At 40.3% G+C, this 1,006,311-nt stretch overlaps 6 protein-coding genes, 1 long non-coding RNA gene, 2 other non-coding genes and 2 pseudogenes across 34 annotated transcripts; 5 read left to right on the top strand and 6 right to left on the bottom strand.

Moving 5' to 3' along the window:
* Positions 1-1,616: 1,616 nt before the first annotated feature.
* LOC117307742 (proteolipid protein 2 pseudogene) lies at positions 1,617-110,314 on the bottom strand (annotated as a pseudogene).
* On the bottom strand, positions 73,989-74,061 carry TRNAA-CGC (transfer RNA alanine (anticodon CGC)). Its single transcript has one exon. It is a non-coding gene; the product is annotated as a tRNA-Ala (tRNA).
* A 147-nt stretch (positions 110,315-110,461) lies between the features above and the next one.
* On the top strand, positions 110,462-370,919 carry GREB1L (GREB1 like retinoic acid receptor coactivator). 5 transcript variants are annotated; one of them, XM_033837607.2, is made up of 34 exons: positions 110,462-110,623; positions 238,162-238,269; positions 250,785-250,949; positions 251,157-251,354; positions 259,740-259,916; positions 271,663-271,839; positions 274,043-274,165; positions 298,214-298,342; positions 301,304-301,420; positions 302,017-302,136; positions 303,165-303,302; positions 304,875-305,060; positions 309,242-309,568; positions 310,635-310,763; positions 311,301-311,435; positions 313,807-314,004; positions 334,308-334,488; positions 336,257-336,449; positions 343,068-343,201; positions 346,546-346,885; positions 350,852-350,967; positions 351,644-351,888; positions 354,168-354,739; positions 354,920-355,022; positions 357,644-357,799; positions 358,073-358,212; positions 360,242-360,403; positions 360,529-360,736; positions 365,010-365,175; positions 366,152-366,379; positions 367,308-367,449; positions 368,284-368,484; positions 368,912-369,050; positions 370,289-370,919. In XM_033837607.2, the coding sequence occupies exons 3-34, from the start codon at positions 250,793-250,795 to the stop codon at positions 370,450-370,452; spliced, it is 5,901 nt and encodes a 1,966-aa protein (XP_033693498.1). In that variant the 5' UTR covers positions 110,462-110,623; positions 238,162-238,269; positions 250,785-250,792; the 3' UTR covers positions 370,453-370,919. The 5 variants fall into 5 exon arrangements, with proteins under 5 accessions (XP_033693498.1, XP_033693499.1, XP_073646675.1 ...); XM_033837608.2 differs by having other exon boundaries at positions 360,532-360,736; XM_073790574.1 differs by lacking the exon at positions 311,301-311,435.
* On the bottom strand, positions 320,759-325,130 carry LOC109549182 (tumor protein D52 pseudogene; annotated as a pseudogene).
* On the bottom strand, positions 358,675-449,358 carry ESCO1 (establishment of sister chromatid cohesion N-acetyltransferase 1). 9 transcript variants are annotated; one of them, XM_073790578.1, is made up of 13 exons: positions 449,221-449,358; positions 422,292-422,395; positions 418,498-418,600; positions 416,123-418,256; positions 412,059-412,176; positions 410,396-410,456; positions 409,361-409,475; positions 406,484-406,615; positions 388,813-388,902; positions 385,916-386,059; positions 383,304-383,491; positions 372,287-372,336; positions 358,675-369,043 (listed from the first exon to the last, which is right to left on the bottom strand). In XM_073790578.1, exons 4-12 carry the CDS (start codon positions 417,671-417,673, stop codon positions 372,330-372,332), a joined length of 2,406 nt encoding a protein of 801 aa, XP_073646679.1. In that variant the 5' UTR covers positions 417,674-418,256; positions 418,498-418,600; positions 422,292-422,395; positions 449,221-449,358; the 3' UTR covers positions 358,675-369,043; positions 372,287-372,329. The 9 variants fall into 9 exon arrangements, with proteins under 9 accessions (XP_073646679.1, XP_019786106.1, XP_073646678.1 ...); XM_019930547.3 differs by lacking the exon at positions 358,675-369,043 and adding an exon at positions 370,980-371,208; XM_073790577.1 differs by lacking the exon at positions 358,675-369,043 and having other exon boundaries at positions 370,980-372,336.
* A 228-nt stretch (positions 449,359-449,586) lies between these two features.
* Positions 449,587-487,698, top strand: SNRPD1 (small nuclear ribonucleoprotein D1 polypeptide). Of its 9 annotated transcripts, none has more exons than XR_002175428.3 (6): positions 453,668-453,822; positions 459,245-459,321; positions 461,044-461,235; positions 463,773-463,877; positions 465,706-465,788; positions 486,043-487,698. XR_002175428.3 is itself a non-coding variant. In XM_073790582.1 (5 exons), the coding sequence occupies exons 2-4, from the start codon at positions 459,252-459,254 to the stop codon at positions 463,847-463,849; spliced, it is 339 nt and encodes a 112-aa protein (XP_073646683.1). In that variant the 5' UTR covers positions 449,587-449,729; positions 459,245-459,251; the 3' UTR covers positions 463,850-463,877; positions 464,041-464,227. The 9 variants fall into 9 exon arrangements, 7 of the variants coding, with proteins under 7 accessions (XP_073646683.1, XP_073646682.1, XP_073646681.1 ...); XR_012325345.1 differs by lacking the exon at positions 486,043-487,698 and adding an exon at positions 472,360-484,991; XM_073790582.1 differs by lacking the exons at positions 453,668-453,822; positions 465,706-465,788; positions 486,043-487,698 and adding exons at positions 449,587-449,729; positions 464,041-464,227.
* Positions 453,831-459,206, top strand: LOC141276185 (uncharacterized). The gene is made up of 3 exons (XR_012325346.1): positions 453,831-454,283; positions 455,021-455,064; positions 458,621-459,206. It is a non-coding gene; the product is annotated as an uncharacterized lncRNA (long non-coding RNA).
* On the bottom strand, positions 486,436-527,740 carry ABHD3 (abhydrolase domain containing 3, phospholipase). 2 transcript variants are annotated; one of them, XM_019930540.2, is made up of 9 exons: positions 527,363-527,736; positions 526,744-526,907; positions 525,501-525,683; positions 512,907-512,952; positions 500,568-500,680; positions 496,194-496,367; positions 494,158-494,206; positions 493,915-494,080; positions 486,436-490,283 (listed from the first exon to the last, which is right to left on the bottom strand). In XM_019930540.2, the coding sequence occupies exons 1-9, from the start codon at positions 527,522-527,524 to the stop codon at positions 490,105-490,107; spliced, it is 1,236 nt and encodes a 411-aa protein (XP_019786099.1). In that variant the 5' UTR covers positions 527,525-527,736; the 3' UTR covers positions 486,436-490,104. The 2 variants fall into 2 exon arrangements, with proteins under 2 accessions (XP_019786099.1, XP_033693503.1); XM_033837612.2 differs by lacking the exon at positions 496,194-496,367 and having other exon boundaries at positions 527,363-527,740.
* A 19,108-nt stretch (positions 527,741-546,848) lies between these two features.
* MIB1 (MIB E3 ubiquitin protein ligase 1) lies at positions 546,849-663,446 on the top strand. Of its 2 annotated transcripts, XR_012325347.1 has the most exons (22): positions 546,849-547,262; positions 566,125-566,296; positions 568,101-568,230; positions 574,288-574,392; positions 576,526-576,592; positions 577,908-578,112; positions 583,539-583,722; positions 589,933-590,077; positions 591,711-591,844; positions 597,909-598,016; positions 608,719-608,916; positions 611,053-611,204; positions 636,453-636,585; positions 639,700-639,786; positions 641,546-641,707; positions 644,116-644,297; positions 645,687-645,879; positions 650,743-650,821; positions 654,295-654,408; positions 655,838-655,938; positions 656,556-656,708; positions 658,491-658,624. XR_012325347.1 is itself a non-coding variant. In XM_033837613.2 (21 exons), the coding sequence occupies exons 1-21, from the start codon at positions 547,034-547,036 to the stop codon at positions 658,629-658,631; spliced, it is 3,021 nt and encodes a 1,006-aa protein (XP_033693504.1). In that variant the 5' UTR covers positions 546,851-547,033; the 3' UTR covers positions 658,632-663,446. The 2 variants fall into 2 exon arrangements, 1 of the variants encoding a protein (XP_033693504.1); XM_033837613.2 differs by lacking the exon at positions 656,556-656,708 and having other exon boundaries at positions 546,851-547,262; positions 658,491-663,446.
* Positions 663,447-871,483: 208,037 nt separating this feature from the next.
* On the top strand, positions 871,484-902,421 carry GATA6 (GATA binding protein 6). 4 transcript variants are annotated; one of them, XM_073790583.1, is made up of 7 exons: positions 871,484-872,437; positions 873,170-874,331; positions 878,617-878,783; positions 882,869-882,994; positions 884,124-884,211; positions 884,304-884,407; positions 900,385-902,417. In XM_073790583.1, the coding sequence occupies exons 2-7, from the start codon at positions 873,206-873,208 to the stop codon at positions 900,550-900,552; spliced, it is 1,779 nt and encodes a 592-aa protein (XP_073646684.1). In that variant the 5' UTR covers positions 871,484-872,437; positions 873,170-873,205; the 3' UTR covers positions 900,553-902,417. The 4 variants fall into 4 exon arrangements, with proteins under 4 accessions (XP_073646684.1, XP_033693827.1, XP_073646686.1 ...); XM_033837936.2 differs by having other exon boundaries at positions 871,484-871,765; positions 900,385-902,416; XM_073790584.1 differs by lacking the exon at positions 871,484-872,437 and adding an exon at positions 872,474-872,666.
* Positions 902,422-948,871: 46,450 nt separating this feature from the next.
* On the bottom strand, positions 948,872-948,980 carry LOC117307752 (U6 spliceosomal RNA). Its single transcript, XR_004521631.1, has one exon. It is a non-coding gene; the product is annotated as a U6 spliceosomal RNA (small nuclear RNA).
* Between the last annotated feature and the right edge of the window lie 57,331 nt (positions 948,981-1,006,311).

The following is a 1,006,311-nucleotide window of genomic DNA, read 5'->3' on the forward strand; positions in this document are numbered from 1 at the left end:
ATTCATAGTACTCTATGAATGAGGTACTATTTCAGGTACCTCAAATAAGTGGAATCATAGAATATCTATCTTTTTGTGTCTAGCTTATTTCACTTAGCATAACATCTTAAAGTTCATCCATCATGTAGCACGTGTAAGAATTTCCTTCCTTCTTAAGGCTAAATAGTATTCCATTGTACGTAAATACTTTTTGTTCATTTATTCATCCATTGATGGACGTGTAGATTTTTTAAAAACGGTCTTCCTAAAATTTCTTCCTGTTCCTGTAGTAAATCAGTATTCGATTAAGACTTTTTAAAATGTTCTTAAGAGATTATTTTCCTTGTCTTACACTGCAGAAATTTATTCCATAGTTCTCATTCCCCAACCCCCACCCCCATTTTCTCAACTTTGAATTGGGAGAAAAATATCTAGGACCAGAGTTTGTAAACAGATTAGATGCAGTGTTGTTATTTTGTTTCCTTATCATATAGCTTAGGTATTGATGGACTCTGCTTCTCTAATATTCTGTGATTTGATATGCACAGGCCTTATTCTAGTTTTTTTTCTGCTTAGCAAGCATTTCTTTTGTGTAGTTCTTTTGAAATGAAGTAGAATCACTTCTCCATACTCTATTAGAAAGAGGATGTTTAACCTAGAGAATTTAACTGTATTTACTCTTCCTTAAGGACGACTTTACCCCTCCCTGCAGCTTTCACTGTTTTTAGGGTTCCTCCAACTCTACCTCTACCTCTACCTGAAATTCTTTTTTTTCCATAATTGGTCAATTAAATTTTTGGGTTTTTACTAATTTTTTTTCTTCCAGCATTATTGAGATATAGTTGACATACAGCACTCTATAAGACTGAGGTATTACATCACCTGAAATTCTTTACCTTTGTGAAGACTACCTATCCCAGGGTCTCCACTCTCTTTATCCTAAGCCTTATTTTGTACTGGGGATTGTAGAAACTGAATTGGTTAAGAGGCGCTGTTAATGACAGGAAGGGGCACCCCGACCATTCAGACATCTGTTTCCACACAGTGAAGGCCATGGCTGCCTAGATTTCTCATTAGTGAAGCTCTGTGTTCCCAAACCATGGGCAGTCAGTGAAGGGAATCTAGAGGAGCCATGAGACAGAGTCCCTTCTACCTAATTTACAGATTTCCAGATTCAAAAGGTGCTGTGTGGGGAATTTCCTGGCAGTCCAGTGGTTAGGACTTCACTCTTTCACTGCTGAGGACACGGGTTCGATCCTTGGTCAGGAAACCAAGATGCCATAAGTGCACGGGGTGGCCAAACCAAAAAAAAAAAAAAAAAAAGGTTGCTGTATGCCTCAGATATCAATTCTGTTTCTTAGTTTGGCACTAGTGAAAATTTAGTAATAGAAATACTTTCAGCATTCTCCTTTATGATTGACTTTTATCCTTTATTTCGAGAGTGATTGCACATTTTCATCTTTTTGTATTACTTTGTGAATATTTAATAGAAGGCTGGGAGATGAACTATTAAACACTGCTGTTATTCAGCCATCCCTAAAGTGTGGGTCCAAGGTTGTTTAACTTACTTTATATAATCCCCGTGTTATAAGACACCTAAGGAAGAGTCTCTTTCCCACTAGCTTGTTACCTTAAATGTAAGTATTAAAGTAATCTCTTTGTGTTAAGTACTTGCCATTCTCAGGAGCCTCATAAAAAGCAAATATTCTCCAAAGGGGTGAAACAGGTCAGTATCACCTTGGTTTGATAGCTTTAAGTCATCAAGCAACACGGGTTTACTCTGGCAATGAGGGAGTAAGGCACGTAAACTGGTAACAGCCCATGTTGCATTTTCCAGTATTCAGACAAGCACTTTAAATCAGAAGAGCCGAAACACTTTTACTGCTTTGAACTTCCCATAGTACCCCAGGCAATCCCAGAAAAGGCCTCAGTACTTCTTATCTAGAATACCTCAGCTGTTTTACAAGCCTCGATGAGAAGAATTGGAAAGCATCATCACAGACAGCTACTGCTGATCAACCCAGGCTCTTTACTGTAAACTAGTGGCTTCCTATTTTTGTTTTTATTTTTACCAATGCTAATACTAGCTGTTATGACATCTTACAACACTGTCCAATAAGAACAACAGATAAAAGTGGGCTGCTGCAATTGAAGCAGGGAGGAGTACCAGGGCATTCACCCTCTCCCCACTACTTTTGGCGGGGAAAGGGCTCCATGGAATGCCTAGAGCTCTGAGTAACATAATTTCTAAATCACTGTCCGAGACATCACTAAAGGGTGTTTGTCCAAACTACCCACAAAAGAAGAGTATGAGAAAGGGCATCAAGACATCTCGGCATAACTAGAATGCCTGAGTTCTGACTTTGTGTGTTATTTTAAGAATACACTTGATTGGTGTTGTCTATACTTAGCACTCTTACCCCTTCTATTCTAGGCAACTACTGAGGGAGTTCCATTGGACCGTGTGATCACCAAAGCCTTACTCTTCCTTATATTCATTTTATGTATCTTTACAAACATCCTTAAAAATCTTTTTCTTACATCTAATATCAGAATGTGACTTCCACTTCCGACCAAGTTAGAGTACATCCACTATGGCGCATCTCTCCTGCTGATTACAGTGAAAACTATGGACAAAATACACAAAAATCGGGCTTCCCTGGTGGTGCAGTGGTTGAGAATCTGCCTGCCAATGCAGGGGATACGGGTTCGAGCCCTGGTCTGGGAAGATTCCACATGCCGCAGAGCAACTAGGCCCGTTAGCCACAATTACTGAGCCTGCGCGTCTGAAGCCTGTGCTCCACAACAAGAGAGGCCGCGATAGTGAGAGGCCCGTGCACCACGATGAAGAGTGGCCCCCAATTGCCGCAACTAGAGAAAGCCCTCGCACAGAAACGGAGACCCAACACAGCCATAAATAAATAAATTAATAAAATTTAAAAAAAAAACAAAACACAAAAATCTAAGGACTCTCAAAAGTAAATGGAATCAGGTGGATTGTGGACTGGAGTCAAAACTTGAAGGAGCAATTCATTTGAGAATGAGTTTTCTATTTTTTCCCCTCTTTTCTCCTGTGGCTTTGCCCCAAGTGCAGAACTGTTTGCCAGCAGCGATACAGGGACTCTAAAACTCTAAAAGAAACCTTGCCTTTTTACACAGAAGAACTGGGAAAGGGGGCCTCTGTGGGGCAGAGAGGGTAGGAGGAATCCTGGAGAGAAGTGAGTTGGAGAAGAGGATATCTCAAAATTGTGTAAGAAACTAGACAGATCCCTAACTTACCCTTGAGCTGCATATGCATGGGACAGACCCAAAGCAGCCTAGCAAAACTTTGAGAACTGAATTACTATTTAAACCACCAACCAGGTCTCAGACTAACGTCTTAGAGATGTATGTGGTTGAACAAACCCAAAGCAGCATCAGCAAGGTTAGGAAACTGAACTGAGATTGGAACCACTGCCCACAGAAAGGGATTTTTTGGTTGCTGTTCTAACAATCCATTTATTATTTATGTATTATTTATGTATTCCTCCATAGAAACACCCCCCGCACTGATTATTTGGAGCGAGTCACAACCTGGGGCCTGGAGTCTGAAATCTAAGGTACCCTCCTCCCTCATTTTGTGGCTTAGGTGGGGGCATAGACCAGACAGAACTGGCGTCTCATTTTTATACTGCATAAGGGAAGGGGACCTAGGCACACCCTGGAGAGGTGATTGGCAGGCTGGAAGATAAATTCTCTGAATAGCAGCACTTTTACCTCAATACAGGGCTGGGAGTTGGCGGGGAGTGCTGTAGGGACAGGGGGAGGAGTTAATTCGATGGAGGAGTTATTTGCAGGTTACAGAGAGAAATGAAGGGAGTACACTGACACAGGGCCAGGGTATCAGCAGGGTCAGTAGGTGCTGCTGTATGTCTTTATTATCTCAAGGGGAAAGTGACAGAGGCATCACAGCCAAAGAGGCCCTTAGCAATTAGGCCCAGTGCCCCTGCAATGATTCTGGAACGCTTTCCTCTCTCAACAAGGACAACAATGGAGGTGATCAGGTAGAGGATGGCCACTATGAGGGCTCACTCCAAGGCCAGTGAATGAATTGTATCTTGGTGTGCAGGTCACACATGTAGACGACAAAGAAGATAGAAGCAAAGATCAATTCAATCACAGACAGAGAGGAATATCCTGCTGTTGAGGCACTGAAGAGGGTCAGAATCACCAGGCGCAATATAATCTCAGCAAACAGGAGACTTCCCTTTTGGGTGCACAAGAAGTTGGTGCAGGTGGTCCAGCAGTGGGGGGCAGATATGTGCTGGGAATCTGCCATGGTGGGGCTGGAGTCCCTGGGGGCAGGGAGGATCTGCTTGCAGGCTCGAGGCTGGTGCACACCCAGCTGTCTTGCCGGATCAAAGTGATTTTAAAAATTTGTAGGTTGAAGCTAACTGGTTCTGTCACCTGCTAAAACAGTAATAATGATAATAATAATGACTAACATCCTTTAGAGAATTTTAACAGGATCTGTATCTACACAATTTAATATTCAAAAAGTCCAGAATATAATCCAAAATTACTTGATAAGCAAAAGGCCAGGAAAACGTGACCAATTCTCAAAGGAAAAGAAAAATCAACAGATGCCAACCCCAAGGTGACACATATGCTGAAATTATAAGAGAAAGACTTTAAAGCAGATACTATAATAAGCTTCATGAGGCAAAGGTAAACATACATGAGACAAAATGAATGGAAAGATAGGAGGTCTTAGCAAAGAAAATAAATTATAAAAAATGAATAAAATAGTATTAAAATATACATTCTTTGAAATTTAAAATTTACTAATGAACTCAATAGCAGAATGAAGATGACATGGGGAAGAGTCAGTGAACTTGAAGACAGATTAACAGAAATTCTCCAATCTGAAAAACAAAGAGAAAAAAGATTAGAAAAACTGAATAGAACTTCAAGGAGACTATATGGGACTATATCAGAAGTCTAACGTTTGTAACAATTGAGTCCTATAAAGAAAATTGGTGCAGAAAAATATATTTGACGGAACAATGGCTGAAAACTTCCCCAAATTGGTGAAAGACATTAACTTGCAGATTCAAGAAATTCGCAGAACATAAAACAGAATAGACTCAAAGAAAACCACACCCAGACATATTATAATCAAACTACTGAAAACTAAATGTAAAGAAAAAAATCTTAAAAGCAGCTAAGGAAAAATGACACAACATATATAGGAGAAAAAAGATGTTAATAATGATGGACTTCTCCAGCTGCATAGCACAGGGAGATCAGCTTGGTGCTTTGTGACAACCTAGAAGGGTGGGATAGGGAGGTTGGGAGGGAGACGCAAGAGGGAGGAGATATGGGGATATATGTATACATATAGCTGATTCACTTTGTTATACAGCAGAAACTAACACAATATTGTAAAGCAATTATACTCCAATAAAGACGTTAAAAAAAAAAAATGATGGACTTCTCATTGGAAACCGTGGAAGCCAGAAGACAGTAGAACATCTTCAGAATGATAGGAAAAAACTTTCGACCAAGCATTCTAAATCCAATGAAAATATCCCCTAGGAGTGAAAGAGAAATAAAGATATTCTCAGATGAAGGTAAACTAAGAGAACATACAGCCAACTAAAACAAATGCTAAAGAAAGTTCTTCAGGCTGAGGGGAAATAATACCAGATGAAACCTGGAACTTCAGGAATCAAAGAAGAACAAAAACAGTAAAATCTGAGTAAATATAGAAAACTGGGGGTTTTTTTTTCATGCATGTTCAATTAATACATATGACAAGTATAGTATAAAGGGAGGAGGTTAAGAGACTTATATGATTGTAAAACTTCTAAATATTAAATAGTAAAACATTACTCTAACTATACTCTGAAATGTTAAGTATTTCTGTTGTATTATTTAGAGCAGTAGTTCTCAACTTGGGCTGATTTTGCCCACCAGGAGACAACTGGCAATGTCTAAAGACAATTTTGACTGCCATAATTGGGGAAGAGGTGCAACTGGCATCTGGTGGGTAGAGATCAGAAATGCTTTTAAACATCCTACAATGCATGGGACAGCTGTCCAGAACAAATAATTATTTGGTCCAAAATAGAAATTGTACTGTGTTTGAGAAATTCTTCCCTAGAAAGACCAGAAAGAGAAAGGGAGAGGGAGGGAAGGAGGGAGGGAGGAGAGAGAGAAAGACAACACCAAAAAAGCAGTAGATAAAATAGAGTGGAATACTAAAACTATTCAAACTATCCAAAAGAATGCAGGAAATGGGGAGTAGGGAAACAAAAGAGCAAACAGAACAAAAACCACATAGCAAAATAATAGACCTAGATCTAACCACACCAATAACTACATTAAATGTAAATGGTCTAAATATACCAATTAAAAGATTGAAGTAATATTAAAATTTTAAAAAATCTACATGCTGCTCTCAAGAAACTCAGTTTAAACATAAAGACTTAGATAGATTAAAAGTAAGAGTATGGAAAAAAATATTCCACAGAAACAATAATCAAAAGGAAGCTGGAGTGGCTATTTTAGTATCAGACAAAGTAGACTTCAGAACAAGGAATGTTATTTAGGATAAAAAAAGGACATTAGAGATTTATAAAATGGTCACTTTACCAGAAGACATAACAATCTTAAATGAGTATGCACTTAATAACAAGGCTTTAAATAAAATACATGAAGCAAAAACAAACCTTGACAAATTTAAATAAATTAAAATAATACAAAGTATGTTAATGGACCATAATAAAATTATACTATTATAAAGCAACAGCAGAAAGATAGTTCTTTTTTAGTTTTGCATATGGATGTCAAATTGTTTGATAACCAGATGCTGAAAAACTATCCCTTCACCATTGAATTTCTTTAACAACTTTGTCAAAAATCAATCAATTGACCAATTTTGTATAAATCTACTTCTGGACTCTCTGTTCTATTCAATTGATCTATATGTTTATATTTACCAACACTACACTCTCCTGATAACTGTAGCCTTATAATAAGTATAAATCAAGTCATATAAATTTTCTTATATGTCAAAGTTGTTTTGGCTATTGTACAGCCTTTGTTTATCCATAGAAATTTTAGAATCATCTTGCTAATTTCTACAAAATACAGTACTGAGATTACGATGAGATTACATTAAATCTGTAGATCAGTGTGGGGAGAATTGACATTCTAATAATATTAAGCCTTCCAATCCATGAATACAGTATGCTTTCCATTTATTTGGATCTTTTATTTCTTACATCAATAGCTTATAATTTTTAACATGTATATTATATACCAAAATATATCATATTTTTACACTATTGTAAATAGTACTCTTTACAAATTTCAATTTCTAATAGTTTATGTTACTTTATAGAAACACAATGAATGTTTGTACATTGACTTTGAATCCTATGACTTTCCTAAATTCACTTATTAGTCCCAGTAGCTGTTTTATACATTCTTTGGGATATTCTGTCTGTTGATAGCCAATAGAGACAGATTTCTTTCTTTCTTTTCAATCTACATTTACTTTATTTATTTATCTTGTCTTACTGCACTGGCTTCACCCTCCAGAACAGTATCGGATAGAAGCAATAAGGGTGGACATCCTTCCCTTTTACCTATCATATGGGAACATTCAGTCTTTCACCATTATGTTAGTTACAGGTACCCTCTATTAAAACGGGGATTTTTTTTTCTATTCTTGGCTTGATAAGCTTTTTAAAAATTCAAGTATGGACGTTTTTTCTGCATCTGTTGAGATAATTGTGTGGTTTTTCTCTTTTATTCTGTTGATATGATAAATTACATAGATTGTTAAATGTTAAACCAACATTCCACTCCTTGGATAAACCCCCAATTTACCATGAAATATTATCATTTTTATATATTGATGGATTCAGTTTACTAACTTTTTTTTTTTTTTTTTTGCGGTACGTGGGTCTCTCACTGCCGTGGCCTCTCCCGTTGTGGAGCACAGGCTCCGGACGTGCAGGTCCAGCAGCAATGGCTCACGGGCCGAGCCGCTCTGTAGCATGTGGGATCTTCCCAGACTGGGGCACGAACCCGTGTCCCCTGCATCGGCAGGCGGACTCTCAACCACTGCACCACCAGGGAAGCCCAAATTTACTAACTTCTTTTTAAGGTTTTTTGTGTGTATGTTTATATTTTCTCCCTCCCTCTTTCTCTCCCTTTTTCTTTCTTTTTCTTCTTTGTTTCACTATCATGGTAATGCTAGCCTCATACAACAAGTTGGGAAAGGTTCCTTCCCTTACCATTTTGTCATAGAGTTTGTGTAGAATTGTTATAATATCTTTAAATGTTTGGTATAACTCACTAGTGAAACCTAGAGTATTCTTTGTTGGAAGTTTTAAGCTATAAATTCAGTAGTTTTAAGCTATTATCAGTAGATAATCAGGTTATCTATTTCTTCCTGAGGGAGCTTTGCTAATTTGTGTCTTTTAAAGGATTGTCTATTTCATCTAACTTTTAAATTTCTGAGAATCAATTTTTTTCATCATAATCTATTGTCCTTGTAATGTATATAGTGTCTCTAGTGATGTACCGTCTTTCGATCCTGAGATTGGCAATTTACATGATCTCTTTTTTCTTGGTCAGTTTGGCTAGAGATTTATAAAATTTACTAATCTTTTCAACATATCAGCTTTTGCTTTCATTGGTTTCTCTATTAGCTTTCTGTTTTCAAATTTATTGGTTTTCATTCTTATCTTTATTTCCATCCTTCTACTTGATTTGCATTAAATTTGTTCCCTTTTTCTAGATTCTTAAACTGAAAGCTTAGGCTACTGATTTTAAACTCTTGTTCTTTTCTAGTATAAGCATTCAGTTCTATAAATTTTCTTCTGGCTACATTTCACAAATTTTTATATGTTGTATTTTTATTCAGTTCAAAATATTTTCTAATTTCCCTTGAAATTTCCTCTTTGGCAAGTGGTTCATTTAGAAGTATGTTGTCTAATTTTCAAATATTTTCCTGATTTTTTAAATTGTTTTCTCATTTGATTCTGTTCTGGTCAGATTATATACTGATATATGTGTGGGTTTTTTTCCCCAACTGATATTTTCTATTGTGGTAAAATATACATACCATAAAATTTACCATTTCAAACATTTTATAGGGTACAGTTCAGTGGCTTTAAGTGTCAATCACAATATTGTGTAACTATCACCACTTTCTATTTTGAGAACATTTTCATTTTTCAGCATCCCGTATAAAAACTCTGCATCCTTAAAACAATAACTTTCCCTTCCCCTCAGCCACTTGTAATCTCTTTTCTATTTTCTGGTCTCTATGAACTTGCCTATTTCTAATTCTTTAAATTTGTTAAGATTTGTTTTATGGTTCAGACTACAGTCTATCTTGGTAAATATTCCATATGCATTTGAAAAAAATTGTGTATTCTGCTGATGGTGGAATATTCTATAAATGTAAATATGGTCAGGTTGGTTGATAATATTGCTCTTTTGTATACTATTGATATTAAATTGTTCTATTGATTCCTGAGAAAGAAATGTTGATGTCTTCATGTATATATGTGGATTTCTCGCTTATTTCTACTAGCTTTTGTTTCATATATTTTGAAGCCCTATTTTGAGGTGCATACACATTTAGGTTTGTTACATCTTTTTGGTGTTACCCATTTATAATTATGTAATGTCTTTCTTTATCCATGCTAATACTTCTTTTCCCAAATCTTCTTCAATATAAGCTCTCCAGATTCATGAACTGGAAGTATCCCATTTCACACTCCCAGTCACATATCTAAATCTAATTTTGTCAGATAACTACAGTAGTTTATGTGTTTCTAAAAACAGAAGTATGTGGCTTATAGAACAAGTTGAGAGCTGTGTAGTGACTGAAACATATGCCCTCCCAAAACAAAGCAATCTCACGTTAGCAAAAGAGAAAAATTTTAGAAAGGATTCTATAGTGGTACTTGAAATTTGAAATCCTGTATGGAATCTTGGTTGTGCTTTTTTCTTGCAGTTTAGGACCTCTAGCCTGTTTCCTTGTCCTGTACTTCCCTAAAACTAATGTTCTAGTAAACATCAGTGGGACTGAGCATCAGAGTGACCCCTAATGCCAGAGTACACACACTCCCACTCCCTAAATGCCAACCTAAATTCCTGAGGGAGCCAAGATCGACTTGATCTCTATTTCTGGATCTTAGAATAGTGGAGAGTTTTGTTAGGTTGTTTTTAGTCCTAAGAAGGCAGCAATAGCTGCTGTTTCAATTGTGAAGAAAATAGTATCCTCTCATTACTATTTATGACTGTTATTTCCCTGGCATGGGACTTTAAAAAACAAAACAAAACACTACAAAACCAGAAAACAGCTCTTACTGCCTAAAGAAAGGGAAAACTACCTTTGTTGTGTTTTGGCAGAAAAGTTAAGTAATGAAAATGAGGATTATTCTTTCTGAGTCTCAGGTTTCTCATCTGGAATATGTAGATTATGATAATGCCTGCCTCAGATGGTTCTGAAAAACAAAAAGATAACTGATAAAAAATAATGAGTTGTAGAACTCTAAGTAAATGTTAGTTATTAATATTGCTTTTTATATGCACCTGTGAGATTTATCACTTCAATAATTTAGTTTTAATTGGAAAAGTTGATACCTTTTTTAGCTTATATTTCTTTCAAATTTCTTTTTTACTTTATGGAGAAAAGCAGTTGGCATTTCAGTAATTTCTATTCTTCCAGTTTTATTGAGATATACTTGACATATAGCACTGTATAAGTTTAAGGTGTATAGCATAATGATTTGACTTTTACTGCAAGCAAATTATTTTTAAAAGTCCTTTACCCTCGGACTTCCCTGGTGGCGCAGTGGTCGAGAGTCTGCCTGCCAGTGCGGGCGACGTGGGTTCGGGCCCTGGTCCGGGAGGATCCCACATGCTGAGGAGCAACTAAGCCCATGCACCACAACTACTGAGCCCACGTGCCACAACTACTGAAGCCTGCACACCTAGAGCCCGTGCTCTGCAACAAGATAGGCCACCTCAGTGAGAAGCCCACACACTGCAACAAAGAGTAGCCCCTGCTCACCACAACTAGAGAAAGCCCACATGCAGCAATGAAGACCCAACGCAGCCAAAAATAAGTAAATAAAATAAATAAATTTATAAAAAAAAAAAAAGTCCTTTACCCTCTATACTAATTCCTCTGCTTTTTACAAGATGATTCAATCTGTTCACAAGATGATTCAATCTGTTCACATTATTTTCAATGAAGCTATGTTCATTTAAAGGTATTGTAAGAATACAAAATATTTCCACAAATATACATGGTACATCTTATCTTTTAAAGACTAAATTTGAAAAGCTAAAAATCTTTCCTCAGCTATTTCTAGAATACTTTGCCCATAAATACCAGTCTTCAGGTTCTCAGAATTCATATCCAATCATCACTACAGCTCAAGAGGCAAATATATATCTTCTGTTTCGGATAAGGCCAGTTGGAATATAGTCTTACTGGGTAAACCAGCTTTTTAGTCTCTGCAAAGCATATTTTTAAAGTCTCTGCACACATAGTATATGGGTTTCTTTGAAATGTGTGAGGTTGACAGAGGTAATTAATACACAGTAAATTATATTTTATTTTATTTTAAAAATTTTTGAATTTTATATTTTTATACAGCAGGTTCTTATTAGTCCAATTTTATACACATCAGTGTATACATGTCAGTCCCAATCACCCAATTCATCACACCACCACCACCACCCCCCACCCCCATTTTCCCCTCTTGGTGTCCATACTTTTATTCTCTACATCTGTGTCTCAATTTCTGCCCTGCAAACCGGTTCATCTGTACCATTTTTCTAGGTTCCACATATATGGATTAATATATGATATTTGTTTTCCTCTTTCTGACTTACTTCACTCTGTATGACAGTCTCCAGATCCATCCATGTCTCAACAAATGGCCCAATTTTGTTCCTTTTTATGGCTGAGTAATATTCCATTGTATATATGTACCACATCTTCTTTATCCATTCGTCTGTCGATGGGCATTGAGGTGGCTTCCATGACCTGGCTATTGTAAATAGTGCTGCAATGAATATTGGGGAGCATGTGCCTTTCTGAATTATGGTTTTCTCTGGGTATATGCCCAGTAGTGGGATTGCTGGATCATATGGTAATTCTATTTTTAGTTTTCTAAGGAACTTCCATACTGTTCTCCATAGTGGCTGTATCAATTTACATTCCCACCAACAGTGCAAGAGGGTTCCCTTTTCTCCACACTTTCTCCAGCATTTGTTGTTTGTAGATTTTCTGATGATGCCCATTCTAACTGGTGTGAGGTGATATCTCATGGTAGTTTTGATTTGCATTTCTCTAATAATTAGTGATGTTGAGCAGCTTCTCATGTGCTTCTTGGCCATCTGTATGTCTTCCTTGGAGAAATGTCTATTTAGGTCTTCTGCCCATTTTTGAGTTGGGTTGTATGTTTTTTTAATATTGAGCTGCATGAGCTGTTTATATATTTTGGAGATTAATCCTTTGTCCGTTGATTCGTTTGCAAATATTTTCTCCCATTCTGAGGGTTGTCTTTTCATCTTGTTTATGGTTTCCTTTGTGTGCAAAAGCTTTGAAGTTTCACTAGGTCCAATTTGTTTATTTTTATTTTTATTTCCATTACTCTAGGAAGTGGATCAAAAAAGATCTTGCTGTGATTTATGTCAAAGAGTGTTCTTCCTATGTTTTCCTATAAGAGTTTTATAGTGTCCAGTCTTATATTTAGGTCTCTAATACATTTTGAGTTTATTTTTGTGTATGGTGTTAGAGAGTGTTCTAATTTCATTCTTTTACATGTAGCTGTCCAGTTTTCCCAGCACCATTTATTGAAGAGACTGTCTTTTCTCCATTGTATATCCTTGCCTCCTTTGTCATAGATTAGTTGACCATAGGTGCATGGGTTTATCTCTGGGCTTTCTATCTTGTTCCATTGATCTATGTTTCTGTTTTTGTGCCAGCACCATATTGTCTTGATTACTGTAGCTTTGTAGTATAGTCTGAAGTCAGGGAGTCTGGTTCCTCCAGCTCCGTTTATTTCCCTCAAGAGTGCTTTGGCTATTCAGGGTCTTTTGTGTGTCCATACAAATTTTAAGATTTTTTGTTCTAGTTCTGTAAAAAATGCCATTGGTAATTTGATAGGGATTGCATTGAATCTGTAGATTGCTTTGGGTAATATAGCCATTTTCACAATATTGATTCTTCCAATCCAAGAACATGGTATACCTCTCCATCTGTTGGTATGATCTTTAATTTCTTTCATCAGTGTCTTATAGTTTTCTGCATACAGGTCTTTTGTCTCCCTAGGTAGGTTTATTCCTAGGTATTTTATTCTTTTTGTTGCAATGGTAAATGGGAGTGTTTCCTTAAATTCTCTTTCAGATTTTTCATCATTAATGTATAGGAATGCAAGAAACTTCTGTGCATTAATTTTGTATCCTTCAACTTTACCAAATTCATTGATTAGCTCTAGTAGTTTTCTGGTAGCATCTTTAGGATTCTCTATGTATAGTATCATGTCATCTGCAAACAGTGAATGTTTTACTTCTTCTCCAATTTGTATTCCTTTTATTTCTTTTTCTTCTCTGATTGCCATGGCTAGGACTTCCAAAACTGTGTTGAATAACAGTGGTGAGAGTGGACATCCTTGTATTGTTCCTGATCTTAGAGGAAATGCTTTCATTTTTTCACCATTGAGAATGATGTTGGCTGTGGGTTTCTCATATATAGCCTTTATTATGTTGAGGTAGGTTCCCTCTATGCCCACTTTCTGGAGAGTTTTTATCATAAATGGGTGTTGAATTTTGTCATAATCTTTTTCTGCATCTATTGAGATGATCATATGGTTTTTATTCTTCAATTTGTTAATATGGTGTATCACATTGATTGATTTGCATATACTGAAGAATCCTTGCATCCCTGAGATAAATCCCACTGGATCATGGTGTATGATCCTTTTAATGTGTTGTTGGATTCTGTTTGCTAGGATTTTGTTGAGGATTTTTGCATCTATATTCATCAGTGATATTGGTCTATAATTTTCTTTTTTTGTAGTATCTTCTTCTGGTTTTGGTATCAGGGTGATGGTGGCCTCATAGAATGAGTTTGGGAGTGTTCCTTCCTCTGCAATTTTTTGGAAGAGTTTGAGAAGGATGGGTGTTAGTTCTTCTCTAAATGTTTGAGAGAATTCACCTGTGAAGCCACCTGGTCCTGGACTTTTTTTGTTGGAAGATTTTTAATCACAGTTTTAATTTCATTACTTATGATTGGTCTGTTTATATTTTCTATTTCTTCCTGGTTCAGTGTTGGAAGGTTATACCTTTCTAAGAATTTGTCTATTTCTTCCAGGTTGTCCATTTTATTGGCATAGAGTTGCTTGTAGTAGTCTGTTAGGATGGTTTATATTTCTGCAGTGTCTGTTGTAACTTCTCCCTTTTCTTTTCTAATTTTATTGATTTGAGTCCTCTCCCTCTTTTCCTTGATGAGTCTGGCTAATGGTTTTTCAATTTTGTTTATCTTCTCAAAGAACCAACTTTTAGTTTTATTAATCTTTGGTATTGTTTTCTTCACTTCTATTTCATTTATTTCTGCTCTGATCTGTATGATTTCTTTCCTTCTGCTAACTTCGGGTTTTGTTTGTTCTTCTTTCTCTACTTCCTTTAGGTGTAAGGTTAGATTTTTTATTTGAGATTTTTCTTGTCTCTTGAAGTAGGCTTGTATAGCTATAAACTTTCCCCTCAGAACTGCTTTTGCTGCATACCATAGGTTTTTGGATCGTCGTTTTTTCATTGTCAGTTGTCTCTAGGTATTTTTTTATTTCCTCTTTGATTTCTTCAGTGACCTCTTGGTTATTTAGTAACATATTGTTTAGCCTCCATGTGTTTGTGTTTTTTATGTTTTTTTCCCTGTAATTCATTTCTAATCTCATAGCATTGTGCTCAGAAAAGATGCTTGATATGATTTCAATTTTCTTAAATTTACTAAGGCTTGATTTGTGACCCAAGATGTGATCTATCCTGGAGAATGTTCTATGTGCACTTGAGAAAAAAGTGTAACCTGCTTTTTTTGGATGGAATGTCCTATAAATATCAATTAAATCTATCTGGTCTGTTGTGTCATTTAAAGCTTCTGTTTCCTTATTTATTTTCATTTTGGATGATCTGTCCATTGGTGTAAGTGAGGTGTTAAAGTCCCCCACTATTATTGTGTTACTGTCGATTTCCTCTTTTAGAGCTGTTAGCAGTTGCCTTGTGTATGAGGTGCTCCTATGTTGGGTGCATATATATTTATAATTGTTATATCTTCTTCTTGGATTGATCCCTTGATCATTATGCAGTGTCCTTCCTTGTCTCTTGTAACATTATTTTAAAGTCTATTGTATCTGATATGATTATTGCTACTCCAGCTTTCCTTTGATTTCCATTTGCATGGAATATCTTTTTCCATCCCCTCACTTTCAGTCTGTATGTGTGCCTAGGTCTGAAGTGGGTCTCTTGTAGACAGCATATATATGGGTCTTGTTTTTGTATCCATTCAGCAAGCCTGTTTCTTTTGGTTGGAGCATTTTATCCATTCCCGTTTAAGGTAATTATCGATATGTATGTTCCTATGACCATTTCCTTAATTTTTTTTTTTTTTTTTTTTTGCGGTACATGGGCCTCTCACTGTTGTGGCCTCTTCCGTTGTGGAGCACAGGCTCCAGACACGCAGGCTCAGCAGCCATGGCTCATGGGCCCAGCCGCTCCGTGGCATGTGGGATCTTCCCGGACTGGGGCACGAACCTGTGTCCCCTGCATCAGCAGGCAGACTCTCAACCACTTTGCATACTGCAAAAAATAAAATAAAATATAGTAAAGTAAAATTAAATTAAATTTAAAAGTTCTTCAAATCAGCTTGACTCTTTGGAATGCACTTTGATTGGGATTTTCTTTGAAAATATGAAGTCTACAAATTTTTTCAATTATTTGATTATCTCAATTGCTTGCACTCAAAATAAACTGGAGTTTTATGCATTTTTCATTAAATAGGCAATTGGGAGAGGGAAAATGCATTCATAATGACTAAGAATTGGCATTTGTGTAAGATTAAAAACACAGTCATTAATAAGTGGATTGTTCACTTCATTATTCATTTTCTCACTATTAAAGCCTAATGACTGGATTTTTCAAATTGAAGCATTCAAAAAGATTAAAAAATTAAAAATACATTTTGTACTTTTTCACAGTTAAGAGACAGCTATAGATATTTCATTAAGATATATTAATTTTAAACTTCATAAATTATATGGAAGAAAATGTCAGAGAAAGCTGTTGGATGAATTTAGTAATAATAGTTAAAATTTATAATTTTAATGAATATCTATTTATCAATATTTATTAAGCCCTTACTATGTGTCTTGTACATCTATAGAATTTTATTTGATTATCTTATTTTAATTATCATAACCCTCTGACATATCTTCATTGTATAGATAAAGTCATTGAGCCTCAGAATATGAATTAACTTATACATGTCAGGAAGCTAGTATATGACAAAACATAATTTTGAACAAGGTCTCTGACTTCATAGACTGTTAATCTGCATGTGTTTATATGTATTCGTGTGTGTGTCTGTCAATATACAAGTAAAGACTGTACTATTTTCACTTGTATTAAAAGAGGAAGCTAGGAGAAATTTTTTTTCTCTAGTATCTAGTATAAGAGACCAAATAATTATATAATGTTTAAGGGTTTTCAAAAATATATGGTTATTCTAACAGGTGTGTAGTGGTATCTCATTATTGTTTTAATTTTCAACTCCTTAATGACATATGATGTTGAGCATCTTTTCATATGCTTGTTTGCCATCTGTATATCTTCTTTGGAGAGTTGTCCGTTAAGGTCTTTTGCCCATTTTTAAAAAATCAGATTGTTCATTTTCTGATTGTTGAGTTTTAAGAATTCTTTCTATATTCTGGATAACAGTCCTTTATCAGATATTTTGCAAAATACTTGCAAATATTTTCTTTCATTCTGTGACATTGTCTTTCTCAGAGTAGAAGTTTTTAATTTTAATGAAGTCCAACTTATCAATTATTCATTTCAGGCATCATGCCTTTGGTGTCATCATATCTAAAAAGTCTTCACTATACCCAAGATCATGGGTTTTCTCCTATGTTATCTTCTAGGAGTTTTATAGTTTGCATTTTACACTCAGTTCTGTGATCCATTTTGAGTCAATTTTCATGAAGGGTGTAAGGTCTGTATCCAGATTCATTTTTTTGCATGTACATGTCCAGTTGTTCCAGTACCATTTGTTGAAAGAACAATCATTGCTCCATTTTATTGCCTTTGCTTTTTTGTCAAAGATCAGTTGACTATATTTATGTGAGTCTATTTCTGGGCTCTCTATTCTGTTCCATTGACCTATTTGTCTATTCTTCCACCAATACTTAACTGCATTGATTATTTTAGCTTTACAGTAAGTCTTGATTAGTATTTTAGACCATTAACATTTAATGTAATTATTGTTATTTTAGGACTTGAATGTGCCATTTTTTTGTTTTATGTTCATTCTTTCTTTTTTGCTTCTCTGTGTTCTTTTTCCTGTCTTCCAATGGGTTATTTGAACTGTTTTACAACTCTGTTGTTATGTATCCATGGTGTGTTTGCATATATCATTTTGTATATTTTTTTAGGTATTACATTTTATATATGTATAACTTATCACAGCTTACTGGTGTTGACAATTTATCAGTTTAAATAAAGCTTAGAAACCATGTTGCTGTTTATATCCTTTTACCATCCACTGTTTTTAATATAGTTGTCTTAAATATTTCCTCTATATGCATTTAGAACTAGGTCAAGCAGTAAGGCACCATCCCAGGTGTGCCTGACCAAATCAAAGGAGGCTTTAAAAGAAGATGAAGCATCAGAGGCCACACTCCTTCTGGTCTGCTGCCTCTGGGGGCTCTCTGAGACCCGAAAGTGGTCCCAGACCAACAGATAGCAAGAAAACGGGGATCTCTGTCTTACAACTGCAAGAAAGTAAATTCTGCCAACAACCTGAATGATATTGGAAGAGGACTCCAAGCCTCAGATGAGAATCATAGCCCCAGCCAATACCCTCACTTCATTTCAGCCTGGTGAGGCCCTAAGTAGAGGAACCAGCTAACCTGTACCTGGACTCCTGACCTACAACCACTGTGAGATAAATTTATTGTTGCTTTAAACTGCTGTTTGTGTGTGTGTTTGTTACACAGCAATAAAAAACTAATACACAATTCCTGCTTTTGAGCTTTGTTAGGTGGAACTACAGCAGCTCTGAGTCTAGGGCTAATTTTGTCCCACTAGTGATGCAAAACCTTTCTGTGCAATCTCTGTGAATTATGAGGCTTTCCACACTGGCTGTGGGAACAGAAACCATTTTCATCAATGGATTAACTCCAGAGATTATTCCTTTTAATCCTTTTGGTTGTTCTTTCTCCAGCCTCAGGTAGTTTCTTCACACGAATATCTTTTTTTTTTTTTAATAGCATTTCAGTTTTTTGGGTTTTTTTCTTACATCTTTATTGGAGTATAATTGCTTTACAATGGTGTGTTAGTTTCTGCTTTATAACAAAGTGAATCAGTTATAAATATACATATGTTCCCATATCTCCTCCCTCTTGCATCTCCCTCCCTCCCACCCTCCCTATCCCACCCATCCAGGTGGTCACAAAGCACCGAGCTGATCTCCCTGTGCTATGTGGCTGCTTCCCACTAGCTATCTATTTTACGTTTGGTAGTGTATATATGTCCATGCCACTCTCTCACTTTGTCACAGCTTACCCTTCCCCCTCCCCATATCCTCAAGTCCATTCTCTAGTAGGTCTGTGTCTTTATTCCCGTCTTACCCCCTAGGTTCTTCATGACATTTTTTTTCCCTTAGATTCCATATATATGTGTTAGCATACCGTATTTGTCTTTCTCTTTCTGACTTACTTCACTCTGTATGACAGACTCTAGGTCCATCCACCTCACTACAAATAACTCAATTTCGTTTCTTTTTATGGTTGAGTAATATTCCATTGTATATATGTGCCACATCTTCTTTATCCATTCATCCGATGATGGACACTTTGGTTGTTTCCATCTCCTGGCTATTTCACACGAATATCTTAATCAGCATTCAGCTGAAGACTCCAGAAGGAATCTCTTCAGGTTCAAGGAAAATGGAGCCTCCTGAGACTCCTAGTTCCATCTCTCTGGTCAGGGAGACCAGTGAGCCCTGCTTGGGTTCCTTCTCCCCGAACCATGGCCTGGAAACTCCAGGTAAATTGGGACAGTCACAGGGCTCATCTTGTTTCCCATCTTGCATCCATCACTGTGCTTTATTACCTGTGTATAATATCTTGAAAACATCATTCATATATTTTGTCTGCTTTTTCAGTTGGTTCAGGTGAGAGGATAAGTTTGCTTCTTGTTATGCCATCTTGTCTGGAAGCAGAATTACAGTGCCATACTCTGTCTTTTAAATCTTCTTGTCTTTGCTCATTGTGTTCTTTCTTCTAGATTATCCACTTGGTGAGCTCCTTCTCATGTCCCAAGGACAGGTCAAATGTTATCTTCTCTATACAGCCTAATCCCAAACTCCAGGAAAAAGTAATCATCCCCTCCCTTGTGCTCTCACTGTATCATATTTCTACTATAAGATGCATCATATTATAAGCCAACTGCTTGATCATGTGTCTGATTTTCCTGTTGGAATGTGAAAGGAAATAGTTTTTATTCAATGGACAATGCATATATCCCAACAAATCAGACCCATGTTAGGACTGGGACTACAACGATGAAAAGATATATTCCCTACTATTAAGGAATTCACAATTTAGGGAGAGGGCATCTTTTTAGGCCAATAAGCAATCACAACTCCATAAGAGAGCTGTAAGTACAAGATGCTATGTGTGTAGGAAGAAACATCACAAAACAGAGGAGTCTGTCAAAGCGTCACAGAAGTGTTATTCCTCCATCTGAAACTTGAGGTTTAAGTAGCAATCTGTAGGTAAAAGCCTAGTTCAAAAAATTCTACACTGAGTAAGCAATGGGTCAAAATACAGGGAGATGTAAAGAACATGGTGTGTTTGGGTAAGGGCAAATAGCTTTAGCATGGCTATTTCCATGCTGTTTTCTTTCTTTATTTGCATTTGGAAATGTTCAGAAAGCGTAAACCAAAACCACTTTTTCCTTCAGTATTTATTGAGTACCTATTGTATGCCATGCTCTGCTAGATTCTTTGGCTGTAATGATGAGCAAAAGGAGGTCCTATCCCTGCTCCAATGTAACTAATGGCCAACATCAATTGCTATATTGCTTAATCCAGAATGTATATGTAGAGTAAAATAGCATCCAGTTGTCTTACTAAGGAAGGCCAAGTAAGTTCACGAAGCAGAAATTCCAGGTTGAATTTTTTCAGCACACTATTAGTCCACTTCTCATCACTGGTAGCCTCAGCATCTGCCCTGTGCTCAGGGAATACAAACACATGCTAATATTAGCTGCATCAGCACATAGGAATGAAGGACAGAAGGAAGGAAGAAAAGAGGAAGCAAGGCAAGTCTGCTGCCCTCGAAGGCAATGAAAGCATTTTTTTAACCTCCTGTTTTTGTGTTATCCATGCTACTCTTTTTATTGGTTCATTATATTTAGTTAAATACTGGCCTAGAGTAATATTGAACAGACTGTGTTTTACATCCCTGACTTTCTCTTCTATCTATAGAGACCTGTATTCATGGAAAGTGGGTTTCTCATGGGAAGTTATTTGCAATTTTGTTAAGCAACATGGTTTAGTTGATCTAAAATTAAACAAATCTAGAAGACTAAGGCGTTGAGGGGATGGTTAGGGATGGGGAGTCTGCTGGGCCCTGTTACTAAAGAATTGCTGTTTTCTGAGCATTGCATGTGTGTTTCAAATAGATCTCAAGAAGAGTTTATAGATCATTTTTAAAAGGAGAGGGAGAAGAGTTTGATATTATCTGCCCTGACCTCACCAAGATGCCTTTTTTTTTTTTTTTTTTTTTTGGTGTCATACATTCTTCCTCAAAAGGGCAGAATCCAGGCCTGATGCAGTGTGAGAGAAGGCGTTAGTCTGTTTCATAAACTGTTAGAGAGATTTAAAAAGTAGGCAATCTAATTGACTCATACATGGCTCACAGCCACATAAATGCTTGCAAAATTGCTTCTTGCACGTTAGTAGTGACCACAGAGGAGCAGAAGTAAAATGGAAGCAAGTGAGATGAGGACTCTTAGGAAATCTTTAACAGGACTTTGAAACTTTTGTTAAACCTTTGGTTGAACCTTGTGTAGAATTGTCCTTTGGAAAATTAAATACATTTCGATGAGCATAACGTAAGCTAACATTCACATACTTTGCCTACAAAATACCTCTTTGGTGTTAAATTTCATTTTCTACAAATATATTGTCTTTCAGAAACAACTGTTGAAGAGAAATAATTTTTTTTTCCAGAAAAAACTCTGGCTACATCGTTACTAGGAGATTTGTAATCTCCTTTAAACATGTTACTAAAATAGAAGTTGACATAACTACTGAGTTTGCTGTTTACATTTAATTAAAGGTATTGCTTAAAGTAAAGTATATTTGGGTGTTTAAGCTATTAACATACGCACACATAACTTTCTCTTTATTCATTTGTAACAAAGGTTTTCTTTCGCTATCTTCTTCAAGACTTTCTGCCTTATATTATTGGCTTTACCTGTGATTATTTCCTAGGTTCTCCTTATGCTCTGCCGAAACTTGCCTTATATCATCACTATCATTTGTTTTTTCCTTGTCAATCATACTCCAAAAAAACCTCATCTGTTTGTGCTTTCCTTTTACTAATCAATTAAATGTAATCAGCTGAGGGACTTCCCTGGTGGTCCAGTGGCTAAGACTCCATGCTCCCAATGCCGGGGGATGGGTTCAATCCCTGGTCAGGGAACTAGATCCCAGGGAACTAAGACCCCGTGCAGCCTAAATAAATAAATAAATATTTTTTAATGTAATCAACTGAAATATAATACCATTGGTTTATAGTTTTAATCTCTAAATTGGTTGGTTGTTCCCCAACTTGGATGTAGGGAATTATTTCCTTCTGTTTAAGACTTCATTCTAAAAGCCTAAGTTGTCATAATGATCACAGCATAGTTATTCAACATGTTGTTATAAACAACTATCTCCCCAGTTACCAAAGACATTTTTCAGGCATCCACTTGAATTTGTAAACTAACTTTATAATTCGTTTCATTACACTTTGTTAAATTTATTTATTATTTTATTTTATTTATCTGTGGCGGCATTGGGTCTTTGTTGCTGTGCGCGCAACTTTCTCTAGTTGTGGCAAGCAGGGGCTACTCTTCTTTGCGGTGTGTGGGCTTCTCATTGCGGTGGCTTCTTTTGTTGTGGAGCACGGGCTCTAGGCATGCAGGCTTCAGTAGTTGTGGCGCATGGGCTCAGTAGTTGTGGCTCTCGGGCTCTAGAGAGCAGGATCAGTAGTTGTGGCGCACAGGCTTAGTTGCTCTGTGGCATGTGGGATCTTCATGGCCCAGGGATCAAACCAGTGTCCCCTGCATTGGAAGGCGGATTCTTAACCACTGTGCCACCAGGGAAGTCCCTGTTAGTTTTTTAAAATATGAATTCACTAGAACTTTATGATATCATTTTGAGTCAAAATGAAAGATTGAATTTCTTTTAGAAACTAACAGCTAAGATTCATTATTTTTATTTTGCCTTCTGGTTGATTTAGTTATGAAAAACTTTTAAACATTTTGTGTATGTGTGTATATGACCTACTAGACTATGACACTCACTAATAAAAGAGTTAAACCATTTTAAAGGAATAAAAGTTTTATTTAATTTCTTTTTATGCAATCATTAAAATTATATATATAAAGTATATATATATATATATATACATATATATATATATAGTTTCTGCCCTGACCTCAGGAAATTTGCCCTTTATGCTATCCCATAGCTAGTTCCAATAGTTTGAAATTTCTTATGTGTCTCATGAGATACTTTGGACATTGTCCAGATCAAAAAATCTTCTCAATCATTCTCACAGAATTTAGCGATTATAATTAAAATATGTGGGAAAAGGGAAGCTATCACATTTAAATTACTGCCACTGTCCTGTCCTCTTTCTCCTAGCCTTTGTGGCTTCAAACAAAGAGGCAGAGGTCAAATGAAGTTTGGGGAAAATACTACATTTCTTAACCCAAAGAAAGTCTAGGGGACAGAGCCATAGTCATGGCTTTAGCCACGGCCACCATAGTTTTGATCCTTCCTTTAGGAGAGTGAACAAATAAACTTATGTCCAGACCATCTAGATGAAGAGTAGATGTGAATAAATTTAACTCCTACATTGCTGACATTTTAGCTTCCAAACCACTGGCTTCTTGGCAGAATGAATTGGTTTCTCATCCACTTCCAAGTTTACATAGATGGGCCTAGCTTAACTCTGGAACAGAAAGACTGTCACTTAAGTTCTGTGGGTGAGCCCTTTACCTGTGTTGACAGAACTCCACAGGGCAGGCCAGGCAAATGAATGTGCTTGTTGCTAGGACACCAGGCTGTTTCCAAGGCAGCAGGCCATTCCTGTTTGCTATTCTCCTAACTGCTAGCACTACACCTGTTCCCTAAGAAATGTGCTTGTTTTCCTTCATTATAAAGCAAACACTTAGTGGGAAATAACATAGGTGCATGGCTGCAACTTCCCTGCAGTTTTCCAGGAGGAAAGTAATACACCAAATATAATTTGATTTGTGGAAGAGGAATTCATGTATTTATATAACACCTAAGTCTACATACATAATTAAATGTTTGTATGATTGTTTGAGTCATTGTTATATGTATTTTTAGCCCACCATGTGCCACCAAGGATGTAAGGCAACAAGGCATATTCTGAGGCCACCCCACATTTGCCCCATATGTGCTCATGGGGTGACTATCTTTTCATGAATTTTTCAAAGACAACCCATGATGGCTTCCTATGGAACTCACCATTTTCCTCCTCCTACTGGCATCTAGTTGTCACCGAAATTGCCATCTTGCTGTCTATGACTGCTAACCAGGGCTGGGACCATGGTGTCAAGGCACAAAATTTAAGGAGGCCCTCACTTTTGGGGACATGCATGTGCCCTGCTGCCAACACCTGCCCAAAGGTGGTAAATACCTGAGGCAAGGGTACTGAGATCTGTGTCAAGAGCAAGTCTCCTGTTACTGATGAAATCTCGAATTCCAAGGGTTCTTAATCTGTCAGTGCAGTTTTAATCCCTCCTTCATTGTCTCCCCAGTACTCTAATACTAAAGATAAGTCTGTGGGAACCAGGCTACAGGACAACTTAATTGACAGACACTGCCTTGCTGAGAACCATCCTCGTTCCACAACACTGACTGTCCAAGCAGGATCCTGGGTGTCCAAGCACAGGCTCTAGGCATACAGGCTTCAGTAGCTGTGGCACATGGACTCAGTAGTTTTGGCTCGAGGGGTCTAGAGCGCAAGCTCAGTAGTTGTGGCACACGGGTTTAGTTGCTCCACAGCATGTGGGGTCTTCCCGGACCAGGGCTCGAACCTGTGTCCCCTGCCTTGACAGGCAGATTTTTAACCACTGCACCACCAGGGAAGTCCCTGTTTTCTCTCTTGTTGTGTAAGTTCTTACATAATATCCATGATTTCTCCTCTTGACTTGTGAAGCCTAAAATATTTGCTATCTGGATCTTTACAGAAAAAGTTTGCTGACCTATGCCTTAAGCATATCAGAGTAATTCAAATCCTTTAGCTTGAGGCTCAAGAACTTGCATGACCTTCCCTCAGCCTCTTTACAGTCTTACCCTGGATCCCAATCTGTACTTTCACTGACCTATTTATTGTTCTATATTTTCCAGCTTGTTTTCTTTGTGACATTCTCTTTACCTGGAATGTCCATCGCCTTCTATCTCCTTTTTTTTTTTTTTTTTTTTTTTTGCGGTACGCGGGCCTCTCACTGCTGTGGCCTCTCCCGCCGCGGAGCACAGGCTCCGGACGTGCAGGCCCAGCGGCCATGGCTCACGGGCCCAGCCGCTCCGCGGCACGCGGGATCCCCCTGGACCGGGACACGAACCCGCGTCCCCTGCACCGGCAGGCGGACTCACAACCACTGCGCCACCAGGGAAGCCCCTTCTATCTCTTGATATTAAAGTCCTCCCTTTTCAATGAGGTCTTCCAAGATTTCCATTGTGTGATTATATATTCTCCTTATCTGTTCTCTCTTACACAATATAATCAGCCCTCAGCTAATTAGGGTAATAAGACTATATGTGTGTTGGTGGCAAGAGTGGAGGTGGAAATAATACAGGCTGTCATAGTCAAAATATGGTTAGAAGTGGATTTAATATAAACTTATTTGGCTACGGTTACATCTCATGTACAGAGAGCACAATTATTACTTGCCTTTCCAGCAGCCATTCACTCAACTTCTAACCATAGTCTGATTTCCAGCCTCAGGTCACATGATCTGAGAAGAACTCTACCCTCAGTCTAAGGTAAAGTACATGACCTTGGCTTAAGCCAATCAGAGCATTACACTTCCTTTGCCAAAGTGGTCAGGGTGGACATATGACCTCAGCTGATCCAGAGTGAATCTTGGGACTTTTGCTTGGAATACGTGGAAATATGAAGTGGAAATATACAGCCCCAGGCAACCATCTTGCAACTAGGATGGAAGACTCTTCTGAGAATGAAGTCAGAAAAAAGAAGCAGAGCCAGAATTGGAGAGAGAAAATCAGGAAGCTGATAACATTTTTTGGTGTTCTATATCCAGCCACATCTGAAAGTAGACCTTAAGTTTAGCTAGCCATCTAAGTCCATTTTTTTAAAAAAAAATTATATATAGATATAATTTTTTTTTTTTTGGCATGTGGGATCTTAGTTCCCTGACCAGGGATCGAACCTGTGCCCCCTGCAGTGGAAGCACGGAGTCTTAACCACTGGACAACCAAGGAAGTCCTCTAAGTCCCTTTTATGATTAACTAGTTTGGGTGGGGATTTCTGTCACTAGGAACGATAAAATCCTGATAAAAGAACACATTTATTGGTCTGTAAATATCATTCAAAAATATCGCAAGAATACAAACGCAGTTGTCTGGATGAGAGCATACCATTAAGTACATCATACAGGATGCTGGCTGCGGTACTCAGCACTTCCACTCTTGCTGCCATTCTCTTCCCCACTAAGCAAACTTGCAATCTCATGCAAGAGGTTACAAAATAAATTCATTTAAAAAAATCTAAAAACAAACTAATTATGTGACCCCCATTCCAAGATAACATTTATCTACGTGTGAACTGGAACAGTATGGGTTGCTGCCAGGTTCACATAATGTGGCAAATATTGTAGTTTATAATAATATGTAGAGGTTTTCACTGATTCATCATTATTTTCATGCTTTTCAAGTATAGATATACACATATATTGTGTGTGTATATGTATTTACCATGGTTTTTTTTTTCTTTTTTTTTTTGCGGTACGCGGGACTCTCACTGCTGTGGTCTCTCCTGCTGTGGAGCACAGGCTCCGGACGCGCAGGCTCAGCGGCCATGGCTCATGGGCCCAGCCGCTCCGCGGCATGTGGGATCCTCCCGGACCGGGGCACGAACCCGTGTCCCTGCATCGGCAGGAGGACTCTCAACCACTGCGCCACCAGGGAAGCCCTGTATTTACCATGTTTGATCTCAAAACTGGATCAATCCACTGCTGATTTATTGAGAATTAATTCTATTGTATGGAACTGCCATAGGTAGGTGGCGCATGGGAATAAAATTTAAAAAAAACAACCCTTAAAACTAGTACTTGTTTTCCTAGTCATAATGGAATAATAGAAACTAGATTTACCGCAGCTCACAGGCCACAACACGGGGAGGAGGAAGACAAGCCAAGCCCAGTAGTGTCACTGGGTCGAGGAGCCAGAGCTGAGAGCTTGAGGACAAAGCAACTGAAATTAATGGGGGAATCTTCAGAGAAAAGAGAGCCTCACAGAGAGAGGCCATTGCCCTCAGAGGCTTGCAGAGAAGCCCCTCCTGAGTTTTAGGCTGAGTGTGAGGAAACTACCGAGGCTGAGGAAAGAGCCACAGGAAAGGGGCAGCAGGAAAAGTCCCAGAGGATTATCCATCCAGAGCTAAGAATAGTTCATGTTCCCACCAGCGCTGGGCCAAGTCCCCAGAAGGGCACTGTCTCAGTAGTGAGGTCAAATTAGCCCTAGACTCAAGGCTGTTCTGACAAAGCAGATCAATGAGCTTCTGAGGCCTGGGGTAGAAGAGGGACATTTACTGCAAATGGGCACACAAGGACATTTTTTGGAGTGATGGTAATGTTCAAAAACTGGATTGTAGTGATGATTGCACAATCGTATAAATTTACTAAAAATCATTCAAATGTGCATGATGAGTGTGTGCGTTTTTATCACAAATACATTATATCTCAATAAAGCTAGTAACAAATAACCAACCCCCCCACACACACACTCTGTAGACACCCCTATATCACTGAAGTCATCTTCAAGTATCTTTTTAAATTTGTACTATTATTTGGGTATGTGAGTGTGTCTCTTACATTTGACTGTTAAGTTAATCAAACGTAAGGACTGCATTTTACACACCTTTGTAATTTCACCAGTGGTCAGCTGGATTCCTGAACATTAAAAAGTGTTCAATAAAAATTTGTTGAGAATTTTATGACATATTTCTTGCTTCCTGGATCTCTACCTTTGGCTCTTCCTTGCTAGCCCAACTTTATTGCATTTCATATTCTACCACCACAGATACTAGAAATATAAAGCACATTATTATTATTTGCCCATGAATACATTTTTTTCCACTGTTCTAGTATAAAGGCCTGTTAGAGGTCAATGGGAAGCAGGGTCTGAAGAAGCAGACAAATTGAGTGAGAGACAGTGACTGATTTGTGTTTCTTATTGCATCAAAAGTAATTTATGCTGTGCAAAAAGGGGGAGGAGAAAAGAGGATGGTGGTTTTCTAAAACCTCCTGTCATATTTACTCAAACTATTCCTTCCCCTTTTCCATAGGATATTTTCACTATAAAAGGGGAAAAATGTAAGGGGATTTATGGCATGGAAAAGTGAAAAAATAATTTCCAGAAACCAGAAAGTCTACAGAAGAACACACCTTGTCCCAATTAGATATCAAAACAAACATAAAGAAACTCACAAAAACCACTTCAAATATGCTCTGAATCAAAATTCTTGGGGAAAAAATAAAACAAAGAAAATCTGAGTGTTCTATGTAAACTAAATTTAAAAAATAAGGCATAATTGTAAGCAAAATCCTTTGAAACTGATGGAATTAGTGCTGCCACCATAAACAAACAAATCTTGTCCTGAAGTAGTAAACAGATGAATCTTGTATGCTAACATTGTTTAAAATTTATGTAGAATACCAATCACCTATCTTGATTATCATAGTCATAAATTCTTTGACAGTCATCTTTCTCTTCTGCTTTAACTTAGAACAACTGCTGATACATCACTCTTTTCTTCCCCTCTTCCCCCCATCCAAGGATAAACAAACTCACCTTATTAAAAGAGTTATCAGGACTTTGAGAACGTTGTCATGTAATAAAGCTGGAGAGAAGAATTGAAAGGAGGGTTGATAAAAGAAATTTTGAAAATCTATTTCATGGAAATCGACACAAATGGATTAATCCTTAGCAGTGTTACCTATTGGATCCACGTGTACTAGGAATCTTGCTCCCAATATCTCTGTACTAGTGCCCTCAGCATTCAGACTCAGCACATTTATTACCAATCCCTTACCATGTAGCAGAATAAACATGGCTGACATCAGAGTCCTTTGCCTTATTCTATCCTGTGCATTTCTGGTCTTTTTTCTCCCTTGTGTTTTTTTAAGGGAAGAGTCCATGGTAAAGTTCCTAAAGTTTTGGCAGGATCCAGATTGAAATTAGGAAAATAAAATGGGATAACTGGGACTATTTTAGTCTGTTTTAATAAAGTTAGTTTGAATTATATTTTCTTTGTTTTCCTTATTAGGACTGAATCAACTTTCCTATTTATTTACAAGGACTTTACGCTATGGACTGAGACTTAAAATTTTGAGATTAAAAATATGCTATAATTCACTTTCACATAAATTTGCCTTTATGCTGTCTTTTTTTTATCTCTCTCACTCCATAGAATTATTAACTAAATAAAGATTTGCTATAAATTTTGCATAATATACATATCAAAACATTGAGGAAAGAGTTAAAGGTATTAGTTAAAAAGAAAAACTAGAACCCAGGTTTAAAATAAAATTGTTGCTTTGAATGTATGTAGCAACTTAGCCTCTTTGTTCAAATACAGTTGTATTTTTTTAAAATAAATTTATTTATTCTATTTATTTATTTTTTGGCTGTATTGGGTCTTTGTTGCTGCGCGCGGGCTTTCTCTAGTTGCTGCGAGCTGGGGGGGTACTCTTCGTTGCGGTGCAAGGGCTTCTCATTGTGGTGGCTTCTCTTGCTGCGGAGCATGGGCTCTAGGCACATGGGCTACAGTAGTTGCAGCACGTGGGCTCAGTAGTTGTGGCTCACGGGCTCTAGAGCACAGGCTCAGTAGTTGTGGTGCACAGGCTTAGTTGCTCCACGGCATGTGGGATCTTCCTGGACCAGGGCTTGAACCCGTGTCCCTTGCATTGGCAGGCGGCCTCTTAACCACTACGCCACCAGGGAAGTCCCAGTTGTATATTTTGATATCTCATGTCAACGATCCAATAAACTGCAATCATGGGATTCTTTGGCACATCCACAGTCAGACTATATCCTCATCTGACTCTATAGCTAGGAATCATCTTATATACAGATTGGAAACCCTCCTTCATGGTGTGTTTAAGGGGTTCCAGGGAATGTAGCCCTTTTTGAGTACCTTGCCCATGTGTTGGTTGATACCTGAAATCCCACTAAATTAAAAGTAAGTAGTGGTAGTAGTAAAAAGTAGCAGTAGCAATAGTAGTAGTGACCACATATTAAGCAACTACTGTGTGCTAGACTCTGATGTATGTTTTTTTATACGTTATATAATTTAACCTAGAATTTTTGCCAGGCAGGAATGATTTATTCCCAATTTACAGACAAGGAAAATTAAGCTCAGTGACATTAAATAATTTGCTCTAGCTTACTCAGCCTGTGGGGGACAAAACAGGGATTTCAACAGGTTTGGGGCACTCCAGTCTCTTTCCATTGGCCCATATAGCCTTTCCATGGTTTGACTGTCTTCCTACAGTCCAAAGACACAAGCAGGTAGCCCACAGATGAATGCAACTGTCAGGTATGTTAAGTTTAGCTCTCAAACGGCGGAAGTCTGAAATTTTTTAAACTGGGGGTTTTCTTACAAAAATCTGAACTGTAAATGAAATGTCAGAAGATGGGGGAAATACTGGAGCCCACAAACCCACTTGGCAACAGCGTATGGGAGCTGGGTGCCCCCTTTGCGAGAGGCCAGTGATCTTCTTTGTCCGGGTCCCACCTCCCTGCTTTCCTTAAATGCTACGCCCTTTGCTCATTTACATCACCTGCCCAGCCCCTGTGACATGTGATTCAATTACACTTGCCTTCGCTTAGGCTTTACCTCTGGGAAGAAACGGATTGAAGCTATGTTAGCCATGTGTGTTTCGCTGGGAACATATCTGATATATTCCTGAGAACAGAAAGGAAGAGACTGTTGGAATGAACAGGGGAAGGGGAGGGGAGGAGGACTAAGGGAAGGGGAGATACTTGATGTCAAAGAGAGACTGTCTCCTTCACGAATCTGCCTGGAGCTGTTTTTACGAGGAGCAGCGTTTCTCCCCGGGAGGAGGGATGCAACTTCTCACAGGTGAGCGCCCAGGCACAGCGCCCCTGACGCAGCCACTGCTCCAACTCCCCGCTATTGTCTGTTCTTCACATTAGTAATAATCTTGAAATATTACACCAGTGATAATGCCCTACATTTATAAAATCACTCTACCATTTGAAAGCACTTTCACTTTCTTACCTCAATTAATTTGGTTGTCACAACAACTCTGGAGGTAGGCAGGTAGATGTTATTACTCCCATATTTCAGACGAGGAAAACAATTCTCAGAGAGTGAAGTAACTCGTCTAAGATAACACAGCGAGTAAATGATGGAGCCAGGAGTAGAATGAGCCTCCTGACTCGGAGCCCTGCTGCCCTTTGCATTTACCGCGCTGCCTGCCCCGCCTCCTCCCCAGCACAGTAATGACCATTTACTCTCCTAAAAATATTCGCCTGATAGGGATTAATTATACCTATGATATTCCCTTGACCTGGGTTTCCAAAATTTTATACTACTTTTTCCCTAACGCATAATTTTTAAAACCTCAGCCATGAGACACTTTTCTCGGGGCTGTACTACTTTTCTCGGGTCATCATCCAAAGGATGAAAAGCATTTGTGTTAAGTTTTGAGGATGCTTGGCTACACACCCTCAATAAGATTCGGCCAGATTATTTCTGGCCTTACAAAAATTGTGCAAGTTAAATTTACTGCTTAGAAGTTGCAGGTCTGTTTTTCTTTTTGTTGTAAAGCTAGTCTGTCTTTCCCAGGAAGATTTTTAGATGCATTCACACGGAGAAGAGGGAACTATATTGGCAACACAGCATATTATGCCAAAGTGCATCTGAATACAAGCCACATGAAAGCAGTTTAATTTCCTTCTGGGTCTTGTATGGGAGAGCTAGTCAATATAATTTGCTCTTTGGGGCTCTGATTCCATTCCACATGACAGCCTCATCAACACACTAGAAAAATGATCTGAGCTGTGTTATCATGGGGGAGGGGTGGCTCAGGCATTAGTAATCAAAGCATATGGGATTGTGTTAGAAGGAAAGAAAACACATTTCTCACAGAACATTAGGTGCCTCGAGTATGTAATAAAACTATTAAGATAATGTTAGAGTATATTACCAGGAATTCTATTTTAATTCCTTCAGTTTGAGAATTTATAATTTAGGAGCAATAGGGAGAAACTTAAAAGTATGGAGAAAAAAAGTAAGGACTATAAAAATAGCATTTAGAAACAGGCTGAGGAGATGGAATGTCAGGGAAGAGCAAAAGGCAACTGAGATGAATTCAGAATAAATGAAGAGTCACTATGATTAGGAGTCCTCTCCACAAAAGATTCCTAACTTGAGATATTTGGTCTGTGAACTTTGTGACAGTAGAAGTGACTGATTATGTCACATTAAAATAATATTTAGGGGCTTCCCTGGTGGCGCAGTGGTTGAGAGTCCGCCTGCCAACGCAGGGGACACAGGTTTGTGCCCCGGTCCGGGAAGATCCCACATGCCGCGGAGCGGCTGGACCCATGAGCCATGGCCGCTGAACCCGCACGTCTGGAGCCTGTGCTCCACAGTGGGAGAGGCCACAACAGTGAGAAGCCCGCGTACCGCAAAACAAAACAAAACAAAACTTATTTATGGAATTTTTTAAAGAATTAGATCTCTTTTAAAATAAAGACTTAATCTTGTAGTTTGGAAGGGTAAAGTAGTATCTATCAATAGGCATGGTTTTGTCAATAATAAAGTATTCTTTTAAACTTGGAACACCTGGTTAAAAAAAACAAACTCTTGGGAGAGGAAAAGTAAAGTTTGGTCAGCCCAACATTAGACTGATACTTTCACATTATGAGTAACAGTGATAGAGTATTACCATGGAGGGAATAAAATTTAGCATCATCAAGAATTCAATTTTACAGGTAGGAAGGCAAACTCTAACTTTTAAGTTTCAAAGACTTTAATTCCTATATCCTTCAGGGTTTGTGCACAAAAGCACCTGTTGGCATGTTCTCGGGCCACTACTATCCTGCTAAACTTTGTGATACCCAGTTTACTCATTCTTCAAGATCTAAATCAAAGAAAATATGTAAGTACAGGAATATTCCTCTTAGTATTACCTACCATAATAGAAAGTTGGAAATCCAACTAACTATCCTACAGTGGAGGTCTAATAAAATTAGAGATGATATTTACTTATTCTGGAATACTATATGGCTATCTTCACTGTTTTTGATAGTTAATGATACGGAAAACTGCTCATGACGTAATGTTGATTCAAAAGAATAGACAACAAAACTATATATACAATATGAACTCAATTCACTCACCTATACAAAAGAAATTACTGCAGAATAACAGTGGTTTTTCACTGGGTGGTGGGGTATTAAGTGATTTTTATTTTCTTTTAGAGACTTTTCTGTAACTTAAAATTTCTCTACAATGTATTTGTTACTTTCAGGAAAAAAAGCCAGTAAGCAATATTATAACTTTTAAAGATCCAGCTCAGATGTTTCCTCTCTGAGGCCTTCACCAACAGGTGTTAATTATTGCCCTTCCATGTTCACATAACACTCAGTATGTATCACCTCTAACCATTCTCCATTTGGATCCAGACTGATCTTCCTAAAAATTTAATCTTATGACCCAGCAATTCCACTCCTAGGTATATACCTAAGAGAAACGAAAACATATGACCGTTCAAAAACTTGTACACAAATGTTCATAGCAGCATTTTTTCATAATAACCAAAATGTGAACACAACCCAAATATCCATTAACTGATGAACAGATAAATAAAATGTGGTGTATCTTACAAAGGGTAGTAGGCAAACCATTGTACGTCTACATCTTAATCCCCAGAATCTGTGAATATATTATATTAAATGGCAAATGGGGAATCAAGGTAGCAGATAGAATTAAGATAACTAATCAGCTGACCTTAAAATAGGGAGATTAGGGCTTCCCTGGTGGCGCAGTGGTTGAGAGTCCGCCTGCCGATGCAGGGGACACGGATTCGTGCCCCGGTCTGGGAAGATCCCACATGCCGCGGAGTGGCTGGGCCCGTGAGCCATGGCCGCTGAGCCTGCACGTCTGGAGCCTGTGCTCCGCAACGGGAGAGGCCACAACAGTGAGAGGCCACAACAGTGAGAGTATCTCACAAGGTTATGTTATGCACCCTTGGGTAAATTCTTCTGTATTTGTCTGTCTCCTTTATTAGACTATAAGCTCTTAAAGTCTTATGTCTTATTATTAATAGCTAGTATAGGGTCTGGCATATACTGGCAGTAAATTCATTCAAAACTATTTACTGATTAAGAGAGGTACAGAAAGAAAAACAAAAAAATAGGGAGATTATTCTGGATTATCTATGTGGCCCCAGTGTAATCACAAGGATCCTTAAAAGTGGAAGATGGAAGCAGAAGAAAACGTTGGAGTTACGCAATGTGAGAAGGACTCAGTCTGCTGTCACTGGCTTTGAAGAAGGAGGAAGGGAACTACTAGCCAAGGAATGCAGGCAGCCTCCCGAAGCTGAAAAAGGCAAGGAAACTGTTTTTCCTCTAAAGCTTCCAGAAAGGAATGCATCCCAGACAGCACCTTGATTTTAGCCCAGTGACACCAACACCGGACTTCTGACCTACAGAACTGTAAGATAATAAATTTGCATTAAGTGATCATGTTTGTGATAAATTGTTACAGCAGCAATAGAAAATGAAATCAGTGGAATATTATTCAACAATAAAAAGAAATGAATACTGATACATGCTGCAACATGGATAAAGTCTGGAAACATTATGCTAAGTGAATAAATCTAGTCACAAAAGCCCACATATGGCATGATTACATTTATATGAAATATCAGGATAGGCAAACCTATACAGAAAAACTAGTGATTGCTTACACCTGTGGGGTGGGAGGTGGTGTGGGATGTGATTTGTTAATGGGTAAGGAGTTTTCCTTTTGGAGTGATAAAATGTTCTAAAATTGATTGTGGTGATGGTAGCAAAACTCAGTGAATATACTATAAACTGTATGGTATGTGAATTACACCTCAATAAAGTACATATATACACACATATAGGTATGAATATATATATGAATGTACAAATATACATATATATGAATATATAAACCTATATGTGTGTACCTATTCTGTGATGAAAAATCTTCAAAGGTTTGGATAAAATACAAACCCTTAGGGCTTCGCTGGTGGTGCAGTAGTTAAGAATCTGCCTGCCAATGCAGGGGACATGGGTTCGTGCCCTGGTCCAGGAAGATACCACAGGCTGCGGAGCAACTGAGCCCATGTACCACAACTACTGAGCCTGTGCTCTAGAGCCCGTGCTCCGCAACAAGAGGAGCCACCGCAATGAGAAGCCCGCGCACCGCAACGAAGAGTAGCCCCTGCTCGCAGCAACTAGAGAAAGTCCGCGCACAGCAACGAAGACCCAATGCAGCCAAAAAAACCCACACAAACCCTTAGAACAGCACACACAGCCCTTCATTATCTGGCTTCTATTCATCCCAGCTGTATCTCTTTCCACTTTCTATTATACTATGTACCTAAAGATCCATACATACTAAATGAATTGCAGTTTTCCTCATGTTTGTACCTTTGCAAAAGTTGCTTTTCTGTCTCGAACATCCTTATCCTTCTTCCTCTTCCTCTTGTTAGTTTTGCAGAACTCAGTTTAACTTTCACCTATGAGAAGCTTTTCCTGCAGTATCTCACAAGGTTATGTTATGCACCCTTGGGTAAATTCTTCTGTATTTGTCTGTCTCCTTTATTAGACTATAAGCTCTTAAAGTCTTATGTCTTATTATTAATAGCTAGTATAGGGTCTGGCATATACTGGCAGTAAATTCATTCAAAACTATTTACTGATTAATTAATATCTCAATGACAGTACCCCTTGTATTATAAATTGTCTTTATCCTCGTCTCTTCAATACGTTGTGAGTTTCTTACCCTTATTCATCTTTGTATTCCTCAGGCAACACAATCGCAAGTGTATAATAGATATTCTATAATAGAAAGAATGAATGGATGTTATACATAGTCATTTCTTAGGCACCTTAACAAATTTATCACATGTGACTCTCCAGAAAACAGTTAAGCTGTGGCTATTTTACTTTCTTCCTTTTTCAGAACACTGACATTTTAATGGCTTTCTGCAAGCCCCAAAACATATTTTAAAAAATGACAGCATATGCTGCAAGTGTGATTTTAAAATATAATAGAAATATATCAATAATTTAGTTTAATTCATAAAGAAAAAATTTATTCTGCAGAGAAATATAATTTGTAAAGTAAATAGGCTCAAGTTGGTTAAAACTCACACATATTTAAAGTAATTTAACAACTGAACATCCTTGCCCAACAGACATTAATTCAAAACAATCTGTCTTTGTTTGTAGGATATGATCGAATCCCCAGCAGCAAATAGAATTTGCTGGTCCATTATACTAACACAAAGGCTGTTAGAATGTGCATGCCTGGTGAGTATTAAGCACGGACATTCAGGGGTCAGGTGGAACAGTGTTTTATAAATGCAGTCTTTATTACAGAACCAATAACAAATACTGTCACAGAAATAATCTCCACAGTCATCATATCACAGAGAGTTCATATAATTCAAATCTGAATGGCCACATTTGAAAAATAAAATGTAGTTTCTACGTAAGATAATAATAAAATGTTAATTTTGAAAGCACTGCAAGTGACGGTTGATTCAGGAACACTTATGGAAATAATCATATATCCATTTACAGATGAGGAAAGCAGGGCACAGAAATGCTAAGTGACTTGCTCAAGGTCACATCAGTAAAAAGTGGCAAAGTCCAAGCTGGTACCAAAGTGTTCTGGCTTTAAATCCAAGGTTCTTCCCACTGCACTGTGCTGCCTGCATCTTTTTAAGACGTGCATTGGAGATCCAAAGTCATACGAATTGAAGAGATTATAAGACCTCATGTTTGTTGATTTAAAGTCCAGTGACCATCTAACTTAATGTTGGGAGGTGCCAGAGTAAATGGGCAGTCCCCAAATCTGGTTTCACAGACATTTCTTCCTGACCTCATGGACTGAATCAGGCCTTTTCTCCTCCTTGGCTGGCAATGACACTGCTCCCAGACACTCAGAAGTGAGCAATAGGGGCTTAAAGGGAGTGACTTGATCTTGAAGAAGGTTGTCCCTCTTGGCTTTTTAGCCTGGCTAAATTCATACCAGCTTTCATAGTGCATACGTTAATTTACTGAGTACTTACTGTAACCAGTCATTGTACTAAGTGCTTTACACAATTTATCTCATTTTGCTTTATCCCTGCAATAATTCAGGGAAACACATACCATTCTTAACATCTCATTTTACAGACAAGGAAACTACAACTTAAGGGAGGTTAAGTAATTTGCCCCAGATCATGAGGTACCAAGAGGCTGTTCTGTGATGAACTCCCATCTCCATGCCTTCAATCACTGGGTCTAGCAATTAAGACCTCCACAAAGGTTTTGTATGGTTTCAGACTAATAGCTTACAAAACAAATTTAAAAAGTAAAATATACATTTTGGACCTAAAAATAGTCTCTAAGATTTAACATGATAATAGAATATCACTCAGCAATAAAAAGGAATGGACTACTTATAGATGAAAGAACACAAATGAATCTAAAAGCATTAAGCTAAGTGAAAGAAACGAGATTCAGAAGACCCCATATCATATGACTGTATTTATATGACATTCTGGAACAGATAAAACTGTAAGGAACCAAAAGAAAAAAAAAAGCCCATCAGCAGCTACTCAGGATTAGGGAGGGAGGGAGGGGTTAACTACAAAAGAGAACAGGGAACTTTTGGGGGTGATAAAAATATTCTGTAAACATTTGCCAAAAATCTCATGTGCACCTAAAAAGGTGAATTTACGGTGCACAAACTATAACTCAGTAAAACCAACGTTAACCAATAAATGAATAAATACTGTCTCTAATGCAGTTTTCAAATCTCCACTAGTGAGACATAACCCATCAGTGAGTTGTGGACTCAGTTTTGGGGTATTGACTGGTATTTTATAAAAGTGAAATAGAATAGGAAATATCAGAGCCATTGCACAAGGTAAAAGGAAAATTATTAATGAAACATTTGCTTCAGGAAAACAGAAACCATTGTCAAAATAGAGGGAATTTAATACAGGAAACAGGCTACACAAATGATGAAAAAGTTGAGAAGCAAAACAGGGGAAGGTGAGGCAACTCAGAGACCAGCAGTGGCAGAAACCATAATACCCAGGGACCAGGGACCAGGGACCCAGGGAGGAGGCAGCGTTGCTAGATGCTGGAGCTGGGATTATCCAGCAGAAGCTGAAATCAGAAGGTGCCTATATGGCTGGAGCTGGAACCAGGAAACTCAGCCTCTGTCAAAGATGCACTACAGGCAGAGGAAGATGGGGAAAATCTTCCTAGCTTTTCCATTCCTCCCACCCTCCAGTGTCATAGCAGGGCTGCCAATGGGTAGCACTCAGCCAGAAGTCAGTACATAACCTGGGAGCCTCGGAAACATAGCCTGTCGGGATCAGCATCCCTGTGACACAGCAGAGGAGGAGCAAGAGACAGATTTGACAGCAAACAGGCCAGGGACTGGCACAGATGTGAAATAAAAGGAATTTCTGATTGAAGGTCAGATTTTAAAAAGTTTAAAAGCCATTGCTTTAGAAAGCAAAGATATTCTCCAATTTATGCTCTTCTTTCTATATAAAAGAATACAATAAAGAATAAAATCACAATTTTGACCATTAGAAGATGCCAGCGTTTCCATTTTGATATGTTTGAAAAAGGCAGTTTGAACTAAAGAAGTCGAATTGAGAGACTAACTTATTTTTCTCATTAGTTTTGGAGTAGTCATACAAATGTCTCTTAGTAGAAAAGAGAAATCTAGCAGATGAAAGTGAGGTTTAGGCTAGAAAAAACAGCGGGAATGAAGTATACAAGTGGCAAATATGTAAGCAAAGGAACCAAATGTTCCTCTTTGATAATGTGCAAGGAAAATAATTACAGTTAAAAACTGGTGAGCTTGGTACCAAACTGCCTCTGTCAGCAGTTATTGGTGTGACTCCTTTATAAAATTGCCTGGATTCACAAAGAACAGTGGCCAAATTTCATCAACACCAGCTTATTCCTGACTCTGATGATTCACTCCCTCTAGTTCCAAAGCTTTGACCTTATATTATTTGGGGTTTCTGATCCCAAGAAATGGCTCTCAAGGCTCCCTCATTGAGTCAAATCTAATGCTTGATCCCTCGTGCTTAAAAAACATGCAGTGCTTACTTTTTGACTTCTTCATCTATACCAATTGTGCAGGAACACAGTACTTCAATCTGTTTCTTTTATATCTGGGCTCCTTCAATCAGTCAGTCAACCAATCAATTATTCAGATGTTTTAAAATATGATTTTGGTAACATTGTTTTAAACCCAACTGTATCATTATCAAGAGTTCTTTTTAAAGGCAGTGAATATTTGTGGGATGAACGGATGATGAATGGATGATTGGATTGGGTGAGCGCATGGATGAATGAAGGCAGTGTGAGTCTGTTCTAAGTTTCAGCCCGGCTGATGGGAATCTTCAAGCCAGTTTCCTGGTTCTGACTGACATGCAGTTTAGACCATCAGAACGTCACTGCACTGCTATCTAGTGGTAGCATAACCCATATGTAGGAAACGTACTTGCAGAAACACAAGCTTGAACACAAAATGACCGTGATTATCACAATTTTAATTTTTTTTTCTGGTTCCAGCTGCTTATAAGTGCCTCTTTTCATTTGGCTATCTTTGATAGTAACAGAATTTCACCTTGATTCTTTAACACATGTACAAAGAACATTAGCAGGATTATATCAATAGGTGTCACCAGCTCAGGCACCATGTGGTAAGGTAGGTCCTCCTTGGTACAATAAATACCAAACGTCTGTGTGTATTTTGAGGCAGCCAAAATGGGCCCGTGTTTTTTTTTTAAAGCATTATAATCACCTGTTTTCAAGGAGAAGGATGATAATAATTTTAATGCTTTTGTACTTCAGTTTCATTTTGATGATTCTCTTTAAAGAACATACATTTTTTCCCCTTTCTGTACAAACACTAGCACCTTAATTGGTGAAAACTATTTATCTCAGAACATAATTACATAAAGATAAAATAGTTTCAAAGTTTAGGAAGCCAGGAGTATAAAGTAAGAACTCCATGTAATAATAAATTTATTGTATAACATGCTAGGAAACACCTCCCTCAAGGATTTTTAGTTTGCCCTCTTTTCTTTTTTCTTTTTTTGGCTGTGTAGCTTGTGGGATCTTAGTTCCCCAACAAGGGATTGAATCCGGGCCCATGGCAGCGAAAGTGCCGAGTCCTAACCACTGGATGGCCAGGGAACTCCCTTATGTTTTCCCTCAGTGGGATGTTTGGGGACAAACATGTGCCCAGAGATATTTCAATGTTTGAATGGGGCTGAGGAGTCCTATAGAAAAGGAGTTGAACTCTCTTTACAATTGGATGTGTTTGATGGACTCAGGGGTGGAGGGAGAAATATCCCAGGAGCCAGATCATGAAGAAGGTAAAAGCCCCAGGGGAATCCTCATGAGTGTTGAAGAAGTCTGCTGGGTGGGCCAGGCTGTACATCAACCTACTCAGGCCTTCAACTGATTGGATGAGGCCCACTCCTATTATGGAGGGCAACCTGCTTTACTTCAAGTCCACTGATTTAAATGCTAATCTCATCCAAAACACCCTCACAGAAACACCCAGAATAATGTTTGATCAAATATCCTGTTTGAGTATCTGACCCAGCCAAGTTGACAAAATAGAATTAGTCATCATGTGCCTTGGTGCAGGCCTACTTTTACCCACTGTGCTGCGCTCTCAATGGACTCTTTTAATCTACAGACTCAGATGCTTCAGTTCTGAGAAATTTTATTGAATCTTTTCTTTGAATACTTTCTTATACATTTTCCTTGTTCTGTATTTCTGGAAGGCCTATTATTAGGATTTTAGAACTTCTATTGGGCCTCCAATATTTCTATCTGCTTTTCCTATTTTCCTCTGCTAGTCTTTCAGCTTGTTTTCTCATTGATTTCCTTAATTTTTTCTTTCAAGTTTTTACTGGAGTGTTAATTTTTTCTATCATATTTTTAGTTTCAAGAGATTTTTTTCCGTTGAGAGGCCTCTCCCCTCTTTTTTTTCTTTTTTTTTTTTTGCGGTACGCGGGCCTCTCCCGTTGCGGAGCACAGACTCTGGACGCGCGGGTTCAGCGGCCATGGCTCACGGGCCTAGCCGCTCCGCGGCACGTGGGATCTTCCTGGACAGGGGCACGAATCCGTGTCCCCTGCATCAGCAGGCGGACTCTCAACCACTGCGCCACCAGGGAAGCCCCTCTCCCCTCTTTTAAAACAGTATTCTGTTCTTCTTTGATGTGGCAATACCTTCTCTCTTTTTTATTTTAGCTGATCTTTTCTGCTATTTTCTTTTTAACATCTTTATTGGAGTATAATTGATTTACAATGATGTGTTAGTTTCTGCTGTATAACAAAGTGAATCAACTATATGTATACATATATCCCCATATCCCCTCCCTCTGGCGTCTCCCTCCACCCTCCTTATCCCACCCCTCTAGTGGGACACAAAGCACCAAGCTGATCTCCCCATGCACTGCAGCTGCTTCCCACTAGCTATCGATTTTACATTTGGTAGTGTATATATGTCAATGCTACTCTTTCACTTCGTCCCAGCTTACCCTTCCCCATCCCTGTGTCCGCAAGTCCATTCTCTACGTCTGCGTCTTTCTACCTGTCCTGCCCCTAGGTTCTTCAGAATCTTTCTTTTTTTTTTTTAGATTCCATATATATGTGTTACCATACAGTATTTGTTTTTCTCTTTCTGACTTACTTCACTCTGTATGACAGACTCTAGGTCCATCCACCTCACTGCAAATAACTCAATTTCGTTTCTTTTTATGGCTGAGTAATATTCCATTGTATATATGTACTACAACTTCTTTATCCATTCATCTGTTGATGGACACTTAGGTTGCTTCCATGTCCTGGCTATTGTAAATAGTGCTGCAATGAATATTGTGGTACATGACTCCCTTTTTTTTTTTTAAATATGAATTTATTTATTTATTTAGTTTTGGCTGCTTTGGGTCTTTGTTGCTGTGCGCGGGCTTTCTCTAGTTGCGGCAAGCGGGCGCTACTCTTCGTTGCAGTGCGAGGGCTTCTCATTGCGGTGGCTTCTCCCGTTGTGGAGCACAGGCTCCAGGCACATGGGATCCGTAGTTGTGGCTCGCGGGCTCCAGAGCGCAGGCTCAGTAGTTGTGGCGCACGGGCCCAGTTGCTCCACAGCATGTGGGATCCTCCTGGACCAGGGCTTAAACCTGTGTCCCCTGCACTGGCAGGCGGATTCTTAACCACTGCGCCACCAGGGAAGTCCCATGACTCCCTTTTGAATTACGGGTTTCTCAGGGTATCAGTAGTGGGATTGCTGGGTCATATGGTAGTTCTATTTTTAGTTTTTTAAGGAAACTTCATACTGTTCTCCGTAGTGGCTGTATCAATTTACATTCCCACTAGCAGTGCAAGAGTGTTCCCTTTTCTGCACACCCTCTCCAGCATTTATTGTATGTAGATTTTTTGATGATGGCCATTCTGACTTGTGTGAGGTGATACTTCACTGTAGTTTTGACTTGCATTTCTCTAATGATTAGTGATATTGAGCATCTTTTCATGTGTTTGCTGGCAATCTGTATATCTTCTTTGGAGAAATGTCTATTTAGGTCTTCTGCCCATTTTTGGATTGGGTTGTTTGTTTTTTTTATTTTGAGCTGCAAGAGCTGTTTGTAAATATTGGAGATTAATCCTTTGTCAGTTGCTTCATTTGCAAATATTTTCTCCCATTCTAGGGTTGTGTTTTTGTCTTTTCTATGATTTCCTTGTTGTGCAAAAGCTTTTCTTTCATTAGGTCCCATTTGTTTATTTTTGTTTTTATTTCCATTTCTCTAGGAGGTGGATCAAAAAGGATATTGCCGTGATTTATGTCACAGAGTGTTCTGCCTATGTTTTCCTCTAAGAGTTTTATAGTGTCTGGTCTTACACTTAGGTCTTTAATCCATTTTGTGTTTATTTTGGTGTATGGTATTAGGGAGTGTTCTAATTTCATTCTTTTACATGTAGCTGTCCAGTTTTCCCAGCACCACTTATTGAAGAGGCTGTCTTTTCTCCATTGTATATTCTTGCCTCCTTTATGAAAAATAAGGTGACCATATGTGCGTGGGTTATTCTTTGGGCTTTCTGTCTGAATATAGTCTGAAGTCCGGGAGCCTGATTCCTCCAGCTCCATTTTTCTTTCTCAAGATGGCTTTGGCTATTTGGGGTCTTTTGTGTTTCCATACAATTGTGAAATTTTTTGTTCTAGTTCTGTGAAAAGTGCCATTGGTAGTTTCATAGGGATTACATTGCATCTGTAGATTGCTTTGGGTAGTATAGCCATTTTCACAATGTTGATTGTTCCAATCAAAGAACATGGTATACCTCTCCATCTGTTTGTATCATCTTTAATTTCTTTCAGCAGTGTCTTATAGTTTTCTGCATACAGGTCTTTTGTCTCCTTAGGTAGGTTTATTCCTAGGTATTTTATTCTTTTTGTTGCAATGGTAAATGGGAGTGTTTCCTTAATTTCTCTTTCAGATTTTTCATCATTAGTGTATAGGAATGCAAGAGATTTCTGTGCATTAATTTTGTATCCTGCTACTTAGCCAAATTCATTGATTAGCTCTAGTAGTTTTCTGGTAGCATCTTTAGGATTCTCTATGTGTAGTATCATGTCACCTGTAAACAGTGACAGTTTTACTTCTTTTCCGATTTGGATTCCTTTTATTTCTTATTCTTCTCTGATTACTGTGGCTAAAACTTCCAAAACTATGTTGAATAATAGTGGTGAGAGTGGGCAACCTTGTCTTGTTCCTGATCTTAGTGGAAATGGTTTCAGTTTTTCACCATTGAGAATGATGCTGGCTGTGGGTTTGTCATATATGGCCTTTATTATGTTGAGGAAAGTTCCCTCTATGCCTACTTTCTGGAGGGATTTTACCATAAATGGGTGTTGAATTTTATCAAGAGCTTTTTCTGCATCTATTGAGATGATCATATGGTTTTTATCCTTCAGTTTGTTAATATGGTGTATCACATTGGTTGATTTGCATATATTGAAGAATCCTTGCATTCCTGGGATAAACCCCACTTGATCATGGTGTATGATCCTTTTAATGTGTTGTTGGATTCTGTTTGCTAGTATTTTGTTGAGGATTTTTGCATCTATGTTCATCAGTGATATTGGCCTGTAGTTTTCTTTTTTTGTAACATCTTTGTCTGGTTTTGGTATCAGAGTGATGGTGGCCTTATAGAATGAATTGGGGAGTGTTCCCCCCTCTGCTATATTTTGGAAGAGTTTGAGAAGGATAGGTGTTAGCTCTTCTCTAAATGTTTGATAGAATTCGCCTGTGAAGCCATCTGGTCCTGGTCTTTTGTTTGTTGGAAGATTTGTAATCACAGTCTCAATTTCAGTGCTTGTGATTAGTCTGTTTATATTTTCTATTTCTTCCTGGTTCAGTCTCAGAAGGTTGTGCTTTTCTAAGAATTTGTCCATTTCTTCCAGGTCGTCCATTTTATTGGCATATAGTTGCTTGTCGTAATCTCTCATGATCTTTTGTATTTCTGCAGTGTCTGTTGTTACTTCTCCTTTTTCATTTCTAATTCTATTGATTTGGGTCTTTTCCCTTTTTTTCTTGATGAGTCTGGCTAATGGTTTATCAATTTTGTTTATCTTCTCAAAGAATCAGCTTTTAGTTTTATTGATCTTTGCTTTCATTTCCTTCATTTCTTTTTCATTTATTTCTGATATCATTTTTATGTTTTCTTTCCTTCTGCTAACTTTGGGGTTTTTTGTTCTTCTTTCTCTAACTGCTTTAGGTATAAGGTTAGCTTGTTTATTTGAGATGTTTCTTGTTTCTTGAGGTAGGATTGTATTGCTATAAACTTCCGTGTTAGAATTGCTTTTGCTGCATCCCATAGGTTTTGTGTCATCGTGTTTTCCTTGTCATTTGTTTCTAGGAATGTTTTGATATCCTCTTTGACTTCTTCAGTGATCTCTTGGTTATTTAGTAGTGTATGTTTTAGCTTCTATGTGTTTGTATTTTCTACAGATTTTTTCCTATAATTGATATCTAGTCTCATAGTGTTATGGCCGGAAAAGATACTTGATACGATTTAATTTTCTTAGATTTACCAAGGCTTGATTTTGACCCAAGATATGATCTATCCTGGAGAATGTTCCATAAGCAGTTGAGAAGAATGTGTATTCTGTTGTTTTTTGGGTGGAATGTCCTATAAATATCAGTTAAGTGCATCTTGTTTAATGCGTCATTTACAGCTTGTGTTTCCTCATTTATTTTCATGTTGGATGATCTGTCCATTGGTGAAAGTGGGGTGTTAAAGTCCCCTACTATGATTGTGTTACTGTTGATTTCCCCTTTTATGGCTGTTAGCATTTGCCTATGTATTGAGGTGCTCCCATGTTGGGTGCATGAATATTTACAACTGTTATATATTCTTCTTGGATTGATCCCTAGATCATTCTGTAGTGTCCTTCTTTGTCTCTTGTAATAGTCTTTATTTTAAAGTCTATTTTGTCTGGTATGAGAATTGCTATTCCAGCTTTCTTTTGGTTTCCGTTTGCATGGAATATCTTTTTCCATCCCCTCACTTTCAGTCAGTACGTGTCCCTAGGTCTGAATTGGGTCTCTTGTAGACAGCATATATATGGGTCTTGTTTTTGTATCCATTCAGCCAGTCTGTGTCTTTTGGTTGCAGCATTTAATGTCTTTACATTTAAGGTAATTATTGATATGTAGGTTCCTATGACCATTTTCTTAATTGTTTTGGGTTTGTTATTGTAGTTCTTTTCCTTCTCTTGTGTTTCCTGCCTAGAGAATTTCCTTTAGCATTTGTTGTAAAGCTGGTTTGGTGGTGCTGAATTCTCTTAGCTTTTGCTTGTCTGTAAAGGTTTTAATTTCTCCATTGAATGTGAATGAGATCCTTGCTGGGTAGAGTAATCTTGGTTGTAGGTTTTTCCCTTTCATCACTTTAAATATGTCCTGCCACTCCCTTCTGGCAGAGTTTCTGCTGAAAGATTAGCTATTAACCTTATGGGGATTCCCTTGTATGTTATTTGTTGCTTTTCCCTTGCTTCTTTTAATATTTTTTCTTTGTATTTAATTTTTGATAGTTTGATTAAAATGCATCTTGGTGTGTTTCCCCTTGGATTTATCCTGTATGGGACTCTCTGTGCTTCCTGGACTTGATTGCCTATTTCCTTTCCCATATTAGGGAAGTTTTCAACTATAATCTCTTCAAATATTTTCTCAGTCCCTTTCTTTTTCTCTTCTGCTTCTGGGACCCCTACAATTCGAATGTTGGTGCATTTAATGTTGTCCCAGAAGTCTCTAAGAATGTCCTCAATTCTTTTCATTCTGTTTTCTTTTTTCTGCCCTGCAGTAGTTATTTCCACTGTTTTACCTTCCAGGTCACGTATCTGTTTTTCTGCTTCAGTTATTCTGCTATTGATTCCTTTAGAGAATTTTTAATAACATTTATTGTGTTGTTCACCATTGTTTGTTTGCTCTTTACTTCTTCTGTGTCCTTGTTAGGCTTTTCTTGTATTTTCTCCATTCTATTTCCAAGATTTTGGATCATCTTTACTATCATTACTCTGAATTCTTTTTCAGGTAGACTGCCTATTTCCTCTTCATTTGTTAGGTCTGGTGGGGTTTTACCTTGCTCCTTCTTCTGCTGTGTGCTTCTCTGTCTTCTCCTTTTGCTTAACTTACTGTGTTTGGGGTCTCCTTTTGCAGGCTGCAGGTTCATAATTCCTGTTTTTTTTGGTGTCTGCCCCCCATCGCTAATGTTGGTTCTGTGGGTTGTTTAGGCTTCCTGATGGAGGGGACTAGTGCTTATGTTCTGGTGGATGAGGGTGGGTCTTGTCTTTCTGTTGGGCAGGACCGCATCTGGTGGTGTGTTTTGGGATGTCTGTGACCTTATTATGATTTTAGGCAGCCTCTTGGCTAATTGGTGGGGTTGTGTTCCTGTCTTGCTAGTTGTTTGGCATAGGGTGTCCAGCACTGTAGCTTGCTGGTCGTTGAGTGGAGCTGGGTCTTAGCACTGAGATGGAGATCTCTGTGCGAGCTTTCGCCATTTGATATTATGTGGGGCTGGGATGTCTCTCGTGGACCAATGTCCTGAACTCAGCTCTCCCACCTCAAAGGCTCAGGGCTGACATCCAGTCAGAGCACCAAGACCCTGTCAGCCACTAGGCTAACGTTTTAGGAATAATCCTTTGAAGAGCTAACTTATTGCGATTTCAGCCTGAAAAATATGATCTCAATCACTTCTTAGCAGAGATATTCATGTTGCGTTCATCCTGGGGCTGACCTGGCCATCAACCCCTGCCTGGACCCCAGTGTAAGCCCACAATACCTCTTCTTATCTCTCTCAGGATATTAATGGTGGCATTTCTTTAAAAAAGTATTTTGTTTTGTTTTTTCTCTTGCAATGTTCATTTCTTCCAAGTTGCTCTTTTCTGTTTATTTCTTTGGTTTCTATCTTTCATATTGGAGAATTCCCTCAGATGTCTGGTAAATTCTTGGTTATTTGCATATCTTCAAAAGTAAGGAATTAAAATGCTGCTTGCACGCTTTGATGGGAAAGTGGGAAGAGAGTATGTGTTGAATGTGACCTTTACAACAGGGTGATCTGGCCAGATCACATAGTTGGGAACCTCCACTGTCAGTCTGTTTAGATCTGCTTTATTAGGCTGGTCAAATTCCTCACAGGAAACCTCTGGTCTCCTTTCTTAAGGACAGGGCTCTGGTTTTCTGATTGGGAGACAAGGCCAAGTGCCTCAGGATGCAGATGTGTCCTCTGTTTTAGCCTCTCCTGAGAGTGAACCTCCCAGGTTTCACCATGTCCCACCAGTGGCCCAGCTGCACAGTTGGGAGACCTGGGGTCCAGTTACTTAACAGACTCTCAAAGCGATGGTCCTATTTTCAACCTCTCCCCACTCCACTTCCTGCTTCCACATGCTGCCCCTTCCCGAGCCCCCTGGAGACTCTGTAGTGTAAACTGGGTGGGTATCAGCTTTCCCTGCTGCTGACTTCAGATTCTGTTTTGGGGTGCTTTTCTAATCCATTTATCATCCCATCTGTTTTCTACCTTCAAAATCTTACTTCTGTTGCCTCCTCTCCCTTTTCTCTCCATCCTTGTGGGTTTATGTGTTTATGACAATCACCTCACTGGCGTTTTAGTGGGTTGTGAGAAGGAGCAAAAGCAGGTGCCTGTGTATAATCCACTATCTTTACCTGCAAGACCCTCTTTGGGATTTTTAAAAATAGCTTCTGTTTATGAAGTTCCCATTCATTTTAAAATTATTTAAATATTTTTAAAGTACAGAAGTTGAATTTTTTTTTTAGTCAGATATAATTAAACTTGTATGTATTATTTTTTTCACTGTTTCCAAAATTAAGAAGTCTTTTTCCCATAGTAAGATTAGGTAAATACTTAGATTTGTCTGAAGTAAAACTGCCAAGTAGTCATGTGTATTTTTTGGCAACAGCCCTCAGTCTTCTATTGGTGGTATGTCCTAGCCCTACTTCTGGAGTGTCCCCAATGCCTTTCAGAATCTCCACGATGGCACCTGTTCACTAACATTCTCAGCCAAGGCCTTTTCTTTCTTTCCATGGTAGCTCCATATGCCTCAAACCTTTTCTGATCCCATCCGTCACATCAAAACTTACCTGTTCAGGGTCTTATTTCATTATTCTTTGCTCTTTCTTAGCTAACAAAAGGTACCACGAACTATTTCAGAGGAACTTTACGTTCATTTTTGATTTAATCTTTACAACAGCCTGGTGTGATAGACACTATTAGTCCCATTTCATAGATGTGTAAATTGAGGCTGAGAGGTTAAGATGCTCTCATTCAAGATCACAAGGCTAGTAAATCAAAGAGGGTCTACAGCACAACAACTTTTAACCACTGCATACAGTCTCCCTATACTAGAAAATATTTACTGGGCTAACTCACACAGTAAGACATTAAACACTTTTAATGGCTATTTTTCAAGACAGTACTTTAACCTGAATAGCGAAAATTTCAAATACATCAAAAGTTTCAGGCAGTAGGGCCTTTCACTGCCATTTAGGGTTACCTTCTTCCATCCGGCCCCCACAGAATGCCACGTCGATTTGGCATTTTTAACATTGCAGTTAAAGATTATAAAAATAAAGCCATCTCTGACCATGAAAAGCTCTGTGGAAGCTACGTTATAAACTATAACTGAGAAAGACTAGTTTTTAAGCAGTGTATTTAGATATGTTGGTGTGTTATTAGACACATACTTGAGCCCGTTCCCCATTTCACCCCTGTGTTTTTCAATTCAAAGAAGGATTTTTATTCTTCATGGAAATAAATGATATCAAAATCACAAGATTTGACATCTTCTTAGATTATCTCCATCTAAGGTTATATAAACACACAGTATTTATGATTTAATACACATTTTTTTATCCTTACTGGGCTAAGTTGGTTTCCAAGAAAGAATAGCAGAGAATTCCAGATCTTCTCCAGAGATTCAGTATTATTTCTCCTCCAACCCAGAACACTCAGCTCTTCACCTCTGACACCCAGCTGATCAGATCCCCCACCTTCTCTCTCACACACACACTTATTAGACTACCATGTGCATTGTATGTCATATCAAAATGAATAAGACAATGACCATCTCTTCAAAGAGTCCATGGTCTAGAGAAGAGAGACATAAAACTATAATATAAAATAAAAATAAAATACATTAAAAAATTCATTCCTATAGGGAGAATATGAATTTTCTCCTTTATATTTCCAGATACTTCCAGACAAAGAATGGAGGTTTCACACTCCTTGGTCACTGCCCCCCTTCACCCCAAAAAACAACTAAACCTGAATCTTCTCATATCTCTGCCTTCTCAGTAAATGGCACTCAGGTAGTTTTTCAGGCCCCAAACTTCTGCTATTAATGTCAGTGTCTGTCTCTTCCCCCGCCTCAAATCCAATCCATCAACAGGTTCTGCCAGTTCTAACTTCAAAGTTCGCTCAGTAGTATACCGGTCCCCGTTTTGACTGCCACTCCATGGATCTGTGCACCATCGCCTCTCACTTGCATGGCTGCAGTATTTCCTGAATAGACTCTTTGCTTCCATTTCTTCCCTTTTTGCTCCATGACAACCTATTCTTCACAGAACAGTCAGAGAGCTCTTTTTAAAGTACTCACCAGCTTCTGTCTCAGCCATAATCGTGTAACAGGGTCTGGATTTACCTTCCCCCATGACTAGAAAACTGGACAAAATATATTGACAATGGTTTTCAGACATTATACAACTGGCGGCACAGAACAGTTATCTCTGAGACAAAGGAAACAATAAGGTGAGCCCTATGGTTGTCCTGGTTATCTGAGGCAGTTTGCAGGCAGCACACATCCAAACAGATCCTGGAGGTCTTACTAAATTGAAGGGACAGAGATCAGAGTTTGATGAGGTCAAGGCAGCTAGAATTTGTGGAGCACCATTTTTTAAAAAGACTTTACTTTCAATATAAATTACCTTGGTTCCTATGTCACATATCAACTGACTGTGCGTCTATTTCTCAACTTTCAATTTCAGTTCCCTTGATCTATTTATCAATCACTATATCCTCATCACTTATGTCCTTATCCTTACTCTGTTGTCTTAATTTCTATCTCTCTCCACAAAGTCTAGTGATAAGATAGTGTATGTCTTCCAGCTTTGTCCTTTTTCAAGTTTGTTTTGGCTATTCTATGTCTTTTGCATTTCCATACAATTTTTATTTTTATTTTTTCTCTTGCGAGCACGTGGGCCTCTCACTGCCGTGGCCTCTCTGGCAGCAGAGCACAGGCTCCGGATGCACAGGCCCAGCGGCCATGGCCCACGGGCCCAGCTGCTCCGCAGCATGCGGGATCCTCCCGGACCGGGGCACGAACCCGCGTCCCCCGCATCGGCAGGTGGACCCCCAACCACTGCGCCACCAGGGAAGCCCTCCATATAATTCTTAGAGTCAGTTTGTCAATTTCTAGAAAAAATCTGTTAGGATTTTGGTTGGAATTATGTAAAATTTACAGATCACTTTTGTAAGACTGTTTATCTTAATATTGTGTCTTCTAATCCATGATCATGATATAATTCTCCATTTATTTAGCTTTTCCTTAATATCTCTTATCAGTGTTTTGTATTTTTCAGTGTAGAAGTCTTGCACAATTTTTGTAAGTCTATTCTTAGTTTATATTTTGATGCTATTGTAAATGGTATTTAAACATTTATTTTCCAATTATTTGACAGTAAACAGAAATATAATTGATTTTTGTATATTGACCTTATATCCTATTACCTTAAATTCAGATTTTAGACCTACTAGTTTTTCTGTATATTGATTTTGATATTTCTGAATAAAGAAAATTTTACTTCTTCCCTTCTATTCCTTAATTCCATTGTGTTCAGGGAAACTACTCTGTAAAATTTCAATATTTTTGAAATTTCATGAGACTTGTTTTATGGCTTAGCACATGACCATCTTGGTGGATGTTCCAGAAACACTCTAAAGATGGGTTTCCATGGTCTCTGGCATCCATTGTTTCTCATGAAAAATCATTTTGCTGATAAAATGCCATCACATACCATTGTTTCTCAATATGTAACGTTTTCCTCTGACTGCTTTCAATACAATCTCTTTATTTTCGTTTTTGGTAGTTGAACTATGAAGTGCCTAGTTGTGATTTTCTTGTATTTATCTTACTTGGAATTTGTTGATCTTCTTCGACATGTAAGTAGATTATTTCCACCAAATTTGAGGAAATTTCAACTATTTTTTCTTCAGCTATTTTTGGGTCTCATTTGCTTTCTCTTTTCATTCTGGGACTAGAATTCCACTTGTGTTAGACCACTTAAGATGTATTACAGATTACGGAGGCTCTGTTCACTTTTTGCAATCTTATTTCACTTCGTTTTTCAGAATGTATGATTTCTTTTTTAAAAAATTATTTATTTTGGCTGCACTGGGTCTTAGTTGTGGCATGAGGACTCTTAGTTGAGGCATGAGAACTCTTAGTTGCGGCATGCATGCAGGATCTAGTTCCCTGACCAGGGATCAAACCCAGGCCCCCTGCATTGGGAGCATGGAGTCTTACCCACTGGACCACCAGGGAAGTCCCTGGAATGTATAATTTCTAATGTTCTTTCTTCAAGTTCACTGATTATGGTGGTCATGAGAATTGCCTCCCAGGCCACCAGCTGTCAGGAACATAACTGACTGAGAGCACAAGCTGCTATTCTCTAAAATTCATCATGTGTTTGTGCTGAGGCCACACTTCCTGCGGGCTGCTGCCAGTCAAACACTGAGAGTGGCAGTGGTTCTAAGGACTCCTCTGATGACTGACTTGGGCTCCAGGACACCCTGCTGGTCTTGCTGAACTTTTCTTAGACTGCATGACATCTCACCTTCCTTCCTTCTCTTCTTCACTCCAGGTCAGTCTTGCAGTGTGATCTGATGGCTATCACAGCCTTCCCCAGTCCCCTCCCCATTTTCTAAAATAAGCATTTCTCTGAATAAAAGCCTTTCATGTTTAATCCATTCTTAGTGTCTGCTTTGAGGTGGGCACCTGGATTGACACAGCTAAAATCAGGAGTAGTCTGAGAAATCAGGTGGTAAGATAAGGATTTGGGACTGGCTTTCCCACCACATGGCAGACAAATGGGATGCTATTCTCTTGGCAGATGGAACAAGGATAGTCCCTGGCAAAAGGTAGTAGCTCAACTGCTGACTGTTTTACCGGTGGTGAATTGGGAAAATGTGTCAGAGGAGAGTAATGTTGTGAAAGGTAAGACAATACAGACATAAAGACAAACTGTGCTCTGGAACCTGTGGCTGCATTTGCATCAAAGGCACACTTGCCGTGAATGAGTGTGGCAGGGAACTAAGGCAAAACTGCTCCTGGGAGACACAGGACTTCTCTGACGGCAGACTTTGCTTCGTGGACTCTTCATTGTCCTTTCCAACCCTTCCTTAAACTGCACAAACAGTCCACCCCTCAGATTTTCCTTCCCTCCCTCCTTCACTTGGAGTCAGACCTGCATACAATCAATGGCTCTCCCAGCCTTCTCCAGCTCCTTCTCCATTTCCTCTCACAAGTGTTTCCTATAATAAAATCCTTGCATGTTTAATCCTTTCTTGGTAGAAGACACAAATTAACACACTGACTTCTGCTATCCCCAGTCGCTATTCAGCCCATCCAGTGAATGTTTTATTTCAGAAATTGTACTTTTCAGTTATTGAAAATATGTTTGGCTCTTTTTCATATTTTCCATTTCTCTGTTGACATCACCCATCTACTATTCAGTCATTATTCCAGTACTTTTCATCGGTTTTCCTAGAGGAAAAAAAGCCCAATTTATTATCTAGACAAGCAAACTATAATCTAAAATATAATTGGAAAGGAGCCAATATGTCAAATGTCTTTGACTTTGAGGACCTCAAGATTTCAATCCAGTGATTCTACTTCTGGGTGTATATCTGAGAAAAGTGAAATAACTGTCTCAAAGAGATATCTGCACCCCAGATATTCATTGCAGCATTATTTATAATAGCCAAGACATGAAAATAACCTAAATGTCCATTTATGGATGAATGGATAAATAAAATTATATATATATGAAATTATATATATATATAAAATCATGTATGTATGAATTTCAACCATAAAAAAGAAGGAAATCCTGCCATTTGTGACAACATGGATGGGACCTTGAGGGCATTATGCTATGTGAAATAAATCAGACAGAGAAGGATAAATACTGTATGATCTCACTTATATGTGGAATCTGAAAAACTCAAAGTCATAGAAACAGAGAACAGATTGGAGGTTGCCAGAGGCAGGTGGGTAGAGGTTGGGCAAAATGGGTGAAGGTGGTCAAAAGGTACAAACTTCCAGTCATGAGATAAATAAGTTCTGGGGATGTAATGTACAGCATGGTGACTATAGTTAACAATACTGCATTGTATACTGAAAGTTGCTAAGAGAGTAGATCTTAAAAGTTCTCACTGTAAGAAAAAATTTTAGCTATGTGAGGTGATGGATGTTAACTAAATTTATTGTGGTAATCATTTTTTAATATATACATGTATCAAAACATTATGTTGTACACCTTAAATTTATATAATGTTATATGTCAATTATATCTCAATAAAACTAGGGGGAAAAATAAGAATCAGAAAAAATAAACTTGTTTCTAAGGGCAAAAAAAGATTAAAATTTTTTTTCTTTAATTCTAAGGAAATGTTACTAAATATAACAGTAATAGCACATCTTAGTTGACTAGGAATTCCTGTCACAATGCTTTAGAAAGAATTCCATCTTCTCCAGAATAATAAAATTGTCAACTGACTGTATTGAGGTCACTTGACTGTACTACTGTTAGTTAACATTAGGGGAAGCTGGGTAAAGGATATATGGGAACTCTCTGAACTATTTTTGCAACTTTAAAAACTAAAATGTTAAAAGAAATTGCAAGTACCATGAGTCTCCCTTATAAGATATTAAAAGTGCAAACCTGTTTCAAAATGTGTAGAGATTCCGTCTAGTGTATTCACTTTACTTAGCAAACAAGAAAGGTAAAAGCAGGGGCTTCCCTGGTGGCGCAGCGGTTGAAGGTCTGCCTGCCGATGCAGGGGACGCGGGTTCATGCCCCGGTCCGGGAGGATCCCACATGCCACGGAGCGGCTGGGCCCGTGAGCCATGGCCGCTGGGCCTGCGCGTCCAGAGCCTGTGCTCCGCAACGGGAGAGGCCACAACAGTGAGAGGCCTGCGTAGTGCAAAAAAAAAAAGTTAAAAGCAGTAGACATCTATTACCTTTTGTCTGCCCTTCATTTTTGGAATTGCCCTTTTCCAACTCCATGTGAGTTTTTAATATATACATTTTTTTTTCTTTTTTTTTTGTTTCTTTTGTTGTTTTTTGTTGTTGTTTTTAGTGGTACGCGGGCCTCTCACTGCTGTGGCCTCTCCCATTGTGGAGCACAGGCTCCAGACACTCAGGCCCAGCGCCCATGGCCCATGGGCCCAGCTGCTCTGTGGCACACGGGACCCTTCCAGACCAGGGCACGAACCCGTGTCCCCTGCATCAGCAGGCAGACTCCCAACCACTGCACCACCAGGGAAGCCCTATACATATATATTCGTACACCCATGTTCACAGCAGCATTATTCACAATAGCCTAAAGGTGGAAGCAACCCAAGTGTCCATCAGCGGGTGAATGGATAAGCACAACGTAATATATACATAGAATGTAATACCATTCAGCCCTAAAAAAGGAAGGAAATTCTGAACATGCTACACCATCAATGAAACTTGGGGACAACATGCCAAGCAAAATAAACTAGTTACATACACACACATAAGATACTGCCTGATTCCACTTATATGAGGGACCTAGAGTCACCAAATTCATAGAGACAGAAAGCAGAATGGTGGCTGCCAGGGGCTGGAGGAGGAGGGAATTGTTTCATGGGGACAAAGTTTCAGTTTTACAAGATGAAAAGAGTTCCGGAAATGGATGTGGTGATGGGTGCACAACAATGTAAATGTACTTAATGTCACTGAACTGTATAACTAAAAATGGTAAATTTTTTGTTATGTGTAATTTGTCACAATTAAAAAAAAACTGGTTAAAAAAAAAAAAAAGCCAAACCCAACAGTTGTCCAGGCTCCTTGATAGTCACCTTTGAGCTACTGGGATCACAGGTCAATCTGATGCTGAAGAAATCAGAGTCTCTAACAGGTCAGAGCAATGTCCACATGCAGACAAAGTGCCAGGGGGGCTCAAATTCAGACCTCACTTAATCCTTACAGAGACCTTGCACGGAGAGTGAAAAGGAAGTGACTGGTCCAGGGACACACACCCTCTAAGGAGAAGAGCAAGACCAAGGATGGGAATCCAGCCCTGAAACCAGAGAGGTTCTCTCTCTGGCAGGTCCTTACGGCAGGCTTGTGTCCACCTCTGTGTTGCCAGCATCTGGCACAGCATCTGACCTGGCACATAGTAGGTGCCCAACAAAAATTTGCTGAATAAATGAAATGTGCTGAACTAGACATGATCTCTCCTCCTGAGTGGTTCAAGGCTAAGGAAAGAGTGTGGTGGTTTTGTGATGCATCAGCTTGGGGTGGGGGCAGGGTAACATGTCCCAGAATTCACTCCCTGAAGGTTTCCAGTTAGGAGAGGCCACAAGAGGCATCTTCACATGATATTTGGAGGGTGGAGGTGAAGTGGCAGCCGCTTTTGTGTTTTCATGCTTGGCAGTCTGGGCAGGCACTTGTGTAGCTCACACACGGTATCTGCTGACTCGTGTGGTTGGTGCGGCGAAGGAGCCGGGCCTGCAAAATCTCCGCCTTCCTCTGCAGCCCCGTCAGCTTCCTGACTCCAGAGTGGATGTGTGTTTAGCCCCAGCTCGGATGACGCCAGCTCTCAGGAATGACATCCTGAGTTAATACGGCTTTCAAGAAGCTTTCTCCAGTGAGGAGATGTTACTTCCACTGAGCTTTCATAGGCTTTGCTTGTATGTTAGTATCTACATTCTTCCTCATATCCAAACTATTTATTTTAATGGTTATTTTCCTGGAGGAAACAACCTTCCCTTGTGATTCTGAGAGAGCTTTGTCTGTAATGCTATTCGGGTGTACCACAACCCAGGGGGACCAATCAGAGTATTTCATCCCTCTGGACACCGTGATTGGTTCCAGTGATAGGCACAAGCTCAAAGTCAGCCAATCAGAGTTTTTGGGGGAGGTCAATGTGACAAGGGAGGGAAAGAGAAGTTTGTTCTTTTCTCAGTTGTCATTAGTTTTACATTCAAACTAGTCCTCTAATTCTTTTTTTTTTTTTTTTTTTTGCCTCTGCGTGAAAATGAAGTCAACACAATATAGTACAATCCAGACATGGAGAGAGCCCCCTTAAGACATGGCATTTGGATCCAGTTGCACCTGGAGCCAGCCCATCCCCTGAGACTTCAGGTTACCTAGCAATGAAGTCTTACCCATGGTGGTTCAGGTAAGTTCCTATTTCTTGATGAAGCAGTCCTGGTTAATACAGTTAATAAATAGAACATGTATTCATTTGGTCCTACAGTGGTCTTTGTGTGGATACACCTCAAAAGGCAACCTCTGAAATAATGATCCTTTCGGTAAATTATACTTTGATGTTGAAGAAACTGTATCCTTTTCTTCTAATATATTCTAGATAAATCCAGCTCCAAATTATTATTATTTTTTCACTAAGTATTAATGATGGCTTTTCTATCCATGCTCTTATTTTATACTATATACCCTTCCTGGGCAATCGTATCCACTCTCATTGTTTCTGCAACCACCTATATGCTGATGAAAATAAATTCACATCTCTTCCTCAATGCTCTCCTCAAAGCATCAAGAATCAGATATCCGGGGAGACCTTCAAGATGGCGCAGGAGAAAGACGTGGAGATCACTTTCCTCTCCACAAATACATCAGAAATACACCTACATGTGGAACAACTCCTACAGAACACCTACTAAAACGCTGGCAGAAGACCTCAGACTTCTCAAAAGGCAAGAAACTCCCCACGTACCTGGGTAGGGCAAAAGAAAAAAGAAAAAACAGAGACAAAAGAATAGGGATAAGACCTGCACCTCTGAGAGGGAGCTGTGAAGGAGGAAAAGTTTGTACACACTAGGAAGCCCCTTCACTGGTGGAGATGGGGGGTGGATGGGGGGGGAAGCTTCAGAGCCACGGAGGAGAGCGCAGCAACAGGGGTGCAGAGGGCAAAGCGAAGAGATTCCTGCACAGAGGATCACTGCTGACCAGCACTCACCAGCCTGAGAGGCTTGTCTGCTCACCCGCCGGGGCGGGTGGGGGCTGGGAGCTGAGGCTCAGGCTTCAGAGGTCAGACCCCAGGGAGAGGACTGGGGTTGGCTGCGTGAACACAGCCTGAAGGGGGCTAGTGTGCCACAGCTAGCCAGGATGGAGTCCGGGAAAAAGTCTGGACCTGCCTAAGAGGCAAAAGACCATTGTTCAGGGTGCGAGAAGACAGGGGATTCAGAGCACTGCCTAAATGAGCTCCAGAGATGGGTGCGAGCCACGGCTATCAGCATGGACAACAAAGACGGACATGAAACGCTAAGGCTGCTGCTGCAGCCACCAAGAAGCCTGTATGCAAGCACAGGTCACTATCCACACCTCCCCTCCGGGGAGCCTGTGCAGCCCACCACTGCCAGGGTCCCGTGATCCAGGGACAACTTCCCTGAGAGAACACATGGCGTGCCTCAGGCTGTTGCAACATCACGCTGGCCTCTGCCACTGCAGGCTCGCCCCACATTCTGTACCCCTCACTCCCCCAGCCTGAGTGAGCCAGAGCATCTTAATCAGCTGCTACTTTAACCCTGTCCTGTCTGAGTGAAGAACAGACGCCCTCAGGCGACCTACACACAGAGGCAGGGCCAAATCCAAAGCTGAACCCTGGGAGCTGTGCGAACAAAGAAGAGAAAGGGAAATCTCTCCCAGCAGCCTCAGGAGCAGCAGAGTAAATCTCCACAATCAATGTGATGTACCCTGAATCTGTGGAATACCTGAATAGGCAACGAATCATCCCAAAATTTAGGCAGTGGATTTCGGGAGCAGCTATAGACTTGGGGTTTGCTTTCTGCATCTAATTTCTTTCTGGTTTTATGTTTACCTTAGTTTAGTATTTAGAATTTATTATCATTGGTGGATTTCTTTATGGATTTGGTTGCTCTCTTCCTCCCTTTTTTTTTATATACCGATTTTTTTTTCCTTTTTCTCTTTTTGTGAGTGTGTATGTGTATGCTTCTTTGTGTGATGTTGTCTGTATAGCTTTGCTTTTACCATTTGTCCTAGGGTTCTGTCTGTCCATTTTTGTTTGTTTGTTTCTTTGTTTCTTTGTTTTGTTTTTTAATATAGTTTTTAGCGCTTGTTATCAATGGTGGATTTATTTTTAGGTTTGGTTGCTCTCTTCTTTCTTTTTTAAAATTTTATTTAAAAAATTTTTATTGTTCATAATTATTTTTTATTTTAATAACTTTATTTTTTTCTTTCTTTTTTCTCCATTTTTTTCTGAGCTGTGTGGCTGACAGGGTCGTGGTGCTCCAGCCGGGTGTCAGACCTGTGTCTCTGAGGTGGGAGAGCCGAGTTCAGGCCATTGGTCCACCAGCGACATCCCATACACATAACATCCCATGCTACACATAACATCAAACGGCGAAAGCTCTCTCAGAGATCTCCATCTCAATGCTAAGACCCAGATCCACTCAACGACCAGCGAGCTACAGTGCTGGACACCCTATGCCAAACAACTAGCAAGACAGGAACACAACCCCACCCATTAGCAGAGAGGCTGCCTAAAATCATAATAAGGTCACAGATACCCCAAAACACACCACCGGATGCGGTCCTGCCAAACAGAAAGACAAGGCTCAGCCTCATCCACAAGAACACAGGCACTAGTCCCCTCCACCAGGAAGCCTACACAACCCACTGAACCAAACTTAGCCGATGGGGGCAGACACCAAAAACAATGAGAACTACGAACCTGCAGCCTGTGAAAAGGAGACCCCAAAAAAACACAGTAAGTTAAGCAAAATGAGAAGACAGAGAAACACACAGCAGATGAAGGAGCAAGGTAAAAACCCAGCAGACCTAACAAATGAAGAGGAAATAGGCAGTCTACGTGAAAAAGAATTCAGAGTAATGATAGTAAAGATGATCCAAAATCTTGGAAATACAATGGAGAAAATATAAGAAAAGCCTAACAAGGACATAGAAGAACTAAAGAGCAAACAAACAATGATGAACAACACAATAAATCATATTAAAAATTCTCTAAAGGAATCAATAGCAGAATAACTGAGGCAGAAAAATGGATAAGTGAACTGGAAGATAAAATAGTGGAAATAACTACTGCAGGGCAGAATAAAGAAAAAAGAATGAAAAGAATTGAGGACACACTTAGAGACCTCTGGGACAACATTAAATAAACCAACATTTGAATTGTAGGGGTCCAAGAAGAAGAAGGGTAAAAAGAAAGGGACTGAGAAAATATTTGAAGAGATTGTAGTTGAAAACTTCCCTAATATGGGAAAGGAAATAGGCAATCAAGTCCAGAAAGTGCAGAAAGTCCATACAGGATAAATCCAAGGAGAAATACACCAAGATGCATATTAATCAAACTATCAAAAATTAAATACAAAGAAAAAATATTAAAAGAAGCAAGGGAAAAACAACAAATAACATACAAGGGAATCCCCATAGGGTTAACAGCTGATCTTTCAACAGAAACTCTGCAGGTCAGAAGGGAGTGGCAGGACATATTTAAAGTGATGAAAAGGAAAAACCTACAACCAAGATTACTCTACCCAGCAAGGATCTCATTCACATTCAATGGAGAAATTAAAACCTTTACAGACAAGCAAAAGCTAAGAGAATTCAGCACCACCAAACCAGCTTTACAACAAATGCTAAAGGAACTTCTCTAGGCAGGAAACACAAGAGAAGGAAAAGACATACAATAACAAACCCAAAACAATTAAGAAAATGGTCATAGGAACCTACATATCAATAATTACCTTAAATGTAAAGACATTAAATGCTCCAACCAAAAGACATAGACTGGATGAATGGATACAAAAACAAGACCCATATATATGCTGTCTACAAGAGACCCACTTCAGACCTAGGGACACGTACAGACTGAAAGTGAGGGGATGGAAAAAGATATTCCATGCAAACGGAAACCAAAAGAAAGTTGGAATAGCAATTCTCATATCAGACAAAACAGACTTTAAAATAAAGACTATTACAAGAGACAAAGAAGGACACTACAGAATGATCAAGGGATCAATCCAAGAAGAAGATATAACAATTGTAAATATTTACGCACCCAACATAGAAGCACCTCAATAGTTAAGGCAAATGCTAACAGCCATAAAAGGGGAAATTGACAGTAACACAATCATAGTAGGGGATTTTAACACCCCACTTTCACCAATGGACAGATCATCCAAAATGAAAGTAAATAAGGAAACACAAGCTTTAAATGACACATTAAACAAGATGCATTTAATTGATATTTATAGGACATTCCACCCAAAAATGACAGAATACACTTTCTTCTCAACTGCTCATGGAACATTCTTCAGGATAAATCATATCTTGGGTCACATATCAAGCCTTGGTAAATTTAAGAAAAGTGAAATCGTATAAAGTATCTTTTCCAACAATAACGCTATGAGACTAGATATCAATTACAGTAAAAATTCTGTAAAAAATACAAACACATAGAGGCTAAAAAATACACTACTTAATAACCAAAAGATCACTGAAGAAATCAAAGAGGAAATCAAAAAATACCTAGAAACAAATGACAATGAAAACACAATGACCCAAAACTTATGGGATGCAGCAAAAGCAGTTTTAAGAGGGAAGTTTATAGCAATACAGTCCTACCTCAAGAAACAAGAAACATCTCAAAGAAACAACCTAACCTTACACTTAAAGCAATTAGAGTAAGAAAAACAAAAAACCCCCAAATTTAGCAGAAAGAAAGAAATCATAAGGGCAGATCAGAAATAAATGAAAAAGAAATGAAGAAAACAATAGCAAAGATTAATAAAACTAAAAGCTGGTTCTTTGAGAAGGTAAAAAAAATTGATAAACCATTAGCCAGACTCATCAAGAAAAAATGGGAGAAGACTCAAATCAATAGAATTAGAAATGAAAAAAGAGAAGTAACAACTGACACTACAGAAATAAAAAGGATCACAAAAGATTACTACAAGCAATTATATTCCAGTAAAATGGACAGCCTGGAAGAAATGGACACATTTTTAGAAAAGCCCAACCTTCTGAAACTGAACCAGGAAGAAATAGAAAATATAAACAGACTAATCACAAGCACTGAAATTGAGACTGTGATTAAAAATATTTCTACAAATAAAAGCCCAGGACCAGAAGGCTTCACAGGCGAATTCTAGCAAACATTTAGAGAAGAGCTAACACCTATCCTTCTCAAACTCTTCCAAAATATAGCAGAGGGAGGAACACACCCAAACTCATTCTACGAGGCCACCATCACCCTGATACCAAAACCAGACAAAGATGTCACAAAGAAAGAAAACTACAGGCTAATATCACAGATGAACATAGATGCAAAAATCCTCAACAAACTACTAGCAAACAGAATCCAACAGCACATTAAAAGGATCATACACCATGATCAAGTGGGGTTTACCCCAGGGATGCAAGGAGTCTTCAATATATGCAAATCAATCAATGTGATAAACCATATTAACAAATTGAAGGATAAAAACCATATGATCATCTCAATAGGTACAGAAAAAGCTTTTGACAAAATTCAACACCCATTTATGATTAAAAACCCTCCAGAAAGTAGGCATAGAGGGAACCTACCTCAACATAATAAAGGCCATATATGACAAACCCACAGCCAACATCATTCTCAATGGTGAAAAAATGAAATCATTTCCACTAAGATCAGGAACAAGACAAGGTCGTCCACTCTCACCAGTATTATTCAACATTGTTTTGGAACTTTTAGCCACAGCAATAAGAGAAGAAAAAGAAATAAGAGGAATCCAAATTGGAAAAGAAGAAGTAAAACTGTCACTGTGTGCAGATGACATGATACTATACATAGAGCATCCTAAAGATGCTACCAGAAAACTACTAGAGCTAATCAATGAATTTGGTAAAGTAGCAGGACACAAAATTAATGCACAAAATCTCTTGCATTCCTATACACTAATGATACAAAACCTGAAAGTGAAATTAAGGAAACACTCCTATTTACCACTGCAACAAAAAGAATAAAAAAGAATTTATTTGCAAATCAGCTCAGGAAGTAGCTACTCAGGGTGCCATTCCTGAGTCTCTGAAACCAGATTAGGGATCTGAGCTCTCAGAAATTATGCATCTATTTCCCATTATTATTATTATTTAAATTAAACAAATACCTTTTATTTTTCTGACTTTTGTCCTGAACAGGAAGTAATACCAAAAACGTTTTAATGCTGAGGATTAAACTCCAAATTGCAAGGTACAAAATGGTTGGTGAGAAGTAAACAAAATTAATTGTATACCATCATATGAAAAGCAAGTCACATACAGAATAAAATTTGTTCCTGTACTATATCTACTAATTTAAATCATGATGCTGGGCTTCCCTGTTGGCGCAGTGGTTGAGAGTCCGCCTGCTGATGCAGGGGAAACGGGTTCGTGCCCCGGTCCGGGAAGATCCCACATGTCGCGGAGCGGCTGGGCCCGTGAGCCATGGCCGCTGAGGCTGTGCGTCCGGAGCCTGTGCTCCGCAACGGAAGAGGCCACAGCAGTGAGAGGCCCGCGTACAGAAAAAAAAAAAAAAATCACGATGCTAATAATTATCAAATTACTACTAAGTATTTTCTAAGGATATATGTATAGGACTATATTCTAAGCTATATCCTAGTTCCTGATTGGGTACACAAGAAATATAAAATCTAGGTCTACCATATGTTCTTTTCTTCCTTTTTTAAATTGTGTTAAACATAATATAAAATTTACCAATCTTAAGTGTACAGTTCAGTGGTATTAAATACTTTCACATTGTTGTGCAGCCATCACCACCATCCATCCCCATAACACCATGTGTGTTTTTTTTTTTAAATCATCTTTATTGGAGTATAATTTCTTTACAATGTTGTGTTAGTTTTTGCTATATAACAAAGTGAATCAACTTTATGAATACATATATCCCCATATCTCCTCCCTCTTGCATCTCCCTCCAACCCTCCCTATCCCATCCCTCTAGGTGATCACAAAGCACCGAGCTGATCTCCCTGTGTTATGCAGCTGCTTCCCACTAGCTATCTATTTTACATTTGGTAGTGTATATATGTCCGTGCCACTCTCTCACTTCGTCCCAGCTTACCGTTTCCCCTCCCCGTGTCCTCAAGTCCATTGCCTTATAGGTCTGCGGCTTTCTTTCCGTCCTGCCCCTAGGTTCTTCATGACCTTTTTTTTTTTTTTTTAGATTCCATATGTATGTGTTAGCATACAGTATTTGTTTTTCTCTTTCTGACTTACTTCACTCTGTATGACAGTCTCTAGGTCCATCCACCTCACTACAAATAACTCAATTTCATTCCTTTAATGGCAGAGTAATATTCCACTTTATATATGTGCCAAATCTTCTTTATTCATTCATCTGTTGATGGACACTTAGGTTGCTTTCATGTCCTGGCTAATGTACAGAGACCTGCAATGAACATTTTGGTACATGACTCTTTTTGAATTATGGTTTTCTCAGGGCATATGCCCAGTAGTGAGATTGCTGGGTTGTATGGTAGTTCTATTTTTAGTTTTTTAAGGAACCTCCATACTGTTCTACATAGTGGCTGTATAAATTTACGTTCCCACCAACAGTGCAAGAGGGTTCCCTTTTCTCCACACCATCTCCAGCATTTATTGTTTGTAGATATTTTGATGACGGCCATTCTGACTGGTGTGAGGTGATACCTCATTTTAGTTTTGATTTGCATTTCTCTAATGAGTAGTGATGTTCAGCATTCTTTCATGCGTTTGTTGGCAATCTGTATATCTTCTTTGGTGAAATGTCTATTTAGGTCTTCTGTCCATTTTTGGATTGGGTTGTTTTTTTAAATTGAGCTGCAAGAGCTGCTTGTAAATTTTGGAGATTAATCCTTTGTCAGTGGCTTCATTTGCAAATATTTTTCCCATTCTGATGGTTGTCTTTTCGTCTTGTTTACATTTTCCTTTTCTGTGCAAAAGCTTTTAAGTTTCATTAGGTTCCATTTGTTTATTTTTGTTTTTATTTCCATTTCTCTAGGAGGTGGGTCAAAAAGGATTTTGTTGTGATTTATTTCATAGAGTGTTCTGCCTATGTTTTTCTCTAAGAGTTTTATAGTGTCTGGCCTTACATTTAGGTCTTTAATCCATTTTGAGTTTATTTTTGTGTATGTGTTAGGGAGTGTTCTAATTTCATTCTTTTACATGTAGCTGTGCAGTTTTCCCAGCACCACATATTGAAGGGCTGTCTTTTCTCCATTGTATATTCTTGCCTCCTTTATCAAAAATATGGTGACCATATGTGCGTGGGTTTATCTCTGGGCTTTCTGTTCGGTTCCACTGATCTCTATTTCTGTTTTTGTGCCAGCACCATACTGTCTTGATTACTATAGCTTTGTAATATAGTCTGAAGTCCAGGAGCCTGATTCCTCCAGCTTGGTTTTTCTTTCTCAAGATTGCTTTGGCTATTCGGTGTCTTTTGTGTTTCCATACACATTGTGAAATTTTTTGTTCTAGTTCTGTGAAAAATGCCATTGATGGTTTGATAGGGATTGCATTGAATCTGTAGATTGCTTTGGGTAGTATAGTCATTATCACAATGTTGATTCTTCCAATCCAAGAACATGGTATATCTCTCCATCTGTTTGTATCATCTTTAATTTCTTTCATCAGTGTCTTATAATTTTCTGCATACAGGTCTTTTCTCTCCTTATGTAGGTTTATTCATAGATATTTTATTCTTTTTGTTGCAATGGTAAATGGGAGTGTTTTCTTAATTTCACTTTCAGATTTTTCATCATTATTGTATAGGAATGCAAGAGATATCTGTGCATTAATTTTATATCCTGCTACTTTACCACATTCACTGATTAGCTCTAGTAGTTTTTTGGTAGCATCTTGAGGATTCTCTGTGTATAGTATCATGTCATCTGCAAACAGATGTGACAGCTTTACTTCTTCTTTTGCGATTTGGATTCCTTTTATTTCTTTTTCTTCTCTTGTTGCTGTGGCGAAAACTTCCAAAACAATGTTGAATAATAGTGGTGAGAGTGGGCAACCTTGTCTTGTTCCTGATCTTAGTGGAAATGGTTTCAGTTTTTCATCATTGAGGATGATGTTAGCTGTGGGTTTGTCATATATGGCCTTTATTATGTTGAGGAAAGTTCCCTCTATGCCTACTTTCTGCAGGGTTTTTATTATAAATGGGTGTTGAATTTTGTCGAAAGCGTTATCTGCATCTATTTAGATGATCATATGGTTTTTCTCCTTCAATTTGTTAATATGGTGTATCACATTGATTGATTTGTGTATATTGAAGAATCCTTGCATTCCTGGGATAAACCCCACTTGATCATGGTGTATGATCCTTTTAATGTGCTGTTGGATTCTGTTTGCTAGTATTTTGTTGAGGATTTTTGCATCTATGTTCATCAGTGATATTGGCCTGTAGTTTTCTTTCCTTGTGACATCTTTGTCTGGTTTTGGTATCAGGGTGATGGTGGCCTCATAGAATGAGTTTGGGAGTGTTCCTCCCTCTGCTATGTTTTGGGAAAGTTTGAGAAGGATAAGTGTTAGCTCTTCTCTAAATGTTTGATAGAATTCACCTGTGAAGCCTTCTGGTCTTGGGCTTTTGTTTGTTGGAAGATTTTTAATCACAGTTTCAATTTCAGTGCTTATAATTGGTCTGTTTATATTTTCTATTTCTTCCTGGTTCAGTGTTGGAAGGTTGTGCATTTCTAAGAATTTGTCCATTTCTTCCAGGTTTTCCATTTTATTGGCATATAGTTGCTTGTAGTAATCTTTCATGATTCCTTGTATTTCTGCCGTGTCAGTTGTTACTTCTCTTTCTTTTCTAATTCTATTGATTTGAGTCTTCTCCCTTTTTTTCTTGATGAGTCTGGCTAATGGTTTATCAATTTTGTTTATCTTCTCAAAGAACCAGCTTTTAGTTTTATTGATCTTTGCTATCGCTTCCTTCATTTCTTTTTCATTTATTTCTGATCTGATCTTTACGATTTCTTTCCTTCTGCTAACTTTGGGGGTTTTTTGTTCTTCTTTCTCTAATTGCTTTAGGTGTAAGGTTAGGTTGTTTCTTTGAGATGTTTCTTGTTTCTTGAGGTAGGATTGTATTGCTATAAACTTCCGTGTTAGAACTGCTTTTGCTACATCCCATAGGTTTTGGGTCATTGTATTTTCATTGTCATTTGTTTCTAGGTATTTTTTGATTTCCTGTTTGATTTCTTCAGTCACCTCTTGGTTATTAGTAGTGTATTGTTTAGCCACCACGTGTTTGTATTTTTTACAGGTATTTTCCTGTAATTCATATCTAGTCTCATAGCGTTATGGTTCGAAAAGATACTTGATAGGATTTCATTTTTCTTAAATTTACCAAGGCTTGATATGTGACACAAGATATGATCTATCCCGGAGAATGTTCCATGAGCACTTGAGAAGAAAGTGTATTCTGTTGTTTTGGGGTGGAATGTCCTATAAATATCAATTAAGTCCATCTTGTCTATTTCCCATTATTATCACAGCTACCATAGTGACCTTTTTCATTTCCTCCCTCTTATTAGTGTTTATGTTGCATTCAATATCTTGCAGTTGGGATAAATTGATGAAAAATGACAGATACTCCCTATGAACACTAGATGTCACCCTTATCTTTTGTCTGAACTAATGAACAGCCACTGATTCTGTGTTTAAACTCTGTTTTTTAAAATTCTTTTTCTGATTAGATCTTGGAGTTTAAAAAAAAAAAAGCTCTCATCTTGAAGTGTTTTTTTTTTTTCTTTTAAAGAAACCAACTTTTTAGATTTTCATAGGTTCAGCAGTGGTTAAAGCTCAAAACAAAAACGACTCTAAGTGATCTTTAAAAATCTACTGAACAACGTTATATGAGTTAGCTCATTACCAGCCCAGCTTGTATTTGCTGACTCTCAGAACAGACATATGGATTTCAAAAAGCATGTAATTAATTGTATTTCCTTGAAAAATCATGGAACTTCAGAAAAAGGCTGAAAAAATTTGTCTTAAGATTTTTTCTAATCTTCTGGGATTTCTTTGTTTTTTTTGTTTGTTTTGTTGTTTTGTACATCATAATTTTATTTCATTTGTTTTTTAATTAAAGGATAGCTGGTTTACAATGTTATATTAGTTTCAGATATACAACATAGTGATTCAATATTTTTATAGAGTATATTCAAATTAAAGTTATTATAAAATATTGGCTATATCCCCTGTGCTGTACATTAACTACATGCTTGTATCTTATTTATTTTATACCTAGTAGCTTATACCTCTTAATCCCCTTCACCTATCTTGCCCCTCCCCTCTCCTCCCCTCTTCCCACTGGTAACCACTAATTTGTTCTCTGAATTTATGAGTCTGTTTCTGTTTTGTTATATTTGTTCATTTGTTTTATTTTTTAAGATTCCACATATAAATGAAAACATAGAGTATTTGTCTTTGTCTGACTTACTTTATTAAGTTTAAGTTCCTCCAGGTCCATCCATGTTGTGAATGGCAAATTTTCATTCTTATGACTAATATTCCAGTGTATATAAATATACCACATCTTTATCCATTCCACTGTTGATGGATACTTAGGTTGCTTCCATTTCTTGGCTATTGTAAATAATGCTGCTGTGAACATTGGGGGTGTATGTATCTTTTTGAATTAGTGTTTTCTTTTTCTTCAGTTAAATACACAGGAGTGGAATTCCTGGATAGCATGGTATTTCTATTTTTAGTTTTTTGAGGAACCTCCATACTGTTTTCCATAGTGGCTGTATCAATTTACATTTCCACCAACAGTGTACTAGGGTTCCCTTTTCTCCACATCTTTGCCAACATTTATTACCTGTTTTCTTTTTGACAATAGCCATTCTGACAGCTATGAGGTGATAACTCATCATGGTTTTGATTTGCATTTTCCTGATAGTGATGTTGATCATCTTTTCATGTGCCTGTTGGCCATCTGTAAGTCTTCTTTGGAAAAATGACTATTCAGGTCTTCTGCCCATTTTTTAATTGGGTTCTTTGGTTTTTGATATTGAGTTTATGAGTCCTTTATATATTTTGGATATTAATCCCTTATCAGACACATCATTTGAAAATATTTTGTCCCATTCAGTAGGTTGTCTTTCCATTTTTCTGATAGTTTCCCTCACTCAGCAAAAGCTTTTAAGTTCAGTTAGGCCCCATTTGTTTATTTTTGCTTTTGTTTTCCTTGCCGGAGGAGACAGATCCAAAAAAATATTGCTAAGACTTATGTCAGAGTGGACTACCTACATTTTCTTCTAGGGGTTTTATGGTTTCCAACCTTATATTTAGGTCTTTAATCCATTTTGAGTTTAGGTGTGAGAAAATGTTCTAATTTCATTCTTTCACATGTAGCTGTCCAGTTTTCCCAACACCACTTACTGAAGAGACTGTCTCTTCCCCATTGGATATTTTTGCCTCCTTTGTCATAGATTAATTGACCATATGTGCATGGGCTTATTTCTGGGCTCTCTATTCTGTTCCATTGATCTATGCGTCTGTTTTTGTGCCAGTATCATACTGTTTTGATTACTGTAGCTTTGTAGTGTAGTCCAAATTGAGGGAGCATGATACTTCCAGCTTTGTTCTTTTTTCTCAAGATTGCTTTGGCAACTCAGGGTCTTTTGCAGTCCCATATGAATTTTAGGATTATTTGTCCTAATTCTGTGAAAAATGTCATGGGTATTTTGATAGGGATTGCATTAAATCTGTAGATTGCTATGGGTAGCATGGACATTTTAACAATATGGATTCTTCCAATCCATGAACATAGGATATCTTTCTTCAATTTTCTTCATCAAAGTCTTATAGTTTTCAGAGTATAGGTGTTTCACCTCCTTGGTTGAGTTTATTCCTAGGTATTTTATACTTTTTGATGTGATTGTAAATTCTCACCTTTGCAGTAAGAGTGGGTGGTAACTATTTATTTATGATTTATTATAATTATCTATAGAAACTTCAAAGTAATAAATAATTTAAAAGAAGTCTGAAGGATACACTAAAACAACACTGTACCAAAGAAAAAGACTTAGAACATACTTTCAGAAGGAAAGTCTTGATAGAGCTTTCATTTTTTAAAGGTATTTTAAAAATATTTCTTTTCACAGAAAGACTCACCTTACATTAACTTTTATTTTCCTTCTCAAACTAACAGTCTCCCAGTTTACCAGCTTTGTAAATGGTTCTACTCCCATCTAATTATTAGGTTGTTTATTTGAGATTTTGCTTGTTTCCTGAGGTAAGTTTGTATCGCTATAAACTTCCCTCTTAGAACTGCTTTTGCTGTGTCCCATAGGTTTTGGATCATCATGTTTTCATTTTCATTTGTCTCTATGGACTTTAAAATTTCCTCTTTAATTTCTTCAGTGATCTGTTGGTTATTTAGTAGAATATTGTTTAGCCTCCATGTGTTTGTGTTTTTTGAAATTTTTTTCTTGTAGTTGATCTCTAGTCTCATAGTTGTTGTCAGAAAAGATGCTTGACATGATTTCAATTTTCTTAAATTTACAGAGGCTTGTTTTGTGGCCTAGCATGTGATCTGTCCTGGAGAATGTTCCATATGCATTTGAAAAGGATGTGTGTTCTGCTGCTTTCAGATGGAATGCTCTCTATATATCATTTAAGTCTATTTGTATAATGTGTTATTTAAGGCCTGTGTTTTCTTATTGATTTTCTGTCTGGATGATCTGTCCATTGATGTAAGTGGGGTGTTAAAGTCCCCTATTATTATTGTGTTACTGTTGATTTCTCTTTTTATGTCTGTTAATATTTGCCTTATATATTTAGGTGCTCCTATGTTGGGTGCATATATATTTACAATTGTTATATTTTCTTCTTGGATTGATCCCTTGATCCTTATGTAGTGTTCTTCTTTGTCTCTTGTAAAGTCTTTATTCTAAAATCTATCTTGTCTGATATAAGTATTGCTACTTTGGCTTTCTTTTGATTTCTATTTGCATGGGATACCTTTTTCCATCCCCTCACTTTCAGTCTGTATGTGTCTCTACATCTGAAGTGAGTCCCTTGTAGGTATTATATATACGGGTCTTGTTTTTGTATCCATTCAGCTACTCTATGTCTTTTGGTTGGAGCACTTAGTCCACTTATATTTAAGGTAATTATTGATATGTATGTTCTTATTGCCATTTTGTTGACTGTTTTGAATGTTTCTGTAGGTCTTTTTTCCCCTTTCTCCTTCTTTTGTTCTCTTCTCTTGTGATTTGATGACTCTTTAGTGTTATGTTGGATTCCTTTTTCTTTTTTGTGTATATATCTATTATAGAGTTTTGGTTTGCAGTTGCTTATCACCTAAAATTTTGTGGTCATTCTTTTTTTTTTTTAATTTTATTTATTTTTGGCTGTGTTGAGTCTTTGTTGCTGCACACAGGCTTTCTCTAGTTGCATCGAGCGTGGGCTTCTCTTGTTGCGGAGCATGGGCTCTAGGCATGCAGGCTCAGTAGCTGTGGTGCATGGGCTTAGTTGCTCTGTGGGACATGGGATCTTCCCGGACCAGGAACTGAACCCATGTCCCAGGCAATGGCAGGCAGATTCTTAACCATTGCTCCACCAGGGAAGTCCCTGAGAAGTATTTCTAAGGAAATAATTCTCAAGCCACTAGGATGCCTCAACTCTGGGGAAAAAAGACCAACTCCATTGTAAATAATTCTACATAGAACCCTTAAGGAATAACTCAGGCAGAAACTCCTTGTAAATTTGAACTAATCTAAGAAAATTCACATGCTATAAAGAACTATGAAACACTTTAGGTGACTAATCCTGGGAACATCATGGTTCATCTCAGTCAGGGCTTCAGGAAAAGAGAATTTGACATTGCTGTCTTTTGATCATGCTGTCTTTTGATCACAGCAGATGTTACTGATAATGTTCTTTTCTTTCTTGGATTCTAAATGATCTGAACTGCCAAAATAGTGTTATTTATATTAGTGAAAGAACACTGAGTCTTTTTTTTTTTTTTTTTTTTTTTTGGCCTCACTACGTGGGATCATAGTTCCCCAACCAGGGATTAAACCTGGGCCACAGCAGTGAAATTGATGAGTCCTAACCACTGGCAACAAGGAATTCACAACACTGATTCTTGAAAGCATTTCTCTTGTGGCAATAATGTTTTTTGTTATACTGTGAATGCAGCTTCTACAAATAATTGAAAATTTCATCTTCTTATTTTAATCAGGCAGTTCAGCCTCTTTGCAATTCATTTTGTTGGTGAATATCTATTTCACAAGCCTCCAGTTCCAAGGTGATTTTTAGTGATTGTGTTAGAAATGAAGTAACATTTTACTCCTTTCCTCAAAGAGGGGTAATTTCTCCCATAAAACTTACTGGATACAATGTAGGGTAGGCTAATCTATTAAATTTTCCTGACATTTATTATTGGCTTCATTTAGGAGATCAACCTTGAGCCTGAAACTAAGCAACATTTGTATTTTGTTGCCTGACCTAAGAGGGAAACTAAGAATAATGTTTTAAGGTATTGGAATGAAGTGTTCAGTTTTCCTTTGTCTTTCAGTGTCTTCTGATTCTGGTTCTGGTTATATTTTGCTATGTGCTTTGATTCAGTATCTTCCTTCATTCTCAGTTTAGTGCAGAGAAGGAACATTAAACACATACAGCTATCTGAAAATAAGATTTAAGCACCACTTTTAATGCACAGAGTGTTTTGTTCCCAAACTAAAATTAATTTTTTCTAATATTTGTGTAAAAGTATATATTTATATATAGAGAGAGAGCTTTTATCCTTACTCCAAAAAATTTTTTTCCAAGATTGAATAGAGGAAATTGGGAAAAACTGTCCAGATGGTGGTAGCCTACATTATAAATAGAGTCCTGCCTTAGATATTTCTTCCTTCTCTTAATATGTTTTTAATAATATTGGTTGTCGGGCTTCCCTGGTGGTGCAGTGGTTGAGAATCTGCCTGCTAATGCAGGGGACACGGGTTCGAGCCCTGGTCTGGGAAGATCCCACATGGCGCGGAGCAACTGGGCCCGTGAGCCACAATTACCGAGCCTGCGCATCTGGAGCCTGTGCTCCGCAACAAGAGAGGCCGCCATAGTGAGAGGCCCGTGCACCATGATGAAGAGTGGCCCCTGCTTGTCACAACTAGAGAAAGCCCTCACACAGAAATGAAGACGCAACACAGCAAAAATAAATAAATTAATTAATAAACTCCTACCTACAACATCTTCTTTAAAAAAAAAAAAAGAAAGAAAGAAAAGGCTGCTTCTGACACTTTCTGGAAGGAGACAGGGTATACGTTATAAAAAATAATAATAATAATATTGGTTGCCATTTATTGAACATGTTCTTGTGTCATTTGCTAAATTGGGCATTTTTTGTGTTTTTCATTTAACTTATTTAGTCTGCACATCAACCCTATGAGCTAGGTTTTACTATTCTGTTTTACAGTTGAGGAGAGGGAGGTCAGTGACATTAAGTAACCAGTTAAAGTCACACAGCCAGTGTGTGACAGCACAGGGACTCAAACCCAGTTCTTTCTGAACCTAAAGTATGTTTGTTTGTTTTTAACCACACTGTACTTTCTTTTATGCCTTTCCCCCCAAAATATTCTCAAGTAGATAATCATACGAATAACTTACAACCTTTAAGTGTTTGGGAGATTTTGAATCTTTGGCATTTTCTGTCACTTTCAATGAGCTAGTCTAAAATGTAACGAAACACAGAGGACTTATCTGAGTCAAGTGGACAATTTTAGAAAACACCAGATTGTCTTTTAAAATACAAAAAGAAATAAGACATACAAAATATTTTTCAAAATTAACCTGAGAGATTAGATACCCTTTGTAGTACTGAAAAAAGTCTTTCCCCATTATCTACATTCTGTGTCCATGAGAGTTGATATAAAAGCCAAAATCTGGTAGAGCACTCAATTTTTTTAAAATTTACTTATTTGGTTTTTTTTTTTGGTAATTTTTTTAAAATTTACTTATTTGGTATTGCGCCAGGTATTAGTTGTGGCATGCAGGCTCCTTAGTTGTGGCATGTGAACTCTTAGTTGCGGCATGCATGTGGGATCTAGTTCCCTGACCAGGGATCGAACCCGGGCCCCCTGTGTTGCGAGCACAGAGTCTTAACCACTGTGCCACCAGGGAAGTCCCAAGCACTCAATTTTTATTGTGAGGTAGGGAAGAATCCTGTAGATGTCTAAGAGCCTAAGAAGCCTCAAGGGCTGTTAGTCCTCTTCTCAGACTACCAGGAAAACTATGAAAGTTTATGTTGATAAATATGCTGAAGGAGCAGTAACTCAAGACCCCAACATAGATTAAAGGTGAAAGGACAGATGATCATAAGTGATGTCAGTGGACCATGTGGAAAGGCCCAAAGAGGTGCTATACTGAGGTGCTATACAAGTCAATTTATGACTGTAGTTATCATCTTAAAAAAAAAGAATATAAACATAAATGTAACTAGCAATAGTTAATTCATCATTTTATTTGCAGAACGTTACTCTTAATTTCTGTTATTCTCTAGGAGGGTTGCTTTATTTATTTAATAAATGTTGGATATTAGATGCAAGCTTCATTCAAAACTGAAATATCATCCATTTAAACTGTCACCAGAATTAGAGGCACGTATAACTTAATTTTTCATCCCTTATTTTACCCCCAGGGAAAACGTTTAAATTAAATTTAGATTTGATCACAAAATATGTTTTTTCTTCCTCACTATATTAGCTGTGATATTCAGTCATAACCAAAAACAACAACAACAACCCTGGAAACTAGGCGCCACACAAATTAAAGGGAAATTAATTTTGTCCTGATTATAAGATAACTAAAATTTAGAATTATATAAATTATGCATTCTAAAGGCAAGATCTAAAGAACTTTTAATAACTATTCAGTGTTTCTACTTAAACAAATTAAAAATACTCTGTAACCATCTAGGTAAGAAGGAAAAAAACTATGTAAACTTATAGGCCTTTAAGAAGTTAGAGGATTTTAGAGAAATGGGAAAATGTATAGACTTAAAAATAATAGATGGAACATTATTAAAGCTATTGAGTGAGGATTTAGGTTTATCCTTCCTTCCCTGACCAAGCACAGCAGTGCTATTAAGGGAAGTAACACCTATTTAAAGGATGTTAAGAAAGTAAAATTTTGTTTCACACCACTAGCCTAACATTGCAGCCTGAGGTTGGTCAGATGACACCTTCTGTAATTACGGTGGCATGCTGGTCTGTATAGAGTCCCAAGAGAATTCTAGGCTCTGGGCTTAAAATCTTGGTTTCTCTTTGATATGGAGGGCTAGAGGATCCTCCCTACCCTTCCCCAAACCCTTCATCTCACCATTCCTCTTCCAAAAGGCAGGTTCAGCAAAAACCCATTAAACTTTTCTTTATTCTCTCCTTTAATCACCCTTATTTCTTGCAATTTCATGTTTATTTGTCATCTATTTTTTATTTTATCATATTAGTCTTTTTAACCTATGTTCTCTTTTATCCTTCTATTTCCCAATAATTTTAAGCCAACATTTAATTGTTTAGTAGTTATAGAATAGGCTCTGCATTTAAAAGAGGACGTCATTTCTCATGCATATCACCTGTAAAAATCACGTGACAGCTACGTCATGGGAACCTATTGAACTTTATAGTTCAGTTTCAATCACTAACCACTGTTAAATCTTATTTAGGCAGCATTTAGCTGTGTGTTAAGAGCTAATTGACTTTTTTTTTATGTCTTTGTATACTGCTTTCCAATGTATATGATCTTTTTAAATGTTAAAGTAGATGGATTAAAATTTGTTGTTGTCACTGTTTTATATGAAAACAGTGTCAATGCACATTTAAATAATGTTCCCAAATGGCAGCCAGTAGGAGCTTCGAACATGGAGAGAAGGTACACCACAGTAATGCTAAACAACAGCAACCACAACAGGCAACAACAAGGGAAACAAGCCCAAGTACTTAAAGCTACCTGAAGTAGCTTTGATTTGTGGAGACTGAGTATACACTCATTTGATTTGAATTTGAAAATGAATCATACTTTGAATCTGACCCCAGATTCTGGGGTCAGCCCATTCTGCCTTATCTTTGCACAAAGCTCCAGTATTCTAGAAGCAACAGAAGCATAGAAACTGAGAGTAACACAATGACTCACAATTTCTAGGGCTCCTTGTGCTGCTAGGCCGTTTCATTCAGACACAACAATCCTTTAGGGAAATGGGTATTGTTATCATGATCGCTCCTTTTCTAGAAACTACGGGTTGTCTATTAAATTCTGACACTTACAGAATCATTTCATGATTTTGGAGGGGACATATGTCCTCACGAGTGTGTCCTAGAGCATTCTTCCTTTCATTCCACAAGTGTGCTGGGATACAGGCACACATGGTACAGATGTGAACAAGACACCACAATCTCTGATTTTACAAAAGGATGCAAGGCTGACCCTCATCCCCTTGGAGGGAAACTGTTCCTTCTTTGCTGCAGAATCTAGTCGGAACCGTCTTGATTTATGCTTGCAAGTTTACTGTCAAGATTTTGAACCCTTTGAACCTGCTCAATTTGTCTCTAATCCTGCTTCCATAAAACAAAGTTATTTTGATGGTTCATCCTTTTCTTCAAATAACTCACCTTAGAATGAATAATAATAGTAATAGTCACTGAAAATTAATTAGCACTTACTATATTCCAGGTATTGTACTAAATATCTCTCATGCACTTTCTCATTTAATCCTTAGAACAATTTATGAGGTATATACTGTCATAAATTGTTCCCTATTTTAAAAAAAGAGAAACTGAGGATTGGAAAGAATGCAAAACTTCACCAAGGTTATGCCTAGTAAGTGGTGAAAAATTGACTTCGAATCTGTCTGACTTCAAAGTTGCAATTTTTCTCCTTATTTTCTTATTCTCCACTCTCCGCTCTACTTTAGTTTAAAATTAGCACAGATGCTTTTTTCTGTCATGTGGATCATTAACTGAACTGTTTAATCTGGGATTTTTCATTACTCTGGGGACTATCACTTTCAGTTTTAGCTCTATCCCAGGCCATATTAACCAAATTTGTTGACTGGTTTTAATAAACACCTTTGGTTGTTTATTCACTCAATTAATTTGTGGCAAGGGTATTGTGCTGCCGTTTGGTCACCACCCATCATATCATCTGGCTTCTAGCTTCCAGCTTCTAGTGAAATACAACCTAATGCTTTTTTTCCTGTATTTTTCTCTTGAGGTGAGTGATGAACTCATCCAAATTGAACTTTTGATTCTAGGTTCTCTCTAGTTAATAAGGCAGTTCTCAACAAATTGGCATCTGCCCTGTTAATGACTTACTTGTACAACTGCATCCATTTTACCATTCAAGGCTGCCACGTTCTCCCCCACCATCGATGTCCTGCCTTCCCATGGTGACAGCCACCAAGGCGTATGTTCAACTTGTGTCTAATTTCCTGAGGAGGGAGTGGGGACAGGGATTCTGACAACACCTGAAGAGAATAGAAATAAAAGAGTATTTACTTCTGTAATGGTGACTAAACATTAGAGCTAAATTACTGTTACTTTTTTATAACTAGGTTATTATGACTTATCACTAAATTTGTTTTCTATTTCGAATTCTCCACAATGTGAAGGTCTTTATTCTTGAAGTTCCTCAGGCTCTTACAGCACAGGAAATAAGAACAAAATGCTTGATTTTAAGATGCTTTGTAGTGCATTAATCAGCCCTTTTCAAATTTGCTTTAAGCAAAGAGAATTCTTTTGGTGATACTATTTTACCACAAGTTATGCTTGCCATGACTTCCAATGTTTACATACGGAGAATAAAAAGATGACTTGCCACTCTCCTAGATGCCGCATTTTGCCCATCCACGCATTTACCACAGTGCATTTATCAAAAATAAATACCACGCATTTATCAAAAATAAATACAATTTAACAGCTCAGAAAGTTGATCTTATTTGAAAGAGCTTTTATAATGTTCTAAATGACATTGGACATGGGACGTGTCTGCAGTCATCGGTTATTTCTGCCTGCCCAGAATCATTTCCACTTCTTTGGGTAAACGATGTCCAGATTTTCCTTTGGAATAGTATACCTGAACCTTTCTCGGTGGGCATGGTCTGCATCAACGTGAGACCCTGGCTCTACCGCCTCTTTCCAGTTCAAGGCTTGATCATGCGACCGGGGCCTAATTAATCAGAGTTGCTGTGATTGGTTCAGGAGTGAGTATGTGATCCTCTCCAGGCCAATGAGAGTAAGCCTTGGGTCTTTTCTAAAACAGGGGAGAAAAATATGTCTTCTTTCTGCCCAGTTTACTAAGCCCTTAAGATGTACCTTCCGAGTTGCTTCTGGCCACCTTTGCTAATACTCCCCGAGCTCATTTTCTCAGAGGAAAGCAGGGCCAAGAGATGGAGAGTGACTTGTGATGATGTTGTTTAAACACCTGAGGTCAAGTGTGCTTCTATACTCTGCTCTACCCATAGCTTCTTTACTTACATTGAGTAAAAAAAAAAAAATCCCTTTTTCATTTAAGCTAATTTGAATTGGGATTCTGTCACTTGCAACCAAAATAATTCTGACTAATGCAGAGAGTAAAGGTAGAGGGAATCAGGAGAAGTACATGATAGAGTTAACTTGTTCTCCAGGAAATGATAGCCTGCTTGGAAAGGAGAGGGAGGCAGCACATGTAAAAATAAACAGATAGTTAAATGTCAAATTATATGGTGTAGACTCTAAATGCTATATAACAGTAGCAAACACAGAGATCAACTTTCTCTGAAGTCCCTGGGAGAGGAGGTAATGGAGAAGGTAGAAACTGAGTCAGCCTTAAAGGGTAGGTAGGAATTTGAATAAGGGAGAAGGTCAAGGGAGAGAATTCCAGGTAGGAAAAGCCTGAAGGCAAAACACTGAACTGCAAAGGGTGCATTGTTGAGAGTAGGGGATAATAAGGAGGTCAGGCAGATTGGAGTGGAGGTGTGGTGTTAGAGGTCACCGACAGCAAAGCTGCAGACCAGGTGTTGGGACTGGGACCAGGTGTTGTTGGCCTTGAATACTGAGCAGAACATTTGTAATTTTGGCGGGGCAGGCATTAGGGAACCACTATATAAATTTGAATGGGTGATTAAATATTAAACAGGAACATTTATCGGGCAATGTTGTGAATGATGGGTAGATTTGGGAATATGGGAGAGACTGAAGTCAGTGTGACTAGGTGTGTAGCCCCGGTAGTGGTTAAATGTTACAGACCTGCCAATTTATTATTATGAGGAGGTCTTTCACTGCCTTGGTTAAAGTTGTTCGTAGGTATTTTATTCTTTTTTATAAGATTATAAATGGGATCGTTTTCTTAATTTCTCTTACTGATAGTTCATTATTAGTGTATAGAAATGCAACAGATTTTTGGATATTGCTTTTGTACTCTACAAGTTTACTGAATTTGTTTATTAGTTCTAACAGTTATTTGATGGAGTCTTTAGGGTTTTCTGTATGTAATATTAAGTCATCTGCAAATAGTGACAGTTTTACTACTTCCTTTGCAGTTTGGATGCCTTTCTTTCTTTTTCTTGACTAATTTCTCTGGCTAGAACTTCCAATACTATGTCAAATCAAAGCAGTGGGAATGGGTATCCTTGTCTTGCTCCTGATTTTGGAGGAAAAGCTTTCAGCTTTTCACTTTGGTGTATGATGTTAACTGTGGGCTTGTCTCTTGATTTATTTAAAAATAATTTTGGCTCACAAGAATGATGAGATGAAAAAAGTAAAGCATAATTAAGTTCTTTTTGAAGTCCTCTGTCAACAGTATAGTAACTACGCATTTAAAAAGCCAACTGAAATAAGATATAAGAAAATATTAACACATCAAGCATTTGTACAAAATCAGGATGTTCTAAGGCTTATTAACTAGTTGGCTTTTTTAAAATAATTAATTAATTTATTTATTTTGGGCTGCTTTGGGTCTTTGTTGCCGCACACGGGCTTTCTCTAGCTGTGGCGAGTCGGGGCTACTCTTTGTTGTGGTGCGCGGGCTGCTCACTGTGGTGGCCTCTCTTGTTTCAGAGCACGGGCTCTAGGCGTGTGGGCTTCAGTAGTTCCGGCATGGGAGCTCAGTAGTTGTGGCTCGCGGGCTTTAGAGCACAGGATCAGTAGTTGTGGCACACGAGCCTAATTGCTCCACAACATGTGGGATCTTCCCTGACCAGGGCTCGAACCCGTGTCCCCTGCACTGACAGGTGGATTCTTAACCACTGCACCATCAGGGAAGTCCCAATATTTTATTTATTTATTTATTTGGCTGCATCGGGTCTTATTTTATTTATTTATTTATTTGGCTGCACAGGCTTAGTTGCCCTGTGGCATGTAGGATCTTAGTTCCCGACCAGGACTCAAACCCAGATCCCCTGCATTTGAAGGCGGATTTGTAACCACTGGACCACCAGGGAAGTCCCAATACATTGTTAAAAGCAGGTTTAACTGTTACCTCTGAAATGTCTCCTATCCATCCCTGCCTTTCAATTTCCACCAATCCTGTTCAAGTTCAGACCCTCATACCTCTGCCCTGGGTTATTGAATTGGGTTCCTCCTTATTTCCTTGCCTTCTTTTTGTTTCTCTTTCCAATTCAATTCATGTATTGCTGCCAGATAATCTTCCTAAACTACAGCTCAGATCATACCAATTCCCTGCTACAAAAAGTTAACAATTTCCCATTGCCTTCCAAAAGCTTTAATGGAGTTTTCAAGGTCATCCAAAGGTATGTCCTCCACTTCCCTCCGCAGCCTTATTTCTCAGCACATCTTGCTTGCACGGCATACTCCACCAGATCAGATTATGCTTTCCTCCTTGGACAAGAGCATAGCTTTTCTGCCTGTCTGCCTTTACTCACACAATCCCTTTACCTGGGATACCCACCACACTAATCTCTGCCTGCTAAAATTCCCCCATTTCCTTCCAGACCTGACACTAAAAAACGTTTTATTTCCAAATTGTTTATCTCTAAAGCCTGTACTTTCTCTCTCCTCAGGGTTCTCACAGCTTTCTATTCTAACCTCTTAGAGCACATGTCACATTTAGTCTCATACACAATAGCTGAATATCTCTCTTCCCCCAGCTTGACAATGAGCAATTTGAGGGACCCGATCTTATTCATGTTTTATCCTCCACAGCACCAGTATAAACTTTACTTTTACTTTTGTCAATATTATGCATGCAGGGACTTCCCTGGTGGTGCAGTGGTTAAGAATCTGCCTGCCAATGCAGGGGACACGGGTTCCATCCCTGGTCCAGGATGATCCCACATGCCTCAGAGCAACTAAGCCCATGTGCCACAACTACTGAGCCTGCGCTCTAGAGCCCGCAAGCCACAACTACTGAGCCCACACGCCACAAGTACTGAAGTCCGCGTGCAACTAGAGCCTGTGCTCCGCAACAAGGGAAGCCACCGCAATGAGAAGCCCGCGCACCAAAACGAAGAGTAGCCCCTGCTCGCAGCAACTAGAGAAAGCCCATACACAGCAATGAAGACCCAATGCAGTCAAAATTAATTAATTAAAAAATATTTATACACGCATATAGTTGAAAGAGCCAACTAGTTCTATAAGGCTTATTAGGAAAATTAGTTCTCTTCCACTAATTCCCCTGTTATCTAGTAATTTTGCTATTTATCTCTATTTATGTAAATAATAAACTTATACTACTATTTTATGATTTTTTTAGTTTTAGACACTGTAATTGGAACTCCATTATGGAGGACAAAGATTTAGCTCTCTGTCACCCTGACTCCTGTGTTCCCACAACATCCTTGCATCCTTCCCATCCCTCCATCCTCCCAATGCAGTTACATTGTAATTTTTGTTAGATCCATATTATACATAAATGTATATAATACATAATTATATAATATATGTAATATAATGTATGTATTATGCAAATACTATTCACAGTCAAGCCATATAGGGAAATTATTATTACTTTTTCTTTTCTGTATCACTCTTTAGTTTCTTTAGGATTAATTATTGTATAGTTTCTTTTGCTTGCTTTGTTTTCTCTATATTTTCACTAATTCAACTCCAAGGTCTCCACTAATTGTCTAAATCTCTTAACACATTTGACATGCAACAGGTGTTCCATAAATTTAATCTTCTTAAGAATCCTTCCCTGAACTTTCTGGCTTGTTCTCATCTATCCTTGATAGCTAGGCATTATCTTGGACTATTTCTTCATCATCATTCTGAGGATTCTGTTTGCCTCTCTATTGTGTTGGATCCTTTGTTTCCTGTACTCTATATCTTGCATGTTTGTGATTTCCCCCTTTGTTTTAATGAAGTACATCCTCTCATAGTTTCCTGAGAAAGAATGCATGGAAGGTGAATCTTTGAGACCCCACATGAATGAAAATGTGTTTACTTGACCTTTCCACTTGATTGATAGTTTAGTTGGATCTAGAATTATCACTTGGAAATAATTTTCCCTCAAAAATTTGAAGGCATTTCTCCATTATCATCTAGATTTCAGTGTTGCTATTGAGAAGTTTAAATCTATTCTGGTTCTTGATTCTTTGTATGTGACCTGTTTTTTTCTCTCCAATAGCTTGTAGAGTCCTCTCTTTACCCCTAATTTTAATAAATTTCACAATGGTATGCTTTGGGGTGAGTATTTTTATTCACAGTGCTGGGCCTTTTCAATTAAAAATTTTGTATTATTCATTTCTAGAAAAAAATTTTAATTATTTCTTTGATGATTTCTGTCCTTCCATTTTCTCTCTTGTCTTTCTGGAACTCGTATTAGATGTGTATGTTGGATGTCTAGGGCTGGTGCTCTAGTTTTCTTAACTTTCCTTTCCAATTTTTCATTTCTGGCTTTTTTGCTCTACTTTCTGGAAGAGTTTCTAAATTTTGTTTTTCAATTTTTCTATTTAGGTTTTCATTTATACCATCACATTTTCATTTTCCAAGAGCTCTCTTTTTATCATCCTGTTCTTTTATATATTCAATATATTCTCTTATCTCTCTGAAGCTATTAATTCTTTGACATTTTCATCTCCATGCATAGTTCTGTTTTCTCCAAGTTTCTTTTTTAGTTTATTTGTTTTGGTTTTTATCTTCATGTCAGAGACTCTTCTCTAATGTCTGGTGGTCCTTAGTTATGAATTCACATTTAAGAGAAGAGCACTAAGAAGCTGGCAGGAGTCTGAGCACGTGGGTAGTGCTTCAGTGTAGGATGATCTGACTAGGTCAATCATTTGAGGGGTTTCTCCATCAATACCTTTATGTTTTTCCTCTTGGAGAGGTTTGCTTTCCCCAGAGAAGATCTTCTAATCACCTTCCTAGAGGGTAATGTCCAGATGCTAGAGTTCTCTGAGCTCAATGAGAAAAGAGGGCTTATAGCATTCAGCATGCAATTTACAGATGTTCACTTAATACCTCTGTCTTCAGAATAATTCCCTCACCTACAGCTGTACCTGGTGTGCCTAAGGCCTGGGACTTTCTATTTTACCCTCTGCAAAGAATAAACCTCCACTATTTTGCCAGGTGAGAGAAGACAGTCATCCAGCCATGTGGAATTGAGGAAGAGATCTAAGAATTTAACTGCTTCATAAAGTTTCAACTTAGCTTCCTATTTCGAGCCCCAACTTCCAGCCATTCCTGATGTCACCAATTCCCAAGTCTTTTGGAAGGTCTTTGTAAATTGAGTTACTTCTAGGTTTTCCCCACTGCCAGTTTAGGAATTAGCTTTCTCAGATCTGCTAGGTTAGGTGCCAGACATCCATCTGTTTCCAGCTTCCAGAGTTTTGTTCCTGTTGTTCCCTTTCTGGTCCTTTATGTCCTAATGCATTTCTAGCTTCAAAAAAATCCCTTTATTGTTCTTTTAATAGGGTTTCAATAAGATGCAAAAATAAATGAATGAGCTGAATTTGTCACTTTCACCAATAAGCTGACTTGGTTTGAAATATTCTATTCTTTCTAAAACTATATTGTTTTGTTTTATCTTGTTTTTGCACATAACTGAATGTTGTATTTGGGATTATTTTCCAGCAGTGAACATGCTTCAGTTCATGGTATAAGATAAATTGGTAACCTAACACTATGCCTTTAGCTTGGGTTTAGTCAGAAATTTGGGGACCAAACTGCAACAAAGAAGGGAACACACATCTGGCCCGAGTCCTAAATACATATTTCTAAACTTCCTTAACCTCCAAACCCTAGGATGCATCTGATTAGGTGTGGCTCTAGCTATTCCAAATAAGAAGCTGGTTGTTAAAATCTAGTTAAATCTAGTTAAAATCTCATGGATCACTGGGTATAGCAGCATAGTGGGATTAGTGAGTGAGGGGACATTTACTTGGCATTTCACATTCTTAGCTGCTTTTTTTGTTTTTTGGCTATGAGTATATATTGCATTTACAAAAATAAGTTCTAATTTCTCCAGATCATTTATTCATTTATAAATATTTTTGAGGGCCAGCTGTGTGCCAGGAACTTGGTAACAAAACAGGTAAAAAGCTCATTCCCTTGGGGAGTTTATATTCTAGTGGATAACAAACACTTACGTAGCACTAATTATGAGTCAGGCACTATTTCAGCCCTTTAAACATAGTACTTTATTTAATGAAACCCCACTTTTTTATACAGCTTTACTAAGCTATAATCCACATACATACAATTTACCCACTTAAAGTGTTCAGCTCAATGGCTTTTAATATATTTAGAGTTGTGAATCCATCACCACAATCCATTTTAGAACATCTTCATCACTCCATAAACTGCACACCCCCTATCTGTCATTCCCTAGTCTTTTTATCCCACCAGCCCTAAGGCAATCACTAATATACTGTATGTCCTATAGAGTTGCCTGTTCTAGACATTTCATATAAATGGAGTCATAAATATACGGTTCTTTGTGACTGGCTCCTTTCACTTCATATAATGTTTTTGAGGTTCATCCATGTTGTAGCATATATCAGTACTTAATTCCTTTTTATTGCCAAATAATATTCTGTTGTATGGTTATGCCTCATCTTGTTTATCCATTCATCAGTTCATGGACACTTGGTTGGATTGCTTCTACTTTTTGTCTACTATGAATAATGCTGTCATGAACTTTCATATAAAAGTTTTTATGCAGATGTACATTTTCATTTCTCTTTGGTATATATCTGGGAGTAGAATTGCTAGGTCATATGGTAATTCTATCTTTAAATGTCTGAAGAACTACCAGACTGTTTTCCAAAATGGTTGTACCATTTTACATTCTCACCAGCAGTATAATTTCTCCACATCCTTACCAACACTTGTTATTGTCCATCTTTTTAATTATAGCCATGTTAGTGGATGTAAAGTAGTATCGTATGTGGTTTTGATTTGCATTTTTATGATGGCAAATGATACTGAATATCTTTTCATGTGCTTTTTGCCCATTTGTATATCTTCTCTGGAGAAATGTCTGTTCAAATCATCAGCCAATTTTTCAATGGGTTATTTATCTTTTTGTTATTGAGTTGTAAGAATTCTTTATCTATTTTAGATACAAGTCCCTTATCAGATATATAATTTGTACATATTTTCTCCCATTCTGTGGGGTTTTTTCACTTTCTTGATTTTGTCCTTTGAAGAAAAAAAGTTTTTACTTTTGATGAACTCCAATTTAGCTATTTTTCCTTTTGTTTCTTGTGCTTTTGCTGTAATCCATCCCCATTTTAAAGGTAGGAAAACTGGAGCTCAAATTTGCCTAATGTCATAGAATGAGTAAGTATGGGAGCTGGAATTCAAACCCAAGAAGTCTGGTTCCAAGATTCTATACACTTAATTGCTTCACTATGTTGCCTATTACGAGTATGATTTCTCCCAGTTTATTTCATAATTTTAGAGATAACTACTTTAATTGGAATTCTAAAATTCTGTTTATGTCTTGTAGATGTCTACTGTAAGGAAGTCATCATGAATGAAATAACAAGACATTCTTGTTTTATCTTTTCAAGTTGTTTTTATCATAAGAGCAATTTAATTCTCATCAGAGTTTGTGATAAAAAAGTAAAATTAAATGTGACGGCTGCTGAATATTTCAGTTTGCTATAATTTATAATTTGTTTATTATATAGATAGATAAGCATGACCCAACTCTACTTATTTGTCCAGCCTTATCTCCTGCTAACCTCCAACCACATTAATTGCCTTCTCTATTCCTAAAGTAATCTGTTCCTGCTACCCTTACCTTTAACTCCTATATGCTTCAGGCCTCAGCCTAAATTATCAATTTCTCAAGAAATTTGTCACTGCTTCTCTAAGTTAGACTTTCTTAATATATGCTTTCATAGCTCTCTATATTTTTCTTTGATGACACATACTATAATTGTAATCATGTTTTTCTTTGTATGTCTGTCTCCACCAGCACATTTAAACTTGACAGGCATCTTAATTACTTGTGCACCATTTTATCCCCAACAACTAAAAAAGGGCCTTGCACATAGTGACCACTTTGTTTTTATTTGTTAATCAACTATATGCACACAACTAATAACTTTAAAGCTAATAAGCCAAATTATTGACCTGACTCTACCAACTGGGAAATGGAAAATTGAGCAAATTTATTTACAGACCACTAAAATAATAGTATATTAAAGGTAGTTTTTAAAAAAGGTAATAGCCCAGTGATTGAAAGTGTATTTGTTTATATATGTTCTGCCAATCAAGAATTGGGCATCTTAAGGAATTAACAAAATGATGTTTTCTGAAACTGGAATGGACAACCTACCTCCTTTGCCTCAGATCCCATCCCGCTTTCAATGTTCACTTGCTGTCCCATTTTCTTCACAAAGTCTTCTTTTATGACTGAAACTCCCTATGACTTTTCCCCCTTCACTGAATTTCTGTTGCAGTTAAAGTCTAAGGTCTCCAAGTCAGCACTGGATCATATATAATGCCTTGTACTGTTCACAATTGTTTTCTTTTAATTTAAATATTTATTTATTTATTTGGTTGGTTGGTTGTGCCAAGTCCTTAGTTGTGGCATGCGAACTCTTAGTTACAGCATGCATGTGGGATCTAGTTCCCTGGCCAGGGATTGAACCTGGGATGCCAGCTTTGGGAGCATGGAGTCTTAACCACTGTGCCACCAGGGAAGTCCCCCACAGTTGTTTTCAATGTTAGTCTTATCACACTTTATTAGATTGTAAATCCATTGAAGAGAGGAACCATACTTTTATTCATCTTCTATACCCCACAGTGCCTATAGCAGTGCTGAAAACATGCTGTCTATACAATCAACACACATTGGTTTGTTTGTAGGCAAAAACAATGAGTTAATCTAACAGTATTGGTCCATATCAATCAAAGATGTATACATAGCAAAAGTTGTATTGATAATTCCTGGGAACAGTGGAAAATCTCACTTTGTGGCTACTGGGTTTGTTTAAACCCTTTTAGTACAGAGTTTGTCCTCTAACAAAATTCGGGCTGGATCATCAGTGACAGGGAGGGATAGGGAGTTTCCTTTCTTCCTTTTCAACTTTTTTAGGGTTTTGCCATAAAACAGGCTAAAACATAATTAGAACTATCCACACTCTGGGATCAGCTTCTCTTTGAGAAAGACAATTTAATTGAATGTCAGAAAAGCAGCTGCTTTGTACTTGTGGGGAATGTATTTAATTAATCTGAAGCCAAGCAAATAGAAACAAAACCAGGCTTCCATTTTATTATTGAGTAAGGCCCATTTGATCTCCAAATAGATTTGGGGCATGACATGTACTTGTCCTGCTGATTTGATAAGCTTCTCCCTGATCCACTGGAATGTTGGTAGGTTCAAGCAGTGTCTTATGAGCAAAGGCAGCCTAGCTTACCATGGACCCCTAGACAATACTGCCAAGAGGGAATTGCTAGCCATACAAGCTGAGAAAGAGGGAGTTCTGAAGGTAGAAAGAAGGTGAAAGGCTGGGTTCCTTTTCCAATCTTTTAGGCTGATTATTTCCCCCTATTCCACGCAACTAGTCTTTTGTGAGTCATTCAAAAGTATTTCTTGAGAAACTATCATGTGTCTAAGGTAACTCAGAAGAAAAGTAAGAATTAGTTCTAGCATTCTAGGAGCTTGCAATCTGTTTAGGGTGATAAGATATACACATGGGCCAGGTAAGTAACAATAGATGATATAATTTGATTACATACTGATCAGAAAAAGGCAAAATCACTGAATGGGAGTTGTCAGGGAAGACTTTGCAGGGTGGCTGGAAACCCTACTGAAATTTGAAAGAGATATGTACAGTGATATTTTCGTAGCTAGGTCATTAACAGGTAACTTACCCTCCCCCCAAATTTAATTTACCTCAGATGCCTAGTTACTTGATTTACAGAAACCAATTTAAGAGCCAGGGAAGACTGGAGTATGTAGGATTTTTTACCAAGGGTCTAGCTGCAGAAACCAAGGCAAGTCTAGATTGTTTTTGCCTATGATTACTGATAGTGCAAAGCAAAGTTTCAATAGGAAGAAATAATTGCAGTTGCAAACTTAAAGAACATGTTCATTTTCTTCCTCAGGTAATCCAAACCAAATTGTAGTTATGGGTAAATCTGTATGATACTAGAACACTGAAATTGTGCCAAGTACATAATTGAAGCCCAATAATTTTTTTGGTATTAATTTTATAGTCTCTTGATTCTCTAGTGTTTCTCCAAAGATACTGCCTTAGAGACAATTTTTTTGTGCTTAAATTTATCTATTAAATGGGCTCTGTTTGATATATGGTGGAAAATTACCTGATTAAAATAATAGTTAAGTCTGAGAAAAGTTATCTTTCAATTAAATGAGGCCTGAATGTTTATTTGTGAGTTTGCCATCTGATAATTGCCGGAGAGTTTTTTTTTACATAAAAGAGACCAAAAAAAAAAAAAGATGCCAAGTCACGTTTGTTTGTTTCAAGAATCTGCAAACACTCACTTTTATGGTAGAAAAAATTCACCCTACACTGAGATGTCATAGCCTCTGAGGTTTTGTAAGACCCCTGCTGATTGACCCTACCCTTGACCTTAGCTCCAAAGCCCAACTCCATTCTGGCATGTTGATGTAGAGAATTTATTTATGTTAACAATAGGGAGTCAGAATTCCAGGAATATTCTTACAAAAAGCTCCAAGATGTATTTACCAAATCTTCAAGCCTACATGACTGGGAGGCCTCCACTAACACACAAAGTGGATTCTAGTGAATGGTTGCTATCAAGGGCTATGTGGATGTGGTTCAGCTCTAAGCAGTAGGACCTATAGGGGTGTGAGAGAGTTCCACTAGAAATGGCCTTTTTGATCATCAAGGAAAAAAATGAAAATAGGAGATAATAGCAGATTCTTTTTGATAAAGTAGGGGGTGCAATCCTATAAGTAATTCAGGTAACATTTATCAAAGCAGGGAGGCAGTCTTAGGGCCAATTCTCCATTTGACCTACCTGCCTCTATCTGATGATTCCTATTCTTTCTCATGAATCCTGCTGATTTTATAGGATTGTAAAGTGCAATTTACTATGCATTTTTACTTTTTAAAACACTTTACTTTTTAAATTTGAATTGAACAACATGCTCATTAAACATTTGTAAAATGCTAAAAAATACAAAAGGGAAAAATTAAAATTACCCATATGATGCTGGCTAAACACATCTACTAGTAATAATTTAGTAAATTAGTTTTCTTGGTGGGGGGAGGGGCAATCTCTTTTTATATACAATTTTCTCATGCTTTTAAAATATACTACTTTTTATAAAAATTTTCCTTATTATTCAATACATTTTCCTAAGATTTTATTATAAAAATTGTGAAGCATAAGAAGAGTCAAAAACATTTTACTATGAACACCCATGTTCTCATTGCTTAGATTCATAAATATTATAGTTAATATTTTACTATAGGGACTTCTGGGGCTGCACAGTGGTTAAGACTCTGTGCTCCCAATGCAGGGGGCCCAGGTTCGATCCCTGGTCTGGGAGCTAGATCCCACATGCATACTGCAACTAAGAGTTCACATGTCACAACTAAGGAGCCCGCCTGCTGCAACTAAGGAGGACATGTGCCTCAGTTAAGGAGGCTGTGAGCCACAACTAAGGAGTCTGCTGGCTGCAACTAAGGAGCACACCTGCTGCAATTAACCTGGTGCAACCAAATAAATAGATAATAAATAAAATATTTTAAAACTATTAATATTAATATTTAATATTAAAATATAAAATATTTTAATATATTTTAAAATATTAAAAAAATAAATAAAATATTTTAAAAATATATGCTTTGTCGCATATCTAGCTCTCTATTCATCCATCAATCATCTTATTTTTGATGTATTTCAAAGTAAGCTTATAGATATTAATTTCATGAACAGTCCTTGGAGTGAAATATTATTTTCTTTTAAATTATTTCCCTATTATTGACTGCTCAATTCTCATTTTCCACTATTTTACATAAGACTTCATAGGAAGGATACACTTCTGTGGTTTAATAGTAGTGTCTGGCTGGAGTAGAAGAGTAAGACTGAGAAGATAGATACGGACCATATTGTGGAAGGCTTTGAATGCCAAGGAAATTATAGCAAAATGTAGTGTAACAGCTGTATTCTTGGAATCAAATAGATCAGACAATTATTAGGTAATTGACCCTGGGAAAAAGTATTAAACGTCTCTGAGGCTCTGTTTCCTCATCTGTCAAGTGACAAGAGTATTATTTGTCTTGTGGGTAGTTGTGAGGGTTAAGTAACATGTATGCACTCTATCTGTATTTCATGAACAGAAGATTTCCCAAAACAATAGTTTCATGAAAATTTCAGAAAAGGACTTCCCTGGTGGCGCAGTGGTTGAGAGTCCGCCTGCCGATGCAGGGGACGCGGGTTCGGGCCCCGGTCTGGGAGGATCCCACATGCCGCAGAGCGGCTGGGCCCGTGAGCCATGGCCTCTGGGCCTGCGCGTCCGGAGCCTGTGCTCTGCAATGGGAGAGGCCACGGCAGTGACAGGCCCGCGTACCGCAAAAAGAAAAAAAAAAAATTCCTTGGAGGCTTTACAGTAATAGTACAGAAACATGATCAGACCTGGATTGTAGGTAGCTTAATCTTGTAGAATTATGTGTGATGGATAAGAGTAAGGGAGAAAAAGTTACAGAGAGGTAGATTTGATTCAATTTAACATTTACTGAGTATGTATGAAATGCAGAGCACTATGCTAGATGCCTTGGAAATACAGAGCAGAGTGAGATCTTGACAGTTACCATAAAGGCTTGTAATGGATAAAACAATTATGCAAACGAGCTATGAAACTGAGCAGAATTCATCTATCCATCCAATGAATATTTATTTTTCTCTTGTCCTACACCAGGCATAGTTCTAGGCGCTGAAGACAAAGCATGGAAAAAACCAGACAAAAATCCTTGCCCTCATTAGCACACATTCTAGTGGAGAAGACCTATAATGTACAAATAAATAATAAAATACAGATAATAAGTACTTGAAGAAAAGCAAAGCAATGTGAAGGGATAAAGCCATGTAAATAGCAGTGATGAGGGTGCTATTTTAGATAGCTTCTGAGAATGTGCTGTTTAAGCAGAGAACTGAAAAACTTTTAAGAAGTAAAATGTGTTACTTTCTGAGGGAACAGATTTCTAGGTAGAGTCAGCTGAAATGGCAAAGACCAGAGGCAGGAGTGGGCTTGGAGGAACACCAGGGAGGGGAATAAATGTGATTGGAATGGAGAGAGAAAGAGGGAACGTGGTAGGAAGTCAGGTTGGAGAGATTGGCCGGGCTCAGGTAGGGCCATTGAGGCCTTGGTAAGGAGATTTGCTCTTATTCTGAGTAAGTGGGGAACCAGTTGGGGGTTTTGATAGGGGAGTGATGTGATCTGTCTCAAATTTTAAAAGATGATCCCCTTGACAGCTCTGTGGAGTACAGCCTGGAGAGGGGGCTGTCGCGGGGAGAGGGCAAGTCAGTGAAAACTAGGAGGCTGCTGCAAATGTCCAGGGTCTCAGAACAAGGTGGTAACAGTGCAGAGAGTAAGAAGTGGTCAGACTTGGGCATATTATTAAGGCAGGGTCAAGAATATTTCTTGACAGATTGAATGAGCGGTGTGAAAGAATGAGAAAAGTCAAGGATGACTCCAGATCTTGACATGGGGTGACACGAGTGCTTTAATTAATAGAAAAATGAGCAAAGAGTTATGGTAGCACATAGGACAAGCAGTTACTTTTGACTGGGGTTATGGAGAAAGAGTAGATGAGCACTGAAGCGTGAATAGCCTTGCTGTACTAAACAGGTACCCAGGGTGCAAAATTTAGGGAGGCTCTCACTCCCAGGGTGGTGGAAATGCAGGGTTGGCACCTGAAAGTGATGCTTCCTTACACTTTGTACCCTAGGGCCTTGTTTGCCTCACCCTTAGTGCCGGCTCTGGTACTCGAAGAAGAGGTAAATGAGCACTTAGGCTGAAGAAATGGCAGGAGCAAAGACAGGAGACATAAGAGGCTTGCTAAAAGATGGCTAAAATTCTCTGGACAAGAAGAGTTAAAAGTGTTGGGAAACCAGAGAAGCTTCTAGGCTGTTATGCCTAGGCAGCTCCCTATCCTCTCCTGTTTTTGTGTGTGGGAGGGGCGGAGGCCCCAAGGGTAGCCTTCTTGTCTTTCCTTTTTTATGTTGCCATTGTCCTTGCATTCTTTGTCATTTTCTTTAACAAGACTGGCTTTAGAGTCTTGGAATTTCCATAAATTCCTTCTTCCTCAGATGCCCAAAGGCAAACAACCTGTTCCTTAGTTTGTTTTTTTTTTTTAATAAATTTATTTATTTATTTAGGGCTGCATTGGGTCTTCGTTGCTGTGCGTGGGCTTTCTCTAGTTGCGGCGAGTGGGGGCTACTCTTCGTTGCGGTGCGCAGACTTCTCATTGTGGTGACTTCTCTTGCTGCGGAGCACCGGCTCTAGGCGCCAGGCTTTAATAGCTGCGGCATGTGGACTCAATAGTTGTGGTGCACGGGCTTAGTTGCTCTATGGCATGTGGGATCTTCCCGGACCAGAGATCGAACCTGTGTCCTCTGCATTGGCAGGCAGATTCTTAATCACTGCGCCACCAGGGAAGTCCCTGTTCCTTACGTTTTATGGAGTTTACTGTTAATCACTAAAGAATCTAATAAATATAGAGAAATCACAAAGCTAAAAATTCCTAATATACAGAATATGAAAAAAGCTCATACAACTTAATACCAAAAAAATGAACAATCCAATTTTAAAATGTGCAAGGGATCTGAGTATAAACATTTCCCCCAAGAATACATACAGATTGCCAAAAGGTACATGAAAAGATGCTCAACATCACTAATCAGGGGAATGAAAATCAAAACCACAATGAGATACTACCTCACACCTGTTAGAATGGCTATTATCAAAAAAGATAAGAGATAACAAATGCTGGCATGGATGTGGAGATAAGTGTACTCATGGTGGCAATGCCAATTGGTATAACCACTATGGAAAACAGTATGGAAGTTCCTCAAAAAATTAAAAATACATGGTCCAACATATGGTCCAACAATTCCACTTCAGGGTATTTATCTGAACAAGATGAAATTACTAACTTCAAAAAATATATACATCTTCACATCATTGCAGCATTATTTACAATAGCCAAGATATGGAAACAATATGTGTCCATCAACAGATGAATGGATTAAGAAAATGTGATCTATATTTATATAAAATGGAATATTATTCAGCCAAAAGAAGGAAATCTTGCCATTCGTAACAACAGGGATGGACCTTGAGGGCATTACGCTAAATGGAATAAGTCAGCCGGAGAAAGACAAATACCATACGATCTCACTTCTATGTGGAATCTAAAAACAGAACAAAGGGAATTCCCTGGTGGTCCAGGGATTACGACTCTGTGCTTCCATTGCGGGGGCCATGGGTTCAATCTCCCATCAGGGAACTAAGATTCTGCAAGCCGTGCAGCGCAGCCAATAAATAAATAAATAAATACAAAACCAAAACAACAACAACAAAAAACCACCCCAAAAACCAAAAGAACAAGCTCATGGATACAGAAAACAGATTGGTGGTTGCCACGGCGGGGGTTTAGGGAGTGGATGAAATGGGTGAAGGGAGTCAAAAGGTACCAACTTCCAGTTATAAAATAAATGTGCTATAATGTACAATATGGCAACTATAGTTAATAATACTCTATTGCATATTTGAAAGTTGCTAAGAGATTAGATCTTAAAAGTTCTCTTCACAAGAAAGATTTCTGTAACTATACGTGGTGACATATGTTAACTAGACTTACTGTGGTGATCATTTCACAATATATACAAATATTGAATCATTATGTTGTCATTACGTTTCAATCATTACTTGAAACTAATATAATGTTGTCAATTGTACCTCAGAATAATTGTATTGATGAAAAACAAGAAAAAGGAAAGAGAAATTCCTTAAAGTTTTTAACAGCCTTAATTATGACTTCATGCCTGAGATAGTTGTAAATATGAATCCTCTTGAGAAACCTCTGTATTAATTTGCTCAGGCTGCCATAACAAAGTAACACAAATTGGGTGGCTTAAACAACAGAAATTTATTGTGTCATAGTTTTGGAGACTGGAAGCCCAAGATCAAGGTGTCAGCAGGCTTGCTCCTTCTGAGGGCTGTTAGGGAAAATCTCTTCTATGCCTCTCTCCTGGCTTCTGATGGTTTGCTGACAATTTTTAGTGTTCTATGACTTGTAGATGTCTTCCCCAATCTTGCCTTTATCTTCACATGGTGTTCTCCCTGTGTGCACGTCTGTGTCCAAATTTCCTTTTTTATAAGAACTTCAGTCTTATTGAAGTGGCCCACCCCACTTCAGTCTGACCTCATCTTAACTAATCGCATCTACAATAACCCTATTTCCAAACAAGGTCACATTCTGAGGTACAGGTGTTAGAACTTCAAAATATTAATTTTGGGAGGACAAAATTCAACCCATAACAATCTCCCTCTGCAGTGTTTTATTCCTGAAGGTAGATGGTCAAATCTCTTCTCCTTTAACATTTAAGCCTTAAGATCCCAACAGGCTAATTTTGCATCTTTTCTTAAGGACAAAGAGAAGCCATCAAAATGTTCTTAGAGGCACAGTAGACTCTGGAAACAGATTGCCTGGGTTCATGTATCTTAGATATACCACATATTGACAGTGGTGCCAGGGAAAAATCTTTTAGCCTATTTGTTCCTCAGTTTCCTTTTATATAAAATGACGATAATAATAGTACTCAACACATAAAGTTTTATCAATTAAATTAGTTAAAAGAGCTTAGAAGAGTGTCTAGCCTATCTTGAGCACTGTGTAAAAATTGCCATACATATATATTTTGAACAGGGGAGGGATATGTGTAGATTTTTATTTTTAAACACCACTCTGGTTTCTGTGGAGAAGACTGGATTGCAGGCAGGCCTGAGTGAATGCAAAGCTAGCCAAACTTCTGATGGAATGGTCCAGGAGAAGGATGCTGCTGACTGCTAGACTGGGATGGGTACAGGAAGATGGAGAGAAATAGACTGATTCAAAACCAATTTAATAGTAAAACAGAAAGTTTTAAAAAATCCCACCAGGGTAGAATGTTAGTTTTCAGTTAGTCTCTGTATTTTTTTTTTAAAAAATTTATTTTTTAACATCTTTATTGGAGTATAATTGCTTTACAATGGTGTGTTAGTTTCTGCTTTATAACAAAGTGAATCAGCTATACATATACGTATATCCCCATATATCCTCCCTCTTGCGTCTCCCTCCCATCCTCCCTGTCCCACCTCTCTAGGCAGTCACAAAGCACTGAGCTGATCTCCCTGTGCTATGCGGCTGCTTCCCACTAGCTATCTATTTTGGTAGTATATATAAGTCCATGCCACTCTCTCACTTCGTCCCAGCTTACCCTTCCCCCTCCCTGTGTCCTCAAGTCTATTCTCTATGTCTCTGTCTTTATTCCTGTCCTGCCCCTAGGTTCTTCATAACCATATTTTTTTCTTTAGATTCCATATATATGTGTTACCATATAGTATTTGTTTTTCTCTATCTGACTTACTTCACTCTGTATTTTTGATTACTCATTTCTGATGACCTCCGAACTGAATGATACTCAGATCACTGGGCATCTGACTCATCCTGGGGATCCCCTCACAGTTCTGAACTAAAAGGAGAAAGTCAAAAAGGAAAAGTGAGGATTTCTTGGCACAAACATGGTTGAGAATATGTAGTATTTGCCCACTGGTTGAAGGTGGTAGAGAAGGGAATGTGAAGAAACTAACTATGACTTTTGAACCTGATTTGGCCAGCAAGATGGTCATGTCAGTGAAAAATGTATAATCAAGAGAACTAGGCTTGAGAAAAGGGATTAAAGTCAGCTTTTGACATCTTGAGTTCAAGGCCCTATGCTGAGTTTAAGAAAGTGGCAAACATCTAACCACCCGTTAGAGATGTGGACCTCCCTCTGAAGAGAGTAGATGAGCTAGAAAAGAGGTGATGATAGAAGATATGAAAGTGGATGAAATTGTCAAAGAAATAAATGTAGAGAGAAATTTCAGAGGAGTTATCAAAGAGTTATCAAAGAGCCAGACAAGAAAGAGTAAAAATATAACCAAGAAAATAACAGATCAAAAAAAAAAAAAAAGTAGAAGACAGTGTTAAGAGGGAAGAAACAGTGAAATGTTTTAAGTACTGCCTTGAAGTTGAAAAGAATGGGAACTAAGAGAAGGCTGTTGGATACGGCAGTTAGAGGATGGCAAGTCTTTGTTAATTGATGATATGAGACAGATCTAAAGGATTTAAATAGTGTGTGAGCACATGAGAAGTCAATGGTAGAATGTTAGGTTTAAAATGACAGGATAGTAGAAAACACAGGGAAAAATTTGTCGCATATATGGAAGTGTGATAAGCAATGTAGGAAATTCAGATCAGTGGAGGAAAACACTATTCAATAAATGGTGCTGAGATTATTGGTTATCCATATGGAAAAAATAAAATTGGAGTCTTACTTCATATTTGTAAAGAATTTAATTTTATCTGGAGTAAGAACTTAAATGTGAAAGGAAAAGCTTAAAATTTTTTCTAAAATGTAGGGAAATGTCTTTAAGACTTTGGAATAGGGAAAGATTTAAACAACTATAAACTATGAGAAGTAAAAGATTGATAAACACAAGTTCAAATTAAGAACTTCTGCTCATCAAAAGACACCATAAAGAGAGTGAAAATACAGGATGCAAAACTCAGAAAGGTACTTTCAACACAGACATACATATTTCAAGAAATTAATTTATGTGATCGTGGGAGCCAGCAAGTCTGAAATCTATAGGGTAGACCAGCAAGCTGAAAACTCTCAGGGAGGAGCTAATGCTGCCATTTTGAGGCAGGATTTCTTCTTTAGGTAAACCTCATTTTTGCTCTTAGGGCCTTTCAACTGATTTGATGAGGCCCATCCATATTATCAAGAGTAATCTCCTTAACTTAAAGTAAATTGACTGTAGATGTTAACTACATCTGCAAAATACCTTCACAGCAACACTTAGTGTTTGATTAAGTAACTGGGTACTCTAGCCTAGCTAGGTTGACACATAAACTAAACATCGCAGTCATGATCCCAAGCCACACACTATGAAATGTGCTTGCCAAATGCTGTTAAAGCTGGGGGCCATGAGAAAGAGGGTGCTTAAGAGTTCAATAGGAGCCTCCTCATGCTCTGGGTGAGACGGTCAGGGACTTGAAAACATGTTCAAGATTATTATTATTTTTTTAAATTCAAATATAGTTGGTTTACAGTGTTGTGTTAGTTTCTAGGGTACAACAAAGTGATTCGGATATATATATATATATATATCCTTTTTCAGATTCTTTTCCATTATAGGTTATTACAAGACATTGAATATTGTTCCCTGTGCTATATAGTAAGACCTTGTTGTTTACAAGATGCTTTTATTAAATGTTTATTTATTTATTTTCTTATTAGTCATCCATTTTATACACATCAGTGTATACATGTCAATCCCAATCTCCCAATTCATCACACCACAAGCCCCACCCCCTGCTGCTTTCCCCTCTTGGTGTCCATACGTTTGTTCTCTATATCTGTGTCTCAATTTCTGCCCTGCAAACCAGTTCATGTGTACCATTTTTTAGGTTCCACATATATGCGTTAATATACGATATCTGTTTTTCTCTTTCTGCCTTACTTCACTCTGTATGACAGTCTCTAGATCCATCCGCGTCTCTACAAATGACCAAATTTTGTTCCTTTTTATGGCTGAGTAATATTCCATTGTGTATATGTACCACATCTTGTTTATCCATTTGTCTGTCATTGGGCATTTAGGTTGCTTCCATGACCTGGCTATTGTAAATAGTGCTGCAATGAACATTGGGGTGCATGTGTCTTTTTGAATTACAGCTTTCCCTGGGTATATGCCCATTAGTGGGATTGCTGGGTCATATGGTAATGCTATTTTTAGTTCTTTAAGGAACCTCCATACTATTCTCCATAGTGGCTGTATCAATTTACATTCCCACCAGCAGTGCAAGAGGGTTCCCTTTTCTCCACACCCTCTCCAGGATTTGTTGTTTGTAGATTTTCTGATGAGGCCCATTCTAAATGGTGTGAGGTGATACCTCATTGTAGTTTTGATTTGCATTTCTCTAATAATTAGTGATGTTGAGCAGTTTTTCAAGTGCTTCTTGGCCATTTGTATGTCTTCTTTGGAGAAATGTCTATTTAGGTCTTCTGCCCATTTTTGGACTGGGTTGTTTGTGTTTTTAATATTGAACTGCATGAGCTGTTTATATATTTTGGAGATTATTCCTTTGTCAGTTGATTCATTTGCAAATATTTTCTCCCATTCTGAGGGTTGTCTTTTCGTCTTGTTTATGGTTTCCTTTGCTGTGCAAAAGCTTTTAAGTTTCATTAGGTCCCATTTGTTTATTTTTGGTTTTATTTCCATTACTCTAGGAGGTGGATCAAAAAATATCTTGCTGTGATTTATGTCAAAGAGTATTCTTCCTATGTTTTCCTCTAAGAGTTTTATAGTGCTACAAGATGCTTTTAACAGAATGTGGATTGGACTTCAGTAAAAGCTGAGAATGTTCCTATAGAAACCAAATTATATGTCACAGAACATCTGAGGGAAGTGGAGCTGAATAAGTAATGTAAGCATGTCATTTTAAAAAAATTGAAATATAGGTGATTTATAATGTTTCAGGTGTACAACAGTGATTTAGTTATATATATATATATATATATATATTCTTTATCAGATTCTTTTACAAGATATTGAATATAGTTCCCTGTGCTCTACAGTAGGCCCTTGTTTATTTATTTTATATATCATAGTGTGTATCTGTTAATCCCAAATTCTTAATTTATCTCTCCCCTCTTTCCCTTAAGTTTGGTAACCATAAGTTTGTTTTCTATGTCTGTGAGTCTGTTTCTGTTTTGTAAATAAGTTATTTTGTATCATATTTTAGTTTCCACATATAAGTGAAATCATATGGTATTTGTCTTTGTCTGACTTCATTTAGTATGATAATCTCTAGGTCCATCCATGTTGCTGCAAATGGCATTATTTCATTTTTTTATGGCTAATATTCCATAAACATGTCATTTTTGTCATTAACAACCTAGTCTCTAGGCCAAGGGAGACTGTCAGAAGATGGAAGGAGAGAAGGAACTTATGTCTAGATCACAGGGAAAATAGCCTGTGATACAGAAGCTTCACTGTGCATAACACTATCTTCTTAAAGGTCAAAAGCTAAAAGGAGACATGCCTGTGGGAAAAGGACATATCAAATTTGGTGAGAGTGTATTAAAAACAACAAAAAATCCAAACAGCTGGGACTGTCCAAATTCATTTTATCTGTTTAAAAAAATTAATCAATTAATTAATTTTTAAAAAACTTTTCCTAATTATTCCACTCTGCACTGTTCTTCAGCAAACAAAGGTAACTTCAAACAAAGACAAGCAATGATAAGAAAATATCAGCACGGAACATGTGTGTGTATTAAAAAAAACTGGAAAGTAATAAATAAATAAATGGAAAGGAAGAAAGAAACATAAGCAAAAAGGTAGAAAGAAAAACCCAATTTCTCAGGGGTTCATGACATTAGATTTGGCAATAATTTCTTGGATATGCCACCAAAAACATAGGCAACAAAAGTAAAAATAGAAAAAAATGACTACATCAAAATTTAAAACTTCTGTGCATCAAAGGACACAATCAACAGAGTAAAAAGGCAACCTACAGAATAAGGGAAAATACTTGCAAATCATGTATCTGATTTCTCAGAAAACCTATTGAAGGAAATGTAAGAAATTCCAACAACTAGTTCTATATGGTTTCAAAGAAATCACAGATATCAGGATCTTTCTATAAAAGGTGTCTACAAAGAGATTCAAACATGTAAGGAGGAAAGGATAACATATCCTAGAGTTTAAAAGCCAGTTAGCATAATAGTCTCAAGGTTCATCCATGTTGTAGCATGTGTCAGAATTTCCTTCCTTTTTAAGGCTAAATAATAGTCTATTGTATGTATGTAGCATATTTTGTTTGTCCATTCATTTGTTGATGGACACTTGGGTTACTTCCACCTTTTTTTTTTTTTTTTTTTTTTTACTTCCACCTTTTGACTATTGTGAATAATGCTGCTATGAATGATGGGTGTATAAATATCTCTTTGAGACTCTGCTTTCAATTCTTTTGCATATGTACCCAGAAGTAGAATTGTTGGATACCATGCTAATTCTATTTTTAATTTTTTGTGATTTGCTATACTGTTTTCCATAGTGGCTTCACAATTTTATATTCCCGCCAGGAATGCAGTAGGGTTCCAATTTCTCTACATCCTTGCCAATGCTAATTATTTTCTGGTTTGTTGTTGTTGTTGTCAGTAGCCATCCTAAATGGGTGTAAGGTGATATCTCTTTGTGGTTTTTATTTACACTCCTCTGATGATTGGTTCCTATTGATCATCTTTTAACGTGCTTGTTGGACATGTATATGTCTTTGGAGAAATATCTATTCAAATCCTTGGCCCATTTTTTGATTGGGTTGGGTTTGTTGCTGTTGTTGAGTTGTATTAGCTCTTTATATAGTCTGTATATCAGCTCCTTATCAGATATACGATTTGCAAGTATTTTCCCTCATTCCGTGGGTTGCCTTTTTACTCTGTTGATTGTGTCCTTTGATGCACAGTTTTAAATTTTGATGTAGTCATTTTTTTCTATTTTTACTTTTGTTGCCTATGTTTTTGGTGTCACATCCAAGAAATTATTGCCAAATCTAATGTCATGAACCCCTAGGGTTTTTTTTTGCGGCATGCGGGCCTCTCACTGTTGTGGCCTCTCCCGTTGTGGAGCACAGGTTCTGGATGCGCAGGCTCAGCGGCCATGGCTCACGGGCCCAGCCACTCCGCGGCATGTGGGATCTTCCCGGACTGGGGCATGAACCCGTGTCCCCTACAACGGCAGGTGGACTCTCAACCACTGTGCCACCAGGGAAGCCCATCCCTAGGTTTTTAATGTGTGTGTTCTCACTCTTCATAATTTTAAACTAATCTGTAATTGCATATTAGATTTATTTTTATTTAGAAAGATTTCTTAATCATCAAGTAGTTTTATATTAGTTATCTCTTTCATAATTAATGTATAGCTTTCCAATTTTAGGGTCAAAAACTATGGCCTAGGCCCTAGATTTCCATTCATCAGAATTTGATAAGATTTTCTTTGTGGCTTAAAGTATTTTAGTATCTTAGACTTTAGAAAAGATGCATACGCCATGGTTTAACTCTATGTACTATATATGTGTTTTCTTGCATTATCCAAATCCTCTCTCTCTTTTTTTTTTTTAACTTTTGGCTACACTGCACGGCATGCAGGATCTTAGTTCCCTGATCAGAGATCGAACCTGTGCCCCATGCAGTGGAAGCACAGAGTCTTAACCACTGGGCTGCCAGGGAAGTCCCCCAAATCCTCTCTTTTCTATTTATTTTTGGTCTATGAGATCTGTCCATTTCTTAGAGAAATGGGTTAAATTTTTAAAAATACATTCTTCTTTTATTTCCACTAGTTATTTATTTAAATATTTTGGTGCTATAAATTTACACTTTGGAATTAGCAGATTAGGGTTTGAGTTCCATGTCTATCGCTGTGTGTCAGACACTGAAAACACCTAATCTCTCTAAAGCCTAGTTCCTCATCTGCAAAATGGAAGTGTTAACCACAGTCACTGTGTAGCGTCGTAAGGATTACTATAGAAAATCCTCAGCTGAGTGCTTGACATGTAGTGAGTGTACAGTAAATGTCTGCTATCCTTCAAAGTCAATTGGTTTTATTGTTCTACTTACTTTTTAATCATGAATTTCACTTTGATTTTATATTGCTACTTTTTTCCCTGCTTTTGCTTGTAACTTTATTGGCCATCTATTTATTTTCAATCTTTCTGTGTCATTTTATTTCAGGTACAATTCATAAGGAGAATAGTTAAATTTTTTTTTTTCACTCAGAGATTTTTGTCTTTTAATAGGGAAATTTAGCTCACTGAGTTTATTGTTATTAATGCTAAGAATGTATTCATACATCTTGTTTTCTCTTTATTATTCTTTATTGTTTTCGCCTCTTTTCCTGACTGTTGTGGTTCTGGTGAAGTTTTCTTTGTATGTTTTTTCCCTCAAATTATTTGAAAGTTCTACAACTTTCAATTGTGGCCATTACCTTTAAATTAAAAAAAATTGAATATGCGTATAAATATCAAGAAAAAAGTGATTATTCTTTATGCCCTGTTCTCTTCCCCAAACATGATAAGACTTTTAACAGTTATAATCCTCTCTCCAGGAACCCATATCTCCTACATTTTATGAAATAAACTGGAATTTAAATTCTACATTATTTTTGCTATTTTAATTTTTGCTTTCCTATGTAATTACCCTGTCTTAATATTTACATTAGATTTTATAAAAACATTATCAATAATTATATTTCTCTGGGTTTTTACTCTCTGGTATTTTTTGTATACCCTATCTTCCCTTTTACTGAGTCTTTATTTAATTGCAAGCAACATCAAAGGCATCACAAAGAAACTTAATTTTTAAAAAAATGTAATTTTGTCTCATTTAACAGAGTTCAGAGGCAAGTTGCAAACACAGTTTGTTGAGGGCTCCAACTCGATTTTTGATTTTCTTAAATCTGCTCTCTTCCTTGTGTTAGCTTCCCTCATTGTATCAGGATGGTTGTAGCAATTCAGGATACACAGCTAAGAAGGGAGAATTGTTTTTCCTTAGTCATTGAATAAAGCATTGCCCTTCACTTTAATGAGAGTAACACTAACCAAACTCAGTGGCAAGGAAATGCCATGTATTCATTGGTTCAGACCTATATTATTGTCCATCCCTGATCCAATCACTAGGGTGGGGTGAGGGGAAGGAAATTGTAATGTTCATTAAACTGCTGCCCAGTGGGAGAAGAATTGCTTGGGAGGCAACTGTGCTACAGTTTTTGAATTCAAATTGATATAGTTTTCATTCAGAACATAGTCCCATAAATATTTCTTCATGTAATGTAGAGATCTCAGATGATGACCTGATAATTTTTCTTTATATATACCCTTTAATGGGAGGTCTGAAATATCATAGAATTTTATCCTTTATTTTTGGCTGCACCACATGGCTTGCAGGATCTTACTTCCCCCACCAGGGATTGAACCTGGGCCCACGGCAGAGAAAGTGCAGAGTTCTAACCACTGGACTGCCAGGGAACTCCCTAGAATTTTATTCTTTATATTCAAAATTAGAAACTTCACAAGGATATGCGTAAATATGGTTCTTTTTGAAATAATCTTGCCCTTTCAAACTGAATACACAAATTTATATTTATCTCAGGATATTTTTTTTCTATTATTTGTATTAATACTGTTTCTCCTTTATGCATTCCATTTTAAAAACTGAGATATAATTTACATACAGTAAAATTTACCCTTTTAAAGTGTACTATCCAGTGGTTTTGAGTATATTCACAGAGTTGTGCAACCATCACCACAATCAGTCTTAGAGTATTTTCATCACCCAAAAAAGAAACCTGTACCCATTAGCACTTACTCTCCATTTCCCTCCAAACGTTAGCCTAGATAACCACTAATCTACCTCCTATCTCTGTGGATTTGCCTATTCTAGATATCTCATATAAATGGAATCATATAATGTGCGACCTTTAATGTCTGGCTTATTTTACTTAGCATGTTTTGAAGGTTCATCCATTTTGGAGCATGTATCAGTACTTCATTTTTTAAAAATTACTGAATAATATTCAGTAATAATATCTATATGGATAGACCACACTTGAATTATCCATTCATTGGTTGATGGACATTTGCATTGTGTCTACTTTTTGGCTGCTATGGATAATGCTGCTATGAACATTCATGTATGAGCTTTGGTGTGAATATATGTTTTAAATTCTCTGGGGCAAACGTAGTAAGGTAGATAGCTAGTGGGAAGCAGCCGCATGGCACAGGGATATTGGCTCGGTGCTTTGTGACAGCCTGGAGGGGTGGGATAGGGAGGGTGGGAGGGAGGGAGACGCAAGAGGGAAGAGATATGGGAACATATGTATATGTATAACTGATTCACTTTGTTATAAAGCAGAAACTAACACACCATTGTAAAGCAATTATACCCCAATAAAGATGTTAAAAAAAAAAAAAAGAGGCTTCTGGGAATACAAAAAAAAAAAAATTCTCTGGGGTATATATCTAGGAGTGGAATTGTTGGATCATATTATAACTCCGTTTTGATGAAATGCCAAACTGCTTTCCACAGTGCTACACTGTTTTACATTCCTATCGGCAATGTATAAGTGCTCCATTTGTTATTATAGCTTTGCTAACATTTGTTATTACAGCTTAAAATTTTTTTTTACAGTTTCTTTTTTTATTATTATGGTTAACTATACATAACATGATATTTACCATTTCAACAATTTTTAAGGGTACAGTTTAGTGGAATTAAGTATATTCACATTTTTGTGCATTCATCACCACCATCCATCTCTAGAACTTTTTTCATCTTCCCAAACTGAAACTTTAACCTTAACCCTAACCCTAACCGTACCCATTAAACAATAACTCCCCATCACCTCCTGCCCTCTTCAGGCTCCTCATCCCCAAATGAACCACTGTTCATTCTACTTTCTGTCTCTAGGAATTTGACTACTCTAGGTATCTCACATACGTGGAATCATACAGTATTTGTCCTTTTGTGACTGGTTTACTACAATTAGCATAATGTCTTCAGGTTCATGTACATTGTGTCAGAATTTTCTTCCTTTTTAAAGCTAAATAGCATTCCATTGTATGTTTCCTGTTACTCTTTTTTTTAAAATAATAGCCATCCTAGTGGGTATAAAGTGGTATATCATTGTGGGTTGTTTTTTTTTTGTCATTGTGGTTTTGATTTATATTTCCCTAGTAGCTAATTATGTTACACACCTTTTTGTGTGATTATTGGCCATTTGTATATCTTCTCTGGAGAAATGTCTGTTCAAATCCTTTGACTATTTTTCATTTGGATTATTTGTCTTTTATTGTTGAATTGTAAGAGTTCTTTATATATTATAGATAATAGGTCCTTATCAGATATGTGATTGCAAATATTTTCTCCCATACTGTGGGTTACCTTTTCACTTTCTTGATACTGTCCTTTGATGCACATAGGACAGTTTTTAATTTTATGAATCAATTTATCTAGTTTTTCCTTTGTTGCTTGTGCTTTTGGTGTCATGTTAAGAAACCATTACCTAACCTAACGTTAAAGAATTCTATGAAAAAGTTTTATTGTTTCAGCTCTTACATTTAGATCTAAGATCCATTTTAAGTTAATTTTTGTATCTGCTGTAAGGCAGATGTCCAAATTCATTCTTTTGCATGTGGATATCCAGTTGTCCCAGCACTGTTTGTTGAAAAGACTATTCTTTTGCCATTGCATTATTTTGACACCCTTGCTGAAAATCAGTTGACCATAGATGCATGGGCTTATTTCTGGACTCTTAATTCTATTCCTTTGATCTATATGTCTATCCTTATGCCAGAACCACACTATCTTGATTACTATAGCTTTGTAATAAAGTTTGAAATTGGGAAGTGTAGTCTGAATTTTTTTATTTTTAAAAAAAGATTGTTTTGGCTACCTGAGTCCCTTGCATTTCCGTATGAATTATAGGGGTGGCTTGTCAATTTCTTCAAGAAAGAAAAAAGCAGTTTTGGAATTTTGATAGGGATTGTGCTGAATCCGTAGATCAATATGGGGAGTACTACCACCATACCAATATTAACTCTTTAACTCCAACAACACAGAATGTGTTTCCATTTATTTAGGTCTCCTTTAATTTCTTTTAATGTTTTATAGTCTACAAATACCTATTTGTATTTTGTAGTATATGAATATGAATAGGTATTGGTATACTACAAAATAAGTACTGTAATATATAATATTCCACTTTTGCTTTTAAAACTTCCAACATATAAATATTAGATCTCCTGGGTCTATTTTTAATATCTCTAAAATATTTTCTTTCACAATTTCTATTTCTTTATCTTTTAGTGCTGCACTCTGGAAGGACTCTTTGATATGGTCTTATAATTCACTAAATCAGTTTTCAGCAGCATCTATTTTTCTGTTAACTTCTATAATCTTTTCAACTTAAATATTCATCTATTTTTTAATATCCAAGAACATTCTGGTTCTCAGATGCTCCATTTTCATGACCTGCCCTTGTCGCTCTTTAAATTTCAGTTAAGAACATGAACAGGATTTAAAAAAAAAGTTTTCTCCTATTTCCTGCATTAATTCCATTTTAGTGAGTGATAGCTGCTCTAATTTGGTCCTCTTCTTTCAAATGGTGGATCTTCTCTTTAGGATTAGTGATATTTTTTATCTGCTCATATTTATAAGTGGAGATCTAGATCATTCAGCATCGATAACTGACATCCCATCTGGAATTGGAGAGACCACTGTTCAAGTCCCCATAGTGGGTCTTACCCTCTGAGGATGATGGTGGCAGGGTGGAGGTTGGTATTCAGTAGTGAAACCAGTGAATTGGCTTTGAGTAGGAAAATAGTATCCCTTCCTCATAGAAGATAATGGTTATGATGGGACACAGGATGCTGAGCCACCAAGTCTCAAACCTTAAGCTGAGAGAGAAAGGAACAGGGTGAGGAAGCAAAGAAATCAATTATTTGAAACTATGCCCAGGAAAGAACTTTACATGGGACTACTGGCACACAGAACTCAATGGAAGCAAATAAATATGAAGTCTACTAAGTGTATGAGGGAATTGTATGGCCGAATCGCAAACCCAATTTAAAAAAAACTAACTGTAAATGAACTCTCAGGACCCCGAACTTGAACCAACAGGAAATGGGCTGTGAAAACTGTGAAGTCTCCCAATAACCACTTCAGATGTGACCATAGAGGAAAATGAACAAGGAAGAGACTTCCAGAGTGTTGAGCCAAGGGTCACAGAAATTAATGCAAAAGGGTATTCATTCTTGAGAGCAGAACCAGGATGTAATCATAGAACTTCCCCCATCACTGAGACGGAGGATCTTCCCAATAATCACTCAGAAGGATTCCATCATTTATATGGACCCTGACTGCTCTGAGTCATATTTTTCACTGAACTTGGTTCTAATGCAGTGTATCTGTGAGAAGCATTTGGGAATCATTGTTATGGAGAAGAGGAGGGATTCGCAGTAGTCGGCTAGGCACTATGCATTGCCTCAATCCGCACAGCTACTCCCTGAGGTATGTGCTATCATGATGCTACTCTACAAATGGGGACACTGAGATGGAGTCCAGTAACTTGGTCAAGGTTATATAATAGGTAAGTCTTGGAGCCAGGATTCAAAACTATGGGGCCTAACTCCGAAGTGTTTACACTTAATTCTGTCACATTTTATAATCACAGAAGTCTATTGGGCATGATGAGGGATACATAAACGTCAAAAAGGAGACAAGACATATACACAAATAAATTCAAGGCAAGGGAGTTTGTTATCTAATGAATGGGACACTGAAACGTTTTCAGACTACCAGAACATAGATAGATTACCATCACTAACTTTTTTTTTTTTTTTTTTTTGCGGTACACGGGCTTCTCACCGTTGTGGCCTCTCCCGTTGCGGAGCACAGGCTCCGGACGCGCAGGCTCCAGACGCGCAGGCTCAGCGGCCATGGCTTACGGGCCCAGCCGCTCCGCGGCATGTGGGATCTTCCCAGACCGGGGCACGAACCCATGTCCCCTGCATCGGCAGGCGGACTCTCAACCACTGCGCCACCAGGGAAGCCCCATCACTAACTTTTAACCTTGTTAGGGACTTGTTTTGTTTACTGATGAATCACCAGTTCTCACTTCGCCATCTGGCTCACAGTAGGTGCTCAATAAATATTTGTTGAATGAATACCAGAGTTCTGTAATATTAGTCTAACGTCCTTGAGCAACTGTGCCAAATTTACCTTCACATCTTCAGAGTCTACTGTGTTTGGCGCTCAATGAATGGTCCTTGAACTAAACTAACAGAAAACTGCACTGTGGTTTTATGTAAAGGCTGCTCATTGTTCCCAGTTCCCTTTTCTTTAAAATGGAAGGTGTTCCCCTCCTCAACTCTACAGACTGTGTGGCAGACTGGGTTTTTCAAAAGATTCTCACCCGCTTTAACCTCTCATGAACTAAGTTTTTATTCATGGAGGTGAACTTGAAATCTCAAGTTTCTACTTACTATCTTTTTCACATGTATGACTGGTTTTCCAGTTGAATTTGACATTTGATTCCTTTTGGATACCTGAGCTATACTCTTAATCAGCTGCACCTTTCTGTGTTGTAGTTATTTAAAAACCACATTGATCTCATTCAGTAAGTCTCTATTGTGTGCAAGATCCAGGACTGTGGCAATACAGCCATGACGAGAAAGACATGGTTCCTGCCCTCGTGGCACATAAAAGTGTTCCTATGTGTTTTAAAAGACTGGACAATAGGGATTCAATTGTAAATCAAAGCAAAAACCATTTCTGCTCCTTATCCCCATAAGGAACAAAACGATTAAAAAAAAAAAGATGGCAGTTGGGCATGAGTTCCCAGTGGAGGAGGGAGAGAAGACAATCCAGATCACAAACAAATCGCTTACTTTTTGCAAGTCACAACTGAACTATGCCTTGAGTTATCTTCTGGTGATTCCGGACTTCCAGTCAGAGTCAATTCCGTCTGTATTGACCAAAAGAGAAACAGGGAGGAAAAAAATGCATTTCGGTTCTTAAAAAAAAAAAAAGAGCAACACGAGCAAACAAAACCCACTGACTTAGGGATCATATGAGATCTACTTTAATTGAAGTTGTCTTTAAACGATAATTGACAATGATACCGAAACAACAGACTGATAACCAACCTGCTCGGGGCCGGGCACGGCCGTAGCATCCCCACTGCCAGGAACCAGCTGACCAGGGTCTATACGGGCCCCAAAGGCACTACAAATTGATCAACTTTTCTTAACCTAGACTCTTCCACCACATCCAGCATGGACCTGCTTCTTCCAGGGTGTGGGCCATCAGTAAAGGAGTCTAGTCGCCCATCTCTGGCAACAACGACAGTTTAAAAAAAAAATGGAGCTACAGCTCTAATAACAAAACCCACCAGCTGTGAAAAGTGGAGACACATCTGTCACTATCGGGCCTCAGCATCTCTGGAGAACGTTGGCTCCCGCCGCGCCCGTCAAGGCCCTGGGCCCGCGGTTAGTGGCTGCTCTGCGGGCGGAAGAGCCTTCTCGTCCCGGCAGGCTCGGGGCGAGCCACCGCGAGCAGGCAGCCTCCGTGAGCGCCCGGCCGGGGTCGGCGGGCCGGAGGGCGTGCTCGTTCAGGAGGCGCCCAGGCGGTTCTGGCCGGAGCTCCCGGGTCGGTTTGGTTTTGTCCCCATCCTGCCCCCGCCCCCCCCCACTCCCCTTCATGCAAAAGGCCAAGGAGTTTTGACCCACCATCGCCCAGACCGAGTTCACGCTTAGGGCCCTTTCGCCGCCGTCCAGAGGACAGAGAAAGCAATCGCGCAATGAGGCGAGAGCACTCTGTGAATGAAGGTGGAGTCGGCGAGAAAATCATTTTCCTTCTTGGCTGCGCGCGTCAGCCGCCCCGGGGGGCAGGCCTCCTTCCCAGAAGACCCCCTCCACACACCCGCGCCCTCCACGCCCCTCAGTGGCCACACGCATCACTGGTGCCGCGGAGTTTGGAAATGGAGTCGCGAGCACACTGGGCTGCGGGCTCCACACGGGGAGGGGGCGTTCCCGGAGGGTGAGCAGGGAACCGTGCGCCCACTCCACTCCCGGAGGGCCAGGGAGCCCTGAAGGGCCCTCGCGGGCGCCGAGGCGGCGGAAGACCGAGAGGCGGGGCGGGGGGGGAGGGGGCGCGGGGGTCCCCGCCGGGGAGCTTCTGGGGAAGCGGGAGGGGCAGCACCTGAGGAATCCGCCTCCGGCCGCGGCGGCCGCCGCCTCGCTCCGCCCCGGGGAACTGAGCGCGCGGCCAGCTTGCCTGCCAGAGAGACGCCAGCCACCGGCGGCGCTAGCACCTCGGAGGAGGGCGGCGGAGCGAGCGGAGCGCGGCGCTGGGACCCGGACTGGGGGTGGGGAGACGAGCCCCGCCGAGGCGAGGGCCACCCCCGGTCCTCTGCCCTCGCGCGCTGCCAGGGCCAGGTAAGCGGCTGCGGGGACTCTGGGCGCGGGGAGGCGGGGAGGTGAGAGGTCGCCCGCCGGGCGCGAGTGCACGCCTCTGCCCGGCAGGGGCTGCCCTTTGGCGGGCTGTGGACACCTTGCCTGCGCGGGGAGGCGCAGCGGCTGACTTTTTCTGGAGGGATCGGAAGGCGGAGCGGGGGTGTGAGCGCCGGTTCGTTTGTATGGCGAAGGCGGGCGCCCGTGCCAGCCCCGGACCCGAACCCTGGCGTCAGCCGCCTGAGGAGACCCAGCCCGTGCGGTCCGCGCCCGGAGGCCAAAGGCCTGTCACCCCGGCTCTCGGCGCCGCCTTTGTGGCGGGAGCGAGGGAGCCCGAGAGGGGGCTGAGGGAGGCAGCGGCGCGGCGGGGAGCGCCCGGGACCGGCTCCCCCAGCCCGAGGGCTGCTGAGGGGGGTGGCCCGGGCGGGGGGACGGTGGGTAGGGAGGCGCGGAGGTGACGCGGGAGGATGGAGAGAGCTCAGAGGGGCAAAGTTGAGAGCGTCCAGCGGTGGCTGGGCGTTTGCTCAGGGTCCCTGGGCTGCTTTGCTCCACACCAAATGTCACTTGGTCACGAGCGCGCGCGCGTGTCTTCCGGCCATCATTTCCCTTTTTCGTGAGTGAGTGAGGACGACCACTCTTGTGCTGAATGAGACACAAAGGGTTGTGTTGACAGCTGACCCTGACACGAGTAGACAGCGAGGTGCGGTGTGTGCCCTGGCCGGGGAGGGTGATGAAGAGGCGGTTTGTTAATCAATTCCCTCAGTCCCTCTTCCGAGCTCCGTGAAAAGAAGCGATAGGTACAGATGCAGTTCGCGGGGCTTCTCAGTTAAACGGAGCCCAAGTCGGGTCCAGAATCCGATTCATCTGCGCGGGGACAGCTGCTGCCTCCCGCAGAGGCGACGGAGCCCGGATCCCGGAGAAACTCCTCGATTCTCTCCTTTCCTCAAGGAACGTGACTGTTTCAAGGTCCTTATCCCCACCGCGGCCTTCTGTCTCCTGTTGAAAAGATAGAAATCACATTTTAATTTCTGTTTTTCACCCCATAAGAGTCCCCTCTCCACCTCGCCCTTGAGGTGGGAAAACCCGCTTAAGTCTCATGTTAAAATCTAGCCATTTAAATATGGGGAAGAGCTTGTCCGAAAAAGGTTTTTGAATTAAATGCCGCCCTTAGAAACCTCTCTTTCCTCTGAACATTAAAAAAAAAAAAAAAAAACAAAAACTTTAAATCCTGGAATTCTCTTTGAGTTTTGTGACTGTGTTGCTTCCTTTTCTTTCAGAATATTTCTATGTAGTTTTACAAATTGCAATACTGAAAACTTAAAATGGAGAAAAAATTTAAATTGTTTTATTAAAAATAGTACTAGAACTACGTGCGTGTAGGCACGTGTTTAAAGGGCAAGTTTTAATTAATGAATATCGGAAAGTTATATGCATAGGGTAGAAATTGCAAACAGCAGTGTAAAGTACGCCCTCTGTCTCAGAGACCCGTACTCCCAATGCCCTAGTCCTCCTCCCCAGAGGCAACCACTCTCCTCAATTGTATATCCTTCCATAAGCCTTCTATTAGAATGGAATTACATTGTGGAAATAGAGGATGAAGGGAACTGAATACGTAAGACTGAACTGTGTCTCAGTGGTGATGGCTCTTAATTTGATATCCACTCCTGATGATATTAGATCCTTTTATTTAGCCTAAGGCACTTATCAGAGTGCTTAAAAATCTTAGAACAAGTATTCAGTGCAAAGCAGAACTATTAAACTGTTATCTCCCCCCTCCCTCCATCACCAGTTTCTCTACACCTGGTTTTTTGTAACCTTTGTTGGATTTTTCTTCCATTTTGGAGCTCTTTAGGAAGTAGAGAATGAGAACTGTAGTTCATTCTATCCAGTGCAGTGCACATCTGAAGACATTGAAAGGATATATGAATACTCCCATTGACATGAGATAATATAAAAATTTCAATGGTATGAGAGAAATACGGAGGCCAAGTTTAAGACATTTGGTCACATCTCTTAGTTCCAGGCCTGAATTTGCCATAAACTAGCTAAATGAAGTAACTTTCTAAGAAATGCTTTTGTTTCCATCCCCAGTTAAATAAAGGAATTGAACCATGTGGCTTCTGAGTGTCCTTCCGACTCCAAAATCCTGTGATTTTTGGTAAAATGGTAGTTCTGTAGGTGTCCTAAGATTGGCTAAGGATAAACCAGTTGGATCTGTGGGTATTAGACAGTGGAGTGACAAAGAAAAAAAAAAATCCTAAATGGTAGATTCATAAAGAGGAAGTCAGAGATGTTTAAACAACATTTCTGCTCTTATGAGATTGATATCATTGGAGAACAGCTACTTTACTTTCCCACAAAATGTCTGTTTATGTTACTGATAGAGGCCAAACCCTGAATGGCCCTCTGTGCATCACCTTGTATGGCTAAGGAAAGTGAATTTTCTTCACAGCTCACGGTGCCATTTTTAGGGAAATTATTTTTACCAAACTCTTACTTTTCTTTTTGGTAATGTGGAAATAAAGTTCATTGACCTACTTCAAAGGGACTTTACATAATTTAATTAGTGATTCTACAAGTATTTAGAAAATGAATAATCCTTATAGCTAAGCTATTTTAGTTACTTTATAAGTATTCACTTAGAGATCATGTTCTTAGCAGGAAAGTTTTCTAATCTCTAAAACACCTGAAACTAATGATACCTGGATGGGTGCTGAGAGCTGAGGAGTGATTTCAAGGTTATGAAAGTAAAAAGAATTAGGTGATTTTAATCACTATATATGATCTCAGTTAAGGGATGTCAAACTTACATCGTAAGTGGTGGTTACAAAAATCATTCATGTTAAAGAAGGAGATCTCATACTTTGAAGATTCTGAGTCAATAATAAAGAATATTATGTAATTAGTTTGAATGTCAGTAATATAAATAAATTATAATGGAGTTTTAGGAATTGTTTGATTGGGGTGATAAGAAATACGAACTAGAATGGTAGATTTGTAAGGGTGCTTAGAGAAATCTTGATTGACAAAACTAACAAAAACAAAAGAAAATTAAGTACTAGTACTAGTAATGAAGTTCTTCTAAAATGGAATAGTTTTTGTTTTTTGCATCTTCCTTCCCACCCTTACCATATGAATATGTATTTTTACAGATGTCTTACCATATTGCAGGCACATTTTTACTCTGATTTTTTTATAAACATTTTTCCATAATTTACTTTCTATTGTTTGCAATTAGTTTATTGTATCATGATTTACTTAACTCTTTCTCTATTTTATGATTTTCCAGTTTTTTTAAAAAAATATAATGGCCACCCACATGAATGAGACTTTCTTATTCTTCTTCTTTAAAATTAAAAAAAAAAAAAAAGAACTTAGAATTATTTCCCTAGAGAAGCAGTATAGGTGAGCTCTAAAATTAAAGGTTCAGTGTCCAAACATAGCTCCATCACTTATGGGTAGTTTTGGGCAAGTAACTTATTTTCTTAGAGTTTTCTAATCTGTAAAGTGGGTATAGTAATAGCTCTCTACAAGGTTAAGATAAAAAGCAGTAATGCATGAAAACACATGTAAATGTTAGCTCTGTTTTTAATTAGGAAATTTTTGTAATTTCAAAATTACTTTCCAGGAGGATTACATAAATTACACACAACAACAATGCGTGTGCTTATGTAATTTTATTTATGTAATTTTAAACATTTATATTATTGTGACTAATTTGATCAGTGTAAAATTGTATCCCTTTGTTTTGATTTGTATTTCTTTGGTCTTGTGTAAACTGAGAGTTAGTTTTCTCAGCAGTATTGCTACAGTTTTCTACTTGGAGTGGTGGAAATTTCATCACCTCAGTCATTTTTAACTAGACTATAAGACAGACAAATAGGACAGGTCAGTTACAACACTAATAAGTGAACCAAATTTTCCAATAGGTTCTTTCAGATTAGTTGTGGTTTTCTTGTATTCTCAGCCGATGGTAGTTTTTATTCATTATTATTATTTTTAATCTTAAAAATATAGCTGTTAAAATTAATAAATAACGTTATATATCAATCCTATTTAAGCGAAAATGCAATCTTCTCTTTTTTCCCTTGAAGGGCTGATTTATAATTAGCATTATTATGACCCAATTTAGTGGATTTTTGCTAGGAATGCTTCCTAAAACTTGGGGGAAAAAATCAGAGAAAGTTTCATGATCGCTAATCATGTTATCTTTTGGCTACCAATGGATAATGAAGTTATATCCTCTAACTTGAGTTCTTATACAGTCAAGGTAATTTAGACTACACAAAAGCATGCTCTTGTAAGTTCTGGAGTTCCAGCAGCCCTGATATTTCTGGCAAACACACACCCAATGTGGATAACAGCAGCTCTTTGTGCTCCTGAGCCCCAGGAGGGCTTCCTATTGTGTACTCTTCCTTCCCTCCCATTCTTGACTGACTGGTGATAGCAACTCCTCCAAGTCCAGATGTGAAGCTCCCACAGGGACGCCTCTCTTCTACCCAGCTCTGTATTTATCTCCACCACCCACCCTTCAGTGCCTTTGCTTTTGTCCTATGACATAGAGAATTCACTCTCTTTGCAAGGTTGTGGTTTCAGATTTTATTTTTAATTTATCGCTGTGCTTTATGAGTGTCTTCAACAGTCCCTACAGTGGAAGCTATAGGCACAATTAGCATAGATTAACACATAATCAGCACTGGATAAATGTTTGTTGCTGTGAACCATATCTTGTTAGTCTTCTCTGTTCCTGGGCATGGTTCTATTTTTAAGGTAAAAATAAAAAGCAAGCTCTGGTTGTATGCTGGATTACTGTTTGCCTCTATTACCAAGGTTAGGAATTAGGAAACATATTGTTATGGCCCTTTTAACTTTTTCTGTGTTTACAGGAGATTCTTAACTCTTGTGCCTTTCTTTTCTTCTGTAAAATGGGATTAACAATTAAAGTACTGCTCTAATTATCAACCTTCTGCACAGAATTGTTGTAAGATAAAATGAAATAATAAATGTGGACATGTTTTAGAAAAAAAAGGATGCACAAATTCATACAGTGTTGTCATAATTACACATTATCACTACACTTCCAGGAGTGTCCACATCTTTGAGAAAGCCTCATCTCAATGTGGAGCTGCACTGGGAGCTTGGGGTTAGATGAAAATTCTTGGGGCCCAATCCAAACCCTGAGGGTGGGGCCTGTTCTGTCTTTTAACAGCCCTTCTGATGCTGAACCACTGCTCTAAGGAGTAGTAAATGTCAACAACCACTAGAAAAGTAATTCTTTTGCTAGTTAAATATTAGTTATAAGATAATCCAGAGATATCATAACATCACTTCTGCGTGCTAAGTATGAAATGAAAGTTAGCTATTATCATTAGCTGCCGTTTGCCTTTTAACCTCTCAGAATTTAATTCAGAGCAGGAATTGTAAACTCAGGTGCTTTTAGAGGCCAAGCAGGTAATCTGAGTGAAGCAGGACACCTGTAAAATAATAAGGGATGATAAGTCCTGGTGGGCAGAAAGTCTGAAGTGGCATGATTTGTAAGACTGCACTGATTTTTGCCCTGTGTGTCACTGTTACCAGATCATTTGATTTTTCAAGTGGAACTGGAAATTCATATTTTTGTATGAATTTAATGTTGGTAATAAATTTTAAAGAAAACATATGGACCCAACAAAACAAATCTGGAAGCCAGATAATTTCCAACTTCTCAATTAATTAACATGGGTGAAAATATTTGCATTTGAATGAGTATGATGACAGAAAAAAGCACACTGTTCAACATTATTAATAAAGAAATGCACATAAATACCCCACAGACGTATTTCAACTTTCAGATTATAAAGATTTAGATCAATAATATCTAACATTGGCAATGGGTAAAGAAACTGTTATTGTTATACACTCTAAAATGAAGGCAAATATTACAGCTTTTTTGGAGAGCAATTTGACATCATGTATCAAGATTTTAAATGTCTGTACTGGGATTTTCCTGGTGGTCCAGTGGTTAAGACTTCCCCTTCCAATGCAGGGGGTGCAAGTTCGATCGCTGGTTGGGGAGCTAAAATCCCACATGCCTTGTGGCCAAAAAACCAAAACATAAAACAGAAGCAATATTGTAACAAATTCAATAAAGACTTAAAAAGAAAAAAAGCCTTGACTGAAGCTGTTAAAAAAAAATAAAAATAAATGTCTGTACCTACCCTGTCCAATATGGTAGTCCCTTGCAATGTGTGGCTATTTAAATTTAAATTAATTAACATTATATAAAACTAAAGATTCGGTTTCTCAGTTGCACTATTCACATTTCAAGTACTCAATAGTTGCATGTGGCTGGTGCCTACTGTATTGGACTGTGATCATATGGAACATTTCCTTCATAGAAAGTTCTTATGGACAGCACTGGTCTAAACTCTGACTCAGAAATTTCCCTTCTAGGAATTTGTTAGAAAGAAATAACAAATGCAGATAGTAAAAACATCACCTGAAACATTATGTATAAGAGTAAAAAATTAGAAACAAACTAAACATCATGTTTTTACTAAAAATTAGGTTGCAGTAAATATCCAAGATATATTGTTATGTAAAAATATCCCTGTTGTCGAATGATTTTATTTATTTGGGTAGATAGCTTAGGTACATAGAGATTAGGGGAACAAATTTTCTCTTCCCACAAATGATTGTAGGTATAACAGAGCTTTCCCTTTCTAGCCTAGAGCTCTTGTCATGTAGTAGACTAGGTTGACTTTCACCAAAGAACAAGCAGAGGCACTTGACAGTTCGCCAAGCTGCATCAGTATCACCTGGGTACCTGTGAGAAATTCAGGGTCTCAGACCCCATTCCAAGCCTCCTGAATCAGAATCCCTGGGGGGGCTCAGCGATCTGTGTAGTAACAAGCTTTCCACTTCCTGCCTGTATCTGCCTCCTATCACTGAATCTCTCAAGCTTTATTTTATCTTGGCCAAGTGAGAGCTCCTTGAACTCTATCCAGGCACCATTCTAGGTGCTTCAGAGGCTGCAGTGAAGAAAACTAACAAACATCCCTGTCCTTATGGGAATCAAACAATAAGCAAAGGAAAAACGGAGTAAAATATGTTATATTTTAGGTAGTGAGAAGTGTTAGGGAGGAAACTGAAGCAGAAAGGGGACTTAGAAAGTGAGATGGGAGTTGAGATTCTCTTCAGGGTGTCACTGGGAAGTGACACCTAAGTGAGGACCTGAAGGCTATGAGGGACTGAACCATTGGAAGTTTAGAGGCAGAGCATTCTTGGCAGTCATGAGGGGTAACTAGGAGGCCACTGCTGCTGAAGAGGAGAGGCTAGTGAGGGGAGTGAGGGGGGATTAGGTCAGAGCTGTAATCTAGATCTTCTGACTTCAAAATTCTTTGTTCTCTCTAGTGTACCACACTCCTCAAATTCTTTGGTTAATCAGTTTGTAAAGAGATCAGACATCCTTAAATTCACTGTTTTTCAGTGTGATCTGTCAACACCTGCCTTATTTGCCTGGGGTGCTTGTTAAATGTGGATTATTGGTCTCAACCTGCTGAATTAGAGTTTCTGGGGTGGGACCCTGGAATGTGCATTTTAGTCATCTTCCCAGGTAGTTTTTATGGACACAGAAGTCTTAGAACCACACCTCACACTTATCATTAAGTTTAGTTTTTGTAGAGGAGGTGTGCCTAAAATTCTCACCACTGCCTGTGGAGGTCATAATGAGAAGATGTAATTGATATAGTGTCTCATTTACTTCCTGCATTTTTAAACTGATTAAATCAACACTACTTATAGTAAGTTTATGTGTATATCTCTGTTGGAGTATTCAGCAACTGTACGATTATTGTCATAATTCTTACCCACATCAGAGAATGGGGGAACCTTTTCACTTGAGGGTTCTGTCTCCCTCTCATCCAATCTGTTCTGCTTTTTGGAAAGGGCGAATTTAAATTTAATTGATTTTTAAATTCATATTTTCTTTTTTTCTTCTTTTCCATTCTCTTTCTCTCTGGTCCCTCCTCTCTCTCTCTCCCGCTCTCTCTCTCTCTCTCTCTCTCTCTCTCTCTTTCTCTCTCTCTCTCTCTCTGCCTCTTGTTTCTTTTCTTCTTCCTCTTCCCTTCTTCTTGAAATCTAACCATCCTAAATTAAACACCATTAATGTTTTTGGTCGCCATTATTTTATGCATTTCCATGCATATTTATATATATTTACCAACACAAACAACTTTACATGATAGGGTCATATGTTTGTTTTTTGTTTTTTTTTTTTCGGTACACGGGCCTCTCACCGCTGTGGCCCCTCCCGTTGCAGAGCACAGGCTCTGGATGCGCAGGCTCAGCAGCCATGGCTCACGGGCCCAGCCGCTCCGCGGCATGTGGGATCATCCCGGACCGGGGCACGAACCCGTGTCCCCTGCATAGGCAGGCGGACTCTCAACCACTGCGCCACCAGGGAAGCCCCGGGTCATATGTTTTTTAAAAAACTGTAGTCACATCTTTTAAAAAATTCAGGAAGCCTAAATTTCCTCTTTACCCTCCCTTTTCACCTCAACAGTGTGACCAATCTGCTGTTTATTTTGTTAAAACTTTTTCCATGATCATGTAACCTAACAAACCTTGTATATCTTCAACATCTTATACATACTGTCATATTTCATATATATATAATTTATTTTTTCACTTAATACTTAATAAAACACAGGGATATACCTCTAGGTCAAATGGTATAACTCTTATTTATTCTTTTAAATGACTAGATAATATTCTGTGGTATACATATTCCACAAACAACCATTAACTTTACTGAAGGATATTCATTTTAACTAAACAAGAAACTAGAGCTGTATACTAAATATGAGGCGTATCTGATTATATAATTTAAAAACATTTTTGTAAAGCAAAAAAACTGAAAACAAATACTACAGACAAATGATAGATTGGAAAAAAAATCTTTACATATGCAGGCAAAAGATTAGCATCTCTGGTATATAAGGAACTCTTCACAAAATGATAATAAAAATATTTTCTAAAACATAATTTTAAAATTGTTTACAAATGATATGCCTAGGTCATTCACAGAAGCACAATTCCAAATGATCAATAAATATGAAAAATGCTTAGCCTTATCAGTTGTTTGCAAATGCAAGTTCAAAATAATAGTAAGAAAAAAAAAATAATAGTAAGTTACACTTGACACCTACTTGATATTAATATAGAACTTTAGTCCACACTGAAATTTCCAGAATTAGTTTCTTTATTCACTGAAAATCTATGCAGAAACTTTTTTCTGGGAAGTTATATTAAAGCTATAAAACATAATTATTTTCCAGGTTTTCTTGTTTGCTTAGAGAATTTGAGGGGAGATTGACTTTTATTCCCTTTTAGACTCAACTCTTAGCACAAGGAGTGAGAACAGAGCTTAGAAAACTGAAGTTTGATATCAATTGTAGGACTTTTTTTTTTTATTCCAAAGGGTTTTCTTCCATTTGAAGATAGAAATTGTTGGATTTTAGAGCCATAGTTCAATCCTAAGAGGAAAACAGGGCCACAGGGTTTTACTTGACTTCCCAAGGTCACCTGGCTATACCTGCATTCTTTCTGGTTTACTGTCCTCTTCCTGAGTATCTTTTCATGCCTTTAATTGCAGCTAATGCAGAGAAATCACATTTCAAAATTTTTTCCATTTTCAAGAAAGTATTGAATGTACAGCATTTAGAGAAATTCAGTTGTTTAGATTTTAAGTAGAAATAATAACGTGTGAGAATAATTTTAAAAATCAGCAAAGACACATATCACTTACAATCCTACTGCCCTTACAAAATGAGCTACTTCCCCAGTTTTACCTCAAGTACTAATCTATATTCATTAATGATTTTGCAAATGGGAAGAGTTCACTAATATTTCCAAAATCTTTTGGTAGCTTTGATTCAACCCTTTTACACTGGTCTGCCTGACCCTGTCTTTCCTTTCTTCTGACCTATTTTTCATGCATGTCATTTTTAAGCCTTGAACATTATTTCATATCAGTCTCAACCTTGATCAAATGCCTTCAGTGGCTTCCAGTTGCCTACCTTAGCATTTCCCAGAGGCTCTCACCCTAAGCACTAGTATTCCAGTCTAATGCTGTCAGCTGCATGGAACTGAACAAACAGCTAAAGATGTTAAACAGTAATTAATTCCTTATATCTCCAAAATATATGGGGAGGGGGAGGGGAGAGCAATTCTTGGGTTAATTCAGGTGCTTGATGATGTCAAGGACCCAAGTTCTTTCATTCATTCTCTGCCATCCTTAATTTGTTGGTGTTTGTCTTCCATCTTGTCCTTGCATTATACCAAGGTGTCAGCCGCACATTCAAGCCTCACACAGTTCTCACTGGAGTCAGAAAAAGTTCTGTGTCTTCAAGCTAAATACTTTTTAAAGAGTTTACCCACATACATAGATGTCCCAAATCCCATTGGTTAGAATTTACCACGTGCTCATGTGTAAGCCAGTCGCTGACAAGGAAAATAGAAATACCATGATTGGTATAGAATAATCAAGATTCACCCCAGAGCCTGAGGAAAGGTCCACTCTCTGAGATGAGCATGTACAACCCAGGGGTTGTTAATATTGAAGAAGATCAGGAGATGGTTCGATTAGACAACTAGCAGTGTGTGCCATGAAATCCAATTTCTTCAGTTCCCTACAAGGCTCTTTATAATCTGACCTAATGATAATCTAATATAAAACCTCCATTTTAGGCAAGCCAATCAGTTGTCTTCTTGTCTTTCTCATGTGCATTCCTACCTATGGCTTTGCTCATGTTTCTCTTAGAAATCTCTTCCTATTCCCTAGAGCTGGCTGTGGCTATTTAAATTAAAATTAATTAAAGTTAAATAAAATGAAAAATTCAGTTCTTGAGGCATACTAATTGCATTTCAGGAGCTTAATGGCCACATGCGGCTAGTGGCTATTGTATTGGATAGCACAGGTATAGAATATTTCCACCACTGCAAATTGGACAACACTCCTCTAGAGATTCTTGCAAATCATACCTATTATTTAAACAGTATTTGCTAAACTATAGGCCACCTATATCAGAATCAGCTAGAGATGTTTTATTTTTTTCTCCCAGTTTTATTGAGCTATAATTGACACACAGCACTGTATGGTTTAAGGTGTACAGTATAATGATTTGACTTATATATATCATGAAATGATTACCACAGAAAGTTTAGGGGACATCCATCATCTCATATAGATACAAAATTAAAGAAAAAAATTTTTTTCCTTGTGATAAGAATTCTTAGGATTTACTTTCTTAAGAACTTTCATAACATATAGAAGTGTTAATTATATTTATCATGTTGTACATCATATCCTTAGTACTTCTTTGTCTTATAACTGGAAGTTAATACCTTTTGACTGCCTTCATCCAATTCCCCCTCCCCTCTCCCCACACCTCTGGTAACCACAAATCTGATCTCTTTTTCTATGAGTTTATTTGTTGGTTTGTTTCTGAAGTATAATTGACCTATAACACTATGTGAGTTCCTGTTATAGAACATAGTGATTCGATATTTCTATACATTTCAAATTGATCACCACAATAAATCTTGTTACCCTCAGTCACTATATGAAGATATTATATAGTTATCGACTATATTCCCAACAGTGTACATTTCATATTTGTGATTCATTTATTTTGCAACTGGAAGTTTATGCCTCTTAATCTCGCTCACTTATTTCTCTCCTCCCCCCACCCTCCTTAGGCAACCTCTTGTTTGTTCTTTGTATCTATGAGTCTTTCTGTTTTGCTACGTCTGTTCATTTGTTTTTTTTTTATATTCCACATATAAGTGAAATCATACAGTTTTGTCTTTCTCTGTTTGACTTTTTTCACTTAGTGTAGTACCCTCTTCGTACATCCATGTTTGCAAATGGCAAAATTTCATTCTTTTTTATGTCGGAGTAATGTTTGATTATAATAATTATAATAATCTCCCACATCTTCTTTATCCATTCTTCTGTTGACGGACACTTAGATTGCTTCCATATCTTGGATGTTGCAAATAATGCTGTAGTGAACATAAATGTGCATGTATCTTTTTCAATTAGTGTTTTTGTTTTCTTCAGAAAAATACCCAGAAGTGGAATTGCTGGATTGTATGGTAGCTCTATTTTTAGCTTTTTGAGGAATCTCTGTACTGTTTTACATAGTGGCTGCACACCAATTTACATTCTCACGAGCATTGTACAAGGGTTCTCTTTTCTCCACATGCTCCCCCCACATTTGTTATTTGTGGTCTTTTTTTTTTTTTTTTTTTTGCGGTACGCGGGACTCTCACTGTTGTTGCCTCTCCCATTGCGGAGCACAGGCTCCGGCCGCGCAGGCTCAGCAGCCATGGCTCACGGGCCCAGCTGCTCCGCGGCTTGTGGGATCTTCCCAGACCGGGGCACGAACCCGTGTCCCCTGCATCGGCAGGCAGATTCTCAACCACTGAGCCACCAGGGAAGCCCTATCGTCTTTTTTGATGATAGCCATCCTAACTGGTGTGATGTAATATCTCATTTTGGTTTTGATTTGCATTTCTCTGATGATTAGTGATGTTTAGCATCTTTTCATGTGCCTGTTGGCCATCTGTAGGTCTTCTTTGGAAAAATGTCTATTCAGATCCTCTGCCCATTTTTTAATCGGGTTGTTTGTTTTTTTATAATGTTGAGTTGTATGAGTTCTTTGTATATTTTGGATATTAACTACTTATTGGATACATGAAAATGCTGTTTAAATGCAGATACCAAGCTCTAAGTGTTGGCCCCAAGCCACTTTTATGCCCCAAAAAGTTGAAGAACCACTATGAGGTCTATTTATTATTTATTAGTTTATTATTTAAGTCTATTTATTAGTTTATTTCTTTTATGGAAGTATACTAAATATTGGAGTTATCATTAATTTTCTTCTACTCTAAACTTCTATAGTATTTGTAGTTTATGTATCACATTTTTAGATTTTCGTTATAGATATTTATAATCTCTCTTCCAGAAAGCATTTTTTTCCTGAATGTTAGACTGTAAGCCCCTTGAGAGGAGGTACTATGGCATTCTCCAAAGTGTCTAATACAATGTTGGGTACATAGTAATACAAAGTATTGACTGATTAATTACATTCTACAGAATTTACTGTGTACAGTCTATATTTAGTTGGCAATTCTTTGAAAAGTCATAATACTGTCTGCAGTATTGGTGATAGAAGACAGATGATGGTAAGGGTATTTCCACAATATTTTTCCTCAATTTCGTTTGTTAGAAATAAACCTGAAAATTTTCTGGTTAGGTTTTTAACAAATATTATATGATGATGTTCCCTATAAGGTTTGGATTTGCAGCATTTTTTAAAATGGCTATTTTAAAAGTGCTCTGATCCTTTGGTTCTCTTGTGGAGAGAATCAAACCTCCAGATCCATAGCTGATAGAGAAACTTCCTGTTGCAACTGAACTCCCCATGTGGATCAGGGTTCACCTTCTATCTAGAGAATCCAGTAACTGTTCTCCTCTACTTTGATTATTTAATAATCGCTTGAGAATTGTTGGAGCAGGAGGTTAAGGTCTTGGTATATTAGAGAATGACTAGACCTGTATCTTCACAAGTTGCAGCACAGTGAAGGATCAAGTTAGACTAATAATATAACTAATATTAGTAATAGTAATATTACTAGTAATGGTAGCCATGAGCAGCAGCATCTTATTTAGGACTAATGTAAGGAATGTTTCTCTTATATTCTCTTGTGCATAATTTCACAGATTGTATCATTCTGTGGGTTGACGTGAAAACAAACGACAACATTTTCTGGTAGGCTCATTACCTTGTAATACAAAATGAATCTAATTTATTTTTTAAGAAACAAAATCTTTATTGAAAAAATAACTATTTTCCACTGAGACTCTTGATATATTTTTGATGTTAAGACAGTTGACTTATAATTGGATTCCAAAACAGTCACTTTTCTGAGATAATGGATCAATACACCAAGCAGGATGCCTAGTACAAAATCGTCCCTCAGGAAATGTCCATTCTTTTCCCTCACCAGACTTGCTGAATGACAGGCCTCAGACTTCATCAGAGAGTAGCAATTAGCATTAAATGTTTTGCCTCCCAACTAATATTACTGAATTCTTCTTTTTCTAGAAAAGTTAGACCATGTAAAAATCACCTTTCTTCCCCTCATTCATATAAATGGAATAATCTAATATTAGGGATAATATTTTCATAGCATTTTGGTCAAAAGATGTATAGGAGCTGTTTGATATTGGCAGGTATTAAATGCACAATCTAAAGCTAAAGATCTTTCGGAGTCTGGAAGTGTAGTATCTGGGTTATGGTATTTCACATATTCTAAATGTTTGAGGTTTTTTGCCATCATAAAGACTCGTGAGTCAGTGGTATGCCTTATCTCAACTTCTGCCTCCAGAACAGGAAATGTGACAGAACAGTGTAATACATCCCATAGTTATGTATCTGGAACATCAGAGAGAAAGTATGTGTGTATGTCAGAGAATATGTGTAGGCACAAAACATAACCTTTACTAAAAAACAACCATAAAGGTCTTTATGACCCATATATGCTTCTTTGCCTAGTCCTTTTCTGCTATTTAATAATTTAATTTATAGCAGGAATTAATAATTTAACCCAATAAATTAATAAAAATGAATGTACACTACATCAGGCGTTGTACACATATTATTTCTAATCTTCACAACAGCCTTGTAAAGTATGCATCATGATCCTCATTTTTATAGCTAAGAAAATCAAGCCTCTGAAAGGTTTAAGTAAACTTCATAAGCTCCCATAGGTAGTAAGTAGAAAAGTCAGAATTCAAACCTATGGGGTGGCTAATTCCAAACCTTTGTTCTTTCCTCCGTGTCACATTCTTGGGTACCTCTCTTGTGACTCAACTAGGAGGTAAGATCTAGATATCAGGAATTGTATCTTACGGAAAATGTTGCTGCTCTTGCTGAAGATGGCATACATAGGTGCTAAAGGGCATATTAACTCTTTCAGGCCACCAAGGGATCATTTAGTACCTAATTTTTTTTTTTTCTTTTGTGGTACGCGGGCCTCTCACTGTTGTGGCCTCTCCCGTTGCGGAGCACAGGCTCCGGACGCGCAGGCTCAGCGGCCATAGCTCACGGGCCCAGCCGCTCCGCGGCATGTGGGATCTTCCCGGACCGGGGCACGAACCCGTGTCCCCTGCATTGGCAGGCGGACTCTCAACCACTGTGCCACCAGGGAAGCCCTAGTACCTAATTTTTGAGAAACAGACTGTACCAAGGCAGTATCTTGGTTGGTGAGGAGTGTAATGGAGGTCAAGTCTTGGATTTACTCACCAAACTTAAATGAAATCTCCATGACTGGAAGTGCTTTGTTTCTTTTGCTCACTACTATATCTCCACACCTAGAACAAGCACATAGTTGCCTCTCAATAAATATTTGTCAACAAATGAATGAATGACCTCTGTAGGGACCTGTTAGCTTTCTTCTATGGCTGTGGAAACCATCCTTAACCTGAGCCAAGCTTCTTTCATATCTAAGCCAGACTCCAGTGGAGCTGGGAGAAGGGAGAGCAGATGGAACAACATAGCTTATCACCTCTACTGGAAATACCAAGATGAGGCCCAGGCCCTTCAGAAGCTAGTAGCATTATCTTTTGCATAAAGGATGCTAATAAGAAAAAATAAATCCAAAACAATACTGTGGTAGAGATGAAAGGAAATGCATTTTATTTTCTCTTCTTTTTGAGTTTTACGAAATGATGATGTCTTTGTAATCCTTCATGCATGTTCAGTTTATCATCATATTTACTTATTTACAAATTTACATATATAATTTAGGTAATATGGGCTTTAAATTAGTCAATAAATATCCTAATTAATAAAAAATAATTGAAAGCCATATGTTTCCAGGATAATACTGCATAGTGGAAGAGAACCATGGAATTGGTAGTCTGGAAAAAGTGTTTTGGAAAATGGGACAAATTTTTTGTACTGTTTAAATATTACAATTCATTTTGCTCATTTGATTTTAAATTGATAAGTCTTCCAAAATCAAAATAGCATGGACTTACTTTAGATACCGTTACATGGGAGATTACAAGATAGCTGTATGGTGTTTACCCTTGGGAAGCTAAAGTTCACGTATTGCAAACAGACACCATAATTCTGTCTTAGAGTAAAGTTTGTGATTAACCTGTACTGATTTTTTTAAGGCTTTGAAGTAATAATTGGCAGCAGCAGTTGTAATATCAAACTGCCTCTCTGTTTTCATTTGGATAAAAAGTAATTACTGCATCAAATACATTTGTTACTTCCTTAAAAATGATTTTTCTCTTCACAGTTTTCCTACTGAACTAGAAGTTTATATCCAGTGGGGATAAAAGAATTCTCCCTTGGGCAGGGAATTAACAATAGAAGTCAACTTAATAAGTCTTTATCAAGTACCTATAGTTGGAATGGTGCCTTGGAGAGAGAGAAAGGAAAATAAAGAACTATCCCTGACGTTGGGAAGCCTACAGTCTAGTTAAGATAGTTATGTGACTTGTGGTTTGGTAGATTTAGATCTAATTTTGTTTAAACTATGTTTCTCAAATCATAACTCATATAGTAAAAGATTTATACAACATAATATGTAAGCATGTTATTTATTCTGTTGCTAAATAGCAAAATTACAAAAAGAATTCAGTTGAACTGATACCTAGTGGAAATTTAGTGTCCACTTCATTTTTTAAACTAGAAGACATTTTAAACTTTGTTCATGAGGCACAATGTAAAATTTGAAACAGTGCTGGTGATGTTAAGGAAATCCTGGTATGAGCCTTAAGTTTGTTAGTGAAACTTCATGGACATTAAGTATTCAACTAATATCCTTTTTTTTTTCTTTTTTTGGTAGAACATAAATTAATTTTATTAAATAAGCTCCCTTTGAGATGTTCTTTATATAGTAAATATAAGGTATGAGAAATTATCATTGAGAGAGAAAATGAGTGAAAGCTTATTTTGACCTTTAGTCTATGTTTAAAGCACATTTACAGTCATACGATTAATACACTACTATTTTACTAATGCATATATAGATTATATTGAGAAATAATAAACATTTAAAGCATCACTCATAAAGCATTTTCTTATAAATACAATTCACTCTTTAGAAATTTGGTTTCTTGTCAATTTTTCATCAGTGAAAGCTATACACACTCTAATTTGGCCCTTGATATATGTTTCTTATTATGTACAGTAATAAAAAAATAAGACTAATCAGTGCCATATTTATTATAAATATGTTGTCTTTTTACAAGTTTTCTTTGAATTGAATGGAATTAAATTTTCTACCTGATTTGTGGGCCACCAGAAAAAGGAAGATATACGTTAAGGAAAGAAAAAAAAAAGACTTAAAGGATAACTGGAACTTAGTACTTACACATTAATATTTTAGCTTTAAACTCTATTACTCCTTTATATTAGGGCTTATTAAAGAACAAGATCATAATTTAGTCTGTTGAATTCTAACATGTTACATTTATTGTTGTTGATATAGTTTTTGTTTTTATCTTATTTAAAAGTTAGCTTTCCAGAAACTTATGTGCATGAGAAGTCTGTTGAGTCGACTTTTGTTGGTAGAATTCTGTTTTGAGCTAACTGTTGAGATACTTTTCCCTTAACTCTTATATTAGATTAAAGCATTAGCATATAAATCCTATTGCAATGATGTATAAATAAAGCTGACTGATTAAAAATAGTTGTAAGTCACAATTTTCTCTCTCCTAAGAACAAGAGATTTAAGTCTCTGAGAACACTCATGTGTGTGGGATGGTTATGATAGATAGTCCAGCTGTCTTTGTGTGTGTTTCATTTAAATGTAAATTTATCTTAGAGATTCTAAAGATGAGCTCAGAAGGTAGAGAATTTTAATTTGAATAGTCATTTACTTCTTTTTTCATGAATACTGAAATAAATTCCTATTTTACACTAAAGAAAAAGAACTTGTTAAACAGACAGTACTCAGCTGCCTTATTTTAAAGCTTCTTAATGGATTATTAATTTTTCTCATTAGCAGTTTTTCTAATATGATATAATCCTATTAAAAGAAAATAAATTTATATGCTATAGAAGCACATATAACAATAGTTCAACAATTTCCAGTATGATGTTGAGTACTATTTTGTAGTACAAATAGTAGAAATACACTTCAAATAAATCTGAGATGTTAAAAACAAACTATTGAAGTTACCAGAAGCACACTGACGTATGTATCACACACATACATAACGCACCAATCTGTATACAGTGCTATGTATATATTTAGACTATATTTTTAACCACTGCTGAAAACTTAGTGTGATACTTTAATTTCAACTCAACTTTCAGGAACAATTTCTGAGGACAAGTTTTTGAAAAAGTTTCCACTTACCACTATTCCCTTTAAGACAGAAGTTCAAGATTTGAAGCTCTGTTATTTGGCTTCATTTTATACCTACTTGCGGGTGTTGTGTAAGCTACCGTGAATACTCTCTTAATGGAGATTATTTGTGCTCACTTTTTCTACTTCCCTACAATAAAACAGGCCATTTGTGTGAGTTGCTGTTGACTGCATATTTTGAAGTCATTTTTTTCTTTAGCCACTGCGTTACCAGCCTGTGATTATCTTGTGTAAAAAAAACAAATAGACAAAAAACTCTTTGATCTACCCTAACCTTTCTATATGTAAATTTTGTAAAGAGTGGCACTGTAGCATACCAATAAAATGTACTCATTGACATTTCCAAATTAACGTCAAAGGATGATAAAGTTTATTAAAGGAATTGCTATTTGTTGGTTGATAAAATTTACTTAGGTCACATAAATGTAACTACTTCCCAAGAAACCACTATAGTCATGGGTTCTCTTCAAAGAAAAGACCTTTGTTTAATCTAAGTATCTTTCTTTTACACAATTAGGAAACGTAAAGGAGTGTTTTCTGAGTATTTTAATTGAGAGATCCTGAATTTTTATTTATGCCATTTTTAAATATGTATGTTTCCATAGAGTGCTTGCAAATTTTAAGACATAATTCTTCATGTTTTGCTTTAATTAATAGTTGCTCTTTAGAATTTAAAACTGAGTTTTACAGTACCCAGTAGGGGTGTGAAATGTGTATTTACAACAGTATCCTAACTTACAGATTCTGCGATACGAGGTCAGACACATTGGTTTATAATCAAAATCAGTGATTACTTTTGTTGGTAGTTTGTCATTGGTAAAAAGTGTTCCTCGGTTACAAACCACAAGACTCTGCAAGGTGATGGCCCAGTGGTCAACCTGTAGAAAATGAGTGTGATAAATCAGTTTTCTCTGCGTTCATTTCTATTTTGTGTCATGGTTTGAGAAAAACAGTAGATGAGAACAAATCAGTGTGAATATTTTAAATCATCCCGCCTGGTAAAACTCCATGCCATGCCTAAGAAACAGGAATTGGGTTTTCAGAGGTATTTTCCTTTCAATAACTGCTGCATAGTACCTCTTATAACTTTTTATAAGGACATTCAGTTTCAGTAAATTAGGTGGTGTTGAGGTGGGGGGGTGGTATAGATAATTGTAAGAGGTTTATACCTTATACTCAGGGTTATTACTTGGTAACCAAAAATGCTGTCTGAATCTGTTTCTGTAGTGCCAGGGAGGGTGGGGGATGGAGAGAATGAAACTTGAATCAGTGACCATCTGGCCCAGATTTGGCTGATTTCCTGTGCACTGCCCTTTGTTTCGGCCAGACAATGGATTGTTCCTTTTTCAGATAAGAACGCTGTTTGATGACTTTGTGCTGAATCAGCAGGTTTGGTTTGGGATTTCAAGCATAGACTCACATTGAGGGGATGTCTGTTGTTCTGACAGCACTAACTTTTTATTTATTATAAAAATATTCTTAAGGTTCTTTTCTATAAGTTTAATAAAGCGGTGGCATTGCAGACAAGTCAAATAAAATAATTGGGAATGTAGCTTTCTGGTTATATAGTACCCATCTCAAAGACTGAAATTTTCCTTGTCCTTAGTTTCTAAAATTAATCTCTCCCTGGTTGTGATTTTTGATGAATCTTTATATAGTCTCTCTTCTCTGTGTCTGAACTTGAATTTTCCACTTGAACCTTTGATGATTTAAATTTGATGTCCTAAATCTAGGCTAGGCTTTTATGACGTGGTTATGTAAATGGTTAAGTTTTCTGTGGCATCTGTTGCCATATATCTGCAAATTACATCTTAGGGTGTTAGAGCTATTTTCCTTACTTTAAATGCTATAAAAGCATCACAAGACCGTTGAAAAAAATGGTTACTGACTAGAAGCAGGGTCCTTTGTTGCCCAGCATTATAACTAAGCCAACCATCAGCTATTGTAGGTTATCTCAGAAGCAATAGAGATCACAGTGTGGTTAAATGTCACTTTTCCAGAAGACAAGGGGAAATTTCAATGCTACCATTTTGCTTTGTGGCCAAGAACTACAAAAATACTCATTTTTAACTTCTGAAGTTTTAAGAGATTGTTGGCAGAGTTTAAGTCAAACTTTTAGTTTAACTCCTCTCTTTACAGCTGAATTTCCATCAAGCAATCTAATACAGAATTTTCTCCAGACAACTTTTTTTCTGAAACCACTTACAACTTTTAAAATCAAGCACCTGACCAAAAGGAAATCTGATCTGCTTTGAGATCTAATCTGTAATTCTTTTGTGTAGATAAAGGAATGTTCTTTAGGTAGAATCAAGGGGACTGATCGTAAGAAAAAAGCTTTTTAATAGTTAGTTCCGCTGGGATCTAATTATGTAGCAGATGGGACCGCACAGCACAGTGCACTGTCATTTGATGTAATTAATTTTAGGTCCGCTTGCAGTGAAAGTGAGTAACAACAAATGGCACATAATCTTAGTTTGCATCCATATGGGTCACTGTCTATTCATATATGTTGCTCCTGTTCTCTTTTAGATCTCTTTAATCAACTGCTTGCTCTATTTGATGCTAATAGGGCCTCAGAATTGCTTGTTTGGTGTAAAAGCATGGGTGGTTTGGAATATGAGAATGTTATGGATGTTAACTGGAATGGAATATTCAGATTTAGAGAACTGGTTAGTTAAATCGTAGAATAGGCAGAATTAAAAAGCTATAGTGAGAATACCGCCAAGACAAGTTCTACTTAATTTGCCCCCCTGCTTTATCAGAGACTAGTTCAGGGAACTAGTTCCAGGTAGAGGGGAAGGTCTTATCCTTTTCTCCCCCTCCCCCTTCCTGTTCACCCTTTACCCCCCAGCCTCTGACTCTCCTTCAAATCTCACTGAGGACTTATAGTCTCCACAGAGGCTTGGTTGCAGATGCCTGGAAAGTTTACACTGCAGAGAGTTGTTTTGTTTGGCATAGCTAATCAGGAGCCAGGCTGGAATTGCTCATAGCTGTCATTCAGGTTTTGTTTCAAAGTCCAAGGACCTGCTGGGAAAAACAAAAAGCTAATGAAAGCTGACTGTATTTAGGCCTCAAATCTGCGGAATCTGAAATGATGTCCTGACAGTGTATTCTTATTCTTCCACATTCTTGCCGTTACTAAGGTAACAGATTTTTAGAGGCTTTCCATCTTCATTGTCAAGTATTTGCTACACGTATTGTTGTTTTTCAGATTAGAGCAATTCAGATTATCTTCTTTCGAGATGAAGGAAAAGAGAAAAATAATGGAAATAAAACGTCTGATTCAATTTCACTGAATGCTAGTAAGATCATTCTTTTTTTCTCAACACCTTAAAATTCTTAGATTCATAACACACATTAAAATTGAGGACAAAATCAATTTCCCCAGCTTGTAAGTGCTGTGTCCATGTGAAAATTCCATTTCTGTAATGTAAAATGGTAAATATTCATATAATCACTAACAAATACATTTTTATGAGGAAAAGATATATATATGAAATACTCTGTCTTTAAGATCTTACTTCTTGAATAATAAACCAAGTTATATGAAACATTGATGTGCTTGCATTCTTACCTGTAAATGGGAAAATTAAGTAACATGAGAAGATAGACCTTGATGAAAATATTTGCCCCTCCAGTCGATCTTTTAATATTTGTTTTCACGGGATATTTTGCCTTGATGGATTAGCACTCCTATATATGAAAATGCTATTGTTTTTACAGTCAGGAGACCATTTGGGGCACATATTACCTGTGGTGTGATAAGTGATAAACAAGGTAATTTCTTAGAGGCAAGGTGTTCTTTGGATTTGCTTTAGATTTGAGAATCCCCAGGGATATTCCTCAATAGTGTTACAGCCTTTATGAATCTTCTCGTCAAGATATTTATTCATTGAAAGATGACAGTTTGTTTTTTTACAGGCTTATTAAATATCTTCAAGTACTCTTTCCCTGTGGCACTAATTATAATATTGAAATGATCTAGTTTTAGTACTGATTAGATCATGGCCCTCATTAGGTGTTTTTTTGTTTCTTTGGGGTTTTTTTTTGCGGTACGCGGGCCTCTCACTGTTGCGGCCTCCCCCGTTGCGGAGCACAGGCTCCGGACGTGCAGGCTCAGCGGCCATGGCTCACGGGCCCAGCCACTCCGCGGCATGTGGGACCTTCCCGGACCGGGGCACGAACCCGTGTCCCCTGCATCGTCAGGCGGACTCTCAACCACTGCGCCACCAGGGAAGCCCAGGTGTTTTTTTTTTATACAGCTGGCCAAATGGAGAACCAGAAAGGGTCTGGAAGAGAACTGTTCAACATGTGTCAGGAGGCCCTCATTTTAATTTCTGTATCTTTGTTCATGCTGGTTTCCCAGCTTGGAATTTTATCCTCTTTTCTCCCCACCTATCTAAATCCTACATTTCTCAGGGTCCAGCTCAGGTCTTTCTTCATCCACTAAGCCCTCGTCCACTTCTGTTACTGTCCAGAGAGTGAGAGAGACCGTATCCTTAGCTGATCACAGTCTCTAAAGAATTGTGTTCGGATATGGTTTCTGCATTTTTAGGAGGAGAGTGATCGGGATGAGGGAGTTATGGGGGAAAACGACATAAAAGGAATAGACAGTTTGAAAGGGGCAAGTTTGTTTCAAGAAGATTTAGAAACAAGATAGCTGTCTTCAAGGGCTGACATATGCATCTCGAGTTAGATTTGCTCTAATTACCTTTAAAACAGAGGTTTGCAAATTTTGCTCTGCAGAGCTGCAGGCATTCTGTGGTGTGCCTTGGGCTGCAGGGGCAGCCGCAGAGAGGAGATGGGGGCCCAAGTGGAAATGCTGAGGGCCCCCTGCAGCTCCCAACAGAAGAGTTCCACTTTTAACTGCTTTATATATTGAGCTTGTGCCTACTATTTCTTTTAAAGGCACATTGCACTGGTTAAAAAAAATAAAGTTTTGAAAAGTTTTACTGTATAGGTGAGAGTTTTGGTTTCAATGTATGATAAAACGTTTCAGCAATAAGAGGCTTCGAAAAATGAAATGGACTGCTTTTGTGAAATGTGAGTTCCACGTTAAGTCAGAAGCTTAATGGCTCTGACAAGGATGATGGAAGATTTCTGCTTATGGGGAGAAGTTGTGTTGGATCCTTCCTAGGTTTCCTACAGTTCTAAGATTGTGTGGTTGATTTCTTCTTTTATTGTCAGTATCAGATGATTTGGCACTTAGCTGTTCTCAATTGGTTATTTGGGTAAACCCCACCTCCCCATTAAATCATGAGTCTCCAGAGGGTAGGAACAATGTCTTCACTGCTTTTGAATTCTTCAGATCCCAGCATAGATGTAGGGGCTCAGTAAATACCTGTTGATACAAGAAATAACTGCAAGAAACATATGGTTGATTGCCTTATGACCTCTTCAAATTATAAAGGGTGATAAGGGAAGGTATTTGAAAGTTTTTTTGGGTTTTTTTTTTTTTAACTATTGCTTTCTGCCCTCTAGGAACAGTAGAAATGACAAAGGAGATTTAAGATAAGCATTTATATATATATATGTATATATATTTTGGCCAGGAGGCCAGAATACTATTGTGTACTACTGTGTCTGAAAAAGTGAATCTCCCCTCTCCCTTCTCCTCTACGCGCCCCCTACCCTTACTGTTGGGGGGGGTGCTAAAAGGTGAAACTTTGAATGTGGAAATCGTGACTCTCCATACAAATTGAGAAACTGAGACACAGTAGGAGGGCAACATGAGATTTACATGTATCCCAAGTGCAGATAAGGGAATGCATTATAAAAGGATCACATCTCTGGACTTCAGGTGTGTTTTCTTTTTTTCTTTGCCTCATGATTCTGATGAGGCAGAATTGGTTCTGATGTTATGAGAACTAGAACTAAAGGGTATGAATTACAGGAAAATTTTCCAGATGCAAGATTTGAATCCAGTCATCGTGATAGAATTGATAGGAGCAGGCAGGTGCTTGATGAACACAGCATCATCTCAAGAAGCCCTTTCACTCATAGGAGGCCTTTTATATTTCTTCTCTTTGTACTGGGTGGAAAAGGACAGGGTTCTCCCCCCACCCCCAATTCAGGGCATGTTGCCTTGTGCCCAGTAGACACGCAAGAAGTGCTTATTTAATTGACCTGAATTTTATTAATGGGACTTTCAGCCAATTACCAGTTATAGTCCACACCGTAGCTGGTGTTAGTTGTCATCATTGCTTAAAGTCTCCACTTGTACCTCTACAACCTCACAACCTGAGTGTCAGGATGACAGGTTTCATGGTGTCAGTATCTTATAATTCACATGGGGAAATTGGTCACATCTGAAAATACAAACAGACTTGTGAAGGATCTCTGTCCAAGTTTGTTGTTGATAAATGACAAGGGGAATGCCTGGAGCCAGTAATGATTCCAGCATTAAGGAAGCCTTGAAATACCCCTAGGGATGCTTTTGTTAGGTGAGTAGTTATAAATCCAAGCTATGTGTATTGTAATACCTGAGTACCTTCTGGAGTGAAGATGTCGTAAACAGACAGAAAGCTCAGTAGAGAAGGGCTCTCAGAAATAGTCTAATACCTGTACCTGTGATACTGATGGAGAATAAATTGGGGGCCAGATTTACTTAAAGAGCCAGGACTAGAACATAGGTTATTTGATTCCTGAGATAAATGCTTATTCATAATACTGAGAGAATATCTTTATTCATTCTGTAAATTTTTCATAATATTTAGAAATGGCCTTTCTTCTCAAGGCTGTTTTGAAATTTAGGGATTATGCATAATTCTGAAAACTGTTAATATAGTCTTAAAACTGCTAAACATGTCTTAGGGCTTCAGGTAGTAAGAGGGCACTGCAGGTGTCAAGAACATCACAAAGCTGCTTACATAATATACAGGGTAACATCATAATGCCTTAGGCAACAAATTTCATATGCAATATAGGTGAAAATAAAAGGCCTATGTAAAAAATTTAAGACAATTAAGACAACTGATTTGGAAATTGTGTGTGTAAAACAATAAGTATTGTTTAAGCATATTAAAGCATGTTGGACAGGGACCTGTATTCAATATCATGTAATAAACCATAATGAAAAAGAATATGAAAAAGAATATATATATGTATAGCTGATTGCTGTACAGCAGAAATTAACACAACACTGTAAATCAACTATACTTCAATAAAATAAATTTTTAGAAAAAGCATGCTGGAGCCAATTTTTAACTCATTTAAGAGAATGTGCTAGTTTTGAAGCCTTTAATAAACCTCAGTTGAATGTGCATATGTACATGATTCTTAGCAACAGTTCATTAAAATGTCAATCAATCCATCAACATAGTTGAGTTATGCTGGGCAGCTCCAGAGATCAGAAATAGGATCAGGATGAAAGTTTCACAGAAGAAGGTTTAAGTATCTAATAAGAAAGAACTTAAATCATATTTCATTTATTAATTTTTAATTATACCAAAGAGTCTAATAGTGAAAATTGTCTTCTTCTGTCTCCCAGCCATCCAAATTCCCTGTCCAGAGGTAACCCCAGCTTCTTGGATATCCTTCCTGAGATTTTCTGGACATATACATGCACATAGGGAAGCATACTGAATGTACTGTTTAGTACATTGCACTTTCACTCACTTAGCTGTATTTTGGAGACTGATGAAAACCTTTCTGTTGACTAGTGCTCTTTAGCAGTGGAACAGACTGTCTTGTGATGTAGCTGAGAAGTGTCACTCAAGTGTTCAAGAAAGGCTGGAGGATTGGCTCTGAGGAATGTCGAAGAGATTCCCATCCTAGGTGGGCGCTGGCAATAGATGACCTCCAAGGCTCCCCTTCTCAAATTCTATGATATATTTAAGTGCCTACTAGGTGCTAAGCACTATGGGTCAAAAAAGAAGTATAATAGACATTTTGAAAGAAGACATACAGATGACCAACAGACATAAAAAAATGCTCAATATCACTAATCACAACCACAATGAGATATCACCTCACACCTGTCAGAATGGCTATTATCAAAAAGACTACAAATAGCAAGTGTTGGTGAGGATGTGGAGAAAAGGAAACCCTTGTGCACTGTTGGTGGAATGTAAATTGGTGCAGCCACTATGGAAAACAGTATGGAGATTCCTCAAAGAATTAAAAATAGAACTGCCATATGATCCAGCAATTCCACTTCTGGATATTTTTCTGAAGAAAACCTGAACTCTAATTCGAAAATATATATGCACCCCCCTATGCTCATTGCAGCATTATTTACAATAACCAAGATATGGAAGCAATCTAAGTGTCCACCAATAAATGAACAGATAAAGAAGATGTGAGATATATATATATATTATATATATATATACACACACACACACAGACACACACACACACACATTCCAATGGAATATTACTTAGCCATAAAAAAGAATGAAATCTTGCCATTTGTGACAATATGGATGGACCTAGAGGGTACCCTAGAGGGTATTATGCTAAGTGAAGTAAATCAAAGAAAGACAAATACTCTATGATTTCACTTATATGTGGAATCTATTGTAAAAAGTGAAACGAACAAACATAACAAAACAGAAACTGACTCATAGATACAGAGAACAAATAGGTGGTTGCCAGAGGGGAGGAGATGAGTAAAATAGGCGAGGGAGATTAAGAGGAACAAACTACCAATTACAAAATAAATGAATGATGGATGAAATGTACAGCATGGGGAATATATTGTATATATTGTAATGAGGAATATATCAATAATATTGTTATAACTTTGTATGGTGACAGATGGTAACTAGACTTATCATGGTGATCATTTTGTAATGTATAGGAATATTGAACCCCTATGTTGTGCACTTGGAACTAAAATAATGTCGTAGGTGAATTACATTTCAATTAAAAAAAAGAAGTATAAGGAACTTACATTTTAGTTGGGAAGACTATACACCATTGGTGGAAGTGTGAAAAATTCCATAAGACAAAATTAATGATATCGCAGAGCTCTATATACAAATAGTTGTTGAATGAGCCAGATAGATGACAGTCAGTACTCTGAGTTAAGTGAAGGGTGGAGAAGCCTGGGGGGGGGCGGTGGGGAATGGGATTGTACCTAAGCCTTGAAGAATTGAGTTTGGATTGACAGGGAGGAGGTAAGCAGAATAGTTTGGCACTGAGGAACACTGAAAGTGAGTACAGGGACACTGGGTAGGACAGTATGAAAGTGGGGAAGTAAGAAGTCGACAGGGAATAGAGCTGTTGGTTGGGACCATGTTATGGAACAGGGGAATTCAAGGCTCTGAAGGGCAGCCTACGTTTAGGGAGTGACAAGGACCCACTGAAAGTTTCTGAACAGGAACGTGACAGTGTGGTGTGTTAGAAAAGTGAGTGTATCCTGTTGCATAAATATGGGGTCAGGGTAAAACGGACCTCAATATTAGTGTTGGCGATAAAAGAGAAAGAGAATAAAAAAATAAAATGAAAAGAGATATGTGACTGCGGATTGAATTTTGGAGTCAAGGGCAGGGAATGAAAGACTGACGACTCCATGTCTTCAAGCCCCATTGCCTGGGAGAAAAATGGTGCCATTAACAGAAGTAGGGAAGACAGAAATTGGTGTCTTGAGGACAGAGGTGATGAACTTGATATTAGATTAAAGTTGACATGATCAGAGCGATTCAGATAAAGGTGCGTAGTTGAAATAGTGGGACTAAACAAAGCTCTTGAAAGAAATTAGAACTGTGGATGGCCACATCCCCAGCTCTGTACCTTTAGGTCCACAACTGCCTCCTGAGTGCCCCATCAACCCACCTGAGAAGGCGAGCTAATTTCATATCAGGCTCAGTTTAAGTGGGAGGGAATTGTTTACTAGTAGCAATGTAATGACCACTGCAGGAAAATGTAAAAATAAGTAGACTTTATTTGACTCAAACATTACATTTCATCTCTATGGAATGTGTTTTGTCCTACTGTGACTGAGAGTCATTTAAATCCTTGCATACTGTTTCAGCTTGTTCGATTCTGAAAAAGTGGTCTACGGTAGTGTTCTGGTGAGTTACCATCTAATATAGTATTATTGTCTTGATAGTTATTAATAAATGTAGCACTTATTTGAGTTTGAAATTTAGTGAACTAGCTTGTATCCTGTGACATAATTGTACATGCCTCTCTTTTAGCAGCTCTCACATTGAAATGTAATCATTTGAAACCTCTGTAACATCCCAAGGGAGAAAGTATATGATATTTTAGGGTGAGGGATAAATTTTAGTTGCCCTGAGGAACTGGTATGCATCTTCTTCTCTGTTGATAAGAGAATGTTGTGGTAAAAGAGCATTGTGTTCCCCTTTTTATTTACTCTGTTCCGCAGGAGCTACATTTGATGCTGAACTGTATATTTATTGGTTAGTATTTTTTATGTCTTCTCTCTTCTAGACCTGAACTTTCTCTTACTATTCTATTATACAGTGTATATCTCTTATTGTAAGCCAGTGCACATCTTGTTGGGGGAGAGAGAAGGTACAAATAAATTAAATTTGTTATAACTGTTTAAGTATTCCCAAAGCATCAAGACCATGTCCCCTCAGCACATGGAATAATTCCAAGATCATAGTAGATACTAAAAAATATTTCGAATGTTCAACAAGGTTCAGAAAAGTCAAGGAGACTACCTGAGAGGGGAAAACTAGAGATGCTATTTTGAAAAAGGAGGCATTTATGCTAGACTGATAAATGAATAGGGTTTTGACAGGCTGGTGGGTTTTTTAGGGAAGGGAGTAGTACTAGCAGAGATGTGATGGCAGGAAAATGTGGAGGTGGACTGTGTCCTTGTAATGGTGAACAATCCGTTTTGGAGAAGCATGGGGGAGGTGAATGGAAAGGTGGGAGGGGAGCCTGACTCACTGCTGCTGTTAGGATTATCATCTGTGGCTATTACTTGCTCTTGTCTCTTTGTCATCTTGTCTGGGGTGAGGCTCCAGAGTCCACATGTCCAGGGTTAAAGAGTTCACAGGGACGAGAGGGTACAGCCACCACTGTCCTCTCTCAGCCCGCCCTTGACTCTTAGTCATTGACTCTAATCCTTTACTTAAAACAACTTAGCTCTGATGTTATTTTAACCCTGCTTAAAACCCAAGAAGTCCAAAGGCTGTTGGACAATCTTAATTATTCTTTAGTTTGCTCACCAGGAGGCCCTGAACGTAAAGCATGCTTACACCCAGAGGAAGCAGAGACTCCCCCTCCCAGAAAATAGATTATTTCATTACTTGAAGCTGTAATGAAATCTGGAGGTAATAAACATAAAAGCTTTTATTTATTAAGCATTACGTGCCAAATATTCTTCTCAGAACTTTATAATGATTGTGTCATTTAGTCCTTATCACCGTCCTTAGAAACATATATTATTATTACCTCCATTTTAATAATGAAAAAAATGGACAAAACTTCAGTAGCATTTAAGTTCACACAGTAAATGCCAGAGCCAGGACCTGAATCCAGGTAGTCTGACTCCAAAACCTGAGCTTTTAGCCAGTGCATTATACTGATTTAAAGAGACACATTAAAGGGAATTCCCTGGCCGTCCAGTGGTTAGGGCTTCATGCTTCCACTGCAGGAGGCACAGGTTTGATTCCTGGTTGGGGAAATAGGATCCTGCATGCCACAAGGCCAAAAAAAAAAAGCACATTAAGAAAGTGTGAGCAATATGGAATCTAAAAAAAAAAAAAAATGTTCTGAAGAACCTAGGGGTAGGACAGGAATAAAGACGTAGAGAATGGACTTGAGGACACAGGGAGGGGGAAGGGTAAACTGGGACGAAGTGAGAGAGTGGCATAGATATATATATACTACCAAATGTAAAACAGATAGCTAGTGGGAAGCAGCCACATAGCACAGGGAGATCAGCTCCGTGCTTTGTGACCACCTAGAGGGGTGGGATAGGGAGGGTGGGAGGGAAACGCAAGAGGGAGGAGATATGGGGATATATGTATATGTATAGCTGATTCACTTTATTATACAGCAGAAACTAACACACCATTGTAAAGCAATTATACTCCAATAAAGATGTTGAAAAAAAAAAGAAAGTGTGGGCAGTAAACATGTTGTTCCATATTCAGTAGATGATGTCAAAAAATTAAGAGTTAGTGTTAAGTTAATAGACCTTTATATGTCAAATTTCATGAACTGAGTGGCTATGGGTCCACTGAGGCCTTCGTTTTGTCATATCAATGTTTAAATAAAACATTATATTTGGGGGCTTCCCTGGTGGCGCAGTGGTTGAGGGTCCGCCTGCTGATGCAGGGGACGCGGGTTCGTGCCCCGGTCCGGGAGGATCCCACATGCTGTGGAGCGGCTGGGCCCGTGAGCCATGGCCGCTGAGCCTGCGTGTCCATAGCCTGTGCTCCGCAACGGGAGAGGCCACAGCAGTGAGAGGCCCGTGTACCGCAAAAAAAAAAAAAAAAATTTTTTTGAATGCCTTTAGATGGGGTATGCAGTCTTCTTTTCATGAATATCCCATATTAGCCGGCTAGTTTATGGCATTGGAAGACACGTTCTGTTAGTTCAGAATGCATTTTATTATGTTAGTTCAGAATGTAGGTCCCTGCTTGAGTCAAGGAGAAGGAAGAAGGGATGAGGATGATGCCGTCTACATAGGTCCCCTTTTATCAGGAGAAGAAAACCTTTCCCAGAAACCCCTGCAATCCACTCCCCTTAGGTCACCTCAGCTAGAACTGGGCTGCATGGCCATCCCTCACTGAAGGGAAGGCTAGAAAAGTAGGGAACAGGATTTTCATGATGAGTTTAGATCAGTCAAAATCCTTCACCTGGAGCTGTGTGCATTAGCACACCAAACAAAATTGGGGTCCTACTTAGCAAAGAAGGGGGATGGGTATTAGAAAAGGGACTAAGAATACCTGTCATCATCATGTTGTTTAAAATTCTGATTGTCTACATACTACACTTACAGTGGAATGATTCATCTGAATGAGCCGACCGCTTTAACAAACATCCTCAAAATTTCAGTGGCTTAATTAATTACTTGCTGACACTTCAGTCCATCATGGTGAAGTCATCACAATTGCTTGGAGATCCAGGTTCCTTCTGTCCTGTTCAACAGCCATCTTCGAATTCCAGCCGCCAAGATTGCTCTAGAAGGAGGAGAGAGTATAGGGAAGGCACACAACATTTAACTGTCTTGGTCACCGCGGCAGGCACATTACATTGTGAGAACTAGGAAATGTTTGGCCGTGTCTCTAGGGAGAGAAAGTGGGTTTGGTGAGCCTCTAGCCAGCTTCTGCTGCACTACAGTTGAGTGAAATCCAGTTTTCATTGAAGACAGTTGACAAAATGGATAAAGGCATTCTTTACAAATGTGAAATTTGTGAGTTTCACAAGAAGTAATAAATAAGTGAGATTTACTATCTTTTGATATTTCTTGAAGGTATTTCACCAGATATTACTCCTTTTTTAAAAATATTTATTTTTTGGCTGCGTTGGGTCTTCATTGCTACGCACGGGCTTTCTCTAGTTGTGGCGAGCAGGGGCTACTCTTCGTTTCGGTGTGCGGGCTTCTCCTTGTGGTGGCTTCTCTTTTTGTGGAGCATGGGCTCTAGAGTGCGTGGGCTTCAGTAGATGCGGCGTGTGTGCTCAGTAGTTGCGGCACGTGGGCTTAGTTGCTCTGCGACATGTGGGATCTTCCTGGACCAGGGATCGAACCCATGTCCCCTGCATTGGAAGGTGGATTCTTAACCATTGCGCCACCAGGGAAGTCCCGATATTCCTCTTTATAGACAATTAAAATATGGACAGTTAAAGTCTCAAGCACATTATTTCCAAAAAGCCTTCCTGACCTCTCAAGACAGCAAGCAGCCTGCTGTTTTTAATTCTGTGTGTGCTGCCCCTTGGCTGTAATAACCAGTTAGCATGTATCTCACTTGGCTGTAAACTCCCAGAGGGCACAGACCATGTACAATTCATCTTTCAGTCACAAAGGTTTAATACCAAGAAGGTAATCAATAAACGTGTAATTGAATGAATGATTAAATGGATAAATGCATGAATGTATTGACAATAGTAAAACTTCAAATCAGACTAAAGGGAGAAAAGGCTCGTTTTGAATTCATGAAAATTTTGATTTACAGAATATTTATAAAAATATATTTTTCTCAAAAAACAAAGTTTTTCTCTTTATGAGCATAAATCATATGAACGAGCTGCTCGAAAATAATTAGCATATATAGTAACAGCATCTAGTTGTATACAAATGTTTTATGAGACAAAGATCTTAAAATTTTTCATAAATAGATTAAATACATTTCAATTTGAGTTACCTTAAATTTCACACCTGTGGAGAACAAGTTAGTGAGGTTTTTATTTCACTGGTAATATTTGTGTTACTATTCAAATTTTCTATTCATTAACTCAACCAATATTCAATTAGTTCTTAAACAGAAGAGACTGATAAACACACTAGTCTATGATTATATAACTGTACGATTTATTTATTTATTTTGTGGTACGCAGGCCTCTTACTGTTGTGGCCTCTCCCGTTGCGGAGCACAGGCTCCAGAGCGCAGGCTCAGCAGCCATGGCTCATGGGCCCAGCCGCTCCGCGGCATGTGGGATCTTCCCGGACCGGGGCTCGAACCCGTGTCCCCTGCATCGGCAGGTGGACTCTCAACCACTGCGCCACCAGGGAAGCCCAACTGTACGATTTATAATTGGAATGAATGCTAGAAGGGCAAAGAGTGACAGGGAGTACATAATTTATATTGGAAATTTAAGGATGTTTCTGAGGAGGTACTGTCTGTGTTAAGATGAAAACGAAGAGTGAGACAAAGCTAGAGAAGAGAAAGAGCACTTCAGAATGTGTGAAGGTTCTTGGCGGAAGCGCTTGAGGGGTGGGAGGACCTGAGAAAGAAGCCCAGGGCTGTCAGGTTGGAGGGGGGAGAGGCTGAGACGTGGGCACGGCCAGGCCTCACGGACCTCATTGGACCTTTGCTTTAATCCATTAGCTCATGTGATTCAAAAAAAGAGAAAAAAGAACTTAGCTGTTTTAGATGGCAGCATATAATAAACCCTTTAGCCTGACCTTTTAGCCACCATAAAACAATAAAATATATAAATACCAAGGATGTACATTCAATAAGTACAATTTTTATTTGTAAATTTAAAAAATACCACCCTTGTAGCAACAATGAAAAAAAAAAACCCTGAAAATATTGGTTACATTCTGGAAGTTAGATTGAGAGAAATGTGGTGGGAGATGGATTTAAATAAATGGAAGGAAAATAGTGTTTGACCTCAGACTCACTTTTTTAATAAGAAATTCCAGATGAATTAAAGACACCAAAATAACAATAGCTAACATTTATTTAGCTTGCAGTATGTGTCAAGCCCTGATTCGAGCACTTTTTATTATATTGCACATATTTTACTTGTTCACTCCTTGGAGCAACCCTATAAATTAGCAGCTATTTCCCCCCATTTTACAGTTAGAGCAATGGAGGCTTAGAAAGAATAATGAGTAGGGCTACAGGCACTATAAACCTGGGCATTCTGGCTCCAGAGTCTGTGTTCTAATCTGTCATACACACACTGCCTCTAAAGTTCTAGGAAAAAATATACGTACTATTGGTATAGGGAAGATCATGCTAATCATGATTATAAAGTCAAAAACAAGGGAAAAGATTGACAGATTTGACTACATGAACATATATTTATTTAAACTTTTACATTTCCCCCAAATAGCCCAAATGAAAAATATAAACAAGAAGAAAAACAGATTGGTAGTATATGTAATAGAGTATTAATATTCTTTGTATATAAAGCATTGTTAGAATCAATAAAAAAGAACGAATCCCCCAGAAGAAAATGGCTTAGGGCAAGGGTCAACAAACTGGTCTTGTACTGAATCCAGTCCACCATCTGTTTTTGAAAATAAAGTTTCGTTGGAGTATAGCAATGCTCATTCGCATGTATTTTGTACAGGGCTGCTTTTGAGCTACAATGGCAGAGTTAAATAATTGTGACATCAAAGGCTGCACTGTTTACTATCTGGTCCTTTACAGAAAACGTTCCCTGACCTCTGATGTGGAGGAATATCCACTTCTGGTGGTCTTGAAAGACAAGAGAGAGTCTCTTCCCTTTGGAATGGCTTTAGGTGGTCCAGTTGGCCTCTTGAGGTCCCTCCCTCACCTCCATCCTGTTTTATATTGAACTCATTTTGGGTTGAATGCCTGTAGACATCTGTCCTCTCTTATGCACTGATTCCTGCTAGGTCAGTCCTCCTGTTGACCTGTCTTTCTAACCTTACCTTCTTCTGCAACCCCACCTCTTCCATGGGAAACAAACCCTGGAGTCTTCAGTGCTTTCAAGACACGTTCTCTGGCCTTCATCAATACCTGACTCTCCAACCATCTACTTTTCTCTGCTCTTGCATCCATATCTTTTTGACTTTTGCTGGAGAAATTCACATAACTAGGGCAATTGGTGATACAACTACATTCGTGATCTCTTACCTCTGCTAGGAACTCTGTCCTGAATTCCTATGTGACCCCATGTTGGCTTCTCTCCAAGTACATCTCACGACTGCCCCGCCTAAACTTTCTTATCTCCTTCACTTTCTTCTTGCACTTTACCACTCCTGTTCCCTTTTTAGCTATCTGAAAATGAACTTGCTTCTAAATCACAGAGGAAAAAAAAGAAGATGACTTCATGCAGTAAATACTGGCTCCCAACCTCTTCTGATTCCTCAGACGAGGAATCCATTTGTATCTTCTTCCTGCTTTATTGTCAGCATTTGCCTCTAAACTGTTTTCCTTCCTGTAGCTTAGACCTATTCCACCTCTGTTCTTCTATTTCAAAATATGGAACAAGGGAAAAATAAAGAGAGAAGTAAGAGAGATAGGGGCTTTCCTGGTGGCACAGTGGTTAAGAATCCGCCTGCCAATGCAGGGGACATAGGTTCGAGCCCTGGTCCGGGAAAACCCCACATGCTGTGGAGCAACTAAGTCTGTGCACCACAACTACTGAGCCTGCGTGCCACAACTACTGAAGCCCGCATGCCTAGAGTCCATGCAACGAGAAGCCACTGCAATGAGAAACACATGTACCACAACAAAGAGTAGACCCCGCTCACTGCAACTAGAGAAAGCCCACGTGCAACAACAAAGACCCAATGCAGCCAAAAATAAAATAAATAAACTTGAAAAAAAAAGAGAGAGAGAAAGAAAGATGAGATAAAGACAAAGGGAAGGATGGAGGGAGAGGAAAGTAAAGAAAGAAGAGAAGAAAGGTAGAAAGGAAGCTGTTTGATGATCATTTGAACCCTATACTCCTCACCAGCTGTCCCCGCACATCTCTCTTTCCCTTCACAGCCAAGCTTTTTGAACACACACTCCCCACTTGTCACAGTCTCTTCACATAGTGTCATATGATTTACCTCCCATTGAGGCTTGTGAAGGCACCCTGGCCAAGTTGCCACACAGTGTGTACCCCTCCCATCCCTGTCTTATTGGACTCATTTGAGCTTATGATACAGTTGACTGTTACCTCATTCTTAAAACTGGGTTCACTTTCTTTGTTGGTATTGCTGTCTTCTGGTTTTCCTCTTTCTTTTCCCTCAAGAACTTTGCATGCTGCTACTCATTTTCCCTCCTCTTAAACAGAATTCCATCCTTGGGCCCCTCTTCTCTCCTAGGCAATCTCATTACCTCTATACTACTGACTCACAAGTCTCTACCCCTACCTGGGACTTTTTTTTCCAGACTCCTCAGTTAAGTGCCTACTAGGATATCCACATGCCTTGATGTCCTAAGATCATTGCAAACTGAACACAGCAGAATTCAGCCCCCTATAATCCCCCTCATGCCATTCCACACTGTGACTCCCTATTCCCTGTCATATTGCGTGAACCGCTGTGCCATAATGCTCCGTGACTTGTCTCTCTGCCCAATTCCATTCTGAGCTTCTTGAGAGCAAGGGCTACTTGTTTCATCTTTGTATCTCTGTGTCCAGTACACTGAGTTTGCTCAATAAATGTGTGAGACAGTGGAAGTAAGGAAGATGAGTGAAAACAAGAAAGGGTAGAACCTATTTAGGATTCAAGTGTTCCCGACAGAAATCATGACTAATCAATCAGTAGATTGTCCTCTGAAATGAACTGAGGATGGGAAATTGGCTGGATGATGAAGTGCAAAAAACATTCTTCTTTTCTAGGGCCTGTTGATAAAACAACAAAAACTCATGAGACTTGTTGAAACTGATTAAATAGCTATGACAGATGACTTTTATTTAGTACTGAAGCCTTTTAGGCTTGTAGATTGTAGGATGCAGAGGCTACAACAGTGTTCTCCTCAAAACATGAAGTTTAGCAGTAACCACTGAAAATTTTACATTTAGCACTTAGCACAGTTTCAGTTAGTACCTGAATTCTTGGTACTTGGCAGCACTGAGAACACAGTGTAAAATGTTCTGAGTGTAAAATGTTCTAGTATCAAGTGTTCTTAGAATGTTTAAGTCAGAGTACTAATCCTTGAGCAATTTGTAACACCAACTATAAAAATAGGCAAGAGAGAAAACACCAGTCACATTGTATTATAAAGTAGAGGAAAATTATGATCTTCAGAGCCTAGATTTGAAAGAATAAAGTGGCAATCAGAAGTCATAAAAAAAGATATGTATGTCACACTCAGGCCAGAAACTGATCACGTTTCAACATGTTTATATGTTGTAAACTCAGATTGTCTTAATGCCAATAATAATGTTTTATTTTTTAAAAAGTCAATTCAAGACTTTTGGAAATTTGAAATTAATGAACATTAGAATATCCCAACAGTCATATTAGAATAGTAATAGTTCCTATACAACTGAACACATGTTCTATAAAGTAAATTATCTACAACTAACTCCATGTTTCTCTGACAAATATTTATTGTAAAAGTAAGCATTTAAGGTCTAAGTCTAGGGTAAAAAAGTATCATTAAGACACACTAGGGGCTTCCCTGGTGGCTCAGTGGTTAAAGAATCCGCCTGCCATTGCAGGGGACACGGGTTCGAGCTCTGGTCTGATTCCACATGCCGCGGAGCAACTAGGCCTGTGCGCCATGGCTGCTGAACCTGTGCTCTAGAGCCCGTGTGCCACAACTACTGAAGCCTGCGCACCTAGAGCCCATGCTCCGCAACAAGAGAGGCCACCACAATGAGAACCCTGCACACCACAACGAAGAGTGGCTCCTGCTCGCCGCAACTAGAGAAAGCCCGCGCGCAGCAACGAAGACCCAACGCAGCCAAAAATAAATAAAAATAAATTTATTTTAAAAAAGACATCACTAAATCCAGTATTACATTAAAGTAATACCAACAATGCAATTTGTCTCCTCACTTCAAACCCCTTCTTTGTTTAAATCAAATATAACATTTTAGAGAGTTTGGGAGATAGAGAAAAATGGAATTCTCTAATCCTACCAACTTCACACAGCATTTTGCAGAAATTTTTTTATAATTATAATTGCGTATATAATTTTGTATCTTGCTTTTAAAATTAGTATTCCTCTCATGAAAAATTTTTTGTGACGTTACTAAATAATTATAATTATAATTTTTATCGTTGCCTAATACCATCTAACAATGTACCATAATTTATTTAACCATTTTCCCACTGGGTAATTTAGATGAGATCCACTTTTTTACTTGGTACTATGGATCTTTCCCCACCATACTTTGTACTTTTTTTCTTATGGTAGATTTCTAAAAGTAAAATTGATCAGTTGAAAGTTATACTTTTAGAGACACAATAGCATAATGATTTTCCAAAGGATTCTTGCAATTAATAGTTCCCCCTGAAGTGTAAGAGTACCAATTTCACTGCTAATTTAGCAAGTGTTTTAAAATGAGTACCTTATTGGTTGTTTTGTCTTGGTTTAGTTTATAAACTTTGTTTTCTAGAGAAGTTTTAGGTTTACAGAAAAATGGAGCAGAAAGTATAAAGGGCTCCCAGATATCCCCCCACTACCCCCTCCCCATAGTTTTCCCTATTATTAACATCTTGCATTAGTGTAGTATATTTGGGTTTTATTGTAATTATTTATTTATCTATCTATTTATTTATTTATTTTTGGTTGTGTTGGGTCTTTGTTGCTGTGCTCGGGCTTTCTCTAGTTGCATCGAGCAGGGGCTACTCTTCATTGTGGTGCATGGGCATTGTGGTGGCTTCTCTTGTTGCGGAGCACGGGCTCTAGGCGCATGGGCTTCAGTAGTTGTGGCACACAGGCTCAGTAGTTATGGCTCGCAGGCTCTAGAAAGCAGGCTCAGCAGTTGTGGCACATGGGCCCTGTTGCTACACGGCATGTGGGATCTTCCCTGACCAGGGATGGAACCCGTGTCCTCTGCATTGGCAGGCGGATTCTTAACCACTGCGCAACCAGGGAAGTCCTTAGTGTAGTATCTTTGTTTGATGAATGAATGTTATTGATGAATGAATATTGATACTCTATTATGAACTGAAGTTCATAGTTTATATTAGGATTCACTCTTTGTGTTGTACACATCTGTGGGTTTTAACAAATGTTTAATGTCATGTATCTACCATTACTGTGTTGTACAGAAGAGCTTCACTGCCCTAAAACTCTGTGCTCCACCTATTCATCCTTCCTCCCCATAAGCCCCTGGCAACCACTGATCTTTATACTGTCTCTGTAGCTTTGCCTTTTCCAGAATGTTAACATAGTTGGAATCATACAGTAGGAAGCCTTTGTAAACTGTCTTCTTTAGCTTAACAATATGCGTTTATATTTCCTCCATGTTTTTTATAGCTCGATAGCTTGTTTCCTTTTATCATTGAATAATACTCCACTATAAGGATGTACCACAGTTTACCTAGTCACCTTTTGAAGAACATCTTGGTTGCTTCTAGTTTTGACAGTTATGAATACAGCTGCCATAAACATCTGTGTGCAGGTTTTTTTATGGACATAAGTTTTCAACTCATTGTGTAAAGTATGTTTTTATATCTACCTTTTATTGTTTTAGACATGTGGTCTCTTCTGTCTCTGAATATATTAATGAAACAAATGTTTAAATACCTTTTTCTCCCTATAGAGTCTCTGTTTTCTCTAGATTGCTTTTCATTTGTTTGTTTTGGTCACTATCTTCTATGTCTGAGATATTCCTCAGTTGTCTGGTGATCCTGGTTGTCTGGTCTTACTTAAGAGCAATGCCCCATAAAGCTGATAAGAAGCTCTGATCCCATGGTGAGGCCTGCCACCTGTGGGCCATTTCACTAAGAAATGCTCACTGTTGGTATGTTAAGACTTTCCTCTTGGACTAGTTAGATTCTCTGGAGAAAAATCTTCTGACCTTCTCGCTTGATGGTGTAGGACTGGATACCACCTTTTTGGAAGCTGAGTTGGAGAAGAGGTCTGGCGGTGGGTGGCCTCAGCTTTTAATATATAAAATGTTCACCTAATCCCCGTATTTGCAGAATGGTACTGCTCCCCTGCCGCCACCCCCTGCAACTGTGCCTGTCCAGCTTTCTGCAGATGCAGGAGATAGAGTTACCTGCTTGGACTTGGGGAAGGGCTCTGGGGCCTTATCTGATTCTTAAAAGAGAATTTCAGTTAATCCTCCTGTTTCTAGCCTCACCTTTATCCTCATACCTGGAACCTAACCTTTCAGTGCCTTTGGGGGAGGTATGCGGTTTACTGTGTAAACTGGTTGTTTCTAAAACTTGACATGGGACTCAATTTTCTCAATTCTGCGAGGTCATCTGCTTATCTATCCGCTTTCCAGTTTAAATTTTTTGTTACTATTTCTTTTGCTTCTGTTCTCTTTTGTCCTTATGATTTCATGCCTTTAAAAATCCTTGGCTATGCTTTTAGGTAAGTTTTGATAGGAAATGAAAGTAAATACATTTGCATAATCTGCCATATTTATGTGAAATTCTCATATATCCTTTTTTGAAAGGAAAGCAAAACCAATACCCTTCTCTATAGGCAATAGATGTAAATTGGTTTAAAACTTAAGAAAAAAAAATTTTTTAAATGTTTAATTAACATTATCTATAAATGGACCACTGCATAAAATTTTGGTGCATGTCCATTCTGACTTTCCTGTATGAATACATAAACATGTGATTTATTTTTATTAATATTTTGTTTGTATCAAAAATATAAATTATGTCTATAGAGATAGAAAGCAGATCAGTGGGGTTGGGAGTGGGGATTGGCTGGAAACAGGCATGAGGAAAGTTTTGGGGGTGATGGAGATGTCCTAAAATTGGATAGTGGTGTTCATTGTATCACTTTATAAATTTACTAAAATTTATATGGGTGGGAGTTCCCTGGCAGTCCAGTGGTTAAGACTTTACCTTCCAATGCAGGGGGTGCGGGTTCGATCCCTGGTCAGGGAGCTAAGATCACACATGCCTCACAGCCAAAAAAAACAAAAAACAGAAGCAATATTTTAACAAATTCAGTAAAGACTTTAAAAATGGTCCACATCAAAAAAAAAATCTCAAAAAGAAATCATTGATGGGTATATATTATGGTATATAAATTATAACAATAAATTTGCTTTAAAAATTCCCTACTGGCCAGCAAACAAAACAATACATGGTTTTATCATACCATATATATCCTTGTTCACTTAAAAATTTGAACATGAACACTTTTCACGTCAACAAATTTAGACCTACAAAATAGAAATTTTATGTGCATAATTAACAAATTGCACTTCTCCCAGCTCTTCTTGCTTCATCCTGCAAACAATAACATGTAAAATCCCACCTTTGTAATATATTTTTACCTTTTTCCATTCTAGTTATACACTTATATATTGATGCACAGTTGTAATTATTACATACAGTTTAGTGCAGTGATTATAAAACAGCATCCTAACCGTTTTCCCATGTGCTACATAATTGTTGACAATTACAAAATACTCCATAGAGTACATGTGTCATACACTAATTACCATATCCTTATGTTAGAACATTTCAGCTGTTTCAAAATTTATATTGTTAAAAATAATTATATAATGCATAAATTTATGCATATAGCTTTTCCTTTTTAAAATTATTTACTTAGGATAATTCCTAGAAAGGCTCTACTGCTCTTGAACTTAAGTAAACATAAATAACTTCAGGGAAAAACAAATTGGCTTTTACATATATAATTCCCTTTCAGTTTATTTTAGAAGATTATGTATATGGGGAACCTATCATTTATTACTATTACCTTTTCAGTTGTTCTGTGTTATGGCTTCTGACGTTTTGCTGAGCATACTTTCTTTTAAAATAAATTTATTTATTTATTTTTGTCTGCGTTGGGTCTTCGTTGCTGCACGCGGGCTTTCTTTTTAGTTGCAGCCAGCGGGGGCTACTCTTTGTTGCAGTGTGCAGGCCTCTCATTTAGGTGGCTTCTCTTGTTGTGGAGCACGGGCTCTAGGTGCACGGGCTTCAGTCGTTGTGGCACATGGGCTCAGTAGTCATGGCGAACGGGCTTAGTTGCTCTGCAGCATGTGGTATCTTTCCGGATTAGGGCTCGAACCCGTGTCCCCTGCATTGGCAGGCGGATTCTTAACCACTGCACCACCAGGGAAGCTCTGAACATACTTTTAAAGTCAGATATATTGATTTGAAGAAGTGAAGAAAAGCGGGAATTCTATGAAAAAAAAACGCTAGATATTGTCTTCTTTTGCAGAAAGGCAGAAGCAACCTCACAGTGCTTTTACTCTACTTAAATTTTACAAATGGAGGGGTACGGTACCCATCTTAGTTTGGGCAGCCTCAGATTTCTGTCTGTATTGGGATATCTCATCACTGGTTTGTAGCTGTGCTTTACTGAATACGTGCTGAGAAGCCTTCTTTTAAACCAAAAACTCAGTTAAAATTTTTTTAAAATTAGCATTAATGGATTACCACTTGGCCAAGTGAGACAGAGACTGGGCATTCTGGAGCAGGCTCCAGGAGTTCTCAGCATCCACGAAATATACCTCACCCTTTACATAAGCAGATACTCAGGTCCCTGGAGGGAGAGAGGCTGAGGGTTTTGTTCTGAAATGAACAGCCACCTACAGGCTGAATTCACTGTCTTTAGGACACTGTGCTCAATGGATGAGTTAGATGGTAGGGTCTCAGGAAGCCCAAAGTCAAGTTGGTTCCTGAGAAACAACGCATGCTGTCTGCAACTTTCACTGCACTTCCCTCCGTGCTATAACCAGGGCATGACAACTGGGACCTTGTCACTAACACTTTAAAGTGTAATTTTTAAAGATTGTCCAAATTGTAAAATTAGCTCCCTCCTTGGCAGCTACTTCTCTTTCTCTACCTTCTTCAGTCCCTGAGTGGCCAGGAAAACCCAATATGAGGGGCAGGGAGCCCTCCATTTCCTTTCCCTTTGTGTGTGGTGCCCATCAGCCTTTCACCCTCTAGTTGATTCAAGGACCTGTTTCTTTTTTTTGCGGTACACGGGCCTCTCACTGTTGTGGCCTCTCCCGTTGCGGAGCACAGGCTCAGCGGCCATGGCTCACAGGCCTAGCCGCTCCGCGGCATGTGGGGTCTTCCCGGACCGGGGCACAAACCTGTGTCCCCTGCATCAGCAGGCGGACTCTCAACCGCTGCGCCACCAGGGAAGCCCCAGGACCTGTTATTTTTAAACAGCTCTATTGAGATATAATTCACATGTCATAAAATTCACTCATTCACATGTATAATCCAATGGTTTTTAGTATATCCACAGAGTTGTGCAACCATCACCACAATCAATTTTAGAAAACTTATCACCCCCAAAAAAGAAACACTTACTCATTAGCAGTTACCCGCATTTCCTCCCAAATCCCCCAGCCCTAGGCTGTCACTAATCTACTTCCTATCACTACAGATTGGCCTATTCTAGACACTTCATATTTTCATTTTGTTTTCAGGCTTCACCCATGCTGTAGCATTCATTTTCTTGGTGGTGTCCTTTGAAGCATAAAAATTTCTAATTTTGATAATGTCTAGTTTATTTGTTTTTTATTTTGTCACTTGTGCTTTTGGTGTCATGACTAAGAAACCACTGCCTAAACCAAGTGTCAGAGATTTACACCAGTGTTTTCCTCTAAGAGTTTTATAGTTTCAGCTCTTACATTTAGGTCTGTGATCCATTTTGAGTTAATTTTTGTGTATAGTATAAGGTTGGGGTCCAACTTCATTCTTTGTATGTGGATATCTAGTTGTTTTAGCACCATTTGTTGAAAAGATTCTTCTCTCTTGATTGAATTAACTAGGCACCCTTATCAAAAATCAATTGACCATAAAGATAAAGTTTTTTCCTTAACCCTCAGTTGTACTCCAGTGATCTGTATGTCTATTTTTATGCCAGTAGCACACAGTCTTGATTACTGTAGTGTTTGGATTACTGTAGTTCTGAAATTGGAAGCGTGAGTCCTTCAACTTTGTTCTTTTGGAAGATTGTTTTGGCAATTTTTGGTCCCTTGAATTTCTGTGTGAATTTTAGGATAAGCGTGTCAATTTCTGCTAAAAAGTTAGTTGGAATTTTGATAGGGACTGCACTGAACTTGTAGATCTCAGGCCTTGTTTTGTGTGGTTGCTTTGGGCACCAAAATGGCATCTTAGGAACCTGCCTTTTTTATTCTTCTCCAAGTCAACATGGTTATCATTGCCCTTAGTGCTGAGAGAAAAGGAGAAAAGTTCATATAAAATTCATATAAATGTTAGCATTCATATAAATGATAGCAATTTAGTGTGTTTTTCTCTGCCTCAGTTTCCTCTTATGTAAAATGGGTTAATAAGTGTTTTTATGTCCAAAGATGTTGTGAAGCTTAAATGAGAGAATCCATGTGAAGTGCCCAGCAAGCACTCAATAAATGTTATTCATAATTATAACAATTATACTCGAAGGCATCTTTCCATCTAGAAAACCTGCATCTGGGAAAACCTGCATCTATCTGATTCTCAAAAGCCCATGTTCTTCCAACTACATTGACAGATACTTGATAGGTTAAAACAAGGAAAGTAAGGAATATTTATGAAATGTAGCAAAAAGGATATTTTCCATTAAGAAGACTTTAATGGGAAAAAATATCATTTCTAGGCTCCAGGGAAGTGGAGAGTAAAGAAACAACTGTTGGAATATATATTTTTGATCCGTAAGAAATTCAGTTTCCTGGTCTTCGTAGACTGGACACTCATGATTTACAGCCAGCCAGGAGCTAACATATAAGGAGAACCTGGGAGTCTGCTGAGATGAAGTGTCAGGTAGATATCACCTGTGTTTATTTTATTGTGATCTGAATGTCACATGCTCTCCAGCTTGCAGAAAGAGTCTCCTTCCTTTCATACCCAACTAGGTCTGTTCCTCAGTCCATCCCCCTCCTCAAGTGTCTGAGAATTCCTAAGTGATACAAGTTGTCTTCTGGCTTGTCACCTTTCATGCTAGAATGTTGCTCTGGGCTTCTGCACTTAAAGATGCTGATGTTAATATTTTATAACTAAAGAACCTTGTTAATATTATAAATGTAAACTGAACATTTCTTTGAGCAACTCTCCTTTTCCTAACATTGGAAATTTGATTTATTATATTCACTTTATTATATTCAGCTTTTACAAATGATATAATAGTTTTTGATACAGTTCCCACAGACTTTGAGGAGGATGTTTATGGGCAATAACCTAATGAGTGTGTGTGTGTGTAAAACTAATCTCATGCTCATTTCTTCATTCTCCACCTCATCCTATTAGCTGTTGATGCCTTATTCATCCTCTTAGGTTTCTTTCAAATGCACCCTATTCCATAAAACCTATCCAGACCCTCCGAGCTAGATGTGAGATGATCTTCTTTGAACTTCTATATAAACAGAGGTTTATAAATCTCTCACAACACCAACTAGATGTCACTTTGTATGACAGTTATTTGTGTACTTACATTATTCCCCAACTAGGTTGTAAGCTCTATGAGTCTGCACACTGTGAATTGTTAATCTTGGTATACCCTCAGCTCCTCGTATAATTCTTTGGACATACTGGGTGTTTAAATATCTTTGTTAACACTATGAAACTAGATATCAATTACAGGAAAAAGAATCTGTAAAAAATGCAAACACATGGAGGCTAAACAGTACACTATTAAATAACCAAGAGATCACTGAAATAATCAAAGAGGAAATCAGAAAATACCTAGAAACAAATGACAATGAAAACATGACCCAAAACCTATGAGATGCAGCATAAGCAGTTCTAAGAGGGAAGTTTATAGCAATACAGTACTACCTCAAGAAACAAGAAACATCTCAAATAAAAAACCTAACCTTACACCTAAAGCAGTTAGAGAAAGAAGAACAAAAAAATCCCAAAGTTAGCAGAAGGAAAGAAATCATAGAGATCAGATCAGAAATAAATGAAAAAGAAATGAAGGAAATGATAGCAAAGATCAATAACACTAAATATTGGTTCTTTGACAAGATAAACAAAATTGATAAACCAATAGCCAGACTCATCAAGAAAAAAAGGGAGAAGACTCAAATCAATAGAATTAGAAATGAAAAAGGGGAAGTAACAACTGACACTGCAGAAATACAAAGGATCATGAGAGATTACTACAAGCAACTCTATGCCAATAAAATGGGCAACCTGGAAGAAATGGACAAATTCTTAGAAAAGCACAACCTTCCGAGACTGAACCAGGAAGAAATAGAAAATATAAACAGACCAATCACAAGCACTGAAATTGAAACTGTGATTAAAAATCTTCCAACAAACAAAAGCCCAGGACCAGATGCCTTCACAGGCGAATTCTATCAAACATTTAGAGGAGAACTAACACCTATCCTTCTCAAACTCTTCCAAAATATAGCAGAGGGAGGAACACTCCCAAACTCATTCTACGAGGCCACCACCACCCTGATACCAAAACCAGACAAAGATCCACAAAAAAGAAAACTACAGGCCAATATCACTGATGAACATAGATGCAAAAATCCTCAACAAACTACTAGCAAACAGAATCCAGCAAACAGAACAGCACATTAAAAGGATCATACACCATGATCAAGTGGGGTTTATCCCAGGGATGCGAGGATTCTTCAGTATATGCAAATCAATCAATGTGATAAACCATATTAAGAGACTGAAGTATAAAAACCATATGATCATCTCAATAGATGCAGAAAAAGCTTTTGACAATGTTCAACACCCATTTATGATAAAAACCCTCCAGAAAGTAGGCATAGAGGGAAGTTACCTCAACATAATAAAGGCCATATATGACAAACCCACAGCCAGCATTGTTTTCAATGGTGAAAAACTGAAACCATTTCCACTAAGATCAGGAACAAGACAAGGTTGCCCACTCTCACCACTATTATTCAACATAATTTTGGAAGTCCTAGCCACGGCAATCAGAGAAGAAAAAGAAATAAAAGGAATACACTGTTTGCAGATAACATGATACTATACATAGAGAATCCTAAAGATGCTACCAGAAAACTACTAGAGCTAATCAATGAATTTGGTAAAGTTGCAGGATACAAAATTAATGCACAAAAATCTCTTGCATTCTTTTACACTAATGATGAAAAATCTGAAAGAGAAATTAAGGAAACACTCCCATTTTCCATTGTAACAAAAAGAATAAAATACCTAGGAATAAACCTACCTAAGGAGACAAAAGACCTGTATGCAGAAAACTATAAGACACTGCTGAAAGAAATTAAAGATGATACAAACAGATGGAGAGATATACCATGTTCTTGGATTGGAAGAATCAACATTGTGAAAACGACTATACTACCTCAAGCAATCTACAGATTCAATGCAATCCTTATCAAACTACCAATGGCATTTTTCACAGAACTAGAACAAAAATTTTCACAATTTGTATGGAAACACAAAAGACGCTGAATAGCCAAAGCAATCTTGAGAAAGAAAAACGCAGCTGGAGGAATCAGGCTCCCGGACTTCAGACTATACTACAAGCTACAGTAATCAAGACAGTATGGTACTGGCACAAAAACAGAAATATAGATCACCGGAACAGGATAGAAAGCCCAGAGGTAAACCCACGCACATATAGTCACCTTATCTTTGATAAAGGAGGCAAGAATATACAATGGAGAAAAGACAGCCTCTTCAATAAGTGGTGCTGGGAAAAGTGGACAGCTACATGAAAAAGAATGAAATTAGAACACTCCCTAACACCATACACAAAAGTAAACTCAAAATGGATTTAAGACCTAAATGTAAAGCCAGACAGTGTAAAACTCTTAGAGGCAAACATAGGCAGAACAGTCTATGACATAAATCACAGCAAGATCCTTTTTGACCCACCTCCTAGAGGAATGGAAATAAAAACAAAAATAAACAAATGGGGGCTTCCCTGGTGGCACGGTGGTTGAGAGTCTGCCTGCCGATGCAGGGGACACGGGTTTGTGCCCCGGTCCAGAAAGATCCCACATGCCGTGGAGCGGCTAGGCCCGTGTGCCATGGCCACTGAGCCTGTGCTCTGCAACGGGAGAGGCCACAACAGTGAGAGGCCCGCGTACCGCAAAAAATAAAATAAAATAAACAAATAAAAAATAAACAAATGGGACCTAGTGAAACTTAAAAGCTTTTGCATAGCAAAGGAAACCATAAACAGGATGAAAAGACAACCCTCAGAATGGGAGACAATATTTGCAAATGAAGCAACTGACAAAGGACTAATCTCCAAAATTTACAAGCAGCTTGTAATATCAAAAAAACAAACAACCCAATCCAAAAATGGGCAGAAGACCTAAACAGACATTTCTCCAAAGAAGGTATACAGACTGCCAACAAACACACGAAAGGATGCTCAACATCACTAATCATTAGAGAAATGCAAATCAAAACTACAATGAGGTATCACCTCACACCAGTCAGAATGGCCATCATCAAAAAATCTACAAACAACAAATGCTGGAGAGGGTGTGGAGAAAAGGGAACCCTCTTGCACTGTTGGTGGGAATGTAAATTGATACAGCCACTATGGAGAACAGTATGGAGGTTCCTTAAAAAACTAAAAATAGAACTACCGTATTACCCAGCAATCCCACTACTGGGCATATACCCTGAGAAGACCATAATTCAAAAAGAGTCATGTACCACAATGTTCATTGCAGCTCTATTTACAATAGCCAGGACATGGAAGCAACCTAAGTGTCCATCAACAGATGAATGGTTAAAGAAGATATGGCACATATATACAATGGAATATTACTCACCCATAAAAAGAAGCGAAATTGAGTTATTTGTAGTGAGGTGGATGGACCCAGAGACTGTCATACAGAGTGAAGTGAGTCAGAAAGAGAAAAACAAATACCATACACTAACACATATATATGGAATCTAAAAATAAATAAATAAATAAATAAAAAGGTTCTGAAGAACCTAGGAGCAGGACAGGAATAGACACAGGGAGGGGGAAGGGTAAGCTGGGATGAAGTGAGAGAGTGGCATGGACATATATACACTACCAAATGTAAAATACATAGCTAGTGAGAAGCAGCTGCATAGCACAGGGAGATCAGCTCAGTGCTTTGTGTCCAGCTGGAGGGGTGGGATAGGGAGGGTTGGAGGGAGATGCAAGAGGGAGGAGATGTGGGGATATATTTATATGTATAGCTGATTTACTTTTTTATACAGCAGAAACTAACACACCATTGTAAAGCAATTATACTCCAATAAAGATGTTAAAAAAATATGTTTGTTAAATTAAATTTCTGACTCAAGATAGAAGGCACTTAGCCACTTAGGTGGCCATTTTTGTGCACCTGATCATCAAAAATCTCCAATAGAGGGCTTCCCTGGTGGTGCAGTGGTTGAGAGTCCGCCTGCCGATGCAGGGGACATGGGTTCGTGCCCCGGTCCGGGAGGATCCCACGTGCCGTGGAGCGGCTGGGCCCGTGAGCCATGGCTGCTGAGCCTGCGCGTCCGGAGCCTGTGTTCCGCAACGGGAGAGGCCACAGCAGTGAGAGGCCCGCGTACCGCAAAAAAAAAAAAAAAAAAAAAAAAAAAAAATCTCCAATAGAAGCTTTCTGTACCTGGCTCTGCGTATGGGGGTTGGGGTTTATATTCATGTAAAATGCACTGGTAAAAGTCCTCTTACAGGTAAGAGGATGATGTTGATGAAGCTACACTACTGATAAAAGAACAAACCAACTAGACCTTCCTCATAGTGTTGTCCTCAGGGTTCATGCAGTGGGAGGAGTTATTTAAATATTTTTCTAACTGAAACATCTCATTGAAGGAATGAAAAAAACTTAGAGACTGGCTAGAAGGGGCCAAAATGGATTAACCCTATAGTAAATTCCATGCCATAGTAAGTTGTCTTGTAGCAAGGTTCCAGTGGGCAAAACAACTAACACAGGTATATAGTAGACGACTATGTTTGCTCCTGAGGTATAGTGGGTTCTTTAGAGCTTACTGTTGCCTTCAGTGGTCAGATTACCTGGAACCCACAATATTGGGTAAAGGAGACTAGCTTTGCTTTAGGGTCCTAGGAAGATAGCATTTAATTGAGCAGGATAGTACATTAAAGCAGTGCTTCTCAAACTGTGTGTGGTAAAGCACCAGCTTATTTCTTTTCAGTTCAGGTAGACTCAGAATTTTGTAAAATATGACAAGCATAAATAACTAGAAAAGAAAGAAATTTAGAAAGACATACAAAATATAACCTCCATTTAAAAAATGTTAGATCCAACAGACTAAAATTACTTAGTCAAATTGCTGGACCACACTTTGAGTAGCACTGGTTTAGAGGGTGGTCTGTCCTGATGTGCCCACACATGGACTTGGATCCAACTGTCGATGGAATTGATTAGATCTGTTTGACTAGAATGAATGCTCAGGGGTAAGAAAAGGTGCTTGTGTTTTGAGGTGAGACCAGGCTGAAAATTGAGCTTATTCTTCATTCTGTAGGCTGAAAAGATTTGAGCAGGAAGGGCGAGTCTGTGATGTAATTGAAATGGTACCTTTGGAAATGATTTTCATGTTTAAGATTGATTTTAGGGGTAAAATGAAACACAGTGGGACTTTGAAGAACTAAGTCGCGAGAGTTTAAGCAAAAGACGAGTAATAAATACCTGGTCAATTCTGAGGCTGCAGAAGTGAAGACGGAACAGTAGCAGAAATATTTACTGACTACCTATCATGTACTAAATATAGTACTAAGCTCTTTACATAGGCTATCTCGTTTCATCTTTACAACAATCCTGTGTGGTAGTTCTATTAACCTCATTTTTCAGATGAGGAAACAGGCTCTAAAAAAGGTTGAGTAACTTGCCCCAAGGTCACTTCAGATGAATGGAGTGATTGTCAGTTGGTTGGAGTGTGTAACCCAGAACCCAGATTTCTTAGGTTCTTAAGTGAGTGTCTAAATATAGAGGTTTTGGCAAACCTTGCTTAACATTTTTTGAGCCATGGACTTGAGGATTATCACTGTCCTTGGATACCAGATAGCCCATTTGCCATTCTCTTCAGCACTTCAGCTGTTTTTTGTATAAATTTTTAGAGATTTGGCCTTGAAAAGAAGAGATGAAATGGTTTAGCAAGAGGCAGTTCCGAGGGTTATAGTCATGGCTGGAGCAAATTAACCCCACGAAGCTGATTGAACCTAGGGTGGATGATAACACTAGGCCAGAGATTCTCAATTCCAATTTTTAAGTGGCATTTTATAAATCTAATTCTAATCATGTAGTTCTGTAGTCTCTCCACTGTGTAGGATGAAGTATTTCATCTAGGCTGTGTTAAGTCCAGTTGGTGCCATGGCTTTCCAAATGAGCTTACCCTCTAAAGATTAATTCTGTGAAACTATTTTGGGGTATGAGTTTTTTATTTGTTTGTTTAAGAAATAGAGTGTGTAATTCGTCACACATGCTATTTTTTCCCACACCAGAACTTAGAAGAAGAACTTGTACACATTGTTCTAAAGAGCTGTACACTCCACCACACTACTGGTACTCAGTAAAAGTAACTCCTAGGGGAGGCGAGGAAGTCTTTTGTTAAAATGGACTACAGTGTTCATTGCTATTTGAAATACATATTCCCTAATACATGACCCTAATATTTGTAATTGTTTATTATCATACATTCAGATTCAACCCTGTCATCTGTGCTTAATTGAAATTATCTATTTTTCTTACATGTTACTAAAAATAAATTTTAATTTAATATATAGACTATTATGTATAAAATAGATAACTAATGAGAACCTACTGTTTAGCACAGGGAACCCTACTCAATGATCTGTGGTGACCTAAATGGAAAAATCTAAAAAAGAGTGGGTATATGTATATGTATAACTGATTCACTTTGCTGTACAGTAGAAATGAACACAACATTTTTAAGCAACTATACTCCAATAAAAATTTAAATAAAACAAGACCCCATATGTTTGTTCCCTGTAACAGCCAGGTACCTTTGGACTCACTCCCACCTTTAACTAGAGAAACACTGCCATTGAATATATTTCTATACCAAGCATGAGAGTTAAAGTTACCATCTTTTCATTTGGTAGAGGTGTTAATCTAATGAAGTGTAGGGATATATGTATATGTATAGCTGATTCACTTTGTTATAAAGAAAAAACTAGCACACCATTATAAAGCAATTATACTCCAATAAAGATGTTAAAAAAAAAAATCTAATGAAGTGGAGGAAGAGTCTATAATAGGTTTTAACAGCCTTGTGGTAAGAGAAAAAGAATATCAAAATCAATTTAAATGTATCTGCATATAATAAATAAAAAATTATTTTAACTTATTATGTTAGTGTAATATTATTGCTTTTGTTGTTGTTGCTTTGTTTTTTGTTTGTTGTGCATAAGACATTTTGGGTTGTGTTAGCTGAAAATAGTCCATGAGGATTTTTTTTTACCCAGATAAACAAAAAGTCTATCCAGAAAAAGTCTTTTTTTTCCACTTGGGGGGAATGGGTGTGTGCCTGTCTGTGGAGCAAAGTTCTACAGTCCCACATTTCTCCAGTGAAAGCGTTTGTGCCGCTGCAGGGTTGCAGGCAGATAGCTGCTTTGGGACCAAGTACCACGCCTCTGAGCTGACCAGTCAGTATTGCGTATTAATGAATGGTGGTGAGCTCAGCTTTGAAAAATGCCAACGGGGTTGTTTCTTACTTTTCCACAGCAAATAAAAATGCTTCATTTCATATTAATTAAATATTATTGTTTTCATAGTTTGTCTCTGAGCATACACCTAGTAGATTTTTGAGAGCTGAGGTAAAAATATCTTTTATATAACCTGTACTTCTGAAACTCCAAAGAAACGTGGGGAGTTATATTTAAGAAAAACAGCTCTCCTCTACTTTTCTGGTACTCTCTGGATGACATTCTACCTGTCTTGACTTTAGCAGAGGAAATTACATTGTAAAATAGAACTTTGGATAGTAATTAAGAGGCTGCTTTTTTGGCCACTAAATATTATAGTACTTATGTAAATGGACAAGAATAAATCCCATGTAGTTCTTTTTAATAGTGAAAAATAGCAGGGGGATACAGAAATTTTTTATTTAACTTTGTAGTATATACTTTGGGAGGTTGATAAAGTATAATGCCAATAAGGTAATGATGAAATTAAGCCATTATTATACTCAGAAATAACATATGAGGCAATCCTTTACAGTTTATAAAGTGATATAAGTTATTCTGCATAGCAACCCATGCGAGGCAGACGTTACTGTCCCCATTTTGAAATGAGGAAAGTTACGTTAACAGCACTGATAGTCATGGCAACCAGGCCCTTTAATTAAAACACATTTACATAGCCATACACAGTGTGTGTCTCAAGACTGGTGTAATGAGGATGTTGAGGGGCCATGTGGTAGCAGAACAGCAAGTCTGAGATACACCAGAAGAGAGACATACTTTTCAAATAGAAGACACTCACTCCCACCTCTCTTGTTATTCTTCCTTCTTTCTGGGGACAATGGATGTGGGAACCTTTCTTCCCAGACTTCTTCCTTCCATTCCCGAGTCCATGCCTGGCAGGGAGTATGGGGTAGCCCCTGATTTAAGGGGCTTGCTTTGGTTTTAGAAATTACTCCTTTTATCACTGAGCGTGTGGGTCACCATAACTGTTCTGTGTAGACTTAGCCTATGGTGACTTCTTCTTGAGTGAGGAATTGAAACAACTGGCGTGAATTTTTTAAGGCCACCATGCTTTCTTTCTCTTTCTTGTTCACCCTCCTAGGGCTGAGGACGAGAAGATGAAGACTGCACATCATACCCATCAGTTAGAGATTGAGCTACCCAGCCCATTGAGGGGACTCTGATTTACTGAAAGGAAACTGCTAACAGCCATCTCTCTTTCTTTTTGGTTCCCTGAGGTACAATGGTGAAGATTCACCAGAGGGGAGCTTCAGTAAAATATGCTTTTTAGTCTTGTCCTTAACATATGTACCTATTTGGATAGAATGTAAACTACCATTTTGCTGACACTGACTTAAATAATTATCTTGTGCCGGTTGATTCAAGTTTACTTTGCACTCAGTCTTGCCCTTGATTTTGCGTAGGAAGGGGAACAGTCTGTGTTTATCTGGACGAGAAAAGTACAGTCACTGTGATAACCTGGGTTATTTTCTGCTTTATCTAAGCAGTTAAATCAGAATCGTATATATTTGTCCATGGGTGATAAGTGATGGTGGTATGCCATTACCATAGCAACAGGCTGCATTCTTGGTTGCTGCTAATTGCCTCCAGAATTATGAAGGCAAGGAGGTTTTCCTGCTGACAATGCATAGTGTTTGCAGAAAATGCAAAAAAGGGCTCCATCAGAGCTACTTTATTCATAACCAACAGCTCACTAGCTATATTGACTGAGCTGGATGTGTTATAGGAGCTTAGTAGTGACTTACTGCTCTGTCTTCATGGTTGCTGACAAATGCTGTGCTGCTACCTGGCTTCTGGGAAATGGAAAAGGTAAAGTGGGCTTTGGCCTTGGAGTGTTGGAAAATATAATAGAATGAGCACCTGGTTTCCTGTTCTACTTCTTCATTCAACTCCCAAATGGATCATTTTAATTACCTTCCAGATGTAGCCAAAAAAGAGAGTGAGGAGGCTACAGTGAATTCTAATGGTCTTACCATATTCCAAGGATAAGGTTTTTTAGCCTTTATTTTTCAGATAAGTTGCTTGTATTTTGTATGAAATGGATGATTCATCTTTTGGTATTTAAACCACTAAGTTTGTTTTATCTTGATATCACAATACTCGAATGTAAAAAATGTTACTTTTTAAAAAAATTACATTAAAAAAACATATTCATTTATTTAATTTTGGCTGCGTTGGGTCTTCGTTGCTGTGCGCGGGCTTTCTCTAGTTGTGGCGAGCGGGGGGCTACTCTTCGTTGCGGTGCACAGGCTTCTCATTGCGGGCTTCTCTTGTTGCAAAGCACGGGCTCTAGGCGCGCAGGCTTCAGTAGTTGTGGTGCGCGGGCTCAGTAGTTGTGGCTTGTGGGCTCTAGAGCCCAGGCTCAGTAGTTGTGGTGCACAGGCTTAGTTGCTCTGCGGCATGTGAGATCTTCCCCGACCAGGGATCGAACCCGTGTCGCCTGCATTGGCAGGTGGATTCTTAACCACTGTGTCACAAGGGAGGTCCCCAAAATTACGTTTTATATAAATGCTTATCTAATTCCTAACTACCGGGCAGATGGTTCCATTTCTCTTTCTAAATCATGATTTGGATGTTACTTTCCCAAAAAAAACCCCAAAACTCAGCTCATTTAAAGTAGAACATCTCAAGTTTATGGTGAAACTTTATTGTAGGTTCAAGGTGTGTAACATTTAGCAGACCTGTACAAGTAACATTATTAGCTGTCGTTTAGATAGAGATTTCCCTTTTTCAAAGTGCTTTACAATGAGCAATATTTGTCCTACTGTAGGATGTTTTTCCAGGCAAGCAATTCATTCTCTAAAGGAGTTTTCTGTATCATTCCACTGATGTCATTAAAAATGATTCCAAGGCCAATATTCTGCCATATTCTTCAGCCAGGTGATCACAGATCGTAATCGGGCTGTTTCATCTCCTCTCCCACCTGCCCAGGCTGTGCCCAAGCTGCACTGAGACTTGCTCCTTTGCTTCTGAAACCCAAAGCATTCTCACATCTCAGTGACTTTGCACACACTGTCCCCTTGGCTGGCCTGGAATGCACTCCCTGCCCCTGCTCTCTCAGATGCGTTTGCCTGAGGAAAGCCTGGCTCAAGTCAGTTCCAGTGTTACCTCTGCGGTGAAGCCTTCTCTGACTCACTGTCACCCCGAGTTAGGGACACCTGGGGCATTTCCTGTTGGGCACATGCGTGTTTCACCATTACGGAGTAAGTGCTTTTTCTCTTTCGTGTTCCCGACACCTGGTGTAGTACCTGGTACTCAGTGTGTGTTGGGTGAATGAGTACAGGGTCAGAGAAAGCCCATATTTTTATTCTTTTATACTGCTAAAGGAGGGAAGAAGAGAGGGACCCATGTTTCCTGAAGATATTGTGAACAGGATGGCTTTGTATTAAACAACATGCTGAAATTGGCAATCAGCCAATCTTGGACTTAACTGTGAAGTAGGTAACTGGTCGCCTGGGCTTTCCTTGTAGGGCTAAATTCAAGCACTTCACTGGGGACTCAAACCTTAAAGAAAGAGGATAAATTAAGTAGAGACTACTTTGGGGCTTGAGGGGTGGATTGTGGAATTTCTAGGGGCCCTGAAACCACCAGCACACCCATGTGTACAGGTATCTATCTCTATGTAATGACACCAAAAGGCTGAAAGATTTATGAAGAATAACAGAAGCCACACTTGTGAAGTAAGAATCACTGCTCTACATAGTTGACTCTGAATATTCTATAGTATGAACTGTAAATGTTTTAATGGGTTTTCAGTTTCTTCCTCTCTGGGAAGCTGGTGATAGCTCTTACCGCGTAGCCAGGGACCATTCTCTGCCGTGATCTGGGTTGAACTCTGTGTCCTACATCGCCGACTTTCATATGGGGATGCCTGCCCCTTGAGAACCTTAATTACAAACCACAGAAAAGTAGAAAAGTCCTTGTGTTTTACTAATATATTGATACTTGCTCCAGAGCAGGCTCAAGTACCATTTCCACTAGATTTTTGTACAAGGCTGTCCTTCCTGTGAATATGCTTTGCCTAGTGCTGGTTTTCCACATCATCAGTTTATGGTGCTGCCATTCTGCACCTCTTTGTTTTCAGTGGTCTCTTGATTAGATGCCTGTTTTCTCTGTGAGATGAATGTTGTTTGTGTGGCATGGCAGTAGATGGGGTGTTTTAAGCTATTTCTGAGGGAAGTGCCACTTCCTATTTGTAATTCCAGTTGAAAGTAGATCTTGCATTGCATAGAACCTGAATATGTCCTGTCTGGCATCCTTAGACCTGCTCCAATACCAGCAGCTCTGGGGCATCCCTGTTTAACTCTTCTGTGCCCAACACCATCTTGGGATGTGTACTTTGGGTAAGGTTGGAGACAAGAGGGCCAGAAAAGCGATATCTGTGCATTGGTTTTAATTATAGAACAACATTTGAAGAGTTTTATCTGCTGTGGTAGTTTTTTTTTTTTTTAACTTTATTTGGCTGCGTTGTGTCTTCGTTGCTGTGCGCGGGCTTTCTCTAGTTGCGGTGAGCAGGGGCTACTCTTCGTTGCGGTGCGGGGCTTCTCACTGCGGTGGCTTCTCTTGTTGCACAGCAGGGGCTCTAGGTGCGCGGCCTTCAGTAGTTGTGGCACGAGGGCTCTAGAATGCCGGCTCAGTAGTTGTGGCACACGGGTCGCTTAGTTGCTCCGCAGCATGTGGGATCTTCCTGGACCAGGGCTTGAACCAGTGTCCCCTGCATTGGCAGGCAGATTCTAAACCACTGCACCACCAGGGAAGCCCTGCTGGGGCAGTTTTATTGTAAAATTTCCAAAGACAGAACTGATGGGCTTTAGAGAAATAGGTGGAATCAACAAATGAGAAGGAAACAAACTAGGCATGAGCATGAATAAAGACAGGATAGAATGATTTACTTGAGAAACCTTGTTAGGTGCTACTGGGATCAATTAGTAACTCCATCCAAAATAGTTTGATGAGCTTGCTTTAACATGCTGTTTTTCCTTGATGGTTCTGTCACTTGGACAGAAAACTGTACTCCCAGTCAAAGGCAGAAACAGTTCTTTTTAAAATTGAGATATAATTCACATACCATAAAATTCACTGTTTCAAAGTGTAGAGTTCAGTGGTTTTAGTATATCCACAAGCTTATGCAACCATTACTACTATATAATTCCAGAACATTTTCATCACCCTAAAAAGAAAATCCATCCCCATTAGCAGTCACTCCCATTTCTGCCTCCCACTGGCCTCTGGCAACCACTAATATTTTCTTTCTCTGAGTTTGCCTATTCTGGACACTTCATATACATACAGTTGCCTTTTGTGTCTGGCTTCTTTCCCCGAGCATAATGCTTTCAAGGTTCATCCATGTTGGAGCATGTATCAGTACTTCAGTTCTTTTTATGGCTGAATTCAGAAACATGGTTCTTGACCAGAAAATCAATGAGCAAAAGACATTCTGTCACTTTGTGCTTGGAAAATTATATGGCATGGAATGAATGCTGTTATAGGATAGGTCCTGAAGTTTGGTCACAGGGGAAAGACCACGGGAAAGCTACCGTAATCATAGTTAAAATTTATTAACTTGACGCAGCAGAGGAGAGAGCACAGTGGGGGACTGTGGGACACCCAGCAAGATACAGGTCTTTTTGTAGGGTTTGGACTTGGCTGAATGATTTTAGAAGGGACAAGGGAAGAGATGACCAACACTGGACTGGGTGGTATCATGAAGCAGGGGCAGTTTAGTAACTGGCTATCTCAGCAATCTTTGTTCAGGGTGGGCAAGGGACAGAGAGAGGCTGAGGAAATCAGGGAAGAAAGCAGGATTCACAGGAGTTGTCTTGCAGCCTGATCTGGCCTCGGGAGAAATGTTTTCTGTTGGCCATGCTGCTTGCCTGGTCTGAGTCTGTTGGAGACATCACAGAGCTGACTTTCACACTCTCGTGAGGAGGGATATACTCTGGTGCTGAGATTAAGGAGCAAGTAGACTTGGCAAGATTAGGCAAGTAAGATACAACCAAACTACCAAATAAGACTGACCATTCAACCATTGTAGAGACTTCCCTTAAAATAAAATCTTAATGGTCTTCTGGCAGGATGCCTTTACGAATTATATCAGAAAGCAAGGAATTCGACTTCTCAACCAACTCGTTCATATGATTAAGTACCCTTTATTCATTGCCTGCCTTGTGGTGGCCTTATGCTAGGTATTTTATATACATTTTCTCTTGTAGGCTTAAACATAAATGAATAATTAATCCTTTCTCATTCAGCCAAAAGAGTATGTATAGACATGCCTGTATTTGTTGATATTGTCATTCTTTTACAAACTCACTACAGTAAGTGCTAGACACTAGGAATAAACAAGACATGATCCCTGCCTAAGAGGTTGAACAGTGCTGTTCAACAGAATATTCTGTGATGATGGCCCAAGACAGTATTCATAGCCACATGTGTCTCTTGAACATTTGAAATGTGGCTCATGAGGCTGAGGAACTGAATTTTAATTTTAATTTATGTTTAATTAATTTAAATGTTAATAGTGGCACATGAGGCTAGTGGTGACCACTTTGGACAGCATGGCTCTAGAAATTCACAAAGAAGAGAAAGAAACACAGGTGCTCACAATTCAGTGTGAAGTGTACTCCAATACAGGTCCCTCTGATATGTTCTAGGAGCACAGGAGACAGCCTCTGATGGTGGAGGTGACAGGGAAAACACCCAGAGGAGAGGAGCTTATATGGAAGTGAGACTCCAAAACAAAATAATAATAGTAGTAATAAATAATAATAGTAGTAATAATTATTATTATTTTGGCAGAGGAGGAGGGGAGGAAGTTGAGAGGGTCATTCCAGGCCAAAGCCATAGTGTGCAGAAGCATTGAGGCATTAAAAACATGTCTGCAAGTTCAGGAAAATGTGTGTGGCTTGGTAGGGTCTAAGTGTAGGTCACTTGTAATATTACCACTATGTGACATGGCTCTTGTGGGAAAGGCCTAATTGAACAGATTAAAAACAAATTTAACATTTTAAGCACTTATTGTGTGGTATACATTGTTGGAGAAATGGCCACATTTACCATTTAAAATAGATGCATGAGTTGCCCTTAGGATCCCCATTTCACAGAGAGAAAACAGAGGCCTAGAAAGGCAAAGGAATGTGCCTGAGGACACAGAGTGGACAGAGTAAGGATTTGAATCCAGGCCTATTTTACTTCAGAGATCAATATCTTTATCAGTGACCCTCAATCTCTCAATTTAAATTTTTCTCAGTTTGGAATTGTGATGGATTTCCCTTGGTCTGTCTTCTGTGACTCACTCTCACCACTAGAAGTCCGCCTGTTTTTGTTTTAATTTTCTGATTTCATATTGAAAATATTTTCTGGCCAAGAGACTGATATGAGATAGTCTACTCCATTAACTAAGCATTTCATGAACTCAGGTTTTGAAAATACCTATATTGACAATTCCTGTCTTTTTCTATATATTTGTGGCACTAGGAGCCTTTTATATCCAAAAATGGAGTGGTTAGGGAAGTAGTCTGTTAAATTGGAGAACCCAGTGCATTCATTCCCAAATTTGAATGGGCTCCCGTGACCATCATGCCCAGAGAATTCTTGCTTCTCCATGGGGGGAATGGCTTGTTATTTGAGCCTCTCCACATCTTACCCTAAAGGTCATGACCCTGGGCTCTGGCTTCTTTCTTCCTTTTTGCCCTTTTCTGAGAGCTAATCTTAGTGACTGGTTAGAAGTTCTGCTATCCTTAACGAAGAGGAACTTAACTGAGAGATCTCTGCACCTGTCTGGCAGACACAGTCAAGTCCTGAAAATATCCTTTCCTGGCTGAGAAAGCACTTGTGCTCTATGAGGACTTTTTTGTTTTGTGTTTTTCTCTTCAGACGCAAAAGAACTTATTTGCTGTTATTTGCTGAATTTCCCGAAAAGTGCATCTCAAAGTCATAGCAAGGTACATATAACATTTGTACCTGCCAGGTCCTGAGAGTGTGAAGATGGGTAATAAACAGCACCTGTTTGGATCAGCACACACTCCACTGCTGATGCAGGACAGAGGATAAGGACGGGACAGGCAGTATAGAGGGTCTCAGAAGGTCCGGCAGATATTATCCAGGGTTGGAGACATCTTCCTAGAGGGAGAACTAGCAACAGGTCCTACAAGGAGGGCAGGACTTACCTGAGCAGAGAAGGGGCAGAGGTACAGGGAAGGGGGAATAATGAGGGGATGGATTGTTTGGCTGAAGTAGAAAATACAACTTTGACAGCACATTAAAGTCACCTGCGGAGCTTTAAAAACAATTCTAAAGATTCTGGTTGGTCTGAGTCGTAGCCTGGGCAGCTGGCTTTTTTAAGCTTCACAGGTGATTTTCAGGTACAGCCTCGGTTGAGGACCATTGCCATAGTCTCCTTACTTAGAGTGCAGTCCTCGGACCAGGAGAGCCGGCCCCACCTGGAAACTTGTTAGAAATGCTGAATTTCAAGTCTCATCCCAGACCTAGCGAATCAGAATTTTCATTTTTACAAGATCCCAAGTGGCTAGTATGCACAGTAAAGTTTGAGAAGCCTTGCTCTAGAGAAAAAAATGAGAGATATGGTTGAAGAGGGCAGATTACCTAACCAGATTTTCCCAGCCCTTGTGCTGGGCTAGGAATGAATTACAGGTGGGCAGTGATACTGCTTTGCCCTCAAGCCATTAGGGATGCTTGTACTTCTTGTTGCAAGAAGTCTCTGGTTATCTATATGTGCTCCATAAATATTCTTGCATTTTCTCTGGGTGCCTTGAGGGGATAAAAGGCAGGGCAGTACCCGCTAAAGAACTGGACTGCACTCTATCAGTAGTGGAGATCCCCTGAAGATATTTTTATCAAAGGGTGTTATGTGTACCATGCTGTGGTCTCGAAAGATTTTCCTGACAGAAGCATAGAGAATGCACTGGGTGGGGGGTATTGTAGGGTATAGGAGACATGGTAGAGGGCAGTTGTAATAATTCCCACACAAGGTGAGAGAGGCCAAGAGTTAAGAGCATGGTCATGCTTAGGAATCTGAATAACATGTAAATACCTGTCCCCAAATCTCCAGGGCAAAGCTTGGAAGGAACTACAACAGATATCTTTGTACCTTTTTGGAGACACCTTATAACTTCTTTTATTTTAGTTTATCCTTGTATGGCATTCTCTCAAAGAGTCAGGAAAGTTTCTGATGATTAAAGTCTACTTGGCAAAAATAAGGTGATAAACATTCAGCCCTGACTCTGCAGGATCCTCTAGTTCTTGGTGGGTGGGATCATCTGACTTGAGGGTTATTAGTGATTTCAAAGGAGAACGGATAACAATGATGGTCATCATTTGGTGAATGGGCAGCAAGGGAGAATTTCAGGAAATGGAGAGGTTAAAAGTCCAAGTATGAAAGGTGGCTGATGTGGAGACTCAGAATGATACATTCTAGTTGGAACAACACTTACATGGGAACCTGTATGTTCCAGGAGATTATTTTGTTTGGAAAAAAAATGTTGAAATTATCAGTACGCTAAATTGCTCATTCTTAGACACCAATCTTAAGTTGTTCCCTTCCATGAATTCTTCCCGTCACCCCAGGTCATAGTTTGTTCTCTCTCTTTTTCTCTCTTATTTCCTAAAATTCTCTTTAATGGGTCAACAAGTATTTTTTTTGTCCTGATATTTGAAAAGTTCTATGATATATTTAATATATTCAATACTTATTTTATAATAATGCACTTAGGGTTTTTTTAAATTTTTTTCTTATTTATGAATGTATCCTATATCCCTCAATAGACTATAAGCACCTTGAGGACATGGACCATGTCTAATTCCTCTTTGTCCCCCTGGGAATTTGTGACTTTATGAAATTGTTCTTGGGGTGGTCATAATTGAGTGTAAATGATTAAAAATAGTTTGCCGTATACTTTTTTGTTTTCCAAGTTTGTTAATGTTTCTTTTGAGGGAAAAAAATGAAGGAGTGGAGGGAAAAAAAATGAAGGAGTGGAGGGAAAAAAAATGAAGGAGTGGAGGGAAGGCTGAAGAATCTTCAAAGATACAGTAAAAATACATAGGGCATTTTAAACTATATTCTGCAGTTAAAAATTAAGCCAAAATGGTACCTTCAGATAAAATCCTTTTTGTGTGTGTGATTCATTTCAAAGGAGGAGGTTTTAAAAAATTATAGATGTATAGTATCTTAGTAAATAGTCCTATTTTCCTAATCTTTTTATATGGTACCCATTTTCCTTAGTTGCTTTTCTCATCTTGCCATTTGGGTTTGTTTTTCTTTTTTCTTTCTGTTTGGAAGTGATACCATTTGTTTGAGGAAGGTAACTCCTGACCATGTTTGTAGGCAAGAGTGTCACTAGTCGTATGGATGTGACCCACTAACACGTTTAAACTGTTATACTGTTTTATGGGAAAGTATTGAACTTAACTGCTTTAACAGTTTTACTTAGTTTCAAATCATGACATGCTATTTTCATACCTTTTCTTGGAATTAGGAAACCTAGTATTTGCCCAAATTTAAAAGGGATATATATTTTGAAACTTGGGACATTGAAAAATTGTCAGTGTCACCTAAATTTTGTGGGGAGCAGGGAATTTTTTTAATTGTAGTCTGTCCTGCTATTTGACATTATGGTGAAAGAAGCATGTATTACATACAGAAAACCAGGTAGAGCTTGACCAAAAAGAGTGAAACTACTTTACCAGGATTAAATTTGTAAAAATATAATAAAAATGCCTAAGATGGGAAAAACCTTAATAAATTCCTTAATAAATCAATCACTAGTTTTTAATCCTTAAAAAAATTTTATGGTATAATAATGAACATTTATAACAGAACAAAAATAACCTATTTCCTAACATTAGCCTCTCTGCCTGCGGAGGTCATAAGACTTGTTAATGCAGATGAGGCTGCCTTCTGTTGTGTGATGCTAATAGGAAATGGATCATTGCAGTTTATGGGGCACTTAGCCATTTTGGTTCATGATAAATGACTGACTTCAAGTGACATTCCTTCACTGATTTCCCACTATTCATCACCTGAAAGAATGGAACCCAAACATGAAGTTGATTTTGAAGTTGTCAAGAGTTTCACTGTGGTGTAAATCTATCATAAGGCGATGTTTTCATTGATTTAGGAAGAAATAATATGAATGAAAACACTCATAAGTGTTTTATGCTCCTATTTACTTTTGTTCAAAAGCCAGTTTTGTAACTATTTTATCCTCCTCTAACTTCTGTTGCCTCTTCCCCTTCCCCACCCCCTCTCCAAACATGCTCTGGGTTTTGAAAAGTCCCTAGATTTTATCTTTGCTGATGCTTTGATGTAGTTACGTTGTTTTGTTCTATAAAATCAGCCCCAAATAAGTAGGAAGAGTGGAATAACTTTTAACTCAAATGTCCACCTACATGCCAGGCATTATATAAAACTAGTATGGAAAACTTCTTTCACTGCTATGTTCTTGCTTTATGCCATTTTCTCCCCTTTCTCATCATCTTTTCTTGAAATATTACCTTGAAATACTCCCTATTCCCTACGCTCCCGAACACACACAATATTTCTGAGTAGGAAGGAAAAAGGCTGCCTATCTGAATAAAGTCACACTACCCTACAATTAGACTCTCACTCTTAGAGAATTATTCTCCAGCTTAATTTCAGGGAGGCCTTTCCGGCACTGTAAGGGTTACCCAAGATCCAGCCATGCCTAGCATATGCCTAAAGGAAGTTTGAGCCTTTCCTGTGTTGTCTCTGTGTTTGGAATGTAGAGCCTGTGTTTAATTCAGTATGTGTGATACCCTTCATGTTGCTGGCATTTGGAAAGTGTTTGATATCTGGCAGAACTGCTATTCAGAAAAGAACATGTAAATGTTCTTGCAGATTGTCGTAGAATCATTTAGTGTAATTGAGATAATTTGCCATTTATTTCATTGGTTCTTAAGGGAATTTTGGCCTCCCTTATCTATGTGCATTGTTGGAGTGAGGATGACAAGTTTTGTTTGCTTTGTAGAACTTAACAGGAGGAAGCGCATCCTTGGTTGCTAGTATCCTGGGAGGGAAGCCTGTGTGCAGAAACTCCCTCCCAGAGGCTGTCTTTTGACTCAGAACATCTTAGTTCCTAGCAGATCCACCTCCTTCCCCCTCCCCTGTGCCCCCCCCCCCCAGCCCAACTACTCCTTTTAGCAAACAGTATCCATGTATAGCTTGTTTCCAGTGAACTTTAGGCCCATGAATTAGAAGCATTTGAGGTGCCTGCATTCTTTTCATGCTCTAGAACCCCAAACATTGGTGAAATTTTGGGAGAAAGCCTAGAAATGGTGGAACTGAAATATTATTTAGGTCTCCTGGGGTCATTTTTCCTATTAAAAGACTAGAAATAGCTAGGGGACATGATTTGATTACATGTCAGATAAATCCTGTCAGACTTTTATTCCTGGTTGTGAGGTCTGATTGGAAATAACAAAACATGTTTTGTTTTTTTTTTTCCCCAAATTTGTTGAATGAGGAATCACTTATTTGGAATACTTAGCTTGGCTCAAACCAATTCTTTAAACTGGCTAATTCTAATATGCTAATTTATTATTTATTTATTATTTATTATATTATTTACACTAATTTATTATGACTGTTGAAACATATCCATCATTTGGTTTTCGGCCTGCTTCTGCACGGTGTCCATTGGTGGCATAGAGACTGGGGTGGGAGGAGGTTGCTAAAGGGAGGAAAACAGAGGAGGGAGACAGAAGAGGAGGAAACTTTGAGAAGAGAGGCTGAGAGCATGGAAGCCCTGTTAGACCATGTGCTTTTGACAGCATTTACCACTTCTTAACTCTGCCATGTTAAAGTGAACATTGATGGCCTTTTGCTTTCTTCCTTCTCTCTTCTTTTTCCTTCTCTTTTTTCCCCCGTCCTCTCTATGGGTGTATAAATATGTTGAAACTAAGGAAAAGCAGACTAAGATCTAAGATGCACAAGATTTTTTGAGGGGGTGGGGGTTGGAAGATTGGAGAAACATAACACACTGCCCAAAGGATGTCTCAGGATTGAACTGCAGTAATATACTTTTTGGAAGGAGGGGGGATTCCGTATTCAGAGGGTCTTAATGATCACTTTCAATCTATGTTGCCAAGCCTTTTGAATGCAGCATGTTCTTAACGTCTAGATCTTCACATGGCACGTTTAAGGTAAAACTTGAAGTGTATATACCCTGTATTCTTACCTCCTGGGTGCCGTTACTGTCATTTATTAGACTTGCACAGAAACCACCAAATAATCTCTCAGATTTGCACTAAAAGTAGAAAAAGAAGTTCCCAAAAGGAAAATTACTATACTTTGGGAGGGTTTTTTTTTTTTTAATTCTGAAATGTATGGGTGTGGGGAGGAATTCTTAGAAGGACTAAACTATTAAACATAAATATAACATTTTTCAGAGACTTTCTAATTGGTTTTGCAAGTCTCACTAAAGAATAGGTTAGCTGTTAATGATCTTCTCTCTTCACTTACTGATTCAAAGGTGTGATGTTAGTTTTATCCTGTAGGCTGTTACTCTGCTTCTTTGCACTTCAAAAAGATCTAAGGTCACTGATTATGACTTTGCCACTTCCTGCCCTATTGATCTTACAAAGGGGTTTTGTGGGGTTAGACCTCACTGTAAAGAAATCAGCCCAAGTAAAAATTCTCGATATTTGCATGTCTATTAAATTCAACACATTGGCTTCTTATTTGAACCTGTTTTATTGTATAATTTATAAGGTAATACTTATTGGGACTTTAAGAGTTCTACTTATAAGAGCTGAAATGCTTTTTGCCTTCCTTTTCTCCCTTTCTGAATCCATGATGAATCATCTACTGAGTAAGATGAATGGATGAATGTGTAGTTGAGTAAGAAAGCCAATCAAGCAGGAGCTGAGACTGTGTTGAGGAACAACCAGTCAGAAGGTGTTTATATCTCTATGAAATTCTATTGATCTACAACGCCCCCCCCAAAAAGGCATTATTAACACCTTTTAGTCAGTTGCCCCTCATAGAATTTTCTCTTCTTTTGAAGTAGCAGCACTGACAGATCTTTCCTGAGGTTGCCTCCTCCTAGGTATTGTCAGTGAGGGACTGTTGTGTTCAGGCTTGAGCTAGCAAATCAGCACATCTGCTTCTGAATCAGTACAGTATTTCAAATCTTCATTAGCTAAGCCCATATTATCGTTTTCCTGGTTGTGGTAATTCTCTGCTACAAGGTGTTGTCAGTCATATGTCTTTTGGTGGAGGAATACTAGAGCTAAGCTGGTAGGAACATCAAGCAGACAAATCAAAAGTGATATTTCAGGTTTGGGTTTTGTAGTTACTACTTCACACTGTCCTGTGTTTTTTCAGCACTTCAATATTTGAGGTACAGTTGCCTCCAGCGTAAATTTAAACATGCAGTCCCCACAGCTCCTGAGTTTATTTTTCTAATAATATTTTTCATTTAGATGAAAAAAAGTATGTCTGACCTTTCTCCAGAACTCCAGATACATACGTGCAACTGTCTGCTTTATACCTCCATTTGTATATCTAATAGGTATCTCAAATATAATACGTGTAAAATGCAACTCTTGAATGCCCTGCATAGCCACTCCACCTACCTCATACCTGCTTTTCTCCTTTTCTTCCCCCTTTCAGTTAATGACAATACCTAGTTGCTTAGGTCAAAAACCTAGGGGTTATTTTATTATTATTATTATTTTCGGTACGCGGGCCTCTCACTGTTGCTGCCTCTCCCGTTGCAGAGCACAGGCTCTGGACGTGCAGGCTCAGCGGCCATGGCCCACGGGCCCAGCCGCTCTGCGGCATGTGGGATCCTCCCGGACCGGGGCACGAACCTGTGTCCCCTGCATCGGCAGGCGGACTCTCAACCACTGCGCCACCAGGGAAGCCCTAGGGGTTATTTTTTTAATGTTTTTCTCTCCCTGAGCCTATCCCCATTCAATCTGCCAGCAGGTTTGTCTCCAGAATAGGTCCTCAGTCTGTCCATTTTCCCACCATAGTTCCAACCACCATCTTCTCTTGAATGACTGCAGTGGCCTTCTCCCTCTTACAATCTCTTCTCCATTCAGAGCCAGAGTTATCCTTTTAACAGAGATCATACCCGCTCTGTCCCAAAACCCTATGGCAAGCTCCCATCACTCCTGGAACAAAATCCAGATTCCTTGCCCTATAAGGCACTTCATGGTCTGGTATCTGGCTACTGGTGCTGTCTTATCTCCTGTCATTTCCCTCTCACTTACTGACCTTCTTACTCAAGTCTCCCCAGCTCATCCCCACCTCAGGGCTTATACCTTAGCTCTTCCTCATCTGCAATGCTCTTTCCCCATAGATCCACACAGCTGACTTATTCCCATTGTTCAAGACTTACCTATCAACTCCTTACCTGTCAGTTCCTCAGAGTGGCCTTCCCTGAATATTTCACCTAAATTCTCCCTCCCTTGTTTCTCTTCATCCCATTACCTATTTTATTTTATTCTTAGAAGAAAGGTCACTATCTAAAGTTCTTATTTACTTCTTTACCTATTTATTATAATTCATCATCTCCCCTAGAATGTAAGCTCGATGAGGGCAGGGACCTTGCCTATCTTCTTTGCTGATATATCTCCAGTATCTGCAACACTGTTTGGTATGGGCAGTAGGTGCTTAATTAATAATTGTGGTTGAATTAGTGAATAAGAATATTTAGGTCTCCCTTCTCAGAGTGTGGTCCTGGGCTGGCAGCATGGGTAACATGGGTGCTTGTTAAAAATGCAGCGACTCAGCCCCCGTCCAAGAGACCAAACCAGAATCTTCCTTCACAGCATCTCCAGGGCTTTTGTGGCACATCAAAGTTGGAGGACATGGCTCTGAGCCGTGTGGCTGACAGGGTCTTGGTGCTCTGGCCAGGTGTCAGGCCTGTGCCTCTGAGGTGGGAGAGCTGAGTTCAGCACATTGGTCCACCAGAGGCTTCCCAGCTCCATGTAATATCAAATGGTGAAACCTCTCCCAGAGATCTCCATCTCAATGCTAAGACCCAGCTCCACTCAATGACCAGCAAGCTACAGTTCTGGACACCCTAGGCCAAACAACTAGCAAGACAGGAACACAACCCCACCCATTAGCAGAGAGGCAGCCTAAAATCATAATAAGGTCACAGACACTCCAAAATACACCACTGGACGCAGTCCTGCCCACCAGAAAGACAAGATCCAGCCTCATCCACCAGAACACAGGCACCAGTCCCCTCCACCAGGAAGCCTACACAACCCACTGAACCAACCTTAGCCACTGGGGACAGACACCAAAAACAATGGGAACTACAAACCTGAAGCCTGCAAAAAGGAGACCCCAAACACAGTAAGTTAAGAAAAATGAGAAGACAGAGAAACACACAGCAGATGAAGGAGCAACGTAAAAACCCAGCAGACCAAACAAATGAAGAGGAAATAGGTAGTCTAACTGAAAAAGAATTTAGAGTAATGATAGTAAAGATGTTCGAAGATCTTGGAAATAGAATGGAGAAAATACAAGAAACGTTTAACAAGGACCTAGAAGAACTCAAGAGCAATCAATGATGAACAACACAATAAATGAAATTTAAAATACTCTAGAAGGAATCAATAGCAGGATAACTGAGACAGAAGAACACATAAGTGACCTGGAAGATAAAATAGTGGAAATAACTACTGCAGAGCAGAATAAAGAAAAAAGAATGTAAAAAATTGAGGACAGTCTCGGAGACCTCTGGGACAAGGTTAAATGCACCAACATTCAAATTATAGGGGTCCCAGAAGAAGAGAAAAAGAAAGGGACTGAGAAAATATTTGAAGAGATTATAGTTGAAAACTTCCCTAATATGGGAAAGGAAATAGGCAATCAAGTCCAGGAAGCACAGAGAGTCCCATACAGGATAAATCCAAGGAGAAGCACACCAAGACACATATTAATCAAACTATCAAAAATTAAATACAAAGAAAAATTATTAAAAGCAGAAAGGGAAAAACAACAAATAACATACAAGGGAATCCCCATAAAGTTAACAGCTGATCTTCAGCAGAAACTCGGCAAGCCAGAAGGGAGTGGCAGGACGTATTTAAAGTGATGAAAGGGAAAAACCTACAACCAAGATTACTCTACCCAGCAAGGATCTCATTCAGATTCAACAGAGAAATTAAAACCTTTACAGAGAAGCAAAAGCTAAGAGAATTCAGCACCACCAAACCAGCTTTACAATAAATGCTAAAGGAACTTCTCTAGGTAGGAAACACAAGAGAAGGAAAAGACCTACAATAACAAACCCAAAACAATTAAGAAAATGGTAATAGGAACATATATATCAATAATTACCTTAAATGTAAATGGGTTAAATGCTCCAACCAAAAGTCAAAGACTGGCTGAATGGATACAAAAACAAGACCCGTATATATGCTGTCTACAAGAGACCCACTTCAGACCTAGGACACATACAGACTGAAAGTGAGGGGATGGAAAAAGATATTCCATGCAAATGGAAATCAAAAGAAAGCTGGAATAGCAATTCTCATATCAGACAAAATAGACTTTAAAATAAAGACTATCACAAGAGACAACGAAGGACACTACATAATGATCAAGGGATCAGTCTAAGAAGAAGATATAACAACTGTAAATATTTATGCACCCAACATAGAAGCACCTCAATAGTTAAGGCAAATACTAACATTCATAAAAGGGGAAATCGACAGTAACACAATCATAGTAGGGGATTTTAACACCCCACTTTCACCAATGGACAGATCATCCACAAGGAAACACAAGCTTTAAATGACATGAAATGAGATGGACTTAATTGATATTTATAGGGCATTCCATCCAAAAATAACAGAATACACATTTTTCTCAAGTGCTCATGGAACATTCTTCAGGATAGATCATACCTTGGGTCACAAATCAAGCCTTGGTAAATCTAAGAAAAGTAAATCGTATCAAGTATCTTTTCTGACCATAACACTATGAGACTAGATATCAATTACAGGAAAAAATCTGTAACAAATACACACACAAAGAGGCTAAAAAATACACTACTAAATAACCAAGAAATCAAAGAGGAAATCAAAAAATACCTAGAAACAAATGACAATGAAAACACGATGATGCAAAACCTATGGGATGCAGCAAAAGTAGTTCAAAGGGGAAAGTTTATAGCAATACAGTCCTACCTCAAGAAACAGAAAACATCTCAAATAAACAACCTAACCTTACACCTAAAGCAATTAGAGAAAGAAGTACAAAAACCCCCAAAGTTAGCAGAAGAAAGAAATTATAAAGATCTGATCAGAAATAAATAAAAAAGAAAGGAAGGAAACAGTAGCAAAGATCAATAAAACTAAAAGCTCTTTCTTTGAGAAGATAAACAAAATTGATAAACCATTAGCCAGACTCATCAAGGAAAAAGGGGAGAAGACTCAAGTCAATAGAATTAGAAATGAAAAAGGAGAAGTAACAATTGACACTGCAGAAATACAAAGGATCATGAGATTACTACAAGCAACTCTGCCAATAAAATCGGCAACCTGGAAGAAATGGACAAATTCTTAGAAAAGCACAACCTTCCGAGACTGAACCAGGAAGAAATAGAAAATATAAACAGACCAATCACAAGCACTGAAATTGAAACTGTGATTAAAATCTTTCAACAAACAAAAGCCCAGGACCAGATGCCTTCACAGGCGACTTCTATCAAACATTTAGAGAAGAGCTAACACCTATCCTTCTCAAACTCTTCCAAAATATAGAAGAGGGAGGAACACTCCCCAGTTCATTCTATGAGGCCACCATCACCCTGATAGCAAAACCAGACAAAGATGTCACAAAGAAAGAAAACTACAGGCCGTTATCACTGATGAACATAGATGCAAAAATCCTCAACAAACTACTAGCAAACAGAATCCAACAGCACATTAAGAGGATCATACAGCATGATCAAGTGGGGTTTATCCCAGGGATGCGAGGATTCTTCAGTATATGCAAATCAATCAATGTGATACACCATATTAACAAACTGAAGGATAAAAACCATATGATCATCTCAATAGATGGAGAAAAAGCTTTCGACAAAATTCAACACCTATTTATGATAAAAACCCTCCAGAAAGTAGGCATAGAGGGAACTTACCTGAACATAATAAAGGCCATATATGACAAACCCACAGCCAATATCATTCTCAATGGTGAAAAACTGAAACCATTTCCACTAAGATCAGGAACAAGACAAGGTTGCCCACTCTCACCACTATTATTCAACATAGTTTTGGAAGTTTTAGCCACAGCAATCAGAGAAGAAAAAGAAATAAAAGGAGTCCAAGTCGGAAAAGAAGAAGTAAAGCTCTCACTGTTTGCAAATGACATGATACTATACATAGAGAATCCTAAGGATGCTACCCAAAAACTACGAGAGCTAATCAATGAATCTGGTAAAGTAGCAGGATACAAAATTAATGCACAGAAATCTCTTGCATTCCTTTACACTCAGGATGAAAAATCTAAAAGAGAAATTAAGGAAACACTCCTATTTACCATTGCAACACAAAGAATAAAATACCTAGGAATAAACCTAACTAAGGAGACAAAAGACCTGTATGCAGAAAACTATAAGACACTGCTGAAAGAAATTAAAGATGATACAAACAGATGGAGAGATATACCATGTTCTTGGATTGGAACAATCAACATTGTGAAAATGACTATACTACTCAAAGCAATCTACAGATTCAGTGTAATCCGTATCAAACTACCAATGGCATTATTCACAGAACTAGAACAAAAAATGTCACAATTTGTGTGGAAATACAAAAGACCCCGAAAAACCAAAGCAATCTTGAGAAAGAAAAACGGAGCTGGAGGAATCAGGCTCCCAGACTTCAGACTATACTACAAAGCTACAGTAATCAAGACATTATGGTACTGGCAGAAAAACAGAAATATAGATAACCAGAACAGGATAGAAAGCCCAGAGATAAACCCACGCACATATGGTCACCTTATCTTTGATAAAGGAGGCAACAATATACAATGGAGAAAAGACAGCCTCTTCAATAAGTGGTGCTGGGAAAAGTGGACAGCTACATGAAAAAGAATGAAATTAGAACACTCCCTAACACCATACACAAAAATAAACTCAAAATGGATTAAAGACCTAAATGTAAAGCCAGACAGTATAAAACTCTTAGAGGCAAACATAGGCAGAACACTCTATGACATAAATCACAGAAGATCCTTTTTTTTTTTTTTTTCCGGTACGCGGGCCTCTCACTATTGTGGCCTCTCCCGTTGCGGAGCACAGGCTCTGGACACGCAGGCTCAGCGGCCATGGCTCACGGGCCCAGCCGTTCCACGGCACGTGGGATCCTCCCGGACCGGGGCACGAACCCGTGTCCCCTGCATAGGCAGGCGGACTCTCAACCACTGCTCCACCAGGGAAGCCCAGCAAGATCCTTTCTGATGCACCTCCTAGAGAAATGGAAATAAAAACAAAATAAACAAATGGGACCTAATGAAACTTAAAAGCTTTTGCACAGCAAAGGAAACCAGAGACAGGATGAAAAGACAACCCTCAGAATGGGAGAAAATATTTGCAAATGAAGCAACTGACAAAGGATTAATCTCCAAAATTTACAAGCAGCTCATGAGCTGAATATCAGAAAAACAAACAACCCAATGCAAAAATGGGTAGAAGGCCTAAAGAGACGTTTCTCCAAAGAAGGTATACAGATTGCCAACAAACACATGAAAGGATGCTCAACATCACTGATCATTAGAGAAATGCAAATCAAAACTACAATGAGGTATCACCTCACACCAGTCAGAATGGCCATCATCAAAAATCTACAAACAATAAATGCTGGAGAGGGTGTGGAGAAAAGGGAACCCTCTTGCACTGTTGGTGGGAATGTAAATTGATACAGCCACTATGGAGAACAGTATGGAGGTTCCTTAAAAAACTAAAAATAGAACTACCGTATGACCCAGCAATCCCACTACTGGGCATATACCCTGAGAAGACCATAATTCAAAAAGAGTCATGTACCACAATGTTCATTGCAGCTCTGTTTAAAATAACCAGGACATGGAAGCAACCTAAGTGTCCATCAACAGTTGAATGGATAAAGAAGATATGGCAGATATATACAATGGAATATTACTCAGACATAAAAAGAAACGAAATTGAGTTATTTGTAGTGAGGTGGTTGGACCTAGAGACTGTCATACAGAGTGAAGTAAGTCAGAAAGAGAAAGACAAAGACCGTATGCTAACACATATATATGGAATCCCCCCCAAAAAAAGTGGTTCTGAAGAACTTAGGGGCAGGATAGGAATAATGACGCATACATAGAGAATGGACTTGAGGACACGGGGAGGGGGAAGGGTAAGCTGGGACAAAGTGAGTGAGTGGCATGGACATATATACACTACCAAATGTAAAATAAATAGCTATTGGCAAGCAGCCACATAGCACGGGGAGATCAGCTCGGTGCTGTGTGACCACCTAGAGGGGTGGGATGTGGGTGTGGGAGTGAGATGCAAGAGGGAGGAAATATAGAGATGTATGTATATGTATAGCTGATTCACTTTGTTGTAAAGCAGCAACTAACACACCGTTGTAAAGCAATTATACTCCAATAAAGATGTTTAAAAAAAAAGAATATTTAATTCCATGAAGAATATAAACTACTGAATCCATAAAAGTGAGTATAGACTGTATCTTAGTTAGAATACTCCTGCCAAATGTTCATGATAATTAAATGGTCCAAAGGCAAAGGAAGAGACCTTTCTCTTCTGGTTATTCTATTAATTTGTGGCAAGGCAAATGAGATTGCCAGTTATAGTCAGTTGGCTTTTCCTCTTGCAGTATCTGTGCATATAAACTAGTCATCATTTATCAGTTGTGCATATCTTGTATTTGCAACTTGCTGTGCGTGTTATATGCTTGAACAACGGAACAAAGTGTACTCCTTGCAGATGAGTCTGAAATTTTGATAAGTACTCATTATGATGAGTACAGCTTGCACTGAACAGGCAGTAGCCATGCATATGTCTCTCTTGAGAAAGAAAACATCAAATTCCAGACTGAGTATGGGAAGTAGCAATTAATTTAACTGTAAAGATTCTGAATGTATTATGATTTTCCAGGAATTAATGAACATGTAGATAATGAACACTTACATATTTATTTTGTGACTGTAAATCTTTGCAAATCAAGTATAATACGTTGGCTGTATGCCTATGATTAAGGCAGAAGAGAGGAGAAAACTGAAGGATCTTTTTCTTTCCCTTGCTGTGGTTTGCTAATAAATGTCAAAAGGCTGCAGGCCATATACTCACCAAAGTTAAAATATGATAAAGATGTTTTGGTTTTGTTTCTTTTATTGCTGAGACCACATCAGAATTCTTCTTAGCCTCTTCTTTCCAGTATTCCATTGTGTTATTTTTTGTCATTTGATGGATAATGTTTTCCTCTCCACTCGCTTTGGAAAAGTAGCAGCCTTCAAGGTAAGAGAGTTTTTCTCATTGACTTTCTTCATGAATTTCCCAGTCCTCAACTGTCTGTGTTCTAATGCATGGTAGTAATTTTTCCTTAGGAGGTTTGGGCACCTTTCCTTCCCCCTGTTCCATTGAGAAACCCCCAAATACTGAGTTCTGCTATATTCTCTAACAATAGAAGCTTTAGTTATATGCAGCAATATATTATCCTTTGATCAGTTTTCCTGATGGGAAGTACCACACCTTCACCTCTAACCAGGAGTCCAGAGTCAGTGTATTTTTGGCTGACCTTCAGGTGTGGCAAAATTAAGGTTCATAATTTCTCTGTTATTTGAACTTAACTTTCCTGTCGATTGGGATTTGATTTTTGGCCTGGATGAAATCCCATTTTTAAATTAGAGTGGTACTCCTAACACTCAGTTATTGACCATCAATACAGAATAAGAGTTTTAAAGTGATTCTTTCTCATTACATCATGGAAAAATTGATCATGAATTGGCATCTTTTTTTTTTCTTCTGGCTGCGTTGGGTCTTTGTTGCTGCACGTGGGCTTTCTTTAGTTGCGCTGAGCGGGGGCTACTCTTTGCTGCGGTGCGCGGGCTTCTCACTGCCGTGGCTTCTCTTGTTGTGGAGCCCGGGCTTTAGGCCCGCGGGCTTCAGTAGTTGTGGCACGCAGCCTCAGTAGTTGCGGCACACGGGCCCTAGAGCACACAGGCTTCAGTAGTTGCAGTGCATGGGCTCAGAAGTTGTGGCGCACGTGCTTAGTTGCTCCGCAGCATGTGGGATCTTCCCAGACCAGGGATCGAACCCACGTCCCCTGCATCGGCAGGCGGATTCTTAACCACTGCACCACCAGGGAAGTCCCATGAATTGGCATCTTAAACATTTCCAGACACCACCAGTTCAGGGATAGCAATCACCTATTGTTAAGGAAATCTTCCTTTTGCTCCTCCTGTTCTGCTCTCTACCCTTCTCTTCTCTCCCTCCCTGTACCCGGGAGCCTGCCTGTAAGGACTACACAAGGGGTCCTGTGCCCCCCCTGCCTTCCGCCAACGGCAGAGTCCCCATAGGAGATCCAGGCAGGGAGAGCGAGGTCAGGCTAATTATCCTCTGAGCTCCCTCCTTGTGGGGTTGCCTTGGGCTGCCTGTGGCCCTCGACCTAAGGTCATGGTTCTTCACTCTAAGACTTTCTCCTTTCTGGTTCTTGTAATCAATCCTTCCTCTAATCTCTTTCCTCCAGGATTGGTAACAGTGTTGCTGTTACAATCCTGAATTTCAACAGTATCCCCAATACTGTGTCCCCAACTTTGCAAATAGTCCCTTTCAAATTAGTCTCCGCAAACTATCCTAATTTAAATGTTCCGTCTGTTTCCTGTTGGGATCCTGTCTGATGCAAATGTTATCATTTCTTGTATTTTGGATACTATCAACTATTCTTGCTATCTACTGTATACCTATCACCTGAATCATCTATGGAGCGCACACAAAATAAAAGAAAAAGCCACTGCCTTCTGGGGGAATCTATCATGTGAGATAGACAAGCCTTACCTTTATTACTTCATTAAATATTCAGTCAGTGTTTATTGAATGGCTTCTGTAAACCAGACATGGTATATGGAGGCAAAAACACAGGTGAGCACTATTTAGTCCCTGCCCTCTTATATCTTTATTTTAACTGTGTATTTACAGAACATTCTAGTGTTCAGATAATTATAATTCATGATCCTGGACCAGGCAGTCCCTCCATCCCAGCCTCACACATTTGCCAGGATTAAACAATAGGTTAAGAGTATCACCACCACCATCAGCATTGGTCCATAGGGGCTGATTGTGAGCACACGGAAGGCATAGGCTTTGCTTTATTCATCTTTAGAGCATTAGCACCACACAGTGCCTTGCTTGAGCCTGCAGGAGACTTTCACCCTGTAATTTATTTTGTTTTGTTGAGTTATCCCACTAGTTCTCTAAACCTCTGTAATGCCCAGTTCCTGAACCTCTGTCACTGCTCTTTGTGGCCCTGGACTGAGTGGGCACGTGTCAGCCTGACTTCTGTGTCCCTACAGCCCAGGTGCTATAGACCTTATTAATCTTCAGTGGTCTCCCGCCTTGAGGGCTTGATAAGAAAGCAGAAAATCACCAACCTATCTAGTTGTGCCTGATGCCTGATCCTGGCCTGTTCTGTTCTTAGTTCCTAACTCCTGGTTCCATACAGTGACCTCTGTGATTCTCAAGCGTGACCATTTCCTGAGCCCGTAACAGGACCTCTTTTGTGCCTTCATCTTGCTAGACGGAAATCTTTTAGAGTGTCAAGGAAGCCCTTCTGGGCAGATGGAAGATTTCAGGTTGAATACAGGTCTTCTTTTCTTTATGTTAGCATTGGGTAAAACATATTCAATAGGTGTTATTTCAGAAGAAGGGGCCCATGGTTAAATAAATGTGGGCAATTGTCTTTAAAACTGTCTTCACTGTAGGACATCCCTTAGGATGGGTGGCCACCTTTTGGGAAACCTGTTTTGCATAGTTGAGTTGTAGCCAGTAGAACCCCAGGCTGTGGTAACTTTTCCCTACATCACTCTCAATGCCTGCTAACCCTGAAGAGCTGTAAAAGTCAGAAGCCACAGAATTGGGCAGGTCAGGGAGGATGTGACACTCCCTTCCTGTGTTGGGGGGAGGAATGTGTGTGAGCGACCCTGTCCAGTTAGTAAGGCTTCCTGGTTATCTTTAACATCATTATGCGATGATTTTTGGCCGCCCTGCACTTCATGCTCCCAATGGGAGACATCATCAATCTACACGTCAGCCAAAACTCTCCCTGATATTTTCAGGGTGTGGGGTGGGGGCACTGTACCTTATGATGACCCTGTTTGAGTGTTCCAAGTGTCATGGGAGCAGCCAAAGAAAATTCACTGCACTTTATTGAAGGACTAGGACTTGTTACTAAAAAGTTGTAATAAACTGCACAAGAGTTTTGTGGAAATCTTCTACTCTCTGGTCTCCTTTCCTTACTCTATCTCCTGCTCCAGGTATATCTCAACTCCTGCTCCAAGTATATCTTAACATATTTTTTTCTTTGACTTATCTTGCCCTTCTCTGTGGGTGAGCAAAACACAATCTATAATTGAATGGTTTCATCTAAACCAGAGTCTGGGAACATTTGGAGACATTTTTGGTTGTCACAACTGGAAGAATGCTACTGGCGTTGGTGGTACAGGATAGGGATGCTGCTAAACATCCTACAGTGCACAGGACGGCCCCTCGCAGCCCCTCAACAGAGACTTATCCAGCCCCAAGTGTCAATATTTCTAAGGCTGAGAAACCCTAATCTAGACCCTAATCTGTCCAATAGAACCCTCTGTGATGATGGAAATATTCAATATAGTTGTTATTACTATATGTGGCTATTGAGCAATTTGAAACGTGGCTAATGCAACTGTGGAACTGAATTTTTAATTTTAACTTTAATTGCCACGCTATAGCTAGATGCTACCATACTAGACAGTGCAAGTCTAGACCGTGGGTCCCCTGTCCAAATACCTTGGCTTACAAAAATGATGGACAGAAAAGGTTGGTACCTTAGAGGATATTTAGAGGAATCTGAAAAGGGGGGTGTCTTTAAAGAAGCCATGAGACTGAAGTCAGTGCTGGTTTCCTGTGGAGAAGACAGAAGGTTTGGAGGGACCCCATCATCAGGAAGTTTCTGTGAAGCAGGGCCCAGAAAGCCATGTGGTGCCTTGTGTTGACAGATGAAGCCCCATATTTATTTCAGAATGGACAAGGAGTTGGATAAACTGTCCAGGAGGAAGAAGAAGCTTAAGTTAGTGAATTAAAAGGATTGGATATGGAAAGAAGAGATGATGATGGATAAAGTAATGAGGAAGGTGGATAAGAAAAACATGGAAGGAGAAGAAGGTAACTTAAGATGGGAAGGGGGCTGGAGGAAGAATGTGGCCAAGACAGGTGAAAAGCATGTTTCTTGGAAGAAAATTAGTTATCAACTCTTCTCCTCCTCCTCCTGCTCTCTATTTAGTTTCACTGAATTTTTTTCTGTACCCACATATATCGATCAGGGTGCAGCAGGAAACACATGGTATACTCAAATTGGAATGATTTGAGGGGTTCATAGAGTGACTGTTTACAAAGGTGTAGGCAGGAGGTAGAGCAGTGCAAGGGGCAGTAAGGACCCCAAGACTGGTAACCGCAGGGTGTGCTTACCACCCTAGGCCCGAGGTGCCTAGGTTCGTAGGAAGATACTGACTTCCCTCTCCCCCTTCCTTATACTCTCCCTCCCTCCAGGGCTCCCCTAGGCCAACCCCAACCAGAAGCCAGAGCACAGGTAACCTCAGTGGATGTGGTGCATGCAGGTCAGCCTCCCAGCACAGAGCAGGGTGGAGATGGGGACAGGTGGGATCAAAGGGATGAACAGGAGGTATCCAGCACACTTTGTCTGCTCTTCTTCTCAACCTTTTTCCCTTCTCACTGGCCTTACGTGTAATTTTTTCTCCCACTGTTACTCAGCCTTCTCTTGTTAACTCCAGTCTGTCCTTCCCCCAAGTGCATGTGTAGTATTGGCATTATAACCCTTTGGGATGACTCCTCAGTATTTCTGCTCTGCCTGCCTAGCAGCAGAATCTCAGGCTCTGTCCCATACCAAAGCCCTGCTTCTGTCCATCTTGAGGTCAGTTTTTCTGTGCTGGAAGCAGCTATGCACCTATACCCAGTGATAGAGTGAATGATGAATGACCACACAGCAATCTCCAAAAGAACTTTCCAAGACTGTTTTACAGTATTTACCTGACAACAGATGGCATTATAAGCCATAGGGGCACTAAAAGGTGTTGGTTTTCAAATCACTGAGAATTTGAACTTCTTGACAAAAGAGAAAGGTGATTTAATCACCTGGGGCAGAATTAAGAAGGCCAAGACTAGGTTGGAAATGGAAGGGAGAGAAGCAAGTGATGTTTCGGAGATGGAATGTATAGGCCTGGGAACCTAGTTAAATGTGGGAGCAGTGGAGAAGAAGTAACAGGTAACCATCATTTCAATAGTCCAGATCTAAGTAGTTGAGATAACTGTGGTGTCATTGACTAAGGAAAGGCAACAGAAGAGTGGCAGATTTGTTTGGGAAGTTGAGGAGTTATGTATACCGCATATTGAACTTGAAGTGGTGGCAAAACAATTTATGGAGATGTCATCGGAGCATTTCAAGATGTATGTCTGGAGCTTAAGAGAGTGGCTGAGGCTAGAAAACAAAGAAGAGTTGTTTAGAATATGGAAATGGGTGAGATCCCCAAAGAGACGACTAGAGAGAGGACTAGAGGCTTCTCAAACTTAGGGTCATCCTAAGAATCACCCCTGGATATTAAAAAGTTGACTACTCTACCCTCTCCAGAGACTTGCGTTTCAGTGGGTTTGGGTCAATACAATTGTCCTAAAAATATTCATTTTTAATGAGCACCCCCAAGTGATTTTGTTGCACTTTGAGAAGCAATATATTTTAGCAGAGAGACGCTTCAGAGACTAATTTAGGAGAATGACTGGTGCTCTGTCAGGTTAGAGGGGAAATGGGAGGAGTGAAGAATAAGGATGAGGTGAGCAGAAGGGGATTCTGTGCTGTGCCCAGTGTGAAGAGGGAGGTGGGTGTATGGAAAGAGTATCAAGAATGTAGCTATTAACAGTGTTGATGCTGTGGAGCAGAGGTTCCCAACTTTTTTGGTCTTAGGAACTCTTTACATTCTTAAAAATTACTAATAATCGCAAAGAATTTTTAAGTGAGTTATATCCAGTGGTGTGCTGGTAAACCAGTTCTTCAAAACAAAAGCTTTGATTTGTGGCATTTGCCGATTTCTGTGGTATAAACTCTCACCATGGACTGTTTCTAGCTATGAATAGCTCTCTTGCAAACTGGTAGAAGCCAGCTCCAACACATCATTGTATCAATATATCTATTGATATTTACCATATTGATATTTAAAACTAAGATTTTAAAATATTTATTTCACTTAAATATAGCAATAACCATGCATTACATGTTAATATAAATAACACTTTTATGAAAAACAACTTTTCTAAAACAGGACAAAATTTAGTGACAAGAACATCAATGTTTTACATTTTTACAAATCCTTTTAATATCTGGCTTAATAGAAACAACTGGGTTCTCATATCCGCTTCCTCATTCAATCTGTTACAATATCCCATGTCATGTAGCTTCTGGAAAACTCCACTTTATACTCATGAGAGATTGAGTAAAAAAGTTAAATTCCATTTTAGTGTTATTGTGAACACAGTTTTGACCTTGCAGATGCCCTGAAAGGATCTCAGATGCTCCCAGGGGTCTCTGTAAAAAAAATATACAAAGTCAAAATTTTAAGGTTAAAATTTTAAATGCTAATAAAAGTTAAGGGGCTTCCCTGGTGGCACAGTGGTTGAGAGTCCGCCTGCCGATGCAGGGGACACGGGTTCATGCCCCGGTCTGGGAAGATCCCACATGCCGCGGAGCGGCTAGGCCCGTGAGCCATGGCCACTGAGCTTGCGCGTCCGGAGCCTGTGCTCCGCAATGGGAGAGGCCACAACAGTGAGAGGCCCGCGTACCGCAAAAAAAAAATAAAATAAAAGTTAATTTTTTTTTCTTTCTGCACCCCAAGTATTGTCTTGCATAGCACACATCTTATTAGAGACCCATTGTTGTAGAGGATGAAGATGGACATGAGGCCTTTGGGTTTGGTGAGTAGAGGGCCTGAATGGGTAAACTTTGAGAAAGCAAAATCCATAAAGCTGTGAATATATAAGTAACATTTACAAGGAGTGAGGGGGGAGTGATGGAGGAGGAGGAAGTTGAGACAAACTGCTCTAATACTTGGTGAGGGACAGAAGGAGAATAATTGATTTTCTTGGCCAGGCAAAGACTAGTTAGAAGGGACATTTGAAGCACTTGAAAAAGAATGTAATAATCAAGACACTTTACAGAAGCCAATTGGTAACGCAAGTATTAGTTATCTCTGACTTCTCTCACAAGAGCAAAATAAACAAAACAAAGGCCTTGGCAGAGACTTTGGAGATATTCTGAGGACTGTGTTTTTATAACAGAGTTGGGCAATGCAAATAGTTAATAGTTGCATGGAGCTTTGTTTATTCTAAGTAGGTCAGAACAAGTCATTCTAATGGTTCTGAATTGCCATGAACCCAGAAGACTGGTCTCTCCTTTTGCAGATAGGTATTCCTCTTCGCAAATGAGCATATTTCCACAAATAAGCCATTGGAGATAAATCCTTGGCAAAATGATAAATTATGCCCAAAGTGACACCCACCCACCTGCCTGCTAAATATTTCTTGCCCTTCTCCAGGCACATATGCTGCTTAACGAGGGAACTTTATCCTGAAGACATTATGTTCAGCTAGATACCACCTAATCCCCAGAGATGGCTCAGCTGATAACATGTCAGGATGTCAAGCATGAGGAGGCATACACATTTTTGCTGACCACTCTCAATGGCAGAAAAGATTTCAATAGCCAAAGGAAGACATCTCTGTTAGTAGAATTCTAGTGACTGAAAAAGAAAAATGGGAGCCAGGCAGGTAATTGCCAAGGCAAACCACGGAGGCAAGTACCTACCTCATGAACTCTGTGAAGTCTGGTTTGGGGGCTTTAACATATATTGTAAATTATGATGACTACAACAGAAATATATTTTATTCAGCAAATAAATGCCAGTAACTATGTTATAAGCTGACTCATGTTACTTTACTTAGTCCTTGAGAGAACCCAGCAGGGTAAGTGTTATTATCAAAATTTTGCAGAGGACGGGGCTCTGAGAAGTGAGGAAACTTACACAAAGTTGGCCAGCTAATAAGAGGCAGAGGAGGAGAGCAAGTCTACAGACACAGACTCTTCTCTCTTTTACCCCAGTGATACAGGATAGCTGTACCAGTGATGATCCAAGACAACAGAGCATTCAAGACATTGGCTTTTTTTTGGCCACACCACTTGGCTTGTAGGATCTTAGTTCCCCAACCAGGGATCAAATCTGTGCCCCCTGCAGTGGAAGCGCGGAATACTAACCACTGGACCGCCAGGGAAGTCCCTCAAGACATTTGCTTTTGGTTTGTAGTTTTCTCATATAATTTTATGACAAATTAATTGTGCCAACAAAAAGTGAGAAAGTATCTGGGTTGTAAATAATTTCTCCCTTTTATTTTTTTCAATAAAACTCAAAAAATACGTCCCTCAAACTTGGATCCAAACCACATTTCTTAGAATCTTCTGAAATACTTGGCTCAGGTTTTTGTCTTTTCCCAAAGCTAAATTACTCTGTTATTGCCCCCATCTTTATGGAGAGCAAAACAATAGTGCTGGCTTCTTTTATTTCTCTCTTTCCTCACTACACATGTATGGGCTCTTTCTTATAAATAGGAATTTTAATTTTTTAAGTAAAACAGAATAACACTTTATCAATCTCTTGCTCATCCTGATATCAAAAAGTGGGCAATTCTTCTCCCTGACTGGCTAAGGCAGAAACATCAAAGGAATTTATGCAGGAGGAATTACTTGGTATACAGGAGTTGTTTGTTTTGCCTGTTTGCCTGCTCTTCCTGTGTCTGCTATCAGTGATTTTTCACCAAGGTGGCTTAATTATTGCAGTTCAGACTCCAAGTTGCTACAGTGCTTCTGCGCTCTGCCACAGTTTCTTTATAACACTTTCTTTATAACACTTGCTCTTTACACAACTTATTCTTAGAACCTCCAAGGTGATAGGAGATGGTCTAGGAAGATTGGAATGATCCTGTTGGCTTTATGAAAGCTCGGACACATGCACTTGGAAAACCAGTCGTCTCCTTGCAGCCCCAAGATGGTGAATTATTCTTCCATGAGCCCTCAGCACCTGGTACAAAGTCTGATTGACACATAGTAGGTACTTGATAAATGTTTGTGAAGCAGAGGAAATAGCAGCAGCTTGATCAAGATGTTAGCAGGAACACCAAAACAAAAGTGCGATGCCTGCTCAGGCCAGAGCACCTGATTTGTGAAACGGGGAAGAAACTCTTGTAGATTTACTACTACTCAGTATTCTCTAATTCCCTGTTTCATGGTTTGTATTCTGAGATCAGGGGTCGGCAAACTTTTTCTCTAAAGACTCAGAAATATTTTAGGCGTTGTAGGCCAGCCATATATGGTCTCTGTTGCAGTGACTCAGCTCTGCCATTGTAGTGTGAAAGCAGATGTACACAACATGGAAATGAATGCACAAGGCTGTGCTCCACTGATCCTTTATTTACAAAAATGGGTGCAGTCTGGATTTGGCCCAAGGGCCGTGGTTTGCCCATTCCTGATTTAAAGGATTGAAATTTAATGGACTTCGAAAGAATATCAAAAGATATTTTGTGGGTGTTAACTAGACTTATTGTGGTGATCGTTCCACAATATGTACAAATATTAACTCATTCTGTTGTACATCTGAAAGTAATATATTATTTGCCAATTATTCTTCAATTAAAAAAAGATACTTTGCGAGTCAGCATCCTATCTTGAAACAAAATGACCATGTATAAAAGTCTTTAAAAATAGGCATAGTCTCTGTAACCATTAATGGAAGTCAGCGGAATTGGTATGTAGGTAGAGGGTAGAGAGAGAGGTAGGGTTTGCATTCAGTGAGGTCTCCCATTAATCTGACCATTAGTTTAAGATATTGGATAGTAAGAGTTTATACCCTTTGACCCAGTAATTTTTCTTCTAGAGTGTATCATAAGAAGCAATCAGTAATGAAGGCAAATATATATATATAGACAGATGTTTAATATATGTCATTTAAAATAAAAATTTAAGAACCACTTAAATGTTCTACATTAGGAGAAGGATTAGGTGTATCATGATATACGTCCATGAAGAAATATATTTGCCACAACATGTTTGGAGCCTAGGGCAGGAGGAAAAATGGAGGCTCACATAACACGTCTAAATATTTAAAAGCTATAAATCAAGCTACCAGACTATGTTTCATCCTCCTACTTTGACTATCTCCTGTAATTTATTGAATACTGTACTGAAAGTGAAAAACGGAATGGTTGTCTGGGTGCAGAATTATTGTAAGCACATCAGGGTTTACCCTCGTGATCACGTGGCCGACGGGAGCTACACTCACTGCCGCTGCCCAGCATCACAAGAGAGCATCCTGGGGTTACCGCTAGCCTGGGAAAAGATCAAAATTCAAAGTATGGTTTCTACCACATGAGTATCCCTTTTTCACCACTGTAAAGTCAAAAAATCATAAGTGGAACCATTGTAAGTCAGGGATCATCTGTTATTTCCTACAGTGAGCATGCTGTTGTGTTGATAACCAGGAGAAAAATAACATAAAACACTCTGAAATTTTGACAAGAGTGTTAATAGGTGCAGCATAGTTTTACAATAACTGGTTTTCTTTATCATAGTTCTCAGGAGGCTGGAAAAAGTTATTTTTCTTCTCCTTTTTATCTTTAAAATAGCATTCATTGTCTTTCTATGATGAAAGTCTTACCATGAAGGACCTCTTAAAAATGTGTAGAGGAAGGCAGTGTGGGACAGTGGGAAGATAGGGCGGAGATCTTGGTTTGGATCTTATCCTAACTGTTTATTACCTCTGTAACACTGGAGAAATCTTTCATCTCCTCTGAACCTCAAGTTCCTTTTTCGTAAAATGGGGATAATAATAGCTGAATCATAAGATGTTTGTGGGGACTCAAAGTAATAGCATATGAAGAGGACTTGGTGTGCAGTGGGCCATCAGTATTACTTTGCTATCTGTACCAGCCTCTCCCCTTTTCTATGACTTGTGAGCTAGGAGCAGAACAAAGATAGAAGTGCTCTTCTCTTGGGATGTTTGCAAATTAATGGGAAAGAGAACACATAAAGCATAGAATGATCAGCTAGAGAACAGTATCCCAACAAAATCTAAGTACAAAGAGTGAAACTAAGATAAACATGTTTGGAGGTGGCGGGGGCTGTTGGCAATTCATTTTTTCTGGGTCTGGTGAGAGTTTCATAATTTATTTTGATGTTTATGCATAGATGTTAAGATAACTTAAACCAAAAAATTTAAACCCAGAACTCCCCAGAGACTATGACTGGAGTTTCCATCATCTTGGGTGTCTTTGTTAACTGGATAGAAAGGCACATCCTTTTCTATCCAGACCCATCTCTTCAAAATTCACTGAGAGGCTGGGTGTGGAATGTAGCTATTAATTTTACTGCAGAGTAAGTTCCTAGCTACAGCCTGCTTATTGCAGTAAACCAGGGAAGCATGTATTTGTGACAAGCAAGAAGCAAATCCTCCAGCTTTAACATTTGTGTTATTGAAGGCTTCAGCAAAACTGGGACATGAGCAATTTCCTTTTGTTCCAGTCATAGTCTAAGAGAGAAGTCTGACTCAAATTACAGAAAATAAGAAAAGGTGCAATATTATGTTTAGAATACTCTTAAGATTACAGCTGAAATTTGTCTCCCATATCTTTTTGTCTCTGCCAGATGGTAGTGACTCATTTTGATGGTGGCTGAAGAGATGTAGCCAGTATTAATGGACAGAACACCAGGCACAGAGATGATTATTCCTGCCTTAGCCACATACTTTTATGTTCTTGGGACTTTCTGAGCTTGCTTTCTCCCATGTTAACTGGCAGTAACAACCACCTCTTGCTATTGGGGTCTTGTGAAAGATAGTAGGCAATGTCTCCAGAAATTGTTTTAAGTTGCTGGAAAGAGAGAATGGAAATACAAAGTTATAGTTACATCACTTATTACTATGACTTTTAAAAATTTATCTTGTTATTACCATTTCTTGGCAACTAGACAGTTTATTGAGATAGGACCCTTTTCCTAATACATTTTTAAAATCCCCCTATCCCAAGTTATATAATGTTTAAAAAAATAATTGCAAACTCGTTATACAATAATTTTGTAGTTGTGAAACAAATATAAGTTTAGCAATTGTATTTCACAGGACTAAGAAGTACGATCTCCTACTCATATTCTTTCCAGCTCTGAAGTGAAAAGCCATTGAGCTTTTCACTTGGTATCAGAGTAACCTTGGTTAAGTCCCCAACCCTGCTGATCTGTTTCCGCATATAGAAAAGTGGAATAAATCATGTCCTCCAGGATTGGTGTGAGCGTTAAATGAGATGGTACCTGTGAAAATAGCCATTTCAGAACTTGGTATGTAGTAAGTATTCAACAATGTTTAGAGAATCTTTAGATTTATCGTTTGATCAGGCCGCAGCAAAAGAAGGAAGGTTAAGACTGAAAGTAAGTAATAGTGGACTAATTCTTAAATTCAGATGAAGACTCCACAATCCTTAGGGTGTCTTGGATGGTTTTTTGCTTTTTTTCTCCCCAAATATAGACAGAAAAATGACCTTAAAAGTTCTACCTTATCCTTTCTACGTTCTTTTAATTACACACCTCTTATAAGAATCTGATCAAGATTCTTCCAAAGAACTAGTGTGACCTTAACAAGGCCACATCTATTGGTGAAAATGCAGTCATAATCGGCCTCTACCTTCCAATACCTAAAATTTAGAAAACTCAAAATAATGTAAGTCTAATGATTATGAAACTCATATACTTTTTTGTGCATATTCTATTTTCTGTTTTCATAGAGAGGAAGTAAATGATAAGTAAACATGACAGATTTATTCCAAAAACAATTCGTGGGATGTGACAGATTTAGACGATAGTGATAACTCTTTTAATTGCATAGGAGTAACCAGGGTTCTCCATCACACGTGTAAAATGTGCTTACCAGATACCCATGGGTAGCACACCAATAGCTGAATAATCATGACTGTTTTCCGGTAGCCCATGCATTTCTCCTTCCAGGAGTTATTTGTTTGTTCCCAAACATGTACTTGCCAGTTGTTACTATAAATGCACATTTTAATTAGACATTAGAGAACCAATGAAATATAGGTTAAAAAAAACGAAGACAGTTAATGTTTCTGTGAAAACTATGTTAAGCAATTTGGGCAGACTTGGTAAAGGGGAGTTGCCAAAAATAATTCCTGTTGAAATAGATGTAGTGAAAGTTCTGTAAAAGATATTGATGGGGGGGACCCTAAAAATCTAGAAGTATTCTGGACTCAGGTAATGGCTGTTTCCTCACTTCCACCTCCCAAATCTCACACCAACGTCCTCCACATCTGCCAGCTCTAATAAGGAACTGTATAACTATGGTCCCTAAAGAAGATTTTTTTTAAATGGTGAAAAATAATAAAGATATAAGTTAAGAAACCTTATCAGAATCTAAAGAAATCTTTGATCAACAGATTGAAAATGTTATTTCCCAGCTTTTAAAAAATTAAAGCACGATAATCAGCATAAAGACATATCCTAATGAACTGAATGAATTTCAAAGATAAAGGCAAAAGGATCAACTCATCTGGAAAGGGGAAAATTAGGCCAGCCTGAGACTTCTGTACAGCAGTATTCAATTCTAAAAGATAGGTGACATATTATAGATCGGCCAGGAAATTTGTGTCTTCCTACCCCCAAATTTCATACTCAGACAAACTATCATTTAACCTTTAAAGGTAATAGATGAACATTTTTAAACATGTAAGAACTCAGGAATATAGCTCCCATGAGTCTTTTGTGACTATTGAATAAACTGTCACAGGATCAACTGAAGGAGTATATTGAACCCATTTAACTCTGGAAATAAGACTTTAAAATATCTGGAAAGAGAAATAAAATTTTAAAACCTAACCGATATATTAAAAAAAATATTCAGGGGAAACGGGGAAGGAATGTTGCAGACACTTGAAGAACGCTGATTTCCTCATCTTTTATAGCCAATGGTCAAAAGATATGATTTAAATCAAGAATAGAGGTATAAGTGTAATTTAAACTATGAGGGTGAAAACTCAGAAAAAAATATTATAATAAAACCAGATGGAAGAGTAAAGAGTGGAAGAAAAGAGTAGAAATATACTAAACTTGTCATTACAGTATGGAGTCAGTAGACAATGTATAAGGAAATAGAAGATTAAATGTAATCTGTAAAGTTATAAATAAGCAAACACAAAAACACTTCAAAATTACCAGAAAAAAACATACATACATACAGAAAGCAAATACATCTCACATTGTAAAAGATGATTTTTAAAAGAAACAAGAAAAATAGAAAGCATAATATAAAAGATGATTTGAAGTTGAGATTAAACCTATCCATCATGTAATTAATTCATTCAAGAGCTATTTTTAACACCCCTACTATGTGTCAGGCATTGCTCTAACTATTGACCCATTTAATCCTCATAATAACTATTCAATAAAGGAACTATTATTATCCACATTTTATAGATGAGAAAATAGAGCCACAGCAAGGAATAGTGACTTGCTTCCTAATTTTACCACTGGTAAATGAAGTAGATAGGAGTTGCATCCACGTAGTCTAGCTGCAGTGCTTGGATTCTTAACTGCTATGCAGGACAGCCCTAGATGCAATTAAAGCAGCTTTCACAGAAACATTTATTATCTAGAATGCATAAATTAGTTAACAAAATAGAATGAAAATAAGTGAATTGAACAACCAACTAAAGTTAGAACAACAACAAAATAAACACAAGGAAAGCATATCAAAGCATAATAAAGGTAGAAGCAGAAATAAATAAATTAGAAAACAACAAAAGGCAGCAATAATAAAGTAATGCAAGAACTTGATCTTTGGCGGGGGTAGGGGGAATAAGATTTGTGATAAAAATTTTAATACAAAAAGAGGAAGAAAATATAAATCACAAAGTAAATGCTAATAAGGAAGCAATCACACACAAAAAGAGTGGTTAAAATAATCCTAAAAGATAATGTTGGGCTTCCCCAGTGGCGCGGTGTCTAAGAGTCCGCCTGCCGATGAGGGGGATACGGGTTCGTGCCCCGGTCCGGGAAGATCCCACATGCCGCGGAGCGGCTGTGTCCGTGAGCCATGGCCACTGAGCCTGTGCGTCCGGAGCCTGTGCTCCGCAAAAGATAATGTTGATCAACTATACAAACAAATTTTAGAATGTGAATGGAAGAGACAACTTTATAGGCAAATATAATTATCAAAACTGATCTCAGAAGACAGAGAGTTTGTAAACTCACCAATCACAATAAATAAAAATAGAAAAAAGTGTTGAAGAGCTCTTCAAAAGAGCACAAATCCCAGATGTTTTCATGGGACAGTTCTATTAAATTTCTAAAAAATAAAAATTTCAGGGACTTCCCTGGTGGCACAGTGGTCAAAAAGCACTGAGCTGATCTCCCTGTGTTGTGTGGCTGCTTCCCACTAGCTATCTATTTTACATTTGGTAGTGTATATATGTCCATGCCACTCTCTCACTTCGTCCCAGCTTATCCTTCCTCCTCCCCATGTCCTCAAGTCCATTCTCTACGTCTGCGTCTTTATTCCTGTCCTGCCTCTAGGTTCTTCAGAACCTTTTTTTCCCCTTTTTTCTTTTTCTTTTTAGATTCCATATATATGCGTTAGCATACGGTATTTGTTTTTCTCTTTCTGACTTACTTCACTCTGTATGACAGATTCTAGGTCCATCCACCTCACTACAAATGACTCAATTTCGTTTCTTTTTATGGCTGAGTAATATCCATTGTATATATGTGCCAAATCTTCTTTATCCATTCATCTGTCAATGGAAACTTAGGTTGCTTCCACGTTCTGGCTATTGTAAATAAAGCTGCAATGAACACTGTGGTACATGACTCTTTTTGAATTATGGTTTTCTCAGGGTATATGCCCAGTAGTGGGATTGCTGGGTCGTATGGTAGTTCTATTTTTAGTTTTTTAAGGAACCTCCATACTGTTCTCCACAGTGGCTGTATCAATTTACATTCCCACCAACAGTGCAAGAAGGTTCCCTTTTCTCTACACCCTCTCCAGCATTTATTGTTTGTAGATTTTTTGATGATGGCCATTCTGACCCGTGTGAGGTGATACCTAATTGCAGTTTTGATTTTTATTTCTCTAATGATTAGTGATGTTCAGCATCCTTTCGTGTGTTTGTTGGCAATCTGTATGTCTTCTTCGGAGAAATGTCTATTAGAAAAATTTTTGAACAATTCTAGAATCCCTAGAATAAGCCCCACTTGGTAATATTATCTCATTCTTCTAGAATGCTTTTGAATTATCTGTAGTTATCCATTTTGTGCTATCTTTGTTGGGTTTTGATACCACTGTCATGATAGTATCATAAAAAATAATTTTAAAGCTTTTCAGGGCTTCCCTGGTGGCGCAGTGGTTGAGAGTCCACCTGCCGATGCAGGGGACACGGGTTTGTGCCCCGGTCCGGGAAGATCCCACATGCCGTGGAGTGGCTGGGCCCGTGAGCCATGGCCGCTGAGCTGCGCGTCCAGAGCCTGTGCTCTGCCAACGGGAGAGGCCACCACAGTGAGAGGCCTGCGTACCGCAAAAAAAAAAAAAAAAAAAAAAAAAAAGCTTTCCAAATAGTTCAGATGTAACTGAAATTTTTTTTAATTAATTAATTTATTTTTGGCCACGTTGTGTCTTTGTAGCTGCGCTACAAAGGGGTGGGATAGGGAGGGTAGGAGGGAGACACAAGAGGGAGGGGATATGGGGATACATGTATACGTATAGCTGATTTACTTCGTTATACAGCAGAAATTAACACAACATTGTAAAGCAATTATACTCCAATAAAGATGTTAGATAAATAAATAATTAATTAAAATAAAAATAAAAATTTCCACATCAGAGAAATAGCACATAATTTTCTCCACAGATGTTGAAAAGGCAATTTGTAAATTCGACAGAGGCCCTTGAATACTCCTAAAAAAATAATAGGAGATGGATACTTCAATTGCATGATACACTATTCCTTTGCATGTTATATAGTACTATGTGTCTGACTCCAAACCAGCACCATGCTTAATGGGGAAATATTAGAAGCATTCAGAATAAAGATGTTCACTATTATGAACTTGATTTATCATCATTGTGGACCTCTAGATAATGCGGCTGGAAAAGAAAAAGGGAAAAATATTTTTTAAATAGAAAAAGAGGAGGTGAAACTATCATTTTTCAGATGATGTGATTACCTCATAAGCTTATGAGAATCAACTGAAAAGGTATTAGATACAACAGGAATTCAGAAAGTGGCTGGATATATAATTTAAAAGTGGAAATAAGTAGTGTTTATTTGTATATGCAAGCAACTAACTAGATGACATACCAGAAGAAAAGATATCATTCAGATTAGCAAGAAAAGGAAAAAACAAAAATACTTGGTACTAAACTTAAAGAGAAGTATGCTTGATCTAGATCAGTAGTTCTCAAACTAGCCAATTTTGCCCGCTCCCCAACCCCTCCAGCCCACGGGACATCTGGCAATATCCAGAGACATTTTTGAATGTCCAGCGTCAATAGCGCTGAGGCTGAGAAACCCTGATCTAGTTGAAGAAAATTTTGAAATGCTACTTAGGTCCACAAAGGAAGGCTAATCATGTTCTTGGATAAGAAGTTCCAAAATGGTAAAATATAAAATTTCCCTAAATTAATATATAAATTTATGAAATCTCAATAAAAATTACAAAGTGATCTTTTTTGAACCAGAAAACTGATCCTAAAGTTCACATGTAAAATGAAACAAGAAATTCAAAAAACGTTTTGAGTAAGAACAGTAGTGGTGGCCTTCCCAGGTGGCGCAGTGGTTGAGAATCTACCTGCCAATGCAGGGGACACGGGTTCAATCCCTGGTCCGGGAAGATCCCACATGCTGCGGAGTAACTAAGCCTGTGTGCCACAACTATTGAGCCTGTGCTCTAGAGCCCGTGAGCCACAACTACTAAGCCTGCGTGCCACAACTACTGAAGCCCACGCACCTAGAGACCGTGCTCCACAAAGAGAGAAGCCACCACAATGAGAAGCCTGTGCACCACAACGAAGAGTAGCCCCTGCTCGCCACAACTAGAGAAAGCCCACGCACAGCAATGAAGACCCAACGCAGCCGAAAATAAATAAATAAAATAAATAAATTTATATAAAAAAAAAACCAGTAGTGGTGTGGAGGACAATCTCAGATATTAAAACTTATATATGAAGTTATGACAAATATAACATTGAAGTCATTATAAGAGACCCAAATACACACTGGAACTTAGGATATAATAAAGAAGACCTTTCAAATCAGAGTGAGAAAGTTGCATTATTCAGTAGATGGGCTTAAGTTAATTGCATGCAATTGGAAAAGAAAATTATCCATGTTCTATATCTTATACCATAATAAATTACAAATGAACTAAATATATAAGTATAAAAATTATAGGAGTAAACATGGGAATTTTTCCCTTAACCTAAGTTAGGAGGGACTTTTCAAGTTTGAAAATAAAAGACTGATAAATTCAACTGTATAGAAATAAAAATTGTATAACAATATAGCTGAAAGTCAGAAGACAAATGATAAACTGGAAAAGTATTTGTAACTCATGTGACAGACAAAATGGCTAGTTCCCTTAATTTGTGAAGAGTGTTTCTACATCAGCCAACAAAAAGTGGAAAAATGGGTAAAGAATATGAACACACATTTCATAGAAAGGAGCTTAAATTGTTCTTAAACTTGAGAGAATGCTTAACCTCACTCATAATAAGAGGAATACAAATTAAAACTGCAGTGAGCTATTGTTTTTCCAGTTTGTTTTTTCATTTCAATTTCCAATGAAATAACACTATTTTTTCAGTTCAATTTCCAATTGAATAATCAGAGTTCTAAAAGTTATGATTCTGTGAGTAAAGGTATGGTGACCATAACAGGGTCTCTCATACATTGTTGGTGGAAATTAATATAATTTCTGTGAAGAGCAATCTGGCAATATCTATCAAAAATTTAAGTGCATATACACAGAAATTCCACTTGTAGGAATTTATCCTACTGAGGTACATGTTTGAAATGGTTGTGTATACAATTAATCATTGCAGCATTCTTGGTAATAGCCAAAGATTGGATACTAACTAGTGAACTGGTTAAATCAATCATGGAATACTATTCAACCAGAAAAAAGGATATGGAAGCACTTTATATTCTGATATGTAAAGATGTCCAACAAGAGTGTTTGTAGTATGCTACCATGTGTGTCAATACATACATTATATATATATGATATATGTACATGTGTGTATTTATATTACAGTTATATTCCATCTTCCCTCAGAAGAATAAATAAGAAACTGATAATAGTGGTTGTCCCTAGGGAGAGGTATTAAATGGAAGAAAAGTTACTTTTCATTGTTTCTCTATATATTACTGTGAGTGTACGTTTCCTACTAAAATCGTATTTTTACTTTTAATTTTAAGAGAAGTGTATAACCCACATCATTGGGAAATAAAGAGTTCCTGATTTTCCCAGAGAATCATGACTGTATAGAATTTTTTTGTTGTAAAGGACCTTTAGAACTTATTCTCTGAGATGCTTAGATTTTTAAAAGTATCAATTTTTAAAATAAATATATTTATTTTAGTTGTTTCTTTTGGGCTGCGTTGGGTCTTCGTTGCTGAGCACGGGCTTTCTCTAGTTGCAGTGAGTGGGGGCTACTCTTCATTGCAGTGCACAGGCTTCTCATTGAAGTGGCTTCTCTTGTTGCAGAGCACGGGCTCTAGGCGCGCAGGCTCCAGTAGTTGTGGCTTGCGGGTTCTAGAGCACAGGCTCAATAGTTGTGGCGCCCGGGCTTAGTTGTTCCGCGGCATGAGGGATCTTTCCAGACCAAGGCTCGAACTGTGTCCCCTGCATTGGCAGGCGGATTCTTAACCACTGCGCCACCAGGGAAGCCCCTAAAAGTAACAATCTTATACACCTCTTTCAAAAGGTTATTATAGATTATTAATTGCTTAATAAGTGTAACTTTATTTATTATTTTGACTATTTTCAACATCTTAGTTTTGGGCCAAACTATAGACAGAACCATGTACTTCTAATCTAAGTGTCTCCAGATTGTTGTGTATTCTAAGTTCTCCTTGTCTCCTTTTGAAAATTATTTTTCTGTCTTCATTGTCAGTGTCAGATTTAAAGCTTCACTTTTGTTTTGTTTTGTTTTACTGTCATTGTCCTGGCCCCTGGCATCTCATTCCTTTCAGTCTGTCAAAAGCTAGGAATCATATAAGCAAACTTCCTCCAACTGTGCCTAAAATGAGAGGAAACGAATTTGGGTGAGTGCCTGAGTGGCTCCCCTTGAGTGAAGTGCAAATACTTTCAGAATGTGAACTTTGTGCTGTCTGTTGTGTCTGTTTGTATACTTGTTTGCTTACTTTTAGACACTGGACTGTGTTTCCAGTAGTTGATAATTCTGGGTCAGTGACCCCTAGAGAGAGAAGTTGTTACTGTATTTGAATTGTTGGAAAATTTGGATATGTACATACTTAATGCTTCTTACAAACACTGATTAATGAAATGACTGCACTCAGCACACAGATGTTCAGTTCATGTTTACTGAACCTAACTGAAGAAGCACTATACTATCCTGTTATTCTGGACAAGAGTAAAAGCTGCATTAGAGAACTTGGTTTGTGAGAGGTTGAGTGCAGATGCATCCCTATTTCCATGGTGTACTAGGGGAGAGTTAAATTTTGATTAAATAGGAAAGGTATTATTCATATGCTAAAATAACAGGTAACTGGAAATATTAGGTAACTGGCAATTTTTTTTTAACATCTTTATTGGAGTATAATTGCTTTACAATGTTGTGTTAGTTTCTGCTGTATAACAAAGTGAATCAGCTATACATATACATATATCCCCATATCCCCTCCCTCTTGCGTCTCCCTCCCACCCTCCCTATCCCACCCCTGTAGGTGGTCACAAAGCACCGAGTTGATCTCCCTGCGCTATGCGGCTGCTTCCCACTAGCTATCTATTTTACATTTGGTAGTGTATATATGTCCATGCCACTCTCTCACTTCGTCCCAGCTTACCCTTCCCTCTCCCCGTGTCCTCAAGTCCATTCCCTACGTCTGCGTCTTTATTCCCATCCTGCCCCTAGGTTCTTCAGAACCTTTGCTTTTCCTTTTTTTCCTTTTTTTTTTAGATTCCATATATATGCTTTAGCATACGGTATTTGTTTTTCTCTTTCTGACTTACTTCACTCTGTATGACAGACTCTAGGTCCATCCACCTCGCTACAAATAACTCAATTTTGTTTCTTTTATGGCTGAGTAATATTCCATTGTATATCTGTGCCACATCTTCTTTATCCATTCAACTGTTGATGGACACTTAGGTTGCTTCCATGTCCTGGCTATTGTAAATAGAGCTGCAATGAACATTGTGGTACATGACTCTTTTTGAATTATGGTTTTCACAGGGTATATGCCCAGTAGTGGGATTGCTGGGACATATTGTGGTTCTATTTTTAGTTTTTTGAGGAACCTCCATACTGTTCTCCATAGTGGCTGTGTCAATTTATATTCCCATCAACAGTTCAAGAGGGTTTCCTTTTCTCCACACCCTCTGCAGCATTTATTGTTCGTAGAGTTTTTGATGATGGCCATTCTGACTGGTGTGAGGTGATACCTCATTGTAGTTTTGATTTGCATTTCTCTAATGATTAGTGATGTGGAGCATCCTTTCATGTGTTTGTTGGCAGTCTGTATACCTTCTTTGGAGAAATGTCTGTTTAGGTCTTCTGCCCATTTTTGGATTGGGTTGTTTGTTTTTTTGATATGGAGCTACACGAGCTGCTTGTAAATTTTGGAGATTAGTCCTTTGTCAGTTGCTTCGTTTGCAAATATTTTCTCCCGTTCTGAGGGTTGTCTTTTCATCCTGTTTATGTTCTCCTTTGCTGTGCAAAAGCTTTTAAGTTTCATTAGGTCCCATTCGTTTATTTTTGTTTTTATTTCCATTTCTCTAGGAGGTGCGTCAAAAAGGATCTTGCTGTGATTTATGTCATGGAGTGTTCTGCCTATGTTTTCTTCTAAGAGTTTTATAGTGTCTGGCCTTACATTTAGGTCTTTAATCCATTTTGAGTTTATTTTTGTGTATGGTGTTAGGGAGTGTTCTAATTTCACTCTTTTACAGGTAGCTGTCCAGTTTACCCAGCACCACTTATTGAAGAGGCTGTCTTTTCTTCCTTGTATAGTCTTGCCTTCTTTATGAAAAATAAAGTGACCATATGTGCATGGGTTCATCTCTGGGCTTTCTATCCTGTTCCATTGATCTATATTTCTGTTCTTGTGCCAGGTAACTGGCAATTTTTGTATAAAAATCAACCAGAAGAAAATTTTTGTTTTAACTCTTACTATTGAAAATGTGTGGAAAGGGAATTAGCCTGCGTTCCTGCTCTAGAAGGAGACCGTACCTGACAGAAGCTAGTTGGTGCATATGAGGACTCCTCGGGGCTCCTAGGGTTACAGTTCTCAATAGCACTTGTCACTACATCGTGATAGAGTTGTAGATTCTGATGACTTAATATACAAGACTAACTTTTCATCACTCTTAGGACACTCACTGGGATTTGAGAATGATTTTGAATAAAAATATTGGTAAGGGTTTGTCTTATTGATCTTTATGTCAAGTTTAGACATAATTTTATAGTTTTTGAGCTTCCTAATGTCACCTAATTAGTAGACAAGTTCTGTCTGAGTTTTATCTATTTCTGCCCAGTTAGGCTAGGGAAGCTGTCATAAAGGAGCTTATAAAGAAAATGTTTTTGTGGGGGTGAACCTTCTAGTCTGAAACTTTTTGATAAAATATTATCATAAGTTTATATAGATTGGCAGCAGTATGTGCTGTTCTTCATCTTTAGTGGCTAAATATCTGCCACATTTCTCTCTGTACCTCTCTTGTGTGCTTGAATCCAACTTAGACAGAAATTGAATTGAGTGAAATAATGGCCACACAGCTCAACACTATATGGCAGAGAATATTTATTGTGCTGGCTTATGGTGAAGATACAGCCATATAATTTTTGGTCCTCAATAAACTTAAGAAATTGAGAGAGGCCACTGATAACTAAAACTACTTACTAAATGTCCTGAAACAGAGAAATGGTTATATAAATGATGGTACATTCATATGGTAGAATTCTATGATAATCTTCACAGATCGTCATAGATTATTTTTTAGTGTAACATCATAAATTGATTTTTAAAAGAGTGTACAATATAATACCTACTTGTGTGTGTGTGTACAATATAATACCTACTTTTTTGTGAGAGAAATTATACACACATACACAAAAACTAAACCAAAACAAAAAAAAAAAGCCCCTAAGATAATATAGGAAGAATGTTAAAAGGTGTTGTTTCTGCTGGAATTAGGTTTGACAATGAGCAACAAAGAGCTAAGAAACAGTGGCTTAAATAAAATAGAATTTATTTCTTTCTCACTTTTTAGGAACTCCCAGGGGAGATCATCTAGGCCTGAGATGGTCCCAGTCTCTTTCCATCTCTTGCTCTACGACTATGCCTTCCATTCCTAAAGACACCTCATGGTCCAAGATATCTGAATGCTGGAGCTCCAAACATCTGGTCCACAATCCTTCCCCACTCTCAGTAGTAATTTTGTATTCTTTTTATCAAAATGAATGTGCTGGGTAATCATGTAGTGTAGTGAATAAACCAAAGTGCTTTTCATTAAAATGTCATTCATTTTGTTTACATTTGTAACACCTTAGTTAATTGTTAATACAAATCATCTTTTAATCTGATGTAGCTCATAAAACTATAATGTGAGACTAAGCCTGCTGCTACCTTCTGAAAAGTACCCATGTTTGGCCTGGACCTCTAATGTCTGAAACTGATCATTAAGCAATGATCAGAGTTTAGAAACTTCCCTAGCAGTAAAATGAAGGTATCAACTGGCCTGTTGTTCCTTCTTCCTCTTTCTCCAAACATCCTCTCATTCCCCGTTTGGCATGTATAGCCTTTTGGCAGATGTCTGCTCTTCTTTTTTTCTTTTTTCGCCTAGTTGTCTCATCCTAACAGACTTGTCTAGCCACAAAACCCATTGAGCCATTCATTTTATAAAATAAACCATGAAACTTTGAATTTCTGGGGCAACCGTTAAACTTAGAATTAATAGTGGGTGTCATAGGATTCCCTTGGAAAGGATGTAGAAGTAAAGGAATACCTTATTAATGACAAATTGAGAAATGTTATTTTCCTCAAGTTTCAATCTATTCTTAAATTCTCTCCTGGGGAGTCCAGGTGTTAGTGACATAGGGCAAAAAAAAAGCCTTCAGGCAATCATATGACAGTCTATAAAGGTATCAAATTAACATATTGTACACCTTATATTTACACAATGTTATGTTTCAAATATATACAATTTTAAAAATTAAAAAAAACTGAATTCACATTAAACCCATAAAAACACAAAAACAAAAACTAATCAATAAATTAATCTGCAGTGTGATGTTAAATAAGAAAAATCAAAGACCTTCAGGCATGTTATTCTACAAATTGACATACACAGAAACAGGGCAACTCTTCCTTTACCACCCCTCCAAATTAATGGCATGATATTTACCCCAGTGCTCAAATTAGAAACTTCCCAGTTATCCAGGGCTTCTCCCCTCCTCACGTTCTGTGTCCAGTAAGGCACTGAACCCGATCAATTCAGCATCCTACATAAGTCTTGAATAAATGACATCTCACCTCCACTCTCCTTGTTAGCCCTTAACTGTCTCCTGCCAGACCATTCTAATCCTACCAAGCTCTCTACTTTTTGACTGTTCCTCTTCCTGTTCCCATTCTAATGTCTTCCATTTGGTTCCATGAATTATCGTTTTGAAAAACAAATTTGACCGTGTCACTCTTTTGCCTACAATCTTTAAAGACGCCCTGTATCTGTTAAATGATTTTTCTTTACAAGCCTAATTGCCTTTCTTGGCCTAGCTTCCCTTTCTAGCCTAACTTCTTGGCATTTTGCCTTCATGCGCTCCACGACTCGGACACACATACGATGTGACACCTACTTCTTTCACCCCACAGTTCCTTTATGTGAAACCCCCCCTTCTCTGTCATACAAACTCCTGCTCATCTTTGAAATCCTAACCACGTGCCGCCTCCACCCTCACTCCAGGCTTCTCGAAAACTATGCATGTTCTCTCTAATACTGTATGTAATTGTCACGTCAGTCACCCTGAGCTGTGAACTTCAGGATGGTACTGTTTATTCCCAGGTGTATCCTCGGCATCTATCACGATGCTTGGCAACCTCAGGAACAAAATAAGTATTCATTGAATTGAGTGGAAATAAAAACAAGTACAGAATGTGCTTTGTGTATCTCAGTAAGACCCCAATCTGAAAACAGTGCCAAGATAACCAGGAAACCAGGTGGTGAAGCTGAGCTGGATAAAGCAGAATGAGGCTCACACAGGCCTGCAGTAGTTCAGAATCCTGAGAAATTGGAACTTCCCTGGTGGCTCAGTGGTTAAAGAATCCGCCTGCCAATGCAGGGGACATGGGTTCGACCCCTGGTATGGGAAGATCCCACATGCCACGGAGCAGCTAAGCCTGTGCGCCACAACTACTGAAGCCTGCGCGCCTAGAGCCTGTGCTCCGCAACAAGAAAAGCCACCACAATGAGAAGCCTGTGCACCGCAACAAAGAATAACCCCTGCTGGACTCAACTAGAGAAAGCCTGTGTGCAGCAACGAAGACCCAACACAACCAAAAGTAAATAAGTAAATAAAATTGATTCTTAAAAAAAAAAAAAGAATCCTGAGAAATTGTTGCTGGCCCCCATGTCACCCTGGCCTGCTCTGTTCTTTGCTTGTTCTGCCTAATTTCCTCATTCCTTTCTCTCAACAGCTCCAAAGTGTCCATTTAGCTCAATCTGTTGGGTCTGCTCCTTCCTTAGCACTAAAGGTTACTATAGCGCACATGCACGCCCACGTGTGTGTGTGTGTGTGTGTGTGTGTATGTGTGAAGATAAACTCCCAGAAGTAGAGCTAGGTGTGCCCACCTAGAGAGTTGTGTGAATGAGGGGAGAAAAAGTGCAACAGAGAATGTCAAATAATCCATTGTTTTGTATTGAGTGTTTGCCAAGCATCAAGTTTTACATTTAATCCTCACAACAACACCCTGTAAGGTATAGACACCATTATTATTCCTACTTTACAGATGAGGTAACTGAAGGCTAAGAGAGACTGAATCGTGTGCACTCTTGGAAGTGGGAGAGCTCGGATCCAGTCAATGCCTGTCTTAATCTAAAGGCAGTTCTGTGAACATGATTAGTCTTAAATATTTGTAATGGACCACATTACACCTGATCCTCATCTTACAAAGATATCTCTGAAGGGCAAAAGAATGAAATGTTTGTTTTCCCTTTAGTTTCTGTGAACACTGGTGGGTTTTATTTTGGTTGGGGCTTTTTTTTTTACGACTTAATTTTTTAGAGCAGTTTTAGGTTCATGGGAAAATTAAGAGGAAGGCACAGAGATTTCCCATATACACTGGTAGGTTTTCTTATCAAGGATTTAACTCCAAGGTTCATTATAGGAAAGAGGATATGCCTATTGAACTTGGACTTTTTAAAATTGAAGTATAGTTGATTTATAGTATTATATTAGTTTCAGGTGTACAACATAGTGATTCAGTATCTTAGAGATTATACTGCATTAAAAGTTATTACAAGATAATGGCTAAAATTCCCTGTGCTATACACTATATCCTTGTTTCTTATTTATTTTATGCATAGTAGTTTGTATCTCTTAATCCTCTACCCCTGATTTTCCCCGTGCCTTCCCTCGACCCTTTGGTAACCACTAGTTTGTTTTCTCTGTCTTGAACTTGGACTTAAACTCAAGGACCTCATTGCTTTTTCACCCAGAGTGTATGGGAAGATTTGCCTGTCCCGGTCCTGCATCCTACACACCTGGCCTTGGGCACCACTAATGGCCTATTACTCAAGTCCCATTCTAACCAGTTAGTGTTTCTTGATCTTGACAAGATTCTGTACAATATATAATTGGCAAACAAAAATGATGGGGATTGATTCTTGGCTACCCTCCCTGCCCCCCAACCTCCGCTCCAACACACACAATCTTGTTGCAAAGACAAGTTGTTCACCAAAGAACTACTGACCAACAAAGTGGAGCTAGCTGTTGGTGATGTGAGCCCTTGAGAGATTTGTGGGTCCTCGGCTGGTGAGGGAACGTTACAGAGTCCCCTCTGGGCTGCTTGCCTGCCTTTCCGATCTGGCCCTCTCTCCTGGGTGACTTTTACTACCAGCTCATTCTCTGTTGACTTCCAACTTCTCTACATTCAGACTCTGGGCTATATTCTATATTCCAGTTGTTTAGAGTCTTTATCCACAAGGATTTTCCTAGGTCTTTATCCTGGATAGAGCTCTTTTTTCCTAGATCTTCAAAAGGATAACCAGTCCTGAACATAACCCTATAATTTAAGAAAAACCGAAACTAAGCCGCTCTTTGCAGAACACGTGGGTCCTGGCTTTGGGCCACCTGTCAGTTGCTGTCCTTCGCTGGATGAGGCAGGTCAGCTGGAGAAGAAGCCTCATGGTGGGTCAGGCGGTGGCAGCCTGTCCTTCTAACCATGCCCAGGGGAGCACCAATGAGCCGAGTCCCTGGCCTATGGGCTGGCCTCACTGTTTGGGGATTGGAAGGATAAACAAATATTTTCACAGGGTGCATCCAGGACTGAGTAGTCAAGGTCACTGTGGTGCAAACAGAACACATGGTGTCAGTGTGTCCCGGTGTCTGGGCTTAAGTGGCCTTTCTTGGCAGCATCTATAAAGAACACAGAGCATGCCGTAACCTCTGCTGCTGATATTGGGTGTCCTCTTACAGCTTAGTGAGATTTCTAGATCTGTTTCCACTTCACATAGGTCGCTTTGTAAGTGGAGCCAGGCTTGCATTGTCCTTGGTAGGGCCTTTGCCCAGGATGCCTTGCTCCTCTACTTGGAACTGACCCATGGTACTTTGGTTCCTTAGTTCTACTCAAGGAAGCAGCAGGTACTCACAAGGAGCCTCAAATGGCCTTTGGTTTTCTTTCACAGATGGGAGTAAGAACACATAGACATACCTACATCTCTCTTTGAAAAAACTTTACTGGGATGAGTCTGAAAAAAAAATTTAAGGACGTTTTCTGTAGTACTTTTTTCTTTGCCACACTTGATTTTCTTGGATGATGACACAGGCAGCTTGGGGGGAGTTCTTTCCAGATAACCATGATGTAGGTAAGAAGTACTGAGTGACTGTTAGGATAAGAAGCATCAGAGTTTTCTTGTTTTTTAATGGGAATGTCCATCTACATACAGTATAGTATATAACACTTTCTAATATATGTATGCTGTTGCATAACTTTGAGAGTTTTCTCTTTTGTAAGTAGACATCAGGCTAACTGCAAAGTTTTATCTGGCTTCAAAATCAGTGCCTTGTCATTAGTAAACTTCACTAACTAGTTTTAGTCAAGTCTAAGCTGCACAATGGTTGAATTGGTGACTATTATATTTGTTTAACTGCTGTAAAGTAAGTTTGCAACAATAGATGCTCACACTTAAATAGGCCTGTGGAGCATTGGGGCCCTATCAATCATGCAGAGATTTCCCTCCTGCTGTCCTTTCTGATGGACAATTCTGCTGATGTGGATATTCAAAAAGAAGGGATCAGGAAGAACAGATGATGGATAAAGACAATCTTCTGTCTTGAGAGGAAATCGGAGAGATCCTTTTAAGGAATTTCTTTGTTATGGTGTCAGAAGATTAATTATGCTCGTGTGAGAACAGCTTTCTCATTGGGTGAAAAGAGACATTATCCTTCTGACTTGTGACAGAAGATTTTCAAAGAAAGAGAGTTAAAGATTTCAGCTACTCTGAAATCTTCTTATTCTGTTGCCTTCTAAGCATCCTCCAGGACCGTTGGATTACATCCATGACATTGTGATACTCAACAAGTAATTAATGAATCAGGAATTTCTGCTTTAAGCAACTCCTCCTCCTGTTGCTCATGAAAATCTCTTCAGAGGCCTTAATACCAGAGTTTGTGTGTCAGATTTTAAAATAACATAATAATAGTGCAAGTGATAACTTATTACAAGCTAGGAATGGCATCTTGTTATAGTAATGTAGAAGAAGAGACCCTGCAGTACAATGTAAAACTTGTATAACAGATTAATAAACACAGTTTTTAACGGGGCAAATAATTCTATAATCTGAAAATGTATCCTTAAAAAAATCAACTCCTTATTTCATAATTTAACCTGCTTGTAAATAGTGATACTTTTTAAGATATTTACCTTCCTTGAAACCTCTCTGAGCCTGACAAATCAGTATTCAGAAAAACCTTTGAAAGTTAGAGACAAAATACATTGCATAAAATATTACAGTAGTAAAATTGTTTCAGATAACTTTATTTTCCAGATAACTGAAGCCTTTAAACTTAAAAAAAAATTGTTTCAGTGAAAGATCTTCCTTAAAATAATTACTTAATACTCTGTCTTTTAAATAATGCACATTAACTTACTCAGGGTCCTGATTATAAAGACTTACAGTTGTGCTGCACTGAAATACAATGATGTCCTCAGTGACTGTTGAAGTATTTAGTGTAGGGTTGTTTGCCTCTACACTAAATGGCCTGAGCAGCCATATTTTTATTTTTACTGTCTGCTTTTAATAGATATGGAGTCTCTTCCCTTCAGATAAATTATTACTTCTCCTTGGAATCTGTGCATCATGTGGCTGGTAAACTGCTCTTTGACTTTATACCTGAGGGTCGCCTGTACCTACAATACAAACCAGTTACATTCCTTTCATTACATTGCTGTAAATTTTTATTTTTCTCTTATTTCCGGTTACGTGACTGGTTCTAGGCTAAGTGGTTGAGGATTCCCAGAAGTCTGATGTCTGGAAGGAGGCATTACTGTGTACACACACATGCACGTACCCACAAGTATACACAGGCATACACATGCACATATGCATGTGTTTACTTACTAATTGTATCAAGTATTGATACTGTGTAAAAAGTATTGTTTTAGAGGCTCTGTGAATGTGTATCACCAGTGGCAGGCTTTTATATCCCAGCCTTAAGAATAGATCTGCAGTGACCATCTCACTGTAGATACTTCTTCCCTACCTTTCCTGGTACCCCAACACTAATGCTGTAAAATGGTAGCTACACCATGGTTTTAAATAAAAATCAACTACTAGATTGCATGGCAAAGAACATCTTCAAACTGAGCATTAAATATTAGCTGATGTTAGTAATTGTAAGTTTTGTAGTAACTGTAGTAAGTGTAGGACCAGATTCAGATCTTTGTGAGAGCTCATAGCCAAGACTAAGTGAGTTTTATTTTAATTCACACTTGATAGTCATGCTTAGATGAATAGATTTCAGTTCAAAATTTGGGATTCTTGACTTTCAGGCAGGATCTAAAATTTGATGTATTACCAATCTATTTTCAGTTTGAGTTTTTGAAGCTGATAAACCAAAGTGATGATTTTCTTGAATACATATGTTTAAGAAACAATTCTAAGAAATAGAAATCTGGGGAGTAGATGGAATACCTTTTCTCCTTCCTTTATAAAGAGAATATTTTGTGTTTTGTCTTTCTGAAAGAAAAATCTTTCTGTTATGCCACTCTTGCCCTCTCTTTTAGCAGGATGAGTTAACCTTTGAGAGGGCTTTAATTAAAGCTGGAGATAATTCATCTCAATGACATAGAACATTTGAGAAAAAAAAAACAGTTTACTAATTAATAAAATATAGCCAGTTATGTTTCTCTCTGTCTTTCTGACCCTTGCCATTAAAGGAGAACAATCAATTCAGCACCACCAGCTGCATAAATTCAATGGAAAAGAACTTCAGGTTTTCTCCTTCCTAAACCCTTGCTGAGTTGTTCTGGCAGTACATAAAAGTGGGTCATTTGTACCTAAAATACTTTACTGATGCTCCATTAATCTTAGTGATGATGTTCTTTTTTTTCCTGCCAGAAGTGGGATGAGGGGATACTATGGGGGAAGGAGAGGAGGTCAGCTTTTTAAAAAAATGGATATGTAAACAGATAATAAGGGAAGGTCACTTAATATTTTGTAGCCTGGCCTTTTTGATAATGAATACATGATTGAAATACTAATGATTGTTTTGTGGCATATTTTATATTATTTATTAGTAGCATATCATACTTCAGCATTAAGAGGAATGTTTCAACAATTGGTGAAAAAGATAGCGTGTGTCTTTGCATGTATACCAAGAAGATCTTCAGTTTAGAAACAAATGATGTGCCAGACCAAATTACTGTGAAAAGATAGATGAATCAAGGACAAAAGATGTTTTTCTCTGGATATTTTGTTTTAAATGTAAAAGCTCTATCACTCTGCTTCTCGTACACAATGATTAAAAGGGATAATATAATAGACTAAGACTTGAGAGTTTCTCAGCTGTTAGATGTTCAAGTGACTCTTGTGAGACCTTGAATAAAGTCTCTAAAATGTGCTTTGCATTTCCTAAAATAATTTCGTTAATAAATCGTTTTCCATCTAAACAGAGAATCTAGATGAGCAAGGCTGCCTTGACCCCCCCTCTTGATCTTCTCTGTAGATTGGCAGGTTTCAAAGGTTAAACTAGCTATAGATGAAGTGTAATCATTAGTGACTTGGCTTCTTTCCAGATCCCTCTGGAAACTGCAATAAGCCAACTTCGTTCATTTATTAAAAAAAAAAAAAAGAAGTCATTCCATGAGCAGTTTGGAATGGGAAGCAGGCACTGTCTCCTTCCTTCTTACTTAAATAAACAAGCTAAATGGAAAAATAAACTTAACTTCTTCACATCTGGTAGAAAGCTTCCTCTTCTGTTGAAAGTTCACATGCTCCCTTTGTCATGCCTGGTTGTATGAATCAGGTGTCTTCCTTCCTTCTGTAAAGTGACTTGTGTCACTATAATAAGGAAAGACCCTGGCTGCTCTCACAGTCCAAGAACATCATTATATAGAAACAAACAAAATAAAGCCCTCGGCACTGGGAATGACGTCAGATGACGTTCGACCCAAGCTCCCACATACCTGTTAGTAGTAAACTGACAGGACCTTAGGACAGTGATAACGGCCAGAAAGCTCAAGTAAGCAAACAAATTCTGCTGGGTACCCCTTACATTGAGTCAGATTATACTTATTTGTGTGCATGAGCTCAACTTAATGTGACTAATTTTTCCATTTGTTTCCCTTCATGGCATACACCAACTGTGGCGAGCAAGATGTCACAGGCAGCAGTACCATGATTTCTGAGGCACACTGGCATTTACTAACCACCAGGATACTGTGGGTGGTCAAGATTTATCTTTGCAGACTCCCCAGTATGTCTTTTTATTCCCACCTCCCACCTCCTATGCTCCTGGACCACTTTCTGAGGATTCCCCTTCTTTCTGGCTTTCTTTCTCTAATGAAAGACTTTAATAATTGGTATTTAATAATATTGCAATTTTTCTGTTTAACTTTTCCATGAAATGGGAGTATCATTTGCAGTCTCCTTTACCTCAGAATGCCACAGACTTGATGCCTCTTATTTCATAGTTGAACATTCCACAATGTTCTTTAGAAATATACCCTTCATCTAATGCAGAATCCAGTCATTACCTAAAGTTTGCTTAGAAGCTATTTTGGAAGGAAAAGTGGAATGCAAAACCTAGAGGACTTGAGTTTTTTCCTTTGGATCCTAAGCATAATATTTTATCCCAATGATGTTTATGAAGTTTTATGAGAACAATACTTCCCAGGACGTTGTTGGGATTCTTTTATTTGTTTTCAGTGTTACAATTGATTGATTTTTTTTTTTTTTTAGGTATTATAGTTAAAAACCTAGTGGATAAACAGTGTTTTTAATTTTTATTTTTAATGCTCTTGTTCCCTGCTAGGACCAGCCTAAGCGGAAATGGTAAAGGTCAAATGCCACCGGCATCCAAGAAATGGTGGGCCGGGTGGACCTGATGATTATCCCTGGGGCGAATTTTTGTTGTCCTGGCAAAATGGCCTTTTCTAACTCTCTTCTGCCCTCAGGTACCTCCTCTGAGCATAACCATAGAATGGCAGGGGGCTTAGCAGGCACCATCACTAGTTTGTTTCCATTTTCCAAAGGAGGAGGTTGAAGCACAAAGCAGTCTAATATGCAGCCCTAAGATCAGGCAGCAAAGTTTTAAATTTTCTTTTCAGTGTATTCGGCTAACTGTTACAAGTAAGCATCCTGTTTAACAGGCGTACACACTTCTGATCTCTTTTCTTACTCAAATAAGTGGTTTTCAAACTCTAATGTCATAGAACCATGTGGGGTTAGGGTTGCCTATTTGCTAAATCTGGCAGTGCTTTCTGGGGTGTTCAAATTCAGATTCCTTTGTCCTTCCCTAGAACCAGTGACTTGTAAATCTCTGAGGGAGAAGATAAGGAATGCACAGAGTAAACATGTTCTTCAGGTGATTCTGTTGTAGTCCTTGAACTAGACTTTGTGAGAAACTCATCTAAAGGATTCTGAGTTTAAAGGGTGTCTCAGTGGCCACACTGGTTTCATCAGGAAAATCAGTAGTCAATCCAACTAGGTTTTCTATTTTGTTACATTCGGGTCAAGTATAGCCCATGCTGCAGCAGCTGCTGAAACAAAAGGGAACATCCATTCTGTTCTTCCTCACTGTGCCTCCTGATTTCTCATTCAGCACTTTATACCACCATCACCATCTGACCTGCAGAATGACCTTCAGAGCCTCTCTGGGCCCCCAGGTCAGCAGGACTGATTCATTCCACCTCACTTGGCTCTTGGTTGCCTCTATCCATAGCTGTGATCCCTTTTCTCCATGCTTTTGCTTCCTAGGATTCCCCATAGTTTCTTTACTTTATATCAAAAAATAAAGAGCACTTTGCCTTCCAACTAGGCCATTGCTCCACATTCCTCGAGTCCATTAGGAAGTTCCATATGTATTACCTCTCAACAAAGATTTTCTCAGGGTAGGTAATAGAATGAAATGTTATAAGGGAGAGTGAAGATCATATTCCTTGATGAAAAATTGTCATTCTGGGTTGTTTTAAATTTATCTTACTAGAAAATTTGATGTTTAAAAAAATGCAACTAGTAGAGTCAAAATGTACTTAATTGTGTAGTCACATAAGAGTGAGGTGGGAATCCCCCCCCCCTTTTTTTTAGTCTGACTTCTGTAGTAAACCAGGAATAACTTTTAAAATTGTTTTAAAATCTAAAGCAATTCCTTATGGATGTCATTCTAACCTCAGAATTCTCTAAATAGGGATTTTCACAGTTTGTGTAAGTAAGCTCATGTTTAACCAGCTAAAATTTGTTAGTTCTCTCTTGAGTTTTAATTAACAATTTTGATAGCAGTTTGGGCCATTTCATATATTCTCTTGTGTTGCTATAGAGAACACAGTGTGACTTAGCTTGAAGAGCATGACATATAGGGTTTAAAGGTTGTAGGTTTGAATCTCTGGGCTGCAAATTTTCTCAAACAAATTACTCAATCTTTCGGAGTCTGTATTTAATGAATATAATATGTATCTTAGAATGTGACTGTGAGGATTAAATGAAGTAAAGTGTATCCATGTTCCCTGTATAGTTCTGAGGTGTTGTTTAGAAATTTTTGGTTAATTTAGTTGTTGGTTGTATCTAATGACAATTAGGAAATCTTTCTCAACCTGAGACCTAGACAAGATTTTAGGCAAGGTCTGTTATTTTCATGAGCTTTTCTTTGGCCAACCTAAAATAATCATGTTCTTATAAAGATCTGGAAACTAGGACATTACAATTGGGTTTTACTTTTGTTCTCATTGCCTTTTTTTAACCAATAAAAGATACTTTATTGATGAAGTTCAAGGGCAGTATATCCCCCTGGCAACTACCCTAAGTGGCACGGGTTTGTTGGATTGTATTTTTTTTACTTCCTTTGCTTGCTTCCAAGATCTCTCTCAGTTCAGCCCATGCTCCTTATCCCACCCACAGGAGCTGATGATAAAGGAATGTAATGTGGTCTCCACCAGCCCAACCCCTCACGTAGCAGCACAATAGAAAAAAACATTAGTTCTGGAGTCAGAGGACATCCATAAATTTGGCTCTTTATGAATGTGGTGATCATACAGATCATACAGAGATGCATGAAAGAACTCTGAAGCATTATTCTTCCTATGGTTAGGGATTTATATAAGGAAGGGTATTAACATTTATTATATGCCTGATATATGCCAGCTGCTTTGCATATATTATCTTCTCTGTTTTAACCCTATGAAGTAGGAGATATTATTACCATTTTGCAGATAACTAGCCTCAAGCCACATGATTGTAAAGTATTATAGCAGAGCATGATTTGAATCAGATTTATCACTCACCACATTGCCTCTCTTTATTGCTTTAGGAGCAGCACAGGTCAGGCCTTCTTGGTCCTGCCTCCTGAGTATCAAGGAGAGAGGGAAGGCGTAGGTGAGAATATGAAGGAGACTCTCCATGTATGCAGTCAGCAAATAGGGAGCCATCTGAGAAAATACACTGTCACTGACTTGACAGGGTCCTCATCTACTACAACCAACTTGCAATGTGGCTCAACCACAAGTCCCTTTATCTCCCTACTTCTTTTTTCCTCTATCAAATAAGGGTGGTTGGCTGATTATTTATTTGTATAAATATTATAAGAATTTTAAACCTTACTATAATTTTATTATGATGATTACATAACGTTTAAACCTAGAAGAGTGGGGAAGCCAAAAAGCTTTTCGGAATTCAGACTCATGGACCTTTTCCAATGTTTTTCCACTTGAACACAAATGAACTCAAAAGTTTTCACCTGGCCTAAAAGCCTCAGGTGATACCAGCCCATTAGGTGTAAACTGTTTGCTTCTGTGTCTGTGCAGCTTTGCTTATGACCCTATTAGGGTCTGACAAAACACTGGGAGCACCTCTCAAAGGGAAAGTGGGAAAGTGGGAGCTGAGCTGTTTTTGGTTTTGGTGAGGGGTTGATTATTATAATCAAATAAAACCGACGATGAGAAGTTAATTTTCAAAAAATGAAATTTACAGGGAAAAGTTATCATTATTATATCTCAATTTTGGCTGTAGGATTTTAGGACTGTTTAAATTATCAGAACCACTTTTGCCCATCTGCTTATCTGCTACTGATAAAGGGGGTCTCTAAATACATTTGTACAATTTCAGACTGATTGATGGTCTGAACACCTGAAAATGTTGAGTGGAAGGCCATTTTGTCTAATCTTACACATATGTGGCCATGTCCTTTTACAGGACTTTCAATAAGTAATTGTTTCTATTTTACATCAGTGCTATTAGTCTTAGTAATATGGATTCTTTAGTGAATAAAATAGCAAACAATAGTGGGAGTTATTAAATATATTTAACATAATTTCTTAATTGCCCCCCTGTCCAATAAGAAAACAAATACCAGCAAATCTCAGCCTTCTCCACAAGCAAGTTTTCCTTCCACACTTTCACATTTAAGTATCTAAATTGCATCTGAGTTTAAACTTTGCAACAAAAGCGAAACAAGCATGTAAAGTGATGGAAAATATTCAGGAAATTGTACCATGGCCTAATATTTTGCTTATTTTCTTATTGACCGTTCATACCCCAAAACTGTTACGTATTTTCTTTGTAACTGAGTTAACGATGTGGAAGAAAAGTCACTTACAGTTGGAGAGATTTGAGCTTTTCTAGTTGGTATTTAAAGTAGCACTCGTAGGTAGAGTGGTAAAATTGAAATGATGTGTACAACAAATTTTAAAGTCATTATAGCCCTTTAAAATGTCAGGAAGAGTAAAAGGGAAAAGGCCCATGTGTCTGGTTCATGAATTTTGGTCATGAACACGTATTCAAGAACATTTTTTGAACCCTGTTCTTCTAGGCCTCACTGCCTCAAACGCAATTTAAGTGGAATTATTTTTTTTTAATAATTACTCTTAAGTACCTGATGATCTAATGAAGACAATTTCTTAATGTGTCAAAATGAGTTCTTTGTATCTTACTTGAATCTTTTGTTGTCTTAAGCTAATCTGCTTTAGGGTTCTTAAATCCAGGCATTTTACAATGCAGGATCTAGCAATGGCATTCATTTGGAATGCTGCCTTTTGTTTACTAGCTTTCCCAGACCCTCACGGCTTCCTTTGGTCATCTGGTGTCTTCACTAATGTGATTGGTACTCCTAGGCTCTGCAGGTAGCCCTGAGCCTTTATATGTGGGATTTACAAAGGGACTCACCACCCTGGCTGCTAATGAAGGGAGCCATGGGGATTTTGTTTTGTTTTTTTCAATCTGTCTTCCAAAAGAGTGAAGGAAAATTGTGTTCTGGGTTTGCTAATTCTCCTTGTTTTCCGTTTACTTTAATTTTTACAATTGATTTACTAACTGTGGTGCAAAAATACAAATTATTTTTTAGGAGTCAGAATGTTTCATCTGCTAGCCCTTCATGCTAATCACTAGAATTGTTTATTATCAAACCTGGAAAGAACAAAGTGGGGCCTCTGTTTAAACTCAACCAACTGGCATTTCAGCTTCATCTGTTTTTGTCTTTCAGGGATTTTTGACCAATTTGGTTGTTTAAAAAAAAAAAGTATATGATTAGGAGCCTTGGTTTCTAGTGCCAGCCTTGCCATTTAGTACTTCTATAATCTTGAGTCACACTCTTTGATTTCTCATCTGAAAAAAAAAAAAAAGAAAGAAAGGAAAGTGTTACCAAAGTGCACATGAGATCCAAGATGATGTTTCATATTTTTCCAGCTTTCTTCTCTTTTTATTACCAAAATGCCCTTTTATTTGATTTTTGGGTAAACCTACATTGAAACACAAATGTGCATCTGATAAAATGTTTTAACCAGTGTTCAAATCAATAATTAAAAATAAAGTGTCAGTGTCTTCATTTTAGAAGTAATATGCATTGTAGATTATAACCCAGTTTTATAGGGAGAGAGATTTATTTGCCCATTTTCCAATGGTAAAACATGGAGCCCGTGTTTTAACTGCATTTTATAAGGCATTGGTTCTCAGGTGTGGTTTAAAGGTCTTCCAGGGGTCATGGAATCTCTGGATTTTAGAATGAGAAGGGACATCAGCAATCATCAGGTCCAGTCTCTTGAGTTTTACTAACAAGGATTCAGGAAGCCAAGAAATGCTTAGTAACTCGTCCATGGTCACAGAGCCTAAAGAGCTGCTAGCAGGGCCCATCCAAACTCCAAAGACAAAATGGTATGTACTAGGGTGGGGCATCCTAATTACCTCTTGATGAAAAACAGAGAATGAAAGTTTGAAGGGAGAGACTGTTTATTCCAAGTCTGAAAACTTAAAAATCACTGCTTGATAGTAATAGACAGTTGGTTAGTTTCTACATTGAGGTTTACAGATTAAAGTCTTTCCAATCTCACAAACGTTTAATGAGAGCATACTGTGCGTGAGACAGTTCCTGCCCTTAGAGACCTTATAGTCCAACCTGGAGATAAAACAAGTATACACACAATGCTTTGCAAGTTGCTAGGAATAAAAACGATTTTTAAAAAAGGTTTTCCAAGTCTCCAAGGACTTTTTGAAAATTTCAAAGTCCAAAGGGGAGATGGACTTAAATAGAACCTGACAGGTCAAGTGTTCATTAGCAAGTCAATTCAGGAACTCACCCTGGGAGAAAAGAAAGAAACTAGTAAAATAATGAAATTTTGGCAAGTTTTCCTATTCTTGAGTTAGTGATTGCTATGGTAGAAAATCCTCCCACTGCTCAGATTGATATCCCTATAAATTTGTTTTCCCTAATACTAAATACAACTTAATTATACCTTTGACTATCCTAGACTGAGTTTGTCTCCTTTTTCTTAAGTAATTATTTCAAATCTACTCCATTCTCTTCTAGCCTCTACCCAACTGCCCTTTTCTCAGCAGGCTGCTCCTCTCACTTCTAGGAGCCCCTAAAGAGTCCCAGTAATTGCCTTGACTTCAGCTGACCTCTAAGAACTAGTGATGCCAAGTGCTTTATCTCCAACCTGATTCCCCCTAAACTTCAGATTCATCTATCAAATTACTGCTGGATACCTCCATTTGGATATTTCACAGCCATCTCAAAATCAATATTTCTAAGACCTGAGTGCATCACCTTCCATTCAAAACCTCATCTTCTTCCTCAGAATGCCCTTAATCAGAGAAGACACCATCATCCTCCCCAATTTGCATTTTAGAAAAACTATTTTGGCCAGAACATGCCAAGGCTTTAAGAGTGTCCTAGTTAGGAGGCTGCAATGATCCAAACCATTGTATTGCTTGTCATACTATTTAATACATTGTATGTAATTGCATGAGAAATAACCTAGTCAAGTGATTAAAAACATGGCTTTGAAGTAAGATGGATCTGGGTCTGATTCCTGACACCACCACTTATCGGCTAGCCATGTGATATATATTTTTTTATTATCATTATTTTTTTTGCAGTATGCGGGCCTCTCACTGTTGTGGCCTCTCCCGTTGCGGAGCACAGGCTCTGGATGCACAGGCTCAGCGGCCATGGCTCACGGGCCCAGCTGCTCTGCGGCATGTGGGATCTTCCCGGACCGGGGCACGAACACGTGTCCCCTGCATCGGCAGGTGGACTCTCAAACACTGCGCCACCAGGGAAGCCCAGCCATGTGATCTTGAGCAAATGATTAAACTTTATAAGACTGGGTTACCTCACCTGAAAAATGCAGACAATCATAATACTAATATCTTAGGGTGTTCTGAGGATGAAATGAGACAGCACTTGCGAAGCTTTCAGCACTAGTATCCCTAACTAAGATCTACAAGGACAAAGACCATTTCTAGCTTGTTCACCATTGTATCTGCAGGACATGACATGTAAAAGGCACTAAATAAATATTTGTTAAGTGAATACATGAGGTCGTGGCATGCCTGAACTGAAGCACTAACGGTGGCGATGGAGAAAAACAAGGCAAGGTAGAGACCTAAGCTTCATCCTGATTTGCTTGCCCATGCCATTAGTCACCAATTACTAATGATTTAATTCCTAAGTATTTCCTAATAATTCCTTAGGAATTATTTAATTCCTAAGTGTTTAATTCCTAAGTATTAACCCTACCATCACTGCACCCATGCAGGCATCATAATCTCTCCCCAGAACTATAGTAGAGGTTTCTCAACACTCTCACAGCATGCTGTTTTGCCTTCTCACGATCCCCTTCCAGCCTGAAACTCGAGGAATCTATTCAAAGCCGAAACGTGGAACATATCAGTCCTTTGCTTAACGCCCTTTTGTGTGGCTATTTTTTATCTACAGTATCCAGTCTCAACTCCTCACACTTGGGCCTTCAATACATTGTATGTAATTGCATGAAGGATAACATGGTCAAGTGATTAAAAACATGGCTTCCTTTCCTCCCCCTCCTTCTCCCCCACTTGGTAGTCTAGTAATGCCAGATTGGTCTTGTCTTCTGTATATACTGTGCTATTTCATGCTTTTGAGAGGTGCTTGCTTATTTTTTCAACACCCTTCTCTCCTATATCAGTTAGGATTACCTTTGTCTGCAAATGACAGGATACACTAAACAGCAAGTTAGAGGTTTATTTCTTTCCCACATAAAGTTTGGAGGTAATTGTCTAAGGCTGATAAAGCATCTCTGCTGTCATCAGGGACCCAGGCTCCTGTCTTGTGGTTCTGCCATGTATGGGTGGCTTCCATGCTGTTCCTCTCTCCCTTCTCTATCCCTTTTAGGACCTTATTCCACTAATCATCTCCTCTCTTCGGTACTGTCACCTCTCCCTTTTCTTTGAGGGAAGAATCTCCTCCTACAAGCATCCCTCCTTCTAATTACTCTCCCCTGCCATTTTACCTTTCCTACAGCTGCCAACTTATTTCCATCCTAGTTCACCATACTTCTTGGAAGAGTTATTGCTATACGCCATGGCACATTTTCATTCTTGATCCTATTTGACTTCTCTTACCTGTTGAAACTGTTGACCACCTCCCATTTCTCCAAACCCTTTTGTCCCTTGGCTTTCACAACCCCGTTGGTTCCTGGTTTCCTTCCTACTGCTCCTTCTCCACCTGCTTTGCTGGGTTTTCCTCTGCCTTTGCTTGACAGTGAAATGACGATGTTTCTTGGGCTTCCCTCATTGAACTTCTTACTCCACATGCTTTCTCAACAGCCGCAGCCCCTAGGAAATCTCACCAGTACTGCTTTCAGTTATCTGTATGGCAGCTGTCTGTCTCCAGGGTCTGTCTGTTCAGTCCCCACTCCTGAGTCCTGAATTTCTAACTGCCTACTGAAAGGGCCCGTCCTCTCTGTTCCTTCTGTCCTGATTGTGGGCAGTCTCCATCACCACTTCCTAGACTCTTGCAGAACCTTTTATCTGGTCTCCAATCCAACTTTCCTGATCTCTAATCCAACTTTCGCACTATCACCAGGGTTACCTTCTATTTAAAAAAAAATCCGATTATGTTAATTCCTTTTTTGAAAACTTCCATTGGCTTTCTCCTGCGTCTGGGATTAAATTCAAATTCCTAACTTGGCGTATAAGGTCCCTTGCAGGCTGGCCCCAACCTACTTTTAAAATTTTCTTCTCTTACCACAGTGCCCTCCAACAATGAACTTTTCCGTATTTTAAAAATATACCATGCCTTTGACATTCTGTTATATTGCTCTGGGAGGTCCTCCCAATTCTATTTGGCGAATTCCTACTTTATCCTTTAAAGACACTCGTATCTTATCTCTTCTCTGATGTTTTCTTCATTTCTCTAAACAGAATTGCTACATTCTCTGTGCTTTCATAGTACTTTGTTCTTACTGCTACTAAACATTTATGCATGTACAGATGTCTTCACTTTAAATTGGGATCTCTTTGAGATAAGGGACTGCCTTTATCATCCTTTCTAGCACAGTTCCCAGTACTTTCTAGGTGAATAAATGAAAACAATGAAATTGGAAAATAGGAATAGCTTTCACTTTAATGAGTTTTGTTTTAGACATTAATTTTAGACATAATGAATGGTCATACTGAGGTTGAGGGGAGAGCAGCAACTCAGAAGAAAAGACTTTATGGCCAATGATTTAGATGTAAGAGTCACCAGCAAAGACAATAATTAACAACTGATTAGATCCCATGTTTTTCAAGTATGGACTAAAGAAAGGTAGAACATTTATAGGAAGTAGAGGAAGGCTTAGGAGTGGGAATTTGGGATATGGATGGAGAAAGTCTAAAAACATCTGTACTGGGAAAAAAAAAACCCAGTTGACACTTTTTCCTGTGAACTTTGTCTTTCATCTTAGGGGTTTTCAGTTTTGGACTATTTCCTATATTGTCATGGAAAATTTTTTCAAAGTTCCACATAAGCAAGCAAATTTAACAAATTCACTGGCTTATGATAGTAAAAATGATATCTTATGGGGTATTAGGACAAGCTGTATTTATTTGTAGGTCTTTACTATGTGTACATTCATAAAACTGTTTTTGTCAATGTCCATTTGCCTACAATAAACCTATAATGTGGAAAGGTATTACTTGTCAAATAAGAAAGTCAATATTTTGCAAATATCAAATGTTCAAAGTCAATGAAGATAGTAATGGTGATGATGTTGATAATAATAAAAGAAAACAGAGCTTAGTTAAGTTGCAGCATGCATAAAATTTGAAATCACTTCTTATAGAAAATTGGAAAATATAAGCGTGAAGAAAAAAATTACATTCTATAAACACATCACCCAGTATTTATATATTTTACGTAAATTTGTGGGTTTTTTAACATCTTTATTGGAGTATAATTGCTTTACAATGTTATGTTAGTTTCTGCTGTATAGCAAAGTGAATCAGCTATATGTATACATATATCCCCATATCCCCTACCTCTTGCGTCTCCCTCCCACCCTCCCTATCCCACCCCTATAGGTGGTCACAAAGCACTGAGCTGATCTCCCTGTGCTATGCAGCTGCTTCCCACTAGCTATGTAAAACAGATAGCTAGTGTATATATGTCAATGCTACTCTCTTACTTCGTCCCAGCTTACCCTTCCCCCTCCCTGTGTCTTCTTTGGAGAAATGTCTATTTAGATCTTCTGCCCATTTTTGGATTGGGTTGTTTGTTTTTTTTTGACATTGAGCTGCATGAGCTGCTTGTATATTTTGGAGATTAATCCTTTGTCAGTTGCTTCCTTTGCAAATATTTTCTCCCATTCTGAGGGTTGTCTTAAATTTACATCACATTGTTTGGATTTATATTGTTAGCTCTTTATCTTAATAGGTTACTTATGTATTTCTTTCCTCATAGAAATGGGAACCGGGCTTCCCTGGTGGCGCAGTGGTTGAGAGTCCGTCTGCCGATAGAGGGGACACGGGTTCGTGCCCCGGTCCGGGAAGATCCCACATGCCGCGGAGCGGCTGGGCCCGTGAGCCATGGCCGCTGAGCCTGCGCGTCCGGAGCCTGTGCTCCGCAACGGGAGAGGCCACAATAGTGAGAGGCCTGCGTACCACAAAAAAAAAAAAAAAAAAAAGAAATGGGAACCTACTGTTTTATATTTTCCATTTCATATATTATGAACATAGTTCTATGTCAGAAATATACTTCTTATAGCTTTATAGAATTCCATTTATGGATGGATTTGTGAGGTTAAATGAGACAATGTACATGGGGTACATGGTAGGTACTCAGTAAATGGTAGTAGTTGTTGCTGTTACTATAATGTGCTTAACTCTTTCCTTATAGATGGAATAGTAAGTTGTGCCCAGGAGTGGGGATATTAATGTTCTACTTTATTATATACATAGTAGACATTAACTCTTTTCATTAGCTAGAAAAGTTTTTCTTTTTATTTGTTTTAGATGTTAAATATATGGAAGTTTGATATGTTCACTAGTCAAATCTGTCAATCTTACCCTTTGTGATTTCCAGGCTTAGAAAGCTAAATTCTCACTATGATACCATAATAAATCTTGGTACATGATAAATATCAGTGTAAAAAATATTTAATTCTGTTTCCTCTTAGTTTTTATTTGGTCTTATGTGGGTAGGCATATAAATGTATTTAGGTATAGATATTTAAATTTAATCTTTTGTCTGGTATTTATTTTTAGTGTCTACTCTAAGTTGTTTGTTAGCTGTTACTTTATAAATTGTTGATCATTACTTCAGTATAATTAAATGAACAATTCCTTCTTCCCTTTATTGTTTTATGATGCTCAATTATCATATAATAATCCTTATAGATAATAAGGTTTTTTTGGACTGTCACCAATGAGCTTCTCATTCATGTGCCGGCCCTGTATTTTAAGTTATTAAATTATTCAAACAATATTTTTGAGTGCCTGCTATGTAGGAGGACACCACAATAGGTGCTGTGATTTCAGTAATAGGCAAAACTCCAAAAACATTGTCCCTACTTTCAATGTAGCTTAGAATTTAGGAAGAAAGGCAAACATTAAAACAATTGATCATCAAATTATATAGCTCAAAAGTGAATTAAAAGTTAAGCAGGAGATGAATAAGTTTCTATGAGAGCTTTCAGCAAAGGGCTGAGGAGATTATGGAAGCAGTGCTTCAGTTGGGATCTAAAGGATGAGGTGATTTAAGTAGGCAAAAGTAAAAGGATGGGTGGTATCACAGGCAGCAGGAACATAAGTGTCTAAAGGTTGGTCAGTGTTGCTGGAGCACCGCCTGTAGGAAGAGAACAGTGCAAGATAAGGCTGGAGAGATAGGCAGGGACATTTCCAATATTGATTTTTATCCTCAGCAGTATAAAACTTCAAAAGTCTTTAGCAAAGAGTTGACATGATTATATTTGCACTGTGATGCAGAGAAGTGATTGGAGTGTGCCAGAGAGGAGGCAAGGAGAGCAACTAGGGAAGTTGGTCCTGGTTGTTGGCAGGAGGGCTCAGTTCCTACCTATGAGGACCTATGAGAGCTGCTTGGGTGTCCTTACAACACAGTGGTTGCCCCGTCTTAGAGCAAGTGATCCAAGAGGTCAAGGCAGAAACTGCAATGTCTTTTATGACCTTGGAAATCACACATTGTCACTTGTTCCATATTTTATTGATCACATAAGTCAGCCCTGATTTGATGTGGGAGTGGATTACACAAGAGGTGGGAATCATTGGGGCCATCTTGGAAGATGGCTACCACAGACTAGACTCAGTGGAATGCCATTTCATTGCTGGATAGTGTAATATGGGAGTGCAAAGGAAATTGAAAAGCAGCATAGGAAAGGAAGAAAGCCAGAAAGTTGTAAGGTGAAATCCAGTGGAAGGAAAGGAAATTTCAAGAAATATACTCAGAAGGAATGTTAGATGAGAACCAAAAAATATTCACTGGATTTAATGGCATGGATTTAATGGCCAAAAGCTCTTATGTTATAATTTAACATTTATTTTGACTCGCCTCCCCTTATAACCTTTTTTGAAAAGATGTTTTTCCCATCTTTTCTTTGATAATCTTCCTTATGAATTTATGGATGTTTTCATAATGTTCTCCCCAAATTCTACTGTTATTTTGATTGGAATTGTGTTATTATTTTGTTTGAGAAACAAGTAATTTTACAATTAGGCTTCTCTACTCTGCATATTTCTCTGTGTGTAAATTTTCACTAAATCACCCAAATCAACTTTGGCAATTTAAAAAATGTTATCACAGGTCCGTCATTAAGATGAGTCCTGAGTGTTCTTTTTGTTGTTGCCATTGTGAATGGGATCGTTTCCCTTCCCCCATTACAACCATAGTGTTTTTGATCTGGAAATGTATTACTTTTATCCTTCATTTTATGGATATGGAAACAGGCCCAGAGAAGACAGGTGACTTGGCTATGGTGGGAAGGTTGGGAACCGCAGATCTTGGACATCCAAATCTTATTGTGCTACATGAATAGGAAATCAAGTTGCTCACTTATCCAGTCGAAACTTGTTAAAATTAATACTCCCTTAAAGTATCAGTTTCTTTGTATCAGATTTCTTTTTTAAAATAAATTTACTTATTTATTTATTTATTTTTGACTGTGTTGGGTCTTTGTTGCTGCATGGGCTTCTTTGTTGCAGTGCACGGGCTTCTCACTGCGGTGGCTTCTCTTGTTGTGGAGCACAGGCTCTAGGTGCGTGGGTTTCAGTAGTTGTGCCACACGGGCTCAGTAGCTGTGGCTTGCGGGCTCTAGAGCGCAGGCTCAGTAGTTGTGGCGCAGGGGTTTAGTTGCTCTGCGGCATGTGGGATCTTCCCGGACCAGGGCTTGAACCCATGTCCCCTGCATTGGCAGACAGATTCTTAACCACTGTGCCACCAGGGAAGTCCCTGTGTCAGATTTCAAAGTAGTAGCATACATTTTGTAGCACACCTCCAGTTTTTAGCGTTGTCATTTTGAAATATAGTGTCATGACTTGTGGAACTGCCTCTCATCTCCATTCAATTCTCCCAAGACCCGATTCCTACCAGACAGGAACTATTTCTTCTTTGAGGTCTAAATAGACTTAACAACCTATTGCACTGAATAAATATTTAATGAAGATTGAATATTTCCTCTGTGGTGGATCAATTACTCTTGTTGACTCTCTGAGGAAAGCTTTCTTTTTTAATGTCATGTGGTAGGTTAAGAAATTTGGTTTCCTGAATATTATTATTAGTGACAAAGTTTGTTTCAGTTATATAAAAATTCATGTCCCGTAGGTTTTTTCAGTTATCTATTTTTCTTGGTTTATATATGCAGTTTGAATTTTTATGTTATCTCATGCACAAATCTGAGATTCATTGACCTGGTAGCATGCAGTAAAGTCATTGGCTGTGAGAGTTGGTTTTTTTAGAATTTGTGGTATTTGGAGCTCTGAAAATGAAAAATATTTGCTAACAAGATGTAAGGATAGTTAGTTGTACCTTTTTAATGGAAGAAAATATTTTTTATTGATAAATATCACCAAAACATAAATAATTCTTTTCTTTTAATTAACAAAAATCTGTTTCTTGTATTTTTAACTATCAGTCATATATTTAATTTTATTCTTTTAAACTTCTCTTAACTGATATTAGGTTTAAATGAAATGCTTTTATATTTGCCTGTGGAGTCTCTAAATTTATAAAGTTGATGAAATAACTTGAAAGTTTTCATCTTATAAAACCAGAATCACTATAGTGGAATCATTTAGGGCAAGTTGTTAATGTGGCGTTCAGATGGAATTTATCAGAATCAATTAGAAAAACAAACTCCTGTCATTGAAATGAAAACAGAAAACAATGAACAGGTAGGGGAAAGGGTGCATATATTTTTCATCTTCTTTGTATACTAGTAAGCATATGAACATAATTTTAAAATAGAAAATTCATGCCTAGTGACAAAATGTTCTCCATTTTTAAGGAATAACTTCACTGTTTCCCATATGATAACTTCTGGGACCTATATTTCAATTTAAATAACTGTTGACATTGTTTGGTGTTTATCTTACTAGAGGGAAATCGGGTGAGTGCGTGTGATGACAGTTACTGTTCAAATTTGATAACAAATGTAGAATAAATCAGTTGAGTCATAGTGGTCTGATATGTTTTTAAGGTCTTTTTGACCCAGGAGTCTGTGACCTGTGAAATCTCCACTTTTTTGGATTTGTTAAGATATTTTACAATGCAAGGATTTAAATTTACATGAACATCACTGCAGGAAGTTGGCTGATGTAGCCCAAAATGTAAAGGATATCAAGGTATAAATTGGAAAAAGTTGAAGAAGTTCTGACAACAATCAACATGTGTGAGAAGAAAAAGGCTGAAGTTAAGGAAGTTTCTTTCTTCTCCAACTTATTACAACAAAGAGAACCTGAAATTTAACCTGGTATTTTCAATGCTCTGATTACCTCAGCAGCATTCCATTTTGTGAAAGCATTGCCAAGAAAATGTACTCAAATCTTGAGTTACAAACTGTTCTTGCATCTGATTGGAAGGGGCATATAAGTTGTTTATAAGGTATTGCAGATCCAAAGCTGCACAAATGAAGGTTGAGACTTGGGGGAGGGTTCGAGTCAGGGAAGGGAAGCTTCCTAGACATTACAGCTCTGTCCAGAGGCCAAATGGGAGATAAATTACTGCTGGCCACCTCTCTTATTATTGAAATGGTTCAGCCCTGGGCTTTAACTGAAGGCCTTACAGGGTTTTGAAGTGCAAATAGGATGGTGAAGGGTAAACCCTTTTAGGGTTTCATTTTGATGGATTTTTTTCCTGTGTGGATTTCTGGCACTGACTGTGATCTGGAGGAGGCCCTGAAAAAAGAAAAGTTTTGTTTTGTTTTTGATCAGTCAGACAATAAGAACTTTCCACAGGGGTGTACTTTTCCTGCATACAATATTGATCCTATTGTGTTTAAAGTAGATCTTTTAATTGGGTCTTTTTTTGAGTTTCTGCAATGGAACTGCCATTTCAAGGTCACGTCTCTCTCTTGATATTAATGCCAAAGTTTGATAGTGTTGAACGATGTGGTGCTTTTGGACCAGCAGTTTTGGGGGGATTACCTAAGGTCAATATGTATTAAACAAAGTTGTCTAGTTAAAGATCAAGTCCATATTAGAACAAGTCCTTTATATATTGATAAGCAGTCTGTAATTACTTAATCTTTTCCCCATTGAGTTACCTAATTGTATATATTCATTTAATTATTTTATATGCATTATGTTTTGCCAGTATTAAAATAAAAATCAGAAAATTCTGAGATTGTGAAATATTTGTATTATCTTATTTGTGCAGATACACTGAAGAGTTTGAGGAAATAAAGGAAACATAAAACAATGTTTAAGAAAAAGATATGTTGATTTATCAAGTTGAAAATTTTTCTTTTACCCAACAAATAATCCAAATGCAAGAGATAAAATAAAGTATCTTTTAAATTTTATATTTTTTTTAGTAAAATAGGAACGAGAAGAGTCATTAGTGACTTCAAAGAAAAATAAGTGTAACTTAAAGGTTTTTTGTGCAAAAATTTTAAAGAAAAATTAAAATATTTGTACTAAAGAAATGCCATTGTAAATGCTGACATTTCTTCTTAGAAATAAGGTTGACAGAACTTTTCTTGAGCACTTGACTTTTTATTTTAGATTTAACAAAGATATTTTTATCATTTACCCTGTTTGAAAATGATGATGAATTTAGCTGCAGCAGAGTTCTGTGTTCCTTGATATCTGTTATAAAAACGGGTTGTTAATCCTCATAATTGACATTGATCACAATGTTCTTAATTGCCCTCCAAATCAGTTGTTGTTTTTCTGTTCTTCTAAAATTTCCCTTCACGGTATTTAAATGTTAGAGTTAATTTAAAATTAAATTTAAATGTTAGAGTTTAAATTTGTCTTTAGCTGCATGAAGATTTTAAGTAAGATACTTAAAAAAATGAAAACCAAAACCCAAAAAAACCTAGATGACATCAAGCAGAGTCCCCTGCATCTACAGCATCCATGTCATTAGTTTGTTGCTGGGAGATGTTAATATGACCTTTTCTTTGTTAAAAAAGAGAGCTGTAGTCCTTCCCAGAATCCTCTTGTTAACCGTCTCTTTAACCCAAGTTGGAGGTTGTCTGATGAATGAATGATGAGCTTCTTTTATGAGCCACACATATTGTTGACATTGTGTTATGTATTGCTTTTTAATTTCTAACGTGTTTTTAATTTGCAAAGTATGCATATGCCTTTCACAGCGGCAGAACTGAGCCAGCATTTCTGAGTCTAGATATTGCTTTATGCAAACGAGATGGGTCAGCCTTAAGGATGCTGTATCATAAGCCTTAGATTTACTGAAACACACATGTAAATGAATTTCACTTTGAATATTGTTGAATGAAAGAAGATACTTGAGGATGGCTTTTTTCCCCAAGACCTTCTCTTGCCCCTTGGCAAGTGAATTGCCCCAATATAAAAGCATTGAGGGGGGAAAAGTGAGCTGCAGAGTGAAAAGGCAATCCACAAATAATCACTCTTTTCTGCCTTTGATTGTGTCAGATTTTTTTGTGTGTGTGGCAATTGTTTTCTTTTTTGCTTAGAAGAGGTTTATGGTCCAATGTCTGTCAAGTCAGCCCCTGTCTTAAGGTTACAGTTGTATTTCTCTCTGGAGTTCCTAGAGGTGATGTTATCTTTTGTTCACTCAGCAGTGTGGTGGTTCCTGAGAGCATCTGTCACTTTAGGCATTACAAGATGGATGGGTCTCCAGTGAACTGCTGGTTGAAGCAAATGGTGAAAATAAGAAAAGACAAGGGGTTTCAGGGTCTGCAGAGAGGACAGACAACAAGGAAATACTGTTAGAAATCAAGAGTAAGCTGAGCAATAGAGGAAGAGGGAGCAAAGATGGATCATATGTCCTTTTATAAACATCTTGGAAATCAGAGTCTTGGGGTGGCTGCTGTGATCTGAAGGGGACATCTGCATCATGGTAAACAATTCTGTGCTTTGGATTTTCAAAATGTGTCTGGACATTTTTTTTTAAAAAAAGGTGTGGGAAAAGTGTTGGGAAATTACAAAGATATAGAATGTTTTATGTAAGGATTTTACTATTTGGAGAACTAGTCTTTTAAAATGTGGTAAAGATTTACAAATTCTTTTATCTGTAATATATTACAGATAAATATTCTTTATATGTAATTTTTTATTATGCTTTCCTTCCTCTTTTCTTTTTTTTTCTTTTCTTGTAAGCATTTGAGCATCTGTAGATAATAAAACGTTTGAAAAGTTTCAGCTACATAACTAACATCCTTACTGTTTACTGAAGTTTCTTTGATATTTTTGCAGTGGAATTCTGAAAATTCTATGCTTATGCCTTAGGGAGGCTGGGGGGCAGACATTAAGTAATTTTAAGTAACCTTCCACTTAATTTAATAGGCTCTTTGATGAGAGAAATACAATCGTTATTGATCTGTGAGAGCAAGGCGGAGATTTTGTATTATATTTAGAAATTCATTTTGTTGGTGAACGTCAAAATTTGTGAATCCCAGCTGATACAAAGTCCCTTCTGTGGTAGAGAAGGAACAGGAAGGAGGTTGGCCGGGGAGTAAGACAGGGGAAGGTGGTGTGTGTATGCGGTTGAAAAAAATGATTTTGTCAAAGTTTTTGGCGTTCGTCTATGAAAAAGACCATAGGTTGAAAGGCAAAGAAATTAAGATGATTAGAAGCTCTAAGCTATACAAATGGTGGAGTATCTTCCTTCTCTATGGGTGTAAATAATAGATGAAAGAGTAAGAGTGACAACAAAGGATCAGGTCGTTTAAGAGAATGTGTGCAGCCTGAGTAGGGGTCTGTGGCCCGGGGCCAAAGGTCTTAGCTTTGAGTGTAATTAGAAGAAAATACAAAAATGTCATTACTAGCAGGTGAAGTGTGCAGCACGTGGCCAAAAATTAGCAATTTTAGACTCTGAAGCAATTGGAATTGGATTACTGACCTTTTTTTAAAATCATTAAGGTCCTTGTGGAGTCATATAGTTTCATCGGCAGTAATGCAGTTTGACCTTGCTGACCATATGGGGTAATCTTGGGTTCGGATGGAGGGAGCAAGACTCCTGACTTACAAAAAGATGTCTATTTGTGGGTGGGTGGGTGCAAAATACATGAGATTGAAAATCTGCGACTTGCATTTTTAATTGTTCTTTTGCCTGAAGACGTTCTTCTGACAGTAAGAGAGGTAAGATATTTTTATTTCAAAATCTAAGATGGTTCTTTTCTCTCTTTCAAGTTGGCATAAAAGGAGAATAAAATGAAAGCCTTTTTTTTAGAAATATATGTTAATATAACTTTAAATGTTTTAGTGCCATAAATATGCATTTTGAAATTAGAACATTCTTAAGAAAATCCTCTTTTCTTTTTAGACACAGTAACAAAATAGAAACACTTCTAAGTTATGTAAAAAACAATGACAAATAGTTTTTATTTCACTTGATGCCTTATGACTGTATTTTCTATTTTTTCCATGCAATAGTTTATATTGACTATAATCTAGCAGAGAGAATAATATGCACACTGTAATTTTCAACCAGTTATATGTAATTATAATTATTTAATTTCTTCTAAGAATACACTACTCAAAAGCGTAGGAAACTGTAGCTCTTTTTATTCTTGCAGGCTTTCTTCCTTGGAAATTATTAAAGCGTTCATTTCAAAAAGTAGAAAAATAATTTTAATCAATATAGTTATGTTTTAAATTTTTGATACTTCTTTGGGAAGGTAAATTTTGGTCAAGCACCAGAGATTATAAAACTCAAACTCCTTAGGGTAAGGAAATTACCTTTCACTAATTTCATTTCTGAAAATAAAAATAGTCTCTGGGCTTTAAGCATTATGGTAACACCTGTCCAAAATGCAGACTTAACAGATTTATTCAACTTATATTTAGTAGGGGGAACTCTTCAGAAAAGAAATTCTTTTTGAGTATATAAAGAAGGAGGAATATCTATATTTGCCATTTATGACATATGGAGTTGTGTAAGAGCTTGATAATCCATTTCTAATTGGAATTTTTGTAGAATTGTAAATATTTAAATTACCGTATTATGGAATATAATGCATTTGGAAATTAACTCATGTCTTTACGTATATATTATTTTTTATGTTTTTGCAGGTACAAAAAAGCTTTAAACAAGTAAAATCTAGGCAACAGGCTCCCTGAAGTGTTGACAGCCCAACTTAATCATGAACGTGATTCAAAAATGTTAATAAATAAACCAAGGTATTGTACAATTATAATATGCCCCCTTTCAAATTTTTTAAGATCAAATATTTTTTGGAATATATTTAGAATTTAGATAAAGCTACTGTCTTTGGTACTTAAACTGATGAAGCAGATATTTCTAAGAGCTCCTCTCCTTCTGTTTCCTCTCCTCCCTGCTTTCCTCTCCCCTCCCCCATCCTCTCCACCAAAAAACAAAAACAAAAACAAAAAAAACACCCAAAACAAAACACTTTCTCAGCTCCAAGGTTTTTTTTCTTACAACAGCCTCTGTGTTATATTTCCTGTATACCTAAATTAAGACAATAAGAGTTCAGTTCTCGATTCTTCTTTGTTGATTGTGGTTTTATCTTTCAAGTTGTCTAACAAGAGAGACATCTAGATTATTGGCCTCTGCAGAAAAACCCAAACCATATCTAGTGACCACATATATTTAAACTTTTTATCATATAATAGTATCCTGAGATGTATGTTTTAAAAATTTTATAAAAGTTTTCTTTTTCTATTTTTGGAAGCCTTTTAATTTAGAAAAGAAAAAAAGGTGATACTGTCCTTTTTTGCCCTCCTATGTCAAAGAAAATCAAAAGTGTGCTTAGAATTGAGAATTTAGGGATACTGTTTAGGTAACTCTTGTCTGTTCAGGGCATAACCCAAGACTGGCTCCCTCCTTTTGGAAGTTAAAACGTGCTTCAATAGCCTGGCATTTCCAAAAGAGGCCAAAGATCTCTTCCTCTTTTATGACCCATCGTATCCTTTTGAGGCCAAAAAGAACAAGAGGGTCATTGCCACTTTAGCCGGGTCCCTGTTTGTTCCTTCATGGTGACCACGCAGATCCTGAAACCTAGTATTGGCTTAACATTTGGGCCTGGAACATCTGGAAAATGGTCTGAGAAGGAGCAGAGGAGACAGAGAGAGGGAGAACTGTTGCGTTTTGTTACACCAGGTGCTAGGAGGAAGCAACATTGCCTTTTTGATATGGGAGGCAAATTCTGCGGGCCCTGGAGTTAGGCTTCAACAATTGAAGAGGTCAAAGGACAGCTGAGTGGGGTCAGTGAGACACCATGGGGTGTATTTTGTTACTGAGTAAAAGGAGCAGCCTCCTAAAACCTTAAAGGATTCTCTTGAAAATCTGTGTTGTGAAAAGGTTTTATGAGTCTCATGGCAAAAACTCCTGATTTATCTAAGGAATGCTTGCTTTTGTTTAATGGAAGGATAATCCTTACCAAATGTTGGCAACTACTATAAGAGTCAATATAGGTCTGAAAGAACAGTTAGGGTTTGAAGTGTACTTTGCTTTCCAAAATGTTTATCATTTTAATGTTTGTCTCTCAGTGAAGAATTTTACACTGTTGAAATACCACCTTTTTCTTTCCTTGGAGCAGAAAGTGGCATGTCTGGAGGTGGGGAGGGGAGGTGGGTAAGGAATGAGCTTACATTAATTTTAAAATTATTCTAACAAGCTGTTGACTGACCCCAAAGCAGGATATTATAAACCTTTAAAAACTCCAAAACTTAACTCTAAAAAGTTCTTTGACTTTATTTTAACATACAAAGGGAATACATGGCACTTCATGTGCCATTTATTTTTGGATTACAGAAGTTTTGTTCTTTTAATTTAGTTGTATTTCATAGAAATGGGTATCAGTTGATGAATAACTTTAAAACTTGGGTTTCTCCCTGACTGTGTTTCTTGTGCATTTTGTAGTAGTAAGAAGAAAAACAATGTCAGAGTCAAGAATAGAGAATAAGAAAAACAAATAGAATAAATAATTTTCTCTTTGAAAGGAAATGGAGAAAGTGGAGCAATCTGCATGTGGTAAGAACTCTTTGCCATGCAGCCCGTGACTTCAAGATACCACTTATATGATTGTGGAGACTTTCGAAGGGTGTTGCCACCTGGCAGATAGGTAGTAAAAGGTAGAGGAATTTGGCAGTATTTTTATAGCCCAGTTTATATACTATATACATGTACCTAGACATAGAATGTGTGTATTACAATACGTGTAGTAAAGAGGAAAAGATAAAATGATGAATAGTATAAAATAGGCTTTGTTAAGCATTTTCTTGCTAATGTATAACTTTACAATAAGTTTGAATTACTTGTGTGTGTGATTTTTTAAATCCTTTTAAATAATTATTCATTTTAAAGCCACATGTACATACATGTAAGGCTTAACGGTGCAGTGTGCTCTGTGTCTATTTTTTCAAGGTTAAAGTGCCTTTCAACAACTAATTTAGAAACCTAAGTGTAGTGACTGATAATTGCCTAAAGAAAACCCACAGCTGTTTAAGTAGCACTGAAATTGTGGCAAAACTGACAAATACAATTAGCAATGTTAATAAGATAAGAAGATGGAAAGTCAGGAGCAGATGACCAAGTGGAAAGCTGAAGGCAGCAGGAGTAACACATCCCTATAAGACCAGAATGTTCACAGTTGCTTTGAATTTCCAGTGCTTTTCCTTTTAAGCTAAGCCCCTCTTTTACTATCTGAATTACCAGCTGAATGGGTGTTTGCAGGTTAAATAATTCAGATACGTGTGTTCAGTCCCTAACTCACATCTGATTTTGAAAGAAGACAGCAGTAGCAGCTAAGAAAATCAGTCAGATTTTGCTGATTCCAAGACACAGTTTTATTCGTGGTGCTTTTTAAAAGTCAATTTTAAATGTATTTCTATTTGACTGTAATTACTGAGAGTGGGAATTTCTTTACCCCTCTTTGCACCCTTATAATTCTTATTAGTCAACTACATATATTACAAAGGAGACCAAAGCCCCTGTTTTGTTTTATTATTACGAAAACAAAACAAAAAACCTGCAGAAGTCTTTAATGTGTTCTTATTAATTATATTTATCTGGTTAATGTTCATAGCCTGATTTCCAAACAATTTCTTAGAAAAATTAAGTGGGGATAGATAAATAAGAAAAATTAGGTGAATGTTACATGCAAAATATTTAATCATCTGTGTTCTTCCCCTTATACTTGTTAAAGCATCCTATGAAAATTGGAAAATCATTGTAGTATCTTTTGAAATTCTACTCTGCATTTGGGAAATTGGTTTTTGCCTCTGGTGCTTTATGCAGATTTTAATGATTGTTGTGATAAATCCCCAGAAGTTTGTTCTCTCAGAAACCATAGAGACTCCTAACTCTCTGAGTGTGGCAGCCTTGATGGATGTGGTAAGCCACACTTTGGAAGCATTTCTGGTTATTTAATGTTTTCTGTTCTGGATTATTGACTCTTCTCCCTGTTGAAAAATTGGTCTCTGGTGACATGGTAGAGGTCACACGTTGCCTATTATTGTTTTGCTTCTTTGATCTAACACAGCGATTGCCTCTGGTAATTATACTAGTTCCAGAGAGTCTTGATGAGATGTGTTTATTTTACAGAAGAATTTCTGGTATTTCAAGGAAGAAAGTAAAATTTCCAGTAGTAACACGTAACTCCTTGTCACAAAGGAAAAATAGCATTGTCCTTTATCTTTTAATTTTGACAGATTTTACATAATCATTATGAAATTCGTTCATATATGACAGTAATTATTTCTATGGCAATCTAAGACGTATTGCATATCTGTAAGTATATTGGTAAAAACAGTTAATTTTAGAATAAAGTTACTAGGGCTAGGTTTTTATTTCAGTACTTAAAATACTTTTGGCTTCAGAAACTGTCAAAAGAAAGTCACCCAGATTTAAATGTACAGAACTATTAAAAAAGGTTGGAAACTTTGTGTTTTAATCTGTTTGCATTTTCTAAAGATTTTCAGCAAGTAGGATGAACAAAAATGAAATAGAACACTTTTGTTTTGAATGCATCATTAATTTTGTGCTTTTTATGGAATGTGCTTGGGAAGAGATAGTATCTCTTCAAACCTGTTTAATGTATAATTGGGTAAGACACAAAAAAGCTCAATGTATTCTTTTTTTTTAAACTCAACTCCAGCTGTAAACACAATATTTTCCCCCAGGTGATTGCAATTTAATGGGGGAGTCAGACAAATACTAGACCCAACTAATTTTAATTAAGAGCAACAAATATCAATTTAAATGGATAAATAAAATGCAAAAAGCACAAAAGAGAGAACTGTGAATAAACTCTTGTTTTTAATTTTGAATTATAAACTCTTTGAGAACTTGAAAGAGCCATGTTTGATTTCTTGCTCTAGTAGTTACACATTATCACTCTCATCAGTGAATATTTTTGACAGAGAAAGGACATGTAAGCAGTAATGCCTATAACAAGTAACTTTTTTATATGAAGTCAAAGAATCTGATAGCTATAAGGGACAATAACGATTTGTATGTATGATTGTAAAATTTCTCAATAAGTGAATTGTATATACCACCAAATACCAGCTTTTGGAATTTTTACATTGCTGGTCATTTGTTCCCAGAACAATGCCCCCAAATCTACTGCTGTGCCGAACACATACAAGGAGGTGCCTCAACTTTTCTTAGTATCCTCGATGTAGCACAAGCTTAAAAAAAACCCACATATTATTTCTAACATTTTCTGCACATTTATTTTGTGCCAGGCACTATTCTAAAAATATTATATGTGTATAACTTCTCATGTATTCTCACAAAAACCTATGATGTTGATTGTACCATCCCATTTTACAGATGAGAGATTAAGTAACTTGCCCAATATCATGCAGGGTAGTAGGTGCAGGATTTGACTTAAGGTCATGTGACTCCAGAGCCTGTGTGCTTAACCACTTCAATAGTGGGATTTCTATAAATGCTGCCTGCCTGGGTGGATGGTTGTTAAACTTTGGAAAGTGGGTGACAACATCTATAGAGAAAAAGATAACAAACCACTGACAAGTTATACGAAGTTGTCTATTTAGTACTATGCCTGGCACAGTCAATAAATTGTGCCTTAAAAAAAAAATCAAACCGAAGACAACTACACACACATACACACACACACAAACAGAATGTATCATTTTCACTCTCACCTTTTTTCTATTTCAAATAGCTTGGTTTAGTGGGGGAAAATAAAAACATGGGCTTTTGAGTCTAAATTTGAATTCTAGTTCCATCACCTACAAACTAGATAACCTTGTCTCCTTGCAGAAACTGGATCAGTTGCTCTGTCTACCTGTCCCTCTTTCTGAATCTGCTTGTTTCCACTTGGTTTCATTTAACTTGGTCCTCCATCCTATAAATGGAAGTTAGCTCTAGAGTTTGACTACATTCCTTACACCCTTTGGCAGGAATACGTCCTAGGTAGTGTGTGTGCTTCATATTGTCTCCCATGGGGAGGCACACGGTGTCTCATTGCCTCACTTTTAATGATGCTAAACTTGATCAGTGGTTCAGGAGGTGACAGACCCCTCCGCTTCAACCTTTTATCTAATGGTTTCACTTATTCTCATTGCCTAAATGAATTTTGCATTAAGGGCTGCGAAGTGATCATTTTAAAATTCTGTCATTCTTTCTACATTTATTAATTGGAATTCTTCATCAAAAAAATAAAAACTCTCAAGAACCAGGGCTGTTTGGATTCTTCAGAGTATAGGATGAGCAGGATAAATGTTTCACTCTTTCCTTTTCCTTTTAGTAGCATGAAATCAGGTGCTTTGTTTGGGTTTTTTTTTTTCCCAAGAGGAGTTCTCTTTTTCTACTTGAGAGGCAAAATTAATTTGCACATTTTTATATTTTAAATGTGCTTCAGTCCATTGCATTTATTCTCTTTTATGTTCAATTTCTCTCATCTTTGGCCCGTGGGAACCCTTCATGTTGATTCCTGTCTTTTGACATGACCAATTAGTCTCTGATAGCTCCTTTGCTTTCTGGCACAAGATGTTCAAGGATCATAGTGTGTACAGTTGTCCCACAGTATCCACTGGGGGGGTCGGTTCCATGACCTGCCGCAGATACCAAAATCCACAGATGCTCGAGTCCCATAGTCAGTCCTTGGTAACCACGGATTCAACCAACCACATAATGTGCAGTTCCAAATGTGGTATTTCCTGCCCCAGACCTGGAATTGGAGCCTTCAGGGAGACTTGATTCTTTTCAGTGAGTATGCTAGTAGGAAACCACAGAGTACTAGGAAGTGCTTATTGTTTATTGAATTGTCATTGCTTCTGGGACTTTTCAGTAGACAAAGCTTGGAACTACAAATTTGAAACCTTCTAAAAACTATATATTCCCATCTACCTGCTCCATAACCTAATTTGCTATTAAAACCAGGCAACCCTAGTGTCTTAGATTCAGTTCTTTTTCTTTTACACCCTACAGCCCTCCCTCGGTATCGACAGGGCATTTGTTCCAGAATCCACCAAATCCACCAAAATCCACGGATGCTCAAGTCCCTTATTTAAAATGGCTAGAATAGTTGGTCCTCCGCATCTGCCAGCTTCTGCATCCTCGGATTTAACCAACTGAGGACTGATTTCATGGTTAGGTGCAGAAACCCGCTGCTACCAAAGGCCAACTGTACATGATTTAAAAAAAAAAAAAATCAGAGTTCGTCTTGTTCTTACTAGTCACTAACTGTGATGAAACCTTTTAAAAAAATTAATGCTTACCTTCTCCAGAGAGTTGGTATTAAAAGTCAACCTTTATTAATAGCCCAAGTGCAGTACCTTGAAAATATTTTTACTTGGTCAAAAGAACTTGTTGAGGGAGATGGTTGAGTCAGTACAAGTGTATCATAACTGGCAAAAAATGCTTCGGAGTCTTATGCTAGAAGGTAGTAGTAGAAATGCCAACTCTTAATGGGAGTTTCTTGGTCTAAACACTGGAATGAATTTTATTTCCCCTGGAATCCTAAAGTACCAGGAAGAGGGTGGGGGTGTGCACATTGCAAATTCCATTGTTCTTACTGTCTTTTTGAGTAATAAGTCTATTTTTAAAACTACTTGTTCAGGGATAGTCATAGAGTTGGGATTAACTCAGTTGCTATATGATATTTTCCTTTTCATTTATTGTTATAATATTGTTCACTACTTTAAAACTTGGAAGATACCAATAAGGAAATAGAAAGATCATTTAAAAACAACTCCACCCCAATAGATAAATATTAACAGTTTATTTTATGTACTTCTAGACGTTTTTCTGCTTGCATTGATATTATCTTTACAAGAAGAAATGTATTTATGAAATTTCTAGTAAATTCATATCATATTATCAATATTGTAGTCTTTTTCTTGTGACTTCTACCTACCTAAATTGTGTCCTACCATGGATGAATGAGGGAAATTGAAATTAAATGGTGTTAACTTTTTAACAGTAATAGATTGGGCAATATCTGAAATCTACTACTTCTTTTTACACGGATGCGAGAAGAAAGACAAGGAAGATACAGTCTCAAATTCATTTCTTTTTATCATTCTTTAGGAAACTTTCTCTTGTCTTCACGAGAAAAATTAAATTTCTTTTAGAAAGGGGAAAGATTGGAGGAAGATAGGAAGAGTTATGTAAACATGCCTAATACTTTAGGGAGTTGATAAGAATGTTTTTGATTTCTAGATTTGCCACATAATGAATTAATGAAACATGACTGCATCTTCTAAAATTGAAAACAATGGGGAAAAACGGGTATCAGCAAGAGGATTTCCAAAGTCAGGGGACATGATGCCAAATGATCTGATGCTTTGGAGTCTAGGGGCAGGCCTGTGCTTCCTCTCCTGTATGTGTACACAGCCAGCCCTCTGTATCCAAGGGTTCTGCATCCACAGATTCAATCAACCTGCCTATTCGGAGGGCCGACTGTACTATCCTTTTAATGTATGGGACTCGAGCATCTGCCGATTTTGGTACCCACCAGGGTCCTATAACCAAATCCCTGAAGATATCGAGGGGCGATTTAGTTATTCTTTGTGAAGTAATTTACTCTTTGTTCATTTTTACCTTTCATCTAACATTTAAAGTGAGGTTTGGGTTTTTTTAATTGAAGAGAGAGGTGGTGTTTTTATTTTGTTTCAATTTTTTAAATAGTTGCTTGGTTTTGTGTCTATTCATCCCATATCTACGTTCAAACTCCCTTTTCAGCCTTGTCTTGCAGCCATGATATATGTAGACAAGGACATATCAGCAAACAAAAATCTTCTTCCTTGATTTTAATTAATTAATTTATTTATTTTGGCTTGGCTTGGCTTGCCAATTTAGGAGTACTATATGGAGTATCCATTCCCCAGTTGGGTCATTATTGTAGGTGTTTTAACAACTGAATGGCATACATGATTAGATAGCCTAAGATGGCTGTTGCTGGAGACAAACTGATTAGAGTCCACTCCTGTCTCTTGGCCTTTTCTCATAGTATGACCTTGGGCAAGTTCCTTAACTTCTCTAGGCCTCGGTTCTCCTAAAAATGGGGGCAGTAACAGTATTTTCCTGGCAGTTAGTAAGTTCTCCATGTTACTATTATTATAATGGTTCAACAAAGAATGTTTCCTTTCACATTTCTTGACAATAACAATGATGACAATTACTGCTACTACCATCACCACTATGACCATCACTAGTAAGAATAATAATGACAGCAGCAGCTATATCATCTGCCTGCTAGGTGCCTACCACTGTGATATGTGCTTCATATATAACTGAACATTTGAAAAATCAGAATATATATATGTATGTATTCTGAAATCTGATCTGATGCTTTAAAAAAGCCTTTGGAGAGTTAGGTTAAAGGAAAATTTTCTCCTTGTTTCCTGTGTACTTAATAACTACTATAAAAGTAGTTATTGCATTAATAATTAACTGCATTAATAATACAGTAATTATTAACCATGAAACCACTGACAAAAAGGGAATGAAAACATTACTGATCAAGTTGTAGCTTCTTGCAGTGTGTATTGCTTCTCCTTTCCATTTTCAGCAGAAAAAGAGTTGAGGAGAGATGATGGAGGCATTAGCAGGCACCTGTTTCCAAAGCTACTCTTTTCCTTACGGCTCCAGTCCCTATTCCTAAAGCCACCAGTGATAGAAGCTGCCTGTTCTACTCCACCCTTCTTTTGTCTATCTTTCTGTAGAGAAGAGAAAAAGGCTAGAGCAGAGAGGCACCAAACCACACTGTCATGGTGGTTTGTACTTGATTCCACTTGTATTTTGAGCAATTAATTAGTGGTGCAGAAAGAGCTCATATTGGGTACCATCCCTTTCTTAGAGATTTCCTCAATACCCCAAGAGTGCCTATTTGCATCTCAGAGGTCTATAGTACTATAACAAAACATTTAATATAGTTTTCCCTGTGTAATTTCACAGTAATAAAAGAAAACATGGAAAAGCAATACAGTGCAGTCTCACAAACTTAATGTCAGCCAGAGACATAAAATATCTGCATATGTACAGAATTCACAAGTCTGTTCTTTTTGTATTTCATTTAACAACTGATTCTAAAAAGTATTTCTCCATTTTCTGACCTGAAGTTAGATTTATTCACGCTGACTCTTAGTAGGATGCTATGTCATTGCAGGCCCTGGGGGCTGTTTGAGATTCAGAGGAAAGGAAGGCTGGTAATCTAGGTGGATAAGGCCAATGATTTCAGTGACCCTAAATATTACAGCATATGATATTAAGAATACACTGCACTAAAAAAGCTTTTTCCTTTGAACTCTGCCCATCTTTGGGTAGCATTGAACTGTCAGTGAAGAACTCCATACTCAGCACTAAACAAGTTTGGGGTCAGTTCTGTCATTCTTCACCTTATCATTATCATTTTTAAAACTGCCCAGTTATGTTTTCATCTGGAATAGTCAGCCCCTTCTTTTTACGCTCCCAAGGCTGTTCCATGGGTACTTCCTGTTGGCTTCGTCTGAGTATTGCTCAGGATTATGCTCTTGTAGGATTATGTGTATGTTTTATGGTGGTGAAACTGGATCGCCCATGTTTATGTTACTTTAATATTTTAATCAGCACAATATTCATTTGATATATGTCATATTACTCCTTAAACTATGCTTAAATTGAAGGGATTGAGATCATGCAATCTTCCATGTATAATTGGGCACTTCTTTATTCAACTAAAAAGATCTCTTGGAGAATGTAGGTTTTCAATGATGAAAGGAAGATAATTTGTTGAGCAGGTAATAGATTAAGAAGAGGCAAGATTTCTAGGCATTTGGTGCTCTGGAGAAAGGCTAAAGGTCCACCTTTGAAGTTATTCCATTGTTCTCCACGAATTAAAAAATCCCATGGTTGACTGTGCTAGTTCCTGGTATTTTGCTCCCTTCAACAAGGAAGAAAGGTAAAATGGCTATTCGATTTTGACTTAGATGCATAAACTAGTGGCACAGCATATTTCTCTTCCAACCCGCACCCTGTTTTGATTATGCGTGGTTCTGTTGAAAAATAAATTGCTTTAGAAAAATTAAATGTTTATAGTTGTACTGGTGGGGTTTTAGAAGCTTGGGCAAAAACTTGGTATTTCAGGAAAATTTCATTTGACGGGCTTTGTTGATTTTCTGCCACTTACAACTTTGAATTGGGTATTATATGTATACTTTTGTGTATGTACTTATTGTAAGAAAGAACCTAGTAATTTATTTTTTCCAGTTTTACTGATATGTAACTTATATATAACGTGTATTAGTTTTAGGCATACAACATAACTATTTGATATGTGTATATATTACAAAATTATTACTACAATTAGTTTGGTTAACATCCATCACCTCACATAGTTACAAAATGGTTTTTTCTTGTGAAGAGGAACCTAGTAATTTAAATCCATGGCATTTGGTTTCTTATTACCTACTTTGAGAAAGGTTGTCAAAATATGATTACAGCTTTTCCTCCAAATCATAGGAATCTCCAACAAAGCTTTGATAAACTGAGACCCTCCGATGGGAATCTCTGTATACTATTCACTGCTACCAGAAATCATGTAAGAAGCCTCCTTTGCTATATATAGAAGCAGTTCAGGGCCACCAAAATCTCCTATGGAGCTCCTTTGTGTGATCTAGGAAACCTGAGAGGAGGGTTGAGGTGTGGTATGCATCACCCCTTCTCTGCTCATGGGTCATCACCACTGGATCTTGGCTCCCTTTACCTGCTGAGCCCGATGCATGCTCAGGGTCCTCTCAAATAGTCCTCCAGGGAGTCAGTCAGAGTTGGAGATACAGATGAAATTTAATATCTACCCCTCTCCTTGATGGGGAAAGTGGAGCTAAGATATTCTCAAAATTGCGTTTCTTGAAATGGGATTTACCCAAGTTAAGCCCATCCTCTAGGAGTGCAAGATTTGTCATCTAGATATTGAGTCTTGGTTCTGACCTTTACCAGTGGGGTGATAGTGGGCAAGTCACTTGGCTTCTCCAAGCCTCAGTTTTTTCATTTATGAAGTGGGAAGAGGTCATACCTACTTCAGAATACTGAGGATTAAATAAAGTAATTTTGGGGAAGTGCTTGGTATACTGTCTAGCCCAACAGTTCTCAGACTTTTCATCTCATAACCGCTTTATACTCCTAAAAATGATTGAGTTTTGTTTATGTATATTATATTTATTAGAATTAAGAAAATTTCAAAGTATTTATTAATTTAAAAAATTAACAATAAGCCCATTATATAGCAACATAAATAACATGAAAAATAACTGTATTTCCCCAAAAAAAGTTAGTGAAAATAGTAGTCTGTCTGCTTCTGCATTCAATCTGTTGCAATATCACACATCATATAGCCTCTGGAAAATTCCACTGTAAACGTATGAAAGAATGAGAATGAAAAAGGCAAATGATATCCTAATAATAGTTTGAAAAGAGTTTTGACCTCATGGAACCCAGAAAGGGTCTTGGGGACCTCAGACCAATCGTTAGCATAGCCAACATTTAGCACCCAATAAATTTAGTTATTGATCTATATGGAAGTTTTTGTAACTAGTGATGAGAAGTAAAGGCGATTGCTTCAAAACTTCTTGTTCTGTACTTTCCTAAAGGGTCCCAAATAAGACTGTGATTCAAACTAAGCAAAAGAAATAACATTGTTTTTTAAATAAATACTAATAATACACGAACAAGTTCTTTGAATTTTAAAAGGCTCAAATCTTGCTTTCAGGAATTTGTCAAATGTATTATCATAAAGCTTTTATTTTTTTTTTTCCAGAGAAGACTCTTTTTCCCTCCTAGGGTAATAAGATCTTAGTAGAGAGAGAAGTAATTTGATATTTACTCTGAAACCACTGATACTGTTCCTATGGGGTTTTGGCAGCCCACCAGTTTAAGAAGGTGTGGCCCCATTGTCACCATGCTGGGCTTCACGACTGACAGGTCAATCTTGATTTACTAGTTGGAGAACCTTCACTTAAAGCACTTATTATGGTTTGATCCTCAGATACAAGATCCCTTAAAGGGGCTTTTTGAAAGCCCCTTTGGATTCTAAAGACAAGAAGCAAAAGTGATGTAACAGACAAATTGATAAGGTGTCTCAAGAAATATAGGTAAAGTTCATATAGTTCCAATCTTAGGATATATGGGTATAGTTTATATCAGCTATCTGTGTACTTTGCAGACATATGGCCCTCTAATTGTATCAATTTTCTCCTTTCTCTTTTTCCTTGGGAGGTAGTGTAGACCATGGGGAATTCATATGCTGGGCAACTGAAATCTGCTCGATTTGAAGAAGCTCTCCACAACTCCATAGAAGCCTCTCTCAGATGTAGTAGTGTGGTACCACGACCAATTTTTTCCCAGCTTTACTTGGACCCTGACCAGCATCCTTTCTCATCTGCAGGTAAGTTTCTCAATCCCACACATTTCTAGACTCCTTTTAATAGAAGTGGGATCTCCAAATCTGGGGGTATCTGAAATAAATGGGTTAAATGTTAGCCAATGCCAGTCTCCCTGTCCTCAGATATTTTTCAGAACTATGAATTTTTCTTTTGGTTATTTTCCCACAAGCATTTTTATTAAGTTAGCTATGATTTATTTGCTTACCCAGATGTAAAACCCAAGGTGGAGGATCTGGATAAAGATTTGGTACACCGCTACACCCAAAATGGAAGCCTGGATTTTTCTAACAATCTAACAGTAAATGAAATGGAAGATGACGAAGATGATGAAGAAATGTCTGATTCAAATAGCCCACCAATTCCCTATTCACAAAAACCTGCCCCCGAAGGGTCTTGCACTACAGATGGTGGGTTGCCTTTTTTTTTTTTTCCAATTCCTCTAATATTGTCTGGCTAGTTTCCAATCATTGCATGGGGTGCTCAAGGCTGGGAACCAGTAATTACAGAAAGGAATGAGGAATGATTATGCTTTCACTCACATTATTGCCTGTGATTTCATAGCAGGTGTCTATTAAGAAAGACAAGCATTATCACCCCATCTTGTAGATGAAGAGACTGAGATTCACAGCAATTGAATGACTTCTCTGAGATGGTATGTGGCAGAGGCAAGCCTAGACCTAGCTCAGGACTTTTTCAATGCTCCAGGTGCTTCCTGCAAGAATGTGACTCCTTCAGAAACTTTATTTTAGTGACCTCTCTTTCTACGTCTTTCTGTTCCACTCTCAAAACAATTACAGAGATATCAGGTGTTTTAATATTTACCTTTTCCATATATTTTGAAAATTCATCCAGTATACTGTTATCTCTAGAAGATTAAAATGAACATATTTTGATAATCCCACTTTATTTATCTTCAACCTCCTCTTCTACCAAGGCTTTAACCACACTTTTAAAAAGAAAATCCTACGTAAAATGTTTTCAGTATTTCATGGTTTTGGTGATGTAACAACTTAAATTATACTCACTTACCTCCATTTAGTGGCATACGGTGCTGTTTTCTGGCCATCCCAGCCTGATTTCTAATTAGTTCATAATTTGATAGTTTATAGTTTGCCCATAGCTCTTCCAGCTTGGCTCATTCTAAGGTAGTTCTAAGAGTCCTCTCCCTCAAAGGCAGAACAGCCCTGAAATTTTCCTTATGAAAATGACAGTGAAATAGAGCAATACAGTGCCTGGATTTGTTTCAGCATACCACCTCCTCTTCATGGGAAATCCTCTATTTACCTAAGACTCCTAAGACTTAAAGGAAGGTAAAGCTATTTTTAGAGGCAATTTAGATAAGCAGATACTTAACACCCCATGGGCTTCTGGGGGTGCCATTCAGATGTAAAATCTGGTTGCTAATTTCTTATGTAAATTATTGGTAGGTTCCTACCCTGCTGGGAGGCAGTTGATCGTCTAAAGGGGTAAAGGGCCGCCAGATTTTAGGCCTCCAAATACTGCTTTGATTAGTTTGTGTTTACAGCTGTTTCAGTAAACTTTCCCCTCCCCCATTTAGATTACTCTGTAACCTTCAAGCTGGAGATAATTGGAGAATGCAAAATCTGGTTCTGTGAAGTGAAAACCTTGGCTATTAAGGAAATGCAGATGAGGTTTACAAAGAAGGGCTCTGTACTATGGCTCCCCTTTAAAATTAAAATCACTTGCTGCAAGAGTCTTGCTTTTAAGGCAGCATGTCAGTATTACCCCCAGAAAATGCGTTTGAGAGTAGGGGCAAGTTTGTCAAATAAATTATTTGTGTGCCCCATAACGTACTTTTCTTTCCTTGATTACAGTAAATAGGCTTACACCCCCACACACACTTAGGGTACTTTTCCCCAGGTCCTCCAGTAGCCTCTAAAAGAAAGATCCTATCTTTCTTTCAGGATTAGTTCAGATATAATTTAAAATTACCCTAGAGGGGAGTAATAAGGTTACTTCTTATTTTATCTTAGGTTTTAATTGAGATTTAATATTTATTATATTAATTTTCTGACATATTTCTAATAGTGGGGAAATTGAACTACCTGCTACACCAGATATTTGGATCCTATAGGTCTTGAAATATAATCACATTTCATAGATTCTTTAGCTACTTCTTTAGACACACACAGAGCTTATTTTCAATCTTTTTAAAAAACTAAATTAAATATTGCTCTTTGCATAATATATTTTTTCTTAACTGGGGATCCCTGATGATATAGTTTGTATATAATTAGCTGATCTGAATCACAAGAATGAAGGTTTGGAGGAAACAGTCCAGACCCTTGTGAGCATATTCTCTAACTACAAAGTGAACTCAGGAACTTTTCCTTGACTTTGCAACCATTTCTGGCCTTGGATTGATTTCTTCGTGACCCTGTTCCTGGACTCAGCCTTGCCTTTTCTTTCTCACCTATTCTCTTTCCTCTTAATTAAATCACCTGTGTGGCTTCTGCTGGTGATTAACTGGAAGGCAAGAAGATAAAACAGGACATTTTAAAAATAGACTTTTAAAAAAATTTAAGTGTAGTTGATTTATAATGATGTGTTAATTTCTGCTGTACAGCAAAGTGATTCAGTTATACATATATATATACACACACACATATATATTCTTTTCCATTATGGTTTATCACAAGATACTGAGTACAGTTCCCTGTGCTATACAGTAGGACCTTGTTGTTTATCCATTCTACGTATAATTTGCATCTGCTAACCCCATACTCCCAATCCATCCCTCCCCATTCCTTGACAACCACAAGTCTGTTCTTTGTTAGACTTTAAGAACAGATTTAGATTTACAGAAAAATTGCTAAAATAGTACAGAGTTTCTATATATCCCCACAGTTTGCCCTATTGTTAGCATGTCGCATTACTAGTAATTTTAGTAATAATGAAAGTCCATAGTTTATTTGTGTTCTTTAGTTTCTACCTAATGTCCTCTTTCTGTTCCAGAATCCCATCTAGGATACTACATTAGATTTAGTTGTTATGTCTCCTTAGGCTCCTCTTGGCTGTGACAGTTTCTCAGACTTCCCTTGTTTTGGCTGACCCTGACAGTTTTCAGGATTATAGGTCAGGTATATTCTAGCAGACCTTCTATAGGAGTTTGTCTGATGTTTTTCTCCTGATTAGACTGGGGTTATGGGTTTGGGGGAGGAAGATCACAGAGGTAAAGTGCCATTTTCATCATACTATATCAAGGGTACTACTATCAACATGATTTATGACTATTGATGTTGACCTTGATCACCTGGCTGAGATAGTGTTATCTCCACTCTCCCCCCCACCCCCCGCCCCACCCCGCCCCCATTACCATACTGTGGAAGAAAGTCACTGCACTCAGCCCACACTTAAGGAATACGGAGTTATGCTCCACATCCTTGAGGGCAGAGTATCTAATACATTATTTGGAATTCTACTGCATGGAAATTTGTCTCTTCTCCCTCATTTATTAATTTATACAGTCATTTATTTATATCATTATACACTTATGAATATTTATTTTATGTTTTGGGTTATAATCCAATACTACTTTATTTTATTTTTTTGCTCCAATTTTTCCAGTTTTGGCCATTGGTAGCAATTTCAGTTGGTTCCTGTGCCCCTTTTATATGCTCCCATGATTACGGTTTTCTTTTTAGGATAAAATAGGACATTTTCTCTTTTCATTGTCACAAGCACTTTCTGAAAAAAAAATTTTAAGAGGAGGTTTGCTTCCTCCTTCTATGAGAAAAACATTCTTCTCCTAGAATCGTCATTAATAATTATTACTTTTCACCTCTAGGTGTCCTCATATCATAAATGGGAAAACCTTCAAATGCTGTAGCACTGAAAGCTATTTGTGCTGCTTCTTTTTTTTTTGGTGGTATGCGGGCCTCTCACTGTTGTGGCCTTTCCCGTTGCGGAGCACAGGCTTCCGGACGCTCAGGCTCAGCGGCCATGGCTCACGGGCCCAGCCGCTCCGCGGCATGTGGGACCTTCCCGGACCGGTGCACGAACCCGTGTCCCCTGCATCGGCAGGCGGACTCTCAACCACTGCGCCACCAGGGAAGCCTCTTTGTGCTTCTTAATTTGAGTGGACTGTGTAGTTTTCATTATACCACAGAAATCACTCTGAAATCATCTTTCTTCCAGAGAAAATCCTGCTTTCTTCAGATATTTTCCACACTGTGTCTTCTCTACTCTATCCCTGTTTAGCCCCAAACTGAAATTGTACTTTGCCCCCTTAATCTCCCTTTGGCTACAATGTATTGCTTTGAGAAAGCTCATCAGAAATGTCACTCTCTAATCAAGGGACACCTTTGTGACTTGCAAAACCATGAATTTTAAGGATTCATCAGCAGGTGTGAGAGAGGTGGATGCTGACATAGCCCATGGCTGGCAGGGGCTACTGTGTCAAGTACCCGCCAGGATTCAGCCTGGCAAGTTGAGTGATGAGTCTCAGCAAGGATAGGCAAGGAAGAAGCTATAGGAGAGGGTCCTACATCAGACCAGGGAAGGTGAAGCATTCTGTGAGTCAGAGCGGTCAACGAGGACGAAGGAGGCTGTAACCTGGAGTCAAGAGACCTGGGTCCCAACTTGGTGGGTTGCTGGGTATTTGACCTTGGGCTGTTTTCTTAACCTTTATGGGCCCTAGCTTCCTCATTTACATACTAAAGAGATTGGGATAGATTAGTGTTACCCAATCTTTGACTTACAAATCTCTCTTATAGTAATACGTAGTCTTTTGAACCCCTTAGGAATTTAAAAACTAATTCTGTCACTATATGGCATGTGATAAAGAATAAATTTTAAGTAGAAAATATTTATTTTAGATTAGTATATTAATATACTCTGAAAAATATATATACTCTGATATTATTCATGCATGAGAAAATATTGCCTACATTTTATCATTCAGTCATTGCTGTTTAATTTACTTTAAATTCGTTGTGTAAGGAAAAGCATGTTTTGTTGACAAATTCAAAATTAAAATGTTATACTTTTGTGGGGGTGGAGAAGGGGAGCCAAGTGTATTTAAATATTTCCCAGCATCAAAAAAAGAGTCAAAATCTACTTTTAATACCCAAATTTTGGGGTTTGTATGTTTTAGGATTAAAAGGATGTACTAATTTATTTTTATAATTTTTGCTCTACGTGATGAAAACGTTTCAGGCTTTTGTTTGCAGAATTTCTCTACAAATAACATGCTGCTGAAAGAGGTAGCCTTTTCCCTCTTACATGAAAAGCCAAATTGGATTATAATCACTAAAATTTTACCTTATCATTGCTTTTTTTTTTGGTGCCCCAGAAACATAGTGGTGCATTTTATATAATTTTTTTTTTTTTTTTTTTTTTTGCAGTACGCGGGCCTCTCACTGTTGTGGCCTCTCCCGTTGCGGAGGATGCACAGGCTCAGCAGCAATGGCTCACGGGCCTAGCCGCTCTGCGGCATGTGGGATCTTCCCAGACTGGGGCACGAACCCATGTCCCCTGCATCGGCAGGTGGACTCTCAACCACTGCACCACCAGGGAAGCCCCATTTTATATAACTTTATAATTTGATGAGTGGGGTTTAGGGTTGAATCTAACTTTCATATCTAGCAGAGAGCATGTTAGGTACATTTATAAAATGACTGTGTCCATCAAATCCGTGTTCCCTAAGCTTCCCATTATTAGCCAACAACCCATTATGGGTATATAAATTAAGCAACACATCAATACATGTGACTGATAATAAAATCAATTTTAAAATGTGTAATAATCAAAACCACACATTGATATGGGGTTCAGCTGAGTGAGTCCTGAGTTCGTTCAGCTGATTTCCACTACCCCTACATGTGTAGCATGGAAAGCACTTAGAACATTCTGTTTTAAAAGTGGATATTAGGGACTTCCCTGGTGGTGCAATGGTTACAATCCACCTGCCAATGCAGGGGACACAGGTATGAGCCCTGGTCCGGGAAGATCCCACATGCCGCGGAGCAACTAAGCCTGTGCACCACAACTACTGAGCCTGTGCTCTAGAGCCCGCGAACCACAACTACTGAAGCCCGTGTGCCCTAGAACCCGTGCTCCACAACAAGAGAAACCACCGTTATGAGAAGCCTGCGCACTGCAACAAAGAGTAATCCCCACTCGACAAAACTAGAGAAAGCCCACACACAGCAACTAAGACCCAATGCAGCCAAAAATAAATAAATATATTAAAAATAATAATAAAGTGAAAGTAGGATATTAGAATAATTATTTATTAGTTTTCAGAAATTGGTAATGTTATCTATTTTAGTTTCACTTATAGTTCCCAAGTATCATGGAATACCTTTATGAATCTCTGGGATTTTGATAACTACTTGTTGGAAAATCCTGTTATCAGATGACCTTGAGGTTCCATATAGCTCTGATGTTCTAAAAAGCTTGTAATAATTTGCAAATTGGTACAGATTGGTACAGACTTGTCTATTCTTTCTATTATGGAATGACTGAAAGTTTAGAAAGGTTGTAGTACTACTACTTAGTGACAGAGAAAGCTCCTCAAGCATCCTGTTTCCATCAATAGGTAATCATAAACCTCTCATCGTTGAATTTTCTACACCATTTGGGAGGGTCTTTTATGTTTTGCCTTTTGGAGAAAGTCATAATAAAGGTGCTACCTCCTAGGGGAGATGTTTCTAGGTTTACTGTCTCTACACAAATTAATAACTCCTTTGATTAAAAAAAATTAATGCTCCTTTTAAGACTTTAAAATGCCCCTAGATTTAGTATTTCAGAATTTCATGAAAAAGTCTGTGTTCACCCCTCCAGATTTTAGCTCTGGATTATAACTATTCTTAAGTGCTTTTTTTGGCCAAGTTGAATAATAAGCTTTTTACCTGTTCTTATATAGCAAACTTTCCATGTCTTACATCACTGGACATTATGGGACTCATTTTGTAACCTTGGACAAATACTCTTACCTTTCTGAGCCTCATTTTCTCCATATATGAAAAAGAGATAGTGATAACTAGCTAGAGTTGTTGACAGAATTAAATGAGAAAATCTCTGCAGTGTTTAGCACTGTACCTGTCTTATGTTAAGCACTCCATAAATTTTAACTGCCACTAGTATCATCATCATCATCATCATCATCATCATCATCATCATCATCATCATCTCCCAACTTTCAAACCTGTGAGTTTTGTCCCTTAATGGGGGTGGGGACAGCAGATTTTTTTAAGGGTTCTATGTATCTATAGGCTCCAAAATATGTTTGTAAACTGAATAAATAATATGACTCATGTATAAATGACTATTGTCCAAATAAATATAGATGATATTGTGAATAATAAAATACAGATTCATTTAAATTGTTAAAGAGTTCACAGTAACATTTTGATATTATTTTTCTCAATTTGTGAACACTAGAAGTTATATTTGAATTTTTTAATGTTAAAAGGGGATCTACAAGCGTGAAATGGTTGAAACCCAGTGTCTTTATCATTCTAGTCTTTGATTTCTTGCTTTTTGTAATTCATTGTGTCTGCTTTTGAGGTTTAATTATCCAGACCATACCGCAGATTCCTATGCACCATAGCTTCATACAATGTTTGGATGTTGTTTTCTTTTTATTTCTCATATACTAACTGATGGCATCCAACTGTTTCTTGGCATTTGGTTAACATCATAATATGAATTGATGCTGGGAGAACCTAGCATGGTTCTGGCGCACTTTGTATTGGGTAATAATGATGGTGGTCTCCTCAGGTTTGTGTGTGAGAGTTAGGTGTCCATCCTCCATTGTCCTGGTTTATGTCGGGTACCCACACCTGGACTGATCAGCTATGACCAGAGAGGTGGGATATTCCAGTGGCCCATCTTGGACTGGGTGCCAGCTGCAGCTCAATCTGGAATATCACAGCTGTCCAGGGAAATCACGTAACTAGAGTGGTGGGAATCATTTCCCAGAAGATGTGGAGATTGGTGCTTTGTAGCAGAACATAGCTGTCCTCTGTAATATTGTTTTGTAATTATCAGTTCCTTATACATTCTTCTAATTGACTACAAGTGAGTTCTTAGAGGAAGGTATACTTTGTTCAGCTCTATCCCCAGGCCTAGGACAGCATCTGTTGCAAATAATTTTTAATAAATGATGAACTAATGAATTAATGTAATACATTATGGTTACAAAGTGGTTATGTAAGGTTTTTTTTTTTTTTAAACTGGTCATCATCAAAAAATCTACAAACAATAAATGCTGGAGAGGGTGTGGAGAAAAGGGAACCCTCTTGCAGTGTTGGTGGGAATGTAAATTGATATGTAAGGTTTTGTCATGTCTTACCTAGTGCAAGTAACCTAAACAGTTCTGAGTTCTAGTTCTGATCCATTCATTTATGATTCACCAAACTCCGAGCTTCAGTCTCTTCCTATATGAAATGGAGAACATCTGCGTTCTATGATTGTCTCCATTTAGAGAAGTGAATTTGCATTGAAAGTAAAAATACTATATTATGTGCACATAAAAATTCCATATGTTTTTCAGAGTTTGCTGTGTATTTATCATTTGCTTACTTGTGGATCAGAAAATATAAAGTCGTCAGTGTTGGCTAAAACAGTTGGAAATACCTCCTTTTAGTGTCTTTTTAGCTCTGCTCAGAGGAGCACATATGATAGATGTGTCTTTGGTTGGAGTACATGGACTTTAAATTTAGTCCTTAATAGTGATTCCCACAGGTAATCAAGTCTCCAAATGGGTGATGAGGAGTTATAAACTCTCTAAACATTCCACTGTGTCCTTTTTTACTGGTTTTTAGGTTTTTGTCAAGCAGGAAAGGATTTGCGTTTGGTATCTCTGTGTATGGAACAAATCGACATCCCAGCAGGATTCCTCCTGGTGGGGGCCAAGTCTCCCAATCTTCCTGAACACATCCTAGTGTGTGCTGTAGACAAGCGATTTCTACCAGATGATCATGGAAAAAATGCACTTTTAGGTGAGTATTTCATACCTATAAAGTTCCTTCTGAGATAAAGGAATTAAAATACAAGTTTATTTTAAATTATCACAGAATTTTTAAAATCACAGAATTAGCTGGGGATTACATATTAGTTTAAGTAAGAAGCACTTTTTCATTTTGTAACTTCTTAAAAATTAGCTTTCACTTTTTTATTAACTCTCAAAACATTCACCTTAATGAAGAGACTTTTTAAAACTAGCATTAAAGAACACCATACAATTTATCAAAAATAAATATTTTGTGAAATAAAGTAGGATTCACTCTCCATAGAGTCATTGATCTGGATCTGATATCAAATCAACTCTCAATTATTCAACTGTGGATTATCCACTTTGTAAGTCAGTGGTAGTTTTTCTCTACCACCCATTATTTCTAACTACACTTGATTGATGTGATTCTCATTTTATATTTAGCATTAGTTCAATCAAGATAACTAGGAATATACCTATGATGTAAAATGTTTTAACTTTATGTCAGAATTGTTTTACTTTCTAGTATTACTTTGGACTTTTTTCACAACATAGCTTTCCTACATCATGGGAAATGACAAAGAGTGGGTTTACTTTTTAATTATTCTTTTTTAAATTGAAGCATAATTCATTTACAATATTATATTAGTTTCAAATGTACAGCATAGTGATTCAATATTCTTACAGATTATACTCCATTAAAAGTTATTACAAGATAATGGCTATAATTCCCTGTGCTGAAATATATATTCATGTTGCTTATCTATTTTATACTAATAGTTTGTATCTCTTAATCCCTGACCCCTATCATCCCCCCCTTCCCTTTATCCACTGGTAACTACTAGTTTGTTTTCTATATCTGTGAATCTGTTTCTGTTTTGCTATATACATTCATTTGTATTATTTTTTGAATTCCATATGTAAGTGATATCATACAGTATTTGTTTTTCTCTGTCTGCCTTATTTCACTAAGCATAATACCCTCTAGGGTCATGCACGTTCCAACAGATGGCAGAATTTCATTCTTTTTTGTGGCTGAGTAATATTCCATTGTGTGTGTGTGTGTGTGTGTGTGTGTGTGTGTGTGTGTATCACATCTTTGTTATCCATTTTTCTGTTGATGGATACTTAGATTGCTTCCGTATCTTGGCTATTGTAAATAATGTTGCCATGAACGTTGGGGTGCATGTATCTTTTCAAATTAGTGCTTTCATTTTCTTCGGCTATATACCCAGTACAGGAATTAATAGATCATGTAGTAGTTCTATTTTTAGTTTTTTGAGGAACTCACATTACCCTTTTCCATAGTGGCTGCACCAATTTACATTCTCACCAACAGTGTACAAGGGTTTCCGTTTCTCCACATCCTCACCAACATTTGTTATTTGTAGACTTTTTGATGATAGCCATTCTGACAGGTGTGAGATTATATCATTGTTGTCTTGATTTGCGTTTCTGTAATAATCATCAGTGTTGAGCATCTCTTCATGTGCCTATTAGCCATCTGTATGTCTTCTTTGCAAAAATGTCTATTCAGGTCTTCTGCCCATTTTTTGATTGGGTATTTTGTTTTTTTGATACTGAGTTGTATGAGCTGTTTATGTATTTTGGATAGTAACCCCTTTTGGTAATATCATTTGCAAATATTTTCTCCCATCCCATAGTTTGTCTTTTCATTTTGTTTATGGTTTCCTTTGCTGTGCAAACGTTTTTAAGTTTAATTAGGTCCCATTTGTCCCATTTGTTTATTTTTGCTTTTATTTCTTTTTCCTTAAGAGACAGATCCAAAAAAAATATTGCTATGATTTATGTCAGAGTGTTCTGCCTACATTCTCTTCTAGGAGTTTTAGATTGTAGGTCTTACATTTAGGTCTTTAATCCATTTTGATTTTAGTTTTATACATGGTGTGAGGAAATGTTCTAATCTCATTGTTTTACATGTAGCTGTCCAGTTTTCCCAGCACCTCTTATTGAAGAGACTGTCTTTTCTCCATTGCATATTCTTGCCTCCTTTGTCGTAGATTAATTAACCTAGATGTGGGCTCTCTATTCTGTTCCATTGATCTATGTGTCTATGTGCCAGTACCATGCTGTTTTGATTACTGTAGCTTTGTTGTAGAGTCTGAAGTCTGTGAGGGTGATACTTCCAGCTTTGTTCTTTTTTCTCAAGATTGTTTTGGCAACTCAGGGTCTTTTGTGGTCTCATATGAATTTTAGGATTATTTATTCTAATTCTGTGAAAAATGTCATGGGTATTTTGATAGAGATTGCATTAAATCTGTAGATTGCTTTCAGTAGTATGGCCATTTAAACAATATTAGTTCTTCCAATCCAAGAACATGGGATATCTTTCCATTTCTTTGTATCATCTTCAGTTTCATTCGTCAGTGTTTTTTAGTTTTCAGAGTATAGGTTTTTCATTTCCTTGGCTGAGCTTATTCCCAGGTATTTTATTCTTTTTGATGTGATCTTAAATTAGATTACTTTTCACTCTCTCTTTCTGATAATTCATTATTGGTGTATAGAAAAGCAGCACATTTCTGTATGTTAATCTGTATCCTGCAACTTTGCTGAATTTATTAGTTCTAATAGTTTTGGGGTAGAGACTTTTGTTTTTTCTATAAAAAGTATCATGTCATCTGTAAATAGTGGCAGTTTGACTTCTTCCCTTCCAATTTGAATTTATTTCTTTGTCTTATCTGATTGCTCTGGCTAGGTTTTTCAATACTAGAAGTGGCAAGAGTGGGCATCTTTGTCTTGTTCCTGAATTTAGAGGAAAGGCTTTCAGCTTTTCACCTTTGAGTATGATGTTAGCTGTGGATTTGTCATAAATGGCCTTTATTATGTTGAGATATGTTCCTTCTGTACCCATTTTGATGAGAGTTTTTATCATGAATGGATGTTGAATTTTGTCAGTTGCTTTTTCTGCATCTACTGAGATGAACATGTGATTTGTATCCTTCCTTTTGTTAATGTGGTGTATCATATTGATTGATTTGCAAATATTGAACCATCCTTTCATCCCTGGAATAAATCTAACTTGATCATGGTGTATGATCCTTTTTATAGATTGTTGGATTCAGTTTGCTAATATTTCGTTCAGGATATTTGCATCTGTATTAATCAAAGATATTGGCCTGTAATTTTCTCTTTTTATAATGTCTTGTCTGGTTTTGGCATCAGGGTAATGGCGGCCTCATAGAATGAATTTGGGGAGTATTCCATCCTTTTCAATTTTTGGAATAGTTTGAGAAGGATAGGTATTAGCTCTTCTTTATATGTTTGGTAGAATTCCCATGTGAAGCTGCCCAGTCCTGGACTTTTGTTTGCTGGTAGTTTTCTCATTACAAATTCAATTTCACTGCTAGTGATCAGTCTGTTCAAATCGTCTGTTTCTTCTTGATTCAGTCTTGGCAGATTGTATGTTTTTAGAAATTTGTCCATTTCTTCTAGGTTGTGCAGTTTGTTGGTGTATAACTATTTGTAGTATTCTCTTATGGCTTTTTTGTATCTCTGTGGTATCAGTTGTTATTTCTCCTTTTTCATTTCTTATTTTGCTTATTTGTATCCTCTTTTCTTCTTGGTGAGCCTGGCTAATGGTTTATCAATTTTGCTTATCTTTCAAAAAAAACAGCTCCTGGATTTCATTGATCTTTTCTATTGTTTTTTTAAATCTCTGTATTATTTCTTTCTTTCTGATCCTTATTATTTCCTTCCTTGTGCTGATTTTGGGCTTTGTTTGTTCTAATTCCTTTTGGTGGTAGGTTAGGTTGTTTATTTCACATGTTTCTTGTTTCTTGAGGAAGGCCTGTATTGCCATAAACTTCTCTATTAGAACTGCTTTTGCTGCATCCCATAGATTTTGGAGTGCTGTGTTTCCACTTACATTTGTCTTGAGGTATTTTCTGATTTCCTCTTTGATTTCTTCATTGACCCATTGGTTTTTAGTAGCATGTTGTTTAGTCTCTATGTGTTTGTTCTTTTCCCATTTTTCTATCTGTAATTGATTTCTAGTTTTATACTGTTGTGCTTGGAAAAAAAATGCTTGATATAATTTCTGTCCTCTTAAATTAGTTGAGACTTGTTTTGTGGCCTAGCACGTGATCTTTGCTGGAGCACATTCCATGTGCACTTGAAAAGAATTTGTACTGTGCTGTTTTTGGATGTAATGTCCTGTAGATATCTACTAAGTCCAGTTGGTCTGTTGTGTTGCCTTATTGATTTTCCGTCTGGATGGTCTGTCCATTGATGTAAGTGGGGTGTTAAAGTCCCTTACTATTACTGTGTTATTGTTGATTTCTCCTTTTATGTCTGTTAGTATTTTCTTAATATATTTAGGTGCTCCTGTATTGGGTGCATATATGTTAAATAGTGTAATATCCTCCTCTTGTATTGATCCTTTTATTATATTATGCCCTTCTTTGTCTTTTGTGTGTTATAGCCTTTGTATTAAAGTCTATTTTGTCTCATGTAAGTATTACTACCCCTGCTTTCTTGTCAGTTTTGTTTGCTGAAATATCTTTTTTCATCCCCTCACTTAAACTCTGTGTGTGTCTTTAGCTCTGAAATGAGTCTCTTGTAAGCAGCATATAAAAAGGTCTTATTTTTTAATCCAGTCAGTCACCCTATGTCTTTTCTGTGTGTCCAATTTTTTATTGTGGTAAAATACACATAACATAAAATGTACCGCCTTAACCATTTTAAGTGTACAGTTCAGTGGTATTAAGTACATTCATCTTGCTGTGCAAGCATCACCACCATCCAACCACAGAACTCTTTCCATCCTGCAAAACTGAAACTCTGTACCCATTCAACACTAACTCCCCATTACCCCCTCCCTCTAACCCCTGACAACCACCATTTTTCCTTATTTTTTTAATCTGCCCTTTCCCCCCCAATCCTAGCCTCTGGTAACCACCATTCTACTCTCTATTACTATAAGTTTGGCTCTTGTTATTATTATTTTTTTACCCTATGTCTTTTGACTGGAGCATTTAGTCCATTGACATTTAAAGTAACTATTGATAGTTATGTACTTATGGCCATTTTATTACTTGTTTTCTGGTTGTTTTTACAGTTCTTCTCTGTTCATTTCTTCTTCCTTTTGTTTCTTCCCTTGTGGTTTGATGATTTTCTTCAGTAGTTCCTTTCTTTTCAGTTTTTGTGTATCTCTAGTAGGTTTCTGATTTGTGGTTACCACTGGGTTCATATATGTTGACCTGTAAGTATATCTACTGTTTTAAACTGATCGTCATTTAAATTCAAACGTATTCTAAAAGACCTACTTTTTTTACCCCCCTCCCACACATTTTGTGTTTTTAATGTCATATTTTACATCTTAATGTGTTTATCCCTTAACCATTTATTGTAGTTACAGTTTTTACAATTTTTTGTCTTTTACAATTTTTTGTCTTTTAATATTTGTATTGGCTTATTTAAGTGGTTGATCCTCAGTTCTTACTATATATTTGCCTTTCCTAGTGGGATTTTCCATTTTCTATAGATTTTTACTTCTTTTCTACTTTAGAAAACCCTTTAACATTTCTTTTAGGGTAGGTTCAATATTGACAAACTCTTAGTTTTTGCTTGTCTAAGCAGTTCTTTATCTCTCCTTCTATTCCAAATGATATTCTTGCTGGTATCCTAGGTTGCAGGTTTTTCCCTTTCAGCACTTTGAATATATTATGCCACTTCCTTCTGGCCTGTGAAGTTTCTACAAAGAAATCATCTGACAGCCTTATGGGGATTCCCTTGTATATGACTCTTTGTTTTTCTCTTGCTGCTTTTAGAATTCTCTATCTTTAACTTTTGTCATATTAATTACATGTCTTGCTGTGGGTCTGTTTGGGTTCATCGCTTTTTGGACTCTCTGTGTTTCCTGAAGCTGGATATCTGTTTCCATCTTCAGGTTTGAGAAGTTTTGTCATAATTAACTCAAATACGTTTTTGATCCCCTTCTCTCTTCTCCTTCTGGGACCCCTATAATGACAATGTTGGTATACTTAATTATATCCTAGAGATCTCTTAAATTGTTTTCATTTTTTAAAATTTGTTTTCCTTTTTTGTTGTTCTGATTGTGTGATTTCCATTACTCTATCTTCCAGATCACTTATGCGTTCTTCTGTATCTTAGTCTCCTATTCATTCCTTCTAGTGTGTTTTTTATTTCAGCTATTGAGTTCTTTATTTCTGATTGGGTCTTTTTTATATTTTCTAGTTCCTTGTTAAAGTGTTTACTGTGTACATCAATTCTTTTCCCTAATTCAGTTAATATTTTTGTTACCAATGCTTTGAATTCTTTATCTGGTAAATTGTTTATTTCTGTCTTGTTGTTTATTTTTTCAGGGGTTTACTCTTGCTCTTTCAATTGAGAGTAGTTCCTCTGTCTTTTTGTTTTGCTCAGCTTTCCCTGCCTCTATGAATTCAGGTGAAACAGTTACTTATTTCAGTCTTGAAGGGGTGTCCTTATGTGGGAGCATCCCTATACAGACTGCATGTGGCCTATGCCTTTGCTGGGAGAGCTGGATTTGATGTGGATGCAAGTCACATCCTTCCTCAGGGTGTGCTGGCAGCTGTCACATAGGTAGGAGGTGGGGCTGGAGATGGAGTGGCTAGAGCTGAAGTTGGGTGTGAGACAGGGCTTCCCCTCTGCTTGGTGGCCATCACCACTGTATTGGGGGCAGAGTCTGACCCCAAGTTGCTGGAGCAGAAGCCCTGAGGGTCGGGCTCATGCTGGCTCTTTTCCCTGTAAGTATGTGTTTTTTCCTCTCCCTGTGTGGGGACCCTTGCCCCAGAGGGGTGGAGGGCTGAAGCAAGTGGAGCCTGTGCAGCCTCTTGGCTCATGTCGGCCACAGACAGAGGTCTGATGCACTGCCTGTGTAGTTACCTGCAGCTCCACTCAAATGCAGCCTCTGGGGCAAGTCCCCTTTGTCCCTCACAGCCGATCACTGCCCCCAGGTTCTGCAGTGCAAGTGGGACCCACATGGAGTCTCAGTGTGTATCAGGGGATGGGCTATGGTGGAACAGCTGCGTCAGAGATCTGGAACGCTTCTGACGTGCTGCTTGAGTAAGTGATGGCTGCTACCCACCCACTGTGGCACCAGGTCACCTCTATATCCCACACTGTGGCATGGAGTGAGCAGCACCAGAGCTTTCGCTCAGCTTGGACTGGGGTGCCTGGCAAGGAGGTTGTGAGAAACCCGGCAGCTGCTAGAGCAGACCTCTCTCCACCTTGCTTGGGGGCAAGCCAGCGTGCACACTCCTCATGAGCGTAGTCTAGGCTTCCCTCAGCCCTCCTGTTTGTCTCAGTGGCCCTCCAACCAGCCAAGTGGGATTGTCTCCTCCACGTAAAACCCCAGGACTGGGGCACTCAATCTGTGGCTCAGACCACTCACTCCACAGGGTGGGTGTCCACCCACATAATCTCTATTTTTCTCTGAGTCTTCTTCTAGGGGCACAGGTCTCGACCTGATCACTACAGCCTTGGTTGTACAGGAGTCCTGCCAGTTTCCAGTTCGTTTTCAGTGATAATTGTTCCACGTGTAGATGTATTTTTGATGTGTTCAATGGGGGAGGTGAACTCCACATCCTCTTACTCTGCTATCTTGATTCAAACCCCTTAAATTAACTTTTAATAATTAAAAAGGCAAATAAGAGGGCATGTAAGGACTTCCCTGGCAGCCCAGTGGTTAAGATTCTTCACTTCCACTGCAGGGGGCACAGGTTCGATCCCTGGTTGGGGAACTAAAATCCCGCATGGCTGCCATGTGGCGTGGCCTAAAGAAAAAGAAAGAAAGGAAGGGAGGGAGGGAGGGAGGGAGGGAGGAAAGAAAGAAAGAAGGAAAGAAAGAAAAAGAAAGAAAGAAGAGGGCATGTGAGGTTTGTTACTTTTTTTTGCTGCTGTGTTTCTCTGGAGTTGCTTTTGTTTCTCAGAATTTGTTCCTGTAGATAGAATCAGATACATGTCCTCAGCAAGAATATCAGTAAAAACGAAGAAGAAAGGAGAGGGCAAAGAATTCAAGAATTGTATTTACAGTGAGCTGTGTGTTTGTTTAGCTTGACGCATTCTTCCAAGTTATAAAGCATCATCAGAAAGTCTAGAAATACATAGATCAATATCTTGAGTCAGAAAGTGATCCTGCACATGGTTAATAAACGTTCGTTAAACTACAGTTCAAAGCCTTCTCTTGGTTCATAGGAAAAGAAGTGGTAATTTTCATTTTCATAGGCTCTCATTTGTTAAAATATCCATTTTTTTTCTTTCAGTGAAATTGAGCAGATGGTTTAATATAGACACCTGACGGTAAAGTTTATACATTGGACTAAATTAGCAAAGAAGATCCAAGGATTCGTTTGTTCATTCATTCATTCAACAGTATTTGTTCCCAAAATCACGTTAGGTTATGATATGTGGGCACACTAATGATAAGACATAGTCTTTTGCATCACAGAGCTAAGAACCTAGTTGGCTCTGGTAGAACAACTTTGGGAAACTTCTTTTAAGCCCTTTAAAAGCATCAAAGTTTTATCGAATGGAACAGTTCATATGTGGCTCTGACTGAAGACATAGAAAAATCTCTTATAATGTCTTTTTGCTCAATGATTCTTCATGACTAGAGGAATCCTCTTAGAATACATCATGGGACTCACACAGAAAACACCATCAGAATAATAGATTTTATAATCCTTTGTAATTGGGAATATGAAACCAAAGAGCATGGGCTTTGGAATTGGAACTGGGTTTAAATCCCAGATTTTCTAGTTAGCACTTTAAGAACTTGGGCAAGCTACTTATCTTCTTGAAGTCTCAGATTCCTCATCTATATAAAGGAGGCAATAATGCCCACCTGGCAGGATTATAAAGATCAAACAGATGATGTTTATAAGGTACCCAATAGCACAGTGCCTGGCATATAGTACTTGCTCTTTAAATGGTAATTATTCTGCCATTCTGTCATATTTATTAAACACCCTTATAGACATGGAACTTTGTTCATAATTTTTTATTAACCACTTCTCCAAGTGTAGTACAGTAAAATGGTAAAAGTTTTCTCTTGAACAAGCACAATGAGATTTTTATATGTTCATTACTCTATTGTCAAAAAGTTAATATTCATCTAACAGTTCTTACTTATGATGTTGATTTTAGTACGCATTAAGATATAGTGGAGGGAATTCCCTGGTGGTCCAGTGGTTAGGACTCCGTGCTTTCACTGAAGAGGGGCTGGGTTCGATCCCTGGTTGGGGAACTAAGATCTGACAAGCTGCACGGTGTGGACAAAAAAAAAAAAAACAAATAAAAACAAATAAAATTTTAAAAAGATATAGGGGGAAAATTTTTTAAGCTTAAAATATTCTAGAATCCCTGTGGACTCCAATATCAATTTGTCTAAATTTTTATATAAATTACGCAGATTCCAAAGACTGTGGGGGAATTGATTTTAAAATAAATTGATCACTTGGCCACACATATGCCCCAAATCTGCCTTGCAATTCGAAGACCTGATTGCTAGAAAAACTAGAAAGGTAATTTGGCTGTAAGAGATATTATTTATTGTGATAGTGACAGCAAGAACTTTGAGCAGATAAAGTCTCTCTTGAACCAAAGTTAATACAGAAACTATACAGAGTTTTAAAAATGGACTCTAAAGTTCTTACTCTTTTATATTGCTAATTCTCATCATTACTGTGAAGTTTCTCTTCTTTGAAGATTATCCAGATCCATTGCTTTTCTCCCTCTTCATGCTCAAGTCTTGCTTTTCACCTCAGAAAACAGGTAGAGGAAAAGATAAAAGATAAAATCTAACCCCAGTAATTTGTTAATTCTAATTCTCACATTAATCTTTGATGAACTACTTGGACCTATCAGATAAGCCTCATTTTTTGGCACTGTCTCTATTTCAGATGAAGGTTCTTAGTTTTATTGTGTTTTGGGTATGTTGCATCTGCCTCATAGGTCAGCCAGTTTTCTATCAAGGCATAATGATCACATCAGAAAGTAAGTTCTGTGGAGGCAGTGGTTTTGTCTTCCTTGTTCAGTGCTAAAAACCTGGTACCTGAAATAGTGCCTAGCACATAGTAGAGTACAGATATTTGTTGGGTGGATGGATGGACAGGTGGATAGATGCATGCATTAGTGGATGGATGCATGCATTCATGGATGCGTGGACGGGTGGACGGGTGGATGAATGGTTAGATGGATGGTTGGCTTTAGAAATTTGGTAAACTAGGCAGTTATTGACATCTTCCTTTTTTTGGCTTACAGCTCCAAGGTATTAGACAAATAGCCAAATGCTCTCAAATGCAATCCATCTCTGAATATGTTTTAAATAATTTATGAAATTATATTGATGTTTATAGTTCTATAAAATGATGGTAATAAGCTAATTATATAGAATTACTAATTTTATGTAACTGACCAGAAGTTGGGACTATCTCTTGTTCACCACTGTTTTTCCAATGTTTAGCAAAATGCTTGGCATGTAGGTAGGTGCTCAATAAAAAGTTATTGAATAAATAATAATAAATTGGAATGCCCATTTCTAAATGTACTGAATTGATTGTCAGCATCCTGAGATTGGGACATTGTGAGATATTTTGTCTTTAATCCTCATGGTCTTTCTCTACTCTCCTTATGTATCTTTGTTAATTATGAAACAGGTTGGTTTGGTGGTTTTAAAAGAGTGTATTATTCCATAAGTGAATTTATTTTCATTTAGTTATTTGTATATAGAGATATTGTGTTTATGAAATTTGGAATGCCCTTATTTGCCAATATGGCCATACATATGTTATGTCCTCATAACTCACAACCAGAAGAACTCACTCTCTTACTATCCACTTTTCTTCTGTGTAATAAGGGACATTGAAAATTTGATTTCCAATCAAGCAAAGCATGACCTCTCATCCTCCCATCCTTCTCCATTTCTTCTTCTTGCCATGTCCTCTGTTCCAAGAAGATCACTGAAAGTCTTATTTTGTTTGATTAATCTGAGTGAGAATTGTTTGATGTTAAGTCTAAGGAATAATGAGCTAGTTTGAATAAAGAGGGGTTGAACAGAGAGGAAATGGGACCCTTAGGGAACTTGTGTTCCCTAGATCTCATAGAAACTAGGAAGCTAACAATGCCCTGAGTTTATACATCTCTGTTCGTGCTCTCCTATCTGGAGACCAGCTTCCTCTTCACAATTCTCAGTTTGCTCTCTCCCATACCCTAGATGGCATAGCCCTGACTTGGGTTCCAGTTTTACAAAACCTTACATATCCAGGGTCCAGTACCATATGACTGATTCTTTTTGTATTTATTTCAGCATTCCAGGAGAGAGACTCTGACTATCCTAGATTGGGTCAAATATTGATCCACAGTCTAATCAATTGTGCCTATGGAGTTAAGTCCACATGGTGGGTCGGGTGGAGAACCAGAGCCAGTAGGTTAAGAAGGGAATATGTAAGGAAGAAATAATAGATATCTCTAGGACCAGAATTTTTTATGTTAATTATATAAATTCTATCATATGATACTATCTATTCTATTTCCTTAACCATTATCCTTTTAGAGCATTTAAAAATTATTTTCAGTCTTTCACTGTTATAAAATAACTGCTAAATTGTTGTACATGTTTTTTTTCCTTTGAATTATTTCCTCAAAATTAGGAAGTTGTCAAGCCAAAGAGTGAATATTTCTGTGTTTTTTATATGTGAAAGTATTGTAACAACAAACAAGGCCACCAGTAACTTTGTTTTTCTTCCTTTTAGGGTTTTCTGGAAACTGTATCGGCTGTGGAGAAAGAGGATTTCGGTATTTCACGGAATTTTCCAACCACATAAACTTGAAGCTCACCACCCAGCCAAAGAAGCAGAAGCACTTAAAGTACTACCTAGTCAGAAGCTCCCAGGGTGTACTGTCGAAGGGACCTCTTATCTGCTGGAAAGGTAGCGTCAGCTTCTGGGAGGGAACGGGAAGGGAATGTGGATGTTACGATAGTATTGACAAGTGACCCATACGGGGTTCAGAATCCAGGTGTGGAATAGATAAATATCCCAAGTTCAGAAGACAATCCAAAAATGTAAAGCCCTCTGGCAGGTTATTTGACTTGCTCCTTTTTGTTTTTAACAGAAACTATTGAAATTTGGGAAAGGGTATTTCTCCTTGTATTTGTCACTTAGGGGTGTGGAATACAGCTCTTGGGGAAAAATGGGCTCTTTCTAGCTCTTCTGTCATTTAGAGAGGACTTCAAAGTGTCAGTTTCCTGGTCAGATGCTCTTTCTACTTTTTTTAGGGTCTTTGGTAATTCTTGAGTCTTCATTTTTCTATTAGAACTAAGCAAACTTTGGAATAAATAATGCTCTCTTCATCATACCTGGGAAAAGGCAGTATTAAGTTGACAAAGTTTTGTTTCTCTTCAGTTAGGAAGAACTTAAACTTATTTTTGAAAATGAATCCAGTTGAAATGTCACATCATCTTGTGGTTGATAGGAGTTGCCACAAGTTCTGTACATTGTTTAATGCAGTGGGACATCTAATTCTTATGAGCAGTTTCTTAGATGCTGAGATTTCCCCTCCATTATTAATATTATTATATTGTTAAAGACAATAGAATAATTGTCTTTAATATTTCTGTTTGTGAAAGATTTTGGCCTGACCATGAAAAATAGCATAGTAAATCCAAATTACAACTGAAGATTTGTTTCCGAATCCTTCACCATAATGACTCCTGGTTGCATTTGAGGAGAGATTATATAACTCCTTAGGAAATGGCTACATGTTCTGAGGCAGGGATCATCTGGACTGTGATCAGTGCTGTGACCACTAAATTGTAAGCGTGGTAAATTATAGATAACTCTTTATCCTGATAAAGTCTAAAGACTTTTCCTCTAGAAAAATCATTTTAAATGTCATGAACCCTAATAAAAGAGTAAAAATAGGATAGGTATCACCTCCCTGCCTTTTAACTGCCTTTTTTTAGCTTTTGTTTTGGTTGCATAAAATATTTTTAAGTTCTTATTTAGTGCTCAGTGACAATTCACCTTTCTGGTAAATAATAACATTTGTGAAATAGTTTGTGACACAATGATCCTGGGTGGCTTCTGGAGCCTCACATTTATAGTCATTCTGTTTTGGAATTGGAATTGTATATATGTACATACCTATCAAACTACATATTTGCATATAATATACATAACGTGGAGATATCCTTTTCAGTCAAAATACAGTAGCTCTTCAAGGAACGTCATAGATAGAAGATTATAGAAAACTGCCTCTAACTTTTGCATGTATCCAATAAACTTGGAAATTCTCTAAAGGACCCACTATAATTAACTTTGTCATTTACAACCATTTATGTTTCTTTTTCACATGCTACCTTTAAAGACTATTATAGTACAACATACAGTATAATTTGGTTGGAAGTTAGAGCCCCGAAAACCTGTGACACAGGTTGTCACAGTATTTGCTATCTACCTGAATCAGTACAAAGTATTATTAAAATATTACACCAAAGCCTCAAGTAATATTGGCTCATTTAAAATGAAGCTTAGTTTTGTATGATCAGTAAGTACCTTGAATATTGTCTACCTATTTCCTCTAATAAGAACTGAGAATAATAAGAATTTCTAATTTTTCTCCTCTGTGTATAATATTTTCTTTGCTTCTGTTTCTGGACGTAAATTAAGGTTGAGTAGGGAGGGTTGAAGGCAGCCTAGAGGGACTCTAGATTACTATTCTACACGTAAATCAATCCTGGACAGAAGGTTAACTGGTGCTTGAAAGCTTATTTGGTTTTTATAAATTATTGATATTTTAACCTCAGTATTACCCATGAAACTAACATGACTATATAGGTTATGAGTAATTTTTCTCCTGGGAACTAGTCTGTGAGGAACAAATGTCTAATTGTTCTTTGTAACTATTTCTTTGCCTTCCAAACATGACATTTGGCTCTAGGAAGACGAATTGTGTTCACCAGCTTGAACATTCTATTGGAGTCAAGGTTGGGGAAGGGGGATCTCTGTTGAAGAACGTGCTGCCACTTGAGGAACAGCAGTTTATTTTAGAGATTTTATGGATTGTGTCTCCCTCACCTGTTTTAACAGAATATTGTTTTCCTTACATAATGTGATTCTTACTCCTTTCTAGAATGTAGAAGCCGACAATCCTCTACCATTTGCCACTCTATTAAACCAAACTCTTCAGTGTCATCAACCGTGGCCCCAGAAAATGGCACAACTAATGGATACAAATCAGGATTCATTCAGACAGGTATTGGGTATTTTCTTTTGGACTTTCAAGTGGCAGATGTATATTTAATGAGGCATTTTAAACTTACTGTTGGATGGTTTGAACAGACCTATTTTTCAATAGCGGTATTGAGTTACTATTAGAATTAGAACTCAGCATTGAGATGGATCAGTCTGTGGAGGAGCAGGACCCAAAATCCCGACAGCCCTGCCAATGCTAGGCAAGGCATGGAAAAAGGAACTGACAGTTGGTAGGGAATTTAGTTCAAGCATAGGGCCTGTTTCTAGAGGAGTCTGACAGGAGGCAATAAGTAGAAACACAGATGTGAGAGAAGTCTGCATCATAGCCATCAGGTGGCATGTATTGGGGACATATTCATGAAGACTGGAATTCTACAGTAGGGCTCTAACTAGGCTTGCTCGACAGTATAGGGAGTATTACACCAACTTGGATACAAAGTAAAGTCCCAAAGTAGGACGAAGGATCACAGCGGAAGAATCTAGGACCTAGTTTCAGGTGGTACAAGATAGGAGCTTGGTTACAAATAACCAGATAAAATTTTAGTGCCTGAAACTAGGTTACAGTATCGGAGCTGGATCAGCAGAGTGGCTGACCTGATACTGAGCAGATAAGTTACTAGTCTAAAGCTTCTGAAAATTCCTCCAGTATAGAGGCCTGAACTCAGGTCAGGATAAGACTCCAGGGGGACTTAATGTTTCCAGGTGGCTGAAAGCCTGGAGGGCTGTAACTGAAAAGATCACTGCAGATAGTATTTGAGAAAATTACTCAGAACCAGTCTAGGTTATATCTTAGGCAAGAAGAAAAGTATTTTAAAAGAATTTGTGAATTTTTTTTCAGTTCACTTGTTTTTTGAGAAGTGCTACCTTACCCACAAACTTCATAGCATGTGTGCTTTGCCAGTATCCACTCAAACACAACAAGTTGGAAAAAAAGGTGTCTTTATTCATTTCACTACTTAGCATCCTCTTCCAAATTTATGTCAAATTTTAATGAGCTGGTAAATCGTTTGCACTTATTTTCAAGATGGAAGTGATTATTAGACTATGTTAACAACTGTAGTGATAATAAAGCTAACTTTATCTGGGGCACTTCTTGCTATGTGTCTGTACTCAGCTAAATCCACTTCATCCTGGATTTTAGAAATCTAACTTTTAAACTGCTCAAGAGATTTACATAGAGGCTGTAATTTAAGAGGAAAGAGAATATTCTAAATTCTCGTTTAGAATAAATGAGAGAACATCATGTCACTAGGTATTGAAGAAAGAAAAAATTGGTATTGGGCTCTTGGCATTGAAAGATTAGTTTTCATTACAGTGATGTCTCTCCTAGAATTTGATTGATTCTGTAGTATATTTTCTGCCATTAGAACTTGGGGCTAATGAAATGCAATTTAAAAATTACAGTATTAGTGATGAATATTTACTTCATTCCAACAAAAACTTACCAAGCGTTTATTATGTTCTCAGACCCTTGTCAGAGGCTGTAAGGCAGGGTTCCAGTACTTGACTACTGGCTCCAATGACTTAAAAACCACTCATATAAGGGATAAAAGAATGATAAAACATGTTACCTTTTCTAAGAGGGACAGGTGAATATATATAAATAACCAGTTGTACCTGAAAAAAATGAAAAGATACTGAAATGTTAGTAAGAAGTAATGAAATGTTAATAAGCAGTTTTGATTATGCAGAAATATATTTGGAAAATGAATATTGCTCTGAATAGAGGAATTCAAGATTCAGGCTTAGCAAAGCCTCCTTTAGTTGCCACGAAGGGACACAGGCAAGACACTGACTGACTCACAGTGGACACAAGTGGCCAAGTGCTATGCCAGTATTCTTGTGTATCCCTTGTTGGGGTGAGAATGGTAATTTGACCATGAAATTACCTATTAATTTTAGGTGCAATCCAGAGAATTTAATAGAAGATAGTGCCTTTAAAAGTAAAGCTTTGTGTCTAAAACTTTCTTCTTGACAAATTATGGAATCTTCAGTAATAATTTTCCTATGTATTTTGAAAGTAATAGACTGTAAGAATTTTACCTTAGCCTATTATATCATTTCAAACATTAGCGTATGCAGCATCTTAGCAGATAGATTCACCCTCCTGTAGGAGATTGTACCCTTCTTAATCTACAATCAGTGACTGCCTGTAATCAACATTTCTTAGCCTGAAATGTAGGTACACATGTTGCCAAGTATTTGAAGAGGGGATTAATTTACTATTTGCACAGCTTTGTCTCACATTCCAACTGCCAAGCTCTGGATGTTCTGTTCTAGCTGGCTTGCCACTTATATTTTGCATATTTTCCTTCAACATATTTGTGTGATTGATCATTCAAATTTTAGCCAACAATCCTGGTAAAATATTTTATGATTTTGACCGAAGGTGGCTACATAGTTATCTACCTACATTACACAGACATACCACATACAGACATATACACGTACATGTATTGTGTTTAATAAGGACAAGAATTCAAGAACAGGTGAAAAAATGGGAATTCCTTGGTGGTCCAGTGGTTGGGACTCTGCGCTTTCACTGCCGAGGGCCCAGGTTCAATCCCTGGTTGGGGAACTAAGATCCCAGAAGCTGCGTGGCATGGACAAAAAAAAAAAGGGGAAAAAGAAAAAAGGAATAGATGAAAAAAACCTTTGCCTAACCCAAGATCTTGAAAGTTTCTCTTCCACGTTTTTTTGTCTAAAAGTTTTATTGTTTTATCTCTTGCATTAAAGTCTGTGAGTCATGTTGAGTTAATTTTTGTGTGTGGTGTGAGGTGAGCATCTAAATTCATCTTTTTGCATGTGGATATCCAATTGTCCCAGCACCATCTATTGAACAGACTGTCTTTTTGTCAGTGAATTTCATTGACCTCATCAAAATTCAAAACTTTTACACCTCAAAAAGCAACATTAAGAAAATGAAAAGACAATGATGGACTAGAAAAATACTTGCAAAACACATATTTAATAAAGGATTTGTATCCAGAATTTACAAAGAACTCTTACAACTCAGTCATAAGATGACCATCCAATCAAAACATGGGCAAAAGATTTGGAATAGAGATTTCTTCAGAGAACATACACAAATGGCCAATAATCACATGAAAAGATGCTCAACATCATTAGCTGTTAGGGAAATACAAATCAAAACCATAATAAGATATTAATTCTATCTCCCCAGGAGAAATAAAGGCACGTGTCCTCACAAAAACTTATATACAAATGTTCATATAGCAGCATTATTCATTACAGTCGAAAACTGGAAACAACCTAAATGTCAATCTACTCGTGAATGGATAGACAAAATTGTGTATCCATACAATGGAATACCATGCAGCAATAATAAGGAACAAACTATTGACACATGCTACACCATGAATGAACTTCAAAAACTTTATGCTGAGAATTCCCTGGCAGCCCAGTGGTTGAAACTCCGAGATTCCACCGCAGGGGGCTTGGGTTCGATCCCTGATCGGGGAACTAAGATCCCACATGCCTCAAGCTATGGCCAAAAAACAGAACAAAACAAAAACATTATGCTAAGTGAAAGAAACTAGACAGAAGAGACCACATATTATATGATTTCATTTAATGAAATGTCCAGAAAAAGCAAATTTATAGAGACAGGAAATAGAATAGTGGTTGCCTGGGGCAAGGGGTGGGAATGAAAATTAACTGAAAGTGGGCATGAGGTTTCTTGCTGGGGGACAAAAATGTTCTAAAGCTGATTCATGGTGATGGTTGCACCACTTGGTCAAGTTACTAGAAATCATTGAACTGTGCACTTGAATTGGGTATATTCTATGATAAGTAAAATATACCTTAATAAAGCTGGGGGTTGGGGAGGAAAGATTAAAAAGCTGCTCTAAGAGAAAGGTAAAATCCTCTGGAGTGGCAACCTTTCTCCCTCATTTGAATCCAGTCTAATTTATTGAGTGTCTACTACAGAATGAGCACTGTTTCAGACCAGATGGTAAACTGCACAGGACTTGGAGTCAGAGTCTTGGTATTCAAATACTGCCCCTGATGTATATTGGCTGAGGCTTGGGATGAGCCACTCAATTGTTCTATGTCTTGGTTTTCTCATTTGTACAACTAAAAATAACAATACCTATTTTACAACTAAGAATTAGCTCAGCCTTGCTACTATACTTCTATTTGTGTGCCATTCTCCCAATTATAATAATTTGTTAACCATCTGTATTCTCTTATATGCTAGAAACTGTAAGTTCATTTTGTTTATCCCTATACCCCCTAGTACCTGGCAAATGCCTGGAAATAAATGGTGTTTTTTGTTGTTGTTGATGTTTTTTCTTTTTTGGCTGCACCTCGCGGCATGTGGGATCTTAGTTCCCCAACCAGGATTGAACCTGTGGCCCCCTGCAGTGGAAGCATGGAGTTCTAACCACTGGATTGCCAGGGAATTCCCAATAAACATCATTTGAATTCCATTTTTATTTACATTTTAAATTAGCATTTGGGGGATTGTTAACTTACTGGTGTGTACTCTTTTTCCAAATGAAGATGGTATGCTCATCTACCATTAGGAGGAAAAATTAGCCCGTAGGGCAGGACAGGGATGAGCCACCTAAACTCTGCCCGTGTGACTAATTTTTAAGAAGATGCTATCAGGCAGGACCTGATATGACTTTATGACTTTCTTAGGCCCTGGGCACATTTGCCTAAAGTATTTAAAATTGTATTTTATGACTGTGTTGGTATAAAGATGAATATATTAATACTATATGCTACAATACTTTGTTCAACAAAAAGAAATTAAAACATTTCTTATGATTTTAAAAGAAATTAAAACGTTTTCATGAACCCCTAGAAGTACTGTGGACCCAAGGCACTGACTTCTATGCCTAATGGAGAAGTTGGCCCTGTTATTGGAGCCATGTATTGTCCATGAAATGGGATTTTCCTCTGGATGAACCACTGTAGGCTTAAAATAATGTAAGCCCCTTACCATCTAATGCTTGTGTATTAAAGAAGGAAGAACAATAGCAATGAAAGGACTTGCCCTATCATATATCAAGCTCATGAGGCTTTACTAATAAAGACAGAGTGGAGTTGGCACAGGGATAGACACAGAGCAGCAGAACAGAATAGAAAGTCCCCAGACAGATTCATGTAACATGTGGGTATAGAGTGACTTGAACATCAGCAGAACCTTTTCTTTCAACAAATGGTCCTCAGAAGTTGGATATACTATGTGGAAGAACAATAAAACTGGACCCCTATTTCACTCTATACACAAAAATCAATTTCAGGTAGCTGGAGGATCCAAATGCAACAGGCAAAACAGTCAAGCTTTAAGAAGATATTGTAGAATATCTTAGATATTGTAGATATCTTAAAAGTAGAGACAAAAGGTGCTGATCACAAAGGAAAAAACTGACGTTTCACTGTTTTTAGAAGGTACTGTAGAGTTAAAAATCAAGCTATAAATTGAGAGAAGATATGTAATACATAAAACTAACCAAGGACTAGTACAAAGGACATATAAAGAATGCCTATGAATCAGTAAGAAAAAGACACATCAATAGAAAAATGAGCAAAGACTTCAAGCACCTCACGCAAGAGGAAATCCAAGTGGCCAATAAATACATGAAAAGATGATTAATCACTTTCGTAATTAGGGAAATTACATTAAAAATACAGTGAGATGCCATTATATACATGCCAAACTGGCAATGATTTGAGGTGTGACAGCAGTAGATGTTGGCAAAGATTTCAGGCAACACAAACCATCATATGCTGCCAATAGGAGTGTTAATTGATGGCACCACTTTGCAAGTAATTAGCAATACATAGAAAAGTAGAAAACATGCATATCCTATGATCTAGCTATTCCACTCCCTAAGGAAACACTTTTGCATCAAGAGATACGTACAAGACTCTTCAGAGTAGTGTTCTTTGCAAATGACAAGCTGAACACAACTCAAATGTTCATCAACAATAGAATAGATAGATAGGTTATGATGTATTTATATAATGAAATACCGTTTCGCAATGAGAATGAACAAATAATACCTACATGCATCCTGATGGAGGAATCTTCCAAAATGTTGAACAAAAATCTACTTACAGAAGACTCTATCCAATATGATTATATTTCTGTTATGTTCAAAAATATGCAAAACTAAATTATTTTAAGAATACGTACATAGCACAGTGGTTGCCTCTGGGGAGACGGAAGGAGAAGGGATGGGGAAAAACAAAAAGGAGGCTACTGGCTGCTGGCAGTGTTTTGTTTTGTTTTTATCCCTTGACTTGGATAGTGGTTATTTCCATAGGTATTTGCTTTATAATTATTTTTTTAATTAATTAATTTGTTTATTTATTTATTTGGGGCTGTGTTGGGTCTTCACTGCTACGCGTGGGCTTTCTCAAGTTGTGGCGAGCGGGGGCTACTCTTCGTTGTGGTGTGCGGGCTTCTCATTTCTCATTACAGTGGCTTCTCTTGTTGCAGAGCACGGGCTCTAGGTGCAAGGGCTTCAGTAGTTGTGGCACGCAGCCTCAGTAGTTGTGGCTCACAGGCTCTAGAGCACAGGCTTAGTAGTCGTGGTGTGTGGGCTTAGTTGCTCCGCGGCATGTGGGATCTTCCCGGATCAGAGCTCGAACCCATGTCCCCTGCATTGGCAGGTGGATTCCTAACCACTGCACCACCAGGGAAGTCCCTATAATTAATTTTTTAACTATACATAAATATTTTGTGAACTCACCTGTATTTTGATATATCTCATTGGGAAAAAGAGCAAATTTACCCTTTCAAACTACATAGGTGTATGGTATGCAGTGTTACACTTTGAGAACAAGTGGTATCATAGGCCAGGGATCCTATGGTGTAATAGTAATGTTTCAGTCTTTTTGAGTTTTTCTATTTCCCACTGCATTGAATCTGCTGTGGGGTTGTTGCTGTGGTGATAGAGCTGCAGCATGCAGCCCCACAGCTGACTTTCGTCTCCAAGAAGGGAAGGGGCAGAGCCAACCCTGATAGAAATCTCTAAGCACTCATATTTTCCCTTCCCTACAATGTCTTGGCCTCCTCTCCTTTGCCTTCCAAGAGTTTAGAGCTCTCATGCTGCCCTCTGTTTGTCCAGAATATTTCATGATGTGCCACATTCAACCCAGGCCTTACTATTTTGTCTCCATTTGCCCCCCAACTACAATTCCTCTGTCCAGGGTGACAGCCATTTAGAAAACAGTTTCCATTAGAATGTATTATTTAACTGTCCCTAAAATGTAACTGTGTTTGTCCCTTTCTGTTTTTGATTTGTCCTTTAGCCACTAAACTTCTGAGGTCAGAATAATCAAAAGTTCCTCTAGCAGGTTTTTCTAAGCTTAGTTCCTCATGAATATTCAAATTATTACTTTACCAAAGCACAGTCTCCTTTTTCCAAATGTGTTGGGAACCCTTTGGCTGGCAGATTTTCCCACTCCCAACCAGATACTGAGAACATGTAAGCTCTTCCTTTACACTGTATATTCCTTGGGTAGGGATTGTATCTTTGCTTTCTTCCCCTATTCTATCCCCAGAGCCTAGCATACTATCTGGCCTGCTGAAGAGGCTCAATAAGCATCTGATGAGTGAATGCATGGGTGGGGGAGAGGGAAGAAAGCCAGTGACCATGCTCCTCTGAGGCAGGGCCAGTGAATGAGCTTGTGAGACTCCTGTTGCCCACAAAAGAGAAAATGTAACTCGTTAGCAAGTATAAAGAAGAATGGCCCACTCTGCAGAAATGAAGAAAATGCAAGTAATAACAATGAAAAGTCATTTTCACCAGTTGCATTGGCCACAATACTCTATTTTAAGTGATAATATACAGGGCTGGCAAGGATGTGGTAAGACCAACAATCTCAGACCTCAGGCTGGTGGAGGTAAACAGTGATATGATCTTTTAAGAAAGCAATTTGGCAATATGTAACAAGACCATTAAAATATTTATATCCTCTACTCTAGTAATTTCACTTCAGAGGGCTTAGCCAAGAAAATAACCTAAAAGAAAGTCAAGATATTCACTGCAGTTATTCTTTATATTAGCATAAAAGGAAAAGCAATCTTTTAATATAGAAACAAATAAATCATAGCATACTCACATGACAAAGATGTCAAAAATACTGTGCAACCACATAGGAAATAATCCTGTTAAGTAAAAAATGTAATATTAAAACTCTATGGGTATTTTTGTTATATCATGTAAAAAATATAACATGGATAAAACATAGAAGGGCATACACTAGAGAATAAACAATGGTTTGTGGGACAAGTGAGCTTTTAACATGTTTGTTTCTATTTCTGAATTTTCCTTTATGTCATATTTTTCATAGTTAAGCACTAAAAATTCTCAGGATTAAGCCAAATGTATAGGTCAGTAGAAAAGACCTGTTTTTCACAATCTCCAGCATTCTTTATAGGAATACTGTGTAGGAATAAGGACCAGTACCTAACATAGACACATCCAAACTACAGCTAGAAGGTAACAAAAGCAGAATTTGAACTTTCTCTGCTCACTAGTGACAATTTTATTAGGCAATTTCTGGGTTATACATAGGTGATATTGATCTCTACCTAGAATTCTGTAAAATATTCCTGTGTCTCAAATTTCAAGGCAGGAGGAATGTGAAGAGGAGAGAGGAGCACTAGGGTTGAAAAATCCATAGAGATCAACTCAATATCCACTTTTGGCCAAAATGAATAAAAAGGGACTAATTTACCCTCCCATCTGAAACAACCAGAAAAAAAAAAAAAAAAGACAAAACTACATGAAAAACGATTTTTAAGACCCTGTCATCAGGCAACAAATGACATTGATTCCTGATCAACGGGAAACAAGTAAATGTGAGTCTTACCATTTTCCCAGCTTACTGCTTGGAGAGTTTCCAGACCATGATGCTGGGAGGGGGAACTGTGGTGGAGCCCAATAGGTCCCCTAAGTTGAGTAGAAGAAACTGAGAGTGAAGGGAGACCAAAGCAGCTAGAGTTCATTGCACCAAGTGCCAGAAGGGAGAGAGCTGCACAGAGAGAGAGAGCCCGAGCTGTGCAGAAGGTCCCCTGAAATTTTCAGCGTAGTACTGGTTGATGTATGCATGTGAGCAAACTACTCAGGGCTGGTAAAAAGTACCATCCAAAAGGATGAGAGGGAACATTCACACAGGGCCAGGGCCAGGGACTGTTCCCACCAGCTAGACAGGAAAACCTCACAATTTATCAGGCATTGGTTGGAATACTAAGGAGGGTCTTACCTCAGTAATAGAGAATACTTAGCTCTAGACTGAGCACTACCTCAAAACTGCAAAAAAAAGAAAAAAAGGTATCAAATTGTTTCCAAGTAATTTAACTGCATTCCAGAGTAAAGCTCAAGAATATTTATAGGCAAACTTCCAATTATAAGGTAAATAAGTACTAAGGATGTAATGTACAGCACGATAAATATAACTAACACTGCTGTATTATATATATGAAAGTTGTTAAGACAGTAAATCCTAAGAGTTCTCATCACAAGGAAAAAGATTTTTTCTTTTTCTTTTATTTTGTGTGTATATGAGATGATGGAGGTTCACTAAGCTTCTTGTGGTAGTCATTTCATGATGTATGTAAGTCAAATATTATGCTTTACACCTTAAACATATACGATGCTGTATGTCAATTATATCTCCATAAAACTAGAAGAAGAAGAAAAAGTACTTACAGGAATATCCAGCATCCTACAAGATAAAATTAACAATGCCTGACATTCAGTCAAAGATTACTGGGCATGCAGAGGCAGGGAAACACAATTAATATTGAGGAGACTCATTAATCAATCAAACTAACCCAGAACTGACACAGATGTCAGAATTAGCAGAAAAGGATGTCAAAACAGTTATAAACATATCTCATATTTTCAAAAAATTAAGTAAACATTGAAAATATTAAAAAGACCCAAAATGAACTTCTCAAGGTGACAACTACGATGCTTGAAATGAAAAATACACTGGATATGATTAACAACAGATTAGTCACTAGGGAAGAAAAGATTAATAATTTGAAGACATAGTAATAGAAACCATCCCCTGTGAAACACAGAGAGAAAAAATAAACTGAAAAGAGCATTAGTGAGCTATGGAACAACTACAAGCAGCTTTTTCTACTGAAACTGGAGTGCCTGAAGAGTGGGGGTGGGGGAGACAAAAAATATTTGAAGAAATAAAGGACAGAAACTTCCCAAACTTGATGAAACTTATAAACTCACAGATCCAAGGAGTTCAATGAATCCCCAGCACAGAAATATATAGAAAACCACAACAAAGCATGTCATAATAAAATTGCTTAAAGCCAACAATAAAGAGAAAAGCTTAAAAACAGCAAGAGAAAAATTCTTCTGTTATGTACAGAGGAACTAAAATAAACATGACATTATATTCTAATGGGAAACAATATAAATAAGACAGAGGAGCAACATCTTTAAAGTACTGAAAGCTAAGAACTGTCAACTTAGAATTCCATACTCAGCAAAAATATCTTTCAAAAATGAAGGTAAAATAAAGATATTTTCAGACATACAAAATATGAAAGAATTCACCACCAGCAGATTCTCACCATAAAAAAATGCTAAAGGAAGTCACTCATATAGATGGGCAATAATACCAGACAGAAGAAAGTCTGAATCTTTACAAAGGATTGAAAACCACTGAGAGAGGTAACTACCTGGGTAAATATATACATTTTTTTCTTATTATTTAAATCTATTTAAAAGATAATTGACTTATACAAATATAATAATATATTATGAGGTTATAATGTATGGAAAAGTAAAACGCATGACGATAGCAAAAGGCCAGGAGGGGAGATATGGAATGTATTGTAAAATTCTTGTACTATATATATATGAAATTGTATAATGCCACTTGAGGTTAGACTGTGATAAGTTAAGATATATACTATAAACCCTAAATCAACCACTAAAAAACCCAAGAGTTATAGTTAATGAGCTACAAGGAAGATAAAATGGAATCATAAAAATACTTAATTAACCCAAAAGAAGGCTGAAAAGAGGAAAAGGGAGACAAAAAATAGATGCAACAAGTTAGAAAATGAATAGCAAGATGAAAGAACCACATGAAGAATCACATTACGGCTTCCCTGGTGGTGCAGTGGTTGAGAGTCCGCCTGCCGATGCAGGGGACACGGGTTCGTGCCCTGGTCTGGGAAGATCCCACATGCCGTGGAGCGGCTGGGCCCGTGAGCCATGACCGCTGAGCCAGCACGTCTGGAGCCTGTGCTCCGCAACAGGAGAGGCCACAGCAGTGAGAGGCCCGCGTACCGCAAAAAAAAAAAAAAAAAAAAGAATCACATTAAATGTAAATGATCTAAACACCCCCACTCAGAGAATTCCCCAGCAGTCCAGTGGTTAGGACTCCACACTTTCACTGCTGAGGGCACAGGTTTGATCCCTCGTCAGGGAACTAAGATCCTGCAAGCCGTGTGGTGCAGCCCAATGAAAGTAATAATAATAAATTTTTTAAATAAAAAACACACCCCCACTCAAAGGCAAATATTATCAGATCAGAAAAAAGTAAGACCTGACTCTATGCTGCTTACATGAAATACAATTAAAATAAAAAGACACAAACAGGTAAAATGTAAAAGTATTTTTTAAATCTACCATGCTAACAGTAGTCAAAAGAAACCTTGAGTGGCTATATTAGTATCAAGCAAAATAGATTTGGGGACAAAGAATAATACCAAAGATTAAAGAGGTAACCTCATAATGATAAAGAGGTCAATTAATCAAGAGGCCAGAGCAATCCTAAACATTTATGCACCTAACAACAGAGCTTCAAAATACATGAAGAAAAAACTGATAGAATTATTTTAAGAAATACATAAATCCACAGCTATAGGTAGGTATTTCAGTACTTCTCTCTCAACAATTGATAGAACAGGTAAACAGAAAATCAATAAGGATATAGATTATCTGAACAACAGTATCAACCCACTTGACCCAATTGACATCTATGGAACACTTCACGTATCAACAGCAAGATGCACATTCTCCTCAAGTTCACATAGAACATTTACCAAGTCAGAGAAAAAAGACATTTTACATACAGAGGAACAGAAATAATTATGTTATCATGGTTATGGGCCATAAAACAAGTCTTAATACACTTGAAAGTATTCAAATAGTACAAAGAATGTTCTTTGCCCAAAGTGAAATTGCACTAGAAATCAGTAACAGAAAGATTTCTGAAAAATCTCTAAAATTTGAAAACTAAATAACACACTTGTAAATAATCCATCGATCAAAAGGGAAATTAGCAATATTTTGAATGGAATGGAAATGAAAAAAGAACATATCAGAATTTATGGGATGCCACTAAAGCAGTATTTAGAGGGGAATTTATAGCACTAAACTTGTATTAGAGAAGAAGAAATCTCTTGAGTCAATGAACTTAGCTTCCACTTTAAAAAACTAGGAAAAATAAGACAAAATTAAAACCAAAGTGAAGAGAAGAAAGGAAATAATAAAGGTCAAAGTGGCAATCGGTGAAACAGAAAACAGAAAAACAATGGAAAAATTGATAAAACCAGAAACTACTTCTTTGAGAAAATCAGTAAAATTGATAAAGCTCTAACCAGACAGGAAAACGAAAGAGAAGACACAAATTACCTATATCGGGAATGAGAGAGGTGACATCACTGTAGATTTGAAAGATATTAAAAGGATAATAAGGGAATGTTAGGAACAGTTTTATACCAATAAATTTGACAACTTAGATGAGATGAACAATTTCCTTGAAAGACACAAATTATAAAAGCTTACATGAGAAGAAATACACATGAATAGCCCAGTATCTATTAAATACATTGAAAATGTGGTTAAAATCTTTCCTAAAAAAACAAAACAAAACAAAAAAACCCTCTAAAATGGGCAGAAGACCTAAATAGACATTTCTCCAAAGAAGATATACAGATTGCCAACAAACACATGAAAGGATGCTCAACATCATTAATCATTAGGGAAATGCAAATCAAAAGTACAATGAGGTATCATATCACACCAGTCAGAATGGCCATCATCAAAAAATCTACAAACAATAAATGCTGGAGAGGGTGTGGAGAAAAGGGAACCCTCTTGCACTGTTGGTGGGAATGTAAACTGTTACAGCCACTATGGAGAACAGTATGGAGGTTCCTTAAAATACTAAAAATAGAACTACCATATGACCCAGCAATCCCACTACTGGGCATATACCCTGAGAAAACCATAATTCAAAAAGAGTCATGTACCACAATGTTCATTGCAGCTCTATTTACAATAGCCAGGACATGGAAGTAACCTAAGTGTCCATCAACAGATGAATGGATAAAGAAGATGTGGTGCATATATACAATGGAATATTACTCAGCCATAAAAAGAAAGGAAATTGAGTTATTTGTAGTGAGGTGGATGGACCTAGAGTCTGTCATACAGCGTGAAGTAAGTCAGAAAGAGAAAAACAAATACCATATGCTATCACATATATATGGAATCTAAAAAATAAAAAAATGGTTCTGAAGAACCTAGGGGCAGGACAGGAATAAAGACACAGATGTAGAGAATGGACTTGAGGACACGGGGAGGGGGAAGGGTAAACTGGGACGAAGTGAGAGAGTGGCATGGATTTATATATACTACCAAATATAAAATAGATAGTTGGTGGGAAGCAGCTGCATAGCACAGGGAGATCAGCTCTGTGCTTTGTGCCCACCTAGAGGGGTGGGATCGGGAAGGTGGGAGGGAGATGCAAGAGGGAGGAGATATGGGGATATATGTATATGTATAGCTGATTCACTTTGTTATAAAGCAGAAACTAACACACAATTGTAAAGCAATTACACTCCAATAAAGATGTTAAAAAATAAATAAATAAAATAGCTACAAAAACCTTAAAAAAAAACAACCCTTTAGGCCCAGATGGCTTTACTGATAGATTCCACCTTTAAGGAAGAAATAATACCAGTTCTACACAAACTTCCAAATAATTGAAGAGAATGGACTACTTCCTAACTCATTCTAGACAGCATTACATTGATACCAAATCAAAGACATTATAAGAGAAGTTCAAACCAATATCCTTCATGAAATAAATACAAAATTTAGTAAGCAAATTTTAGCATATTGAACCCAACAATATGTTAAAAGGATAATATATCATGACCAAGTAGAGTTTATCCTAGGAATGCATGATTGGTTTAACATTTGAATACCAATCAATGTAATTTACCATGTTAACAAACTAAACTAAAACCATATTATTATCTCAACAGATGCAGAAAAAAGCTTTGACAAAATTCAATATTTATTCCTGATAAAGACTCTTAACAAACTAGGAAAAGAAGGGAACTCCTTCCACCTGATCATGGTCATCTGCAAAAAACCCCACAGCTAACATACTTAGTGATAAAAGACTAAACCTCTCTCCCTAAGATCAGAACAAGATAGGCATGTCCGCTCTTACTACTTCTGTTCAATATTGTACTGCAGGTTCTAGCCAGTGCAGTCAGGCAAGGAAAAAAAAAAGACATCCAATTTGGAAATGAAGAAGTAAAACTGTCTTTATTCATAGTAGATTTTCTATGGAGAAAATCCGATGAAATCTACAAAAATGCTAAACTGAGTTTAGCAACATTGCAGGATACAAGATCAATATACAAATATCAATTGTACTTCTATATATCAACAATGCATTATCAGAAATTAAGATTTTTAAAATAACTACCATTTATAATAGCATTAAAAACATGAAAAAAAAAGGGTGGGGGGCTTCCCTGGTGGCGCAGTGGTTGAGAGTCCGCCTGCCAATGCAGGGGACGTGGGTTCGTGCCCCGATCTGGGAGGATCCCATGTGCCGCGGAGCGGTTGGGCCCGTGAGCCATGGCCGCTGAGCCTGCGCGTCCGGAGCAAAAAAAAAAAAAAAGAAAACTTAATGATAAGAAAATAACCTAATTTTTAAAATGCACAAAAGATATATGATGGTAATTAAGCACATGAAAAGATGCTTAACACCATTAGTCATTGGGAAAATGCAAATTAAAACAACAACGGGATTTTCCACATACTTAGAATGGCTAAAATTAAAAGACTGACTATACCAAATGTTGGTGTGGGCGTGGAGGAATTGGAACTCTTGTACACTGCTGAGAATGTAAAATAGTAAAACCACTTTGGGAAACAGTTTGACAGTTTCTTAAAAAGTTAAACATACACCTACCAGATAGTCTAGCCATTCCATTCCTAGATATTTACCCAAGAGAAAAGGAGTATATGCAACAAACATTTGTGCACAAATGTTCATAGCAGCGTTATTTGTAATAGCCAAAAACTGGAAACAACCCAAATGTCCATCCAGGTGAATGTTTATCCAGGTGAACAGATAAATAAATTGTTATATACAACTCAATAAATAGTAATGAGCTATTGATATTCATAACAATATGGATGGATTTCAAAATGATTAAGGCAATAATTCACTCAAAAGAAGCCAGACAAAAGGAAAAAAATATCATTCTATTTGTATAAAACTCTAGGAAATGCAAGCTAATCTAAAGCAGCTCAGGGAATTCCCTGGCAGTCCAGTGGTTAGGACTCTACGCTTCCACTGCTGGGATCCGGTGTTCAATCCCTAGTGGGGGAACTAAGATCCCACAAGCTGTATGGCCAAATGAATAAATAAAGCAGATCAGTGATTGTTTACAGCAAGGGAAACGCAGGAAAGAGGGATGACAAGGAGATTTAGAGGTGATGAATGTGTTCACTATTTTGACTGTGGTGATGGTTTCACAAGTATATACATATGTCAAAACTTATCAGATTGCATACCTTAAGTATGTGCAGTTTATTGTCAATTATGCCTCAATAAAGTTGTTTAAAAAATGAATAGTGTAAGAACAGGTTAGGAAGATATCTGACTTAACATTAATTATAGGGGTAATTGTGTTTTAATTATCATGTTTTAATTAAATACTACTTTTTGAGTCAAAAGTAAAATATGGCTGACAAATAAATGATGCAGCCTCAGCATGCATTAATAGAAATATTGTGTCTTATTAGAAGAACATTAATTGTAGTCTGAATGTGAAAATAGGTCTAGAGTACTTTACTCAGAAAAGAAGCAAATTATGTAGGCTAAGTTTAATACAGGTGCCAAGGGCAAAAAGAGAGCTTGTAAAGATTTAAGCTCTCAAGCATCTGGAAAACACTTGAGATTTAGCAAGACAAATATTTATTGAATATCTACTGTGTTCTAGGCACTTGCTAAATATGTTAATCGCTACCGAGAGGTAGGTTTTAGGACCATTTTGCAGATCATGAATCAGAATCTCAGAAAAGGTTAATATTTGGCTTTTTTAAAAAAGAGTTATTAAGTGAAAAAACCAGAATTCAGATTCTTTCAACTTGCTACTTAAATGGCTGCCTTTTTTAAAAAAATTATTTATTTTGTTTTATTTTTGGCTGTGTTGGGTCTTCGTTGCTGAGAGTGGGCTTTCTCTAGCTGCGGCAAGCGGGGGCTACTCTTCGTTGCGGTGCGTGGGCTTCTCATTTTGGTGGCTTCTCTTTGTTGTGGAGCACAGGCTCTAGGCGCACAGGCTTCAGTAGTTGCAGCACGCGGGCTCAGTAGTTGTGGCTTGTGGGCTCTAGAGCGCAGGCTCAGTAATTGTGGTACACGGGCTTAGTTACTCTGCGGCATGTAGGATCTTCCCGGACCAGGGCTCGAATTTGTATCCCCTGCATTGGCAGGCGGATTCTTAACCACTGCGACACCAGGGAGGTCCACATTGCTCCCTTTTTTAGAAAGTTTTTGCCCCCCAGTGATTTTGCACTAACAGAGAATTATTGAACTATTGCATAAAGAAGATAAGGAAGTCGTTTTGGCTTCTCTTTTTCCACTCTATTTCTTTAACCATGATGTGGCAGACATTGTGCCAGGAGCTGGGAATGCCCTCAAGGAGCTCATGACCTAGTGGCAAAAATAGGAAATTACAAACTCCTACAACATAGAGCATAGAGCTGTGACTTGCTCAAGGAATTTTCCAAGTTTGCAAATCCTCCAGTGCTTAAAAGGTCACTCACTAGTAGAGATAATCAGGCCTTGGTGAGATACAGATGCTGGGCAATCAGTTGCTTACTCACTATCTAAGCACCAGATTCTGCACAACAGCCTGCAGTTCAGATTCATGTCTGAGCAAGATCACAGGCTATTGCATTTTGGACACTGGGGCTGCTCCCAAATAATCAAAACCACTAGTGTTAAATGCTGAATATGCCAATGTCACCATACCTGATAAATTCAAGAATAGAAGCATGCGCAAGGTGGTAAAGATTAGGGAATAACAGAAAAGGATTTACATTTTGGAAAGTTAACTCTGACCTTACCTAATGCCTAACGGTGCTTTCTGACTGCATGCTTACAGCATATGGCCTTTTGTGACTGGCTTTTTTCACTTGACGTAATGTTTTCAAGGTTCCTCCATGTTGTAGCATGTATCAGTACTTCATTCCTTTTTGCTGCTGAAATATCCCATTTTATGGATATACCATATTTTATTTTTCCATTTATTTGTTGATGGACATTTAGGTTGTTTCTACTTTGGGGCTATTATGAATAATGCTGCTATGAACATTTGGGTACAGATTTTTTATGGGCATGTGTTTTCACTTCCCTCTCATTTTATAGCTAGGAGTGGAATTGCTGAGTTATATGGTAACTCTGTGTCTATCCATTTGAGGAATTATTTTCCAAAGTGGCTGCACCATTTTACATTCCTACCAGTAATGTGTGAGGGTTCCAATTTCTCCATATCCTGGTCAACACTTGTTATTGTCTGTCTTGTTTTGTTTTAGCCATCCTAGTGGGTGTAAAGTAGTATCTTATTGTGGTTTTGATTTGTGTTTCTCCAATGGCTAATGATGTTGAGCATGTTTTCATGTGCTAATTGGCTATCTGTACATCTTCTTTGGAGACGTGTCTTACAAATCATTTGCCCATTTTTCAGTTGGGTTATTTGTCTCTCTATTATTGAGTTGTAAGAGTTCTTTATACATTCTGGATACGAGTCCTTTACCAGATATATGAGTTACAAATATTTCTCCCACTATATGAGTTGTCTCTTTCTTGATGGTGTCCTTTGAAGCACAAATTTTTTTTATCATGATGAAGTCCAATTCATCTATTTTTTTTTTCTTTTGTTGCTTGTACTTTTGGTGTCACATCTAAGAAACCATTGCCTAATCCAAGGCCATGAAGATTTACTGCTATGTTTTCTTCTAAGAGTGTTATAGTTTTAACTCTTACATTTAGATCTATAATCCATTTTTGGTTAATGTCTATATATGGTGTGAGGAAGAGGTCCAACTTCATTCTTATGCATGTGGATATCCAGTTTTCCCATAACATTTGTTGAAAAGACTATTTTTTAATACATTGAATTTTCTTGGCACTCACTCATTTCAAAATACATTTGCCCATTAAATGTAAGGTTTTATTTCTGGATTCTCAATGCTATTCCGATGATCTGTACATCTTTCATTATGCCAGTGCTGCACTGATTGATAATTGTAGCTTTGTATGAAGTTCTGAAATGGGTAAGTATGAATCCTCTAGCTTTGCTTTTCTTTTTTGAGATGATTTTGGTTATTCTGGGCCTCTTGCATTTCCATATGAATTTTAGAATTAACTTGTCAATTTCTACAAAGAAACCAGCTTGAATTTTGGTATGGCTTGCTGAATCTATTGAATCTGTAGAACAATTTGAGGAGTATTGCTGTATTAACAATGTTAAGTCTTCCAATCCATGAGCATGGAATGTCTTTCCATTTATTTAGGTCTTTAAAAATTTCTTCTAACAATGTTTTATAGTTTTCAAAGTATAAGTTTTACACTTCTCTTACTAAATTTATTCCTAAGTAGTTATTTTTTCTGATGCTATTGTAAATGGAACTTTTATGTTAATTTTATTTTTGTGTTGTTCATTGCAAGTACATAGAAATACAATTGACTTGTATATTGAGCTTGTATCCTGCAACTTTGGTTAATTCATATATTAGCTTTAGTAGTTTTATAGTGTATTCCTTAGTATTTCCTTTTTGTTCATTTTATCTGAGTCATCTAATTTGATGTCTTTATGAGTTAAGTAGGGCTGCCATCACAAAATAGCACAGACTGAGTGGCTTAAACAACAAAAATTTATTTTCTCACAGCTCTGGAAGTTGCAAGTCCAAGATCAAGGTGCAGCAGGGTGTTTTTTTTTTCTGAGGCCTCTTTCCTTGGCTTGTAGATAACCAGCTGCCTTCTTGCTATATCCTCACATGGCCTTTCCTCTGTGCATGCACATCCCTGTTGTTTCTTCCTCTTTTTTAAAGGACACCAGTCATATTAGATTAGAACTCTACCCTTATGACCTCATTTAACCTTAATTACTTCTTTAAGGACTCTATATACTGTCACATTCTAAGGTACTAGAGATTAGGGCTTCAACATATGATTTGTGGGGACAGGGGCACAATTCAGTCCATAACAAAGGCATACAATTGTTCATAGTATTCCTCTATAATTCTTTTTATTTCTGTAAGTTTGCTAGCAATGCCCTCTTTTTCACTCTTGATTTTAGTAATTTGCATCTTTTCTCTTTATTTCTTGGTCAGTCTGGCTAAAGTGTTGTCAATTTTGTTGATCTACTCAAAGAACAAACTTTTGGTTTTGCCAGTTTTCACTATTGTTTCTCTATTCCCTACTTCATTCATTTCTGCTCTAGTCTTTATTATTTCCTTTCTTCTACTTATTTTGGGTTTAGTTTACTTTTCTTACTTCTTTTTACTTGAGATTTTCTTCCTTTTCATTTATTTATTTTTAAAATTTTTATTTTATATTGGAGTATAGTTGATTTACAATGTGTGGTAGTTTCAGATGTACAGCAAAGTGATTCAGTTATACATATACACATATCTATTCTTTTTCAGATTCTTTTCCCATTTAAGTTATTACAGAATATTGAGTAGAGTTCCCTGTGCTATAGAGTACGTCCTTGTTGATTATTTATTTTATATTTAGTAGTGTGCATATGTTAATCCCAAACCCCTAATTTATCCCTCCCCCTGAACCTTTCCCTTTGGTAACCATAAATTGTTTTCTAAGTCTGTGAGTCTGTTTCTGTTTTGTAAATAATTTCATTTATATCATTGTTTTAGATTCCACATACAAGTGATATCATATGATATTTGTTTTTCTCTGACTTACTTCACTTAGTATGATAATGTCTAGGTCCATCCATGTTGCTGCATATGGCATTATTTCATTCTTTTTTATGGCTGAGTAATATTCCATTGTATATATGTACAACATCTTCTTTATCCATTCATCTGTCAATGGACATTTAGGTAGCTTCCATGTCTTGGCTATTGTAAATAGTGCTGCAATGAATATTGGGTACATGTATCTTTTCAAATTATGGTTTTCCCCAGATATATGTTCAGGAGTGGGATTACTGGATCATATGGTAACTCTATTTTTAGTCTTTTAAGGAAACTCCATACTGTTCTCCGTAGTGGCTGTACCAGTTTACATTCCCACCAACAGTGTGGGAGGGTTCCCTTTTCTCCACACCCTCTCCAGCATTTACTGTTTGTAGACATTTTTATGATGGCCATTCTGACTGGTGTGAGGTGATACCTCTTGGCAGTTTTGATTTGCATTTCTCTAATAATTAGCGATATTGAGCATCTTTTCATGTGCTTTTTGGCCATCTGTATGTCTTTTTTGGAGAAATATCTATTTAGATCTTCTGCCCTTTCTTCCTTTTTTTTTGGCCATGCTGCACAGCTTGTGGGATCTTAGTTCCCCAACGAGGGATTGAACAGGGACCCATGGCAGTGAAAGTGCTGAGTCCTAACCACTGACTGGACCGCCAGGGAAGTCCCCCTTTTTAATATAGGCATTTGCAGCCATAAATATTCCTCTAAGCACTTTTTAAACAGTATCTCATAAGTTTTCAGTTGTCGTGGTTTCATTTTCATTTATCTTAAAGTGATATCTAATTCCCCTTGTGATTTCTTTGATCTATTGGTTATTTAGTAATGCATTGTTTAATTGCCACAAATTTGTGAATTTCTCAAATTTCCTTGTTATTGATCGCTCATTTGATTCCATTGAGGTTAGAGATTGTATTTTGTATGATTTTAATTCTTTTAAGTTTATTGAGGCTTGTTTTATCACCTAACATATTGTCTATCCTGGAGACTGTTTCCTGTGCACTAGAAAAGAATGTATATTCTGCTTTTGTTCAGGGAATGTTCTGTTGATATCAGTTACATCTAATTGGTTTATAGTGCTGCTCAAGTCTTCTATTTCCTTCTTGACTCTCTCCCTAGTTATTCTATCCATTATTGAAAGTGGGGTACTGAAGTCTCAAACAGTTATCATCAAATTGACTATTTCTCTCTTCAGTTTTGTCAGGATTTGCTTCATGAATTTGGGGCTCTGTTGTTTATATGTTTATATTTTTATAATTGTTATGTCTCCCTGGTGGATTGACACTTTTATCATTATAAAATGTCCTTTTTCTTCTCTAGTAATAATATTTTCTTAAAGTCTATTTTTTCTGGTATTAGTATGGTCACTCCAGCTCTCTTCTAGCTACTGTTTGCATATATAGTGTGTTTTGTCATACAGAATTTTTAAAGTTTTATATAGCTGAATATATAAATTTTTTATGGCTTCTGCATTTTGAACAATAGTTTGGCCTTTTCCATTTCAAGGTGATAATTGACTCTCCCATGTTTTCTCCTATTATTTCTGTAGCTTCAGTTTTTAAGTTTCTACTTTTGGTCCATTTGATTTTGTTTGGTACTTGGTGTAAGTTGTAGATCCAACTTAATTTTTTTCTTATATGTCCAATTGCCACAGCACAGTTTATTGAATGGTTCATCTTCATTGCTGCTTTGGGCTGGTACCTTTATCTTATACTAAATTCTTATGTGTATTTGCATCTGCTTCTTACTGTCTTTTTTCTTCCATTGTTCTGTTTGTCTACTAATGCACTAGGACCACAGTATTTTATAGACTGTGGCTTTATAAGTCTTTATATCATCATGTTAGCCTCTTGTCATTTCTCTTATTTTTCAGAATGTTTCTTGCTATTCTTGTGTGCTTATTTTTTTCATATCAACATTACATCAATTTGCTTACTTAAACAATTTGCTTACTTACTAATAATTCTAATAGTAATTCTAATAATATCTAAACCTGTTGGTATTTTCCTAGGATCATATTAAATTTATGAATTAACTTAGATTGATTGGCATTTTTTTGACATTGAATATTTCTGATCTGAAACATGGTTGTCTTAACGTTTGTACAGGCCTATTTTCAAGGTCTTCAGAAAAAATTTTTAATTTTTAAAAATCTTTAATATGAAAAGTTAAAAATAGAGAGAATAATATCACGGACCATCACTGTGGACCTATTACCCAGCTTAAATAATTATGAACACATGGCCATATTTTCAGTATTACTGCCTCTCTCCCTCCCTCCCTCAATGTTTTACAACAAATCCCAGACATTATATAAGAAATATGATCAATTTTTCTTCATATAGTTGTGTACATTTCTTATTAAGCTTATTCCTAGACGTTTTATCTTACTGTTGTTCATTGTTTTTATATAGGAAGATTTATTTCTGTACATTGATTTTGTACACTTTTGTTATTATTTAAATATTTGTTTGTGCTAATTTGAATTCATTGACTTGAAAAGGTTACCACCCTTTATAATTTGCTAACCAGATTTCACCTGTATGCTCACCTGAACTGTTAGAAATATGCTAAAATTCTAGGTATAGACTAGTGTAGTAAGCTACTAGTCTTGCACCAAACAACATATTTGTGACCTGAAACGTAATAACCAACCTGTGTAGTGACATGTCAAATTTACCTGGAATTCCTGTCCTGTAAGGTTCTCTGTTAATACCTGAAAAACTCAGGTTGTCTTCAGTTTCCTGTCACTTTATAATATTTTATGTGCAGTTGCTGGCCTCTATTCTTCCTGTAGACCTTAAAATCACTCCCTGATGTAAGTCAGTCCCTCAGAGAGGCACATAACTCTTCTGAGCCAGTAGGGAACCATTTCAGTCTTTTGAGTTCCTATGATAAGCACTGATCAGATGTATCAGGAATCACATTGTGGCATGAGCACTAATATTTTAGATAGTTTCTAATGTAGCACCGTCAGTATCCTGTGCTTTAGAACAGGATACTCTCAGAGTTTTTCAAACTCTCAGAGTTTTAACAGTCCCTTTGACACTTTCCTGTGTTACCTGATTAAGCTGTTCTGCTGGTGTAGAGTCAGGGATTTGGGGTCTATTATATTCATTTCGGAAAATTCTAGTTGCCTGGAGTCTTTATCTCTCCCATAACCTGCCTCTGAAATGGCATATGGTTTTTCTGCCAAATAAGAATTTTCTTTTGGATGTCTCTGGTATTACATAAGGAAAAATTTTAGTTTATTCCAAATATTAAAGCAACTTTTCTTCAGAGAAAAGTTCTTTCCCCTACATTGCAATGACTTAGCTTACATGACACTTTTCAAATGACAAACTTATCTGGATAGAGATAAATATATCTCATTAAAATATGGCTTTAAGGGAAACTGTGGAGACAGTTTTAATATGGCACATGATGATATCCTTGATGCCACATCATACGACCAAGTTACATGGCTACCATTATTTAAGGTAATAGTACCAGCCTCATTGAGTTCATATAGGAATTAGGTGAATTGATATATTTAAAGTGCTTAAACTTAAAACTAGCACCTAGCACGTAGTACCCACTGGTGAGTGTTTGTTAAATACATAAAAAAGAAAAGAAAACCTATGTACAGAGAAATGGACTTTCTTAAAATAGATCAAGGGAAAAACTGAAATTCTATAGTCTACTATAGTCTCTCTCAGCTCACTCTTGTTGAATTAACTTCCTTCCTGCATATATAGTTTCTAATTTGAACAACCTCTTTCATTTTAAAGATTCGCCGGTTCTCAGTCCAGCTAATTCTGCAATCAATTTAAGTGGAGCTCAGGACCTGACCTGGAATAAGAATGTTGTGAAGCCACTGGCTTTATCTTTGCAGGTTGTAGGGAAGACTTTTGCTGCAGGTGATGTTTTCCTCACTTATATATATATATTTTTAATTTATTTATTTTTAATTTATTTTTGGCTGTGTTGGGTCTTTGTTGCTGAGCACAGGCTTTCTCTAGTTGTGGCGAGCGGGGGCTACTCTTTGTTGCGGTGCACAGGCTTCTCATTGCGGTGGCGTCTCTTGTTGCGGAGCACGGGCTCTAGGCGCACGGGCTTCAGTAGTTGTGGCATGCGGGCTCAGTAGTTGTGGCACACGAGCTTATTTGCTCCATGGCATGTGGGATCTTCCCGGACCAGGGCTCAAACCCGTGTCCCCTGCATTGACAGGCAGATTCCTAACCACTGTGTCACCAGGGAAGCCCTCCTCACTTATATTTATTTGGTAAATACCTAGTCCGTAAAAGACTTGTGTGAAATTTAATTGACAATTTGGTAGAAGAAAACAGAAGCTCCTTCTTTGCCAGTTGAAGGCAAAAGTGGGGCTGTCTACTATAACGCACGTTTATACAAAGCTTTGTGTTTTCTGTGTTACATCCAGAAGAGTCAGTGAATGACATTTGGCACACAGGGGAGACAAAGCAGGTTGATTCTGTTCAATAAAAATTTCTTGGATACCTGCTATACTGAGGAACTGGGGATAGATACTAAGATAAATAAGGCTCAGTCCCTGACCTCTAATGTACTTGTAACCTTGCAGAGGAGATCAACGTAAAAGAAGATATTTTCAGTGTACTGCAATAAATACATAATATCCTAGGGGAGCACAGAGGAGGGGGGGTTAGCCCAGCATTTTAGGGAGTAATTGAGAACGGGTTCTTGGGGACTTCCCTGGTGGTCCAGTGGTTAAGATGCCGCGCTTCCAATGCAGGGGGCGTGGTTTCAAACCCTGGTCAGGGAATAGGGGAAAGACATTTCAAATTCAGGGAAAAGCAGGAGCAGAGCTTGAAAGGAAAAGGAAAGGAAAAAAGCAGCATGACATGTGCAGGAACTTCCAGCAGTTTGGACTCGTTAGAAACATACAATGTAAAACTCAGGGAGTAGCAGGAGGTGAGCAAGAGGCAGAAAAGGGAAAGGTCATAGGGGGTCAGGATAAGAAGTATGGATTTCACTCTATAACTTATGGCACAGGGGAGTGACATGGTCTTATTTTAACTTAAGCTAGATCATTTTGGCAGCAAAAAGAAAGCGTTGGGAATACAAGTTGCAGGTCGTTCAATAGTCTGGTTGAGAAATGATGAGGTCCTTGACCAGGGTGAAAATAGGTTGGAGAGGAGGAGACAGATTGGAAAGCTACTCAGGATGTAAAATGAGCAGACTTGACTGATTAATGGGAGCATAAAACAGAAGAATGGGTTTCAGTTGACGTCCATCTTTCTGGGCTAATGGTTAGTACCATTGCTTGAGATAGGGAATACAGCAAGGGGAGCAGGTTCCCCAGGAGGAGATTGTGAGTTCAATTTTGGACATGATGAGTTTGAAATACCCATCAGGCATCCAAGTGGCGCTACTCAACGGTAATTTAATTTATCGTAGGAGGAAAACAGGACTAATGGTATAAAGTTGAGCCACCAGCATATGGTTAAAATCACCATGTAAATAGTGTCAGCCAAGGAGAAATGTAGGGTAAGGCAAGCTATGAACTAAAGGCAGACCCGTAGACAATTTCAGTGTTTAAGAAAAAGAAATGGTCAGAAAGGTAGAAGAAAAATAAAGAGAAGGAGAACCTATCATTCTTGGAAACTTTCCAACAGTTAGGTATCATAATTTATCCAGACCACTTTTGTTCTTACTCTGGTCCAACAATTCTTGCAGAATCTGCCTTCTGTTTAGATTACAGACTGGAACAAACTGAGTCCAAGTTTTTACAGCATAGAAGAAAAATTAATGAAATTATGGATCTTGGCAGTAATCATCATGATTGCTAAAACCATCAGATGAGAGGCTGATGAACAACTTTGTAGATTAAGCTGACAACTCTTAAACCCACGGATGAATGTTTACATCACAGGAAAAGAGAAAACTGGTCATTATGTGCCTCTTAATGGAAGTATACAGTAGGACTTATGAGATACTCTTGCCAAAAAAAATCAAACTTGAATCTGAGCAAACATCTATATCTAATGATTAGTTTAGGAATTAGAGGAGACATCAAATGACACCATGGATATCCAATCAGCAAAATACAGGAAATGAGAAATTCTGCCAGGTTTTCAGCAAATTAATTGTTAGAAAGAAAAAGAAAAAGAATTCTATAGATTAAAAGAGGTTTAAGGGACATAGCAACTAAATTCAGTGTGTGGATATTTTTTGAACCCCAGTTTGAACAAGAAATGTAAAAAGCCATTTCTGAGCTGATTGGGAGAAATTTGAATACTGATGGGATATTTGATATTAAGAAATTATTGATCATTGTTAATTTTAAGTATAAAAAAGATCATGGTTATGTTTTTTAAGAGTCCTTTTCTTTCAGAAACACATACAAAAGTATTTATGGATGAAATGATATGACAAATGAGTTTGCTTCAAAATAATCCAGAGCCCATATGTGTGTCTGTGGGTGGGGGGGGAAGATAGGGAGTATATGTAAAGCAGGATTGGCCACATGTTGGTAAGTGTTGAAGCTGGGTGATGGGTACATAGTTCATATACCATTCTCTCTGCTTTTATATATGTTTGAAAATTTCCATGATAAAAGGTAAAAAAAAAAAGTTTTCTCTTCTTTTCTACCCACCATCTCCAAAGACTTCACTGAAAATAATTCTCAAAGATCTCTTGGGGTCCTAGAAAATTATTTTGGGTGACATTTCATGTTAGTTAAAGTAGTACTCTGTTGGTTGTAGTTGGATCTGTACAACTGGGCTGTTCCGTCAGTGGGATTTCTTTGAATCCTATGTGAGGTTTGTCATATGGTTGCAGCATCACAGAAAGCAGTGTCCTGCCCAGACTCTGTTCTGAGTGGCTCCTCTTGTGTACCACAGATGCTGCTAATGGAAACAGTAGCCATGGAGGAAAGAGCAGTGCGTCTAGCTCCACTCCAGCCCGCCCAGGGAATTACTCTTTGTCACCAAGACCTAGCTTTGCCTCAGGAGACCAAGGTACAATACCCATCTTAGAGTTTTGAAATAACACTTAATTATGGAAGAAGTGCTCCAGAGAGTTTGGAATGATTAATTATCTGGCAGCACACTCCCAGTTTTTCCTTAGCTTCTCGTACAATGTTTTGAAAATTTATGATTGGTATGAACAATTATGATGAACATATCTTGGTGATTCTACAAGGGTGGGCCTACCTAGGAGATAACATTGAAACAAATATATAAGAAGTGTCTTGAAAAGCCATGGGCTTTGATGACCAAAGTGCAGGGTTCAAAGTTCCTCTCTGTGTGTGACTCTGGGTAAATGTGAGCCTTCCTTTCACCATCTACAGAATGGGTATAACAACGTAGTTGTCCTACGACTTCACAGGGTTGTTGATAGAATCAGATGAAATAATCTGGGTGAAACGGTACATTGTAAAACAGCCTGCAGCTGTTAGTGCTGTTAGTGTGTGACTTTTTCTAACTTTATCTTTACCTCTAGAAAAGTGACTTCGACTTGCTGAGTATAATCATAGTAAAGGTCCTATGTTACTTTGGCTTCTTTCCCTTCTTCCATGACTAAGGACAAGGCTCATCTTTCTTTTTGTATTCAGCTACCATGTTCATTTCTGGACCACCAAAGAAACGCCACCGAGGATGGTATCCTGGGTCACCTGTCCCCCAATCTGCTTTAGTTGTACCTATTCCTGCAGTTCGCCCTCTTTCAAGAACTGGTAAGATTTCAACAGAAGATGGGTTTTAAGTTTCCTTAAATTAACAAAGGTATCTGCTACTCTCGTTCTTTCCATGAACCCTTGAAAATAAATTTCCTTAACTAACTTTTGTGTCCAGTACCGTAGCAGCTAATATTTTGTCCGCATCACATCTGCCATCCCTATAAGCACATGTGCCATCACAAAAGATCTTGATTCACCATCTGTCTTTGTTTTACACTATAGTATCAATAAACCACTCTTTATGTAGGGCATGATGCTACCAATCCACCATTATAGAGCATAAATGAACTTGCTTTGCCAATAGTGGTATTTGATGTATCCTCCTGTGATCTGGTTCGTTATGTGACCTATACTTATTATTTCTGAATTGGATGGTTCAGTCTGTGACTAGAATCCTGAAAAACCAACTGGTTCTCCTTTATAATATCCAAGCTGTGGCCATTTGGTACTTACAATTAAATGTTCAAATGCTCATCTACCTTGCTGTATGAAACACAGACAAATGTAAATATACCAATGCTAAGACATAGACGGGGTTCTTTAAAAATTTACATTTGTTTAAAAAATGATTCTAAAATCTACAGAGAAATGATAAATACAGAAAGAATTATGCCGGTATGTTACTGTGGTTGCCTCTAGGTAGTACTGATTAATGATGAATTTATCCTTATTCTCACTTTTCTATACTTTTCACGTTTTCTGTAATGAGTAGATATGCCTTGATAATCTAGGGTGGGGGGAGATAAAATACAAAACAGAATCCAAAATACTGTATGTGGAAAAACAACTAGAAGGAAAAACTGCCAAAATGCTAAATAGTAGTTATCTCCAGACGATTTGATAATGGTTGATATTTTTGTTTGTTTTTCTCACTTATTTTATACAATAAACACAAATTACTTTAATAAAAAAGCCATTAGACTTATAAAACTTGCATATTAAAAGTATTAACGCTGTGTTGATTTCAACTCTATTTCATTTATCCTTCCTAGCTAATCCTTCTTGTCAAACAACTTTTTTTCCAGAGTCCCTTTTATCTGCCCCAGTTCCACAGACCCCATTAACTGGAATTTTACAACCTCGACCCATTCCTGCAGGGGAAACTGTAATTGTTCCTGAAAATCTGCTGAGTAACTCAGGAGTTAGACCAGTAATCCTGATAGGTAAGGAAAGGAATTCCAAGTTGCCTGTGTCTGCTGGAATCTAGGAACAATCCTCCATTTCACTGCGTGTCTATTCATGTGTTCATGAAGGTATTCATTGATCCATCTATTAATTCTTTAAGCACTTATTGGTCAGCTCCTTCATGATATCCTAAACATGGGACTAGAAGTTGGGAATAAGGCAAAGTCTTTTTGCCCACAAGGAGCACTGTTTAGTGGGGCAGTCTAGAGGTTCACAGCCAAACTCTCCATCATCTCAGAGGTGATGTTTCAGCTGGGGAACTGAGGGGTGGATGAGAGCAGACAAGGTTGGGGACGGCTCATTTCAGTCAAAGGGAGCCAAACGGCAGAGAAAAGGAACAAACTGAGCCAGCAAAGAGGCCCCACTTGGGAGAACCAAGAGGCCCCAGAGCTGCAGGTCTAAACCAAGGGGAAGCATTTAGGAGTGAGAGCCTTTCCAAGCCCTCTATAAGTGGAGGTGTAGAAATGTAGGGGTCCCTAGATTCCATGACTAATTTAGAGCCTTTCATACCCCCATCAAGAGTGCCCTCGTCGGGGGGCTAGCCTAGGCCAGAAGAAGAAGACTGCCGGCTTTACCTTCGGGACTAAACAGATAGGGTGTTTAAGCCCACTAGATCTTTATGGTATGTCTATGTGAGGTGTTATCTGTTTCTTGCAGTTGGCTTGAGCCAGACATGGATGGTTTCGCTTTGAGCCCTGTTCTTTATCAGACTGCCCTATCCACTGCTCCTGGACCTATAGGCACTAGGGGGAATCCCAGTTGTTTAAATTCCATATAGTCAGGAAGTTCTTACTGAACATTTGAATTGCATGCACAGTGCAACTAAGCCTTGGAAAGATACATAAAACATGAGGACCCTTTGGTGTCTGCCTTTTAGAAAGACTCACAAAGGGACTGTTCTCTTCACCATACCACAAATACAGGGTGTATTTTCAACACATTTGTGTCCTATCTACTTCTAAGACGATTTAAGGCTGTTTACTGACAATTAGGAAGAGAACACAACAAAAATGGCTGAGATAGCAAAAAGAGTAAGAACCTCCAAGTCCCTGCAACTGGAAGAATATTGCTGTTGATCAATGAATTTAGCTTAAATGTTTTAAAAGAAAACCTCAAGAAGTGACACATGTTATTGTAGCTTGTCTGTTTGTTTGTTTTCTGACTTCTTTTCTGAAGAGAAACTTGATCAGGAATTTTATCTGAAAACATTTTATTCTTGCAGTTTTACAAAGGGTACAGAGATGTTTCTGCAAACTCTCATCAGTCCTCTATGTCAGAGATATAATATTAACATGTCTCTTATATAATATAGTTTGAGTATTAATATAATTAGAGTATTTTGCTTCCTGTTCTTCTAATTTAATGACAGGGTAGAATTTAGAGCATTTGCGTGAATTCCCTGGGATTGATATATTTGAGTGATTTGTTTGGTAGCCATCTCAGAGGGCAGGGAACTTTGTTAAGCATCGTTGATCCTAGTTGAGCAAATATACCTGGTTGGACCTCAAAAAGAAATGTTGAACTTCACTGACCTGCTTCTATTGGGGCAGGCTATGGCACTTTACCCTATTTCTATGGAAATGTTGGTGACATTGTTGTGAGTCCTCTGCTGGTGAATTGCTACAAGATTCCACAGTTGGAAAACAAAGATTTGGAACAGTTAGGTTTGACTGGCAGCCAGCTCCTGAGTGTGGAAAACATGATTCTTCTGACAATACAGTATCTCGTGCGGCTGGGTAAGCAATTTTCAATAATCATTTGATGGCGACGATTTTTATTCTTTTTTGGAACATACTTTTTTCCTTTCTTACCCACTTTCTCACATTTATCCACCTCTTACTTTACCCTCTTTCACGTCTAACATTCTTTTTCTTCAACCCCATTCTCTATGGCTTTTCCCTTTCCTCTCCTCCATTTCTTTCCTACTCCTTTCCTACTCCTTTCCTATTTCTTTTTCTCCCCCCTATTTCCCTCAGATCTAGCCTCCCTTGCTGCTGGCTTTGCTTCTTTGGGTCCTAGAAGAGATAAATTGCTCCACCTGGTGTCCAGGGCCATAATGGTCCTAAAGTCTCCAAAGTAGTTGATGTAGGCAGACTGTCCAAGGGCTGTGGGTACCTCCCTTGTGAGTCAGGCCAAGCCACCTTTCTGAAAGTGCAGCTACCATCTGGAATGCAAATGTAGCCATTGTGTTAGACAATTATTTTCCAATTTTCCACTTAGCCTTTTTATCTTGTTTATCCACTGCCCCTACACCCATTTTTTTCTTCTCCAGCTCCATCCCTTTGATGTAATCCCAAACTGCTTCCTTTCATTGAGGTAGTAACTTGGACCTCCCTGGAAGGTTTTCTGAGCTTTAGGGTAAGGGGATACCTAGGTCATGAACCCTTCACTTCCTCTATTTGATATCTCCTCCTGAGCCCCACAGTGGGTGTATGCAGGTGCCCTGACGGTACTTTAGTGGCTCCGCAGCATTTGCATTGCAATGTCCTTTATTTTGCAAACTGCAGTAGGCCATCTAATATGCAGCCTAATTATATACCTACTCCAGGACTTCAAACCACTGATTTACTTAGGAAAATGGTCAAGATGTAAAATTACACATTAAAAATTTTATCTGCACTCTTGTGACTTTTTTTTTAATGATTTTAAATACTTTGGTGTTAAATAATAAAAAACATGGGCCAAACAATGTTAAACACACACACACACACACACACACACACACACACAAGCTTCAGCTTCAGTCTTTGGAGCATCAGCTAGCAATCATGGCTGCAACTCTTAGTACCCTGAGAGCCCAAACTCCTGCTTTGACATGGAATCTACTTTGACATGGGATCTGCTTTGACACAGGCTTTTGAAACTTGCAAGGCTTCAGGTATCTCATGAGCCACTTTCATGATAAATCTAGGACTTGCTAATCATTTTTATTAGTAGGTAGTAAAATTATAAAAATCTCCCGGGTCTGACATTTGATGTCATCATTTTAATTGATACATACTGACTTTCAACCGTGTTCCAAGATGAAAAACTAGCTTCTAGGTGTATCCAGAATCAGTTATACAAGGCCACATAAAGCAATGCTATTTTAGTTAACCAAGCCTATCAGTATAGCATTTTTTAAAATCTCAATACCAATTTAAATAGTCAAAGTCCAAGTTAATTAAAGGAACTAAATGGTCAAAACAAAACCTCTTTCCTTAAATTAGTAAAAGCTCTTTTCTTAAAAAATAGAACAATCTCCATTCAATTAGACAAAACTCTTCTCTGCCCTGCAGAATCAGTTCTCTCCAGGGTTTTACTTGCAACCAATTAATTATGTTTCTCAATGTCCAACATAAATAGATATTTCTTTTTCTTAATCTAAATTTTGTACATTGAAACATCTCTCTCTTTAACTCTTCTGGAGTCCGTAATTTTTTTTTTTTTTTTTTTTTGCCTTCAGAAGTTTTGAAGAAGGCAGCAAGAATAGTTTCACCTATGCTAAAGATTATAAATTGACATTTGAAAAAATAAATCCAAACTTCTAAAAGGACAGGTGTAACACTTGGATGGCTCAGTTATCTGAAGGTAACAGAGAAGAAGAAAAGCAAGATTTTTCAGAAAGAACAGACCTTTCCACTACAATCACTTTTAAAAAAAAGTCTCTGTTATTTCACAATCTGAAAATCTTTTGAAGTAGATAATGAAATCAGCAAATCCAGAGATTCTTGGAGGACTCTGAGTCTATTGGAACCTTGTCTTTTCCTATTATGGTGGCTGTATCTGAAAAGCCTTCGGACCTGATGCCTGGGCTACACTGAGTTACTGGAGATAAGCATCTGAAGAAAAAAAATTACTATATATTATCAAGCTTGTGAAAAGTGGAGAAAAGGCTCCTGCAATTTAGCTGTAAAGGCTAAGGATGCAGAAATGACGGGAGGTGATTGGAAGCAGGGCAATTTACTCTAAAAAGTTTCTTACCTCATTTAAACTTTGATACATTTTCCTCCATTTCTCAATTCCTAACAGTAATTCAGTCAAAACTCTGTAAAAGTGAGTTTTAAGGCAACCGAGAACGCTATGAACATGTTTGATATTTTATTTTCCCAGAATGCCTTCATATTTGGAATTAATTATGCTGCCTAACAGAAAATGTTACTCCATGGTGGTTTGGAGGGGGCCTTATGCACACACCTATTAACCAGCCTCCTCAGATTGTCTATGAGAGGCCGGAGGGAACTGGAGAAGTCACAGCCACATGCTTTTGAGCTGTCATTTGTTCTGATGGAAGAAAGCTTTAAGTACATGACCATCTTCCCTTCTTCTCCATGCAGTCAGTACAGATCTTGCGCTTTGAGCTCACTACTAAGTGTATACTCAGTGGCCACGAACCGTGGTGCTAATTTGATAAAGTTAAATGAAGATCAGAAGCTTTGGTGGCTCCCAGGTGATAATAAGGCATCCTCTAGTAAGGGATTGGGGAAGGCACAGAAACATAAACACAATGTAAGCATTGCCATTTTCTTGCCCTCTTTCCATGTATTGCCATTTTCTTGCCCTCTTTCCTGCTTCCCTCTGGCTCCAACCAATCCTGAGAAAAACTGGTTTTTTCCAATTAAAATTGTTTATTTTTAAAATATATGATATTTTATTTAATTTTCCTTATCCTATCCATTACTAAACTTGCATTTTTTTTTTACTTTCCCTGAGAATATGGGCAGGGTCCAGGGAGGCCACTTAAACCCCTGTTAGAGGAAGGAAAGGTTTCTGACTCACTCAGGTGCCTCGTTCTCATACAGAAGTCCAGTCCCTCATCCCTGTATTCTTTGCAAGGGGATTTTGGCTTTGGATTCTGAAGCTATTGCTTGATCTCAGATCACAGACACTGAGGGGGTCTATATCTGTTTCAGGAGGATGAGTTTCAAATCTCAGGTCCACACAGCAAAAGAAATGCCTTTGAGTAGCAGGAGTGAACAGTCTTGCCAGTTTCAATTTAAACTAAGTGTAGGAATTCATTTGTGTCACTTGGATGCCAGACACTGACTTGCTTATTTTGTCTCAGAGACTGGTTGAGGGACTTCCCTGGCGGCCCAGTGAGTAAGTCTCTGTGCCTCCAATGCAGGGGGTGTGGATTCGATCCCTGGTAGGGAAGGTAAGATCCCACAAGCTGCGCGGCTCCGCCAAAAAAAAAAAAAAAAGACTGGTTGAGTTTCTAAAGAGAAACAAAATACCTCTAATTCCAGGGACCACAGATCACCCATGTAAGCTTAACCATAACCTCGGCCAGGGAAGAGGGCCACATGCCATTCTTAACCCAGAACCCTGGGGAATAACTAGGTGATGAGAGCATTCTCTATCTGGGGAAAGCGTGGAACTGCCTAAATATACATTGGGAGTGAAAAATAATTAAACTTAGTTTTCCTTGTGGACAGTATTCTCAAAATTAGGTATAGAGGCAATACATTAAAATGTTCTTCTAAGGCACCTATGAATAAAATGAGAAATGAGTGAAGCCTGAAGCTGATTATATACCAGTAGGTTAGCTTCTTGCTTCATTAGTCATTAACTATTTCTGTAACGCCAAGTTTAATATGTCAACAAAAATACCACCTTCAGTGACCATCTCCCAAGGCATACAATGGAATTGATACTGTCTCTGAGCACATCTTCTTTTAAAGATATCAAGAATAGAAGTCTGCATTTTAAAAATAAACGTGTATCAAGGCAAACAAAAAAGAGAGAAGGTAATTTAGCAATGGAAAATGGTTAGTAGAGGCAGTATACTTGAGGCCACTAGAGGAAAAAGAGCTTGTTTGCCAGCTGCAATAGACTGCACTCTGATGTGTGTGTTTGTGTGTGTGTGTGTGTGTGTGTGTGTGTCTTTTCTAGCTGTGATTAAAAAAAAAAATTCTAGCTGTAATTCTCTTCAATTTAGGTCCTGATCAGATACCTCTCAGGGAAGAATTTGAGCAAATTATGCTGAAAGCTATGCAGGAATTTACTCTGAGAGAGAGAGCCCTGCAGATGGGTGGTCAGTGCACGCCTGTGTCACCAGGACAACTCCCCTGGCTGGCTAGGTTAATTGCCAGCGTATCTCAAGACTTGGTTCATGTGATTGTGACCCAGAACTCCTTGGCGGAGGGCATTTCAGAGACATTGAGGACTCTCAGTGAAATGAGACACTATCAAAAACTACCAGATTATGTTGTGACAATTTGTGCATCGAAAATCAGAGGAAATGAGTTTTGTGTGGTAGTATTAGGTGAGTAATTTTTTCATTCATTCATCCTCTGTCCATTTGTATAATACTAAATGGGGTGTTTCAGGCATCCATGTGATTAATCTCTGGTCAAGTGCTCCAACTTGGGTTCTTCCTCCTAATTTTAACTTTTCCTTTGCTCCTCAGATCAGATTTTTATAGCCCTTAGTTTGGCTGTTGTCCCTGTCAGCTGGTTGTGGGAGCATTATTTCAAAGCACACCCTAGTAACAGATACCCTTGTCTCATGTAACTTCTGTCCTTAAGATGTTTTGGAAATGTTACCACTCCAGCATGTGATAAAGCCATTGCCACAGGTGGTTTAAGCCAGTTAATCATATTTGCCAGGAACTTAGCTCATATATTCACCTCTTCACTAAGAGGATATTTAATGTTATAACATTGACCCTAAAGAAAACGTTCAGAAAGTTGGTATGTTACAAAATTGATTTTTGTTTCTGGTGCTGATTTTCTATCAGGCACCATCCTGAGTTGCCATTTGGACCAAATTTTGCTGAGTTGCCATTTGGACCAAATTTTGCTTTTCTCCTCTCAGTGAATGGCTCTCACCGCTTCCTAGCAAAGGGGCCAAGCCCTCTTGCTTTGACCAAACCCACCTGCCCATCTCTCTGTGATACATATTTCTTTCAAAAAGCTTCATCAGAAAGTGTAACACATTCATTTTCTAATTTTCATTAGTAAAAAAACAACATAAGTTTATATTTTTAAGACTGATATTCATAGTAGCCATGCAGACACAACTTTTTAAAGGTTTTTCACATTCCTCCCGAGTCTTTTAAATAGATGCATGGTGTGTTCTCACCATTACAAACATAAGGTATGTTATTTTTTTCCCTTGATACCTAACTTTGTATTATAAACTTTTCAAATGAAATTTTGAAACTGTCATTTCAAATGCTGTATAATCGCCCATCTTTTGATATGCCATACTTTTCTTAGCCAAGTCCCTCTAGCTACACACTTTAGTTGTGTTTCCAGTTCTTGCTGTTCTAAATCACTTCCCGGTGAACATTTGTTCACTGGCATGTTGTCTCCCCCTCTGTTCTGCAGGTCAGCATCAGTCCAGAGCTCTGGCAGAGAGCATGCTCACCACAAGTGAGTTTTTGAAAGAAATTAGTTATGAGCTCATCACAGGAAAGGTCAGTTTCCTGGCATCGCATTTCAAAACCACATCATTAGGTGAGTGGCAGTCAGATTCAGCAACACTGCCGGCCCCTGGCTGCGTGATTTTCTGAATTTAAATCTTAGTGTGAGCTGAGTGTGGAGGTTAAGCTTGCCCGCTGATCTTCCCTCATTTGGAATGGTTTCTTCTAAGCATTTTGTTACTGACACAGCAAAGGGGTCCAGGCACAAGGATGTGAGGCCTCAGCTCAGCCACTGCTTTGTTGTGTGACCTTGGGCAACGCTCTGCCTCCCCAGATCTCACTTTTCTAATATGTCAAATGGAGATATAATGACCCCGTCCTGCCTGCTCTGAGTATTATAGGGGCTGAGAGAGATTTAGTATGTGGGAGCATGGAACCTGTAAGCACGATACAAACAAGGGTAGCTCTGGCTACCGAGATCCTGCTACAGGGGTGGCTGAGTGTAAATTCCGACGTGGAAAGTGGGATGACCAACAGATATCGATGGGAGCCCAGCGTAGCTGCCCAACTTGGAGACATACAAACATGTCATTCCTTGTGACTTTCTTATCTCCACTTTATTTTGTCATAGGTGATGACCTAGACAAGCTGCTAGAAAAAATGCAACAGAGAAGAGGAGATAGTGTGGTGACCCCTTTCAATGGAGACCTTAATGAATGTGTGTCACCTCAGGAGGCTGCTGCTATGATCCCCACGCAGAACCTGGGTAATGTCACCACAGGCCAAAAGGAGGAAACTAGTCCTCAGGACAGACATAGAAGCTAAGTCGTTCTGAGGGTTTTGAGGTCTTGTCTTCAAGTCACAGATTATGACAGGCCTTTCCTCATTATCTACATGATAAATCTGGCTCAAGTTAAAAATGCCTTACCCTGTGGCCTGGGCCCCATGCTTTTGTTCTTAGTAAATTTCTCCTAGAATTAAAATCAAAGCCAAAGACTTTATTTTAAGCAGTGCCTCTCTTTGTTTTTGTTTTCTTGGGGGAGCGGGGATCCTTGGTGTACTCTCCTTAACTCCACCAGCTGTGCTCACCACTGTGGGTGCTCATGTAGGGCTTCAAAGAACTACTTGAAAGAATCTAGACTACAGTCTGTGCAGGGCTCCTGGCTCTCTGCTCCCTGCATCTACTCTCCAATGTGTAAAGCACACATAATCTCAGGGTTAGCGAGGCCTTCCTAGCAGCTGGAGCAGAAACACTGACATATCATCTGACCTACAACGAGCTTGCAGAATGCCAAGGGGGACGGTGGGACCAGGGGTGAGGAGTTCAATCGCTAGATTAGATTCCTTTAGGTTCAAATCCTTCCCCAGTTCCCTGTTTGATAGGGACAATATAAGAAAGGACAGAACAGAGAACAGGAGAAGGATGGATACGAAGCAGAGATGCTGACAGCCTTTTGGCTTCCACTTGATGGGAATGCATCCTTTATGCATTAGGATGACAGCAGGAAAAGTAGCATGGCTTGGCATTGGCTCAGGCGTAAAAATGAATTCAAAGGCAAAAGTTTTTGACTTCTGGACATTGCATGACAATAAAGTGACCATCCAGATGATCTAAAATGTGTTATGTGAACAAAGTTAAAATTTTGAAATTCTCACATGCCCACATACATATCCTTGATTCCCTGTTTAAGAAACATTGCTCGGGAATTCCCTGGTGCCCTGGGTTCAATCCCTGGTCAGGGAATTAAGATCCCGCACGCTATGTGGCCAAAAAAAGAAAAAAAAAAAAAGCTTAAAATAATAATAAATAAGAGATCTTGGTGGTTAAAAAAAAAAAAGAAAAAGAAAAGAAACATTGCTTAAAGATATTTTTAGGTTTCCTCCAACGTCAAAATTTGTTAAGTTCAATTCTACAGAGTTATGCCATCCCCTGTGTTAGTCCCCGTTCATCTAACCCGCAAAATGAAAGAAACAACAGCCTGACTATCCAAAGACAGATTTTTATTTTGGTTGGTAATCTTTGTGGGTCAAAAACTATTTGGGCTATTATTAAAGGTTGCAGTTTGGGGCTTTTCTAGTAGGTTCTCTCAGCCAGTAGGGAGACCCACCTGTATAAATCTCCACTCGCTGTCAGGGTTCCATGGTGGCTGGGGTCCCATGACTACCGTCTTTGCCTGGGAAGTATTGCAGCTTGATTTTAGAAAACATTCATTAGCACAGGTTAATTGGGCCCTTGCGTGTTCCAGTCAGACTTCCACATGTGTTCCTGATAAAAACCAGCCCTTTCAAGAAGCATTAAATGTTTCTGCTCAGGTGTTTAGCTGACTAAGCCTGTCTCTCATTATGTGTGCGTGTGCATACACGCATGTGTAAGAGAGATTGATCGCTTGATTATAACTTGTAATAAAAAGCTACTGGCTTGGTTAGAGTATCTGGGCAATGTTTTTCTAATACCTCACCTATTGAGCAGCCAGCTGGCCATGTCATGGGTCAGGTCTCTTCAGATAGTACAGGCATCAGCATGGGAGTTGACCACAGTCACCCAGACCTGCTAGGTCACAAGCACTGGCAAAGTGGAGTCAAGTGGGAAGAAAGGTGAAGTTAGTGTCATGGGGAGGAGAATTTCAAGCCATGTTACAACTGACTTGCTGGAGAGGAAATGTTTACTGCAGTGCCATCCAGAAAAGCTCAAAGGAACTCAGCATGATTATGATTATGGCATTAGCTCTGAACTGGGTCTGGGCTCAGGCACCTGACCTGTGCTGATAGTCCTAAAGAAACCAGGAAACTCTTCCCCTTTCCAGAGATGAGTCCTGGCTCCAGCTGCAAGAGTGTGGTCTGTCCCCCCATTTCTGGGCAGGGGAGGGGTGCTGAGATCATGCCTTGTGAGACAATTTATATTAAAATAATACATTTGTAAAACTACTACATTCACTCTTGAGCACATCCTTTCAGCCAAGTTGTCAGGGAAAGTGGGCAAATCTATTGAAAGTCAATAGAGAGTGAGGATAGAAAGTGAGGATTCTTGGTGATAGAGCATCATTCTACCCTATGTGTATTATTTGTCCCTATATGGATTCACAGAGGCCATCACAGAAGTGAATTAATCTTGTTCTTATGACTTTCTTAAATTTTAGATCTAGATAATGAACCCTTCCAGATTTATCAACCGCAGCTTACGGTTGCCAGAAAGCTCTTGTCCCAGGTGTGTGCCATAGCAGACAGCGGCAGCCAGAGCCTGGACCTCGGCCACTTCAGCAAAGTGGACTTCATCATCATTGTCCCAAGATCAGAGGTTCTGGTCCAGCAAACTCTTCAACGGATTCGACAATCAGGTAGGATGGAACTTTCAAAGAGGGCCCTGCCTAGATCCAGCCTTAGATTCCCTCTGTCTCTTTCTTTGGCTTAATCCAAACATTTTTAGGGGCCTGATTCTATTAAGTCTGTGATGTCATCAGTGGATTAGAAACTGGCCACTCATTTATGAAGAGAAATGTCCTCAAGGCAAAGATAGCCCTGCCTGGGATGACGGGGTCTGTGCCACCTGAAGTCCTTCTGTGGCACAGTGAGTCATTCTCATAGGAGGATTCTTGTACCTTTTGCACACTACCAGCAGATTTTTCAGCCTAGAAACCAGAGCGCCATGCCCTGTGTCAGCAATGAGAAACCTCATTAAAAAAAATTCAAAGTTAGAATTTCTCCTAATTTCCTTAAGAGAATAAGTAGAGAGGAAAAAAAATTTTTCCAGAAAATGTGAAAAGGTAGGGAGCAAGTATTTTAGAAGTCTGTGGTAAATAACATCCCTCTCAAACATAAAAGTTGCTTAGAATTACAAGAAGCAATAAGGAATTTAGAAAATTGAGACTGCTGAAAATGCCTGCCTTTGTAAACTAGGTTTGAAAAAGAAATTATAAATGTCAAGTTGCTTCTGAGTACCTTAGCTGGGGGAAGACACACACACACACACACACACACAAACACACACACACACACACACACACACACAGATTTTAACTGGAGGATAAATCTTTTTGCCACAGTAAAAAAATTTATTTTCAATATATTTGAAAACAGGAAGCAGAAAACTTCAGAAGAGCTTAAAATACAGTTTATATGTTCCACACCTGTCATTCAGTGCTCCTTAAACTTTAGGGTGCATGCAGATCACTAGGGATCTTGTTAAATTGCAGATTCCCCTTCAGTAGGTCTGGGTGGGCTCCAGATTCTGCATTTCAAACAAGCTCCCAGGGGCTACCTGGGCAGCTGGTCAGAGGACCACTCTTTGATTAGCACAGCTGTACAAAAAATCTTTCGTTCTAAGTTCCATGGGCCAGATGAGCTGACTAACAAAAGGCTTTTCCCTCTTTAACACCTCTTAGTGGCTGTGACTGAGACATGTAAAGTCTTTCCATGCCTCGTCGAGACCCAAGCGCCTGGTTAACAGTGCAACCTGTGTTTTAGCCTCTAAAATTTTGAATGACAAGTTACAAAATGGCCTGTTAGAAATATTGACTTATAGATGAATTAGCCAGAGACGGTCAAATGCCTTCTCTCACAGCTGTCCCAGAAACTGGAGTGAGCTCTAGACATCCTCAGCTACTGGCCATTCGTCATTTTCTTTCCGCCCCCCTCCATTGAGGGAAATGGAGGGGTTTTCGTCACACCAGGCATTAACCAGATTTTTGCTACTTCTTGTGGATTTTCCACTTTATTACTGTGGAGGGAGCACCTTCTCTTGTAGGTTTTTTACTTGTACCAAAGGGCATTTGTGGCCTTCCTGAGTTTGTGATCTGATATCTCAGTCATACTCCAGCCAGGTCATCTTAGCACCTGTTTCAAGGGGTGAAATCATCCATGGTCAAGTGGTTGTACTCTCCCCAGAGCCTTTTCCTCAAATAACCTCTTGATGACCTGTATTTTCGCCTTTCTTAATCAATGCAAGACCCTAAATAAAACCCTGCATTTTTGACAGATAGAGAAACTCTATTGGTCCTTCCTTTTCCCTTCTCAACGCCCTCAGATTTTTCCAAAGTGAGTATTTTGAGATTATCGTTCCTCAGAAAGGACTGGTATTTGACTAGTTACATAAGCTTAGAATCCAAGAAAATCAGTGTTACAGAGATTCAGAAAATTCAAGGCAAAGCATATTTTTAAAATTATTCACATCTGGCCTTGGCATACATACTGAAAATTTTTGCTGCAGAAACAATCACTTCTATATATTTTTAAATAACTGTATTCATTTTTATTATACAAAAAACCAGAGTTGTTGTTTTATTTTGAAAAATAAAAGAAAGTAGGAAATTTTAAACACTTATAATCCCACCACTCAAGGATAATCACTGTTAAAATGACTTAATACCTAGTGTTCCAGGCTCTCTTCTCTGCCTATGTCTGATATTATAGTAGGCACGTTTTTCCACATCATTAAGCTTTTGTAAGCATCACTCGTAATGAATGTGTATGATATTCCATATCATAACAACACCAAAATTTATTTGCTTTTTTTATTTGAATACCTTTGTATTTTTGGAACACATCACAGTTGATAGAACCTGAAGGACCAGAAGCATTTTAAGGTGTAAAGAGATTGTCCAGAGCAGAGATTCCCCACTAAAACAACTCTTGAAAGTCATTGCTATGAAAACACAGAGGATTCTCAAGAAGTCATCTGACTCAGTTTCCTCATATTTTGCCATGTGAATCAAGGAGAGCTACATTTGCCTAAGGTCCAGAGGGCAGTGCTTTGGGGACAAGGACTGTTCTCTCATCTCTGTGTGCCTGGTGCCTCATTTCTGCCTCTCCTGGGCCTGGCACCAGTAGGGGCTCAACTACGGGTTCGGGTTCGAAGGGAGAGCTGGGGCTGGAGGGAGGAAGGGGAGGGATGGGCAGAGGGAACACCAGCGTCCAAGTGCTTTGCTCTCTGGTTCCATTTGCCTTTCCCTAAAGGAAGCATTTCAGCAGCCAGCCTGCCAGGAAAAGCACCAGGCAGGGAGAAGCAGCCAGGACATGCAGAAAGGCCACATCCTTGGCAGCCCTTGTGTGGCTGAAAGAGAAAGGTGAAAATAGAAACCATCACGTTGTTGCAGACTCAGCACTAAGGCGAAGCATTTGGTACCTTAACTTACTTTCTAACTAAGGAAGGGAGGCAGGGAGGAAAAGAAGACAAAAGAAAACAGTACAGAAAGAATTGGAAGGTAAAAAAAAAAAGAAATGAAATGGGTTAAACCTTTTTAAGTTTGCCCCAGATGGACTTGTAAATGCTGCAGTGATCAATGGAAAAGCAACATAAGGAATTTTTAGACCATAGGAAATTCTTTTGTTTTAGTGTCATTTTTTTTTACAGACTGATGTTGTAGCATAGTTCTTCTAATTCAAGAAGCTCCAAATGCTATAAATTAGAATACTAGGTTATCAAAATGCGATCAAAATGCAAGCCACTTTCAACTCCACATGAGTAGGATGAAAACAGGAAGGATTAGTGACACCATATTTTCCTCCTCCCTGCTTTTAAAATGGTATCCGTGGGAGCCCCCAGCAAATGGGAGCAGATCTACGAGTATCCAGTCAAGGAAGTTTTATCATGCTCAGGGGAATGACGTAACTTTGACACCTCAATACATGCCTGATCATAAAAGAACCAGAGAGACAGTTTCGTCTGCTGATACGTAGATAGGTTTTAAGGCAGTGGGAGAGATTAGGAGGGGAGGAGAAGAGATAAAGGAAGGCAATTTCACTTTCTGAAATGTATTTTCTTGGTCTCATCAACCTTATGTCTCCTTGTTAGTCAGCAGAAAATGTAAGCGGAAAAAAGGAAGTGAGAAAGGCAGCAGGGAGTGGGACCCCAGGGAAGAAAGTACTAGGAAAGCACTCTGCCCTGAGGTGGAATAGGGAAACACCAGAGATGCCTCTGTACAAATAGAACTGAACAAGTACCTAACGTTAGCATCCGTGAAGTCAGTTTCCAACCACGTCGTAGCTGCCCAGTGCCCACCCCTAGTTTATAGACAGCGTTGGCACCTGCCTCACAGCCACCACCTCCCCTCCAAGTGGACGACCCCACCGAATCCTAGCTTCTCTGCATTAAGCTCTCATCTGCAAACACCTTTCCCTCTACTGCTCATCAGGCGCCTGCCCCCTAGTCATATCCCAGATGCTCCTGGATCCTGGAATTGTAAATTCTAACAACCCCAACACCAGACCACAGACTTCTTTGCAACATACACTGTGTGGAGAAAAAAAATCAACCTTTCCGATTGATGCCTCATAAATTCTTTCTGGTTCTTTAGTTGGCTCTCTCTCCCGCTCTCCACGGTGACTGGCTCTTGCAGACTCCGTTTCACTCACAGTTCTGACCTCATCCTTCTCTTAGCAAAGGACCATGCCGCTTATTTCTCCCCTCCCCCACCCCCAGAGGAAGAAAACTTCAGATAAAAACTTCCTTCCAAATCTGGAAACCTACCTGCATATACACCCATCATTCCCCCTTCCTTCCTGATCAGTGAAGAGCTGCCCTGCTCTGTGTAAGCCTGCTTCTCCCACCTTGCTCTGGAGGCCGTGCTGTCCTCATTCTCATGGACCTCACACTCTGATGATCTCCTCTCTCATTGTCACCTTCCATTTCCTTCCCTCCTGGAGCTCATTCCATCAGTTTTAACCTGCCCCACTCCCTCAGAGACAAAACAAGCAAGCCTCTGTTAATCCTACCTAACCCTCCAGTTTATCCTCCTCGACTTAAGTGACAAACTTACTGAGGGAGTTGTCTGTTGTCATCTTCATTTCCTCAACTCCCAGTCACTCAACACCCTGCAAACTGGCCTCCACTCCCCACTGCCACGCTTCTAGGACTCTCACCAATGTCACCAATGACCTTTTCTGTCCTTACCTGGACTCCTGACAGCAACAGGTGCCCTCCATTCCTTCCTTTAAGCACTGCAGTGCCTTTGGCTTCCAAGACACATCCTTTCCCAGCCTTCCTTCTACAAGTCATGCTCCAGTGCTACTCTGTACCCTGTGGTGCTCCAGCCCGACACTCAAGACTGCGTAGTGGCTGTGTGTTTATTGATGATCTTTCTCTTCAGCTAGAAAGCAGATATTCAGGGTATAGGTCTGTCTTCTCTATGGCACAGGAGACACTTAACAAATGTGTTGAACTGAAGTTTTGTAACGTTCTGTTGAATTTTAAGTTAAAATCTATTTTAAGAGGAAGACATAGGGAGTTCCCTGGCGGTCCAGTGGCTAGGACTTGGTGCCTTCACTGCCGTGGCCTGGGTTCAATCCCTGTTTGGGGAACTAAGATCCCACAAGCCGTGTGGCACAGCTGAAATAAATAAATAAATAAGAGGAAGACATAGAAGTAATTAATATTTAAGATGTGGCAGTCCTGTGGCAAAAACAAATTCAGCCATTAAAACCATGTTTCGCAAACCTACTTTGGCCAAGAGTAAAGCCCTTAAGATGGGTATGTAACAGGTGTATCTGTCAGTCACACAGGGCTCTGAAGTCGTATCTGTGTGTTCAGAATGCTCTTCTTGTGCAGATCTAGTGCTGCTTTCCTCCTTGACCCAAACAAACAGCATAGTCATATACACCCACACAGCGAAGTCTCACCGAACCCAAATTAGAGAATTCTCTCCCACTGGGAGGACAGAAGGGAGCCAGCCAGGCCACCAGAAAACAGTGGGACCACCAGAGCAATGGGCACCGAAAGCAATTACCCGGAATTTTAACCAGCCGTTTCAATTCCCAGGTTATATATTTATTTTTCTTTTACTGATATACAGAATTTATTAAGCTTTTCACATGTAATAGAGCATAGTTTCAGTTGCATCTGAAGTGCTAACAAAAGCTCCAGCAATCAAGAATGGCAGCATGTTATCAATATTTTATAACAATCAACACTTGTAGCTTTTCAGATTTGGATAAAATCATTTATCCCGAAGTAAATCTAGTCATGCTTTTAAAAAATGCTTGAGGTCACTGCAAGCTTGGCAATTAACATTTGGCTTAAACAATAATAAAACAATCACAACTTGATAAATAACAAATACAACATTGTAGGCCATAACCATACACAGCATAAGGAAAAGATAGTGAGTAGCCATTAGCATTAATAGAGTACCTTGGCCTCCATGTAGATACTTCCAGAGGCTTTGGTTCATTCAGCCCTGACACTCAGTTTTTAAAGCAGGGGACAGTATCTACAGTATCATTTTGTAATTTCTAACACACTGAAAACAAGTAAGTAGAAAATGATGAGTTGATTTTTATTAATGCATTAAATCCTCAGGAGTTATCACCAACCCCTTAATATAAAATTTTTTCAAGTTATATTAGTCATATAACTTGGTGTGCTACTTACTGTAAATGCTGCTAAATGAATTAAATGAAGACGACAATGTTTCCCCTAATGTGGTTGATTTTAGCACTTTTCAGCTACCTAGATCTAAAAACTTTCAGGCTTTTGAAATGAACATATGAGGAGAGTGTTCATATTTCAACGTATTGATAATACAATATGCTTGATTCAGAACGTTAACTTACAGTTTACTCCAAAACTAAAATTTTAATCTGGTGAAAAATAAGTAGCTATAAGTGGCATAATAACCATGACGCATAATAACCATGACACTAAAATGGTTACTGTCACAGATGGTGATAAACAAGGATGTGAGGGCTCCACTCTCAAGTCGCCTAGGATTTTGAATTACTTGTACATATTGTCACTTACAAAACTATAACCAATTGAATATTTAGTCTGGTGTCTTCAAACACCCAAGATATAAGATAACTTATACCAAAACAATATCTTTTCAAAATATTTTTTGTAGCTGGTAGTTCTTCCCTTGGAGGTAAAGAACATTTTGCCAAAACTTTTAATAACCAGGATACAGAAAATTTTAAAGAGCAATCTTAGGAATCAAATATACAGAGATTCAAAGAGGAAAAAAGAAAATTGTATAGAAGACAAAGATCAAACTGGTGTCCCAGATCCAGAGCAATTTTGTAAAGTAAGAAAGCAATTATGATAACCCACAGCTTCTTAGGTCATTCTAGTGAGGATCTCCAGGTACTATATGTGTTTTTATAATGATATTTCCTAAATAAAGGGCCTTAAATGCACATGAAAGGGCGTCTCCCAGGAATAGAGGTTAAGATATTTTTACGTTGTTCAACCCACAAACTATTTGGTCAAAGGAATATGTAAAGTTCAACAAAAGCACATCTGGTGGAGATTCATGGCAATGAATGTTGACAAGATGTGCTTGGATCTCACTTGCAGCATCTGGCAGTGAGTAGCAGAACAAAGGTGGAATCTCACAGGCTCTCCTGTGTCTCTTCTGGAAGAGGCTCCGTGGTGGTGGAACTAGCGTTTGCAGTCGAATTCAAGAATTCTCCAAAATCACCACCAGCAGGCTTGGTTCCCCCTACTTTAGACTTTAAGTTTTCAACCCTTTCCTCAAATTATTTGAAAGTTGGGGAGTTTTTTACATCTTCCAGCTTTTTGGTGATGACTGATCCAACAGATGAAAAAGCAGCTGAAGCCTTTTGTCCAGGCTGAGATAAGGTTTCAGAGGTCTTCTTGTACGCAGACGTGGCTGTCACATCTTGCCACCCTTTGGCAATGTTCTGTTTTAGTGTCTGTAGTGAATTGATCCCAAGTTTCCGCTTGATCTCTGTTAGGTGCTTTCCTTTTTCTGCTAACACTTGAGACAGAGTCTGCATTTCTTCTTCTACCTTAGCAAGTTCTCTTCTTAGCTCTTCTCGCTCCTCCTCTGATAGGGTTTCAGTGGCACCGATAGTGGCAGCAACATCTTCTCCTTCCTCGGGTACTGGGTCTGTTCTCAGTAGACCTTGCTCGCCGCGATCCGTGTCTCCCACCCACCGGCAGCGAGTCCTTGCTTGGCCTCCCTGCCCACCACCCTCCTCCTGTCCTCCTCCCAGGTTATTTGCTGAAAAGAGACAGCCAGGGTGAAGGAATGTCCATTGTTATAATACTTAAAACTTCAGCATGCTCTAATGATTTAATATTTTCTGGATTTTCATTTCCTTTTTTAAAAAACAATAGCAATTTATTATTTATATTCTACTTTTTTTGTAATAGGGATCTGAAGACATATCAGTAAAAGCAGTTATAACAAACCCATAAAATCAGCCAAAAATTAAATATGATTTTCATTTCCTTTTAAGCATTAGAATATTTTTGCATACCAAAACTTCAGAGAAATTAATTTGATCCCAAGGGAAGATGAACAGCTAAAACTAAGAATAGTTTTATTTTTCTTTAGGATGTCTTCTTGACAGGAAGAACAAGAAATAAAACTTAGAAATGAAAAATGTAGAAATAAAATTATTTATTAAAAAACATCAAGAGAGGGCTTCCCTGGTGGCGCAGTGGTTGAGAGTCCGCCTTCCAATGCAGGGGACACGGGTTCGTGCCCCGGTCCGGGAAGATCCCACATGCCGTGGAGCGGCTGGGCCCGTGAGCCATGGCCGCTGGGCCTGCGCATCCGGAGCCTGTGCTCCGCAACGGGAGAGGCCACAACAGTGAGAGGCCCGCGTACCGCAAAAAAAAAAAAAAAAAAAAAAAAAAAAAATCAAGAGATAATAACATTCAAGCCAGACCACATTGTTCTCTCCAAATAAATAAGCAGTACCATGGGGCATTGAATGAGCACTGGGTCATTTTTACTGATACCTGGACATTTTAGATTTCCCTGATTATTATCAGTTTAACCTGATACTCAGGCTGATTAGCTCCTTCGAGTGATGGGTTCTGGCCACTCATTCAGACTTTTCACCTCTATGGCTTTGACACTAGTGCTCACAAGATATTGTGGACTTGGTGCCTGTGTTCTTGGTTTTATTCCCCTTCAAGACCCTTAGATGGTTGAAAAATTGCTGTTTCCCCTTTAAAGTTTTGTGAGGAATGGCCTTGGAGGACATGATATTGTTTTTCTCTAATCCCATAAAGGGGAATTCAGGCTAATGCTTAAACACATCTGGCCCCGTAGCCTTCAGTAAAGCCAAAGGGGGCACAAGTGGCTACAGTCTAGTTGCTTGGAGTCCTTGTCCATCCAAGAAGGTTCCTCTTCTTTGGAGTTGGTTATTTCCATGGAAGACGTCCATGACTGTGGCACCACCTAAGGCAGCTCCCAACGTTCAGATCAATCACCTTTAGGGAACACCAACCAATCACCAAACACTTTAGGTGATTCCCAACCACCACTGGCTCTGTCCTAGGACTCAATAAGTTGCAAAATGTCCTAAAAGAAGAAGAGTTACTGATGCCTCCTAAGTTCCCATTCATGTTAAAAAGTAAGATTTATTATTGAGGTAGACACGGCCCTGAATCTCTTGGTGCTACCATCAGTATCCCAGTTGGACTCTGCTGATGTCCATTTTTTATTGTGGAGTTGGAAAAATGTGAGATTTGCTTATGATTTATTAGAACATAAACTTTTATTTAATCCTATAGAACTGTGATAAATAAATTATCGAGAATATAGAAAGTGACCTTTCTCAGACCAGCCATTTCTCGGCACTTCTGACCATGTTCAGATGTCACACCTCTAAGTATATTTTTGGAAAACAAAACAAAACATGAGGGTAAAACCAGAAACTAATGAAAAAGTTATCCTATATGGGGTGGAAGAGATAGGGATGGAATGAGTATAACTTTTAATATAGTTTTGACTTTTGATCCTTATAAATGAGTTACATAGTCAAAAAATTAAATTAAATTAAGATGATGGGGAAAAATATTAAATGCAAACAAAAATAAATGAACCTAACTGCATATCAAATTGATAACATAACCACACACCAAAAAGAATTAATTCAAGGATTGTTTTAAACACGGTTTTCTTATTGAACATTCTCAGTGTGATATATCATATCCTAAGGGTAAAAAGAATTGCAAATGAATCTTGAATTTTAATCAGTATGTGGTTGGAAGTGGTACTGATAATCTTAAGCTATTTTGTGTATATCACAGTATAGAGAAAATGGGTAAATATTTTAATGTTGAAAAACAGTGTTCTTACATGAAAGAAAGGAGAAATATTCATTTTAGATTTAAATTGGAGATAGAAGTATAAACTTATAACTTGAAAAATACTAAATGTCTCTTAGCTCTGTCCACTGAAAGGTTTTAAAAGCAGTGATATTTTGGGACTTTCTTGGCGGTCCAGTGGTTAAGACATAGCTTTCCACTGCAGGGGGTGCGGGTTTGATCCCTGGTCGAGGAGCTAAGATCCCACATGCCTTGCGGCCAGGAAACCAAAACTTGGAACGGAAGCAGTGTTGTGGTGAATTCAAGACTTTAAAAATGGTCCACATCATAATAATCTTTAAAAATAAAATGATACTTTAGGGCTTCCCTGGTGGCGCAGTGGTTGAGAGTCCGCCTGCCGATGCAGGGGACAGGGGTTCGAGCCCCGGTCCAGGAAGATCCCACGTGCCGCAGAGCAGCTGGGCCCGTGAGCCATGGCCGCTGAGCCTGTGCGTCCGGAGCCTGTGCTCCGCAACGGGAGAGGCCACAACAGTGAGAGGCCCGCGTACCGCAAAAAAAAAAAAATAAAATAAAATGATATTTTAGTATCAAATGTGTGTGTGTGCACATTTAGCATCTAGATCTTAGGTTATGAATACCATTCCCCATTATACCAGCTCTGAGGTAGGAACAGTCTGGAATCTTGGTTTCCAGAAAGTGCGAAAGTACTCAAAGATCGATGGAGGTATGTCGAAAGGACACAGCAGCCTGCTTGAAGGAGACTTTGCTGTCCAAACTTGGTAATTTGGGGCATCTAAAGGAATGATGGCAGTGGATTGTAACCTACTGGATTTTTGTAAAGCCCATGAGTCCACAGTAATGCTAAAAAAAATAAAAGGGGCAGGAGTGAGGGGTGGGACGCAAGCTCTCCTTTATAAAAGAGTACCAGCTAATCAACATAAGAAAATAACAGAATTAAGAAATCCCTGTTTTGCACTACCAATATAGTAAGTAGGATGATGTAGTGGAGCATTAAGTTCAGTGAACAAAGACATGTGTTCTTTCTTTTTATTTTTTGCGGTACGCGGGCCTCTCACTGTTGTGGCCTCTCCCGTTGCGGAGCACAGGCTCCGGACGCGCAGGCTCAGCGGCCATGGCTCACAGGCCCAGCCGCTCCGTGGCATGTGGGATCTTCCCGGACCGGGGCACGAACCTGTGTCCCCTGCATCGGCAGGCAGACTCTCAACCACTGCGCCACCAGGGAAGCCCTACAATATAATTATTGATTCTGGCAAGTATCATCAATGGGTACTGAAACCATTGGGTAAAATGTATTCAGTAACAAATATTCACACAGTCTCAAAGTGTCATCCCACATATTAAAAATTACAAAGAGGAAAAGGCATCTTTACAATGGAGAGACCTGGCAGTAGACAGTACCATGTCCATGCAATCAAACTTCGCCATCTCCCATTATGGGACAGATTGACATTATGAACAAGGGGAAGTACATGATGTCACCTATGAAGTATAATTGCCAAAAATGTTTAACCTGAATCTAATCACAAGGACACTATCTGAAAAATCCAGATTGTGTGACATTCTACAAAACAACTAGCCTGCATTTTTAAAATATCGATGAAAAGACCAAAAAAGAAAAAAGAAAAAAGACAGGGGAGCTGTTTTAATTATACAGAATAAAGAGACACTGCGAGCAAGTACAATGCTTAATTCTTGATTGGATCTTAGACCTAAAAATAAAAAGTAAAAAACACAGCTCTGGGACAATTTGTGAAAATCATATCTACTACTATATGTAAAATAGGTAACTAATAACAACCTACTGCATAGCACAGGGAACGCTACTCAGTACTCTTTAATGACCTATATGGGAATAGAATCTAATAAAGAGTGGATATATGTATATGTATAACTGATTCACTTTGCTGTACAGCAGAAACTAACACTGTAAATCAACTACACTCCAATAAAAATTAGTTTAAAAAATACAAATGTATGCTGTGTACTAGAGAATATTATATCAATGTTAGTTCAATTCTTTGGATGTAATAATGGTATTTTAGTTATGTAAGAGAATGCCTTTGCTCTTAAGAAATACATATTGAGGTATATAAGGGTGAATATTATATATTCTAAATTATTCAGCGATAATAACAACAATGAATAAAAAGTAATAAAGAGAAAAAGCAAATGTACCAAAATATTAACAATTGGTGAAGCTAATTGAAGGGTATACAAGTATTTATTGCACTAGTCTTTCAACTTTTCTATAGTATTCAAAGTAGAAAGAGAATTTAAGAAATTTTAAATATTGAATAGATCAAATTTATAAATTTTATGAGGTATTAAAAATCACAATATAGTGAACACCCATGTACCTATCAAAATAACTTACTGAAGACTCTTGTTCCCCTCCCTGATGCTAACATTCGTCTTCTTTCAAGGGTAACTATTATGCTGAATTTTGTGTTTATTATTCCCTTGTTTTATTTATAGTTTTGCCATAGTGCATAACTCCTAAACAATATATTGTTTAATTTTGTATACTTTAAACCTTTTTGTAAGTGCATTTGTCTGTAATTTACTTTTTATACTCAATATTACATTCCTGTGATTAATCCTGTTGTTGTATATAGCTGTAATTCACTAATTTTACTGCTTTTTAGTATTCTATTCAATGAATATAACACACATTTTAAAAAAATCATCTCTCCTGTTGATGGACATTTAGGGTGTTTCTAGTTTTTTACTATTTCAAACAGTGCTGGTACACATATACAAGAGTTTCTCTGAGAGAAGAATTGTTGGGGCATAGATTATGTACACTTTCAACCTTTCTAAATAATGCTAATTTTTTTTCCAAGTGGTTGGTTATATTTACATTCCCACTAGCAATGTATTTGTTTCAGTTGCAAATGTTTGATATGGTCATGCTTATTTTTAAGTTTTTTTAATTTTTAAATGATTTTATATCTTCAGAAAAGTCACAGAAACAGTACAAGAGATCCAAACATGACATTTAAAAATAATTCCATTCTCCAATAAAGATGTTAAAAAAAAAAAGAAAATTATCACAATATGCTGGCTTAAAAAAATCCATTTATAATAGCATCAAAAGGAATAAAATACTTAGGCATATATTTGATGAAAGAAGTGTGAAACTTATACTCTGAAAACTAAAAAACATTGTTGAAAGAAATTTAAAAAGACCTAAATAAATGTAAAGGTAGTCTACATTCATGAATTGGAAGACATTAATATTTTTAAGATGGCAGTATTCCCCAAATTGATCTACAGATTCAATGCATTCCCTATCAAAAGCCCAGCTGACTTCTTTGCATAAATTAACAAGCTGATCCTAAAATTCATGTGGAAATTCAAGGGACCCAGAATACCCAAAACAATATTTAAAAAGAAGAACAAAGTTGGAAGACTCTCACTGCCCCATTTTAAAACTTAACACAAAGGTACAGCATTTAGACATTGTGGTACTGGCATAAAGATGACATATAAATCAATGGGATAGAATTGAGAGAGTCTAGAAATAAACCCTGCTATTTATGGTCAACTGAATTTTGACCAGGGTGCCAAGCCCATTCAATGGGGAAAGTAATCTTTTCAACAAATGGTGCTGGGGCAACTTGATATCCATATGTGAAAGAATGAAGTTGGACCTTTACCTCAAAAGCAAAAAGTAACTTAAAACAGATCAAAGACCTAAATGTAAGACCTAAAACAATAAAATTCTTAGAAGAAAACATAGGTGTAAATCTTCATGACTTTGGATCAAGCAACGATTTCTTAGATACGATTCCAAGAGCACCACCACCACCAACAACAACAAAAATAGATAAACGGGACACCATCAAAATTAAAAACATTTGTGCTTCAAAGGACACCATCAAGAAAATGAAAAGAGAACCCACAGAATGGGAGAAATTATTTGCAAATCATATGTCTGATAAAGACATATCTATAATATTTAAAGACCTATTATAACTCAATAATAAAAAGACAAATAGCTTAATTAAGATATGGGTGAAGGATCTGAATGGGCACATATCCAAAGAAGATATACAGATGACCAAAGAGCACATGAAAAGATGCTCAACACCATTAGGCAGTTGGAGAAATGAAAATCAAAAACACAATGAATACTACTTCATGCCCATGAGGATTGCTATAAGCAAAAAGAGAGAAAATAACAAGTAATATGTAGAGAAACTGGAAGTTCATACACTGCTGGTGGGAATGTAAGTGGTTTAGCTACTTTAGAAAACAGTCTAGCAGTTCTTCAAATGGTTAAACAAAGAGTTACCATATGATCCAGCCATTCTACTCCTAGATATGAAATGAGAGAGAAGTGAAAATATAGGTCCACACAAAAAACCTGTACACAAAAGTTTACAATAGCATTATTCATAATAACCAAAAAGTGGAAACAGTTCAAATGTCTATCATGTCCATAATGAATGGATATATAAAATGTAGTAAACTATACAATGGAATATTACTCAGCAATAAAAAGAAATGAAGTATTGATGAATGCTAAAACATGGATGAAATTTGAATACGGTATTCCAAGTGAAAGAAGCCAGTCACACAAGATCAGATATTGTTATGATTCCATTTACATTAAATGTCCAGAGCAAGCAGACCTCTAGAGAAAGAAAATATATTGGTAATTGCCTAGGGCTGGGAGACTGAGGGGGGAATTGAGGGATGATGGTTAAAGGGTCTGGGGTTTCACGAAAATGTTCTAAAATTGCTTGTAGTGATTGTTGTACAACTCTGTGAATTTACTAAAAGCTATTGAATTGCACATTTTATATGGGTGAAATGTATGTGGACTATATATTAATAAAGCTGTTAAAAAATAGGGAGTTCACATAAACCCTTCACCAGCTTTGCTTAAAGTTGAGAATTTATATAACCATAGTGCCATGATCAAAACAGGAAATCAATTCTGGAACAAAACTATTAACCAACTAAAGACCTCACTAGTTTTCCCTTAATGTCATTTTTCGTTCCAGGATTCAATCCAGGATCAAACATTGCATTCAGTTCTTTTGTCCTCTTAGTCTCCTGCAACCTGGGACATGTCTTCAATTTTGCCTTGTTTTTCATGACTTTAACTGCTATCTCCAATTCCATGTAAACACTGCAAGGTTCCTTTTAGTCCTTCCCCATTTCTCTATTTGTAACTTCTTTCTCTGACAGGGAGAAACCTGATTCTTTTTTTTTTTTTTTTCGGTACGCGGGCCTCTCACTGTTGTGGTCTCTCCCGTTGCGGAGCACAGGCTCCGGACGCGCAGGCTCAGCGGCCATGGCTCGCGGGCCCAGCCGCTCCGCGGCATGTGGGATCTTCCCGGACTGGGGCACGAACCCACGTCCCCTGCATCGGCAGGCGGACTCTCAACCACTGCGCCACAAGGGAAGCCCAGAAACCTGATTCTTGTTATCTATAATGTACATATTCACTTCTTTGATTTTTTTTCCTAGAAGTTACACAATTGCTAACCCACACCCCTGTGAGAAAACAGATTGCCAGCTAAAGTGTTGCCATACAATTCTTTTGGTCTTTAGCCTTATGGTTTCCAGCCAAAACTGATTTGTTTTACTGAGGTTTGCTCTTTTCATGCTCACCCCCCATCAATGTGGTTATGTTAGTTTTCATTTGTTACCATTTGGATCCCATGTTGCCTGCCTCTCCTCCCACCCAACCCCCCATGCCCCACTCCATTCTTTTTTTTTTCTTTTTCTTTTTTAAATATTTATTTATTTATTTGGCTGCGCCGGGTCTTAGTTGTGGCACTCAGGATCTTTGTTGCGGCATGTGGGATCTAGTTCCCTGACCAGGGATCAAACCCGGGCCCCCTGCATTGGGAGTACGGAGTCTTAACCGCTGGACCACCAGGGAAGTCCCCCCACTCCATTCATTTTTTTTTAAATTTATTTTTGGCTGCATTGGGTCTTCAATGCTGCGCGCAGGCTTTCTCTAGTTGTGGCAAGCCTGGGCTACTCTTCGTTGCAGTGCACAGGCTTCTCCTTGCGGTGGCTTCTCTTGTTGCTTCTCCTTGCGGTGGCTTCTCTTGTTGCGGAGCATGGGCTCTGGGCGCGCGGGCTTCAGTAGCGTGGGCTGTAAGGCACAGGCTCAGTAGTTGTAGCGCACAGGCTTAGTGGCTCCGCGGCATGTGGGATCTTCCCGGACCAGGGCTCGAACCCGTGTCCCCTGCACTGGCAGGCGGATTCTTAACCATTGCGCCACCAGGGAAGTCCCCCCACCCCCCTACTCCATTCTTGATTAACTTTGTTCTATGGTTCTAAGAGTCAAAGCTATACAAAACAGTATATTCAGAGAAGCATCTTCCCCTCCTCATACCTACTCATTCCCATTCTCCCTTCTTTACACCCCTTTCCCACCCATCCCCCTACTGGTAACCAATCTCTTTAGGTTGTGGTTTATCCTTCTTGAATTTGTTTTGCAGAAATGAGGTACATAAGTATTTTCTTTCATCCACTACTTTCTTACAGTTATCTTGTTTTAAAAAATTTGTATTAATGTGGTATTATTCCATTTTATTATGGTTTTTATTTCCCTTATTACTAATGAGGCTGAACATCTTTTCAGATGTTTATTGGCCATTTGGGTTTCTTCTAAGAAATGCCTGCTAAAGTTTTTTTTTTTTTTTTTTGCCCATTTTCTCTTGGATTTGTAGGAGTAATTTATGTATTCTGAATACTAATCCTTTTTAGTAATACTAGTTACAGATTTGGAAGGCTCGTCTTTTTATTTATAATATCTTTGATGAATAGACCTTCTTAGTTTATCTATCATTTGGCCTTTTCTGTTTAAGTAATCCTCTACGAGTTGCCACAGTTATTCTCCTTTATTGTCTTCTAAAATTTTTAGAGTTTTGTCTTTTACATTTCAGTTTTTAATCCACCTGAATTTTTTTTTCTTTTTCTTTTTTTTTGCATATCAGGTAAGATCCAATATAATTTCTTGGTTCTTCAGTGCTGACTGTTGAAGAGCCCATCCTTTACCACTGATCTACATTGCAAGCTTTATCATAAATCTCCATTTTATATGCATGTGGGTGTGTTTCCAGGGTTTGCTCCATGCCAAAACCACTGTCTTGTTAATACAGCTGTATAATTCTTAGTCTCTGGTAAGGCAGATCTCTCCCACCTTTTCTACTTCAGGTCTGTCTTGACTATTCTTGGTTCTTTGCTCTGCCATATACATTTTTAAACAATTTAAAATTTTAACTATATGTTTATGATATGCTTCCAATTTAAGTCTTCTTTAATGTCATTAATAGTTTCATCATTTTCTCCATAAAGGTCTTATACACCTTTTATAAGATTTATTCGTAGATAATATTTTCTGACGTCATTGTAAAATAGTTTTTTAAAAATACATTTCCTAACTGTTTGCTGTTGGTATATAGAAATACAACTAATTTTTATAAATTGATTTTGAATCCATCAACTTAACTACATACTTATTAATTTAATTGATTTATTGATGGATTATTTTATGTTTTCTACCAAGACATATTATTAGTAAATAGTGATAGTTTTGTTTCTTTCTCTTTTTTTCAGTAATTGGTGGTTCCATTTATTTCTAAATATAGTAAGAGCATAAGATATTTTTATTGAGTTGAAATAAAATGCTTGTAATGATGCCATTAACACCTCTTGAAAGAGGCCCTCTGAAGGAAGAGATCATATCCATTTTTGTTTTACATTTACTAAGGAGAAGCTGTGAAGGGAGAGAGGAATTAAAATGGAATATTAAATTATATTCTGTTTACATTTTAATATACACTGCGTAAGACCACCAGCTTCTATGAAAGGATAAATACTGTATCATTAGACTGGTTGTGGAGAGTTTTTTTTCTCACTTTACAGTTATAGGTAAAAAAAGTCAGGATATACAGTTATAAAATGTGAGCTAGGTAGCAGAATATCCGTTTTAAAAAAGTAGGAAGGAATGCACAAAAATGTTCACAGTGGCTTATTTTGAGTTAAAGAATCCTGGATGATTTTTTCTTTTTTAATATATCTCTATACTTTCCAGTTTTCCCAAGATGAGTATCTATCACTTTCATAACCAGGAAAGAAACAAAACTTAAAACTAAAAGCAAGTCTAAAACAAAATGTAAAGGTAAGGATTATATACTAAAAATGCCCCGTTAGAAATAAAACAATCAAGTACCTCTGATATGCCTCCCCCCACCGAGATATACACTGCAGAGCCAGCTGGCAGCATAGACTAACATACCATGTTATGTCTAAGAGAATGACCTCTGAGATTCATGGAACTTTGTCTTTCCATTAAGGGCATGTATGGACTTGACCTGTCAAAGGCATACAATTGGTCGGCATTTCGTTTGTTTTGAAATGTGATCAACTCAATTATCCATAAGATACATTTTTCCTCTTTGTGAATTATTTATGGTCTTATCATATTAAGAGCTTCCTAACTCTCACTGCTTATTTCCTACGGATAAACTTAGGAAATATAGACTAATTTTCAACTGGTTCTACTCTCCCTATTTTACAAATAAGGAAACAGAAACCACCAGAGATTAAGTAGGTCCTCTTTCTGTGCCTCTGCTCACCTCCTCTACACCAGAGGACTTTGTCTCTCATCATGACACTTGTCAAAAATATCCATCTTCTCCATCATAAGCTCCATGAGATTAAGATCTTTGTTTGTCCTGCCCTCCTGTGTATCCCCAGGCTGAGCACAATACCTGACATAGTACCTGATATATAATGGATGTTCGGTAAATCTCTGTCGAATGTTGAATAAATTTTATAAGCAATCCACGTTCCAAAAAAATCAGACTACTTGCCAAATTAAATGTTTGATTAATTGCTTTTGGAAATATTCACAACATCATTTGACTACACGTGGGTGGAAATTGAAAACAATCTCTGAGTAAAGGCTCCTGATGAAAAAAGTTTGAAAGCAAAATTACCTTTCTGTTTACCTTTTCTGGTATGATGAATTTTTCATACGGTAAAACATTTTTCCTATTTTCTTTTTTTTTTTTTTTTTTTGCGGTACGCGGGCCTCTCACTGTTGTGGCCTCTCCCGTTGCGGAGCACAGGCTCCGGACGCGCAGGCTCAGCGGCCATGGCTCACGGGCCCAGCTGCTCCGCGGCATGTGGGATCTTCCCGGACCGGGGCACGAACCCGTGTCCCCTGCATCCGCAGGCGGACTCTCAACCACTGCGCCACCAGGGAAGCCCTCCTGTTTTCTTTTATACCATTTAGAGCTATTAGTATTACGGCATCTAGATGCTAATTGCATATAGCTGTTAATTAGTCTGGTTTTATATGAAAAGAAAAACTAGACAAACAAAACTAAGTCAACATAATTCATAAAAGTCTCTTCACTTAACTTGTTTATCTTTTTTAATTTAAATTTTTTTCCACACAGTTGGAACTGGTACATGTGGCTGATATTGGATATAAAATAGATATCCTTGGAGGACCATATCTAACCCCCAAATGTGACATATCTAACCCTAATCAGTCTTCTGGTTCCTTCTGCCTGGAGGGTCATGGGCTTGAGTGACAAGGCTCTCCTCTCAGAGGGCTGAGTGTCTTGGGCAGGGGAGTGTTGTGCACCCTTGTTTGGGGGCAGTGTTTTTTTTTCCAGCTTTATTGAGCTATAATTAACATATTGTCTAAGTTTAAGGTATACAGTGTGATGTTTTCATGCATGTATGTATTGTGAAATGTTCACCACAATAAGGTTAGTTAACACACACTTCACCTCACATAATTGCCACTTTGTCTCTTCATTTTAAAGGAGGATTTGGTGTTTTAATTATCCAACAACAGCTTCATGTGCCTAGAACTATTTTAAATGTCTTTATGTAGAAATAATTTTACTATAGACAGAGATAATGATACAGTACAAGTTTTACAGTTTCTAACATTTTGACAATATAATTATCTTGAGTAATTCAGTTCATTCTATTAATTTGGTACATAATCCAATAATCGTTGAGGGCATCCCATACTCTAGGTACTGTGCAACACTGTCACTATATAAAATGAGTAAAATACTACCTAAAAAAGCTCACGATCTAGTGATGTATCTTTGGATATCAGATTTTATTTTCCTTTTTTCTTATATGTGTTTTGTCGCTAAATTTGGGGTAAGGAAGATTTACACGATTATATCAATTTGGCCAAGAGCTCTAGTCCAAAGCTTCATTTTTTCCAAGTGGCCTATAGTAGCTGTTAGCAGATATATAGAATTTAACTAGACATAATTAAATTCACATATAAATATAAGTTTATATTTCACATATAAATAGAATTTAATTAGACAGAGGTCTCGTACATTCAAGCTTCTACTTAACGTATCAGGTCAGTCCCTGTTGTCATTTGTATGAAGTATGGGAGGTGGGGTGTGGTATTCTAAAGAAAAGGAAACCTGATATTTCCTCTTCAAAACTGTTGTGGGGAATATGGAAAAGGAAAACTATTGCTCTGTAAATCTCTGTATATGGTTAGCACCCAGTATATCAGTACTGAACTTAATCTCATAGACATGTGTGTAAAAAAGATAAACTCTTTTTTCTTCTTGGCAGGTGTCCTTGTAGACTTGGGTCTGGAGGAAAATGGGACAGCCTATCAGAGAGCAGAGAAATATGTTGTTCGCCTAGACAATGAGATTCAAACCAAGTTTGAAGTTTTTATGAGAAGGGTGAAACAGAACCCGTACACACTGTTTGTGCTAGTTCATGACAACTCCCATGTGGAACTAACGAGGTGATTGCTTCAGAGTGAGCAAATACAATATTTCTTCTAGAGCAGTAATGGTCATGTACTAAATAATTTAAAAGGTGGTGATTTGAAAGACCATGGACCCTACCAGTTGGCATCTTCTCATGGTTAACTTATTCCCACCCTTTCCTTGCTTTCTCAACTTTTCTGACCACTTTAATGTTGATTTTATTTTCACTGTACTGTGGGCGAATTTACAAATTCCTGTTAAAATCCGGTCTTAAGAGCATTGTGGGACTCAGCTGCTTCAGCGAAAGGGTGGCAACAAGGGGGTTGCGGTGAGTGAGCTCCCAGAAGGGCCATGTGCTTTCCCGCCCACCCCCTCTCCTCCTCGTGGTTCTTCTTGTTTTCTCCTTTTCCTTGTCCTCTCTTCCTTCCTTTCCTGCCATTTCTCTTCCCTCTTCCCTTTAGCAGCAGTGGAGATGCCACTTCAATGATCTGAGAGCAGATCCAAAACCTTCTGCAATCTACCTGTTTAAACAAGAGACCATCCTATCTCTTTATGGGCTTATTAATGAAATAACAGTTTGTGTAGTGTGACGGAGTCAGATCAAATCACAGTACTTATCAAGTAGGGGGTATCTTTGTTCCTATGGATTGAAAAAAGCAAGTAGTTGTTTTTTGTTGTTGTTTTTTTTTAAGGGCAAATAGTTGTCAAATATTACATATCATGGTTTGTCCTCACCACGTCAGGGGAGGGAAATTTCAGGCATCATCAAACATTCATAGATTTTCTTTCCTTAGGACACACTGAGGTTAGGCATCTGGAATTTTTTTGATCTGTGGTAGAAATGTCAGAATTGCAAAAACACTTGTTCAGAAGCCAGAATGTGTTTGGTACTCCATAATCTGAAGTCCAGAGCCATATGTAGGTGTAAATGAGACCTGGTATAACTTGTTAGATTTGCAAGGAAGGAAGGAAGGGAGAGAGGGAGGAAGGAAAGATAAAGAAAAGAAATTTTGCCCACACCTTGTTCAGTTACTGCTCATGTTCTATGAGCAGAAGTAGCTCACTGACCTTGTATACCTCATCTTTGAAAGTTTGGGGTAATAGCTCTGAGGATTACACATTGGATCTCTCTGTATTTAATCCTCATGGGCCTTGAGATTACTTTTTTGAATATACATATATATATGTATATATATAGATAGAGAGAGAGAGAGAGAGAGAGAGGGAGAGAGAGGGAGAGAGGGAGAGGGGTGGGGTGGGGATACCTCCACATTGAACGGAACTGAAAATGACTCAGAGATATGAACATGTTGGTCGTGGGGAGGAGGCCGGAGGAGTCCTCCCCACGGTCTAGCAGCTTCAAGTGAGGAAGGAGAGTGTGTTAACACAGAGGGGATCCCTTGTAGCTTTGGGGCCTCTCTGGGGGTACAGACCATTGCACAGTTATAAGCATCATATTTTGATGGAGAGCTCCCTCATTCAGGTGGGCTTTCAAACTGAAGTGATGCACCTCAGCTACGGAGCTGGATATCCTTGGCTTGGATAACTGAGTTTACACTTTGAGGTATATCAGCGACAAACTGAAAAAGGAAAAAAAAAAAAATCCCTGAAATTTGTCTGAAAGGGGTAAGAAGGTGGGTCCTCTTTGCCTTCCAAATCTAATGTTGGTTGCTTCTGTTCCTGCCCCCAATTAATAGGAACCAGAAAAATAAGAGCTAAAACACCACCTCCATTTTGATATCTGATTCTGCATCTAATCAGTTAAATTAGGAGGTTTTAATGTGACTTTCAATATTTCTACAGTGTCATTTCGGGCTCTTTGTCACATGGTGAACCTGGCCATGGATTGGCTGACAGAGTCATTAACTGCAGAGAGGTTCTGGAAGCTTTCAACCTCCTTGTGCTCCAGGTCACCTCCTGCCCATACACTCTGCAGACCCAACAGTCCCGAATCAGCGCCAACAACGAGGTTCACTGGATACAGCTGGACAGCACAGTGAGTCTCTGTTCTACCCTCTGATACACAGTCATGTTCTCAGTTCCCCTGGGGAGCAGAATCTTGTAATAAAATATGGTCACGGCAAAAGAGTTCAAAAAACTAACTAACATAATGCTTTCTCTTCTAAAAGCTCCATATAATTACAATTATTATTCACTAAAAACTAGTGAATAGTGTCCTCTATAAATTTGATTCGGTGGTTCTTTTTTGGGCTATCATGCAGATACAAAATTGTCTATCCAGTATAGTTTGTCCCCCTAAAATGTGATGTCAGCTGACACCATCCTCAATATCCTGGATTAGCTTTGTGCCTTTAAATGATTCATTCCAATCTAAAACTTGGAAATTTTATTGTCCTCTTGTTTCAGTCTTACTGATCTAGATGTATATCTATATGTTAATTAGTCTCATGCTTCCCAGCAACTGAATTTTTCCTTTTAATCAATTCTCACAGACTTCTAGTTGAAACAGAAGATGCTGGTATTGTTACTCTAAATTACTCAGGGGACTTCCCTGGCAGTCCAGTGGTTAAGTCTCCGTGCTTCCAGCACAGGGCACACGAGTTTGATCCCTGGTCAGGGAACTAAGATCCCACATGCTGCACAGTGTGGCCAAAAAGGAAAAAAAAAAAAAGACTTTAAACAGCAATTCCCTGGTGGTCCAGTGGTTAGGACTCCACAGACAAAACAAAACACTCTAAATTACTCAGTAGTGTCATTTAATGCGTTGAGAATAGCTCAGCACTGTACACATCCAGGTCCAGTCCCTAATACTTAAAAGATATTTTCTGTGACCTATAAACTGTAAGCTAAATATATTAGCAAATAAAAAAATGAGTTTTATTAAAAAACAATAAAGATCAGCTGTTAAGCAATAGAACCTTTGTTTAGAAATATTGAACTGTGAGATATTTTTAAATAAACATGTTTAAGTAAAAGAGGCCAGAAATGTCCTACATAAGAATAACTTTATTTTTCAACCCAATGCATTTCACTCTGTTATGAAGTAGGTAAGAAGACTTGGAGCCCTTCTCTTTGAGTATTGGTATGTCCTTTACAATCAAGCAAGCTCAGATCCCTGACTCACGTTGGCATCACCAGTCCCTCCCTTGTGAGAACTGTCTCGGTGTGTTGACTGTCACAAGGAGGTTGCTTTGAGCTTTCACTTTGCTGGTATCTTCTCCACCCTAGCTCTGTCCATGAATTGGGTGGGCAAGTTATGGGTGAGATAAGAGGCTGCCAGAGTTCCTTTGCCTCTGAACCAAAACCGTATGGTGTGCCTAGGGTCTACCCCAGTAGTTGTCCTGACATGGAATGGGATAGCTAGTAGAACTGATAAAAGGAAACAGTGTTTTTAATCCAACAGATAGGGCTCCAACTAAACGTTAAGTTGAATATATTGTTAGGGGGGAAAAAGGAGAACTATCCTATTCTGAACAGTTGGTTCAGTCTTTTTCTGGAAGGGATCACTCCAGTGATAGGAGGATGGGCTCATAGCTTCTGCCCTTTGTCTTCTCCTGATGTGAAATAATAGAGAAACAACCTTAAAATAATTTTCCTTAAAAGTCATTCCTATGATTGTGGTTAATTTTTTTAAGTATAATGATGGTATTGTGGTTATATTTTTTAAAGGATTCCAATCTTAGAGGTATCTAGTGAAGTATTTGTGGATTAGGGATATGATACCCAGGATCATATTCAAAATAGTTGAGGGGTGGGGAGTTATTATATTCTAATTAAAGTTTTTAAAAAATCATCCCTATGACATTGAGAGGAGCATGGAGAAAAGGTAAAAACATTGAATCTAATTTACAACAACTTTACACATTTAGGGGCGAAGCTCTAGTGATTAGCTTCCTTTAGTTATCCTGAAGCCAATGTCCTAAAGAAGGAATAATAGAGAAAAGCAAAGAAAGTAGACTCAAAAAATATTAGTGAGCACTTGTGGGCTTGTGTTAGATCTTTCCAAGAACACACAGAGAGCTGATGTTTAAGGAGAAAGCAAAGTACGTATAAAAGCCACTATTATTCCAAAGTAGAATAAGACATAGATAGAGAAAACAGATTGGTGGTTTTCAGAGGCGGGGGCTAGAGGGTAGACAAAATGGGTGAAGGTAGTCAAAAGGTATAGACTTCCAGTTATAAAATAGATAATTCCTGGGGAAATAATGTACAGCAAAGTGACTATAGTTAATAATACTGTATGGTATATTTGAAAGTTGCTAAGCGAGTAGATCTTAAAATTTCTCACCATAAGAAAACAAGAATTATAACCGTGTGTGGTGAGGGATGGGTGTTAACTAAACTTATTGTGGTGATCATTTCACAACATATGCAGATAGCAAACCATTACACCTGAAACTAATATAATTTTATGTCAATTATATCTCAATTTTTTTAAAAAAGAAAAAATCAAGTTGTACACCTTAAATATATACAATTTGTCAAAACAAAACAAAAAATGTAACAAAAACAAAGTAGAGTAAGACAATTGCAGAAAACCAAAGTGCTCTGTGGGTTGAAAGGAGGGAGAAGTCCCACCCATTTGAGAGCATCAGGAACGGCGACATAGAGGACAGAGCACTTGGGATGGGCCTTGGAGGAGAGGAAGGACAGAGCAGACAGGGGAGCAGCCACTCCTGGCAGCAGACAGCTCGGGCAGGACCACAGAGGAGTAATAAGCATCAGACATTTTTCAGAGAATACTTAGTGGGATGAAAAGAAACCTGGAAATATACATATGGAATCTTTGAGACCAGGCTGGAAAAGCTTACACTTATTACACAGGCATGAACGATATTTTAGCAAGGGCATAGTATTAGAAATAACATTGAGACACAGATGGAGAGAACAAAGGTATGGACACCAAGAGGGGAAAGTGGCGGGGGGGTGGGTGATGAATTGGGAGATTGGGATTGACATGTATACACTAATATGTGTAAAATGGATAACTAATAAGAACCGGCTGTATAAAAAAAAAATTAAATTAAATTAAAAAAGAAAAAAGAAATAGCAGAATATACATATTTCTTGTATTTTTTATATTCACAATGTTAATGTACAGCTTGATGCATTTTCACAAACTGAGCACACCCATGGGACCAGCACCCAGATGAAGAACTAGAACGCTAGCACCACTCCAGAAGCCAGGCACTCTCTCACAAGAGGGAAGCACTCTTCTGTCTTGGTTTGCCCCATTTTGAACGTTATATAAATGGAATCATGCAGTAGGCACTCTCTTATATCTGGCTTCTGTGCTTAACATTGTTTGTGAGATTCTTCTATATTTTGCATGAGTCATAAAACATTCATTCTTTTTGCTGTATATAGATTACGCTGGGTGACTCACCACAATTCATTTATTCATCCTATTCACTTATTTCAAATAGTGCTGCTTTAAGCATTTGAGTAGACATATGTATGCATTTTTGTTGGGTATGCATTTGGGAGTGAAATTGCTGAGTTCTGAGTTCAGCTTTAGTAGCTACTAAGAGGTTGCAGTTTAAGGCAAGTTATCAACTATAGAGGCCAAGTCAAAGTGATTAGAAAGGGGGAGATGTGTCATCTGGCTTTTCAGGTTAGAATGAACAAGAACCTAAATCAGAATAGTGGTCCTGGAAATACAAAGGATGGAAGAAATGGTAAATCTTCTAGGATTTATTTATTGGGGAAGAGGGAAGGGTCAGAGATATCTTTGAGGCGATGCCTTTAGTTGGAAAAGAGAAGTCAAGAGGAAGGTGGACCTCTGGAGGGCAGATGAGACGGATGTGGGCTGAGTGAAGACTGGGACGAGTGCACAGTCGCAAATGCAATGTGGGAGTTGTGATTAGGGCTTTACCATGAGGATTTGGAATAGACTTCAGAAATGCTAATCACTGAAGCAGCTGGTGTAGATAAAATCATGGAAGAAAGTAATGAAGAGAACGGCTGAGAGGGCAGTGAGGCCAAGGACTGAGGGTTTGGCCTCAGGAATCCTTGGTGACCTTCCAGGAAACAGTGTCCACAGAGCAGAGCATTTGGCTGGAGGAAAAGCAGAGACCGTAGTGAAAGGACAGGGAGGGCTGCATCTGGGGGTCACTGAGAGGGTAGGACTTTGGGAGGGGAGATATTTTTCTTAAGAGAAGGGACATTATCCCCAAAGATACAAGGATTCAATAAATTGTATCACTTATGATTTGTGATACTTGGGTACGTGTGTTTCTTTAGAGGAACATCATTTTGAGTTTGATAACTCGTATTTTAAAAGATAGTCCCATTAACTTCTACTTACAAGTCTGCACTTACAGTTTAATGCAAACACAACAGAAAGGGGGAACTATTCACTTCTTATTTTTAGTAGCTCTAGTTCTTAAAACCATACTGGCTCCAGCTGGTGATAAGCCATCTATTTAACAAGCTGCCCTCTCATTTTGCTAAGAGAAAGAGAAGTAAAAATGAAAACAGGTGGAGGCTTCCTGTTCCGCAGGTTACAATGCTGTCAGGGAAAGGAGCAGGCTTGGAGTCGGCTTTTACCTCTTCCCAAAGAAACATGATTGGGGATGAGAAGAAATGTGAAAACCACATACATGTAAGATAAAGCTTTTCCCCTTACTCTGTGCCAAGTCGAGATAAAGAGGGAAACTCAGGTGACTGACTTCTTTCATCCTGAAATGACTGATTTGACACAGCTATTCAGAACGCAGCCAAGAATCCAGAAAGAAACAAGCAAACAAGTAAACTATAGATGTCGCTCCATCTTTGCTGTAAGGCTCTGAGGAAGCATATTTACTCTCAAATGAGACCCTGTTCCAATAAGCAGGATAAGCTGGTTTGGCGGGGGGGTGGGGGGTGGGCTCAAAAAATTAAAAGCTGCCAATTATAGTATTTTATTTTTATCTTAGGGACCTTATAAATGACACAGTTGCTCATCTCTTTGGATGGGTTACTTAAAAGCTCAGAACCAAATTCGCATTCCACTTCTAACAAAACGGCAGAAACTTCTGGGATGCATTTTTGAGAGTACTAACTTCATCCCTGGCCCAGTCTCCTTGCTCTTACCCTTGCTTTTCTTCCTCTCATTGCTTAATTTCGTCTTATATATTTTAAGCTGCTGTGTAACCTTTATGAGTTGGAGAGTGTTTAAAGAAAAATGTCAGTACATAATAAACAACACATAAAAGTGGGAATAAAATGCACAGGCAACATGACAGCAAGAAGAAATGACTATGAAAAAGTAGTGTACAACAGAGGAAGGAAAATTATTTTAAAAAAACCCCACCAGATACATGAACTCAAAATGTTTATTGATTATTCTGGAGCTACTTAGTTTAAGGACAAGCAGTTTGTCACACATGTCAGGCTCCTCTGAGGAAATCTTTGTGTCACATCCCAAAATAGTTATTCATTTTCATAGTGATGAGTGAATCATCAAGAAGGGGCCTAGATTAAATACTGTGTGTTCTGTTTTAGAAGGAAGAAAACTATATATTTCACCTTTAAAATGAATTTTGTTTGTAAAAGTGCAAGAGAATCACCATCATTAAATAACATCAGAAAAGTTAAAATTTCTGTAATAGAGGCGCTTTTGAGTTTTTTGATCTCCAGCGAGTTCTATAGAACTCATATGTATCAATTTACAGAGCTGCTTCGAGAAGGAAAAAAATCTGACCTTCTGACTCTACAAGCCTAAGAAAAGCTCTTCCTCTAAAAAATCTGAACAAAAGATAGAGAAAACAAACCATCGATGTAGTTATAATCAGCCTTAAGAAAGCATATCAGCATACCACTAATCACATACTAAGTTCATTTGAAGTGAAGGGAAATTTCAGTTGGTGCTTCAGAGATGATTGTAGAGTTGGTATCAGGTTATATAAGGAAACACAGTTTTTGTTCAGCTTTATTGAGGTATAACTGACAGATAAAAGATATTTAAAGTATACATTGTGATGATTTATGTATACATTTTTAAAGGATGAGGACTCCTATCTAGTTAATTAACACATTCATCACCAAATATATGTATATATACATACACACACGTACAAATATGTAATTTCCTGAGGAACCTCCATACTATTTTTTCCATAGTGGCTGCACCAATTTACGTTCCCACCAACAGTGCACAAGGGTTCCCTTTTCTCTGCATCTACTGACATATCATCTCTAATCTTTTTGATGATAGCCATTCTAACAGGTGTGAGGTGATAGCCCCTTGTGGTTTTGATCTGCATTTCCCTAATAATTAGTGCTATTGAGCACATTTTCATGTACCTGTTGGTCATCTGTAGGTCTTCTTTAGAAAAATGTCTATTCAGATCCTCTGCCCAGTTTTTAATTGGATTTGGTGGCGGGGGGGCGGGTTGCTATTGACTTGTATGAGCTCTTTACAGATTTTGGATATTAGCCCTTTATCAGATAAATGATTTGCAAATATTTTCTCCCATTCAGTAGGTTGCCTTTTCATTTTGTTTCCTTTGCTGTGCAGAAGCTTTTTAGCTTGATGTAGTCCTAATTGCTTATTCACAATTTTTTTAACCTTCTAGGCAATAGCCTATTACAGGTCCCTTCTCCCCCGACCCCCAGAAAATAAGACACATTGTATCCTGCCGTCACTGGGTTTTGCTCTGTTTTGAACCAGGAGGACATGAGCTGCAAGGAGAAGCTGTACTTCGGCATGAACGAGTACAGTAAATCTCTTCAGTGGGGAATCACGAGCCCACTTCTGAGATGTGATGAGACTTTTGAAAAGATGGTGAACACACTCTTGGAGAGGTAAATAAGGACTTTCAACCTTTTCTTTAGCTGTACTTGCATGTCTGAAATAGCCAAATGTCTTTTGTGTCAGTGTCACAGGGAATTTTGGTGGAGCCCAGGCTGTGCAAATGACATGTGAAGGCAGAATAAAAATAGCCTTTCCTAAGATGACCTTTCACTCAGATGGGTTTTCTATGATCATCCAAGACCAACAAAGGAAACCAGTGACTCAGAGTGGGAGGTAGAACCACTCTCTGTGTTCTGAATTGTCTCCCAGGCAGGCTTCATTGTGCACTTGGGCACAGAGGGATTTGCTTATTAAAGACCATTCCTCTGAGGTCTGGCCTTCCCCACACTTTTACATTTTCCTCTCTTTTCTCCTCTGTCCACCACAGGCAAGTACCCTCAGTAAAAACAAAACTTTACTCTGAGAGATTTGGAGTGTAGACTGAAGAAAATTAAAGAACAAACAGATCATTTAAGTGAGTTCAGTTCTAAGTGGCCCTCCTCCATCCCCGACCTTGGGGTTAAGATTCATGACTCTCTGTCTCCTTTTTCTTCCCCAGTTCCAGGTCAGACTCTGGAAGAGCAAAGGGTTTTTCTGGGTTTTTTTCCTCCCTGATCTTGAATCATAGACTCAAAAATTAGGCAGAGGCATTAGAATTTAACGTAATAGGGAATTCCCTGACAGTCCAATTGTTAGGATTTGGAGCAATCACTGCTGTGGCCTGGGTTCAATCCCTGGTCAGGGAACTAAGATCCTGCAAGCTGTGAGGTGTGGCCAAAAAAAAAAAAGAATTTAGCCTACTAGAGGTCCCTCCCTGCCCTCCACTACAGTATTCTGTTTGATCATCCAGTGATGGGGGCAGTTGGGCACTATTTGATGAGGCACATTCTAATTTTTAGTAGCTCTAGTTCTTAAAACTGGCTCTAATTGATCACAAACCATCTATTTAACAAGCTGCCCTATAACTTTGCTAAGAAAAAAGAAAGAGAAATAAAGATGAGGACAGGGGGTTACATCCTACCCAGCAAGTTATAATGCAGTGTCAGGAAAAGAAGCAGGCTTGAGTAGGATTTTATATTTTTGCAGCTGTTGGATTTGAGAAGACTTAACTGACACTGAGACGTTAATCCTTTCACAGCACATGTGATCTTAGATTTCCAGAATCATCCCATGAGTCTCCCCTTTGTTTCCCACCCTTCTGTTCCGTCTGCCCTCTTGGAACCTATCTTTTCTTCCAGTAACATCACTCGAAGTTTTATAAGTCGTATTTTAATGGATGATCCCATCAACTCCTATACAACTTTCGTAATACTTACAAAACTACAGTTACGGGCTTCCCTGGTGGCGCAGTGGTTGAGAGTCCGCCTGCCAATGCAGGGGACATGGGTTCGTGCCCCAGTCCGGGAAGATCCCACATGCCGCGGAGCGGCTGGGCCCGTGAGCCATGGCCGCTGAGCCTGCGCATCTGGAGCCTGTGCTCTGCAACGAGAGAGGCCACACCAGTGAGAGGCCGGCGTACCGCAAAAAACCAATAACCAAAAACCAAAAAACTATGGTTACAGTTTAATACAAACAAAACAAACTAGGGAAACTATTCACTTCTAAATTCATAGCTCTTTCAGTGTGAAATTTAAATGCCTGTATGTCAGAGTTACTCTTTGATCTAACTCTGGCTTTCCTACATGGCCCAGCAAAGAGCATTAAGCCTTAAACTTGGATCATCTGTGCCCACTTCCTCTCGCCAAGTCACCCCGGGCTAATAATAGCTATGATTTATTGAACACTTGAAGGGATTGGCCCAGGACTGATTGAACTGAAGGATTTCTTTACTTTTCCCCAATCTACTAAATTCTTACCACGTAAGAAGACATTGTCAGAGACCTGAATAAAATCCACACTCTGTCTCTGACCAGTTGGATGATCTCGGGAAAGGAGCTGAATTTCTCCCAACCCTTAACTCATCCTCCTTCTATGAGAAGGTGGAGTGGTCAGAACCCAGGGAATCTGTGGTCCTTTCCAGCTCTAAGTACTTCAGAACCACACTAGTCATTTGATGACCCTAACTGGTATTTGCCCCTGGGTTTTTCTGTGTAAGGCTGGTGACGACTGTTTCACTTTAAATAGAATTATAAAGTGGAGCAAAGGTGAAATCCCCCACTGGCCTACCCAGCTGCTAGGCGGCTGCATGTGCTACCAGCTGGCATCCAGAAGGGAAGTTCAGATCCGCCATTGTTTTGCAGGCTCCACGAGAGGCTTGGCCAAGCTCGGGTCCAGGGCCTTGCTTTGCCCATGCCTACTTTCTTGATATCTGCAAGCACCTCTTCATGCCTGCAAGTGGGTCCTCTTTGCCCATTTGTATTCATTCTGTCAGCAGGCTTGGCTTTCTGAGGAATAGCGCATTAATGAGAGGTTTATTTTCTGCCTGCTCTGTAATCGTAAAAACTGCCAGTTTGGCAGTCCAGTGAAGGGTGGAGGGAGGGGAATGTTGAGGTGAGTCAAGGACACCCCCTACTATTTGCTGGGCACCCTCCACCGAGCAGGGGCTCAGGTGGATAGGAGGCCACACCACTAGGGGGTGCTATTTCTCCAGCCAGCTCCAAGTTTTCTCCATCTTTATGGGAAGATATTGTTATTGCTACAAAGGAGCTGACCTCAAATTAGCAATAATAATTACTCTTTTTACTCCTGATACTCCACAGACATTACATTAGTGTCTCAATTTCCTTAACTGTAATCTTAAGTATAAGAGAAATAAGCTAACAAGCATTCTAACCCCAAGCCACCAGCAAGAGGTTAGGATCTAGGGATGATCCATTATGGCTCTGTTGAAAATATGAACAGACCAGTGCTTCTAAAAGTGCAATGTGATTGTATAAAATAGATAACTAATAAGAACCTGTTGTATAGCACAGGGAACTCTACTTCGCCACACAGTGGAAACTAACACAAAACTATACCCCCCCACAAAAAAATGCAATGTAATACAAATCACCTGGGGACCTTGTCCAGCCTGATTCTGATTCAGTACATGTGTGGTGGGAGGATTTGGCGTTTCTAACAAGCTCCCAGGTGGTGCTGCTGTTGGGTGATGCTGCTGGTCCAGAGACCGCACGGGAAGAAGCTCAGGTCACTAGACTGTCCCTAAACCTTGTGAACTTGCTGTACCTATCCCAGCAGGATCTGTGAGCTCACCTTTTCCTTCTAGTGATGGGGGCTTCAAGGTCATTCTAGAGCTTAAGCCCCACTCCTGTCACGAACCCCTTCCCGCCATGCTTAGTCTGCATTCCTACAGCACAGACCTCGCTGTCCCAGTGGGCCCCACACCCAGATGCTAGCTCCCTGTGTTCTGTTGAAGGTACCCCAGGCTGCACAGCATGGTCGTCCGCTGCTACCTCCTCATCCAGCAGTACTCGGAGGCTCTGATGGCTCTCACCACCATGGCGTCCCTCCGAGACCACAGCACGCCGGAAACACTCAGCATCGTGGATGACCTCCTCAGCTGCCCAGGAAAAAACAAAAGTGGGAGGGGACACATGCTCATTCTCAGGGTGCCCTCCGTGCAGCTGGCGATGCTGGCCAAGGAGCGGCTGCAGGAGGTGCGCGACAAGCTGGGGCTGCAGTACCGCTTCGAGATCATCCTCGGGAACCCCGCCTCTGAACTCAGTGTCGCAGCCCACTTTGTGGCGCGATTAAAGGTTAGCAACGGACAGACGTTTGTTCTGTTTTCTAGGACTCCCGTGTAGGTGGCTCAGAGGCCTGAGTTTGATAGAGTTTTGCACATGTGTCGGTGTGATCTTCGTGACCATGTTAAGGCTAAACTAAGGGACGTGTCCACTTTTCTAGTTTAATAAGATTCTGTCCGGCCCCCCTTTTAGCACATGCATGCAGTTGGTCTTCCATGCTCTCCAACTGCAGGTGCAAAAATGCGATGACCCAATTTCACCCCATGTTTATTGACCTTGTTCGAGATGCATCTAGCCCACGGCCATCTGTTTTCTCAGAAAAAAAGGTAAGTTGTTCTCTCGGACCTCCGTGGGGCACGCCTTTAAGTATCATCCGTTCACTGAATCTTTTCTGTCCGTGTAGCCTATCTGTCTGCTCAGAGTGGGTAAAGTATCCTGTTTCATCTTCAGTGCTCATAGAGAACTACTCCGCACCCTCGTGCATGTGGATTCCCCAACTGTTTGCTGTTTCTTTGTATTTGCTTTGGCCTCAAGGCGTGGTCTGGGCTGAGATTCAGCCGAGCCTCCTGCGGAGAGATTTGTGCATGGCTAAGCGCCGCCCATCCTCCACCCCCGCCCCGCCCCCCTGCACGGCCAGGGACGCACTGCTTTTCCTGAACCCCTCCTGTCAGGCATGGCGGGCGGGGGATAATTTCTTAATCAATTAACCTAAATCTCTACCTCATGCCCTGCTCAGACTTTTCTGGGGACTTTTATAATCCAATGTGTCCCAGACATTTGACAGCATTTCATAAAATCCTGCGTACACATAGATATGGTACTAAGCTAGGTACTATGTGTCTGGGGTAGACCGACATGGTTTCTGCACCTTGCACACCAAACACTGAGCTAAACTGGGTGAAGAAAAACCTAGTTTGACATAAATTGTATGAAAAGAAAGCACGTAGTCTTAGGGGATTTGCATTCCGACCTTGGGCTGCAAAATGAGAGTGTTGGACTGCATGATCTCTAAGAGCTCTAATTCGAGGATTATTATTTAGTGTTCATAAAGCATTTTGCAAATGTAAGCCTTTGTATTGTATTCTATTACCTAACAAAATGTCTTGCATTAGCTTGATAGGTAGCTGGAACAAATAAATCTGTCTAAAAATAGAAGCTCCTCTATTTAGTGGAAGTTGTAACATTTACGTTTCACATATGGATATATAGATATAATGCTCACAATATTAATTTAGAGTCATAGACCACATTACAGCAGAATTCCTGGGATAACTAACAAATGAGAGTCCTGAAATTCTTCTTACGGTATAATTCATAGAGGCATAGGTTGTGGGACAATCTGAATAATGCTAATGATGAGGAATCTGCAAAAGCAGATTATCAGCACTGCTCTGTGAAGTCTCACACACCTACTGCAGGGAGATGGTCTAACAGGATGTGAGGCTGCAGGGACTTCTCTGGGTCTCCACTGACCCTGACCAAGTGCAGCTACTTACAGAGTCTTAGGTCATTTGTTCGGACCCTTCAGGAATGCCAATCACTAAGTCGGTATAACTCAGCAGTCCTAAATAATATGCCCCTCTGGGCCATTGTTTGAAAACTGCAGTCAAGACCTGAGCTTCCTAGCCTGGCTGCTAGCACATCAGAATCACCTGCAGGGCTTCCAAAGGGCTGCTGGGAGTGTGCGCCATACACGAAGGGGGTCTCAAGTAATTACTTCTCAAAGCAGTTATATCTCAATTCTCATGAGTCACTGCCAGGCACCAGCCACACAAAAGAGATTTCCATATGCTCAAAACCTCTCGATCACATCAATCCATCCTTTTTATATTCTCTATTTGTGTGGAAGTGAAAATTCGAAATCCCTTTGGAATGTTCACATCCTAAGAAAGACGACCACTTGCCAGGTGGTCTCTGTTTCACCTGTTTATTTCTTTTTTAAAAATTTTGTTTGTTTATTGGCTTGTATTTCTACCCCCATAGCCTGAAATTTCTATGAGGACTTTTCCTCTCAATATGAATAGCACCCAATGAAGTTTCAGGGCACAAAAGAGGCACATGTAAAAATTTGTTAAATTAATTAACCATTGTAGCATTCTTTGACTCTCATTCACTCTTCTTCTTTTTCACCTGTTTATTTCTAAATTACCAACTTTACCACTGACGAGATAGCAGCAGTGTGCCTTTCATCTCTAACGCTGGGTAAAATCCAATGCCTCTTTTTCCATTAGATGGTCTTATTTTTGTGCTTACCTCTAATTATCCTTTAGAAATCGTGGTTAACTTATAAGTGATAACAAGTACTTTGGAAGGATACAAGGTTTATATCTAAATAAATCAGTTCATCCAGAAGGCCTGTGAAGCTTTCATTAGGTTTCCTTGGCCTTGAACCCCATATTATCCCTGAAGTCAATGCTCGCCTAGTCTTTTGTGTTGTCTTAACTGCCTCTGCAGGAAAATCATCCTGAGGGCATGACAGATCCATAGGAGAATGGCAGCCATCAATCATCAGAAGTAACAATGTGACAGAAAAGCATTTTATAGGGGGTTTAGCTAGCTCTGCTTGGTCAAGAGTAAAAGTGGAATTTGTTTAATCATCTTTTGAAAATAAATCTCCTTATAAAACATAATATCTGTTATCCCATCATTATAACCCAACCTCATTCTTGATAGAACGATGAAATATATTCGAGGAGACCCCAGTGTCAGGGATATCATAAATCCAATGTGAAGGCTTATGAGTAAAACGATTCCTATTTGCAGAATTATTTGCTTTGAATTAGGTAATGTTCTGGTTCCCTTTGACATGAAAATATATGGAAAACTGAATTGGGGGGAGAAACTTTCTTGTAATATCTTAAAAAATATTTTGACAGATTAATTTTCTAAGACATAGAAAGTCTCTCAAACTTGTAAACAGTTACGTAGACCCACTGAGTTCTCTGTGGCAAACATATGATAACAGATTGGGCAACAGGATTCAGGTTGGTTCTTCCAATTTTACAAGTTATATGCATTTTACTTGCAGTAATCGTGGGTATATTTAATTCCAAAGACTGGTTTTCCTAGACATCAACAAATCAGTAAACAAACTCTGTTATATCATATCATATCTTGCCTGATATATTTCTTTTTATCCCATTCTGATTTTAGCAAAGGAAGTACCAGTCTATTTTAAAATAAAATTGTATGCATTACTTAATACCTCACTTCTTAGTCCTTGTTCCCAAAAGCATTATCTGAAATGCCAGTTCATTTCTTATAACTCCTGCTAGAAAGCCGATATAAAGCACAGTTAGATCTACACACTTCATAAAAAGTAGTAGAAACCACCTTCTCTACTTAAGAGATGGTTTATTTTCTCTCTGCTCTAAAACAGACAGAAAAGTCTATAAGATCTTTTCACTTTTGAACATCTTTCAAGTTGGGATTTTCTTCCTCTTGATATATTCATGTTTTCAGATTGATGTTCCATTTATTAAAGATATTCGTGTGTGTATATGGGTTTATATATATGAGAAGTTGACTACGTGTGAGGAGTTTTGTTGAGATTCTTTTATTAGTCATTTACAACTGAAATGGTCTTTTTCAGTCAATCAGTCTGAAGAGTCTGTCCATTATATGAAGGAAGTGTACTTAAGAGCCTTGAGTCAACTAGTTTAACTAGGATTTCTGTAAGGTTTGCACCATCGGTGGAATATTTCATATTGTATGTTTCTTTGACCTGTGTGGCTAATGTATGATATAAGCCAAGATCTCCTGTTTTATCCTACTGCGATAAAACGAAAGGCTACATTCTTCTAGAGTGCTGTGTGCATGTCTTTTAGTAGTAATTAAAATATATGTACACACACAAACACACTTACTGGAAGTCATTTGGAACCACAGATGTGTATAAAGCCTGGCTGTAGAAACCTTTAAGAAGGTGGGAACTTAAATGAAGGGTTTTAATTTTATTGTGTGGGTTCCTTTCTACAGACTTGGAGAGGAAATGAAGCAGAAGAGTGGACCCCTCGGACGTACCAAGATCTAGAAGGTCTGCCTTGTATTGTGATATTAACTGGCAAAGATCCCCTTGGAGAAACCTTTCCCAGGTACAATGTGAATTGTTAGTTTTTATTTTCCATTAGTTACCCACCTGAGCTGGTGGTGAAAACTTGGCTGACGGTCACCCATTTCATTCACTTGGCAAGTGAGAAGAGCATTGTTTTATTCGGGGATATGAGAAACTTAGCCTTCCTTGAGTCTTTCTTTGGACTTTCCAGAGACAGCCCAGCAATCTGGGGAATGGGAGATAGCCACAGATGAGAAGTGTTTATGCATCGAAGCAGGGCAGCCAGAGGGGCAGGGAGGAAAAGCACTGCCCCCAGTGAGGAGCTCTGGGGATGAAGTGTCTGCTAGTCTGCTGTTCCCTCAGGGACCCAGGGCCTGTAGGTTGGAAGGCAACAGCACCAATAATCACAGCCCTCACTGAACGCTTACCGTGTGTCAGGCATCGTGTTAAATGCCTTACCCTTGTCATGCCATTCATTCCTTTCAGTAACTGGGTCAGCTGGACACAGTTACTCTATTTTATATGTGGAGAAAATGAAGTGAGTAGCCCGAGGTCCTAAGCTAGGAGGTGGCAGAGCTGAGGTGCACATCAGGCATTACCTGGCACCGAAGCTCACGATTTTGACTGCTGCGCTGCGCCCAGACACCCAGACACACATAGACATGGCATGCCTCACCAAAGACAGACTCGCCAAAGATATCCTTACTTTCGTGCAGGTCTTTGAAGTACTGTGACCTCCGGTTAATTGATTCAAGCTATTTAACTCGCACGGCCTTGGAGCAGGAGGTGGGTCTGGCGTGCTGCTACGTCTCAAAAGAGGTCATCCGGGGGCCCACTGCTGCCCTGGACCTTAGTGGCAAGGAGCAAGAGAGAGCCGCCGTCGGCGAGAACGGTGCCGAGGAGCTGCTCATGGACCTGGAGAGGCCCCAGAGCAACAGCAGTGCCGTCACTGGAACCTCAGGTCAGTACTTTCTCTTTCGAGGGATCAGAGGCAGGAGGGAGGAGGGGGGTAGGAGTATGGAAGGCAGAGGCATCTGCTGACTCCCATCAAGGCTTTCAGAGCCTTGGGTGACTCAGGCATCCTGTCCAGACCTTGGTTCTCCGGGAGAGATACTTGGAAAACATGACTCTCGAGCAGCCACAAGATACGTTCCTGGGGAAGCATTTAATGAAGAGCTTGCTGCTAAGCTAAATAATACAGAAAATAAATGTCATCAACCCCAGCTGCCACCATTTTCCCTAGTCTCTCTCACCCTAATCATCTCATAGATATTATGCATCTGCTATTTGCACAAAGGCCTTCTTTTCCTTCCAGATCCTGAAGCTGTAAGTTTTTGCTAATTGGCCTAGTATCTGGCACAAAGTATTTGTTTGAATGAATGAATGAATGAGTGACTTTTCTAAGTACTTAATGGCAAAGTGTTTGTATACTGAAGGCTACTCTGGGACCGTGGGTTGGCTGGGACGATCCAGTCTGCAGCCTGCCAGCCACTCTCTTACTGTGTTACTGTGTGGTTGATGGCAGTGCTTGGCATCAGTTTTCTTCTGATAAATAGTATTAAGCAAATACAGCACTATTTCCATTTTTTTTCTGACTGTGAAAGTTATAATAAAGCTTTATATAGAAAACTTGGAGAATGTAATGAAGTATAGAGAAGAGGTAAAAAATGAAAACTCCACAGCAGAGGGAACCACCATTTGTGTTCCTTCTCCCCCGTGCTTCCCTTCTCTCATCTCCATGACACACACACGCAAACACACACACACAATTTCATGGCCAAAAGCAGCACCAGTCTTTCTATTCACTGTCAGCTGCTGTCGGATAGGCTCCCTATGAGAACTGAAAGGCAGGTATCTGTGGGGTTTTCTGACTTTCTGTGGTGCCCCTCAGCCTGGAAGAGCATGGGGACTGTCCTTTGGGGTCTGCCCAGCTGCTCCCCTCAGTCAGGGGTCAGGGCTGTACCTCCCCCACCCCATCACTACAGGCTCCCCAGTTCTGCCTCTGCGACCAGGTCAGAATAAAGGGGAGAGGTTGGGAGGAGTGTAAAGGGTAATAGAGGGGAGGGGGACTATCACATCTAGAAGCTTTTGGATACCAGCATCAGTGACCGAGAGGCAAGGAAGGTAGGGGTGGCGATGGTGATGAGTGTTGGACTTCCTTCCTGTGGCTCTTTAATCAGCCCCACAAGCCCCACTATTCTGGCCTTGTTCTGATTAACTCACACAAAGGTAATGATTTGCCTTCTGCTTTTAGAGTTTTCTCCGCTTTCAGGATATACGTGCTGCACACACACACACACACACACACACACACACACACACACACACCCCGCCGGCCTCGGGGTGACTCTGAGGGTCCTCAGGGGGGCTCACTGCCCAAGGTGTGCAGGCCTGTGGACTCCAGGGCCGATGAACGGAGAGGAAAGCCCTCACACAAAAGTCAGATGAGCAGTGGAGTGCCGGTGTCACGAGCCTCTGGTTACTGGCTATTCATCTAGGATCTCCCAAGGTCGGGATATGACCCCCAGGCCTGGGAAGCACCGGTCTGAGCCAGAGAGGGCCTGCAATCTTGAGTGTAATGAGCTTCTGGTTTGTCCTCAAGCCAAAGAGGGGCTGATGGACTAGAGGGGAAAACACGTTTGAAGTGAATTGGCTGCAGGTGCAGGGATCTCTGGGCACAAGCAGCATCTCGCTGGGAGGAGATAAAGCTCTCCCTTCCCACGGAGCCGCTTCCCACACTGGTCTGGGCGTCCATGGAAGGGGCTGCACGCTGGGGAGGTATCCAGAGCCAGAAGTATGGGGCCCTGGGACCCCCAGAAGGAGGCGAGTGGCACTGGGGCAGGACTTGGATGTCAGCCTGTGTCGGTCAGGGTCCTGGAATGAATCAAAAGGCTTATCCAAACGAGGTAACCTGAGGAGAGTTTAATATGCCGGCAGGATGCAGCAGGAGATGGCGTGGTCAACCCCAGGGCGCCCGGACCACCACGCGGCCTGAAGACGCCAGGGAGCGGGTGGGGGGATGGGCAGACATGGGCCCCGGAGGAAGCCGGGGCGTGGCGGGGGGAGTACAGATTTCCTGTGGCGTCTCCACTGGCCGACCCCACGCAGGATTGGGGGAGGGGGGCAGGACGCTCTGTAGTCCGCGCACCGCCGGGCCCCCCGGCCTCCAGGCCGGTCCCCCTGGTAGGGGCGGCGGTGACAGAGCGGGCGCGCGGCGGGCTGTTGTCCGTCCTCTTTCAGGCTCCATCATGGAGAACGGGGTGAGCTCGTCCAGCACCGCCGACAAGTCCCAGAAGCAGCCCCTGACCCCCAGCTTCCGGAGCCCGGCCAACAGCGTGGGACTGGACGAAGGGGTCTCGGCGGGCCTGGCGGGAGTCGGAGAGACCCTGAAGCAGGAGTGTGACTCCCTGGGCCCCCAGATGGCGAGCAGCACCACCTCCAAGCCGTCGTCGTTCTCATCGGGGCCCGGGGCGCCGCGGTGGCCGGGACAGCCGGGGCCGGGCTTCCGGGGCGCGCACGCCGCGCTGCCCCCGGTCGTGATCCTGTCCAAGGCGGCCTACAGCCTCCTGGGCTCGCGGCGGGGCGGCAAGCTGCCGGCGTCCGCGGCCCTGCTGCCGCACCCCGACGTGGCCTGGGCCAGCCCCCTGCGGCCGCTGCTGCCCGGGCACGCGAGCGCCGAGGAGCAGTCCCTCTACTACCGCCGCTGGACCGCGGCGCGGCCGCACCACGCCGACCACGGCAACCAGGCCGACCCCGCCTCGGGCGCGCGGCCCTGCCATCCCCGCCGCCTGCTGCTGACCGGGCCCCCGCAGGTAGGGAAGGGGACGGGGGTCTTGGGGGCTCTGGAGGAAGGGCCAGAGAGGGGGTCTCCTGTTGGGGTCCGGTGGTTGGGGCACGGAGGCCCCCCACTCCTGCAGGGAGACGCGGAAGAGCTCACGTGTGAAATCTCTTTTCTCTTTTCCACCCCTCCTCCCTAAACCTCTCTTCACCAGGTGGGGAAGACTGGCTCCTACTTGCAGTTCCTGAGGATCCTCTTCCGTATGCTTATCAGGCTCCTGGAGGTGGACGTGTACGACGAGGCAGAGATCAACACCGGTGAGTTCCGAGCCGGCAGCGTGGGTATTAACACCACAGCCGGAGCTTCCCGCGTCCTCCTGGAGGTATACATGCGCCCATGGGCAGGGTTCTTGAGAGATTAAAGGTCGTGAGCCAGCAAAGAGTTGTAAGCAAGCTGTGGCCGCGTTGAGCTCCCTGAGGTCGGGGTGGGTCTTCCCCTCTTTTCGACCCCCGATCCCCTCTGTGTCCTGTGCGACGCTGGGCAAAGAGACATCTCGTAAAGTCCTGTCAGGTGGGTTCACTGCTCAGATGGTCAAACTGTCCAGGTTTAAAATTCTAGTGCGGTGGTCTGCTGCTTAAGGGTCCAGGGCATGTTTTATACTCTGCATAACCAGGCCTTTGTTGGTTCGTCAGAGTAGACGTTATGTTTTGCCTGCTGGCTCCGAGAGAAGGTGTGTGGGTTGCTACGACGAAAGGAAAACTTGCAGGAGCAGAACAGAACCCTGGTGCTGTAAACAACCCCTTGGCACTGGCAGTAAGATGCAGGGGCTGGTGCTTGACAGACGAGCCTGTGCCTCCTGCCCGGCTTCTTGGCCCTTCCACCCCGGCTGTCACCTGTGAAGGAGGCAGTTCTGCTCTGCAGCCTGTCCAGCAAGGCCAGAAAGGGGGCATGAGCAGGGGTCAGCCAGCATTAGCTCTGCAGCCGGGGGAGTGTGGCTTCAAACTATGGCTTCACATCTCAGAACAGAATGACCGTGTGCTGGAAGAAACAGGGAGGGGTAGGGGCAGGAGAGAGAAGTGGTAGTTCTTCCCCAGCCCCTCAAAGATGAGTCCAGAAAAGGGAAAGGCCTTGTCATCTTCCATCAGATTAGCCCTTGGTGACCTCCCCTCACTTGCTTTTCCTGAATAGTTGGATCTGTTCTGTGACCAGCCCAAGGGACTAGTTTAGTTCAGAACAAGACTAGGTAAAATCAGCCATATTTAATCATTTTACTATGGCTTTTGGCTCTATTTCCATCCTCACCAGTTCACATCCATGATTCCAGACACAGACACAATTCCATCTTCCTATCCACATCTTGTTTCTGTCCCCAGCTGAGCTGTACCAGGCCCCCAGGCCCACCACAGAGGGGATTGAAACACCCTGAGCTGCATGGAGCGGACTGGGCCCCAGGTGCAAGGGCAGAGCCAAGCAGACAGGAATGAGGGCCGTCATCCGCTGACTTTCCCCCAGGCTCCTTGGCGCTGCAGGAGAGTGATGCCTTTACTTTTCGCCTCAAATCCTGCTACAGGGCCTACAGCCGTGAGAGTCAAACCTGGCCTTTGTAACGAGAAGCACTGTTAGTTTGGCTTTATTCCTTCACCCACACTTTAGTGCAGGTGAATGCAGTGGTGCTCTGGAGAGGCACAAGGATGCCTTTTTTAAAAACTAGAATAAGCTTTAACTTTTAAATAAAATGCATACTTTTAAAATAAAACTTAAAACTTAAAAAAATAACTTTTTAATAAGTTTATTTTTATTTTTGGCTGCATTGGGTCTTTGTTGCGGTATGTGGGCTTCTCATGGCGGTGGCTTCTCTTGTGGAACATGGGCTCTAGGTGCACGGGCTTCAGTAGTTGTGGCACTCGAGCTCAGTAGTTGTGGCACCCAGGCTTAGTTGCTCCACAGCATGTGGGATCTTCCCGGACCAGGGCCTAAACCCGTGTCCCCTGCATTGGCAGGCGGATTCTTAATCACTGTGCCACCAGGGAAGCCCCTAAAAAAATAACTTTTAAATAAAATGCTCAGGGATATAAAAATAAGCAGTATTGTGTTTAAAAGCTAATAGCTGTAATTCTAGTCTTTAGGCCTTTTTTGTTGGAATTTTTTTCTTCGTTTCTTCCTTTGAACGTTGTCTTCAGCTTGATCTTATAGTTTTTAGTATTAATAACAAATATTTATTGGACACCCACCATGTGCCTGCCGCTGTCTTAGCACTTTCAATATGCCATCTGGAATCTTTACAACAATCAGGGGACCCTGAGAGGTGAAGGTGCCTGCAGGTGTGAAGTCACAAGTGGTGGGGCCTGGACTCAAACCCAGGGCCCCAGGCTGTCAACCTGGACTGCATGTCAGAACCACTTAAGGAGCTTTAAACACTACTATAGGTGCCTGAGTGATGAAGGAGGTTCTGGGCAGTGTGGACTGAGCACAGGGATTTTACAAGCTCTGGATGATTCGTAATAAGCAGCAGACACTGAATCTTGCTTGGTGTGTCCCTGAAATCTCTTCAGTATCAACGTCTTAAAACCCCACAACTAAAACTCTAAGACAGAATTCAGATCATCCAAAATTAAATAAGATTTTAAGGCAATTCAGGGGGGGCTGGGGTGGGAGACCAGTTGATCTCCTAGTTGTGGAAGTGTGTGGAGTGGGTGTGCAGAGGCTAATGATGGGGACCAGTGAGGACAAGCATCTCTTCCGGCGGGGGTATGAAGGGACAGTCTGCTTCCCTCTACCCTGGACACGGGAGCTCATTTTTCAGAAAGGCCTTTGTCCACCCACCTGGGCGGACAACATACATACATACAACCTTCCATCCCTGACACTTGAGAGAGAGGGAGGGAGGCCAGTCGGTCTGGTCTGCCTGCTCTGTGCACTTTCTTTCTTCTTGGCCTAGATCACAGCGAAAGCAGTGAAGTGAGCCAGTCAGAGGGAGAGCCCTGGCCTGACATCGAGAGCTTCAGTAAAATGCCCTTTGACGTCAGTGTGCATGACCCCAAGTACAGTTTGATGAGCCTGGTATACACTGAAAAGCTGGCAGGGGTCAAACAAGGTCAGTGCAAGTGGAGGCTAAAGGTCAAGTGTTCACCTAAATGAAGGCAAGAGGCCTGGGGCAGTTTAATCTTTGAGAGTGGCTTCATTCATTCTCCTCTGCTTTTCTCTCGTTTTACACACATACATGTCACCTTTTCATTTTCATAGCTGCCTCTCAGGGCATAAGTTACAGAATCCTGGGAAAAGCCCTTCTGGGGAGTGGGGGACTTTCTTCCCAAGCATAGGGGCTTCAGGCACATCACGGGACGGTCTCTTGCCCCTTTATACACAGAAGCAATAAAGGAATCCAAAGTTGAGGAGCCCCGGAAACGAGAAGCCGTGTCCATGATGCTGACCAAGTACGCGGCCTACAACACCTTCCACCACTGCGAGCAGTGCCACCAGTACATGGACTTCACCTCTGCCTCCCAGGTGCAGCCCCTTTGCCCTTGCCTGTTACCCAATGTGGATCTTGTATGTAAGAGAGGAAAAGTCCCAGTTTCAAGCCCTAGACAGAGGATGGCTTATATATGAGATGGAGCCACTCATTTGTGAGCAAAATGCTTGAAGCAATTGATTGAGATGATTTGGGGTTTATTAATAAAGGATTATGGGTGGGGGACGGTGGGTGAAAGAAACTGAGTTTGTGTCTTAAGTCACTTCGTCAAAATGGTTACATGTGTCATGTTGAGATTAGAAAGTAGCTGAGGTGTGCTATCTGTGATCCTGAAAAAGCTAGATATTACAGTATGTTTGGCAAAAGGGTTTTTTCCCTCCTTTGGGTGGTTGTTGAAAATGGTGCTATATCTACAAATTTGTAGGGGGCGCCCTTTGAGCTGTGAACAAGTCTGTTGATTTGCAGAGACCTAGTCTCACTCTTATACCAGCGAGTGATGGTTTTGACCATAGGCATACAGAGGAGTCAGTGTTTGCTTTTTTATTTGGAGAGAACTGAGAGGTAGGAACACAGAAGGTGAGCAAATACCCCATAGCATTTAGCTTTTTTTTTTTTTTTTTTTTGCCGTACGCGGGCCTCTCACTGTTGCGGCCTCTCTCGTTGTGGAGCACAGGCTCCGGACGCACAGGCTCAGCAGCCATGGCTCACGGGCCCAGCCGCTCCGTGGCATGTGGGATCTTCCCGGACCGGGGCACGAACCCATGTCCCTGCATCGGCAGGAGGACTCTCAACCACTGCGCCACTAGGGAAGCCCTTGGCTTCTTATTGGCCAGAGCGTCTTTAAGCACAAAAGATGGGAAAGGCAACCAATGATGGTCATATCCAAGCGCCTGTTTGGGGGGATAAGCTTTCCCCTACTTTACCTTCTTGACTTCTATATTATTTGGCTCTGAACACCTAGAACAACTCTTCCTCCCTATAGGATGTGCTGAGTGGATGCCCTCCAGACTTGCTTCTGCTCTTGAGGACCAGGTCTTCACTCTTTCCCCACAGGGTACTAGGAGGGATATACTGATCATTCTGCTCTTCTGGTACAAGTTACCTTTCATACCCCATTTGTTTTCTTGTGTTATTGAAAACTTTTGGTGGGATAGTTTGAAATCAGCTCACATAATGCTTTATAGAATATAGAGGATTCAAGTCCCCGATCTATAAATCATCAGTTTTTAGAACATTTATTAAAAACCCTCTATTTAAATAATTTCTGTGTGATTACAGTACTAAGTAGTCAATTCCAATACCTGTGAAGCAGAATGAAGGAGAATTTAAGGGAAGAATTACAATATTATTTCTCTATGAATGTAATATTTAGGTTAAAACTCTTGGGAAAACTACCTGGATTCTAGTGGCTGCTGAAAAGTGATGGTATCTTTTCATTACGCCAAGTCTTGTCTGCATTGTAAAGACCTTTATTTAGTCATTCACCGGGATGGGTTACTGAGAGTGTGTGAACTTATCAGCAATTTAAAAAGCAGGTTTATATTTGGCTTGGATGAGTCAGAGGTCTCTCCTGGAAGCCAGAGTTCTAGGCTAAATGACTGTTCAGATATCTTCAGCTTCCACTGTAGCCAGGAAAGATGGGGCCACAGAGGCGTTTTAGATAAATGATATTCATTTGACCTGACCCACACAGAAGCTTTTACCCCTGGGCACCTTTGGGAATGTTTACGTGGCAGGACATCCCCTCGATATACTGGACCTCCGTAAGACTGAGCAGCAGTGGTTCTAAGAAGGAGAGAAATGCAGATAGTTTCCAGCAACAGGTATTTCTCCACACACGGAGAGGCTGTGTAGGGGCGAGATGCTTGGCTCTCTGGTCAGCGGCAGCCCCTAAAAGATGAGGCGTCTGCCTTTCCAGCCCTCTCGACACTGCACGCACAGCAGGTCTGGTGGCAGGCAGAAGTTCAGGTTAGTTTGCCTCTCTCAGTAACAGTCTTAATGAGTGGCCTGGAGGTTTGCAAACCGTGAGTTTACATTCCCTCCCTTTCTTCTCTGCAAACGCAGATGTCCGACTCCACCCTTCACGCCTTCACGTTCTCTTCCTCTATGCTGGGAGAAGAGGTGCAGCTCTATTTCATCATTCCCAAATCCAAAGAGAGTCATTTCATCTTCAGCAAGCAGGGCAAACACCTGGAGAGCATGCGGCTGCCCCTGGTTTCAGACAAGGTGGGTGACAGCGTCTGGACACAAGGACTGACAGGCCTCAGGTATTAGATTAGGTTCTCTAAGCTTCTGATATCTAAGGGTTCTAATTTCTTTTTGGTCTCTGGTCCTTTCTTTCCCTTTTTCAGCAGAATTTGAATGCGGTCAAGAGCCCTATTTTCACTCCTTCCAGTGGTCGCCATGAGCACGGACTCCTAAACCTCTTTCACGCCATGGAGGGCATCAGCCACCTGCACCTACTGGTGGTTAAGGAATATGAGATGCCGCTGTACCGCAAGTACTGGCCCAACCACATCATGCTGGTGCTTCCTGGCATGTTCAATAATGCAGGCGTGGGTAAGGGGGCCCCCAGATGGGGGGAAGGGCTGGAAAGATAAACTAAGCTCCATTCCCCAGGCATGAACTTTCAGAGGTTCCCCTGCCCCTGGATAGTGTCTTGCCCTGCAGACCAAAGGACTTTTCATTCCTCTTTAAATGAGTTTTCATTTCTCTTGATCTGCAATTTTGCAGAATTTTTAACTTTTGAGGACTAGTAACCAAAGAAGTCACTGGTACGTTGAGCACCCTGGGAAGGATTGGGACTTTTCCCAGTATAGGCCGCAGATGTTCCTTGCAGCAGGCTGGCAGCAGGAACATCACAGTGAAGAGGAGAGTCTGAGGAGGGGAGTTAGTAGTTCACAGTCCGGTCTGGAGGGATCTCTGAGGGGCATCACTAATCTTAAAGGCACACAGCAAGTTCTTGGGGGCTCTGTGCAGCTGGGGAATGGAAGCATCATCACTGCCTACGGCAGTTATCTTAAAAGTGCCTGGAAGAAGTCTTTCCTGCTTTTCCCCAAGGAGTTTAAGAGCAATTGGCTGATTTCTCAGAGGCGGCACCTGGTTGTTGAGTGTATTGACAGAGCCCGGGAGGAACTGGAGAGAGCGGTCTAGAGCTCTTTCATTTCCCTCCTGAAGGCAGGAAACCTCCACATGGACCCAGTGTTCTAGAGCTCTAGTGTCTGGTAACTCCCTGCATCTAACTCACTTCCCACTGGCTTCTGTGGGTATCTCAGTGCAGAGTCTCAGAGGGCTGAGGATCAAGAGCTTTAGAGGAAGAACATCCAGCCCAGAGCTGGAGTGAACACAGAAGAGACCCGAGTAGTGCCCTGGATCCACACAGGCCTTCTCTCCAGGTCTCTCTCTCCCTTTCTTCTTAGGTCTCTTCCTTTCTTGTTCTCCATTCCATTCCTTTTCATGTCCTTAAACTTTAGCCTTAATATGGGATTAAAATATTTTCCCAAACTGGTTTGTTTTGAATGCAATTTCCCATGTTTATCACAATATCAGATAACTTAGGACTTTCATATATTTCTGGTCTTTTATCCTCCCCCAAACAATATATCTCCAAACTATCTAAAATCTTTTTCTATATGCATATGACCTTCAAACTATACCTTTCTGTGCCTAACTGACCTTTAGGAGAAAAAGTTCCCTCATCCCAGATCTGACTGAATTTGTTTAGTGCCAGTTTTACCATTTTTGTAATAATCTGGGCAGAGAAACCAACATACATGCAAATAAAATAAACAAATTTTTTTTACTGTGGTAAAAAACCACAAAATTTATCTTAGCCATTTTTAAGTGTATGGTTCAGTAGTGTTCCGTATATTCACATTGTTATGCAACCAATCTCCAGAACTCTCTTCATCTTGCAGAGCTGAAACTCAGTACCATTCAAGGCTAACTCCCCGTTTTTGTTATCCACTCACCCACTGAGGGACCCTTAGTCTGCTCCTCACCTTTTGATTGTTGTGAATAATGCTACTATGAACATGAACACAAATCTCTTCAAAACCCTGCTTTCAATTCTTTTGGGTATAAACCCCAAAGTAGTATTGCTTAATCACGTGGTAATGCCGTTTTTTTTTTTTGGAATTGGCATGTTGTTTTTCATAATGTCTGTACCATTTTACATTCCTACCAACAATGCAAAATGGTTCCAGTTTTAACACCTTTGCCAACACTTGCTTTTTCTGGGAATTTTTGATGTTGTTGTTCGTAGGCATCCTAATGGGTGAGATGGTATCTTATTGTGATTTGATTTGCATTTTCCTAATGATTAGTGATGTTGATCATCTTTTCATTTGCTTGTTGGCTATTTGTATATCTTCTTTGGAGAATCTATTTTTTAGTAAAGTTTTTATTGTTGTTGACTTGTAGGAGTTCTGTATATATTCTAGATATTAACCCGTTATCAGATAAGGTTTGTAAATATTTTCTCCCATTCCATAGGTTGCCTTTTCACTGTTGATTGCATTCTTTGTGCAGAAGTTTTAAATTTTTATGTAGTCCAGCTTTTTTCTCGTTGCTTATGCTTTTGGTATCATATCCAAGAAATCACTGCCAAAACCAACATCATCAAGCTTTCCCCCATGTTTTCTTCTAAGAGTTTTATAGTTTTAGCTCTTTGATCCATTTTGATTTTTTTATATAAGGGTCCAACTTCATTCTTTTGCATGTGGATATCCAGTTTTCCCAACACTATTTGTTGAAGAAAGTATCCTTTATCCATTGAATGGTCTTGGCATTCTTGTCAAAAATCATTTGACCATATATACAAGTGTATGCTTCTGGGCTCTATATTCTTATTCCATTGGTCTATGTGCCACTACTACACTGTTTTGATTACTGTAGTTTTGCAATCAGTCAATGTGAGACCTCCAACTTTGTTCTTTTCTCAAGATTGTTTTGGCCATTCAGAGCCCCTTGAGATTCCATGTGAATTTAAAGTTGGATTTTTCTATTTCTGGAAAAAAAAAAAAAACCCTGATATTTTGACAGGGATTGTATTAAATATGTGGATTGCTTTGTGTGATATTGACGTCTTAATATTACATTTTGCAATCCATGAACATGGGATGTCTTCCCATTTATTTGTCTTTACTTCAGCAGTGTTTTGTACTTTTTAGTGTACAAGTCTTCTGCCTCCTTGGCTTAACATTTATTCCCAAGTATTGTACTTCTTTTTTTTTCGTTTTGTTTTTTTTTTTGCGGTACACGGGCCTCTCTCTGTTGTGGCCTCTCCCATTGCAGAGCACAGGCTCCGGACGCGCAGGCTCAGCAGCCATGGCTCACGGGCCCAGCCGTTCCGCGGCATGTGGGATCTTCCCGGATCGGGGCACGAACCTGTGTCCCCTGCATCGGCAGGCGGACTCTCAACCACTGCGCCACCAGGGAAGCCCTGTATTTTCTTTTGATGCTATTGAAAATGGAACTTTTCTTAATTTCCCTTTTAGATTGTTTGTTGTTAGTATATAGAAACACAACTGATTTGTGTATATTGTTTTTGTGTTTGCAACTTTGCTGAATTCATTTATTCTAAGTATGCACGTTATCTTTAGGGTTTTCTACATATAGGATCATGTCTGCAAAGAGATAATTTTACTTTCCAACTTGGGTGACTTTCATTTTCTTGTGTAATTGCTCTGGCTAGGATTTCCAGTACTATGTTAAATAGAAGTGATAAAGGTGAGCATCCTTGTCCTATTCTTGATCTTAAAAGTTTTCAGTCTTTGAGCGTTGAGTATGTTAGCTGTGGGGTTTTCATATATGGTCCTTATGTTGAGAATGCAAACTGTTATACATAGTGCTATTGAAAGGTAGATTTTCCTAAATCCTAGTATTACCCTTGACCTATTCAAACTGTTTTCCTGGCTCCTTCATAGACTTAATGGGATTTTTTAGCCTCTTTATTTCATTATCATCTACATTGTGTTTCATTTTAGGGTGGCCCACTCATAAAACCTGGCTAATTCCTGATGATCATCATCTTAATAATCGCTAACACTCACTGAGTACTTACCAAGTGCTAGGCACTGTCCTGAGCACCAAACAGCAATCCTATGAAGTAGACATTATCATCGCCTTCTTACAGGTGGGGAAGCCTAGGCACAGGGGAGTTAACTTGTTCACTGTCACACAGCTAGAAAGCAGTGGAATCAGAATTCAAACTGAAGCAGCTTGGCTCCAGTCTTGTCTCTTACTTACTGTACCACATGCCTCTTACAAAAAAGCAGACCTAGGGAAAGGATACCAGTTTCCAGAGTCTTCTTCAAAGACACTGCTGCCAGTTTCCTAAAGGTACCTAAAGCAGGGGACACATTAGTGTAAGTGCCATACCCACTACTGCAGCCCTGGTGGCTCCCTAGTGCAGGACATGCAAGTGGCGGCTGCTGAGAATCTGATCATGGCTCTAAGAAACCAGTAGTAAGTATCTCCTCTATGTGGTATCATTTGTCCTATCAGGGAAGCTGGATTCTTGTAGTACTCCTTGAAGTGTAGTTCATGAATCACCTGCAAAGACATCTCTGGTTTCTGGCCCCTCATCAGACTTACGAGAGTGAACTTCTGGTGGTGGGTTCTAGGAATCTGCATTTTAAACAGACTTCCTGGGTGATTCTTATCTACACTGATGGTTGAGAGCCACTGCTCTGAACATTTGGTTGACCCCCATCCATGTGCATGGTCACCACGTGAACACGCATGCTTACGGAGAGCGTGTGAGCCGTGTGCAGGGCCTCAGCCAAGCCTGAGCGAAGGATGTACAAGCCTTGGTTGTGTTGCCTTTCAGGTGCTGCCAGGTTTCTCATTAAGGAGCTGTCATATCACAACCTGGAGCTGGAGAGGAACCGCCTGGAAGAGCTGGGAGTTAAACGCCAGTGTGTCTGGCCTTTCATCGTTGTAATGGATGACTCGTGTGTCCTATGGAACATTCACAGTGTTCAGGAGCAGAGCAGGTAGTGGTGCTTCCTACGCAGTTCTAGGAGTGTGACACAGTGTCGTTGAGAAGACACTCTCCTTGGCTGTCATTGCACAGGGAAGTAAATAAGAGAGGTACAGCTTTCCAGAGCAAAACAATCATCTGTGAGACTACTCTCACTAGCACATTTTGTGGTGGCTTAGGAATTTTTTAATTTAGACACTCAGCCTGCCATTAAATTCCTGGACCATTTGTGCATCACAGCTCAGGTTTGCTATAAAAGTCTGTTGAAAGACACTATGGTTTATTTAGAAAGACCACTGGCTTCTGAATCAGGAGACCTGCTTTTTAGCCCCAGCTCTGCTTCCTAACTGTCTGGATGAAAAGGGAAAGTTACTTCACCTCTGTCTCAATTCTATCACATAAAAAATTATGGCTGGGCCCAAATCAGTGGTTCTCCTCCTGGGGCAGAGGTGACAGGAATCCATGGGGACCATGAAATGCTAAGCCTGGAGAAGTCCTATGCAGTAAATGGCCCCGAATGTTCACAGCCCCAGTGAAACACTGTGCCAGATGGTCTCTAGACCCTTCCAGCTCAGGCATTACGGTTTTGTGCCCTTGTTTCCCCTGTGGATTTGAAGCCCGTGAAGTTTTCAAATATTCCTTTATTATTCCGTAATTACCAGAACTGGGAAGTATACTTGTGTGCTTCTCATCTCTGGCTACCTCTCTTTGGTGACTCCCTGTTCATTACTCACTTTGAAATGGGCTGGATTTCACTCTCTGCCTTTAAGTGATCAGCCCGGCCCCCAGAAGGCAGCTTCCCTAGGTTAGCAGTGACAGGCAGCATGAAAACCGGGCTTGACATCCTTCTCCATTCCAGACTAATATAAAGTCAATCAGCTAATTGTATCCTTCAAGTATTAATACTGTACAGTGCGGTTAGCTCTTCATAAGTGACCCTCTCTTCAGTAATAGTGGTATCTTATGTAAACTAACTCTACATTTCATAGCCAGCCCATGGAAACAGGAGTTTCCAGTAAGAATGTGTCCTTGAAGAGTGTCTTGCAGCATATTGAAGCAACACCGAAAATCATCCACTACGCAATCCTGGGCATACAGAAATGGAGCAGCAAGCTGACCTCTCAGAGCCTGAAGGCCCCGTTCTCTAGATGCCACGTGCACGACTTCATTCTCCTCAACATAGACTTGACTCAGAATGTGCAGTATGACTTCAACAGGTAAGTCAGGCCTTCTGGATGTATGTGATCCCGGCATTTACTGATTGTTTCTGCCCAGGTCTAGCCTCAGCCATGTTTTTATTCCTGTCTCTGTGTCTTTGAGAAACTGAGACTCTCTTTATATGGAGAGAGAAAGGGGGATCATAAGCCCCAAAGTGCCCCTTCATCAGCCTTCAAACTGACCCAGACCCTTAATGATAGGTGCTGCAACATGAAATGCTTAGAGAACATATTTTGGCCATCTTATTATTCAGTAAAAACTGAAACAGGGCCAAAACTTTTTATCAACAGAAATCGGTGTGTGGACCCGTAAACCTATTCAAGATTAACCTTTCATTTACCCTCAGAACTCAGAAGGTAATCTCTTCCCCAGATGTTAGCAAGACCCTGAGATCTGGCTCCTGTAGGGAAAAGCCAGCTAGCCCTGGCCTTGCCTCCTGAACAAATTATGCCCACATCTTGGACAATCTGAAATGGCCAAGGAAGAATGTCAGAGGCCATAGAGCCCCTCTTATGTCAACCCCCAACCCTGTAGCTATTAGAATGTTCTGTAGCTATTTCACTTCTGTGTTTTAAATCTGGCAGATGCTTTATCCTGTTTGCAGCCAGGATTTTAAAACCGGGAGCAGCTCTGCAGTCCGGTCCCACAAGAGTATACAGAATGTGCGCTCGTATTTCAGTTCAGGAATGCAAGGTGCTGTGGAATGTCTGGGAACAGTCACCTCACTTCCTCCTTCCTTAGTGGCTGTTAATGCCCAAATCAAAAGGTTCACAGGCCAGTGTCAAGAGAGCCAGCTCCTTGAGGGGGAAAGGTTGATTTTGTTTGAGGCTGTCTCCCAATACCTGCCACACATTTCTCTGTGTTTAACTGTCATAGTTGAGATGTGACAGGTAGTCAAGGAAACCTATCGTTGTGATTATAATTTAGGTATTTCTGTGAAGACGTTGACTTTAACCTGAGAACGAACAGTAGTGGCCTGCTCATCTGCCGCTTTAATAACTTCAGTCTCATGAAGAAACATGTTCAGGTTGGAGGGCAAAGGGACTTTATCATTAAACCAAAGATCATGGTAAGTTTGCAAGCTTGAGTCTACTTTTGAAAATAAGATGATCTTTCATTAATATCTTTGTTATCAGGTACTGGCATTAAGCACTTGCCACTTGACTGGAAAGTAACACAAGGGAGTCTGTTCTTAATGTCAAATCTGCACTCTTGTTTCCCTTACTGAAGACTCATCTAGAGCCAAACATAAGTTTTGAAAATTCAACAAAACTACCTTTCTTTAGATTTAAGGTTTAACTCCATCAAAGCTTTAGTTTCTAAACGTCTTCTATATTCTTAAACTGGCAAAGTTAACATTTTTACATTCTTTATGTAACACATGAAAGAAGTGTACATCAATCAAGCTGCTCGCACGGTCCTTTGCCAGTTGTCTTTTTTTCAAAGTAAGGCAAATCAGAACCTGTTAAGGGTTAATTCCATGGGCCTACCCTTTTCTGTTTAAGAGATTTACTGGAATCATTTTTAGCATGTGGACTCCCCAGTGGAGCTTAGAAATCTCTTTGCTTTTTTTGGGGGGGATTTTATCCCATCCACATCCAGCAGCGCTATAAAAGGCTTCCTGTTGGTTCTTACAGTGTACATGCTAAATGCACCAACTTTCAAAGAAGCCTACTTTTGCATTTGCTCCTGCCCTTACTGTGTATAAATTATGTTAAATCCAACTGTGCTATTTCCAAGAGAAAAAAATTTCAGAACCCAAGAAGGACAGACTTACATTTGAGCCTGGTCTCTGTCTCTGTGCTACTGTTACTTGTGGATTGTTCGGATGCAATGCAGTGCTTTCCTTGCCAGTTTCACATAGTGACAGACCCATTTCCCATGATCTTGGCTCTGATTTCAGGTGTCAGAGAGCTTAGCACCCATCTTGCCCCTTCAGTATGTCTGTGCTCCCGACAGCGAACACACACTACTGGCAGCCCCTGCACAGTTTCTCCTGGAGAAGTTCCTTCAGCACGCCTCATACAAACTCTTCCCCAAAGCTATCCATAACTTCAAGAGTCCCGTGTTGGCCATCGACTGCTACCTTAACATTGGACCAGAGGTAAAGGGGAAGGGGCTGATACTCTTTTTAGATAGAGGGGCTTGATTTGCTTCTATTAATTTCTCTCATAACTGTCCTTTATTATGAGAAATAAATAAGCTTTAAATACGTTAAAACTTGACACACAAAATAAAGCGAGTACAAAGCTTAACTAACCAGCCCATTGAAGTTTCAATAAAAAAAACTGGGAATTCCCTGCGGTCTACTGGTTAGCACTCTGCACTTCCACTGCAGGGGATACGGGTTCAATCCCTGGTTGGGGAGCTAGGATCCCGCGTGCCGGGTCAGGGGTGGGTGCGGAAGGTGTCTCCTTTACCTGACCCTGAGATGGACAGCTAAAAAGGAAGGCGCTACTTCATTCAGCTGAAGATGCAGAGGTTTTGCTTGCTTTTGAAATGCTTGTGCTATTTCTGCTTGATGATTCCAGGTGGCCATATGCTACGTCAGCTCCAGACCCCACTCCAGCAATGTCAACTGTGAAGGGGTGTGTTTCAGTGGACTCCTCTTGTACCTCTGTGACTCTTTTGTAGGTGCTGATCTTCTTAAGAAATTTAAGTTTCTAAAAGGTAAATCAAATTTAGCATCTTGCTTGTGAATGCTATTAGTTCCCACTGGACAAAATACAGTGGGAAAGATATAAAAGAGCACTTCAACAATCATTTTGCCAGTAAATTAAGTATCTTACTTTTAAACCAGGCCACTGATTTTTTAAATGGGGGAGTGTTAAGACTAAATGCAGATAAATATAGCCAGGTTTGTGACCATATTAAATATGTTTGCCACTAGTAATTTTAGAAAGGAATGATGCAATACAAGAAATGATGCTTCTCATATAATCTAATTTTAATAAAAATCAGGTTGGGCTTCCCCGGTGGCACAGTGGTTGAGAGTCCGCCTGCCGATGCAGGGGACACGGATTCGTGCCCCGGTTCGGGAAGATCCCACATGCCGCAGAGCGGCTGGGCCCGTGAGCCATGGCCCCGAGCCTGTGCGTCCGGAGCCTGTGCTCCGCAACGGGAGAGGCCACAGCAGTGAGAGGCCTGCGTACCACAAAAAAAAAAAAAAAAAAATCAGGTTAATGAGGTATGATTCTGGTATAGAAGCTGAAGTCGTTTCAATGAGTATGCACCATACAAAGAGTTAAACTTGCCTAAGAACAAACTGCAGATTAAGCATCACAAATAATCCTGACAAGATGACCTCTGAGGTCGGTGGGAAAAAAGTGTAAGGTTCATCATGCTGTGTACAGCATGCTACCATTTTTATGAGAACAGGAGAAACTGTATTTACTTCTGTGTGTGTAAAACACATATGGAGCTGTGCGCGTGCGTTGGGGGTGGGAGGGAGCGTCCCAGGGGACGCTTGGCAATATCTGGAGACATTTTACGTTGTCACAGGGCGGGGTGCTGCTGGCACAGAGTGGGTAGAAGCCAAGGACACTGCTAAACATCCTACAAGAGCAAGACAGCTCCCACAGTAGGATTGTCTGGCCCACAGTGCCGAGGTTGAGAACACCTGCTCTACAGGGACACATGAAACGTTAGGACGTGGGTTTTAACACTGGTTACTACAGGGGAAGGGGGGGTGTGGTTAGGAGGGCTTTTACTTTACACTCTTTTAAACTTTTGAATTTGTAATAACTACTTTATTCAAAATAAACAGTACAATGAACAAATCTGATAGGTTACTTTGTATGTTGGTTCTCACATGTGTTAGTTTAGGGGATATAATCAGAGGGAGGTGGTAAGATTCTTCATCATTTCAATCCCTGAGCCTAAGACACACTTCTGCTTTCTTCCTGAAGGTGCTACTCTGTGTGTCATCTGCCAAGACCGAAGTTCCTTACGCCAGACGATTGTGCGCTTAGAGCTAGAGGACGAGTGGCAGTTCCGCCTCCGAGACGAGTTTCAAACTGCTAACAGCGCCGATGACAAGCCCCTCTACTTTCTTACCGGACGTCACGTATGAGCTTTGGAAGAGACCAAAACCAGCAAAGGGATGCCTAGGTGGGGTGGGGTAGTAACGATTAAGGATGCTTTTTTCCTTTAAAGTACAATCACTGTGGAGCCAAGTGCAACATATTTGTCTCTTCTCCAAAGAATCCCCCAAATCTGACCTAGATCCCTGGGGGGCATCACTCTCCTTCAGTTCCAATTTCAGGACTTAAATTCAGGTTAACTCCACCCTAGGTAGTTATGCAATTACTTAAGACGTGGTCTGCCTACGGGGGGCTGAGGAGGATTATGCTTTGGAGAGGCCACAGGGAGTCTGCATTGTTTTTTTACTATGCTGTGTCGGCCGGGGGCGCGGGGGGGGAACTGACTCTCAGCATTAGCTAGCCTGAATGTGTTACGTGAGACTCACACCGTTGGTGTGGAATTAATTGAAGATTAACGTTTGAGGCCTGAACCCTCAGTTTCTCTTCAGATCTGTACTTTGGTACAGTATTACTCAGGGGTCTGAAATGATAGAATGTAGAAGATATTTGTATTTAAAAAAAAAAGAAGTAGCTTTGTCTTTCTCTGTGCAGTGTTAGTTTAAGATTTATAATCTTGTATGTATTGAAACTTTTGGCAAAATTTCCACAGGAGTTAAAAGTTTACTATTTAAACTGAACAAACAAATTAGTAAATGCAGAGCAGGCATTGTGTGTATTCATGCAGCTTCTCCTGGCTTAAGTTCTTTTGCTTTATCCATTCTTTGTTTTCAGTCTCTTAAGCACGCCTGTGAGAATATGAACAGTGATTAATCTTACACAAGGAGAGCCTGATTCAGTAGTTGAGCCAATTCAGAAGCTTTCAGCAGTCACCCCACACCCACCCTGTTTGGTTGGAATTTAGCAGTTGGCACCAGCAAAGCTAAATGTCAGGCAGGCTTAGCTTCTGTGTGAAGTGGAACTAGTTTCTTTCCTCTCAAAGACTAAAGCAAAGTTTCCTTTAAAAGATACACTGAATGAATATTAGTTGCCTTATACTGACACCACCACAGAAATTGCTGAAATGGGAAACAGAGCCGTAGAAAGAGAGGCTGTTTTACTTAATCCTACCAGTGGGGTGTGCGTGTGTTAAAGAAGATGCCAGTAAGTCTCTTTGACTCATTAAAATCAACAGGGGGTCTCTGTTCAGTATCAAAAGTAGGAGGCATAAGTTTCTACAGATTTTTTACCACATATTTTAATCAAAAACAGATTTTTAGAAAATGTTCTAGAACAAACTAGGTCTTTTGGAAGCTTACTCTTAAATTACTCCACTTCTCATCATTAAACAATCTCTTGACATTTTTCTCATTAGCCCGTATGTACCACTTTATTCCCACTTTAAATGGCCATTTTTAACTTGAATCGATGTCATATTTATGGCCTGAAGCCTGCATTTACTTAGAACAAACAGTGTTAACTGACCAGCTTTATTAGTTTGTGATAACAAGGAGTTTACAGCTAGTGAAAAGATGGCATGTACTAATCTGAATATGGTTTCAGATCTCTTGGTTTTAATGTAGCTACTTATGATGCTTTAAATGTCTCTTGAAATGAACAATTCCTTTAAACTCCATTTTTAACTGACCTTGAAAGAGGACCTGCCTTATAGATGCTTTAAAAATACTCAATTTTAGTACAGCAGAATTTTTGGCAAAGAGGTACGTTCTGAGGCAGGCTGATTTAGATATCAATGCATTTCCGTTGTTCCTGTTTTGTTGAAAGGGCCTAACGCAGACGATATCAAGAAACCAACTATTTGTGCAATATTCCAAAAATATTTATAGGGCAAATAAAATACTTGAAATAATCCTAAAACAGTTGTACCTGGAGCAGATGGCCTCTCAGGGTTTCTTCAGGCTTTATGGCTTCATAGTCTAAGGAAAGGAAAATTTTTTGTAGTTACTTGACCTGAGGGGACCCCACATTAGTTAGGGCTGCACTCTGAAAAATCAAATGCTTATGATCTCTTAAATACTGTTTAACTCTGGGGAAGAGAAATGCCAGAATAAACCCAAAAGCCCATCACCCCAGTGATGGAGAATTCAAATTGACCTGCTTATTCTTTTCAATGCCTATCTTACTAAGGTTTGGATCTTTTAAAATCACCTTATCAGTATAATTCTTTAGAGAATGTTAGGTCGTTCTCCTGCAAGGATAAAATTGCACAAGCACAGGACACCATGACTGGTTAATACGTACCTTGGTGTGTTCCACTTCGAGCCTTGCCATCCCTTAAGAATATTGTGGTGTGAATGTGTTCACTAGGCCTGCATAATAACTGACCTATAGACCTGTTGAACCTTGCCACATATTGACAGTTCACACAGGTTAATACTGAATGTAAACTAAAATTACAATGAGAATTGTTGTATTCAATTTTTTTGGCTGTAATTTATGCAAATGCTTTTTGTGATTTTTAGGAAAGGAGGCACCTGTGTTACTTTATTACTGTAAAATTTTCTTAACCAAAATTTGGTGAATTTCACTAGTCAGTCTACCTCACATTTTGTTTGTGATTCTAAATTGTCTTAAGTTGTGTCTACAGTATGTTCTTGTCCTTTAATTTGGTGAATGTATTAAAATTCTCTCCCACCCCCCCAAAGAGAAAGTTTGTTTTCTTTACATGTTCTGGTATGTTCAAAAATGGAATAAGCTGACTACGGCAATGTCCAAGAAAGGCTAGAAGTCCACGTGTCATAGGTTGGATGACTCTAAGACATTCTTCTGGCATAACAGTCCAAAAAAGTAAATATTTGTTCACTGAAAATCTGTAGCTTATCCAAAGAAGATACACACGTATAAGGTATCTACATACCATGCCCATTTGCAGATGCCACAATTATGAATAACAGCTCTAGAAATGATTATTAAAGAGACGTTAGAAATATTCATGGTACATCCCCAATCTTTTATTTTACAGATGGCAACTATACTCACTTTCGTGTCCTGAGAAGCAGACTTTGGGTTGGTAGAACTGTGCAGTATAACCCTAAAGGTGTTATTTCACCAACTTTTGAGAGTTAACTTGTTATTCCAGGGGAAAAGAAATGCCTTTCAGTTCTATTATTAGCAAGAGTGCTAAAATAATAGACTGATATAGAACCATAAAAGCATTCTTCAGGGCCAGAGGCCCCTGGCTGTTACCTCAGGAGGGGCAATAACTATTTTAAGTATGATGACGGATTCAGGATAAAGGCTCCAAAGCAGCTGCCTTAGAAAGACTAACAGCTGTGAAACTCTGCTGTACCTTTGTATTCAACTACGTAGAGCTGAACAACATCAGGGAACAAACATTCCTCAGGCTTGTCTTCAGTCATGGCAACTGGCCCATAAGCTTCCTCTGAGTCTAAGAGAATACTGATAAAACAATCAAATACTGGCTTCCCTGAAAAAAACAAAAACCCAAAAAAGAAACAAAAAAATTGTCACTAATGATGACTTCAGGAAGAACTTCTGACGCCAAGGAAACAGCCATTCAAACTACAAATTCCTTATGTCTTAACTGTCAAGTAGTAAGCTAAGGAAAGCATCTACGGTTGACCCTTCAACAACACAGGCTTGAACGGCATGGGTCTACTTATACACAAATTTTTTCCAAAAAAACATGTACTATGATACTACACAATCCATGGTTGGCTAAGTCTACAGATGCAAACCGCTGATATGAAGAGCCGACTGTAAAGTTATACCTGATTTTCAACTGTGTGGGGTAACCCCCATGTTGTTCAAGGGTCAACTGTGCTTCAGTGATTATGACGGCAGGTGGAATAATAAGAAATAAAAAAAAGTTTTCTAACCACTTCTTTGTTGTTATAAGACCGAATCTTCCCTTTATCTGCCAGAAGGCCCAAGAGCCATGAGAACAGGTAGAAGGTATATGTATGCCTGCAGTCGCTATCCCAGAAATCAATTCAACCATCTTAACTGCCGATGAACTACAGCTAGGCAGGAATGTGGCCGTGTTCCTACCCAGACGCCCTAGCTGGGCAGCCATGCAAAGTAAGCAACAATTAAAATATCACTGCATGTGGGGCTTCCCTGGTGGTGCAGTGGTTGAGAATCTGCCTGCTAATGAAGGGGATGGGTTCGAGCCCTGGTCTGGGAAGATCCCACATGCCGCGGAGCAACTGGGCCCGTGAGCCACAACTACTAAGCCTGTGCGTCTGGAGCCTGTGCTCCGCAAAAAGAGAAGCCGCGATAGTGAGAGGCCCGTGCACCGCGATGAAGAGTGGCCCCCGCTTGCCACAACTAGAGAAAGCCCTCGCACAGAAACGAAGACCCAATGCAGCCAAAAATAAAATAATTAATTAATTTAAAAAAAAGTTTAAAATATCACTGCATGTCTACCGTACTTACTGTTCTTACAATACATGCTTTTAGTAGATATACCAAATGCACTCTTGCATGTTACGAACTGGTAAAATACTGATTTTTACAATGCTTACAAAATGAAATAAAACCATTGTATGTCCATGCAGACAAGGGCATAACCCCTAAGAGCTCATGGTTCCTGTCTACACTGGTGGTTCCTATAATGTCCATACACTAGACATTTTTATAATGGACCAACAACTATGCAAGGGTAGCTGAGAAAAAATTTACAGGCGCCTTTATATAATCAGCAATTACAGAATCAACCTGTTTCGATGTCTGTGGCCATTAGTGTTTACTCACTGTGTCCACCAGTGCCTCCACCACTCCACAGAGACCGTTCTTCTATCATCACTCTTCAGCCTTCAACTGTGGTGTGACAGTGTCGACCGTTCTTTGAGTCTTGGTTTCTACCACTCTCTTATGGTTCTTCCCTTGCACGTGCATTCTCAGGTGTTCCTCAATACTCTCTCCTACCCTCTCAGTTCATAAACCTCAGGGTGGCGATCTCTTCTAAACCTTCAAATAACTAAATAAATTTGCTTAGTTCAAACTTTTTCCAAGCTCTAGATCTACATGTTCAGTTATATACAAAATAGATATTTCCACTTGGAGATTCTGCAACCACCTTAAAATTGTGAGCAAAACTGAACACATCCTTCCCCATCTAATCTTGCCAACCTAATTCTCCAGTATGCCCTTCTCAGTCAATTACCCAAATGAAAATTACTCTAGATTCTCCTGTCATGATCCTTCTCTGGTCAGTTATCAACTCTATCAATTCTTCAGTTTTATCTCCTCAGAGTTCATCTGTCTCCTCATCTTCACCCACACATCATAGGTTTAGTTCAGTTTTCAGCATCTTTCACAAAGACTGCTACTGTAAGCCCTTAATTATCGTCTAAGTTCTAGATTCCTCACTTGTAAACTCTACCTCATGGGGTTGTCATGATAATTAAATAAAATAATGCATCACTAAACACAAGGTATGACACATGGCAAACATTCAAGTGTTAAATATTATTAATAATTCTGTTCTTAGAGAAATAGCTAGATTGTAAAACTTATTTGAGGGGCTGTGTCTTTAATACAAACATGAAAAACCGTTTTCCTAGTAATGGTAACCTTTAAACCAACCAATAAATATAGCCTCTCTACTTCCAAGTCCCCTTGAAACCACCAAGTTTGGCTCCCCAAAGAAGCATACTATTGCTTATATGGAAATTGCGTCTGTGTTATGAGATTAACAGTTACTAGGACATCTACACTACACCTGAAAATTTCATCCTGTTTTTAAAAAATTACAGTCCCTGTCAGGCAAACGTTGAGACCAGGGATAACTAGAAGAGTCTCAAGCCCAAAGAGAAAAGCAGTGCTGAGAGTTGGACCATCATGATGAATCAGAGGGAAAAATTTACACTGCCTTACCACTCCACCCTATAAAGACTACAGAGCCTTACACCACTCTATTAATTTTAAAAGCACACATCTAAGGGTGATAAAATATATACCTGTCTGTTAATCATAGTTTAAAAGCCCTAATTTTTAGCTGGTTTTAATTTCGGCTCATAAAATTAATCTATGTTAAATCACAGTGGTGCTTCATTCTTGGGCCATGGCTCTTTATTTCTTTGAAAGAGCAGAAAATTCTGATGTTAGGATCTTGTCTTTTGGAGATGTTACTGACATACTTATCCTATGGCAAACTGGTGAAAACTACCTTTTAAGAAGCCAGTGTTTTAATCTTATTTCAAGGTATCAAAACTAACAAACTTCCTGAAAAAGCACAATAATAATACACCATTATCACATTTATCACTTAGAAAAAGCTATCAAGTATTTTATTATTTTATTCTACATTATATACAGGTCATAAAAGGCCACAGCAGTTTTTCAACATATAAACCCTTTAAAAGTAGAGGGCACTATGAAGGATAGACAAGTATCAAAATGAAGTCCAATAATGAGGGCATATACCCAGTGTAGTATTTCTGAGGAGTAACGAAGCAGATACCAAGTCCTCCATATTTAGCTTGCAACTATTCCACAGGTTTTCATAAATCTCTTTGGGACTGTTAATAGCCGAAGTGTGCCAGTTGCCATTTATTTTAAAAAGTGAAACCAGAATGAAAGAATAAATAAACTAGAGGGTACCATTCTAATTCTAGTCACTTACAGCTCTCCAAGAAGGAAAGCCTCAATTCTTTTCCACCTTCCACTTTTTGCTGCTGTTAAGAAGCGGAAAGAGAAATGGAAGAAAAAGTTCGGCTTTGCTTTTTTGTGAGGATTCTTTTAAATTATATACCAGACCCTTCAAGAATTAGCTTTGAGTTCCTAAACAGGTAACATCACACCCTCCTTGAGTAATAATGCAAAAACATTGGTTTCCACTCTGTGAAAATACAATCTTTAAAACTATAACTGGTATCAGCAGATCAATATAAAAAAATACAGTACCAAGCTACACTGGTATATTTCCATAATTAAGAACTTCAAAATATACTTATCACTGAGACCATAGTCCTTGCATTAGTTTCAGTCCACTATGAACAATTATCTGCTGCATGTAAACATGTCTAAATAACTATAGATAAAATACATCAATCATAAATTTCTGTAAAAGATAATAAAATATCTTCTTTAAAAAACAAAACAACAATAAGCAATTACTGCATTTTTTCCAATTTTATGAAAATGGAACAACCTTAGAGTTGTTGCCAGTCCTGAGTTCATTGTAATAAAAATGGCCCTAGTTCCTGGTTAAAGTCAGCAACCAATCCATTCTCTTCAGTAGATGTCTTCTGGACTGCAGGCATGAATTTATTTTAGGTGCTATTTTGTCCATTAATAAAATTATATACCAGAAACTGACCAGTGCCACAGTACTGTGTTGCAAACAGTTTTCCATCAGGAGTAGGATCTGAGAAAGCAATTTCTTCTTTACTCAAGTATGAGCCATATATAAAGTTACTCCTATTAAAAAAGGGGGGGGGAGTAGAAGGGTAAAAAAAAAAAGTATATTATTTTTAATCATTAAAATTGGAAAAACCTGTCAAAATTTGAATAAAGACTTTTTAGGTAATGCTGTATATTCTAGAAACTTAAAAATAATTGTCTTATAAAAAGCAATCATAGTTTTAAAAACATTTACCCATCATCTTTTCACGATAAAAATACTTCAACAACTCTAAATAGAAGGAACTTCCTCAACCTGATAAAGAGCATCAAAAGGCATCAAAGTTAATGGAAAAAAAAGACTGAAAACTGTTCCTCAGAGATCAGGAACAGGGTAATAAGGCTACGTCTGCTCACACCTCTTCTATTAAAACAGGAAAATTAGACAAGCAAAAGAAATAAGAAGCAACCACATTGGAAAGGAAGAAGTAAAATTATCTCTTTTTACAGATGACATGATCTTTTATATACAAAAATCCTCTGGAATTCACAAAATAACTATTAGATCTAATAAAGAATGAGTTCAGCAAGTTCGTAGGACATAAGATCGATATTAAACAATTAATTGTATTTCTATACACTTGCAATGAACAATTCAAAATGAAATTTAGAAAACAAGTCCATTTGCAATAACACTGAAAGAGTAAATACTTAGGATTAAATTTAGAGACATGCAAGACCTAAAAAATGATAACTATAGAGCGTTGTGGAAAGAGATTAAAGGCTACTTAAGTAAACAGAAAGACATCCCATGTTTATGAGTCAGAAGACTTAATATTGCTAAAACGGCATTACTCTCCAAATTGATCTATACTGGGCTTCTCTGCAAAAATTAACAAGCTGGTCCTAAAATTCATATGAAAATGCAAGAGACACTGAATAGTGAAAAGAATCTTAAAAAAGAACAAATTTATAGAACTCACATTTCCTTATTTCAAAACTTAACAACAAATCTACAGTATTCCAGACAGTGGGTTGCCGGCATAAGAGACCAATGGAAAAGAACTGAGTCCAGACACAAACCCTCACATTTATGATCAATCATTTTTGACAAAGGTGGCAAGACCATTCAATGGGAAAGAAAAGTCTCTTTAATAAATGGTGCTGCAACAATTGGATATCCACATTGAAAAGAATGAAGCTGGATTCTACCTCACATCATACATAAAAATTTACTTAAAATGGATCAAAGACCTAAATATAAGAACTAAAATTATAAATTCTTGAAAGAAAATACAGGCCTAAATCTTTGTGGCCTTGGATGAGGATACTGTTTCTTAGATATGTGACAAGGAAAAAAGATATATAATTTGGAGTTCAAAATTAAAAACTTCTGTGCTTCAAAGAATACTAAGAAGATGAAAGGACAATCATAAAATGGTAGAAAATATTTGCATATCATATATCTGATAAGGGACTCATCTCCAGAATATATAAACAACTATTACAACTCAAGAAGAGAAAGACAAATGAACCAATTTAAAAATGGACATAGGATTGATTGAATAGGCATTTCTCTGAAGATATATATAAATGGCCAACAAACATCATTACCTATTAGGGAAATGTAAATCAAAAACCACAATGAAATACCACTTCATACCCACTAGGATGGCTAAAAAGACAGATAAGAACAAGTGTTGGTGAGAATGAGGAGAAATTAGAACCCTTGTAACAGTGCTCGTGGAGTTGTAAAACAGTGCAGCCACTTTGCAAAGTAGTTCAGCAGATCCTCAAAATGTTATATGGTTACCATATGGCCCAATTCTCCTACGTATGTACCAAAAGAAATATACATACACAAGTATTTCTCTATTTACCAAGAGAAATAAAAATACACAGCCTTCCCTGGTGGCACAATGGTTAAGGATCCGCCTGCCAATGCAGGGGATGTGGGTTCAATCCCTGGTCAGGGAACTAAGATCCCACACGCTGTGGGGCAACAAAGCCCACACGCCACAACTACTGAGCTCGTGCTCCTCAATGAGAGAGCCTGCATGCCACGCACTCTGGAGCCTGCGCCACAACTAGAGAAGAGAAAACCCACACGCCACAACTAGAGAGAAGCCCATGCCACAACGAAGAGCCCACATGCCACAACATGCGCCAACGAAAAATCCCACATGCTGCAATGAAGATCCCACATGCCACAACAAAGACCCGATGCAGCTAAATAAATAAATAAACATTAAAAAAAAATACAGTTCAGAATAGGCAAATCTATTGAGACAAAAGTAGATTATTGGTTCCCAGAAGCTGGAGGAGAAGGAAATGGGGAAATTGGGTATCAGGTTTTGGGGAGACTGAAGGAAATGTCTTAGAATTAGACAGTGGTGATGGTTACACAGCCTTCTAAATATACTAAAACCCAGGAAGTGTCACTTTAAAAAGATGACCAAAAAGGCCACCTACTGAATGGGAGAGGATATTTGCAAACGATATAACCAGTAAAGAGTTAATACCCAAAATATACAGAGAACTCATACAACTCAACATCAAAAAAAAAAAACCTGATTAAAACATGGGCAGAGAATCTGCAAAGGCATTTTCCCAAGGAAGACAAAAAGAGGGCCAACAGGCACATGGAAAGATGTCCAACATCACTAATCATCAGGGAAATGCAAATCAAAACCACAATGAGGTATTATCACCTCACACCTGTCAAAATGGCTATTATCAAAATGACAACAAATATCAAGTCTTGGTGAGGATGTGGAGAAAAAGGAACCCTCATGCACAGTTGGTAGAAATGTAAACCGGTGCAGCCACTATGGAAAACAGTATGAAGAGTCCTCAAAAAAATTAAAAATAGAACTACCATATATGACCCATATATGACCATATAAATTCCACTCCTGAGTACTTACCCAAAGGAAAAAAATACACATTAGAAAAAATATATGCACCTCTGTGTTCATTGTAGCATTATTTACAATAGACAAGATATGAAAGCAACCTAAATGTCCATCAATAGATAAGTGGATAAAGAAGATGCTGTGTGTATACACACAACCAGAGACATACACACAGACACAAACACACACACAACGGAATATTACTCAGCCACAAAAAAGAATGAAATCTTGCCATTTACAACATGGACAGACCTAGAGGGTGAAATAAGTTAAAGAAAGAAAAATGCTGTATGATTTCACTTACACATGGAATCTAAGATGCAAAACAAATAAACGTAACAAAACAGAAACACAATTATAGATACACAGAACAAATAGGTGGTTGCCAGAGGGAAGGGGAGGGTGGCAGGAGGGGAGGGAGAAATAGGTGCAGGAGATTAAGAGGCACAAACTTACAGTTGTAAAATAAATAAGTCAATGGTATGAAACGCACAGTATGGAGAATATAGTCAATAACTACGTAATATCTTTGTATGGTGACATATCTGTATCTAGACTTATTGTGGTGACCATTTTGAAATGTATAAAAATACGGAAACAATGTTGTATAACAGGAACTAACGTAGTGTTGTAGGTCAATTATACTTCAAATAAACAAACAAACTCAAAAAGAGATCAGATTATGGTTACGAGAGGTGGGGATTTGGGGAGAGGGGGTATTCAATGAAGGCAGTCAAAAGGTATAAACTTCCCATTATAAGATAAATAAGTACTAGGGATGTCATGTATAATATGATAAACATAATTAGCACTGCTGTGTGTTATATATGAAAGTTGTTAAGAGAGTAAATTCTAAGAGCTCTCATCACAAGGAAAAAAATTTTTCTATTTCTTTAATTTTGTATCTATATGAGATGATGGATGTTCACTGCACTTATTGTGATAATCATGTCATGGTGTATGTAAGTCAAATCATTTGTTGTATACCTTAAACATACAGTGTTGTATGTCAATCATAATTCAATAAAACTGGAAGAAAAAATGGTTAACTAAAAACAAGATAAATTTTGTGCTATGTAATTATATCTCAATAAAGCTGTTATTTTTAAATGTTTTAAAATTTGCCAGGATATAGACTATTAGTAGAATTTTCATATTGTAATCGTAACAAGGTGAGATGGGTACATAAAGGAACAATAAATGAAAAAAGTTAGAAACCTCTATGGTTTTAACAGGAAGCTTAGAGTGGCAATCTCAGTATCACACAGAACAAACACAATGACTACAATGTTTTATGTTTTTATAAACTAGAACCATCTTATGGTTTTGACAAGACCTAAGTTTTACAAGATTTAAAGGAGGGACAATACCCTCATTTAGGACAATTATTTAATCAGCTGCATTTTCCAGGTTTAGTTCTGAAAGAGCTAAAAATAGACCTGCCTCTTGTGAAGAGAAGGGTAGGTAGATCTAAGCCCTTCTGGATCACTACTCATTGATAAAACAAAAATAAGGGAGAGAGACCTGAAACACAGTAAGGCTCTAAGAGACTTAAGAGTCTTAGGCTCTCACTTATAACAATAATGGATTATTTTGAAAGCTATACCTATAAGTAGTAGTAGATAGGTATTCTATGAATAAACAGACACAAGAGACCAACCTAAAAAACCTCATTTGCATGATTAATTTAAACCTCTTTCATTAATCCTTTAGCAAAGATGCTTTAAAGAGCAAAAAACATGTAATTTTCTGAATCTTCTCTATACCTTTGATTAAAAATCAAGCAATAAAAGCAAGAAGAAAAACTATTAAGAGACTTAGATTATTTACAAATACTATTCTTAAATTAAGACAAATTTTCCCAAAAGCTAAACTCCCAAGAAATTTCCCATACTTCTTTGGTTATCTTTAAGATTCTCTAATATTGAACGCAATTTGAAATAAGTGGGTTATTTTGGCCTGATATCATAGATGCAAATTTAAAAAGTTAAAATGGTTTAATAATACTTAACCCATAGTGCTTTCTTCCCCCTCAGGTTAACTTCACATAAAAAGCACTCACAGGGCTTCCCTGGTGGCGCACTGGTTGAGAGTCCGCCTGCCGATGCAGCGGACACGGGTTGCTGTCCCGGTCCGGGAAGATCCCACATGCCGCGGAGCGGCTGGGGCCGTGAGCGTGGCCGCTGAGCCTGCGCGTCCGGAGCCTGTGCTCCGCAACGGGAGAGGCCACAACAGTGAGAGGCCCGCGTACAGCAAAAAAAAAAAAAAAAAAAAAAAAAAGCACTCACAGATCCAACATACTGACAATCTTATGCAGATTTTAAATTAATATAAATAAAGGTTACACATTTAAGATTAACTAAAGGCCATTCTTTTTTTTTTTTTTTTTGCGGTATGCGGGCCTCTCACTACTGGGGCCCTTCCCGTTGCTGAGCACAGGCTCCGAACGCGCAGGCCCAGCGGCCATGGCTCACCAGCTCAGCCGCTCCGCGTCCTGTGGGATCTTCCCAGACCAGGGCACGAACCCATGTCCCCTGCATTGGCTGGCGGACTCCCAACCACTGCGCAACCAGGGAAGCCCCTAAATGCCATTCTTCATATAAAACTCTGCTTAAATCCTAAACTACTGAAAATGACTTGAAGAATTACATTGAAGTTACCTTAGGCATTCAATCATGCGAGAAGCGATTTTCTTCCGACGCATCATGCTGAACACCCATATGCGGCTGATCCCACAGATTGCAGGCTCTGGCAATGTTGAGCAGCACCAGGCTTTCTGCCTTTCAAATCTGACTTTTTCTTCTTCTGACCTGATAACTGGAAGTTTTTCTTCTATAACTCTGTAGCCCTATATGTAGCAAAACAGGGGGAAATTTTTAAACTTTATTTATTTATATTGGAGTATAGTTGATTTACAATGTTGTGCCAGTCTCTGCTGCACGGCAGAGTGACTCCATTATACACAAAGACACTGTTGGAGGGGCGGGAGTTTTAAAGTGGGAATATTGTTAAGCAACTGTCTAGTACTGACCTTAGTGAGGAGGTCACTACTTTTGTCTGGCTTCTTAACAAACTATGGGAACCACTTACGCTTTCACCCTCATTTTAGGAAATAAACAGACCTGGATCTACATTCTGTTCTAACTCGCTAGTTACGTGACCATGAGATAAAGTTACTTAATTATGCTCTGGGTTCCTTACCAACAAATTGGAACTCTCCACCACCTCCTTCAGAGAATTGCTGAGATTAAATAAGGAAATATATACAAAGCAGCCTGCCATCACAGCTGGCACATAATAGGAACTGAATGCTAATTTTCTCTACCTCCCATATCCTAGGACCAGCAAAAGGACATGCTAAAAACTCGGCAGTCACAACTGTTTCCGGGCCTGCTGCCATAGTACTAGGGTTCACAGCTGTGCAGGAACTAGGATGAGGGATGGCAGAGGAATCAAGAGTTAAAAAGGTCCTTTCCCTACACTCTTACCTCTTGGAAAAAAAAAAAAAAAAAACTCTAAGAAAACATACATCTCTTCTGCCAGTCTAGTGGCCAAAAAGGGACATGGCTAGCCTTCTGATGGGACGTGGTACACAAGTTAGCAATCAGACAACACAACTGAGAGTTAACAAAGAACAAACAAGCAAATATTACACAACTATGTTCTAATCTAAACACTGCTACAAGTCATTTTTGGAACTAGGTAGAATAAAAATTTAAAAAACACAAGGGTGGGGAGTTCCCTGATAGTCTAGTGGTTAGGACTCAGCGCTTTCACTGCCATGGCCGATTCAATCCCTGGTCAGGGACCTGAGCTCCCGTAAGCCACAAAGCGCGGCCAAAAAAAAAAAACCAGAAAGCTACAAGGGTTTACTGAAGAACATTCATTGTGAACAACAACCAAATACAAAACACTGTAAGAAACTGTCAAAAACAAGACAGATGTCTGCAATTTCTTTTAATGCTTAGTCATTTGCCAAACAGATGTAAGAATGCTCTATCATAAAATCTGCAAATATCTTTGTCACTCTGTGCAAATCTGACTTCAAATATTTAATTTCCCTCATCTAATTAACTTCATTTGTTTCAATCATCAATTTCATCTAAAAACTGGTACTTCCCTCAAGTCGGTATCTTACTATTAACCCTCCTCAGGAGTAATAAATCATGCTGGTTGGAGTGAAATTAAGGGGGGTGAGTTGCTAAGGACAAGCCTTAAACACACAACAGTTATTCAATACACACTGAAAGCACTTTGGCATTCAGGAATTCAGGAAAATCAAGCATGACATTGTTGATATCTCTTAAAAGTGGGACAATCAAGACTCAGGGATCTATCAAGTGGATAAATGATAAAGCAAAGAATAAATCCACTGCAAAGAAAAAATAAACCCACACAATTTGTACTATGCAAAAATTAACTCAATTACAGTATGGCAAGCTTCTATGAGTTAGTCATTTTATATCGAATTTGTATCTCCAAACTACTTTGTCAGCTATCTATTTAAATCAAATTTGTAATTACAAACAGCAAGATTCATAAACTACACAATTTCAGGCTGAATTTTTTTAATGTAGCTTAACATATGGAAATTAACTCACGCAGATTTGTTTCGACTTTGTACTTTATTAGAAAATTTTATGAAGAAGCATCCACTTGCAGGCAACTAAAAGATACTATTGGTTTTTTTTGCACAATTTGGCTCTTAAATACAAGCCAAGTCCTCATCTAGAGCTCAACCAAAGAAGTGGTGATCCACTGCAGGAGTGCGCAACTTTTCATAAAGGGCCAGGCAATAAGTATTTTAGGCTTTGCAGCATACCTGGCCTCTGTTGCAACTATTCAACTCAGTCTTTGTAGTGTGAAAGCAGCCACAGACAAAATGTAAGCAAATGGGCATGGCTGTGCTACAATAAAACTTTATAAAAAACAGGTTGGATTTTGCCTTCAGGCTGTAATTTGCCAACCCTTGATTTATTCCAGCGCTGAAGGGACTGAGACAGACATTACGTTAGCAGCCAACAAGGAAACTTCCCGAACAAAATTTAATAGTACTTTTGAGTTACAGAATTTTTCTCTTATACTTTATACTGACTTGAGAAACTAACTCCCATGCAAGATACAACTCCACTGTAGTAAAGAATTACACACAGGAATTCTTGCATTCATACTCTTCCTTACATAAAACGCTGAAAAATTTACCAGGATTATGTTATTCCTGTAACTCTTTAAACACCATACTACATACGACCACTCTTTAAAAATCACTTACCCATTGGATATGTTCTGCAATTAGGCAACCAACTACTTTTTTGTCATTAGAAATAAAGAGAAGTGTTTTTGTTCTGGAATAGCACATTAGTGGAGCCTGCTGGAAACCTAAGTCATTATCAACCATCTCTCTAATCTCGTCAACCTGCCAAATAAAGAACAATATTTTTTTTAACAACAAAAGCATTTTATATATGTAAAAATATACTATTTCAGTTCAATAAATTGAGTATTTTATTCCAAGCAGGATATCCTCTGAAGAGTGCTTCTGAATGACTGTCCTGACCAATAAATGTTTTTCAAGCCCTGTGGACCAATTTGCAAAAGGAGGAAAGAATGGAGAGTAATGTCAAGCCCAGCAGTCTGGGAACAACAGGAGTGAGAGCTCCTACAATAGGTAATAAGAACAAAGACTTCCCATTAGAAGGATCGTGGGTTTGAGTACTGGAGAGAGCTTCACTGGAATCTTCGCCAGGCAAGCCACACTTCTCTTCTTCGCAAGGCTTAATGAATACTCTCATCAGTAAAGTGCAGGTGAACACAGAGGACAGACATAAATGTTTACTCCTTATCAACCATTTATAGGCCAGACATTATGCAAAGCACTTTATCAATATTATCTTATTTAAATCCACCACCTCTTAGAGGCTTATAGTTTCTTTTGCATACAGAAGAAATAAAATTCAAAAGTAACTTTCCCATGTCAGATATGGGACACCTAGAACCAAAGAGCTGCGATTTCTGGGATTTGAACCTATAATGTTAATATGGCATCGAACTGCTTCTTTCTGTTACCTCCTAGAATTGTGGTCAAGGTCAAATACGGTAAGCTCAAACTTTCATAGGTTCTCAAAGTCAAGATTTTTGTAGGCACCCAAACATTAGTTCCTTCCCCAGTTAAAAAATAATCTGCAAATATTCAGTCCAATAAACATTCATTTGTGACACTAAGTTTAAAATGCAAATAACACCTAAGAGGGTTAGGTACTCACACCTCTGACATGCAGAATACCATGTAATACATCCCTTATTCAGTGATGAAAACTCAAGTCCTCCTAATCCTAGAACAATATCCCACAATACAATACCTGACTCAGTTACTAAAGGCAAATGACTCACAATTCCTTAGATTTTAATTTTTAACCTATTACTAACCAGTAACATACTGAACTGTAGGTTACTAAGAGTCTGTCCTGAGAAATGAACATGAGGAAATTAGAATTTTCTGTGGAGTCTTGGTAAGAAACGTATGGACGCCACATGCAGTAAAGCAAAGTGCCCACCGTGCATTTCCAAATGATAACAGTTGGAATTCCAAAAATCCCATAATTTAATTTTCATTTAGTCAGTTACTAATCCAACATTAATTCAACAAGTATTTGTTTCTGTGCAAGGATCAATGTTTCAAATACAAGACAGGTTTATGTGCCATTCTAAATACTACTGTCTATACTGTTCAGCAGTGGTAACATGGGGGCTTATTTGAGTAACGGGGATTGTTCAGTTATATATTCAGGGTACCCGAAAAGTCAGGAACCACAGGATAAACTTATACAAATGATCCTTGAACAACACAGGTTTGAACAGGATGGGTCCACTTTTACATGGGTATTTTTCTTTTTCTTTTTCTTTTTCTTTTTTTTTTGTGGTACGCGGGCCTCTCACTGCTGTGGCCTCTCCCGTTGCGGAGCACAGGCTCCGGACGCGCAGGCTCAGCGGCCATGGCCCACGGGCCCAGCCGCTCCGCGGCATGTGGGATCTTCCCAGACCGGGGCATGAACCCTTGTCCCCTGCATCGGCAGGCGGACTCTCAACCACCGCGCCACCAGGGAAGCCCTACATGGGTATTTTTCAATAGTAAATACTTCAGTACTACATGGTCCGTGGTTGGTTGAATCCAAAGATATAGAGGAACCTAGCACACCGAATTATATGTAGATTAACACTGCCTCCTCCAACCGTTGTTCAAGGATCTGTAAGTGGAATGTTAGCTATATTTTCAAATAACAGGTTCAAAGTGTTTTTCTTCAACCTCCCTTTCAGGTGAAGTATTCCTAAATTTAAAGAGGTCCAACTATTAACCTGAGAAAAGTAAATAAACTACTTTCCTTGTGTTTCTAGATATGTTGAAAACACTCTAGTTTAATTAAGTTTTTCAGATAAACGATCAGACCCATTGCTTTACATTATGAGGTACTTCTGAAAAAGCATCTGGAGGAAAAACGTTTTGAGTATATTATTTGAAAATGTAATTAATATATTCATTAAAAATAAGTTTGTCCTATGGTCTCCTGACATTTAGGGTACTCTATATAATAAAATGGTTCCAGACTTCATTATCTCTCTGGTTCATTTCTCTGAACCCTAAATTGGACTAAAACCTGGCTCACAGAGGATTTTAAGTTTTCTCCATTACATTTATAAATCAGAATATATATTATTTTCTACCTTAACATTATGATTACTTCATGTTTAACTTAAGGATAACTATGACCTACTACTAGATCCCCTTCTGCAATAAGCTTTTATTTAGAAATTTACTCAGAATAAAATGACAGTTATTAATTTTAATTCTACAAATTATGATTCAGATTTTTATTTTAATTTTGATTCTTGAAATAATTTATGTGCCATTATTCATTACTATGCCTTCATACCATCACTCAAATTACTGGTAATATGAGACAGTAATCAATCAATCCACTAAAAATTCATTTCACTTATGCTAGATACACTACAAAGTTAAAGCATAATTTTTCAGTTGGGTTGTGACTAAATGCTTATTTCTTGTTTTCAGAATTGGTTTTTAAATGTGTTCTGCCAGCAATACGTTATACTCTTAAAATTAGCTGCAAAATTATACTATTTATTCTGTGTGAAATTTCACTGGAAATTTACCTTTTTCAGGGCATACTTTGGGTCTTCAGGAAGAACCATTATTATCCTGCCATCAGGATATTCAGCTAGAATTCTTTCTTTTTTCCAACCCTAGACATATATATATAAAAAAAAGAATTAATTTTATTTATCACATTTCATACATCATATTCATGTACAATAAGAAAAATATATCAATGTGTCTAAAAATTACAGACATGGAAAAGTATATGCTCATTAATATTTAATAAGACATGATAAATCAGGTAATTTGTATAATAGGTATAATACAAGCTAATTTCTCTCTACTATTCATTCAGAGATCTAATACCACAATAGCATTTCTAATTTATCATTTCCCATTTTAAATTAATTTAAAAAATCACACACCAAAAGCAAGCCCCTTAAGGTCAGTGATTCCCAGAACCTAAAGGATAACTCACCCAGTTTCTTGATAAGAGAATTAAAGTCTTAAATTTCTTTGGAACATCGTTACCTCCACAAACAAACACTCATGGTTTTATGTCTGGCATGCCAAAGACCTCCAGGAGGTTTTAAATGAACTGATTTGCATGCAGTAGCCCAATATGTAAGGAATAGTTTTTATTCTTATTGATCACAACTATCAAAGTCACAAGAAGGATACTATAAAAATATAACTACCTTCTAAGAATCTAATAGGGAAGGAGAGGCTACGTTGTGTGTATCTGAAGTTAAACATACTCAAAAAAAGAGAGGTAATAAACTCTTCTTCAGATCCACACTCGTGGTGATTAATGAGCAGAACCTGCATGAAAAACAAAACAAAACAAAAGCCACTTAAATCTAGTAAGATGGGACTGAACCAGAGGTTAAAACTAGGAGCTTTGAAGTTAAAAATAAGTACAGAAGGAATGAGCTTAACTAGTTGTTCCACTTGTCTTACCCAACCAACTTTAAATAAAAATGCCTTTCAAGAAGCAATATGTACTTCTATTAAAGAAAACCAGCATCTTCTTTCTGAGATTTGTTTGAGAATATTAAAGCTCAATGAAACCAAGAAAAAGGCAACTATATTTTTAAAAATACTATGGCAAGTCTGAAAGGAGGTTGATTTTCTTAAATAATCCAGAATGGTCTTTTTGGGAGAGGGCAGGATCTTAGCTGGGGACAGAAAGTCTAGAAATAAACTTGGTATAAATCACAATTTGGATTAAAGTATTTAAAATCAGAATTTGTTTAAAAAATAGAGCACCCAAAGGTAAAGTAAAATTCAGACTATAATTATGATGGTAATGCGTTCCCAAGATTTGAAAAGAAAAAAGGAGCAGAAACAATAGTCACAGAAGTCATTTTTTTCAAACTAGAAACAAAAATCTGAATCATATCCAGATTTGAATATAGGTAAAATGCTTCTACAGGGAATAAAAGATATCACCCTCTTTAAAAACAAATTTACATTAATATGTTATTTTTGGGAAAAGTTTTTAAAATAAATCTATTTCACATAAAATGAAAATGGAGACTTTTCATTTTAAAAACTAAACGACAAATTCAATGAAAAGCTAGAATTTAAGTAACCCCAACTTATAACAAAGTCATACGTCCTGAACTGAATTACCTGAAGATAATTTGATAAGCTATTTTCCTACTGTCTTTAAAAATAACAATACTGGTCTAACGTCATTATATTGCACCATAGGCACTAGATAAAGTAGTTTGCTTTACTGACTTTTTAGTACAAAAACTTTCTCTTGATACAAGTTGAAACTTGCATGTTCACACAGGAAATGTTATCACAATTGGATTTGATACAATTTTTTAAAATGTTTTAAGTATGATTGTTTTTTCATGTACGTGTATAAGCAGCAGGAATTGCAACGGGCAGAGTTATTACTGCTTAGGTTTCTAATGTTTATGAAGACAGGATATTTAAGTGAAAACTTTTTAAGAGTTCTGGAATAAAAGTTCAGGGTTTAAATCCCATTTCCTGGTAGTTACTAGCTATATGGTCTTGGGCAAATCACTGGAACTCTCATTCTGTTTCCTGACCTAGGCTATGGACAAAATAGCTGTCATCACATACATTACTTAGGAGTTTAGAGCACTGCATTTAAGAGATGATACCTCACAGAGAGCAGCCACTCAGTAACTCTTAGTAACTTCCACTCTACCTTCCTAATGGTATCAAACTAAAATCCATGTACTACTTTAAGAAAACACAATTAAAAAGTCCCCAGAGTTAAATACGACAATAAATTCAAATCTTGGACAAGGCAAAGATGAAAGAACCAAGTTGGCTAATATCTGTCAAATAAGATAATAAAGACATTTATATGCTTCAACTGCAGTTAACTCTTTCCTGGAGTCAATAATCACATGATCCTCCTATCTTTAGAATACTTAGATGAGATGAAATGTGTCTGCTACTTGAAACTGAGACAGAGGTGGAGGTTTTGGGAAGGGTAAATGCAATTCAGAGGAAGAACCAAATAGCCACAGCTTTTTTTTGCAAAGATATAAATTTCAATGTTTATATCTTAAATGAAATGTTATTTCATTTACACCTTTCACCTTTAGCTCTAACATGTTACACATATCCCTCTGCTAGCAAGTGGCATTTTCCAAACCCCAAATATTCTTAATTCACCCATCTGGCTACTGAAAAGCAGAACGCTTTACACTGCTGATAGCAATCAATGATTTTTTTTTGCCCCAACCCCACTGTAGTTACTCTACACTTCAGAGCCTAAAGAATGGAAGGGGTTTTTCCTCTTTTTCCATTTGAAAAAGATTACAATTAAAAACAAAATACATTGGGTGGTGAATATATTGATGTATACAATTGTTGAAATTCATCAGCCAAACATTTAGATCTGTGCGTTCAAGTTATATACGTTCATACTAATCACTTTCATAAAAGGTTGAATGGAAATACCCATGAAAGAATACCCTGAAAAATAAAACCAATAACCAGCTTTTCAAAAAAATTATCAACAAATACGGCAAGGAAAAAAAAAAAGACCTAGAGGGAGAACCTTTAGATTAAAGGAGATTTAAGAGACATACCAACCAATGCAACATATGGACCTTAATTCAAACAGTATAGAAAATTACGAGATATTTGGGGAGATTCTGAACCCTGAGGGAATATCTGATATTAAGGAATTAAATTTTAAAGGTGTGGTTATACTCTTTAAATCCTGTTTACGGTAAAAAAAAAAAAAAAAGAGCAATCTTTTCATCTTTTAAAAATACATATTTAAAAATATCCACTAAAATGATAATGTGACACCTGGGTTTCACTTTAAAATAATTAGGAGGGGTAGATGCAAGAAGATTTCCCATGAATTGTGACTTGTTAAAGCTAAGTGATGAGTACCTGGGGACTCACTGTTTGGTGGTGGGGATGTGGGGCGAGATGGGGTAGACTATTTTGGAAAGTTCAAATCACCCATTGTCAAAACTGTGCCCAAGGCCCAAGGCTTGCTCAAATACCATTTATTCAGAAGTGAAAAATGAATGTCAAATGAATCCAGTCAGCAGAGTGGTTAGACCTGAGGCTGGGAAAAGCACTGACTGCAGTGGGGGCACAGAGCAGCTTCTGAGATGCTAGTGGTGTTTCTTGTCATGTGGGTGTTCACTTTGCAAAACTACACCATTAAGCTGAGCACTCATTATTTGGGTACTTTTCTTTACATGTTGTATTTCAATTAAAATTTTACTTAAAATTACTAAAGGAATTTGAAAAACAGACAGTTTTAGTTCGACAGCAAGTCTAACACTTTTTATATGTTGAAATAGATATATTCTAAATACCATCTCTTTTTAAAATTTTAAGTCTTCAGAAACAAAAGTAAATTAAAATTAGCTCATTCAAAATTCGGTCACATGCTCTTCTGGACAGTACCCAAGGCAGAAAGCATAAAAAAACTGCAGAAAAACTGCATAAGAGAAACAAATTATAGACTCTTGAAATATATAAAAATATTTTGTTGAAATGAATTTTAAACGTAAATATGTACTTATGAATATTTTAAAAGTCAGCAAGGACATACACCAAAATATAAACAGAGGTTATCTGATTTAATTTTTTTCCTTTTAGTTTATCTGTATTTCCTGTTTTTTCTACTTTAATAAAATGTTATAATGAAAGTATTAATATACTTTAACTACCCGCAAGCAGCTGGTTTTAATTCATGTTTGGACACTTTGCAAAAATAATCTTGTATTAACAACAATAATGATAAAGACGTATTTCCATGCCCTCTCCAGGCACACCACCTTCCCCGAATCTCCATGTGTTCACCAACCCAAAAGCTCTCTGAACCCTGTCCTTCTGGGTTTTTTGGAGGCTTCACTACAGAGGCAGAATTGATCAAATCATTGGCCACTGGTAACAGAACTCAATCTCCAGCCCCTCTCCCCTCCCCAGGATCAGGGTGTGAGAACTGAAAGTTTCAACCCTCTGTAGTCGGCTCCACTGGCAAACAGCCCCTGTCCTTGGGTGAGCTCCAAAGGTCATCTCATTAAAGTAACAAAAGACACTTTCTCCCATCACTTAGGAAATTCCAAAGGTTTTGGGAGCTGTGAGTCAGGACAAGCACTGAAGATGGGGTCAATTATTTCTGAGCTAAATTTATTGTACACACAATATATTTTGTTGAAATTCAAATAAAATAATAAGAACCTAGTCTATTACTCATGGACCCTAGAGCCAACTACGTCACTCACTAGCTGTGTGATTTCAGGCAAAATACATATCCTTCTTTCTGCTGTTTCCTCATTTATAAATTAATTGTAACTACTTAGTGATCTGCTAAAAGAACTAAGAGGAGTTTAATATGGGTAAAATGCTTAGAGGAGTCCCTGGTACACAGAAAGACCTTAACTAATGTCATTTCTTTTCCCTCCTAAATGTAAAATAAACTAATTTGTATCAATTTATTTACCCCCAAAAAATTCCTCTGGGAATTAAAAAACATGAAGATATCTTATATGTTGATTTGTGTTCAGTCAACCAGGCATGAATGATATAATCAGTCTATTAAAGCAAAATTAAGCACAATGCTCTGTGAAGTTAACCTTCAAATCCGTTAGCTATATTTATTACTACTAGAGTATTTCAAGATTCATGGTTTCCCATTTTAAATGACTTAACCACTAAAAGCTAGCCAACATGTTTAATTTTCCAGTTTTAAAGAAGGTATTCAGAAAAACGAAAGTCCCATGACACAGTGGGGTTTTTTTATTCATTAAGTGAGTCAGAAATCAAAGAATATACACAGGAATTTGTTTTATTTTAGAAAAATCTGACTCAATTCTACAGATGTTTTATAGACTTTTCATTTTGTAGGTATGCTATGATAGCAGGATCTCCTCCAGTGTACTTTTCTCATTCTCCGCAATATTTGAACTAAACAGAAGCTAGAACTCCTAAAAGCTTCTACTCCTCCAGTAAAACTATTTGTTTTGATAAATCCTGTATCCTGTACCCCACGACCAATTTTCTTTGATCCAGGGATTAAGCTACAGGGATCTGGAGTTTTGGGATGTCTAGACTGCTGAGGCCTACAATGAGACTTACTATAAATATAGACCATAAGCTCCAAAACGACTAAGACTTCGTTTGACACACACTATAGCCCAAGTCATAGCACTGAAAATCAAGTAACCAATAAATATTTTTGAAACGGTGGAGTGTGCCTGAAGGACTAAAGCCTCTATTCATAAAACCAAGAACTTAACCTCTCTGTCTTAGTTTTGTAACCCATAAAAGAGGAATGAAAACTACTTCACTAAGTTACAGTGAATTAAATAATACTTACTGAACAATTACAAAACTTAGTTATAGCTGACAGAATGTGGAAGGTAAAGAGGGGGAGAATGCAGTCACCAAGGAGTCAAATATCATTTATAAATATTAAAATTATAGGCAATCAACAAAACTAAACATCAAAATATAGCTAGTAAAAACTGGGAAAAGAAGATTTTACTAAAACACATTTATATACAGCTTGAGATATATATATATATATACATATAAGCTATATATACAATGTTGGAAACACTGAAAAAGACAAAAGTGCTTAACCAGTGGAGAATGAGACTGGAAACAAGGTAGGGAAAAAGGAGGCTTTTTTTTTTTTTTCATTTTATACCTTACAATTCTGGAAATTTCCATTTCTAGGTACACATACTGCTTTTATAAATTTTCTTTTAAAAGATGAGTTGAAGAATAAAAACTTTGAAGGCCACCCTTTAATTCACCTAAATTAAAATCTTTTCAAGGAAAAAAATGTGAAAGGAAAATTTTCTCTACAATGGAGGTTTGAAGAACAAATGCCCTTAAAAGCACATGTTAAAAGAGAAGTATTTAAATACCCTTTCTTGCAAGTAATACAATAATGGTATATAAGAAAATTTTTTCAATAATGCCTTTTCATAACTAAGGACCACCTGATTCTGAAATACAATTTTTAAAATTACTTTGGAAGGAACTCAATGATTTACAGAGCAATATCTGTTTTCGACAGTTATTTTCCATTTCTCTAACATCCCTGTCATGTGTATATATGTTTTTTTAAATTATAGTTTTCACCACTTCCTGAGAAAAATCTAAGTTCTAAGAAATAGGTTTTTATGAGAGGTGCTTAATATGTTCTGAACAGCAAAACATTTTCATGGGTAAAATGGTAGAATCTTAAAACTACTTGGAGTTTTAATAGCTTCTGATTAAGAAAAACAAAAATCTAAAAGAAAGAGAAGTGATGAAGTCTGGTATTTATTAAAGTCACCCAATTTATAATTCAGGAAAAAAGTCTAGAGCTCAGCTAATTAGATATTTTTAATACATGGCAGTAACTTTCTTAAATGATGTCCACCTAATCAACTTGCTGGACTAACCAATGCTTAGTTTTCCCTGGGTAACAGAAGCTGATGCCTGGGGCACACTGACTGTCAACCAGTAAACAACTACTTTGGAATTCCAAAACTAAGTGACGTGATTACCAAGAGTCATTTGTTTGTTCCTAAACTTGTTTATGCCAATTTATTATTTTAACTATAAAATGCAATCAAATAAACTGACAAAATTATAGTGCAGGGACTTCCCTGGTGGCGCAGTGGTTAAGAATATGCCTGCCAATGAAGGGGACACAGGTTTGAGCCCTGGTCCGGGAAGCTCCCACAAGCCGTGGAGCAACTAAGCCTGTGCGCCACAACTACTGAGCCTGCACTCTAAAGCCCATGCGCCACAACTACTGAAGCACGCGCGCCTACAGCCCATGCTCTGCAACAAGAGAAGCCACCGCAATGAGAAGCCCGTGGACCACAACGAAGAGCAGCCCCCGCTCGCTGCAACTAGAAAAAAAACCCGCACGCATCAATGAAGACCCAAGGCAGCCAAAAATAAATGAATAAATAAACTTGTTTATTTTTTTATTAAAAAAAAAGCACAGGTATTTGGGTCTGCATCTCCTCTTTAAAAAACGAGAGTGCAAAGATAGTTGTTTTAATGAAAGTTAGGCTGGACACTCTGGAAAAAAGCAAATAGGCCAAGTCTCTTTTAAAAATCAGAAATGCAGCAAGAACAATTCTATACCCAGATTCTCAGGTTGCTCTGCAATATTTAAGTTCTTCCTCTATATTTTTAAAAGTACATCATAAAGGATGGCTATGGGTGTGATTTATATGAGGAAAAAAACAAAGCTAAACTAATTAGAGGATCCATACTCAAAGAAACAGCTTCCCCCCATCAATTACATTTAACATACATTGACAGGCTTCAAATTATAATAAAATGTTTAAACTATGTAATGACCCTATAGAAGACATTGCTCTTTGCCCATCCCAAGCCATTCTCTCCCATTCTTTTTTTGACCATTTTGTTTGGGGCGGTAATATGTGTATTTCAACAATAAATTCCAAATAGTCCAGTGTTTCTCAACAGGGCTGTTACTGGCACTTTAGGCTAGACATTCTACCTTCTTTGGAAGTGTCACACGCATTGCAAAAAGTTCAGTACCCCTAAACCCTGCCCACCAAATTTCAATATTCTCCACGTGTTTCCAGATGCTACCTAACAGAAGTTATGTAATAAACACCCCATTCCCCTACCTTGAGAACCACTGGCACAATAAATCATATTCTCTTACTTCTTTTTGACAGATTCTTACATTCCCAGCTCTCTTGCAGCTAAAGGGTAGCTAGCTACCAGGCCCAGTTCTGGTGAATGAGACATAGGGAACTTTGCAAGAGCTTCTGGAAAATTGCTGTTCTTCAGTGATAAAATGAAAAAACCACTTGAGGGACTCTTTTTGAAAGAATACCCACTCCAACCAACATTCCTCCTTTAAATCTGAACATGGTATCTGGACTACAGGAGTTTACTTTATGAACCATGAAGTTACAGCTATGAAGCTAAAAAGTCAACACACTAAGGAGAGAAGGGCACTGAAGGAGAAATACCCAGTGTTCATGTTGGGTATTTTTAAAAAACATTTTTTTGATTGTTGAACTGCTGAATGGAACAACCCCAAGACTATGTACCTCCAGACTTCTTCTTAAGAAAACATGTATCCTTATGATTTAAGCTACTATTAGTTGGGTATTCTGATACCAAGGATCTCCACTTGAATCAACTTTTTTGATTAACTGACCCAATTTTCCCAATTGTGCCAGTTAAGAAAACTTCTGTAATTACATCATCAAATCTATTACTATAGGAATAATATTTCTCTTAAGGTATACTCGGGTCAGACCTAACTAAAAGTCATATGAAGAATTATGAGATTCTTTTCTCTGTCATTCTCAAATACTAAGGAATCCAAAACATCCCTTTATTAGGATTCATCAATTAAGCACTTTTCAACTTGTAGCAATAATCTCCCAGTATATAAGAAATATTTCATTTGATGTCAGTCTCATCTCAAGGTCATCTGGGCTTAGTGAGCAAATCTACTGACCTCTTCAGTTTCACTCATGATTTTAAAAAATTCATGGCCCAAACTCCACTCCATCACAAGTCCCAAATCCATTACTGAAAAATGTTCTCTAAATGTATACCTTTGGGAGTTCCACTCCCAGTTAAGATAAAGAAGGTCATAAAAAGATCACTGGTTCTGTTGTAATAAGAAAACACCCAATAAACTAAAAAGCATTTTTTTTTTTTAAGGCAATGCAGAGCTGTGGACTGATTTCCAGAGATGAACCCGCCCTACCTGGGTGAGCAGAGACCAGCAGCCACTTTTATCCCTAAGACATTGACCAATCAGTGTCTTAGAGGAGCAGGATTGCCACAGGCAGAGGACAAGAAAAGTCTACTCCTGGGACAGGGAAAAATCAGTCAAATTCTTAATGGTCATAAGTGAGCTGGCATGGAAGTCTGAAATCTGGAGGAGTGCGAAACACAGAGGTAATGCTCCACCAACTCTCCCATGGGACATCTGCTGAGTGGGGCTAGGAGGTATAGAGAGATTTGTGTGCTGTGGAGTTTAGATCCTCAACCTCTGCTGGAGAGAGGCACCTGATCCCAACCTTAAGACATTAAAAATCCAAATGGATAGAATAACTAAAATTTCAACCCAACTCAACACCTAATGAAATCTAAGAGATCAGTCCCTTAACGTAGTTGCCAGACAGAAAGAAGGGAAAGCTTTGGCTAGGGGGCAGGGGGCAGGGGCAGGGAAGGGAATTATCTGATTATCTACTTCAGTTGCTAGTGTTCTTTTATACACAATGTCCAAGAAAAACTTACAAGGCAAGACAGGAAGATTTAATATTGTCAACAGGTCAGTTCTTCCCAACTTGATCTATAGAGTCAATGCAATCCCAATCAAAATCCCAGCAAGCTCTTTTGTGGATATTGACAAACTGATTCTAAAGTTTATATGGAGAGGCAAAAAAGTCAGAATAGCTAACACAATATTGAAAACGAACAGAGTCAGAGAACTAACACTATTGGACATCAAGACTTACTGTAAAGCTACAATCATCAAGCCAGTGTGACACTGGTGAAAGAAGAAACAAAGAGACAATGAAACAGAATAGAAAGCCCAGAAATAGACCCACATATAGTCAACTGATCTTTGGTAAAAAGCAACAGCAATACAATGGAGAAAAGATGGTCTTTTCAACAAATGGTGCTGGAACTACTACTATATGTTCACGTGCAAAAAAAAAAAAAAAAAAGGATTTAGATACAGACCTTACACCTTCACAAAAATTAACTCAAAATGGACCATAGATGTAAATGTAAAATGCAAAACTATAAAAACTCCTAGGAGATAACAAAGGGAAAAATCCATCTCCTAGGAGATAACAAAGGGAAAAATGCCATGACCTTAGGTATGGCAATAATTCTTTAGATACAACACCAAAAGCACAATCCATGAAAGAAAGAACTGATAAGATGGACTTCATTAAACTTAAAATTAAAAACTTCTGTTCTGCAAAAGACACTGTCCAGAGGATGAGAAGACAAACCTCAGACTGGGAGATATCAATATTTACAATGACCTAGCTCATAAAGGGCTGTTATCCAAAATATACAAGGAATTCTTAAAACTCGACTATAAGAAATCAAACAACCTGTTAAAAAATGGGCCAGGGACATCCCTGGTGGCGCAGTGGTTAAGAATCCGCCTGCCAATGCAGGGGACATGGGTTTGAGACCCGGTCAGGGAAGATCCCACATGTCGCAGAGCAACTAAGCCCGTGCGCCACCCACATGTCGCAGAGCAACTAAGCCCGTGCGCCACAACTACTGAGCCTGTGCTCTAGAGCCTGCGAGCCACAACTACTGAAGCCTGCATGTCACAACTGCTGAAGCCCGTGTGCCTAGAGCCCGTGCTCCACAGCAAGAGAAGCCACAGCAACGAGAAGCCCGCATACCTCAACTAAGAGTAGCCCCCGCTCACCAAAACTAGAGAAAGCCCGCGTGCAGCAACAAAGACCAATGCAGCCAAAAATAAATAAATTAATTAATTAATTGAAAAAAAAGGGCCAAAGACCTGGACAGATGCCTCACCAAAGAAGATATACAGATGGCAAATAAGCATATGAAAAGATGCTCCCTATTCTGTCACTATGGAAATGCAAATTAAAACAACAGTAAGATCCAATACACAACCATTAGAATGGCTAAAACCCAGAACACTGACAACATCAAATTTTGGCAAGAATGTGGAGCAACAGAAAATCTCATTCATTGCTGGTGGGAATGCAAAATGGTACAGCCACTTTGGAAAACAGTTTGGCAGTTCTTACAAAACTAGACACACTCCTACCACACGACCCAGCATTTGCACTCCTTAGTATTTACAAAAACGAGTTGAAAATGTATGTCCACTCAAAAACCTGCACATGGACATTTATAGCAGCTTTATTCACAATTGCCGAAATGTGGAAACAACCAAGATGTTCTTCAGTAGGTGAACAGGTAAATAAATTATGATACATCAGGATAATAAAATATTATTCATCACTAAAAAGAAATGAGCTATCATGAAAAGATACAGAGTAACTTTCAATGCATAATACTAAGTGAAAGAAGTCAATGTGAAAAGGCTACATACTGTATGATTCCAATTACATACCATTCTGGAAAAGGCCAAACTTTGGAAACAGTTAAAAAGATCAGTGGTTGCCAGGGGCTGGGGCCAGGGTTAGGCAAGGATAAAGCAAGGGAGAACAGAAGAACTATTCTGTATGACATTACTGGATACATGTCATTATGTATCTTTTAAACCCATGAAATGTACAACACCAAGAGTGAACCCTAATATATACTATGTACTTTGGGTGATAATTTGTCAATGTAGGCTCATCAACTGCAACAAATATACCACTCTGGTGTGGAATGTCAAGCATATGTACGGGCAGGAGTATACAGGAACTCTCTCTACCGTAAGCTCAATTTCCCTATAATCTTAAACTACTCTATAAAAATAAAGTCTATTAAAAAAAAAGTAAGACCATGGACAGAAATAGGAAATTATGATCCAAGATCAAGAGGGGAAAAGTCAACAGAAACAGGCCCAGTGTGACCCAAATGTCTGAATTAGCAGAAAAGAACTTTAAAATTGCTATTACACGTATGCTAAAGATTTTAAAGGACAAGAGGACAAACTATGTGAAAGAAGAATTTCAGGAGAGAAACTAAAACTCTCAAAATTTAATTCCTGTGATAGAAGGATTAGAAGCATTATTTTTATATATAAAGAAAAATTTATCTTACAGAAAATTAAAATTAAATACAACTGAAGAAAAACCACTGGTACAAAATAATCTATAATGACCTCTTACATCTTAGCAAAAAAAAAAAAGAGTTAAATTACTTTGACTATTTTTCTAAACAAAGAACAAATGATTTTAGCACCTAAATTCAGTCAGATATGTAATTCAATATGCAAACCTAGTTAATAAACCTCTAACTGCCACAATGAATTCAAATTTGGGCTGCTTTACATATTTTGAAGTATGTTACTATTCTGTCTAACTTACAGTATGTTCCATGTCCCCCAAAGATATTTATACTATTAATTCCCAATGATTTAATATCAACAAATATCAGAGTTGCCAAAGCCCAGAGAAATCTGGTTTAATCTCATTTTTTAAAATTTTTATTTATTTATTTATTTTTGCGGTACGCGGGCCTCTCACTGCTGTGGCCTCTCCCGTTGCGGAGCACAGGCTCCGGACGCGCAGGCTCAGTGGCCATGGCTCACGGGCCCAGCCGCTCCGCGGCATGTGGGATCTTCCCGGACCGGAGCACGAACCCGTGTCCCCTGCATGAGCAGGCGGACTCTCAACCACTGCGCCACCAGGGAAGCCCTTAATCTCATTTTTAAATGAGAAAACTGAGACTCACCACTCTTGTTCTGTGGCTTCAAATCAAAATCTGTTCTTTAATTCAATGCATTTGTTGAGCTCCTACTACGCATTGGCAGGTGCTCTTCAGCATGATAAACAGACTACCAAGGACTCTGCTTCGACACAGCTTCTACTCCAGTGGGGAATACACATAACAAACTTTCAGAGTGTGATAAGTTATACAGACAGAAGAGGGACAAGGGGAGCTATTTTGTACTGGGTGGTCAGGGAGGGTGTCTTTAAGACCAGAATGAAGAGAGCCAGTACGTGAAGATCTGAGAGAAACACTCCAAGCAAAAGTAATATAAGTACAAATACACTAAGAATGGAATGTGGCTGAAGTGGTTTAAGAACAGAAGGAAGATCTGCATGACCGGAGTACAGCAAGTAAGGGGAAGAGTGTAAGGAGATGAGATTAGAGAAGGGAGAGTGTGCGGGGCCTTGATGCCACAGTTAAGTACTCTGAATTTTATTCTATGTGTGATGTGAATTCACTGGAAAATCTTAAAGAAAGGAAGGACATAATATGATTCAAGTTTTTAAAAGACTGCTATGGACAACATGCAGAAAGACTGCAGGGAAACAAAAATGGAAGATGGGAGACCAGTTAGGGAAGCATTACACAAGTGGTCCAGGCAAAAAATGCTGCCAGCTTGGTTCAGAGCAGGAGCAGTAGACATGACAAAAGTGGGAGTATTTGGAATCTATTTTGAAGGTGAAATTCACTAAAGGATTGAGTTAGAAGGACAATAAAAAGAAAACTGAAGGACTGTTCTGAAGTTTTCAGCTTGTGGATATGAGTAAATGGCGGTACCATCTCTGGAATAGAGAAAAGTAGAGGAAAAACAGATTGAAGTTTTTATTTGCCACTAGATATATTTTCCCTCCCCAGAGTTTGTGAACACTTTCTACTAAGCCTGTGCTCTAGAGCCCACGGGCCACAACTACTGAGCCCACATGCCACAACTACGGAAGCCAGCGTGCCTAGAGCCCATGCTCCGCAACAAGAGAAGCCACCACAATGAGAAGCCCACGCACAGCAACGAAGAGTAGCCCCCGCTCTCCACAACTAGAGAAAGCCCGCGTGTAGCTACGAAGACCCAATGCAGCCAAAAATAAATAAATAAATAAATTTATTTTTTAAAAATGTAAAATTTTGTTGCATGTAACATTCATTCTAAAGGTATTCGTTCTCCAATATATGGCCTTCACATCCCAAAGGAAAATTACTTTCTGACTGCTCCCATTCTACATTTATACACCACAATATTTTAAGTCTTTAAGATATAATAAGTTAGAAAAACTAAAAATGTGGGTCAGGGAAGAGAGAAAAAGTACTTGGATGCTTGAAATAAGACATTTGGTAATTTTTATGTAACAAATTCCTACCTGTTTCTAAAGAAACTACTTCTTAACTTTCAACCTTTAAGCAGGGAAACTCAATGAAACTCAGACCAAATTCTGAGTCGGCTCTCTGCATTCCTCCTACAAATATACCTGGGCTCCCTATTCCCTAAGAATGCTGGAGTACACTTAGTTCTAAGAGCCAAGGCTACTTTGCTTCCGATTCCTTTCCCAATCCCAAGACTTAAAAATCCCTATTCCTGCTCCACACCCAGTTTCCTCTTTGTCCTAGTTATCTTCAAAAGGAATATAGAAAAAGTATGCAGAAGTAAATTCACATGTACTCAAGTTTCACATAAAAGAAATTAAAGGTTACTGGATCATGGCTTCCCTGCCTCAGCTTTCTGTAGCAGCACTGTCTAACTGAATTCACTGTGACAATACAAATGTTCTACATCTACACTAACACGTAGCCTCTAGCAACATGTGACTACTGAGCACTGGTTACTGTAACTGAGGAACAGCATTTTTCATTTCTGTGGTTTAGTGCTACCATACTGGATAGTGCAGCTGTACATCTAATCAGGGATCTGTCAAATCCTTCTTCGAAGTTTTTCTTGTCATCAAGAGGTGAAAACAAACCCCTCTTCTGATCACTGCTCTACCAAAGTAATTATCACTTCTAAATTGCAAAGCTAATTTATAATTTAATTTAAATAGTTAATATTGATTTATTGCTTTAATAGTTACTTAAAACTTCTACTGTTAACTTTTCATTTCTTTCAGGCTTTGTTCCTAAATTTGAAGGCAAGGGTATATCAAATACCCTGAGAGTAAGGTCCTCCACAAAGCATTCAGTCAAATGTTAATCAAAGGAGATAAGGGAAAGACAGAGGTAAGAAAGATTAAGTTAGGAGATTTTCTGCAAAGAACCCACACATTATTCCTCTTCTGCATTACTAAAAGCTCAAAATACAGATGAGTTCTGGACAGGTTCCTTGCCTAGCAACATGGCTCAATGCTCTTGGGGGAGTTTTTCCTGCTTTCTCTTCACACCTTTAGGAAAACAGTTATCTTAGTTCATGAAGGGAAACTGAAATGAACCTAGGTCTAAACCAGAATCCAGGCTCCCCCTGAGGCCTTAAGGGGCTCCTTCCTAAATAGTTTCTAGTAAGTCAGATAAAATACATTTCCTCAAATGGTGTCAATGAAGCAGATGGAGTACAATGAAGGAATAGAGAAAGAGAGCACCATCACTCTCTCCCCTACCCCAAACCAAAGAGGATAAGGAAAAGAAAAAATTGTAGTCAACCAAAAGTAGCCTCTGTGGCATCAATTTCTATTGCTACTATGGCTATATAATTTATATGCTATTTTAGACTTCAGCCATTTTTACCTGTCATAGATTATTACCATGTCTAAGGGAAACTTTTTACCCTAAGGAAAAACTACTTATTTTCTAAAGAATGTTTGATTAAAATATAAAAAGTATAACTCATTCTAATTTATTCTAAGTGGAAGAAAACTTGATTTCCAATCGCTGAACACTGCCCATTTGAAATAACTAAAAGCCAGAGCACGAAATGACTTCTTTTCTATATGCTTCTCTCCAAGAATCAAACACAACAGATGAACTGGCATTTAAAAAACTTAGATGTTTCATCAAACACTTAACAGTACTTAATGCAAAAGCACAATATTAGGTGCCCAATAAATGATTCACGTCACAACCCAAAATCCAGGGTTGTGATCACAGCAGAATATCTTTAACATAGGTATGTTTTTATCCTCCCTCCATACACTAGAAAAGAATGCTACAATGTTCTGGAGGAGTTTCTACCTTAAAATCTATGTATACCTACACATTTGAAAACAGCAAAAGATAAGAACATTAACTTTGATGTTAGTGAAGGATGGCCAACTGCTAAACTCGATTCCTTCTCTTGAGCTTATTTCAAAAATAAATAAAATAACCCATAGCTCTGTCCCATCAAGGAGGGTGGGGGTGGGGTGTGGGGCAGGAATCAGTCTTCCCTAAGTTGCTCTACTGCTTTACAGTTTTGCAAGAGCCAGAATTTGTTGAGAAGGTGATGACTCCACCTTGTTCCATAAACTAATTTCCTTTGGTATTGTGGAAGAGCAGAGTACATTAATTCCTGGTTGATTTCTTTACAGATTGTGTCAGAAATTAAGAACTTCCTTTAAAATAAAGAATTAAGTCTTTTAAACCAAATCTTTTTATAATTTGAGGAAACTGGTTGCAAGAATCAGATAATGTAACTTGAGCAGAACACATTTTAACTTCTACCAGGTTCACGTATGTAAAATAAACAAATATTTTTTGCCAAAGAAGTATTCTATAATTTAGCTGCCTGATAGAGCTATTTTTCTTTTGAAGTTTTAAGGATATTAATACAGTCAAATTGGAAAAGTACAAATTTCAAGTGACAAATCAATATCTATCTATAGATATTCTATGTCCACACACCTTATATTTTATTTAGTTAAGCAGTAGGAGGGTGTATGTGTGGAAAAGCAGATGAAATAAGGAATATAAAGGATCATCACAGAAGGGAACCAAAAAAAGAAAACCCCACTTATCTTGGGAAGAAGTAACTGGATAAATAAAACCATGAATATAAATCCTTCAACCAAAGGTAAGGACACAAATTTAACTGAAGCCAATAAAGATCTTTAAATAATCCAACATCTGGTGCCTACATGAAATGAATTGGTGATCTCAGTTCAGATATCCTGGAGGTCTTATTAATGTGAGTGTACAGTACTGAAGGTAACATGTATAAAATAAAAATAAATTCCATTTCAGATATGGGTAAACAGCAATTACATTAAATTACTATTTTCACAAGATATCTGAAATGGTTCAAAATTATTTAAAATTTTGCTACTTCCAAAAACAAGTATTAAATAATACCCATTATGCCTCAAATGCACATACATCAAAAAATACATACTAAAACTTATTTACTTTGTGGGATTTTTTTTTAAGCATACTACAAATTCTGAGGTTTTAACCATCAAGAATTTTTCTCTTTAATTTTATTAAGAAAAGCTCTCACGTTAGCAAAGAGAAGGAAATCCCCAGTCTATTTGGTATAATATACAGCACTATCAATCCCTCAAATAAAAAGTGTGCCAAGCTATACTGAATATTAAGCAGGCTTATCAATAGTTAATAATTATTAAAATCAAATGACTTTTTAAATACTCAAGTTGAACAGCATTACTTGTTAGAAGAGGTTCAATAACACTTTAAAAATATAACTTAAATTCAAAAATCCCACAACATACACCAGCCAGAATAAATTTGCTGGGTTTTATGTTTGGCTCTGTTTTAAAATAAGCCTGTATATATACTACAAGGGCTTTGTATATATTACCATTTCCTAAAGACAAAAATTTTCAATGACTTAAATTTGGCAATTCATCTCTAATTATCTGATTCTGCATTTTAAAAGTCATGAACTGCACTTACCACATATTTTACAGCACTTATAAACTGGTTGTGGAAGAGCAGATGCTGTGTTTCATCTTCTGGATTTGAAGCTGTGTAAAGCATGCCACAAACATTACAGGAAACCGCTCCAAATCTTTTTTGTCCTGCATCCTATTTATAAAAAACAAACAGAAGGTTTTTTCCCCCCCAAAAGAATAATTCCAGAACATCAGCCTCTAAAGCTATAACATGAACATAGAGTGAGAAGTGTTTAAAATAACATTCAATGTTGATTATAAAAACTAAGATGTTAATCTTTGAAATCTGTATGTAATTTTATTAAGAACTGTTTTCCATTTTAGTAATCACTCACTCCACAGCATTTAATAACAACTGAAAGGAACTGAGAAGTATCTTTAACACTACAATCTTAGTTCTAAAGCCCCAAACAGCAAATACCTTATAAATAAGAACTAGTATGTATTTTGTATCTGTGAATAATTATACTGCTAAAGTTTAGAAAAAATAATGTTTCATAGGCATCTTTGGTTTTGCTCTAGTTATATTAAAAAGAGTATGTCACCAGAAACTCTTGAGAAAAGGTAAAATTAAACATTTTCTATTTTCTTTATATCAAATAAGTATGAAAGTCTGATTATAATCACCTGTACTCCAGTAATTCATACTTGTGCTGTAGAATAGCAATTGTTTGCAAAAGGTTTTCTATTCTTGTCCTTATTTAACAAGAAAAATTACAGCAATATGATCTAACTTTAAGAATAATATATTAACTAAAAAAAGCATAATCCCTTTATTTTCCCTGCTCTAAAACTGTATAATTTCAACTAATTATAGGAAAAAAAAAGGATCTCAGATAACTGTATGCTAGTGCCTTACAGCTAGTGTCACAGAGCAGAGAGAAATCAAATGGTAAATAAAAGATTGTATATAAAACTAAAGGGAAGTTCATTCTAAAAGATTCAAACTATTGACAAAATGTTACCTGAAATTTCAGGGAGTTAAAAAAAATTTTTTTTAATTGTGGTTAAGATATAAAACATAGTATTTACCATCTTAACCACTTTTAAGTGTACAGTTCAGCAGTATTTAGTACACTCACATTGTTGTGCAACCAATCTACAGAATTATTTTTATTTTGCAAAACTGAAACTCTAGGGACTTCCCTGGCAGTCCAGTGGTTAGGGCTCCACACTTCCACTGCAGGGGGCACAGGTTCGATCCCTGGTCAGGGAACTAAGATCCCACATGCCACAAGGAGCGGCCAAAAAAACAAAAACAAAACAAAAAACTGAAACTCTATACCCATTAAACAACAGCTCCCCACACCGCCACCCCCAGCTCCTGGAAACCACCATTCTACTTTCTATCTCTATGAATTTGACTATTCTAGGTACCTTATATAAGTAGAATCATACAGTATTTGTCTTTTTGTGACTGACTTATTTCACTTAGATAATGTCCTCAAGGTTCAACCATATTATAACATGTCAGAATTACCTTCCTTTTTAAAGGCTGAATAATATTCCACTGTATACATACACAACACATTTTGTTCAGCCATTCACCCACTGATGGACACTTCAGTTGCTTCCCTTTTGGCTACTGTGAATAACGAATACAGGTATACAAACATCTCTTCAAGAAGGCAGTTTTCACAGTAATGAGTAAGCAGCTGCCTTAGTTTCCTCACTGGTAAATGGAAAATAATAGTTGTACCTATCTCATACTTTTTTATAAGGCTTAACTTAATTAAGTGGAGGAGATGGAACAATGCATTCAAAAATATTAGCTGCCATTATGATCATTAACATCATCATCATTACCATCAACTCTTGACCAGCACTATCCAATAGAAATGTGATCCACAAAGGTAATTTTAAATTTACTAGTAGCCACATTAAAGACTGCAAAAGCAAACAGGTAAAATTAATTTTAATAATACATTTTATTTAACAAAACATATCCCAAATGTTATAATTTCAACATGTATTAAATATTTTTAAAAATTAGTGAGATACTTTACATGCTTCTTTGTACTAATCTTTGAAATGCAGTACATATGTTTACATATATAGAGCATACCTCAGTTGTGACAAGCAACATTTCGAGTGCTCAACAGTCACATGTGGCTACCATATTGGACAGGGCAACTCTAGATTCTACTTGTCTAATCTACTGTTTCACTATCATACTGATTTGACAACAGAAACATTATTAAATTCGATGAAACAACTTTTTCCCTCACTAATCTTTCTCAAAAATTTCTAGAAAATTCTTACAAAGTTATTCTCCCATATTAAAGTTATAATCAATCATCTAGTACCAAAAAATCCTATTAATTATGTTAACTGGAACTACATTAAATGTTCCTATTATTTTGGGTTCTTCATTTTTTTAATATACTGTGCTCACTCAAATTAGATTTTTAATCAATCAAAATATCTCCCTCTTTTCCACCTTGCCACCAAATTGTACTTATTTTCTAATTCAAATTAACTGTTGGTTTATCTTCCTGTAAAATGTAGTTTTAAAATTATAACATACACTAAAATACAGAAATATAAAATCATCTTATTTATTAAACTCCATGTTATTTTAATATTTAAACTACTAAAAAAGGTAGTGATCAAATGACACATTTAAGAAATAACAAATGTGAAATAAAGTGTCAATCTGTTGTAAATAAAACTAGAAGTATGGAAATTTGAATTTTTATTATTTGTTACAGGATGGAATCACTGGCGGGGGTGGCTGTCATAATATCAAGAATATTTCCATAATTAAGACTTATGGCGACAAAAAGTTCTTTAGGTAAAAAATGAATTTATTCCTTGACAATGTGCATAAATAAGATGTTTATAACATTTCACCAAAAAGGTCAAGTTGTATACTTACTATGATCAACTGTTTTTCATCAGCTTTCTCTGCTTCTTTTAGTTTCAATTCTTTTGGAATTGTTATCTCCAAATGGGAATTACACTTAGGCCAAGAATGATTTGGTGGTATCTCCCTTTAAAAAAACAAACAAACAAACAAACAAAAACTATTAAATGTTATAGATCCATATCACTTCAAATCACTGGTAGGAAAAAAAAAAACTTATTTTCTATGCAACACTGACAAATATCAATTCCAAGGGGGGAAAAATAACCTTTTAAAAACCAAAACAGGGAAGGAAACCCAAAGAAACAACTAACTTGCATCAAATAAACAAAAAACTGCAGCACTAACTATAGTATGAGTAAGTTTTACATTTCATAGTTTTAGCAATTTGAGTCACTACAGTTTGTCCTAAATACTATTTTCAGTAATGAGCTAAAGCTAAAAAATCATACTAATTTAATTTTGAAATTAAAGACAACAAAAAGCTTTTAAGCTACTGAAAACACTTTTACACGTTGCTAATACTCATATCATGGGGGTTTTGGGGAAAAAGGAGCATTCTCAAACACTGCTGCTGGGAGTATAAGACACAACCAATTTGCAGGGAAATTTGGCAATGCAGGTTAAGTCCTATAGCTATGAATTTATCCTAGATATAGTCACATAAGTGGACAAAGATATATGTGTTTATTGCAGGACTTTTTTTTCTAATAGGAATAAACTAGAAACAACCAAAGTTTCTATAAAGTAGAGAATTGTTAAACAATGGAATATTCACACAATGATATCTACTGCAGAATTTAAAAGAATGAGGAAGGAATGTAGAAAAGATGCCCATAACACATTAAGTAAAAACATAAAAGCTACAAAATAGTATGTACAGACATAGAAAAAACTAAAATGAAAAGAGAACTTGTATCACCTCTATGTGAAAAACTGAGGGTTACTAGCACAACCTTTCAGGGGAAAAAAACCCCAAACTCAAAACTTACAGGTATAAAATCCTTAAGTTCTCAGATTTATACTTATATTAAACTAATACCTTACCTGTTATCACTGGTCTTAGATGTTTGGTTAGTGAGTATATTGTGCTGTTTGGGAGCTGAACCTGTGATTTAATCAAAAGATGGGTTATGTACTAAGCCTTTGTATTAGCTCTCCACCTAATGGTTAAAAATTATAATAAAGACAAAACCTCAGTGCACTAAATGCTTTATTTTTAATAAACACCATTTGATAAAATTAAAGCCCCTTCCTAGAAATTACTCTTCAGAGAAGAGGCAAAAAGGCTCTACAGAGCTGCAAAGAGATCTAATGGTAGATCAAGTTTGTCTCTAGTTTCACCAATAATTACTAGCACTGAACAATAAAGGAAACTGTTTAAATGCTTGCATAATTATACAATCTCTAAATGGAAATAAATGAAAACATGTTTAAAAAAACCTGTAGGACTTCCCTGGTGGCACAGTGGTTAAGAATCCGTCTGCCAATGCAGGGGACACGGGTTCGCTCTCTGGTCCAGGAAGACCCCACATGCCATGGAGCAACTAACCACGTGCGCCACAACTACTAAGCCTGCATTCTAGAGCCCGTGAGCCGCAACTACTGAAGCCCGTGAGCCTAGAACCCGTGCTCCGCAACAAGAGAAGCCACTGCAATGAGAAGCCCGAGCACTGCAAAGAAAAGCAGCCCCTGCTCATTGCAAGTAGAGAAAGTCCACGCACAGCAATGAAGACTCAACACAGTCAAAAATAAAATATAAATATATAAATTTATAAAAAACCAAACCCAAACAAAAAAACCCCTGTAGTCTCTGGAGTTTTAATCACATTACTAATCAAATAATGCAATAATCAATTTATTTTCTAATGAATAAATGCATTTCTTGTGTTCATAGTATACTTCCCCTTCCCCCACTAAGAGAAAAGGTTAAATGACATGCAATGGAAGCAATTATCTGAACTCAATATTTTGCTCCAAGTGTATCTTTCCTTTACCAGAGAGAAACAACAGAAATTAGGAATTTCTTTTCTGTTTTTTCCTGGTGTTTCATCTGATAAAGGTGAACTAATCCCCATCCAAGAGTTCAAATAATACTTGCCCAATTTTTTTTTTTTTTTGGCCACATCGCACAGCTTGCAGGATCTTAGTTCCCGGACCAGGGGTTGAACTCGGATCCCGGCAATGAAAGTGCCGAGTCCTAACCACTGGACCGCCAGGGAATTCTCCCCAAAATTTTCATAAGGTTACAAAAATAAAGTTTTTTTATGGTATAAGTGGACAAACTGCAGCAACTGATTCAATTCTTAATTCAAAGATAGAATTACTAAGATGGAAAACTGAGTAATTAAGGGTTAAAGATAAGAACCTGAAGTGGTAAAGCACAGTCATTTATACTTGAGAAATAAACTGCTACCACTAATTTAAGCAATTCATTAAGTAACACTTCTCCAGAAAGTAAGTCCACAAACAAAAGACTGAAAAACAAAAGAATTTTTGGTAGGGAATCAAAGAATCATCTTAAGTACTGTAAACAAGCCAATCAACAGAAGCAATTCTCCCCCTTCAAAGAATGGTGATAATCACACATCACATAATGGTTAAAAGAAGGATTTAACAGGCTTATTTGATAGTGGATATAGTTTACTGTTATGCTGACAAAAATATGTCTGACCACTGTGAAATCCAAACAATATTTTCAAAGTATTACCTGGAAATTTACTCTCCCCTGTATCAATTTTTGCTTGACTGAGCAGAGTTGAAACAGTAGTAGTGGTATTTTCCACTGGATTGTTTTCAAGCTTAGATTCCAAACATAGGCTGCAATTCTAAGCACATATAATTCAAAATGTTAATATTTGCTTTTATATCAACCTTTGGGTCTTATCCCAATACTTTCAGTGAATTGGAGCACTATACTAAGAAAATTTAAGATAATATATGGAGTAATTCACACAGATAGGCCTTAAAAGTCTCTTTATGATCTCCCTACAAGCTACCCTTCTCAGCATCAACTTCTATTATTCCTCTTCACACTAGATCGAAAAATTTACCTCTCCAACAGATATATTTCATATTTGCCTGGCTCTATACTTTTTCTGAGTTTCATCTACCTAAACCTCACTGTCCATTAATAGCCACTGTAACATCTCACTACTGAGCACTTAAAATGTGGTTAGTATGACTGATTTATTACAAATGTAAATCACACACCAGATTTTGAGGTGTTAGTACAAAAAAGTAAAACACCTCAATTTTTAAAATTCATGACACATTGAAATAATAGTATTTTTATATGACAAGTTAAATAAAATCTATTAATTTTACCAATTTCTTTTTTTTTTTAATGTGGCTACCAGAAATTTTTAAACGATTTATGTGGCTCACATTATATTTCTACTGGATAGTGCTAATCTAGAACACCTTACCCCCCGTATAAACTCGTCATTACTTAAATATTAACCTCTCCCATGAAGTCTCCTCCAAGTTTTCCCATCCCCTTTCCCCAAATTTTCCATCTACTTCATCTCTGTCTTTCATGCCCTTATCACTTCCTATTTTGAATTAGTTATTTGTTTTTTATTAATCTCCTATAACTCTTAAGAGCAAAGACTATTATTATTGTATTTATCTTTGTATTCCCAAGAGCCCCTAAATCAGAACTCTGTCAAAGCAGATACTCAATAACTACCGAAGGAAAATACTAGAAACTCTATCAACATTAGCTGTCTCAAAGAAATGGAAATGAGGAGGTGAACAATTAACTTTCTGTGTGTATGTATGTGTGTGTATCTATCTATATTGTGATTGTTACAAAGAACATGTAACATTATTTGTGAACATTACATTTTTGAAAAATGAACATTATATTTGGCATTAAAAAGCAGAAAAATTAAAAACAGTAAGAACAATAATTACATGTAATTGTAAAAACAGTAAGAACAATTACTACTTAATCTCCATTAGGAAGTTAGTAAATTACTAGTTTAAAAAACAAATCATAAAATAATTGAGATTTAAAATTCATAAAATCCAAATAATTTAAATTCAGGCCAAAATTTTCAGAGAAGGGCTATCATATGCTCAGCCTTATCAACCATCATCATTTTTCAGTACTGCCGAGACTGACACCATATAATAAAAAGAGCAAAATTACAAGCAGCCACAGAAAAAGCTTTCAAATGATTTAAGGATTGTTTCTTACATTCTCCTATTTCCCCAAATATAAATCTAGATTCTGAAGCCAGCCAATCGCAGTTCAAAGCCTGACTCCATCACTTACGTGGATCTCTAAGCCTCACTTAAATCTCTAAGCTTCACTCTCCTCACCTGTAATATATGGATAATAACAGAAGTCATGCTGTAGAATGTGGTGACAATTATATGAAGCTCTTCTCTGCCTAACAAAGAGGCAGTGTTCACTAAACAAAAGCTACTATGATGGCTGAACTAAAACATCTTAGCGTTTATGGGAAGAAGAGAAATTTCTAAGTGACTAGTACAATGTAAATTCCTTAAAGGCAGGAAACATCATCTTCTGTAGCCTTATTAGCACAGTGTCTCGGATGCAGCAGGCAATCAAATATGTCTTGAAATGATGTGGTCACCACCACATCTCCTGACCACTCTGTGATAGTAATCACATTGTTGCTATCAGTGAAAAAGTTGGAAACAACCTAGAAGTGCTTTAACAGAGGAAAACATAAATAAACTGTGGTATATTCCTTTATAACTATTAAAATACCCATGTACTAATAAATATCAAAAGTGCTGACTGCACAAAATCAAGTTGAAAAAAAAATGTATATATAGAATATACACATACAAACCATGTTAGCATTTATGTAAACGTTTAAAATACAAACAATGTTAAGTATTCTTTATAATAGATATATTTACATACACAGTGAAATCAAAAATAAAAACATAAAATATTCATACCAACTTTAGAAGTATATTTAACTCTGGGGAGAGGGGTGAATGGAAAGTAGAGTGAAGTATGGTCTTTATATCTGTAATGTACTTTTCTTACTTTAAAAAATCTGAAGTCAATAAAATGTTAATTTTTGTCAAATTTGGGTGGTAGTCACTAGTATAATATTGGTCTCTCTAGTATTCTAAACGTTTGAAACTCAAGACTTCTCATGTAAATTTGTACGTAAATAAAAATTTTAACACAAGTTTCATAGGACTGTTTTTCATAACATTCCTCAAGATAGAGGTGTTGCATAAATCCAAAGCACATCTCAGTAAAAGCGGCATTATAGAAGATCAAAATAATGTAGTCCAACTAAACATCTCTATTCTAGTAGTTAGTCCAAAGGAATGGATTTCTTATTTCTCAATATATTCCCCATAAACTATCTGCCTTCTGAGTTTTGACAGGCACTTATGCAGCAAGGAGTTAAAAGATCCACTCTGCAACTACACCTGGAGCGTAGCTGTCAATTTTTGACAAAAGCACACCCTGAAGAGAAAGCCACTCTGTGTCTGCAAGAGGCCACACTTATTATTCATTCTACCACTCACTACTTACTTTAATTACTATCACTATTTGAATAATTGTCTTCTAATTGATGCTTTCATTCACATTTGCACAGAAAATAAAATCTAAGAGTACCACATTGTATCTGTTCCCTTTAAGTTCTTTCAATTTTAGTCCACGAGAGTAGCCAATAATCTATTTTCAGGGCTTCTGACACAAGCCCTGACTCCTTACTCAAATTTGCTTCTAGACCCAAATGCCTCAAAAGAGAACTTTAAATCACTCCTAAAACTTTAAGGTGACTTGACTTTCTTCTCTATCCATGATTTTTTTCTCAAATGATCTTCTAATATTCAGAGTATCTCACTGTAGAAAGAATGATGGGCTGAGAATCAGAACACCTGAATTCAAATCTATTTGCACAACCAAACATGTGACCTAACCCACATTCCTCTATTGCTCTCAGCTTTCTCATTACAAAATTAAATAACTAAAACAAATTGGTGGAGTTCTAAAAATCAGTATTATACAACGCTAAAGTTTGACACACATAAAATTTCTGCCTATTGCTTTTATGTATTGGTATTTTACCTATGATTTAATTTGGAAAGAAATGGGCTCAGCTGCTTTTACAAGGTTTCAAAACTACTTCTCAGATAATCATTCAAGTTTCTTCCAGCTATTTAGATTCTGTTTTTCAATTTACTTTTCCATTTTAAAAATTCTTGGCCACTACAATTTTATTCTTAGCCTGAGGTCTGAATTATTTGTATCTTTCAGACATTTTATTTGCCAATTTTTAAAATGGCCACACAAGTCAAACCAAAAGGCATCTCTACTATTAGAAATGTTTAATTTTTAAATTTTATCAGGTGGGGAAAGTTGATTTGTGCCAGCTGAAATTAATTTTAACAACTTGGTCAGAATTGGGCCCAACTTCAAGTTCTACATTTTAGTCACTCATTATGAAACATAGTTTCTGTGGTTACAATTAATAGAAAAAGGAAACAAATCAGTGTGTTAAAGGAAAAAGAAAATCTAGACTTCAACAGGTTTATGCTTCACATAAAATTAAAATGAAGGGTGAAAATAAGGAAACAATGACAAGCATTCATGTAAATATGAGACATCTAAAGGCGTAAGTTCTATCACTCACTACAAGATTGGGTTAATAAAATAGAATTCCTTAACATTTTACAACTTAATTCTTAAGTTAAAATATGTTGTAAACACTTAAATCTTATCAGAAAGTACTCAGACACCTCTATGTACATGATGAAAATAATTACCTTATCTGGCGTTGATTCAAAAGAATCTTTCTTCTGGTTATCCAATGGCTGATCAGGAGGTGGTTTTATCTGATTACCCAAACAACAATTTTCAGGAGGCTTTTGGGGGGTTTTATTAATGTCAACTGTAATATCATTAAGTTTAACTTCTTCAGAATTAATTTCTTTCATTTCTTCCTGCTGGCAAGCTTTATTTTTATCATCATGTGGTTTTGACCCTAAAAATGTACTTTGAGTCACTGGATGATGCATTTCTAACGCAGGCAGTGAAAAACTGGGTCGTAATAAGCACAATTTAGGGGAAAATTGAGAGTCTAATTTATTCTGCTGCACAGAGTTAAATTTTGAGAGCTTAATTTTAGTCCAGTTGGAGTTCTTTTTAGTTGCGTTGTTTATTCCATTTAGAATACATTTCACAGGCTTTGTTTTTCTACTGGGGAAGAAACGATTACACTGAACATCCTGACTTGTTTCCTTCTGATGAAGTATTTGTCTTTCAGTATCAGTCTCTTCCAATTTTATTTCTGTAGGCTTCTCCTCCTTTACATTTTCCACTTGTGAAGATTCCTTTTTTACCTCTACAGTATCTGACTCAATTTCACCAGCAATTTCTTCACAGAGCTGGAGAATGCTCCCTCGTTTGCTCTTTCCTGCTTGCTCCAGCTCATTATCTGTACTTTGTTCAGGCACTGATGGCTGTGGACTTTTTTGGGATTTTGCACTAGTATTCACTTGTGTATGAACTGACTTCTTCATCTCATTCTTTTTAGAGACCACTGAAGCAGCCATTTTTGATCTTTTTATCTCAGAAGAAGTTACAGGCACAGATTTTGTTTCCTCTTTTCTAGTATTCTTCTGAAGACACTTTTCAGATACTTTTATGCACTGAGAACTACAAGTAGAGGCTGTTTGATGCTCTACTTTGCGTTTTTTTCCTTTTGGGGAATTTATTACTTCATTAGTTACAGAATTTTCATCCTCTTTAGAATCAGACTTTATTTCCAGCACTTTTCTTTTCACGTGTTTCTGATTTGTTTTAACTTTATTAGATTTGCTCTTAGTATTGCTACGGTGCTCTTTTTTTGTTGGTGGCAAACTCTGTTTAACTGCTTGAACTTGACCCTGAATGTCTCTATTACGCAGAGACCTTGTTGAAACCTCTGTTAACTGTTGTAGTCTTTGTGATCTTCGATTAAGCTGTTCATTTGATTTAGGGGTTTTGTGCACTGACTTTTTCTGAGATAATTTCTTCTGCTTTGTAGATTCTTGTTGTGAATGTCCCTTTACAGTCACCATATTTTTATTAATAGGTTTACTAGCTTTTTTATCACTGGATGCTGACCTTGTGCTCATGCATGTTCCTAATTCATCAGGCTGATTGACTTTACTTTCATTGGAAGATTTAACCAGTGATTTTATAGCTTCCTTTGGACCTGATTTTTTTACTAGATTCTTTTGAGAACCTTGAATTTGTGTTTCTAGATTCTTATCTTCACTCTTTTTAATAACACTGGAGGAATTTTCTTTTGATTTCTCCTGAATGGACATCATTCCTGAGTAAGGTCCTCCTTTTCTAAGTAGTTTTTGAGATTTTGTGTCCTGGTAGTTGTAAATGTTGAATGTCTAGTATTATTACTGAGCAGCAGGTCTTAAAAATCAACTGAAACTGATATACATTTTCAACAAAAATACTAGTTTGCTAAGATTTCTGTCATCCTTATGACATGAGAAAAGCTGGCATGAAGGCTGAAAGATATTTGCTTTACTTTGGACGAGGCAATAGAAATTTGAGGAAAATTTAAATCTAATCTGATATTTTCAGAACTTTTTATGAAAAAATTTTAATTCAAGTTTGATCTACTTTGTTAATTTTATTCAATTAATATCAGTTTTCAGGCCTAGCCCTATTACTGGAGGAGTTATTTATCACTGACCTGTCTGTTTTGACAAAGTTTTTGAAAACTTTTTTCTTCTGAAGTCTACAGTTATTGGACTTTGATTCATTGGAAACATGTCTTACAGTTAACACGTTTCTTTCCTTGTTTGTTGAGTCTGTTCGTTTAAAGTTCTTATATAACCACTTCCGTTTAATAAAATAGTCTATTAATATAGATTTCCTTTTGTGCTGCCATTTCTGGAAAAATAAAAAAATAAAAATTAAATTTTGTACAATTCAAGAAATTTAGCAATGCTGATACTATACAGAAATAACCATGACTTACATAAACTCTAACTTCTCTTTTTGAATTATTTAGTCTGTATACTTAAGGCTAACAGAAAAAAGTATCCCAAGCACAGTCTTATAAATAATGGAAAACCTGTCTCATGTAAGCATAGAATAGTTGAAAATCAATCTATTCCTTGAGGTTACTTACATTTCCTTTCCCACAAGAAAGAATTGATCTTTCAGCCACCATAACTCATAAAAATTTGACAAAATCATTCCTTATAATTTCCTTTCAACACATTACACAGCACCTAAAAGTAAAATATTTTAAAATGTTTAAAAGGTACAAAGATGTAATCATTCATTTACATCTCATCAAATCTATTAACCAACATGTTAATCTATACTCCATAATTTTTATCCTATCCTACCATCAGTCTTCAGAGTTCAGTTTACACATAGCACTTAATTTTAGTATTTCTAACCTGAAGTAATCTATGGTACATGCATCCAATGAAATATAACGTTTCTATTTCATTGATGAAATCCATTTTATGTTTTAAAAAAAGTTTTAAAATACAAAAAACAATTCATAATATAGACATATAATGGTTAAGCTAGTAAAATCCTATTTTGAGGAAAAACAGTACACATAAATAACTATATTCATAGAAAAACAGTGACACACAGTAAAAAAAGGCAGATTTAAACACACACATTTACCTCTACTCTCATGTAATACCCACTAAAGAAAAAAGCAACAGATTAAAACGAAGCAAGACAAAACCATAAACTCAAAGGATGAAGAACAAAAGTGTAGATGATAAAAATTAAACGTACAGAAGCTACAAAGAAGGACAAATAACTAACCTCCAGACTCAAAAAAAAACTGATCTTAAATTAGAAACAGGAAAGCCAAGTGAGAAACAGCTCTACGTAAACCACAGAATCCCTCAAGAAGCAGAAATTGGCAGTACCAGGAGATAGGTTATGGGGAGGAAAATGGGACTCACAAAAGGGGAAAGACTGCCACACAGCCTTTCCAATTACTACCACCCAGAAGACTACCCCTGCATCACTCCCTAAAGACTGGTATAAATTTTGGGAAGGAGTAAAACAAAAGGTCTTTGGTCTGTGGGCTCAACAGTCACAGCTGAGGGAGGAAGTATCACACTGACAACAGAGGGAGTAAGTAGCAGTACACATACTGATTACTGAAACCCAGTCCTTCCACCCCAAACGCTCTTTGCCTACTCAGAGACTCCCAGAGGACAGCAGCCTAGCCTATGCCTTCTAGGAAGGAGACTAAAAGATAATTTTCTAATGAATTTGACAAAACTAGAGAAAAGACCTAAAAAATACTGATAGGGCCCACAGTCATTAATCACAGACATACACACACTCACTCACTCACACCCTACCAGCAGGAGACTACCCACCATCCAAACAGTTTCCAATTAGTTTTTAGTGTCTCACTTGTAACCATGAGCAAAACCAGAAATCACCACATACAAGAGGAGACCCTTAAAAAAACAGGGAGGAAGTAGCTTGGAAGAAAAAAACAATGCACAGACAAAAACTAAAAATAAGTTAATTCATTCATGAAACAAATATATAAGAACATTCACAGTACAAAAAGGAACTCTTGAAAATTAAAACTAATATTAAAGAAATTAAAAAGTCAATAGAAGCAATAGAAGATAAAGGTAAGGAGATCGCCTATAAAGCAGAACAAAAACAGCAAGGTGGCAAATAGGAGACAAAAGAGAAGAAAAAGGACCAGCCATGCAGAAGAGTCCAGTAATTCTGGTTTTAGAAAACAGAGAAAAAGAACTGAAAAAAAACAAGAATTCAAGAAATTTTCCTATAATTAAAAGACATGAGTGTCCAGATTAAAAGGGTCAAAGCATCTAGCACAATGGAGAAAAAAAGATTTTGAAAAGTTTGTCATGGGAATTCCCTGGTGGTCCAATGATTAGGACTCTGCGCTTTCACTGACAAGGGCGCGGGTTCAATCCCCAGTTGGGGAACTGCGCGGTGCGGCCAAAAAAAATAATAATAATAAAAATAAAACAACCCCCCCCCCCATAAAAAACAGATTAAAACTTGGGAGAATTTTAGTAGTTGTCTTGAGTGGGTAAGGCTTTCAAGCCTTGTTACAAAATTCAGAAGTCAAGTTTGAGGGATAAAACTGGGGGAAAAATACTGGCAAGAAACAGCATAAGCTTATCACCATAATATATTCACCGGAAGTAAACCACAGATGGCTGGTGAAATAATAACAGAATAACAAATTAGAACCAAATCAAAATACCATTTTTTACCTGTCAGACTGGCAAAAGATCAAGAAGTTTAACAACACAGTCTTAGCAAGGATTTGTGACAGGTTACTCTCATATTACTGCAGGTGATTCAATGTCTATGCAGGACAATTTGTCAATATCAATCAATATTATATTATAAATGCTAAATATCAAACAATTTCATTTTCAAGACTTTATATTACAGATATACTTGCACAAGTGCACAGACACAAGTAAATACAAAATTCACTGGAACACTGGAGCAACAGACTGAAAATCCACAACGTCCATCATTATAAACTGCTTTATAATTAATGATACACTCATACTATATCATGCAATCATGTCAAAGCAGAGATGAGATTCAACTCAATTCCAGGCAAAATTCCCACAGGCTTTTTATACAGAAACTGACAAGCTGATTTTAAAACTTATGTGAAAAAGCAAAAAAAAAAAAAAAAAATCCACATACAATAGTCAAAGCCCTTTAAAAAAAACCTCGAAATACACTATCTGATTTCAAGACTTACTAAAAAGCTACAGTAATCAAGACAAAGGGACACAGAGATCAATGGAAGAAAATCCAGAAACAGACCCATACATTTATGGTCAGTTGAAAGAAAAGTCTGAAAAAAAACAGTGTTGGAACTACTGGATATCCAAGTAGAAAAAAAAAAAATCAACACTTACCTCACACAACACACAAAACTAAGTTGAGACTGATCACAGACATAATGTAAAACTATAAAACTCTAAAAGAAAAAAAAAGGCAAAAATCTTTGAGATTCTGAGGTAAACAAAGATTTTTTAGGAAGGAATACTGTTCACTCCACATAAAAACTTGTCCAAAAATCTTAAAAGCAGCTTTGTGTACAATAACCAAAATCTGAAAACAACCCAAAAGTCGGGTGAATGGATAAACAAAAATGTGGTATGTCAATATAACAGAACACTCTGCAATCAAAGGGAGCAAACTACTGGAACCACATGAACGAACTTCACAATCAGGATGCTGAATGAAAAAGGCTAGACACAAAGACTATACAAACTATGATTCTACTTTTTGGAAATTCTAGAAAAGGCAAACTTATCTACAGTAACAGAAAGCAGATGAGTCACTGCCTGGGGTCAGGAGTGGAGGGAGAGATAGACTTTTGGAGGTAATGGAAATGATCTCTATCTTGATTATGATGGTGGTTCCAAGAGTGTGTAAATCTGTCAAAATCCACCAAATTGTACCCTTTAAAAGGGTGCACTTTATTATACATAAATTATGCTTTAATAAATCTGTCTAAAAAATAGAACTGTAAGTAACTGATATGGACCTAGAACCGAGAAACATTGTTAAGCCAAATAATGCAAGGTGCATAACAGGGTGTACTTCCCTTTGTGTAAAAAGAAAAAAAGGGAGACAGTGGGAGGAAGGAAAGATATAGAAACGTATGCTTGTTTAGGCACACAAAAGGTATGGAAGGATACACAAGAAACTAGTAATAGTGAAGACTTCTAGGAAAGAGAACTACGGGACCAAGTGAGAAGTGTGACCAAAAAAACTTACTTTTCACTAACTACCCCATTTAATATGTAAACATATAATCTTGTCAAAAAAAGTTACATTTCTCTGAATATATTAAGTATATTTGGTATACTGACCAACTATCTTTGAAGGCACTGAACTGTAATAGTATAGGCCACTTACCTTCCTGAAATGAAAATCACATAACTTTTTTCTTCAGGTTGATGGACGATGCTTCTAATGAATGATGCTTCTAATAACTTACTGTGTGTTTTCTGCTTGTTAATCTTAAAAAAAAAAAAATTCTATAGCTAAAGTAAAACAATCTATAAAAAAACATGAGAATACAAAAACAGTATTATCTATTAACTGTCTATTAAGTATTAAACCAACTTAGGGATGAGGGGAAGATGGCGGAAGAGTAAGACTGGAGATCACCTTCCTCCCCACAGATTCACCAGAAATACATCTACACGTGGAACAACTCCTACAGAACACCTACTGAACGCTGACAGAAGACCTCAGACCTCCCAAAAGGCAATAAACTCCCCACGTACCTGCGTAGGGCAAAAGAAAAAACAGACAAAAGAATAGGGACGGGACCTGCACCAGTGGGAAGGAGCTGTGAAGGAGGAAAGGTTTCCACACACTAGGAAGCCCCTTCGTGGGCAGAGACTGCGGGTGGCAGAGGGGGAAAGCTTCGGAGCCGCGGAGGAGAGCACATCATTAGGGATGCAGAGGGCAAAGCGGAGAAATTCCCGCACAGAGGATCGGTGCCGACCGGCACTTACCAGCCCGAGAGGCTTGTCTGCTCACCCGCCGGGGCGGGCAGGGCTGGGAGCTGAGGCTTGGGCTTTGGTCGGAGTGCAGGGAGAGGACTGGGGCTGGCGGCGTGAACACAGCCTGCAGGGGGTTAGTGCACCACGGCTAGCGGCTAGCCGGGAAGGAGTCTGGGGGAAAGTCTGGACCTGCCGAAGAGGCAAGAGACTTTTTCTTCCCTCTTTGTTTCCTGGTGAGCGAGGAGAGGGGATTAAGAGCGCTGCTTAAAGGAGCTCGAGACGGGCGCGAGCCGCAGCTAAAAGCGCGGACCCCAGAGACGGGCATGAGACGCTAAGGCTGCTGCTGCCGCCACCAGGAAGCGTGTGTGCGAGCACAGGTCACTATCCACACCCCCCTTCCAGGGAGCCTGTGCAGCCCACCACTGCCAGGGTCCCGGGATCCAGGGACAACTTCCCCGGGAGAATGCACGGCACGCCTCAGGCTGGTGCAACGTCATGTCGGCCTCTGCCGCCGCAGGCTCGCCCAGCACTCCGTACCCCTCCCTCCCCCCCGGCCTGAGTGAGCCAGAGTCCCCAGAGCAGCTGCTCCTTTAACCCGGTCCTGTCTGAGCGAAGAACAGATGCCCTCCTACACGCAGAGGCGTGGCCAAATCCAAAGCTGAGCCCCTGGGAGCTGTGAGAACAAAGAAAAGAAAGGGAAATCTCTCCCAGCAGCCTCAGAAGCAGCAGATTAAAGCTCCACAATCAACTTGATGTACCCTGCATCTGTGGAATACATGAATAGACACGAATCATCCCAAATTGAGGAGGTGGACTTTGAGAGCAAGATTTATGATTTTTTTCCCCTTTTCCTCTTTTTGTGTGTATGTGTATGCTTCTGTCTGAGATTTTGTCTGTTATAGCTTTGCTTCCACCATTTGTCCTAGGGTTCTATCCGTCCGTTTTAAAAAATTTTTTTCTTAATAATTATTTTTTATTTTAATAACTTTATTATATTTTCTTATTTTATTTCACTTTAATCTTTCTTTTTTTCCTTCCTTCCCTCCTTCCTCCCTCCCTCCTTTCATTCCTTCTTTCCATCTTCCTTCCTTCCTTTTCCTTCTTTCTTTCTTTCTTTCAATTATTTTTTTCTCCCTTTTATTCTCAGCCGTGTGGATGAAAGGCTCTTGGTGCTGCAGCCAGGGGTCAGTGCTGTGCCTCTGAGGTTGGAAAGCCAACTTCAGGACACTGGTCCACAAGAGACCTCCCAGCTCCCCATAATATCAAATGGCGAAAATCTCCCAGAGATCTCCGTCTCAACACCAGCACCCAGCTTCACTCAACGACCAGCAAGCTACAGTGCTGGACACCCTATGCCAAACAACTAGCAAGACAGGAACACAACCCCACCCATTAGCTGAGAGGCTGCCTAAAATCATAATAAGTCCACAGACACCCAAAAACACACCACCAGACGTGGACCTGCCCACCGGAAAGACAAGATCCAGCCTCGCCCACCAGAACACAGGCACTAGTCCCCTCCAACAGGAGGGGCAGGCACTAGTCCCCTTCCAACAGGAAGCCTACACAACCCACTGAACCAACCTCAGCCACTGGGGACAGACACCAAAAACAATGGGAACTACGAACCTGCAGCCTGCAAAAAGGAGACTCCAAACACAGTAAGATAAGCAAAATGAGAAGACAGAAAAACACACAGCAGATGAAGGAGCAAGATAAAAACCCACCAGACCTAACAAATGAAGAGGAAATGGCAGTCTACCTGAAAAAGAATTCAGAATAATGATAGTAAAGATGATCCAAAATCGTGGAAATAGAATGGACAAAATGCAAGAAACATTTAACAAGGACCTAGAAGAACTAAAGATGAAACAAACAATGATGAACAACACAATAAATGAAATGAAAAATACTCTAGATGGGATCAATAGCAGAATAACTGAGGCAGAAGAACGGATAAGTGACCTGGAAAACAAAATAGTGGAAATAACTACTGCACAGCAGAATAAAGAAAAAAGAATGAAAAGAACTGAGGACAGTCTCAGAGACCTCTGGGACAACATTAAATCATTAAATGCACCAACGTTCGAATTATAGGAGTTCCAGAAGAAGAAGAGAAAAAGAAAGGGACTGAGAAAATATTTGAAGAGATTATAGTTGAAAACTTCCCTAATATGGAAAAGGAAATAGTTAAGTCCAGGAAGCACAGAGTCCCATACAGGATAAATCCAAGGAGAAACACACCAAGACACATATTAATCAAACTGTCAAAAATTAAATACAAAGAAAACATATTAAAAGCAGCAAGGGGGCTTCCCTGGTGGTGCAGTGGTTGAGGGTCCACCTGCCGATGCAGGGGACATGGGTTCGTGCCCTGGTCCGGGAAGATCCCGCATGCCATGGAGCGGCTGGGCCCGTGAGCCATGGCCGCTGAGCCTGCACGTCCAGAGCCTGTGCTCCGCAACAGAGGAGAGGCCACAACAGTGAGAGGCCCGCGTACCACAAAAAAAAAAAAAAGCAGCAAGGGTAAAACAACAAATAACACACAAGGGAATCCCCATAAGGTTAACAGCTGATCTTTCAGCAGAAACTCTGCAAGCCAGAAGGGACTGGCAGGACATATTTAAAGTGATGAAGGAGAAAAACCTGCAACCAAGATTACTCTACCCAGCAAGGATCTCATTCAGATTTGATGGAGAAATTAAAACGTTTACAGACAAGCAAAAGCTGAGAGAGTTCAGCACCACCAAACCAGCTTTACAACAAATGCTGAAGGAACTTCTCTAGGCAAGAAACACAAGAGAAGGAAAAGACCTACAATAACGAACGCAAAACAATTAAGAAAATGGGAATAGGAACATACATATTGATAATTACCTTAAATGTAAATGGACTAAATGCTCCGACCAAAAGACACAGATTGCCTGAATGGATACAAAAACAAGACCCATATATATACTGTCTACAAGAGACCCACTTCAGACCTAGAGACACATACAGACTGAAAGTAAGGGGATGGAAAAAGATATTCCATGCAAATGGAAACCAAAAGAAGGCTGGAGTAGCAATTCTCATATCAGACAAAATAGACTTTAAAATAAAGACTATTACAAGAGACAAAGAAGGACACTACAGAATGATCAAGGGATCGATCCAAGAATTGTAACAGTAACAATTGTAAATATTTATGCACCCAACATAGGAGCACCTCAATACATAAGGCAAATACTAACAGCCATAAAAGGGGAAATCGACAGTCATAGTAGGGGACTTTCACACCCCACTTTCACCAATGGACAGATCATCCAAAATGAAAATCAATAAAGAAACAAGCTTTAAATAACACATTAAACAAAATGGACTTAATTGATATTTATAGGACATTCCATCCAAAAACAACAGAATACACATTTTTCTCAAGTGCTCATGGAACATTCTCCAGGATAGATCATATCTTGGGTCACAAATCAAGGCTTGGTAAATTTAAGAAAATTGAAATTGTATCAAGTATCTTTTCCGACCACAACGCTATGAGACTAGATATCAATTACAGGAAAAGATCTGTAAAAAATACAAACACATGGAGGCTAAACAATACACTACTTAATAACGAAGTGATCACTGAAGAAATCAAAGAGGAAATAAAAAAATACCTAGAAACAAATGACAATGGAGACACGATGACCCAAAACCTATGGGATGCAGCAAAAGCAGTTCTAAGAGGGAAGTTTATAGCAATGCAATCCTACCTTAAGAAACAGGAAACATCTCGAATAAACAACCTAACCTTGCACCTAAAGCAATTAGAGAAAGAAGAACAAAAAAACCCCAAAGTTAGCAGAAGGAAAGAAATCATAAAAATCAGATCAGAAATAAATGAAAAAGAAATGAAGGAAACGATAGCAAAGATCAATAAAACTAAAAGCTGGTTCTTTGAGAAGATAAAATTGATAAACCATTAGCCAGACTCACCAAGAAAAAAAGGGAGAAGACTCAAATCAATAGAATTAGAAATGAAAAAGGAAAAGTAACAACTGACACTGCAGAAATACAAAAGATCATGAGAGATTACTACAAACAACTCTATACCAATAAAATGGACAACCTGGAAGAAATGGACAAATTCTTAGAAATGCACAACCTGCCAAGACGGAATCAGGAAGAAATAGAAAATATGAACAGACCAATCACAAGCACTGAAGTTGAAACCATGATTAAAAAATCTTCCAACAAACAAAAGCCCAGGACCAGATGGCTTCACAGGCAAGTTCTATCAAACATTTAGAGAAGAGCTAACACCTATCCTTCTCAAACTCTTCCAAAATATAGCAGAGGGAGGAACACTCCCAAACTCATTCTACAAGGCCACCATCACCTTGATACCAAAACCAGATAAGGATGTCAGAAAGAAAGAATACTACAGGCCAATATCACTGATGAACATAGATGCAAAAATCCTCAACAAAATACTAGCAAACAGAATCCAACAGCACATTAAAAGGATCATACACCATGATCAAGGGGGGTTTATTCCAGGAATGCAAGGAATATACGCAGATATATTCAATATACACAAATCAATCAATGTGATACACCATATTAACAAATTGAGGGAGAAAAACCACATGATCATCTCAATAGATGCAGAGAAACCTTTCGACAAAATTCAACACCCATTTATGATAAAAACCCTGCAGAAAGTAGGCACAGAGGGAACTTTCCTCAACATAATAAAGGCCATATATGACAAACCCACAGCCAACATCGTCCTCAATGATGAAAAACTGAAACCATTTCCACTAAGATCAGGAACAAGACAAGGCTGCCCACTTTCACCACTCTTATTCAACATAGTTTTGGAAGTTTTAGCCACAGCAATCAGAGAAGAATAAGAAATAAAATGAATCCAAATCGGAAAAGAAGAAGTAAAGCTGTCACTGTTTGCAGATGACATGATACTATATATAGAGAATTCTAAATATGCCACCAGAAAACTACTAGAGCTAATCAATGAATGTGGTAAAGTAGAAGGATACAAAATTAATGCACAGAAATCTCTGGCATTCCTATACACTAATGATGAAAAATCTGAAAGTGAAATCAAGAAAACACTCCCACTTACCACTGCAACAAAAAGAATAAAATATCTAGGAATAAAGCTACCTAAGGAGACAAAAGACCTGTATGCAGAAAAGTATAAGACACTGAAGAAAGAAATTAAAGATGATACAAATAGATGGAGAGATATACCATGTTCTTGGATTGGAAGAATCAATATTGTGAAAATGACTCTACTACCCAAAGCAATCTACAGATTCAATGCAATCCCTATCAAATTACCACTGGCATTTTTCACAGAACTAGAACAAAAAATTTCACAATTTGTATGGAAACACAAAAGACCCCGAATAGCCAGAGCAATCTTGAGAACGAAAAACGGAGCTGGAGGAATAAGGCTCCCTGACTTCAGACTATACTACAAAGCTACAGTAATCAAGACAGTATGGTACTGGCACAAAAACAGAAAGATAGATCAATGGAACAGGACAGAAAGCCCAGAGATAAACCCACGTGCGGCGAGCCGCTTCTGACCAGCAGAATGACGAGTCACCACACGCAAGATTCTTCTCGTATCACACTTTATTGGAGCACAGCTTAGTTGAAAAAAGATGGAAGGAAGACCCTATGCAGCAGAATATGGCAGGCTTTATACTGGCCAGCAGGTCCACACAACAGCCCTGGATTGGTGTGTGTCAGTACATGTGACACTACATTGCTCCGCCTACAATCCACGGGATGCACACGTGGCGCCTTACGCGGCACTCCCGGGTAGTGCAGGCAAGATGCAAAAATGTGATTTCGCCTTCCTCTGGACCAAGAATCCAGCTCCTTCCTGGCGGCGTCCCACACCCACGCACATATGGTCACCTTATCTTTGATAAAGGAGGCAGGAATGTACAGTGGAGAAAGGACAGCCTCTTCAATAAGTGGTGCTGGGAAAACTGGACAGGTACATATAAAAGTATGAGATTAGATCACTCCCTAACACCGTACACAAAAATAAGCTCAAAATGGATTAAAGACCTAACTGTAAGGCCAGACACTATCAAACTCTTAGAGGAAAACATAGGCAGAACACTCTATGACATAAATCACAGAAAGATCCTTTTTGACCCACCTCCTAGAGAAATGGAAATAAAAACAAAAATAAACAAATGGGACCTAATGAAACTTCAAAGCTTTTGCACAGCAAAGGAAACCATAAACAAGACCAAAAGACAACCCTCAGAATGGGAGAAAATATTTGCAAATGAAGCAACCGACAAAGGATTAATCTCCAAAATTTATAAGCAGCCCATGCAGCTCAATAACAAAAAAACAAACAACCCAATCCAAAAATGGGCAGAAGACCTAAATAGACATTTCTCCAAAGAAGATATACAGACTGCCAACAAACACATGAAAGAATGCTCAACTTCATTAATAATTAGAGAAATGCAAATCAAAACTACAATGAGATATCATCTCAAACCAGTCAGAATGGCCATCATCAAAAAATCTAGAAACAATAAATGCTGGGGAGGGTGTGGAGAAAAGGGAACACTCTTGCACTGCTGGTGGGAATGTGAATTGGTACAGCCACTATGGAGAACAGTACGGAGGTTCCTTAAAAAACTACAAATAGAACTACCATATGACCCAGCAATCCCACTACTGGGCATATACTCTGAGAAAACCATAATTCAAAGAGTCATGTACCAAAATGTTCATTGCAGCTCTATTTACAATAGCCAGGAGATGGAAACAACCTAAGTGTCCATCATCAGATGAATGGATAAAGAAGATGTGGCACATATATACAATGGAATATTACTCAGCCATAAAAAGAAATGAAATTGAGCTATTTGTAATGAGGTGGATAGACCTAGAGTCTGTCACACAGAGTGAAGTAAGTCAGAAAGAGAAAGACAAATACCGTATGCTAACATATATACGGAATTTAAGAAAAAAAAATGTCATGAAGAACTTAGGGGTAAGACAGGAAAAAAGACAAAGATCTACTAGAGAATGGACTTGAAGATATGGGGAGGGGGAAGGGTAAGCTGTGACAAAGCGAGAAAGAGGAATGGACATATATACACTACCAAACGTAAGGTAGATAGCTAATAGGAAGCAGGCGCATAGCACAGGGAGATCAGCTTGGTGCTTTGTGACCGCCTGGAGGTGTGGGAGGGAGAGAGACTCAAGAGGGAAGAGATATGGGAACATATGTATATGTATAACTGATTCACTTTGTTATAAAGCAGAAACTAACACACCACTGTACAGCAATTATACTCCAATAAAGATGTAAAGAAAAAAACAAAAAAACAACTTAGACTAAACTAGACTAAACAATGGCCTAGTGACGATTTTTCACTTGACATACAAAAATCATGCAACTCAATACGGTCACCATCTCATTTTTTTTTTTTTTTTTTTTTTTTTTTTTTTTTGCGGTACGCAGGCCTCTCACTGTTGTGGCCTCTCCCGTTGCGGAGCACAGGCTCCGGACGCGCAGGCTCAGCGGCCATGGTGCACGGGCCCAGCTGCTCCGCGGTATGTGGGATCTTCCCGGACCAGGGCACGAACCCGTGTCCCCTGCATCGTCAGGCGGACTCTCAACCACTGCGCCACCAGGGAAGCCCCATCTCATTTTTTATACTGTATAATAGATTTGGTTTTTCTTCAAAAATAACCACTACCTTCTATCCGAAACCCCACCTCCCTGTAAGGAGCATATTATTTTCCTTCCCATCAGATGCTTAGCTTGACCATATGTCTTACTTTGGCCTCATGGTGGACAGAGCATACTCTCCTGCCCCCATAGCCTTGCATCTGATGATTTGGCCAATGGGGTGTTAGCAGAAAGTATGCAAACAGAGGTTTGAAATATCTTTGTGCAGTTGGTCTTGCCCTCTTGTTACCTCTGTCATCACCACGAGAAGAGTTTCAGCAGGAATATGTTGCCCCTTCAGCCTAGGCCCCAGAAGAAACACAAACAGTAAGACTGGGCCAAACCCCAAATGAGGTGCCAAGCCCAACCCACAGGGAGAATTAAAGCCCACCCACACACCCACAGCTAAGCCTAAGTCACCTAACCCACAGCAGCTCTACAGATATATAAGCAAAAATAACTGTTGTTTTAAACCACTGAGCTGTAGGGCAGTTTCTCATTCAGCAATAACTGATTAATACATATTGCAGTTAAATTTTCTGGGAAGCTCCATATCTACCCAAGATTAAGCCTCAGAGGTACAATAACTTGAAAAAACAGAAAACTCATTTAATTTCCTTTATTACTTTAGCGCCAAGAATTTTAATTTTAAAAATGATGAATTACCTTACTTTACTTCTTTTCCTCGCAATTTCTAAATATTTTAACATTTGGCAGTTGGGACCTACCATAATAAAAAGGTTAACTGATACACAAGTCTGCGGTACTTGTCACTCACCTGTTCAGGCATGCTAAGGATCACTTCACTTTAGTTTGCCCTACGTGTTAAATCATTATCAACCTAGCATTATACAACTTAACAACATCCCTTTCTATTAAATAAAATCTTGCAATCAAGGACTGAAATGCATTCTCTAACCTGTTAAACTGACAAGATCCCTCCACAACCCAGAGCCAAGTTATTAATAGAATTCTAATAAAATCAATATTGGGGCCAAAAATCAATAATCAAACTTAACTTGGGACTTCCCTGGTGGCGCAGTGGTTAAGAATCCGCCTGCCAATGCAGGAGACACGGGTTCTATCCCTGGTCTAGGAAGATCCCACATGCCGGGGAGCAACTAAGCCCGTGCACCACAACTACTAAGCCTGAGCTCTACAGCCCACGAGTCACAACTACTGAGCCCACGTGCCACAACTACTGAAGCCCACGCGCCTAGAGCCTGTGCTCCGCAACAAAGAGCAGCCCCCGCTCGCCGCAACTAGAGAAAGCCTGCGTGTAGCAACGATGACCCAACACAGCCAAAAATAAAAAAATAAATAAAGAACATAAAATGATCACTTCAGAAAACCCACAGTAACATTTATATAGAAAGATAATTTACAAGATATATGTTAGAAAGTACCTGAGAATTTAAGAGTACATCCAATTTCCCAACAGTACATTATAATAAAATATACTCAAATTTTAATCATTAAAATATTTAGATTACATCACCCAATATATTTTTAAGTTTAAAGTGATTTTTTTAAAACCATTTTATATTCGGGAATTCCGTGGCAGTCCAGTAGTTAAGACTCCATGCTCTCACTGCTGAGGGCCTGGGTTCAATCCCTGGATGAGGAACTAAGATCCCACAAGCTACGTTATGTGGTCAGAAAAAAAAATTTTTTTATAATTGAGATGTAATTTGAGATAGGACTATAAAATTCACCTATTTATAGTGTACAATTTAGTAGGTTTTAGTATATTCAGAGTTGTACAACAATTGCCAGTAGTTCCAGAGTATCTTTGCCACCCCAAACCCATTAGCAGTCATTCTCTTATTTCTCACCCCCCTTCCAGTCCCTGGCAATTACAAATCCACTTTCTGTCTTTATGGATTTGGCTATTCTGGGTTTCATATAAATGAAATCATAAATACATGTGGCCTTTTGTGGTAGGCTTCTTTCACTTAACGTAATGTTTTCAAGGTTCAAGCAGGGTTGCAGCATGTTTCAGTAATATCTTGTGCTTTACGGCTAAATACTATTCCATTGTATAAATATATCACATTTTGTTTGCCTATCCATCAGTTGATGGATTGTTAGATGGGCTGTTTCTACTTTTTGGCTATCATGAATAATGCTATGAATAATCCTGAAGGAGTTTTTATGTGAACATGTTTTCAAGTTTCCTGGGTATATGCCTAAGAATATAACCATTGGGCCATATGGAAACTCTGTGTTTAACTTCTGAGGGACTGTTTTCCAAATCAGCTGCAACATTTTACATTCCCACCAGCTATGCGTGTGGGTTCCAATTTCTCTACAACCCTGTTAGCATTTATTATTAATTTTTAAAATTTTAGTTATCCTTTTAGGTGTAAAGTAGTATCTCATTGAAGTTTTAATTTGTATTTTCCTAATGAGTAATTATGTTGAGCATCTTTTCATGTGCTTATTGGCCATCTGTATTTCTTCTCTGGAGAAATGTCTATTTGAATCCTTTCCTCATTCTAAAAATTTGGTCATTTTTCCTTTTATCATTGAGTTGAAACAGTTTTTTACCTGGATATTAGACTCTCATCAGATGCATGAACCACAAATATTTTTCTCCAATTCTATTGGCTGTCTTTTCACATTTTTGATAAGAGTCCTTTGATGTACAAAAATTCATCCATGGATGAACACTTAGATTGTTTCCATAACTTGGCTATTGCAAATAACACCGCAATGAACATGGGGGTACATATATCTTTTTGAGGTAGTGTTTTTCATTTTCTTCGGGTAAATACCCAGAAGTGGAATTGCTGGATCATATGGTAGTTCTATTTTTAATTTTTTAAGAAACCTCCATGCTGTTTTCCATAGTGGCTGCACCAATTTCCGTTTCCACCAACAGTACACAAGGGTTCCCTTTTCTCCACATCCTTGCCAACACTTTTTATTTCTTGTCTTTTTGATATCAGCCATTCTAACAGGTATGAGGTAATATAGCATTGTGATTTTGATTTGCATCTCCCTAATGATTAGTGATTCTGAGCATCTTTTCATGTTCCTGTTGACTCTCTGTATGTCTTCCTTGGAAGAATTCCATTCAGATCTTCTGCCCATTTTTTATTTGAACTGTTTTTTTTTCTATTTATTGAGTTATATGAATTCATCATTTATTTTCAGATATATGATGTGCAAATATTTTCTCCCATTCAGTAGGCTGCCTTTTCATTTTGTTGGTTTCCTTTGCTGTGCAGAAGCTGTTTAGTTTGATGCAGTCCCACTTGTTTATTTTTGCTTTTGTTGTTTTTGCTTTTGGTGTCAGATTCAAAAAATCATCACCAAGACTTATGTCAAGGAGCTAACTGCCTATGTTTTCTTCTAAGAGTTTTATGGTTTCAGATCTTATGTTCAAGTCTTTAATCTATTTTGAGTTAATTTTTGTGTATGGTGTATGATAGTGTTCCAGTTTCATTCTTTTACATGTGGCTGTCCAGTTTTCCCAACACCGTTTACTGAAGAGACTGTCCTTTCCCCTGTATATTCTTAGCGCTCTCTCTCTTTTTTTTGCCACGCCATGTGGCTTGCAGGATCTCAGTTCCCTGACCAGGGATTGAACCTGGGCCACGCAGTGTTGTGAAAGCCTGGAATCCTAATCATTAGGCCACCAGGGAACTCCCATTGGCTCTTTTTTCAGTTAAGTTTTTAAATGAGGAAATGTGACTCCTTCAACTTTATTTCTCTTTTTCAAGATTGTTTTGGCTTTTTGATATTAATTTTAAGATCAGTTTGTCAATTTCTGCCCAAAAAGTCAGCTAGGATTTTGATAAGGAATTGCACTGAATCTGAGGATCAAGTTGAGGAATACTGCCATCTTAATAATATGTCTTCCAATTCTTGAACATAGATATCTTTTCACTTATTTAGGTCATCTTTAATAATTTTAAACAATGTTTTGTAATTTTCAGTGTACAAGCCTTGCATTTCTTTTGTTACATTTATTCTTAAGTATTTTATTGTTTTTTTATTCTACTATAAAAGGAATTATTTTCTTAATTTCCTTTTTGGATGGTTCATCACTAGTAGAGAGAAATACAATTGCTTTTTGTATGTTGTTCTTGTATCTTATAACCTTGTTGAATTCATTTATTAGCTCTAACAGGTTTTTTTGTGTGGATTCCTTAGGATTTTCTCCATATAAAACCGCGTCATCTGCAAACAGATATAGTTTTACTTATTCCTTTCCAATCTGGATGCCTTTATTTCTTTTTCTTGCCAAATTGTCCTGGCTGGAACCTCCAGTACAATGTTGAATAAAAGTGGCAAAAGCAGATATCCTTGTCTTATTGCTGATCTTAGGAGGAAAGCCTTTAGTCCTTCACCGGTAAGTATAATGTTAGATACAGGCTTTTCATAGATGCTCTTCTATTGCAGCTTTGTTGAATGTTTTTATCATGAAAGATGTTAAATTTTGTTAAATGCTTTTTCTGCATCTATTGAGGTGATTATGTGATTTTGTTCCCCTTTATTCTATTAACATGGTATCTCACCTTGTTAATTTTCATATGTTGAACCAACTTTGCATTGATAGGATAAATCCCATTTCGTCAGGGTGTATAATCCTTTTTATATGTTGCTGGATTCAGTTTGCATGTACTGAGTTGAGGAATTTTTATGTGTATATTTATAAAAAATATTGAACCATAGTTTCCTTTCTTGTGATGTCTTTGTCTAATTTTGGTATCAGGGTTTTACAGTGGCCTCATAGAATTAGCTAAGCTGTATTCCCTCCTCTTGCATTTTTTGGAGGAGTTTAGGAATGCTTGATGTTAATTCTTTAAACACTTGATAGAATTCACTGGTAAAGCCATCTGGGACTGAGTTTTTCTTTTTGGATGATTTTTTGGTTACTAATTCAATCTCTACATTTGTTATAGGTCTATTTGGATTTTCTATTTCTTCTTGACTCAATCTCTTTCTAGGAATTTTTTCATTGTATCTAGGTTATCAAAATGGTTAGTGTATTCAACTGTTCATAGTATTCTCTTATAATCCTCTTTTATTTCTGTGAGGTTGTTAGTAATATCCCCTCTCATTCCTCACGTTAGTAACCTGAGTCCTTTTTTTCTTGCTAAAACCATTTTTTAAAAAAGAGAAAAGCAAACTAGGCTACCTTTAATTTCTAGGCACAACAGCAAATCAGAAACTGTCAATTCTGTATATTGCTCCAAATTTCATGGAGACAAGAACAACACTGACCTTAAGTAGCAGCTGCTTCCATCCTTCTAATCCCACTTCTCATTCTTGAGAAGCAAAGTCTCTGTGAACCAGCTGCCCCATATGGGGTAGCTTCCAAAGACAGAATTAAGTATCAACCCAAGGCTTCTACTTATTTTTAATTTTTACTCAGTTTCTCCAGATACACAAGGGGAGGCGGTCCTAACCAGAGAGACCTGTGTTTATAATCTATTTTGAGAACTTTATGCTTGATATTAACAGACCATCCAACTACAATTTCTGTATCCTTAAAATAGGCAGAACACAGAGTAGCAGTGCATTACACGTATCCAATACAAGATGCACTTGGAAGAAGTGGAATTTTCACAGTAGGAAAAAAAAAATGTGTGTCCTCCACCGACAGCCTCCTTCTTGGATTCGTGCCCAGTATTCAATGGGTCATGATCATTTCTGTTACAGGTCTCAAAAGCAGGAAGTAAACAGGGGCAGCAGCATTCATCCATCTACACTCATGTACAGATTAGAATGTTCCTTAAATCACCCAAAGCTTAAGGACAAACAGAAATATTAGCAAATTGAAGGGTACTAGAATAAAAAATTAGTATTTGTTCTGGTGTATATCTGCTAGAAATGATACAGGTTCCCACCCTGCTGAGTACTACCAGTGGGCTCCTATTTTTTGACAAAGTGGGTAGTAAATGGGAACTCAAGACAAAGATGCAGGGACATCTAGAGCAGACACAGGGAGGCTGAAAACTATAAACTCCCAAATCCCTTGCCTAGGGATTTGGGAGGTACACACACCCCCCAACCAGCCTTCTGAGTTAAAACCTTTCAGTTACTGCACCTGGAGCAGATGCCTCAAAAAGAAATACATACCAATTCTCCCCAGTCATATGAGAATTAGATCCCAACACAGTCCAAAGAAATAAGAGACCAGTCCTAGGAGGAAACAGTCTCTACACTAACCATCAATAGGAGTCTGGAGAACAAGAGTGAATCTAAAGGTAATAAACCAACAAAGATGGAATATAAGGCTTGATAAGACCATTTATTGTCATGGGTGGACTCACATGATATTCTCTTTCTTCAAAGGGCCAGATAGCAAATATTTTAGGCTTTGTAGCTCACATACAGTCATGATTACGTATTCTTCTTTGGTTTTTTGTTTATTTTTTTTTTTACAACCCTTAAAAAAAAATGTAAAACCATTTTGAGGAATGAAGGAAAGGAGGAGAACTGACTAAATTTGGCCCAAGGGACAAAACAGTTTATCAGCACCTGCTCTAGAGCACACCAAAGCATTAAATAGTCTGTTAGGGGATTTCCCTGGTGGTCCAGTGGTTAAGACTCCATGCTCTCATAGCTGAGGGCCCGGGTTCAATCCCTGGTCAGGGAACTAAGATCTCACAAGTGGCGTGGTGTGGTAAAAATCAAACCAAACCAAAAAGCCAAGAACCTTAAAACAAAAAGCAATATTAAAGAGTCATACCTTAATGATAAAAGCTTCAATTCAACAGGAAGATGTAACAATTTCAAACTGCACACACCTAAAAACATAGTCTGAAAACGTGTAATTCCCAAATTGATATATAGAGTCCCCTAATTACAAGTACTACAAGGAGAAATATATAAATCCAAAACTGTAACTTAGAGATTTGGCAACACCCCTCTCAGCAAGTGATAGAACAAGCAGACAAAAAAACAAAACAAATGAACAAGAAATTCAATGTACAGAATTATGAACTAATTATACAGAATTATGAACAAGACAAGTAATTTTAAACTTGAACTAATAAAGATATACACGGGGTTTCCCTGGTGGCACAGTGGTTAAGAATCCGCCTGCCCATGCAGGGGACACAGTTCAAGCCCTGGTCCGGGAAGATCCCAAATGCCACAGAGCAACTAAGCCTGTGCGCCACAACTACTGAGCGTGTGCTCTAGAGCCCACAAGCGACAACTACTGAAGCCCGCGCACCTAGAGCCCGTGCGCCACAAGAGAAGCCACTGCAATGAGAAACCCACGCACTGCAACGAAGAGTAGCCTTCGCTCACCACAACCAGAGAAAAGACCGCGCACAGCAAAGAAGACCCAACGCAGCCAAAAAATAAAATAATTAAAAAAAACAAATATATACACATTATCCCAACAATTGCAAAATATATTCTTTTCAAGCACACACAGAACATTTACAAAGGTGTCCCCAAATACAAGTCCTAAAGCAAGTCTCCACAAACATCTAAGGAATGATACCACAAGTGCTCTCTGATCACAATGCAATTATACTAGAAATGAATAATCCACAAAAGTCTAAGTAGAAAATGCCCAGATGTTTGGAAATTTTAAAAATCTGTTTTACATAAACCATAAGAAATCACACTTAAGAAAACCACAAGGTGGGTGAACCTGCCCTACCAGATATCAACACTTATTGTAAAACCACAGTAACGTGTGATATTGGTTCAGGGATAGACAAATAGACCAATGGGACAGAACAATGACACAAAACAGAGTGCCCAGGGACTTCCCTCATGGTCCAGTGGTTAAGACTCCGCACTCCCAATGCAGGGGGCCTGGGTTCGATATCTGGTCAGGGAACTAGATCCCACATGCCGCAACTAAAAGATCCCGCACGAGGCAACGAAGATCCCGAGTGCCGCAACTAAGACCCGGCGCAGCCAAATAAATAAATAAATGTCGGAAAAAAACAAAACAAAACAGAGTGCCCAGAATCAGGCTCACGTTTATGGTCAACTGGTTTATGATATACAATACCATAGCTGGGAAAATAGATTTTTTAAAGAAATAGTACTGGGACAACTGGATATCATATGGGGAAAATAGTGAAACCGGATTCCTACCTCGAACCATATACGAAAGCAAATGCCAAATGGACTGATCATAGATATAAAATGTAAAAGGTAAAACATAACCTACAGAAGATTAGTATGTACAGATTATATTATTAAAATCCTACAAATCAATAAAATAGCCAATCAAAGGAAAAAACAGACAAGAAATTTGAACAAGCTCATCACAAAAAAAAGGAGGAAGAGAGATGAAAGGAGAAAGAAATCCAAAAAGGCAATGGAAAACCACCACAATGGGCTAAAATTTAAAAGTCTGAGAATTCTGGGAATTCCCTGGCAGTCCAGTGGTTAGGACTCCATGCTTCCATTGCAGGGGGCACAGGTTCCATCCCTGGAACTAAGATCCCACAAGCTGCATGACAGGCCCCCCCCCAAAAAGTCTGAGAATTCAAAGAATGTAAGTAATTTGCTGCCAGTGGCAGTATTAACTGCACAAACACTTTAGAGAACAGGCCAAGAGAGCAACCAACCCACAATGAAACAGATGGAATGAAGGATCCCAAAAGGAACCCTGAAGGTAGTGTGGGTGGGTTAGAGAAGGGATTGGACCTGCTGTTTGAGTACAAAAAATAATAGTCGGGCATGTGACATGGGGTTGGGGACATTGGGGAGAAAAATTGCATGTGACATGGGGTTGAGGACATTGGGGAGAAAAATTGCCCTAACATCTTAGGAAATTAAGCAAAAGAAAAGTGAGGCAATTACTAACTCCATGAAAAAGTGAAAAGGGGGATATAGTTTCAGAAAAATACTTAGCTCGGCAGTAAACAATATTTACATAGTTATAGTACCACTCACTATTGGCTTAAACAATTTGAAATGTAACTCTATTAAGGTATATGGGGAAGAAAGCAGGAGAGCCAATTCTCAACTATGGAGGCAAAAAGTCAATAACATCTGAAGTTGATCAATCAAAATATAGAAGTTATTGCATACCACCAAAACTATGGAGCTAGATATAAAGAAAACAGCTAGGACAGTGAAAGTGGCAGCTCCTGGAGAAAGGTACTGGGAGATGGGGAAAGGTGAGGAGTGGGATGATATTCAACACTGTATGGCTTTTAGTGCAATTTGACTTTAATAACAATGTACATGTATTACTTTGAAATTTTTGAGAAAGTTCTCCACTTTTATTGCATTTCTGTCCATTTATCCTGACACTCAACAGGTCAGGCATATAAAGGTTTTAACCATTTTTTAAATTTAGAATGCGCATACAATGTATTTTAAAATCTCACCAAAATGGAAATTCTGAAAATAATTTATCCCAATTTACTCAATAGGTAAAGAAAATGAGAACAAAAAGAATCTAGAATCTAGAAATGCCTGAGAATATAATCTGAAATACAAAAAATTTAAACTCACAGGAATACTATTCATAGAGATTTTTACTGAACTACTAAACATCTGAAACTTTAACATGTCAATAACTGAACCCCTAATCTTGCCTCCTAAACCTAAAGCTTCCAAAGGATTTTCCCCCTCATCTCAGTAAATGACATGTTCATCCTTAATTGTTTAGAACAAAGCCTTGGAGTCAACCCCAACTTTTCTCTTAAACTTCATATCCACTCAAGCCATCATTAACTCACCTACCTTCAAAACACATCCAAAATCTGACCACTTAGCATCTCAACCACTATCACCCTGGTCCAAGCTATCACTATCCCTCACCTGGATTTCTGCAACAGCTTCCTAATTGGTAACTGTGCCTTCAGCCTTGTTCCTCCCTCCCCTGCATCCCCCGCCCCCTTCAGCTTCTTACACAAAACAGCCAAGGTAGTCCTTTTAAAATTTAAGTCAGGCTCCATTATTTCTCTGCTCAAAACCTTTCAGTGACTTCCCATCTCAATCAGAGCAAAAGCAAAGGCTCATATTAACTATTAACTACTTCCTAGTTTTTCCCCTGGTCACTCTGCTCCAGTTTTCTTGGCCCCCTTGCTATCCCTTGACTGCATTAATCATATTCCCACCTGAGACTAATAAGTGTTCCAGGCAGAAGGAATAGCTCTGCTTTCAAATAACTGATAACTTTTCTGTTCCAGAATGCAGCAAAAAAACAAGTTACCCAAAATAATACAAAATTTGTCTTGATAACAAAACTAGTGTGCACATGTGCATGTGCACACACACACTACACACACATTTCTAATCTCATATACAAAAAGATACATGAAAGCCTTAAATTAAAACAAGTTAGCATTTTTAACACAACATGGGCATAGCCAAGTGGTCCACCACTACCAAGTAAAATTGATAAAAGGAACACAGAGATGACTGAATTTTAGGAATTCTATTAATACATGACATCAACCAGTCAAATAAAAACAACTACCCTATCACCTCAATGTAACCACCCCCATGCCCACCAGAAAAACACTTCTTAAAATCAAACAGCCTTTTTTCTATACAACCCTAGGGCTATTTTGCCCAACATGCTTTTGATATTTCATACATCATTGGAAACTTCTAGCCATCTCAAGGTGTAGTAATTCTGTCAAAAGATTTACTGCAGAATTCAGCTCAGGACACCTCTCAATTCCAAAATAATTTACTTAAGGTCTATTTCCCCAACTTGAAACTTCAAAAGTCTCTTCAGTTCCATAAAACACTGGTACAAATTCAGAAAGCCATCCAACCAGCTGGAAAAGATTTTGCTTCTGAGATCACAGGACAACTTTTCAGCAGTCCTCAGTTTGAACCTGGCATAAAGCAAAGACTAAAAGGTCTATCAATAGCATCATTTTTCTAACACCAAAGACCTTCAATTTGCACAGATCCAGTCTCAAAGGCCCTAGAAGTCATGCACATCCACCAACCAAATGCAAGCTCCTCATATCGGTTATCATTTCCTTTATTATCTTCCTCCTGACTCTATTTCCACAGTGGATCTCACTCTTTCTTAACCCTCTCCTTTGGAAGCCCACATAAACCCTTTCCCAGTGAAAATATGAATCTTGAGGTCATCCTGGATCATTCACGTGGGCCCTAAATCCAGCGACAAGTATCCTTATAAGAGACACTCACAGGGAGACAAACACAGAAAGTAGAAAACAATGTGAAAACAGGCAGAGATTGGGGGTCTGTGCTCACGAGCCCAAGAATGCAAGGGCAGCCACCAGAAGTTGGACAAGGCCAAAAACAAACTCCTCTCTAAAACCTATGAAGAGAGCATAGCCATGCCTACATCTTGATTTCTGACTCTGGGCATCTAAAACCGTGAGAAAATAAATTTTTGTTGTTTTAAGCCATTAAGTTTGTGGTAATTTGTTACAGAAGACATAGGAAACTAATACACCTCCTAAGCAGGCTGTATCACATCAAGGGACCTACAGTGTTCCCAGCACAGCAGTTTCATCTCACATGCAAAATTTTTTCCACTTTTCTTTCAAGGTTTATGCCATTCTGCTCTTATACCTTCTTTCTTCACTATAGTAATCTATTGATCACCAAAAACTCTTCAAGCATAATCTTCTCAAACCGAACTATTACAAACATCATAGGTTTTAAAATTCACATGAATGACCATAGGTTCTTAATCGCCTAAACTCTGATAACCTACCAATTCTTAGTCCATTTCAACTACACAATCCTTTTGCCACATCCAAGAGATAAGAGAAATATTCACTGAAAATCTGAGTCTGGTGGCTTGTCAAGTTCATAACCCCTTTCTGAAAATTCACCATGCCGACACGTACCTGCTTTAAAAAAAAAAAAAAAGTGCGGGCCCTTAGGTAGTTCATAAATAGTTATATCCTGAAACTCCTGCCCCTATGCCCCCAAAGAGATTACTGACCGAAGAGCAGCCAACATGCAAGGTTTCCAATCTCACCACTACTAACATTTTGGAGCAAATAAAATCTTTGCGGGGGGTGGGGTGGTGGTGGTGGTGGTGTTTGTCTTGAGCATGGAGGGTATTTAACAGCAGCATCCCTGATGTGTACCTGCTAGATACCAGGAGCACCTTCCCCTCAGTTCTGACAATCAAATATATCTTCAGACAATGCCAAGTATTCCCTGGGAGGCAAAAATCATCCCTGGTTGAACATCTGGCTTACCTCGTTTTAATTCCCCCAGAGGAAATTTCTCAGCAACCTTCTGAGTCCTGAATTATCTTCAGGTTTCTATAAGGTCTAGTGTTTGGTGATTCCTGTTTTTTCCTTGCACAAGATCTGGCTCTACAAATAGTCTTCTCTTCCTTATTTCTCTGTGTATCCTGCCAATCCATTCACACACTATTTAGGGTAATCCAAGTATTTCTCACCTTCTAAAACGCCCAATTAATACCTACAGACTAAAAAGCATTTTAAAGAACATAAACTAATTACCACTAACCAAAAACATATAAAATGTCACAACTGAAGCAACAATAAACCATTAACAGAATACAACAAAAACACACACAGTAATACAAGGTATCGTCCCTAATAAATTTTTCCAAACATTCAAAGACAAATTCTCTCTATTACACTAGATTTATAATAGATATTCAGTAAAACTCAACATTACTCTCAACATTATTAGTTAAAACTCGAAAAAAGACAGACATGGACAATTTAATTTTTTTAATTCTCTTCTTCCACTGGCCTCTTAACAAATTAACATTCCCCAAGTGTTGTTCTCTTACCACAAAAGACACACATTAGATAATTTCATCTATACTCATACTTTCGATTACTATCTGTAAGCCATTAACATACAAATGAATATCCCCAACACAATTTCCATCCCTAGTGATACTCAGATATCCAACAACATACTGGACATGTCCATCCTGATGTCTTAAAGGCACCTTAAACTCAACTATCTAACAGTCAGGTCATTCCACTATGTCTGTTCTCCACAATTTATGATACTACCATCCACCCACATCAAGAAAATAAAACCAAAAAAAAAAAAAAATTTACATGACAGCAACGATGACAACAGTAGCATTTACATTAACAAAAATATCAAAAATAGCCCAAATGTCCAAAGGAGAAAAAAACAAAATGCCAAGGTAGAATTTTGATAGTCATTAGAAATAAGAAGTACATAAATTGCATAAAGTAATTTTGTAAGAAAGAGATAAATTAATGTGTCATATATAAGTATTCTAACACAAAGAAAACACACTGAAAGAATACACACTAAAATATCAATAGTACTTACCTGTAGGGTGGTAAAAGATGGAGATGAAAGGGTATACAAAGAATTTTTTAAAATACCTTCCCATTTTACTTATACGTTTATGCAATGTTTGAATCTTTCACATCAAAAAAGAATGTACTTATCAGTCGTGAAATAAATAACTATATAGGGCTTCCTTGGTGGTGCAGTGGTTGAGAATTCACCTGCCAATGAAGGGGATACGGGTTTGAGCCCTGGTCCGGGAAGATCCAACATGCCGCGTAGCAACTAAGCCTGTGCGCCACAACTACAGAGCCTGCACTCAAGAGCCCGCGAGCCACAACTACTGAAGCCCGTGTGCCTAGAGCTCGTGCTCCGCAACAAGAGAAGCCACCACAATGAGAAGCCCGCACACTGCAAGGAAAAGTAGCCCCCGCTCGCCACAACTAGAGAAAAGCCCACGCGCACAGCAACGAAGACCCAACGCAGCCAAAAATAAATAAATAAATTTATACATATAAAAAAAACTATATTGTGTTTATATCTATGTAAAATATATCGGGAAAGGTCAAAAGTGAAACTGGATGTCTACACAATAACCTGTACACAAATGTTCAAAGCAGCATTATTCATAACAGCCAAAAAGTGGGCATAACCCAACTGTCTATGAACTAACGAATGGATAAATAAAATGTGGTATGTCCATATAATGGAATATTATATTTAGCCATAAACAGGAATGAAGTACTGATACATGTTACAACATGGTTTAACCTTAAAAACATTATGCTAAGTAAAAGAAGCCAGTCACAAAACGCCACGTGTTGTTTGATTCCATTTATCTGAGATGTCCAGAACAAACAAATCTTCAAAAAAAGAAAGCAGATTGATGGTACTAAGTGGGCAGGGGAAAAAAAAAAAGGAATAACATGTTAGTATAGGTATTTTCATCATTTTTGGAATGATGAAAATATGCTAAAATTAGTGGTAATGGTTGCACAACTCTGAATATACTGAAAACCCCAGAGTTGTATTCTATAAGGGTTGATTTTATCTCCATAAAGCTATTACCAAAAAAGTGAATCTGAAATGAAACAGACTTTAATATGCATCAGGCTTTTTAAATAAACCTAAATTTGTCTTATGAAAATTATCTATTTTTGTTTTTGAAGAAAAATTTCATTTAGTGACCATGGTCACAACAAAGTTTCAAATACTAGTTGAAATGATTTAACAAAATAAAACAAATTTCCATGTCAACAGGATTATCTTCATTAACACTACTAGTATTTATTTAATAACTCAATTTTCTGATGGGTTAATATAGTCTAAAACAATATATTTTAAACATAAACAGTGACAGATGCTAGGGATCAGCATATTTTCTATCTCAAATACCTTACAGATAAATTATCTAGGTATTATATATCTTCTAAAGTGGAACTATATCTGCATTATAAAGGATACGTCCGAAAGACTGTACTGGGCTTCCCTGGTGGCGCAGTGGTTGAGAGTCCGCCTGCCAATGAAGGGACACGGGTTCGTGCCCTGGTCCGGGAAGATCCCACGTGCCGCGGAGCGGCTGGGCCCGTGAGCCATGGCTGCTGAGCCTGCGCATCCGGAGCCTGTGCTCCGCAACGGGAGAAGCCACAACAGTGAGAGGCCCGTGTACCGCAAAAAAAAAAAAAAAAAAAAAAAAAGAAGAAGAAAGACTGTACTATCTGTAGGGTAAAAAAATAAGTTAAATTATACTTGCCTTTCTCTTAACCATCACTAAAGATGATACAATAGAAATATTTCCTCATATAAAGTCCTTAGAACAGTTCCTGGCACATCATAAGCATTTATTAATTTACTGATATAATATTTTTGATGAAAAGAAAACATGAAAAAAAATATTTACCTTAGTTACTCATTTCACTTAACTAATTATCAACTCTATTTCCATATTACCTTTATCCCTTTCAGCTTCAATAAATACATTAATTCTAAACTATTAAATTATTTACATTAAAGCAGCAGTTCTCAAAGTGTGGTACAGGGACCACGGGGATTCCAGAGACCCATTCGGGGGTTCATGGGATCAAAATCATACACAGGTAAAAGATCAATTCAAAGCACAAACAGACCAATGAAATTTAATGCAACATTGTGTGAAAAGTATATAGATACAGTTTCAGATTCCACATTGCAACTAATCTTTAAGAAATTACCACTTGTTGGGACTTCCCTGGTGGTCCAGTGGGTAAGACTCAGTGATCCCAAATGCAGGGGGCCCAGGTTCAATCCCTGGTCAGGGAACTAGATCCCACATGCATGCCACAACTAAGAGCCCACATGCAACTAAAAAAGGATCGGGTACGCTGCAAGGAAGATCCCACGTGCTACAACTAAGACCTGGTGCAGCCAAAATAAATAAATATCAAGAGGAAAAAAAAAAAACCTTTATTTAAAAAAAAAAAGGCAATTACCACTTGTTGAGTTTTGTTGTAGAGTCAAAGAAGAGTATCACAATTATCTGAAAATGTTATTAAAGTACTCCTCCCAACACACTGGTGTGAAGCTAGATTTTCTTCATATGCTTCAACCAGAACAACATATAAAGATTGAATGCTGAAGCTGATAAGAGAATCCAGCTGTCTTCTATTAGGCCAAACATTAAAGAGATTTACAAAAATGTAAAACAGTTGCCATTCTTTCACTAATTTTTTTTGTTTTGGAAAATAGTTTTTCATTTAAAAAGTTATTTATATTAACCTGCAGTTAGTTTATTATTTATTTTTCAATGAATTAATAAATATACTTGTTAATTTCAAATACAATAACTGTGAATAGATATAACCCACATAAAACAAAAGCTATTTGGAGTCCTACATAATTTTAAGAATGTAAAGGGATCCTGACCAAAAAGTCTGAGGCCACTATATTAAAGTAATACTTAAGGGAATTCCCTGGCAGTCCAGTGGTTAAGACTCCACCCTTTCACTGCCGAGGCCAGGGTTCCATCCCAGGTAGGGCAACTAAGATCCTGCAAGCTGCGAGGTGAGGCCAAAAATAAATTAATTAATTAAATAAAAATTAAAGTAATACTTAAAACCCCATTTTTAATTTATATTCTGAGTTTTATCTCTCATGAGTCTCACATATGAAGCCATAAATCTTTAAAGTAAGCTGAAGAGCGCAGATGACATAAATCTTGATTTCTTCAGGTGTACTAAAATGAAGTTAAGCTTAAGATGTAGCTCCCTCAAAAAAGACAGGATGGTCAAGTAAACAGAATGATGTTATTGTCAAAAGTAACCACAGTATGCAGAAATAGAGCCAAAGAACTTTCGCTGTGCCAACAAAAAGGGATGCACAGAAAAACACTGAAGGCTGAGCTTCAGAGGGGTTAACAGAGCCCTTAATTGAATTATGTATGGTAACAATTTTACTGGAGTTGGTTTCTACCTACCATCTAAACTTCTGATCACCTTCAGCTGAGGTTATTCAAATTACTCAACATGTAACATAAATCTGCTAACAAAACTCACGAAAAAATATTTAACTATTAAAAAAATCCATTGTGCAATGCTAGTCTCCTTCATTATTAGAATAATTACAGTCAGCTTTGTGCTGTGATGAATTACCAGGCTAAAAAGGGCCATCCAGCAAAAGAGGTTAATGACATCCATTAATTAGGGTCCTTTTTCAGTTCTTCTGGAAGCATAATTTACTGGTTTAAAGGCCTAGCACAAAATCTTGTTTGGGTCTGATGTTAAAAAAAACTACTTTTTAACTACAGAATTATAATACTAATCAACGAGAAATGACAGCATATTTTCTTTACCCGGGAATTGGTAAGGTGGGCAGAAGCTCATAACATAAGGGAGGTTTTGTTCTAAGAAGGGTACTTCCAAAGACACACATCTGACCTAAGGGGCATACACTGCATTCTGCCCAAAAGGGGGAAGTGTCTGTTACAGCTTTCTCATTTCTGCACATGCTCTAGGTCTGAATTTGCAGATTCCAAATTAAGCACTTTTTATCCCACTCTCATTTCTAATTCCACGGTGAGATTTTTTAAAGTTTTTCAAATTAAAAAAGTTCCATTGGTATTGATGCCTTGTGTAAAGCAGAAACTAAGGACTTAATCAGAAGAGGCTGAATATAACATAATTCACGGCATCCAAAATGTTTGAAATTGAAATTGTGTTTTACCTTTTTTTTTTTTTAAATAACGTTTAGGTGAGGAAAAAACAAAGCACACCGACATCCCACTCTTCCACTAAGTAGCATTCTTTTACGGGTTTCTGTTAAGGCTATTTACTGAAACATCGTTTGATAATACTATTCAAATACTGTGTGCTGCAACTACTTCCTGCTAAAAGAATCCCTTTTCAGCTACCGAAGGCTACCCGAAAACAAGATGCACAGTACTTCTAAAACCTCAAGGATATAACTCCTTCCTCCTCCCCCGCCCCCACTCCTGGAAAATACCGTACGTGCGGGTTTTCAAAACAAAACATTTGGGGATGAGGGAGGGGGAGGTTAAGGGTGTGGGGGTGGCAATGTTCTCCAATTTTTGGAGTTGCTATCTCTCCCATTCTGCCCGAGAAAAACAAACCCCCGTTATAAAACAATCTTAAGAATAGTGATCAAAATCGAGGACCCAATTCCCTTCTGCTCGCATCTATCTCTACAAACTTCACTATGCCCCTCAACACACCCAATTTCTACTCCAGAGCAGCCCTCCCTGCGCTCAGACAGTCCTGTCCAACCAGAACCACACTATGACCTTGGACCCGGGCCACCGCTCCCCTCCCAGTCTAAGGGCCGTGAGGCCAGGACCCTCACATCCCGCCCAGCAGACTGCAGAGGCCTCAGGGTTCACGCAGGGTCAGCGGGGGGCGACGGGCAGGGGAGCGAGCCGCAGGACCTTAGCTCCGCCAGGGCTGGAACGGCGGGTTCGGGGGAGACGCACGGAAGGAAAGACGCCGGGGGTGGGGACGAGGCAGGGCAACCTGCGGGCCGGCGCCGACACCTCCCCGTCCGCCGCAAAAGGCTGCACGCCACCTCGGGGTCTCCGGAAGCCCGCGCGGCCGCCTGGGGAGCCCCGGCCTGACCCCGTCCTCGGCCACGGCCCCTTACTACCGCTGACCACCCAGCGGGCCGCGGCAGGTGATGCGGCGACTGGGCAGCCGAGCCGCGCAGGTTGGTTACCTGCCTCAGGCGACCGCGCCTCCGAGCCGCCCACTCCCTCCCAGGGGCGCCAGGAGCCGGGACCCGAGGAGTAGGAAGGGCGTGCGAGGCAGCACGACACAGAGGGGCGGACAGGAAGGGGGAGAAGCGTCCGGCTCTCCGGAGGGGCTGGCAACAGGGAGGCGAGGACGCTGGCGACGCGACAGCAGGCGGCGGGGCGGTCGGGACGCTACCGTACCTTCCTCGCTCCGGGCCAAGGGTCCGACGAGAGCTAGCAGACCGCCTCACATCCGGGTATCGGGAGACACTCAGCTGCTTCTGCCGCCACCACCGCCTCTCCCGCGGCGCAGCAACGCCAAACTTCCGGCGACGACGGCTACGCCTCGCCCGTCAGATGGGAGTTACCTGGGACCGTCTTGGGCGCGCTTGCGCAACGCTCCTTTTCTGCCTGAACCGGCTCAGCTGACGTGCCCAGAAGATGAAGATGGCCGCCACGCTCGTTGCGTGTCACGCAGTTTTTCACCCCGGCCCGGACTGCTGGGCGTCGGGGAAAGACGAGCCAGCGTCGGACCGCAGCGCAGGCGCGGTGGGAGGCCTCGCGTGCGCGCACCGCGGGTGGGCGCCTCTCCGGCTAGCGGCAGACTCTTCCCTTTACCCGCTCGTCTCTTGGAGTAAAGCCACGTACGCCCCCAGCGGTGGTGGTTTGTCTTGAAAATCCGTCGCCACCGGTTCTTCTGTTGGTTGCAGGTACTGCTCTCTGCGACTTTCAGTTCAGATACCTCTAATCCTCGACAGGGGCCAATGTAAAGAAAAGGGTGGACGATTGACCCTTCTCTCTCCTTCCCGGCACTGCACTCCAGCGCCTCCCCAAAATGCAGGGCTTCAGCGTCTCCTTGCACACTTTCCTCCCTGGGCATCAGAGCACGAGAGTCGACAAGAAATTGTAGAAAGTTCCACCACGTTTAGTCATGGCGGGTGTTCAAAGCTTTGACTCTTAGAGACCTCCAATGATAGAATCCAGGGTTCTCGCACTAGGATTCTTGGTTCTACCCTGCTTTTGAACACGCCCTCTGTGCTACTCTTTCCTCATTTGCAGAACTGTGAGGATGGGCAAATGGGTGCTCTTGCCCTTGAGAATCTGAAGAGAGGTTCTCCACTTCCGGCCCTCCTTTTTTGAAGCCAAGTCCAGCCAAAATGTGCTCTAAGTTTGTGAAGCCTGATGTTTTTATGAGAATACATCTTCCACAAAACTTTATTGAGCTGCCTGTCAGTTTAGTTTGGGGAGGTTCTGTGGTTTAAAAACCAAAATGAGAAGTATTGGTGGGTGAAGCCATTGGTCACATCACCATACCTGTGTTATGGCAAAAACCTGTCTTCCCCCCCGCTCATCCCCAGTGCCTGATACTTTCATTTGTCCCTTGTTCAACACAAGTTTAAACAAGTCCAGTTATACGGGGATTTTTTTTTTCCCAGTAGTAAGTACTAGAGTACTAAACAATCATCATCAACTGGTTGGTTGAATCGGAGGATGTGGAACTGGGGATATGGAGGGGCGACTGTAAGTTATGCATGGATTTTCCACTGAGCAGAGTCTCTGTGCCCCTAACGCCAGAGTTGTTCAGGGGTCAGCAATATACTTTAATGGCATATACCAAACGGCTTAAATTGGGGAAAAACTCAGGAGTAGACTGCCAACGTGATTAAAGCTGGTTATCTACTGTTGATAGAATATCTGACCTATATTTGCCTTCACCTTCAGATTGTCAGACAATTGGTGGGATTTCTCTTTGTGTGTAAACCACTTTATCTGTAGTAACTCAAATTCTGGCATACACACATACACAAACCATATTTACAAGTTTCCATTTCCAAAAAATGGGCCTCTGCTTTTTTTTTTAAAGATGTTGGGGTAGGAGTTAATTAATTAATTAATTTTTGCTGTGTTGTGTCTTCGTTTCTGTGCGAGAGCTTTCTCTAGTTGTGGCAAGTGGGGGCCACTCTTCATCGCGGCGCGCGGGCCTCTATCACGGCCTCTCTTTTTGCGGAGCACAGGCCCCAGACGCGCAGGCTCAGTAGTTGTGGCTCACGGGCCCAGTTGCTCCGCGGCATGTGGGATCCTCCCAGACCAGGGCTCGAACCCGTGTCCCCTGCATTAGCAGGCAGATTCTCAACCACTGCGCCACCAGGGAAGCCCTTTTTTTTTTTTTTTAATATTTATTTATTTGGCTGCGTCTGGTCTTAGTTACAGCATGCGGGATCTTTTAGCTGCTGCATGCGAGATCTAGTTCCCTGACCAGGGATGGTACCTGGGCCCCCTGGATTGGGAGCATGGAGTCTTAACCACTGGACCACCAGGGAAGTCCCAGGGCCTCTCTGCTCCTGAGTAATCTATTCCACTATACTTGTATTGGCCACAATCAGGAGCGTTGGAATCTTTACAAATGTCACACCATATGAAATCATATGTATTTATTTTTGATACATAAGGAATTCATATTTGATGTATAATTCCTGTCTGCAATTTGTTCTAGGTTTTCTTTTCTAAAACTAAATACAATCAGGTGTTTAAGCATGCTGTGAAAATATAAAATAGTTTGCTTTTACAATACTGTATTATACACTTCAGAGTTGGGTCATTTGATTTGTTGTTTACTAAAAAATAATCATGATCCAGTGAATAAATTATCTTGCTTGACTGAGCTTTCAAAGATCATATAAGCTGACAGCGAATTTATCCTAGTAAAAATAGAGGCTTCCATTCCCGAGAGCTCTTGAGAAAGTCCCCGGGGGGGAGAGCTGTGATTGGTTAATCTTTTGCCATGTGCACATGCTAAAAACAAATGCTGTGGCCTAAATGATGCATCTTGGTGCTGAACATTATGGTTCTGTAAATTTGTGAAGTTCTTTTTCAGAACCCTACACAAGAAACATAAGCCCCTACTTGTAAATTCTTTTGCCAAACTTAAAATTGTGAATGTAATCTGGATTTGTTTAAAATGTTTGCTTTCCTTGCTCACTCCAAATTGCAGAACGTACTTTTTTGCGCATGCTTATCATTAACACATCTACTTCTAAAAACTACTGATGGAATGGTTGTATTGCCCCACATGTTGCATTCTCATTTCCTTGTTCCTTTTCTTTCTTATGACCAATCTAAATGCCTGTAATATATAAAACCTCAGCTAACTCCAAGAAGACAGAGTAGTCTCACTTTCAGACTGACCCTCCTGCTAGCAGCAAATAATGGCTTTTCTGTTGTTGCTCCATTCTTGATGACTTTATTTCAGGACTCTTGACAGTTTTATACTATGAGAGAATAAAAATCCTAAAAAATTTTCAAGCTAGAAAATAAAAACAAAGAAAAATTATAGCAATTTGGTCCACATTGGATCACCAGGAGATTATTAGGAACTGTTCGGAAGACAGGGGGATAGATGTTGAGAAGGCAGCACACATATGTCCATTACAGTCTTGCTACTCAAATTGAGATCCATGGAATAGGAGCATCTTCATCAACTGAAAGCTTGTTAGAAGTGCAGAATTTCAGACCCCATACCAATGGAATCAGAATTTTCATTCTAATATTTCCTCCAGTTGAGTCCTATGCACATTAATGTTTGATGAGAATTGCCTCACAACATTCAAGAATTCTAATGACCAGGGATGAAGTCCAAGCTGGAGATACAAATTAAAGCCGTAGTTTTGGAGATCACCTAGGCTAAAGGAGAAAGTATCCATTAGAGAAGCATAACATGATCTCTGGATCTCTGGGCACTGTGGGGAACCCTTCTGAGGTTTGTGACCAGAATTTAAAGTGAAAATAATCAGTTAAATTGTGTGATTTTTCTGGACTTCTCTGGAGGCGCAGTGGTTAAGAATCCGCCTGCCAATGCAGGGGACACGGGTTCGAGCCCTGGTCTGGGAAGGTCCCACATGCTGCGGAGCAACTAAGCCTGTGTGCCACAACTACTGAAGCCCGCGCGCCTAGAGCCCGTGCTCCACAACAAGAGAAGCCACCGCAATGAGAAGCCCGCGCACCACAACGAAGAGTAGCCCCCGCTCGCCACAACTAGAGAAAGCCCGCGCGCAGCAGCAGAGACCCAACGAAGCCAAAAATAAATAAAATTAAATTTTTTAAAAGTTGACATAGGGCTTCCCTGGTGGCGCAGTGGTTGAGAGTCCGCCTGCCGATGCAGGGCACACGGGTTCGTGCCCCGGTCCAGGAAGATCCCACATGCCGCGGAGCGGCTGCGCCCGTGAGCTATGGCCGCTGAGCCTGCGCGTCCGGAGCCTGTTGCCCCGCAACGGGAGAGGCCACAACAGTGAGAGGCCCGAGTACCGCAAAAAAAAAAAAAAAAAAAGTTGACATAAAAAAAAATTGTGTGATTTTTTTCAGGCACGTTAAGTAATGTTGAGGTTCCTGGTGTTGGAGCAGAGTTAGCATAATCCTCTGGACTTCTCCCAGAACTTCCTTTCATTGAGTAAATTTCGTGCTGCTGAATACACGGAGCCCTGCCATGCCCGCTAATGGGATTTAATCTCCTCAAATTTCCCTCTTACCGGAAGTTTCCTCCTAAAGCAAACCCCCTCAGCAGTTGCAAGGCACACCTCCAGCCGCCAGGGGCCGCAGTGGCGCTTCTCACGGCCGGAAGGGAGAGCTCAAGGGTGGTCTCGGCGTTTCCGCCGTGCGTCCGCACCGGTACGCGCGCTCTTTACGTCGGAACCGTGGGAGTAAGTGTTTCCGGCCATTCATATTCGTAGCCGGTCGGCGCTGAGTTGTTGGGTTTTGTTCGCTCTCCGACCGAAACGGTGACGGCGCCGCTAGGATGAAGCTCGTGAGGTGAGGAAGTGACCAGGCGGGGTGAGGGACTGTGAGGGGACAGTCTGAACGGTGTGGGCCGGGAGCGGGAGGCTGGGCTGCCCCAGAGGCTGGAGGCGCGAAAGCCGCGTGTGCGCGCGGCCTGCTAACGGCCTCCGGCGCCCGACGCTCCCGTCCCATCTTGGCCGCGCCGCCGCGGCCGCTCGGACCTGGGCTTCAGACTGGGTCGCGCGGGGATCCCCCGTATTTTCCAAGAAGTGGAGGTAAAGACCGGGCCAGGTTTTCCCACCCAGAGTCTTCGAGGCCGTAGAGGTGCAGCGCCAGGCTTACAAGCTACTCCCGGTGACTTACCGACTTTCATTTTGAGTAGAACTTGTGCTCTAGTCTGGGTTGCGTTTCTGGCTCGTCTCAGCCTCAGGAGCCGGCAAATATAACTAGGTCCACGCTCCCTGAGAATGTGGGAGACATAAAAATACTACTGCGTAAGTAGTTTAAGTTAAATGCGTTTTTCGCGATGAAACTACCATCACACTTAAAAGAGTACTTAGAAGCTGTAGGAGTTTATCTGGAAATAATGAAACGTAATTCCGAAATGTTTCAAATCAGGGATGGACTTTCGATTCGTAAGTTTATCCTATCACTTCTTTTCCCCCCCTTGTTGTTACTTACTAGACTTAACGTTATTCAACCGACATTTCCCCTTAAAATAGGACTTTGCTTTAGGAAAAAAAAGTCTCCCAACGTGGGACAGAATCTATTTTCTGTATATTTTGACTGATTACACAGATAATCGAGATTTCTTCTGGTTCATTTCTGTGTTTAAATTTGGCCGGTTAGCTGAGCCTACTGAAAACTTGTTTACTGATTGGAGTAATTCATTCTAAACTACTTGCAAATAGATTGGGGTTTGGTGTTTTTCCTTGAGGCTGAGAGCTTGCAGCATAGAAGCAGAGGTTTCTAATAACCCAGCCGGCAGTCACAAACTAGGATTGTCAGTGTTATTGGGCACCTGTTACACTGTGCTCTCATAAGGTATGCATTTTTTTTTTCGACACAGAGTCCCTGCCTTGTTGGAGCTTTATGTTTTGTGGTGAAGGTAGACAAGTAGATAGTTTCTAGTATGTTTGAAATATCATATAAAATCCTTATTGTTATATTCAGGGTGGAGTTTGTAGAGAGGGCATTTAAGGTTAACTTTTTGTCCATTTTTTTCTTACAGTTTTATTGAGATGTAATTGGCGTACGACACTGTATAACTTTAAGGTATACAGCATAATTATTTGATTTACATCCATCACGAAGTGATTAACACAATAAGTTTAGTGAGCATCCATCGTCTCATATAGGTACAAAATAAAAGAAATAGACAAAAATTTTTTTCTTGTGATGCGGACTCAAGATTTACTCTCTTAACTTTCATATATAACATACAGCAGTGTTAATTATATTTATCATGTTGTACATTACATCCCTAATACTTATTTATCTTATAACTGGAAGACTTTGTCCATTTTTATTTGAAGTATAACTTTGGGGGGAAACATCTCAGAATTTAAAGTTTATTTTTTCAATTTCTCAATACCTGCCAGTCTGAATCTGTAGTTAAGTTTTATGTCATACTCTTTGGAATCAGTTTGTCTCATTTAAAGATAGTCTGTGTTGTGACGGAATTTTCCTATAAATTTTAATGGCTGTACTGAATCCTATTCTGTGTCTTACACTATAGAAATAAAATTTCTAATAACTGGAGAATGTGTTTTACGCCAGGAAAAATGGGTGTTTGTCTAACTGGTTTGCGGTTTGGGTTGACTTTGTTATTTCTCTATCTCAGTTGGTGACACTGTTATACTGTCTCCCTAACCAAAAACCTGGGAGTCGTCTTTGACTTCTTCCTCTTGATAATCCTGATAATCTGATAAGTTGCTAGGTTTTGGCAAATTTACCTACCTAATATAAATATCTTTCACTGTCCCATTCTCTTTGATTTTTGAATTTAATAGTGTGAGTTTGGATAGCATTTCAGTGCTATACTGAAGGAGATACCATTTTATCTGAATATCTGAGTATTATCTGAATATTTTAAGTTACAGTATTATCTGAATATCTTAAGTTAACTTACTGTAATGGATATATGTGTGCTTATCTGAATATCTCTAAGTATCTTTCACTATCCCGTTCTCTTTGATTTTTGAAGTTAATAGTGTGAGTTCGGATACCATTTCAGTGCTATACTGAATGATACCATTTTATCTGAATATTTGAGTATTATCTGAATATCTTAAGTTACAGTAAGCAGAAAGAATTCAGGTAGTGAAGGATTCATCAGAAAATAATTTGAATTTGCTTGGTTCCTTGGCTCGGATAACTGTGTTTATTTCTCCTACCCTCAGTACACCTTCCATGCCACTCCAGTTGACACCACTAAGCTGTTCAGCCTCCCTTTTCTTCCCACCCGTGTTCTTTAATCTCACTTCTTAAAGTAAATATCTCATAACAGTGAAATTCAGTGTGCATTTCCCAATTTTGAAAAATGTATACACCTGTGAAACCCAAACTGCTGCCTGGATAGTGAACTTCTGGACTCTGTTCTGTTTCATTGACCTATTTGTAGTTCCTGTGTCTTGATTACTTTAATCTATCTATTGCTCTAGCCACCTAATTTGTCTTCCGATGTGGCACTCCACTCCATTGATGAAAAGCCTTCAGTAGTTCTCCTAGGGGAATTGTTTAACAGAGCTTGGGCATTCCATGAAAGGAACCTCTTCCCTACTCATTTTCTTGGACTTAGTATTCTATCAGTAATACCTATAATTTCTGTGTACCTTGTGCTGTTTCTTACTATATCTTTGCTCTAGTCTCTCTTTGCTGCATATTTCCAACTTTTCAGACTTACTAGAAGTCCACTAAGATCTGACTCCTTCCTACCCATGCTACATTATATTCATGGTAAGAACCTGTGCATATCTCCGTTGTGATTTAAATTTACGTAATTACTTAAAAAAAAAATCTTTCATGTGTCTGTTCTTCCTTACAGAGTTTGAGCTCCTTGGGGGCCTAGTCTTACTCATTTTTAATCATTACCAAGCACAGTGACTACCATATAATATATAATTATAAATACTATTTATCAAAGAAATATCCTTGGACTTGATAAAATGTATTTTGATTGTTTCAGAGGTTTTCTTACTTTCTGGTTTTCCTTTTATTTCCATATGGTAGACTGCTTGATTAATAAACTATTTTATTTTTACTTGAATCCTGCCTGTTTCTAAAAATGATTTGAAAGAAGTTTTATAAAAGTAGAAGTTATTACTGGATGGGACAATTAAAGTAAAAACAAATTTTAAATTGATAATGGGAAGAAACCATTCGGTGAAAATTCTAGGCTAATATAGTTATATTAAATTTGAGCTAAGTTAAAGAATTCTTATCTGGTGAAATAAAGCATTACCAATTCATTAAGAGAGACTTTTTTTCTTGACAGCAAATATGGAAAGGGAAGGGATTCAACACACAGTTTTTTCTTTGTATGAGAACAAGTTTGGGACTTGTCTTATGCAAGACCAAGTAATTTCCCCTTTTTTGATGGCTGTCTATACCACTTCAAAAGTTGTATTTTAAGCCTGATTTCCCTTTAATCATTGAAACATTTTAGCCAACTTATTCAGTGCCTGTTACAATCCAGGATTAGATATAAAGTTCATGATTCTTAACCTCAAGGATAGACTAGTTGGGGAGAAAGTAGGTAATCTTAACATTTAGTGTGATCGGGTATACAAAGTACATACTATAGACCAGAAATTTTGAATATGAGTTGTATATTAGATCATACTGTAGGATTATTGTTCATTTTTCTAGATGTGATTGTGGTGTTATGGTTATGTGGTAGAATGTCCTCATGAGAAAATGCATGCTGAAGTGACTGCAGTTTACTTTCAGATAATGTGGTGACAGTGTAAGTGGGGAGGGAGGGGCACACACAAATGGTAACATTTTCATAGTGTGTGAACCCTTCAGCTTCCTCTGCAATATTTCATAATAAAAAGTTGGAGAACAGAAGAATAGATGAAGTGGGGAATGGATGACTATTCAGTAAATGTTATTGAAGCACCTGGCTATCCAACTTGGGAAAATCATAAAGGCCACTTCCTACCTCACATTGCACAGAAAAGAGATGAATTCTAGGTGGATTAAAACTCTAAATGTAACAGTAGAAGAAAATAAGAGACTTTTTATAATCTTGGGATGGGAATCATCTTTCTAAACAAATTACATACCCAAGAAGGATTCATAAATTTAACAACATAAAAATGAAAAAAAATTGTATGGCTAAAGAAAACCATGAACTTGAATTGCTGTGGCAAACTGATAGAAAATAAAAGAAGAATTCGACCTAATTGGAGTTGTGAATAATGTGAATAGGAAAATAACAGAAGAAATACAGATTTCCTGTATTCATGAAGAATTATTCAACAAGTGATAGGGAAAAGCAAATTGCCTTTTTTCCCCTATCAAATTGACCAAAACAAGATTGGTGACAGTTAGTGTTGGTGAGGATTTGCATAACTGAATTTGGTGGGGGTTTGCATAAATGTCTCTAAATGCTAAATGAGAACTAAAAGTTACAGAAGCCATTATAGTATGGCCCAGTTTCTGTAAAAGTAAATTTTATGTAAATGCTTATGTTTGCATATAAAATGGTCTAGAATATCCCCACATGCCTGGAGGAGGGTTAGAAAAGGAGACTTTTACCTTATTTATACACATACAATAAGAGTATAATCTTTTAATACCAATTATAATGTATCATTTTTTTCAGTTTCATTGAGATATAATTGACATACAACACTGTAAGTTTAAGGTGTACAGGATAATGACTTACATAAGCTGTGAAATGATTACCACAGTAAGTTTGTTAACATCCATCATCTCACATGTATACAAAAGAAAAGAAAAAAATGGCTTTTTTCTCATGAGAACTTTAAGGATCTAGTCTCTTAGCAGTTTTCAAATATACCATACAGCAGTATTAACTATAGCCATCATGTTGTACATTACATCTCCAATACTTACTGTCTTATAATTGGAAGCTTGTGTTTTTTGAGCACTTTTATCCATGTAATTTCTTGATTTCAGTTTTGTGGCTTACAGTGACTTCAGGATCTATATGCATGGATCAGAGGTTAAGCTGTATAATGGCTTAGAGAATCAGAAATGTCCAAGTGACAATTTCTGTTACTGTGCTCTTTCATAAATGTTAAGGGTATCATTCAGGGAAAGCTGAAATTGTTATGCAAGCTATTAACAGGAATTGGTGCAGATAGCATCCATAGTAGGTTTTCAGCATCTAGAAATTTCACCCTTTGGCTTAATAATAATAATAAACATGTTTTTGAAGTGTTAAAAGTGAAAATTTATCATTTTATTCCTATTGTCTTTATAGATTTTTGATGAAATTGAGTCACGAAACTGTAACCATTGAATTAAAGAATGGAACACAGGTCCATGGAACAATCACAGGTATGGAGGTTGCACTGCGTTTATAACACTTTTTATTTCCTATCTCTTTCACCTACAGGCCAGAATTCTTTGGTTAATGAATGTTTTATATAGTACAAATCTCATTCCTTTTGTCTGGATTATTTCACTGACCTTCTTATTTAAGCCTCACCTTAAGTTCTTATGCTAAGACCAGAGTGGATTCCCCAGGTTATCCTATGTGTGACCACTGTTTTCCTGCTTTATGCCTTTTCTACTTTTGCCTGTACGTGTCCCCTGGAATGTTGCATCTTACAAAACACATATTACTTGTATCAGAATTTTGTGTCCCCTGTTAGATTGTAAAGTCCTTGAAGATAGAGGATGGAGTTTCCATGTCTGATTATCCTGGGTAAAAAATATGTGGGAAATGGGAAGGGGGTGTTGAGGAACCATAATTTTATCTAAGCATAACATATTAGAGTATTATATTTGTCTTTTTTCTTAGGTGTCTAACTCTTTAATGATATTGTATGTATGATATGTAGTTTTATATTTAAAGCCACTGTGATTCTTCACTAATAGTAGCTGCTGCCCCCAAAAAGGGCAAATTTTTAAAAGAATTGATGAAAGAAAATGCTATCTTAGCATATGGTACCATTCTACTCTCTGAAATATTTAAATTGTAAATTTATAAATAATTTTTTAACATGTAGATCCAGCATCTGAGTAAACAAGAGAAATATATAGTATTAAACTGATAATATTTGTGAGTCCACCAAAACTTTGCAACACCAATTGCTATGAAAGGAAATCTGTATAGTTTAAGGTTTTGATACAGTCTGATCATATCTGAGGAAATGTAATTTCTGTCCTGTTAAAATTCCGTGATTTTAAACAGTGATTTAGTCTGCTCTTTTCTGAGCTCTGTGTTGCATGTTGTAGAGGAAGCAGAGTGTTCTTTTTTTTTTTTGCCGTACGCGGGCCTCTCACTGTTGTGGCCTCTCCCGTTGCAGAGCACGGGCTCCGGACACACAGGCTTAGCGGCCATGGCTCACGGGCCTAGCTGCTGCACGGCATGTGGGATCTTCCCGGACCGGGCCACGAACCTGTGTCCCCTGCATTGGCAGGCAGACTCTGAACCACTGCGCCACCAGGGAAGCCCTCTTCCTGCTTTTTAGGAATTCAAAATCTAGTGATGGAAGACACTCACAAAAGTAATATAATGTAAGGTTTGCCTCACATACAGTAGGCACTTAATAAATGATGTCCCAGGAGGAAAATTTAGTAAATTGGGGGAGCAAAATCGAGTAAAAATCCAATTCCCTCCCCCAGTGACAACCACTGTTTCAAGTTTCTTATATCCTGAATATATATTTTAGTCCTCACAATAGGGATAATCATACTATCTACCATAAGGACATTGAGGATTAAACTGAAATGCCTTAGCATGCAGTTCCTGGAACATAGAAAGAGATCATAAATCTTTTGGTTTTTTCCCCCCTCTCCCTCGTTGTATCAAGTTCCCCAACAAGATGGAATGTATCAAAAGTCTATTAATTTTGGGAAAGAAGAGTACAGAAGATTAGTAAACAACAAGCTAAGGAAAAATCTAGTGAAGGAAAGATTTCTGATTTATACAGACATAATTACCAGTTGCAGAACAGATAATACTCTTCTATAACATCGTACTAACAGTGGCTTGATAGATTAATTGGTTGCCTTCCTTATTATGCTAATAACTGTCCTCTTTTTTCCCTCCAGGTGTAGATGTCAGCATGAATACACATCTTAAAGCTGTGAAAATGACCCTGAAGAACAGAGAACCTGTACAGCTGGAAACACTGAGTATTCGAGGAAATAACATTCGATATTTTATTCTGCCAGACAGCTTACCTCTGGATACACTTCTCGTGGATGTTGAACCAAAGGTGAAGTCTAAGAAAAGGGAAGCTGGTAAGTTTGAAGGATTATAAACATTTTTGTGTCTGGTGTATTTATGCCCTAATCTGCTATTCAAAATACGTTTATATTTGCAAACAACACGGGTTGGTTGGTTTGTTTTAATTGCCTCTACTTGCCATGAGTACATATAGTGTTTCTTACAGTTCCTGGTATTGCTATTCAAAAGATTGATGTTCTTACTTCCTGTCCCTTTGTGCATGGCCTGGTCCCCTAATCCCTGCACACTTTGGAAAATTCGGAGATTGAGTCTTATTTTTTTAAATAAATTTATTTATTTATATTTATTTATTTATGGCTGCACTGGGTATTTGTTGCTGCGTGCGGGCTTTCTCTAGTTGCTGTGAGTGGGAGCTACTCTTCATTGTGGTATGCGGGCTTCTCATTGCGTGTTTTCTCTTGTTGTGGAGCACGGCCTCTAGGCGTGCAGGCTTCAGTAGTTGTAGCATGCGGGCTCAGTAGTTGTGGCTCACGGGCTCTAGAGCACAGGCTCAGTAGTTGTGGCGCACAGGCTTAGTTGCTCCGAGGGCTGTGGGATCTTCCTGGACCAGGGATCGAACCCGTGTTTCCTGCATTGGCAGGTGGGTTCTTAACCACTGCGCCACTAGCGAAGCCCAGAGATTGACTCATTATTCCTGATATTCTGAAATTTTTTAATGACTTAGCATTTTGTCCACTGTTGTTCTGGGTACTTGGTGGACCCTTTCAGTATGGATATTCTTGCCATTTAGAGCTAAGAAATTTACTTGTGTAATGATAAATTTCTTCTGTTTTGCTTGTTCTGTTCTTTCTTCCAGGAATTCTTAATAATTGGATCTTCTGACTGATTCCTTCTGAGTCTTTTATTTTTCCTCTCTCTTTGTCTTTTATTCTGTACTTGGTGTTGTTTTCTCTGGTTTCTCTTTTTATTTGATCTCTTAGTTTGGTCTTTATGTTGAAGGTTTTGCTATAGTATCTTGCATTTTGGCCATCTGTTTAAGAAGGACTCTGAAAAGAGAACTTCTGGGAATGGAGGCTGGACTCCTTAGAGGGTGGGTTCAAAGTAAGTTGGCTTCCCCACTGAGGAGACCTAAAATTTCAGGATCTGGAAGTCTTTTCTGGAGCTGGTTTTCTCAGAAAAAGATTCTAGTCACCTACTGTGGGAGATATATGTCTGGCAGCCAGCATTATAGGAGAAGGGCAGGAGAAAGGGGCTGATACTAAACAATGATTTTGAGGCTTTTCCCTCCACTCACACTAAGAAATATATTGTACTTTGCATCATGACCTATTCATACATATAAATGAAACAAAAGCTTCAGGAAGAATTTAGTCTTAATACATGCAGATGCCCTTAAGCTTCCTATCGTATTCTCTTTCAGTTTAAAAAAAAAAAAATTCAGGTTGTAACACATAGCTTGAAAAACACTGACTTGATCCCCCTGTTCCTTCCCTCCAGCTCTGTGACTTTTGCTGCCATCCACTTTGCAGGTGTTTTCAAATCCGAAGCCTTTCTGCTTCAAGGTCTTTGGGTTAATTTTATCTTTTCTCTCCTACCTACCTGTCAGGGAAATAATCATTAGCTTTGCAAGGTGGGGAAGAGGACTAGCCAATCTACTGCTCTGCATAAGGATTGTCAACTTCCCCCCCCCCCCATGTTTTCAGCCCCCTGCCTCATCATCTCACCCCTGGCTTCCAAGGTCCTAGGTCTTTTAGAAGTTATTCTTCCTTTACTAAACATTTGTAGGTTTCAGTCTATTTTCTGACTTAAAAAATTGTTGAAATCTTTCAACCACTGTGTTTTTTCAGCATTTGTTTTTTCCCCCTTATGGATATTTGCCATTTTTATTCCTTTTCTATCATGAATAGTACTTCAGAGGGAATTGGAGATAAGTGTGGTTAATCTGCCTTGTTTTAAGAGAAGTGCTAGACTTACTCTGTTGCTTTGAATGGTAAGACTAGGAACAATTGGTAGAAATGTCAAGATTTTTAAAATATTCATAGATGTCTGAAAATGAAAAGTTCACAGCTAGGATGACCAGGTAACAAGGATATTGTTACTGGATTAAAGTACTAGGTTATGATTGGATCAGATGACTTAAGATTCTGAAAAGTCATGAAGTTGTTACTTGATGTAATATATTTTAAGTTTTCTTGGCATGAATTAACTAACTTGGATTCTATACAGTAACAGAAACATCTGGTGCATAGTGTTTGTGTTCTGTTCCGTTAGTATTATATCTTTTTCATCTTGTGTGAGGTTCAAATCATTTGTATTTTATTTTGTGGTGAATTTGAGGCACGATACAAAGAAAAAATATTTTAAAACTTGATGAATTTCTCAGTAAATAAAGTCAAATGAAACAAATATTTAGGTATTAGTAGGCCATCAATTCTTGGTTCTGTATGATAAACTGTCGGGAAAGGGTGACTGAGGTTACATTTGAGAGAAGCTGAATTAAACTTTTCTTTACTGTAGGTGCTGTTTGTGGTGGCCAGGTAACATCAGCACAGAAGAGAATTTCCTTTACTTTGTTTCTCTCTTCCCTCAGTTGCAGGAAGAGGCCGAGGCCGAGGAAGAGGAAGAGGACGTGGCCGAGGAAGAGGAAGAGGGGGTCCTAGGCGATAATATCTCTCAAGACTACTATTTCAAAGTAGTAGGTATTATGGGATATTTTCTGTACAGGTTTTGTTGTTTATGGCAGGCAAGGAAGAGGAAGAGGACATGGCCAGGGCAGAGGAAGAGGGGGTCCTAAGCGATACTGTCTCTCAAGATTACTGTTTCAAAGTGATAGGTACTATGGGATATTTTTTGTACAGGTTTTGTTTGTTTATAACAGACGAAGAGGAAGACGTGGCAGAGGAAGACTACGTGGCTAAGTTAGAAGATGGTGCCTAAGCAAATTGTGTCTCTCAAGATTATGATTTTAAAGTGATCGATGCCCCGGGTGCTTTTTGTACAGGCTTTGTTTGTTTGTGGCAGTTTTTAATAAACATAAATGTAGGACAGAGTTGTCTATTGACTATATCATATTAAGTTTTAATAGTTCATATATATATTCATGATACAAACACAATAAGAGCTAAGCGTTACTACTAGGCAGTCTCAGAATAATTCCAATCTTAGATCAGGCTTTTAATTTTTTGAACTAAAATATTTCTTTTATGAATATTTGTAGAATATACACCTTTTTATTTCACATGCACTGACTATGCGTTTTGTTTTTTTTAACATCTTTATTGGAATATAATTGCTTTACAATGGTGTGTTAGTTTCTGCTTTATAACAAAGCGTATCAGTTATACATATACATACGTTCCAATATCTCTTCCCTCTTGCGTGTCCCTCCCTCCCACTATGCGTTTTATTGTTTTACCTTGACTCCATTCTGTGGAACCTTCCTACAGGTGAAATAAGTTCTTTTTGGTACCTCAGAAACTAAAGACCTATGGAATTAGGTCTAAAATTGATTCTCCTTTCCTGAGTTTTATCCCATGGAGACTTAGGTTCTTAGTAAAAGGTGATGATCATCTTCTAAATTAAGAAGTCATTGCTTTTGTTGTCATTGTTAATGGTTTTTTGGTTTTATTTTACTTCTTTTGGGCCACACTGCAGGGCAGGTGGGATCCTAGTTCCCTCACAAATGCAGGGGGATTAAACCCATGCCCCCTGCATTTGAATTGAGGCATCTTAACCACTGGACCACCAGGGAAGTCCCTGTTTTACTTTTTTAATAGGTTCTTAATAGAATATAGTTTTTTTGGGGGGGGGGTTAATTTTATTTTTGGCTGCATTGGGTCTTCGTTGCTGCACGCAGGCTTTCTCTAGTTGTGGCGAGTGGGGGCTACTCTTCATGTGGTGCATGGACTTATCGTTGCAGTGGCTCCTCTTGTTGCAGAGCACGGGCTCTAGGGTGCGTGGGCTTCAATAGTTGTGGCTCGCGGGCTCCAGAGCGCAGGCTCAGTAGTTGTGGCGCACGGGCTTAGTTGCTCCGCGGCATGTGGGATCTTCCTGGACCAGGGCTCAAACCTGTGCCACCTGCATTGGCAGGCGGATTCTTAACCAAATACTTTTTACAAGTAGTCCTTTAAGAACAAAAGGAAGAAGACCTACTTCTTTGCCAAAAACTGGATTCTTTCTGATCATTAATAAGGATTTTTTAAAAATTGTTTTAATTGGTTAGATTTAGAGAAAAATACTTCTCAGTATATAGTTTCTTACAAAGCTTACTATTGTTTATATACTAAGGAAGCTAACCTAACTGAGGATTGAACTAGATCTGTGTTTTCATTTAATCATGTATGGGGGTTTGTTTAATGAGAAGGGAATGTTCTGCAAAGACTGTTTTCAAAAAAGGAAGTTTAGGCCTTGTAGGGAAGTTAATGTAATTGAGATGGCAAGAGCATTTGTGTGTGGTATGTGTATATGTGTATCTCATTCTTTTCCATCCTTTGTTGGTGCTCCTATTAATTGAATGCAAGCAGAAGGCAAGGGAACACAGTGATGCATCAAGGTGGAGAGATTTGAAGGGGACAAACAGAAAAGCACAAGTAGTGAGTAAACAAATGTAAGTTGACTCCTGCCCTCCTGGAGCTTATAGGCTAAAAGGGAAACAGAGTTAGATATACATTGATACGTAATTGCAAATTGTGAATACTCTGATAAGGAATACTTTGTATTATCTTGTCTGTTTTAAAAGCTGTGGAGGCTCATGTTGATTTTAAGTCGAATGCCAATAACAAAGGATTTTTAAGCGTGCCTCGGGGTCTTAGTTCTCAGACAACGGGTGGAACCTGTGCCCTCTGCAGTGGGGGCTCAGAGTCCTAACCACTGGACCGCCAGGGGAGTCCCCTGACTGTGTCTTACTTTGTGAATTTTAACGTCTAGAAGTTTGTAGTGTGAAACCAGTCTAGTAACACTGTTTAAATGTAAGGCTAAACCCTAGTGGGTACTAGATTGAGTTTGTCAGCTTTAATAATAGGCAGTCATTTTATCAGCAAAAGTGAATTTATTTGAGAATAGCCAGAAGAATTGCAATTTGGCATATACAAACTATGACAGGCCATAGGCAAATCCAGAGAACCAGGAAGGGGAGCTTGCTTTGCGTGTGGGTGGGGACCTTGGGAGGGGCAATAATAAGCAGAGTCCTTTGCAGGAAGAGGCTTCTCATTGCTTGGGTGACTACAGTTTCTGATTGGCTGGGCTGCCCTTGGGAAAAGAGATGTTTTCTTCTTGCTGGATAGCAAAGTAGGCATCGCCTTCATGTCCAGATGTAGGGCCACGTCTCTTCCTGTTTGAAGTAATTGGGTTTGCAGTGAAGCTGGCCAGTTGGACAGCAGAACTTTCCTTATTGTCTTGTTCCCTCTGGTTTTGCAGGGGAGGCTTCACCAGGTGTGTGTTTTTATAAGAAGCAGTAGTAATGCCTTCTGTTTTTATGTTTTTTGGGTTGTTTTTGTTTTTGTTTCTGGCTGTGCCACTCAGCTTGTGGGATCTTAGTTCCCCAACCCTGGGATCGAACCCAGGCCCTCAGCAGTGAAAGCACGAAGTCCTAACCACTGGGCCGCCAGGGAATTCCCAGTCTGATATCTTTTAAAGCTTAAGATTTTATTTGTGAAATTTGTTTAAAGAAATTTATTGTGAGTTTAAACAGAAAACTGTAAGTGAAATAATAGAGAAATTGTATTTCACAACATGTTTTAATCTACTATAAGTAGGTTGGTTAAGCAAGGATGGCTTAGTATTTTGAAATGTATTATGTTCAGCAGTCAAAATACACAATCTTCTATAATAGATATCAGAATAACATTTAATAACACAACACTCATTCCTGAAAACCTAAAATGGACTTTCCTCATCATGTTAAGGAAGAATTTTCTATCTTAAACCAACAGCAGACATTTCTAGAGACATTCCAATTAAAACAACAAAAGAATATATCTGATATTGGTCTTTAATGTGAAAATTCTTGTGAATCCACAAAATAAGAGGTATACTTTTGAGAAGGAAGAGAAATTTTGCAGTATTACTGTTTTCTCTGCAGGAACATGGTAGTATTCCATTTATCTGAACCAGTTTTAAAGTTCTGTGTATTTCCTATATTTTGAGTAAGGTCAGTATATAATATGAGATTCAGTTTACAAAAGAATAATAGCAAAAGCACTAGATGTCAAATGCAGTAGATTCTTGTTATTGATGATAGTTAGGTTCTATAAAGTTGCTGTGAACCCTGAATTAGTGAATAGTGAACCATTGCTCCTAGGAGGAACACAGGTTCTCTGTGTATGAGTCTCTGGTCATGGCATTTTCATCAGCTCATCAATGCATAACCTCGTTTTATGTGTGTTTTCTGTTTAAAAACACCTTATTTAGTACCTATTGTTTCATTTGAATTCACAATCAACAGCACTGTAATGTATGCCTGAACAGAGTTTTTCTAAGACATGTATTTTTTCCAAATGCCACATCACAGCCTTCTTGCTTTATGGATACTAGATAGCACTATGCTTGGGGGCCATTTTAAACAACAAACTCACCACCCAAAAGCACAAAAGTACCAAAAAACTGTGGCACTAAATTGACCATGAAGGATGTTTGTCTACCGTATGAGACCTGAAACAAAAGGCACTGTCGCTTTATTCAGCCTCAGCCTAGAACAACCAGGTGGCACATCAGGTAACATTTTTTTGCTGCTCTAAAGCATGCATGGTCCATGCATGACCATGGAAGCACCAATAGTACTGATTTTGGAGTTACAAATAAATTTTAGCAAGGAAATGACTTCCCCAGTACAGAATGATTAATGATGATTGACCATACTTAACATATTTTGGTAAGATTATTCCGAAGTATTTTGTGTATTTTGTTACTATAGTGAGGGATATCTTATCCCACTATTTGAATTCTAACAATTTCACCTATTCTAAGATGGATTTTTAAAATATATTTTAATATCTCTGAAATTGAGATGCATCTTAAATGGTATAAATTTAGATTTGGTATCAAACTTAAATCATCAAGCTTTTTTCTTTGTTAGTAGTACATACAATAACAAGTGCATCCAAAAATTGATGTCTTAGATTTGGTGAACTACAGAAATTATGGTGATTCATATGCCTCTCAAGTAGAGCCATACTCTGCTTTGTCTTTAAATGATAATATGCATTGTGAATCTGCAAGGAGAGTAAAGATTTTCCATGTTTCCTAGAACTTTGTAATTTTCTCCTCTTTGAGTGCTTCTGGAACAGTGGCAAAAATCAGTTCTAGCTTTTTAAAAATTCCTGAGCCATAAAATAAAAAATAGTACCATATTCCAGTGTGGGAAGACTGACCAGTGTAAAGATAGAAATTCTCTCCAATTTATAGGTTTAGTGCAATTATCTTGGTGAATTTTTAAGTAACTTCTTTACTGGCAGTATGTCAACTAATATGTACCTAATGCTTATTCTGTGCCCAGTTTTTCTGATTAATTTATAGATTTAATGAAATTGCCAAAAGGATTTTTTTAATGGACAATAACTGTTCCTCCCATTTGACAAATATTTGGGTACTAACTCTGCCAGGTTCTGTGCTAATAAGCCCTTTACATGTTATTTCTTTTTTTTTAATAATTTACCTTTTAAAAAAATTTTATTTATTTTTTAATTTTTTGGCTGCATCGGGTCTTAGTTGCAGTACATGGGATTTTCATTGAGGCATGCGGGATCTTTTGTTGCGGCGCGTGGGCTCTTTGTTGCGGTGCTCGGACTTCTCTCTAGTTGTGGCATGCGGGTTTTCTCTAGTTGTGGCGCGCAGGCTCCAGGGCACGTGGGCTCTGTAGTTTGTGGCATGCAAGCTCTCTAGTTGAAGCTGTGCGAGCTCAGTAGTTGCAGTGCACAGGCTTAGCTGCCCTGTGGTATGTGGGAACCCAGGGATTGAACCCACGTCCCCTGCATTGGAAGGTGGATTCTTTACCACTGGACCACCAGGGAAGTCCCCTACATGTTATTTCTTTTAACCCTCCGAACAGCTCTGTAGCAGAAAGAAAACTTGTGCCCAGAGAGGTTATATAGCTGCCTAAAGTCCCAGTTAGTAAGCAGCAGAGCTAGAATTTAGATGCAAGTCTCTAAGAACCCTGTGTTTTTAACTGGTAAATTGGTTCCAATGTTCATCCTGAAGAAGGAATAGGCTGTAGGAGATTCATTATCTTTCTAGAAAGGAATTAGAAAGGTGTGGGAGAACTTAACCTTCCTAGATACCAAACATTGTAAAATACTGAAACCAAAGGAAATTATCTTGATACTCATGCAGTTTTCAGCCAGATTTCATTTTTGGTTTATCAAGTAATTTTGTTTTTGTTTTTGTTTTTTGCGGTACGCGGACCTCTCACTTTTGTGGCCTCTCCCGTTGCGGAGCACAGGCTCCGGACGCGCAGGCTCAGCGGCCATGGCTCACGGGCCCAGCCGCTCCGCGGCATGTGAGATCTTCCCGGACCAGGGCACGAACCCGTGTCCCCTGCATAGGCAGGCGGACTCTCAACCACTGCGCCACCAGGGAAGCCCTCAAGTAATTTTTTAATAGTGCTTATTGCTATGAAGGTAGAAGACCATTTGGAGTAGGTTAATAGGAATCTAAATTGAAAAACTTTAAGCAGGTTAAGATATGTCAGAAGTCTTAAATTTTTTTCTGTACTTTGATGCAGGATTCCATTTGAGAGTCCAAGAGAAAAACATTGACAGAATGCTCATTATATTTCTTAATTAAAAAGGAAAACAACCCTGTATGTCGAAAATTAGAGGAATGGTTAAATCACCTAAAGGATAAACCTGGAGTCACCAAACTTTTTCTGTAGAGGACCAGGTAGTAAATGTTGTAGGCTTTATGGGCCATATGGTCTCTGTCTCAACTATTCAACTCTGCTCAAAGCAGCTATAGGCAATATTTTTATAATAGTAAAAAATAAATAAGTAAATCCTAACTAAATGTCCAACAGGAAAAGAGTAAATTGTTTACGTATATAGTAAACTACATCACTGAAAATGAACTAGAGCTGCATGTGTCAACATGGATGAGCCAGACAATATTGAGCAAATAATTTAAGTAGCAGAATACATGTTATTCTATGTAAATGCTATGTAAATAAGGAAGATGTAAACTGTATTTAGGGATGCTGACGTGGCTAAAGTTTAGAGATGTGTGTAAGAATGATAAATTCAGGAGAGCAGTCACTTCTGAGGGATGGAAAGAAGGAGGGGAGTGTGATAGCAGATGGGGATGCATGAATTTTAACTGGGTGATGTTCTGTTTCTCAAGCTGGCAGATGGGTATACTTAGGTTGAACCATATGAAATTGCTGATGTTTGATTGTCTTGACCTACAAAAACATTGATTTCATATCGTTCAGGTTACTATTTCTGTGCATTTTTTAATATAAAATATTATATAATTTTTTTAACTGCTTGAAAATTTGGCTAAAGAAAAATAAATGTTATTCAGCTACACTGTCTCTGAAAATGACATTGATGATTTTGGGCACAAGAGGTGGACATTTGCTATAATTATGTTTGAGTGATAAAAGTTAAAGCTTGTTAAGAAAATTTCAGATGCCCATCCACTGTCAGCCTGTGATGTATTGGTAAATGTTTAACAATTTGTGGCATTTGCTGACTTCCTACCTTGGAAATTTAACCATTGCCATGCTGTTAAACAGCTCACAACATTTCTGAAATTTTGACAAACTGCCCTTTTACACTGGTATTACACACCCTGAACATCTCCCTACTCTCTTCAGCTCTTTTCTCTCTGTTCTGGCTTGAAGTATAACCACCTCATTGTTTATATCTGGATTGGTAAATTAGGCCTCTTTTGATATGGTCCTGACAGGATGAAGCTGCAGAATTGGAGGTAGATTTGGGAGTTTGTTGATGCAGGTCCTGGGAGTTAGAGTGATGGGAATGGAAACCAATAACTCTAAGTGGTTCACAAGATCTTTCTCACCAGCTCTCAGTTCTTGACTTCTGGACCAAATTTCCTCGAGGTCAGCTGTCCAGGGACCACCTATATTCTCATCCTCGTAATGCCTCTACAGTTTACACACCTTGCTACCTCTTGCTGCCTGTTTCAGCAACAGAGAAGCCTGTGGTCATACCTTTCACTTTAGTAAAGTTGTAAGTGTACCAAGGTCTATGTTAACATGTCTGTTGAAGCACAGAATGACAACAGAGTTTTCCTATATAGTATTTGGAAATTGTTTTGAATATGGTTTTTTTTTTGTTAAATATTGAAAGCCACATCCCTGAAGAATGTGGGGAAACTGGCTATTTGAGAATAGACACTGAGGATACATGAGAGAATGACAATAAAGACCCATAGGATGTAGACCTTTAAATAGTACTTCTTTCTAGTGAATACCTTGAGATAACTTGTAATAGATAACTGAATTAGTTGACTTGGTATAGAGAATTATATCTATGACACTGTTGGAAGATATTTTATAGTTCAAGTTAATATACTAGAATAGCTAATTCTAAGTAACTTTATTGTAACTTTCTCCAGATTTTAAACCTTATTTTTTCTGAAATTTCATTTTTAAGTCTTCGAATATGCTTGAATTTTTACTGACATTTGGATTAAAATAACCCAGCTTTATTGAGATGTAATTTACATATCATACAATTTACCCATTTAAAGTGTTCAGTTCAGTGGCTGTTAGTATATTTACAGAGTTCTGCATCCATCACCACAATCAATTTTAGGTTTCATTACTGCAAAAAAGATATCCCATCCCCCTTAGGCATCAACCTCCAGTCTGCCCCTGTTCCCCTATAACCCTAGCCAACCACTAATCTACTTTCTGTCTATAAATTTGCCTTGTCTAGATATTTCATATAAATGGAATCATAATGTGTGATCCTTTGAAACTGACTGACTTGACACAGTGTTTTCAAGGTCCATCCAAGTTGTAGCATGTGTCAGTACCTCGATCATTTTATTGCTGAATAATATCCCATGGTATGGATATACCACTTTCTATTTATCCATTTATCGGTTGATGGACATTTGGGTTATTTCCATTTTGGGCTATTGTGAGTAATACTGCTATGAACATTTCTGTACAAGTTTCGATAAACATATGTTTTTAATTCTCTTGTGTACATACCTAGGAATGGAACTACTGGATCATGTTGGTAACTATGTTTAACACTTTGAGGAACTGCTAGACTGTTTTCCAAAGTGACTATACCGTTTGGCATTCCCACCAACAACGTATAAAAGGTATAAGGGTTCCAATTTCCACATCTTTACCAACAGTTAATTATTATCCAACATTTGGATGTTGTTACTCATGTCCTGTGTTGCCATAATGATAGGAGATGCGATATCCATGTTGTGCCAAAGTAAACACTGTACATTCTGAGTTTGAATGGCAATTTTTTTTCTCCAAGAGTATTGCTACATTTAAAACTGACATATTAAAATCACTATAACCGAGACGGCATTTCCACCTGTATAAAGTGAGGCTCAGGAAAGTGAATTGTCAATTAGATTTTTTTTTTAATTTATATATTTGGTTGCGTGGGGTCTTAGTTGTGGCAGGCAGCCTCCTTAGTTGCGGCACATGGGCTCCTTAGTTGTGGCATGTGAACTCCCAGTTGCGGCATGCATGTGGGATTCAGTTCCCTGACAAGTGATAGAACCTGGGCCCCCTGCACTGGGAGTGTGGAGTCCTATCCACTGTGCCACCAGGGAAGTCCCATCAATTAGATTTTTACCTATGTTTCCCCTAGGACTACTAGTAAGAACATACCACACTAGATCAGCCTGTCCCTGGGAGAGGAGGTGAGAAGCCATCTTAATAGCTTGATGACTAGAACAGCATTCCAACAAGCTATTTGCTTCCAAAAACATAACCTCCCAATCAGCTCTTATGCTAAAATCACTGCCATGATCTCATAATAATTGCCTTTGTCTACTGGCTGCAGAGGAGAAGTAGGTCCTGGACAATGGGAATTGCCAGGCAGCTTAGACCCAGATCGTCCTGTCTTTTTTTTTTCTTTTTAATTTAATTTAATTTTTTATTTTATTTTATTTTTTTGGCCTCACCTCACCTCACAACTTGCGGGCTCTCAGTTCCCGGACGAGGTACTAAACCCAGGCCATGGCAGTGAAAGCCCGGAATCCTAACCACTAGGCCACCAGGGAACTCCCCTCCCTTCATGGTGGCAGAACTGGCCATTTGAGGACAGAGGTATCTCTGAGCCTTTCACTCTCAGGAACCTCTCCAGTTGATTTGATGCATCTGAAAAAGTCAGCATTTCCACAACAAGGAATAATTTCATTCTAGAAGCCAAAATAAAATATGGAAAGGTAAGTGACAAGAATTTCCAAGACTGGAGCGTCAGTTTTCTTTGTGTTTTGATCCATGGACAGGTTAATGTTCACTCAGCTGCTACTTTTTGCCCAGTTAAGAGCCTCTAAATCACAGACTGACCTACAGCTTATGCAGTCTGAATCTGTGTTCCATTCTGCAGTTTTAAGATTTGAGCCTGGGGCCTGGCATTTGTTTTTTTTGTTTGTTTGTTTGTTTTGCGGTATGCGGGCCTCTCACTGTTGTGGCCTCTCCGGTTGAGGAGACAGGCTCCGGACGCACAGGCTCAGCGGCCATGGCTCATGGGCCCAGCCGCTCCGTGGCATGTGGGATCTTCCCGGACCGGGTCACGAACCCGTGTCCCCTGCATCGGCAGGCGGACTCTCAACCACTGCACCACCAGGGAAACCCCTGGCATTTGTTTTTATTGGGTATTTTCCCTTAACTGTGCATATATAAAGCTTTTGAGAATTGCTTTTTGTTTCTCCTTGCTGGAAATAGTGTACATCATCTAAGGGATTTGGCTAATATGCATCTTAATGTACTGGTAAGTGAAAGGAAACCAATAAACTTTCTTGGGGAACTGTATTAGTCAGTGTTCTCTAAAGAAACAGGACCACTAAAAGATATTTACATATACAAAGAATTATTATAATGAATTGGCTCACACAATTATAAAGCCTCAGAAGACCAGAGGCAGTCAGCCCTCTGCACGCTGGAGACCCAAGAAAGTTCCAGTCTCAGCCTGAAGACCTGAGAATCAATGGTGTAAGTCCAAGTCCTGAGAACTGGGGGAGCTGATGGTGTAAGTTCCAGTCTGAGGGCAGAAGACCAGTGTCCAGATCAATCAGTCTGGCACACAGAGCAAACTGTCTTCCTCTGCTTTTTTCTGTTCAGGCCCTCAACAGATTGGATGATGCCCACCCAAACTGGGCAGGGCAATGTGCTTTACTCAGTCTACCAACTCAGATGCTAATCTCATCCAGAAACATCTTCACAGACACACCCAGACACACCCAAATGTTAAACCAAATATTTGGGCACTGTAACCCAATCAAGTTGACACGTAAAATTAACCATCACAAGAGCAGTGCTTTACATCCGTCTTAATCATCTCCTTCCCTCTTTCGTATTTACTCCTTACAACTAGTCACCTTCACCTCTAATCTAGTTTTTCTCCCACTCACTGAACTGCAGTCTTCCCTGTCAGAGTGTGTCTTCTGTGTATATTTACACTTTTTTTGGTGTGACATTGATAGTCCATGTGTATATGTTTTTGTTGGCACCCAACTTAGAAAAACCAAATATTCTGCTAAGAACATGTTGTACTTCGATAAGAAGCATGTTTATTTAAACCAAGGCTTTTTTGGACTATTACTTACTTCAGATTTATTGTGGATTATCTTTCAGTAAGAAATAATGTACTTGAGTTTCCTAATCATACTTTTATAATAGGCTTCCAACCTTTACTAAATGTTCTCATAAAATGACAGCTCTCAGGGAATATCCAGGAAAATGAAAACCTAAAAATTATCTCTCATATAGGGGTGACATGTCTCTTCCTCTCTCCATATTCCTGCCTGAGCACATAAACTAGAACAGAGTCCGTAAAATGTTGCGGGTGGAAGAGGCTTGGTCATTTTGTTTACCTCATCCCCAAGGGAGTCTGTATTTTGTTGACATTCCCCAGGGGCATCCTGTAAAAGGCAGGTATGGAGGTCCTCCACTCTGGCTTCCTCCTCTGTGTGTGTTCCACAGACTAAGAGTGCTCTGTGTATCCAGTTACTCCCATAAACTTGTACTAAAGTGTGCCTTGGGGGAAGAATCATTTTATCTTCCAACCTAAGTTATGTTCTTTAATCTAGCTTTACCACTAATAAAGCAGGTAATCTGACCCCACCTGTCTTATCAATTTCATTCAAAACCCAGAGATGAGGTTAATTGGCACTTTTGAAACCCCAAAACCTCACAATAAGGGTACAAATAGGATCCTAATGAGTTTGGTCACAAATTCCTGATGCATATTTGTGGCATACATGTATACATACATCTACCTGTCTGTCTATCCCTCCTTTATTTAAAGATGGATTGAGGTCAACCATGAGCCAGAAAATAAAACATCTGAAATATTGGAGACCGCTGTTTAAATGGGTTTGGTAAGCATACATGGTTAGTCACCAACCCAATATCTATTCTCTGCTCTTACCAAGAGAACCTAGTTTGGGGGGGGGCTAGAAATGTGTAAGCTTTTAAAAGCTTTATTTTCCCACTGTGCTTATCAGGAACCCTTTGACCTAGTTCTGATTAATGATATATAAATGGAAATCTCTTAGAGGGATTCTGGAAAAGCTACTATTTTCAGATAAAAAGGAACAGACTCATCTGACTTGGGGTCTTTTATTCTTTATCCCTCCCACCTTCTTCCCTGGAACACAGATGGGATAACTGGAGCTGTAGCCGCTGTTTTTACAATGAGGAAAAGTCCATTAGAGACCTAGACCCTGACATTTTTTCTTTTTTAATTTATTTATGTTTGGCTGCGTTGGGTCTTTGTTGCTGCACGCTGGCTTTCTCTAGTTGCAGCGGGCAGGGGATACTCTTCTTTCGGAGTATGGGCTCTAGGCGCATGGGCTTCAGTAGTTGTGGCACACAGGCTCAGTAGTTGTGGCTCACGAGCTCTAAAGTGCAGGCTCAGTAGTTGAGCACACGGGCTTAGTTGCTCCGTGGCACGTGGGATGTTTCCAGACCAGGGATTGAACCCGCGTCCCCTGCATTGGCAGGCAGATTTTTAACCACTGCGCCACCAGGCAACTCCCTACTCTGACATTCTTAAGGTGTTAAACCAATGCCAGCAACTGTCTTCCTCTGAACTTTTTCTGCAAGAAAAAAAATATCCCTTTAGAATAAACCATAGTAAGTTGCTTTTTCTATTATCTGTTGCCAAATGTCATTCCTAAGGGATAGAGTTTCTAATGGAAGAGACCACTTAGCCCCTGTGCTACAATAATACTCCTGATTTGTTCAGCTAACTTGGTAAGGACTGGAAGAATCATCAAGGTAACAATTCTACACATTATAAGAGGTTTAAAATGGGATTTGGCAAGTCTTTATACAATATATGTGACAAACAGCATATGAGTTTATAGCAGAGCAAGTTGGTTGTGACAGTGCATCCCCCCCCATTGCATTAAGGAGTGAGGCACCTGTAAAAACCAGACGTGTGTTCAGTATCTACTTGATTAATAGTTTGCAGTGAATATGCTGTACTGATTACTCAGTAGGATTTTGAAGTGGTTTGGTAGATGGTGATTGATTATATTCATCTTAGAATAAGTATGCCCTAGTGGAATTGTATGCCACTTTCATTCTGTTTGACCTTTCAAACATATGCAAAATAGAATGGTACATTGAACTCCCATATAGTTACTACCCACCTTCAACAATTGTCAACTTACTGTGAAACTTGTTTCATCTGTACTGCCACCCATCTCCCCACCCTTACCCCACACCATGACCCGCTGGATTATTTTCAAGCAGATCTGAGATATTTCATCTATAAATGTTTCAGGGCTGTTTTTAAAAATATAACCACAGTATCATTCTCATGCATAACAGTACTGTCAAATATCCAGGCAGTGTTCAAATTTCTGAAATTATAGGGAATTCTGTGGTGGTCCAGTGGTTAGGACTCCGCGCTTTCACCGCCAAGGGTGCAGGTTTGATCTCTGGTTGGGGAACTAAGGTCCCACAAGCTGTGTGGCGTGACCAAAAAAAAAAAAAGTCTTATAAATGATATTTTTGCAGTTGATTTGTTTTCTTACTCCATTTTGGTTTTTTCCTTGGAATTTGTAAAGTTTCCTGACCTCTTCCTTTTGCAAATTGCACCCCATTTGGTCTTTTAGTATGTTTCTTTGTCCCCTGAATTTCCGGGAAACTGGAAGTTTGATTGAAGTTCACCTGCTTCAAGTTTAATTTTTTGTCTGTAATTTTTCATAGGTGACATTCACATTCTTTTGCATTGCTGTGTTCTTCACAGCTTCTTAAGCAATGTAACACAGTGATTGAAAAGGGGAGTCTTAGGGAATTCCCTGGTGGTCCAGTGGTTAGGACTTGGCACTTCCACTGCCATGGCCAGGGTTCAATTCCTGGTCAGGGACCTGAGATCCCACAAGCTGCACATTATGGCCAAAACAAAAAGTAGTTACTATAAATTCCTTTCTTTAACTGGCCCTCAGAAAGCATGGCTAATAAATATTAATTTTTGGAGTATTAGTACTTAAGCTATAGTAATGGCACCTAATAATATCTTACATTTTAGCAATCTTTAATTTTCTGGTTAATAAACATTTTCGTGTATTTGATTTAAATTTGATGCTCATAACAATTCAGTGATAGCATGGCATATTCTGCACATTTTTAGATGACAAAACTAAACTTCAGAGGGGTTAAATGTCTTTTCCTAGGTCTCACAGCTCATAAGTTAAAAGGGGCAGATCTTCTATCTGGCTTCCCATTCCAATTTTGGGATTTGTTTTCAACACTATTATACTATTCAGAAACAAATAATATGCAATTCTAATAGATTGAGTCCAGTAATTAATTGATGGCCCGTTTTTCTGCATATTTGGCCATGATTGAGATCTTTTAGGAATTGTAGAATCATGTGACCCCACTCCAAAACAACCAGCTCCTGAAAATGGCTGGTGAATGTTATGGCTGTTCCACCCAGCTCTCACCATTGAGTGAGCTATTTTGGATTCTGAACAGAATTTTAACCTTTTTACTCTTGGGGTAGGCTTTGCAGGACATTTGGTCCTGTCCAAAACATCTGTAAGATATTTGGTCCATGCCAAAAGGTGCTGATATTTGGTCTTGTCCAAAACCATTGGTCATAGACGAAATCTGCTCATAGACCTTTTGAACAGGAGCAGATTTCAAGGACCTTTTGGTTTGGACCAAATGTCTTATGGATGTTTCAGACAGGACCAAATATCTGCTAACCAGAGTAAGGCTGTAAGTCACTTACTCTGAGATTTCTTTGGAGGATTTTGGGGATGGAGGCAGGAACTTTAGAACCATAATAGTTCACCTCCCAATGGTCTCTACCCCATTCCCAAACAGTGAAACATGGAAAAATTTCCCAATTAGTGACATATACAATAGGTAGGCACTGTTGTTTTTGTCTGTAGAACTGGGATTTAAATAAGCAGTTGGATTCTCTCACAAGAGCCATGCCTTAAATAGAGTTAAGGAGAAATGGACTGGAAAGTCTGTAGAAGGAAAAAAAAAACCTAAATATTAATTAAAATTGTAAATTATTTAACATCACTTCATAATGCTTTCAGCTTAAGATTTGGGGATAGGGAAGGGGCTTTCTAAAAGCTAGGCTTTTCAGCTCCTTTTGCCAGATGGCTTGTAGGTGGCTTAAAATAGATAACTGCAAAATATTCTAACATTTCAGTCAAGACCTAACTCCCTTTTGTTCAGTGGTTTGCCTTTGATTCAAGCAAATGCATAGGTTCCAAATATTCTGTTTAATTTGGGCTAAAGACATGATTTGTAACATAATAAACCTAAAAAATATATTTATGCATTTATGAATTAAAGAATGCTTTTGCTCTGCTATAACTTCCTGGTGATTGGTTTTCTCCAGTAATAGTGCTGATGCAAACCATGACTGCAGATAGCCAATGGAACAGTTAACTATTAGTACAGTAAACATAACTACAATATCAACTCATGCCTACAACTATTTTTTGTCTTTCTGCTTACATGGCTTAAAATTAAAAGTGGGAAAAAAAAGTGGGAAGGGATACGCATTAATTTTCAATTGGCATTTAAAATTTGCTCTGGTTATGTTTGTTTTGTGTCTGATATCCACCTTTTTAGGGTTTTTGTTTTTAGCAGTTGACTAAGAGGAAGGACAGATAGGGAACTAATGAGACAAGACAACGAATGAATTTCTGCCTCTAGAGAGATTTGCTAAATCCTGTGCTCAGGGTTCTCCAAAAGTATACATCCTCCCCTGTTACTCTGAGGAGCTAGAATTTCATTTATACCACCCTTCTTCTTTGTACAAAGAAACTGTAGGAAGTTGCTCAGAGGTCACTGAGACATGAGGTTGAGACTGAAACATCCCTTCTCCAAAAGTCAAGCTGGATGAACAGTTATTTAATTGCAACAGCTGGGAGAATAAAATGATTTAAATGGCGTTGTCTTTAATTTGCTTTCTCTATCTTTTCTGTAACTTATTTTATACATTCCTTTAGGAATCCTTTGCTTCCATCTGTACACATCAAAAAGTATTATCATTCCTTTAACATCTCCTTTAAAAATTACCTTCTCTGTGAAGCCCCTCTTAATCCTTACCCCTGTGATAATTATATTTTCTCCTATATCCCCAAAGCACTTTGTATATCTGCTATAATATTTATCAAAATCTACCTTGGAAAATGGTAAAGTACATGTTTCTGACTTCACCATTATTGTGGTTCTCAGCATCCATCACAGCCTAATTTTAGTATATTCTATACAAATCTGAAACTCAATAAATGTATATTAGAATGATTGCTAATATTGTATCTTCTTGAGTAGTATGAGACTGGACATAGCAATAAAAAAGTTTTAGAGGGTTGGGAGCTTTTAAAGAAATAGGAAGGGAAAGGAGGACCCTTGGATTAGCTTTATTGAAGTAGAGAAGGTTTTGGAAGAGAGAAAAATATGCTCTATTACTGGTTCTTTCCTCTCTGTCTCTCTTTACAATGAAAAAGATGCCCCCTCCCCTTCTTTCTTTGGCCAAATCCTGCATCTTTGCTCTGAATCACACTCTCTTTTTACTTCTTTGGGGACTTAAATCCATCAGTTGTCAAAATCAGACTCAATTTTCTCATCTTTTTATGCAGAGTGACTTCTGCCTATCATTTAATTACAAAGATACCATTTAATCTTTCTAGCAGTTGAATAAGAAAAATGAAAAAAATAAGTATAAAAATAACCATCTTGGGCTTCCCTGGTGGCGCAGTGGTTGAGAGTCCGCCTGCCGATGCAGGGGGCATGGGTTCGTGCCCCGGTCTGGGAAGATCCCACATGCCGCAGAGCGGCTGGGCCCATGAGCCATGGCCGCTGAGCCTGCGCGTCCGGAGCCTGTGCTCCACAACGGGAGAGGCCACAACAGTGAGAGGCCCGCGTACCGCAAAAATAAATAAATAAAAAATTTTAAAAAATAACCATCTTAAGTTACCTATTCTCATACCTTTCTCTACCTCTCAGTTTCTGATATTTCTTAATATTTCACATTTTTCTTTGATACATTTTGAGGTAATGGCAAAATGCACACATCTACATAGTTTGAATATCTTGAACTGACTTATTTAGTTTTAATATTTAGCTGTTTAAAACCTATTAAAATGTAAAACATTTGAAAAGAAAAGAAAAAAGTAGGAATACCAAGTGCTGTGAGGATGTGGAGCAACTGGAACTCTCATAAATTCCTTGTGGGGATGCACAAGGTACGGCCACTTTGGAAAATAGTTGGTCAGTTTCTTATACAGTTAAACATACACCTACCATATTACCCAGCAATCCCACTCCTAGGGATCTACTCAAAAGAAATGAAAACTTATGTTCACACAAAAATCTGTATGTGAATGTGTATAGTAGCTTTAGTCATAGTCACCAAGAATTGAAAACAGTCCAGTTTGTAAAACAAGTGTTATAAATGGATGAACAAAGTGTGGTACCTCCTTACGATGGACTACTATTCAGAAATTAAAAGGAGTGAACTACTGAATCACACAGTATAGATGAATTTTATTTAATTTATTTATTTTTATTTTTGGCTGTGTTGGGTCTTCGTTACATTCAGGCTTTTTCTAGTTGCAGCAAGTGGGGACTACTCTTCGTTGCGGTGCGTGGGCATCTCACTGCGGTGGCTTCTCTTGTTGCGGAGCATGGGCTCTAGGCACGCGGGCTCAGTAGTTGTGGCTCAAGGGCTCTAGAGCACAGGCTCAGTAGTTGTGGCACATGGGCTTAGCTGCTCCGTGGCATGTGGGATCTTCCCAGACCAGGGGTCGAACCCGTGTCGCCTGCATTGGCAGGTGGATTCTTAACCACTGCACCACCAGGGAAATCCCTAGATGAATTTTAAATGCATTTTGCTAAGAGAAAGAAGCCAGACCTATAAGACTTATATACTGCATGATTTCACTTACATAACACTCTGGAAAAGGCAAAAAACTATAGGGAGGAAAGGAGGTCGGTGGTTGCCAGTGTCTGTGGGGGTGGAGAGAATTGGTTTCTATTAATGCGTATCATAGGGGATTTAGGCGGGTGATAGAAAGTTTGTATAGGGAACTGTGCTTAGTGGATGCACAATTTATGCATTTGTTAAAACCCATAAACCTGTTCACCATAAAGAATACACTTTATGTAAGTTTTAAAAACCCACCAGGATGTGGCAAGAAGGGTGGAATACAGATACTGACAAATGAATAGTCTAAGTGTATTACAAATGAGTCACATAACTACACTGAAAGGAGTTAAGTACTCAAGTTAGTAAATTTGTTTCTCACAGGGGTGTAGGTTAGAAATTCTGAAACGACTTTACTTTTATTTGTACAATAAATAAGTAAATATATTGTAGACAATCAGCCAGGTTTCTCACTTGGAGAAAAGAAATTACAAATAAGGAAAGGGAATTCATTGTTGCTAAATTGGAGTCAGAGGTGTCAGTATGGACTCGTTTATTTATAAATATAGATAAGTATAGACATATGTGCATGCATTATACTTACATATAATTTTTTCCTACCTCTATTGAAAAGGGCTGCAAGCAGTGGGACCCCAGTAACAATGAGCATATGTATCATCCAGATCTTGGTTTTTAAATGCCATTCTTTAATAAAAGGAATCAGGACTCCTTGGAGAACTAACTCATTCCAGGGCTGAAGTAGGGAAAATAAAAGATGAGACTAGCGCGTCTGGTGGTGCCAGCACACTTTAAAAAAAAAGATATATCAAAGGGACATAGAAACCATCCAGAACTCCCAAACTGAAACAACTTGAACAATAAAATAAGGATAGTATTGATATTTAATTATAACCCAAAGAAAAAACAAATATTCATGAGTCCATACTGATGTCAATAACCAAACAAAGAAATGGGATGGGTCGGGGAGAGAAGTGACAGCACTGTCTTTCAGAATTGCAGTTATAAACAGAAGGATTGTAAGAAATAGAAAAAAAACTATCAGAACGCAGTAGTATCTTGCTACAGGCAAAATAAGATCCACCAATGAGTGGGAAGAAGTTTAAACAGAAACAGGATATTTGCATTGTCTCAAAGTAGCCCCCCTGTGCCCCACCCCAGAATATTACATAATTACAAAGGGAAAATTAGTAACTTTACTGGGTGAATCCTGGCTGGCATCACGTCAGCCAGGGGATCAAGGTTAACATCACCACACAGATCAACAGGTAATTTTTTCCCCTACCCTAAACCCAATGTGTTTTTGATAGAGAAACCTACATTAGTAATAAAATGTCATTTGATTTTGATTTGGTTTATAATAGCCAGTGTATAGGGCACTGTCAATTTGGTTTTCATAGCCAGGTATTACATTTCCATAGCACTTTATTTAATAGTTCACAAAGCATTTTCACCTACATGTTATCTCTTTATAATCCTCATAATACCTCTGTAACATTGATATTACCATCTGCATTTTTTTTAACCATCTGCATTTTATAGATGAAGAAACCAAACCCTGGACAGGATAAATGATTTCCTTCAGGTCACATGGTGAATTAGTAGCAGAGCCAAGAATCAATCTCAGATGCTCTGAATTCAAGTCCAAATTTCTTTGCCAAGAAATGATCTTTTTTTTAAAATAAATTTATTTTATTTATTTATTTTTGGCTGCACTGGGTCTTCGTTGCTGCGCGTGGGCTTTCTCTAGTGGCGAGCAGGGACTACTCTTCATTGCGGTGCATGGGCTTCTCATTGCGGTGGCTTCTCATTCCAGAGCACGGGCTCTAGGCGCACAGGCTTCGCTGTGGCTTGTGGGCTCTAGAGCGCAGGCTCAGTAGTTGTGGGGCACAGGCCCAGCTGCTCTGCAGCATGTGGGACCAAGAAATGATCTTAAAAATACTAGGAACTATGATTAATGACTATAAAGAGCTCTAGGTAAATATGGAGAATATTAGGCATTTTTACTTTATATATTGATATCTATATATCATCTATAATATCTATTCATACATTCTAGAATATATATTATGAAAACACATACTAGTTTATTCTACATCATATTTTTCAAAGGGTCCCTTTAACTCTGGTAAGAAAACCTAGATGTTTCAAAGGCCATACTGGAACACTTCCGTATGGCATTAGAAGAAAAAAAACATAATCAGTCCAGGAATTAAGCACTATGCATGCTCCATTTTGAGCCTGGAAAAATAGAGAAAAAAAATCTGAAACTGTCTGCCCATAAGTAGAGTAAAGCAGATAAATGGGATATTTAAAATTTGCAGAAACCAATTAGTAAGTTGACAGTTTAAAAGAGAATAATGCTCTTTTGGGGTTATTCAGATCTGTTAATATGCTGACAGCCTGTCTATTCATATCCAGCTGGTACTGAGTCCTTGGTAATATAATCAACAGCAAACTGGAAATACAGATGGAGTAGATATGATTATTGTACTGCTTGCAAGATTTGGGTACCAGTATCTAACTCCGGGGGAAGACAACCCTTTATAGAAGGCACAAACATACAGTTGTCCTGTAATAAGTTAATACTGAGTCATGGTGTTAAATGACAGTGAAGTCTTTATGATTTGATCCAGGTTATTATCTTTATTTAAAAGAGATATTCAGTGAGGTAAATTAGTCTTGTCAGATTCTTGCCATTTACTTTTTTCAAAGTAATTCCCACATTTAGGTGGTTGAAGGCTAGAGCCAGAAAAAGTATCTCTTAGTTTCAGAATAGGGATAAATAGCACAGGTGAATAATTCACAGCTTGAAAGTGCATATGAGAAAAGCGAAGACATCATTTTTTATCATCACAAGGCCTTGAATATATAAATATCTCTTTGCTTACAAATAAATTTTAAAAGAAAAACAAAATCAATTATATACCGCAATTTTTATTGCATTAGGTATCAATACTGACAGCAACATTATATCATAGGACAAGAAATACCAGCTTCTACATGTTGGCCTGTTTGTAGAAAAGGTTAGGACCAAAAGACTGTCTTTTAAGTGAGAACTAGAGTTAAAATGGCGTATTTCCTAAGTGTTCTTTATTACCTGACCTTGCATATTGTCCTCATTGACTCCAAATTAAGTTCTAAGAAGCTGAGTGTTTACCTTGTGGCCAGCATTTTGTTAGGTTCAGAGCAACAGTGAGACTTTTTTTTTTAATTACCATTACTTCATTTGACACTGAAGTCTGCAGGGGAAACAGATGCTGCTTTAACGGATATTCTGATTTGGAGTGAGACTGCAAAAACCCTTCCTCTCCCCACTTCTGATTTGTATGTAAGATGTACCCTTCCATCAGGGCCTAAGGTTCAAGTATTATTAAGTATTTGGTATCATTAATGAATAATAAACCTAATACGAGGCAGACACCATGCTGGCCCCAGGGGATAAGATGAAGAGCAAAGAAGATATGTTTCCTATCCTCACTGTGCTCACAGTCTGCTGGGGGAAAGCGGATAAGTAAAGAAGATATTACAACTAAGTGTGACTTCTTTCTTTTAACTTCTAATAACTTCTAGAATTCCAGTGTTTTTCGAACTACGTTGCAACCCATTAGTGGGTCTCAAAGGTGCGCATTTAATTTTTAAAAAGTAGTAAGAAAATTTGATGCACAAAAGTAGAATAATGCAATAAGTCTCATATACCCATGGCCCAGATTTAAGAATTAACGAGAATTTTTCATTTTCCCACTTTCATTTAAAAAAGAAAAATGGGGGGGCTTCCCTGGTGGCACAGTGGTTAAGAATCCGCCTGCCAGTTCAGGGGACATGAGTTCGAGCCCTGGTCCGGGAAGATCCCACATGCTGTGGAGCAACTAAGCCCGCGTGAGGCAACTACTGAAGCCCGTGCGCCTAGAGCCCGTGCTCGGCAACAAGGGAAGCCACCACAACGAAGAGTAGCCCTTGCTCACCGCCACTAGAGAAAGCCCGCATGCAGCAACCCAACGCAGCCAAAAATAAATAAATAAATTTATTTTAAAATAAATAAATAAATATAAAAAAGGAAAATGGGATAGTTGAAAATTAAACTAGAACAGACTAGAACAGGATGGGCTACAAAATATGAGAGTATATTGCACTACGAATACTGCGCAGAGTAAGAGTAAAGACTGTTCTGTAAAACTCAGCAGCAGAGTCCATTAACAATGCCCTGGAAATAAAAGTAGAAGCTGGGTAATAAAGTCTAACCTTTTTTTGTTTCTTTTCCTTTGCACTTAGTTTCACTTGCTGGGTGCAGAGGCCTCGCCTCTAGAGGCCTCTGCACCCAGCCCTTCAGAACAGGGTTCCTCCTGCGAAGTGGTTGTGCCGATTCCTCACCTCAGCAGGCTACGTGCAGAGGTGCTGCGTGCGCACCGCAATCCAAGACGGCGGTGGCCGGCCGTGTGCAGGGGTGCTGCGCCCGGCACTGCAATCTGGAGCGTGAGCAGCACAGCTGCGCTGGCCCCAGGAGAACTCCACCCCCTCCCCGCTGACCAGATACCTACAAAGCAGCCCGGCCGACGGGTATGGGGGAGAGTGGGTGCTCTAGGGTGGTAGCCTGTGTCTCTCGGTTCTTTGATCAAAGACTAAAACTTTTCTTTGCTCCTGAAGCCAACTGAACCAAACTCGGTCTTTGTTTTTTTTTTGTTTTTTTAATTTTTGAATTTTATTTTATTTTTTATACAGCAGGTTCTTATTAGTTGTCTGTTTTATACATATTAGTGTATACATATCAATCCCAATCTCCCAATTCACCCCCCCTCCCCCGCCGCTTTCCCCCCTTGGTGGCCATATGTTTGTTCTCTCCATTTGTGTCCCTATTTCTGCTGTTGGCTCAAAAGAGACCATGCAGAAGGTCCCTTGTTAGGGACCGACTGGGTAGGGTCTGTAACAAAACGTATGTGTTTGCACTAGGTTCAAGATATAAAAAAATGTATAGGGCACTGTCAAAAAGGAAAGAAGGAAAAGAAAGCTATTGTATCCATTTGTATCCCTATTTCGAAAACAATGCTCTGTGAGGCTTTGAATAAATGTTTAATGATAATAAGCTAGAGAAACAGAGGAGACAGTTTTAGAAAAAATTCCAGGATATACTTAAAATTAACTTTTCAAATCAGGGAACCGGCTTGCAAGGTAGTATTTTCATTCTTATACAAACCACTATTATTCAGCTAATCTTGACTAAGGACCTGCTTTGTTCCGGGCAATATGCTAAGTGCTTGGGATGTAGAAATAATTAAAACACAGCCCTTCTTTCTCAGAGCTTATTAGTGTGTGGAGGAACTGCTGGGAAGAATAGTTTACCCTCCACATCAACACATGAAAATGCTCATTTCATTGTAACTAACACACACACTATCGCATGCATGTAGAGCTATATTTTATTTTTGTTTATACTAATGAGATCCTATATATATGAATAAATTGCTTTTCATTAAATAACCTATCAGAAATATCTTTATAAATCAGTACATAAAGGGCTACATCATTATTTTTGGTGGCTCTATCATGTGAATGTGTCATAATTTATCCATTCCCCTACTAAATAAGTTGTCATCCTGAATGTCCAAAGCTGCAACAAACCTATATCTTTACACACCCTTGCTAGATTTTCTATAGGATAGATTCTTCAAAATGGAATTGCTAAATATGGTTGCTCTTGTATTTTAACTGTCAAAATTTTTTGCCTTCCAAAAAATAATTGCTAGTTTACATACCCACCAACAACTTGAGTAACTATTTCCCCATACTATCACCAACATTGTATATTACTAATCCTGTATGTTATTAAACTCACAATTTGATGGTCACAAATATCTTTGTTTTCAAATTTTGCATTTCCTAAATTACTAATGAAATTGTTCACCTTTTTATAAACTTGCTATTATTCTATGAGTCTCTTGTATATCCTTTGACCATTTTTTTATCAGATATTTCATTACCAATTTTTAGGGGTTCTTTAGCTATTTGATATATTAGCCTTTAGTATATTGCAAATAACAATATTTTTTCTGTCATTTGTATTTTAATGTTGGTTATGGTAATTTTGTAGAACTGAAGTTCTTTTTTAATCTTTACATGAATGTATCTGTCACTTTTGTTCTTTACGGCTTCTCATTTTTATATTTTGCTTAAGAAGGACTTCTCCATTCTAAAATTATGAAAATAACTTCCCATATTTTCATTAGTACTTTTATGAATTTAAAAAGTGCTTATCTCATTAATCTAGCTGGAAATAATTTTTGTGTGTAGAGGGAGGTCAGGGGCTACCTACCCAAATCTGACAATGGCCAATGGGTAGACAGACTTCCTGACATAATTTGTTTAAAATCTTCACGATAACTCTGAAAGGCAGGATCAGCCCCACCCAAACCATGCCAACTGAAAGTTATTATCACGGTTGAATCAGAATATATGCTGAACGGGCAAAAAATCACTGGCATTATCAGTGCTATTGTTCTAGACACAGTTACATGGGAGTCTACAAGTACACAATCAGGAACTCTCCAAAAGATGGCATTTTTAGTAAACAATTTTGTGTTAATATGCTTTTATTACATGGTTCTCTTAATGTGATACCTGGGCAAAAATATACATATTTTATAAATCGTGGAAATAGTAAAAAAAAAAAAAAAAAAGGAGGGAAAAGATGGCGAGGGACTTCCCTGGTGGTGCAGTGGTTAAGAATCTGCCTGCCAATTTAGGGGACATGGGTTTGAGCCACGGTCTGGGAAGATCCCACATGCCGCAGAGCAGCTAAGCCCGTGCGCTACAACTACTGAGCCTGCTCTCTACAGCCCGCGAGCCACAACTACTGAAGCCCTGGCGCCTACAGCCCATGCTCTGCAACAAGAGAAGCCACCACAATGAGAAGCCCGTGCACCGCAATGAAGAGTAGCCCCCACTCACTGTAACTAGAGAAAGCCCGCACAGCAATGAAGACCCAACACAGCCATAAATAAATAAGTAAATAATAAAAATTAAAAAAAAAAAAGATGTTGAATGGTATAGAAGATAACACTATTGCCTGGATAGCCCAACAACCACTACCAATCCCCTCCCCCTTGCTTGCCTCCACTACAATTGGAAAAGTCTACATACTTGATTTGCCAGCCTCCCAGTCAACTAGGGTGACCATGTGACACAGGTCTGGCCAATAGATATAAGTGCAAGTCTTCTGAGAAAGCTTTCACTTTCCCAAAAGGGCAGATGTGTCTGGCCCCACTCCTTCTGCCTTTTTCTTCTCTGAATACAAATGTGATGTCTGAGCTGCAGCAGCCATCCTGTGTCTAGGAGATAACTGGCTACCCTGCCTGCTAGGGATGTGGCAACAGAAAGAGCCTGCATCTTTGATGACACTGATAAATGATAAACACCTACATCTGGAGACTGCTTACATGGAGACTTCTTGTGATGCAAGATAATTAAATATTGTTATTCCTAAATCACTGTTAGATGGGTTTCCTGTAGCTGAAAGTATTTTTAATTGGTACGAATGGTGGGAGCCCAATATTCTGGAAACTGAAACAATACAGTTTTAATATTTCTTACTAATGCATTTATGAAATCACAAATTACTCTAGGGATTACTTTTTTGTGGATAAAATCTCACAAAGAAACAATTTAAAATGGTAGAATTTAATATAATGATATATAAGTATGCACATACACTATTTAAAAAATAAGCATGTGAACTATAATCATTATAAAACATAAGTCAGCCTTAATTTAATATTATTAGAGTAAAAGAACATGTATAGAAGTCTAACATTTGTTGCATTTGCCTTTTAAAGTTAAAATACGTAAAAGATTTAGCACATTGTATTTTATCTTATTTCAGTTTTCATGTTACCATCATTAGGTATAAATACCCTTATGAATGTGCCAACTTATAACTTACATTCAAATAAATAAAGTCAAGTCCTATTACAATTATTAAAGTACCATAAATCACCTAAAATAAATTATCTAAAATAATACTAGCCCAAATTAAAACCCTGAGGAATTAAAATCTTTTTACACAATAGTTTTGGTTAAGTGCAATTCCATGTTTGTACTACTTTATTTAAGGTCATACTTGGTAAGGCATAGTAAAAATAAAATCTACATAAGTTACAGTCTAAATCTATATTTTATTTCTTGCTACAAAGTTGTTTTGTTACTCCAAAAAGTAGTTTTTGCATGTCATTCTGGACCTCTTCACCACCTGCTGGCTAATTTGCTTTATATACAGTAATTAAGATTTGTGCAGTAAGCTGAGCTGCCTTTATACGGTGGTTTAGACAAAATGCACCTGAAGAACTACATGCCAGAGAGTTCATGTCCGTGTTCAACCATGGCCTGCACAAACTGCTTGAAGACTCGATCCATGTAAGTGGACTGTCTTGGCCAGATTCCCTCCAGAAAACCAATATGGCCTCCATAAGAAGTAAGGACCAAAGCAACATTAGGGTTTTGCTTAGCAGTTTCTATTGGAATAGCTTGACAAAAAATAGGCGGGGGGAGGATAAGAGAAGGGAAGGAGAGAGAAAAATATATAATTATTAACAGTTTTTGTTAGGAAAAGTATGTGCCTTTATCATTTCCAATCATTATAAATCAAAACATCATTAAACAAATAAATATTCATAATGAGTGTGGCTAATGGAATAAGTCTGACTAATTTGTATCAACCACCTATATTCTTATAACAGTTCATGTTCACAGTTATATACTGGACCATCAATTTTGGAAGAATCAATCGAGTAATCAATCACAACACAGAAGTATAGGCCCAGTCTTGTTTTGAGAAATTAAATAATTCAAGAAATGGTGAATACTTACATTATGTTATAAGATTTCCACTTAGGTACTACACCAAGAAAAAAACCCAAACTAATTTTATCACCTTTGTGAGAGTTATAAATTCATTATGTATGACTTTGGTTAACTTTACATGAAGTTAGATTCCTGAGGCCAATTGGTGGCTGTATTAAGGATACAAAATTATACATATGATTTTTAAAAACATATAGATAGCAAAAAAGAATGGCATATAATACTCTCAAGTGGTAACAGTGTTTATCTTTGGGTGGTAAAACACTGGTGAGGGCTTCCCTGGTGGCGCAGCGGTTGAGAGTCCGCCTGCCGATGTAGGGGACTCGGGTTTGTGCCCCGGTCCGGGAAGATCCCACATGCCGCGGAGCAGCTGGGCCCCTGAGCCATGGCCGCTGAGCCTGCGCATCAGTCCGGAGCCTGTGCTCCGCAACGGGAGAGGCCACAACAGTGAGAGGCCCACGTACCGCAAAAAAAAAAAAAAAAAAAAAAAATGGTGATTATTTTATTTTATTTATTTTTTTCCTTCTCTGAATTTCTGTTTATAGTCAGGAGAGAGAAAAACTTTATTTTGAAAATATAATTGCTGTATTTAAATAATCCTCCAGTAAGGACAGTCTCTTCAAATGCTCTACAAAATTATGCTGAGTAAAAACTTTAAAGGACATGAGTTAAAGTTGTTTTATTTTTATTTTCCCCTCAGGCTTAGAGTTCAAACAGTGAAACCTTTTGATTTAAGATCTATAATGGATCACGACCTGGCATGAGAAGTGTTTTGATTTCAGATACTGCTAAATCTTACATCCCTAATCCCTAATTAAGATAACATGGTTGATCCAGTAATTAGACCTTCGTATCTTGGGTAGAGTCTTAGGGGTAAATGAGTTCATTAAAGGTAAGATCTCCCTACCCTTCCAATGAAGGAAAGGAAGCTGACACACTATAGGACAACTGAGACCCTTTGAAGATAGAGCTGCTGAGGGGCCCAAACTGCATGTTTAGATGATCTAAATTGGACCTCTCGGGGAATTCCCTGGCCATCCAGTGGTTAGGACTCCGTGCTTTCACTGCCAAGGGCTGGGAAACTAAGATCCCACAAGCTGCAGGGCGCAGCAAAAAGAAAAATAAATTGGACCTCTCACTACATTCCTTGAAGAATAAACCTAGAGAACCTAAATCAAGGCCTAGGAAGTCAAGTCCTTGTCCTAAATGGGTCCTGAACTCACATCCTTATCTAGCTACACCTAAAACAGAACATCTATCTTGGGATCAGATGTTAGAGCTTAAGGGGCAGGTGAAATGACTGATACTATTTATGTTTTTCCTTTTTCACCTTACACTAAGGGCTTAGATTACGAGTGCTTCATTTGTCTCTAATGGAATTATTAAGAGCCCCAATTTCACACTCTGGATACAGTCAGGAATTTCTAACACACTGATAGTTTACAGTCATATCAGAAGAACGAAAGGCTGGGCCATTTGAGTCATGTGAAAGATGCTGGCTGCCTGTGCTCTCAGAATGCAGACAACTGTCTACTACTTTAATGTGGCAAGATGATTTTAAGGGCTGGGAAAGAATAAGAAATAGTGAGCTTAAACTTCAACCAAGTGGGTCAAGACAAGTTAAATGCTGGGAAATTTTTGTTGGTGGAAGAAGGGTCCATGAAATATAAAAATAGAGAAATACTGAACTTCCTTAATCCAATGAAAATAGGCTAAACAATCTCCATGTAATTCGACTGATTATTAAAGTTCACAGTTAAGGGAATTCCCTGGCTGTCCAGTGGTTAGGACTCCGTGCTCTCACTGCTGAGGGCCCGGGTTCAATCCCTGGTGGGGGAACTAAAATCCCACAAGGCTGCACGCAGAGGCCAAAAAAAAAAAAGTTCACAGTTTAATTTTTTGATTTGTGGTCAAAGACCAAAAGTTCCAGTCATCTAAAATTACCTATGATTTAATCATAAATCACACATTAAAATGATATCCCCTAAAAGACGGTAAGTGACTTTTTTAAAACATACTTTGGGGATTTTCTGAAATTTTGGCAATACGTACATGCTGTGTTTGTACTCAAAATAATTTTTTAAAATGAAGTACTTGGGGAAAATGTTTTAAAAGTATTTAAGGGAGAAATAAGGAAAAAAGTTTTATAAAAAGCTTTATGAAATTTCATTAGAAAAAAATTAGAGGTCAAGTCTACTTATCCTTAAGATAGTATGATCACTTCTAGGCGTCTTATATTGCTTTAATGTATGAACACATCCACATATATCTTTGTTACAAAATTCCGTATTTCTTGAATTAAGAGGACAAGGAAGTTAATTTGGGCATAATTTTCTTTTATATAGTATCTGGGGGAAAACAGACACTTTCCCTTCAAATATGACCTTATAGTCCGAATGTGCTACATTCATTGAGTTATCTATCCAAGGACATCATATTAATAAAGTCTCAAGCTCTCTTCTAGGTTAAAAGGGGGAAAAAACTCCAAAGCCTTCTGTATAAGAACCTCAGGAATAAGGGACTTCCCTGGCAGTCCAGTGGTTAAGACTCCGTTCTTCCCCCCTCCTAGGGGACATGGGTTCAATCCCTGGTCAGGGAACTAAGATCCCGCAAGCTGCGTGGCCAAAAATAAATAAATAAAAATAAAAACAGTAGAAGTTACTCTTAAAAAAAAAACAAACCCTCAGGAAGAAAAGGCAAGTGATGACAATGTACTCTTGAGGCAAAGATACTGTAAACATAGTCTGTCCAAAGAACAGTTATTTTATAAGAAGGAAAAGTTGTAAAAATGAGAACAAACAAAATATTGAGTCATAATTTGTTCTGAGGCTCTCACAGTAGACTAGATAAGGGTCTATGAAGACGTTTAAAGTGATCTGAGACATTTAGATACTAAATTATGAGTATCAAGGTTTTTTTTTCTGTTTATCACAGTAGAAAACATTGTATGACTGACGTTTCTTATTACTGTATTTTCCTAAAAAAAAAAAAATATATATATATATATATATATATTTCTTCTGGTTTTTGGTTTTTGTTTGCGGTACGCGGGCCTCTCACTGCTGTGGCCTCTCCCGTCACGGAGCACAGGCTCCGGACGCGCAGGCTCAGCGGCCATGGCTCACGGGCCCAGCCGCTCCGCGGCATGTGGGATCTTCCCGGACCGGGGCACGAACCAGTGTCCCCTGCATCGGCAGGCGGACTCTCAACTACTGCGCCACCAGGGAAGCCCTTCCTAAAATATTTTAAAACAGTTAATTCATGTCAAAATGTATACAAAGATGTTAAGTTTACCATGACTGGGTGAAAAAACATCATCCACAGAATTCAGACACAACACTGGAATCCCTACTGATTTCAGTCTACGATTTGGACTGGCATCAGTATAATAATCGTCAATTGTTCGGTAGCCAAACATGACTGAAGTGAATCGCTTATCAAATTCTCTTATGGATTTAGCCTGAAAAACAAAAACCGATTATATTTATTCTTGGAATCAAAAAAGGAAATAAACATTACATAAAGTTTCTCTCCTACCTTCATGACATGATCCATGTCAATTTGTTTTACAAACATATGCCGGTGCCTGGAAAAAAAGAATTTCAAAAGTAAAAAATTAAGGTCATTCCCATCTCAAACATACCTAAAATACATAATGATAAGTAACTTAGAACAGGGAATAAAGTTGTTACTCAATAAATATTTACTTAATTAGACATGGCAGGAATACATTGATATTTGTCCTGAAGACTTTTTGTAAAGTTTATTTTTTTATTGAATGATTCTTTAAATTCTATAGTGCTTTACAATTTTCAAAAGTTTCACATACATGATTTTATTATATTATATCCCCTTTTAAAAAATCCCCTACCTCTATATTGCCCCTCCCCCACTTCCTTCTCCCCACTGGTAACCACTAGTTTGTTCTCTGTGAGTCTGCTTCTTTTTTGTTCCATTCACTAGTTTGTTGTAATTTTTAGATTCTACACATAAGTGATATCATACAGTATTTGAAGTACATGAAGACATTTTCTAAAAGTACTTTTTCTTAATTGAGGAAGAAGGAACCAGTAATAATAAACAAAATAACAATAATAAATGAAAGTGTTGTTTCATAACAAATTGCACCTACACACCAATGCTATTAAGCCAATTTGGCCAAAAAGGCCTCACTTAAGCCAGAAGCTTTCAACTGGGTAAATCAACTGAAGATTTATCTTATTTTTTAAATTGCTATATTGAAAATTAGAATTTATATTTTTGTATACTTAAAAAAATTTTTTTTATTGGAGTATAATTGCTTTACAATGTTAGTTTCTGCTGTACACCGAGGTGAATCAGCTATATGTATACATATATCCTCTCCCTCTTGGACCTCCCTCCCACGGCCCCCCATCCCACCCATCTAGGTTGTATACTTATTTTTAAATGTTGGTTATTTTTCTTGTATAACCTATATTTTAATTCAAATCATTCTCTTCCTTTTTCTTGCTACTGTCCCCCATTTCAGTGACCATGAATAAAAATATGATTCTGTAGTATTTTTAGCAGTATTTTATAGTCAACATCTGTAATGTAACAAATAGGTTAAGTTTTTTTTTAATAAAGTACTTTTTAATTAAGGAATGTATATTGTTCTTTCTTTTTTTTTTTTTTTTTTAATTTTTGGCCATGCCACATGGCTTGCGGGATCTCAGTTCCCCGACCAGGGATTGAACCTGGGCCATGGCAGTGAAAGCCTAGAATCCTAACCACTAGGCCACCAGAGAACTCCCCAAAATAGGTTAAGTTTAATGCAGTGTCTAATGTCAACTTTCGGGGTAACTATGGTTTTCAGTTAAGTTATGCGCAATTAACTGTACTTTTTAGTTAGAGTTTATATTTAAATTTGTCAATTCACTTAAAAATGCATGGTAACAGTTATCAAAAAATAAACAGAAACATCCCATGTTCTTTGTTGCCACACTGTTTAACTGTTAGAAGATACCTAAACAATTTCAGAAAAACTAATGCAAAGATAATATTTTGGTAATGTTAAGAACTGTAGGGGCTGAGAATATCCATATTTTAGAAGCATTCTCCTAAGCCACTAAAACATACTATGTTCATAACACATGCTTAGAAATCATATTATTCGTCTCTAAAAACACTTAATACATTACTTACTACCTAGGGGAGAATTAGGTACTAATAAGATTAGCAACAAGTAGAAAATCCAGGGAAATAGCCCATAATGTTATTCAACACATTTGAGTCTAATGTTTTTATTCTTTTAGAATAATTTAGAACAGTGATGAAATGGTGGTCTTCCAAGTGGGGCACAGAGCCTAGAGGTTGTACAAGGTAATCCACTGGGGTACAGAAAGAAAACAGAGCTTTTACCTGTATTTTTAGCTTATACTTAAAATCTTTTTATTTTTGTATATATTGACAATAGAATATTTTGGTGCAGTAGTAAATGCATATAATGCAAACATAAATATACATATATTAGCAGTGTTATGCTTGAAAACATTTTACTGTGGCACGTAATCCAAAGAGTTTGCAGACATCAGGTGTTAAAGATGACTCACTTATTAATGGAAGACTGGAGGCAAGTTGTCAAGTAGTAATTAAAAAGCAGCCAGTTCAGTGGTTTCTCCAATGACTCCGAGCAAGCAAAAGTATTCCAACCAACTGAAAAAGTTGCAGCTGCCTTCAAAGGAGTTTTTGGCCCCATTTTGCCAAGGTAATTTAAAAGCAGCATTCTAAAATGAGGAAAGACAGAAAACTCAGGTGATGAATTTGTTGTCTCTCTCAAGACATCCCATTTCTAATTGTGGACTTTAACTATGGAGAAGAAAAATATAAACCAGTGTCCAAGTCCTTTATCTTGGAAAACCATGCAAGTATCTCTATTCTTTCCTTACATTCACCTATTTATTTATCTTGCAGTCAGCTATATTCAGAATGGGACAAAGCATACAGTTATTACTTACATGTGTACCTTTCTATGAAGTAAAACATAAGAAAAAGCCACTGTAAGAGTGGTTTTTCTTTTTGTTGTTTTCAAAATGATATTGGGGATTTATTAAAAATTTGCAATTCCCTGGGCCCCAGCCTCCAGTTGAGTGTTTAATTTAATACGTGGGGGTGTTTCAGGCAAACTTTTTCTATAGAGGATCACAAAGTAAATGTTTTGGGCTTTGGTGGCCCTACAATCTCAGTTGCAACTACCTTGTGATTATAATTTGAAAGCAACCATAGACAATACGTGAATAAATGGATATGGCCATGTTTCAGTAAAACATTAGATGTGGATATTGAAATTGAAATTTCATATACTTTTCACATGTCATGAAATAGTTTTGATTTTTCCAACCATTAAAAAAATATAATAACCACTCTTAGCTCTTGCACTGTACAAAAACAGACAGCTGGCCAGATTTGGCCTCCAGGCTGTGGTTTGCCAAGGCTTGGCATAGATGAAAGATCACAGAAGGAGTGGTTTTCAAATGTGGCTGCATGTTGGAATCACCTGTGGAATTTTTAAAACTATTATCGACGTCTGGGTCTCACCTTCAGAGATTCTGAGTAATTGGTCTGGGTGGCCATTCCGGTTGCCTTTGCATCCTTGTACCCTACAGCAAGTTTGTAAGGGCTCCCTCGTCTAGAGTTAGACTTTCTGAATTGTGGCAGAGCAGTTGGCCCCTAAAGTCACTTGTTTTCTCTCCCTACTCCCTCTTGCTATTTGTCCTTATCTCCTATCACATATTTTCCTTTCATTTTATCAATTTTCCTGATTCTACTCTAGTTCTATTTTGGTAAGAGGGACAAGAATGGAGTTTAACCTGCAGTAATGTCAGAAATCTAAGTTTGACATTGCCAACTAAGAGAAAGGATGATAGCCTAAATTCTGTTTCTCATATTTTCCATTCTTTATTTCTCCAATTGCCCAGGTTCTGAAATAGGACAAATGAGTAAAAATTCTCTAATTCTTTTTATACAACCCACATGGAAAAAAATCCATTTACAGAGTGAATGTGATGAGATTTTAGATTAAAAATGGAGATTTCATGGTTTTTGTTGTTGTTGTTTTTGTTGCTATTGTCCAAGGTTTACTGAAAATATGACAGCACAGCAGAAAGATTCACATGGCTCCATGTGGTGTTTTAAAATTCATCCCAACTGTAGGCTGAGTGACTGTAGGTTAGACAGACTGCCAAAGGCCAACAGCTTCAGCACTTCCGTAGTGTCAGAAACTACTTCAGTGATTTCCTGATCCAGGGCTGAGAGCTCAGGCTGGAGATTTCGTTCTTGAAAACAACTTCTTCATTAATGACTGTATTCCTGGTTTATAGTACTGTGGTTCACTAAGCTATTTAGAAGATAATGCTTACTCTCCTACAAAAGGGTCATTCTAGGGTCCTAGTTTTGGTGGCCCTATTCTTTGGCTGGAGGTCAGAGATTTCTGAGTCTGATGTAATAGGCAAATTGAAAGGGTTGGAAGTGAACCTCAGGAGTAGGAAGGACCAGGAATAGCTATGACCGAGTAGGTGGGGATGCTTCTTAGTTATTACTCAGGAGCAAAATAATGTCAAGACATTACCCCCCAAAAAGCTGTCTTACTTTGGCAAGAAAAAGACTCCATTTTCACAAAAAAAAAAAAAAAAAAGAGAGAGAGCGAGAGAGAGAGAAAAGATAACCCATGGATTAAGAGATTTAAGAGACATATCAATCTCAATATGTGGACTTTAGCTGTCTGCTGCCTCAAACAAACTGTAAAAACCAGCCAACAGACTGATGGGGAAATGAAATACTCACTGAATATTTGATGATATTTAGGAATTATTGTTAGGTTTTTTTGTTTTTTTGTTTTTTTTCTTGCTGTATGCGGGCCTCTCACTGTTGTGGCCTCTCCCGCTGCGGAGCACAGGCTCCGGACGCGCAGGCTCAGCGGCCATGGCTCACGGGCCCAGCCGCTCCGCGGCATGTGGGATCCTCCCGGACCGGGGCACGAACCCGAGTCCCCTGCATCGGCAGGCGGACTCTCAACCACTAGCACCACCAGGGAAGCCCCTTATTGTTAGTTTTGTTCAAATGTAATCAAGTATTGTGATGGGTTGTTGTTGTTGAAGAGACTCTACCTGTTAGAGATACCTACAGAAATCTTTATAAATGATGTCTAAAATTTATTTTAAAATAATCAGAGTTGAGAGGGAATGGGGGGGTGGTACTACTGACAAGATTATCCTTGAGTTGATAGTTATTGAAGCTGGGTGATGAGTATATATGAGGCGTCATTATACTCTTCTTACTTTTATATATATTTGGGAATTTCTATACATTTTTGAATCTAGTTTACCAACTCATTGGGAGATTGGAATCCGACTGAGTCTAGAGCAGCGTGGATTCCTTGGCTAGACTTAGTTCTGTCTCAAAACCCTTACTTGGCCCCAGGCATCACAGGCTTGGAGATTACCCAACCTGGGCATAAGGATCTTTGACAGACGCTTCTGTCTGCTACATCTCCAAAAAGAAAAATGTGTCAAGCTGTAAAACACATCCCCGAGTGGTAAACCCACTTGGGAACATGTCACAATGCTAGGCAACTAGAAGGGGTACTTCCTTTGAACAATTTACAAGACATTAATATTCAACAAGCTGCAGAGGCTAACGGTCAAGTTCGCACTGAGGCTTCAGTTCGACAAGAATAGGCATTTCCCAGGAACCTCTGAACAGAGAATCTGGGCCTGTTTATGTAAGGTCTGGCTTTTAAAAAAGTAAAGAATTTATATGATTAAAGGAAGAAAGTTCAGCTGGGCACCTTGTCCTTTAAGGTTCTCGTTATGGGGCAAAGGAAAGAGAAGTGAAATCCTTTCCTTTCAGCACAATTCACAGATTCTGCCTGGGTTTTCTGCGGTGATTCAGATTTCTTCCTTTAGTAGGTCAAGTCAGACCTTCCATGCTAATGTAAGAAACGTATTCTTTTCTTCTTAGTTTTATGTTTATCAGAATCTAAAAAGCTGTTGTTAGAGCCGATTTTTTAGAGCCTATCATTTGTAAAGCTGTTCATTTTCAAGTAAACATGCTCCTAAAATGTTCTAAAAACTGAAATGACAGATAAATCAATTACAAAATTAAGAAAAATATAGCATTTTCTATCTCATGTGTTTGTTGATTTTGGACAATGCTTTAGGTAATCTAAGCATAGCAAAATGCCATATAATAAAAATTTTGGATTGTATTAAGCTCACTATTACTACAACAAAAAGATTAAACAATTAGCCTAAGTATATAAATATAAAATATAAATATATACATGGCATAGAAGGTCCAAAAAAGCCCCTATGCAAGCAGCACCAATTAAAATATTCATTTGCTTAAAAAAGCAGCTGGAGTAGCAGGTTACAAACAGCATTTCACAGTTTCTAGGAGAGCATTCTAGGGAAGGTCCATTTGCCCAGCAACAAAACTAAACAAGACAAAACAAACAAGAAAAACACCACCTGGGGAAAAACTGTTTTGAAGGCCCCTTCAGTTGGAGAGAGCAATAATAATTATTTCTACAACTGGAGTGATGAAAGTCATGGTACAAGTTCAGCTTCCTGAATGGTCCTGGAGAACACGGTGGCAGTGATGGCTGGGAATACATCAGGGAATCTGAAGGTCAACGTGGCTGCCACCCAGTGATAGAAATCAACTCCATGGGGTTCGGACAAGCCTTCGGGCTCACAAAACCCCAAGCACCTCGAGGAGGTACTTGTATACTTCTCACCACAGAGACCAGTAGTCAAGGAAAATATTAAAATTTACCTGAATTAATTCCTTCATCCATTCAGCCACATGTGGAGAAATATGATAAAAATAATCAAACATTTAAATGCCCATGCAGCTTACAGTCGTCTGAAAGAGGCACTCGCTAGCACCACTTCCCTTTTGGACATTTTAGAAAGGAAAAACCTTACCCTCCCATTGAAACTCCTGCTGCCAGGAATGGAGCAGAAGGGTACAGACTGTGAACATGCTGAATGACCGTCTCCAAGTCTTCAGTGTTCGCACAACAGTAAGTCCTTGGCGTCTGCAAGCAATGACAGGTAAAGCACAAAAATTATAATCAGGAGGTTCATCATTTGTATAATGCAGAATTGTAAAAAAGAGCAAGAAGTCATAAATACGAGAAAATGACCTTTGTTTGCACATACTATGAGTCATGATAATTTATCATTTTCCTGTCTTGCAGTACACATATATGCCATTTAGGGTCAGTGTTATTTGAGATGGCACTAACAAAAGACTCTGATCATGCAAGAAAGCCTGGACGAAAATGGGGCAAGACCAATACAAATACCTCAAATTAAACAGATATGCAGTACTCTACTCAAATGTGTCTCTAACTAAACAAGAACAGAGTCAATTTAGGCAGAAAAAGTGGAGAATCACACCTTTTTGTAGGAAAAAAACAACAACTTATGCCTGACAAAGCCAAAGCCAAAGTAATTCTTATTAAAAAACACAATCAAGCAACCAAAAAAGGCTTTCCAACAATACCACAAAAAATTTAAATTGTGACTCCTTTCTTACTGGGGAGCTGTTTTCTCTATCTTGAGTGCTGTCTACCAATGAAGGAGTGTGATTTTCTGGCACTGCCTTCACTCTAGATAAAGCAACATCCAGTGTGCTTTATTAATTAAATATTTTCTTTTTCAATAATATTTCCATATAACCCCAGCTGTGCTACACTGAAAACAGACACTTAAAATGTTAAAATATGTAAAGCTGATTATGTCTTAATACATAATGCATTAAAACAAATGGTTTTCATGTGAATTTCATTAATAAGGGCTCTGTTTCCAGCAGAAAAGCTTCACAGATGCTTTATTTGAGATCTGGGAGCAGAGGGCAATCCTGTCTGTACAATGTACGTGAGAGTGTATATATGAATAAAGTATATGTGAGATAAAATAACCAGCAATTTAATAACAAAGAGAGAAATCTGATAACCCTTTTATTACTCTAGTAAAAATACCAAAACAAGTTATGTGTACCACCCTGATTGTAATATTCCAGTAAACTATGATTGGAAGGTTATGTGCCACCCACCATTCAATTACTAATGAGTAGTCTGAGGAAATTACAATTTTCACTGACGCCTCCACCTAAACTCAAGGCTAAAACACTCCTATTGCCTACTACCATCTTTCTGAGATCTGCAAATATAAAGCTCACCAAAAGACAAATGTTAACCTGACGGTACTCACAATGGCTAACATTTACTGAATGGTTAAATTTGTGTCCACAAAACCCTGAGGAAGATCCTATTATTATACTTAGGAAACTGAGTTTTTAATAGAAAACTGAGTTTAGAGAGGTTAAGCAACTCCTGTAAACTCCTGAACAGCTAGTAAGTGACGAAGCTGAGATACTTCCAAAAATACTTTGTGATTAAATGCATTTGAGGGGCACAAATTCAATGTAAAATCTAAACAGAATAATATCTACTACCAGTCTCATTCATAGTGACTGCAGAATTTGTCACAAGAATTCCGGTGAAAAAGATCATCCCTACTTGGCATTTTTACTACACGTGAGTTTATTCACACTGCATAGTTTTCAAATTTCTGTATTATTTATAAACAATCACCAACACGTACTCTTGTTATGCAGGCTTCAAGTGAAGTATGTGTGTACATGTATGTACATACACACAGAGTTAGGGTATGAGAAAAATGGCCTATGGAAAATTATTAGGATCAGAGAATTTTAGTTCCAGGAAGGACCAGAAATAGCACCTCGTTCCTTATTTACAAGTGGGGAAACTGAGGCTCGGCGAGGTTGAGTAATTTGCCAAAGGTCACAGAATAGCAGAGCTTGGAGTTTATGTTTGTAATAAGTAAACTACTTCTTGTAAGGCACTAGGGTTCCATGAGATATTTAGTAAGCAAATCAATATCTGGTACGCTCAGACATAGGAGCTTATTTTTCCCTAAATGTTTTTCTCCCAGTGGATTACATTAAGTTGGGAACTGATAATGCTGGTGTGGATCAAAGCTGCCAGAACTCTGAAACTCAGCGCATCTAGAGCCTCTCCGGCACGATCTGCCGCCTGCTGGCCGCTCCCTTAGCTTCTGTGATGGCTTCGTCCTGTTCTCATCCTGCTGCTGGCTTTCCATTTCCTGTCATTCTCCCCACAACCTCAAATATGAGAATTCATTTCCATCAGTTTTGTTGTAGGCCTGCATCTGCTCATTCTCTGGTCAATACCCAATTCCTGGAGGTCTGGTCTACCTTCACAGCTTCATCAACCACCTCTAAGCAGCGACTAAACCTGAGTCTCCAGTCTCTTCCTTCTTCCTGGGCTCCAGATGCAAATTCCCAAGTTCTAGAAGTAATGTTCTGTCAGTGCTTCAAACTCAAAATGTCCCAAAGTAAACTCTTTTATCTCTTCATGAAAACTCCTAATGCTTCTCCTAACTTCCCATTTTTCTATAAATGACATCTACATTTTCTTAGTTAAAACTGTAGGTGACACTGCCTTCTTCCTCTCCCTTAACCCACAGCCAATAAACTTCCAAGTCTTGTAGCTTCTTCCTCCCCAGAATCTTTTCAGGCAACACAGGCGAGCCCTTCTTTCCACTCTAGTAAAGGCCCTGGTTCGTTAGATTCTCTCAGAAGGCCCCAGGGACAAGGATGTGAGTGCAAGCGGTTCATTTAGAAGGTGATAGGGGGAATGGGGAGTAGGGGAGTGGTGAGTGAGTGTGAGTCAGAAAGAGTAGGAAGCCAGTAAAGAATGTTACCCAGCTGTTTGTGGCTGTGGACAACTGGGACTCAATCCCCTCGGGGCATTTTGGGAGACTATAGAACAAGGCTCAAAATTATCCCAACCAAGTGGCAAGGGAACTGGGTTATTTGCCCACCAGTTCGCTTCAGCCATTGGTTGAAGGCAGCTCCTGGGGGATGTTAACTCCCTGGCACGCTGGTCGGCCCTGAGCAGAGGCTCAGCAGGCTTCCATGGCTAGAGAAGGCCCCCAGTCAAAGAGATGGGGGTGCTTGCAGTGGGAAGCCATCAGGTAGGCAAGATGGGAATGGTAAGCACCAAAGGGAAAAAGGTGTGGAAAGGGTGTGGCGCCAGCTGTCTTTGCTCCCAGGCCTTTGTACCTCTCACCTGGACTACCAGGTGATAACCTCTGAACTAGTTAACTGCCAGCCTTTCCTAATCACCATCCATAATCATACGTCCCATTCAACGTGAGATTAATCTTCCTGAAGAACACTTCCAGCTCTAATCATGACAGTGTTTCTGATTAAAATTCTTCATTAGCTTTCCATTGTTGACTGAATTAAATCCAAAGTCCTCTGCTAAGGCCCTTCACAATATGCCAAGTAACCTTTCCAGCTCTGCGTTTTACTAGTCCTCCATATGTATGGATTCTGGTCCATGGGACACTGCTGTTCTCTTGCCTGCTAAGTCTCTTAATATCCTTGCCACCTGTGTAAACTTCATCTGCCAAGTGGCCTTCACAGTCAACTCTGCCTGCTGAAATCATGCCTTGAAAAAATTGAATAAATGTCAGACAAAAGGTCAGACTTGGCCCCTGTTCTCCAGGAACTCACAGCCTTTCCCAATTCTACCCCTACTTGTCCCCGCCAGCCTGCTCCCTGCCCTTACTATCTCTATGTGAGGCTCCCTCTATTACTATCTTGCTCACCTCTGTACAGTCAATAAATACTTGTTGAATTGAATGGAAACACACAGGATTGAAAGTGAGATGACCTGATTAGTAACTTCTGATATGCAAACCTACGTGGTTATACCACACAACCTCTTGCTACTTGATGGGCTCCAACAGGGAACATCATATGCCTTCTTTCTTCATAGGACTTGAGTCCCGTTAAAGAAAGAATTCACCTAGGATACACAGCAAAGACACTTATGGGGGTAATACATTGAATTGGTAGGCCTGGCAGAAATTTTCCTCAGGTTTGAAGACATAACTTTATAGCATCTTTTTATTTTATTGGCTGCATTGGGGTCTTCGTAGCTGTGCACGGGATTTCTCTAGTTGCGGTGAATGGGGGCTACTCTTCATTGTGGTGCGCGGACTTCTCGTTGCCGTGGCTCCTCTCGTTGCGGAGCACGGGCTCTAAGCGCGTGGGATTCAGTAGTTGTGGCGCTCGGGCTCAGTAGTTGTGGTGCACGGGCTTAGTTGCTCTGTGGCATGTGGGATCTTCCTGGACCAGGGATTGAACCCATGTCCCCTGCATTGGCAGGCAGATTCTTAACCACTGCGCCACCAGGGAAGCCCCTATAGCATCTTTTTAGATTAAAAATAATGTTAGTTAATTCTCAGTTGCTAGGGCTGCTAATACCACCAGCAACTATCCTCTTATTTCATACTTCCAGAACAGAGGTAAAGTAAGCCGCATCTAATCCCTAAAGGGAGGAAGGAAGACCTGGCAGGATTCAGCTGGGTGATGAAAGCTCCTTTTAGAGTGAGAAGAGGATGGGAAAGGTATTCTTGAAAAATGCAGAAAATCTAAAGGACAGGTAACCTTCAGCAGACGTTTGGGCATAAATAATGGGTTGGCCAAAAAGTTCATTCTTATTTTTCCATAAGATGTAACAGACAAACCCGAACGAACTTTTTGACCAACCCAATATTTTATGTTAGAATAATTTGACAATAATTACAAACCAAGATTGTTCAAATTGTTCAACTGCAACTGCGATCAGAGAGAAACAATAGTAATTTGTTAAATGGCTTTTTAGAGGTTACTTTTTAAAAAGCATGGAAGAGAATGATGAAGTAAAATTAATTCTAATTATACATAATAGGTGAGAAAAGAATAAAGCATATATTTTATATTTATCTATGAATTACATCTAATTTATCCTTAATCAACTTCCAAAATGTAGACAAACCGGTTTCTCCTTATTCTGAAAGAGAATTTTCTTGTCCTGATTTAGAAGTCATTTGTTTTAAAATGCAAATTTCGTTAAAAATTTTTTGGGAGGGTATAGAAACAAATTAAAATTCACCCTGTTAATCAGGTAGCCTGACTTTCCCTAGCTATTCTGGGAGCAGATTAATTTGCTAATCTGCAGAAAAAGCCATAACCCAGGACCCTTCTCTCAATACCTGCCACACATCCAATACTGAAGAAGGCCAGCTCGTAAAAAGATTTCAGTTTTCTGTCCAGAAAAAAATAAAACTGAAAAAGGCACACAAATGTCTTTTTAAAAATCACTTAACTTTCACATTTACTTTATTGTAATGTCTTGATAAACATCAAGAGCTTACAATATTTCATTTTACAGTCTTCTTTCTAGTATTTAACGATCTGTACTCAAATATTTGATAAGATGCTGCTTACATGAACTCTGTGATTCTTGTGTGAATGTAGGCTACCCCAAAAGGAATAATACTTTTATAATAGGGCGAATTATGCTTTTTAACCACTCTCTACAGTGTGTTTTTGTTGTTGTGTTGTTTTGCTTTCATTCCACCCACTCCCAGTCCAGTACCTAATGAGCTACCCAAATCATTCTTAGAAAAATCGATCTTATTTTTGGAAACTGAGTTTGTTAAACAAAGAGTCAGAGAAAACAAATGTATGTGCATATGTAAATAAAACCAGCACTTTAATGAATAATCATTTCGCCTACATTGATAGGCATATAAAATGACCAGGTATCCAAATCTGCCTGAGAATTTGTTAGTTATTTAAAGTAACCAACCACAAAACAAAGGGCCCCAAGAAATATCCTGGCCAATGCTGGGGCCAAGATAGCCTATATGCCGTGTTCCTGCTAACGTTCTGGATAGCCATGGCGCATGCTTATGCAGTCATGCTACAAAGCGACACTGATAAATGAGCACAGTCTGTTAGTGGCTTAGAGCCTGTCAGCCAGGCAGGCAGGAGTTCTCAGGCCAGGGTCCTGGGAAGCCTGGGACTACCCACCACCTCAGCCCTGCCTGCAGACTAGACTCACCGGGGAGTTTTAGGACAAACACAGGCACCTGGACTCCAGCCCAGGCCAAATGAATCAGAATCTTTGGGGGATGGCATCCAGGGATCAGTACTTTTTCAAAGCTTCCCAGAGGCTTTTACTGTGCAGTCAGGGCTGAGAACCAACTGCTCGAAGAGAATAAAGAAACAGGGTGAGACCTGAGCCAAGAGAGGAGGAGGCTGCACTGACAAGAATGACAAAACCTACCTAGAGTCACTTGGGAAGAGGGAAGTCTAGTTCTATGGGGATTCCCTGCAGTGCACAGAGAAGTATTGCTAAACATCTCATGGCATAAAGGAACACCTGGCACAGCTGAAGCCTTCGATGAATGGTAGCTAGCTATTACACTGTTGCTATTCCTAAAATTATCATTGTTATTCCTAAAAAATATACTATTCCTAAAATTCTTTATTTACTTAAACATTCTTTTTATTTAAAAATTGTTTAAATATAGAGAATTGCACAATCTTTTGCATACCCACCACTTACAGCAGTTGATATTACTGAACTGGACTTATCAGTGTTAGAAGAAAATTCTATACGATTCAATGAATTCATATCCACATCTGGCTTACAACCTTCCTGGGTTGTTCCGATGGGTAGAGGGAGGAGGGAGAGGTTATCTGGGGGAGCATTCAGGAAAGGGCAGACTTGGGTGGGACACAGTGGTGTTCAGTAAGAAGATACTGAGTGTGGGAAAGGCAGTGCCTGAAGGTGAAAGTCTGACAACTGAACTGTGCTTTGGCTGGCCATGCGCTATATGCCCCTCCTCCCTCAGACCATTACAGTCCTTAATCCCTTGTGAATGCCCCCTTCAGAAAACAGGGCCCAGGAGGGGAAAGAGCCCTACATCCCTCCTACCCCATTAGCTTCCGAGGTGGAAAAGCTCAGTAGGAAACAAGAGCAGATTTCTCAAGATCTGAGTCCTTAAATAACCACCCGAGGCATTGGAGATTGAGGCAAGATCCCTCTCTTTGAAAACCCTCTTTATCTCTACCCTCTTTTCCGCCTGACTTGACTTAAAGCCAGAGCTGCAACGTAAAGACATTGGACAGTCTAAGTTCATGCCCTAAGACCACTAATCAGCTTTATGACGTCAAGCCTGTCACCCCACTTCTCCAGCGGTGTCCTCATCTACTAAATGAGGTTTTTAGGATTAGAGGATCCCTGAAGCAGAGCTACTTAAAGTGCCAGTCCAGGGTGAGATAAGGGGCTGGCATCAGAATATAAATCAGCACGCTGCTTCTCTCACCAAGAGAGTATTTCTGTGAGAAAAAAAATAATCAGCTCACCTCAGCAGCGTGCTCAGAGCCGAAGTTGGCTTACGTTCTCTCGCAGCCCCTCATACTGTCAGGGATTGTGTCAGATAGTTCGAGAAGTGAAAGTTGGCTGACAAACTGCATTTGGAGAGCACCGCTTTAAAGTATTTTCTGGCTTCTGCTCCACTGTTTCCCCCCCACCCCGACCCCTCACCAGCTCTACCTTGAACGGGAAAGTACCTGATGGAGGCTTTTCTTTTTAACAGCTTTATGAGACATGATTCACATAGCATACAATTCACCCATTTAAGATATACAATTCAGTGTGTGTGTGTGTGTGTGTGTGTGTGTGTGTGTGTGTGTGTGTGTATGTTTTAGTACATTCAGAGTTGTACAACTATCACAATTTTAGAACATTTTCATCACCCCCAAAAGAAACCTTCCACCATTAGCAGTCAGTCACCCCACCTCCCTCCGCCCGAGGCAACCACTAATCTTTCTTCCCATCTCTACAGATTTGCCTATTCAGAATATTTCGTACAAATAAAATTACACAATATGTGAGCTTTTGTCTGGTCTCTTTCACTTAGCATAATGTTCTCAAGGTTCATCCATATTGTAGCATGTGTCAGTACTTTATTCCATTTAAAATGCTGAAAAACGTTCCATGGCATGGCTGTACTACATTTTATTTATCCATTTGTCCATTAATGGACATCCTGATTCCTTCCATCTTTTGGTTATTATGAATAATGATGCTACAAGTAAGTGTGTACAAGTTATTGTATGAACATATATTTTCATTTGCTGGGTATATACCTAGGAGTGGAATTGCTGCATCATACGGCAACTCAATTTTAAGTTTTTGAGAAACTGCCAGAGTATTTTCCAAAGTGGCTAGGAGAGTTTTCTGGTTGGGTTTAGGGACATAGAAGTCTGCATGATCCTATAAACAAAAGGAGAGGGACCCTTGTGTAGCGTTCAACAAACTCAGGTTTGGCTGAGTTCTTTGTAGATTATCATTCCTAAACTAAGCTGGAAACATGACAGTTCACAAAGTAATCATTAATATTAGGGAGTTTGTGGATAACTTGGATTCCTGGATTCCTGGTCTTGAAAACCGATCTGCAGAGAGCAAGAAAAGGAACCATTGGGACTTCCCTGGTGGCTCAGTGGTTAAGACTCCACACACCCAATGCAGGCGGACTGGGTTTGATCCCTGGTCAGGAAACTAGATCCCACATGCATGCTGCAACTAAGAGTTCGCATGCCGCAACTAAGGAGACAGTGAGCCACAACTAGGGAGCCCATGTGCCACAACTAAGGAGCCCGCCTGCTGCAACTAAGACCCAGTGCTACCAAATAAATTAATATTAAAAAAAAACTAAAAGCACCGTCTACTTCGAGGGCTCCAAGAACCCTGCAGGAGTATCTGAGGACCAGTCTACTGAGACTAGGACTCTCTGTCCTCTACAGCTCAGAGCCCCAGAAAGGGCAACATGCAGGCTTCTCATTTACTAGTGAACAAGGCTTCTGGCTTTCTCTCAATCCTGCAATGACTAATTGGAAATGAGGACAATGTGGTGGTGGAAATTTTCTACTTTCTTATTCTGCTCTGCAGGAGCCATAGTAATCCCTATAAATTCTAAGTATATCACCAACATATTTCAGCAAATCTTTTACTTTTGCATTTCTTCCACTCCTAGGAGAACTGCTTACCCTAAATTCCATTTAACCTTTACTAGCTCTTTTGGGTTAATTTCAGTTAGAATCGGTTCCTTCCTGTTTGATCTTTGCTGATTCATCTTTTGTCCTTTTTTATGCCTACCCTAAGGTCTTATTTACTCTGGGTCTGAGCTACATTAAATCCTTTCTGGAACAAGGTAAGGTATAAATACTCATAGAGTTACTCTAGTCTGAAACAGTAACTGTGTATAGCTCTAAGGCAGAAAGAAGAAGGACTATCAAGGGATCTAAATATCAAACCTAGCTCTAATAATCAATATTGGCATCTCATTTTTGTGATCCATTAGGTTACAAGAAGTATACAGTAAATTATAATTCATTTACTCCCTTTAATTTCTTTTCAAAAACAGTTATTCTAAAAGGATATAATTATGTTTTAGTCATTTGCTATCCTTATTTTTTCTTAAGTTAGATGGCATTAGCCTTTATGATACAGATATTTGCTGGAGGTACCAGTTCATCAGAATTCAACCCGATGCACTGTATAAGACGCCAGAGATCAAGTTACTCTTATCCTCTCACTTAGAACTCAGTGAATTCTTTAAAAGTTAAAAAAATTTTTTTTATCTAATTACCATCCCTTTGTAAAATCTCCCAAAAGTGTTCTTGGAGATTTTTTAAAAATCTATGCAAGTTTATGGGTAAAAGTTACTGGGTTGCTGCATTCTTTCAAAGTAAATTTCCAATTAACTTTAAATGCTCAGGGTAGAAAGTTTTTCAAGCTTCCTCCTCCTCTTTTTCTCTCCTCCTTCCTATTTGTTGTGTTCTAAGAGTCTATCCTCTGCTCTACCAATGGCTCCTAAGCGATCTCACCCACTCCTGACCTCCTGGTTCCACTGCGTACCAATAATCCATTCCTTTCTCCAGCCTGTATGTCTCTTCTGAGGTCCAGTCTAGTACATCCAACTGTTTATGAAAAATTTCCACCTGGATGACCTAAAAGCACCCTCAATATCTAAAACTGAATTTGTTATTTTGATGACACCAAAAGCTTGTAAATTCTCCTAAATTTCCTATTTCAGCAAATATTACCTTTCACCGTATTAGCCAGCAAAACTAGACATGCCAACCTTGACTCCCGTCTCTTCACTTCCCACCATACTATTCTTTCTGCCCCATGAATACGCCTCATTTTTGTTCTCTCCCCTTCCTCCCCCCCACCTCTGCGTTCACACTCTGAATAGGTCTTTAATAACTGCCTTCTAACAGATTTCCCAGCCTCCAGCCTCCTTCCCCTCCATCACTTTTCTGCCATGGTTCTCCTTCTAAAACATGACCATGACCAAGGTATTTTATATGTCAATTATACCTCAATAAAACCAAACTTAAAAAAAACATGTCAATGGTTCAATACTAGTTCCTTGGAATTCTACACATGACTCTTCAAAATCTGGCCTTACCCTTCTGGGAGAATTCCTATCACTTCCTGAGTAATGAGAGGGAGCACAGTATAACGGTCAAGAACATAAGCACATAGTCAGCCTACCTGGGTCTGAATCCTGGCTCTGAATTTCTCAGTGAGAGCAAGTTCTTAACCTATTTGTCCCTCATTTTCTTCATCTAGAAAATGGGGATGATGGTGGCTACACTTACCTAAATCACGGGGTTGTTTCTATTGCTGAACATTGAGTACAAAAAGACATAACAAAAAAAAAGACATAATGATAATATATTCTACGGACTCAATAAACATTAAATAAAATGATCATCATTTTTATCCCTCCACAAATAAGTACTTGCTACTACACTCTTTAATACCTTGCTTTTCATGCTGAGAAAGCTCCTCTATCCCCTCTGCTGGTTCAATACCATAGCCTTCAAGATCCAACTCAAATTCACCTCCACTGCGATATTCTGCCGCCTCCCCTGGGGCAGTCAGTTACTCCTTCCCTCTATGCTCTGTAGCCTTAATAAACCTTCCTGTGGTCACACTGTATTGTGTATATTTTTATGTATCTGACCATCGCCTGAAACTTAAGTTAAAGCTCCTAAGTAAGGGTTCAGGTTGTGTGTAATAATGTGTGCACTCCTCACTCTATTGCCTTGTACAGTGCCTGATTTAGTAGGCATACAACACAGCTTTGCTAAATGAACAGATCCTTATCTCTCACTTTATGGAACCGAATGGATTTTACTTTGCAGCATGTTATTTTCTTGAGAGCCTCAGATCATGTCGTCCCCATCTTTGTGTCCTGGAAGCACCTAGAAGGACACACAGCAGACAAGAGCTGCACAAAAACAATTTGCTTAGTCCAGAGCCGGAGTGACAAGTTCAAATCTTTCCCTTTAGAATACCTACCACCTGTCTACAAGATTCCTAAAGGGCCGCACTAAGTAAGGAAATGTGAACCTTCACCTTCACGAGGCGCTTGAGTGAGACCGTAAACACTTTATAACTTTAGCTTTTGAAATCATGTTGCTCTTGATCCTCTCCAGGACTTAACTTACTATAAAGGAAAGTGCAAGAGCTCTTTTCTTTTTTTTTCCCCAAATTCTCATAATGTACTGACACAGTGACATGATTGTAAATTTTTATTTCCATTATGACTTAATTATTTATAGTCTTAGTATCATTCACTATCAATGACCCAGAAAAAAAGTTTCTTTCTATTCTGATAGAATTGCCTTTGACCTGTGAAAGTGGTGAGGGACTAACAGTTGAAAAGCTTCAAGAAAATTTCAATGGGTGTAATATTTCTCATTCCAACTCACAGGTTAACATCAGATAGAGTGATGATTTTCCAAGAGATGGAAGGACTTCTATCCTAGCAAAAACTTTACGGGTTAGAGGGGAAAAAAGCTGATTTAAAATAATATTTCCTCCATGTAAACTGTGGCAGGCAAATAAGCATATAACATGCAGTCAGTCCATTTCATGACGACAGTAAATTTCTTAATTAAAAATGTATTACTGTAGTGGTTAATTTTTTTGTACCAGTTAATTTTTAAAGAAAATAAGTTTTGCATTAAAAATGATGTAGATAAATATTTATTGATGCTAAAATATGGTAAGTATAAAAGTTAAGTTATAAAATAAAGCCTTAATTTAAAAAATAGAAATATATTACATTTTAAAATTTAAATATAAGATCTGGATGAACATAGACTAAGGGGATTCCCCTGGTCATATAATTATGGGTTTCCTTTTTTTCTTATCCCTATATTTCCACAATGAACTTGTATTGTTTACATAATAAGCTATCTTAAATAAAAGGAATATGTTTTTGTTATAAAACTGGAAATGATTCTTTTAAAAATTAAGCTGTTGTGATTAATTTAGATTTACTTACCAAGAGATTCTCCCCTGCCACTCCTCTGTTGTTAAAAACCACACATCTAAAAACCAGGAAAGTAATTTTTGTTATTTTTACACATGATTCTTACAATATAATATAAAAATCATCTTATTGGCACTGTTTTAGAGCATGAAAGGTTCTTAAAAATCTGTTCCAAAGAAATGAGGATGCTTGATAATTTCATTAAATGCACTAAAATACATTTCTAGTTCTCTAAATTCAGCATGTAGGTTCAAACCAGAAAACTGTGTATCAAAGTGATGTTAAATTTTCCTACCAAAAGCAGAATTTTTACAACTACTTCCTATGTATATGTGTAGGCCTCCAATAAGTATTATTAAAACAATTCTGAATACAAGTCAAACTTAAATGTTTTTGCCTCAAATTAAAAAAAATATGTCCTCTACCTATTCTATTTGCAACATTAATAAGCATCTATTCCTATCCTGAGAAACAGCTCTTGTTCCCTCAAGGCTCGGCAAACACAGACACTGGAATTTTACCTGCGGTGAGAACATCACTACAGGTAGAGCTGCAAGGAGCATGGCATCTGGGTTGGAAGGTTGGGCCCCCACTATGCTACTGCTTGGTGTTCAGCTGACCTAGGGGAGGAAAGACTAGCTGTGTGTCCTATAATGCTGTTTGCCTCTCCTAGGTCAATGGTCATATGTAAAGGGCTTTAGAGCAGTGCTGGCTCACAGTAAGTACACAACGACAGTTAACTAATTAGTAGCAATGGTAGTTGCAGCACAATGCTAACCTTTACACAGTCATTCTGCACTGACAAAACTTTCCATCAACCATAATCCCAGATATGTATTTTTGCCATCCTCAAACAAAATCCTGACTTGTGTCTGCATGGGTTCTCTTTGATTTAGTGAATCTATATTCATGTCAATTAAAATTCATTTTGTTTTGTCTATCTGCTTAGCTAATCAATCAAGATCATTTAAGGTTCTAATTTAACCCCTCCCCTTTTTGTATTTAAAGCATTTATTATCCTTATTTTCATGATGTATTTAACACAGAAGAAATAAATACAAAAAGCCTGTAATTAAGAATATATGTGACAGGGCTTCCACGGTGGCGCAGTGGTTAAGAATCCACCTGCCAATGTAGAGGACACAGGTTCGAGCCCTGGTCCGGGAGGATCCCATATGCCGTGGAGCAACTAAGCCCGCAAGCCACAACTACTGAAGCCCACATGCCACAACTACTGAACCCCGCGCACCTAGAGCCCGTGCTCCACAACAAGAGAAGCCACCGCAATGAAAAGCCCTCGCACCACAATGAAGAGTAGCCCCCGCTCGCCACAACTAGAGAAAGCCCGCGCACAGCAACAAAGACCCAACGCAGCCAAAAAAAAAAATTAATTAATTAATTAAATCTATTAAAAAAAGAAGAAAAATGTTCTAATATCTCAGAAATCTGATTTGAGAAAAGGCTAGAAATATTACATTTTATTAACTAGTCAGAGAAAGATTTTAAATATACTATAAAAACATGCAGAAAAGTTAGGTGGGGTCAGTTAGTCTTTAATCTTTTCTTGCTAAAAAGAATGGCAAGACACAGCCACTTGTATTTACTTGCATAAGCTCCTAAGTAACAGGAATCAGGGCTAAAGTTAGTTGTGACCTTGAACCTCGAAGCTTCCCGTCATTCAGAAAAGAACCACTTTCAAAGTGCAAACACTACATAAGGATAAAAATGGCTTCTGGGGCAAGATACCATCATGTGACTGCCCCTGAGAGAAGGGAGCAGAATTAGTGAGGGGAAAGAAGACGATGATCTGCAAACTCAGGAAAAAGCAGCCTATACATCTGGGATTTTCTTCCAAATTACAGACTGGGATGTTTGTAACTTTCCTTTAGGCAAAAGTGGATCACAGCTCTGCTATCTCTTGCTAGAGGAGAAACTGTACTGAAGTCTCCATAGGTGTTTGTTTCTGACAATGTTCAATCAGTAACTGTCATCACTGTATATACCTCTAGCCTTGGGAATGAGGCAGAGAAATAAGGGAGGATGAAGCAGAGAGCAGCTATGGAGGGAGGCAGAATGACGGCTGCCCTTTGGTCCCTTTCTCCCACTCCAGTTGGCGATAAGCAATTAGCTGCTTTCGTTTAACCCCTTTTCTGCCCTGACCATCATCAGGGGACACTTGATACTTCAGTAAAACGAAAAGAGCAGGCTGTGAAACACCTACTATTCCTAAGACATTTGATAAGCCCCTCTTAACTTTATAACAGCTCTCTCCAAATAAGTTTTTATGTCTAGGAGGGAAATTATTCTGCAAAATTTATTTTTCCTACATATTTTAACTATTTAAATTTTCCTCTCAAAACAGGGAAAATATAAATAAAGAGAAGAAATACTAAATAAAAATCTGATATTGAGAAATTTTTATGACAACAGAACACGTTAGTTAGGAAAGCAGATGATTTTCACTTAATGAAGGTTAAATAAGAGGCAGAGAGCTACCCACAGCACAGGATTTCTCAACCTTGGGCACTACGGACATTTTGGATCAAATACTTCTTTGTAGTAGGGCTGTTGAGAACCACTTGGTTGAGAACCACTGTTACAGTGAAATGGGACAGATAACCTTGAGTCTGCTCAAGCCCAGTGATCTACCAGAATAAAGGGATTTTATCACACAACTTTAAAAATTTTCCAGTTCTAAGATTCCACAAGTCTTTGAGTCTATGAATAGAAATAATAATCAGCAAAGGATGGAGTGAGATGAATATTCAGAGATCACTATGCTGATTTTAGATAATAACAACAGATAATACTTATTAGTGTTTACTACGTGTCAGATTGTCTTCTAGGCCTTTTACATGAATATTAATATTGGAATGACTCATTCATTCAAAAATTTATTAAACAGATTAGTTACTGAATTAAAGATTAAGTTAGTGCTTGTAGGAGAAAAAGAAAATAAAAATATAAGGTTCCTGGCCTCAAGAAGAGTATAATCTAATTAGGTTGAAAATAAATGCATTATACTTTCAGATGAGTGACCACAACAAAAGTGATATCACAAGGCAGTATGTGATTCAATGTCCAACGAGTGGTATAGATAATAAAGCCTTATGAGGTTAGGATTGGCAAAATTCATTAGGAAAGGATTCATGAAAAAGGCAGATAGATCTTATGCTGAGACTCAGAAAATGGTAAAGATTTCAGCAGAAGGAAAATGTGGATATAATATGGGCTGAAGGGAGCAAGGTGAGCAAAGATATAAGGTAGGAATGTATAAAAGTTTCTGAGGGATGAGAAAATACATCACTTTAGCTGAAACATGACTACATAGTAGGATAACGATAGAAAACAAAGATGGAAAAATAGGTTAGCATCAAAATAGGCATAGGGTTCAGAATGACAGGTTAAGAAAAGATGACAAGGAAGTTCTGCTTCCAGAAATGTCATGGTAGCTCCTACTGGGCCAACCCTTCTATAGAATAAAAAAGAAGTGCTTGCTAAATTATAAAGGCAATGGAGAACAACCAAAGCAGGCAGAAACTAAATGGGAGTTGACACTTGGAAGAAAAAAATGGCATTGGGTGAGTTTCTTTTCACAGCTTTTTGTCTGAGGGGAGGCACCAGCTGGTATTACTCAGTAATGGATAAAAGTCAAGTAGAAATGTTCAATCTCATGGGCTTGAAAACCAGAAAACAGAGTTTGATGCAACTATAAAAGTTAGAGAAAGGAGGAAATCTCAGAAAAGAGAGAGAGATAGAGGCAGAGTCCTAAATTCTGGATTTAAAAAATGGGCACAAAGTCTGGCCGAGCCTTCTGTGATGCAGCCTCTAAGCAGTCCAATTAAGGATGAAAAACTGAACAGAGATTTCAGCTGCTGTCTACTACAGAGGGGACAGAGTTTGAATTTGAGTTTACCCAAATTGTCTGCCTGATAAACAAAAACCAGTCATTAGAAAATATATAGAAACTCTTTTAAAAATATATAACAGAATTCAGAGTCTCTACAATGGATGATTCAAACTGTCCAGAACAAAATCTAAAATTACTAGACCATGAAGAAACAGAAAAAACATGACCCATACTCAAGAGATAAGATAATCAATGTAAGTGATCCTGAGACAGTCCAGGTGTTAGAATTAATAGGTGAGGATTTAAAGCAGCTATTATAACTATACTCAAGGACACAGAAGAAAATAAGCTTGTAATGAATTTTTTTAAAAAAAGGAAATAGCAGAGGAATAAAACCTATCAAAAATGGAAAATCTAGATTAAAAAAATACAATATCTAAAATAAAAAGTTCACTGGATTTGCAAATTGCCGTTCCAATCTCAAGATAAGAGAGAAAAAAAGATTGAAAAAAATGAGTAGAACTTCATTGATTTTGGGTATATTATCAATCTAACATACATGTAATTTTGGTCCCAGAAAGAGAGAGAATAGGTCAGAAAAAATATGTGAAGAAATAACGGCCAAAATTTTTGCAAATCTGATAAAAAGACACAACTCATCGACTCAAAAAGAGAGAGCAAAGTGAAAGGGGAATGAGGGAATCAAAAATCAGAAAACAAATACTAAAATGATAAACTTTATATCTACCATATCAATAATGACATTAAATGTGATTGAACTAAAAACTCTAATTAAAAGGCAGAAATTGTCAGACTGGATAAAACCTTCAGGACCCAACTATATGCTGTCTACAAGCAATACATTTTAAATATAAACACAGATATTTTGAAAGATAACATATAAAAAAAGATTTATCACATAAACGGTAAGCATAAGAAGGCTGCAGTGGCTACAGTAACATCAGATTGATATCACAACCAGAGATAAAGAAGGACATTTCATAATGACATAAGAGTTCATTCATAGGAAGATTAACAATCATCAATGTATATGTGAGTAATAACAGAGTTTCCAAATACACGAAGCAAAAATGGACAGAATTAAATGGAATCATAGAAAATCCACAATCATAGTTGATTTTAACAACTTTCCATCAATGAGACAAAAAAATTAATAAAGGTATAAAGTGTATCAATAACACTATCAACTGTCTTAACCTAATTTACATTTATATAACACTACATCCAACAGCATAATACACATTCTTTTTAAAAAATGATAATACCTGAACATTTCCAACCTCACTAAGGTCATAAAGGCATTATGACAGATAAACATAATTCATGTACCTTCTTCTAGAATATGAAGCATCAGAAATCAAACACATAGTTAACAAGAATATATTACTGACTGTATTAATACCCAACTCCTGATTACCACACGGTAATGGAGAACACTGAAAGTTACATTCATAATTCAAGAACCTCATTCTCTCATTCTCTTGTTTCAACTCTTTCCCTATAAAATCTATTCCCTGAGTAGGAAACATGACTTATTTGCCTGTCCTGTCTTGAATTTTCCTCATAAAACTGAGTCCTATGATATTACAGGTCTACATTATCCTGATAGGCAACAATCATGGGATTTGAGGAGCTAGTTGTTCCCAAGTTAGGAGCCTGAGACAACTAAGGGTGTAAAAAAGTAGTAAAGGAGAGTTTTCAAAAATGACCAAGTTTTCAAATAGCTTAACAGAAATCATACATTTTTCTGCAGCAAGGCTGTACAGGTGAACCTTAACCCTGTCACACACTGTCTAATTTTGGTGAAATTACTAACACTGTAGTTCTGTTTTTGGTTGGTAAAATGGGGATAATAATACATATCTTGGAATTGAGTACATATTAAATAAGATAGCCTATGTATAGCACCTAGCATGGGGCCTATGATGCAGCAGGCACTCAACTAAGCTAAATTTAATTATAGTAAACAAAAATGGCAATTCTAATTATTTTTTGCTGATCATAAGCTCTAAGTGGCCCTATGAATTTAAAACAAAAAAAGACCAACAAGTTAATATTTAATTAAATGCAATTTATTAGGCATAATATTTCAAAACTAGTGGCCACAAGGGGAAAAAGAGTCCGTTATCTTTGATGTGAGGAAGCTAAAAACCTTATTAGACAATTAACATCAAGAGTTCTCTTTCAGCAATCTCTTAAAACATTTTACTGGAATTTTTTCTTTCCCATTAGCTCTCTCATTTTCCCTAACATTTACTCAGTTGCTTTCTGACGTTCTCACATTTTATCTTACTTACTTGAATTCTAGCTAGGTCTCTTTGGTATTTCTGTACCTTCTGTTAACTTAAGACCCAGCTGAAGTAACCTACAGAAAACCCTATTTAAGAACAAAAGTGTTCTACACTAATTATATGAACTAATAGGAATTATTCCAGTGTCACAGATCACTGCTGGCAACTTTATTTCCCAAAACCGAGTCAGAGACATGTATGCGTTCCAGGATGCAGATTCCAGCGGCCGCTCCAAATTAGCAAGGCATTACCCTCCTTCTCCCTGTTCCACCCGCTGCCTGGCCAAGCACCCTGCTATCTCTGGGCCCTCCTGGGATGGTTTCTCACCTGGTAGTAGGGCTGAGACAGTAAGTACCTCACTTCCATCTGACCAGACTAAAAGAGCAAGGCTCTTTTCTAAGCCAGACAATGGCCTGACTCACTCCTTTAACTTTCATAGCTTAATACCTTAAAAAATGTTCATCATGGGCTAAGGTTCTTCATATACATTACATGCAATCCTTATAACCCTATGAAGTATAGTTATCTGTACAGATGAGAAAATTGAGGCACAGAGTGACTAAATAATTCATCCCTGGATACACAGGTAGTATGTAACAGAGTTGGGATCTGAATCAGGCAGATCTGACTCAGTGATCCACTTAACTAGCTCACTACGCTGCCCTGTGCTGTCTAAACTAGTGACATTAAAGTCTCTTTTTCCAAAGAGGATGGGTGCTCTGAACATAGGGTGCCCTTTGAGTGCATGCCAGCTCTGATAAAAAGAGCTTTGTCCCTGAAAGTTTGTTAATTAAGGTATCATTTTACAGCAGAACATCCAGCAGCTCTATTCCCTAGAGAATAGGATCACTTGTCGGTATCCACCATAACTTTTTCCAGAAATGCCATGAAATAAGCTAAGTTCTTCATTCAGTGCTTTCTAACATTTAGCATTATTTCATCTACCCAGTCTCATGAATAATCAGTTAACTGACTCATTCTCAAAACTTTAAAAATCAAATTATTTTAACAACAAATGATAAAAATACTTTGAGATAAAAACATTCTGGTGTTAATTTTAAATGACATCTTATCTAAGATACTGCTTTTAGATTGGAGAGTAGTCAAAACTTGTCCTTTTTGTTTCACTGCCTGATTTTCCTTAGTTCAATCTCCCCTTCCTTCCTCCCTTAGGAAGAGTCTTTGGATGACCCTCCAATGTACTCCTAATGCTTCAGGAAATGCTAAACGTCACCTAAAGCTTAGTCTCCACTGGTGCTACTTCCTCTAAATAAAAAATGTGTAGGCCCAAACTCCAAACTGGAAAGGGATGGAACATTTAAAAGTAGTCAAATTTTAACCTCTTTAAAATCATCTCCCACTTCAAATCTCTCAGAAAGATAAATTATGGACAATGGCATCCTTGCTACCAATAGTGGGCTCTGCAGTGAAGGACAGGAGATCTTGATCCTATCAAACCACAGAAGAAAATCAGTGCTTTCTAAGTATTTTTTGTAAATGTGGCAAGAAGGAAATTTCTTGAAACATAAGCCTACAATCTTGACAAATTCCTCAGTTGACCCCTTTGCCCTCTTCTGCTGTTTCTCTCCTTTCTCTGTCAAAACTTAACAAATGTGTGACTTAGGAATTCCCTGGAGGTCCAGTGGTAAGGACTCTCTCTGCGTTTCCACTTTAGGAGGTCCGGGTTCCAACCCTGGTCAGGGAACTAAGATCCCACAAGCCATGCAGCCAAAAAAAAAAAAAAAAACCCCAAACAAACAAACAAACAAAAAATGTGTGACCCACTCCTGCTCTTGTCTCCTGAGGTCTCCTGAGGTCATCTTTGCCGCAGCAGTTGGGCTTCCTTCCTCCTGCTCTAATGAATCTTCTCAAATTGTGCTTTATCCACCCTCATTCTCCTTGCCCTTTCGGTTGCATCTGACCCTGCTGACCTATTTCTTCTCTCTGTAAAATGTCTCGCTTGCTTCTGATAGTCCAGAATCCTGGCACTTGCAACACTCTGACAAGTCAGCGCTAGAGACTTTCAGTTATCTCCCAATATCCACCCTCCCCTTTTTTCCTCAGTAACAGAATCCCCCAATTTCAATTGGGTACATGGCTGCCCAAAATAAAGATTTACTTCCAAACCTCCCTTTCAGCTAAGGAAGAGCAGGCCCAGGTGACAAAAGCAAAACTGGTACGCATACTTGCTGGAAAGCATCCTTAAAGGGAGATGCTGCATTCTCTAGTCTCCCTTTTTTCTCTTTCTTGGGTGTTGGAATGCAGATGTGATAGCTGGAGCTGAAGCAGCCATAGGTTATGAAGCAACATGATAAAAGAAACTTAGTTTTCTGACACTATAGAGTCCTGATCTACCTTCTTGGATTTTCACGTGAGAGAGAAATAAACTTGTATTTTGTTTAAGTCACCGTTATTTTGAGTTTTCTGTCACTTGTTGCCAATCCTGGTCCTCTCTAATGCATTTCTTCCCTACTACTGAATACTCTTTGTCACTTCCACTAGACTGTGCAAATGCTCTTTGGGAATATAGGTTCTGATACTGTACTTTACTATACCAAAATACTTAATGACTGACCTAGATTTCAATGAGTTTATTAGTACATAATTCTGGATGGGTCACTCTTTTTTAATACTAGTTGGGGGTGGAATAAAATAGTAGATGAAGGCTCTCAGTAAAAGAGGTCAGAGTAAAAGATGATTAAGATGCTTTCAGAGTTACTGTTTTTCTCCCTGACTTTAGTTGAAATGCTGTAACTTAATTCAGAGAATGGGTAAAAGATTTAAGAAAATAGGATATTATCCTGGTATACAAAATAATATCTATTCGGCTATATTACCGAATAGAATTTTTTAAAAAGAAATCTTGAAGAAATGGATGAGATTTCTAACTACTTTATCAATCATATGGGTGTAACTTATTAGAGGGAATGACTTTTTGTCCAGTCCTCTGGTTTCTATGAGGGCTTCTCTCTAAATGCACTCCTGGCCTCCCGGCCTTTCTTACTTCACTTGTCCTCCAGGAGATGAAGGACTTACCTGATTGATACAATTTTGAAGAATGAGTGGGTCGCGTGGCTCAGCAAATTCTCTTCTCCTCTCAGGGGCAAGTTTATTCAGGGAAGTACATAATGGACTCTGCCAATGAAGGCAGCCCAAGTATTGCCCACTCAGCTCCATTTACTTTTGACTTCTTAACCTTTACTCACAATTACCTTAAACAAACCTTAGCTTAGTTTCCTTTCATTATTAATTTTGAATTAGTGGACCTTAACAGAAAAGTTTTGTGTTGTGTCTTTGTTAGTTTTCAGGTACAGGAAAAAAATTTACTTAACAGTAACAACAGTAAACCCTTATGTTTCATTTGTCCATATGCCAGGAGTTAGGTTTTCTCTAAAGTCTAAATCATATCTCACAAGTAAAGCATCAATGGTTCCCTGGTGAACTGACAGAATCCATGACCCTCCCTACATACTCAAACTGTACATAAGATAGTAACTGGGGCCTGAGGCAAGTGCACCCTCATGATATTGGGGTGCTCGTGCTGCCTTTGCAGCTCTACTGTATAAGAGACATTAACATAATACCAAAGCATCCCTGCAAGGAAACTAGATGTTTCCCAAGAGGTAGGTTTGCTCATACTTGCTCTTTAAACTATAAAAAAATGTTCTACTTTGCTCAGGGAACAGAAGGTCTAGGAAGGAAGACAAAACACTTCTAAAGACCCATTTTGCTCAAGGCATGAAACCAAACACTTTACACATGCTAATTCATTTAAACTCTGTAGTAAGTGAGAAGCTACATTGGGGAAGTTAAAAATTAGTTGCCCAGGGTTACTCAGTAAGTGGAAGTTCCAACATTTGAACCCAGACCTGGCTCTAAAGCCCATGCACATTCCCCCATATTACACAGCCTTCCCCAAGCTCTGTTACCTACTGGATCCCATGCAAGGCTATCAGTGACTTAGATCTGTTTTGCAGCCTAAGGACTCCACACAGCCTTGTGCCAAAGTTCCAGATCCATTTTTTTCATCAGTGGTCTTTGAAACTACCTAGCTGTCTGTGGTGGATTGTAAACACATTTAATAGCCCTTCCTCTCAAGAGGTGGAGGCTAAATTCCTACCACCTGACTCAAGGGTGCCCACATGACCTGACTACAACATGGCAGAAGCAACACTGTGAGAGTTCTCAGCTTGGGCCTGAAGAAGCCTTGCAGCTGTCACTTTTGTACTCTTGGAACACTGTGCTGCCCAGTGAACTTGGGGTGAGCCTGATGGTGGATGAGAGACCACATGGAGCTGAGAAGAGTCATCCCTGATGATGGCTCCCAAACCCAGAGTTGTCCAGGCTGCTGACCACAAATGCATGAGTGATCTCGGCCAAGACCAGAAGAACCACCCGGCTGAGCTCAGCCCAAATTGCTGGCCCACAGATTGTGAGCAGAAATGTTTTTAGCCACTAAGTTTGGGGAGAGTTTGTTATACAACAAAAGCTAACCCTCTCTGACCTAGATTCAGAGATTCCTTGCAGTTAAAAACAAATGAGGATAGGTCCAAAGGCCACTGAAAAGTTTACTGGTCATTGCTTACTCATGCATTCTGCTACCTTCAAGCCCAGTGTGATTCAGCGTTAGAGTTCCCTAAACCCAAATAAGCTGGGTCTTCAAGCAGCTGACAGTGATCTGGTCCAGCCTTACCCTCTCATAGGCTCCTTATGGTAAGGACAATTTCCCACAACTCTTTGTATCTCCTCACAGTACCCAGCGTAGAGCCTTCCTTCTATCATACATTCTCAATAAAATTTCTGAATCAGTAGAAGAGATTTTAACCCTTAGGGAAGCTAGAACCTTCCTACAGCTTTGAAGCACAGTGTAACAGTAGCCATGGTAATAAAATTTGGCAACTTTTACAAGTAATGGAAAAAAGCCATGCATACCGGTAACTCTAGAGCTTATGAGATTCAGTCCTTGAGTTTCAACTACATTGTGTTTTGTTTGTTTGTTTCTGTTATTTATTGAAGTATAATTGATTTACAATGTTGTGCTAATTTCTGCTGTACAGGCAAGTGACTCAGTTATACACATATATACATTCTTTTTTTAAAATATTCTTTTCCATTATGGTTTATCCCGGGAGATTGGATATAGTTCCCTGTGCTCTACAGTAGGACCTTGTTGTTTATCCATTCTAAATGTAATAGTTTGCATCTACTAACCCCAAACTCCCAGTCCATCCCTCTCCCTCCTCCCCTCCCCCGTCAACTACATTGTTTTTAAAAGCACTTTCTAAGTCTTGGGAGACAGTTCAGGCAAAGTATAGAATCAGCAATTTAAATATGTACAAAAGGCTTTATAATCTGTATTTTCTGAGCATGACTAAGTTTTAGCAAAAAACTGGAATCAAGCCTCATATCTAACTGAATGGTGCTTAAACATTGTATCCAATGATATCCAATGATAAATTCCTGCTATTGCTTATAGTGCAAATTTAATAGAACCATAATTCTGGAACACCATATCACGACTTTCAAGAGACTGTCATCTCATGAACAAAATAGACTTTATCTGTAAAAGATCAGAGTTAACTTGTTAAAATTGAATTAGCTATTATGGCATTTTCTTCTTTATATCAAAATGTTTTTATTAATATAAAGTCAACATCAGTTTTTCACAAAACAAGTGTTTTGAGTTTAAGAAAAGATACAACTTGGCTTTAAACACAACTCAGAGTGTTCCACTACAATAATTACCATTGGCTAAAAAAGACTGAGGCTCAGAAAAGCAGTACCTTTCACAATGAATCTGCTTTCAAATTTTAGAACTGAACCAGAAACTTAAAGTTGCTAAGTTGCTTGCAAAAATTAAATAGTATCTGGTGACTGAGTTGAATAATGATTACTTAAAAATGCTGTGCCATCATTAACTGGACCCTAGCCACGCGCACCTGCAAACTCAGGTGGACAGAAAAGGCACAGATCACCTTTGGAAAGATAAGGATGACCTACAAGCTGATTCTGAATATTTTTTACACTTGGGATCTGAGCCGATGAGGCAAGATTAGTGGATCCAGAGCCCAAATGTGGAGTATGACATGAGGGACATTGGGCAGTCTCTCAGGGGTTTGTAATTGCTATTCTCCTAGCAATCCCTTCACTGTGGCCTACTGCTTCTTAGCCCTGGGTCCTATGTCAATTCCTAAGTGATTCTAATTTCATGCATTCATTCAACCGAAATCTGCTGAGTGCCTAAGTACTATTTCCTGTGCAATGATTCAGTTATGCATTTTCCTGAAAAAAGAGGGGAAGGAGGAAGCAGGGGAAAATAATAATTTAGGGGATTGCATAATCCATGCAAGAAATAACAAGTATTTCGGAAACAAACATGCAGACATATTTAAGCTTCATTTAGAATGAATTAAGTGAAAAACAGAAGAAATCTTTCACTGGTACCTGTATCCCAATTCTTCACTAAGGTGAATCATATGAAGGATGTACGATTCCTTGCTTGTTCCAGTGAGGCCAGGCAACAATAAGATAGTAGGTCTGGTGCTGGCATCCATGTAACACTTACTGTTATCATCATCAAACCAGTCCAGTGAAATCTGCCCTCCATCTGCAGTTTTAATAAGTTCACTGAAAGAAATAACACAAAAGACATACATACTCTTTTAGTGTTTCAAGTCATGTCTTAATATTAGTTCCTAATTCTCTCTCTCTTTCTCTCTCTGTATATATATATGCCATTACTTGGTCCTCTCAAAATAACTTCTTTCCAGCCTCCACTAACACACACGTCACTTTCTTTCATTACATGAATGTCATGAAATTAGTATAATAAAGTATTTCCAGCAAGATCAGTAAAAGATAGTATGTAAATGTGGGCTTCAAACTACTTCAAATATTTATCTTAATCATTTCCTCATTGCTCTGAAATACCCAGCATTTAACCCCTATTTGACTGAGGTCACCCAAATAATTCAACAGAGAATCTTGAATACGTAAACTGCTGATCTGATCACCGCTCTAGCCGTTTGACTCAATAATGCAGTCTCCTCACAGAGCATATTACAAAATTTGCTTCTTAAACACTTCAAAGTACTTCTCGCATAGTATCTACGAACTTGAAGAGTTTTCCCAAACGAATAGTGCAAGTTCCAGGCAACAAAAGAAACTCTAAAGGGACTAGATGACTCAGTAAAATTAATAATAAGCACCATTTAAATCTCCTGGTTACTGATATATTCTGGACCATATCTTTAACACCTCAAGGACATTATCCACAAGAACCCATTTGCTTATCAATATGAAGTCCTTTTACTGGGGTCCATCACAGAAAATCCACATTAATTGGCATCCTTCTCACCCCCACCGCCAGCTCAATGCACATCATCAAAGGATCTAGGTCCTCAGGGACAGAGGCATGACAAATTGGAAAAAGAGTAACCCCCAAACACTTCTCTCACCTTAGAAAATAAACCATTTACATCAGAGCACCTCCCCCCAACAGTGGTGAAAGGTAACACCTGAATATTTTCCTGCAGCTGCGTGTGTCTGTGGCAGACGTGCCTTCCACCTTCATTCCCCCTTGCTTTTCTATATACTTAACTAAACCGGAGGTTGTATTAACCAAAAACTGGGAGTATGCAAAACATTGTGATTTTGAAGAAATGACTGAAAATGGAACTTTACTTACTTCCTATACTTCACCGGAGGCTTGGAAGTGATGAAAGGTCTCAGCAGTGTCTGTCCTCGACTCTCCCAGCACCAGACCGTCGGGTAGTACGTTTCTGTCACCACAGGACAGTGGTCCTGAAGGAAGCGGCTGAAACTTTCACCCCCTGTCACTAACTGGGGCTTCTGTGGGGAAAACCAGTATCAGTGAAGTGTCCAGAACAAAGTTTCTGCCAACTGTAAACCAGAAACAAGCGCAAACTCGTCCCTAGCGCGAGATCCATCTGATTACATATCCTTCTGGAAGCCTGATGCAAATAATTCAAACATAACGAACTTAACAGTGGTTTATTAAACCCTTCTAGGGAATGGAGAGAGTTGACACATGGGAGTCATCCTCAGAAGTGCTAGAGCATCGCGGAGCTGCTTTACCAGGTTAGCGAATGGTGACAGGGCAGTGCCGCCGCGCCGAGGTCAGCAGGGTCCCGCGCGCTCAGAGGGCGTCCATCAGATGCCGGAGAAAGGGCGCCCCGGACGGCCCCAGACACTCGCCCCAGACAGCGGCACCTCCGGCTTCGCCTGCTGCTGTCACTCCCGGAGAGCTGCCCGCGGCCCTGCGCCCGCGCCATCCCCCGGCTCACCTTGGCAATGCTGCTCATGTAGTAGCAGGCGTAAGCGAAGCTGAAGCCCAGGATCAGGGATAAGCCCACTCCCGAACCGAAGAAACCGATCCGGACTTGATGCTCCAGGTAGAGCGAGAGCTCCCGGGAGAGTATCCGCAGGTCCATGGCTAAGCGCTGCATGGCCCGGGGACCGCGGCGCGCGGGTGCTGCGGCCAGAGGCCAGCTAGCGGGCACGGAGCGAAAGCGGGCACGCCGGCGCCGCCGCGGACCCTTGACCAGAGCGTCTCCGGCCGGACTGAGCCGGGCTTCCGCCAACGGGCGCGGCCCAGTGGCCCCGGGAGGCGTAGCCCGGCACGCCGTACTCCGCCGGCTCCGCCCCGGCTTCCCCCGGTCCGCCCCCCACCGCCTGCCAGTCAGGAACCTTCTTGCGGCGCAGTTCCAAGCTTGCACCCCCGCGACGGCGGATGGTGTTCTCTCGGCCGGGTCGCAGTCAGCCTGAGTGAACCCCCAGAGTTGGGAGAGAGCGGGTGCCATTTCGGAGAAGGAAATGGGCCTGGCAGCGCGCGTTCAGGCCCCGGGGCGGGCACCTGCCCCAGTGACCTTGAACGATTCCGCAAGGGTCTTGGTTAAGCCTTCCGGTAAACTAGCAGCTTTAGGGTGCCCAGGAAGTGTACGCTGCAGTTGTAAGATTTGGGGAGTTAATGTCAAAGATATGTTAGGAGGATGCACTATGTAGTGAAAAAAAATCCTACATCCCCCAGGAAGTTGTGTTGCCCCCAAGACTATCAAAAGAGAAAAAATAGTCTATAAACATTCAGTAGTGAAGGCATTCATACTTGCCTTTAAATCTCTCAATCCTTTAAGTAGCTAAGTATGCCTTAAATGAGAAGTGGTTCCCAAAAATAAATGAGGAGATCAAGAATAGGAACTGGGATTCAACATTTTTAAAAGCCTATCTGTGGTTCATTAATGCTCTGAATTTATAGACATATGGAAATTCAGTTACCTAATATACAGACAAGAAACCATTTATGAAGTAGGTCCTCCTAGGCTTATTTATGGCAACATGACTAAAGCCAGGAGATGCAGACATCTAAAAGGATTAGAAGATTTGACAATCGTTATTATGAGCTCCTCCCACCAAAAGTTACCAGGAGTAGCAAGGCTCAGATAGCAAAAGGAAAAAAGGCAAGGGCTGTATAGTCTATGACAAATTTCACAGGATATAAATTAGTGATAGGGAAATGGAATGGGCCAGAGTGAGCAATTTATTTTATTTGGCTATGATTTGGTCATTGCAACTTGATAGATGACAGTACCCAGAATAATTGTTATCTTCACTGAGCCTGTTTTATCTTTTAATCTGTAGAGCAGTAATTTCTGCTCTATAGAGTTGTTAAGATGACTAAATGAAATAATGTACGCATTAGCCTCCACCTGAATATAAGTAATTCTTTCACTCACTGGCTCTTGTACTTGAGCACACCCAGAAACTCAAATGCACATGGCAGTTGCCATACTTGACAATTTACATGCAGCATTCTTTGCAATACCTGCACCTGCCTTCTACCCTGCCCACCAATACATACAAGTATATTTCATTTTGCTTAAGTTTGAAGTGAAAAATATCATAAAATAAAATAAGATACTTCATACGCATCACAGTGTGTAGAAAGCATGCTGACCTGGGAATAAACAACTCTGAGCTCAGCCACCAAACTCAGGCAAACCATTTACTCTTTGGGGGCCTCAATTCCTTGTCTATAAAATAAGATGGCGGAAATGGAAGAGGCCCAAGTTTCTTTCCTATAAGAAGAACATTCACAATCTTCCTTAAGACAAGAACGATTACTTCTAATTTAGATGAGGAAATGAGAGCTCAGACTCCAACACAATCCCCGGTGATCTCTTTCTCCTGGTGCTCATGCCTTTGTATAATCCTTTCTCCTTGAGTGCAGGTACAACCTGTGACTTCTAGCCGACAAACTATGGTAAAAGTGATGCGATGTCACCACTCCTGGGATTACATTATATTATGTGACCCCAGCTTAGCAGACTGGAGCTAAAAGCTCTCCCGATCACCTTGAAGAAGCCAACAGCCATATGAACTGCCCATGGAGAGGGCCACATGGCAGAGAACTAGTGGTGGCCTCTAGGACTTATGGGTAGCCTCTAGCTGACAACCAGCAAAAATATGGGGCCCTCAGTCCTACAACGGCAAGGAATAAATTCTACCAATACCCTGAATGAGCTTGGAAACAGATTCTTCCCCAGTTAAGCCTCCATGTGAAAACACAGCCTGACCAACATCTTTTTTTTTTTTTTTTTTTTTTGGCTGCGTCGGGTGTTTGTTTCGAGATCTCCTTGAGGCTTTTCTCTAGTTGTGGTGCGTGGGCTCCAGAGCGCATGGGCTCTGTAGTTGTGGTGCACGTGCTTAGTTGCTCCACGGCATGTGGGATCTTCCCGGACCAGGGCTTGAACCCATGTCCCCTGCACTGGCAGGCGGATTCTTAACCACTGCTCCACCAGGGAAGCCCAATAGCTCATTATTTATTGTAGGAATGTTTTAAATAAGTTAAAGATTTCAGCTGTTTCAATCAATGTTCAAAACTGAGAAACCCATTGAGAGACTTTTGCGTTTTTTCTTTATACTTCTCTTTTTAAAATTGTCACAATGAACATTTACTTTTTAAACATTAAAAAAGTTATATATATGTATATATATATATATACATATACAAAGCTAATTGTAAAGGAGTAAATCACATGAAAAGATATATAGCTAAAAGTAAGAAAGGCCAAAACATTCTAAGACAAGTTTTAAATAGGAACATATCTTCACAGGTTTTGTATAATGTGCCCTGGTTCCTTTTATTAAGGAATGGTATTTAGAAACAAAGATCTGGGTTCTTGGTTTATAGTTATATATAGATATAGTTGTTTCTGTATCTATCCCTCTGTATTTACATTAAGATAAAGGTGGGTTCAGAATATAACTCTTTTATGTGGACTCCCTGAGGGTTTTTAGGAGGAATTAAACCTCGCAGTTAGCAATGTTTCTAGTTTTTTTTTCCTTTAACTTTTGGACAAAGCAAAAATTCTACCTGTAATAGGGAACACCCTATATCCTTAACCTCCTCCGTTATATGGCAAATCAGCAACAGAAATCAGAGGACAGAATGGTTTATACTGACAGAGAATGCCAGAACTGCAAATCACAAGACATAAACTTAATGAAACACAAAATTTTAGGTTACATTCAGTTAAAAAGATATTGTAGCTCTATATGGATTGTTATAAAAAATTGCAGATGGTCACCAAATTATTTATTAATAAACCACTATGACCCTAAATTCCTCAGTTTTAATACTTATTGCACTAATTGCAGCCCTAACTTTAACAATCCCTAACACTAGTGAAGTCCAACCTTAGCACTAACAATCTGATTTCCAAGTGATTGATTTCTTTGGGAGGAGCAGTATACCCTGGGAACTGAAGCAAGAGACTTCAGGATGAGAAAAGGAGTTAAAATAAGGAAGGGCTCAACTAACAGGCAAAAAGTCATGTTGGAAAGAAGGAATGTACATGTGAGACGCCCTGTGGAAGCCTAGGCAAGAAACAAGTTGAACTTTTTGAAAGCTTAAGAAGTGGTGAAGGAGGCAGATGAGTTTCTGGTTCACAGCCCAATCTGTACTGTTTAGATTTATCACTGCGATCTCTAAAGCTCCCCTCAAGGTTAATTTGTATTTATTAGATTCAGAGTGTGACAGCCAAGTAGTATCCATAATAGGGAGATAAATTAGCCTGTTTCCTCCAAGGTAACTGGAGTCATTTGGGAATACCTTCCTATGGAGCAGATTAATTTACAGATTCTAACCCAACTGGAGGAACATAGAGTTGATGCTTCTTCTTCCTCCTTCCCCAGGGAAAAGCCAAAGACGTACTTTGTGTAAGATAGAATGACAGACAGACAGAAAGAAAGAAAAAGAGAAACTATCATATGGGTTTCAATTGAAGTGGTTGAGATCAAAATTATCTTAATAGAACTTCAATAACTAGCCTTCATGCAAAGATGCAGCTTTCTGATCATATGTAGTTGGAAAGAAAAAGATTTTTGGCCACCTTGACATCTGTGAAAACACTCTGCCCTGTTAATTCCCAAATAGCTTGTTTACAAGTAAGTGTACCCATAGTAGGCAAGTGTAGAGTGGTAATGTGAAACACTGCAAGAATGTGATAAAATCAGTTCTTAAGCAAGGCAACTCATTTAAGTTAAAAAAAAAAAAAAGAAAGAAAGAAAGAAAGAAAAGAAAAGGAAAAGAGAATAATATGTTCTTATGTTCTCAGTTGAGTACCTCCAAACTTACCTGTATACACACTCACACTTGTATGACTGATGGGATATGGTCCTTGGGTACATAGGAAAGGGGGGGGGGGTGATACCCAAACACAGGTGAAGGCAATGTCCTTTCCTACTTTATCAAAGATCATAACCTATGGTAGGCAGAATTCTAAGATGTCCTTCTCTCAAGATTCCTCCCTGTGATGTTGAAGTTTACCTCGGAGATATTGTGTTTGGTTCCAGATCACTGCAATAAAGCAAGTATCATAATAGAGCAAGTCACACAAATTTTTTGGTTTCCCAGTGCATATAAAAGTTATGTTTACACTATACTTTAGTCTATTAAATATGTAATAATAGCATTATGTCTAAAAAATGTACATACCTTAATCAAAAAATACTTTATTGCTAAAAAAATGTTAACCATCACCTGAAAAAGCAGGGTTGCCACAAACCTTCAATGTGTAAGAATGCAAAATCTACAAAGTGGAATGAAGCAAAGCACAATAAAACGACGTATGCCTGTACTCACCCTTGTATAATCCCCTCCCCTTGGGTGTGGGTGGGATGTGTGAATATGATGGGATAGTTCTGTGATTATGTTACATTTTATGGCAAAGATGAAGCGATTTTACATGTGTAATCAAGGTCTGTAATCAGTTGACTTTGAGTAATCAAAGGAGAGATTATCCTGGTTGGACTGACCTAATCAGATGAGCCCTTTAAAGGAGGGTCCAGGGGTCAGACATGGAAAAAGTCAGAGATTCTTTCTTCTGCTGAACTTTAAGAAGCAAGGCTCCATGAGTTCTAAAGCTGCAAGAAAATGAATTCTCCAAATAACTACATGAACTTGGAAGAGGACCCTGAGCCTTAGATAAGAGTACAGGCTTGAGACTTCCCAGTCGGTCCAGTGGTTAAGACTCACCTTCCAATGCTGGGGATGCGGGTTCAATCCCTGCTTGGGGAGCTGAGATCCCACATGCCTTGTGGCCAAAAAACCAAAACATAAGACAGAAGCAATATTGTAACAAATTCAATAAAGACTTTAAAAATGGTCCACATCAAAAAAAAACTTAAAAAAAAAGAGTACAGCCTTGGGAATTCCCTGGTGGTCCAGTGGTTAGGACTTGGTGCTTTCACTGCCGTGGCGAGAGTTCAATCAATTCCTGATCCCCCCACCAAAAAAAAGAGTATAGCCTTGACCATTGAGTAGAATGTTAGCAGTGAGTTTTTTATAAATCCCCTTTATCATGGTGAGGAAATTCCCTTCTACTCCTAGTTTGTTGAAAGTTTTCATCATGAAAAGGTGTTGGATATTTTCAAATGCTTTTTCTGCATCAAATGAGATGATCGTGTGGGTTTTTTCCCCTTTATTCTGGTAATGTGGTATAGTTTTCATATGTTAACCCACCCTTGTGTTCTAGGATAAATCCCACTTGGTCATGATGTATACTCTTACTGTGCTGCTGGATTAGGTTTGCTACTATTTTGTTGAAGTTTTTTTTTTTCACCTATATTCATAAGGGATATTGGTCTCTAGTTTCCCTTTTTTGTGTTGGTTTTGTCTGGCTTTGGTATCAGGGTAATGCTTGTGTCATGAATGAATTAGGAAATTCTTCTTCCTTTTTTTATTTTTCGGAGGAGTTTGAGAAGCGTTGGTGCTAATTCTTTAAATGTTTGGTAGAGTTCACCAGTGAGCCTTCTGGCCCTAGGCTTTTTTTGGGGGAAGGTTTTTGATTTCTGATTCAATCTTTTACTTGTTATAAGTCTGTTCAAATTCTTCTATTTTCTTTTGAGTCAGTTTTGGTAGTATGTGTTTTTCTAGGAGTTTGTCCATTTCATTTAGATTATCTAATTTGTCAGCATATAGTTGTTCATGGTATTTTTTAATGATCCCTTTTATTTCTGTAAGGTCTCCACTTTCAATCTGATTTTAGTAATTTACATCTTCTCTGTTTTTCTTAGTCAGTCTAGGTAAAAGTTTGTCCCTTTTGTTGTTTTCGAAGAATCAACTTTTGGTTTCACTGGTTTTGTTTTTCTATTCTTTATTTCATTTATCTCTGGTCTAATCTTTATTATTTCCTTCCTTCTTCTAGCTTTGGGTATAGCGTGCTTTTCTCTTTCTAGTTTCTTAGGGTATAATTTTAGATTATTGATTTGGGATCTCTCTTCTTTTTTAATGTAAGCATTTTCAGCTATAAATTTCTCTCTGAGCACTGCTTTTGCTGTATTCCCATGAGTTTTGATATGTTTTCATTTTCATTCATCCTAAATTATTTTCTAATCTTTCTTTTGATTTCTTCTTTGACCCACAGATTGTTTAAGAGTATGTTGTTTAGACGTAGAGAATGGACTTGAGGACACGGGGAGGGGGAAGGGTAAGCTGGGATGAAGTGAGAGAGTGGCATGGACATATATACACTACCAAATGTAAAATAGATAGCTAGTGGGAAGCAGCCGCATAGCACAGGGAGATCAGCTCGGTGCTTTGCGACCACCTAGGGAGATCAGCTCGGTGCTTTGCGACCACATGGGATACGGAAGGTAGGAGGGAGATGCAAGAGGGAGGGGATATGGGGATATACATATGCATATAGCTGATTCACTTTGTTATAAAGCAGAAACTAACACAATACTGTAAAGCAATTATACGCCAACAAAGATGTTTTTTTAAAAAAAGAGTGTGTTGTTTAATTTCCACATATTTGCAAATTTCCAAGTTCCCTTCTGTTACTAATTTCTAGTTTCATTCTATTGTGGCCATATAAGATACTTTGTATGATTTCAGTCTTTTAAATTTATTGAGATCTGTTTTGTGGCTTAACATATGGTCCATCCTGGAGAAATTCCCATGTTTAGTTCACAAGAATATGTATTCTGCTGTTGTTGGGTGGGGTGTTCTATAGATGTCTGTTAGGTCTATTGGCTTATAGTGTTGAATCTTTATTTCCTATTGATCTTCTGTGAGGTTGTTCATCCATTACTGATATAGCGTATTGGAGTCTTCGACTATTATTGTAGAGCTGTTTATCCCTTCAATTCTGCCAGTTTTTGCTTCATATATTTTAGGGCTCTGTTGTTAGGTGGATGTATGTTTGTAACTGTTATATCTTCTTGAAGGACTGACCTTCTTATCAATATATAATGTCTTTCTTTGTCTTTCGTAACAATTTTTTACTTAAAGTTTTTATTTTAAGCTATTAATCTAGCTACCCAGCTCTCTTTTGGTTACTATTTGCATGTTGCAGTCGGTTGAATAGTGACTGTAAAAAGATATGTCTAAGTCCTGATACTTGTGAATGTAACCTCAGTTGAAAATAAGGTCTTTGCTGCAGCTGGGTTAAGGGTCTTGAGATGAAATCATCTTGGTCTTAAGGTGGGCCTTAAATCCAATGATAGATGATCCTACAAGAGAAAGGAAAGGGATATTTGAGAGACACACAGGAAAGATGGCAATGTGAAGATGGAGGCGCAGATTGGAGGGATGCATCTACCAGCCATGGAGTACCAAGGGTACTAGCAGCCACCAGCAGCTAGGAGAGAGGCATGGGATGGATTTTCCCTCGGCAACTGGAAGGAACTAATCTGGCTGATACCTTTATTGTAGACTTCTGGTCTCCAGAACTGCAAGAGAATAAATTTCCATTGTTTTCAGCCACCCAGGTTGTGGTAATTTGTCATAGAGAACTGATACACATGGAATATATTTATTCCATCCTTTCATTTTCCATCTATTTGTATCTTTTTTTTTTTTTTTTTTTTTGCAGTACGCGGGCCTCTCACTGTTGCGGCCTCTCCCGTTGCGGAGCACAGGCTCCGGATGCGCAGGCTTAGCGGCCATGGCTCACGGGCCCAGCCGCTCCGCGGCATGTGGGATCCTCCCGCACCGGGGCATGAACCCGCGTTCCCTGAATCGGCAGGCGGACTCTCAACCACTGGGCCACCAGGGAAGCCCTGTATCTTTGATACTAAAGTGAATCTCTTAGACAGCGTATGGTTGGATCATGTTTTGTAATTATTTTTTATCCATTCAGTCAATCTCTGCCTTGTTTTTAAAGACAGCTTTACTGAGGGACTTCCCTGGTGGTCCAGTGGTTAAGACTCTGCGCTTCCACTGCAGGGGGCACGGATTCAATCCCTGGTCAGGGAACTAAGAACCCATGTGGCATGGCCAAAAAACAAACAAACAAAAACAAAATAATAAATAGCATTAAAAACAGCTTTACTGAGGTATAATTCACATACCATACAATTACAGCGCTTAAAGTGTACAATTCAATGGTTTTTAGTATACTACATCATAAATTTTAAAAAACTATAAATAAATACATATTTATGTAGAAATACATGTGCTGTCATTATATGTATTATATGTGGTCAAATACGTATAACAAAAGTTGTCACTTTAACCATTTTTTTAAAATTAATTAATTTATTTATTTTTGGCTGCGTTGGGTCTTCGTTGCTGCACACAGGCTTTCTCTAGTTGCGGCGAGCGGGGGGCCACTTTCCGTTGCAGTGCATGGGCTTCTCATTGCATGGCTTCTCTTGCTGAGGAGCATGGGCTCTAGGCTTACGGGCTTCAGTAGTTGTGTCACTCGGGCTCAGTAGTTGTGGCTTGCGGGCTCTAGAGCGCAGGTTCAGTAGTTGTGGCGCACAGGTTTAGTTGCTCCACGGCATGTGGGATCTTCCCAGACCAGGGCTCGAACCCCTGTCCCCTGTATTTGCAGGTGAATTCTTAACCACTGCACCACCAGGGAAGTCCCTAACCATTTTTAAGTGTAATATTCAGTGACATTAATTACATTTTCAATGTTGTGCAATCATCACCACTTCCATTTCCCAAACTTTTTCATTGCCCCAAGCAGAAACTCTGTAACCACTGAGCAATAACTCCTCATTGCCTTTCCACCAACCTCTCTGGTAACTTCTAATCTACTTGCTATCTCTGTGAATTTGACTATTATAGGTACCTTATATAACTGGAGTCATACAATATTTATCCTTTTCTGTATGGCATATTTCACTTATTATAATGTCTTCAAGGTTCACCCATGTTCTAGCATCAGAACTTCACTTGTTTTTATGGCTAAATAATATTCCATTGTATGTATATACCACATTTTGTTTATCCATTCATCTGTTGAACACTTGGGTTGTTTCCACCTTTCGGCTATTGTGAATAATGCTGCAATGAACATCGTCATACAAATATTTGCTTGAGTGAATGCATTCAATTTCTTTGGATATATACCTAGGAGTGGAATTGCTGGATCATATTGTAATTCTTGTGTCATTTTCTTGTGTCAAAACATACATAGCATAACATTTATCATTTTAACAATTTTTAAATGCACACTTTAGTGGCATTCACTGTGTTCGGATTGTTATGCAACCATCACCATCACCCATCTCTCATCTTCCCATCAGAATATGCCTGTGAAATGTTGTAAGTGTGGTGGATCTGGGGGGTAGAGAAGTAATATATAAGGGAAAGTTTGTATGGTTTAGCACTAGGACTTATAATTGCACTCACTCTCAGTTGGCAACTTTTTCTGTGATGGAATGCCTGAGAGGACTCAAAAGGGTTCATGGTAACACGAGGAACTGCTGGAATTTATATGTTGAGCATCTGAATACATGCCAACAGGGAGGGAAGGATCACTCTCTCATCTTCCTGGGAACAGAACAAAACAAAACAGGGCTTCCCTGGTGGCTCAGCGGTTAAGAATCTGCCTGCTGATGTAGGGGACATGGGTTCAAGCCCCGGTCCGAGAAGATCCCACATGCCGCGGAGCAACTAAGCCCGTGTGCCACAACTACTGAGCCTGCACTCTAGAGCCTGTGAGCCACAACTACCGAGCCCACGTGCCATAACTACTGAAGCCCACACGCCTAGAGCCCATGCTGTGCCACAAGAGAAGCCACCGCAACAAGAAGCCTGTGCACCGCAATGAAGAGTAGCCCCCACTCGCCACAACTAGAGAAGGCCCGCGCGCAGCAACGAAGACCCAAAGCAGCCAAAAATAAATAAATTAATTAATTTTTTTAAAAATCTAAGATGTCACAAGAGTCTTCTTACATTACATATCACGTTCTCATGGTTGATGAATCTAATTTGGAAGGACAAAAGAAAAGAAGCGCTGTTTGTTGGCTGGGATCGGAGGAGATGTGGGGATGATGCAAGTGTGCCTCTGCTCCCAAAGACGGATTCTGACAGGCAACAGGTGTGTGGGCTGATACTGTCCCTACTTCTGAGTGCCTTCAAGAGCCAGCATGGCACGCATGTCAAAGCTTATGGCCCCTATAGGCTTGCGTTTCTGACAAGCTTGGCCACAGAAATGCTTGCAGTGACTCCTTAGACCCCAAACTTTGGCGGTTCTCAAACGTAAGCATGTTGGGATATGTTAAAGATATGAACCAAGAACCATTATATGTACAAATATTATTAATGCCTTTATCTTACAGGTGAAGTAACTGGGATCAGAGAAGTTAGGTGATTTGCTGAGGCTCACAGAGCTGGCAAGCCTCAGCATTAGCTAGAACCAGTCTCTTCATTTCAGTGCTCGTTTCATTCTACCACATTGTTTCCATTCAAAAGGTTGACACTGTCTAAAATGTCAGATGATTTCCTCTGAATCTGTTTCAGAATTCAAACAATTTCAGCTTAAGCATTGCATGATATGTTCCAATGTAGTCATTAGTATTCATTTTCCAAAACATATTTTTTTTCTCGAGCATTTATTCCACTTTCTTATTCCACGTTCTTTGGCACTGGTATCCTTGCTTCTACTGCTAGACCAACTGCTTTGGGTAGAGCTCACACCCCATCTAACAAGAGTGACATGAAACCCAGGCCTATCATGACCTCAGAGTTTGATTCAAGGATAGGTACACTTTCCATTCAGAGTCACTGTCTCACAAGGAGACTTGCTGAGAGTGTTGGGAGGGTGCGGGGAACCTCTTTTCTGCTAGAACTTCTAGCAGTAAGGATGAATGAAGCCAGGAGCTTGAGGCCACTTAGACTATAAAGGAAGCCAAGAAAAGGAAAGGCAGAAATGAGAAATGGAGAAAACCTGAATCCTAAAGATGTCGTTTGAGCTCCTAAGACAAAACATGCATGTTAAACTAGAACTTCTTTTTCTTTTTTTCTTTCAGTTATATGATCTAAGAGATTTCCCCTTTTGGTTAAGCCAATTTGAGTTGAATTTTCTGTCTTTTGAAACAAAAAGGTCCAACTAATATAACATTCTTTTGATTGTTCAGAAAAAATAATTTTAGGAAGGAAGAGGATGGAAATCACTAGAGAGTAAAATTTTAAAGTATTATATCTAATTATGAGTCAAGAACTTGAATTAGTTAGGACTGCTTTCAGCTTTGAGTTACAAAAACAACTAAACGGGCTTCCCTGGTGGCGCAGTGGTTGAGAGTCCGCCTGCCGATGCAGGGGACACGGGTTCGTGCTCCAGTCCGCGGAGGGGCTGGGCCCGTGAGCCCTGGCCGCTGAGCCTGCGCGTCCGGAGCCTGCGCAATGGGAGAGGCCACAACAGTGAGCGGCCCGCGTACGGCCAAAAAAACAAAACAAAACAAATAAACAAGAAGGATCTGAAAACAACTTAAACAAGAAGGACATTTTTGTTTTCATATAAAAGAAGTCTAGAAGCAAAAGAGTAAGGAAGTACCAGGGTTGGTTAACTCGTCAGTGCAGTATCATTGAGGACCCAGAATCCCTTCTGTAGGCATAGATTGGGACCCTGAGACTTAGAATGAAGGCATTTGGATTCAGACAAATCTGAGAAACTTGAACCCTCATGTCCCCCTTAGATTCTTCCTTCCTGCCTTCCTTCCTTTCATTCATTCATTCATTCTTTCTTTCTTTTTCTTTCTACTTATTTTAAAAGTTTAAGACTCATAATAAGTTGCAAAAATAGTATAGAATTCCTGTGTACCCTTTGCTCAGTTTCCTCCAATGATATCTTACATAAACACAGTACCTTGTAAAAAGTAGGAAACTGACATTGATACAGTATTATTAACTCAGATGTAGGCTTTATTCAGATTTTGCCAGTTTTTACATGCCCTCCTTTTTTTTTTTTGAGTGTACACTGCTTTTGAGAAAGCCCTGTGACACAGCCAAAAATGTATCCTATAACTCTCCTTCCTTTTTTTCTCCCCCCTCAAAACCAGCAGCCATTTTCCAGAGTGAATGGGCACTAGGGAAAGGGAAATTTCTCTTTTAGGAGTTTCTATATACTGGCTACGAGTATGCCAATCCTTGTGGGCACCCAAGTAGCCACTGGAATCCATTGGTCAGAGTGGTAGCTTATGGAGGTCACGTGGTTAATTCAGTTTTGGCTCTAGCACACTGCACAATGATTTCAGGGAACTAACTATGGTTAGTTCCCTAGCTCCTGAATGCATAGTTGGAACAGACATACTTGGCTACTGGAAGAATATGCATATTGGCTCCCTCATCTGTGGAGGGAAACATAATAGTAAGAAAGTCCAAATGGAAGTCCTGTAACTGCCCTTCCTTATCAAACAATAAACCAAAAGCAAATTACACCCCTAGGGGAGTTGCAGAGATTAGTGCAACATCGAAGACTTGAAAAATGCAGGGAGAGTAATTCCTATCACCGCCCCCCCCCCCCCACCATTTAAGTTGCTCTTTAGCCTGCAAAGGAAGATGGCTCTCGTGTATTATTACAAACTTAATCAGGTGGTGACTCAATTGTAGCTACTGTTTTTAGAGGTGGTCTCTCTAAGGCAGCATATCAATGTGTAGCTCCAGCTATTGCTGATCTACAAAGTGCTTTGTTCTCAGTACAACTTGACAGGCATCATCACAAACATACTGCTTTCATCTAGCGGGAGCAGCTGCACATCTTCAATGTCTTTCCTCAGGGCTAGGTAAAGTCTACTGCTCTCTGTCATAATCTAGTTTGTAGAGACCTTGATTCCCTTACCATCCCACAGAACATCATGCTGGTCCATTACAGTGATGACATTGTATTGATTTGACTTGGTGGGCCAGAAGTGTCAAGATGCCTTAGTAAGACACATGAATACCAATGGATGGCAGATCATCTAGGAAAATTTAGATCCTATCACTTTGATAAAGTTGCCAGGAGTCCAGGGGTCTGGGGCATATCAGAATATCCTCTGTAAAATAAAAGGCAAATTGTACCTTTAGCTGCTAAGAAAGAGATAAAAACACTTGAACCTTTTTGTATTTTAGAGACAAGATATATCACATTTATATGGCTTTGTACAAGCCAGTTTTGAGTAGTTCCTAGAATAAGAAAAAACTCTGAAGCAGGCCCAGACTGCAGGGCAAGCTTCTCTGTCATGTGGGCCATATGACCCAGCAAGGCCCATATTGTTACATGTCTGTGACAGACTGTCATACAATATGAATCCTCTGTCAGATGTTGATAGTAGAATCCCAGTGCAAAACTCTAGGGTTTAGTTCAAAATTATGCCCTCTTCTTTCAATAAGTATTCTCCCTTTGAGAAATAGCTCCTGCTTTCTTCTAGGCTGTGGTTGAAACTAAATGCCTGACCATGGAACACCAACTGAGATATGTGCTTTGGACATGTGACCAATAGATGGTGCACCCACAGTCATAGTCAACAGGTTCAGGAATCAAGGGGTTGACATGGCTCTTTTCATTCTTACACTAGTAGACAACCACCCTGGAAACAATGTTTTGATTCCTATTTCTACACCTGTGTGTTTTACTGGTTATAAGAACTTATTTCCCAAGTGAGGAGTGTTTCCACCAGAGGATACCAAAATATTTCCACTGAATTGGAGGTTGAGACTGACACTTGAACGTTTTGGGTTTTTCAAACCACTAAACCAACAAGCACAGAAGAGAGTTAACTGTACTGACTGAGGGATGGGTCCCAATTATTGAGTGGAAATGGGATTCTTGCTACCGAAAAGGTTAAGAAAGGACTGTGTTTGGAATCTAGAGATTCTTTGGGGGTACATTTTGGAATAGTTCATTTATGTTCTAGTAAAACTTAATAGTAGACTACATGTATTAGGGTTCTTCAGAGAAACAGAACCAATAGGATGTATACATGTATACACACACATCTTCATATATATAATGTATACAAATATATAAAATATACTATTAATGTATGATAATATATAAGTGGACACATCTTTATATATAATGGCGAGACTTACTATAAGGAATTGGCTCATGGATTATGGAGGCTGAGGGAGCCCAAAGATCTTCAGTTGGTAAGCTGGAGATGCCGGAGAGCTAATGCGTGAAGACTGAGTCCAAAGGCTTGAGTACTAGGAAAGCCGATGACAGGTGTAAGGTCCAGTCGAAAAGTCCACAGACTCAAACCCAAGAAGAGTTGATGTTTTGGGCTGAGTCCAGGGCCAGAAAAAAACCCAATGTCCCAGCTCAAGTAGTAAGGCAGGAGAAGTTCCCTCTTATTCAGACATTTTGTTTTATTTAGGTCTTCAATTGTTTAAAAGAGGCCCACCCATATTAGGGAGGGAAATCTGCTTTCCTCAGTCTGCTGATTCAAATGTTAGTCTCATCCGGACACACATACACTCACAGATACACCCAGAATAATGTTTGATCAAATGTTTGGGTACCCTGTGGCCCAGTCTAGTTGACACATAAAATTAATTATCACAGTACAACAACCCACTAAGAACTGAGTGAAGTCCTTCAAAAATGAAGATTTGGACCACCTGCCAGGTATGGGACTACAGTCAGTTGACATGTTGGCAGAGGGAAAAGGAAATGTGGGCTTTGTAATGGAAAGAGGGAGTTATAAATAGCAACTATGGTATTGTGAGCAGTAACAGCAATGAGGACAGTAACAGCTATGCTTATTTTCTTCCTTTCTTGTTGTATTAGTTTCCAAGTGCTGCTGTAAGAAATTATCACAAACTCCGTGGATTAAAACAACAGAAATTTATTTTTTCACAGTTCTGGAGCCTAGAAATCCAAAATCAAGGTGTTGTCAGGACTGTGCCCTCTCTTTGAAGGCAGTAGGGAAGAATCTTTCCTTGCTTATTCCTGGCTGCTGGCAATCCTTGGCATTCTTGTCTTACAGGAGCATCACTTCAATCTCTGCCTCTGTTGTCACATGGCCTTCGTCCCCATGTCTGTGCGTCCAAATCTCCTTTTCCCTTCCCTTGTAAGGACACCAGTCATTGAATTCAGGGCCCACTCTATTCCAGTATGACCTTATCTTAACTTGATTACATCTACAAACACTCTTTTTTCAAATAAGGTCATATTCATAGGTATCAGGGCTTATCTTTTTGGAGGATATAATTCAATGTGCAACACATTTTTAAAAAAAGCTTATGTATTTTTCATTTTTATTTCTTTAACTTATCTTGGTTGCACCAGGTCTTAGTTGGGGCATGTGTGCTCCTTAGTTGCAGCATGCATGTGGGACCTAGTTCCCTGACCAGGGATCGAACCCAAGTCCTCTGCATTGGAGGGCGGATTCTTAACCACCGCACTACCAGGGAAGTCCTGTGCAACACTTTTTATGCATAAGACCAATTATTTTCCCCCTTCTCATTTCCCAGACTCTTTTTTTATTGAGGTATAAGTGACATACAACCTTTCAGGTATACAACTTAGTGATTTGATATTTGTATATATTGCAAAATGATCATCAAAATAAGTTAACATCTGTCACCACACATAATTACAGAATTTTTTTTTCTTGTGATGAGCGCTTTTGAGATCTATTCTTCTTCTTTTTTTTTTTTTTCGGTACACGGGCCTCTCACTGTTGTGGCCTCTCCCGTTGCAGAGCACAGGCTCCGGATGCACAGGCTCAGCGGCCATGGCTCACGGCCCAGCCGCTCTGCGGCCTGTGGTATCTTCCCGGACCGGGGCACGAACCTGTATCCCCTGCATCAGCAGGTGGACTCTCAACCACTGCGCCACCAGGGAAGCCCCTTGAGATCTATTCTTGTAGCAACTTTCAAATATACAATATGGTGTTACTAACTATAGTCATCATGCTGTACATTACATCCCGATGACTTATTTATTTTATAACTGGAAGTATGTACCTTTGACCTCCTTCACCCTATTCACCCACCCTCCAATCACTGCCTCTGGCAACCACCAATCTATTTTCTGTAATTATGAGCTTGTTGTTGTGGTGTGTCTACTTTGGAGAATACTAATTTAAACATCCAGGGATGCAGGAGATGATCTATTGGAGTGAAGGAAGAAAGTATGAAAACTTTCCTATTTCTTTGGTATCTTATCCTCTTGTAATTTCTATTTTTGAGTATATTATATAACATGTAACATGCTAATACATATATAAGTTATACATTAATAAGTACACATATTGGAAGTACGTGTTCAAAAATTTTGTACTGAAAGGATGTATGATCAAAAATATTTAGAGACCATTGGCAAACTGAATTAATTTAAGGGCCTTGAAATAGTCTTAGCAACATGATAGTGTTATAAATTCACAATGTGTTTAATAAGGGGATGGATGGATAAGAGACTGTTTAATATATATAAATTCATCCAGTATTATATGGGTTATAGTTTTTGCTTTTTTCTTAACTTCTTCTGAAATCCTGGACAAGTTACTTAATCAGTGCTGGCCTCATTTTCTTCTTATCAAATATGTGGATTAGGTTAATTTGATTAATTGTGCTCAGTGGTACTCGAGAGGTTTTGATGAGTTTCTGCAGAGCCCCTGCAAAGGCAGGAGGAAGGGAAGACTACAGGCAGGTACCAGCCTTGCTATATTGCTGGACCGCCGGGGAATTCCTGAATTGCTTCATCTAGAGCGCCTAGCTCCTGTTACAGGTCAGGGTAAGAACAGAGGATTTGTCAAGCGGCGGGGAAGGGATGGGGGAAGAAAAGAAAAGAAAACCACTGGGCTAGATCACCTCTTGAGATCCTTTTCCATTTTAAGGACAAATAAAATTCTAAGTTATTATAACAAATCTCTGGTATTGAGAATAAAAGCCTGTCTAAATATGAGATGATGTCTTCATAAGTATAAAACTCCTGGGTGAGATAAACACAATCAAACATATGGAAAGCCATTATCAATAAACTGGGTTTGAGGTAAAATGCAAGGTTGCACTATTGTCTTATCATCTCAGTTGGCCTTTTCTCGAGTTAGCTTACTTTACAAAGTCAACCACAGTATAACTTGTGCAGTGGCTATATTTTTTTCTAAAAATCTTTTATCAAGTTATTAATGCATGTGATCAATTTAACAGGTGAACAAGAAAAGAAGGAAACCAGAAAAGAACCCAGAGAGAAAAGAAAGAGTTGGCAGAGAAAGAATAGCACATTTAACACTTCCAGGGTGAAAATGCTTTGAAATAGAGTACATATTTGACTGCTTATTTTGAACAAATATTTGAACTGCTTAGTTTCTAAAATAAGCTCTGTTTGGCCTTTGGGATTCCATACTGGTATTTTCCTGTTTCACTGACATGAAAAATTAAGAACATTTATTTCACTACATAATCATTCACTGGTTACTCTTTTTTTTTTTTTCCATTGGTTACTCTTTAACACACCCTTTCTTTCCACTTGATTATTCGATACTGCGGGAGTATTCCTTGCTCCCTTGACTCAGGAAAAGCAACAGTATGCTAACGATGCATCCGTGTGGGCGGTGAACAAATGATTTTAAATCCTACACACCATGATGTCATTTAAGTAATACCAGCCAGAAACCACTCTGTGATTGGGGGCCGAATTATGTAATGGATGGGCAAGATGTTGTTAAATGGGCAATATGCTTGTAAAATCTCTCCCAGGAGCTTGTGCTGTTTGGAGTCTACTTACCACCCTGACTCCGCATAAAGGCAAGACACACATCATTCAGTAACATTCTGCTCAGTTTAAAAACACATCACTAATTACCCACTGTGGTCTGAAATACTTTCAAATTACATATACAGAAATACAGGTTGCCCTTAATCTGTGTCATAATCTGTCCTGTTCCCCACCCCGTTAAAAAAGAAAACTACATAAACACACTACTATATATAAAATAGGTAACTAATAAGGACCAACTGTTATAGTACAGGAAGCTCTACTCAATACTCTGTAATGGACTATATGGGAAAAGAATCTAAATAAGAGTAGATATATGTATATGTATAATAGATTCACTTTGCTGTACACCTGAAATTAACACAACATTGTAAATCAACTATACTCCAATAAAAATTAAAAGCAAAAAAACTAAAACGTTATGTAATCCCAAATTCACAATTAGTACATCCAGATACTCTACAACTTGTTTAAAGACTGACCTCACCAGAGATACCCGCTTTCAGCAGCCCAGACCACATCCGGATCCTCACTACCTCCAGTCCCACCTAAAAATCGGCCAGACGCACTTCCTTGCCCCGCCCCTTCCCTCACAGCCAATGGGACGCGCGGCACAACCGATCTGCAACAACTCCAGGGAACCGCCCCTCCATCGTTTCAGACTGGGGCTGGGCGTCTGCCCCTTAGCTTTTCCAACACTTGCGCATGCGTACTCTCACAGGGCCTTGGCAAGGCGCTTAGGGAACGATTTTCTCTGCTTTCTTCAGTCGCGCGACTCTCCAAAACCCTTCCACCGTACTGTTACTGAGGAGCCCTGTCCTAATCCCTCAGACAACGTGCTGCTGCGGCCTTCGGTGCGCCAGTACCCGGATGTGGCGCCGCTCTCGCCCGGCGGAGACTCTGTTGCTGGGCGGAGCGCGGCGGCGTGCGCGGGGGCAGAGAGAAGGGGGCCCCTGGGCCCGGGCGCTCGCCGGGCGCCGGCAGGTACCATCACTGCCCACGGGGGAGGAGGCGGCGCCGGCGCTCGGGCGTCCACCCCGGAGCGAGGGCCCAGGGGAGAAAATAGGCCGGCAGTTAAGCTTGCTGCCCGCCGCCCGCGCCGTCTCCCCGGGGTTAACCTCCCCCGGCCCCCTGTGCTCCCTGCGCTCCCGGTCGGGGGAGAGCGTGGTCTCCTAGCGGCCGTCGCTGTAGCCCGGCCGAGGAGCCCGGAGGAAGCGGGGGAGTCCCCGCCCACGGCCCCATCCTCTCTGCCCGCCCGCCGCCGCCGCCGCCTCTGAGCTGCTGCAGTCCGGCCTTCAGTCCGAGCGGGGGGCGCGGCGGCGACGGCTGGGGAGCGGCTTTGGGCTCGGAGGGGACCGCGCCGCCGCCCCCGTGAGTTATTCTCACGTCCCCCGGGGCTCGCTGCCGCCCCCGCCGGCGCCGAGAGTCCGGCCCGGGCCCAACTCCCTCACGGGTCCCCCGGCGGCGGCGGCGGCGGCGGCGGCGGCGGCGGCGGAGCCCACCGCTCGGGCCCCGATGAGTAACTCCAGGAATAACCGGGTGATGGTGGAAGGGGTCGGGGCCCGAGTCGTGCGCGGCCCGGACTGGAAGTGGGGGAAGCAGGATGGTGGCGAGGGCCATGTGGGCACGGTCCGGAGCTTCGAAAGTCCCGAGGAGGTGGTGGTGGTGTGGGACAACGGCACCGCCGCCAACTACCGCTGCTCCGGGGCCTACGACCTGCGTATCCTGGACAGCGCGCCCACGGGTAAGCGGCGGCCACCTGGCCCGGGGCCTGCGCGCGTGGGGGCAGGGGCGAGGCGGGGTGCGGGGGCGTCGGGAGGCCTGGGAGAAGCCCGTGGTGGAACGCCTACCGTGCAGCGCCTGGCTGGAGGGAGCGGGGAAGGAGTCAAAGGGAATTTTAGGTTCAATACCTGGTAAACAAAAACTTACAAAAAAGACCCCTCTTCTCTTCCCTCCGTCCCATCCCCAAGGGGAATGATGGCTGCACCATCATGGGGATGCTTTCAAGCCTGGAAGGCACAAAGCACCGGGAAGACCGCAGACACTTCCCCTCCTCTTTCTCCTCTAGGGAAGGGGTCTAGAGAGGCCTGTCTAATAAGGCATTGAAATTAATCAGTCACCGAGTGATGAGTGTCTGAAGGGAGGCTTGCCTTGCCATATGGTGTTTAGTTGACCGGTTACAATTGCCGAGGGGCCGTTGGTACCTCGGATTTGTTGCGATAGCCTTTTTTCCTCCTCATCTAACACATAGAAAGACTTGGAGTTCAGTAGCTGAATGCTGCTACTTAGTACCCTGTGGAATGATTTTTCATTTTGTTTCGTTGTGTATCTTTATACCAATAGAGGGAAAAACAGCCTAAGCTGTTGAACCCTTTCTTTGTGTTAAATACTCTTTTCAAGTGGAAGATAGGTATAGGGGACACCTGATATCTTTTAACGTCTCAGTTCATTTGTAAGGTTATATCAGAGACTTATCCATTAACACAGCAATGAGTCAGTGTCCTTCTTGATTCACCAAATTTCAGGGCACTGTTTGTTATTGACTCTAGGATTTTTATATAATATGATAAACTGAAAGCTTGCTCTCAAAATAATTTAATCGAGTTCATTTTCACATAGATTTATCCTTGGTACTCTGTTCAGTAGGAAATAGTTTCAAATTTAAAATTTGATAATTTTCAGAATGCTTAAATAAACTATTTTTAAAGCTTTATGATTGAGTTTGGCAAAACCTAACAAATCCTGAAATAGGTACATAGTTACTGTTAGCACCAATAAAAAGGAAATTAACACAAGGCAGTTCAGGTTTTGAATAGATAATTCATAAAATTGTGTTTCTTTGCTGGCTTTTTAAACATTGCAGAGGATTTATGTGCAGGACCAGTTTCTTGTGTGTTCTTACAGAATACTCATGGCAAGCATATGTATTAACGTATTGTAAATCTGCAACCCTTTTAAGGCCCAGTGGTAATACACTATATTCTTTTCTGTACTTTTGCTTCTTAACTTAATAGTACCTATTAGTGATTGTTCCATGTTAGCACATAGATGTCTGCCTTATTCTTTCATAGCTGCATAATATTACAGTGATTGGATGCAGTAATTTATTTAACCAGTGCTTTGTTGATGGGCATTTGTATTCTTTCAGGTTTTCTTATTTACGGTGATGCATTGAATGACTCTTTGTACATATATCCTGTGCATGTGTACTGAGTACTTTGGAAGTGGAATTGCTGCATCAAAAAGTGCACATATTTAATATTTTGAGAGATGTTGACTAAATGCCTTGGGAAGACATTTTCCCTATTTACCCTCCTACAACACTGTATAGGGCATATTCCTGTTTCTGCACACTCTTAAAATTTTATCCTGCTAGCTCAAGCTAAAGTTTGAGCTCAATAATTTGGAGGCATCTTGGGATCAGTAATTGTAGGTTTATGGGGAATTTTAAATATCTTTCCAGGGTAAAAGTAAAGTGTAACAAATCCTGTACTACAGCAATTTCTGAAGGGATATTCATGTTGTCTGTATGTTTTCTAGTATGGAGTATATCTGTCGTGTAAATAGTTTCGTTATCTTATGTAAAAACAGGTATTTTTCAGAGGTTTAAAAATCTTAGTTTACAGGATAATTTTACACATTAATTTGTTGGTATGTATCAATTCATCTTGTTCCTCTGATTCTGTTAGCAAACATTTTAAAAACACTTCTGGAGAAAATTAATGTTAAGCAAATAAAGCAAGAAAGTAAAGTTTCTTTAAAAAGAAAATGTATGGTATGTTAAAATGTAGAACAGTACTATTTGTTGTTTAGGACAGGGTTTCTCAGTTTTGGTAATATTGCTGTTTTGGACTGATTAGATAATTCTTTGCTGGAGGGGGCTGTCCTGTGCACTGTGGCCAGCATCCCTGGCCTCTACCCATTGGTTGCAGTTATGATAACCCAACATTTTTCAGACATTGCCAGGTATGATTGCTGCGGGTTGGTACTCAGTGGTTTGGGAATATGTACATATGTGGTAAAAGTGTACCAAAAAATAATAATAAATGCCAAGTTCAAGGGAGTGGCTCTCTTTAAACTGAAGGAAGTGGAGTGTAGTAATTTTTTGGGTAAGTTTTATGTCTTAAACTGGGTGGCGGTACATAGGTGTGTGTTATATTTTTATGCCTTTTGTGTTCTTAAATTTCATAGTTAGTTTTTAAGTCTTGTAATATTTACCAGGACAACTGAGATTGTCTTTGCTTATTCATTCTTTGTTCCTTACTTGTTACCCACATTATATGAATAGAAAATTTATTGCAGTCTGTTTGGGAATTAAGAAATGGGTAGCTTTTAAAATAAAATTCTGTGAAACTTTCCTGAGAATTAAGGATTCTGGAATGGTTGAGTCATTTTGAATCTTTCTGATATTTCTTTACTGTGTGTTGGAGATTTGGTCTGAGGGTTGTATGTGGGGTCTGTAACATTTTGGCACAGAAGCTTTGTTTTTTTTTTCTTTCAGGTGACACATGATAAATTTGAATTTATGGTCTAAGATAGTAAAACCTTGAGAAGAGGAGCATTTAGTATATATTTGAATGATATAACTTCTATTTTGTATCCAGATATATTTGGTTAATTTGTCGTGAGCAAGAAGATCGTGAAAATATATATGTTATTGGTGAATTAAGTTTGGAGTTAATTTTGTGAAGTCTGTAATCAAGTAGGTATAGTTGACCTTTTATCATTTAGGTACTGATTTTATAGGATTTGGGGAGAAATGTGTTTTTACTTAATGCTTGTTTTTTGGTCACTTGACTACAGTGTTGTATTGTTACCAGAGAAAGAGTGGAGAAAATAAATGTGGGTTTCCTATTAAAGTTCTTTCTACTCTCCTGGGTATGGATAACGAAAGTTAGGAGTATAGATGATTAGGTTTATTTAAAACTAGTTTCTGGTATTTTTGGTCCAGGCTGTTTGGGGGGCAGTTCTTTGTAGTTTTCTTCCACCCCTAGCAAAGAGTGCTTCTTAGGTCATTTGTGGACCAGCTCCTTAGACGTCATTATTCAATTGAAGGTCTAGAAGTGCTGACCCTGGATAAAAAGTGAAATGGCTTAATAACCCTCAGCGTTGCCTTTCTGAGGCCTCCTCTTTCTCTTCTGATCTGTTTCTAGAACTACAGGAGAAAAGAGTGTTATCAGGGGACAGAGTCTTAGGAAAAAACAGGGTTTGTGTGAACAATGTTTGGGGAATAGGATGCCAGACCTGGAAAGGATGAGATTTTGTGAGAGGTTTTTTACTAATGGCATCTGTAAGGAAAACTTGATTTTCCTATAGATCCTATCTATTTTAAATACTATGTAAAATGTCTTCTTTTTTATCTTCATCTGCTAAAACAATGTTTTAAGTGATGAAAGTCCATCTAGTTTTAATACTCCTTGTAAATTGCAGCAACTGAGGACCTCAAGAAATCAACTTGGAGATCTCAAGAAATAGTTATCCCTCTGTCAGTACTTCTCAAACGGACAGTAAGCATGCAGATTAACTGGGAACCTTTAAAAATGGACATTCTCATTCAGTAGGTATGGGATTCAGCAAGAGTAGTTTAAAAGTGCCCAGGTGATGCAGATGATGCTGGCTCATGGACACACTTTGAATAGCAGGATGCTAAGTGACTGCTTGTCTTTTGAGATGTCCAGGCTCTTTGTTGTTTCCTTTTCCCTTCAGCTGATTCCAAGCCTTCATTGTTTGTCAGTAATATATGTCTTCAGTTTTGGAGACTGACATTATTGGGCAGGAAGAAGGGGAGGAAATAAAGGAACATGAAACAGCTTTCTTTTTTAAAAAAAAAAACAAAAAACACTACTCTTTTTTAAAAATTTATTTATTTTATTTTATTTATTTTTGGCTGTGTTGGGTCCTAGTTGCTGCGTGCAGGTTTTCTCTAGTTTCCGCAAGAGGGGGCTACTCTTCGTTGTGGTGCACGGGCTTATTGCGGTGGCTTCTCTTGTTGCGGAGCACAGGCTCTAGGTGCGTGGGCTTCAGTAGTTGTGGCACCCAGGCTTGCAGGCTCTAGAGCGCAGGCTCAGTCGTTGGGATGCACAGGCTTAGTTGCTCCGCGGCATGTGGGATCTTCCCGGACCAGGGCTCAAACCCGAGTCCCCCTGCATTGGTAGGCGGATTCTTAACCACTGTGCCACCAGGGAAGTCCCGAAACAGCTTTCTAATATATGTATTTGTTTGCAAATATAATGCTGTCTTAATATATATTCTCGTTCTAAACTTTACAGCCTTATCTCTCTGGATTAGGTATTGCTTTTGGATGTATTTCCTGGTAGCTGCCCACCAGGTTCTCTCTTCCACCTTCCTTAATTGCTAGGCAGTGTGATCACAGTGCACTCTGTGCTTCTGTCTACTGCCACAGGTATGCTGTGTTGTAACTGTCTTTTGCATGAGTTTATTAATTTGAGAGGAAGGAGTGTGTGTGTGTGTGTGTTCCTTGTATCTCCGTTTTCTAGCAAAGCCATAGCTCTGGATGAATATTTTCTGAATAAAATGCTCTTTTCAAAGAACTTTGGACTCATTTGATCTGCGGTTAGATAGATATTAGCCTAACACAGATAAAAGGGAAGGCTTGGAGAGATGAAGAGACTTGTCCAGTCACAAAGCTGGTGAATGGCAGATGTAGGGATGAAAACCCAGTTCATTGCTTTTCCTCATCATTCTCTCTTCCATTTATAGTATAGTAGTTCAGAAATGATCACCATTTGTATTACTTTTCTTGAGGGAAAATTGATTAGGAAATTTAAATAATTTATTCTAGTCTGTGATATGGTTATTTGATTAACTTAATGTAACATTGTTGGAGATTAATAGTTTTTCTGTGTATATCCAACATGACAGGTAGTTTATTACATGTAATTATCTTTAGCCTCCTTTAAGAAAACATATCAGTCCTGTGAAAGAGTTTTTGCAAAGTAATTGCTCTCAAAGCAAGTAATTGAGCTGCACATGAGGCTGTCAGATTCTCCAGCTCAGCTGGTTAGCCTTTACTATATGGTATTGTTTTTTTACTTTATTGGGGTTCTTCATCTTTTATGTTTTCTTTGTTCCAAACAGTGGCCCAAAGTCCCAGTCATCCTGCACTCTTGAAGCCAAGCTCTGCTCTTGGCAGAAGATGTGACATGGTCATATCTCTAAACTATCAGATCTTACTGAAACTCACCTTGTTCATAAAGCTTCTTTTGTTTTATGAGAAAAATTGGCTTATTAATATTTATGTTTGTATGTGTGTGCTCAGGGGCAACATAGGTACTTACATTACCTGGTGTGGGAGAAAATTTTCATTTAGAAGTTAGAAGCCAGCTAGCTAGCTTTTTCGTTTAGCAATGAAATAAATGGATTATATCAATTTAAATATAAATTTCCCTCTACCTTTCAAAATTTGATTTAATGTTAATAGTAAAGAGCTAATATCTATTCATACAGCTAAATCACAGCTAACCTGGGAAATACAAATTAAAAAAAGAGACTTCACCCCATTTAGATTGATTAAAAGTCTAAAAATAGTATGCATTGATAAAGAATATGGGGAAATCAGAACTCTCAAGTTACTGGTGGGATTGTAAATTAGTACAACTACTTTGAGAAGCAGTTTGGCAACATCTTGTAAATTAAAAAAAAAAATTCATGTATCCTGCAACTGAGAAAATTTACTTCTAAATGTTATGTCACGAGATTCTCAAGCACACATCCATAAAGAGATATGTATAAAGAAATTCACTGCAGTCTTGTTTATAAAAGCAGTAATTTGAAGTGACTGAAAATTTATATGTAGAGTATATTATGTTGCATGAGTCTTATACAATAAAATATTATCAGTTAAAATGAAAGAATTAGCCTATATTTATCAGATATATGGTGAGTGAAAAAGTAGATTTCAAGGAGATACTGGAGATAATACTGTGTTTTTTATGTAAGTTTGAAAAAAGACTAAAAGTTCTTTTTATGGAAAAATATATGTAGAAAAAGGATAAAGACTTAGACTGAAAGGATCTAACCTCAGGGTGGTATTTTGGTATTTTTCTTTTCATCTCATCAAATTATTATTTTTCTTTTTAATGAGAGCAATGTGATTTTTCTTCATTGTTTTTGGAAATCTTGGTTTAGTATGTTAGTAAATCAAGTCTAAATTGAGTTTGTTTCCATTCTTGATTTTGTTGGACGCATTAGCTCTCAGGAGACCTCACGAAGATAGACGATAGATCCAAAGGGAAGAAGTGCATTTCTGATGTGTCCTTGCTGGTTATGAAGCTGTTGTCTCTTGCCTTCAGTTCACCCTCTGCGCTCCTGCCCCTGAGGCTGGGCTGGGGGTGGGGAGGGATATACTCTTCCTTGTTTTGCTTGCTCTTCCTTCAGGTATCATTTCAATGAGCAGGATTTCAGTGTCAGTATTTGATTCCAGTTTGCTTATTTCCAACACCATCAGAAGTAGCCTGATGTGCACCCCCCGCCCCGTGATGCTAGCACCTGCCAGTTGCAACCCCTCTTTAAAAGTCTGGATCCCAGCCCTATGAGACCCCTCCTTTAAGCCTCTTCCTTTTTTTTTAATATGCCATGATTTATTTCTTTTTTAAAATTTATTTACTTATTTTTATTTTTGGCTGCATTGGGTCTTTGTTGCTGCGCACGGGCTTTCTCTAGTTGTGGCGAGCGGGGGCTACTCTTTGTTGCGGTGTGCCTGCTTCTTATTGCAGTGGCTTTTCTTGTTGTGGAGCACAGGCTGTAGGCGCGTGGGCTTCAGTAGTTGCGGCTTGCGGGCTGTAGAGCACAGGCTCAGTAGTTGTGGCACATGGGCTTAGTTGCTCTGGGCATGTGGGATCTTCCCAGACCAGGGCTCAAACCCATGTCCCCTGCCTTAGCAGGCAGATTCTTAACCACTGCACCATGTAAGTCCCCGCCTCTTACATTTTAATAATGCTATTTTTCATTGTTTCCCCATTTTTAGAAGTGGTGTGGTTTCCTGTCTCCTGACTGGACCCTGATTAATACAATGTGTTTACCAAATCTCAATCTTATTTTTCTATCCCATTTACCAGCTAAGTAAACATTTTTATTGAAATTTAGCTAGTAATTTTCCATCTTTTCTGATGCTGATCATTTCTAACAAACGAATTGGACAGTGTTTCACTTTTACATTGTGAATAAATAAATTCAAAATCCACTGAATTTAAAATGAAATAAAAGTGATTTTCCTTTATGGATGCAGATATTAGAGTTTATTGGTGATATACATTGTTTCAGCATTAAAGACCATATAATGATGGAAGTATCTCCAAATGTCAGTTTTCACGGTGCTTACTCTAGTTTCTTTTGGACTGCGTTTATTTTTTTATTTATTGTCAGACATCACCTTTACCTGGAAGGGATAGATTAAATGGTATAATTTAAAAATATATGTGTCTTCTAGGGAGCACACCGTTAACAACCACTTTTCATTCCAGAAAAGGTATGCAATTTGGGAATACTTATTTTATTTTAAAAAAATGGAACTATTCTTAATTTTGACCCTCAAGCACTTTGTTGCAAGATAATCAACATGTTGTTTTGTATCATTAGGAGGGGCTCCACAAGACTGCTTAACTAGGCACAAAATAGGTGCAGCCCGTCTTAATGTGCAAGAAGTGAGCAACAGTGTTAGACCCTCAGGCTGTCAAACTCCCACTCACCTTTAGTACACCTTGTATTCCGTGTGTGATTTTTTTTTCTTTTTGTTGTGGAGACCCACTGAGGGTGCTAGTATCAGCTGAATAATGTACAATTAATAACCTAATTTCATTCATAGATTTTTAGCAAAATAGTAAATATAGGGAATTCCCTGGCAGTCCAGTGGTTGAGACTCCGAGGTTTCACTGCTGAGGGCCTGGGTTCAATCCCTGGTCAGGACCTAAGATCCCACAAGCTGTGTGGTGTGGCCAAAAAAAAAAACAGAAGAAAAGAAAAAAGAAAAATAGTAAATATAAAAGTATTAATGGAGGTCCACAACCCTTTATTCAGAATGCTTGGGACTGAATTTATAAACTTTTGTTAATGCCCACTTCCAGGTCCACAGCAGCACCCTGTCATCAGATACACCAATATTTCTACAGGAAGCATATGAATGGTTATACTAAGGGGGTAAATAAAGACTACACAGCCTCTTGTTTGTTCAGATCAGGATTTACCACTAAATGAGTTTCCTGCTCATTTACAAAAAACTTAAGAGTTTTGGGATTTTGGACAGATAAGAGATTGTGGGCTTATCTCTTTAATTTCAGAGGACATCTTTTATATTTCCTGGGTCATGTACTTCACTTTGAAAACCATTGCACTGTCACCAAGCAGGAGCTTATGCATTTTAAGTATCTGTAGGGAAATGGCTTTTTTAGAACACTCCTCATTCTCCTAAGCCCGTTTCTTTACTCATATACTTTCATATGTCCCCATACCAATTTAGCTTGCCTTTTTTTATCATCATGTTTGCATTACAGCGATTAAACCACCTCCTCAGATGGAACTAGGAACACAGGAACAATTTTGATCTTTGCCCATAGATTAGCTCTATGTAAATAAGTTCTTGTGAAATAGTCTGGTACCTAAGTTATCTTTAAAACTTTGTTTCTGAGGGAAAATGGTTCTGAATTCTAAACAGGGGGCTTTTAAATGAACTTGTAGGACACAACTAAGATAAGGTGGGGTTTAAATTAATGGAGGAGATAATGGAATGCAGCAGGTAGTCCAGACATACATTTCTGGCTTTGGATTGCCTTTGGGAGCATATTTACTTTTGTAGATGCTTGCTGTGGTTAGGGTTAGTTTATATTCTCTAAGCACACTCATGATAAGAGTATATAGCTTTCTCCTGGGATGGATTTATCTTCTTGATGATAATTTTGTTCTGAAAAAATCAAGAAATGGGGTAGAAACGTTTTGATGTTAAAAATCATTATTTGAATTTTGGGAGTTTTGCAGGGCTAGTGATAATAAATCATAAAAGCTTGAGATTGTAATATTTTACATTGTGGTGCCTTGCTCGCCCCTCTTTCCCAGTCTCTTATCATGGAGTAGTGGAAAATGCACGAGCTTAGTAGGGAAGTCAAGGTATTTGTTCATTCTAGATTTTCTCACGTGGCCTCGTTAACTAGGGGAATGGACTAACATTTACTGAGCTCCCATCATGTGTCAGGAACTATGCTAAGCTTTTTATATACTTTATCTCATTTAAACTTCATAAAAGTGTTGTTCGATAACCTTCATTTTACTTATGAGAAAACAGGCTGTGAGAAATGAACTAATTTGCCCAAGATTTCATAAGTAATTGGTTGATGGCTGAGATTCAAATCTAGGTTTGTCAGTCTTTTTTTTTCCCCCTGCCTTATAACATTAGTCTCTTTAAAACTTTAATTCTTCACCTGTAAAATGAAGTTGGAGTAGGTCAAGGTACACAGGTGTTTTGCTTGTAAAATGAAAAAATGAATTTTTATCTGTTAGGAAAAAAATAAAATGGATAAAATTCTTCTTTTTGACCTCATTAATTTTCTACTCTTGTGTAACAAGTGCTAAAAATAACAAATATATTACTAAAATTGCCAGTTGTATGCCTAATTTGACACCTTGTTTCCTTTGTTTGGACTGTGTAAAGCATGATTGTAATTTTATTATGCAAGCTTATAATAATGTAGAGTATCAGAGGCTGCAAAAATAGATGGGGGAATAACTTGTCCAACAGAAAAGATATGATGAAAGAGTTGTAGATTTTGGGTGAGGCACTTTCATAGACATCTCCTTAACTCATAACAGGAGTTGGTTGGAAGTAGATGGTGTTTCACTCTACAACACTTTTGAAATTAACTAAGAAGTAGATAATGTTTTCAATTTTAAAAATGTATCTCTTTGAGATTTATTTGAATATTAGAATAGGATTTAATAACTTATATTTTTAGTGCAGAGGTTGAATGGGGAACATGATGCCCTAGATATGTAATTATTCTTCAAATAAAATCAGAGCTAAGGGCTTCCCTGGTGGCGCAGTGGTTGAGAGTCCGCCTGCTGATGCAGGGGACCCGGGTTCGTGCCCCGGTCCGGGAGGATCCCACGTGCCACGGAGCGGCTGGGCCCATGAGCCATGGCCGCTGAGCCTGCGCGTCCGGAGCCTGTGCTCCGCAACGGGAGAGACCACAACAGTGAGAGGCTTGCATACCGAAAGAAAGAAAAAAAAAAAAAAATCAGAGCTAAGTAGAGGGAAAAACCCTGGTAGGGTAAAAGCGTAAGAGGCCAAGCTTTGTAATCAGCCTCCTCACATGGGTTTGAATTTGAGCCCACCACTTACTAAGGTGTGCCTTCATATCGTCAATTTCTTCATCTATAAATGAGGATAATAATGCCTACCTTTTAGTATTGCTGGGAAAGTTAATAAAATATATGTGAAGCACCTAGCTTGGTACTGATTTAAGTAGTGGTTAGTATTATTAATAATAACAATACTATTTTCACTAATTTACTGTTTCTCAAGAGTAAGGAATGTGGAGTACACCAACCAGCTGGCAGGTCACAAAGGCCTCACCCTCAGTAGGAATTTTAATTACATTTCAGCCAGTTTCTAAACCATAAGTACTTTGATGGTTCAGGGAGAATAAGATGCATACTCAAGTTGGTTAACCCTCTTTAATCTCTGTAAACTTGTCACATTGATTTGGGGTTAAAATTGAATGAATCCATAAATCAGAAATAGGAATTCTTGGTTGGCTGAGTGACATCAGCAAACGGTTATGCCACAGCAAGTAATTGCTTTTAAACACTGTTTAATGACTTGTAAATTATTTTTTGAGGTTAGGTGAAATCTTTTAATTAGGGCAAAAGATTAGAGGATTAGCTAGGCACTATACTAGTCTACTAGGAATGCTTATTTTTTATTTTAAAAAAGTTTTAAAATTTATTACATAGTATTTAAGATATCCAAGTGGATAAGTGATTAATAAATGTGAACCTATCTAGAAATAAAGCATTTCTAATGTTTAAAACACTCTCTGTACTTCTTCCCAATTTCATTCCCTTCCTCTCCTAAAGTAACCACTGTGTAGAAATTAGTAATTCCCATGGGTTTCTTTACGTTTATGCTGTGTTGTATATATCTGTAAACAGTGCATAGTACTTTATTTGCAACATTCTGTATTCTTGAATAATTTTAAAATTCAACATTAAGGTTGAAGGATTCATCCAAGTTGAATTGTGTGGCTCTTGAGTGTTCATTTTAGGTATTCCATTGTATACCTAATACATATCTTCACTCTCTTGTTAATGAACATTTACATTGTTTACTTTTTCTTTTGCTCTTATACAAAGTGATAATTCACATATTCTTGTTCCATGTTTAAGTGCTTCACATAATGAACTGCTTGTAGTAAGAACCTTCTCTCTTTCAATCATTTTTTTCTCTCTAGAAATTTAACATTTTACTTAAATAAATCAGTGCTTTATGAATTTGAGCTGTTTTTCTTGGCTCTTTTAAGAAACTTGTGGTTATTGATCTCGACCATAGTGTTTTACTGGTCTCATAAAATTTGCCAGCAAAAAGACTTAAGCTATGTAAATACTCTTAAGTTATTGAATTTAGGCGAGATGTCATTAAAATGTAGAGCAGATGGTCATTTGAGTATTAGAATGAGTCAAAAGCTATCATCAGGTGGTTCATTTAACGGTGGCAGATGTCTTCATAAAGCTTAGCAAAGGGAAAGAGTGTTAACTCTCTAGGGTGGCATGGTATTCTTTAGGAGGGAGAAAAAGCATTCATGAGTTTAGTTAGGGAATTAAATTTTATTGAATTTTTAAGGAATAACTCTTGGAGGTTCTAAGGAGGTTCAGCGTGGAAGGGAGTGCTTTTAGTTGAGAATGAATTGGGTGGTTGAAGTAAGGGGAAACAAAAAAGCTGCCAGAGTAAGAGACCAGTAAAATGTTGGCCTTGTTCATTTAATTCTTTTTCCTTTTTTATGTTTTCTTTAAATGTCATCTTTTGTTTTAAAGTCAATTAATTGCATTCTCATTAAAAATTCTGTACTGCTCATTTTGGTAGTGGAGTGGGTTGCTTTGTTTACTTTTTCCAATTCTCAGTATTAGTCTGTTTCACAGCTGTTCAGTAGCTTTGTTGGCATTTGAACTGTGGGAACCAAGAAAGGATTTGGATGTGCTTTTGTGTGCATTAGTGGTTTTCCTGAAGTATTCTTTAAAACCGTGAATTGTAGAAGTTTTTATTTTTTTTTAACCAGTTATCATTGTATGTTTAAATGGCTGCTTTTAAAGAAAGCCTGTACTCAGATTATGAGCTCATGAATGTTATTGTATTTTGGAGAAAATGAACGTAGAGATGAAAAATATGTAAGTAGGGGAACAGCTGAAAACTGGGCTTTTCCTTTTCTGGTCAAGTGAGGAGGTTGGGATACATTTTCCCTATGCCTTTCATCAGTCAGCACTCATTTGAAGAGCTGTGCAGATAAATTAGGATATACCTCTTAGTGTGTATTGGATACCCATTTGTTTAGTGTATTTGACTTTTTGTGATGGCATAGGAGACCTATTTTAGACCTGTTCAGAAACTTAACTACTGTGTGGACATTTACTGTTACTGCTATTTAATGTTAATTAGGATGTTTTTGGTCATGATGCTTTCCTGTGGTAAGACAAATTAGACTCTTAAGGCACGTGGCAATAAGGAGTGTACTTATTAGCTATATATTTTCTTTTCATAAGCACAGAATAGCTCAAGTTAGGGTAAGGGTTAAAAGACGTAAAAACTTCTGAGTAGCAGTGTACCACATTGCTGAAGTAACTATTTGAACGTTGGTTTCTGTAAATACTTGGAGTTCCTCATGTTTTTGTTTATTTTTAGCTTTTATTTAGAAGTGACATATACCAGCATTTCTGATGCTTATACTGCATATTAAATGCCCCTTCTCGCCCAGCTGCTTCCTAGAATTAATACATACCCAGTGTAGAAAACTTGGAAAACCCCAAAGGGCGATCCCGTCAAGCACATTTTGGGGGTTATCTTTCTAGTTTTTCTGGGCACATGTGTTATATGTATAATGTAATTTATGTACCAAAGTGCTCTATTGTAATTCTTTGCATACTGCTTTATAAAATAATAATATAGTTTACCATCTCAGTACCATTTCTTCTACAACATGGTTTAATAACTGCATAGAATTTCTATGGATTACCTTAGTTTACACATAAATAGCTGCATCCCCATCTTTTCAATATGTTATGTTAAATTTTTATTTACTGCAAACAATTTAGTATCATGAGATGTACCTTTTAAAAAATTTGAAGACAGGGTCAAAATCTTTTAAAGCATTTGAAACATTTTGCAAGTACCTTCCATAGAGATTGTATCAATTTCTGTTTCCCTCTCAGCAGTATGACTGGCTCCCTTGACACCATCTTCACGTACACGGACATATTATTTTTAATCTGTTCCAATTTAAGAGGATAAAGTTGGTATCTCTTGTTTTGTATTTTCTTTTTAAAATTATGAAATTAATACTTAAAATAAAACTAAACAATTGAAAATTGTATGTAATGAAGCTAAACAACTGAAAAGTGTATACAGAAAAAATGTGAAGGTGCCTTCTCCTTCCTCATCTGTGTATCCTCAACCACTGTCAGCAGTTTGGAGGAGTTTCCAGGTTTTCTCTATTTATACACTTCCTATATGTGTGTGTGACTTCTAGGTTTTGTGTCATGCTTAGAGAGACTTTACTCAGAATTGTAAAAGATGCTGTTCAACAATTTTTTCTAGCACTTTTATGGTTTTCTTTTTTTCATATTTAGCTCTTTAATTTATCCACATTTTTGCTACGCTGTACTGCAGGGAACTGTAATTTAATAAAGATTGTAACTTATTTTTAACTTGCTTTGTTCTAGTTGCAATGGTTACACAACAAATACCCCCAAACTTAGTGGTGTGAAACAGTTTATACGCTCAGGGCTTCTACCCCTCAGGGATTTGGAGAGGCTCAGTGGGGAATGGCTTGCCTCTGCTCCACAGTATCTAGGGCCCCAGCTAGGAGAGTCAAACAGTGGAGGGGGCTGCACAGCCAGGCTTCCTCGGGCATCTCTTTATACCTCTTTATGGCCTCGCCAAGTGGTCTCCTCTCTGTGGCAGCTTCAGGGTAGCCAGACTTAGTATGAAAGAACTGCCAAGGCATGTGGGGGCATGAATCCTGAGGGGGAGAGAGAGACAAGGACAGACAGGTGGCACAGAAGTCATATGGTGTCACTTCTGCCACCTTCTATTAACCAAGGCAGTTGCAGATGTCCCCCCAGGATCAGTGGGGAGGAAAACAGACCCGCCTCTTGATGGCCACTTGTCATTCATTGTCCTCTTGTCAGAAGAGCACTTGGGGTGGATATAGATCGGTGAGGCTTTCTTTGGAAAATACAATCTGCCACGTCTTTCCTCCATTTTAAGTATACACTCAGTTTTCCAGGAATGTGCCTGATATAAAATGCATAAATAAAGCAGGGGTGTACCTGTATTTCAGTATTTAAATTGATGAATTTTAAAAAACCTCATATTGTGATTCTTGCCGTTTCTTATTAAAAAGTGCAATTTTATGAAAATTTAAAATTCATTTTTAGGCTTGCATCAGACAATTATGACAGTTCTTCAAAATCTTTGTCTGTTGATAGGTTTTAGAATTTACCTTAAAAAATATCTTTATGTGAGCTAGGATAATTTCTTTCTTAACTTTGTAGACTTTTGCTATTTGTGTTGGGAGATAATATCAGGAATAATTACAAAATTATGTTTTCAAAGTGAACATTATAAGGAATGGTTATATATTGGTTTAAAGCAAAATATAGCAAATTCTTAGTAACCCATGGGACGATTAGCCAGGTTATGGATTATTTGGTACTTAAAAAAAAAATCCTTCTGTGATTGAAAAACACCAAACAAATCCTTCTCTGTGTATTCATTTATACACCCCAAAAGGAAGAATAGATTTGGCCTTTTGATTTATATTGTGAAAGACTGAAGCATGCAGTACTTGTGAACGCTGGTAGCTCTGAGTTGTGCAGCTATAAATTTGGTGGTTTTTTTTTTTTAACTTGGTTTTTAATTTTAGTTTACAGTCTGTTAGACTAGAGTATAATTTCTTTTGGGCCTATGGCTGATGATAATTTTCATGATTGATGCAGTCAGAATTAGCCATAGGCTAGAATGAGAAGTGGTGGATGAACTACTCTTGTGTAGGACTGTGTCACATGGCGGTTGTGTCCTCTGTTGCTGTTCTGGAGGGAAAACAATTAAAGGAACAGAGAGGACAGGTACAGCTGCAGGGAAGCCACAGACTTTGGGGGAAAACCTGAGATAAAAGAGTAATTAGCAAATGGAGAGGGCAGATGATTTGCTAAAATAAAATGGGGGTAATCCACACATGAATAATTGAATATTTTCTGTATGCAGTCTCTGGGAAATTGAGAAATTTATTGAGTTCTTTAATTTTTGTATCAGTATTGCTGAATTTGCCTGGGGTATGTGATGACTTTGATCATTAAATTATTTAAATAGATGACTAGTACATTTAATATATCTATATTAAGATTAAATTAATTGCAGTATAATTCTTTATACTTACCTTTTATTGTAACGCCTTTCAGAGTATGTTTACCTCTATTATATCACTTTAGCTTCACAGTGTCCCTTTCCATATTATCTTAGTCTGCTTGGGATGCCATAACAATCTACCACAGACTGGGTGATTTAAACAATAGGAATTTATTTCTCACAGTTCTAGAGGCTGGGTAGTCCAAGTTCAGGGGGGTGGCCACTTCGGTTCCCTATTGAGGGCTCTCTCCTTGGCTTGCAGATAGCTGCCTTCTTGCTTTGTTTTCACATGACAGAAAAAGAAAGAGAGAGAGACACTTTGGTCTCTCTTCCTCTCCTTAGAAAGACACTAATCCCATCATGGGAGTCCCACCCTCATTGCCTCATCTAAACCTAATTACCTCCCAAAGGCCTTACTTCCAAATATCATCACGTTGGAGGTTAGGGATTGTGGGGGAACCTCCCAGTCCATAACATCTATGAAAGGAAGTATTTTCTCAATTTATAGATGAGAATATTGGTCCCAGAGTAGTTTAAAAAGCTCGATTCTGAACATTACCTAGCCAGTAAGTTTATGTGAGTAGTTTCTGAAATCGCATACCTTTGTTTTCCCCATTTAATGCAACAATTTAAATATACAGATCAGAGATTATGTTTTATCTTATTATCTCCCAGCATGACTCTATAAAGTTTATCTCTAAGTCTCTGACTATATTTCATAATCCTGCCAAACAAATAAAGCTGCTCCTGGTTCATTGAACACACTCTGTGCTCTTCTGAGGTTTCTTTCTTCCTTTGAAAGGTCTACTCATCCACCATTTCTAAAAAACGTTTCCTGATTCTTTTTTTTTTTTTTTTTGATTTAGTTTTTTGAATGAGTTTCTCAGTGGAGCCCTGAGCTTGTATTATTTGATAAGCATGTGTTTATTTATGTTTTTATTGGTGGCTCCCTTTCTGTTTTTTAAGGGAGCAGTTCTAGGTTTCAGTTTATTGTGCTGTTTGTTCCTAAATATCTCTAATACTTATCCATTTGTATTCTCTTTAATGATCTTATTTATACTTTTTTTGTTTTTTTGTTACCTTCTACATCTTTTATTTTCTAACCCATAGCCACCAAGACCTAAATCTCTCTTGACTCTTTTTCTCTCCACTTCCACTATCATCACCCTGGCTTAAACTACCATTATCTTACCTGGACTACTGTGTAAGCTTCTTAGTACTTGACTTTGTTTCTCTAGCCCCTTTTATTTTCTTCCTTTCTGTTCTTCCTACCATAGCAAGAGTGATATTTGAAAGCAGCAGAGGGCCTGCCCACAGTAGCAGTAAAGAAATAGTTACTGAATGAATCAGTAGGTACTGATGTCTGCTGTCTTCTCTGTCTCTACAGCCAGGCATTTGTGTGGTAGGAGACTGCAGAAGGATTGCACATAAAACATATTTGGTGTTGGTGTCATGCTCTTTTGTAGTTTACTAGACATCCCAGCTTCCTTTCAGTGTTCATTCTTCCTCCTTCCTTCCCCCCCTTTTTTCTTCTTAACCATCTCAGCTAGGGTACTTTATTTAGAATCTGGTTTCCTTACTCATAGGGATTTTAAACTGGGATATAGAAAATGAATTATGTAGGATTTTTTCCCCTTACCAGGAAGTAGCAATATGTATTAGTTCTTGCAGAGTTTAGCTACAGTATTACTACTGTTGTATTCTAGTTCTTGCGTGTACTTCACATTCTCATTTTATTCTTAGAACATACCTTTCCTTTAAAGAACATATTACCTCCTCCAAAGGAAGTTGAGGTTCTGAGAACTAAAATGACTCATTTCTTTTATTTAATTATTGAACATCTCTAAACTTATACAAAATAGAGAATAGTATAATGAACCCCCATGTTACCTGTTACCCAACTTCAACACGAGCAATCTTGTTTCATCTAAACGCACCTTACTTCCCCTCCCTCTCCACCAAATATTTTGAAATAAATACTGTTGTTTTATATGTAAGTACTTCAGTTAAAATGACTTTTTCATGGACACAGAGATAGCTATTGAGAGAGCCAGAACTTGATCTAGGGTAGTGTCAGTATTGTACAGACAACTTAGCCCTTGTTTGTAGTTCAACATTGGGCATGACCATACAGCATGTGTCATGAAATAGTGACACTGATGTTCACAGGCCACACATTGTTTTAAAAAACTCCTAGTTTTAATTTATTGAACAAGTGATCTTAGTAGAATAGTAAAGGAACATTATTCCCCAATCTTATTACCCTACAATGTCAGTTATTTTCATTGATTTATAGTGGAACTTTTATAGTTCTAACATGTATCTCATCTATCCATGTGAACATTTTTAGTATAGGTTATATTACCAAGTGCTTGTTTTCTTTTTCTAGTGTTAATTTCTTCTAGTTCTTTAAGGAAAAAAGAAAACCCACGACAAACGCAAGTTTGTTTCCCAAACTGGGAAACTTGCTTGCTAATCATTGTCTAAAGTTTACTGTTGATGGGGAAAAGGTTGTCAATACATAGGGATAAATGCTAAAGTTAATTGATAGTTTGTTTCTGATATCATGAGGATAAAACTGTCTTTTCTTTTGGAAATTTTACCTGGAGAATAGGTTCACATTCCTTAAAAGATTTTTGTGTGTTTGCAGTCTGAAACATCTACTTGGTGATAAAGGATTCTTCTTTCTTTCTCTGGATTGAACCTAAATTTCAGTTTGTGGATGAGAGCAAGGAAAGTGCTACTGAGAAGTGTTCTTACTAGTGAAAAAAGAAGGGATAGAAAATATTTAGTCTATAATTTGTACTGGTTAAAATATTTGCAATATGTTATCTTGCAACTATATATGGTACATTTGAAATATTACTTCTTGTTTTATTGAACTATTTTGTAAAATGCTGTGTTCTTATTTTTTCCCTTAGGGAATAATATTCAAATAAATAATACTTGTAATTAAGGTAAGCGTGTATCCTTGTTTTAATAGGCATCAAGCATGATGGAACCATGTGTGATACCTGCCGCCAGCAACCAATCATTGGCATTCGATGGAAATGTGCGGAGTGTACAAATTATGATTTGTGCACAGTTTGTTATCATGGAGATAAACATCATTTAAGGCATCGCTTTTATAGAATTACTACACCAGGAAGTGAGCGGTATGGCAATCCATTTTTTTTTTCAATTGCAATTCCTTGTTTCTATTGAATTTTTTATACCATTCAGCGTTAAAAATAGGATCAGGAAATAGCTTCTGACAGCTGGTTTCGTCAAGAAGTAGCAATTACCAGGCTAGATGTGGACCAGGCCTACCACATAGCGAGAAAAGAGCTCTGTGAAGATAGAGATACATGTATTTTTCCAGGATAATCTGAGCTGTTCTTTCTCTAGTGTGGAGACTTGGCACTGCTCAGTGTTTGGAAATGAAAGGGTGGCCCAAAGGAGGCTGATTGTTTTCTCTGTATGCATTCTATCTTGTGAACACTAGAGCCCATTTATTGAATCAAGAGACATTTATTAAGACTACAGAGCATTAAGACTATACTTGTGTAAATTTGAAGATTAATAAGACGTTATTCTTAAGGAGTTTACGAATTAAGGTATTATTTGATTAACAGTGATTATCATGTGATGTTTCAGACTGTATTTAGTGATGCATATTAAGTGTCTTAGGAGCAAAGAGAGAAGGGTGTTAATTGTGAATGGGTGCAGAGTGTCAGGTGATTGAGTATTCTCATGTAGCTATGACTAATGCATAGGAGCAAGAATCAAGTCAGTGACAAGGAGGCAGCAGGAGTAATAGGAAAATGGATTTTTGTGTCAGACTGTCCTGGTTCAGATCCTGGTCCTGCCATTTATTAAGTGAGTAACTTTCAACAGATTATTTATTTTTGTCTTCTGCTTACAATTTTTAAAGTTAGGGTGTAGTAAAGATATTCTGAAAATGAACAGAATAATGAGATAAAAGCAGAGCAGAAGAAAAAACCCCAAATCTTTTTGATTTTTAGGAATGAGAAGGATGTAGAAGAATAAGGGATAGAAGGCCTTGGAAAACCATGCTTGTCTAGATAGTTGAGTATAGCATTTTTTCAAGGTCTGTCGTCTCTTGTAGGTATACACTACTTTAGAGACAGTTTAGTGTAGGTCAAATCCAGGCCACAGATGTATTTTACTTGACTTACACAGTGATCTAAATTTTTGAACAATTGCTAACCTTTTAAAATCGGGTGATTTCACAGAAAAATCAGGTTTATGAATTCTAACCCTATTCTGTTCCCCCACGCTCCAGAGACTGTCAACACAGGTTCTGCATTTTTTCCTGGCAGCAGTTGGCTCAAGCACAGGAACACCTGTACCCTTTAGACAAATCATACTCTGGAGTTCACCAAAGTCCCTACCACTCCCTATTGTTTTCCCCAGCCTGAGGTCAAGTGCCATTTGCCATTTGTCATTGCTGTGGTGCTGTCTTTCTTAGGCCCTCATTTGTAGTACTTGCCTGACAGTTGTAGGGTTTTGAATTTACCATCTCTAAAGTATTGAAGAGTGTGGTGATACCCTGAAGTGGTTAGACTGGATTCATGTGTTGATTCCATTCCAATTTAACTTTTGTGACCTTGGGCAAATTACTTAGCTCTTTGGGACTTAGTTTCCTCATTGGTAAAATGAATAATAATACCTTCATCTTAGGGACTGTAACAGACTTTATACCTCTGTAAGTGCTTTTATGTATAGGAAAAGCTAAGTAAATATTAGCCGTTATTATTATTATTCCAACTACTAATGTCTTCATCATCATAACCTGTGTAACGTGGAAAGTGTTCCTGTACCGTGCTGTTATGGTATTAACCAGAACAAAGAAAAATCTTTTATATTTTCAGAATAACCTTTTTTATAATCTTATTTTAAAAAATAAACTGCTGTTACCTATTTTTATATAAATTTGAAAGTAAATACTTTTTTTAGGGTTCTGTTAGAGTCTCGTAGAAAATCTAAGAAGATTACAGCCAGAGGGATCTTTGCAGGTGCCAGAGTGGTACGAGGAGTGGACTGGCAGTGGGAAGATCAGGATGGAGGAAATGGACGTAGGGGAAAGGTAAAAATTGTTTTTGATTCATCATGTTATTCTAGAATATTGTATATTCAGTAGATTTTATAACTACTGTAGTTGAATTTCTTGGCCCATTTTTTTAATGCCAATAACAGTTTCTTAAGTTTTCATTTTTTTCCCCCGGAAGAAAAAAGATTGTTCCTGCTCTGTTGTACATATTGGCGTTCCGTGAGAAGGTTGTAGGGTAGATTTTACCTTTCCACTTTTAGGCTTCATGTGGCCGTTTTGTTGCCCAGAATGCCTTTCTGAACATCCTGTTTGGGCTAGTCCTCCCTAAGCGGTATCTCATGCTCTTTATTTTCTTGTTATTAAAACCTCATTTGAATGTACTTGTTTTATATTCCATTCCCCCAAAGGTCTGTTTCTGAGGGGTAATAGGCAGCTACTTTGTTATTCAGTCCACTTAACTCCTTACCCTTCTCAGGAGGCGTGTAGAGCTGTCTAGGGGTCAGTTATAGCAGTTATTCTGAAGGGAATTTTGTACAGCCTCTTTAACGGGCTGGGGTAGCCAGAGATATTAGGGTGAATGGGTTGTTGGTTTTACTTATTTGGATTTCATGTTGCTTTTGCTGATGATGCATTCGTTGATTCAGTCAGTCACGTGTTAAATGTGTATTCTCTGTGTTTTGCGAGATGTATTGAAATGAACAGCATTTCACGTTTGAGATTTTGAAGTCAATTAATATCAGTTCTGTTACCTTCTTTAAAATATTGTTTTTAGCATTAAGGAATGATGATTTTAGAGTCTCTGTCATTTGAGGAACTCTTCCTAGGAACTCGAAAGCCTCTTTTGTACAACTTGGTGCTATATAGATTCTTTTGAATTTGAGATTTTTAAACATTTTGTCAAATAGATGTTTTCTAAATTCAGAGTATTGTTATATTGATTTAATTTCAAGTAATAAGGTCTAATTTTAACGTTTGGAAGTCGGACAGAAATATTTTGGCCTATATGTTTTAAGTACTTTGATTTTTATTAAGGAAGCAATTTTTTTTTAATTTAGTAAATATTTATTGAACACTTAGGTGAAGGATTCTGTTCCAAGCATGAGGGTTATGGGAATAAACAAAAGAGGCAAAATTCCTCCTCTTCTGAAACCTATATTCTAATTTGGGGAGATGGACAACCAGAAGTATAAATCTAAATTCTGTGACTATAGTGTGGCCTGTTGACCAGCAGCATTGGTGTCACCTGAAAGCTTGTTAGAAGTATAATAGGTAATAGGTCCCTTTCCTCCTAGACTTTCTAAATTAGGATCTTCATTTTTTTTTTTTTTTTTTTTTTGCGATATGCGGGCCTCTCACTGTTGTGGTCTTTCTCGTTGTGGAGCACAGGCTCCGGACGCACAGGCCCAGCGGCCATGGCTCATGGGCCTAGCCGCTCCGCGGCATGTGGGATCTTCCCGGACTGGGGCAGGAACCCGTGTCCCCTGCATCGGCGGGCGGACTCTCAACCACCACGCCACCAGGGAAGCCCCAGGATCTTCATTTTAACAAGAGCCCTAAGTCATTCAGATGCACATTAAAGTTTGAGAAGCACATTTCTAAAAAGAAAAATAGACCAGTGTGAATTTGGGAAAGGCACCACCTCTGGATGGATGGAGTGATGTGGGGACATGCTTGGCAAGCCAGTGGTAGAGAAAAGGTACCCTTTTGAGCGTGGACACAGGAACAGCCTTGTCCCCGTGCATAAGGTCTTGGTAAGTGGAGCTCAGGCTGGAGGTCAGCCTCTATTCTCCTCCTTGGCAAGGCCCTTTGTGCAGTTAACAACTTCTGTAATCATAGCAATACTGTGTTACATAGGATGTATAAAATGTATGTTAAAGCTTAAAGAATAGTAATAAAATTTTAAAAAGCAAACTTTTTTTCCTACTCTACAGATTAAAAAATAGAATGTTATGAATACCTTTAAAAGTCTTCTGTTTACCCTTTCCCAATTGCAAGCCCTGCAACAACTCCTTAGTGAGTCCTGGGAAACACAGGGATCAGCACGGTCAGGACATCAGGCAAGGCAGAAGTATGGGCCAAGTGCAGGACACTGGACAGGAATATGGTCAGAGGACATGAGTTACTATGCATGTTTTGCTTCTAAGCTTACCATGATCCACCTCAAAGTTTTAGGAGTGGGTCAAAGCGGAATATTCTGTGGGGTAAGATGAGAGACCTCAGTTGATTTAGGTGGCAGAGAATGGGGGGTGGAGGGGAGAGTGGGAACCTCATCATTACATAGTCCAACAAGCCAAGTACAGTGGAGAATTTGGGTCAGGCTCACTCAGGCAGTGTGACCTTAGGTTGATAAAATGGTGCAATGGCAGTGGGCATCTGGGTGATAAGAGCCTTCAGCATGTCTGGCCTGTGAATCACATGGCTACAGTTCAGACAGATGGCCCTTGATGCCTGGTACCCAGCAGTCATCCTGGCAGCTCCCTTTGATGATGCCCTTGCCTCTTTCCTGGCTGGATCCCATGTTTTCTTTTTTTTTTTTTTTTAAGCATTTAAAAAAAATTTTATTTATTTATTTTTGGCTGCATTGGGTCTTCGTTGTTGCATGCGCACTTTCTCTAGTTGTGGCAAGTGGGGGCTACTCTTCGTTGTGGTGCACAGGCTTCTCATTGTGGTGGCTTCTCTTGTTGTGGAGCTCGGGCTCTAGGCACATGGGCTTCAGTAGTTGTGGCACACGGGCTTAGTAGTTGTGGCACACAGGCTCAGTAGTTGTGGGTCATGGGCTCTAGAGCACAGGCTCAGTAGTTGTGGTGCACGGGCTTAGTTGCTCCACGGCATGTAGGATCTTCCTGGACCAGGGCTGAAACCCGTGTCCCCTGCATTGGCAGGCGGATTCTTAACCACTGTGCCACCAGGGAAACCCAGATCCCATGTTTTCTGTATCCCATTACATCATCTTACTTAGCTTACTCTTTCCTTTGGTGGTGTACACGTTCTAGTAATGTCTTTTGCAAGAGTGCACAAGAAGTAAATTTTTTAATACTTTCATTCTAAAATTGTTTTTAACTTTATATTCTTCCTCACGCTTAATTTTATGGTCAGAGGGTTGGAAAAAATTTTTTTTCATCAGCTTTTCAAAAGCAGTTGCAGCTAAAGTCTGAAGCCACATAAATGGAACTTTCTGGATTTTTGTTATATTGGCACTTCTTAGGGGGATGAAAAGTAGGCATTCTTGAAGCTTTGAGTCATCAGTATTACATTTTTGGTTTATTATGACTTAATACTTGTTACATTTTAAGAACAAAATGAAAAGTAAATGAAACCATCTTACACATGTGACTCTAAGTGAGGGAACTTAATATAATAGGAAGTCTTAAACATTATTTAAGCACATGTTTGAGATGAAATGTAATTTTTGTCTGACTCTTTTTGACCATGTGTGTGAATGAAGAAAGTTTTTAAGCCTTCCTGTGCTGGCCAGTCTTCATTGCTGGCTGCTCTGTCCCAATCCTCTTTCCTTATCTTTTTTTTCCCTTGAGGGTTCAAGATTCCCACCCCATTCTCATCACTACATGTTCTCAACAATACGGCTAGTATGAGCCATATTGAGGGGTGTAAACCAACCTAGGCTGACGTTGTAATACTGATACAATCTATGGCCTACCATGTGCCAACATGTACCATGGTTTTTTGCTTTGCACCATGGCTTTGGCAAGCATGATGTAAGGTCATCATGGAAGTGTGTAGTGTATTCTTAACTACCTAAGTTAGTATTTCAAGACTGTTTTCATTTTGCAAATGCTTTCGAATATATGTTGATTATTTCATACAGGTACGCTAGATATATTTTCTTCTTTTTAAAAAACTTTATTATGGAGAATTTCAAACATACACCAGAATAGAAAGAATAGTATAACAAATTCCCATGCACCCAACATCCAACTTCAAAAATTATCAACATTTTAAAAAATGCCATTTATTTGTTGAAGAAATCAAGGTTCTTTGGATTTGGCTGATTGATTCTTTATGATGTTCTTGAACTTCTTCCCCTGAGCCTTGTATTCTTATAAACTAGGTGTTAGGTGTAGAGACATGATTAGATTCAGGTTCCGGTTCAGGTTTTTTTGTCAAGAGTACCTCATCAGTGGTGTGTGTACTTTCATTGCATCACATCAGGAGGCATATAAAGTTTGATTATCCTACTATTGGTGACGTTAAGATTGATCAGTGCAGGTATTGTCAGTTTGATCCTTTACAGAGTTTCTCAGCAACCTTTTACCTAATGGTTTTAGCAGCCATTCCGCACATATTTCTTAATCAGAATTGAAAGTATGAAATTAATGTAGTTATTTTCTTATGCCTTCCACTTTCCTCCTTGATTAACCAAATCATATTAACAAATGAAGGAATTTCATTTAGTGATTCAGAGCTTGAGTAATGAATTTGCTTATATCCCAAGTAATTTGAAATTTAGGATGAATTTGATTTAAAGTTTGTAGTCTTTGTTTTTTAGTTGGTCACATACTTTTTTGTCCCTCTCATAAAAACACAGTTATTTAATCTAGCATTGTATTTTTAAAAATGAATGAAATAGAACCTGACTATATTAGAATTAGAAGGGATTTTTTTTTGCTAAAAGTTGCATGTTTCACTTTAGAGTGTTAGAAACTCTTGCTTTGGAAGGTTATACAGTGGTTGTGAAAATCAGAAAGCAAAGCATGGCAGTGATGGACTCTGCATTCAGGATGGTAGTTACCTCTGTTGGAAGGCAGGAGGGTGGGATTGATGAGAGGCATGCAGGGGAATTGAAAAGTACTGGTAATATTCTTTTTCTTAGTCTGATGTTCATTTTGTTTTTTTATTATTCTTTAAAATTTACATATGATATATTTTTATAATGTATAATTCATTTTAAAATTAAAAAGAATAGGGACTCTCTGGCAGCCCAGTGGTTAAGACTCTACGCTCCCAGTGCAGGGGGTATGGGTTTGATCCCTGGTCGGGGAACTAAGATCCTGCATGCTACACCGTTCGGCCTTTAAAAAAAAAAAAAAAATTAAAGAGAATAGATAGACTCATTTACTAACAATTTGAAATGTTGCTCAAATATTTGATTAAATTTTAAGCATAAGAACTTTTTATCTCTACAAAAGCACCATAAAATACATAGCTTGCAAAACTATTTCTTTAGTACAGGGTGAAAATGAAATGGTCATTATGTATCTTATTTGAAATAGTCTGTTTTTAAGGGCATGCCTTAAAAATTACATTTAACATCAGCCTGGCATTCTAAGTAACTATGTAGCGTGGTTGATTATAAGTGTCAGGGTGGAGAAGAGTAATGAATTGCGCATGTGCGACTTCCCATACTGAGCTGTAGACTGGTTCACTTGAGAATACCCAAGTTTAGTGCTCGTTGTGCGTCAGTTTTGTGTAGTTGATTCTTGGTCCTTAAGCAATAGCAACTCCAGTATTCTTTTTTTTTTTTTTTAAGTATTAAACGCTCTTACTAATCAGCCTGCTGGTGTGTGGGGCCTAGAGATTGTGTCTGGGTCTCCACTGCAGTCACAGTGTTTCAGCTTAGAAGGCCTGCTTTTTGGGGCAACTGAGGGGTGCTGCTGGAGGAGCCAAGTCACTCAAGTCTTCTTTAAACTTGGCCTTTGAGCCTCATGCTTATCAGCGTTTAGCTGACCAGAGAGTGGGTTTACCTTGAATTTTTCAGGGTATTTGGTCAAAGATTTTAAATTTTGTATCAAAGAATAGGTTTAAAAGAATAGTTAGAGGGAATCCTTTAAGAGTGAAGATTTTAAATTTTGTATTGAATTATGTATTTTCTGATAATCCGTCACTGTAATAATCACTAAGCTTCTGTATTTACAATTTCTACAGTGGTTTTAGAAATTAGCTTATAATATTCTGGAAAACTGTATTATTCAGTTATATGTTAGAAGTGACATATATTTGGTAAATAAGTATTTTTCATGATCCTGTTACACAGGATTGTAGCTGAAATATTTTTAAAGATTTAAATATAATTAAAAGAACCAACCTCTCCTCTCCTCTTTCAAAATTTTTTTTTTCCTCAAAAATTTCCCTTAGGTAACAGAAATCCAAGACTGGAGTGCATCAAGCCCACATAGTGCGGCCTATGTTCTCTGGGACAATGGTGCTAAGAACCTTTACAGAGTTGGCTTTGAGGGCATGGTAAGTGTAAGAACCACAAAAGCTGAAAATATTGGACGGGTGAAAGAAGGGAAGTAAAAATAGCCCTTATTGTATTCTTCCATTTTTTCTTTTGTCATCTCCTTTTGTCAGAATACAGCCATCTGAATCATGAGTATGCAATTGGAGGGAACATCTGTAAAGTGAGAATTTAATACAATAGGTGTTAAAATTATTTTTTACGAGTTTTTTCCTCTGTATTTTTATTTTTATTTATTTTTATTATTATTATTTTTTGCGGTACGCGGGCCTCTCACTGTTGTGGCTTCTCTCGTCGCGGGGCACAGGCTCCGGACGTGCAGGCTCAGCGGCCATGGCTCACGGGCCAGCTGCTCCGCGGCATGTGGGATCTTCCCGGACCGGGGCACGAACCCATGTCCCCTGCATAGGCAGGCGGGCTCTCAACCACTGCGCCACCAGGGAAGCCCTCCTCTGTATTTTTAAAGTGTAGTGTTGATGATTGAAAATGACTGACCTGGAAGCACTTTGAATTACTTAAGTGCTTAAGGAGCATAATGGTAGTTTTTATTCAATGGATTGTCCTATATTTCTGCATGTCATGGATCATTATTCAAATGTTGACCTCAGCTATTTAATTTATAGAGTGTAATTAAATATTATATTAATGCTAAGATATTAATGCCTTTTATATCCTTTCCACCTTGAATACATTTTTCATTCAAAGAATTCTAAAATTTCATTTTTTTTTCCAACTCTTATGCTCATTAGGAGGGGAAAAAATATCCCACTGTCCCTTTGCCTTAATCTATTCCTTTTATACATAAAAGCGAGCCTTGTGAATCTAGACAGGTAGTTTACTCGCCACCTTTTACAGTTGTATACAGCATTGGTCATTAGTTTTTCATTATTATCTTCATGCCTCTCCCTGTTTTTAAATTGGGAATTTTTGTAGAATTCCAACTGATTATTAACTTGCTTCAAATGAAGCTTTACATGCTGTGTGTGCTCAGGTACTTATTGAGTAGTATACATACAGATTGATCCCATTCTTTTTTGATGGCTGAGTAGTATTCCATTATATGGTTATGCCATTGTTTATATAATGAGATTTCTGTTGATGGGTATCTGGGTTTTTTTTTTGTTTTTTTCATTGTTGCAAGCAGTGTTTCAGTAAGCATCCTTGTGCATATGTCTTTATACATTTATGGGTATATTTCCTTAAGATAGATTCCTAGAAGTGGAACCACTGGGTTAAAGTATCATATTAAAACTGCTTGACCCATGTCTCCTTGGCTAGGATTGAACTAAATGTGAGCTATAGTGGCAAAGGAGGCTGTAAAAGAGAGTTGGGTTGGGGTGTGTTTGTGTGTGTATGTGTCTGTATAAAGGAGCTCCTTTCCTTAATATAGTATGTATGTACTGATCACTTTATACATGTATATGGTACTGTTAGGCACTTTTAGGTAATCTGTTTCTGAATTTTCAGTCACCCTCAAGGTTGCTCTTCTAAGTTCACATTTCCTGTACTTTTCATTATACCACAACTGCCTCCCCATTCAAATACTTAAATACTTTCTTATAAAAGCTAAGTGGGAAGGAACTTGAGTTAACGAAGTTATGGTAAAGTAAGGACTAAAAGTGATATAAATAGGAAATTAACTGGACAAGGAATCAAAAGACTGGATTTGGTTTTTTCCTTTTCTACTTTCTGACTATTTAGTTTTGGCTGATTTCCTTTATACAATACCTGCCTTGTATATCTCATAAAATTGATTAGAAAGATCAAATGAGTTGAGCTCTTTTTTGGTAAAAATATCTTTAAAATGGAATATGTTATGTACTTCTGAAATACGAGATTTTTGTTTTAGTTCTTTTTTTCCAGCATGTGTTTTTGAAAGTATGATAATGGTAAAGATCCAGGCATTTTAATGTTGAAGTTTAAAAGAAATCTTAAAGTATGACCTATCTGAAGGTCAAGTTTATAGTTTTTGATGGGTGTTTTTGAAAGCAATGTTTAGTGTGACTGTTAACCGAGAGCTACTCTTCATTTCTGCTGAGGATATGTTCTAAATGAACATTTTTGCGTATTTTAGGTTTTAAGCTGTAGTTGAAGTTTTCAAGGGTGATTTTTCTGCTTTCTTTTCTTTTTCTTAGTCTGACCTGAAGTGTGTCCAGGATGCCAAAGGAGGTTCTTTCTACAGAGATCATTGTCCTGTGCTAGGTGAGTTAACAGGCTAGAGAAAATTTCTAAATAATGGGTCAGAGTTCATGGAATCGGAAAAGTGTTTAAATTGGGCTTTAAAAAAATTAGTTACCATTAAAGCTTTTTAAAGACATACTCTTTTGGTTTTATTTTGTTTTAAAGCATTTGTTCTTTTTAATTTATTTAAACTCTGAAAGAATTGTCATGACTTGATAATTGATATACCATTTATATGGCATACTATATTTGAAACTTTTGTCTTTTAACCATAAACTTATATTGTTGAAAAATTTTGGGTTATATGATCAATGTTATATCTCTTATACTACGGAGAATAGGACCTAACAATTTAATGCTTATAAATTCCTTAGAATTTCTGTAAAATTTCTTTGAAAATATAAGAACAGCTCTAAGATTAAGGTCATATGATAAATATAATTTCATGTATCATTAAAATAAAAAAAGAACAAGAAAACCAAAACTAGTTTCATTTTATAGATTCTTCATTGTTGGCAAGATGAATATTTACCACATTCTTCTGATTAAACCTTTAGTCTCTGAATGCTTTCCTTTCTCATGTGAACGCTCTGTTCCTCTTTCCAAATCATTTGATTTGCCTTATTGCCCCAAAACGCTGTTCTCTTCCAGCATACCTAATTTTTTTAAAAAGGAGAATGTAGAAGAAAATCTTACGGTTTTGAGGAGATCATCTCTTTCTCTTGCTTTCAGAAACTTTGTTTTGTATCTGGGTTTTACAAGGAAAGTGTAGAATCAGCATACCCATTTCAGATCCCTCAGCATAATGTTTTATGATCATGAATCCTTTATCCCATAAGTAGTTTTGAAAATAATCTCAGAAATGGGCTTTGAAATATTTGAAAATGCTCTTTAGGCAAAAATCACAAGAACTATTTGGTAACTAATAACAGTAAGCACTTCAGAGGAAAAAAAATTCCAGGGTTCTCTTTCATATACTTTAGTTAGTTATGTTGGCTCTTCAGCAAGTCATCCAGGCAGAAAGGTGAATATTGTCAATGCTCAGAACTTTGTGTTCTGATAGATGGTTGCCTAGTCTTCTGTAGATTCTGCCCCTGTTCAGTCATTGTTGTAAATCATTACATTATTTCTGGTTTTGAGTCTGTTTTCTTTTCTTTCTTTTTTTAAAGCTCTCTAATTCTAGAATTTGATACTCACAGTATATTCTCAAAACATTTTAAGATTAGATAGTAACTAAAACTCAAATATCTTGGGCTTTTTCTTATTTAAAACAGTGCAGTTGCCTGTCGTTGCTGTGATTTTCCGTTTCCTTTGTCAACTCCCTCTGCAATTATAGGTGAGCAGAATGGCAACAGGAATCCTGGTGGATTGCAGATTGGTGACCTGGTCAATATAGATCTTGACCTAGAAATTGTACAGTCTTTGCAGCACGGTCATGGAGGATGGACTGATGGCATGTTTGAGACTTTAACTACAACTGGAACTGTTTGTGGCATTGATGAAGATCATGACATTGTAGTACAGTATCCAAGTGGCAATAGGTTGGTTATATTTTTTAATTTTCAGTAATGGCAAATAAAGTTAGTATATAGAGGAAAGAGCCTTAAAGAAAGCAAATAATGTGATATAAAAAAACTTCTTACAGCTAACTCTTCAATAATAGATGAAAATCCGGAATACGTTGGTAAAGTGGAGGGAAACAAGTAAGAACAGTGTATGTGTGTGTGTGTGTGTGTATGTGTATATATTTATATGAATATATTTATGATTCAATGTTCTGTGCACTTTTTTTTTCCTTTAGGGGGCAGAATACATTGTATCAGTATTAGGTACAAGTATAGCTAAAAAGTTCTGTGTTCTGTTGGACTGCATCAGTCTACCCTGAATGAACGGGATAACAGTAAAACTCCTCTGGCCCATATCTCCAGCGTCATCTCATGGTAACACAGCTCTGCCTTGCCACAGACACCTGTGCACACACTAATGCTTATCAGCCACACAGCACTGCGTGTGTTTCCTCACTTCTGTAACCTTTGCACACACCACTCCTTCCATGCAGAATACCCTTTCCTCCTTGTCTCCCTCCTTCTCTGGATTAACTCCTTTGCCTCCTATAAATATTGAACTTTTATGCTTACTTCCTCTCTCCTTCCCCCCTCCCTGGTACATGCATACGCTATTTATCTGTTTAGGTCTCCTATTATCTACTAAAATGGTTATTTATTTGGTCTCTGGGTTTCGTGTTTCTTGGAGACTGGGCCTGTGCCTTTTATTTATTTGTCCCTAGGGGCCAAAATATATCCAGTTTACTAGTATGTTTACAGTATTTTAAAGAAACAATTCGGTAGTTAAATTGAATAGTTGTCAAAGCTTTATTACTGACATGTACATAAAGAAACTAACTCTCTGAGATTCTTTAGGGGAAGGATTATATATGAAATAAGAAAAATTAACATTAAGTTGCTAACCACATTATAGAATTAGCTCTAATTGTGTTTAAATCTTAAGGATACACATGATAATATCAAGAGATACACAAAAAGCATTTGCCAAAATCCAACATCCTTCATGATAAAAATACTAAATAAACTAGGAACAGAAGGGAACTTCTTCAGCTTGATAAAGGACATCGATGAAAAACCCACAGCTAACAGCGTACTCAGTGGGAAAGACTGAATGCTTTCTCCTTTAAGATCAGGAACAAAACAAGAATGTCTGCTCTCCTCACTTTTATTCCATATTTTCCTAGAGGGTCTAGCTGGGGCAATTAGGCAAGAAAAAGAAATAAGAGAAAGGAAGAAGTTAAACCCTCTGTGTTCACAGGTGACATGATCTTGTGTATAGAAAAATCTAAAGAATCCACAAAAAAAAACTGTTAGAACTAATAAATGAATTCAGCATAGTCACAGGATACAAGATCAATATAGAAAAATCAGGGCTTCCCTGGTGGCGCAGTGGTTGAGAGTCTGCCTGCCAGTGCAGGGGACACGGGTTCGTGCCCCAGTCCGGGAAGATCCCACATGCCGCGGAGCGGCTGGGCGCGTGAGCCATGGCCGCTGAACCTGCGCATCTGGAGCCTGTGCTCCGCAGCGGGAGAGGCCACAACAGTGAGAGGCCCGCGTACCAGAAAAAAAAAAAGAAAAAGAAAAATCAGTTGTATTTCTGTATACTAGCAATGAACAATCTGAAAATGAAATTAAAAAAACAATTCCATTTTCAATAGCATCACAAAGAATAAAATACTTAAGAATAAATTTAGCCCAATAAGTACAAGATTTGTATACCAAAAACTATATAACATTGTTGAAGGAAATTAAAGATGACCTAAATGGAAAGACGTTTCATGTTTATGCATCAGAAGATTTAATGTCGTTTAGATGGTGTATTAGTTTCCTAGGGTTGCCATAACAAATTACCGCAAACAGCAGCTTTACAACAGAAACTTATTCTTTCAAATTCTGGAGGCTAGAAGTCCAAAGTGAAGATGTTGGCAAGACTGTTTTCTTCTGGAGATCTGAGGGAGGATCTCTTCTGTGCCTCTCTCCTGGCTTCTGGTGGTTGTTGGCAGTCCTTGGCTTTCCTTGGCTTGTCGATGCATCACTCATTTCCCTGCCTCTGTCTTCACGTGGTCTTGTCCCCTGTGAGTCTCTGTGCCCCTCTGTTGTCACATGACCTTCTTTTTTTTCTTCTGGGTACATAGTTTATTTTCAAATTCATTCAAGTCAGTCTCTGATTAGTGAAGTTCAGACGGTTATAGGGAGATTATTTAATACCGAGAGCCACATCAACAGTCCTCCAGCCCGCTATTTTAGTTTCGTCAGGCCAACATTTGTACCTTAGCCATCTATAAGGAAAGAACCCTAAGGAGGCATAGAAGACAGTTAATTGAGCTCATGGAACTTCTAGAGTCTTTTACATAGACAATGATCAAAAGATGATTTTACATGACCTTATAAGGACACCAGTCATTGGATTTAGGGCCCATCCTAATCTGATATGACCTCATTTTAACTTGATTACATCTGCAAACACCCTGTTTCTAAATATGCTCACATTCAGAGGTGTTGGGGATAGCATTTCAGCATATCTTTTGGGGGGAATAATTCAACATTTAACATGTGACAGTATTCCTCAAACTAATCAACGGATTCAGTGCAATCCCTATCAAAATCCTTGCCTTTTTTTTTTTTTTTTGTACAGAAATTGGCAAACTGAACCTTAAATTCATACGGAAACTCAAGGGACCCAGAATAGCCAAAACAGCTTAAAAAATGAAGAACAAATTTGGAGGACTCACACTACCCAATTTGAAAATTTACCACAAAGCTATAGTAATCAAGACAGTCTATTATAAAAATAAGCATGTAGATTGATGGAGTAGAACTGAGTCCAGAAATAAGCCCTTGCATTTAAAGTCAGTTGATTTTTGACAGGGGTTCAGCACAGTTCAATGGGGAAAGAACAGTCTTTTCAACAAACGGTGCCGACAGTATTTACAGATATTCAGTCATTGTGGTGTACATCTAATTTAATGTTAATTAATTTAATGTTATATGTCAAGTATACAACAATCTAAAAAATAAAGCTACAATTACAAAGCAAAACAAATGGCCATAAAAAGGGATGGAGTACTGACATATGCTGCAACATAGATAAATCTTGAAAACATTATGTTGAGTGAAAGAAGCCAGTCACAAAAGGTCACATATTATCTGATTTTATTTATACAGAATGTCCATAATAAGAAAATCCATAGAAACAGAAAGTATATTACTGGTTGTTAGGGGCTGGGGAGAGAGGGGTGAATTCAGAACGACTGCTAATCGTTAAGGGGGTATCTTTTTGTGGTAATGAAAATGAAATTAGGTAGGGGTGGTTGGTTTATACAACTGAATATACTAAAACCACCGAATTACATGCTTTAAATGAGTGAATTGTATGATATGTGAGCTACATCTCAATAAAGCTCTTAATAAAAAAGAAGGAAAAAATCAACACAATTTAAGTTCAGAGTAGCATGTACTAGCATATTTTGTTTTAAATAGTATCTTGTTTGTTATTTGGAAATGTTAGGTTAACACAGATTAGGATTATTACTTGTAGAATTCTTCCTCCGTCAAAATTCTTTCTTGGGCAGTAGCGTTATTAGTAACATGACATTTGACTTCTAGAAAATAATCTTTTTTATTCTTTACTCAACACCAATTTATTAAATACTTACCCTGTATTAGGCCCTGTGATTAGTGTTAGAATTACAAAGACAAACAAGACATGGTCCTCTGCTTTGAAGGAGTTTCTCTATTAATTTGGATAGACAAAGTCAGAAATAGCTGTATTAAAATGTTTTAAGTAGTTATGATAGGTGAGTATTCAGGCTATTCTGAAGGTACAGAAGAAGAGTGGTCATTTCAGCTGGGCAAATCCGAGAAAACTTAAGCGAGCATATTACATTAAGTAAGGTTGAAAGATTTGGTTTTCACCTGGGCAAGGAAGCGCTGTAGGCAGAAGGAACAACTTGAGTAAATACTACTGTTCGGACACTACACAGGTTTGGTAGATTTTGGAACTTTGGGAGTGAGGTAAATAAAGGGCACCATGACTCATAAGACTGAAAAGAAAACTTTTTGTATTTGAGTTTTATTCTTAACTGATCAGAGGCACTTCTTTCTCTTTGTGGTTGTTTTAGAAAGAAAGTTTACATGGTTATAGGAATTTAGTAAGCAGGGTTTTGTGTGTTGTGACCTCTCAGAGCCTTTTATATGCTAAGGACCATTATAATAAGGAAAGGAGGGTATAATATGCCGTATTGTAAAAGTTTATTTGACTAGGGAAGCTTTTTTCCCTTGGAGTACCATATGGGACTAGGAGAAATGTGTTATACACTGTGGTACAACTTTTCGATGGGATATTAAGTAGTCAATAAAATGGTGGTTGTGCAGATGGTAACAGCATAGAAAAATGCTTATGTATAGGAAGGAAGAAATCCGAGTCCAAGTTTGTTTTGATACAGTGATTACAAGGATGTAAGATACCCATACATGGCAATTTAAAACTAGATAATATTTTTATCCATGAGATTGCAATGGTATGGGAAAATAGTGTACTCTTTGTAGAGCAGTTTGGCTCTATCAGAATTGTAAACAAATATATACTTTGATTAGGTGGTTCCTTTAAGAATCTCTAATGAAATACTGACCCCCATGTGCACAAAGTTGTACATACAGTGATGTTCTTTATAGTATTGTTCGTAATAATAGTGAAAATGTGGAATTACTTTAAATGATAGTCGATAGGAGAATCGCTAAGTACATTTGTGTATATCGATGCTATGGAATACTCTGTAGCCATTAAATCAAAATAAATAGATCTATATCTGTCACATTGAAAAATAAATGTTCCAAGATGCATCCTCTGAGAAAAAAGAAGTCACAGAATAACATATATACGTATATTATGATTCCATTTATGGAAAACAAAACAACTCTCTTATAACCATCACTCTGCATATTAATAGAAGATCTGCAGGGCTACTCAATGGAGTATTAACTGTGGTGTCTAGTGGGGTGGGGAATGGTGATCCAGGTGTGTTTGTGTGAAATGGAACTTTCACTTTTACTTTACATGTTTATGAAATGTTTTAATTTTTAACGAGTGTGTATTACTTGTTTTTTTGAGTGTGTTACTTTTTTAATAACAATTTTATAAGACATGCAAGTGCAAATAAATCTAGACAGGAGTGCTAGACAGAAGTGTATCATATTCGGGTGGTGAGATTATGGATAACTCTTTTCCCAAATCTGTATAATAAAATCATAAAAAGAAATACAAATCATTCAGGATGCAATTGTAAAGGATTGCTTTACACTCTTGATGAGTTATAAAGCTTTTTTCCCTGTAATGGTTAACTAAGAATTTGTGCTAAAATTAAGTAAAGTTACCCATGTTGAATTTTGGCTTTGATTTTTAGATGGACCTTCAATCCTGCTGTTCTCACTAAAGCGAACATTGTCCGAAGTGGGGATGCCGCTCAGGGTGCAGAAGGAGGCCCCTCACAGTTCCAAGTGGGTGATCTTGTACAAGTTTGTTATGACCTGGAAAGAATTAAACTTCTACAGAGAGGACATGGAGAATGGGCTGAAGCTATGCTCCCAGTAAGTACATATAAAATAATTTGGGACTAGGAAATATACCATGTTTATGTAGTTTTTAAAAGTTTTTAAAACTTTGATTTTTAGAAAGTAAATTAGCATAATCCTTTGAGAATTGTAATCTTCATTGGCAGCTTAACATATGTATACCTTTTATTTTCTAACTTATTTCAGTTAGATTAGCCTGGGAAGGTCCAAAGAAGAGCTATAGTTAATATTTTTTGATAGAGCTTTTAGTGGAGAATGTAATGTTGGCGTAAGGCAAAGAGGCTTCCTGATACTTCACCCCGGAATTAGAGCGACGTGCTCATCCAGTCACTAGCAGTGCTGGACCACCGCTGCTCTCCTCACTTGGGGCCATGCCTCTCTAAAACTTAAGACTGCAAGAGCAGCTCAGAACGCGTGCCTTCTGAGATAGCTTTGCTCCCAAAGAGCTACAGTTTAATTTTTTTTTTTTTTTTTTTCGCTGTACGCGGGCCTCTCACTGCTGCGGCCTCTCCCGCCGCGGAGCACAGGCTCCGGAAGCGCAGGCCCAGCGGCCATGGCCCACGGGCCCAGCCACTCCGCGGCATGTGGGATCCTCCCGGACCGGGGCACGAACCCGCATCCCCTGCATCGGCAGGCGGACTCTCAACCACTGCGCCACCAGGGAAGCCCTACAGTTTAATTTTTTATTTCAATACAATACATTTCATTCAATACATTTTTCATCAAATGTTCAGCAGTAACAAAATAATTTGTTTGTCCTGCCCTCTTTTCATTCATCTTTCTCTTTCTCCATCTTTTCCTTGCTTCTGTCCTCCTGTCTCTTTCCTTAGGTACTACCTGTTCCATCCTGCCGACTGCCCTTACTGCCTTGCCCTGTATCCCATTCCTTTCCACCTTGCTATATCCTCCTCTTCAGCTCTCCACTTTGCCCACTCCCTGCTCCTGTCTCATCCTGTTCCAAATCCTGTCTTCCCAAGTCCCGTCCCATTTAAGCACCTCCTTCCTGTCCCATGTATACCTCCCCTCCCACCCCCTTCATATGACATCCAGCCCACCCTGGTGTGTTGTCCAGTCTCCTGTCCTGGTCAACACCTTTTTCTCTTCCTGTCCAGCCCCAACTCCTGCCCCATTTGCCCTCTGCCCCCTCCTATCCTGTCCAGTCCCCCTTTCCTATCCTTCATGATGTCCTGTCCCTCCATCAGTCCATTCCTCCTTCCTGCCTTAGTCCTTCAGCAGATGTTTTAGCAGAAGCAGTGTGCCTGTTAGCCTTCAGGGATGTACTAGTGAACACAACAGAAAAAAAAAATCTCTGTTGTTGTGGTGCTTTCATTCAAAGACATTTCATAGTTTGCACATGGTGCTGACATTTTTTATTGCTTTAGTTAGGTATGAATAAGTGATAGTTGTATTTCAGGACTATATTTTAGAATCATTATTTTTCTCCAAAAAGTTGAGTTCTATATAATCCCTCTTTGTTTTGTTTGCTTTTGGTATTAAAGTTGGTTAAAAAAATGTATTAATATACTTCAGGCCTCACTATAGTGTGGTGTTACTTAAAATGTCATTTTTTGACGTATTTTATAGGAGCTGTATATACTATTTAAAATTATTTTATAGTCAAGATGTTTTTGTTTTTTCCCCTTATCAGTGACACCTTATAGCATCTTCCATCTGTTGAGTGCCCAGTTATACTGAGCACTGTGCTGAATGATGTATACGTACATATGCAGCACATACTATATATATGTTTACACGTATATACATAAACATACAAGCTTTATTTGTCTTAGGAATATTATAAGTAGGTGGTGGTATGACATCCTTATTTTAAATATGAGGAAATCAGAACTAAGATAATGAACTGGAATTTGAACCCAAATCTATATTACTTCAAAGCCTGTCTCCCATATTAAGCTGCTGTATAAGCAAAACCTCTAGGTAATTTCTGGAGGGCAGTACTGGGGTTCCAGTAGTGACGACGTAGATTTGAATCTTCTCAAATCCTCATGATAAAAACAGTCAACAACTAGATTAGTTAGCATAACCGAAAAAGCTACAAACATCTGTAACAAAGCCAGGTGATAGAATAGTCTTTTGAATCTTAAAATGTGAACAAGTAAAGATAAACCATTGACAGCTACAGGGTCTGCATCTGTGTGGCAGCAGAGAGAATTAATGGAGCATCAGGTGGACCTGAGAAGGAGGAAACTCCAGAATAGCTAATGAGTATTCATTGGTTAGTGTGGTAGATTAATGTGATAACAACAGCCGAACCTGGGAGGGCTCTTGTAGACTCCAGTTTGGGGTGAGAGCAATAAGTCCATGCTAAAGTCTGAAGGGACTGGAGTAGGCTGGGGCTATAAACTCTCCAAACCAACCAGCCAAATCTCCCTTCCAGGGCAGAGCCCTCCATTGAGGAGAAAGTGCTGGGAATAGAAGCCAGATTGAGTAGGGTGGAGACAGTAGGCACAAAGGAAAGAGTAAATCCAGGCAAAAGTTGGAAGGGATCATGGTCGAATCCCTATGCACTGTTATTATTGAAAAAGGAGAATAAGGAATAGAATAACTTCTCCACAGACAGATGAAAGTACATCAGAAAGATATGCACAGAAAACTAAAATCTAATAATTCAAAGTGAGCTAAAAAATTAAGAAGATGATAAAAGACATGGAAGGATGAAATAAGTCATAATTAGAAATGAGGTAGAACTTAGGAAAGAATTTTTAAAAATTCATTTCAGAAATGAAATAAGCTAGAAGCAACATAGAGCAAATAAATACAACAGATAATGCCTTAAGAGAAACAGAAGGTAAAAAGGAGGAAAAATTTTAAAATCAAAAAGATAAAATGTATTTGAGAGAAAGTGACAAATATAGAATATCTAATATATGTGTATTAGGGAATCCTTGCAAAAAGGAAAAAACAGTAACCAAAGTAATGGAATATAACAAATGCTAAAATTTGTAATTCCAGGAAAGTTTACCTGAAATTGAAAGATTTGAAATTAAATATTAAAAGGGCATGTTGCATACCTGGGAAAACTAACCCAGAACACCAAACACAGAGCCATATTCTGGTAAAATAATAGAATCTTCAAGAAAAGAAAAATTTCTTTGGGTAAAGGAAAAAAGAAAAAAGACCAAGTTACTTACAAAGGAAAGAAAATCAGATTGTTGTTAAGAAAAAAATGTGATCTCAATGTTTTATGCCAGAAAACAATGAAATAACATTTATTTAAGGTGCTCAAGGAAAGAAAACGTAAGCTAAGGATTTTATATATAACCAAACCGACTTTCAAGTACTGTAAAGGCTGTAGACTGCTGTGAAATGTAAGAATCCAGAGAATTGAGTCCCCATGAGCCTTTTCTGAGTAATCTATTAGAGAATTAGTTTTAGACAACCAAAATGACTGAAGAAATGTCAACTGAAGGACTGGTAGTGATCATTAAATAAATATTTATTTATTGAACTAAGATTAAATGATAGTTATAAAGGAAACGGTAGAGTTTATAATGGTTATATGCTCTAACAAGATAAAGTATGACTGTCAGAAAATGGGCTGGGAATGCAGAGAGGATATGATAAGTTTAATGAGCTGTTTGATTGCATTTTAGTTATTAATTGGGACTATATAAAGTTTAATATAAACTTTATATTTAAAAAAGCAAACAATGGAAGGATTAACCATAAAGTTAAAAAAAAGTTTTCATGTAAAAAAAAAAAAGTTTTCATGTATAGCAAGGTAATATGATATGGGGGACAAAGGTAGAAGGGAAACATCTTTGAATATGTCTTATTTTATAGATTTGATTTGAAATCACATGTATTTTATACAATTAGAAAACAAAATTAAGTTCAAAAAGGAAACTCCCCAAAGTGGAGAAGAAAATGAAACAAATGAACCTAAGTGTGTTTCCTGTTGGCATAATCATACAGAGAGGAAATTCCAAGTGATTTCCAAATGAGCAGTTATATGATAATTCTAATACTGTTATTCCCAGTGACTCTGAGGACCAGAATTATCAGAGAGGTAAAAAGGAGACGCAGAGGTAGTATAGAAGAGGTTAAGTAAACACCCTGTAGTCTGGAATTTGAATTGGAAGAGTGTTTAAACTCACGATTTATTTTATCTTTGTTTTAAAACACACTGCGCCCCCCTCCGTTTCCTAGCTCTGTCCATGAAAAGACGTGGAAACAGTGACCATTCCTGTAACAATAACCAACCTTAGTGCCTAGATTATGGTCTCGAAATAGCCTTTCCATCTGTGAAGAATCACGGCTCTTTGGAGAAATGGCTAATTCTAGTTCTTTGGCAGGAAGTGAACAAGATGAGCCTCATACCAGATAGCAAGGAAGCTATCAAAGATTTCTAGGTATGTTAAAACGATCTGGCAGCCAATTTGAAGGGTTTCTCACCAAATACTAAGACAGATGAATCTATTAAACTGCACCAATTAGTAAAATTAGGATTGGATGAATCTTTATAAGACAAATAACCCTGTTTCTTCAACAAGTAATTTGCAAAGAAAAAAAATGTGTAGGTTTCGTTAGGAACTTGATTTAAACAAACTAAAAAATATTGTCATTTGTGAGGCAATCAGAAATTTGAACACTGACTAGTAGTTTATTTTATTATAGTTATTGATAATTTGGGATAGGTTGATAATAGTATTGAAGTTATATTAAAAAAAAGAGTTTACATGACAAAATAATACAGGAGGGGAGAATGGATAGGGAAAACAAGATTGGCCATGAGCTGACAATTGTTAAAACTGGTTGATGGGTACATGAGGATTCAATATACAATTGTCTATTTTTGTGTGTTTGAGATTTTCCGTAAAGAACAGTTAAGGAGGGAAAAAAAAAAAAAGAATGCAGCCTCAAAGAGTTTGAGATGATGGTGGAAAATCCCAGGTGAAAATGTCTAATGAGAAGTTAAAATTAGTGTGTGTTTTGGGGCGAGGAGAGGGGTAAACAGGGCTGGAGTAGTATATTTTGAAGTCTTTGGAAGTAAGACGATAGTTGTCAAGTGGATTACATTTCCAAGAAAGTAGAGTAAAAAACAAGGAATAAAGTTTGGGAGAATGAACAGACTTAGGAATCTGAAGAAGGAAAAGGAGCCAGTGAGTGGAAAAAGGGAAGGAACAGGCAGAAAGATTAGGCTGTCATCCAGAAATCAAGGGAATATTTTCAAGAGTTGGAGTCAGATGCTGTGGAGAGGTCAAAATAGAAAACAAGTTTAAGGGCAGTCTCCTCTGTGTTAGGAAATAGATATTATCAGTATCACCAGTTTTCTAGTGTTGTTATTGGCTATTCTGTTGTGCATAAGAGAATGGGTTTTGGACCTGAGTTTGAAATGGGGCTAATAAGATTACATAGCTTTCAGGATTTTATGTATTAGGTGAGTCAGTACGTATAAAGCTCTTAGAACAGTACCTACCACGTGAGGGCTGCTGCTTCTGGTTGTGTTCCGTACCTAATTGCTCTTCTTACTCCATATATTTAATAAGCATGTTACTTCTACATACTTCTGTTTTGAAATCAGGCTTGATTCCAAAAAGGATTTAAACATAGATGTAAGCTTTGAGCCCTTTTTGGTTTAAATTGCTTTTTTTAGAAATCAGATTTTCTTTTTTTAGGCTAGATTGATGGTGGTTTTGGACCACTTGCGTTACAAGTTCTCAAGAAGTATCTTATGAGGTTAAAAAAGGATTGGGGACTTCCCTGGTGGTTCAGTGGTTAAGAATCTGCCTGCCAATGCGGGGGACACAAGATCCCACGTGCGTGGAGCAGCTAAGCCCATGTGCCACAACTACTGAGCCTGTCTGTGCTCTAGTAGCCCCTGCTTGCTGCAACTAGAGAAAGCCCGTGCGCAGCAGTGAAGACCCAACGCAGCCAACAATCAATCAATCAATAAATTTACAAAATAAATTTACAAAAGAAAGGATTGAATATCAGAAACCAAGATTTTGTGAACTTTTATGAATAAAATAGATTGTCATGATTGTTTTATATTATTGTGGAAATGTAGTTTTATTAAAATATTTTTTAAAGATACTCTTTAAAGTTTGTCACTAATAAACAACCCATTTGAATATGATTATCCTTTAAAGGTTTTTTTTATTAGGAGTGAAGTAAAATTAGTACTTTAAATATGTAAAAACTGGTGGTTGATTTTTACGGTATATACTTCAGACTTGAAACATGAATCTAATTTTTTTTAAGACTTTAGGTAAAGTTGGCCGAGTACAACAAATTTATTCAGACAGTGATTTAAAGGTGGAAGTCTGTGGAACATCTTGGACGTATAATCCAGCAGCAGTTTCCAAGGTGGCATCTGCAGGATCAGCCATTAGCAATGCATCTGGTGGTATGTTTTGTTTCATGTTTCTCTAAAAGTAATATGGTTTACATTAGAACCTTTCCCAATTCCCCAATTCTTGTATACAGATAATGTCGTATGTGTTCTTGATTTTCTCCTAGATCACATAACCTCACTTGAATATTAACTACCTTTTAAACTTTCGCTAAAGGTTTTTTATTTTTTTCTGCTTTTTTCATATGATGAACAATCTTTGTTCTAGCTGAGGTATGCCCTGGAAAAATTCCATAAATATGTGCTTTTTCTTGGATGTATCAAGGGCTTCTCCACATCAAATCTGAGATACCTGAAATTCAACATTCTTACTCCTAGTTGGAAGTTATGTTTTCTGCTAAAGAACCATCACTTTCTTAGACTACTTCATTTTCTTTTTATTTCCAATATTATTGCTAGCCGATGGCTTTCTTTCTGGATATTTTTACATATCAGCTATACTTTTTCTCTTGTCATTTAATAGGAGTTATATACATGCCACAATGAGTAGAAAGCTGTGTTGAGATGTGAGTATGCTGGATGCTTGGGTAGACTCATGCCCAAAATCTTTCCTTCTTATGCTCCCGCTTTATATACACACTCACTTCATTCAACAGCAAATTACAGCTTACTGTATGTGTATTGTTGTCATCCAGAAAAGAAGATAGAACCATAACTGTGAACAGTAAGAAAGTAAAGGAAAACATTGGGTGACCTCCAGTTTTATTTTGTACTGCTTTCTACTTCTTTGCTTCTGTCTTGTCTTTCCTGCTGTAATTTGCTAATGTATTTGAAGTTTAAATCATGTGGTGTTATTTTTACCTTGAGGTTAGATGGCATCACAGTAGGCTGACTTTTAACAAACTGAAAGAGTGAAAGATGGTTAATATCCTTCTCTCAAGTAATGTGGACTAGGTGTTGGGCCTCTGCCCCACTTTGTGACTTCTTTCCTTTCCAGTAAGTAGATCCAAGAGTTAAGGAGTAGAACTGGGTAGATTTGCTACTGATAAATGCTATTTAGAAAAAAAAATCATATTGAAAGGGTTTATGTAAACACATCTCTGGTTCTTCCTTGTTTTAGTCAAAACCAATCAATTGGCACCTTTGAAGTATGTTATTAACCCTTAGAGATCCATTTTTAACTGAAAATTGGTTTGTTCCTAAAATATTTCCCCAGACATTATAGAGATTATATTGCTTTTGAATCATAACCATTGATCTGTTGATCTAGTCTAAGATCTGTTAACATTGAGCTCTGAGTGTCCATATGATATACTTAAGACCTGAAAGACAATTTGTATCATTATGATACTCCCACTGTAGTGTGTTCATTTATAATATCTTTGGTATGACTCCTAAATCTTGAATTATAGTTTGTATGTAGCTCTTCTTTTTCTGAAATGTTAACTTGAAGTACATGAATTGGAGTAAACTGGGAATACCTGTGGGCTCGAATTTAATGCAGCTTTATATGGTAGTAATTATAATGTGCATGGGTAATATCTGTAGCATAGTACAAAAATAATATTAATGATAGAAATAATAAAAAAGGAAAAGTATATATTATAGGCATATGGGTAATGCTTGTCTGTTAGTAGTTAAGGTTTGAGATCCTCCTATATTAGCAGCTTTATTTGATGCTTTACAGAAAGACTCTCCCAACTCTTGAAGAAATTATTTGAAACCCAAGAATCTGGTGACCTCAATGAAGAATTAGTTAAGGCTGCTGCCAATGGAGATGTTGCTAAAGTGGAAGATTTGCTAAAAAGACCAGATGTGGATGTGAGCATTTTAAAAATTATTTTGAAGCATACACAAGAATGGAATAGTTATAACGAACCTTATACTTCAACAGTTATTATATTTTGCCACATGTGCTTCATCTATTCCTTCTTGCTTGTTTTTCTAAGGTATTTTAAAGAAGACACTGGGCATCACTTCTTCACTGTGCATTTCTAAAAGATATTGACATTTTCTTAATACTGACTTTTTAAATTTTATGATTGACAAAATTTACTTTTAGGTTTTTAAGTAGTGTCCTTTTGGGAAATTCAGGGAAGTTTTCTCATGTAAATGTTATCTTATTATGTTTAAAAAATGTATTTTAGTAAATTTTATAAGCAATTTTCCATCTCTCTTTTCAAAACATTTAATTTAAACTTTTTCCCTCCCCTCCTTATGAAAATTGACTGTTTCATAGTTTATAATGCAGGTGAATTAGGGTTCATGCATTTTGTGAATCTTAATAGTTTATGTTGTAATTTTACCATTTACAAAAGCCATATTTTAAACGGGTTCAAAATTTAAATTTTGGTTCTCGCTTAGTCATCCATTGGCTTTGTCATTGCTACTATTGTGGCACCAGTATGATGTCAGTACCAGCCAAGAGACTGTAGGTTGAGTGTCAGTTTGGATCATTGTCACTGTGTAGTGAGGGCTTTTGTTGCCACATTTTTGTGTGCAAGTATGCTGGATAGTTTGACAAAGATCAGATCTGTAATTATAAGGTGTAAACATCTTATTTCTATGATCTCATGTGGCATTTTAGGTTTGTTAGAGATCAGTTGCAGCAGCATGACACAGTGGTTTCTTGATTGGTTATGAGCTATGTCACAAATAATTTGTTTCAGATATTCAAGTTTTTTGTGTTTGGAAAGTAGAGTCAGACTTCTTTTATATTCAGTCAGGCAGATTTACATGTTATTGTACTTAATTTTTTCCTTTATTTAATTACTAATTTATTTTAGTTGTTTTTTAGAATGTCATACATTCTAAAAATTTCAAGGGAAAAACAGTTCTACAAGGTTTGTTACGAAAAACAGCATCTCTTTTTCAATCTTATTTTACTTTTCTTCAGAGGCAGCTATTTTCACCTCTTTCAGCTGATTTTCTTCATATGCTTACCTCCACATCTTTCAATAACATATTTCTATTGTTATTTCTTGATTTTTATGTTTTAGGAGTTATCTTTTGATACCTCTCTGTGAAGGTGAGGATTCAGCTTTCTTTTGCCACCTCCAGCCCATCCCCGCTACACACATACACACCTCTTCCAGGTTCTTAATGTGGTATTATATTGTATTGTAATTTTGTTAAGATTAAAATTAATTGTACATGTTATTATTCAAATGACATTCATATCTAAGCTGTGGAGGATACTAGATTGTGTTTTCTTACACAACTTTCTGTTTTCCTTGGTGTTCATAATCGTTCTTTAAAAAAAAAACTGAGGTGTAATTTACATACAGTGAAATACATGGATCAGTTTTGACAAATGCATATACCCACATAATCCACAGCCTTATTAAGATGTAGAACATTTCCTTCGTTCCAAAGAGTTCACTTGTAGTTTTTCCCAGTCTCTCTTATTCCCAAGAGATAATCTAAAATCGTTTTCACTTATTAGCAATCTATATTGTTATAATTAATTCTTCTCCAAAATTCTCTCTGATTGTGTAATCTGTCAAGAAATTCAGGCACATCAGGTATGTATTCATTTTATCTTCTGAGAGAGATTTCTCTCAGTGCCTTCTGACCTCTTCCATTTGGCCAGGTTGCTCTCTATGCCTGATGCCCGATTGGAATGTCTCTCACACATCATCCTGGAGGTGCCCTTCCCCTCTCTGCTGTGTTGGATTTTTTGTTTTCTGTATCCTCTGTCCTTCTGTTTCAAAGTTTATTCCCTCTTTTGTGAAGTATGGCTTTTAGTAGCTTCTTGAGAAAAAGAGTGCATGGGAAATAGACCTTCAATATATATATTTTTTAACCTTACTATTAGGTTTTAGATGGGAATAGAATTCAAGGTTAGATATTATTTTCCTTCAGAATAATCCCATTTTCTTCCAGCATTCAGAATTGCTGTTGAGAAGACTTATTAAGCCATTCTGATTCCTGATCGATACTGCATGTGAGCTGTTTTTTTCTTTTTTTCTTTCAAGCATGAACATCTCTTCTTGTCACCACAGTCTGAACTTGTACAATGTTGTGCTTTGCTGTGGATCCGTTTTCATCCATTACTTTTAATGCTTGATCTTTATATTCTGGAAATCATGTCTTTCATATTTGGGAATTTTTGATCATTTTTTATTTTAGATTTTTATCTTTAGAGCAGTTTTACAAACTAAAATTGAGAGAGGTACAGAGATTTCCCATGTATTCCCAGTCTATCCAAATGCATAGCCTCCCGCATTATCAACATCACTTGCTAGAATGGTACATTATTTTACTAAGGATGACCTATATTGACACATCATAATCACCCAAAGTCCATAGTTTACCTTAGAGTTCACTCTTGGTGTTGTACCTTCTGTGGGTTTGTACTAAGGTATAATGATATGTATCCATCATTATAATATCATACAGAGTATTTTTACTGCCCTAAAAATCTTCTGTGGTCTGCCTATTCACCTCTTTTCCCCACCCCATCTCTGGCAACCACTGATCTTTTTATTGTATTCAATAAAAAGTTTTGCCTTTTCCAGAATGTCATATAGTTGGAATCATACAGTATGTAACCTTTTCAGCTTGGCTTCTTTCACTTAGTAATAGGCATTCAGGTTTCTTCCATGTCTTTCTGTGTCTTGATAGCTTGTTTCTTTTTAGTGCTGATTAATATTCCATTGTCTGGTTGCATCAGGGTTTATCCATTCACCTATGTAGGACATACTGGTTGCTTCCAAGTTTTGTTAGTTATGAATAAAGCTGCTATAAATGTCTGTATGCAGGTTTTTGTGTGGACGTAAGTTTTCAGCTTTCTTTAGATTAGTACTAAGGAATGTGATTGCTGGATCATATAGTAAGAATGTGTTTCCCTGATGATATATATTGTGGAGCATCTTTTCATATGCTTATTTGCCATTTGTATGTCTTCTTTGGTGAGGTGTTTGTTCAGGTCTTTGGCCCATTTTTTAATTGGGCTGTTTTCTTAATGTTGAGTTTTAAGAGTTCTTTGTATATTTTGGATAACAGTACTTTATTAGATATGTCTTTTGCAAATATTTTTTCCCAGTCCGTGGCTTGTCTTCTCATTACCTTGATATTTTGTTTTGCAGAGCAGGAAATCTTAATTTTAGTGAAGTTCAGCTTATCAACTATTTCTTTCACAGATCATGTCTTTGGTGTTGTATCTTAAAAAAAAAAGTCATCACCATACCCAAGGTCATCTAGGGTTTCTCCTGTGTTATCTTTTAGAAGTTTTATAGTTTTGTGTTTTACATTTAGGTCTGTGATCCATTTTGTTAATTTTTGTGAAAAGTGTAAGGTCGGTATCTAGATTCATTTTTTGCATGTGGTTCCAGCACCATTTGTTAAAAAGATTATCTTTGCTCCGTTGTATTGCCTTCGCTTCTTTGTTAAAAATCACTTGACTATATTTATGAGAGGCTATTTCTGGGCTTTCTGTTCTTTTCCTTTGTTCCGTTTGTCTATTCTTTGGCCAGTACCACACTGTCTTGATTACTGTAGCTTTGTAGTAAGTCTTGGAGTCAGGTAGTGTCAGTCCTCCAGATTTGTTCTTCTTCAGTATTAAGTTGGCTATTCTGGGTCTTTTGCCTTTCAATATAAACTTTAGAATCAGTTTGTCAGTATCCATAAAATAACTTGCTGGGATTTTGATAGGGATTGCATTGAATTTATGGGTCAAGTTGGGAAGAACTGTTAGTCTTTCTATCCATGAACATGGAGTATACTCCATTTATTTAGTTCCTTGATTTCATTCATCAGAGTTTTGTAGTTCTCCTCATGTAGATCTTATACATATTTTGTTAGATTTATACTTTAGTGTTTGATTTTGGGGGGTGTAATGGTAATGTGATGGTATTGTGGTTTTTTTATACATTTCCTTGATTATTAGTAATGTTGAGCATCTTTCTATGTACCTGTTGGCCATCTGTATGTTTTCGTTGGAAAAATGTCCATTCAGATCCTCTGCTCATTCTTTAATCAAATTGTTTTTCTTGCTTTTGAGTTGTATGGGTTCTTTATGTATTTTGGATATTAACTTATCAGGTATATGATTTGCGCATATTTTCTCCTATTCAGCAGGTTGCCTTTTCATTTTGTTGATGATTTCCTTTGCTGTGCTGTGATACTATGTTTTCAGTTTCATATTCTACTTGTTTGTTAGTATATAGGAATGCAATTGACACTTGTGTATTAACCTTGTATCCTGCAGCCTAGCTATAATTGCTTATTAGTTCCAGGAGGTTTTTGGTCTCTTTCAGATTTTCTACATAGATGATCATGTCATCTGTGGACAAGGACAGTTTCCTGTCTTCCTTCTCAATCTGTATACCTTTTATTTTCTTTTCTTGCCTTACTGTATTAGCAAGGATTTCTAGTATGATGTTGAAAAGGAGTGGTGGGAGTGGACCTGCTTGCCTTGTACCCAATTTTAATAGGAAAGTTGGGAGTTTCTCACCATTAAATATGATGCTAGCTGTAATTTTTTTGTACCCAGTCTTTTTCAAATTGAGAAAGTTCCCCTTTATTCCTTGTTTACTGAGAGTTTTTATGACGGGTGTTGGATTTTTTCACACGCTTTTTCTGCATCTATTGATACAATCATGTGATTTTTCTTCTTAACTCTGTTCATGTGATGGATTACGTTAATTGAGTTTTGAATGTTGAACCAGCCTTCCATACCTGGGATAAATTCTACTTGGTTGTGGTGTATAATTCTTTATGTACTTTTTGGGATTTGATTTGCTAACATTTTGTTGAGGATTTTTGTATCTGTGTTCATGAGAGATATTGGTCTGTAGTTTTCCTTTCTTGTAGTGTCTTTGTCCAGTTTTCGTATTAGGGTAATCTGCCCTCATAGAATGACTTAGGAAGTTTTCCTTCAGCTTCTAGCCTCTGAAAGAGATCGTAGAGAATTGGTATAATTCTTCCTTAAATGTTTGGTAGAATTCACTGGTAAACCCATATGGGCCTGGTGCTTTTGGTTTTTGAAATTAATTAATTATTGATTCAGTTTCTTTATTGGACAGAGGCCTTTCACGTGGTCTGTTTCTTCTTGTGTGAGTTTTGGCAGATTGTGTCTTTCAAGAAATTGGTCCATTTCATCTAGCCTATCAAATTTGTGGGCAGTTTCCAGAATATTCCATATTATTCTTCTAATGTCCATGGTATCTGTAATGATATCCCCCTTTTCTTATATTAGTAATTGGTGTTCTTGGCCATTTTTTATAAAAGGTTTTATGGATGGGAGTGAATGTAGTGGGATTAAGGAATTACACTTAGACTTGGGTGTATCCATGAATAAGTAATGCATTTACACAACATCTGAAGTGAAGAAAAGGTTGGTTGAAAATTACTGCTTTATATTAGAACAGTTGTGTATAGCTACCCTGGTAACTCATTTATGTATGCTTCATGGTAGTTTACATTTGTCAAACTACCATTAGCATTTGGCTATATTGGCTGAATTGAATTTCTTTATACTGTAGCAGACAGTATCTTTTCTAAAGGTTTTTCCATTCACCTCATTGCTTTTTCTTCACTGAAACAGACTCTGAGATTTAATAATTCAAGTAGATATATACATGCAAAACGAATGTAACTTACTTCCCTTCGTCCCTTCTTCCTCTCCTTCTTTTCTATTTTCACCTTTGCAGACTGCCTAAAAGTTTTCATAACTCTTTGAACAATGGAAATTTCCAAGTTCCTGTATCCCTCCCTAAATTAGAGAAACCAGTTTCTGGTGATCTGTGCTAGGATATATAGAACACCAACCTAAATTGTTTTCATAGAATCATATAATTTGCTGGCTTTAAACGTACACTGTATGTATATATTGGCTCTTTCTGATTTGTGACATTCCTTCATCCTTTCTTTTTTTATTTAGGTGAATGGACAGTGTGCTGGTCACACAGCCATGCAAGCTGCTAGTCAGAATGGACATGTTGACATTTTGAAGTTACTTTTGAAGCAAAATGTGGATGTAGAAGCAGAGGTAATTAAAACTAAGCTTAAAGAATATTTTAAGTAAAAATTAATGTCCTAGAAATGGTACTTCTTATCATGAGATGGATTTTTTTCGTTTTGAAATTTAATATTAACCTAAGCCTCTTCTGATTGAAAAGAAAAATTTGACAAAAGACAGCTTGAAGCATTTCGTATTTTTCTGTGATGGCTCAATATTCTAGGCATAACCCTAAGTGAAGATAGTTGAGTTTCCCTTTGCTATGGTAGAAGCACCATGTTGTTGGGAGCCCAGTTGGATTTACCCATGAGTCATGCTGGGGAAATTGAGGGAATAGGAATATAAATCATGTGCGGCAAGATTTTTCCTGATATGTGACACTCGGAGGCCTTTTGTTGTTGTTGTTGTTTGTCTCCTGAGGGAAAAAGTAAACTAGAATTTGTTTAGTCTTTTTGTTTCCTGATCTTTATATGGGTTTTTGAAGATTTTTATAATGCATGTTTATCGCTCTATGTGTGTATATGTGCTTAATTTAGAGTATATTCTTATTAAAGGAGAAATAAATGATTTTTACTATCATTGGAATTTCATTGTATGGCTGGTATGAGGGATGGCTCCCTTTGTTGTAGCTAACTATAACCTCATCACTTAAAGAGTATATTAGAATTACATTTGTTTTAGTCTAATATAAGATTTTTTAGGAATAAGCCAAATTCTATCAAAGTTTAACTAGGCAAAAGGTTGCAATTTTGTCCAAATGACACTCTCATCTGAGGAAGCTATTTAATATGGATTTGAATTTTCTGAGGGCTAAATTTGTTGACCAGTCTGTTTTTACTAATTATAAAATTTTAATGACATATATTTCAAAAGAGAAGTCTTAGACATTATTTTTGCTTTTTTCCCCCAGTTGTATATATCTTGAGTTGTTGGACAGCTACTAAAGAGCCATTGGTTTTGTAGGTGTAAATAAGTCATCTTTGATGTTGGAATTTTTCTTTTGCCTAGAGCTTGAATTTTAAATTAGTATATTATACGTTTGTAAACTATATGAGACGTTGTGTAGAATAGGGATGTAGCTGTGGGGTGGGGAACGAAGTTAGCACTATTTCTCAAGAGTAGGTTTTTTTTTTTTTCCTTAATTGAACTCAAATACAAAGCAAATGGTTAGTTATTACTGTACACATAAGCTTGGAGTTGGAGTGAAGCTCAGTAGGCTAGGTGTTTGTAAATAATTTATCTTTCACTTTGGAAACCACATCTCTTACTAAAGCAGTAAGGTACAGGTGGACTTGTACCATACCTCCTCCTTTGGATTTCCATTCTGTGCATTTTCTGTTTCAAAAACCATTGTAGGCAGATGTAATTTGTAGAAATAGTGTGAAAAAGGAATATTTACACATCAGGTTAAATTAATAACACAGTGTCCCAACTGGTAGAGGAAAAACTACATTTAAAAATTGGATTGAAATATAAATATAATTCATTGCCTAAGCGTAAAACAAAAATTTATCAAAGTTTCATTTTTCTAGAATGTGAGAATTAACATTGTCTGTCATAAACAGCAATATAGTTTGTTTAAAACAGTGATTCTTAATTGGGGCACATTTTTGTCCCATGGGGGCATTTTGTGGAGACATTTTTGATTGTCACAACTGGTTGCTGGGGAGCAGGGGAGTATTACTGGCATCTAATGGGTAGAAACTAAGGATGCTACTAAATACCCTGCAGTGTACAGGACAGCTCTCACAACAAAGAGTTATCTGGTCCAAAATGTCGGTAGTGCTGAGGTTGGGAAATCCTGGTTTAAAAGTTGGAGAAAATAGCTAATTTTACGAATGCACTTAAAATTGTGATTCATCATGCACTAGCTTGTTTGTAAGTTGATTGGTTGCTATTAATTTTTTTATTATTGGAAATTTTAAACATGTATAGAAATAGAATAGTATAATGAATCCTGTGTACCCATTATTCTACTTCAGTTATTTTTCCTGGTCAATTTTGTCTTATCTGTACCCTCTTGCCTCCCATTTCCTCCACTGACTTACTTTGAAGCAGATCCAGATATCATATTATTTAATCTGTAAATATTTTAGTATGTATCCTAGAAGATAAGTACTCTTTTCTAAAAACTTTATTGTACCTTTAGCACATGTAGGCACAATAATTTAACAATGAGTTTTTAAAAATCTAATTTTATTAAAAGTTTCGAGGTTAGCTGAAGAATAAAGAGAATAATATATTTTGTTGTCTAGTTATCTCATTCTGTATCTGTATTAATTTTTTTCATCTCCATCAGGAAGTGAGCTCAAGATAGTATAGATGACAGGTTGCAAACTATAGCCCGCAGGCCAAGTCCAGCCCTTCATTTGTATTTTAAAGTATTATTGGAACACAACACACGCATTACTTAATTTTATTGTGTATGGCTGCTTTTGTGCTACAGCTGCAGAATTGAGTAGTTGTGTAGTTGTGATAAGAGATCATACAACCTGTAAAACCTAAAATATTTACTTTCTGGCCCTTCACAGAAAAGTTTGCTGGCCCCTAATATAGATGACTATTACAGATTTTAGTTGATTTAAGCTGTTAGTAAGCTAAATTATTTGCTATATATTATACCTTTCAAATATGTGATAAGGTTACATTTTTTCCCTATTTCTTTTTCTTAGGGAAAACTCAGAGCTATTTTGGAAAGTTGGTTGTCTCTATGTATGACCTACTGAGTACAGTAGGATTACATTCTGTTTCCTTCTTAATGTGTAGTCAAAGGCACTGAGGACTGTGAGATCTTAGGTATGTTGATATGGGTGAGCTAATGTTTGATCCTCCAGGGACTCAGTTGTTGTTTTTTTTCCCCCCTACTGATCAATATAATAGGTAAAGGTGTGGAGGATTTATTTTAATGGAAAGGAAGCCCACCTTTAAAACGTGTGTTCTTTACAGTAAGTTTTTCAAATATAGTACAAATATATACTGAAGATATCAGTAAACTTTAGGTGGTTTCATTATTTAAGGTTAATGAAAATTCTTTTAATGGAGAATATTAATAGTAGGGAACAGTACTCGACATTGTCAGAAAACCCAAGTTGTAATGGTATTGTTGCTTTCTAAAATGATATTGGGCAAAAAGTTTAATTGGTATAAGCTTCAGTTTCCTCATCTACGAAAATAACTGAAAGGGTTGGGGAATAGAGTAAGGGAAATAATTAAGATACCATTTATAATGTAGAACACAATGGGAATTTAAAGTGTGATTATTACCTGTGTTCTTTTTTTTTAAAATTAATTTATTTGTTTCATTTTTGGCTGCGTTGGGTCTTCGTTGCTGCGCATGGGCTTTCTCTAGTTGCAGTGAGCGGGAGCTACTCTTCGTTGCAGTGCGTGGGCTTCTCATTGCGATGGATTCTCTTGTTGCAGAACACAGGCTCTAGGCACACGGGCTTCAGTAGTTGTGGCTTGCAGGCTCTAGAGCGCAGGCTCAGTATTTGTGGCGCATGGACTTAGTTGCTCCGCAGCATGTAGGATCTTCCCGGACCAGGGCTTGAACCCATGTCCCCTGCGTTGGCACGTGGATTCTTAACCACTGTGCCACCAGGGAAGTCCCTGTTCTTATTAAAGATTTCTTTCCAACTAGTGGGAGTTAGCAGAGTTTCTCAAAAAAAACCCAGATGCTAATTCTGTCTGATTCTGCTTATCTAGTTAATGAAAACAAAACTGTATAAACTTTTTATTTAACTGTAATCTGAAAAGGAACGGGCAAGTGGACTTTAAGACTGGTCAGTTTAAGGAACTTCTTTCCTTAAAAACAAGTCAGAACTCAGAATAATAACATCCAGAATGGCTCTAGGAATTGGTATATGTGGTTCCTGGGGATCCATGTTAATTCAGGTTGTGACCAGAGGCTTTCCCACCTCCCTACATGCCCCCCCCCCGAAATACTGGCACTATTAAAAACATGGGATGTCAAGAGAAAGATTTGATTTATAAGACACAGAAAACAGTCGTTAAGGTGCCTTTTACAGGAAGGCAGACTGCAATCTAAGATTGCCCAAATAAAAAAGGTCAGGTTTTCAAAGGGGACATATCATAGTTTTATAGTTCTCCCTTATCAGTAAATTTAGTTGTGCAGGTTGGGTCTTAAGAATCGTCATTCGTTGATTCCTCTTTATTTTCCCCATATTCCTCATGTGGTCTATCACTAAATTCTGTTGGCTCTTTAAAATATATCCAGAATGTAAACAGTTTTCATCTTTCCTGCTGCCACTGTGCTTGTCTCCTCACACTTCTCTTCTCCCAGCTATCTTCATGGCCTTCTCTTTCACTTCTTTCAGGTATTTACTCAAACCTTCCTTGGGAGGGGCCATCCCTTGGCTGTCTTATCTAATCTTTTTTCCCTGCTGTTTTTTCTCCTTGGCACTTTCTACTACCTAACATTTACATTTTATTTACTTATTTCATTTATAATATTCTGTCTCCCCCACTAGAATGTAAACTCCATGAGGGTGAACTTTATCTTGCCCATTGTTGTTCTCCAGTGTCCAGAACAGTATTGAGCTCATAGTAGACACCTAGTAAATACTCATTGAAGGAATGAATAAATGAATGAACGAACAAACCAGAATACACCATTTCCAGACAATCTAAAGGTTTTAATATGATCACAATACCAGCATCTTGATTAACTGAACAAGGTTTAAGGAAAGTAAGATGAAGTATAATATTATATTTGAGAATAATAAAATATTGACCTAATAATATAATAGTTGACCTAATTTACTGAAAATATCAGTGAGTTCAGGAAATATTTAATTTCATTGATGGCAAAAATCATGGGGACTTCCCTGGTGGTGCAGTGGTTAAGAATCTGCCTGCCAATGCAGGGGACATAGGTTCAAGCCCTTGTCCGGGAAGATCCTACATGCCGCGGAGAAACTAAGCTCGTGTGCCACAACTACTCAGCCTGCGAGCCACAACTCCTGAGCCTGTGAGCCACAACTACTGAAGCCTGTGTGCCTAGAGCCTGTGCTCCGCAACAAGAGAAGCCACAGCAATGAGAAGCCCACGCGCTGCAATGAAGAGTAACCCCCTCTCACTGCAACTAGAGAAAGCCTGCACGCAGCAGCAAAGACGCAGTGCAGCCAAAAAAAAGAAAAAAGTCATGATGGTTACCAAGAGGATTCTGGGGTGGTGGTGGAGTAGGAAGTACTAGGAATCCATCTCCCCATCTAGACAACAACTGCAATGGCAGAATCTTTCTGATGTAACTATTTTAGAACTCTGGCTTCTGTTGAAGGCTTGCTACTTCCAGGGGAAGGCTTGGGGGTTAATTTTGGTCAATTTCAGCTCTTAGCTCAGCAGGAGCTACACATACCCCACCCTCCAGCCCAGTGACAGGCAGCCAGGTATGTGTTCTTAGATCAGCTTGCAAGGTGTTCTGATCCTTGATTGCTGCTTCTGATTATGGAGGTGCAGGCACAGAGGTGGGTAGCCATTGTTGCACCCTCCCATTGTTGCAAACCCTTCCTCATTGGCTGAAGTTACTTCCAGAGGATTTAATGGTCTGTGCTTTTTTCTGCTTCCCCTGCCATTTTTCTTTTTCTCCTTTTTGGGAGCCTGGCATTAAAGACTACGACATTCAAAAGCAACTGCATATATGATGGAAATTAGAAAGGCGTTGCACATACCTGAGGAAAGGTGCAGGCTCAGAAAAGACCCAAGGAGACCTTAAGTTTACACCTCAGGCTGTAAGCATGAAGACAGGCTAAAACAGTCAAAACCAAACCAAAACCAAAACCAAAAACAAACCCTGCAGAAGGAGAAGGCTCCTGATTTCCAGACTTATGGCATTATTAGATTCAAATGTCCAGTTTTCAACAGAAAAATCACAAGGTAAACAGCGAAATAGGAAAGTATGGCCCATTCAAAGGAAAAAAAAATAAACCAACAAGTAAATGTACCTGAGAAAAACCAGATGGCAATCTACTAGACAATGACTCTAAAACAGTTGTCTTAAAGATTCTCAAAGAACTAAATGAAGATGTGTAGAAAGTCAAGAAAATGATGTGTGAACAAAATGGAAATATCAATGAAGACATAGATCACCTAAAAAGAAACTAAAAACAAATTCCAAAGCTGAAAAGTATAAGAACTTAAATGAAAAATTCATAGGGGAATTCAAAGAGAGATTTAACCAGGCAGAAGAAAGAACCAGTGAACTGGAAGATAGGACAATGGGAATTATCAAGTCTGAGAAACAGAAAGAAAAAAGGCTGAAGAAAAATGAAGAGAGCTTAAGGGACCTGTGGGGCATCATCAAGCGGACCACCATACGCATTGTGAGAATCCTAGAAAGAGAAGGCAGAAAGAGAGAAAGGGGCAGAGAGGTTATTTGAAGAAACAATGGCTAGAAACTCCCCAGATTTGATGAAAGATATAAACATCCAAAAAGCAGAATGAATTCCAAATAGGATGAACTCAGCCCCACATCGAGATACATTATAATCAAACTTTCAAAAGACAAAGAGAGAATCTTGAAAGCAGCAAGAGAGAAGCGACATGTCACTTATAAGAGATCCTTTTAAGATTTTCAACATTTCTCATCAAAAACTTTGGAGGCCAGAAGATAGTGGGCTGATATCTTCGAAGTGCTAAAAAGGCAGAAACAAAAAACAAAAAAAGGGGCTTCCCTGGTGGCGCAGTGGTTGAGAGTCCGCCTGCCGATGCAGGGGACACGGGTTCGTGCCCCGGTCAGGGAGGATCCCACATGCCACGGAGCGGCTGGGCCCATGAGCAATGGCCGCTGGGCCTGCACGTCCGGAGCCTGTGCTCCGCAGTGGGAGAGGCCACAATAGTGAGAGGCCCGCGTATGGCAAAAAAACCAAAAAAAAACCAAACCCCAAAAAACCTGTCAACCAAGAATCATATATCTAGCAAAACTGTACTTCAAAAATGAGGGAGAAATTAAGACATTCCCAGACGAAAGCTGAGGGAGTTTGTTGCCACTGGACCTGCCTTGTAAGAATCCCAAAAGGGTTCTGCAGGTTGAAATGAAAGGATATTAGACAGTAACCCGGAGCCATATGAAGAAATAAAATCTCAGTAAAGGCAAATACAAGGGCAATTATACAAGAAAGCATTATTTTAACAACAGTGTGTAACTCCACATCTTATTTTCTACATAATTTAAGAGACTGATGGATTTTTAAAAAACAGTTATTAGCTTGTGTTTTGGGGCATACCGTGTACAAAGATGTAATTTTGTGACATCAGTAACTTGAAAGGGGTGGGGATGGAGCTGTAAACAAGTAGAGTTTTTGTATGTTGTTGAAGTTAAGCTGGTATAAATTCAAATTAGATTGTTATAACTTTAGGAAGTTAAATGTAATCCCTGTGATGACCACAAAGAAAACAGTTATAGCATAAAGGAAATGAGAAGGAAATTAAAACATTTCACTACAAAAGAGCAACTAAATACAAAAGAGACAGTAATGTAGGAAATGAGGGGGAAAAAAGGCTGTATGGCATATGGAAAACAAATAGCAAAGTTACGGAAGTTTTTCCTTCTCAGTAATTACTTTAAATGGATTAAACTCCAAAAGACAGAGACGGCAGAATGGATTAAAAAAAATATTCTAACTGTGCACAGTCTATAGGAGACATTTTAGATGCAGAGACACAGGTATGTTATTTGTATTTTACCACAATAAAAAATCATTAAAAAAATGATTGAGAAAAAAATGCATGATTGTTATTAAGGCATATTAAGGATTCAATTCAACACCCATTTTGGTTCTTACTAGTAGTAGGTACTATGATACGTATTGGGAGTAAAGATGATTAAGATGCAGTCATAGCCCGCACGAAGCTCACAGTCAAATAAAAATGACAGACTTGCAAACAAATTATTATTCTGTAGTGTGATAAGTGATATGACAGAAGAAGAGTTAAAATAATTTTGTGAGAGGCAGGGCAAGTTTCATAGGAGAGGAGTTACCTGAGCTGAGTTTTAAAGAATGTGTATTTTCAAACCAAAATGTAATGAATAAGAGCATTGAAGTCTGAGAGCAGCACATGAACATATGGGGTGAAGTAAGTTGGTAAGTTAGTTTTATATATGAGGGAACATGGCAGCAGATGAGTCTGGAATGGTCCACAGAAGTAGGCTTTAAAAGAGGTTTGTTCTTTATATAATGGAGTTACATTAAAGAGTTTTAAACATAAATTCTGTGTTTTACAAAGAGAATTCTGTTTCTTGTGTGAAGAATAGATTGGGGTAAGAATGCTGGGTGAGCTGTGGCAGTAGGTCAAGTGAATGAGAATGAAGGAAGGTCTGAATTAATTAGCTGTAGAATTGGACAAGAGAGAATAGATAGCCATAGAATTTGGTGTTTGACCTAGGGGTTCAGGGAAAGGAAGTAGGTGAGCATGACCTACAGATCCTGATTTTGTTGACTGTACAGTCTGTGGATATATCAGCTAAGGGAAGAGTGGAGCAAGAGGAGGTTTTGGAGGCTGAGAGGAAACAGAGGAGCAGGAGGATAGAAAGAACCAAGATCAGTTTAAGATTTAATTTGAGGCCCCTTTGCAGATCTTTTTAGGTAACCGTTTGGGAGTGAGCTACTGTGTTGTCCCTCAACATCTCGTTTGTTGGCAGTATCAAAGACAGGATAATGACCTCAATGTTTGAGGTTTTTTGGAATATTTAAGATAAATTCGGAAGAAAGCAACAAAACCTGTAAGTTAAGGTCTTTGTTCAACTGAGATTTTCTAATTTAGAATAAAAATCTGGAAATGAATTGTTGTTTTCTAGTGTGTATATGTATTTTACAAAATCTTTAAACTTTCCTTGTGTATTTCCCTTTGACATATATTTGGATTTTAAGGTTTTTTTTTTTAATGTAAACAAATTGTTGACGGAACCTGCACAAAAAGTGTTTCGGTAGCAGTTTTCTAACAATCATAAATATGTGGTACACTTCATAAATAGTTCCTGTTTTTATTCAGTGAGTGTTAGTGGATTCCCATTTTTAATGGTACGAGTACCACTAGATAGGCTTAAAAATTATAACAGAAAAGAAATCCAGATCGGAGGTTAGGAAGATCTTACATCTAAGATTCTGAATGCTGAAATGTGTTACTAGAGAGGTTAACAATACATACACACAAACATATTTTTTTTTGTAAGAAGCTTGTTTTTCTGGAATGTTTAAATATAATGCTACTCAGAGGAGCAAGAGTTGAATCTTAAATCTTTCCTGTGGTAGTTTGCCAGTTCCTTTATGCTTAATGTTAAGAGGTAACAAAAACTCCTAACCTTGTTTAGCTGGAATGTTAGTAAGGTAGAAGTACTTCCTGAGTCTTGGATTCCTACCTTTTCAAGAATGGTTGTCAAGTCGTCATGGACTTCTACTTTTTACTTTTAGTATCTGTTTGAGAAAATATGCAAAGACCATAAACTGTTTTGAATTCAGCAACTGTTTTGTTTATTTGTTTTAAATATATTTAACCACAGCGGTATTTATCTGTGTTATCTTTGAAAAGTAGTTCAGATAAGCTCGAGTGCCATGTGGAGTTTCAAACCACTTGCAAAAACTAGAGTCCACCAGGGGCTACCATGGGTTGGAGAAAGTCTGAGAGTATGCTTACATCTGGGTGTTAAAATTTGAGATGTGTATGGAATAAAGACAATACCCTTATAATATCCTTTTCCATCTGCATCTAGCAAGGTAATGAGACTCTTTTTGGTATGGACTGTGTTTATTATCTTTATGGTGTAGTACAAGCATTTTCTTTTTAAAGCAGTTTCTTGCATTTGAAAAAAATTAAAGCAGTTGGGTCTTTTTCTACCTCTCGTCTCCTCAGAAATATGCCAGCAGAAGGTGAGGCATTGCTACTGGATTCCTCTGAAATAGTTTTGGAATTTTGGATGTATAGAATTGTACTTGTTTATGTTTCATTTTTATCTTTAAATGAAATACTTAATTTTTTTCTGTTCTTAAATATACAGAAAAGTGTATGCTCACCAGCCAGAGATAACCAATGTTAACATGTTGATATATTTCTCTCCCTTAAAGCTAGTTGAGATCAGGGCTTCCCTGGTGGTGCAGTGATTGAGAGTCCGCCTGCCGATGCAGGGGATGCAGGTTTGTGCCCCGGTCTGGGAGGATCCCACGTGCCGCGGAGTGGCTGGGCCCGTGGGCCATGGCTGCTGAGCCTGCGCTCCGCAACGGGAAAGGCCACAGCAGTGAGAGGCCTACGTACCGCAAAAAAAAAAAAAAAAAAAAAAAAAGAAAGCTAGTTGAGATCATACTGTTTGGCATTCATTCTTTTTTTTTTTAATTACTCAATCGCTAGCGTAATTTTTATGTTATTAAAAAATCTGTGTAACATTTTTTTAAATGAAAAAAACTTCATATAGTTGTGTCGTGATTTAACATTTTCTAATGTTGGTTTACCATCATGGCTGATAAATTAGGAGTACTGAAGAATCAAGCTACTTCTGATATAACTATTGGTCTGGTATATGTGTGCATGATATAATGATCCAGATCATCATTTATCTTTGGAGTTAATCACGATTCAAGCGAATTTCTAGTTATTTTGTTGGCTCCATTCTGTTTTCTGTTTCCTTTTCTCACATTAATATGGTTCTTAATGAATTATTATAGCTTCGAGTTTTATTTTTCTTTCTAAAATATTCACTGACTCAGATTTAAATGCTGCTGTTTAGGATAAAGATGGAGATAGAGCTGTTCACCATGCAGCTTTTGGAGATGAAGGTGCTGTTATAGAAGTGCTGCACCGAGGCAGCGCTGATCTGAATGCACGAAACAAGCGCCGGCAGACACCACTTCATATTGCTGTCAATAAAGGTCACCTTCAAGTGGTGAAGACTTTATTGGACTTTGGCTGTCATCCCAGTCTTCAGGTAAAACCTTTAAAGGAATATATTCTGCAGGTATTGCTAGGATTCTATTAAATGGAAGTACTAGGTTTTGTGGTAAGCATTCTTTTGTTTTCAGTTCTTTTTTGTATGATCGATCATAGTAAATGATACTGAAGGTGTAGACTGTCATAAAATTGGCAGTTATTCCTTCTTAGAAAAGCCTTTTTTAAGAAAGTGTCAGTAAATCGATTTTGTTTGGGGGAGTTGGGGATGGGGACTTGTGAAAATATCGGCTCTGAGTTGATTTGATTTAACTTTATTGATCATGATAGTGAGCTTCACCATTTCATTATAGTTACTTCAGAGGTATCAAAAGTATTTTAATTGTAGCTTAATTTATCTTAGAGTCTGGGTCTAGTCATTAATCCAGTCTTGGAAGATTTTCTGATTTGGAAAAAATATATAGGGTTTTAGGATTGATTTGTAGTAGGACCTAATTTTTGAAGAGTCACCTAAGGAATGATTCTTCCCATCTGAAGTTTTGGCAACCAGGTGAATTAAATTGGATAGATCTCAGAGAAGTAATGAAGCAGAAGAACCAGAGTAATGGGACTGAGGGTTTGAGAAGAACTGAAAGAATCAGAGATTTTGTTTAGCTAGATGGTTACTACGGACTGATATTTCTGAGGTATATCCATTTTGGAACTGATGGAGTCGAGAACCGACAGCTTCTGAGTGGATGGCTGGATTGGAGGATAGGGGGAGGAATTGAGGGGAGTTAATCTGTTGAAGGAGTGGGAATTTATACCTGCTAACTTTTTTTGTCTTGGATGGGAGGCAGACTTATCTGTTGAGAGTGAGTGGGGATTGGTAGGTGTAGAAAGGGTGATTGAGAAGAATGATGAAGGTTTGGAATAGCTACTGTGGGGAACAGAAGGCAGGATAGATGAGGACCTGTAGAAGCTTATGCCAGCCATGTTAAGAGCCCATCTCAAGTTGGAGACTGTGAATTTTTAGTGCCACCAGATAGGCGGATAGAAGTTGGATTGTTGGATTGAACTTGTATTGGGATTTTTTTATGTGTGTGGATGAATATATCACCAGAGATTGGCAAACTTTTTATGTAATGGGCCGGATGATATTTTAGGCTTTCATATGATTTCTATCACAACTGTCCAACACTGCCATTGTAGCCTGAAAGCTGCTGTAGATAGTACATAAATGGATGTGTGTGGCTGTGTTCCAGTAAAACTATTTACAAAAATAGGTGGAAGACTGGATTTGGCATCTGTGGTATATGCCGTAGGATAGGCTATATATGGCTTTACTGAGAATAGTATTTATGACTATGATATGAAAAAGGTCTAAATTACCCATTTATCCAAATGACTGATAGTGAATAACAACTTATTGCTAAATCATTGATTAATGAAAAAAGTACCTTGAGAAAAAGGTAGACTGAGACGTCAGATTTTCTTTTTCATTTGTCTTCACTTTGAGTTAACTAGCCACTTTCCTACCCTTTGAAAACATTTGGATTAATGATTCTCAACTGTGACTGCACAACATAATCATCTGGGGAGCTCTGAAAAACTATTGATGCCTGGCTTTCACCCCCAGAGATTCTGGCTTAGTTGGTCTGAAGAACAGCCTGGGTATTGGGATTTTTTAAGAACTCCGCACAGATTCTAAAGTGCAGCCAAGGTTGATAACCACTGACTTTAAATTCATTACTATGGGACTCCCAAGACTGGTGTAGGTTTGGTGTGGAATTTTAGAGTATAACAATTAATGGTAGGAATGTGGTATAGCAGGCCATTGTAAGCTAATGAATTGCGGTGGGGGGCAGCTTTTCCACCTCATTAAATTTTGTTATTTGCTAAACTATATTTGAGGGTACTTCTTTGATTTTCTTTTTTATTTTCTTTGGAAAGCTACAGCATGTTTATTGTCTTTTCCATCTAGACTGAGTAGGAATTTCTTTACTATAATGAGGCTAATATTTCTTGCCTGCATTTTAAAATTTAACACACAGCATGTTTTATTAACGGGTTGTAGGATATGGCTTCTGCTTTTGTTTCTTTGTTCAGTAGTTCATTGTAAGTATTAACATTACATATAATGATTAATTGAAAAAGAACTAATGAAAGTCTGTTTAAACTTTTTTTTAAAAAAAAGGATTCTGAAGGTGATACCCCTCTTCATGATGCAATAAGTAAGAAACGTGATGATATCCTGGCAGTTCTTCTGGAAGCTGGAGCAGATGTTACCATTACAAATAATAATGGATTTAATGCTCTACACCATGCTGCACTAAGAGGAAATCCCAGGTAAAGATGTCACGTTTTACTATTTTATATGCAATTTTAAAATATTTTCCTGTTGCTGGTTCTCTTTTTCTGATACTTATGAGGAAATAATTTTGGTTTACTTTAATGTTTTAAATTGTTTTAAGGTCTGTGGACGTTATGAACTTCATTAAATAGATCAGTTTTATATGGTTTTTTTTTTGGTTAAACTAATACAAGTATTATGAAATGACTATTTAAATATATATTAAATATGGATATAAAGTATCAGGAATACTTGCTTATATTCTAAAGATTTAATTAAAATGCATTCCATTTGGAGATTTATGTTTCTTCAAGATCATTCTCAGGTGTCCTCTAGCCCCATGTTATTTATTTGCATGGTAATTATTTTTTTAAACTTGTGGCTAAATAACATTTATTAAGTTACCTGATTTCTTTTTAATAATATAATTACCTATAAACTTCTAGTATAGAGGTCCTCCAATCATTGTTATAGTAATAGGTGGTCTACTGAAAAAAGTGCTTGCTGGTTAAAGCTCGAGAAAGACTTTTGGGAAGTCATAGAATTCATAAAGGATCTGTGAAGTCTCACAGAAAAGGAAAATGGTTATTAGCTTTGCTTAACCTAGAACTTTCTATGAGTGAATTTTTTGGAACAACTTTACCTTGAGAAGCATTTTAGAAAATTCTACATTAGATGTCTTCTGTTTATAGTTGAATCAAGCCCATGTATATTGACTGAGGGAGATATTTACTTAGAAGTTTATTTTCATAATTTAATCTACCCTAAATTAAAAAAATTGAGATATAGTTGACATATAACATTATATTAGTATCAGGTGTTACAAAATAACGATTTGATATTTGTATATATTGTGAAGTGATCGCCACAGTAAGTCTAGTTAACATCCATCACCACGCATAGTTCCAATTTTTTTTTCTTGTGGTGACAACTTTTAAGACCTATTCTCTTAGCAGCTTTCAAATGTACAATGCAGTATTTTTAACTATAAACACCATGAATTCTTATTCATGATGTATATTGCATTTTTACATCATGTTTCCTTTTACATTTTTTTTTGTTCTTTTTTAGCTTCTTAGGATCACCACTAGAGGGTGAGCACAGAGAACAAAAGGATTTTATTGTGATTGGTAGCTGTAACAATTGGTGTATAATCTAGGATGAAATAAATGACAGTGTTTTAGGTTATATCTTGATTTGTTTTTTCAAATTACAAATATTTGAACACTTCATACGTTGGCACTGTAAAGGAGACACAGTAGTATTATATGTTCCCTGCCTTTCAAATAAAAGATGATAATGACAGCATTTACCACATGCCTGGCCACTAGTAGTATATATGCATTATCTCATTTCAGTCCTTTGAACAGCTTTTTGAAGCAGGTGTTAATATCCTCATTTTATAGATGAAGCATATGGGGCTTATAAAGAGATGAATTTACTTATTCAAGATCATGCAGCCGACTAGTGGAACAGTTGGAACTTGAGCAAGGTCTATTTGACTTTAGATTCACTGATCTTAGCCACTTCGTATTATTTTCTGTGTATTACGGTCTGTATGTGAGGCAAGACTGGAACACGTGGACAGTGAATGATTTAACTAAGAATGTATTAATATATCAAGCTCACTTCTTGTGCTTCATGAGCCTGTCTTTCTAACTTTATCTCCTGCTGATTAAAATCCCTCTGCCCAACTTGCCCTTCAGCTACATTATACTACTCTCTCTCCCTAAAATTGTCTGCTCTCTTCTTTCATTTATTCAGCATTTTCTTTCATTAAGATGCCCTTATCCCTTCTTTTTCTTAACCAGCTCTCTTCCAGAGCTCCTATGTATCATCACTGAAGTTATTTTCTGTTTGCTCTATACTTCCTTGTTCTGTGTTTTTGTTTTGTTGCACTTATAATCTGCTTTGTGCTGTCGCTTAGTATGTGCATTTTTATGTTTCTTTCTGTTAAAATTGTGGGCACAAATATTTATCTGTGTATCTCCTGTAATGCCTTGACTATACTGGGGACTCAATACATGTTAGCCTTAATTTGACAGTCAGGACAGTGTTAGATATCACAGGAGTATATGATCAATTAAAATATAAATTCTGTGGAGAAACGGTCAAGAGTTGAAACAAAGCAATTATTTCAAATTAGGATGGTCAAAAAGAGATTTTATTGAGGGAATTTAATTTAGGTTATAATATTTTTAAGTTATAAAGTTTAAGATAGACTGAAAATTAAAGTGTTTAGGAAGTAACTTTTAAATATTTTGAATTGTTTCACTTTATTGAGAATAGGCATAGTATATTTAATAATGTTGAGCCTATACAAGGAGGAAAAAAAATACTACTTCTGTTTCTTTAATTCTTGAGAATTCCTCTGGAAATTTATAACAGTGACTCCTCCAACCAGATAATTGGTGTCAGGTGACACAAAAAAGAAAGGAAAAAAAACTTCCATTCTACAACAAAGTGGTGCTTTAGTTAAAGGTACACACTTCTTTATTCCTGTTTCCTTAAGACATTTTATGCAGTTTTGACTGTATATTGCCCAATAAAGTGTGATTTTAATTGGACACAAAAGCATATCAGAAGATAACACAAGTTATGTATTGGTTGTAATTGTAACTTGGGTTGTTTTGAGTTCTTTTTTTCTATATCAAGTTTCATACTCTTAAAATTGGCTTTTCTATCCTGGTACTGACCAGTGATGTTTTAAGACAGAAGAAACCATTTTAACTCAGAATTAGAAAAAAAAAAGTCTTCTCATTTTACAACTGAGGAAACATGTTTGGAGGGGTGAAATATCTACATAAGTAAAAAGGTAGCAATGCTTATTAGTATTTTGTTTCTTTTTTGAGGATTAAAGTCTTTTGGTTCAGGGTCAGAAGAATTAGATACCTTCTGTTTAAGTCTGTCTATAAGATTCTCTGCAGTGTCATCATCTCCTTTTCCACCTTACCTATCAATGTTCTATTAAATAGCAGTAAAATTAAATGCTAATCATATGGAGGTAGTGACTCAACATTTCTGGAGTTTTATTTTATATAATGTTACATTTTTCTTTAATATAAAAATGTACATGCCCACACTGTGACATTCCTGTTATGGTTTCAGGTGACCTTCCCAGATACTTTCTTCCTTTGAAGGAAGTTTTGTTTTTTTAGAATTGTGTGGCATAGTCTACATTTCAATACCATTTCTTTTCTGAAGGATAAGAAATTTAATACCAAGAGACCATAAATGAATAAAATAATTTTATTTGAAAGCCTTATGTCATCCACACATTTTTCATAAAGCTGTTTATAAACATTATTTACCATTATGACTCTTCCAAGTAGAATTAACAGTAACAAATTATTTGATTTAAACCACAATCTGAGTAATTTAAATAAGTTGAAATTAGTTGATGTGATTGATATTGATAAATGAAAACGCTGGCTGTCCTGTAGTAATCAATGCATAGCTACAGCTGGTTGAAGGGGACCAAATCCATTGAAGAGGCGATTTGGTTCCATTTTACCAGCTCTAGCAAAGCATTGCAGTGCCGCTAGTTTGGGACCCAGAACAGTTAAAATGTTTTTTATTTAAAAAATTATGGTTATGTTCCTTCCACAAATGTTAAGAGATTCTCATATCAGTATTTCATCCATTGAATGTAAAACTTTATGTTTTGAAGGCACTTTTCCTACTATTTCCTACTCTAGTTGTGCAGAAATCTTTACCCTTTAACACGTCTTTAGTGCATTAAGGAGTTATCAATGTACATCTTTATTTTTAGCACTTTTGCTTAGTTCTTAAATTCAGACAGTGACCTGTTTCAAAACCCACACCATGTAAAAGAGCAAATAGATCTTGATGTGTATCAGAGTAATTTTATCTATTTATCCTTGGGCAGTAAACCAAATAAGTAAGCGAAATAGGTTAGGGAAGAGCACTGCTTAGTCATACTTTTCTACTGCCGCTGCTTTTTTAAATATTATACTTAAGGACTAACAGCAAGTTGCTGACGGGGTGGAGGAATGAGTAGCCTTAAGAAAGTACCTCTGCGTTTTGGTTTATAAATAGATGACACGTATATTCGGTGTATTGCTTAGACTTGTGTTGGAAGGAATTACCATGCATGATAGCTTATTTTTCTTTCTTTTTGCTTATGTAGTGTTACTAATCATAGGTTAATAATTTAACCCTTTTAAAGGTCTAGTTCCTTGACTGAATTCTCTGTCATTTTGGGTACAGCTTGCCTAGTTACTTCTCATTATCAGCTTAATAATACATTGACTTGTGGTTAGTAATAATCATGAATTTGAGTATTAAAACTACCATTAAAACTCAGTAGAACAAATTTTTGTTATAAGGGGATTTCAGTATTGGGAAGGGATGTCTTTTGAAAATACTTGCTTGAAATAAAAGTTTGAGCAATTTATAGTTTGCCTATAAGTGCTTTCAGTGAAATATAGAGTAAAGAAATAGTTATCTGTTTTGAACCAAACTGGGAGAAGGTCAACACTAATTCAGGCAATATTCAAACAATTCTCATATTAAGTATATTCTCCATCTGTTGGTTGATGAGTATCGTGCTGCGGGTGAAATTAATGTGACTACAATTATTTCCATCATTTATTCTAATAGAAATGAAACAGGTGTTAAATTGCGTGGACTTCAGTGCTGATGATAGTAATAAAACTGGCTTCTATTTTTACTAGTTATATGGGAGCCGTTTAGCAGATCCAGTTGCTCAAGTGTGCTTTTGGATGGCAGTTCAGTTTCATATACTGGCCATATCGGGGCAAGGAGAGGCCGTGGAAAAAAAATAGTACAGCATTTGATAATGTCAGCATCTGTTATCCCTGTCAGCGAGACAGTTGAAATGTTTGAGTTACACCAGTGTCAGCAGATGCCCAGAGTTTAATATGTACTCAGTTAAAAATGAACAGCTGATCTAAGTGATAGATGTGACATTTTAGAGTGATTGAAAATACTCTTAGGTATGTTAAGTTAAACTTGTAAGCACTAGAATCAGTGTATAATTTTACTTTTTCAAATGAATAACAACAGATGCTATCATTTTATTTTCTAGGGATTATATACTCTTAATATTGTAGCAACGAGATTCTTAGTTGCTGGAATGTTTTAAAATAATTATTAAAAACATTTATACCTATAGAATGAGGAATATAATTGTTTATTATAAAACATGGGTGTAGTAATACCCTTTGAGTAGTTTTATAGAGGAACCTCTATTTTTGAGGTATATATTGTCAGTTTTTGGTATTTAGGGCATGTATAATTAAACTTAACAAATGGAATATGCAGCTTTGCCATTCTCTTTGTAGATGATCAGAAAGAAGGGCTATTCTTGAGTGAGTTAAGCTTTGAACTGATTTTTTCTTTGAAAATGTGGAATTTTAAAATTATGAACTTTTTGTAACTTCCAATAAATATTCAGTAATTTATATGCTACCATATCTAATAGTCATGCTCTCATTCTTTATAATCTGCCGATAAAATGAAAATTATCTTTTGACAATTATCTTGTTGTCTTATTAAACAGAAAATTGGATAACCTTATAGCCATTTCTATTCAACTGTGACACAAAAAATTTATACATGTAATACATGTCTGAATACTCCAGTCAAAATAAAACTTTTAGTAAGAAATGATTAGAATATATGAATATTAGTATTTATTTTTTCAAAGTCTATTATAGTAGCTTAAAGTAGGTACTACTTATAAATTGTTGCTAAGAGCTATATCATGTATAATTTATTAGTATATAAATATAGTACAAAATAAATTTTATATAAAATACAAAAAAGTATTTTAATTATCTAACATACTATAAAGAGTAGGTCTATGATATTTATAAAAAATTGAATTATAATTGCATAGTACTAATAAAAGATGGTTATTCTTTCTGTATAAATTGGTTTCTTGACTATAGTGTTTTCATTTTATGTGCCCTCTTTGGAGAAAGCAAATTCAAGGATAATATAGATAATAAATTAATTTATTTTAAATATTTGGCAGTCTGTGACCAATGTGCCCTGTTGACTTACAGCTACTTCCCAGAATTTTGTCATTTTTTATGAATAAATCTTATGTCTTGATTCATTCTAAGTACTTACACAGCATTGCAAGTGGAGACTGGATTAGGGAGAAGGACAAGGACCAGTTTTTTTTCTTTTGAGAGCAGAATTTTACTTGAAAGATAGCCTTTTAAAATCATAACTATGTCTATAGCTTTCAAAAAGAAAACCTAAAACAGCAAAACTTGCTTCAGAAATTCCTCTAATATTATTAAATTATAAATTTATCAAAATATGAAGAAGAGCTGTTGAAATGCAAATGAAGTTGGCTTCTGTTAAATCAATCAACACTACTAATATGATATTAATTTAAATTAATGTCAAATTGTGGAGACAGAAAATAGGTCATGTGTATCCCTCATTGTTTTGTACTAGTAATACTCTTTTTTGTATTCAAATTTTAATCATGTGAAACTTAATTTAAAAAATGTAAAATGTATGCATAACTTAAAATATTTAAAAGGAATTTCATGATAATTTTAAATCTACTTCAGTAAAACTTTTTTTCTTCACAGAATATAAATCTTAGCAACATTTAGTTTCCATCTGTAAGTAGTAGGTACATTTTTCTGGTGTTAGTATTGCCAAAGGTCATCTCTTTGATATTAGGTTAATTTACCATATGAAGGTCATTCACATAGCTGCATTCTAGTTCCCTCTTGGCGGTTTATTGCCTACCAAAAATACATACTTCTTTACATTCCATAGCATTGTATGTTCATATGGGTACATAAAGAAGTATGTACTCTGAGTAGGTATTACTAAGTTGTTAGCTGTAAAAACACGAAATGTTTTATTTTCCCATTTGTTAGTAAAACATTCAGCTTACTGATGGAGAGAAATGGTAGATCATTTGCAGAGACTATCAAAGACTAAACTTTATAACAAATTTACCTGAGGCATGGCATTAGTGCCATTCATGGTTCCTTGTTTTTGGTGGACATACACTTTTAAACTTTGACCAGTTATCTGTTGAACTTTGTCCTGGTTTGGTTCTGCAAGAGATCCATAGTACCAGTGGGGATTTACAGAGTGTATTTCAGATATTGGTAAGATCAGCCTAGTGTTTCTTCATAGTCTTCAGAGGAAATTTCTTCTTGTTTTGTAGTTTGCTTCTAGATCCTACAAGTAGACAATAATTAATTTGGTGCAAATTCTTTTTACAAACTAAACGTCTTATTAAAAACTTAACAGCCAATTAGTACTTCTGATATTAACTCTAAAGTTGAAAAGACAAGGAGAAAAACCCGATCTTTTTAGGGTGTGAATGAACTGAATTTTTAAAGATGATGATTTTTTTTGTTAGTTTTTTTAAGGTCATAGATAAGAACTCATGATCATTTGAAAACGTCTTTGTTGTTCCTTTCTTTTTATTAGTTACTTACCTGAATTTTGCACTTTGGTGCTCCTTTTGGGTTAAATATAAATTTAGATAGATGAATTAATATCTAATTTTGGTGAATTGAGTTGTTTTGATTCTTTGATTTTTTTTTTAATATAAAGGATAAGTACCAGAACAGTACTGTCCAAAGTCTCACTTAAAAACAGCCGAAAGGTATTAGCCTATGAGCAGTTGAGTTTTAGCTTGATCATTGAGCATGAAAAGAAATTGTAATTGGTGAGTTGCCTTTTATTATTGTGGTATTAAAAGGTTAATTTAAAAGAAAACCATGAGAAATTTTCCTATTTGAGAAAGGAAGGGAAGAAAAGACACAGAAAGTAGAATTTCTGCAGCCTGTGATAAAAAGCTAGTGCAGCTTAGAGAGAGCAAATCAGAATGTAGCAGCAGATAGCCCAGTACTACAGCAGTTTCAGCAATGCAGAGTTAGAATTTCACCATGCACATTCTGATTTATTTTTGTGCCCAACTATTAGAGTTGGCATTAAAAAGTATTTTGTGATCTACCAAGTATCTTGGTTGACTAAACCTTGAAATAGTTAATAGTTTTTAAACGGTAGTATACTTTGGAAGCAGGATGTGTTTTACTAGGGATGCAAAACTACCATTTAATCTGAAACAATAAAAACGAACTCTTTAATAACGTAAATGACAGGAATGGATTTGTACAAGTTTGAGATCAAGGGTTACCTGTCATGATATTTAACAGCGTTCCTTTTTATTACTACATAAGCTCTCTACTTGAACTGTGAAACTGGGCTGTGCCCAGATAGAATTTAATCTAACAATAAAAACATGTATCGAGTCAGTAATAGGTAAGCATGCAGAAAGTCATAAGCATCCTTAAAAGTACAGGCCTATGGTGCTGTGTTACCTGTAAGCTTAGTGTCATGCAGCGTTAGCAGCAGGAAGAGAGATAAAGACCTAGAGAGTCACATCAGCAGCAGCCATCTCATCTTGATTGTTTCTTCACTCTATTTGCTGAATTAGCGCTTCTTTTCATGAGCCGGGTGAAGTAAGGGGGAAGAAACAGTGAACACAGAACCTCACCTTTTAAGATAAATTTGAAAAACAAATGAACAAACAAAAATAAGTCAGCCATCTTTTCCCTCTCCCTTCCCTTATGCTTAAGGGAAAAGAAAAAAAACTACAGTAAAATTGAATCAGCGTTGGCCATTTGATTTGGAATGTCGTATTACTAGTATTGCACAGTTATAAGCACCTTGTATCTGCTGGACAGAAAGTTAAGCTACGGAGGAAGGTTGCTACAACAGCCAAGAAAATGAACCTCACTTATTTCTCAGATGGAATGCTTCAGAATTGGGGAAAAAGTTGCAGAGGAGGTTAATTTTATAATCTAAAAAAGACATAAAAACCCAACAAAAACCAAAACACACCTTGCTCCCCCCAAGTAAATGTAGACATTCACCCTGTTTTCTTTGCGCACCAGAATACATTGGGGTCTTCTGACTTCTGAGGAAATATTCTGCATCTTTCTTGCTGTGAGATTTTTTTTGTTTGTTTTAGTTTCCAGGATTAAATGGTAGATCTGTATTGAAGCTACCTTGTCATATCCCGAGGTCAAGTCTGCAAGCAAGGTCAGGACTTCCACATGGTCACTACAAAGGTTAACTTATATTCTTCCCTCAGTGGCCACAGGCTGAACTGTTACAGCTTTATAGGCAGCTAAGCATTTGAAACATGCACTCCCAGGCAAACAGACTCTCTTGTGCCTCTCTCTTCCCTGACCATATTTAGTCAACCATAGCAAAAAATAGTCTCTCAGCTGTCGATTGTCGATCCAGAAGCTGAGGAAGCCTCTATCTTGCTTTCTGCCTATTGATTGTTCATCCTGCGGTCCAAACACTGCCTTGCCATTTGTCCTGCCTTTTTTTTTTTTCCCAAAGCACTGCCAAATAAAGCGGTCTCTCATGTTTCCACTTACACATCCCAGATTTTCACTGAGCTTGCGCTGAGACTAGGAAAGCCTGATGCGGCTGTCACTAAACTTAGATGCACTGCAGAGAAAAAAAGAAAGAGGAAAAATATTACCCTGGTTAGTAGCAAGACAGTCTTTAGACAGATATGGAACAAGTAAAATCCCTCTGCTGCCAAAATATGTTTCATGACCTGATTTTTTTATTGGTAAAAAATCAGGATAATGATATTTTATACAGCTAAAGGCCTGAAGGGATTTTGTAATGTTACCTTTTAGAGCTAATTGTTGCTATACACTCTTTTTAAATTTAATAAATAATATTTGAATGGCAAATTCGTAAAAATGGTAAGTAGAACCTATATATTGAGGGTGGAGAGAGATCACTAAGGAAGAAAGGAGTAATGTGTAAATGAAATCTTGGAAATGCTACTTAAAACTTTTAATTCATTGTCAATTTGAGTAAATTGTTTTGTAGTACTTAGGTGAGAAACAGTGTCTGGAATGCTTTTGAGTAATTGTGTACTTCTGTATTGAAACTATATATACTTATATAACTATTAAAATGCATTAGTTAAATTTTATTTTATGCTCAAATATGAAGTGGTTTTTTCCTCCCTTCTACATTGCCATTCCACTTTTATTTTCTGAAATAGCATGTAGGCATGATCATGACACACTTTACTGCAGACTTAAATAGTCATTAACCTATATGTAACTTTGCCACATAGTGTATGTTGCAGAGGAAAAATACTTTTGCTATAAATTTAATGGCATATTTACCATAAATTTTAATATTGAAGTTTATTTTTTAGCCAAGGAGAAAAAAATATAACATCAAATTCCACAAACCTATGGAGATACAATTTAAGATCTTACAAACCTAAGAATGCCCAAGAGAAACCAACTATACCTTGTTCTTAATTCAAATATAGTCTCTTAAGTATCGATTCAGTTAAGAATCAAGAAAAACGGTTATCAGTTTTCTGAGCTTGTTCTCCTAGAAGGGAAATTTGTCCTCGACATTCTTTTTGTCTTTAGCATTTAATAACATAGCAGTTTAATTTTTTTGGATGGCTATTTTAAAACAGTGACATAAAGAATGCTTCTGTAGATATCTGGCAGTTTTAAAGAGTCAGCTTTTCTAGATATTGAAATAATTTTAGACACATTGTGATAAGATGACACATCTCAGAGTGTTAAGATAGGTTAATTTTCGGGTTTCTAAATTACCCCATATTTGCTGACCATTTTGTAGCAGTAAAAGTACCCCCCCTCCAAGCAAACACTCATATAGTGTATGAAGGTCCAGGTACTCTTCTAAGCCCTTTAAAATTTTCATAACGATCCTATGAAATAGGATTTGTGATTCTTCTCACATTTTATAGATGAGGAAACTGAGGCACAGAAGGTAAGTAACCTGCTCAAGTCATTAGCTCTTCAGTTTGCTGGTGCCAGAATGTGAGCTCAGGTAGTTTGGCTTCAGACTGAGATCTTCACCACTGTGCCTGCTGTTGCTCTGGTTTCTGAAAATGCAAGTAGTTAGGGAATGGACTCTTGGGGACTGGAACATAAACCAAAAATGTAGCATGGTGAGCATTCTTGCTCAGAAAGATGGTTGTTCATTTGATTGTTTCTTCTTTTGTTCCATTCAGCTAAACTTTGAGCACCTAATACTGGGTGCACAAAGCGGGTATAAAGATAAGTAAACTACGCTTCCCTGCCTTACATCATAGAAGAGATCATTTTGGTTGTCTTATTTTAGGAACAATCGAGTACTCACCCATACAGCTCTCCCGTAGGCTGCATTGTCATTGCATATGTCTCTCATTTTGAGCTAAATTCTACTACATTACCAAATTCCTAGTTAATGAATTTAAGCTAAATTAATGAACCTTTTAATTACTGTCTGTCAAAAAAGAGTTTGTGGGAAGAAAATTAAAGCACACCAAAAAAAAAGAATTAAAAAACATTTGAGTCATGTCTATCACTATAAATAGATGAAAGAAAATAAAAATTACCCATACTCATTTACTAAAGTGATGATCACAGATAGCATTTTGGTATATACCCTCCTAGACTTCTTGTCTCCATCCATTTAGGCAGGGGTGTGTATTGAATAAAAATGTATTCAGACCGTTACATTCTAACATGGTTTTAGCATGCCCTACAGAACTTCTACTTGGGATTCATCAACTTTTTTATTAAGTTTCTTTATGGATTCTGGACTAACATGCTTAAACTATATTTGAGGGGTTGTTCTTTAACTCAGCAAGCATTTTTTGAACACCTAATATGTGCTGTTGTGCCGTTCTAATGTCTTTTTACATTAAGTAATACTAATATGTAAGGCCTCCTCAGTTTAGCTACTGTGGTTTATTTGGAAAAATGTTGCCCATCTCTGAAGAAAGATTGCAAAGCATGGCAGGTCCTAAAAATGGACCCAGCGCCATTTGACTGTTACATACCATGCAGACAGCTGCTTGTCCCCTCTGCTTCTTAGAACTCATTTGTTCATCATTCAGCAAACGTTTGAGTATTACCATGTGCCAGGGATTATGCTAGGCACCACTATTAGTTGTTCCGGAACTTAATGCTTCTTTGGCAGTATTCACAAATGCCTGCCTAACTGGTAGTAAGATCTTATCCTTAAATTATCCATGTCCTTAACCTTTGGAAAACAACCAGACTGAGAAATAAAGAAGAGTGTTTGAACGTTAGAGAAAGTATCTTCAAATCTCATACTGTGCTCCACAAGTGAGAGTCTATTGGCTTAGTATAATTATTGATTTATTGAGCTGTAACACCCTTATCCCGGCAACTCTATGGGCCTCAGTTCTTGCAACCTAACAACAGAATCCTCCTAATTAACTAAGGTTCTGTGGGGAACAGCTGACCTTTGGTTATATTGTGGGTTCCTCAGATTGTCTACCCCATGAGAAGAAAGGAGACAGACCCCTCAGAGCTGCTCTGGACATGAGGGTGAGGGGACCAGGGGCTATTCTGTTTTTTTCTTAACTCATCTTGCAGGCTAGGCCCAAAGATTGGCTTTTTTCTTGAGGCATCATATTATTTGTTTGTGTTTGTTTGCTTTTTGTGGGGGGAAGATCAGGAATGAACATTAATTAGCAGCTTTCTAATTAAGATGAGAGGGTTATAGGTCTCTGTTAAAATTAATCTACCTCAAATCTCCAGTGTAGAAGAATTCTAAATAATTTATGTGGATATTCCACCTTCAAGGAAGTGGAGCATAACTTTCCACTCAAGTTTAGGCTGCGCATAGTGACTTCTTTCCAAAGAGTATGTGGTATATTTTAGTGTTCTATAGTATAGAAAAGGGGAAAAAGAGTAATTCTGTGATGGAGAAACCTCACAAACACTACCTCAGCCAGATGATCAAGGTTAACATCGACAGTGATAAGTCATGTTTATAGCGTGTACCCTTGATGTGACGTGATGAAGAGGCACTACCTTTGAGACCTTCTTCTTCAAAACTCATAACCCCAGTGTAATCATGGGAAAACACCAGACAAATTCCAACTGAGGGACAGTCTACAAAATAACTGATTAGTACTCCTCAACATTGTCAACATCATCAAAAACAAGGAAAGTCTAAGAAACTGTCACAGCCAAGGGGAGCCTAAGGAGCCATGACAACTAAATGTAATGTGGTATTCTGGGGCAGAAAAAGAACATGAAATAAAACTAAGGAAGTTGGAATGAAGTAGTTAATAGCAGTCAGTGCTGGTTCATTAATTAACAAATGTACCATACTAATGTACAATATTAACAGTAGAGGTGAGGAACTCTCTGCAGTATCTTCACAATTCTCTGTAACTCTACAGTGGTTCTGAAATAAAAAGTTTATTTAAAAACAGCAAAAACAAAAATTTACCCACTCCTGACTAGTTGACCATTGACTTTTACATTAATTTTGATTTGGGGCTATCTGCAATATTTTATCACAACTTAAACCATTTAATCAGGAGTTGATTTTGTTATAATTCAGTTATCAACAAAATAGTAAGTTTAGTCTCATATTCTTTTAAAAGTATCTTAGAACAAAAAGTATATATCAGAATAAATTTTATCGAGACCAATCATATCTTAAAAAGATTTAGTTATTTCAAAGGAAGCCTTTTTTTTTTTTTTTTTTTTTTTTTTACGCGGGCCTCTCACTGTTGTGGCCTCTCCCGTTGCGGAGCACAAGCTCCGGACGCGCAGGCTCAGCGGCCATGGCTCACGGGCCCAGCCGCTCCGCGGCATGGGGGATCTTCCTGAACCGGGGCACAAACCCAGGTCCCCTGCATCAGCAGGCGGACTCTCAGCCACTGCGCCACCAGGGAAGCCCTAAAGGAAGCCTTTTTAATTTGAGTGCTGATAATGTTGAATTTGTGAAAATTGTGAAATGATTAGATTTGTGTGGAAGGGGTATAGAGGATAGATTTGGAAGGGGGCTGTTACAGATGTTCAGAGGAAAGGTAATGAAAGCCTATATAAAGAATATTGGGGCCCCTGGGAAAGAATAGTTTAGTTTTAAAAGGGAAAACCAAGAGAACAAATTGAACACAGGAGTAAGAAGGGAGGAAAGGGTCTAGAATGATTCCCAAGTTTCTGACTTGGGTGGCTGGTTAAATGGTGGTAAGAATAACCAAAATCAAGAATACAGGAGGAATTCTTGGGAAGGAGAAAAGGGAAATTTGTACTGTGTACTTTATAGGTCTATAATCTTAGAACTGTAATAAAATAACACTATTATATTGAAGAATTTTAGACTCTACTAAAACATTTACCTACATTATATCATTTAATTCTTACAGCAATCTTATGGTATTTTACAGAGGTTTCTATGGAAGTGTTGGTATTTGTTCAGTTAGAGATATGAGATAGAGCTGTTATGGGTGTGAGTGTTTAGTTGAGGCTTCACAGGGCCCGAGTATGGACCTTGGCTTTATTGGTCCATAGAGATGACTAACACTAATTAACACTAATAAAGAATGCCAAATTACTGTTTACAGAAAGAAATATTGCTAAGTGGATTGTAGTACTTACACCATCTGATCAGTAGATTTTTTTCCCCTGCAGTGGGGAGAAAGAAATCTACTATGAAAAGCTAAGTTAAAATTGGAGATTGATTGGTGAGCAAGACAACTGGTTAGATGATCGTAATTGACAGTACCATCAACCTGTGATGACTTTGCATATGACGGTGGACTGAAAACTGATAGCATTCTCCTGATTCTACTGGAGGGTAAATTAGAATACTGGGATTGCTCATCAGGGAGCTTTTTCTATAGATAACGCTGGTGACACGCTGACAAATTATTTTTCTCATTCTTTCTCTAGGCTTTGTACGAACCATTTCTTCACTCTCTTTTTAACCAATCATTATTTTCCAGAAAGAGACATAATTTTCATCTTTTTAATAATAATTCCATCCTGGTGATTTGTCTATCTATCTATCTACTTATCTATCTATCTATCATCCTAATTCGACTACTGGATCTCCTATTATAAAAATCTCTTTTTCTTTAGTTATCCATTTGTTTTATTTACTTTATTAACTATTGTCTGCTGTATTCACCTCATTTGCCAATATAACACTGTTACTATGGGAAATCAAAAATTACCATTTCTCTTTAAAATATGTTGCTAATATTATAATAATTTAATCAGTTTAAAATAAAGCATTTGGATTAATTCAAATTTCTTTCAATTTTTATTTTTAATGATATATTTCTTAATATTTCAGGATTGTGAGGAAAAAATATTTTAATATGGTTATTCTATAGTATAATATACAATATTTACGTCAGTGAGACTAATTAACAGAATAGATTTATTCTGAAATAAAAACTTTCTCCTTGAAAATGTTGAATTTTGCATTTTAATATTAGGATTTGATATACTTTGTAGAATGTGATCTAGAAGGGACTAGGGTTGTTTTTGTCACTGCCAGCAGTAGCCTGGTACTGCCTTTCCCTTGTTCTGACAGTTCAGTTATATATACTGTACTAAGAGAGGAAAAAGCAAAAAGACACAAAGTAATAAGAGTGCAGGGAGGCAATGGGCTTTCAAGAATACATACATATCTATTTATTTTTATTTTTGTTTATTTTTATTTAATTTTTTTTGGCTGTGCTGTGCAGCTTGTGGGATCTTAGTTCCCCGACCAGGTATCGAACCTGGGCCCCGGCAGTGAAAGTGCCAAGTCCTAACCACTGGACCGCCAGGGAATTCCCTCTATTTCTTTTTAAATGCCTCAGTAACTTTCTGAACCATTGGCTCTTTTTTCTGAGGGACCTCAGGTTTTCTACCTTGTTGACTTAATGAATGCAAGAAGGAAGAACAAGTAAGTGAAAGCTATTAATATCCTGTTACCACCATTTCTCTCAACACAGTTATAGTACCATTTTTCTTTTCTTTGTATCAATAACATGTGTTTGGGACTTCCCTGATGATCCAATGGTAAAGAATCCACCTTAGGGCTTCCCTGGTAGCGCAGTGGTTGAGAGTCCGCCTGCCGATGCAGGGGACACGGGTTCGTGCCCCAGTCCGGGAAGATCCCATATGCCGCGGAGCAGCTATGCCCGTGAGCCATGGCTGCTGAGCCTGTGAGTCCGGAGCCTGTGCTCTGCAACAGGAGAGGCCACAAAAGTGAGAGGCCCGCGTACCGCAAAAAAAAAAAAAAAAAATCCACCTTACGATGCAGGGGATGTGGATTTGATCCCTGGTCAGGGAACTAAGATCCCACATGCCACAGGGCAACTAAGCCCGCATGCCACAACTACTGAGCTCACGCGCCTCAACTAGAGAGCCCGCGTGCCGCCAACTACAGAGCCCACACGCTCTGGAGCCCATGTGCCACAACTACAGAGCCTGCCTGCCACAACTAGAGGGAGAAAACCCGCGGGCCACAACTAGAGAGAGAAAAACCCACGCGCCACAACTAGAGAAGAGAAAACCGCACGCCACAACTAGAGGGACGCCCACACATCACAACGGAAGATCCCACGTACCTCAACGAAGATCCAGCGTGCCTCAACTAAGACCTGACAGAGCCAAAAATAAATAAAATAATTTAAAAAATGGATTTATCTTATATATTTTTAACATCTTTATTGGAGTATAATTGCTTCACATTGTTCTGTTAGTTACTGCTGTATAACAAAGTGAATCAGCTATACATATACATATATCCCCATATCCCCTCCCTCTTGCATCTCCCTCCTACCCTCCCTATCCCATCACTCTAGGTAGTCACAAAGCACCGAGCTGATCTCCCTGTGCTGTGCAGCTACTTCTCACTAGCTATCTGTTTTACATTTGGTAGTGTATATATGTCAGTGCCACTCTCTCATTTTGTCTCAGCTTACCCTTCCCCCTTCCTGTGTCCTCAAGTCCATTCTCTACGTCTGTGTCTTTATTCCTGTCCCGCCCCTAGGTTCTTCAGAACCATTTTTTAAAATTTTAGATTCCATGTATATCTGTTAGCATATGGTATTTGGTTTTGTCTTTCTGACTTAACGTCACTCTATGACAGACTCTAGGTCCATCCACCTCACTACAAATAACTCAATTTCGTTTCTTTTTATGGCAGAGTAATATTCCATTGTATATATGTGCCACATCTTCTTTATCCATTGATCTTTTGATGGACACTTAGGTTGATTCCATATCCTAGCTATTGTAAATAATGCTGCAATGAACATTGTTGTGCATGACTTTTTATTTATTTTTAAACGTCTTTATTGGAGTATAATTGCTTTACAATGGTGTGTTAGTTTCTGCTTTATAACAAAGAGAATCAGTTATACATATACATGTATCCCCATATCTCCTCCCTCTTGCGTCTCCCTCCCACCCTCCCTATCCCACCCCTCTAGGTGGTCACAAAGCACTGAGCTGATCTCCCTCTGCTATGCGGCTGCTTCTCACTAGCTATCTGTTTTACATTTGGTAGTATATATTAGTCGATGCCACTTTCTCACTTTATCCCACCTTACCCTTCCCCCTCCCCATGTCCTCAAGTCCATTCTCTACATCTGCATCTTTATTTCTGTCCTGCCCCGAGGTTCTTCATAACCTTTTTTTTAGATTCCATATGTATGTGTTAGCATACAGTATTTGTTTTTCTCTTTCTGACTTTCTTCACTCTGTACGACAAGCCCTAGGTTCATCCACCTCACTATGAATAACTCAGTTTCGTTTCTTTTTATGGCTGAGTAATATTCCATTGTATATATGTGCCATTGTATATATGTGCCGCATCTTCTTTATCCATTCATCTGTTGATGGACACTTAGGTTGCTTCCATGTCCTGGCTATTGTAAATAGAGCTGCAACGAACATTGTGCTTCATGAAACTTTCTGAATTATGCTTTTCTCAGGGTATATGCCCAGTAGTGGGATTGCTGGATCGTATGGTAGTTCTATTTTTAGTTTTTTAAGGAACCTCCATACTGTTCTCCATAGTGGCTGTGTCAGTTTACATTCCCATCAACAGTGCAAGATGGTTCCCTTTTCTCCACACCCTCTCCAGCATTTATTATTTGTAGATTTTTTGATGATGGCCATTCTGACTTGTGTGGGGTGATACTTCACTGTAGTTTTGATTTGCATTTCTCTAATGATTAGTGATATTGAGCATCTTTTCATGTGTTTGTTGGCAATCTGTATATCTTCTTTGGAGAAATGTCTATTTAGGTCTTCTGCCCATTTTTGGATTGGGTTTGGTTTTTTGATATTGAGCTGCATGAGCTGCTTGTAAATTTTGGAGATTAATCCTTTGTCAGTTGCTTCATTTGCTAATATTTTCTCCCATTCTGAGGGTTGTCTTTTCATCCTGTCTGTGGTTTCCTTTGCTGTGCAAAAGCTTTTAAGTTTCATTAGGTCCCATATGTTTACTTTTGTTTTTATTTCCATTTCTCTAGGAGGAGGGTCAAAAAGGATCTTGCTGTGATTTATGCCATAGAGTGTTCTGCCTATGTTTTCCTCTAAGACTTTTATAGTGTCTGGCCTTACATTTAGGTTTTTAATCCATTTTGTGTTTATTTTTGTGTATGGTGTTAGGGAGTGTTCTAATTTCATTCTTTTACATGTAGCTGTCCAGTTTTCCCTGCACCACTTATTGAAGCGGCTGTCTTTTCTCCATTGCATATTCTTGCCTTCTTTATCAAAGATAAGATGACCATATGTGTTTGGGTTTATCTCTGGGCTTTCTATCCTGTTCTGGTGATCTATATTTCTGTTTTTGTGCCAGTACCATACTGTCTTGATTACTGTAACTTTGTAGTATAGTCTGAAGTCAAGGGAGCCTTATTTCTCCAGCTCCGTTTTTCTTTCTCAAGATTACTTTGGCTATTCGGGGTCTTTTGTATTTTCATACAGATTGTGAAATTTTTTGTTTTAGTTCTATGAAAAATGCCATTGGTAGTTTGTTAGGGATTGCATTGAATCTGTAGATTGCTTTGGGTAGTATAGTCATTTTCACAATGTTGATTCTTCCAGTCAGGAACATGGTATATCTCTCCATCTGTTGCTATCATCTTTAATTTGTTTCATCAGTGTCTTATAGTTTTCTGAATACAGGTTTTTTACCTCCTTAGGTAGGTTTATTCCTAGGTATTTTATTCTTTTTGTTGCAGTAGTAAATGGGAGTGTTTCCTTAATTGCTCTTTCAGATTTGTCATCATTAGTGTACAGGAATGCAAGAGATTTCTGTGCATTAATTTTGTATCCTGCTACTATACCAAATTCATTGATTAGCTCTAGTATTTTTCCGGTAGCATCTTAGGATTCTGTGTGTGTAGTATCATGTCATCTGCAAACAGTGACAGTTTTACTTCTTTTCCAATTTGGATTCCTTTTATTTCTTTTTCGTCTCTGATTGCTGTGGCTAAAACTTCCAAAACTATGTTGAATAATAGTGGTGAGAGTGGGCAACCTTGTCTTGTTCCTGATCTTGGTGGAAATGGTTTCAGTTTTTCACCATTGAGAACGATGTTGGCTGTGGGTTTGACATATATGGCCTTTATTATGTTCAGGTAAGTTCCCTCTATGCCTGCTTTCTGGAGAGTTTTTATAATAAATGGGTTTTGAATTTTGTTGAAAGCTTTTTCTGCGTCTGTTGAGATGATCACATGGTTTTTACCCTTCAGTTTGTTAATATGGTGTATCACATTGATTTATTTGCATGTATTGAAGAATCTTTGCATTCCTGGGATTAACCTCACTTGATCATGGTGTATGATCCTTTTAATGTGCTGTTGGATTCTAGTTTTTTTTTTTTTTTTTTTTTTTTGTGGTACGCGGGCCTCTCACTGTTGTGGCCTCTCCCATTGCGGAGCACAGGCTCCGGACGCGCAGGCTCAGCGGCCATGGCTCACGGGCCCAGCCGCTCCGCGGCATGTGCGATCTTCCCGGACTGGGGCACGAACCCATGTCCCCTGCATCCTCAGGCGGACTCTCAACCACTGCGCCACCAGGGAAGCCCGGATTCTAGTATTTTGTTGCGGATTTTTGCATCTATGTTCATCAGTGATATTGGCCTGTAGTTTTCTTTTTTCGTAACATCTTTGGTTTTGGTATCAGGGTGATGATGGTCTTGTAGAATGAGTTTGGGAGTGTTCCTCCCTCTGCTATATTTTGGAAGAGTTTGAGAAGGATGAATGTTAGCTCTTCTCTGAATGTTTCATAGAATTCGCCTGTGAAGCCATCTGGTCCTGAGCTTTTGTTTGTTGGACGATTTTAATCACAGTCTCAATTTCAGTGCTTGTGATTGGTCTGTTTATATTTTCTGTTTCTTCCTGGTTCAGTCTCGGAAGGTTGTGCTTTTCTAAGAGTTTGTCCATTTCTTCCAGGTTGTCCAGTTTATTGGCATATAGTTGCTTGTAGTAATCTCTCATGATCCTTTGTATTTCTGCATTGTCAGTTGTTACTTCTCCTTTTTCATTTCTAATTCTATTGTATTGAGTCTTCTCCCTTTTTTTCTTGATGAGTCTGGCTAATGGTTCATCAATTTTGTTTATCTTCTCCGAGAACCAGCTTTTAGTTTTATTGATCTTTGTTTTCATTTCCTTCATTTCTTTGTCATTTATTTCTGATCTGATCTTTACGATTTCTTTCCTTCTGCTAACTTTGGGGGTTTTTTGTTCTTCTTTCTCTAATTGCTTTAGGTGTAAGGTTAGGTTGTTTCTTTGAGATGTTTCTTGTTTCTTGAGGTAGTGTTGTATTGCTATAAACTTCCCTCTTAGAACTGCTTTTGCTGCATCCCGTACGTTTTGGGCCGTTGTGTTCTCATTGTCATCTGTTTCTAGGTATTTTTTGATTTCCTGTTTGATTTCTTCTGTGATCTCTTGGTTATTTAGTACGGTATTGTTTAGCTTTCATGTGTTTGTACTTTTTACGGTTTTTTTTCCTGTAATTGATACCTAGTCTCATAGCATTGTGGTAGGAAAAGATACTTGATACAATTTCAATTTTCTTAAATTTACCAAGGCTTGATTTGTGATCCAAGATAAGCTCTATCCTGGAGAATGTTCCATGAGCACTTGAGAAGAAACTGTATTCTATTATTTTTGGGTGGAATGTCCTATAAATATCAATTAAGTCCATCTTGTTTAATGTATCATTTAAAGCTTGTGTTTCTTTATTTGTTTTCCTGTTGGTTGATCTGTCCATTAGTGGAAGTGGGTTGTTAAAAGTCCCCTACTATGATTGTGTTACTGTCGATTTCCCCTTTTATGGCTGTTAGCATTTGCCTTATATATTGAGGTGCTCCTATGTTGCGTGGATAAATATTTACAATTGTTATATCCTCTTCTTGGATCGATCCCTTGATCATTATGCAGTGTTCTTCTTTGTCTCTTGTAATAGTCTTTATTTTAAAGTCTGTTTTGTCTGATATGAGAATTGCTACTCCATCTTTCTTTTGATTTTCATTTGCATGGAATATCTTTTTCCATCCCCTCACTTTCAGTCTGTATGTGTCTTTAGGTCTGAAGTGAGTCGCTTGTAAACAGCATGTATACGGGTCTTGTTTTTGTATCCATTTAGCCTGTCTGTGTCTTTTATAGTTAGAGCATTTTATCCATTTACATTTAAGGTAGTTATCAATATGTATGTTCCTATTACCATTTTTGTAGTTGTTTTGGGTTTGTTATTGTAGGTCTTTTCCTTCTCTTGTGTTTCCTGCCTAGAGAAGTTCCTTCAGCATTTGTTGTAAAGTTGGTTTGGTGGTGCTGAATTCTCTTAGCTTTTGCTTGTCTGTAAAGGTTTTAGTTTCTCCGTCGAATCTGAATGAGATCCTTGCTGTGTAGAGTAATCTTGGTTGTAGGTTTTTCCCTTTCATTACTTTAAATATGTCCTGCCACTCCCTTCTGGCTTGCGGAGTTTCTGCTGAAAGATCAGCTGTTAACCTTACGGGGATTCCCTTGTATGTTATTTGTTGCTTTTCCCTTGCTGCTTTTAATATTTTTTCTTTGTCTTTAATTTTTAATAGTTTGATTAATATGTGTCTTGGTGTGTTTCTCCTTGGATTTATCCTGTATGGGACTCTCTGTGCTTCCTGGACTTGATTGACTATTTCCTTTCCCATATTAGGGAAGTTTTCAACTATAATCTCCTCAAATATTTTCTCAGTCCCTTTTTCTCTTCTTCTGCTGAGACCCCTATAATTTGAATGTTGGTGCATTTAATGTTGTCCTAGTGGTCTCTGAGACTGTCCTCAGTTCTTTTCATTCATTTTTCTTTATTCTGCTCTGCGGTAGTTATTTCCACTATTTTACCTTGCAGGTTACTTATCCGTTCTTCTGCCTCAGTTATTCTGCTATTGATTCCTTCTAGAGACTTTTTAATTTCATGTATTGTGTTGGTCATCATTGTTTGTTTGCTCTTTAGTTCTTCTAGGTCCTTGTTACACGTTTCTTGTATTTTCTCCATTCTGTTTCCAAGATTTTGGATCATTAACTATCATTACTCTGAATTCTTTTTCAGGTAGACTGCCTATTTCCTCTTCATTTGTTTGGTCTGGTGGGTTTTTACCTTGCTCCTTCATCTGCTGTGTGTTTCTCTATCTTCCCATTTTGCTTAACTTACTGTGTTTGGTGTCTCCTTTTGCTTGCCGCAGGTTTGTAGTTCCCTTTGTTTTTGGTGTTACCCCCAGTGGGTAAGGTTGATTCAGTGGCTTGTGTAGGCTTCCTTGTGGAGAGGACTGGTGCCTGTGTTCTGGTGGATGAGGCTGGATCTTGTCTTTCTGATGGGCAGGACTGCATACGGTGGTATGTTTTGGGGTGTCTGTGAACTTATTATGATTTTAGGCTGCCTCTCTGCTAATGGGTAGAGTTGTGTTCCTGTCTTGCTAGTTTGGCATGGGGTGTCCAGCACTGGAGCTTGCTGGTTGTCAAGTGGATCTGGGTCTTAGTGTTGAGACAGAGATCTCTGGGAGAGCTCTCGCTGGTTGATATTACGTGGGGCCAGGAGGTGTCTGGTGGTCCAGTGTCTGGAACTCGGCTCTCCCACCTCAGAGGCTCAGTCCTGACACCCGGCCAGAGCACCAAGACCCTCTCAGCCACATGGCGTAGACAACTGTGGTGAAAATCTTACTGGTGTCTTGGATTTTTCTTTGCTGGGGGATTTATCCAAGCCAAGTTCCCTTTGTCAGAAACATAGCAAGCCAAAATGCTAAGATATCCGAGGTTTGCAGTGAAGACAGGCCTTACTCACACGGCATCCAAGGAGAAGACAGGAGAACAAATTTGAAATCTGTATCCTATCTTATTATTTTTAATGATTACATTTTGTCTTTATTAAAACTTTTTTCACATGATTTAATACTTGAATATTCAAAACTCTCCAAAAGAATCATAAAGCTGAATTCCGTTTATCACATGGTCAAGTGTGTAAGGTAACAGATAATTTATGGCATTAGCATCATGATTATGCTAAATCCAAACAATCAGTAGTATATTGTTGTACCAGTACTTTTCCCCATTAAGAATTTGAGTCAAAATCTACAGAATTTCTAGTATTCTATTTTAATCCACTGAATGAGGAGGTATAGAATCTTTATAATTACAGAAAATGAGCTAAAGCAGGAATCTTTAGCTTTGTATGAGGTCCATGAATGGAACCTTAGGGGGTTTGGACTCCCTCAAAATTGTATGTATAGATTTTTATGTGTATTTTCTGGGAGAAAATGGTTCATAGATTTCTAAAGAAGTCTTGTTACCCATAAACAGTGATTGTAACTTCAGTAACAACCACCAAAGGCTGTCTTAAAGTTTTGATTCTCAGTACACCTTGGGTCATAAACCTGTTTAAAAATCTGAGAAAAGCTATAAACTTCCAGATTTGAGTACAGTTTTGGAGATTCTTGAATCCTCCAAAGCTTGTTCTCAGATGTCTTGGATTTCCTGTTTGGGATTCATAGACCACTGCTGTTAAGGAAACATGCTCTGGCTCATGTTAGGCCTTAGTCTCATTATTTTAGAGACTTACAGTTTCATTTACACACATTCTTATTCTGCATCTTCAGACTGTTTCTCCATACGTTTATAACATTTCTCTATTAAAAATTTTTCTCTCATATGTATCACCTTACGAAAAACTATCCCGATATGTATCTTAGTGTTATTTCTTGCCCTTTTATACTCTGTTGGCACAATTTTAAAAGCTTTTCTTTTCTGTGTTTACTGCCTTTTTTAGGTGTGAGGGAAGATTCAATATCTAATACGTATATCAGTGTGTCTGAGCCAAGTCCAATACTCTTTACAGGAGCAGTTATCTTAGGTCTCACTCCTAAAAAAAAGCAATTAGTTGATAAATGTATTAAGGGAGATTTTTTCCAAATTACGTTATGAGTTTTCCACACAAAACCTCTATGTTAAGAAAAGTTAGACTGGTTAGGCTTAGGAAAGTTGCTTCTGATTTTATTTTCCTTTTTGAGTGGTAGGCTAGCTTTTTCTCTACAAAGCATGATTTCTTGATAATTAGTTCCCCTGATTTTTTACGGTTTAATCTTTGGTGCTCTTTAGGATAACTTTGTCTTTTTTGCTTTGGAGATACTTTGTTACCATATCTTAAATTTTAAATACTAGATTATAGTGACCATTTTGTGTGTTTTGATATCAACTGGATTTAGCACTGCTAAATGACATATATCACATTTTTAATTCTGCAGAGTTCATGATAATCTGCCAGCTACCTAAAATTTGTCTTATCACTATTTTTCCTTCTTAGCTGTTGTTACCTGGTTGTTCTTTATTAACTCTTCGTTAATATATACTATTCCAGTTGAACCTAAGAGATTCCACAAGGCCAACATATATCCTTATTAGGGTATATTTCTTTTACCTTTGGTATTTTTCCTCTCATGTTTCCCTTTTGTAGCACTCCCATTCTGTTTTGATTCTGTTCTCCAAACAGCAATAATTTGTTTACCTCTTACAATATCAAAAGGCTGTGTATTTAAGATTTAGAATTTGTTTTTTTTTTTTTTTGCGGTGCACGGGCCTCTCACTGTTGTGGCCTCTCCCGTTGTGGAGCACAGGCTCTGGATGTGCAGGCTCAGCGGCCATGGCTCACGGGCCCAGCCGCTCCGTGGCGTGCGGAATCTTCCCAGACCAGGGCACAAACCCGTGTCCCCTGCATTGGCGGGCGGACTCTCAACTACTGCGCCACCAGGGAAGCCCGATTTAGAAATTTTGAATTTCTATTTGTCTCTAAGGGCATAATTTTCTTTAAAGAGAAGTATATTCATTTGATTTTAAAAGTTTCTTTTGAATAGTTTTTCTAAAGAAAATATTTAATTAAATATTTGACTTTCAGTGCAATGCGTGTTTTACTGTCGAAATTACCAAGACCGTGGATTGTGGATGAGAAGAAAGATGATGGTTATACTGCCTTGCATCTGGCTGCCCTCAATAATCATGTAGAAGTGGCTGAACTGTTGGTACATCAGGTAGGAAAAGCAGTTCAGTAATTTTTAACAATTTTGGGTCATTGCTATCTATTTTTTACTTCATCAACTACTTATTAGTTGATAATAAGTAAAATCCCATGATGATGGGATCTTACAGCAAAATCCCATGATGATGCAAATTCAGATATAATATGAATTTAGTCTTCCGCCTAACATTGGTTTTTGTTTTTATTTTTGTTTTCCCTGGCTGCGCCACACAGCATATAGAATCTTAGTTCCCCAAGCAGGGATCGAACTTGTGCCCCCTTCAGTGGAAGCATGGAGCCCTAAACACTGGACCACCAGGGAATTCCCCTAACATTGGTTCTTAAATGGAGGGAGTTAGTGGTGTGTGTGGGGAGAAGGGGGCGGGGGGGGGGGGGCGGGGAATCCTTCAGTCTCCAGTATTCTCTCTGCACAGTCTTCCTGGTTTGGTCCAACAAAATAGGCATCAATGAAAAGGGATTTTCCAGAATCACTGCCGCTATTGTGGAAGTATCACTCTGCTGTAGCACCAAGAACCATCATGTTGCTATCTAAGCTGGTGTGGGCAGTTGCCACCAGGTAACACCAGGCTGCAGCTAGGATCTAGGGATGCAGTTCATGACTACTGCTGGACCCCTTGGATAGCAGCATAGGCTCACCTTGGTCATTTCATTCATCTCAGGAATAAGATGCTCTACATCTTTATGAGATTGGATTTTGGGGGAAACCCATTTATTGCAATTTTATGATATTTTGGTGTATTCAGCAAAATTTTTAAATGCTTCAGTCAAGCATATGCCATAGCTAAGCACTAAAGTTCCCAAAGAATTATCTGTGATCCCTGACTTCAAGGAACTTACAGTCTAGTTAAGAAGATGAAACAGCAGAAAAATTTAGTAGATAGTACATTATGTGTAATTAGGTCATAGATCATAAGATAGACATTCCATAAACTACAGAAGTTTAGGTAAAAAAATAGTTCAAAAGTTAAACAAACCTTTCCCCTGCCATTGTAAGCCTTTATTATTAAAATTAATTTTCTTAGAAGTGTTGTTAATTATGATAAATTCCTTTTCATCCAAAATCCAAACGACTGACCTTAAGCCAGTACCACACTGTCTTGGTCATTGTTGCTTTATAGTAAGTCTTGAAATCAGTTAGAGTAAGTCCTCTAAATTTGTTTTTCTTTCTCAGAACTACTTTAATGTTCTAGATCTTTGGAATTTCCCAGTACATTTTAGAATCAGGTTATTAGTTTCTATTAAAAGTCTTTGGGGGAGTTTGATTGCTCTTGCACATATTAGGTTTATCTTTAAGTAATTTTTTTGATCCTATTGGTAAATTGTATTGTTTTAAAATTTCAATTTCCAGTTATATATTGCTAATATATAGAGTTGCAGTTTTTAAAATATATTTACCATGTATCTTGTGACCTTGCTTAAATTACCATTGGTCATTAGGAAAACAGAAATTACACCAACTACAATGACTAAAATTAAAAATGCCAACAAAACCAGGTGTTGATTAGGATGTGGAGCAGTTAGAATTCACAAACGTTGCTGGTGTTTTTCAGGGTAGCCATGTTGAAAAACAGTTTAGCAGTTTCTTATAAAGTTAAACATATATTCATCCCAGCAGTCTCACGTCTAGATATGTATCCAAGAGAACTGAGGGCACATTTCCGCGAAATACTCCTACTAAATGCTTGTAGCAGCATTATTTGTAATAGCCCTAAACTGAAAGCAAACCAAATGTTCATCAACTAGTGTCTGAATAAACAAATTATGGTATATCCATACAATGAATACTACTTTGGAAATTCTAAATGATGGAAAAAAGTTCAGAAAACTTAAAAGGAGATCCCTCACTTTCTGCATTTATATGAGAACAGACATGATAAGAAAACAACCTGAGGGAATTCACTGGTGGTCCATTGGTTAGGACTCAGCACTTTCACTGCCATGAGCCATCGCTGGTCAGTTGCTGGTTGGGGAACTAAGATCCCATAAGCCACGCGGCACGGCCAAAAAAAAAAAAAAAAAGGAAAGCAGGCTGAGATCAGGAGCCTAATGATTGCACTCAAAGAAACGTAAATAGTAAAAACAATCCAGAAACTCCCACTTTCTCAAACATGTCATAGCATGTTCAGACCAACCAAACTCCCATAAGTGAGTTTCAGCTCTACCTGATGCACCAAGCAGGTGCACAGGTAGGGGTGTCAGAGTTGTGATCATAGGGCGTGAATGGTTCTAAGACATAAATGGAATGATACAGTTTACTTTTTGACTCTGTAGCCCTCTACTTAATTTTAGTATTTTAAAAAATTTATTATTATTTTTTATCATGCCAGACATGGTGCTAGGCATTTTGACATTGTTATTTTTCTTAATCCTCACATTGACCCCTGGAATAGGTTGTGCCCTTACCATTTTGGAGCTGAGGAAATAGGCATGAAATGATACAGTGCTTGCTTAAACTCACAAAGCGCGTAGCTGACAACACTTGAACCCAGGTCCACTGACACTGTGTTCATTGCTTTTGCTTCTCCGTCCCTTTCCTCTGTGCTTGGCATCAGCTGTTCTCATGGTCCTTTGTCTATCTCAGGGCCCTGGTGGGACTTTCTGCTCTTCCTTCAATAAGTGTTTGTATGTACTAATTAAGCGTTATCTTCTTCTCACCCTCCAGCAGAGTTCCTTTTCACTGAATGAGGAAGAGCTCAATTATGCAGCAAGAGGAACCGACCTTATTAGGTCATTAAAAGAAATCTAGATCCAATGTGAAGACTCATTAATATATTTTCAGGAAATATTTACAGTTAAAATGAGCTGATTATGTCCATTGCTCTATAATGGAGATTAAAAGGGAGCTGTGTTTGTACTGTACTTTGTCCTTTAACTGTTCTTAGATGGAATCACCATAATAAAAATAATTATTTTAAACTTGCTGTTATACTTCAGAAAGTTTGCTGCCCTATCCACTTCTTCCTGTGTTACCATATGAGAACAAGGTCCCAGCCCCTAGGAAGGGGGTGTGGTCAGTAGTGTCCAGTGTACTGATTCTTTGCCAAGAGTTAGTTTAGTATGCTTCCCTCTTGTCACATTCAACTGTGTGTGCCTTGTTCTTCTTCAGGGTAACGCAAACCTGGATATCCAGAATGTGAACCAGCAGACTGCCCTACACCTTGCTGTTGAGCGGCAGCACACCCAGATTGTGAGGGTAACGTGTCTACTAAAGTGAATCTTTGCTTATTAAATCATACTTTGTTAGATTTCTCAAAAGGCATAGCTGGAGGTAAAAATTACGATTTTAGGCTAATATTTTACATCAGTTGAGTAAAGAGTTTTAATTTGTAATAAGGAAAATCTTAAGATTCTGATATTCAAAGTCTTTATAATTTTGTTGCCAGACTTGTAAATTGCCAGAATATTAAATCAGAGGATTTCAGAGTAACTTACAAATTTGTTTTTTTTAAAAGTATACTCCCTTTTAATTTTTATAATTGAGAGTGAACTGTAATTAAAGGCTTCGGCTAGACATTTGCCGAACAGATTCCAAAAAAGATGACATGTATATTTTTATTTTACTAATCTGGTGATTCCAGTCAAAATACTTGAAAGATTATCTGTTTACAACTTTTTTGTAGAGCAGTGATTCTTAAAGTTTGGAGGCTGAAGCAGCAGCATCAGCATCACCTGAGACTTTGGTAGAAAAGTCAGTTCCTGGGCCCCACCTCAGACCAACCAAATCAGAACCTCCAAGGGTGGGAACTAGCAATCTGTGGTTTAACAGGCCCCCAGGTAATTGTGATGCATGTTCAAATTTGAGAAACTGTCCTGCAGAGACATTATATAATCTTTTTGAAACAAAGCAAGCAAAACAAAAGAAAACAGTAATTAGCCAAGACAGGTAGGACCATGTGCTTGAGATTGGTTTCTTTGTATGGTATCTTTCTAAAACTCTGATAACATTTACAGAAATGATTAGGGAACTTGTTGAAGCACTGTAAGCAAAGTTTTATGTTTACCACTTAAAATATCGATTGAGGGCTTCCGTGGTGGCTCAGTGGTTAAGAATCCACCTGCCAATGCAGGGGACACGGGTTCGAGCCCTGGTCCGGGAAGATCCCACATGCCGCGGAGCAACTAAGCCCGTGCGCCACAACTACTGAGCCTGCGCTCTAGAGCCCGTGAGCCACGACTGCTGAGCCCATGTACCACAACTACTGAAGCCCACGTGCCTAGAGCCTGTGCTCCGCAACAAGAGAAGCCACTGCAATGAGAAGCCAGTGCACCGCAACCAAGAGTAACCCGCACTCGCTGAAACTAGAGAAAGCCCGCGTGCAGCAATGAAGACCCAATGCAGCCAAAAATAAATAAATATATTTAAAAAATTGATTGAGATATATCGATTATGTGTTATATGTAAGAGATTGCAGTTTAGCAAACACTTCACGTTTATTATTATTTAAAATTCCCCTTGCCAAAAATTCTTCATTTCTCTGATATTTGGACTTACAACCCTTATAACCATACATTTGGAGAAAATTAACCAAAGAGAATGGAAATAAATAACTTGCTTATTTAAATAATAGAAGAATTTTGAACGTTATGATTTGGTCCTATTGGAAATACTTAAAATATCCCAACTCACATGTCTGAAATTAAAATGAGAAAAAAAATGTCCTGAATTTCCCCCAGTTATCTTGATCTTAGAGTAGATTAATTGAGCAACATTTTGGTTCTTATTTCTTTCTGCTTTCTCTAATTCAATATATTTGAATAACCAGGTTCATCATTATTTGTAAGGAGTCACAGGGTTGGATATAGAGTAATTTAGCAAGCAAATACATAAGAATAATTAACTTTCACGGCAACCCCGTCAGATAGGTCCAGGGCTCTCACACTGTTACTTTAGAGATGTTGTAACTTCTTGTGGGTGGAATACTTTGGCAAAATAAGATGTTTTTCTCTTCTAGCTTTTGGTCCGTGCAGGTGCCAAATTAGATATTCAGGATAAGGATGGGGATACTCCTTTGCATGAAGCTCTGAGGCATCACACTTTGTCTCAGCTACGTCAGCTTCAAGATATGCAAGATGTGGGGAAGGTCGATGCTGCCTGGGAGCCATCCAAAAACACCGTGAGTAAAGATAATCTTTAATTCAGTGCCAGTGGGAGCATCTTTTAATGCAGAGGCTTATATTTATGGCTAATTTAACTTGCACCTGATAAGATATTTCATCAGAGCTACAAATGTGCAAATTTAGTTTATGAGCTAAATACTAGTCAATGCTAACTGTATTGTTTTGCATTCTTACTAAAAGTTGTTTGGTTCTCCTTTTATAACTTTAGCCATTCAAACAGGAGTATTGTGTTATCTTTTTGTGGTTTGAATTTGCATTTCCTTATGACTGCTGGTATTGAACATCTTTTCATTTGCTTGTTCACCACTCATGTATATTTGATGAAGTGTCTCTTCAGACCTTCTTCATTGTTTTGTTGAGCTGTTTTCTTACTACTAAGTTTTGAGGGTTCTTTTTATAAACTGAATACAAGTTCTTTATCAGATATGTGGTATGCACATACTTTCTCCCAGTCTGTAACTTGTCTTTTCATTCTTTTTAAAAATTTTATTTATTTATTTATTTATTTTTGGCTGCGTTGGGTCTTCATTGCTGCACACGGGCTTTCTCTAGTTGCAGCGACTGGGGGCTGCTTTTCATTGTGGTGTGTGAGCTTCTTGTTGTGGTGGCTTCTTGTGTTGCGGAGCATGGGCTCTAGGTGTGTGGGCTTCAGTAGTTGTGGCACACGGGCTTAGTTGCTCCATGGCATGTGGGATCTTCCCAGACAGGGGCTCAAACCCGTGTCCCCTGCATTGGCAGGTGGATTCTTTTTTTTTTTTTTTTTTTTTTTTTGCTGTATGCGGGCCGCTCACTGTTGTGGCCTCTCCCGTTGTGGAGCACAGGCTCCGGATGCGCAGGCTCAGTGGCCATGGCTCACAGGCCCAGCTGCTCCACGGCATGTGGGATCTTCCCAGACCAGGGCACGAACCCGTGTCCCCTGCATCGGCAGGTGGACTCTCAACCACGGTGCCACCAGGGAAGCCTGGCAGGTGGATTCTTAACCACTGCGCCACTAGGGAAGCCCTCTTTTCATTCTTTTAACAGTATTTTTCAAAGAACAGAGGTTCTTAATTTTAATGAAGTCTGATTGACCAATTTTTCTTTTATTGTTTGTGTCCTGAGAAATCTTTGCTAAATCCAAGGTCACTAAGGTTTTCTCCTATTTTGTACTAGAAGTTTATAAAGTTTTAGCTGTTACATTTAGGTCTGTGATTCATTTTGAGTTAATTTTTATATGCATAATATGAGGTATGGGTCAAAGTTCTTTTTTGTTTTTTGTTTCTTTGTGGATATACAGTCATTCCAGCCCCATTTGTTTGAAAAGACTTTCTTTTTCTACTGAATTGCCTGTTGTGCCTTTATCTAAAATCAGTTCTCTTCTATTGATCTGTGTCTTTATCTATGTGATGTCAACCCACTGTCTTGATTACAGTAGCTTTGTAATAAATGTTGAAGTCAGTGGTATAAGTCTCTTCTTCTTTTTCAAAGTTGTTTGCCTATTCCGAGTCCTTCATGTTTCCATATGAATTTTAGATTCATTTTTAAGAATGTAAAGGGTTCTGAGACCAAAGTGTTTGAGAATTGCTGCTTTTCTATATGACCATCGGTAAATACTCTAACTCCTATGTGCCTCATTTTTCTCATTTTGAAACGAGGGGAAGTGAGTAACTACCTCCATAAGGTTGTAAAGATTAAATGAGTTAATTCATGGAAACTGCTTAAAATAGTTCTTAGTCCATTGTAGATGCTCCATAAATATTAACAATTATTATGACTATTATCAGACAAGATGTGTGAGTCAGAAGCTCAGATGACAGTAGGACCTGATCTGTCTCATTCTCCACTTCGTGGCTTAATTCCTGGTTGGTTCATTTCTCAGTTGTCTCTTCCCTTTTTGTTTCACGTTGGTTGCTAGCAGTTCCAGAGACAAATTGAGTAGAAAAGGGAGACTGTCTCCTCAATATCTCAATCAGAAGTCTTGTTCTTGAGTTTTATTGGCCTTAATTGACCTGATTTAGGTTATGTGTCACCCCTGAACTAATTACATAGATGAGGTGGGTCTCTGAGTGGTTTGAGCCATCTTTGGTTCATCTCTAAAACTGGAGATGGGTCAGTCCTCATACAATACACCTGAGGAAATTGGGGGGTAGGTGTCATGGAGGAAGGATGCTAGGACTGCAACTCATAAGTGTCCACCACATCTATATAGTCTTGCCAGACATATTTTTTACCACACATACATATTCATATATACATACATATATACGCAAGCACATGCACACCACACACATATACACACACATTCTTGCATATATATATATATATATATATATATATATATATATATATATATATATATATGGTGATAAGAATTGATAACAGATTCCTAAAGGGAAAATAATGACTTTTTTTCATTTGATTTCAGTTAATAATGGGACTTGGTACCCAGGGAGCCGAGAAGAAGAGTGCAGCATCTATTGCCTGTTTTTTGGCTGCTAATGGTGCTGACCTTAGCATTCGAAATAAGAAGGGTCAGTCGCCACTTGATCTCTGTCCTGATCCAAGTCTCTGCAAGGCACTGGCAAAGTGTCATAAAGAAAAAGTCAGGTTTGTATTATTATCATAAAACCTAATATTCTGTACATAAAGTATCATGTGGTTCCACAGTTATAGGGAAATTAATATAATGAGGTATATACATTTCTTTTTTATTCTATTCTATTTTATTTCTTATTGAAGTATAGTTGATTTACAATGTGTTAATTTCTGGTGTACAGCAAAGGGATTCAGTTATACATATATATACATATTTTCCGTTATGGTTTATTACAGGATATTGAATATAATTCCCTGTGCTATACAGTAGGAACTTATTGTTTATTTTATATATAGTAGTTTGTATCTGCTAATCCCAAACTCCTAATTTATCTGCCCCCCCCCCCACCTCTTTCCCCTCTGGTAACCATAAGTTTGTTTTCTATGTCTGAGTCTGTTTCTGTTTTGTAAATAAGTTCATTTGTATCATATTTTAGATTCCACATGTAAGTGATATCCTATATTTGTCTTTGTCTGACTCTCTTCACTTAGTATGATAATCACTAGGTCTATCCATATTGCTGCAAATGGCATTGTTTCATTCTTTATGGCTGAGTAGTATTCAATTTTATATAGAGGTATATACATTTCTTTAAGTATATTCTTAAGGGGCATTTTATTAGAGCAAGGCAGAATGCATCTAAAAATATATAAATAGAGGCACTGTAATTACTGTAGCAATAACTTAAACACTGGGGTGTAAGGGGAAACCACTTTGAATGTGTACATGTGAGCCCGCGTATTCATGAGTTTCTGAAGATCCTAGTGGAAACAGAGTGTCCCTTTTCTATCTGTACCTGTAGTTGGTTGTGCATATGTATTTTTATGTCTTGTATATATATATTTATAGACGTGTTCTGTCTTTCTGTAATAGAATTTTATGCTCCTTAAGTGTAAGGATACACTTAAATGTCAAAACAGCAGCTGTAGTGACATATTTTCCAAAGTGCCCTGTCAGTTGTGGACTCTGATAAAGCTTCATTCTGTCTGTAGTTAACATAACTAACATGGGCTCTAGTTAGGATTTTTGTTTTATTCCTATATCCTGTGTCTTCCTCAAATGGTCCTATATAGATAAAACAGTTTCTGAGGGAAACTTTATGTTAATTTTTAAAAACTAGGGTGTTTGATTTCTTTGTTAGAAGAAGATTCACTCTTTTCCATTGGGTGAGGATTTGTTGAATTGAAATTTGAATTGTACTAGAAGTATGTAAAAATGCAGAGAAGTAGAAAAATATAGTATACAATGTTTCATATATAGATGTTAAAGCTTAATTTTTAACATAACTAAAGTTTTTTACCCATACTAATGCTCTAGATGTTTTAAAAAACATTTAAATTAATGAATTTGTAATATGAAGATTCTCAGAGGCTTGATTAGAAATATTTTCTTTTAATTAGTGGTCAGGTGGGTTCTCGAAGTCCTTCTATGATTAGTAATGATTCTGAAACCTTAGAAGAGTGTATGGTGTGCTCAGATATGAAGAGAGATACTCTTTTTGGCCCATGTGGACATATTGCTACCTGTTCTTTGTGTTCTCCACGAGTCAAGAAATGCCTCATCTGTAAAGAACAAGTTCAATCCAGGACAAAGGTAATATGTTTTTAATATAGCATTTTATTATTTTTTGAAGTTCTTTAAGACTACAGTTAATGATAAATAAGATTATATGATGCCACGTGTCTTTTAATTTTGTTCTTCCTAAGACTGATCTAAATATGGGAATGTATGATTTATACATTTATCAAGACACCAGTTGAAATATGTAAACTACAGTACTAGTTAAAAATAAAAGTAATCTACTGTTTTACTTTCAAAGCGCCTTATAACCCAAAGGTGTATTTAATTTCACTCTGTGTTGTAGTTACTTGTATATTGCACCTTTTTTGAGTACATGTGGGTTGTTTTGTATTCCTCTTTGTAAAAGACTAGTTGATTTTCGGTAGAATATCACACATTCTGGATTTATTTGATTTTTATCATGGTGTTCTTTAATTTGTTTCTATATCCTTTGTGTTTTTGTAAACTGGAAGTTAGATCTAACTGCTTGATTAGGGTCAGCTTAGACATACTGGGCAAGAAAACTTCATAGACAATGCTATTCATTTCGTACTGTATCCCACCATTAGGCAAATAAAGTCTGATCATCCTGCAGTTTTTGGTGGTCAAATTCTGTATCTCCTCTGAACTTTTTATCTTATCTGACTCCTTTTGCTTTTTGAGAAGCAGTATTCTTTTCTGGGTTTCTGGTTTCATTTTTTTTTCCCATGTAACTGAGTGCTTTTCCATCTTACTCATTTTGCTTTACTGAAATAATTGAAAAAAGCAAAGCTCAAAGAAGTACACTGACAGTTGGGTCTTCAGTGCAGTTTTCCTGATTCTTAAGTCACTGTTCTTTCCTCTGTGTTATGATACACAGACAGAATTAAAACCAATGTCTGCAAGGGAGGGTTGACAGAACAGGAAGGTAGAGAGGAAGGATTATGTTGTCACTCCTTTTTAGACCAGTTCTGAATTCCAAGAATTAGTAAGGAGTCTGTTTGTATTTTAAGTTATGGAATTTTCAAACCTGTACAAAAGTAGAAAAACTTACATACCCACCAAAGAGATTTGCCAGGTTCGTTGCAGAGCCTTCGAATGTAAAGAAATAGCGACCCCAAGTGGTTAAAGGATTGTGAACATCTTCACTGAAGATAAAACAAATTGTAAAACTAGTATTTGGAGAGAGGGAGAATAAACAAACTTGGTCTCTTTAGCAATTAAAGAAATACAAATTAAAAATTATGAACTATTATTAGCCATTCTTGTCCAATTAGCAAAAATAAACTTTAAATAATGCTAGCTAGGAAAGAGAAATGAGTACTCTCTTAACACTGCAGTTGGCTGAATAAATGGGTTTACATTTTTTTGAGAGACCATCCTGACAATATATATACAAACAGTTACAATAAATATGCTTTGATATAGTAATTCCACTCCTGGGAATGTAATCTCAGGAAAAAAATCCAGAAGGGGTAAAAGTTATGCTTAGAAAATTTTTTTTTTAATAATAGCTGAATGGGTAAGTAAATGATTATTAGATTGGTTTGCTAGATAATTTTAAACTCTTTATCAGCAATTCAGATATGTAGACAGTTGCATCGGGAATCATTTTAAAAACCAACACATCTTTTATATAGAGAGGAGAAGAGAATCATCATGTATTAAGCGCTGATTTTATATTAGGCATTGAACTAGACACTGTACACATAATATCTAATTTACTTTTTTTAATTGTCACATTTTAATGTTTGACCAGTATTTAGCACATACAGTTCTTAAAATATTTATATGAAGATGCTCCTTACGTACAAATAAATGGCTAGATCAATCAGAGTTTCACCTCCGTGTCGTCATTGCTCTTGAGACTTTTGTCTGTCTAGTTGCTAAAGTTTGGGATTTTCACTTCTTTCACCCATACTGTGCCTACTTTTCTTTTTAGCATATTAGCCAGCCAGATAGCTGACTCACACACCTTTGAAATTTAGCCATGGTCCTCAGCCCTTCCTTTATTTTATTTTGTTTTTAATTAATTTTCATTGGTGTATGGTTGCTTTACAATGTTGTGTTAGCCTCTGGTGCACAACAAAATGAATCAGCCATACACATAGAGAGATCCCCTCCCTTTTGGACTTCCTTCCCTTTTAGGTCACCACAGTGCATTAGGTAGAGTTCCATGTGCTGTACAGTGTGTTCCCATCAGTTGTCTATTTTATACATAGTATCAATAATGTATATGTGTCAATCCCAGTCTCCCAATTCCATCCACCCCACCCCTTTCCCCCTTGGTATCCGTGCATTTGTTCTCTACATCTGTGTCTCTGTTTCTGCTTTGCAAATGAGATCATCTGTACCATTTTTCTAGATTCCACGTATATGCATTATTATATGATATTTGCTTTTCTCTTTCTGACTGACTTCACTCTGTATGACAGTCTCTAGGTCCATCCACGTCTCTGCAAATGACCCAATTTCATTCTGTTTTATGGCTGAGTAATATTCCATGGTATATATGTACCACATCTTCTTTATCCATTCCTCTGTTGATGGACATTTAGGTTGCTTCCAGGTCCTGGCTGTTGTAAACAGGTCTGCTATGAACATTGGGGTGCATGTGTTTTTTTGAATTATGGTTTTCTCTGGGTATATGCCCAGTAGTGGGATTGTTGGGTCATATGGTAGTTCTATTTTTAGTTTTTTAAGGAATCTCCATACTGTTTTCCATAGTGGCTATATCAATTTACATTCCCACCAGCAGTGTATGACGGTTCCCTTTTCTCCACATCCTCTCCAGCATTTATTGTTTGTAGATTGTTTGATGATGGCCATTCTGACAGGTGTGAGGTGATACCTCATCATAGTTTTGATTTGCATTTGTCTTAATAATTAGTGATGTTGAGCATCTTTTCATGTGTTTGTTGGCTGTCTGCATGTCTTCTTTGGAGAAATGTCTATTTAGGTCTTCCACCCATTTTTTGATTGGGTTGTTTGTTTTTGTGTTATTGAGCCATATGTGCTGCTCGTATATTTTGGAGATTAATCCTTTGTCAGTTGCTTCATTTGCAAATATTTTCTCCCATTCTGAGGGTTGTCTTTTCGTCTTGTTTATGGTTTCCTTTGCTGTGCAAAAGCTTTTAAATTTCATTAGGTCCCATTTGTTTATTTCAGCCGTTTTTTTAGAGAGAGGAAAAACTTTGTTGGGAGCTATGAAAAGTTAGTGTACCTACCTCCAGGCTATGGGTTCCTTAGTCGCCCATTTCTGGGGTCTTCCTATCTCTGCTCCCCACTGTGTTTCTGGTAGTGTACTGCTTAGTGTTTGCAGTTTGTGGGCTGGATTTGTGTACTGAAGGTAAACATTGCCTTTGTTATAGTCTGACCTTGAGTAGGTCTTAAAGCCTGTATGTATAATCCTAGAGTTGGAAAGAACACCCTGGTCTTGCATCCTATAAGCTGTAGGCGACTGAAATGTGTTTCTTTCAACTGTTTTAAATCAAGTCAGAAACTTAGCAGATATCTTAGATCTCTTCTTCACCATTCTATACATTTTATTAGTTACCAAGTCTTCTTAAATATTTCTCAGAACTCTTTCTTCTACTCTGTATTGTTATGTCTTACTTAAAATATGCCCTCCTATCTCATAGTTAGAATTGTTCTAGGATATACTTGAATAAGGGCCACCTGAGTCCTCTCCTTGTCTTCTAATTGACACTTTAACACCTTGTGAAGAAGGATTGTTCTTTATTGTTCAGATTTTTTAAAATCTGCGGCTCTACAGTGTTAGGTAATTTGTTAGTATTGGAGCTGGAATTGGAATGCAGGAACATAAAGATCCTGACTAACCATGTCTTACTGCTTCCCACTAGACTACTACGACTATGTAAATTCTATGTACATAGCAAGGTCTAAGTTGGGAAGGTCCAATATTTTGGTTGTTTAGGTGAAGTGGTGGTCATCATTTTTGGTCAGTAATGTTAAATGACACAGATAGGGGTGAATGTGTGTCAGAAAGGAGGAGAATCAGTGAAAGATGGATGTGGGGCCAAGGGCAGTAGGCAGATGGGAGTCAGAGAACCAGAGCAAAGTTAAGAAATAGTTACACACGCAGAACTCAGATTAAGTGGAGAAGAGGAGGAAAAATTGAGGGAAATTATGAATAGGTTGTGGAGGACTTGTGGAGATCAGGCGAAAAGAATAGTCCAGAGCTCTGGGCTTCAGCCAGTGTGGGGGAATTCCAAGTCCTGGGAAAGGATGAGTTAGGTGGAATTCCTCGGATGTGGGTAAACAGAAAAATCCCCCTTAAGCTTTAGCTGTCTGGCTAATGTGGCTAGAATTTTATGAATATTAGAAATCTATCTTAGTCATTTGTTCTTTTGATTTTTCTCTCCAAAGTAGTTTTTTTTTTTTTTTGATGTGGACCATTTTTAAAGTCTTTGTTGAATTTGTTACAATATTGCTTCTATTTTTTGTTTGGGTTTTTTTGTTTTTTGGCCCCCAAGGCATGTGGGATCTTAGCTCCCTGACCAGGGATCAAACCCACACCCCCTGCATTGGAAGGCAGAGTCTTAACCACTGGACTGCTAGGGAAGTCCTCAAAGTAATTTAAAAAAAAAAAGAAAAAAAAAAGAAAATTGAAGTCTAGTCTGTTCTCCCTGACCTCAGAAGAAATGGAGTTTTTCTGTATCATTTTTTAGGACAGGTAGGGAGACTAAAGTGGAGCTAGACCAGTTTAGCTGGGGTCTTCAAAGATGTGAAAATGAGTAACCAAGAAAGTAGAGGACAGAGAAGTGTGTGTTAAATTCTTCTTTGCAGGAGTGTTTCCTTATAGAGGAGAAATACATTTGGATACAGAAGGAACTGTTAGAGTCACTAGATGTATTTGTAGATGTTTACGCTTTTGCTGTAACCTCTTTTTTGCAGATTGAAGAATGTGTGGTATGTTCTGACAAGAAAGCAGCTGTTCTTTTTCAGCCTTGCGGACACATGTGTGCTTGTGAGAGTAAGTAGCCCATACAGAACTTCCTCAGAATTATTATAAAAGTAAAAAGTGAAACAAATTATGTCTTTGAATTACTTTTTTAATAACTCACAAACAGAGGAGTTGGTGGGCCTCTAGAACCCTCCGTCTGTTCTCTGTACAAGAGTGTCACCTCTTTCCCTCCTTAGTCCTAAGTGTTAGGGAAGACTCGATGTACTGCATTCTCCCAGCTCAGCTTTTTCTTTTCTTTTCTTTTCTTTTTTTTTTTGGAGTATAGTTGATTTACAGTGTTGTATTACTTTCTGCTGTACAGCAGAGTGGGTCAGTTACACACATACCCACTCTTTTTAGATTATTTTCCCATATAGGTTATTACGGAGTATTGGGTAGAGTTCCCTGTGCTATACAGTAGGTCCTTATTAGTTATCTGTTTTATATATAGTAGCGTGTAGATGTCAATCCCAGTCTCCCATTTATCCCTCTCCCCCTTCCTTCCTTCCTGGTAACCATAAGATTGTTTTCTACATTTGTAACTCGATTTCTATTTTGTCAATAAGTTCAGCAGTATCAGACAATACTTGTCCCTCTCTGTCTGACTTACTTCACTTAGTATGATGATCTCTAGGTCCATTCATGTTGCTGCAAATGGCATTCTTTCCTTCTTTTTTATGGCTGAGTAATATTCCATGGTATATATGTACCGCATCTTCTTTATCCATTCCTCCGTCAGTGGACATTTAGGTTGCTTCCATGTCCTGGCTATTGTAAATAGTGCTGCAGTGAACATTGGGGTGCATGTATCTTTTCAAATTATGGTTTTCCCCAGGTATATGCCCAGGCATGGGATTGTGGATCATATGGTAGCTCTATTTTTAGTTTTTTAAGGAACCTCCATACTGTCCTCCATAGGAGCTGTACCAATTTATATTCCCACCAACAGTGTAGGAGGGTCCAGCTTAGCTTTTTATTTCATTTGTTGTATGAGCACAAAATGACCACTTCTCACACGCAGGAGAAATTTATTTCCGAAAATGAGTGTTGATACATTTAGTCTAGCCTTTTTTCACATATGAAATTAACACATCTTCACCTTTATGTTGCCTCTCCTGTATACTTTCCCCCCACTGAACCACCCACAGCAACCATTTGGGGCAATAATTTCTGGCCTTCTTAACCTTCCTTAACCTCTATGTCAAGAGAGCTTATAGAAATCTTCTTTGTGAGGATGATATTAAAGTTTAAGAGGAGTTTTAAGCTTTGCTTTTATATATCTCCCTTATTCTTTTCAAGTTAATATACTTAGTATTAATATCCTCCTTTTTGCTTTTTACTTGTCAGTGAAGAATTTTAAATAAGTTTAACAATTTATATTTCACTTAAATGGACCCAAAGTAAAGCATGGTGTTTCAGTCAGTTAGGTGTTGGTTTTTCATATAACATTTGACTAAAGTAACAAACTGTGTAATAGATTAATCTCATTGGCACAGATTTGCTTTAAGCATTGGTGTTTTGTTTGTTTATTTGTTTTTTTCATTTTGATAGACACCTCGTCAACTAAGAAAGGATCAAGGTTTTCTACTGTAACATTCTGCTCCACGTAATTGTTTCTGTTTACCAAAGACTGGTATAATGGCTATTATCAGCTGTCAGAGGGCATGAAGAAAGAGAATTCTGTCTTAAGTAAAAAAGAGCTCAGGTTATGTAAATTTTCATAGCCCAGGAGTTAGCAAACATTTTCTGTAAAGGGTCAAATAAAACATATTTTTGGCTTTGTGGGCCACATGATTTCTGTAGTAACACCTCAACTCTTTCCAATTGCTTACCTCTTCCATTGTAGTGCAAAAACAACCACAGACAATATGTAAACAAATGGGCGGGACTGTTTTCCATTAAAACTTTATTTATAAAAACAAGTGACTGGTTGGGTTTGCTGACCCTGTCAGAGACCAAAGTGACTTGAAAGCTGGTTATAGTTAGTAGTTGGTAATACAGATTCTAGAGCCTTAAAGTAATATTTTCCCCCAGGAGTTTCCCAACGTTTTTACATTATTTTTGCTTTAGAATGTAACAAAAGCAACAGCTAACTTTTATTGAGCTCTTAATTTGTACCAGGCATTTTAATCTTTTTCTGAGTGTTTCCTCTTTTATCTTTACAAGAAACCTAAGAAGTAGAGTTTTCTCCATTTTACAGATCATTGGTAAACATTTATTTGCTAGGGAAGATGAAATTGAGGTGGAAAATGTCCCTTTCTCAAGGAGTATACAGTACAGCAGGTGGTCCAGTCCCCACATCACAGTAATCAAAGGAAGGGGAAATTACATCCCTTTTGGAGGGATGGAAGAAAGATTTTATATAAACAATATAACAACCTAACTTAATAGCTACAAGAATTTAAAATAATTGTGGTTACATATTATATACTCAGGCAATTAAATTAATTCTTTAAATTCAAGAAAAAACACCTGCCCTCAGATTGAAGACAAACCCCAAACCAGGTATCTACTAACATTAGCTCCTGCCTAGTGCATCTTGCCTAGGCCAGCATCAGACCCATCTCTGTTTAGGCCTCGGCACGGGATCGGCCTTGACAGAGAATTGTTATTCTCCGTCCACCAGCATAAGTACTGTTGGGAGTATGTGACCCCCTTGTCCACATTGGTGGTTTTGTGCTTTGTTAAGGTTTACTGTCTTGTCATAAGACATCCTGCCACAGTTTTTGCTATTTTTCCTGTTTTTGAAATGACAAAGACACTTGGTATATAGGCTAAGATATGGAGTATACTTTTCATAATAAATGCTAATGGGAAAGAATGTTGAAACACTGTGTTATTTTATAATTAATAACTTTAGGTGTAGTATTAATAATCCATAACATCGAATTGTGCCTGGTATTTCTTCTTGGAATGGGGAAGCATTCTGCCGATATATAGGAATTAGAAAGATAGTCCATTATGATACATTTTTGATATTTTCCTGACTGCTACATTAAAAAAGTAGTCACTAAGCAATTTCCTTGTTAGATTACATCAGTCTGATAGAAGGGAGAGAATTGTTCAACATATTTTAGGAATTTAAGAGATAAGCGATTTACAAAAGTAAGTATTTTTTTAGAAAGTATCATGTGAGCAGCCTTATAATTCTTGTTGTAGTAGTTAAATTTATGAAAGGTATCTCCCTCCTTTATTCTCAAGCCTTAAGATCTTGAAATATTTACGTTACATATTTTTAAAAAACTTAGAACCTCCTCCTCCTCACAGTTTATTCCAATGTATTAGAAAATGTCATTAGTTTCATGATGATGGGCTCTGTATTCTAGAGGCTACCAATCAAAAATATACATTCTTAGGTTGATAACATTTTAAGAAGGTAGAATTGTGTATTGATATAACTTAGTGTTTATCTCAGTGTTAAATTTAAGTTATGAAAAATGAGCAGAGGAAGGCAACCCTGTTCATGTTCTCTTTTGTGAGAAGTGTCCTATTGCTGTTTCCAGACTGTGCTAATCTGATGAAAAAGTGTGTGCAGTGTCGGGCAGTAGTTGAACGAAGAGTGCCCTTCATCATGTGTTGTGGAGGGAAAAGTTCAGAGGATGCCACTGATGATATCTGTAAGTGGATTTTCTTACTTCGCTTTCTTATTGGGACTTTCATAGACATGTCTTCTCATAGTACACTGTCTCCTTGTAAAACAGAAGGTATGTGACTTGAATCTACAAGGAACGGGTAGGGTTTTGCTCTTGTTACATTATTAGAAACCTGAAATTGTATTTTTCTAACTTGTAATATGATTATGGACCTTTAAACATTCGTCTTTTAAGAAACCTCCATGTGTGTTATAAGGAGCATTGTAGTATTCTTGCTTAAAGAAAACCTGCTGGCTATTTTTAAGATGAAATTTATTGTGTCTTAGGGTGGGAGGACATCATATTATAAATTATTTTCTCAATTTACACAAGTATTAACCTCATTATTTTATGAAATAGGTTTACCTCGTGTGTTTAAGTATTTTATGGAATAGTAATTCTTTGTGACACAGTAACTGTAGATAAACTGAAGTGTAACCCAGTGAACAAGGGGAAAGATGAAAAGTAAATTATTTACCTTCAACCTTTTCAGTACAGTTGACCCTCGAACATCGCAGGTTTGAACTGCCAGGGTCCATTTAAACTTGGATTTTTTTTTTTTTTTTTTTTTGGCCATATTGCACAGCTTGCGGGATCTCAGTTCCCCAACTAGGGATTGAACCTGGGCCATGTCAGTGAAAGCCTGGAATCCTAACCACTGGGCCACCAGGGAACTCCCAAAACTTGGATATTTTTTAGTAGTAAATACTACAGGACTACACGGTCCGTGTGTGGTTGGTTGAATCTGGGAATGTAGAGAAACCATGGATGTGGAGGGCAGACTATGTTATTTGTTGATTAACCCCTGCATTGTTCAAGGGTCACCTGTAGTACAGCTGTATAAAAATATTTTTCATCTCTGCACTAGACATAAGCTGGATGGTCTCTTTGATTTCTTTGTTCTGTGTACAGATGAGGAAGAACATTAGCGTAGCTACTTATGCCCAGAGCTTTTTTTCTTTATCACCGATAGGGCAGGATAAAAATCCTAGGGACAGATTAGCTAGAGTAAAAGACCAAGAATCTAGAGAGTAGGAAAAGGGAAATAAAAAATTTCCTTCCATTTAGTAGAGCATGACCTTTCTTTCATGGAGTTCCTCATCTCAGATCAATAACAAAACAAGGAGAGCCTTGGAAAACCCAGTACTCTGTGTGTAGACTATTGTCTAGCTGAGTTAAATATAATTAGAAATTAATGTGTAAGCCTATTTGTTTTCCAAAGATTATAAATGAAGGAGTATAACATGGATGTCACTGCTGTTTCTGTTGTCCACGTGGGAAAATAAATTTTTTAAGAGGATTCTAATAATAGTCTTGTGTTTTTAATAAATAAAACTAATGATTTTAGAAATAAAGAATCATTCTTGCTTCAAAACAGTCAGTAACATTAAGATTCTTTATCTGTACTATATAGCAAGTGGGAATATTCCGGTGTTACAAAAGGATAAGGATAACACCAACGTCAATGCAGACGTGCAGAAGCTGCAGCAGCAGTTACAGGACATTAAAGAGCAGGTAACAGTGATTTCTTCATGGTGAACAGTGACTCGAAGAACGGCATTTCATCATTTTCTATAAAATTACTAGTGTTTTCTGTAGTAAGCGTGGTTCATATTAGTGTATCACTTGTAGTGTTTGAATATTTGCAATCAGCAAAGTCTGATGAGAAGATTTCATCAAGTACTTTACAAAATAGGAAACGCACCAGTGACCAACATGAAAAAATGCTACACCACACTGAGGTATCTTTTCCTACCTATCAGATTGAGGGGAAAAAAATGTTAGAAACTGTCAATATCAAGTGTTCAGGCAAAATACTTAGCAGCCATAAGTCATACAGTGCTGGTGGGAATATAAATTAGTAAAAACACCTTGGGAAAGTTTGTCACTGTCTCGTAAAACTAAATAGGATATTGTTTGGGGATGTAAACTTGGAAGAAAAAAATCACACAGATGGTGATTGAAATCAAGGGTAGTGGTTTTTTTTGGCTGAGATGGCTGGGAGGGGGCACGAGGGAAATTTCTAGAGTATTGATAGTTCCATTTCATGATCTAAGTTGATTACTTGCATTTGATCAGTTTGTGAACATTTATTAAACTATACATTTATGATCGTGCACATTTCTGTATAGATGTGATACTTCAGTGAAAAGGAGAAAAGGATGCGCGTGCGCGCGCGCACACACACACACACACACACACACACACATAAAGAAAAGCAAGAGAAAGAAAAAGAAAACAAGAGAAAGGTAAATAAAGAAAAGCAAGAGAAAAGCAAGAGAAAGGTAAATAAATGCAAAATTCAGAATAGTGGTTATCAGTGAGGGGTGGAGGAGGATATATATTCATGTGTTAAGGTGGGTGGTGGTTATATTGTTCTTTATATCTTATACATACCAACAGAAGTACTCTTTCATATCTGCTTAATATTTAATAAAAGCAACAGTAAAATGAAGTTACCTAAAATTTTTAGGTATCTGGTAATAAAAAAGTCTTTTTTTCCCCCTTAGCTTACCATTTGACCCACCAGTTAAATCTGATTTGATTCAAAGGATTGAATCAAATGAAAAGATTGAGTAGCAAAGGGTGTTCTTTCTCTAGTTTGGCAGTCACATCAGTGTTGCCATGTTGTTAAGAGTCTCACTCTTGTCTTTTCTATCTGAAGTGTTTTCTTTCTTAAATAATCTTCATGGCCATATTTCATCACTAAAGTATTTAAACAGTTAAAACTTATTTTCTGTGGAATGTTGGAATTTCTTTCAGGGATCCCTTCCAGGTTACCAAGAGAAAGTATCTGAATAAGTCTCTTTTTAAATTTTAAATCTCCAATCTTTCTATTACCCCAATGTCTCTTTAAAAGACAAAGATTAATTTTATGTGCTATTAAGCATATATTAATCCAAAGTAACTTAACCCAGACTGCACAGATGTGTTTACTTTTGGAAGTTATTAATTAACTACATAGACCTCTGGAAAGTTTAATGAAAAAGAAACTAATTTAATTTTAAAAAGCTGCTTTGCCTTTTTAAAATAAAAAGTTACGATTTTTCTACAAATTTGCTTCTCAAAACTTCAAGGATAAATGTGAAAATTTACTTTGGAAGAATGGAGCTAGCAAGTTAGATTATGGTTCTTTTTTTCTGTTGTTTTCTTCACAATGATTTCTGATATTGTCAGAGTTGGTTACCACATTTTCATATAGGCTTTAGGCCTGGTTTATTAATCTAGGCATTTTAATTTAATTATTTCATTTCTATGTTATTTGGGAAAGGTCTAATTCAGCATGAAGTATTATGATATATTAAGGTAAAATATGTTTTTATAAATATAAAATGCAAAATGTGCTTTGTAAGTAAATATGTGATTTTCTAGAAAACTTCACAGAAGTGTCCTCCTTAATTCTTCTAAGTTGATTAAGTTACATTTAACAATATATAACTAAGGTTAATTGTTTTTAACTAAGGGGGTCTACGTTGAAAGTATTACAGTGCAGCATCATTTTTAAAAGCAAGAGCTCTGGGGCCACATGGAACTGAGTTCACATTATAGCTTGCCCTGGGAAGTCTTTAACCCCACTCAGCCTCAGTTTCCTCTTTTTTGAAGTGGGAGTGATGTAGGCCTTGAGACTGGATCATATCCAGCATGGTGCTTGGTATGTGTGTGTTCTCAGCAACATCCCTTCACTGCTCCCCCCCCACCCATACATTGTGTTATTTTCATGCGAGAACAGCATAGTACCTAGAGTTGGAGAATCTGAGTCAGACTGAATGGGGCTATTTTCATCCTTTTCCTATTAGATTTTGGCATTTGAATTTTTAATTTTATATACTATTTGTTTTATGTAATATTTATTTTAGATAGTACCTTTTATACTGACCTGACAGTACAACCAATATTTCTGTTTTATAAGGATGATATTTTAACTGTTTAAAAATTTTAAAGCAACAAAAGATTATTTGACTAAAACAATAAAAGAAAATTAATGATGTTGCAGAGTTGTTACATTACACTTTTAAAATAGAAAATATCTCAGCATTTATTACTTTATTTGTTATCTCACATTCCAGACAATGTGCCCTGTGTGTTTGGATCGTCTGAAGAATATGATTTTCCTTTGTGGCCATGGAACGTGCCAGCTCTGTGGAGACCGAATGAGTGAATGTCCTATTTGTCGAAAGGCTATTGAACGAAGGATTCTTTTGTATTAACTTAAAAACTCAGTGTGTTTTGTTAGCTAAAGTATTTGGTCATGAGATCTTGGTGAGCTAGTTGGAGGTTCTAATGAATTAATTTTTAATATCATAGTTTCTTTACTAGAGTGTTATTAGACTGTAAATGTACCAGAACAACAACAACAAAAACTCTACAAAACAGTGTTTGAAGCTGTGTTTTTTGGTTTTTTCCTTTAAATCTGAAACATCAAATCCATGTAATTCATAGGTGATTTACCTTTGACTTCTAAGGGGGAAAATCCTTTAAGGATCTCCTGTTATTTTTGTTTTTATTGCATTTTCTCTTATAGTTTATAAGTTTGTTAGACCTCAAAAGATATACTTCCTTATGATCAGCTGTCTTTCAATTTATCATGATTTTACACAGTGAGCTGATAGAGGTACTCAGAAAAGTCATGCATCAAATGAAAGGGGGAAGTCAAACCATTATGTCATGTATGTTAAACGATAAAATTATAGTACAAGTTCTGCATGGTTAAGGGAATACTGGTTAAGGGATGGTTAATACATGGTTAAGGGAATACTGAATACTCTTTTTAAGATAACATAAAGTTATCAAGTGATTGTTTCTAAATTCTTAGAGTACATGGAAATATAGAATGAGAGAATATTAAGTTTGCATTTAACTTATTGTCTGGATTCAAAGGAAAATTGTTTAACTTGAATCAACTTGCCAGTTTCAAAATGACTGATAGACATGAAAAGGAAAAATAAGCAATCATAGTGGGGAACTGAAGGGGGTGGGGGGAGTCATCCAATAAAAGAGCACCTATTAACTGACTGTTAACGGTTGCCTTTCTTATATTAATTTGTACACTGTTTTGTTCAGCCAGCTTTTAAAAAACTGTCTGTGGGAAGTGTGCCTCAGTTTCCCCAGTAGTTACTTATCCAGGCTTGATCTGACCAGTGAAATGATATTGCCCTGTTTGTGTCTCTGAGGTTCAGTTTAGCTTCTCTAACGTGCTGAGTAGCAGTGATCTGAGAAGGGTAATGAACTCTCCAAAGGCAGCAGTCCTTTCTCCTCCGTGTCTGTTAATTCTGCCAGTGTTACTGATTCTACCTTCATCATAGGCCTCGCTTCCGTTCTCTCTCAGACGGTAGAGCTTACTATAAAGAACAGGGTCTCTTCATACCTAACGATGGGGATGTTATTTCAACTGCCAGCAATATCCAAGACCTAGTAAATAACCAGTTGATAGATACTTACTTTAGAAAGAATGACTAGGACATTTACAGAAATATGTCTGATTACCTGTGGTTTTGTTTTGTTTACTCTAGAACATCTAATTATTTTTTCTCCTTAGAATGAGTAATCTTTCAGCGTCTAAAATGAATATACACATAAATAAGTGTTTTGCGGTTCATTACTGCTAGATTATAAATAAATATATATTTATAATTATATAAATAATCAGCTGTTTACAATAGTATCTACTATATACTGTGTATAAGTTAACTCCTAAGGATAGTTATCTTTTTTGTCAGTTTTTTCCCCTTTGAACCTGGTTCTTATTTCAGTTTTCCTGCTGCAACAGCTAAATTTGAAAGTACGAATTCTCTAGCCCTCACAGCATTGTATTTCTGGGTAATTAATGGCTGCTGCCTCTGCAAGTCCTGGTGAGAACAATGGTGTGCTTTGCTGCCTGGCTTTACAGTCTCGGTAATTCCGTATCTGTGTTTAAGCTGAGTGGCTTATTTAGAACAGTAAAATTTTTATAAATTTTAAATTTGAAAATTTATATCGTCTCTACTCAGTTATCAAATAATGAGCCACTGAGGCTGTTGATTAAGCCATATTTTGAAGTTATGAAAAGATAGAATATCTGTCTGATGATGTTCACATAAAGAGAGAGACAGACTGTTTTCTTTCAGATCTGAAAACAGTGTAAGTCAGGGTTTTCTTTCTCTTCATGCCAGAGGCTGCCCATCTCTTTTCCAGTAGATCAGCTTGTAAGGAGGGAACATCTAGCTGACTCATGCATAGCTTGGCCAAACAGAGAATTGTATGGTCAGGAGCTTCACTTCACTTAAATTCTTATTGTCTGTCTTCTGAGCTGCAGTGCTTAAACTTACATCCCTAAAAGGCAGTTTCATCTTCCAGACTAGTTTATTTCCTCCATACTAAAAATGTAATAACTTATAAACTATTACAAAAGTCATAAAGTCACTATAATTATAGTGCTTCTTTGTTTGTACCACATTGAAATTTGTCTAGTGAAAAGAAAATGTTTCTCTATTCATGTTTTCAAGCACCTAAAAAATTATTTTAAACTTATTTTCAGTTTGTGAGAGAGAATAAGATTAAGAACTTAATTATTTAATGACTTTGCTCTAACTCTGTGAAACTGCTACCTCAGCAGTACTTTCCCAATTAGGATGTTTCCTTGTCATTATCATCTCTTTACCTTGTGCCTCAAAAGAGCTTTTTCTTTTCCTAGATTCGTTTAAAAAAAAAAAAACTGACATGCATTCATTCAGAAACATATTTATTGGGCTTCAGGGGCAAGGTACACAACAATGAAAAAATTGTCAGCTTCTAAGCACATACAGAGTTTATCATGCAGCCATTGTATATTTGAAGTATTCCCTTCAAAAAGAAGGGATCTAAAGACACTGATAACATTTCTTCCTAATGTTTTGGAAGACTTGTCATTAAGTAGTATTTGGATTCCCTCTCTGTACCCCCTCACTCCTACCACATTTTTTTTTCTTCTATTCTTCTAACATTGTCAGCTCTGTTACCCAAAACATAGATACAACTTACCAGATGGTGCTATTCTAATAGTTTTTCTTCACATAATTTAACATTCTTACTGTTTATACTATATACATATTTAATTTTATTGGGAGCAAGAAAGTTTTTCAAGAGAAGATCATTTTGTATTAGTATAGGAATATTATATTACACAAGTGTTTTAGTTTAGCTGGCCAAATTATGCTCGGTTATTTGTAAGTTTAAACATTGCAGATTAACTATCTAGCTCCCGAGGCATAAAATTAATTGATAATGTTGAAAATAACTTTCTTAAATTTATATATTTGATGGCTTTAGCCTGTAAGAGCATTTTAGCATATTGCAATGCATGCTGCTTAAGATTTATCCAATTCAAATTTCAGAGCTTTCTAGGTCATTTTTACATGGTAGAAATAGACTGTCTAGTTATGTGTTGCCCAATTGCTGTTGTTTGTTTGTTATGAGTTTTGGACCCTTTTGGACTAAGAAATGTTTAACCTTACGAACTAGGACAATTGGTGATGGAGTTGGATAGGGAGGATGGCAGGGGTTGCGGTAAGTAAGAAAGAAAAGTCAGTTTCTGAGTTTAGAGAAAAATGGGGATCATGTAGATTTTATCAAAGCAGTAAGTGTAGAGAGTATATTCAATTGAATGAAGGGTCTTTCAGGCAGTTTTTAGTGTAGTTTCATTGATAATTGCTTTGGAAATTGTAGACTTTAGAACAGCTTGCTTAAAAAAAAAGATCCGAAAGGAAAAGCATTTATCCACTTACCCTCTCAGAGTATCTAAAATATTTATAGGAATAATTTGTGTAAAAATTGAATTTCAGCATAGAAGTTTTTGCATTTTTAAAATTGTGGTTAAAAACACAAACCATAAAATTTACTCTCCTAACAAGTTTTAAGCATACAGTTGAGTAATGTTAAGTATATTCACGTTGCTGTGAAACAGATCTCCAGAACTTTCTCATTTTGCAGAATTGAAACTCTGTACCCATTAAGCAACAACCCCCCTCTCCCTCCTCCAGTGGAATAGAATTTTGATTAAGTATAAATCAAGAAACACCTGAATTATCTTAAGAGTTTGTTTGTGTTTGCAAGGTCTAAAGTGATGGTAAATATCAAATCTGAGGGAGACAGAATTTCTCCCCTCCCTCCCAATTATCATCAGTTGTAATTGAGTAGGTTTTAAATATCTTTTAATTAGAAGGGTTTGTTATTTCATTTTGAGCCAGAGGGGAGAAACACATTTTAAACATTAGAATTAGGTTAGCTTTGAATTTGTACTAAATTGGGAAGGTAATAGATATTCGCAAATTTTGCCTGCCTCTTTGTTGAAAATGTCAGTTTTCTTTAAGTCTACTTGTAACTGTTTCAAAATGTATTTTTCTCTCAAAAAGGCAACCTAATTTTATTTGCTTGAATATTATGATAGGAATGCTTACTGATATTACTTGATAATCATGTATAGCCTTGGAACTTTAACATATATATAAAACTATAACAGTATTAATTACAGTTGTACTTCTTCAAAACATTAAATTTGAAGAAAAACTATTTAATGCTGTCTCATGTATACATTGCTTTGCTGCAGTGAGGGGGAAAATTTTTTAGATTGAGCCTCAATTTGCTGATAAATGGTTTGTAGTGGGTGCAACTAGAGTATAAAAATATTAACTAGTTAGTAGAACTGGTGAATTAAAATTGTAAGTTGCTACCTTGGAATTTTCTACCTCTTTTTCTGTCAGAGTATTAGTTTTCCAGCATTTATTCATATTTGTGACTAAGGAGGAGATGGAAACCTGAGGTTAAAATTGAGATTTTTATTTTGTTGAGGAAGCAGTAGGTACAAGAAAGGTGACTTGCCACATCAATTTGGTGCCTAAATCCATAACTACAAGTTACAATTGACACAAAATGTGTAAGAAAGATAATATTGCTGAATATTTTACTTTTCTTGTGCAGTCTGTCTGATTTTGTTTCATAAACATTACTTCTTTCCTCCAAAAAGCAAAATGGTCTTGTAATTTTCTATACAATAAACAAATGTGCCATTGTGTCTGAAATCTGTAATTTCAGGAAGCTATTGAAAGTTCTGACTCAGGGCTTTTTAACAATTTAAGCAATTGTTAGTTATATTTTGGAAAATCCATCTACATAATTCTTCAGTGCCTTGAAGGAATTATTAACTTGGCAACACTACTAAAACTTTATAGAAGGTGGTCTTTAGTGTGCGTTTATCATCATACACACGTTCATAAGTTGTACTTCTTAGCTCGTGTAATAGCGATCCTGCTTGTGTGCTGGGTTTGGGTAATTCTTTAAAGGAAGTTTTCTTAGATTTGCACTTGATCATTTGTTTTTTTTTTAAATGGATTATTTATGGCCATGACACTGTTAACAGGAAAGTACTTCTATGTTAAGTCATTATGCAAAGTCATGTATAAGTAGCACCTGGGAAGAGGAGCTAGAGTTCATACAGTTTGCTATTTTAGTATAAAAGGAGAATCCGTTTGGAAAACAGATTGTCTTCACCTCAAATGAAAAGAAGACCTTTCGTTCAAGAGATTTGGTTTAAAAAAAATTTTTTTTCAAAGAAAATCGTGAATTGCATGACACTCTTAACGCTGGTCTTACTTAGACTGAGTCCACAAAATTGATTTTCTGTTCAATCTGCTTGTGTCATTCTAAATATATTTAGCGATAGAAGGCGGTTTAATCGACTCAGCAGTGTTTTGTATTTTTTCCAGTGTTTTTTAGTTTTCACTTGATTAAAGTCTTGTTTGTGAATATAGTTTTTCATATGGCAAATGATTCTCGTTTATTAGCTTTTGCTTAAAAATGCTTAGCAAGAGCTAAGCTTTTAAAAATGAATGCAAACATTTACCATTAATAAAGCCTATGATGTATCATTATATAATGCTTTTCTCTGATCTTTTGAAACTATTCTTTATAGATGTATACGTGAATTTTGATGGTTATGGCATTTGAAAACAAATCTCAGTACATCAGATCTTTTATTATTGGGAAGGAGATTATCATGTCTTTGAGAAACAAGGAAATACATCTCCAACTCTATATAAGACATAGGTGCCCACATCTAGAAGGCTCTCATTGCAGTTGTTTACATTTAAGGTACCTCTCTATCTATAGGGCCAAAGAAGGTTTTCCTATTTTAACACCTCACATTCTTTCAGGATTAAGAGATATTGTGAAAGTAGTCTGAATAGGGTGCACTTGATAGAAAATAAATTGACTAGTCATGAAGGCTCAACTTCTATAAAAAGTTTATTATGCTTCACAACTCAGATGTAGATTTCATTTTCAAGAGGTACACATTTTAAAACAATGATTTACTTGGCTTTGTTAGCATTTTGTGACTAAATCAGTAATTGAAGGGTTTGGGGGTTATTTTCTTTTATAGGTTAATAGAAATACTTATTTGTGAAGTTACTGAGAGGTTGTCTGGTTTTAGTTCAAAAGATTAAGTATGTGTAGCCTGGATATTTTAAGATGAAAACCATCTGAAACAGTTTTAAAATTGTTTATTTGAAAAAAAGCATGTGTATTCCAACTTTAAAATTGTGAATTTATTTTTGGATAACCTCTAATTAACTGTATTTGGGGGTTTATTTCTGTTGCTGTATAATTAGATATTTCATGGCAATATTTTTTATTAAATCAAAGCTGTATAGGTTTTTAAAATAAAGCCATTTTAGAAAATCTGCTTTCTATTTTTTTATCATTGATAGTTATTCATCCTTCACAGAAGTTAAAACTGTTAGTCTTATAGTGTAGCATTTCCCAGACTTAACTAATAATGAAAACTTTTAAATGGTGCATTGCAGAGCAGTAATAGGGGTTTATAAGACAGAATGAGTGCACGGATTAAAGTAGAACACCAAAAATGATCTCTCAGATAAATTAATTGCTAAAGAATGATCATTTGGCTCATAGTTTTTCTCTTTATAACAAAACTAATTGATAAATTTATTTTTATTTTAATGACAAAAAGATGATAAACATGATATGAAAAGACAAGGCCTGAAACAGTGACCATCAGTCCCTGAGTTGATGACGCATCACTGCGACCTCTGGGCAGTGCTGCCTTTGCACTGATGCTCTAATCAGATGTCACATGCTTAAAATACCCCTTCATACCAGGTCCTCACATTCTTAGATACGGCAACTTTCTGAAAGGCAGATTTTCAATCAATATATAAATATTATTTCTCATATATTTAAGACTATTGACGTCACTTCCTTTCTCTTCCACAGAACACCAATTTATATCTTGAGTGGAACACTGACATACAGTTTGGGAAAAGCTTTTATAGGTGAAGTTAACCCTGATTTAATACAAAAATAGAGAAACAGTCTAATCAGAACGCCTTTGGCTGCTGACCATGGCCAACCCATACTGAAGAAAGACTGAAGTTCACAAAGATTATATGCCCTTAGTATGTATGCAATAATACAGGAGTATTGTGTTAGTTTCCTATTGCTGCTGTGTCAAATTACTGTGAAGGTGGTGGCGTAACACAGTAAGGACTTTGGAGGTCAAAAGTCTGACGCGAGTCTCCCTGGGCTAAAATCAAATTGCTGTCAGGGCTTTCTGGATGATCTTGGGGAACACCCATTTCCTTGCTCTTTCTGGTTTCTGGAGGTGGCCCATTTTCCTTGGTCCCCTTTCGTCTTCAATGCCAGCAATGGCCAGTTGAGTCTCGCATTGCATCGCCCTGACAATGCCTCTTCTGCCTCTTGAAATTTTCCACTTTTTAGGATCCTTGTTATACAGCATTGGGTCCATCTGGATAATCTAGTATGATCTCTTTATTTTAATTTTAGTTGATGAGCAACCTTAACTCCCCTGCAACCTTGATTTCATTTTGCCATGTAACGTAACATCTTCATAGGTTCCAAGGTCATCTTTTGGGGGATGGGGTATTATTCTGCCCACCAAGGTATAGATGGGAATTTGGGCCTGTATTTACTACATGTTGAGAAAAATGTTCTCAACAGTAGATTTAAAGAACTGATAAGATCTCATTGAAAGGTTAACTTAAATCTGCCACGATTAACAGAATTGGTATACAGGCAGTTCCCATATGGGATGAATCTCAAAGGAAATAATTTGCTCAAAATTCTGAATGTTCTCTAGAGGAAAGCGTTAATGATAACCCTAGTTTATGGAAATGCTGATAGGTTACATGCTGTTCCTTATTCATCTTCATATTCTGTATCAATGATCTCATCATTACTGTGGCTCAGTTACTATTGATGTTTGGAAGATTCCTGATTCTATATCCTAAAATTCTTATTTTCAACTTACTTTGGGCATATTTTAATAGATATCCAGGCATCTCAAACCTAATATGTCCCAACCTTAAATTGACTATGTGCAAAACACTTGTGTTAATTAATAGTATTATCTTTATTATCCAGTTTCTTAGACTAAAAACTTCAGTCATATTTGACTACTTTTATCATATCTAATTATTTGTTGGATCCACTGCTTTTGTCAAGGACTCATCAACTCTTCATGGATAATTTCAGAAGCATTCTACCTGGTGTCACTATGACAGCCCCTTCCCACTTCAATCTTGCCTATGTGTTACCTCAAGTTACTTTCCTTTAAAAAACAAGTTTGGACTTGCTGTTTCCAGTCTGGCATGTAAGGAGCTCTCAAGTTGACACCCATGTCTTCACAACAAGAAAAAAACTGAACAAACAGTAAATTAACAGCTCTTCTTTGATCCACCAGAGAATTGAGGTCACAGGACAAGCCACTGCTCCGAAAATGGTAGACAGGAGGCCGATGCAGAGAATCACAGCTTCCTGAAGCAGAAAGCCAGGTGCCAAAACCACTGCTGGACCCGGTGTCAGGATGGGAAACCCTAAACTCTAATTGTTGAATTGCTGGAGGCTCAGTGTGGACAAACTTAAGAATTAAAATTCCAGGATGGTTCCCATACTTTTGTGAATTTTACCACCAGGAGGCCTATCAGATTTTCACAATGAGGATCAGAGAAAAAGCCTCTTGGGCTTCTGGTAGGGGGAGGGAGGAAGTAACCATACATCCAGAACATTCTGTCAGCCTTAACAAGGCCTGCCCTTAAGTGAAACTATTTGCCAAAGCCTAACTGACAAAATACCCAACTCCAATCCACTCTGGGCTTCTACTTGGGGGAAGGCAGATAACCAACTCCAGCCCACTGTAACCTTCCTGGCTCACCTAAAGGGAAAAAAAAAAAAAAAAAAAATACTGAGAATCACTTGAGATGACAGCTTGGGGCAGAGGCTCACTGAAAGATTGAGACCTAATCATAGGACTGTCAAATGCATTCTACCCCCCACGCATCAAGAGGGCTCCTGTATAATAGCAGGACTACAATGGAAAGAGCAGCATATTTCAGACCTTATTTAATAAGTCGCTAGGGAAACCCAAAGACAATAATGGAGACAAAAAGCAAGGACACCAGAAATTTTAGCCTCTGGTACAGCCACAGCAAACAGTAAACACAGCCTAACTCCTAGACAAGGGCTCTAATGGAAAAAGTAAATAGCATCCAAAAAGATAAGTAATGTAAGCAGGGACATGCAAACTCTAAAAAAGGATCAAAAGTAAATGCTTAAAAAAAAAATAAAAATAAATGCTAGAGATAAAAACACCAACAACGACAAAAAAAAAAAAACACTGTGACAGAAATGAAGAATGCCTTTAATGGGCTTATCAGTTGCTTGGACATGGCTGAGGAAAGAATAATGAGCTTAAAGAGAGGTCAATAGAAACTTCCAAAACTGAAATGCAGAGAGCAAAAGAGAATGAAAAAATGGAACAGACTATCCAAGAACAGTGGGAAAATTTCAAAAGGTGTAACATGTTTAGTGAGAATTCCAGGAGAAGAGAGAGAGGAACAGAAGAAATATTTGAAGCAATGATGACTGAGAATTCCCCCAAATTAATGATGGTCACAAAACCACAGATGCAGGAAACTCACCAAGCGGGATAAATACCAAAAATAGACATACAGCCATATAATATCCAAACTGCAGGAAATCAAAGATGGAGAGAAAAGTCTTGAGAGCAGCCTGGGGAAGGAAGGGGAAACCTTACCTATAAAGGAGCAAATATATTACATTAGAGTTCTCTTTAGACACCACTCAAGCGGAACAGAATGAAGTGTTGAAAGAAAAAAACCCATCAACCCAGAATTCTGTATCCAGTGAGATTATCCTTCCAAGTGAAGGAGAAACAAAGACTTTTTCAGAGAAATAAAAATGGAGGAAATTTGTTGCCAGTAGATTGGCCTTGTGAGAAGTGTTAAAGGAAGATTTTCAGAGAGAAGGAATAAGTGAAACAAATACAAAAGAAGAGAAATCATACACAGTATTCTCACAGACCACCATAGAATTAAGAAATCAATGATAGCTGGAAAATCCCACAGTTCTTGGAGATTAAACAACACACTTCCAAATAACATGGCTTAAAGAAGTCTCAAGAGAAATTAAAAGATATTTTGAACTAAATGAAAATAAAAACACAACTTATCAAAATTTGTGCGATGCAGTGAAAGCAGCTCTCTCAGGGAAATTTTTTATAGCATTGAATGTATACATTAGAAAAGAAGATCTAAAATGATTAAGGTTCCATCTTAGGAAACTAGAAAAAGAAGAAAAAATTAAATCCAAGTTAACCAGGAGAAAATTAACAAAATTAGAGCAGAAATCAGTGATACTGAAAACAGAAAATCAAGGAAACCAAAGCTGCTTCTTTGAAAAGATAAATAAAATTGATAAAACTCTAGCCAGGTTATCTAAGACAAAGAGAAGACACAAATGACTAATATCACAAATGAAAAAGCTGCCATCATTACAGATCCCATGGACATTAAAAGGATAATTAACAACACTATGCCCACAAACTTGATAACTTAGATGAAATGGACTGATTTCTTGAAAAGCAGTCTACCAAAACTTACAGTCTACCAAAACTACAAAACAAGGAGAAATAGATAGTATGAATAGTTTCATATAAATTAAAGAAATCATATCAATACCTAATAGCCTTTCAAAACAGAAAGTAGTAGGCCCAGATGGATTCATTGGTGAATTAAAATGTTCAGAGGAGAAATTATACCAATTCTCTACAATCTGTTTCAGAAGATAGAAGCAGCCAACATTACCCTAATACAAAAACCAGAAAAAGCCATTACAAGAAAGAAAAACCATAAGCTAATATCTCTCATGAACATAGATGTAAAAATCTTCAACAGAACATTAGCAAGTAGGACCCAACAATGTGTAAAAACTATACACCATGACCAAGTAGGATTTATTCCAGTTATGCAAGCCTGATACAACATTTGAAAAGTAATGTAATCCATCACATCAATATTGCTAAAGAAGAAAAAATTATATGACCATATCAATAGATTGATAAAAAGCATTTGACAAAATCCCAATTTATGATTTAAAAAAAACATTCATGATGAGGGAATTCCCTGGCAGTCCATTGGTTAGGACTCAGTGCTTTCATGCTTTAACAGCCGTGGCCCAGGTTTGATTCCTGGTCGGGGAACTAAGATCCCACAAGCTGTGCGGCAGGACCAAAAAAAAACAAACAACCATCTAATTCAAATTCAGAACCACTGCCTGTTTATTTAGTCTTATCGATTTTATATCTATATCTTGCTTCAACCATTTAATAAGTGTATTTGCTTTATTGCACAATCACAGTGTTATCACCAACAATATGATTTCTAAAAACAGTTTAAAAAATGAAGTTTTTTTTTAACGTTAAAAGTATGTTTTCAACGTTTTTAAACGTTGAAGACTGTAGTAGCTTTCTCTGTGTAGTTATGCTACCAACTGGGTACACAAGTTTACTTTCACTTTTGGATATTAGGAATTGCCTTATTCATTAATTTATTTAATTTCATTTTAAATTATGTAAAATATGTACATTTTTCCAAAGTCAGTTCCACAAAGCAAGATATATTAAAAGAAATCTAGCTTCCATCCCTGTCCCATCCTCCATTCCCCTAGAAATAATATTATGGTTTATTTATCCTCCACTGTTTTAATTTTAATGCTAGAAACTACACACACGTATTTATTGGTACCCGCTTTTTTCACAGGCTCCGGACACGCAGGCTCAGCGGCTATGGCTCACGGGCCCAGCCGCTCCGCAGCATGTGGGATCTTCCCAGACCGGAGCACGAACTCGTGTCCCCTGCATCGGCAGGCAGACTCTCAACCACTGCGCCACCAGGGAAGCCCCAGTCTCCCCAGTCTAATCCAGGGTCTGTTATCCTCCAGTCCTCTCTCCCCTGCTCTGGGAAGAAAGGGAAAGAGTAAGGAGACATTGTTCAGCCCCTCGTACCTTCTGCGGGGAAGAGCACACCCGCTTATGTCCTGCACCCCCTTCTCCCCATCTCATTACCTCCTGGGAATGCTGAGGGCTTCTTAGTCCAAAACATAAGGAACCTCAAACTGCAGGTTGGGAAAATAAGAATTGTCTCCTTCCGTTCTCAGCAAAGAGTATTTACTTCTGAGTGGGACCTTAGGCATTTCCTATGGGAAGATAAACAAAGACACACACCAGAGCCCAGGACGGTCCTGCCGGCCCCGCTGGGGACGGGGTGTGGTTTCTCTGTGCCCCCTCCTCTGGAATTCTGCTCGCACAAGGGAAACCAAGCTTCCTGGACAAGAAACGTTTTCTGTGTGCATTGTCAGGCTCTGGCAGACCTGGGCCCAAGTGAGGAAATTGATCATTGAGGAGAAACTTCTAGATTTTTTTCTCTTTTTAAAAGGTGTTCTTGGGCTTCCCTGGTGGCGCAGTGGTTGAGAGTCCGCCTGCCGATGCAGGGGACACGGGTTCCTGCCCCGGTCCGGGAAGATCCCACATGCCGCAGAGCGGCTGGGCCCGTGAGCCATGGCCGCTGAGCCTGCGCGTCCGGAGCCTGTGCTCCGCAACGGGAGAAGCCACAACAGTGAGAGGCCCGCGTACCGCAAAAAAAAAAAAAAAGATGTTCTAGGGGACTTCCCTGGTGTCACCGTGGCTAAGAATCTGCCTGCCAGTGCAGGGGACACGGGTTCGAGCTTCTGGTCTGGGAAGATCCCGCATGCCACGGAGCAGCTAAGCCCGTGGGCCACAACTACTGAGCCCACGTGCCACAACTACTGAAGCCCACGTGCCACAACTACTGAAGCCCGTGTCCCTAGAGCCTGTGCTCCGCAACAAGAGAAGCCACCGCAATGAGAAGCCCATGCACCGCGATGAAGAGTAGCCCCTGCTCGCTGCAGCTAGAGAAAACCAGAACACAGCAATGAATACCCAACGCAGCCAAAAATAAATATATAAATAAATTAATCAATTAAATTTAAAATAAGATGTTCTATACAGGAGTGTGAAATAACTGTCCAATGAGCACCAAGATGATGAGTAAAATGGCATCCTTATGTTTAATGATAGCAACATAAACACTAAGCCCCTAACATGCACATCACTAACAATGAGTTTCATCTTACCTGTGAGGATGGAGAGACTCAGATAGATTAAACAAATTGTTCACAGTCTTTCATTTAGTCAGTAGCTGTGCTAGGATCCAAAATTGGTTTTCTTTTTCTTATCTTCCTTCCCTCCCTTCCTTCCTTCCTTTTTTTTTTTTTTTTTAAACAACCAAAGGCATCACAACCTGACATCACACACCTCCTGCCTTTGATGAGAGCTCTGAAGTGTGTCAGGAAAAAAGCTGATGTGAGAAATAATTGTAAATGAGAGTTTCAAGTTGAATGGGAAGAACCCCGGCAGGTAATAACATACCTCACCATTCTGCTCCTTGAATTTTCCCCTGAAGGATGGTAGAAAAATAAGTATCCCTTCGTTGGTGCACCAACTTCGCTCTCCCACAAGGGGTCAGTAAAATCCTCTTAGTGAATTGAAGACCCGTTACTGCCATTAACCACTCCATGGCTTAGCACTGGGACAGGAGGATCATTCTGGTATTGAAGGGACCTCTGACCTTCACCCCCTCAGTATCTTGACAGGAGAGCAGACCATTGACTAGGTGTCAATGAGAAGCAAATCTTTGGTTTACCATTTACATGTCTGATGATTGGAAGAATTTTTCACAGGCCAGCTTCTGACTGCGTTCCTATCAAATCTCTTTTCTCCTCCACAACCCATGTATTTCAGGTACCAGGTGCCATAGGGCACAAGCATACTGAGATACTCCTTTTGGTCCTGTCTTTTCCCATCACACCACCAAGCGGGGAGAGTGATGGGAGTGGTCCTAGAAGCCATGTCCATACCAGGATGGCTCAGCAATAACTTAAATATACAGAGAAGTAACTGCAAGCCACCAGGACGTATCCAACTAAACTAAGCGCATCCTTAATGTAACCTCATCTGCCTCATCTCAAAAATGCGGGGCTACGCCATCGCCACCTGACAGAGAAGCGAAAGAAAAGTGGGAGTGGAAATACTAAGTGGTGTTAACTGATCGCACTTAAAATATATTACTTTTGCCTATTTTACAAACAACGTGACCGTATGAACACACTCCCAGACCCTTGCCAGGGCTTGGAAGGGCCTGTCTGGTGGGGCCTGCAGCTCAAGTTTCTTCAGGATTAGGAGATTTAAATGCCCCTGTAGACGTCCTTGTGGAGCTGACTCACGCCCAGCCTTACCACAGCTGGAAGAGAGTGTGCCAGCAGAGGGTGAAGAGTGACCACAGCCCGCTGCTGACAAGGACAGCTTCCGCATCAGTGACAGGGCCTCTCCAGGGGTAGGCAGGCAGGTTACAGGATTTTCCGATACCCCGTAATATTGCAGTCTCTGCTTTGAATAAAATATAATTTGGCGGAGACCGTGGGTCACTGTATCAGTAAGAAAGATCAGGAGACACCCACAGCACGACAGAAGTGAGTGTGCAACGGAGACCCAAGATATGCAGCCATCTTGCATCGTCTACTTTCCCCAGGGCTCGTGGTGTAAAAGCTTTGCTCACACTTCTCCCTTGGCCTGAAACCTCGATCCACACACCTCCCACATCCTGACCCTGAGCTCCAGAGCCTCCCAGGAACTCCAAGGCCCTCGGATCTCTCCTCTCTCTGAACTCCTACAAGTTTTAATAAGCAATTCCCACAGCAACTATTTGTTAAGGACCCATTCTGGGCTAGCCTTCGGGTAAACCTTAGTGCATTGCTTACAAAGCATTTTATGTGAGTCCATCTCTGTTGAGCCAGATTATAAACAAATTGGTGACAGGAACCAGGATTTCTCGCTGGCATATCCCAGTTCTGGGCATGTCAGCACTGGATACATGCTCATTTGATTGATGCAGTTCTGTCTTCTCTCGGAGGACCGAACCTCTTGGCAGCGTCCTCCGAGGAGACTAGAGACTCCCTCGCTGGGTGGAGAAGGTGGAGTTATCTCCTGCAGAAATTCTAACGGGATTCCCCCATCCTTGCTAATGGGCCCTTAGATACTCCGCAGCTCAGATCTGAAGCAACTGTTCTCCAGTAAACTGGTGAGAGGTTTGATTTGGGGCAAGATGGCAGTCCGAACCTAGTTACTGACGCCCCCTGACCCCAGATTTCTTTGTGAGGTGGGGAGTTTGGGCAGGGGGCGCTTGAAGCTGGATCAAATTCAGCGTCCCCTCATGCAGCGGTCATGCTGCGTCTGGGCACGCCCAACCCTCCCTCGTCCCGGGTCTGTCCTGGGAGGCTGCATGGAGGTGCCCCCGGCCCTGCTTTCCTCCCGTGGACACGGGGTGGCGTGGGGAGCTTGAACATAATTCATGGCGCTGGGGGCTGTGAGGATTCCACACGACTGTAGGAGCTGAGTGGATGAGTTTGTTCTCTGTACAGCTTCTCTTTTCCGTCTCGCAAATCACGGGCCTGAGGGTTTCCTCCTGCAGACAGACTCCTGCATCCCCACATCCACCCCACCAGAGCCCCAGAGCTGCTGAGCTTTCTCCTTGATCCCAGCGCCAGGGCTTTGGCAGCCTGGCTGGTACAGGAGTCCAGGAAGGGGTCTGGTGTTTTCAGGAAGACGCTCCATCGATTCCTTTTCCACAATGGAAGAGTGGCCCTGCCAGGAGACCAGCAAGTGCCAACTCTCAGGAAGTTACCTTTCCTCCCAGAAGGCGGTGGGCAACTAACAGCAGCGAGCAACCTTCAGAAATTGAACAGCGTCGCCTGCTTTTTAAGAAACTTAATTTTAAAAACTTTTACTTTGCCAATTTAATTTAAGGTCTGATCTTCTGAGGCCCCGCCATTTGCTGAGTCCTTATCTATGTCTTAAGGCGGTGAGGATCCCTTTACCTGGAGCTAGTCAGGTTTAAACTCTCTGTGTCTCAGCGTCCTCATCTGGGAAATGGTCCCATTCGTGATATCTGCCTGACAGAGGAGTTTTGAGTCAATGTCTTCCCATCTCGGTAAATGGCAACTCTACCTTCCCACTGTCAGACCCTAAAGTGCGGCCTCCATCATCCTTGGTTTCTCTTTTTCTCTTTCCTTAACCCCAACTCATCAGCAAATCCTGTCGGCTCTGCCTTGAAGGTTGATCTAGAATCTGACCTCTTCTCCCTGCCTCCACTGCTAACCTGGACCAAGCCACCCTTTCTTGTCTGGATTCTGAGGCTGGCGTCCTTCGTTGTCTGGGTCTGCTCCTGCCCCACTTCAGTCTATTCCTCTCATACAGCCAGAGTGACCTCTTTAACGTGTAAATCAGATCAAGTGTCTCTGTGCTTAGGACCCCCCAAAGGCTTTGCATCTCACTCATGGTAAAAAACAGAATCCTTCCATGGTCCAGCCCCACAGCATCCTCCCTCCCCAGCCTCTCACTACCCCCACCCCCTCGCCTGGCTGCAGCACATGGGCCTCCTTTGTCTTTCTTGAACATGCCATCACCTTTCTACCCCAGGGCCTTTGCATTTGCTGCTCCCTCCACCTGGAATGCCATGCCCACGCACGTCCACGGGGCCCACCCTTCACTTCCTTCAGGCATCTGCTCAAATGTCTCCTTAGTAGAGAGACCTTTCCCGACGAATCCACATATAATAACAGATCCTCATCCTTACCTACCCTGATCCCCTCACCGTACCATATTTTCTTGTTTACTGTTTTTCTCCCCCAGTCGGAACATGCATTCTGGGAGTGTGTGGCCTCTGCCAATCTCGGTCACTATTGTAGTCTCAGAGCAGAGTCTGTCACATTGTGGTGGGCACTCATTAAATATGTGCTGAAAGATTGGATTAAGTGCAATAATATGAAATTGCTTCGTAAGTTAAAGGGGATTTTCAAAAGTGAGTTGCCACCGATGCAACAATAGCTAACTAACAATTATGGATCGTCTACTACTACCAATCACTGTGTCAAGGGTTTACCATTCATTATTATCTCATTTAATCTGCACAGCAGTGTGAGAGATACCTATTATTGTTTATGATTTTTAGTCTAATAAATTGTTTTCTTAGTAACTTAGGTATGGATAAGGAAGAAGGAAGATAGAGTTCCCAGTGGGTTAAAATGCTACAAACCCACACCTGGAGTGACTTGTCGTTTCTTTTTTTTTTAACATGACATTATGATGTCAAACTTGGGTCTGTTTCCCCAAGACATCTCCTCTGAACTCAGCTGGGCTCTGCATAAGGGCAAGACATTGGGTAAAGTAAACGAACCCCTCAAATATACACTGACCTGTCATTTTACTTGCCCTCCTCCCCTCCTAATTTTCTAATCACTTTATTGCTGGGAAAAAGGCCAAGTAGGTAAAACCCTGCCGGCAGGCTGTGAATTCTTGCTCCAAGGGGCCTTCAAGGTCATCGGCCTGCCCCCTTCTTTTGACACAGGAGGAAATTCAGTCCTCAGGACAGCAGTCTCCCCTTGGGACGGCATTGCTTTTCCTAACCAAACTTGTAGAAAATCAGAAGGTGAACCGTACACTTCATCACTACATCTTGAACATCGCGAGGTACATGATGATTTTAAGGGAGAAGGGACCACACGTGCTCTGTGTTTGCTGACTTCTTCCTGCAAAACTGACCCCAGGTGTTCTACTTGGATCCTTTAAAAAATATTTGGGACCCCATTATTCTCTCGAGTGATACATGGGCATCTGTTCTGATGACAGAAAATAATAGCATATTCGCCTAAATGCAGTGCTGGGGTTTCACCGTACGGTAGAGATATGTCTTCCCCAAACCTGCTGCCAGAATCTATCACCGCAAATCTGAAATCCCAACCTGGAGTGGAAAGTATTCCTGGAAAGACTTGTAAGCGACGGCAAGATAGCTTTGTTCAGAAGAGCGGTTAAAAAACTTTCTTCTTGGGGCTTCCCTGGTGGTGCAGTGGTTGAGAATCTGCCTGCTAACGCAGGGGACACGGGTTCGAGCCCTGGTCTGGGAAGATCCCACATGCTGCGGAGCAACTGGGCCCGTGAGCCACAAGTACTGAGCCTGCGCGTCTGGAGCCTGTGCTCCGCAACAAGAGAGGCCGTCCGGGATAGTGAGAGGGCCGCGCACCGCGATGAAGAGTGGCCCCCACTTGCCACAACTAGAGAAAGCCCTCGCACAGAAACGAAGACCCAACACAGCAAAAATAAATAAATTAATAAACTCCTACCCCCAACATCTTCTTTAAAAAAAACATAAAAAAAAAAACAAACTTTCTTTTTCCTTATTTGTGAATTGTATAAGAAAGCAAGAAAAGCAGAGTGAAGACAAAGTTCTAATATTAATTTCTTGTTTTCTTCATTTTAACTCAAGAAATATTGTTTTATTTCAAAATATGTGCTCGCCATTGCTTTCATTGAATACATGAAAACAATTATAAAATGTAGCCTGTGTCTTTCCAGAATTCTTGCTGATCGTCAGAAACAGGAAGATATCCTAATTTCCCATGAAATGCCAACGTCAGCCTAATGGGGTTGGTACCACACAGTACCACGCCATTGTGCGTTTCCCGGGCCTCTCACTACAATGTTATTTTAAAAAGACATTCTGAATGCCTCTAGTGCCAAGTGGCTGCTGCCTGGATATTCTGTGATGATGATGAACAGCATTCTAAGTGCTTGTACTGAATTTCAGAAACACAACACCACAGCACGTAAAATCACACGCCAGATCTCACACAGCCGCCAAATCACATCCGCCTCTATCTCTCTGGATGATCCTTCCCCAAAATATAGGCCTGGCACCTCGCCCTGAACATCAGCCAGCTGGACACTAGCAGACCAGTGGAGAGAGGGAAATCTAGCTACGTTCCCCTACAAACCTCAGCCAAAGCCAACCCTTGATTGTCTGTGGTTGCAGGCAGCAGAGGAAGGGTGCCGTGGGGTGTGAGTAGGTAGAGTTTGCAGATAAAACTCAAACCTTATTTTAGGCAATCAGAGAAAAAAATAATTTCCAAATTCTCTGTGTTTGAATGCACTGATGAAAAGGGTAACAAGTCACAACGATTATACCCGGAGTCTTTTCAATCTAAGCACTTGACTTTCTGGGTGAGGCGCAGATGAGAGGTAAAATAGGCAGAACACGGGACCCGAGTAGAGTTGGAGAAGCAGAGAGGGCTCAGGAGTTCTAGACTGGAAATCGAGAGTTAACTGCAGAGCTGATTTCTTTTGTAATTAGTTAGCTTCTGCTGTGTAAATGGCACAAACTATCGGCAGAGATTAAATTTTAATCTGGAGATTCACATTAATATGTTAAGTGCCTCAGGTCAAACACCTTAATCCTTGAGTAAGAAATTGTATATTTAAAAGTCTGATAGTATATGCACGTATGCACGCAAATGCCCTGAACACGGCCCATCAGGACACACAGCAAACAGCTAAGAGGAATTACAATCGGGAAGACAGGAGAGACCGGTAGAAAAATAGGTATGGGAGCGGGGAGTTTTAAAAAAACTTCTTTGTTTAAATTTTTTAAATGAGAATATATTCATACACATAAAATACCATTATGCTTTGTGACCACCTAGAGGCGTGAGATAGGGAGGGTGGGAGGGAGATGCAGGAGGGAGGAGATATGGGGATGTACGTATGTATGGCTGATTCACTTTGTTATACAGCAGAAACCTAACACACCATTGTAAAGCAATTATCCTCCAATGAAGATGCTAAAAAAGAAAATACCATTATGGAAGTGAGGTATCTTTTTTTTTTTTTTGGCCCCATGGCTTGCAGAAACTTAGCTCCCTGACCAGGGATTTTTTTTTTTTTTTTTTTTGTGGCTGCGTTGCTGTACACAGGCTCTCCCCAGTTGTGGTGAGTGGGGGCTACTCTTCGTTGTGGTGTGTGGGCTTCTCATTGCGGTGGCTTCTCCCGTTGTGGAGCACAGGCTCTAGGTGCGCAGGCTTCAGTAGTTGTGGCTCGTGGGCTCAGTAGTTGTGGCGCACGGGCTTAGTTGCTCCAAGGCATGTGGGATCTTCCTGGACCAGGGCTCAAAGTCATGTCCCCTGCATTGGCAGGCGGATTCTTAACCACTGCGCCACCAGGGAAGCCCCCTGACCAGGGATTAAACCCGTTCACCCTGCAGTAGAAGCGTGGCACCCTAACCACTGGACCGCTAGGGAATTCCCCAAAGGTGAAGTATCTTGAGTTGAAGTTTCTAGAGGGCAGAAATGTGTCCTGCAGCCCCATGTCCCTGGCACATCAATATATTTGTGCTGACCTAGCCTGAAAGCCCTCTTTACAAATTTCCTTTTGAAGTTGTATTTGTCTAACTCGGGTAATTTTATTTGCTGAGAAATAAATCATTTGCAGTATCCTTTGTGATCTGATATTTATGCAATCCTTAAATTATGACTATGCTTTAAAATTACTTCCTGTTTCAGTACTCTTGAGTGGAAGCTGCAGCCTTTGCTCTTTTTTATAGGTATTCTGACAGAAAGATGAAAAGTATCTTTGCAAGGTCTTATAACAGCAAAGAGTTAGCAAAGGATAGAAATTGTTTACGATTTCAGGTTCTTCATAATGTATTGCTTTTCCAAAAGTCTTTACTGTTGTTTATTGTTTTGTTGTTGTTTGGTGTTTTGGCCATGTTGGGTCTTCGTTGCTGTGTGTGGGCTTTCTATGGTTGTGGTGAACAGGGGCTACTCTTTGTTGCAGACCACGGGCTCTAGGCACCTGGGCTTCAGTAGTTGTGGCTCACGGGCTCTGGAGCGCAGGCTCAGTAGTTGTGGTGCGTGGGCTTAGTTGCTCCGCCGCATGTGGGATCTTCCTGGACCAGGGCTCGAACCTGTGTCTCCTGCATTGGCAGGCAGATTCTTAACCACTGTGTCACCAGGGAAGTCCAGTCTTTACTGTTGTAAACCCTGATGGGATCTGGGTAAATCTTTAATTTCCCAAATGTTCCATAATCTAAAGTAAAACCTCTTCATTAGTCAGGACTGGGGACAGAGTCATGGAGAAGTGGGTCCTTCCTTTCTTCCAGGGCCTTCTCAGAAAGATTCCCTGTGATTTCCTCTGGGTTCCTCACTGGAGACTGACTCAGGGGCCCCAAGGTCACAACCAAAATTGTGGTGTTAGGGACTTGGGCAAGCATTTGCAGTTACATCTCGTGGGTACAGAGGAATGACTTCCACTGTGGGGAATATTAGAGAGAACCTGTTGAATTTTTGGAGGGGCCAATTGATACATCTCATTTCTTGACAACGTGGACTTTGCTTCCTCTCTCTCCTACCCAGCTCAAATCTGGAATTTATGTTCTAAGAGCCGCCAACAATGCTTATAAAGTTAAAAGAAATTGAGTTGATATGTTTTCCCCTCAGCTAAGTGGTCTATATTTTCTTTTATGAATTAGGGTTTGGAATAATAGAACAGCGATAATAATATGCAGAGGAGGTTATGCCAGTCAAATGAAGAGGATACATTTTCTTCTTTTTTTTTTTTTTTTTGATTGCTCCATTGGAGGAGAGAGAATCTCGGTGGAGAGTCTTTGACAGGTACAGTATAACTTATCAGGCTTTCAAGTAACGAGCTGAGGTTAGCCTTAGTTCAGATACGTCAGAGCTGTCAGAGACCAGCCCTGAAATCTGTAAGACATTACAGACTGAAAACCCAGCGAGGACGGCTGAAGGTCTCAGTGGGAATTCCAACGCACAGAAAGAGTCTGGAGTGTCTCCATGCTTGGGCCTGACCCTTGATAATACTTGGAGTTCGCTTTTTTTGTTGTTGTTGCAGGATTATTGAGTTCCCTGGGTTTTTGTTCTTTTGGCTCCTGAAATTGGCCCATTGCACCTCTGGGACAATTCATCATTGTGTAGGGAGAGGCGAGGGATCACCTCGGCAGGGTCCAGCCCCGGGGCAGCTTGAGTATTAGAGATTAGCAAGCGGAGCTGACACAATCCTCCACGTTAGCAAGGGAGAGAATGGATGCATGAAAGCAGAGATAAAGTTTTCAGACGCCTTGAGTTGTTAGTCCTGGTGTTAGAGAGGTTCTTGGAAGCCAACAAATGGTAACAAGACGAGATTTGTGAGACGCGGCTTCTCTCTCTACCCTGATCACCCCAACGTGAGTGAGAGAATTAAATGCTCCCCAAAGAAGCAGAAAAAAAAAATACTTTAGTGGAGAGAAGGGAGATTTAGAATGGAAACTTTGTGCCAAATTTACCAGTGGGCTTCAGCCATCCATGTAACCTCTTTGACCCTTGGTCTTCCTGCAGGTAAAATGGTGAGATGAGGATGCTTTATTCATAAAGTTACTAGAGGATCCCGTAGAGACGTTGTCGCCTATGATGTGAAATTCCAGTGCCGGTTATTAATAGAGGCTTCAGGGTGACCTACAAATTAGCACAAACTTTGGGAAGTAAATGAGGGATTGGACTGCCAGTGGGTTACTTTAATCAAAGTGCAATGATAGAAAAAAATGCAGACAGCAGGAGAGGATGGTCGAAGGAATGCAGATCACCAACGGAATGAGTGTCTCACAGGGACATATGCTGGTTCCCTCCTCTCCACCCCTTGCCCTGTGGAGGGTCTTACACATTGAAGGAGCCTGGAAAATCACTGTCTAACCAACCAGGAAATGCCTACCTGTCTAATCCAGCCTTGTGTTGGGGGGTTGGTGAGGAGAGAGACTTGGGTTTCCCTGCAATAAGGCTCAATGAAGCATTTTTATCTTAAAAATCCTCTGGTGTTACATGATGGGTATATTTCCTGCCTCTATAATCTTGGCTTTTTCGCAGTTGTTCCATTTCTAGATAACACCCCAGTTCGGTTCTCTCTGAGAGAGAGAGAGTCTGCATTGCACGGGGCCATGTTTTGATTTTATTTTTGTAACTTAAAATCTAATTATCTCTCTCTCTGTCTCTCTCTCTCTCGGATTGTTTTTCTTTTATCGTTGTTTATCCAAAATCAAAGTGAAGGTTCCAAAGTGCTGCTTCCAGGTTGATGCCTGGAAACTGGCTGCTGGTTTTGTAGGGAACACAGCAGAGAGCTGCAGATAGGAAAGGCAAAATGGAAGGAACTTACTCAGATCCACGCTTGTGTCATTTTCCATGGAGTTTCACTGCAGCTTGCTTTATGAATATAGTCAGTTACACAAAGCCCCATGAAGTGAAAATGTAGGTCGGCCAGCTTGTTTATGCCTAGGAAGCCACACATTTTTTCAGTTTAAGATAAAAATGTTCCCTTTTTTGGGTGAATGTCCCTTTCAATAATACCTACAGGCTACAGAGGACAGACTTGTAAACTACACGTAGAATAAAAACAATTTGCTTTACATTTAAATTTGTTCATTCTTCTATTTGTCCCCCATCCAAATGTGCACACTCTACCTCCAGCACTGAAATTCTCTCCTTTGCATCATGGAAAGCCCTGCTTCTTTTTCTTTCTGAATCCCACCATCCTTCATGGTTCTACCTCAAGTTCATCCCCAAAGAAGCCATCCTGGACCAAACCAAGTCATGGAGCTCTTGGTACAACACTCAAGACATAACAAACGCTCAAAAACTCTTCACTGCTACTCTGTGACTGGGTATTGCAAAGGCTTCACAGCCTATTCATGTACCATTCACTGACAGGTGAAACACTGTTTTTATTCATGTTCTGTGTTATTTGCCTTACTCCTAGAAAGTCTCATTTAGTTGGTAAGTGGTAGGTCCCGTAGTTTTTTCTAAAGTTTTTCACATGTTTCTGATATGTAGTCAGAGTTACTAAGCACTGATTTTTTAATACTCATATAGTTCTTTCTTTTCCAACCATGAATGTCTTCCATCCTCCACTTACTGTAAAATTCCCAAAGTTTTTACATGGTTCATGCTTTCTCATGTCTTCCTCAGGGTCCTGCATCTGGTGGCCACTTAGTGAGTTGAATGAATGAGGTGAGTGTTTTGTGGACTGAGCTACATCTACAGTGAGAAAAATCACTATAAATGAAATGGTTACGTCAGAAACACGTGGCTTCTGTGGATTACAATAACACATAGGACTTCCTCTTGCCAAGCACGTAACATATACTGACTCATTTAATCCTCACAGAATCCGAGATAGTAGTTACTTTATTATCTCCATTTGATAAATGAAGAAACTTGAGGCTCAAAGAAGCTGGTGCTGTACTCAAGGTGAAGGCAGGATTATAATCCCAGTCTGTGCACCACTATATTACAAGCACCTTGAGGATACCGGCAGAAACCACAGTGCCTGACACATAGCAGGGGATCAATAAATATTTGCTGGAGGAAGGGATGAATAAAAATTATAATTGTCCAGGGCTTCCCTGGTGGCGCAGTGGTTGAGAGTCCGCCTGCCGATGCAGGGGACGCGGGTTCGTTCCCCGGTCCGGGAAGATCCCACATGCCGCGGAGTGGCTGGGCCTGTGAGCCATGGCCGCTGAGCCTGTGCGACCGGAGCCTGTGCTCCGCAACGGGAGAGGCCACAACAGTGAGAGACCCACGTACCACAAAAAATAATAATAATAATAATAATTGTCCAGTCCTGGACATATTGAATTTTCATAGAGAAGAGGAAAACCTGGAAAAGTAGTCTAGGTTAAGTTGTGTGGGGCATGACTTCTAAGGGCTAGAAATCAGTGTCCCAGGGTCCTTTAGGTGTGTTGATAGGGTGACCAGATGTCCTGTTTGCCTGGGCCAGTCCTAATTGATGTCTGCTGTAATTACTAATAGGGTCCTCGTTTCGAATGCCCTGTTTGGATGATAAATTATATCAGCACCCTAAGTCTAGAAATGGTGTGGAAAGAGACAAACCCTCTGGATGCAAGGAGGAGCATAAGGAAATAGTCTGAAATAGTATTTGATTAACTGGTACTCCCACAAGGTTGACTTCTTTCTTTTCTTTTTTTTTTTTTTTGGCGGTACGCGGGCCTCTCACCTCTGTGGCCTCTCCTGCCGCGGAGCACACGCTCCGGATGCGCAGGCTCCGCGGCCATGGCTCACAGGCCCAGCTGCTCCGCGGCACGTGGGATCTTCCTGGACCGGGGCACGAACCCGTGTCCCCTGCATCGGCAGGCGGACGCTCAACCACTGCGCCACCAGGGAAGCCCTGATTTCTTTCCTTGTTTGATGCATGAACATTGTGATGCTTCAGTACCTGAGTGTGTTGACTTCCCCTGTGTCTCTGCTCTGTGGATCCCAGGATCCAGCTTCCAAGAACTCCTGTAGTTTTGATGACTACATGAGATGGCCCCACGCAGTTGGGGTTTTAGCTCTTCTGTCCCATTGCCCTCAAAAGCACATCCATGGTCATCACAGCTCATGGCTACTTTTGGTTTGTATAAGATTATCACCCATAAGACCAGAATCCTTGCCTTAGTATTTGTTAATTTTGTCACTTCACTTGCTTTTCTCTCTCTCTGGGCGTAAAATTCTTTCTTTGTAAAAAACAAAAAAATCACAAGTAGTATTAACCATAGTGTTGTTGGGGAAATGGAGACTTATGGCAAAATGATGGAAAACCACTTTACAAATATAAAATTCCACATAAATGTTCAAGGGAAATTGCTGGCATGGAGCATGTACCGGGTATAGCTCCAAAGACAGGTTATTATCCTAAAACCCAGTTTCCCTAGGGATGACCTTGCTTCCTATTTATCTCCTGGGTCGAAAGCGCTTGAGTTCTTTTGCAAACTCATCTGAAGGTACAAGTCCCTGAATATCACAGAGGCCAGGTGTTTTCCACAGAGCAGTGGAATTTCCCAGCTAAAAAACTTCCTTCCACTCTTGTGCTGCCAAAGCTCTAGGTTACTGACCTGCAGGAAGACATCTTAGGGGTCAAACCTCATTGGAGGCTTGTCCAATGTGCAGGGAGGGGCGAAGGGAGAAGAGGGGAAATTTTATTGTCATCCATGTGTTGGAGGCTATTGTGAAAACCGATATCTTAGTGATGTAGGAAATAACCTACTGTATACTTTGCCCTGACCTATAAGATAACCCACTGCGGTAATTAAATATTATTTTAAAAAATGGGTGAGAGGGAGCTTAGGAGGGAATATGGAAAAATGCATTTTAATGGAATCTTTTCATTTTAGACCTGAAAAGACACCTGAATGAGCTTTCAGTCCAATTGTCTCTGCTTTCAACTGAAGAAAGAGAGACCAGAGAAGTTATAAGCTGTCCCCAGGGACGGCCAGCTAGTTAGAGAAGGCTGGGACTAGAACCCGCACCATGAATCCCAGCTTCAGGCGTTTTCCGCTGCTGCACGGGAAGCGTATCTTCAGGTGCCTCACAGGCGAATGTCCTGCTCTGCTGAGACCAGCTCTCCATTGTTTTGCAGAATTATAGCCTCTCCCACCGAGGTGCTGGCTGCCACAGCCTGTGGGGATCGCTGTGGGCTCTAGACTGGGGAGGCTGGAGCGCAAGGGGTTGGGACTGAAGAAGCCAGTAGTGATTGGGTGTGTCAGAGCATTAAAGGAAAGGGCCGTAGGAATTAGGCTTGAAGCTTATTAGCAAAATCCCATGGCTCCCGGTTCTTTTTAGATGTCTGTACCTTGCCTGCATTTATGATGCTGGTGGAAAGAAAACCAGAGCTGACCATTCCCAAATCCTTTAAAACCGGCCCTTTGGAGTTCTCTGTGTTTGCAGATGTAAATGCTAAAGGTCACTAGGGCTTAAAGCACCCTTTTCCCTCCAGTGTCTTCCTCACCCCCAGGTGTCAAAGCTGGTTCGGGAGAAAGTCTTATTCCAAGAAAACCAGGGGGAAGGGCCTGCACCCACCTACCCACCCCCGAACCCTCACCCCCAAATAAACCAGCTGCCCGGAGCTGTGGCGTTTTGCCGCTCACTGAGCCTAGCAGGTTCGACTCTGGGTTTTGGGGAGGCCTTTTTCCTGGCTGGTTGCTAAGGCCGGCACAGACTCCAGGCCTGTTATCAGGAGGAGAACAGTTTAAACAGGCCTTATCGCTATGTGTTCAATCAAGGTTTATGAGGGCTGATAAAGATGTCACCTAGATGCTTCGTAGGTTCATTAAAACTCTATTCCCTGGTGGGATGGAAACGCAAGGGCGTTTGTTTAATTTTATTTTTTTAAACACAATTTTGGGGATAAATACATGTTGTTCTTGTTTAAATATGGCACTTGTGGACAGGCTCATCTGTGTAGTCAAATCCATTTGTGCCGGCGAAGAGGGGGTGAGGGTGGCCCTCTCAGGCAGTGCCCCCTGAAAACAATACACCAGGCTTTACCGACACAACAGTCTTTAATATCATAGGTTATCATAATTGGTCATTTAATAATTCAGTAAACATCACTACCCCTGGCTTAGGGGCACCAATAAGCCATTGTGTGCTTTGAATTTTGTGTCCTTTTATGTTACTGGATCATTATAAGAAAAAAGATGTTTGCTTTAGTCTTTCATTTTAATAAGAGATTTCTAACCAAATGCGTTTGACATCATTCCTCTTTCTATGAGTTTTTCCACTTCTGTTAGAAAGAAAAAAAAAAAAAGCAAGGTAGCCTGTGTTACCTTTATTCACCTCTAATTGTGTATAAGTAATCAGAGCTGCAGCAGCATAAAACAAGCATAAGAAACAGTCCCAGCTCAGAAGAGCTTCGCGCTCTGTGAGCTTTATTACTGCTTCTACTGAGACCTAAACACTGGCCCAGAACTTGCACAGAGAGCACCTCATGGCTCATTTAATATATTTTCTGTCTATTAATACTAGAGCAGAATTGCAGAATACAGGGTGAGAAATGTTTTACCTTTTCGTGTCTCCCTGCCCCCACTTCCAGTTCAAAAAGTGCCACTGCTTTTTTATTTTTATTTTAAATCGTGGTGAAATACACACAACATAAAAGTTACCGTCTTAACCATTTTTAAGTGCACTGTTCAGTAGTGTTAAGTGCATTCATATCATTGTGCAGCCAACCTTCAGAACTCTCTTCATCTTGCAAAACTGAAGCTCTTTCTCCATGAAACAATAACTCCCTATTTCCCTCTCCACTCCTGCCCCTGGTAACCACCATTCTGCTCTCTGTTTCTGTGAGTTTGACTATTTTAGACCCCTCACAGAAGTGGAATCATGCAGTATTTGTCCCTCTGTGACTGGCTTATTTCACTGAGCATAACGTCCTCAAGGTTCATCCACGTTGTAGCATGTGACAGGATTTCCATTCTTTGTCAGGCTGAATAATGTTCCACCGTATGTGCATACCACATTTTGTTTATCCATTCATTCACTGATGAACATTTGTGTTGCTTCCGTGTTTTGGTTATTGTGAATAATGCTGCTATGAACATGGATGTACAAAATATTTGTTCTAGTCCCCACTTTCATTTCTTTTGAGAACCCAGAAGTGGGATTGCTGGATCACATTGTAGTTCTATTTTTACTTTGTTGAGGAACCATCATACTGTTTTCTATAGCAACTGCACCATTTTACATTCTGACTAATGGTGCACAAGTATTCCAGTTTTTCTACATCCTTGCCAACACTTATTTTCTGGTGGTTTTTTTTTTGATAGTATAGTAGCCATCCTAATGGGTGTGAGGTGATAACCTGCTATGGACTGAGTCTTTGTTCTCTTCCCCACCCCCAAATTTGTATGTTGAAACACCTAATCTCAATGTGATGTTATTTGAGGATGGGGCCTTAAAGAGGTAATCAGGTCATGAGGATGGAGCCCTCATGAATGGGATTAGTGCCATTCATAATAAGAGGCCAGAGAGCTAGCTTACGCTCTTTCTACCATGTATGGATCGGATGAGAAGACAAACATCTGCAACCTAGAAAAGTGAAAACCTCACTATAACCTGACTATGCTGACACCCTAATCTTGGACTTCCAGCATCTAGAATGGTGTGCAAGAAATATTTGTTGTTAATAAGCCACCCAGTCTGTGGTATTTTGTTATGCTAGCCTGAGATGACTAAGCCAATACCTCTTGTAGTTTTGATTTGCATTTCCTTAATGATTAATGATGTTGAGCATCTTTTAATACACTTGTTGCCCATTCTTCATATCTTCATGCCTTTTGATAACTCTGACCACTGAAGGAGATTTGTTTGCTAGCAGTCTGCACGCATTCTGAGATGTTCTGAACATCTCTGCTGCATGATGACCATTTAACCTGGGTGTCTTTGGGATAAAATCACTTGTTCATTTAATATTAATTAATAAAATTTAATACTTTTTAAAAAACTTGTGGACATACCTCTTCTCCACCGCAGAGGGTCAGACTCTATATAGAGAATTTTCTACACATCATATCCCACGGTGCAGTTTTTAGAGGCACTGGAGGGAAAAGAAGCAATGTCGAATTTGTGATGAGGAGGGATGAGAAGATGGCGGTGGTAATGGGAAAGAGAGGGGAGAAGTTGAGAGGTCAAAGGGAAGACTGGGCAAGGAACGCAGGGACAAGGTAGGAGGAGGTGACTTTCGGGTTCAGATCCCAGGGAAGAGAGATCTACTCCTGGTGAGGACTGGGGAAGGAAGCTCGTTAACTTTTTGTGCCTGATGATGGCCACATGCTACAAGGTTTTTGGATAAGATTTGTTCACTCTCTTAGGTTGCATCTGCCTAGAAGCAGGCACTGAAGCGAGGGTTTGAATCCAAATAGTTTATTTGGGAGGAGATCTCAGGAAGCATCAGTCAGAGGGTGGAGGTGGGATGCAAAGAAGAAAAGGAAGCCACTCTCAGGGGTGTTTGAGCAAGCTGCTGCTGGGGCAACTGGACCTCAAGCTCCCTGGGGAGCTCTGGGAGACGATGAAGAACCAGCCTCAGAGCTACTCCCTTGAAGGGTGAGGAAGCTGAGCTTCTTGTCCTCTAACGTTTTTGGCTGACAGCTGCTCCCAGGAGTGTGAGCCTGTGCTCCGCGTAGGGAGAGGCCGCAGCGGTGAGAGGCCCGCGTACCTCAAAAACAAAACAAAACAAAAAAACTTCTACTGATGGGACTTCTCTGGTGGTCCAGCAGTTAAGACCCTGCACTTCCACTGCAGCAGGCGTAGGTTCGATCCCTGGTCGAGGAACTAAGATGCCCACACGCTGCATGGTGAGGCAAAAAAAAAAAAAAAAGCTTCTACTGAAAGCTTCAAAAAATTTTTATGTTATTATTATATAATCATATTATTTCTTTATTATTAATATTTTACTGTGTTCATCAATTCTAAGTAGACACCCCCCCACACCATTCTAACACTTCTAATGTTAGAACCCCACTCATCAACCATGGGCCATCTTTCAATTGCTCTTAGCCAGCTGGTGGTTGTGACAGAGTTTTCCTTGCCTGTGCATGAATGACCTTGAATATTATTCTTGGTGGAATGAATGGACAGCTGCAATCTCTTGATGATTCCAGTCAAGAAGGTATTTGAGAACCACCTGAAAAAGTAATGCCCTGATTACTGTCTGGGGAAAAAAAAAACCCTTCCATTGATCTCTTCTGGGGAGAACAAGAGAGCACCAGTGTCAAAACTTGCAGAATGGGTGTCAGCAGTTTGGAAGAAAATTCTGGCTCTCATGTATTGGGTTGCATTGTATGAAATTGCCATTTTTTTGGTCACAGTCAAAGGTCAGCAATTTCATTTGGTTCCTTTTATAAGAAAAGTTGCATCACTAACATCTTTGATGAGGATGAAACTGTGTGCAAAAGTATGGGCAGTGATGGGTCTGAATTAAAAATCTGGAAGAGTAGCCAATTTATTTCACTTATATTTTCTTTCTCTTTATATATGACAAGGATAATATTTGTTTTCGAAAAATATTTAATTAATTAATTTATTTGGTTGCACCGGGTCTTAGTTATGGCAGGTGGGCGCTTTAGTTGTAGCATGTGGGCTCCTTTATTGCGGCTCACCAGCTTCTTAGTTGTGGCATGTGAACTCTTAGTTGCAGCATGCATGTGGGACCTAGTTCCCTGACCAGGGATCGAACCCAGGCTCTCTGCATTGGGAGCAAGTAGTCTTATCCACTGCACCACCAGGGAAGTCCCAACAAGGATAATATTAAAAAAAAAAAAAATCATAGGGAATACTCTGGTGGTCCAGTGGTTAAGACTTGGGATTTCACTGCCGTGGACCCAGGTTCGATCCCTGGTCAGGGAACTAAGATCCCACAAGCTGTGTGATGTGGCCAAAAAAAAAAAAAGAAAAAAAGAAAAAAAACATTGTCCCAAGTAAGTCTAAAAGCACTTGCCAAAATGTAAAATAAAATTTTACATGATAGAAAAACATTGTGTCCTAACGTAAATTGGTAGTTTTCCTTTCCTTTCATAAAATGTTGGGACATCTTACAATCTAAAAGGGTCTCAGATTTGGTGAAATATTATATTTTTTTCCCATGGACCTCAGATGCAGAGAGTGAGGTTAATCATAATTGTCAGTTCATGTCACATTTTCACCAATGGTTTGTAGTAGGCCCATCTCTTATTTTATTATCTCATTCTTCCCTTTTATCATCTCATGCTTACAGATATTTATCCTTTGTTGGTTTTAGACATTGCAAATATCTTCTCCCATTTTATCATTCTTTTAACTTAGTCTATGGTAACTTTGAGCAGAAATTCCTAATATTGAGGTAATTAAGTTGATTTTTTTGTCATTGCCTGATAGCTCATGGTTTTGAAATTTTGTTTAAGGAGTGCTTTCCCTCTAGGTTACAAAGATTTTCTCCCATATTTTCTTCTGTTGACTTTATCGTTTTACCTTTCATACCTAGGCTTGTGAATCCACCTCTGTTTGTGGTGTTAGGTGGGGAGTGAGTTTTGTTTTTCTCTCATAGTGAGCAAGTTTTCCCCAGGTATCTACCTAACAATCAGACGTTCCACCAATGATTTGTGGTGCCACATTTATCATATAAGTCCCCACATATGCATCGGTCTAATTCTGTTCTATTGGCCAGTTTGTTCATGTATACATTACACTGCATTTACTATATTGGCATTTAAATATATCTTAATATATGCTAGAGTAAGTCCCCCTCTTTAATTCTTTATAAAGTCAATTAGCTATTTTTTGTGGATACTTCTTCCGTATAAATTTTTGAATAAGCTTATTGAATTCTTTAAAAAGTCCAATTGGAGGACTTCCCTGGTAGCGCAGTGGTTAAGAATCTGCCTGCCAATGCTGGGGACATGGGTTCGAGCCCTGGTCCGGGAAGATCCACATGCCGCGGAGCAACTAAGCCCGTGCACCACAACTACTGAGCCTGCACTCTGGAGACCGTGAGCCACAACTACTGAGCCTGTGTGCTGCAACTACTGAAGCCTGTGCGCCTAGAGCCCATGCTCTGCAACAAGAGAAGCCACCACAGTGAGAAGCCTGCACATCACAATGAAGAGAAGTCCCCGCTCACCGCAATTAGAGAAAGCCCGCGCACAGCAACGAAGACCCAACACAACCAAACAATAAATAAAAAATTTAAAAAAAAAGTCCAATTGGAATTGTGCTGAATTTGTAGGTTAATTCAAGGGAAAATTCAGGCGATCCTTCCAAGAGCATGGACTATCTTCCTGTTAATTCAGATTATTTTGTACATCCTTTATTAGAGTTTAAATTTGTTTCCTACAGAGCATTTATGGATTCTCGATTTAGTTAGTTCTTAGATATTTTATAATTTTTGTGGCTATTGTGAATTGTGCTCTATTTTTTAAAGTTAGATTTTTCTAGTTGATTACCCTTGGTTTAGACCAGAAATAGGGACACTTTATCTATAAAGGATCAGATAGTGAATATTTTTGGCTTTGTAGCCACATAAGGTCTTTGTTGAGTATTCTTTGTTTTTCCTTTAACAAGTTTTTTTTATTTAACTTTTTTTTTTTGGATGCCTTGGGCCTTCGTTGCTGCGTGTGGGCTTTCGCTAGTTGCCGTGAGTGGGGGCTACCCTTCGTTGCGATGTGCGGACGTCTCATTGCAGTGGCTTCTCTTGTTGTGGAGCATGGGCTCTAGGTGCGCGTGCTTCAGCAGTTGTGGCACACGGGCTCAGTAGTTGTAGCCCACGGGCTTAGTTGCTCCATGGCATGTGGGATCTTCACAGACTGGGGCTCGAACCCGTGTCCCCTGCATTGGCAGGCGGATTCTTAACCACTGTGCCATCAGGGAAGCCCTACAAGTTTTAAAAATGTAAAAATTATTCTTAGTTGGTGGAGGCTTATAAAAACAGATCTTTGAGTGGATTTGGCTCTCAAGGTCTTAGTTTCCAATTCCTGACATAGAACAATGCATTGATTTATGTAGTTGCTCTTTTATTCTATAACTTTGTTGAGCTCTCTTATTCTAATGGTTTTGCTGATTATTGTGTTAGTGTTTTGATCATCTGCAAATGATGATAGCATTTTTTTATTTTCCCTTTTCCTTTTTATCCCTCTTACTTTTTCTCTTTTTTTCTTGTAAAGTTGGGTAGGACTTTCACTGTAATAATCAACGGCTCTAGTGATGGTGGGCATCCTTATCTTGTTCTTGTCTTAAAGGGAAGGCACCTCAAGATTCTCTCTTAAGTATATGTTTAGTGAAGACTTTAGCATATAACCTGTACAAAGTAAAGAAATTTTGCTTCTATTCCCAGTTTGCTAGGGTTTTTAAGAAAACTCATAAATGATGAATTTTCTCAGAAGCTTTTCCTTCATCATTTGAGATCATGTAATTTGCTTCCTGTAGCCTACTAGTGAGGTGAATGAATTTGATAAATTTCCATATATTGAATCATCCTTGCATCCTTGGGAGAAGGCTTATTTGATCAAAATTCAATTAGCTATTGTTTTATTTAAGATTTTTCATCTACGTTCATAAGTGGAAGAGGCCTATGAGTTTCTTTTCTTATCATGTCCTTGTCTGATACTGGAATCAAGATTGCACTTTATTCTTGCTTTTTAAAGTAAAATTTGTTCTGTTGTGCTTTCTCCAATTTTTTGAGTTGAATTCTTATTTGATTTACTTATAACCTTTCTTATTTTCTGATAAATGTGTGTAAAAATACACATTTCCCTCTAGTGCTGCTTTAGCTGTGTCCTCCAAAATTTGACATATAGTACTTCATTATAATTTAATTCTAAATATTTATTAATTTTCTTTAAAATCAAGTGTTACTTAAAACTTTGTGGGACTTCCCTGGTGGTCCAGTGGTTAGGACTCTTGGCTTCCACTGCAGGGGTCACAAGTTTGACCCCGGTTGGGGAATTAAGAGCCTGAATGCCATGCAGCCAAAAAAAAAAAAAAAAAAAACTTTGCAAAAGAAGTTGCAGAACATAGTATTATTTTAAAATATGCTTTTTAGTTCCAATACGTATATTGTTTTAAGGAAATATATTGTTTTTAAATTCTAATTTTAAGGAAATATATTGTTTTTAAATTCTAATTTTATTACATTATGGTTGGAGACATAGAATTTATTGAGGCTACCTTTATGGTCTAATAAATGGTCTTGTTTTGTAAATGATATGATGTCCTGTAATTTATTTATGCATTCTCCTACTGATAAACATGTTAGTTTTTTCCAGTTTTTATAAATATAAAAAATACTGCAACAAATATCCTTGGATCTGTTGGTTGCAATGAATGGAGTCCAGAAGTAGCTCAAAGAATATATTGCAACCTGATACCACCTAAAAGTAATATTTTGATTCAGGGGAAAAGATGATCTCTTTGATAAATAATGCTAGCATAATTAACAATTTTATATGGGACAAAAAGTCATATTCCTTTCTTACATCATGTATAGAAATAATCTCTAACTCCAATGACTTAAGTGTAAAAAAACTAAAATATCAGGAGAAAAGTTAGTAGAATATTCATATAATGTCAGAGTTGGGAAAAAAATTTTAAGACATTTTGGAAACCTGGAAATAATAAAGGAAAATAAAAGTGAACAGATTTGAATGTATAAAAAGTTTTAATGTTTTACGTCTCTGTATGACACAGATAATGTTAAACTTTTTCTATGTCATCCTAAGGTCACATAAATGTTTAGGTCCTGGATCTTGTCTGGTGAGGACTGGCGAAATCAACACAAAGTCTACGTAACTCTATCTGTACATAACTATACCTAACTATATAGCTATATCTACATAACTATATCTGATGCTGTAATGGGATTTTCTTCTAATAATTATGTCTCTTGAAATCACATCTCTGCAGTCTGGAAATTTAACAGACCCTATAAAATAATTCTTTATTGGAGATTATTGTGAGGAAAAAGTTTACATAGTTCATACTGCTCCAAGTTCTAAAATGTTTATATGTGTGTGTGTATGTTGAAGTTTCTTTCAGAGAGAATTGTGGAAATCTCATTAAATGAGGGATGGAGGTGGTATGATGGCCGAAAAGAATTTAAGAGTATTAGAGTTCTTTGGTTTGACATTTAGGTAGCAAAATATTTAGCTGTGGCTGACATGCAAATATAGATTTGGATATTTCTTTTAAAAACGTACTTTGTTAACAGACACCAGATTTTTTCTTCTTTGCTCTGATCAGTTGTAAATGGATCAACAAAGTATTGCTTTGCCCCACTGGCACAATAAAGGAACATTCACTCTTTTAAATCACTGGAAAGACATTTATTGCCCTAATTCACTAAGATCAATGGTTATAAATTAGGATGTTTCCTCCGAAGTTAGCTTTATAACCAGAATCTCATTTAATCAGGAAAAGATGATCTAGCTCTAGTCCAGTCTTACCTGTGGATGAAGGCACTGCGGCCAGGAGGTTAAGTAACTTCTCTGAGTTATGGAAAGCACAGCTGGGGCTGGAGCGTCCTCATTGCTGTTATTGCTGTTATCTTGATAGTGAACCAGGCTGCCAACGGTAGGTGGCAGAAGAAGACAAAGGCCAAAGACATTGTCTCAAAGGCACTTAAATTGGGAGTGTAATACTTGTCTCCCTAAAGATTTCATACTGCCCTAATATATGATATTTTATAGGCAATACCCACTTCCTGACACTTTCTTTTGCTTCCTGGGAGAGTCCACTGAAAGCTGGTGTCTGCCAGGGAACATCCCAACTGAATATGCAGAGTCCTGACACTTCAAATGTCAATGTTTGTGTGCATTTGGGGAATCGTAGAGTGAACAGATAAGGGCAGGGAGAAGTGACTTATAGGATTTGACTGGACCGCATAAAAAGAGGGGGATGCTTGTTTCATATACCCGTGTTGAATCTATCCTACATGGATCATTAAATTACCTACTTAATTTTACTAATATTGTTATCCTAGTGGAATGTACTTGGGCTTCCGATTCAAGGTTAATTGTGATTCCTTCACACATCAAGCTCAAGAGGCACAAAACGGAGATGAGGAAGTGGAAAAAGCAAGTGGACACTTTTTTTTTTTTTTTTGGCGGTACACGGGCCTCTCACTGTTGTGGCCTCTCCCGTTGCGGAGCACAGGCTCCGGACGCGCAGGCTCAGCGGCCATGGCTCACGGGCCCAGCCGCTCCGCGGCACGTGGGATCTTCCCGGACCGGGGCACGAGCCCGTGTCCACTGCATCGGCAGGTGGACTCTCAACCACTGCGCCACCAGGGAAGCCCTGACACTTTTTTATAAAAGTGAGTTGACTGTGAAGATGAGAGGGAAGATAATTAGGAGGAGGTTTGTGTAACTTTGCATGGGGTCTAAGAGGAAGAATTATACGATGCGTATTGGGTCTCCCACAGATTGCTCCATTCTTTCTCCTAATGGTATACGTTGGTCAGAAGTTTTCAAACTCACACGATGTTGGGGCAAAATGATATCCTGTCGATTCAGTCTCTGGTATCTGCCCCTTGCTTTCTGTCCGTGCTGTTATATCTGTATTTTAGTCATTCATCATCTTTCGCTTGGAAGATTTCAGTAGTCTTCTTATTAGTCTCACCACTCATCACACCTCTTCCTATCCATTTTCTATGCTACGTCCAGTATGGTATTTCAAAAAATGCAAATTCTATTCCATTATTTTTTGAAACCCTTCCAGGCCTCCCGACTGCCTAAGGATAATGTTTAAAATTCTTAGCCTAGTAGTTAATTTCTGGTCCCTGAACTCTCCACCTGTATCTCCCATTGCACTCCTCTGGTTGGCCCCATACTTCATTCAATCATTCATTCAATAACTGTTCATTGAGTGTCCACTGCATCCTTGGATGTCATGGGAACAAGACAGTGCCCCCAAAGGAGGAGGATAGCTGATCCACTCTTCTGGTCCATACTGTGAGTGTAGTAGAGCCAACCCAAATCACATACCTTTATACGATCCCATATCATAACTAATGTGAAGTAAAAAGGCCCTTGTTTAACACAGTTAAGGAATGAAAAAATATTTGCAAGTCACATGTCTGATAAAGGACTTGTATCCAGAATATACCAAAGAGTCTCAAAACTCAATAATAAGAAAACAAACAAACCAATTTAAAAATGGGCAAAAGATTTGAACAGGCACTTTACCAAAGAAGATATAGGATAGCAAAAGCGCACATGAAAAGATGTTCGTCATCGTTAATTATTAGGGAAATGCAAATTAGAATCACAATGAGATAATACACCTATTGGAATGAGTAAAAGTAGAAAAAAAAAAAACAAAATTAAAAAAAAACCCTGACAGTACCAACTGCTAGTGAGGATGGAAAGCAACTGGAACTTTCATACATGGCATGGGGTGGGGGAATGCAAAACAGTGGAGCCCTTTGGAAAACAGTTTTGCAGTTTCTCATAAAGTGAAACGTATTTACCGTACAATCCAGCAATCATACTTACGTTCATTCAAAAACCTTTATGTAAATGTTTATAACAGCTTGATTGGTGATTGCCCCAAACTGGAAACAAACCCCAAATGTTCTTCAGCTGGTGAATGGTTATACAGACTGTGATACATCCACACCACGAAATACTAGTCAGCAAGAAAAAGAAATGTGCACAATAACATGGAGGAATCTTAAGTGCATTATCCTAAATGAAAAATGCCGGGCTTTTGAAACTATGTACTGTGTGATTCCATTTGTATGACTTTCTGCAAAAGGTAAAGCTATATGTTTAGGAAACACATCAGTGGTTGCCAGGGGCTGTGGGGAGGGAGGAGTGGCTGTCTACAAAGGGGCCGGGGAAAGTATTAGGGGTTGATGGAACTGTTCTATATTTTGATTGTGGGAATGGTTACATGACTATATATATCTGGAAGAAGTCACAGAACTGTACACTAAGAAGGGCGAAGTTAATGTAGGTAGTGTCTCAATGAAAAACCTCTTTGTTTAGATATAAGAGCCAATGAGCTGTATCTGCAGTTTCAGCTTCGAGTCAGTCTCTCTCTCTGCTGTTTTTGTTGGGCTGTGGGGTTGCTCCGGCTCGTGGTCCCCTCCTTCCCTGCAGGGGGAGGGGGCAGCACACTTAGGCAGCTGAGCGAGCCTTGAAGGTGGAGCCCACATACTCCCAACCAACTTTGTACCCACTGTACCCTGACCCCAGGTGCTGGAGCCTGTTGAATAATCTGATGGGTAATTTATTAAATTTGAATGATAAATTAATGTCATCTTTTTTTCTTTAACCCCACTAACTTAGTAATTCAGATGCATTTTAGGGATTACATTTTCTATCTTTTGCATACTAATGACTGTTCCAAAGGAAATGAGGTGCTCCTTGGAGCCCTTAGCTTCCAACATCGTTCATTGTTCTATCAGGGTTTCCTTTCTTTTTCCTGGGATTTCTGGTCTCTACCGAAGAGTCCAGGGGAAAATGCAGATGTAACTAATAGGAGAATTTCTTACCCCTTCGTTCTTCTATCCCAGTGCCTGACGTTGGTCCTGAGTTTCGCCTTGGGAGCCGTGATCATCTTACCCACAACTCCTTTGGCTTCAAAGCTGAGTAGGTGGTTCCAAGGACATCTTGATTCCAGAACAAGCAGCTCATGTGCCTTTTCCTTGAATATGCTTCCCATTTTCTGCTGTCGGGTTTGAATTTAACAGGTGTCAGGAACCAGTACTAAATGAACGAAAATATAATTCTGACCTAGAGAATTACATTGATTAAACAGGGACATTTCCCACATATCCTGGGCTCTTTCTCAATTAAGATGAAAGAGGAGGGGGCTAGTTCTTGGACTCTACATGATTATTTTTGTTTTAATTTTCTTGGTTTAATCAAGTATCAATATAATTTTAGTCTATTTTCTCCAAGTTGAATTTTAGCGTTTCCCAAGATGCATCTGGATTCAGTTCTACTGAAACAAAATATTTCCAATCTTAATTCTTTCTACATTAAAGTAGGACTCAGATTTCTCTGTGAGCGTAAACAAGTGTGTTCACTGTCCAGCACAGCACAGAAGAGAAAGCCGAGGGGCCTCCTTCCCACCCGCTCCCAGTTTAATGGCATGGTGAGGAGGCGGGCAGGGGCCAAGACACAGCGTTTCCTGGAGCCCCGAGCCCTCATGGAAGTGGCTTTCGAGCACTTTCCCTTCCTGCAATGAAGGCCAGCATTCTTTCACAATTCCACAGCTGACCCTGCTGCACAGATTAATTTATTTTTCCTGAATCCATCTTGTCAAAAAATTCCAGGGCCAGGAACCTAGCTATTTCCAAATCAACTTTTCATCCTAGCGTTTCCCAGTCATGTTCTTATTTATTTATTTATTTATGGCTGCGTTGGGTCTTCGTTGCTGCACGCGGGCTTTCTCTAGTTGGGGCGAGCGGCGGCTACTCTTTGTTGCGGTGCGTGGGCTTCTTACTGCGGTGGCTTCTCTTGTTGGGATCATGGGCTCCAGGTGCGCGGGCTTCAGTAGTTGTGGCTCATGGGCTCTAGAGCGCAGGCTCAGTAGTTGTGGCGCACGGGCTTAGTTGCTCCGCGGCATGTGGGATCTTCCCGGACCAGAGCTCAAACCCATGTCCCCTGCATTGGCAGGCGGATTCTTAACCACTGCCCCACCAGGGAATCTCGCCCAGTGATGTTCTTAAGGCAGAGAGAAATATGGTTTGCTTCAGACCAGGTGACTCAGCTGACCCAGGGCAGGTTGTGGGTAATTGTCCTGCAGCTGCTGCCTTGAGTGGACCACTCTGTGAACCAAAGCTTTCTTCAGCTAAGCCAGTGACATGGCAGCTCACAAGGAACGTGCCAAGTGCCCACCCGAGCATTCTTCCTGGTCCACCATCTTCCCTGGCTCAAGGTCAGCTTAATCCTATCTTCGCCAAGACGTTTTCTCTGAGAAATGACGTCACGGGTGATGGCACGTTTCTCCTCTAAGGTTGAAGCTCCTAGCTATATATCTTCGGACACCTCACATAGTGCTTAACATAATACCTGCACATACATTTGCTCACACATACTTGGGGTCGGTCCGGTGGTCTTCTGAAGCTTGGAGCTGTTTCATCTTTTTAGGAGCATGGATCTACTTTGTGGGCAAGTAGGTGCTTCCCAGGCTTAGAGGCCCCGAACTTTCTGGGAGGCTTGCCTGAGTGTGTCCAGATTTTCACCTCCACTACTATGGTCTCCTGGACGAACTTAAAGCTCTTGTTGTCTTTGCCCACCTATGTCTGTCTCTGCCTCCTTCAGTTTCAACACCATTGAATGGTATTGACACTGATCATGAAAATGATAAAATGGCAACAAGAGAACTGGGAGACTGCTTAGCTAGTGTGGGTTCTGCGGGCGGAGTGCCTAGGTTTACATTCCGTCCCTGCTACTTAGATGCGTGACCTTGGGCAAGTTGCCTGACCTCTTTGTGTCTCAGTTTCCCATTTGTAAAACAGGGATAATAGTCTCTATCTCATAGGGATGTTGTGAACGATGAATTAATGTATGTAAAGTTCTTAAAATGTCCTCTGTTCTCTATCATTATTGTTGGTTGCATAGCTACCATTCCTGAATGCTTACAGAGTGCCAGGTCCAAGTAAGGTCATCTCACATATTTTATTTAAATCCTTACAATGACCTTGTGAGATGAATATCCTTACACCTATTTTGTAGGCCAGGAAATTAAGGTTCACTAACCCACTTAGATCCTTCTGCTAATAAGTGGTAGAGCCAGCATTCAAACCCAGCTCTGGCTGCATCTGAAGCCTTGATCCTAACCAGGTAGATAATACATCTTCTCATGTTAATGTGGTTAATCATAAATGTGGTACATGTATTCTGGTAGTTAACTCTCTTTTTAATCTGGACTTGGAGGGAAATGCAGACTCCTATTATTATTTTTTTTTTCCTCTCTGCTTCCATGACCTCTTGTTTCCCATCAGGGGTGGCGAGATACCTTGCCAACATCTTGGAGAGAAGTGGAAATTGAGACAGCCATCTCTATCATAGCTTTCGAATTCTTCAGGATGGCTGGATGTTTGTGAAATCTAGACGGCCTGGGCTGGGGGAATTCTGTGGTTGTACTTTTGTTTTTATTTCCAAATTGCTCCTATGACTGGTTAATCCAGTTGTCTAGAGTTGAGGCGGCAGACATACCTGACTCATTTCTACTATCTAATTAGCTATGGTATCTGACACAGGTCCAGTAGATCTAGGCTTGAACACTTCTTTCTGCCTTACGGGGTAAGCCTAGAGAGTCATTTAACCTCTATGAAGTTCTCTGAAAAGAAATAGAGTAACACTTGAATGTTTTGGAGGGAATTAAAAATATATGTGATGGCTCTTAGTAGGCCCTCTCTTAACTATTTCTTTCAGTCTAGAGCCAACAAGTATTGGCAAGACTTTTGCAATGAATGTCAGAAGGGCTTTTTAATGTATCAGACGTATCACTAAGTAGAAAACATTCCAGTATTCTGTGTATGTCCTCCAGACCCACATTATATCTAAGCACTAGCCAGCCACTTGTCTGAAATACATATTCATCCTCTCAACACCCATGTAAGATAGGGGTTGTCTCTACTTGGCACTTGAGAAAGCTGAGGTTCAGAGAAGTAATTTGCCCAAGGTCCCAGGGCTGATTGATCAAGAGGGTCAGGATTGACCCCTATGACTCTAAAGCTGTGTCATCTTTCTATGAAAGGGAGAGCACAAATGTCATTCATTCATTCATCAAATGTTTGTTGATCATTTACTATTTGCTTGGCACAGTTTTGGAGGCTCTGTGTATAATACAAAGAAATATATGTGGGACCTTATACTTTAGTTGAAGAAACAATCACACAAATATTGCAAACTTAAGAGCCCGAACTCTGCCCCTCCCCCTACCTCATCACTAAAAAACACTTGAAAATTCTGGATAAAATAAACAGAAATATTTTTTTAAGTAGATAATTATTTTTTAATTCAATAATTTAAAAAAAATTAGAAATTTACAGGAAAGTTAGAAGTACAGGATAAGTAATTTTTTCCCCTGGACCATTTGAGATTAAGTTGCTGACCTGATGCCCTAACATCTCTAAGTATTGGGTTGGCCAAAAATTTCATTTGGGTTTTCGCATGAGATGTTATGGAAAAACCTGAATGAACTTTTTGGCCAGCCCAATGCTTTGGTATTTAGACAAAGAAATTCTCCTATATAACCAAACTACAACTATTAACAACAGGAAATCAACGTTAATACATTGCTACCATTACTACTTTAAGTCTGTGATGATAGAGCACCTCACAGCACACTTTGGCTTTTACTGGGATGGGGACGAAAAGTTTTACTTCTGGCCTGGAATTAGAACGACAACAAGGAAATTCCTGGCCACCTCGAGGATCTGACTGTCCCTTCTTTTTTTTTTAAATTGAAGTAACATTGATTTATAAAATTATGTGAGATTCATGTGTACAACATCATATGCCCTACAGTGTACTCACCACCAAAAATTTAGTTTCCATCAGTTGATCCCCTTTACCCATTTCACCCTCCCCCCAATCCCTTCGCCTCTGGTAACCACTACTGTGTTCTCTGTATCTACGTGTTTGTTTTTAAACAGAAATGTTTAAATTGTATAAAATAGCTCATAGAAATGTAAAGGAAATCCCCAAGGTCCAAAAAAAGAAGAGGAACTGAAAACCCCAAGGTCCAAAAAAGGAGAGGATGAAAAGCAACATTAACACTGGCGTTGATGTTGGGTCTCTCCTGGGGACAGGAGGGCTGGTAGTGTCTCTAACCTAGAAGCATGGCTGTTAATGCCCAAGAAGTAGAGGGGACCTGAGATCTGCATAAATCTGGGACACTCAAAGGGCCGCACTCTCAATGAAAGCGTGAAATTGAGGAGGGGAAATTAACCTACCAGCAAAGTAAGACAACAAGGGCACTTGACCTAGAATCAAGGTGGAATAAGATGTGTCCTGAATCTATAGCAATAGGTCCCTCACACGGGTTTGGGGTTTGAGTTGAAACTACCCATGTTGTCCAGGAGCACCCAGAACCCCCATGCCAACTGCCTAATGCAAATATACTGCTTCTATGATACGACCCCTGGGGCACCTGGTAGAAGTAAATGCAAAATGGATCTGGAGGGAGATACCGTCAACCCAGGCTACACAGGGTTCATACAGACAAAGCCCCATAGAGTGAGCTCACCACCCCAAATCCCCAAACACACACACACACACACACACACACACACACACACCCTACACCATGAGCCAGCATCAGCACACACAGTGTCTGTGGAAGATGCCACGGAGTAGCATGAATCTGAAGACTCTGTGAGTTGGACCTTAAAGGCTGAAGTGACCTGGGCCTGGCAGCAAGTGGACGGCTGACGTCCTCTGCGTGAAATCTGGCTGCACAAAGACAAGGAGGCAGGTCTTGGCAAGTCCTAAGGCTTAAGGATGGTGAATGGTTAAGACTAGCAGGAGGTGAAAGTTTTGTTTGGGGGTCAGTGAAAGATAAAACTGGAATATTAAGTTAAGGCCAAGCTGTGAAGGACTTTGAAAGTCTTACCAAACCTGGAGGGGTGACATGATGAAAAATTTAAAAGAAGTCTTCTCGGAATGTCTGGTGATGCTTAGAAAATGCAAGGAAGGAGTTACAAAGGGGGACCAGGCTTGTGTCTGGTGGGACACGTGGCAGGTTGGGAAAAGGGGTATGGGAGGAACAGCCTGACTGTGAGGGCTGGAGAAAAGCTTGTAGAGACCCTGCCTTTAATCCAGAAGTTTCAAACTGTGTCCTGCAGTGCAGAGCACACCTGAGATGCCTGGGGGGGCCCACGAGGGAGAACAGGTTGCTTATTTTATTTCATGCAATTTGGCCCTACATAAGCTTTCATTTGGAAAAATAATTTTGCATCTTTGAAAAAATAGTAGAACTTTAAAAAAAAATTTATTTTTAAGTAAGCTAAAGTCTTAGGCCAAAATATCCTGGGTGGGAATGTATTGAGATGGAATAGTTCTCTCTGTAGAGGATCCTGTACAAATAGGTACTTAATACGTAATCTTCTTTGGGGAAGAATGTGATAACAGTTGGTCAGCGCCTCCAGATAACTCTGTCCAGCATATTGTCAGCTTTGCGGAGGTCATCCCCACCCCTCTCAGGTCCTCCAGAACCTTGGCAAAATCAAAAGGAAACGCCCAGGTGTGGTGACACCTGTCCAACCACCCAGACACTGGCTGACATCAAAACTAGGACTCTCTTTATTCCATGATATCAATGGAGAGCGGAGTTCTGCGTTAGAGGATGCACGTGTGCAGGTCGGGAGAAGGGTCCCTGCGTCTGGATGAACCATCTTTTCAGCCCTCTGCCTGGGCTGTCGTTTCTGCTCTGCGGCCGGGGGTGGCCAAGCAGTTTGAAAGGGCGCAGGATGAAGAGTACGGGGCTTGCAGGAACTTCACGTTGGGGGTGCCTAAGCCAGCTTCGTTAAGCCCTTGGCAAAGGAGGTAAAAGGAGCCGTGACACAGGGGGAGTTTGGGCCTCGAGTTGGCTTGAAACTGCTAGAAGATGCAAATTGATAAATAAACATGAAAACAATGAGGCTCTGCTAATGCTCTGGACAAAGGACAAATTGCTAATCTAACCTCCCTGCCAGGCCGGCTGCCTCAGTGGAACAAAGGCGGCTTTTATAACTTCTGTTTTATTTGTAAACCGGTCCGTAAAATGGATTTATTCTCACCTGCCTCCGAGGGGGAGGGGAGGTGGCAGCTAATCCTTTCTTTCTCTATGAGGCTCAGGGAAACGGTCACCTGATCTGAGCAGGAAAGGTCTCGGAGAATGCGCCAAACTGTAGCCACTTTAGAGCGACCGCCAAACGCTGGTGGACAATGGGTTCAGTGTCTGCGGGAAGAGGGCTGGGGAGAGGCCAGCCTCTCTGGCTCGTAACTCACGAGAGGTAACTCACGAGAGGACTTGGCTCGCCCGCCTCTCCCTAGCCTCCCAGCGCCAGGGTTCGAGGCCTCCCCTGAACAAGAGGCTGTGAGCGCTCGCTGGCGCTCCAAGAGGGGATCGGTCACCAGGCTCCTTCCTACTGGAGGCAGCCTGCTCCCCGACGTCCCTCTGGAGGGCTGTCCCCCAGGCTCACAGTGTCACCTCATTCATTATTCCACTTGACCGCTGGAGGAGAGAGGCTGACACTGAGGCCTGACAGCCACGCAGATGGAGCTGGCCCAAACCTAACCCCACGGGAAATCACAGGTCAGGACGGGTCTTCAGTGGCTTCTGGACTCCTGTCCCCGTCCATCACTCTGCCCCCTGTCATCCCACTCCCTCCACCTTAAATGTCAAGGTGAGGGACTTCCCTGCTGGTCCAGTGGTTAAGACTCTGCACTTCCACTGCAGGGGGCACGGGTTCAATCCTGGTCAGGGAACTAAGATCCCATATGCCATGTGGGAGGCTTTGGGGCCCTCCCCCTCTGTGCCAGTAGCCCGCAAGCCACAACTACTGAGCCCATGTGCCACAACTACTGAAGCCCACGAGCCTAGAGCCTGTGCTCTGCAACAAGAGAAGCCACTGCAGTGAGAAGCCCGTGCACCGCAATGAAGAGTAGGCCCCGCTCGCTGCAACTAGGGAAAGTCCGTGTGCAGCAACAAAGACCCAACGCAGCCAAAAATAAATAAATACATAAATAGATTTAAAAAAAAAAGAAATCTTCGAAGGGAGAGGAAATGAACCATTGTGAATTAGATTCATGTCATTAACTCCCCATTTTCAAATGGGAAAACAATTTTAAGTGACTTTTATGTAGTATGTTTATATTTAAGGTTAGGTCCATTTGTATTAGACAGAAGGTTACTTTGGGGATCTTGGAGTTAAGTTCTGCTGCCTAAAACGCCCGTGAGAATGAAAATCTTTCTGCAGTGCCTCTGTAATGAGGGAATTTATTAATTGCTATTTTTTTTTTACAGTGATTCACCCACACTTGTAAGAAATATAGAGCTACTGAGACAGGATGCCAGATACGAAATACAGCAGCTTTTATGATGATAGGAACAATCTCTCCTGGGGCTGATGTGTAGAATTATTGCAAAGGGTGGTGCTGGAGAGTCTCCCCCCAGTGCTGTGCCCACAGGTATCACAGTAGATGCCAAGAGAACATGGCAGACAGCAGAGGTCTGAGGGATGGACAGACCTGAGACAGCACCCTGGCTCTACCACTCATCAGTCGTTTCACAGAACACCTGACATCTGTAAAAAGGGAAGGATGAAACCTCCGTCTCTGGGCCATGGTGAAGATTAACTGAGACAGAATGTGTGAAAGCCCCTTACACAGCACCGGACACGTAGTGAGTGCACTGGTTAAGATGCGTTCAACTGTAAACAGAAGAAACTCCAACACACACTGACCTGAATAACAAGGGAGTTGATTGCTTCATGTCATTGAAAACCCAGAGGGCAGGCTTCGGGGTTGTTTTAATCCAGTCGCCCAGTGATGTCGCCAAGGCCCTCATCCCAGACAGTCTCCCTCCTTCTTGCAAGGTGGGTACCCTCGCTGTGCAGGACTGCATGCTTCCTCATCATAGTCAGAAAGAAAGAGAGAATGTCTCCCTCAACCATGGATCCAAAATCCTGGGCTTCCTTCTAATGAAAATGAATTTGGTCATGTGCTATCACGCCCTGAACCAGTGGCTATGACATGCCAAGTGTTGATTGGCTCAGGTCTGCATTGGGTGCTTATCCCTGAACCAATCACTGTGCCAAGGGGATGAAATAACTGATTGGCTCCAACCAATCAGGGCTCACACCTTGAGCTAGGGGTGGGTAAATCCTACCCAGACTTCATGACTGGAAGGGGCTGGAATTCATGCTAGCAAGATACCCACAGGATTACTGCAGCAAGTGCCTAATAAATATTGTTATTTTTCTTTTTGTATGTGTGTGTGTGTGTGTGTGTGTGTGTGTGTGTGTGTGTGGCCATGCCGCTTGTAGGATCTTAGTTCCCCGACCAGGGATCGAACCCGGGCCCCCTGCAGTGGAAGGGCGGAGTCCTAACCACTGGATCGCCAGGGAAGTCCTGTTATTGTTCTTATCAATAATGAAATTCCACCTTCTGGAGAATGTTTCCTTGAGGCTGATACTGAGTAGTTCCCCCTTTAAATAGTAACCATTGTCTTTGGGGTTCTAAGAAATATTACATTGCTTTATTCAGACCTATCCCCCAGTCAGAGATCCACATTCCTCAAGTGCTTCCTCAATGAATGGTAAGTGGATTTTTATGTCATAGCTGGCCGAGATCCAAAGCTGTCTTTTCTCTGAAGGTGGTGATAGTGATGGTGGTATCCTCATCCATCTGAAGTAGAAAGAGCTGGAAAAAATTTATATGCCATCAGCTCTTTGGACCTGCCACCCAAACTGCTGTGGGGTCTTTTATCATGCGGAGTTACCCTCTGTGGGCCAGCTTCACGGAGTGAACATATTACACGCATTAGACGTGAGGCATATTGGGGGCTTTGAAAGAGGATGGACATGAAGCAAAACCACATGCAGACATTTCAGCTGATGAACGGCCTGTGGCTGGGCAGGTCCTGCCAGTTCCTGCTGAGCTCTGGGAAAGGGGTCGGGAGGTGGAATGAAGCAGGGGGCAGCTTTAAACTTCTCGGCCTTTCAGCTGCCACCTGAAGGTAGTAACGCTGCCAGTGGGGATAAGAAAGAAGTCTGTGGGCTTTGGTTTCTGCAGATCTCGCTCAGCCTCTGCGAAGGGTAATGATGTCTTACGTTCTTTACAAGACTTTCGAGTCCTTTCTGTCATGTATCTTTATCCAACAGGACTTAGAGCTCAGTATTTCCTCTGGAGGTGTGTAGGAGACAGGACAAATCTTGGGTTACTTTGCCACCGACATCTGTTACACCTCACAGGACAATGAAACTCTGCCATCTGTGGTTCATTTCCCTCCTCAGGGATTTAGAAGACATGTGAGGTGCAGCTGTGTTTCCTGAGCGGGAAGCATCGATGAGGAGGTTATTAGGCAATACTTTGTACTGGAGGGAGCAGCACACTTCGGCTGTATTAGTTTCCTACGGCTGCTGTAGCACAAACTCAGTGGCTTAAAATAATACCAGTGTATTATCTTATAATCCTGGAAGTTAGAAGTCTTCAAATCAATGTGTCGCCAGGGCTGTGTTCCTTCTGGAGGCTCTAGGGGAGAATCTGTTTCCTGGCCTTTTCAGCTTCTAGAAGCTGCCTGCATTCCCTGGCTCAGAGCCCCCGTCCTCCATCTTCAAGGCCCACACTGTAGCATCTTCAAGTCTCTCTGACCTTTGCTTCCCTCATCATATCTCCTTTCCTTTTTTTCTCTTTTTTAAAATTTAACTATTGTTGATTTAAAAATTGTGTTAGTTTCAGGTGTAGAGCAGTGATTCAGTTTTATACATATACATATATATGTATATATATATATATTTTGAGATTCTTTTCCATTAATAGGTTAAGATATTGAATATATTTCCCTGTGCTATACAGTAAGTCCTTGTTATTTATCTCTTTTATATATAGTGGCGTGTATCTGTTAATCCCATGATTCCTCTCTTCCCTTTCCCCTTTGGTAACCGTAAGTTTGTTTTCTATGTCTGAATCTATTTCTGTTTTGTAAATAAGATTATGTGTATTATTTTTTAGATTCTACATATAAGTGTTAGCATAAGAGATTTGTCTTTCTCTGTCAGATTACTTCAGTCAGTATGATCATCTCTAGATCAATCTATGTTGTTGCAAATGGCACTATTTTATTCTTTTTTATGGCTGAGTAATATTCCATTATACATACATATATATAAATATATATATGGTGACATAAATACCACATCTTCTTTATCCATTCATCTGTTGATGGACACTTGGGTTGCTTCCATGTCTTGGCTAGTGGAAATAGTGCTGCGATGAACATAGGACATATGAACATATCTTTCTGAATAAGAGTTTTTGTCTTTTCTGAATATATGCCCAGGAGTGAGGTTGCTGGATGTTAGGGTAACTCCATTTTTAGTTTTTAAAGGAACCTCTCTTCTGTTCTCCATAGTGGCTGCACCAATTTACATTCCCACAAATGGTGTAGGAGTGTTCCCTTTTCTCCACACCCTCTCTAGCGTTTACTATTTGTAGATTTTTTGATGATGGCCATTCTGACTGGTGTAAGGTGATACATTATTGTAGTTTTGATTTGCATTTCTCTAACAATTAGCAACGTTAAGCATCTTTTCATGTGCCTGTTGTCTATCTGTATGTCTTCTTTGGAGAAATTTCTATGTAGGTCTTCTACCCATTTATTGATTGGATTGTTTGTTTTTTTGATATTGAGTTGTATGAGCTGTTTGTATATTTTGGAAATTAAGCCCTTGTTGGTCGCATCGTTTGCAAATATTTTCTCCCAGTCCATAGGTTGTCTTTTTGTTTTGTTTATGATTTCCTTTGCAGTGCAAATTCTTATAAGTTTGATTAGGCCCCATGTATTTATTTTTGATTTTATTTTGTTTGCCTTGGGAGACTGATCTAAGAAAATATTGCTATGATTTATGTCAGAGAATACTTGCCTATGTTCTCTTCTAGGATTTTTATGGTGTCATGTCTTATATTTAAGTCTTTAAGCCATTTTGAGTTTATTTTTGTGTATAGTGTGAGGGAGTGTTCTCACTTCACTGATTTACATGAAGCTGTCCAGCTTTCCCAATACCACTTGCTGAAGAGACTCTCTTTTCTCCATTGTATATTCTTGCCTCCTTTGTTAAAGATTAATTGACTGTAGGTGTGTGGGTTTTTTCCCTGGGCTCTCTATTCTGTTCTGCTGATCTATATGTCTGTTTTTGTGCCAGTACCATGCTGTTTTGATTACTGTAGGTTTGTAGTATCGTCTGAAGTCTGAGAGGGTTATGCCTCCAGCTTTGTTCTTTTTTTAAGCATATCTCCTTTTCTGACTCTGACCTCCTGCTTCACACTCATAAAGTCCCTTGTGATTACATCAGGCCCACCCCAATAATCCAGGATAATCTCCCCATTTTATGGTCATTAACTTAATCATGTCTGCAAAGACCCTTTTGCCAGGTAAGATAAGATACTCACAAGTTTCAGGAATTGAATGTGGACATCTTTGAGGGCCATTATTCTGTCTACCGTGGTGGTAGACAGTGGTCTAGTTTCTCCTTCTCTTCTGCCTGATCTTTACTTTTTTCCTTTTAAAATACATGTATTTATTTTGTTTCAAATAGATAATATATTCATAGGGTTTATAAAAAGAAAACAATACCAAAGAAGATACACAGATGGCCAATAAACACATGAAAAAATGCTCAAGATTATTAGTCATTAGGGAAATGCAAAGCTGAAACACAAGATACTATTATACTTTACACCCATTAGAATGGCTATAATACATTGGCTATAAAAAATACAGAATTTTTTATAAATTTTTTAAAATTTATAAATTTTTATGGCTATAAAAAATACAGAAAATAACAAGTGTTGACAAGGATGTGGAGAAATTGGAACCCTAGCACATTGCTGTGGGAATGCAAAATGGTGCTGCCACTGTAGAAAACAAGTTTGATGTTTCCTCAAAAAGTTAAACATAGAATCATCATATGGCCCAGCAATGCCACTCCAAAAATGGCATATACCCCAAAGGATTGAGAGCAGGGACTCAAAAAGATACTTGTACATGGATGTTCATAGCAGCATTACTCACAATAACCAAAAGGTCCATCAACAGAAGAATGAATCAACAAAATGTGGTCTATACGTACAATGGAATATTATTCAGTCATAAAAGGAATGGAGTATTGAAACATGCTACAATGTGGATGAAACTTGAAAACATTATGCTAAATGAAAAAAGCTAGACACACACACACACACAAACAAATATTGTATGATTACATTTACACAAAATATCCAAAATAAGTAAGTCCATAACGATGGTAGCAGATTGGTGGTTACCAGGGTCTTGGCACAGGAGGAATGGGGGTGATTGCTTGATTGGTACAAGGTCTTCTTTGGGGTAATGGAATGTTTTGGAACTTGATAAAGGTTGTGGTTGCACAACACTGTGAATGTACTAAATGCCATTGAGTTGTACACTTTTAAATGGCTAATTTTATATGTGAACTTCACCTCAATTTTTATTTAAAGGAAAGCAATAAACAAGAAATACATCAAATAATCTTACTCCTACCTCTGCCCTATCTGCCCCATTTTCCTCCACCCATATAGATAACTACTTTACTTAGTTCCTTGTGTATCTTATTGGTGATGCTTTATGCAGAAATAAGCAGATGTGAGTAATATGTCCTATAATTTTGTCATCTCAAGAGTGCTATATAAACAGAATCGTATAAGCTTTAGAGATTGGCTTTATTCGCTCAGCATAATTCCCTTGAGACCCATCTAAGTTGTTGTGTGTATCAATAGGCCATTCCGTTTTTGCTGAGTAGTTTTCCAAGGTATGGATATACTGTAGTTGGTTTAACCATTCACTGGTTGAAGGACGCTTGGGTTGTTTCCAGCTTGGAGCTATTATGAATAATGCTGCTAAAACCATTCACGTACAGGCTTTGTGTGGACATAAGTGTTCATGTCCCTCAGATAAATGCTACATCCTTTTACTTTCATCCTTTCCTATACCATTTTGATTCAAGTGAGTTTCTTATAAAACAGCACATAATTTTATCATTAAAAAAAATCCATTCTAGGGGCTTCCCTGGTGGCGCAGTGGTTGAGAGTCCGCCTGCCGATGCAGGGGACACGGGTTCGTGCCCTGGTCCGGGAAGATCCCACATGCCGCGGAGCGGCTGGGCCCGTGAGCCATGGCCGCTGAGCCTGCGCGTCCGGAGCCTGTGCTCCACAACGGGAGAGGCCACAACAGTGAGAAGCCCGCGTACTGCAAAAAAAAAAAAAAAAAAAAAAAAAAAAAAAAAAAAATCCATTCTGCCAATTGATTTGTTTAGACTATTTGCATTTAATGTAATTATTTCTATATTTGGATTTTTATAATAGCTGCTTTAAAGTCTTTGTCAGGTAATTCCAACATCAGTGTCATCTCAGCATTCCAGTTGAGATCTTCCTAGTTTTTCATATGACAAGTAATTTTGTATCATATTCTGGACACTTTGAACATTATGAATCCCAGGGTCTTATTTAAATCCTATGGAAAATGTTGATCATTTTGCTTTAATAAGCAATTGACCCAGCTGGGTTCAGGCTGCAAGTTCCAACCAGCCTCCTGTGGGTTGTGGTTTCAGTGCCAGTTCCACTTTCAAAGTCTCTGCAATGCTATTCAGATCCTTCCTGCACGTGCGCCACCTGGTGGCCAGTGTGGGATGTGGGTGATGGTCTACCTCAGTTTATATTTCCTTCTCAAAGATTTGGGGGTCAAGTTCACACATGTGACACTTAAGGGTGAGCCCAGGGATTTATCAACAACTTTATCAGGTCACTCCCCAAACTCCTTTCTCTCTTCCATGTCCCCAGTACTTTCTGGCTCCTGGAGTTCCCTTTTCAGTCCTCCAGCCAGAAGAAAAACAGAAAAGAAAAAGGAAAATTCTCCCATTCTCTTGGAAAATTCTCTTTCCTGATCCTTGAGCCAGAACCAGAGGCTTTCTCCTGGAGCCCATGTCCAGCTTCAGACTACCTTATGTCCAGGCTGGGCAACACCGAAGCTGACAACATGGTAAACTCGCCCTTGGTTCAGAGGTAATTTGGTCTCTGGTCTTCCTTCCCAATCCATCTGCGACTATTTACAGTGTCCTCACAGGGCTGCTCCATGCATTCTGCGCAGGTTATAGCTGCGTTCAGTGGGAGAGGTAGGGTAGATTATGATTATTCCATCTTTCCTGAAACCTGGGGCTGAGTTTTGAGTCACATAGTTAATTTGATTAATACCCTATTAATGGCCACTTGGGCTATTCTTCTTGCCTTTTAAATTGTGGTATTTCTGAGAATTCTGTCTTCTCTTATTTCTTCATAACAGTGGTTTTCAACTTGGCTTCTCCTTAGAATTACCTAGTGAGATTAAAAAAAAAAAAAAACAGAGCTCAATGTCTAGACTATATCCCAGACAAATTAAACAGAATCCCTGGGAGAAGGACCCAGGCATCAGTACTTAAATTTTTTCTTTTATATTTTACACTCTTTACCCTGTTCCCCAATCCTCCAAACCTGCTCTTCCTATCAATGCCTTATTTCATTTAATATTGTCACCATCCACCGGACTCTCAAGTAAGACATTTCGGAGTTGGCCTGAACTCAGCTCCCAAATCCTGCATGTCCAGTCTACTCTCCATCCTGACAATGCTGACTCAGAAATGTTTTCAAATGTGGCTCCATCTTCATTCCCTTAAATCAAGCCCGTCTTCCGTCTGGATTACTACATAGCCTTGTCAGTTCTCCTCTCATTTCTCTCTCTCTTCTTGGCAATAGCTCTCACTGATGCCAGGGGATCTTCCTAAAAGAAGAATCTCATCATGTTACTTCCCTTGCACAACCTCTGTGGCACCTCCTTGCTCACAGTATAGAGTCTAGACTCTTGTGCAAGAGACACAAGGCCTGCCATACCTGGCCTGGACTTCTCCTAACTCTTCTCCTATCACCTGTGCACCTCTGCTTCCTGCATCCCAGAGTCACAGAGGCGATTCCTGAAATACTCCAGGCCCTATCATGCCTTCTTCCTGTTGCTCCTACTGAAATGCTCACACCCTACCTTGATACCTCACCAATACTTCCACGTTGATGTCATTGCTGTATCCTCCGGGTTTCTCCAACTTTGACCAGAAGTGTATAATAGTGGCCACAAGCGTGTAAAACTGCACCGAATTGTCTGTTTGCATGACTGTCATCCCCACTAGACTGGGAATACCTTGAGAACTTATTAATATTTATCTTTCCAGGGAAGAACACAGTCCCTGACTCAGAGCAGACCCTCAATGGACATTCAAACGAATGAATTTATAGCAGATAGTGGCCAAGGCAGCAGCTTTGTGAGTTTAGAGAAGCCAAAGAAAGAGGGTGAAAAGTACATATTAAAAAAAATGCAGGAGTGTTTACAAAATGCAATGAGATCACCGAAATATCTTAGCTAAAAGAGAGTAGTCATTTCTGATGTAGGTGAAGGTGTCAATACTATTTTGAAAAGCATCTTGGACATTTTCTTATCTGAAGGAGAAGGAGATACCAGGGAAATAGAATAAGTTTATAAAACAGGTATAAGCTAAAACTCTAAGGGGCTGAGGAAATGCCTCTAATCTGGGAAGCAGCAGCATCTTGCCATATTTGAATTCAATTCCCAGCTCACCATCTGCTGCTTGGTGAACTTGGGCAAGTTAACTAACCTCTCTGAGTCTTAGTTAACCTGTGTAAAGAACACAATATTTCCTAATATATAGGAGTATTTTGAGAGTTGAATGAGTTAACACATATTTCTGGCATGTAGTTAAGGCCCCAAAAAAGTTTTGTTTTTTGGTGATTTAGGGAACAAGTTGGCAGAAGTAGATGGAAAGCTCCTTGGAGAGAGAGCCTCTGGATTCCCAAGTCCTGAAGTCCAGGGATGGGCTGACAAGCCAGTGGTCCTCCTCTGGCTTTGGCCATGGCTCTTGGTCTAGTTGGACTAGTCCTTCACTTAAAGAGCTGCAAAGCTGACCAACATCCCGCACAATCCCTTCATACAGGGAGAGACTTTATTTCTCATCTAAGTGTCCTTGACACCTGAAATAATAGAGCAATATTGTAACATGCTTTACCTGCACAGGCCCTATTTGCCAAGGACATTCTAAAAATATACTGTTGGGATTAAAAAAAAAAATCTCTCACAGGTTCTAAAGTTCTCTGCAAGTGCTACCTTCTAAATTTATGTCAACAGAAATGGCCAGATTTGACATGCCCATTGGTAGTGTATGAAACATTCAGTTACAAAGATCACTAGCTTACATTTCCAGCATACAGCTCTGATTATATTATTATTACTGTTCCTTCTGCTACTTTTATTTTTTATTAATAGACCATCATTGTTTACCACTTGAGATAATTATGTTCTCTGATAACTGTGAAAAGTACTGAGCAGCTCAATAAATCAATCAAATCAAAGCAATCAATGTCCCTGAAGACAATCTTATTGTATCTGTCTGTCCATAATTTCTTCTCTTACTGGGCAGGAGAAAAGAACCTTATCTTGTCAGCATCTCAGTTTCAACAGAAAGAAAGGAAGGACAGAAGGAAAGAAAGAAAATGGACATTAACGGAGACCTTACTATGTGCATTTTCTGTATCTTCTCATTTAAATTCCAGAAGAGAAGTCTTATTATTCCCATTCTTACAGGTAAGTAAACTGAGACCAAGAGATTAAATGTCTTTGCCCACTCAAGAGGCAAAGCTGAGTTTTGAATCGCAATCAACCCACCCTGAAACCTCTGAAACTGACTTTCAGTCCAGCCCCAGGCAGCAATAGCAATTTAATTTTCACCTACTTCTCATTTGTCCCTCTTTAACATCTCCTCCATCTGCTTTTCCCTGCTACAAGCTTCCCCACTGTGACTTTCAACTGCGTGATAATTCTCCAGTTCCCAGGCAACAATACATCTATAGGAATTAATGGAGGACAGACTTGATAATGCATTTAATCCATCTGCAAACTCCACTGTAATATACATCTGTGTGTGTGTGTGTGTGTGTGTGTGTGTGTGTGTGTGTGTGTACCACGGAGGCACACAACTATATTTCAAATTAGCAAGTCAGTCATGAGTTACAGCTCCATGCCAGGGACGTCTTTAGATAGCCAGACACACCGATAATCAAGGCATAGATTAACTTGCTCTGACTGTGCAGTAATTTAAAGCTCTCAGCTTATATGGCCAGTTTGTGGTGGTGAAACATTCCTATGGCATATGGTAACTTTTAGTAGAAAGCTCGCAGTGAGAAGTGCAGGATCCCCGTCAGACATGCAGAGAACATGTGGTTGGTATTAGAGTGTGGAGTTGCCCCAAGAGTCCACGGGACTCGGCCCGTTTTCTCTCCTTTCCCAAGACCAGCTCAGGACTGGCTTCTCTGTATTTAAACAAACAAGCAAGCAAGCAAGCAAGCGAACAAACAACCCCAGACCCATGAGACTCTTGGAATTGTAACTACTTGTCAGAATTTTCATGCTGATTTAAATTAAACAGTAGCAAAGGGCTTGAGATTGGGAGCGAGGAGGCTGGATTCTCATCCCTCCTGAGTGGCCCTGGATCAGTCACAGTGACCCCTCAGGGATGTGAACTCAATATTTTCTGAAGGATCCCCGCCAGCTCTGAAAACAGTGATTCTAATCATTAGGATCTGAAGGAGTGAAGCTCCTGGGCCAGGGATTCGAATTCTCAGGCTCTTACGTGTTTGTGCTCCCTGAGGAGCAGAGGCCACCAGGCAAAGCCTTCTGTCTTCCTCGCCCCACCACACTCCTCTCCTACATCTCTTTCCCCATCCTTCTTAGAAACCCTGGCAAATATCCTCCCGGGCAGGGCTCCTCAAACCCCTGGGGATCTTGTGAAAATGCAGATTCTGGTTCTAGTGGTCTGGGGTGGAGCCTGAGATTCTGTATTTCTAACAAGCTCCTAGGTAATCCTGATGCTGCTGGTCTTTGGATAGCACTTTGAGTGGCATTCTAACCTGCTAGGGCTGCCACGACGGAACATCATGGCCTGGGGGGCTTAAACAACAGAAATTTATTTTCTCACAGTCTGGAAACTGGAAATCCAAGATCAAGATGTCAGCAGGGTTTATTTTCTGGTAAGAACTCTCTCCTTGGCTTGTAGATAACTGTCTTCTCGCTGTGTTCTCACATGGCCTTTTCTCTGTGCACCTGCATCAGGTGTCTCTTCCTTTTTTATAAGAACACTGGTCCTGTCAAATCAGGGCCCCACTTATATGATCTCATTTAACCGTAATTACTCCTTTAAGGCCCTATCTCCAAATACAGTCACACTAGGGCTTAGGGCTTCAACATATGAATTTTGGGGGAGAAACAATTCAGTCCATAACAGAGTACAAGTGTCTAGCGCAGCTCTGGCCCTAGACATAGCATGCAAGCCACATATATAATGTAAGTTTCCAATAGCCACATTAAAAAAAGTAAAAAAGAAATAGGCAAAATTAATTTAAATAATTTATTTTATTTAACCCTATATACCTAAAATATCATTTCAGCATACAATCGATATAAACATTATTGAGGCTTTTTAATGCTAAATCTTTGAAATCTGGTGTGTATTTCACACTTAGAGCACATCCCAGTTTGGACTAGCCACAGGTCCAGTGTTCTGTAGCCAGTTGTGGTTGGTGGTTATGGTATTGGACCATGTAGATCCAGAGGTAGCCGGTGTGGAGCCTGGGAGGATGCATACATGGCTGAGGTAGATTCTAGAAAGGATATTTGACCATTAGAGAAGACCCACTTTCACCAACTTCACATATTGGTCACAGGTCTACCCCTGTTCCTCCCTGACCTCTATGTTTTCCACCTAGAACAGTGTGATGGTTCAAATTCTCTGACTTTTCCACCTAAAAATGTGTGATGGCTAATTTTTTGTCAACTCAGCTAAGCTATGGTGCCAGTTGTTTGGTCAAACGCCAGTCTAGATGTTGCTGTGAAGATATTCTTTAGATGTGACTAACATTTCAATCTGTGGACTTTGAGTAAAACAGATTTCCCTCCATAATGTGGGTGGGCCTAATCCAATCAGTTGAAGGCCTAAAGAGAAGATTGAGGTCCCTGGGAAAAGAAAGATCTTGTCTCCAGACTGCCTTCAACTCAAGACTCCAGTGTCAGCTCTTGCTGGAATTTCCAGCCTGCCCATCTGCCCTGCAGATTTCAGAGTTGCCAGCCCTCAGAGTCACAAGAGCCAGTGCCTTAAGACAAATCTCTCTCTCTCTCTCCATTTACACACATACACACACATGCACGCACACTCTATTGGTTCTGTTTCTCTGGAGAACCCTGACTAACACAAACAGTGATTCTCAAACTTTATATATGAATCACCTGGGGATTTTGTTCAGTTGCAGATTCTGATTCAGTAGTTCTGGGGTGGGACCTGAGATTCTGCATTTCTAAGTTCCCAGGTGATGCTGATGCTATGGGTCTGTGGACCTCACTTTGAGTTGCAACAGCACCTTCCCTGAGTTCTCAGAGCATTTGGGAGTGAAGTTAGTTCTTCTAAGAACTTTCTAAAATTAAGGAGTTATTTCATTCCTCAGGAGCAAGGGTTGGCAAGTATTTTCTATCAAGGGCTAGCTAGTAAATATTTTAGGCTTATGGTCATATGGTCTTTGTTACAGCTACTCTACCTTGCCATTGCAGCATGAAAGCAATCACAGACAATAATAATGAGCATGGCTGTGTTCCAATAAAACTTTATTTACAAAAAACAAGATGTGAGCTGTATTTGGCCCAGGGACCAATGTTTGCCAACAAATGGTTTATAGAATCACTTGAGAGTGAGGTTCCTTGGGAAAGAGTTTTTATTCATCTCGGCACCTCCGGGATCTCACACATAAAAGGCATTGGATAGATGCTTAATGAAGAAATGAATGTATTGAATGAGGTCATTAAGATTTGACTACTCAGGGACTTCCCTGGTGGCGCAGTGGTTAAGAATCCACCTGCCAATGCAGGGGACACAGGTTCAAGCTCTGGTCCAGGAAGATCCCACATGCCACGGAGCAACTAAGTCCGTGTGCCACAACTACCGAGAGTGCACTCTAGAGTCCACAAGCCACAACTGCTGAAGCCCACACACCTAGAGCCCGTGCTCCACAACAAGAGAAGCCATTGCAATGAGAAGCCTGCACACTGCAACAAAGAGTAGCTCCCGCTCACCATAACTAGAGAAAGCCAGCATGCAGCAATGGAGACCCAACGCAGCCAAAAATAAATAAGTAAATAAATGTATAAAAAATAAAACGATGTGACTGCTCATAATTTGCAAAGTGCAGATCCTCTGTTACCAAGTAACTATCTTTTATTGTCTTTTCAGTTTCCGTTTCAGATAGGAAATAAGGATGTGTCATAATTTTTGCATAAGTGAACTTTCTGGCACCTGCTTGCCACTTTCTGGTGCCCTATTCCTTAAGCCAGAGAATTAATAAGAAAATAAATTGAATTCATCAGAAAATTCACTAGTTCAAGGTATGATATGGAAATGTGTAATGGAAATATTGTGGCCGAAAAAATGGAAAAATAACAGTGTGAGAATAGCTAACGCATACAAATTAATTCTTAAATTTGTGAAATATTTTACACATATAAAATGTATGATGTAATATATGTGGCATAAAGATTAATATGACCACCAATGCAAGTGGTTTTTATATATTAAAGATGATTCAAATAAAATGCGCTACATTTGTTTCATTTAAAATATAACATATGTTCACTTGAAAAAATGGAATTTAAAACTCTGTGTAATCCCACAAGCCAAGATCAGTAAAAGATTGTGAAAAATTGCAGTTTCGAGTGGGATTTGAAAGTCCCATGTGTTGGCATTATTGAATGATCGATGGTGTTATGAGGTCACTGCGGCAGGTTGCCAAGCAGTTGTATCACCTGGGTTCACCTTCTTGGGGATCAGCTGTTATGTGTTGTGCTTCTCACCCTACTGTCCTCTTACCACTATAAACTCTAAGGATTTCGGGGAGGACATGGAGTGGAGTCAGTGAAGGCTCATAGCTCTTAATGCCATCCTTTTGGACGCCATGGTCAGGTACAATGGGCCACATTCTAGCCTCAGGACTATGGCTTTGCTCAGAACAGCAAATTTAACATTTATGCTTATTTCCCAAGAAAAGCAAGTTTGGTCTCTATGGTTGCACCTATATTTGCACGTACACCTCACATGAAATTGGCTCCCTCACTAGCCAAATACTCCATTTCCACATACTGGGTGATGGCTGGTGATGATGGAAAAGATCTATTAGTAAATGATTATAAAGTACTTGGCTAATCAAAATGAGGGCTAAATAACCCTTTGATAACCCGGGCCCCGGTGGCCCTTTGTGAGGTCTAGCCATGGCCAGAACCCACGTTATAAGTGTAACCTGTGTCCCCAGCAGTCTGTATCGATTGGATGTACCTCAGGTGCTGAGCACGATGGGAACGGAGCAGAACCCAGAAAATGCACGGTCCTTGGCTCCTATCTTTTTTTTTTTTTTTTTTTTTTTGCGGTACGCGGGCCTCTCACTGTTGTGGCCTCTCCCGTCGTGGAGCACAGGCTCCGGACGCGCAGGCTCAGCGGCCATGGCTCACGGGCCCAGCCGCTCCGCGGCATGTGGAATCTTCCCGGACCGGGGCACGAACCCGCGTTCCCTGCATCGGCAGGTGGACCCTCAACCACTGCGCCACAAGGGAAGCCCGTTGGCTCCTATCTTAAAACTGATCATTATGATGGGGTATCCTAGACCGTTGGTCAGTTTTTACCAGCCTTTTAGATAGACACAAGGTAGTTTGTGCATTGAGAAAGACATAATTTTATTTTTTTAAATATTTATTTATTTATTGGCTGTGTTGGGTCTTCGTTGCTGCGTGCGGACTTTCTCTGGTTGCAGCGAGTGGGGGCTACTCTTCGTTGCAGTGCGCGGGCTTCTCACTGCGGTGGCTTCGCTTGTTGCAGAGCACAGGCGCAAGGCGCGCAGGCTCAGTAGTTGTGGCGCACGGGCTTATTTGCTCAGCGGCATGTGGGATCTTCCCAGACCAGGGCTTGAACCCGTGTCTCCTGCATTGGCAGGAGGATTCTTAAGCACTGCGTCACCAGGGAAGCGCAAAAAACAATGTTAAATGTTTAAAAACACTACTCATCAAACAGATATTTGTATACCCATGTTCATAGCAGCATGGTTTACAATTGCCAAAAGGTGGAAACAACCCAAATGTCCATCAACAGATGAATGTATAAAAATGATATGGTATATATGCACAATTGAATATCATTCAGTCTTAAAAAGGAATGAAATTCTGATCCATGTATAACATAGATGAATCTGGGAAACACTTTGTTAAATAAAATAAGCCAGACACAAAAGGACAGGTATTGTATGGTTCCAGTTGTATGATGTACTTAGAATAGTTAAATTCATAAAGATGGAAGGTGGGATGATGGTTGCCAGGGGCTGGAGGGAGGGGAGAATAGGAAGTAGTGTTTAATGGGGACAGAGTTTCAGTCTGGAATGATAAAAAAGTTCTGGAGATGGGTGATGGTGATGGTTGCACAACATTGTGAATACTTAAGGCCATTGAACTGTGTACTTAAAAATGGTTAAAATGGGGGGATTTTCCTGGTGGTCCAGTGGTTAGGACTCTGCCCTTCCACTGCAGGGGGCACAGGTTCAATCTCTGGTTGGGGAACTGAGGTCCTGCAAGTTGCAAGGCACGGCAAAAAAAAAAAAAAAAAAAAAATTAAAAAAAAAGGTTAATTATATGGTATGCACAATAAAAAAATGTACACACACACCACTACTCAAAGCATTTTCTTCAATGATTTCCATTTAAAGTTAGGAAAACCAAAGACTTCATCTTCAATTTGAGCCTCACTTTCCCTTTTCCTCTTGATGGCTCATGTCCATCCTGGGTGGTCTTTGACCCGGTACACAAGACCTAAGTCAAAGGCAGGTCACCCTGACCTCACCTCATCTGTGGCCAGAGAGACAGGCTGATGTCAGGTGTTAGCAAAGTGGGGAGGAATGAGAATGGGAGTCTGTGGGGCCGGGATGGGGAGAAAGGCCTCTAAGGTCATAAGGAAGAAATGAATTGATAATTAAAGAAAGATGGCGGCTGGTAGACACGACTGGGACAGGAGATCTCGGGAAGGACAGGAAGTGATCCCTTTGGAGCCTAATGAGGACTGCTTGGGGGGAGGCTTTGCGAGGCCCCTGGAAGCATGGATGAACTGCAACCACAGAGTGGGCCGAGGGGGAGATTGTGGTGCTTAAAATGGTTTGGTCTAGAGCAGAGCTGGAAGCGGCCATACATAGACGCAGTGTGCTCTGTGCTTCCCATGTATTTGTCTCCTCTTGAAATTCAATCTATTTTCTTAAAAGAACTGGGCCTGCAGTTTCCGAGGTATGAATTGGAAAATTGGTGTCTGTGTAGGTTCTTCCCTCACTCCTCAGAAATCTCTGGAAATTTGTTTCCTAAAGGCTGGAAAGCAGAGCTACAGTGACTGCGTCGGTTGCCAAATGACTTGGGTAGTCATCTGAGCCTGTGGTTCTGTTCTCTCCGGAAGCGACACCAAATGTTAGGTGCTGAGGGCTCCTGGCAGGTGCTGCGGAAAGTGCGGGAAGCCCCTGGCCCAGGGCACCGGAGATTTGCTGCTGCCGCAGGTAGCAAGCAGGAAAGGGGAGAATTTGACAGCTGGTCTGAGCTTCCAGCCCCACTCACCTCCTGGGGTCTCTGCTGCCTAGGATTTCATGCTCAGACTTTTGCTGAACTCCCTCTACTGAAAACCGGCCTCTTATGGTTCCTTATGTCCCTCCAACCCCGTCTCCTGGCAGGTGAAACCGAGTTTCGTTTAAAAATGTTTCCCCTGGAATTTCCATTTCAGACACCAGCAAGGCTGACTTAGACCACAGACAACCCAAGAGAAGCGTCTGCAAAAGACACAAGCAGGCATTTCACAGAAAATACATGTGGCCAAGATCCAGAAGCCACCGCAATGAGAAGCCTGCGCACCGCAACGAAGAGCAGCCCCCGCTCACCGCAACTAGAGAAAGGCCGCGCGCAGCAACGAAGACCCAACACAGCCAAAATTAATTAATTAATCAATCAATTAATTAATTAATTAAAAAAAGAGATATCCAGTATCCTCAGGGGTCAGTGAGATGCAAATCAAGTTCACCGCGACAGCCTTTCAATTGGCAACAATCAAAAAGTCTGACAATACTAAATGTTGGAGAGGATTCAGATCTAAAGAGAGATCTCTAACACTTGGCTAGTGGGAGTAGATTCATACAACTTTGAAAAGTTGATTGGTCCCTAAAGTGCACCGTTTACAGACTTTATAACAGAGTTCCACTCCATGGTATGCACCAAAGAGTGAGGCCTGCATAACAACAATGACGACGACAATAACAACAGTAGAAGGCATGCACAAGAATGATCAAACAGTCCTTCTCACAATAGCAAAAAACTGGAAACATCAGGAAAGTGGATGAATAAATATTTCACTGCAGTCAAATGTATGAACTAAACAATATACAACAATGTGAATGAATTTGCACATATATTAAGTGAAGAAATAAGTTCCAAAAGACTACAAACAGCATAATACCCACTCCACCCCCTTTTTTTCTGACCACGTCAGGCGGCTTGCAGGATCTTAGTTCCCCGACCAGGTATTGAACCTGGGCCCCGGCAGTGAAAATGCCGAGTCCTAACCACTGGACCGCCAGGGAATTCCCATAATACACTTTAAAAAAAAAATCTTTATTGGAGTATAATTGCTTCACAATACTGTGTTAGTTTCTGTTGCACAACAAAGCGAATCAGCCATATGAATACACATGTCCCCGTTTCCCCTCCCTTTTGAGCCTCCCTCCCATCCTCCCTATCCCACCCCTCTAGGTCATCGCAAAGCACTGAGCCGATCCCCCTGTGCTATGCTGCTGTTTCCCACCAGCCAATACACTTTTTTTAATAATTAAAAATAACTAGGGCTTCCCTGGTGGCGCAGTGGTTGGGAGTCCGCCTGCCCATGCAGGGGACACGGGTTCGTGCCCCGGTCCGGGAAGATCCCACATGCCGCGGAGCGGCTGGGCCCGTGAGCCATGGCTGCTGAGCCTGCGCGTCCGGAGCCTGTGCTCCGCAACGGGAGATGTCACAACAGTGAGAGGCCCACGTACCGCAAAAAAAATTAAAATAAAAATAAACTAAACTAAACTAAAATAGGGACTTCCCTGGTCGTGCAGTGGTTAAGAATCTGCCTGCCGATGCAGGGACACAGGTTCGAGCCCTGGTCCAGGGAGATCTCACATGCCCGCGGAGCAACTAAGCCCGGGCACCACGACTACTGAAGCCCGCGTGCCTAGAGCCCGTGCCCTGCAACGAGAGAAGCCACCGCAATGAGAAGCCCGCGCACCCCAAGGAAGAGTAGGACCCGCTCGTCGCAACTAGAGAAAGCCTGCACACATCAACGAAGACCCAACGCAGCCAAAAATAAATAAATAAATTTATTTTTAAAAACCAACTAAAATAAAGCTATATACTTTAAAATATACATATACAGATCATCCTCGACCACCGTTAAGTCAGGGACCATCTGCAGAGTCGATACAACTGTTTATAAAGAAGAGTGAGGATGTGGTGATCAGGAGAGGAGGAAGGGGTCGAGGTTGGGGTTATCTGGTGAAACTTGGGTTATTGTCCAGTCGCTTGCTTTTATTCTGGGTGGTGGGTTTGAGGGTTTGAGGGTGCTTGTTATATTGGCCTGAGAATATCTGTACATTTCACTCATCAAGACTCACTTCTTTTTGCTTTGCACACCCTTGCCTTCTGTTAACGTGCAAATAGTCTAACTGCAGGAGCAGAGTATGACTTATGAGTCTTGAATGTGTTTTTAGAACCATCTCAACTGTCTTTCCGTGTCTCTCTCTATAGATTTATTTCATTCCTTGTAACAGCTGCATAGATTTATCTGCACCATAGTTTATTTAACTTCATTCTTTTATGGGTAGGCATTTAGATGGTTTCTAGCTTTTGCTTTCGCAAAACGATGCTACAGTAAATAAAAATGCTGTAGGGAATATTCTTACACACATAGGTGAGAATGCTGGTACGGTGGATTTCTAGAAGAAGAATTGCTGAATCAAAAGAAACACATATTTACATTTTGGTAGCCATGGCCAGATTGCCTCGAAAATGGTTATACCCGTTTCCAGACTTACCGAAAGTGTGTCATAGTGGGTATGATCGGGTATGTCAGGAAGCCAGATGTTTATGGCTTTCTTTGTTCTCCCTGAGCTGGCCCCGTCGGAGGAATGGTTCTATGACCAGGGACCAGAGGAGAGTAATGCTCACTCCTGACCTTTAACCTCTCCCCTCTGTGTCCTAATTGCTGACGGACAGAGGCTTGGTGCTTCCCTTTGGCAACAGTAGGGGCACTGTCTCTCCTCGGCCCCTGGTCGCAGGCAGGGCCTTAGAACTGGGAACCTGTGTGAGCACTTCTCTTCCCTGGCCTCAAGGGATGCTCTTAGGATTTGTGAAAATGCCTTTGGGATGAAAGATGCAAACATACATAAGTTCACACTTACAAGCACAACTCCGTAAATAATGGCACTGAGGGAGAGGCCGGAATAGAATGTCACAATGTCAATAAAAGCTTCGTCACTCATTCAGAAACATCTCTGCTTTTGGATTCAGACTTCCCAGGTTTGGTTTTAAGCAATGTGTCCCTCCTCCCCTCCTCCCCCGAAGGTCACATTCATTTGTTCAGCCTTGTTTGCAGTTTGATGACAGAAAAGAAAAGACTCTCTCCTCTTGTCCCAACTTTACCAGTTTCATCAAGGTCCATTTTTCACACCCACACAGAGCTTTGCTTTTCTGAGGGTAAAGTTTATTTATTTATTTATTTATATTTAAAATATATTTTTTATTATAAATGTATTTATTTATTTATTTTTCGGCTGCGTTGGGTCTTTGTTGCTGCACGTGAGCTTTCTTTAGTTGCGTTGAGCAGGGGCAACTCTTCCTTGCGGTGTGCGGGCTTCTCACTGCAGTGGCTTCTCTTGTTGCGGAGCACAGGCTCTAGGCACTCGGGCTTCAGTAGTTGTGGTTCGCAGGCTCTAGAGCACAGACTCTGTAGTTGTGGCGCACGGGCTTAGTTGCTCCGCAGCATGTGGGATCTTCCCGGAGCAAGGATTGAACCCACGTCCCCCGCATTGGCAGGTGGATTCTTAACCACTGTGCCACCAGGGAAGTCCCACTTGGGGAAAGCTTTATTAAGATTCTGGGAGCAAATATACTCAGTGCTGGCCAGTGACCCCACCTGACTGACTTGCCTGGACCTTGGTTAGGCCCTAACTCCTCCAGGACCCAGTCTCCTGGCACCAGCCTCTGTGGGCTTGAAAGCAGGGCTGGTGCCAACATATTGCCCCACTAGCTCCGGGGGCTCCGACCTGGGGCAGTTGATTCTTCGCTCTTATTTTGTCCTTTCAAAATAGAGTAATACAAATAACGGCACTTGGTTTTCCTACTGGTAAATAAAAGTCTAATAATGCCCAAAGTCAGGATGCAGTTGTGTGAGCCATTGGTACCACATAACCCCTGACAAGGTGGATACACAGGCCACCGAACTGTGCGTTGGCTCCTCCGGCCAGCTTGGACCCGGTGTGGCCTACGGCTCACCTCCTGAATGACGGCAGTTTCTGCCCTGTCACACCAGGAGCCACAGGCAGGCTGCCTTAGAGGTCAATGACACACCAGAGCCAGGGTTTGAGAATCACTTTTCTAAGCCTAGAGGCCTGTGTGTTGGAGGTGTGGCGGGAGGGCTTGTTGAAGGAGATTTGAATTATGTCCAGAGGTGACTCACACCCTTAGTCTCTCTAGCTTGTTAAACAATATCTAGAACTGATCTGGCCTTGGGTATGATGAGGGTTTTAATTAAGGAGGTGCTATGCGCGAGGACTTTGAGTGGCATGGAAAAGCAGTGTGTGTTCTTTGGTATTAAATATCACCTTTTTGAGCATAAAAGCCCAGCATGATTAGCAATAATGTAGAATAACATTAAGAAAGGAAGCTTGGTAATATGATTAGTTTTTACGTTTAATACTATAAGTATACAACTATAATATCATGCCATTATAGTTTAAAGGTTATAGCTTACATGATACAAGCTACAAGGATATAATATGATATTGAGGGAATTCCCTGGCGGTCTGGTGGTTAGGACTCTGTGTTTTCACTGCCGAGGACGTGGGTTCAATCCCTGGTTGGGGAACTAAGGGATTTGTGGGCAAGCCTTGTGGTACAGCCAAAAAAAAAAAAAGATATTGAGTGCTTACATGCCCCTGGTACTAGAAGTGCTTAATATGTATTATTTCATTCAATCCACAAAGTAGTCCTATGAGATAAGCAATAAAATTTACCCATTTTACATGGTATGCACATAGTAAAGGTCAATAAAGATAAGTCTAGTAGTAATAATTAAAGTAGGGCTTCCCTGGTGGCGCAGTGGTTGAGAGTCCGCCTGCCGATGCAGGGGACACAGGTTCGTGCCCCGGTCTGGGAAGATCCCACATGCTGCGGAGCAGCTAGGCCTGTGAGCCATGACCACTGAGCCTGCGCGTCCGGAGCCTGTGCTCCACAATGGGAGCGGCCACAACAGTGAGAGGCCCGTGTACCGCAAAAAAAAAAAAATTAAAGTAAATTACACTTATTTAGTGGTTATTATATTCAGGGAGCTAAACTAAGCACCTTTACACATATTATTTCATTTATTCCTCCTAATCCCTTGAGGTAGATATTATTATCCCTATGTTCTATTTAACTTCTCAACCAAGGAGGAAGTTAAATAATGTACCTAAGGCCACTGAACTATTAAAAAGCTGAAGCTGGGATTTGAAACATTAATACATGGGGTAAAGCAAAAGCCATCATTCAGTTAAGCAGCAGGAAGCTTAATTTGTCTTTTTGGACAAATAGAAATAATTTTCTTTCAATTTCCATTGTATTCATAGGTATATAAGGCAAAAACACAGTACAACTGAACATTTTATGTTCAAGGGAGCTGCTCTCTATCTTAAAGTGACCTGTTGGAAAGTAAATCACATTTCCCACAGGAGCAATGTTGTAATGAAGGGCCTTGTTTTGGCCAAGAATTTCAGATTAAATAAATCAAACCGATAACCAATAATACGGTGGAAGAGCAGAACCGAACAATAAAATTATACTACTCCAAAGTCAAAGGATTTTTGAGCTCAAAGGAGCCTCAGAGGTTCTATAATAAATAGTTTTAAGAGTGTTTGTAAAGCAGAACCCGTTTTTCAGCAAAACCTTATTGGTCCCATGTATGAAACAGCTAAAAAATGAGCCAGGCCATTGGTACAGGATGGGGGATTTTATATATACACTTATATAAAATATATATACTTTTATGTGTATAAAACACACATATATTATAATATGTGTCATATATTATATATTATATCATATATATACACACTTGAGTACCTCTTAGGGAAACCAAGCAAATGGTGGCAGTGAGTGGGTTGGGCTGGAGGAATCCTTACATGCCTCTCTATTCCTTTATAGTGTTTGAATTTTTAAACAACAAGCACACATAAATATATCAAGTTGCTTTGCTCTGTTCTTTCTTGCTTCCTTCCCTACCTTTCTAGCTCTACATTGTCCAGTTGGAAACTACCAACATGCACTGAACCCTTGAAAACTTCCTCTTTCCTGTTACTTAAGCAGCTGTGGGCTGTAGGCACAGGATTTCACTTTGCTAGGTCTTCACTTTCTCATCTGAAAAATGAAGATACAAAACTCGCACGGCTGCTGGGAGGATTAAAGAGAGTCTGTGTACAATGGAAATATAAGGGGAGCTACAAATGTGAGACACATAGGTAATTTCAAATTTTTTCGTAGTCACTTTAAAAAACAAGTGGACCATTGTAAATCAACTATACTTCAATACAAAAAAAAAAAGAAAAGAAAGTGATAAAAAGTGACCCATTAGGAGAGTTAGGATTTTTAAAGTACTTTCTGTTTATGTAGTAAAAAGCATTTGTGTGTTGTTAAAAAAAAAAAAAGGAACAGGTGAAATTAATCAATAGATCTTCTTTATTAATTTATTAATATCTAATTCATTAGATTTATTCTATTAATAAATAGATCTTCTTTAACCCACTGTGTCCAGCATGGGATCATTTCAACATGTAATCAATGTAAAAGTGATTACTGAGATATCCTGCATTCTTTTTTTTTTTTTAAATAAATTTGTTTTATTTATTTATTTTTGACTACATTGGGTCTTCGTTGCTGTGCACGGGCTTTCTCTAGTTGCGGCGAGCAGGGGTTACTCTTCTTTGCAGTGCACGGTCTTCTCATTGCAGTGGCTTCTCTTGCGTGCAGAGCACAGGCTCTAGGCGTGCGGGCTTCAGTAGTTGTGGCATGCTGACTCAGTAGTTGTGGCTAGTGGGCTCTAGAGCACAGGCTCAGTAGTTGTGGCGCACGGGCTTAGTTGCTCCACGGCATGTGGGATCTTCCCCGGACCAGGGCTCGAACCCGTGTCCCCTGCATTGGCAGGCAGATTCTTAACCACTGCGCCACCAGGGAAGCCCCCCTACATTCTTTTCTTTAAACTAAGTTGTTGAAATCCTCTGAGCTTTAACAATCTCAGTTCAGACCAGCATCCTTACAACTGCTCAAGAGTCTGGATTTTAGTACACACTTAATAAATGCTAGCTATCATTAATGTTGTACCTTTGCGTGTCTTCACCTCCCACTTCTCTGCTGAACCCTTGCTTATACCTTAAGACCCAGCCAACTGGCCACATCCCCTGGAAGGTCTTCTCGAGACATCCTGTCCTGATCCCTCCTCCACTCCCTGCTCCCCCAGTGCCTATCTCTCTTGTAGATACTTTATTTGTTTATCTTCACAGACTCTAAGCTCCTTAAGAATTATGACCCACTTTTTGTTCTTTATAGCCCTGGGGCACTTGGGAGGGACTGAATAAACGTCATTTGAATGAATAAATGTCATTTGAATGAAGGAGTTGCATGCATACTCCTTTGCTTTGATGGCAGGATGGTGATGCGCTGCTTGTTTGTTTCTCTTTCTTTTTGTCATTTAATTTTTATATATTAGCTGGCAGAGCCAGCTCCCCCTTCCTTCTCAGACTTCCTCTCAAGGTCATTTCCCTCAAGCTGGGCCTGGTTGCAGAAAAGTCACGATAAGAAAAGCAAACGTCTTCGTTAAACAGTGGGCCCAGAGGGAAATCATGACATGTAAGCAGGATCGCCCAATTACACAAGTACCTTTCGTGGACTCTGCTACTTACATATTATAAACCTTTGTGAAATGGAAAGAGACACTTTTCAGTTTCCATTTGGTTCAGGGATTTGAGGCCATAAATAAGAAGGTTTGTGAAATGGTTCAGAAGACGAGAGCGCCTAGGAGAGCGGGAGGTATTTTACTGAGCGTTCTCTCTGGGAGCCGACCTTTCTGCCCGGGGAGTTGGGGGCGGGGCACCAGCACGGGAGGGCGGGGCACCAGCACGGGAGGGAGGGGCGATTTAAGAAGCAGTGTTGCTGTGTCCTTTGCTCACGTTCTCTTTTTTCTGTAGCCCAATTCTCACGCTGTGTCTTTTCCATCCGGTTTCTGCCCCTGAGAGTGGAGTTGAGGAGTGGGAATGGATATTGAGGCATCCTGACCCAGGGCTCATTTTCACCTTTTGTCAAAGCCGGGTGTCAGGTTTGGCTGCCATCGGAGCCCAGCCCATCCACGTCTCCTGTAACTTTAAGGAACTGCAGAGTTTCTGTGTTTGATGTGTCTTAACTTTAACACAAAGCACACCAGAGCTGGTTAATGATCATGAACTGTCATGGCAGCCACTCTGCAAAGGTGACAGTGATGGATGGGGCCTGCAGCACCGAGGGAGGTGACTGGGTGCAGGGGCAGAAGGTTTATTTAAGCCAAGGCTGATAATAGAGGGGGCTTCTCAGTCCCTGAGCAGCAGGACTTTAATGGGATAAAAGGGGATGAGAGCCCTCTTTCTGCACCGCCCTTGGAAGGGACAGTTCTGGCTCTCCTCATCTGCTCTACCAAATAAAAGCATTCCTTGGAGATTCAGATCTATTTGAAATCTACTAGGAGGGAGAAAAAAGCCCATTTCTGTGATCAACCTTGTCATCTTTCTTGATTAGGCCTCATTTATCTAAAAGCCCATGTTTGCCGTATTTAACCATTGGAAAAGGAACTGTAAGACTGGGCCTGAGTAAGAATGAATTCAATCCTCTGAATAGGCTTGATCCCCTTGGGATTGCCATTGAAATGTGAACAGGAGTACAGAATTCTACATGTCAGGTGGTAACTCCTTAAGTGATTATTGTATCTGGGAAAATAAAATCTATTAAAAAAAATTTAGTAAAATTTTAACACTCATCCTTGTTTTTGGATTTATTGATCATCCCTTGTGCCCAAACTAGGGACAACATTTATGTCTTCTTTTGGTAAATATCAAGATATCAGTATCACGTGTAAATCTAGTCCTAGCAGACAAGCCACAACATGATGCTTAGCTTCCCTCTTGCCTGAGATGTGGCTCATTAAAATAAGCTCTATGGGGGACTTCCCTGGCAGTCCATTGGTAAGACTCCACGCTTCCACTTCAGGGGGCTCGGGTTTGATCACTTGTGGAGGAACTAAGATCCCGCATGCTGCATGTCACGGCCAAAAAATTTTTAAAAAAAAAGAAAAAAGGTCTAGGGGAAAGGCCTGACCGCGGACCCCTTCTTTGGAGACAGCAAATTCAGATCACCTGGGAATCTTTAATCTCCCGGGGAGAGACGAGCTATCAGGGTCTGCGGATAATTCTGTAGTGGGAGGGCTAATGCCTGATGGAGATGTTTAGTTGTCTCCCCAATTACTAAATTCAGCAGCCTGTGGCCCTCCCCATTGCTGAACAGCATAAACATCAGGTTTTGGTAAATAAACTCAGGCTATCATGCAACTGTCTCACACGCACTTAAGCTGTGACTGACAGCTCGCTTGGGAAGACTTGGAGCCTAGAGACGAAGCTTTTGGGTGCAGAGGCTCCAAGGTTCCAAGATAAACAAACCTGTCGGTGAGAGTGACCAGAGTGTTAGGTCAGTCCAAGGGTCACTTATAGGTCATCCTGCTGGGAGCTTGGTCTCTGCTTTGTGTTTATCCTGGGAGGGGAAAAGCAGGAGGGGCTCAGGGTAGTGGGATTGGTCTCTATTGGGAAAACATCCCTGGCCTGCTCATCAGAGCCTTTGGAAGTGAATCAGCGCCCATCCCTCTCTGAGTAATCCAGTAAAAGGAATGGACGCAGGCTTCTGTTTTTTTTTTTTACTGGAGTTAATGAACAAGTTCTTTTGGAAATACGGATTACAGGATATTCAGGGCCCCACTCACCTGAGCAGCAGGACCAGTCAAGGGATTTTCAGAGCCCAGAGTGAGTTAATAGTTTACTGTTATGAAATTGTAGCAGTCAAAACTAGAAAAGTCAGTTGAAGGAATGGAAAAACCTTCCTGTTCCTATCTATTCCTCTTTTTGATCTTACCAACTTTCCTGGAAAATATTTCCTCAGTTTTACATTCCTTACCAACTGGGGGCTTTTCAAAAGAATGATCCTACACTTTCTTATTTCCTTCATGGCTCTTTAAGATTGATAGAGCGGTGAAAGTGGGGGTGTGTATTACGACCTCCTTAGTTGATATTTAGCAAAGTAAAGACCTTCACCTTCCCATAGATCCCTCTGTTTGGTCACCTTCCAATTCTCTCTCATTTGGAGGACAGTCTGGCATAGGAGGAAGATGTGACATCACACGATGGACATTGAGAGCTGACGGCACTTTTTTGTTTCAAGATTGCAGATGAAAAAGACTTTAATCCAAGATTCAGTTTCATTCTCTGGAAAAAAGCCTTATCTAATAAAAAGTCTAAAGGGATGGTATTTTCAGATATACAGAATCCTGGAAGTACTCACAAATAAGCTCTTGGGGATATTGGTAGACAGCATTTAAGTAAGCTCAATTTACAAAATATATAATACATTAAAGATGCATTTAAAGATACACATAGAGACACAGATAAAGACATTGGGTTGGCCAAAAAGTTTGTTCAGGTTTTCTGTAACAGCTTATGGAAAAATCCGAAAGAACTTTTTGGCCAATCTGATACGATTAAGAGAACTGAAATCCTATGGAGTATCTATGACCACAATGGAATCAAACTAGGAATCAATACCAAAAAGGTAACAGGAGACTCTCCAACCATTTGGAAACTAAACACAAAGATAAAAATCCTTTTTTGGAAGTCTCAAAAACAAAACAAAACAAATATATTGAACTGAATGAAAATACAATATATTTAGATTTGAGGGGTACAGCTAAAGCAGTGCTGAGAGGGAAATTTATAGCATTAGATGTTTCCATTAGAAAAGAGGAGGGACCTCCCTGGTGGTCCAGCGGTTAGGACTCCACACTTCCGCTGCAGGGGCCATGGGTTCAATCTCTGGTCAGGGAACTAAGATCCTGCAAGCCATGCAGCACAGCCAAGAAAGAAAGAAAGAAAGAAAGAAAAGAGGAAAAGTCTCAAATTAATAATCTAAGCTCCCACCTCAAGGAACTAGAAAAAGAAAATAAACTCACAACAAAAAGGAGGAAGGAGGGACTTCCCTGGTGGCTCAGTGGTTAAGAATCCGCTTGCCAATGCAGGGGACACGGGTTCGAGCCCTGGTCCGGGAGGATCCCACACGCCGTGGAGCAACTAAGCCCGTGCACCACAACAACTGAGCCTGCGATCTAGAGCCCGCCTGTAGCCACAACTACTGAGCCTGTGTGCCACAACTACTGAGCCTGTGTGCCACAACTACTGAAGCCCGCACGCCTAGAGCCTGTGCTCCGCAACAAGAGAAGCCACCACAATGAGAAGCCCATGCACCACAACGAAGAGTAGCCCCTGCTCGTCACAACTGGGGAAAGCCCGCACACAACAACGAAGACCCAACACAGCCAAAAATAAATAATAAAATAAATAAGTAAATAAAATGTTTAAAAAAAAAAGGAGGAAGGAAATGAGCAGAAAATAATGAAATTGAAAATAGAAAACAATAGAGAAAGTCAATGAAACAAAGCTGATTCTTTAAAAAAAATCAATAAAATTGGCAAACCTCTAATAAGAGAGACAAAAAAGAGATAAGACACAAATGATCAATGTCAGGAATAAAACAGGAGCTCTCACTACATCCTGTTGGCAGGTTGGAAAGAAAAAGAACCTATCAAAAGGACAATAAGGGGACTTCCCGGGTGGTCCAGTGGTTAAGACTCCATGCTCCCAATGCAGGGGGCCCCCCGGTTCGATTCCTAGTCAGGGAACTAGATCCCACATGCCGCAATTAAGACCTGGCATAGCCATATAAATAAATAAATAAATATTTTTTTTAAAAAGGCAATAAGGGAATACTATAAACAACTCTACACCCATAAATTTAGATCTGTGACAACTTAGATGAAATGACCAATTCCTCGAAAAATACAAACTACCACAACTCATCCAATATAGAATAGATAATTCAAATAGCCCTATAATTATTAAAGAAATTTAATTCATAATTAATTCTCCAACAATAACAAAAATCTTTAGGCAAAAATGGTGTCACTAGAGAATTCTGCCAAAGTTTTAAACAAGAATTAACGCCAATTCTACACAATTTTTTTTTCCAGAAATAGAAGTGGGAACACTTCCCAATTCATTTTATGAGGCTAATGTTGCCATGTTACCAAAATCAGACAAGGACAATAGAAAACAAAAAACTACAGACCAATATTTTTTATGAATACAAATTCAAAAATTGTTAATAAAATATTAGCAAATAGATTTCAGCAATATATGGAAATAATTATACACAATAATCCAGTGATACTCCGGTGATGCAAGACTGGTTCGAGGGGCTTCCCTGGTGGTGCAGTGCTTAAGAATCCGCCTGCTAATGCAGTAGACACGGGTTCGAGCCCTGGTCCGGGAAGATCCTACGTGCCATGGAGCAGCTAAGCCCGTGAGCCACAGCTACTGAGCCTGAGCTTTAGAGCCAGCGAGCCACAATTACTGAGCCCACGTGCCACAACTACTGAAGCCCACGCGCCTAGAGTCTGTGCTCCGCAACAAGAGAAGCCACCGGAGTGAGAAGCCCGCGCACCGCAATGAGGAGTAGCCCCCGCTCACCGTAGCTACAGAAAGCCTGAGGGCAGCAACAAAGACTCACCGCAGTCAAAAAAAAAAAAAAAGACTGGCTCGATATTTGAAAAATCAGTCAGTGGAATCCACCATGTTAATAGACTAGAGAAGAAAAATCACATGATGGTATCAATTGATTATATCAGTGAACATATTTGACTCAGTTCTACATTCATTCTTGATAAAAATCTTTCAGAAAACCAGCAGTAGAGGAGAACCTCCTCTTGTTAAAGAACATCTGTAAATACCTCCAGCTGGCATCATATTTGAGTGAAAGCGTGAATATCTTCTCCCCAAGATCAGGAACAAGGTAAGGATGTCTGCTGTGACAAGTCTCATTCAACATAGTGCTGGAAGGTCTACCCAATGCATAAGGCAAGAGGAGGAAATAAAAGGCATACAGATTGGGCTTCCCTGGTGGCGCAGTGGTTGAGAGTCCGCCTGCCGATGCAGGGGACACGGGTTTGTGCCCCGGTCTGGGAAGATCCCACATGCCGCGAAGCGGCTGGGCCCGTGAGCCATGGCCGCTGAGCCTGCGCGTCCGGAGCCTGTGCTCCGCAACCGGAGAGGCCACAACAGTGAGAGGCCCGAGTACCGCAAAAAAAAAAAAAAAAAAAGGCATACAGATTAAAAAGGCAAAAATAAAACTGTCCCTATTAGCAGACTGCAGCCTTCAAGGACTGACCCAAAGGACTCCTCCCTGAAGAAGCTTTTTCTGATCCGTTTACCTCCACTCAGCCGGAAGTCATCTCTTCTCTAAGCTCCCAATGTCCATGTTTGCTCCTCTCTTAAGACACCTAACACTTTCTATCACATGTGAGAGTCTAGACTTCACCTCTGTTGCCTATCCGTGCACTATTCTGAATTGGGTCTAAATAGATAATCTAGAAATTCTTGTGTGAGTAAATGAATTACAGATGGTACCCATCAAGCTGTCAGCTGGTCCTTGCGGGTTTGGTGGCAGCCCTTGTAGAAATGGCCTGGAGAGACTTGGAGGTTAGAAGGCTATGTTCTTTTTCTTTTCAACCTGTCAACAGGAAACGTAAGGCATTGGGCCTTGACTGGGATTTCACGAGATGTGGGCTGCCCAGTGGGGAGGTATAGTCAGTCCTTCCATAGGGACCTGTGGATCTCCTAGGTTCAGCCCAGCCGCAGAATTAAAAATTGCACCTGTTCCTGTCCCAGTTGTCTTATTTAGGAAATGCTTTTAAAATCCCACCAACTCCCTGATTTCACACTCTCGGTAGCATACGTCCAGTCTTGGAAGGGAGAGTGGGAGTGGAGAGAGGGACTCAGGTATTCCCTGTTCCAGTGGAATTGGCCCCAAACCTCCCACAGCATTGCCTCTAGCCTCTTTTCAAGAGGGGTGGCAACCCTCTCTTAGCTGGGATCATCGGCTGCTTAAACAAACGCAACATGGAGGTATTATCCTTTGGAAACTTGGCCTGGGACACTTTACCAAGTGTCTGCAAACATTTAGATGCACAAAACTACCCACTGTAAACGTGGAGCCATTGTCTTGCCTGAAAGTGGCTTAGGGTGGGGGGGGCGGGGAGAGGAGGTGGGGAGAGTGGGCCCAAGGGAATCCCTCAGCTGGGGCTCTGGGCTGGGGAATTGTGCTGCTGTTTGTTTAAACAACCTGAGTGTAATTGGGATTGTTTGAGATGCCCAAGATGTTTGGGAAAGTGGGGGAAGGGAGTCAGCTTGCTGGGGGAGAGAGTCACCAGCAGGGACTTTGACGGGTGGCTGGCTTGGTGGTTGTCAGCCTCCTGATTGCAAAGCCAGTGGGAAGGGTGGCCCTTCCAGCTTGACGTGGGCACATCAGGACCTGGGTCAATAGGTCGGACCTCTAAGTCTACAAAATATGAAAGCTAGCCCTAGAGGGCTGCATAGGATACAAGGAATATGTAACTTAAAACCAATTGTCGGGGCTTCCCTGGTGGTGCAGTGGTTGAGAATCTGCCTGCTAATGCAGGGGACACAGATTCGAACCCTGGTCTGGGAGGATCCCACATGCCGCGGAGCAACTAGGGCCGTGAGCCACAACTACTGAGCCTGCGCGTCTGGAGCCTGTGCTCTGCAACAGGAGAGGCCGCGATAGTGAGAGGCCCGCACACCGCGATGAAGAGTGGCCCCCGCTTGCCGCGACTAGAGAAGGCCCTCGCGCAGAAACGAAGACCCAACACAGCAAAAATAAATAAATAAACTCCTACCACCAACATCTTAAAAAAAAAAACAAAAAACCAATTGTCTCTTTTTTTTTAAAATAAATTTTATTTATTTATTTATTTTTGGCTGCATTGGGCTCAAACCCGTGTCCCCTGCATTGGCAGGCAGATTCTCAACCACTGCACCACCGGGGAAGCCCCAGTTGTCTCTTTTTAATCATAACAATTCGAGGGCAGCCCAAACACATAGATGTTTGTTTATTTGTTTTCAGATCTGATTTTTTACAATCCCATAAAAGTAGTTGTAACGACCAACCCAGGTTTCAGCAAGGGAAGGTAAGAATGCTGGCCAAGGAATTCCTTAGGAGGTGTGCTTACGTCATTTCTCAGCACACAGAGGGGCAATTCGGGAGTATTCGACTGGCCAGCCAATCAAACTGTCTGTTTTTTTATTGTAAAGATCCTACCCTTTCCTTTGACCTGGGGTAAAGGACAGAAAGCCTTAAACAATGAGAAGAATTTGGGAATAATAGAAAGCATCTCTGCAATGCGGGGCCTGGCCAGCGCCACCCTGAGTGATCAGGCCTCACGGGAACCAGCTTCTCTTTTCAGACGCACGTGGGACTTGGGGAGACTCAAACAAGGTGTGGCTACTTGTTAGGGATGTTTACCACAGGAAAGGATTAGAAAAATTGGGGGGCTCCTATTGCATGGCAGTCCCCAGCATACGTTGTTTTATTTTACTACCATTATAAACCTGTGACATCCATTTGTAGAAAAAGAGACAGTGGCTCAGAGGGTTGAAATTAACTGGCCCAGACGACAGAGAGTGAAATGGTCAAATATGAACGTGAATTAACACCCTTCTGTTTTCAAAACCCTTCCTCCTTCCACTGCACCCTCCTCAAAATATCTCCCCTCACAAAGAATGAAAAGGTAGAATTCATCACGGCAAGTTAGAAAACAAATGACTCTCTTTGGATATGCTAACGAACATGACACACGTAGGCCTTCAGCTAAATAAACAAGCATTAAGGAAAGGATAGAAATGTTAATAACTATAAAACCTACTGATCTTTCGATTATTTGTGGTTAGAGTGCTTGTCACCTCCTTTTTAAGATGGCTCTTGGTTTTCATTTTTTTAATGAAGCTTTTATTTATTTATTTTTGGCTGCATTGGGTCTTCGTTGCTGTGCCCGGGCTTTCCTTAGTTTCAGCGAGCCGTGCTACTCTTCGTTGCGGTGCGTGGGCTTCTCATTGCGATGGCTTCTCTTGTTGCGGAGCATGGGGTCTAGGCTCGCGGGCTTCAGTAGTTGTGGCTTGCGGGCTCTAGAGCGCAGGCTCAGTAGTTGTGGTGCATGAGCTTATTTGCTCCGCCTCATGTGGGATCTTCCCAGACCAAGGCTCGAACCCACATCCTTGCATTGGCAGGCAGATTCTTAACCTGTGCGCCACCAGGGAAGTCCTGGCTATTGGTTTTTGGATTGCCCCTTACACTTCCTTAAAATAAAGTTACAGCCAACTCTTTGGTAACAGATTTAGTAGAGCAGCACTTTACAGAATGCAATGTTCTTTCACCGTTAGCATGAACGTCTCTGTAAGGTGAAAATAGCTTTGTAAAGTCTAAAAACTTCCTAGTGGTATTTTGATGAATACTTGAAAACATTGCTTTCAGGGGAAAAGGCTTTGTGTACTTCCTGAGCAGCTCGGTTTTGTGCACACCTGAAGTTTGGCCACTTTTGTTCCTCTGGGTGGCCGGGATCATTTCATGGGCACAGCGAACCACAGAGCAAACAGTGGTGTCACGGAGCACAGAACAGCCACTGTTCTGATTCCATTTGGCAACACCATGCTCCTAGGCTCTGAGGGCTTCTTAAGCTGTGAGCCAAAGAGCTTTTCAAACTCAGACCATGACCACGCTTGTTTCAGTGGAAGCTGGGAGCTTCTTCTAGCACTTCAGGTCTTTGACACCGGAAGGCTGCCTGGCTCCAAACACTGTAAAAAGGAAAGGTCTCAGCTAAGTCAAGGGGGTATTTACAATATGGATAAAAGTAAACACAGCAAGGCTGGCAATAGTGTACAAGGGAGTCAGACAGTGTCTTTTTATCAATCTGTGCAGTTTGTAAAGGATGTGGAGAGTGAGTCTTGGGGACTTAAGAGGGTCTGTGACTCTGAGCACTGCTGTTGGGTGGGCACTGCTGGCCTCCATCCGTGCCACGGAGATCACATGGACACCGGGCATGCACCTCCCATTGGCCAAGCTGGGGATGTGAGCTGTGATGGGGGAGCCAGACTTTCCATTTCTTTTCCCCGTGTGAAAATGTCATACTGATAAATTTAAAATAATAATTTTTTTGCATTCTACTGTTCTCACTAAGGCGTACATGGATCCTTAAAGGTTAGGAAAATTAGATGGAGGTCCCTTCCGTACTCTTTTAAGGGATGCTACCTCCTCCAACCTCCACCTCAACTCCCCAAATTCTAAACTCCAAACGCTCGATAGGTTTAAACTTTGTTGGTTTTAATGATGGCCATTTACAATGGGCAAATATGTTGGTAATGGGTGTTCTTTCCTGGAGGTTTGTTTAGAAGTGAAAACAATGTGGCTAGTCATAAAAGTTTCTATTTATTTTAGGTTGGGTAGCTCACTTGTTCAGAGGAGGGATGGCCCTTGTCAACAGACAATTAGATTTCGCATGATGTGTTCAACGAATTTCATGGCTGAAGACTGAATAGAGACTAATGTCTACAGCTCAGGAAGAATAATCACCATCTTAGTGGATTCAAATTCTGTTGCACAGAATAATTGTGGGTTCGTTTAAATAAGACTCTGCTTCACAGTTATCAGAATATGTACTGATATATTAAAATAGACTGAATCAAGAGGACTCAGATATCTGGCTGCAGCAACTGGGTAGATGGTGACGCCGTTTCCCCTAGAGAGGCCCTGGGAAAAGTTTATTTATCCTGTGATTCTTCCCTGTTTTGATCGTTTCCAAAATGTCATTCTCCTGTCACTAGTGAGCATTTTAAAAATTATTAAGAAAATAGGGAGAACAGGTTGGGGTGTGTATGCATGTGCATCAAGTCCAGTGCTTAACCCTGCGTACCCTGGATTTGAAGTTCACGGGATTCAAATCCCACTTTCACCCCTGAAAAGGTGGGATTTTCAACTACTACCCCTGTGACGTTGGGCAAATGGATTTATCTTTCTGTGTTTCAGTATCCTAAGCTATAAAATTAGGAGAATTATAGAAGTAAATAAGATCATATATGTAAACTCATGGGCTGAGCACACAGTAGATGCTCAGTAAATGAAAGCCATGTTTCTTAGTAGTTGTGGTAAAGGTAGTAATTGTTCTCCTTGGGAATAGCTCAGGGGACAGTCTAAAGAGGTAATGGTAGGTGTGCCCTGACGGGCAAACACAGCAGGAGGGAACATTTAGTACAAGTTCCCACACGTTGCGCGTGGCTATGAAAAAAGCCGGAAGCAAGAAAGCTTTGATTTTGGTGTCTTGGACAAAATGGTGGGCTGGGCTTGGGAGAGACTGGAGAACGAATCCTGGAATTTGGAGCAAATTCCCTGAGCCCTAATGTCATCGTTTTTAAAATGAGGATTAAAAATATCTACATGACAGGGTTGTTGTGATGGTAAGTAGTGTAATTATGCAAACCACTTGGATGAATATGCAGGACATGTTGGTTTTCTAAATAGAATCTGCCTTGTACTGAATGATGTATCCTTGAAGGCTCACGGGGCTCTGAGCCTGCAGGCCAGAGCAGCCTTTGAAATCTACCCGGAAGGAGCCGGTCACGCCCAGCCTGGCCACAGAACTTTCATCCAGCTGGCCTTTGGTTCTTGTGCTTTGGGGGCAGGAACCTCAGGCTCAAGTCTTCTCTGGCCCAGCCCTCTCTTAAACCCATTGTTCTGAGAGCCCTTGTACTATTTGTCCGTCTAATCCATTAGCAAGAAGACAAGCTGAATATCCTTCTCTTGGATCCCTGGCTTGTGTCCCACAAAGAAAAGAAGTGTTGTGCCTGCAGTGACCAGTTGCTGGGCCTGTCCTTACTCCTCTCTGGCCCCTCTGGAAGGCCCTGGGCAAGGAGCGGTGGCAGGGGCCTGGGAAGAGGTCCGGTGTCTCTGCCTCTTTAGACCTGTTTGGACTTAGTTCCTTCCTCTCTGATGCCAGGCAGAGCCCAGGAAGGCCCTGGGACAAATGTGTCACTGGAGAGCTTGTCGCCCTTCCCTCACCCCTACCCTTGGGGATACACTGGACCTGGGACAGCTGACCGAGGGTCCCCTGGCCCAGCTCTGGGACGGGGTTGTGAGTTGCCACACTGAAAATGACCTGTGGGTCAGAGGAGTCAGGGGGCCAGTTGCCTGTCACCCACCCTCCTCCGTGCCACTAACATCCCCTTCACCTAATTCTTTTTTTTTTTTAATTTATTTAATTTATTTATTTTGGCTGTGCTGGGTCTTCGTTGCTGCGCGCAGGCTTTCTCTAGTTGAGGCAAGCGGGGGCTACTCTTCATTGCAGTCCGCAGGCTTCTCATTGTGGTGGCTTCTCTTGCTGCAGAGCACAGGCTCTAGGCGTGTGGGCTTCAGTAGTTGCAGCATGTGGGCTCAGTAGTTGTGGCTCACAGGCTCTAGAGCACAGGCTCAGTAGTTGTGGCGCACGGGCTTAGTTGCTCCGCGGCATGTGGGATTTTCCCGGACCAGGGATCGAACCCGTGTTCCCTGCACTGGCAGGCGGATTCTCAACCACTGCACCACCAGGAAAGCCCCACATCTAATTCTTTTATTCATCATTATTTTTAACCAAGACCAGCAGAAAGAATACTATGAGAAACAATTATGCCCAAGTTATAAAAGTATGTAAGGCTCGGGAGTTCCCTGGTGGCCTAGTGGTTAGGATTCCGGGCTTTCACTGGGAACTGAGATCCTGCAAGACGTGCAGTGCAGACAAAAAAGAAAAGAAAAGAAAAGTATCTAAGGCTCACACAGGTGTGCTGGGATTCTTCCCATTTTTTACATATTAAATGGTGAAGCCAGGATCCAAAGCCACTTTTCCTGACTGTAGACGCCCCGTTTACTACTCATCACCCTGCCTGCTGCTTTTCCTAAGCCAACCCCTACTGTACGGACACCCACGCTCTTGGCCTGTCTTGCAAAGACCCCAAGGTAATCAACCCTCCACCTGGGGCCCCACCCAGGTTTCTCTGCTCCGTCTCCCGGGTGGGGGTCCCTCTGCCCTCTCCTCCCTGAGGACACACTGCATTCACTCCTCTCTTCCCTGGGCCTTTGTCTGGAGCATCATTCCCTCCAAATCCCAATATTCCTGAAGTCCTGCTGATTTGGGCTCTTGCGCCCTCTAGACTGCTGTCCCTTGGTAATCTTTTGTGTATTCGTCGCTTTATCTTTTGAGTTTTCTGTTTAATTTGTATCTTCCTGTTCCTCCCTTTCACTCTACACACATATTGAACTAGATTATCAGGCCCCCGAAGGCATCCAGCATCGGACTAGCTTATGGTTGCTACAGGGGTTTCCCCTCCTTAGAGCTGCAAAGGCTGCGTCCCTTTCTTGCTAAGTCTACAACATCCTGCTTTGTGAGACAGCGGGGACTCACCATTCATGATCCCCATTATTTATGAAAAAATCTTACTCTGGTAATTCACATTCATGATGAAATGTCTGTCTCTCTGAGGTTCTCTATGGGACTGGGTTGCTTGAGGAAAAAAGGTGTTAGAGCCAATAAGTTTAATCAGTAACACAAGTAATGTGTGGTGCTCCAAGGAAAAACTCTGGAAAGGCCTCCCCGGGGTCTGCTCATAATGAAAGGAACAGGCCTCCCGTGTAACAGGTCCTCAAACATTCCTACTCACACCTATAGACTTAATGTTTATTAAGTGCTGACAACGTGCAGGGCTGAAAGTTTTCTCCTGCCGTTTATGAGAGTTCATGTTACTGAAATGAGATGGACAGTTAAATATCTTCAATATCATTCCACGTATACGCATTGATACACACACACACACACACACACACACACACACATATACACATACACACATATGTTTATCTGTTTTTCTTTTCTTTCCTTTTTTCTTTTTCATTGTATGAAGTCAGAAAGGTCTGGCTAGTTTTAGATCCCTCCTCTGCTACTCACTTGCTCTGGGACCTTGGGTCCTTCTCTTCACCTGTCTTAGCCCATTTCTCATCTGGAAGATGTGGACAATATGCCTTCCTTGAAGGGGTGTTGAGAGGCATAACTGAGATAAGGTGTGTGGTCAGGGACCTGCAGCATCTCCAGGAAGTTTGTAGAAATGCAGGATCTTAGGCCTCACCCAGAGCCACAAATCAGAATCTGCACTTAACAGAATCTGCATTTCACAAGATTCCCAGATAATTTGCATGCACGTTAGCTCTTCAAGAATCCCTGTCCTCAAGGAAGGAATAATCAGCGTATGGATCTGTGTGGAGAGGATTAGAGCATGGTAGAGTTCTTTTCAGCCCTTTCAGGTGACTTTGGACTCAGAGCGGTGTTGGTGGGAATTAGGTCTTGATAAGGTTCAGAGAAATAGCCCTGGTGGCAGATAGATTCTGAGACAGGTCTGGGGGTAGGTATGGCAGAGACAGAAGGGGAGGGTGTGTGGGCTTTTGGTGAAGGGAGAAGTGGGGAAGGCAGGAAGGGAAGGAGAAGGGGGAGGTACATGAGCTGGAGGGAGAGTTCTTTGGAGGTTTTGGGAGCAAAGGGAGGAGAGACACAGACAGAAATGAACCTACTTACATAGAATTTGCTAGAGCAAAAACGTTTATAAGAGTCACAATAGCATATATTAAACTCAATCCAATATGATATATTCACATATACAGGAGATGGTAATAAAGTGAAATTATGATCAGTTTAGAATCATAGGTGTTGGAGCTGGAAGGAAATTTTACAAATCATCATCGGTCTAATCCTTTTGGCCACAGAAGCCCGGTTTTAGGACTTCCCACATTTGCCACGTAGAGTGTGATCTAGATTAAGTGATCTCCTCTCATGAATCCTTTTTTCTGCGCTGTGAAAATGAGGAAATAAAAGTACCTGAGTTCGTAGGTTGTTATGTGGATCCAATGTGGTAATGCTGGGACGGTACCTAGCACAGGCCTGCTCCTAATTAAATAATAACACATAGTTTTATCACAGCTAGTGACCCACAGGAGGTAGAGAGGGGAAAATCTTCATCAGTACTACTACTAGGACTAATAAATATTAAGACAGTACGTTTAAGATTCAAGGACTTGAATAAATTTCTTGTTGCTATCAGTCTGGATAATGGTGATGATTATTATAAAAAATCAACAATAACCGTAACAATAATTATAATGTCATAACTACCACCCAGAGTCAACATTACTTGGGTGCTTATTATATGCCAGGCACGAAGTAAAGCACTTCACTTGGATCACTTCATTTGATTCTACAAACACATATGTTGTTGCTAGTACTATCCCCAGTTCGTAGACGAAGAAACTGAGGCCTAGAGAGATTAGTAATTGGCCCAAGGCCCAGAGCTTGCAAATGGAGCTGGAATTTGAATTCGGACGAACTGCTCCATAAACCATTCTCTTAAGCACTGCATTAGCTCCACACTAAAAAACCCAGTGAACGAAATGTTCTTTCCATTGGGTGGCAACGTATGTACGTGCTGTTTGTTTTCTGCCCTGATTCCCTAATAGGTTTCAAAGAAAATGCATTGGTGCAGGTTAAAGAAGAGGGTAGCTTGAAATCAGAAGTGAGAAGGAGAGGTTAAAGAAGAGGGTAGCTTGAAATCAGAAGTGAGAAGGAGAGGAACATCTGTTAACCCACTGTGTGCTGGGCCTGGTGCAGTTACATGTATGAACTCGCCCATGTTCATGGCTCTCCGTGGATGTGACCTAAATATTCACAGGGGTACAACTAAGACTCAGAGGGATTCAGCCACTCGTTCAACTTTACATAAGTGAAGGAGCTGGGATTTTAGCCTGAGACCAAAGCCCAAGCAAGCTCAGAAAAGGCCTGGATTCATGACTTGTATTTGTACTTAAAGGAAAATTACAGCCCTCCAAATTTCCCAGAGTCCCTAAGACCTGGTTGTACTCCCAAACTCCTCCGTCATAAAATCTACAAATAGTTTGAAGGAACTTCCCCTAGAATTGTCTGAAATCTCACCCTGGAAGGGCACCCACAAAAAACTCCTTTCTAGAAATATTTTATTCTTTAATATTCATTTTATTTATTTATTCATTTGGTTGCACTGGGTCTTAGTTGCGGCAGGCAGGCTCCTTAGTTGCAGCTCACGGGCTCCTTAGTTGAGGCACATGGGCTCCTTAGTTATGGCATGTGAACTCTTGGTTGCAGCATGCATGTGGGATCTAGTTCCCTGACCAGGGATTGAACCCGGGCCCCCTGCATTGGGAGTGTGGAGTCTTAACCACTGCGCCACCAACGAGGCCCCTAGAAATATTTTATTCTTAACTTGTGGTTCATCCCTTTCCAATAAGAATTTCAAGTAGCTTACATATGATCAGCTGAACTATAAGAGAATGGGAAACTGAGGTAGGAAAAAGAGGTTTAGGCTAAGAATAAAGTTAGTTGCTGAAATATATGCCAAAGGGCCTTGAATCAGGTGAGGCGATCTGTGAGGCATGTTTAACTGAACTGGAGTATGTGTTACTCCCAGAGAGACTATCAGCAGAAAAATCCAAGTAGCTTCCAGGGGAATCCCTCGCAAATCCACGGGTCATGTGAATTACTACAGGAACCGGGGGTTATTCCAAGGCATATCCTTGCCTTAGACCTAAAGTCTAGGGTGGCTATCAGGCCCTTCCCTTGTCTGGTAGGTCTCATGATGAGCTGCGGGTTTGGCTGAAAGCCATAAGCCCCAAGTTGTATAGCAGTTCTTAAGTTCTTACTTCCTTTCTTCTTTGGTACCAGTTGTATGTGATGTTTCACTAAAACACCTTTTCTTTGTAATGTGCTCTCTCCACTGACCGTGAATGTCATTCCACTGGAGGGTAAGGCACAGATCTTCCCAGGATGCACAAAACCTCATCACCAAAAACATGTAACTCCCAAGCTCTGGGCAAAGGGGCCCACCCATAGTGCTTCCCTCATTTACGGCTATCAGCAAAATAGGGCGGGAATCAGCCTACATCCCATGGACTCCACCTTGTGTCAACAGCCCTCATAAACAGAGGGGCCCAGCAGCAGCCTTTGACACCACCTGGCACTGTACACTGGAACCAGCTTGTACGCTCAACAGAAAGGAAAACAGGTGCCGGCCCTGTTCCGATGGCAGGCCGATAACGCTGCCCCACCAGTCAGGGCGCTATTGTTCTTCCCCTCTGCTCCTTCCCTCCTTCATTCCAAGCAGCCCTGATAAGTTTGTGCATGGGGCAGGCTTGTGTTTGAGTTGGGGTGGTCAAACCCATTACTCAAAGGGAGGACGTGGACTGGCTTCGGGAACGGCAAACTCTGGTCTCAAGGAGTAGGAGAGAGTAAAGATGATTTATGATTAACTAAGTGGCCACACTGTTGAGTTGGGTCTCATTGACCGCTGTTTTGAGTCATGGCTCCTCTGTGTGGTTGGTGTGTCTCCGTCGGGGTGTGAGTCAAGAGCGACCACAGAGAAAGTCAGGCAAGACATTAAAATACGATGAGCATTAGGGCAGCCTTGCATGTTGTCTCCGAGTGAAGGGAGAGAGGCTTTTTGATTTGATAGGGACCGATTAAACAGGTCTTGTACTACTTGAATGGGTCTAACTGGGTTAGATCCTGTGGGTGTTGCCGGAGATGCAGGGAAGCTTATCTGTAAAAGAGTTTGAGTGAGGATAATATCCTCCTTAACTCTCTCCACTATCGAAACTTTAGGCTCCTTTGTGAATTTTCACTAGGAGTGAAGAAAAAGCAAAAAAGAGGGTTTTTCCTGGTACCAGCTGGTATTAGAGCAACAGAGGGTGGGAGCTGGCAGAGGTGTGGAGGTTGGCTGTGTGAATTGCCAAGTGCCCTGGGACTTACATAACTTTTTCTGTTTTGGCCTCTTGGGGGATGTTAAAGTTTAAAGAGTTAGTTTTCCTCCAGAGTTGGCAAGCTAGTAAAATGTGTGAACACATTAAAAAAGCTAAAGTATTACACAAAAAGAAGGCAGTATTATTATTTCATTTTGTGCTGACCACAGCTCTGTGAGGATCCCGTATCAGATGTTACTGTCCTCATTTTTAATTTGAGTAAATTAGGCCCTGGGAATTGAGGGTGCCCATCCAAAGCCACACAACTGGCAAGGAGCTAAAATTTAGGAGCAAATGTAGGGAAGGTAGGAATTGACTGAAAATTTCCTCTATCATTTAAGAAATGAAATAGGCTTTTTCCTAAATTAAAAACCCCTGATGTGGACACATCCTACACATGAGAACCACCAGCTTTTTCTCCCCCTGGAATCCCCCAGAACAAGAAGCATTCCCTGAGTGGGCAGGTTCTGCTGCACCCTATGGAATGTGTGTGTGGGTGTGTGTATGTGTGTGTGTGTGTGTGTGTGTGTGTGTGTGTGTGTGTAACTTTCTCCCAAGTTCCACATTCTAAGATGGAATTCCAAACACCTTTGGCCTTGAAAACACTTTAACAAGTTAATTTCTCAGCCTTTGTAATTTTACTTCAACTGTAACCCATAGTTAAAACATCATAATTTGCCAAGAAGTCACTTCCAATATTACATATTTTTCATTGCAAATTCATACATGATATTTAGGAACTTTGTTAAATAGGTTTTATGAGCTAGTGCTGGGACCTAAAGTCTATTTGTAACACTGTTTCTATTACAAGAGGTGTTACAGGTTCCAGAAAGCTACCCATTTTAAGAGCACAGATGATTGCCACTAGAAGTCTGTATAACTGTCTGTACTGACTGTACTGTCTCTGAAGACTAACTTCCCTTATTATAAATTTCTCTGGTACCCAAGGGCATTATCAGGGTGGAGTGTGCTAACATTTATGATAAAAGATAAGCAACAGGAAAACACATCAAATGTAAAAACAGATGGTACATTCCAAACTTTCTGAAGTCTTGTTCCTGATTATTCTCAATTAGTCGGTCATCTTCTGTGCTCTTGGCATCCTCTCTTCTAATTTTCCAGTGCCTTAGACACCAACCCCAAGCCCTCTCTGAGGTCCTGCATCCTCGGAAAGTGAAGAGAAGAAGAAAAGACTTCCAAGAAGGCTTGTGCATTAGAAATCGAAGAGTTCCAGGGACGCAGAAGCCCTGTTGTCAGGCATGACTACTCACTTCTCCATCCATCTGGTGTCGCCCAGCCTGTCAGAGAAGAAGAAACACATAGTGGCAGATGTGACATAACATTTGATATTCTTTCCAATACTGACATTTAATTATTTGTTACATTTTGATTCACGAACTCTACAAATAAAAGAACTGGCTCTAGTACAACAACAAACGGATTAGTTGTAGGTGGAGAGTTTAATCGTTGCTCATTTTTGCTATTCTGAACATTTATCTTTAAAGGTGACCTGGTTGATAAGACTCTCCAGCATTTTACTCTTGATCGTCTTCCTTACTTCATTGAAGAATACAGTATTTGCAAACTAACTTATTTTTTGCTGTTAGAACTTGCAGATACACTTTCCCTTTGATCTGTTATTTTAGACACTTGAATTTACATTGAAGACCAAACATCTCTTTTGTTACCTTTAATATTACTTTCGATAATTATTGCAATGATTCTTCCTAGGACTCCATATAACATGTAGAAGAGTTATGTCAGAACTTTTTTCAGTTGAATTTATTTTCTGTGCTTTATTTATATCTGGCTTTTGAGACTTTAAAGGTGATCAGCCTACATTTATATAACTTTGATAAAGAATAATAGTTATAACTCATGGCCATCGTGAGAATTCTCCCAGTCACCGCACTAAGAGTGCAGCAATTAATATTTTGGCACTCACAAAATATTAAAAGATGGAGATTTGTCTATATTTTTGAATCCCTCAACATGGTTGTTTTCTCATATTCTGCTCTGTAGACTGAATTTCAAAACCAGGAACCAAATTTATGTAGTTGCTCACATCTGACTTGAACAAATAAATAAAGTCTGAGTTATTGCTTCGCCAGCTAACTTTAGCCCTGCATCCATCTTCCCATCATAACTTTCCCTTCTGCTTTCTTTGTTAACCCCTCCTCCATTGTGATCGCTGTCTCCCCTTTACTGCTGTTCTCATCCTTGTGGGACAAGAGCCTATTAATTAGGAGCTGGTCCACGGGCCCCGATGGGAGCTGCTTTGGACTCGGCTCACGAAGCATTCTTACTCGAGTTGATTCATGACGTGGCCAGGGGCCAGTGGTTCCGTCTTGCTGCAGCCTTTCTGTGAAGGAGCCCGAGCCCGGGGCCGGGGACCACTGCCGGCTTTTGGCTCTGCGGAGCCTCCCTAATGTGTTTGTAAATCTTTTGAGCTCTGTAAGTAGCCTAGCTTACTAGATGGCTTAAGCACAGACCTGGAAATCAGCCACTCTCAAGTTCTGATTCTAATATTCCTCATCCAGACTCGAGTGTATCCATTTATAAAACAGTTATGAGTATGAGTCCCTTCCCAAGGCCCCTAACCAGGTATTTTCCTATTAAGCCTCTCTTTGGAGCCTACGCTTATGTGGAATACCTTCACTTTCTTCTTACAAATCTGGCATTTCAGGGTCTCTCCGACCTGACTCCAACCCAGTTCTTCCTATTTTCATGCTTCTGTATTTTGTTCTGTCCTAAAGGGACTTCACTCTATTTCTTGTGTGTGTGTGTGTCTTTTTTTTTTTAATTTTTTTGGAGTATAGTTGATTTACAATGTTGTATTAGTTTTGGGTGTACAGCAAAGTGAATCAGTTATACATATACATATATCCACTCTTTTTTTAAAAAATTATTTTCCCATATAGGCCATTACAGAGTATTGAGTAGAGTTCCCTGTGCTTATAGCAGGTTCTTATTAGTTGTCTATCTTATATATAGTAGTGTGTATATGTCAGTCCCAATCTCCCTATTTATCCCTCCCACCCCTTCTTCCCTGGTAACCATAGGTTTGTTTTCTACATTCGTGACTCTACTTCTGTTTTGTAAATATGTTCATTTGTACCCTTTTTTTAGATTCCACAAATAAGCAATATCATATGATATTTGTCTTTTTGTGTCTGACTTACTTCACTCAGTATGACAATCTCTAGGTCCATCCACGTTCTTATAAATGGCATTATTTTGTTCCTTTTCATGGCTGAGTAATATTCCATTGTATATGTACACCATATCTTCTTTATCCATTCATCTCTTGAAGAACACTTAGGTTGCTTCCATGTCTGGGCTATTGTAAATAGTGCTGCCACTCTACTTCTTGACACTGCTCTTTTTTCTGCCTCAAAATCTTGACTCTCTGGGATCTGGACACACGCTCCAGTAAATGCCTTCTTGAACCTCAGGCTGTTGGAGACAGAAGGAACCTGGAGGACCAGAAAAATTTCAAGGAGGGGGGGTGGAATGTTCTGGGACAGTGAGGTCATCCACCTCAGATCTCTCGCTACTCTTTGAGGGCTTTTCTTAGGACCACACAACAAACTGCTTTGGGATGTGCTATTGCAAGTGACTCTGTGGTTTCTTCTTTTGTGTATGTGTCTTATTCATTCCCCTGCCCCCATTATGCTATGAGTCAAGACATTCTATGTTTATACTTCGAAACAAATGACTCCTGAAAGAAAACTATTTCCTCCCTAGAGAGGGTCAGATCTTTAAAACATGAATGAAGTGAAGGTGATATTTATAAAACCCTTTGGAGTGAAGGGTGAAAGGACCTTTAAGCAAACACTCAATAATGGAAAAATCAATGAAAATGTTCTTAGGAAAAGAAACTGGCCAGTCTTTCTCTGTGGGTCTCACATTTCTTTGCTCAAACAGCTTCTCTTCCATCTGATATTTGCAAGGTCTGCTGTTGGAAAAGGTAACATTAAGATGGCAGAACAGTGAATGACTTTTCAGCCTTGTCAACCACTTGTTTTACGTGTCAATGGATTTCCACGTTACCTTGTTTTTGAAGATTACATCTATATTAAGAACATTTTTACTGATGATCATTTTAGAAAGTTATCCCATAAATATTAAATTGCTGGTTAGCTTACTTTACCAAGCTTCACACAATAGTTTCAGATGCAGCCCATGACCTAGGACAGGGACAGAAAATGGCACAGATGTAAGACAGGTGTAAAAAGAATTTATAAATGGGCTTCCCTGGTGGCGCAGTGGCTGAGAGTCCGCCTGCCAATGCAGGGGACACGGGTTCGTGCCCCGGTCCAGGAAGATCCCACATGCCGTGGAGCGGCTGGGCCCGTAGGCCATGGCCGCTGAGCCTGCACGTCCAGAGCCTGTGCTCCACAACGGGAGAGGCCACAACAGTGAGAGGCCCGTGTACTGCAAAAAAAAAAAAAAAAAAAAAAAAAAAAAAAAAAAAAAATTATAAATGGTGGACATTAAAATGAATTGGGGATCTGAAAAGGACTTCACTACAACTGCAGCCCATGTGCACTGATTGGCACTATTAGTCTCCAATCCTGGCCTCAGTTTTGGCTGATACTACACCAGATTGACGAAGAGCATTAATTATAAGGATATTCATGTGTGTGCAAGGCTATTCTTTGTAGGATTTAAAATAGCGAAATTTCAAAATAATCTAGGGACTTCCCTGGTGGTCCAGTGGTTAGGACTTGGCATGTTCACTGCTAAAGGCCTGGGTTCAGTCCCTGGTGGGGGAACGAAGATCCCACAAGCCATGTGGCGTGGCCAAAAAAAAAAAAAAAAAAAAAAAAACTAGATGTCCATCAATAAGGGTTAGTTAAACAGATAATGGTACAGCTACACAGTAGAATAGTATGCAACTGTTAAAGAAAAAAAGGGCAAATCTTCATATATTGATATGGAAAAATTTCCAAGATATATTGTTTGGTTAAAAATAAAAAAGCAAGGGGCTTCCCTGGTGGTGCAGTGGAATAAGAATCTGCCTGCCAATGCAGGGGACACGGGTTCGAGCCCTGGCCCGGGAAGATCCCACATGCCACAGAGTGGCTGAGCCCGTGTGCACAGCTACTGAGCCTGTACTTTAGAGCCTGCAAGCCACAACTACTGAGCCCATGTGCCACAACTACTGAAGCCCACGCTCCTGGAGCCCATGCTCCGCAACAGGAGAGGCCACGACAATGAGAAGCCCACACACCACAACGAAGAGTAGCCCCTGCTCACAGCAACTAGAGAAAGCCTGCGCGTAACAATGAAGACCCAACACAGCCAGAAATAAAAAAACAAATAAATAAATTTATTTAAAAAATAAATTAAAAAGTAGGATGTTGATCAATGGGTATAGTATGTGACCTTTTGTGTAAAATAAACCATGTGCTAGATATTTGTTCATATTTGTATGTGCACAGGATAATTCAGAAAGAAAACACAAGAGACTGATACCGATAACCAGTTGTTTGGGTGAGGGAAATGGAAAGACTAGGGTGTAAGGGCCATTTTTCAGTGTGAACTTTTTGTATGGTTGACAACTTTGTAGTGGGTCAGCTTGGCTAGGTGGAACTACATTTCCCAGAATTCCTTTTCCTGTCTGTTCCGATTAGAGTAGGTCCCCAAAGAGATAACTGTGTGAGCTTTGGAGGGTGGAAGTGAAGCAGAAGCTGTTCTATAGCTCAATATATTGTCTCTTCTCTGCTGGCAGCCCTTGTTGGTGGTGGGCAGCAGCTGGACCCATGATGAATCAACTTCCCTTGGATCCTTTTTCAGCTTTCCTGACTTCTGAATCAATCTGAATTCTGTGTTTAGCTGTGCGATGAGGGTACCAGATTCTCCTGCAAGACACCAACATCAAAGGCAGCGAGAATTGACACGTTTCAGTCCATCCTCGTGGGTTCTAGCACATGCTTGTGGGTTCCTGCCTGTCTTTGCTGTCCCCTACTTTACATCCATCTTCCTGTGGACCTCAGACACTAGCATCAGATATGAAGACAGACAACAGTCCTACGGAGACTACTTAACTAGCTCCTGCAATTGCGTATAACAAATCCTTTAGTGTGTGTGTGTGTATTTCCTAATGGTTCTGCTTTTCTGATTGAACCCTAATACAGAATTGTTAGATTTTTCAACATGTTCAGGTATTATCAATTCAAAAAGTAAATAAAAATTTTAAATAGAGATTTAACTGTCAGAGACTGAGCGTACTATTCAATTCATGTTAGGGACTGAAGGGAGATAGCCTGGATTTAAGTTGGGAAGGTTTGAAGCTGTTACAAAACTGCTGGGAGAAGTCACATATGGTTGGGTTAATATGAAATTTAGAACCTTCTAAGAGAAAAAAATGGGGCTCCAATGCATGCTATTATGTTCCTGTGATAGAAAGTTGATTATGATGTGCCTGGGTGTGATTTTCCGTTTTTATCTTGGTTGAGGTTTGTAGAGATTCTTGGATATGTAGGGTGACTTCTTCATCAAATTTAGGAAATTTTTGGCCATTCCGTATTCAAAATTTTTTTTCTCTCCTGATCTCTGTTCTACAGCTGGGGCTCCAATTACCTGTGTTAGATCACTTGATATTGTTCAACAGGTCATTGAAGCTTTGTTCATGTTATTAAGTCTTGTTTTCTCTCTGTTCTGTGTTGATAGTTTCTAATGACCTATCTTAAAGTTCACTAATACCAACGATCTAATTTTTTTTTATTTTTCAATCTAATTATTTATTCTCCTCAGCTCTTCCTTGTTCATGCAGGTCCTCTTCTTTCACGTTGGTGCAGCACGGTAACAGAGACAAAAAAGAAAAGAAAATGAACAAACAAGTAAATATCCAATTACAGAAATAAACACGATGGAGAAAATGAACATGATGCTAGGACAGAGAGTAATGGAGTGGGGGGTGGATGGGGAGGTATTTAGAAAGGGTGGCCAGGCAAGGCGTCTATGAAGCAATGGACTTTGAGACTTGAGAAGGAGTTGGCCTTTGAAGAGGAGGAAGGGGTGTTTGAAGAACTGAAAGGAAGCCAGTGATGCTGGAGTGACGTGGACAAGCAGGAAGAGCCTGTCTCTGGATGAGACTACACAGGTGGGCGAGCCAGTCCTGCAGGGTCTTTTTTTTTTTTTTAAGATTTTTTTTTTTTATGTGGACCATTTCCAAAGTCTTTTATTGAACTTGTTACAATATTACTTCTGTTTTATGTTTTGGCCTTTTGGCCGCGAGGCATGGGGGATCCTAGCTCCCCGACCGACCAGGGATCGAACCTGCACCACCTGCATTGGAAGGTGAAGTCCCAACCACTGGACCGCCAGGGAAGTCCCCTGCAGGGTCTTTTAAGGCTGCTGAGATCTTGAGACTTTATCTGAAGTACATGGAATGCCATCAGGAGTAGGGGGTGGGGAGAGTTTAAGCGGGACAGGGACATAGTGCCTGTAGCCCCGCCTTGTAAATCTCACTGCCCATGCTTCGTGTAAAATGGATTAGGAGGTGCAGGTAGGAGTCGAGGTAGGGGGACAGTCAGAGGGCTGTTGCAGCAGTTCAGGTGGGGCATGCGGGGTGGTTTTGACTGGAGGGGGCAGCAGTGGAGCTGGAGATAAGTGGATGGAGTCGACGTTTATTTGGGAGGTAGACTAGGCAGGATTTGTGCAGGACTGGGAGTGAGGGGAGAGGGAGAAGGATGAAAGACACACGGCGGGCTGTAATGACCTCCCCCAGCCCTCACAACTTGCAGCTGAGATGCTCATTTCCTTGTATTGGCCGCCCTAGGATAGGTCCACACGTCCCTGTGCTGAGAGATTGGAGGGCCCTGTACCACTTAGCCAGGCAATGGGGGTTTTGAAAAGAGGTGTGCGCTTACGTCAGGGCACTGCTCCCAGGTTGTGGGGGAAAGATGGTAATGATGAAAATGATGACGACGGCGACGACGACAACAGCTAGCATTCATCAGGAACAGACCGCACTCTGCGAGAAGTCAAGGATCTTGTCCTAAGTCTTGAGGTAGCACATGGATAAGGCAGGATGCTACCCCAGACAGCCTGACTCTAGAATTTATTGCCTTTCCCATTCTACTATTTAATTAGCTCTGAGTGTAGGCAGACGAATCTTCCCCGAAATTGCCACCCAGCACCCTTTTTGGGTGTGGAACCGGTAAGATCAAGTTCAAATTCAATCAGTATTTGAGACAGAGCTTAGAATTGTGAAGCCAAAATTAAAAACCACCACCACCACAACAAAAGCCAAAAAAATCGGAAAAGGGCCTATCCTGGCCAGCCTCAGAAGCGAGGGTCCCTGTCAAAGCCCAGGGTTCCCACTGGCTCTTGCCGAGCTGGGTCACCCCCACCCCAGCATCTCAGGTCACTCAGCCTCCCACTCTCCCCCTGCCCGGGGATGAGGACGCATCAGCCTCGAAACCTTCAGCTGGGAGCTAATCATTAACTGGCCTGACTTCTGCGCTCCCCAGGCCTTCTCCCACCCTGGCGCAGACACAGGACAGTCTGGGACGCACCCCCCAACCTTGGAGATGGCAAGCCTGTACGGTTTTAATTACAGGGAGATACCCTTATCTCTGGCCAGTCCTCTTCTCCATTAATTTACACCTTCCCTTATCTTTTCTATCTATTGTCTCTGCAATGACCGGTCTCCTCGAGGTGCTCCCGCGCTGTCACTGCCTCAGTCTGTAGGCAGCCTGTCCCTCGGCTGACCCCTCGGGCAGCCTCATTTGTCTCCCTGCCAGCACTCCCTTCCCCGACCCCATCCAGGCCCTCTTTGATCTACCTTTGCTCCCCTCTGCCTCCGCCTAGAGCTCTCCTTTCTCTGGTTCAGGCGAGGTCCCTGCCCATTCCAGGAATTCTCCTCACTCTAGGAGACAGGGTTTCTGCGCGCAGAGCCCCTTGGTCCCCCACAAAAGGAAGGGAAGGCGAGAAGGGGAAGTGGTCGTTTGCGTCGCCCGAGGCGTGGGCCTTGAGAACACAGAAGAGGGGGGCCTGGGTTCCTAATCCCAAGTAAGGCGTTGGGCAGAGAGGCAGGAAGCAGAGCCAGCTGCAGTTCACGCTTCCCACAAGCAGGCGCCCGTGGAGCACCTAGTGTGTGCCCGTGCTGTGTGATGTGGTTCAGACACGAGCCCAGAGGAGCCCCGGGCTGCCGGCTGACTGGGCCTTCCTTTCCCGGACACTGAGAAGGAACTTGGCCTTGGCGGGCTGAAAGCTGCCCGGGCACCCAGCTGTCGACCCCTGGTGGGGCTGGCCTGTGAAGAACGCCCAGCTCTCTGTTTCTGACTCGGCTTTTTTTGGCCTGAACCCCCCCTCAAAGCCCTCTTGCTAACCTCCCCTGTTTCCAGTCTCCTTCGAGCCGTAGGATTTCCATGCCCCCTTTTTTCTCTAGGTGTCTCTTCAGTCTGGAATTTCTCCCTGGAATGCCAGTGCTGGGCTGGTCCTGGGCATTCTGCCACCTCCAGCAAATTGAAAAAGAAAGTGTGTCCTTCCTGTCGCCACCAATGTTTGCTGTGGCCTGCAGGGGAGGGGCGGGCTCGCCTGCTTGCTGGAGGGGACCCTCCAGTACCCCGGCCCCCCTGCTGGGTACGTGAGGGTAGTCAAGCACTTGCCAAGGTCTGTGAGGACCGCTGGGTGGCCCTTGGCTGTAACCCTCTGTTCATTTACTGGTCAAAAGCTTGAGATTAAAAACAACCCCCCAAAAAGCCCCAAAACCTGAACTCCCAAAAGATATATACACAGCTGCCATCAGTGGGTGGCAGCCCATGTGGCTGGAGCCAGACTGGGAGTAGAAGTGAAAGGTAAGGGAGGTACAGGCCTTCCCATGGCCTTTGGCTCTTCTCTGCATGAGCTGGGGGCCATGGGAATATTTGGAGCAGAAGAGTGACATGGTCTAAAAGTTTAAAAGAATTGCTCTGATTATTGTTGGAGAATAGACTGAGGAGGCCTGGGAAGGAGGAGGGGAGCCCCCGGGGAGGCCTTTGTCATAATGTAGGAGGGTGATAATGGCTTGGACCAGGCGTGACCACGGACATGGTAAGAAGGGATGAGACTCTGGGTCTGTTTTTTTTTTTTGAAATTAATTAATTAAATCTTGGCTGCATTGGGTCTTCGTTGCTGTGCGCGGGCTTTTTCTAGTTGCGGCGAGTGGGGGCTACTCTCATTGCGGTGCGTGGGCTTCTCATTGCGGTGGCTTCTTTTGTTGCAGAGCACGGGCTCTAGGTGCACGGGCTTCAGTAGTTGCAGCATGCAGCCTTCAGTAGTTGTGGCTTGTGGGCTCTAGAGTGCAGGCTAAGTAGTTGTGGCGCACGGGCTTAGTGGCTCTGCAGCATGTGGGATCTTCCCGGACCAGGGCTCGAACCCGTGTCCCCTGCATTGGCAGGCAGATTCTTAACCACTGCGCCACGAGAGAAGTCAGGAATGACTTTGAGAGCTTGGCCTGAGCATCTGGAAGGATGCAGTAGCCATGTGCTGAGAAGGTGAAGATATAAAACCATCTCCTGTGCCATGTTTGCATTGGCTTCTGACTCTACAGCAGCTGCATTCACGAAGGGATGGAGGGAAGAACGTGCCTTTGGTGCCTGGCATGGAGCTTCGTGCGTTGTCTGCAAGCACTGTGGAGGCAATGGAAAAAAGTGAAAAAGCACAGGAAAGGAGAGCAAATATTTGCCTAATGGTGAGCAGATCTTTTGGGCTTCCGAGGGCCGAGAGCCCTACAGTTTGGGAAAATGAGTCAAGGAAATGTTGAAATTAGTATGAGCATACAGGATTCTTGTTTTGGTATTTGGTGTCACTAACTTTATTTAAAAAGTTGTAAAGCGGGACTTCCCACGTGGCTCAGTGGTTGAGATTCCGTGCTCCCATTGTGGGGGGCCCAGGTTTGATCCCTGGTCAGGGAACTAGATCCCACATGCATGCCGCAACTAAGAGTTCACATGCCACAACTAAGGAGCCCATGTGCTGCAACTAAGGAGCTGGTGAGCCTCAACTAAGGAAACTGCCTGCCACAACTAAGACCTGATGCAACTAAATAAATAAATAAATATTTTAAAAAAAAAGTTGTAAAGCTGTCATAATAATGTCTGCTAACAAGAGCTTATCACAGAGATGTTGTAAAGATAAATAAGGTGCTCACTTATAAGTATGTTTGTTTCTGAACAAATTCTAGGTTTGATGCTGTGTAAAAGCAAATATTATTCCAGGGAGAAAAAAAAAAACAACACCTTAGCTAGCCAGCTTTACTTTTTCAGCAATCTTAGCTATTTCAACTATGTCGAGGACAGAGAAGTCAGCAAAGAAAGGACATCCACTAACGCTCAGGGACTTTACAAATTGAAGAGCTTCATAGGTCCTCGCTTGGAGCCTAGGAACTCTTAGTCTAGAAACATTTGTAACTGACTGTAGTTGTCTGGTAGACCAGGCCACAGCAGGGGTCAGTATAGCAGAGTGGTGAACAGCATGGGCTCTGAATTCACACAGCATTATCCCCCCTCTTGCCTCCAGCTGTGTGAAGAAAGGCAAGTTAATTTCTCTCTAAGACTCTGTGTCCAAATCTGTAAATGGAGAATAATGACAGTTTCTGCTTCATAGGGAAATAATGTCTTCATTTAACCCTGAAGTGCTTAGCACAGTGCCAGGTATATATACCTGCCTAATAAATAGCTATTAACATTAGGATTATTTGTTATTATCAATAACAGCAACAAATTAAGTGCTATAAATTGGAATGCTAAAAGCAATTTTATTTATGTATTTATTTCTTAAAATTAATTTTTATTGGAGTATAGTTGATTTACAATGTTGTGTTACTTTCTGTTGTACAGCGAAGTGAATCAGTTATACATATACATATATCCACTCTTTTTTAGATTCTTTCTCCATATAGGTCATTACAGAGTATTGAGTAGAGTTCCCTGTGCTGTACGGTAGGTCCTTATTAGTTATCTGTTTTATATATAGTAGTTGTATATGTCAATCCCAATCACCCAATTTATCCCTCCCCTCTCCCCACCAGCTAAAAGCAATTTTTAAAAGTTACAGCCTAACACTGAGGGAAAGAGGGAAAAAATTATTCAAACATAAGCATAAAATTAAAAAATAATAAAATCAGTGTCGATGTAAAGGAAAATAGCTCAATGCACTTCCATAGCACTTGGAGGCATTATGTTGTAGAATAATTGCATAATTAATAATACCCTGAGTCATCGAGGTAATGTTCAAGTAGGGAAGAGGCAGCACACTGTGTTATAAGGCATATTTTAGCTAAAACAAAGTTCTTGTGCAGGCACTTGTGTGCAACAGATTGTGAACCAATAATGCCAAATAAATGAAACTCCCTTTTTTGAAAATTTCCAGGGATTTACCTCATGATGACTTGAAAACTTATTACACATGGGATATGATTGTTTTTGGAAAAAGACATTTAGAGTACATCACGATCTCCTTCATAAGCCAATGAAGTCATCTCATGTTTTAAATATGTCGGGTACAGAACCCTTAAAACTTTACACAGAGAGTTTCCCATGAGATGGATAGAATTAACTGAAGCGTGTGGCGAATAAACTTCTCAGGGTGTAAGTCAGAGACAGAACCGGTTAGAGGCAATAGGTTTTCAAGTATATTAACAACACACACCACACACACACACACACACTGTCACATGACACTTATCTCAGGAAAACATTATTATCAAACCACAAATTAGGATCTGTCAGATGAGAAGTCCTGAAGTGGGGAGTGGAATAGAATATTTACATTATAGAACTTCCTTGGACCACGTCCTTGCCTGGTGTAGCTCTTTCCCATTATCTGGGCAAAACTTGGGCTTCCCAGGGCCACGTGGTCCCTCCAATTTGGGCTCTTGGGCTCATTTCTTGCTCTTTGTCTATTCTAGTAATTCCCTTCTGGGAACTATACTCAATATCTTGTAATAACCTATAAAGGAAACAAATCTGAAAAAGAATATATATGTATATATATATATACATACCTATATAATAGCTGAATCATTTTACTGTACACGTGAAACTAACACAACATTGTAAATCAACTATACTTCAATGTAAAAAAAAAAGAAAAAAAGAGGAAAAACAATTCCCTTCTGATTCCCAGGCAGGGCCCCCGTTGCTCTCTGTCAACCCAAACAACCACGTGTTGGCTCTTTTGTGGCTGGCGGGGACATGTCACTCCTCTTCAAATCCCAGGTCCTAGCAGAGAATTTGGTCCGTGACAGGCTCTCAATAAACGTGTGTCGAGTGGGATTGAATTAGCACAGCTGAGAATTAGCCGCAACTCCTCACTTCCTGAGCCACCTGGGTTAGTACCTCCCCGCAGACGGCCTTATCCTGTGCCCCGCCCCTGGGGGAGCCAGGCCAGCTGCCTTCTCCCTCCTAGGGACGCAGGGCCTGGCTGCTTGAAGGCCACAGAGCCAGCTGAGCACATGTGGATTGCCCTGAAGCCGCGTTTTCCCAAGGCTTGGCTGTGCTAATTATTCCTTCCCCTGCTGGTGCTAAAACCTTGGACTAGAAAATGAAATCAAGGGAGGGGGTGGGAAGGACAGAGGGGAAGGAAAGCAGTTACAAGTGGAACAAGGTCACCCATCTGCGGACGCTGTCCACACTCCTTATCTGTGACGCCACCAGCCCCAAGGTCCCCTCTCTTCATTAAAACAGTTGAATCACCTAAATGATAAAATTAACTAAATTCCGGCCTTCTGCCTTAGACATAACAGAGCTTGCCTTGATACGGAGGCTGCCCTGCCTGATGGGATGCGGCTTCTCTCCTCCCTGCAGCCCTGAAGTCGGAGAGGAAACCCAGCTGAGGGTGGGGAAGCTAGTGGGATGCATGCACCGGGACCGTCTGCACCATTGAGGGGCTGGTGACAGTTTTCCTGCCTGGGCAGTCAGACTGCATGTCTGCAAGGTTCTGTTTCCTGGGCAGGTGAGAGACAGAGCTGCCGGCTCCTGCTTTGTGACAGGCCTGTGACAATACCTCATCATTCCACACCTCTGCAGGGGACGAGGAGGGGGCGGCGGGTGAGCGGCCAGGTTCCTCTAAGCCAGGAAGCCAGAGCGCCTTGCAGGCCATGATCTGTATACCAAGAGGAGACGCAGAGAAATGCATGGGCAAACTCTGCCCTTGACAGAGGGACTGGGACGGAGGGTAAGGTCCAGGAAAATCCAGGAGTTGTGTGATCCTGGGCAAGTCATCAAGTCTCAATTTCTCCAACGGTGAAATAGGAATAGCGACCACTATGTCCTAAGATTTAAGGGAACAGTGTATTTAAAGGTTCTAGGACCTGCTTGGCATACTGTGATGCTCAATTAATGTTTGGTTGTTCAATTATTGCTAGACAAACCCATTAGATAACTATTAATGCAACCACCAAAACCCAAGCAAAAAGTTGGGAATTTCCTGGCGGTCCAGTGGTTAGGACTCAGTGCTTTCACTGCTGGGACCCGGGTTCAATCCCTGACTGGGGAACTAAGATCTCGAAAGTTGCAAGGTGTGGCCAAAAAAAAAGCAAAAAGTTAAAGCAGGGGCAAGACTGATGTAGAAATGCCTTGAGATTTTTTAAAAAACAGGGAAGCATGAGCATGATAAATGTTATATGCACTTTCCATTCCTCCCCCAACTTTACTGAGCTATCATTGACATATAACATCGTGTAAATCTGAGGTATACAGCGTGATGATTTGATAGACGTATGTATTGTGAAATGATTATCACAACACAGTTAATTAACACCTCCATCACCTCACATTATTAGCTTTGTGTGTGTGTGTGTGTGTGTGAGTGCGTGAGTGTGTGTGGTGAGAATATTTAAGATCTATTCTCTTAGCAGCCTTAAAGTATATAACGCAGTATTGTTAACTAGAGTCACCGTACCACGATTAGATCTCCAGAACTTACTCAACTTATAACTGGAAGTTTGTGCCCTTTGAACAACATCTCCCCGTTTCTCCCACTTCAGTCCCTGGTAACCACCACTATAGTCTCTGTTTCTGTGAGTTTGGCTCTTTTAGATACCACACATAAGTGAGATCATACAGTATTTGTCTTTCTCTGTCTGACTTATTTCACTTAGCATAATGCCCTCAAGGTCCATCCATGTTGTTGCAAAAGATGGGATTTAATCATCCATAAAAAGAAGAAAATTCATTTTTTAATCTAATGATACGTCTTGGAGATTATGTGAAATCAGTACCTATACATCTGTCTCATTCTTTTTAAAACATGACTGCATGAGTCTATCATATGAACCGATATCGATTGACAGGTGCATATAATCTTTTTTTAAATAAATTTATTTTATTATTTTATTTTATTTATTGTCTCTGGCTGCGTTGGGTCTATGTTGCTGCGCACGGGCTTTTCTCTGGTTGTCGCAAGCGGGGGTTACTCTTCGTCGCGGTGCGCAAGCTTCTCATTGTGGTGGTTTCTCTTGTTGCAGAGCACGGGCTCTAGGCGTGTGGGCTTCAGAAGTTGTGGCACGTGGGCTCAGTAGTTGTGGCTCGTGGGCTCTAGAGCAAAGGCTCAGTATTTGTGGCACACGGGCTTAGCTGCTCCGTGGCATGCGGGATCTTCCCGGACCAGGGATCAAACCCATGTCCCTTGCACTGGCAGGCGGATTCTCAACCACTGAGCCACCAGGGACGCCCAAGATGTATATAATCTTTTGCTACTTCCAAACTTGAGACCATGAACAGGCTTGTACATATTTCATGGAGCACATGCATCAATATACATACAGCCCTGCACTTTCCAACACCTTAACTAGCAACTTGGGTGAAAACATAGGAGGCACACTTTTCATTTTGCTGAAAGGGAGAGACAGTATAATTGGTGGGCAGAATTCCATGTCTGTCTCCACTAGACTATCATTTATATAGTTATATATATATGTATGGAAATTATATAGATATAACATATATGTCTATAAGTTATCTCTATCCTTTATGTATTGAGTACCTACTATGTGCCAGATACTGTTGCAGGTACTTGGGATCCATCAGTAAATAAAACCAATCAAGGTCCCTGCCTTCATGGAGGTGATAAGCTAACAGGAGGAAGACTGTCACCAATAAACATGATAAATAAGGAAATTACATAGTATGTCAGAAAGAGATAAGTGCTGTGGAAAATGGGGAAAAAGTAGAACGGAGTAAGGGGGATTCTAGAATCCAGGTGTGACCTTGACGCTCCCTAAGTTTCATGGTGTATTTTTGTGATTTAAAGCGTGGCACATAATGGCCGAAGACATTTCAATTGGATTGAACGGAATTCAAACAAATGAAAGTTCTCTAACTGGCCAGGTCTGTAGACTCTCACTGGTCTAGCCACACTCTGCTGGGAAAATGTCAGGATGCCAGCATTCCACTTAAGATGTGTCACCCACAGGGCAGGATGGGGTGGTAGTATTCTTGCGGATGGTGACATCATACTGTTGTCACAGATGAATTTACAGTTGTCAGAAACCTCTAGGGTAGCTGTTTTTCAGGAATAGTTATTAAGCAGAATAAGCTATCCTTATTCTGTTCCACTTTAGCTTATATTTTTCAAATTTAATGCAGGACTTTTGTGAGTCTTTTCCCTAATAATTTGCTATTTTATAATTTCCTATTTTAGTTTTATTTCATGTTTCTACTCTGTTGAGGTGCTGAATCTCAACTTTTGTTATTGGGTTCTGGAGGCCTATTTTTTCCCCCAAACTAAGGATTCTGGACTTTATTCTGAGAGCTATAGGGAGTCATTGATGGGCTTTGAGGAGGGGAGTAATGAGAGCAGATTTGTCTTCTAGAAACATCACCCAAGGAGCAAGTGGGAGGGTTGGTTAGAGGGATGCATGGTGCCAGGGAGGGAAGCCAGGTGCACTGTGGAGAGGAGAGTGGGGGTGGGTCTTAGCCAAGGCAGCGGTGGTCGGGTAGGGAGAAGGGGGGGGCAGAGGACATGTGGGGAATGGGACTATACGGCTGTAGAGCTGCGGAGACTGCCTCCCCCCAGAGGGTGACTGGATGAAGCCTTTTACCAAAATTAAAAATATGGTGGAAGAGGTTGACAGGCTTGACTTTGGGTGTGATGATTGTGGGGAGTCTGGACCAGATCTAAATGATGCTGTCTCCCGGGCCTGGGAGATGGGTCTGGCCTGGGGATTTAGAAGTGGGAGTTTCAGCTTACTGGGGGAACCAGGAAGGTTACATGCATAAAAGCAGCTTTCAAGGGCTGTCACATGGAAGAGAACCTAGAAGAGCTCTGTGCAGTTCCTGAGGCCAAAACTGGCAGTGAGGGTGGAAGTTGTAGGAATGTGGCTCTCAGGTCAACAGCAGAAGAACTCTCTAATTAGAAGATTACCATCCTATTGCAGGCCATGGCTGACAACCACACAATAGGCAGAGATGACCAGATTGGTCCCTGCTCACAAGGAGCTCTTAATCTTGTAGGGGATCCCCAAAATGAGATGACCACTGAATGGACTGTAGGTCCACTAGGAGCTGAGAAAAAGCAAAGATTAGCATGAACTAGAAAAAGAAAAAACAATGACTCCCATCAGGATGAGTAATGTTGAATGAATGAATGAATGAATAAGCAAATGGATGAACCAACTCGTGGTCTGCACCGAGGGGCCATAGAAAATGAGACCACATAAAGCATGCTGTCCAAGTGTGGTGCCCGGCGTGGAAGTTTGAATTAACACAGGTCAAAATATGCAGCCTCTTTGTGTTTTTCCCTAGAGAGACGACATGAAAATTGTGTTTTCGAAGGCGAAATCCATGAAGGAAAAGAAAGCAAGTCTCCAAGGAGAACTGGATTCTACTTTCTCAGTCTTGGAGTAGCCAGTGCATTGACCAGTTCTATTTCTCCAGTCAAGTTTCTTACAGTCAGCAGCCTAGATCCAGTTACAAGTTTTTCCAAGAGCCCGTTGCGTTTTAAACCCTACTGCGTTTTGTGGGAGGCCTCCAATATAGAGGAGTGTGTAAACCTTCAGCCAACAGTGGGCAAGGAAGGGAGCGAGGCCACTCACAGCCCCAGTGATGCTGCCAGTGGAGTCTGGAACACGTATACAAGGCTCCCCCCCACAAAGTCTTTCAGCACAAACGTGGGTGCTTTGCCAGGAGGGCAAGACCTGATGTCGCAGCTCCGAGACTGCCTGTTGGAAGGTGGTGGCCTGGGAGTTCTATCCGAACATGGAAGGACTCTCCCTGAAGGGGACCAGCCCCGCTTGTGATTCTTCACTTCACCAGCAAGATGCTGTGGGAGGCAAAGGAAGGTGTCAGGATGCATCACCCCGCCTTTATTCCTGTAGTCTCTTACCTGTGGGTCCCCTCTAAGATCCGAGCAACGCGAGGGCCTCTGCTCCCGGGAGCTCTCGGGCACACAGACAAATGTTGCCAGCAGTGTCTGCAGGTCACGGACCTGGGGCCCATCTGGTGGCCTCAGTTAAAAACCCACACTGAATCTCTGTCCCCTTTAACACCAATTCCCCATTCCCAACCCCCTGGCCCCTGGCATCTACCAATGTACTTTCTGACTCTGACTTTGACTCTTTTAGGTACCTCGTGTGAGTGGAATCAAACAGTATTTGTCTGCACTTAATGTATATTGGAATGCATTTTTAAGGTTAATTTAATATATGTCCTGCAAACAGATGGTACCTTCTTTTTTTTCCCCCTGTGCTATACAGTAGGCCCTCATCAGCCATCGACTTCATACACAGTAGTGTACATACGTCAGTCCCAATCTCCCAGTCCATCCCATCCACCCTCCCCCCTTGGTGTCCATACATTTGTTCTCTGTGTCTCTATTTCTGCTTTGCAGACAGGTTCATCTGTACCATTTTTCTCGGGAGATGGGTGACGATGAGAGTTGCACAACAATGGAATGTCCTTAGGGCCACTGAACTGTACAGTTAAATGTGGTTAAAATAGTATGTTTTATATTATGTGACTTTTACCACAATAAAATAAATAAATAAAAGTAAACAAGGAGAAAAAAAACCCAAACACCTGTGCTGTTGTGATAACAATTTCCCCTGCCTTGTAATGTTCATGTTTGCACAACAGTTGCAAACTTTTTGACAATGGGCACCAGGGCTTAAATCATGGTATTCTCCCTGATCTCAACAAAGTTTTGGGCACGTTCTAGAAGCTCATTATTTGTTGAATTGAATTCTACTTTAGCTACAGGGACAACTGCTTTCTTGTTAACATAGAGAAACTGGGCTTTCCCCACCCCCCCCTCAAATGGAATTAATATACCTCAAAGGGAGAAAAGTACAGATCTACAGAAGAAAACAAACATGCCTTAGGCGGGACACGTAGCGCAATAATGGTTCTGCTTCTGCCCTTCCTGATGCAGGCGAGCTACGAGGAAACGCAGAGCACAGTGGATCTAAAACAAGGGGATCTTTACATGTTTTTTTCTTTCGCCCCACACCTGAGCTGTGCACTTGAATAATCCTGGTTTCCTGAGAGCAGACTACTGTAATGATAATCCAGGAAGTAAACTGCCCTTTGAAAAGCAAGGAAGAAACCAATCGACTAAGTATTTATTTATATTTAATGCTCCAGGGCTTCTGTTTCTAGCTTTGAAGAGTTCCTGGCCAATGCTTCTTGAAGTCGTTAATCCTGGGGGCAAATCTAAATGTCTGTCGGGCTGCTCCTGGCCCCTGGAGCCTGGCACACCGTGTTTATAACCCGTGGGCTTTCCAGAAAGACAGGAACATGCTGAGGGAGGAGCTGGTGGCAGTGGAAGAGAGAATAAGGAATAGACCTGTTTTGAGTCTGTGCTGGAACCTTTGGTCAGAAGTGAATTCTCCAGAATGGATTGATTTGGTTTTTTTTCAAATGGGGTTGACCTGTCCACATCCTTCGCCCTGAAGTCAGGCACCGGCACTCGGACTCGCCACTCCTGTCTGCCTCTGGTTCAGTCTGAGGGTCCCTGTTGAGTGACATCAGCTCTGGTCCACTTCAGGGTGACTGACTTCAAAAGCACTTACCTTTTTTTTTTGCAATGTGCAAGCAATCAAAAGAAAAATTCTACGTGTACGTGATTCTCTCAAAGATAATCATGCTTCCCACATTTTAGTTATTTATATATACACAGAGACATAAACAAAAAAGTATTATTCTATGCATACTATTTTATAGCCTGTTTCCCTCACTTTAATGATATTTTATTATGCATCATTAAATATATGCTGAGACCATTGTTTTTAAAGGCTGTGTAGCTTATCATTGAATGGCCGTATCAAAATACATTTAACCAGTTCCCCTATTTGGTGATTTAATGGCTGCAGTCGTTGTTAGGGCTACTGCAACAAAGTACCATAGACTGGGTGGCTTACACAGTGGGAATTTATTACTTCACAGTTCTGGAGGCTAGAAGTCCCAGGTGAAGGTTCTGGCAGGTTGGTTTCTTCTGAGGACGCTTTCCTCGGCCTGTGGACGGCCGCCTTCTCCCTGTGTCCTCCCACGGTCTTCCCTCTGTACCTGTGTGTGTCCAAATTTCCTCTTCTTAAAGGAACACCAATCATACTGGATCAGTGCCCACCCTAATGACCTCGCTTTAACTTAACTACTTGCTTATTTTTATTTTCTAAGATTTTTTTCTTTTGATGTGGACCATTTTAAAAGTCCTTATTGAATTTGTTATAATATTGCTTCCGGTTCTTTTTTATTTATTTATTTATTTTTAAGTTTTGGTTTTTGACCTCCAGGCCTGTGAGATCTTAGCTCCCTGACCAGGGATGGAACCCACACCCCCTGCATTGGAAAGCAGAGTCTTAACCACTGGACCGCCAGGGAAGTCCCTTAACTACTTCTTTAAAAGCCCCTATCTCCAAATACAGTCACATTCTGAGATACTGAAGGTTATGACTTCAATATACAAATTTTGAGGGACATCCTTCAGCCCATTTTTAGAAGGCTTGCCGTGGGCCAGGAACTGTGCTGATTGCCTCACATACGTCATCTCATTTAAACCCTTAACAACCCTAAGATGTAGGTACTATTATTAACCCCATTTCACAGATAATGAAACCAGTGGCACAGGTTCAGTAACTTACCTTAAGGTCACACAGCTAGGACGTGGTGGAGTTGCATTCAAACCAGCCAGTTCAGCTTGAGTCTGTGTTTTTAGGCATTTTGATACCCTTATAAGGTATCAGCTTGTAAGTTACTATTTTTACTATTATTTCCTGTACACTTAGTTGATTCCCTAGGATAACATTTCAGGGTGAATGTGTTTGAGCATTTTTAGCACTTTTAACACAAAAATGCCTTCCACGACACTTGTCGTATTTACATTTCCAACAGCAGTACGCAAGAGGGGCTGCAAAGACTACTCTTGGTGGTTGGGTCCAAATCACCTGTGGGGTGTGTGTGTGTGTGTGTGCGCGCATGAGTGAAGGTGCACATGCACATCTGAGGCTTTATAAAACGCTTTACTGAGGAGAGGCACAGACCTGAGAAGAGTGAGCTATGATCAGGCTCTTTGAAGTTTGTCTGTTAGACCTTCATTCTCAGTTTGTTCATCCTGTCGAGCGAAGAAGAATATAGAACTCTGTTACAAATGAAGTGGGCGGTTCTGATGAACAATGCACGTAAACATTATCTTGGAAGTGAAAAGGGAAATCCCATAAAAGTGCTTTTTGGTATATTATTCCCCTTAATTTGAGTTTATTGATATACACTTTACAGACACTAAAATTCACCTGTTTTAGTTACAGTTCTGTGAATTTTGATACACACATACAGTCGCATAATCACCACCACAATCAAGATATAGGACATTTCTACCAAAAGTTCCTTTGTGCGCGTATGTCGTCAAGCGCCTACCCCCAGCCCCTGGCAGCTACTGATCTGTGTTCTGTCTCATAGTGTCGCCTTTTCCAGGGTGTTTCCTAAATGGAATCTTATAGCGTGTGGCCTTTGGAGTCCGGTTTCTTTCACTTAGAACAATGCATCTGAAATTCACCATCCTCTTTATTGCTCAGCAGGGTGGATGGAGTAGCGTGGCAGTTAGCCTGGAAATACCACAGGCACATTTTTTTATCCATTCTCCAGTTGAGCAGTGTTTAAAGCTTTTTAATATTGTGAATAAAAGCCACTATAAACGTTCCGGCACATGTTTTTGTGTGAACACATTTTCATTAATCTTGGATGTATATCTAGATGTAGAATTGGTAGGTCGTATGTTAAGTGTATGTTTAACTTTAACTTTTTTTTTTTTCTGGCCGCGCCGCACGGCATGTGGGATCTTAGTTCCCCGACCAGGGATCGAACCCGTGCCCCCTGCAGTGGAAGCGCCGTCTTAACCACTGGACCGCCAGGGGAGTCCCGTATGCTTAACTTTAAAAGAAACCGCCAAACTCTTTTCCGAAGTGGCTATGTCATTTTGCATTCCCACCTTCAATGTGAGAGTTCCAGGTGCTTTGCTCTCTCATCTGCACTTGACTTTGGCAATTTCCTTTCCTTTCCTTTCCTCCCTTTCTCTCCCTCCCCCCACCCCTTTCTTTCCGGTTCAGCCATTTAAATAAGGTGTTTCTGTTTCATACATAAGTTCATTTGTACCACTTTTTTTAGTTTCCACATGTAAGCAATATCATATGATATTTGCCTTTCTGTGTCTGGCTTACTTCACTCAGTATGACAATCTCTAGGTCCATCCATGTTGCTGCAAATGGCATTATTTCATTCTTTTTTATGGCTGAGTAATATTCCATTGTATATATGTACCACATCTTTATCCATTCATCTGTCGATGGGCATTCTTCCAAGACAGGTTGCTTCCATGTCTTGGCTATTGTAAATAGTGCTGCTATGAACATTAGGGTGCGTGTATCCTTTCAAATTATAGTTTTCTCCAAATATATGCCCAGGAGTGGAATTGCTGGATCATGTGGCAACTTTATTTTTAGTTTTTAAAGGAACTTCCATACTGTTTTCTGTAGTGGCTGCACCAATTTACATTTCCACCAACAGTGAACATTTTTAAAGTGTTTTTTTTTTTGCCATCCATATGTCTTCTTTGGTGCAGTGTATGTTCAGATGTTTTGCCCATTTTAAAATTAGGTTGTTTGTTTTCTTATTACTGAGTTATGAGAGTTATATTTTGGAAACCAAGCATTTATCAGCTATGTCTTTTTCTCCCAGTCTGTGACTTGTATTTTAAATTTTCTTAACCACATCTTTGGAAGAGAAGACATTAAAATTTGATAAAGTCCAATTTATGAACTTTAAAGAAAAATGGCTTCATGCTTTTGTGTCCTACCTAAGAATTTTTTGCCTAACCCAAGGCCAAAAAGATTTTCTCCCTATGTTTTCTTTTAGAACTTTTGTAGTTTTAGTTTCATGCTTAGGTTCGTGGTCCTTTTAGAGTTAATTTTTGTGTGTGATGCAAGATATGTGTTGAGATTCTTTTTATTTATTTTTTGCTTATGACTATTCAATTGTTTCAGCTCTATTTGTTGAAACATGAAGGCATCTTATGACTGACCTGGAGGCAGTTGCTGAAAGTCTCTAGTTCCACAGAAGTCGTACTGAGCCCAGCATCCTTCCTCCTGCTCAACCCTCACATGTGACCTAAAGGATGCTGAGAGGGCGGACTCCCACCTGGAGCACCTTTCAGGGGCTCATGAAAGAAGGCACCTGAGGGCTTCCCTGGTGGCGCAGTGGTTGAGAGTCCGCCTGCCAATGCAGGGGACGCGGGTTCGTGCTCCGGTCTGGGAAGATCCCACATGCCGGGGAGCGGCTGGGCCCGTGAGCCATGGCCGCTGAGCTTGCGCGTCTGGAGCCTGTGCTCCGCAACGGGAGAGGCCACAGCAGTGAGAGGCCCGCGTACTGCAAAAAAAAAAAAAAAAAGAAGAAGACACCTGAGATTGAGCAGCCTCAGGGGTTCTGGGGGCTGGTGTGGGATCCAGGGTTGGTATCAGGGCTGGGTGGGAACTGCACTGGCATCCTGAGTGACATGGTACCTTCAGGCCTGCTCCAGGGGGCCTGGAGATGGGTGTCTGGGGCTCTGTCTCATGAAAGATACAGTTGGAAACACTCTTCTGTGTGGCGCAGCATAAGAAGGGTTTGGTGCATCTGAGACCTCCCTCTAATGTGAGGGAAGCCTGTTTGCAGCCATCCTCGGCCCCCCAGCGATGCACTCTCTGTGCTCCCAGAGTCATGTATGAATCTGCTCCTTCCTTGTTCAGATGGAGACTCCGAGGCTGAGAGAGGCCAAGGCACTTGTTCAAGGTCATGCAGCAAGTGAGTCCCACGGGCCCTGATTTTGTGTCCTGCTGTCTGACTATCGAGCTGCCCCCCAGGCTCGCCATTGACCGGCATCTCAGCTCCTCAAATGCACTGTGTCCAGGTCGGAAGTCCTTCTGCCTCCTGCCCTTCACTCCCCCACTCTGCTTCCAACTGCTCTTTGTCTTTTTTTTTTTTTTTTTTGCAGTACGCGGACCTCTCACTGTTGTGGCCTCTCCCGTCGCGGAGCACAGGCTCTGGACGCGCAGGCTCAGCGGCCATGGCTCATGGGCCCAGCCGCTCCGCGGCATGCGGGATCCTCCTGGACCGGGGCACGAACCCGTGTCCCCTGCATTGGCAGGCGGACTCTCAACCACTGCGCCACCAGGGAAGCCCATGCTCTTCATCTTGAATATCCTCTCTTGGTAATGGTTTACCAACCACTCGGTTGCCCAAACAAGAAACCAGGAAGCCCCTTGACACACCGTCCTGTTCCTCCTGCACCAGCTCAGCACTGAGCTGAGCCGCCTTCTCCTTCCAGCCCCTCTTACCTGCGTGCCATCCTTTTTGTCCCCTCCCGGTACTCCGTTGGTTCAGAAAGACACCATCTATCATCTGGACTTTGGAAATGTCCCCCCATCTGGCCTACCTTCTCCCCAGTCTTAGTCTATCATCTGCTCCGCCGCCAAAGTGATCTTTCCAGAATGCAGTCTTGATAACATCCCTCCTCAGCCTCGAACTCCGATCTTGCGGCTCCGTTTCACCTCTCTGATGAAGATCAGACTCTCCAGCTTGACACCCAGGCCCCAGTGTAGGCTTGGGCTACACTGTACGTACATTAGCAATAAAGGGCTCTTATTATACGTCTGCTTCTCCTCCTGTATGACCGCAATCTCACTGCAATCGTGTGTTTGCACACCTGTCTTCCTCACTAGACTGTGAAGTGCTTGAGGGCAGGGACTGTATTTTGCCTGTTGGAGCACATTGCCCAGGGCCTGGCACGAGGTCACTGTGGTCATTCACTTGATAAACATTTGTTTAATGTCTGCCATCAGGTGTCAGATTTATAGCAAATATTAGGATGTCATTTTGTCCCTTTGCCAGAGTCTCTTAATAATTTTATATTATTTTATTTTTAAATTAATTAATTATTTGGTTGTGGCAGGCAGGCTCCTTAGTTGTGGCATGCGAACTCTTAGTTGTGGCATGCATGTGGGATCTAGTTCCCTGACCAGGGATCGAACCCGGGCCTCCTGCATCGGGAGCACGGCATCTTATCCACTGCACCACCAGGGAAGTCCCCAGAGTCTCTTTTTTTTTTTTTTTTTTTTTTTGCGGTACACGGGCCTCTCACTGTTGTGGCCACTCCCGTTGAGGAGCACAGGCTCCGGACACGCAGGCTCAGCAGCCATGGCTCACAGGCCCAGCTGCTCGGCGGCATGTGGGATCTTCCCGGACTGGGGCACGAACCCGCGTCCCCTGCATCGGCAGGCGGACTCTCAACCACTGCGCCACCAGGGAAGCCCCCCCAGAGTCTCTTAATAATTTTAAACTGAAGATTAGGAGGGCCGTGTTTTAGGACAGTTCTGAATCCTGACCACTTTGGAGTCATTTTCCAGAGCGAAGACTGGTTGTCAGTGAAAATGCCATCAGTGAGAATAATCCTGTTTCGTGCTCAACTGACCATTTTGCAGTCTGAAAAATGTGGTAGATCAAGTGACAGGGCTTTGGGGGGGTCTTTCACACTGCTTTGGGAGGAGGGTGAAGAGCTGGGTGATGACAGACAAGCCTGTCCCAAACAGAATTCGTCATTTTGCCACCATCTCTCCACCCCATCCGGGTTGCTTTCCCTGGGTCCCCATTGTCCGATGATGGCTTCACAGGACGGCCAGTCTGCTCCCTGGCTTCCCCCTCACACCTGATGTTCCAGCCTTTCAGAGCTTTTCGGAGTTCTCTGAGAACATCCCAGACACTGTCATGCCCTCCTGCTTTTGTATGAGCCATGCCTGTGGCCTGTAACGCGCTTCCATGTATCCTTGGCTTGGGGGGTTCTCCATGCACCTTTGGGGTGTGTGTGTGTGTGTGTGTGTTTATGTGTGTTTATATGTGTGTGTATGTGTGCACACGTGCACATGTTTTTACCCTCCTCGATCTGGCACAAATGTCTCCTCGTCCATAGAATTTTCCCAGTTCCTCCTGGAAGAATCAACCCCTAGTTCTTCTTTTCTAGGACCTTTCACATTGTGGGGATTACCTGTCTTCACGTTTCTTCACATAAACTATGGGCCAGAGCACAGGGACTGTTTTTGCTTCTTCTTGATGGTTGTTCCCGGCCCAGCAGTTAGTGGTGAAGCCGCTCCCTCCCGCCCTCCCTCCATTCGTTCACTCCATTGGCCACTACCAGGCTGGTGTCTGTTTTTCCTAATCTATCTCCCTCCCAGTACAGGGACTTCACAGACAAAAACCACTCCTGGGGGCTGGGCCAAGGCTAACGTCTTAGCCCCTCCCTTGCTTGCCATCAATGCCCTACATTCCTTCCTGACCACCTCCTTGAGTGGTTTCTTTTCCCCTTTCCTTCTTTTTTTTTTTATGTATTGATTTTTGGCTGTGTTGGGTCTTCATTGCTGCACGTGGGCTTTCTCTAGTTGTGGCGCGGTGTGTGGGCTTCTTATTGTTGTGGTTTCTCTTGTTGCGGAGCACGGGCTCTAGGTGTGCAGGCTTCAGTAGTTGTGGCTTACGGGCTTAGCAGTTGTGGCTCACGGGCTTAGTTGCTCTGCGGCATGTGGGATCTTCCCGGACCAGGGCTCGAACCCATGTCCCCTGCATTGGCAGGCGGATTCTTACCCACTGCACCACCAGGGGAGTCCCCCCCTTTCCTTCTTTAGAATGCCTTTGTCTCTCCTTTGATGAGAATTTCCCCTGTTCAAAAACCCAGTGTGCACAATGAGAGGCGTGTGTAATGAGAGGCCTGTGCAGCGCAACAGAGTAGCCCTCGCTCACCGTGACTAGAGGAAGTCTGTGCACAGCAATGAAGACCCAGCGCAGCCATAAATAAATAAATAAATAAATTTAAAAAACCTCCAGTGTGCTCTGAGGGCTGGCCTTTCGGAAACAGACCACTGAAACTTTCACAGACAAACCTCCCCATGGTGTCCAAGACTCAGGCTTCCATGCTGAGAACAATCTTATGGGTGCATCTCTTTTTCAGCAATATCAACTCTTCCTCAAAAACGAATAACCAGACATTTGAAAAGCGAGAAAGATTGAGTAGGAAGGAAATCTGGGGCAAAATGAGGCTAATTTGAGAACCAGGAGAAAAGGAGATCCTGAGCCCAACAGTAGGGGAAGCAGGAGTGGGGAGTCTCTCAGAGGACCCCAGGGGCCGAGATTTCAGCAGGTTGCTGGTGACCTTCCCTTCTCTTCTGATCCTGTGTACGCCCCAGCCCATCTCTCAAGATAGAGTCAGTGCCATCCCCTTCCCTCTCGCCACTACCTTCCACGTCCTGCCTGTCACCATTCTGTCTTTTGCTTCTTCAAAATATCTCTAAGATCGGTCCTTTCTTTCTTTCCTCTGCATTGGTTCTGCATCTGGGCCACCGGCCAGTCCTCCAAGCACATCCCTTTAATGGCGCCCCTCCCCGGTTAAAGAAACGTGAGCGCCCTCAAGGCCCTCCGGGGTGGAGTGTATGTGTTTCCTCCCCTCTGCACACTGAGTTCTTCCTCCAGCCTGAGAGAAACACTTCACTGCAGCCTACGGAGCTGTCCTGTCTCTGGCAGCTGCCCCCTCCACTGCTTCCCCTGATGCTTGAGATCATCCTTTCTCCTCTCCTCACACCTGCATCCTGCCATCCATGAACCCATCCTCCAGTCTCTTCCTTTGCTTGCATGTCTGCCATGGCTGTAGATCTGTCGCCATCCTGCTACTGGTTAGAATTGTATCGCTTTCGATGGAAAGCCTCTGCAAAATTCACAGAGCCCTGTGACCTGTAACATCAATTGCAAAGACCCAAATGGAACCCAAATTTCTAAGTGCAGGGATGGTAGTTTAACGTAGGGTTGTTTCAAGTGATCCCACGGTTGTTAGTTTTGTCCGTCGCCCCCCCCACCCCGCAATCTGTCTGCAGCTGCTGGAGGGGCGTCAAGTCTCCCACAGAGTGTGACTCAGGGCGGGGCTCAGGGGGCCTCACTAAACACACCTTAATTGATTTATTGATTTCTTCATTCTGCCTTCTACAAACATTTATTTACTGCCTGCAGAGAACTCCCAAGTAGACTCTTACTTCTCTGCCCAAACTGCGCTGAAATGCAGTGAAAGCCCCCCAGCACCTGCCTGAAAGGGGACTTTGACAAACGGAAGCAGTGGGAGAGCAGGTCTCGCTGCCTCTAGCTCCCCTGGAGCAGCTCCGTGGGCTGGGACGCACGGAAAGCACGCTTGCCGCGTGCTGTTTGCTCAGCAATAACCTTCCCGAAGCACATGTCTGTTGGTGAGAACTCAGCCTGAAAAAGTCAACAGCTGGCTTCTGGCTGCTTCTCCAGGAGCACAGGGCCACTGCTGCCCTTAGCACAGATCCAGAACTTCCTGTCCTCGGTTTAGCAATTGCACAGAACAGGGAGTCCTGGCTCGGCCTCCCCCTCTCACAGGCCACTGAGGGTCAGGGCTCATGCTAGCTGTCAGGGCTTCCTTGAGGGAAGGAGCCTGGAAACCTATTTCTAGAAGTGGATCCTCTAGTTGCTGCCCCTCCCCACCTGGCTGCAGCTCCCAGGGGCTCAAGCCAGAAGCCACATCTGAGTGGATAAGTGGACAGTGGACACTGAAGGCTACGGGGTGGCTGCTGGGGCAAAGGAGGGGACAGTGGGAATATTTACTGGCAACAGAAATGCACACGTATCTTTGGTTCATGTGGAAAGGACTAGTCAATGATTACATATTTTTATTATTTACCTGGTAAAAATTCCCTGGGGGGAAAAAAAAGGAGTGAGAGAGGCAGGAGGCTTGATGTTTCCCCTGAATTTTAGGCTCTGTTCAGTGCCTTTGTGGCCATGTTCGTCCCTCTGAAATCTCTGGCTTCTGGGCTGGGCTCAGAGCGGGGAAATCAGTTTGGAGGTCTAAGGCTTGCCGGCTTTGGCCTGGAAGAGGGTCTGCTCAGAGCAGAAAGTTCGGAGCCAGAGGGAGGTTGCAGCCCAGCAAGGTAATTCTCCCAGCCTCCAGATGACAAAGGTTGCATTTACACCTGGCCAGGAGGTTTAATCATCTACCATTTCCAAACACAGCAGGCTAACAACCGACTGGGCTGAAAATCATAAATTAAAAAAAAAAAAAAAAAAAATCACCAACAAGAGGAAGCGTAAGAGGAGGGAGGGAAGCAGCGGGTCAGTGTCTTTGCTCCAGAGGCCCCTGGGTGGGGGGCCCAGGGTCAGGGGGTCGTGAGTGGAGAGCCACGGGTGGGGGCCCTTGTGAAGGCCCAGGGTGAGAGGCTGAGTCAATGTTCTCCGGACAAGCACGAGCGGCCCAGTTGCTATGAGCCCCATGAGAAAGTGGCCACCTGCCCACGGGCTGTCTTTCTCACCGTGGCTGTGAGGAAAGACGTCTCTGCCAAAAAGATCTTCCCTGGGGGGCTGGCAGAGGGGGCTGTGCCATGCTGCCGGCTCTTATACGCCATCGCCTTCTTCTTAGAGGAGGCCCAGTTGTCTTTCAGACACCAGATCAGGCAGTCTGGCATAGGGTTGCCTGCTCCCCACCTTGTGCCAGACTGTCTGGGTTCAAATCTCAACTCCAGCACTCACTTGTGTGGCTTTATTATTATTTTTTTTCGGCCATGAGGTGTGGCATGAGGGATCTTAGTCCCCCCCCCCACCAGGGATCGAACCCGTGCCCCCTGCAGTGGGAGGGCGGAGTCTTAACCACTGGACCGCCAGGGAAGTCCCTCACTTGTGGCTTTGAGGAAGTAACTTCAGCTCCCTAAGCCTCAGCTTCCCCACCTATAAAATGTGAATAGTAACTGTCCTTGCCTCATAGGGCGTTGCCGGGGAGAAATGAGATCCAGTGGGGTTGTTACTTCTCGGAAAAATGTAGTTCGGTGGACCAGTGGTCAACTTAGGTGTAGACTGATGGTGGCTGAGCTCAAGGTGTGTGAACCAAAATGATGGTGAATTTCCAGGTGGGGGAGACTTGGAGGCACTTGTGCCCATGGGATGGTGGTTATGTGTTGATTTTTCATGATGAATAGGAGCTTCATAGTGAGGTTTTTATTGCAGAGGAAAGATCAATGTCTTCAGTGATTAGCAGTAAATATTACTGAACGTCTGCCATCTACATGACACACTGGGTAGTTAAGGGGACGTGGCAGAATTGATCCAGGCCCTCCACCCTCAATAAGTTTACTATCTTGATAGGGGACAAGACATACATGTAAATAGATAACTAACAACTCAAGATAATATATGTCAAATGCCTAAAGAGTTGTATTGTAGACAAACGAACCTGTGTCTTGTCTTCTACTCACTCCTCGAAGACCAAAACCACATCTGTTTTTTTTACCACAATGTCCCTCTGCCCACATCTGCATTATTGCTAAGATTTACTGAGCATTTACTATGGCCCAGGCACCTTTGCCCTTTCTAGGCATTAACTCCTCTGAGCTTATAATACAGACTATAATGGAGGTACATCAACAACCCCCTTTTTTTTTTTTTTGGCTGTGCCTTGTGGCATGTGAGATCTTAGTTCCCTGACCAGGAATCGAACCTGCGCTCCCTGCAGTGGAAGCTTGGAGCCCTAACCACTGGACTGCCAGGGAAGTCCCAACAGCCCTATTTTTAAGGTGAGGAATGTGAGGCACAGAGAGATGGAAAACTTGCTTTTGTAATGTCAGACACAGACAGCTGCTCTCTCTCCGTGTCTGGCCTTGTGCCTGGTGCCCTGTCTGGCACAGGGAACAGGAAAATGCGTTCACAGGGGGCCCCCAACATTCCAGGCACTGTGCTAGGCACTTTAGGTATGCTACCTCACTTCGTCTTCACAAAACTCCCTGCAGGAGGATCTCGTGATGTCCATGTTAAGGAAGAAGCAGTTCAGGGAGGCTAAGGTCACGCCCAAGTTACAGGCTGATAAGGGGTACTGCTTGAATCTATTCCTGTACCAAGGGACTGACCTGGACCGGGACAAATGTTTGGAGTTCAGAGGACGGGTTGGTGAAGGAAGTCTTCTCCAAGAAGGAGTGGATGGATTCTCCAGGAGGAACCAGATTCAGATCAGCAGGGAATGTGAGAGAGAACCGGAAATGAGGCCAGAAGACTGCACAGAAGCCTTGTCATGGGCTTGTGCCAGCAGGCCAGCTGGAGGCAATGACATGTGTGGGTCGGTAGGGGCTGAGACTGTGCAAAAAAGGAGAGCAGGGACAGATTATAAAAGGTCTTGAGTACCAGGCAAAGGCGGGGAGATCCTGCAGGGCAAGACTCCACAGAAACAAGCTGGCCACACTTTGAGGGCTTAATGTTTCTGGAGCTCTAGCTGGGTCCAAACATATGATAAGCCTGGCATGGCCTTTAATTTCTTCAAGCTTTAGTTATATTGAATTACATAACATCTTTAATCAAGGCCACTGGAAAATTACACAAAACGTTTGTTTCATATGGCATGGGAAAATTTAAAAGCCTTGTAGAGAAATGCCAGCACCCGCCCTCCCTCCCTCCCTCCCTCCCTCCCTCCCTCCATCCCTGCCTCCCTTCCTCCCTTTCTTCTTTTTGTACTTTTCATTTAATGGGGGCTCTGCAGTTGTACTGCCTTATGATGAAACGGAGTTGGCAGTGAGGCGCAGGGTGTGGACTTGTAAGGTAGCAGGAGAGCTCAGTGCTGCTAGAAACTGGTCACTTCAGTGCCAGGGGCCCTGGGGTTCTTGCCCCACAGCTCTCTGTACCACTGCCACTAATTTGGATTCTGACTGTGTGTGTGACCTTTGACGACGCCAAGGTTTTTGTTTGTTTTTAATTTTATTTATTTTTATATTTTTGGCTGTCTTGGGTCTTCGTTGCTGCGCATGGGCTTTCTCTAGTTGTGGCGAGCAGGGGCTACTCTTTGTTGCGGTGCACAGGCCTCTCATTGCAGTGGTTTCTCTTGTTGCGGAGCATGGGCTCTAGGTGCGCGGGCTTCGGTAGTTGTGGCTCGCAGGCTCTAGAGCACAGGCTCAGTAGTTGTGGCACATGGGCTCAATTGCTCCACAGCATGTGGGATCTTCCTGGACCAGGGCTCGAACCTGTGTCCCCTGCATTGGCAGGCGGATTCTTAACCACTGCGCTACCAGGGAAGCCCGACTCCAAGGTTTTATTTTTCTAGCTGTGGACAGATTCTGCTGCCTTTGCTCGAATGAGCGTGGATATGAATAAATCGGTGTTTGCTGAAGGCCAGTGGGAACCCAGACATCACACAAGCACCTCAAGTTATGACTCTGGCTAGAATCCCGATGGTGGAAGTGCTTCTCTAGTTGCTCTGATATGAAAGCAGAATCTCACTCAACACCCAGACCCCTCTCTGTCTGTTACAGGGAAGCCAGGATGGGGATGGAGACAGGGGGAGGAGGGGGAAGTGACAGAGGAAATGAAGACACCTAGACTGTTCTTTGCTCTTTTGTTGGCTTTTCTTATTTTGTTTGCTGTGTTTTCCAGACCTTTGGAAAGTTAAAAAAAAATGTATGTAACTTCGGTATCTGACAACCTGTACTTCGATGAAAAGTGTCTAAACTTTGCCAACATTAAAATTCAGAAAATGGAGGTGCTGGTATTTAGCTCTCTAATTTAGTATATAACTCTTTGTATTTCTTTTCCTTTCTTTTCTTTTTTAATTTTGTGGTCACATCCCAAGGCATGGTCACACCCCAAGGCGTGATCCTAATTCCCCCACCAGGGATCGAACCCGTGCCCCCTTGCAGTGGAAGCATGAAATCTTAACCACTGGACTGCCAGGGAAGTGTCTGTATTTCTTTTTCATTCCTTTTTGGAAAACACATTTTTTTTAAGGGAGAAAAGGCAAAAATATCTCCTTAAATTACCAAAAAATAATTGTTAAAATGTCCTTCATAGCTATTGTGGATCTTCTCTCACTTGCTCTAAGCCTCAGAAAAGTCAAATCTGAGGGGGACACGGTGTTGATTGCGGGTCACGTGGAACTTACAGTGGAGGAGCAGACTCTGCTGAAAATATGTTTGGGATTTTCCTCAGAACTCTATTTTCCAAATGGATATTTGAAAACCTTTGATTAAGCAAGCCGGCTTTCTTGTTTTCCTGTCCTCTTACAAGATTCAAACTCAGTTGGCCACCCACCGATATGAATCTGTAAATAGACGAAATCCTCCCTTTGAACACACTCGTCCCTTGCTTGCTATCTTATGAAGATGTTTGGGGGATGACAGCATCAGAGGCTCAGCAGAGACCAGTGTGTCTGCCCTTTGCTAAGGAGACCTGGAAAGCGATAGGTCTCTTGAAGAGGACGGGAGTGCCAGGGAAGGACAGACCACAGAATATTCCTGCAGAGGGTCTGGCTCCCTGACTCCTTCCTATATCACTGTGTGTGTGTGTTTGTGGGGTGTGTGTGTGTTTGTAGTGGAAGATACTGATTCTGTAGGGATCTATATTTTCATTTAGACGTGTGCCTTGCGCTTTGTGGTGGAAGGTGAGAAATGTGGAAAACAGAATTTTAAAACATATTATTTTTATCGAGATAAAATTGACATATAACATTATTTTAGTTTTAGGTGTACAACATAATGATTTGATATTTGTGTATATTGTCAAATGATCACTACATCTGTCACCCCACATAGTTACAATTTTTTTTCTTGTGGTGAGAATTTTTAAGATCTGCTCTCTTAGCAGCTGTCAAATATACAACTCAGTATTATTGATTATAGTAACCATGCTGTACATTACAATCCCATGACTCATTAAAAATTTTTAATAAAATTATCACACTACATAAGCCCAATTTTTCTTTCTGCTCCCTTTTCTCACCTTCCCATGTTCCACATTTTCTCTCATTTCTTTATTTCACTTTTTTCTTTAAATGGATCCTTTCTGCTCCCATTTTCTTTCATTTTTCTCTCATCATCTCCTTCTTCTCTATTTTTGAATTTTTATTTTTTCCGCATTTCTCCTCATTCTACTAGTAAACTTCCTCCCTCCTATCTATTTTCTCTCTTGCTACTCTCCCTGGGAGCTGTAAGTCGGAGAACTTGAACTTGACCTAGAGCACAGCCAGAAGCATCAGTTATACTGCTATCACGTTTCTTTAAAATAAAGTCTGCCAGCACGAGACTTGTGGAGTTTATTGTAGTACACGTGCCCAGGTTCTGCGTTTGTTCTGAATTCTGAATTGACCTTTTGATTTTAAGAGCTGCTAATCCAACGGAGGTGGCTGACTTTCCAGCAGGTGGTGAGCTGACGAGCAAAAGAGACAAAACGGGCGACGAGGAGTTGGTGAGAAGACTGTGTTGAAGCCAGTTCGGGCTGACTTGCCCTCTCTTCACCCGATGGTTACAGTAGGAATCCCCAGAGTTTATGAATGTGAAGGGAAGCTTTAGAAGGAATTTGCAAAAGATGTCACAACTGCAGAAAACTGGCAAAATAATCAAGTTGGGGGTATGGGAGTCTGGAGAAAAGAGCTAACCTAAGCTAAGAACCGTCTGAAAGTCTTTTCCATAGTCAGCCTTCAGCACCTCTGAATGCCCCCCACCAATCGCTATTTTCTACCTGCCTCTACATTTGTGTTCTTGTGCCAGCAAAGTCGGGGCTTCAGCACAGTAGTTAAAGCTCAAGGGTGAGACTAAGTTTGAATTCCAGCTAAATAACCTCTCTAAGGCTCACTTACCTCAACCGCAGGTAGGTACAATAGGGCCTGTTGTTAAGGTAGGTGATCCAAGGAAAGCGCTGGGTGCTGTGTCGGACCCTAATACGTGCTCAGGTTGTAATCATTATTCTTATCCACTACTGAGGAAGTCCCGAGTCTCAAAAGGAGTTCATGTTCCTCCCTCCTCCGGGGAGAGTCACAGAAACTCAAGCTCCACCCCAGGCCCGACCCCAGACTAATTTTGCCCACTTCATCGTGAGCCAGGAACTATGTTGAAGGAAGACGAAAAGAAGTCTTTTACTGTTGAGATAGACTCTTCCCCCTTTTATCAGTTCTCTATTCCTGGGTAACAAATCAACCCCAAATGGCCTAAAACATTACCAATTTTTATCTACTCATGACTCTGTGGGTCAGCAATTTGGGTTGGGCCCAGCCGGACAGTTCTGCTGGTCTCGCTTGGGGCTGCTGGTGGGTCAGTGGGGCGAGGGGTCCCTTCACGTGGTCCATCATCCTCGAGGAGGCAAGCCTGGGCTCCTCCCAAGGGGGAAGGCTTCCAAGAAGAGCGGAAGCTGCAAGACCTTTTGAAGCCTAGACTGCAACGTCGTCGCCCTTCTGCCACAATCTACTAAATCAGATTCAGATTGTGGGTAAATAGGCTTCAACTCTTGATGGGGAAACACAGCCAAGTCCTCCTGAAAAGGGATGTGCGTGCAGGGGTGGGAGAAATTATTGTGCCCATTTTTGCAAATCATATACCGAAGTCCACCTCTGGCCATAGTCAGTCACATCCCTCCTCCATAAAAAAGCACTTCTCCCTGGGGGTCTAGTGGTTAGGATTTGGCGTTTTTACTGCCATGGCCGGGGTTCAATCAAAACAATAACAGCAAGCGCTTCTCCCTATAGGATTCATTCCATTAGGGGATTAAGCTTGAAGTTCAGAATCTAGTCATTAAAAGTAGGTCCGCATCTGGATGAACCTCCTCTGGTATATCACAAAAAACACCATAGTATGTTTAGGGGCAGAATGCTGCAGAGAACTTGTATTTTTAATTTACAGGGATCTGCACCATTCTTCCCCTAAATATACTATGATGAGAGACCAGACAACCACTGTAGACATTTCCATTCAGAAAAAGGGAACAACAAGAGACACGTAGCAGTCACTGGTACATGACAATTTTGAAACCCAGCTGGATACATGCTTTCAGCTCCTACTCTAAGGAAATATTCTTGATTAGAAACCAGTTTTTTGGGGTTTTGGTTTTTGGTTTTTTTGGGTCACACTGCATATCTTGCAGGATCTTAGTTCCCCAACGAGGGATTGAACCCGGGGCCCCAGCAGTCTATTTTTCCCTAGTCCTTGACTCATGGTTCTGTGCAAGCACATACTGGGCCTTCTATAGTCCCTCTAAATTCTACTTGCAAACTGAGTAGCTCTTCCTTTAGCTTATCTCTCTCTCTCTAAGACAGAATCTCCTTACTCAGATCCACAGTTCATTAGGTATGCTTTCTATCTTCCAAGTTACCACAGGCAATATTTGACCAATTTTTGGTCACTATTGAACACGGATTGCCTTTTCTCCAGTCTCCTTTAGCAGTTTCCTCACTGCATTTCTAGTGCAGTTTGTTCACTAACAATTTCCTTACCATTTTTCCAGCCTCTGCCCTCTATCTGGTCCTAAAGCAAATGCCACTTATTTTAGGTTAATTATCCCAGCATCCCACTTCTAATACCAACTTCTATATTAGTTGTTTATGGATACATAACACACCTTCCCAAAATATAGTTGCTTTAAATGAGAACCATTTATTTGCCCACATTTCTGTGGGTCAGCAATTTGAGCTCAGTTGGGTAGTTCTTCTGTGGGTCTCACTTGGGGTCACTCATGACTGCAGTCAGAGGGCAGGTAGGCTGGGATTGGCTGCTCTTATGGCCTCACTCACATGGCTGGAACTGGTGTTGGCTCCAGCTGGACCTTTCTCTCCACGTGGTCTCTCATCCTCAGAGAGGCTAGCCTGGGCTTCTTCAGAAGGGCAGCACGCCAAGAGGGCGAGAGTGGAAGCTGCAAGTCATCTGGGCCCAGAAGTTGTAAATGTCACTCCTGCCACATTCTGTTGGTCAAAGCAAGTCACAAGGCTGGCCCAGGTTCAAGGGGTAGGGAAACGCACCTCACCTCTCAAAGGGAGAAGTGGCAAAGTTGCATTACAAAGGGGTATAAGACAGGGATGGAGGAATTATCTCAGCTATTTTTGCAAAAAAACCTCCCATAACCTTAGTCTTAAACATAATGTTCCTCTTTCCCCTCCCGATCCTCTGTGTCACCTAAAATATTATTCCTCCCCGTATTTATTAACCTGTGTATCATGACCTGAGCTGCTTCCACCATCCGATTCCCCATTGGCTGCCTAGGCTAAAATGGTCAGGCATCTACTTAAAGCCAAAACTCCTCTGCGTTGCTCCCCATTCCACACCTTTTTCACGAAAAGCCAATAAGAAGGTAAGGCCTGGCTGTAGTAAAGGCTCTCTCAGGTGCTCCTGTCTACGTTTCACAAGAGTGCGCACACACAAGTCACTGTTTCACTTCCCAGGTATTGTATTTTATTGTCTGATGTCTTAGTCACTTCCAGAGTCCTGGGGATAAAGTTGGGGGTAGGTGAGAATTACTATCCCTTACATTCTGCCCAGTCTCTGGCTTAGTTAGAAAGAAAACCAGCCGTTCCCAGTTCCCCATTGCCTCCCCTGTTTGAGTTCGAACGTGGATAAAATGTTGTATTCAAACGTTCCTTCAGCGTTTCGTGGATATTCTGATCGTCATAAAGTTTCTCAGTCTACCGTAGCTTCTCAGTCTTTGTTAACAAAGCTGGCTTACACTGTGAAGTCATTTTCTTTTCTTTTTTTTGGAAGCCATTTTCTTAAGGTGTAAAAATAAATGAGTTGTGATGGTTAAAAATGCTTATAAAAAAATCCTTTTCCATAAAGATGAAATGATTTCAAACCTTTAGAAGTGACCAGAGATCAAGTGGGAAGTTTAGAGCATTACAAGGGAATCATTAGAAAGGCCCATTTGACTGTGTATTAAGCTATTGTGCAATTTTCCTACCAAAAAAGAAGAAAACCCCAAAACACTTTCTATCCAAAACAGCCTCAACAATGCTGAGTTTTCTTCTGCACCCTGACTGTCCTTGGTCCGCATTCCCAGCTGCTTTTTGTGACCCAAATGTCTGTTTACTTCCAGAAGAAACATGTAAAAGGAAACACTCAAGGGCACCTCTTTCAGCATTGACCTTTACAACATTTTGACTCATTCAGCTCAGCTGCTCTTTATTAAGAACTGACCAGACACCCAAACTCTGTAACGGGCCCGGAGGAGGCAACAGGAGTGAGAAGGATTAGGAAGCACTTGTGCACTTTTACAAGCACCTCTCACAACCCTACACAACTCTGCAAAGCCAAGAACTTATTCCGCATCGGCGTGATAGCCTCTAACATTTCCCAGGCGGCTGTACCGTGCGGACCAGGTGACACCGTGTCGTGGCCAAAGTCTGCACTCAGGAGCCTGACTGCCTGCCTTTGAATCCTCTGGGGTCACAACTTACTAGCTGTGTAACTCTGGACAAGTTGTCCGACCTCTCTGCGTCTCAGTTTCTTCATCTGTAAAATGGAAACAAGAATAGTACCACCCTCTTCGGGTGATTGCGAGGATGACATCATTAGAAGCTTGCCTGGTGCTCAGAAATGTTATATGTATTTAATAAATTAGTTCAGAATGAGAAGAAATTTTAAAAATCTCTGATGAATCTATGCATAGAAAAGGAATATTAATACATTAAAACGTCCAATGAATGTGAAGGGGTGTTGTGAAGAGAGGCTTTCTTTCCAGTAAGTGTCCTTGCTGAGAAAAACTCCTGTTTTCTGGGGTGTAAGATGAGATGGTATAATTATTATAATAACTGTAAAATATTATGTAAATACATGATATTTTAGGACCCTCCTTGAGGAAAGAGCACATATTATTCCATTTTCTTAGGCATTCCATTCTCCCACACCCATTCTCCCATGGACGATCATTAACGTTTTTTATTTTTTAGGTCGCACAGTGTGGCATATGGGATCTTAGTTCCCTGACCAGGGGTCAGACCCTTGCCCCCTGCAGTGGAGATGCAGAGTCTTAACCACTGGACCGCCAGGGAAGTCCAGATCATGAATGTTTAAGTGTAAGAGCTTTGGAGTGAGATACACATGTGTCACTCAGGCTGTGACCTCTGAGCTGGTCTCAGTTTCCTCATCTGTAAAATGGGTGTGGAGTTCAGTGAAAGCATTAGAAGAGACAAACAGGTAAAGCTTTTAACAGTTGGCTTTAAAAAAATCTATTATTGTTATTATTATTATAAAGTTTTCCCCTAATCTCAGGTCATGTTCTCCAGACTGAAGCTCTGTGAAAGTGGTTACTTTTTTTTTTTTAAATTTATTTATTTTATTTATCTATTTTTGGCTGTTTTGTGTCTTTGTTGCTGCGCGGGCCTCTCATTGCGGTGGCATCTCCCGTTGTGGAGTACGGGCGCTAGGCGCGCGGGCCTCAGTAGTTGTGGCACGTGAGCTCAGCAGCTGTGGCTCGTGGGCTCCAGAGCGCAGGCCCAGAAGCCGCGGTGCACGGGCTCAGATGCTCCGCGGCACGCGGAATCCTCCCGGACCAGGGCTCGAGCCTGTGTCCCCTTGCACTGACAGGCGGATTCTCAACTACTGCGCCACCAGGGAAGCCCGAAAGTGCTTACTTTATCTCACTCTTACAAAGGTCATTTACGATAATCAGCAAGAGATAGTTGTTGATAACATAATGATGACTGATGCTAGAAATTCTGGAACTTTTTTGGAGGGCCAAAGGCAGAACAAGAAAAATCCTGGGGGCTTCCCTGGTGGCGCAGTGGTTGAGAGGCTGCCTGCCAATGCAGGGGACATGGGTTCGAGCCCTGGTCTGGGAGGATCCTACATGCCGCGGAGCAACTGGGCCCGTGAGCCACAATTACTGAGCCTGCGTGTCTGGAGCCTGTGCTCCGCAACAAGGGAGGCCACGATAGTGAGAGACCCGTGCACGGTGATGAAGAGTGGCCCTCGCTTGCCGCAACTAGAGAAAGCCCTTGTGCAGAAACGAAGACCCAACGCAGCCATAAATAAATAAATAAAGTAAGTAAGTAAGAGTCAGATCACTGGAAGACAACTGATACTTTAAAAAAAAAGAAAGAAAGAAAGAAAAATCCTGGCCTGGAAGAGCCCAGAAGGTCCATTCTGAGGCCAAAAGGGAAGTGGAAGATATGGATGAAGCCTGTGCTTTCCATTTCCAAAAAATTCTTTGGTCAAGAGCCCCATTCTTGGCAGTTACAGATTTTGTGATGTTGGTCAGCTTTTAAAATTTGTAACTTGTGATTTCTTTCCTCGGTTGAAATAAATATAATTTTTCTATCAAAAATAAAAAAGAGCCCCATTCTTGATCATAAGGGGCTATTCATTACTTGATTCATGTTACTGTTGAAATATCGACTCTGTGATGTTATATTTAAACTTAGTTTTTTTCAAGATCTCATTTTCTAGCTTTACGTGAACAATAATTAACGTTAATAAATGAACTCATTTAGAAGAAAAAAACCCCTATCCTTGGCTTTGCCACTGAGTTGCTGGGAAAACCATCTGCCTTCTTCTGGGTCCTGGTTTCCTCATTTAAAAATTGTGAGGTTATTGTGAAGGTCCTCTTTACCTCTGAGATGCTTGGGGAAGGTCCCAGATGAAACTGGTTCCAGCCAGGTCATCCACTACTCAATACTGGAAAGGAAACCAAACATTCAAGACGAGGAATTTCCTTTCAGCACATATCTTGTAATTATGCTGATCTTTAAGCCACATAATCAGTCTGAAAGCAAATCCCATCTCAATGGAATTTATAAAAGGATTAGGAAATGGAGAAAATGGGGGCATGTTAGCAAAGCTCATTTGATTTCATTTCCCTTCCTCCTTTACTATTTTTTAACGGAATAGGGTGGAGACCCCAAGCAATTCACTGGCCCTCGCACCTGTATTTAATTTTCTCTATTCCTGGCTGGTTAGTGTCTGACCTACTTTTAAGAGTCTCATCCCTTCAGTCATGATTTGCACCACTTTTGTCATCATGGATTGTGGAGATTCAATATATTAACAGTGCTGCAGTCGATTTAGCCAAAGTCGGCCACATCAAAATCCCCTCCCTGAGATTTGGCCAAACTCTGAGTCACATTGTCCTGTACAAAAATAAGGCACTTTGAAGGGGACAATGTCCAGCTGTTCAGCTTTGACTTTTGGCTTTAACCTTGGAGAAGGTGAGAAGACAGGACGTTAATTGAATTAAAACGGCGCAGACGTTAGCTCTTCAAGTGCTGAAGCGCCCTCACAGGCATGACATCAATGTATCCTGGTGACAATTCTCCGAGGTAGGTCCTGGGAGCATGCTTCTTTTTTAGATCACTTATTTGTGTACACTTTATAATTTTCAAACTGCAATTTAAATTCTCTGGGCAAATTAGTAATTTTGCTGTTGTCATCACAATTCTTAGTTCCCCGACCAGGGATTGAACCTGGGGCCTCGGCAGTGAAAGCGCGGTGTCCTCACCACTGGACCGCCAGGGAATTCCCTTTCATCACTATTTTAAAATGAGCAAATTATGATGTGATGTCTCAGTGGCTTTCCTAAGTCTGCTGTTGCTCAGCACCTGTCCCCCATGAACCCAGCTCTCAGTCTCAGCTTGTGGGACAACACCAAGGTGTTCTGATTCCACACAGGTCGAGGTCAACTCCAGATCGGCCCCTGAGTCTCAGAACCTCAATTTCACTCGCTACTGTCAATCTGATGCCCTTATCAAAGTGCTTCCTTTATAATATCTTAATTGCTGGCCTGCCAGTCTCTACTCTGTTGGTGAATTTAGGGCAGGAAGTGTCTCCGTTTCTCTGATGCCCAGAATAGTGTCTGACGTATATGGGAACTCGATACATGTCTATCAAGAGACAAACGGAAAATTCCCTGGCGGGCCAGTGGTTAGGACTCTGCGCTCTCACTGCGGAGGGCCCGGGTTCGATTCCTGGTCGGGGAACTAAGATCCCACAAGCAGAGTGCCATGGCCAGGAAAAAAAAAAAAAGGAGACGAATAAACAGCTGAATTCACCTCACTCGGCAGATTTTTTAAACCTTATAAAATATTTTATAGATACCACAATTTTTACTTTTAAATATTTTAGTGTAAATTAGAATTTTGATCACTCCTGATAAGGAGAATTAAGAGGTTTTGTATAGCAAATCATTCAGTTTTCCTTAGACAAATGTTGTCCATTCACTCCAATCTGAGTCTTGGAATCTTATCAATCAACAAATATTTGAGTATCTACCATGTACCAGACACTGTGCTAGGCGCTGTAGGGGATCAAAGAAATACAAGAGACCAGCCCTTCTTGCAAGGAATTTATAACTTTGTGGAAGGATTGGCTTTTCTTTGTCCACTCAAAGGTCTTCCCATGGAGTTTATAGTACAGATAATAGTCATAGGGGTGGGAAGAACCATGACAGAGTGAACGTGAAGACCTTTCTTCAGAAAGCCATCCAATGGTCCTTTTAGGGTCTTATATATCAAGGCCCTCAGCTATGGCTGGTTAGGGAGATGAGCATATCCTTTAGAAGTTAGTTCTCCAGATAAATAAGAGGGACACTGCAGAAGCCTAACATCCCACAAAATGCAGGAGATGGCGAAGTGTAGAGAATAGTAGTAACCCTTTCATCTTCAAGGCAGGAAAAAATATTGCATGGGTCCAGGACAAACAAGCCATAAATCTCAGGCTTGAGCCCCACCAGAGCTGCCTCCTAAATACGGCCCAAATCAAGGCTGCCAGGACTGAGTCACTCTGGAGCCACACGACATGAAAGAGAAGCTCTTCTCTACGGCTCTCAAGCTCTCAAGAGCTGATCCTTGTCTCTTCTGAATCCAGCTTAGACGCTCAAGGGCTCCAGCATCCGAAAGTGACAAAGAAGCAGAAAATCAATGGCGACGGCCAAGAACGTCTTATACACTGGGGGGAACAGGGTCCCCCTGGAGCCAGAACTTGTTAGTTGTAAACCCCTCAGAGCCAGACCGAGAGAAAGAAACAGATTTCTTTGGGGTTCTGTTGTTTATGGCCGTGTTTGGTCTTAGAAGCCCAAAATGGGCCTGTAAAGCTCTGACCCTTAGAGATTACAGAGAGAATTGCTTTGGTGTGGCCAGACACATCATCTGTTTCTCTTCATTTTCTTTTTAACATCCCACCTTTTCTATGCTGACAGTATCAGAAGTTATGTAAATGGATTTGTAGGTTCAGATCCTATATGTGTTTTAAACAATGAGGGCCAACACTTATTAGGTGCTTTCTCCTGACAAGCACTGTTCTAAATCTGGGTGGTGGGTACTATTATCATTGCTATGCCCATTTCACAGATGAGAAAAATGAGACACAGGAGTTGAGTATAGATGGTAAGTAGTCAAATTGGAATCTGAACTGAGGTTGTGTGTTTCCAGAATCTGCCCACATGACTACTAAGTTGTAGTGATTTTTAACAGTATATAGGCCAGGTTCACATGCATAAGAAAGGAAAAAAATCAAACCACGCAGTAGAAAATTCTTTCTGAAAGTGTCCTTGGAGACTAGAATCTGAATGCACAAAGCCAAAAGGGATTGACAGATCCCTTCTTATGCTGTCTGTCACAGTCCAAGATGTCAGAGGGTAGAGGGCAGCCTGCTCCCCCAGCCTCACATCTCCAGGTGCAACCTGCTAGACGCGTTCATGGAAAAGTGGAGCCTGCCTCCAATGGGATTGAAGGTGCGCTGGTGTATTGTGTGTCGTGGTGGGGAGTAGAGGCAACTGAGGTGTTGGGGACAAGGTAAGTCTACACTGCTGGATATAAACTATGGAATTCTGTCCAGCACTGGGAAGTAAGGAATTTGATATCGATACACCAGCATGTATTTAAAAAGCACACTGTTGGTTGAAACAGTAAGATACAGAACAAAGTCTCTAATCCCTCCATAATTAAAATAGATTAAAAATATGTACACAAAACACCACAATGTATTTTTACAAAGACATGTATTCTTAGAGGTTTAAGACAGGGAAAGGATTGGGAATGAGAATCTAAAAAAATAATAATAGGGTATTCCCTGGTGGTCCAGTGGTTATGGTTCCATGCTCTTACTGTCGAGGGCCCGGGGTTTGATCCCTGGTCAGGGAACTAAGCTCCCACAAGCCACAGAGTGGGGCCAAAAATTAAAATTTAAATAAATAAATAAATAAACTAAAAAGAGGAGAAAAACACAATTTGGAAGTGACATGGTCCACGCTGGGACTGTGGATGGTAAGTTGTTAAACGTCCTATCGTTCATTCCTTCATTCATTCACTCAATCACCTAACAAACACACTATTCACAGCCAAGGAGATAAGAGGCAGGTGGTGTGGGGAAAGTGCAAAGGCTCTGGGATTAGGGGGGCTGGGGTTCCAGTCCTGCTTCCATACATATTTGCTGGGTGGCCTTGGTTAACCCCCCTAAGGACTAAATTTCCTAATTTGCAAATTGGAAGTGACATCTAAATAATTTATAGGGTTGGTGTGAATAATGTGTGCAAAGCTCCTTACACGAGCTACTTGACCCAGAGTGTATACAGCCAGCCCGTAGTAAACAGTAACTTCTAACTCTGCTGTACCCGTGATGGAGACAGAGAAAGTCCCTGCGGTCCAATGGAAGAGAAGACCTTAGACAAATCTGTGTACAAAAAAGTTTACTTATCAAAATTAGTGCAACAAAGGTATAGGGTGCTATGAGATCATTTAAAAAGTTCTGGACTTATCCTGGGGGCTCACTGTTAGGACTTTAGAGATTTTTAAGATACTGAATAACTTAGAAGTCAAATTGAGGAGAACGACCATGAACACCTACATAGCAGTGTCCAACACCTGCATGGCCCGTGGAAGTGATGACACCAGGAGCAAGTGAATGTTGAGGGCTGGGCGGGGCAGCCAATGAGGGGTTCAGAGGAGGGTAGGGGCCTCAGAGAGTAGCCTGTGGGCTGGTAGAAGGGCTGGAGGGCTGGAGGGAAGCATGGACCGAATAAACGGAACACACACTGGAGGGACGAGAAAGCAGGATCTGACCAGCTCTGGGAATAGACCCCATGGCCAGAGAAAGTGGTCTTGTTCAACCCTGCCCCCTTTGGATAAACAGAAGAATCTCATACCCTCCTCACCTCCCCCACACAACCCCTGAAGGTGCTCATTAACTCGAAATTAGGCTGGTTCCCAGTTATCTTCTGTGGATCTCCATTAGCCAAGATTTTATCGAGCTTTTCTTTCTGTAAGTATTATTGGGACAGCATAGGCATTTGTTTTCATTCCCCCAGACCCCACCCCTACATAAAATTATCATACAAACTATGCTTTTCAAGTTTCACCCACCCCTCCCTACCACTGTCTACCCCTAGACCATTGATTGCAAAATAAGTAGTGTAGGTGGGAGAGAGATAATCTCCCCAGGAAAGTAGGTTAGGACCAGATAAGAGGGCCTTAGATGTTGCTAATGTCCCTGCTACTGTCACCACTCCCACCGGAGGCACAAATTCTTCCTACAAGAGGTGGGCAAAGGAAGGCCATTTAAGGGCATACAGGAATGGAAGGAGCCCACCTCTGTGGGACCCCCTTCAGCTCTCAGTCCTTGTTGGAATTGGCGGGGGGGGGGGGGGGGGGGGAGCCAGACATATAAAAGAATTTGGCTTGGTCAACCCAGAGGCTGCGGAGTTGGGTAGCTGCTTTCCACAAGATCTGTCTCAGCTCACTAGCTTTTCTTATTCCAGAAAACCAGAAGAATTCTTCCCATTCTGCAAGCTCCAAAAACCTCACTCCTTAAAGAGAACCTCAACTTAATGTCTTCAGTTCTAACTTGGGAACTCTAAATAGTACTGGGTGGGTGGGTACGGGGGGAGAGGGCATTCTCAATTATTTTAATATTACAAATGGCAGAATATAAAAATATAAAGTTATAGAAATTATGCATTACAACATTTGCATAAAAATTAATGCACTGACCCAGGATAAGATGCATATGACAAACAGGCTCAAGTCCTTTTTGCTTTGGGCTAGACTTCTGTCTAGCCGATGTGGTGACATTGGTCAGCTATCCTGATTGCAAAGAAGCATTTCTTAACAAATGCAGTTTGTTTGGTAGACCGGATCTTCAGTACGTGGAGTCCAAGCTGTGACGAAGCGAGAGAGAGGCATGGACATATATACACTACCAAACGTAAGGTAGATAGCTAGTGGGAAGCAGCCGCATAGCACAGGGAGATCAGCTTGGTGCTTTGTGACCCCCTGGAGGGGTGGGATAGGGAGGGTGGGAGGGAGGGAGATGCAAGAGGGAAGAGATATGGGGACATATGTATATGTATAACTGATTCACTTTGGTATAAAGCAGAAACTAACACACCATTGTAAAGCAATTATACCCCAATAAAGATGTTTAAAAAAAAAATAGAATCTGAAAAAAAATAACAACAGCAACAACAACAATAATAATAATAAAGGGTAGTGCGTGAACAAAGATTGGTAAGTAATTGAAAGAGAAGCAAGTTCTGCTAAGCAAGGGGGAATAAGGACATGGGAGAGTGGCATAAGCCCGGCAGAGCACCTTCTAGCCAGGAAAGACCGTGGCATCTGGGAGAGAAGAAAGCAAGGCAGAGGTGTCCTGCAGCTCATTTCTGATTGTCTTTGAGTGGAGGTCACCATTTGTAACCAACCTTAGGAAGAGTTCTGTCTCTATCAGGCTTCCTATCCAAATCTGGTGTCAGTTGGTATCTGCAAGGACAAGCTAAGCACCCTGGAAACCCCTCCCCGTCCTGTCCCCACCCCGCTCTCAGCCTAGAGCAGCCACATGCAGGTTAGCTCCGTCCAAGACTTGACATTTATTCTCATTCAATTTTCATGATGAGAAAGACTCTTCATCCGCCCGTTTTCTCATCCAGTCATTCAACAAGCGTCTTTGTGCAACGTATTACGGGGCCTGGGGGCCTCCATCTCTGAGCCCAAGGTCTATGAAGTTGATGATGCCCTAAACATTGCGCTCCCAGCTCAATGGCAGTGACAGGGATGATGATTCTGACACCAGAACAACTGCAATGATGAACTGTAATTAGCCAGCATGTGGCCCGGTGGCTGGGAGCCTCCTAAGCCTGACTGGCTAGGAGAGGAGGCTGGCTGGGGAGGGCAGGAGCTCTGAGGGGTGACTGTGGGGGGTGGCGGGATAGCTAGCTTTAAAGAAGCGATCTGGGCAAACGCAGCCTGAGCCAGTGGTCTCTCCCAGAGGTGCACCTCCCTACAGCTTCTGCTTACGTACCTGGATTTGGGCTCCCTCCCATCCTATCTCAGGAAGTGGACCGAGTATCAGCTGGCAGTGGGTCTTGAGTGCAAACTTCGTGCACATAATGCTTTTCTGAGCTGTGGGCATCCTAGGGGGTAGTACTCAGGAGCCCAGAGATCCAAGGGTCCTTTGACATCTTGCCTTTGTCCCCTAAAATCCCCCAAGTCTAGGTAATTGAGCTTCTGACAGGTGTTGCCTGCCAACGGAGCAGTTGCCTGTACCGCCGGGAGGGTCAGAGCAGGCTTCCTGGTGTCAGCTGACCCCAGTGCTTCCTGAAGGGCAGTGAGTGAACATCGGTGCACTTGACGGAGGACAAATCCCTGTCTGCTCCCTGTCCAATGAGCCAGTGGGCCGGCCGACCGGAGGCTTCCTCATGGGTGAGGAGGAAGGAAAACAGGGGCCCCATTGAGGACCTACCGAGCTAGCTCCCACTTTGGCACCTAAAATGGTCAATTTTAGCTGATCGGTTTCATTTCGCAACTCGGTTATGTGATGCCCGAGCATTACCTCTTATCTCTAAAGAGAGGTGTGAAAACAGAACCGACTTGGCACAGACTGGCTGCCTACAGGAGGGTCTTTGTGTGAGGCTCAAGGCTGGTAGGGTGGAAAGGGACCCAGGTGGCCACCCCCCTATACTCCCTGCCTCGGCTCTTCCCTTTTTGCTTCCTTTCTTTCAAATCAGATCCGACACAGGTTCGCTTGCATAAAAAAAGTCGATCCTGCAAGTAGGAGAGAGAACGCTCGGGCCACAATGTGGGGCTTTGGCCTCTGCCTTGAGGTGAACCTGCAGCCCCAGTGGAACTACTCGAATAGCTCGTGGACACCTCCCAAATGTGCAGCGAGGCTTACGCGCAGATGTGCAGCCCGCGCTGCTCGCCGCCTCTCGGGAGTGCGACGCAGCATGGCGCCGCGCCAGCAGCTTCACAAAGCAGCCTTGTTAACGCTCCTTTACACGCTCCTGTGTGGCTTCGCCGGAGCAGAGGAGGATCTGTTTACGACGCTGGCTCCTACCGATTCTCCTGGGGGATGGGAACGACAATGCTGGCCTCTGTTAGTCTCTGGGGTGTGTTGAGAGCACTTGGCCAAGGCTTGAGGGCGTCCTGTGATCCTTCTTGGTTGGGGTGATACTGAATTACACCCCTGGAGGGTGAGCTCATTCCTGGGTCTCTGAGAACAAGTTTCTGACTAGGTTTGGGGCAGAGGGAAAACTTCAGGCATCGGGTTCATGGAGAAGTCGACCGTCTCCTTGGGATGAGTTGAGGGCAGTGTTCCTCAGAGTTGGGTCCCTGGAAAGCTGGAACTGCAGGAGTTCATCCAGAATATCCCTGACAGCGAGATCTGTGCGGCTGAAACATCTCTCTGCACAGTCACTTTAATCGTAGCAATGGTCTCATGTTGAAAAACTCCAGCAGCTGTTTTGCTGTAGTTTTAGTTTTCCCCCTCCAGAAACGCTGTGGGCATTTCAGGCCCTTTGTCCTGCTAAAGGGATTATAAGCTGTGTAAAAAGAAGCTAGATCAGGAGGTAGAGCCGCAGGTCAGAGAGGACCCCAGGTCAGCCTCCTCGAAGGGCTCGACAGCCGAGTCAGTCTTGGATCTCCTCCCACATTCTTCCAGGGACTGTGCTCACCCTGGTCTCTGCCCTAAGGCGTGCTCCCTGCGCATTCTTATAGGACTTGCTTTCAGCAGACTGAGGGGTCTAACACAGCTCTCCCCTGATCTTCTGCATCAAGGGCAATTCGCAACATTAGTGAAGTCAGTGTCTTCCGGGGTGACCGAAAAGGTACCCTTTCAAGAAACTCCCATCTTTCCCCCTTGGCCCCTACCCCCCAGCCCAGTAAGGCCCAGCACCACGCTTCCACTTTGCAAGCTCTCCAGTTTGGCCGGGGGTCCCTCACTGGGTCCCTCTGTGCAGAGCTCTGGGACCTCTTAGCCCACCTCCTCATCTCCTGTCAGGTCTCCCTTCACCCAGTCTCCACCCCACGGCCAGAGTGAGTTTCCCCGCAGCGAAAAGCTGCATGTCATTCCCCAGCTTAGAAAGTTCTAATAGTTTCCTATAGTTTTTGCAAAAAGCCCTCACAAGACATTCAGGGTCCTTAAGGATATGGCATTCCCTCCCTCTCTCTTTTCTTACCCTGTGCCACTCACAGGTTGAATTTCTCCAGGTTATTTCTGCTGCATGTCTCTGGCTGTCTTATGTGACTCTGCAGCCCTGCATGACTGTTCCACTGAGACCAGATCTGCCTTTTCTCCCAGTTTGAATAAATGAGGACAGGCATGGCTCTTATTTGTCTTTCTTTTAAAAAAATTATTATTACTACTATTACTATTATTATTATTATATTTGTTCTTTTATCCCAGCACCTTACAGAGGTAGCAAAATACAGGTGCTCAGTAATTGTTTTCTCAGTCATTTTAAATAGAAATCTTCCCAATATGCATTGGATATGCCTTCTTAAAGCATTCTTGACAACATGTAACTATTTTTGGTTGGCTCAGTGGTTTTCCTGAAAAGACTGTGCTGGGTATGGTGGAGAGGGCTCTGGGCCTGGAGTCCTCGTGCTCCAAACCTGCAAAAAGAAAGGATTTTCAGAGAGCATTCTTGTATTAACAGCTTTAAACAGCGAGTTTGATCGAAGAATTCTACTTCTAGGGTCCTATCTTAAGTGCGGTTCTCGAGAGCAATGTATCGGAGCTCATCAATGGTCCAAAGAGCCAGGGAAATTGACAGCACAGAAAATGATGTAACTATTTGTAAGAAGGGTGTAGACTTGTATTGCTGACATGGCGGGATGTCCTTGGTATCGGATGAGAAAGTGAGTTGAAAAACTTGAACAGGATCATCCTCAAATACCTGCAGTTTTCATGCCTATAGGAAGAGGTCTGGAAGGATACACATCAAGTGGAAGACTAGGTTCATTCCTGGGAATGGGATACAGAAAATAGTGGGAGGAATTGTCATTTTTACATGCTATTTCTTGGAGTGGCTTGAGTGCTGAATTACCCCAGCCCAGTGGGGGCAGTGTAGGGTTAGAGTACATGACCTTAAAGCCCTGACGTTATTCGCACTGACACGATGGAGTTTTCTCTGCCTCCTGTCTACTTTGTCTGTCAGCTGTCACTGTCCTGCCTGTATCGTGTTTTAATAGGGAATTCTGGAAAATGGGGAGGGTTTTCCAAGAAGCAAGGTCAGAGCCCGCCAGTGGGCAAGGTGATGGCAGAAGGAGACCCTTGTGGTCAGGGACTTCCCTGACATGAGCCTGAGATAGCTGGTGCGGGTCTGAGGCTCGACAGCTCATGTTTGAAGTGTGGCGGGCTGTTCAGCAGAAGCGCATTGTTCCTGGCCGTCGTGCTGTCGGGGAGAAAGTCTGGGTTTGGGCTCACGTGCGGGCTTGTGCTGAGGGAGGAACCATAGAAACACCAGTCACTGCCGTTCCCAAGCTCTTACTGTGTCAGCACTGGGCAAAGGGCTTTCTATACATGCGGCCACCTAAGCCCGCGATTAATTCTCTCCATGAAGCTAATAGATTAAAAAAAAAATCTCTCTCTTTTCTTTCCTCATGACATGAAAGTTCGAGTTTACAGGGGACTTCCCTGGTGGTCCAGTGGTTAAGACTCCATGCTCCCAAGACTCCATGCTCGATCCCTGGTCGGGAAACGAACATCCTGCGTGCCACATGGCATAACCAAAAAGAAAAAAGAAAAAAAAGAAAAGAGAGTTAAAGCTCACAGATAGTAGGTGATAAAAGCAGGCCTGACTGTATCCAAATTTCCTGCACATTACCGCGCCATGGCCTAATCTCACAAACCTCGGGGGGCAGACAGTGAGTGAACAGAGCCAGTTACTGTAGCCACAATCACATGGGGATTCAGGGGTTTGGGGGAGACGTGTGTGTGAAGATGCTGCCCTAACACAGAGACAGTGCGGCATGGCCAGTGCGATAGGGCGGAAAGAGCGCAGGCCTCGCAGGCAGACAGGCCTGGGTCGAATCCTGTCTCTAACTTGATAACATGCGGGCAAGAGCCTCTCTGAGCCTCGATGCTGTCATCTATAAAGTGGAACAACAGCCCCTATCTCACAGGCTGGTCTACTTACAGCACTTGGCCCTACCTGGCTTGCAGGAAGAGAGCGATTGGCGATGTGGATTTGGACCCCGCTTCGTGATCTAATAATAATAATGCGCTACAGAGCAGCAGAGCTACTCAGGCCCTTTCACATACATTATCCCATTTGACCCTCTCAAGGAGTCATTAAGCTATCTCTCTCATCGCTCTGCTTCGGGCAAGAGTTTTTTACATTCAAGTCTTTGTGTCCTCACCTCCATTTACACCTCAAACCTCTGGAATCTGGTTTGAACCCACCGTTCACTTGGAACTGCTCCAGTCAGGGTCACCTGAGACCTGCTTGGGGCAACATCGAGCAGATGCCTTTCTGTTGCTGTCTTACCTGACTCCACAGTGACGCTCTACCCTTACGGGTTGGCGCTCTCGCCCGGTTTTCTTCCTGCCTCTCTGGCCGCTGCCTCACTGCCCCCTTCACAGGCGTCTCTTCCCCACGGTTCTTTCCATGTGGTTGTTTCTCGGGGTCTGTCCTAGACCCTACCCTGATCACTCCAAGTTCCTTACTAGCTCCAGAACCCGCTGGTTTCTCTTCACCCAGCAGCTGGAGCCCCTTCCAGATCTGACTGGGTCATTCTCTCCTCCATCAAACCCGCCTTGGCTCTTAGGATACAGACCACAGTCTTCCACTCAACACGGCTACCAGGCTCTTGACTACCTTGCAGGTCTCATCTTGCCCCAAACCAGCTTCTAGTCTTAGTTAATGGTCACTCCCTCAGGAAGCCTTTTCTGATACCCCAGGCTGGGTCCTCCTGGTTGTATGTTTTTCTCCACAAACCATACCTCTCCTTCCCAGCATTTATCATAATTGTAGTTAATTACTTGTGTAATCATTTATTTAACATTTTTAAATAATTCCCTCTAAAATGTAGGCTCACTGAAAGTAGTCCCCATGGGTCTTATCCACCTTCCATCCCGCTGAACCGTCACTCGACCCCTGCGGGTCACATGAATGGCTCTGCGCCTCATTCTCTTCCCCAACTGTCTGCTTCGTCCCTCCCTCTGGTCCCCATCCCTCCTCCAAACTGCAGAGTTATCTTTCCAAACACAAACATGGATCGTATCATTTCCCTACTTAAAAACCTCCTCTGGCCTCCCACTGCCCCAGATAAAGTTGAGTCCATTGCGCTTCTCTCTCCAGTCTCATCTTTAAAAAATAAGCTCATCCTTGGAATTCTAAGTTCTGTTGACTTTAACTGAACTCCTAGTTCCTGTAATTGGTCATGCGCTCTGTCCTCTGTCAGGTTTCCTATGCCTTAGCTCTTGCTGTCTCCTCTGCCGAGAATGAAGACACACCCACACAGCCATTGCTCTGGCTTCTAAAAAATCCTTCCAGCCAGCACTCATAGATAGTAAGGAGAGGAGTCTCCCTGGCCTAGCTAGGGTGTGTCTCCCTCCCGAGTGCCCCAGTGGAATCCTGTGCTCCCCCAACCATAGGAGCAGCTCAGTGTCTGGGACGCGTCTGTCTCCTCTGCTGGATGGCAAGCTCCCTGGGGGCAGGGCCAAGACTTGCTCAGTACTACGTTCTCAAGCCCCTAAAACACAGAGCCTGGCACACAGAGCAGATGCTCAGTAAAGTCTGCTGAATGAAGACTTCCCTGATTTATACAGTCTGTGGCTCACAAGTTAGGCCTGATAGCATTAGAATCGTTCGGGTCCTGTCCCCCCAATATCTGATAAACACGTTGTTTTCTCTAGAATACGGAGGAACAGCCACTTGAAAGAAAGGACACCTGCTCTGTTATGCATTATTTGGTGGTGTTGGGGGTTGGAGGTGGTAAGAGAGGAAAGAGGATGCTCGACTCTCTAGCTCTCCTTTAAATGCATGCTATTCCTCCGTTTGCTAACATAAAATGACGTATCTTTCCACGTTCTCTCTCTGCTCTCCTCACTATCTATGAGCGCCGGTTGGAAGGATTTGTTAGGAAAAGTGGTGAGACCTGCCACTCAGTTACCAGCTTAGGACTCTCTCTAGGTTTGAGATGTGTAAAACAGCTGCTTCTGTTTTCTGTCCTACACGACAGGGAAAGGATGTGTCCAAGGAGAAGAATGCTTTCAATACTTGGGAACTGGATCACCGCGTCTTGGTCAGTGTGTCCCTGATTCTGCAGGTTCTCCTCCGGCCCACCCCGCTCACCTCCTAAGCTCAACTTCAAACAGTGCAGCTCACGCCTCCCCCCAAAGTTGCGTGCAGCCCCTGCTCTGCAGAAGTAGTTCTCAGCCCAGGCTGTGCCTCAGAAAAACCAGGCGTTTAAGAAATACAGATGCCCGGGGCATTCCCTACATCATTTGAATGAGAATTTCTGGGCTGGGCTTGGGTGTAAATTTTTTTTAATATTCACTTATTTATTTTGGCTGCACCGGGTCTTAGTTGCGGTATGTGGGATCTTCGTGACGGCAGGATTAGCTGTGGCATGATTAGTTGCGGCATTGCGTGCAGTATCTTTTAGTTGTGGCATGCGGGATTTAGCTCCCCGACCAGGGATCGAACCCGGGCCCTCTGCATTGGGAGCACAGGGTCTTACCCACTGGACCACAGGAGAAGTCCCCGGGTGTGAGTAATTTTAAGAGCTTCTCAGCTGCTTCTAATGTGCAGCCAGTGCTGAGAACTACCACCAAGGCCTTTGCTGCTCCTCCCGACAGAAGATCCTCTCTGCCGGACCCAGGCTCCTGCCTAAAAGAGGCCACTTACTTCGTAACTTCTTTCCCGAGGCACCCAAATCCAAATGGTCCTTTTGTGTGATCATGGGTGATGCTCCGTTTGGACCACTCTTACGATAGCTCATTAGGGTTATTTGGGATGGATGTCTCCTCCAGAATACCAGCTTCTGGACTACCTTTGGTAACATAGATCAGAATGCTCAGAATATTGTAGAGTTTTAATAACTTGATTAGGGCTTCCCTGGTGGCGCAGTGGTTGAGAGTCCGCCTGCCGATGCAAGGGACACTGGTTCGTATTCCGGTCCGGGAAGATCCCACATGCCGCGGAGCGGCTGGGCCCGTGAGCCATGGCCGCTGAGCCTGCGCGTCCAGAGCCTGTGCTCTGCAGCAGGAGAGGCCACAACAGTGAGAGGCCCACGTACCGGAAAAAAAAAAAAAAAACTTGATTAGATTGAATGCATTGGAAACTTCAGCTGCTTCTGGTGGGTTGTCAGAGAGTTAGATTCCTTTCTTCATCCATCCTGGGCCGAGAGGCTGCACCATTTTCTCTCTTGCCCTGATAGTTTACGCGTCATGACGTGGGCCACACTGACTGCAGGAAGTCCAGATGGGCACAAACATTAATTTGAGGATTGGTCTGAGGGCCTTCGAATGCACTTGGAATGGTTCAGGCCAACAAATATGAAGATATTAAAGCAGTGAACTGAACACTGGCTTGCAGATAGATTGATCAATTGATGAACCTCATAGACTTTATCCTAAGAAAAGAAGTCCCCCTAGCCTCAATTACTTTGGCACCTGAAGTTTCCTTTCTCAAACTCAGAGCTGCCTGTCATGCTCCTAACCAGCTTCCACTTTAAATACTCTATCTCAACAGACCTCTAGCCACTGTTAGGACCGTGCACATTCTTCCCTGACCTGGGATGGATTTCGAGCCGTCACTGAGAAAATCCTACCTACCATTCAAGGTCAAATTCAAATGTCAGCTCCTGGATGTCCCCCACCAGAAATAATCTCCTTCTCATCTGTGCTTCTAAAGTACTTTCTTACCATCTAATCACTCGTCCGTTCTGTAAATATTTATTAAGCACAAAATATGTGTCAGCTTCGCTTATCTGTGGTCTCATTCTATATTATAATTATTTTTGCTTTATCCTCTTGAGGGCAGTGGCTGAATCTTGTCCCTTTCCCTCTCTCTCCTCTGCCCTCCACTCTAAGAACAGGGCTTTTCATAAGGTCACGTGCAATAAGAATGCAGTTGACTGAGTTGGGTCTTGTTAACATTATTCTTAGTGATGTGAACTGGCCATGGGTTTTCTTCTGGATAAAGGTATCTGTTTTGACCAATCAAGGCTCTGGAAGTCACGACATCTATGGAAGGTTGGGGAGCGACTTTAGAATGAAAGGAAGCCCCTGGTTAGGGCTCGTCACATGGCGCCCCTCCAAATTCTTCCAACTGCTTTTGTAATGGGTGGAAAATGACTACTCCAGAGTCTCTTCCTCGGCAGCTAGGACCTGAGTAGTTTGGCAAGTGAGCTGTGATGACTTCGCCGCCATCCAGCTTCCACCGTTTCCACTCACTTCCTGTGATCTGCACCCGGCTGTTTCCTGCCACGTGGACGCTCTGCATGGACACTCGTCTGCAGACGTTCTGATCTAAGCGGCTGCTGGGGTTCTCCCTCTCCAAGCAAGTGTACAGTGGAGCGTAAGTGCAGACCTTCACGAACCGAAATTCACCCGAGCGCTCTGACCCAACATCTCTCTTGGATTTCCTCTGCTAGTCTTTCACTTCACCTTTTGCTGGCCATCAAAGGCTTCTCTGGCAAGGTGTTTGCCTTCCTGGTGACCAGGTGAGATCTGCTATTGGGTTTCTTGATAACTAGACTGGGATTTTTCTAATTCTTATGAAGGACTCCCAAACCCATTTTCCTAAAAGAGTAGAAGGAAACCCCACGCTACTGACTGCAGATTTAGAACGTAACAAACCCAAGCCCTGCATCCCTTACAAGGTCTGTCCCAAGTTTACAAGGTCAGGTTCTGCCTTTCTCCTTCCCAGCCTGGAGAGTGCTTTCAGCTCTCAGGGACTTCTCAAGGACAAGAGAAGGAACGAGACAGACACATAGCAAAACTATGACAAAAGCTGGGAGAAATGAAGGTTGCTGTATGGAAGGGTGGCCTTCATGTGACTTTGTGCAAAACGTAATTTCTGTGGGAAACAGTTTTTACAAAGTCAAGATGAATTGGTGTGTTAGTACAAAGATTTTTTTCTTCCTTCTACAAATAATCAAGGAAAATGGATTTTTAAAATGTAAACATTCTCTTGTAGTATTTACAGCTTCTCTAATGTTGGGGGACAAAGGTCTCAGAGTTTAAAGTAAAAAGCAGGCACAAGGAGATAAGAGTTCTTTTACAGTTTGATTGTAATCTAAATATAACAGGAAAATCACTCTCTACATAAAGCACCGTGATGGATAAATATCTGGGTGAGATTATTGCGTCTTTTTCTCTTTTTCCTTCCTTTTTTCTTTCCTGTAAGTTTTCTTTGTCTTTGAGAAAGGCCTTTCGTGATGAAGACAAATAGCCGTTGAATGAAAAGCCAGTGTTGGGCTTTGCTGATAGAGGGTTTGGGGAAACGCTTCGTTTGGGCAGAGAAGGTAATAGATTAAATGTGAGACCTCAGAGATCACGCAGTTGAATCCTTCATCTTACACATAAGGTACTGAGTGCAAAACCCCATCTCATGACAATTCAGAACTCACCTGCGTCAGGAGACATAAGGAATACACTTATTTTTCCAGCAACCTGGTGCTCTAATGAAAATCCCCTTAGGAAAGAAATCCTTCAGTTACCTCATAAGGACCTCTGCTGTCTGCGTTGTCTTTGGTAGCAAAGTCACTTGCGGATGGAAAGCTCGTTGTTGGGGGGAGGTGTTATTTCCCCCAGGCGTCTAGTTTAACATCTAGTGAATTGGGGCTGTGCCGAGTCTCACTCTGGTTGATCCTTCAGAGGTGTCGTATTTTTAGGTTTTGTCGCTGCTCCCTCATCACCCAAAGTCTCGCCCCATAGGAAAGCGTTTGGTGAGCCTCGTGGGGGCAGTGCTGAGGCTGCTGTTTCCCCGGGGGCTCAGGGCAGGAGGCTGTGGGCTCACACGCTCAGCGTGACACGCAGACTTCTGCTCCACTTGGCTCTGGGGCTGCTGACGGCACTTGGCTCTGTCCACTGGCCCCAGCTCCCAACCTCAGCCTCTGTTAACCCTGTCTGTCGGGGATCAGCATTGCGGGGCGGGGAGGATCTTTTGTGAGAAGGGTGAGCCTCCTTCGGCCCAGGAGCACAGTGGTGAGTTTGGCCATGTTTTCCCTCCAGGGAGCGGGGCCCAGCCATCCTCCTGACTCCTTGCCTGGACTTCCTATAGCAATTCTTCCATAGTTGCTTCCCAATCTGCCTGTCCCCATGGAGCCTGGGATGACAGTCACCATGTCTCATTTATCTCGGCATCCCTATGTTTAACCTGGGGTGAGGATTTAAGAGATATCTGTTGCAAGAAGAGATGCTAACTGGCCATTTGAGTCTGTGAAAAATAAAACCAAGCCAAACTATAGCTTTCATTTCGATCACTTATTAGTAAGCAGTATTGAGCCCATCCTCCTGGCGTGCCAAGTAGCGCTGGAAATGCAGTTTCCAGTTAACTAATATGACAAACAGAATGGAGTCACTCAATCCAGATGCGTTCACCAGTGGCCTCGCGGTGGGGACTAGACACTCCTCTTTGCCAGAAAGGCATTGGGAGAAAGTCAATGACCTCAGAGTCATCTTGGATATCGTTGTTGCCGTTGGTAATGTCCAGCTGGCGTTAGGTGATGTGTAGGTGAAAAGCAATGGCTGGTCTAGTCATTCTTGGTTTAACCACCCGTTTGTGTGTACACTCTGTGTATCTCAAAGAATTTCTCCCTGCAGGGGAGAGAAAGACTCCAAGTTTCCAATCAAATCGCCCGGTGTCTCAGATGCTCTTTTCCAAAGTCTTTTCTTGGTTATGAAGACACTGACTTGTCTCCTGTGTCCTTCTCTATTATAAATCTTCAAGCAATTGTCTGGACGAAAGTGTACGTTCTCCTGGAGAAACTACTCTTTACAAGAGATATTGTGTGACACCAGCAACCTAACCCACAAAATGTGTTCGGAGCCCCAAATGTATAACGTTTTACTTAAGAAAATAAGCATCGGATGTAAAATATGTTTTAGAAAATGCACCCCCCTGCCCCTGCCAAATGTTACTGGGTGGAGAGCAAATTCCACCCTTGCCCTCAGGCTTTCAGGCAGGGAGACTCGGGCTGGTGGGGGGGAGGTTTATTTGCTCAGCATCCAACGCCAGACCATGCTTGTGACGGTCCAAAACGCGCCGTGAATAGCAAGTGTATCACAAGGGTTCTCAAATATGAAAGTGGAGTTGGAACAAAGAGCAGGCACCAGACAGACTTCCTCTGTTAAAGATTATCCAACGTGTTCCCTGGGTGCCAACATTCCCATAAATCCCAGCAGCTCTATCTCACCTAGGGTAACTTAACGGCTTTGAAACCCTGCCCGGGACCTAGTAGCATTCCATCCAACGACCTCATCACAGGGGAATGAACTTTATCTCTGAGACTGTAAGTGTGTTTGCTTGAAAGATGATTTACCATGCTCAACAATTACCAAATTTCCTAAATTGAACCTGATCTCTTGCTATAACTATATATCTCACAGTTTCATCTAGAGGAATAGATCAGCTCTGGGAGTGTAAATCCCTCTGGGTTGGCTTTTAAATGAGTCTGCAGGCTGATTCCCAGTTCAGGAGAAGCAAAGAGGGGAAGGTTTTTCATTTGGGAAAGGTGGAAACCAGAACTGGTGCCCGGTCAGAAAGGCAGGTTGGAAGAACCTCCCTCCCAACTACTGTCCCGTCTTCCTCCTTCCAGATCCCAATGCCTCGTCTCTTTTGCTTTTGGAAAGTGAGGATGTCGAGGTCCGTGATTTATGACAGAGAACACTAGTTTCTCTTTTTCCGTTGCCTAGGCCAGTTGGAGAAGCCAGTCACTGGCAGAGACTCCTCTGAACCCTTGGGAGGGCCAGACCCCTCACCAGTCACCCTCTTGATTGTTCTGTCCCTTTACTGACGACTCCAATGGCTGCAACCGCATAGCCTGGTTCTGGGGAGAGAATAGCCCATATGCCTTGCTCAACTGTGTTCCCTTTGCTGCACTTGCTGTAAGGCACTTACAATCCTGTGAAAGGATAGGGGCTAATCCGTGAAAATCATTAGAGAACAAATATAAGACAGTAGAATTCGAAATGAGAGTGGGTAGTCCATGGGTGTGGAAATGGCCAGAAAGGCTTTGCGGCGGGAGTTGATCCCTGAGCTGGGCCTTGGAGAGTAAGTAAGGTTTAGGCTGACGAGGAGTGGGCGTTCTAGAAGAGGGAAATGGCACGCCGTCAGTAAGTGGCAGGCACACGCTGGGTGTTTTCAAAAGTAAAACCGGGGCTTCCCTGGTGGCGCAGTGGTTGAGAGTCCGCCTGCCGATGCAGGGGACGCGGGTTCGTGCCCCGGTCTGGGAAGATCCCACGTGCCGCGGAGCGGCTGGGCCCGTGAGCCATGGCCGCTGAGCCTGCGCGTCTGGAGCCTGTGCTCCGCAACGGGAGAGGCCACAACAGTGAGAGGCCCGCATACCGCGAAAAAAAAAAAAGTAAAACCGATATGCTGTGCTTCTGGAATTGGGCAGTGGGTCTCGGGTGAGAGCTGGATTAGAGAACTATGGAGTTGCTTCCCAGCTCTAAAACATGGTCGCTTCCAGATGCATAGATACGAGTGGGCCCTGGATGTCCGACGGGCATTGTGCCGACCTGAGGTCACGTCTCTTTCTTTAGCTGAGGCCACTTATTACAGGTGGCAGCAAGGACTGCGGGGTCAGACACAGCCAGGAAGCGATTCTGAGTCTATGCTTAAGAGCTTGGATTCATGACTTACGCTCTTTATAGAAGGGGAATAATGATGTCCTCTTTCCAGAGTTAATCTGCAGGAAAATATGAGGTAATGTACAAAGGGCCAGGGGCTCCGTAAATGCTCGTTTCCTTTTCTCCTTCCGGTTTCGCTCCTCTGGTGGGCTCTCTCTCCTCCCGTCTTTTATTTTGCCTGGCTGGAACTTCCTTTCTCACCTCCCCCCACCCACCCCAAATTATCCCTGGGCTCCGTTTGAAGGACCCAAGTGTGTGTACGGAAAGATTAAGCTGTCCTTCTCATAAAGGAGAAACACATTCAAAATGGGGCACATCAAAAGTGAATGTAGGTGACAAATGTTTATATTTGGAAAGTGCTTCTGCTTTGATCCTCGTTTCTATTTTTTGAGAGCTTGACAAATGTGCCCTCTGGGCCTTGGCTTCAAACATCTTCAGTCAGCAGAGCACTTTGGAGGAGGTGAACTCATTTGATCCTCCACTCTCTGTTCCTCCCAGGCCAGGGGATCCGCCGCCACAGAGGAGGCCTCCTCCTGTCTCCCCGGAGCACCGGCCAGAGCCAGTGTGGCCGAGGGGCCGCCTGCTTCCCTCAGGTCTGGCTCTTAGGCCGGCAAAGGCCAGAGGCCTTGGGGGCCCAGCTCCCTTCTCCGGAAGCTCTGGAGGGTTCCTGCCATGGGGAAGGGTTCCCTGACCCTCGGCCTTCCTTCCTCTTCCACGAGGTCACCCCGAACCCTTGCCGAACACCCTCTGACCCATCACTTGGGAAGGTGATTCCCCAAGGGGGGAATTCCTCAGGGGTGGCTGCCCGAGGAACTGAATTTGGGGAAAAGTCTCCCTAGAACCAGCCACAGGACTGACTGTGCCAGGGTTTCCTAGACATCTTGGATGAAGTCTTGATGGAACGTAAGGAACATGTTTAGCTGCCGCGTCTCGCCCAGTTCTTGCAGGCAGGTTATGAAACCACTCCATGTGTAAGGTGACGCAGCACAACGGAGGTGCTCGCTGCTGTGCTGGTTTTCAGTGCCCCAGTCCTGCGGAAGCTGTGGCCGGCCGCGAGGAGGATTTTCACGGGAAGGCTTCCTTGCCCAAAACGTGGTTTCTTTCAGTCCAAACCCATTTCTTCCCACTTTTGGATCTTTGAACTGCAAATGGGACAGAAGGCCACGGAGATGGTATCTGCTGGTCCTGCCAGGGTGAGCGTCCAAACAGTGAGGAGCGGACCCACCCTGAGCATTTCCAACAGAGGGACTTCAGTGCCAGGAATCGGTTAAAGTCGGTGAAAGAACGGCTGAGAAGCCCAACAGGGGACAGTGAGGCAGCCACGGGGTTAGCTAGAGCAGGAAGCCCAGAGGGACAAAAGAAGGAGGTGGCATTACTTGAGTGTAGGACTGGGTCATCTGGCAGAAGCTAGGATCGCAGTGAGTCCATCTTGCCGGAGCTGGAGCTGGAGGAGATGCCTCCTTTACTGGCCAAGAGGGAGGTGGGGAGAGATGCTCATCTTCTTCCCCATCTCCCACTGGAAGCTCTCATCAGCCATTGCTGAACCCAGACAGAAGCCGGTTAGCACTGATCCTGGGAACCACAGCCTGCAAGCCTCAGACACTCTCCCCGTCCTGAAGACTCATAGCAGAGCAGGGGAGAGTGAGAAGGTGCTCCAGCTCCCAGGGTGCAGAAGCCTGCTTTGGGACTTCCTCCTTGGAAAACCAGAAAGTCACAGGACAAGGGGAGAAGGCCAGGGTCTTGGAAAGAGAGTGGTACGAGATTCTGCCAAGCCTGTGCTCAGTGCAGACAGAACAACGCTCCCGTGGAGGTGCTCGCAAGGCACCAATATTCTCGCAGAAACACGCATCCCTAAATAACTTCTCTAGCTCCCTCACCGACGACTGTGACCCACAACTCTGTTCTCAGAGCGGTTGGCTTTGGCAGGTGACATTTCCAAGAATGCTCTGGCTAGGATTAGCAGGTTATGAATTCCCCCAGGGGGTCACTGAGAAATGTGACTCTTGCATACCTTGATAACTAAGAGGCACGATTGTTTGGCTTCTTATGGTAAATACTGGGTTGTGGTGACATTTGTGGTATAAGGACACCACGGATTCTGGGAATCTGCAGTCTAGTCCACCTCTTTTATTTGATCGCTCTTATGCAGCTCTACAGAAACTGCCTGCTTTCTTATCTACATGCATCCTGTGTGTGATGTGCGAGAATATATTTATTGAGAGGTTGTGGCGGGCTTGGGTTGCTAGGCAACTCTCTGGAAAGGCAGAGTTTACACTTCTGGGTCACCTTGGGAAAGACATGCTGCTGCTCTGGACCTCGGTTCTCTCTCTTTGGCAAATGGGAGTTATAGACGCTTCCTAATAACCCTGCCACCCTCAGACATGCCCCTCAAATACACACTTTTTGATGACATTTAGCAGTAACACATTTCCCCCCCTTATTTGTAAATATATGTTCATCATAGAAGTTTGGAAAACAGAAATATTTTACATAGAAATTGCCTATGATTCCATAACCCCCAGATAACCATTGCTAATAGTTTTGTGAATTTACCTGCAGCTTTTCTCCCCCTAATTGAATATATATTTTATTTTATTTTATTTTTGGCGGTGCTGCGCAGCTTACGGGATCTTAGTTCCCTGACCAGGGATTGAACCCAGGTGCTGGCAGTGAAAGCACCGAGTCCTAACCACTGGACTGCCAGGGAATTCCCTTGAGTATATATTTTAAATTGAGGTCATACTGTATATAGAGTGATATACTTTTCCATCTAATATTTGGTGAGAAGGTGTATGAGTATTTTACTTTTATTATGGAACACGATTTTTTATTATTTATTTATTTATTTTTGGCTGCATTGTGTCTTCGTTGCTGAGTGCTGGCTTTCTCTAGTTGCAGCGAGCGGGGGCTACTCTTCGTTGCAGTGCACATGCTTCTCATTGTGGTGACTTCTGTTGTGGAGCACCAGCTCTAGGCGCGCGGGCTTCAGTAGTTGCGGCACGTGGGCTCAGTAGTTGTGGCACACAGGCTTAGTTGCTCCACGGCATGCGGGATCTTCCCAGACCAAGGCTCAAACCCGAGTCCCCTGCATTGGCAGGCGGATTCTTAACCACTGGGCCACCAGGGAAGTCCCTAAGGAACATGATTTTTTAAAAAATCAATGAATAATATCCTTGTCAAATGGATGCACTGCGTTTCGTTTAGTTACTACATATTATTGGATGTTCATACTGTTTCCAGTTTTTTCTCTCATAATTATACTGTGATCAACATTCTTCCCATAAATTTAGAGCATAGCACAACTAAAAAGATAAATACAATTAAGAGGTGTTGAACTATGAAGAAGAAAATATTTGCAAAAGAATGACAAAGGGTCAATGTTCTCAATATATGAAGAACTCTTTTAAATAATTATGAAAATCACCATTGCCTTTATGGTAAAATAGACATGGAAATGATGTAGATGGATTATCCAGTACCTATAAATACATGAAAATATTTTCAAAATCACTGGTAATCAAGAGACACAAATTAAGACAACAATGTGATCCTGTTTTTGGTGCCTGTAAGGTTGGCAAAGAGAAAAGCAAAACAAAAACCAGAAAACGTAATACTGGTGACAGTAATAATGAGGTGAGAGAGATAGCAGGTTATAATATTCCTCGTGGAAAGTAAATCGATATGTCCTTTTTGTTTTCAAAGAGATTTTGTTTATTGATTTATTCGTCAACAATTATCAGGTCCCTACCATATCCAAACATGTTTTTCGGTGTTGGGAGTCATATAAAAATATATGGGACTGGGAATTTCCTGGTGGCCTATTGGGTAGGACTCTGTGCCTTCATTGCTGTGGCCCAGATTCAATCCCTGGTCAGGGAACTAAGATCCTGCAAGCAGTGCAGTGAGGCCAAAAAAAGAAAGAAAGAAGTGGGATATTCCCCCGATCCTTATGGAGGTTATGATCAAGCAAGAGGGATCACAGACGTCCAGATAAACATAATACAAGGTAAAATGGACAGACAGGAAGAGGATTGGATTTGGAATCAGAAGACTTGGTTTCTAACCTTGGCTTTGGCCTCTTACTAGCTGTGTAACTTTGGAAAAGTCACTTTATCATCCTAGGCTTTAATTTCTTTTTTGTGGGGAGGGGGTGGTTAATTTCCTTACCTGCAAAATAGGTTGTAGGAGAATTAAGTGAAACTAGGGATCTCAAAATATTTTGTAGATTGCTCATGCTTTCGCATGTAAACCTGGTATCTCTGCGATTTCAAAGGAAGAAGTCATCATTTCCTGTTGGGAAGACTCAGAGGACTAGTGGAAGAGCTGAAATTATCCTAAGTGTTGAATGGGGGTGGATTTTGACACTGTGAGATTGTAGAGAAAAGATGGGCCAAGTGGCAGGAACTGAATAAACAGAGTTGGGAAGATGCCAGAGGGTAAGAGGATTTGAGGACCTTGTGAGTATCTGGGTGAGGTATAAGAGACCTGTGGGAAGTTAAGATAAGCCCCAAGGAAGCTGGATTGGGAGCTAATTGTAAGAGAGCCTTGATGTCAAGTAAGTGAGTCTGGACTTCGTTCTGCCGATAATCAGAACTACAGAGACTCTTAAGCAGAGGAGTTACTGAGAGTTAAGGTTGAGGTCCAGGGTAGGGACAAAATGGTAGGTGAACCCAGCACAAAGATCCTGGTTTCTAATACCATTGTCCAGTAAAAGGAACAAGAGCTCCTTGGAAAAAAGGCTGATCTAAGGCTGGAGCAGGGAAAAACAAGATAAGGCTGAAGCACCTTGCAGTACTGGAAAGTAAGGAAGTAAAACGAAATGAAACGAAACAAAACAAAACAAAACGATGGGGCACGTCAAAGGGACACAAGACCCAACCTGAGAGCTCCCAATGGCTAAAGCTGGAATAATTTGTGCAATAAAATAAACAATGTAGTATTGGATTATAACCCAAAGTATAAAATAAATATGCATGAGTCCATACTGATATAAATAAATGAGGAGAGAAGAGGCAAATCTTTGTAGAATTCCAAATAATTTACATAGAAATTTCTGCCAGGGAGTGGAGCTAAGTTCCCCTCCCAGCCTCTCCCCACCTGGAGTGTGGGCTGTGCTGAGTGGCTTGCTTCTGATTTGCTTCTAAAAGGTAGAAGGGGGAGGGCGTGTAACTTCACGGTGGAGGAATCTGGTGAACACTACCTTGGCTGGGTGATCAAGGTCAATATCTTCAGCGATAAGTCGTGTTGATAGCTTGTACTTCTGATGTGATGTGGTGAGAAGGGTACTTCACTTCCATGGTGGTCTTACCCGTAACCCCATATAACCATAAGAAAATTATTAGACCCAAATTGAGGGACATTCAACAAAATACCTGAGCGGTACTCCTCAAAACTGTCAAGGTCATTAACAAACTAGAGAAGTCTGATAACCTGTCATAGACCAGAGGAAACAAAAGAGACATGACGACGAAATGCAATGTGGTATCCTGGACCAGTGACAGGATATCAGTGGAAAAGCTAATGAAATCAGAATAAAGCATGAAGGGACTTCCCTGGTGGTCCAGTGGTTAAGAATCCGCCTTCCAATGCAGGGGATGCGGGTTCGATACCGGGTCAGGGAACTAAGATCCCACATGCCACGGGGCAACTAAGCCTGTGCTCTCTAGCCCACACACCACAACTAGAGAGAAGACCTCGCCCCGCAATGAAGAACCCTCGTGATGCAACGAAAGATCCCACACGCCCCGATGGAGATCCTGCGTGCTGCAACTAAGACCCGATGCAGCCAAATAAATAAATAAATAAGAAAAAGAAAGCTGGGTACCAGCTCATAATTCAAAAAAAAAAAAAAAAAAAAAAGAATAAAGCCTGAAGTTTAGTTGATAGCAATGTACCAAAGTTGGTTTCTTAGCCATGGGGATCTTGTTAAAAGGCAGGTTATGATTCAGGGGATCTGGGGTGGGGCTGGAGAGTCTACACTTCTGATAAGCTCCCAGGTGGAGCCATTGCTGCGGGACACAGATGCTGAGCTGCAAAGTGGCAGAGTTTGGAGTTGGCCCTTCATCTTCTAAAGCTCCATCCCCTTCCTGTGAACCACACCTGGAGTGCTCAATACTACCCATCCTCAGTTACTGTTACTTGAATTCCCAGCTGGTCAGTGGTTTTCAGTCAATCCCAGCTACACCTTAGAATCATCTGGGAAGCTTTCAAGAAAGCCTCGTCCCAGAATTATGAAATTAAAATTTCTAGGCTGCTGTCTGGACATTCTTTTAAAATTGAGATAAAATTCACAGAATATTCAGTTAACCACGTTAAAACACACAAGCCAGTAACTTCCAGTACATTCACAAGATAAGTGCAACCATCACCACTCTCTAGTTTCTGAACATTTTCATTACCCCCGAGGAAATTCCCTACCCATTAAGCATTCAGTGCCCATTCCCTCCTGCCCTCGGTCCCCAGCAACCATTAATCTGCTTTCTAAGGTTTGCCTATTCTGGACAATTCATATAAATAGAATCATACAAAATGTGGGGGGAAAGACTTGGTTTCTCAGTCATGGCAAAAGTACCATGGTTACAGAAGATGTTGACAGTAGGGGAACTGGGTGCAGAGTATACGGGAACTCTCTGTACTACCTCTGCAACTTTTTTGTAAGTCCAAAACCATTTATTTTTATCTTTCTAAAGTTCATTTAAAAAAAACAAACTCCTTTTATTTATTGATTTTTGGCTGTGCCACGTGGCATGTGACATCTTAGTTCCCCAACCAGGGACCAAACCCATGCCCCCTGCGGTGGAAGCATGGAGTCTTAACCACTGGACCGCCAGGGAAGTCCCTAAAACCATTTTAAAGTAAAAAGTTTATTTTACAAAATTTTTTTTAAAAGATAAGCGCATACTGCAAAATTCATTGTTGAAGGTGCTGAAAAATTCTATGGCAACTTTGATGGAAGGCACTCCCTGGGGACAGATACAAGGAATGAGCCAACTGGAAAGAATTCCTACTCTGGACACCCAATAATTTGACTCCCATCTCCCTTTATTTGATATTAAAGGCTGTGTTTTTCCCCCCATAGTTTAGCGATTTAACCTGGGGAAAAAAAATACAAGGACACCACAATGTCTTAACAAAATCCATTCAGAAATTTCAAGTAGTCTTTCCTTGTAACACTTCAAGACTCCTTTGATAATGGCTAAAGATATAACTAACCAAGTTTTCCTGGACCCTCATCTCTGTAACCATCTTTTCTTTTTCTTTTTGGAGCCGAAAGGATAAAATATGACAGGAAGAAACTCTAGGCTCAGTTTAGTGCCGCAGTACATTGTACAACTTTCATTCCTTACCTCCGTGAAGCCTATGATTCTTCCATTGAAATGTCTGTTTACCACTAAATTAAGGGCAAATTAAAAAAAAATTAAGGCAAAATGGTTTTTCCCTTTACCCCACCACTCAACCATCACAACTTAAATTTCTTCATGCTTCCTGCCAACAGACCTCTGTGTCAGACCCACAAAGGGTCACAGGCAGCAAAGAATGTGTCCTCTGGGCTCACCACCTTTCTTCCAAGAAAAGACTCATTTCCCCCAAGTTTCAATTTACAGATACTTCCTGTTTACAAGCTGGCCAATGATGAAAGTTAACTTGGGACCTTTTTGTTTTTCCCCCAAAGACATTATTTGATAAGCACACTTTGATTTCGCCCTTCCATTTTCTCATTGTTAATGCCCTGTGCCTGAGAGACAGGACTGCTACCTAATTTGCAAGGCCCAGGGCCCAATGAAAATGCAGAGCCCCCTGTTCAAGAATTATGAAGAGTTTCAAGAGAGTGAGAGCAGAGCACTGATCCAAGCGTGGGGTCTTTTGAAGCCCTGAAGCCAGCCCTGTCTGGGGTAGTTAGGTTATGGGGCTTCTCATCGTGCCCATTGAACCCTATTTCAGAAGATAAGGGAGGGAGAATTTTAGACCCCATTGTCTCTCATGCATTCAGAGAGGCGCGTAGGGGCACAGAACCAGGGAGGTGGGCTGCATAGAACCAGGGGTCCTTCCTCCAGTAGCTCAGCCTTCTCCTTGTGATCAGAGAGGCTGCGGGTGTGGATGGGGGGAGGGTTCAGGGAGGGACACAGGATGGCCTGGAGTTAAGTTTCTTTAGGTAGGTGACAGCCCCTTCCTCACAACATCAGTGAGGGGGAAAGGCGGGGGGATGTGCAGGCCTGCTGGGACAATCTGGGCCTCCCAGGAAGTCAACCTCAGTTCCCCAGCTCAATGGATTTTGAGCAGCTACTGAATGCCTGGGACAGAGCTAGAAGTTAGACGTAAAAGGAAATGAAGGAAGGGAGGAAGGAAGTGAGGGAGGGAGGGAGGGAAGTAGGGAGGGAAGAAGGAAGGAAGGAAGGAAAGAAGGAAGGAAGGAAGGAAGGAAGGAAGGATCTACTCTCAAGGATCTGGTGGGGGGAGACATATGTAGATAGAAAATATCAGAATAAATGTCAGATGTTTTAAATTTACTTATTTATTTATTTTTGACTGCGTTGGGTCTTCCTTGCTGCGTGCATGCTCTCTCTAGTTGCGGTGAGCGGGGGCCACTCTTTGTTGCGTTGTGAGGGCTTCTCATTGCGGCAGCTTCTCTTGTTGCAGAGCACGGGCTCTAGGCATGCGGGCTCAGTAGTTGTGGCTCGTGGGCTCTAGAGCGCAGTCTCAGTAGTTGTGGCACATGGGCTTAGTTGCTCCGCGGCATGTGGGAATTTCCCGAACCAGGGTTCGAACACGTGTTCCCTGCACTGGCAGGCGGATTTTTAACCACTGTGCCACCAGGGAAGCCCTGTTAGATGTTTTAAAAGCCCTCCTAACCTTGCCTTGGTCTTGGGGACCTGAGACCCCCTGATCTGACCAAAGAAACTGCCCCCTGGCTCTCCACATGCCTGTGTTCAACTTGGATGTGGCAGGTCAGAGGTGCTGCACATCCCCCAACATCAGCCAGGAGAAATACTCTTGTGGGGTGGACAGCAGGCTCCCCGACGCAAAACCCTAGTTTCCATGTTTTACACAAGTTCTGTCTAAATGTATCTTAAAGGCGCTAGGTACACATACGACTAAAAACCTAACATATGCCAGAGTTGGCAATGGATTAAATTTATTATTAAATTCACCAGTTGAGATGATTAAAGAGTTTATTGCTTTTTAAAAAAACTAGCAGGGCTTCCCTGGTGGTGCAGTGGTTGAGAATCTGCCTGCTAATGCAGGGGACACCGGTTTGAGCCCTGGTCTGGTAGGATCCCGCATGCCGTGGAGCAACTAGGTCTGTGAGCCACAACTACTGAGCCTGCGCGTCTGGAGCCTGTGCTCCGTAACAAGAGAGGCCGCGATCGTGAGAGGCCCGCGCACCGCGATAAAGAGTGGCCCTCGCTTGCCACAACTAGAGAAAGCCCTCGCACAGAAACGAAGACCCAACACAGCAAAAAGAAATAAATAAATTAATAAATTCCTACCCCCAACATCTTCAAAAAAAAAGCAAAGAATCCCATTGAATTATGAAAAAAGCATTTTCCATGAGTCTCTATCACAACTTTACAGTGTCTTCTCAAAATCAGGTTCTTCTCTGGAGCAAGTAGTTTGCCATTTCACATCACAGGATAGGTTGGAGCTATAAAAAGGAACTGACAGATGGTTCCACCTCAATTGTCATCAATTCAGTTGGCTTACCAAGGTGACTGGTCCCATAACAGATCAGAACAGTCACCTCTCAGGCTGTAGGGCCCAAGTTTTCCCAATCTAAAATTGACAATAAAAAGCACCCGCATAGAGACAAAGTCAGAGGGTTTAAAACCAGGACTGTTGCTCACAGGTCTTCATGACTGGGCTCACGCGAGATGGTCACCTCTCTCCTCCCCTGTAGCTGTTCTCCTGCACTTCTCTGACCTGAGTGAGTCTCATTTGATGGTACAGCAAGACTGTCTAAGGCTCCAGGATCCCTCACATGTCCTCATCCTTGTGCCAGGCAACGTGTCTCATACCCATGGTGGCCCACGTGAAACGCTGATTGAACGAGTGAATGAATGATTCCCATCTCTTTCTCGCAAGCAGCTTTGCCAGCACTCTTTTAATCTTGCAGTGGCCCTGAGTTGTGGGTAGGCAGGAAGAAAGCCTATTTTGCTTGAAGAAATGAAGACCCTGTGGCTAAATGAATTACCCAGAGTGACAGCAAATTGAGACAGTGCCGGGGCTGCTGACAGCTGCCTGCTTCTTCTCTGTGGCTCTGACCTACAGACTGGAGCCATTGCCTTGTGTGAAATAACCAAACTACAGTTAAAGTAACAAATGTGGGCTATAAACTCTCCTGATATGATTGGTTAATTATGGAACTTGCTAACTAAGAGTAACATCAGAAGTATTTGACAATTGACCGGTAACCTCCCCTGAGAACGCATTTTTGGAAACAAGATGTTAAACCCTCCATGAGAAGAGCTGACACCCAATCCATGCTTAGGTACTAAACTTCTCTTACTATCTGCTCCTCTCCTTTTCTTTTTTTTTTTTTTTTGTAAACAACACATAGACACCAGGAACAGTATGTCTAGGATTAGTAACTCAATTTTCTGTGATTTAAGAAGTATTAAAAAAAAAAAACCCAGGAAGATAGTTTGAGGAAATAAAAGTGTTAACCCTCATGACGAAGGAGGTCATTGGTGGTTCCAGGTGTCTACAAAGGGGAACTAATACATCCTTGTTACAAAGAAATGCAGAAGGAGAACCACACTGTGGCCATACCCTGGAGGGCAGCAGAAATACCCAGGCTTAAAAAATAAAAGAGTAAACAAAAGCAACCAGTCACCGTGGAAAAGTGTAAAGTGTATGGGGTGGGGGTGGGGGTGGGGGAGAAAAGAATGAAAATATGATGCTTAAATTTTTTTTCTGAAATGAAGTTTGTAAGTAATACTACTTCATATATATGAAATGTAAGTGGCAATAGAAAAATACATATGAATGACCCAGGCTTTTGGGAAAGAGTCAGGGGACATCCACATCTCTGGTAGATAATGGATAACCCATTGCCTAGAGTGGTTCGGTTGTCCATTTGCCCAGCAGCAGTAGCAGACTGTTCTAGGCCACCCTGGGAGCCAACGGATGGTACCATGCCAAGGGGGAAGCAGCAGTTATGTGGCCCTGGGGACTTCATTGTTTACTGTTTTCTTATCAGGTGACAGTACAATTGCCACTCTACAACAGGATTTACTTCTCGGATCTAATAGCTATGCTTTTTTTTTTTTTTGAAAAATATTTAACATCTTGTTATGGGCAGGGCTGCAAAGTGAACTTTCAGTCAAGGATGGAAATACAGAAAGGCCTATACACTTGGCGGGGTTTTGGAAGGTAAACCTTTCCCTCTGCCCTTCCGTTGGCTCTTTTTTTTTTGTCTCACTTAGCAGATCTGAGAAGAACCCAACCCCCTCGTCATAAAGAAGGGTCGCTTCCCGACGCTCTAGGCAGAACAGAGGCTTTCCAACGGGCTCGTTGCGGGGTTCCTTCGTGGTGGTTTATGGAGAGGAGGCCTGAATGGGAGCCAATGCGGGGAATGTTCAATGTAAAAGGTTTAGAGAAGAAAGTCAGAGCAGTTAGTGAAATGCTGACTCAGCTCAAGACTCAGAGCAAGGCCACTGAGTCGTCCTTCTGCCCTTGGAGCTGTGTCTGGGTAGATGTGAACGCTTTTCTCAGTGGGGTTGGGTTGGGGGGAATTAGAGCCCCCCACCCCGAGTTTGCTTAACGGGCATCACCATTCTCATGAGATGAAGTTCTGCCCCAAGCCTGTAGTTTTTTAAATTGAGACGTAATTGACATATAACATTGTATTCTATTTGGGTACATAATGATTTGATACACGTATACACTGCGAAATGATCACCACAATAAGTCCAGTTAACATCCATCACTGCACAGTTACAAGTTTTTCCCCTTGTGTTGAGAACTTTTAAGATCTACTCTCTTAGCAGCTTTCGAGTACCGTATTGTTAACTACAGTCACCGTACTGTACGTTACATCCCCAGGACTTATTCTTCTTATACTGGAAGTCCAAGCCCCTATTTTACAGCTGAGACCTCTTTCCATTCTAGTTCCATATCCCCTCTTAGTGCAACTAATGACTGACGTCATTGCCTCTGTGTGTGTGTGTGTGTGTGTGTGTGTGTGTGTGTGTTGGAATGTGAACGGGCGCCAGCCATCACTGTGATGGAAGATGGAAGCCTCTTCAGGTTTGAGTCATTCTTGGTTCAGGGGTCTTCATATAATGAGGTGACCATCACTCTGCTTTCTCAGCTGCTCACACAAGCTGGGGAGGCTTCAAAGGAAAGAATTCCTTTCCAATCAGAAGTCTGAGAGTTTTGGTAGGCATGTGCCTCTACAACGTTTCTTTGACTCACAGAGTTTTGAAAAAGTCCCTTTAGACGAAAACACCTGTATCATACTGGGCTGGTACACAGGTAGATGCCACTGATTTTCTCCTGGGCAACTTATGATATAATCATATGTCCCAGAATTAAAATCTAAAAATGAAGGTTCATCATATTCTTCCTACCAAATGGAGAAAACAGGCTTCTTTTCATGAGTTAGTCTTTATTTTCTTGTATCTTTTTGTTCTTTCTGTTGTGGTCTGGAGGTCGGAAGTGCCTTGTATGAAATATGCTTCTGATGAAAGGTGTTCTTAATTTAAAAAGTGGAAGATAATGTTAGAAATTCCCCCACTTAAGTCCCTCTGAGCTCTCTAGGCTTCCTGAAAAACCAATCACCACAAGAAGAAAACACCTACAAACCCTTATTTCTTGACATTTAAATCTGCTGTCTCTCTGGGGTAATTCATGTCAGGTTAAACAGTCTGATTCAGAGACCTGGTCTTCCTGGAGATCTCGCAACTCACCAGAAACAGGGCTCTTGAAATAGCCACGCCAAAGTGCTGTCAGGACAAGTTGGGTTAGAGACAAGTTATCTTGAGCAGAAAGTCCTGATAAAAAATCCTAGAGATTTCAATCCTCTTTACCTAATTGCAGAATGGGTTGGGTGGGGAAGAGGTAAAGCGGTGGGGGGATTGAACAGCAATCTCATGAGTGAGTTTGATTTAAGCTTGAAGCATTTATTAACCTACGATTGGGTTGAAGTTCTAACCTGAGATCTGAGTCTTTCTCAGTCATATGCATGACTTGGGGGTGGGCAGGGTGGCAGGTCCATTAGTCATGGGTTCGGTTATCAACGGAGCTCAGCATCAGGACAGTGGGGCTCTGTATGCAAGTGCCTCCCGCTATCAGCCTGCTTGATGTTCGGACATCGCATTGTTCTCCTTGGAGATTACACCTTCCAACCCGCCACCTGATCCCCTTTCGAGTTTCTGTTCTCAAATTCCTCTGGAAAGAAGGCCCCGGAGGTGGCAGGCAGGCAGCTGCCGTGTCTGGACAGCTTCCATGTTCTCTTAGCCAGAAAGTGGTGGGAACAACAGCAGTGGTCGCCCAGCCCTGCGCTGGGGAGCCTACCTGGCTTTGTTGGCTGAAGTGTCCGGCTCGAGCAATAGGACAGAGGGGCTGCAGAGGCGAATTAGTGGAGTAGGGTAAGCTCCAGCCAGCAGGACGCTTTGCCGATGACTCAGCATTCCCCTTTCTTCCATTCCAAGGGGCAGAAAGGTCACGTCTTCATGATAGAATTCTCTGGCAGTCCCTGCCCCTGGACTCCCCCACTGCAGCTGCCAAGTCTCAGTAAAGATCCAGAAAGGACTTCAGGAATTCTACGACTTTTGTGGGGATGGTCCAGCTGCTTCCTTTTTGGCTAGTTGAACACCCATGCTTCGTGGAGGGGAGGGGTAAAGATAACAGGGAGAACGTTCCAGATCCGGGCAGCCAGCACCCGCCAGCTCCGTGAAGGAGGCAGTCACTGGGCAAAGGTGAAGTGAGGGGCCTGGTCAGGATGAAAGATGCCCAGTTGAAAGGGGTTTCATCTTCAAGCAGAAAGCATTTAGCAGCCGTCTGGGCGATCATTTCGGGGAGGGGGAGATATTATGCCAATAAATCAAGGCAATCGCATCTTGTTCCCCACGGTAAACCCTGATAAAATTGCCTGCCCAGGGGAAGGAAAGTATTTCATTATTGTACCTTTGAAAAAGGACAATCCTCTCTGCATTTCCTCTCTGGGGGAGGGTGTCCTTTGTTCTTGTGCCTCTGACACTCAGCGCCTCCAAACCTGTAGTTTCAGGGGAAAGGACTTGGTAATTTAAAAAAAAAAAGTGTGGTTAAATGACCGAGCTGTTCTGTTCAACGAGGCAGGACTCATGTCAGGGACTCTCATGCATAACCCGGGGCTGACGCCACGGTGATCTCAGCACAAAGGAGTCTCCTTTTGGGTGGGGGCCGCTCCATCCTCCCAGGGGCTTCCTGGTGGGCCCTGCAGAGCTGACTCCCGAGGGGCAGGCATTCTGAGCGTGGTGGACACACGACCTGCAGGAGACCTTTCAGATTCAGGGGCCACTGGTTACCACTCTGAGGACTTCACTCCAGGCCCAAAAGCGTCACAGGGGAAGTCAATGCTTGCACAGAATCCCAGAACTTTGGAGGGGGAAGGGATTGCAAAGCTCATGAGCCCAAGGTCTCCATTTTACAGCGGAGGACAGAGGCCGGGGCTGGTCGAGCAGCCTTCCCAAGCTGGATCTGCACGCGTGCTGCCTGCATGCAGGGTGCTTTGCAGCCCACAGGGCTGTGGCCAGAGTCTGCAGGCTCCAGGAGCATTAGAGAGCAACAGGGAAGATCAGAGACCCCACCTAACATAGCTCCCCAAGTCACTTGAGTCTTCAGCACAGTCAGGAAGTTTCAAGCTTCCTTTTATCAGCCTTAAAGGTTGTTGTAATCACAAAGTGTCTCTCACTGAGGATGAGAGCCTTTCCAAGCACCAGTGAAGAATGTCAATTTTTCAGTGTCCTCTGTCTCCAGGGTGACCGTTTCTTTCAGGTGAAATGCAAAGACTTTACCTTTTCTTAGACTGAGGGTAAATGGCTAAGACCATGTTTTCCAGACTCCGGCCACCGCCTTAGTACGGTCCTAACTCCAAAGGAGTGGTGCCAATCAGGTTTCAGACCAGAAAGCTGGTGCTCCATCCCCCTGCAGGGGATACTCTTCCTGGGAACAGACTGCGCATCCTTTGGGAGACTTGTTAATTGTTACTGTGTTGGAGGCAGTGGCTTCCCGGGGGGGCCTGACCACAGACATCTGTGCCAGTCTTCACTGTGGGGTGAATATCCAGGAAGGTTGATTTTTGGATGAGCAGGAGGCTGGGGAGGTTTGAGTGTGGAGGGAGTGGGGAGGGAAGGGGGATACTGGCCTGGTCCTGGACTAAATCTTTTGGGAAGAGAATGTACTGGATATGGTAGTGGGATGGGGGCGGGGCTTGCAGAATTAGCATCTAACAGCAGATGTTCTTGGAGCAATAAGACACAGAAAGCTGTTCCCTGGTGATGCAGTGGTTGAGAGTCCGCCTGCCGATGCAGGGGACACAGGTTCGTGCCCCGGTCCGGGAGGATCCCACATGCCGCGGAGCGGCTGGGCCCGTGAGCCATGGCCGCTGAGCCTGCGCGTCCGGAGCCTGTGCTCCACGCAATGGGAGAGGCCACAGCAGTGAGAGGCCCGCATACCGCAAAAAAAAAAAAAAAAAAAAAAGACACAGAAATCTCCAAGTACCCGGGCTTCCCCACTCAGCCCTCAGTACTTCAGTCATGCCCTGCCTGTTGTTAGAATTTGGAGAATATTTTGGACCCTCCTAGGGCATTTATCCTCGAGCCTAACTCTCATCAAAAATCCTACCAAATTGTCTTCCTTAAAAAAAAAAAAAAAAGTTAAAAAAACAAAGAGGTAGAATATCTGAGATCCCTGTTTTACTTTTATTTGGAGTTAAGAGTAATTTTGATACTTTTGCTATTAAGAGGATAGTGAAGGATAAAAGATGGAGAAACTTCACTGCCTAACGACTCCCCTATCTCCTTTTCAGCTCAGAAGTAGAGCAGAGGGAAGCATGAGAGCGTGGTAGCACTCTGGACAGAATCACGGGGCCAGGGAAGACATCCATGAGATCATGCGTCCCTCCTGGGTAAGTCCAACGGTGCAGAGGTCACTGTCCTAGCCATGACCTCTGTATCGTTGGACTTCTCCAGGATGGAAGACAGCAGTGTTGAGAGGCAAGGGGAGAGGGCAGGGGGGCAGCTGGGGAAGGCTTATGTGAGCCATTTCTCGGCTGCGTAGGCAGTGGCAGAGCACCGAACTGCTCTGAATCATGGATAGTGCGGTCACCACTCATGAGAAGCCCAAGTAAGGCTCCAGCAGCCTAACCAGAGTTGATCGCTTCTCCCAGCAGATAGATCCATTCCCATTTTCTGAATCTCACAGAATTCCAGGTTGCCTTAAATCACCAGAAAAAAAAGCTGTTTTAAAACCCCAAAAGGGCAGCTTCCCTGGTGGTGCAGTGGTTAAGAGTCCGCCTGCCAGTGCAGGGGACACGGGTTCGATCCCTGGTCCGGGAAGATCCCACATGCCGTGGAGCAACTAGGCCCGTGTGCTGTAACTCCTGAGCCTGTGCTCTGGAGCCCGTGAGCCACAACTACTGAAGCCTGCGAGCCACAACTGCTGAGCCCGTGTGCTGCAACTGCTGAGGCCCGTGTGCCTAGAGCCTGTGGTCCGCAACAAGAGAAGCCACCGCAGTGAGAAGCCTGTGCACCGCAATGAAGAGAAACCAGAGAAAGCCTGTGTGCAGCGACAAAGACCCAATGCAACCAAAAACAAACAAAACCAAAACCCAACAGGAGGACTTCCTTGGTGGTCCAGTGCTTACAACTTTGCCTTCCAGTGCAGGGGGTGTAGGTTCAAACCCTGGTCAGGGAGCTAAGATCGTACATGCCTGGCAGCCAAGAAAACAAAACATAAAACAGAAGCAATATTGTAACAAATTCAATAAAAACTTCTAAAATGGTCCACATCAAAAAAAAAAAACTTAAAGAAAACGGTATCTGTTTCAAAAAAATAAATGAAATAAAACCCCAACAGGGAATTCCCTGGCGGTCCAGTGGTTAGGACTCTGCGCTGTCGCTGCTGAGGTCCTGGGTTCCATCCCTGGTCAGGGAACTAAAATCCCACAAGCCACAAGGCACAGCCAAAAAAATTAATTAATTAAAAAATAACCCCCCAACATATCAGTGCAGTGCGTCACCCCCAGAACCATCTTCAACCTTCACGCTCTGGCTCGTGATTAGCCTGCAGGAGGTGAAAGGTCAGCCTTCTATTATTTGTTAAAGCACTCAGCAACCCAGAAATAAACAAGGATGCTGATGCTGATCTGAGAACTAAGGATATCTTTCAAGTCTAATAAATGTGATAAAAATAAACAACATCCTTTCATAAATTTAATGGAGCATGGCTCTGTGTTTATCTTGTGTCATGTACTTGAGATTACCCCACTGGAAGAAGAAAACACTTGATTAATGCAGGGAGTCTGCAGCGGTTGGAAAATATTTTTCTACTTCCTGCCATGCCCTTTTTTTCTTCTCTAAGGAAGTTATTAGCGGTATACTTTACAATAATGGAACTGAAGCAATTTCTAGTGAGAAGTCCAACACATTCCTGAGTCACGGCTGCTCTTCCACTTGGTAATTAGGTAAAAAAGGATTCCATATCCTTTTTCTTCCATCCTGTGGCTGAAGAGTTTTACTTTGGGTGTTTATGACACCTGAGAATAATGATAGCAACAATAATAAATTTATCACTTATTGAAGTCCTGGACAGAATACTCTCTAGGAATTATTTAGCCACACAATCCTATGAGACAGATACTGTTATTATTCCCATTTTACTGATAAGAACCTAAGGTTTTGAGACTAGGTGTCTTGCTCAAGGTCATACAGGTAGTAAATGGTGGACAAGAGGGTTTAAGACCAGTTCTAACGCCTATTCTCACTTGAATGATTATGCCCGCCACCCACAGGACTTAGGCATTGAAGGAAGGGGTTTTGAGCTTGAGTATGAGCCTGAATATGATTAGAGCATCTCCTGGGTACCAGACATTCCTCCAGACGCTGGAGATATAGAACCAAAGCAGACAAAACCCCTGCCCTTCTGGAGCTTACATTCTAGTGAGGTCAGTGAGATGAGATGTAAAATCAACAAAATAAATGATCAACTACATACTAGTTAAGTGGTGACCTATGATATGGAGAGAAATAAATCAGGACATGAATATATAGGATATGAGAGCAGGGGTTACCATTTAAAATACAGCAGTCAGGAAAGGCTTAGTTAAGACGGTGAGATTTCAGGAAAGAGCTGAAGGAGGTGAGGAAGTAAGCCCTGTTGCTGTCTAGAGAAGGACCATCTAGGCAGATGGAATGTGCAAAGGCCCTGAGGTAGCTGTTCTTGGCATGTTTGAGGAACCCAAAGAAGACTAGTGTGACTGCAGAAGTACCTGAGCGAGGGGGAGGATGGTAGATGAGGTGAGAGAGGTACATGGAGGCTGGGTGGTGTAGGGCCGTGTGGGCTATACAGTCGCCCCCCGCCCCATGCTCGGGGGATACGTCCAAGAGCCCCCAGTGGATGCCTGAAACAGTAGACAGTACCCAACCCTATATATGCTACGCTTTTCCTATACATACTTACCTGTGTTTAAAAGGTATGTATGTATTATAAAGTTTAATTTATAAATTAGCCAGAGCAAGAGAATATCCGAATTGCCAGCATCACTACTTTTGTGCTTTGGGGCCATTATTAAGTAAAATAAGTCACTTGAACACAAACACTGTGATACCACGACAGTCATCTGTTAACTAAGTGACTCATAGGTAGGATAAGCTGGATGATTCACATCCTGGGTGGGAGAGAGTGGATTTCGTCACACGACTCAGAACAGCGGGCAATTTAAAATTTATGAGGGAATTCCCTGGCGGTCCAGTGGTTAGGACTCGGTGCTTTCACTGCAGGGGTCTGGATTCAGTCCCTGGTTGGGGAGCTAAAATTTAAGTTCCCGCAAGAACAAAACACAAAACAAACCAAAAACCCACTTATGAAGTGCTTATTTCTGGAATTTAGTATTTAATATTTTCCGACCGTAGGTAACTGAAGCCAAGGAAAGTGTAGCAGCAGATGAAGGGGGCCAACGGGGCACTTCACCATCTACTCAGAATGCGATGGGGACTCACTGGAGGGTTTTGAGCAGAGAAGTGACGTGCTCTGACTTAAGTTTTAAAAGGACCCCTCTGGCTACCATGTGAGATGAACTCAAGAGGGGCGGGGTGGAGGCAGGGAGCCCAGTTAGGAGCCTCCTGCAGTAAACTGGGTGGAAGATGATGGTGGACAGTCCCAGGGCAGGAACAAAGGAGGGGATGCCCAGCAGATGGGTTCTGAACATAAATGGAGGCGAATTAGAATTTGCTGATGAACTGTGGGATATGAGATAAAGATAAATGTTAGGATGCCCCGGAGATGTTCATTTTGGGTGAGTCCCATGTGAGGCGTATGAGAAAGTGACTTAAAATCAAACTAGAGATCTATTTTACCGCGGCTGAGGTCATAGAGAGGCTTGAGGAAGGAAAAGCTTATTTATAACACAGGCTTCTGGGAATTCCCTGGTGGTCCAGTGGTTAGGGCTCTGCACTTCCACTGCCATGGGCCCTGGTTCAATCCCTGGTTGGCGAACTAAGATCCCACAAGCTGTGCAGCGAAGTCAAATAAAAAATGAAAAAAATAAAATGGGCTTCTGTGAGTAACTTTTATTCCTCATTACCAAGCAGGAGTCACTGGAAGGGGGGCTTCCAAAATTATACTTGGTGGATGCAAATGGACAGGAAGTTATCTAGAAAATTCTGTAAAGATAATTTCTTTTCCTGTCTTTTTTCTTCTAGAGAATATCTTGTCTAACCCAGCCTGAGGGAAGAACATTTGTCACAAACCCTCATCAGGCAGAAACCTACAGTGGTGCCTGAAAGGGGATGGGTCAGTTAGTGGCTCACAGAGGAGAATATTCTGAGGGTGAGGGTGGGCTCTGAGATATGCAAAGCCTGACTGTGAATGGAAATAGGCTTATCAGACCGGAATCTTGCCAGTTCCAGAGGAAGTCGGGAACAAGGAAAGGGGAAGGTTTAGGGGTAGCTGGAGTAGGGCAGAAGGACCTTTATCTACATTGGGAGGTCTAATCCAGAAGCCATGGAATACTGGAAAAGCCAAGAAAGCCTGGAGGTCATTTCCATGGATAAAGGTAGTTTGGGGATTGGGAAACGAAATCAGGCTAGAATTTCCGGAAAGGGCTCTTCTTCTGTCCCCACCCCTCCCCTACCAAAGTGCTCTAGACTCGGACATAGATTTTAGAACGAAATCTATTTTTGGAGGGCCTTGGGAGACTTTCTTGACACTTAGTGGGAATAACTGCAGAACTCTGCAGTGTCCCACGATTGGAAGACTCTGGAAAAGAACAGTGGTCTGTGGCACAGTGATAATCATAGCTCACCTTTACGGGACAGTTGCTAAGTGCCAGGCGCTGGGAAGGCAAGGAAAGTGCATTTTCTCACCTAATTCTCATTCAATCAGAGGAGGCAAGTGCTATTTTTTTAAAGTAATTTCTTCATTTTTTAAAATGTTAATTATTTTATTCGGCCACGGGGCATACGGGATTTTAGTTCCCTGACCAAGGATCGAAACCATGCCCCCTGCGGTGGAAGCGCAGTCTTAACCACTGGACCGCCAGCAAAGTCCCCACAAGGGCTATTGTTATCCATAGTTTGCAAATAAAGAAAGGGAGGCTTGGAGAACCAGGTAATTTGCCCAATCCCACTGAGCCAGTTAGGGGCAGATCTGAGAGCCTAACCTCCATCCATCACACCCTAAAACCTGTGCTCCCACTCTGAGGCTGGGCAGGGGACCCGCAAAAGGGAGACTGAAGGGCTTTTGTGGAGGAGTAATTTCTTTTCTCTGTGTTCTCAGAAGTGGGCCACAAAAGGCTGAAAGCCAGTTAACCTTGATTTCAAATCGAGTTGTTAGTTTTCTCAACATTTGACTCAGAAAGAAATACCTCCCTTCTTCCTTCTTGAAGTAATTTAATTTTCACATTATAGTTGAAGGGAAATCCTCTATTTACCTAATGCTTTCCTGTTCAGTCCTTTCAGGCTATGAATCTTGTATATTTTATATACACAAAGGTGACTTTTCCTTCCTTGAATGACCAACGCTTATCAGCACAAGCAACTGATACCGAGCTCATAAATATGTCACTCGGAGCCAGCCTCAGCCTTTCTCTCCTCTGAGTCTAATTTTCATGCAACAGTTTTCTTCCTCCTTTCTTTTCCTGACCCCGTGGAGACTGCCTGCACTCCGGCCCCCCAGCACCCTTGGAGTCTACTTTGGTTTCACTCCCCACGGGCAAATATAAAAATGAGTGACCGCTGCTTCCACGCCTAAGCCATTGCAGCAGGAGCCCGCAGACAATATAAAACAAGGTCCGTGGAGCCAGCGCCTTCCGATTCCAATTAAATATTTCCTGTAAGTCTGTGCCAATTGTACATCTTGGAAGGACATTTGAAAGCAGAAGTTTGAACTCACGGGGACCCCGTTGCCTTAAAAACCTGTTTCCTGTTTGACAAGATTTTACTAGCAGGAGCAAAGTAGCACATTCAGCAATTGTTAGTGGTTCAGATGTGCAAAGGTGGTGGTTTCCTCTCCTGAGGGCCCACCAGCACAGCCTCATTGAGCTGCAGATTTCTCTCTTCCAGATAAATCTCTCTGAACATTAGACCCCTATTCCAAAGGGCCCTAATGACATTTCCAGGATTACAGGAAATATTTGCTTATCTCCCTATCTGTACATCCTCCCCTGTGCTATCTTATAAAGTTTGAAAAGCTCTTCAAGACAACTTCACAGATGTTATTATCTCCATTTTACAGATGAGGAAAGTGAGGCTCAGGGTTCAGATGTTAATAAGTTTTGTATAGAGTATTTCAGACTGCCAGGGACTAGGTGTTCAAGGCGCTCCTTGTGTCATGACTTTGCCCAAGTTCCTAAAACGTTCTTTGTTTCAGTTTCCCAGTTCATAAAATGAGGTAAATGGCAGCAGGAATTTGACATCACAGATTGGAAAGAACTTTAAGTTGGTCCTCAGCAAGGCACCACAGTAATCACAAAGTGTTATTATTACTTTAAAAATTATCATTATTGGCTTCCCTGGTGGCGCAGTGGTTGAGAGTCCGCCTGCCGATGCAGGAGACGCGGGTTCGTGCCCCGGTCCGGGAAGATCCCACATGCCGCGGAGTGGCTGGGCCCGTGAACCATGGCCTCTGAGCCTGTGTGTCCGGAGCCTGTGCTCCACAACGGGAGAGGCCACAACAGTGAGAGGCCCACGTACCACACACACAAAAAAAATTATCATTATCACTAGTAAAAAAATTAGGCCTGAAACTCAAAGCACTCCATGATCTAGCCCTAGTCTACCAGTCCATCAGTCTTTTTTCCAGCCACAACTCCCTTTTCCCACTCCGCCATCACACACACACACCCCACACAGAGGTTATCCCTTTTGTCAAACTTTATTTACCCTCTGGACCTTTGTCCACATGGTGCCTTGTACCTGGGACACTCCATCCTCCTGACTGTGGTCCCACTACCTTCAAGAGGGCTCCCCATCCTGCTTGGGGATCAGGCTGGTGTCATACAGAGCATTAGTACCACAGTTGGAAGCCCCGTGTATCATCAGTATGGTTTCGGCAAGTGACTTAGCCTCTCCGAGTCTCCACGCTCGTCTCTAAGATGGGCTAACACCCTTTACCTCACCATTTTATAAGGACAAAATGACATACCCATGTAACCCCCAGGCCCAGGACAGGCACAGAATATACCTGAGCCCCTACCTCCCATCCCCTCAGCCAAAACCCACTCCTTCCCTCGTGCTGTGAATGGACTTTGCTTGTACCTGTCTGGCAACAGTCACCAAAGTCTAGCTTGTGTTTTTGTCCTCACGTCTGTCTTTGCTGCCTGTGTGAAACTGTAGGCTCTTTGAGAGCCAGGAAAATGTCGATTTATTTTTGTGTCCACCACTGTCATCACCTCACAGTAAGTCCTCTGCGCTGGTGATAGAACTTCAGGAATATTATCGACAGGCTCTCCTGGACCTGCTTGCCTTGTGGGGTGGGCGAGACTAATACTCCTGGTGAATTTATAGAGCACGGAAGCTGAGACGTAGAGGGGCCAAGTGAGTGAGAATTCCAGGGCTCATTCCAAGGCTCTGCCTCCAAACTGCCTGCTCTTACCGTGTCCGCTTTGCACAAATTTAAACATGAACTTTCTGCATGACCACGTGAGTAAAATTTGATAGAGTGAGATTCAAGCATTCAGTTAACAAACGTATAATACTGATACTTTTAATGGATTCATTCTAGGTAGCTAGACCTCTTATTCATGATATTAATCTCATGAAAGGCCTGAGAGGTGGCATTCCCCCCCCCACCCCTGCATCTTGCAGCACAATGATGTTTAGTACTTGTGATGTCTTGTGCTAGGTTCTAGAAGTATCCATTAGTGAACACCAAGTTCCTGTTTGTTAAGATTGCAAAGTAGTGACAGAGACTGGCAAACAGATCGTTAAGTGCATATACTAAGTTATAAGTTATATTCTCCACAGAAAGGAGAATAATTTCTCATTTTGGTGAATGAGAAATTATCAGGAAGCAGGCAATATTTGAACAGAATCCTGAAGGATGAGAGTTCAGAGGTCAGATAAAGGAGAAAAGGCAATTCTAGGAATAGGGAACAGTGTGCTCAAGGTCAAGGAGGAAAGAACAGCACGTATTTTAGTTGTGGGGGAAAGAGTAGGTGAAACTCAGGTTGGGGCAGGACTACGTGTCAAGCCAAAGAGCTTGGCCGTTTTTTCTGTAGGTGATGGGAGCCATCAAGGGTTGAGCACGGGGCTGGTTGGGGGAATTACTCTGGTGTTTTGTGATGATCATTTTGGAGGTCTTGGAGCAGGAGATCATGAAGATGCCCTGGGCGATAAAATTTTATCAACATCGAAAGTTATTCTAATACAAAGATAAATTAGTTATGATTATTATCCCTGGATATTATCAAAATTAAGCTTCTTCCATTTTATTTTATTTATTTATTTTAAATATTTATTTATTTATGTTGGCTGCATTGGGTCTTCGTTCCTGCACGCGGGGCTTTCTCTAGTTGCGGCGAGCGGGGGCTACTCTTCGTTGCGTTGTGCGGGCTTCTCATTGCAGTGGCTTCTCTTGTTGCATGCAGAGCACAGGCTCTAGGCGCATGGGCTTGAGTAGTTGTGGCTCACAGGCTCAGTAGTTGTGGCCCGCGGGCTCTAGAGCACAGTCTCAGTAGTTGTGGCGCACAGGCTTAGTTGTTCCGAGGCATGTGGGATCTTCCCGGACCAGGGCTCGAACCTGTGTCCCCTGCATTGGCAGGCAGATTCTTAACCACTGCGCCACCAGGGAAGCCCAAGCTTCTTCCATTTTAATGCTTACTTCTTCTTTGGATAAAATTGAGAAGAAATATGCTGTGGATCCAAAACACTTCCTTAAAGGGGCAAAAGATCTCCAAGAAATTTCACCTTGTGGTATGTCTTGGCCCACAGTGTGGTAACTTCATTAGCGGAAATAAGGCTTGTCTGAGGGTGTCTCTGAGGACAGTGGCCCCGGCATTCTCTTCGTGGAGCCGGCCATCCCCAGCTCTGCTGCAGGCAGGGCACGGTATAAGCATCCACCCGTCTGGCTCAGCCCCACTTGCCCGAAGCGAGTGGAATCTTCAGACACCTACTACACATGCGTGTGTATTCTGTGCCATGTATCTGGATATGTTTAAAATAGGGGTGGAGAAGAATACATAGGGTATGGGGGAAAGAAAATCCAGAAACTTTTTTCACTGAGCCCAAAGTTTCCCAAGTCTTCCACTGACCCACCCAACTCCTGTGCAAGCAGAGTCCTGGCTGCAGGGCCCTGGGTTCCCACCAGCGCAGCCCGGGGCAGGGCCCGGGGCTTCTGCCCCTATCGGTCCCCTGAGGCTGCCTCACCTGACCAAGTCTGCGCAGAAAATGTCCTTGAACAGCTTTTTTTTTTTCTTTCTTTCTTTGTTTTTTAAACAACACCTGACTGATCCCAAGTGAAATGTCCTTAACGAAGTGAGCTCACCAACAGATGGTGCTGCTGGGACCCGTCCCTGTGCAAACACCCTCCTCACCCTGGACAGGGCTGGCTCCTCCTGGCTTTCTGTGCCAGGTTTTTAACCTTCCATTTTCAAGGACTGAGTTTCTTGTTCGTTTGCACCTTCTTGCAGTGGCCTATGAGGAAGGCCATCATGTGTAGCAGGGCAGGTGCTTCCTGGGAATATGATCTCCCCAAGGTCACATGGGTGGGCTCACTCCTCCTTTGGGGTCCCCACCTCCAAACCCCACCTTCCCCATGTCTGGCCTGAACAGACCATCATAAAGTTCTAGAGGCTTCTTCCAAGGACATCAGACATTGGCTTTTGGATCAGTGGAGCTTGCAGAACCTTGGAATTCTGCCCCGAGGCCTGGTGGCATTTCATGGTGGTTGGCAGGGCTGATGCGGGCTTGGTGACGTCTTTACATGGGGAAGAAGGCCTCAGGGTGACTGACCACCAGGCTGGACATTGGCCCAGGTGTGGTACCAGTGGAAGTGGTGAGTCCCAGCCCTGGTCACCGGCCTGCTCCTTTATACGTCTGCCTAAGTCTGGAGGGTCTCACTTCCTCCTGAAATGGAGAGAAAAAGGCCCCAGGGTGCTGGAACACAAGCTGCTTAGGCTCTGTCTAGCTACCACACCTTCCTCAACTCACCTTGCCTTTCACCGATCTCCACCGTTGCTGCCTGGAATCTCCCAGAGAAGGGAGGATGGGAGTTGGGGGGAAGGACGAGTGTGCATCCCAGCGGCCTCTGGGGACTCAGGTAAGTACTGAGACAGTGCAGAGAGCCTGAGGCCGGTTCTTGCTTTGGGTGGGGGCAGCTGGTATGGGAGGGAGAGGCGTTGGAATCCTTTGCTTTTCTACTAACGAGCCTCAGTTTCCACTTCTGTAAAGGGAGAGGGACAGTCCTTTTCTCGCAGATGGCACAGGTATGTTCCTCCTATCATTGGTCCTGGCTCCAAGCCTTCAGGAACGTGCACAAGACTGTCGGGAGAGCTCCCACCACCTCCTGTCTGTACCAGGGCTTTCTGAGGCTGAAAGGACTTCAAGGGCATCTGGTCAGCTTCCTGCACTTGGTAAGCGCTCAGGTTAACCTGTGAAGGAAAGCCAGGGTCGTGATCGAGAGGGGTACCAAAGACGAGTTTAGAGGGCGTGGCCTGAGTAGCCCCGGGTGATGGAGAGCCTTCGGCTTGATGGTGGTGCTCCTGCTGAAGCCCGTCTGCTCTCCACCCTGGGATAACACGTCAGCATGATTACTCTAGTCCTTCAGGCTTCTTTCCCATTCCTCAGAGTCCTTTTCTTCATCCGCAGTGCCTTCTTTTGGATGGCATTTCTTAAGCTTTTATTTATTTATTTATTTATTTATTTTGCGGTACACGGGCCTCTCACTGTTGCGGAGCACAGGCTCCGGACGCGCAGGCTCAGCGGCCATGGCTCACGGGCCCAGCCGCTCCGCGGCATGTGGGATCCTCCCGGACCAGGGCACGAACCCGTGTCCCCTGCATCGGCAGGCGGACTCTCAACCACTGTGCCACCAGGGAAGCCCGCATTTCTTAAGCTTTTAAATATCTAAAAGACTTTTAAATGTCTGGTTCTGTTTAAAAGGCAGACATGTATATGTGTGTAAATTCAAATAATTTTTAGCTAGAAAAATGAATTTCAGCTGACAGAATAAGGACAATGTGGATAATTCATCTGATTTCTTGGAAGGCATGTTTGCTCAAGAGCAAAGCCTTAGTGGTTGCTTGTTTAATTTTGATGTTTTTTCAATAAAAGACATTACAATGATAAACCAATGAGCTATACGAGTTTTGAAAATTAAAAATGACAACAATCAAAACCCATTGCAATGCACTGATTATATATAAAGAGGGTGGTTTAACGAACACGTTCAAAATAGGGCACAAAAAGGCTGTGAAAAATAAGATGTGGAACCAGAGTGGCAAAATGAAAAACGTTTTTTTCCAGACAATTTAGATTTGCAGGGAGATATATTTGTGTTAAACATTTCAAGGAGCCTGGAGCAAGGGTATTTTCTGAAGATATTATTAAAATTTTGTCTAAGTATTATAGATTGATTAATCTTGTTTTTACTCCCTAGCCCCTCTGCTCATTATTCTGGCGCTGCTTATAGTTGCCTCATGTTTCTGTGAAATTTCGAGCAGAAATCTGGTTCTTGTTTTTTTTTTTTAACTTTTTATTTTATACTGGCGTATAGTTGATTAATAATGCTGTATTAGTTTCAGGTGTACAGTAAAGTGGATTCAGTTACACATATACATGTATCTATTCTTTTTCCAATCCTTTTCCCATTTAGGTTGTTGCATAATATTGAGCAGGGTTCCCTGTGCTATGCAGTAGGTCCTTGTTGGTTATCCATTTAAAATATAGCCGTGTGTACATGTCAGTCCCAAACTCCCTAACTATCCCTCCCCACCACCCTTCCCCCCTGGTAACCATAAGTTCCTTCTCTAAGTCTGTGAGTTTGTTTCTGTTTTGTAAATAAGTTCAAGAAATCTGGTTTTGGTGATCACCACTCACCTCTCCCAGCTCGAGGTGACTTTTGGGGTCCTTGTTTAACTTTCCATCGGCGGTGCCCCCTTCCGTGAGCCTGGCTTGACGGCCTTTCCCTCACTGGCTCTTGCTCTGTTGAGATCTTTGCTCTCGTTCCAGGTGCTCCCCTGTGTCATGGGAAGAGGTAATGCAGTGGCTCAGGCCCAGCGTGAAGAGTATGCCTCATGAAGAGACACGTCCCCAAAGTGAAAGCAGGTACTCCTCATTCTGGTGTTACCCTAAGAACACTCACAGAATAAGCAGCAGTGGGGCCTTCATCCAGGGAGGTGGAAGGAGCAAGCCTTCTCTTGGTTTTGGGGGAGTGGCCGTAGGGAGCAATGACAGAGGGGCATTGCTCTCACCCAGTACCTTCATGGCCAGCACTTGCTGTCAGCACTTGACAGGTTCCCACCTGGATGACAATGGGTTTGAACACTGAGTGTCCTACCCCTCCATGGATGAGGGTGCTCATTGTTGTGTGGGTAAAATACGGCTCAAACTCCCAGTTCCAAGTAATTTTTCAAACACCACATTTCATAATAAGGCGAAGCTTGGTTTCCTTATTTCATTATTTTTTTAAAAAATTTAATTTTACTTATTTATTTTGTACCTGGACAGGGACTGGAACCCTGAGCCCTCAGATTAAAAGTCTGATGCTCGGGCTTCCCCGGTGGCGCAGTGGTTGAGAATCTGCCTGCCAATGCAGGGAACACGGGTTCGATCCCTGGCCCAGGAAGATCCTACATGCTGCGGAGCAACTAAGCTCGTGTGCCACAACTACTGAGCCTGTGCTCTAGAGCCCGTGAGCCACAACTACTGAGCCCGCGTGCCGCAACTACTGAAGCCCGTGCGCCTAGAGCCCGTGTTCCACAATGAGGGAAGCCACCGCAATGAGAAGCCCGCGCACCGCAACGAAGAGTAGCCCCTGCTCGCCGCAACTAGAGAAAGCCCTCGCGCAGCAACAAAGACCCAACGCAGCCAAAAATAAATTTAAAAAAAAGTCTGATGCTCTACCAGCTGAGCTACCCCGGCATTTGTTATTTTTATTAAGATTTCTTAGCATATCAAAAAAGTATTTATGAGGCGTTTAAAAACCATTGAGTAAAAAACCCAAAGAATAAAAGAATAAACTAGAGGAAGAAAGTAAGGATCTTGGATTTCTTGAGTACTTACTATCAGCACTGACTACGTGTCAAGCACGTTACATGGTCTTACTTAAGCCTCGTAACAGCCCTGAAACGCAGGCTTTCCCATCTCCATTTTACAGATGAAGGGGTCCAAGACTCCAAGTGGTTAGGCGGTTTACACGGCAATGCTGAGCTGTAGAGTGGGATTTTAACTCAGGCCTGAGCAGCTCTGCCCCTCCTTCCTGTCGCCCCCTAACCAGGAAGAGCAGCAAAACCCATGGGCAGCTGAGGCGTATATGGGGACATGGGCACACAGGCATTTCTCTGGTCCTCAGTGTCCTCAAATGGGGTTAAGTTAGACACTCCTTAAACTGTTTTCAAGATATAAAAGTATTGCCTATGTAGGTCCTCGATAAATATATATCCAAAATTATATAATAGAATTAGATGAGATGGGCATGGCCCAGATAGGAAAGGAAATAATATAATGTCGTGACTACACTAACCTGCATTTAAAGTGTTCATTCAGGGACTTCCCTGGTGGCGCAGTGGTTAAGAATCCTCCTGCCAGTGCAGGGTACACGGGTTCGAGCCCTGGTCCGGGAAGATCCCACATGCTGCAGAGCAGCTAAGCCCGTGCGCCACTATTACTGAGCCTGTGCTCTAGAGCCCACGAGCCACAATTCCTGAGCCCACGAGCCACAGCTACTAAAGCCTGAGTCCTAGAGCCCGTGCTCCGCAGCAAGAGAAGCAGCCGCAATGAGAAGACCGCGCACCGCAACGAAGAGCAGCCCTTGCTCGCTGCAACTAACGAAGATCCAACACAGCCAAAATAAATAAATAAATAAATTTTAATAATAAATAAATACGTGTTCATTCATGTGGACCTGAGCCATAGATTAGTTGTCAGTTTTATTATGTATTTGGTCATATTAAAAAGATGCTTTTCTACTGAATAGCATAGGGAACTATATTCAATATCCTATGATAAACCATAATATGAAAAGAATATGAAAAAGAATATATGTATGTATAACTGAGTCACTTTGCTCTACAGCAAAAATTAAACACAACATTGTAAATCAACTATACTTCAATAAAATTTTTTAAAAAAGAGACATTTTGGGACTTCCCTGGTGGTCCAGTGGTTAAGAATCCGGCTTCGAATGCAGAGGACACCAGTTCAATCCCTGGTCGGGGAACTAAGATCCCACATGCCGCGGGGAAACTAATCCCGCATGAGGCAATTAAGCCTGCACACCCCAACGAATGATCCCGTGTGCTACAACTAAGACCCAACACAGCCTAAATAAATAAATAAATAAAAGGAAATTTTTAAAAAAAAATAAAAAAAAATTTAAAAGATATTTTTACAAAAGTAGAGTTTGAGCACTTTTTAAGTAAACGAATATGGTTGGCTCCTTTGTTATACTTCTAAATACACATCTGGGATTGACATTATAAATCAAATTGATTTTTCCTCAGGTGTATATTTTCAATGGTTTCTATTTACAATGAGGATTAAAAGGTCCCAGGCTGGTGTTACCTGATGTTTAGCAGTATTTGCGTGCAGGCACCTGCTTTATACATGTATTGGGCATCTCCCCAGATGTCTGACATGCACAGTGTTCTGAGGGAGCATTTCCTACACGATGCTATGGCTTACTTTGTATGAACTGTTGCCACACTTGTTTTTTTTTATTATTATTATTATTTTTTGCCATACGCGGGCCTCTCACTGTTGTGGCTTCTCCCGTTGCGGAGCACAGGTTCCGGACGCACAGGCTCAGCGGCCACGGCTCACGGGCCCAGCCGCTCCGCAGCATGTGGGATCTTCCCAGACCGGGGCACGAACCCGTGTCCCCTGCATCGGCAGGCGGCTCTCAACCACTGCGCCACCAGGGAAGCCCCACACTTGTTTTATCTAAAGTTATCTGGAACATTTGGGGCCCCTTGATTTACATGAGTGAATGAAAGAAAACCTTTACTGTATCTAAACAATAAAAACATGGCAGGCGAGACAGCCAAACCTGGTAGTGAGGAGACCAGATTCCTGCAGAGTTTCCTGCCTGCCATGGACACACTGGAGATGACTGGCATCACCCCCGGGGTCACCAGTCTAGAGAGCTCTGGGTGTCTGGGGGACCTGCTTTCAGCAGAGAACCATGGAGAGGGCGTGTGGCTTCCTGTGATGGGTGGCTCATTCTCCCTACAAGATAAGTGGTACCTGGCTACCCTGGGGTCTAAAGAAGATCTCAGAGGTAGCTGGACTTTTTCATCAAGCTCAGGGGAAATACACACACACACACACACACACACACGCACACACACATGAACATATTAACATAGTATCAATCCCTTGGAGTGCCAAAGAAAATGGGAGAGAAATTCTGAGGCTTGTTTCCCTGCATTTGAATTTCTATCCACAAGGCAGCCTGGAAAAGGAAAATGATATATCTCCAATATTTTATTTAATAAGTGATAGGGCATCCAATTATTCTGGGATGGGTTCTGTGTATATAGGTTATAGGTCAGAACCATCCCATAATAATCAGCACCTGGTCCAGGAGGCAAATGCCCTGTGCCCCTCTGTACCCGTATGGCTTAGGGTTCTTCTGAGGCATCTTTCTTCCATTTGGGCTCCAAGTTCACTTGCAGCAGAGCTCATCTGTAAGAACATGTTCGTAGGAAGGAGGGAGGTGATGGGTGCCCTGTGTCCTGCCAGGGATGGCTGCTTCTCTGACATACTGGTTCTAGGATTGGGAGTAAGTTTCCAGAAAGTACCTATTTGAATACACCCAAAGCATTGTGGACTTCCTTGATGCTCTTTCATCAAATATCTTTCAAAGCCTTATTAATAAGTAGAATGATTAATAAATAGAATGGTAGGTGTGGACCAGTGGTTCTCAACTCTGGCTGCCGGTTAGAATCTTCTGGGGAGCTCAAAAGCTCAAGGATTTCATAGTTCCTTTGATGAATTGAAAACAGAAAATGGTGATCCTAGCAGGATATTTCCTTCTGAAACCACGCACCAGTGCCTCACTTGCCCTTAATTAATTTTATTGGAGTTGACCCAAATAAAAACCTATCTCATCGCATTCACCTCCCCTACCTGCCACCCACTGACTGTGTTAGGAAACAGAATCTGGCACCATGCCTGCCGGATGACACACAAGCCAATGTGGGATGGTATGACGAATCAGGAGTAGCCCTTCCCTCAGCTGGAGATTCCTCCCACAGGGTCTGAAGCGCTAGCAGTTCTAACCCAGCCCCTCTCCAGATCTGCACACCTGTCAGAAATCACTTCAGTGGGAAGGAAGGTCAAGGGCAGGAAAACAGCCCCTTATATAGCCATCTTGTATAGCCATCTCAGTGATGGAAGTGGGATTGCCTAAATGTCATTTTGTGCTTCGCCACAAAAGAAAAAGAACCCTGGGGTGTTCCAGAGAAGAGGAGTGACTTTCTCTGCCTCCTGGCTGGGAAGGAATCTCCAGGGACGGATGTCTGGAGAATCAGAAGGTAGGGAGAGCTGGGGACTTGTGCTTCTCGACGGCCGATTTTTAAGTCTGTTTGGCTTGTGTTTCTGCAGAGCAAAACATAAGTTAAAAAGAAGGGGAGGGAAAATTAGGTCTTGAGAGAACTAGAGACTCCAGGAATTACTTTTGTTGTTGTTGATGCTACAGTTAGTCCCTAAAAGAAGACAGAGTCGTAAGGGGAATGTAAACCCTTGCGCCACTGGTTTTCTGAGCAGCGCAGTTTGAGTGGAGCTTTAGCTGCCTGGGAAGGTAGAGCAGGTCCCATAGGGAGAAACACTCTTTCAGATGGGTTTGGGAATCCAGTGTGCTTTTTTTCACTCGAAAACATATTTATTGTCATCCCTCTAGGTAACTGTAGTTTGACAAATGTCTTGGTGATAATGTTGTAAAGGAAAACCTGAGAGACAGACTGCTTAGCTTAATTGCTAACAGCATTCACATCACTTTGAAAGTGTAGGACATTTAGGAATACCTAGTTTAATTCACAAAGAAGACGGTTTCACACCCTGACTGAGCCGGATCATTGACAAGATTAGATACTGTCACAGTTAGAGACAGAGCAAAAAACAAAACTAATTCAAAACAAACAAAAACAAAATAAAGTTCAGCGTGGACTTCAGTAAGAAATATAAAAGGGTGGCAAAGGCACTGTGGTCATGTGACTTCCCAGCTTCCGAAGTCTGTGCTGGTGCTTTGTGAATATTTAGGTAGGAAGGAAGGGTTTGGTCAGGCTGGAGGGGAAAACAGAGGAAAGGGGTGGGGGAGCTGCTCGTTGCCCTGGGAACGTGAGGGGGAGGGTGGCACTTCCTAGGCTGAGCGGGGCACCCAAGATAAGGTCCAGGTGCAGGCGCAGGTTGTGTATCCCTGAAACACCTGTACGGTGCTACTGGGAGGGGTTTCATCCTGTTAATTGAGCCAGACAGGATGCTCAATGATGTGTGCGACCCCTTTGAGCTGCCCAGAACCCTGCATCTTTCTCAAACACTTTCCAGATTCCAAAATGAATACTTTCAAAGAGGAGTTAACACATTTGGGGGACAAATATCAAACTTTGCTTTACTGCTTTGAACATGGAAATTTAAAGAAAGGTATTACTGTGATCATAGATGCACAAGGAAGGTAGACTTAAGAATCTTCATCCATTGTCCCATGTTGTCTCTTGCTCCCTGTTTTACAGTTGGAAACTGTAGATTTAGATGGTTGGGAAATATTAAATAAGGAAATCCATGAGCCTCTTTGAGTGTTTAAGGTGCGGGGTGGGGAATAGAACAAAATAGAATTGCTATGTTTCTTAGCAGTCAGTAGCAGTTTCAAAATATTTTATGTTCCAAATATTCCAGTTTCCATGTCATATTTTAAAAAAAAGACTTTCTAGGACAAGTGTATTTCTCAGACTTATGAAGTAATGTAGGAAAGTAATTGTATCCCCATAAAACAACTCCATTCAAAAGAAGAAATAAAAATGCCCTTTAGGAATGGCAAAGGAAGGAAGCTCTGCCTTGTGTCCAAGCACAAATGGGTGAGATTAGCATGATTAAAAACCAATTCTAAAGGAACACCTTCTCACCACACATCCAAATAGTTCTCATTTCCACTGGTTTCCTCCTCAAAAATTGGATCTTCTAAGGAAAGAAAACTTAAAGTAGATGTTGCTTTAAATTCTTTCAAACTCATGGTCTCATGTTCAACCAAAAGCTCTAATACATCAAGATAAGTAATAGGTTCATCCAGTGTACTGACTGGCTGTTTCAAGTTTGACCAGGAGGACTCTCAGCCACCAACCTGCCCCTCTATCTATCCGCCACCGGCTTTAGTCCTATTGGTCCCAAGAAGGAAACAGTGACTCCTGGGCTTGCTGAAGCATCTGGATGTCGTGGCAGGTGAGTGATGACCCAAGGAAAATGGAGGAAGCTGAGGAGCTTAGACAAGTATTGCTTTGCCTTGGAGACTCTCTCTTCCATTCACAGTGTTATCTCCTGAGGGCTTTCCAGTAGACTTTAGGAATCCTCTATTTAAATTTTTGTTTTCTAATAATAAGAAGAGAAACTCCTTCTTCATTTCAAATGATAAAATCAAATTTGTTTCCTGGATTTTTTTTCTTTCTATTTTATCTTTATCGTCATCATTAGCATTTCATGATTTCATCGTTAGAGTCTAATATCATTAGCTTTAAAATAGAAATGTTATTATTTATAATGAGAAATAAAAGTTTAGGAAAATATTAAGAAGTGAAAATAAGAAGAAAAGAGTCACATATATTTCCACAAATCAAAAGATCTAAAATGGTGTTTTGAGGTCATTTGTGCTGTCTTTTCTCCATATAATGATTTTCTAAAAATTCAACCTAGACTTAATATATAGAGAGTGAGAAGGCAAGATGCAGACATTCTTGGGAAAAGATATTTGCAATAAAAGTGTCTGACAAAGGACTTATATCCAGAATATTGAAGAGTTCCTACAAATTAATAGGAAAAAGACAACCCAATAAAAAATGAGCAAAAGACTTGAATGGGTACATGTCTAAAAGATGATATTCAAATGTCCAATGAACATATAAAAAAGTATCCAACGTCATTAATCATAAGGGATATACAAATTAAAACCACAGTAATATACTCCTACACACCTACCAGAATGACAAAAGTTAAAGTGACTGATAATATCAAGTGTTGGTGAGGATGCGGAGCAACTGGAACTCTCATATACTTCTCATAAGAGTGTAAATTGGCACAGTTCTTTGTAAATGATAGGATTTCCTATTATATATCCAACTCTTTTATCCATTCATCCACTGATGGGCATTTAGGTTGTTTCCATGTCTTGGCTATTATAAATAACGCTGCAATGAACATGGGGGTACAGATATATTTTCAAGTTGGTATTTTTGTTTCCTTTGGATATATTCCCAAAGTGGAATTGCTGGATTATATGGTTGTTCTATTTTTAATTTCTTGAGGATCCTCCACACTGTTTTCCATAGTGACTACACCAACTTACAATCCCACCAGCAGTGCACAAGTGTTCCCTTTTCTCCACATCCACACCAGCATTTATTACCTTTTGTCCTTTGATGATGGCCATTCTAACAGGTGTGAGGTGATATCTCATTGTGGTTTTAATTTGCATTTTCTTAATGACTAGTGGTGTTGAGCATCTTCTCATGGATCTACTGGCCTTTTGTATATCTTCTTTGGAGAAACGTCTATTCAGGTCCTTTTGCCCATTTTTAAAATTGGGTCGTTCATCTTTTTTTTTTGCTACTGAGTTGTATGAGATTTTGGATATTAGCCTCTTATCTGATAGATGGCTTGCAATTTTTCCCCATTCCATAGGTTTTTGTTTCACTTTGTTGATGGTTTCTTTTGCTGTGCAGAAGCTTTTTAGTTTGATGTAGTACCACTTATTTATTGTTTATTTTGTTGATTGTGCTTTAGGTGTCATATCAAAAAATGATTGCCAACACCCATGTAAAGGAGCTTTATTCCTATGTTTTCTTCTAGGAATTACATGATTTGAAGTCTAACACCTAAGTCTTTAATCTATTTTGAGTTAATTTTTGTGAGTGGTGTAAGATATGGGTTCAGTTTTATTTTTTTACCTGTGAATATTCACTTATCTCAGCACAATTCATTGAAAAAAACTGTCTTCTCTCCATTGAGTATTCTTGACTCCCTTGTCAAATATTAGTTGACTGTGTATGCTTGGGTTTGTTTCTGGGCTCATGATTCTGTTCCATTTGTCTTTGTTTTATGTGAGTACCATACTGTTTTGATGATTATACCTTTATAGTATAGCTTGAAATCAGGAGATGTGGTGTTTCCTGCTCTGCTCTTCTTTATCAAGATTTCTTTGGCTATTCAGAGTCTTTCATGGTTCCATAGAAAGTTTAGGAGTGTTTTTTCTACCCCTGTAAAAAATGCCTTTGGAATATTAATAGATATTGCATTGAATCTGTAAAGGGCTTTTGGTAGTATTGACATTTTAACCATATTAATTCTTCCAGTTCATGAACAGGGGATACCTTTTCATTTATTTGTCTTTGATTTCTTTCATCAATTTCTTGTAGTTTTTAGAGGTCTTTCACCTCCTTAGTTAAATTTATTCCAAAGTATTTTATTGTTTCTGTATGTTAATTCTAAAGTCATTATTGACATCCCCTCAGACATTCTTATGCCCAGAGCCTTAGAGGTAAACTGTTTTTGTTTGTTTGCTTGTTTTGTGTCTTGGCTGTGCTGTGTGGCATGTGGGATCTTAGTTCCCCGCCGACCAAGGATTGAACCTGGGTGACAGCAGTGAAAGTGAGAAAGCACCGAGTCCTAACCACTGGACTGCCAGGGAATTCTCTCAACACTTTTAGAACTAAAGTTACTTATTCCACTTCAAAATAAGTTACTTAGGAAAAGACACTTTAGCATAATGCATGAAGGGCACAGATTTTAGAAATAACGACCAGCTTCAAATTCTGGTTCTGTGACTTACTGACTTCCTTATGTCTCAGTTTTCTTATGTGTAGGATAGAAATAACACTCACCAGAAAGGACCTATGTTAGAATTCAATGAGAAAATTAAGGTAGCACTAACTGGTCCTTGGCACATAGTAAGTGCTCAATACATATCTAATACTATTATTATTAGTGCTTAGCAGAGGTAAGGCTATTAGAGCTCAATAGATGATAGCTAATCATTTCACTAGGAAAGAGTTCTCAGGGAAAGTGTTTTGATTTCTCAAGTGTTCTTCTGTGGCTACTGCCGACATCGACCAGAGAGCTCACTACTAGAAGAGGGAGCTATATTCAGAAGGGCTCAGGGATGTTGTGAAGGCCAGGTCACCAGGACAATGTCACCATTTGACATTAAGTAAAAGAGAAGAGGAGATTGAGTTTGGGGCTGAAAATTTCTAAGATGTGAGCAAAGATATACTGTGAATTCTTTTTTTTTTTTTTTTTGATACTGTGAATTCTTAATTTCTCAAGAGATAAACAATACAAGTGCTCCCAGTCTCTGAAGTGGAGAATCAGGGTTGTGGTAGTGGAATGGCCAGATTAAGGCTGTAGGTGACCTTGACTTACTAAGATTAGTAGGCACAGCCTGGTAGCTGAGGGCTCTGAACCTGAGAAGGTGATCCCTGAGGTGGAGACCTGTGGAGCCAGGCAAGTTGGCCACTTCCCAGGGGCGGGTCTTGCTGCACCTGTGGCAGTGTATAGAGAGGTTGGTCCTTGGGATGGAGTGGTTGGAGTTCTGCATCTCAGATTTTTGCTCCACTTACAATGTCCTTATTCAAGCCTTCCTTGGACAGACCCCAGACTGGGGAGGGGCCCCTCCCCTGATGGAAGCTGGGATATTTTACTCCATAATCATGCCCCTGCCCAGTGGCTGCTGCCCATCCCTCTCCCGCCCACTCCAATGCACACTCACACCAGACAGAACCACCTTTGAACGTTTCAGAGGCTTTTAGATCCTGGAAGACTGCTGCTCTTTAGGAAGAACTAAATTTGTCAAACTTAATGCCCTAGGCACCGTGACTCAGAAATTTAGTGACCCCACCCTCACCCCTTTGAATTCATCTTTTTTCCTCAACCTTCTTTTCTTGAAAAATTTCAAGCCTACATAAAAGTTGAAAGACCAGTACAAGGGACATCATGATAGCCTTCACTTAGACTCACTGATTTGTTCTGTTGGCATTTATTGAGCATCCACTGTATGCTTGGCACTCTGGTGGCCTTTGTGTAAACAAATACGAGTGAGTTCTGTTGCTTGAGCTCAAGCTGCTCGTGGTGTATGGGACAAGGTAGAGCATAAGACAAAAAAACCATAATATGGCCTGATCATGGTGGTGTTCCAGGGGAGTATATTTCAGGTAAAGAGAGCCGCACGGCTGAAGTCATGGGAATTTGACAAGGCCTGGAAGATTTGGGGAACTGCATCTCAGTGATGGAGTAAGTGATTCTGAGCAGAGAGAAAAGCCCAGGCACCAGTGTAAGATCCATCCACAGAGTAGAGCCAGCTCTGGAAGATACTGAAGCTGACCACTCTAAAAGTTTTAAGCCCAAAATGCTTTCTGAAATTAGTAAAGAGGTTGCCTCTACTTTTTTGGGGAAAGAAAAAGAACATGGTTCCCAGGGCTGGGGTCTGCCAGGAATCCTGCCTGAAGTTTCTTGGGCCTACTCTGCTGATGAGTCAGCCCTGGTGTTGGTAATGCACAAGTTCGGGGGCCCCTGGCCATAGTGAGATCTTGGGGCCCCGTCCTCTAGAAACAACTTGCTTCCCATTTCCTGGAATCCATCAGAAGTGAGCCTTGTAGTATAATTACCCTAAGTTGTTACAACTAAGTTTTGAATGCAAGGGAATGAACCCTCCTAACTTATTTGAACAGAAGTGAAGGATGACACTTGAAATGTAAGAAGACTTTTAAAAGGATGTAGGACTCATTTCTCCTTCAAAGGAGAACAGCATCTCCTAGTTTTTCCAAACAACTCTTACATGACTGATGGTACAGGGTAGTCATAGCTGTGATTTCTCATCTCTAGGGAAGATTTAACTGCTTTTCTCATATTGGAATCAAGGGGACTAAGTCCTCCCATGCGTATCCCCATTTGCTTTAACTTTTTCATTTAACACTTGAGAAACGCATAAGAAAACAATGCATAAGGACGAAAATTTGTGACCTCTATCACCTTTCCTCGGATATCTAAATTTTATATTGTACTGTTGCAGAGAGTGGGGCAGAGGTTGCTGGAAGAAACCTTACTCTTTCTGCTTCCGGGGTTATAAAGACATTCAGTGGCACTGGACTTATTGGATACGACCTCTTCTCTGTATCTGAAATTTGGGTGTGCAGCCCAAGGCGGGGGGGTCCCACTTTGGCCCTCAAGCTGTATCACAGTGTTTTGCTGGGCACAGCAGAGTACATTTACTAGGCAGATGGCAGCTCCACATCCACAGGGAAAGGCTACTTAGCATGAGAATCTCTGCTGAGAGCAGGAGGTTCCTTCTTATACTGCGCAGCTCCAGGCTGGCAGGGTGACAGAGGAAGAGACGGAAAGCTTACCTAACTAAAGACATGCTAACTGATGAAAACACAGCACTATCCCTTGTCTTTTATTCCCTAACTGAGGCACTGCAGTGCAGAAAAAGGAAGTTGTCCTTTATATAAAAAAATGAAGGAAAAACCCCCAAAGTGCCTATTGTTAGCATACTTTCATATCTAATGTTATATTCAGACAGCACTGGATGATTCCTAGCAAGTTTTGGATCGAAGAATTAAACCACTGACATTCTGGAGGGTCTGTTCTTTTTATTCTATTCTATTTTAATTTTTTTCCAGCTTTATTGAGATTAATTTGACATATAGCAGTGTATAAGTTTAAGGTGTTCAACGTGATGATTTGATACACATATGTATTGCGAAATAATTACTGCAATAAGGTTAGTTAACACCATCATCTCATATAACTGCGTTTTTATGTGGCGAGAACACTTAAGATCTGCTCTCTTAGCAACTTTCAAGTATATAATACGGTATTGTTAACTATAGTCCCCGGGCTCTACATTAGATCCCTAGAACTTACTCATTTTAATGAGGGTTGGCCGTTCAGTGGAAAATACAGGTCTTTAATGATACCTTTCTCCAAACAACTTAAAATCTTGCTACCACAAGGCACACAGAAGTTAGAAAAGATGTAGTCGGTGTGGAAGGAGATGAGAGGAAAGTCACAACAGCGACGGCAGGGGAAGTCTGAGAAAGCTTCACGGCTGAGTGGCGATGCACCAGCAGACTTAAATGCAGCAAGTGCTACAATATATAAAACATGTGAAAAAGGCTCTGGAAGATATACACCAAACTGTTTAGTTCTGAGGAGGATACTAGGATTAAGTATGGGAGATACTACAGGGGATCATTGATTTTGATTGCACTCAATCAAAACTTACTTGTATTACCTGTATGATCAGTGGTGTGCTGGTAAATGTTAAAGAAGCAACTCCTTCCAAAAAAAAAAAAAAATTCCTATTGTAGTGTTGTCCTACCATAGGGTTTTCCATGGTGTAAATACTTCCACTATGGCTAATTTCAAGCAACCAAAGTAAAGTCAACTAGCTCACAAATTCTGAGAAATTTAACAATTCAAGCAATTGTTATGTGCCAGGCTCCGGGTCAAGTATGGGGAAGATGGAGAAAAGATTATGATGTAATCCTTGTCTGCCAGACAACAGACATACAGTGGCGGAGCTAAAAGAGGAACTAGAGGAAGAAGAGATTAACTTTGGCAGGGTGTGGGGAAGGAGGAGAATCAGAGAAGGTTCCCTGAATGAGTTTTGAAAGATGGAATCATAGGTAACTAGTGGATGGGAAAAGGCCCCAAAGCATGGAAGCACATGATACATTCAGGGAATTGCAAATTGCTCACTTTGCACAAGATTATTGGCACAAAATGGAGGATGCGGCCAGAAAAGAGGGCTGGGTCCATATTGTCAAAGATGATGAATTTCACTGTGTAGTAGTAATGTGAGCTACTGACAATTTTTGAGAGGCGTCAGGCATTAACTCTGATAGCAGAGTGGACACTAAACTGTAAAGGAGACCAGTGCAATGTTTCCAACGGGACAATACAGTAGAGATAGATATGCGACAGGTCCAAGAAGCCTTTATGAGGAAGAATGAGCAGGATAATGAATTGGCTGAAGTGAGTGGAAGAGATTGGTTGCTTGAAGGTTATACCTAGGACTTTGCAAAATGATCACCCTGCTTCCTGTGGGAACGAATGACTTTGTCAGCAAAGAAAGGAAGCATTTTTAAGAGACTATAAAAGTTAGGACTTGGGAGCCCAACTGGTTATTTATCTTGTATCTTACGAGTGATGTTTGTAAGTTTGAAGGTCTGAGACTTGAGTGGCAGGCCATGAAGATGGTTTTGTTTTATTGTATTTGGATTTATGGATCTTATTTCTGGGTAGTTATGTTATGAAAATGATGCACTTTTGATTTGGGAGGGAGGACATCTCAAAAAATTGGGAAATAATAATTAAACCAGGAGTTTACTGGATAAATAATCATTTATCCATGGAGCTGGAAAAGAGAATAAGTAAGGGAAGGGAGGAAAGCACCCAGGTAAGCCTGTGAATCCAGTTACTCTAAAGAGTAATAGGCATAATACAGAAAGAATAAGGGAGCAGGGAGGTGCCTGGTGATTCACATGAGAAACCAATTGGGAAGGAGGCCAGAAACAATACTTAGGGCCTTAGATGTCTATGTATAAACACACAGGGCATAGGTAACAAGCAAAGTAAACTTGAGATTGTAACACCAGGGGTAAACAAGGTGATCTCATTGGAACTTTGTAGACTCAAGACTGACATACATACTTTGCTGTACAGCAGAAATTAACACATTGTAAATCAACTATACTTACATAAAAAAATAACTTTAAAAAAAATTAAAAAAATGAGACAACTCCTTGTATATCTACATAGAACATGAAAACATATTAAATAAACAAAGTAAGTTACAAATAGATGTACATAATATGATCTAATTTTGGTAAAATAGAGAAACTATTACTGTTTTCAAAAAAAACAAAGACTGACATACAGTGATGAAATCAAATCTCTGCCCATCCAAAAGAAGCATATTTATGAGGTGGGGAAGGAGATTGGTGTGTCTTGTAGAGGAACTAAGTGGAAGAGCATAAAGATGAATATTTAGCAGGACAGGATCAGAGCATTAAAGCAACTACTACACACCATTTGGCCAGAAGGTAATAGGGAAAATATTAAATAGCAAATTTGTATAAAACATTCAGATAAAATCCTTTCAAATATTTTAATGGAAAATCTGACCCTGATTTCTTTTATTTATTTGCTTGTTTATTTATTAATTAATTTATTTATGGCTGCGTTGGGTCTTTGTTGCTGTGGGTGGGCTTTCTCTGGTTGCAGAGAGCGGGCCTCTCATTGCAGTAGCTTCTCTTGTGGAGCAAGAGAACGTGTGCAGGATCAGTAGATGTGGCTCACAGGCTCAGTAGTTGTGGCACGCACGCGGGCTCTAGAGCGCAGAATCAATAGTTGTGGTGCACAGGCTTAGTTGCTCCATGGCATGTGGGATCTTCCCGGATCAGGGCTCAAACCTGTGTCCCCTGCATTGGCAGGTGGATTCTTAACCACTATGCCACCAGGGAAGCTGCCCCTAAAAATTAAATATTTTTATAAAGATTTAAAATTTTTAAAAATTTTAAAGATTTAAAAGTCTCGGGGCTTCCCTGGTGGCGCAGTGGTTGAGAGTCTGCCTGCTGGTGCAGGGGACGCGGGTTCATGCCCTGGTCCGGGGGGGTCCCACATGCCGCGGAGCGGCTGGGCCTGCGCGTCCGGAGCCTGTGCTCCGCAACGGGAGAGGCCACAGCGGTGAGAGGTCCGCGTACCGCAAAAAAAAAAAAAAAAAAAAAAAAAAAAGTCTCAACAACTGAGACTATAGAAAATCAAACAGTACTTCCTTTTTTTCATTGACAAATATAATGTTAAAATTCATGTGACAAGACAAACAGATTCTTTACAATGGGCAGATGAAACAGGAGGGAAAGGGGCAGAACACAACCTTTAAAACAGTGACATAGCCGGAAGACATGACATAAACTGATTAGAACCAAGTAAGTCCAAGATGGCAGACCTCGAGCCTCACTGTTGCTCATTGTAACACATCAGCTAAATGACACACCCACAGGCGCCATGACAGTTCCAAGGCTGACCATAAAGGTCAAAAAGTGGGTGGTTTGGGGCTTCCCTGGTGGCGCGGTGGTTGAGAGTCTGCCTGCCGATGCAGGGCACACGGGTTCGTGCCCCGGTCTGGGAAAATCCCACATGTCGCGGAGCGGCTGGGCCCGTGAGCCATGGCCACTGAGCCTGCGCGTCCGGAGCCTGTGCTCCGCAACGGGAGAGGCCACAACAGTGAAAGGCCCGCGTACCAAAAAAAAAAAAAAAAAAAAAAAACAAAAAACCTGAGCTTCATTAAGAACCTGAGCTTCCTTAAGTCCTGGGACCAGGTGTGTGATCTCAATTAAAAGACTGTGGGTTCAAGTCCCAATCTGGGTTACACAGTTTCACAGATACACTTGTAGCTCACCCATGGGGAAAACCCGCGAGCCAGGTTAATAACCCCTTGTAGCCAAGGACCATGAGTCTGTTAAAAAGGGGTCTGATAAAAATTTCATTATCAGTGGGGAATTCCCTGGTGGTCCAGTGGTTAGGACAGCTTTCACTGCCAAGGGTATGGATTTGGTCCCTGGTTGGGAAACTAAGATCCCACCAGCCTTGCAGCCAAAAAAAAAAAAAAAAATCGCTATCAGAGAGTATCTAGAAAGTGCCAGGCCAGAGGCATGTTGATGCTCTCAGGTGGTCTAATCTCATTTAGAGCCATAGTTCCTCAGTGCCTGGGATGTTATGGGTTGAACTGTGTCCTCTTCCCCACCCTACCTCAAGTTCTTATGTAGAAGTCCAACCTGGGGCTTCCCTGGGGGGCACAGTGATTAAGAATCCACCTGCCAATGCAGGGCTCACGGTTTGAGCCCTGGTCCAGGAAGATCCCACGTGCTGCAGAGCAACTAAGCCCGTGCGCCACAGCTACTGAGCCTGTGCTCTAGAGCCCAAGAGCCACAACTACTGAAGCTCACGTGCCTAGAGGGCGTGCTCCGCAACAAGAGAAGCCACCACAATGGGAAACCCACACACCACAACGAAGAGTAGCCCCCACTCACTGCAACTAGAAGAAGCCCACACAAAGCAACTAAGACCCAACACAGCCAAAAATAAATAAAATAAAATAAATTAATTAAAAAAAAAGAATGTGTTAAATAAAAAGTCCAACCTTCAGTGAACCTCAGGATGTGACCTTATTTGGAAATAAGGTCTTTGCAGACGTAATCAAGTTCAAATGAGGGCATATTGGATTAGGGCTCACCCTAATCCAAAGACTAGTATCTTTTTAAGAAGAGGGAAATTTGGACACAGAGAAACATATAGAGGGAAGACAATGTGAAGGACAAAAAGAAAAGGTGGAGATTTGGTGCCAGCGAGAGAGGCCTGGACCAGAGCTCTCCATCATGGCCCTCAGGAGGAACCAACGCTGCCGACACCTTGATCTTGGACCTCTGGCCTCCAGAGCTGTATTTCTGTTGTTTAAGCCACTCAGCCTGTGGTGCTTTATGACAGTGACGTTAGCAAACCAATACACGGGACTAGAGCTCAGCTCCCAGAGGAGGAGGGGCACTGGCAAGGACCAGGCAGGATGTCAGAGTAACAGCCAAGCCGGCGAGTGAAACTTCAACCCCACGGGGGAATGAAAGTGACAAAGGGGAACCAAGGTAAAGCCTAGTGAATTGGGGCAAACTCAGCGATGTTAAAGCTGCACTCACGGGCTTTCCCAGGACTCATCTCCTAAACGTACAAGATCTGGCATCAAATCTAGGGCAGAAGAGCTTAAGAAGGCTGGTTGCCCCCATGGGAATGGCCCAGTGTCTGGGCCAGGTTGGCATGTGTGTGAAAGGCTCCACTATCTATGGCTGAGTGGGTGTAGGCAAGGCAGTCGTGTGAAAGAAGATTTAGAATTTATCATAGAGGAGGATAAATTTTGGCTAAAAGTTAGGAGAACTTTCATTATTTCTTCTTTTTGAAATAAATTTATTTTACTTATTTATTTTTGGCTGCATTGGGTCTTTGTTGCTGCATGCGAGCTTTCTCTAGTTGCTGCAAGAGGGGGCTACTCTTCGTTGTGGTGCGCGGGTTTCTCACTGCGGTGGCTTCTCTTGTTGCGGAGCACAGGCTCTAGGCATTCGGGCTCAGTAGTTGTGGCTTGCGGGCTCTACAGTGCAGGCTCAGTAGTTGTGGCGCACGGGCTTAGTTGCTCTGCAGCATGTGGGATCTTCCCGGACCAGGGTTCGAACCCGTGTCCCCTGAGTTGGCAGGCAGATTCTTAACCACTGCACCACCAGGGAAGCCCCTGATTTTTCTTTTTTAAAACATTTGATGTTTAAAATATCAAATGGAAATTTGGAAAATAGGAAAAGAAAAAATTCTCCCCACAATCCCACCATCTTAACAAAATTCACCACGTATTTCCTTTGCCTTCCTTCATGTATGTATACTTCAGGTATTGGATTTAGAAAGTGTGCATATAATTTGCATCCTGATTTTTTTTTTTTTTTCAGTACGCGGGCCTCTCACCGCTGTGGCCTCTCCCGTTGCGGAGCACAGGCTCCGGACGCGCAGGCCCAGCGTCCATGGCCCACGGGCCCAGCCGCTCCACGGCATGTGGGATCCTCCCGGACCGGGGCACGAACCCACGTCCCCTGCATCGGCAGGCGGACTCTCAACCACTGCGCCACCAGGGAAGCTCTGCATCCTGATTTTTAAAGGAATAAAATTTTAGTTCAAACATGTTCCCATTTTGCTACATGATTTCTCATAAGGATAACTTTTAATGGCTGCAGAAGTCCATGGAGTGTGTGAAGCATAATAAATGATTCCCCTATTGTTGGATGTTAAGGTTGTGGCTAGTTTCTTCCTTATCAATATTCTCCCTAAGGTTCCTTCCAGTACTGAGATTCTATGATTCTATATTTGGCAAAGGGAAAAAGAAAACGACTTCTCAAATTATTTTCTCCCTCTATAATTCTTAAGAGGGGCCTTTTGAGACACCCTGACATGGTATATCAAGTCGTCTTTCTTTTTTCTTTTTTTTGGCCACACCACATGGCATGCGGGATCTTAGTTTCCTGACCAAGGATGGAACCTGTGCCTCCTGCAATGGAAGCCCGGAGTCTTAACCCCTGGACCATCAGGAAAGTCCCCATCAAGTCATATTTCTGTTTATTTCCTCTGAGTATCACTCTCATAAAAACAATTTTAAGAAATTTCTATCTAGTTGCCTATCTTTGACATTTTTTTTCCAGATGTACCAAAAAAAAAAAAAAAAGAAAGAAAAGAAAAAAACACCAAATTAGAACAATGAATTCCTGTATCCCTTTCATCCAGATTCCCCCAAAGTTAACATTTTACATAATACAATGATCAAAATTGGAAAATTATCTTTGATGCATCACACTTTTTTTTTTTTTTTTGTGGTACGCGGGCCTCTCACTGTTGTGGCCTCTCCCGTTGCGGAGCACAGGCTCTGGACGCGCAGGCTCAGCAGCCATGGCTCACGGGCCCAGCCGCTCCGCGGCATGTGGGATCTTCCCGGACCGGGGCACGAACCCGTGTCCCCTGCATCGGCAGGTGGACTCTCAACCACTGCGCCACCAGGGAAGCCCTGATGCATGACTCTTATCAAATCTACAGACCTGATTCAACTTTCACCATTTGTTTCTGGTCTCAGATCCAATGAGGGATCACAGGTTGCAGTAGCTGTCTGCATCTCCTGAATCTCCTTTACTCCAGAACATGTTCTCAATCCTTCTTTGTTGTTCACAACTTTGACACCTTTGAAAAGTACTGGTCAACTATTTAATAGAATGACCCTCAATTTGAGTCGTCTTGTATTTCCTCATGAATCTTTGTGTACCACCAGAGTGATGCTGGGTCCTTTTCAGAGCATCTATGTGGGGAGGCACGTGATGTAGATCTGCCTCATTACAAGAAAGGATAACTTTAATTACCTAGTTAAGGTGGTCTTTGTCAGGTTTTCCCACCATAAAGTTACTGTTTTTTCCTTAGTAAATATTATAGGGATCTACTTTGAGACTATGTAAAAATCTTGTTTCTTATCATACTTTCACTAACTAATTTTAGCTTTCAGTGATGATTCATCCCTGAACCTATTATTGTGGTGTTTTCCAGATGGTGATTTTCTACTTTCATTATTCTTTCTATGAATATTCGCTGTGATTTACCTTGGGCAGGCTTTATATATATATATATATATATATATATATATATATATATATATATATATATATATTTACCTATACAGCCTTAGATTATACTTTTGTTAAAGCAAAAAAAAGAGAATATTTACCTACTGCTTATTTTTTTGTTCCTGTTACCCAAACACTTGGGGACCGCCAAAGGTGGAGGTACCCAGACAAAGGCTTGGAGATGATGGGGCATCTTCATGTATCTGCACTCACTCCTGATTTTCTGAGTTTCAGCTAATTATAGATCGTTCTGCGAAGGAATCACAGGCACTTTTTACTACATGGTTTATCCTTAAATAATTGCTGTAAAGTAATAAGAAAGTAGCCATTGCCACTTCTACTCTACAGATGAGAAAAATGAAACCTAAGAGTGTTGATACTCCACCCCAGATCACATAGCCTCAGTGCCTGGAGTTTTTTAGTTCCTCTCTGGGACTGTTTAAAAATTACATTACTTCTATTTGTATTTGATAACATGATATGTCTTCAAGAAAATATATTGCTTTTGAACAAAATTATTATCAATAAGACTATCATTCTTTTGGCTAATTATTATGTAAATTTTCACCCATTGTAATCCAACCTATTATTTGCAAGCAACAATAGTTATTTAAACAGAAGCTTCTTGCAGACATAAATTACAAAAATTATTTTTATCTCAAGCTGAATTCTTCGTGATGACCTGAAATTCTCAATACAAAATCTTCCGTTTATCCAGAATGGTTAAGAGGTTCTAGTTAACTAAACATTTCTATATGTAGCAGGATTCCCACTCTTCAAAGAATCCAAACACAAAGATGTAGGAAAAGTATTCTTTAGAATCAAATACACATTTTAGGCCACTCCTTAGATGTGCAGGATTAGTCAAGTTACTATAAATAAAAAGAGAATAAAATTTGGCTGGAAAAAAATTAGACAATATCTTACATTAATATGAAAGGCAACTCTTATTGCACAGTCCCATTCATTATAAAGGAGGTAGGAGATGAGCTGATTTTTTAAAAAATATTCACTTCCTATGTTACCTTGTTTTCTTATCATTTTTTTTCTCCTAAAAATAGCATATAGGAGAAAGAAATTTTAGATTAGGTGGACTTTCTGATGATTGTTATCTTGGAGTTTTGGTTTTTTTTTTGCTTCACCACATGGCTTTTTTTTTTTTTTTTTTTTTTTTTTTGCGGTATGCGGGTCCCTTTCTGCTGGGGCCTCTCCCGTTATGGAGCACGGGCTCTGGACGCGCAGGCTCAGTGGCCATGGCTCACGGGCCCAGCCGCTCTGCGGCATGTGGGATGCTCCCGGACCGGGGTACAAACCCGTGTCCCCTGCATTGGCAGGCGGACTCTCAACCACTGTGCCACCAGGGAAGCCCCTACAGTGAGCTCTTGGAGTCTTAACCACTGGACTGCCAGGGAAGTCCTGGTATCTTGCATTTTAAAAAGTTACTAAGACAGTTGTTGTTACGCCAGCTTCTTATCCTTAGGGTACCAATAATTAGAGTTGACCAAGGGGACACCAAGCATCAACATTTGTTCACATAATCAAGACTCGTGAACTCCGAGTGCCTCAGCCCAGCCACTCCGTCTGATTGGCATCGTTTAATTTCATTTTTGTCATTTTTGTATCCCCAGTATTCATCCCTGTGCCTGGTACAAAGTAGGCGCTGGATAAATATTGCTCCCTGATCCACTGACCCAGTGACAGCCAGACTTCACACCCAGGATGAGGGCCCAGCCTCAGCCTTCCTGAATTCCTGGAATTTTTTTTCTTATTTCAAAAACAAGGCATGCTCATTATAGATACATGTAAAATAGAGAAACACACGCACGCACGAAAGAGAACATAAAGGCTTCCCTATCTCACTAGCCGCAGAGATGACTAGGCCATAAAGATGAACATTTTCCCATTTACTAAATATTCTTCAAAAACATGTTTTTAATGGCAATAGAATGGTCCATTGTGTGGATGTGCCATGTTTAACCACTTCCTTGTTGTGGGTCATATAAATTCTTTACAGTTTGCCACCATTGGCAGCAGTGTTGCAATGTTGCACAATAAACTCTCTGGCTATTAAAGCTGATTATCACGTTACTTTCCAAAAGATTATGTCCATTTAAGTCCATTTGCGACTGCCCCGTATATTTTAAATGCTGACAGTTGAGAAATGAGGGTTTCGAAACTCCTTTCCATTTAAACAGCCTCCAGTGTGATGAGAGTGAACTAACCTTTTCCTCCAGACTTAACTCTGGGCCCCTGAGAAGGGTAAATCACAGGGGAGTGGATAATTTGGAAAACATTCCTGGAAACCGCGACCCAAATGGAGGAGAGAGAGTTCGCCCTTTTAAAAAAAGCTTGTGCAATAAAGCGAAGGGGCAATGACATCCCAAATTGAGCGATAATAACACAAAACAACCAATATTGTTATACTGATTGTTGTCTTTGTATTCATGACCCCAAATTAAAAGTGATTTTCTCTTTACAGAGGATAAAATCATGCTAGTGAAAAGGTGAAACTATTTGGGAGAGGAATCAGTCAAAAAGAGAGAATACTTAAAAATAAATTTACTTTTACTCTGAGGAATATATTTGCTTCATTCGGAAACAAAACCCTCATTTTCAAAAATGATATATAATAAAAGCCAAATCTTTCCAAAGTTATGTGCCATTATCAGAAAGAAAATTCCATTCCGGTGCTTGTCTTTTTCTGTGACTGCATATTCCGCCTCTGAGACTGCAGAGCAGGTGTCAGCTTTGCTCAGGACCTACGGCAGGTATGGTCAGTTTCTAAATATAGCACGTGCCCATCTCTCTATTAAGTCAGCATTTCAAATGACCGTGAGCCATTACAAACAGCTAAATTATTATTATCGCAATACAATAGCTTAACTCTTTTCCATTTAACACTTCATGGGACAATTTATTTCCAGCCTTCCACTTCCATTCAAGCAAAGGCCGCATTACTTGGAGCTCTGGGGAAAGCTCTAGAGATACAGGCCTGGGCTCTGAGCCAGTCCTGCAGTGGGAAACCACCATTTTAGAAAGCGGGATTTTTGGAGTACAGTGGGAGTGAGATTGAAATCAGTCTTTATGTGGGGCAATTTTGCTGAGAAGCCTGAGTAATTGACCCTTTCTTTATTTTACTTCTGTGTTTTCATTGATTGTCGTGAATTTAATTCCAGCCTATTTTCTAATCACAAGCCTGTTTATTATATTTTATAGCTTCATGGCTCAGGGATGAACACTGTGCCCACTGTTAGTCAAAAAGAGGGTACCCTGCCAAAAGCTGGATATATGTAGTTTTATTAATATGAGGTAGTTGGGAAAGCAGTATTAATCCCACTTTCTTTGTACATTTCTTTAGACAGCCTCATGGTTGAACTTGCAGTGTTTAGTGAGTGATTGACTACAGACAGACGATTAAAGAGTAGATTCAAAGCCACCACAGTTTCGTCTCAAAGTATGCTGGGAAGTCAGCGGGTACCAGAGCCACTTTGTCAGGGGAGAAAGCATGAGTCGAATTCCTAGGGCCCTTGAATTTCCCTTTGACAAGGAAGTGGAATGAAGAGGAAGATGGAAGACATGTAGCCACTTTTAAATGATGCAGGAAAAGATATATTTTTCTACTGATATTTTCTTTTTTCGTGGTGGTGGTAGGTCCTAAAGTTATAAGGTGGGGTGAAGGTCTAGTAGCAGGGATCTGAGACAGAGTGGGGTTCTATGGGGCTCCTGGAGGTTGGGGGTAGAGGGTACTCTAGGATGGAGTGAACAGAGCAGAACGTGTCCATTTCCTTCCTCTGATCCCCACACTTGTGTGCCTGCCCCTGCTAACCTAGCTTCCTTAGCTCCACCATGCCATATAACATGTTCCTTCAGTGGCAGGGGCTGGGGTCAACAGGGAAAGATGGTTTAGTGGCTATTGTTGGTTATCTATCCATTTCTCCCCTTCCTCCAGCTCAGTGGGCGCACGTTTTGATTTTCGTTTACATCATCACCCGTGTACTTTGAGGGGAGATGATCTCAACCTTAACTCTTGATAGTCTTAACCCAATCAGCCCATTCCATTCCCCAGCTAAGGTCAGTGGTTCAGGGTTGCATATGACTTACAGGGTCCAATCAAAGTGAATTTCAGGACTCCTGCTTAGAATCCTGTGACCAGGGCTTTCTTCCTCTTCTGCTGGATGCCAGAAGAAGTCCTTTTGCCGCCTGAGAGAAGTGACCTCAAGATAAAGTCAACAAATGGGAGAGACATATACAGGGGGAGGGGCAGAGAAATGGGGCAGGAGCTCCTGGATTAAACTGACTCTGAACTTCAGTTACATCAGCACATGACCGTTCTCACTGCTCAATCCAGTTAGAGGAGAGTTTCTGCGTCTTGGGACCTTTACAGAGGGTTGGGGGTGTCTCGTATCTAGGCATCATATGGTCCATCTCTAGGGGCTGTGTCTTCCTTCTGACATGTTATGAATGGCAGCCAATTGCTCATATTAACCAGGAATGTAGATTAAATGGTATATACTTGCAGTGAACAATACTAGAAAACAATGCTCATGTCTACAATACTGTATAATGATGAAGGGAGGGGTGGTATTTTGAGCTCTAACCATCATTTATCACATTATTTCTATAAGAAAATCTGCTCCAACTTCTTGGAAGCAACTTACAAATGAACTTTTGGGAATCATCTGGGTCTCAGGTTTCTCACAAGGGTGAGAAAGTAAGTAAAAGTGAGCTTTTGGGCTTCCCTGGTGGCGGATTGGTTGAGAATCTGCCTGCCAATGCAGGGGATACGGGTTCGAGCCCTGGTCTGGGAAGATCCCACATGTCGTGGAGCAACTGGGCCCATGAGCCACAACGACTGAGTCTGCGCGTCTGGAGCCTGTGCTCCGCAACAAGAGAGGCCGCGACAGTGAGAGGCCCGCGCACTGCGATGAAGAGTGGCCCCTGCTTGCCACAACTAGAGAAAGCCCTCGCACAGAAACGAAGACCCAATACAGCCAAAAATAAATAAATAAATTTATTTAAAAAAAAAAAAGTGAGTTCTTGTAACAGGGCAGCATTCTTGAATAATATGACATCTGCCAATTGTTCATTTGCCGTTCAGCAAGCTGTATCTTGTTTGTTTTCACAGCAGTTGAGGATTTGCCGTCATTATTTTAACCAGTTTTGAAATTCTAGCACAGAGCTCATATCTTGCCTCTGAATACTTATAAACCTTATTTCCTACAGTAAACTCATTTTTTGAGCTGTCAGATTTATGGAAACTTGAGAGATCCAAACAGGCTCGTATTTCTAAGCAAAAGCAAATAGTAATTTTCTCCTTCTCTACCCATGGGTTAGTCAAAGCAGGGACTTTTTCTAAGAGCAGAGATATCTGTCATCTTTAGATGGTTTCAACACAAAAATGCAATGGTTCGTAATGCTTTGGGCTCAACACTTAAGTTATAGATTGAAAAACAATTGGTCAAGTAAGCAGAGAGAGTGCCTTGAAGTGAAAGGATCCATGCTTGGAATCGTGATTGGATAAAACTTACTTTGCATATAGGGGTGGCAAGAGACGGCCTACCTGAATTAAAGGTTACCAAGAGACTCGTCCCCCCAAATCTCTCCCACGAGACTGCCAAGGAGTCTGAAATTCCACCAGTCACACCTTTTAGAAACCATACCATACAAAGTCTCCGCTGAAACAAGAGTGTATCACCTCTGATGGCCTGGTTATCCCAGTAGCCTTACTTAGATCAGCCTGGTGTCTACCTGTTTGGGGCGGGCTGTTGGGAAAGGGAAGAATGGAAGGATTGAATGTGAGGTAACTGATGACTGTCCCTGTTGGCGACACAGCACTGGGTAGGGGAACAAGAGACCTTTGAAAGACAATCTGACGTATTTCGTAGCTTTGCCTTGGGCTTTCCCTATCTATCTCGATTTAATAGATCTCATTTTCCTTCTTGAGGTTCAGAGGGTGTGGACTGGAACAGCTCTTCCCTCCACATCAATCCCCATTCTCTGCCCTGTTGTTGCTCATTGTTTGGTCACCTACAAAGAAGTCTCCACAGGACCCCTGTGTGCGCCTGGCAGTTGCTCCGTAGGCAAAAGAGTAGCTGTTTGGATGCTGCTTTTCTTGAATGAGTTCCTTAGGTTTATGTCCAGAACTAATACGGATTCAGTGAACCCCTGGTTTGGTACATGGAGGGAGGAAGAGAGAGACAATTCTTTTCTGGCCTCTTCATCACGGCCAGCCTACAGTCCCTGCATCAGTGCGAGAGATGAAGGAAATATGAGAAAATATGATACTGATGTTTGCTCTTGATGGTTACAGAAGAAGTAGAGTTGATCTGATGTGGGTCCGGGACTGTGCTATGAATCTCACTGGGGTGCTTCTAATTAGGTAGGATATCTTATGGTGACAATTCTTTAAAAAAGGATTCTGTAGGGCAGGAACTTCATCGACGGTATTCTTGTAAGGTGCTCTGTATTTTGTGGTGTTGTGTGAGAATGTTTGAACTGCATGTCCTTAGCATGTCTTGCCCTGTTTGCCATGTATTTGGGTGCTTCCAGGGAGGGAGGACCATGGTGCAGTTGATGGCTGGTTTTCTCCAGATAGGGCACCCGCTCTCACACCAGGCAAGTCCCCACAGCTGAAAAGCAATCTGCACTGCCCTGACCACACAGTGGAAAATGTAAGTGACAGGAACTTGACATTGTATTCAAATGAATCCTTCAGAAGGGACCTTGTTTCTCTTGTGCTGTTTAACTTTTTTTGGTGTGACCTTATCCTATTGTATTTTTGGTAGGTGCCAGTTATAAATCTGTTCCTTTGTTATACCTACTGGCAAAAGGCAGTTGCTCTCAGGATTGACATCTGTTCCTTAACGTTAGAATGATGGAAACAAAAGAGGAGTATGTGGCTAGGACTCAAAATGGAATTTGCACCTCCGCTTCACGTTCATGGTGCTGGCGATGCTGTTGACTGTTTGCCATTGATTCTTCTTTTTTTTTTTTTTTTTTTTTTTGCAGTACGCGGGCCTCTCACTGTTGTGGCCTCTCCTGTTGTGGAGCACAGGCTCCGGACACGCAGGCTCAGCGGCCATGGCTCACGAGCCCAGCTGCTCCGCGGCATGTGGGATCTTCCCGGACCGGGGCACGAACCCGTGTCCCCTGCATCGGCAGGCGGACTCTCAACCACTGTGCTACCAGGGAAGCCCTGATTCTTCTTTTAAAGTGCGCTTTCTAATTGGCTTAATAAATTATTGGCCAATATAGAATTCTGAACACAGACAATATAATGTTCTCAAGTGGCTGAATTAAGAGAGAAAAATGTGGAAAGTATTTTGAAGTCGGAAGTAGTAAAACGTAGTGAAATATAAAGTCCATAAAAACTGAGACAGAGTCTGGGAAGTAAAGGAACACGTCTGCTGCAATAATAGCCTCGCAATAGCTCCTTTAAGGACCAACTATACAGTACTTGGGATTAGCGAATTTCCACAGGCTACAGTCAGGTTTCGTTTGTATTAGGATTATTGGATCAGAAAGTGGCTTATAAAGATATCATTTGATAATCAACACTATTCAATATAGAATCCCACCAAAAGTCGACGTTCAAACCTTCTGGCTGAGAATTCTATTTGGGAGGATGTAGGAGAAAAGAGTGAATTTTAAAACTTCAAATAAAGAGATAATTATCTCTAGTGTAGAAAAGTCTGATACTAATAATGTTGGAACTCATGTTTGGGCTTGGAGTGTGGTATCTTAAAACTTTCAAAACGATCACACTCAAGAGTCTGGCCAGACACTGCGTGTGTCCATGAGGATACAAAGATGAGCAAGACGTGATCCGAGCCCCCAGGTGTCGCAGACCAGGGGAGAACAGGGACGCAGTAAAGATGACCCACCTATGACCCACCTCATGTCCCAGTGACCACAGTGCTGCCTGAGCATCAGGAAGGCAGCCATAATCGTGAGAACGTGGTGGGGTGAGTGAAGAAAGAAGAGGGCCATTGTGTGGTGGAGAAACACGTGTTAGCCTTCGTTGGTTTTAGGATGGATCTCATGGCCATTAGAGTCATACCAGTTGTGACTGTGGACACTTGGGGAGCTCACGAGGACAGAATTGGTGCTGCAACCCCAGGGCCAAGTTCTAGCCATCATGCAGGGCTTCTTCAAGTGAGAAAATTTACCCATGTGCCAGAAAGAAGAATCTTTACATGTGTGAGGTGTTAAAATATTTGCACCCTGAGAGTTTTATTGCCTCTGCAACCTTCACTTTTGCCTCTGATATAAACACGATATGCTGGGCAAGACCTTATGACTCCATTCACTGATCAAGGTATTAGCACATTTGTCATTGTAAAGACAGCACGTTGGAAGGTTTTATACACAGAAAGGGTGAGTTTATGACCTTAAATAATCCCCAGTAGGAAATATCTGACATTCTTAAAGGCTTCTTCTCATATCTTTTCTTTATGCCTTTGCCTTCCTACCTAACTTTTTTGAGGACTTGGGGCGTCCTCCCTTCCCCCCTCATCTCTCTTCCTCTAGGAAGGCAGCCTGAAATAGAAGTTTGTGTTTTTCCTTGTTTATCAAATGGTTCAAATAGTCTTCATGTTGAGCCAGACACTCTTCTAAGCGTTTGATAAATATTAACTCATTGAGACTTCATAAAAACTCTTTGAGGAGGCTACTGTTCTTACCACCCCCCTTTTTTTTTTACAGATGATGAAAATGACAAGTAGAGGGATTAAGTAGCTTGCATAAGGACGCAGAGAGTGAGCTGCAGAGCTGGGATTCGAACCCAGACCCCCAGCTCTCAACCTCCACGCAAGAGCTTAATCTAGCCACAGTGCTGAGGTGTGGACGGATTCTGCTGCCGGTCCACCAGCTCAACCACTGGGTAGGCCCTTTTCTATTCACCACAAGCCGAGCTCTCTACAGAAAGGTGCCTTTGAAATGCGAAGGCTGACAGCTTTATTTATGGTTCCATACTGTGGTTTTTGGCTAGAGCTGGCTGGGCACCGGCTATGTGGTAGTCAGTCTTTTAAAAAATGGTGTAATAGTCCCACTGTTTTTGTTGGATAATTGCATGTCTTTAATTTGTGGGATTATAAACAGAGTAGTCACCTAGCTCAGGAGGAGCCAGAAAAAGTTATTTGATATCCACTAAGTCAAGTTTCTATTTTTATTCACCTCTGTAGAAGTAAACATTGTTATGGTCAGGAGAAAAAGCAACATCGTAATATACTCCAATCGGTGTTTCCTGATTGGTTAAGTTAAAAATATGCCTTCTGAAGAAGGTAGGCAATAATTCCCTCCTTTCCTAACAGGTGAATACAATTTTCCTCTTAGATATTATGACAGTTTAGCTTTCTAGAATATGAAAAAAAAGGGGGGGGGGGAATCACACCTTTTTAATTCATGGATTTGGAACAGTGATTTAAAAAAAAACCTACTTAAATCTCTGCTTACCTTACTCAGAAAATTCTGATAATTCAAGATAAATGAAAACATTAAATCATGTAAAATAATTACTTATGTCATAAATATGAAGTCCCCATATAGTCACCATACTGGAAATAAGGATATTCATGGTCACTGATGGCTTTTTGTCACTGTTCTGTGATTTAGTTGACTTATGACATATTTATAGGCAAAGAATAGATTATTTAGATAGCATCTTCCATCATAAGACATTTCAGCGGTTTGAAAACTTGAGCCTAATTTAACTGATCAGTCTTTGGAAATGAACCATTCCTTTTGTTTAGCCCATTGGTACGGTATTTAGATTAACTTCTAGGTTTGTATTTAACCTGGGAGAATCCAAACAGCCAGATCAGACAGGTGTTCGTGGTCTTACTGGGGCCCTGACAGAGCTACACACAGAGAGGAGGACTCAAGTCATTGGTTTGTGATTAATGTTTATAGGAAGTAATATTTCTACCATTTTATGGATGGAGCAACTGAGGCACTGAGAGGTTACGTGGCTTGCCCTCGATCACAAGGCTGTTTAGTAGATCCAGGAAAATCATGTAAGCTGACCAGGATTTTACATCCAATTCTCACCAACTGTAAAATTTGCAAGTTACCGTGCCTGTCCCTGCCCACAGGCAGTTTACAAACTGGAAGTTGGAACTAAAATGAGAGAATGTTGACATCTCTTTTTAGGGGGAGGAAGCTACCAAGGTTCGCTTTGACTAACAGAGTTGACATGGGGGATATCGTTCTCTGGAGATCCAGCCCTCGTGGACCTGCTGGCTTTTTGCTGATCCCCCATGGCTTTTGTCCATGAGGATTCAATCAGCCGGGGGACCACTGGCTGGGGTGGGGGGCAACAGGACTGTAAATCTGGGAAAGCTGCAAGTATTCAGGGTCTTGAACTTTATCAGGTTTGAATGTGTGATTGTGAAAGTAAAGAGCAGAGAAATGACAGCACTCAGTAAATCAAATGGAGAGAAGATCACGACTGTCAGAGAAAGAGAAAAACAGGCTCTGGGCACAAACGTGGCTGGAAACCTGCACAGTGTGGGAGACTTTTATGATCCCTCCAGACTTTGCCTCCTGAAAAACAAAGCTCTTTCCCCATCATTTTATCTAGAGAACAGTATTCTTTGTTATGTCCCATGGATTCTTTTTTAAGTTTTCGTTATTGCAGTTTAGATCTTATTTTAGAAGATGGGATGCTATAAGAAAAAGAAAGAAAATCAATTGGAAAAAGTCTGGAATGGTCTAGATTTTCTTCTATCAATATTGGGTCCCCTAGCTTCTCACAGATATTTATTTATTTATTTTTAAATTCCTTAACAAAATGTGATTAATGTAGAATAAGTCTCCTGCATAAACAGCAATGCCAAATTGAAAGGCAAAAAGCATGAGAGTAGTGAGATGACCAGGTCAATTTAGTTAATTCTTTTTTCTCCCTTATATCTAACGCCAGTCCTCAAGGTTGCCCTCCTTCCTGGCCCCATCTGTTCATTCACTCCTATCTCCTGCCAGAAAGAAGCTTCCAGGGAGGGGGGTGCTTCTGAGGACTGGAGTTCTTTTCTCAGAGCAGAGGACAAACCTTAAGATTGTTATCTTTGTCCTGTAGTCTGCTGCTGGCATTTGCAAAGGGAACAAGGAATTTTTCCTCTTCAAAGGAACCAGAAAAAGTAGATCTACAATTGTCTGCCCCATCACCCTTTCCTACCATAATGCGATAAATAAAGTCCTCACTGCTGGTACATAGAAAAAGCCCAAGACCTCTGGTGAATGGCAGGTCTCAAAGTTGAATGAGCGCTCAAAGAAGTTCTTTCCTGGGAGTTAATTTAACTCTGGCGGATAGGTGGGTCTCCCAAAAAACTGAAATCTGATGTAGTAGGTGTAAGTCTATTACAATATAGATATTGGTAAAAACAGGTCATGCTTACACAGTGCTTACCATATGCTGGTTACTCTTAGCCCTTGATACATAAGACATCTTTTAATCCTCTCAATGATCCTGTAAGGGAGGTACTTTTATCAACCCCATTTTAAAGATGAGGAAACTGAAGCAGAGAGGTTAGGCAATTTGTCTTGGTCACTCAGCTAGGAAGGGGAGGGGTCATGATTCAAACCCAGGAAGGCTGCCCAGAGTCTGGGCTCCTAGGAATTCCCTAGTGTTTGAGCTAGCACACCACCCTCCCGTTTCAATAAGCTCATTGTGAAGCCTAGAGGAAAATCCGAGCATGGGTACTTTTCTAGAGAAAGAAAAAAGACTCAGACATCTCCCTCCATCTTGCAAGTTGTCTGTGGTACTTTGCCTAACCGGCTCTACAGAACTGCAAACCTTTCAGACTGTAAACACTTCAAAACTAGTAGCTACCTCTTCTAGTTCTTCTTTGTGCAGTGCATACTCAGTACTGTCGCGCAAGTGCAGGAAACTGGAGGACTGCATGTAAGTAGACAGCCTTTTGGTCTTAATTCTCTGCATATTTGCAACACAGCTGGAGAGGTCATATTTCTGGGTGGCAAACGCAGTAAGTTTTTTTTTTTTTAATTTCTTGGGCACTTTTTTTCTTTAATTGATTCAAGGAGGACATTAGTCACTTAGCAAACAGCTAAAGCCTATCATCTCATTTTTTTCTGCTTCCCCAATGCCCCCTGCCCCACTAGGAAACCAGTCACAAAGGTCTCTGAGCTGAGACAGCTCTGGGGCGGTGGCATCTGCACCCTGACCCTGGAATGGGCATTGCCTAAACACTTAGTGATACCTGCAAAGCCCAGAGAAAGCCCAGGTTTTGCCTGTCTAGTGGGATGGAAATTTCTGCATCTCTCTCACCTTCTTGAGAGCATAAATGGTCCCTTTCCCTCTGATGCTCTGATTTCTCTCACCTCCAGAGGCTGGGTAAGAGCTTAGGATTAGATAAGGTGAATGATTTGGGACTTCACCTTATTTGGAGGGAGAAGTGAGAAGAAGGACATTTTTAACTTCTGGGGCCCAGCATGAGAGGACAGACAGACGCTGAAGATACTGGATTGCCTTTTGGGATTCAGAGTCCTGTCTCTGATGTTGCCAGAGAAGAACAGATGGGAAAGGCAGAAGATGTGGGAAGAAGCCCCACAGCAGCGAAGCCGAGAGTGGTCTCATCTCTTACCCCCAGTTTCTTATCCTGCCGTATTTCAAAGTGGTAGAAAAGGCTTAAGTGGGCCTGGAGTATGGAGGATATTCCATCTCCTTAAGGGGAGAAGCAGCAGCTCTGTGCAGGAAACGGAAAACATGGCATCTGACTCCCCAAGCCCACTTCTCAGTCCTGGATCAGGAAACTGGATTATTTTTTGCTTCACCTTTGGTGAGAGGGAAGGGATTACTCCAGGGTCAGGGCCTCAGCCCAGCTGGCAGCCCTAGGCTTTATGTAGTGAAGCCCGTAGTAATTAATAGTACTAATAGTAAATACCACACTTCATAACCAAACTCAGCCTGAGGATGGCTGAGTATTTGGACTGCTGCCTCCAACCTGGACACTGTTATTCTGCGGGTCCACACCCTCCCCATTAGCCTGTATGATCCCGACGCCGGGTTCCTTCCACCCACCACGTTCTGACTGGGGTTCAAAAGGTCTGCTTCGGACGACCAGAGATGGGGAGTGACACTGCCCCTAGCTCGGCAAACCGCGGGGAGCGGGGCACGAGGTTAGGAGTGGTTTGGCTTTGTAGTATTATTCAGTATCAGAAAATAATCCAAATGGGAGGTAATTTGGGTCCCACTGAGTTCGGTTTAGTTTTTCTGCCTAGTGCAGGGGGGCTGTTTGGGGAGTCCAGCTCCGGCCTGGAGTCCCCGGCTCCCGGGACCCCAGGGCTTGGCACTCCCCACTTGGCGGCCATCCGAGATCGGGGCCACCAAGTGGGGTTCTCAGCGTGTCGGGACGCAAGCAGGCCTCGGGGAGGGAGGCCGGCGCCGGTGTGGAATGTCTTATCGGGATCCGAGAGCCACAAGCTTCCCCTTCGCTTCTTTAAGCGATCACGGAAAGACACCTTTCGATCTTTTGTCAGACATTTTGGCCCTTAATAGCTAAATTTATTTGGTTTAAAGCGGCCTTGGGAGAAGCAGGGAGGGAAAATCTTTCGTCGGTCATTGGGTGGCCTAGATAACAAGCTTTAAAAGAGAGAGGGAAGAAGAAAGTAAAAAGGTTAATGGATGAGGGGAGGGCTGGAAGGCGCCCAGCGTGGGGCTTTTACAGCGACCCTCCTCCGGCCGCCCCCTTATCGCGGCCCTAACTTACCCGCAGCGGATGAAGTACATTAAGTCACGTAAACAGCGCGCGGAGAGGAATGCCACCGCGGTGACCTTTCGCGCGCCGCCGCCGCGAGCCCACCTCCGCGCCGCGCTGGCGGCCGCCGGCGGCGCGCGGGGTCTGCGCGGGGATGCGGGGTCGCGGGGCCGCGATCGCGGCCGGCCGGGGTCCGGCGTGGGCGCTGCGCCTTCCTGAGTCCGGGGACCAGCGGCGGGCAGGGGGCGGGGAGCCGGGGCACGCGGTTGGGGCGACCTCTAGGCTGCGCACGTCCCGCGCTTCCGCCGTCACCACCTGACATTTCTAAGGAGTATTTTGGGATTTTCGAGAATTAAAAAACAAAACAACGACAACGCCCCCCCCTTCCCTCCAACAACTGTCAGGGCCCTGGGCGATGGCCTGCGTCGGAGTGACAGCCACCGAGTTGAATCGGAGAACGCGCCGCCCCGACCCGGCTAGTGGGCCCGGGCGCTGGCGGGCGTGGAGGACGCCGAGGTGACCCAGTGTCCTTTGGCCAAAGCGTCCCCGGGACGGGAAGAAATATGGTACAAGCGAGAAGGCCCCATAAATCTGGTTAAAAACAACAACAACAAAAAACCCTCTCAAGTTAAAACCTATGCTTTAAAGTCAGAAATCGTATGTATTCTTTTTCTTCCTGAAACGTCGCTGGAGCACCCAGGAGCTTGGTGAAATGATAAGCGGATGAGCTTAAGTTTGCGGGCGTAAAGGCGGATCCTCGGAAGACGCGGGTCCTCGTCGGGGCCTCGCGGCTCGTCCAGAAGCGGCGCACAACTGGGCTCCCAAACACCCTTCCAGTTTGGCCGCCAGGCACCCGCCCCCTGCCCTATTGGCGGCTGGGTTCGGGCTGGATTCGAGTCGCGAAGAGCGGGGTGGCGCGCGCGGCCCAAATAAATCAGCCCTGGGGACAGGCCTCGCCCGGGAGGCACCCCGCCCCCCTCCGAGGGTGAGGAGGGCCGCTCGCGGAGGCAGGATCGCTCCGGAGGGGCTACTCCTTGGGTCTCAACAGTCCCGAGAGAAACAATTTCGTTCCAGATTAGCAAATCCACCAAAAAGAGAGAGGCGTTAGGGAAAGAAATGGAAAAAAAAGAAAGGAAAGGAGACACGAAGAAAACTTCTAAGAGCATGACCGTCTACCTGAAGCACTGTGGGGACCATCGCCAGCTCTTGGGGTGCACTTCTTCCTCTGCGCCCCCCTAATCCCTCCGGCCTTCCCGGACCAGCTGGGGCGCTCAGAGGAAGCTCAGAGCGCCGGGCCTCAGGTCCCTGGGGGGTGGCTTTGAAAATGTGCCGCTCCCCGGGGCCCCGGGGGTGTTGTCCCCAAGGCCAAAGGCGATGCGTTGGGAAAACTGCAAACTGGAACAGTCAGGCAACCTGGCATTCTGTCTGAATAAACTGCACGGGTCAGTTTTGTTTTATTTCTCTGTTAACTGACAAGAGAAACAAGACCAGTCTAAAAAACCAGAAAACAACTTGTGACCCTGCAAAAGAGCAAACAATGACTTCCCTGCCCCCACCTTTGTTTTAGGCAATGTTCAAAACTGATTGGGAATCTGGAGGGTAAAATGCCTTGTCCTTTCTCGAGCCTGAGAACTCGCACGTTGTGGAGTTGGTCTGCGTCCCGCCGCTCACCTCTGTCTCAGCCGTGCCGGGGCCAGCGCACCCTCTCCCCGCTGCTGCGGATTGGCGGGAAAAGCCGGTCCCTGGGGGTCAACTATTGTCCAAGGAAATTCACACGGTCACCCACGTAATTGCAAATATAAGAAACACACACACAGCAGGAATCAGGTTCGCGCCGGGGGCTCTTTCTCCTCGGGGCTCAGGCTTGGAGGCCGTTCACAGCCCGGACTCCAACTCAGCCAATGGACTTATTTATTTGTTAACTTGTCTTCGTTAGAAATCACCTCATTGAGATATGAATTTAAAAAAAAAACTTTGCTTTTGAGAGCAAACCTCAGAAATATTTAAGAACAGTTGGACTCAAAGGAAATCAAATGCCCACAACCTTTCTGTAACGGCTTACAAAGGAGCTTCTGCAAAACTCCGTCTACATAAAAATTTGATCGGAACTCACGTAAAAAACAAAAGAAAGGCATTGGAAGCCCTGGTAGGAGTTAAGTGGACGGCGGACGCCGGGTTATCTACTTTGGTAGACGCATTCGATCGAACTCAGGTTAAATTTTAAAGCCCCTGGATCCTGCTCCAGTCGCCAGTCTCCGTTCCAGAGTTTTCTACCTTCAGTCTTTTCGGAATTGCGGCCACGCTGAAACTGGGAGCCGCCGCAGTGATTGGGGGAGGCAAAGAGGAATGTAATAAAAGTGACTAAATTGGATGAGAACGGTTTATGGACCTTTTCGGTAGCAATTTAAAATTCAAAAGTGTTTAGCAGCAATTTACTACGAAGAATGAAAAAAAAAAAAAAGAATCGCCGACTTCCTCGATTCCACTCTTTCCTCCCCCGCTCTGCCAGGCCCTGGCCCCTTGTCCCCCAGGATTCACAGGTTCATAGCTCACAGTCACATAGAGAGGAAACATACATTTAGCCAGGAGGTCTCACAATCTCTCGAAACCCTATTTTACTATGGCCCTACCTACCCCGGCTCAACTCTGCTCAGGCTCCTCTCTCTTCCCCAACTGGAAACATACACACACACACACACACACACACACACACACACACACAGCCCAAACGCTTTCAGGGAGACTGACCTTTAGAAAATCATTTACTTCGATTTACCTTAAAAAAAAAAGTGTAAAAATCCATTGCCACAAAACAACTGCTCCTGCCCTAGTTAAAATTCTCTCTCGACAGACTTCTGGGGTCACATCTGTCGGAAGAAATCCTTTTTGTGAGAGAAAGGGAGCGAGACATATATCACGGCTCCTGCCGCGGACGAACCTGCGGCCGCGCGACTCCCCGCTGACAGATCGGCGCTGATAACCCCGCGACGTTCATTTCCAGTCCCTTTGCTGGCTAAGGACCGTATCAGTTTGTACACAGTTGTGATAACCATTTGGAGGGAGCGAAGAAGGGGTGTGTATGTGAGGATGGGGGTGGGGAAGCGGTATTTCGCGCTGGGACCTGGGAAGGTGACCCCCTCCTCTTTCCAACGACTTATCTGATACTTACCTGAAGTTCTCCAGGGAAAGCTCAGAGCAAACGGGATACCAAAACTTGGAGAGCACCTCCGGGGGTGACCGGAGTGGAAACCCTTTTCCATTCTGCACACTTCATGGACTAACCTTTACGTACACCATGACCCCCAAAGTTCCCGTAGTTTAGCTGGGGAGGGCTGACGTGAACCTCCCGAAACTTCCCAGGAATTTAGTACATTTCTAAAAAGCAGGGCAGAGATAGGGAGCTGGGCACTCGAGTTCCTTTTTTCCTAGATCACAGGAGACGAGACCCCCGACGGCCACCACGACCTGAGCCTCAGGGTCTCGAGAAGAGGTTGGGAAAGTTTAAGGTCGGTCACACACAACTGCGGAGCTAAAAGCTCATTTAATGTGCAGGGAGGAGCGGGGAAGGCCAGCGGAGGAAAGCACTTTCCCCCCTTATTCTGGGGGGCGCGCTGACCAGGGAGCTGGCGCGTCTCTCCCGCTGCGGTGGCTGCGTGGGGCTGTGCACGGTCAACGCCTCCAGCGCCACCGCCGCCCCCCCCCCCGCCCCCTTGAGCGCGCGTGTAACTGGGGGAGGAGGAATGGGTGTGGGTCGCCAGCCAGGTCAGGCGTTCTGCCACCTCCGCCCCTCCCCCGGCGTCCCCGGGATCGGCGCCCCCTGGACGGACTCGCCCCTACTCCCAGGACGGTGCTCGCGGCTTAGCCCACACCCGCAGGCTGCGCAGGGCTCATTGTCTGCCCGGGCGCGCTCCCCTCCCCCCGCCGCCCGCCGTCTCCTCCCCACCCTCTTTTCTCTCCTCCCCTAGCTCCCTCCTCCTCCTCTTCCTCCTCCTCTTCACCTCCAGCGCCCAGCTGCTCGCAGAGCGCAGTTCCGACCCACAGCCTGGCACCCTTCGGCGAGCGCTGTTTGTTTAAGGCTCGGTGAGTCCAATCAGGAGCGCAGGCTGCAGTTTTCCGGCAGAGCTGTAAGAGGCGCCTCCTCTCTCCTTTTTATTCACCAGCAACACCGCGCAGACCCCGGACTCGCGCTCGCCTGCCGGCGCCCTCGGCCTCTCTCAGCGCTCTGGAGCCCCCACCGCCACGGCTGTTCTCCATGCGCAGCGCCCACCCGAGGTTCGGCTGCTTCCTCTCTTGCACGATCTCTCCTCTTTCCTCCTCTGCACCCCCCACCCGTCGCTGGCCCGTCGGCCTCGGCTCTCCGGCCCTCTGCGGGCCGCGATCGGCTCCGAGGGTTTCTACCTTCTCCACTCCCAGCAGGCACCCAGGTTCCCGGGACACCGCGGACCGACTTATGGTGTCTTTTCCTCTCCCCGAAGCGCTTATCTGCGCGCAGCCTTATCTCCGAGTTATCTTGGCGCAAAGGGGCGGGAGCCGGCAGTCAGGCGGGCAGAGACTTCTTTCCTGCTATCTAGTCCCGGTCTGTGTGTGGGTATTAATTTTAGTATGGTTATGTCCGATGAGCCCAGGCGATTTGGAAAAGCAGCCCCGAGAAGGCCAGTCCGGCTGTATTTCGCCTCCCTCCTCCACCCCCTCCTTGTCTCCCTGTCATTCTTCCTGCTCTCCCCTTTGGGGTGGCCTCGGCTCCGGGGCGGTCTCGCGTCCCCCCTTACATTTCCCCCTCCTTTTCTCTGCGCTCCGCTCCACCCCGCTACGTCCGATTCCGGAACGGTCTGGCCTTTCCGCGGCTGGGGATGACCGCGGGGTGGGCCGGGGTGGTCTGGCCGGCGTGGCGCGGCCGGCGTGAGCGCACGCGCTGGTGGCTGCAGAGGCGAGCGGTGTCTTAAGGTGTGCGGCGCCGCGGGGACGCGGGTTGGGCAGGAGACTCCGGCCCCGCACGCACCCCGAACTGCCTATGTCCCGAAGGTCCGAGACTGCGATCTCCGCCCTGCGGCCCCACCTTCCAGGGCTGGGTTGCATTTCTCTCTGGGGCTCGCGTTCTGTCTCGTCAGCGCAGTCCGGGAAGCTCTGGGAAAGCCAGTATGGGAGAACGCGGCGGTTTCGTTTTCGGGAACAGGTTGCCTTCCCTGTGCTAATGATTTTCACGCGGGCAGCTCTCATATTGAGGCATTCCGGGCGAGCGACCCCCGTACGGAGGAATGATAAGGCAGCGCCGACACGCACGGCTACTTAAAAAGTTCCTTTGTGTGCCATCAGCCAGGAGGGAGCCACTTCGGGGCGGAAGGAAAACCTCGGCCAGCCTCGCAGTCACCCTTGGGGTCTGGCGCTCGCGCTGATGAAGGATGCTGCGGAGGGGGTGGGAAGGGAGCGCGAAGGGACCCGAGCCGTGCGGGTGAGGGAGAGCTTGTATCCGGGTCCTGGGAAGATCCTGTGGCGGCTGCGCAGGCCCCTTGCCCCTCTCCTTACCCACCCCTTGAGCCCGGGGCAGAAACGGGATCTCTGAGGAATCTCATTAGCCAGGGAGGCGAGTGGAGGTAAGATGTCGTGCAGCCTGCGCTTTGGATAACTCCTTTTTTTATCTCTCCTCCCGACCCTGTCTCCCTCCCCATCCGGTCTCAGGAGCTAGAAGTCAGCTAGGAGGGCGCCGGACCGTGGATGGCCTTGACTGACGGCGGCTGGTGCCTGCCGAAGCGCTTCGGGGCCGCGCCTGCGGACGCCAGCGACTCCGGAGCCTTTCCAGCGCGGGAGCCCTCTACGCCGCCTTCCCCCATCTCCTCCTCTTCTTCCTCCTGCTGCTCTCGCGGTGGGGAGCGCGGCCCCGGCGGCGCCAGCAACTGCAGGACACCGCAGCTCGACAGGGAGGCGGCGGCGGGACCCACGGCCCGCTCGGTGCTGCTTAGCCCCTACGCCTCGCATCCCTTCGGGGCTCCCCACGGACCTTCGGCGCCGGGGATCTCTGGCCCCGGGGGCGCCCTGTCGAGCTGGGAGGACCTATTGCTCTTCACTGACCTCGACCAGGCCGCGACCGCCAGCAAGCTGCTGTGGTCCAGCCGCGGCGCCAAGCTGAGCCCTTTCGCCCCCGAGCAGCCCGAGGAGATGTACCAGACCCTCGCCGCCCTCTCCAGCCAGGGGCCCGCCGCTTACGACGGCGCGCCCGGCGGCTTCGTGCACTCGGCGGCCGCCGCGGCTGCGGCCGCGGCCGCGGCGAGCTCCCCAGTCTACGTTCCCACTACGCGCGTGGGCTCCATGCTGCCCGGCCTGCCGTACCTCCAGGGGGCGGGCGGCGGGCCCGCCAATCACGCGGGCGGCGCGGGCGCGCACCCCGGCTGGCCCCAGGCCTCCGCCGACAGCCCCCCGTACGGCAGCGGAGGCGGCGCGGCGGCCGGCGGGGCGGCGGGGCCCGGCAGCGCCAGCTCCGCCGCGGCGCACGTTTCGGCGCGCTTCCCCTACTCGCCCAGCCCGCCCATGGCCAACGGCGCGGCTCGGGACCCGGGGGGCTACGCGGCGGCCGGCGGCGGGGGCGCGGGCGGCGTGAGCGGTGGAGGCGGCAGTCTGGCGGCCATGGGCGGCCGCGAGCACCAATATGGCTCGCTGTCGGCCGCGCGGCCGCTGAACGGGACGTACCACCACCATCACCACCACCACCCGAGCGCCTACTCGCCCTACGTGGGTGCACCGCTGACGCCCGCCTGGCCCGCCGGACCCTTCGAGACCCCGGTGCTTCACAGCCTGCAGAGCCGCGCCGGAGCCCCGCTCCCTGTGCCGCGGGGCCCCAGCGCAGGTAAGGGTCGCGCCGCGGCATGGGAGTCGGGGCGCGAGGGGGTGTGGAGTAGCTAGTTGACGGGCCCTGTTTCCAGGGCATTCCTGTCTGGGTGCCCGGAGTCTGACCGCGTTGTTGTGGTGCTTCTGTTTTGAACGAGAGAGACTAGATGCGCAGATATGCCTCAGGGTCTGGGAGGAGGTCCAGGGACTTGATGGATAGCGACTGGAGTGGGCAGTTGGAAAAAAATGAGCCCAGGAGGAAACGGACAGGGCCTGAACTTGGTCGCAGACTCCAGTTTGCCTGGGTGGAAGCGTGAGAGTCCATTTGGAGGGTAACTTTAGGAGCGTGTTGGGCATACGATTCACCCTCTCCTCCAATACACACAGTCACACCCAATTCAACTCTCCCAAGGTCGGGAGCTGCGTGTGTTTCCCTCAACGAGAGTGTTTAAAGAGGTCCATGGTGGAAAAGGACCTAGTTGGCATCTCCCTGACCCTCAGTGAGAGGGCAAGAAGAGAGGTCAGCCTGGTGACTGTCCCGAGGGAAGGCTGGTGCCGGGGCCCTTTTGCTTGTCATCAGCAGGCCGGCGGGGTGTCGTGCTGTTGCTCCCGCCTGCGTCCCCCAGGCTGGGACCAGGGATCCAGGAGCACTCACGCCTATTCTTCCTCCGGAACCCAGGCCAACAATTTTTCAGTTTCCAATCCCACTCATGCTTTCCATTCCAGTGTCTGGGGGCAGTTTGGAGTGAACTGGGAAAACACAATTGTCAAAATTCCTGCAAATGCCCCACATCTTGAAGAGTGTTTGTCCTGCTCTTCAAGGACAAGGGAGGGTGTGAACTGTTGTCTGGCCTGACAGAGGCACGTTGGCTTCTTTCCTCAGCTTCTGGGTCCTTTTTCGTGCTTTCAGAGGTCTCTCTTTGTATTTAACCTGTTTGATATAACCTGACAGTCTCCTAAGACAAAAAAAATGGACTTTTTTTGGCCGTTGTTTCTTTGAGGGGAGCTGTGGGAGTCAAGAAGTGGCAAAGACAAAGGAGGCACATCAGCCTAAGGTACCCTACCTGGTGCTCTCAGGCCCCAGGTCTGGGCTTCGCGGGAGAGCCCTTCACTTAGGGACAGCAAGTCTTTTAGGGACCCTAATTGGTGAGGGTCAAGTGAGGCACTGCTAGCCTTGTGTTCAGAGACAGCCTGGGAATGCTAGTGGCCTGAAGGTGTGAAGGATCTTATTTGAATTGCGCTCTCTCAGTAACATTGGGCTGAAAATCCCCTCTCCTCTCCTTGCAAAGCTGGTCCTGGAGACCATGGTCTGTGTGTAGAGTGGGGCGGTGGGGAGGGCCCTGTTGAAGTTTGGAGACTTGAGACCACAGAGCCCTGTCACCCTTCCTGCTGCATTAGGGACCCACATCTGGCTCCCGGGAGCAGAGAGACAGGGAGAAGGATCTTCAAAGGATGGAAGGGGGTGGTGGTTAGGCTGTGAGGTTTCTGTCAGTCAAGAATCCAGCAGGGAATCCAAAAGGTTGTGTGAGCTGGGTAGGGGGCAGCTCTGCCTGCTTGGCGACGCACCTTAGCGTGACCTCCGTTTCCCTTTGCCCTCTTCCAGCATTACACAGGACAGAGAAGCAGTCCAAAAGACATAATCGGAGTCTTTGGATGTTTAAAGTAATTGGTTTTGTGAGAAAAATCCTTTTAGAGGTGGTAGGGTGCAATTACAGACAGGTTGTAAGTTTTTCAATTTAAACTTAGCCTATCCTTTCACTAATTCTTTCCCTTTCTGGGTAGAACACTGCAAAGTTAGAAAAATCTTGTGTAGACTCAGAGCATGTTTCAAAAAAAAAAAAAAAAAAGGAAAGGGGTTTGGGAACACCCAGCTTTTGCATAAAGAGTCTTTAAAGAAGGCAGGAAGCTGCTGAGAATAAGCCAGTCTGGGGGTGGGGGAGATGAATGACCCTAACTTTGCTTGTCCATTACAGGTGTTCCCATGCTAGAGACCACCTCTCCTGCCAGCTTCCTAACTGATTCTCTGCTTCTCCACTTTGATTTTTTTTTTAAACAAACCATTTTTGGAGGCACTCTTTTTCGAGCAAATGGGCAGGGCTAAAACCTGAGCACTGAGCTTTCTCAACCTGCACAGTGCGGGGTGGAGTAGGGGGCTGTTCTCTGGGAACCTGCTCCATTCACCTCTCCCTGGTGCTGGTGCTGGTGCTGGTGGGGAGTTTTGGGGTGAGTTCTGTCTCCAGAGGCCACTGCCCTCACAAGCTGCCGCTGAACTGGGTTCCATTCTCGGTCCCGGGATGACATTCGCTGGCCTTGCCCTTCTCCCCTGAGTCTGTCACTGCCCAGGGCCACCCAAAGCAGCCAGGTTAGGAGACAGAGGATGAATTGGGGGGAAGTGGTGAGAGAGCTTCCAGCACAATCAGATTTCGTGATTTATAAAAAGTAGGTTTTTCTTATTTTAGTTATAGGATTGCAGCTGCTGAATGAGGAGTGGGGAAAAGTGTGGAGGCAATGGGAGCTGTAGATTTTACTTAATTAAAAATAAGCAAACTTCCTAAATTTTATTTATCCAAAGTAGACTTTACGTTTTGTCTCTGAGTTTTCAGCTGACTATAAAGAGATTTACCTGGGGCGTTCACACTGTCTTCTCCGGGGAGTCTTTATTGTTCCCAGCCCGGGAGAAGGAGGCCAGGCGTAGGGCTGGGTTCTCCAGGGAATGCCCCAATTCTCCACGGAGAGGGGCTCTGATAGGTAACATTTTAAAGTCAACAACAAAGACAAATACCTTGTTTAACTTCAGTGTCCTTGAAGTCCTGAGCATTTTACTGATTACCGTAGTCAATAGTAGCTTTTAGGGCGGAGAAGAATAAATCTTTGTGATGTGTTCTAAGTTGCAGTATCCCCATGACAACTTTGAACTCGAGTTATGTGGGAGGCTAGTTTCTTTTAAACGTATTTCTTGAGGAGGAAGGAGACTTGTTTTGCAGGGTAAATAATATTAATGGAATGAAAGATTTCTGTATGTCCAAATCCCGTTTAAATATCTGTACAAAAGTTGACGGTAGACACAAGCTGGAGACTGCTCGTGAATAGAAAGGCTTGCTAGCATACTCTTCAAATAAACTGTAAAGTGTAATGTTTATTTACTTTAAAAATTGATTCAGAAATGCTCCTTAAAGAAAGCCAAATGGTAACATTTAAATTTTCTATAATATAAGTAACTCTAGACTGGAGATATTTTAAAGTCTATTTAAAAAGTGCTTGATAAGAACCTCATTTTAGATAATTATTCATATTTAACTTATTCAAGGGGAAGTAATAAATGTTAAAACCATTTACTCTAAAGGCTTCTTTAGAGTAAATTAGCAGGTTTAGGTTAATTGTGAACTCCGGAAAACTAACCAAGTAGCCAAATGACAAATATAATTTAAATAGATGACATAAGTTGAAATTTTAGTGCAGGAAAATAGGAAAAAATTTATTTAGCATTGGGACAGTCCGAGTAATTTTCTGAATTGGTAAAGCATCAACCATTTGTAGACGTTTTGTAGATTGAAGCAATAAGACCCACTTTGGAATCATAATATTTTAGTATTTGGTCTTTGTGGCATGAAAATCGAGCTTAACATTTATCTCTGTGTTTATTAATCTTTTAGTGCTTTCCCCGCCCCCTGAGACCTGAGTAATTTCTAATTAATTGACAAAAGTGCCCAAGAACAGTATTTCTAATTTCACTTGTCTATTTTTTACTGAGGAAAAGGAAGAGTAGTAGATACAGCAAATACCTTCAAAAAGTTAACTTGAGATAGAAGTAAAGAAGACAGCCTCACTTTGTCCGGGGATGTTTGTGGGTTAGGGCAGGGGTCAGTGATCATTGTTAATATTGCAAGGCTTGCTGGGGTTTGGCAAGTGGTATATTGTAATTATGATGGATTTCAGTTTTGAAAAGCTTGGGAACAGCCGGAAAGAAGGGGTCAGAGGACCCAAACCAACCTCCCCACGGCTCAACTCTGAGGTCCTTGGAGACAGGAGGCAGATGATTCGGGCCGGGCTTCCAGCTCTGTCTCCGACTGCCCTGGGGTTTGCACTGGGTGCGCCCAGGGGTGCAGAAGTATTGGACAAAGTGTTGGTCAACAGGTCGATCGCGATGACATCAACAGCCGGCTCCCGGCCGGGCCGCCGAGCAGAAAGCCCGGTGGGGAAGGCCGGCACTGCGGATCGGGGTGCTGGGGTGTCGGGGAGGCCCGCGGAGACGGACGGACGGACCGGCGGGCGGGCGGGACCTCACCGGCTTCTCGTCCCCGCAGACCTGCTGGAGGACCTGCCTGAGAGCCGCGAGTGCGTGAACTGCGGCTCCATCCAGACGCCACTGTGGCGGCGGGACGGCACCGGCCACTACTTGTGCAACGCCTGCGGCCTCTACAGCAAGATGAACGGCCTCAGCCGGCCCCTCATCAAGCCGCAGAAGCGCGTGGTGAGTGCGAGCGCCGCCCTCCCCTGCAGCCCGGCCCCAAGCGGCGCTCTTCCCCTGGGGCCGGGGTCTCCCCGCCCGGCCCCGCCCGACCGCACCTGTCCCCGCGGGGGCACCCGGGGCGGGCCGAGTGCCGGCCCCAGCGGTACGCCCGGTTCTCCGGTCGTTTGAGCGCCCACGAGCGCAGGTCCTGAAAGGAGAGTGACGTCCTTAAATGGAAAAAAAAAAATAATAATAATGGTGTAGTGTGCTACCATCTTTTAAAAGTACCCAAACTCCCTATATTTACAAATCTCTAGATGTACTTGTAAATGCAGTGAAATAGTTTTGGAAGGAGATACAAGGAATGAGTAATGTTAGTAACCTCCAGGGAGAAAAACTGAGGCTACAGCCCCAGGTCAGGTGAAGGAAGGAGATTTTTATTTTCACTGTGGACTCTTTGGTCTGGTTTGGAGTTTATTCTTGAAAAAAAGCATGCTTCTTTGTAACATGCCCCCTCAAATGGATATGACAACAGCGAACCCACAGTCCCTTTCTCCCCACAGCCTCATCCTCCTGGACCCCTTTGACTCTGTCCCTTCTACCTCTGGGCCCCTTCCACTTCTTCTCAGAGCCAGACTAGTTTTAGCTCCAAATTCCATCCGTCTTTTGGACTGTCCTTGAGTCGGGTGAAAAATTTATTTACTCTAACCTTTGTTATTTTGAAATGTGGCTGTTCAGTGAACTACATAGAACTTGAGAAGAAAATGCAGTCTGCATGTTTTTTGCAAGTAGAGGATTTTCACCATCCCGACACATTTCACTATGTTCTATTAAAGTGCGGGAATTCTGATTTTCTTCAGGGATTAATCTCTTATTGTCTTGTGTGTTGTTAAGAAGGAAAGGGTATTTACTGCTGTAGTGATTGGAGAAAATAAACGAAAGCTTTCACAAGCCCCACCGTAAGGCTAACATTTGTTTAGCCAAGCACTCATACTCTAATACCTTTTAAAGTAAAATATTTTACAGTTAGATGCCAGACATCTTAAGTATCCAAGTAATTTATTTAATTGTTATACTCTAATTAGCAGGAACAAATGCTACACATGTTGTTTGTGTTAAATAGATTAGAGTGAAATTGCATCACAATGTAAGTCTGACACCTTAAAGAGAAGCAATTAGTTTTATGGTTGTTTTGTTTTTAATGCATTTAAAATAAAGTGGCCGAGGTTAATTTAATGAGTGTATGTGCCTTAAACTAGTTACAGTCTCCCACAGCTTAAACTTTTCTTCAAAGGGCATCCTTAACTTCAGTGCCTGACTCCCTGTGGTTTTCATTTTTCTTATATGCATCATATTTAAAAAGAAAAAGTACTGCCGGAAAATATTCCAAGGAAGTTCCTTGTTTTCATGTATTAGCCAATGTATGAACAATGAAACTGATTATTATTTTTTTGGAAAGGCGCATTGAGCTGAGTCCAGAAGGTAACATTTTCTCAAGATTGAGCAAAAAAACTGGCAGAATTTAGGTTCTAGTGGCATTTTAAATTTGATCTAGTAACATCCATATTTAGATGGCGGCATTAGTTTTGTGCACTTACCAGTAAAAATAACTGTTAACAGGAAAAAAACCCCAGTTTTTAACATCTCTGAATCTATGAGTTTTCCTTCTGTGTAGCAGGTGTCTTGGCAGTGACCAAGGTCAGCCAATGTGCTTGGTAAATGTGTTATAAATGATACCAATTGAAGGGTGTGTCTATCAATTAGTTCTCCTTGTGGGCTTCTTATTTATTGTTTTGCTGGATCTAGTTAGTTCTCAGAATGTTGAACCCAAGTTTGTTTAGCTAGCAGTACAGAACCAATCACTGAATTTGAACTTGTAATACGTTGCAAAATAAGAGATTTATGGTGTAACTTGAATTCCTTGTCAGTGATGACTATAGCTGAGATCACTTGTTACAGGAACTTTTATAACCCGCTCACCTTCATTTCACATGTTTATGGGGACTGGCTTCACTTATGATCTGCAGTTGACAGTCATAAAGTTCTTTGTTATAATGGCAAATTCTGATAACAAGTTCGCCTCACATTGGCTCCAAATTCCACTGGAAACTGTCATAAATGACCTGTTTATAAAATGAAACTTCCTGTCCCTAGTTTACTGATTTCACATTTATGAAGAGAAAGGAGTGCTCTTCTGGGAAATTATTTTATTTTAACCATAAAGAAAAAAAAAAAAAAGCCCTGATGTGTAAGATTTTATGTTTTCATCATTTTAAAAGCAATTTCCCAAACAGTTCTGTTATCCAAACATATTCATTTCAACCAAAAGTCAAATTGATTCTTTCTGAGCACTGATTTCTTAAAAAGATGGCAGTACTAAAAGGCTTCCCAGTGTCTCTTTGGTTTTACAACTTGTCTGTAAAGAGTATGCTACAGCAATACAACAGGATGTGAGTTATAAAAGCAAAATACAATTTTAACTTTTAAATTTGCCAATGAAGATTTTGGAACTCTGTCTTTTTAGTCTGAATATTCAGTGAATGCTCAGTCTGTGTTTTTGTTGTCCATTCTTTATAACTTCTTTTCTTAAATTAATCATCGTTACCAACTTCCCTAATTCTGTGTCTTTCAGCTTGCTTTGGTCCCTGGATTTTCCCCATAGCTTTTTTTTTGTTTGTTTAACTGAAATCACAGCAGGGTTTTAGTTGCCTATCTAGGTAATTTAAAAACAAACTTAGATTTTTGTCATTCTAGGCAGGAACTTATACTAGCTTAAATAGTCCCTCTTTATAATTCACACATAATAATTTAGAGGAAATAAATTCCATATAAGGATGTTATGGGTATAAAGGGAACATAGAAATCAGAGTGACAGACTGTTGCCCTCTTCTGATAAATTTAACCCTTTGTATGAACAAAAGTTGAGTACTATATTGACAGGCTAAATAAAATATAGCAGCATCACCATATATAAGACAATGCCAGCACTAACACAATGTTGTAAAATTTGCTAATCCTTTATAAAATGGTTAATACAAAAATTCACGCAATAGGCAATCATGATGATAATTAATGAGATGTATTAAAATATATTTTTTTCCAAAATTTGTGTACATTTTCGAAAATCCATTTCTGTGAATATATATAGGCCCTTCTGCAGTTTCTGGTTTATTCCTCTGCACATATCTGAGAAGTAGATCAATATCTCAGTTTTCAGGTGAAGCAGAGACTTCCCAAAGCCACTTAACATGTTGGCAGGTGGTTTGTGACTGCATTTCTTTTTTTTTTTAAAATAAATTTATTTATTTTATTTATTCATTTTTGGCTGCATGGGGTCTTTGTTGCTGCAGTTGGGCTTTCTCTAGTTGTGGTGTGAGCGGGGGCTACTCTTCGTCGCGGAGCACGGGCTTCTCATTGCAACGGCTTCTCTTTTTGCGGAGCACGGGCTCTAGGCACGCAGGTTTCAGTAGCTGTGGCTCGCGGGCTCTAGAGCAGGCTCAGTAGCTGTGGCACACGGGCTTAGTTGCTCCACGGCATGTGAGATCTTCCCGGACCAGGGCTTGAACCCGTGTCCCCTGCACTGGCAGGCGGATTCTTAACCACCGTGCCACCAGGGAAGTCCCCTAGAACATCTTTTAAAAAGAGAAAAAAATCTAGAAGTTTCTCCTCAATTAACAATTTCCTCATTTGGGACCAGGTCTGCCAGAGCCTCTGACAATACACACAGATAGAAAACATTTCTTGTCCAGGAAGCTTGGTTTCCCTTGTGCGAGCAGAATTCCAGAGGAGTGGGCACAGAAAAACTCATTTCTTTACTCTTGTGTCTCAGCCGTCTGACAACAGTGAGTGCAGGCATTGGCCAGCATTGTGACTGCTTTAATCTATGCTAATGGGCTGGAGCAAATCAATCTTATGTATTGGATGGAGCACACTCTGGTCCAGGAAGGTCAACCTAATTACACGTCAAGGTTTTTTTCTCAAGGGACCTCTTATTTATAATAACCAGGTACATGCTTGTTGATGGCAGGGACGTGATACATTGATGTATGTAACGTATGCATAAAAATCACATATCTGTACACTTACATTCTTGTGCTGCTTTTTAGCCTTCCTCCCGCCGGCTTGGATTGTCCTGTGCCAACTGTCACACCACAACCACCACTTTGTGGCGCAGAAACGCCGAGGGTGAACCTGTGTGCAATGCTTGTGGACTCTACATGAAACTCCATGGGGTGCGCCACCTACTCTGCTCATGTGTCTACATGTTCAGTGTCTTGTTTGTACATAGTTTCAGTTAAAAAAAATCAGCAAAGGAGAGGGCATAAAAGTGAAAAATCTGATTTTCTATATGTACTTCTGTGACTCGAGGGTCCTGTTAATTATAATAGAAACTTTTATCTTACTAGTAAGAAACAAAAAATACTGCCAATTAAACTGTCACACAAATCCATAGTAAGACATCCCAATTTTAGAAATACTAAAAAGTGGGAAAGTGCGTTTTAGAATTGATAAGATGGTAGTAAGCTTTAAAAAAAAAGCTGTAAAGTCAAAGTATAGTTGATTTATAATGTTCTTGTTAGTTTCAGGTATACAGCACAGTGATTCAGTGATACATATGTGTGTGTATAATATATATATTATATACGTATAATATATATGTATTCTTTTTCAGATTCTTTTCCCTCATAGGTTATTACAAAATATTGAGTATAGTTCCCTGTGCTATACAGTAGGTCCTTGTTGGTTATCTATTTTGTATATAGTAGTGTGTGTATGTTAAAAAACTGTACACTTAAAAAGAAAAAAAAGCATGGAACCAACTAGAAATTCACACTAACTAGTTTATAGCTTAAAAAATGTGAATGCAATCAAATACATTTATACAAAAGAGGAATAGCTATATTTGATAGCTATAGTTAGATTCTACATTTTAAGGATAGCGCAAGATATGTGTCAATTTTAAAAAGAAAATTTTCCTTGGTATATGTAGGGAGAAGAATACATGATCTCTTTGAAATAAAAATATTTATTTTTCTTGTATGTATTCAGTGTTTTTACACTGAATGTATTCAGTGGTTTCACTCTGTAATTGAAGTTGTTTAAAACAATAAACATTAAGTTGAAGGAGTAAGTTCTCCCTGGCAAATCACCCTCCCTATTTTTTTTTCTGGAGGAATCTCTGCATTTGATGGGGAAAGTGTAGTCTTTATGCAGTTCGAAGTGTATGTAAAAATTGGATTGGCATTTATGCCAAGTTCTTTTAAATGAGGGCTTTCAGTACTGAGGTTGGGTCTTTAGTTAGTTTGGTTTTTCTTCAATATAATATTTATTAAACTCATGGCCTATGTGAACAATTTTTAGGTGCCTCGACCGCTTGCTATGAAAAAAGAGGGAATTCAAACGAGGAAACGAAAACCTAAGAACATAAATAAGTCAAAAGCTTGCTCCGGTAAATATAACAAAATACTATTTGACTGTCAGGTATTTGCCAAACTTAGCAGAGTATATGTATATTTATGAGGTTAATTTTGACTGTTGCAGGTAATAGCAATACTTCTGTTCCCATGACTCCAACTTCCACCTCTTCTAACTCAGATGACTGCAGCAAAAATACTTCCCCTACGACACAACCGACAGCCTCAGGGGTAAGTGTTAAAACAGTATAGACTCCTTCTAAGCTAGTGGGTTGCTCTCCCGGTATATTATCTCAAATTTTATCTTATCTGGTAGTACAATAATCTAAACCAACAGTTCAGTTTTGTTAGCTGATACCTAAGAATAGTTTTTAGAGGAAGTTACATTTAAATGTCAACAAAATGACAAACTTAAGTACTTTACAAACCTCTTAATTAAGATCCACATCATTTTTTTATGGTTAAATTAACCCAAGTAAAGGCAAGAAGTTTTGAAGTGCTTTAAATTGTTTTATTTCCAGGTTTTTATCTGAGTTTATATATATATGTACATGTGTGTACAGTAGAAATGTATATACAGGTATTATGTATTTCTAATGTAGATCAGGAAAAGTACCAGCTCAGTGGTTTTATATATCCCAGTGCCCATGGCATTTAAATTGCTTTTGCTTGTCTTATCAACTCCAGCCTTCTTTCTTTTCTTCCTTCTTTACATTAAAAAAAAAAAAATCATCTACCCAGAGCAAAGCTCATCACAGTGAGTCATGTGATGTGCTGCTGTATTCGCCGATCTTCACCTAACAGTCCTCTGCTGGGCTGGGCAGCCTCGCCGTCTTCTAATGCACCTTGATTGTACCCAGGCTTATTTCAGCCTGGTGATCAGCTTGTGAGCAGTTCGGTTTGTGTGTGATTTCGCGCCCCTGAGGACAAGGGTGCCTGGGTCTTTGTGAAGATCACAGACTTCGTTTCAGTAAAGCTGTAATTGAAACTCAGTTTTTCTCAAATGAAGAGCACTTTCCCACCCTAGTGTTTCCCAAATTTACCTGGAATGCCCTTTAAAAATGACCGGGCCGCACCCTGGTCCTCAGAGATCCAGGGCCCGACCTGTGCGGCAGCATTTCACAGCCCCGGGTGAGGATTACACTGAGACTGGTTTAGGACGAAACATTAGCATTAAAATTCCTACTTAGTAATTCTTTTCTACATTTAATTTTGCTTTATTTGGGGTACTTTGAAATACTACAGATTCCTGGGCTCCACCCTGGATTTTCTGAGTCAGCGTCTCTGGGGGTGGGGCTTGGAAATTTGTGTTTTTGAACAGTCGCCACAGGTGAAATTGAAACTACTGCCCTTGAGTTGTCTTTGAACCAGGAACCACTGAGCTGGTATTTTTACTGGCTTAAACAAACAAAAATTTAAAAAAAGTTGTTAACTGCTTAAAGGTATATTTGATATTTTTCTTTGACTCCTCCAATTCAAACGCTTTTGGACTCTTTTTTGTTAATGAACAAGAAGTTTGTTCAGAGAAAGGGAAAAAGCCTTTCTGCTGTTTTTGTTTGTTGCAGACACATATTCTCAAAGAACGTTTCTAGCCTTTATAAAGGTGAACTCTGGTGAATGACTTCTTTTTACAGGAGGGTAAGATGTAACTTCAAGGGTCTAAAGTGGTAAATAGAAGTTGTGAGGAAATGAAAAGGTCAATATTATTTTAAAATATCCTTTATTGTGCCCTAAGTCCTCAGAAGCAATTATGCGGCTTAAATCAGGAGAAAAGATGTTCTGGTTTTCTGAAGCGTTGAGGGATCAGCTAGGGTTTCAGCCTCAGTATCTGTCTCTCCTGGCTAAAAAGTGGATTGCTGCCAGCTCCAACTCACTTTTGTTGGTGCTACAGTCCAAGCTTAGCATGGCAAAAGCTAAATTTGAATGATAAATGGCACAGAAATAGAGATTTTTGCCCAACAATGGGCTTTGGAACCTTAGTGGGCGGAGTCTGTTTTGCCCTTGTGGTTTTGTGATGTAAAATTTCAAAATTGGCTATTTGCAAGTCCAATCAATTTTGCCCTCCAGGGGAGGAACAGTGCAAAGGCAGTGACAGGGTCAGGCCCGGACTTGTCTGGAAGAAGGACCTCGGGAGTCCAGCAGCTAGTCCCATGGCAGCTTTGGTGTCCCTGCATCTGTCTCTCACTTGGGACCCAGCATGCCAGGGGCGGCTCGTCGGCCAGTGCCGTCGGATGAAAGCCTCAGTTTTCTCCCAGAGGCCAGGAGGCAAAGCAATTTTAGTATTAAAAAAAATATTTTAAAAAGTACTTTAGAGATTGGGGGAGTTGGAGAGCAGTTCCTTACAAGGTCTTTTGCTGCACTCTCCCCATCACTCCCAGCGCCCGGGCAGCCTCTGTGGGAACCAGCGGTGCGAGTTGCAGACCCGGGGGTGGGCAGTTCTCTGAGCCCAGGTGGCCTCAGAAGTGCTTCCTGACAGCTTTTCCCGAAGCTGGTGGGGTGAGGTCAGGGCTTGGCGGGGGAGGGGAGGGTGGGGGGTGTTGGGGGGGAGGATTGCCCATCATCCCCTCCTCCCTCCAGGGACCCGCCCTTCCTGGCCTGGGCTGGCACTGGGCTCGTGGGTTTTCTCCGGATGGCCAGCCCATCACGGAGTCTCCCAGCATCGGTGCCTTTCTGATGTGGGTGTTGACTACCCGGCAAAAGCCAGTAGACTGGCTGCCTTGGGAAACTGTCCCCTCCAAGGATAATTGTAGCAGACTCAGTGGTTTCCCCAGGAGTGCCAGTGTGTGTCCGTTGGTCCCTGGACACTTTTCAGACCCTCCTGGGCCAGCTGGTTCTTCGTGCGCGTGGCTAGCGTGGCAGCGGCGGTGCCGTGAAGAGCCTGCTGGAGCCGTTATCTGTGAGCAACTGGCAGAAGCATTTGTGAAAGGCGTCTGTGTTGACAAAGAAGTGACATTTTCCCATTTTGGTCCCAGTTTATCACGTTGGAGGGCAGCTGGCGTTGTGAATGACTGCTTTATAGGATTTTGTGAGCGCTGTAGGTGAGGGGGATGTTATTATATCCACACAGCAAGGTTGGGTCCTTCTTCGGCTTGGCGTTTAAAACCTCCAGTGATGATGCGTCTGCCCCGTGGATCTCCAGCGGCCCCTGTGACTGACGGGGTGGAAATCAGTCCTGCAGGGTTGTCCTCATTTAATAGGGACAGCCAAGCTACAAAACAAAGGACAATCGTAGGCATACTCCCAGTGGAACAAGGAAAGGGGCCACACGCTCTACTTAGAGATACAAGTGGCAACATACCCGCTCCTCCACCTTTCCTTAATGACTGTGATTTAAAGCACAGAGACCGTTGCAGAGACCGTATCAGACTTGCTGTTTTAACTCCCCTCTGAGAAGTCAGCTGCAGGAGATCACCAGGAGGCTTTCCTAGAGGACTTCTTTTAAGTTCTGATGTCCCTGCATGTGGGCATATTCAGTGGTGGTACTATCGTGACTTGGCACCTGAGCAAGCCTGGCTGGAGCACACGAAAATCATTTTTGCACTGCTCTGAAGCCTCATTTTGTTGACTTTGTGGCATGTCTTAGCTTTATGTACATGTTGCTCCTTTGTGTTTTAACTAGACCTCTGTCTCGTTTCTTCTGATAGTCATCAGGCTGCTGACCTGCTCCCTTATGACTCAGTTTCTCTGTTGCAGGCTGTGCAGGTGTGGTGTGTAAGTTTTGGAGGTGAAGGGAGGGCAGTTTGTCTCCTGTATGAGAACAGGAAGACCCGTTGCTGCTGCCGGGCAGCCTGGTATTAAAATAGCCCCTGTCTTGTTCCTTTGGAGTTCTTTTTTTAAATTATTGCAATAAATGATTTATTTGCTTTCATTTATATGATATTTACTATTCATTAGACCTTATTATTTTTCATTTTTCTTTTCCTTATTTTCTCTGTATTTAAAATTTTTTTTTAATTATTTATTTTTCGGGCGCCTTGCCATGTGGCATGTGGGATCTTCCCCGACCAGGGGTCGAACCCGTGATCCCCTGCGTTCAGAGTGCAGAGTCCTAACCACTGGACCCACCAGGGAAGTCCTATCAGAATTTTGTAATCAGTTTCTTGTATGGAATTCTTTGTGTTTGTTAAGAAATGTGTTGAACTTAATTTTTGATGCAGTTGATTAATTTTGTGAGTTTTGAACGTAAAGATAAATTTCCTCCAAATGTTTTTTTTTCATTCAGTCTGAAATCTTCTTTATCTAAATCTTCTAGATTTACTGAAAAGTGTTTATTTAGTGACCTAAACAGACATCAGATTTTCTTTGGCATTTAGAGTCTCTGTGGATTGTAAGAATATTTAAATTTTTCATTGAATTCCATTTATTGACTGAGTTATGTTTTACGTTTGTTGTTATTAGGAGGCAAATATGGTAACATTGTATTTCAGCAATTCCCAAATAAGATTTAATAAGTAGTCTCTATATATTCTATCCCTCTTAGGACTTGTAACTAAAAATTTGTAAAACTGGAGGATACGTTACATATATACACACATATCTAAAATGCATATGTATATTGTATATATGTATGTAACTATAATATACAAAAACTTTATAACTCATCCCCCAATTTATAAAGTTATCTCTTAATTTTCTTTGGGACAGGAAGGATTAATTTGATAAAGTGAGTAATAAGACAATGGCTGAGGATAAAAAAATCACTGAATATATTTTGTCTGCCTACAAGTAGTTCTGTAGATAATTATTTAACAAAAATTAAAGCCTACTTAAGTTTATATTAAAACTGCAAATATAATGTTGAAGTCATCGTTAAACATATAATGTGGAAATAAATGGAGACGAACTCTATCTGACTAGCCCTTGCCTTACGGTCATTGTTCCATTTAAGAAGCATTGTGCTACGGGCTGCCCTGTTTTCAGTGTAGTAAAACAAGGTCCTGGATATCAGATTGTTGGTAACGTGGTGGTCGTGGTGGGGACACGTGTGTATAGACAGATCTTCCTGCTGGTCAGATTTGAAAGTGTTTTAAATGAGCAACACAGCTGGGAGTCGAAAGTAGGGAGCCGTGAATTCTGACCGCAGGGTTGGAAACGGCTTCTCAGAGGAGAGGAAATTTGAATGAGTTGTGTAGGATTTTTGTGGGGGAAAAATCGGGATAGAGGTTTCCAGGAAGAAGAACATGGTAACTGATGCTTCAGGGACATAGTTTTAGGAATTCAGTGTGGCTGGAGTGTAGGTTAGAAAAAGCCAAAGGCAGGAGCTGAGGTGGATAAATTAGGTGGAAGGCAGATATTTAAAACTGTTTCAAGTCAATTTTAAGTCAGCCTTAAGTAGGGTCCACACTATGTTCATTTCTAAATGATGGACTTTCTCTAACACCCACTGTGGTGTTTCTGTCCAAAAATGTGTTGTTATACGCCAACAATTAAAACATCCTTAACTGGGCGCATTTTGATAATTGATGCAAACAAATGTTAGCATGCCTGTTTGTACATTTTACAAGCAGCTTTTCCTTTCACAGTTAATAAGGAAAACTACCTCCTTGGAGGTGGTGACGTGTCCTGACCTGAGGGACTACTTGGGGCAAGATGGTTTCAGGGTAGCTGCCAGGTGACCCTTCCAAATGGAGATGTGTTAAGGGTGGTGTGTCTAAGTGCAATTCATTTCCTCACTTTGTGGTTTGTTGTTGGTGACAGCTTCCACAGAGAGAGAGGCAGGCATCCTTATACTCAGACAAGGACCACATCTCAGATTCCTCTCTGGCTGGTTCTCTGCCTTTGGATGGGCCTTGCCCATGTTTGGTCAGTTTCTCAGTGTTGAATAGGTATCTTCCTTCCTGCCTCATTTATCCTCTTGGGATGCACTATGCGTAGTGGGACCCATTTCCCTACTGCAGTCAGTCCTAGGTAATAGCTTTATTCGATGACCTTGTCAGAAGTAATACCTCTGAGCTGCATGGTGCTAAATCTCATGCTAGAAGTGGTTTGAAAGAGTTAAGTGCTTAAGTGCTCCGTAGCTGAGGGGCAGTGATTTAGGGACTGACATTTGTTGGGATATCTGGATGTCTTTATAAGGCCTTCTGAAGAAAGGTTAGGTACTTGGCAGGTTAATATTTTATATTCTTTTTATAGATTTTATTTTATATGTTAATATTTGCATACTGTGATGAAAATTGGAAAACATGGCTTGAGTCACGTAGCTTATTTCTTTATTAGCAAGTTTATATTCCACTGTCTTTTTCTTTGAGTAGCTGAATCACTTTGGATTTACTTGGCACTATGATTGGTCACAAAATAATAGCTTCTATTGTTATTAACTATTTCTGTAGTAGTTAAATACTTGAAATGAACATTCATGAAGGACCTGCATACAGTATGAGTTGCTTTCACGCAGGGTAACTTGAGTGTGAAGAAGAGAAGATTCAAGAGGCTGCTGGAGTGGGGACCAAAGTTCTTGCTTAACTCTTTTTTCTTTTTTAAATACATTTATTTATTTACTTATTTATTTATTTTTGGCTGTATTGGGTCTTCGTTGCTGAATGCGGCTTTTCTCTAGTTGCGGCGAGTGGGGGCTACTCTTCGTTGCGGTGCGCGGGCTTCTCTCGTGGAGCACGGGCTCTAGGTGCATGGGCTTCAGTAGTTGGGGCACGTGGGCTCAGAAGTTGTGGCTCACGGGCTCTAGAGCGCAGGATCAGTAGTTGTGGCGCACGGGGCCCAGTTGCTCTGCGGCCTGTGAGATCTTCCCGGACCAGGGCTCAAACCTATGTCCCCTGCATTGGCAGGCGGATTCCTAACCACTGCGCTACCAGGGAAGTCCCCCTGCTTAACTCTTACCTTGAATGTTCCACACTTGCCTTTAGGGTACTTGAGAGCCAGGCCTTAGTGGATTAATTACCGTACGGTTGCTTTGGGGGAGTTTCCTCTCTTGTACTTTCTCATAAGATTGTGGATGTAGGAAGGCAGGAAACTAGCTTCTGTCAAGTACCTTTTAAGTGCCAGATGTTTTATGTACCCTTTCTCTTTTATTCCCAATTATCACTGTACAAATGAAGTGTTTTTATTTACATTTTCCATGTGGGGGAGTGAGACCCGGTAATAGCCCCAAGGTTATGTATCAGGTTAAGAGGCAGGGCTTGGGTCTGGATGCAGGTCTGGCCGAGGCAGAGTCAGTGTTCTTACTCCTATGGCATGCTGGATTAATATGCGATAGGCTGAAGCCTTTAGAGAGAAGAAATAACATGTTCTTAAAGAAAGCTGACTAATTTTGGTTATAACTTCAGCATCAAGTACAGCTAGGAAAATAGCACTAGAGAAGTGATTTTCTCATGACCAAATACACAAGGCACATTGTATACATTTTCTTGCGAAACATTATACTTATCAATAAAATGTATTATAATTCTAAGACTTTGTTAGTTGGGTAATAGGAAAAATAATAAGTAGTAAAATTTACTGTTGTTGACGTGCATGTGATGGTAAAAAGTCTCCCTTAAAATATGAAATACTTTAAGATCACGGTATTAAAATCCTGATGGTGTGATTTAAACCCATACACAGTGAGTGCCAAGTGAGTTGGAACTTCTAGAATGTCCAAATTGCCTTCAATTTAATTTTTACAAAATCATTAAAAAAGCATTTCTTAAGAGGCAAGTGTCCATTTTCCCCCCAGAGTTTATAGTCCAAGATACTTTTTTCTAAATGAATAAAAAGAGTTAAAAAGGCATTAATCTCCCACGAGGGTCGGCGAGAGAGTTGCACTTAGGTATTATTATTGCCTCATTTATAAACCGGGATCCGGAGTGACTCCGTAAGGTCATAAGACAAGCCCGCGTTGCAGCCGGGGCTGGAGCCGATGTCTCCCACCTCTCCCAGGGAGTTGGCAGTCATCACAGTTATTAATATCCCACTCGCCACTTGCTGCTAGCCATGAACATAAATATTTTGTTGGCATTTTATCTTCACGCTCCTTACGTGCCAGGCTCCCTTTCTTTTCTTCTTTCACAGACCCTTCTAATAATTCACTCACGTTCCTGTCTGACCACATTGGCCTTCGCCGTGAAAGTCACACGTCACCCTGGCAGGGAATGTGAAAGCATGTGGAGTTTGCATACTTTCACTTTGATCTGAAGGCCTTTTCTAGACTTCCCTCTTTTTTTTTTTTTCTTGTGTGCGCGTGTCATGGGGAGGATGGTGATTAGAAATACACTTACTACATTAATATGACAATGTCCCTGTATGTATATTAGGAAACAGTAAAACTGTATTGCTCTTTAAATAGTTTATAACATATATGTCCACCCAATTTATCACAGGACTGTGGTTTGTTTAATAACTGACTCAATATCACAATCTGAAAGCCAGAATACTAGGTAAAGAATAAGTGTGGGCTGCCTTTTCATATGGCCTCAAGTTAGAAGGCTTCATCTCAGAGCACAACTTTTCTTTGCGGATTACAGATGCCTTGTAGTTTTTTTTCCCCCCCTGCCTCTATAAGAATATACAAAACTTGTCACAAAACATGAAATAATGTTACAGAAAACACGGCCAAATTTAAGAAAGCTGGCTTAGGATACTCTGAAATGTTATTGCTAAATGAATCTTCGAAGAAAATGAATTCCTTTACTGGAACAAAAAGTAATTTATTATGCATTTCATGGGTGTCTGCCAAAAGAGTTACTAGCAATATGAAGATCTAATGGATATGAATTAAATACAATCTGTTAACTCTGTGTTTAGACCTATTTGTTAATTTTCTCTGAAACTTTAATAATTAAAAAAAGTACCTCCAAAGGTAGGTGTTGACATATGTGATCATTCGTGATTCAGCTACCTGTCATATCAGGGCCAGTACTCAAAAGAGTTTGTGAGCCAGAGCAAAAAGAAATTATTTTATTGACCTCAGATTTTAAGAAAGCTTTGAACAAATAACAGGTATTGATTTCAATGTCACATTGGAGTCTTTTGAGTGAACAATTCCAAGTCATTATCTGATGATATTTATTTATTTATTTATTTATATTTTTTTTGCGGTACGCGGGCCTCTCATTGTTGTGGCCTCTCCCGTTGCGGAGCACAGGCTCCGGACGCACAGGCTCAGCGGCCATGGCTCACGGGCCCAGCCACTCCGCGGCATGTGGGATCTTCCCGGACCGGGGCATGAACCCGTGTCCCCTGCATCGGCAGGCGGACTCTCAACCACTGCGCCACCAGGGAAGCCCTCTGATGATATTTAAATGATAATTTACTTGGTGTACTGCCCCTTTTGGTAGTTGTTAGCATGGCATGGTTTCACCAGAGCTGGTGCACACGCTCCAGAATCATATTTTTATCCTATTAAACGCGAAATACTTTTAATTTAAAGCTCTCCTTATGTTTAGTCGCTTCATTCATGATGAAGCCTGAATATGGTCTGATGTTTATCCTGGGGGTTCACGGATTAGCAGCTGGAAGGAAGCAGTCAGGCAACCAAGCGCTAGCTCCAGCTCTGTGTGTGACTATAGCAAACTGCCAAGGTTTTCCTCCTTCTCCTAAAGGGGAAGAGTAATTCCTACCATCTGGTCCTTAGAAGTGTAGTGTAGCGTAAGTGGGAGATGCCTGCAGACCACTTTGAAGCTCAAGAAGAATAGCACTATTTAAATATGACCTTGGAAGTTAATAGCGATGTGCTTTATTTGCATGGAATTTTTTCCATCCCAAGACATTAGACATAAATGTCATTCCCTTTCTTAATGGGGTGAATTTAGAGATGTAAAGCTATTGTGTTCACAAAGGAACCATGTTTAAATACTTTTATCTCCCTGATAGCAACAATTTTTCACTCGTTACAATTCTTAGCACTTTCATAATGCCTTCTTGTGAATGCTGCTTGGTGCTCGGACCGAGGTCTGCTTTGTCTAGTAGATATGGCCAGAGGAAGACGCTCATCTGAGCTCCTCAAAAGCCCGTCTTTCGTAAGATCCTAATCCATCAGGTTTTAAATCTCACCTCTGGATCTTTCACCACTGAATTTGACTAGAATAAAGCCGTCCATGTTGATTCGTTTCCAAAGATAAACTTTTTCTTTAGTAGGCCAGTGACTTCAAGTTGTGGGACAAACCCTTCTTCTTGCAATTTCTATTTGTACATCAGTGTTTTGCTGATAATCCCAGAGTACTTATAAACTTGGGGCCATGCCTTTCTTTATCACAACATGCTTGCTGTGTGTATGTACAGATGCATAAAACAGTTTGCTCCTTTGTCCAGAGTAGAGTGTGTGTAGAATAATTCTTTCCCTCCTTGAAAAGAGAAGCATCCTGGCTGTGGATATAACCCTGCCAGCTCAGGCCCAGAAGGGGCACGAGGGGTCAAGGGGACAGCCAGTGAGCTCTCCTCAGTAAGGAATTTGTTTGCTAAATTACAAAAAAATAAACGATTCTGCTAAACACTGAGTTGGGTCATCGGCTGAGGTGACCGTGACTCTCCCTTCTTGAGCTTTCTTGAGCCCTTGTGGGAGACTTAGAGGGTTTTGTTGTGATTGATGGTTTTCACGTGTCCTGGTGGAGACAGAACCCGTGTGTGTTTGTGTATCTTCCTAGCGTTACCTCCTCAACTATTGGGGCACTTTTGTGTCTGGTCCTGTTCCCTCCATCCAAACTGAAATGAACTTGGTTTTTAGAGTGGAAGTTAAGGTTTATCTGAAAGTGTTTCTCCTTTGTTAGGAACTTAGACAGAGTTTTTAATTTTTCTTTTGAGGAAGGATGCCATCAAACACCAGAGTCTAACCTAGAGGTGACGAAAGCAGAGAAGAGAGCTTTGGCAGTGAGGGGTGGCTGGCTTCCCCTCACACAAGGAAAAGCTGTAACCACAACTTGCTTAGATGTGTAGGAAGGACAGACCAGAGGCCGTGGAAGCTGACAGCCCGAATCCAAACGGAGGAGGCAGTGTGATCATCTTCAAAATCCTGTGCTCTGGGAATGATCGCGCACCCCCCAGCCTGCCGGGCGTGCCAGGTTTGTTTCTCCAGATTGTGAGGCAGCGTTAGGAGAGATTATAGCATGGCAGGCAGACAGAGCACACCCCAGCGGACTCCTTTTTGGTTTTCTTCCTCAAAAATGAAATTCCTGTTTATAATTCACAAGCCAGAGAACCTCTGTAATTCTTCTGGAAAGGCTGTGTCCTTTAAGGTTTCCCTTTGCTCTGACGTGTCACTTTCCAGAGCTGCTTCGTGGGTATTGTGGGAGGCTGTCTCTGGGCCTGCCTGTAATGGGACGTGACAAGGCTCATGGCTGGCGAGCCCACTGTGAGCCAGACACTGCTGGGCATCGGCTAGAGGAGCTCAGCAAGTCAGAAACCCTTGACATCTAGATACGTGTCCGAAAATGAGCGAAGGCTTATTTTCACAGCAAAACCATCTGGGTGATCCAAAGATCACTGTGCTGCCTCACGGGCCAGTGGAGATTTTCCACGTCCAGGTCTGCAGCCGCGACTTGTCCCTGAAGTCATTTATTCCTTTAGGAGGGGGGCGTCCGGCCAGTGGCTGTGGGTCCCCCACCTGACCGGGCCTGCTTGCAGTGCTAAGCCCGGCCTGGGTCGGGGCTGATAACACATTCTTTCAACAGGAAGTGCCCCGATTTTCAGTCGTCAGTGGGAGGGTGGAGGCCGATAAGCTGGGAGTGATAACACAGAACAGATTTCTGCTCCACCCTCGTCTTGCACTTTGATCAGAGAAAGAGCCAGGACCTCGCCCGGCGGAGCTGCCTCCCAAAGAAGGAAGGATGGCTCGGCTGTGGGCGTCCGGCGCACTCTCCTCTACTGTTGTTCAGGAACTTTCGGGGGATTAGGCTGGTTTGGGGTTAGTGACGTGCCTGCTCTGGCCGTGTTGAGATGTCTGCGATCTGATCCTTTCAGGGATTTAAGTAGACGTGGGAAAACCTTAACCAATTGGCATTTATATTGGGGTGTGTGTGTGTGTGTGTGTGTGTGTGTGTGTGTGTGTGTGTGTACTGGGTCCAGGGTCCTAATAATTTTTTCCCCCCAGATTGAACTGATTCTTGAGAGGTAGCTCGTGAATATCCCCAGTGAAGGGAAGGCACTTAAGATGACAATGTGACAAGCCAGGTTTCTTAAGGAGAGTTGTGCTAATTCTAGTCTTCTTCTGCTGTTAGAATGCCCATTTCAAGACCTCAGGTTATACTGTTGCACCCATCTGTGTACTGTGTCTGGGGTTTTCACGTACCTGGAACTGTGTTGCACACGTGCATGGCTGGCTGGGTTCCAGCCTATGCCAGATGGCTCAGAGGTGACCTCAGGGGTGCATGGGGGCCCATCTGATCCTCCCTCCACTCTGATTCCCCCCTGTTTTTCATGCTGCTTTATGACTGTCCAGGCTGGCTCTCAAGTACTGGTGCCTCATGTTTCTGTTCCTCTCCCCCAGAGTTAGACGGCAGTAAGCCACTCAATTAAAATATTCAGAAGGAAGGTATACGTGGCTAACTGGTTGGGCCCTCCCAGGTGGTCCTCAGTCTCCCACCCCACACTGGGTTCTCTTGAAATACATTTGCATGCACATGGGTAAGTTGTAATTATGACCTAGAATTTCTATCCTGCTGTTTTTCACTTAACATTGCATTACAGGATTTTTTCCATTTTGTTACATGATCTTATTATTTTTAATACTTGCATAATAGTTCATTAAGCAGATATCCCTTCGTTCCCAAACCATCCTTATATTATGAGACATTAGATTATTTCCATGGTTTCCACTATTATAAGTAACCCTGCAATGGATGTCTTCCTGTGGGGAGCCTTTCCATCCCTTTGAATGTTTTCCTTGTAATCCATTTCCAGAAGTGAAATTACAGAGCTAAGTAGGGTATAAAGTTCTTGATGGCTTTGCTAACTACCTTCTAAGGTGTGCGCCAGGGTATAACCCCGCCAGCCAGGGATGAGGGGGCTGGCGTTATCCATCCCATCTGATCTCATCGTGATGGTCTCATTATGTATTGTGACATGAAATTTCAAGTTATTTTTTACTGAGGTATGACTGACATAGAAAAAAACGCTGTGCATCGCAGCATTCCGTGTTTAAATAGTATATCCCCATTTAAAAATAAGGTTCTCAAACCTTGGGCACAAGTACTTGTTGTATTTTTTTCTGACAAACTCAAATGTTGCTTTTGATTTCCAATGAGCTGATATTTTTTTCAGGAGCTCATCACTCATGTAATTTGGGGTTTGCCTGCCATATAGCTTAACGTTTTTGTCTGAACAAAGAAGACAGTAAATAGGTATTTCAACAGTAGCTTTCGGGACTGTTGTTCAGGTGTAAGACTAATGTTCAGGGTATTAAGGTCTCTTTAATGCGGCTTATTTGAAAAAGGACGATGAGCCTTTTGAAGGGCTGCAGGAGCACCTTGCTTTCTCTCTGTGCAGAGCCGTCAGTGATGATTAGAATAAGGTCATGGCTGTGGTGGTTTTCACTTAGCTCTGGCTGAGTTCGTAGGGCTGCTCCCACCCAGTGATGGCGGCACCTTGCCTGGTGAAGGCTGACATTGGGGAGATTGAGTGAGGTCCACGCTCCTTCACTACAATAACAAAATTCTCATAGTGTCAATAGCACATACGTGTGTAGTCTTGACTATTGTCAGACACTTTCACGAGGGCTTTACATACACTCATTTAATTCTTTTGCAGCAACCTTCTGACATATGTGCCTCTTTATTTCCATTTTCTAGGTGAGGAAACTGAGGCACAGAAAGTTCTAGGTCAGACTCTCTAGTTTCTCTCTCCCACAGAATCTTTTCTGACTCATTGCTTAATATCCTTCCCTTTCAGCTGTCTTGTCTTGTGAACAGACCTCTCCACATCCTGCATGCTTCCAATTTTGAGCACCCTTTCTTCACCCACAGCAATAGCTTCCCTTCATGGAATATTTAACGTGGCAAGGCGTTCTGACGTGCCTGCACACATTAGCTCACTTAATCATCACAAACATGCTTGAGGTAGGGCCAGTTTCCCAAGGAGGAAGCTCAGGAGGTGGGTGGCTGAACCAGGGTAGAATTTGAAAGTCCGTGCTGGTCCTACCGTGCAGGCTGCCTGTGGCTGTCCCCGGGCATCCTTTCCCCTCTGCGATTCCTTCTCTGACCTCTTGTTCTACCTCCCTGTCTCAGACACTCATAAACTCACGATAACTGTTGAGTGGTCTTACTTTCGAGTGCGTGCGTGTCCTAGTTCCCCACACAACCTGGGAATGACTCGGCCCCGGGGCCGAGGTGCCCTGCTCATGTTTCTTGTTGCGACTTGTGGTGACGGCAGACCCCTCTGCTGTCTCAGCATTTCTGGCCATTTGAGGTGGGCTGCTTCCTGGGTCAGTCCAGGCACCCCCTCCATTTCAGAAAATAGCACTTGCTGTGGTGAAGTCAGATTTAGTCAGATAAATGCAAATGTGCCTTTTTGGGGAATAGGTAGATAATACCAAGCTGGGTATGACATTAGTCATTTATAAGGGAGCTCACTCTTTCTACTAGTTGTATGATAGCTCTTTTCTAAAATGAAGACTCTTTTTGTAATTGAATAGCATCCTTTTGTGTATTTCTTTGGGGGTTAAATCTGGATCTATGTTGAGTTTGCTTATAGCCGAGGTTCTGAGCTAAAAGTAATCACCGTATTTCTACGTGTAACTAAATCCATAGCTTTAGTTTGTTTGACAGGATTATTTCATCTATTTCACAAGAATCTATTTTAAATTTTAGACATCTCAGTGAGTTTGTGAAATTTGCTTTTTTAGGCACCCAAAGCCCTTGGTTTACATCTTTAAGTTTGTATTATTTAAAAAGAAGTTTGGGGGCAGAGGTAGGGACTGTTGCTGGCTTTGCACAAACATTCATTTTTGCTAGGAAAGGGAAGGATTCGTTACCTGTGGTGGGGCCACACTTGGTCTGTCCAGCTGGGAGGGAATTGGGATGGGTGGACAGGAAGTTCCATGGTCACACTTCCCAAAATCCTACCTCTCAGTCCCATACAGCTATTGTGAGGGTCAGAGAGAAAACCAGATCTTTTCTGGGAGAGGGTAGGACCACGCTGACTGCTAGGCTCCTGAGTGGAGCCACGGAGGGTCTGGGGCCCTTCCCTTCAGTTCCCTCAGTGTCTGGTGCCCTGTATTTCTCTGAAGTGGATGTACCGTCAACTTGGCCAGACAGATGGATGTTTTAGGATTTAATGGGATTGTGAATGTAGAAAAGGAGTGCTTTGAAAAGTACAAGATGTTCTACCTGTGTTAAAAAACAAGTGTCCAGTAGTTTATGGAATGGAACCCTGAAAGCTCAGAAGAAATAATGGGCTTCAGAGCTTTTAGAAGGAAAGAAAGCATGATTCACAAGTATGTGATTATGGCTAGATTTAAAAGAAAAAAAGTCAAATGCAACTGTTTTCTCAAACCATAGTCTAAACATGATTTTAGTTATTTTGGTTTGATTTTACTAAATTATATCATGTTTGCTATTTGGCTTTTCTTATTTGGATGGAAGGAAGGAAGGAATGAAACAAGAGAAAGGTGACCTTTTGCTTCAAGAAATGATTGCCACGATCATGACAGATATAGGATGTTAGCATTTTCTTTATCACATGGTCTGCTTCAAACGTGGCCTGTGCTTTAGGGAAGAATTAAATCCTGTGTATGCATGGGTTAATTTTCCATGAAGTCAGGGCTCAAAAATTTCATTTATCAGGTCTTGCTGAACTGTGTATCTTTCCTTCTCAGACTTTGATAGAACTGCTAAGCCTCGTGGTTCCGCTGTGTGTGTGTGTGTGCGCGCGCGTGTGTGTACGCGCCGTGCTCTGCCTTTTCTCTTTTGCAGTGATTAGATTGTGTGGGCATCCTTAAGGCCTGTTGACCTACGTGGTGTGGTTTGTTTCACTGTCGGAGATCTGAGTGTTTGGCACTTTTTACAAATAGGCCACCTCCAGTTCCCCTTTCCTACCTGCGTCCAGCTGCGCATCTTGCCTGGTGGTTCCTGCCACGAGTTAATGGCGTGAATAGGACGCTGTTTCTAAGAGCAGAAATCGCCCGAGTTAGGTCAATGGCACCATACCGCCCAGGGAGCAGCTCTGCCAGCTGTGCTACCGTCTCACTTGTCCCCGAATGTTTACCTAGCAGGGACCAGCTGCCTGACAATTTATTGGTAACTGTCTCTCCCCTTCTCTCTCTCCTCTCCGTCCCCCTCTTCCATCAGGCAGGCGCCTCAGTGATGTCTGGAGCAGGGGAGAGCGCTAATCCCGAGAACAGCGAGCTCAAGTACTCAGGTCAAGATGGGCTGTACATCGGCGTCAGCCTGGCCTCGCCGGCCGAAGTCACGTCGTCGGTGAGACAGGATTCCTGGTGTGCCCTGGCCCTGGCCTGAGCGGCCACGGGTAACAGGAGGAGGACACAGCCGGGGCCCGTGGGACCGCCTTCGTGATCTTCTTGGCAAGCAGTCCGGACTGGGCTGAGGATGCCGACTGGACATCTTCCTCTGACACAGGATTTCCGTGCCTTTATTTGAAAGAGATGTATCTCCCGTGAGGCTTGCTCAGCCTTTAGCACCCTGGCCCTGTCTTGAAGACCCAGGGAGACGATGGACCGGCTCGGGAGAAGGGCCAGAGCAGCCCACAGCCTCCCCAGCCACGGCCACTTCCAGGGTCGGCCAGGGGATTTGATGTCCAGTGTGCCACTTCCAGAAACCTGGACTAGGAAGCGGGGCCTTGCCTGCTAAGGAATATTGAGAGAGATTTTTAAACAAAAGTTTTATGTGTATTGCCCCAATTCCTGTGCGTCTTCTGATCGGTTTTGGTTATTCCAGAATTTCTTCATACCTTTTCCGCCCCCAGATTTCACATGCGCTCGTGGAGAAGACCATTCGTTTGGTACACGCCTCTGGAGGCTGAGTCGGTTCTTGAGGTCTCCTGTCAAAAATATCACTCGGTTTGCAGGACTGCATCGTAACTGTAACATACACTGTGACTGACATTTCTCAAAGTTCATATTGTGTGACTGACCTGAAGTCAGTCTGAATTTGTAAACAGGGTAGCAAACAAAAGATATTTTTCTTCCATGTATACAATAATTTTTTTTAAAAGTGCAATTTGCGTTGCAGCAATCAGTGTTAAATCATTTGCATAAGATTTAACAACATTTTTTATAATGAATGTAAACATTTTAACTTAATGGTACTTAAATAATTTAAAAGAAAAAATGTAAACTTAGACATTCTTATGCTTCTTTTACAACTACATCCCATTTCTATATTTCCAATTGTGAAAAGAGAAATATTTCAAGAACAAATCTTCTCTCAGGTAAATTGCCTTATCCATTTGTTAAGAATTTTTGTACAAGAACACCAATATCTCCCCTTTATTTTACTGTGGAATATGTGCTGGAAAAATGGCAACAAAAACTTTACTACCTAACAGATAACATTTGTAAATACTCTAGGCATCTGTACACACTATGATGAGGTCTCTGTAGCGTGACTAACCCACAGGCAGGTTGGTTTACGTTAATTTTTTAAAAAATGGGATGTCATATGGAAACCTATTTCACCAGAGTTTTAAAAATAAAAAGGGTATTGTTTTGTCTTCTGTACAGTGAATTCCTTCCCTTATAGTTTCATTTTGATACTGTATGTGGCTATAGCTATTCATATAAAGCAAGTGCATGTGACGTTTGCAAATTGCCTTACGGCCTTCTTTTCAATGAATTGTCCTTTTGGAGCTGTTTTATACCTTGGTTCATTTGAAGTTGGCACATGGAGTCGAGTTATCAACTTTCAACTTGCATTGGGGACAACTTTATAAGTGAAAAGGACCCAGTATTATAAGACATTTCTGTGATTATAAGCATTCTGTTTAGGATCAATCCTTAAAAACAATTTAAAAGGCCAGAGTTTCTTTTCCTCTGAATGAAAAATACTCTGTGGCCCAGAAACAGAATGATTTCCTTTCTAGTTCCTCCCTTTTACGAAGTGCTGTGATATCTCAAAGCTCATCTGAAGTTAAAGTCTTTACATTCAGCCGAAGATATAAAATGATTTGAACAGCCCTTTTGTTTCTTCTATGTTGCTGCATGGATTTCAGGAAATCGGGAGGCTGTTTCACAACACAAAATGATGGCGTTTCATTTTGGCTCCCTAACTGTGGCTCATTTTTCATGTACTGATTACAGCGGTCTATGGCGTCCAGTCTGAATCAGGAGAAGGGACGTCTTCCTTTGTGGTGGGGTGGTGCTGGAAGCCAGACTCAGGCCTGGGATGTGTGTGTGTGTGCGTGTGTGTCTGGGGAAGTCGGTGAAGCTCGCTTGTACCCTGACACCCTATGGTGGGCTGGGACAGAAAGCAGGTTAAGAAAGCAGGGTCTGGAGTCAGACCACGAGGTTTCAAGTCTGTGCTCTCTGTGACCTTGGGCAAGTTACCCAGCTCTCATTTTCCTCATCTGTAAAATAAGGCATATAACTCATGAGATTAAGTGAGAGAATCCACGTGAAGTGCCTAGCATGGTGCCTGGCACATAGCCAGCACTGAATGTTGACTTGACTTAGCACATGGGTGTTTGGATGTCTTACTCCATGTGGAGTATCTGAAGTTTATGGCCTGTGAGAGTCTGATGTCCCTTGGCTTACCTGCACTTTTGAACAAAGCTGGGGAGAATGAAATGAGGGATCCCCACCAGCCCAGGTGGTGGTAGAGATGGTTGCTTCAGAGATATTAGTCTGAGTTTGGCAGATTGTTTTACAGAACAGGGATGGTCAACAGCAGAAGGAAATTACCCCGACTGACTGATTTTTCCCCCCCTTCCTCTTCTTACGGTTCTCATTACTTTGAGTGCTTTCTGGTGGGTTGGGAGATGTTAGAGTTAATATGTTTTGATTGGAAAATGAATTTTTCTTATTGGGTCTTCCAAAGGATCTTTTTTTTTTTTTTTCTGGGGATGGTCGCAAATAGTGCTTCTTCTAATCCTAAGATGCCATTAAGGTTCTAAAGTGCCTCTTTTTTTTTTTTTGAACACAAATTGGAAGGAATTTGTGAAATAAATTACAAGGGGCAGAAAGAGGGGGAGAGGGCTTCTTGTGGCCTGTCCTAACACAATGAACTCCACTAACCTGGGCCTTTTCAATAACTTGTTTACCTGTAATTGTATAAGGCATAAGTTTGATAATTTTTTCCAAATACACAATTTCAGCACTCCTCCCCCAAAGAATAACATACAAAAAAACAAGTTATTTCTCACTAGGGAGTACATTTTTTTTTTTTTTTTTTTTTTTTTTTTTTTTTGCGGTACGTGGGCCTCTCACTGTTGTGGCCTCTCCCGTTGCGGAGCACAAGCTCCAGACGCGCAGGCTCAGCGGCCATGGCTCACGGGTCCAGCCGCTCCGCGGCATGTGGGATCTTCGCGAACCGGGGCATGAACCCGTGTCCCCTGCATCGGCAGGCGGACTCTCAACCACTGCGCCACCAGGCAAGCCCTAGGGAGTACATTTAAATAGAGGTCCAGTCTGGATCTTGGCTTCGAGACTCCTCAGACCCATTACTGTGTGTTGCAGAATTTATGTCCTCTGTCAACCCTGGTTGATTTTAGGTCATCTTACATAAGTGAGGGCTCTGTCTGGGGTCTCTCCTCAGGGTCACTTCGTGTTGTTTCCCGGTGCCTATGGGAGGGTCAGGAAAGCAGAGGAACCATTCATTTTCCCCTGCAAATAAATTAACTTCTTGCTCATGGGAAATGTTTTCGCCAGTCCTTGGAAATTTGATGTAATTTCAGATTGTAGATAAATTTTGCTGCCGGGAGGGCAATACAGCAAGTCTTTGGCTCTGCCGGATTCCAGGCTGCTTTCAGTTCGAGGCAGTGTGGTGGCTTCAGTATATATACCGGCATTGTCCACGGGGTCTTCGGATCCCCGTGACTCTGAGAAGGTGTGTGGAGAGAGGGCGGGAGGGCAGAGCAGGGAATCAAACATTTATTCAGAATAAGGCAGCTCAGGCTCATTAAAATGCGTTTTGTTTCTGGGTTGAAATAGCAAGTCAGTTTGGTGACAAAACGAGTTACCTTCTGTTGTTTGGAAGCTCTGATGGGCCGTCAGATATGTTTGATTATCTAAAAGGAGAAACAAATATTAATAAATTTGCTAAAAAGAAATGAAATTGAGTTATTTGTAGTGAGGTGGTTGGACCTAGAGTCTGTCATACAGAGTGAAGTAAGTCAGAAAGAGTAAAACAAATACCATATGCTAACACATATATATGGAATCTAAGGGGAAAAAAAAAAAAGGTCATGAAGAACCTAAGGGTAAGACGGGAATAAAGACACAGACCTACTAGAGCATGGACTTGAGGATATGGGGAGGGAGAAGGGTAAGCTGTGACAAAGTGAGAGAGTGGCATGGACATATATACACTACCAAACGTAAAATAGATAGCTAGTGGGAAGTAGCTGCAGAGCACAGGGAGATCAGCTAGGTGGTTTGTGACCACCTAGAGGGGTGGGATAGGGAGGGTGGGAGGGAGGGAGATGCAGGAGGGAAGAGATATGGGAACATATGTATATGTATAACTGTTTCACTTTGTTATAAAGCAGAAACTAACACACCATTGTAAAGTAATTATACTCCAATAAAGATGTTAAAAATAAATAAGTAAATAAATTTGCTAGGCCAGATCTTTCAAAACACAGTCCATGGGCAAAAATTTGGTACCTGCAGCTCTGTCCAGTTGAGACCCCAGGATGGATTCTGTGTGGCTGACTCTTTAGCTGCGGTTGCTTCTGAGCAGACCTCTCTGCGGTGGCCTCTGAGGAAGGGTGTGTCAGGGACAAAGAGATGGCTGTGAGGACCTGCAGAGGAAAGGAATCGTGGTGTTTTCGGTTGGTTAAGATATTAGGCTAAGAGCCTAAGTAAGTTCATAGGAACTTTGGATAAATTAATTATGGTTGGTAGTTCCAAACAGCTTCGAAATGAAAACTAGGTTGATGGAGGTGCAGCTCTGAGATTCAGGTCAGAGTGGACAACACTTCCAAGCACTGTATAGCATCTCGCAAATCTGCCCTGGAGAACTAGGGGGACAGCTGCTACTTCACCGTTTTTCCTGCTCAGCAGCTGTTACAGGGAAGAGATGGTTCCACAGTTGAAGTCACTATTTTCACGAGATACTTATTTTACGTAGTGGGCTTTTTCTTGTTTTTAAAGAATGAGCATTTTAAGAGTGGCTAAAATATGGCAATTAAAGATGAAATAATGCATAATTAGTAGAAGGGCTTCTATTTCAGTTATCAGTGGTCCCTGTGGTAAGATAATTATCTAGGTATCACTGAACTTTGGGGCAGGTCATTTCCTCTTTCTGCACCTCGGTCCCCACAGCAACCGTAAAATGGAGAAATCAGGCAGTGTGGTCTCAGGGGTCCCTTCCATCTGCATTTGCTGCCCAGAGTCCCAAGTGCAGATTGTATGCAACGAAGTGATGGTGGGTCTGTGGTCTGCTCTGGGCTCCCTGAGTCCATGACCAAGGAAGCTGGTGGGTTTGGGATTCCCTTTGAGCGCTTCCAGTCCCTTCACCACCTCGGGTTTTTCTGTGGAGGCAAAGCCCTTCTGTTGCCTTAGGGGACAGTGAGGGTGACAGTCCTGGTCATACTTATGAGCACAGGGGCTTGGTAAGAGGTGCTGCCACCCCCAACGCCAAACCTGCTTGGTTTGGGGCTCCTGACATAAAACTTATACAGCGATACAGACCCAGACAGGAAAATGGAAACGTCTGGCTGCCGAGCAGTCCACAGAACTAGGAAAAAACAGCTTTGCTTTGCTTGGCCCATTGCTTCAATATCTTGTAGTTGGTTTTTTATTTCTTGGAAACAACCAACTTTTCATTGTTGTTTGCCTTCTGTGTCTTCTCTTTAGCCATTACAGAGTTTTCCTCCCTGTCTCTCCACCCCTTCCCTGGGTTTACCGTTATTTTTGTGAATTCTTTTCCTTTAGTACGCCAAGACTGGTCTGAAATAATAATAGCAAATATTTATCTAGCACTTACTATGTGCCAGTTTCTATACAAAGTGCTGCACATGTATTGATTTATCTAATCCCCATACCAAGTGAGTGAGGTGGTACCATCCCCATTTTACAGATGTGTCTGTGGAGGCACAGAGAAATTAAGTAACTTGCTCAGGGTTACACAGTGGCAGAGCTGGGATTTGAGCCCAGGCATTCTAGCTCCAGAGCACATGCTCTTAATCACTCCACCATATTGTTTTTTCACCTTGATTTACAGGGGAATAAATTGAAGAACACAGAGGGGAGGCCAGAGCTGTCTGAGACTTGGGGCTATGCCCTTTCTCTCTCCCCTAGCATCTCAGAAATACACAACTGTGATTTGTAACACAAGCCATGCCTAGATTGAAGGAACCTAGTAAATGTATACGTTTCTTCTAGATGTAAGTTTCTTTAGAACACGGAAGCTGGGTTCATAGTTGTTAGCTGGAAAGTAGTGAATTTGGAGGTGAGCTGTTTTTGAACATTTCACTTATCTCTTTTTCCTGTAACTTCAAGTAAGGCTTGTTATGCTCTTACCTATTTCAAAGGATTAGGGTAAAGCATTTTGCAAAGTATAAAAAGCTAGTGAAATGATTAACAGTGGTTGAAGCCAAACACCAGCGAGAACAAGGAATACTTCATCGTGGTGTAAACTCTTTCTATGCTAGGCTGTGCCAGAGCATTTTTTTTTCAGGAAAACTTGTGCAAGATTTTGGCAGTGGTGTCTTAGGCTTTATCTTTTTAAATACGTGTTCATTACTGCTTACATCACTGTTGCTATTATTATTTTGATAAGTTGCATTACCAGTTGCATTACCAATGATGCTCTCTGTTGGGGCTTCTCAAACTTCTCTGCATGAGAATCACACACAGTGCTTGTTAGAATTGCAGGCCCCTGGCTCCTTCCCCAGAGAATTTGATCCTGCAGGTCCTGTGTAAGGCTGAAGAATCTGCAGTTTGTGGGCCTTTGCGTTAATTGAAATTTCTTGAATAGCACAAAATTTAAAAGTTATAAATGCGAGTACAGTGAAAAACAATTGCCCTTCTCATGCCTGTTTCCTAGCTACTCAGTTCCTGTCCCAGATAAAACTTCTTAGTTTTTGTATTGATTATATGCATTGACTATCCATGCATATACAAGCATATGTAAGTAATATTCAATATTTTTTAAACACATGTGGTAGTGTACAGTACACATTGCTTTGCATTTTGCTTTTTTCACTTAGTATATCTGAGTAGTTCATTATTTAATCAGCGCCCTACTGAAGAACATTTGTTTCCAATCTTTTGCTATTCAAGCAATGCTGCAATTATTATCCCATATCTGTGTCATTTCACTCATATACAAATATACCTATAAGATGAGTTTCTAGAAGTGGCATTATTGAGTCAAGGGGTATCTCTACTTTTTAAATTTTGATAGAAATTGTCAAATTGCTCTTAGAGGATTTTCCTATTTGCACTCTCACAGGCAATTTTGAGTGCCTTTTTTTCCTTAGTCAAATGAGCCTGTTATCCAACATTCTGGTTTTTGTCAATTCTGTATCTCTGAGAGTTGTTTTGCATTTATCTTATTGTGACTGAGATCGAACATCTTTTCTTATGATAAGAGCCATGTGTAGTTCCTTTTATGTGAACTCTTTGCCCATTTCTGTTCATATTTTTACTTCCGTTTTCTATTGGGTTATTTATCTCATTGATTTGAGAAGTTCTTTGCATGAAGGAAATTAGCCCTTTGTCTGAAATATACTTTAAAGATATTTATTCCTGGTTTTTCATTTGACTTTGTTTATGTTTTTAAAAAATCATGATGATCTTTTCTTTTTTTAAAGGTAATTCAGTTTATCGATCTTTTCTTTTATGATTTTGGAATTTTGTATAATATTTCGGAAAACCTTCTCCACTGTTAAGATTATTTTTAAAAATCCCATGTTTTCTTCTAGGACTTCTGTGGTTTTGCTTTCAAGGTTTACATTTTGTTTTCACCTGGAATTTTTGTTTTTGGTCGTTTGTAATATGTAGAGTGTACATATATTCAACCTTATGTTTTTCCAAATGGCAACCTGATTGTCCCAGCGTCATTTCCTGAATAATCTATTTACCTCCCACTAATTCAAAATGGGAATTAAAAAAATGTAGATTCTCATATGTCTATGTATTCTTGTATAAATTCTTATGTGGATATATATTTAATATAAATTTTTATGTATATTTGGGTTTATTTCTGGATTTTTCTCTTCTGTATCAATAATCTGTTTATTCAAGCTTTGATATCAAATGGCTTTGACTATCATACTTTGCAATGTATTGAGAGGGCTAGCGCCTTCTTATTAATCTTTTTAAAAATAAGAGTTTGATCACTATTTTTGTTTATTTATTTTTCCATACAAAATTTAGAACCATCGTTCAGTTAAAAAAATGTCCCATTGGTATTTTTATTAGGATAATATTAAAAACTTAAATTAACTTAGGGAGAATTAATATCTTTATTTTGTTAAGTTTTCCTGTCCAAGATGAAGTGTGTGTTTTCATTTGTTTAAATATTTTTCTGTGTCCCTCATTAACATTTTAAACTTTTTTTCATGTAGATCTTGTGCATGTTTCCAGGGAAGTTTATTCCTAGGTGTTTTACACTTTTTGATGTTAGTATAACTCTTCTCATTGGTTGTTAGGTATGCTGAGTATATTAAGCTTGTTTCCCAGAATCATTCTGAATTTTGATATCTTTTTTTCAGTTGATTCTCTTGCATTTTCTGGGGCAATATGCAGTTTCTACTTGCACGGCCGGTGTATTGGATGTTGGTGGGAAACCCCTGCTCTTGGTGTTGTCTGATTAAGGAAATACATAAGTGCACTTGTTCACTTAAATCATGGATTCGTATACCTTTAGAGATGGAAGGGACCTTGCTGAGGTCCTGCTGAGGAAACTGAGTCTTGAGAGGTTAAGTCCTGTGTATCAGTATGGAACCTGGGTTTCCAGAGTCCTTGCTCAATGGTCTTGGCTCTGGGCTAGGCTGAGAGATCACTGAGTGAAACTTGAGAACCAACCACTGTGAGCAAAAGCTTGGCCTTTGGCAGAGCCTGGCAACTTCTTACTACTCTGAGCATTGCTTCATTCATCAGTTTAGGAATTAACAAGCTACTGAGACTTGGGCCAGTCTGGTTTTTCAAAGATTGCGTACATCCCCAAACACCAGCTCTGAGTTATCTCCAGGGAGCAGCACAAATGACCATTGGTCTCCAGTGAATCATCAGGCTGCATCTGCTGGAATAAGTGAAAGCATTGTGAGAGCAGGAAATCGGGACAAACACCTACACTTGCTAACCCAAACAGCTTCCCCTTCTGAGCCCCTGGAGATCAGTTATCACCAAATGGAGAGATAGACTCTGCAAAGTTTTTGCAGGCCTCACAGCTTGTAAATAAGAGACTGCATTCTTCATTCTCCCCTCGTGTTGAATCTGGCAGAGGGGAGATCTCTGGCTCCAATCAGCTGGGCAATGACCAGTAGCTGGGCTGGCTGGGAGAGAGAGATGACTCCAGTTGAATGAACTTTGTAAACCCACTCTACTTAATTCAGAGCACCCTGTATTTTGAGAACAAAAGGCATCTTTTTCATGGAAAATCATGCTGGGAGCACCTCCTGTATATTTCCCATCACTTATAAAGCCAAATACTAACTGGTCCCTGTGGAACACACTGCTTGATTACACGATATTTAACATTTCTATAACTCTTATCCTATTTACTCTTTCTTACACATTTATTATTCTTTGTACTTTTACCAGGACTTCCTTTTTTTTTTAAAAAAAATTCTATTCTTCCATTTACATTTTGTTAATGACTTGAGTCTACAATGAACGTTTCTGACTCTTTGATACCACTAGATACAGTGATGGACTTTCCAGTTGGGTCCTTCTAAGAGAAATTCCCAAAGGTGCCTCTCCTCATTTACAAATGGGCGAGAGATTCTTTTATTTTGGAACTGACGGTAGGAAGCCTTTGGTTGCTGGTTATATCTTGGATCGGGGCTGTGGAAGGAGCTACTCCCGGTTCAGCCTTCCTTCCTTGACCTCTTTCAAGCATTTGACATTGTGGCCCACTCTGTTCTTCCCGAAGCCTCCCCTTTTGACTTTCATGATGTTACAGATAAATCAGAGGCTTGATGAAATGGGGACACGGTGGACTTTGGAGCCGTGAAAACCTGGGTTAAGATCCTGGCTCTACATACCAGCTCTGTGGCTTGACCTGGTTACTTAACCACTCCAGGCTTCAGTATCCTTACTTCAGGATGAGCAATGTCACCACCTGATGGCAAGGCTGATGGCATCAGCCTCACTCAACTTCAGCTTTGTGAGGGGAGGAGCAACGTTTGCAACCCCAGGCATGGCGCTAGCATGGTGCCTTCACAAGACAGACACTCATTGCTTTCTGCTTCCTGTGTGCAGCCTAGAACAACATCATTCATTCATTCTCCATCTTTCAGGATTCTCCAGAGAAACAGAACCGTATGTGTACGTTTATATATATATATATATATATATATATATATATATATATATACACACATGCGTCTCTTTCTCTGTGTGTGGATATCTATCTCTTTCTTTCTTTCTCTCTTTCCTTTCTTCTTATCTAAAGATATTTATTTAAAAAAATTGGCTCACTCGATTATTTTGGGGGCTGCCGAGTCTGAAGGTTGAGTTGATGTTGGAGCCTTGAGTCTGAATTATTGCTAGAAACTCAGGCAAGATAACTATGTTGCATTCTTTTTTTTTTTTATTATTAAAGTATAGTCTATTTACAGTATTGTATTAGTTTCAGGTGTACAGCAAAGTGATTCAGTTATATATATATATATATATAAAACACACATATATATACGTATATTTATAACCTATATATATACTTTTTCAGATTCTTTTCCACTATAGGTTATTACAAGATATTGAGGGACTTCCCTGGTGGTCCAGTGGTTAAGATGTTGTGCTTCCAATGCAGGGGGCATGGGTTTGATCCCTGGTCGGGGAACTAAGATCCCACATGCCACACAGCCAGAAAAAAAAAAAAAAATCCTTAGGTTGTCTTGTATTTTCTATGGTGACAATTATATTATTTGCAAATAAATGACAATTTAAAAAAAAGATACTGAATACAATTCCCTGTCCTATACAGTAGGTTCTTGATTATCTATTTTATATATAGTAGTGTGTATCTGTTAATCCCAAACTCTTAATCTCTCCCCTCTCCTTTCCCCTTTGGTAACGATAAGTTTGTTTTCTTTTTTTAAGGCAATTTTTAAAAATAAATTTACTTATTTTATGTATTTATTTTGGCTGCATTAGGTCTTCGTTGCTGTGCACAGGCTTTCTCTAGTTGTGGCGAGTGGAGACTACTCTTCGTTGTGGTGCTCAGCCTTCTCATTGCAGTGGCTTTTCTTGTTGCGGAGCTCTAGGTACGGGCTCTAGGTACGTGGACTTCAGTAGTTGTGGCACAGGGGCTCGGTAGTTGTGGCTCGCGGGCTCTAGAGCGCAGGCTCAGTAGTTATGGCACACGGGCTTAGTTGCTCTGCGGCATGTAGGATCTTCCTGGACCAGGGCTTGAACCTGTGTCCCCTGCATTGGCAGGTGGATTCTTAAGTACTGAGCCACCAGGGAAGTCCCCATAGGTATTTTTTCGATTAAAAATATTTTAAAAAGTATGTCTCATTAAAAAGACATGTTCATAGTGGAAGCTCCAGGGTAAGGGATAGGTAGACTCCAGGGTAATTATAGGTAGACACACCCTTTGCATTCATTTTCTTGAAGTTTAGCAATATGTAAAGTATATTGGAAAGAACCAAGGCTTTGGAAGAAGACTGAACTGGACTTAAACCTAAGCTTTTCCACTTACCACCTGTGTGAACTTGGTCATAGAATTTAACTTCCCTGAGCCTCAGTTTACTCACCTATAAAATGGGAGTAATGGGATGTCACGACAGGGTTGTCATGAAATTAAATGAAATGCTGTGTGTGAACTGCCAAGCATAACACTTGGCACAGGGTAAACTTGAAATAAAAGTGCGTTCCTTTCTCTTCCCTTGGATTTTTTCTGATGTTCTGGAACCCTGCAGTGCCACTAGTAGGTCTGAGGCAAGATGCTCACTTTCAGAGATGTCAATGTTTGCCTTCTCTTAAAAAAAAAAAGAACCCCACATCAGGATGTGGTCACCTTCTGCGCTTGTCAAATGTGAAAAAGGAGGGTTAAGTCATGTTGCTTTACTTTTACAACAGACGGTCTGTCTTCTAGGAACTGGCCGTTCTTCCATTCTAGGAAGAAGTGATGAATCATTACAAGAAATACTGTTTTCTTTCTCAAGTACCTTATCAATGTAAGTAATTAAAAATAGAACCTTCAGTTGAGAACAATTTTGGGAGGCATCAGAGTGGAGATTGCCATCCCAGGGTTGGAGTCAACATCTTTGAGTTAGTTAATCCTGGCTTTTAATCACTGTCACTCTCTCCCCAAGGCCTCGAAAGGTTCGTATATTGAAAAAAAATTACTTAAAATACAACTTTATGGGGGAGAATGGATACATGTATATGTACGGCTGAATCCCTTTGCTGTGCACCTGAAATTATCACAACATTCTTAATCGGCTATACTCCCATATAAAATAAAAAGTTAAAAAGAAAACAAAACTAATCACTGGCAAAAAATATATATATATATACAACTTTACATCAAAAGACTTAGAATACCATCAGTGAAAGAAATAACAGTAAATAGTGTTCTAACTAACTAACTAACTAACTAACTAACTAAAACAGGACTCTGGGTACTGGAGAAAAGCCCCGACTTGCCTGGAAAGTGCCACGGCGCTGGGGCCCTGAGGCCAGCCCACACTGCCCTCTGGCAGACTGAGCACAAGGGCTGACAACCTTTTTTTTTTTTTTTTTTGCGGTACGCGGGCCTCTCACTGTTGTGGCCTCTCCCGCTGCGGAGCACAGGCTCCGGACGTGCAGGCTCAGCGGCCATGGCTCACGGGCCCAGCCGCTCCGCGGCATGTGGTATCTTCCCGGACCGGGACACGAACCCGCGTCCCCTGCATCAACAGATGGACTGTCAACCACTGCGCCACCAGGGAAGCCCCCTTACAACATCATTTGTGCTGGACCAGGATGGGCTCACTCTCTCCACCTGGTTTCATTCAAGCCTTAAATTATTGTTAGTTACCATTAATCACTTTCTTTCAACCTTTCTGCTCTTCAGAGAAGATAGGTTCTCAGTTATTCTTTCCTTTGATTGTGGCTGGGGGTCCCATCACTGCATCCTACATGTAATTGTAATGGGGACTTCCCTGAAGGTCTTGTGGTTAGGACCCCGTGCTTCCACTGTAGGAGGCCTGGGTTCGATCCCTGGTTGGGGAACTAAGATCCCACAAGCCGCGCGGCAGGACAAAAAAAAAAAACCAAAACCCAAAACAAAAGTCACCTCATTAAATGTGATTGTAATGGACACTCCACAGATAGCTGCAGTAGGGACTTGGTGTCACCTGTACCCTTAGATGCACATCTTCTTCAGGTTGGTTACTAACCAACACCAGTCTCAAGTCTAATTTTACGTGGAGTAAATGAAGACGTTTCCAACAGAGCTGATTGTAACCAAGGGCTAAGGGTTTTGGGTTATTTCTCTTCTTTTGCGAAGTGGAAAGGCAAGCTCCTCCTTCACCAGACTCTGGATCTTTCCCTACAGTGGATGGCTGGCATTTATATGGTGAGAAAAGGGAGAAAAAGAGCGCTAAAGAGGCCTTGAGTGGGTGTTTCTGTAGAGCCCTTGCCCCACGTTACCCCCCCATGTAGTTTGTCACCTGTCCGACAGCTTCTTGACTCTCACCTGGGTGGAGGCCACGGTAGGCGGGCCCCCAGGACGGAGTCCTCCGTTCTGCTCACCTGGTCTGTCTCTCCCTTTGGGCATGGAGGGCAGGGGTCCCGGTGGCCCAGCCTCTGTCCTGAACACACAAAGCCTGGGACTGGCCCAAGTCCTGTTCACAAATTCTTGAAGGTTCACTGCTCACATTCCAGCAGGGTCAGGAAACAGGAAGCCAAACAAAGGAAAGAAGTACAGAGGGAGAGACCTAAAGACACAGAAAATATACTCTCTCAAATCTGGTCTAGTAATTGGCATTCAGCTAACTTCAGGTAGAGAGGACAATGGAAACAGAGAAGACAGTTCAGATGAAATGTTTTACTTTAATGAAATATACAATCAAAAGAGCATATAGGTTGCATATAATCTATTTAACGAATAATTATAAAAATAATGAGATACCCAGGTACCCACCACCCAGCTTAAGAAATAGAGCATTACCAGTAGTTTCGAACCCCTTGTGGGGCAGAGGGGCAGTTTTCAGTTACCTGTGGCTAACTTAACCCACAGCCAGATGTCTGAATCCACCAGACATTTACATTTAAATATGTCAAATTATCACCTCTTTTGACATTCTCCAGGTAAGAGATGGTTTTAGTGGCTTGAAAGATTCCCTACTTCCCCAAACCTATTCATTAATCTCTCTCTGACCCCTGCCACTATTAAGGATTTCCCCCAATTTCTGTCTGCCAAAAAGTGCGTTGACAGTCCATATAGGGAGACCTATTTCCAAGAATAACACCCATTTAGCTACCCGATCCTTCCTGAGTTCTGTGATGTTGGAGCAAGGAACCCTTACAGACTGGAGGAAGCAGCAATACCCCCCTTGGCAGCACAGACGAGGGACTTGACCTTTTCAGGCCTTTCAAGGAAGAGGGATGGAAGGGTAAGTGGCAAATACAATTTTCCTTTCTTTAAAATGCGGAATCGAGGCTCGCAACCAAGAATTCTCTTCTTCCTTGTCCGGCATTTTCCAGAAGGATGTTGTAAATGGTTTCATCTATTCTGCATGGGTGACCTTGGGAGCTACAAGCTGGGGGTTTGGATGGTGCAGGTAGGTTAGGTCATCTTCAGACAGGTGGCTGAGAGGCCATTCTGAGCAGCACTGATGTCTACCTGTCACTCAAGGTCAAGAAGCATCTTCCATTGCTCATCACTCAAAAGCAGTGATGATGTCACCCACACACATCACTTTATGAGTGTACCTGGCAATCCCTCATTTCCCATGTCACCAGACACGGTTTCTAGGATTTTTAGGTGCCCCTCACCCCATTCCTACACCCTTGCCTGCCGGGCTGAATCTGGACTGACTTTTAGCTCTCTTACTTTTTGCTGCCTCTTCCATAGGACTTTGAGAATGATCTGGATGTGAGACACAGATGGACCTAAATCTGTGTTCCTTGATCTTGTTTTGGAGTGACCCTCCCTCTCCCTGGTCTACCTCCCAGTTTCCAAAGACCTTAAACTACCAGGTGGAGCTTTTTGGTCCTGGGCTCAGATGAACTTCTGGGCTTGGGGCTTTTCTGGGGAGATCTTTTTGGGTTTGGCAGTATCATTGATGGGCAGGGTCCAGGTAACAGAATAAGAAGCTCCATCTTTGTTATTCCTCTCATCAAAATATGTGCCACTGTGCAGAAGGCTAGTCCTGACAGCCTCAGGGCCTGAGTGTGGGATCTTGTCCTGAGACTACTACAGCTTACAGAGGACCTCAGAGCCATTAGTGATGACCGGAGGATAAAGTCATTAGTGTCAGGTAGAGGCTAAATTGTCAGCTAAGAGCAGGTGATGTGAAATTTTATATGAATATAGTTATGTGCATTTTTCTGGGGAAAGTTTCATTCATCAGATTTTCAAAGGCACTTGTGACTCAACGTAGATTAAGAACCAGTGATCGCTTCTGATTGCTGGTTTGCAATAAAATGAGAAAAATAAGGAGATACCACTGAGTTTTTTATAAACCTAAAAATTTTAAGAATGCCCTTTATTCTAGGATTATGTCCATTCTATATATTTTTTTATTTGGCATTAAAATATTCTTTCCTTTTACGGGATAATGATAATAGTGAATAGTAACTGTAGAAAACAGTTCTTTCTCAATAAAGTATGAAGTCGATAACACCCCAAATTACAATTTCTTTTTTCTTTCTCCCTTCCCTTCCCTTCTCTTCCTCTCCCTTCAGAGCTGAGCTATGATTTTAACCCAAACCCACTTAGCTGGAAAGCTCCCCGCCCTGCAAACACAGCTTGAAGCCAGAGTTTTGCTTCTCAAGGTGTGGTCTGGCAGAATGGGTGTCACCTAGGGACTTGTAGGAGCATCTTGGTGCTCCCCTGAGACCTATTCAAGCAAAATCTGGATTTAATAAGATTCTCAGGGGATACATATTCACATGAAACTGGTTTAAATGACTTAAAAAAAAAACAAAAAAACTTGTCCCACATGTTAATAAACATCAAGTGTTTCCTGGCTTGATGGCTGAAGAAGAAATGCATCACACTAAGAATGACAGAAGGGTGTTCTGGTTGTGGAGAGCGGAGTCCTTGCTTACTGACTGGTTTGTGAATTTCCTATCCCCTTCTGCAGGCTTCCTTCCTTGAAAACGGAATCTGTCACAGAATGCACGACACCAGGAGTGAACCTAATGTCAACTTTGGGCTGTGGTGATGAAGGGGTTCAGGGGTTGTTACTGATGTGACACCCGGGTGCAGACGTCTGCAGTGGGGGGCTGTGCGTGTATGGGGACGAGGGTACGTGGGAACTTTCTGTACTTTCCAGTCAATTTTGCCCAAAACTGCTCTAAAGATATATGTTAAAAACAACAACTACAATTGAATATGTGAGCCCTGAGCTTTGCCAAAGATGGGGCAGCCAGTAAGATAAAGCCTGTTAAATTCTTTTTTTATCCATTTGGATAAAAGGTGCTTTTGAAAGAGAGGATTTTGTCAAGTGCCATGATCTCATCATCTGGCAACACCAGTGGGAGAGGATCCAAGGGAAACCCAGGGTGTTGACATGTGGGTGACTCAGGGCCCGCACCGCTGGCGGTGAGCAGCCCAGGCTTGGAGTTGGTGGGAGGGGGCCATGCGGACGGTACTGAGGCCTGGGGCTTTGGCCGTGGGCTCCTGCCCGCCCGCAAGTGCCGGGCGCTGGCCTCGGCTTCTCTCCACTGTTCTGGGCTGCGTTTCCTCTTTGTTCTTCAATGGATGGTTGTGACCCGTGGTAGCTCTTTCAAGGGCTCTGCTAACACCAGGCAGCCCGGACCTTAGTTTATAGACGTTCCAGCCCAGTTCCCACGCTGTGCCCTCACCGTCAATTCCTGGGGCAGTTAGCATGCCTGAAACACGCCCTTTTATGAGTTTTGCTCAGTTTTTTGGTTTATTTAATAATATTACTAACATATGTATAAAACGTTTTATTCCTGTATCTCATTTGATTCTCATGACAGTGTCTGGTAAACGGAGGGGTGAATGATAGCATCAGGGTGGCTGCTGCTGCTTGTCCTGCAGATAATGAAGAAGCAGGCAACCTGCGAGGGAAATGACTAGCCCCAGGGGCATGCCGGTGGGCGACGTGCGTGACGTGGGTGACGTGGGTGACGTGTGCGACGTGTGTGACGTGGGCGACGTGTGTGACGTGGGTGACGTGCGTGACGTGGGTGACGTGGGTGACGTGCGTGACGTGTGTGACGTGCGTGACGTGGGCGACGTGGGCGACGTGCGTGACGTGTGTGCTGCGGACGACATGAACCACCGTTCCCAGGACTCTTCCTCGGGCATCCCAAGGTTTGTGGTCTAAGCCCTGGGGTCCCACTTATGCTGCTTAAAAACTAACTAGGTCAGTGAAATAGGTGACGCTTTACTGGTTAGCCATCGAGGGAGAAAATTAACCCTGTGTGTGTTTGCGTTTGCGGGATTTTTCCAAAGACAGAACTTTCAAAGAGATTTAGGATCAGGGTGGAAAACAATATAACAAAGCAATTCTTTAAAAGGACTTTTTTTTTTTTCATTTGGCTATGCTGTTTTTGCCAAGCGCTTAAATAAGCCTCATTTTTATCCACGGAGCTAAGTTTTAAGAAACAAACTACCCGGGAAAACAAGGCTGAGTGAAATGTTTAGGCGGGGCTCAGGGATGCCAAGCTAAGGTCTCATCTGAACAGAGAGGAAACTGGGTGAAACCACGAGGCCCTCAGGGAAGCCCGATTATCTGGATTTGAGGCAAATGGTCCAGGTGGCTGTTTTAGCGTCTTCGAATTTACAGCTTCCATTCCAAGCCAGTAACTCAGCTGGGCCCCCCGGTGACCTGTGTTCCACACCTCGGACCAGTTTTCCCAGAGGTGGCTTATTCATTAGCAAATGTGAGAAATTACTAATTAGCACCCCTCTACCGAATTACAGCAGTGGAGGTTATAGGTGAGTGTTTAAAAAGAAGACCGACTCCTCCTGTTCTCTTCCCTTCTGAGCTACTTGGATTAACAATGGAAGGATGCCTCCACCAATGAAACCACCATAGTAGTCAAGACTTTTAAAACTGAGAAGATGGATGTCAAAAGAATGCTAAGAATGTTTGGAAAAAATGAAAACATTCATAACACTCCCATCCTAATGTGACTGTAGCATTTAGTCTTTGCCCACACGGGGCATTTGGTATTGTGACAGCCTCACTGTAACATAACCATTTAGTACTGTACTTTTCTCTCTTAATATGATATCATACATATGCGTTGCCTTAATCATGATAATTTTCAGTGTCCGCGCCATATTTATCACGTTGACACTTTGAATGTACTAGCCAATTCCTTTGATGAACATTTTGATTCTTTCTAGATTTTCTGTTATTGAGCTGGTCAGCAACATTTTGGTGTGTAGCTTCTTTGTCTTCTTTCTTAAGGAGATACCGGCAATGACAACTGAAAGCAAGGCAGCTGGGCAGATGGCGTCACTCTTCTGCTTCTGTCCACACTGGAGGGAGATGCTCAGTGCTTTCAAACCGTCTCACGAGGCTGCTCTTTGAAGTGCTTATTCAGTCGCTTTAAAATATCTGTCCTAGGTTCCTACTTACGCTTCTGCCTTCATTCTCTCCTACTCCCTCTCTCGTTGTCATTCCTCAACCCAAATCTGCCTCTTGGACTCCTCGCAAACATCCGTCTCCCCATCCCTGGAAGGGTCTCGTCTGACTGATCCATCTTTTCGCTCCTGGCTCCTTTCTGAAGATCTGTTCTTGGAGGGATGGAGAGGGTAGGGGAACTACATGCATTTGAATTGTATCAGTCTCTGGATCTGATGTCTTAGCTCAATATTATTTCTTATCCCACTTACATCAGGAGCCCTCAAGGCAAGGGCCTTGCCTCTACATGCACCATGGAGAGCAGAGAGCCCTGCTGGCACCTGGCCAACGGGCAATGTTGTCGTTATAAGGTGTCAGTGATCGGAAGATGTGCAGAAATGTTCAGGGAGGTTGGACCTGTGCTAGAAATGAATGGGGCTTCCTGGGAGGACCACTAAGGGAAGAGGCTTCACAGGAAGGGGGCAGTTCTGAGCTGTCATCTGTGTTTTCAGAAAACGCGATGTCTGGGGCTTCTGCTACCGGGGGATATTGCCACTCGAGAAGGTGCTTGGATGGGGTGCTGGCCACTCAGATATAGCTCCATGGAGCATGTTGAGTCCTGCCAAGTTGAATTCAGGGGAATGACAGGCAAATAGCTTTGGGATAATCCTTCAATGACGTTGAACAGTAGGACTGGAACTCCTTGACAGTTTCTATATTTTAATACTCGAAGTTTCAGAATGGAGGGTGAACTTGAGAGAGGATTTTTTCAGGTATAAAAATCCCTTGTTGGATCAAGCCAGCGGGACCATCCATCCTCTGTTGACATCCATTCTCTGTTATCCTTTTTGACTTTATCCTAAGATATTAGTGATATATACTTAACCTTTCTAGATAATTTTAGCTAAGGTCCTTCATGAGTTGAACAGAAATTACATCAAGTAGGAGAGAAATCAAAACCCTATCTGGGAAAAAAACAAAACAAAAACAAAAAAAAACCCTATCTGGTAAGGGCCCTTCACTTCAGGTTTTACAACAACTTAGCTGAGTAGGATGCTTCTACAAAAGGGTTCTTTCTAATGCAGAATCTGTTTTCGTGTTTGAAATGTGTTGGTGGTTATGAATTTGCTGTTATGTTTATATAACTTGCATAGGAGGGGTACCTATACTTCTATTTACATATTGTTCTATAGCTCAACAAGCATTTTAATATACATTTTCTCTTTATTCTTATAACAACTTGTGAAGTAGATATAGGTCTGCTTCCACTTATAGAAGTGGACGGTGAGGCAGAAGAAGGTAAGGGATTCAGGCGCTCAGTTGTTAAGTCAGAGTTTGAACGCAGTGTTATGTATTTGTCTAGTGTGCTGTCTCTCTGACATGGAAAGTGATGGTAACTTCTAGTGTAATCTCATCCTTTTTTGTCTTTGTGAGTATTCCGTGATTTGCTCCCACTGTCTCTTCTTACAGTCTTTCTGTCTGTCTCATGGGTATCATTCTTGTGTTGTTAAAATACCAGAGACCCCATTGGACTTTGTATTGGTGAAATGGTCAATACAGGAGGCCCAGAAATGACAGCCTCAGGTATTTTCAGGAAACAGAATTGGAAGAGGGGAGGAAAGGAAAGCCCGGTCAGCTGAAGAACCCATTAGACACCATGTGAAGCCCACATGAGGCATTTAAACAGAAATGTTCTGACGTGTGGGTTGAAGGAGAGTTGTCACTTCTAAGGTGTTTCTGGAATGCTGTAACTGCTCCAGAAATGCTGCAGAGCTGCCGAGATAATGCTGATTTGATCTCCAGTAAATTGTGGCCCTACCAGAAGTGAACATTTTTGCCCTCTGCTAATAGAGAAGCATAAGTGTTCAAATTGCATTTTAATTGAATTACATAAATTGCTCATCTTGTCCTTAGGGTCTCTTGGTACATCCAATATCATTACTGTGTGACTTTGGGCAAGTTACTTCACCTCTCTGTGCCTCAGTTTCCTCATTTATGAAAAGGCAGTAATATTAGTCTCTACCACATATGGTTATTAGGTGGATGGATTGTGTTTAAGTTAGTCCCCTAGTCAATAAATGTTAACTATTATTGCTATTATAAAGGCTAACTTGTCCTCACACATATTATCAATGCTAGGTTTGATCTTCCACTGGTAATGAGTACATTTCTTTTTTCATTTAAAAAAATTGTGGTAACATATACGTAACATAAAATTTACCATCTTAACCATTTTTTAGCATAGGGATCTGCGGCATTAAGTACAGAACAGGTTATTTTAAGTGGGGAGTGGACCAGGGGAGGGATGGGTGTGGGTGCTGTACGTGCAGCATCCAGAGTGAGGGTCTTGGCCCCTTCTCTGCCTGCCTTTCCGAGCATAGTACAGCGCAGGCGCCAGCAGGGTGATCGGGCCCTGCACAGAGAGCTGGGTGACCGTTGTCTGGAAGTTCTGTGAGCCACTGAGAGGCTGAGCCTGACGTTTACATCGTGTCATCTCTCCACTTTGTTTTTCTTCATTTCACTGGCTTCTTTTGCTCAATCACTTTTTGAACCTGGGTTCAGATCCATTTTGCGGATATCATTTGTTTGAAAGGTTGGCAAATCAGTAGCAGAGAGAACCGTTTAGAAGATCTATGTTCCACGATCAGAGGTTCATGACTCCGGTCTTGCAGGGCATCTGGATTAAGCCTGGAGTGGAACTCAGTGATTTTACTGCATTCCTTGAAATTGACCAGGCCAGAAGTTTAGAAGGTCAGTTTCTGAAAATCATAAGGTTGTGGGAACAAGCAGACTTTCATAAAATGGGAAGCCCAAACGCCTATCTCTCAGATTATTTCTTCAAGTTGCTGGTTCCATCATCCCGTAGCTGGTGAGCATGAGAACAGCTGGAAAAGTGACTGATCTGATGCTTGGCACATGTGTCTGCAAATTCAGTCTCAGAGAGATGGTTTGAAATGCATTTATTCTTCCATGTATCCCTTCAACAAACGTGTTCTGAGTATGTGCTAGAAATTGTAGTGGTCACTGGAATTCTGCCTTTTAAAAGGATCTTGTCTCCCTCAGAGAGGGTTTATTGCAAGAAGTTTCTAAAATGTAACTTTTCAGGCAAATGCCTTTTATCCCCAGTGTTAACTTTGTTATTTAACTCTTCTGGACCTGTTTAGTTTACAGGTGTCAAACAGACACAAGCTTTTTAATATACGTGAGAGATCCTAGGCTGGCAGACTGTTAAACATCAAAGAGCATCAGCTGTCTCCAAGGTGGCTGTTCTAGCAGTTTCTTAGAGCTCAGAAAGTGAACTATTGGCAAACTAAAGGGTCCAGGTGGGCACACCCAGATGCAATCACCTAGGGGCTAGAGTTTTTAGTTTAATTTTTTCTAGCTTTATTGAGATATAATTGACATATAACATTGTGCATTTTAAGGTGAACAATGTACTGATTTTATATGTGTGTATACCCTAAAATGATTGCCACAGTAAGATTGGTTAACACATTCATCACCTTACGTAGTTACAATATTTTTTTTATGTTGAGGACTTTTAAAGTCTACTCTCTTAGCAACTTTTAAGTATACAACACAGTATTGTTAACTCTAATCACCGTGTTGTACATTACATCCCCAGGACCTATTCATCTTATAGCTGGAAGTTTGTATCCTTTGACCATCTTCACCCATTTCCTCCATCTCTATCCCCTGCCCCTGGCAACCAACAATCTGTTCTTCCTTTCTATAAGTGTGGTTTCTAAGTTTTTAAAATTTATTATAATTAACTAAGCAAGGGCTCCACTTGCATGTGGGACCTTCCCGGACCAGGGCTCGAACCCGTGTCTCCTGCATCGGCAGGCAGATTCTTAACCACTGCGCCACCAGGGAAGCCCAGATCCTCAGATTTTATTCAGCTTTTTTGTACCCTTTTACCAACCTCTCCCTATTTCCGTCAGAGTGTGTTTTTTTTAGATACCACATACAAATGAGGTCATACAGTTTTTGTCTTTCTCTTATTTCATTTAGCATAATGCCCTCAAGGTTCATCTGTGTAGTCACAAATGGCAGGATTTTCCCTTTTTATGGCTGAGTAATATTCCATCTCATATATGTCACATTTTCTTTACTGTAAGTAATGTTGCAATGAACATAGGGGTGCAGATACCTTTTGAGATGGTGATTTCACTTCCTTCCAATAAATACTCAGAAGTGGAATTATTGCCAGGTCATATGGAAGTTCTATTTTAAATTTCTTCAGGAGCCTCCATGCCGTTTCCACTGCACCAATTTACAATGGTACACTTCTTACCAACAGTGTACAGGGGTTCCCTTTTCTCCACACCCTCACCAACAATTGTTATCTCTTTTCTTTTTGATATAAAGATTTTTATTTAGCCATCTATCCATCTGTCCATCCATCCATCTAGAAAGCATTGCATATGCTCTCAGGCATTAGGAATTTTCATGAGCAGGGAATCATATGTAGCATTTCCCCGTCGAGTCTGACTATGGAAACCCAGGTATTCTGTGGAACAGAGTTTTAGAGACACTAAAAAGTGAAGTGTGCAATACTCTTGCATTTGCTTTAGTGCCTCTCCTATAAAACCTAACTTGACTAGGCTTTATATCTACCTGGGTATTTTTTGAAGAGTAAGATTTTTGGAAAGCGGCAGCTAGACTTTGTTATATCCTAAGATGCTGTGACATCTCTTCTTCTCCCAGTGACCTGTGGTGCTCAACTTTCAGTTTGGATGAAGAGAATAGAGACATGGGTATCTGAGTGTGCCAGGCCTCCCCTCCTGCATTTTCTAGATAAACAAAAACTGCCACCTTTCTTTCATGCAGAGCCACCTGGCCTCTGGCCTCACACCTGGGATGTTTCATCTTGAAGTATCTGGTTGACCTGCCTTTCCACTCTCTGCCTCCTACTCCTAATTGGAATCCGGGGAGTTGTGAATGTGTGTTTGGGTAGAAGCAAGAATTGTTCCACCACCTGGAGGTTCAGCAGGCATACCCCTGTGGTGTTTACGTTTGTGTGAAGGTGCAGAGGTCCTGGCTGGAAACTCATGTCTTGGGTTGGGTCTAACATGCTGGTGATGCCCTGGGAAATCCATCCCCCAATTTCCTGGGGTCCCCAGCTTCCACCCTCTCCCTGAAGTCTCCTGTCTCATCCCACCGTGGATAGGGTGGTGGGGATGTGGGGGAGAGGATGAGGAAGGATATCTCCCTTTACGTATTTAAGGGTCAAGAAGTCGTAACTGCTTCCTTGGGTGAAGAACAGTGCTTCCTGACACGTTGCTTGCCTTGCTATTAGGTTTCTTAGCAGGAAGACATGGGTTCTCCTTCCCGCCCACGAATATTCCAAGGTGTGGAGATGGTCACACTACAGAGATATGTAATAGAAAAGAAGATGAAAATGGCTTCAAGTCCCTTCCTGCCTACCTGGAGGAAGTAGAAGAGTGAACCTACAAACAAAAATAGTTGTTTTCCTAAGTTCATAAAAATCGCCTTCAAAAATACAAATGGCTTCATTGTCCTGTGTGATAACATGATGAGTGGCGTGTTTAAAGAGACACTTGGGTGTAAGCTTTTAGTTTCGCACAAGTACATGTGTCAGTATCATCATTGTCAAAATAAGACAATTTATGTGGAAGTGCTCTGTAAACAGTAAAAGAAGTATGTATAGGAAGTGATTCTTGTTGTTCTCGCCCTGTTACAAATGCCACCTATTAAAGCTCTGCTTTTTGTGGGGTGGCTTGTCTAAGGCTGGTTTTTAATGCTTAAACCATGTGAATACCCACTCGATGGATCTCCGGAGGCTCCTAGGGTCAAAATATCTCTCCGTGTTGTGTTACCTCAAATTCACATCATTTGTCCTGCGTGTATGTTAGCTGCACAGGAAACATACATTTCCTTCTAGGCAGGAAACACAAAAGAAGGAAAAGACCTACAAAAACAAACCCGAAACAATTAAGAAAATGGTAATAGGAACATACATATCAATAGTTACCTTAAATGTAAATGGATTAAATGCTCCAACCAAAAGATATAGACTAGCTGAATGGATACAAAAATGAGACCCATGTATATGCTGTCTACAAGAGACCCACTTCAGACCTAGGGACACATGCAGACTGAAGGTGAGGGGATGGAAAACGATATTCCATGCAAATGGAAATGAAAGAAAAAGCTGAAGTAGCAATTCTCATATCAGACAAAATAGACTTAAAAATAAAGACTATTACAAGAGACAAAGGAGGACACTACATAATGATCAAGGGATGAATCCAAGGAGGAGATACAACAGTTGTAAATATTTATACACCAAACATAGGAGCACCTCAATACATAAGGCAAATGCTAATAGCCATAAAAGGGGAAATCGACAGCCATAGTAGGGGACTTTAACACCCCACTTTCACCAATGGACAGATCATCCAAAATGAAAATAAATAAGGAAACACAAGCTTTAAATGACACATTAAACAAGATGGACTTAATTGATATTTATAGGACATTCCATCCAAAAACAACAGAATACACTTTCTTCTCAAGTGCTTATGGAACATCCTCCAGGATAGATCATATCTTGGGTCACAAATCAAGCCTTGGTAAATTTAAGAAAATTGAAATCGTATCAAGTATCTTTTCTGACCATAACGCTATGAGGCTTGATATCAATTACAGGAAAAAATATGTAAAAAATACAAACACATGGAGGCTAAACAATACACTACTAAATAACCAATAGATCACTGAAGAAATCAAAGAGGAAATCAAAAAATACCTAGAAACAAATGACAATGAAAACATGACAACGTAAAACCTATGGGATGGAGCAAAATTAGTTCTAAGAGAGAAGTTTTTTGTTTTTTGTTTTGTTGTTTTTGTGGTACACGGGCCTCTCACTGTTGTGGCCTCTCCCGTTGCAGAGCACAGGCTCCGGACGCGCAGGCTCAGCAGCCATGGCTCACGGGCCTAGCCACTCCGCGGCATGTGGGATCTTCCCAGACCGGGGCACGAACCCGTGTACCCTGCATCGGCAGGCGGACTCTCAACCACTGCATCACCAGGGAAGCCCCATTTGCTGTTTTTAAATGAAAGCTCTGTTTCTTATTTATTTATTTATTTTTGGCTGCGTTGGGTCTTTGTTGCTGTGCGCAGGCTTTCTCTAGTTGCTGCGAGAGGGGGCTCCTCTTTGTTGCAGTGCACGGGCTTCTGATTGCTGTGGCTTCTCTTGTTGCGGAGCATGGGCCCTAGGTGCACGGGCTTCAGTAGTTGTGACATGTGGGCTCAGTAGTTGCAGCCCGTGGGCTCTAGAGCACAGGGTCAGTAGTTGTGGTGCACGGGCTTAGCTGTTCCGCGGGATGTGGTATCTTCCCAAACCAGGGCTCGAACCCAAGTCCCCTGCATTGGCAGGCAGATTCTTAACCACTGCGCCACCAGGGAAGTCCCGAGAGTGCTCTGTTATTACATAGCTTTATTGTTGACAGTTTCTCACTCACATTATCTTCTTTATGTTGTGGAATTACATGGTACAGTCTAAACCTCTGAATAACTGGCTCCCTCCATACTTATGTGACGTAATCCAATGTACTTTAGGTAACATATTTTGGTTCAAAGAAGCCTTAAAGAGTATGGAATCTGCATGAATTCAAATTGTTCCCTGCTCTATTTCTTCCAGCTTGACACCAGGGCAGCTTTATGCTGGCCACAAAATCAACTTCGTTTCTGAAATGGGGACTATCTCAGTAACCAACAGGGTGCATATGTTCTTGCATCTTGCTTTTGTTTAACCCAAATATTGACACATTCTCTCTTAAACATTGACGATGCTTGGGAAAAAGCCAAACAGTATTACTGAAATTCCTTAAATCAATGATTAAAGATTTTTAATCTTGTCTTTCAAACAGTAAGAATGGCTGACAAGCCTAGTGTAGATATGAGTTGTACAGTAACTAAAAACATCTTTCCAACAAAATCCAAGTTAATTCTTGCTTGATGTCAATTCACAATCCATTTTAGCTTAATCCCTTCTGTTACTTAACACGGGACTTATACTGAAAAAAAACATATCCTGAAGTCAACTATTTATTATTTTTACCTGATAGAGAGTCACAGGAATTGAGAACTGGAAAAGACTTAGGAAACCTATGGTTTATCTCGGACCTAAACACTGGAGGTCCAAAGCGATCAAATAACTTCCCTGAAGTTTCAGAGATAGTTAGTGACGACCCAGGAATGGGACCCAGTTTTCCTGACACCAGTGATTCACGGCAATGCCCACTCCCAGCCGTGACCTCAACACTCCCTCTGAAGAAAGAAGTCTCAGACTCACCTTGAGCTGGGAACCCATACAGGTGAGGCTGACCAGCAGAAGCTGCAGCTGTCCTCCTGGCTGGCCTGTTAAGAAAAGAGGAGCATTTCTCTTTTTCTAAAACCCGTTCGTTCTAGAGTAGGGGCTGATAGTTTATTTCTAAAGTATTTATCATAGCCATTATCACCATTATTATATTTTGCATTTTATAGGATTAACATTTTCCCGTACTTTCACATGCCCTCTTATCCTCATTGTACCTTTGAGTGGCAGGTGTTAGTGTTCCCATATTGCTGGTGAGGCTTGGGGCTGAGTATGTCATTTGCTGGAGGTCACATAACCAGTAGGTATGAGTAGGTAGTAGGTACAAGCTCTCACTAGAGCCCAGATCTTTTCATTCCTCTCCTTTGTCTGTTCACTTATATTAAACCTTCTGTTACTGAGACGACAAACCCTTGTGTAACTCTGAGGGAGGAATTTAAATCTTTGATTTATGTTGAAAAACATAAATTGGATTATTTGATTCCTGCTAAGTCACTCTCTTTGGCTTCTGACTTTTGCAAAATCCTCACCAAAAGGCTACTTCATGCCTGGGTTTCTGTTTGGAAGGTTCTTGTTCCAAGTGTCTGCTCTGTGGCCCTGGACTCGACTGCACTGCGTTTCCACTTAGGGAGGATCCCAGGCCAAGCTGGTGAGGGTCCTTTAGTTCCCAGAAGAGAACACTGGAGGCACCTGTCTCATTTTTTCTCACGTGCGCTTTCCAAATCCTGAAATCTGTGGCTTTCTGGAAGTTTCTGTTAAGAACTCAGGGGCTTATTCTAATGGTTACAAAGGGCTGGTTGGGTCAATTTCCTTAGGGCATGACCTTTCTCTCTGGGAGAATTCTGCACCTACAAATCATGGATGGAACAAGGAAGTATTTTTATTCGTGTGTCCTGCATTCCCTTTTTTCTTTTGAGTAGTCTCCCGAAGGCCCCAGGATTACCTCTCCTCGCCTCAAATGTAAACAAGTCATAAATTCTGCAGTAAAGCAGTGCAAAGGTTTTAGAGACTGTGTTTACAACCTGGCTTGATCTTCTAAAAACCGAACTTTACCCAAGATAGAGAAAAATCCAAGGAAGAAAGAAAAGAGAGAAAGAGCTTGCATCGCCTAAATCTCTCTTTTCACCTCACCGTCCTCCAGTCCTGGAGAAACGCATTCCTGGTACTCAGAGCCCAGCGTTCTCACCTACCGACATCTGCCATCCAAGTTAATGGCAGGTGGGTGTTTGTACTGCCCACAAAACCTGTTCCTGGTGATTAATGATCAGTTAAGTGACATGTTTCATATCTACAGGATGGCTTCTGTGGATAGGAGAGAACGTTCTGAGCTTCAAACTTTTTTGTTCTTTCAAGAAGTCTGGCCATGGACTCAAAGGCGTCCAGAGCCGTGGATGCAGGGAGGCCCTCTGAGATGGCCCTGCCTTTGGGTCCACTTGCCAAAGCCTCCAAAAGGCTGCCTTTCGTGCTTCCATTCTTGCAGGAAAGATCGTCAGAGAGACAGGCAAGTCAAGGCTATTAGCAGTCCCTGGAAAGAATGAAGGGCGGAACCTGGGAATCTGGGGGTGGCTCAATCATTTAGACTGTTTGGGGAGGTGTCATCGATTTAAAAATATTGAGCGGGTTCCCCATGACCACTTTAATCATCTACCTTGGCAAGAGGATCTGAAATAACATTTACCTTTCTTGTTGTTTTCAATTAGCAGCAAGCAATGAGCACCGGGTCTGCTGACCTTGTCCCCTCCCCAGGCTTCTTCCCCATTAACCCCAGCCGGCCCATCCCTGCAGTCACTCCTACAGTTCCTCACCACCGGGGCTACACAGCCGTGATTAGTTACATACCTTCTTTGGGCTGTATTTGCCTTTATTTCTCACGTGTGCTGGCTTTCTCTACTGCCTGTGAGTGTAAGACTCTCAGGATAGACAGAGAAACACCTAATAGCACAGTGAAGGCAGAGTGACTGACTCTGCCTGGTCATTGGTTGGGAGCTGAATCTAAAAGTCTCTACAATTCAGCTGGCGAGACAGGGCTCTGCTGGCATGAGAGTAGACTATGTGCCAGTGGCTGAGCCACCAAAGGTGGATTTGCCACCGTCATTGTCTCCACCAGTCCCTGCTAAAGTTACCCAGCAATGAAAATAGTCATCCTCATAATATCTTTGGATCTGGACAATGTTATTTTTGAATTCTGTATATAATTCTAAAGGAACATTGCTATTTTTATTAAACTTGCCTCAAAGATATGCTTGCTATAAAAAACACTTCTTCAAGACACATTCCTGAATTTTCTCCTTTTAACCTCATGCTCTACTGTATAGAAATTCTGGACCCACCGCTGGCTACCTCCGTGGGTTACAAAGATGGGGTTTGAGGGGCTCACAGTAAAAGAAAACTGATGAGTCAATATTGGTCAATACAGAAACCCTATCACAAGGCCAGCAAATGTCAGAAACAGACATTTTATTTGAGATGTCATACATTTCAGGGCATAGAAGAAGGAGTGTGACTGACGGGTACTTGTTTCAGAAGGAGATGGAGGTAATTTTGCTGCACACATCCTGCCAAGCACAGGGTAGATAAATAACATTCAGCAAGTTAGAATTTGTTTAAACAGTGGGCGTCTCACCAGGTGTCAGAATCATAAATGTGCCTCAAGTTCCTTTTATCCCATCTTCTGCATATAACAATCCTGATCCCTAATTGCAACAGTTTTTTGGATTGCCTAATAAAGCAAACTGTCCTTTAAACACAAACTCCTAAGCGACAAACTCGGATGAAAGTTAAGCTTCCGGGAATCCAAACCTCAATGTGCGTGGTGTAAATCCAAAATAATAGTGAGTCCTCAGGGAGAACTTTGCTTCAACAACTGACCCCATGTGGTCTGATTCCCCCCAGTCTACATAACAACCGGTGAGATAGATGTGATCATCCCCATTATACGCATGAGAAGACTGAGGCTCAGAAGGTAGATAATGTGCCCAGGAGCAGAGCTGTAAGTGCTGCAGCAGCGTCTGCATCCAGGTCTGTCTGAGCAAAGCTCCCGCTTGTTGTACTTCACAATATTAATACATAGAATTGGGTTTGGCATGCAAGGGAGCCCATTGGAATTATATTTCAGGTATTTTCCAAACCATTTATTTTATTTTATTTTTTCCTTTTCCATTTGGCTTTTAGGAAATTTTTTAAAAATTGAAGTACAGTTGATTTATAATATTGTGTTAGTTTCAGGTGTATGGTAAAGTGATTCGGAATATATATCTATTTTCCTTTTTATAAAATTCTTTTCCATAGTAGTTTATTACAAGATAGTGAATATAGTTCCCTGTGCTATCCAGTAAATCCTTGCTGTTTCTCTATTTTGTATGTGGTAGTGTGCATCTGTTAATCCCATACTCCCAATTTATCTCTCTTCCCACCCCGCCCCCCTTCCCCTTTGGTAACATAAGTTTGTTTTTTATGTATGTGAGTCTGTTTCTGTTTTGTAAATATGATGTCACTTCTTTCATTTGTACTATTTTTTAGATTCCACATGTAAGTGATATCATATAATAGTTGTCTTTCTATGCCTGACTTACTTCACTCAGTATGATAATCTCTAGGTCCATCCATGTTGCTGTAAATTTCATATTTTTTTATGGCTGAGTTGTATTCCATTGTATATATGTACCACATCTTCTTTATCCATTCATCTGTTGATGGACACTTAGGTTGCTTCCATGTCTGGCTATTGTAAATAGTGCTGCTGTGAACATTGGGGGTGCACGTATCATTTTGAATTATAGTTTTCTCTGAATATATGCCCAGTAATGGGATTGCTGGATCATATGGCAGCTCTATTTTCAGTTTTTTCAGGCACCTCCATACTGTTCTCCATAGTGGCTACACCAATTTACGTTCCCACCAACAGTGTAGGAAGGTTCCTTTTCTCCACACCCTCTCCAGCATTTATTGCTTGTGGACAAGTCATTTATTTTAAAAGGGACAAGGGGGAGAAGGTCATATATGGCTTTATTGCTTTCTTCTCTTCACGTCCCATTTCATTTTTTTTTTTTTCTTCATTCCAATTCCTCTCTTGGTTACCTCAAGTCCTGCCTAGATCCTATATTTCAAAAATAATTTATTTAAAAATAATTTTAAACTTATAGAAGTTGTAAGAACAGTACAAAGAGACTTGGTGTCTTTTTCACCCAGATTCCCCAGTTATTAATATTTCATATGTGCAAGCCCTTCCTCTTGTCTTCTGTCTCTCCATATATGTAGTTTAATTACACATAATATACATAGATAAATAATTAATACGAAGTCTTTTTCTGAGCCACTTAAGAATAACTTGCAGACGTGCTACTCCATCACCCCTCATTATTCCAGTGTGTATTGCCTCAAAGCACGGACATCCCTACACAACCAGCATACAGCCATCCAAGTCACTGTCATGTGTTATCATTTCGTCCACAGACCCCATTCTCATTTTGCCAACTGTCCCAATGATGTCACTTCTTTCTTTCTTGTCCTGCAGACAATTCAGGGTCCTGTGTTGCGTTTAGTGGTCAAGTGTCTCCAGTGTCTTTTGATCTGGAATGGCTCTTTGGTCTTTCCCTCTCTTTCAGGACCTTGAGTGGAATGAGGACTGGCCTCTTGTTCTGTAGGGCGGGCCACCCCTTGGTCTGTCTGATACCTCCTCCTGTCCAGACTCAGGCCGTATATTCTTGGCAGGAATCCTGTAGAAATGATGCCGTGCACTGAGCAGTTGTCAGCTGTGTCACCGTGGGAGATGTTTCTCACCATAAAGTTTCCATTTTCCCTTCATAAATGATAAGGATTTTGTGAGGAGACCACATCAGTATCCTGTTCCCACCAGCCTGAGTCTCCCCTGATGACTGCCTTCTGAATCAACCACCTCTATGATGGTTGTCAAATAACGGTTTTCTATTTTTATCATTCCTTCTGCCTTCTACTGACATTCCATTGTAAGCAGAGCTTTCCCTTCTCCATTTATTTGCTTGTTATATATTTATGTATATATACACATATATATAAAATATTCACATATATAATATATGTGATATACAATATCCACATATATATGAATGAATGCATAAATTCCTATGATTTAATGGGGTGGTTTTCTTATTGAAGTGTAATTGACATACAATATTATGTTAGTTTCATGTGTACAACACAGTGATTCAACATTTGTATGCATTGCAAAATGGTCACCACAATAAGTCTGGTGACCATCTGTCACCACATAAGGTTAATGCAATATTATCAAGTGTATTCCCCATGCTGTACATTACATCCCCATGACTTAGTTATTTTATAACTGGAAGTTTGTACCTCTTGATCCCTTTTACCCATTTCTCCACCCCTCCACCCCAACACCCCTCCCCTCTGGTGACCAGCAATCCGTTCTCTGTATCTATGAGTCTGGGTTTTGTTTTATTTGTTTGTTGTTTTGTTTTTTGGAGTCCACACGTAAGTGAAATCGTGTGGCATTTGTCTTACTCTGTCTGACATTTCATTTAGCATAATGCCCTCAAGATCCATCCATGTTGTCGCAAATGGCAAGATTTCATCCCTTGTTATTGCTGAGTAGTACTCTGTTGTAGGGCTATCTGTTATTATCATTATTTATTTTTGATGCTCAAAGAGCTACATGTTTGACCAGTGGGAACCTCTTCAAACTGGCACCGTAATGCCCCATCATTCTTTTAGCTTTTCCTTACTTTGTGGCACCACATGTTCCAGACTCATTGCCTCAGGCTAGGAATCAGCCCCTTCTCTAAAGGACTGTTCCTTTTAGAGAAGAATGGAATCTGGTTCATACACAGACATATGCACTCATATACATCAATATTCCTGTACACATATAAAATGAGTGTACACTGGTACATCTAATTCTAATCTAACACTGCCATTTTCTTTTCAGCCTTCTCCTTTTCAATATTCATAAATTCCTTTTCTGATGATGAGAAACAGGTTCCCATGGTCCTTAATATATTTACTTCCTCAGACCCCCGTATGTCATCAATCTCCCCACTACTCCCAATGCCTCCTTGGTCGGCTGCCTCTGTGGTCCCCCATTTTTCCCTTCCTGCCTCTGGCTTGGCCACTGGGCCTGGTACCACCTCTGTGGTTTCACTTCACTCTCACTGCTGCTTCCTAGACACGCCTCCCTGCCCCGACCCCTCCACTGACCCCGCTGCCCAGGGAAGAGAAGGTTGCAGGTCCTATGCCATATGCTCACAATTTAAGCCAAAAACAAAGATATGTAAGAGGGGCAGCAAGCTTAATAAATACAATGGAGCTTTCTTTTCATTTTTCTTTTAGAAAAGCGTGTTCAGCATTTTCCATAACGGTGCTGTGTTGCTATTAAAATATGCTAATAACCACCTAGTAAGCTAGCATGTGGAACTACTTTCCAATTAATGAAGCAAACAAAAAGACTAAGTTTTTTTCAGTTTTTAATTTTTAAAATTTATTTATTATTTTTTCTTTTTTTTTTGCGTCTCCCTCCCTCCCACCCTCCCTATCCCACCCCTTCAGGCAGTCACAAAGCACCGAACTGATCTCCCTTCAATTTTTTAAAATTGAAGTATAGTTGATTTACCATGTTGTGGCAGTCTCTGTGACTCAGTTATACACATATAGACATTCTTTTTTCATATTCTTTTCCCTTATGGTTTATCACAGGATATTGAATATAGTTCCCTGTGCTATACAGGAGGATCTTATCCATTCTAAATGTAACAGCTTGCATCTACCAACCTCAACCTCCCAGTCCATCCCTCTCCCTCCCCCACTCCCCCTTGGCAACCACAGGTCTGTTCTCCATGTCTATGCATCTATTTTGTTTTGTCGATAGGTTCATTTGTGCCATATATTCGATTCCACACATAAGTGATATCATGTGGTATTTGTCTTTCTCGTTCTGACTTACTTCACTTAGTATGATAATCTCTAGTTGCATCCCTGTTGCTGCAAACAGCATTACTTTGTTCTTTATTATGGCTGAGTAGTATTCCATTGTATATATGTATCACATCTTCTTTATCCATTCATCTGTCAATGGACATTTAGGTTGTTTCCATGTTTTGGCTATTGTGAATAGCACTGCTATGAACATAAGTGTGCGTGTATCTTTTTGAATTATAGTTTTGTTCAGTTGTATTCCTAGGAGTGGGATTGCTGGATCATATGGTAATTCTATTTTTAGTTTTCTGAGGAACCTCCATATTGTTTTCCATAGTGGCTGCACCAGCTTACATTCCCACCAACAGTGCAAGAGGGTTCCCTTTTCTCCACACCCTCTCCAGCATTTGTTATTTGTAGACTTTTTAATGATAGCCATTCTGACTGGTGTGAGGTGATACCTCACTGTAGTTTTGATTTGCATTTTCTAATAATTAGTGATGTTGAGCATCTTTTCATGTGCCTACTGGCCATCAGTATATCTTCTTTGGAGAAAAGTCTATTAAGGTCTTCTGTCCATTTTTCGATTGTTTGTTTCGGGTTTTTTTGTTGTTGTTGTTGTTGAGTTGTATGAGCAGTTTGTATATTTTGGAGATTAATCTCAAAGGGACTAATTTTTAATCTCTTTTGAGAAGAATTTCACGTGCATCTGTGTGGCACTCTTTCCTATGACCCACAATATGTTTTGAGTTTGGTTTTATAAAGTAGATATCATTTCCTGACAACCAGAAAAGTTCATTGTTCACTTCTTCCCCCTTACTTTTTATATATGTACAAAGAACATTTCTATAAAAATTCTCACCTGGCCTATTTGGGAGGTCAGAGGGAAAAAAGAAGTTAAAACTCACATATAACTAGGGAAAAAGTGGAAGTTATCAAGTTATAAAGTTGAAATCAGAACAACCATGGGGACCTCAGACCTATTTTTCACCCAGGCCTTTTCAGGGGAGTGGGGGAGGGATGATGGAAATCTGTGATCTTAAGACTGTTTTTAAAATCCCTCCCAACCCCCAACAATATTACTTTAGATTTTAGTAAAACTGGTTATTTCACTTTGCAATCTGCTTATTTTGAGGCTTCTTTCTGGTTATTTTGAGGGTTCTCCCATTCAGAGCAATCAATAAAGAATTATGAGTAAGTCTGATCTTGAGGTCCTGGCGTGGGCATGGGTGGGGGGCGGACGCAGAGTCTAGAATCAGGGCTAAACATGCACGTGGCAGAAGTAGGCAGGCCTGGTCCCTGCTCTGTCACCTTGGGCCAAGTACCTCATTTCTCAGAGTCTCAGTTTCCTAATCTATGAAATGGGGATAATATTATGGAGGGCTGTGTTGAAGAATTAAGAGAGAGAGAGCGAAAGAGTGGGCCTAGACCTCCTGGCACGGTGCTTGCATAGGGAGGGTCCAGTAAGTGGAGGTAATAATTATGAATAAAGTCTAATACTTAGCCCTTGACCTTGGTTGCTCACCAGTTTAGTCAATGAGATTTAAGGACAGGAGAAATCAAAGCACCATTCTGTTATCTTACATCTCCTGGTATTGCCAATACTCCCAGAGCACAAAAGAACTTGGGTATTTTAGGAAGTTACAAAACCAAACAAAACCATGTTCCAGCTCCCCAGAGGGAGGCCTCCCGCACCTGTGGTTTATCAGGACTTGCTCCCTGGGGGGACAGGCAAGGGAGCAGGAAGATCAAGGCAGGGAAGCCAAGGTCCCCGGGCCAGGGCTCGGTTCAGGAGGAGTGGCCCAGGGGGTGGCTTCAGCCCCACTCTGTGGAAGAATCCTGGAAAGAGAGTTATGCCTCAGTTATCCCAGGACCTGGCCTTCACTGGGCAGGGCTGCCCTGGGGGAAGAATTCCCAGGCCCTCTTGCTCTCTGCCCTTTGGGTAAAGTGGTTCCAGTAACCTGAGGGCGGTCCTCCAGAGAAGAGCCTGAGGGCGAAGCTGTAGGATCGACAGCTTCTTGAAGTGGGGGTGGGGAGGGAGGGCTGGGTGGGATGTGGGCGGAGCACTAAAGTTTCTGCCCTTAGACCCCTCCCCTGACCAGCCCTGAGGTGTCCCAAAGAGCTAGGCTGCCCGCCCTCTCCCACCCTATCCCATCCAGATTTCTCCCCCAGGAGCAGGAAGGTGGCGAAAAGGCCCTGGTGCATCTGACCTGGTTCCCTCCTCACTGCCAGGCTGGACCACAGAAACCCGACTCCTGTCCTTTTAGCCCACTTCTCTTCCGCCTCCCAAGCCCTAGGTCCTGCTCACTGTAATTATTACCAGCAAATACAAGTCACGGAACTCCCAGTAAGCGGAGCATCAGGTGTCCCAGGAGGTGCACAATGAATTGTAGTCAGTATAAAAGAAGGACTCGGGGCTTCCCTGGTGGCGCAGTGGTTGACAGTCCGCCTGCCGATGCAGGGGACGTGGGTTCATGCCCCGGTCCGGGAAGATCCCACATGCCGCGGAGCGGCTGGGCCCGTGAGCCATGGCTGCTGAGCCTGCGCGTCCGGAGCCTGTGCTCCGCAACGGGAGAGGCCACAACAGTGAGAGGCCCGCGTACCACAAAAAAAAAAAAAAAAAAAAAAAAAAAAAAGGACTCTAGTGAGGAAGAAGAGGGTTGTCCAGGACGGTGGCTGGAGAAAGAGGGAAGTGCTGAGGCTTAGGCTGGCCTTGATGGCAGGCTTCAGACTGTGCAAGAAAGGGGCAGACCTTCCAGTGGTAGTGCTGATGCGGGTAGAGAGTGAGGTATTCGTGGAGAACCATGAATCACCCTATTAGTCAGTGGCACCCAGTGGGGCGAGAAGGGAGGAGCTAGGAGGGGACCAGTGAAGAGGCTGAGTGGCAGCTGACTGCACCGCCTTCCCTGCCCCCGGCCCTGGCCTGGGTCAGGGTAGGCACAGTAGGAACAGAAGGGACCCTCTTCTGGGACTCCGGACAACTTTGACCAATTTTCAAGCAATTATTTTAAGAGCTACTCATTAAACATCTAGACAAATTGTGACTAGAAATGAAATTGTGACTTCCAGAGGAGGGGAATTTTGCCAGAAGATACATTCTACCCACTCTCCGTGCTTCGAAGAAGGTAGAATTAAAAATCAACGTTCTATCCAACTGTATTCATTTGGCTTTTGGTTGGTGATGCTGGCACGTTTAAGAGACAAATGGGAGTGTGAATTGCCAGTCTCTGCACATAGTAGTCACTTGAATAAATAGAATAATTCTTGAATCGTTAGAATAATTTGCTTCGAGCACATATTGCGGTAGTTTGATTTGAGTCTTGACTCCATATAGTTTTATGCAGGGTGGGGGCTCTAGGCTGGATGTCAAAAGCATGGTGAGTGCCGAGGGCACAGGAGGAGTTGTGTTTCAGTCTTTTGAGGCGGTGTTTTCATGGGTGCCAAGCAAACACAAGGTTCTAGAATGGGAATCGTGTGCACATGTGTGGAGGGAAATAAACCACTTGATTCTCCAAGTTCCTTTAGGCTTTTAATCTTATTGTTGACATAATCTAGTCTAATAAGGAAGAGCTATATTTTAAAAATTAAAATAAATTTAAAAATTGACTAGAAACTATGTACACATGGTGCAAGATTACAAAATATTCAAATTGTACACCATGGAAGGATATTTCCCCATTGATTGCTGCCTTAGCCACTCATTTTCCCTCCCATGAGGGGGAACCACTGTGCCAATTCCACATAAATCTTTGCAGAGAATCTCTGTGCATTCATGTGCACAGTTCCCACAAATGGTTGCAAAATATACATACGACTTTGTCCCTTTTTTAACTAGCACTCTATCTTAGAGATGATAACTATTGGTATGTGTAGAGCTGTTTCATTTTTAAATTTATAATTACTAAACAATCATAAGTTATAAAACCTTTAAATAATATACAATATACAGAATAAAAAGTGAAAGCCCCTTTCCATTCCCTTCCTGCGACTTTTTAAAGTGTCTTAACATATACACGTGTGTGTATACACACACACGCAGGGTGTTTTTAAAAACATGAATGGTTTCATACTGTATATATTTTGTGTGACTTTTCTCATGTTTAATATATGATTGATATGTTTATTTCTATAGATATAAATCTACCTTATGCTTTTAATTTTATTTTTTATTGATAAAAATGTACTAATTTTTTGGAATAGGTAATATATGTAAAATTCAAAAGATGTGAAAGGGGCCACAGTGATAAGTCTCCGTCTACCTCTGGTCCCAGGCATCTTCTTCTCCTTCCACACACAACCACTGTGACTATTTATGCTGTGTCCTTCTAGAGATAGTCTATGCATTTACAGACATATATTTAAAAAATATGCACACAGATAGTGGCGTGCTATTCACGCTGTTCTGTTCCTAGCTTTTGTCTTCTTCACATAAAGTAGATGGTAGATACTTTCATATCCATATGTGTATATATGTTTCACTTTTTTAACAGTCACATGGTGGTGTATTCCACAACAGGGATGTACCGTAATTTATTTAATCTGTTCATTAGTCATTGGACATGTACGGAGGGTACCCGCTGGGTAAATTCTTAGAATACAAGGCTGTTTGCCTCCCCTGTTCCTCCATGTTTCCTTAACAGTCTGTTCACTCACGCGCTCACTCACTCATTTGTTTATTTACCAGTTCTTTCAACCCACAGCTTGTGTTGTGCTGTCTATCACTCTAAGTTCTTGACTGCTTTGAACCTAGCTTTCTGTAATGAAACATGACGTTATTTTGTGAGCAAAGACATGTTCAACTACAGGAGAATGTTAAAGGCCTTCGTATGGATTCCCTGCTTTTTACTCAGACCACCCATAAGCTCCCAGTCAGCTGAGAGGGCCTCTGGGGGCCCTATCTTCCAGTCCCACCCAAACTCCGTCCCCCTGCCTCTCCTGTGAATGAGTTTGCTAAGGGCTGGGAAGCCAATGGATTGTGTTCCAAGCGCCAGATGAGTAGGAGAGAGGTCTCTTGTCAGCCAGGCGGTAGGTTAAGTATTAGTCACACTGGGGCACAAACAAGTTTCTAAAGCCACATTTAGCCAGCTGTGGCCAGCGGTGTCCCAGGGCTGGCTGCCTACAGACACCTCTGGGCCACATTAAGAAAGAGTTCCCATTTGTTGTGGCAACAAAGCCAGCTGCTGGGAATTAGGTGGTGAAGCCAAGAGGAGCAGGAGGGTGGCCGAAGACTGAGAGGTAGGCTGAGCCACTCCTGACACAAACAAATCCTTTAAGTCTCCTCCAGGTGGGAGTTGGCACCGGGAAAGGAGGTGGGTCGGAGCAAAGGAAGGCAGCTCGCCTTCTTCAATGAAAGAGGGAACCCTTGAGGACAGATGGTCCTGATGATGGAAACAGGGGTCCCCCAGTGAGAGAGGGAGGGGAGAGGCAGAAGGCCATAGCAAATATCACAATGCCCCAACTTCTTTTCTCTTGCACGTGAGATGGAAGAGCATTTTCTAACATCTTGGTTCTAGCGCTCAACTCAGAAAAAAACTAGATCAGAAATACTGTGTGCTATTTCTCACCAAGACCCTGGACTCTGGGGTGAAAGAGTTAATTTCTCTCTACAGTTGAGGACTACGTTACCAATATTCCTTTCCTTGCTTTGGACGTGCTTTTTACATTCAAATCTCAGAGTACAATCTTTATTTTTTTCAATTTCCAGTCTTTAGGAAGTGAATAGTAAGTCCCTCCCAAAAAGGTTATTTCCTTAGGATAGACTCCCAGAAGTGGATAAATATTTTCAAAGCACTTAGAGAATAGAGGCTGTGCTTTCACCTTGAAAGACTTGTCCATGGTTCTTAATCTTTCACTCATTCACTGATTTTTTGATTTAATAGGCCATTAAAGTGAACATTTATTTAGGGCTTATTATGTTCCAGCAAAGCGTTCTCTATGTCTTATCTTACTTCCTCATAATAATTCCTCTAGAATGAAGCCTCCATGTGGGTAGAGCCTTTGCCCCTTGTTCACTGTTTTGGCTTCAGTACCTAAAATTGTGTCCGGCACGTACATATTTGTTGAAAAAAAAGAATGAGGTCGGTAATATTATGATGTCCCTTTACAGATGATGAGACTGTCTTACATGGGTTAAAGACTTTGCTTAAGTTTTCAGAGCTCATACCAAGCTGAGTTGGGATTTAATTTCATGTGACTCGAAAGTCCTTAAGACGGCCTCCATTCTCTAAAGCAGGGGTCCCCAACCCCCGGGCCATGGACCAGTACCAGTCCTTGGCCTGTTAGGAACCGGACAACACAGCAGGAGGTGAGTGGTGGATGAGGGAGCGAAGTTTCATCTGCTGCTCCCCATTGCTCCCCATAGCTCTCATTACGGCCTGAACCATCTCCCCCATTCCCCGGTCTGTGGAAAAATTGTCTTCCATGAAACTGGTCCCTGGTGCCAAAAAGGTTGGGGACCGCTGCTCTAAAGCACTTACAGTTTAGGGAAGGAGAAGTTATGTGTTCAAATAACTCTCATACAAAGCAGAGGAAATGAGTAGAGGTAAGAGGAAGGTGTTGTGGGATCACAAAGAAAGGATGATTTTTTTTGGTTGGGAAATCCCGGAGGACCTCCAGGAGGAAGTGGCATTTGGACCTGGACCTTGAGGGATGGACTCCCACATTCGATCTCAGATGTTCACTGATGGCAAAATAAATTTGGACTTATTTTTCCTTGATTTAATGGGGAAAAAAAAATGCAGCCCCATTTCAGATTGCCTCATTTATATTAAGCCTTCTTTAGTGTAAATTCTTAGTGGAGACCATTCCGTCCCTGGCTGTGATGGTATCATGTCTCTGTGCGTCTGATAGAAAGCTTGCTGTCAGTGTCCCCTTTCTGAAAGATTTTCCTAAATTGCTCTTCATAGCTTTCTGAATCATGGGGCTTGTAATCTCCTTTTCAGAAGTCAGTTTGGACTAAATGTTTTTGCTTGTCTGATGCCTATGAAAATCCCCATTTCTTACTAATGGTGGACAACTGCTCTGACGGTGGACTTTCCCCCTCACCCCCATCCAGCCCCATCCTTCAAAACTGGAAGGGGAGCGTGGATACTCTTTGCTTTTGATCAAGACATGTCTCCCGCCAGGAGCAAGGAAGGATGTGTAGGAGGCAATGTCTCCAATAGTAACAATAACAAGAGTAATGAGTAAAAGTTCTCGACAGGATCTTGGGCAGCTAAGTTACCCAGGCGTTTATACATGTTTACAGTGTGAGTGTTTTTTTCTCCAGCTAACAATGGTTCCCAAATGTCTTCCTTCCCTGGGCCCCCTCCCAAGCATGTGAAAGGTCCTGTCTGAAATATAGAGAAGCAGCTTTCAAAACCAGACTTATTTTCCTGCTTGCTTTTGGCATAAAGCTGAGCGGGGTGCCCACTGGCCTTTGGTTATGGAGGCCAGTGCACTCAGGGCGCCTGGGTCCTGGCTCTGGGGCTGAGAGCATCATGTGACCTTCTTGAGCCACTGGCAGCTCTTCAGCCAATGCTGCTGCTTCTCCAAGTGACTGAGGAAACTTTTCCTTCAATTCCCCCTTCTCTCTCAGCTCTGAGATAATCAGAGTTGTGACCCTCCTGTTTAAGCAACAGACTGTGACTTGAGCAACAATTAACTGACTTCCTACACATACCTCTGTGCCACCTCTTGGGTGACTTAAGAGGAAACAAGATTCCCTTCTCCCTGGCTCTGCTGGACAGAGCCTCCTCCAGCTCGGGTCAGCCCAGGCTTAGCTGTGTGGCCGCAGGAAGTTTCTCTCATCCTCTTTACCCGCTTCACATCCTGCTAACAGGAGGATGAGCAGGAAGCGGAGAGTGTCAGGGCAACGTCTTTCACGCTCACAGTGAGCTCAGGCAGCACGTGGGCCTCTAGGAAAACAATACAAAACTTTCCAAATGGCTCTGCTAAGGGCGCTCTGCAAATACTTTGCACAGTTGCGTTAGAAACTGTTAGTCATGAAGACTCTGGGTTACTTTTTTTTTTTCATTTGGCTTAAAAAAAAAAAAAGGTGAAGTCTGAGTGTTGCTCTCAGCAGCTCTTTCTGGTTGTCTGGGAGCCCTTTGTGATGGTGGGACAGGCCCCTGCGAGGCCTCTTGTAGGAGGCAGCGCCTCTGCTCAGGGTCAGGAATATGGGTTAGCTCACAATGATGCTTTACATTTGGGAAAATGCTCCTACATACAGGTGCTGGCTGCCGGTTTGTTCTGAACCTTTGGATAGCACATCACTTTTTCAGACCTCAGGGTCCTTGTTTGTAAAATGAAGGAGCTGGAATTGTTAAGATCTGATGTTCTCTGAGTCAGTGAGTCTCTGACGAGACCCACACAGAGGCCCTCTGGACTCTCTGGGGGCAGTAAACCTCAGGTGCCCCTCAAGCCCCTTCTCCAGAGGGCAGTTCCTCTCTCCCTGAGTGGGGCTGGCCTTGGAAGGCTCTTCAGCAAATCTCCACTCCCTCGGTGTAAGGCATGGTCAGGCGATTGAACTTCCACATGCTGGTCTTCCAGTCTTTATATTTTAAACATAAAGGTGATTAAAAAAATTTTTTTTAGCTCTAGAATCACAAACTGCCCCAAGGTGGCACCTGCTTGTAAAAACTTTGCTTTTTCACTGACTTCTCTCATTTAAGCACTCTTGTCCTTGCTAGTACTCCACTCCCTGCATAAAGCCCAGCTGGGAAAAAACCCCAGATGCTTCTTCCTGACCTCTCCCCACTGTCCATCCCTTTTCTTTTTTAGCTATTGTGGGAGTAATAGGAAAAGGGAGGGCTGCTTTTCAGGAGGCTGGCATTTACCAAAAATAACATTTTCCCTGACTAATTTCCAGGTACTGCCCATTCATTACCTTGGAATGTAAATATATTTGAAAAGCAGACCTGTCCTAAGGCATTCCTCAGCTCCCACGATTAGAAACCTCAGGGCATTCCCCTTTGACTCGAGGCAAGATTAGCCTTCAGAAGCTCCAGGCAAGGTGCAAAAACCCGACTTCCTCTGATTCCAAGCTGAAGGCAACGATCGTGGCAGAGTTCCTTCTACATGGGGCCACCCTAAATTTAGAGAATAATGGACATGACAAAGAGAAATTATCAAACTGGAACTGAAAAGGGTTTTTTGGGAGTTATCTTTCTCACTTGCTAGTGAAGCCCTTTATTCCTTGTTCTGTGTGAGATGGTCTGTGACAAGTGTCTGGCACAAAATGGGTCCTCAGTTAACGTGAGCATCCTTCCCAGTTCCCACTGCTTTCCAGTTCCCACAATGGGTGGATACAGCTGTTCATAGTTGATATCCTAAAGGGCTGGGGAATGGAGGGGGAGGAGAGAGGAGACCCACATCTGCTGGTTGAGAGCCCTCCTCTCCAGAATAAAATTGGACAAATGAAATGGTGAGGTCTCAGAGGATGCCTAGGGCAGCCTTCAAGGAGAAGGGGCAGTCTGAGCGATGTGTTTGAAGGGGAGAAGCTCTGACTGCCTGATTTGCCCCGGTGGCCTGAAGGACTTTATATTTGATGTATATGAGTCCCAGGTCCTTTCAAAAGCATCACTGGGCTGAACTGTCCTCTTCTTCCTCTGCAACTGCCTTACTGAGTCATATACACTTGAGGGCTTCCCTAAGTGCAAACCATGGCCAAATCACAGAGGCTTTGCAAGGTCAGAGGAGGCCTGATCTCTAGAATTCCCTAAGTCAGAGCCCCAGTGGCTAACAAGTGTCTATGAGATTGGAGGCCTGGAAGATTCAGTTATGGGCAGTCACAGTAAGGGCGTTAACATCAGGCTGAGATGATGACTAATTCCACTCTACTTTAAATTGTTTCTCCTTTAACTGTCCTTAGCTGAGTGTTTGTTACTCAGAAGTTTGGAAATTTAAATTGAAAAGTACCCAGATAAACTCTGCTCAGTATTCTGTAATAATCTACATGGGAAAAGAACTCGAAGAAGAATAGATACATTTATGTGTATAAGGGAATCACTTTGCTGTACACCTGAAACTAACACAACATTGTTAATCAGCTATACTCCAATATAAGATAAAAATTTTTTTAAAAGTACCCAGGGCTTCCCTGGTGGCGCAGTGGTTGAGAGTCCGCCTGCCGATGCAGGGGACATGGGTTCGTGCCCCGGTCCGGGAGGATCCCACATGCCGCGGAGCGGCTGGGCCCGTGAGCCATGGCCGCTGAGCCTGCGCGTCCGGAGCCTGTGCTCCACAGCGAAAGTACCCAAATAAAACTGGGGAACTTTGAAGAGACTACAGAAGAATTAGCTGTGGCATCCACCTCACCCCGGATTGTGAGACGGGCCAGCCCTGGTAGTCCTCGCTCTCCTTGGCTTACCTGCGCGTCCTTGCTGATCGGGGTCTCCTGTTGCTGCCCCGTATTTACACTTAGGCGAGCTGCAGGGGCGGGTCGCTTTTGAAATGCGTGCAGCTTTCAACCTTAATTGCTACTGCTTTTTGGCTGCTGTGATGCCTTATTGCATCAGCACATTTCTAAGTTTGATGAATTTCTCTACTCATGGGAGATGCTCCTCTTTCTGTGTTCAGGAAAATTCCACCCTGGTCAGGTGCCCAGGTCTCTGAGGAGCCCGTGCCTTGGCTGTGTGGCTGGTCACTGTCGGGGCAGGAGCCACGCCATTGGCTCTGGCAGTTCGGCCTCCATGGCCTCCCTCTGGTTCAATCCGGATGCTGCACCCGCCTTGGAAGCAGTGACTTCTCTGGTTGCCTCTTTACAATCTCGGGAAAAGGCTACTCATCCTGCCTTATGGATTTGGACGTGAAGTGCTTGCTTCTAAGCAACATGTGGCCAGGAAGTCTGTCTTCTAGGTCAGGTGATCAGAGCATAGATTTGTTGAGAACCAACCCTGCGGTGGGCGCTCTGCTAGGCTCCAAGGGTCCAGAGAAGAAAGACCATCCCTGCTTTGAGGAGCTCTCAGTCTGGGGTGGGGGGAGACATGAACTTGTCATTTCAAGACAATGTGCTGGATTGAGGGGTGAAGAAGGGGAATTCCCCTGAAAGTCCCTCAGACTGTTGGGCTTAGCCAAACCTGCTGCTTGTGCCCAGCCTCCATTCTGACTGTTTGGGCTCCTGTTCTGAGTCGATGGTGCCCAGACAGACAGAACTGAATATCTCCCGGACCCAAGCAAGCAGAGCACCGGGGAGGGGGACTTAGCTCAGCCCTGGGACGGGGAGGAGAGACACCTCAGAATCTGGGTTACTTAGCTGATGACTTGAAAGAGGAGGCAGAGTTGCTGAAGGCGGAGGGAAAGGGTGTAACAGGCAGTGGCATTAGCTGAGCCAAGTGAGAAGCGTAAAAAGGCAAGGCTTGTGCAGGCATCCCCAGACGGCCGAGTCCATGGGGTGGGGGGAGCAGGTGTAAGAGGGCCCTGTTAATGATGGGTAAGCTTGAGAGAGACCTGGTCAGATTTTTCAAAAGTATATCCAGTGCCCTAGAGGAAGATGGACTTGAGGGAGGTGAGGCTAGAGAAGGGAGGTGAGGCTAGAGAAGGAAGCCTCGTAGGGACTTCATGCAACTAGGGGATCCAGGAAACAGGCAGCCAGCTCTTATGGGGGTTTGCCTTCTCTCCCTCTTTTTCGTATTTCCCTCTTCATTCACAGCTTTGAGGCAAGTTTTCCTCTTCCCCTTTCCTCTTCCTCTTCCTCCTCCTTTCTTTTGTTTTGTACTTTTTATTTTGAAATGATTTTAGACTCACAAGAAGTAGCATAAATAGTACAGAGTCCTCTCTAACCTTCCCCCAGCTTCCCCCATCAGTATCATCTCTTATAGCTTTAGGAAATTATCAAAATCAGGAAACTGACATTGGTACAAAACTGGCAACCAGGCTACAGGTTTCATTCAGCTTTCACCGGTATTTGCATATGTGTGTGTGTGTGTGTGTGTGTGTGTGTTCTATGCAGTTTTATCTCACATGCATATCTGGATGACCACCGCCCTAATCAAGGTGACCCCACCAGGGACCTCCTTGTGCTGCACCTTCTCTTTCCCCCTTTCCCTCTTCCACCCCATCCTGAAGGCCATTCTAATGCACTAAGCTAGAGCATTCAAACTGCTGCTGACTCAGAAAGAAAAAAAAGACCCTTCTTGGCACACTTAAGTCCTCTGAGTTTCTCTTCCTTACTATGAATAGGTCACGTCTACCTCCCTGGAGAGCATGCGTGTGGGGGGAGACCCTGTGCTTTGGGCCAGAAGCAGGACTGTTCTTATCCCCTGGAGGGTTCAGAGTCCTGCTGGCTCCTGAGACTGAGGGCGGGGGCTCTTCTTGCCTCTACTTTACGAGATTTCTTAAATCCTCAGCAGAGGACAGAATTGAGGCTTGGTCAAAAGTGGATACGGTGATTTTAAACATATACTAAAGGTGCACAAGAAGTAGATATACGGTCTAATACACTTTCATTTTGTAGACTTTAAATATTGTTCTATATTTCTTTGAAAAGGTCCATTCTTTCCCAAATGATGAATCGCTAATTCAGCAATAGCCTCTCATCCTCACTCAGTGTAGTATCTATTTGAAGTTCATAAACATCACTTTTATGCAGACTGAACTCACCATAGGTGCATTTTGGAGATTTATATATAAAGCATATATTTCAATATCCAGTAGCAGGTGTAGTGAAAAAAAGGGATTATAATATTGGTGATGTCATATATTAGCTTAGATTTAGAAGAGTCTTTTCATATCATCTGGTATAATTTTTAACTTAATTTACAAATTGCTTCTCCAAAGCTCTGATCTTCATGGACATCCAGGAATAGAAACCCACTGGTTCACACGCAGCAGGTTCTTCCGTGTTAGACAGCTTGAATTGTTGGTGCATTTTCCTTTTTTTTTGGTCCAAAATCTACTATCATATGCATTTCATTTATTGGTTATAGTTCATCCTCTCAAACTACTCAGAATAAATGTAATCCCCTTTTCACACACTGTCTTGTTGGGTTTGAGAGCAGTTCTTGTGTTTCCTGGAAGCCTTCTCCTTCTAGTATAAACACCTTCACTTCCTTTCACTGGTCCTTACAGGCCTTGTTTCCCATACTCTTGCCATCCCATCACTTCCTCAGGAAGTACTCTCGTTTACCCATGTCAGTCTTAAAATGTGGCATCCACATTTTGTCTGTTATCACACAAAGGAAAACAACAGCACAGTTTGACAGACCAAACTATGTAAACCACATGTAGGATATTAAATACTTTCAACAGTTTCCTGCTTTTGTGATGTAAAAATGTCTGCATTTAATTCTCCCTACAAACCCTGTAAGAAAATTAGTCAAATGAACACTTCCTCCATATAGTAAGCACTTAATAAAGGTTCACTTTCATTATTATTACTAATGTAAAAGGACTAACACTATATATTTTAAAAACAGCAAAAAGAGCCCCCCCAAACAAAACCCCCAAACAACCACAAAGTCACACATCAAAAGGCATGAATATAGGGAAAAGTGAGAACCTAGAACAATAAGGCAATTTCCCACACCTTTTTTTTTCTATTGAAATATAATTGGCGAATGTCCTGGTGGTCCCGTGGTTAGGATTTGGCGCTTTCACTGCCGGGGCCTGGGTTCGACCCCTGGTCGGGGAACTAAGATCCTGCAATAAATAAATAAATAAATAAAATTAAAATTAAAAAAAGAAATATAATTGACATATAACATTGTGTAAATTTAAGGTGTACAATGTGTTACTTTGATACATTTATGTATTGTAATATGATTGCCGTTGGAGTGAAAATTAGCACCTCTCTCATGTTACATAACTGTCATTTCTTTTTCGTGACTGGAATAATTAAGTTCTAGTCTCTTAGCAAGTTTTCTGATTATACGATATTCTCTCTTTGGTTTTGTTTATTTATTTTTATTTATATATTTATTTATTTAACATCTTTATTGGAGTATAATTGCTTTACAATGGTGTGTTAGTTTCTGCTTTATAACAAAGTGAATCAGCTATACATATACATATATCCCCATATCTCCTCCCTGTTGCGTCTCCCTCCCACCCTCCCTATCCCACCCCTCTAGGTGGTCACAAAGCACTGAGCTGATCTCCCTGCGCTATGCGGCTGCTTCCCACTAGCTATCTGTTTTACATTTGGTAGTGTATATATGTCCATGCCACTCTCTCACTTCGTTCCAGCTTACCCTTCCCCCTCCCTGTGTCCTCGAGTCCATTCTCTACGTCTGTGTCTTTATTCCTGTCCTGCCCCTAGGTTCTTCATAACTACTTTTTTTTTTTTTTTTTTAGATTCCATATATATGTGTTAGCAGACAGTATTTATTTTTCTCTTTCTGACTTACTTATGACAGACTCTAGGTCCATCCACCTCACTATGAGTAACTCAGTTTCATTTCTTTTTATGGCTGAGTAATATTCCATTGTATATACGTGCCACATCTTCTTTATCCATTCATCTGTCGATGGACACTTAGGTTGCTTCCATGTCCAAAAATATGGAATGCTTCACGAATTTGCATGTCATTCTTGTGCAGGGGCCATGCTAATCTTCTCTGTATCATTCCAATTTTTTAGTATATGTGCTGCTGAAGTGAACACTTTGGTTTTGTTTAGACTAGAGTCTGTCCCATTTATTTGTTATTATACTAATGACAATCTTTTTACTTCCAAGCTTTAAAATTACTTATGTCCATTTGTTCATGTTTCATTTCTTACTGTTTTTGTCTCCTAATTTCTTATACTTTTAAAATGAAATTTATTCCTATATATATATATATATATATAAAATATTTCTATAGTATTCTAGAAGATGCATTTAATTTGGCATTGGTTTTATTCAGATTGTTGATTTTGTTGGCTTTCTTTCATTGAATTAGTTTTTCCCCGTTTGTCTTACCCTTCCCTCTCTAGTGGTTTTAAGATTTCCTCCACCTGTTCTCTGGGGCCCCCTGCCCAGATCCAGGCTTATAATGGTTTTTCAGAACTTTGGTCCTGCAGTGATTTGGGGCTATTACAGGGCTGGTCACAGAACAGGCAGGCAGCTTGGCTCAGTTCGTGGTGGTGAGGAATCTGTTCTATATCCATGTCCTTTTGTCCTCCTGGGGCTGTAACTTGCTCAAAGCTTCAGCACGGGCAGTAGTATGCACCAAACGTTTTCTTTTTCTTCCTCTCTTCTTTTCACTAGTGGAGGTAACCTTACCCTACTCTGTCCCCAACAATGGGGAGCATAGCTATGAATTCCTTGCCTGGGGCCTGTTGTTTCAGCCCTGCTCCCTCCTTTGCATTGATGATCCATTTCATTGCTTTATGCTTGGGCTTAGGAATTACATGAGAGCCTTTGTAGACTGCTTCAGGTGATATATAATAACCGCTGCCCCAGACCCACCTGCCGGTATCTCTCATCTGGGCGTTTTGTGAGGGCTTCCCAGTAGGTCTCCACTGGTTCCTGTTTGTTCCTATGATCCATTTTCCATTAAAAATGCACATGGAAAAATGATGTTCCTCTAACTTAAAATCATCTTGACATCGCCTTGCTCTAAAGTTCAAAATCTAAGCGTACTTCACAAGGCCTTGTAAGATCCAGCCCTGCCTCTGTTCCAGCTCTGTTTGTGCACTTGCCCTTGGATCAGGCATATCAGCTCACCTTTCACCTCCTGGAACCACTGGTCTTCAACATATCTTGGAGCCTTCACGTAGGCCTCCCCTCTGCTTGAAATCCTCTCTCCTCAACTGCATCCTCACCCCTGTCCTCCTGGTTAAATCCTCTTTATCTCAGATCTCAACTGGGATGTCTCGTCCTCAAGGAGACGTTTCCAACTCCCCCTTCACCCCCCAGCTTGGGTGAGTTTTATATACCCTCAAGGGGCCCTATACTTTTTCTTTAACTAAGCTCACCTTTTTATTGGTAGAACTTATTCACGTTTATTTTGTGATTTTTTTTTTTTTAAAGAAGATGTTGGGGGTAGGAGTTTATTAATTAATTAATTAATGCTGTGTTGGGACTTCGTTTCTGTGCGAGGGCTTTCTCTAGTTGTGGCAAGCGGGGGCCACTCTTCATCGCGGTGCACGGGCCTCTCACTATCGCGGCCTCTCTTGTTGCGGAGCACAGGCTCCAGACGCACAGGCTCAGTAGTTGTGGCTTATGGGCCTAGTTGCTCCGTGGCATGTAGGATCCTTCCAGACCAGGGCTCGAACCTGTGTCCCCCGCATTAGCAGGCAGATTCTCAACCACTGTGCCACCAGGGAAGCCCTATTTTGTGATTTTTAATGTTGAGGATTTTATATTTACATTTTATTATTTTAACTTGAGGATATTTTTATTATAGCCCCAGCACCACGTGTGGATTATAACTCACTACAGACTCATGAATGAAGCATGAGGGAATTTCCTGATGGTCCAGTGGTTAAGACTCCACACTTCCACTGCAGAGGGGCACGGGTTCGATCCCAGGTCAGGGAACTAAGATCCCACATGCCTTGGGGCAAATAAGCCCTCGCGCCACAACTACTGAGCCCACGTGCCTCAACTAGAGAGCCTGCGTGCTGCAAACTACAGAGCCCACAGGCCCTGGAGCCCATGCCACAACTAGAGAGAAGCCCGTGTGCTGCAACAAAGAGCCCACACGCCACAATAAAAGATCCTGCATGCCTCAACAAAGATCCCGCGTGCCTCAACTAAGACCCGATGCAGACAAAAATAAAAATAAAATAATAATAAATCTTAAAAAAAAAAAAAAAGATAGTGCAGTGTGGCCAAAAAAACCATGAAGCCTGAGCTCTCCAAGCCCCCATGTGGTCTGACTCCTGTTTCCTCTCTCACCTCACCCACCACTGTCCCCCTCACTCACTCTGCTTGAGCCCCACTGGCTTCCTTGGGTCCTAAGCAAATCCAAAAACGAGCAAGGAGAATTCCATTAGGCTCACGAATTTTCCTCTTTGGTTCAATGCTCTGCCTTCCGGCCACCCACATGCTCTAGGCAAGCGTCCCCGGCTCTGCTAGGTGCAGGTACCCCCTACCCCAGGCTCTGCCAAGTGACCCTGCCCCCAGGGGCTTTGGGTCATTGCAGCTCAGCCCGTTGAAACCACAGTGGTGGCTCCACCCTTTGGAACCAAGATGGAGGCAGCCCCGGTGACCCGAGTCACCTCTGGGGTCATTCTTCTCTTCTCTTGAAGAGCAGCGAACATTCGCAGCCCTGTTGTGCAGTCCTGTGGGATCCAAGAAATCCAGCAGCCTTCTTTCATTTCATCTTTCGTTTCCCTCTCCCTGGTCTTGGCAGTGTTTCTGCTGGTATAATCCCGTCTCTTCTGGGCTTCTTCTGAGGCAGTGGATTAAATTTGTGGTTCATACCCATATTAATCTCCTTATCAAAGAGTGAGTGTTTCAGCCACACCCTTAGGGTTCTCTTCAGAACACGTTCTTCTCATTTTTTGCAATATGAACAGGCTGAGAATTTTCCAAATCTTCAAGTTCTCGTTCTTCTTGGCTTAAATTTTCCTCAATTTCTCCCTCTCCTCTTGCATTTTACTGTAAGTGGTAAGGGGAAACCACTGCGAAGCCTTCTAAACTTTGCTTAGAAATCGCCTCAGCTAAATATCCAGTCCGATCGCTTGCTTACAAGTTCTACCTTCCACAAAACACTAGAACACAATTCAGCCGAGTTCTTAGCCGCTTTATGACAAGGGTGGCCTTTTCTCCAGTTCCAGTAACATGTTCCTCCTTTCCATCTGAGACCTCACCAGAGTGGCTTTTTGGGTCCACATTTCCGCCAACATTCTTTCTCTGTTCTCTGAGATGATGGAGACAGTCTCTCCAGTGCCCCTGTTTTCTTTCTGAGCCCTCATCAGCATTGCCTTTGAGGTCCATCTTTCTACCAATGGTTCCTTCATGGAAATGTAGGCTTTCTCTCACATGCGCCTCGAAACTCCTCCAGCCTCTACCCGTTTCCCAGTCCCGAAGCCTCTTCCACATGGTAGGTATTTGTTACAGCATCCTCCCCCCACTCCACGGTACCCAAATCAAGTCTGCTTGGGCTGTCATAACAAAATAGCACCAATGGGTGGCTTAAACAACAGAAATGTATTTTCTCACAGTTCTGGCCTCTGGAAAGTCCAAGCTCGAGTTTCCGTCAGGGCTCAGTTTCTGGAGAAGGCTGTCTTCCTGCTTGGCAGGTGGCCAATCCCTGTTTTATTCTCCTCCGTAGCACTGAGCACCGACCAGTATTCCATATGCTTCACTTGCTTGTTGTATTCCTGCTCCGGGAGGGGAAGTGCCAGGAGGGCAGAGCCCTGCGTCTGAGTTCACTGATGGATCCGCAGTGCCTAGAGCAGGCCTGGCACATGGCAGGAGCCATAGGTATCTGTATGTATTTGTCAAAGTGAAGGAATGAGTTGCCGCCCATTTTGTGTGTGTGTGTGTGTGTGTGTGTGTGTGTGTGCAATAAAATAAGGAATCTTACTTAATATTTACTTTGTTCTTACTGATGAGGAAAGCAAACCTTGTCACACCTGCTTTACATCTAAGATTTTTCTTTTTCTCTTCCTCCCCCTTCTTCATGATTTTAAATATTCCAGTTGGTTTTTGTTTCTAGAAGCCTAACAGACATTTCTTCTGGATATGCATTTGTTTTTATGTTCCTGAGATGCTCCTCTCGAGAAAACACATATTCCTGGTTCTCTCATTATATGTCTTAAAATGGTGCTGAGTGACAGGCATGTCCTAGCGCGGATAACATTCAAATCCTAGAAAAGTTTCCCATTGCAGGTGGCAGATAGCGTTACTGAAGTGGGAATCCTTGCGGCGGTAGACATTTAGTTAAAACATACTAATGAAAGGATAGGAAGATAGTGTGTCTTGCAGCAGCTTTTGTGGTCAGAATCGCTGCGTGTTTGAGGCTTACATCCAAGTGCCAGCGAAGCCACCCTCAGCCCCAGCCTGTGGGCGGAGTCTCATCCCGGGCCTGCCTGCACCCCCTCCCTCCTACACTCCGCGGGTGGCTGGTGACAGACGCACATCTCCAGGCTCTGGCAGGTCCAAGTGGGAGAGTCTGTTTGCACAGGTGCGCCCCACAGCCCAGAGTTGAAATTTAGCTCATGGTGTGTCCCTGAACAGAAAAGCTAAATTTCTTTTGTAATGAATAAAAATCTCCCCCTAAAATATTGAAACAGGTCATAGAGCATTTGACATATTTGGATCCAAGGATGTTCTTGCCTTCCATTGTCACATGAAGGTTTCTTCCTGCTTCAGACAGAAACGGATGATAATAATCGTTTTTTGAATCTGTTATGTAGTTTGAAGTATTTAGGGATTGAGAAAAAAACCTAAAACAAACCAAAATTTTCTTCCTTCCCAAGCTTACTTTTAGAAGAGCCCCCCAAATCACAGACGTTCCTTGATAGTAAAAAAGGATCTGAGTAAATGGCCTTACCTATATTGCCAGTTCAGATTCTGCCTTTGTTGAATTGTACATTTATATTACTATTATTATTTTTTACTATTTTCATCGCTCACAGTATCTTTAGTCCCAGGTCTTAGAAGAATTGACGCATGAAGAGATTTCTGATTGCTGGTACCCAGGCTTAATCAACACAGAAATGCAGCAGTGTGTGATGGTTCGAAGAAAATCCTTCCCGAGTCAGTGTGGCAGTCGAACTTTTAAAATTCATGTTATAAACACATGTCGCTTTTGATGTGCCAGGCCTTTTAAAAAGGTTTAAACTGTCAATATTCATTTAGTCCTTATAAAAATTCTACACACTGGATATTTACATTGACCTCCTTCTTCAGTGGAGGGATGGTTTGGGTGTCCTGTTAGCAAGTGGCAGAATTAGGATCCGAACCCAGGCAGCCTGAGCTCTTCCCCACTTCCGGCTTGTGGTGGGTGACCTCGGGTCACATACATTCTCCCCCTTCATGGGAAGCTGAGGTCCGACACTGCACCCTTCCTCCTGGCACAGCGACATACGGGCTTGGTCGCTTTCCCCTCTCCTGACATCACCTGTCACATGCTTGAGGGAAAGGGCGCTGCTCTCCTTGGCTGGGACTGAGCCTTGCTCGCAGCTCTTTCAGGTCACTTGGGAGTTCTCTGAGTTCCAGGGTTTCAGTCCCTCCTCCTACACAGCAAGCCTGTCAACCTGAATGCTTGTTCTCTCGATGGAACGTTTTCAAATATCCCTCCCTTGGGATGGGAGGCGAAACTCTTACCTTTTACCTGGTTGGGATTCCTGGACCCAGCGTGTGCACGAGCCACTCAGTAAAGTAGATGTTGGGAGCTGGTACTCCGGAGGCCAGAAAAGCATCTCTTTGTGACAGGAATAGATAACGTGACGTAATCCCCTCACATCCCAAACAGAACAGGCTGTACTGTTTTAGAAATAGCACCCACCTCGGGACTTCCCTGGTGGCGCGGTGGTTAGGAATCCTCCTGCCAGTGCAGGGGACACGAGTTTGAGCCCTGGTCTGGGATGACCCCACGTGCCGCGGAGCAACTAAGCCCACGCGCCACAACAACTGAGCCTGTGCTCTAGAGCCTGTGAGCCACAGCTACTGAGCCCACGTGCCACAACTACTGTAGCCCGTGCGCCTAGAGGTCATGCTCCGCAACAAGAGAAGCCACCGCAATGAGAAGCCTGCGCACCACAATGAAGAGTAGCCCCTGCTCTCTGCAACTAGAGAAAGCCTGAGGGCAGCAACGAAGACCCAACACAGCCAAAAATAAAAAAAGTAATAAAATAAATTTATTTAAAAAAAAAAGAAATAGCACCCACCTCTTAATCAGTTATTTTAGGGTCTGTGCATCCTGAGCTGTCACCAGGAACCTCCTGAACTTCAGGGGTGACTGAAGGTGTCTGGAGAAGCAGTGTCAGTGCACAGGGTCGGGGGGTGGGGAGGCACCCAGAGGTCTGGGTGGCCCATCATGTGCTCTAAATAGCAACCAGTCAGGCTCGAGCTCTTTTCATTGAATGCGCTTTGTCATTTCTAATCAGCTCAAAAGAGGATGAGGCATATTCTCCAGGGAGGTGAACTCCAGGCCGTTCTGGAGATAAACCCATGGGAGTTTTTATGATAACGTCTAAATCGTCCAACAGGAAATTCAAAGAGAGATGACTCATCCAGCGAGTGGTCCTGCCCTGAGTGTCTGAGGACAGTCCTTCTGCCTTGACCTCTGGACAAGCCATCCTGCTGGTTTTCCATGTGGGTACGAAGGAGGTGTGGTCTGCAGTGGCTTCTTGCAGGTATTATGTCCCATGCCCTCAGGGGACTAAAAATAAGTGATTAGAATAACGTGGGTCTCAAAACTGAGCTGGGAGCCAGCATGACTGAGGGAGAGTTGGGGGGTGTGGGGAGAGAAGAGCTGGCATCCAGCTGGGTGGCTTTGGGAAGCGCTCAGCATCCTCCTCTGCAGGCAGACATGGCTTCGGTGAGACACTTCACTTGTTTTTGTTTTTTGGCCGCACTGCGGGACACGTGGGATCTTAGTTCCCCAACCAGGGACCAAACCCACGCGCCCTGCAGTGGAAGTGTGGAGTCTTAACAACTGGACCTCCAGGGAAGTCCCTCACCTGGTTTTCATAGCAGCCTTTCCTGCCAACCTCACGCTATCAGATGAGGTGATCTTATGAAAGGACAAGGGAAGACATAAAGCAGTATCTACATGTGCATGGAAGGTGTGAGTGTCATTTATTTCATTAGTTGAGTTTAGGATTACTTTGTCCCTACTTTGCCACTGACTTCCTGGCTTATTGGCAAAACTCTTCTTTTGCTTACTTGAAAATAAATATGACCATGCATGCTCCACCTTGCTCAAAAGAGTATCCACTGTGAACCTAAAACTGCTCTAAAAAATGTCTACAAAAAAAAAGAGTCCGCTTATTATTAGCTTCATTCATTCATTCATTCATTCATTCATTCATTCAATCATCAGATTTGCTTGTGGCTTTGCAGTTCCTGAGAGTGGTAAGGCCCTAGAAGATTGTATTATTCAATGGAGAGGAATATAAAGATAATTACAGTAGTGAGCAATGTCATAGTGGAGTTGTGTGCACACTCCTATGGGACACACAAAACTTGTACACTAATGTTCACAACATTATCCATAATAGTCAAAAAGTGGAAACAACCCAAATGTCCATCAACTGATGGATGGATGAATGAAACGTGGTATATCCATACAATGGAATATTATCCAGCAATTAAAAAAATGAAGCACTGATGTATGTGTAACATGAATAGACCTTACAAACAAGAAAAGAAGCTAGTCAAAAAAGATACTGTATGATTCCACATATTCTGTGATCCCACTTCTATTGAACTATCCACAATAGGCAAGTCGATAGAGACAGAAAGTAGAGTAGTGGTTGCCTAGGGCTGGGCAGAGGAAGGAGGGGTGACTGCTAATGAGTATAAGGTTTATTTTATGGGTCATGAAAGTGTTTTCAAATTAGATTGTGATGATAGTTGTATAACTGTGAATATACTGAAAACCATTGAGTGGTACACTTTAAATGGTTAAATTTATGGTATGTGAATTTTATCTTAATAAAGCTGTTAGAAAATGCTATGTAAATATAGGGAAGGAGAGATTAATTTTGATTCAATATCCGATATCCAGATATCCAAAGTCTTCAAGTTGAAGGAATGTTCGAATCAGCTCTTGAGGAGGAAGTTTCCCAAGTGGAAAAGTGTGGGACAAGCATTCTGAACAGAGGCAGTGTGACTGCAAAGGCATGGAGGAATGAAAAGGAACGGCACCTCTGAGGAGCAGCGAGAAGGCTGGAGTGGCTGGAGTGGAGGCCAGAGTGGCGGGTGGTGGCGGCAGATGAGGCAGGAAGGGTAGGATGGGGCTAGACTGTGGAGGGCATTTCGTGTGTGACCAGGAGCTGGGCACTCTTGTTCATGGTGCAAAGTCACTGAAGGGCTTTAGTGATGAGCGCATCGTGATCAGATTTAAGTTGTAGAGCACAATGGAGAGGATGGTTTGTGGTGGAGTAGAAACAGACAGACAGTTATATAGTTTTTGTTGTCATCCAGGCAGAAAATAATAAAATCTTGGACTAATACAGTGTGAGTGAAATGGATTCAAGTCATCTTTGGGAGATAGAATGCTCAGGACATAAAGCCCAACCCTTTTGGAGTGAGGAGAAGGAGGGGAAGGGGGGAGGAGGAGAGGAAGAAGACATGAAGTAAGGTAGCCCGGGTGATCGGGTGGGCAGTAGTACCGTTAGACAGAAGCAGAATGCAGCAGACAGGGAGCAGATTTGGGAATATAGATCATGAGTTCAGGTTTAGAGGTGTTAAGTTTGAGGACACTTTGAGACATCTCGGTACAGATGCTCAGAGGGCAGTAGGGAATGATCACAATCATTATGAATCAAAGAAAACCTTCCATCCAGTGGTTGTCTGCTACATATAACCCACTCTATAGGTACTTTATATAAATATTTCTGGTCATAATAAGCAGTGTCTACAGAAATACGTGGAACATCGCTTCCATTTTATACACAGAGTGAGAAACAGAGAGGTACTCTGGAAATAGAGATTCTGGAAACTTTGGACGTATACATTTGTTTTCTGAAAACTGAGAGAATCATTCACCATTAAAAAGCAGTTTCCAAGCTTGTCAGTGAAGGCCTGGCTGCTACATTTGGGGAATTACCTGAGTGGTAGACAGTGGGGGAGGGGTGTTGGTGTGACACCCCTCCTTTTCCCAGGACTATAATTCCATCTCCACTGGACATGTATCCCCCAGAGAAAGAAAGCAATACATTGTCTACAGTAGTGAGTTGGGAGTCCAGACCCATGAGATGGAAGGTGGAAGGAGAGACATGAAATACAAACACTTTCCTTCTGTTTTTGGATCAGTATCCAGAAGAGTTTAGTGACATGGAAGGCTCATTCTTTTATTTGTAAGAGCCCTTGGGTGAAATATAGAAGAGTGAATCTGATATTTTAAATTCCAGGAGATCCCTGAAACCTCCCATTATCTTCCTTTACTTAACATTTATTTTAAATTGATTCAACATTACGGAAAAGATGGGATTTGAGTAGGGAGAGTAAACCCTTCAACAATAACTTTGCTCCCAAATAATATTTCTTTTCTGGCTATCGTGACTGCCTTCAAGAAAATAAGTAGAATCTGGCCAAGACCGTGACAAGGAGGAAAGCCAACAGAGAAAAGGAAGCATTTGTGGGGGGAGCTAGTGGCTGAGAGAACAGGGAGGATTCTGGAGGCTGAAGGCTCTGAGACGATGACCTCCCGCCATGGCCCTGGGCACCCACCATTCTCTTCCAGGAGGCTGTACCTGGTAGATATTTCACAAAGCTCTAATCGTCCTCATGTCACCTAGCAGAACTGCCTAACTGATGACAACCTGGTACCCATTGGTCAGGAGCAGAAAAACTCACTATTTGGAAAGAGAACAAAGTTCTTAAGGATCAGAAGAGACTTCTCTAGTTACTCCTCTGATGATCTGAGTTGACTAGACCAGGACTTGAAATGGCAGTAAGTGGCAATTTAGAGAGTCCCAGTCTGAAATCTCCTTCTGCCTTTCCTTCTCCACAGTCCTGCCCTGATGTTTTTCTTTTTCTGTTTCTGTCGCAGTGTTTGAGTGCTGTCATTTTTGCCAACTGTATAAGTTTTCTATTGCTGCTATAACCAATTACCCCAAACATAGTACCTTAAAACAAAACCCACTTATTATCTCGTAGGTCTGTAAGTCATGAGTGTAGGTGGGCTCCACTGGGCTTTGCCGAAATCAGATGTCAGCTGGCTGGGCTCCTGTCTGGAGGCTCTGGGGAAGATTCTGCTTCCAAGCTGAAAATTCAAGTTGTTGGCAGGATCCAGTTACTTGTGGTTGTAGGACTGAGGTCCATTTCCTTGCGGTTGATCAACCCAGGCCACTCTCTGCCCCTAGGGGCTGCTTGCCTTCCTTTGCAGGTGGTCTTCTTCATCTTGGAACCAACAATGGTGCATTCCTTCTCATGCTTTAATCCCTCTGTCTTCTTCCACCATCTTCTTTTGCCACCAGCTGGAGAAAGTTCATTGCTTTCATGGGCCCATGTGACTAGAATAGAACAACCTGGATTATCTCCCCCTTTTAAGGTCAACAATACCATGTAATATAACATGATATGATCATCCATCACATTCCCATGTTCTGGACATTTGTGTGTGGAATCTTGGGGGCTGTTCCTAAAAATCCTGTGTACCACACCAACCAGTGGAGTGAAATCAGCTGAGATGAACCAGCCAAAGCAGCACGGGGAGGTGTGCCTTTTTAACTCCAGCCATAAGAAAGGAAAACTGAGAATCATCTATGTTCATCTGGTGACAGAGTGGAACTGCTTCATTATCACAGGGTTCCATTTAAGTACTTACCTGGTTTAGCAACTTCAAGAAAGTTTAGTAGTTCTTTCAAATTTCAAAAAAGGTGACTGGCCTAGAGGTGAATTTTCCTTCTTTTTGGATTATTTACATATTTGTTTGTTTTCTGCTAAGCTCTCAGCTCTCTCTCTTTTTTTTTTTTTTTTGCGGTACGCGGACCTCTCACTGTTGTGGCCTCTCCCGTTGCGGAGCACAGGCTCTGGACGTGCAGGCTCAGCGGCCATGGCTCACTGGCCCAGCCGCTCCGCGGCATGTGGGATCTTCCCAGACCGGGGCATGAACCCGTGTCCCCTGCATCAGCAGGCGGACTCTCAACCCCTGCGCCACCAGGGAAGCCCTCAGGTCTCTTTTTAAACCTTGCTTTTGCTAAATGAAAGCACAGTATAAGTCATGTTATGGAAAGTTAATTTTTTTTGTCAAACAATATGGAACCAGACAATAAAATTCAGGAAAGGGGCCTGTTTAAAACTCATGGCCTTGTCTAAACCTCTAAGTGTCAATAAACAGCTTCCCAAGCAGGTGGGACATCGTTTGCCTGGCTATGGTGAAAGGGCCTGGTGTCCTTCAGGGGACCATGGATACCTGGTCTCTGCAGTCACATTCTATTAATGCCTCATTAGACCAGCTATTCAAGTCCTTGTCTTTACATGTTATGTGTTTGGTGAGGGGAGAGACAGATGCCAGTTTCCCAAGAGGGAAAAAAAAAGCAACTGGAAAAAAGGAAATGGCAGATCGTTAAAGAGATAGCTTTTGTTTCAATTTTCCCTCCTTTGTTTTCTTTTTCAGCCCTCTGTGAATTACCGTACTTTCCCTTTTGGTATTTTGGGCCATAGATCTCTGCGTTAATCTGAGCTCCATTTTTTTTCTTTTCCCTAATATTCATCTGGAAAATACCCTCACACCTGACAGCCTTGTTCTAGTGAGACCCACTGTCCGTTTCCAGATTGATTTACTGAGGGAGAGTGACGTGATCCCATGGCTGGAGTCCCATACTGGAGTCCAGGAAAGCTGGGCCCTTTTCCCAGGCCCGTTCACCACGCCTTTGCAGCGCCTCGAGGTCCCCGCTAACCTGCACTGCGCCTGCCTGCGTGTGCGCGGGTGATAACTGCAGATAAGCAAAGGGCAGCCTTTGTCGGGCCATGGTTCCCAGCTCTGCCATGAACTGGCTGCATGACCTTGGGCTCAACCAGCGTTCCTATTTCTGAGCCTCGGTTTGCTCTTTTGTAAACTGGGGGAGAGGAGCCAGTAGATGACAAATATTATATGGAGTTGTGCATTTCAGCCTTGGTGGGCCTCACAGGGCAGGCGGGGTGTGGCCAGTGGCCCTTTAGGACAAGGCAGGGCTGGGCAGGAGTGGGAAGGGATCGAGCTGTGTTGTCAAGGATGAGCCATCTTGCTCTGTTCCTGTTTTCTTGTTGTTTGGGGTAATATGAGGGGACCCTGGCTGCAGCCTCGGGTGTCTCCAGACTCAAGCAGGCCCGTGGAGGAGTGTGGCTGTCAGAGCAGAGAGGAGCAAAGCCACAGCAGCGGGTAGGGGATAGGCTCAGTGACGCAGGTGAAGACACCCATTTATAGGGCTGGGACCTGGGGGTCTTTGAGGGGGACAGCGCCTCACTGTGGCGCCCTGTCCTGCTACTTTCCCAAATGTTATCCATGCATTTTTGCTTCTAGCACTGAGATTTTAAAAAATATAAGGTGAGATAAAGGGGCACTGGACTTGGACTCAGAACAATGGGATCTTGGATTTGAGTTTTGCTTTTTCCAATTCCGTGACCTCGGCTAATTGCCTTAACTTCGGTGCCCCAGTTTCCTCATCTGTAAGGTGAGCATAATGCTACCAGCCCTGCCTATTTCTCTGGTTTGCTGTGAAGTCACCACACATGGGTGCATTGTGTAGGCTTTAAAGTGTGTGCTATCATAATTTGGCTTTTGTTTTCCTGTAGGACATTTTAAGGACAAGCTAAATGAAAGTGGCAGTTGGGTGTAGACACTGGCAGACCTTGGCGTGTTCTCTGTCCTCTGAGGGAACAAGGTCAAATGAACAAGTAGCTGAGAATGAAGAGGGTGTTCAGAGGGGCCCACCCCTTCCTCCTTGATTTCTCCTACTAATGGACATCTATGTTTCCACTCAGAATTCCCATTCATTTGTCAGGTACAAGGCCAGATACCAAAATAGCACTTGTGTAGGGCTGGAACTATTAGGGCCCAATCATTTCTGGGCTTTACTTCTTTCTCTCAACTCCACCTCTCTCAGAGTGTCTGCAGACGTGTCAAGGATGTAGTACAGGCTGGGTGATGGTGCTCAGAGACGGTCCAAACATTACACATGGAGACAAGAATTTCAGAGATGTTCCAGGGCACGGGTGCAGGCTTCACCCGTGCATGCAGATCACCTAGTGCCAGCATCAGTGGGGGCTGAAACGTTCCCCACATGCAGGGGACCAGCTTACGCACGCAAAGGAGGCCAATTCGACAGATGTTCAACTTCAAATGAAGAATTTCGAATACATTTCTGTACCTGTGATGGATGTCGTGGGTCAGCAGTTTAAAATACATCACTTACACTAACTAGTATATTCTCTTTTGTAAACACACAGGGGTTTTCTAATAGACATTGCCGTTGAGTTTCATGTTTTTTGATTAACAGCTGCATCTAAATAATGTCAGGACCACTGAAAATGTCACTTTGAGAAGGTACAGCGGCCCGGAGGACAGGCACAGACTATAGGCCACCTCTTACTTTCTGTTCTTTCCAGTTGTGTGGCCTCAGCAAGCCAGCAGCCTTCTCAGTTTCCATTCCCTCGTCCTGTCCTCAAAGTGGGGGAGATTATACTGAATTTAGGGGTCACTGTCATGGGTCAAGATAATGTGTGAAAAGAGCTGAACCTGGGTCCAATGGTGATAGAAATTCGAAATGTGGAAGCTTTTGTGGTGTTTATGATTTAGCATTGTAAGCTACTGTCTGAATTTTTCCCTTCTTATGTGGAATATGATGGACAGATTTAGTAGAACTTCTATGATTTTGTTTACTTAGTATCTTAGCTGATTTCCCTCTGGTGCTTTGCCTTAGAAATTATCCATAAAATAAAAGGAATAAAACAAACCAGTAAAATTTGTATTATGTGCCAGGTAAGCTGCACATTCTACGTGTGGAAAAAATTAATACTCAACAGACCGCAGGCGGTGGGTGCCACGGCCGTCCCGCTTTGCAGATGAGAGGACTGTGTCTTGGAGAGAGTGGGTCACTTGAGCAGGGCCACGCGGCTAGTGGGGCAGAGCTAGGACTCAGAGGAGGGTTTTAGGACACCAGAGGCCACATTCTCAGTCCCTAAACTTTACTGACTCTACTCAAAAGCTGCCTGTTATTGGAACCTCCTGCTTCAGGGCAGTTGCTAAGGTTGCCATGGCCACACAGGGACTGGGGGAAAGTTTGGGGAGATGCCAGAAAGGAGTGGGAGCTGTCAGTTTTGTGGGATCCACTTCTGGTCTTTTTCCTCCTTCTCTCTCATGGCTCAACTGCCACCCCATTCCCCCAGCAGATGCCCTGTCCTTGGCATGCGTCCTCTTACCTGTATTCCATATCCATCTCCAAACACCTTCTCTTGGTCTCTTTTGGTGGCACTATCTTGCTCCTCGGAGCCTAGGTGACTTCCAGTTATCTTAAAGTCAACTCAAGCCCAAGAGTCTCACGATGGTGCCTACGGTGACCTCCCCTCCTCTTCTCATCTCTCGTCTTCCCTCAGTCTCCACAAGCACACCCCCTCGGGTGCCCTCTGTGGACTCAGCCCATCCCACCTTTGTGCCTTCTCCAGGCAGCTCTGGGCCTGCGCTGGGTGCTGACAGCTCCATTGGCCATAGGGGAGGACACCTTGGCAGCCCTGCAGTCATGCCCCAAGACATAGCCCAGAGGTGGCACTGCTGATGGAAAATCCAGAAGTGTTTTTATTCACTCATGTATTCATTTCTCCATTCAACAATTTTTTTTTTAAATTGAATACCAGGTGCTGGGAACAAAACAGATACTCAGACATAAGCCTGCCCTCACAGTTCAGTGGAGGGGACAGACTCAGAAACAAAGAGTGACAGGTCGGTGGGATTAGTTGGTGTGGTAGCATCACACCGTCACCGGGAGTGCGTAGAAGGGAATCAAGGAGGATGAGCTCGAGGACTGGGGATTTCAGGTGGAGGGGCCAGAGCATATAAAGACTGAGAGGCAAGAGGGAGCCGGTGCTTTCACAGAAATACACGTAAAGCACGGTGAGTGGAACAGACTGTGTGTGGAGAACAATGGCAAAAATCTGACTCATTCTGAGAGCCTCGCCGGCCACCATCAGCTCACACTCGAGTGGAATAGCTGAGACTTCACGGCCAGTACTTACAGAGGTGTGGGCACGGCTGAAAGGAGCCTGTAAGGTTTGAGGACACACCCTGGGGCTAGCATGCGTAGAAAGGAAGTGATGTTACCACTTCTGGCTGAAGGGGCAGGAGGAGGAAAGAGTTATTAAAACCCCAAGAAAGCTGGGAGACTTCCCTAGTTGTCCAGTGGTTTAGACTGTGTGCTTCCACTGCAGGGCACACGGGTTTGATCCCTGGTCAGGGAACTAAGATCCCACATGACACACAGCATGGCCAAACAAACAAAACAAACAAAAAAATCCAGGACAGCTATAGCTACGAGCCTCGGAGAAGGCGGCCGGATAAGAGTTGGGGACTTTGGTAAAAGAACGCAGCCACTGCCAGCACACAGCCTGGCAGGGAGATACAGAGCAGGTGAAGAAAGACGGAGAGTTTTCTGAAGGGCGGCAGAAAACAGCCAGCATGGCAGACGTCAAGCTCGTCTCCTGTTTCTATCCCAGCTCCCATTTATTGCCTGCATCACAGACAACACACCTCATTCTGCAAAGGATTGGGCCAGTGTGCAGCAGAAACACACAATGAAGAAATAAAATTCAAAAACAGAATCCAGCCCACAGAAAACACAAAGCCCAAGTATAAGGAATGGGAGAAGAAGGCTGGATAATAAAACAAATATGCGGAGATTATGCGGACTTACAGAGTCAGTGCTGTTGAGCCAGAAATATGAGTCTGAGCTTCCCGGTGGCCACATTTTGGAGGGAGATGAGGTCAGTTACATAGTTTTCCTTGTCCAAGAGGTTAAAGCCTACCAGTTGGTAGTGGAAGTCTGATTTTTCCTGGACCTTAGCATGAATACGAGTTTTCTCCATGGGGCAGTGTGATTTAAGCAGACTGTGACCCTAAGAAAATACCTCCAGCAAACGCAGTCGGTGCCGCACATCCGTGCCGTTCGCTGGTTGTGTTGAGCTCACTAGTGCTCACAGATGGCGTCCAATCCGTGCCTCTCACTGGATTTCATGCTCCTCGAGATCAGGGACCACAGTTCGGGTGTCTTTGCTACCTCCCGTTACCATACTCTTTTGAATTTAATCTAGTGAAAATATTTTGAGTATTAACTTTTCTTCTGTCATTGCAGAAATAGTTTCTTATACACTGTGGAGAATAACTAGACCTAGCACAGCCAACTCCCTAGTCCTCTGAACAGACTCCCGAGAAGCAGTGCTCTGGGGTTCAAGGTACAGTGGAGAGTTGGTGTAGGTATTTCTGAAGCGCTGTCATCCTCGTGGAACCACGCACTGAGAGGGAGAAACAGCAGTTCATCCAGTTCTCAGCTCAGCCTGAATGAGGTGTATCTGAGACCAGTGATGCTTAGCATTTGGGGGTCAAAGACTCTTTTGAAAAGATAATAAAAACTAAGGACTCTTTCCCCAGAAAAAGACAAAGGTACACAATTTTGATTTCCGCTTCAGGGAATTCACAGACTTCTGGGAGCCCAACCATGGATTCCAGTTTAGAATCTCTGGTTTAAACTCTGGGCCTCATATTTTGTAGAAGGGATTTTTCTTCCGGACACTCTGTGGCCCCTTTAGTGACAGGGACAAAGTGATATCCAGGCAGCAAGTTCATCCTATAGGGGCTGAGAGGAGTGGGCCAATTACATAATCAGCCTCTTACTTCCCTCACACACACAAATATTCTACAGTAGCACACAATAAATATGACACATGGAATATTATTCAGCCATGAAAAGGAAGGAAATTCTGACACACGCTACAACACGGATGAACCTTGAGGACATGATGCTGAGTGAAATAAGCCATTCAGGAAAGGAGAAACACTGTAGGATTCTACTTATGATTCTCTAGGTAGCTAGAGGAGTCAAATTCAAAACGACTGAAAGTAGAATGGTGGTTGCCAGGGGTGGCGGGGAGGAACTGGGGAGTTAGTGTTTCATGGCGATAGAGTTTCAGTTGTGCAAGATGAAAAAAGTTCTGGGGTAGGATGGTGGTGACGGTTGTACAACAGTGTGAATGTACTTAATGCCACTGAACTGTGCACTTAAAAATGGTTAAGATGGCAAATTTTATATTATGTGTATTTTACCACAATTGTAAAAAATCAGGCAAGAGTTGAAAACACAGGAGCCTGAAGATGGAGTGTGCAGCCTCAGGTGTGTGTGGAGTGGAGAGGCCTGGTCTCACCTGCTAGCTTTGGGTGACCATGGACCCCCCTCCACCAAAAAAAAAACAGTCGCTGGGAGGCAACTCAGCTCTCTCTGCTGCCCGCTGGGCTCCCTGAGCTGTGGTGGGTGGTCGTGGCATTGAACACCAGCACGAGGAGGACCTTGACTTGCTTTGGGATGCTTCTGCTGGAAACTTTGGACTCGTTGTTGCAGAATTTTATTTCAGTCCTCCACCTTGTTGCTGACATAGAGTTTTCCTATACGAGGATGGCTCGTGATCACCTTCTATTTCCTAAGGCTGTGCACGTAATTTCTAAAGGAAAACTGTGGCTGCATAAATGATTCACCATTCAGGAACTCTTCATTTTATAGCACCTATCTTTTTTATAACAGGAAGTAAATATGCGTTGCTAAGCTACTATGTCCACCAAAAAAAAAAAAAATCACACAGTAGATTCTGTTGTGCTCTTTGTGTTGATGATTCCTCTATGTTAATTCAGTCCTTTTGGGAATGAAATTGGGTCATTTGTAGAGAGGTGGATGGGTCTAGAGACTGTCATACAGAGTGAAGTAAGTCAGAAAGAGGAAAACAAATATTGTATATTAACGCATGTATGTGGAACCTAGAAAAATGGTACAGATGAACCGGTTTGCAGGGCAGAAATATTCAGTCCTTCTGTTCTTGACCTCCTTTACCTAAAGTTAATTAGAGTTTGGCCCTAGTGTACTTGGGGTAAACAGAAAAAAACAAAAAAAGGCCTAAATCATAATTTCCCATGAGAAAACAGTGGGTTTCTTTAAACTTTCTCAAAGGAATTTAAAAAGCACTTATTGGCCCCTATTTTCAGTTCTGCACCTATCTGTCATCTATCTATCTATCTGTCTATCTATCTATCTATCATCTATCTATCTATCCATCTATCATCTATCTATCTATCATCTCTTTATCTATCTCTCATCTATCTATCAATCTATGGTTCAAAGACCTTGCACACATCAGATTAATCATATTATTGCAAAGGAAAGAAATACAGAAATTTTAGGGGTTTCAAGTACGTCTTTTTTTTTTTTTGTAGTACGCGGGCCTCTCACTGTTGTGGCCTCTCCCGTTGCGGAGCGCAGGCACCGGACGCGCAGGCTCAGCGGCCATGGCTCACGGGCCCAGCTGCTCCGCGGCATGTGGGATCTTCCCGGACCGGGGCACGAACCCGTGTCCCCTGCATTGGCAGGCGGACTCTCAACCACTGCGCCACCAGGGAAGCCCTCAAGTAGGTCTTTTGACCCCCTGGGGTTGGGGCATCAGTGCTGTACCTCTGAGAAGTATAAGGCAGGTAGGGATCATTTTAAGATGTAGTTTAAGGGATTTAGATCAAAGGAAAGGAAGAACTGCATGTCAGTTATCCCATTTCCCCAAGATGGAGATCTCAAAATAAAAATGGATATCATTGTCCACAACAGATGCCCTGACCCTCAAGGCCATGGGAGCATCCTGCTGTAATGGAATCATTCCTTCTGTGTATTTAATTTACATGAGCTCAAATACGCATAAGTTTGAGTGAGGAGGGACCTGACAACTAGGCTTTCCAGTCCCACAGGAAGACAGGATGGGGACAGAGGAATTTGCTATTTCGCAACTGGGCTTTCTTACATGCTCTCTGTGCAAACATCTCCTCCTGCTGAGTGTGATTCTAGCAGTTTTTCTTCCCGTACAGCATGGCTTCCAGACGTAAGTCATCACCTTCATCTGAAGCCAGTGGTCAGTTTCAACTCACAGTGCAAGAGCTGGCTGTGCTGAGATTTCAGGAGATGGGATGGCCCTCTCCAATGTGATTCAGTGTAACAGGGGTCATAAAGATTGGCAAGAGAAAAGTCAAGCTGTGGTATCAAGTACTGAAATGTTTGTTAAGGAGACAAGTCAAATATATAGAAGACTTTGGTGAAGACTGAAACAGCATTGGACTTGTGTCTAGAGAGCCTGGACCATGAGTTGTGTCTCTGAATTACAACGCAGGTTCTAACTTCCTGCCCAAGAGGTACAGATTTCTGATGAAAAGGAATTTCCAAGAGTAATTTTGACTCTACATGCTTTTCACCAGTATCCTCCCTTCTGACCCTAACTCTTATGGAAATTATAATGGTTAAGAGCCTGAACTTTGGGGTCAGATGTCAAATTCTAAATCCCAGCTCCAACGACAACTAACATTAATTTGACTAAGCCTCAGTTTCCTCAAATGTAATACTATTCTTACCTAACAGGGTAGTTCTGTGGATTAAGTGAGACAGTCCACGTGAAGCACTCAGCACCTGCCTTTAATAAGTAATGCAATAGATGTTTACTCTGATTATTCAGGAAGCAGAAGCAATCCCATGCATTGGCTATGTGCCACTGATTTGTGGGAAGAACAAAGGACTGGTTCTGTGCTCTGGATCCAAAGCAACGAAAAAGTTTCAAAAACATATTTGTTTTTTACTCTTTCGTCTGCTATGTTCTCTATACCTGACTTCTAAACAATTTAAATATACATGTTTCCTATGCAACTGTTCACACAATGGATTCGGTGAATATTTGTTGAGCACCTACTGTGTGCCAAGTTAGGGGCTGGCAATGCAGAGGGAAGGCAGTCTGAACAGGGGGGAGGGGATGGACACATAAACTGGGAGTGATGAGCCAGCGTAGGGAATGGAGTGATGGGGGTACCTGAATGGATTGAGGTGCAGAAAGTGGTGAATGGATTAAGGAGGGTTTCTGGGTTGAGAAAGGCATCAAGGTAAGAAACAGTAGGGAACGTTGGGGCAACCACAAGGAAGTCAGGTTGCCAGAGTGGAAATCTGTGCCAATCTGCGAATGGTGGGAAGAGGCTGATCCTGGAGACGTTCCTGCTCCACCAGGGCCCTTTAACCTTCACCATGAAGGCTGTGGGGAGCCACTGATTGACTATATATTCTCATCAAGATGGATCATTCTGTGTGGAGGACGGATTGTAGGGGGAGACCTGAGGTGAGGGTCTGCGGACAGGACCACTGTGGCCACGGGAGAGAGTGCTGGGGAGGGGACGTGGGTAGTTGCCCTGGGGAAGGAGAGAGGCAGGGCCACAGAGAAGTGAATACTAGGTGAACTCAGCAGGACTTGTGATTGCTGGGGTGCAAGCGAGGGGAAGGGAGAGCTGGGGGCGACACCCAACCGTCTAGTGTAAACAACTGAGAAAATGGCGGTGCCACCCACTGAGATATTTTTAAAATAAAAAAGGAAGAACATGTTTTGAGGGGGGAAGATGATTTTGCTCCTTTTGAAAGAACTTCCTAGACCTTACAGTCTAGGAAGATAGTGATTCAAGTGTGCTTTTCTTTCATTACATCTGGAATTCAATAATCGAAAAAATTATTTGTAATAACAAAATCTTCAGAAAGCATGTCTAAACAGGAAGTTGCATAGTCGTATACTCTCAGCCAGAATCAAGCAATATCCAAGCTTAAATGACCTTCATGATTTATCATTGGCAGGGGGAGAATCTTTGAAAAAATATTAAGAGGGAGGCTGGATAAAGGAAAACCAAATACAGTAATACTAGTTAAAAAAATATAAAAATCCTGATTCAGATATTTTCCACCTTTTCTCTGACATTTAATTATATGCATTTCAACCTCTCTCTTCCTCCCCCCGCCCCGCCCCCATTATCCTGTGATGAAGATTCTAGAATAACTGGTGAATAGCAAAAAATGAAGTCAGTAGAAGGAAGAGGAAGAAATAGAGCTTGGATAATCCATAAACTGACAGTTCACCTACTTACATCAGATAGAGGTTGGAGTACCTAGTATGCAAGACTGGGAGAAGTTAAGAAAGAATCTAAGGATATAGCCACAAGTGAGCGAACCTATGGACTCAAACCCTTGTGTTTCTCTGCGTGGGTGAGCTCCATAAACTGCCTACGTGTCTTTCGAATTTCATTTCTTTTAGATTTAGTCATCTTATTTTGGGGGTGGGTTCTGAATAGTAGTGAGAGACCGTTTTGCCCCCAAATCTGGTTAAATAAGAAACTGAGAGCGGGATGGAAAAGATGCATACACGGGCCTTTGCTGGACATGGGTCGTCCAGCAGCGCCAGGCCGGCACACAAAGGACTTCTTAGAGCTATCACTTGACAAAGTGCCAGGGAGAGGGCTGACGTCAGCGGGGAGAGGGCCGTGGGTGGGTGTCCCCCGGACGACTTCCTGCCCTTCCTCTCCCTGCCAGAACCTGTAATCCCTGACCGAGCAATTCCAGCTCTGGGTGTTTCTTAAGCAACTAGAGCAGGTCCTGCCAGTGTGAGGGGTTGCCACCTTTTATAAATTGTGTTCCGGGGCGGCTGCTCGTGACTCTTTCTCGTGATTCAGTGTCGCTGCCTCACCTGTGCCTTTGATTTCTCCCTCCTCCATGTAACCCTCACGTCTCTCTGTGTAGTTACAGCACCTAGAAAATGCAGTGGTGTTTTCTGATTGGCTGCTCTGCGAAGTGGAGCCCTTTCTTAGTTAAGTGCTGTCACATTCTCCAGTGGTTTCTCAGGTCTGTGTCTTACTGCCCAACGATGCGGGGAGGTTTTTGGGACGGGGAAGAAATCTGTCGGCTGCTTCCTCTATAAGCATCTTCCTCACCTCCGTCTCCCTTCCCTCCAGCCACACACGCAGCAGGTAGTCAGCAAATGCTGTGGACGGTAAAGCGGTGCCTCCAATATGGGTATCTCCAGTTAAAAAATGAAAAAGTCGTATGTCAAAGGACTGAACATAAAGTTTCTATGAGAAATGAAACCAAGCCCCTCCCCCTCAGAGGAGGCCTTGGCAATACTCACAGAAAGGACATAACAGTGACTCTCGGTAAGTACTTGCTGTGCACCAGGCACCGCTCTGGACCCTTTACGTGTATCATCACATAGTCCTCAACATAATCTGCTTATTATTATCCTCATTTTACAAAGGAGGAAACAGAGGCACAGAAAGTTTAAATTACTTGCCCAAGATCGGAATCAGATTTCAAGTTCAGGCAGTTTGACTCCAGAATCACTGTTACATTGCTCTTTGTGTCCCATTTAAATGTTTCCACCGACAAGATCATTCTCCTCTCATTTCTCCTAGAAGATTTATAGTTTCATTGTACATTTCTATCGACAGCCATCAGGAATAGATTTTTGTGTCTGGTGTGAGGCCAAAATGGATTTTCCCCTTTGGGATCCCTGATCGATAGCACACTATTTATTAAAAAGACCCATCCATCATCTTCCTACTCTGTGGTAAGGTCACCTTTGTCATAAGTCAGGTGACCTTATACATATGACCAGGTTTTAGGTTCTCTATTCTGTTCTATCGCTCTATTTATCTTTGTGCTGAAATTACATTGTCTTAATTACTATAGCTTAATATTTCTTTCTTCTTTAAAAAATTAATTAATTTATTTTGGCTGCATTGCGTCTTCATTGCTGCGTGCGGCCTTTCTCTAGTTGCGGTGAGTGGGGCTGCTCTTCGTTGCGGTGCACCGGCTTCTCATTGCGGTGGCTTCTCTTGTTGTGGAGCACAGGCTCTAGGCGTGCGGGCTTCAGTAGCTGTGGCACACCGGCTCAGTAGTTATGGCTTGTGGGCTCTAGAGCACAGGCTCAGTAGTTGTGGCTCACGGGCTTAGTTGCTCTGCAGCATGTGGGATCTTCCTGGACCAGGACTCGAACCTGTGTCCCCTGCACTGGCAGGCAGATTCTTAACCACTGTGCCACCAGGGAAGCCCCATTTGCTGTAGCTTTTTAAAAAAGATACTTAGTTAAGATTTTTACAGATATTTAGTTAAGTTTCCTCTATCCCTAGTAAGTGAAGACATAAAATTATTCACAAATGGGTGTTGAATTTTATCAAATGGTATTTCTACATCTATTGAAATGATCATGGTGTTTCTTCTTCATTCTGTTAATTGGTGAATTATGTTGATTGAATTTTCTGTATTACTTTTAAAAATTGTGGTAACGTATACTTAACACAAGATTGACAATTTTAACCATTTTTAGGTGTATAATTCAGTGACATTAAGTACCTTCCCAATGTTGTGCACTATTCAATTCCAGAATGTTTTCGGCATCTTGAACAAAAACGCTGTGCCCATTAAATAATAAATTCTCATTCCCCTCTTCCCTCAGCCCTGGTAACCTCTATTTTACTTTCTGTCCATATGAATTTGATTACTCTGGGTTTCTCATGTAAATGAAATCATACAATATTTGTCCTCTTGTCTGGCCTATTTCACTTAGCATAGCGTCCCCAGGGTTATCTATGTTGTAACATGTGTCAGAATTTCATTCCTTTTTTTTTTAGAATTTCATTCCTTTTTAAGGCTGAATAATACTCTCTTGCATGCATATACTACATTTTGTTTATTCATTCATCTGTTGATGGATTTTTGGATTGTTTATATCTTTTGACTGTTGTGAATAATGCTACTATAAACATGGGTGTACAGGATCTGTTTGAATCAATTCTTTTGTGTTTATACCTAGAGGTGGAATTGCTGGATCATATGGTAATTCTATGTTTAACTTTCTGAGGAACTGTCAAACTGTTGTCTACAGTGGCTGCACCATTTTACATTCCCACCAGCAATACGCAAGAGTTCCAATTTCTCCACATCCTTGTCAACACTTGTTATTTTTTGTTTCCTTTTTATGAGCCATCTTATTTAGGGTGTGAAGTGATATCTCGTGGCTTTGATTTGCATTTCCCTAATGACTAGTGGTGTTGAGTATCTTTTCATGTGCTTATTGGCTATTTGTACATTTTCCTTGGAGAAATGCCTAAGTCCTTTGTCCATTTTGTTTTGTTTTGTTTCGTTTTGCGGTATGCAGGCCTCTTACTGTTGTGGCCTCTCCCGTTGTGGAGCACAGGCTCCGGACGCGCAGGCTCAGCGGCCATGGCTCATGGGCCCAGCCACTCCGCAGCACGTGGGATCTTCCTGGACTGGGGTACGAACCCGTGTCCCCTGCATTAGCAGGTGGACTCTCAACCACTGCGCCACCAGGGAAGCCCCCTTTGTCCAGTTTTGAATTGGGGGTTTGTTTTCCTGTTGAGTTGTAGGCATTTTTAATATATTCTGGATATTAGCCTTTTACCAGATATATGACTTGCAAGCATTTTCTCTTATTCTGTGGGTTGTCTTCTCATTTTTTTAAAAAATATTTATTTATTTAGGCTGCGCCAGGTCTTAGTTGCTGCACACAGGATCTTTAGCTGCGGCATGTGGACTCTTAGTTGCGGCAGGCTTGTGGGATCTAGTTCCCTGACCAGGGATCGAACCCAGGCCTCCTGCATTGGGAGCGTGGAGCCTTACCACTGGACCACAAGGGAAGTCACCTCATTTTCTTGATAGTAGCCTTCGATGAACAAAAGTTTTAAAATTTGATGAAATACAACTTATCTATTTTTTCTTTTTTTTAGAATTGAAGTATGATCGACGTACAACATTATTTTAGTTTCGAGTGTACACCATAGTTACTCGACATTTGAATACATTGTAAAGCTCTTAAAACCCTGACTCAGACTGCATCCTCCTCCTGTTCACGACCCCGCAGGACCCTCAGAATGAAGTCCAATGCCTCAGCCTGCCATTCCAGGCATGACTTTGCTCATACTCTCCATTCCCTCAGACACAAGAAGGAACCCAGGTTTCCTGAATCTTCCCGGCTCAGTCCCACCTCCCAGCTTTTACACACGGTGGTCCCTCTGCCTGAAACACTCCTCCCACACTCCATCGCACTGGCTGTCAGAAATGGGACCCCACCCAGGAGAACCTCACAGGCCTGGACACAGGGGCCTGGGCTGCAGAGATGTGAGCGGGTGCCCCTCACTTGTGGCTTTAGGATTTGGGTGGAGGTCAGAGCGGGTGAAGGCCTGGAGAACGAGGAAGGTCTGTCAGCCTGGCTGCTGCCATCAGAGTCCGTGAGCAGAGTGGGGCCAGTTGACCGTCCATATTCAGGCTCTGGTGTGGGTCAGCAAGCCCCTCAGACCTGCCTCTGTGCAGGACAGGGATTCCTCTGGGGCCTTACCAGCCCTGTCACCTCAGGTCCCACCCAGCCACCTGGAGTGGCTGAGCCAATCTCTTATTATCATTTAAAGTCTATAGAATTGGTAGTGATGTTTCCTTTTTCATTCCATTCTTGATTTTGGCAACTTTTGCATTCTTTTTTCTTGATTGGTCTTGTTAGGTGTTTATTCTTATTATCTTTTTAAAGAGGCAATTTGATTGATTTTCTTTCTTGTACGCTTGTGTTCTATTTCATTAATTCACATTGTTATTTTTATTGTTTCTTACATTTTTGGATTCAATGTACCGTTTTATGTACTAACTGCTTGAGATGGATGCATAAATAGATGATTTTCAGCCTTTTCCCTTGGCTAGTAGAGGCACTTAACATGACACATTTTCCTTTAGGCATAATTTTAGCCACATTCTGAAGGTTGATGTCTATTTCCATTATAGTATAATTCAAAATATTTTCTAATTTTTATTGTGATTTATTCTTTGACTCAGGGTGGATCTTTAAAAATATTAATTATTTTAAAAGGGGAATTGCTCAATTTCCAAACATTCAGGTGTTTCACTGTGGTCAGCAGATATGCTCTGAATTATTTTAATAATTTGAAATTTCTGGAGAATTTATTTATGGAAAACATAAGGCAAATTTTGTAGATGTTCCATGCATACTTGGAATGAATGACCACTTTTTTATTGTTGGGTGGAGTATTCTACATATGTCAAATCAAATTTGTTAATTTTGTTATTCACATCTCCTATATCCTTCCTGATTTATTAATTTTTTGCCTATTTTTTCTTTCATATGCTAAAAGAGATTTGTTAAAGTCGCCTACTGTCATTTCATTGTATATTTTTCCTTTAGTTCTTCAATTTGTGAAACTATATTATTTAGAATTATCATAGTTCCCTGATGGACTCGAGTTTTTATCATTGTGAATATCTTTTATCTTTAGTGGTGTGTCTTGCCTTAAAGTTTACTTTGTTTGATATTAATGTAGATATAATAGTTTTTTGTTTTCCCATGTTTTACTTTCCATCTTTCTGTGATTGAGGACTTTCAATCATCTCCTCATATTAGGGCGTGTATCTTGTAAGCTGCATAGTGTTTTGGTTTTGTTGTTCTTGTGGTTGTTATACAGATTGACAATATTTGTCTTTTAATTGGAGCTCTTATTCTGTTTATATTTAATGTAATTACTGAGATAATTTGGTTTATATCTATCTTCTTAACATTTGCTTTCTTTATGTTCACCTGTCTCATGGTTCATTTTCTCTCCTTTTTGTCTTATTTTCTTTTAATCAAGTGTTTTTTATTATTCCACTTTTCCTTTCATTAGCTTGTTTGTTATACATCCTTTTACTATTCTTTTAGTTGTTACCTTAGCGATGACAATATCGTTCCTTGACTTATTGGCTTCTAATCTGATTTATATGCTTACCATTTCATGTTAAACAAAGCTTCCTAAAGAATAACGTAACCCGTCTCGTCTTCTTGCCTCTTTTTGTTATTGCTGGTATGCATTTTAATTCTACATACATTTCCAACCCTACAAAACATTTTTATTGTTTCTTGATACTGTCAAAATTAATGTCACTAATTTACCCTTTCTATTCATGCATTTCTGTTTTTACCTGGTCTTATTTTCCTTATGTAAGAATTTTCATTAATATTTCCTTTTTCTTTTTTTTATTGAGATATAATTGACAAATAGCATTGTATTAGTTTCAGGTATACAACATAGTGATTTGATATTTGTATACACTGTGAAATGATCAGCACAATAAGTCTAGTTAACATCCATCACAACATAGTATTTCCTTTAATGGAAGTCTGATGGCAATGAATTCGCTGTCTTTATATACCTGAAATGTCCTTAATTAATCTTCATTTTTGAAGGATATCTTCAGTCAGTGGATATAGGGTTTTCGGTGGGTATTTATTTTCTTTCAGCACTTTAAAGACATCATTCCTTTGTTTTTTGTCTGTGTTTTGGTCTGTTGCTCCTCTGAATGTAACGGGTCTGTGTTTTCTCTGACTGCTTTTAAGATTTTGGTCTTTGTTTCCAGCAGTTTTATGAGGATATACAAAGTTGTGGTTTTCTTTATGTTTATCCCACTTAGGTTCTAGAGCATCTCTGAATTTTCCTTGATGACTTTTGTGAGTTTTTGAAATATCTAGGGTGTTATCTCTTAATACATTGCTTCTGCCCCATTGCGTGTCTTCTCCCTTTTTAGTCAAATTTTCCATTTTGTCATCGATTTTCTTGAACATACAAATCCCAGTTATTTTAATTATTTTAAAGTCTGTTTGATAACTCCAATATCTGGGTTACCTGTACGTCTGTTTTTATTGCCTACTTATTTTTTGGTCTTGTTTCTTTTCATGGCTGGTAATTATTTATTAAAGGCCAGACATTTTGTGTTAAAAAAATGTAAGAAGTATTCTGGATGAAACAATCTTCCTCCAGAAAGGACTTACACCATCTTCCAATAGGCAGTTCAAGTAGGACTGTTCTGAGACTGAGCTGCAGTCTCTGCAAGGCTTGTTTCTGTTTGGTTTGCTCCTCATCCTCATTTCTATGGTGTGAATGTCCAGATGTCCCAGCTAATACCTACTATTTACTAGAGCATTAGTATTTACTAGAGGAGCCTCTTCCTGGAAGGTCTTAAACGCCAATCTTTTTTTCTTTAATCTTCATTATAGTGAGAATACTATAGCTTCCCTGTGTAGCTTAAGACTTTGGAAAGTACCTCAAAGGTAGTTGTCAAATGTTGGGCTCACTTCCTCATGAATGGGATTAGTGTCCTTATGAAAGAGGCCCCAGAGGGATCCCTCTCCTCTTTTGTCATATGAGGTGACAGTGAGAAGATGAGGAAGCAGGCTCTCACCAGACACCAAACCTGCTGGTGCCATGATCTTGGACTGCCCAGTCTCCAGAACTGTAAGAAATAAATGGTTGCTGTTTAGGAGTCATCCAGTCTATGGTATTCTATTAGAGCAGCACTAATGGTCTAAGACAGGGAGGAAGTTTTTAAAATTGATATGTAATTGACGTATAACATTAGTTTCAGTTGTACAACATAGTGACTTGATATATGTATATATTGTGAAATGATCAGCACAACAAATCTAGTTAACATCCATCACCACACGCAGTTACGAGGTTTTTTCCTTGTGATGAGAAGTTTTTATTTACTCTCTTAGAAACTTTCAAATATATAATACCGTGTTATCCACTATAGTCACCATGCTGTACATTCCATTCCATGATTTATTTATTTTAAAACTGGAAGTTTGTCCTTTTTACATGCTCCCCCAATTTTAATTTTTGTCTTTCCAATCCTGTGGGATTGCTGAAAGATCTGTCGATGTCCTGCTTCTTAGCAGCTGTCTTTTTTCTAGTTTTCCAGCTTCTTCTACCATTCTACTGAGAATCAACAAATGTCATGGGGGAAAAACAGCTGCATGCAAAATGTTGGGGTTACCTCAAAGACCTTCTCTTCATTCTAGAATCTTGGCTTCTCATGTCCCGGCTGTCCAAGCAGCTCTTTCACGACCTCGAACAGTTGTTCCTTTGTATTATATTCAGCTTTCTAGTTGTTTTCTTTGGGAGTATTAGTCTGCTAAAACCTACTACATCATAGCTGGAAAGTTAAATTATCAGAAGTGATCATTTAATGTCAAATAATATGGACTTCTGTATTAGTTCTCCAGAGGAACAAAGCCAGTGTAGATACATGAGAGGAGATTTATTATGGGAATTGGCTAATGCAATTATGGAGGCTGAGATAGGCCACCATATGTCGTCAGCAGCTGGAGAACCAGGAGAGCTGGCGGGGTAAGTCCCAGGATGAGGCTGAAGGCCTGAGAATGGGAGGGCGGAGGCTGGGGGAGGGGAGAGGGGAGGGACAGTGTAAATCCCAGGGACCAAGGCTAAGACCAGGAGCTTGAGGTCCGGAGACAGGAGAAAATGGATGTCCCATGTCCCAGCTCAAGAAGAGAGGAAGGCAGTTGGCCCTTTTTCTGCCTTATTTGTGCTATTCAGGCCCTCCACCAATTGAGTGATGCCCACCCACATTCGTGAGGGCAGATCTTCTCTACTCAGTCTACTGATTCAAATGCTAATCTCTTCCCTCAGACACACCCAGAAATAATGTCTTCCCAGTTCTCTGGGCATCCCTTAGCCCAGTCAAGTGGACATGTAAAATTAACCATTACAGCTTCTAAAGACTTTTGATATATATTATCAAGTTGCTCCCTGGAGGGCTATTCTAATCATGTTTCTGTCCAAAGTGTATTATGTAATTATCGTGTACAGACCTCTAAGTTAGTCATCTGTGTGCATGGGATGTTCACTGTCCAGGGGTAAGCTGATGGATAGAAGAGACTGTAGCTCTGCTTTCCAGCTTACTCACAGCACAGGGCCTGACTTATAAGAACGTAGTAGAATGAGAACAGCAAAGTTTCATCACTTTTTAGCTGTGGAATCTTGAGTGGATTCATTTGATTCTGTGAGTTTTAATCTTCTTATCTTAAAAAGGTGTAAAGCTCCTAGTGTGGCTTACGTGAGTAGTTGAGCTGAAGTGTGTAAAACTCCAGGCACGTGACATGTGTTCATCAAATGGGAACTATTTCTTATAAGTAGTGAGTCATAGATATTGGCTGAATGAATAAATGAATGAATGAGTGAATAAGTTAATGATTTAAGGAGAATGAAGTTGCTTACATCAGGTTTCCATGGGATGGGAAACAGCACAAGGAAATTAAGGCATCTGCAGCAGGGGACGGACAGAGCAGACAAGCAAACTTGGGGTGTGTGCAGTGCCAGTGATATTTCACAAACTTGCCGAAAGGCAAAAAAGTAATTGCTAGAAAATAGGGGAGAAGCTCATGGTTGTTCTGTGGGCCGCTTGGAATTGTGGGGGACTTCAGAATCATTTGTGCTATTACTTTCACCCTCTGGTGAATGCTGAGAAAGGGAATTTCTTTTCCTGTCACTTCAAATACATGTAAATTTGGCTTGCCATAAAGCAAAGTCGATGATGATAGATTCTTTGGTAAAAACCTTTCTTCACGTCACTTGCAAAATCATAGAAACCCAGAATCATAGAAATCTCTGAAATCCTAGAGCTGGAGAGACCTCATAGACCATTGGTCCCATTTTTCATCCTCACTGGATGACTGCAGCAGAATTCCCGACAGTTGATCATACACCTGCTGCCTGTTTGCTCTGTACGGTGCCATGAAGGCTCTGTTTCATGGGCCTGTTCCATGTTGGCCTGCCAGGCACGGTGTTCTTCCAGGACTTGAGCTGCAATCAGCTTCTTCATAAAGCCCCTCCATTGATCTGATGTTGGTTGGCCCTCTAAGATCCCATGGAATAATTCTAATCCTTTTTCCTAAAATGTCTTTTTCAACCATTTGAAGGTAGCCCTCCATGGAAAAAGCACTGGATGAGGATCAGAAGACTTGAATTGTAAACCAAGTTCTATCACTAGTAATATGACATTGTAGTGATAGAACCAAGTTCTATCACTAGTAATTTGATAGAATAGGAGCCCAAGGCTTTAAAAGTTAAGCAAATTGCCCAAGGTCACACAGCTATTAAGTGATGAACTTAGACTGTGAGTCCAGCTTTGCTGATGTTGAAGTTCAAGTTCTTGTCCACTATGTTAAGAGGGCATCTGTGCGCTACTGCTGGTTTGTACTGAGCTTGTGGTCAATTAAACTTTAGTCTTTTCTCCCACAGGTTTTGATCAAGTCACATTTTCTCCATTTGGAACTTGTCTGACTCCCTATCTATCTACCTATCTATCATCTATTTATTATCTGTCTGTCTATCTATCTGACTGTCATCTTGCTATCATCTACCCATTTTTAATTTTTACTTACATGTATAACTATACTTTTCCTTCTTAAATCTAAAACTGAGGGGTAACCATCATTTCAGTCTGTCAAAATGATTACTGGTTTTTATTGCATAACATCTCCCTTTGAACTTTGAGTTATCCACAAAATTGACAATTTTCAAAGCTGAAAAAAGAAAGATATTGCTAAAAATTTTAATGGAATTATATTAGGCAGGGTCATAGGACAGGCCACTGGCAACCAGTTGTGAACATATCCAACTGTCCAATAATTTCAATCACGTATTTTCAATTTGACCACAATGACATCCCAACAGACTTAACCTCATTTCCTAGTGGATATGTTTGATGGTTTGGCATCCTGACCTTAGTGAACCCGTGTTGGTTCCACGTGATCACAGCATTCTTTTCTAAGTGGTTCACAAGCCATCTAGTTAGTAATTTTATTCTAGAATTTTGCCAAGATTTGACATCAAGAATTTGCTTTGACCAAACTGTAATTCCCAGAATCTAGGCTTTCTCGAATTTCACAATCAAAAACTATTTTCCAGTCTTCTGGCACCTCTTTATTCTTCATGTTTTCTTCCCCCCAAAGATTGCCAACAGTGATTGCATAATTACATCTTTGAGTCTTTCAGTACTTTGGATTATGATCTGTCCGGGCTGGAAGGTGTGATCCCACTTGAATCGTGTTGTAGTGAAAAGGGAAGCAGACTAGAGTGTAGACCTCATTCTTGTCTTGCTGCATCATTTGCTATGATGTGACTTGTGGTAAATGACTTAGTCTATGTAGCCTCTGTTTCCTCATCTGTAAATGGGGATAAAACCTCACAGGGGCTTGAAAGGAGTAAATGAGTTAACAGCTGGGAAAGTGTCTGGAGTAGCGTAAGCTTCAAAAATCTGAATTTCCCTTAATGCCTTATCTATCTTGGTGTTCAATCTATTCTTTACATTTTAAAATGTCCTTTAGAATTTGAAAACAATTCTTCTTGCTGGAGAAGACAAAAGGGAACCAGAACTCTTTGTGGATGAAGACGATGTGGCGCACTGGCCTGGGAGGAACACGAGTCACTTATCGGGAGGGTGTTTCATTAACTCGCTGTGTGACCTTGAGCAAGTTGTGGAATCACTCTGGGTTTTATTTTCATCTGTAAAATGAGGAGGAAGGACGGGGTGGTTTCTTAGTTCTTGTTCTTAGTTCTAAATCCTCTGAATCTAATTTCGCCTTTTGCCATGTCCTTGGACTATAGAGCCTTCTTCCTGTAGAGGGGTCTATCCTTTAGCCAGTTCTTGATCTACTTTGTGAATAAATCTCAGATATTTAAAAATCCCCGGCAGACCCCTTGCCACACCAAACGGTTCTGAGCTGAACCTCTGTCATCTGTAGGTTGATATGGGCTATTAGCCCAAATGAGCCCAGATTAGGATGACAAGCCTGCTTGCTGTCTCCAACTCAGCTTATTATTCACTGCTTTGGATTACCCGGGATTTGATTCTATCACTAGCCTAATGATTGAGAATTGATGGCATAATAATACTATGTCAACATACAGAGATGTTATGGAAATAATGGAAATAATTATGTAGTACTTCCAAACTAAAGTGTTTTTTGATAAATGAGGATGGATTTCAGATGTGAAATACAGCAATTACTCTTCACCCTAGAATGCTGGAAGAAGCCTTTGGATCGACACAGGAAGTCGCTATTCATCAGTTGTGATTAATTTGGAAAAAAATCACATTCCTTGTCTCCAAAATATGAATAATAAGAATTTTGTTTTTATTGTGCTTATTTTCTACTCTGGGGACATTATTCAAATTCTACAGAAAGTGTCTTCTGATCTCAAGGTAATTAAATACATAGATGTCTTTGCTCCTCTTTTCAGGGCAGATTTTACAACATAAATCTTATCCATTCATTTGCGTGATGTATACATTAATTTGTTGAAGAAATATACATCAAACACTTATTGTATGCCATGTCACACATGGGCTCAGAAAATAATCGAGGAGGCATTCCCTGCTTTTAGAGAGATCTTCGTTGGTTAGGGGAGACCTGCTAAGGCTGACAGAAGGGTGTAGTAGGGCTGCTAGAAAGTGAGTTCCGGATCCTGGACCTTTCAGGAGCCTTCTCAGGAGACTTGCTCTTCTGTTAATCCTTCTCTCTGCATTCCTGACCTCTTGTCTTTATCACCCAAACACTCTCTCACTCTCTGTGTCTTCTATCTTAAAAATAAACAGCAAACCTCTACTAACTCATCATGTCTCTCTAAGATTACCCTGCTTTTTTTTTGGCTGCACTGCACAGCTTGTGGGAGCTTAGTTCCCCCACCAGGGATGAACCCGGGCCCTCAGCAGTGAGAGCACGGAGCCCTAACCACTGGACCGCCAGGGAAGTCTGTTACCCTACTTTTCCATTCCCCATGGAAGAGCTGTCTGCATATGCTGCCTCCACTTACCTCCCATTCATTCTTTATCCCTTCCTCCATCCCACCGAAACTGGCTTCCAAGCTACTAAATCTAATGGATACTTTTAAATTCTTGTCTTACTTGACCTGTCAGTATCACTTGACCCAGTTGGTATTCCCTCTTGAAATACTCTTTTCCTCTGAAAATGTCCTCTCTGGTTTCCCGCTTCTTCTATGGCTGCTCCCTTTTCTTTTGCTCTGAGGGTTCATCTTCTTTTGCAGCTTCTACTGCTGTTGTTCCTCATGGTGTGTTTTTGTCGGGCCTTCTTGTCTTGCCTCCTCTCCTTGGTTCTCTTCGCCTCTCTTTTTCTCCCTTTTTTGTCTCTCTCTTTTGAAGTAACCTCATCCTTTCTCATGATTTAAATTCTCCGTATATGTTGGAGAGTCTCAAATCCATAGCTGTAGGCCAGTGCTCTTTTCTGAGCTCCAGATGTAAATATTGAACTGTGAACTTGATACTGTTATTGGAATGTCTCGTAAACATTTCAAACTTAACATCTCAAACATCTGAGTTCCAGATCTCCCTCCAAATGTCTGCTCTTTCTACAGGGTTCTCCATCCTGGTGAACTACATCTCCGTATGCCCAGGTGCTGAAGGATATGTCTAGCCTACTCTTCCTCACATGTCTTACAGACATCTCAAACTCTACGTGTCCAAAACCAGTCTATTGATTTCCATCCTTGCCACCATCAGTCTGCTCTCAAGAATCTTCAAGGCAAAACAAATTTTAAAACACACATACACAAAAAGAAAGAAGGAAAGAAGGAAGGAAGGAGAGAATGAAGGCAGGAAGGAGTGAGGGAGGGGAGGAAGGAAGGAGGGAAAGGAAGAAGAACAGAAGAGAGGAAGAGACAAAAATAAATCCAAAGCCATGTGGTTTTGCTTCACAACCGTCTACTGTACTATTAGAGTCAGAACCTGGTGGTGAGTTTTGACTCTTCCCTTTCCTTTATCCCTTATATTAAATTCATGCAAGAAAAGGTCACTTCCACCTCTGGCCATGAAGGGATTAACAGGGGGTAGATTCACCCTTCCATCTTACAGACTGAAAACTGGATAAAATATAGGAAATGATTTTCAGGAGGGTGGACAGCTGGTTGGTTGGAGAAGAAGTGGAGCAGGACAGTGAGGCCTGAGAGACAGGACACAATTCATGGAGCCTGAAAATTGATTTCCCAGGCTCTTTCCAAGCACGTTAATACACGTATTTTTTAATTTATTTTTTGGCTGCATTGGGTCTTCGTTGCTGTGCGCAGGCTTTCTCTAGTTGCGGCGAGCGCGGGCTACTCTTCGTTGCGGTGCCCAGGCTTCTCGTTGCGGTGGCTTCTCTTGTTGTGGAGCATGGGCTCTAGGCACACGAGTTTCAGCAGTTGTGGCATGGGGGCTTCCGTAGTTGTGGCACATGGGGGCCAGAGGCAGGCTAAATAGTTGTGGCACACGGGCTTAGTTGCTCCATGGCACATGGGATCTTCGCGGACAAGGGCTCGAACCTGTGTCCCCTGCAATGGCAGGCAGATTCTTAACCACTGTGCCACCAGGGAAGTCCAGAGCACGTTAATATTTTACCTACTTGTATGCTTGTCCATTGTCTGTCTCCCTCCACTAGAGCATCAGCTCCAGGAAGGCTGGAGACTTGGCTGTCTAGATGAGCACCTAGCCCAGGGCCCAGCCCATTGTAAGCACTCAATAAGTTTTCTGGATGGGATAAATAAGTGAGTGAACCCTTGATAACATCTGCTCCCTCACTAGCCAAGTCCTATCTATTCTGCTTTTAAGTTGAGGTCTCCAATCCATCCACTTCTCTCCAGCTCTGCTGCTGTTACCCTGATCCCAACATCATCGTATCTCCCCTCGACAAATACTGTACCTTCCTAGGTGGTCTTCTTACTTCTGCTCTTGCTTTCCTCCAGTCACTTTCTCCAGATTGGTATTTAAAATGTGAACTTCATCCTGTCCCTAGATATTAAAACATATCCATGGTTTCTGCTCTTTGAAGAATCCACACTCCTTACATGGGGGAGGTCAGCTCTAGCCTGTGGGCTCAGCGTCCTCCCTACACCTGTGGTTTCCTAATTCAGCAGCCCCTTGGATCCATGGCGCACAATTCGAAAACCGGGGAGCTAGATGATTGCAGGTGTCCTTTTAGCCCTTCGTGCGATGATACGATGCTTAGACTTACGTGGCACAATCTAAATTATCCATTAAGATATGATGCTGCAAATTACCTGCAGGTTCAGCAGTTCTAAGCATAGTAACACGTACAAACAGAATGAGGGTGTCTCTCATTGACAATGGGAAAAATGAGCGTTGGGCTGTGAGAACTTATCATTGTCTGGCACCCTCGAGAGAGAGGGACATATTCTAAATACTTGTCTTGGTTTTTCAAGCATAGCAATCATGGAAGGCAAATTCTCAGTCTACCAGAACTTTCTAGAAATATCATGAGACAGTATTCTAACTCCTTTGCTTTGATTTTCTGTCGACAAGGCAATGCTTTGCTTTGTTGTTTGGCTTCCTGGGTGGACTTACCCCAAACACAATGTCCAGTTCAAATGTACGTCCTTGCTTTTTAGGCCAGTTTTATCTTTCTCTGTAACTTAACATATTGTTCTCTGAGCTCATGAATCAGCCTTTTGTGGGTTTAATTAGTGTGAATCAAGTTACCAGCCATCAGATCATACAGAGCAAACAGATAACGTGCATTGTGTGGTCCTAGACACTGAAGGACCAGACCAGAACATGAACTTCTCACTGAAGTGTAAGGCTCCCTTTGATGAAGAGATGAGGTCATGGCAGAGCGCAGTCAGACACAGTGACATACAGAGTTGACTTAGGCAAAGTCAAAGGAGGTGCAAGTTCTAGGCCATGGTCTCAGAGATAGATGGAGAAAGGGAGAAGGAAGTAATTATAATAATAACCAATATAATTTGATATGACCCATTTCATGTATAGGAAGAGACAAATAAGATCACGTTCCACCTTTTTAAAGAAAATTAATACATTTTGTACTCCCCACATTCCTAGAGAAGCAGGTAATCTGGTCTCTGTCTTTGCCCCTCTCTCCCCCTTATATGGCCAGTAATCCACAGGGTCTCGGTTCTACTTATCTCCTTATGCTGGCCCAGAACACAGGTGCCCCAGGCTGGAGGAACCCCCTTGCTGTGTTCCAAGAACACTTTGTTGTTGCTGGTTCTGTCCCCAAAGACGCACTGTGTCTGGTCCTCTGATTGGGGTCACTGCTGCAGGCACCCCGTTGTTCTTTGAAGGGTAAAGGGGTTCGAGTGCTGTCAGACCTGCCCTTCCCCCACCGGATCAGTGCTCTCCTCCTCTCACCAACATGCAAGCCAGGGCCACCCCAAGCTAGCCTGCTCCAAACATTCTCCTTTTAAAATCCTTGGGAGGGCTGGCTTGGGACAGGCTCCAGTGTCCACTGCCACATGCACCCTGAGTGGCCACTACCCTGAGGTCGTTGACTTGCTCCCTTCCAGAACCAAGAAGAGCCCGCCCAGGAGACACGTTCTTACTTCCAGTTTTAGAGCCACAGGAAGAAAATTTCTGGAAGATTTCCAGTACATCTTGTCCCTGATTTCACCCTCAGGCATTCGGAAATGTTGAGATCTGGTCTTACAACACCCCATTACACACTCAAAATCTTTAATAATTTTAAAAGTGGATATTCGTGTTCCTTGTTGCTTTGTTGTTTTGTGTGTGTGTGTGTGTGTGTGTGTGTGTGTGTGTGTGTGTGTTTAATCTCATTAGACAAGAAGCTGTAGTGCTGGCTTTAAGAGCTGGACACCCACACTCTGGCTACATATGGTGAAAAGATGGAGTGTGTGTGTGTGTGTGTGTGTGTGTGTGTGTGTGTGTGAGAGAGAGAGAGAGAGAGAGAGAGACAGAGAGAGAGAGAGAGACAGAGAGAGAGACAGAGAGAGTAAGTAGATGGACATGCTCCTGCAGAAACACAGGGAGGGAGAGGCTGCCACAGGAATCCACGCAGGCCCAGTGTGCCGAGTGGATGGGGTGAGGGAGAGGGGGTTAGTGGATGTGCAGGGGTGCCATCCGCAGAGACAGAAAACTCAGGAAGGGACTCCCTCTGGGGAGAGACGAGTCCATACGCGATAGTAGTTAGGAACGTGGATTCCGGAGCCAGACTAAAGAGCAGGAATCAGAAACGTGTTCTGCTAAGTAAGCTGGGTGACCTTAGCTTCTTCATGAATAAAAAGGGGAGGTGATGATGATGATGGTGATAGAGAAAAGGAGTTAATATAATAGAGCAGGAATAGTAAATGCTGTTAACAAACGTTAGCTTTTGTTATTATCGTCATTTTTTCCCATGTGCACAAAGATAGAACGATGTTTTAAGGTTTTTTCGAAACAATTTCTATCTTAGTGACTGTGTGAATTGCGTCTTCCTAAGAGCACAAAGAACTGTAAGTAGTTAATGTTTTCAATGTCATTGAGCTGGCGCTAGCCTTCTGGGCCTGAGCGGGTGATGGCGGTGAGGTGCAGAGTGTGCCATGACCAGGATTTTGCAGAGAGAGAAGGTGAAGAGGGGAGCCCTCAGGGCCAAGAGGGGTGGCAGAGGGATGGAGAAAGGGCTGCCTGAGGATGAAGGACTCGGAGAAGAGAGAGATGGAAAGAATTCAGCACTTTGCTATACAATGTGTACACACATCATTCCTTCATCATGAAAAACAGTGCCGTGTTTTGTTGTTTTGCTTTCTTTTGTTTTTCAAAACAGGCCCTGTTCTATTACAGGCATCCATGGAAGGAGCTTCGAGGCTCTAAATAAATTACATCCATGCATCCTCCTTGTCTTCGTGTTTCTTTCTCTCCTAAAATATTAGGTTAACTTAGCATGATTCGCCCCCATTTTGGTCCATTAAGAAATAGGTAGGGTTTCTGCTTGGTTTGTCTTCTACTAGTTAACCTGTTGTGTAAGCGAACCTCCTGTTTAGTTTGCATGTTCTTCAAGATTTTCATGTGGCTCAGACTCTTACTGAGGGTCATGCTTTGATGAGGGTAACGGCTTCTTCAGAACCTTGAGTAGCTGCTCTCTGGTTGTGATGACTTTTGTTCCATCAGCCATGTCTAGAACATTCTGGACATTTAATATCTCCCATCAGTGGATTTCCAAACCGAATTTGGGAAGCAAAATTTCCCTAAAAACTTCATTTAGTCTCTCTTTTCCCCTTTCATCTTTTTTTTTTTAGTTTTATTGAGATATAATTGATATACATCACTGTGTAAGTTTAAAGTGTACAGCATAATGGTTTGACTTACATATATTGTGAAGTGATTACACGCTTCATCTCATGTAGATACTCTAAAAAGAAAAAGCAAAAAAAAAAAGAGAGAAAAAAATTTCTCCTTGTGATGAAAACTCTTAGGATCTACTGTCTTAGCAACTTTCATATATATCATAAAGCATTGTTAACTACAGTCATCACGGTATGCAGTGCATCCCTACCACTTATTTATCTTTTTTTTAACACACACACACTGTATTTTATTTTTACAAGAGGTAAATAAACTGACCCCAAGCATTGTAAATGGATGACCACAACAAAAGCAACAATGATTGCAATTACCAAACACAAAACACACTCACACTATGTCATAATATTGACATTCAGTCCAGGAATCCTCCACTGCAACAGCTTCTTTACACTTATTTATCTTATAACTGGAAGTTGGTACCTTTTGAGAACCTTCCTCCTCCAATTCCCCACCCCCAACCTCTGCCTCTGGAAACCACAAATCTGATCTCTTTTTCTAGGAGTTGTGTTTTGTTTTTGTTTTTTACATTCCACATATAAATGACATCATACAGTATTCGTCTTTCTCTGTCTTCCCCTTTCATCTTGAATCAATTATTTTGCACCATGATTGAAAGGGGTCCCACAGACTCCCAGCCAGGCTGTCATATTCTCTTACCCCCATGTTTGAAGCTCCTGACCAGGCTTTACATCCTTTTTGCCGCCCAATTTTTGGTTTACACCTGCTCCTCAAACTCTATGTCTCTCTGTCCCTCTCATTTGGTCAATCTTTACATGAAAAAAAAAAGATACCCCTCCTAAAATAGAGGTGTTTGTTTGTTTGTTTTTAACAGTTAGTGGTTATACAGATTTTTTTTTAAATAAATTTAAAAAAATTCCTGGCAAATGCTTTTCTTGGGCTTCTAGTAATGTTTAAGCAATAACCTGGCTTTCTCAATTAATTTCTCCTTATGTGATTCCTTTTAACCTTTCCCACTTACTGCTTGTGGGTTGGGCACAGTTCCCTTTTTAAAGATGGGTGACTACATAATGGATTTTGTTGAGTTTTCTGCCAGAATGTGGAACTAAACCGTGTTGTAACTACTATTACATGGTGGTTCCTGTTAAAATACTCCCTATGTAAGTTCTTATCTGGCACTCAAAGCCAAGACATGATATTCCCTTTGTCTGTGAATTCTAAAGAGCCATCCTTCGTTCGATCCCCAGCAGTGTTTCGTCAGCTTGTATGATAACACGAGATCCACCATTTTTCTGCCTCTCCTGATCTGGTGGTTTCTACACTTTCATTTAACGTTTTTAGTTTCATCTCACAGATTCTGGCTTATAGTAAACTCTGTCGCCCCATAGTCATGATTTAACCATGAAATTCTCTCTTAGCTCTGCAAGACTTTTCCAAGGTTGTGGTTGATTCTGTGCCTCACACACAAGGTACCTCTTTTCTGGAAACACGCTTCCCCCTCTCTCATGTTTGTAATGGAAAGCTCTTGGTGCATTGCTGATTTTTCTTTTACTAATGATTACCGTGTAAAGCCCCGCATTTTCAGCTCAAGAGCCGAATCCTTTTTAAATATTTCGCATGTTTCTAAGCACAGAAGGTACCTATGTATGTCCGTTTCATCTTCGCCAACCCCGACCCGGTCACCTGTCTAACTAGGTGGTTCTGTGACCTTATTTTCCTTTTTTTCTCAGTCTCGAGCTAAAACTCGTGTTTGTTTACACGGATCAGATTTACCCGAATATTTCTTTCGAAAGGACCCTGTCAGCTTTCTAGCGCTAGAAGCCTCATACCAGCTTGTTTTGGATTGAGCCTGTCCTGCCTCTGTAAGTTCTAGTTACTCTCAGGATAACTTAATTAGTCAGGTCATTATCAGGGACTCACCAGGACGGAAGTTTATCTCACTGTCAAGGAAACATTCTCCGTGGTTGGTATGGCGGTTCTGTTATCATCAGGGACCCCGGGTCCTTATTGTGTGTGGCCTTCACCCCAAGGCCTGAGACGTCTTCTCCAGTCTCAGCCATCGCACTTATATCTCAGTGACCAAGAATGAAAAAGGCACAAGAACAAGCCATGCTCCCTTCTTTTAAAGACATTTCCTGAAGTTGCACAAATACTTCTGCATATCCATTGACCAAAACTCAGTCTCATGGATCCACCTCAGCTACAAGGGAGGCTGGGAAATATAGTCTTTAACTTAGGCAGCCCTGTGCCCTGCTGACATGTGGGAATTCTGTTACTGAGCAACAAGGGAGGATTAGATATTGGAGATAAATTAGAAATTCCTGATATATACCTTAATTTCAAATAAATTCCCAACTTCTCTCCCTTCTATCATCTCACCTATGGCATCTAAATTTGGAGAGCTATTTATTTTATTTTATTTTGTTTTATTTTATTTTCTGGCTTTGTTGAGATATAACTGACATGTAATATTGTGTAAGTTTAAGGTGTACAATGTGTTGATTTGATGCACTTAGATATTGCAAAATGATTACTACCATGGTGTTAGCTAACACCTCCATCACATCGCATAATTACCAGTTCGTTTTTGTGGTGAGAACATCCAAGATCTACTCTTTTCGCAACTTTCAAGGATATAGTACACTGTCATTAACTGTAGTCACCATGCTGTACATTAGATCCCCAGAACTTCTTCATCTTTTAGTTGGAAGTTTGTACCCTTTGACCAACATCTCCACCTTTCCTCCACTCTCACCCACACCTCAGCCCCTGGTAACCAACACACTACTCTCTGTTTCTATGAGTTTGGCTTTTTTCGATTCCACGTATAAGTGAAATCATACAGTATTTGTCTTTCTCTGTCTGACTTATTTCACTCAGTGTAATGCCCTCAAGGTCCATCCATGTTGTCATCAATGACAGGATTTCCTTGTTTCTCATGGCTGAATAATATTCACATATATCTCACATCTTCTTTATCCATTCATATGTTGACAGACACTTTGGTGGTTTCCATATCTTGGCTATTGTGAATTATGCTGCAATGAACATGGGAGTGCAGATATCTCTTCGAGATCCTGTTTCCATTTCCTTTGGATATACACCCAGAAGTGGGATTGCAGGTTAGGAACTATTTAATTCTACAGCCCTGCCTTTGGGGATACTATGGCAGAGATCCTGAACATGCTTCTTTTATTGAAGAACTTATTTCTGTTCCCATTGGCTCTCTTTTACCCTCCACGGCACCATGAATGATGCCACCTTTGCTCTGGCACTGAAGGTTCAGGAATCTGAAAAGAGATTCTACTCTTGACAGTGTCAAAGGCTAAAGTTTCTGGTAAAGATTTCGTTTTCTACTTTTTGAATCTTCTGTTTACCAACTTTCTCTCTCCTAAATCCTCCGCTCACTGGTGGGAGGTTTTGCTCGTTCCCTGCCTTTCGCCGTTCCTCCTGGCAGATCTCTGTGTTTACATTCATTTCACATATGAACATTTCTTTCTTCCCGAAATTTGCATGCTTTGCTTTTCACCAGGTTTTTAACATCTTTCCCAGTGTCTACCTTACTTTGGGCGGAGGGTCTATTTCTCTTTAGATTTTGGCATTAGTTACACCACTTGCAACTTGCTACAGAAGTAACTATAAAAAAGAGCAGAAAAAGTCAGGTTTACACGATACTTAAAAGGTCAGTTAGCTGTCTTATACCAGTGATACTTGTTCAAGAACCATTTTGGTTTTGAGTGCTGATTGCCTCTCCTAGTAAAATATGTTTTGATTACATGTAGCGCTGCCCTGCTATCCTGTTATAGATTAAAACATGATCTGGAGAGTATATACTATGTTGATGTGTGTGCTCCCTGCCCCCCCCACCCCCCACCCCCACAGACACTTTGTAAATTTTAAAGTTATAGGAAACTAAAGCCAACAAGAATATTAATCTTAATTTTAACCATGTGTCTTAGAATTAGAAATTAAAAAGAAAGGGTCCACGATGACTAACTCAGTAATAAGTGTTACAAAATTTAATCTGAAAGATGCATTGTATACGTCAACAATTCCTTCTGCTCTGTGCCACCACCGCTGCCCCGTCCAGGGTTCCACTCACTCCTTCCTCTCCTCCACGTCTTGTGTACAGTCATTCACAAGCACCTCTCCAAGAGACTTCAGAATCTCTTGGATTTGTCCCTGGGTGTCAGTTTCAGCTGCCACCTCTCAAAGCCAAGTCCCTATCAAGACCCATATAAATGACTGAAGCAGCCTCTTAACCAGTTTTTTCATTTTTTCACTTTGTCTATCCCACAGGCTGCCGCCAGACTCAGCATTGCTTTCAGCATCTCTCTCCCCTGATGAAGATCTTACGCTAATTAATTCAAGTCTGGACTCTTTAACCTGCTAACAATAAGCCTTGCTCAGTAAATCATATTTTTACATTTTCTCTCACAGAGTATCTCACTAAACACATCCTACTCCAGTAAGTTCATTTTCCTCGTGCTCTCTTCTCTCTTTTACTCGTATTTTTCCATCTTCATGTCTTTGTTTATGCTTTACCTTCCTTGGAGAAGCTCCTCGCCTCCTCTCCCTTAAGCCACAGGATCCCTTCCCTTCAGAATCCTGAAGACTCCCTGCTCTCACCCCATCCCACAGTGATCTGTCTTTTATACATAATATTTCTGACCATGGTCTGCATGTACCAAATTACTGTAAGTGAATTGAAGATTGCTTTAAGGTTGCTATATAGTTGTTCTATTTATACACATCTGCTCTCCTCAACTGGTCTGTTTTATCTGCTTTCCACTCCTAAATGTGTCTAACTGGATGTAATCTGATAATTTAATTTTACTGAAGAAAAATGATGAAATGGGAACCATGTAAGTTTCAACACATTTATTTTCATGGGTTTGCTTTAATGTCTTCATACCTTTCCTTGGAGTGGGGTTAGGGTTAACATTTTTTCATCTTATTCATAAAATCCCATGATGTTCTTGAATGTACCTTTGTTCCTTGTTTTTATGGCCTGGTAATTTCCATTAATTACTTAAGTCAAACAATTATGAGATGCAGATCACACTAAGCTCACGGGTCAATGAGATTAAACCAGGAAGAGAGAAGAGAAAGTAAAAATGTCCTTACTGGGATATGTGGCCTACCCTTGTTTGATTTAATCCCCCCCAAATTTGAGAATCTTCAAATCCACTCCTTAAGAACAAGGGACAGTTCCCTATTTGAATTTGTTCCCCTCCTGGCTGTGCTATTGATGATTGATTCATGTAGGCTGTTTCCCATGATATTGGCTAAGATATCATGTATCTTAAGAGTCCAGATAAAATATTGTGTATAGCCAAGCAAAAATAGTTAGGTTAAGTCTAAGATGAGTTAAAAGGGAGAGACCACTAGGAAAGATGAGTTACCTTAAATTGTGGCTCTCGATATCCATTTGTCTCAGCAAGAACTAAGCCTCAAAATTCAGAGGCTCAGGTTAGCTGTTTGGCTTATGTTATGGCTAGAACTGGGACCCAAGAGAGGGTGGCAGTGCCAGGTCAGGCATGGCCTTTAGACCACAGTTAAAGGTTTGTATAGTACTTTATTCCAAGTACTTTATTCGACACACAATAAGAGCGATCAAGGAGATAGTTGGGTATTTGAGTTCAGAACTCTGGAGAGGGGTCAGGACTGAGATATAAATTAGGAATTGGCAGCCTACAGGTGGTCTTCAGCACCCCTGGACTAGATGCCGTCACCCTGGGAAAGGCTGCCGATGGAGAAAAGATCCGTGACCCTGGTGTTCTCCCACTTCTAGAAAGTAGCACAGAGGGGAAGGAGATTGGGAAGGAGTGGCCAGTGAGGTTGGATGAAAATCAGAAGAGCTTAATGTTACAGAAGCCAAGATAAGAGAGCTTTTCAAGTTAGAGCCCTCAACTGGGTCTGACTGCCAAGAACCAAGGAGGAGGAAAGATGGGAAAGTGGCCATTGGGCTGGACAATGTGAGGTCACTGGTGACCTTGCCAAGTGGGGGTGAGCATGAAGATGTGTACAGGGGACAATGACCAGCCCTTGGGACAAATTTTGCAGGAAGGAAAACAGAAACATGGCAGTGAGTGGAAGCTAATGCAGTTTCTAGGGATCTAACTCTTTTTCCCGTTTATCTGATCTCTCCTAGATGTTAGGGGGTGGCGTCACCTTACATGGTGTTAGACCAATTTGTATAGGACTGTGGCTTAATGTATTGTTTCTTTCACATGTGTTTGTGATTTAAAAGGAGGGACCTTGTCTTTCATATAGTAGATAGTCCAGCATACGTGGGGCACCTAGAATACATGAATATTCTGGCTAAGGCAGCTCTGGTGTGTGTGTGTGTGTGTGTGTGTGTGTGTGTACATTGTGTTCACATCTAGGGGGCTGGAAATCTTCCTGACGATCTGTTCGGCATCAGGGATTTTAATCTCCAGATGGGTGCCCCCTTTTTCTTCTCGATAACCTCTTACTAACAAAGAGCCTGGGATGGGAGCTCCATTTACAAATGGTGAATCATTAGAAACAGATTTGTAGGCGGAGAAGCATCTCCCAGCAGCAGAGCTTCACCCTTGCGGCACACACTCAGTTTCTTGCACCAGCGGGCCCAGCGAGCAGATCTGTGGAAGGGAAGACGACACCTTACCCGGGTCAAGCCCACCCCGCTCTAACCCCAGCCTTCATGGAAAACAGCCTGAAGGCAAATGGACAACTGCTCTGTAGTCCCTGGCCTTGCCTCTCTTCCTTCCCTCCTTCCTTAACAGTTATCTGAGAGACTGAAAAGTCTGCTTGTGTTACAGCCATTGTTGGGCTGCGTGGCCCACTCTTTCAGCTCATCTCCGAGCTCCCTTCCCTTTCACAGGCAGCCCTCGTGGGTGGCTGCCTTTCGTTTGCCTGCCCAGCCTGAGAGGGGATCTGCTTCTGCTCTGAGGTGGGGTATTTTTCTGTAATTCAGACAGTGGAGACAATGCCAGGATCTCCACGCCTTCAGAACCAGGGTAGAAGTCAGGCGGGACCAGTGGACTTGCAGGAAAGAAGACTCAGGCCCAGCCTACATTCTAGAATCTATAATGAGACTCTACCTTCCTGAATCCAAGCCCCTTATCCCTACGACGTTCTGACAGGTTATTTCATCCTGCTCCAGCCGCCTCCCTTTTTTTTTTGGCCATGCCACATGGCATGCGGGATCCTAGCTCCCCAATCAGGGATTGAACCCGTGCCCCCTGCAGTAGAAGCTCGGAGTCCTAACCACTGGGCCGCCAGGAGGGACGTCCCCAGCCAGCTCCTTCTAAATCCCCATCACCTGTCCTCCTTATCACTTTCCATCCAACCGCCAGACGAGCAGAGGTACCTCTTTCGTGATTTTTGCCATATGTATGTACCACTAATGCTAACTATTTACCTAAAATTTTTCTTTAAATCAGCTCACCATTTCACTGAAAATATTTACTTAATAAGGAAATTTTGTTACTACGTAAATAGAAATTCAGGATAAATAAAAAATAAATACAAATAAAACATCAAATTTAGGTTATCAAATTCTAATTGTATGCTTATATACCAAAGACTCTGTTTGCTTTCCCTTTTCTTTTTTTAAAGAGAGATCATAAAATATTAGAGTTGTTAAAGATATAGCAGCACCAAACAGACTTACCCCTTGACTTAGTCTGAAGGGTTAAAGAGAAGTGCTGTTTGCACAGTGCTGTGAATGTACTAGAAGCTGCTGAATTGTACACTTTAAAATGGTCAATTTTACGTTATGTTACATAACATAAAAATTTAAAAAAATTAATTTTTACCTCAATTAAAAAAAAAGACAAGTGAGAAAGAATCATTTTGATTTGGTGACTTTATACCATATTATAGTACTGTGTAATATTTTTTCTCCCATCATTTTGGTAAAGCACCAACCACACCAGTGAAGCTGTAACGCGCGTGCCTCGGTCCCAAAGAAGCGCGGCTGTCTGAAGCCCGCTCGTCCAAAGCGGTCAAACTAAACTTGAGTTGCTTGAATGGTGTAGAGGAGGATATAGAACAACGCTCTTCCAAAGCCCCTACTTGTTTGCTTTCTACTTCTGAAACCTACAGTGTATTTGAACTTGAATAGTCTACTTTGCAGAACTTAAATCTCTTTATCTGTAAAATAGAGACACTAGTACCTATCTCATAGTGGTGCTGTGAGGATTACATGAGAAAATGTTGGAACAGCCTAGCAAAATTCCTGTATGGAATAAATGTTAGTTCTTTGCTCCACACCACACTCAGTTGAAGAATATTAAGGAGGCAAACTCATATGGCTGTTTTATGAATAATTTGATGCCGCTGTGATGATGATTTGCTAGAAATCCTTGTAATCTGGAAATGGAGCAACTTAGAGAGTCTGGAGAACAGTCACTATTGATTATTAAACCAATACTAAAAACAAACAAACAACAACAAAAACCAACCCCTAAACAAACAAACCAGACAGACTATTCTGAGATTCATTTTCAGAATCGCTGATTGTTGAGATACAACTCATCATTTCTGCTAAGAAGCGTTGAATCAGTATTGGTGTCTTTGTTGAGTTTCTACTGAATTCTCTCCTAGTACAGTTCTATATGTTGGGACTTTGCTAACCTGGTTTAATTAATTAATCTTCACGTAAAACCAACGTATCTTTAGAACATATCTGGGATTTCCTTATGAAACGTCACCACTTCTGGTCCACTCACATTTTGCTGTTTTTGGTCATCATTATTTGTATTGTTGCGTTTGGCAGCAATCCTGGAAATACTATTTACTTTATGCTAAAACCATGTCTAAGGAAAAACTGTGACTCCACTGTGGAGTGAAATATGGCAAACACTCCCTTGCATTGTGTTCTCGGTTTTGGATATACATCAAACTAGGAATGATGTATTCTTTCAAACTTTAGAACTTGAGTGCGGGGAGTAGGGAACGTTCAGATGCCACAAACACACTTTAAAAAACATTTCAGAGCCAACGTTCTCTAGGAAGAGAGAGACAGTTAGATTCTCCAATCTTTTTAACCAAAAAGAAAGGTCAGAAAGAATAACAAAAACGTTGGGTTGGGGAAAAAGGAGTACTCTCAAAAGAGGTTTCTAAGGCATCTGAAAAGATGAGCAAGGTATACTTTTGTATACCTCAGGCATAGTTTGGCTTGTGGAGTAACTAAAGCCATATGAAGTGTTTTATGATGGGTTTTACAGTTCATTAGACATTCACTTGCAAGGAGGATCTGTTAACACTGTCGTTCCTGAGGCAGGCGTTTTCTTTCTTAAAGTCCAGAAGAATGAAATTCCCTAGAATGAGACGTGGGGGTTTGGCAAATTAAAGAGAGTTGGATCTTCCTCTTCCAGGCTTTTAAACTGTGTTTTTAGCAGATGAAATCACTTGGGGAGCATTCTGTGTAAATCTCTCCAGTTCTTTGAGGATAGCAATTCATATCTTTTTTGAAAAAGAACTTTCTAAATGCATACATCTTAAAAATGAAGATGTGGATATATACGTATCTAGAGCTGATGTTAAATGTGTCCCTTGTCTCACCATTATTCATCGATATCCCAGGTCTGGTCTGCACACAGAGACAGTCCAACTCTGTGGGTTTGTTCCCAGTAACCTAAACTGACTATAAGTTTGGGAAATTCAGGCTCATCAAAGAGGTTTGGTTATGGTATGTAACTGTTTCACTTTGCTGTACACCTGAAACTAAAACAATGATACTCCAGTAAAAATTTTAAAAAACATTAAAAAAAAAAGAGGCTTGACTATGAATTATGGTTTTCTGGAATAATACTAGCTATAGGAAGCCAAGCAGATTTTTTTGAGTGCAATTTAATTAATTCTGAAACAGCTTCTCATCGGGGTCCCTGACCTGCAGTAGAACTGGACTGCTCTGAGTTTTAATCCCTTGTGAGTGTTGTGAAATCATCATGTCACATAAACAAGCAAGCCTCTCGCGGGTCTGGGGTCCACCTTGTTGACAGGTCTGAGACGCAGCGCGGCGTGAGTACCGGGTGGGGCTTCCCCTCACAGGGCTTGAGGTCACGTTCTGTTAGACAAACACCGTCCACTTTCTTTCAGTGCAGAAGGTCTGTGTGTGATTAAGTAGACTCCAGGCTCTTGGCGGTGCTCTAAGGAGGAATGAAGCTCTCTCGGTGATTGGAAGGACAGGTGTTGGCTTCCTCCTGCTTTGTTTGGGCAGCGCTGGTGAGCTCAACGTGCCGTTGTTCCTTGAGCGTGTCGCCGCTTGGAGAGAAGACAGGCTGGGCGTCCAAACCAGGGGTCAGGTCCTGAGCCACCACCCGCCCCCCCCCCCCATAGCCAGGGGCACAGCGTTGAGTTCCCCCGACTCCCATCAGATCCCAACAAGTCTGAGTCAGCTGTTCATCCTCTCACGTAGGCACCACTCCTGGGAAGAGGCGGAGTTTATTCATTTTCGGTGCCCCTTGTGTTCCTTTTCTGTCCTTTTGTGACTTTCGGTTACTTTCTCTTCATCCTCAAGCATGTTTTTTCCTCTGAGTTTCTTTCACTTTCTCTCCTCTAAAAACACTTGCTGGCAAAAGCTCTGATAAACACATTTGCACTGAGGTGTAAATGGCTGATAAACAATGTGCTGCTTCTCCCAGGAGTATTTGCGTTGGAGCAAAGATCTAAATGTCTAAGGGTGGAATTTCAGAGCAGCGAGCCAGGTGGGAGAGGGGCTGAGGGGTGAAGAATCTTCCTGAGGCCATTGTAGGCCTGATCCCAGAACCCCCCAGCTCCAAGGTAGCCGGGGCTGATGATGGAGGCCTGGGCTGGGCTGCTGGCCATGGGAGGGGCTGGTCCCACAGCCGAGCCCCTGGCCTTGCTCCATGACCGGAGCTTGAAATCGTGAGGCCCCGTCTGAAAATCTTAAGCAAGAATCTTGCTTATCCCAGAGGAATGTTTGAAAACGCTATGAGTATTCCTTTTGTGGTAAATGTTTCATTATTTTACTGTTTTCTTCAGCTGATGTGACAGACACCTCTTAGTTTCAAGGATTCTTGAACTTGCCCTTTTCTGAAGCATCCAGAGTTCCCACATGTAGGTTAGTTCCTGCTGACAGAACCCTTTAGGCTCATCATTCCTCGCTTGTCTGAGTCAGAACTGTTTTCCATAGTCAAATGCTGACCTCTGGGTAAAAGAAAAATTGCGAAGTCGCAGCGAAAATCCTCCAGGCTTGGAGCACACATCCATGGGCTGATCGCTACAGAACGGATTGCGGGATTCCTGGGGCTGCTGTCAGGACAGGGAACCCCAGCCCCTGGGGAAAACCTGCCCCTCCCCCCAGCTCTCTGCCGGGTCCACACGTGACAGCTCTCAAACACAAACAAACAAACAAAAGCCAAAACTCCCCATTAAAAAAATCATCAAGCTCCGTATAACTAAAAGCGAAGACTATTGGTTAACATTATCTTTTTTTCTAAAAAACAATTCACATCTTAGATTAGTTTTGGCTTCTGTTTTATCCCAGTGAGTTGAAAATTCACTCTGCATTTCCTCTTCTCTGATGTTTATGGGTGCTGAATAACCTGGCAAAACTATAGTGTATCAGTTGTGTTTTTGCCTGGTTGCTTTTTTGTTTGTTTGTTTTTAATTGAAGTATAGTTGCTATACAATATTATATAAGTTACAGGTGTGCAATTAGTGATTCACAATTTTTAAAGGTTATACTCTATTTATAGTTATTATGAAATATTGGCTATATTCCCCATGTTGTACAATATATCCTTGCAGCTTATTTTATACATAAAAGTTTGTACCTCTTACTCCCCTCCCCCTATACTTCTTCTCTCCTACTTCCTCTCCCCACTAGTAACCACTAGTTTGTTCTCTATACCTGTGAATTGCCTGGTTTCTTTATCAGCCTGAGCTTCTTAAGGGCCATTGGCTGAATCATATTTATCTTTTCTTCCCTCCAGGGACTTATGTATAATAAGTTCTTATAAAAAAATTGAGAGGTGGAAAAATGAGTGAAGATGCTTATTTCTAACCCTATTTTTTTTTTTTTTTTTTTTTTGTGGTACGCGGGCCTCTCACTGTTGTGGCCTCTCCCGCCGCGGAGCACAGGCTCCGGACGCGCAGGCTCAGCGGCCATGGCTCATGAGCCTAGCCGCTCCGCGGCACACGGGATCTTCCCGGACCGGGGCACGAACCCATGTCCCCTGCATCGGCAGGCGGACTCCCAACCACTGCGCCACCAGGGAAGCCCTAACCCTATTTTTGTAAGTTAAACTCCTTCATTTCCTGGCTGTTTTGTCTACAACACTCTGAACTTCCTATATAGCCATAATAATATTGTTTATACTGTAACACACATGAACCTCAGAAACATTACGCTCAGTGAAAAAAGCCAGTCACAACGGACCTCATATTGTATGGTTCCATTCATATGAAATGTCCAGGACAGATGAATCTATAGAGATGGAAAACAGATTTGTTGTTGCCAAGGGCTGAGGGGAACAGGGGAAATGGCGCGGGGTGACTGCTAAAGGTATGCAGTTTCTTTCTGGGGTGATGAAAAAAGATCTAAAATTATATCATGGGGATGGTTGCCTAATTCTCTAAATATATACCCAGTGGTACACTTTGAATGTTATGGTATGTAAATTACATATTAATAAGCTGTTAAAAATGAATAAACTATAGGGCTTCCTTGGTGGCGCAGTGGTTGAGAGTCTGCCTGCCGATGCAGGGGATACGGGTTCGTGCCCCGGTCCGGGAGGATCCCACATGCCACGGAGCAGCTGGGCCCGTGAGCCATGGCCGCTGAGCCTGCGCGTCCGGAGCCTGTGCTCCGCAATGGGAGAGGCCACAACAGTGAGAGGCCTGCGTACCACACACACACAAAAAAGAATAAACTGTAGTCCTGGGTGAAATGGAAAGAAAACGAGAGGTCTAGGCTCGGACTCCTACTATTCTATAAATGTGGAAAAAAGAATGAATTTTAGAACTTTATAGACACAGTAAGAAAGTGCTTTGTGTGGATGTGAAAATGAAGATGAAATGGGACCTGGTACTGTTTGGGGAAGAAAAGGAAGTTGAGGTGGGGGAAGAATTAAATTTGAAGCCAGGAAACTTGTGGACACACCCCAGTATGAGCTTCAATGACCCAACTTGTGTAATTTCCTCTAACCAATAGAATATGACAAAGGTGATGGATGGGATCTCATTCCCTCAATTGTTTTGTTCTGTAAGACTCCATCTTCGCAGACTGGGGGAGAGATTCTTCTGCTGGCCTCGAAGAAGCAAACTGCTCTGATGTGGGCTTCCCATGAAGAGAGCCATGTGACTGAGAACTGTGGGGGGCCTCTAGGACTTGGGGGGTGGGTTCCAGCCAATAACCATCCAGAAGCCAGGGGCCCACAGTCCTACAACCACAAGGAACTGAATTCTGCCAAAAACCACATGAGCTCTGAAGAGGACTCTGAGCTCCAGAAGGAATGCAGCCCTGCCAATACCTTGATGGCAGCCTTGTAAGACCCTGAGCAGAAGACCAAGCTCAGCCGTGCCTGGACTCCTGGCCTACAGAAACTGTGAGGTAATAAAAGTGTATTGTTTCAATCCACTAAATTTGAGATAATCTTTTATACAGCAATAGAAAACTAATACAGAGCTGCTATAAAAAGAAAAGGCAATTTTCAGGATCATTCTAGTTGAAGGACTGCTGGAAGAGAAAACTTGGGGCGATGACAAATCGAGGTTGGGATGGGGACCTTGTTATCGACATTTGCAGAAGGCAGTTAAGATAAGCAAAGATCAAATGACTCAAGGAATATGGGCTTCTGTCCACTCAGATCTGTGCTTGGAGTTCATATCCTACAGACGAGCCAAGAGATGCCTTGCAGAGCAGACCAATATTAAAATATTGACTATCATTAAAATAGTGGTAACAACGACAATGATAATATATTCAAGATTGCTGTGCACCAGGCACTGGGCTAAGCCCTTTATCTGCATATTTTATTATTTCATTTTAAAGAGACAGCATGGGATGGGTTCCGGCTCTAAATTCAGTCCATCAGGTCCTAAGTTCTGGCTGTCGGTTTACCACGCACGCAACCTTTGGTGAGTCACTTAACACGCTTTCCTCTCAATCTATGCATTTGTAAAATGGGCTTCGGAATAGTATCTACTTCATAGAGTTGATGTGAGGATTAAATGAAACCATCCCTGTCCCGCTCCTGGACCGGTACCTGGCACATGATAAAAGCTCAATGACCGCTAATTGTCATTGCTACTGTTTATTATTGTTGTATCGCATGGTAACTAAGAGTCCCTCCTCTGCCACTTATTCATCAGGTGTCCTTGGGCAAGTTACTCTCAACTTCAGTTCTTTATCTCTAAAGGGGGGTAGAAACAATACCTTCCCCATAGGATTTTCTTGAGGATTAAATGGTGCCTGTGGTGCTGCGCTGTGTGCACTGGTCTGACAGGTGACTCAGTCTTCATTCTCTCCATCAGGGTGGAACTATGCCTCCTGCCAAGAGGCCAGGTGCCGAATAGGACCTTCTAGTCACTTCCTTCCTTCAGTAATTTTGCCTGCAAGCTTGGGAAAAGGCATCTCGCATAGCAATCAACCTGTGTCAATTCTCAGCCAGTGTTGGTTACTGTTACTACAGCCATTTTATGTATGCAAAAACGGAGGCATAGGGAAGGCAGCTCACCTAATGCCGAACAATCAGAATTGAAAGGCAGACCTGCCTGATTCCAAAAGCAAGAGTGTTTCAGGAAAGCATATTTTGTATGGACGACAGAGGTAAAGACCCTTAATTGGGGTCGAGCCAAAGAATAAATTCGGAGATGAGAGTTGGGGGAAAGTAGGTAAAGAAGAACAGTCAGTAAACGTAGGTGATGACAGGGAAGAAAAGGAAACACAGGCTAAATGAAAGGTTGGTAAACAAGCCCATGGCACTAAGATACATTGAATTCCTCTTATTTTTTACAAGTAATGTTATTTTTTTACTACAAAACAGTGACACTGGATTAAGAGTTCTCATTTCCTGGCTCACGGGTGGAACGCGTGGACAGCCCGAGTGAGCGTTTCTGTGTCTGATTTCTGTGGGCTGTGATCTGAGACAGACACGATTACAAAATCTCTCAGTCTAGCTGGAGTTGGTTGGGAAGAAGGAATCAACTGGCCTCTTTCTGCAGCTAAAAGAAGGAAAACAACAAGCAAGTGGAATGAAGTGGTGCCAGGGCCACACGCTCTGCTTTGGGCCAGCTTGTATCCTGGCTTGACTCTTCGGAATCCCAAGACCTCCCTTGAAAGTCTTTCCTACTATCCAAGTATTAGCGTCGCATGAGATCGACCTTTGGGGCAGCCCCAGAGGTTGCCAGATGAATACAATTTTATTTGTGCAATGAAGTTACCACCCCAGGGCTGACTGAGTAAACAGCCCTGCTAGAGCGATTTTGTAATAAGAGATAGACAGACATGGTGACATCCTGGATGGCGATGGGGATGGAGATGATGATGATGCAGATGATGATGATGATGGTGATGATGATAGTGATGATAGCTACCATTTATCGAGTGCACTGAGACCTTATGATGGGTGGTAAGAGCATAGACTCGGACTCCAGATTGCCTACGTTTAAATTCCAGGTCTGCTACTTACTAGCTGTGTGACTTTGGGCAAGATACTTCATCCGTTCCATTTTCTTCACCTATAAAGTGGAGGTAATTATAGTACCTGCAATGTAGACTTGTTGTAAGGATTATATGTTGTGGTGGGCAATATGTGTGTGTCTGTGCATGTGTATATAGTTACATAATGTATAAAGCACTTAGCACGGTGAGTGGTAGCAATGCTTGAGGGCTTCCTCTGTGATAAATGCTTAAAGATACGATCTCATTTAATCTTTACAACAGGCCTATGAGGTGTCACTTTTTCCATTTTACAGATGAGGAAACTGAGGCAGAAAGAGACATGCTACAGGTCACACACTGATGGAGCCAGATTTAAACCCGGAGTGTCTGATTCAAAACCTGACATATGCAAGGGTCATCTCGCCAGAGATTGAAGCAAAGGAAGACCTACCCACAAATATCACGGTGCCTGTATTTCTCTAAATTATCCTTAATTCATATGCCAGAAAAGAGAGTCAGCTACGAACCAGACCAGTATCTGCATGATTTTAGCACAAAATGAGTTCCAGCCACTCTAGCAGAAACCTGAACTTTACACGGGATACCTAAAACACATGCCACTGGATCAATGAGTTCTACAACCCACAGAGAAAGGTAGATTGAGTCCGCTGGGGAGAGAAGATTCATTGAAATGATAATTTTTCCTCTTTTCTCTCCAAGTGTTCACACTTATCCAGGAATGGTGAAAATTTCAATGAGGTTGCAACTGGAGACGAACAAAGAATCTGAATTAGGGGCTGTGCTTCCCCACCCTACCTGCACTTGATTAGCCAGGGGGTGTCATTTGGTGCCATGAGATTTAATTTGTTCAGAAGAGAGATGGGCACCTGCAGTGCCAGGCCCTGTATTAGGCGCTGAGGGCTCAAAGATGAGCCGTCCTGAGACCCACAGGTGAGGAACGCTTGTCCCACGGAGGGGCGTGCGCATGGAGCACAGCGGTCCAGGAGCGGGAGGGAAGGGTGTGTCTCTCCACAGGCAGAGGAGTCCTCAGAAGCTTCATGGTGGAAGTGAGCTGGACCCCGTGAATGAATGAGGGCTCACCAAGCAGAAAGTAGGATAAAGGCCATCCACGTTGGAGAAACTGTATTTGCAGAGGTATGGAGACTGAATGAGACTGCAGTCTCAGGAAACAGAAGGAAGCTTGGTCTGTGTGGAGCTGAGAGTGAAGAGAGAAGGAGGAGGGAGAGGATGCGGGGGACTATGTAGCTGTTAAGGTTGATGGGGGCCAGGCTGGGAAAGGCATTGTATTCATGTCCAAGAGTGTGGACTATAGCTTTGGGAAATGGTACTGTCGACAGTCAGTGACCTGACTGTTTCCGTGTTAGACCGTGTAAAGATTGGAACAGGGAAAGATTGGAGGAAGGGCAACCAGAAAAGAGGTAACTGCAATAGTTCACGACCAGAGATGAGGAGAGCTGGAATTAAGGAAATCGTAGCAGGTTGGAGTCGAGGCAGGGGGAGAGAGGTGGGTGGTGCTGAAGCAGCAGGGGTTGCTCTCAGGTCAGACGGGGAACTTGAGGGGGGAAGACACTAAGAGTGGCTCTGAGGTTTCTACTCTGGACAACTAGACACTAAACAGGACCCACAGAAGGAGTAGTTCCACAAAGAAAACGAAATATCGAGTTTGAGATGGATGTAGAGGGTGGGCAGGGCGTGTGTCTTACCAATTTTCATTGCAGGTGGAAGGCAATCCATTCATGGTTGCTGAGTTTGCTGGATTCTGGTTTGGGAGCCAGTGGGGACACGGACAGTGGCCCTGGGACCCAGGAGAGTTGAGGAGGAGAGACCCAGACTTGGGGCCACTAGGATATGGGCTGTAGCTCAGCCACAGGTGAAGGAGCTGGACCTGTGAGCACCCTCACTGCAGGAGGAGGAGAGGGGCTGGAGGAGGCGAGTTGGGCGAGTCACAGAGGCAGGCAAGAAAATTAAAGGCAAGAGGGTGGAAAGGTTTAAGAAAACAGGGGTGGGAGTGTCAGGTGCCACCAAGCGGCCATCGAGGAGAGGCCTGAAAATCGGTGTTGGGTTTTCTCATCAGCAACCCTTGGAGAAGCCAGCAGAGCGCCTTGAAGTGTCACCGCAGGAGGAAAAAGGTGTGGATGGGAGGTTGTTAGGATCAAAGCCGGTAATTTATGCGCAAGTGCAGTCATTATTGTCCAAGGGTGGTTACCTGTGTCGGGAGTCCGTATAACTTCATTTGCGTCATGGGAGCATTTTACAACCTGCCGTCACCAAATCCTGGAACCTGGGAAAAGATGTCGATGATGCTGACATTGTTCTTGGCGTTGATGCTGATGGCTTGTGGAAGCCAATGGTAGAGGAGAATTTGGAGGAAAGGCAAAGATGTGTTTGGTGAAAAGAAGAAAGAAAATCTTCTCAGCTTCGAGGAACAGCAAGTGGAAAATGTCAGAGGCTGCAGGGAGCCGGGTGGGTGGGAAGCGAGGGTTTGCTGGTCTGAGGTGAGTGTCTGGCGTGAGGCGCAATGGCTCCGAAAGCCCGTGACTAAGGCCTGGGATCTGACCTGAAAGGCCACTGGGACCCACGGTAGGTTTCTGAGAAATAGAGTGACGTTATCAGAACAACACAGTGTATGCAGCATCAGGGTACACGTTCCGGGCTTGGTCACCCAGTCTGCGAGGGAAGTGACGGTGTTTGCTCTTGTCCCACAAACTCCACAAAGCGGTTTTGGCGCGGGCGGCTGACACCACACTCAATTGCACA

This window comes from Tursiops truncatus, chromosome 13, assembly GCF_011762595.2.
Source record: "Tursiops truncatus isolate mTurTru1 chromosome 13, mTurTru1.mat.Y, whole genome shotgun sequence".
NCBI lineage: Eukaryota > Metazoa > Chordata > Mammalia > Artiodactyla > Delphinidae > Tursiops > Tursiops truncatus.

Coding starts and splice junctions, on each gene's coding strand:
- GREB1L (XM_033837607.2), top strand. CDS start 250,793: ATGGGGAATTCATATGCTGGGCAACTGAAATCTGCTCGATTTGAAGAA. Junction 250,950..251,156: donor GCATCCTTTCTCATCTGCAG/GTAAGTTTCTCA, acceptor TTGCTTACCCAG/ATGTAAAACCCAAGGTGGAG. Junction 314,005..334,307: donor TCAACGGATTCGACAATCAG/GTAGGATGGAAC, acceptor TCTTCTTGGCAG/GTGTCCTTGTAGACTTGGGT.
- ESCO1 (XM_019930545.3), bottom strand. CDS start 417,673: ATGATGTCCATTCAGGAGAAATCAAAAGAAAATTCCTCCAGTGTTATT. Junction 410,457..412,058: donor AGGGGAGAGTAAATTTCCAG/GTAATACTTTGA, acceptor ATTAAATCACAG/GTTCAGCTCCCAAACAGCAC. Junction 383,492..385,915: donor TTGCAGAACATATCCAATGG/GTAAGTGATTTT, acceptor TGCTACATATAG/GGCTACAGAGTTATAGAAGA.
- SNRPD1 (XM_073790581.1), top strand. Junction 459,322..461,043: donor GGTCCATGGAACAATCACAG/GTATGGAGGTTG, acceptor TTTTCCCTCCAG/GTGTAGATGTCAGCATGAAT. Junction 461,236..463,772: donor GTCTAAGAAAAGGGAAGCTG/GTAAGTTTGAAG, acceptor CTCTTCCCTCAG/TTGCAGGAAGAGGCCGAGGC.
- ABHD3 (XM_019930540.2), bottom strand. CDS start 527,524: ATGCAGCGCTTAGCCATGGACCTGCGGATACTCTCCCGGGAGCTCTCG. Junction 512,953..525,500: donor AGTGAAGAATTGGGATACAG/GTACCAGTGAAA, acceptor CCTGGTTTTTAG/ATGTGTGGTTTTTAACAACA. Junction 490,284..493,914: donor TGTTTTTTCACCCAGTCATG/GTAAACTTAACA, acceptor TTTTTTGTCAAG/CTATTCCAATAGAAACTGCT.
- MIB1 (XM_033837613.2), top strand. CDS start 547,034: ATGAGTAACTCCAGGAATAACCGGGTGATGGTGGAAGGGGTCGGGGCC. Junction 574,393..576,525: donor GAGTTGGCTTTGAGGGCATG/GTAAGTGTAAGA, acceptor TCTTTTTCTTAG/TCTGACCTGAAGTGTGTCCA. Junction 608,917..611,052: donor GCTGTCATCCCAGTCTTCAG/GTAAAACCTTTA, acceptor TTTAAAAAAAAG/GATTCTGAAGGTGATACCCC.
- GATA6 (XM_073790583.1), top strand. CDS start 873,206: ATGGCCTTGACTGACGGCGGCTGGTGCCTGCCGAAGCGCTTCGGGGCC. Junction 882,995..884,123: donor TCTACATGAAACTCCATGGG/GTGCGCCACCTA, acceptor AACAATTTTTAG/GTGCCTCGACCGCTTGCTAT. Junction 884,408..900,384: donor CACAACCGACAGCCTCAGGG/GTAAGTGTTAAA, acceptor CTCTTCCATCAG/GCAGGCGCCTCAGTGATGTC.